The 1,050,733-nt window shown below is 40.7% G+C and overlaps 6 protein-coding genes, 4 long non-coding RNA genes, 1 other non-coding gene and 3 pseudogenes across 27 annotated transcripts; 10 read left to right on the plus strand and 4 right to left on the minus strand.

Moving 5' to 3' along the window:
• Positions 1-27,450: 27,450 nt before the first annotated feature.
• LOC109270268 (40S ribosomal protein S24-like) lies at positions 27,451-27,880 on the minus strand (annotated as a pseudogene).
• Positions 27,881-46,823: 18,943 nt separating this feature from the next.
• Positions 46,824-729,645, plus strand: GRIP1 (glutamate receptor interacting protein 1). 16 transcript variants are annotated; one of them, XM_019455025.2, is made up of 25 exons: positions 46,824-47,641; positions 542,998-543,078; positions 576,504-576,639; positions 579,725-579,870; positions 587,151-587,234; positions 591,953-592,028; positions 594,429-594,574; positions 628,540-628,687; positions 630,569-630,738; positions 636,496-636,651; positions 637,331-637,486; positions 646,388-646,574; positions 647,157-647,302; positions 658,913-658,993; positions 671,349-671,418; positions 673,171-673,316; positions 686,025-686,169; positions 688,283-688,422; positions 688,577-688,771; positions 702,376-702,532; positions 703,500-703,611; positions 703,736-703,780; positions 708,329-708,562; positions 725,729-725,875; positions 727,837-729,645. In XM_019455025.2, exons 1-25 carry the CDS (start codon positions 47,584-47,586, stop codon positions 728,062-728,064), a joined length of 3,390 nt encoding a protein of 1,129 aa, XP_019310570.2. In that variant the 5' UTR covers positions 46,824-47,583; the 3' UTR covers positions 728,065-729,645. The 16 variants fall into 16 exon arrangements, with proteins under 16 accessions (XP_019310570.2, XP_053751978.1, XP_053751979.1 ...); XM_053896003.1 differs by having other exon boundaries at positions 637,334-637,486; XM_019455022.2 differs by lacking the exon at positions 46,824-47,641 and adding an exon at positions 326,040-326,590.
• Positions 256,527-257,945, minus strand: LOC109270461 (uncharacterized). The gene is made up of 2 exons (XR_002081536.2): positions 257,591-257,945; positions 256,527-256,977 (listed from the first exon to the last, which is right to left on the minus strand). It is a non-coding gene; the product is annotated as an uncharacterized LOC109270461 (long non-coding RNA).
• LOC109270460 (60S ribosomal protein L35a-like) lies at positions 275,369-275,969 on the plus strand (annotated as a pseudogene).
• TRNAR-UCG (transfer RNA arginine (anticodon UCG)) lies at positions 470,268-470,352 on the plus strand. The gene has a single exon. It is a non-coding gene; the product is annotated as a tRNA-Arg (tRNA).
• LOC109270462 (uncharacterized) lies at positions 639,318-642,065 on the plus strand. Its single transcript, XR_002081537.2, has 2 exons — positions 639,318-641,010; positions 641,396-642,065. It is a non-coding gene; the product is annotated as an uncharacterized LOC109270462 (long non-coding RNA).
• Positions 729,646-733,019: 3,374 nt separating the features above from the next.
• On the minus strand, positions 733,020-765,086 carry HELB (DNA helicase B). 2 transcript variants are annotated; one of them, XM_019455019.2, is made up of 13 exons: positions 764,824-765,086; positions 762,933-763,343; positions 761,851-762,020; positions 758,679-759,557; positions 754,841-755,018; positions 753,523-753,664; positions 750,885-751,039; positions 747,182-747,263; positions 746,629-746,688; positions 743,884-744,112; positions 742,950-743,093; positions 736,991-737,476; positions 733,020-733,353 (listed from the first exon to the last, which is right to left on the minus strand). In XM_019455019.2, the coding sequence occupies exons 1-13, from the start codon at positions 765,005-765,007 to the stop codon at positions 733,249-733,251; spliced, it is 3,225 nt and encodes a 1,074-aa protein (XP_019310564.2). In that variant the 5' UTR covers positions 765,008-765,086; the 3' UTR covers positions 733,020-733,248. The 2 variants fall into 2 exon arrangements, with proteins under 2 accessions (XP_019310564.2, XP_019310565.2); XM_019455020.2 differs by having other exon boundaries at positions 764,753-764,941.
• Positions 765,087-765,309: 223 nt separating this feature from the next.
• Positions 765,310-781,832, plus strand: LOC109270456 (uncharacterized). The gene is made up of 3 exons (XR_008419621.1): positions 765,310-765,552; positions 766,942-767,024; positions 781,702-781,832. It is a non-coding gene; the product is annotated as an uncharacterized LOC109270456 (long non-coding RNA).
• Positions 781,833-804,724: 22,892 nt separating this feature from the next.
• Positions 804,725-858,062, minus strand: IRAK3 (interleukin 1 receptor associated kinase 3). Its single transcript, XM_019454666.2, has 12 exons — positions 857,205-858,062; positions 840,420-840,602; positions 835,226-835,284; positions 834,547-834,601; positions 833,129-833,280; positions 829,249-829,313; positions 821,979-822,093; positions 821,047-821,165; positions 807,778-807,976; positions 807,447-807,509; positions 807,188-807,352; positions 804,725-805,652 (listed from the first exon to the last, which is right to left on the minus strand). Exons 1-12 carry the CDS (start codon positions 857,509-857,511, stop codon positions 805,137-805,139), a joined length of 1,998 nt encoding a protein of 665 aa, XP_019310211.2. The 5' UTR covers positions 857,512-858,062; the 3' UTR covers positions 804,725-805,136.
• An 11,906-nt stretch (positions 858,063-869,968) lies between these two features.
• LOC128774943 (uncharacterized) lies at positions 869,969-870,411 on the plus strand. Its single transcript, XR_008419498.1, has 2 exons — positions 869,969-870,137; positions 870,249-870,411. It is a non-coding gene; the product is annotated as an uncharacterized LOC128774943 (long non-coding RNA).
• A 311-nt stretch (positions 870,412-870,722) lies between these two features.
• On the plus strand, positions 870,723-890,458 carry TMBIM4 (transmembrane BAX inhibitor motif containing 4). Its single transcript, XM_019455018.2, has 7 exons — positions 870,723-870,899; positions 874,323-874,431; positions 875,830-875,935; positions 880,080-880,113; positions 883,047-883,164; positions 889,582-889,627; positions 890,187-890,458. The coding sequence occupies exons 1-7, from the start codon at positions 870,803-870,805 to the stop codon at positions 890,391-890,393; spliced, it is 717 nt and encodes a 238-aa protein (XP_019310563.2). The 5' UTR covers positions 870,723-870,802; the 3' UTR covers positions 890,394-890,458.
• A 5,232-nt stretch (positions 890,459-895,690) lies between these two features.
• Positions 895,691-903,821, plus strand: LLPH (LLP homolog, long-term synaptic facilitation factor). The gene is made up of 3 exons (XM_019455017.2): positions 895,691-895,821; positions 897,911-898,130; positions 903,204-903,821. The coding sequence occupies exons 2-3, from the start codon at positions 897,926-897,928 to the stop codon at positions 903,380-903,382; spliced, it is 384 nt and encodes a 127-aa protein (XP_019310562.1). The 5' UTR covers positions 895,691-895,821; positions 897,911-897,925; the 3' UTR covers positions 903,383-903,821.
• Positions 903,822-1,002,953: 99,132 nt separating this feature from the next.
• On the plus strand, positions 1,002,954-1,006,742 carry LOC109270265 (protein Dr1-like). The gene is given in 3 exon segments (XM_053895322.1): positions 1,002,954-1,003,316; positions 1,003,318-1,003,380; positions 1,006,611-1,006,742. Coding segments are annotated over 3 exon segments (558 nt in total).
• Positions 1,006,743-1,006,921: 179 nt separating this feature from the next.
• LOC109270600 (ribosomal protein L18-like) lies at positions 1,006,922-1,007,481 on the plus strand (annotated as a pseudogene).
• The last annotated feature ends 43,252 nt before the right edge of the window (positions 1,007,482-1,050,733 follow it).

A 1,050,733-nucleotide genomic window follows, 5' to 3' on the forward strand; every position in this document is an offset into this window, starting at 1 on the left:
TAACAACTGAAAAAACAACAGATGTTGGCAAGGATGCAGAGAAAAGGACTTTTGCACTGCTGGTGGGAATGCAAACTGGTGCAGCCACTCTGGAGAACAGTTTGGAGGTTCCATATACAAAACAGAACTACCATATAACCCAGCAATTGCACTACTAGGTACTTATCCAAAGGATACAAAAATGCTGATTCAAAAGAGCACATGCACCCCAAAGTTTTTACCAGCAATATGAACAATAGCCAAATTATGGCCCAAATGTCCATTGACTGATGAATGTATAAAGAAGATGTGGTATATATACAATGGAATATTGCTCAGAGATCAAAAAGAATGAAATCTTGACATTTGCAACAATGTGGATGGAACTAGAGTATATTATGCTAAGCTAAATAAGTCAGTCAGAGAAAGACAAACATCATGTGATGGAATTTAAAAAACAAAACAGATGAACATAGGGGAAGGGAAGGAAAAATAAGAGAAAAACAGAGGGAGGCAGACCATAAGAGACTCGTAAATACAGAGAACAAACTGAGGGTTGCTGGAGGGAGGTGGATGGGGATTGGACTATATGGGTGATAAACATTAAAGAGGGCATTTATTGGGGGTTGCCTGGGTGGCTCAGCCTGTTAAGCTCTTGATTTTGGTTCAGGTCATGATCTCACAGTTCATGAGTTCAAACCCCACATCAGGCTCCACACTGACAGTGCAGCCTGCTTGGGATTCTCTCTCTTCCCCTCTCTCTCTGACCTTCCCAGGCTCTCTCTCTCTCTCTCTCTCTCAATCTCTCTCTCTCAAAATAAATAAACTTTAAAAATATTTTTTAAAAAAGGATGGCACTTGTTGGGATGAGCACTGGGTGTCATATGTAAATGATGAATCACTAGGTTCTACTCCTGAAACCAATGCTACACTATATGTTAACTAACTTGAATTTAAATTAAAAAAAAAAAGATTTCTCCTCTTCTCATTGGCCATAATTGTGCCACATACACTTTCCAAAATCATCTACTGTAAAATGGACAGAGAAGGGCCACAGTGGTAGGCCCACCCCTCTTGCACCATAATGTTACCTCGAGGATGGTCAGTATGTGATGAGAGTCAGGGTTCTGTTAGAAAAGAGAGAAGATAGTTGAATCAATCATAATTGGGTTTTTGGTTGCTGTTAACAAACACCCAAATTCAATAGTGGTTTAAATGTATAAAGAAATGCAGAGGCAAAAAATCCAGGACAGCTGTTTTAGTTCCATGAAGTGATGAGGGATCCATGCTCCCTCCAAGCTTTCTGCTCTTCGGTATGAGGTTGTCATGCTACAGTCCAGCCAATAGATCTCCAGTCTACACAGTAGTGTTCCAGAAATGAAAGAGAAGAACTCAATCTCTATCTCCTTAAAGGAAACTTCCCAGATAAGATTTATTCTTAAATTGCAAGGCATCTGGGTGGCTCAGTTGGCTAAGCATCCGACTTCGGCTCAGGGCATGGTCTCATGGTCCATGGATATGAGCCCCTGGTCGGGCTCTGTGGTGGCAACTCAGAGCCTGGAGCCTGCTTTGGATTCTGTGTCTCCCTCTCTCCTTGCCCCTCCCCCACTCATGCTTTCTCTGTCTCTCAAAAATAAATAAACGTTAAAAAAATTTTTTTAAATAAATTGCAAAGGAAGACAATAAATGTCATTTTTAGCTTGATACACTGTCCAAGGCTTTGTTACTAAGGAAGGAGGAAGGTCTATTTGGAGGCATCCAGCAAATCTGCTGTGGGGTGAGCGTTCATGTGGGTAGCCAATTGTGTCTGGTGCTGTCACCATTTGTTCCCCCAAGCCATCGAAGCTGGAAACCAAGCATCTTCTTGCATTGTTTCCTATCATTTGACATATGATACGAACCCTGACGATTTTGTCTGCAATGGACTTAACAAACCTTTTCTTTTATCTCAATTCCCACTGCCCCTGCCTTTGATAAGAACTTCATAATATCTGGACTCTTGTAATAGCTTTCCTCCCCTCCTGTCTGTATCTAGACTTCTTATTTCAGTCTATTCCCCATGCTACCTTCAAATTCTTTCTTAAACACAACTGTAATTTACTAAAATAACTCCAATAACACTCTATTGCTTGCTGAATAAAGTTAAATTGCTTAGTATGTCAGTCAAAACTCAACACAGTGACCCCAGACAATCTCCCACTACCCCCTGCACTTTTGTTACACAAGACCAAATCCTTTCAGGGCCATCCAGGTAACACTGATTCGTTTAGTGGTATTTGTTTTGCTAACAGATTACAACATGTGGTTAATATATATTTTTCATTTTTTCTCCTGCTCCCTAGGCTGCCAAATTCTTTCAGAAAATTATATCTCAGTGTGCTTTCCTAAGTTATTTTGTAGTGTGTATGGTTTATTTCATCATAGGCTCTCTGTCATCTATTTTCATAATCTAGCAATGAGTTGGGATCCATGATGGCTCACTAAAGGCACGCAAGTCACATTCTTGAACAGATCATGATAGAGCAAAGGGAAAAATGACTATGGGAACTTAAAATGTAGGTTCCTTTTTGTTTGTTTGTTTGTTTTTCCAGTTTTATTGAGGGAGACTTGACAAACAAAAATTATATACATTTAAGGTATAAAATATGATATTTTGATATATGTATACATTATAAAATGATCACCATATTCAAGCTAATGAACATATCCATTACCTCACGTAGTTATAATTTTTGTGGTGAGAACACTTAAGATCTACTCTTTTAACAAATTTCAAGTATACAATGCAGTATTTTTTAAGGTGTACGATGTGATAATTTGATACAAGTATATATTACAAAATGATTATCACAATAAGGATAATTAACACATCCTTCACCTCACATAATTACTATATTTTGTTGTTATGCTGAGAATATTTGAGATCTCTCAGCAACATTCAAGTATACAACACAATATTGTTAACTATAGTCACCTAGATTTACATTAAATTCCCAGAACTTACTCCCCTTATAATAGGAAACTTATACCCTTCGACCAAACTCTCCCCCAGTTCCTTTACCCTCCAGTCACTGGTAACCACCAATCCACTATCTCTCTATGAGTTCAGTTCTTTAAGATTTCATATGTAAGTCAGATCATATAATATACATGCAGATTCCAAAGAGGGTCAAGACACCTTCAAAGAGATAATGAAAAAAAAAAAGTAGCAATCCTCAGATAATTAGGAATTGATGAAAGTTCTCTGACATCTCAGAAGCACTATAATACTACTGCAGACCAGAAAGATTAACCATAACCATCTATTATTTAAGTGGGAAGATGCTTAGGTTGGAGACACGTCATGATTCCAGAGATTTGATAAAATAGCTGGTGGATGATACTGGAAAAACATTTTCCCAAATGTATGCGATGACATGATTTTGTTTTATTTTATTTTACTTTTTGAGACAGAGAGAGAGACTGGGGATGAGGCAGAAGGAGAGAGACAGAGAGAGAGAGAAAGAGAATGTTAAGCAGCCTCCACACCCAGCATGGAGCCCGACTTGGGGCTCCATCTCACAACTGTGAGATCATTACCCGAGCTGAAATCAAGAGTTGGGCACTTAACCGATTGACCCACCCAGGCTCCCCAACATGATTTTATTTCTAGGAATGCCTCTCATCTTCAGGTACTTATAAGTGAAAGCATATGTATTATGAAGCTGATAAAGCTTCAATATAAGGACCTCCACCAGTACAGGTCCTTTCTGAGGTTCCATGACAGGGCCATAGCTATACATTCATGTGGCTTCATGGGTATTTTTTAATAATTTAAAAATGACAGGAAAATTGCAAAAATAGATACATCACTATCATCCAGAGACCCAATTTGAGCTTTTCCAGTTGTCCCAATAAAGTGATTCAGTGTATGATTATGTATCGCACTAAACTCCTTCAGTCTGGAACTGTTCCTTAGTCTTTCCTTGACATTCATGACCTTGATGCTTTTGAAAATTATAGGCCAGCTATTTTGTAAAATGTCCCTCAGTTCAGGTTCATCTGATATTTCCTCGAAATTAGATTCAGCTTATACATCTTTAGCAAGAACATTACAGAAAGCTCTGTTCTTCTCATTGCGTCTCTTCAGGTAGTACATGATTTCCATCTTTCCAGTTAGTGGTGGTGTTAATTTCGATCATGACTCAGGTGGTATTTGCTGGATGTCTTTAAAGTTACTTTTCCCCTTTGTAATTAACTTATTTGAGGGAGGCTTTTTGAGACTTTGTGAATTTCACCCACTAGTTTTAGCATTCATTAATGACTTGAATTATTACTATAATGTTTGCCAAAAGATGATTTTCTAATTCCCTTATTCCTTCTACATTTATTAGTTGGTATTCTACTCTTTCTTCTCTCCATTTATTATTCACTAATTAATTGTATTGATGTGAATTCATGACTGTTATTTTATTTAATGAGCAATAATCTGTTATTATCATATTTTATTTTGACCTCAAATTGTCCCTGATTTGGCCAGTGGGAACCCCTTCAAGCTGGCTTCTGTGAATTTTGACACATCGCCATTATTCTTTGAGTATCTCTTGCTTTCTAAAAGAGCAGTATTTCCAAGCTTATCTTACAATTTCCCTGCTCCAAACCTGCAATAGTATTGACAAACCAAGACCTGAGCATTAGGGGTGCTCACTACTTTGGGGTGTTGCCTTTCCCAAGCCTTCTCAGTGGAGGACCTAAGGAACATATACATATGCACATGCTTACATCTATATTTATTTTTATATCTTCATATGTCAGTTCACACTGATCCCTCCTATTGCAATCCAACACAAGGTTCACCTTAACTGTCTCCTTAGCGTATTTATAACTCTGTTCTCTGACAGTGAGAAACCTGGCTACCAAAACCTGGATTTATTTAACTATTGGAGCAAATACCCCTTTCTCTTTCTGTAACCAATCTTCCCCCCAATCCCTGCCACATGGATGTCCCCCATCCCACCCCACGCCACACTACCCCTGACCATGCACTGGCTTTCTCCTCATCCAAATAAGCCCTTCTCTAGGCTGCCTCTATCACCCAATCCTGCCTCACTCTGAGTTCAGATTCCCTCTTTACCACTATTGAACTCCAAAGTCCTCCATTGGCCTCATGGACAACCTCCTCATTCTTCTGGGGCGCCACCAGCCCAGATCTACCCATTTCCAGCCCCACAGAAGATGCCATCTTCCTTCATCCCATTTGGTCTTTGATACATCATGCTGCTGTCATGACCACGACCACTTCTAACAGGCACCTACTTCACTTGGTCCCAATTAGTGTTTTTTGGACTAAATTGTTTGGAAAATAAGGGTTGGAGGGAGGAAGGGTTTTAATGTTTTTATAAAATAAGGATATTTATGCTTTCATAAATTTGGAAAAGAAAGATATTTTTAACCACAATCAGTTAAGAGCACGGTCTCTTCCTATTGTAGCTTTTCTCCAGTCACATGACCCCCAGCGTCGAGCGGCACTGCAGTAGGCATAAGCATTTCTGGGATCTAGCTAATGAGAACTTGGCCTGGAGTTATGTTTTGTTTGGATATAGTGGAATATGTTTATGTGGAAAAAATATTATATATTTATATTTAGCTTTATTTTGCCACCTGAAAAGAATTTATGTGTGACTTTATTTAACAAAGTGAAACAAATGTTTGATTATAACCTGCCACCAGGCAACATTTACAACCAAACATCATGACAACACAGCTGCTATAAAAGGTGAGTGAAAAGATCTCAATATTTATCATATTGATCAAGTTTGCCCAATATGTGCCCTATGTAGCTCACTCCTTAATCGTGCTGTAATAAAAAAAAAAAAAGTAACCCCACAGTTCCTGAGGTTGTTGATTGCTTTGATATTTGGCAAACGTTCAGTGTTTTCTGCTTCATCTCCTGGATATAGTATTTAAACCCACACACCAGGGGTGCCTGGGCGTCTCGGTCAGTTAAGCAACGGACTCTTGATTTCAGTTCAGGTCATGATCTCCCAGTTTGTGAGACCGAGCCCTGCGTTGGACTCTGCACTAACGGCACGGAGCCTGCTTGGGATTCTCTCTCCCTCTCTCTCTGCCCGTGCCCCGCACATGCTCACTTGCACATTCTCTCTTGTTCTCAAAATAAATGAATAAATTAAAAAATAAATAAACCCACATATCAATGTGGCTTTTTCTTTTTTTAACTTTTAGTCTAGATGTAACAACGTGATCTGCCCCTTATAAAGGTGTTCAAGACTTGCAACATGGACACAAATAAGACGCAAAACGTTTATTTAAAAATGAGTAAAACTCAGGGCACCTGGTGGCTCAGTCAGTTAAGCATCTGACTTCAGCTCAGGTCACAATCTCACAGCTTGCGAGTTCAAGTCCCGCATCTGGCTCCATGCTGACAGCTCAGAGCCTGGAGCCTGTTTGGGATTCTGTGTCTCCCTCTCTCTCTGCCCCTCCCCTGCACACACTGTGTTTCCCTCTAGTTCCCAAAAATAAATAGACATGAAAAAAAATTTTTTAAGTTAGTAAAACTCAAAAATACTCTTTAACTATAATGCGGTAGCCATTTTACAAACACTTCAATAGAACAAGTGAGAAATTATAGATTCCTGATTTAAATGCATGTGAAGGGTACCTCCTTTTATTTTATTTTATTTAAGTTATGAAAGAAAAGATTTAGGTGAAATTAATAAAATGTGAAATGTGATAAAGATGAGTGATGAAATCTATAGAGATTGTTTTGACACCGAAAAGTCACTCAAAGGAAGAGATAAATTTTGAACAAAAGTAATAAAAAAGTCATGGATATTGTTTGATAATCCAATTAATGAAGAGTGAAGCATGTGACTACAGTGAAAAAAAAATGTTAAATTTCTTGCTGAATTGACATAAAATTACTGACATCAAGGAAGATAAAATATAACCCACGATATACCACCATAATGAAAACATTACTGACAACAGGATGATAGTGTCATTAATTCAAAGAGAATTAAAGGCAAGTCACGGCCAAAAAGAAATTGAAACACCCTAAAATCTTATAGCATACATAAAAGAAACTCGACAGTATTTCCCCAAATTTGATAACAGCCCTAAAAAATTAACGTGGTATTAACAATAAAGACTTGTGAACTTGTAACATATTTTTTTCTCAACTGGTAATAATAAAATTCAATGTTGGGAATGCAAGCTGGTGCAGCCACTCTGGAAAACAGTATGGAGGTTCCTCAAAAAACTAAAAATAGAACTACCCTAGGACCCAACAATTGCACTACTAGGCATTTATCTAAGGGATACAGCTGTGCTGTTCCAAAGGGACACATGCACCCCAATGTTTATAGCAGTACTATCAACAATAGCCAAAGTATGGAAAGAGCACAAATGTCCATCGATGGATGAAAGGATAAAGAAGATGTGGGGTATATATATATATATATATATATATGTGTGTGTGTATGTATATATAATGGAGTATTACTCGGCAATCAAAAAGAATGAACTCTTGCCATTTGCAGTCATGTGGATGGAACTGGAGGGTATTAGCTAAGTGAAATGAGTCAGAGAAAGACAAAAATCATATGACTTCACTCATATGAGGACTTTAAGACGCAAAACAGATGAATGTAAGGGAAGGGAAACAAAAATAATATAAAAACAGGGAGGGGGACAAAACAGAAGAGACTCATAAATATGGAGAACAAACTGAGGGTTACAGGAGGGGTTGTGGGAGGGGGGAGGGGCTAAAGGGATAAGGGGCACTAAGGAATCTACTCCTGAAATCATTGTTGCACTATATGCTAACTAATTTGGATGTAAATCAAAAAAATAAAAAATAAAATTAAAAAAATAATAAAATTCAATGTTATCAAGCATCATAGAAAAATTATTAGCTTTCTTTTTTCCATACATACAATATTGTAAAGTTGTTGCTATATGAAGAGGCTACCAAAGAGTAGGAGAAGCACCCCATCCCCATTTCCACCAAATGGTGGGGAGAGTATAGTAAGCAGTGAATTAATTATATTATTATCTTATTATTATAATATAATAACAAATTATATTATTTTTCCAGATTCCAGTGATATTTACCAGCTTTTACACTTATAATTTGTTGTCACTACTTTCTCATTCTAAATAAATCTTCATTTTAATATTTTATTTCATATTCATAATTTTTATTATCTTTATTAAAGAGGATTTCCAAATATATAATCTCCAGGCCTCACATAGTCTGGATCTTCCCCTCATAGAATTTATAGTATTCAAGCAGGCTTCTCAAGCCTTCCACTCATGCTGTTTCCAGTGCCTGGATCTGCCTCCGTCCATGTTTGTTACTTACTATTCAAGATTTAACTCACACATAGCCTTCTCTGTGAAACCTTTCAGCCTCCACTCCTACCCATCTCTCAAGCAGAGTGCTTTCAGAGAACATTTACATATCTTACTTGTAATAAGATAGATCATTATATCCTATGATAGAAAGGAGCTCTTTAAAGGCAAGGCAGGGTCACCTTGTCCCCGGCTCCCAGCCTTACACCTGTTACTCAAGAAGATATAGTAAACATTGGGTGACCAGTGACTTTATGAATGAGTTGCAATGTCACACAATATGGTAAAAATTTTAAGATGTACAGTTGCCAATAACCAGAGATAACATGGTGCTTCCTTTTTCATCTTGTTACTTCGATTTCTGGGCCTTTTCCTGAGCTCTTTGGTGCCTGTAATCCATCCAACTCTTATGGCAGGTCTTCTGGTGGTGGAGAAGCACTTTTATTTTCGTAAGCTGTTGTTCAGGTGTCTTTTACAAACAAGTAACTTATTGGAGGGGGAAAGAAGATGAGAATGATGGGTCCATAACGCTCAGGGGGGACTTATCATTTCTTTGTATTGTGGACAAAGGAACAGAACCCTCCGGAAAAAAAAAAAATTCATTTCCTGATCTATTCAGCAATCTATTAACTTCCTTTCCCTCATACACAGTGAGCATTTTTTTTTCTGCTTTTTTCCACTCCCTCCGTGGGCTATTTCATTTCCTCTCTAATATTTAGCACATTAGCGCTTCTCAAAGTTTCAATTCTCTTGCACTGCTTAATATCAATGTGCTTAAATGCAGAACTCACTTCTCAGGCCTGCTTGCTGCTGTTTTTCCAATTTGTCCTCATCACTGGTTCATAGCCAAGGAGACTTGCACAAAGCCTTTGCTCAGGCCTTTGATGTATATTGTGTCTTAGAATGAATGCGCCACTAGGCCCAGAAGTTGCCTGCCTATCACCTTCTGCTGTGCATTGTAAAATTAGCTGGAGCCTCCATCATTCATAAACAACATGCTCCCCATGATATATGTCTCTGAACATTGTTTATTGAAATGAGGGCAGCCTATTATCATTGAGCGAGTTGTTTGATTATTGGCTTTGTGTTTGTACTTGGTATTCATTTATGCATTTATTTACTCAACAAACTATAATTGAGTGCTTCATAGGTATCGGGGACTATTAAGATATTGGTGGTACAAGTCCTAGAATTGGGTCTTTCCGCACCAACAGTTCTGTGTGAATTATAGAGTGACAGAAAGCAGAAGGGCTCTGAGTCAGAAAAATTGGGTTTATATCCTGGCTCTGTCTCCAACTAGCTGTGAAGGGGTTTACCTGGAGTTCTTTAGTTTTTTCATATGTAAAACAGGGGAAACAATATCTTTGCTCTAGCGGTGTTATTTGCATTAAATGATACAATTTTCAAAGCATCATTGAATGGTTGATTAGGGAAGGGAGGAAGAGGGCTAACATCCCAGGGTTTTCTCTATTTTAGTTGGAAACACACCTCTTCCCCTTCAAAGGAAATGAAAGGGCTGGGGCTACTGGGCAGAAGCAGAGACAAGAGAAATGGTCCCAATGCCAGATCCCGGCCCAGCACTGGGAGGAAACACATTTCTGCTCCTTCCAAATCCTTCCCAACATCAGGCCCTGGGCCCAGAGCTACTAGTAGTGGCTGGCACTTAACAATGACCCTGACTGGGAGAAGCATCAAAGACAAAGAAGCTGTGAGAGCTGTCCCCAGCACCAGCACTCCTGACGACACCCAAGAAGTGGAGATTCTGAAGACAGGGCGGTATTCCTCAGATCCCAATGTCCAGCATTTAATGCAGTGAGCATGCCCTTGACATCAGCTCTTGACTGCTGCAGGTGGAGCCGATGACCTACCTCTTGATCCAGAAGGAGACACCGGGGTCTACGATTAGCGGTACAGGAGGAGAGCTGGAGGCCAGAAGGATTCTTCTGGGCACTGTCAGGAACTGTTAGTATGACTGCACTCTTACATTCCCGATAACCAAACACCACTGTCTTTTCCCAATTTCATGGTTGAGGATGATGCCTGTCCCCGTGTCCAGAACCTCAATCCTGATGTGTTGAATGCTTTCTATACGGCAGACACCTTATCAGATTTTCTGTACGTATTCCATCTTCACAACTCTTCGAGGTGAGTGTTATTCCCATTTTACAGATGAGACACTCGAGTTCAGAGAGAAGATAAGTACCTTTTCCATAATCGCACCGGGGAGAACTCGGGATTCTACCCGGGAGTCTGATGCACACGGCCAGACTGCTCCTGACTCCCATTTTGTAGGTGCTCGGCTTTATGGCATGAATTTTGAATGAAACTTGGGCCTGCCTCTCTCTTCACAGGGCTCAAGAGATTCAAATATAAGCGCTTAAAGTTTTCATGGCTGTTACTTACTTCATCATCTCCCGAGGAGGGCAATGGAACTGTGGATTATACCGGGGAGAATTGTTCACAGTGCTGCTCTATGACCTTGTTCCACTTCAGATAACTCCTTCTTAGTGTGTGTGTGTGTGTGTGTGTGTGTGTGTGTGTGTGTGTACTATTGCCTGAACTAACATTGCACACAGGGGACTGGGATTTCACAATCATAAGTAGAAACAGCAAAATTCCTCGCCAGTGCCTTTATCGCCTCACTTCTTCCAAGAAACTTTTCCTGAGCGAAGCCACCAGGTCGTTCACTCCTGCGGCGGTACGAAATGCTTTCTCTTAATTTGTTCTCCTTGTTTCATCCTGCTTCATTTTTAAAAAACATGTGGTGACTCCCAAACTAGATTAAAGTAAACATCATTTCTCAGGTTTGCTCGTATCCACACTGAATGTTGCAGGTGCTCATTAAACGTCATCACTTCTGAAGCACTGTGCACGTGTCGAGGACGGCAGTGGGGAATGGAGGGGAGCAAGCAGTGAGAAGAGCGCACAGGTCACAGACATAACCTGTGTCTCCCCAGGTCCCACCAGCCTTGGGGATGCTAGCAAGGCAATAGGACCAAGAGATTTAAAAAGAAAATTGATGTTTATTTACTTTTGAGAGACAGAGCGTGAGTCGGGGGGAGGGGTGGGCAGAGAGAGAGGGAGACACAACATCTGAAGCAGGCTCCAGGCCCTGAACTGTCAGCACAGAGCCCGATGCGGGGCTCAAACTCACTAACTGTGAGATCACGACCTGGGCCGAAGTCAGATGCTTAACTGACTGAGCCACCCCGGGAGCCCCAGGATCAAGAGATTTTTCACTGAAGAGTATCTGCCTGGTCTTTCTAGATGAATCACAAAACGCTCCAGCCCCGTCTCAGGCCTCCTGGAGTGGCTAAGGAAATCCTTAGAAGTTGGGTCACCTCCTGGACTGCCAGATTTAATCCTCCTGGCTGTGACATGGGAGTCTTCTGCCGTCCTCTTCCCCAGTAGTTCTCACTTAGGTGTCGGGTTGCTGTGCCCACATCCAGCAGCCAGGTGGCTGTGGTCCTGGCTCTTTCACTCATACAACATGGCCCAGGGGATCGTAGGTGGCTGCTGTGAATGACATCCCCAGCATGTAAGTGCTGTAACATGTGCCAACCGCCTTGAGGCTAAACTGAGGAATTTACCCCACCCTTCACTTGACTTATATTCTGTTACAGGCCACAGAGCCATGCTGCCCGACCTGTCTTTTACAATGATGCTGGTGATCAGCTTCTTATCAAACACTCTTCCTCCTGAGACTTGGGCACCGGTCTCGGGATGCAACGAGGGCCGGAAGGAAATATGAGCCACATAAACCTTGTAACCTCAGACTGCCCCTCCCCTCTGACAATGACCCATTGTCCTTGGACTGAGCTTACACACCTCTCCCTTCTTTGGGTGAATTCCTTCCCACAAGGCTCCCTGGTTCCTCTTGTAAATAACTCCCTACCAGGCAGGCATGCCCGACTGATCCTCCAGAACTGTTTGTGGAGTATCAGGATTTACAGCGGCTTCTCAGACCCCAGGTCTCACTCTGGAACTCTGCTAGGCGTTGGCTTGCTTTGGCCATTTTCAACGGTGAATTCTTTTTTTTTTTTTTTTAATTTTTTTTTCAACGTTTTTTATTTATTTTTGGGACAGAGAGAGACAGAGCATGAACGGGGGAGGGGCAGAGAGAGAGGGAGACACAGAATCGGAAACAGGCTCCAGGCTCTGAGCCATCAGCCCAGAGCCTGACGCGGGGCTCGAACTCACGGACCGCGAGATCGTGACCTGGCTGAAGTCGGACGCTTAACCGACTGCGCCACCCAGGCGCCCCTCAACGGTGAATTCTAAAGATGTCTGTGTGCCAAGGGTGCCGCACTCTCAAAGATCTCTCTTTGCTCCCTTCACCCACATCGGACTTGCCAGTGGGTTTGGAATTTTTTCAGGTTGTATCACAGGACTCGTGTTTACAAAACTATTTTGTTCCTAAAATTTTATTTCAAAAAGCAGCCCTTGAATTATTTAAGCAACTAATTCTTGATATTAAATTCATTGGACTTGCTTAACTATTTTATCCTAAATAGGTGTGAAATTAGATATTAGTAAGGGTTGTGCCATCTATGAAAAGAGTTGCTGAGAATTGGAAACTTGGCAGTCACCCAGGAGGGAACAGTACATTTCAGGTCTTTATTTTTTCTTTTGCAATAGGGTCTAAACTCTGCAGAGTTCTCAAAAGTCTACTAAAAGGGATTAATGGTATTCCCAGTGAGGCCAAGATGAGAATTGGAGAAGCATAATGATCTTTGAGAATTTTGAAAAAGTCTCCACTTTAGGAACACTACCAAAAGGAAAACTAAATTTCAATTGCTTCTCCTATAACTACAATATCCCTTCCCGTACTCTTACCCCCCAGAAAGAGAAAACTTATTTAGAACTGTGTTTAATTGATTAAACCACTCTCACAACACACAAAACAATCACAAATACACAAGAAAACCTTTTTTTTTTCTTTTTTGTCTTAGTTTGGGAATTTTGAGGAGTTACCTTCAATTTCTGAAATATTTAAATTATGTAACTGGAATCTTGAATGTATAATCTTAGCTGTTATAATGTGGTTAATCTTGGTTAAGCTTGTAATGTGTTGCTTAGAAAAAGACAACTTAATCTTCTTATTTCTTATCCCCAAGGAGAAGTTTATGCATATGTAATCAGAATAATCCTGACTAATAATTAAACTAAGGGTCTTCAAGTTTCAATGTATTGTGAACTTGTCCTAAATTGTTTCACTGTCTCAGGCAGTTCTCTTAATTTGGATCTTGTCTGTATGAAGTAAGTGTATACAAGTGAATCGTGTTACTTTGCATGAGTTTTTTCTTCAATTCGCGGGACTCATTTTATTGAACTAAATGAAGCAAAAAGAAAAATATACAGGTGACATATTTGTTTCAATAGCTTAGTAAAGGTAACCCTATTGAACAGTAAAAAAGGGCAAATGCCACGAGGTTGTAAACTCCGGTGGCTTTGTAAAACCACAGAAAACAGGCAGATGAAGGTCACCCTTTCAGAGAGGCAGACAGAGAGAGGGAGGCACACTGATAGTAGCTGATAAACACAAGACCTGAGGCTGATAGGTAGGCTGTTGTTACATTAAATAATTATTTGTAAGTAAGTTATGCAAATTCAACTGCGTTTGCTTGGAACAGAGAGATGTTAAAATAGCACTTGCCTGCTGTCCCCTCAAGTGAACAGCCTCCCCAGAGCGGGACAAGAGACATGAATCTGCTATGACCTCGTCAACCTGAGTTCCCTTGTAATCCTCTCACCACATTTAGACATTTCAGGTGGTGGCCCAACGGTGCAAATCTATTATTTTATCTGCTGCTCTACCAAGGACACAGAAAACTACTCTGATGCCAAAAGAAAACCTGGCAATGCCAAGTTCGTGAGAGTTGGTCTGCTGGTCTCCAATGGGCACTTTGCAGAGGAATTTTGTTTTTTGTTTTTTTTTTTAACATTTTATTTATTTTTGAGACAGAGAGAGACAGAGCATGAACGGGGGAGGGGCAGAGAGAGAGGGAGACACAGAATCGGAAGCAGGCTCCAGGCTCTGAGCCGTCAGCCCAGAGCCCGATGCGGGGCTCGAGCTCACGGACCGTGAGATCGTGACCTGAGCCGAAGTCGGCCGCTTAACCGACTGAGCCACACAGGCGCCCCTGCAGAGGAATTTTCAAGGGTGATTTTCAACATTTCCATTAGGTCTTCAGCTGAAGGCAGAATGTCCCCTTTAAGTAATTTGTTCTTCCAGTGTATAATCATCTCTACCATTTACCCCCATCCCTGCTCCCATACCTTCTGGAAAAACCTGTGATTTCTCTTCTCTATTCCATACACACTTCTTTTTGGAGACGGAGTTGGAGGGAGATGGAGAGGGAATGGAATGTGATCTGTCTCCAGAACTCTCCTCAGCTAGGCCTTGACTCGCCAATGCCATCCAAACCTGGGCCATTGTTTAAAATGTCTATGCACTGTATTCTACGTGGTCCTGCTCAAGTTCGTCTAATGGAAACTCTGAATCCAGCTTCTCCAGGCTGAGACTCTGGTGCCACTTTTGCTGTGAGGCCTGCCCTGAGCAAGCTCTTTATTTATTTATGTATGTATTAATGTTTACTTATTTTTGAGAGAGAGAGAGAAACTATGGGCACGAGTGGGGGAGGGGAGAGAGAGAGGGAGACACAGAATCTGAAGCAGGCTCCAGGTTCTGAGCTGTCGGCACTAAGCCTGACGCAGGGCTCCAACTCACAAACCGTAAGATCATGACCTGAGCCAAAGTCAGATGCTTAACCGACGGAGCCACCCAGGAGCCCCTGAGCAAGCTATTTAAAATGGTGATGTCACTTGTCAACATTCTCAGCACCTCTTGCCTGACTGTCCCTTTTCCTTTTTGTCGTGGCACTGTCACCTTCTCACTTTTTTTTTCTGGCTATTTTATCCTAACTTTTATTCTGATGCTTCTGACTCTCTTAATATCTTATTCTTTGTTTCCCGTCTACTGCTCTCCCCCTTCCCCGCCCCCCCCACCACCACTAGGAGTAAACTCTGCAAGGTAGGGATCAGTCTGTCCACCGATGCATCTCAACCATAGTGAACAGTGCCTGGCCCACAGTGTTTAATGAATATGCTGAATGAATATGTGAGGATTCTACATCTGAATTCCCTGGGCAGAAATAGTTTGACGGCCAGCTACTGGTTTAAAGCAGGTCTTACATCTGTGCTCCACTAAATTCTTTAATTTTATCACACTAAAAAGCAGCCATTGGTAATTAGCGAAATTTCCAGAAGCTGCTCATCGGTTACTTCATGCATGTGAAGACAGGTACAATGTCCAAAACAACTGACCATTTTTACAATATATCAAAATCCATTACTGCAAATATATTTGGAGCAGAAATTTGTATGACAGAAATGTCTAAATCTAGCCAGTGGCCCATTTATTTTAAATTAGGTTCTTATCCACAAAATCCTATTAGAGCAAAGTGATTTAAAGAGATTCTTCATCTTCTCTTTAATGTAACTTAACCTGGGTATTAAGAAGACTTCAATTAAATACTCTGATGAGGAGTCTACATTTTATAGACCATAAGAGTAATTTAAAACAAATGGCACTTTCTTAAACTCTGCTATTATGAAACTCTCAACAATGCCTGTCTCTTTCTGAAGTCTTTTTAGTTAGGGACACGGTCAAGACTTGACTGTTTACTTCCTCAATGTCCGTCTGCCTATGCCCTGCAAAGGTTTTAAAGGTTTGAAGAGTTACTTAAACACCGATCCACATTTTTCTCGACAACATTAGAAACATACCACTGCCTGCTCACTTTAGGTATAACCATGATCTATCTGATAGAATTAAATTAGTAAATCAATGAAGTGCTATTTCAGCACTGCTGGTCACAATTTTCTCTTTTTATTAAAAGTCTAGTTTGTCTAGACTCTCATTTTTTCATGTCCAGCCATTATAATGTGTACAGATGATTTGAGCTACAAATGGAGAGAGAGATCGAATTTTCTGAAACAAAAACATGCTGTAGCAATCCAGGGAATCAAACAGACACTGGTTATTAGTCAGGATATACTACTCCCAGACTGGGCCTGACCGTAAGTAGGTATGTTCTCTATCTATCCTCAGTTTCTTCATCCGTAAAATGAGTCTGTTCACACCCACTTTGCAGTATTACTAAAGTTAACCTTCCAGTAATATCTGGTACATGGAGGCTATGTGCCATGAATTGTAATTCTAATCATAATCATTCATTCATCTGACTTGACTATTTATTTGAGAAATTTTATAAAGGCCTAAAACATAAATAAGTCTCTTTAAAGTATGTTTAACCAATTGTTTTCATTGAAAACATTGCAAGGAATCAGTGTTATCCTAAAAATCCAGGTCATGGAATCACTATCTTTATAGGTCCTGGTTCTCACGCAAGATCCTGGAAGTTAGTTCAACATTTTAGGAGGCCCTAACATCATTATGTGTCCCCGCAAAGGTTTGAGAGTTCTAAACCCCAACACCTGTCAATGTGACCTTATATGGAGATAGAGCCTTTGCAGACAATCAAGTTAAGATGGGGTCATTAGGATAGGCCTAATTCAACATGACTGTATCCTTATAAAAGGAGGGAATTTGGACACAGAGACAGATGCACGCAGGGAGAACACCATGTGAAGATGAAGGCAGAAACCAGGGCGATGATTCTACAAGCCGAGGAAGCCAAGCCAAGTTACGCCGAGTATTGCCAACAAAATGCCGGAAGCCAGGGGAGAGGCCTGGAACAGTTTCCCCCTCATAGCCCAGAAGGTAACAACTCTACTGATACCTTGTTCTCAGACTTCTAGCCTCCAGAGCGCTGAGATACTACATTTCTGTTTTTTAAGCCACAGGTTTGGGGTACTTTGCAACAGCAACAAACTAACATAGCCCCCAAGCCACAGGGTGGCTGTTAAGGGAAGAGGGAAGCCGCATACCTGCCATTCTCAGCATTGTTGCTACTTGGGCGTGCTCACCTAGTTCTGAGAGGGTGAGTGGAGACTGGGGTGTCTATTTCACGGGGCAATCTTAACTTACCTTGTTGCCTGGCCCTGCGGCGGAGAGGGAGAGAAGTGAAGGGGGCAACCAGCAAGTTTGTTGAAATGTTGCCAAGAAGAAGGTAGTGACACAAAGGTCTTGAACGTTTTTCCTCATCTCAGCCTCAGGCAGAGAAATCTGGCCACCATTAGGGTGGGGATTTTTTTTTTTTCTCTTTACCAAAAGAAAGAAAGCTTTAAGCATTCACCAGTTCCACAAGCTGTGTAAACTGAGCTTCACCAATAGCAGCTGAGCAATTGCTACAGGGCTATCCCTTATTGGCCAGTCTTAGCCTGCAAAGCACCAGCGGGGCTAGAAAGAGATGGAACACTTCGAATTTCCCCACCCCATTCAGGGCCCTTCTGTGGCTAATGTGCCTCGCAGAACCATCAGCTGTTGGTGCTTTTCCTTAATCAACCAAAGTAGTGTTGGAAAGCATCCATCTGCCACACACACACACACACACACACACACACACACACACACACACCACACTTGGGATCTCTAAACAATGTAGTTACTAATAGTCATTGTTTATCAATTATGTAGTGTATGCTAAGACTGTGCTAAGCATTTTGCACTCAGTATTTAGCAAACCTTCACTCAACAGTGGTGAAGAGACTACTATGTGCAAATCATTAAACTGGGTGCGGGACACAAAATGATGAATAAGACAGATACAATCACTGCCCATGGCAGACACTATTTTTTTGCTTACCAAATATACACTACACCTTTCCTCCCCAATTTAGACTATGCAAAATCTCACTGTCCTACCCTCCCTTGCAGCTTAGAGTTCTAAGCACCTAGTTATGGCCAAGCTCAAGAATGGAAAGTGTGCTTTCCTACTAAAATAAGGCAGATGTGATTTTCGTCATTATTCTTCCTTTCTCCCAGCCTCGATTTGAATGTGATGGTTGGAGCTGTAGCAGCCATTTTGAACCACTGAAGTAAAGAGCTATCCTGCATTATCAACAATAACCAAATGTCCATCAACTGATAAATGGATAAAGAAGATGTGGCATATATATATTATATATAATAGAATATTATATATTATAATATATAATAGAATATATATATAATATATATATTCTATATATTATATATTCTATATATATACATATTCTATATATATTCTATATATATAATATATCTATATATATAATCTATCTATCTATAATATATCTATATATTATATATATTCTATATAATATATATTCTATATATTATATATATAATAGAATATTACTCAGCCATCAAAAAGAATGAAATCTTGCCATTTATAATGATGTGGATGGAGCTAGAATGTATTATGCTAAGCAAAATAAGTTAGAGAAAGAAAAATGCCATATGATTTCACTCATGTGGAATTTCAGAAACAAAACAGATGAACATATGGGACAGGGGTAAAGAGAAGTGAGAGAAACAAACCACAAGAGGTTTTTACTGATAGAGAACTGAGGGTTGATGGAGGGTGGTGAATGGGAGATGGGCTAGAGAGGTGATAGGTATTAAGGAGAGCACTTGTGATGAGCACTGGGCCTTGTATGTAAGTGATGAGTCACTGAGTTCTACTCCTGAAACCAATATGTTAACAGACTAAAATTTAAATTTAAAAAATTGAGAGAGACCCTGATATAGTTAAGCCTTCAGAACATTACTAGCAGCTGCTACCTCTGTACTTCTTTTTACATGAAGAAGGTCAATCCCTATTTGTTAGGTTTTGTGTTACTTGTTGCTGAATGTGCTCCAAAACAGATACAACTTCCTTGATGAAGTTTATGCTCTATTTGGGGAAACAGACATAACCAATTTCCATCACGATAATTACTTAATTGGCATTGTGACAAGTGCTAGGAAGAATTACAGGGCACCAGGAGCATGTATAACAGGTCTGTCCATTTCCAGAGTCTGTGCTCCCTGGGAATAGACTGGGTACATTCCAGATTCTGCCACCTACTAGCTATATAACTTTAGGCAAATTACTTAACCTCCCTAAACCACAGTTACCTCTGTAATATGTCAAATTGTGAATATAATGTTCTCTCTCATAGGTTTGTTGTGAGGATTAAAGGATCAAATGCACATAAGCAGGTTTGTAAGATCCTAGAACATAGTAAGCATAATTATTATTATAAGTAACCATTATTGCATTATGTTATATGTCACATGTATGTCGATATTACATATGTATATTAAGTATAGAAAAATATATAATGTATATTAAAATCAAATTTTAAAATGCCCAAGATTCCCACTCCTTGACAGGCAAGCCCTATAGAGACCCCTCCAGAGTCTGGACTGAACTTGTAGATCTCTGATATATCATTCCTGGGATTATATTATGGCCTTGATAACTAAAGCTTTTCAGGGTGGGCCTGACTTATTCAGATAAGCGCTTCTGTAGCAGAGCTTTCTCCAGATTGCAAACATCTGAGCAACAAGTCAGAGAGACGTGCTCTTGACGGCCTGAGAGCAGCAGCAGCAGCAATTATGGTGCAAACTACCAATGGGGGCCATGTGGGAAGGAAGTGCTCACAGCCTCCAGGAGATGAGAGGGGTTGCTGGCCGACAGCCGACAGCGGACAGCCGGCAAGGAACTAGGGACCTCAGTCTAGAGCAGAAAGGACACGCGTTCTGTCCATTACACATGAGATGGGAAGGAGGACCCTGAGGCCTGGATGAGACAGCAGTCCCAACTAATACCTTCATTTCATCCTGAAGAGCTGCTGAGCAGAGAGACTACCTAGGCGTGACCTGAAGACTGGTGACATCACAAACTTCTCTTGTTTATGGCACGACATTGTTTTATGGCAATTTGTTATGTAACTGTAGAAAATGAACATGCATATATATATATATATATATTATCATATTATATTTTGTAGAAGGGTGTATTGCATAATATATTGCATCAGGACAAAGTAGAGGCCTTTTCCAATTAATCCAAAAGTACAGAATGTTTCTCTCATTCTGTTACCCTGACGATCCCCCAGAAAGAGCCCTGTCCTCATCAGAATCATCAAAGATGGGTCCTGGGCACATCTGGGAAGCGTTCAAGAGCCCAGGTCCAAAGCATCAATTTCATTTTAAGCAAATGATGCAGGTGGTATACTCACCACTTCCACTCACATTCCATTTTTGAGAACTTAGTCCTGTGGCCACACTTAGTCTCAAGGGAGACTGGGAAATGCAGTCTTGAGGCTGGATGAGGATATGCGCAAAAGAAGAGGAGAATGGAGTTTGGTCAGCAACGGAGAGTTTCTACCACAGATATGATAAAATAACAGTAATCACTATAATACACTGCCAAATTATTCTCCAGCCTTGCTCCTGCTGAGCACTTTGTTTTGATTACTTCTGAGAGAGCCAGATTTGATTGCAGAGGAGATACCTCACAGTTTTGTAATGCTGAATCACTCATTCGTGTGGCAACGTTGACCTCTGCCTGGAATAGCAGTAGCACTGACATTAACGACTGTGCTGCTCACCGCTCATTATTGCAATTCATAATCAAATGTACTTTTCTTGGTGCTTTGCAAACTGATACAGATACATTCCAATCGATAGGTTTTATCCACCTACCCATCCTCACCCGTGACATGGTGCTGGGTGGGGGGGGGGGTGGTGATAAAAAAAAGCAGAACGCACATACCCCCCTGCAACAGCCTGGCATTTTCCCTACCCCTCGTCTTTTCCCACTTTAGAGGATTACAGGAAGAAGAGTTCTACAAGATATGAGCCATTTTGCTGTCATTTAGTCAATGGGCTAAGAGGGTATGTGCACTGCTGGATGGTTTTTTACTTGTGGTAAGAAAGGCCATGAAGGCAGCTTCAGATTTTCTTTTGAGGATTAGGCTGATCAAAACACCCCTTTCTAGTGGGGTGCCTGGGTGGCTCAGTCAGTTAAGCATCCAACTTCGGCTCAGGTCATGATCTCATGGCTGTTGAGTTTGAGCCCATAGGGCTTTGTGCTGACAGCTAGAGGCCTGGAGCCTGGAGCCTGTTTTGTATTGTCTCCCTCTCTCTCTGTCCCTCCTCTACTCATGCTCTGTCTGTCGCTCTCTCAAAAATAAATAAACATTAAAAAAAATTTTTTTTAAATATCCCTTTCCTCAGATTCCTCCAGGGACTGCAAGAGAATGGGTGTTTTGCAGGCATATGGAGAGAGTAAATTTTATTTGGTTGACTGAATAGACACACAATAAATGTTAATGATGCCAATCATAGTATATATACCAGTGTTATCCATTTTAAAGGAAAGGGGAAATTGTCTCACACATTTTCAGAATTCCTATCACAGAATCTTATTGATGGTTGATTTCCTTTTTTCTGAAGCTGGAGCTCAGCTTCAGAGTTATTTTTCAAAATATTGTGTATTTTGCTAACAGTATATAACTCCATATGTTATTTCATCCATAAAACTTGTTCCTAATGTTTTTTCCTGCGGGTTCTAGGTTGATGATACCACCAGGCCTTGAGGAAAAGTCAGCCTTCTGACAGGGCTGTTATCAACTAGCTAAAGTTCTAAGATTCTGATAACATCTTTTATGAAGGAACTCAAAGCATCTCCCCAAATGATAAGCCCCTTCTCTTATTCTGTTCTATGCTCCCACAGCAACCAGGCCATTTAGGTATTAGCAACATTTAAATAGCAATATTTGGGGGTTTTTTTCTCCCAAGAATATTTCTCAGGTAGCAGAATCCATTTCACATCCTCACCCCAATTAATGGTCCAATTCTCCATACACTGAATTCAATCTGTGCAGAGGTAGAAAGCTGGACTTTGTAATTCCTGATTAGGACAGTCTTATATAAGAAGAAAGATCATGGACCTATGGGGTGACTCAAAGTATGGTTAATCTACTGCCAGAAAACCTAAGAAGAGGGCTGTGTAAGGCAGGATAAGGAGGAAGTAAGGAGTAGGACCCCTATTCCCATCTCTTTCCCAGCATTTCCCAGTTCCAAGGGCAAGGGATAGATTGCACTTTATTAAAATAATATGTAGGCACCTGGGTGGGCTCAGTTGGTTAAGAGTCTGAGTCTTGATTTCAGTTCAGGTCATGATCTCACAATTTGTGAGTTCAAGCCCTGCATCGGGCTCTGCACTGACAGAGTGGAGCCTGCTTGGGGTTTTCTCTCTCCCTCTCTCTGCTCCTCCCCTGCTTGCGCTTGCTCTCTCTCTCTCTCAGAAAAAAAAAAAAAAAAAAAAAACTTAAAAAAATAAAATAATAGGCAATCATCCAGGTGAGGATATGGCTGCCAGCAGTGTTAGGTCTCTACTTGACCAGATACATAAAAAGAAGAAATGACTCTCTTTTCCTAATTCCTGCAAACACAAGCTGTGACAGGACATAGAAGGAGAACTCATTCCCATTACGGTTTGAGATTTCATCCAGCCCTCTGATGAGTTACTGAGGTAGGTCTGTTGGAGAACTGACTAAGGATATCTTGAATTAGCATGGCCATTTGCAGCCTTCACATTTCACTTCTTTTGTCTCAGATGCTCCTCTTAGCAGCTCACGGGAGTCAAAATAAAAGGAGCTCTATAATATAGAGCATTTACTGTGTGCCAAACGTATATATTCCCGTTCATTGATTCTCCACAACACTCCTCAGAGTTAGGTTCTATTATGAATTTCATTTTACGGATGAGGCTTAGAGAGGTTGAGATTCCCAAGCTCAACCTTTGGTAAATGACAGGATCAGCTGCGTAAACCTAGGCAGTCTGGCTACCAGGTTCAGATGCTGAACCATGACACCATTGGCTTTACGGTTTTTAGAGAACTTAAGTGACCAGTAACCAGCAGCATTGGAACTAAGACCTACTTGTCTGCTTCTTTCTTATTTCAGCATTCTGCTGGTTTGGGGACCTCTGGGGTTTGTGCTCACTTAGATCCATTGTGGCTGTGTTTCCCAAACTCCCACCCCCCATGGCCACTCAAGGAATCAAACTTTTCTCTAAGGTCAAGTTTAGGATTTGAAACCTTTAATTTCCTTCCAGCTGACATTTTACCATTTCATAGTCCCCAAACCTCTTGCAGCTTATAAAGGAATGATTTCAGATATCCACTCCCCGCAGCTCTGAGAGCAATTCATTTTAATGTTGGGACATTGCCCAGAATTCAAGAAAACTAGCATGATCCTTCCAGTCTGGCTTTTCACTCTACCTGTTGTCTAAAACTCTGTTTATAGGCATAAACTACTAGGCTAGACATGGGGGAAAAAATTTTAGTGTTCCAGATGATAGTCTTAACTTTAACAAGAGGCCCAGATATTTGATGAGTTCCTTTATTCATTTGTATATTTGGGGGTCATGTAAGCAATGGAAAAATGTTCCATAAGGTTTTATCACCATTTAAATAATAGTAGTAAAAAATCTTCCCCAATCTAATCATAATAAAAGTTGTTCAGCAGATCCAAAATAAGTCCATTGAGTCTAAGAAAAAGAAAAGTTTTAATTATCTGTGCCAGAGAATGGCTTTAGAAGATTAATGTTAGGGAAGGTTCTATAATGGTCTTTTGGGAACCCACAAGGACTTATAAAATGGAGACAACAAATACAGTGGAAATGTCTTCAGCAACTTAGCTTGAAATAAACAAAATTACAGCATTCTCCTAGAGAGTTGGTCTTGATTGGATGGCTATTGATCAAAAATGATGAAAACAATGTTAAAGGGGCTACTGAGTTAAACATTTATCTTCCCTCTTCCTTAAATTCTGTATCTTGGGGCACCTGGGTGGCTCAGTCAGTTGAGTGTCTGACTTCAGCCCAGGTAATGATCTCACAGTTCGTGAATTTGATCCCTGCATCAGGCTCTGTGCTGACAGCTCAGAGCCTGGAGCCTCTTTGGATTCTGTCTGTCTCTCTCTCTCTCAAAAATAAATAAACATTAAAAAAAAATTTTAATCTGTATTTTTACAATTGATGCCTTTTTAAAAAAGCCAAAATTTAGAGTTGTCAACAGCTAACCTAGTAAGATATTTAAAAGTAAATACAACAATGAACTTCTGTTCTATTAAACATTAATCAAATGATCCTTTTAAAAATAAGCATAAAAGCCCATGACTCAAAGTCAATAACAATTCTAGATTGTGTGTCTAACTAGTCAGTTAAGTGTCCAACTTTTGGGGCACCTGGGTGGCTCAGTCAGTTAAGCATCCGACTTCAGCTCAGGTCATGATCTCTCGGTTTGTGAGTTCAAGCCCCGCATCAGGCTCTGTGATGACAGCTCGGAGCCTGGAGCCTGCTTCAGATTCTGTGTCTCCCTCCCTCCTTCTCTGCCACTCCCCCACTCATGTTCTCTCTCTCTCTCCCTCTCTCTCTCTCTCTCTCTCAAAAATAAATAAACATTAAAAAAAAGTTTCAAATGATATCCTTGCCCTGCCCAAAGGAATCAACCTTTTGATATCACTTAGGTTTCTTGCTTCTTGGAGGTCCCATGCCCAATTGATTGGTAGTGTTGAAAATCATGGAAAAGCAAAAGATATAAATCTTTTGGACAAGACGGCATTGGTAGGAAACTCCCCTACAGCTTTTATACCTCTGTGATGATGGGATGGGTTGCTCCTGGGAAGAGACTAGCCAAAGTATTGTAATATTTTGACTCATAAAATTTTCACAAAACAACTCTTTCCGAAACAAGTTGGACAGGTTGAGTATGTGACTTTCTTGGTATGGGGCTGCCACATGCTAATAAAACCTCCCAAGTGTCTGCTATCCTGCAGTCTATCTTATTTCCATTTATTCCAGGACCTCAAATGGTCAAAAACAGTTTTAAAAGGGAGAGTGGGGCTCCTGGCTTCTTTAATACTATATTTTATAGTCCATTCTAAATTTCATTTTCACAACAATTCTTCAAGATAGATAATATTCTGCTCATCTCACAGATGATAAAACAAGCACTAAAGGACAGGAAACTTGCCAGAGGCTAGTGAGCTGGAAAGAAATAAAACCAGGACTCAATCCAGGTGGGTTTGCCTCTAGAATCCCAAGCTTTCCCACGGACTCTTCCGTATTCCTCCTTTTGTATCCTCTTTGTTGGCTCTCCTCTACTGCTGCCTAAGCAGGGGATTGGCATTTAACAAGGGGTTGGGAGGGATGCCAAGACGAGAACAACACCAAGTGGATAGAACAGAACTGCTTGTTAGAGGCCTCTCCCTTATGCTCAGACTGTTAAATGAGCTGAGAGGCAGAGTGTGCAATGGTAAAACAACTGGTCTTGAACTCAGACCGGGCTTCAAATTCCTTCTCCACCATTCCTGAATGATACCTACTGCCTGGGCTCAGTTACATGTGACACTAGACTCCTAGGAGACCACCTGACCAATGGACCCACAGCCTCTCCACTAAATCTGCTGTATCTCCCCGACCCTCCAAAGTATGTGTTCCCAACTCCTGGTCTCTACTCCAATTCAACCTTACAGCTGAGCCTCTCCTGCTTACTAGGTTGGTTTCCAATGGGCTCTGACACCTCTTTTTTAGTCGTGCCGGGCCTGAGAATTCTTTGTGGTGGCATCTTACACCCAAACTCCCTGGTTTTCAGCCTTTAATCTTTAGCCAGAATTAGAATTGGACTTGTCATGGCTTGAACTTCCTGATTTAGACTGTAGATTCTTCCCTAGGAATATGTCAGCCCCTTTGTTCTCAGTTTTCTCTAACTCTGTTCCTTTAGTGGCAGCTTTTTCTCTCCTCCCAGGAAAGGAACCATCTACATGGCTGTGGCTGCCCAGATAATGCACTGGGCATTTAAGGGGACTTGCACTCACCTGGGACTTGCACAGATTGCCTCCAGTCTGGATCACTGCATTCCTTTCTACAGTAGTGAGGACAAAACAGAGATTCTCCATAACTAACAGATAAACCTGCCACTTCCCTAGTGAACACCATTCTTCCCACCCTCTAGTCACTCAATGTCTACATTTTAACAGACAGTAACATTTTCTGAAGCTTTTTAGAGGAAAAGGAGAAGAAAGTGGGTTAAGAGTATCACTATACTCCTACAGAATAGCTTCCATTTGATAGGCTATAATTTCTAGAATAAGCTTCTCTCTTGACACTGGAGTTCCTATTGCATCTGCAGAGAAATGTATTATTTGCTGAATCTTTTACAACTTTTTTATTATGAAAAATTTTAAGCATATACCAAAGTGTATAAAAATAGTATAATGAACTACCATCACCAGCTTCAAAACTTGTCAATTCATGGCCAATCTCCTTTCATCTTTACCCTATCCACATCTTCTGTCTTCTGGATTATTTTTACACAAATCCAAGAGTTTATATAACTATATCTATGAGTATTTTATAATATATCTTTTAAAGATAAGGATTCTTGGGGCACCTGGCTGGCTCAGTCAGTAGAGCAATGCGACTCTTGATCTTGGGGTTGTGAGTTCAGGCTCCATGTTGGGTGTGGATATTAATTTTAAAAAAATTAAAAAAAAAAATAAAGAGAAGGATTCTTTCTAAAAAATAACCACAATACCATTATTACACCTAAAATTTAATAAATAGTTCCCTAATACTAGCAAAAACCCAATCTTTGGATTTCTCTGACTGTTCCGTGAGAGATCTGTTGTTTACAATTGCTTTGCTTTGTTCAAATCAGGAGCCAAAATGTATACATTACACATTAATCTGTCTCCAAAGTTTTTGTAACATATGCGTATCCTTTGCTTTTTTGTTTTTCTTGTAATTTATTGAAGAAAGCAGATAATTTTCCCTGTAGAAATTTTCACATTCTGGATTTTACGGATTGCCTTTGTGATATCCTGTCTCCTGGATTTCCTAGACAATTGGCAGTTAGATCTAGAGGCCTTGATAAGAATCTCTTCCACTTTTTTATGAGAATATTTCACAGTTAGGGTTGTGTGTGTATATGTATATTACTGTGTGTATATGTTATTGTGTATTATATATGTATTGTGTATCTATATTGTGTATATATATTATTATCTATTAACAAACTCAGAGCATTTATATATTTTACATATATAATACATTTCTATTTTACATATAAACGCTCTGGGTTTATTAATCTTCTCAAGAAAAATCTGCACAATCACCGCAGATAGTCACTGCAGAGTCTTGACTCCTTCTTTTTGCCAATACCAGCAATGGCTTGTGCAGTCCCCCTGACTTTCTTCATTCTGGTCTTGCATTCCTTTGGCTGCTTCCTTGATGCCTTTTTCTTCTCATACAGGCCATGTCTTGCAAGTCTACATCTGGGTTCGTTTTTCATGACATAATCCGAGGGATCATAAATTATGCCAGAGCCAATTGTCTTGCCACCACCACAGTGAGTTCTGGATCCAAATATAAAGATGCCGTCTGGTGTAGTCTTATACATTTTGGCTAGCTTTTCCTGAATTTCTGTCGTAGGTACTGTTTGTTACCTTGCTGGGGTGAAGCATGTCAAGGACCGCGTGTTTCTGCTAATGTAGTCGGTTGGTCAGGAACCTCCTGGTCCAGATAGTTACTGTGTCGTCCATGATGGTGGCCAAGCTTCACGATGGTGGAAAAGCACTGTCGTATAAGGAGACACAGAGTGTGTGGTTGTTTCTCTTTTTGTAATGTTAAACTAGATCCGTGGGTTTTGGTATCGTCAACTTGATCCGTTTTTTATAAAGCTCCCCATTAGTCTTTCACTTAATGGCCTAGAAGCTATTGATGGCCTTTGCCCAGATTCTTTATCTTGTTAGGGATTGCACAGTGGTGATGTTTAGATTCTATTGTCCTTTCTGCATTTATTAGCTGCAATTAAAACAAAACAAACAAACAAACTTTCCCTCATCAACTCTTTGGTTACTCTGAGATACAGTCCTTATGGGAAAAGCATGATAAATGCTTGATTCTGTCTCTCCCTCTCCATTTTGTTATCAGCTTCCAAGATGACTAATGAATACTTTTAAGTATTTTTTTATAAACTCATGTATTCTCAACATATTTAATGCATTTCATCATGCTGAATGTTAGTTATTTCTAGATAGGTAATGTTCTTTAGACTGTAGGTATGGCATGCCATTACAGACCACGGAAAGGCAAGGGCTATATGCTAACCTCACTTGGGAAACTCTGAAAGTAATAAAAAGGACCATTAGCAGAAATGTGATCAAACTATGAAAAGTAGTCAACAACCACAAAAAGCCCTGAAAGAACTGAAGCAGAACAGACAGGACTATGTAGAGCCATCCCAGGAAGCAGGGACACTGGGTCAGGGAGCAGTGGGAATGTCACAGGGGAGGGGCAGACTGGAGAGAACGCAGAGCCACTGAGTCAGCATTCAGGGGGACGGCAGTGAGAATACTTTGAAACTGGAACTAAAGATGTAGAGCTGGGAGCCAGTGAGAGTCTTGAGTAAATGTGGGATAAAAGGGACGAATGTGAGCCAACAAACTCTGTAGGGAACCTTGAGAGGGAGTTTTTGAATAAGAGGAAAGGGGTTAAACTACAAAACCTCATTTAGGGTTAAACTACAAAACCTCATTTAAGTAAAAGCAACTGTGTATCTGTACATTGACCAACTGTATCTAGTATGTGAGCACAGATGTGTTCATTTGTTATGCCCTCCTGCTGGGCCTGTGTCACTCCTTAGAGATATCAAAGGGGGGGGGGGGCACAAAGAGGGGGAAGGGGATTCAAGAATAAAATCTTTGGAGGAGAAATTTTTCAGTGCTTCCTTTTTCTCAGGCAGCAACCCAAAGACACTCGGAAAGCTCCTTAGAGATTGCTTAGGATCTATATTCATCTCAATAGACGGCCATAGTTGACATAAATATTTTCATATTCTGCCCTAAGCTAATATAACAGTGAATTCTACTTAACAATTAGGATAAATATTTTTTACCTTTAATTTTAAGGAAAGTTATAATAAAATCATCAGAAATCATAGTGTAGGAAAGGATCTTAAAGGTCAGATAGTTGTAGTCCTAAATGAGAATACTAAGTCAAAATTCTCATTCCATAAAAAAAAAAAAAAAACAAAAAACAAAAAAAAACAGTTGACATTTAGATGAACTAATTCAACAGAGAGCCAAGCTCTTGCCTTCTGGGCATAGAAGAAATAACAGCTTTATGAAAGTGTTTTAATAATAAAAAGTAACAGGAAAAACAAACATAACTCTCAACTATTGTACATTTTTTTATAAAAGGTGTTCTCCTACTATATCAAAGTGCAGATTGCCTACTTGATTTCCTTTTTAGAACCAGTTCAAGCCAACCTGCAAAACATTAATATTGAATCCAAGATTCAGCATGAATACAAAAGTATTCTGAACTGAAATAGAAAATCAGATGTGAATTTGGGTAAGATTATAGCTACTTGATATTTGTCTTTTTATTAACCATAGCCTCAATAATCTACTTTTAACTAGAAGAGAGAAATTTTATGTTTTTAAAAAATGTTTGTTTTTTGGTCTTTTTAAATCTTTTATTGGAAATGCAATATTAAGGCCACTGAGAACCAAAGCTTACCAGACACAGTATATTTTCACATAAATATTGGGATCATTTGTAACATGTACTATGACAGAATGGTTAGACTTAACTTTAGCCTGTTTTTTTTTGTTCCTACTTTTGAGCTGCTAAAGGAATTAACTTTTATTTTCAAAATCGCCTCAAAAATTACTTTTAATGGTTAAAAAGCATAACTTTATTTTTGAAAGTACTTTCACTTTCTTAAAAAGGTAAATCCTCATTATTAATATTGAGTATTTTAGGGCAAGTTCACACATGAACTCACAACTCTCTCTTTACCCACATTCCTCTCTAGATATGCAATCTATTATTAAGGAAAGGCTAGAGGAATATCAATAAATGTATATATAAATCTGAAAATATGCATTTAAACATAACACATACTAATCAAAAGAATATATTTGGGACAACTATTTTAATGGATATCTCTTAAGGCAATATGACCTCTTCAAATTTTGTATATGTGTGTCTGTGTACGTGTATGTCCTCAGATGATACCAGAATAACCATTAAAATATTATGGGGTATTATTCTGAGAAAATAAATGAAGAATTCTGTAACTAGCCTCAACACAATTTAGAATTACTCTCCTCCCCTATAATAGTTCTAAAATACAATTTTAATTAGTCTCTGCATATACTTCTGAACTGAACTGAATGTTGCTCTTGCCTGTGTGTCAGACTAAGCCACAAATATTGAATGTTCTCTTCAAATAGAAATGAGACAGCTTCTGAATGCCTCATTGTTCTTATTTTAACAGGAATCGTAATATATTTTACCTACATCATGGGGATATTAAACCTCAGTAGCCAATGACTTTGAAGGAGTTTTCACATCTAGGTAAGACGTGACTTATTTATATATGAAATCTCTCTCTCTTTTTGTAAATGTTTATTTATTTATTTTGAGAGTGGGGGGAGGAGGGGCAGAGAGAAAGGAAGAGGGAGGATCCCATTATGACCTGAGCCAAAATCAAGAGTCAGACGCTCAACATACTGAGTCAGCCAGCTGCCCCTAGATATGAAATCTCTTAAATGAGATATGACATATGTGTAGAAGATATGATTACAAAATAGTTACAAACTCCAACAGCCAAGCCTGAAAATATGTCTTATAATTGTCCTGGAGCTTTTTCTGAAGACCTGAGTTACTCTGTAACCACTGCCCACCTCCCAACACTGTTCTAACCAAAGAAGCTAGCATTCATTGGAAATTGTTTGCTCTTGGGAATGATTCTTACACTCTTGGTTAAAGTAAAAAAAAGTTGTGTAAAAACTGACTGACCCAATTTAGATAAGAATTGATTGTTTCAAACTGCCCACTCTTCTTTACTTTTGTGGAGAGAAGCAAAATTTGTACGTGTGTGTATGTGTGTGTGTTCCCGAAAGGTTACTTTAAACTGGAGATAAGGTTAGCAATTTTACAGAAAATAGCTCAGTGTTTTTCCACGGATCAGTGGTATGGTCATTTTTGACCTCTTGCGGCACAACTCAAATAATAAAAAATTCAAGTTCAACTTGCCATTCATTCTAAAGTTAAACTGACTTTCAGATCATTATCAGAAAAAAAAGCTCAGTAAACAAACTTTTGAACCATGAAACAAATAACTCCCAGGCGTGCCTCCTAGAGTCAGGCAATTCTAGCCTGCATTTTGGAAAAAAGAAAATGTTCCCATCGAAGCAAGCCTGTGTCAGCATCTCAGTTCTATCACCTCCTTTCCGTCTGCACTTTAGGAGTGTGCTATCCGAGTATTTGTTGGATGCCGGTAAAGCCTGGAAAACCCCCTTCCCTATGTTTATTGTTGTTTTAAGGTAGCCATAATCACTTCTAAATAGATATTGACTATCATCATGTAGCAATGTTTAGTTTGAGGGATGTGTAAGGAAGAGGGGCAGAGGAAATATTTTTTCCCTGCCTGCTTTATAGGGGTAGGTTTGGTCTAGTTGCACGTTTGAACTGTGAACCAGATTCTGGCTAGCAGAATCACCTTATCCCAACGTGCCTGTGCTTATTGGGTCTCCACCCAGCAATGGGGATTTAGCTGATACACAAAGCACGGAAACAAGCCCATCCCTTTCCGTCAGTATTCCCTGCAGTATGGGGATAGGTCTGCAAAATACCCATCGCAGACATTAAAGTGGTTCCCTACCGGCCCCTGCAAAGAAGATATAATCAGGAAATGTAAAATTGAAAGATGCTACTGTTTCACTGCAACTTCTGACTTTATTTCATTGGCTACTCTATTTTATCACTACATATAATTGTCTTGCACTGGAAGATTAAGGACTATGTTACATGACTGATTTACATGTGATGCCATAATAATCTGTGCCCAGACTGATCTTTTAAATAAATACTGTAATGCTTTATTTACTAGTACTGCATATGTTTACTAATGATTACATATTCATAAGTTAGTCTTGTCTCCCCAACTTTGAGGTACATTACTTAAGGGAAAAGACTAGGGTTTATATGTCTTTTGTACTCATAAAGTCCCTGTCCCAGCACTGAATACTTAATAGTCATATCGTTCCTTGACTACAATTTATTTGTTTAGAAATTTTAGTGGTGGGGCGCCTGGGTGGCTTGGTCGGTTAAGCGTCTGACTTCGGCTCGGGTCATGATCTCGCGGTCTGTGAGTTCGAGCCCCGCGTCGGGCTCTGTGCTGACAGCTCAGAGCCTGGAGCCTATTTCAGATTCTGTGTCTCCCTCTCTCTCTGCCCCTCCCCTGTTCATGCTCTGTCTCTCTCTGTCTCAAAAATAAATAAACGTTTAAAAAAAAAATTAAAAAAAAAAAAAAAAAGAAATTTTAGTGGTAACTGTCTCTATAATTATAATGTATAAAATCTTTATGTATCACAGAAGTAACTTCTAGTAGAATAATATTTAATTTTAAAAAGTGAGTATGAGCTGACTTACTATGTTCCAAGAAATACTGGTATTATCCCCATTTTCCAGACAGAAAAACTGACGTTCAACAGGGTTTCACAAGTTCACACAGGTAGTAAGTGAGGGGCTGCAAACCAAAGCAGTTCTGTTGGATTCTATGCTGTTATTCACAATGCAATTCTTTCTTCCATGTTTACACATTTAATATGCTTCTAGTTTTCAACTTTAAGCTTTTCCAGTTAAAACAAAATAAAGGATGAACTGTTGTGGGAAAGGGTTTCATAGGGGGAAGGAGTGAAATGGCTGTCAGTTGCTCTTGATCCCTTAAATTTAGCTGCTTAGGTTTGAAGTGTTTTCCACTTATGTGACTGCAATTTAAAGGAGCTTGTGAATATCAAGACTGCTCACCAGTGACGTCAGAGTGTACCAAGAAAGATCAGGTTGCAGACTTTTCAGCATGATCTGGGGCCCAGTACATACCAATGATTTTTATCAGATTAGAAGTCAGGCAGTCTACTGATATCTATATCAGAATTAAATGCAATTACAAACTTGTAAACAGCTGAAAAGAAAAAAAAAACCCACGGAAATGTTATAAAGCTGTAGCTTTATAATAATGTTTTGTCCTTTTTGCTGCAGACTTTGAATATTTTATTCAAAGAACTGATCCGAAAACAGTTGCCTCAGACAGATTGTGAGGAATGGGGTTAGTCTCTGTAGGGCCCTTGCAATATTAGCCGACCCTCCACTCTCTTGTTGGGTGGTACCCTCCGGCTGTCGGTTCAGGGACCTTCTCCAACCCTTCAGTGTAAGTTTGGTTACTGAAGAACAAACAATTCCATGTCTGCTTTCCTCTGTCTCCCTAGTCTCCTGGCAGTTTTTACCTGCTCGGCTGGTTGCTAGTTGGTGAAAATGCAATAAATCAATCTCTGATTGTGTCATGATTGATACTAATAAGGCATGCTTCAATGTGGATTTCATGGAGACCATGACTTGACCCAAAGATTCTCTTTCTAGGACTAGGAAGGGTAATCTCAGTAATAGAAAAAAGAATAACACTGCAGTGGTCTCACAGCCTGTGGGATTAAATTTAGTGGCAGAAAAAAAAAAAAAAAGAATTACTGCTCAAAAAAGAGCACGGTTTGGTGCTTATGTCAAATGAGTGGGACCACTGAACAGCACCGGTGGAACGCAGTAATAACACTTAAATTTCCTGACCCCAACTATACTTTCTTTAACAATTTTCCCCCTTTAAAGACTAGAGCTATAGTGAATCTTTTGCAAGACTTTTTTCCCTTTTGGTATCTCAATAAGTCTGTGAGTATAGTATAATCATGAACAAAAAATTCTTACTCTTGGTTTAGAAGATGTAGCTTAATAAATTATATTCTTATGAGTACTCGTTGAAGCAGGAAAAATTCCTATTCTTCCATTCCAACTGAAAGCCTTCCCCTGAACAAGTTGTTAAGACACGTTCAGAGATGCCTATCATGGGAACATATACTAGGATAAATTGACTGTAGGAGAAGAAGGCAGAGATTAGTCACTCACAAGTTGGCAGCATAAAGACCAGGTAAAGAACTGCACACCAGCCTGACAATCAGGAGATAAACTGGCACTCTGCCCTGGTTTGGGTGGGCACTTACTTCTTAATGAATTAGTTAGTTTTCCATAGACTTTGTTAATGAAACTACAGAAGAAAGAAGTTTAAAATACATTTTAAGGGACGCCTGAGTGACTCAGTCGGTTAAGCATCTGACTTTGGCTCAGGTCATGATCTCACGGTTTGTGAGTTCGAGCCCTGCATCAGACTCTGTGCTGACAGCTTGGAGCCTGGAGCCTGCTTCTGATTCTGTGTCTCCCTGTCTCTCTGCCCCTCCCCTGCTCATACTCTGTCTCTCTCTCTCTCAAAAATAAATAAACATTAAAAAATTAAAAATAAAAAGAAGTTTAAAATACAATTTAAAAAGAAGACTTAAAGAGTTTCTCCAGTCACAGTGTATTCCTTAGGGATTATTAACTTCTTGATGAAGTAAACAATGATTAACTCCTTTGGATAAAGTCTGAAACTATAGAAAGTGAACATGTCAGGTATCAAATGCAAACTTAATGGGCACAGCCTTGTTTCCTTATGCAATCGCTTCATTGCCTCAAAATACCTGGTCCAGAATAAATTCTTACTAGACAGCCATCCTGGTTTTCAAGCATCCGGTGATACCCAAGATAACCAATCTGCAACGTATAAGGCTACTTTATTTACTTAGCGTTTCTGAGATAAGAATTATGCTAGCAAATATTTGATCACTAACCCACCCCTGCTGGTGTGCCCATATCCCATGAATGTGACTGTGTGACAGGATGGTGAGTTGCAAGTGATTTTAACTGCCCACGGAAGGAAAGGGTCAATCCGAGGCTGAAGGAGTTTGGAAGCCAGCACTAAATGAATGAATATTCAAAAAGGAAAATATTTCTTTCTGCAATACACATAGTGGAAGTGAATAAATGTGGAAGTGGGTATCCTTGAAATCCCCAATCGATTCAGTGTTTGCAAACACTGAACAATGCCAAACCTCCTCAGAATTATTGGTGTGTATATCGGGGGGATATATTCAGAAGACTAAAGACAAATTACACAATGATCTTTTCTCTTGCCAGTCCTTTCTTTTTTTTCTCTCCTTAGCCTCGTTTAATCTGACAGAATGGGCTCCTAAATCTTACTTGGTGGCATCAGCCAGTACCCAATTCATTGTCCATTATGTCCACAAGGCTTGATGATTTTCTCCAGAATACATGTAAGCACGATATGGAACACAGAGGTATTTTCCATTGACCCTAACACATACGCCCAATGACAAATTTCTCGTTAAAAGTCATTACAAAATACGCAGACTTGTACGAAGATGTTTGGTGTTTTGTTTTATGTCCGTAATGTTTTTTTTTGAAATCACCAGGAAAGAATGGATTCTAAAACGCAGTGGTTCGTCTCTCAGACCTCATTATTCTGTCCTCACAATGTGCATCACAATGAAATGACTGACTAAGGACTTTGAATACAAGTAAATATAGAAGCTCTATGTAAATAGGCTTGTCGAATCAGGAGAAAGAAAGAAAAGGCTCTGAGGAGTTGTTTATGCTTTCTTTCATCTGAAGTGCCATTTTCTCTGTACATCAGATAGCATATTGATTTTAGTGTACTTCAATTCTCAATTTTCCATAAACCATAAAAACCTTAATGGCTTCTCCAAAGCTCAAGTGAGAAACAATCAATTAATTTTCCCAGTAGTTCAACTCTGTCAAAATTAAAGTGCTATTTTAATGAATTTTTCAGACATTGAGGATCTACAGAGCAGCAGTTTAATGCCAAAAAGGCTTTCTTTTACTAAGGCAAGAAAAGTTTAAATATACACCAATTAAATAGAGAGTTCAAATGTTTTAACCTTTATTAAAGACATGAAAATGCAAGTCGCTTTTCCATGGCATTTTTCTAGGGTTTAACCTAACACTGAGTCCACAGCAGTTCTGAACAGAACTGTTGCAGAATCATCCATAACATAATAATCAAATGCATCAGCTACTACCCTGGGACACCATTCCTCTGTGTTGTGATTTGAAGAATAACAAAAGGGCTGTCCTACTTTCTCCCACAGGTCCGTATCAGACCTCAAATTCCCACTGCTAATACCACCTCTATGAAACAAGGCATTTTTTTTAAAGGCCACAGTAAAAATTCCTGGAAGGAGAAGAGGCTGGGGAACCAACATACTTTCAGTTGCACAATAGTAAACGGATAGTCCATTAACATAGATTCCTTTATCAGATTAGTTAACTGTCACATAGAAAGCGGAGATTACAATGGAGACAGGTGCAGTTTGGGAATGGTGGTGAGGAGGTGGGCAGGTCTCTATCTTGAAATGACGATGCGGACAGCTCCCAGGAGACAGAAAACACATATTGATGATGGAAAAGAGGATGCTAAGAAGGGTCAGGATTTGAACAGGCTGTGGGCAGCCTCAAAGCAAAATTTCTTTCAGGCTGCTCTGAATAGGACGAAGAAGATAAAACACTAGAACAGTAATTGGAATGGTGAAATGAGTTGAAAAATAGACCTAAGCTACAGGCAGAGAGGACATCCTAGTCCATTTCACTAGTAGACTATGGACTGTACTTTGCTGAAGTAAAAGGTAAGTGATGTTGATTGCTTGACAAAATTCAAATTCACTTTGTTTTGGATATGAGAGAATTTTCTGTGATCCTGAGAAGATGTCATCATGGTGTTTCATCTGGTGGCTGTTCAGGCTTTTTGTTCTGTTTTTGTTTTTCTTCCATATTTGATTGTTTCTTTTTTTTAATTGGGTTATAATGTAAAACTCATTTAATAACTTAATGAATTTAGGAAAGTTGTTTTGAGGAGTCTAACTTATTTTTTTCATTTCTTTTTTTTTTATTATTTTTAAAAATGTTTATTTATTCTTGAGAGACATAGAGAGAGCATGAGCAGGGGAGGGACAGAGAGAGAGAAGAGACACAGAATCAGAAGCAGGCTCCAGCCTCTGAGCTGTCAGCACAGAGCTCGAAGCAGGACTCAAACTCATGAGCAGGGAGATCACCACCTGGGCTGAAGTCAGACGCTTAACGGGCTGAGCCACCCGGGTGCCCTGAGGAGTCTAACTTGTTTATAATTTCCTCCAAGACTGGATCTGTTACAGTTCCTTCACAAGAAGGAGGCACTTTCGTATACAACCATTAAACAGATTAATTTGCAATTTGGCCTATTTCCTGTTAGATTTCAGGGTGGCGGTAGATGGGCACATTTTTCGTTGCTCATCTAGTCTATTGTTTATTAAAATTTTGAAGTAATTCCCTTTCTCCCTGTTAATCGCCTATAGGCATTTCCACAGTACAGGTCTTTTCTGACTTCTTAGTGCTGGGGTAGCTTCTAAGTAAAGCCCCCGGGACTTCTGCTTCCCATTTACAGAAAGTGGGTTGGTATTTCTTCTTGGAAGCTGATCTGCCTCAGGGTTTCTAGGAGGGGCTACCTGTTGTCATTTTGAAGTAAGTAGAGTTATTTCTCTCCCACCTTCATTTCTAGCCACATAGTTTCTTAAAGCTTCAGCTACTGTGTGGGTGGGCAAATGGAAGGTGCTGATTATCTTTCAGGGCATAAATAAAAATCAGGAGGCAACCCAGTCACCGAGTGCAAGAAGGAAAATCACATCATAAATCTCAGAAGTTCTTTTCCATTTACATAACCAGTAGCAAATATCACTGTAGTGCTTAAATAATGTAAATATAAACTAGGAGTGACTCTATCCATGGATCTTAATGAAACATCGTATATAATAAGTGCGGAATAAAAAGGCTCATTGAACAGATTTTTAAAAGTCAAAGAGAATATAAACAAATGCTCATACATGCATAATACATATGTGTCAGGCACTTTGTGCTCAATGCTATCTTAAGCTGGAAAAATAAATAGGCTTACAAATCCTTAAGGGACTTTTTTTTTTAAACCTTTTGGCACATTAGACAGAAACTGCTCTAAGGTTGGTGTTCCTGGGATTTCAATGGATTGGCTGGTCTGGGCCCCACAGCTAGTGTAGACATGAATGCTGGTTAATGATCGGTTAAAGGGGAGATAGACTTGTCTTCACAAAATGCGTTGTTCATGCTCTTCGCCGAAACTCTATGCAATTATGATATAATCTATTTATTTCATCCCAGATGTTCACTCACTGTTACTTCAAAGTAGGCAAGTGAGCATTATTTTGTATTTCTTACACCTGGGAATATGAAAATTCTAGGAAACTCAAATCATTTGCAAATAGCTAAGGCTGGCAGAAGCAAGACTGAAACTCAAACTTCTCAAGTTCAATTTCTTAGCCTATTTACTTCACAATAGCTGATAGGTATTCCAACTCCAGAGAAGTTGGGGAACAAAAACCTCAAGTCTTCAAACATTTGTTTACACTATTGTTTTTAAAAACAATATTTATTAAGAAATTCCAATTAAAAATGTAATATTGCTTTTTAGAGAAATTGAAAAATACAAAAACGTATGAAAAGATGAGAATAAAATTCACAGATAATACCCAGAGAGAACATATGTTGATGTTTCTTTTTCTCTCTAAAAAAATTGGATTCATATCATATATATATGTTGTTTTTCATTAATCTAGTAAGTCATCTATATTAACATCTACCATAATTATATGTACTAGTAGGAAACAAGAAAAAAACCTGCCAATACTATGACACAATGCTTAACCACTTAGAATTATTAGTTTATACTTGTTGAAAGAAATTCCTTAAACATAGTTTTATCAAATATCTTGAGTTTATATAAATAAAAATGAAGTGAAATTAATTGGTTAGGTATTCCTAAATGTTTTCATATTTAAATTTCGACTCTTCTGATTCATTCTGTGATTTAGACTTTTCAATGTGTGTGTTTTTTTACACAGTTATTTTCTGTCTCCACCAAGGTGTTGGTGACGTAGCATTTCTTGAAAGTATTATGCTTTTGTCTCTAGAACTTGCCTTAAAGCTGATGTCCCCCATCTGCAAGTTTTAATACGCATGCCCAGGCAATGAAACTACAAGGCATAGGACTTTAGATATGTAAAAATATGAAAAACTATGCCTCTTAGAATCTATGAAATATAGCATATATTTCAGAAAAAAAAAAACAACTTTTTTCCCTGAACTTTATATCATGAGAATTCACTGTTGTCTTTTAAATTCATGATTAAAAAAAAAAAATTTTTTTTAACGTTTATTTATTTTTGAGACAGAAAGAGACAGAGCATGAACGGGGGAGGGTCAGAGAGAGGGAGACACAGAATCCAAAACAAGCTCCAGGCTCCGAGCTGTCAGCACAGGGCCCAACGCGGGGCTTGAACTCACCAACCGCGAGATCATGACCTGAGCTGAAGTCAGACGCTTAACCGACTGAGCCACCCAGGTGCCCCGAAATTCATGATATTTAAGGCCTTTCTACAGTCAGTATAATTTATGTAAACAATTCCCTATTATTGGACATTTAAGACCTTTTCCATTTTTTGCCATCATAAAAAAAGATGTGACAAACATCTTTGAGTATAAACCTTTGCCTTCATCTTTGATAATTTCCTTAAGAGAGAGTTCCAAAAATAGCATAACTAGGTAAAATGATATGTAGTTTGCACTTCCTATATATTGCCAAATTACTTTCCAAAATCGTGTATCAATCTGTAGGCTAACCAGTAGAATATGTGGGCACACAGGGTTACCTAATCAGTGGTTTTCACTATTCACTAACAGTATGTACAGGTTAAATCTTGCTTTTTGACCAACCTACCCTTTCCTTTCATTTCTTCCTTTATTTTTATTTATCACCTGCCAACATGATAAATAATTCCTTTCTGTTTTTAGTATTTATAACCTTTACTGATTCTATGAATCTCAACCAAAAAGTTCTTAGTCATTGCTTTGCCAATCTTAATTTTCCCTCTAAAGTCAGTTTCCTTAATCACTTCACTGCTCTAATTTTTTAGATACTCAAGGGGCTAAACCTGGATTCATTATTAGAAACTTTTTTTTACGAAGGTAGGAACCATCTATTTAATTTTCTTGATGAAATGCTTGTTTATGTCTAGAACTCTATTGAATTAGTCATTTTTGCTCTTGTTCATAATACTAATATTAATCCTAATAATAAAAATCACTGTTCTCTATCCTGACCTAAAAGGTTTCTTTTTGAAGTGTTGTCAAACCTTATTGAAATAAACTAGGTAAAATTATCCAACGGTAGCACATTAATGGGCTCTGTCTTCATGATCATTGGATATTAATTTAGGAAGTGAAAACTATTTTTAATATTCATCTTCTCAGCAAGCCTCTATTGAGCACACACTATGACGTACAAATGCTTGATGCCTATGGTAATGCCAAGAAGCATAAGGCACATTCCTGGCCCTGCAATAATAATATGTAAAATCTATTAGATTCTCCCTGTGTGCCAGGCACTGGTCTGAGTCCTTGACATGTACCGACACATTTAATCCACTCGACAATGAATGATATGAGATTAATCTTATTAATATCTGTATTTTATAGATAAGGAAACAAGGCTGGGAGAAGCAAGTGATTGTCCAGGATCATAAAGATGGATTTGAACTTGACTATTATACTTCAGAATTAATTGGCTTGTTTCACACATCCTTTCCTATAAAAACTTACAGTATAGTAGGATAGACAGATTTACACATAAGTTACAATAAAATGGCGTAAATAAGATATGGTAGTGCCAAGGGTTGGGGAAATGAGAGAAACCAAGATGCAAAGAAGAGGTAGGATATGAATGGGCCTTGAAAGATGGAAACAGTATAGTTTGAGATAGAAATAAATTTAGCATGGGGTGGAAAGATGAACTGTAGATCCCAATACTCCTGGATTCAAATTCTGACTGCAGTCCATATTAGTTACAAGACAATTTCTCTTAGCTTCAGACACTCAACTGGTTTTGGTTCTAATGTGCAAAGTTATAAACATTTGGAAGCGTATGATATGTTGGGGGGTACTGGGGCAGCTCAAGGAATAAGGGAGGGAAGGAAGGGCAGGCATCTGTGGGGAGCAGTTGCAGCTGAAGACAAATGAAGTGGGTATAAGGAATTGTTAGATATTTGAGACAGAGGAAAGATAACTTGTCATCATGTTACGAAAATGGAAACAATAGCCATAAGGTTGGTTATGGTAAGGTTTGGAGCAAGGAGAGGCTGAAGAAGGGAACCCAGAAGAGGCTCACCTGGTTTGCCCAGGTGAAAGATAACAAAGGCATGAATCAGGGCAAAGGAAGAAGAGAGATTCCAGAATACTTTCAAAGGTAGATTTGAAAGAATTGGGTAACCAATTGGGGATTTGGGATTGAGTCAAAATGTTCCTCAGATTTTCCTCCCAGGGGCCTGAAATGATGATAATGCCTTTCACAGAGAGAAATTGCAGTTAGTTTAGGAATGAATCAGAGTTGAAAACTTGGGTGTCAGCAGTATAGATGACTTTGCAAAGTTTGAATGTAAAGAGGAGAAAGTTGGAACTTTGAGTATCAGTAATCCTAAAGCTAATTTAGGAAGGTAAATCTCTTTTCGATTAATACTTTCTTTTATTCAGCAGAAAATATATATATATTTATTATGATGTCTTCTTTTCATTCTTATCAGGACCTTTTATTCTCTTTTTGGATTCTCTCAAAGACATTCCTCTGAGAACTTACTGAAGACTATACACTTTCTTGTATCCCCAAGCGTGTATGTGCAGATATATGTGTGGAGGGAGGGAGGAATCATAAACATACATACACAATTTTGCATACAATTTTAGGGAGTTCTTGTATTTTTTGAGGCCAAGCCCATGAAACCCAAGAGTCTGCTCTGCATAATTTATTTTTTTTTACCAATGCATTAATATTTTCTCCAACTATAATTAACTACATGTCAGTGTTGCACTAAGTGCCTTATCTATACCAGCTCATTTAATCCCCATCATATATCTCCATATAGGCATTACATTTCAAACAGGGGAGAACATAGAATTAGGTTAAATAAATTGCCCAGAATTATAAAGTTAGTATGTGGTAGAGGCAGGGTTTGGATAGGTCTCTGTATGAGTCAGGTTTCTAGGAGAAACAGAACCAATAGGGTGTGTGTGTGTGTGTGTGTGTGTAAAGAGATTTATTCCAGTAACGTGGCTCATGTGATTATGGAAGCTGACAAGTCCCACGATTTGCAGTTAGGAGGCTGGTAACCTAGAAAGGTTGCTGTTTTAGTTCCAGTCTGAGTCTTAAGGCCTGAGACCCAGTGGTGTGGTTCCCATTCAAAGGCTGGCAGGCTTGAGACACAGGAAGAGGTGATGTTTCAGTTCGAGTCCAAAGGCAGGACAAAGCTGATGTCCTGGTTCAAAGGCATCCAGGCAGGAGGAATTCTCTCTCAGTCTGAGAGGAGTCAGCCTTTTTCATACTATTTGGACCTTCAATTGGTTGGATGAGGACCACCCACATTAGGGAGAGCAATCTGTTTTACTCAGTCTACTGATTTAAATGTTAATCTCGTCTAAAAACACCCTCCCAGAAACACCTAGAATAATGTTTGACTAAATATCTGGGCACCCCTGTAGCCCAGTCAAACTGACACATAAAATTAACCATTGTTCTCTCTCTGACTCCAATTACTCTGCCCAGTACTGTCATTTTAAAACTTACTCTATTTTTCTTAGATGAACTTTTTTTTTTTTTTTTTTTTTTTTGCTTTCACATAAGCTTTACTTAAATTATTCATGTTAGAGCTTCTTCTCCTGTTTTCCCTTTCCGCAGTTACGTTCCCCTAACCAAAGATTTTAAAATAAAGAACACTTGGACTCATTCTGTTTGCTTTCTGCTCTTTCTCCCCCCAGAAGATAAACTATCCAAGGAAGCTTCTTCTTTCATTTTGAATGTTCAAAAAGGGTTTTGCAGCTAAAAGTGAGTTAACAACATCTAAAAGACTCCACGGGTACCCACTCCGAAGCGTCTATCAGGTGTGAAAAGAGTTTTCAAATGCACTGCATGCAATAGAAAGGATGTGTTAGGTTTGGTAGCAGTACAGAAACTTTCAGGTGGTTGCTTAGTATGCAGTGTGTGTGTTCGTGTAAGTCAATGCACGATTAAAAAAAATGTATTGTGGATGTTTTTAGGCCCTGGAGCAAATCCAGAAGAACAGCTGGGATTTTACATCTCCCCAGGGACTCCTCAAACTCATGAAATTCAGTCCCAAGAAGTCATAACACTCCGTTAGAGTGGAGGCCCCGGAGACTGGAGGCTCACTTGTCAGAGTACAAAGGTAATGAAAGGGAAGTCGCTCTTTGTGTCTGTCACACACATTGTCAATTCTTTAAGGGCCTGGGTGTGTCCACGTAAGCTGGAAAAGGCGATCAAACATGAAAAGTAAAGCTTTTGGTTTACAGGTTTTTCCTCCTTTTCTATCAGGTGAGGGAGGTTCTAGTAGCAAGAGGGCATGCCTTTTCTTCATTTTATTTTGAAGATGATAAATAGAAAAGTAGATAAAGTGAGGCTGCATTTAGGAATGTGTTCCATGGCCTGTGCAATCAGCTGTGCACAGTAACCAGTTAGGCAATTAAATGAAATGGAATTGTGTAAACGCAGACCGTGAAACCATTCAAACTGTACAAATAACTTGGCTGGACAAGTTTATGTTCAAAAAAGGAGCATAAATTCTTTTTTTTAAGTAGGCTCCATACCCAATGGGGGGCTTGAACTCAAGACTCTCAGATCAAGAGTCACATGCACTACCAGCTGAGCCAGACAGGCACTCCCACAAATTCTTTTTTTTTTCAATGTTTTTATTTGTTTTTGAGAAGGAGCATGTGAGCAGGGGAGGGATAGAGGATCTGAAGCAGGGTCTGTGCTGACAGTGAGCCCATGTGGGGCTTGAACTCACAAACCAAGAGACTGTGACCCGAGCCGAAGTCAGACACTCAACTGACTGAGCCACCCAGGTGCCCCCCCTTTTAAAATTTATTTATTTATTTATTTATTTATTTATTTATTTATTTAGAGCAAGAGGGAGTGTGAGTAGGGGAGGGGCAGAGAGAGAGGGAGAGAGAGAATCCCAAGCAGGCTCCATGCTCAGCACAGAGTCTGATGTGGGGCTCGAACCCACAAATTGTGAGATGACCTGAGCTGAAACCAAGAGTTAGACGCTTAACCAACTGAGCCACCCAGGCGCCCCCACTCCCAAAAATTCTTAATGTAAGTGAATTGATGTCTAGAAACAGACGTTGCATTGTAGTTGTAGTCTTTGAAAGGCACTGATTTTCATACTTGATGAAGGAAAAAAACACTGTATCATATCCTACTGGCTGGTAGATATCTTCTGTATGAAAGTCCCAGTAGCACTACAATTTCGTTGGAATAGATTTTTATATATAATGCTTGGAATATGAGATGACTTTAGACAATGGAACCAAATAAATATAACAGACTGAGTTTTAAATGATTTCGTTTTTTTTTTTTCCTGGTTTGATATTAGCAAATGATCTCACAGTGTCATGAAAAGGATTCATTAGGGTCTGGGGTGATGTGCTAGGCATAGCTTAAGGGTGATTAAATACCACCATCATCAACCATCATCGACAAGTGCTTACTGTCCCTGGAATGGAGATGCAAAGAGGTAAGCCATATTTGCCCCTGACAGAGCTCAGGGCCTAACAGATGACTTACATGTACAATCAAAGATGATACCAGACACTGGATATTGATGAACAACTGTTTGGACAATAAGTACTTTGAAGAGTTTCTTTACCAGTCTCAGTTGTACAATCTGTAAAATAATATCTCACCCTAACACACAAATAGAATGTATTAAATTGATCTTCCACTTCTAAACTGTAATTTTCTTCTTGTATCTCTAGCCTTAGCCCAGAGTCTAACACATAGTAGGAATTTTGTCTCCCTGAGTTAAAATACTATTATTTTAACCGTTGTGAGCTGGAATTCCTTATCAACTGTAATCTGTTACTCAGCAGGACAAATGCACCACTGATTGTGATGTAACTATATGAGGATGATTCAATCCATACTTTAGCATACCGGTCTTCTGGGTTATGTTTGTTAGAGCAACCACACACTACATGGCTATTTAAGATGCCATTAAAACAAAAAGCAAGCACAGCCAATGTTGTGGTTATTTCTATGTTGTCAAAAGCTAGATCTCTGCCTACACACCAGCTGGCCTGGTTATGGCTGGGTTTGCCCTGTTCCTTTGGGGGGAATCAATGACAAATGCCTTTCTCTCCATAAGATTGGTGGTTCTAGATCTTGAAACAAGATTAAGACAAGACAAAAGTAAGCAAGGAGTCTTGTTTATTTCAGGATGGAGGGTGGACCATTTAAGAGTAACAGGTGCGACATTCGGATTGATTTTCTGGATTTTACTTCTCAAAGAGTCTGGAAAGAAGATTTAAGCAGCTCAGACGGGATTTCTACTGATAACCCCCTGGGATGGTTTGACGATGCCCTTCCTTTAGCTCTTCAATTCCTTTACCTTTGAAGCTCCTGGGCCTGAGCCTCTCCTTTGCTTAGGAGAGATAGTGCTTGTCTTTGGCAGCTGGGCAGTTTTGTAATGACAGCTGGCCACCCAGCCAAGGGACAGTGGCAGGAGCAAACATCCCAGCCCGATAAGACTGCTTATGCAGAAGCAAGGGGGGGGGGGTGGAAAAAAAGATCCTATCTTTACTTTTTTTTTTTTTTTTTTTAATTTGTGGTTCTCTGGCTGTAGGGTTATGTTTCCAAGAGAAGAGACAGACAAGGCTGGCAAGAACCAATGTCAGTTTGGGAGCGCGACCTGCAATTCCTTCAGAGGCCAAAATAAACTGCAGGACAGAGAGTCCTAACAGTGCAGTGGTTGGTCCCCAACAACCACACACCAGTAGTTACAGCCTCAGGGGTGAAATTCTTCAGTCCACATCAGACACTCAGGAGGTGAAGACATAGGGATTATCTAGCCAGTCCCCCAGCTTTGAGGCAGATGGATGTCATCACCCCACAGGGCAGACAGTTGCCAAGTGTCATCTGGAAGACTGTCAGGAGCCCCTCCTAGCATTATGCTTTGAAATCACAAGCAAGCGCCCCCATGTCTGGGCAGAATCTTCCAGGCTCTACAGTAAGCTGTCCCCCTCCCCCATATCCATTCTTCCACCCATATTCTATAAGCCTATGACAAGGGAAAGAAACTAATCATAAAACCTGATCCTAAAAGCCTTCTGATACTTGCAGACAGCGATTACATATTCACTCAGCCAAGGTCTCCCTGCTCCATTTAAAACAAAAGAGGTTCTCCACTCACGCCCTTCCCACTCCACCAGAAGACGTATTTCTGGAACCAGCGCTGGCCATCCCGAAAGTTGCTATTTCCCTTAGTTGAGGGCGAAGTTAGCGAATCCGTAGCTGCGAAGTCTCAACTCGGGGGAGGGGGCGACAGACCGGGCGGGGGAGAGCGGCGAGGAGGAGGGACTAGAGGGAAGGACACTGCCCCCTACTTCAGCGAGGTCGCTGCCTAAGCCGCTGGAGCCGCCGGTCTGGGTTTTGGGAGGGAGGAGTGGCGGCCGTGGCGGAGCGGCGTGGACTCCGCACCCGCGGCTCGGTGCCAGTTCGGTACCTGGCGGGCCGGGCGCGCCTCGCAGGCCGGCCGCCCGGGGCGCGGAGGGTGTGAGCGCGCGCGCCCCCTCCGTGCCCGCTCAGCCTCGCGCGCGTCTCGGGGGAGGCTCCGCCGAGAGGCGCCGGGGGAGCCCGCAGCCTCAGTCCTGCCGCCGGCGGAGCTTTGTGCGGCGGCGGCGGCGGCTCCGAGTCCCACCTGCTGGCGGCGGAGAGACAAGGAAGGGGAAGAAGAAGGAGGAGGAGGAGGGGCAGGAGGCGGCGGCGCGAGCCCACTCCTCCCGCCGGCGCCCACCTCCCGGGGGCTCCGCAGTCCCCAGCTCTCGGCCTGCACGCGTCCCGCCCCCGGCCCGGCCCGGCCTTAGGTCCACGCCGCGGCGGCCGCTGCTGCAGCCCCGGCAGCCCGGCCCGGCCCGCCCGGCCCGGCCGCCGCCACCCGGAGCCGCCGGCGAGTTTGAGGCGAGCGCGGGGCGCCCGGCTCCGCCTCGATGTGCCCGGGAGCCGCCTCGGCGCCCCAGCTCCGCTGAGCAGCCCCCCAGCGCACAGCGGCCGGCACAAGAGGGCGAGCGAGGAGGCGCGGCGAGCCCCGGAGAGAGGGGGCCAGCGAGAGAGGAAGAGCGAGCCCGAGAGCGAGCGCAGGGAGCAGACACCATGCCGGGCTGGAAGAAGAATATCCCCATCTGCTTGCAGGCGGAAGAGCAGGAGAGAGGTGAGTGAGGCGACGGGGCGGGGGAAGGCAGGGAAGGGGGGTCCGGGCCAGGGGCCGCCCCCGGTGCCTCCCTCTCCCCCAGCTCCCCCTGACCTGTCCACCCGCCGACGGGGGAGGGGCGCCGCGCCCTCCGGGGCCGCTGGCGGATAGAGGCGGCGCCGTGCGAACTCGGACCGATTTCTTCGGTGGGGGTGGGGGGGCGGTGCGGGAAGAAGGGGAAAGAGGGAGGGTGCGGTAGGCAGGGAACTTTTCGTTTGGGGAAAGATTTTTTCGAGGGGGGGGCGTAGGGGGTACTGTAGCTTCTCCGGGGCCCGCTTGCACGTGGAACCCTGGGCGCCTGCCTGCAGGGTGGGCGCTGGTAGGGGGTCCTGCAGTGTTTTAAGTGACTTTTCAAACTTTCCTGCCTCTCCCGCGGCCGCCTTCGCGGTGTCCCTGCCTCTGGCTGGGCTCGATGGTGCTAGGAAGCCCAAAGTTGCTGGAGATTCAGGGACGAGGAGGAGGAGGAGGAGCAGGGGGAGGAAGAGCTTCGGGGCGGGAAGTGGGCGCTGCCGCAGGTCTCCGGAGGGGGGGAGGGGAGGAGGAGAATGCTGTCCCTAGGCTGGGGGTCTGGGGCTGGGAGCGATGCCTGGGAGATGAGTTATGCCCTAGCGCAGTCCCTGCTGTCAAGTTAATACCGCAGGACTGCGGGCTTTTCGTAATTACTGTCTATTTTCTTTTGTAAAGGCGACTGTCCGTGCCAGGTTGCTTGTAGACCTTTTGTTGCTTGACGAAGTGTGCTGGGCACGTTGCTTCCAAGTGACTTGAGAGGAAAGTTGAAGGGCCTTTGTACCTCAAAGGCTCGGTTCTGTTGAGGTCATTCCACGGTGGTTTGGATTGTGCAGAGGCTGGCCAGGGAGCTCAGCTCGGTAACCTGGATGTGATGTACTGAGTGCACCAGAATTTCCTATACAGGCCCCACGGGGCTAGAGAGGTGTGCGCCGTGACTCTGCTAGCATCCAGAGGGACCCTGGCTGGCAAGGTCCACCAGGGTTTATTCTCCTGCTCCTCCCACCCCTGCCGGCCTTGGCTTCGAGGAAAATGCTTTAGAATTGGATGTGCTTCCGGATGCTGGGTCCGCATGGGCTGTGGCAGCAGTCGGTGCTGAGGTTAAACGGTGCTGTGTGGGTGGGTGGGTGAGGAAAGCAGGAGGAGGCAAATCTGGTGCGTGGAGAAGGCAGAGTTGTCAGGAGAGCTTAACTCCGGCAGCTTGATGAGTTGGTATGGAGGGTGGTTTGGTTATTGGGCATGCCAAAAGTTTCAGGCTTTTGAAATAATGCTTACTTACTGAAGAGCCAATGTACGATTTCCAGTTTTTCTCTAGGTGGCACAACCTGTCTTTGGTTTATATCCTGTTTAATGACTCAGGGAATTCATCCCTTTTTAACCACTTCCTTATTAGATATGTGCATTCATTTTCCAGCACTCTTTCTGGCAGGGGACCTTATGTTTACCCATTCAAAAGGCACCCCTGCTTTAGAAATGCTCCTGGTTTTCCCTCTAGGAAATCATATCTTAAAAGTTGCAAATAGTGGTACTAATAATTTATAACCAGGTAAAAGCGCTAAATGAAAGCATTCTGTCAAGCATGGAGTGTCTGTCCTGTCCACTGAATGTCACGATGAACTTGGTGTTAAATGGATCTGTTTGCTAAAAACATCAAAAATCGTGGTACTTCTGACAAGTTTTATCAGAATGCTGAAATGGGTAGATTTTTGAATTGTGACAAAATGTACTTGTATGTCTTTTAGAAATGTATGGTAACTTTGAAAGATGATCACCTAATCTGCTTGGAGGAGATAAGACTGAATTTCCTCCAGAACATAAAAATCTGAGTCAGAAATGGGGTATTCTTTACCTTCTCCAATAGGAGAATACAGGCATGTTTGTTACTTGGTGTCTTTTTACACTTTAAAGATTTCTTCTTGCTTATATTATATGATGCTTTTCTAATTAGCATTGTATCTGATTTGCTTGTGGCATTTCTTTTTGGGGTCCTGATTCACTGGGAATGCACAATTATATGTGTTTTGTTCTCTTTAAAACCTACCTGGTGTCTCTGTTTGAGTTGCGTGTGCGTGCACATATGTACATATATATTTAAATTAACTGCGCTGCCTGCATGATTTTTAATGCACATGTCAGAGGATACTGCTTGAAATTGCTTATTCTTTTGGAAGAATATTATTGGAACGAGTAGTTTTTTCTATATGCGTTTGTCATCAGCTTATATTTAGGTTTTTTTTCCCTTTGGAATTTACAATTTTAAATGATTCAAATAGTGTTGAATTAGTTCTTGTTAAATATAAACAAAAATGTTGAACTATCAGGTTGGTCAGGAAAATAATGAACATAGAGGGAACAAGTACATGTTACATTTTCTCTGGGGATAACATTGGACAAAATGCCATTTCTAATATCTTACCATTAAAGTCTGATGTTGGTTGTGCTCACATAACCATTGCTCTTTTCATATCCCCCCCCACCCAACTCCAATTTATATTTAAACATTCTGAAACCCATCATGGAGACTACTCTAGCATAGCATTTTTTCATGCAGATTCTGTTTAGCTAAATCTCTTCCCGAAACTTAATGCAAATTAATACAGATTGCTAGCTTCTTTAAGGACTACTTATTTTTACAAGTATTTCTTAGCATTAATGTTTATAAAATATCCTAATCTCAACTCAAAGATTTAGGGAACCTGCCTTCTTGGTATGTAACACATACAAAGAGAGATTTGGCCAGTATGTCTAATTTCATGACATACCTATACACCATTCCTAACTTGGGTTCATCTTGAAGGCTTCTGTCAAGATGATATTGAGTGAACTATTGCTATTGCATGCAATGCTGAGCAGAGAAACTGTAGCATATGGGTTATTGCAGTTAATGCAGTTACTTCCAAAATGACATGTTAAGATTCACTCATGTACGATGACATACTATTAAAATTCAGGGCACATTTCTCTATCTCCTCCCTCCTCCGATTTTCTGCCTGAGATGATAAACCCAATCCATTTAGAAGTCACCCAATACATTTTTGGCTAAATGTTTCAGGAGAAGAGAAAGGACTCTAAAAACTGTTAATTAACCCACTCAAATTAGATTAATATATTAGTTGTTTTAATCTGCTCATTAGTTTATCATGTGTAATAGAAATATAGTTGTTAAGGAAAATGTTGGTAATTAATGATGCTTCCTTTGGCTTGTAGCTTCCCTTCTGATTTCTGTGGCTTTGGTTAGTAAATATTCGTGTGTGTGTGTGTGTGTGTGTGTGTGTGTGTGTGTGTGTGTGTATGTTTATACACCAGGGGAAAATGTATGCATTTTGTATAGTTCCCTTTCTCCTGGCGTTTCTATTCTTCTCATGTGTTTTGGAGGTGTACAAATAAACTTGAGAACTTTCTTTTGGACTTCAGTAGGAATTATCATATCTGGGCTTTTGCTTCTGTTTTGTTGAATGAGAGTTTCTGGATCCCTTTGGATATAAAGACTTTAGTTTTTATAAAATATATGTGAGAAAGCACAGGGGGCTTAAGTAGTGTGCTTTATTATTGTCTTTGGTTTGTTTCATTTTCCACACCACAAGGAGATCTGTTGACCCTATTCTACACAGCCTGCTTATCAAAAATTCCAATTTGAAATTTGACTTTTGACTGGAGAGTGCTGTGGGGAAAAGAGAAGAAATCAAAACGCATGGAGAGTCTGCTATGTGTTGGGCATGGTGGTTGACACTTCACATGCATTATTTGGTACAATCCTTACCACATGCCCGTAAGGTAGGTATTATTATTTCCCCTGACAGATGAAGAAACTGATGCTCACAGAATGAAAAAAAATGCCTCAAGTTAAAAGGCCAAGACTTAGGGCACCAGTTTTTAAGGAGAGAATTCAAAAAAGAAGTTAAGTTGTATTTCTTGAGATGGAATTTTTAGCATTATACACATGCGTGCATGCGTGCGCGTGCACACACACACACACACACACACACACAAAACATGGATTTTTTGGACCTATTTAGTGGACACTAAATCTTTCATTAAGAATTTATAAAAAGAGTTTTTTAGTCATGGATAGTGGGACAAAGCTTCCAAATTACATTTTGGGCTTTTGACAAATGACCAGATAGGTTTATTAACTCTAACAATAAGGATTAAAATGTCAACATATTTTTAAGTAGAATTATTTGGTTAAACTTAAATACAGTCATTTAAGTGAATGGCTTTTCTCTAACTACTTGTTATAATTCCATAGTTTTCCTTGTTTTCAAAGAGTATTTGCCGTGAAGGCAAGAATTAATAAGAATTAAGTATTTTTCCTCACCGCGATGAACTGGGAAACTACTGTATCGTTAATAGCCATTGTGCATTTGCTCTTTTGCCAACATTTTATTTAATTAAAGCCATTCATCTGAACTCTCAGCCTAGCTATCTATCAGAAGGCCCAGTAGCCAAGCAGATAATGCTTTCTTCTGTGGTAAGCTGATTGTTTTTTTTTTTTTTTTCATGAAGAAAAAGAAGTACCAATTTAATTGGTAAAGAATATTGAGAATTGAATATCATAGTTTTTAAAACTGTTATATTAAATACTGCATGATGGCTGATGGTTTAAGGTTTTTAGGATTTGATCTGCTTACGTTCACTTAAGTTATAATAGTAGTTTAGTAATACAAAATATAAAAGTAATAGTAATACAAAGCAACATGTCCAACAGAGAACAATATTCAAATGCAAAAGCAAAACCTGACTTTGAATCTCTTGATTTATCTTTTGTTAAAGTCTATTTCTTCATAAATTCAAAGGTTACCTAAATATAAATATAAAAACTTATCAATACAAATTTCCTTATTTAAGAAACCTACTTGTTTAGGCATGTCAGTGACCAAAGGGTGCCGTCAGTTTTAAAGGAAAGTTAATGTTCTTGAAATGTATCTGCTGAGGGGCACCTGGGTGGCTCAGTCCGTTGAGTGACTGACTTCGGCTCAGGTCATGATCTCACGGTTTGTGAGTTCGAGCCCAGCGTCAGGCTCTGTGCTGACAGCTCGGAGCCTGGAGCCTGCTTCCGATTCTGCGTCTCCCTCTCTCTCTGCCCCTCCCCCTCTCATGCTCTGTCTCTCTCTGTCTCAGAAATAAGTAAACATAAAAAAAAAATAAATGTATCTGCTGATTAAAATGCACCTGATTGAATTTCTTACTGTCTTTCATTTCAACAGCGATTAAACTTTAAGCAGCAAATCAGGTGTTGAAAAGAATGTGAAAACGTGGTTAGTATTCTAGATAGATTCCTTAGCTCCACTCAGCACAGTGGTGGACAGCAAGATACTTAAAGTCAAACAACAGTGGGTTTAAATTCCATCAGCACTTCCTAGCTCTGTGCTCTTTTAAGTTCTCAAAGCCTTTGTATTCTCTTCTTGAAGATGAGGACAAATAACATCTACCTCTTGGGAGGAGTAAATGAAATTAACAAATGTGGAATTTATGATAGTACCTTTCATATAGTTCCGGCTCAGTAATAGCAACTCATTATTTTTATGATATCTTGATATAGATCTGTAAACTTAACACCTCAAGGTGTCCTGATGATAAAATGATAAATTTTTATTCTTTAAAAACTTTATAAACCAGTAAAAAAAAGTCCAGGGTTTTGTGAAAAGCTATACTAAGCTGCAGAACTTTATGAGGTCATTGATAAAGTCGAGTCTAACTGTCACAAAGATGAAGAAAGTCCTAAGGCCACACTTTTTCATACATGCAGCAAACTTTTATTTACCACTAACTGCCATGGTGGGTACCAGGGATGAGAAAATCATGGTTCCCATTTTCAAGAAGACTGTTATGGGTAGTTATAGAGTCATGGATGTGACAGATAACTCAGTACAGCCTCTCTTCTCCTGTAAAGAATAGTGCCAAGGGAGCAGAGAAGAGGGATTGACTGTATTGAAGAGGTGGCACAGAGGAAGTGTTAAGAGACTTGAAGGAAGGAGAAGAACTTAGAAGGTTGGATGGGGATGTGAGGATGGATATTTCAGGCAGCGGGCATGGTGTGCTCCAAAGCGTTGTAGAATAAATTATACCAGGAACCACTATTGGTTTCTTAAGGAGCCAAAGTGTAGAATAAGACCATGCATATGGAGTGTAGAATATGAATATTCATTTCCCCATGAGGTAGGGAAGCTGGTTGGAGAAGAGGAGCCTAGAGAGGGCCAGATTTGGAAGAACTTTAAATATGTCGGATGAAAGAGTTCAGATTGCATCCATCAGGTGTTGGGTGAATTGAAGGACTTCCGACAGAGAAGTGAAGGGATCAGATTTATATCTTGGAAAGGTCATCCTGGTAACAAGGAGAAAAGATTGGGGAAAGGGAGATTCTGGAGGGGTGGGGTCATGTAGGAGGCTACTGCCCTGTTTCAGGCCTGCAGAGATAGTCAGGAGGAGGACAGGTGAATGTAAGAAACATGGGGCATGTAGGTTTTTGGTTTAGACTGTGATTAGAATCAGACTGTGTCTTGAGACCCAGTGCCTTGATATAGACACTGGTGTTCTTTCTACCTCATGTTGCCTTTCTTTATTTCCTCTTCATCAAGTTTATGTCGGGGAGGAGGAAGGGGGGGAATATAAACATGATCTGATAGAACAATGTGAAAATAGAAGGCCACCAAAGTGATTGGGTCATAGTGACAGCTTAATGTGCACAAGTTTTGTTTAGTTGTTTTTAATTATGTAAAATTCGTATACCGTCTAATCCTAAAGGAAAAATAATTATTATCCTGTGCATTAGTCTTCTATAACTAATTAGGAATTTTAAGTGATCCTTAAAAAAATTTATTTATTTATTTATTTATTTATTTATTTTTTAATTTACATTCAAGTTATCATATAGTGCAACAATGATTTCAGGAGTAGATTCCTTAATGCCCCTTACCCATTTAGCCCATCCCCCCCCCACAACCCCTCCAGTAATCCTCAGTTTGTTCTCTATGTTTAAGAGTCTCTTATGTTTTTATATTATTTTTCCTTCCCTTCCCTTATTTTCACCTATTTTGTACCTTAAATTCCTCATATGAGTGAAGTCATATGATATTTGTATTTCTCTGACTAATTTCGCTTAGCGTAATACCCTTTAGTTCCATCCACGTGGTTGCAGATGGCAAGATTTCATTCTTTTTGATTGCTGAGTAATACTCCAGTGTGTGTGTGTGTGTGTGCGCGCGCGCGTGTGTGCATGTGTGTGTATCCATTCATTTTTATCAATTCATCTGTTGGATATTTGGGCTCTTTCCATACTTTGGCTATTGTTGATAGCACTGCTATAAACATTGGGGTACATGTGCCCCTTCGAAACAGCATACCTGTATCCCTTGGATAAATACCTAGTAGTGCAATTGCTGGGTTGTAGGGTAGTTCTATTTTTACTTTTTTGAGGAACCTCCATACTGTTTTCCAGAGTGGCTGCACCAGCTTGCATTCCCACCAGCAGTGCAAAAGAGATCCTCTTTCTCTGCATCCTCGCCCACATCTGTTGTTGCCTGAGTTGTGAATATTTGCCATTCTGACAGGTGTGAGGTGGTATCTCATGGTTTTGATTTGTATTTTCCTGATGATGAGTGATGTTGAACATTTTTTCACGTGTCAGTTGGCCATCTGGATGTCTTCTTTGGAGAAGTGTCTATTCGTGTCTTTTGCCCATTTGTTCCCTGGATTATTTGTTTTTTGGGTGTTGAGTTTGATAAGTTCTTTGTAGATTTTGGATACTAACCCTTTATCTGTTATGTCATTTGCAAGTATCTTCTCCCATTCCACTGGTTGCCTTTTAGTTTTGCTGATTGTTTCCTTTGCGGTGCAGAAGCTTTTTATCTTGATGAGGTCCCAGTAGTTCATTTTTGCTTTTGTTTCCCTTGCCTTCGGAGACGTGTTGAGTAAGAAGTTGCTGTGGCCAAGGTCAAAGAGGTTTGTGCCTGCTTTCTCCTCGAGGATTTTGATGACTTCCTGTCTTATGTTTACACTTGATCTTAGCTAAAAGGCCGAGAAGTGATTCCCTGTCTTACGTTTAGGTCTTTCATCCATTTTGAGTTTATTTTTGTGTATGGTGTAAGAAAGTGGTCCAGGTTCATTTTCTGCATGTCGCTGTCCAGTTTTCCCAGCACCATTTGCTGAAGAGACTGTTGTTATTCCATTGGATATTCTTTCCTGCTTTGTCAAAGATTAGTTGGCTATAAGTTTGTGGGCTCATTTTTGGGTTCTCTATTCTGTTCCATTGATCTGAGTGTCTGTTTTTGTGCCAGTACCATACTGTCTTGATGATTACAGCTTTGTAATACAGCTTGAAGTCTGGAATTATGATGCCTCCAGATTTGGTTTTCTTTTTCAGGATTGCTTTGGCTATTTGGGGTCTTTTCTGGTTCCATACAAATTTTAGGATTGTTTGTTCTAGCTCTGTGAAGAACGCTGGTGTTATTTTGGTACGGATTGCATTGAATATGTAGATTTCTTTGGGTAGTATTGACATTTTAACAATATTTGTTCTTCTAATCCAGGTATGTGATTTTTTTTTAATTGAAAGAGAAATATGGTAGTTATTATGTTGTGGAAATGTCTTTCCTACTAATAGAATTGGGTGGGGTTTTTAACATTATTATTTTCTGAAAACAACTAAATGCTCTGTGAATAATGTTTAAAAATAGTTCGTATATAGGACTCAAAATGACAAAACTGGGGTTCAAGTCCTCTCTCAGCCATCTTCCTGATCTTTTGGCCTAGTCATAGACTGCCCCTGTGAAACTTCCTTTTCTCATCTCTGAAATGAGGATGATTCTTGGCATACTGACCTCCTGGGATTATGTTATGGAGTGAAACCTGTTAATTTTACATGACAAAGGGGAGAAATAAAAACCTTAATTCTCCGGGCACCCGGCTGGCTACTCTTGATCTTGGGGTTGTAAATTTGCAGCCCCCATTGGGTGTAGAGATTACTTAAAAACAGGAAAAAAAATCTTCCAAAATGAAGTTCAGCTATGTTATGAGGTTTGCCATGTTAGGCTCCCATTTGGTTGCAAAACAACTCAAATAATGCAACTAAATTACAATACATTCAAAGCTGCACCGGAAGACAGCCTCTTTCCTGGTTGTCCTTGGAAAAGTCCAGCTCAGACTAGGAGTCGACCTTGTCTCCTGCGCCCTGTTGTTCGGTTTCTGCTTCTCACCAGTCCAAGCTTCTGATCTCAACCCAATGTCCAAGGGACCATTACTTCTCAAATTGAAATCACGTATAGAACCTTTTTACAGGAGAAAAAATTTCTTGCAGATATCCACTGCTGACTTCATTTTTACTGTGCTGCTTAAATATGTACTAACATAAAACTAGGTGTAAATTCCTGATGCTTATAGCTCTCATACAATCACAGAACCACAACAGATTTTACAAGTGAAATACAAACAAAACTACTAAAAAATCAATAACTTTCAAATTAATGACATTTATTTCATGTGACTTGATATTGTTTGCCTGAAACTAAATCTCCTCTTGGAGCGTGAATATGGTACTTGCTGCTATGGAAAGTAACATTGTCACATGCTGCTATGGAAAGTAATATTACCTTTTTTTTTCCCCCCACTGGCTGAACTCCTTTGGAACCTTGGTTTTAACAATCTGTTGTTACTTGGTTGTTTTGGGCATGAACACATCATTTATATGTGAAGTCCTCCATTCTTTCTTTTTAAATTTTTTAATTTTTTTAACGTTTATTTATTATTGAGAGAGAGAGAGAGAGAGAGAGAGACAGACAGACAGACAGAGCATGAGCACGGGAGGGGCAGAGAGAGAGGGAGACACAGAATCTGAAGCAGGCTCCAGACTCTGAGCTGTCAGCACAGAACCCGACGTGGGTCTCGAACTCACGGAATGTGAGATCATGACCTGAGCCGAAGACAGACACCTAACCGACTGAGCCACCCAGACGGCCCTGAAGCCCTCCATTCTTATTGGTCTGCTTTATACCATGGTGATCCTAAATACAAAAGCCAGCATTGGCTTTGCAGCTGGTAGCAGCAGTGGGCTACATGCTGATCTATGTTAGTGCTTCTTAAACTATTCTGATGGAGGGCTCTTTTCATCCCAGTCTGGTCAGTGGTCCCATACAGCCCAGTGAGTGTACTAGGGCTCACCTGAGTTACCAGAGTCTGACCACATCTGTATATGTCTTTACCCTGTTCAGTGAGGTGAGCGCATTAATCCCAGACTGGGATGCTGGGGCGGTGACACATTGCTGTAGGAGTTTCTGAATGCCTGACTTCATTTTCAGTATTTATCTAACCATGGGCGAGTGATAAACAGTTTTCCTGACTGACACTGACCACAGACCACACTTTGGGTAGTACTGGGTTAGAACATGTTTATGTGGCAGGGGTTAGGGAGGAAGGCTTGGAAGGATGGGAGAAAGGTGTGTGTGTGTGTAAAAATGTACACAGTACGTTTGAGATATACAAATGAAACATAATTTATTTTCTGTAGCTGCTTTCCCCTTGCCTTTGAGATCCCACTCATGTTGAAGATGGAAAACATCTGATCTTATTAATTAAGAGCATAGTAGTTTTCAGTTTAAACACTCTTTCTTTGGTTGTTGCTCTCTTTTCTCAAGGGTGTTCCTTCCCTCATTCTCTGAAGGGGAAAGTTAGTATCTTCATGGCGCTGGGTGAAGGGCATTTGATTCACTGTGTGACCCTCACTTTGTCCCCTGCTCTGCACTTGGCATGCTTGGTGACTGGGCGCTGTGCCCTGGTCTCCACTGAAATTAGACTGTTCCCATTTGGTCTTTGAATGTCATCCTGGCAGCTGATTTGGACTTCCTGGACCTTGCCGTTGTGTCTACTTGTGAGATACTGTAGCCCGTGACCGTCTTGTCAAAACTATGCCTTTTTTGGGTACCAGTCCTGTCAGCATTTCTGTATCCCTCTTGGGCACTTAACTCTTTCCCTTGAATCATGGTGGAGTTTGTGGGATCTTGGGAGGTGCCCTCACCACCTCTGCAGATCTGGCACCTTCTGCAGATACTACCGCTGCTTTGCTCTCATGCCATGTTGAATGCTGTCTCTGCCAAATAACCATCATGCTGGGTGATGAGGATCACTCGTCAGAAAGTTCACTATTGCCCTTAAAGCTACACAGGTGTTTTTCTCTCTTTTTGCGTTTGTCAAGGAGTTTTAAATCCTTGCAGCATATTGGACACTTGTACCTGATTATGTGTCCCCCTGTCCCTTCCTGTTTTTCTCATTCTGTGCTGTATCAGATATCTAGAATGGCTTCAGTGACTTGAAAACTTAAAACTAGAAGGCACAAGGGTCAAAAGGGTGAGTGAACACAAGGAACAGTCCTGTTCGCATCTTAGGTGGGTTCCTCTCTGTAAGATCGGAATGCGGAGAAGAAAGAAAGAAATAACCTAGAGTTGACGTAGCCTGAAGCTGACTGATACCTTGTATTGCACACACACCTTTTTCACTTAATAGTTTTATTAGAAATCTGCCCTTTATATTTCATCAGCAGATGTGTGAACGTGAGAACTGACATAGTTCTCATGATTGGAAGTGTAATTGCAACGTGCATTAGCAATTAGATATTCATGTATTTTATTTATTTATTAAAAATTTTTTAACGTTTATTTATTTTTGAGAGACAGAGAGACAGAGCATGAGCGGGGGAGGGGCAGAAAGAGAGGGAGACACAGAATCCAAAGTAGGCTCCAGGCTCCGAGCTGTCAGCACAGAGACCAATGTGGGGCTCGAACCCACAAACCATGAGATCATGACCTGAGCTGAAGTCGGGCGCTTAATCGACTGAGCCACCCAGGCACCTCAGATACTGATGTATTTTAAAGGTTTACTTTTTATTTTGAAGAAAGATGTTTAAAAGAGATCACTAGATATCCTTAAGACTTCTAGTATGAATTGATGCTAGAATTATTATTTTACTAGCCAAGTGTTAATTTAGTTTGTTTTCACAATTGTTGAATAGAGCAGACAGTATGAAAGTCTGATACAGAGTTTGACATCTTTTTATTAGCAGAGTCTACGTCTTTTTAAGTACAGTTCATAATTTGAGAAAAAATTAAGGAAGATTGTTTTTACCTGTTAGTACATTAAACAGCAACACCAAAACAGTAGATAATAACGTAGGTGAATAATCAGATAATAATGTAGTAGTATTTATTTGTTCATTTATTCTGATACATACTCTGTGAATAGTTTTCCTCCTTGATATCTTATGATGTCAAGTATTTGTCTCTCCTATTACTGACCTTATAAATGCCATTGACACAGACTGTGGAGTGTGCTAACGTGCTCACAGAGTCATACTTCGACAGTCAGGATTTCTCCGTTGCCGTCCTCAGAAGTGTCAGGATTGTTGACTAAAAGAGATTGGCATTAAAATTAGATTTTTCAGATGAATTCAAGTGTTTCTTTTTAAATGTATAATTTTCCAGTGTGTGCAGAGCACATTTTCATTAAATGAAAACCTTGAACAAGGCAATATAAATTTAGTTTCTTTGTTACTGTTTCACTTTTCTCCCCCCCATAATTTTAGTTAGGAGAATGAAAATTTGCCAGGCTAGAAGCCAACACCTGTAGTGCTGCATCTGCTGAGGAAGTACCTCATCTGGCTTTGGTCGTGCACTTGAATGCTGATGTATGTTTTATGTCAGCTGATATATGGTGCTGGTGTGTGTGTGTGTGCGTGTGTGTGTGTGTGTGTGTAAAAGCCCTACCATTGAAGAGTAGTCTTGCTTTCTCATAAAGAATCTATAATGTTATTGGGTGTGATCTGCGCCCTGCATTCAGTGACTACATTTACTCAAAACCCCACCCTTCTTGCTTCGACTCATCATAGTGAAAAAGGAAGGAGAACGATGTATTAATTTTCTTGGGATTTTCTAACGAAGTACCACTGACTGGGTGGCCCAGACATCAAAAATTTATTTTCTCACAGTTCTGGAGGCTAGAAGTCCTTGATCAAGGTGTCATGTTAGTTTCTGGTGGGAGGTCTCTCCTTGGGCTGCCAACAGCTGCCTTCCCCACTGTGTGCTCACATGGCCTTTCCCTGGAATATGCATGAGGTGCAGGTGGAGCGAACTCTCTAGTGTGTCTTCCTACAAGGACACTAATCCTGTGGGATCAGGGCCCCACCCCTGTGATGTCATTTAACTTTAATTACTTCCTGGAGGCCCCATCTCCAAATACAGCCATGCTGGGGGTAAGGGCTTCAACACAGGGACAGAAACATCCAGTCCATAACAGGCAGGAACAGAAAATCAGTCAATGGCATATATAATGTTTCTATACGTTTCATCTTTCAGCATCTGGAAACTGCTCCTTTTGCACAGAGGTTAATGTACTTAGAAGATGGTTTTAAAATACAGCCTCCAAATTTTTCTTTTTTGATAGTTTTCCCACTGAGTATCTATGTCCCCTCCATTGGGATCTGGGCAGGCTTGTGGCTGCTTTAAGCAACAGGGTATGCTGGGACTGACGCTGTGTGACTTTTGGGGCTCAGGTACAACAGATGGTGTGGCTTCCCCCTTGTTAGCTGGAACACTCGGTTTGGAGCTCCGAGCCACCACCGGGCTCTCCTGCTTCTGCTGAGTCACCACACTGTGTGGAAGTCAGTTCACTTGGAGAGGCCCGCATGTAGGTGCCCTGTTTGTCTATCCCGGCCTTCAGCCTTCCCAGCCTAGGTACCAGACGTGTGAGTGGATGAGCCTGTGGATAATTTCAGCCCTCAGCTGTTGAGTGCCCTGGCCTGTGACTCTTCCTAGCTGGGGCCGCAGACCATCATGGAATCGATACAAGCCATTGTGTCTGTCATGTCTGAATCCTTGACCTGTGGACTCTATTAGCATCACTAAATGGTTCATAAAAAGCAGCTACATTTCGGGGTAATTTGTTACATGGCAATGGTAAGTGAAACAGAGGCTGTATGGCCCCGTTTTGGATCCCTTATCTCCTGTTCTGTTGCACTCTCTGAAACTCGTTGTTTATCATCAGCAACATCCTTTATATCCTCAGCCTCCCCTGGAACTTCCCCTTCCCTTTCTCGATCTAACTGAAACATGGCTCTTCCATTGCTTCCTTTGTGTCCTCTCAGGCGGTCCTACTCCTGGAGGAGGGACAGAAGGTCCTTTCTGTTCTTCTTTGCTGTTTCCAGTCAGTTTTCTTCCCCTCCTTTCTGAAAATTTGTAATTTTGAATCTCGTGCTATAGCACCCTACAAACCACTGCTCCTCTCTGTTGTGGTCACTTCTCTGCGGTATGTGACCATTTTAACTCCTGGCTCACTGCCACTTGTTCCAATGTGGCTTCTGTCATAATTCTTATGACTTCAATATTCATATAAATGGTCCCTCCAGTTTCTTGGTTTGCTTCTCCATCCTGTGTCTTTCTGTCTTTCGGTTGTTATATCCGACTCTACCTCAGTTGCTCGCTTCTGTGACCACATTCTACACCAGCAGTTTTCAAAGTGAGGTCCAGTGGCCCCTTGGGGCTGCAAGCCATTTTCAGAGGGTCTGTTAGGTCAAAACTATTGCCACAATAATAGTAAGACATTATTTGCCTTTTTAATATCTTTGTCTTGGGAAAGCTTTCCAGAAAGCTGCATGATGTGATGAACATCTTCATTCTGGCCACTAATGGAATACATACTTGTATATTCTTGTGTTTAAAAATTTTTGTTTTAATATTGATATTGTAAATATTAGTAGACATACCTTGCATAACCAAAAACTTTTTTAAGGTCCTCACTAGTTTCTGGGAATGTAAAGCCACGCTGAGACCAATGTGTTTGAGAATGGCTGCCCTGATACTTGTTACTAATGACTGCACCCTCCATTATCTCATTCTGCTCTCCAGTTGGCACCTGTCTTTCTGTAATCCTGACTCCAACGGACTTCAATTCCAGTAGGGCCTAAAATCCATCGGCTCTCCCCTCTTTATACGTACTGTCAACACTCCTCTCAGGTCTTCATTTCCCTTCTTTCCAGCTTGACTTTCCATTATATCATATAATCAGTCTTTTAGGAGGATTCTTAATTCGCTCATGCCTCTCTCATTTGGTAGGACTCATCTGGAAAACCCGGTGAAACTCCCTACCACTCTAGTTTACTTCTGTAAAATTTAATGTGGTTGGAGAAAAACACTCAGCCAAGCTGACTGCTTTCACCTTAATTCTGTGATCACTGATCCCCAACGGGCCCTTAGTGCTGCTAGGTTATCAGGCTGCATTATCTTGGTCAATTCATTCATGCCTCTGCTCTCCCAGATGACTGATACCTCCCACTCTTCCCTGTTTCCTCGAACCTTCAACACCTCCTCTTCCATTCTCACCCTCAGCTGAAAACTCTGCTTCCTATTTCACTTAGAAAACAGAAGCAATTAGAAGAGCATTTCTGTTTGCCTCTCTGCCCATATATTTTGTCTTCACTCTTGTTACTGTGGTTGAACTGTGTGCTCCTGTGCAAGGCCGGCTCTCTACTTGTACACACGATCCCATTCCCTCTTGCCCACTCCAGAACATGGCTCCAACATATTCTCCCCCCTCTCCAGCATCATCAGTCTCCCCCTCTGCTGGATTATTGCCATTATGCATACATCCGTGGTATTATTTCACCTACTTTTTCACCTCTTTTGACTCTCAATCCCTCTGGTTACCACTACAATTTTCTGTTCCCCTTACTACTGAAATCCCTTGAGAGATGTTCCTATGTTCACTCTGTAATATTTCTTTTTTTATTCTCTCTTGAACCTTGTCCAGTCCAATTTTTGTGCCCTATTCTATCTTCTACCAAGAAAACCAATGACCTCCATATTGTTAAGCCTGGTGGCCGATTCTCAATCACCCATCTCCTGACCAGTCAACAGAATTTGACATCATTAACTACTCCCCTCGGGAAACACTTCATTCATGTGGTCACTGGTCCATCACATTGTCCTACTTTTCCTTGTCCCTCATCAGCTAACTCCTCTTGGTCTCTTCTGTATTTTTTCCTTGGATCCCTGACATCTAAATATTGGAGTGCACTAGGTTTTGGTCCTTGTGCCTCCTGTTCTTTTGTGCTCCCCTCCAGTCTTACTGATAGGCTGGTGCTTCCCCCGTTTGTATCTCCAGCCTATTCCTTTCTTTTAATCCAAGGCTTCTGGATTCCTTGATTTTCAACAGTTCCTTTTGACTGTCTGACAGGCAGGCATCTTACACCTAATATACCTAAAATCAAGTTCCTGACTTTCTCCCTCAAACCTATGCCTCATTTTGTTTCTGTCTTACTGCTTGTTCATGGCAAAGCCCCTGGTATCTTCCTGGATTCCTCTACTTCTTCATATCTCACCTCCAGGGTGTTAGATCCTGGATCCTCTCTGTGGAATCCTGTTGATTCCATCTTCAAAATATATCTAGAATCTGATTGTCATCACCTACCTCTACCACGTCCAATTCAGCTACCAGCATCTGTATTAGCTAGATCACCACATTTTCCTCCTAACTGGTTTTGTTTGTCCCCTTGTCCTTTGTTCTTACAACAGTTTTCCATAGAACGGCCAGAGTGATCATTTAAAAACATGTCAGGTCTGCTCAAAACACTTTAATGGTGGCCCATCTCACCCAGAGTAAAAGCCAAAGTAGAAGGCCTTAATGACGAGGCCCTGTATAATCTCTGTTACCAATTTATTCTTATTTCTCTGTCCTAGCCCCCCTCATTGAATCTACTGCAGTCAGACTGGGCTTAGCAACACCCAGTTTACTCCTATCTCAGGGTCCTTCTTTGTACTCACTCTTCTCTTTGCTTGTAAGACTTCCTTCTCACCTTCTTCAAATTTTTGTGTAAATGTCACTTTCTTAGTGAGGTCTTCCCTTACTAGCTTATTTGAAATCACAACCTCCTCAACACTCTTTCTCTTTCTTGCTTTAACTTGTTCCTTAGGACCATATGACATACCACTTATTTTACTTATTTATTTGTATATTGTGTATGCCTAGTGTTTATTGTTACTGGAAGCTCCCCGAGGGCAAGGATTTTTATCTGATTTATTACTGCTATATCCCTAACACACAGAGAATACTTGGTTCATAGTAGGTTCTCAATTGAGTTTCCAAGTCAGTGTTACTCAGAGAGCAGGAGAAATGATTTTCGGATGATAGAGTAGTGAAGTTCACGTGTAGGTTTCGTGTTGCTTTTCAGGGTTTATCTTTTGAACTTGAAGCATTTTGATTCTAGCAGAAGATTCTTCTTTCCCTAGATTTTCATACCGCCTCATTCCTGGTCTCCCCTATGGGGTTGAAGAATTGGGAGATCTAAATAGACTACTCCCACCTCAAGAAAGGTAGCTGGCAGGTGAGCAGGGAGTTTCTCTTCTATCACTGGCAATCCATGGACTGGCCTTTGAAAAAGTGCTCTTTCACGTTTAAGACTGCAAATATTTTCTGCTAAGATATACCTCTGTTGATGATACACTAGATGTGTTAAAGCGGAAAAATGATAGAGGAATGTTTTACAGTGGAAATCTTTTTCTTGATACTCTGAAATACGATGGTTACATCAGTGCCTGTGTGATAGTCTTATTTGTGTCCACCCTGCCCCCCATGGCGCAGGGCTCCGTGTGGATACTTAATATTTTGTTAAATGAATGAGTAAAGGGAACAAGATGAGTTGGCATTATGAAAAATCATGGTGGGAAAGAGTTAGGCCTATCTTTCCCCCTCTATCTAGAGGCAAAAGCTACGTAAAAGTGAAGAGTACAGTGTATCACCACTTAGTACCTCTGAATTGTATCTCTCAATTGCTTTAAGTAAAACAAACAAGCAAACAAACAAAACAACCAAAACCAAACCGAAACAAACAAAAAAAACCCCACTTGTTTTTGATATTTGAAGAAGTTGTGCTAAAGACAAGATGATTTCTTTTATTATTAAACATATTAAACATTAATATTAAACATTTTTACAATATTAATATTAATTACAAAATTAATATTAATTACAAAAAATAATATTTTACAATATTAATATTAAACAAAATATTAAACAACATATTAAAACAAATATGAATAGTTTATGTAGTTCCTTATCTATGCTATTTTTTCTTTTCATTCTTGATTCTTAAAAAAGTACCGAAGGCAACGTCTTTCTAACGGCTTCTTTCTGGCCCTAGATGAGTCCAGTTGGTTTTGCTAGTATATAATAACATGCCAGTAAAATGAGGATTAGTGTATTTCGCCCTATTTTTTAAGCCAATTCATTGCACTCTAATGGAATGACATAAAAAATGGCCTTTAATTGAATAATTTATTATGCCATTTGTTTTTTTCTTAAAATCAAATGCAGAAGTAGTACTTAATCAATTTCCTGCTTATTACTGCAACCAAAGGGCTGCATAGTTATATGGCAGACCTATTAGGGAGTGTTTATATATTTTTTAGGGAAACATTTATAATGTTATTATATAACATTGTTCTTTGTTCTAAAGCTGCATTTCATATATACATGCATCCTAAACTACACCATTTTTTCTTTAGATACGGTTGATTGCGTGGTAGATAATCTCAAATTTCAGCATAATCATGAATCATACTTAGATTAAGGCAATTGGTTTAATGCAATAGTTTTTCTCCCCCAAAGCATCTCTTTAAACAACTAATTTTCCCAGGCTTCTGTTTCATGTAAACTGTCACTTGACTGTTTATCAATGCTGCTTTGTCCTCATAAGATCCGTACTCTATTTCTTCCTAAATTCCCAAGGTATCTGCTTGGTTTTCGCCCTTATCCCCCAACAGTGGGATGTCAGAATAACAATCAATTCTGATACTCCATTGTGTTTTTTTGCAATGCCTAGCATGAGAAGTCTCAGGCATTCAATAAACACTTGTGGACTGATTGATCTAATCCCCAACTCCTCTCGGAGTTTAACCTAAGGAAGACTCTGAATGAATCAAAGGTCCCCCATGGATTCCTTATCCTGTCAGTTAGGTTTGGAGTGTATGCAGTAGGTGTGGTAAAAATACTCAGTGATCAAAAGAATACTTTCTATTATGGAAAAGCAATTTGGGAAACTTGGTTTTACTGCAGGATAACTAGAGATGTGAGCTCTTAGAATCATAAATGGATTTGAATGCTAGCTCCTACCCCACTGGCTCTTTGGCTTGAGGCAAACTATTTGACCTCTAGGTTTCTTCCTTTGTAAAAGGACCCCATAATAACACCTACTCCTCAGGGTTATAGATTTTAAGAGTTATCTGTAAAAGTAACTGTCGGCTATATATAGAACTGTGATGGCAGCTATATATAGAAGTGTGAAATCCAGATGAGTGTAATAACTTACAAGATCCTATACAAGAGAGGTTGAGGTTTTCAGGTTGTTGGGGGATTTGCAGTTACCTGAGGACTGTTTTAGAGGGTGGGTTCCAGGATGTTTGGAAATCCCTGTATCTCGTGAGAAGAGGGGACGTTCACACATTTCTCATGATAAAATAAATATTTGGTAATGTTAACAACTGGTTGCAAATATATTAAAAAAATAATTATGAACATAGCCTAGAAATTTACCTAGGCTAATTTGCATCAGTGTTAAGGGTCCCCAAACGCATAGAATTATACTATACCTAGATAAAAGGATTGATTATGAAATCACATGCTTCCGTTTATTTTGTGGCTGATAACGTGGTTCAGACATCAAGCTCTTGAATAACAGTTTTTCATTTCTCTTCCTGTCAGTGACTTCATTTGAACAATAGCCTTGTGCAGCATACGGCTTTCAGTATATATTAAACCATGACAATCAAGTAAACATACCAACCAAACTACTGTCTTGCAGTGTAGGGAACCTGCAAAGATGTGATGATTTGGGGTTTGTTTCAACACTTTTTCAATTAATGGCTTACAGATAAATACAGAACAAAACAAAGCAAAAAAAAAAAAAAAAAAAACCCACCTGGAGATGCTTTTTGACTTGAGGTTGTGTCAAACCTAACTTGGGATCTTGGGGATTCCTTTTGCCAGCTCAGTCCCTTTCTGCCACTGGAACCTTGCTTTATCTACAGCCACTCTGAGCTGCCTGGCTTCCCACGGATTACTAGATATACCTCTTTGACTCCACCTTGTTCAGTGTCTAGCCTAGTTCAGGTCTTCCAGGGGAACCCTTGCCTGGGGGAACTTGGTTTGTTATTAAAATCAGTGCTGATGGTTCCTCCCACTCTGTACTCAGTCCCAATCACAGGAGGTGTAAGGGATCTGCTGCGAGGGTACCAGTCCAAATGATGCTGCACATCACTGAAATAAATCAGGAATGTGGTGCAAGTTAACTCAGGCCTTCTATACCTCCTTCTATCCTAGTGGACAGACCCTCGAATGGAAATTTTTACAAGTTTCTCTGCAGGAATGTGCCCTGCCCCTAGTAAATGAATGTTGAATAACCAGGCTGCCTGGGAAGCAAATGATTGACATTCCTAGGAATCTCAGTGTATGTTGTGGTCCAGCCCAGCTCTTGGTGGTTGGGATTTACAGTATTGCCAAATCCTTTCACTCCATCTTCAGGCTCTGCCTGGGTTCCTGCTGCATGATGCTTATTTTTTACCCATACCACCACAAAGCCTAACTCCTGCCAATATCCCTGAACGACTCATGCCTGGTCCGTGTCTCCTCCACTCATTGGTCTTTTCCTGTGTCCTAAGTGTGTGCTTTGTCCAGGATCTTCCTACTCCCAGGATACTGATTTTAGCTTTTTACTAGGTCGGACCCAACATTTCCCTGGTTCCCTCCTTTCTATCTGGGCACCCCAGAAAAACTCTGATCTTGATTTCCTCTCTGTATCCTTTGAAAACTGGTACCTGCAGAATTTCTAAGAATGTTCACGTATGCAAAAGTTCATTGTGCCTCTGGTGTGGGAGTGATTTGAGGAGAAGGGGTAAAGCTGTGTGCAGTGGTTGCCGAACTTGTTTGACTGTGGGACATTTGCTGTTGGAGCATCTTGGTGGTTGATAGTTCGTTCAGAACACACTTCGAGAAATGCTGCCAAGCATAGTAATTAGAAATATTTGGGGCTTGAAAAAAACATTAAGAGCAGGTGTTATTCCCTCAACAACATAAGAATATCAGTGCTGTAGAATATTTGATTTTGAATTTTCTCGATGTTTTTTGTGTAGTACCGCAGCGTCACTCTAATTAAAAGCTTCCCTTTCAGTTTTGATGTTTGGTTACTGAGTTTGCCCTTACTGATTGCTCTTTTCTCTCTAACTGAGCAAATTCAGTATTTGTTGAGAACCTACTATGTACCATATGCTGTGCTAGTTGCCAGAAACACAAATATAAGCTCTGCCCTTTAACAAACAAATTATAGTGTAAAATGAACATTTTATAAAGCTAGTTCTACATTAAGCCAATTATTTTGTTTTTCTTTATTTCAGGCCCAAGACTTATTTAACAAGGCTCTATTCTCTTTCCACTCCAGATGATAAAGGATCCCCTTAGGGTAGAAAAGGAATTTCTGAGCATGTTACAAAAAATAGAAAGTGGAATGAGTTGCATGAAAATTTAGTATTTCTATACGTCAAAACCTACCATAAACAAAATTCAGAGGCAAGACATTTGCAACATAAAAGGCAGAAGTTTACCATCCTTAATAAAATGGGCACATATACTTTTTAATAAGTCATTGTTGAGTGAAGGAATGAATGAATGAGTGCATGAATTAAGTGAAAGCAGTAAGGAAAAAAAATCACCCATATAGAAATAGGAAAAAGATGTGAACAGTTGGCATAGCACAGGTCTCTCTCTCTCTCTCTCTCTCTCTCTCTCTCTCTCTCTGTCTCACACACACACACACAGAAGTACAAATCCAAATATCAAAAATAAAGAACTGCAAATTAGAAGAAAATAACCTTTTAATCTATCCCTCATTAATTTGATAAATGCTTGTTAAGTATAACAGTACTTAACAACAGTATCACCATACTGTTAAAGTGCTTTGTAAGTTATATTATTTCATTTGATTTAAACAACAGTTCACCTGAAATAGGTATTATTATCTTCATTTTACCAAATGAGCAAAGTTATGTCTTGTAACATAGTTAGGATTTTGGAGGCAACATTTGAACTCCTAGCTGTGTGTGACTGAAGTCCACACTCTTACTTACCAAACTATTCTGTTGGCATTAATAATAATAATAGTAATAATAAAAAGCTATTTGAAGGTATGGAAAGTTGTTTATGAGAGAGCCTGGGTGGCTTAGTCGATTAAGCGGTTAAGTGTCTGACTTCAGCTCAGGTTATGATCTCATGGTTTGTGAATTTGAACCCCCATAGGGCTCTCTGCTGTCAGTGCAGAGCCCACGTCAGATCCTCTGTCTCCCTCTCTCTCTGCCTCTCCCTCACCTGCATGCACTCGTATGCTGTCTCTCTCTCTCAAAAAAAACCCCACTTAAATAAAATACAGTTGTTTATGAAATAGAGTTAAGTAAAAAAAATGATTACAAAACAGTTTGCACATATGATCCCACATATGTTCTTTTAAAAATGATATAGCACACAGCAAAACTTGGAAAGATATATACTAAAATGTGAACAATGCTTATCTGGGACTTTTATTTTCTTCTTGCTTATACCTTTTAGTTTTTCTATAATGTGTATATATTGTGTTATAAGCAACAATGTTTAAAATTTCTTAAAAATATTTGTTTTATTTTTGAGAGACAGAGAGTGAGTGGGGAAGGGGCAGAGAGAGAGGGAGACACAGAATCTGAAGCAGGCTCCAGGCTCTGAGCTGTCAGTGCACAGCCCGACAGGGGTCTTGAACCCACAAACTGCGAGATCATGACCTGAGCCAAAGATGGACGCTTAACCGACTGAACCACCCAGGTGTGCCCCGTAAGCAACAATATTTTAAAAATCTTTCTAAATTTGTGTGTGTATGTGTGTGTCTGTGTGTGAACATGACAACATACTTGGAATTTTATAAGAAAGAGTTACTAGAACCAACTTTTTCCCCAAAAGAAGAATAAAGAGAAGGCACACCCAGGGAATAGAAGAGTGTGTGCTCCCCATGCAATACAGAGTGAATATGTACACTGATAAGTGATGTGACTAAACAGCTCAGAGAGTAGGAAGTACAAATGTCTGCTACATATTTGGAGAAATAGTCAATATTAGTAATTAAAGACCTGCGAGTGAAACCATGATGAGATCACTATTTTCATTGTAAGGGCAGGACAGCTTTTTTCAAAAGGAGTGCAGAAACAGGTACTCCGAAGTTGCTGCTTTGGAGAAAGCAATTTGATGATAGCAGAAGCCTGAAAATTGTTTATATAAACCTTGACCCAGTCCGTAATCAACTCCTGGAATTTGATCTCAAGTAAATAATCCTAAATACTCAAAAATACTTGTGCACCAAGATCTATGGCATTACCCATAATGGGGAAAAATGGGAAACAACCTAAATGTATAGCACTGCAGTCATGGGGTAATAAATGAGAGGATAAATCATGTATTGATTAATTTATTCAACAAATAACCATTGATTGCCTATCCTGTAGCAGGCATTGTCTCAGTGCCAAGGTCACAGCAGTGAAGAGAGTCTTTTCCCCAAATAATTTTTATTTTTTTATGTAATTAAAAAGATTTTTTTGTGTTTATTTATTCTTGAGAAACAGAATGCAAGTGGGTTAGGGGCAGAGAGAGAGGGAGACACAGAATCTGAAGCAGGCTCCAGGCTCTGAGCTGTGAGCACAGAGCCCGACACAGGGCTCAAACTCAAGAACCGTGAGATCATGACCTGAGCCAAAGTCAGATGTTTAAGTGACTGAGCCACCCAGGTGCCCCATCCCCAAATATTTTTTAAAAAGAGGATTCCATAACATTTTGAGATGGTAGGTATAAAAAGTAAGATATTAAATTATAAGTGCATTGACCTCAATGGTGTGAAAAATAGAAAGGCCTGAAAGGAGGTACATGGAAATATTAACAGTTATTTTATAATTGGCTTATGTATGAATTCTGAAAAATATTTTTCAGTATGTCCCAATATTTCTACAATAAAAACATATGTTTTTTTAAGTTAGCAAAATAAATGTGAAACTTAATTGCCATAATTTATTATATGTTTGCACTATCCTTTTTAAATAGGAAAAGAGGAACTCGTGTCTGAGCAATGATGGGAATTTAATAGATCTAATTAAAACTACCAGAATTTGTGATTTTATTGAGCTCCTAAAACATCTTTGGTTTTACTGATATGTTTAAAGCCTTTAAGATGCTACTTTCATTAAAGCACTTCTGTAGTAAATGGTAATTGTGTATTGAATAGATAAAAACTTACATTCAACAGATCAAAAAGTCCAATGCAATGTCAATTTGATTAGGTAAATGCAAATTTAACAGCCTAGTAATTCTTTAGTCTTCTTATTTTACATGCCATGAAGAGCAGGATAATATAATTAAAATTCTGAAAATGGCTGTTTAGGATAATGGTGTGTTTTTCCCTTTTCCTCTTTTAAAGTGAGATGAGGGAATTTACATTTCCACTCAAATGTTATTTCCTATAGTGAAGGATCCCACTACGGTGGTCTAAGTAAACTTTAATTATGTTCCATACTTATGTGTAAATTTATTTTTTATAATTGGTTTGTGTTTTGAAATGTTTTGGATGGATTCCCTTAAGTTTAGGAATTGTTTTTATACTTGGTGTTTGAAAATTGGTTTGAATTAAAAATAAAGATATTTTAAATTTAATTTAAATTGATGAAAGATGTCAGTAACAGCTTACAATCTTGAATATAGGTCAGAAAACTCTGAATTTTGGTTGTATCAGAATTTATTATGTCTTATGTAAATATACAGAAAGGTTTAAGATTCGGGGCTCAAAATTATGAAAATTAGCATGAAATTCAGTCAGATGTAAAAGTTAGTGGTAAAGCAAAAACCCTTGCTAGGGGGTTAAGCCGGGTTAGGAGTCTTGGCAGATCGGATTTATCAGAATCGTTTCTGCACTTGAGAGTCCATCGTGGAGACTCCCTCATGGAGACTCCATCCTTGGATTTTCTTAAGTCGTGTGGCATGCAGAGGAGACAGCCTCTCTCCACAGCCACCGCTCCTTGCACTGTACCGCTCATGTGCCTGCCCCTTCTCGAGTGTGGCAGGAAGTGAAACGTTCCTGGCTCTGACTTTGAGGCTGAACTCATTTGGGAAGTGGAGGTCAACTAGAGAGGGCTCAAGTTGCTTTTTCTCCCCAGTTTTATGAGAAAACAAAATGGCAGCTGCCCCCTACCTGCATCTCTTCTCTGTGGAATGGTCTTCTCTCTGAAGAGCTTAGGAAAGACAGCCTCACCCCAGAGGTGTGCTTCAGACATCAAAATGTGTGTGTCCTGGAATTGCAAAGTTTTTTGTCTGTGTGTGAGGTTAACGTCCGCCTTCTAAGGAGCTCACCTACTCAGGCCTGGCCAGTGTGAGCACAGTCACGCCTGTGATTGGTGCAGGTCTGACCGCTGTCTTGACAGTGACCCATGTGCCGACAGCCCCGGAAGCTGTCACTAGCGCTGGACGGTGTTGGTGGTCACCGTCCCAGCCCTCGGCTAGTGTGAGGTTCACACTCGCAAGCCCAGCCTCCAAACAGAGTGGTCTAGACTGCCCCACTGCCCCTATAGGCATCGTTTTGCCCTTTTTCTTAACGTAGGGACACTCGTGCTTTGCAACTTGAGACTAATTCCTTGGTGTGCTCACAGTCCTGTTGGATCTCACACTGGCTTCCTCAGATGCAGATTCCCCAGTGTAGACTTTGCCCTCCCCAGATCCAGACACATGCAGAATAGAATGGCCCACTCTTGCCCGTGTAGACACATCTTGATTTTTTTCTTTCCCCTGAAACAACAAGATTTTAAATCTCATCTCCTCTGTGCTGTTTGATTTCCTCCGTTGGCAGAGCAAAGGTGGGGTTGAGAGTCAGCCCCTGGAGATGGTCTGCTTCCATTCAAGTTCTGGCTCTGTCCTTTGTTAGCTGTATGATCACAAGCAAGGCTTTTAATGCCTCTGTGCCTCAGTTTTCCTACCGGTTAAAATGGAGATAATAATGATACCTTTCTCACCTGCTTGTTGTGAGGATTAAATGAACTAACATACAGAAAACACTTAGCACCTAGTAAGTACTCAGAAAGAATTATTGTGGTGCTGACCAACTCAGCATCTCCTTCTGGATTAATACAGTGCAAAATGTGTTTGAAAATGTGTCCTTAGGGCATAGATTTTGTTGTTGACTTATTTGATTTTTTTTTTCCCGTAGACTAGTATATATTACATGACTCTGGATTGGAATCTGTTTAAATTCTAACACAGAAACATTATGACAGTCACTAGAGGAGAATTAGAAGTAGCTAGTGTCAGCTTTTGCACGCAGCGGAATGAGATAAAGAGCAGTCGTGATACATAACACATCCTGGGAATCAACGGGAATTTTACAGTCATTATGATTATGACAACAGTTTTACTAGATTTTCACAGTAGCTTTTTATTTCAAAGATTTTCAGGGGAAATGTATAGCCACTTAGGAAAATCTGTATGAGAAAAATGTTTAATCACTCTAATTTTGTATAGAAGGTGAATGTGAGCAAGAATATGGTTGAGTGGTTTCCCTGGGGAATAATACCAGATCGATCAGGGGTAAATCCAAGCAGCTTAATTTCTGATTTACTTCTTTAGTGTCTACAAATCCTAGTTCTCTCAAGATGGGAGCAATTTGCATGTGCAATTTAGGAGAAAAGTTCTTTGGATTAAATTCCTTAAAAGAATGTAACATGGTTTCCTTCAGCAAAGATATTTAACTGGTGGAAGAAATGTCCCCCCCCCCCCCCTCCACTCCCTCCCTCCCCCCACAACCCCTCAGGAACGAACTGACTGAAATAGCTCTTGGGGAAATTTCCAGGTTTTTTTAGAGTTGAATATGCAGAATTTATAGGCAAATCCCTTAAGATTAAAACTCATTGCTCTATTATAAAGGATTCTCACAGGGTCAGTCTTACCCGTGGGTGGAGTGGGCCCTAAATAACTTGTTTCATTTCGGGCTGAGAAATGCCTTTGAATTCTCTCCAAATAGCTTATCTATTCAGTGTTTGAAATTCCACATTAGAGATTCTTCTATCTTGCTTTTTTTCAGACTTCAAGTTTTCTATCTTCTGCAAATGCAGATATGGCAGGCATGTCTAAGTAATAACAGGCTCAGCCCCACAGTAGCATGTTTGTGAGTTTAGAAACTCTTTTCTGGGTTCTGGGGGTTCTGTTTGGCTGTGAATAAGAGTAAGGAGAGAGCATCGTGATTCTTGGTTGTTGGGGGAAAGGGTGGGAGAGTAAGAGGGTGATGGCCCCACAGTGAAAATGGGGGGGGCACCATAGAAGAAAAGCTGGGTGACAGGAAGCCATATGTCACCTGCTTCCTCCTTTTGCTCTGGGTTAGGCCTTCTGTTTTGATCTTCGAGTAAACAAACAAAAATCTCTGATTTTATGCCTCAGTACTTTTAGTTGTATCTTTAAGAGGGGCTGATCTAGTTTGCTTTTTTTTTTTTAGTTTTTATTTTAGAGAGAGTGTGCAAAAGGGGCAGAGGAAGAGAGAGAGAGAGAGAGAGAGAGAGAGAGAGAGAGAATCTGAAGCAGGCTCTACACGATCCTGGGATCATGACCTGAACTGAAATCAAGAGTGGGATGCTCAACCAACTGAGCCACCCAGGTGGCCTCCCCCCCTCCTTTTTTTTTTGAGAGACAGAGGGAGCAAGTGAGCGGGGGCGGGGAGAGAGAGAGAGAGAGAGAGAGAGAGAGAGAGAGAGAGAGAGAGAGAGAGACACGCACGCACGCGCACGCGCGCGCACACACACACACACACACACACACACACACACACACACACACACACACACAACTCACCTGAAGTGGGGCTTGTGCTCACCGGAGGCAGGGCTCGAGCACACCTGAAGTGGGATTCAAAATCATGAACCAAACTGTGAGATCCTGACCTGAGCCCCCCAGGTGCTTTAGTTTGCTTTTGATTAAGCACTTGGAATCACTTTCATCCTCTGAAAAGAAAGAAGATTTTTGGAGACTGAACAATTACAGTGTTAGGGAAAGTGGGAAGATTTTCAATTCTTTCCATGTTCTCGTTGCAGCTTTTGGGACTTTTTCCAGAGGTTAGCTATCCCTCCTTGCTGCAGGCTCCAGAAGATAACTCTATGGAATAAAAATGAATATGTAATTCTTGGCTTTTAAGAGGATGAAAACCAAAGGAAGAATCTATGCTTTATCAATTTCAATGATGGCAATGGAACTGCAAGGGCTCCCCAGAGGACCTCCCTCTCAGCTGCAGACACCAGCACCTGCAGAGCCAGCCTTGGCCTCTGTCCGGGAACAGCACACACCTGCTAGCCTTTATCTACCCACACTAGTGAGGCCATTTAAAGCCAAGACAGCAGGCAGATGGCTCTGCCCTGGGATCCTCTGTCATTCCAAATTGTGCTGTCATGTGGACAAGTCCATTTGTCCCACGTGAGGCTCTTCCCTGCCTGTTTCCTTGCAAGTTGGCCGAAAGATGTATTCTGTTCCTGTCCAGGTTATTCCCCTGGACACCGACCCTTTCCTTCTTACTCATACTTAGAGTCTAACCCCATGTTCACTCTGTCTCAGCCCCCATTTCTCTGACTTCACTCACTCCTATGATTCACAATCGTGATACACCTCTGCCCATCAGAACTGTCCCTCGAGTCTTCCAACCTGGTGCCCTCCTAATTGTTCTCACCATTAACTTGGCCTCTGTCCTGGACCCCCAAGCTCTTGCAACCTGCTCTCTCACAGACGTGTGTTTCTGATGATTAAAGAAGTAGAGGTATTTAAAGTCAAAAACCATATAGGAGACAGGCAATTTAGGACACACAACTATGAGAAATGAACAAGTAAAGAAATAAAATGCCTGGCAGAGGAATGAAGATATTTATATGCTGTGAGTTGAAATAGAATGAAATTACAGAGTTTTGGGAAATCCTGTGACCCTCTGCTAAAGAAAAAATGTAAAAGGAGATTGTGAAAAATTTCATACTTCAAAGAAGTTTATAACCTTTCATAGACAAAGGGGTTTCATTTTATGATAGTTATATGAGCAAAACGTAGGTCATAGAAGCCTTTGTCTACAAAATCAGTAGGCACTAAGTGAATAATCATGTTGTTAACATTACTGTTGTTTTGCTAGAAAGATGCAGGCATTGTATGTGCTCTTAAGGGGCTTACAGCATAACATAAATACAATAGTAAAGCATATGAAACAATTTACTAATTGAAGATCTTTTGCCGTGGCTTTTCTTCTGTAAAATTTCTTATAAAAAAGAGAAACGGTAAAGTTGTCACCTTCACTTGCAAGTGGGTTTAAAGTGATGTTTCGGTACCAAGATACACTTGTATACTAGGTGAACTACTCTGGGACACATATTTAGAGATCTGGTTTTGCTGAGGATTATCCTATCCTTTCTTGATTTGAAGAAGTTTGAGGACATGATGCTTTTCTTCCTAGCTCCTTTGTAGCTGAAATTAGAGGATGTCCAGTGTATTTGATTTAATAGCATAATAATGATGGTGGTTATAAATAATTATAATAGTAACTGTATTATTAGTCAGGGTTTTCCATATATGTATGGAGAAGGAGAAAGAGAAAGAGAGAGGGAGGGAGGGAGGGAGATATATATATATATATATATATATATATATATATATATATATGGAGAGGGAGAGAGGGAGAGAGAGAGAGAGAGAGAGAGAGAGAGACTGATTGATTAGGTGGGGTGAGGGAGAGATTTTAAGGAACTGGGTTGTGAAATTTTGGAGGCATGGTGAGTCCAATGTTGTCTGGCAGGCTAGAGGCTCGGGGAGGTCTGCTGGCAGAACTTCCTCTTGTCTGCTGGGAGGTCAGTCTTTGTTGTCGTAAGATCTTCAACTGCCTGGATGAGGCCCGTGCACATTATTGAGGGCAATCTGCTTTACTTCAAATCCAATAATTTATTGTTTTCTCAGCCAAAGAAACAACTTACAGAAACATCCAGAATAACGTTTGACTGAATATCTGGGCACCATGGCCAAGCGAAGCTGACATGCAAAATTAATCATCACAGTGACCAACAACCTTTATTGAACACACTTAAAAAACATCGTTTGTTTATTTTGAGAGAGAGAGAGCGTGCAAGCAGGGGAGAGGCAGAGAGAGAGGGAGAGAGAGAGAGAATCCCAGCCAGGCTCTGCACTGTCGGTGCAGAGCCTGAGGCAGGGCTCGAACTCACAAACCATGAGATCATGACCCGAGCCAAAATTGAGTTGGACACTTAACCAACTGAACCACCCAGGCACCCCTATTGAACACATTTTGAGTGCCACATCTCTCTGGACATTATCTCATTCAGGTCTTTTATTTATTATTCTTTATTATTATTAAAACAATTTTTTTAATGTTTATTTTTGAGAGAGAGACAGAGCATGAGTGGGGATGGGGAAAGGGCAGAGAAGCAGGCTCCAAGCTCTGAGCTGTCAGCACAGAGCCTGACGCAGGGCTCAAACTCACGAGCCGTGAGATCATGAGCCGAAGTCGGATGCTCAACCGATGAGACACCCAGGTGTCCCTCATTCAGGTCTTTCATAAACTCTGTCAGTTTGGTGTCTCCATTTCACATCTGAATACATACAATACATACAATAGTATGAATAGGGATGGAGTGGGTGAGTTACCTGCTCAGGGTCATCCAGGCAGTAAGTGAGGTAGATGGGGCTGACATTTCTTACCTTCCCTTTAAACATGAGAATGACTGGTGGGCTGAGAACTGCTGGGGGTCCTGTGAAGGGACATCAGAATTGCATTACAAAGAGTTCTTTATGCAAATTGTCTGTTCCCTTACAGGGATGGTGACTTGTTTCCACAATAGTGGGTGAAACGGATTTATGACTATGTGAAATGGAGCCTAGGGCAAGGCTCAGGAAGGTCTTTTGAAAATCTTATTGACAGACTAAGGAACAGAAGTTAGACAGGGTAGATTTTGTGTCCGAGGTTGAGGCAGATGCTTTCTCTAGTTATATTGAGTCAAGGATTATTTCAACTTGTTGAAGCAGGGACTGGCCATGTGCTACTGGAGCTCATGCATTATACCTTTCTGGAGACGGACAGTGTGTGGGATAGAATCCACATGGACTGTAATTACCTTGCAGGCATCTGGAACTTGGCTCGTAACCAGAGAGCATGCAAAAAATGCTCACAGATGCCATGAAAATCATGGATTGTAACCCGGGCCTTGAGTTGGCCTATTTGCTCTTCCCTGAAATGTTGGTTTCTAAAGTTAGAGCAGTGCAAGAGGCTGTCTGTTAGAAGGAGGCAGGGAGAAGAGGTTCCACGGGGCAAACAGCTTGAGAGTAGGAAGAAACAAATAGCTGAAGAGAGAAGCTTCATGAAAGCAAACATAAACCTAAAATATACCACAACCAGGATCCAAGTAGCATAAACGAAAACATCCTTTTATACCAGAGGCCGTTGATGTTAATTGGTGTTCATAGTGAGTCTCTAGGAGTTAATAGTGAGTCTCTAGGAGTTCAAAGTTCAGGTTTTCAACACTCAAGTTTAGAAGGCCTCAAAGTGTGCAGTGCATTCTAGAAGGATCCTTTGGAGAATTGGGAAGATGTTTTAATGCTTGAAAGAGCAAGCCTTCAATTATCTGGAAAGAAGTTTCTCCATAATGTTTCACGCTCCTAGGGTTCTGGATAGATATCTTCTTGAAATAATAATAAGCATTATGAGACTCCTTTGAATTCCTCCTATTGGTCCAGAACCAGTCAGTGTTGCAGTGCTTTTTTGGAGTTGGAGCCATCGGCTTTAATTGACTTTTGCCCGGCGCCCATGTTGGCTGTAGTTTAGGCAGAGTTAGAGAGCCCAGCTGTGCGGAATTCTTTTCCAGTGTTAGAACTCAAATTCCTACTGACTGTGTGGCAGCCTGACTGCCTTTTATCCTGTCTGAAACAAATTTATTTTTGTTTTATATGCTGTTAATAGAAAAGTCACTATTTAGAATTTATTATTTTTTTTCCTGCCCATGTCTGGTAGAATGGAACATGTAAAAAAAAGACCAGGGCCTGCTTTCTTGTGTCTCAACATGTTTTTCAGATGTCTGAGAATAAACATGATGTTTAAGCAATAATTGAATTGGAGTCGTGCTTTGGGAAACTTCCCAAACAGTTAAAAAAAATATAGTATTCCACTCATCCCAAATATAAATCTTACCTAATTCTTGATTTTCAGTACTGTTGTTTATAACTTTAAATTTTCAAGACTTCTAGTTTTCATTTTAAAATTATTTTTGGGAATAAATGCCAAGAGTGTATATGTGCATATGTGGTTTGTGGCTTTTTCTTGTTATGTATTTATAGAGATTTGGGGTTGTGCATATTAAGGCCTTGCTTAGGACTTCAGGATATGTGTGTGGTATTGACTCATAGCAAGTATAGAGCCATGCTACATTAAGGCATTGATCATATTTTTAAAAGTCAATAGTGGAACGTCTAAGGTAAAATGTGTATTTGTGGTAATTGAACTAATTCTGAGGTGGGGGGGAATGCCCTTTTGATTTGTACAGAATTTGCCTTTGCTAAGATGGAATGGGTAGTTGCCTGTGTGATATTATTTCTGGGATTTCTTCCTCAAACCTTCCCTTTCACAACCGTATTTTGAGATTAAGTTTGAAATGCCTTGGTTGAGAAAACATACTGTATAAGTTTATACTAATATATATATACATCATTGTTTTTCAAAATAGGTTCTGTGAGGCACTGGCTTGAAGGTTGTTAGTAGATAATGATGAAAAAAAAGTTTTACGGGTGTACTAAGTGTCACAAATACTGCAGAGTTCTCTGATGCTTTATATTAATGTACATTGTGAAATTCTAAGGAGGGAGCATACTCTTTTAATAGTTAAAGATATTTATTCCAAGCCACAGACACCAACTGGAAATTAAATCTAAAAAAGACAGAGAATTTATTATAAGGACTCAGAGATGTCTCATGGAATGTGAAAGTGGGAAGGGAACTGGATCACAAGAATGGTCTGGAAAACCTTCAGGAGTTTCTCCCCATGTCCTTATATTTGCTTCTGTCAGTCCCTCTGCTCGATTTCTTCCCTGTCTCCATGTTAGCCTTTTGTAGTGACTCTCCTTAGAAATCCTTCTGCTTTTATTTTATTATTTTTTAAAGTTTATTTATTTATTTTGAGGGAGAGTAAGGGTGGGAGAGGGACAGAGGGAGGGAGAGAAAGAATCCCAAGCAGGCTCCATGCTGACAGCAGAGAGCCTGATGTGGGGCTCAAACTCACGAACCATGAGATCATGACCTGAGCTGAAGTCGGATACTTAACCAACTGAGCCACCCAGGTGCTCCGGAAGTCTTTCTGCTTTTAAAACAATGTAAGAAGATTTTAAAAGGTCATTGGTTAGTCTTTCATTAGCTAGGTTAGTACTGGGTAGTCAGGCAACAGTTACAGACAGATACAAGATGGCCAATGTGAATTGATGAGTTTATGTTTCTCATCAACTTATGTATTTAAAGTCGATAAGTGGCTTTTGTCAGTTTCAGTATATTTAGGATAGTACACACTTTAAAGTAGCTTTAGTAATATTAAATCTGCTCTTTGAAAGTTATTTAAAGAAAAACCTGTGTGAATTTGTAGATGACCTAATATTTAGCAATCTAGATCAGGTCAATATCCCACTGCCAGGCTGAAATAGAATATGAAATCAAATTTATAACCTTAGCATTTTGTTTGAGAACAAAAGTTTGACTAAACTTTTCTGGTCATAACCCATGATAAATACAATTATACTTTAATGATTTAGGGCCTAGATTTAGTTTTTATACATAAATAAATGATAAATATCTAAAATATATTTAACTTTTTTTTTTTTGTTTGGAATATAGCTCATTTTCTTTATATCTGCTTTTGCTTCATATGAAGAACATCATAATTCCTCTTTGTCAAAATGCCATAAAGTTCCATTTATTCAGCATCCAAGAGCTCAAATAATCATATTTTCTTTCTGCAGCGATGTATGGAGAGAATCGATGTTCAAAGTAATGCCCTCCAGGCACTGCAAGAATTGGCTTCCGAATCTCCAAAAGCAGATTATTTGGTATAGCATCAGCATTAGAGTATTTTATTCTTATTCATAGAACATTGGTACAGTATTTAACTATGTGCTCACAGCCCCCAAACCATACTGGCTTACACGCTTGTCAAAGACTGCAGGGTTTTCATGCCTCCAGAAATAGATATAATGTTTATTTTGTGCATTAATATCTTTGGATTCATATTTCTGTGGAGTTTGGAAGAATATGGGAGGAGGTGGTAGGGAGATAACTTGGATATCTTGTTGAGAGGAGTGAAGGCTTCAGGGCTTGAAGTGATAAGTAGAAACGTTACTGGGAGCCTTGGACTAGAGGCCTTGGATTGGAGGGTGTGGATTCAGAGGCCATCAGTTTATGAAAGAGATTTAATTATGATGCTGCAGCCGAGTGCTGCGAAGGTACAAAAGCGCTGACATCTTTATTCTCTATTATTGTGATCATACTCCTTTAGTAGAATATAAGGAAAGCAGGAGAGAACACTCATCATGATGGTTACTCCGACAGAACGAGAAAGTAGAAGTGTAAAGTTGGCTTCTAAATTTTTCACCGTAGTCCAGGCTAAATAATTACAAGCCTTTGGGCAAGTCACTTAGCCAACCCAAGTCTCCGGTTCCAGGGGTGGAGTGGAATTCGGTACCGTCCTTAAATACTAAATGATTTTTATGAAAATTTTACATGAAGAAAAGTCATTTATACCAGGCTTTGTCACAGTGTATTGTCAAATGACAATTTCTGTCCATCTTTTTTTTATTAATTTATTTAGTTTTTTAAATTGAAGTCTACTGGACACACAACTTCAGCAAATATTTTTTGAGAATCTACCATGTGCAGAAAGGGGGCGGTGTTCTAGTATTGAGGATATAGCACCGTCCCTGCCGTCTGAGAACTTAACGTTCTATTGGCAAGGGAGGCACAGCACACACAAGTTTCAAAAACCTACTCGTATATATAATTTGTCAGGGTGAGAGAAGTGAGCTCTTTTAGACAAGGTGGTTAGGGAAGTCAGTAGGCAGTTTCCAGATGGAATTCAGTTTATTCACTCTCTCTTGTTTTTACGGTATTTTGATGTCCCCTTGGCAGCCTCGCGTCACTGCTAACCTCCCCACTCCATGGGATCACGTTTTCCAGCAAAGACACCATGAGCACTTATTTAAATGCCTAATCACTGGCAGCAATGCAGCTGTGTTCATCATTGTCAATTCAGATTTGTATGATGTTCCCATCCAAACATACCTCAGGGTACATTTGCACATCTAATTACAACATTAAAACTAATAATAGCCTGATAAAATACTACTCAGACAAATGTCTAAGCAAACAGCTGGCTGTTTCATTGTGTCCTGAAGGACAGGCAGATTCAGACTTTGTTCCCTAACTTGAGGGCCTGAATTCCAAACTGCAAACCCTCCTCCAGAACACCCTGCTGAGGGAATGCTTAAGCAGGAAGTATCTAATTCAAAGGGATGTCCTTAGATAAAAGAGCCTGCATGAAGCCAGAGCTTTATGGAACTGCATGGAGGGGAAAAAGTGGCTTTCTTTCATTTCACCCGGGGAAGGACTGTGCCTACATTTCTTTTCTTTTTTTTAAATTTATTTATTGTTTAATTTACATCCAAGTTAGCATATGGTGCAACAATGACTTCAGGAGTAGATTCCTTAATGCCCCTCACCCATTGAGACCATCCCCTGTCCCACAACCCCTCCAGCAACCCTCTGTTCTCTGTGGCTTTCTTTCTATTCACCCAGGGAAGGACTGTGCCTAAATTAAAGTTGGACCAAAATACAACAGAATGTTGGAGAAAGTGTTATTCATGTGCCCACCTTTCTACAGACCTGGAAAGTTAATATTTAAAGTTTCCAAGAAAAGAAGGCTGAGGAATAATTTAATAATGCTTTTCAGATATTCACGGGAGTCATGCTGTTATCACATAGGAACCATGGCAAACTCCATTTTCCATGAGTGATTGGCTTTATGTCTGTTTCTGTTGAGAGAGAAGAAACCTGGTAATACTGTTTTTTATCTTACTGGCACAGGAAGCCTTCCTATTAGCCAAACCAAGTAAAGATGGAGTATTTAGGGGGCACCTGGGTGGCTCAGTTGGTTAAGCACCCGACTTCGGCTCAGGTCATGATCTCATGGTTCTTGGGTTTGAGGCCCACATCAGGCTCTGTGTTGGCAGCTCACGGCTTGGAGCCTGCTTTGGATTCTGTGTCTCCCTCTCTCTCTGCCCCTCCCCTGCTCACTCTCTGTCTCTCTCTGTCTCAAAGATAAATAAACATTAAAAAAATTTATATATAAAAAAGGGTGGAGTATTTAGGGCATAAAAATAAATCCTTCTTCCATGATGAGTTCCAGTGCAGGAAGCAGGTGAAGACCCTAGCCCCGTTAGGTAGTAGGGAATTCTTCCTCCAGGGTTGACATGTGTCCTTTGGCAGGTTCTGTTGGCCCGGGTGGATTGAAGCTAATAATTGAGCTCTTTTTTGGTTCTTGAAATGCTGACTGAAAAATGTAGACCTACAGGAAAACTTTTGGATTGTAAGAATTGTCCCTCATTGGAATGTATTGTTGAGAGAGGTCTTAAAATCTTTTCTTTAAAGCTGTTAAATAACAATTTAAAATTTCATCAGCCTTGGTAGATTAGGCATAATCCTCCTGAAGGGTAAGAATGGATTAAAATAAATCTCCACGTTGCTTCTTACCTTCTGATTCTATTATGTGCTACCCTTTTCAGATTCAACAGCATTTAGGATTGCAGGAACAAGGTGCCTGGTATTTTCACATATGTTCATTCATTTGTGGTAATTCTCACAAAAACACACAGAGTAGTTATCATTGTTTCTGTTGTAGATATAAAGAAAGCAGTGGTCCAAGAGGTGAAGCCACTCATTGAAAATTGCACATCTAGGAAAGGGTGGGGGAAGGGCTTGAAGACAGGACTCCAAACTTGGATTCTGGCTTTGACTTCCATTAATGAGCTCTGAGATCTCAAGCCAATTTCCAGTCCTGTCTAGATCCTAGTTTCTTTATTTGTGGAATGAAGGATTGGGATGAGAAGATTTGGAATAAGTTTGTCTCCTATCTCTATAATGTATGACCTGGGGGAAACGAGAGAGATCAATACTTAATGAACATGTTTTCGTGAACACTGTGAGAGCACCTTGTATAGGGCATATAGATGCATGTTATATAATATTATAGATACTATTTCTGGGTTGGGAATTTGGGGTGTGGAGGGCATGAAGAAACTGGCATCTCTCTATGACCTAATGATTGAATGAGCTAGTGGAAGAGAATTCTCTTACAGCCATTTCTTGATTTTCCTTTTCTTTTTTCACATCTCCTTTCCTATCCCAAGTCCCCTATCATCTATCTCCTTTGAAATTTTCTGAGTTTATAACTGATCCTGAACTATGCTGTATTTGATTATAGCTATGAATAATTAGGAGACAAGAAAAGAGAAGATTTCTTTATTCTTGAAAAAGGAGTTCTCAGTGTAGAGAAAACTGTCTAGATCTGAGCTAACACAGTAGTCACTATGGCTGTGAAGTAAATGAAGTGTGACTAGTCTGAACTAATGTGCTGTAAATATAAAATACATACTGGAGTTTGAAGACTAGGAGGAAAAAGAACGTCAAATATTTTAACAGTGACTTTTTTATATTGGCCACGTGTTGCAGTGGTAATATTTTGAATACATGGGGTTAAGCAAAATGTATTATGAAAACAAATTTAGTTTGTTTCTTTTTTCTTTTAAGTATTGCTCCTAGAATATCTGAAATTACATACATAGTTTGCATTTGTAACTTTGATGATATTTCTGTATGATAGTACTGCTTGAGATTCGTGATTCTCAACCACAGGAAATCCTCCTACTGTTCCCGCCCCGCCCCCCCCTCCCCCCCGCCAAGGTATGTTTAGTAATATTTAGAGACACTATTGGTTGTCACAGCTGGGCATGCTACTGCACCCAGTGAATAGTGGCCAGAGATACAGCTAAATATAGGACAGACCATCTTCTCACTCTCCAAAAATGATTATCTGGTCCAGAATGTCAATAGTTGCTGGGGTTAAGAACCTCTAGTCTAGGAGGTTCAGAAAGGAGAAGTCGAAAAAAGAAAGACTGGGAACCAAAACTACTTTTAGGTTAATTTAATTTAAAATATTATGATGAATAAGTACTTAGCAGCATTAAAGAAGGACTGCTGTGGTAGAAAAGAGTAAGGAAGTTGGAAATGGCTAGAGGGTAAGCAGAAAAACAACAGGTTTTGGTAATTACTTCAACAAATATTAAGTGACTACTAGTTCTTTTGGGAACAAGAGGAGGGAAGATTCAATGCATGTATCCAGGCATATACAGATACCGAATTCTGATTGTATCCAAAGCTTCTACAGAGAAAATAAAGATAAATAAAGTTATGATTCCTGCCTTTAAAAAGCCTGTAGGTTAGTAGGAGATGGCATGAGAAGTACACTATCTTGCAAGGCGGCATTTGATGTTGGAAGAGAGATGGGAAAAACAATAACAATAAAAATTACGGCTTCAGAGGAAAATGTTTTCCCATGTTCAGTTGGGGAAATCACTCAAAGGTTCATGGAAAGGGTTCTATTTGAAATGTACCCTCAATGAACAGGATAACAACCCATGGAGATGGTGGAAAGGCATACACAACAGAGGGAAGAGCATGGTCCATGACAAGGGGAAAGTGAAAGATGGGAGTGTGTTTGGGGAATATCCAATAGTCACCTTGGCTCAGAATCCCAGTGGGAAGTAGTTGAAAAATGAGGCTAAAAAATGAAAACCCCCAACAAAAGAAATAAATGCAAATGAGACTGAGGTCACATGTAACAGACTGGCAAGGTGAAAAAGCAAGAGAGTTGAGAGAGGCAAATAGAGGCAAATGTATTGGAGTAGGCAATTGACTGAGTGTAGGTTGGGGAGAGGGAGGAATCAAAGATGATCCTGGTGTTTTAAGCTTGGGTGTCTGGGGACATTGATTGGAATAGAGGTCAGGCGAATGGATTGGTTTAGCAAGAATGGAATGATGATGATGAGTTCAAAATTGCCTTGTTGAGTTTGGGGTAATAGTACATTATCTAGATGGTGGAGAGTTTGAGGAACCCCCTGGGAATCAGCTCTGGAGACAGAGAATAAAAATGTCTAGGAACAGAGATTTTAGAATCACCTCAAGTAAAGTGATCACTGAGGTTTTGAGAATGGATTTGAGCACTCAAGGAAGGGAGTAGATAGTGTCCATTGAAAAGGACGTGACACACTCTTAGGTGTGACTGTTGTTTGGTGATGAAATGAAGAGAAGTCAGTGAAGGACATAAAAGATAAGGCAGAAGACACAAAAAAGGGATTTTGTATAATTTAGCATCGTAGAAGTTAAGAGAAACTTCACATGGGGATGTTCCACCATGTTGAATAGCTTGGCCCAGGATGGGAGGTGGAGCTGAAACAATATTTAGGACTTGGGTTTCACCATCAGAAGCCTGTCGGTGGCCTTCTAGTAATGGGGCCGGGGGCCGGGGAGCAGATGGGGTAGGATGAAGAAGTGAGTGGGCACATTGCTTTTGTGGGCCAGACTGTCCCAGAGCCTCTGGTGGGAGAAAGGCACATGCTAATTTTGTGACATGTTTTCTCTTAGGTCATTCATTCCCTCAGCAGATATTCAGTGAGCATATATTTATTATTTTACCTACCATGAGGAGTGGAATTGGGTATATATAAAGGGAATGAAGATATAATCTCTATCATCTCCACCTGTAGGACAGAGCTAACAGGGTCATTGCTTGGAAAAAATGATGGAAGGAAATTTTAGTAATTAGGCTCTTAAATCCCAGAACTTTGTAGTTGTCCATATTTCTTCTCTATCAAAGCTCTGAAGGCTCAGATATTGACATCCTAAGTAATGTCATGTCGAATTCTCCTTGCCCTTATTGCAGCTTTTGGCTAAGAACAATGTTTCTGATAAACAAACAAATTAGAAATGATCAGCCAGTGGGGGTGCGGGGGGCAGGGGTGGGAGAGGTTAAAAATAAATAAACTTAGCCCAGCATTGGTTGCCTTTTCATAGTTGGAAGTAATTTGAATTTTTAATTTTATCTGCTGTTTTCGGGTTTGGTGAAAGTGGAGGCCAGACTGCTCCATTGTAATATTTATTACTGAGAGGTTAGGGGAAATAGCTGAATAGATTTTTATGAATCAGAGAGAAAATAATAGTATAGTTCCAAACTGGGAACTTTTTGCCATATTTCTATTAGAGGACACATGTTAGATGGCTAATTTTGTTCTTTTCCGAATGAACCTCGTTGCTAGAGTTAAGGTAGTGCAACGAGATGGGTGTTTCTCAGTCTGGGTTGGGTGGGGACACTTTTATATCCTACCTTGAGGTTTGCATCCCTGCGTGTGCCCCAGCTGATGAAGCCTGTACTTCCCTGCAGCAATAATCTTTTAATGTCTTAAGAAAAGCTTATAGTAAAACTTCAGGTAAGATTTTGATTTTTTCCCATACTATTTTAATTGGAAATTAGTGGGTGAAAACATGTAAGCAATTCACACTTGAAGAACTTGAATGTTTTAAAATATGAAAGTACAGAAAAACACAAAAATAGCAACACGATTGCTAGAAATTGCCAGCAGTATAAATAGTCAAGGTTTCAGTCAGCAGGACGGGTGCACATCAGTTACTGCTTTTGAGGAACTTTTATTCAAAAAATAGATGGAAAAGTCAAAGCAATGTTATGTGGTTGCCAGAATTTCAGTTTGATAATCAAAATATATCCGCTTTCCTTCTGGATTTGCTAAAGGTTCATTATTAGGCCTTGATTAAATTTTATGTAAACCTATTTAATATTGAAGCCCAAGCTTCCATGTTTATAAAATGAGAATACCAGTGAATCTCATTACCAGCTCCCCAGTGATTAAGTCTACAATGCTATCTTAGGAGCTACAAAAAAATAATTATGAAAATTTGAGAATTTCTATGACCAATGTTCTCCACAAATGGTATTGACTAATTAATTTGAAAAACTGATTTGTAAAGTACGGGTACTGTGAGATGTAAAAAAAATACATTTCCTAGGACTGTAGTGAACACTTACCGTAGGGATTACTCAGAGTACTCCTTGCTCTCTGCATTTGGGGTATATTACTTCTTAAATTATTGACATTAAAAACATGATATGGAGAAAAAGGAAGAGAGAGTCATGGCATTTAATCTTCTTAGTAAAAGATGTTGAAGAGGTAGAATCTATTGAATCAAAAGAGTTCTTGTAACAATACATGTATCAGCAAGGCAAAAAAAAGAGAGTCTTAAATGTTAGTCATAAATGTCTATCATACCTGCTAGCTGTACTCCGTGTGATAGCAGATAATAGGGACATGGGTGATGTTTCCTTTTTCAGCAACCTTTTCACAACAATTTCTACTTATATGAGAGCTGAAAATTGCTGATGTAATTACAACTATCCATTGGATCCAAAACATGCTTGTTAACAGACCACTAAAAATACATCTGTTTCAAAGTGGTTCTGTTCAAACACAGTTCTTTAACTGGCATGTTGAGTTTTTGGAAGGTAATAGTTGGAACCTCTGTGTTCGGTGGTTGGTGTAGACAGAGGCCCCAGTTCTCCCCAAATTCCTGGTGGAATGGTGGAAAGATAAAGAAATAGGGGGATCTCAGCATTAGCAAGAGAAACATGTAAAGGATACAGTTCCTGTGGTGGAAAGTAAGGCGAGTTTTTTGTTAGTGGTTCCTCGGTAGATCTGTATCGAAGGGTATCCCAGAGCCCCTTTCCCTCACTGGGTGACCTGAGTGATGGCAGTGTTCAGAGGTAAGGATGAGCTGAGGGTGTCTGGTGAACATGTGGCCACAGCCTCTTGTGATTGAAATGGCCTCTGCGTATCCCCCACATCCGTCTTGCCCTCTTCCAGTTTCTTCTTCTCACTCGACTTCTATGATCAAGAGGCAGGTCTGTCATATGATCCTTTGCTTAATTGCTTCCATGGGTTTGGACTATTTTTAGGATCAAGGCAGACATCCAGAATATGGACTTCTCCTGCCTCCCAGTCCCATGTCTACCGTGCTTTGGTGCGGTTGTCACACTGACCTCTTGGGATTCACTGGTCCTGGGGCCTTGCACTGGTCCTCAACTAGTTCCACTGCTTGGACATCCTTTTTGCTCCTCTTTCCTAGTTAATTCCCAATCATCCTTCAGACCTTGGCTCCATTGTTACTTCCTTAGGAGTCATGAGAGATCTTGCTTTCGTGGCACTTTGTGATTCTAATTGTACATTTTCATAATAATTCACTTAGTATTTGTCCTATTAGACTATGAGCTCCATGAGGGCATGAGTGGAATCTGGTTTCGTACACCGTTGTGTCTCTGGCATTTAACAAGCACTTGACACATATTTCTCAGTAAATATTTATAGAATGCAGGGTGCCTGGGTGGCTCAGTCCATTGAGCATCTGACTGTTTGTTTCAGCTCAGGTCATGATCTCGCATTTCGTGGGTTCAAGCCCTGCATCAGGCTCCATGCTGGCAGTGTGGAGCCTGCTTGGGATTCTCTCTCTCTCTCTCTCTCTCTCTCTCTCTCTCTCTGCCCCTACCCCGCTTGCTCTGTCTCTCTTGAAGTGAATAATAAACTTTAAAAATTTTTTAATATTTATCGAATGAATGAATGGATGGATGGATTGGTGGATGGTAACATTCAGATTTGAACAGGTACCCAGGATACCCCTGTCCTTTGCTCCCTATGTAGACTGTTGCCACAAGCAAAGGACCTGGAATAGTCATAGGAAAGCCCTGCTGGTTGCTCTTGTGGCTGTGACATCAGGCAGAGGTTCTAGAAAATGAGGTGTTTCCAAGGAATTGGATCCATGTTGGAGGTCCAGAGAGATATTCGCCTTATTGTCCCTTTACATGGGCTGTAACACTGTCTTCCTCTTCCTCTTCTATCTGCTCTAGACCATTTTCCTTCAATCCAGACAAACGTGTCTCTAAGAAAGATAAGAATAGGAATCCACACCAAATTTTGCCAGAAAGCAACTCCCCTCCTATTGGAAGATTATTTTATCAGAAAGTAAGGCTCTCCCATGGATTCTACTAAGAGACTGTTAATTCAAAAGAAAGGAATCAGTGTTCCTAAGGCTTCAGAGAAATTGTTTTCTCAGTGGAGATATGAGACAGTCTTAGAAAAAATATATATGTATTTTTTGCTTTCAACAACACTTGAGAGGATGCTGCATGTGTGAAACTATAGCTAAGCAGGCCATTAGGTAAAGGAAGAAGAGGAAGGATTACACAGAGTTGAAATATGTAAAAGCCAGCCTCCATAGAAATAATGACAAGAGCTAGTATTTATTGAGCACTTGCTAGGGGCCAGCCATTGTTCTAAGGGCCTACATGTTTTAGCTTGTTTAATCCTTGAGACAACCCTATGAGTGATATACAGTTATTAACCCCATTTGGGAAGCCTTTGTAGAGGAATCGATAGAAAATGGGACGCTGAGAAATATCACAAGTGGTGAGGTAGAAAACAGACTTGAGAAAAAAAAATTCAAACATAAGGGAAAAGGGATGAAAATGTAGAACTGGAGAACTGTGGGGACATGTGCAGTAGCTTCTAGTGGTATTATCTTTGGGTGGTGAGATTAAGGATTTTTTTTTCTTTTAATTAGTTCACATACAGTGCAATATTGGTTTCAGGAGTAGAATTCAGTGATTCATCACTTACATACAACACCCAGTGCTCATCTCAAGTGCCCTCCTTAGTATCCATCGCCCATCTAGCCCATTCCCCACCCACCTCCCTCCCAACAACCCTCAGTTTGTTCTCTATAGTTAAGAGTCTCTTGTGGTTTTTTTCCCCCTCTTCTCTTTTTCAGGGTTGGGTTTTTTTTTTGTTCTCCTTTATACTTTTCAGTATTTTTTAGCAGGAACTTTAAAAAAGACATTGTTCTTTTAATAGAGAGCAGAGTTGACAGAAAGCATCTGAGGTTTTCAATAAATAATCTTCAGTAATTCCAGGAAAATTAAATTGCGTTTGAGGTGGTGTCGAGGGAGTTGGGAAAGGGTGAAGCAGCCCAGGTAGGAAGTAAACCTCCTAATTGGGAGAAGGTGGAGAGATTCATGTTGCCCAGGAAGCACTGTGACTGTGCACTCACATTCTCCCACCTGAACAAAAAAGGAGAAAAAAACAGCACTGGCCAGTTAAAAGAGTATTTTGAGAATTCAGATTAGAGTGCTGAGAAAGCACTGCTGTACGTGATAATTAGAAGCTAGTTATTAATTTATGCTTGCAATTTTAATAATTTATTTTTAAAAATAGAATGTGCATAATTGTCTGGATTATGTGTTCCTTCATTCATCCACACCTGGGGTACAAACCTAGCAGACTGACCCTTGCTGTCATGACCCAGGATACCACCTGGCGGCAGATGTAGAAATTGCAAGGTGAAACCCGGGGGAGAAATAAATCTGTGAGGGTCCAGCCTTCGAAATTCCAATCTGTGAAGGGATCCTGAAGGTAATGAACATTTGAGAGTGCTAGGATTGTCTTATTTATTTATTCTATCCCATATTTGTATAGAAATAGAAGGCTAAAGTGTAAACCTGTCTAAAAGAATAAAATAATTATAACTGAAATAGATAATGGGACTTGGAATTCCTTACTTTCTCAGTTTCTCTTAGTAGTATTGTTTTTTGAATTGCAGACCTTTTTACCCTGGCCATGTGGTTGTTCTTTTTGCTTATTCTTCTAGAGGGGATTTTAGGCTTTCTAGTAGTCAAGTAGAAATGGTCTCTTTCAGAAATTGCCATGGGTTCTCAACTACATCTTTTGGAGGAATACCCTGGACTAAATTAAAGAAAAAAATGGCAGTGAGGAAAGTGCCATAATTTCTTTAACCTGAAATGAGTTTATGAATAGTGTTGGTAAGAGAACCATTGACTAAAAATAATTATGACAGACATTATTATAAAGATCTGTTGATTAAAATATATGTGTATGCATCAGTCATTTTATTTCTTTGATCGTCTCAGGAGTGAAGTCATATTAAATGTGGAAGAGTAGCCATTTGTATTTCTGATCTTCTGTAAGTCTCTAAGAGATACAGAGATCTTAAAAATTCCATATGTGAAGTGATCAGGGTCATAATACTTTTCCTCTCTACCATTTAGAATTTAGACTTTGCACTTAGGACACAAATTAAATAAGGGTGGTGAGAGATTTTCTTTCTAATGGCTGTTTTATTACAGAGGCAGCCCCTGACCTACAAATAAATCCTGTGTTGGTAAAGGCCTCTAGGAACAGTGCCCCAGTATGTCCTATTTCAGATATACTGCCTCTGCCAGGATTTCGTCCCTTTCTCCTTCACTTCCCCTTCATTGCTCTGGTTTAAAACACTCTTCCCTGTCTTCCCCTGTTCCTTTTGATGCTTTCCCCTCCTTAGTTTCTATGGCTGTAGGTCTGTCCCTCTTCCTTCTGTTCTTTCTTGTGTTCGGACCAATGTTGCCTCAGCCAGAACTCCTTTGAGATGGTTTTCTCCTCAGAAATACACATGACTCTTCAGTTCTTTGGGCCATCACGGCTATCATTCTTTGTATTTCATCTTTTTCTAGAATCGTGGAAAGTGAAGAATGGGACAGTGATGAGTGATGGGAGGAAAATCCTATTTTTGATGATTTAATTTAGAAAGGACCCAAAGATCCCCAAATGTGGACATTCTCAAAAGGGCCTTTTGCTTGCTTCAGGGGCCTGAGAGTTGGGAAACTGTTGTGAACCTGGTTTCCAACCCTGGCTGGAAGGTACTGGTGTTAACAGTGGGAAGGGAAGCAGGGGAGCCAATCTATGGAAGGAATGAAGTGAGGGAGGGAGGAGGGAAGGAAGAGAAAAAGAGAAAAAAAAAATCAAAGAAAGGAAAGCAAAGAAAAAGGAGAGAAAAAGGCTGAAGAGGGAATTGGCTCTGGGCCCCTAAGGAGTCATACTAGTAGGAGCCACCTTACCTATCTGGTTGAATCTCCATCCCTCACCCTCTGGACCTAGTTTTGCACGGGTGGGAGGCTGGCAGGGAGGGAGGAAAGGATGAGAGTGGAAGTTCAGGATTCTACCACTTTAAATTACTTCTCTCTAGACCAAGCAATAGATTCAATGCAATTGCAATCAAAATCCTAGCAGATAGTTTTAAAAATAGAAATTGACAGACTGATTCTAAAATTCCTTTGGAAATACATAGGACTTAGTATAGCCCAAAACAACCAAAAAATAAAAAAGAGTAAAGTTATATGATTAGCTAACTGAGTTTAGCATTAATTAAAATGCTACACTAATCAAGGCAGTGTGATATTGGTATCAAGTTAGATGAATAAATCCATAGAAGAGAATGGAGAATCCAGAAATAGATCTACACGTATATGGATAGCTTCTTTTTGATGAAGATGCAAGGACAGTCATGTGCAGAAAAGAGTCTTCAACAAATAGGGCCTGAAAAATGGTTACCCATATGTAAAATAATGTGCTTCAGTCCACACCTTATATCATAGTAAAAAAATGAATTCAAAGTGTGTCATAGTCCTAAGTGTAAAACCTAAAACTATAATACTTCTGTAAGAAAACATAGGGGAAAGCATTTATGACTTCGGGTTAAATAAAAATGTTTTAGATACATCGCCAAAAGCACAATCTCCAAACAAGCAAATTGATACATTAAACTTTATAAAAAATGCCTGATCTTTGAAAGACATTGTTAGGACATGAAAAGACAGGCTACATACTGGGGGAAGTATTGGTGAGGTGTATATCTATCTTGTATCCAGAATATACAGAACTTTCAAAACTCATTAATAAGAAAACAAATGACCCGGTTTTTAAAAATGGGCAAAAAATTTGAACAGACACACAAAGAAGGTATATGGATTGCAATTAAGCACATAAAATGCTCAATATAATCGCTAGAGAAATGCAAATTAAACCCATGATGATTTATTCATATACACTTATTAGAATTGTTAAAATTAAGAAGACTGACCATACCAAGTGTGGGCAAGAAAGTAAAGGGGCTGGAACCTTCATACACTGCCGATGGAGTGTAAAATGGTATAATCACTGTTTTCACTGTGGAAAAGTTTGGCAGTTTCTTCAAAAGCTAAAATCTCACCTACTAAATACAACTCTCCAAGGTGTTTGCACAAGAGAAATAAAACCATGTGTACAGGCATACCTTGTTTATTGTGCTTCACTTTTTGTGCTTTCAGACACTGCAATTTTTACCAAGTAAAGGTTTGCAGTAACCCTGTGTTGAGAAAGCCTATGGGCGCCGTTTATCAAACAGCATTTGCTTAGTTCATTTCTCTGTTGTTACATTTAGGTAATTTTCTCAATATTTCAAACTTTTTCATTATCATTACATTTGTGGTTGTGATCTGTGATCAGTGAACTTTGAGGTTACTATTGTAATTGTTTTGGGAGTCGCATACCATGCCTGTATAAGATGGCAAACTTAGCTGATACATGTTGCTTGTGTTCTGACTGCTCCATTGACTGGCCATTCCTCAATCTCTCTCCCTCTCCTTGGGCATCCCTATTCCCTGAGACGTAACATTATTGAAATTAGGTCAAGTGATAACCCTACAATAGCTTCTAAGCCTTCAAGTGAAGGGAAGGGTTGCATGTCTCTCACTTTCAATCAAAAGCTAGAAATAATTAAGCTTAGTAAAAAAGGCATTGAAAACTGAGATAGGCTGAAAGCTGGGCCTCTTCTGCTGAAGAGTTAAGTAGGTTGTGAATGCAAAGGAAAAGCTCCTGAAGGAAATTAAAAGTGCCACTCCAGTGAACACAGGAGTGATAAGAAAGCAAGACAGCCTTATTGGTGATTTGGAGAAAGTTTTAGTGGTCTAGATAGAAGATCAAACCAGCCAGCCACGACATTTCCTTAAGCCAAAGACCCCTTAAGCTAAAAACTAATCCAGACCAAGGCCCTGACTCTTCAATTCTGTGAAGGCTGAAAAAGGTAAGGAAGATGCAGAAGAAAAGTTTGAAGCTAACAGAGTTTGGTTCATGAGGTTTAAGGAAAGAAGCAATTGCTATAATGTAAAAATGCAAGATGAAGCAACAGTAAGTGCTGATATAGAAGCTGCAGCAAGTTATCCAGAAGCTGTAGCTAAGATAATTAATGAAGGTGGCTACACTAAACAACAGATTTCAACGTAGGTGAAACAGCCTTGTATTAGAAGATTCCATCTAGGACCTTCATAGCTAGAGAGGAGAAGTCAATGCCTGGCTTCAGAGCTTCAAAGGACAGGCTGAGTCAGAGGCTAATGCAGCTGGCGACTTCCACTGGAAGCCAGTACTCATTTGCCCTGGACATCCCAGGACCCTTAAGAATTATGCTACATCTGTTCTGCCTGTGCTCTATAAATAGCAAAATCTGGATGACAGCACATCTGTTACAACACATTTTACTGAATATTTTAAGCCCACTGGTGAGACATATTGCTGAGAAAAAAAGGATTCTTTTCGAAAGATCTCTCCTCAATGACAATGCTTCTGGTCACCCAAGAGCTCTGATGGAGATGGACAGTGAGATTCATGTTATTTTAATGCTTGCTAACACAAAATCCATTCTGTAGCTCATGGATCAAGGAATCAGTCAACTTTGAAGTTTTATGGTTTCGTAAGGCTATAGCTGCCATGGGTAGCAATTCCTCTCATGGGTCTGGGCAAAGTAAATTGAAAACCTTCGGAAAAGATTCACCACTCTAGATGCTATTGACATTCATGATTCATAGGAAGAGGTCAAAATATCCATATTAACAGGGCTTTGGAAGAAGTTGAGTGGAGCCCTCATGGATGACTTTGAGAGGTTCAAGACTTCAGTGGGGGAAGAAACTGCAGATGTGGTGGAAATAGCAAGAGAACTAGAATGAGAAGTGGAACCTAAAGATGGGACTGAATTGCTGCAATCTTATGATAAAACTTGAATGGATGAGAAGTTGCTTCTTATGGATGGATGAGCAAAGAAGGTGGTTCTTGAGATGAAATCTACTCCTGTTGAGGATACTGTGAAATCACAGCAAAGGATTTAGAACATTATATAAACTTAGTTGATGAAACAGTGGTAGGGTTTGAGAGGATGATTCCAATTAAAAAAATTCCTTAGTTGATTTCTTATCAGATTGAAAGGAAGAGTCAATCAATCATTATTGTCTTATTTGAAGAGATTGCCACAGCCACCCCAACTTTTGGCAGCCAGTACCCTGATCAGTCAACAGCCATCATGATGGAAGCAAGACCCTCCATCAGCAGAAAGATCAGACTTGGTGAAAGCTCAGATGATGGCTAGTATGTTTTAGCAATAAAGTATTTTTTAATTAACGTATATACATTGTTGTTTTAGATCTAATGCCGTTGCGTACTTAATAGACTACAGTATAGTGTAGACATGGGTTTTGTATGCACTGGGAAACCAGAAAACTCATTAGACTCGCTTTATTTTGATATTTGCTTTATTGTGGTGTTCTGGAACTGAGCCCACAGTATCTCTGAAGTATGGCTGATTCAAAGACTTGTAACATGAATGTTCACATGAGCTTTATTTAGAATAGTCAAGACTACAAACTACCTGAATGTCTGTCAGCACATGAATGGATAAATCGTGGTAGATCCATACAACAAACACTACTCAGCAATAAAAAGGAATACCCTGTTGATACGTGCATCTGAAAATAATTATGTTGAATAAAAGGAGCCAGACACCCCTGCTTCTTTCCCTCCGAATGGTACATCCTATATGATGTCATTTGTAAAAATGCAAAAAGTGCAAGCAGACCATTATCTGCCTAGGGACGGGGAAAGGGAGGGACGGACGACAGGGTATAGTGGCAGGAAGCGACTAACGAAGTTAGGAGGAAACTTTTGGGGCGATGTTATTATGACTTTGGTGAAGATTTCTTGGATTTACACATAAGTCAAAACATATCAGATTGTGCATTTTAAATATATGCAGTTTATTATATGTCAGTTAAACTTCAGTAAAGTTGATTTAAAAAAAGAAAAAAAATATTAAGTTTAACCCACTAAGGTGGGTTTACTCTTACTGGTTTAAATGTGCTTTTTAAAAAGTTTCTGCTCGGGGCGCCTGGGTGGCGCAGTCGGTTAAGCGTCCGACTTCAGCCAGGTCACGATCTCACGGTCCGTGAGTTCGAGCCCCGCGTCAGGCTCTGGGCTGATGGCTCGGAGCCTGGAGCCTGTTTCCGATTCTGTGTCTCCCTCTCTCTCTGTCCCTCCCCCGTTCATGCTCTGTCTCTCTCTGTCCCAAAAATAAATAAACGTTGAAAAAAAAAAATTTAAAAAGTTTCTGCTCTTAGGGTAATAACTTTCTGACAGTTTAAGTCGTTGACAATTCCTTTAGCATTAGTGATATTTAAATGTTTTTAGATGTTAAATGTTAGGCACAGGCTCAAAATAGCCAACATTGAAGGACTAAAGTTTCATGAGAGGAACTGTGAAATAAAGCAAGATGAATTACTTCTTAAATCACAACTTTCTCCATATAACATTGTAGAAAGTATAGTGTGATCAGTTCTCTAAGTTCCTCATGTTCATTTTACCCATAAAGTGCCAAAAAAGAGGTCACAAAAGAAGAGCTGACCTCTTCCCCAGTAGAGTGCTTGCAAAGGTGAGATTTAAGTACACATTCAAGTAAGCAACATGAAAGGACGATTTTCACTAAGATCAAGAGTAGGGTGGTTGACATTTGTTTCCTCTAATACTTCCCTTTTCAGGTATTGATTGAGAAACCAGGTTTCTTCTGCAGAAAATCATGACACTTTCTCATGTTTCAGATCTTTACATTAATCTTTCATGGGTATATATTTTATCATGAACCACCTGTCTATTTTAGTAAGTGGAGCTGAGGATCATAAGAGAATTTAATTCTACATTTATTTTCCTTTTTAATATATTTATCTAAGACCTGGCTTGAAAATTGCTCACGCTATTGCTGGCTTAGTCATTCTCATTGGAAATGAAACAGTAACATTCAGTGATATTAGCATTTTTTACAGACATTACTTCTTCAGTTGTGAAGATTTTCCTTTTTTGATTCGTGTGAAGCTTGGAAACTGAAGGTACTTTCTGGAAAAGCATCTACCTCTTATCTTGCTCTTATTTTGAGTGGCTTTACGGTGACCACTTTTCGTGCTATACGTATGTCTTGAACACATTTCCCTTCTTTGCTTTGTATTTCGTTCCTTAGGGTCAGAAGAGGTGCTGAGCTGCTGTGTGCCTATCACTGGCCCCCAGGCAAGGTGGTTGAGAAGGAAGTGTCTGTATTCACATCTAGTCATCAGGCAGGGTCTCCTGAGGCGTCAACAATGGTTGCTTGCATTGTGCAATGACTAAGCAGGTTCTTGGCCTACCTGCTTCTCTGGGAGAGAGAAAAAGAGGCAGACAGACAGACAGACATATGTATGTATGCTAGCTGTGGGCAAAATTGTAAAGTAGAAAGTTTGTCTTTTTTGCCTGAACCATCATTTTTGAAATTATTTCTCTGTCTCCCATTCAGGGTCCCTTTTTACTTCTTTTCAGGCTCACAAGCTTTGTTATCATTAATACCTCTTGTAGGGGAAAAAAAATCTATTATCAGTTCCATTTAATATAAATTTAAGTCAGCCTTCTCTTTTTTTTTTTTTTTTTTTTTTTTTTTTTTAAAACTTTTGTGCAGACTGCTTTTATTTATTTTTTTATTTTTTTTAACGTTTATTCATTTTTAGAGACAGAGAGAGACAGAGCATGAATGGGGGAAGGTCAGAGAGAGAGGAAGACACAGAATCTGAAACAGGCTCCAGGCTCTGAGCTGTCAGCACAGAGCCCGATGCGGGGCTCGAACTCACGGACCGCGAGATCATGACCTGAGCCGAAGTCGGTTGCCCAACTGACTGAGCCACCCAGGCGCCCCAAGTCAGCCTTCTCTTTTAAGTATTTGCATTTTAAACTTTATCCCTGAGTATGATGTGCAAGTTTTGCTCTCCTGATGATTTCAGGCTTTCGGGAACAAGTGGAGAGAAAGGTTTGGGGAAGAGACTGCCTGCTCGGTGCATCTGAAATTGGCTGGGGGTTAGTGGTTTTCCAAGTGTTTTTAGTTACACATCCCTTTCTGCTCAAGGTCAGTATATAAACTTGGTTTTTAAAAATGGAGCTGACTAGCCATAAAACAGAATGAAATCTTGCCATTTGCAACAACATGGATGGATCCAGAGGGTATAGTGCTAAGTGCAATAAGTTAGAGAAAGGCAGATACCATATGATTAGAGTCATATGTGGAATTTAAGAAACAAAAACAAACGAAGAAAGAAAACAAAGAGACAACTCCCAAAACAGACTCTTAACTGTAGAGAACAAACTGATGGTTACCTGAGGGGAGGTAGGTGGGAGGATGGGTGAAATAGGTGAAGAGGATTAAGAGTACAATTATCTGGGGCGCCTGGGTGGCTCAGTCGGTTAAGCATCCGACTTCAGCTCAGGTCATGATCTCATGGTTTGTGGGTTCAAGCCCCGTGTGAAGCTCTGTGCTGACAGCGTGGAGCCCGGACCCTGCCTCAGATTCTGTCTCCCTCTCTCTTTACCCCTCCCCTGTTCGTGCTCTCTCTCTCTCTCTCTCAAAAATAAATAAACACTTAAAAAACTTTAAAAAAAAGAGTACAGGTATCTGATGAGTACTGAGTAATGTATAGAATTGTTGAATCACTAAATTGTACACCCGAAACTGATACAACCTTGTATGTTAACTATACTGAAATTTAAAATAAATGGAGCTGACTGGCTGAGACGGGAATGGAGGGTTCAGAGGCCTGTGTATTCACCTTCCCCTTTTCCTGGGTGCTGCCCTGAGACTCCTCTGTGGACTTTCCAGAAGTCACTGCATCACAATATAAAAAGCAACTAAGCACTTCTAACTTCTACCTGGTATGTAGAAACCTGACCCAGGAAGTAATATCCCAAATCATAACTTTTCTTAAGCCCATCAGAGAGCTGAGGTTGCAGGGCAACAGCTAGTATAAAATCTCCCAGGAGAGACTGAATGCAGACATTGGCTTATCTATTGTACAACTCAGGAGGCAAGAAGGAGGGTCTGCTCTATAGAAGCAAGCAAACTGAATTCAGCTACACTTGTTAAATTTCAAGACGCTAAAGTGTGATAAGATAGAATCCCTGGAAGTCTTAGACACTAGGGGAGTTGGCACCCATTTTGAAGGCTCTCCTCCACGGGCCTCCCTGGGTGCTCATAACAAAGACTGAAGACCAGCCAGGAGATCTGAGAAGTCTCTTTTGGTGGTGTAGTCCTGGAGGTGGAGAAGAAACTGTCTTGGGCCAAAGACTTATAAGAGGTCTTTTACCACTGGAGGAGGGTCAGAATCATGGAGAAAGCCCACCTCTGAGACCCACGGACACAGGGCTTTCCTAAGATTGAGGCTGGACAGGACAACAGGCATCACCTACCTCAACAGCCACACCTTAGGCAAGTTTGAATTCCGATGTTTTAGTCACTCTGTTCCAGGTATCTGCTGCAGCATAGCAAAACATCTTAGAGTTTATCAGCTTAACACATAAGCAATTTACTATCTCTGTAACCCAGGCAATAGGAGCAATTCTCTGTTCCACATGGGGTCTGCTGGCACTGAAATAACCACGATGGCTTTTGCATTCGTAAACTGGCACCTCTGTGGAGTTGCTGGAACTGCTGCGGGTCGGTTTGAGAATGCCCTTTCCCCTTGCCTCTGTCTTTGGCTTTCTTGGTTGTTCTTTTCAAGAGCAAAAAACAGGAAGGTGCTCAGCCTCCTAAAGGCTAGGCCTGGATCTGGCACCTTGTTGCTTCCAGTGCATTCTAGTCGGGGCAAGTTAGGAGGGGAGCCAAGATTGAAGGGAAAGACAGGCCATCTGTTGATGGGTAGAGCAGTATGCACATATAGGGAGGGAAAGAATCAATGGCAGCCAACTCAGCAGATTATACACTATACTAAATTTGCCATGTTTTTCTTTTCCTGCCTCTGTCTTTGGCTTCCTTGTTCCCTTCTTTCTATTAATATTCTCTTCCCATTAAAATATGCCCCATCCTTTAAGGTCCAGTCTAAGTTTCACTACCTTCTTGAAAAGGCTGATCATATAATCTGTCAAGCAAATTGGGGCACCTTTCAGAGGAAGAGGCCTCTAAAAGGACAACAGGCATAAACTGGGATTGTTCCTGGCAGACTGGGGCTTATAATAACTGTTCATGAGCCTCTTCTTGAATTTTCCATTCATGAATGATCTTTCCCTTCTGATGAATTTGTTTGTATCTCTGATGGGATACATTTCATTCTTCCTGGTATTTTGAGTGTGCAAATAAGTCTTAGTGCTCTCTTAAATTGTAAATTCCTAGAAAGTAGATTCACTGTCTTATTTATTTGGCTTTCCCAAAGCATTTGGCATAGCGTGTGCATATAGTAAGTACTCAGTTGTGAACTAAAGAAGAGAATGGAAGACAGAAAAATACCAACACTGATGTTATTAAGTCACTAAAAATGTCTTACAGAATTGAATAGCCACCATCAGATCGAATTTGTAGTAATTCCATACTCTTCACTAACCTTTCATATGTCCCTGGGCAAATGATTTAATATCTAAATATCTAAGTTTCTTCACCTCAAGAATGGGGGAAAGTATACCTGTGCTATATACTTTATGGGAATACTGTAAAATGCAAAGGAAATGATGTATGCAAAAGCACTTTGAAATACTATATGTGAAAGTATTCTTATTCCACTGTGTTTGTTTCTGATTGAGTGGTCCAGATAACCTCTTCATCAGTTGTTAAGTTCTTTCCAGTGGAAGTTCAGGTATTAATTCCTTTCCCCTCCCAAATTCTTAACTCCGGTTAAAATAAGGTTAAGGGGACAGTAGGTTAGCAGTAACCGGATACAATTTCCAGCCCAGCCATTTCCATCTACTGTTGAGCATGTGAGCAAGTCAGTCAGCTTCTTTGAGTCTGTTTCCATATCTTTAAAAATGAAATCATACCTACTCTGTCCAAGGGGACAGTGAGAGGCTCAAGTTAAATGTATGTGAAAGTCCTTCTGAAATAAGATAAAGGATCATAATATTAGTGATTGTTTCAGAATACTCCTTTGTTTTATGGCTTGCTGCCTTATGTTTGATTATCTATCTATCTGTCTATCTATCTATCTATCTATCTATCTATCATTCTCTCTAGCTAGCTCTCTTATCATTCTATATCTGTCTATATTTTCTTTCTTTCTTTCTTTCTTTCTTTCTTTCTTTCTTTCTTTCTTTCTTCCTTTCTTTCTTCTTCTTCTTCTTCTTCTTCTTCTTCTTCTTCTTCTTCTTCTTCTTCTCCTCTCTGTCTCTCTCTCTCTCATCTCCATCCATCCATTCATTCATCCACCCACCCATCCATCCATCCATCCATCCGTCCATCCATCCTCCTATCCATCCTTATGTGTATATCTGTGAATTTGGAGTTATCAGATATTTGGAATTTTTGAGTGTCTTACATGCTTCAGTATCTGAAGTGTTTGGAATTTCTTCTATCTTTTTAGAGAAAGGAACCATTTTAACCTAATATCTTACATTTACACAATCACAAACTGAAGCAGAGTGTTATTTCCTCTCTCTCTTCAGGGATAGTCTCATGTGCCTCTTAAATAAATGCATTGACAATTAAAACTACTGTGATACAAGTTGGGTGGAGGACCTTAGCCCTTCCGGTAACCCAGAGTTGCATGGTTCCAGGTTTAAGTAATAAGTTGTTGTGCCCTTAATTCCTTACTTCAGCCTCTTGAGACACCCACAGAAGCAGAAGACATTAGCAGTGGTGCTTGGTGGTGGGCACACAGTGGTGAACCACAGCTGGGATTCCTGGTGGCCAGAACTCATTATAATGAACTATCAGGGTCATTTCTACTTCATGTCCTCATCTAATGGAACTTTGTTGTTGCCTCTCAGGTGGGAATGATACTGCTCCTGAGGCCCAGCATCAAATTTTCTGATTTTATGCTAAATGTTGTATTGTCAGCTGCTAACAGTTCTCCTCAAGGATGTATCATGATCCCTTCTCCTGTAGAAATTGAAGGGAAATTGCTCTCGGACCGTCACAGCTTGGTTGAAGCCCTTGGGCTGGATTGTTTACACTCAGCATTCATGGAGGATTATTTGTTTGCCTCCTTGCACGGCTTTGGGTATTTGATGCTCTAGTCAAGCCATGCATTCTCTTTCCATTTTCACTCTCTCAATTTCATATGCCCAACATGGAATATCTGTCAGAAGTCTTTTTGGAGTGGTTCTTGAAAGCTCCGAGGACTTCCTGAATTATAAGAATTCACCAGGCTCAAGTGGTAGAGAAGATGCTGGTCTGTCTGCTGTAAGTAGGATTTATTTTAGGGCAACTCCAAAGCTTTTTGTTTTATTCTACTCAGAGTCAAGAGAACCCCTCTTGGGGACAGTGAAATATACTCTGTCACATTCCTCTTGAGCACATGTTTATATTTCAGCACGAAAGAGCCCCCTAAGCTGGCTAAGAATTTATCTAGCGAAGGTTGCAATTTCTCAAGTCCCTTGTAGAGTCATTCTGGTTGATATGACCTCTGGGATAATATACAACTTAAAGTGTTGGAGAATTTCAATCAGTTTACACATTTCTTGATCAGTGTAGAACTCTCTAGTCAGACATAATTACTGACGTGTGTGTGTGTGTGTGTGTGTGTGTGCGTGTGTGTGTGTGTGTGTGTTTTCATAGAGTTTTTCCCTCCTGGGTAATAGGACCTGTACCCTTCAAAAAGCCATAGCACCTTAAAAGGTGCTGTTTTAGTAATGTGCTAGAGATTCTGTTATTTACCATTCTTATTTAATTAGTCACTAGGAGAGGTGAGGTTTTTCCCATTTATTTATTCTTAAAATTTTAATCATTTTGGAAGGAAATCTTTCTAGAATATATTAAATACTTTTCAACTTTTAATTTTTTAAAATGTTTATTTATCTTTGAGAGAGCACAAGTGGGGGAGAGACAGAGAGAGAGGAGACACAGAATCTGGAGCAGACACCAGGCTCTGAGCTGTCAGCCCAGAGCCTGACGCAGGGCTCGTACCCACGAACCGTGAGATCATGACCTGAGCTGAAGTTGGACTCTTAACCAACTGAGCCACCCAGGCGCCCCAATACTTTTCATCTTTTAAAATAAAAAACAGTACATGTAATTTGATGATTTATTTTTGGATGACTCAGATTCATTAATTTACTGACTATGGCTTTTCTCAAATTGGCGTCAGCAGAATACCTAATACTGCATATTAATAGGTATCTTAGAAAAACAATTCTCTGTGATCAGATAACTTGAGTAAATACTGGGTAAACAAAATAAGTAATTTTCTTTTTTTCAGGATGACTCTGAGCCCTTAGCACTTTCTTGTGTATTTTAAGTATCCTAGGGGAGTTGTGGAATGGAGCTTTTCTCAATTATAGTGGACCAGAGAACCTCCTATATGTTACATTTGTTATAGTTCCTGGAGAATATATTTAGAACTTTTGGGGAAAATGATGTTTTAGTGTGATAGCCTCTAGAGCTTTCAATATATATGGGATTATTCGCCTTTACATCGAATGGCCCCAGACTGCTGCTATATTTTTATGTTTCCTTTTAAAAGACATTTACGTGCATTCTTATTTTTTTACTGTTAAAAGGTATCACTGTGAGTGTTTTGATCTCCCCTAACTGTCTAATACTCTCCCCTCATCCCACTTCAGTTATGATTTGGGTGCTCATATAATTGGTCATTCAAACCAGAACCAGGATACTTTGGGAAGTGAAAAGGAACTCTGCCAATAGTTCTACTGAGACAATAGCTGTAAACTACAAGGCAAACAAAGATTGTTATGACTAACTCAAAATCTAGTACATACTAATTTAGTTGAACAATAGTGGGTTTAATGGCTCATGTACCTGAAAACCTCAGAGATTGAGTTGGCCTCTGTGTGGCTCGATCAGAGATCTGGCTTCATTAACCTGGCTCTGTGTGTAAGGTTTATCCTTGGGCTGATCTGTATCATGGTGCAAAATAGTTGCAGTGTTTTTAGGTTTTGCATTTTGTCATTCACGTTGCAGTTTGCCATCAGAATAGAAGAACATCTTGGCTGAGAATTGTTAGAAATTCTGAGTTTTGCGTCGACTAGACAAACTCCTAAACCAATCCCCAAGGAATTTGAAGTGCTTATTGGTTTGGATATGATACACCAATTAGTGTGAAAGGGAGATGGGAATATTTTGATATTACCATGCTTATCAGAGAATATTCCTGGAGGTGGGACTCAGTTCAACGCAGGAAGAATGGCTTTCTCCCACTGGGGGCCAGACAGAATGGACACTGGGGAGATAATCATGTTGTCTACTACATATCCCTTTTTGTTTCCCCAACTCTGTGAGAGATTTGGAAACCACTTCTCTGAGTTTATTAGAATTCCCTGTAAAATAATAAGAAGGGCTCAAAAGGTCCCCCTGTAATGAATGTGCATGAATACTGGACTCGTCACATCTATTTAGGCTGTTTAGAGGTTTGTTTGCCTTCTTCCTAATTCTCAGTTGTGTTCTGGGTAGATGAGGCCAAATAAATGAGTAATAGGTACATGGAGTAATTAAGAACGATTTGGTCAATAAAATTATGGAGAAAATATTAAGATAAACATCTCTTAATCGAATTGTTTTTGAACATTTTATTACACAAGTAATATATGTTCATCATTAAAAATATAGAAAAATAGAGAAGCAATTTGAAAATAATAAAGAGCATTTGTAATCCCACTGCTTTGACTTAAAAACAAGACTAGTTTTTGACCTCCTTCTGAAGTAAAAATTGCCTGTTTTTATATGAGCATTTGTATATGGGAATGGAAAGTCTATTCCATCTTTGAAAATCAGAAAAAGCAATATTTATTCTGTGATGTATCTGTTATTTTTTGCCCAACAAATATTGCCCAAATTATGTGATGTAGTAATTTATATTATTACCTAATATTTTAGCTATCTGTTTTCCCTTCTGTGAAGTGTAGGTTGAAAAATAATAGGTTTCTCACAAAGGTGAAAATGTTTCTCTTAGACATAAATTATTTTCTATTTACAAAGCTGTTATATTTATTCAGCATATCTTAAAGGAAAATTGTTTTCAAAAATGACTTTCGCGACACACATTTCTTTATCATTCCCTCCGAGCCCTATCATGAATTTGATGCAGACTACTTTTTGAGTGGCTTATCTTTTGGCTTTAAATATATAGGGACTTGTTAGGAATTACATGTTGTAGTTTGGGGGTGTAAGTATGGTGCTTGAGAAGGGACTGGTGTGGCCGGCGGGAGCTGTGGAGTGTGTGACATGAGCTCCTGGTCCTGGTACTGCCCCTTTACTTTGAATCTCCGCTGCTTCTCAACAGCATGAGGATAATGCCACTTGAACCTGAAGGATTGTTTCAGGACTTAAATAAATCATGACACATAAAGCTCTTGTCACAAAGTCGGAACTTAGTAAATACATTGTTGCTCTTAATGAGCAGGTCCTGAGTGATGATTTAGACTCTTTAAGTTGGAAGGCATCTTAGAGGTCTTCTGGTCCAACCTCCTGTCAGTGCAAAAATCTGTCGTGGAGCACTCCTGATAAATGGGTCTTCAGGCTCTCATTAGATAACCCAAGGGCCCTGTTACCTCAGAAGGCAGCCTACGCATGTTTCTGGACATCTCTAATAAGGGTAACAGCACACATTTTGTTTATAATGTACAGAATGCTTTAATAACCATTATTTTAGCTAATCTTTATGGTAATTCTGTAACGTTGATAGAAATTTTATTTTAAGAAGTTTTCCTTTACATTGAACCCAAATGTGCTGTGCTGTCCTCTAACTTGTACTTACTGATCTGTAGAGCCCCATGGAGCAGACCTTATTGTGATATTCTTTCATATTGTGTCCATTATTTTTTTTAAATTTTTTTTAACATTTATTTATTTTTGAGACAGGGAGAGACAGCAGGAACGGGGGAGGGTCAGAGAGAGAGGGAGACACAGAATCCGAAACAGGCTCCAGGCTCTGAGTGGTCAGCGCAGAGCCTGAGGTGGGGCTCGAACTCACGGACCGCGAGATCGTGACCTGAGCCAAAGTCGGACGCCTAACCGACTGAGCCACCCAGGCGCCCCATTTTGTGTCCATTAAACAACTGTTTATTGCACAGCTGCTATATGCCAGGTACTTACTAGGCAAACAGAGATAGGGCAGTAAGAATAAAACAGTCGTATCTCTGCCTCCCTGGAAGTTATAGTTAGTGAGCGGTATCCAGCTACAGTCTTTAGTTCCAATCCAGCCCAAAGCCTATTTTCCGAAATAAAGTTCTATTGGAATACAGCCACGCCCGTTCCTTTACGTATTGTCTCTGGCTGTTTTTGTGCTACAACAGCAAAGTTGAGAAGTTACAGCAGAGACCCTGTGGCCTGTAAATCCTAAAATATTTACTTTTTTGGCACTTTATAGAAAAATTTTGCTGACTCCTGGCTTGGCAGATAAGGTATATATTATTCAGTTTTTGAATGTATCAATAAACATGTCATTTCAAATTTCTGCAGTGCAGGGTGCTATGTAAGAGCTAACAGGGAGAGCCTAATTTCGGTTGGGCAGTAACTAAGGCCTCCCTGAGAAAGTGACATTTAAGCTGAGCCCTGGAGGATAAACAAAAGAGCTAGAAGATTATGAGGGTTTGAGGAACAAATAGGCAGAGAGACACCACGTATGAAGTCCTGAAGAAGGAAAAGAGGTTGGCATGTGTGAAGAACCGAAAGAAGGCCAGTGTGGCTGGAACCAAGTGAGGAGGGAAGGTAGGTGGTTTGGGGTCCAAAGAGAGAGGTAGTCAGGAGCCAAGTCAGGCAGGACCTTTTAAACATGCTATTTATTCTTTTCCTAAGGGCACTGGGGCATTACTGAAGGGTTTTAAATAGGTTTGCATTTTAAAGCAATTGGGTGAAGATGGAGAGAAATCATTGGATTAACTATTTGGCAAACCAGTTGCTTTGATGTGTGAAGGGGGCAGGGAATCTAGGGATGACTCCTAGTCATCTAACTTAAACAACTGGTTGAATGCAGTTGCCATTTATGGGGAACCCTGCAGGAGGAGCAGGCTTAGTGGGAGATATTGATGATTTGAGTTTGGGAGATGTTTACTTTTTTTTTTTTTAATTTTTTTTTTAACGTTTATTTATTTTTGAGATAGAGAGAGAGAGACAGAGCATGAATGGGGGAGGAGCAGAGAGAGAGGGAGACACAGAATCGGAAGCAGGCTCCAGGCTCTGAGCCATCAGCCCAGAGCCCGATGCGGGGCTCGAACTCACGACCGCGAGATCGCGAGATCGTGACCTGAGCTGAAGTCGGACGCTCAACCGACTGAGCCACCCAGGCGCCCATGGAGATGTTTACTTTTGAGATGCCATTGAAATACCTAAGTAGAAACATCGAGAAGACAGTGGGATGTGCAAGTGTGGAGCTTTGAAGAAACGATGGGTGGTAGTGATAACTGGGAAGTCGTTGGCATTTAGGGTTCCCTGAAGCCATGTTGGTGGGTGAGATTTCCTAGGGTGATGGGTACAGGGAGGAGAGTAGTGGATTCACTTTCTGAGGACTCTAACAATTTATAGTCTGGGTGGAGTTGGAGAGGGAGCCTCCTAGGGAATGCCGAGAAGGAGCAACTAGAGAAGTAGGAAGAAACCTAGAAGAATTGGTATTCTTATGCTTAGCAGGGAGTGTGTTTCAAAGAGGGTGGGTTTCATATGCCCCACGCTGCTGCTGCTGTAAGGTGAAGATTGAGTGTCCATTAAGATGGAAACATGAAGCGCACTGGTAAGCTTAGCAAGAGCAGCTTCAGTCTAGTGATGAGGGGAGAAACCAGATTAGGGTAGATCAAGAGGTACACGAGTAGGAATTAAGGATAAAGAGACATTTTTTCAAGTTGTTTGGCTGTGAAGGATAGGAGAGAAGGCAGCTGCTAGAGCAGGAGAGGAAAGGTAGAGAAGAAGTTTTGTTTGTTTTCAAGGTGTTGGGCCTCAATGGAAAGAGTAGGAAAGAATAGGGTGGGAGGAGTGAAGAGACAGGATTAAAGGGTAATAGATGAAGTCTCTGATGTTGCTAGTTAGGAGGGAACCTTGGGTCTACATGGAAGGACTGGCTTTAGGTGGAAGGAAGCACACTGCCTCCATTATAACAGGATGGATACAGGTGCACATTGGTTTGCCCATGTGCTAGCAGAAGAAGGAGGATGTCCATGGGTGGCTTCTAGTTTCTCCTTGAAATATGAAACAAGGTCACCTGCTACAATTGGGAGGGGACAGATGTCAGGAAGGAAATAACATGACCATGCAGAACGTACGACATAGTTGTTACTTGTTGCTGAGAGAAGGAGAGCATGTTAGAGAAAGAAGTAGGATTGCTAGTTGTTTGGGGGTGACGATTATAACTTTATTGTGAATTAATCTGTGGTTTTGTGATTTTTCTGCAGGAGAGATCCATACTTGAGTTCATAAAAAGAGAAGCAAACAGGGAGGTTAGGCAGAAGGGTGAGATGGAAGGGCAAAGGGCAAGACAATTTATGGTGTCCCGAAGTGAGTTCACGTAATGATGGACTGTGGACCCTAATGTAGATAAGGAGGATAACGCATATACAAAGGGGCACATGGGTAGGGATACAGGCGTCGGTGGGTTGAAGGTGCCCGTGAGATGTATGCATGCACATACATACACACACACACTGTGTTGGTACTTGAGCTAGCAACCTGGAAGAATAGTTGACTACAGGCAGAGAATGAGATGTTTGGATTAGTGACTTTAATTTTGGTGATGGCGAGATCCAAGATTTGAGAGAAAAAAATGAAAAGGGGAGAGTCGATATGCAGTGGTTCAGACCAGACTCCCAACTCTGGTCCTAAAGCAAATAAGACTAGACAGCTGCAGCAGACCTGAATCTCCTGGAGATAGCCAGGTTTCTGCTCAGGTAAAGAGGTGAAGGCAAGGAAGCAAAAACAATTGTTCAGAAAAGAGGTTAAGGATGTGGGTGACGCAGTGGTCTCTAGAGTTCCAGGGGCCATAGTTGAGAGCACAGGAGGGTGGGACAAGTGGTGGTTGGCATAGCAGAGAGCATTACTGTGAGTAGTGGGGGAAATGACAGCTGTGGTAGATTACACCATTAGTGGTCCCAATGAACCATGCCTCCCTGAATCATGTCCATGTACAATCCCCTTCCCTGGAATTTGCTCTGAGTCTGTGCCTTGCTTTAACCAATAGAACGTGGCAATAGTGAAGCAGCACCCATTCTAGAACTAAGCTTTTACTCTTTTGTAAGTCCTTAGATGCCATTAAAGAAGCCTGGGTACCCTGCTGGAGAGAGTACATGGAGAGTCCACATGGAGACAGCATGTGGAGAGGGAGATCACCCAACATGAGAGAGAGAGAGAGAGAGAGAGAGAGAGAGAGAAAACCCATCTCAGCTGAGCCCAGCCCCCAGGCATTCTGCCTGCTGAATGCAGCCACTGAATGATTGCTAGTAAGGTCAATAGAAGAATTGTCAGGCTGAGCTTAGCCCAAATTGCACAACCATGATTTTTAAAAAAGATTGTTTTAAGCCCTACATTTTTGGGGTGGGTTATTAATAACATCAGATAACTGGAGTAATAATTTGGGAAGAGAGACCTGCATGGTGGGAGGTAACCAAGGAAAACAGAGAATGTAAGGCATCCTGGTGGATTTGGTTTTGACATTCCCCTAAAGTGGGTGGTTCCTAGGACATGAGATGATTCATCTGTGACCTGGACTGAAGGCTCAGGAGTTCTGGTTTGGGGCCCTGTGTTCCCCATTTCTGCACTGAGCTCTCATTGACATTCTTGGGTTAACTACAATGAGGAGGCGAACATGTCACCACTGGCCCGTTCTTCCATCGTTTTTTCTTCTGGTTAATATCTTAATTTCCTTTAGTCCTTTTTTATATCTGGTTTTGGAACTCCTTAACTTTCTTATCACTTTCTGTAGGTGTGTTCCCGCTTGTCAGTGGCCTTAAATGTAGCACCCAGAACTGAACACATCAATTCGTGGTATGGTTGTAGCTGTTCATAATAGAAAAGGACGATTGTGTTTTCTTGCTTTAGGCACTGTTCTTTTTAAATTTAATTTCAGGTTGCTTTAGCTTTTTCAGGCAGCTGTAATACTATTGTCTCATATTTAGCTTGAAGGCAACTAAAATGCCTATATCCTTTTTTTTTTTTTTTTTTTAACACAAATTGCTATTAAGTCAAATCCTATACTTGTGGTGCAGTCAATTTTTTGAAACTAGGAATGGAGTATTAAATTTAATCTCTATGTTTTGGTTCATTTATTTAATCTGTTGTCACCATTTTGAATCCTGTTTTTTTTTTTTTTTTTCTTTTGTATTATCTGTTAGGTTTGCATTATCTGCAGGTTTGATGAGTGTACATATATCTTTCTTCATCTGAATCACAGATGAAAACCATGGAAAAGAAGGTTTGGAGACAGTCCTGTGGTATACCCATGGAGATTTTGTCTAGCTGACACCAGACCATCAATAAACGCCCCATGAGGTGGGGATACATCTGCCTAGGACTACCTCCTTACCTTCCTTATACCTCTGCCTTTAGTAAAAACTCAGTGTGCAGATGTTATTTGAAAGTCAGGGGAAAAGTAATCACTCACTACCTGAGGGTATCATGAGAATGTGTTGAAATCCTGTTCCAAGTGATGGATCCTGAGATTTGTTCTTCAGCTACAGTTTCTTTAAGTTGGACCCAAAGTGTAGACTAAACTACTCAAAGGTGGCTTTCAGTTTTCCCCAGTTATAGACCCGCCATTTGTCTAGGTGCACATTCCAAATGTACAGGCTTCTCAGTAGCCTTCATTGAGTCTTATAATCTGTTTTGGATGAGGATTAATAGGTGGTAGTCCTTGTCAGTTAGATGTTCACGACCAATGAAGGACTTTGACAAGATTGATCAATCTATCTGCGGTCAGTCTTTAATCCACAAGCAGAACTGTAATTCAGCATGAATTACAAGCTGTTAATTCTTCTAAAGAGTCTGTGTCATATAAAACCATTCTGAGAATGAGAGTGGGTAAGAATATTTGATCTTTGTAGATCAAATTCCAATCCTAAATAATATAAAGCAGAATTGTCTTTTAGCCATCTTGACTTCCAACAGCATTAAATAAGCCAGAGTAGCTTTTAGATGAGCTGTATGCATACCCTCCTGTCAAAGTTAATTGAAAGATAAGCATCTTCCTCCATGTTGTTAGCAAGGCAGGTAAATGCAGTGGCTAATTACTCTCAAAAAGAAAGCTAAATAATCCTCTCTGTCAAAATCTTTAGCGATTAGATGTATAATATCAAATAAATTACTTTTTTGTTTAATTCTCAGGGGAAACAGTTTCTAGCTAATTCAGTATGGGGACACAAGAGGATGCAGTTTTTAAAAATAGAAATCATAATTAAAGTAGCCAGCTGGTCGTTCCTGCTCTTAAAATATTCTAGACCAAAGTCATTGCTATCTGTTTTATGATGTAAAACTCTAGTGTCTCAATTGCTTAGGCCCTTGAAACAAATGCAAAATTACTTCCTGAATCACATTTTTCTCTTAGAGTTGCGGGTTTTCTTATTGGCCATCTTTGTGATAAGATGAAATGACTTTTTTCCTTGAGGTGGGAAGGGGTCAGGTTCTTTAATTTTTGTACCTATATGGCATACACATTTGCGTCCGTGGAAGCATATAGATTTTTTCTTTTTTAAAATAGTTAATAAGGATGACGTGGCAGTTTGGAGAGTCCTTCTAACATCTTCTACTGTCATTACTAATTTCAAAATTAACAGGGTCTGTAGTTTTTTGAGCACTTATTATTTGAACCCAGCACTGTGCTGCCACTTTATTACATTATGTATGTTATTTTACATAGTCCCCTCAGAGGTAGGTATTATCATTCTAGTTTTACAGGTGAGAAAATTGAGGACTGGGGGTGGGAAGTAACTTGCTCAAGGTCATACAGCTTGTAGTGGTCCCACACAAGTTGTAGTGGTCCCACCCTCTCTCTCTCCAGAGTCTGGGCTCATAACCACTGCACCAAACTGCTGTTTTTCCAGTCTTCGACATGACGTGCCTTTTATTGTACATTAAATCGAATTCCTTTTTGAAAGTAAGCAGAATGTAAATAATAATGTATTGAGTGGCCTTCTGTTAAAATAAACTTATAGCCTTAATTTGGGAAGTCCTGAAGATATATCTTTATACATAATATGGTGAATGAATGTGAGACTTGCTTTTCACACTCCACATTTTTCCTCAAAGGCGGCTACTTCTGCAGATTTTCTTTTACTTTTTAAATTTCGTGTGTGTGTGTGTGTGTGTGTGTGTGTGCGCGTGTAAAACTGTACTTTGAGCATTAAATTGGGGCAGTACCCTTATCCTCCCCCGTCCCCTACCTCACATATGAAGAGGCAGTGGATGTTGTCAGCATTCAGACTGGCAATATCTTTTCAATGAATACAGAAGGATTTGATGATATTCTGTGGTTTGTCAAAAAAAAGTTTAAATACATGCTTATCATCCTGTGTCATAGAAGCCTTTATTATGATTGATTCTTTCTGAAGCCATATACTATGCAGATGTTTTATTCATGAATTGTTATTTCTGCAAAAAACTCTGTGGGTTCCTATTCATTTTCCTTGGCTGAATATGCCATGATTTGTTTTTTTTGTTTTTGTTTTTGTTTTTTTGTTAAATTTATCCTTATATAGGCAGTGTTATTTCTGAGATGTTAATGCACATTGTAGCTAGAACACAGCTGTTTGTGAAACTTAATAATTGTTGACTGCGGTTTAGTCCCCATGAGTTTAAAGAATAGATATCAAAAAGATTGATTGTGCAAGAAAATCTCATCTGTGATTTTTGCGGCAAGACTGCTATTATACCATGACCCTAATTTCCCGTGGTGGCTGAGACGTTGGTGGGTATGGCATTGGAAATAAGAGATGCCACTAGTAACAGTAACAAGAGGGATAAGGTATGTGAGTGAACTCATCTCTCTAATAAACTTTTAAATATTGTATATTTACATGTCTGAGTCTGCAAACCAATATCATATTTGCCCATCGTTCTTCTGTTGGCCATACTCTTCTTTTTTTGGGGTGGGGGAGGGATACGTCTTTGCGTTGCTTTCTGCTCATATAAGAAATGCAATGGATTATGAAAGATTTTGAAAGAAGAAGATAGGTTGCATCTGTTGGGCACACATATTTTGGATATTACTTTGCTGAATAAATGCTGAGTAGATTCCTTTACCTCTCTCATATGAATCTTGTTGCCCTGAATTTTGGCAGATGATCATATTGAACTCTGGTACAGAGTATCCTTGTGTGTGTGTGTGTGTGTGTGTGTGTGTGTGTGTGTGTGTGTGTGACACAGGAAGAAAATCATAATTCAAGGCATTTTTTTCTTCTTCCAACCTATCACCACTGTGCTGTCTCCACTAAGTTCTGTTACCCATTCTAGACATTAAAGGGAAACTGACAAGGTGATCAGTGGTTGCTCTAACTTGATCCCAGCTATGAATTCATAGAAACTAGATAGAAGAAACATTTCCCTTGCATGTACTTGGCTTTACAAACCAAGGCAATGTGTTGTCTTTATGAAATTCTCATGGTGGATGAAAAAAAACAACACACACACACACACACGCGCACACACACACACGCGCGCGCACACACACACACACACACACACACAGACCCTTTTTGGTTTACTTATTGCTTCTCTCTGCTTTGGACCAAATTATTTCCTCTGTCCCTCCATTTGGAGACTGCTCCCTTCGGTCTTTAGGTTTGTTCCAGCCAGCAGCTTCTTAAATGCACCTGAAAGTTGTTGTCTCAGGTGAAGGCTGGCATTGTGGCTTGTTTTTTTTCTTTTTGTAAATGTTGGTACCTACCTGACTGGATACAGGCAGCAGTGGGAAAGTGATTTTTGACTTGCTTTTGGTACTTGTATTTTTCCTGCCTTGTTTATGGATGCCTCTTTCTAGTCCTTTCCTCATATATACTTACTCCTAGAGTGTCAAGTCATTAGAAAACCTGGCACTGTTTTTTCCCATTAAAATGTATTAAAAGTGATGATGCTACCCAATCCTTACCTTTGAAAGCTGAGGCATTGGCATCTGGATATTATGCACAGGAGTCCAGGGGGATGGATGTTTAAGGTAGTCAGCCCTCAATAGGCAGATTGGATGACTGAATTCCCTTTCTGTACTTTGTCAGAGAAAGTCTAATTAAATACAGCGTAGGTCACTAGCCTTTATTATTGGCATACTTGTCAAGGATACTTCCTTTTATATTTTCCTTACTGTGTTTAAATGCTGATCTACCTTTTACATAATGTTTTTGTGTAGCAGATTCCTTCACTGGGTTTAATAATGGGGACCTCCCTTCCAGGGAGTTTGGGAGACATGTCTTCATATTTGTGTAAGATGTCTTGGGCAGCGCCTGGCACACAGGAGACATTCAGTAAGTGATGGGTGCTGTTTATTGCACAGCCACAGCAGTCGATGAGAGTTCCACTCTGATTTAAACTCTCTGAGTTTGAATCCTAGCTCAGCTACTTTTGGTTTTGGAATCTTGACTTCCTTTTCCTTTGCTGTAAAATTTCCATGCAAATGGTACCCTCCTCATAGATTTTTTTTATGAGAACTTAAAGAAATCATCCAAGTTAAGTGCTTAGCACAGTGCTCGACTGGTCGCAAGCTATGAGTGAATGTCAGCTAATATTATCATTGTAATGAATTTCTGGTAATTCCCTTACTATCTTTATATTTCAGGGCTGTTACAGTTTTTGGGTTATCAACGCTATGTCTATGATGACCGGAAGATGTTATCACCAGACTGCTTTCTCTCTAGGTTGCAGATTCAGATTAGATATAGAAGGTGAAATGGAAGCATAGCTTCTGAAGTATTTGACTTTGTTTTCTGAGGTATTTGAATTTTGTGAAGGAGAGAGAGCAACAAATTATGTAAACATTCTAGATGGTCTGAAGAATATCTCCCCATCTCCCACTTATGCTAAGACCACTTTAGCCAGATATTCATAAAAATTTAAAAATTCTTGCTCTCATATTTCCTTTCCAGAGTGATCAAAATAAATTGATAATTTGTCTTCCTTTAAAGTTTATGCAACAAGGCCAGCCTTTGACCTTTAAAAAATTCTCTCATGGTTTCACTTGAAGATGGCTTTTTTCCATTGCTTTTAATCCTTTGATGATAACTTAAATTCCTCTCTTCCCAGTATGCACACATTTCAAATGTCTACGATTTTTTCCTATCTTAGATGAAGCTTGACTAAATTAGTCATATACTCTGTCCAATTTTCTCAAAAATTAATTCCATTCCCAATTCTATTATACTTCTGTTCTTTCCCTTTAAGCTTAAAATGTTATTATTTGCTGTTATGCCGTGCTCAACATTTAACTCCTGGGTTTTCATGTGGTGTCCCAGATAGAATATTTTGTTGCTTCTTTTTCTTCATTCCCATCCAACTAGAGTGTCATAGGTGGATCACATTTTAACATATTCTCCTCTCCATAGCCAGGTTTGTTGGTTTTGTAATAATAGAAAGTTACCTTATTCTTGGAGTGCCTTCTAAACTGGGGCTTCATCAAGTTCTGGGAGGAATAGTTTTATCCATTGAATGATTTCTTACTGTAGTCCAACTCTGCCATCCAGCTGCTTTTCCAGATCAAGAATCCTGAATCTTTTAGCTCCTAAAAGTGCTAAACTAAGGTTGACTGTTACAACTGGGGCTGGTTTAGTAAGAATGTAGTATTCACGATATCTGTATAATTGAAAGATAACGTGCCCTGGCTAATGGTTTTCAGCCAATGAAGATATTCTACATGTGGTACCATACTCATCTTAGAGTAGGTTGAATGATGGTCACCCAAAGAAATTTGGGTGTAATTTATACCTATTACTATATTTAGATGAAAGATCTTTGTAGATGTAGTCAAGGATCTCGAGATGGGGAGATTACCCTGGATCACCCAGGTAAACCCTGAACGACATCACAAGTGTCCGTATAAGAGAGGGTAGAGGGAGATCACATGAAAAGAGGAGAAGGCGGGCGGAAAGTAGAATGATGCAGCCACAGCCCAGGAACTCTGAGGCAGCCCCTAAGAGCTAGAAGAGGCAAGGAAGGCTTCTCACCTGGGCCCTGAGGACTAAACATGGCCCTGCTGGATCCAGACTTCTGGCCTCCAGAACTGTGAGAGAATCCATGTTGTTTTAAGCTGCCCAGTTTGTGGTAACTTGTTATAGCAGCTTCAGGAAACTGATACACGTTTATTCTCTCTCTTGATAATTTAATGGTGAAAAGTGGGAAAGTGTGGCAGGAATTGTCATTTTTGAGCTGTCAGTATCTATTACAGAATTAGTAGCATAGAATTTCATATTCGAGAAGTTAATTGGAATAGTACCAGCATAGAAGACAAAACACAGTACTCTAATTGCAACATATTTCTTTCTTCTTTTAGCAATAGTTTGCCACGGGGAATGTAAGACTGTTCAAGCAAATTGGCATCTTTGGGGTTAGGATGGAAAGGCAGCAGAAGAGGAAAAGAGGGTGATATGATATGCAAATTACCAAAAGGTGGTGTTCCCAGTTACTATGGTACTTTTCTGTAAGTTGCAGGTTTCGGGTTGTAGCACATTTCTTTACAGGGGAACAAGGCAGGGGCTACTTTTTCTGACCACGGCTACCCTTTCCTTCTGGGACATGGTGCTCAGAGAGGGAGAGAGTAGAAAGCAAGTGGTGTGGAGTTACCAAGGAGCTCATGGGCAGGTGGAGGCATGAGGGGTCACTGACTCTCTCCTCTTCAAATATTTTTTCCTGATGGCAGAAAGCCAACGGTAATGCCGATTTAATCCTGGTAGGGACAAAGGACGTTTTGCTTTAGAGATGTCTCTAAAAGTAAATATTAAAAGAAGAGGAAAAGAAAAAAGAGGAGGGCAAAGAAACTTAATAAAGAAAAGGAAAGTAGAAAACCATAATTCTGGTACAGTTCTACAGGCAAACGGTATGTATGAGTTCTCTTAAAAATGACCACATGACTAAAAATGAGAAGACAGGTACATGTACTGTGTCCTGAAATCATGAACCTAATTAATTATATGTGGTTGCTGTAATAAAATGGTTTCTTTAAACTGATTAGAGAATTTTTTTTTAAGTTTATTTATTTAGAGAATGACAGAGACAGCATAAGCAGGGTAGGGACAGAGAGAGATGGAGAGAGAGAGAATCCCCAGCAGGCTCTGCACTGTCACCACAGAGCCTGATGTGGGACTTGAACCCACAAACCATGAGATCATGACCTGAGCTGAAACCAGGAGTCGAGGGCTTAACCGACTGAGCCACCCCGGTGCCTCTGATTAGAGAACTTTAATTTACTTTGTGGTATGAATTGCCTTGTGGTAAAAGCCGGTATCACCCCCTATTTAGCACTTCGGGGAACCAGAACCCTTGTGAGGTTGCAAGTCGAGGAAGTTTGCCGCGGACACGTGAGACAACGCACTACCCCAGGATTGCATTTCAGTCTGTTCAGTTTCCGGTGTGCAGTGCGCAACGATTGTTCTCTTGGTCGAATCTGTGGCACTGTCTCATTTACAGTCTTTGTGATATTTAGGTCAGTGAGTTTCAACATGAAGGCTTGCTGATTTAAATGTTTTCCTTCAGGTTGTCTTCACCTTTTGCCAGATGGTACAATTCACGAACACGAGATTTTGAGGAGGAAAACGAGTTGTGCTACCCTTCTTCTGAATGGGGCGTACTGGTCGCATTCACCGTTGCTCTAACGATAGGGCGAGTACTGCATCTGTGCCCGCTGAGTTTGAATCCAATACCGTTCACTTTATGTGCAGTACTGGCAGGATTTACGTTTCTTTCTGGCTTTATAACTTTGGTACCTATTTTCCTCAGGGTGTTTTTTCCTCATCTCATGCCCAAAACTCGATCTTGGGTCGAATTCAGATTTGTTTTACGTCTGGGCAAACCTGGTCTTCTGTCCAGGCAGACATCGTACAAGGGACTAGTAGGCACAGTGCAAGGTTGGGACCTGCTAGGAGGGACGTGCCTGAGTAGCTGTCTCTGCAGATGCGAAGTAGAAACTACAGTGGTTGGTCGTGTGGACGTGTGAAAGGTGAGGGCTTGGCATGAGAGAGCATCCAATGCAGCCATGTGTCTGGTGGGATGCAGGTGAGACAGTGGGGGGAGGGGGGTGCGGGTAGGGTCTTTGGGGGTCTTGGGCACCTCTTCACTTCCAGTCTCTGGTTATCATCTAGCAAAGCAGGCTCAGAGTTGCTGGGTCCTTTTGTTTTGTTTTGTTTTGTTTTTTCAAGAGAAACCACAGAGAGAATTTTTAGGTAATACGCTGATTATTAAGTCTGGGTTATTGAAAATTCTAAAAAACTACCACAGAATCTTGAATCTGCTGCCTATTTCTCCATGACTGAGGATGTATCTTTTTTTTTTTTTTTTTTAATTTTAGTTAGCTGACATAAATATTGGTTTCAGGGGTAGAATTCAGCAATTCATGACTTATATACAACACCTAGTGTTCATCACAACACATGCCCTCCTTAATGCCCATCACTCATCTAGCCCCCCACCCCCACCCCCAATCAACCCTCACATTGTTCTTTATCGTTAAGAGTCTCTTATGGCTTGTTTCTGAGGATGTATCTTGATTATTTTTTTCCCTTTCTCTGCCTTGGATATCCTATACCTTCCTTCACTCATAATTATTCTCATGCCATTTTCATTTCAGGGCCCCAACTTTTTTCTTCACTCCCTCTCATTAAGTTTTTTCCAGATTGAAGAACTGAAAGATTTCTCTCCTTCTTTATTTCAAAGATTTGCTACAATTCACAGGCTCCTGGAGCCTGTGGAAGAGAATTTAGGCAGCTTATAAGTTTGCAGTATAATTTATGTTGGGAAACACTGGGAGAGACTTGGCTCTTTTAAAGCAAAGAGCTGAGCTAGAGCAAAGTCTGAAGAGATGATCAGAACTCATTTAAAAAAATCTCCAGTAGGAACAGAGCTAGTGCGAGCAGATACAGTAAGAGGGGGATAGATTGGATTAGCCAGGAAGCGTTTTACAAAACTACAGACCAGTTTAGGCAGTGCGACATCAATGGTAAGTGAAGATGGTTCCAGAAATACGGGAAGTCTGATTTCTGTCTTCTCGGGTACAGTTGCCAGATAAAATACAGGACACCCAGTTAAATTTTAATTTTAGATAAACAGCAAATACTGCTTTTGTGTAAATATGTCCTATGAAATATTTAAAAAGTATAAATAAGTGTGCCCCAAACACTGTAAGGGGCATCATTGTACTAAAATATTTGTTGTCATTTTCTATAAAGTTCAAATTGAACCTGGCATCTTGTTTCTGTATTGTTTGTATTTGCTGCATTGGGTAACCCTACACTACAAGCCAGTGCAAAATTCAGTGTCTCAGCCAGAATATCCAAAATTCACAAGCTAGAATATAGTGAAAAATTGTAACAAATTCTCTCAACAGTATTTGGACTGATTGTCTGATGTTGAAGTGTCCTTATGAACTTGCTGACTTTTTTTTTTTTTTTTTTTTTTATTTATTTTTGGGACAGAGAGAGACAGAGCATGAACGGGGGAGGGGCAGAGAGAGAGGGAGACACAGAATCAGAAACAGGCTCCAGGCTCCGAGCCATCAGCCCAGAGCCTGACGCGGGGCTCGAACTCACGAACCGCGAGATCGTGACCTGGCTGAAGTCGGACGCTTAACCGACTGCGCCACCCAGGCGCCCCTGAACTTGCTGACTTTTAAAATGACCTTTACTAGGGACGCCTGGGTGATTCAGTTAAGCGTCTGACTTTGGCTCAGGTCATGATCTCACAGTTTGTGAGTTTGAGCCCCATGTCGAGCTCTGTGCTGACAGCTCAGAGCCTGGAACCTGCTTCGGATTCTGTGTCCCTCTCTCTCTTCTCCTCCCCCATGCATGCTCTGTCTCTTTCTCTCTCTGTCTCTCAAAAATAAATAAATATAAGAAAATTAATAAAATAACCTTTACTGGAACTGCTACAGGTGAGGAGGCAGACTGATCTATGCCTGTGTGGGGCTAACATGGAAATTTGGGGGAGAAAGCAGTTCAGATGTTTGGTCCATAATTGATCAAAGGTTCTCCAAAGGTGTGACATTTTTAATGATGCTTTGGAGGTTGATAGATATTTTTGGTCAGATATATTAGCAGACACATAATGGGAAGTTACTAGATATTAGTAATGGCTACTATTTAATTCCTATTATTTAGCTGCAAAAGAAATAAATCTGAGAAACATAGCTAATTCCTACACAAGATATGTTCTGTAGAAACATGTATTCTTTTATTTTTTTATGATACTGTCATAGGTATTCGATAATTGAATATGTATGGTATTCTGCTTGCCTTCCACTATTTATCTAATTTATGTATAAAATACTGTGACAGGTCCTGAGGAGATAAGGAGATGTATGTGACAGAGTTGCCTCCCCCCCCCCCCCCCAAATTTGGTCCCAGTTTAGTTTGAAGTAACAATAAACTTGGGAAAAGATCGAGTAATACATGATATAAATGTGTGCTGTAACATAGCTTGTTACCCTGTGAGTTGTAGCAAGTTTTTGAAATCAAGGAGAGAAATGTTTAAGTTCCTAAATCCAGAAAAACTCAATGGGAGGGAGGAGAAAAGAGTTGGGGCTTTAAAAAATTTTTTTTAATGTTTATTTATTTTTAAGAGAGAGAGAAAGTGAGAGAGAGCACTAACGAGGGAGGGGCCGAGAGAGGAAGACCCAGAATCTGAAGCAGGCTCCAGGCTTCGAGCTGTCAGCCTAGAGCTTGATGCTGGGCTCGAATTCACGAACCGTGAGATCATGACCTGGGCCGCAGTTGGATGCCCAACCCAGGCGCCCCTAAAAAGTGAGGGCTTTGAAATGACAACGGCGTGAGAACAGTTACGGGTGGAAGGAGGCATAGGACAGACATCCAGGGCAGTGAGTGTGCAGTGTAGCATGTGTGGTCACCTGTTACCAGAACACCTCACGTCACAACCAAAAATTAATAAGAATTGTGAGCAGATGGGTCCATGATATCTGATTTTGTCTTGATTCTCTCTATATTTTTGTTTTTTGCTGTTTTTACTACAAACTTTCTTTAGTATTTTTTTTTTTTTCCTTTTAGCTTTCTCTTTTTGCTCCCATATGTGCCTTAATTATTTAGGCAATTCTGTACTATATTTTTCCTTACTGGTGGGTAATGCAATTTACCTTTATCTTATACCTTTTGTTATTTTCAAAGTTCACTTCCTTAATCTTCTTATTCTTGAATTATAATTTTGCTTTGTTTTGTTTTGTGATGCCTGGGCCAAAAACTTCATTCGGCAAACAAACAAAAGTATATTTGTAGAGCTGTCAATATAGAGAGGCAGCATGGGCTCTGAGGAAAGCCTGCTTGGGCTTCAGCCTGGCTTTTCTACTTACCTGTGTGGCCTTGGGCAAGTGACATAACCTTCCTGGGCTTTAGTTTTCTGGACAATAAAATAAGGCATTAATAGTATGTTCCTCAAAGCTGTGAACATTGAATAAGAATCGTGTTTGGATCATGGCACACTAACTATTGTTATTTTATTATGGTTATTATTTGCTCCGTTGGAGATGTGGGGTATAAATCAGCAGACAAGGTCTGTAGAGATGGAACTGTTTTTTCTTCCTGATATAAAAGTGCTATGAAGAAAGCATCCTAACGTTATAGAGGGCATATGTGGGCATATGAGGTGTGGGTAGCTTTGCATAGGATGGTCGGCGAAGGGTACCTTGAGGAGAAATCTTTTGATCGGAGACCTGATTGAGGAGGGCAGAAAAAAAGAGGTCATGTCTGGAGGGCACTTAGCGTCCAAACACTGTTTCTGTTCTTTTTCTTCTTCTTCTTTTTTTTTTACTTCAAAAAACCTGAAGTATATTTGACATACAACATTATATTAGTTTCAGGTGTGCAATATAATGATTCGATATTTGTATATATTGCAAAATGATCACCTCAATGGCTAGTTAATGCTCGTCATCATACATAGGTACAGAATTTTTTTTCTGGTGATGAGAACTTTCTTTTACTCTCTTAGCAAGTCTCAGACATACAGTGTTATTAACTGTGGTCACCATGCTGTACGTTACATCTCTGAGACTTGTTTTATAACTGGAAGTTTGTACCTTGTGACCCCTTTACCCATTTTACTCACCCTCCAACCCCTGCCTCTGGCAACCACCAATTTGTTCTCTGTATATATGAGCTTGTAAACACCATTCGTTAAAAAGAAAGCTCTGGAGCCTATTTAAATGCTGGTGGGCAAGACCCAGTAGAGAAGGAGACATCAGTGCCGCTGGGGAGAGAGGAATAATGGCCTAAGTGCCATCTCTGAAGTGGACAGAGGGCCAAGGTACAGCTGAAGGGGTTGCACTGTCTTAGCCGCTGGGGCTCTTCGTCATTTGCAGAGGAACATGGACCAGATGCAGGTGGGTTCCTATGCAGTTGCTTTATTTTCTCTTTAAAAAAAAATGTTATTTATTTATTTTGAGAAAGGGAGAGAGAGAGAGCACGTGTGAGCAGGGGTGGCGCAGAGAGAGAGGGACAGAGAGAGAAGCCCATGCTGGCTCTGCGCTGACAGCCCCAAGGCTGGGCTCAGACTCACGTACTGAACCGCGAGATCATGATCTGAGCCGAAATCAAGGGTCAGACGCTTAACTGACTGAGCCACCCAGGCGCCCCAGCTTTCTCTATGAAGAATGAGGTGATGTCTTTGGTTCAGAGGGACCTGCGGAGAGTGGGAGAAGAGAGGCGGGCAGGGAAGGGAGGGCTGAGTTTGAAAGAAGAATGTGTGAAGTGAACTTTTCCGGGATACAGAGCAGAATTCCAGGCAGTTCTTATTGTCCATTTGGGGTTTGTGGTCATGAATTTAAAATGAGACTGGTAAGCCAGGTTGTATGCATAGACAAGCCTTTTTCTCAGAAAGCTACAGGGACAGTATATTTTCTGAGATTTGTAAAGGTCTAAAACATACTTTCGCTAACCTCAAACAGAAATTCCAACTTCTCCATGCAATTATTTGGTCAGGAACTTTTATTCAAAACTTGATGGGCTAGCTTGATCAGTAGAACCTTCTGCAGTGATAGAAATAGTCTGCATCTGTGCTGTCCACTATAGTGGCCAGTAGCCACGTGTGACTCTTGAACCCTTGAAATGTAGCTAGTGCCACTTGGGGACTAAAATTTGCATTTTATTTGCTTTCCATTAATTCAAATAGCCACATATGGCTGGTGGTTGCAGCATAGTTACAGACATTACTCCAATGTCTTCTGGCATTTATTATTACAGAGGAGAATCCAAACTCAGGCTTGCTTTCTTTGAGAAAACAAAGTTCATAAATGATTGATAAGGCTTTTAGATTTTCAATTTTTTTTTAACGTTTATTTATTTTTGAGACAGAGGGAGACAGAGCATGAACGGGGGAGGGGCAGAGAGAGAGGGAGACGCAGAATCGGAAGCAGGCTCCAGGCTCTGAGCCATCAGCCCAGAGCCGACGCGGGGCTCGAACTCACAAACCGTGAGATCGTGACCTGAGCCGAAGTCGGACGCTTAACCGACTGAGCCACCCAGGCGCCCCTAGATTTTCATTAAAAAAAATTTTTTTTAAACATTTTCATTTGTTTTTGAGAGACAGAGAGAGAGCACGAGTAGGGGAGGGACAGAGAGAGAGAGCGGCAGACACAAAAGCCACAGCAGGCTCCAGGCTCCGAGCTGTCAGCACAGAGCCCGACACGGGGCTCGAACCCACAAACTGTGAAATCATGACCTGAGCCGAAGTCAGACGTTCAACCGACTGAGCCACCCAGGCGCCCCAATAAGTCTTCTAGATTTTAAAAAACTGTTAACTTGCTGAGCACATGGCAATCGCTAGTCCTTTTTCAGGTTTTGAAAGTGTGACTGACAGTAACACACATTTAGGGGCCATACAGACCTGGGCTTGTATCCCAGCTGAAAATGCCTTAAGTTTTTTCAAAATTATTTTCCTGCAAGGTTAAAATAGACAAGTGTTTCATTTTCTCCCACTCCGATAAAATCATTTGCTTTGGTTTCTACTTCAAGAATACCTGTTATTCATAGGCAGGAATTCTGATCAGACTTTCCAAATGGTTACCCGTAGACTCATCCTTTTGCTCAACTTTGTTCTCCATCCTTATTCCATTTTCTTTGGTGTCGAGCCTGTTTTATATTGCTTCTGGTTTGAATTTTACTTCCGCTGTACTTTTCATTTTACTGCTCGCTTTTCTTATTCTGCCTAGTCTTATTTAATAGAAACGTCCTCTTGAATCTTGGTGGGAACAGCTCTGTGTATCGCATATGCTCTATGTATTACATGCCGGGTTGTAAAACCACTGAAGAGGAGGATTTTGCATTACATTCTTAGAGAAATGTCACTCTTGTGCTGCAGATTTTTTCAAAGTTTCCATTTTTAAAAGTTTTTGAGTAAAGGCAAAAACTCCAGTATTGGAAAAGAGTCAAGATTTAAGGATTCCCTCTTTTTTCTCGGTCAGTCTCTCTGTTCAGGAATTGCCAGGTGTATCTTCTTAGGTCTTCATGTGGAAGCTGTGTGGTGTATCTTCTTAGGTCTTCATGTGGAAGCTGTGTGGTGTATCTTCTTAGGTCTTCATGTGGAAGCTGTGTGGTGGAACTAGAGCCACAATTCTTGGGACATGGCAGGTCAGTGCTGGTTCTTCCTTCTTCCTTTTACGTGGGCAGGTGTTAGTAGCTCTTTCTGGGAGTGAGGGTCTTTCTCAGGTTTGGAGTGAGCTGTGAGGGTGAGAGGGCCTCTTTCATTAGGCGGAATGTCACTCAAAGGAGTGGGAACGTGAGAGAAATCCACACAGTTCCAAAATCCAGAGAGGATAATACAAACAATGAGGTTATAACTTGTAGGGATTCCCTAATTTCACTCTGCTCTGTCTTCCAGCATGAGCTAATCTCTAGGTACCAGGAACTAACAGTTCCTGTACTTCATGCCATTTTTTTTTTCCACTCTGGTCAGGGGGAGGGAAATCAATAAATTTGGTCTGGGCTTTTCTATTCATGCATGTACCAAGGGAGTTATTGGTGAGGTGGCGGTGATGGTGGTGTGGAACGGATGATTCAGCAGGGCCACCCTCGTGACGCCAAGGCCATCAGGCAACATAGGCACCATCAGAGTATCTTAGCCGTACTGCTTTGGCTCAGGTGGTCGCTGGCCCCTAGAACTTTTGTATGTAGTCAGAGGTCTCATTTTTTTTTCCCATTGTGAAAGAGTTTCAGATTGCTAATTCATATTTTAAGCTTTTTGAGGCACAATTTACATACACAATTCACCAGTTCACTCAAAGTGTACAATTCAGGAGCTTTAAGTATATTACAGAGTTCTGCAACTATCAACACAATCAGTTTTAGAACATTTTCATTACCCCCCCCTCCTCAAAAAATCCCATCCTTATTAAGTCGTCAGTCCCCCATTGCCTCCCCACCAGGTTCTCAGCCCTTGGCATCCACTAATCTACTTTCTGTCTTTGTAGATTTACCTGCTCTAGACACTTTATATAAATGGAGTCAGGCAGTATGTGGTCTTTTGTGACTGACTTCTTTGACTTGGCACAAGTTTTTCAAGGTTCATCCATAGTAGCATGTATTGACAGTTCATTCATTTTTATTGCCAAATAAAATACTCTATTGTTGGCATATACCACATTTTATTTACCCGGTCATCAGTTGATGGACATTTGGCTTGTTTCTACCTTTTAGCTATTATGAATAATGCTAGTATGGACATTTGTATACAAGTTTTTGTGTGTATTAACTCTTCCTTAAATATTTGGTAAAATTTACCGGTGAGGACATTTGGGCCTGAGCCTTCCTTTGGGGAGGTTTTAAAATTACTAATTCAGTCTTGTTATAAGTCCATACAAAATGTTTTTAAATTCTTGAATAAGTTTTGGTAGTTTGTATTATTTCTAAACAATTTGTCTGTTTCATCTAGATTTTCTAATTTGTTGGCATCCTGGTTTTTTGTAGTATTTCTTTATAATCTTGTTTATTTCGGTAAGGTTGGTAAGTAATGTCCTTGCTTTCATTCTTGATTTTAGTAATTTGAGTCTTCTCTCTCTTTTCTCTTGGTCAGGCTAGCAAAAGTTTGTAAATTATGTTGATCTTTTCAAAGATCCAACTTTTGGTTTTATTGATTTTCTGTGTCTTTTTTTTTTAAATTATTTTTTATCTTACTGATTTCTGCTCTAATCTTTATTTCCTTCTTTCTGTTTGCTATTGGTGTGGTCTGTTTTTCTTTTTCCAGTGTCCTAAAGTGAAAGGTTAGGTTATTGATTGGAGAGGATTCTTCTTTTTGATATAGATATTTCTAGCTATAAATGTCCTTCTATGCACTGTTTTTGCTGTACCCTGTAAATTTTGGTATGTTTCTTTTCTTTTCTTTTTTTTAAAGTTTATTTATTTTGAGAGAGTGAGAAAGAGTGCATGCATATATGCATGGGTGGGAGGGTCAGAGACAGGGGGAGAGAGAGAATCCCAGGTAGGCTCTGTGCTGACAGTGAGGGGCCTGATCCCACGAACCATAAGATCATGACCTAAGCCAAAGTCAAGAGTTGGTTGCTTAATGACTGAGCCACTCAGACACCCCTGGTATGTTTATTTTCCTTTTCTTTCATGTTAAAGTATTTTCTAATTTCTCTTGTGATTTCTTCTTTGATCCATTGGTTAATTGGAAGTTGTATTTTTTTAAAAAAAATTTCCACGTAATTTTGAATTTTCCAAATTTCTTTGTGTTACTGATTTTTACTTTCATTCTGTTGTGGGCAGAAAACATAGTTTGTATAATGTCTATTCCTTTAAAGATATTTGTAAGCTTGTTTTATGGCCTATCGTATGGTCTATTGTGGAGAATGTTTTCATGTGCACTCGAGAAGACTGTGGATTCTCTTGTGGGTGGAGTGCCCTATAGATGTGTGTTAGGTCTTGTTAGTTTACAGCACATGGTTTATCTTAAGCATTTGTGGAATAGATTTACCAGTCTTTTACTTGGGACTTATTGGTATTTAAATGTCTCTGAAAGAGCCAGCTGCCTGTTTGGTTGCACTTTCTTTCTGAGTTGACATATATCTGCATGTACTGAAATTGAAATTGTCTTAAAAAGCTAAACAAAAGAAAGATGAAAAAAAAATTTACAATTACTGTTCTAGGATGCAGGCATTAGGCTTCCAGTGAGGTACATGGTTGCCAAATGCAGCCTGCTTATTCTTGTTCTATTACTGAATTATCTTAAAATGAATAGAATTACTGATTCTTTAAGAATTGTGCAACCCCAAGAATAAATTCACAGTTCTGGAGGAGGTTTGCAGGTTTCGATCAGCATGAATCATGCTGTAAGTTTTTGCACTCATTCCTGAATATCTGCATTAGCAGACCATGGCCCTTAGTGCATGGGATATTCAACTGAGTTCAATCTATGCCTAAGAAAACATACCCATAATATTCTTGGAAATGTGAAATTTCTGTTCATTTCAGTTCTATATTGAGTAATGTTTGAATGTATCCTGTTCAGTGGAAGCATGTTCTCTTTCAGGAAACTGCTAAAATTCAGGCCAAGAGCTCCCGTTACTGTTGTTAATTTGGAATCCAAATTGAGACGGGCTCTGGCTGAATACACCCCGGAGAGTCAAAAAAACAGCTCAGTTTGACAAATTCCAGTGTTCTTATTGATGTAGTTAGTATTGATTAAAATATACTTATTATCACTAAGTATACTTTGGGATGAATTGAATTGCTTTGTGCGGCTCTTATATCACCATTAAAAATCAAACTGGCTCTATTTCAACATTGCTATTAATATATCATTTGGCTCTCACAATATGACTTGTGAATATGCTGCCCATTATTGAAAAAGTTGGTTGTGCCCAAAGCTGTCTTTATGTTTTCCTTAGCCCTTTCATTCAGAAATAATAATTATTTACAGAAATGAGTATTTTAACTAATAATTCCATATTTTACTTTGACACTTGACATTATTACATATAACTCCTTGATTTCCCCTCACTCAGCTACATGGAAGAAATATTTCTTTCCTCCCCTACCTACCGTGACAATGCCACCTTCTCCCTAATTTGGAAATGAAGCCACATCTCTAATCATTACTGATCGATTTTTGTCTGTTGCAGATGTTTGTTGAGTCCACATAAATGAAAAAGCTGATTCTTCCTGAGCATAGTTTGTTTTTTACAAGCAACCCTTACCTTCCAGTCTGTTGTATATTGTATTTAGATATATTTGTTTGCGTAGTGGAAGGAACAGATAGAATGGTTTTAAATCCCAGCTTAACCACATTGCTACGTGAGCAAGGTACCCAATTTTTCTGAGCTTTGGTGAGTCCTGCATAAAATGGGGATAATGCTGGGAAAATGATGTAACATGGGAATAATTGTCCAAGTTGTTGTGAGTGTTTAATGAGTTCATGGCTACAAAGTGCCTCTTTTAATGCTTGATATACAGAATAGTCACACTTGTTAGCTTCCTTTTCCTTTGTTTCTCCTTTCTAGTAGTACATAAACTCCTTTATGTTGGTAGGCTTGTATTAATTTCCTCTGTGTTATTCAAACGTGGCCCAGAGCTGGAAACTTGGAAGTTTTAAACACTTTATTTTTACAACTTTAACAACATTTTCCCAGATATTCAAAACAAATCCATGTCTCCCTCTGTTTCTAACTGCACAACTTGAAGCGGTATTTCCCTCATCCTTGTTATGGGCCATGCTCTTTAATGAAATATATTTAACATATTACTAGTCAGGAACAGGCAGAATATAATGAGCTTAGAACTAGCAGAAATACTCTCATTTATTTTAATTCTATGAAAACTTACCAGAAAACATCTAACTGTACATTTGCAGTTTTATCATTTTCCTGTGGAATTTGTAGTTTCTTTTAAATCATTTGCACTTTTCTTCCCTGCCTCCCACATTGCCGCAATCAATAGAGTTGATTGTATTTACTTCTCTAGTTGTAACTAAAATTCTATGAAAGGCTTGGGTGCTGCCAGCCAGATCATGCTGGAGCCAGGGATCCCATTTCTCAGTAATCAACTAATATCTTCCATTATTTTTCCTTCTTATCCAAAGCAAACGTGAAGCTTAACTTTAGAAACATCGTATTTTAATTTGACCATATTAGACTTAAAAAAGTTCTCTAAGCGTGAGATTAAAAAGGTTTTCTGTGTAATGATGATTAATAACCTATTTAGATGTATTCATCTGAGGAACTGAAGATAATTTTGCCATTAGGCCATTTGTATAAGGGCAGAAACAGATGGGTTTTATTCTCAACCCTGAAGGCAAACAGATCAGACACCCCTTTAATTGCTTGTTGCTTGGGGAAGATTTCCATGACCATGGCTCCCTCCCAAGGACACACTGATCTTCACTGTGACAACTCTCAAATTTGATAATTTTCAACAAGGCAAAAAACCTTACTGCATTTATTCAGTAAAAACTTCCTATACTGTGCCACAACTGGGTACTCAGAGTAATAACAAAGAAGAGAGTCTCCAGTGAGTAAGTTTGCATTTTAATTGTGAAGCAGAAGCAAGTTTACATACAAGAATATCAGATTAACAAAAACTTAGAAATGTTAGAACGTTGGTTAGAAATTGCTTATGACTCTTGGGAACGAGAGCTTTAAAGTCAGGAATTTATGATTCACAGTATAATTGTCTAAAACCTTTTGTGTCTTTTGTAATCTGTTCTATGGGACGAATAATACCTTTTTCAGAGGACTGTTTTGAAGGTGGGTTATAAAGCACTGATCCATAGTAAGTGCCCATCAAGCCATAGTTATGATGACATTCAGCTTATGGATATATTTATAAATGAAGGTTCTGATCACCCCCTTGCTTGCCTAGCCATTACTCTAGTTCAGAGAGTTAAGCAAGTCTCAAAAACTGAGTATCTTCCATTATGAAGTAGTCAAATCAGTCATTCTTTATTGAGAGTTCATCAGTAATCACTTAGCTTTTTAACTGTCTCATGAATAACTAGATGAGTGAGCTAACCATGCAGTTTATCAGAATTTGGAACAAGAACCTACATTTCCAAACCATGGATGAAAACTCAAGGAGATATCATTCATAAATACAAGTTCTGGAATATCAGGGAAGCAGCACAAAACTTATGTATACAATAAGTGCCTAGTTATTTATTGGTCAAAGAAGTAAATGGCCATTAGATTACAAGACAGAGTTAACTAACGCCATTCTTTTACACTATCAGAAAGATTATTCTTTGGAGTGCCCTTGTTAATTACTTATTGATTCAAAGAATTTGCAACCTAGAAGAGACTATTAAGTTTATTTATTCTGACCTCTAGGGTTATGAGTGAAGAAACAAAGATCCTGGGTGTTAAATGACCTGGCCATAGGTAGGTATCTAGTGACTGAGGCAGGCTTGGAAATCAGGATAGACTTACCAAGGGCATAAAGGACGAGAAAAAGCCCATCTGTGGCCTACCACGTAGTTAGCGCTATTGACTGGGCATTTCTGAGAGCAGTAATGGTCATCAGGATGGGCAGAGAAAAGAGGAGCTGAAAGAAAGAGGAAGTTTCTAAGACTTTAAATGAAGGAAGAACCTCATTCTTACTAATTTGTAGTGGGTCCAGGGAAGAGCAGAAGATATGCAAGTATCACGCTTTGGTGACCACTCTGTGACCTTTTGACCTTGTAGAAGGCAAGTGAGCTTAAAAGACCAAGCTCCAGGTAATGCTCATTTCCAAAAGGAGCGGGGCTGCAAAGATGACCTGTTGTGTCGATGTGGACGAATTTCCTTTTGACAGATATTCCTTTACAGTGTCGTGGGGAGATGCAACTGTGTTCTTCAGCTCTCCAGGCAGGGAGAAGGTTAGCATCCTACTCTGGCTGAGGTTTGTAAAAAGGGAGAGAGATTGGGAGGTTGATAAGAAGGCGCAGGTCTAAAGGACAGGGTCTACTCTCAAAGGAGTGAAAGCCTGGATTCCCATCTCTCATTGCATTGTATCTTGAGAATTACTACTATGTACTGATAAGGTTTTTTGGGGTGATAGTGGGGTTTGTGGGGTCTTGAGCCAATGGCCAAGAAAGAATTCTTGAAGATGTCTGGTGCAAAAGGTGGTTTTATTGAAGCATGGGGACAGGACCCTTGGGCAGGAAGAGCTGCCATGGGACCACCAGGAGAGACTGGTTATATTCTATGGGGTTGGAGGAGGAAAAGTCCGGGGGAAGTTTCCAGTGAGATTTTCATATGGTAAAGAAGACTCTCAAGACAGTGGAGACCTAGCTATTGTCAAGTTAAGGTGGTTTTCCCTGTAGCAAAGCATTAGCATTAAGACAGTAGGGAGTTCCTGGAGAAACATTTTACTCTGCCTGCCTCAAGTATTTGTCAATGGGCTGCAGGTTATAAGGAAATTTAGTTCTATCTGCCATTTCCTTCTGCCTTTGTTTCCCACATTACTATGGAGGAGTGATGGAGACTTTTAGGTCCTGCAGGGCTGTGATCTCTATCAGTTAGTCTTTTGTTTTTCCCCTTTCTTTTGTTCTTGGGCAGCCAGGAGTGCAGGAGGAATATCACACATAGCCCACCTGGTTGAGGTCGGGGTGGGGTGTTTGAGGCTTTTCAGCTTGTCTTACGCTCCCTCATCATGTACTACTGTCATTTATTCATTCAACAAATGCTGGTTGAATATCTGCTACTTGTCAGGAACTGTTCTCGGTGCTGCAGTTACCACAGTCAACAACCAAAGGAGACAATAAATCCTGTTTTTCCCCTTCCCAAGCTATTCCCCCTTGATATCCTGCCCCCTAGGTTCTCAGTCCTCCCTCTTGCCTGGAAACATCCGTGAGTTCAGCAATTCTACTTTATTTTACCTTCTTCTGCCCCTGTTAAGTTTCACCTTGTGGAGCCAGAAGGCTCAAACACTCTTGCTGAACCCTTTATTAACTTGCTTAACAAACGCTAAATAGGGGAAGCTCTTGTGTATTGTCTCTCTGCATTCACATGGTCTCTCTGAGCTTCTTGGAATTTCTGTAGGTCTCCAAATAATATTCAGATAAGAATTTGGTTACTACAGATGTATCTCTTGCACGGAGTGTGGATGTGTGTGTATTCAGGAGTATAGAAATCAAGATTTGTGATTGAATTAAGTGATGTATGAGATTTAGGTCAGCTGGGGGAAGGGCATCCGAGGCTGGAAAACAGTATCTCTCAAGGGTGAAAGCGATGACGGAGAGCAAAAGTAAGCAGCGCATTTAAAAAGATGACCCTGAATTTTAGACACAAAAAATACTGAGCACTTGTAGTCAGAATGAAATCAATAACTGTTGCTGACCATTGACCAGAGGCACATGAGTTACAGTGATGGAGCTGTTTTCTTAACTGATTGAGCCACCCAGGTGCCTCGACGGAGTTGTTTTCTGGTGTCCTCACTGAAGGATCTACAGTGACATGCCAACTTGGTAGAGTGAATTGAGATTTTGATTTACAGTGCTTTTTAAAGGCAGGATGAAATGTTTCAGAGGTAGTAAGGTGTTACTGAAAATGAAATTTTATCTTGGAGAACCTCAGCGGCAGTGCTAATTTTTTCCAGTTTAACATGATGGAAAAATCCAAATCTTTTATGATATCAGTCGTCATTTCCCTGACTATTCCCACTAGAAAAGTGATTTAACCTCACATTTGGTCCCCAGGAAGTTGATATCACATACAATTAAGTTGTAAAATGAAATGGAGCTTTATAATGGAAATCTGAACAGTGAGCATTTTATTTTTAAATAACTTATAAGGTGTTTAATTAGGACATTGTTGACATAACTTATTTTTTTATTTTTATTTTTATTTTTTGAGTTTTTATTTAAATTCCAGTTAGTTAACATTCAGGGGAATATTAGTTTCAGGTGTACAATATAGTGATTCAGGACTTCCATACATTACCCTATGCTCATTACAACAAGTGCCTTCCTAAATCCTCATTACCTATTTCACCCATCTCCCCCCATCTCCCCCCCACCTCCCTTCTGGTAAGCATCACTTTATTCTCTATAGTTAAGAGTCTATTTCTTGGTTTGCCTCTCTTTTTTTTTTTCTTTGTTGGTTTGTTTTTTTTCCTTTAAATTCCACAGATGAGTGAAATCATACAGTATTTGTCTTTCCGTGATTGACTTGTTTCGCTTAGCATTATACTCTCCAGCTCCATCCATGTCGGTGCAAATGACAAGATTTCATTTTTTTTTTATGGCTGAGTAATACTCCATTGTATTGTGGTATATATACCACATTTTCTTCATTCATTAGTCGATAGACACTTGGGCTGTCTATAATTTGGCTATTGTAGATAATGCTGCTATAAACATTAGGGTGCATGTATCCCTTCAAATTAGTATTTTTGTATTCTTTGGGTAAATACCCATTAGTGAGATTGCTATATCATAGGGTGGTTCTATTTCTAACTTTTTAAAAATTTTTTTTTAACATTTATTTATTTTTGAGACAGAGACAGAGCATGAAGGGGGGGGGGAGGGTCAGAGAGAGAGGGAGACCCAGAATCTGAAACAGGCTCCAGGCTCTGAGCTGTCAGCACAGAGCCTGACGTGGAGCTTGAACTCACGGACCGCAAGATCATGACCTGAGCCAAAGTCGGACGCTTAACCGACTGAGCCACCCAGGCGCCCCTATTTTTAACTTTTTGAGGAACCTCCATACTATTTTCCACAGTGCCGCACCAGTTTGCATTCCCACCAACAGTACAAGAGGGTTCCCCTTTCTCATATCCTTGCCAATACCTGTTGTTTCTTGTGTTGTTGATTTTAGCCATTCTGACAGGTGTGAGGTGATATCTCATTGTAGTTTTGACTTGTATTATCCTGATGGTAAGTGATGTGCATCTGTTCATGTGTCTGTTGGCCATCTGTATCGTATTTATTGTATTTATCGTGTAGGCCCATCACATGTAGCTTTTGAAAAGCTATAATTCTGTTACCTTAGTGTGAATGATTATATTTTCCAAAGATGGCTGCCACGATATATCTCATATTGCAAGCTGTTGTTACATATGACATTGACACTCTTTCCATTGAGTGGTAGGATTCACGTCTCTTCTCTTTGAAGCTGAGCCAACTTTCTTATTGCCCTGACCAGTAGTTGGAAGTGATCCTATGTGACGTCTGAGACTAAGTCATAGAAATGCCATGTATTATTCTCTTAGGATCCTTACTCTTAGAATCTAACTACCATGCTCTGAGGAAGCATGCCGATAGGTATGCTGGCTGACTGCTCAAGTTGAGGTCCTATGTGACAGCTGGTGATCAACTAAATGAGAGAGTGAGTTTTCAGATGATTCCGACCTGCAGGCATAGAGTCATGTTCCGCCCCAACAGCCTTTCAGCCACCTCAGTTGACACTGTGTGGAGCAGAGACATATCCTGCCCAGATTGCAGATTCCTGAGCAGCATAGAATGAATGATCGTTGTAATGTTAAGCCACTAAGTTTGGGATGCTTTGAAATAGTCTATTCCTGGCAGTAGATAACCAGAATACATGGCTGGCCTTCCCAGACTTAAAAATAAGGCTTATTAATCAAATTTCTATCCAAGGGGCTGTTTACTTGGTTTACTCATACTGGAGAATGATATCTTGATTCCAGCAGCCAGGTAGGGTCCAGGTGATCTAGCTAACAGGTAACAACATCAATGTATTCTTAGTGTGGTGGCCTGAAGTAAGCCTATCCATATACAGCTCTCTCCCCTCCTAGTTTATGGGCAGGTGGGCAGGTTACTTGATTTCTTTTCTTTTTTTAAAATTTCTTCATTTATTAATTTGGGATGATACTAATACACTTAACTCCTAGACGTTGTGAGGATTAAATGAATTCGTACACATAAAGCACTTAGAACAACACTTGGCACTTAGTAAGTATGCAATAACTGTTAGCATCGTTATACTTCTGATAGTTTATGAGGACAGTTCGAAGATTTGTTGAAAACAGTTGAACCTACAACTGATTATGACTATCTCATAATTTTCTAGGTTCTTACATATGATAAATTGTATATACCATATAATAGCTTTTGATATTAGTCCCTTCTTCTCCTTGGTACGTAGCCCTGGTGAGAGTCTATCACCACTGGGGACATGGAAATGATTTTGGTTCAGACTAGATCCCCCTGTGCTTTTGCATCTGCTGAGATGCCTGCTTTCTGCTGTAGGCTCATTATAACTATCTTTCTCTTTTCTTATGGTCTTGCAATACAGTCTTTAAGTATAGGCTAGAGGCTTGATTTATCTTTGGATTTCTTAAGTGTGGCTTTGCTTCTCTTGAGTTTGCTCTGCAAATTGCTGGCTGTGGTCACATAATGCTGTATCTCTAAACTGAACATCCCCATCTGTGTTTTCTTTGCTGTAATCGATGTATTCTGTGTGCTGCAAAGATAGAGGCAGGTTTTAAATCTCCCTTGGTGGGAAGAGGTGCTTCCTGCCTGGAGTCTGATTTGATAATAGATACCCCATTGTGCAAAAACACAGACACCATGAGACTTCCTGGGTAACACCATTAAGTATACCCTTGATAGCAGCATCCAAGGGCAGTACTGTTTAAGTACTTCATGCACAATACCCTGTAAGTTGCATGATGACACTGGCTGATGAGGTATAGGTATTGAATTTAACTTGCTACTTATTGGACTTATATTTCAGATCTTTTGTGAATTATTTAGAAAGCATAGACACGACCTCATCAAATCCATATATAGCATAAGGGAGAGATGTAAAACTTGGTGTTGGTTATATTATGGAGTTACATTAAATGAAATGTTTTATTATGATATAACTATTAAAATAATTACCTACAAATAATTTACTTTTTCAAAAACTTATTAGTATGTTGATTTTTAAAATATTACTGAGAGTTAAAATTAAACATTACCTATATGTTGTCAGTAATGTTATACCTGGTATTGTCATTACATATTAATATTTTCAATTCTTAAAAGTAATAATAATGCCTTATATTTATATTGCATTTTATGAGAACAAAGCACTTCAACATACCTTTCTAAGAAGGGGGAGATGTTAGTCACCTCTGATTTTATAGAGAAAACAGAAGATCCAGACAAAGCTGGAAAAGGCATAAATTAGAATCATATTTGACTCTAAATAACAATCAAATAAGGTTTCTTTTTCTTTTGTAACAAAATGTCAAGGGGATGGCATCATAGAGATGCTCCAAGTTCTTTCCCTTTCTTCTCTGCTTTTCTTAGCATGTAGGTTTTGTGCTCCTGGTTACAAGATGATGGCTGCAACTTCGGGCATCACACCTACATTCCAAGAAGAAAGAAAGGGAAGGGAAAAGTGCCAAAAGCTCATGACAGCTGTTTGCTCCTTTCTATTAAGCACAAAGTAGTTTTTCCAGTAGTCCCATTCATTGGACTTCTACTTATATCTCAGAAGTCTTATAGTCCCTACCAGCTTCAAAGGAATGGTGTTAGTTGTCTATTGTTGCATAACACATTATCCTACCTTTGAAGCTGAAACCACAAATGTTTATTATCTCCTAGTTTCCGTGGCTCAGGGCAGAGGCTGAGCTGGCCGTCTCTGTCCTGACCCTTGCAAGGCTGCAATCAATGTATCAGTTGGGGCTGTGGTTTTGTATGAAGACTTGACTGGGAGAGGATCCACTCAAGCCCCCTCATGTGATTGGTGGCAGGATTCAATCCCTAATGAATTGTTGGACTAATGGCCTTGGTTCCTTACTTTGATGACCAAAATTCCTCTGTTCCTTGCCATGAGAGCCTCTTCAGGGGTAGGGTTGCAACATGGCAGTTGACTGCCCTCAAGGTGAATGTGAGAAGAGAGAGGGTAGTCTAAAATAGAAGCCTCAGCCTTTTTAAACATAATTTTGTAAGTGACATCACTTCACCTTTGCCCTGTTCTACTTATTAGACGTGTCACTAGTTCCAGCTCACATCAAGTGGGAGAGGATTATTCAAGTACTGCAAGGTGAGAATCATGCAGAGCCATCCGAGAGCCTGAATGCTTTTAGTTGTGATCTTACTATAACACACAAAGTCAGGAGGAAGTGGAGAATGAATGTTGGGTAAGGCAGTTAGCTGTTGTTACGACAAAGAGTGGATAAAGGGTACCGAGTGTGCAGATAGAAAGAATTGGATTTGAGTCCTAAAACTGCCATTGATGAAATGAATTTATTAGCATCTTTGATCTGTTTCTTCCACAAAAGCACAGTATATCGTCCAAATAAAATGAGATAATATAGCATAAAAGTGTGCTCTGTAAAACCTCAATGAGTATTAGCTCTTTTCTTTTACTATGTAGGGGCACTGGAACTAGAATCCGGTTTTTCCAAAGGTAAAAGGAGTGATAGCCCCCAATATAACACAATGCAGCCCAGACACACAAAGGATAAGATTGAGAGTTAAGAAACCTAAAATATAGGCATTTTACTTATTTATTTATAGATTACCTTCTTTTTGAGTAGTCCATCTCACAGTCTAGGCAAATGTAAAGGACCTGTGTAAAGCCAAGCTGAGTCATTTCTGCCATTAGAGTACCTGCATCAGTGTGTTTGTCTTTTTAAATAGAGTCTTTATTTTTTTAGCATGTCTTTGGGTTAGATAAAGGTAGCTCAAGACCTTGCTGCAAAGCTAAATTTTTGTCTTTTCTGCTTTTCAACCTTCAATCTAACTTACAGTTTTTATAATTAGATAGGAACCTGATTCTTTAGGTGAAATTCCTTTATATTGCTTTGCATGGATTGAATAATCAATTTATGTCTAGAATTCAGCATATTATTACAGTAGGATCACTTGCCTAATATCATGGCTGTTATATATTTATCTAGTTATTCATTCAGCAAATGTATTTTGAGCCCCTGCTTTATGCAAAGCACCAAGGAAATTGCTGTGGGGGAGACAGACATAAAATGTAGTTTTGACGTCAAGGAATTTGTAATGTAAAAAGGGAAGTGACACATGAACACAAACAATTATAATAGAAAGTAGTTTCTGATAAACATCATAAACTAAAGCTTAAGGGGATTTAGAGAGAAGAAGGGACCACCTCCAGCTTGTGAATTTGGGAAAACCACTCTAGTGTACGGCCAGCTCCTGATTAGGCATTATGTACATTAAGCATTTGAAAGGAATGCTCACGGACATTATCACCTTCTCTGCTTAAGTGCTTGAATGACATAAATAGGAGTTTTGTTTATTATAAATTCAATTGGAATAGCAGTCCTTTTAAATAAAAATACTTGGGGTGCCTGGGTGGCTTAGTCGGTTGAGCATCCGGCTTCAGCTCAGGTCATGATCTCACCTTTCGCGAGTTCGAGCCCTGCGTCGGGCTCTGTGCTGACAGCTCAGGGCCTGGAGCCTGCTTCAGATTCTGTGTCCCCTTGTCTCTCCGCCTCACCCCTGCTTGTGGTCTGTCTCTCTCTGTCTTTCAAGAATGAATAAACATAAAAAAATAAAAATAAAAATACTTAACCTCTCTGCCCTAGGAAAAGTAGGAAACTGCACATTTGCAGGAAGGGCTCAGCTCTGCTATGCGTAGGTCCTTTATACTGCCTAGTGGTAATTTGGCCAGTGCCCAAAATGGGGTAATGGAGAGCAAGGCAGGAAGAATGGAGAAAGACAAAAGGCACTGAGTAGAAAGGGTAACGTGGATAAGCTAGGTAGTCACTTCATCCAGTGTGAACTTGTAGCAGGGACTCTTGCAAGCTGGCGAATGCTCTGGAGTCAGACTGTAGGGTGTTGAATTGTGGTTCTGCTGCTTTGTAACTATGGGACCTTGGGCAAGTGCATTTCTTTTTTGCCTCAGTTTCCTCATTGATGTAAGAAGGATAATAATATTACTATTTCATCGGGTTGTACTAATTAAATGAGGTAATACATATGAATTCTTAGAAGAGTGCCTGATGCGTGGGAGACATTCAATATACGGTTGCCGTTATTGTTTGAAGTATGGCGAATGTGTAGAATGCCAGCCACTCACATTCAAATATAAGTACAAAATGCTTTGAAAAAGCAAATTGATTAACTGTTTTCAGTATTGCATCTCATCATAAAGAACTGAGAATTGAGCACATTTAGTGCATGATAGTAGATGGTGACTCTTCTGATTGGAGTCTGAAGTCTTGTAAAACAAGGGGCACTTTAGAAGCTTTGCTGGCACTCTGCTTAATGTGCTCATCATACTGTATACTTGTTTCCTTGGGCTGCCACAACAAAGGACTACAACCCGGGTGGCTTAAAACAACATAAATAGGGGCACCTGGGTGGCTCAGTTGGTTAAGCACCAGACTTCAGTTCAGGTCATGATCTCACGGTTTGTGAGTGTGAGCCCCGCACTGGGCTCTGTCCTGTCAGCGTGGAGCCTGTTTTGGATCCTCTGTCCCCCCCCCCCCCGTCACTCTCCAGCTCTCTCGCTCTCGCTCTCTCTCAAAAATAAATAAAGATTTAAAAAACAAAGACAACATAAATGTATTCTCTTACAGTTCTGGGGGTTAGAATTCCAAAATCAAAGTGACAGCAGGGCCCCTGCCTCTGAGATTCTGGTAGAATCCTTTCTTGCCTCTTTCTAGCTTCTGATGTTGGCTGTCCATCCCTGGTGTTCCTTGGCTTGCACTGTCTTACTCTAGTCTCTGTCTTTGTGGTCACATGGCCATCCCTTTGTGTGTGTCTCCATTTTCATATGGCAATTTTCTTATATAAGTCATATTGGGATAGGGCTTACCCTTATGACTTCATTCTAACTTGATTTACATCTGCGAAGACCTTGTTTCAAAATAAAGTCACAATCACATGCATAGGTACAGGTATATATCTTTTTGGGGACACAATTCAGCCCATAACACAACATCTCTCAAAGCTGAGGATTGCAGCCCTAGAACACATTGGGAGATGTTTTTATGAGTTCATGAAGACAGGAGCTGTAGGGCTCTAACTTTTCAGTGCTGGTCAGTACAGGCTCTTGCCACATAAACCAGGTTAGGAAGTCACTTTTACTCCTGGGTCCACTCATTGAGTTTCTTTCCACCTTCCCAAAGTGTTTGAATTCATATCAAAGCAAAAGTAATTCCAGAATTATCTAGTGGTGATGGTACCTGCAAGATGGCACATTTTTCTTTTGTTTTGCACCCCCCCCCCCTGCCCCCATGCTGCTTTTTTTAAATAGAAGAGAAGCTTTGGGGGTTTGGGGGTTTGTGCAAATCTTCAAGTGGTATAATGGGGATCAAAATGTTTGGGATTTATTGCTGTTTAGGGAGAGCAGTGCATTTCCTATTTAATTCCTTGGGAAGAGTCACACATGGGATCACAGCGGGTTTAGTAAATCATATATCTTGGGGCAGCAACCCAGATGGTGTAAAGCTACTGACCTAGCACAGACGAGTGGAGGCATGCGGCCGAAGGCATAAGGCTTGGCCGGCTTCTGCAGGCTGAGCTGTGGCCGTGTCACGGTCTACCACTTTGCCATTTGTCCCCGTGGATCCTGAAAACCGCAGATAAAATTTTCAAAGGCTTAGCTGCCTGTAATTTAAGAATGAACTTGGTTAGAAGTCAAATCAAGTTAAAGAAAATGAAAATGTCATTGCACAAGAGAAAAATGAGCAATCTGGCGGAAATGCAGTATTTTAAAAATAGAGGTGTTTGTTTTTCGTTAGTTGTTTTTGTTTATTTTTTATCTTAGCTTTTGAGGCAAATACTTTTCGGCTTTAATCTAGTAACATTTAATGGTTGGGGAAAAATAGAAAACAGCTGGTCTGAGACAGATGCAAAAAGCAGTGCTGAAGTGTGATGCATGGAAGATGGAAACTCTTACAAAAGCATTGTCTCTTTGGGGAACATATGACCAGTTTGAGGAAGACTGGAGCTGTTAACATAATTACCCAAGGCAGAAGCTGATGCAGGACAAGGGGTGGTCATTTCAGATTACATAATCAAAAACAGTTAAATCAAAAAAAAAAGAAGATGTGATTTTGATACATATGTATTGACCTATAATTTAGAAGTTTCTACAGTTCATTTCTGTAGAATTGCTTTTAAACCAAACTTTCAAGAGAACTTTAGAGAACAGGGCTTTATTGTTACCCTTTTTAAGGTAACGAAAGGTAGTTCCCTTTTTGTACGTGTGAATATGTACTTTACGCTATCAAAAAATCATCCTAACCCCTCCCCCTTCCCCACCTTTGAATCTGTTTATTAACTTCTGTTGAGATACTTACTGGATTGGAATTAAAAGTCTAAAATGTGAAACTTCATTGAAAAAAGAGCCCCACTGCCAAACTAACTATAGTGACTGAAGGAAGGCGTTCCTCGGTGATGTTTTACACAACTTGGGTGTTGGGGCTATTATTCTTATATGCAACAACATAACTAGGAGAAAAGGAAGCCTGATACAAAAAAAGTGTATATTGGATAATTCCCACTTATAGAAAGTTCACACATAGGCAAAACCAATCTATAGTGTTGAAACTAAGAATAGTGGTGTACTTTGGGGAGATGTAGTGATGTGGGCTAGGCACAATGAGGGCTTCCCAGCTTCTGGTAGTGCTCTTGTCTCTTTAACTGGGGGTTGATGACCTAAGAGTGCTCATTCTGTGAAAATTCCTCAAGCTGAATATTAATCATTTTTGTATTTTTCTGCTACATTCTTGTTACACTGTAAGTTAAACCGCTATGTTATAGAGCAATGGACTTTTCAGAACTTTTCTTAAGATAATTTTATCCTAAAGAAATTTAAATTTTGTAGGCTTGGTGATGTATCCTGATGAAAATCTGACCTGATCCGAAGCATGGGAGATTTGGGAATGCTAATGTTTATATTTTGTTTTTTCATAATTGCATCAAAATCGAGAAATCTTTCTCTGGGAGCTGTCCATTGATGTTCCTTGTAATTAGCAACCTGCTTCTGTTTCTGCAATTATATTTTCAGTCATCATCTAAGTGTATTCAAAGGCCCCAGTGGGGGGTCAGAATTAGCTACAATTTATGTTCAGCTCAAAACATAGAATTTGTTTCTCAAATTTCTCATTAGCTCACAGTTCATAAACTGCGAATGTATTTATATGTGTATGTGACTTTTAGGAATCTGAGGATTGGATGAAAGAGAAACATGAGAATATAGAGGAGGTTTGGGAGAGTTCAAGAAGAGTGGGGGTGAGTGGAAATAATGAAGACACAAGTCTTCTGATGTTCATTTAAAAACATGACAATGGGATGTGCTTTGGGCTGGACATACGATACATCCAGTGAGGCATTTGTATTTAACTCCTGTTGAGTGAATGAATTTAGCGGTTCAAACTATAGAAGTGGCAGTGGTTTAAGGAATTTAGATTTTGTTTTAAACACTGCTCATTTAAAATACTTTGGTTGAAGGGGAGTGAGAGGTACAGGCTTCCAGTCATGGGATGAATTGGTCATGGAAATTAAAGGTACAGCATAGGGAATGTAGTCAGTGATACTGTAATAGTGTTGAATGGTGACAGATGGTAGCTACACTTGTCGTGAGTATAGCATGACATACAGAGTTGTCACATCACTATGTTGTACACCTGAAACTAATGGAAGATTTTGTTTCAACTGCACTTCAATTAAAAAACAACAACTGTGGGTTCTTTCCTAGGTGAGGGGTATAAAATATATAATCTAATCTAATCTAATCTAATCTAATCTAATCTAATCTAATACAAAAGTCTGCTCATCAAAAACTTTTCCTGCCTATCAACAACTTATCTTTTAGTTGGAGAAACAAGGCATTTAGAGCTAAAACATTTAAATGAAATGTATGTGCAAGATAAGTCGTGTAAATACACATAGTAAGACTATTTGACCATGATAGAGCATTGTGTACCAACCAAGTGACAAAGACTCGTTTCTAATAGAAAAATGCAAAGGACTGGACCATCTATGTGGCAAACTTGAGTCAGTTTGGCTCCAGGACTTGGCTCACAACAGCTTTGCAGTGATTGGCTCAGGATGCATCACTGTATATGTCTGTTGACTGTTAACGACCAAAATGTTTTTGCAACTTTTTGCCCCCTCTCCTGCTGATATCCTGGCCTAAATCTCAGTCTTGTCTCTCTCAAATCATTGGCATGCCTCCTCTGTGTTTCACAATTGCCCAGAATGTACAGATTATGTTTAGTAACATTTTTAGTAATTTCCTGACATTTTTCTGTAATAATTTATTCCTTATATTATTTGGTTACTCTTTGATTGTCTTTTCATATGACACTGATTTTGTGTTATTTTCTACAAAAGCACAAGAAAGATAAAATTAAGTTTTCTAGCATGGTAGATGGAAATTTCTTTCTATTAGTACTAGCTGGGATTCATAAAACTTAAGTTCACACACACATATATTTGCTATTTGTAGTACTACGATAGGTTTGTTGTATTTATAATTGAATGTACCCACATTACTGAATATATTCCAGACACAGGATTCCTTCCATTTAGTCTAGGCACTGATGAAAACGGAATTGAATCCTTCACTTACAATTTGAGACCCCTGATGATTGGAAGGATTTTCTACATATTCGTTTCTGGTTCTATAATTTCCTTCTTTCTTTTTCTTTTAAATGTTCATTTTTTGAGAGAGAGAGAGTGAGCACAAGTGGGGTAGGGGCAGAGAGAGAGAGAGGGAGAGAGAGAATCCCAAGTAGGCTTCACACTCGGGGCAGAGCCTGACCTGGGGCTTGATCTCACAACCATGAGATAATGACCTGAGCTGGTATGAAGAGTGGGATACTTAACTGACTGAACCACCCAGGTGCCACGAGGTTCTATACATTTCAAGTCCTGTTTCTCCTCCACTACCCACATACTTCTGGTGCCAAGTTTGGCAGGAGGCATTCTTGTGCCATCACCTGTGTGGGGGGGAGGTGAGTTGGATAATGGGCAGTAGGAATATTCCTGGGCATTTCTAGTCTGGAATAGCTATCACTGTCTTTGGAAGTGACCTCAAAGTCCATATATAAACTAAAGTAAACTAAAGTAGAATTCCCAACTCAGTTTGCCCTTATTGGCATCCAAAAATGCCCATGGCTATTTCAGAACCACTCAATACAAGGGGAAGTTGGATGAAAGGGAAACTGGAGTGGAAGTCAACAGCAGTCAGAACAGGTGCAGTTAAAGATCTGATTTTTACAAATTTTATAAAAACATATGGTCATGTGAATATAATTTGGGAACTCTTTTCATGTCTTGGAAGAGGCTCTAGTAAATGATGGCCCTGAAGATTACACTTTCTTAGGGACTTAATATGCATATGTCTCTGTGATCAGCGATTGCACTTTTCAAGAATTTACCCTAAGTTAAGTTTGTGCTAAGAATCAATGATAGAAAACAATTGTTGAGTTCTTACTATGTACCGGACACTTTGTTAAGACTTCATTTTGATTTTTTATGATGAGCATTTTGACCAGCTTATAACAAAAAATTTTATTTCTATTTTTTAAAAATTCCAGAGAATAATACCAGGATTTAGAGGATTTGAATTTAGATGATGTTGAAATTATGATCATTTTTGCTTTACCCTTTCACTTTATCCTGTGTATGAACCCGTGCATTAGATTTATGTGCCAACGCCTTACTGAATGCTAAGCAATGTTCCAGGTCTTCAAATCTCTGCCTTTATGAAGCTTATATAAATAAGTCAACAAATAAGATGAATAAGTAAAGTCTCTAATATGTTAGATAGTGTTAAGTTCTAAAGAAAAACAGTATAGGAGGCAAGGAGGTAAGAAATGTACATGTGTTGGGGGTAAAGATTGACATTTAAATGAATCAGTGCATGGAGAAGGTGACATTTGAGTAAAGACTTGAAGGAATTAGGCAGCTTTGTGGGGCATAGTAAGGATTTTGGCTTCTTCTTTGATTGCATGGGAAGCATTTGGAACATGCTGAGGAATCACATGATCTTATTTTTGAAAGCATCTCTCTGGCTGCTGGGTTGAGAATAAAAGAGGTCAAGGGCAGAATAGGGAGATGGGTTAGCAGGTATTCTAGGGATCTGACAGAGTCATGAGCTGACAGGGATCTGACAGGGAGTCACGGAGATGTGGTCTAGGGAGGCAGTGCTATAGATGGTGAGATGAAACCAGATTTTGTGTTTGGTTTTTAATGGTAAAATAGACCTCCGAGTGGGGGATTCTAAGGCTGTCACAGCACAGTTCTTAAGAGCCAACTCCAGACTCCAGTGGTCAGACTGACTTTTCAGTTTCTTCCATTCAAGATGATTTAGAGGGACTTTTGTACATGTCTCATGGTTATTTCTTTCTTTAGAACTGGAAAGACAAAAATAAATGTTCTAAAGTTTGTGTGGAAAGATCTAACTGCAAATAGATTCAAATTGTGCATGCTCTGTCTTCTAGTCAGTTGTTATTAAGAAGTAACCTGCAGGTATGGGGTGATGTCAGGATGGGGTATTCTTGTTTGTTTGTTCGTTTAGGATTTTTAAGGTTTATTTTATTTTGAGAGAGAGAGAGAGAGAGAGACAGACAGACAGTGCCAAGGAGAGGGAGAGAATCCTAAGCAGGTTCTGCACTGTCAGCACAGAGCCTGATGTGGGGCTTCAGCCCATGAACCGTGAGATCATGACTCGAACAAAATCAAGAGTTGGACACTTAGCTGACTGAGCCACCTGGGTGCCCCTAGAATTTTTTTTTTTTTATTTTTTTATTTTTTTCAACGTTTATTTATTTTTGGGACAGAGAGAGACAGAGCATGAACGGGGGAGAGACAGAGAGAGAGGGAGACACAGAATCGGAAACAGGCTCCAGGCTCTGAGCCATCAGCCCAGAGCCTGACGCGGGGCTCGAACTCACGGACCGCGAGATCGTGACCTGGTTGAAGTCGGACGCTTAACCGACTGGGCCACCCAGGCGCCCCTAGAATTTTTATATTGTAGCCACTGCAGTTGCTTGTTTAATATTTAAACAAGAGACAAAAAGAAATTAAGAGCAAGAAAAAAGAATGCCCTCAAACCCTGGAATCTGGGAAAACTGTAGACTTGAATATTCATTACACCATAGGATCTTCTTACATAATTTTAATGCTTAGGTTAAATTAGAATGATAGTAAAGAAAAGCCACAATGATCCAAGTAGATGATGTGCTTTTCCTTGATATATACCATTGGAAAAGGCAATAACACTATCTATAAAATTGTTTCAGTGTTATGTTACATGAGGTCTTTTATTGAATGGGATTAGAATGAATTGCCATTTAAGGTAACAGGATGACCTTTCCTGGAGTTCTTTAAAAATAGGATAAACACTGGCATAGCTGTGGTGTTTTGATTTAGGTCAATAGAGGTCAGATTACTTGACAGACCGTGGGTCCTTTGATTTAGTAAGATGAATTCTACAGAATTCAAAAATCTTTTCAAAGTATACTCATCTAACATGGAGGCAGCAGGCTCTGAACCAAGGGAATTGCAGATGTCTTTAGCAAACTGCAAGAAAGGTTTTGAAGTGCGTTTTCCTTTTTTTTTTAAGTTGTCGTGTCAGTCAGAAAAATAAATAAATAAAATAAGTATCCCAAGACTCTCAATAAGCTAGAGAGTGTTTTTGTTTTTGTTTTTGTTTTTTTGCTGGTGGTGGTGTTAAAGGATGCCTTTAAAAAAATGCTTTCAACCATAGTTCTCCTGAAAATAACATAGTTTTACATGACACACAGATTTATAAAAATTACATGTTACTGTGTTTATGGAAGAAGAATGATGGGCTATTTTTTTAGAAAGAAAGTGAAGCAACTTTTTGTGAAAATACCATATAGGTGGTATTGAAATAGAAGTCAGACTTTAAGGGCTCTGGGGGTCCTAAGGTCTGCTTTCACTCAGTGTCTTAATAGTTATGTGATGCTTCAGAGCTAACTTTAATACTACCATTGTATCTCAGTTTCTTTTATCTTCCCCTCTCACTCAAGCCCCCTTTTGGGGGGTCAGGGATTCCTATGAGAATCTGAAGGCAGCCATGGAAACTCTCCCATCAAAAATGCACATACGTTCATAGCAGATTTTCATGTAAATTCAGGGGTGTTTCACGGTTTCTAGAGACCATCTGTGGACCTTAACCGAGTGTGAGTGAATTGGAATGTGTCAGTAAGAAGATGGGGCTACAAAATATGCCATGTGAGCAATGGTTAGAGCATCAATCACCGTGTGATTACCTAGAAAAAAAAGCTTCGGAGATAGGCCAACAATGGGCTATCACATGTATTTGAGGACCTGTCATGTGGAAGGAATATATTTATTCTGGGTTGCTTTAGAGCTAGGCAGGCCAATACTGCAGCCACTGGCCACAGGTGGCCATTTAAATCACATCAAAATAAAACAAAAAATAAAATGTTAAATAAAATAAAAAATTCAATTCTTCAGTCATGGCAGCCACATTTCAAGTGAGCAGTAGCTGCGTGTGGAGAGCGGCTACTGAATTGAGCAGTGCAGATACAGAATATTTCAACATCGCAAAAAGATGTGTTGGACAGAGCTGCTCACATTTTAAACAAAGTGGATTATGGAAAGGCAGATTTCAGCTCATTATGAACAAAAACATTCTATCAGTTTAACTCCCCAGTGCCCATTCTGTCGAACTAGCTGCCTCCAAGAACAGTGAGCTTCCTGTCACTTGACTCGTCCAGAGACTAGATTGCTACCTATTTGGAATGATGTAGAAGATTCCCATTCAGAACATTAAGGTGTTTAGATGGGAAGAGGACTCAGTGATTGAACTTTTTGGTTGGTTGGTTGGTTGGTTGGTTGGTTGGTTTGTATTCCACTCACTAGCAAATGTTGTAACAACAGGGTCCTCACGGATCTTGTTGAACAACGCATTTCTGATTTTGGTGTAAACCAACTTTTTTGCTGTTCTTTTGTACTATCGTGCATTGAAAACTACAGTGCAGCCAAGCTCAATGGAACATGGTCTTATATTGGATTGGTTGTGTTGGAACCTGTTCTCCTCACTACCACTTTCAAGTCTTTGCCATTGCTGTGTCCTTCATCAAAGTGACATTTCTTCACAACCTTAATTCTACTTGTTTCCTAACTTCTGCTCAAACCCCAGAATACTTTAACATATTCCCATTCCTTTTCTTTGCTGAATCACCTTATTACAGTGTACTCAGACATATACACTCTTTGTGACTATTCCATTTTGTTTTGCCACTCTGATTAGCTTCTTAAAGGCTGAGGTTACTGGTTTTGTGTGTATGTACTTTATCTCTCTAACTAGAGTATAAGTTCTCTGAGAGCTGAGGCCATAGCTTTCTTCATAACCATATCCCTACTGTTCAGTACATGGCCTACTATCATATAGGTGCTTAATAAATATTTGTTGAGTGAATGAATTTTTATCTTCCAGAGTACCTGGTACCATGCTATGTTTGTCATGAGTTTTCAATAGATATTTCCCAGCCAGACATTTATGTTCTCTAATAAAAATAAATATTAAAATATGAGTATGGAAAGACTGGAAGGAGCTCCAACATGTAAAGAGCTTGGAAGTCCTCACTCCTGTCCTTACAATCCTGGACGAACTGAGGTCAGTGACTTTTCTTAGACCCATCGGTAGTCACGGGACAAATGCCACTGAAATCTGGAGAAATGTAAATCCAGACAGTCACAAATAAGATTTGTTTGCCTGAGGCTGATGTAGAGAGAGCCACAACCTGGGACGGTCACTTAAATAGTGATTTTTGATGAGTTGCTGGAGGCTGAGTATAGTTTAGCTTGAGAGTGAGAAATTCCTGGTCATTGCAGTTTCAGAGAGATCTCACACCTAGATGGAGTTTGTTTCTAGGAATTCCATCAACTTCTCACAGTGAAGAGCCAAGAAAGACAGTCTCTTGGCTCTGACAAAGGGAGGGAAAAAATAACCGTTGTGAAATACTCCCTGAGCATTCTCTAGCATAAAGGTCTACTCTCCAGGGGACATGACTCTACCAGTCTTATACCACCTGGTGAAAGGACATTTCTCTGACTCAAACCGTTGCTAGCTTTTTTGTGTCCCCTAAGGGTGAAGGGGAAAAAAAGCTAAGCAACACTTGTAAAGGTCCTAGCACAGCAACACAAGCCCACCAAAAGACAGATTTAATCGTGAGGTTATAGAATGCTTCCCCTTTCCCACCTCTTACCACCATGCTAACAGAGCTCTCCTGTAACAGTAGGTTCCAGCTGAAAGAGCTGCAGAATGCACACTCTGTCCAAGGAGGGGTTCCTAGGAAAGCCCAAAGATAATAGGAGAGGCAACATTAGGACCCTAGAGGAGTTTTAAGCTTCTCACACCTGTGTTTACAGCAAACATTCAACAGTCCGGCTCCTAGCCAGGTTACCATAAAAGGCTTATTTACCTCAGTTCCTATTCTCTAATATATCGTGTCTGCCTTCCAACACAAAATCACAAGCCATGCTAAAAGGCAAGGAAAAACACAGTCTAAAGAGACAAAGAAAGCATCAGAACCAGACTTAGATGTGACACAGATTTTGGAATGATCAGACAGGGAATTTAAAATAACTGTGATTCATAGGCTAAGGACTAATTTGTCTACAAATGCATGTTGTATACAACATGCAAGAACAGATGGATAATATAAGCAATACAAATACCAGAAAACCTATCCCTAAGTATATGATATTCAAACTACAGAAAACCAAAGACCAAGAGAAGATCTTGAAAGAAGCCACAGATCCAGGGCTGGGACAGGGGGAACCTCACCTTCAGAAGAACAAGAATAAGAATGACAGTGGACCTCTCACTGGAAACCACACAAGAGGAAATATTTAAAATGTGGAAAAAAAAAAGCCCCACCAACCTTGAATTCTGTATCCAGAGAAATTATCCTTTAAAAACAAAAGAGAAATACTTTCTCAGACAAGCAAAACTGAGGGACTTTATTACCAGCAGACCAGTCCTTCATGAAATGTTAAGTTTGTCAGAGAAAAGGAAGATAATATAGTTTGGGAACTTGAATCTACATAAAGAAGAGAAGTGCCTCACAGAAGGAAATAATGAAGGTAAAACAAAATCTTTTGTTATTGGGGCGCCTGGGTGGCTCACTTGGTTAAGCCTCTGACTCTTAATTTGGGCTCAGGTCATGATCTCATGGTTTGTGGGATCGAGCCCTGTTTCGGGCTATGCACTGACGGCAAGGAGCCTACTTGGGATTCTCTCTCCATCCCTCTTCTACACACTCCCTGTCAAAAAAAAAAAAAAGATCCTTTTTCTTGTTTTAAAAAAATCTTTTGTTACTAAAAATTCAGAAAACGATTTAATACCAGTAATGATGTATTAGATGGTTACAGCATATGGAGAAGTGAAAGGAATAGCAATGGTGTCACAGGGACAGGAGATGGTATGACAGTACTTTATAATAAGGTGTAGGCACTGCACATGGAATGGTGTAGTGTTACTTAAAGGTGGGCTTGAATTAGTTTATTTTTTTAAATTTTTTAATTTTTTTTAATGTTTTTATTTATTTTTGAAGGAGAGAGAGAGACAGAGCATGAGTGGGGGAGGAACAGAGAGAGAGGGAGACACAGAATTCGAAGCAGGCTCCAGGCTCTGAGCTGTCAGTGCACAGCCTGATGCGGGGCTCGAACCCACGAACAGTGAGATCATGACCTGAGCTGAAGTGGGATGCTTAACCGACTGAGCCACCCAGGCACCCCTGGGCTTGAATTAGTTTAAAATGTGCATCGCAAACTCTAGGGCAACCACTATTAAAAAAAAAGTTTAAAAAGAAGTATAATTGATATGCTGGGAGAGAGAGGAGATAAAATAGTATTATATAAAATACTCATTAAAATAATAGAAGGCAGGGGCGCCTGGGTGGCCCAGTTGGTTAAACATCCTACTTCAGCTCAGGTCATGACCTCTTGGTTTGTGTGTTTAAGCTCCACATTGGGCTCTGTGCTGGCAGCTCAGTGCCTGGAGCCTGATTCAGATTCTGGGTCTCCCTCTCTCTCTGCCCTTCCCCCACTCATGCTCTGTCTCTGTCTCTCTATCAAAAATAAGTAAACATTTAAAAAAAATTAAAAAAAAGTAGAAGGCAGAATGGGGGGGGGACAAAGAGAAAAAATGTATAATGAATAGAAAGCAGAGAAAAACATGGCAGAAAAACATACAGATAATTCACCTGTATTATCAACTTTAAATGTGAATGGTCTCAATATACCAACTATCCAATTAAAAGACAGAGATTATCAGAGTAGATTAAAAAAAAAAAAGACCCCACTCTCTGTTGCCTAAAAGAAAAAAATGTCTTTCAGCAGATAAATGGTTAACAAACTGTGGCACAGCCAACAAAAAATAAAATAATGGGGCAAAAGAGGCATTCTCCCCTGCAGAATTCCAAATATTTATGTAGATACTTTGCCACCAAGAAGGTGGTAGATACTTTACAGTCAATAATAATTTACCGACAAGAACATAACTCTCCACTTCTTAAGGGTAGGCTGTGCATAGTGACTTTGTTCCAAAGAGTACATTATAGAAAGGAGGAAAAAGTAGCTTTACAGAGGTTTGGTAGTTAGAAACGTGCCTTAGCCAGGTGATCAAGATAGACAGTAGCAGTGATGAGTGTTGTTGATATTATGTACTCTTGACATGACGTGATGGAAATGCGCCTTATCCTATGGTCTTCCCGAACGTATAACCCCCATCTTAGCATTAGGCAAATCTTAGCATTAGGCATTATCTATAAAAACAAGGGAAGTCTAAGAAATTATTAGAGCCAAGAGGAGCCTGAGACATGACAATTAAATGAGATGTGTTATCTTGGTTGGAATCCTGGAACAGAAAAGGGTATTCGGCAAAAACAAAGAAAATCTGAATAAAGTAGGGACTTCATTTAATAATAATGTATTAATATTGGTTCATTAATTATAGCTAATACATGTGTAGGACTATAATAACCTGGGGTTCTAGAAACTCTCTTCACAACTTTTCTGTAAATCTAAACTGTTCTAAAAATACATTTTAGCTTAAAAAATATCAGTGCAAGCATACGTACACATGTTTCATTTGTAGAACTCTTACCCACAGCCATTTGTTCCTCCTTCAAGAGTTTCTGCTGATAAAAAACTCTTGGTATTTATGATATTCACTTTATTTCTGGGCTACAGCAGATCTTTTATTTTCCCTTACAAACATTTGCAAGGAAAAAATTGTCTTTCAGCTGTTAAAACCCCATGTCTTCCAAATGTTTTTCAGTGTTCATATTATTCATTGTCACTACACAGCTTACTATTTAGGGAGAAAATACGTAGCGTCACAAATGAAAAATAAAGTCCATTTCTTTCATCTATCCCTTATTTTATCATCACGTTATGGAGTGCCAGGATGGAGAAGGCATTGCTTTGAAAGCAGACTATGTGGCAGAAGCTGCATTTTGCAATGGTCTCATCCAAACTCTGGGGAGTCCTGTTATTCGGAAGTCTCCCTGGTTCATTCATGCATTAAGAGGATGAGCCTTGCCGCTTTCTCATCCTGACAGAGGAGAATGTTGCCATGACAGCTGTTCGGAGAGTAGAGATGCTGTAAAGAGCATCTGTAATGAAAAGAGAAAACAGTCTAGCTTCTTGGATCTCACTGATGATGCATGGAATAGCATGCATGGATTCTAAAAATGCACCCTGAAAATTTGTGAACTTCCATTTTAGGTATAGTATTTTATGGACACACGTGTGCACATACACACATAGTTCATTTTTCAGTAGCTTAAAGCAGCATGTAGAAAAATTAAATCTCAATTAAGACCACCCATAGATAGTTCCTCCTCCATCACTAGAGTGTAGACTGAGAGCTACCATATTGAAGATTTCAAACGTTTTTGAAAAAATTTTTTTATTACATTTATTTACTTTTGAGAGACAGAGAGAGACAGAGCATGAATGGGGAGGGGCAGGGAGAGAGGGAGACACAGAATCGGAAGCAGGCTCCAGGCTCTGAGCTATCAGCACAGAGCCCGATGCAGCGCTCGAACCCACAGACCATGAGATCGTGACCTGAGCTGAAGTCGGATGCTTAACCGACTGAGCCACCCAGGCACCCCAAACATTTGTTTTATAAACAATTTATTTTTTTTATTTTTATTTATTTATTTTTTATTTATTTATTTTTTTCAATATATGAAGTTTATTGTTAAACAATTTATTTTAAGAGAAAACTTTTCGAAGAGGAGAGATTTTTTAAAAAAATACTGTTGTTCTTCCAAATCTGAAAAGATGTTAGGACATAATCAGAGATCGAAGTAAGACTTAACTCTTTTGTTCCCAAGAGAAGGCTATATTGTCTTTATCTAAATACATTGAAGGGATATTTACTGATTAAAAGATATGATATCTTGAATTTACTTCAAAATAATAAAAGGGATTGGGGGGAGTGGCTAGGGCTATAGGCAACACAAGATTGGCCATGAGTTGATTATAGAATACTGTTATAGGCTGAATTGTATCTCCCTCAAATTCATGTGTACCTCACAATATCACTATATTTGGAGATAGGAACCTTTGAAGAAGTGATTAAGTTAAAATGAGGCCATTAGGGTGAGTCCTAATCCCATTTAACTGGTGTTCTTATAATAAGAGGTAATTTGGACACGGACACGCAAAGAAACACCAGGGATGTGCACACAGAGGAAAGACCATAGGAAGGTATAGGAAGAAGGTGCTCATGTACAAGCCAAGGAGAGGCCTCAGAAGAAATCAAGGCAACTGACACTTTGGTCTTGAACATCTAGCCTCCAGCACTGTTGATTAAGCCACCGAGTCTGTGGTATTTTGTTATGGCAGATCTGACATCATCAGAGCACATGTTCTCTGCTCCGTGGCGCTTATAAAGTAGAAGGGAAGACAGATGAGTAACTTATGCAATACCAGTATAGTATAGCAAGTGTTAAATGGGCTTTGGGAGCCCTATGATGGGTGGCAAAACCAGAACTGGGGGGCCAGGGAAGACGTGCTAAAAGTAGGTAAAAGCCCAATGAATAGGGCAGGGGGAGAGAATTTTAAGTAGAACAGCACGTGTAGATGCCTGGGTATGGGAAATGGCATATTTGGGAAATCAAAAGTCGTTCGAAAGGGATGAAATCTAGGGTGTGTGTAAATGAACGAGTGGTAAGATTTGGCCTCAGAGTAGTAAGCTTTTATCCAACAAACAAGAGCATGTGCACGTGCGCGCGTGCACACACACACACACACACGCACACACACACACTCTTATTTTGTTTTAATGTCAGCCAGTCTCTCCTCATTAGAATGTAAGCTCCATGATGCCTTTTTGCCTCTTGCTCACCATTGTATTTTCACTAGCTAGAATGGTGCACATAGAAGGTGTTTAGCAAAACTACTAAATAAGTGGATGAAAATCATGACTTGTTCTTTTAAAAAATCACTTTGGCAGCACAGTGGAGAATGTTTGTGGCCCCAAGTAGGGGTAACAGGAGGCTGTTGGAATGGTTCTGCCACAACGGATGGAGGAGGTGTGGACAGAAGATAGTTTGATAGGGGGAAGTTACTTCGGAGGTGAATCAGGAGAACTTAAAATTCCTCAGGTCTTAAGGCTTGAGGAATAAGAGGGGAGTCCAAGGTCAGTCCCATGCTGCCTCCTTAGGCACTGAAAGCAAGACAGGGCCATTTCCTGAGGCAGAAAACAGAGGAAGAAAAGTAGATTGGGGGGGGGGGGGTGCGGGTTGGTCGGAGGTACTGAGTTCAGTTTTTGGGTCTAGCTTTAGGGAGCAGAATGACATCCATATCAACATGTGTGCTTGCTTGTGTCTGTAGAGGAGGACTATCTGGGCTGGATGTAGAGTTAGAATCCTCAGCCGAGGGGTAAAACTAAAGCCATGGACCTGGATGCAATGATTTCAGAAGAGTGTCTAGACACTGAAGAGAAGAACACGGAGTATTGTGAGTGAAATGGGAACAGGCGTGAAATGGCAACAGGAAATCAAAGCAAGCCGTGAGAAGCCAGTGCTCTTCCCAAACATTCGATGAAATCTTTCTTGTTATGTTTGTTGTTACTTTATAGAACTTTAAGAAGAATGCAGAGTCCAATTTCTAGCTCTGAAGGTACGTTACTTAACTACTTCCTGCCTTACTGCTCTTCATCTGTGGAATGAGCCCAAGGATGACACCTACCTCTATCCTAGGTTGCTGGGAAGATAGATAAGATATACTAATAGCCTCTATCGTATAATGTGTACTCAATAATTGTGAGCTCTTGTCAATATCATTGTTTAATTATATGATTATGTTTCCAGTTGTGAAACATCAGTGCCTACAGCCTCTAAGATTGATCACAGAAGATTTCCCGAGGTGGATTGTTGTCTAGGTGGGATGTGATGGAGCACTCCTTTATGTTATGTTTGCAAATACGTGTGTATGTGAATAATTATTAAAATACACGGTCTACCAACTACTAATTACAAAGCGTGCGCTAAATGATGCGAAACTTAAAGCAACATGGAGTAAAATACAAACTCCAGAATAAAACTGAGCGTGTTATTGACTAAATCTTATTCACTGTTGTTTAATCTGGGCCTTACTGTTTTCTCCTTTTTGTTTTCAGATGGCCCTTTCTGTTAGTACCTTGAATATCTGAAAGTCCCGGAACCCTGTACATTTATTGGCTCACTAAAGTGTGTGTTAGCAGGTTTTTTTAAAAAAAAAATCTGTTGAAGGGGCGCCTGGGTGGCTCAGTCGGTTACGCGTCCGACTTCAGCTCAGGTCATGATCTCACAGTCTGTGAGTTTGAGCCCCGCATCAGGCTCTGTGCTGACAGCTCAGAGCCTGGAGCCTGTTTCGGATTCTGTGTCTCCCTCTCTCTCTGACCCTCCCCCGTTCATGCTCTGTCTCTCTCTGTCTCAAAAATAAATAAATAAATGTTAAAAAAATTTAAGAAAAAAAAAATCTGTGGTCTTCTTCAGTCGGCAACTTGATGGAGTGGCTTCCTTCGGGACACTCAGTTCTTCCTGCTTCCTGCTTGTTTTCTGTAGAGAAGCAGCTTTCATTCTCTAATATCATGCTTTGGTCTAAATGGCACCGTTCGGCTATAAGAAAAGCACATTACAAAGGCCTCATGCTTGAGCTCAAGGTAGAATGCTCTCTGATGACTATCTTTCCCTAATCAGAGAAGTCCTCTCCACCTGACCCACTTTTCTTCTCTTAATTCCATTCCCCTTTGAAGTCCAGTGTGAAAGTTCCTCCGCATAAAGTTGTTTACGATAATACATTAATCCTGTTAGATTTCTTAACGTTTCAAAAACTTGCCTCTCCTGAAGATTTCCTTTTATTACTGAAGGGATAGACTGTTGCGCCCTAAATTTTAACTGTTGGTTAGCTTCAGCTATGCTTGCATCACCACTTGCAGAGCCATGACAAAAATAGTTGTTTTCGTACCTGAAAAGGAGGAGGGGGATAAAACTATAAGTGTATGTACCATGTGAACAAGGCTGACCTCAAGGGGAAGCGCTCAGGCAGGACGGGCCTATTTCTGGGTGACCTTTCTGCATCAGAATACAATTCTTCACACTACCAGGCTATTTTCCGAAACATTTATATGGTAATTCTGCTTAAAAATTTACCCTTTTGAAATACGTTAGAGTAAATGATCATCATTTTAAAAACAAATACATTCATTCACTTGTTCATTATTCATTCTGTAATCAATTATTATTTTTGGGGAGCCAGGCAGTAATGGCATTTTCTTAGCCTGTAGCAGTGATTAGAGTAGACATGGTACCTGCTGTCATAGACTTAGTGTTGAGCGGGGGGACACAGACCCTAAAAAATAACTATGTAAGTTTTAAAAAAATACTTGGTGAGCAAATGAGCTTTTTAAAAAATTGGGATAGAGGGTGTTCCCAAGAAAGGAGAAGACGGATGAATTTATCCTAACCCTCCTGGGCCTCCTGAACTCCTGGCCTACAGGTTGGTCTTCATCAGCGTTAGCTGGTAACATAGGTGAAACAGCCTTGTAGTTTCCCCTTAAACTTCACTTCTCTAACATTGTGTCTGTGGGACAATAGGTGCAAGTTGCAAATAAAACTTGAAATGATCATTTGGAATGCTGCTTTTTTCCTGTGTAAAGTCATTCATCCTTTTTCCTGCCAGATACCCTGCCTCCTCCTTCCCTCCCTAATCTTGCTCCTTCTAAAACAGTAGTCACTCCCTCCCTCCCCTGTGAGGTGAGCATCTGAGAAAAAAAGAAATTAGGAAGGTGACCAAGGTTGGGGGTTAATGAGAAGGGATGCAAAATTCCATTGCTCTTTCTAAAACTGTATGCCTAGTTTGTGGCCTGCTGAAAAATAATACAAATTTGAATGCACTTTAGGGGAAATTATTTTATAAATGTTTACTTATTTATTTTGAGGGAGAGCGAGTGAGTGAGTGAGCGAGTGCAAGCAGGGGAGGGGCAGAGAGAGAGAGAGAGAAAGAGAGAGAGAGAGAGAGAGAGAGAATCCCAAGTAGGCTCCTCACTGTCAGCACAGAGCCCAGCATGGTGCTTCATCTCACAAACCCTGAGATCATGACCTGAGCTGAAATCAAGAGTCAGACGCTGAACCAGCTGAGCCACCCAAGTGCCCCTAGGGCAAATTATTTTAAAACTATTTTCTGTATGAATTAAACTCTGGACTAGTACAGTCCTTCATTTCTCAGTAGCAGCATCCTGCTCTGTTTGTTGCCCGTGTCTTTGAAAACTCCCTTGATGTTCCTGGCAGCAGGCACTCCTGGCGTTCCTCCTAGTTCTGCGAATGCTCCTTCTCAGGCTCTGTTCCCGACCCCTTTTCATCTTCAGGCAGGGTTCCTAAAAGCCCTCATTTCATCACACCGTATATCAGGGTTTCTCAGCCTTGGCACTCCTGGCATTTTGGTCTAGGTGACCTTTATTGTGGGGGCCTGTCTGGTGCATTGGGATGTGTACCAGCATCCCTGTCCTCACCAGATGCCCCATTTGTGACAACCAGAACTGTCGGCAGACATTTTCGAATATCTTTTCAGGGGCAAAATAATAATTCCCTTAACCCTGGTGGAGAACCACTGCTTTACATTCTTTCCCTAAACAACCCCACCAGCACACTTGTTCTTTCCCTAAACAACCCCAACCCCACACTTCAATTATGAGCAACATGTTAATCATGCTCATTATAGAACTTCAGTTCAGACCTTGTGTCGAGCTCCAGTGACAACATATGTCTTTTTAGATATATCAAAGAGATCGCAAAGATGGAAGTAAAAAATGCTGATCTTCTTACCACACTTCTCTCTTGGTGATTCCTATCTCATGGTAAGGTAGAGCCATCCACCCATCTCCCTTATTTCCTGTTTCTAGTCAGTCAATAAGAGCTGTTGATTTCGCATTCCAACTCTACCCCAGATCCATTCCCTTCACTCCATAGTTACCACCCCACTGCTGCATGTCAAGCCACCGTCATCTATTGCCCAGACCGCTGACGAGGCTCAACTCTGGACTCCAGGACTTTCTAGCTCCCTTCAACCCATCCTCTGTATTACTCGGAGGATGGAGTAAGAGGAAGACAATAAATTTGAGTAAGTTACATGTGCTTTCACCTGCTTTCAGGTTGAGGACCCAAATCTCTAATAAGACTAGATGGCCCGTATGGTCTGCCCCTGCCTACCTTCCCTCCATTCCCTGAAGATACCATGTATCTTCCCATTGCTATGTCTCTGCATGTGACTAGAATATTCTCAGCCAGCTCCCCCTCAACCCCACCATTCTAATTCCTAATCTTAGGAGTGTGTGCATTTTTTCTCTCCTTTCACTAATGCTACGCTAAAGAAGATGGCTTCATCAGTTTCTTTTTCTTTACTTTTGGTATGTGCATGTTTCTTATATTCAGAAATTCGAACATGACATGAATGAATGTGACAACCTGACAACATGAATGTCTATGTTACATCTTTTTCTAAAAATGAGAAAAATGTATTTATAAAGATATGAAACTAGAGTGAGAGATAAGGAAGTGGAGATTGAATTCTCTACACACATACACATATATACATGTATAAATACAGTTGACCCTTGAACCACATGGCAATTGGGGAGCTGACCCTCCACGCAGTCAAAAATTTGCATGTAACTATGGTTTCCCCAGAATGTAACTACTAATAGCCTACTGTTGACCAGAAGCCTTACTGATATCGTAGTCAGTTAACACATATTTTATGTGATATATGTGTTATAGGCTGTATCCTAACAATACAGTAAGCTGAGAAAAGAAAATATTAAGAAAATAATAAGGAAGAGAAAATACATTTATAGCACTATATACATACATGTATATACATGTTTATAAAATCAGTATTTAAATGGATCTATACAGTTCAACCACATATTGTTTATGTTTCAACTGTATTTGGAACTGGTTTAAACAATGATGCTTCTTATTTATCACTTGTTGGTGTGTGTTTTCTGTTTTTTGTATTTATTTATTTATTTTTGTTAAATATTAAGATGTTTGAAAAAAATGTTCTGGTGAGAAAATGTGCTATATCATAAAGATTCAAAGGAAGATAATTTGTGGCTACTGAGCCAGAAATGTGTATGAGTCATAAATTAAACCTGACAAACCTGTCATAAAATGTAAGTTTTAATAGAAGCATAATCTGTGCTTTCATGACTATGTCAGAATCAATAATACATCATCAGCTCTTTTTTTAGATTGGCTCACAAAATGCAAAAATGTGAAAGTAAACACATTTTTTAAACGTCTGTGAGCCAAATTATAAAATGTAAGTGTGGCTTGGGGAAAAATCTATAAATTATTTGTTTATTTTAATGTTTATTTATTTTTGAGAGAGAGAGCACCAGTGGAGGAGGGGCAGAGAGAGGCGGGTACAGAGGATCTGAAACACTGACAGCATTGAGCCCCATATGGGGCTCGAACTCAGGAACCTCAAGATCATTTCCTGAGCCAAAGTTGGATGCTCAACCTACCAACCTACCCAGGCCCCCCTAGATATTAGTTTAAACTGTAGAATACAGAATATGGAAAGTTATTGTTTAAAAATAAGTAGGCCATAAACCAAATTAGAAGACAAATGACAAACTGTAAAAGATAGTAGTTAAATAATGCATGTATACAGACAAAGGGTTAATTCCGTTAGTATACAAGCACTGTTGCATATTAAAGTTTTAGAAACCTATCCTAGTAGAAAAGTAGGCAATGTGCCTGAACAGAAAAAATAAATTTTGTAAGGGAATTCAAGTGGCAAATATTTGGTCATTTTAGTTGGGAATCAATATCAATTGACAAAGTAAGTTTTATCCATTAAATAGGAAATGATAAAAAAAAATAAAACAAATAACGATAGATACCCGATGTTGGAGAGTATGTGGGGGAAGGGCACTCATTTTCTGCAAGTGGGACTGTGGAAGACTTGTAATATGCATCAAAAGCCCTACACTCGCAATTTTAAATTTGAGGAATTTATCCTAAGGAAATAATTAGTCATAAGCATGCTGATTTTGATAGCAGAAAGTTTATTCCAGAAAGTTGATATCCAAACAGCTAGAAACAATACAAATATCCATCAGTAAATGATATTATGGTTTATTCTAACAGTGGAATATTATGCAGTTCAAAAAAATGATAATTTAAAGTGTTTATTCACATGGAAAATACTTATGATGAATTGTTGTGTCAAAAATGTAGGATACATCTAGCACCCAGATGTTGGTTCCTAATACCGCTCTCCAATAAGAGAAACCAGGGCTCCTTGGAGAAATGGCTGCTTCTAAGACTGTGTCAGCAAATGTACAAAATGGGCTGGGAGCATCCTGTAGTGCCAGAAAGTAAGGGAGTATTAAAACAAACAAACAAACAAACAAACAAACAAAACAACAGGTGTGCTTTGGTGGCTCAGTGGTTAAGGGTCTGACTCTTGGTTTCAGCTCAGGTCAAGATCTCATGGTTTGTGAGTTCGAGCCCTGTGTCAGGCTCTGTGCTGACAGTGTGGAGCCTGCTTGGGATTCTCTCTCCCCCTCTTTCTCCTCCCCTCCTGGTCTCTCTTTCTCTCTCTCTCTCAAACTAAATAAACTTTAAAAAAAAAGAAGACAAAACAAAAAAATGGAAAACTCTACCAAGATACCAAAAATAATCCCTGCAATGATCGAGTATTCACAAGAATACAAGAACCAACTGGAAGAGAGAGTTCCCAATAGCCAAAGCTGGGACAATTTGAGCAACAAAATAAAGAAGCATTGGATTATAATCCAAAGCATAAAGTAAATATTCATTAGTGTATGCTTATATAAATAAATTATAGAATAAGTCAGTAAATGGAGAACAAGTGAGAAATCTCCCATGCAGAAAAATTCCAAATGATTTACTTGACCCTCAAGGAGGTAGAGTGTAGCCCTCAAATCCTTAAGTGTGATCTATGCTTAGCAATTTCCTTCCAAAGAGTACTGGGAAGAGGGGAAAGAGTAGTTTACAATATAAGAAGTCCAAACTTCCAGTTATAAAAAAAAAATCTTGGGTATGTAAGGTACAGCACAGGGAATATAGTCAATAATATTGCAGTAACTTCGTAGGGAACAGATGGTAACTAGACTTATCATGGGGATCATTTCATAATCTATAAAAATATCAAATCACTGTGATGTACGCTCAAAACTGTTAGGATATTGTATGTCAATTATACTTCAATTAAAAAAAGAATAGGTTTACAGTGGAGAAATGTGGAAAGCATTACCTCAGCCATGTGGTCAAGGTAGATATCAGTAGTGATAAGTCATGTTGATGTATCCTTGATACAATGTGCTGAAAATGTACCTCTTTCATCTTTCTCCCTCAAACCCATAACCTCACTCTCATCATGAGCAAAACAACAGCCAAATACCAATTTAACGACATTCTACAACATACCTGATTAGTAGTCCTCAAAATGGTTGTGGTCATCAAGAACAAGGGAAGTCTAAGAGACTCTCACAGCCGGGAGTGGCCTTCGGAGACATAATGGGTAAATGCAGTGTGTTCAACTGGATAGAATTCTCGAACAGCAAAAAGGACATTGGGGTCAAGCTAAGGAAATCTTAAAGTACAGATTTTACTTAATAATAATATATCGATATTGGGTATTTAATTGTAATAGCCAAAGTCTGAGATCAAGGTGTCAGCAGACTTGGTGACTTTTGGGGGCCGTACGGGAAGGGACTGTTCTAGACTTCACTCTGTGGCTTATGGATGGCTCTCTTCTTCCTGTGTCATCACATTGTCTTCCTTCAGTTTGGACCTGTGTCCAAATGCCCTCTTCTATTAAGGACACTAGTTACATTGGATTAGGGCCCACCCTAATGACCTTATTTTAATTCATTTAGTTACCTCATTGTAGTTACTTTTTTAAAGATCTCATCTCCAAATATGGTTTCAATCTGAAGTTTTGGGGTTAGGATTTCAACATATGAATTTTTGTGGGGATACAGTTCAGCCCACAACACCAGGTTTCTCACTGTCAGAGAGAGTTACGAAGAAGCAAAAGAGGAAGTCTAGAATGAACCTTGTGGTAACAGATTTGAATCAAAGATCTCAGTGGGAACTCGTGTTCACTTTAATAAATATACATACAGATACAGAAATAAATATGGAAATATGTATATGCATATAGTAGTAGATTTGCATGTATCACATAGGTCATCTGCTGAGAGGTCCTGGAAGCAGTGACATTCCAGCAAAAACAAGCACTCCTTGCCCCCAGATAGCTTCTAAATACCGTTCTCTCATGAAGGAGAAATGGCCAGTTCTGGGACTGGGACAGGAAAAGTACAAGGTTAGTCTCAGAGAGAATTCAAGGAGACCTAGGGTATGTACATAGCTTCAAATTATGTCCTCACCCATATTTATTAACTCCTGTGGTAGTTTTAACATATGTCCATCAACTCCCTTACATGCCTTCTTTCAAGAAGCGGAGCTCGCTTCTCTTTCCCTGAAGTATGGACTCAGTGACTCACCTTTTGAATTCATGGAAAGAGAAGAACAGGAACTTCACGGTGGAGAAAGCTGGTGGACACCACCTTAACCAAGCCATCAAGTTCAGTATCAGCAGTGCTAAGTCCTGTTACTGTCACATACCACTGATAGGATGAAACAAGGAGGACACTTTGCCTCTGTCACATTCTTCCCCCAGATCCATACTTCTGGTTTATTCATGGGGGGAAAACCAGCAAAAAACTCCCATTAAAAGACATTCAACAAAATACCTGAGCAGCGTGCTTCAAAAGTGTCAAGGTCATGAGAAACAAGGAATGATGGAGAAACTGTCACAGACCAGAGGAGAGTAAACAGGCACCGTGACTAAATGCAGTCGGCTCATCTGGACTGGGAAAGAACATTTGTGGAAAAGCTGTGACATCTGAATGAAGTGTGCATGTTAGTTAATAGTACTGTATCAATGTTACTTTCTCAGTTTTGATAAGTATTATTTAAGATGTTATCATTAGGGGAAGCTGCTTGAAGAGTATATGGGAATTCTTTATGCTGTTTTCACAGCTCTTCTGTCAACCTTCTGTCAACGATGGGATAGTATTAATTCACACAAAAGCTATTTACTGAGTACTTAATACACGCCAGGTCGTCTTTCTATGTGCTAAGAATTCTACAGTGAATAAAATAGATCGTATCCTTGACCTTGTAGAGCTTTCATTTCATTACCAGTTGATCCTTTTTTAAAAAGAACTGCAGATTTGTTTACATATTTATAATCTATTCTATAATAGACATTTGCTTTTATGCTTCTTTGGGATGGTAAACGGAAACATTGGGATGAAGGTGCTATTATTTGAACGAGGGACTCTGTAACAGAGACCGGAATGTGGGAGTTTGGAGACAGAGATGTTTTGCAGATCACCTTGTTCCTTGAAGTCAGTGGTTCTCCAGGTGTGCTCCAGGAACCAGAAGCATCGGCATGGCCTAAGAACTTGTTAGAAGTGCAGATTCTCAGGCTGGACCCCAGTCATACCAAATTGGAAACTTGGGTGATGAGGCTCAGCAGTCGTGCGTTTTAACAAGCCCTCCAGGTGATTGCGCTGCTCCAGACCACGGTATCCTTATCTGTAACGTGCAAACAATAGTCATACCCACCTCTTACAGTTTCACATGTAACTGGAGTGTGTAATGCAAGTCAGTTAGCCAATTTGCCCGGAATATTGTAAGCGTTTCCATAAAAGGTACCAATTAAAGCCAGGTATCACCACCCCTCCCCTCAAATACTTCATGGCTAACTCCTTTACCGCCTTTGGGGCTTTGCTTAAATGGCACTTTATCACGGAGGCCTTCTTTGTTCACCCTCTTTATGATTGCAACCTACCTCTCCCTCTTGCCCCACTGCCTGGAACTCCCAGTCGTCTTTTCTCCTCCCCACCTTCCCCAACTCCCAGTAGCAGTTATCACCTTCTCATAAATTATGTAGTTTATACATTCATTATGTGCCTTTTAAAATATGTGTCTTACCATGCTCAACTGTAACTCCTCAAGGGCAGGAGACCATTGTTCTCACTGATGCAGTCCAAGTGCTTAAATCAGTGCCTGGCACATAAGTAGGTACTTTCACATGTTGGTAAAGTAGGTACTTTATTCTAATGAATGGTCAATATTGTTTTATGAAATGGGTCATCCAAACATTCTTTAAGCACTTTAGGTGTACTAAATGTTTGACTTGACTTATGAAAAGCTTCCATAATTAGGCTGTGCGTTTGGCACTGGTTGATGGTCTCCACACCCTGAAGCTACTTGGTGAGCTAGTGTGGTTGGGGCAGGAATAGGGTCCCGGTCCACTCGGCTGCCCCAGACACCCATCCTTCCCCCAAGAGTCCTTGTGTGGCTGGATTCTGGAAGAAATTTCACTGGCAAGAGGACTGTGTAGCCTAAAGAGTTTGAAACTCCCTTCTCTATACCATTAAGTTAGAATGAGTTTGTGTTCCCAAGCACTGCTGAAATCTGCAGCCATTTTTTACTGGTTAAGAATGGCAGTTAAGAGCTACGAAGTTGTTCCTGGCAGAAGGAACTGAGATGTCATGAGGAAAGAATTAGGGGAAGGGAAGAAATAAGACAAAGGGGAGTTAGATGGACCAGGCAGATGTACAGATAGCGGTAAATAAAACGGGAGAGGTGATAAAGGCAAAGCCCACATGAGGAGGAAGCTGTGAAACCCAGTAAAAGAAATGTGAACTCTGTTCGCAGGAATCAGCAGAGACTTCTGAGAGAGAAGTGTTGTGGACAGCTGGAAATAAGATGGGTTTGATAGCATTTTTTCCAACAGATTTGGGGGATGAGAAGATGTATTGTACTCTGTTGAGCCACATTGTGAGTGCAAAGTTTTATTGTAGACGGTGAGAAGACCAGGTCCTCATTATTTAGGTTGTAGAGGATTGTGTGTGTGTCCTTCCCTCTCTTTGGTCTGTCATTTAGTAGCCGATGCAGGGTTACCCAGTGTTATTCAGTTTTGTTTACTTTTATTCCTGCTTCTCTATTTCCTTTTTACTTTTTTCCTAATCTTTTATAGTACTGCCTCCTTCATCTGCCATTCTTGGAGAGAATAGAGCCTTCACAAGAAGCCATTGGTACCTGTGAGTACCAATGCAGTAACACAATCATAACTATGCCTTTAGTGGGGACATTTCTAAGAGCTTGCCTCCTCTCTTATTTTGCTGAGCAAGGCTTAAATTTTCTTGATGTCTCAGGATGACCATTGCGAGCATTGTAATTTATGCTACAAACAAACAAACAAAAGCAAAATACCACTCTAAGTATTAGTATTCTTGTCTTAATGATATTACCACCCACTTCAGAGAATCGTTCTGAGGATCAAATGAGATCATCCTTATGGTGCTTCCAAAGGTTTGGCACAGTGGTAGGTCCTGAATCACCATTTTTCCAGTCCCCAAGTCTGAGTCCAATAACTCCACCTTCTTCCTAGTCCTTTCCTTCAGAGCCTTGACAACGAGTTGTAGTTTTCCTCACACACGGAGCATGTCTGTCTGTTCACACCTGTGGCCTAGTGCCCAACAAATGCTGGACACTCAATAAATATTGGCAAAATGAATCAATGAATACATGACTACTTGGGGTTTTTTTAAGATTAAAAAGCATTCTTAAAAAAAAAGTCATTTTCCATTTGTCGTTGGCTGAATGATTTCTTTTGAGATGTGGTATAATTTTTGTGCTTTGAAAATGTACTCCAGTAAACATTTCCTCTTCTGATTTGGGTTGCAGCTATGCTCAACCAACTTTGGAATTTAAATTTCTATGTGTGACATAGTTGAGCTATACAGAATATTTATAAAAGTCCTCATGTAACTCTAATCGTAAACTTGAATAAGTTTGCAAGTATGCACAATAAAAATGAACTAAAAATGGCATATGTTTGCTCATCAGAATCATGTTCCTTTCAGTATTCTAGGGTCTGGTTCATGTATGCAATTTATGAAATCATTCAGCCAGCAGCAAATGGAGAATGTTTTTAATGAGCTGTCAAATCAGATTGAATTGTGGTCATGAACGATGTTGAATATATTGAGTCAGAGAAATTTGAACTCTACTGAGATGAAACATAATGCTTTGTATTAAAATGAAAAAGTAAGTGTTTATCTGGCATTCATATTTTGTTTTTAAGTCCGATTTTACTATAACTAATGGCAGGAGGATGTGATCAATCGTGAAGAAAAAGATGAACAAATTTTGGTGTTGTTGTTTTTACTTTCGTTATAAAAAGGAGATTGGTGGTTGCCCTTTTATTGGGTCCCCATAATAGGCCATTGATAAATAATACTATATGTGATTTTCATTCATAATCTTGAGCTTTGAAACTCTCAATATTTATATAGGAGAAACTCTATTTTGTGATCACCAGGATCTCTGATGCCCTCAATGTCCAAGATCCTAGAATACTTTCCAGGCTCTTTTGTTTAATCTCTAAACAGTGTTCCAGCTGATGGCCACTCCCTCCTTAAACTGTCTCTTCCTTGGACTTTGGAGCATGGTTTTCCTTCAGATTTTCTGTGTTCTCCTTCTCTGTCTGCTCTTCCTGGCCGTTCATCCTGTGGGCTCAGTCAGTCCTGGTGCTTCTTCCATTCCTTTTTTTTCTCCCTGCCCCTCCCTTTCCCTCTCATCTCTTCTCATTTTATACTTTTTTCCCTAAATAATCTCATCTGTGGTCCTGTCTGTTGTCAACTTCCTGCAACTATGGTGTTGACTTAAAAATCGAATCTTTAGCCCATACCTTTCCTCTGAACCTCAGACCTCCCATCTAGACATCTCCCCTTTGCCTTTAGGGCATACCCATTGCTCAGTTTAAAATCCTCTTCCACATTGGTCTACATAAACAGGAGACCGAGGTCATATCCTGACAGTGCTTCTCTTTTCTTCACCCTCTCAAATCTACTCAGTCTACCTGGCTATTTTACCCTCTTAATAGTTTCTCTTCATCACAAGTGCACCTGGCCACTCTAGGCTAAGCCAGTAGAATCTTCCAGGTAGACTACACCAGGGATTGCTATTATAGGCTAGAATAATCTCCAGATTTGTTTTCTCACATCCATTCTTGTTCCTCACTTAAACTTTATTCACATTGCAGCCAGAGTAATCTTTTGAAAACAGAAATTTGATTATGTATTCTCTCCTTTGTTAAGATCAAAATCTTTAACAAGGCTGCTAGTTTCTGCATGGTCTTGCTCTCACTGACCTCTGCCATCTCATTTCACAAGATGCTTCCTGTTGTGGTCTCCACTATAGCCATTTTATCATTTTTTAGTAACTGCAAATGTGCCCTGCTGTCTCCTGCCACAGGACCTTTGTGCCTGCTATTTCCTTTGCCTGTAATGTTATTCTTGTTCCCCAACCCTCACTGTACACTACTTTATGTAGTTAATTACTTCCCATCCTTAAGAGCTCAGTTTAAATATCATTTCCTCAAGAAAGTTAATACCACTGAAATATTAATTAATTTCAAATATTATAGTATTATAAGATAATCTTATAATACCATATTAATAATTTATATTATTTTTTCAACCAAGACTTACTCATTATCTTTTTTTGTTACCCTTCCTAGCATTTAACAGCTATACTTTTTTTTAAAGGTTTATTTATTTTTGAGAGAGAGCGAGACAGAGCCTGAGGGGTGGAGGGGCAGAGAGAGAGGGAGACACAGAATCCAAAGCAGGCTCCAGGCTCCGAGCTGTCAGCACAGAGCCCCACGCGGGGCTCGAACTCATGAACCGTGAGATCATGACTTGAGCCGAAGTTGGACGCTCAACCGACCGAGCCACCCAGATGCCCCTAACAGCTATAACTGTACCTTAACTGTGTGTTTATTTGATTAACATTTGCTAGACTGTAAGCCCCACGACAACAGGGCTTATGACTTTTTTGCTCACCATTTTTCTCCCTGAGCCTATCATGGTGCCTTGATAAATTAATCTTAATTATTCCAGCACATTGTCAAGTGTTCAGCTGATCAGTCTTCAGCTTCAACATACTGTAAGCAGTTTCTTTAGAAGCAGCTTCCTTCATCTTGCGGGATGAGCTAGTGGCCAACCTAGACGTTGCACATGGTCTCTAAGATACAGAGAGAATGTCTACTCGTCTACTTTTTCTAGAACAGTATTTTTCAAAATTTTTCGGCCACGACTCAGTTTATCCCATGATCTAGTACAGATGCACATGCACACACAAAACTGAAATAAAACCTCAGAAATCATTATTTTTTCTTGCTACCAGCAGTATATTCTGTTAGTTTCTTTTCTGTTTTTTTTTTCTATTTTGCGCTACTCTATCTTATTTATTTATCAATATTAATTAAAACCAACTTAATTGATTTCACAGTTGGAAAAATTTTTTGAAGAACATTTTATTTTTAAAGCTGTGGCTTTAATATAAATATTAAAACTGAATAGTAAATTAAGGTTGGATACACATTTTCTTTTTCAGATTTAAAAAAATTTTTAAAGTAATCTCTATGCCCAGTATGGGGCTTGGATTTACAATCCCAAGATGAAGATATGCGTGCTCTACCAACTGAGGCAGCCAGGTACCCCTAATTCAAGAAAATTATTTTGAGTGAAGAAAAGAAAATGTTTTTGAGAGTTGAGGGCACTATCTCACTTAAAACATAGGAGAGTTAATATACCAAAATTGTTTTTCAGCTAGCACTTTGAAATACTAATTTTGAGAACTATTAGCTGTTTTGGAATTCCCTTTATTTTTGTATTTAAAACCATTTAGTGCAATATGGACATTAAATTTGGCTTTTAGTTCAGAAATCAGAATGATCAGGAAGTGTTTGATACATATTTTTTTAATTTTAGAGAGAGAGAGAAAGAACATGAGAGCAGGGGAGAGGGAAAGGGGAAGAGGAGGAGAGAGAGAGAACCCCAAGCAGGCGTGGAGTCCAATGCAGGGCTCAATCCTAGGACCCTGGGATCCTGACCTGAGCCAAAAAATCAAGAGTCAGTTGCTTAACTGACTGAGCCACCCAGGCACCCCAGAAAGGCTTTGATAATGTTTTGATGACATTTTGGATGGGAAAGACAAACATGAAAGAAGGAAAGTTTAAAGGAAATAGAATTCCTACATCTGTTATTAGTTCATGATCTTAGATTTGTAGTCAACTTTTAATACGTGGTTGATTGTAAGCCATGGCCAACCAGAAAAGTAAGGATGGTTGATGTCCTTTATGTCTACTTTTTAGAATAAGATACACAATTTGTCATTAAGATACTTTAACTTTAGTAAGACAAACATCCTTTTCAAAAAGTTTTTAAAAGAAAGAGAAAGGTACATCTTCCATTCATCTTTTCTTTATCAGTTCGCCATGACCATTAGCAATTGGGCTTGCTAAGTCCCATCTTAATCAAGATTTACATTCATGTCAGGTAGGCTATCAGATATCAGGCTATCCACGTATTAATTGTACGTGGATCTCTCATTTGACTTCTCAGTCTAGTTGGTTAGAGTAAAACTGGAGGGAAATGGTTTATGATTCTTCCCCAATCAGAAGGATGTTTCTGTTTGTTTTGTTTTGTTTTTAGTTTCACTTTATAGAAAAGTCTCGGGAATTTTTTTCTAGGAACCAGGTACAACTAGGTTAATATTCATACTTTTTTTCCTAACAGTTTTTTAAAAAATAATCAATAACTTAAACCTATGGTATAGAGTGCCAATAATTATGTCTTAAATCATGTTCTAAAGAGCCAAAGTCCCCAAACAAAACATTTTCCACTAAATTTAAGCACTTGTTTTATGATGAGCTTAAGCTAATTTAATCAGATTATTCTGGTGAAAAAGTAGAAAATAATGTTGAATTGGAGGGAAAGGTCTTCTGTTTCCTTAATTTCCTCGCCCCTTCAGCTATATGCTTCTAGTTTATGCTTTTAAATGCCACGCATCTTCAGTAATTTATAAGAGGGATTCCCTAACATTGGCTAAAAATGGAAGTGAAAGTAGATATAGAAATCTACAATTCCAACTTTCTATGGTAGGAATTTAGGAATAGTCCTTGATGCAAATTGAAGAAAGGATAGAATCTGTATGAATATCTTTCCTTTCTCTTCTTCCATTTATGGATATATTCTTTGAAACCTAACTCAGACAAAGCCTCTGTTTGAAGCCTTTTTCATGCCCTAAGAAGTTCCTCTCTCCTTACCCGCTATTTCCAGTGTGCTGTACTTAGTCAGCTGTTTGCACACCCTGTTTTACCGTAGTTTAGCTAGTGACATATCTGTCTCTCCCCCAGGACTGTGGGCTTCTTTAGGACGTGTACAATTACTTACTTGTCTTGGGTACCCCTTTGTGTATCACTGTCCTTAAGATGATGTTTATTGGATCTGCCCAATAAAGTTGGATGATTGCATAGTAAGTTTTGAATATCAAGAGTTCTTTACATAGTAATGCCCAGATCATTTTAGCTAAATGAAGTTTAGAGAAGAATGAAGAGAAGAAAGAACAAATAGATATCTAACAAACCTAGTATCTGAGAAACTGACTACTACCTAAGGACAAATCTAAAAGTCTGCCCTCCCCCTCCAAGGATATATGGTGGCAATTTAAAGTATTCAGGTACTTCAGGGGTGCCTGGGTGGCTCAGTCGGTTGAACAGTTGAGTTGAACTTAAGATTTCGGCTCAGGTCATGATCTCCTTGTTTGTAAGTTCGAGTGTCACGTTGGCTCGCTGATGTCAGCACCGAAGCTGTCAGAGCAGAGTCCCTTTGGATCCTTTGTCCCCCTGTCTCTCTGCCCCTCCCACACTTGTGCTCTCTCTCTCTGTCTCTCTCTCTCAAAAATAAATATTTAAAGAATTAAAATATTTCTACTATATAAGAAACATCAATCTTATAAATCAGTTTTTTAATGTAAACCTTTAAACTCGGCCTTGAGAATAAACACATCATCAGATTTTAGTTTTAAGCTTTCTTTGCTACAGTGAGAGTGGTTTGTATATCTTGATGTGATCTGACACTGTGAAGTAAACTCATTTTACAGAGAGGTTTTGTTGGCCATTCTTTTGTAAACAATGAGGTCCTGCATCCTTAGAGATGACTCTGAAAATCACTAAATAAGTGACCAAGGAGACAGGAAAATGGGGGTAGGAACAACCCGACCCCCTTCTACAGGGAACCACCAAGATGGTTTTTTGATTTCAGCTGCAAGTCTTGCTTACAGGGCCTACCACTGTGTGGCTTCATGTCTTATGCTTGGTTATTGATTAGGTTGGAAAATTCAGGGACTCCTGCAGGAATAGCCTGTCTCAGGAGGAATCTTACTGGTGAGAAAACACTGAATAGTTGACGCTGAACAGTGGCTAAAATTTTGGTTACAATTCTCATTCACAATGCTTTGTCACTGATGTCATGGAAGCAGCCATCGAATCAGAACATCAGTCCTTTCTACACTGGAAGTCACCCATCTGCCACCTGCTCAGAAGAGTAGGAAAACTATTGTCGCATCTAAAAGCTAAACATGAAGCATCGTATACCTTTTCGACTGCTTTCGTCTTCAAATTCTCACTCTTTACACATTCTCCTCCGCCAGCACACAAGAGTCATCAGCAACAATCACATTGATTTAGGGGAAAGTATGGTGATGGAAAATACGCATCATCTTTTCCCTTTTCCACGTTTATAATGTAAGTCCTGAGCATATCCTTCTGGCTGCTGTGATGACAGGGGCCTGGGAGGGATGATTAATATGCAGACCACACCAGCCTTTGTGCAGTAGATCTTACAGAAAATAGCATCCCGTGGGAACAGGATGATTCATCACCACGCGTGGGCTGAAAGGGGACAGGTGAAAGTATTCGCTACCTACACCTTCAGCAGTGAGCTCCAGCCATGATGTTAGCAAAAACACTCTATTATTCTTCCTGCCCTCCTCAGGCAGAGAAGATGAAAACTTCTGTTAAAGAAGCGGTTCTAAGAGGGACGGAGTATTAGTCATACCCGGACCACGTCTGAAATGCAGATTTCCAAACTTCCTGAAACCTGAGACCGTGGAGATGGGGACCCAACAATTTGTGTTTTACCAAGCCCTCCAGTTGATTCTGAAGCATGCTAATGTTTGAGAATAACTGTATTAAAGAATAATACACTCTTGATGTCGATTTCACAAGCCATGATAATACACTTTAGGCTAACTCTTGTTTAGAATTGATGTCCATCATCTAAAGCATATGTTTGAATATATTCATTAGGAAAATGTTATTATTTAAAACCATAACTACTATGAATTGCCAATCACGTTTATGGAAAGACTGTGATCTCAGGCTTTCTCCTGGGTTTGGATTATTCATAGGTGGGCCTGGAATTAATTTATAGATAGAAGTGGAGAGGATTGAATTACTGTAAATAATAGAGAGGAAGCTTATGTAGACTTTTCGTGGGCATTGTGGGAAATGGGGAGAGAGGAGCAAGCAAAAGTGAGGAAACTAGATAGAATCGCCTTGGGGGAGAGGAAGTAGAAAGGTCTTTTAGGAAAAGGTTTAGTTGTTGACTCGGCAGTGCTATGCATAACACCTCCCCCTGACCCAGCATCTTTCTCTAAGTGTTCTGCTACATACAAGAATTCTAAATGATTCCATGGCAGGAAGAAGGGTGGCATCCCGGGGAGTTCCACATCTGGGCCTCTGCAGAGGTGGATGAAAAGCAATGGTGCAAGGTGTCAAGCAATGGATGAGAATTCAGCTGAAGTGGAAAATCACGGCCAGAGCCCATAAGCCTCCAAAGCTTGCTGGAGAGATTATTTCATAGAATAATCGGAAATAATCTGATGGATTATCAATTGGTTAATTAATCTGTTAATCTGATGAATTAATCTGATGGATGTTTGAGCCAAACATTTTTGGATTTTAGAGGGTATCATGGTTGAGGATGGCATTTGGACTCCATTTCTATTTTAACAGTTAGGTGAATGTTGCCGTAGTGAATCTTCTTATCCGTGAAAGAAAATTGACAACTCTATATTAAAAACCTCCTGCATTAATTTGACTTTGAAACTGTTGACAAGAAAAGAGTACAGAATGTCTCAGTGGCAGCTCTCTGAGTGACATCCGGGCCCTGCAGTCCAGGAGAAAACACTTACCCTTCCCTTTCTGACCCTCAGAGCCACTCTCCTGTCATTTTGCCCCTCCCCCCACCAGCTCTTCAGTTCTCCAGATTTTCTTGCACATCTTGGGGTCCTCTAACTGTGTACTTCCTTTCAGAGTTTTGCCCCTTCTTTTTCTTCAGTTTGCAGAGTAGATACACTGGCCTCTGTTCAGCAAAGTGCCCCGTCCAAAGTGTTTGGTGCTCTCAGTAAAGTGAATCAGTACTCCACTTCATCAACGTGAATTTCCAGCTGTATGTCACATTTACTTAAAAAGACAGCATTTTACACAGGAAAGATAGACTTTTTATAGTAGCCTCAGGGTCAGGCTCTCTGTCATCCTAAAACTCTATAAAGGAGAAAACTTGAGTCTTTCGCAATTCATAGAATCATAGCATTGGAGGGCCTTCGAGATTGTAGAGTCTAACCTGTTTATCTAACAGATCCAAAGCCTGAGGGGCAAATGAGTTGCCTGGGTTAAGGAGGGAGTGTTCTTCCACAGAACGGCAGCCTCTCTACATCCTTTCTGTCCATGACGTGGAGAAAGTCACCAGATCACCTCTGCCACCAAAGCTCCAGGTAGGAGAACCCACGGTAACATCACATCAACCCCTGAAAGCCTGGGGGTTGGAATTATTAGTCATCTCAGGGTATCAGAGGAAAGAATTGAAGAAGATAGATTTCAACAGTATTAATTTTTTCTTTCAGTTTACCTGGGTCAAAGTGAACCTTAATAAATACTTAACCTTTCAGGACATCAGATAGGACCCAGTTGCCTGCTTCAGATGGATACAAAGGAAGCCTAAAGACTAAGAATGTGTATATTGAAGTAGATTCTCCCACCGTTTCAGTAGATTTGTAGTTACGTGGCATTTTTAGGGATGAATGAAGATCCTTTTTAATTATAAAAAACAAAACACACAAACAAGAACACCTTGTAAATGTACCATGATCCAACATTTAAAAAGATGATTATGATATCTATCAAATGAAAATTCATGAGCAGAATGATCTGTAAATGTACTTACTGTAATGCTGCTTCTCTTTTAAAACCTTTAATGAGAGACATGCATACTGCTTTGCTTTTGCATTTGTCACAAACTGAAGGAATTTCACAGAAAAAGGAATATAGATAACATTAAACTCCAAATATTTGTAAAGCTGCCTTTTTAGTAAAGATGTCTTTAATGCCTATAACACTTAATAGAAGAAATCAATTTATGTGTACACACACACACACACATATATATATATATATATATATATATATATATATATATATATAGTGATTCTTCATGTCGCTCAAAGATCTGCTCATCAGAAAGTTCTTCCTTGGTCAGGCTTCCTCCCTTTCCTTTCCAACCTGGCACTTGTTCCTGGAATCCCCAGGACCTCTCCATCTTGGGGCCTTTGTATTTGCTGGGTACCCTCTACTCTGCCCTTCCCCTCTCCAGCTTAACCCTTAGTTGATCTTCAGATGGGGCATTGACCCAGGAAATCCAGGATTAGTTCATTTTAGATGTGCCAACAAGGAAGATGGAGAGATTCTGCATAAGATTAGAAGACAGAATTATCGGCAAAGGAATCTTTGAAGTTTCACATTTGTGCCCTTCTTTACCAACCCACATGCTCCCGAAGCACCATCTGTAAAAGAAGACTTCAGCGTCACAACACACACTGCTTTTTCTGATCTGCCTTTCTTACCAACTGCAGATACTGCATCAAATGAAGGATGTCAGGCATGGTTAGTAACAGATGCTCTGAAATAACCCCCTCCCCCACTAATGTTTAAAATATACCTCACTGTTCAGTTCAAATGCCAAGTCACATCTGGAGTGCCCTTCTTCTGACCTTGGGGGCGTTTATGTACCTGGGAGAGGAACTGAGTCAAAGAAGGTAGGAAAAGTAGTAGTATTATGCTTGGTTATCTACGTAATGTAAATTTGTGACCGAAGAAGACCTCACATCACTTAGCATAGCAAAGATATTGGGGCAACCAGGAAATAACAGAAAAGCTGAAAGGAAAAATAAAAAAAGAAGGCAGGAACAAGAAAGAAACTATTTACTTTGAAATTCTTCCCTGAGGCCCTAGGGGCAGTGCTACTGACTAGGAGACCTTGGGTAAATTCCTCAACCTCTCTGGGACTTGGTTTCCTCATCGGGAAATAACAATCATTTGTTGGGTCACAAGGACCCACCTATGGTCCTTGTGAGGATTAAGTGAATTAATTCGTGTAAAGCATTTTGGACTGTGCTTGACACACAGTAAGTGCTCAATGAAAGTTATTTGATAATAATATTATTACCCCTTTTCAGTGTAGAAACTGTCTTATTGATTCTTCTATTGGTAGAGCTTGCCACAGAGCCTAGCTCAGGGCATGTTGTGTAGTTGGTATTCATTAAATGCTTTTTATATAGTGGTTGGATGAATTCTGTCTTTGAACGTAAGAGATGAAGAGGTTTGATAACTGTTGATCCTTACAGATCTAGATTATAAATAATTCTGTACTGAAGAGTGCCAGATATGTCAGGAAAATCACTAATTGAGGAAGGTCATGGTTATGTTGCTGGTTTTCATTTAATTTTTTAAAATTTATCGGTCTAGTTTTGCTTCCCTTTTAAACACCCCAGGGTGGTATGAAATGAAAATCAAAAGGTGGGAAGAGATGGGAAGATAGAAATGAGCCACGGTTGGCAGACATGGTACCTGGATGATGCCCATAGCGGCACCTCATGGTGAAACCATATGGGTGGAAGGAACGTTTAGCTTTGAAGTCCAAAGAGCTTTGGGGACCAGCTCTTTTATGGAAGGGGGATTAGGTATGTGCTATAGCTCAGGACCAGAGGATAAAAATAACTGGGGAGAAGATATAGATTTATTATAAAGAAGACATTTCAGAAATGGCAACAGTGACCTTATAAAAGGAGACATTGAAATTATTAACCAGAGACCAAATAACCTTCATGGGGTATTCCAACACTAAGATTTTAAAGGTAGGCAAATGAATCAGCTGATTTGGCTTCTAGTTCACTTAGAAAGTGTGACTTTGGGTGAGTCGCTTACCCTCTCTGAGCCTCCTTGCCCACAAAGTTGGCTGGACTTGTCCTGAATGGATTTTTAAAAAACCATATGACTTCATGTACCGTCTTGTTGTAACATGTTGTTAGGTGTGCTTGCTTTCACTGTTTATTTGTCATTTGCTACACATTAAGTGCTCTATTCACTAGAGACTGTACTCAGCATTGTGCTTTATTTTAATCAAATGCATTATTGTTTTCCTTAGAAACTTTTTTTTTTTGGTGGGAATTGTACTTATTCAAATAAAAAAAGGAGACTCTGATATCAAAAATGGAAAGTTTTACTAGATAAAAATAAATGTATGTCTTCTTTCCACAGAGGATTTAAGGCAAGTTATTTTCCCTGATAAAAACACATCCTCTTAGGGTTATTTTAAGACGTTATTCTTCTATTGAATTTTAGATTGTTGGAATTTAGTGGGTGAAGTTTATGAGTCTTTATTCATGTTGATAAGGAGAAGATTCTCATCACAACTTTCTATAATTTGCTTTTTAACTTTGTAGAAACTGAATCAATAGTCTGTGATGGCTGTGATGATTTCCCTGCTTTTCAAGGACTATTCAATTAGCTTGGATTAATTTTGCTAGAAAATCCTTAAGCAGTTAATTTTTAACAGAAATTAATGACATTTTTATTCTGAAACCATGTTCTTCCATTTTAATACACAAGATATGATTGACTGCTGTCACTGATGCACTGGCACCTTTAGGATAGCGATAATTATTATGCTGATTGATGTAATTTTGTCTTTCTTTGGGGGATAAATGGCCACAACTAAAAGGGAAAAGGAAAGGATTGGAGAGCTAACACTTACCGAGCACCTACCATGTGCCAGAATGTTTGTCTAATTTTCATAGTCCTGGGGGTGTGCAGCACATTACCTCCATTATTTTAGTGATGGAATTTAAGTTCTGGGTAGTTGATTAACGTTCCTAAGATTCTAAATTCAAGAAGCCATGGAGCTGAGGTTTGGATCTCGTTTTCTCTGATCCTGACGCCCAGTACCTCTCCTTCTAACCAGGATGAGCTCTAGAGGTGATCAGTGCTTGCCCCAGACATAAATGTGCAACTTGTGCACCCCGCCTTCTGTCCCCAGTACACACACACACACACACACACACACACACACTGGTTGTTAACCAGTGTTATCTTCACCTTTACTGTGGTGCTTTGAAGAAAATGAGAAGAACCAAAAAGGTATACACAGGCTGATTTGTGTCTACTAATGAGATTTTGCTGTTTCTTATTATACCTTTTGGAAGCTAACTGTACCAAACAAACTGTATGATAACTTTTGAAGGAAGTCAGGAAAAGGAAAGAAATATTACTCTCTTTTGTAACCACCTGGCATCTTAAGATAGTGAAAGCAGGTAGCAGTTATATGCACATCCTGTTTTCTATAAAGATACCTAAAAATAATATTGCAGAATATAAGCTGGTATTTTTACAGTTTTTGAATAAAGTACAGTTATACTTTAAATGAGAGTGGAGTACATTTGTAAACCATCAGTTAATTTCCTTTGTGTTTGCAAAAATTTTATCTTTCCCCCAGACAAAAGCTTTAATGTTTTTAAGTAAAGAAGACATGACCCTTTTGTTGCTAGAGTTAAAATTGTGCTGAATGGACTATTTCTACAATCTTTGCCCTAGTTGAAATAACACACGGGACTTAAACTGTGTACATCTCATTCTTGGCTCTGAGCTCAAGGCCTAGTTTATACTCAGTTACTGCATTTGCCAGGGTATGTATTGGAATGTATCGATTTTTATATACCTGTCTCTCCTACTAGCCTGAGAACAATTTGAAGCCAGGAACTTATTCATTTTTTAAATCTCTGGAGTCCAGGTGTATTAATTCTTTAATAAATGTTTGTTGATTGACTGCGTTATAATTGGATGACTTATTCATCCACCCATCTCCCAAAGGGAACTCGAGGAAGTGCTCTTGACTTTGGAACCAGCATGGAATAGATGAACTTCAAAGTCTCTACCTCTCCTGTGATTTGATATGCCAATCTGCCTCTGACCCCTAAACTGTACCTTTTTTTATCTTTTTTAAATTGAGCTACAATGGACATATAACACTGTGTAAGGTGTACTGCATGTTAATTTGATGCATTTATGTATTGCAACATAATTATTGCCATAGTGTTAGCTAATATCTGTAACATGTCCATTTTTTCAAATAATCATGTTATTTCCTCCCTGAGGTCATAACTGTGGTTTCCCTTGAAGATACCGCTTCTTTAGCAAACTTCTCTAATGGGGGGGGGGGGGGGTCATGCCTTCCCTCATTTCTCCGGATTCATGAGGCTGATATCATACCTGCAGAATTCTTCATATACCCCTTGGACACTTATAACTGTTGCTGTCAATAGACATATAATGCTAGCCTTCATATGTCATTTTAAATGTTCTCCTAGTCACACTAAAAAGGTTAAAAGAGGGGAGGCTGGATGGCTTAGCCGGTTAAACATCAAGCTCAGGTCATGATCTCACGGTTTGTAGGTTCCAGTCCCGACTCGGGCTCTGTGCTGACAGTGCAGAGCCTACTTAGTGTTCTCTCTCTCTGCCCCTCCCCCTTTCCTCTCTGTCTCTCAAAATAAATAAACTTAAAAAAAAAAGGTAAAAAGAAATAAGTGAAATTAATTTTAATTATATATTTTATTTAGTCCAATATGTCCAAAAGGTATCATTTTAGCATGTAGCTAACATAAACATTTTTAGTGATATGTGTTACTTTTCTTATTCACAATAAAGCTTTCAAATTTTTTAATTTTAAAAAGCATTTTATTTCAAAAATTTAAAAAGCATTCATTTTACACTTTTATGACATGTCTCAATTTGGACTAGCCACATTTCAGGTGCTTAATAGCCTCTCTGTCTAGTGGCTACTGTACTGGGCAGTTTAAACTATTGTTCCCTTGCAATTTCTCAGTATTTCAGAACCTTTCTCTTATACCACCTGTTTTCCATAATCTTTTCAGAATTATAGCAGCATCAACTGCTATCCAGTTTCCCCCATTCCTTTCTGTGTTGTCATCTTTGAAGATTCTAAGTCTGTGATCTTACCCTGTCTCTCTCAATGTCTTATGTCATTTCCACATCACTCATCATCATCATCTCTGTTCTTTGATCCTTATCATCACCCCCCCAATCTCTTAACCTCCAAAGCTCCTGTCTCTGACTAGGGTTCCTAGTGTTCTGTTATTACCTATCACCATTCCCTTGCTCCTGTTCATTCTGAATTGGGGCGGGGGGGGGGTGGGGGGGGAAATACTTTTTACATTTATTCCAGGTATGAGCATGTAGATTACTTAATTAAGCTGCTGTGCCTACCTCATCTCAAAAAAGCTAATCATTGAGTCATCTGTGAAATGTATAACGATATTCATTTGTGAGCTATTTATTTGTCATGCACTTCTCTGGATGTTGAAGGGAAAGCAGTGGACAAACAATAAACGTCCCTGCCCTCATGGAGCTTCCATCTACTGAAGAAATAGATGAGAAAGAAGTCATTACCTCATTTTGCTGCATCTATGGTGAAAATGAAGACCATTCTCAGAAATCAAAATCAGAAATTCCAGAAAATGTCAGTATCACTCTGCAGGGTCACACTGTTACTGGGAAGGGCCCCAGAGGAACCCTGCAAAGGGACTTCAGTCACATCAGTGTACAACTCTTGTCTCCTTGGAAAGAAAAAGAAGAGACTCCGAGGTGACAAATGGTGGGAAAACAAGAACTAGAACAAGAACTGTTTGCACTGCTGTAGTCATGTACAGAGCATGGTCAAGGGCGTTACACTGGGTGTCTGTTATGAGATGAGGCCTGCTATGCTCACTTCCCCACCAACCTCGTAATTCAGGAGGATGGTTCTTTTGTTGATGTCCGAAATTGTGTGGGTGAAAAATACATCTGCAGGGTTCGGATGAGGCCAGATGTTGCTTGTTCAGTATCTCAAAACCAGAAAGGTAGGTTAATTTTTGGAGGAAATGACATGGAACTTGTATCAAACTCAGCTGCCTTGATTCAGCAAGCCACAACAGTTAAAAACAAGGATATCAGAAAAATTTGGGATGGTATTTATGTTTCTGAAAAAGGAACTGTTCAGCAGGCTGGATGAATAAGATCTAAGTTATCCAGCTACAGAAACAGCAAGACATTGGATGATTTTTAGACTTATTTGTGATATTTTAAAGCTGTGTTGATGTGAGAAAAAAAAAGGAGCCATTGTCATATATAGTAAGTTAGTTGTTTTTTTTTTTTTTTAATAGTAAGTTAGTTTAATAATAAATGCCGTGGAGCTAAATAAAGCAGAAAAGGGAGTGGCCGAGTATCAGTGATGGGTTTTGAAATTACAGCCAACGTCGCCAGTGAGGATTAACAGGAAAATGGCAGTTGTGCAGGAAAGCCTTGGAGAAAGTTAGCAGTAAGGCATGCAGATATCTGGGAGTGGAATGTTCCAGGTGGAGGGAAGAGCAGGTGCAAAGGCCATAAACCCATCTGTAACATTGCTAATAAAAGAAGCCTATAGATGAAAATTATTCAGAGGCAAAAGTGATCATTGGCTTTTCCAGATTAAGGCCTACTGGGAGCAGTAGAAAGATGGGAAATGGCAAAAGCCATGGAGTCCAGCCCCCCTCATTTACTGGTGGGAAAATTGACACTCAGAACAGTTATGTGGCTTGCTCAAGATCACAGGGCTGTTAAATGGCAAGTTTGACTCTGGACCCAGGTCCTCTGACATTTTTTATTAGTGATGAATGAACATGGTGATTGTGTGGTTACCATAGTAGAATCGTGTATTACTGCAATACAGTTCTGATGCTAACCACCCCAAGGAGATTCCATAGCTCAAGGGCAGAATTCCCAAGAAGACTGCCCTCACTTCAGGTGTCAGCTGCAAATTTGGGGGTCCCCAGGCCACTGGCACTTCTGACTAGCTGGCTATAACTTGAGAGTATCCCCAACTGTCTCAGGTTTGATAATTCATTAGAACAACTCACAGAATACAGGAAAGCATTGTGCTTACAGTTACATTTTTATTATAAAGGGTACAAATCAGAACTAGCCAAATGAAAAGGAAAAATGAAAAGGGCAAGGTCTGGAAGGGTCCTGGACACAGAACTTTCATGTGCTCTCCCATTGGAATCGAGACACGTTGCTCTCCGGACACATCAATGTGGTCACCTACCCGGAAGCTTGTCAGAACCTTGGCTCAAAGTCCCAACCCTCCCATCACCTGGTTGGTCTTTCTAGCACACCAGCCCTCCTCCTGCAAATAGTCTAGGGGCCCACTGGAGCCAGTTAATTAGCATAAACTCTGAGGTGGTCTGAGGGCCTACCGTGAATAACAAAGGCATTCCTGTCTCTCAATTCTGAATTTAGAAACTCAGTCCCAGGAACCTGGGACAAAGACCAGACACATTCTTTATTATACAACAGACAGAAATTCGAAAACAATTTGGCCTATGAATCTTAACAATATACCTGACCCAGAGATAAGAAAAAAGCAGCCAACTGAGGTGAAAAACCTCCTGACTATATAGGGGATATTCACAATCAAAGCTGAAGTTCATCTCTTTGTTAGAGGGGCATAAAGTAATGGTAAATGAAAACCTATTCAGCTCATCTCTTTCTTTGAGGCCTTTTCCGGAGGACAGGACATTGTAGATGGATTTAAATTGCTCAGGATAAAGTTGATGTCACCCACTCCTTGGCTTGAGGGCTTTGGCAATTCCCCTTTCATTACCTCATAGGTGAAGGAAGATCTTTGCTAATGAAGTTCTTTCTGGTGTCTCCTGGGCAGAGGGTAAATCTCGTAACAAATATTTGTTCAGTTGCTTACTGTGTTTCCTCTATCAACTTCCATGATCCCTGTAGGATTTTTCAAGTTTAAACATGCATTCACTTGTGTTTAATATCTAGTTAGAGCAAAAAGCTACATAAATAGCTTATGTTGAAGAAAGAAGAAAAAGATTATAGATTTTACTCGCTGAAAGCTACTAAAAATGTTTTCTCTGCTCTTCTTCTGCACTGACAATAAAACTTTATTACGAATTACAAAAAGAAGAAGGAAAACAGAGCAAGTGAAGAAACATTCTTTGGTTTAGGGGAAACTTGGTAATTTCACAAGTTTTTGTCCCTTGCTGTTTTTTACTATATCCAAGTATGTTTTTTAAATACAGCCAAGTGTTTATTCGGTGAACATGTTTTTTGGTCTCTGCCATGTGAGAGCACTATAAGAGACGCTGGTCCACACACATGACCAGGACTTTATTTCCCCTTTCAGGTTTGCTGCCAGAAGATTACAATACAGTGTAAGTTGAACGACTGTCATTCTTTCTCATGTATTGTGCAAGCACAGAAGGGGAGAGCTGAAAGTTCCCTGAGGAGGGGAGTAGAGATGCAAAGGTCAGAGACAGTTTCTTAGAGGAGGCAGTGCCTGGACTAAGTATGAAAGGGTGAAGAAGTGCTCCGCCTGGCAAAGAGTGTGGTGCTGCTAGGCGGTGTGCAAAGCAGCAGCGAAGGCCTGGAGGTGAGAGGGACCTGCGGTTGAGAAACAAAAGCAATTCTGTGAAGTCTGAAGTGAGTTGGGGGAAATGACCTGGAGACATAGGAAGGGATCACGCTGTGTGCCACATGAAGTAGATCCTGGAGATCTCGTAGAAGATGAGCTCGAGGACAAGAAAGCACCATTCAGAGCAAGGTGGTCTTACGTGAGAAAGCAGACTGAACAAGGACATGGTGGTTCACTTTGGGACAATGAGTAACACTGCTGGGGGGAAGGGAGGCGGGGTGAAGAATGGAAAAACGAAGACAGTGTAGGCAAGGGAGCAACCTGCCGTAGCAGAAAAAAAAGCCCAAGGAGCATTATGGGAATCTGCTAAGATTTAGGTCTGGGCTAGAGTTTAATACTGTGCGGAATAAAAGTGGCTTAGTGGCACACTTAGCTCCCTGACGCTGTTCAGATATTTCCAGATTTAAGAAGGGAAGCAGATTTCACTTTGATGAGTAAACATCACCTGTATATGAAGGTGGTACATTGCTATATCCATCCAGTGAAGTGTGAGGTCTATGAGATGAGAGACTTCAGTTTCTTCATTTCACCCATTACGGTGTCCTCAGAGCCTGTAACAGTGGCTGGTACATAGTAGGCCCTCAGTTAATTTTTGTTGAATGAACTGAATATGCAGAAATAAAGATGGATACCCTGTTGAGGCTGCATGAAGGAAGAAGTAAATAACAGATGTTATGTGTTTAATACGATCAGTAAATTTTAAAATCAACCACATGCTAAGCTGAGCTAAGCTCTCCTAAGACTAGAGTTATGTTTGGGGAACATGTCAGCAGTCATTTCCATACAACATAAGACAATTTACTTTTAGTTTAATTACACACAGTGATCTCATCTTTTATGGTAGATTTCTCTGGAGAATTAACTATGTTGATGATCCTGAACCCTTGTGCAGCTCCTCTGGGAAGAGCTACTATCCCGATCATGCCTTTATGTTGGAGACGTGGAGCCAGCCTCTGTCTGTATTGACTATTCAAGAAAAAGGTTAGGTCAGATCATCAAAAGTTAATTTGCTTTCGAAACTTATGCCCAGCCAGAAAGTCTAGTATCCAGAAGGAAAGTTAGACTAAAGGTTAAAAGATGTCACACATAGGAAAGATTATTCATAAAAATGAAAGCTGCTGCCTGTAGGAATAATATCATCCCTTGCTAGGCTCACTGCCACAAAACCACATGGATAATCTGTGAGTCTTTCCCTCCCTCTGATTTTAGCCGCTTGAGCTAATGTCTTGGATATTGTTTCTTTAGTATATATAATCTTTATTCTTCTGCTCACTTGACTTAAGAGATTCAATTCAGTGTCCAATTAAGTGACCTATTTGCTTAAGTCTCAGAGCCTGGTATATAGGAGTCCTCAATAAATACTTGTTTGAGTAAATCCTTTTTTAAAAGTGAAAATATTTAAGCAGTTGCTGGATGATTCTGATGTTTCCTTTCCGGGATGGGAATTCGTTCTTAGAGTGGTACAGTTTCCAACTCGGTACCTTTCTCAAATGACCAATGAAGTAAAAACAATTAAGTACCAATAGATGGTTAGACTAATGGGGTGAATGTCTGCTAGTTTGTGCTTTTGTTGCTCCTGGATGGATGGAATCTGCATGAGGCTCTCTCCAGGGTTGTAGATTATAAGTGAGACACACGATTCTCTTAGTTCTTGGGTTCCACTGCCCTTACCAAATTTGCTTGTGGCTAAGAGCCTTTATGTTTTCACTTAGTCTTGCTGGGTTGTGGTTGAAAAAGAATGGCTCTTTTATGCTTTCAGAATGTAAGATATGAAAAGAAATAATAAATGACTTTTTCTTACCTATAAAAACACATATATCCTCTAGTAATCTTCATATTCAGTGGGTGTGATAATGTTGAGACATCAAACTTTACAAATTCACTGTTTGATTTAGTTGTAAGAAGGCTTCGGAATTTGGCATATAACCTATAGTTGATATTGGGATCATGTAACAACAAAATATTAAAAAGAGAAGTCCAAAATCTCCATGATAATTTAGCAGAATTAAGGAAGAAATTTTGGGGTCCAGTGTTAGAAAACTCCCAGAGTCTGTCTTCACTGATATTTTATCTAAAATTCTCAGATTTCTAATTTCTGGAATTGAATTCTGCCCTCATCCCTCTTGTGCCGCTTTTAAAAAGGGTGTGCGTAATGGTTATGCTCACTATTTCCTAAACCCTAGGTAGTCTTCCTAAATTCAAAAAAGGAAATGGTGATAATTACTTTTACTTAGAAATTTAAATAGTGCTTGCAGATTTTAACATCTTTCCTAAAATATTAATATCGATGACTACTACCTATTTTTCTGTATTTCACTGTCAGTCATCCTCCACAAGCATGTCCTGGTTTCCCTTTCTAAATCATTTTACTCATTGCTTAATCACCTGCCACAGTGATATTCTTTGTTATCCTTCTGAAAATTTCAAGGACATCAGCAGCCTCCTAATCATGCAGTATTCATTCATTTTTCTAGATGAAATCATTGACATTGGTGGTCACCGCTTTGCAGTATTTCAGCGCTCCCTCCTCCTCAAGTCATCTCTGTGGTTGTTGTTATCCCTAACCATATCGTTATACACGGTAATCATGGTTGTTGTTATCCCTAACTGTATCGTTATGCATGGTTATCGTTTAGTACTTGGAGTGTTTCTTCGTTCTCTCTCTTCTTCCAGTCCTTATTTAGCAATATTTAATGGTTTTTGGCCCCTTGCTTTTTCCTTTTGTTTTATTTACTGTTAAGAGACTTTAATTCTGTTCCCTCCACTTTCAATGTCGATTTGAAGGCAATGAATTCAGGAGACAACAGGGCAGAACATAGTCTAGAGGGAGCTGGGGGAAGAATGCATTGTATTTTAGGAAATCTTTTACCCTGTGCATGCTGGTGGTTGTGGTTTTTCCTACACTTCTGAACTCCATCATTTGACATAACTGGGAGGAGAGTCCACCGGGTCCACTAGAGCTGTTCTGAATTAGCCTAGACTCCTAGAGCCAGGATAGAGCTGGTGCACCAGTCTTTTCTTTGCTTTACATCTGGGATTAGACCTGCTCCCTGGCAGACTCTCTGTATTACCTATTTGGCCAATACAGGAGTCTGGATAGAACTCCCCTCCTTCTAGGCTGAAAACAGAGGAACTCCTACGTGTATAGCCCACAAAATAACAGTGCAGGTTAAAGGAAAGAAATATCAAGCTGAAGGATCAGAGGAGGAGAATACTTCTGAATATGATTTATTACAGGAAACATTATACTATTTTGAATAACTTAGGCCTTCTACATTGACCACAAAGAGGTAGAATCTCAATGAAATAGCATAAAGCCCAGCGGAAATAATGCTTTGAGGTAAAAAAAGAGAACCTGAATGACACGAGCAAAAGATGACAATGGAGAAAAAACAAATGACATGACAATTAAAATTTGTATTGGAGTGTTTAAGGAACAGAATTGACATAAGGGAAAATATAGTCAATCACGAGTAGGATAACCTTACAATGAATGAATGGTCTTCTAGAACACAGAGAAAAAATGCACTGAGATAAGAAAGGCAAATGAACAGGTAACTGAAAGGAAGGACCGAGTTCACAGATCCAGCTTTGTTAGGATCTAGGAATACAGATGTGAATAAGGCAGGTTTCTGGTCCTCAATGTCCTCCAAAGCAAGTCAGGTAAATAGACTGAGGGGAGGCTTCCTGAAAGATGTAAGATTTGAGTTGTCCTTAGAATGGGTACTACTTGAGCAGGCAAATGTGAAGGAGGAAAGGCATTCTGGGGGAGTGGCAGCTTGGGTAAAGGTAGAGAGGAGAGTACCGGGTATTCATTTATTATTAAACAGTATCTTTCAAGCATCTTCTATGTGTGAATGCCCAATTGTGGTGTGAGCAATGAGCAAGACAGACAAGACAGAAAAGGTCTGTTCTTCTGTGGAGTTCATATTCAAGAGGGAGGAAACCAGATAATGGACAAGGGAACAAATATATAATATGATAATTTCATATTGTGATGTAGCCTATGAAGGAACCAAATCAGATTGATAAGGTAGAGCTTAACTGGGGGTGGGAGAACCAGTTTGGTAGGGTGGCTATGGAAAGCCTCTTCTCTAAAGTGGTAACATTTGAGCTGAGACAGGAATGCTGGGATGAAACAAGCCGTACAGAGAGCTGGAAGAGCCTTCTAGAGGAAAGGCATAGCAAATGCAAAGCACTGAGGCTAGGCATGTTCAGGAAATGAGCTGTAGCCTCATGGATTTGATTCAAGCTGTAGCTGAACTTGTAATTTGGGTTGTTCTTATTTTCATACAAGGACTGGAAAAAGCACTTGGAAAGAGTACTGGCATTGAGAGTTAAAATGAGCTTGATTCTGGGGGCACCTGGGTGGCTCAGTCTGTTAAGCATCCCACTTTGGCTCAGGTCATGATCTCACAGCTCATGAGTTCGAGCCCTGCGTCAGGCTCTGTCCTGACAGCTCAGAGCCTGGAGTCTGTGTCTCCGTCTCTCTCTGCCCCTACCCTGCTCATGCTCTGTCTCTGTCTCTCTCTCTCTCTCAAAAATAAATAAACATTAAAAAAATTAAAAACACAAAAGGAAGAATGAGCTTGATTCTGTTCTGAGCTCTGCCAATAACTATCTTCAGAACTTTGGGCAAGTTATTTAACCTCTCTTGGCCTCAGTTCTCTGATCTGTGACATGAGGGTAATGGTCAGTAGTCGTATGCTTGCACTTGGGTAAATTTACCATCTACCCCTGGAGATATACCATGGTGTATTAGTGAGGTCAACCCAAAGCCACAACATAGACACTGGACAATTTTCTGGGGTATTAATTTCACTAAGGGCTTGGGGAAAATTATATATAAATAATATTCTGCACTAGAACATAAAATTCCCTTACATTTTTTAAGATTAAAAAGTCAAATGTCAAAGATATTTCATGCTTTCGACAGGCCACTTTTGACTATTTCTATACTCATGAAAATGCTTCCATAATGGATTTCAGTGGAAAAGTTTGAAAAGCATTAGTCTAGACACTGAAGTTTTTCAGCTGCAATTCTGTGATCCACTATTCTTTTTAAAAGTTCTTCATTCTTGGGTTATTCATTGTTAACCTCCTTTCCTCTATAACTGAATGAATAATCCAACATAGATGGCTTTATATTGCTTTTAAGGGAGCTTCTTTCAATTCAGAGAAAGAACTTTAAAACCAAAGTATTTCTAAGAGTTCTGGAGGGTATTAAACATCAAGTTTGAGGGGGAGGGAAAGGCACCTTATAAACTATTAACTGTAAATACTCTTTTCACTTCACAACTATATTCACAGATGCCTTACTGCCCAGCTGGGTCTTGGAAGAAATATGTTGTCCTTATGATCAGAATTTACATTTAAAAATATATCATGTATTCAAAAGCATATTTTCTTCTCTCCTGATTTGGGGTTCAACCAGTAGCTTCTAGAGGATCATATCAGTGTATTTTTAATTATAAGTAACAGAAAACCTCACTTAAAACTGGCATAAACAATAAGCAGAGATATTATCACACATAACTGGAAGCCAGAAGTTGGCCCGTCTCCACTCCATTTTTCTAGGATCTCAGCTCTGCTCTCTTTCATGTGTCACCCTTTTTCTCAAGCTGGCTTCCACCGTGGTCACAAGATAATTGCTAATACTAGCAACAGTTGTCCCTAATTGTAGTGAAAGAAAGGACTTGTTCTCCAGCCATAGACTAAAAATTCTTTCCTGTAGTCTGATTGGCTAACTTAGGTCATGTGCTCACCCCTGAGCCCTTAATACCAAGGCTAATGAGATGATCGTGGGAATTGTAGGCTCTCTGGCCTCAACCTTGGATCTGGGGATAGGATCTGTTTCCCTTGATAACAATGACTGTCCTGAGAGGAGGAAAACCCTGACCTAAATCATTGCTCCATTAGGTAAGAGGAAGGAGGAGGATTGACAGTGGGTGGCAACCACTCCTATAAGGTTGGTGTCTGTAGAAATGACTCTAAAGACCTCTTAGTAATAAATTCTATTTGTTCTTTACTGTGGCAACCAAGTCCTAAGGAGCATCAGTTTCTTTCTTGTGGACAGAAAAAGAGACAGACTGAAATGTTTCATTTAGAAAATATTTACCGGATTCATACTGTGTTTCAAGAACTGAAACCTGCAAGGCGGTCACGTAGACAAGTAATAATGGTGACAGGAATGGTCAAGAGCACAGGGACATGTCTTATTGATCTTACTCACCTTTAATCAGTATCTACTCAATGATAAGCTCTCTGGGAGTGGGAAATTTCCCACTGCGTTCTTCCCTGCATACCTCCAACACCTAGCCCACTGCTTGACACATTGAGGATGCCACTGTTATTTATTGAAATAATGTTTCTTGGAGCCAAAACCATTAATGATTTCTGAAAGGAGAGTGGAAAAATAGAGCATGGACAACAGAAGCTCAGTCACATGCTTGAATGGTTGGAAGGTTCTGTAAGGTAAGAAGTGTGAGGAGGTAAATTAATTCTCTCGCTTGGAGGATGTTAGGGTATGGAGAAGGGCTTCTGATGCCAGCAAAGCTCTGAGACCTTGATGTAATATAACAAGTTGGGTGATGTCTCTGCAGCAGGAAGCTTTTTACTTAATAGGAATATTTGGCACAGCACCTAACACATAGTACATATTCAGTAAATAAATAATGAATGAATGATTGGTGAGCTTCTAATTAGATTTGGGGAGAATATCATGATTAGATTAAATAGTTCGTATCCAACTGTGCCTTCATGCATTTGTTTTTTTCTTTGCTTCTAGTGGTGCGATTTGTGGTACTATTAGCTTTGTTATTTTAATGGGGTGCGGTATTTCTAATGGAAAAATGTAACCTAGTGAAATGTGCTTTGACTCTCCATTCCATGTTGAACAAAGTCTGGTTATGTGGAGCACAGGGGCATATATTTTGCACCTTACAAAATTGCCTTCTCAGTGTCTGAAAGTAAATAACCTCAAGCCCTACCAACCAAGTGGGCAAATTGATGTCTAAAACTATATATAATAGTTTGATGCCATATTTGGAAAGGAGTTGAAAGGCCATCTAATCCAGCTGTCCCATCTTGTAGATGGCAACCTTGAGACCAGACAAGCAGGGTGATGGCCTGCTATTTCAGTGCTGGTTAAGTGATAGAGGTAGAAATCGAACTCTGGTTTCTCAACTGAACTGCAGTACTTGGACCATGTGAGGAAAGAAAGGATAACTGAGAGCAGCAGGCTTATTTTAAAAGTGTGATTTTAGGCAGGAGCTGGCTTTGAGCTGGAGGGGCGGGGGGTGGTCTTGCAAATCCTGAATAGACCTTTATTTTACTAATACGCCATTTGGAATAGGAGAAAAAAATGAAAGTAACAGTCTCCTAAGGTGGTGGAGAACATTATTACATGTAAAAGACTTCAGTTATTATCAGAGGAACTGGTAACACTGACCATAAAACACTGAGAAATTTAAACCGAAACTCCACAGTGACTCCCGAAGAACAGTGCGAGGTAATGATTTTGCTCATGTTGAGAGAGGAAGCAGTCCTTTGAGAATGCTGTTTTACTTCCTGTGTTGAGGAGAGTCTGTCAGGTCGCCTCTATTGTCATTATTCCTGTATTAACATGTCTAATAAACTTAGTCTACTAATTTATCCTACTTCATACTTAATGCTATTTCTCTTTATTGCTCAGAAAGTTTCTTGGACGGGTTTGACTGTAATACGATATGGTTGTTAGGGTATTTTCCGGGTTTAGAAATCCCTGACCTCCTGTATTCCCTCCATCTGACTTCAGACCAGTGAAAACAGAATATACGCTCATTCACTCTTCCATATAATGTGAGAAGGTACTGTACTGTACTTCTCATACTTAAGAATGTATTTTTACTTCCTTTTGCCTTTTTCAACAGACTTTTTCCGTTCCTGTGTATCACTGCTGACCTAACTCATGGATGGTTTGGGTAGTTTACGTGCTGCTTGGCCATCTGCCCTAACCCCATTTCATTGATACTTGCACTCTCGTCCACTTCTGGGCATCAGTGTGTATGTATAGATCTTTTCTTTGCCATTTTTAAAAAAAAAAATCTCTGACTTGGCTATTTAAAAATTCTTTGGCCATTGTTTCTTGAATTTATTTACTTATATCCCCTTCCTGGAAATCTCATCTGCCCCCAAACTGCCCAAAATCTGTTAAAAAATCAAGAATCTCATCATTTCTTTTAAAATGAAATGTCACCGGGGCACCTGGTGGCCCAGTCAGTTAAGTGTCCAACTTCAGCTCAGGTCGTGATCTCACAGTTAGTGGGTTCAAAGTCCCGCATCAGGCTCTGTGCTGACAGCTCAGAGCCTGGAGCCTGCTTGGGATTCTGTGTCTCCTTCTCTCTCTGTCCCTCCCCCACTCGCACTCTGTCTCTGTCTCTCAAAAATAAATTTAAAATAAATCCAATATCACGAATACTATAATTTATTTATATTTTGAATGAAAAAATTCTTATCTTGCTGTATTCATTTTTACCTGGCTACTCTCAATGAGCTAAGCATCTGTTTTGTGATACCTCTCAAAGTTCTCTCAATGAGTCAGTCCAATCACTGTTCAAATCAGCCAAATGGATTTCCATACCAAGTTGGTTCTTTTTTGTTGCCTAGCGAAGAGAAAAGGAATTCAGAGAATGCGATTCTGTCTGCTGATGATGCAACTCTGGATACGTTATGCAGACACATCTATATCTCTCTACCTTCAACATGGGCTCGATTTATTTTTCAGGGATTTTCACTAACTTTAAATGGAATTTGCTTAACGTATAGTGCATTCAGCAAATATATATTATGTGTCTTGTGTGTCAGACTCTTTGCACCATGGTGATTGTGACAGATGTGGTATAGACTTAATTATGATATGAACTAGCATTGTTTTTCAGTGTCTTCTATGTCCCAGGCATTGCAGTAAAGTATGCTAAAAATGTATCTCATTTGATTAACCTTTCAAAAGCTTGTGAGGTTCATGTACAATAATTATTTACATTTTCTGGATGAGGAATCGAAACTTAGGGTCAGGGACCTGCCCAAGATTTCTCAACAAGTGGATGAGGTTCCAGCTAGGTCTCTCTGAATCCAGAGTCTGGGCTTTTAACCTGTATGGACTCATAAATGGAGATTTGAAGCTTTGGTGGAAGGAGCAGTGATGGCCCTTACCTGATAATTTTTACTCTTTTTCCTGAAGTGGATTATGAGATGTGCTGAGTGTGGAGTAGGGTTAGGAAGAGGATAGGGGTTTGTGGAGATCTGGGGAGACTTGGAAGAACTCTCATTGAGTAGGCAAGTGAGGTGATGGTGGACACTGAGCTGGAGTGGCAGGCATTCCCAAGAAAACGGCTGATGCTGTGGCCCATGAATTAGCGGTGCTCTCAATGTGTCAAATCAGGTGCAGTGTTGCAATACAGATTTTTTAAAAGGGAGTCAAACAACCTAATAATTACTTGTATCGTTTAGGATTAGTTTTAGCTGCTAGTAACAGAAACCTGAGATACTAGGCATAAGACAGATTTATTTTTCTTTCATGCAGAATAAATCTTAAGGTAGGTCGTCAAGGGCTTGTATGATATCTACACAGTCATCAGTGGCTCACCTGTTTCTGTGTTTCTGCTCCACTCTTCCTAGGCTAGGCTCTCCATCCTCAACATTACCTCCTATTCACAAGATAACTGCTGGCAGTCTGGCCATCATGACTATATTCCAGATAGGAGGAAGGGCAAAGGCTGTCAGCTGAGTCAGCTCCATTGTAGCATTGCCCCAGAAGCCTGTCAATCACTTCTGCTCAAAATTTAGATTCTCTTAAAATCAAGGGAGTTTGGAAATTATAGTGTTTTGTTTTGTTGTTTTGTTTTAAATCCAGGCACATTGCCTCCTGTAACAATGGAGGGATCTGCTTTTAAAGAAAAAATAAAACTGAATGTTGAATAGACAATTTCTGCAACACCTTTCTGTACTCAAATCCTCAGCATTTGGAAATTTTAGATGAAAATTAGACATCCGATAGTACGTTGTGGCTTTCTCTCACAAGGTTAGAATGTAAATAGCCACCATTATTTTCTACTTTAAGATGACTCTAGAACGTGGAGTCATGATTTTAAAGAGGGGGAAAAAAGCAAAAAATGACACTTCCTTTTTTCCCCCAGGGCAAGCCTTGTGCCATGTAAATTGTTTTGGGGTTACTGATGTGTTCTAGAGGCAGGAAGCTGGATATATTAAAAAAGTGTTTACTGTTGATTGTTTTGTGTATTTATTAATTGGTTTTCTTCATTCTTTCCCAAAGAGATTTCACAGTTGTTGGTTCTTCTTATAAACAGTTGGTTTCTAAATGAAATATAAATCAGCTACATCCTTTATAAAATGATAAAGTAGAAGAAATGCTTTTGAAACAAACACAATTTGTTTCATATTAATAATTTTCTGTATTTCTGTTCTTGGAAGCAGTGGTGCTTTTTTCCAATTCTCTTTCCTCTCAGATGGTAAACAAGTGGAGAAATTATCAAGAGCCTCTGTAGCTACTTTATGGCAACAAAAGGAAGAAATTAAAGATGGCCTAAAATTATAAGGATCCATAGAAGAGGAAATTTCAGAGCCTAGCAAAAGATAATACCTTCAGATCTATAGAATTGATTCTTCCAACATTCAAGTGCCTCCAGATCAAGCTTCCAATTTCTCTGCTTGGTTTTAAGCAGATTCAGATTAATGATTTGTGTTTTCAGTTCTGGTCCTTTGTTGGTTGATGTTTGACTCAGTGTTACATCCTGCCCCTAGAGTGCAAACGAGTGGGGGCATGTATGAAGGTCCACAGTGTGCTGAACTCAATAACAGGGGTCTGCAGCACAGGGATGGGGGATGGGATGGTAGGTTCAGCTGGGAATTAGAAATAAAGAACAAGGTGCAAGAATTGCTCCGGAGACTGGCTGGAAGGCAGCTCAGATGCCTTCAGATGATCCAGGTGGTTGTTTTGTTCTTACGCATTGATACGTCAATACCTGGGAGCCAGGAGCGATCCCCTTTCTCAGTACTTTGGAGTTTTGCATGGGGGTGCAAGCAACTGACACATCTTGGGCTTATGGAGAAGAGTTTTCTTGGATATTTCATTTGTCTCTTAGCATGGCATATCAGGTCAGGGGCTATCATAGCATTTTCTTTGCTGTTATAAACTGTCCTCTGAGCTGAAAGGCTTCTGAGCTCATCTATTATTTCTCTCTGGATGGGAAGTGATGTCTCATGATTGGTAACAAAGGCTCATGTATCACCTGCCTTTAATGGTAACATCAGGGCATCTCATTTCCCAGTAGGGTGACTTTAATTTCCTGTCATCTGGATAGCTGTATTCAGAGGCTGGGTTGTGCCATCCCAAATGAAAGGGAGTGACAGGAAGTATCCTCTCCTCCTGTTACAGTTTGCCAGAAGGTACTCAGAAGTCCTTTTATGCTTAACTCAAAATGAATGGATTTCACTGTTGCATTGTCATTATTTGGTGGCAAGATAGGGGTGCTGGGGAGGTACAGACTGTTACATTCAAAATAAGCGGGACTGTCAGCAGGGCAGCAGATATGGTCCTCATGAACACTAATAAGGTATGGAGAAAAGTTGAATGGATCAGAATGCCCAAAAGTTAATGCTCAACTAAAGAAAAGATGAGGAAGAAGCTGAATAGAGATCTTCTAAGGTTATGTGAAATTCTAAGGAGAGCCTTTTGTGGTCTGGACCTGATTAAGGCTCACCATGTCCACTAGTAACTAAAATATATATGAATTACATAATTTCTTTTTCTAGAATCATGGACATTTGACTATGAGTGATAAATGATAGGGAATTGATTCTGAACCAGATACTAACATGTCTCCCTAATCCCTGGGTTTCTTCCATCATTGCCCTGATGGTACTTTGCACTCTGGATAGCTTCTCTTGGTACCTTTGAGAATCACTGGGTGGGGCTCTTTTGAGCTTTTTGGGACACAGATATAATGAACGTGTGATTTATCATTGTGAGTGTGGGATTTTCATTGTTGTTGTTTAAGCTAAATTTAACTGCTTGGGGGAGGTAGAGAGAAGGCACATGTTTGGGTATAATCAGGTAGTTATGCTGTTGAAGGAGAAGGACCAGGGATGGGGCAAAAGAGTAGTTACAGTAGTAGCCATGAGCCATGAAGCTGAGTAAGCAGGAGGATGACAATGTGAGGGAGGTGATAAGTAAGGCTTGACCTACTGTGTTAGTGTAGCTGGAAGAGAACACTGTTCAACAATGCCGGATGAGGGAGATTTTAATATTTAATGCAGGTGCATCAAATTCTGTCATTTTTCATAGCTTATCTTTTTTCTTGCCTTATCCTAATTATTGATCATCTTTATGGGTTTTATGATGCAAATTGATTTATAATTGCTAAAAATAGCTGCATCAACTATTCTTTATATAAATATTCATGATATACCTATAAAATATCATCTCCTTTGTATTTATATTATTGATAATTTTTACTTTTCTAGTATTTCTAGTTAATCTCCCTTTCCTGAAGGAACTTCTGTATCATATTCAATATAAAAATAAATATTCCCACCTAGAAATATTTTACCTTTAATTAGGTAAAAACTTACTTAAGGTAAAGTTTTTGTATGTAAGACTTGCAAAAGAACCTGTAATGTCTTCCTAACACATTGACAGCTCTTTTCTTTATTCAAATGTCTACTGTATTCCACTTTAATGGAGGGGTGAGTCAACATCATACACTGTGACACACGTTTCTGGCTTATTTCACTTCCTTATGCCCCTCATTGGAATGGTTAATTGAGGTAATTATTTGGGGGCAGTTCAAGCCCCAAACCAAATTCTTGCTTCATTTCACTGGTGTCATTGAGGTGCCTCCCTTTATGTCATTAGGAAACAGACAACAGTCTATTATGTAAGCTAAAATAAAAGAGAATGATGTAATGATAAGTGCAAAGAAGTTCCTGTGTAGTCTGGAAAAGAAAAGGGAGTTGCAGAGAAAGAATTTACAATTTTTCTCCAGCACTGCTCAGAGGGCAGGTGTTCTGATTGTTAATGCATCATCTTGCTCTTTATACAAAAATATCCCCAAGGTAGAGAAGGGTAGCTCATTGGGCTACACCATTCAGATTCCCTAAGGAGTTTCACAATCTTTGCTCTCTTCTGTTGTCACCAAGCCAGCTGCCAATTGCTAACTTTGCTTCCATGTGAACACCCTCCCTTCTACCACCCCTGCCAACCCCCAAGAAGGACATTCTTTATAGACGTGTCCCTAGTTCTTGGGACACATAAAATCTTCCACCTAAAAAATTGATGATTTAGGATTTAAATAGGTTTCTTTTTCAGTAAATTATTGTGAATCTGTTCCGTCATACCTGTTAAAGCCTGGGAGAACCAAATAAAACTGCTATTCTGAAACTGCACAAAAGTCAGACCCTGAATTATGGTGATGACCAAGGCACTGCCCTCTGTGAACCTGAAGCTCCAGTGACCTTCTGGCCTCACCCATTTCTGAACTATTCATGGTAGATGTTCAATATTTGTGTGTTATTTTTCATACACGTTTTAAGGTTATTCCAAAAACCTTAAAGAAAATTTGAATAACATTTTGTGACATTTGTATTAATCGATTCATGTATTCTTACTTCTCACTTTACATTTTTATAAAATGTCTTTACCTCGTAGCACTAATGATATTTTGTGAATTTGAGGGAGAAGTTGCCAAATGAAGACTGATATTTGAATTGAGGCTTAGCATTTTCTTTTAGTTTATCTTGGTGATAGCACTCTTTTATTGGGAAAGCTAATATAAGTATGCAACTCTTACAAAATATGAGAAAGTATCATTTTTCTGCTTAAGAAGAAAACTTATTCCTGCTGATTAGGTTTTTCTGAATAATTTAAATTATAATTGTTGTTTGGAAATATATTAATCCTCTAAAACTCTGGAATTTGAGAGAATTAGGGGAAAGTATAGAATAAAAGGGAGTATATTTGGCAACATCATTAGTTGATGTGATGGTTAATTTTATTTGGGCCATGAGATGCCCAGGTATTTGGCCAAGCATTATACTAGATGATTCTGTGAGGATGTTTTGGATGATATCAACATTTAAATTAGTAGACAGAGTAAAACAATCTGCTTTACCTAATGTGGGTGGGCCTCAATCAATTCAGTTGAAGGCCTAAATAGAATAAAAAGCCTGACCCTTCCAGGAGAAAGAGGGAAGTCTTTCCATCCGACTGCCTTTGAATTGGAACAGTGGCTTTTTTCTGCCTTCAGACTCAAACAGAAACTTCAGCTCTTCCTAGGTCTTGAGCCTCCTGGCCTTTGGGCTGTAACTATCCCATCAGTTCTCCCAGTTGTCAGGCCTCTGAACTTGGACTAGACGTATACCATAAGCTCTCTTGGGTTTCCACTTTCCCAGTCCACCCTGCAGATCTTGGGAATTGTCCATAATTGTGTGACCTGGTTCCTTATAATAAATCTTTTTCTTTCAAGACTTCTCGGGGAGATGGCAGAGTAGGAGGATCACCTTGCCCCATGATGCAACTAGATAATACCCACGTCAGTGTAAATAACCCAGAAAATTACCTGAAGACTGGCAGAACAGATTCTCCACAGCTAAATGTAGAGAAGAGGCTGTATTGAAGAGGGTGGGAAGGGCAGAGATGTGGTTGGGAGCCAAGTGTACCTGCAGGACTGTCATGGGAGAGCAGTACTGGCTGGCATGGAGAGGAGAGAGGGGCATATCCCCACAACAGCCACCTCAGGCATGGGGGACCCACACAGGGAGGACAGATCCCCTTTGAAAACCAGTGGAGCCTAACAATCAATGGGGCTTAACACCTGGAACTTTAAAACTCAGAGGCCTGGGCTCTGGGAGAGGCTGGAGGGTCGAGTCCTTGCCCTTGAAGAGATCACACAACAAACAACTCTGCTGAGAAACAGCATGGAAGCAGCAGCTGGAAAAACATGGGAAAGAAATTTATTTACTAATTTCAGAGCATGGGCTATGGAGGCAGGGATCTTTGAGAGACCTCTCCAAGAACAAAAGGGCTGGCAGGTGCCATTTCCCTCTCCTGACTCCAACCCTAGATACATAGACCCTGTGGGAACCAGCTCAGCATCAAGACTGTCTAGTTCACTAACAGTGTGCCCTTCCTCCAAGCCCTTCTGTAGATTTGCCCCCTTCAACCTAGTTGGCTTTGGCAGGAGTCTTCCCCAGCATGGCTACAGATCCCCTCCTGAAGTGGACTGGAATGGATGTTGATGGCACTTTGAACCCTCTCCCTGCATTCTACAGATCTGCCCCCTCTAATACACCCTTGGCTGGAGTCCATCCAAAGCAGTGCTGGCAGCCTGGCAGTGTGTAAGCAGCCCCAACAGGGATCAGCACCACTCCTGCTCTGGGGAGATGGAAAGATAACCACAAAGACCAGTCCAACTGTGACTCCAGCAGTGGGACTAAGGGCAGACGTTGAGTCTGACTGCAGGCCCTGCCCACAGATGGAAGCTTCTCAGGGGACAACACAGGGAAAGTACTCTGCAGTTCAGTGCTACTGCATCTCTGGCAGACACCTGGTCTAACCCAACTCAAGCCCAGCGTGGCTCCCAACTGACGCATTAATGACACAGGGACCAAAACCTGCCAATATTAGGCAGAGAACCATTGCGGATAACTGGACTGAGGGCAAACATGGCATAGCCACAATAGTAGGGCACATGCAACACACATGGGTGACACCCCTGAAGTCTCAGGTTCTGGTGAACAGGGGGCACTGCGCTGCAGGGTACTATAGGACCTCTTCTTCATAAGGCCACTCCTTTCAAGAGCAGGACACGTAGCTGACTTTCCTAACACATAGAAACAGACACAGAAAGTTAGACAAAATGAAGAGTCAGATGACGAGGTCCCAAAGAAAGAACAGGACAAAATCACGCCAAGAGAGCTAGATGAGATAGAATTAAGTAATATGCCTGATAGAGAATTTAAAGTAATGGTCATAAAGATATTTACTGGACTTGAGAAAAGAATAGAGGAGTTTAGCGAGACCCTCAACAAGGAGATGGAAAACATAACAAGGAACCAATTAGAGATGAAGAACTCAATAACTGTAATTTAAAATACACTGGATGGAATAAATAGTAGACTAGAAGAAGCAGAAGAAAAGATCAGTGACCTGGAGGACAGAGTAGTGCAAAGCAATCCAGCTGAACAGGAGAGACGAAAAAAAAAAAAAAAGACGAGGAAATTTATATATATATATATATATATATATATATATATATATATATATAAATAGAACAATGGAACTCGGCAATGCCATCAAGTGTAATAACATTTGCATTGTAGGGATGCCAGAAGGAGAAGAGAGAGAAAAGGGGGCAGAAAATTTATTTGAAGAAATAATAGCTGAAAAGTTTTTGAATCTGGGAAGGAAACAGAAATCCAGATCCAGAAGGTCTAGTGTGGCCCCAGCAAAATCAACAAAAGCAGATCCACAGATACATAGTAATTAAAATGGCAAAAAGTAGTGATAAAGAGAAATTTTAAAGCAGCAAGAGAAAAGAAAATAGTGCATACAAAGGAAACCCCATAAGGCTATCAGCTGATTTTTCAACAGAAACTTTGTAGGCCAGAAGGGAATAGCATGATATATTCAATGTGCTGCAACAAAAAAAAACTCTGTCAAGGATGACAAAAAGTAGTCAAGGATGCTCTATCCAGCAAGACTATCATTCAGAATAGAAGGAGAGATAAAGAGTTTCCTGACCAAAAAAAAAAAAAGCTAAAGGAATTCATGATCACTTAACCAGCCCTACAAGAAATGTTAAAGGGAACTCTTTGAGTGGAAAGAAAAGACCATAAGTAGGAGTAAAAAAAGGAAGCATAAAAGCAGTAAAATGAAGTATATCTATAAAAAAAATCAGTCAAGGGATTCACAAAACAAAAGGATGTTAAGTATGACACCATATACCTAAAACATGGGGGGGGGGGGAGAAGAATAAAGAATGGGTTCAAATTTAAGTGACCATCAACTTACTTTAGACTGCTATATGCATAAGATGTTATATATAAATCTAATAGTAACCACAAATCAAAGACTGGTAATAGATATGCAAAAAATAAAGAGAAAAGAATACAAATATGTCACTAAAGAAAGACAGCAAACCGTGAAAGAAAGCAAGTGAAGAAAGGAACAGAGAAGAACTACAAAAACAACCACAAAGCAAATAACAAAATGGCAGTAAATATGTATCTATCAATACTTTGGATTAAATGGGCTAAATGCTCCAATCAAGACACAGGGTGATGGCATGGATAGCCAGACCCATCTATATACTACATACAACAGACTCATTTCAGACCTAAAGATACATGCAGATTAAAAATGAAGGGATGGAAAAGCATTTATCATGCATATAGAAGTGGAAAGCCAGAGTAGCAATAGTTGTATCTGACAAAAATAGACTTTAAAGCAAAGACTGTAACAAGAGACAAGGAAAAACACTACATAATCATAAAGGGACCAATCCAGCAAGAAGATAAAACAGTTGTAAATATTTATGTACCCAAGATGGGAGCGCTAATAACAAACAAGGAAGTAATTGATAGTAACACAATAATAGGGGACTTTAACACCCCATTTATATCAGTGGATAGGTCATCCAAACTGAAAATCAATAGGGAAATAGTGGCTTTGAATGGCACATTTGACCAGATGGATCTAACATATATTCAGAACATTCCATCCTAAAACAGCAGAACACACATTCCTTTCAATGCACATGGAACATTCTCCAGAATAGATCACATGTTAAGCCAGAAAACAAGTCTCAACAAATTCAAAAAGATTGAAGTCATACCAGGCATCTTTTCTGACCACAATTCTATGAAACTTGGAAATCAACCACTAGAAAAAATCTGGAAAGAACATAAGTACATGGAGATTAAATAACATGCTACTATTAAACAATGAATAGGTCAACCAAGAAATCAAAGAGGAAATAAAAAATAAAGGGAGACAAATGAAAATGAAAACACAGTGATCCAAAATCCTTAGGATGCAGTAAAAGTTGTTTTAAGATGGAAGTTTATAGCAATACAGGGCTACTCAAGGAGAAAGAAAAATCTCAAGTAAACAACCTAACCTTACACCTAAAAAAGCTAGAAAAAGTAGAACAAACAAAACCCAAAACCAGGAGAAGAAAAGGAATAATGAATATTAAAGCAGAAATAAATGAAACAAACAAACAAAACCGATGTAACAGATCAGTGAAACCAGTAGCTGGTTCTTTGAAAAGATCACAAAATTGGTCAACGTTTTAGCTAGGCTCATCTGAAAAAAATAGAAGACTCAAAAAAACAAAATCAGAGGTGAAAGAGGAGAAATATAAAGGACTTTAAGAGAATATTATGAAAAATTATATGCCAACAAACTGGACAACCTAAATGAAATGAATAAATTTCTGGAAACATATAATCTCCCCAAACTGAATCAGGAAGAAGTAGAAAATTTGAACAGACCAATTACCAGCAGCAAAATTGAATTAGTAATCAAAAACTTCTGATAAACAAAAGTCCAGGATCAGATGGCTTTACAGGTGAATTCTACCAAACATTTAAAGAAGAGTAAATACTTGTCCTTCTCGAACTATTCCAAAAAAGAGAAGAGGAAGGAAAGCTTCCAAATTCATTCTGTGAGGCCCAAATCAGACAAAGACACTACAGAAAAGAGGACTATAGACCAATATCTCTGATGAACAGAGATGCAAAAATACTCAACAAAACACCCAACAGTACATTTAAAACATCATTCACCTCAATTGAGTGGGGTTTCTTCCTGGGATGCAAGAGTGGTTCAATATTCATAAATCAATTAATATGATACATCACATCAATAAGAGAAAGAATACAAACCATATGATCATTTCAGTAAATGCAGAAAAAGCATTTGACAAAATGCAGCATCCATTCATGGTAAAAACCCTCAATAATGTAGAAGGAACATACCTGAACATAGTAAAGGCTATATATGTAAAACCCACAGCTAACATACTAAATGGTGAAAACCTGAGAGCTTTTCCCTTAAGATCGGGAACAAGACAAAGGCATCTACTCTCACCACTATTATTCAACATAGTATTGACAGTCCTAGCCACAGCAATCAGATAAGAAAAAGGAAACAAAAAGACATCCAGATTGGTAAGGAAGAAGTCAAACTTGTCACTATTTGCAGATGACATGATACTATTCATAGAAAACCTCAAATACTCCACCTAAATACTAGAAGAATTGATAAATGATTGCAGTTAGATCACAGGATACAAAATCAATATACAGAAATCCATTACATTTCTGTACACTAATGATGAAGTAGCAGAAAGAGAAATTAAGAAAACAATTCCATTTCCAGTTGCATTCAAAATAATGAAATACCTAGGAATAAACAACCACAGAGGTGAAAGACCTGTATTCTGGGAACTATGAAATGTTAATGAAAGCAACTGAAGACACCATAAACAAATGGAAAAACATTCCATGCTCTTGTTTGGGAGAACGAATATTGTTAAAATGTTCATACTACCCAAAGCATTCTACAGATACAAGGCAATCCCTATGAAAATGTCAATGGCATTTTTCACAGAACCATAACAAATAATCCTAAAATTTGTATGGAACCACAAAAGACCCCAAATAGCCAAAATTATCATGAAAGAGAAGAATAAAATTAGAGGTATCACAATCCCAGGTATTAAGAAGTACTACAAAGCTAGTAATCAAAACAGTATGGTACTGATACAAAACTTGGAAAGAATAGAGAGCCCAGAAATAAACCCACTATTGTATGGCCAATTAATCTCCAACAAAGGAGGCAAAAATATGTGATGGGAAAAAGTCTCTTCAACAAATGGTGTTGGGAAAACTGGACAGCTACATGCCAAAGAATGAAACTGGACCACCTCACACCATACACAAAAATAAATTCAAAATGGATTAAAGACCTACGTGTGAGATCTGAAACCATAAAAATCCTAGAAGAGAGCACAGGCTGTAATTTCTCTGACGTTGGCCATAGCAACATCTTTCTAGATATGTCTTCTGAGGCTTGGGAAAAATAAGCTGTTGGGACTACATTAAAATAAAAAGCTTCTGCACAGCAAAGGAAACAACCCACAAAACTAAAAGACCTACTGAATGGAAAGATATTTGCAAATGACATATCTGATAAAAGGTTAGCATGCAAAATATATAAAGAACTTCTGCAACTCAACATCCCCAAAGCAAGTAATCCCATTACAAAATGGACAGGCGACATGAACAGGTATTTTTCCAGACAAGACATACAGATGGGCAACAGACACATGAGAAGATGGTCAACGTCACTTATCATCAGGGAAATGCAAATTAAAAACACAATGAGATATCACCTCACATGTATCAGAATGGCTAGTATCAAAAACACAAGAAACAACAGATGTTGACAAAGATGTGGAGAAAAAGGAACCCTTGTGCACTGTTGGTTGAATGCAAACTGTTGCAGCCACTGTGGAAAACAGTGGAGGTTCCTCAAAAAATTAAAAACAGAATTACCAAATGATTTGGTAATTCCTTTATTGAATATTTACCCAAATAATATGGAAACACTAATTCAAAATGATACATGTACCCCTATATTTATTAAGTATTATTTATAATAGCCAAATTATGGAGGCAGCCCATGTCCATTAATTGATGAATGGATAAAGAAGGTGTATACACACACACACACACACACACACACACACACGCATAGGAATATTATATTATTTAGCCATAATAAGAAAGAAATTTTGCCATTTGCAACAACATGGATGGATCTAGAGGGTATAATGCTAAGTGAAAGAAGTTGGTCAGAGAAAGACAAACACCATATGACTTCATTCATATGAGGAATTTAAGAAATGAAACAAATTAACAAAAAAAAATAGACAAAAAACCAAACCCTTAGCTATAGCGAACAAATTGATGGTTACTGGAGGGGAGGTAGGTTGGGGAAGGGGGAAATAGGTGGAAGGAGATTAAGAGTTTGCTTATGATGAGCGCTGAGTAATGTATACAACTGTTGAATCACTATATTGTATACCTGAAACTAATATAACACTGTATGTAAACTGTACTGGAATTAAAATTCAAAAATATCTTTTTGCCTCTATCTAGAGGTCCTGTCTGCTTATCTATCTATCTATTTACCTGTTTATCCACATCCTATTGGTCCTATTTTTCTGGAGAACCGTAACTAATGCATTTGGACTAAGTGGTTTTGATTCATAGATATAAACAGAGAGATGATGGAATGTAATTATTTTGAAAATTACAAACACCAGAGGGAACATTATACAAAATGACTTAATTTGTCCAGTTTCATAGTTTTCTAAAATATCTGATCTAAAAAAGAAATGATGCTGAGACAACAGGGAAAATTGAAATAATGTTTTAAAAGTGGTTGAGGACATTCCTTAAAATGTCTAGTGTTTGAAATGACTGCAGTAAATTTCCCCTCTGGTATATTTTAGGTATGGGATAAATAATGATTAAAATGAAGCAGTACACTTGGCATGTGATGAAAGGAAATCACGCCTCTGCCTTGTGATTATCAATTAATTCATGCTTTAATTATATTTTCATGAAACCATACAGTTATAAGCCCTAATTTGTGCTTGATATACATCGTGGCATTGTTTTACCATAAAAAAGCAAAGAATAGGTCCTCTTTGATAAGATTTTTTGGCCTCCCTAGTTGTTCTGTTACTCCTCAGTGCATTTCTGGATTAGAGAAAGTGGTTTCACCACGTTTAGAAAACACTTAGCTATGCAGGATGGACCGTATTTGAAACACTGTTTTAGAAAAGTGTAGATAGAGATCATTGGTCACGGGTTTTGTGGTTTTTGTTATTGATTGAGAGGTAACATTAAGTAAAGATGTTCTAAATTAGGACTAGGAATGATAAAAAATAGAGAAAAGTTAAAAATAAGCATAGATAAAACACGAGATGAAGAACTTGAAAATATTCCTTAAATGTATGGGATAAATTTAAGATTCTCTTTAGAATGTCAGGCCTCCACGTAAAGTCGATGGCTTTTGATCCTGGGTAATAGGGCATAGTATAACCAACCATAATTATTTCATGTTAAGATTTTTTTTTTCTATGCAAATCTTCAGTTTCTAGATTTTCTTGACTGTTTTGCCTGACGCTGGCTCCCCTAACAGTTGAACAAAAGGAAAAACCAAGACTTAAATACTTTGTTTTAATCCCCTAAGAAACTTGTTGAAATGTGAGGTTTTGAAGTATATGCATTTTACTTGTTTTAAAAACATAATGCTTCTAATACTTTGTATTTGAAGGGGTGTTGTTGGTGTTTTTTTAAACATGAAAGGCACTTTATGGTACATTGGCAGCCTCTGAAGGGGGTTGCTGGAGGGCGCAGGGCTGAGACTGTTGTCTGTACAAAATCAGGACTTCCCAGGAGAGTGGAGCTGTACATGCCTAAACCTGAATAGTTATAAATTGTGTGGGGGTGGAGGGGAACACGAACACAAGGTTTCTGTCTCCCTCAGATTCTCCAAACAAGACAATCTGAGTCCCTGAGAGCCCCCCGCTGTGGACTCTAGCCTGAGAGAACAGATTACGCAGATCCCTCCTTGTCAGCTATGTAAGGCCCCCAACCTTAAATGCCGCGCAGGATGCTTTGTCTTTTAATTGTGAATTTGAATGGTCATTTCATTTTCCGTTTTCCTGTTTTCTAGGCTTTCTTACAAAAATCATTTTGTATTAGAGAGCAGAGGTGGGTGTACTTAGGGCCCATAAGGGCCACACTGCACCGTCCTGAGTGTGCATGTAAGTGCAAGCATGCACGTGCTTAATGCATCGTTGTATTCAGCCAAAGCTCAGTGGGCCCATAACCCCCCCACTCTTGCCCTGCAGAAGGTGCCTCTGGTATGATCAGGTGGTCACAGACGGCTCCTGTGAGAAGTGTTCTGAACCCTTCCCCTCTCACTTTGCTTCTGATGTTGATGGAATGTTCCTAAGTACAGAGCCACTTGAAGGTAGGACTGTGTTTTCTTCTTTGTCTCACCCCAGTGTCTAGCCCAATGCCTGGCCCACTTATTTGTCTAGTGAGCATCAGGAAACAATCCTGAGGAAAGACAAGGCTTGAAGCCTGGTGGCATACAAGACCTAGGCCCCACCCCAATTCAGCCCACTTGATACAATATTCTTTCTCATTAACTGAAAGCTCTACCATGGAGAAGCTTCCCAGTTGGGAGATCTGTACCACCCCCAGAACCTTCTTGGCTAAGGCTCACAGTGACTGAAGACAGACAGCAGCCTCCATTCTGTACCACTGTCAACGTCTGCTGAGAACCCCGACTCCGCGTGATTCTTACTCTTTCTGTCTTACTCGCCGTTGTCACAACATACTCTTTTCCTTTTCTAAAGCTAGCTGTCTCCTTGTCTAGACAACTCCCCCTCCCTTCCATCTGCAGATGGCTTTGTCTGGAAAGCCCACAGACTTTCTCTCTACCAAGAACTTCCCAGGATGTATAGGCAATTAAGCTAGTCTGACTCTCGAGGTGTTACTCCTGTTAGTAGGCATTTGCCAAATAAGTAAGCCTTTGCCAAAAAGAAAGTGACAGCATTTTTCCTCTCTTAGTGAATTATTTGGGATGTTTATTCCTTTCAGTGGTTAAGGAACACATCAGGATGAGCATCTCAAAAGCAAGGTTCTGGTTGGCCAAGGTTCCTTTCAGATTTTTTTGGTCATTTGCATCCAGGGGCCCTGGATTTTAGGAAACAAATTTCCTCAAGATCAGGTAAAATTGAGAGGTACAAAACTGGGCCATCCAGATGCGTGATTCATGTCTCATAAAATTGGAAAGCTTATTTCTTTCTCAGCTTTAGTCTGATTTTAATTCAGCTTTCTGATTAGACCCTCCTGCAGTGCCTTTGTGTTTGTCTTTCTCCTGCCAAGGTGCGTATCGAGTCTTTGGTTGCCAGGTCTCAGAGTTGCGATCTTTATTTACTGTGTGCCCCCCCCCCCCAAACCTCTTATTAGAGAAAAATTGAACTGGACAGGTCTCTCCCAAGGGCAGTTTTTAATACAGCCTGTTCTTACATACTATGACATGATAAACTAATCAATCAGTTGTGTGGTATTCTGGATACACTAACAAATCCCCAGATTTGCAAATGATTTCCTCTTTCATGTAGTTTAAAGCAGATTCTGATTTATTCCAATAATCCTGCTCATTGCTTTATGATATCCTTTCTTAGGTGGAAGAGCACTATGAATAGCCAGTCTGCTGCGGTCATTGCTGATGTGCTAGTAGAAGTTTTGATAATTGCCAGTTATATTCGTATCTACACCACAGCCATTAGCAAATCAGCAGAAAAGATGATGATGCACATAAAACTTGCAATAACATGATTCATGTTTATTACAATTAAAAAATCTATAAATACTGTGTACTGTGACTTGAAACAACACACTAACATATTCTTATGCTTGTTCCTCAATAATGCGTGTCTTATGCTTAATTAACTTTACCTGTGTAATAGCATTTGGGAAGAGACTTACATTTAGAATTCTTTTTGAGGTAAAAGCAACTATAGTTATTCAGTTTTTTCCACATGAAATGACAAAACTTGGAGAACTTACAAATTGCGACTTCTTGACCCATGTACCTACGAAATACTTTTATAAATACCATGGCAAAAATTCAACCACATTCTCAGTTTATTTCATCACTATTTGGATTTGTCGAAACCAGGTTGGGTTTTACAGTATGTTCTATGTGAATCTCATCAGTCGTTGGTTAAACAGGGATGGCCATAATACCAATCTCATGGGACTGCTATAAGAAGGTAATGACCTTAGTATACCATGACCTACAGCACAGTACGTATTGGCTGTTATCATTATCGAGCCCAACCTAGTGATGATTCTTCAAAATCAGTATTTTAATATATTTTTTGATGACAGGAATGAAAAGGAATTATCTACTAATAGATTAGATTTTAATATCAAATGTCATAAGCAGTATAAAATTTAAATGTCCTTCCCGTGTAATCTATCTTACTATTACAACTTCCCGATTTATTTTTTCAGTGACCTCCTGACGCAATCGAATAGAAAAACATTCCTCTTTAGGCCGACGACATGGAATTTCCATCTCCAGCCCTAGAAGGTGGTTCATCTTGTTGTCATGTTATTCTCTAAAGGAGCAGCTTTATATAATCTGTGCGGAAGCTATTGTTATTTCGTTAATAACTCTCCAACAATGATAAGCAGTGCTTTCCTGAAACCTGTTTTGTTCACTTGCTTGGGGGCATACTTTAAGATTAATTTCATGTGGGAGGTCTTTGAAGAGTCGGTGCTGATGAAAAACCAAACATATTACTGGAACAGCACTGAGGGTCTTTGTGGGGGGAGGAGGGGCTGAGGTGGGGATACCTGTTTCCTAAAGTGGGGCTTCTGGCATTTCTGGTGGTATTTGCCAGACTGTTCTATAATTGGTCTTGGAAGATTCTCTGGGAAATGGTATCACAGTAGTCAGATAAGTTTATTGCTCATTCTGTGCCCACTTTGGGAGGTCCACACTGCATGTTAGCTAATTAAAAGCTCTGAGAAGTCTTGGAGCAAAGAAACGCTCGGAGAAACAATTTTCTTTGGTACAGTACTGTGGAATTTTAAACAAGCAGTTTTTTCAAGTACTTGAGCCTCTCCAAAGCTGTGTCTTGAGGCCAGTTTTGGCCCTAGCTGCTGCTATGACTGACTTGTGTGGCAATGGGGGGTGACCCTTGAGCCAGGCAAGGATTAGAAATAGTTTTTCAGCTTCTATAATGGAATGTGAACTCTGTGCTTTCATGTTTGATATCCTGAGTTCTTCCTTTGGGCACGAACACAAGGTACCTACCCTGCAGGCTTTATCCTTAGAGTTTAAACTTGAGATAGCTTCCATCTATATCAGTCTGTAACAGTTGCATTGGGGGAAGAGGAATACAGAAAATAATCGTCGTCTCTTTTCTATTAATTCAAGTTTCATTCATGAATTAATGATCGCAGTTCACAAAAGAGCTACATTCCTTGGTTTATTCAGGATAGTTCTCTATAAAAACACCCTTACTAAATTACATTAACCCTGTACCCTTGAATTCTATAGAAAATATGTAATATATAATATTGGGATCGTTTTCTAGCCTTCTGCATATCTTTGTTGAAGAGATGGGTATTGCTATATGTCCTTTGTTTAAATTCCCTTGACTAGTACTTCTTGATACATTCTGTTTTGAATTTAGTAGTAAAAATGTTTATTGTTTTCCTTAAAAACACTGACAGTGGTTATTTTATCTTCTCAGATGTATCAAATATAATTAATATTCTTTCATGTTTTCCTTTTTGCCTAGGCTTCCAGGAAGATCAAAGTCAAATTTTTTTTTTTAAAGTTTATTTATTTTTGAGACAGAGACAGAGCATGAATGGGGGAGGGTCAGAGAGACAGGGAGACACAGAATCGGAAGCAGGCTCCAGGCTCTGAGCCATCAGCCCAGAGCCCGACGCGGGGCTCGAACTCACAGACCGCAAGATCGTGACCTGAGCTGAAGTCGGACGCTTAACCGACTGAGCCACCCAGGCGCTCCAAAGTCAAATTTAATATACACCACAGTGATATCTGTACATGCTTTTCTTTAAAAAATAGGCTTATAGAGGGGAGGGACAAGATGGTGGCGTAGGAGGACGCTGGGCTCACCGCGTCCTGCTGATCACTTAGATTCCATCTACACCTGCCTAAGTAACCCAGAAAACCTCCAGAAGACTAGCAGAATGGAGTCTCCGGAGCCAAGTGCAGATGAGAGACCCACGAAGAGGGTAGGAAGGGAGGAGAGGCGGTGTGGGCTACATGGACTGGCAGGAGGGAGCCAGGGTGGAGGGGCGGCCCGCCAGCCAAGCAGAGCCCCCGAGTTTGGCTTGCAAAAGTGGAGGGGCCAGACGGAGTGTGTTCAGACAGCAAGCGGGACTTAACATCTGATAGGTTATAAGCTAACAGCTCTGCTCTGAGAACAGGAGGGCTGGAGGACAACGGGAGGGAGAGTTGTTGGGCCCTGGACGACAGAGCGCAGCTTGGCGGGGGACAAAGGCGCTCGCCAGTGCCATCTCCCTCGCCCATCCCCCAGCCAAAATCCCAAAGGGAACCGGTTCCTGTCAGGGAACTTGCTTGCACCATGCAAACACCCAACACTGTACTTCCGTGGCTCCATCCCTACGGCGGCGGGTCTGATTCCCTCCCGGTGCTGCAGGGCCCCTCCTGAAGCGGATCTCTGAAGGAAAAGTAAGCTGAGCCTGCCCCTCCCGCCCCCGTGCACCTTGCCAATCCACCCCAGCTAATACACCAGATCCCCAGCACCACAAGCCTGGCAGAGTGCAAGTAGCCCTGAAGGGCCACACCACCCCACAGTGAATCCCGCCCCTAGGAGTGGGGAAGAGAAGGCACACACCAGTCTGACTGTGGCCCCAGCGGTGGGCTGGGGGCAGACATCAGGTCTGACTGCGGCCCCGCCCACCAGCGCGAGTTATTCAAGACAGCACAGGGGAAGTGCCCTGCAGTTCTATCCAAAATGATGAAATGGAAGAATTCCCCTCAAAAGAATCTCCAGGAAATAACGACAGCTAACAAACTGATCAAAAAGGATTTAAACAATATAACAGAAAGTGAATTTAGAATAATAGTCATAAAATTAATCGCTGGCTTGAAAACAGTATAGAGGACAGCAGAGAATCTATTGCTACAGAGATCGAGGGACTAAGGAACAGCCAGAAGGAGCTAAAAAATGCTATCAACGAGCTGCAAAATAAAATGGAGACAACCACGGCTGGCATTGAAGAGGCAGAGGAAAGAATAGGGGAACTAGAAGATAAAATTGTGGAAAAAGAGGAAGCTGAGAAAAAGAGAGATAAAAAAATCCAGGAGTATGAGAGGAAAATTAGAGAACTAAGTGATGCACTAAAGAGAAATAATCTATGCATAATTGGATTCCAGAGGAGGAAGAGAGAGGGAAAGGTGCTGAAGGTGTACTTGAAGAAATAATAGCTGAGAACTTCCCTGATCTGGGGAAGGAAAAAGGCATTGAAATCCAAGAGGCACAGAGAACTCCCTTCAGATGTAACTTGAATCGATCTTCTGCATGACATATCATAGTGAAACTGGCAAAATACAAGGATAAAGAGAAAATTCTGAAAGCAGCTAGGGATAAACGTGCTCTAACATATAAAGGGAGACCGATAAGACTCGTGACGGATCTGTCTACTGAAACTTGGCAGGCCAGAAAGGCATGGCAGGAAATCTTCAATGTGATGAACAGAAAAAAATATGCAGCCGAGAATCCTTTATCCAGCAAGTCTGTCATTTAGAATAGAAGGAGAGATAAAGGTCTTCCCAAACAAACAAAAACTGAAGGAATTTGTCACCACTAAACCAGCCCTACAAGAGATCCTAAGGGGGATCCTGTGAGACAAAGTACCAGAGACATTGCTACAAGCATGAAACCTATGGACATCACAATGACTCTAAACCCATATTCTATAACACTGAATGTAAATGGACTAAATGCACCAACCAAAAGACATAGGGTATCAGAATGGATAAAAAAAACGAGACCCATCTATTTGCTGTCTACAAGAGACTCATTTTAGACCTGAGGACACCTTCAGATTGAGAGTGAGGGGATGGAGAACTATTTATCATGCCACTGGAAGTCAAAAGAAAGCTGGAGTAGCCATACTTATATCAGACAAACTAGACTTTAAATTAAAGGCTGTAACAAGAGATGAAGAAGGGCATTATATAATGATCATAGGGTCTATCCATCAGGAAGAGCTAACAATTATAAATGTCTATGTGCCGAATACGGGAGCCCCCAAATATATAAAACAATTACAAACAACCCTATTGATAAGAATGTGGTAATTGCAGGGGACTCTAACACTCCACTTACAGAAATGGATAGATCATCTAGACACATGGTCAATAAAGAAACAAGGGCCCTGAATGATACATTGGATCAGATGGACTTGACAGATGTATTTAGAACTCTGCATCCCATAGCAACAGAATATACTTTCTTCTCGAGTGCACATGGAACATTCTCCAAGATAGATCACATACTGGGTCACAAAACAGCCCTTCATAAGTATACAAGAATTGAGATCATGCCATGCATACTTTCAGACCACAATGCTACGAAGCTTGAAATCAACCACAGGAAAAAGTCTGGAAAACCTCCAAAAGCATGGAGGTTAAAGAACACCCTACCAAAGAATGAATGGGTCAACCAGGTAATTAGAGAAGCAATTAAAAAATATGGAAACAAACGAAAATGAAAATACAACAATCCAAATGCTTTGGGATGCAGTGAAGGCAGTCCTGAGAGGAAAATACATTGCAATCCAGGCCTATCTCAAGAAACAAGAAAAATCCCAAATACAAAATCTAACAGCACACCTAAAGGAAATAGAAGCAGAACAGCAAAGACACCCTAAACCCAGCAGAAGAAGAGAAATAATAAAGATCAGAGCAGAAATAAACAATATAGAATCTAAAAAAACTGTAGAGCAGATCAACGAAACCAAGAGTTGGTTTTTTGAAAAAATAAACAAAATTGATAGAGCTCTAGCCAGGCTTCTCAAAAAGAAAAGGGAGATGACCCAAATAGATAAAATCATGAATGAAAATGGAATTATTACAACCAATCCCTCGGAGATACAAGCAATTATCAGGGAATACTATGAAAAATTATATGCCAACAAACTGGACAACCTGGAAGAAATGGACAAATTCCTAAACACCCACACACTTCCAAAACTCAATCAGGAGGAAAAGAAAGCTTGAACAGACCCATAACCAGCGAGGAAATTGAATCAGTTATCAAAAATCTCCCAACAAATAAGAGTCCAGGACCAGATGGCTTCCCAGGGGAGTTCTACCAGACGTTTAAAGCAGAGATAATACCTATCCTTCTCAAGCTATTCCAAAAAATAGAAAGGGAAGGAAAACTTCCAGACTCATTCTATGAAGCCAGTATTACTTTGATTCCTAAACCAGACAGAGACCCAGTAAAAAGAGAACTATAGGCCAATATCCCTGATGAATATGGATTTAAAAATTCTCAATAAGATACTAGCAAATCAAATTCAACAGCATATAAAAAGAATTATTCACCATGATCAAACGGGATTCATTCCTGGGATGCAGGGCTGGTTCAACATTCGCAAATCAATCAACATGATACGTCACATTAATAAAATAAAAGATAAGAACCATATTATCCTGTCAGTTGATGCAGAAAAAGCATTTGACAAAATTCAGCATCTTTCTTAATAAAAACCCTTGGGAAAGTCGGGATAGAAGGAACATACTTAAACATCATAAAAGCCATTTATGAAGAGCCCACAGCTAACATCATCCTCAGTGGGGAAAAACTGAGAGCTTTTTCCCTGAGATCAGGAACACGACAGGGATGTCCACTCTCACTGCTTTTGTTTAACATAGTGTTGGAAGTTCTAGCATCAGCAATCAGACAACAAAAGGAAATCAAAGGCATAAAAATTGGCAAAGATGAAGTTAAGCTTTCACTTTTTGCAGATGACATGATATTATACATGGAAAATCCGATACACTCCACCAAAGTCTGCTAGAACTGATACATGAATTTAGCAAAGTTGCAGGATACAGAATAAATGTACAGAAATCAGTTGCATTCTTATACACTAATAATGAAGCAACAGAAAGACAAATAAAGAAACTGATCCTGTTCACAATTGCACCAAGAAGCATAAAATACCTAGGGATAGATCTAACCAAAGATGTAAAAGATTTGTATGCTGAAAACTATAGAAAGGTTATGAAGGAAATTGAAGAAGACATAAAGAAATGGAAAAACATTCCATGCTCATGGGTTGGAAGAATAAATATTGCCAAAATGTCAATACTACCCAAAGCTATCTATACATTCAATGCAATCCCAATCAAAACTGCACCAGCATTCTTCTCGAAGCTAGAACAAGGAATCCTAAAATTCATATGGAACCACAAAAGGCCCTGAATAGCCAAAGTAATTTTGAAGAAGACGACCAAAGCAGGAGGCATCACAATCCCAGACTTTAGCCTCTACTACAAAGCTGTAATCATCAAGACAGCATGGTATTGGCATAAAAACAGACACATAGACCAATGGAATAGAATAGAAACCCCAGAACTAGACCCACAAATGTATGGCCAACTCATCTTTGACAAAGCAGGAAAGAACATCCAATGGAAAAAAGACAGTCTCTTTAACAAATGGTGCTGGGAGAACTGGACAGCAACATGCAGAAGGTTGAAACTAGACCACTTTCTCACACCATTCACAAAAATAAACTCAAAATGGATGAAGGACCTGAATGTGAGACAGGAAACCATCAAAACCTTAGAGGAGAAAGCAGGAAAAGACCTCTCTGACCTCAGCCGTAGCAATCTCTTACTCGGCACATCCCCAAAGGCAAGGGAATTAAAAGCAAAAGTGAATTACTGGGACCTTATGAAGATAAAAAGCTTCTGCACAGCAAAGGAAACAACCAACAAAACTAAAAGGCAACCAACGGAATGGGAAAAGATATTTGCAAATGACACATCGGACAAAGGGCTAGTATCCAAAATCTATAAAGAGCTCATCAAACTCCACACCCGAAAAACAAATAATCCAGTGAAGAAATGGGCAGAAAACATGAATAGACACTTCTCTAAAGAAGACATCCGGATGGCCAACAGGTACATGAAAAGATGCTCGTTGCTCCTCATCAGGGAAATACAAATCAAAACCACACTCAGACATCACCTCACACCAGTCAGAGTGGCCAAAATGAACAAATCAGGAGACTATAGATGCTGGCGAGGATGTGGAGAAACGGGAACCCTCTTGCACTGTTGCTGGGAATGCAAATTGGTGTAGCCGCTCTGGAAAACAGTGTGGAGGTTCCTCAAAAGATTAAAAATAGACCTACCCTATGACCCAGCAATAGCACTGTTAGGAATTTACCCAAGGGATACAGGAGTACTGATGCATAGGGGCACTTGTACCCCAATGTTTATAGCAGCACTCTCAACAATAGCCAAATTATGGAAAGAGCCTAAATGTCCATCAAGTGATGAATGGATAAAGAAATTGTGGTTTATATACACAATGGAGTACTACATGGCAATGAGAAAGAATGAAATATGGCCCTTTGTAGCAACGTGGATGGAACTGGAGAGGTTATGCCAAGTGAAATAAGCCACACAGGGAACGACAGATACCATATGTTTTCACTCTTATGTGGATCCTGAGAAACTTAACAGAAACCCATGGGAGAGGGGAAGGAAAAAAAAAAGAGGTTAGAGTGGGAGAGAGCCAAAGCATAAGAGACTCTTAAAAACTGAGAACAAACTGAGGGTTGATGGGGGATGGGAGGGAGGGGAGGGTGGGTGATGGGCATTGAGGAGGGCACCTTTTGGGATGAGCACTGGGTGTTGTATGGAAATCAATTTGACAATAAATTTCATATATTGAAAATAATAAAAAAGGCTTATAAAAATAAATTAAAAACAACTTGTAGATTACTTCAGTTCTCTTGGAAGGAGATGGTACTTAAATTTTATATTAATAGTGAAACGTACTTTTTATGCAAAGCCTGTGCTCAGAAAATTTACCTTCAAATCATCTTAACTGATAATTTTTTCATAAAGATAAATGTATATGTGTATTAGGTTTCATACCAGCTTTTAAAGCTCCTTAATTCATTATATAGCAAAATTCTTGTGTATAGAAATTGTGGTTAAAAAAATACTGAAATGCTTTATACAATTAGGCCTATTAAACATTTTAGAATATTACTTAAGCACAATAATTTTCTAAAGGTTTTCAGTAGTTAAAAAGTACCCAATAAGTGAAACACTAAAATGTAATGAAAAGTAGATGTTGGCCATGAAATCTATAAATATAGGTAATATTAATTTTTTAAAATTAATCTTCCTTGTGGCGCCTGGGTGGCTCAGTCAGCTAAGCCTCTGACTTTAGCTCGGATCATGACCTCATGATCTCATGGCCTATGAATTCAAGCTCACATCAGGCTCTTTGCTGACAGCTCAGAGCCCGGAGCCTGCCTCAGATTCTGTGTCTCCCTCTCTTTCTCCCCCTCCCCCACTCACACTCTATCTCTCTGTCTCTCAAAAATAAATGAACATTAAAAAAATTTAAAATTACTCTTCCTTGATTACTTCTAGAACATGCTAAAGGTGCAGGTTTAGCCAGTGGAAATCTGAGGTACTATCTCTCAGGCAACATTTCTTAGATGTTTGTGCAGGCATTGATGGGAACTGTTAGTACACTGGTTTCATTCTAATTTTGAATATTGTGTTGAACTATGAGTTTTAATGAGGGGCAACACATTGAGCATGTCATGTGTTGTAATGTAACAGCAGTAAGTCATTTTTATGTATGTTCTTGTATGATTTTGACCACCCTCTAGACTTCCATTAATTTCGAATGTTAATAATGAAGAAAAATGAGCTTTAAGGATCTGTAGTCACATTTTATTATGTCTAATTTCATTTACATATTTTTCTTGATTCCAGGAGAGCCCAGGACTGTTTTTACAATTATCCCAAATAGGAGCCATTTCTTCAATTCTCTATTCTCAAACAATTCTCTCCCTTTTTGTCTCGGTTACAGGAATTCATAATATAATTGGTATAAATAAAGGCTGTATGCCTAAGGGAGTAGAAAGTCAGGGGAAGGGAATGATGACTGAACTCAAATCTTAATATGCAATCTTTTGGAAAAGGCTAGTGGGCCTAGCCTGGGTAGACTTAGAACTAGAGCCAATGGATTGAAGCCACAAGAACGTAGACATCAGCCCTAAAAAGAAAAACTTCTTACAATTACACATGTTAAAAATAGAATCGACTACCTTGTAGAATTACTGGATATGTTTAAGCAGAGCTTCTAAGCCAATTTACAGATGTTAAAACATCTGTTTCACGGAATCACAAAGCTCCCTATTCTTCACACTGTACTATGTGCTTTGTGTCATTTATCTGTTTCCCCGTCTGCAGGAAGAACCCCTTGAGGGCAGCACCTGTGTATTACTCATTTTTGCACCTCCATCCCATAGCACAGTGCTTGGCACATAGTAGATGTTCAACAAATGTTTGTTGAATGGCTGGAGTTTGATATAATGATTTTTAAACTTTTTTTTTTTTTTAACCTGTCCTCCAAACTGAAGTCTGACATGGAGGTCTAGTATGTGAAAGAGATAAAAATGGAACTATGGGGGTTAAGTGGAGTGCTAGGGTTCTAGAGACCTACCCTTAAACACCTCTGAAGAACACAGGTTAAGAACCACTGATGTATAAACTTGAACTTGGAAGAATTCTTTAGTTTACTTTTTGCTCTTTAGGTCTTTGATTCTTAATCTTTTTGTTTCACATTTTCTGTGTTTCGTTTTAAGACTTTTTCTTGCCCTCACCATGTTTTCTGAGGTGAAGAGCCATATGCTAAATAGAAGAGGCACGTGCTTGGATCTACCTCCAGATACAATTTCATAGGTTCTTAAGCTGGAAAGGCTGTACGATACATTCCCCAGTTCTTGCTGAAGTATTTTCACTATGGGCTTTTAGTTTCCATACATTGTGGGTGGCGATACCATGTCCTCCATGTTCTGGCACCTGGCGCTGCCTGTGGATTAGGTGGGAGCTTGGTAAGCCCGTAGTCGTTAGCCAAACGTGAAATTACATTTCATAGAAGCCAGGGAAATAAAGGGAAGGGGAGGCCCAAGACTGCAGATGGAAATGGGGGTCTAAATGACCGCAGCCTTGCTTCTTTCTTTGCACTTGGGCAGAGAGGGGATGAGGACTGGAGACTCATGCTAGTGATGAGTTCTGTCAGCAAACTGGCCAAGGAGGCAGAGGAAAGGGGGAGAACGAATGGCTAGAAGAGATGGGAGAGATGGGTCCGTGGCCTGGGTGTTGCTTCCAAGCAAGGGATTTTATAATCCAAGTGCTTCTATGTCTGGAATTCCGTGTATGACCTGTACTAGTCATCCTAGTGATAACGCTTTCCAACCTTGAGTATCTGTTAAAAGAAGACTTTGATTAAATGCACTGACCAGAGATAGGAGAATACTGGGATTGATTATGCTTTGCTTAGATGAAGTAAGGAATTGAAGTGATGGGGATGAGATATTTTTGATGCTATCAGTTTGGAGATCTTTGACCCTATTTTTAAGAGCTCAGACACCATGATGGAAATAAACTGGAGCCATTTTATTGTGTTTGGTCAGCTAACTAGAGATTAGATATATTAGAAGAGAACTAGTCTGGGGTAGAGGGAAAGAGAAGGTAGAGGAGAGGCTAAAGAGAAATAAAGGGAGCCAGAAAGTATTTGGAAGAACATCATAAACCTTGTTCACATGCACCCTATAGCCACCTTCATCTAGCAGCTTTCATATATAATTACTTGGATGAACAAGTGAATGGATTCAGTAGGCCCTCAGCAAATCCTAGTTGGGTTGAAGTAGGAAAGAAGTAAAAGACATAACTGACTACCGGCAACAAGGTTGGGGATGATAAGGGGCCTTAAAATGACCTTGTGGGCTGACAATGAAACATCCCTGTTGAAATGTTCTGTAAGCAGGTTTTAGGTTGAAACTGGTTTTGCATATGGAACAATTTTCAAAATCCTTATCAGTACCAAACAGGTGAGTAACTTATTTGTCTGAACCATTCTCCATTTAGCATTCACCACAAGCTGTGTGCTCCACGTCACTTCCCCGTCCCTCAGCAGATGACCTTCTCCCAGACTTCACAGAGGAGAACATAGGAAGGGTATGGTGGCTGGTGTTGGAGAGGCCATTTGAGATGGAGGACGGAAGTACCAGAACCTAATACATCATAACGCGCTAATAGGGCAAAATAATAAAACAGAGAAAGTTAATGATAACAAGGGCAGAAAAAAGGAAGGAGATAAAGAAGATTTAAAACACTTTAGTGAGAAAAAAAATGTAAAGTAAGCCAGTAAAGGGGCGCCTGGGTGGCTCAGTCAGTTAAGTGTCTGACTCTTGATCTCAGCTCAGGTCATGATCTCACAGTTTGTGAGATCAAGCCCTGTGTCAGGCTCTGTGTTGACAGCGGGGAGCATGCTTGGGATTCTCTCTCTCCCCCTCTCTGCCTCTTCCTTTCTCTCACTGTCTCTCTCTCTCTCTCTCTCTCTCTCTCTCTCAAAAATAAACACTAACAAATAAATAAAATAAGACAGTGAACAGTATTAGCCATAGAAATAAAAATAAAATAAAGGAAAATCGCAAAATTATCAAGGAATGTGCTAAAAAGGAAGAAGGGTATTTAGTCCTACTAAGTTAGCATCTCCATTGTGGGGCAGAGTTACCGTGTCTGAGGCATGTCTTGGGGGCTACTGCAGGCTTCCCTTGGGTCCTCTTAAATCGGGGGTTGTTTGGGGGGCAGAAGTCCCCGACTAGGGGACCCCTGCAGATGTACAGACCTTTTCCAGGAAAGCAAGAATCTCCCAGCTCACTCCTCCCTTTGGTCTAGGAATGTACTGCCCTCCATAAAAATATCTCCTCCATCCTGCATTCAATGTACTCTTGCTTCATGCTTTGCCTCATAGACAAAGTCTCTGGAAGACAGTTTTCAATATAGAGCACTGTTTCTTCAGGTCACATTCACTCCTCAGCTTGTTTCAATATAGTGTCCACGCCGTGACTCTTTGAAAGTATTCTAACAAAGGTCACCCATGACACCTGCTTGCTAAGGGTCAGATTACAGGAATCATTTCAGTGCTCCTCTGGCCTCACCTCTCTGTGGGAGGGCATGCTTCCTCACAGTTCTCTCTTTCCTTAATTCCTGTAACCACATTTCCCCTAGACCTTTCACTCCTCTCTGCTTCAGATCTTCCTAGGCTCCCAGTCTGCCCCTCACACTCTCTGTGTCAGCCTTCCACCACCTTTTTGCCAGCCGTGGTCCACACTCATTCCTCTATCTTGTGTTTCAATAGTAAGTGTCATCAGAATCTGTAGTTTCAGCCCAAACCAGGAATCTTAGAAGCCAGAAACTCTAAAATGATATCTTCTATGTGATATGATTCAAAGTAAGGGTACTCCTGAGCTATTAAAATAAAGATACTCCTGAGCTATTAAAATAAGTTTAAAAGTCTAACAGAGTTCTTACACTTTCCATGATATTGATGCTCTTTTGGGAAGACAATAAATCTCTTTATTTTTCAAAATTTTATTCCGTGCTTTTGGTACCCTAACTTTGCTGATGTCCTAACCTTCATCATCTTGAAGGGAAATCCAACATCTTTCTTGTCCTCAGGTATCTCTGGATGCTTTGTGTATGTTCTTCTTACATTGGCATGACCTTTCTCCCTCCTCTTTGCTCCAGCCTCCTTTTCCCAAACAACGCAGAAAGTTCCTCTCTCTCCAAGCCATCTAGCCTCTCTTCTTTATACCACCCCCCTCTCTCATATGTTCCAGTGATGCAGCATTTGAAGTTCTCGGAATCTGACAAGTGCTCTTGACTCTAGGCATCTGCAGATGCTGTTCCCCCTTTCTGAACTCTCTTGTCCTCCATTCACCTGACGAATCCCTGGTTAGATTTCAGTTTACTGCCATTTCCTCCAGGGAATCTCCCCTCACCTTCTGGGTGAAGTGAAATCCATTTGCCGAATTTGACCCCAGGTCTTCTTACCTCCTCTTTGTAACTGTCAGTGTATTTGTCAAGACCTATTTAATACCTCCATAAGATGTGTAAGAGCAGAGACCGTTTTTGTCTTGAGGGTGCAATCACAATGCCTACTATTCTTCTCATTACTAGAAATATATGTTAAAATGAACAGATGAGATATAAATAATAAGTTGGCAAAGTCCCACTTCATTTTTCCAGACCCATTTCAAATGTCATCTTACCATGAAGCCACCCCATCTCCAGGCAAAAAAACCCCCATAGCATCCTCATGGAATTCACACTTCCCATTATGATTGTTCAGAAGTCACCTAGCCGAGAGGTCGGAGTCAAAGTCAAGGGGAGACTGAGGAATTGTCAGAGAATGCAGCACACTAAAGAGGCACGATGATTAAATACCACGTAGGACTGCATAGTGGATGCCGAAACAACAGCCATTAGTGCAAATACTGGTGAAATACGAATAAAGCATGTAGGTTAGGTAATCATATTCTATCAGGGTCAGTTGTTTAGTTTTGATGATTGGCCTGAAGATTGTGCAAGATATGGACATGAGGGCACAAGCTGGGTGAAAGGTGTATGAGAAACCTTTGTACAAATTTTTAATAAAAAATGATCTCAAAACAAAAAAAGTTATGGGAAAAATCAACGAGAAGCTTTCCATAGACAGAAACTGTGTCTTAATATTTAGATTCCCAGCTCCTAACATTGCACAGCCTAGTAGATGCTCAGTAAACACCAAATTAGTTTACCGTTACTTGCTCCTACTTAGGTTATTTGCAGTCTGCGTCTTCTCTTTGCCCTTCCTGCTTTACCTAGCAACAGCTTGGTGCCTTTAGGGAGGACGTGGTCCCAGAGCGCATGTGCTTGAGAGGCCAGAAGCCTGCCTTTTGGTGGCAATGCTATTGTACTACCTATGTCCTGTGTGTTGGTAATTGGCTTCCAGCAGGACTGAGGGTAATAAGAATTGTGCTGGAGAAAAACAAAATAAAAATGGGGAATCTGGTCTCTTATACAATCTTATAAGATTGTATATATATTATATATATATTATAAGATTATACAATCTTAAATTGTATATATTTTACCTGTGAATTTAAAATTGTTCATATCGAATATCAAGATACTCCAGTAAGATTCCCAACTGAGCTTTCTTTCTTTTCTTTTTTTTTTTTTCTCTTTCTTTTATTATTTAGTACATTTTTATTTTACTTTACACTTTGGGGACTGACTACCTTTTCACTAATAGCGTCCCCTCTCAAGCTTTGTGAAGAAAACGTTCCTCTAAAATGTTTGAAACCTACTACAAAAGAATATATTTATGCCGATTCATTGTGATAGAAATCCAAATACTACAGTTACTAACTTGTAAAGGTTGACAAAATAAGTTTCACACCTCAGATGTGAAAACATCCTGGAGCATTCCCAAAAGCACCTAAACTTAGTCCCTTACTTTAAAATGATTGTATAGTAGCACGTGTAATTAATAAAAGCTATAATATGACCTAATCAGCTGGAAATTAAGAAGGATTTTCTAAAGACTGGATTGCTTCTAGAAATGTAGGGTCGTTCTGTAGTTATTTTCCCCCTGCCTGTAAAGCTGTGGACTTGCAGTCATTCCTGTTGAAAACACATGGTGTTCCATTTCGACCATAACTGAACTGCCATTTGCTCTCATACACCACGCGCTTCTAACCGCGGAGCTGAGGTTGTTGTAGCAAAGTCCCTCTTGTCTGTTTCTGGGCATCCTCCCCTAGGGCTTTCTGCTTTCCACAGCTGCCTACCTGTGTGTTTCTGCGGCATCTACCATCCCTGTATCTAGGCACTCCACCTCACAAACACAAACATCCGCAGATGGAAGGTGTGGGGCTTGGAACAGAGGCTTCCTATAGCAAACTTTTTTTTTTTTTTTTTTTTTTTTTTTACAGTGCAATGGAGCAACTTGTCCCATACTTGTTCCTTTAGCATAAAATCCTGGTAACTGAGTAGGGGGCAATGTCAACCAGACAGAATTCAAAATTAAAAATGGAACAGTCCCAGTTTTCATATGCATGACAATTCTGGGAACATTTACTGAATACTTGAATGCTGTGCACTTTGTGAGGTATCACAAATGCCCCTACGGGGTCAACGCGTGTAGAGATGCAGCGACATTTGCTGTAGCTAAGGACCCTCATCTCATGGTGGTGGCATTGCCATTCTTGAGTACGCTACACATGTGGCCTACCTTCTAAGCTCACTTTTGCTTTTCCATTAAAAAGATGAACAAAACCCCATATTTCACATTTTACATCTTTATGGTCTGTTACATGTTAACAAGTTTTCTATATCTAAAGGTGTGGGGCTTCCTTACACAAGACCTAAGTATATGATGAAATCCTTAATTAAGTATATTTTCACGTACAATTTTCTGATTTAAATTCCCAGCGTTTCATACAGTTCCTTATTTAAAAAAAATTTTTTTTAATGTTTATTTATTTTTGAGACAATGCAAGAAACAGAGTGTAAGCAGCGGAGGAGTGGACAGAGGGAGACACAGAATCTGAAGCGGGCTCCAGGCTCTGAGCTGTCAGCCCAGAGCCTGATGCAGGGCTCGAACTCATGAACTGTGAGATCATGGCCTGAGTCGGACGCTTAACCGATCGAGCCACTCAGGCGCCCCATATAGTTCCTTATTTTTATTGTTTGAATTCATAATATCAGTCAGCACTCAGATTAACTGGTTTTCCATCTGAAATCCTGAGATCCTTGCTCCTTATTAGGTCTCACTTTTTTTTTCATGACTTCTATTTTTTCCATGCCATTTCATACAACAAGAAAAGAAAATAGGCTGAAATATTCAAATATAAACTGCTGCTCACTTCAAGATTGTATCACTGTCCAAATTTATGTGTTGGCCAGCAGGCAGCACCACCATGCAGTGGCTTGAAGTACTTGTTCCATATCTGATGTCCAAAAGTCTGGGTTATACAAAGGTTGAAGACATACCTACTGAGATTATACCACAGTGCCCTCTAGCCTATATAGCAGGAAGAAAAATGTTTCCCCTCGCTACTGTTCGTTTCTGGAGCAACATTAGTTAGCAACAACCTTTAACTATAGGCAGGCTAAATATATTTGTTATATAAAGGATATTAACCTTCTATTAAGTACTTCCTAAAATTTTTTTTAGCAGACGTCACATCACTTTCTTGAAGAGCCACTGCCTTCTTGCAGAAGTATCCAGTATCCTAAAGTATCAACAGGTGCAAAAACATAGAACTACTGTATCTAGGGGCTCTATCGATAGAGCCCTTTGCTCGATTGAGTAAGAGCAGAGGAGGCTCCAAGTTCCACCTTTCCTCCTGTCCCTTATGGGAAAACAACAATCAATACACCGTAGCCTTGAGCATGGCAAAGACCGACATCCTCAGTGGTATCTGATTATCATTGATCCCGAACTCATTATTACCTATTACCCACATTCTCCACCTTCATACTATTTTGGGAAAGAAAAAGAAATGTGTAAATTTAAGCCTCCCTGTCTATGTCGATTTAAGTTCAATAAATAGACTTTAAAGAGAAAATGTAGTATTTCCTAGAATCTCTCTTTGATTACTTGTTTTCTATGGTTTTCTTCACCACCTCCCCTTCAAGGAGAAACCTTGACAATCTAAAACTTTAACCCTAAGAATTTCATAAAGTAAGGCCCAAAATACATATTTTCTTAAGATTTTTAAAATAAAGGATCTTAATCTTCAAAATCTCTAACTTGTAGAAGTAGGTGAACAGTAGAACATAATTTATTCTGCTCTGTCACGAAATAACCTTGGCATTTTTCTAGAAAGGCAGTCTCTTCTGATTATAGAAAACATTTAATGGGAAAAAGCACTCATGAGGTTTGCAGTACATATACTTTTTAGCCTAAAAAAATAAATCGTAGCACATTTACACTCTGCCATAAAGTACTATAATGAATAATTAAAATAGAACTAGGATTGTCAAAATAAATGGTAACTGTGGATTGTGGTATGGTGCTCTTAAATTTTTTGCACGCTTTTTTTTTTTTTTTTGCTTGTTGATTTGCATAGCATAGTAATAGGCAAAGGACTCCCCAGTCATTAAATGTGAATTAACAAGAAAAGCTTTTCATGGGTATTTTGGTCTCATCTCAGATTTTAGCTAGTTATTTCATTCTCTACTTTTCTCTTGCATTTGCTCTGAAAAACAACTTAGTTATTTGTATAAATAATGAGTGTTTAAAGGTAAACAGATGAGAACTCCATGACTGGAAAAATAAAATTTAGCAATTAATTTTTTACATAGACAGGAAGCTTTCCCTAGTGCTCGATTGTGAGCATTGAAGAAATGAGCAATTCAGACAGAGCGTGTATCTCTACTCTTAAATAATTCAAAAGCAGTAAAAACAGTATACGTTTAGGGTCTTTATATTTCATTTTGATATATAAGCTCTTAAAACACCAACACTATTCCTGTGTCTATATCCAAATATATTAAATGATTTCTAAATGAATTTTCCCAGAAGACTGTCACTACTTCCTACGTTAGGTCACTGGTGCCCAAAATTCCAGTTCACTCTCCTTTCTGCCTGCATCTCTTTTGCAATATTCCCAAATACTCTTACCTGGTGACTTCAACTTTGAGCTAATAAATGGAACTGGCAGTTTTTACATGTGGTTGCCTAGTCCTAGAGCAAAAGACTGGGCAGAGGATGAAGATCCCTGAATGATGTCTGGGAGCCTGCTCATGTGGCGTTCCCGTATTCCTGTACCTTCCTAGAGTCCTTGCCGAGATCATTGCTGAAGCCAGCTGCTTCTTGGAGGTCTGTGCCTAATGTCACATTGCGAGGGAGAAGTTTTTATCCATGGCTGTACTGTTACTGGCATCCTCATTGAACCTCACAGTGTATTATCGTGATCAAATTGTGCTAAATATGTGAACCTAAATGCAAAACAATGAGTTGTTGAGAGTGGGTAAAGGGATGGGGTGGGGAGGTAGGAGAGAGGGAGAGACTCTAGCATTTGTTGAATACCTATTAAGTATCAGGTGGGGGCTTAATATGCATCATCTCATTGAATCACTGAAGCATCAGTGTAAGGAAGTAAGGAACTGGTTTCCCAGTTTTGTGTGTGAAAAGTATTCGTTGCTTTCCTGGTGTTACTCTTGCCCAGTGAATCACAGATCTTGGATTGCCAGCCAGGTATCTGTGGCTCTAAATCTCCCCACATACGCACTTGCTCAGGGGAGGGGGGGGTGGGGTTCCTCAGGGAGAAATACTTACTTTTGTTGCTGTTGAATGCACTACAAGGTTGAAAAGACTTTGTATATAGCAGAGATCCCCAGACATTACAGTACAATTGTGGAACATTACAAGGACCTTTGGTTCACTACTGCAGTGATTAAGTAACAAGGAAATAAGCAGAGCAGATCTTTGCCTTTCTGCTGTTCCCTATGTCTTGTCAGATACTGGCTTTCCCTCCGGCCGGCTATGAGGCTTGGACCTGTGGCTTGGGTGTTATTGGCAGGGCAATTACTGCTCAGGGGGAAGAGTCTCTGTTGCAGGTTTTAAAGGTCAGTCCAAGTTTATTAAGTCTAGCATACATCCCAGCGGTCTTCAAATAGCTCTGAATTCGGGGGCTTTTATTCTTTGCCCTAAAAGCAATCTCTTAACTGTGCATCATCTTAGCTTTGTGAGGCTATCCTTATAGCTTGACGCAAAAGAAAAAAGTCTTCTGTCAAACCATGTAGCCTGATTTTTCCACTGAGAGATTCTGTTTACTGTAATCACAGGGTCTCAGGAAGCATAAAAGACAACTGAGTGAAACACTTGAAACCTCGTTTCTCCCCACCCCCCACCATGTGTCACACCCATGGCTGAGTGAAGCCATTCCTCTTGTCAGCAAGAATGACAAGTCTTAGCCTCCATTTTGCTTCCACTTTTTTTTTTTTTTTTTGGTCTATTGCTTAAAATAACTGAGCTTTATATTATTTTCCCTCATCATGTGAAATTGCAGATGTTTACTGGTTTCATTCCTTTGTTGAACTAACTCCCCCTCTGATGGATGTTTTTTATTTTCAAAACAAAGCTCTACATTTCAATTTGAATAGCTCCCTCTGACACGATAAAGTTCGGTTGTTTTACTTATATAATCAAGCTTTCCATTCAGTTTAACGTTAAAAATGACCTAAAAGATATGAGTGACAAGTTTTCATGCATCAGATTTAAATATCCTGGTCTGTTTTCATCCCCTGTCTCTCCACTGCCCCCCCGGGGGGGAAAGTGTGGTGCGTGTCCTCCCTGCCCTTAAAACACATGCAGGGTTTTGAGAACCACAACCGAAAGTATTGTGTCTTAGCTTTTAGTGTGGAAACTGCTAGTTATCTACCCAGTATCCATTCTACTTTCCTTCCAGAAAGTTCTTCCCTTCTTCCTCCTCTTTCTGCCTGAAACGCAGTGTCTGGAGCTGCACAGACACCTTGGGCCTCAAGGATGAAGGCCACGTGGAAAGGTCAGACGCAGAGCTCTGGCGGGGTTTGGAGCTGCCGTCGCAGCATGTCCCGCCCACACCCGTGCTTCCTTTATCCGGACAGGAAATCAACTTCAGTCTCGGTTGAGTCAGAGACTCGGGCTTTCGGTTACATGCAGACAACCTAGTCCTGGCTGATACCGCTTTCTTTAGCTTTTCCATCACCGTCGTGCAGAAACATCTGTTCCCACTCCACCAGTGCCTTCTCCCAACTCTCAGCCCCTTTGTTTTCACGTATTACTAGCATTTAGGAGGACATTTTCAGACAGGAAGTGCCTCTCTGAAAATCGTGCAGGCCGGTCCTGCCCCAGAACCGGCGCACAGCTATTTCTGCTGTTCCTTTGTTCTCCTTTCAACACAAAGATTTCAGAGCAACACAGAGACTTTACACAGCAGCACTCAGGGCAGTAGCTGTGGGGTGGGGTGTGCGGGACGGGGCAGTTGTTTTGCCGCATGAGTCATTGAAGTCTAGAGTCTACTCTGTAACAAAGGGGAAATGGACAGGATTACTGTCTCCCATGGGACAGGAACACAGTTTCTTTCCAATGATGTCTGTAGGAAGTAGAGTCTGCCCTGCCAGCCGCACTTTACTGGGGGAGGGTTTCATGGACTAGCGCATGGGACAGCCCCCTTTACGCCTTCCCTGATTGGGGGTCCTGTACCTGCCTTCCTGCAGCTTTCTGTGAGATGGCTCATGTGGAGCAAACGAGAGGTCATAAGCAGCCTGGGGTAGGGAGTGATTCGGTGAAAAGAAAAGAAAACCTCGTGAAGAAGCAGGACGGACATAAGTTGGGAAGATGGAGCAAGTTTCTCAGGCACAAACACGAAGGGAGGGCAGGGATGCACCAAAGAGAAACGGGACAACCCCACCCCTTTCTATGCCACATGCCCCTGCTGGAAGGGCGATGCTGTCACACGCATGGCATGTCATATTGCCGTCTCCTCCTGCCACTGTCAGGATGGTGCTGGGGCCTCACACGAGCTTCCTTTCTCAGGGACCAGTCCCTGTAAGCACAGTCTGTTTCCCCTCCAGGCACCAAAGCACTTGGCATGCTTGTAGAGAGTAATTTCAAGGTAGATTATTATTGTTGATAATAAACACACTACATTGGGCACAAGCTGGACTAGGAAAGGGTATCATAAAAAGAAATCTGTGATGATAATGGATTGTAAGTGGATAATGAGTATCCTAACAAGATAAGGCTTTTATTAAAATCATGAGTCTCTCTCTCTCTCATATAAAAGAACTAGAGGCGGGGATTATGTTGGCTTTACTTGGCATAGACTCTACATTACAAGAGGGGTGTGTATATGTAATATATATGCATTTGGAGGGCAACAACAAGAGCTTGCAAGAGGCCCGGAGAAGACTGGATGCAGTTACCAAAAAATCAGAACTTGAAACAAAACGTTGAAGGAGTAGGATACATTTAGTCTGGAGTAGAGGTGATTTAATAATTGTTAAAGAACTGTTATTAAGGAAGTGGCTGACCCACGCACTCTCTTCCCATTGAGAACATAAATAAAAGGAATTGCTTAAAATAGAGGAGAAGAGAGGGATTTAGATGAAGTACTGGGAAGCATTTCTTGAAAGTGAGCATCGTTAAAAGAAAAAATGTCACAAACGATAACCAGTTATTGAGGAAGGTTGGGGAATCTTTCTCAAGAGGTCAGTGTTGTGCACATAGCACACAGGCTCTGAATTCAGAACTGGTTTTGAATCTCAGTTCTTTGCTTTAGCTAACACGAATAAGATGATCTTTCTCCACTTTATGGAATTTGGGGGGCATTGTGGAATATCGTATATGGACGAGCATGTAGGTGACAAAGGTGATAAATAAACATTATTTTTCCCCCTTATCTTCTGAACTATTATTTGTTTTTTACAGCACAAGGGTTAGGCAATGTGCTCATGTCAGTATTGATTATTTTTCTGGCTTTTAGAGAAAAATGGGTCCTAGCATTTTGTGGCAGGTGATTACTATTACTTGTTTTTACAAAGCCTTAGCTGATGTGTGTGTGTGTGTGTGTGTGTGTGTGTGTGTGTGTGGATTCATACCTACACCATGAACAAAGCAATATAAGAAAGGTATTTCAAAAGCAATGTCAGGAAGAATTAAGTATTATAAGTCTCACAAAGAAATCACTGGTCTAAAATAAACACTACATGCCTGAGGCTCAGTATTCATTTACCGTGTTTTGCCATACTAGATCTGTTCACATTACGAGGTTTATTGTCACTTTGTGAACTCCTGGTGAAAGTCTCTGTGGAGAGGAAGCACTGTTCTGATCTCACATGCCACCATCGCTGACTCCCTCCTATTCATGTGTATCTTTGAGGCAAGCGTTCTGAAGCTGCTGATTGCCTGCCTTGGCTATAGTCTCTGGGTCTTAGTGGAACAGAGTGTATTTTTCTTACCTAAATGATATTTAAGCCTGTGCAGATGCAAAATTAGTGTCAACTTTCTGTATTGCTGGAGGCTAATAAAGAAGCAGCAGAAACTCCAGAAGTTGCTGTGCCTTGACCCTGACCTCCATGGAAAGCTAAAAGAGTCCTAGACTGTGACCCTCATTTTTCTCGTAAGTTGCAGGGCATGATTCCTAGCTCTGAGGGCAGGGCTTTAGAGTACTTTCCGTGAGCTGTTTCTTTTATATAATAGAGAAAAACACCTACTGAGTGTCTTCTAGGTACCAGGTGTCAATCTAAATGTTTTACGTGTATTAATTCATGTTATCTTCCTTACAACGCTGTGAATCTGTGCTAGTGATTGTTGTTCACATTTTATAGATAAGAAAACGGAGACAAGAGAATACAGGTCGCATGCCAGGATCTCAAAGCTGGCAAATGACTGAGCCAGCACTTGGATTTAAGCAAGCCAGCTCTCGTGCCTGCATACCTACCCACCATGCCACACTGCCTCTCAGTTTGAGCAGCTCCCAATTGCTGTGAAAGCAGGACTTTGGGAGAGTGTTTGAAAAATGCCTTGATACATTCTAATTATTTGTGCCCTCATCGTGGGAATGTTTTTGAAATTCTCCATCCAGAAAACTGCCAAGCTACCTTCCTAATCCTTGTTTCATGACACTTAACTTAGAATACAGAATTTATTATGGCTGGTTAACTTGGAGCACTCTGGATTCTAAAAACAGCCTCCAGACTTATTCTTCAGTCTGCTGAAGTTGTTCTTCATGGCAGTCTTTTAAACCCTTCCTACCTTTCTTTATGTCACCAGGACTTCAGCTTATTCCACAACCACCTGTTTGAGAAGGAGTGTCCATTCACATGCAGAAGATATTCCAGATGGCATTGTAGGAGCCTTCCTTCGTTAGGATTCACAAAACACTGAGTTAGCTCTCTCTTCTGTATGTTGTGGGGAATCCAGGCCCACCGAAGACTTTTTGGGGTGAGGCAAGTTCCTGAGAGGTAATATTCTCCCAGTCACTTCTGGTTTTGAGCTTTAATTCCCACTGAAGTCTCTGTCTCTCTTGGCATTTTCTTCCCTCTGCTCCATGTTAACCTATACCTGGCTTTTCACCTTTAGATTTCCCTCATTCCTCATAGATGGCATTTTTAGGTGTCAGAGACTTTAACTGAATGTTTGGAGGACGACGGGGGATGTTAGTAGTGATGTCATCACAACACAAATAACCTAGAATTGAATTTAGACAGCCCTTTCCCTACGTGTGCCTCAGCTACTCCATCCCAGAGAATTTTCTCACCAGTCACCCTTGTAGAAGGCTCCAGACTCTTGCTCAGCCTGATGGCACTCCAGTTCTCTGCACACTTCAAATTCAGTTTCCCTCATTTTCTAGGCAGCATTGTCTAGCCACGGCCCATTCTTCAGCTCCATGCCTACCTTTGCCTGAGGGATTCATTACTATCTCGTTAAACAAAATGGCCATCAGTCCTTACCAGTAAAGGAGAACTGGCAGTGACCTTGGCGTTTCAGCGTTGACTCTCCCTTCTCTGTCCCATCTCTTCACTTCTGCTCATTTTCTGAGTGTGGACAAGATCAGAGGAGAAAACTTATTTTTTTTTCAATGATATGCATTTTGACTTTCCCATTAGATGGCAGAGGTTGACTATAGTCAGTTTCAGTTTTTAAATACATTTATTCTTTGGGCTAAACTAGTCACAAAGACTGCTAATATTATAGCTAAGACACATAATAGGAACCACAGGGTACTCTAAGCTGTGTGTAACCTCCCTTCCTTCTGATAAATGAACATTAATGTGAAAGGCAACCAGTAGCCTGATTACATTAACTGTAGGAGGTAGTGGCAGGTCTGGGGCTACCTGTACCTTTGAGAACAAATCCTTGACTAAGGCAGTGGTTGATAATCGAATCTCATTTTCACTTATTAATGCTGCTCAGTAGAGCGTGCAGTGAGCTTGAGACCTACAGGTCTCAGGCAGAAACAGGAGAGAATGGAGTCAGACCAAATGAGGCTGTGACACTGAGTGCTGGACGGGCATCTGAGCAATCTGAAGAGGTGTCCAAAGAATGCGTGTATTTAGGCAGGCAGTCCATGGTCCTAGAGGTCTATAGTCCGGCAGCTGAAGTACACTAGGAGCTCCAAGGGACAACAGAGGACAAAGTCAGGCATGGCTGAGCCACATCTGAAGACCCTGTTCCTTCACAGTAGGATTACAGCCATGGACTGGAGGATAAGGGGAAGGAGTTCTAGAGCATGCAGTATCTAAGCCCAGTGGCTAAGGTTCCAGTCCTAGTGGGAGCCTTGGTTATTGGTCAGTATAACCAAGATGATTATGGAAAAAATTGTCTCAACACAGTAGCTAGAAAAATTGCCACCGGGAGGCTTCTTGGATGCATACTGCTCATCTCTTGTGAGGCCTGATTGACAGTATAATTATATTCCCAGGTCTGTCTGGGAGGCTGTCTGTGTCTTCTGATCCAACTCTTGCCATTTTCATGATTGGCTCAGGAATCAGGACAGGCTTGGGCCTTTGAGGACCTGGGAGGGCAAAGGACAGGGAAAGGTGGCAGGGCTGGTGATCACAGAACACCATTTAGAGCACCTTGTAGGAAACAGAAGAACCTGGCTTCCTTGCTGATATGTAGGCAGCTGGAAAGATCTTTGTTCCCGTTCCTGCAGCGAAAAAATTGAAAAGCATGTTGAACTGCAAGATCTTGCATTTCCCCAAACTCCTCCCTAGAGGGGTAGCAGAAATTGGGGAAGTACACACTCTCTTAATGGGTTTTGCCCAAGAGCTCTAATGGACATTCACAGAAAAGCTTAGAGAAAGAATCTTAGGAGTATACGTTCTGGATAACATAAAGCAGGAAAGGGAGGTACTGTAATTTTAAAGACTGGGCTTTGGAAACGAGGAAGGCACAAGGACTTCTGAGGGATGGGCTGTCGGGACAGCAGATATAAAGGCCCTGAACTGGGAGTGGCGTGGTTGGTGAGCAAATAGAGAGGAGGCTAGTGTGGCCAGAGCAGAATGAGCAAGTAGTTAAGTAATGAGAGGTGAGGTTAGAGAGGTAACCAGGGGGTGCAGCTTGTTTAAGGTCAAGCAAGGCTTTTGACTTTTACTAGAGTAAGACAAGAAGAAGCCACCGGCGGGTTTTGAGAGAGAAGTAACATAACATGACCTTTGGTTTAAAATGATCCTGAAGGAGCACCAGGATGACACAGTTAAGTGTCTGACTCTTGATCTTGGCTCAGGTCATGATCTTGCAGTTCATGAGTTCCAGCCCTGCATCAGGCTCTGCACTGATGGTGCAGAGCATGCTTGGGATTCTGTCTCTCCTTCTCCCTGACCCTCCTTTGCTTGTGTGCTCTTTCTCTCTCTCTCTCTCCCCCAATATAAATAAATAAACCTAAAATTATTTTTTAAATAAAAAATAAATAAAGTGATCCTGAAAATAGTTTGGCAATTCCCAGTAAAATTCAATATACACTTAACCATATAACCCTGCAGTCACACTCCCGAGTGTTTATCCTAGAGAGGTGGGGACTTACGTGTGCGCAAAATCCTGTGCATCAGTATTCATAGCAGCTTTATTTGTAAAAGTCAAAAACTGGAAACAGCCCACATGTCCCTCATTGCTCAGTGGGTGAATGGGAAAACAAACTTTTGCACATCCAGATAATGAAATACTAAGATTAAAAAGAAAGAACTATGAAACACACCTAAAACAACTTGGATGGAGCTCAAGGACATTACCCTGAAAAAAGCTAACCTCAAAAGGTTTTAAACTAGGCAATTCCATTTACATAACATGTTTAGAATGGCAGAATTATGGACATGGAGAACAGATGAGTGGTTGTCAGGGGTGAGGGTTGGGGAGGCTGTGACTACAAGCAGTAGCACAGGGAGTTGCTCTGTGGTGATGGAACAGTTTTGTATCTTGATTGTGATGGTGTTTGCACACCACTGTACATGTGATAATATTTCCTAGAACTCTACAGTAAAAAATGAGTAAAAGAAAGAACATGGTGAAATTCTATTGAGGTCTGTAGCTGAATTAATAGTATTGCAATGTCAACTTTTCTTGTTTGATAGTATAGTATAGATATATAAGATGTTATTATTAGAAGAGTTGGGTGAAAGTACACAGAGTCTCTCTGTACTATTTTTTGCCATGTTCTTGTGAGTCAAAAACTATTTCTAAATAAAGTTAAAAAAGGGCTTTCCCAGCAGTTATGTTGAGTCAACACTGAAGGAAGAGGAGGGGCAACAAGAAAACCATCTACATGAGATGATGGTGGCCAGGGCCAGGGTGGGATTGATGATGGAAATGTCCTTTCTGAGCTGTGCAGTGGAGCAACTTTCAGAAAAGTGCCAGACACCCTGCCTGTCACCACCCTGTTGCCATCTCTGCTATCTCCTCTGGATCCAGTTGTTTACTTCTTGCTGATCCTAGCACTACTTTCTGCCCCTGTGCCTGAAATTTGAGCATCATAGCCAGGGTGAGTGCCACTGCCCACATGATGCTATGGACTCTTGTCTCATTGTGCCAGAATTGCCTGGGCCTTCCCAGGTCCCTGACTTTTATTGTCCCTGACTTTTATTGTCCAAGCTATATTTTCTCAGTTTGTCTGCTAAGAAGGAGACCATAACCTGCCCCATGTGGTTTGAACTGGACAGTTTCCCACTGGAGGTGGATCATATTCTGCTCTCCCCACTCTCTCGTTGACAGGAAGCTTCTAATTCCTTTTCCACGTCCATGGGGAAGAGTTCACCTTGGGTATATTTTCCAGTGAGGTGTCCTCATCTCTCAGCTCTTTCTCAAGACACATTCCCAAGTGAGAGAAGGAGGGAAAACCTCTGTGGTAAAGCATTTTCCTTCTTACTGATCTCGTTTTATGGTATGTGTCGTCTCTTAGGATTATGGCTGACTCAATGATCTGAGGATTAGGGCTAGCTCAGTGATCTGCAGAGGCTAAGTCATCCCAATTTTCATCCCTAGGATATGCAGGATTTTCATCCCTATGATATGCCACTTCTATTTTTGGCAACCAATCCTTCAGATGTCATTCTAATATCAGTACACTGCCCAGAACCTTCTAGCGCATCTTTCCGGTGGGAGATAAATTCCTTCTCGTTGTTTCTGGCTGCAGCCGGGCACTCTACCTCCTCAGCCTCCTAGAACCATATGCTGGAAGTTTTGTGACCACTCAGATATGAACACTTTTCTAGGGCTGACAGTCCTGCCAGGTCTTTGATACACAAAATTTACATCAAGTCCTTGAGCAGTTCTGGACCACTGAATCATAGCCACAACCTATTTCTTAGTAAGGTTATGGGAAGCCTTGTATGAATTTTGAATCATCATTGGCATTATCTCAAAAAAAAAAAAAAAGATTGGGACTTTTCCCAGTTGTTTTCCAAACATAGACTCAACCTTTATGCAGAAATATAAAAGCTTAAGTTGCTTTGAGACCCATCAACTTTTATTCCAATAAAACAAACTCTTTATCAAAATAGGCATGAATTCTAGGTACCTTAAAACAATCATGAAATTGCTACTAGAAAACCAACTATATAATCTTTAGAGCAACAATAAAATGTAGCAATACTTTACATGTTCCCCCACTTCCCTTTGAAATCCATATGTTCCCTGTGATATTATTTAAGTCTCTAAGAAACACGTAATAAAATCACTGAGCATCCACCAGTGTCCTACCAGATGAAAGACCCACAGTGTTAGTTCCAATCCCCACACTGATGCAATTCTTTCTTATGTAGCACATCTGTTACTGTTCCATTCCCTGCCCTCCTGCTAAAATTTACCTTTAGTCAGATAATCTATTTTTCAGATGGAAAGATGGTTGACCCATTAACATGTAAAATAAACTTATTTGTATTCCAGTTATAATCACCTGGATTATTTGCATTTAAATTATTTTTTTCTGCGCCTGTTTTTCTTATTTTATATTCCCTGGTGCTCACTCTCAGGCACAGAGCAGATAATAGTATTTAGTTACAGGTGTGTCCCTTCTGAACCCTGTGTCATCTTTCTCTGTCACTCAGACTAATAAGGAGATTCTTTAACATTATTACATTCGGGTTTTATCAATGTTAATCTTCATTGTTATCAGTGTTTTCTCAAACAATTAAGAGTTTTTCAACCTGAATTATACCTAAACTCAATTCTACCCCAAATTTTAATGTAATTTTACATTCAGCAAAATTAAACTTTGAGCGGTCTCCAAGTAATTATTTTAGGGTGGTATAAATTTGTGGATCAAGCATTATTGGCTTTCTATCAAAAGTGGTCTGCATTGGAATCCTTACTTTGCCATCAAATGGCTGCACTTGTGAGCACCTTGAGTTCTCTAAGCCTCAGTTTACACATCTATGAAATTTATGTAATAATCTTAAAGCCTGTATATGTAAAACATTTAATACAATGAATAGGCACTCAATAAATAGCAATTATTATTGTTATAATAGCATTATTTCAATGTATTACTGTTATTGTTGCAAATGTGTTTCCAAATCCCATGACGTGAAATGTAGTAGGTTAGCACATTGCCATCATTCTCTATCTAGGAACATAGCCCAGGCTATAACATAACATAACATAACATAACATAACATAACATAACATAACATAACATAAATGCTTAAAATACTAGGCAAATGGTATAAAATAAAATTGAGGAAATTAGTATTATACAACTTTTATTAAAGTTTGGAAGTCAGTTAACTATATCCATTCTGATCAGAAGCAAAGGATATATTTTAGCTTACATCACTGACCATTTAGCATAATCACTTTGACTTTTATGGATATATTTTAAAATATTCAACATATGTAATGTAGAATAGGTAACACTTACTACTGGATCATTTCTTCAAAATGTGACATTGTAAAAAAAAAAGTTCTTGTGTGCATGCGGAGAAACCATTAGACTTATAATAGAAAAAGTGTGGCAGGATTGGAAGAAACAGGTTTGATAGCAGAGTCTGCTGCTGGCTTTATTCCCTTGAACAAATCGTGTTCCTTCCTAGAGCTTCACTTTTCTCTAGATCAGCTGTGTTTTCTAGCACTATTTCTTCATTAACATCCCACTGTGGTTATACAAGACTAGATTGTTTATTCAAATGTCATCTTCAAAGCTTTTTGGGTACTATTCCTTGGATCAAAATATGGCTTGATTTGTTTAAATGTGGCTTTTAAAGTCTGATGAGAACAACTGTGTTGTTCAGTAGAAAAACAGTACAGAAACAAAATTTTCATTCCTATTAGCAAAACAGAACTGGGAAATCTAATTTTGATCCATGGTTCTCATTCTTATAACCTGACTAGGCTTCAAAAGTTTTCAGTTTGTGGGCTCCACCCTTGACCAGTAGAAGCAGAATCACCAGGGGTGGGACTTGGGTTCTGTATTTATTAAAAGCTTAGGGAATATAGTCAGTAATATTGTAATAACTTTGTGTTGTGACAGATGGTAACAACTACTTGTGGATGACCATTTCATAACTTATATAAATGTCAAATCAGTGTGTTATACATCTGAAACTAATATAATTGTATGTCAACTACATTTCAATTAAAAAAAAAAAAAAAAACTCTACAGACCCCAGATGATTCTGATGTACACAGGGGACTGAGGGCTGTGGATTTAGGCCTATCCTTATCGAAATTAAATTTACTTTTAATTAAAGTAGGATTTGGTTGTTTTTTTTTTTTGATAGGGAGGCATTTATGAACTAATACCTTCACGGTCTTACTGGAAAAATCTTTGGTTCAGGGGAAGCACTGAACCTGAGCTGTCAGCACAGTGCCTGATGTGGGGCTCGAAGTCACGAACCACGAGATCATGACCCGAGCCCAAGTCGGATGCTCAACCGTCTGAGCCACCCAGGTGCCCCATAGGTACCATCATCTTGAGGGTTAGGATTTCAGTGTATAAATTTTGGGGGAACACAAACATTCCATCTATGGCAATGTACGTATATAGAATTTTGAAGTTAGTTAAAAGGCAACTAAATATCAGCTATAAATATCCTTGACACCTAGAAAAAAACCAATGACCTATAGTTTCTTATTCTATCATTAGAATCATGGGCTACTAACTAATATTAATGGGCTCCTGGTGTGCCAGACAGTATTCCAAGCACCTTAGGGCAAGATTTCACTCAGTCCTCATAACAATCTTTGAAGTGGGTACCATTTTAACCACATTTAACCCATGAGAACGTTGAGACCACAGTGAGCAATTTTATAAATAGTATGTAAATATTATCATTAGTAATTACAATTGGAATTCTAAGCCTTCTTTCTCAAAAATGTCTATACTTTAGCAGTCCTTATTATTTCTGACTATTGCTAGATTTGAAATGGCAACCTTTATTAAAATATGTTTTACTCCTAAGGCAAAGTCTTAAAAGTGGTTTCTTCTCCTATGCCGCCGTAGTTAACAAAGCCAGAGAAACAAAGGGTAAGGTCAAGTGGTTCATACACCACACTTTTAATTGCTTTGCTTTCTCAGTTCCCCAAGTTTCAAGGTTTGAAATCCATTTCATATCTAGTGAGTGATAGTGGGTGATAGTAGGGGTGTGATCTTGCAAAACTCCCTGGGGGCGCCTGGGTGGCTCGGTCGGTTAAGCATCCGACTTCGGCTCAGGTCATGATCTCACGGTCCGTGAGTTCGAGCCCCGCGTCGGGCTCTGTGCTGACAGCTCAGAGCCTGGAGCCTGCTTCCGATTCTGTGTCTCCCTCTCTCTCTGACCCTCCCCCGCTCATGCTCTGTCTCTCTCTGTCTCAAAAATAAATAAACGTTAAAAAAAACTAAAAAAAAAAAACAAAAAAAAACAAAAAACTCCCTGAACCTGTTGAGACTTCATATGCATACTGTCAAACAGGGAGAAGTAGTAGGAACAGCAGTAATTAACAATGACAACATATCTACTGTGGCTCTTCACAGTATTATTGTCACGGATGACATTATTTGTCAAGGAGCGCTCTGGGGCTATATGATGATATCCAGATATTAGTTTTTCTTATTATTGTTATTTTATTGTAACTATTATTATCTTATTACTTTTGTTTATTATTGCCACATACTCCAATGGTCCTGCCTTTCTAAAGTAGATGGAGGGTAGGATGAATGAGTGCCAGGGACAGCCATCTACCCTTATAAGACCTTGTAAGACCGTTGGGAGCTTTTACATTTAGGAACGTGAACGTATTTTCAGTAGGGAAGTCTCTTAGTTAGCTTTGCCTTCAAAAAAGAGAATTTTTACTGCAGGGGAGGTAGAGAATGGGAGGAGGTTGTAATTGGACTTGAGGAGTAAGCAGAAATTGAAAACTAGAAGTCATTCCAGATATTGATCATTGTTAATTTGTCAGTAACAAATGCACATTGTTTCACTTTTAAAGGCAGTAATTTTATTCTGTTTATTATGAGCATTGTTACTGTAAAAGCCTCCATTTATATGATTTAAGGATAATCTTTTGTCTTTCCAAAATTATTCTATATCAAGGCCCATATTCAGTTATGAAATCAGCTCTCAGCTTCATTTACTTCTTTAACAAATTGTCTTAAGTTTATTTATTTATTTTGAGATAGTGACAATGCAGGTGGGAGAGGGGCAGAGAGAAAGGAGACAGAAAATCCAGGCAGAAAATCCAATCCATGCTGCCAACACAGAGCCCAATCGGGACTTGAGCCCACGACATCATGAGATCATGACCTGAGCCAAAATCAGGAGTCAGACACTTAACCGACTGAGCCACCCAAGCACCCCTTACTTGAGTTTGAAATAATCCACACTCAAATATTAATAATATGTTGGGTGTACACACACACACACACACACACACACACATTCAATATTTGCGTAGAGGAGGTAGCAAACAAACTCTAAACCTTGCAAATAAGAATAATCTCACTTCCGATTTTGCTTCATTATCATTCAGAAAGGTCCATTTTTCGGTATTACGAGATCCAAATTAGTGTCAGGCATGTGTAGAGTGCATATGGTGAAGCACATGCCAGAATTCTGTTCCTCAGGCTCCTCCCCCCTAATTTTCACGTGCTGACATAAGAAAGAGAGCCTGGCCTTCGGGAGTCAGGGACAGCTGGGTTTGAATCCCAGTTTTGCCACCTGTCAGCTGTGTGACCTTGTAAAAGTTCCTTCGCCTCTGTGACCCTTGGACTTTTTCATGTCGTGTCAGGAGGTTGTTGGGCGCATTAAATACCCAGGGTTCTGTCTCCAACTTTTCTGACAGTGTCCCTCTTGCTTTAAAATGGAGACCCCCTTTCCCAGGGAGTTAGGAGGAAGTAAAAATTGCTCTGGGTTGGAACTCAAGTCATCTTCTCAGGATTCACTTTGGTAACAAAAATGCTATCAGGCGAATTTTGCATAGATTTGACACATAACGTACTGGGGGGATTTTAAATTTAGAGTCTCATACCGTAGCTTTAATTTTCTCTAACCAGGGCACTTAAGTCTCCATTTCCCCACTTCCTCGTAATTTTGTCCACTCCAGATAATAGGGTCAGTTCCATGTTAACTCACCGTTCATCCACTTAAAGTGTTAGTCTTTCAGAGTTTTTCTCCTTTTCTCTGCAGTGGAGCCCGGGTGGCAGAGTGGGACGTAGATTATGCAACCTTGAAGGTTTGAGGGGAGGCGGTGGCTGGCTTATCAGCTGTCTTCTCCTTCTCCCTGCCTTCTCTGAGACGTCTTGTCCTACCTGCTCTTTGGGCACTAGCTTCTACTCTCACTTCATCTGCTACTGAAGTGTCCCTGATCTTAGCACAATCCGTACCTGGAGGTCTTTTTCTGCTGACTTGGCCATCACTTTGGCTTTTTCCTTGCTATTTTCTCTCTCAGATTCAGCCCCACCGACATAAAATCCTGGCTTTGGTTTATCCACAGACTTCGCTACAGGTTCTTATTGTCTGGGGCCACACATGTAGGAGAACACATTTGCTGGCAATTCATAGCCACCCTCTATGCCCCTTTCAAGGGCCCATGGGGATTTTCCAGCTCTTCTCCATCCCCCGTTGGTGCCAAGAGGAACTGGTATGGAGGGAAGGTGGGGGGGCTAGTCGTCTCTGTAGAAATGTGCCCACTGACATTTCTCTGTCGCAGCCTTCTTGAGTGGTGTGGGTACCATTGAAAGTTTTAGTTGAAAACGGACCATGAGTGTCTTCTGCTTTGGGATGCTCAGTTTCTCTGAAGAGTTCCTGGGGTTTTGATCTCAGTGGGCAGATCTGTTGGCTCATTGTAGAATTTTATACTCAATTCTGTAAGCTAACCTTGATATTTAAAACATATCTTTGGAGTCCAGGGAAAACCCCTAAGTACCCAGATTTTACAAGGGAAAATCAAGGTGTTCATGCTCTGTTTTAAAACAGGTCGACTTTGAAATCCAAGAATGGAAATGGCTTCTTTTTACTACTTCCTGGTCCTGCCCTCTACTTTATACTCTTCGAAGAGTAGAGGACTTTGAGGCAACAAGAATTGCTACGAGTGATGCCTATTTTAGAAGATACTTCAAAATCTTATTCTTCCACCTGCACAAGTTGTATTTTACTTTCTGTCCTTTTATTTTCTGTCTTGTATTTCATTTTTTTCCCTCTCCTTTCCTCTTTGGTTTAAGAAATTGTGCATCAGATATTCATTGGGTAGTGTAGAATTCATTGAATTCAAGACTAAGCTTGATCTATCCATTTATAATTCTTGTGTCTTAAGGCTTTTGTTTCTTACAACTTTTGCATTTCATGATCATCCATTTCCAATTGGTGTCAACTCTGCTGAATAATAATATGTTAAGCTGCATTAACCTCTCTTCTTATTTCTATGTATTTTGATTCTAATTCTTCTAAAAGACATTTATCACTTATCATAAGACAATTCTAGAAAGCAGGAGTCTTCCTTTCTAGTCTTAGCCTTCTTTACCAATTATAGATCCTCACTGATATGCTTTATATTATTATTAGAGGCTAGAGAGAGGCAATTTCTCAAACAGCTCTCTATTCCCTTGTGGCTGACAAGAGTTCTGATACATCAGTGGGAGGTGCGGATCTCTGCTCCCTCTTGTAAGCAAAAGCGCTAAGTGGTCTCACTTAAATTATTAACAAAATACATAGGTCAAGCATGCAGCTTTTTGTCCTGCTTTTCCCCATTTCTCTACTCTGAAAAGGGCTATTGTAATGTTGCACAAAAGGCATTCATACATGGTTTGAGTTAAAAACCTGATCGGTTTGTTGCCAGAATGTGTTGTAGAGTTAACGTAATTGTATATATATGTTTTTCTGTTCACACAGGTACATTTGAGTGATCAACATCAGTGATAATAGTAGTGGCCACCATCTGTGCACCGTGCCAGGCATTATGCCGATGACTTTGCATGCTTTGTCTTGTTCGATATTCACAATCCGGTGAGGTAGATATCCATTTTGTAGATGGAGAATGGGAAATTTAGAGGAGTTGGCCGAGGTCACAAAGCTGGAAGGTGACCGAGCTCACACCCAGTCTGCCCTTTTTCCCACCATGTAATACAGTATATGAACTGGGACATCTTTCAAAGTTATATGGGTCACTGTTGCTGTTTACATTGGATGACAGTTACAAACCAGTTTTTCCATGCAGACAGGACAAATGTTTACCCTAACTGTAAACTCTCTTGGTGGAGAGCTTTGAATCATTGAGACAGTAAAGGGAGACTCTGGAACCTTTTCCAACCTCCTTCCCCCAAAGTGGGAAAGTGCTTGATCCTAAGCAGACTCAGTTTTTGCTCAAAGGAGGCCCATTTCCATGCATGTGCCCACTAATGATGCAAACCATGTAAATACGGTCAGGGCGGTGCCCCTGTCCCGCTATGTTTGCATTAATAGAGTTTCAGTTTCTGTGTGCAGCATACATTTGTTGAGCACTTAACATGGGTGGGGTATTTTGATGGGTAGTGAGAAAATGATACTGTCCATGGCCTTAGGGAATTTGTAACCTAGCGTGGAGACAAAAGCCAACAACTGTGGAATACGGTGAGCAGAGCCGTGAGGGGAAGGAGGAGAGCACTCACGCAGTGGGACTGAGACTGGAGGAGTCCATTTGGAGTAGATGAGGAGAGCCCCTGGAGGAGAATGGTGTGATGGGTTTTCATGTGGAGAATGCTGTGAGGGGCAGAGACAGAAGAGACAGGATGAACAGGAAATGGTGGTTTCAGTCACCCAAGGGCCAGGTGAGAAAGGCCAGGCCAGTGAGGATGGGATGGAGAAAAGAGAAATGAAGGACACCGTCGGGGGGGCGGGGGGCGGTGGCGGTGGTGGTGGAAGGGGAAATGAAGGACACAAATAATATGGCGATTGGTGGGATGGAAGGGGAGAGAGGAAAAGATCCTTCCTCCCATCTTTTGTTTCTTCCCTTGCTTACGTGTTTGTCTCCACTGTAGGAGTTTCCTTAGTTATGAACCTGGCAGAGGACAACAGAGTAGAACAGTATTTAAAATGGCCTTAGATTTCTTGTCAGTGAAATAGAGATAATTATCCTTCCAGCCCATGTGGCTGTTGGGAAGCCCAAATGAGAGCGTGAGGAGGGTGCGTTTGATACTGAAAAGCAAAATATAAAATAAGAAGGATATTATTGTGATTAGTATTGATGATTCTAATATTCATTCTGGGTTTATCTTGAAAAATAAAATGATGGTAGTGGTCGTGCTGGTAATAGCAGTTACTATTTTCCTTGGCACTTAATACATTCCTGACACTGTTCCCAATGCTTTCGTAGACACATAGGCTAAGTAATTCTCATAATAACTTTACAGACCCGAACGGAGGCCCAGAGAAGTTAGGCAGTTACTCAAGGTCACAGCTGTTCAGTAACCTAAAATGGGTTTGGGTTGAGATCTACCTGCTCCTCTTACTTTTTCTCCTGTGCCACTGTTGTCAGACCCGGAGCACAGTGTAGACCTTCATTTGCATGCAGGTTTTCTCTGGTGATTTTGAGGTTTCCTGCCAGTGGACACTGCCCGGCCTGCCAGTTTCCAGGTGTAGTTCCCTTTTCCACTTACTATTAACACACCGCCGGCTCAGGCTCTCTAATGTCAGCACTGCCAGCAGAGTGGCCTTGTAAGCGATGGCAGAGTATGTTTCCACAGGGGGTGCAGGCCGTAGGGCCCAAGGTTCAGGTCTTTGATGAGTGTTTGGTGATGAGGCTCAATGCCTGTTCTTTCTGGGTGCCTCCAGAGGAAATTAAAGTGCTTATGCATGCAATGGAAGGCATGAGGAGGAGTGGGGGGGGGGGGAAGCAGGGGGAGGAGGGAGAAAAGGGGGCAAAGGAGGCAAGTATACATAGGAAAAGTAAAAACAGACAGAGGAAGAGAAGCAAAAAGTGAATTAATAGAGACTGGAAATCAGAATTAGATACTCCTTGACTGTTCGAGTGGATGAATGAGTGAAAGGACCTCTTTGAGAACCTGCTGTGTATCAAGCACCCTGTTAGGCTTTCTCGTGATCAATTATCTCAGTTACTCCCGACGACTACTCCAGCCTTTGTTGAACAAAATGCCGGTGTCTGACCATTTTGTTATAGCCGTGTTCTTTTACGCCTTTTATGTCCAACAGCCATCAGCCACACATTGCAATGTCAAGTTTTTCTTCTTGCTGGGTCCAAGAGTTTTTGAGGAGACAGCTATGTTGGGGATTTTTCAAGCTGCTCAGTCTTCCACAGCTTTGTGCTTGACCCTTTTTCCCTGCTTTGTAAAAATGTCTGTGGCTTTTCATTTCTGCCATCCTTTGGATTCTTTTAACAAGACCTTCGAAAGTTGTAAAGCTCGATGGTGCGTGTGATGGATGGTCCAGGAAAGGTAGTAAAAAAAAAAAAAAAAAAAAAAAAAGTTCTCTATCGATGTGGGCTTCCAGTTAGGGAATGAATAAGTCCCAGGAATAAAAGGCATAGTGTAGGGAATATAGTCTGTGATTTTGTAATAGCGTTGTATGGTAACAGATGATATCTGCCCTTGTGATGAGCATAGCATAGCCTATAGAGATGATGAATCACTATGCTGTATACCTGAAACTAAAGTAACATTGTGTGTCAACTATACTCAAAAAAAATAAATAAGTGAATACAGATATGTCGTACGCTTGTAATATCTATAATATCGTATGTCTACTTTACTTCAATAATAAAGAGGTGAATATAGAAGGAAAAAAGTTACCCATCCATACCAGGTCCTATGAAGGAAAAAGTGAATAATGGGTTAAGTGGAGCTCTCAAGTTATAAAAGTCACAATTATATATGCGTGTAATTTTTAGCATAGAGATTTATTAATTTGCATTCAGATCATTAGAGCTAATTAGCAGCTTCAGCTTCTCCAACTATGCTTTAAGAAGTTTACCCTTTACTTTCCTTGTGAGCCCCAGAGCACATCTTTACAGACTAAGACTTAAAACTGACTGCTGGTATTAGCGTTCAGAAAAAGGGAGTTCTGTGCCGCGGCTCTCTTGCCCCACTACCATACACAAGAGCCTCTGCTTCTTTTTTTTTTTTTTTTTCTACTCATTGGGTTCTTTTTTGTTTTTGTTTCTGTTTTTGTTTTTTAAAGGAAGTCTTTTTGCTATTCATCGGATAGCCCATTTGGAGTAATATCAGCAGGAATTAGTAAACGAAGGGAAAAGAAATGGTCTTCCGTTTCCCACTTACATGTTATTTGCAGGAAAGGAAAAGAACAGAAGAAGAGCAGGAATAATGCTTGAAAACCTGACTTCTCGTATTAGGCTACAGGTGAGAATTGGAGATGTTCTTCTCATTCCCCTCACCTCTTACTTGGAAATGGTGCCTGTAGGGAACACATATTGAGTGAACCTTAAGAAACATCAACGAAAATCTATTTAATTTTTAAGGTACAGTCAGTTAATCAGCACAACGTTCTTTTGAGATTCATTTGGCTAATCTTTGGCTCCTACAAATTAGTTACATGTATTCTGCCATGTTCCCACTACTTATTGTCCATGGCTGGCATTTTCTTCCTGTTACTTCTGCTCAATTCTAATTACCATATAAACTCTATGAGTTGGAAGCAATATAGCCTATGTTCTTTATTACTACTAGCATTGAATCCTTACAAAGAATTTAAAAATTAGTCCGGAATCCATCATTCCCACCGTGGTTGTCGTTATTCCCTGGTTATTCCTGCAACCTCTTTGCTGCCGTTTCTAAATGGTCGAGAATGGATCGGAATCTCCCAACTGTGATGTTGATCGACGTGTGCGCTGACCGATAAACTCAACGTCAAGGCACTTTACCTTCACTACATCCTCCGTTTTGTCAGGATGCATTTATGTTGGATCCCCTGTTAATTTCCTGTCAGTTTAATTAACGTGAATATTTCTGATGTTCTCTGTCCTAAAGCTTTCATCTGCCCCCACCTCCCCTTCTCTTAGCAGATGATGTTATATCCACAATTTTAGAAAATGTGAGGTTCTTAGGCTTCATCTGCCCCATCTCTTGCACACTGAATTTGCTCTCAATTTCATCCTTCCTTAGCTCCTTCCTTACGTTTGCATGGCTGACCATGCCCTTCATAAGCTGGCCTCTGCTAACTGCTCCAGCTTCATCTTTTGCAAATACTTACAGTCCCTTCTTCTCTCCATATTAACCATTCATTTGCATTTCTTCAAGCGAGCCATGGTTAAACATCTCCGATACTGCAAATAGACACCTCAGCCTCTGCTCAATCAGTTTCCCTCTTCGTCTCTGAAGTTGTCTCTGAAGTCTGCGTTTTATTTATTTTTTTTATTTTTTTTTTAAATTTTTTTTTTTTAACGTTTATTTATTTTTGAGACAGAGAGAGACAGAGCATGAGCAGGGGAGGGTCAGAGAGAGGGAGACACAGAATCTGAAACAGGCTCCAGGCTCTGAGCTGTCAGCACAGAGCCCGACGCGGGGCTCGAACTCACGCACCGTGAGATCGTGACCTGAGCCGAAGTCGGCCGCTCAACCGACTGAGCCACCCAGGCGCCCCTGAAGTCTGCGTTTTAGACAGGCCCTCTACAGGTTCCCATGCCCTGTGTGTATGTCTTTATTAGAGTACTAATCGCACCGTATTCCAATTACCCGTAAGCTGTCTTATCACTCTTATAATGCAATATCTGGAATGAAACCTGGCACATAAGCTTCAAGAAATATGCTTTGAAAGTTGAACATTGAAAAAAATGAATGAATGAATGAGTGAGTGAGTGAATCTTATAACTAGTTGCTGTTCAGTCCATTTTGCCTTGACACCGCCTCTTAACTCTGTTGCTATCTTTCTCAGCCTTCCTTCATGTTCAGTTTCCTCCAGCTCAAGCTTTTATTTGTTGTTGGAGAGGCAGTTTTGTTCACTGGTTTTGAGTAGAGTCTTTGGAACTTGGCTGCCTTGGTTTGGAGACTGTATGGGTTGGTTTGCTAGCTGTATGGCCTCGTCCAAATTACCTAGCCTCTGTGTCCCATTTATGTTTTGTTACCTGTAAGTGGAAGATAGTAACAAGACCATCTTCCACAGGGTGGTTGTATGGATTGGTTGAGGTAGTTCCTGTGTATCACATAGTGCCTGGTACATAGCAAGTGGTAATCATAATAATGTAATTACACAGGAATTACTTTAATTATTCCTAGTGTCCACATTCACAATGGTCTTATTTTTTGTGAACTATTTCAGACTGCAAATAGGAATAGAGATCAATATAGCAAACTCACTACTGGTTTAAAAAAGAAAACAAAGAGGGACACCTGGGTGGCTCAGTCGGTTGAGTGTCTGACTGTAGCTCAGGTCATGATCTCATGGTTCGTGGGTTCGAGCCCTGCATCAGGCTCTGTCTGACAGCTCAGAGCCTGGAGCCTGCATCGGATTCTGTGTCTCCCTCTCTCTCTGCCCCTCCCCTGCTGTGTTCTGTCTCTCTCAAAAATAAATAAATACATATTTTTTAAAAAAGAAGGAAAACAAAGATAGTAAAATCCACTTGAAGACCCTTTCCTACATCACCTTCCTTCTTGCTTCCTTCCTTTTCTCTCTTCTTCCATCTCAAAGGTAACCACTGACATATATTTGCCATTTGGCATTTGTAGGCATGGTTTTATACATTGCTATATAGCTAGAAATCATGAACACTATATGATGTGCAATGCAATCTGCTGCTTCTTTAGTTACCCACTCCTCAGTGGACTCCTAAATCAGTAATCCATATTGTTTCTGGAGTTATCACCCCAAAATGTAAATCCGATTCTGTAAATTGTTCCCAGTCTCTCTTCTTTAAGGGACTTTTTCAAGAACAGTTTTATTTTACAACCAAATTGAGAGGAAGGTACAGAGATTTCCCATATACTTCTTGCTCCCACCCATGCAGAGCCTTGCCCATTATCAACACCACTCAGCAGAATGGTACATTCTTACCAAAACAATGAACCTACATTTAGTATCATAATCACCTAAAGTCCATAGTTTACCTTAGAGTAACTACGCTTGGCACATACTATGGGCTTGGACAAATGTCTAATGACATATATCGATCATTATAATATCCTACAGAATCTTTTCACCGCTCTAAAAATCCTCTGTACTCTGCCTATTCCTCTCTCTTCCTCCACCCCCACCAGCAACCACAGATCTCTTTACTGTCTCCATAGTTCTGCCTTTTCCATCATGTCATGTAGTTGGAATCCTACAGTCGGTAGCCTTTTCCAGTTGGCTTCTTTCACTTAGTAATACACATTGAAGGTAACTTTATGTCTTCTCATGGCTTAGTAGCTCGTTTCTTTATGGTGCTGAATAATGTTCCATTATCTGATGCGTGACGATTTATTTATGCATGCAGCTACTGAATAAAGGATGCCTTAGTTGCTTTCAAATTTTGGCGACTATGAATAAAGCTGCTATAAACATCTGTGAATGGGTTTTTGTGTGGACATGAGTTTTTATTCCTATGGGTAAATACCAAGGAGTGTGATTGTTGGATCATATGGTTAACAGTATGTATAGTTTTGTGAGAAACTGCCAAACCGTCTTCCAAAGTGGCTGTACCGTTTTGCATTCCCAACAACAACAGTTCCCATTGCTCCACATCCTTGTCAGCATTTGGTGTTGCCGGGGTTCCAGATTTTGGCCATTCTAATTGGAGTGTGGTGGTCATGATCTGTTCTTGAGTCCCCATTCCATATATTCTCACCTCCTACAAGCCGCTGTTGGAGCACCACCTTCTCAGTGAGGCCTGGACCTTCTGAACTGGAAGTTCCCAAGTCCTCTTCCCTTCTTCCTTTGTCTCCACGATACTTCTCAGCCTCTGACTTACTATATATTCTTTCTTATTTTTCTCTAAGTATGTAATCTCCGTGAGGTTTTCATCTGCCTTGTTTTCTGGTGTATCTCTGCTCTCTAAAACGGAGTCAGATACATAGAAGGTGCTCTAGAATGTTTGTTTGATGAATGTTGAATATACAGAATCCTCAACCTGGATTTCAAAGACAGCTTTATTTTGGCCCTCTCCAGTGTCCCTTTTCTACCGTAATACCATCACTCCATTGTGCCCTATGCCTTCTCCTCTCCCAGGCCTTGGTTCAAGCTGTGTCCTGTGTCTGGGCTCCCTCCCCACTCCTGCTCATTTCTACTTATCGAAGCTTTTCTTCTCCCTAAAGCTCAGTTCAAATCCTACCCCGTCCAAGAAGCCTTCTCAGATTCCTCCAGCTGAAATGAATTTTTTCCTCTCGTGGGCTCCTTTAGCACTTTGTGCTTCTTGTAACTGTTTTTTGTCTTCCTCACTTCAGATTTATTTATATGTGTGTGTCCGGCAGGAATGTGGAATGTAGGAATCTCCTCATTTCCATCGCCCTCCCTCGCACCCAGCGCAGTGCTCCGCCCATCTGTTCAGCGGGTGCTCAGTAAATGTTTAGTCAGCTGAACCTGAAGGTGAGAAGGGACCTCAGAAAGGCCATTCATATCCCTCTGAAAATAGTTCTGAAGTCTTGTTTAATGATTGTTTGACTAAGGGAACTTTCCAGATGGCAAGGCACTGAGGAAACTTTAAACTCTTCTTCATTTACAATGTGATACTTCATTGTAATCCTCTGAGTATTTCCATAATGTTGGCCCACAGTGCAGAGTAATCAAATTACTTTAATTCCACATCATTTCTCTCATTTGCCATTCATTGTTTCTGTTGCTATTCCGTTCACTCACTCTTTCACATGTTTTTTTGATTTAAAATCATTTTATGAGCATAGTCTCATTTCATTTTCTAATCTGACTGACTCTGCCAGGTATGATTTTGTGTGGGTTAAGAGGAAAGGCTGGATATGCAGGAGTGGATATGGAATGCCATTTTCTGCCGCCTAGACTAAGAAAGGCAGTTCCCCTTATGTAAATTTGCAAATCAGAGAATTTCCAGAAATGTAAAGTGTGTGTCCTTTGAGCAGTAATGCTAAGTAAGAGGGAGTGTGCAGTTCACTTTTGATTTTGACTGTAGTCACGTTTGTAGAGGAAATCACTGCTTATGGCTTTATTTAATAGGATGAAGTAGAATTTTAAGTAGAATTTATCTAGGTGGGACCCTAGATACCACTCAGTCCAGAATTTCTGTAGGCTCTCACCACCACTGTACCCTTTTTTGGCAAAAATTTAGTAACAACAATTTTGTGACTTAAAATAAATTTCACCAACCATATTATCAACTCAAATATATTTTTAAAAAATCAATATCACACCCTGACTGAAATGTAAAGGAAAAATAAAAAGAATAATTAATTATGCATGTATATAAAATTAAATGTATGTATATAAAGTTATATATGTGTACTTAAAGTTTATATAATTTATATACAGATTGTGTTTATGATGTATAAAAATTACATATGCCTTAGTATCAATATATAAACGCTTGAGCATGACTTCTCTGGAAGACATATAGAAGTAGTCAGATGCTTGCACCTGTTTCATAGAATCATCATAAATGGAACAGCCACACATGCTGTCAGATACAGGTGTGTTGTATTGGCAACTCAAATACCGTAATTGGCTTCATGTCGATGGTATAATTTTCCTAGATGGTGTACCATTATTGATAAAGTTCAAAACGAAGCAAGATTCACTCACACATACCCAGTCACCCACACATACATACATGGTAGCTGCATTCCTGGAAAATTCATTGTGTATTAAAATAGCAAAATACTTGGTGTTTACGTGTGAAAAAAGAGTTAATGTACAGATTCAAAGAGTTATAAAAAGGGTTTCTCTAACATCTGAATGTCTGTTGGAGTATTTGCAAGATCAAGCAGAACATAAGACAGTTTTCCTGTTAGTGGAATTGCCCACTCATTACAACCCCGGTGACTGACTCTTGCGCACCAAATGCCCAGAAGAGTGGTCCGCAATCATTGTGCTCTCACCTGCCCGTAAATGTCCAGGTTTTTCCCCTGAACAGTTGGTGCCAACCAGTTGCAAATCTCTAGGTTAGTCCTGCCACCAGTGAGGCATTTGAGAACCAGGAAGTTTCATTTACCTGAAACGAGTCACATAATACCTTGTTAAGCTTCATGTAGCCCATGAGCTGCCTTGCAGCTTTGCTCTGTCGGTAGCTCCTGTGTCCATCATACATAGTGTCAGAAATATCTAGACAGATGATCATTATGAGGGAATGTGAAATCAGACTGTTGGGAGTTTGAACTTACCACTTACAAGGCTTAGGCAAATAATTTGTGCTAGTTAACCTGTTTTGGCCTCACTTTCTTCAAGAGTCGACCATAGGCAATAATAAAACTTAACTCAGAGTTGTTTTGAGGAATAAATTAGAAAATGTATGTAAGATACTTGTATGTAAGATAAGAGTAGCCATTTGGTAAAAAATAGCTGTGGTGGTGGGGGGGGGGGGTTGGTGGTGACGACGATGTTGATAATGACAACAATGATGACAACAGGGGCAGTGATAAAGAATTACACGTGATATAAAAATGTTCTTTATCCTTGATTTTCTTTCTAACTTAACTAGATTTTTTTCTAAATAAGCTAGATAGCTTATTTTTTTTATTTTAGCTGATGCTTATGATCCCTTTTGTAGATTTCTTTGTTTTAAGTTAAATGTCATCCTTTTCCTTTGAGCTAATAATATAATTTAAATTGCGTAGCCATTGAAATCTTTTCTTCACTGAGATTTGCATCTGTGACTTTAAATGAAGTTACACTAATAAAATCCTTTTTTGCATTAATAGAGAATAAATATCTAATCTTACTGCACCACTATTTTTGAAAAAAGATCTTTCCCTTCACTTTAGCAGAGGCCATATTCCCAGAACTTAGCTGCTGTAATGATTTCTTTAGTAGCACACAAATTCTGTATTAATCTCTCAGCAGTTTTCTCAGTTAAGTGCATTTTTATGCTTGGCAGCATTAGGGTAGTCTAGGAAAATTAGTTTTCTTTTCTTATTACTTTTTCTGTTTAATTTGTAACCGGTTAAAATACCACAATATGATGGATGATTGATCCTAGTAAAACTGCAAAGTTAAAGGATAATTGGCAGACTTTGGTTAAGCAATGAAGTCTTCTACTACCTTTCAAGAGCCTTTAAGACAACCTCATTATTAAAATGTACATGCCAGCAAAATTCTGGATGTGCATAGAATTTAATTACTGACTAACAACAATGCCAGGGTTTTATTTTTATGGTGAATGTGTTGATGTTTATAATGCAGCCTGTGAAATGGGTGAGCCCTTGCAATCATAGAGAACTCGTATAAAAATGGAATTTTGCAGTTAGATGACTACATTCTGGTCACTTCCTGTTCTTTTAACACATCAGTGCAACACTTCTGATTGATCAGACCAATCAAGAACCATTCCTGGAAATCTAGCTCAATTTACATAGTTTGCTGGTAGAAATTAAATCCTTTCTGGTGATGGCAATTTAGGATTTGAGCCAATTATTTTCTAAAGAAGCTGAGGTCCCATTTTGTAACAATGTGGATATTACCATCTTTATTTTTAGGATGAGATTGATTCATGAGATAATGAATGAACAAGACAAGGAGACCTAAGATCCAAACCTATCCTAGCATTCTTTCATTTATTCAATCAATCATTGTATCATTTTACAAATGTTTATTGAATGCTACTCTGTATGAGGCACTATGTTAGGTGCAGGAAATATATAGTATAGGCATGGTTCCTGTCTTCATGGATTTGACTTTGTAGCATAGAGACAAGGTATGTATGCATGAAGTGTAATACCTTAAAATATGAATATGATGATTATCTCATGGAATGTCAGCCATCAGAAGTTAAAAATTGAAGATCCTAGCCAAATATTTAAAAAGTCAGTATTGTAGTATGAACTATATGTACATGGAAGTAATGTGCAATCATAAAATTCTTGCCTATAGGCGGTTGTTGAACAAACACTACATAAATGTACTGAACTGGGCATCAATGGGTAAGACTTAAGCCCTAGACTTGAGGAACGAATACACATGACATTTTAAAAATGGTGGATATATTTTCTTCTGGAAAGGTTTGATACATTAAGAGTAATAGCTCTCAGGTGTTGTCTTTGCAATCAGACAGTCAAGGCTTTTACATTTACCGAGAGAATAACTGATGAGCCTGTATCTTGAAACAGCATAGTTCTCCCCCAGAATACATACTGACAAGGAGAAATGTCCTTCAAGAATCTTAAGAGACTCTTTGTGGCAGAACATTTTTTTTTTTTTTTTTGTCTAGAAGGGAGTTAGGAAAGATTTCAGTGCATCCTTTGGCAGTGGTGTTAAAATGTAGAGAAATGTAATTGAATTTTTCAGTGAAAAACTCAGTTGCAATGATCTGCTCAGTGAGTCTGATATAAATTATCGTGCCATTATCAACACCATCTTCCATCTATAAAACTAAAGGAAATACATGAGCATCATAAAATTCCTTTTATCATCAAAAGGACTTTATATTCATGACATTTCTGTGAAAGCAAAACAAGATTTTTCAAGGGATCTTTAACTGTTTTGCAGAGGAACCATAGCACCAGGGACTTATGATAAGCTGGAAGAAAACACAAACTATATATGAATTTGGACTACTTAGATATTTTAGTATTCAGAATATAGGTAGTCACCAGATTCTTCCAGACAAGTATTCCATACTCAAATTATGTACTGATGGGTGAAAAATAGAAAGCAAAATTGAGAAAGTCAACTTATCCTTTTGGGATCTATACCAGATAAAGAGTATTAAAATGACATCAAACCTCAAAGTACCCCAGCAGTTTAAATGTCTGATTGTGACTCCTAGACATCCTTTAATCAACACTGAGATTCTAAATCCATTTTCCCAACATCACCGTGGCAGAATTTATTTTCCAAAAACGGATGCAACAACACTTCTTATCCCACATGCTCTTCTATGGTGTGGCTTTGCCACTTCCCCATTAGGAGGTGGAGTCTAATTCTCCTCCCCTTGATTCTGGGCAGGCTCGTGACTGCTTTGGCCAATGGACTTTGCTGGAATTAACAACAGGGTATCCATCTTCCAAGATGGGCCATGAAAAACAATGTACCATCATCCCCTTTGTTTATAATTCCACTGACAAGTGACAAGTCTGATTACCCTGAGGCAGTATTTTGTGAGGGAGCAAAGACCTCCAGTCAGTAGTCCTAGTCCTTGCCTAGGTCAGGCTAAGCAACAGAGATGATCAAGGAAAAGGGGGTCTCCAGAGGATTCCAACTCCCGGTCATGAGTCACTCTTCAGTTCTTCCTAGCAGAGTCTCCAGATCTTGGAAGAGAAAGGAGACATCTCCTCTGAGCCCTTTCCAAATTCTTGACCCACTGTATCTGTGAGCATAGAAAAACTGTTGTTGTTTTAAGACACGAAATTTTGAGGTAGTTTATTTTGTAGTATAATTAGAAAAATCATTGATAAGGTAAACTTGACATTACAATGGCAAAGCATTATTGTCCATTGCAAAGGCCTAAACAAAGTCTTTCTGTCTCTGTAGAAGCAATATTTATTGAAAAATATGGAGAAGAAATTTGTACATTTAGGGTCGACATAATTGTATCAACTGCCATTTTTAAATAACATTTATTATGTTTATATTTATAACATTATTCTTAAGTAACATTTAAATAACATATAAATGACATTTATATTTTTATATATTTTTATATATAAACATTTTATATATAACAGGATATATATATATATGTAATATATATATCCTGATCTCCTGTTATGTACTTTACTCATAGATATAGCTGAAAGCAACAGAAACCAACTTCGGTTGATCAACCGGAAAAGGATTTTATGATAAAAATATTACGTAGCTCACAGAATTATGAGGAGAGCTGGAATCCAAACATACAACCATAGTTGAGTCTGAGCTTACGGGAACCATCTAAAGCATGCATCAGAACCAGCCTGATGAGCAAACTGTAACTTCTGCTGCCCACTGAGCACCGGAGGAAATCCCTAGGCGAGCTGCTCCTGATTACTGGATGCCTCTGCTCCCATCAAAACAAACAAAATGGACTCCTCCCAAAGCTTGTTTCCTTAAGTTGCTTGTTTTTAAACCAGAGTCAGGAGCACGTGACTCGTTGGCAAAATGTAGTCCCAGCGCTTGTATCTTAGCTGCAAGGAAGTCTGGGAATTTGAGTTTTCTGGATTCTGCTCTGATGAAGCCAGGTCCATGTGGCTGCCAATTTCTGAAACATCCTGAGAGTATTTGGAAGGTGCTGGGTAGCTTGAAAACATGACAGTTATACACAGCTGGGATACATTAAAAGAAGATAAACAGAAGTCCTGCTGACCACAGCTCAGAACATTGCATCATTCTGGTGGTGCCAGAAGGCAAAACTAGACAGCGGATGGAGTATTCAAGTGTACCAGCAGGCTAGGTATTAAATTTCGTACCAGTGTAAATAGTTCAAGAAAAATCCCCTGCCCCAGCACAACATTGCTCAATCTTATTTAAATTTCAGGTCTCTCAGCAAAACCCCTACGGGCATAATATGGAGATAAGGGGTTTATGATCAGAGGAGATGAAATAAATAAGCTTAACTCTGCGATCTTTACACTGTAGGCTGGGGATGGGGGTCCCCTGCCCACCAGTTCCTGTCTCTTGGCAGAGTGCGATCCTGAAGACAAATAATGATAATGATGCTGCTGATGATACTGATACTTCCTGTTAGTTAGTATGTGCCACTGTTTAAAGCACTTTACACATATTAGTTATTTGAAATCTTTACAACAACCCTATGAGGTAGATAATATTACTCTCTGATTTTACGGTTGAAGAAACTGGCACAAAGCGGCCACATAGCTAATAAGTGCAGTGCTGGCATGGGGACTCAGGTATCCTGCCCCTAGATCTGCTTTCCTAAGTATTGACAGATGGGGATTTCACTCGGTGTCTAGGTGGTTGTGATTGCTGCTGTTTGAGTGAATTCCAGGAATATATAGCACTTATATATTAACTAGGGGGAAAAGTGAAAAGTGTTCTGAAACAATTATCACAGGTTTTCCTAAGATGATTCCGTCTGAAAAAAAAAAAAAAAGGAGAAATGGGTGAGAAACTGCAACACTGTGTAATTTTTTAGGAGTCTGCACTCTGGACCCTGATTCCCAGGAAATCCTTCTTCCTCTACTTAACAACAATTCCAGTGGTAGCTTTCCAAGCTTTTGCCTCTTTAATGCTCACCTCAGTGCGGAGAGGTTGGTCATTTTTACACATGAGAAAATGAGTGTCAAGGTTATGTTATGGTCAAGATCACATAGACCATCGATGGTAAAGATCTAGGCTTTGAATGCAAATTCCACATTCTCAACTATTGTGTAAGCTATACAGTGAAGGTTCTCAGTGAAATGCAATATAGTGAAATGCAATATATGAAATGCAATGTCGTTCTTCCTTGTCTGTGGGGGATACATTCCAAGACCCTCAGTGGATGCCTGAAACCACAGATAGTACTGAACCCTAATATGCTATGTTTTTTCTTATACATACCATGCCTATGGTAAAGTTTCATTTATAAATTAAGTACAGTGAGAGATTAACAACAATAACTAATGATCAAATAGAACAATTATAACAATATACTGTAATTAAAGTTACGTGATTGTGGTCTCTCTCAAAATATTTATTGTACCGTACTCACCCTTCTTCTTGCGATGATGTGAGGTGATATAATGCCTATGTGACGAGATGAGATGAGGTGAGGTAAATGACTCAAGCATTGTGACTTAGTGTTAGGCTACCATTGATTGACCTTCTGGTGATACAGAAGAAGGAGAATCATCTGATTCCACACCGCAGTTGACCACGGGTAACTGAAACCATGGAAAACAAAATCCCAGATAAGTGGAGATTACTGTTTCGCACAGCAAGACAAGGCCAGAAAACCACAGTGACAAGGAGACCAGATTGGTGTATAGTCTTTGGAAATGGCATGGCTGTTTATGAAATGGCGGCATACAAAGTCCATGACTTTAAATTCTAGTATTTATGACCAGTTTACATCCTGTTGGTCATGTAGCAATCTTTCCAGTCTGATAGCGCTTGCCAGGAATCCTATCAAGAAGCATGAACTCAAATGCTCTTCTTTTTTTATTTTTAAATGTCTATTTATTTATTTTGAGAGAAAGAAAGAGAGCGCACACACGCATTCAAGTGGGGACAGGGAGAAAGGGAGACAGAGAATGCCACGCGGGTTCCATGCTGTCAGCTGTCAGCATAGAGCCCTGCGTGGGGCTCCGTCTCGCCTGTGAGATCATGACCCGAGTCAAAATCAAGAGTCAGGCACTGGACCGACTGAGCCACCCAGGCACCTCTCAAGTGCTTATCCATGCCCAAATTTGGCTGACCTTACATAAGAAATAACTTCTGCAGTTAGACGAGATGCATTTGGTGAAACCCAGAAATAATTGGAAAAAAAAATACTTCAAAATCAGAACTGCAGAATATAGCTAATTTCAGCCTGGTATTTGTAAACCTTTGTATTAGACTACACAGATGTGCTTTTTATTGCACCAAGAAATGTTTTGTGGAGGAACAACATTGCCCTGTAAAAGATTAACATGAAAAAGGATGTGGGGTCTATCTGCACATGGCTTTGCCAAACATTCCTTCAACCTAATTTTTTCAACCGGGTCCACTTCCTAAGGTGAAATTCCCAAGCCTGCATCCTGTTTATTAATCCTTCTATGATTTAAAAGGCACCTTAGAAGTGCCTCCCTTTGAGGAGCCTGGGTGGCTCAGTCAGTTGAGCATCAATTCAGGTCATGATCTCACGGTTTGTGAGTTCTGACCTCCTGGAGCCTGCTTAGGATTCTCTGTCTCCCTCTCTCTGTGCCCCTCCCTCACTTGCTCTCTCCAAAAAATAAACATTAAAAAAAAAAGTGCCTCCCTCAACCACATCCAGAGTCCTGGAATTTGGTAAACATATACCTATTTGCACCAACTCTCTCGCGGAATGTTTATTTCTGTCATATGCTTATCAGATTTTATCTGTCGCCAGGGAGTTTCTTGATCACTTTAGAGTAGTGGTTCTTAAACCAGACAGGTTGGCCCCCAGGAGACATTTGGTAATGTCTGGATATATTTTTGGTTGTCATAACCGGGAGTGTGCTGCCGGCATCTAGTGGGTAGAGGGCAGGGATGATGCTGAACAGTCTGTAGTGCCCTGGACAGCACCCCACAATGAAGAATTATCCACCTACAGTGTTGCCGTTGAGAACCCTGCTCTAGGTGTATCTCTCTGGATCCTTTTCTACTCTGTATGTCTGTCCTTAGGCACAGCTACAGAATCCAGCTTTGGTGCAAAAGGAAAACTATACCTTTTGGTTTTCCAAATCCTGCCTGATAATACTTGGAAATTTGGGGTCTGTGTGTTTAGAAAATGCCCGAGTTTAGGGGCTTTTTTACTTTACTTAATTGTTACTAATGGCTCAGAGTCTGTCATCTTATATGATACTTTTGTATTTTAATCATTAATTTGTACTTGTCTTCAATGGAGCACATCTGTCACTTTTCGTTCCACTCAACTCTTTGCCGATTTCTTTGCCATTTATGTTCATTAGCTTGACTTCTTATCTGCAATCTGGAACATTTTATAGCTTCATCAGCCAGATGATTTATATTTTTTAACATGTTAATTCAGGTCAGCTGCAACAGACTCTTTGTGGCTAGGTTCTTCTCATTTAGAGAAATTATATATTTATCCTTCCTTCTTGTTTATAGTTTTGAACCGGTTTTCTTCCCTTGACACAGCAGTCTCCCAATTACCACGCAATTCAGTTGGAAAAGTATATCCACGAGTTCTTCTTAGCTACAAACTGATGTCAGTTTCTTAACAAATTCTAGTAAATCAGTGGCATAGTATTTTCCCCAACAGAAACCACAGTTACTTGTCCACCCAGCTTCCTGATGTGGGCAGGGGTGGATTCAACCAAATATTGAGTGTCTATTAAGTACAGGTTAGTATGCCAGGCTATCAGGGCATAGAAAACGAATCAGAAATAGCCCTTGCTACAAGCTAGAAACCTCGTTAGGGGGGTAAGATATGTACATAAATAACTGTAGAAAGAGGTATGTGAGGGATGTGCCTTCTGTGGGGTGTCTGAAGCATCAGACTTAGAGAGTCCACCTGCCAGTCATGCATGAAAGTTCAAGTTACTGATCTAGACCTCCGGAACCCATATTCTGTAGTAGAATTATGCTGGCAGGCTTCCAGACTCCTCACATAAGGATAATTTTAGAAGTGACAAGTTGTACATTTTGGCCCAGTGTTGCACTGTTTCATCCTGAAGTTCCTTGAAACCTCTAAAGTGTATTACAACCACTCCTGGTGATTTATTTATGTCTGGTGTGTCAATTAGACTCAGAACATCGTGTATTCTTAACATTAGTTTGACCTCTCTGCTTCAAAAGATGATTTCAGCTTTCAGATCTTCCTAATAACTACTGCAATAAGGACTCAAAAATTTTGTTTAACTTCTGTACTCTTTAGTTTTACCATTTTTGATATAGATGATGGCCCTCTCTTCCTTCACCCCAACGATGTTTCGTAGACTTTTCTATTCTTGGGATGGCATAGTGGAAACATTATAAGCTTTGGGTCAAATATATCTGGATTTACATCCTTGCTATAACTTTGTGTCTTTTGATGTAACTTTTCTACTTCACAAAACTAGAATTTCCTCATCTGTATGGACAAAAACCAAAAAAATAATAACATTTACATTTCATCGGTTGGAGAAGATTATTGAGGTGACACATAAAATGCTTCCCAAAGATGCCACAGTGAGCTCTCTCCCCACCGTTCATCTTCCTCACTTCCCTAATATTTCTAAAGGGAACTCTCCTTCCTTGTCCTCTATGTCAGTGGTGGCTTCTGTTGTTTTCACTGTTTACCAGCACAGATGTTCCCCCCACATCACTTCCTGATCATTCTCATCAACAACATAACCAACATCCCTCCCCCCAAATACACCTACAAAAACGAGGTGTATTTAATGCGAAATTCTAAGTAATTCCATATCGTACCATTGCTATTGTCTGAATATTGGTGTCCCCCAAAGTTCCCATGCTGGAATCCTAACTTCGAAGGTGGTGGTATTGGAGAGCAGGGCCTTTAGGAGGTGCTTAAGTCATGAAGGGTGGAGCCTTTATGGATGGGATTAGTGCCCTTGTGAAAGTTGTCTTAAAGAGCTCCCTTGCCCCCTTCCACTGTGTGATCACACACAGAGAAGTCTGCAGTTTGCAACCTGGAGGAGGGCTCTCACCAGACCCAGAGCATTTCTGGACTTTTAGGTTCTAAAGCTGTCAGAAATAATTTTGTGTTGTTTACAAGCCACCCTGTCTGTGGCGTCTTGTTATAGCAGCTGAAATGGACTAAGACAACCATAGTTTCCTTTGTTTAAGTGAACCACAGGTTGGATTTTTAAGCGGTTTGCCATTTGTTGCACATATGCTGAGATTGATTACGTGATATTTATTGTTATCCCATCTTTTACTAATCATCGCTTCCTTTTTTCTATTCCTATTATTTTTTCTATTCCTTTATTGTATTAAAATAAAGAATCATAGTCAGTAGAGCATGTGACTCTTGATCTCAGGGTAGTGAGTTCAAGCCCCACGTTGGGCATATAGCTTGCTTTAAAAAAACCAAAAAAATAAAGAATCATGTTTTTCTTTTCATATGGAGTTGAAAATTAAGTGTTGGTTAATACCAACTTCCGCATGTCTTTCTATAGAAGGTTTCTGTTTGCTGTTTAGCAGTCTGTATTTGACTTCAAGGACCTTCACTGAACATATGCTGTGTATGAAGCAATGTATTAAGTGCTTTTATATTCATTATTTCACAACTTTACAAAAAGTTGTGAGGCATTTTTATCATATGAAGTATCTTTAGTACCACATGTGGTTTTCTGGTGGATTTATTTTTATTTAAAAGTGTACACCTACAGAAAATAAGTGTTGTTTCTGCCATTTTCTAAACAGATAACATTATAAATCATAATTCTTTTCAAAGGATGGGCTTTAATAATTTGTTTTTGTTATATATTGAAGGTAGACAAGATAATTATAATGGATGTATAAAAAATAAAATAACAGGGGCGCCTGGGTGGCGCAGTCGGTTAAGCGTCCGACTTCAGCCAGGTCACGATCTCGCGGTCCGTGAGTTCAAGCCCCGCGTCAGGCTCTGGGCTGATGGCTCGGAGCCTGGAGCCTGTTTCCGATTCTGTGTCTCCCTCTCTCTCTGCCCCTCCCCCGTTCATGCTCTGTCTCTCTCTGTCCCAAAAATAAATAAAAAACGTTGAAAAAAAAAATAAATAAATAAATAAAATAACATTGTGTATCCACCAACCAGTTTAAAAAACATACGTACGTTTGAAAGCTCTTTGCTCCTTGCCTACCCTTTGTGGGTTCCAGCCCTGTTCAAAGATAATCTTTAATTTTTTTTTAGCATTTACTTATTTTTGAGAGACAGAGACAGAGCATGAGGAGGGGAGGAGGAGAGAGAAAGAGGGAGACACAGATCTGAAGCAGGCTCCAGGCTCTGAGCTGTCGGGGCGGAGCGTGATGCGGGGCTTGAACTCACGGACTGCGAGATCATGACCTGAGCCGAAGTCAGACACTTAACCGACTAAGCCACCCAGGCACCCCATCAAAGATAATCTCTAAATGCTTAAGCTTTATATTTTATAATGTGTAGTGAAAACAGTGATGCATATTGAGGACTTCAAGCTTCCATGGGATCAAATCAGTTCACCAGTGTTTGCGTAGGAAAATCAGATTTTGCTCATGGGTTTTTCAGTGCATAATATGAAGTCACTGCTTTTTATTTTTAAAATCATTTAACAGTGGGTCTTTCTCTTATTTCTTTTAGGCTTTTCATAGAGTTGTAGGTTATTTCATGTGTTTTCTCTGGGCAAAATATCAGCACAAAAGCCACTGAGTTAGAAGTCTGTTGGGAGTAGCAAGTAAAGTCATAAGCCCAGGAGGGGGTCCAGAGAGAATACCAGGCAAAGGAAGGCCTTGGTTCTTTGTTCTTTGCTTGCTTTACGTAGACCCCTGAGCAAAAGTTATGAGTCATGTAAATTTTCTTCTGCAGATTGACAGAAAGAGATGCAGAGTTACATAGAGAAGAAAAGGATTAAATTTAGGAAATGGAAAAAAGTGGGTTGGGGACAAAGGTAGAAATAGGAAAATTGCTGAAGGAGGATGATTAACCAGGAATAAAGGAAGATAACCATAAAGATATGTCTAGTGCTTAGTTTTAAATCTTGCAATTTTGAGGAAAAATATTTTTATTTCACTCAAGTTTACAAAAGGGAGAGAGAAATTGATTGATACATGGATATATATAGAGAGATCTATGTGGGTGAGTGGATGGGTGGGCAGATGGATGGATGATAGATCAACAGAGAGATATGCATCATAATGCACAGGATGGATGAATGATGGGTAATGAATAGATTGTATTACTGACTGCTGTGGATTGAATGCTTGTGAATTCCCAAAATTCGCATGTTGAAATCCTAACCCCCAAGGTGATGGTATTAAAAGGTGGGGCCTTTGGTATGTAATTAACTCATTAGGTGGAGCCTTCATATGTGTGATCAGCACCCTAATAAATGAGGCCCCAGAGAGATCCCTCATCCCTTCTGCCATGTGAGGACACAGAAAAAAGATGCCATTTATCAACCAGGAAGTGGGATCTTTGTAGATGCCAAGTCTGCCTGTGCCTTAATCTTAGGCTTTGTAGTCTCCAAAACTGTGAGAAATAAATTTTTATTGTTTATAGGCCACCCAATTCATGGTATTTTATTATAGCAGCCTGAAAGGACTAAGACCTTTTAAACCATGTGTCAAATTAAGAAGGTGCCTTGGCAGCTAGAAATGAGCTTATTTCTGTCCATGCAATAAAGCTATAGCAAAGCCCTCCTGCTCTATTTAGGTAGTCCTTCTTACTGCCTACCTACTCTTAAGAGATTTTCCTCTTTTGTAGAGGAGAACGTTCTCATTTTGAGAAGAATAATGTCATTCTGTGATTAGAAAGAAGTGTTCTGTTTTGTTTTGTTTTTAGCCAAGAATTTCATCCCAAATCATGATTCAGTCCAAAGACACAAACACTGAAGATTGTGCAGCCAAAAATGTGTTTCTGCTAGTAAAACTAAAGTTAGAATCACCATGAACTTTTTCATGTTGGATTTTAGAGCAATAATCTGCTTTCCATGCTTCTCTGGGCTAAAACACTGAAAGCTAAATTTTCAACTTGCTGCTGGGTTTTTATCTTACAGTTCCCTAATCCAGATGTTTAATTATTCTCTTACTCATTTAACATAGCAGATCATTACTTCCGATTTGAAAATTAACTGTAGGTCTGGGACATATACAAACAGTGCTGTTTCTTGGTCACTGATTTTTTCAGGGAGGCTTGGAATTCCTCAGCTTTACAGGTCAAACTTGCATTAGAACATATTTCATTAGAAAAGAGATCTATATAGCACTAAAATTGTAACAAGTTCCAGCCAATGGGCCATGTTTTTCAAGAAATATGCTATAGACAAAAGATTACAACTACAAAAGTTTTATCCAGTAATAATTTTCTGGATTTGATCTGTAGAGTAACAGGGAGCTTGAAAAATGTCAGCACTTTCCCCAAATGCTATAAACAGGCCTTTAAATAACTGTTTTATATACTCATATCATATTATTGATGACCGATCTTTATAGATCTAGTTTAGAACTCAATTCAAGAGCATGTATTGAGTGTCAGGTTAGCATAATAAGTATAAGATTTATGAAATAGTCTCTGATATCTAGGAGTTTACAGACTGGAGAGATGTGACATGTACTCAAAAAACCATAATATAGTGTAGATGGATGCCATGAAGACTATACCACAAAAAGAGAAAGATTTTCACTGACAGCGGTTGCTTTCAGTGGGAGTGGAGGAGGAGCCCTGAGATCAGGTCAGGATGAAAGAATGTGAAGTGCTTGGAGGCCTGCTGGCTGAAGGATTCTCTGTAAATAGTGAATATAGTTCATGTAACTGAGGGAGATCTTGCCCATGGTGGTGAGGGAAGAGCATTTCAGTCCAAAGGATCAAAGGTCTCTCTTCTCGTGGTGGTGCAGTGCCCTCAGGATGAAATTCACAAGGCTGGCCCTGGCCTCCCTGACCCCATCTCAGTGCTGTCCAGTGTGGCCCCTGGGTCGCCGCTGGTCTGAGAAGGGCCAGGGGTCTCTGAGGAGATCAATCTAGAAGCTTTCAGAGCAGTAGATATTACTGTGACATTTATTTTTATTTTTTTTTTTAATAATTGATCTGCAGTGGTTTGTGAAGAACAGAGAAGTGGTTCTCTATCACAGAGTATTTGAGGAGCGCCGTGTGATATGGTCTTCCCGCTGGCGTGTCAGTGGGGTTTCTCATTGTTCCCTGAATGTGCCAAGCAAAAGCCTCTCACCCTTGCTTTTCCCTCTGCCGGAATGCACTTCCTCTATATCAATATACCTGTCTGTCCTCGCTTCCTCCGGACCTCTGTTCAGATGTCACCTTATCAGAAATGCTTTCCCTGATGACTTAAACAAACCTGCCTTGTCACTCTGGCTCCTAACCTGGCTTATCTCTCTTCCTGTAAGTGCTTAATCCCTCCTATACAGTTATTGGTTTGTTTACTTACTGTCTGTCTTGCCCTACTAGAAGTCAACAGCACAAGAACAGGGACTCATTTATCCTTGGACAGCACTTCCCCCCCATCTGCGGTTTCACTTTCCTGTGGTTTCAGTTACCGAGTCAACCACAGTCGGGAAGCAGATGATCCTTCTTCTGACATGTTGTGGGAAGGTCAGCAGTAGCCTAACGCTACATCGTTCGCCTCGCATCCTTAGAGGAAGGGGGGCATACGTTGCAGAAAGATATTTTGAGAGAACCCACATTCCCATAATCTTTATCGCAGTATTGTCATAATTGTTTTATTTTGATATTAGTTATTTTAATCTCTTACTGTGTCTCATTTATGAATTAGGCTGTCTGGGGGAAAATAAGCCCCGATATATACAGGGTTTGGTACTATCTGCGATTTTGGGCATCCACTGGGGGGTCTTGGAATGATGTCCCTGCACATGAGGAGGGACTACTACAGTGTGCATCACCATATGCTTACCACCTAGGTGAGACATAGTTGGCCTTGGTAAATATTTGCCATTTGGACGGATGCCAGGAACAATTGCAGTCGGGCTCGCAATTGCAGGTGTACTTTAGGGAACAGTCAGTAATTTAATTTGGCTAGAAAAGGGGAGAAGAGAAATAGAATTTCAGTCGGCTCTGGTTTCGGTTCAAGTGATTAGAGTCATATTTTGGTTCTAGACTGCAGCACGTGTAATCAAAGAACATTCTTCTTTTCCTGAGCCGACCAGGTGCCGTCTTGCCATCAAGGATCCTCTTCCTAACCAACTCTAGAGGTGTTTGTTTTGTTTTGGTATTTCAATCTCGGTACCCCCTATTTTAATTTCCATCATCTTACCGTGTAAGTGTTTCCTCACAAAACTCCGGTTTAGCTCCCCCCGAAACTGCAGCATATTTGAAGTTCTTGTGGACCCAGAAGAGGGGAGAAATGCTACCCTTATCATTTGTGGAGATGGCGCGCAGGGCCCTTTCCAGCAGGGCTGGGCCCCTCAGGCACTGCTTCTAGCCCATGCAGATTTACAGCTGGGACTCCCCCCCACCCTCCCGGCCCCATGGAGGGTGATGAGGGCCTGTGGTAGGGGTTCGGTGAGGCTTCACAGTTGGAAGGAAAGGTCAGCTCTCTTGGGCCACTGAGGGGATCCTCCAAGATGAGATAAGACAGGCGGATGAGAAATCTGTGCCCCACCTGTGTTCCTGGCCCTTTTGGCATGGCAGCTTTTTCCTTCCAAGAGCCTTGCAGTGCACCTCGGTATCACTAAGAGGAAAGCAATCCATTTATGACTAGCAGGGAAGACATTTTCTGCTTTCAGAGTGGCCTGGCATACAGATAGCATACATAATTAATATGCCCCAGAAAGCCATTTAAATTAATTATGGGATTGTCCCCCAAGAAGTATGCCATGGAAGGCTGTGCTTTAGGATTTTTAAGCGGGTTCCGGGAGTCCCAGGTTGTTTTTTCCCTCACCATTAGGACTTAGTGACCTCAGGCAATTCACTTAATGTTCTCTAAAGTATGTGTAAGGTATTTTATTGATCCATATTTTATTCATACTTTTCACTCCTGAACCTTAGAAAACCTCCGTAGAGCCATTCTAAGGGTCATTGAGTGAAAGCCGGCACGATAGCACTATCCTTTGAGATCCTCCATAGAAAATTGCTTAAAAGGGCCTGGTTACATATATATTTTTTAACATCCCAAAGTAGATATTTCATAGCACTAATTATTCTTCATTAAAATGTCTAGTTAAACGTGCATATCTGCTTAATTCTTTAAAATCTATGACTGCCCAAGACGTAAGTGATCAGCTCTTGCAACTGGACTGAGTGCATATTCAGGTAGGAAGTTGTTAAATTACTGTCAGAATTATACCACCTCTGTGATCGAGCAAGTTGCATTTTCCCTGAAGGAAGAGTGCTAGGAAGGTCTTACATAAGCCGTACGTTTTTCTCACTTATTCTGTTCTTGCCATTTGCACTAAAGAATTATGACTAATTTTAGGGTTCAAGAGGAACCGTGTTCAGAAGTGAATGAGATTAGGAATTTGTATTTTCTACTTAGCTATATCTTTTTTGTTTGTTTGTTTGTTTGCAAGAGATGCTGCAAAGTATTGTGCACTAACATTTTATGGATTAAGAGTCATGTGAACTCCATTAGTGTCCAAGATACCAGGTTTTTTCTTGGGAGAAAGAAACAGTTTCTTTTCTTTTTTTTTTTTCCTCCATGGCTGGTATGGAATTTCCGTGTTGAGCTTTTAGTCCTGCATCAATATGCTTATCTCTATAAAACTGTTCTACTTTTCTAAGCAAAAAGGGCATAGACACTATACAATATTCTCTTCAAATAAGCCAGTGCCGAACTATAGGAAGTTGCCTTAGTTTGCATAAATCTTTTTGAAAAACTGCAAAAAAATTTCATGTTATTATTCCCAACGGGTTTCCTGCATTTTTCTGCTGTTTAGCAGCTGTCCAGCAGATGGCACTGTGAAGTAACTAGATGACAGCTTTTTTTTTTTTGTAAATGTGGCTGTGTGCATTTCTACCATATCTATATTTATAAACACTCATTCTGTTAACATTACAGTAGACAGTATGACACGTTTTTGAAACACAAGTGTCTGCGATTTGTAAATTTGTGTCTTGTACTGGCACATTATTATGTAGCATTTCCTGATACAAATATAATAAAACTGTTCATTGTTCCTTAAGGAGCTTTTCATCTTTCTGGTTATTAACATTAGAGTTCACTTAAAAGCTTGTGCCAATAGGGTAGAGATACATCAGCAAATAATCCCCATACTTATATCATCCTGGGTGCCCCTGCCCTGTGTTTGATTCGAGGAAGGGGTGTGGTTGGGCTAAGGGTAACAGCCCTCAGAGAGTTGCTCACAAACAGCTCACTTCATGGAGTATTGTGGCCAAAAAGGAAGGAAACAAAAGGAAACTAGCGCCCGTTACTCTCAGTGTGGCCTAGAAGCATGGGTCTACTTGGGTGCTTGTCAGAAATGCGGTGTCTTAGGGCTTACCCTAGATGTAATGCATCTGAATTGTTTTTTAACAAGATTCCCAGATGAATCATATGCACATCAAAGTTTGAGAAACATTGCCTATTAAGTGCTTCCTCTTAGCTCAGGGTTGATGGGGGGTGGAAGGGAGGGGAGGGTGGGTGATGGGTATTGAAGAGGGCATTTTGGGGGATGAGCACTGGGTGTTGTATGGAAACCAATTTAACAATAAATTTCATATAAAAAAATAAGTGCTTCCTCTTTGAATGTACAGCAGATGTTGAGAGCCTACAATGTGTCAAGCAGTGTATCCTGGGCTTGGGTTGCAGAGATGGCCAAGTCAGGATACTGGCCATCAGGGGATAAGCGGCATATTAAACAAATAATCATAAACAACAAAGCCAATACAGCAATGTAGGTGCTAACAGGTATGTCCTAGTTGCAAGTGTATGTTTGGTAGGCGTTGGGCTGAGGTTCACATTTAATCTTTTGTTTTGGTTAAGTTTATTCATTCACTTTTGAGAGAGAGAAAGAGGGAGGGAGGGGGAAAGAGAGCGTGCACAAGTGGGGGAGGGGCAGAGAGAGAATCCCAAGCAGGCTCCACACTGTCAATGCAGAGCTCGAAGTCATGCATCGTGAGATCATGACCGGAGCTGAAATCAAGAGTCGGGTGCTTCACCAGCTGAACCACCCAGGTGCCCCTCACATTTAGTCTTTATAACAACTCTGAGAGATGGAAATTGCTGTCCTGGAAGAGGTAACTATGAAAAGTCATTCAACAGCCAGTCAACGATGAGCTAACACTTGAACCCAGCTCTTTCAGGCTCCAAAGCCCAAGCTTTTTCAATAAACTATATCTTAGAAACCCAGCTTTTTCAGTAAATGAGCTATCTGTGTAATCCCTGTTATAGATAACAAAGGAAGGTGTTGCTTTCCAGACCAAGGATCTGAGGACCTTGCATTAAAAGGTAATTTTGGAAAGGTTATAAGTTAAGCACTTATGAGTGATTTCCCCGATGAGCGCGGTGGTCACCTAATACCTTGCACGTGGGTCATCTCAGTTCCTCTACAGGGACGTCTGGAGATCCAATGCAGCCCTGCCATCAGGAGGAGGAAGGGGCTGACTGCAGATGGGCGGCCCTAGGGGACTTTTAGATGGAGAATTTGTAACAGAATGGGATTATATTTGCTGAGCTCAGGAGAAGTAAGAATCTGGGTATTCTCTCCCACAACCAGTCAGGTACTGCTTGTAAGTCAGCAGTCGTCCGGATGGTGGTAACACTGAGCCCTGCAGAGGCCACAGAGCACGGTTTTTAGGAATTGCCCCAGACTGACACTCATCTCTTCAAAACCATTCTCAGAGGTTAATATGGTTTTAATTACCTACACTTATATGAGCCTGGCTGTTTTATCTAAGTTCATTGATGAGTCTCCCACAGAGAATGGAATTAAACATCTCAATAAGATAAGGAAATTATATCTATTTTTTGTCACTGTATGTGGGAGGATTGTGGTTGAGTCTGAGAAAATTATTTCCTTCAGGGCCTTTGATCCTTTTGTATTATCATTTATTATTTCACATATTATATCCACCTGTAAGCAAAACTGAATATTAAATTTGAATCACGGTTTAGAAACATACATACGTAGTTGGCAAAAATAATACCTGCCTCTTGTGAAGAACCTACGGGTCAAGAAATGATGCTAAAGGAACTGACTGCCCTATAGGCCTTTGATGGCTAATGTTGGTATTTTTCAGAAAGTGCTGGGAATATTTATCCTGATCTTTTAAGCCCCATCTTGTTATTTCCAGGCAATTTGTAGCATTTAGTACCCTAGAGTCAAAAATGGTTTTGCTTCTATCTTTGGCTAACAGTGGCGAATGCATATTCCAAATATGGCTCATATTCCCAAAAACAAAGCGGCGTGGGATGTTGTAGAAGTTGTTAGGGGGAAAAAGCGTGTGTACAAATTCACAGGGATTGGGAGTAGCGACTAGGTCAAAATGGTCAGCCATGATGGCTATAGTGATGATTTGTCAAGGAGCACCGTTGCCTCATTCTTTAAAAGAATAACTTTGATATGCTAAAATTTCTATATAACCAACAACAAAAAAGACGCTGGCTTAATGCTATCTTTTTGTCCAAGGGTGAGCTTTTCTTCCATTTCATTGGAACCGCCCTCAAATGCTCATCCACACCACTAGCTCATGTTTCATTCTCAATCTTGCTTCAACTCCGTGTCTTCTTGGAGTAGAGTATTTTATTTTAAATGTAAAAAGGAAAAAGGTGAGGTGACGGCATCTCTGAGAGAAGCCTGCTAAGAATTTTGTCTGGTTACTGTCTCCACTTTTCTAAAGCGGCCTCTTGACCATGTCATTTTGCCCTCACCTGTCTCCATAAGAAAATGAAGTGTTGTCTGGAAAAACAGTGGACATTGTTACCTAATAAGCTATAGTAGTTACGATATGCAAAAGAGGAAAAAGATACCAAAGAAAACAAGTCAACTTGAGGGATTTTTAAGAGTATTTTATGCATACATATATATTATTTAACATTTATTCATTTTTGAGAGACAGAACGTGAGTGGGGGAGGAGCACAGAGCCCGATGTGGGGGCTCGAACTCACGAACCCTGAGATCATGACCTGAGCCGAAGTCAGAGGCTTAACCGACTGAGCCACCCACGCACCCCTTTTTTATGCTTATATTTTTAAGACTAGTTCTGAAGTATGTCATAAAGTCAATTCATATTTACCTTAATTTCTTAAACATACAAAGCTCAGAGTTAACGTAATATGTCATGGGGTGCTAGCAAATTATCACAAAGAAGCAATACGAATGCCATCTGTATTATAAAATGTGTTGGCCTTTGTTTTAGTCAAGAGTAGCACACGGGCCATTGTGAAAATTAGAATCAAAATGATCTCTCGTGTATATAGTAATCCTCTACTAGCCATATTATTCAATTAAACAGAACATGCATTCCTTTTCCAATGTAAATAACTAAATGGTACTGAAATGGTACTTAAACAAACAAAAAACATAATGAAGATTGTTGGGAGGGTTGCCCTGGAAAATATAATCAAAGAAAAGGTGATAAGTGTCTTTTCCATACTTCCCTGCTCCAGCCAAGCTTTGTTAGTGACAGCCCCCTGAGCATGCTGTGCTATTAACCTGTAATGCCACCTCTCTGCACACGTGATGAACTCGGGCGTGTCCTTCAAGACTCCAGTGGAGTACCCTCTGATCTTTGAAGCTAGCTCCTCTGATCACTGTTTGTCTCCTCTTTCTGTTAGGGCCTCCTATTTTTGCTCTTGTCTCACGATGTTGAAATTATATGAGCCTCGCCCTCCTCCCACCCCCAGATGAGCCCCTTGAAATCAGGAACCACACTTCATTCATTTATGTATCTTCAGTGCCTAGTTCATGTATGAAAAATGTGAGGTACGTGTGCCTTCAGTCTTCAGTTCCCGCGTCTGTGACAGATCCTGCAAATCAATCATGGCACTTTCTGTCTCTCGGAGACTAGGCCTAGCTCCCTAGTACTTTGAATGCCACACTTGAAGCTGCTGCTTACCAGACAGGTTCATTGTGATTGACATGCTGGTTTCAGCTGCCTTGTGACCACTGGCCTAGCAGAACACCTAGCTCATAGTAAGCAGGCATTGTTATTTTTAGGTGAAAAATGATATTAAATGGAAATCATATGAAACCTTTGTGGCTTTTGGCTTAAGCTTTGTTTGTGGCTTTTGGCTTAAGTATTCTGATGGAGTTGAATCTAGCAATGTTTTAAAACTTGCTGATACCTCCAATCACTGAGATTCAAACATGGTGTTGTTTCACTTTCATTATTTTGAAACACTCTGAGTTAAATAAAGTTAAACAGCCTCCTTTACATTGCAAAACCTACCCTTTTGTGCCAGAGTACATCAAGAATCTGCATGAAGAGAATAAAATATTTAGTGTTTCTCAGACTATTGGAACAACAAAGGAGGGTTTTATGGAGCTACTGTTCCCCAGGACCCACTCTGTAGCAGATTCTAGATACTTCTGCCCATGTCTTCCCCACACTGTGTTATTTATGTATTTATAGTTAGTATTGGGAAAATGAGAACAACAGGCTTCCTTTCTTCTGGTTTTGGAATATAATCTAGAATATTCTTTTAGAAGTATGTGACAGTGATTGCTTCTTCCTCTAATTTCCTGCTGGTTTCTCTAAGTGCATTGACCTTTGAAAATATATTATTAATTTTTCTTTCCGAAGCATGAAGTTAAAGTAGTAAATGATATGAGTCAACAGACTTGGATTCAAAGACCCCAAGGCCGACATTCACAAACGCCACAGGAGTGCAGTTCTCATTTCTCTTCATGACCCTTAGTTTTCTCACCTATAAAGTGGGGATATTGAATCCCCGAAGTGTCAACACAGGCACAGAACAAACAAACAATGCAGAGATGTGTGTTTGCTCCCTGTCTGATTCCAGATGTAACTAACACTCTTTTTTTTTTTTTTTTAATTTTTTTTTTTAACGTTTATTTATTTTTGAGACAGAGAGAGACAGAGCATGAACGGGGGAGGGTCACAGAGAGAAGGAGACACAGAATCTGAAACAGGCTCCAGGCTCTGAGCTGTCAGCACAGAGCCCGACGCGGGGCTTGAACCCACGGACTGTGAGATCATGACCTGAGCCGAAGTCGGACGCTTAACCAACTGAGCCACCCAGGTGCCCCGTAACTAACACTCTTAAGGATGTGTTTTTAAATCAGTTTGCTTAGAGAGCAGTTTCATTTCCAGAAGCTAGAGATGACTTGAAAGTGACTTGTGACACCTGACCAGTTAATAATGCATCTTACGTGTGCAGTAGGAGCTGGTAAAACCTAATGTCTCCGACTCAGCCTTAATGATGTAGTAACATAGTTTGGGATATTTGTTGCCAGTGTAGTTTCTCCCCAGATCCCCCTTCTGCCCTCAACACCCCCTCCCCCCCCCCCAAAAAAAAAGCAGATGGGAGAGGAAGAATAGACAGAAGACATCACTTCAAATAGGGATGATGTTGACAAAGGTTGGCACTGTGTTTTAAGAATAAGTAATTGCTCAGAATAAAGTGCCATGGGGGAGGGGAGCTGCTGCTGCTGAACTTTGGGTCCAAATAAGTGGGGCCTACTAGGAACAGGACTCCTAAAATGACAAAGATGTCTGGGAGGGTGTGGTCCGGAGCCATTTTTGCTGGCTATAAGCAGGGTCTCTGGAGCCAGAGGGAGCGCACAGCTCTTTTTAAAATTGAAGGAGTTTATGCTCGAGAGGAAGCTGAATTCTATCTAGGCAAAAGATATGCTCATATGTACAAAGCAAAGAACAACACAGTGACTCCTGGTGGCAAACTGAACAAAACCAGAGTACTCTGGGAAAAAGTAACTTGTGCTCATGGAACCAGTGGCATGGTTCATGCCAAACAAATTCCAAAGCAACCTTCCTGATAAAGCCATTGGCCGCAGAAGCCGTGTGATGCTGTATCCCTCAGGGGTTTAAACTAACTGAAAAGTAAATAAATAAAGGTGTAGATTTGAAAGGAAGGAAGGGAGGGAGGGAGGGGGAGGGAGGGAGGATCATGGGAAACGAAGTCCATAGTGAGAGCATTTGGGAGTTTCTCCGTTATCTGCCTTATTGGGTAGTATGGATAGTAACGTTCCTGTCCCGGGGCTCATTTCACAGATTCCCCTCTCGCATCAACACTATAACATTCTGTTTTAACTTGTAACAGTACCCATGTATTTATGCTTAGGCTGCACCTAGATTGTTCCTGTTTCCTTTTGTATTTTGTGCAACATGTTGATGTTGTTGGGAAAACTGGGGATTGCGTATCGGGCAGCATTTTAATTCCAGTCTTACCACTTACCGCCTGCGTGATCTTGCCAAAGCATTTAACTTCTCTTGGTCTCCCATCCTCTGCTGTGAAATGGAGATAATGATGTCTAGGATTCTTGTGAGGATTCAGTGCTACTAAAAGTAAAGAACCTGGTGGGGCATAGCTGCTTCCTAAATGCTGGTTCCCCCAAAGCCCTCCTCCACGTCACTCCGAGAATAACCAGTATAAAATGTTAATCTGAATTTGTCTGTTTCAAATTTATCAGTGGTTCCCAGTGCTCCCAGGATCAGATCAAGGCTCCCTGCTGAGTCATTCAAGGCTCCCCCGCTCCCCCATGAACTGGCTTGTTTCCAAACCCATTTCCCATCATTCTCATCTCCACATGTTATGACCAGTCACCCTAAACTTCTCTGCTTTCCTCTGACCATTATGGTTTTGCTTGTTGTGTCATGTACTTCCTTTCCTCCCTAGGAGGTCTTTCCTGGCCACCCCTTGCCCCACCTGTCCAGAATGAGTGTCTCTCTTCTGTGCTGTTTATCTTGTGACACTTTTTCATTTCAATACGATCTGCTTATCTTTCCCTCACAAGATGGCACATGAAGGGTGCAACTTGTATCTTATTTATATTTATATTCCCAGTGTACAATATCTGACCTACAGCAAGTGCTCAAGAAAGCTCTGTTTCCTGGATTCTGTCTCACCTTATTTGTCCCCCATGCCTGTCAACCCCAAAAGACCCATTATTATTATTCCTAGCAGAGCAAGACATATTTTAGTGACTTTGTGAACCCCCCAAATAACTTATTTTTAGTGTCTATTTAGAAAAAAAGAGATACATATGTAAGTGTATTAAAACAACAACAACAACAACAACAACAACAACAATAAACCACTCTAGGATCACCTGGGTTGCTCGGTCGGTTAAGTGTCCGACTCTTGGTTTCCACTCGGTCATGATCTCACGGTCCGTGAGTTTGAACCCCACGTCAGGCTCCATGCTGGCGGTGAGGAGCCTGCTCTGGATTCTTCTCTCCCTCTCTGCCCCTGCCCTACTGACGCACACTCACACACTCTCTCTCTCTCTCAAAATAAATAAACTTAAACCCTCTAATGACAGGAACCAATCATATTCATGAATTCTCAAATTATATTCTTACAGAATTAAGGTAATCAAACTGCAGATACTTCCGTCTTTTCAGCATCTTGTCTGCCGTCAGCATCAGTGATTCGGGCAGAGTTCTGCTGCTAGAATGCCCGCCAGTCACTGTGGGCTCAGGTATCAGGGAAAGGTACGCACTTCGGTCTTAACTTTGGCCCGTGATTTATAAATGTCTGGATGGCAAAAAGACGTTTCAGAAGTTTATTTCTTCCAAGATGTGGTGTTAGAGCTGCTGAAAGAAACTCGGATTTGTTAGAATTGGGCTGACATTTATAAAGACATAAAACCTCTGTGTGGCAGCAGCTTTAATTATTACTTAAGAGCAGAGTTGTTAAAATGGCTTCCCCAGATACTTGAGCTTTTGATTATGTAAGGAGGAAAAAAGAAAAAAAAAAAAAAAGATAAATTTCAAAATTGAAGCTCAAACAGTTCGCACTGCCAGTTACTCGATAATTCATTTTGGGGACGGCTTCTATGTGTGGTCTAGGAATGAAGCCAAATATCAAATGCATCACTGGCTGCTGACAGGTAATGATAAAGTGTTAAGGAAAAAACAAAACAAAACGGAACAAATCACAACTTGCCTCCATCAGAAAGATATGGGGATATTTACTGAAGTATTTGAGTATCTTCAATGTACATGAGCTCCACAGCAACCTGTAAGATTTAAAATCTTCTTTTCCAGGGGCGCCTGGGTGGCTCAGTCGGTTAAGCCTCCAACTTTGGCTCAGGTCGTGATCTCACAGTTCGTGAGTTCGAGCCCCGCATCGGGTTCTGTGCTGACAGCTAGCTCAGAGCCTGGAGCCTGTCTTCAGATTCTGTGTCTCCCTCTCTCTCTGTCCCTCCCCTGCTTGCACTGTCTCTCTCTGTCTCTCTCTCTCTCTCTCTCTGTCTCTCTCTCTCTCAAAAATAAATGAAGAAAACATAAAAAAATTTAAAATCTCCTTTCCTGGTATTCATATAAAGAACTCTTTCATGGTTACTTTGAGATTTCTCCAAATCAGAAGAAAAAGCCCCCCCACGTTCGATCCTTGAGACGTGAACTCTAAGCTAATAGTGTCTTAGTTGTCTGTTACTTTTCATATTTATCAAGGGAAACTTTAACAAGGAGGGTAGTATCCTTGGAGGGTTAAGATGCGTTCTGCTAGTGTGGCATGTTTTACTTACTCTTATGCTTGCAATAAATGGAGGTTTGTCTGTGTTAGGATATGAGGCTATTCTCCAAAGACATGTATGCTGATAGCACTAATGATTTGCAATATTTAACAGTAAAACTGTTTTACTTGCAGTGACTCCAGGCTTTGAATTATAAATGGAATCATTTTATATCTTTTGGCATTAGTTGAAATACATGGGAATTGGCCCAGATTTCCCATTAATAATGTAGCAAGTAAACGTTTCAAAATCATTAGAGCTGATATCTCTATTTAATTGGTATTTGGAAGATACATTTTATTTATCAAAATATACATTCATAAAATTTATATAAATTTATACTGATTTGAAAAAAAATCTAAGTTTATTTTATTTTTAAAAAATTTTTTTTAACGTTTATTTATTTCTGAGACAGAGAGAGACAGAGCATGAACAGGGGAGGGGCAGAGACAGAGGGAGACACAGAATCTGAAACAGGCTCCAGGCTCTGAGCTGTCAGCACAGAGCCCGACGCGGGGCTCGAACTCACGGACCGTGAGATCATGACCTGAGCCGAAGTCGGATGCTTAATCGACCGAGCCACCCAGCCGCCCCTAAGTTTATTTTAAAAGATTCGATACTACATGTGTACTATGTTATGTTTATCTGTATGTATAAGCATTTTTTGTTTATTGTTTGGGCTGATTAAAAATCACAACTGAACTCAGGGGGTACTAAGAGGTGATTTTCTGCTGTGATCTCATTCTAAGTGACATTTCTTTTTTATTTTAAGTTTATTTATTTATTTTGAGAGAGAGAGAGAGAGAGCAAGCAAGCAGGGAAGGGGCAGAGAGTGAGGGAGAGAGAGAATCCAAAGCAGACTCCGTGCTGTCAGTGCAAAAGGCCCAACGTGGGGCTTGATCCTGTGAACTGTGAGATCATGACCTGAGTTGAGGTCAAGGTTGGACACTTAAACAACTGAGCTACCCAGGCACCCCACGTTTCTTTTTATTTGACCTCAATTTACCTGCCGGGGAGGATTGCTAACTTATCACAGTGGGTAAATCTTACTGATTTAAGGCAAATCATATGCAATTTGGGGAAGGCATCAAATCACTTTTGAAAGAGAAATTCCCTGGCATGGCTAATGTAAGATATAACTTTCATGACTAAAGTAGGTACAGGAAGGTGTCCAAAAATGGGAGAATGAATTTGTGTCTGCACCGACAGCCCTTTTCACAGTCTTGACCCAGTCCTTCTCTCCTGAATTTACTGGCTCTATTTACAGAAGACTTTAAGTGCAATTGAGTTTTTATTTGAAATTGTACACCCTCTATTTATAGATTATGACTTTAATTCATGATGACGTGATGAGGAAAAGGAATACCAATCGTGGCAAAGTCAGAATTGTTAATGATGTGAACTGGCATGCTAGGTAGGTTTTTGATAAAGTTTTACGATTTGAATGTATGTATCTGTAATGACAGAGCTAACCTAAAATTGCAAATGATTAGGCATTGGAGAAAGAATGCTCAGTCTTTTAACACTTTGCTTGTTTAATGTGAAAAACTTTATAAGGAGACATAAAATTCAGAGAACAAAGGGGGAGGATACCACACCTTGCTCAGCTGGGTACTATGTGAGGTTTGGTGAAGTTACCCACTTTCCATGGCTGGGAAGGTAGAATTGTGGGATTTTAGAACTGGAAGGGGATTTCAGCTAGCCCATATTATAGATAGAGAAACCGAGTCCAGAGAGGTGAAGTTGGTATGCTTTACCCAGCATACCAACTTCAGCTTCATAGTCACTTGATTTCCAGTGGATCATAGTCACTTCTGGAAAGGCCCAGCTGGTAAAATCTTTCAGGACGGCTGTGAAGCCGGAATGAAGAGTTGGTTGGTGTTTTCAGTGTACAAAGGCTGTATAAACTTCAAACGTAATTATAATAAAACCCTGTATTTTGGCTTTGGGCTGCTGAGCTCTCAGAGGAACACCTGCTCTAGTCACAAAAACATCCTCCCGCCTATAACTTCTTTTATCGTAGACAGACGCTTGCCTTTGTCCCTGCTTTCCTTGGATAGCCTCCTGTTTCCACTTCTAGATGTCCTGTGTGTTGTGAAAGAGTGTCATTCTTTCAGATGTGGAAGCTTTTTAAAAAAGATTGGCCATTATCACTTACTAATATTTTACGTCCATAGCCTCTATTCCTAAACTTCTCTTGATTTTCAGTTAATCCTTCCCTCTCAAGAAAACCAGGGGTAATTTAAATAGAGAAAAGAGAAGAAAACTAACATTTATTCAGCACCTACTATTTGCCAAGTATTCTCTTTAAATTGCTTTTGGAATGAGGTCAGTATGAATAAATAAATCAATAAAAGATCCTATCCTGCTAAGATACCTTGCCTACATTATTAATTGCTGAATAAATCAAGGCTCAGAGATGTTAAATAAGCCAGAGAGAGGAATTAAAAAGCCAGTAAGTCTAAAAGGAGAGACATCTCCAAGAGAGAGGTCACATTTCCCTTTCCTCATTAATAAAAAGAGTGCTAAACAAAAATAGAGGAAGAAAAGGAAGGAAGAGGGGGAAGGAAGGAATGTATTTGGTTACATGTTGGGTGCTACCTATCTGAAAATAATAAACAAATATATCTATATAATTTTTGTAACAGAAATAAGTACTTTTGAGAAAATGTGCCCTGAATTTCTTTGCCTGTTACCTCCATGCAGGTAACTCTTGTGGGAGTATCACTGATGTCTTAGGCATCCATGAGGCATGTCCAGGTGTTCCCGAGATGTCCCTGAAATGTTGGGTTCGTTTTTATTGCACCCCTTTCCTGCTCCAGGCTAATGTTGCATCCAGATCAATGATTCCAAGAGAGAAAGTTTGAAATCCATTCTCACGAAGCATTAAAACACGAGCAAACAAGAACAACAACCAAAACAAAATAAAACCTTTGCACTCTGCAAATACAGTCGGGTGATAGTTCCCTAAGTCTTATAATACAGTTTCATCATTTGATAGAGCCGTTCCAAGGGCTTGAAAAGTGTCCAGCCACCTCAAGACTCCAGATCTGTGTTTGTAAGGCTCTAAGAAAGAATGAAAGTTTGAATTGCTTGATGGTTGACTGGTGTTGTGAGCTGTCCCCCTAGAGAGATGAAGTGTTCAGACGATAGGCTGTTGCCTCACCCACACAACGGTTTTACGCGCTTTTTTTTTAATTGAATTTGTAATCTAATTCATCTCCTCTCTTGTCTCAGACTCCCTTACATTGAGGAGTGCCTCCCCGTGTAACCAGGTACCCCTCTGCTTATCTGTGTGTCCCCACAAATCTGAGACTGAAAAGGGACTTTAAATACTATCTGGACCAATCTCCTCCATTTTGTAGGTGAGAAAACTGTGGCACAGAGAGACTGAAAAATGAGGTTAGAGTTAGCCACCGGGAGACCAGCTGAGCCACAAACTGAGCTTGGAATTCTGGGCTTCCAGTCCAATGCTTTTTCCACTGGGCTGTGTCTGCTAGCTGAGCGATGTCTGGTCCTTGGAAAGGAATGAAAGAGGTAGACTGAAGAGGTAGGAATGTTTTCTTTCTTATTCTAGGACTAGCACACGTGCCTTTTGGGAAGTAGGTAAAAATCTATGTCTCTCTCTCTCTTTTTTTTTATTCAATTCAGTACCTAGTATGGGCTTAATACTACCACGGAAGGAGGTAAGGAGGGGAGATAAAAGGATTTAAGAGCTAAAAAATTTCACAGTATCATTAGGTGAATAAAAATAACACAGATTGCAGTGTTGGGTAATCAAAAGGGGATTTCAGATAAGTGGTGTGGTAAATGTTCAGAGAGAGAGGAGACAGGGAAGGCTGGAGTGACCTGGGGAGGTTTCACAGAGAAGTCTAGAAAGTGAGCTTCCTGGGCCATATGAGCTTCCTGGGCCATAGAAGAAATGATCAGAGCAGAGAGGAGGCCGAGGGCTCTTTAGCAGGGAGGAGCAGCTAAGAGGGATCCCAGCATCGGGTATGCATTGTAACCTGCTCAGGGTGGAGGGCTCATCCTGGGGAGATAAGGTGGGACTGGTAACGGAGGTGAGATGAGATGTTATCTTGAGGGCCACTAATACCAGGGAGGCAGAGAACTGGCATAAAGCAGCGCTTTCGGAAGCTAAATCTGGTGACAGTGTGCAGGATGGATTGGCGTTGAGGGGAGCTAGGCGGGCAAGAGAGAAGAGATAATGGAGACCCAGACTAGGAAGGCTCAGACACCGATAATGAGAATCCCGGCCTGGAAGGAGTTTATCAAGTGCCATCCCCTAGTTTATAGATTTGGGGTGAGGCCTTGGAAGTTGAGGTGACTTCCTCAGGATGACAGAGGTTAGTGAAGGAATTGGGTATAGCCAGAATGCGCATAGTTAGACTTTCAGTCAGCGCTCTTTCTATTTAAATTGAAATTTCACTGGAATGTCCCTCTGGCTGATTGTTTTATGCTGTAGTTTAGATGCCGCTTCCTCCAGAAAGCGTTCTGCGATCCGTGGGTTCAGGTTATTCCTTTTCCTACTTGCTTTTATAGCACGCCACACTCATCTCCCACAGGGTAGGTCACATGCTGGGTTATGACTGCCTAATGGCTGGTTACTTCTTTGGACTGTGAGCTTCCCAGTGACAGGACTATCTTCTTGTCCTGTCTACTGTTTGATCCTTAGGGCCTGTTGTAGTGTCTGCCATATAGAAAGTGCTCAGTAAGTTCTAGGGAAATAGCTGAAACACAGATTCGCGTTAGGAGAGAGAGGGGGGAGGTCAAATCACTTATGTCTGATGCGCCACCTACAAAACGAAGAAACAGTTTCAAGTTGGTGGGGGGTGCCTGGGTAGCTCAGTCAGTTAAGCGTCTGATTCTTGATTTCTGCTCAGGTCATGATCTCACAGTTGGGGAGTTTGAGCCCCGCATTTGGTTCAGCACTTGACAGTGTGGAGCCTGCTTGGGATTCCGCCTCTCTCTCTGCCCCTCCCCTGCTTGCTTACACACACACACACACACACACACACTCTCTCTCTCTCTCTCTCTCTCAAAAGAAATAAATAAACTTAAAAAAAAATTCAAGTCAGGGAAATTATGACAAATCCGAGGATCAAATAAACTTCTACCTCAAAAACATTTTTTATTTAAAATGATGATAATGCATCATTAAAAGAGAAATTAAAACACATTCTCATATCCTATTTCCGCAATCTAAATGCGGTAGGAAAAATTTCATCTTGAAATGATTTTCTAAATGAGTTTTTAACATGTTACCATTAGATCTTGAGGATGTTTATGAGTCTGATGGAATTGTCGGGCACATTCTAAAGCAAAATTTGTGGCTATGTTAGCTCATAAAGTTCCCTGAAACAAGGATTGTCTGATTAGAACATTTTCATTGGAAGACTCAACAACCAGATTTCAGATGTCTATCTGAAAGCTACTCTTTATGTGGAAATAAATTCAGCCCTTTTAACTTCAGGGTTTATATTAATGGTGCAGATAAATACGTATAATGGATAGCACACCATCTGATTAATCAAAGTTAAATAACATTACATAATTTGCCAAATAAAGATAAATCCTGTAAATGGTTTTAATTTAAGATGTCCATCAGAATTGTTGCAACTGATATATTCTCAGCAGGAAGTACCTTTTTGTGGAACAAATGACAGATTTTATATACAAGTAGACAAGAATGAATATATAGTTACAGGAAGCAAAGTGCAACTGAACCTGAGAAATAAACAGGGACCAGAATATTCAGAGGTTCACAAGCTATATTAGCAATTCTGTCTTTATTCTAAGGAAATAGGAAAACTGAAGGCTTCTAGGAGAGAGAAAGAAAGAGTTACAGGTAGAAGATCGTGACTGACAGAGACCATTATGAAGCTACTAAAATAAACAGCCCAGGTGATGGGGCACCTGGCTGGCTTAGTGGGTTGAGCGTCTGACTTCAGCTCACATCATGATCTCATGATTTGTGGGTTTGAGCCCCACACCGGGCTCTGTGCTGACAGCTCAGAGCCTGAAGTCTGCTTCGGATTCTGTCTCTCTCTCTTTGCCCCTCCCCCACTCATGCTGTATCTCTTTCTCAAAAAATGAATAAACATTAAAAAAAAAAAAAGAATGGTTTTAAAAAAGAAAGAAAGAAAGAAAGAAAGAAAGAAAGAAAGAAAGAAAGAAAGGAAAAAAAAAACCCAGCCCAGGTGAGATGCTTGTAATACAGTTATTTAAATACTGTCTTGACTCTGTTTTGAGGCCTTGGCTGGAGGCCAGTCATTTCCTCTTCTGGAATAGCTGACTAAGTCCTCATCACCAACCATCTCCTTTATTGGGCTTTCGCAGGCTGGGCCACTATTCACCTGCTCGAACCAGGGCCAGATAGCAGACAACTAGGGACAGCCCCTATTCCCCAGAGCCCACTGAAATTATTCAAACCAGACAATCCTAAACTGGTTTACCCAGCCTTGCCCATTCCTTCCCATGAAGACCTCAATAAAGATTCTTGCCCACAGTTCCTCCCTGCCTCTCTGCCTCCTCACAGACCCCTGTGAATCCCGGGATGCAACCCCCCCCCCCCCCCCCCCCCCCCGCTGTGACACGCACTTCCTCCCTTAGGAATTGTGAGTAGAATAAACTGCCTTTTCAATGGCATTGTCTTCTGATCTGTTGGCCTTATCATTCCTAAATAACAATCAAACCCATTACATCTGTGCTAGTCTAGGTCAGTGGTAGAGGCAGCAAGAAGCTAGTGAATGCAGAGATATTTAAGGGATAACATTAACAGAATTCTGAGATAGGTGCATGTGGAGGATGGGAGGAGAGAAGGCAATGAAGATGAGTCATAGATTTCTGGCTTGTGTAGTAGGGGCCCTTCATCAAGACTGGAAAAGGCTCTGATTGTGGGATAGTCTTGAGCTCAGTTTGGGGTATTTTGTATTGGGGTAACTTTGAGATGTTCAAGTGGAAAAGTCAAGGAGACAAGCAGACATACAGTTTCGAACTGGTGACTAGATCTCATTGAGAAAGGATAATACATGCGTAATAGACTTTTAAAAAATCCCAGCAAGTGAGAATTACAGATGGTAGCACCAACAGCAAAGATGGCAGTCGCCAAAGGCTATTCATGAGGAATCTCTTCCTACAGGGACTGAGATGTCGGCATTGTTGGACTGCGGTGAAAGAATGCTAAGCAGGAGAAATAAATAGTGTGAACAAAGGTTCAGAAGCAGTGTTGCAAATTTGAACAATGAATAGCCAGCTTAACAAGAGCAGATGATTTGTATGGGGTGGGGGGAGTAGGAGCAAAGGTGTAGAGTATCTGGATACTGAATCATTCAGCCCTTGAAGGCCTTGGAGGTGGGGGGTTTATGAAGTGCCAGTAGTCCTCTGGGTACTTCATTAAGAGAATTAAATAGAGTTCCTTTTGTTCAGGCTTTTCTGTCTTTTAGAATAGATGTTCCTGCAGGATAGAGTTTCTCCTTTGCCTGCTGATCATGCTCAGCTCATGTAGAGAGTATTAATGTTTGAGGCTCAAAAGAAGATTAGCCAAACATTATTATGTTAATTTCATTTCAGTTAACTACCGAAGATGATTATAAGTCTGCTGTGTACCCAAAATCATGGGATCTAGCCCATGATCCTGTGGAAATTAGAGTTATGTTGGGGAGACAGAACTTATCCTTTTTAAAGGATATATCCTTTTCAAAAGAGATTTTAAAAAGAGAGAAGTGGAACCTAAAAATTAATGCAAGAAAGAATATATCATGAAATATTCCTGTATTTACCCTTAAACATTTTTATCATGGATTTATTTTTGATTGTGGTAAAGTATACAAAATGTACATTTTGCTGTCTGAACCTTTTTCAAGTATACAGTTTAGTAGTGTTAAGTACATTCACATTGTTGTGCAACCCTCTCCAGAATTCTTTTCATCTTGCAAAACTGACATTCTACACCCATTAAACAATAACTGTCCATCCCCACCTTCCCTCTCTAGTCCATGCCATGGACTCTAGTCTCTTTTCTGTCTCTATAATTTAACTACTCTCAGTACCTCATATAAGTGGAATCACCCGGTATTTGGGTTTTTGTGACTGGCTTATTTCACTTAATATAACATCCTCAGGGTTCATCCATGTTGTAATACAGCTCAGAATTTCCTTTACTTTATGGCCAAATAATATTCCATTATATGTAGGTACCGCATTTTGCTTATCCATTCATCTATTGGGGGACACAGGTTGCTTCCATCTTTTGGCTATTGTAAATAATGCTGCTGTGAACATGAGTGTACAGGTATCTCTTGAAGATCCTGTTTTCAATTATTTTGGACATATGCCCAGAATGGAATTGCTGGATCATGTGGCAATTCTATTTTTAATTTTTTTGAGGAACCGCCATATTGTCTTCCATCCTGGCTGCATCATTTTACATTCCCATCAACAGTGCAAAAGGGTTCCCAGTTTCTCTGCATCCTAAACAACAGTTGCTATCTTTGTTCTTCTTCTTCTTTTTTAAAATATATAGTAGCCATTCTAATGGGCGTGAGATGTATTTAAAGTTTCTTTTTCTGTAGTGTGCATGTATTTTCATTGTTAGGAAAAGAATGTTTAAAATATGCCTCTTCACAATAAGTGGACTAATATCAAAGCATTTGAAGTTAAACTCCATGTTCGGAGTGGCATAGCATAGGCACAACATTAGAGAAATCATTGCTGATCTTACTTTGGAAAAAATAATCTATGTAGATTATAGAAGATTTTGGTCCTGGGGTACCTGGGTAGCTCAGTCTATTAAATGTCTGGCTCTTTTTTTTTAAATTTTTTAATGTTTATTTATTTTTGAGAGAGAGACAGAGAGAGAGAGAGAGAGAGAGAGAGAGAGAGAGAGACAGAGTGTGAGCAAGGGAGGGGCAGAGAGAGAGGGAGACACAGAATCTGAAGCAGGCTCCAGGCTCTGAGCTGTCAGTACAGAGCCCGATGTGGGACTCGAACCCACAAACTATGAGATCATGACCTGAGCCGAAGTTGGACGCTTAACTGACTGAGCCACCCAGGTGCCCCAAATGTCTGGCTCTTGATTTCAGCTGAAGTCATGATCTCATGGTGCATGGGATCAAGCCCCACACTGGGCTCTCCACTGACGGCACAGAGCCTGCTTGGGATTCTCTCTCTCTGCCCCTCCCCTGCTTGTGCTCTCTGTTTCTTTGTTTCTCTTTCAAAATGAATAACATTTTTAAAAAAGAACACACATGTAACTAGATTTGCTCTCTATTTCTGTAGGAAGTTGCTCCTAGTTTCCTCTTTGGCACAAGCATATGCCATATTTTCTTATATGACTTTGCTTTTGGTTGATGCTCACTGAAGACAGGAAAATAAACCTCTTGGTATTCCTTTAACGCCTAACAGAGGAGCAAAAATAGATAGGAAGGAGGAAAGGAGGAAGGAACAAAAACATGGGAAACATCTACTATATGTCAATCATTCAGATCTTTGGTTTTGGTTCCTTTTTGCCTCCTACCCTGATTTCCCTTATATCACTGCAAGCTCATCTGTAACAGATTTTACAAATAAAATACAGGATGCTCAGTTAAACTTGAATTTCAGAAGAGCAGCAAATACTTTTTTAAATGGAAGTATATCCCATGCAAGTGTTGAGATATACTGAAAAAAATATTCATTGCTGTCTGATATTAAAATTTAAATGGCCATCCTATATTTTACCTGGCAACTCATTTGAATTTTAAAAAGATTAAAAAATATATATTTTAGCTAGTTAGAAAAAAGTAACTGAACAACCAGCCAGTTAAAATTTTAAAAGACTCATTGGGCTTGTCTGTTCACATTTGACATTAGGGTTTTGATCAGGTACTGGAGGACCAGAAACTGATACAACCCCTACCCTGTGTAATACCTCTCAGGCAGCCCAAAGGACCAGTTAGAGGGTTTCGGGACTCTTGTTCTATGAAGTTTGGCACATAATAGGTCAGTATGTTTCCATTTAAACAATACATTGTTCAGGGGCGCCTGGGTGGCTCAGTTGGTTAAGCGTCCAAGTTTGGCTCAGGTCATGATCTCACAGTTTGTGAGTTTGAGCCCCGCCTGGGACTCTGTGCTGACAGCTCAGAGCCTGGAGCCTGCTTCGGATTCTGTGTCTCCTTCTATCTCTGCCCCTCCCCCACTTGTGCTCTGTCTCTCTCTGTCTCTCAAAAATAAATAAATGTAAAACAAAAGAAATAAACAATAGTTTGTTCGGTAGTATGAAAAATCTTGGATGTTTCAGAGTTAATTCTCTGTCCTGATGTTGTAAAATGACTTCACTTTGCAAGGTGAATATTAGCATCATTGGCAAGAAAAATGTCAGCCAATCAGGTAGGAAAAATTTTACATACGCCTCATTAATAGGCAGCCCTCACTGTTGTTGTCTAATGATCTTGTTCCTTCCCTGCTCTTGTCTAGGACAAACATTCTGCTTTTAAAGCTGCCTTGTACGTTGTTTTCTAGTCATTTTCCTGGTAGATTAACATTAGGAAAACGTTAAGTTTTTGCCATTTCATTAGTGATTAAAAGCCACCACCCCAAACTTGTAGCTTGTTATTGTCTCTTGGTAAGAATAATCCCTATTGCTTTATACTTGAAATAATAGCATGAGATTAAAAGCCCCTCAAGGTTGTTTTAGTTGACAGTCAATACCAGCAGCCTATTATTATGACTATCACTATTATTATTATTATTATTATTATTATTATTATATTATTTTAAATTCCCAAGTAATAGAGATTTTCCTTTAATTACACATTGAAGGGCCATTTTGACCTTGTGCTTGGGGTTGCCAAAGATTGAGACATTTATGGGCTTGATTGGGAAAGAATTCGTATGCCTAAACTATAAAACAGCAGTGTGGGACCAAAGCCTGGAAATACCAATATTTAAATCAAAGTAATTTCCCATTTTGGTCATGGATTAAATTGTATTGAATTTGTAGCTTCATGGATTATATTTGCTAGCTAGAGTATCTATTGAACACATCGTCAAATGTAAGTGGTGATAATATAGGGGAAGGGAGGAGACTGGTACAGGGGACCAACGAATGTGAGTTCATCTGACTCTCTATGAACCCGATGCACTTGGCAGACAGCCTTGCAGAGAGTAAGTGCAAAATGAACACCTGTTGAGGTGAGCTCCAAGTCCCCCTCCCGGTCTCACCAGGTGGGATACCCATTCTCCCAAGTAAGCTGTCACTTACCTATCTATACTGCTTTAGGAATCCATTGTGCCATGAATTCTTGTTTTCTTTTTGGCCTTTGAAGCCCAAGCTTGTCCCTTTGGGGATACAGCTCTTCGCTTTTCATGCTACACAGCTGCTGAAACTGAATTGACAGAGTTGAATTTTTCAGATGTTTTTTTCTGGGGCTGTGAGTCTTCATATAGTCTCATACATATATGCATAGACGGAGGTATTCGTGTGTGTATGCAAATATATATTTAAAACAAACTCACACATGAATATTACATGCAATTAGCTTGCAGAATTAAACTCTTTTGAAAATTCTCATCCCACAGAATTGTGTCTATTACTGTTTGACTTCATAAACAAGTGACATGGGAGAGAGTCATCTGGGCCTCTGTACTTGTATTACTTGCCCACAATGGTTTTTAATAGGTTCATTAGGGACTGACTCTAGAATTAGATTTGGCAATTTCCACTTGTCCATTATTTACCAGCAGTGAATCAGAGGATTCTTTCTGTTCATTAAATTCAAGTTTTTTCCACTTTTCTCTGTATTTCTTTTTGTATTTTTACCTCAAACATTGGGAATTAAATCCAAATTAGTCTACTTTTCTCTTTTAGCAATAATCATTTTACAGTAACGCTCATTATTGCATTGGCCAGCACTTAGCGTCTAGATTTCACTGCTCTTTGCTATAAAATGCTCTCATCTGTGGTAGAGTTCTTGTAATATTGGGACCGAGGCAGCTCATCGTTTCTGTCTCTGCTCTGGTTTGCCCTTTAAAATGTCTTATTCACTGCTAAGTTTAAAATTGGCCTTTATATATAGGAAGTTGCCCTTATCTATGACCCCAATATTTTACTCTGACAATTCTGTTATCCTGTGCCTCTTCTGTCATCCTTTCTTATTTAGTGGGTTTCTCTCTCTCTCTCTTTCGGTATTAACCTCTTCTGTTTTTTCATTTACCCAATCACTGCTATTACCAAACCAGAAAGAATCACCTGACTCGCTCACTTATTTTTATCAATCCAAACCAAAGTACTCCATGCCCCCTTATCAGGTGACATTATTCTGTCCTTGTGCTTCTCTTTTCTGGTATTTTAACCCAGTCACTGATCCCAAACATTCCTAATCAAATTCTTTGGTTTTATGATGTCTAAGATGATTTGTCCCCATGCATGAGTAACTGTGTCACACCTCTGCTTCTGGCAGGATTCTTGTCTGATCAGAGTTTTGCATCTCCTGTGTTCGCTCTAGGCAAACAGTCCTATGTCATCAATGCAATTCCTTTTTTTAAAAAATTTTTAAATATTTATTTATTTTTGAAAGGGAAAGAGACAGAGTGTGAGCAGGGAAGGGGCAGAGAGAGAGAGGGAGACACAGAATCTGAAACAGGCTCCAGACTCTGAGCTGTCAGCACAGAGCCTGACACAGGGCTCGAACCCAGCCCCAGGTCATTGAGAACTCAGCCTCAGGTCAGTGAGATCTTGACTTGAGCTGAAGTCGGACACTTAACCAACTGAGTCACCCACACGCCCCTCATTAATGCAATTCTAATGTTCCTACCTCATCTCTCTGTTAATGATTCTACCTATTGCTACTAAGCTTTCTCACTCTGAAATACTTGAAGTATTTTTTAAGGTTTTTAGAATTAGTGCTTTAAAATACATGGAAGCATAAATGGTACCCAGTAACAGATTAAGGGGTGAAGAAGAGTATTTCTTATACCTTATCTATTGCTGTTACGGAGAGGATGAACTCATTGCCTTTCTCTCCGAACCTACTGGATTCTATATCCCCTTTCTCAAAGAACCCAAGCTTGAAACTGGATGCTCATCCCTGACGCTTTCCTTTTTATTCTGTTTCTAAGTCTTAAACATTCGCCCTTTCTTCTTTACCCCTCTGCTACTGCCATGGTTCACACCCTCACCTCCCCTCGCCTGGACCGTTACAATGAGCTTCTAACCGTCACCCTACCACCCTTCTTCCCGTCCACTCTCTAATGGCAACATGATGAGTTTTCTAAAACTCAAATCAGTTTGTGGCCATTCATTGCTTACAAGATCGAATATTAACTCTTTAATATGCCCTTCCATTGCTTTGTCCTTGCCAACTACTCCACCGTCACCTCATTTTTTCTGCACACATACCGCACTTAACTAGTTACAGCAGATCTCTGGGCATTGGTGCTGGTTGCTGCTGCTGCGGCAGGAATGCATTTCTTTTCTGGAAGTATACCAGGTGCACATCGGTGATTGGCTCAGACATCTCCCTTCTGAAGCCTTGCTTGACCCACCCAAGTAGGGTGATCACTGGCTTGTTCGTTCTTTCTATGTTTTAGATAGCTTTGTTAATGCAACTCCTCTCTAAATCTCTCTCTCCCTTACTCCAGTGTGAGATTTTAAAATTAAAAAGGATGTTTTAAATTGAAGGTTAGTTGACATATTAAGTTTCGGGTGTACAACACAGTGATTCAATATTTATGTATATTACAAAGTGATCACCATGCTACATATATCTGCCATCTGTCACCACACAAAGTTATTGCATATTAACTATTTTCCCTGTGCTACACATTATATTCTTGTGTCTTATTTCTTTTATAACTGGAAGTTTGTACCTTTTAATCTCCTTCGTCTATTTCCCCCTTTCCCCCAATCCCCTTCCCTCTGCCCTCTGGCAGCCACCAGATTGTTTTCTGTATCTGTGAGTCTGTTTCTCTTTATTCGTTTGTTTCGTTTTTCAGATTCCACATATAAGTGAAATCATGCTATTTGTCTCTCTGTGACTATCTTATTTTGTGCAGCATGATATACTCTAGGTCCATCCACGTTGCTTCAAATGGCAAAATCTCATCCCCTTTTATAGCTGAGTAATATTCCATTGTATAGATAGGTAGGTAGATAGATAGACAGACACACTATATAGAGTACACCATTTTTCACTCCTCCTAACAGTGCACAAGGGCTCTCTTTTCTCCACATGCTTGCCGACAGTTGTTATTTCTTGTCCTTTTTAGTCTAGTCATTCTGACAGGTGTGAGGTGATACCTCATTACGGTTTGATTTGCATTATGTCCATGATTAATGATGATGAGCATCTTTTCATATATCTGTTGGTCATCTGTATATCTTCTTTGGAAAAATGTCTATTCAGGTCCTCTGCCCATTTTTAAATTAGATTTTTTTTTTGATATTGTATTATGTGAGTTCTTTATATATGTTGGATATTAACCTCTTATTGGTTATATCATTTGCACATATTTTCTCCCATTCAGTAGGTTGCTTTTTCATTTTGTTGATGGATTCCTTCACAGTGCAAAAACTTTTTAGTGTTGTGTGCACTAGTTGTTCAGTTGCTTTTATTTCTCTTGCCTGAGAAGACAGATCCAGAAAAATATTGCTAAGAATGATATCCAAGAGCTTCCTGCCCATGTGTTCTTCTAGGGCTTTCATGGTTTCTGGTCTTACATTTAAGTGTTGAGTCCATTTTGAATTCATTTTTGTGTATGGTCTCATTTCATTCTTTTGCTTGTTATTGTCCAGTTTTCCCAGCACCACTTATTGAAGAGACTGTCTTTTCCCCATTGTATGTTCTTGCCTCCTTTGTTGAAGATTAATGACTGTACAAGTGTCGGTTTATTTCTGGACTCTCTCTTCTGTTCTGTTGATCTATGTGTCCGTTTTTGTGCCAGTACCATATGTTTTGATTACCATACTTTGTACTGGGGTTTGAAATAAGGGAGCATGATACCTTCAGCTTTGTCTTTCTCAATATCGCTTTTGCTATTGGGGATCTTTTGTGGTTCCATACAAATTTTAGGATTATTCTAGTTCTATAAAAAGTGCCATTGGTATTTTGATAGGGATTGTCTTGAACCTGTGGATTTCTTTGGGTAGTATGGACATTTTAACAAGATTCATTTTCCCATTTTCTTTCATTAGTGTCTATACTTTTCAGTCTACAGGTCTTTCACCTTCTTGGTTAAATTTATTCCCAGGTATCTTTTTTTCTTTTTGCTGCAATTATAAATGGAATTGTTTTCCTATTTACTTTTCTCGCGGTTTATTATTAGTATATAGAAACTCAATAGATTTATGCATATTAATTTGTATTCTGCAACTTGACTGAATTCATTTTTACTTCTAATAGTTTTTGGTAGAGTCTTTAAGGTTTCCTGTTTATAGTATCATGTCATCTGCAAATAGTGACAACTTTACTTCTTTTCTAATTCGGATGTCTTTTCTTTCTTTTCTTGTCTGATTGCTGTGGCTAGGTGTTCTAATGATATATTGAATGAAAGTGCTGAGAGTGGGCATCATGGTCGTGTTTCTGATCTTAAAGGAAGAACTTTCAGCTTTTTACCTAGTGTAAGATTTTAAAGATTAGAACAATGTCTAATTTACCTTTGTATCCTGGTGGCCTGATGTGGCTCATAGTAAATACTCAGTAAATATGTGTTAAATTAATTTGAGTGACAGAATAAAGACATTACTAACCTTTTCTTGGAAAGAGAAAAGCCGTGAGCAGTGATTCTAGGGAAATAAATGGAAGTGACAGACTCAATGATTCAGTGCACAGTGGAAATTATTTTATACTAGGTTGTTTGACAGCAATGATCATTTGGATAAAAGCATACACTTCCTCCTCCATAACCCCCGTTTGGAAGATGGGCTTTGAAGAAAAAAGCAACACGAATGCACCCTTTCTTTTTTTGCAAAAGCCGCATGCTGTTTTGACGGTTGAGCTTCCCAACTGTGAGCAATAAACATCCTCCTCTTCAGATGAACTAATCATCACTCATACTTCTGGTGGGGCAACCTGCTGCCAGCCTGCAAATGAGGCCTCTTAATGATACTACTAATTTCAAGTCTGTAAATGTAAACACAAGGGAGGGAGGACCCCAAGTATTGCTGCCGGCCATTAATCCATGTTATTAATGGAGGCATTTTTATCAATGCCAGTCTCTCATCCTTCTAATGAAAGGGTTCTCGTTATTTCGTTGTTTAGAAATTAAAAGGTATGTGTGCTTATAAATAGAGATTCATGAGCAGAAACAAAAATATTATCCTTGCTGTATTTTCTCTCCATATTTCGTGAAATCAATCTGGGGGAGGGTGGTTGTGGGGATCCTGCTAATGACGTTTCTATTCCAAGAGCTATGACCTACTTTAAAAGATGTATTGAAGAGTACGCTGATGTGATTGCCATTGTGTCACTGCCTGAAAGCTCCTATTAACTAGTAGCAGGCTTATATAAAAGGGCTGTGAATAAAGGCTGAGGAGGTCTGGCTTAGGGGAGGTGGACATCTTCTGGGAGAAAGTGAGGTTTGGGGCTTCTGGGCCTAGGCTCTTGCAAGCATTTAGAAAGGTTGAGTTGTGTGTGACATTGTTATCTATAAGAAAAACTTACTCATGATATCCTAGATGGATACAGAGATCTGAGACACGTCAGGATGGTAAAACAGTCATGTGATTTTTGCTATTTCCTTGAGAGCCTTAACTCCTTATTAATAGTAGTAGCAGGCTTAGATAATGGGCTATTTTTACCCATACATACAGTGCAGCCAATTGCACACTTCTACTAAAATGATATAAATCATCTATAAGCCTCAAATACTTTTGGGGGGCAAATGCAATGGAGAACAAGATATAAAGAATATTGGTTGCTAATTTGGCTGTCACTAATTGCTATTTAACTAAACCTTAGTTTTTCCTTGATCCTAAGGAAGATCTTTAATTTCATTTTCCCCTTGGGATTATAAGGCCTTATCTTGATTTATCTTGTATCTGTAATAATTCAGAGTCGCTGTTTCCTCATGCATGTACAAAACTGTCAGGAAAGAGTAAAAGGCCACCGCATAATTATTTCACAATGGCAGTGCAGTGTAAGGGTTTGAATCCTGGCTCTGCCTGACTCTGTAGCAGGTATGATATAACCTCTCAGAGGCTCAGTGTAATCATTTGTTGAATGCAGCTAATAAGAATAATACCTAATTCATTGGCCTATATGGAGGAGTAAATGATAAATAAATAAAATAAAAATGATTAAACCTGTTTTTTGATGCCTGGCATACAGTAAACCCTTGACACATTTTGTCTATTATCAACTATTAAGGCTTTTCTCTCTGCTCCTGATTCTTGAGCTTGCATTTTTTCAAATCTAAGATATAGAAAAATAATGTGACTTGTTTTACCCAGCTGCACACAGTGTCCAGCTTCAGGATGGTCTTTAAATTGCGATGATGATGGCAGGAAACAAGCCACGGTTTAAGTTTGATTGTAGAGGTACAGGTTTGGGTCAGGGAGGGTAGAAATCTACAGGTTACGAGTGAACTAGGGGACAACGCTGGTAAAGGAGGAGAAGGATGGGAGGGGAGACAGGAGAAGCTTGTGTCCAGGGACACAGGAGAGAGGCCTGTTTTTCCTGGAGAAGGGCAGACCATGTGGTAGAGCCCATACAGTGGAGAAAAGATAAAGATTTTGTGGGTCTCACTTGGGGCCCAGGGAAGAATGTTTGACAACATGTTTCTACCTTCAGAAGAAAAGGAAAACAGCCTCACTCTTGTGCCACAATAAAGAGGGTGGCAACGGTTGAATATTCTAGATGGACTGCCATGGAGTGCACACCCTACCTCGGAGCTAGGGGCCCCTGTGAAAAAGACAGCCTTTACCCCACCCTAGACCAATTCAAGAACGCTTCCTTCACACCAGTGCTTGTGGCAGCCTCCAGGAAAGTTGGCTGCATTGTGTACCAATTGACGCCAGGTTTCAGGAGGAAACTGGCTTTGTGACACTGGGAATTCCAGGGTCAAATTCTGCCGAGTTGACTGAGTTCCGTCTCTGTGTCTCTGAAAGCACTTACCCAGAGAGCCACCAGGAGGAACACATATCAAAGCAAACCCCATTCTGCAGGGGGCGGAAATAACTCAGAAAGTTGCTGGTGCCTCTCATCATGCCTATCATCATTGTGGGTCAGAGATATGAACTTGGGTGGCATCAAATGTCTTCCCCTGGGAACCACCTGTTACACAGTCACTGATGCACTTTACTTAACGTGGTCTCACTTGATTGTCACAGCATGCCTGCAATATAAACAGGGTCGTTGCCATCATACCCTTTTTATGCTGGGTTTGCCTGAGAGCAGATAAGCAGCAAATAAAAGAAGGCTTGTATAGAATCTGTTTCTCCTTATTTCCAGTCTAAACATCTTCTGAGGCACTCACTACAACCAGTTAAGTACTCACTGCCCCTGGCCCCAGCTTGCTCTATTACCAGAGCTCAGTTTGCAGTACATTGCCTCCTTACTAAATTCTGCAGTTCTATAAGGAAAATAAACATTTTTTCCATAAACAGATGATACAGTTTTTTTTTTTTTTAAATTGGTTCCAAAGAAAGATGGAAGGAAGAACGCATGAAGTGTGAATCTGGAAGGAAGGATATCAGCTAAAGTTCAAGAAACCTTTGTAAAATAGCACAGGTCTCTGTAGGAAATTCTAGACTACATTTTATGTATTCCTGACCTCGAGCCCAAAGTGAAACATGAGGCACTGTGCTCATGACTTTGGGTCTATCCGTGTCTGACATTTGAATCAATTACCACAGGAAGCTATAAAATCTCTTTCTCTGGAGGTATTTCAGACTGAAGTGAATAATTTCAGAAGGGACCAGGCCACAGCTTGAAGATGAACTCAATGACCTCTTGATATTTTCTAAGCATGAAACTAATTCGGTAGGAATGTATAGGTCTTAAGTGTACACAAAGCAAGTCTCTGAGGTAACTTGTTTCAGTTCGCAACTTGTCCTGATCTTTTGCAGAGGCTAAAATTTCTCCAGATATGACTCCACGTAAAACAAGGTGTGTAGTGTGGAATGATTGAGGAAAGTCTAACTTACAACTCAAATGTATTAATAAGTAATAATAATGGTTTAGAATATGTACTTTATCTCAGGGACTTTGCCAAGCAGTAGACATGTATTAACTCATTTCCTTTTCACTGTGGTGTCTGTGATAGGTGTTACTGTCCTGGTTTCACAGGTAAGGAAACTGAGGCGTTGGGAGGTTAAGTAACTTGACAAGTAAGAGATAAATATGGATTTATAGCATACTTCTTCTGAGGGCAACGGATCCTCCTTGGTGTGAAATCTAGAAAGAGCATATGTCTTGGAGATAGATTGGCTTGGGTGCAGACTCCAGTACAGCCATTTTCCAGCTGTGTGACCTCAGGAAAGTTATTTGACTTCTCTGAATCTCAGTTTCTGAAACTGTAAACGGAGAATGAAATACTTGCTTTGGAGTGCTGTTCTTAAGGACACACATAGAGCATAAACTCTTAGCCATTACTATTTTGAAATATTTCCAGGGAACCTGGTATGTTGGGTCAACGTATGACATTTTGAAAGGACCTTGACTGGTTCTACCTTTAAACTTGGGGTGACCGAGTCAACTCATTCTTTCTCTTATCATTCTTGAGAGAAATTGCTAATATAAGATATCTTACAGTCCTTGAAAATATCAATAACATTAACATAATGCTAATGTGAATAAATCAACATGAACTAATCAGCATTCCTGGAAAATCAGAGCCAAGTGTCACCTTGTAGAGGTAAAACAGCAACGTACCGTGCATGTGTGAATCTGATTAGGTGGCCAGCTCTTAAGTAGTTGGTGGGAATGAGATTCAGAAGTCACTTCCCGGGAGAGAGAGTTTCAGGTGCTTCTCAAGGCTTCTGAAGGGGGATTCAGGAGCGGGGGTAGAGGGCAAGCAGGAAAGCAGGCTACACTTGCTCCCACCTCCCACCCCCAATATCTTTCTACCGGACAAAATTCTTTGATTTCTTTTATACAATGATGATTCCATGTAAGATTTTGAAAAATAGTTATAATTTTTTTTGAGTTTGAAAATCATGCTTTGGGGGCGCCTGGGTGGCTCGGTCGGTTAAGCGTCCGACTTCGGCTCAGGTCATGATCTTGCGGTCTGTGAGTTCGAGCCTCCCGTTGGGCTCTGTGCTGACAGCTCAGAGCCTGGAGCCTGTTTCAGATTCTGTGTCTCCCTCTCTCTCTGCCCCTCCCCTGTTCATGCTCTGTCTCTCTCTGTCTCAAAAATAAATAAATGTTTAAAAAAAAATTAAAAAAAAAAAAAGAAAATCATGCTTTGGAATATATGCTGGCGTAAATGGCTTTAGAGTATGAATAAAGTATTTCAAATAGTTTTGTAAAATGAGTGCTAGGAGCTAGTGGTGAAAAAAGGTGGCCATTTTTTTTTTTTTTTTAGCATACTGAAGAAGTACAGGGAGAGTAAGGGGAAGCCCACTTTGAAATGGTAAAGATCTTTCTTTTTTTGGTTTTAAGTTTATTTAGGTTTAGTTTTGAGAGAGAGTGTGTGTGCAACCAGGGGGTGGGCAGAGAGAGAGGGAGAGAGAATCCCAAGCAGGCCTTGCACGGTCAGCATAGAGCCCCGCTCGGGGCTTGAGCTCATGAACCATGACAGCGTGACCTGAGTTGAGATCAAGAGTCCAGTGCTCAACCAACTGAGCCACCCACACACCCCTGGTAAAGATCTTTCAAACAGTGGCTAAATGTCAGACCGTTGGTACCCTTTGTTGAATACTTCCAGGAGCAAGAACACTTTTCTGATGCATTATAGGAGCAACCCCAAACACAATTAAAAACAGATGAAATCCCTTTCCTTGATGAGGTTCCCATGTAGCAAATGAAATACAAAACACACTTCAGAACAACCAAAACTTCCGAGGAGGAGACAATATAACACAGAGATCTTCCGTGCGGAGAAGCAAATAAAGGTGGAAGGAGGCACTGGCAGAGGGAGAAGGCTCTCTTAGAAGGCTTCCTCACCTGAGGAATAGTTGGAGCTGAGTTTTGAAAAAGTAAGTGTTAGTATAATTCTCATTGCAAAAGAGAGGTAAAACTCATGATATGTACCAGAAGTCAGACTTTTAAAAAGAGGTGTGTGTGTGTGTGGGGGGGGGGGGGGGTGTAAATCATAATTCCATTTTTACTTATCTGAAATGATATAATAGTTATGAATATGTTTTGAAAATGTAAAGGCTATGGGGATGTGACGTGTTGGTTCTTTTTTTTTTTAATTTCTTTTTTTTTTTAATGTTTATTTATTTTTGAGACAGAGAGAGACAGAGCATGAACGAGGGAGGGTCACAGAGAGAGGGAGACACAATCTGAAGCAGGCTCCAGGCTCTGAGCTATCACCACAGAGCCCAACGCAGGGCTTGAACTCACGGACTGTGAGATCATGACCTGAGCCGAAGTCGGTCGCTTAACCGACGGAGCCACCCAGGCGCCCCACGTGTTGGTTGTTAATAATGCTGGTCATCTCCAAATCATATTATTTAAGTACTGTACATCAGTAGGCTAGAAAGTGGATGGTGTGGCCTTACATTTTGAAGAGTGAAGTAATGTCCAGAATTCCAAGTATCATGCTTACCTATTAGTTTTGTTTTTTGTTTGTTTTTTTGTTTGTTTTGTTTTAGTATAGCCTTTGGTGATCTTTTTAAGTTTCTACTATCCCATATGGCATTATCCATAACTGTGATTATGTCATCTATAATTCTCAAGGACTGTTCTGAATTTATTAAAGCCTATAGAAAGAGTGGTGTTGCATTCGTGTTAAACTAAAATGAAAGATTGTCTCAACACAATGCTGGTAAATTATGTCATCTTGGACAGATATTTGGTCCATTTTGGACTCTGGGGCATAGGAGTGCCAGATGCAGGGCAAGCCAAGTGATCCTTGGGGATGTCTCTGCTTCCCGGTCCAGGCTGAAGTGTTGTCCAGTGAAAGATCCATGAAAAGACTGTGTAATACATTTTCCTTCTCAGCAGCCTCCAGCCACTGAAGAAACACTGAGAAAAATAGAACCCTAAGCTCTGGGAAAAGTAGAACCTGACACATTTATTCCATAATCAGTCAAATAAGCAAGATATGTTTTTATGAAAAGGAATCTTTTGAAGTTTGACTATTTAAGCTAATGTATGGCTACTTTTCATAATCATTTCAAAATAAGACCTCAGAAGAACAAGTACTCAGTTATTGAGGGAGGACAATAAAGGGCAATGTGGAATGGAGAATGGACTTTTTTTCAGGCTTTTAAAATCAAGATTGTCATTCTTCCACTGAAGATGAATCTTTGAATAGGAATTTAAATACATGAGTGTGGCAGGCACTCTTAAAGTGGCCTCCATGTCCCTTGCCTCTTGGTATTCATGCCCTTGTGAGATTCCCACCCTTTGGGTGTGGACAAGACCTGTGACTTGCCTCCAACCAATAGAACAGGGCAACAAAGATGGGATATACGTGATTACATGCATATAACTATGTGATTATGTTACATAAGATCTCAGTGCGTGTTTTCTGGGGTCTCCCAACCCCTCTCCCTCTCCCTGTCTCTCCCCTTTGCTGGTTCCTTAAGGAACCTGTTGTGGGAAGGATCTGCAGGCAACCTCTACAAGCTGAAGGCAGCCACCAGCTGATAGCCAGGAAACAATGGACACTCTCAGTCATACAACGGCAAGGAAGTGAATTCTGCCAACAACTTGAATGAGCCTGAAGTGGACCCTTCTCCAATTGGTTTTCAGATGAGAACCCAGCAGTGTTGGTTGCAGCCTTACGAGACCCTAAGCAGAGGACCCAGCTAAGTCTTGCTAAAATTCCCGACCCTCAGAAACTGAGAGACAGTAAATGTGTGTTATTATAAGCTACTAAGTTCGGGTAATCTTGTTATGTAACAACAGATGCTAATACAATGGATTTAGATTTTTCTCTACATCCAAAAGTTTACCTCCAGGAGGAGAGAGAGGAGTCCAGGCCATAGGCATTAAATAAGCTGATAACCATTTTGGAAAGTATAAAATATATTTAGGATATTGATTTCCCTCTACTCATACTCTTTTGTGCGTTTTCAAAAAAACAGACACCATAGCCTGTGAATATTTTGAAAGGAGGACAAGCACAGATGATGTATATGATCAGAACATGAGAATTCTCCCCACCATCACCCCAATTTTAATTTAATTATAGCATTTCGGGTTTTGAACTTGGGAGGAAAATCATTCCTTTCTCACTTTTATTTTTTGTTGTTGTTGTTGGCCATAATTTACTACTTTAGTATTTTTTCTTATCAGTGACTTTATTTTCATCTAACAGGTGTAGGGCAGAGATTTTTCTGGATGGCATTTTAAATCCTCAATCCCAGTGGCTTCAGCTAAGTTTTCATTTCAATCAGCCTCATTCTCTACAAGTGCTTTGGGATCATAAAAGCCCTGAATGTTAGTGGAAGGTTTAATTCCTTAATTCCTGATCAAGATGTTTATTCCATAGAGACAGGATGCTTTTTCACATCTTAAAACATAGTTTTGTTCCTTGAACATGGAAAAAGATTTCTGAGTCATTCAGAAGGCATCCTCATCACTTTATTATAACAGCAGCAGTGGAAGAGTGACAGCTGACATGTACTGAATGCTGGCTACTTGCAATAATCCTCACAGGCAGCTGGGGATGTAGGTGCTGGTATTATGCCTGTTTTGCAGATGAGGAGACTGTGGGATAAAGATGGTAAATGCCTCCCCTCAGGTCTCAGAGGTAGCAATTGGAAGGGTGGAATAGCAACCAGACTGACGCCAGAACCTAAGATCGTCCTACTTAGTAATCCCTAAAAATAAGAATGGAGCCATTTCTCTAGCAAGCTAGCTCCCTCATGAGAGAGGGCAGCGAATGCCCTTTGGACTCAATAGTATGATCGTGCATATTACAAACAGACTCTGTATTTAACTACAGAGAAAGGCAATAGCTATCTTATAAAAATCTTTAAATTGAGGCTCCTGGGTAGCTCAGTCGGTAAGCGTCCCACTTCGGCGCAGGTCATGATCTCACAATTCGTGGGTTCGAGCCCCACATCGGGCTCTGTGCTAACAGCTCAGAGCCTGGAGCCTGCTTCAGATTCTGTGTCTCCCTCCCTCTCTCTCTCTGTCCCTCCCCAACTCAAGCTCACTCACTCTCCCTCTCTCAAAAACAAACATTAAAAAAATTAAAAACCTTTAAGTGATTTATATAGCAAAAACTGTTATAACATAAAAAAAATTCACTTATGAACTGATCACCTTAAAATTTGTCCTTAGGAGAACATTCTTCCTGTATTTACTGTCTACCCTTGTCTCTAGTCTTTTTCAGTCAGCCTCCCTTCCTTTTTAAGAGATCCACAAATATGTGCGGTTACCAATGACCCTTCCTGACAATGAAGAATAATGTAAATTGCAAATCTTGCTAAAAACTCAGAGTTTCTTGAGACTGCTAAGGGGATGTGGACAGATGACTCAGATCTAAAGATAGAATTGGACTAGTTAAAAATTGAATATGAAAAATGGACAATAGTGGTAACGTGGGCACTTATAAAGAGAGCAATTTGTGTTTCAAGGGATTAAGAACGGCCTTTGGGAAAATTAATAAGGGTCTTGAAAACTTTTACAAAAATGACCTTCTTTTTAAGACGAGGCCGTGAAAGTCCAGTTGGAAGTGAAGGATGTTAAATTTTGTTGTCGTAAAATTTCCAGCAAAATGTTTTATATTCACTCTCCCAAAAGTATAAAAATCAATACTTGACTCTTTTTTTTTTCTTGGCTCATTTTTCTAGCCTTCTTGGTTTGTGCTCTATATGATGAAATTTAGCTTCTGTTTTAAGTGGGTTCTCTTTGGGTGGCCTTTTCTTGGTACCAATTATCCTTGAATAACGAGTCCCCTTGTGCTTCCTGTAGACAAAGCGTAGTTATTTTATTCTGACGAATTGAAGGAGAAATGGGACAACCATTTGTCCAGATTATGCAGAGGGGATTCAACTTGGTGGGGAGGAGATGGTGTCTGGACTTCATGCCCTTTAAGGCTACTTGCGATGCCAAAGCCTTGTGAAATCCTCTGAGGTCGATCAAACCAAAAAGAGTCAGCAAAAACCTGAAGGCGCCTGCTTGGTGCCATTCATAGGAAGCACGCCTTGTGTTGTAGAGGCTGGAGCTTCAACGGCACATACTATGTCTTTATTCACCTTTCTTTTCCCTATCTCACATCACCTTTTCACAACCCCAAAACAGCTTCTGTGAGAGCACCTTTCAACCGGTGACGCTTGATTCTTTATTCTCCACCTTGGGTGTGTGTGTGCGTGCGTGTGTGTGCGTGTGCATGTGTGTGTGTGTCTGATTTTCTGATTGATGTTTAAAAAGACCTTATTCTTGAATCTCAGCATTTAGGAATTGTGCCCCACCCACCTCTTTAAAAATCCTGGCAGACTCAGGGCACCTCTGCCATGGTTACATTATGGAAATTATTGCTAATGTTATTAACATTTGAAAACTTGTCAGGCTTGCACACAGAATGAAACATTAGGTTCTTATGACAGCTGGAGCCCACTTTTATCTACTCTCCTGGAAAGGACAGACCTATTAGCAGAAGTAGAACTGGTTGTATCTGGGAATCATCAGATCCCCTGTTTCACAGTTAAGGATGGCAGTACATTTTCTTGTTTACGTCTTATCCAACTGATGAGAAATTTAGTTCACACATGGCAGTAAAAAGCACTCGAAGGCCAGGAAGGGAGGGAGGCTTGTGCTATCTCCCCCAAGTCCTTTCAGAACCCCTTCGCCATGAGTCTGGCACCCCATGAGAGCTGCAAGTTAGTGCCATGGTTCTCAGGTGCAGGAAAGCATTTGTACGGAGAGATGGTTTCCTACAAGTGGTGTTCACTCAGTAAATACTTGATTTGCACTGCTGTTGTTTTCAAAGGTCTCTAATTTTTTGGTCAAAGTACACAATTTTAATTTGTCTGCTGACCAGATAGATGCATATGGTTGTTAGGTGCCAGAGTATGTACTAAAAACTAATGAAAGAGAAAAATGAATCTTAATGGAGGTATAATTTTCATATAAACCAATACTTTATCAAGAGAAGCTTTTAATGATCATTGATCATTTTTATCGTGAAAACGTTAATGTGCAAAGCACTTTACTAGACATTATTGGGTAATTAACCAAATAGAAATCAAGAGATCTCATTCCTCAAGGAATTTTAATCACCCCAAACAAAACCAAAGGCAACAACTTGAGGACGATTTACCAAGGAACACGTAATTATAAAAAAATAGTTCTTTGCAACACTATCTTAATTTCCTAGGAAATTTTGATATTTGAGATATTTATAGGTCTGAGGGTATATAATTGGATAGTTGTAGAATTTTACAGCAAGCAAACAGGTAAGCTATCTTATTGTTCAGTCCCCTCATTTTACGGATAAGAAAACAAGTCTAGAGAGGTGAAGTCGTTTGCCCAAGGTCATGCAGTTAGTTGGCAGGTTCTGTGGAACTAGTAACCAGGTCTGTTATCAAGAAGAGACCTCTCTCTGCATCACTAGCTTTGGCTTTATAAGTGAAATGGTTACTGACCTTTGGAACCTTTCACAGGTATGCTGAATAAGGGGAAAGTTTTGTTAGCGTTAAAACACTATGGGTGAAAATAAGAACACAGGTATGTTGCAGTATGGCTTCTGGGCTTTTGTTAAGTCACTTACAGTCAGATTAATTTCTTCCTAGCCCACCTACATGTTTCAACTGTACAATGCTTTCTGAATGCCAAGTATTTAAAAAGAAAAGGAGGCACATTAATTGGATGCTGTGTACATATACACAAAAGACAGAAGTGGCACCATCACTTAGCCACGGTTCTATCTGCAAGGTAAAAAGGGGTCATCATCTAGGACTTCTTCCTGGGGTGGATGTAGTTGGCCAAGGATGTGACGGTTCACAACCCCTCTTAGATCGCAATGGTTAACAGCAGAGCCTCCACGTTTTGTTTCTTGATGGGATATAGACAGAAGTTCCCCTCATTCTGAGGGGCGTCCAAGTCTCAGATTCAGTGTCACCCATTTCCATGAGGAGCCATCTATTTCCACAAGACTACTCTGGAAGGGGGTGGGGGTGGGGATTAACGATCTCAGCGGCTTATTTGTTTCCCAAACCAAGAAGAGTATGTATAAGAGATTTTTCTAATTACTATTGGCTCCATTTCCCTAGGGAGACTATTTAGCACCACTAAAAATTAAAACATGACGTCAGCTAAATTGTATTGACAAGGATAGTATTTTTACTTCTGTAGGCTGACATTTGTTTAACTTTTTTTCAACCTGAGTTAGAAAATTATAAACGTAATCTAAACAAATATTGTTTCTTATGTCAGAAAGCAAGAAGTCAAGGGAGAACCACATTAATTCATGCCATGGTGCTTCTGAATTGAGGGCTCATAGTATCCATAAGCAAAAAAATATCATTGACCTTTATTCACCTATAACCTTCTATCTTTTGGCTGAGATGCAAAATTTTTAGCACTGTTACAGAATTCATTATCTTATGATAAATTTTAATAACAATGTCAAGTAAAAGTCCATTTTACTCACCTCTAGCAGGCTCATAATTTTAGCCGTAAATGCTAGAATAAGATTAGGTTGAATTTTGACAGTGAATATTAAAGATTATCAGTTTAATCTGACAACTGTTGCATATAAATCTCAGAAACTACCTTACACTGGCATTATAAAGAATAGTTTCAATGTAGCACTGTATGTTATTTAAAAGCTTCCTTTACTAAATGTTTTGCAGTGCCCATCCCAATTCCTGGTATATAAGAGTAATTTAACCAATATTTATTAACTGTTGAGTGAATGGTTTAATTCATGTGTTTTTACTGTAATTGCTCTATGAAACAAATAACCTTAGAATAATATAGTATAATTACTTAAAGGAAGCATTTCACAGGTTGATTACTTAACATTTTAAAATACTGATGTTTCTGGGGCGCCTGGGTGGCTCAGTCGGTTAAGCGGCCGACTTCGGCTCAGGTCACGATCTCGCGATCCGTGAGTTCGAGCCCCGCGTCGGGCTCTGTGCTGACAGCTCAGAGCCTGGAGCCTGTTTCAGATTCTGTGTCTCCCTCTCTCTCCGGCCCTCCCCTGTTCATGCTCTGTCTCTCTCTGTCTCAAAAATAAAATAAACGTTAAAAAAAATTTAAAAAAATAAAAATAAAATATTGATGTTTCTTATTATAATTTGACAGAATTACCACCTTATGCTATACATTGCTCTTGTTGATTTTTGTAAAAACTTTCACCAGCTAAGCTCATTGACTGAAAGGATTACTTTTGTAATCCTAGCTCTAAATCCTAGCTCTAAAAAACAACACAGTTTTGTTATATACACAACAGTTTGGATATTACCTACCAAAAAAAAAAAAAAAAAACAACCTGGTGAAGGCAGATGTGATGACTGAGATAGTCAAGCCTAGGGCTTCCTCTACCGATCCATCTGGAAACAGTTGCAGACAGAAATTTTAACTTAAAAATTTATTCTTTCAAATGCACTGAACAAATTTTTTGGAAGAGAATTTAACTAAGTTGCTAGCATTTATACCTCTGAAATTACTAAAGCTTGAAACTGCGCTAAGATTTTTGAGAAACCCTTTGTTAGGACTTGGAGCAAATAACAGAGGACCAAGGCTCTTGTGTGTTTTCACTCAGCAGTGATTTTGTGTAGTAGGGTTACCCAGTGATAGATGACATCTTTAATGATTTAGCATCAAGGCAGTGGCACCAAAGTGGACTGGTAGCCATTTATATTCTTCACTACCAAACACTTGAAATCAAAAGCAAAAAATAGGTTTCATTTAAGAATATCTTTGATAAGATAATAAACATCATTTTAATATTCTATGTTATGAAATAGGAAGTACTCTTAAAGCACTTCCACTGCATCCCAAAGTACTCTGATGGTCATGCAGTTGAGAAATGTGTAATTTTGAGGGTGCCTGCGTGGCTCAGTCGGTCAAACGTCCAACTTTGGCTCAGGTCATGATCTCACAGTTTGTGAGTTCAAGCCCTGCGTCGGGCTCTGTGCTGACAGCTCACAGCCGGGAGCCTGCTTCGGATTCTGTGTCTCCCTCTCTCTCTGCTCGTCCCCTGCTTGCACTTTGTCTCTCTCCCTCTCAAAAGTAAATAGACATTAAAAAATTAAAAAAAAAAAAAGAAACTAATTTTAACTTGGTGTTTCTCAAACTCTAAGATGAAATCCTATTTGTTTTCTGAGGAAGGTATGTTTGAGGAATAATACTTTGCAAACATCGCTTCAGTTACATCTTGCTTTGAAGATGCAGTGCCTTGCATAGGTTAAGATGTTATTATATTGCAGGATTTCATTCATTTTTAAGGCTGAATAATATTATATTGTATGTATACACTGCATTCTCTTTTTCCACTTACTCATCAATGGACATTTAGGTTGTTTCCACATCTTGGCTATTGTAAATAGTACTGCGGTGAATATAGTAATATCTCGTTGGGATCCCCATGCCATTTCTTTTGGATAAAGACCCAGAAGGGGGATTGCTGGATCATATGGTAGTTTTATTTTTAACTTCTTTGAGGAACCTCCGTACTGTTTCCCATAGCAGCAGCACTGTTTTTCATTCCCACCAAGTTTTAGTCATGCAAGATGAATGAGTTGTGGAGATCTGCTACATAACGTTGTGTCTCTAGTTAACAATATTGTATTGTACAGTTACGAACCTGTTACGAGGACAGATTACATGTTAAGTGGTTTTTCCACACTAAAATAAAAAATTTAAAAAGTTAATATAAGCCCTATAGCTTTCTCACGTGGAATAGACAGGTTGACAACCTTAATCACGAGGCAAATGATAACACAATATTTAATGAGCCCAAGTGGCTGAGGATCTAGTTTTTGCCTTATTCCAAATGTTTTCAGGGCTCTGTAAGAAGTTCAGTCTTTACCATCAGAACTCTTGCTTCTTGTTATTCAGAAAATTTACATGAATATAGGGAAAAAATAAGGCTGTTAATGTTAAAATATTATCTGAAAATTCTAACACGTGTCTGATGGAAGATTTTAAGGCTACATTTTAAAATAGTAGCCTCAGTTTTTGGTGTGTACTTAAAATATATCAGCATGATTTGTTGTAAGAACAAGGGATTTGAGGAGTCATACAGATTTGTTTCAAATACCGGATCCATAATTTATTGAAACTTCAATCAGTAAGTTTATAAATATCAGCACCTATAAAATGAAATTACTACACCTATATCACTAGGTTGTTGCACAAACAAAATGAAATTTTGATAGAACCCATAGTAGAGTCAATACACAGGAACTGAGGACCCACTAGCGGCAAAGCTTTCTTCTAGGTACCAGGAAAACAAAAATGATTACAACACTGGCTCTTTACTGAACAGACCTTGAGATCAGCCCCAAGGAAAACCAGATAATGTCTCAATTACAACAGAGAATAATGTTACAATTAAGTAAGTGAGGGGAAACAAATTGGTTATTCTTCAATACTTACCCACCCATCTTTAGTAATAGAAAGTTCTGTGTTTTAGCTAGACATCTGGCCACCCAGCTAGAGAAACCATATTTCCCTTCCTTGATGATAGTAAGGAGTGGCCATGTAACAATGGTATCAAGTGGAAGTAATATGTATAACTTACGGCCAAGTTCTTACAATGAAACTTTACTATCTATTTTCCTCTTCCTTCAGGCTAGAACTTGGCCATAGTGGTGGTGGGTCACACTCACGAGTCTAAGAACAACACGTCAAGGTATAACGTTTCAGAGAGCAGGAACCCGGATCCTTGGATAACTATATAGCAGCACCACCTACTCTCTCCCGACCTCGACACACCAGATTACCAGCTCAGACCTTCACGTGCAAAAGAAATAAACCTCTCGTCTTGATTAAGCACATTCACTGAATTGTTAAAGCACCTTAACCAGTATCCTAACTAGTAGGGTAAGTTCAGGATACTGTAACTCCCAAGCCTAGGATCTTTGGAAGGGATGGGGGAAGTGAGCATCAGGCAAGGTTTGTTGTAGGAAGGAGTCCCTGACCTGCATTTTGAAAAATCATTGTGAGTTGGAAAAACCCCCTCCCCAGGTGATTCTGCCACTACCCTCTTAATAGTCTCTCCCCATGAGTCATTGATGTGATGTCTTATAATGAGATTTGCCTTTTCCATTGTTAGTAATCCCACTGGAAGATTGAATTAAATAGTAATTGCTTCATTCTTTAAACAAATTTATATGGAGCACTTACTGTATGCATGTAAATAAAGGAAATAAATATCCAATATAGGCCCAAGGTCCTTCTTACTGATTTTCTCTATTTATTTACTTTTTCTATAAACTATCATTCCCCTCTATGCAGAATATAAGCTTCATTAAAATATGATTATTGTCTCCTTTTTGTTTTTTTATGGGATTACTAGTACCCAATGAAGCTGGTCACATAGTAAGCATTCAATAAATTCTTTGTTGAAAGAACCAATGAATAAAGGGGAAATTGTACACTTAGACATTCAGCCTCCAACAATAAAAAGGACAGTTTTGCCTTTGAATTCCCAGTTAAGAAAGAAGATGATGAGGCTGTATAAAGAGCAGCTATAATAAAGTTAATGAATATATTCTGTGAGTTAAACTTTGACAGTCATTACTGCACAAAAATAAGTGAATTTTATTTCTTCAACATGCATTACATGCACTTGAACAGTGCAATTTTAACAACATCCCTAAAATACCTACATCACTTGAGCACCAGGTGTTGTATGAAGTGATGAATTGAATTCTTCTCCTGAAAACAAGATTGCACTGTATATTAAGTAACTAAAATTTAAATAAAAATTAAAAAAAAAAACTACGTCACTTCTTGAGAGTTTGAAATCACTGGGGTACTAACTACAGCGAGAAATTTACTAAAGAAAGAAAAGAGTGAAAGAATGAGAGAAAGAGAGCGAGAGAGAGAGAGGGAGAGGGAGAAAGAAAGAAAGAAAGAAAAAAAGAAAGAAGGAAAAAGAAAATGAGAAAGAAAGAAATTTACTCAGTGATATACCAGTGATATAAAAGAGAAAGTCAATATGGATGTGGATAAATGACTTACATTGCCCTCTAGGATTTGATGCAAATCATGACTAATGCTGGCATCTCAGGCTCTACAGGATAAAGCTTCCCTATTGGAGAATAGCATGTACTACAACTTTAATGAAAATCTCTTTGGTTCATATCTGCCAGTATTAATGTTCGATTAGTCAAAGAGATATTCACTGATGTAAAATCTGCATCAGTAACCTGCCTTTCTAAAATTTGGAATTGGAGGTTGATACTGTGTAACAGTTTTTAAAGTGAATAAATCAAAATTGAACAGAAAGTCTCACATACAGGATTTTGGTATAAAAAATATGAAGTATATTATGAGGGTTTTTTTTTCCTGAGTATGTTCATGTTGTATCTTTATTACATTTATTGCATAACTGATAAATGCAGAATGACAAATGAATTGGCAGTATTAAAAAACCAACATGTTTCAGACAGCTTCCTCTTTATATCTATCTAAAACTGCAGGTAAATAACTGATGCGTAAGAAGTTACCCAGCACTCTATAGCACTCACTCTTTAGTTTCCCTGTGTAATTTGATGATTTCTTCAATGAATGTACTTTCCTGCTTTCATTGAAATGGATACAAACTGTTTAAAGAAATTTGCCATTAAGAAATGAAAGTGGCATCAAGTTTCTAAAGAAATGTGAATGCAGAAAAAATACAGAGAAAGACAGATACCACATGTTTTCACTCTTATGTGGATCCTGAGAAACTTACCAGAAGACCGTGGGGGAGAGGAAGGAAAAAAAAAAAAAGAAAGAAAGGTTAGAGAGGGAGGGAACCAAAACATAAGAGACTCTTAAAAACTGAGAACAAACTGAGGGTTGGTGGGGGGTGGGAGGGAGGAGAGGGTGGGTGATGGGCATTGAGGAGGGCACCTGTTGGGATGAGCACTGGGTGTTGTATGGAAACCAATTTGACAATAAATGTCATATTTAAAAAAAAATAAATAAAGAACCAAGATTCATAAACTTTAAAAAAAATAAGTATTATTTTCAGAAGAATTTTTCCCTGAATAATTCTTAATTGGGCTTCTAACTTGATTCTGTCTGATCACTAGTTATTTGTGTTGTACATTAAATACAGTATAGAGACACCTGCCTGAGCAGTAATACATATAGCTTAAGTTGGCTAGTCTGCAAGTTGATGAATAAACCAAGCCAATTCATCCATCTGTGAAATATTTCAAGGTCGACCATCCATTGGCTACAAGATTTTGAGTTAAAAAGACAGTGGAGGACAGTGCTTATAGTTTGATAATGTTTGCTTACTGAGCGTGAAATGAAATTTAACTGTGGCGTGTCTGCATTTGTAAATTTATCGTAGTTGTTTACGCTTCTTGCAAAATGAAATGTCAGGCAGTCCTTCTGAGATCCCAAATATATCAGGCTTCAAAGGGCTTGAAGAGGTGAGATTATTCTTTCAGTTTTTAAAGATATTTTCTGATTTTTTCAACCGCATCAAATTAATATATTCAGTCAGTAACTATGTGTGGAATGAGCATAGGTGAGTCAAAAGTAAAAACAAAAATAACTTCCAAATTTGAAATGCTAAGTGTACCATCGGAATGTTACAGGGGTTTGAAAAACATGGAAAGTATCACACTTCATATTTTCCCTGAAGATGCATCCTAGCTAGAAAGATTTAGATTGGAAAGTCTCTTCCAGCTGTAAGAGGTTATTATTTTTGTGTAGCTAGATGCTTTCAAGTGATAGTAAAAAAGAGTGCTGATTATGAAGTTCTTTTAGATAACTGTGGGACTTCACAGGAATCATTTAAGCTCCTTATTGATGGTTCTGAACAGCCTGCTACCTAACGGTTCCGTTGCCTGGGAATTTATTCATACTTCTTCCTCTCCTCCCTCCCCTTTCCTCCCCCTATCCTGTTGTCCTTCCACACTACTAGAGGGCAAGAAGTCTATTTTGAAATGGCACACATTTATTTGTTTATGTTTCTTGATTGGTTGATTCATTTTACCAAAGCACTGCGTTTCAGAAAGCTTAGTGGTTTGTTTGTTTGTTTGTTTGTTTTTAATTGACTCATTTGGCTACAGGAACCTTTGGTTGGTATTTAAAATAGTTTCTTATAGTCTCACTTCTTTTTCAAGTTGTGGTGACTAGTTTAATTTAAATTTCTCTTCTTTTCCTTCCTCTAAGTGCTTTGCCGTATTATTCATCTTACCTTCTTAACCTTTTTCTCTCAAAGCCATTTCTTAGACCCCAGTTCTTGCTTTCAGGCACTTTCAGGCACACTTGTCTGGTTTGCTGTCAAAGAACTTATGAGTTGTTGATTTAAAAAAAAAAAAAAACTCTATCTAATTTGGATTAAATTATGTTCTTGGCTCTCTGCTTCTATTATTGAACTTTAATTGGTTCACTCATTTGTTTATGCATTTATTCACTCATTTCTTCCCCACCTACATACTGAACACTCAATATGTATGAAGCAGTGGGTATATACCAGGAGGGGGTGGGGATTCTGAGCCAGGTAATTTCTACTTGATATTAACTTCAGTTACAACTTACGTGAAGACTTTAAAACCATTAGCTTGAAAAGGTTTTAGAATGTCTGTAGCTTTAAAGAATCATTTATTCACTCTATGAAATGTATTTAGCACCTGTGACATACTACATACAAGCTGCTTACTCCATGCCCACTTTTAGAACTGACCAATCATTTTTTTTTTTTTTAGAATCTGACCAACTGTTAGAAGCTTTAGAACTGGTCCTATCTCTTATCCTTGCTGGCTGATTTTGACGCTTGATATACTTTTTAGGAAGGAAACTTTAAAGACCCTTGTGTAATTTAAGTGGTATGTTTAAATAAACCACGAACAATATGTGCTTACATACACTAAATCTCATTCATTCATTCATTCATTCATTCAGCAAGTGCTTATTATTTGCCTGTATTGCCAAGCACTGTTCTTGGCCCAGAGTTAGAGCAGTGCACATGAAGGCAAAGGTTCCAACTCTCATGGAAGTCATATTCTAGAAGAGAAGAAACAGGTAACATACAAATAAGCACATTATCTAACAGTAATTTCTGGCAGTGGTAAGTGACAGGGAGATATGATGCCAGGTGACTGTGAGTCTATATTATTAGGGGGGGGCGTCTGGAAAGGCCTCAACAGAAGGAGGCAAAATTTAAATTGAGACCTAAATAATACAATAAGATCCATCCATGCAAAGATTTGGGGACAGTACATTTGGTGCAGAGTGAACAGGAAGGGCAAAGACTATGAGCTTCATAAGGACAAGAAGAAGGTCATTGTGGGGAGTCAAACGAGAAGAAGCAAAAGAGGTGAGCAGAGACCAGCTCAACTTGGGCTTTAAAGGTCCTGATAAGGATTGTGAAACATATAGACCTCATTTCAGAGTTAAAAGCAGGGTAATGATGTTACCCAATGTATGTTTCATATGATCATTCTGGTTGTTGTGTGGGAAATAGAATGAGAGTAGAAACGGGGTGCTTAGTTAGAAGACTGGCTTTAGGGGTAACAGTGGAACATAGAAAAGTGGGTAGGTTAGGGGTTTATTTCAAAGGTATAGCCAATAAATTGGGTGTGGGTAATCTAAAGGAAAGGAATCAAGGTTTGTTTTGAGTAATGGTGAGGATAATGCTGTGTACTGAGCTGGGAACTCTGGGGGGAGGTTTGAGGACTGTGCTGGAGTGTCTGACCTGGCTATCTTGGAGAGGCCTGTTATGTATTTTAACAGGAAGCTGGAAGTGGGTATGTGAATCTGAAGCTCCTAGGGGCATTAGTATACGGGTGAGAATAGAAACAGATAGCATTCTTTCCTTTAAATACATAGTTCCAATTATACATTGGACTAAACTGCTTCTCTATGTTTTTTTTTAAATATTTATCTATGTTTGAGAGAAAAAGAGCAGGGAAGGGGCAGAGAGAGAGAGAGAGAGAGAGAGAGAGAGACCCAAGCAGGCTCTGCACAATCAGCACAGAGCCCAACGTGGGGCTCTATCTCTTGACTGTGAGATCATGACCTCAGCTGAAACCGTCAGATGTTTAACCGACTGAACTACCCAGGTGCCCCACTATCTCTCTGTGTTTATTTAGCCTTCTATCATCAAAGTATCAATGAAATATTTACAAAGCATTATGTACTATTTACCTGTGTAATATATAGTATGCTCACTTGTCAGATAAGTACATGAAAAAATATAATAAAGGCAGATATTAGATATTAGGCACATTTGTAAAACTAATGTGGATAGGTTGTTTTAATGTTTATTTTTCACAGAGAGAGAGAGAGCATGAGTGAGGGAGGGGCAGAGAGAGAGGGAGGCAGAAGCTGGATGTGGGGCTCAAACCCGTGAACCACGAGATCATGACTCGAGCCGAAGTCAGACACTTAATTGACTGAGCCAGCCACCCAGGCACCCGCCCCCCCAATACGGATATTTTGAAAGACTTAGCAATAAACTCCATACTTCATGTCATTCTTCTTGAAAAAAAAATAATCCATTAGTTTAGATTCTTTTTTTCAGGTATATTTAATCATGGTACAAAAAGAATAATAAAGGTTAAAAGTTGACCAACTGAGGATAACTCTCCAAATTCCAGTCTTTCCCATTAATATTTTACATTTTGTTCATGTTACAATTAGTTATGAGACTAAATTTCCTGATGAAGTGATTAGTTAGAATTAATGAAACTTGAATTAGGTAGACCAGAGTGTCTTTCTTTGGTTTGTCCTTTGGGCTAAATGGGTTATTGAGTTATTCTCCCATAACCCAGGATTCTGGAAACATCCAATTTCAAAAACCTCTACCCGGGGGTTAAAAACAAATAACATAGAGAAAGGCAGAAATGGGGTTTTCAATGTCCAAGGAAAGTAAGGAGTTGGGTTTTTCCCCCTTAAGAGTTAAGGACAAGCCTAATTTAGATTTTCTAACAAGTAGCCATTACTGATCCTCAGACTAAACAGAATCTTTTACATCCTGGTCTCAGTTTCCGGAGGACCCAGCTAGAATCCTCTTCCTAGGTCCATTAGTGTGTCAAGTTGCACATTTTTAGAACAATAGGAACAGTGATCAGTGCCAGTCATGTTCTGGGACTATTTCCTACATATTTCCTAGGTAGTCACTAGTCTCTTTTTGAGGCTCCCCCAGTGTGGGGGGAGTAGGTATTTGGACCTACTCAGTACCTGGGGCTGGGTGCTCGAGTGGTTGCAATTAAAATTGAAAGAAGCCTCAGCAATTGTATAATGCTTTATTCTTTCATCCATTCATTCCATCCTTAAACACGTAACATCTACTCTGAGTTCAGTACTGTGCCAGAGACCAAAGACCTTAAAATCAGTAAGATATGGCTCTTATTCTATGCACTTCCCAGTCTAGTCAGATAGACAGCTAAAAAAACACCAGACCTTTGTAATCCGGCATGAACTGTACCAGACAAGTATGAGGGGTACCTTAACCAGCATATACGAATGCAGCTGCGTTATGAGCCACTCCTGAAATCTGGTGCTTTGCAGCAACAGTCATTTCTATTCTCGCACCCACTGTTCTGCAGGGAGTTTCCATTTGGGCTAATCAAGGCAGACGTCATGCTAGAAGCCCCGCTTCAGGCTGCAAGACATGTGTGCTTGGCTATAGGCGGTTGGTTTAGGTCTGCTCCATGTATCTCCTTCAGGGACCTCTCCACTTAAAGTGTGGTGTGGTCTTTTGGACCATCGTAGCCTCATCTTGTGTCTTCCGTGTCTTCTCTCACGTTCCTGTCTTCTCCGTGACCTGTTAGCCTAGTGGGACAGGACGCAGCTATATTTCCATTATGTGATAGCTCTCCCTGTCCTAGCAATCTTATGCAGATCTTGTCTCTTCAGCCATCATTCAATCAGTTATTCACTCGTGCGTTTATTCACTCTTCAGTCCATCTTTCCTCCCATCAGATATTGAGTGTGTAGCATGCCATCCCAGCCAAGGCTACAAAGGTGACAAGGAACCACCACCACATTCAGGCAGTGGTCTCAAAATGTTTTGCCTTCAGGGAATTTGAAAAGCAAAGGCATTCCGAAAAGCAAAGGCATTCCCCTCACAGATTTTTAACTTCACATCTGAAGTTTTTCATCATACTTTTCATCATTTATGTATTTGCCAAATATATCATTTCTAGCATAGTATACATTTTAAATAAATCTATTAGATCACTCATTTGAATGTATAGAGCACCTAGACCGCAAGTTTTTATAATCGTCACTTTAAAAATCCTGCTAAAGAATAACTCTTGAGAGGCAGCTTAGCATCGATGATTAGGAGCATAAACTCTAAACTGCCTGGTTCGTTATAGGTGTATTTTAAATTATATACATGCAGGTTATATCATCTATGGATTGCATTTCAGACCAGTAAAGGTGCCGCTCTTCACTGTGTGGATTATTGCCAAGTTACTTAACTGTTTCTATCTCTTCATCTACAAATGAAGATGAATGATAGTACCAACTTCATAGGATTGCTGTCAAGACTAAATGAGTACACAAAGCTCTTGAAGACAGAGGCATAGCAAGAAATATTTAACTTTGCTGTCATTATTGTTATCGTAGGTCCACTAACTGAAAAGAGCCTGGTAGGAAAAAATGCCAAAGAGAGTTAAAAGTTGTAAGTATATGAAGTGTGTATTTATCATTTTCCCTGAAATAAAACAAAGACAGTACATCAAATAAAAATATGCATGCCATTTACATATCTCAAATTAGTGATAATGGCTACTGTACATGAACTAACTAGATGTTTGAGTCAAGGGGCACTGTGATGGGGAGAAGAGTTATTATTGTAAAGGAGGCAGAAGCAAAGTACCATGAGTGTGCCCGGGAAAAGTCCGTTCTGCTCCAGAGTAGAGCCAGGAAGTGTCAAGTGGAGATCGCACTAGGGCTGGGTCTTGTGGGATTGCTAGTGTAAATGTGGTGAGAACCCAGGCTTTGCGTGTTGGTGGAGAGAGGGGAATACACAGACTGAGAACCATCTCTGAAATCTTTTCTAATATCAGTATTTTGTGAATCTGATTTCTTAAAAATGCCATTAGATTTTATCTGTTTTGTTAACTAAGATATCTTGGCATTGTATCATATGAATGCAAAATAACCAAAAAAAAAAAAAAAATTTATTGAGCACTACTCTCTGCCAGGGACAATGGATACCTGTCTCAGTATGGATATGTTTACTTACCTGCAGGTAGTGTGCCTGGGGAGAATTTAGAAAGATATACTTTTAATTGAAAGCATCGTACTTCGGGCTCTGATGAGCCCAGTTTGGACCCTGGGCTATTGTTTTACTTTTTTTTTAACAATGAAAATAAGTGTTTTTATTACTTAAATAAATGTAAGAATTGGAGCATTTGTTGATTGCAAATTTGTTGATTTGTTGATTGGTGACTCTTTCTAAAACGACTTAATTCTAGTATACCCACAGTGTTTTCCTTCTAGTAGGTCGAGGTGACGTTACTGGCAGAACAATAATTTAAAATGCCTTGGACTTGGTGTGAAGCACTTACGTTTAATTTGAAGCATTTATTTTGCGACTTAGTTTCCCTTAGATTTTGTGCAAATTCATGAAGAGCAAGAAGATAGAAAATATGAGCATTATATAATTCAAATACTTGAGATATTACCTGTTTTTGACTATCAACTGCTGAAAGAGCTGAGTAATACCATTGGTCTTCACCCTACAAAGTATCTAAAACAAGGAGAACAAAGAGGGGTGAGGAGGTATGAAAGCACAGGAGGAAGAATTGCAGGGATAAGGGAGCATTTGCTTGGTTAATTTAGCTCTGGGGTCATCAGCTGGAACAGCCCTAAATGCCTCTATTAGACATTTATAGGGCCATTATGGATTACCACAACGCTAGGTAAGGCGGAAGGGAAAGGGGGCCTGCCAGCATATGGTGGAAGGGGGCCTGGGCTGCTAGAAATACTGAGATGAGGGAGAAACTCTTACAAAGCTGAAAATTTCTCTTGTGTTTGTACAGCTTTCGAATATCTACATGAATAAATATTCCTGTAAGTGAGCACTTATTTATAATGATTTGAGCCTAGAAGCTAATACTGTTATACACGGAAGCATAGAGTATTTTTTAATGGACTCCATTTTTTAGTGCAGTTTTAGGTTCACAGCAAAAATTGAGCAGAAGGTACAAAGATTTCCCACATAGCCTCTACCCCTACACATGAGAGGCTCTTCCATTATCGATGTCTCCCGCCAGAGTGGTACATTTGTTACAACCCATGAACCTACAGTAATACATCACTATCAGAATCCTTAGTTTACATTAGGGTTCACTTTTGCTGTTCTGCATTCTATGAGTTTGGACAAATGTGTAATTGACACGTATCCATTATAGTATCATACAGAGTGGTTTTACTGCCCTAAAAACCCGGTGTGCTCTCTCTCTCTCATCTTTCACTCCTCCCTAACTCCTTGTCAACCATTGGTCTTTTTACTAGCTCCATAGTTTTGCATTTTCCAGAATGGCATAGTTGGAATCATACAGTATGTGTCCTCTTCATATTGGCTTCTTCACTTACTAACATGAGTTTAATTTCCTTCTGTGTCTTTTCAGGCTTGATATCTCACTTCTCTTTAGTGATAAATAATACTCCGTTATCTGGATGGACCACAGCTTATCAATTCACATTCTGAAGGATATGTTGGTTGCTTCCAAATTTTGGCAGTTATGAATAAAGCTACCATAAATATCCAAATGCAGGCTTTTGTGTGGACATAAGTTTTCAACAACTTTGAAGAGTGTGATTGATTAATTATATGGTAATAGTATGTTTCGTTTTGTGACAAATTGCCCAGCTGTCCTCCAAAGCGGCTGTACCATTTTGTATTCCCACCAGCAATGAATGAAAGTTCCTGTTGTCATTGCTCTGGATTTTGGCCATTCTTACAGGTGTGTAGTGTTATCTCATTGTTGCTTCAGTTTACATTTCCCTGATGACATATGATGTGGAACGTCTTTTTGTATGCTTGTCCGCCGCCTATGTATCTTCTTTGATGAAGTATCTGTTCAAGTCTGTGGCCCATTTTTTAATCAGGTAGTTTATTTTCTTATTGTTGAATTTTAGCAGGTTTTTTTTTGGATAATAGTTATCTATCAGGTGGATGTTTGTAAATATTCTCTCAAATCTGTCTTCATTCTCTTGACATGAAATATTTTTCACAGTTTTACTATACAGCAAACATACTAATTTTTACTGTGGTGTCCACCTTTGACTCTACTCTTTTATTTTCAGTACATTGTATGGGATGGCTTCTGATCGTCTCCTAAATTTAAAATTGTTCATTAGAAGTAGGTGCAAGAAGGAAGGAAACCATGAACAAAATGAAAAGCAGCCTACTGAATGGGAGAAGACATTTGCAAGTGATATAACCAATAAGGGGTTAGTATTCAAATATATGAAGAAGTTACATAACTTAACACACACACACACACACACACACACACACACACACACACACAAACAACCCAATTAAAAATGGACAAAGAATCTGAATAGACATTTTTCCAAAGACGTACAGATGTCCCGCAGACACATGAAAAAAATGCTTAACGGCACTGGTCAGGGAAATACACATCAAGACCGCAATGAAATATCACTTTACACCTGTCAGAATGGCTAGAATCACAAAGGCGAGAAGTTGCAAACTGCTGGTGAGGATGTGGAGGTAAAGGAGCCCTTGTGCACTGTTGGTGGGAATGTTGCAACTACTGTGGGATACAGTATGGACATTTCTCATAAAATTAACAATAGAATTACCATGTGATCCAATAATTCCACTACTGGATATTTACCCAAAGAAAGCAAAAACAGTAATTGAAAAAGATTTATGCACCCCTGTGTTTACCGTAGCATTACCATTCCGAGATATGGAAGCAACCCATGTGTCCACGAGTAGGTAAATGAATAAAGAAGATGTGGTGAGGCGTGCACACACACACACACACACACACACACACACACACACACACACACATTATTCAGCCATAACAAAGGATGAGGTTTGTTTTTTAAATTTTATTTTAATTCCAGTGTAGTTAGCATATAGAGTTTTATATTCAATTCCAGTGTTTCACAGTTTCATAGTGATTCAACAATTCCATAGATGACTCAGACAAGATGAGATCTTGACATTTGCAACAACACGGATGGACCCAGAAGGTATTGTGGTGAGTAAAGAAGTCAGACAGAGAAAGACAAATACCAGATTATTTCATTTATATGTGAGTCTAAAAAAACCAAAATAAATAAAAAGCAGAAACAGACTCAAATACAGAGACCAAACTGATGGTTGCCAGAAGGCCGGTGGGGGGTTGGGGGGAAGAATGAAATAGGTGAAGGAGACGAAAAGGTACAAACCTCCAGTTATAAAACAAGACACAGGAATATAATGTGCAGCACGGAATATAAGTAATAGTACGTAACAACTTTGTATGGCAACAGATGGTCACTACACTTGCGGTGAGCATAGCGTAATTTATAAACTTGTGGAATCACTATGTTGTACACCAGAAACTAATGTAACATTGTGTGTTAAGTATACTTCAATTAAAAAAAAAAAAAGAAGTAGGTCCAAGGATCTAACTATATCTGGTGTGGTTGTATCCTCAGATTTATTCATTTGAGTACATATTGTTAAACATATATTTAAATATATGATGATGTTGGGGCACCTGGGTGGCTCAGTCATTTGAGGGTCTGCCTCTTGCTTTTGGCTCAGGTCATGATCTCGCGGTTTCACGGGTTTGAGTCCCCTCATCAGGCTCTGTGCTGCCAGCACAGGGGGATTCTCTCTCTCTTCCCCTCCGTCTGCCCCTCCCCCACTCACACTGTCTCTTTCTCAAAAAGTAAATAAACTTTAAAAATAAATATATATGATGATGTTATTATATGTTTAAATGATGTATGCTTGCATCACATGATATGTGAATTTCATTTAGACTAGTAAAGGGGGATATTATCAATCGTTTGCTACAACACAGTGGCGTTGGGTCTGATAGGGTCTGATTAAGAATATGAGCGGGCATTCCCGGGTGCCAGAGTGTTTTCCCTATGGTCACAGGGAGACTGCCATAGTTGTTGGCATTGTCTGCAAACACCACGGTATCTAAAAAGGCCAGACTGATTTAATGTCCCAAAGATTTCCTTGAGACCAGACCAGATTTTCCATTGTGCAACTCAGAAAATACTGTAACCAGTACTCAGTCTAAATAAACACAGAAATGTCTAAATAAACACAGAAATGTACTGCTTCATCAGTGATCTAGGGAAGGTAGTAAATGGAAGATTTAATCTCAATCATTGGCCTATTCCTCCTTTCCTAAAAGGGGATGGAGAATCTAATTCAGAAGATTATGGAAGCCGTGCAGTTGCTGTCCAGGCAATTGCCTGTTTCTCGGGGGAAAAAAAAAAAAAGAATTAGCTTTTTTCCCCCCATGACATATATTTGCTATTGTTGGTTGAAGTACATTTTGTTGAATAATTCAACCTGCTTTATCTTCTCTTGTGAACAGTTTTTTCTAAGAATTTTAATTTTATGGTTTAGTGGACATTTAGCTCAACTAAAAGCAATTGGTGATAATAGTCTACTTTCTTTACGTGAAAATATTGGGGAGCTGCAATGTAAAGAAATTAGCATTTTGGAGCTGGCTAGTGAGGATTGTACCTCAAACAAGCTTCATAAGCAGAAATGCCTATAGGGGTCAGGTGGTAACTGAATGAGAGAATTGGGCCCAGGGGAGGAGACTGTGGCCAGGTGGAAAGCACGCATTTATTAATGGATGACAGCCACCATTCAGCTCTAATCAATAGTCGCCATGTTGGAACTGGGCCTAGAGTTGCCAGATCATTTGAGTTTTCAGGAAGAAAAAATAAAATGGCTGATTTATTTGCGCAATTCCTGACTTTTAGATATTGGCCACGTTGAAAAAAAAAAACCAAAAAATAAACAAAAACATACACCTATGTGAGCCAAACAGAACCATTTGTGGGAGATATTTATTCTCTGCACTACCATTTTCAATTTTTAAACTATCCCATCTGTTTAAACTATGGAGTGCAGCAGTTGGTGAATAGCACCTCTTACCAGTGTTTGTGCTATGGAGCGAGTGGGTGTAATTCTCCACGGAAACAGTCGTACACCTAACTGAATGGACTTGAACTTCACCCCACTAATTTGTCACTTGTGGTAGGGTGTGAACTTACTGTTTCATAACAAGTCCTTAATAGATTTCAGGTTGGTCCTCTGTTGCTAACCATGGAGAAGTTAGAAGACTAGAAAAATTCAGAGGTTGGACCCAGGAAGCTTGAGGAAAGTATCCTGTGCACCTGCACCATCCCTCCCGTGGTCCATTGCTAAATTCTTTCATTCTTTGTGATCCAAGTACACCTCCTTTAAATAGCAGATCCCCTATTCCTGCTTCCTCAGCATCTATGATTATTTTAATAGGGCTGTTACTTCCTCTGCCATACCCCTCCAAGTGTATGGCTAAACTATAAACTTTCCCTACAACCACCAAACCTCAGCTTTGATACACATTTTATTACTATAATCAGATGCCAAAATGCTAACCTCCCAAATAAATTCCTCTGAAACTATGAAAATAATAGAAAGGTACATAAGCCTAAGTTCTCTTTGGTATGTAGGTAATTTTACTTTGCATTGGTTCTTGGTCAAAAATGATTGCTTACCACTGCTTGAGAAAATCTGTCTCTTTAAATCATTTTATTTATTTATTTATTTATTTATTTATTTAGAGAGAAAGAGCGTGAGCAGGGGAGGGGCAGAGAGGGGGAGAGAGAGAATCCCAAGCAGGCTCCACACTATCTGCACAGAGCCTAACGTGGGGCTTGATCCCAGAAACTATGAGATCATGACCTGAGCCGAAATCAAGAGTTGGACGCTTAACTGACTGAGGCACCCAGATGCCCCAAAAGTCTGTCTTCGTAAATACTAAAATTAAAAATCAGTAAACTGTACTGGAGTGTTTCAAGTTAGTCTATGCAAAAAGGATATTCTATTAAAATATCATCTGCCCTATAACATCAGTCCCTTTAGATTCAACTAGGAGCTTATAACTACAAAACTTAAATAATGTGGACTCCACCAACTTAGGAGTTATAATAGTTCAGGAATAGTTGGGTAAAATTTGTTGCCTGAATAATCTCTGAGGGACAAGTGTACTCAACGAAGTAGTCCCATATAAATCAGGACATCTGTTTGGCCCAATTAAAAATGAAAATCAACAACTATGTGGTGCCTGGGTGGTTCAGTCGGTTTAACATCTGCCTTTCACTCAGGTCTTGATCTCAAGGTTTCTTGAATCTGAGCCCCACCTCTGGCTCTCTGCTTCAGATCCTCTGTCCCCCTCTCTCAGTGCCCCCCCCCAACTCATGCTCTCCCTCTGTCTCTCAAATATAAATTAATAAAAACTTAAAAACATTTGAAAGCCAACAGCTATTTTCAATAGCAAACTGACACAGAAAACAATGAATCACTGAATGCAAATAGTTCTTAGATAGACAAGATAATCTCTGAATTCGTATGAAAAAAATACATAGCACCAAGTAGTACTTGGCAGTGTGACTTTTGTGACCTTGGCCAAACCACTAAAACATATTTGAACCTTCTCTCCTCACTCATGGGGGTATTACCTCATTATAAATGTTGTTAGGAGGATTAAATGAACAGATTGTGTGTAATTATTATCATTGGTTTAGTGACCTCTTCAAGGTCTGGACTCTAGATATTCAAATTTCTAGTTCATTGTTGTTGTTGTTTTTTAACTGTTCTAGTTTATTTTGGTTGAGGGATTCAGAATAATAAAGAAAGGAATTGGAACCTAAGGACAAGTGATTTTTTTGTTTAAAGATCTTCATAAAACATTTTATGGTATCTTTTTGTCAGCATCATTAAGTTTGTGTTTCTCTTCACAAACTCATTCATAAAAGCATAAAAAGTGGGAAGACTCTAGGAACAGGGAAAATTCATGTAACCATTGAATCTCACTTTACACATTTTAAAGCTGAAATGCTATTGGTTGATGAATGTTTACCTCTGTGAGTAAATGTCTCCCACTCCATCCTTAGCAATTAATATCTGCAAATAGAGAACTATTTAAATCTAGAGGAGGGACACATTCCCTTGAATCTAACAACAGATAATGCAGAGTGCAATCACCTTCCTCTAGGATGGTCCTAGAAACTGGTATTACATAGATATTGAATTATATACAGCAAAAAAGCTTTTAAAAATTACATTTCTGGGAATATGGAGCTGCAGAATATGCTTAGTTTCATAGGTGATATGCTGACATGTTTATTAATTATATTGTAAACAAATTGAATTTTTCCTGGTGTTAAACATTCACATTCATTTAGAGACCCGAAGAAAAAAGCTAGAGAGAAAAAGATCATCCAAGATTAATGCTGACCTGTCTAGACTTTAGAGTACCTCTTTAGTCTCGTCTGAAGTGTTTCTGATTGTCGTACTCAAAAAAAAGGAAAAAGGTTGTGATTTTAGAGACAAAGAATGAACAGGGTGTGGGCATTTTTTAAAACTTCCCCACCTCTCTCCGCCTTCACCAAGAAAAACTAAATTTTATTTGCTATTTAGTCCCTTTCTTTTCATGTGTGTTTTTTTTTTAAAGTGTAACAACTCAAATTTATATTTGAGTTCAGTGGGATTGTTTGTGTTTCTTTTCCCAAAAAAACCATGCAGTTTCTTTTATTTGCCAATTATGGTATGCTGTTACTAAGCCTATGAGAAGTCTCTCTGTGAAGTGCATTTTAATATTTAGATCAAACAGTGATTGGAATACATTAATGCCCAGTGGGTAAATGTGTCATTTGAAAGCAGCTGCTGAGCCTTCTCCCTGCTGCTCCAATTAACACATACAGCACACTTTTGTCAGCAAGAGGCAGTGCATATGGATGAAACCACTTTAGTGCTCATTAATATGATATGCACGAGAGCACAAAGGGTTAATCAATCTGCTCATTGCAAAACAATAGCTTTCTGGGAAGTTTCCCAAGCATGTGCTTTTGTGATCAAGGGTGCTAGGATTAGGGGGTGGGATTAGCAGGTAAGAAATAGCCGGTTCAGTCTCCAGCTTTGGTTCAGTCCATTGACTAACGTGTTTCCCCGCCCCTCTCATCCCCTACACCGCCCCCCGCCCCTGATGATGGAGATGTTGGAGAGTGAAATTGTAGTGCCGGGACTCCTCGGGCTTCAGCTGAATCTCTTGTTGAACTTTGTTGCTTTGTTTTGAAGCTGTTTGAAGTCCAGAGCTTTGCAGTTTATTTTTTTTTCCTCTTAGTCTTTCGTTATTTTACTTTCTCTCTCTTTTCCTTTATTGTTTTTTTTTTTTTTTTTGTAATTGCACATTTGATAGTTTATTGAGCAAAGTAAGAAATCTTGTCAAGGTAAACCCATATCGCTGCTATTTTTTTTCACCTCCCATGGCTAAAGTCTCGGCGTTGATGGTAGCACAGAAGCCGATGGAAGGGTAGCGCGTCCCCAATCCCCAGGTTTGGTGTTGGGCGTTCATGCGCCACCAGGTCCCGGAGCAGCTGGGCTGTTGCTCCTCTCTGGTGCTGGCTGAACCAGGCTGCACGGTGAGTGAGAGATGGACCGCTTCCTGGGTTTTGTCAAGCAGATAAGAAGATCTAGGAGAAGAAAGGGGAAAAAGTACCGACCAGAAGAGGATTACCACGAGGGCTATGAGGATGTCTATTATTACGCCTCAGAGCATTTTCGAAGTAAGCACTTCCCTCCACCCTCCGGTTCCTTCTAGCACGCTGGGCTAACAATAAACCTTGTATGGAGCTTTAATGTTACATGCAAAAGGTTTCCCAGATGGTGTTCTCTGTGAGCAGTCTGTAAGTACTGAAGTGCTACATTTTGCTTGATTTGTTGCAAGAACAGCTATCAGATAGCATCTAGACAGTATAACCCGTCCAGTACTATGCCTGGTTAATATTTTAGGTGCAATTAGTTGGTTATGTTATTGTTGTAACGAACCATTCAGAAAAGTATCTTGCAAGCCAATGTGGTAGTTAGAATATGTTCTGTTGTAGTTGTTTTTAAATAACAGGTTTTTTTTTTTTTTCTTTCCAAATAGAGAAGGCTAGCTTATTAGGAACAAATAATTGTTCATGTTCAAGCTGATGTTGATTAATGTTCCTGATACAGACTTCTAGATAGTTACCTGTGATTAACCTGAGGTATTGCTTGTAGAAGGAAGTCCAAATTATTTTCTCTGATGCATGTTCATCATTTTATTATTAAATTAAGGGAACAGTTATTTGCTGTCAACTAGAAGCAGTGATACCTTTAGAATCCATATTAAGACATTTGTAAATTAGCTTATAAATAGCAGAGCAGAGACCTAGAGTCTTTCTTGTACTTATCAGTGCTTTAAGTTCCTGGTGAGGTTTAGACTCATCCCCATAGATTTATAATGCCCAGAAATGCCTAAAGGTACAGAGAGAAAGCAGCTACATGCAGAAGTCACTGGGTTTATGAAGTGCCCTAAATGTGGGAGACTGACAGTTACATATACTCTATACTGACAACACTAAAAGTTATTTTTTTATCTTCTTGAATAAGGATCTTTCTAAACTCGTATTTCAGTTGTAATTCAGTTCTAATTCTTTCTGGCCTTTTGATGTCTAATCATGAATATATCCTACTTACAACCTCTGAGCGGTGACTAATAAATAATTTAGATTCTATTTCTGTGATATTGAAATGCATGAGAATTAGCGTTAATGCCAGAAATTCTGTTGTCATTGATGAAAGTTGAAGGTTGAAGAATCGTGTGGTGGTAATAACATAATAATGAAAAATTTTAACTCTTTGACACTTGCTCAAATAAAATGGCTATGTTGCTTTTACAATCTCTGAGTTGTAGAGATGTTTCTCTTTTATAATGCTTTTACATTAATAATTTGTTCTAATGTGGTGACAGTATATGTTTACTAACCTAGTTTCCACAATATACTTAAAAAATTAACCGAGATTTGCGTGGCATCAAAAAATACTATCTGCTTGCATGCACAATTCTGAAAACCTGAAGGTTGAAAAAAAAGAGAAGCTTAGGAACTTTCATTACATTGGTGTCCATTGTACAGATTTCTCACAAGCAGTATGTGTTGAGTCAAATTCACACCTTCTCGGGTTTGTGCTCTATGTGCTTGTACAAATAGAATCAAATTCTGTCTCTCTGAAATATGCCTGCATCCTAATAGGTTTAGTAAGAATTTAGAAAACAAAATAAATACTTTAAAAGTTTACAAAATATGACTGTGCAGAGAAATATTTATGAAAGTGTCTAAGAAATATCCTCGAATTAGAGTTAGGACAATGATATATAGCTATGGCATTAGTCTTTATACATCAAGTGCAGTAACTTAGAAGCCTGTCTTCACTTATCTGATTTGTGAAGGTCATGCTGAGGATGCGATACTAAACATCAAAAGTCACTTGCTTTAGGTATATAACCGGCATGTTTTCCCCTCGCTTTATCCGAAAACACCAATTTACTTTGTGGAGTTAGATGCATGTTGAGTCCCCCAACTTCCAACTGCTGCATAATAAACAGAATGTGTCTCAGTGGAGTCAGACACTTGGGATTTGACATTTCGTCAAATGTCAAAGTGCCAGGGCTTTTAAAGAAGACATGTCATATAATATAATGACCTCTCAGTGCACCTTTTGGCTTCGGTTTCAGGGCCTATTTGAATTGGGTAGGGAAGACATCCACTTACATTTTACGGCTATAGAAATGTATTGAAGGGTGAGACAGATCCTTAAAAGTAATCCTCTCAAATGGGTAATATGGTTGGATTCAATTACATCTACAGTGTATCTATTTTAATTAGCCTTTGGCATAATTTGAAAGTGTGTGCCCTGTGTTTCCCTAGATAGCTTAGAAAAACTGTTTACATTAAGGCTCAAAACTTGGTGGACTTTAGGGAGGATATTCACATCTTAGTTAATGGTGCTGTTGATAAACCAGAAGTGTCATTCTTATTTTTTTCTCCCTGTAGTTTTTTTTTTTTTCCTCGAAATACACTTAACTCTCTGTCTTGTCAGTTTTGTCAGTTTATTTAGTGGTTCAGATTACCACAAGGATTCTATGCATATGATAGTGAAAGATGGAGCTAGAAAAACCTTCCCAGAAAACTCTCCAGTAAGTCTGCTTTTCCCTTAATACATTCTCAAGTGCTTGCTGATATTCAACTTTATCCTGAACAATGTCTCTTCTGCTGTGGGCTCGGATTAGGATGTCTCCATCCTTTTCCTTCATCTTAACTATAACACAGTTTATAATCTCATGAAATGTCAAAGCCTGAATCAAAATGTCATAGGGTCTGATGCTGCGGAAGAGAAGTTGTTCTAAAAATGGATAATTTTTCTGTAACTCTATCAAAACTGAGTTTTAGCAATGATGACAGTAATGATAGACTGATTTTATGCCTTCCCTGATTTTATATGGACTTGATGTATGTCACGGTGCTTGGGATGACCGTATTTGATTTTTTTAATTCTGCTTTCATTGCTCGTCTGTCTTTTCAGAATTCTAGACTTAGAGTTTAAACTAGACAGATGCTTTGGGCAAATCACCAAACTTTCCTGGGTTGTTTCCTAAAATATAACAAGAGATATCTTTATTTCTTAGGATGTTTCAAGTTCTATAACTATATGATCTTAAGCTTTATCTCTGAAATAATTTACATAAAGGTATTGGCTGAAGGATTTTAACTGCAATTTAAACCAAAAAAAATTCACCTGAATATCCTGAGGGAATTTTGTTCCTGGAAGGAATTGTCAGTATGGAGATTCCTATTCCTTTAAGATAGTAATCTATCATTGAGCCTGAGGCAGTTTTGGAGAGTGTTTATACCTATGAAATTCTGAACATATTGGTAAATCCTAGACTTCATTTTTTACTTTATCTTATCTGCCAAGAAGCACCATTTGCTCTGAAAATCTCACATAGATGACTCATTTGGTATTTTTTCCTCAAGGGAAACTTGCATTGATTACAAAACTGATTCATAAACCTGAATGTAACAAAAAGTTAGAAAAGATCCTGAAATTCAATTTTATTGTGTTTTGTGCTTGTATTTGTTTTTCACTAAATACTGTGTTATGGCAATTCCCCTTTAAAGGCTTTGGCATCTATTTTGATTAATCTGTCAGGCAATAAATAAACCCTCTGGCCCTATCAAATGTATATTTTTATTTAACCACACCAGATAATATTCAAGTGGTAAAACATAATGTACATTTTATAAGCATTCTCTTAACACTGTTCATCTTCATGATAGAAATCCTGACCTGCCGTGGGCCATGCAGGACAGGGTTATTGAATTGCTTGAAAAGGAGAAATTTGTTTTGCTCTTACGCATATGAAAGTTATGAGTCACTTTCCCTTATGACCCTACCACCTTTTGCACATGGGTAATGGCATTGAATTAGGCAAGGAGTTCCTCCATGGTAACCACTCTTCTCTGTTTTCATTCACTCTCCTAGGCAGGAGAAAAGCTATGCAGGGAAGCTGTTCAGGGAAGACATATTGATTCACTCAAGTTTCCTACTGAGGTCAGTTCAGAGAAACTAGAGAAAGGGGGGGAACAAGAATATGGTTTAGATCTTTTGAGAAAAGGTCATCTGTATTTACAAACTTATTTAATTTCATTTCATTTCATTTCATTTCATTTCATTTTATTTTATTTTATATTTTTTGCCCTATTCTAGTAGATATTTAGCAAAAATCATGACGTGGTTATGTAAAAATGTTGTTAGCTAAGTGACTTTATTAAACAATATGTGCATCTAAAATCCCTAGCTAGGCAATTCAGGCTTTCAAGTGCCTAGATGTTCAAACTGTATTTTTAGAGGGGTGCTCACTTTTTTAACTTCTTTAAAAAATGCCCTTCATGGTTCTTCTTGGAGAAAAAAATGTTGGTAGTGGGTGTTTGTAGTAGGAGAATTTTTAGGAATTGGTGTAGGTAATTAGTACAGGTAATTTTTTCTCACTAGTTCCTTTGTTTAGATTTTTTTTAAATAAGTGTGCCAGAGGATAGAGTGAGAATTTTTACAGGTACTTCAGAAAGATAGCTGATCCCTGCTGGCATTCCTGTGGAAGCTGAACACATAATCAAAGGGGAAGTTGCCTTGCTCAGCCAAGGGAGGAGAGAAGAGCTGGGGAAGGGAAAGGGGAAGGAGAGAATGCAGCATATTTCATAGGTTATCCTTACCTTTCCAAAGTTTACAAACATAAAAACCATTCATTTCTATGTTTAAAACAGTCATCAGCAAGCTGACAGGTCTTGGATGTGAGATACTGATGATTCAAACCTTAGCTGTACTTAGTTTGACTCAAGAAATCCCCAATGAATTGGAAGAAACATCGATTATATAGAAACAGGGCAAACTTGCTTGTTTTATGACTCTACTGCTTATTTTTCTTTCCTAAGAATTGCTTTCCATCTCCAGTAGAGTTGTTTTGTTGAAAATTGATTGGCTACCATGCTCCATTTGTCTGGAGTATTCTGTGTCATCAGCTTTATTATCTCAAGCTGTATTTTTTCCCACACGGAATAATTTGAAGGAATAAAAGTTGAAAGGGACTTTAGAATGCACTTTGTCCACCTTGAGTATTTTTTTAGATGAATAACTAGGATACAAACATGTTACATGATTTATGCCAGCCCCGCTGATCCTTCAGAAGTGGGACTAGAAGGCCTACCTGTTGGTAAGGTCTGGTCCTCCTTCGGTTATTCCACACCCATCTTTTAGTTCCCTGATGACTCTTCCCCTGATACTTGAGGGCTGGAATTCATCTGCATATGAATTAGAACTGTTAATTTCCTTTGTAGGTAGATTTGTTCTTTGGAGCAGTGGGTCACCTTATCTTAAACTAAACTCCTGAACAAAAACTAACTGCCAAAAAAGTACTGCCAGTCAAATTAACATGGTGGCTTTTTTATAAATGATGTTGATGACAGTGATTGTCAGTGATTCAAAAACCAAAGTACAGTATATTCTGTATCACCTCCCATTTTCTCTGTGGTTTGCAAATACAGCCACTTTTACCAGTAATTATCCCTTTGGGGGATTTAAAATGGCATAACTCTATCAGAAAATATTAGAGGAATCTTGAAATTCTGTTAGGAAAGCCTACCATTCAATATAGCAAGTCCTTTCGCACCATCCCTACTGTGTGGATATCCAGCTTTTGTTTAAATCATTCTGGTGTGAACACATTCACTTCCAAAGAAGGCAAGTCACTGAATAAGCCTACGTCTCTTTTACACAAGTTCTGAATTATACGTTGAGTTGTTTGCGTATCCCAACGAATACAATATATGGTCAAAATTGTATCTTGACCCAAATAAGTATAGATTCTACTAGATTTAATGTGCAGTAAGATTTCACGCATCTTCTCTATTCATATTAGTCTTTTATCGATGTAACATATGGTATGTGGAGGTGAGTAATTTCTTCAGTGCTATTTTTGTTTTAACTATACAAACCCAGAAGAGCTCTGTATTGGGCCCACTTCCATGTAAGTTTTCTCTTTTTCTTCTTTCTCTTTCTTTCTTTTTCTTTTTCTTTCTTTCTTTCTTTCTTTCTTTCTTTCTTTCTTTCTTTCTTTCTTTCTTTTCTTTCTTTGTGTGTATTACTAAAATGTCACTAAACCTGCCATTCATTTAATGAAAACACGGTCTAGTGTTTTCTGTTCGCATGATGTAGTAGACATTATTTGTATGCCCTGAAACTCTTCTTTTTTCCCTGGGAAGAGCAATCCTCATATTTAATATACTCCTGTTCCACTCCAATTCGGTCATTATTGATTGATTAAAACTGACATATTATACCATTTCCTTGGCTGTGGTGATTGGGGTGACAATGGACATAGAAACCAAGCCGGCTCGATCAGTGCTTCTCTGGGAGTTTGCAAATCCAAGACGGTGCCCTCTACCACGTAAAAAAGAGTCGGGAATAGGAGAGAATCAAGTCAAGATGGCAAAGAAATGGGGATGAAAGACCAAGAGACCCTCTGAGTTCTGAGGTTACCACTCCCAGTCCTCGAGGTCTGTAGCGCTGCCCGAATCAAAGGTCACATAGCTAGAAGGGATCAGAACGAAGATCGAAACTCAGATGGGCTAGTTTCTAGTTTGATAGTCTGGGTAATTTTTTTAAATTTGGAAAATACGTTTACTTGGGTGTTTTTATTTGACAGAAATGAGTGCCAGAGACAGAAACTAGATTTCTTTTTTTTAAATTAAAGTTGCTACCCTCCAAAAAAATGTAATTTTCTAAATGGGGCTAAGGAGTTATGTGACTTCAGGTGAATCATTTCGATCCCTATGCTTCTGCGGTTTCTTATTTTTAAAATGAGAGATTACACGCCAGTGCTGAGTGCTGAAGATCCCAACAGAGGAATCAATGACAGGTCTAGTCAGTAGAGCTGTAGCTCTCGTGCAGTGCACAGCCAAAGCTGGGGGGGGGGGGGGTGGGGGGGGGGGGGGAGAAAGAGCCTGCAGGCAAATTTGAGCAGATTTCTTAGCAACATAACCACTGTGTATTTAACACTTTCCATCCTCACTTTCAGTTCAGAATTTAATCTTGTTTGGGGGATTCACATAACCTCCCCATCCACACCTCACCAGAGTTTTTCCACCAGTATCCACAGCTGCATAAAAGGGGATTTGGATACATACAAGACGATTCTTTCTTATGAGCATGTGCCTGAAACTAGGTGCTTTAGAGTAGGAAGTAGAGGACAGTGAGACCCCCAGAAGGTTAACAGGTATGTGCGTTCATGTGTGGATACACGTGTGCGTGCACACACATGCGCATAGCACTTACACAGTTCTGTGTGAGATCAAGAAGAACACCCTTTCTTTACTCTGAGGTGATACCTGTTTCTACAGAGACAGCTGTATCCTGCTGGTTAAGGATGGGGGACCTGGATGAGAATACCTCAGTTGGAATCCTCTCAGTTGGAATCCTGGCTCTCTCTCTTAATAGATATGTGACCTTGACGAGTAAATCGGTCTGTGCCTGAGTTTCCTCATCTGTGAAATTGAGTCAATAACTACCCACCTCTTAGGGTTATTGTGAATTAAATGACATAATACAGCACTTAGTGCTTGACACCTAGTGAGCACTTAGGACATGTTAGTGGAAGAAAGCCTTATTCATAAAGATATTAAGCAAAGCGTGTTGGATAGTTATGAATGGCAGACTAAGAAGCTTAAATTCATTGTGTAGGCGCTGGGGCACTCTTGTAGGCTTTTTAGTGGAGGTGTAACCACGGAAGGGCTGCACTTTTGGAAGATTAGGTGGCATTAGTGTATAAAAGGGATTAGAGAGAGAGACATAAATACAAGGGCAGATATAGCAGTTGTGGGAAAACATAGGGAGGAGCAGAAGGAATATATTCCACGTCCTGAGTTTGAGTTGCCAAGAAGATGTCTGAGGAGAATTCTTAGGAGGTAGCTTGAAATGAGGAAGTTGGGGTTATGCAGAGGGGGTAGGGCTTAAGAGACATGCAAGACATGTGTAGGTCTGATGGCTGAATCATGGGACTAGGTGAACTTGGTAAGAAAAGAGAGGTCTCTTGACTCAGCTTAATGCTGATTGTTCTTGGGGCCAAACCAGGAAAACTGATTAAACATATGATTCTGATGGTGTAAGAGAGTTTCAACAGATAGAGGATACCTTAAGAGAATTTGCAATGAGTACTGAATGGATCAGACATTTGATAAATTTCTCATAATGATAATATAGAAGGCTAAATGAAAGTTGATCATGCAAAGGGAAATGAAGCTCAGAATAAGTGTTAGGATTCAAAAGGTGGATTTTTATTAGTGTATGTTCAGATTATGCTATTTCTAAATGAGTTTAGAAAGATAGGAGACTTGGGGCACCTGGGTGGCTCAGTTGGTCAAATGTCCAACTTTTGATTTCAGCTCAGGTCATGATCCTTGGGTCGTGGGATCGAGTCCCGTGTCAGGCTTGGGCTGAACGTGGAGCCTGCTTGATATTTCTCTCTCTCTTTCTCTCTGTCTGTCTGTCTTTCCCTGCCTCTGCTCCTCCTGTGCCCCACTGGTCTCGCTCTCTCTGAAAAAAAAAAAAAAAAGATAGACTAGTTTATGGTACAACATAGAAGAACCTCAAAAATGTGCTAAATGAAAAAAGCTAGACTCTGTAGACCATATATTGATGCAAATGGGCACAAGGTTTCTTTATGGGATGATGAAAACTTTCTGAAGATTAATTAGACTGTGGTGATGGTTGTGTAAGTATAATCTTTTAAAAAATCATTAATATGGGACACCTGGGTAGTTCAGTCGGTTGAGCGGTGGACTTCGGCTCAGGTCATGATCTCGCAGTTTGTGAGTTCGAGCCCTGTGTTAGGCTCTGTGCTGACAGCTCAGAGCCTGGAGCCTGTTTCAGATTCTGTGTCTCCCTCTCTCTCTCTCTCTTCCCTTCCTCTGCTTGAGCTCTGTCTCTCTCTCTCTCTCTCTCCCTTTCTCTCTCTCTCTCTCTCTCAAAAATAAATAAACATTAAATTTTTTTTAAAAATCATTAATATTTTTAATATAGAGGGATATGAATACATGTAAAATTTTGTTGTTGTTTAACAGCTCCCAAACTGGCAATCAGAGGTTTTTTTCTTCATTATGGGACATTAGCTCAGTCATGAAGTATTTAAGTACCTATTCAGGAAAAAAAGAGTTAAATAAAAAGTACGATACAGAGTGATTCACCATAATGCCACAGGGAAATACTCCCGTTGGTGTTTTAGAATATATACTAGAACTGATTATATGCTTTTTAAATTTGAAGTGTTAGCGTTCTACCCCAGTATCTCAACTGTTATTACATAAGCTTAGAGTCAAAAGACATTTCTGAAACATTGAACCATAGAACTGAGTTTCTTGGATATGTGGGTTTAAATTAGATATTAGCAGTTAGGTCTACAAATGTGTAGAAATTGATGTGAATTTCAGTTAACATTCTAAACTTTTGAAGCTCTCTCTTCTGGAAACTGTTGGAATAAAATATAAGATATAATATAATGCTCAGATTTTCTTTATTTTTCTACCTTGTCAATAATAGGAAGATTCAGAGGCACCTGGGTGGCTCAGCTGGTTAAGTGTCTGACTTCAGCTCAGGTCATGATCTCACAGTTCGTGGGTTTGATCCCCGCATCGGGCTGTGTGCTGAACGCTTGCTCAGAGCCTGGAGCCTACTTCGGATTCTGTGTCTCCTTCTCTTTCTGCCTCTCCCCTGCTTACACTCTGTCTCACTCTGTCTCTCAAAAATAAATAAATACAATAAATTTTTTTTAGTAATAGGAAGATTCAGTTTATCCTAAGCATTTCACAGTTTTTATTCATTCAGCAAATACTTGAGGATACCCACCACGTATCATTCTAGGTGCTGGAGATACAGTGTTACAGAAGATACAGAAGGTCTTTGCCCTGTTGTAACCAGCAATCTAACAGGGAAATAGAAAATAAGAAATAATGATAAGGACCATGAAGAAAATCAGATCAAATGTACAGGACAGAGTAGGGAGATAATGAGAGCAGTGAGTTTTCATGAAAGTGATCCCTCTTGAGAATTAGATGTTTGAGCTGCCCCTGATCGAAGAGATGGAGCCACTGTGTGGTGATATGGGAAGGAGGCTGGGGCATGAAACTCTCTGGAGCTAAAAATATCCTTATTCTTTTTAATATAATACTTGTATTGACATCTTCTGAATGGACTGTTTCCTGAAAGTTCACTTGCAAAATCTGCTATTTGGGATTCCAGATGCATTTCTTTTTGGGAAAATGTGGGTTTCAAGCCAGACCTGAACATCAAGGCCTGTGTGATATTTCACTAATAGGTAAAATATGACTGTGGCCAAAGGGGGCATGGTTATTGGAGAAAACCTTTATTTTGCTGAAAAAGATAGAGAGGTAGTTGCTGTTCATATATAGGTCTCTTCTCTGTCCAATATTGCCAAGGGTTGCCTGAAGTAGCAGTGGTGTTTTGGAGGAAAGAGAAAATGGTTTATTTTTCCTTTAGGTTAGTACAAGTATATGATGGTCTTCTTTACATTTGGTTTCTAAATATCCCTTGAGCGAGCTCTTAAGCTAAAAATGTGCTTGCGTTGTAATCAGAAGATACTTAAATGTATGATTGATTTGTAGCTTAAAATTTTTTTTTAATGTTTGTTTTATTTTTGAAAGAGAGAGAGAGAGAGAGAGAGATGAGTGGGTGGGGGGGGGGGGAGGAGGGGAGGGAGCAGAGAAAGAGAGAGACACAGAATCTGAAGCAGGCTCCAGGCTCCGAGCTGTCAGCACAGAGCCCCATGTGGGGCTCAAACCCATGAACGGTGAGATCATGACCTAAGCCAAAGTCAGAAGCTTAACTGACTGAGCCACCCAGGTGCCCCTGTTTCATAGCTTTTCGTTCATTTTCTGAAAGACAAAATTATACTTTGAAAATCACTACATTATAGAAACTCTCAATGGCTTGTGCATTTGGGGGGAAAGATGACATATCAAAGACATTCTTCTCCAGAAAGTGAACAAAGTTGTACAGGATCTTTCAGGTTACAGCCCACAGCATTGCCGTTCTCTGTGCTTTATAGAGAATTGGACCCCTTAGGTTTCTGTTGTTTATTATTTTACTAGCAATAGATGACCAGGGACACTTTACATTGCTTGTTGGAATATTCAACTATGTTCTAGATCAGTTACTGTATGTTAAATATGATTCACAGTATTATTTTTTCATATTTAGACATAAATTCAGTGTGAGATTAAAAATCTTTCTGCTTTCTGATAAATGTCTGAACTGCTTTGCAGGAGATGCAGCTAACTAGTAAACTTTTAAAACGTGTGCCTAATTTCAGGACAGTGGCTTGTGTTTTGTAAAAACAGGTGCTTCTGATTACTGCTGAGTTGGTCTTAGTTTTCATGTTGCTCTTTGGCTGGTGGTGTTATGTGATTCATGATTTTGCAGGTGTGGAAAATAACATTTGACTTGTGAAGCCTCATTTTTGAGACAAAACTAGGCACATGTCAAATGTAACCTGTTATAGAATGTGAAGCCAAGAGTGGCCATCTTGTGGATTTTAAAAATTGGATGTAGATTAGCAAATAGCTGCAGTGAAGAGTTTTAGTAACAATTACAGTTGGGGTTAACACTTGTTTTTGGAAACAGTGCTTGACATGTGTTAAAACTCATTTCTGCAAGTACTTTGAAGACATAAATACAACCTTATACTTTGAAAATACTTTGCTCAGTACATGTCACCCTGCCTACAATCATGATGACTTTTTAAGGGAGCAGCTGTCAAAATTTAGGGTGAGAAATACTGGTATTCAGCAGTTGGTTATAAATGTCCATTTTATAGATTTACAGTGGTCTTTCATTGTTGACATAGAGTTGGGGAATTCCCAGCACCTGAGAACTGTTGTTTGTGGCTGGTTTTATCTGTCAGTACCAAGTTTTCATGATTTACAGGGGCAAATACCTCTTTCATTCTTAAAAATCCCAAGCTTTTGTATAATGGTGTTTTAGGACCATTTGGAAGATGATCAGGCATAAAGAATCTTACAGCTAAGAAAAACTATTGGGATCTTTCAATCCAGCTTTTTTAAAAACTGTTTTATTTACTTTTGAGAGAGAGATTGGCTGTGAGTGGGGGCGGGGGCAGAGAGAGAGGGAGACGCAGAATCCATAGCAGACTCCAGGCTCGAGCCGTCAGCACAGAGCCGGACGCGGGGCTCGAACTCATGAACCGTGAGGTAGCGACCTGAGCCGAAGTCGGACACCCAACCGGCTGAGCCACCCAGGCGCCCCGATTCAGCTTTTTGCTTTTACATATGATTATTACCCTTAACAACATAGTAATTTGGCCTTAAGAGAAAAAAAATCTGATTTAGGATTACAGTCAGCTAAGAATACAGGCATAAAAGTATTTAACTCTCTAAACTTGGTCTATTTGTAATCTTACATTCCCTCAAACCCTTCTCATTGCTTCAAAGACTGCCTCCATGTGAAGCTTTCCACCCTCTACCCCAGTCCCAAGGGGTGCTTTGTATATGAATGATGTCTCACTTACTCTCCTGTTTTGTAATGACTTTTATGTCTGTCTCTCCTGTTAGTGCTGTGTAGGCATGTTTATATTCCAGCACCTAGGACAGTGCCTGGCTGCCTTAATACACTGGGCCATGCATAGATGTTTCATCCTTGAAAATCTGTGGAGACTGACCACAGATCAGTGGGTCTTATGACCCACTCACAGAAACCTACTCATTCCTTTATAGCCACCATTCACATATTTGAAATGAGAAGGAAGTTTAGCAAATAGTAATCTTTGGCTCTAAGAATTTGAGTTTGCAGTATCCATAATTCTGATACTGTCCCTCTCCCTTCTCCTACCCCAGTAGCATTAAGAGACCACAGCTCTGACAACAGACTTTTTAGAGAATCTGAGTGCAAAGAAAATAGAAGTGGAATGGAAGTGTTTATGTTTTATAATATTGTATAGACCTACCTCTTCTGAGTTTAGTGCATGCTGGAATCTATGCTAAGTACTTTACATGCATTAGCTCTAAGAACTTTATATGAACTAGCTCATTTAATTCTCACAACTCTGTAGGACAGATATTATCCTTATTTTCTATAAAACTGGGGCCAAACAAGCTTAATTGATTTTCCCAGTGTCATACAATTATCTGAGCTGTTAGATCTTGCTACCAAATATTCATTAAGCACACACTATATTCTGAGAGCTTTAAGTGCATCGTATCTCCCATCTGCAATGCTGTGTGCCTTCCTCCCTCACTTTGCTGTTCAAGGATGTTGTCAGGAAGCGGACCTCAGCCCTCTTGACAGGTTGATAGACTCATGAGTCATCTTGGCTATAATTCCTTGTCTCTCATGGTAGGAAAAACATCAAAAGCAACTGCTATTATGACTAACCATTTTTTAAATGAGATAAATTTTCTTCTTCAACGTCTTCATTCAATTATGTTCAGTTCAATTGTGCTTTGAACAGGACAATTTGCTTTACATTCTGGTGTAGCTTTGTGGTATGTGCGTGTGTGTGTGTGTGTGTGTGTGTGTGTGTGTGTGTGTGTGTGTTTCCCCACTAAATTTGAAATTAGGAACTGATGTATATAATTCACAACATATTTGGATTGGAAGAATATTTATTATCACCAAGATGAGCAACACATCTGGTGTAGGACAGGGACCTCGATCAAGCCTTGTTCACAGTCCTTCAGCAACACAGAAGCAGAGCAGGAGGAATGTGAGTATCTGGCCATCTTAATATATGAATGTGAATGCATGTTGTGTCTCAAATTAATAAAATTAGGCAGTATAGAACCAATGCAGCTATATGAACAAAAATGTGAATACAGGCATAAATCTGTCATAAAATCTGAGTTCTCTTTGAGGTTCCACATAAATCCTTGAATTCATGAGAATTGGAAAATGATATAGGAATTAGTTTTATTTATGTTCTCTATTACCAAGTCACACATGAATCATATCCCCCCTGACAAATAAAATAATTGGTTGATGGGAAATATTTCTCAAGTAGAGTGAAATTATTTACCGTAAAGTATAAATTTTAAGACTGAATATTACTCTGTTTCTTGACAGCAGTGATCAAGGAGCTCTTAGTGTCAGGCTATGTCTTTTATATTATCCAGTTTGAACTTGACTTTGTCAAAGTGTCTTACTTGGGGTTTTGTAATTGTCTCAGATGATTAGCTCTTTATTCTTTTCATTTGGAAAGTTTCTGTTTTTCATTTTTAATTTCTTTTCCTTCTTAAAATTGCATGTTTCCCAAATAGCTAGAAATTACAATATTTTATTAACCTGACAGGGGTCTCTTGATTTGAAATGTGATGTCAAGCCTCAGAAATGACCTGATACTACTTGGAATTATGTAATGTTAAGAGCAAAGTATATATTTTAAGTCATGTAGAGAAGAATAGCGAAGTGTATCATTTTTAAAGTGTAGAATCAGCTCTCTTGCTCTGTTAAGCCATGTGGTAATATTTATTTTTAGCAGGTTTTCTTATTTTTTCAGGTTATTTATTTTGAGAGAGACAGAGAGGTGGGGGGAGTAAGTGAGGGAGGGGAGAGAGAGAGAGAGAGAGAGAAAGAGAGAGAGAGAGAGAATACTAAGTAGGTTCCATGTTCAGCACAGAGTCCAATGAGGGACTTGATCTCAGGAACCATGAGATCGTGACCTGAGCTGAAACCAAGAGTCAATTGCTTAACTGACTGAGCCACCCAGGTGCCCCTCTCTCTTTTTACTTTTTTATTTCTCTTTTTATTTAGTTTTATATCTTTTTCTTGTCAGAAATCTCATAAAATTCCATTTTTTCAACCTCTCCCTCACTATCACATCTGAATGTTAAACTCACCATGGCCTTCAGTTCCTGTGTCCTCTCCACTTGTCAGAACGTTGCTGACTTTTCATCCTGTCATGCAGTGTCCAGTTCCCTGCTTAATCTCCAGGCCCCTCAAGTGCTTGTCTCCCCTGGACTTTGGCCTCACGTGCCTGCCAGGGCTTGGCCTTTGTGCCACTAAACCATCTGTTGTCTCCTGCTCTCCTGCTCTCTGGCTCCTAACATTCCTGGAAGAAAAAGACCAGACAACCATGGAGGTTGGCTGTGTTACAAACTTAGGAGTTCCAGCCTCAGCTGGGCTTTCAAAAACTAGTCATCAGTCTTTGCCTTTATCTGGAGTCAATCCCTTTTCCTCTCCTGGCGCAGTTATTCCCAAATTGTACCTGTCTTCTGAATTCGAAACTGCTCTTCCCCTCCCTAAACACACTCTCAACTGAAGATATAGACTCATTCCAAGTTCTCTACTTCTCCTCATCCCCTCCCAAATATCTCTTATAAAAAATTCTATATATACAGGCAACATGTTCCCATCCCAAAGTACAAAGAAGGTTCTCAGTTAATATTAGACTGGTGGAATGATGCCTTGTGGTCCTCCAATTCCACACCAGCCACTCCACTGAAAGTGATACAACGAAGATCACCAGTGACCTAATGAGTGTAAATTTAGTTGTCTTTAAAATGCTGTTAACATTTTTGAGCTTTGTGTGAAATTGGTCGTCATTTGGTTTTTGAATCTTTCCTGACTTGGCTTCTATGACTTGTCTTCTAAGAGAGAAAGGGAGAGAGAGAGCAAGCAAGGGAGGGGCAGAGAGAGGGGGAGAGAAGGAGAATCCCAAGCAGGCTTAGCACTGGCACATGGAGCTGGATGTGAGGCTCAGTCCCACGAACCATGAGATCATGACCTGAGCTGAAACCAAGCTTCAGAAGCTTAACCAGCTGAGCCGCTCAGGTACCCCTTTGATCCATCTTCTACCTGGTCCTTCTCTCCCTCTCTGATCACCTTCTCCTTCTTCCCCTTTTATTCTGGAACTGCCCAGAGTTCAGTCCTGGCTGTTTTGCGTTCTCCGTCTGTAAATTCATCCTGGGAAATAATCTGGCTGGCTCCTTCTTTTTTGTAGTTTATATGTCACAAATGAGCTCTAGATCCATATTGCCAACTCTCATCTGGATGTTCTGTCATCTCAGGTTTCAGCGTTTCCTAAACTGAACTCAGTACCTTATCTCCTGCCCCAAACAGGTTTGCTCTGCCTTCTCTCTTTTCAAGGCATTGTCCTCTAAAAAGCCGTCCAAAATAAGAAGCTCAAAATCATTCCTCATTCGAGCTTGTCTTGAGTTTTTCAATTATATTTTATATACTTCATCTACTTTGTATTCCCTCTCCACTTAGGCTAGTTCATGGTTGGAGCTTAATAAATGTTTAATTTTGTTTTATTTCACATCAAACTGTAGACAACTAGAACAGTGGATTCCAGGGGACGTATCTATCTTCAACTTTGATGTATATATTCATCTTTAGGCCTACTGGAAAGATACTTGGCAGTTTATGATGCCTCGAGGCTAAAATTTTTCTGAGGTAAAGTATTCTATTAGTGTCACAGTATTTTCAATTGATGATTTTCACCTTGTTCATTAAAAGCAAAGTGGGCAGCTCAAGTCTCAAGGACCTGGGTATCTGGAAATATTAGCTTGGGGTCTAGAATTCAATAACCATTGATTGCTCCGTCCAAAGTAGTTTATTGTTGATATCGTTTCCCTAAAATGGAATCAATTATTCTTGCCTATGCATTTTTATTAATGGACTGGCTATTTGGATTAGAATAATGAATTGAAGTACAGTGGCATATTGAAAATATGAAAAATAAAGTGTTTTTCACTTTAAAATGTTGATCTAATAAATCACAAAGTATATCAGAGGAAGTTTAATGAAGAAAGGCAATAGAGGTAATGAGAACATTTAATTGATTCTAAATGGTAGCTCTAAACATTGTTTAAATTTAACATCAAAGAAGATTCTTTCTCTTTTTTATAGGACAAAAACTTTTTGGCTTACAACAGCTATTAATTGACCAAAATGATTACAATTTTTGTGTTCTTTGTAATTTTCATTGTTTTTCTTTAAACCATTACAATAACTATTTTCTCACAGAAAATAAAATTATGAGAGATTTAAATTCAGAGAAGTAATTTGGATTGCATGGTTTTGAAGAGATAATCGAGACTGACCAACTTTTGGAGTACAAATTTCAAACTTAAGGACATGTTTAAATAGTTAAAAGAAAAGAAATGTCACATGCCAGTAAACAGCAAATTAATTATGAGTCATTCTTAGCTATTTCTATAGTACAGCCTGTATATTATGGTTTGATGATAAGCATTGCAATAATTATAGCTTTATTTTATTTTAGAATTTTATAATGCTTTTGTACACATTTTACTTTGTGGTCCTTCTACCAGCTTATAAGTTGATAAATCAGCTGTTATTATTGTTATTCCCCATTTTATAGATGAAGAAAAAAAGCACTGGAAAATTAAATGGCTTGTTCATTGTCATACAAATAATGAATAGTGGCTCCTCTTGATTCAGCTGTTTCCAAATCTTTTAGGCCTTTTTACTTTCCTGAATGGACTTGAGCTCTTTGAAACAGGCTACCCCGTGCCATTTATCTTCATGTGCCTGGAACATAGCAAGTGCACAGTGTATTTGTTGAATAGATTAGCCTATACTAGAATAGAATTTCAACTATCAGTCCCTTAAAGAATCTTCCTACTCAAATACAGTATTGTATCAACTTAATAGAATTATGCTGTGCACTTGAAAATATTAACACTGCATTTTTAATATCCTGTAAATGAATAGCACTTTTTATAAATTGGAAGTCATCATGGGAAACAGCAAAGAGGCAAAGGATAAGTATTTTATTGTTAATCTATCTGGGGTTAATTCCATTCTAGTAGTTATCTATTGCCACATGACAAATTACCCCCAAATATAGCAGCTTACAACAGCAAACACTTATTATATTATAGTTCCTGTGAGTTGGAAGTTTTGGTGCAGCTTAGCTCAGTGCTTGGGCTCACTATGTCTCATAAGGCTGCAGTCAACGTTTAGACTGGGGCTGTAGTCATCTCAAGGCTGGGTGGAGGGAGGACCCCCTTCCAAGCTTACTTATGTGACTGTGGTCTCAGGTCCTTGCTGACTATCGGTTGAGGCATCAGTTTTTCCCACATGGGTCTCCCCACTAGGTAGCTCAAACACGGCAGCTGGTTTCACTCACAGCAAGTGAACCAAAAGAGAATGAGAAAGGGCAAGTAAGACAAAAGCCAGTCTCATTGTAACTTCATTTTGGAACTAACAACCCATCACTCATGCTTTCTGTTCATTAGAAAAGAGTCACTGGGTCAACCCAAACCCAAGAGGATGGGATTACAGTAGATTGTGAATACTAAGAGGTCAGAATCATTGGGGCCATCTTAAGACTGGGTATGACATTTATATTAAATGCTGTTGCTCACACAGAATAAATCAGAAGAAATAAAATTCCAATAGACTGACCTCCACCTTGTCCAGACTTTTTAAGGAAAAAATTATAGAAACCCAACTCAAACTGGCTGTAGTCATTTCCCCTTCAAAATAAGGTAATTTATTTTTTTACTTAAAAGTATCTCAGGGGCACCTGGGTGGTTCAGTCGGTTGAGTGTCCGACTTCAGCTCAGGTCATGATCTCACAGTTCATGGGTTTGAGCCCCACATCGGGCTCTGTGCTGGCAACTCAGAGCCTGGAGCATGCTTTGGATTCTGTGTCTCCCTCTCTCTCTGCCTCTCCCCCACTCATGCTCTGTCTCTCAAAAATAAATAAGCGTTAAAAATTAAAAAAAAAATATATCTCAGAGTTGTTCTGAATTTTGATCCAGCAAGGTTCTCTTCTGTCCTCTAACTTTCAACTCTGCTTTCGTTTTTGTTTTGGCTTTTCTTTTCTTTTTTTTTTTAAGTTTTTATTTTAATTCTAGTTAGTTAACATACAGTCTTATGTTAGTTTCAGGTGTTCAATGTAGTGCTTCTATCCTTCCATATATCACCCTGTGCTCATTACAACAAGTGCACTCCTTAATCCCCATCACCTATTTAACCCTACCCACCTCCCCTCTGGTAACCTTCAGTTTGTTCTCTCTAGTTAAGAGACTGTTTCTTGATTTCTGTCTCATTTTCACTTTGCTCATTTTTTCCTTTAAATTCCACACATGAATGAAATCATATGGTATTGTCTTTCTCTGACTTATTTCACTTAGCATAATACTCTCTAGTTCCATCCACGTCATTGCAAATGGCAAGATTTAATTCTTTTTTATGGCTGAATAATATTCATATTATTCATAATACACACACACACACACACACACACACACACACACACACACACCACATCTTCTTTATCCATTCATCAGTCCATGGACACTTGGGCTATTTCCATATCTAGGCTATTGTAAATAATGCTGCTGTATAAACATAGGAGTGCATGTATCCCTCTGAATTAGTGTTTTTGTATTCTTTGTGTAAATACTCAGTGTAATTGATGGACCATAAAGTAGTTCTATTTTTAACTTTTTGAGGAACCTCCATACTGTTTTCCACAGTGGCTACACCTGTTTGCATTGCCACCAACAGTGTAAGAGGGTTCCTTTTTCTCTGCATCCTTGACAACACTAGTTGTTTCTTGTGTTTTTGATTTTAGCCATGCTGACAGGTGTGAATTGGTATCTCATTGTAGTTTTATTTGCATTTCCCTGATGGTAAATGATGTTGAACATCTCTTCATGTGTCTGTTGGCCATCTGTATGTCTTCTTTGGAGAAATGTCTGTTCATGTCTTCTGCCTATTTTTTAATTGGGTTGTTTTTTGGAGTGTTGAGTGTTTATAGGTTCTTTATATATTTTGGATACTCTTTATTGGATATGTCATTGGCAAATGTCTTCTCCCATTCAGTAGGCTGCCTTGTAGTTTTGTTCGTTGTTGCCTTTGCTGTGCAACAGCTTTTTATTTTAATGTAGTCCCAATAGATTATTTTTGCTTTTATTTCCCTGGCCTCAGGAGACATGTCTAGAAAAAAGTTGCTATGGCTGATGTCAAAGAAGTAACTGCCTGTTTTCTTTTCTAGAATTGTTATGGTTTCAGGTCTTTAATCCAGTTTGAATTTATTTTTGTGTACAGTGTAAGAAAGTGGTCTAGTTTCTTTCTTCTGCATGTTGCTGCCCAGTTTTCCTGACACCATTTGTTGGGGAGACTGTCTTCTTCCCAACGGATGTTCTTTCCTGCTTTGTCGAAGATGAATTGACCATACAGTTGTGGGTTCAACTTTGCTTTCTTGAATAGCTCTGAATGGGTTCTTTTGATCTGTCTTGTGCTTCATTCCCATCCCGATGGTCAGGGGGAATGGAACTCTCCAGTTGACTCATCTTGGGTCACCTTCCCCTTCCTGGAACCTGGGGAAAGTGACAAGAGCAGAAATCTAAATCATATGAACTGAGAGTGGGGGGAAAGAAAAATTGAGGTGCTGTTGCTACAGTAGGGAATACTGGCCAACGGGCAGGCAAATCACTATTGCCTAGTGCACTCATCTGTTCCTCTTGCACCATAATCTGTTTTCATTCATGCAGTTTACTGTGCTTGTGGTGAACCTAAAGATGTGTAGGATGACATACCTTGTTTTGGTAGCAGGAATGAGAACTACCCTCTGGAACAAAAGAGTTCATCCTCAGTAATTGTTTAAAACCAACAACAGAAGGTTATTCATAGTTTGGCAGTGCATGTTCTGTGGAAGCAAAATGTTTCCCAAAGCTTTTGTGTAACCTTCAACTGTTAATAGAGTACATGCTTGGGACTGAATCCAGTTCATCTATCTAGATGTTTTAGCATGAATATAAAGCCTTATTAATGTGTTGACTCACAGAAAACACAAGTGTACCCAGATAGTAATTAGGCTCACCTGGGGCCATTTAGGGGTCAAATACTAGGTGTCCAAGGTCGCTGGTGTGTAAAATCAAACATAATAAGCTGTTGTCACAGTTTTATAGTTGCTTGTTGTCTTTTGTTTGCTTGTTTTGGGCTCCCCCCCCCACTTTTAGGTATCTAAAAGATTCGACCTGAGAAGTCAGCTATAGCTCTTTTTCAGAGAGAAAACAGAATTATTAGACTGTCATTGTGATCACATTCAAGTGTATGAGGTCGATCGCAAAACTAAAGCTCATTTGTCAGACTTGGTGCAGTTTCTACCTGTGGTTCCATGAAACCACAGGCCCTGCTCAGCATAAGCATGACTGTAGGCTTCTCCTCTTCCTACACCCAGGAGGACCCCTGAAGTCCGTATGTCCTGGAGAGCCAGCCAACTAAGGCTCTCACCACTCTCCTTCTGGTGGCAGCACCTTACAGGCTAGACATTTGGCGGGGAGACTGTTCAGCAACATTCGTTCCTGAGTGCTCATTTCTAGACATCGTATGAGGCTCTGGGGATGCCAAGAAAAAGAGTATTGTCCATGGTCCACGTAAATGACATCTGCACTTGGGTTTTGAGGGAGAAGAAAGCAGCAGCTTAACTGGTCTTGGGTTGAACAACCACGAGGGTGAACTTGGCTTGTGAAACCATCCACAGCCCTCCTGCTGCCTGCTGGTTGCCACATGGCTCACATGGTGATGTTTTTCCTGCCCATCAACCAAGTACTTACGGCCTCCATGTGTCTCGGGCATTTTGGTCACTGTGCCAGTTCAAAATCCTCTGCCCTCTGTTCATCCATTTCTACTGACTTCTATTTTGCAAAACATGGTTATCGTATTCATCCTCCAGAATGGATTTTGGTTTTTCCCCCCTAATACACATTCATCCCCAAATTCCCGGCTTTCTTCATTTTCTTCCCAACTCATGTCCTGGTCAAAAAGTTACCATCTCAATTCCAAAACTTAGGTCATTTGCTAAACCAAATTAGTTCCTTTTTAAAACTCACAATATGGGTGATTGGTAACTCACATTATTATGGATGAGTTTTTGTTTTGTTTTTGCTTATTAACCACAATAAACCTTTAAATGATGAGACTTCAGGCAAAGTAGGAGAGAATATTTTAGACTGGATCACTTTTGCTACATTTGGCTTCTAAGCATATTCTATTTAGATAAGACATTTCGGGGCGCCTGGGTGGCTCAGTCCGTTAAGCATCCGACTTCGGCTCCGGAAATGATCTCACAGCTCATGAGTTCAAATCTGCGTCGGGCTCTGTGCTGACAGTTCAGAGCCTGGAGCCTGTTTCAGATTCTGTGTCTCCCTGGTTCTCTGCCCCTCCCCCCGCTCATGCGCGTGCGTGCGCGTTCTCTCTCTCTCAAAAATAAATAACCATTAAAAAATTAAAGAAAGATAAAAAGACATTTTGATATGGGGATTTGCAGCCTCTCCTATCAGAAATAGTCCCATTTCCTAAACCTTCTTCTACCAGCAGTTAGCTTTCTTCTACTTTCCTTTTCTCATCCAGTTTCTTCTTCTTTGGAGTCTGAGGCCTGTGCTGACTTAGTAAGATATTAAATGGTCATCATAAGTCAATAGAGATATGAAATTGGCTTTAAAATCAGTCTTCAGATGTGATAATAAAGACAGCCAGAACATGAAAGGTACAGATAGCCCCAACGTACTCTGGGCTGGTCAGAGCTCACTAGAGAGAGATACGGGCAAACTGAAGCCCTGCCAGAGAAGAATGACTGGATGGAGACATGAATGGCGTGTACAGACTGACTAAAAGAATAGAGTGTGTTCACCTTAGTCAAGAAGAGGCTTCTCAGAAAAAGAGCAGAAAGTAGGTTAGAGGTACAGTAGTGCACATGGTGATGTGCAACCCACGAATTTCCTCTGTACGGCCTTTAATCAAAACAAGGCTAAAATCAATGAGTAGCTTTGAGGATGTTTTTCTTTTTCTGAGAACAATAGCATTTCTTTTCTGTGACCGCTGTTAGCAACGTGATGGAAGGAGTGCGTGCATAGAGAAGCAGGATGGAAAATAGCTCATATGTTATGTGCTAACTCCCGTCAGTTGGCAGAATATGGTTATAATAGTGTAGTCATTGTGAGCAGAGACCTGGGAGTAAAATGAACCTGGCTTTGAACGTAAGCTCAGTCCCTTCCAACACTGTGACTTAACATCTAATTCTCAGTGTCTACATCTCTAAAAGGGGGAAAATGGTAGTATCTATCTCACTGGGGATATTGTGAGGAGATAAAGCATGTAAAGCCTTGGGTACAGTGCCTTACACATGGTAAGTGATAAATGTTAACATTGAGAAAGGTTGTGAGGTCAAAGGAAGATTATAAGATCGTGTTAGGTGGGAAAGCAAATGTGATCAATTAGTGATGTCCGTCATGGAAGTGAAGGAAAGTAGGCCATATATTTATCATCTTTGGGGTATAGTTGAATGAAATGATCACTTATATTCAGTCCTTTTATTTTTTCATGTTACGTAGCTATTTACATACTGCTTGAATAATACAGTAGATGGAACATTAGCTTAATCAGGGAGTTTCTGCCATGCATCTTTCTTTCCTTTCATCTTGTCTTATTATATCTTAAGTTTAAACATATGACAATTATATGGAAAGAAAATACCTTGTTTTTCTACCATTCCGTTGACCTTGCTAGTCTTGCAATGCGAATGAAGTGGAAGGAAATACACTTTACAATGCACAATGAATGAGCCTGTGCTTCATAAATGTCTTCGTTCTACTATCGATTAGATATTTGGAAAGAATGTGAGGAAAATCAAATGCTAAAAAGCAAGCTATCTTTTGGCAAATCAAATATATCTTATCTGAATATACTTTTCATATATTTGTATTGAACTCATACTAGGGTTTCGTGCACATTTTAGGATATGAATAATTACCTAGACTCTACTGGGAGTACCTTATCTTATCTATCCACGGATACTTAAGAAGACAACTGTAAAATTGGTGTGTTGACCATGAATCTTTCACACTACCTATTGTATGTTGTCAAGAACATTGCTAAGGAAATAAAGATGTGTCATTAAAAGAGGTAATGTTCCAAGGTTAGCTTCCTGGGTGTTGAATAACTCCTAGAAAGCTAAGCACAGCCACTTTATGTATAGATGGTTGCCAAGAGGAAACTGTTAGTGCTACTGAAGATGCTATTGGTCCAGTGGATGGCTGTGTTTTGCTAAGACATAAGTGAGAATAGCTGGATTACAAGATAGAAATAAATTACTCGCTTTTTTTCCCATGACATAATGATCAAGAAACCACATGTGTATTTACTTACTTACCTTCAACTTAGAAACATGGCAAGGTACTATCAACTCAAAGAAGTTGTGTTGTCCTTTGGCCACATCTTAGACTTTAGAGTGAGAACCAGTCAGAAACCTGGATCCTCTGCTTAATTGAGTTTTAACCTTGTCGAAGTATATGAATTTTTCTAATCATCTCTAGTTGCTCCCTCCGTAAAATGGGGACAACTGTTCCCCCATGGATACTTCTTAAGTATCCATGGATAGATAAGATAAGGTACTCCCAGTAGAGTCTAGGTAATTATTCATATCCTAAAATGTGCACAAAACCCTAGTATGAGTTCAATACAAATATATGAAAAGTATATTCAGATAAGATATATTTGATTTGGCAAAAGATAGCTTGCTTTTTAGCATTTGATTTTCCTCACATTCTTTCCAAATATCTAATCCATAGTAGAACGAAGACATTTATGAAGCACAGGCTCATTCATTGTGCATTGTAAAGTGTATTTCCTTCCACTTCATTCGCATTGCAAGACTAGCAAGGTCAACGGAATGGTAGAAAAACAAGGTATTTTCTTTCCATATAATTGTCATATGTTTAAACTTAAGATATAATAAGACAACCTGTTCTCTTTTGTGGGGATTCCATTAGATGAATAGGAATGCTGTTATCATAGAGTCTGCTGCATGAGAAGTGATAAGAGTAACCATCATTATTAATAGTTATAATGGTTGATGAGTCAAGACCCTGGGTTCTGAACTCATCTTTAAATTTTTTTTTTTAACGTTTATTTATTTTTGAGACAGAGAGAGACAGAGCATGAACGGGGGAGGGTCAGAGAGAGGGAGACACAGAATCTGAAACAGGCTCCAGGTTCTGAGCTGTCAGCACAGAGCCCGACGCGGGGCTTGAACTCACGGACCGCGAGATCATGACCTGAGCCGAAGTCGGCCGCTTAACCGACTGAGCCACCCAGGCGCCCCTGAACTCATCTTTAATACTAACTAGCTGTGTAATTTTGGGAAACTTTTATTAATTCTCTGGACCTCAACTTCCTTAACTGTAAAGTTAAAGAAATTGAATTATTTTGAATATTACTTCTAATTCTAAAGTACTATCCTGGTTAGCAGAAGCGCTTAAAAATTCAAAGTAAAAAAGCCTCCACTATTCCTAAGTGGTGGTTAATTTTCCCATCTTAAACATTTCCTTTTATAAGGGAACGACCTTTTGCTTTTTCCCACCTCTGTTTTCCCTAGGAATTTCATTGCCTCTAGTTTAAAGGAAAGGTGTTAAATAGAAAATTTAACACCTTGTTGCCGTGTGAACACTAAATGCTCTTAATTACTCGCTTTAAAATAGCTCATTGTTAATGGGCTTGGAAATCCTGTCTCAATCCAGATTCTTAATATTCCTCTTGCAAACAGAAACCTCTCCATTCATGTAGAAAAGTGCACCAATTAAAAATGCTGAACTTGCTAAATTTTTATGAAGTGAACACACCCATGTAACTGGCACCTGGATCAAGAAACAACATTACCAGCACCTTAAAACCTCCCTCATGTGCCCTCTCCAATCACTAAGTCCTGCCTGACATTAACCACTATCCTAATCTGTACCTTTATGAATTACTTTTGCATGTTCTTGAAGTTGACGTAAGTGAAATCAAATGGCAAGTACTCATTTCTATTGAGTACATAGTTCGGAGTGGAACTACTTAATACGTAGTGTCCACGTATGTTCAGCTTTAACAGATCATGCCAGTCTTCCGAGTGGTCCCACTAATTTATACACTTGGCCCCTAACCCCTGCCCCAGCAAGAAATGAGAATTCCACTTCTGATTATCTGTCTCATTTAAAGGCACATTTCTTGGGACGCCTGGGTGGCTCAGTCGGTTAGGCGTCCGACTTCGGCTCAGGTCACGATCTCATGGTTCGTGGGTTCGAGCCCCACGTCGGGCTCTATGCTGACAGCTCAGAGCCTGGAGCCTGCTTCGGATTCTCCCTCTCTCTCTGTTCCTCCCCTGCTCTCACTCTGTCTCTCTCTCTCTCTCAAAAATAAGTAACAAAGATTAAAAAAAAATTTTAAAGCCATATTTCTTAAAGCAGGCCACTGTTTTGAATTGGGTGATACATATTACTTTCTAACATCTGTACCCTCTACTTCAAGTAATGGGAGACTCTGGTTTGCCCTGGACAGACCCTGGAGGTACCAACTTGATACCTGTTGTCTTTGAGTAGTTATTATTAACGCTCCCTTTACTTTCAAATTGCCTAGGGTTCTGGAGGGATAAAAATGTTCTAAAACTAAATGTAATGATGGCTGCAGAACCCTGCGACTGTAATTTAAAAAAAAATGATTGAATTGTAACATTTATATAGACAGATTTTTATGGCATGTGAATTATATCTTCAATAAAGGACTCTTGAAAAATTGCCCCAGTTTGGATGGTAAATTATGTGGTCATCCTGCTTGACCCCATTTCTGCCATTTGTAAACAAGTTTTAAAAAGAGAGAGGAAAAACAAAACAAAACAGAATGAGTCTAGCTACTTCTTTTCAAAAAAAACAAACCTCCCTAACATGAGTTTTGAAGCATTTGCTACAGAGATGCCATCTAAAGCAAAGGAAAATGGATTAGGTTACACCAATCCATTAAGCTGCTCTTTTGAAAGGGGAATCCTACCACTGGTATTGAGTTTGTTTTATAATTTATCAAAAATAAAGGAGACCTAGATAAAGAAGATGTGGTTTATATATACAATGGAATACTACTTGGTCGTGAGAAAGAATGGAATCTGGCCATTTGTAGCAATGTGGATGGAACTGGAGAGTGTTACGCTAAGTGAAATAAGTCAGGCAGGGAAAGACAGATACCATATGTTTTCACTCATATGTGGATTCTGAGAAACCCAACAGAAAACCAGTGGGGGAGAGGAAGGGAGGGAAAAAGTTACAGAGAGGGAAGGAGGCAAACCCTAAAAGACTCTTAAATACTGAGAACAAACTGAGGGTTGATGGGCGGGGTGGGGAGAGAGGGGAAAGTGGGTGATGGGCATTGAGGAGGGCACCTGTTGGGATGAGCACTGGGTGTTGTATGGAAAACAACTTGACAATAAATTTCATTAAAAAAAATAAAGGAGACTTTTTAAATAAACATGTCTCATAAGCTTTTCCATGAGATAAAAATTGTTAATGAAAACTATGGCATGGCTGTCACTAGCTGAGTGACAAACCACCCTAGGAGTTAGCAGTAAGAATAACCACTTCACTATGCTCGTAGATTCTGTGGGTCAGGGATTCAGATGTAGCACAGCAGAGGTGGCTTGTATGCTCCACTTTCTGAGGCCTCAGCTCATTGCTGGCTGGGACCTCTCAGCTCAGCTGTCAACTAGAATGCATATACATGGCCTCTCCCTCTAGGTGAATTTGGGCTTTCTCATAGCGTAGAAGCCGGGTTCCAAGAGGGCAAGGTGGAAGTGAATGGCATTGTTATGATTTGGTCTGAGAAGTCGCCTAGAGTCACTTTTGCCATACTCTGTTGATGAAGTTTGTCGCAAAATTCTGTCCAGATTCCAAGGGGAGGAGATAAAGACCTAATCACCTGATGGGAGGGGCGCTGTATTTATTAAGAACAATGTATTTATTAAGAACATGGAGAATGGGAGATACTGTGGGGTGCAGCTTCGGAAGATATGCTCCCCCTTTATCTGGCTCTTCTCTTTCCTTTACCTCAGTTGTTCCTGTCTTGCTCAACTTTGATTTCACCCCCAGTAGTTTCTCCTCAGAATGGGGTCCTGTCCAGGAAGGGAGGCCTGATTGGATCGGATGCAAAAGTTCACAGGGCCTGGACAGAGTCTGACTGTCTAGGCCTTGCCATGGGCCCCTTGCCCTCACTGGCTTTTGGATTAGGCAGCTGCAATCCCTGTTATTACACTGGCCTGCAATATTCTCTAGTGAATACCTTATGTTGGCCGTTTGTGGGTTCTCTTGTTCTCTGATTCGTCAGAGACCTGCTTCTCTCTGCTTCTGCACAGACGCTAATGCTGTGCTTCTTGGTCATTTGTCACCAGCTTGGAATCTGGAGTTTTTGAGCTACCTTGTTTCCTAATTTTGTGTAAATATCGTCCCTAGAGTTTTGACTTGGATGCTAGTTACTCTGTCTGTTTTGATGTAGGGATTTGGGAAGATCCAAAACTGTGCTGCCGTATAGCTACCATTTTACCAGAACTCACTCAGAATGATCTTTTAAAAATGTGAAACTGCTACATAAAACCCTTCGAAGGCATCCCTGCAACCAGAATAAAATGCAAATATCTCACTTTGTGCGCTCGGCACATCAGGATGTCGCTGCTGCCTCCGTCTTGTCCTCCATTGCCTGTGCTTGGGAATGGCTAATCCAGGTTCCCTGATGATGTGGTAACCATCGTGACGATGTCTGAGCTGCTTGTCTTGTGGGCCTCAGTTTACTGAAAAGCCTTCCCATCTCTAATAGTCTTTGATACAGTAAACCTGTGACATTCATGAGGAATATGTCCAGGGGGCCTCCTTGTTTCCACAAATTCACGAATATTATAGCATAAAATTTCTTCCATAAAATGCAGTAAAGTGTAACCGAAAAATTTAAGTCACCTCTTAATGTTTCTTTGAATACAGCACTAAAATCATTTCTGAACCTTCAAAATAAATTCAGCCACTAACAGAAATGCTGCACAACATTGCACAAGCTTTTTATATTCAAGAGGCTCTGTTATTCCTCTTGCTGCCCTGTGGTCACATATAGCACTTCATCTTTATTGCACAAGTGTTCGGGTTTCTCCCTCTTCTCCTCTATGAATTCCTTTGATTTGGGAGACCTGCTCCCAAAGCAACACGGTCAGTTGATGTGTTCACCTCTGAACCTCATGAATTGTTCCTCATGTTCCCAACCTGACTCTTTCTGGAGGTGAGGTCGGCAGAGACCCTGCCCTCACATCTTCTTGATGGTGTTGGTACACACTCTACAGCTGTCCATAGATTCTCATTTCCTTTTCTTCTGCCTACTAAAGTTTCTACTGGTGGGTGAGCAATTTGGCATCTACTGAATACCGTGAAACTACGTAAAAATATGGTAGCACCCCGCACTGAAAATTCAGCGCTTTGTTCCTTCATTTATTTCCTGCTTGTGTTTTTCTGCATAAGGTTCATATCTTTATTGGGTGAGTTTACTTTCTTTTCCTTTCTCATAGGTGATACAATCTGCACAATTTAGAAAAATGATACTGCCCCATTGCTAGGTGGTAAGGCTCATGGTTCCTTACTAGCCTTATGAACTATTTTCCTCTGGAAAGAAAACTACATTTTATGGCACACTTCTGTGTGCCAAGTACCTTGCATACGTTGGTCTCGTTTAATTTCCACATTAACCTGGATCATATCCCATTTTGCTGGCAAAGGAAACTAAGGCCCAGAAAAGTTAAGTAAAAACAAAATTGTTTTATTCCAGGTTTTTTTGTCTATCTCTAAGCTTCTTTACCATTCTTTTTTTTTTTTTAATTTTTTTTTTAATGTTTATTTATTTTTGAGACAGAGAGAGACAGAGCATGAACAGGGGAGAGTCAGAGAGAGGGAGACACAGAATCTGAAACAGGCTCCAGGCTCTGAGCTGTCAGCACAGAGCCCGATGTGGGGCTCGAACTCACGGACCGCGAGATCATGACCTGAGCCGAAGTCGGACGCTCAACCGACTGAGCCACCCAGGCGCCCCGCTTCTTTACCATTCTTGTTAGTGTGTGTTAGTGTGCATGTGTGTGTGTCGGGGGGGTGTATTTATTTATCTATCTGATTTATTTTTGGGCAGAGAGCAGCACTTTTAATGGAATGTAAATGCAAGTCATATACATGATTTTATATTTCATTGTAGCCACATTTTTATTTTTATATTTATTTATTTAAAAATCTTCTAAATGTTTATTCTTGAGAGAGAGAGGTGCGGGAAGGACAGAGAGATAGAGGACAGACACAGAATCTGATGCAGGCTCCAGGCTCCGAGCTGTCAGCACAGAGCCCGGTGTGGGGCTCAAACCATGGACCACGAGATCATGACCTGAGCCAAAGTCAGCTACTTAACCAACTGAGCCACCCAGGCACCCCTGTAGCCACATGTTTAAAAGCCAAAAGAAACAGGTAAAAATAACTGTAATGATATATTTTATTAAATCAATATATTCAAAATAGTACCATTTCAACATGCAATCGGTATAAAAATTGTTAATGAGCTATTTTCCATTCTGTTTGGGGGACAGTTCAATTAAATTTGGTATGTATTTTTTCACTGACAATGTATTATGATGTAGACTAGTCACATTTCAAGTGCCCACTAGCGATCAGTGGCTAGTGCCTACTGTATTATGTTGTACAGAGAGGAAGGGAGGGAGGAAGAAAGTAATAATGTATAAAATGGTATATGTAGGGGCGCCTGGGTGGCTCAGTTGGTTAAGCCTCCGACTTCAGCTCAGGTCATGATCTGACAGTTCGTGGGTTCGAGCCCCGCATTGGGCTCTGTGCTGACCGCTCAGAGCCTGGAGCCTGCTTCACATTCTGTGTCTCCCTCTCTCTCTGCCCCTTCCCTGCTCATGCTGTGTCTCTCTCTTTCTCAAAAATAAACATTAAAAAAAAATAATAAAAAAAAAATAAAATGGTATATGTAGTGTGAAACAAGACTCGCTACACTTCTGATTCTCAATTCCTCAGTCTTCCTCCTCAAAGGCAAACATAATTTCCAATGTACTAGTCAGTTATTCTATACATCAAGTGTATTTTTCCTTATTTTTTAATGTAAACAGAGACAAACTGTACACACTTTTATATGTTAGTACTTTGTTTTTTCCCTGAACACCATCATTTGGAGATTTCTCCTTAGTGGTTCAAGTGTGTTTGGTTATGTATGTGTGTAGGTATACACGTATATGTGTGTTCAACTACATTTAGCAAATATTGCTGACAACCTACTGTGATATACACACTTTGCTAGGCACGTGGATTACATCAGTGGACAAAACTGATATAGACCCCTGCCTTCGGATTTTCCATTTTAGAGGAGTAAGAGAGACAACAAATGCTTAAGCGAACTATATAGCATGTTAGAAGGTAACGTGTCTGTTATGTATGGAAAGAAAGAAAACAAAAAAATGGTGGGGGCAGGAGTTTCCATTTCAAATGGAGTGCTTAGGGTACCTAGACCTCATTAAGATCTTTGTTCAGGACCTTGAGAGAAGTGGGTAAATTTGTGGGTAAACTTGGGGGGAGGGTGTTCCAAGCAAGGTGGGGGCCCAAGTGGGAGGAGCCTGGTACATTTGAGGAGCTGTGAGGAAGCCATTGGGGCCGGGGTGAAGTGAGAGAGAGGCACATAGACGTGGGGGAGGTTATACTGGGAGGGCAGTAGATCTTGTCTGCTTTGTAGGCCACTGTAACCACTGGGACTCTTGCTGTGAGTATGGGGACGCCTGTCATGCTTCCCGTTAGCAGCCACTAAGTATTCTAATATACGGATGTACCATAGATTATTTACCACTGTCCCTATGGAGAGGGACACTCGGGTTGTTTCTGGTCTGTTCTTTATTCTAAACAATGACATAGTGTATGTCCCAGAATCTACATCTCTTTGCTCATGTAGAATAAATTCCTAGTATTGGAATAGCTAGATGAGGGAATGCTTATTTTTAATTTTCCCAGACATTGCCGAACCACCCTCCAAAGAGATCGTACAAATTTATACTCCTCTCCATTATAGGTGAGACTGCTTGTTTTCTTGTTAACACATAGCAGTTGATCAACAATTTTATTTTTGCCAATTCTATAAGTGAAAGTGTTCTGTTACTGGCATAATTTTGGGGTGATCTGTCCTCCACTCTAAATCATATAATAATGTGGATTCTATTCCAGTCCTCTTTCTTTTCTCAGGGTTCCTAAACTGCTTTGCACTTGACATCTATTATAGTGCACAGTGCTTTGTATTTGAATTGTTTATGTCCTTGTATTTCCCTCTTTATTATAAGCTTCTCAAGAGCAGAGCTAACCTCTTATTTTTTATACCCTCCCCCAGTGACTAGAACTTTGCTCAATACATAAGAAGCAGTTGTATCTTTGTTGGTTAATAAGTAAATGACTTAATTCTGTTTGAATTATGCAGCATAATATTATACTTATGTTATCAATGTATTAATAATTAAAATGACAGTAATAACTGTCACTGAAGCTCTTGGATTTATTGGATTATATGTTTTTGACTGCTAGCTGAGAACAGTATTCTCTCTGTAGCCTTCAGTGTGGAAATAGTCCATTTGTTATCTTATTTCTAATCCCTAAGGTAGGCATTTCTTTAAATATACAAAAACCTGAGTAGGACTGAATTGGATACCTATGTAAGTGATGGTAAATACAGTTTAGCCAGGTTCCTATAGCTTTGTCTGCTTCTGTCTGGTTTGCCATCTTGAAACTAAGCAGCAATTTCTGGCTTGTAGCCTTGGGCATCTGGCTGCTGAGGTCATTAGGCCAATGGCTACACCGTTGCTTAGTTTTGAGAATCTTGGAAATGTGATTTGAAGATGGATTTGGACAGAGGAGTATGTTCTGGGTCAGGAAGATGAGCAGCATTTCCTGGGCTGGTTTCTCTGTACACTAGGGTCCCTGGAGAGAATAGCAAATGTTCCATTTGGGAAATGTTATACTGAGTCTTCCCTCTCCATGCACATAAGCATATTAAGGGTTCTGAGAAACCCTGCCGTAAAGAAAACTCTTTATCCTAGAGTCTCTCAGATTGATTTGATCCCAGAAAACTATTCTTTTTTTAAACTAGCACCACCTGTCAACGTATCACAGAATACCAGTTTTCTAGAGCAATTGTTTTTCTTTGTGTACCGAGAGAGGTAACTATATAAATTTAGAAAGAACTGTTAGGTATATATATTTTAAGTTCCTCACATGCATTGATGAAATGAAGAGATGCTTATCTACTATGTGCTGGTTTCTAGTCAGTCGATCACAGAAATAGGCCACAGATGAATTGAACATTTTAATTCAATGATCTGTTTTTTTAACAGACTCCATCCCAGGATTCATTAGAAACATTAAAGCTAACCTGAGAGTTCAGGGAACATGTTTAAGTCTGAAAATTGATATATTGAAGAAAGGGATGATTTCAATAAAGAAACCTAGCTATTCATTTCCCCGAATTACGTAATATTTTTAGATACCTGAAACGTTGTCGGAGGAATGCTTCTAAAACTTCTGTCTGTGTTGTCAAAGATACCAACCGATAACTGTTCTTACTTGGATTTTAAATTGTGAAGATTTATTTAACAGGCACTCGGAACTTTGATCTGTGCCTAGAAATTGCTAAATGCCCCTCCCCACTCCTTTTGTGACAGCCTGTGTGTTTCTGGCTCTCTAATGTACTCACCTTGCTTCTTCCTCTTCTCGTTTCGCCCCCTTCCCTCTCTGTGCTGCTTAAAAACATCTACTAGGCTGGCAATTAGGGGCTGAGCACAGATGCATCCTTTAATTTAATTTCACATTCCATCATCTGAAACATGACCGAGTGTGTGCTGCTCATGGCCTTCAGAGTGCTGGGAAATCAATATGTTAATTTAGCTCCATCTTTTCAAATCATCTTTGAGTGAGAGCAAGCACTTCCTGTGAAATGTGAGGCTCACAGCCAGGAGGGAGGTGGCTCTGTGTGTGAGACGTGGCCCCAAGTGCTTGTGCTCTCATGCCCCACCCCGGTTTGTGAATGACTTGTGTTCCAAAGTGTATTTCTAAATCGACGGCTTCGAACTTTGAACATTTTTCCCCCTTCTATTGAAAAATACTGTTCATGATAGTTATGATCCTAGACCAGCCCTTAAAAGCCCATTAACCCCCCGTGCATCTAAGTCAGGCTACAAATAGTTAAATCATGGAGGCCGCAATGGTATGAGTGTATTTCCAGTTGAAGAGAAATAACAGTCCTACTGTATTCTACTAGAGTGGTATTTCCATTAGTGCAGCTTAGGGATGTTAAAGATCCAGATCTTATTGGTGACTTATATTCAGCTTATGGTAAGATGAAACTTCCAAGGCTTTTCAAATACTTCAAGGTTAGGGCTGTACCTCCCCACTTTTTATACCTGTGCAGTTAAAATGTTTTATATTTTTTTAAAGTTTTTGTTTGTTTAGCGACCATAAGCAGGACAGGGGTCGGGCAGCTAGGGAGAGAGGGAGAGAGAGAGAGAGAGGGAGGGAGAGAATCCCAAGCAGGTTCCATGCTGTTGGGGCAGAACCCAATGTGGCGCTCTAGCCCACAAACCCTGAGATCATGACCCAAATCAAGAATTGGACACTTAACTGACTGAGCCACCCAGGCACCCCAAAAATGTTTTCATATTAATGAAAGTGTATGCCTGTTACATTCTATCTCATTTGGGTTTGTCTCACTGTTCCTGTAAGTGGAGTGCTTTATTAATCGTCACTTAGTCGCTATTAAACACATTAGCTTTAACTTAGTCATGTCACTTTCATATTGGGTTAATTTCTTTTCTCTATGTTTGTACAAAAGGTACATAGAAACATGGGGCATCACAGCTTCAAGAGCTTCAGTTTTCAGAGGGTTTTCACAGGAAATATTATTCCAGCTGAGGATCCCTCAAACTGGGACTCAGCCATTGATCTTGAAGCTTTCCATTTCTGTTGATGACAAAACAGAGGCAACAGGGTTATGAGTGAATGATGACTCCAAACCAAACTCTAAGCATTTAGTTTTGTCATTTTTCTACAACATGACAATATCTCACTGTGTTTGTTTTCAAATACACTGTTCTCTTTTGAACTTTGACATATATTCTTTTTTACCCCCACCTTCCAACATAATTCAAGTTTCCCAAGACTGCAGAGATTAACCACAGTAGTGCTTGGGTCACTGACCCAATAATTCTTGGATTCAAGAGCTACTGTGGCTCATCTCTGCATAGTCATGGTAAACTTGAATGTACCACAAATGCAAAAAAAGAAAAAAAAAAGCTCAGGACTTCTGTTTGTTTTAACATAACTCCAACCAAAACATCTCACCATCAAGAACAAAAACAATGACCTACAATGAGTTAGTCCCATTCTTTGTCCTGTTCAAGATCAGACCTAATATAACTGATCTCAGCTTCTGAAGGTCCTACTGACCTGAGGATAAATGAGTAACTATTAAAAGGTCATTTCTTGCCTCTGCTTCTCACCGTTGAGTATCCCCCACCTCCACCATGAACAAAATTGCAGGAATTCCTTCTCCTCTTCAATCTTTTCAACATATCATCTCTCCAACCTATTTTGGAAGTCTTTTTTGTTCACTTGGTCTAGGAAGTTCTGTTTTCCCAGCTGCCATGTGTTGAGGTTGCCTCTCTTGTGGCTTTATGGGTCTGATCCCACTCCTAATGCCCTGAGGCATGGCTCCTTGCCCAGTAGTGCTCAGGCCCCATTTGAGTCTCCAGTGGGCGTCAAGAATCAACTCTAATGGGAAAACTCCTTTCCCTCTCACTCATGCTACACTTTGTTACATGGACCTTAGAGCTGGCTGCTCTGTGCTCTCCAAAGCCTAAGGGGCTTTAAAGAAACAGTGTTTTTCCATCTTAAGTCCCCAGAGCTCTGGCACAAGCCTAGGGGGTGGGGGAACATACACTAATGACTGGGAATTAGGCACCCCTCTAACTTGATGCCATTATCCTTTTAGACCAAGCTTTCATGTGGCAGCAGCAGACCTCTCTCATAGGATATATTATTCCCTTAGTGGTTTCTCACTTTTCTGTTCAAAGATATATCCCATTAGTCCTTCACGCTGTCCAGCTGTGGCTGAAGCTTGGCGCTAACAGGATTTGTGCTCTTAATCTTAAATTCCATCAATAAAATGTTTGTGTGTGTGTGTCATTTCCAGTAATATAACGAAAGATCTGGCTTATTTGGAGTTTTAGCTCATGCTGTCCTTTGGGATCACCCTTTAGTATTCTTTCTTGACTATGTGCCCATTCTTCCATGTCGTATAATTTCCCATTTAAGATCTAAAACAATTGAGGAGTTCTCTGCTCAATGCTCTGTATTGAGAGGCAGACTGGGGTAGGGCTGAGGGCTTTAGCTCTGGAGATCACAGGCTTAGGTATACATGCTGGCTCTGAACATGATTTGGGGCAACTTACTCAATATCACTAAGCCACAGTTCTCTAAATTATAACATGGGAATGATATGGTACCTATCTCATGGGGCTGTTAGAACATCAAGTAAGATAATCATGCAAAATGTCTACCCATATCTAGAATTTGTTAAGCTCTCAATAATTATTCGTCATGTTTATTATAATTTTTCTCATGCCATTCATTTTTGTGTGTCACCTGTATGTGTAGGACCCGTTTTAGTAAATTGAAGATTCTTTCGTCAGTTGTGGCATTTGCAGTGTGCCTCCATAGATTTACCTTCCATAGTAGATCCTAGACTTGGGTGTATGTGACCCAAATCCAAGAACTTAGGCTCTTTCCAGAGCTAATGAAGTAGTTTTTCTTATTTACTTCAGGCTTAAGGGGATTACTTTTTTTCAAAACCAACACAAGGAGACTCTCTGGCCTTGAAGTGGTCTTTGTTCACAACAAACCCTTCAGAAACCAGGTCAGTTGTTTAACCTTCTAAACAAATTCAGTATATCTTAGAATTGACCTGTTCTGAATTTATCCAAAGGCTACACAAAGGCTGATTCAAAGGGACACGTGCATCCCAATGTTTATAGCAATGCTATCAACAATAACTAAATTATGGAAAAAGCCCAAATTTCCATCGACCAATGAATGGATTCAGAAGATGTGGTGTAAGTATAGAATGGACTACTACTTGGCAATGAAAAAGAATGAAATCTTGCCATTTGCAACAATGTGGATGGAACTGGAGTGTATTATGCTAAGTGAAATAAGTCAGTCAGAGAAAAACAGATATCACATGATTTTACTCATGTGGAATTAGAGAAACTTACCAAATGATCATAGGAGAAGGGAAGGAAAAAAAAGGTCAAAACAGAGAGGGAGGCAAACCTTAAGAGACTCTAAACGTAGAGAACAAACTGAGCGTTGATGGGGGTGGGGAAAAATGGGTGATGGGCATTAAGGAGGGAACTTGTTTGGATGAGCACTGGGTGTTATATGTAAGTAGTGAATCACTGGGTTCTACTTCTGAAGCCAAGACTACACTGTAGGTTAACTAACTTGAGAATTAAAAAAAAAAGAATAAAAGGAAAGAGAAAGAAAGAAAGAAAGAAAGAAAGAAAGAAAGAAAGAAAGAAAGAAAGAAAGAAAGAAAGAAAAAGGGAGGGAGGAAGGAAGGGAAAGAAAGAATGATCTGTTCTTTGGGAACCCTTTAGCCTGGGATTGGCTAAAAGCAGATTGACTCTAAGGCTAATCTTTAGACCAGAGTGAACCCAAAATTTAATTTAGCCTTCACATACACTCCATGTATCTGTAGCAATAGAAAATGAATGGGCCTTATTTTATGATGTACTCTATGGTTTGATTATATGTGTGGATAGGAGTATCAGCATCTATGTGTGTTGTATGTGTATATGATCTTATATGCTTATGATTCAATATATATATGTAAATATAATTGAAACGTAATGGTGCATTGTGTTAGTGTATTACCTTTGAGTATAAGTTTGGGAAAATGTAATGACGGGAATAAATGTATTGTCACTAAAAATGAATTTCCTTTAAATAAAGTATTTTCTGAATTCAAGTGGGAGATTAGGATTCCAAAAGATGAAATGGTCTGTGGTGTTAAGTTTTTGGCATGTCTCTGAATAATAAAACACGACACGTAGGCCCACTGCTGAGTTTTTATTGTGGGTTTAACTGATAAAGTTAAACTGGAGTTGCTGGTACCATGAGATATAGGGAGTATGACTTGTTATATTTAGCAATATGAATGGGAGAAAATCTATAATACATAGTAAAATTTAAAAAGATTCCTGATCTATCCAGCTCACCCTTTCAAGCTTCCTTGCCCATATGTTCCTTAGTCCCCTGCTTCTTTTTGGCCTTCTGATGGCCCTCATCCTTTGCCCTGCCTCAGTTTCCCGGTGGGTCAGCCTCAGGGCTTTACCTCCAGCCCTACTAGCTGTCATTCTGTGCTGGTTAACTGTCTGCCCCGTTACATACAAGGCCTGGGTCCCTCTTCTTTTTCTTGGCAAAAGTAACTTTCACAGCAAGTTGGGCCTGACTCAGCTGTAAAAAATAAATTTCATATAACTTTTGTTAATGAACTTCATCCAGAATCATACTCTCTATCCAGGTACTCTGAAATTATAGATGCCCTGAGCAATAGCATAGTCTAAACTTGGAGTCTGACAGACCTGAAGGACAGCCTTTCCTGTTGTTTATTTGGTTAGACATTTGTTAATTCATTTATTCCATGCTTTCCTCAGTATTCACAGAATGGCCCTTTTGTCATAATAAAAACAAAAGCTCACCTTTACTGAACACTTACTATGCCCTGGGTGCTATGCTCGGTGTTTTATATGGTTTAGTTCATTTCAAGACCTCTGTGAGTAGGCATTATTATTACCTCAGTTTTACAGGCAAGGAACTGGAAGCATGGAGAGTTAAATAATACCCCCACTGCCACCAGCTGGTGAGTGGCAGACCTGAGATATAATCCCATATTCGAATGGTTCCAACACCTAATCTTCCAACAAGTTACCAGAATAGTTTTAAACTGTAAACAATTAAACTATTCTATTGTCCAGTTCCCTTATTCTTCAGAGAAAATAACCAGAGAATGTTAGCAAGGTGGAATGGGGAAGAAAATATTCTTCTTTCCTAATACTCTTATTTTTTGTGAGCTCAGGAGTGGACACAGAGATAGGGATGCACGAAGCCAGAAAGATAGAAAGTGATATTGCGCGCGCGCGCACGCACGCACACACACACACACACACACACACACACACCCATTGGTTGTTACAGAGAACTTTCTGGAAAGGAAGATTTTTTTTTTCCTCCCACATTCAGAGGGTTTGCAGCAATAAGAAAGATAATGAAGAGTGTGTGCTCAGCACACTGGAGACTTTTCTCCACAACACAGTCAGTTTCTCAGACACAGTGTTCTGAAAATTGCACTTGTGTCCTTGACCCCTGCCCCGTAGAATAATGCAGTGAAGACGCTGCACCATAGGCAATTCACTCTTTCCTGCTTCTCAGGGTGGGGGCGGTGGCCTTTTCATGCTGGAGTAATTTTGGTGATTAGGGGAGAACTGTTTCAAACACCTACAGAAAGCAGAAGTAAAGAGGTGGTTCTTAAACTTGTTGGTGCATAATCACAAGTGTGGGGATAGTAAAATAAAAAGGGGCCCCCGTCCCTAGTGATTCTGAAATAGCACATCTGCTGTGGGGACTAGATTCTGCATTTTTAGTAGGCATACCAGGGAGTGGTAATGCCAGTAGTTGGAAAACCATACCCTCAAAAAGGCCAATAGTAAAGAACATTTCTAGTCAGAGAAGCATTCATGCAGCTGAATACACTTGATTGAGGCAGTGATCCTCAGTCCTCAAAGTTGGTTCCTGGACAGCCTCAGCATCACCTGGGAACTTGTTAGAAATGCCAGTTTAGACATACTGAGCCAGAAACTCTGGAGGTGGGTGCCAGCAATCTGTGTTTTAACAAGGGCTTCGGGGGATTCTGGAGCACACTCAGGAGCGAGGCCAGGTGGCCAGGGCAAGTAGAGTGTCGTAGTGGATTCCCACTCCATTGGTTCTCGGATGCAGCCGCCCATTAGAATTACCTGGGGATGTTTAGAAACTGGGTCACATTGCCAGAGATTCTGATTGAGTTGGTCTGAGATGTAGGGTGAGTATTGGGATTTTTTCAAAAGTCGCCATGCTACTCAGATATGCAGCAAAGTTGAAGACCACTGTCTTCTAGCTTTGGTTACCTGAGTTGTTTTGTTTTTGTTTTTGTTTTTGTTTTTTCTCACTCTGTAATGTGAAAACTTTCATGTAAGCGTTGTCTTTGTCCTCAGTCACCAATAATGAAATGCCACTATCAAGTAAAGGATGAATGTAATATGTAAACAGTGTTTAGCTGACATGTTTATTCTCCATAATATGCCTTTACACTATCACCTGGGTAGGGAAAAGGTCAACACCTTCCTCCAAGCCATTGGTAAATCAGAGGTAAGGTGAGATGAGAACACAGTGTTTCCGCTTTCACTCCCATGGCCTGTTGGCCAGTCCAGTGGGCCATACCAACTCTCACATCACTAATATCCTCACTTACCTCAAGTATGTCATCCCCTGTGCTGGCAAATTCTCATCTTTATTGCCATAGAAGCAATTGGCAAGGTCGCAAGTCCCAGCCAACAAGACCTGTAGCATCCCCAGCTGTACGTGAGCTTCCGTTTATAGACAAACACATCAGTGACTGGCGATAGTAGGCAATGCAATTTGGGGAAGTAGGTGCCTGCTAAACCGAGGTTATATAGAATATTAATTCCAGTGATGTTCATCAGATAATGCCCACAATTTGCAAATGGCATCCCGGGATTCCTTACCTAGCTTTCTCAATGTTGCCCCTCTAAGTACTAGCAAGCAATATTAATGTGCCACCCCACCTCCACCTTCAATAAAAAATATAGCAAATAGAGCATTTAATCAGTGTCACTGGATGCATAGTTCTGTGACTCTAGCATTCCTCAAAGTGCTTCTTCAAGGACGCAGAAGTTATTAGTCATTGCCGAAGTGAATTGATTCTACCTTTTATAAGCCTGCAGGATACCAACATTTGACAGGAATTGTGTTGATTCTGAACCCTCTCTTCTTCCTGTTAGGAGCTCTGTGGTTGTTTTCACAAGGTACATCACGAATGAGTCCTTGGACCTCAACATTGTTGCAAAGGGGGAAAACTCAAGGCTATTACCTTGTTAAAGACGTTACCTCACCATGGCACCAAAACATGTATGTTATGTCTCTGGTGGATAAAGCCGAGGAGAGGCAAACTGACATCCTGGCAGGGCTGCTCCGTCTCAATTGACTCATGTATAAATTATTTGCTTGTCTTCCGCTTCAGCGATTATGTAATTTTCCCTCATGTTAGCTGCAATTTTTCAGCCTACTGTGAGAAATCGTGCCCGGTAGCCTATTAATCCCGTCAAAGGTCAGTTATACTGATTAAAGCTATTTTTTTTTTTTAACATAGAGACAGCCACTTGCTGGGAAGGCAAAAATGATGAGGTATATAGCATTCTTCTTTAGCTTCTACTGTTTAATTAGATGTATCAGAAAACTCCAGTGCCTTTAATCCTGTCCCAGACCTTTCAGTTGAAATAACTCTTTCAACATCTAAGCATAGAGGGTATAAATAATGAAAGTAGTTTTGTTTGTTTGTTTTCCTCAGTCCGTTATCCTTAGATGCTTCTGAGAATTCCCTCTCTTTTCCCATTTTCTTCGCCTTCTCTCCTCATCCCCAAAGGTGATTGGCTTTTTCTGACTGGGAGTGTTTCTTCAGACAGCTTGTTCATGTGAGGTATTTTTAATGTGAAAGCAGTCTGGAATTTAAAGGCATCTCTAAGTAGTAAAAAGAGTGTTTTAAACTGAATTTTAAAAGTAAATCAAATTATAGCATTGACTTTCAGAAGCTATACAGTGACCTGAGATTTGAAATTGGTTAGATTGGTGTAGCAGGATTAAAGAAATCAATCCAGAAAATTATGGATCCTTTTGCAAACCTCTGCTTTGTGTAATGAATATTACCTAGGAACACAAAAAAAGTTTTAGTGAGGATGTATACGCAAGCACACCTCAGGCAGCTGCTTACTAACTGTATCACCTAATAATTTATTTTGTCAAAATATTCCCTATTTCATAGATGAAGGAATTTAGGTAAAGATGTGTTTTGACCTGCCTTTGAACCAGTGATTTCTAAGTTACGGTTTTGTTTCGAGCTTCTTTATTCCTTGAGGAATATAGACTAACTTGTTAGCTTTGCTTTTATAGATGTGCTTCTCATGATGTCATTCTATTAAAACTCAGCATTCCTTTCGATATGGGAAGTGTGCTTGCTGTAATTAGTGTATTGTACCACTGATTATATAATTATAGAAAAATATTTTGGGTTCTTATTGTTAGATAAACTTATGCATTTCAAGCATTATTTGCATTTTAAATAATTATTTTATTTTTTGTCAAGTTTGGGGCAAGTATTAAAAAGATCTCATTCCTGGCTCAGTCAGTTAAGCATCTGACTTCAGCTCAGGTCATGATCTCGCAGCCTGTGAGTTCAAGCCCTGCGTCGGGCTCTGTGCTGACAGTTTGGAGCCTGAAACCTGCTTTGTATTCTCTGTCTCCCTCTCTGTCTGTCCCACCCCCTCCACCACGTGCATGCTGTCTCTCTCTCCCTCTGTCTCTGTCTCTCTCTCTCTCTCAAAAATAAAACATTTAAAAAAATTAAAAAGCTCTTATTCCATTTCCCCACTATTACCTAAGCATAAACATGCTAAATTGACTTTCAGTCTTTAGTAGTTGAGTATTTGCTAGTCATGTTTTGGGCAATTACCAGAGCAATTAGGTCACATGATCTACTGCTCTTTCATCAGGCTTGCCTTTGTCTAGTTAATGATATCTGGTCCACCTTGAAGTCATTTCAGTTTTTATTCAAATGCCTAAGACTCAACCATTGAACTATAGTTTTGAGTCTTCTCTCACTTAAAGATGACTAAACTCGACCTATTTTTAAAGGGTAGCAAATCCCAGAGGAAAAGGGGAAGTCAGAGTGATTTCCCTATCCACTTACTTATTCTCTGTTCATCCACAGTTGATGCCACAGTGGTAAGTTCCTCAGTTGGTATTACTCAAAAGTTCGGTTGATCAGTTCTTCAGTGGGTATTACTCAAAATTTCAGTGGCTGAGAGTATGCTTGCATTAACATTGAATTAGAAAGAACAAATTGGGACTCCATTAAATACAAATCACAAGCATGCCATTAGCAAGCTTATAATTTAATGAAATGATTCACAGGCTTGGCCTTGTTACCTGTAAGTCAAGGTCTTGTCAATACCTGGAGAAACTCCTGTATCACCACCTACTGCATCTCCCTAAATATAAGACTGCCCCAGGCAGAAGTGTTCCCTGTGTGTTGGATTCCTCACAGGGCAGCCATTTGAGAGGAACGGGTGACCGTGCAGGTGTGATACAAAACACCGAGAATATAAAAATAACCAAGAGGGGCGCCTGGGTGGCTCAGTTGGTTAAGCGTCCGACTTCAGCTCAGGTCACGATCTTGCGGTCCGCGAGTTTGAGCCCCGCGTCGGGCTCTGGGCTGATGGCTCAGAGCCTGGAGCCTGCTTGCGATTCTGTGTCTCCCTCTCTCTCTGCCCCTCCCCCGTTCATGCTGTGTCTCTCTCAGTCTCAAAAATAAATAAACGTTAAAAAAAAATTAAAAAAAAAAAATAACCAAGATACAGTGTCTGTCCTCAAGGAGCTCACGGTCTAGTGGAAGAGACAGACATGTGAACTCAGTTAAAGTACAATGGGGCAGATGCTTTCCTGGAGGTGTGTGTGCTGTGTATTTGAAAAGCTTATAGAAGGGAATGCCAACTTTGCCTGGCTCACCAGCCACCTTCTCCAAAGAGGTGCCATGTGCAGAGATCTGAAAACCCTGATGAGCTTTGATACAAAGTCCAAGGGGGAGCTCCAGGAATGAGGCTGGTCCTTGAAAGGCCCATCGACCCCTCCCCCCCACAATATCTCTGCCACGTGCTGAGTGATACTCTAAGTTCAAGACGTAGAGCTCCAGCCCTCTAATATAAAATTTTAATTCCTGTTAAAAATATACTTTTGATGATGCTAATATCAAGTTGTCTGCCATTTACATTCATTGTGGATGAGCTTCAGGTGTGTTTTGTTTGGTTTTCCTGAGTTTTTTGTTTTCATAGTTAAAAAAAAAAATCAGTGCCACAGTGTAGGGAGTCCTGGAAAAGGATGGAGAAAGGGGCTCAGAAAGATGCATGGTGGTATCCGTACCAGAAGAACTGTCCAGGGTGGTCTGAAAGTCTGAAGACAGCTCTTCTCCTAAGGATGGCCTCTATCTGCGGCCATTTCCTCCTCCTTGTTCCTCCTCCTCTTCCCCCATACCCTCTTATCTCACCCTTTTACCCTCCTCCTCTTTCTTCAAATCTAATGTATAATTCTTTCACAGAAATAGAGTTTCCATACCATTTTTAAGAGAAAAAAACTGGTGGGGCGCCTGGGTGGCTCAGTTGGTTAAGCAGCCGACTTCAGCTCAGGTCATGATCTCTCGGTCCATGAGTTCGAGCCCCGCGTCGGGCTCTGTGCTGACAGCTCGGAGCAACAGCGTGGAGCCTGGAGCCTGTTTCAGATTCTGTGTCTCCCTCTCTCTGACCCTCCCCTGTTCATGCTCTGTCCCTCCCTGTCTCAAAAATAAATCGTTAAAAAAAAAAATTAAAAAAAAAAAAAGAGAAAAAACTGGCTTCAGCTTCACTCATCAAGAACTTCCCACTCAATATAATTTTTACATATTATTGGTTTCTAGTGTGTTTTCATGAAGGCAATGTGAAGGAGTCTTAGCACTTTCAAAGGTGGGGAAGCTGGATGAAGCCACTAGGGGTTTGAAACAAGAAGTGTGACAACCAGGAATGAGATCAAATCTCCCAATGCACAGATGGGGACCAGCCTCCTTCATTTCCTCATGTAGAGTTCTGTAATATCACACTCTTGATTTTAGCTAATATCCATTAAACAAACAAACTACAACATGGTTCCTGACCATTTCACTCACATAGGGTAACACTGAAAAGGACAAAATACTTGACTGACTGAAAAAAGACCCATTTCAAAGACTGTCATGAAGTGTGATTCCACATGAGAGCTTTGGCACTGGGAACTTCCCATCAACAAAACAGGTTGGAGGTGTTCAGATGATGGCCAGAAATACATTCAGAAAGGATGCTTCCTGCAGTAAGTTGAAACATAGCTGTAAATGATTTCAAGGTCTTTTTTTATCTTTGAGACTATTTGAGTCTATGAAATATCATTAGTGGAACAGATGGGCAGGCTGTGCCAGTGACCTGTCCCATCAGCAAGAAAGACCAAATGTACTTTCAGTGAAAGGTATGTATTTAGTAAGATAAGTTATGTTATAATTGTGTATTCTGTATGTAGTGCTATGTTCTACATTTAGTAAGATAAGTTCTAGTTATGTACTCTAATGAAGTTGCAGGAGGGTAGCTTTCTTTATGAGAAAATATGAAATGTCTAATATAAGTACATATATCTCCATTTCCTTATATATCAAATAAAGGTTATACTCGAACGTCATAAGGTTTTGTAAGGCTTAGATCAATCACCTCACATAATCACTTAGAGAGCAATGTCTGGACCACAGGAAGCCCTAAATAAGCTGCTATTAGTAATATTGTTGATATTGTTACGGTTTGCAGTCTACGTGAAGTGCCATCCGTCTCTTAGATAGGGAAACATAGTAATGGCTCTATAGACCAGGCAGCTGACGGAGGGCTTTGCTCAAGTTCAAGTGACATTTTCTTATGCCTGGCTGTACTTTATCCTAAAAGAGAACAGTATAGTGAAAAGACAAAGAAAACAGAATCACCTTTTCCATCCCTCATCCTGTTAGATAACTGAGTGTTAATAGGTTTTAATAAATGTATAAGCCTTCTAGAATGTATTCATGACTAGATGGGGCTTTAGTAATTATAACCCTTTCATTTGCTGTCAAGTGTAGGTGGACTTCTTTTTATGAAATGAAGCGTATCCCCGAGAAGTTGAGCTTAAATTAAATCTTGGTCAAGGATTTCAGTATAAATAAAGTAATAACTAGTAGCAACATTTCTTTTGTCATTTATTACATTCTCCTAAAGCATACCTTGAGATTTCAGTAGGCTGATGTATTATGATGCTCTAGCCAACCACATTAAGACTGCTAATTAATAGTGAAATGACTATAGCCAAGAGCCAAGATAAAGAAATTCTAACCCCTTTCATCTTTGATGCTCAACCTAGATCTTGCATTCTTTATATTGGTCAGCTATTGGCCTCAGATTCTTTCCCATTTAATTTTAACTCTTTGTCCCATTTTTCGGGGGCCAGAAATACAAATGGAACCTATTTTCCAGATGATTGTTTATATCCAGTTTTGATTCGGACAGCCAAATGGCCTCTCTGCATGGTCCACAGCACTCTTGTCTTGCTTATTCACAGCTGCACAGTCCTCTTGGCACGTTCAATGGTATGGGGAAACATGATGTCCCATTGCTGTCCATGGCAGGCTGCGTTTGCCTTGTTAGGCAATGTAAATGCCTGCTGCACCGCTTTGTAATTTGTGTCACTTGAATACAAGTGGGAAGACTTTGAGAGAATTTTCAGAGAAAAATATAAAACAAACTCTTTGAAAATGTGAGAACATAATACATGCTTAGCAGAGAGCATTGTCACTGATGATTTGTATATAATTATTACTCAGTTTTAGGTGGTACTTAAGCCCTTTGTCCAGGATGAGAAGATTCATTTGTATACATCATCATTATCCCTCCTGACGTGTGCTTTGGTGACACTAATCTGTGTTTTATTTCCTGCAGCAGTAATGACGGGGTTGTCTTCTGTGGCTTTATTATGTTGTCATGTTTTTTCAGTGATCGCCCTCATAGTACAAAAGAAATCTCTCATGTGGGGATAAACTCCAGAATAGCTGACATTTAGCAGTCATGCTGGCAAGCATCTAGTTTTCTTCCACTTCATTCTTTTTCCTTGTCAGGCTGAGTCCCGGGGAATTATCATCGACTGTGGTCAGACCGATAGTCGTCGTAATTTTAGGTCAGATCACATTTCTGAGGTGGAGCTTGTTTCTAAAGACTAGATAGCTTGCCCAGGGGTAGGCTGGACAGGACATCCATGCAGGCCTGCAGATGACAAGCCGATTGGCAGGAAGCTTGGGAAAAAAAAGGGCGGGTCACCAGGGTGGCTGATTTGGAGGAGCCACCCATAGTCACAGTTGTCAGTGGCCTTCCTAGCTCAGGGGCCAACTTCTAAATCTGACACAGGAAGCACCAAGAGAAACAAATGCACCAGGGCCTGTTGGGAGGATACTGAGAGTTAGTTTAGCAGTGGAGATCTAATGAATCATCTAATTTTGAAGCGACAATGTTCCTTTAAAGTACATCGTATCCCTTTTATTTGCATTTTGCAGTAACAGAACAAACTGTGGGGGCGCGGCTTCTGTAAACAGACTATTCAAGAGTATGATGATAGTGACTATTCTCTGTACTTCAGCTCAATAGCCCCTGGTAACAGCCTCATACACAAAACACGGTAAACACAGGGAATGATGAAATGAAATTGACTAGTATCGCTTATTAATTTGTTAGCTGTTTAAATAAAGCCAATCCCCAGGGCAGAATCAATCTGTGCAGCCACTCTGCACGGTCTATGCTCCTGTCAAGGCATGTCACACATTACCTTATAGCTGTGTGTTTGCATTCTGTCTCCTTCAAATAAATGTGAGCTCCCGGAGGGTGAGGACCTTGCCTCGTTTTTCTTGGATTCACCAGCAGAAGCCCAGCGCCTAGCACAGAATGGTCCTAGTGGTGTTCAGGGAATTAAATTGAACCAAATACCAAACTAAATACTGCATCTATTTGCTGGAAGATTTTAGCATATGTTTAGGTACACATTTGAAGTTGTACAGCCATATTTGGAAATAAGCATAGTGGGGATTAAGAAGGGTATTGACAATGGGGCACAGGAAAATGCAACTGGGAGAGGAAGAGTGTAGACATGCTCCCAGCCCCCCGGCCCCTTTGCTTCACCGCCAGCAATGTGGGCTGAGGGGCCAGGGTTTGCCCCCCAGCCTCCTCTGACCAGAGGGAAATGAGCCTGTTGACATCCACCGTTGTGTAGCAGAAAGCTTCCTCCAGGCCAGCTAAGTTGCATGCAGTCTAGAATCTCCTTGTTGACAATTCTGCCTGCCTTGACATTTAGTGTTAAGTAAAGCTCACACTAAGTAAGTATACATTGCCACAAAGTTTCTCCAAGTTCACAAGACCGTTGTCTCAAAATAGAAGGTGGCTATGATGGAAGGAGCAAAAACATGGAGATCCAGTTTAATATTCTTTTTATTTATTATGTGTCAGGCACTGAGCTGAGTGCCATACAAATATTAGCTCGTTTATTTTACTTAATAACCCTCAGCTTAGAAAATGTAATGATCCTTCTTTTATAGATGAGGAAACTGAGGCAGAGGACAATAAAGTAACCTGTCAAGGTCACATCAGAGCTAGTAGGTGGCAGAGCCAGGCCTCGACCCCAGGCAGTCCAGCTGTGGCTCACGCTTCTCCTTGCTACACCAAGTTGCCTCACCCTTGTTCAGTTGTGTGATGAAACGCAAAGACTTGAAGAATCTGCAGTCGGAATCTTCTAGTTCTGAGATTCCTTCAAAGCTCAGCTTACAAACACCAACAGCCCTTGGGGTTGATGCCTTAAATCTCCTGTTTCCATCAAAAACATATTTAATGAGCTTTGCTGTGTGCTACCTTCCAAAGGAAAAGCCAAGATATATATGGCATACCTTTCCGTAAGAAAACTTTTAGTTGAGTAGGGAGATGATACATGGTAGAGTTAATGGGGTGACCCAGGTGATGCCCGGCCCCAGTGTGGTGGGGATCAAAGAAAAGAAGCGATCACATGGAGCTGAGAAGGTAGGAGGCTAGAATATTGGAGAAGGATTCCGAAGGATTAGTATAGGCTTGAGGTGAGGCTGTAGGCACTTCATTTTCAGCGCAAAGATAGACACGAGGAAACAGCAGAAAACACAGTGGAGGTGCCAAAGAGCATGCACCCAGCTCTGGCTACAGAACATGGCCGGTGTGGCCATGGGGGACAGTTGAAACTGTAGGTGCTTACTTTGGAAGGAAAAAAGGAGAGTGTGGACATTTGGGGCTAGGGAGATGACTTGTGCTTCAGAAAAATGTATCTGCAGTGATGCTTAGGATGCTGCAAAGGCAGGATCTGTGTAAGGGTCCGTCACATGGTATCAAACAGGAAGAAATGGGGTGGGGGCAACTGGAAAGAAAGGAATGAAAGCAAACGATCATTTGCACTCCTGGAAGACGGCGGCGGGACAGGATCGGTCTTTTTGCCAAGTCGGTTGAAGAGTGGGGACAATTCTGAAGCGATTCGAGTTGGCCTACCATCTCTTCTTGCTCTAATTCATAGAGCTCCAAGCTGTCGCTGTCATTGCATTATGCTTTCTTCTGGCATCCCGAATCATGGTAACTGACAAAATAGTCTGGGGCACTACTTCTGGGGAGGAGAAAACGATGCTCGCTAACAGGATGGGGCACTAACACTGAAACGGGTTCCAGATCAAGTTAAGGATGTACAAAATATTGATAGTGTTCAGCCTTCATTGCGTATGCATTTTTATCACAAATTAATTTCACAGTACTTCTTTGTTTTCAGAAATATTTTTTTTTTAATTTCCTGAACTAACTAGATTTTGTAAATATGTATTTTTTTTCACAGATTTCCTACATTTCCTGTTTTATTCCTCTAATAAAATACAGAGGAAAGCTTTATTTTCTTCCTAGATTTGTTTGGGGAAAAATAATGGAGAAAAATGTGTGGATCAATGAGGCTTTTTCATTTCATGGAATCATTTTTGGGGATTTAACAACAGGAAAGAGATGCATGTAAAGCACTAGCGAAGTTCCTGGCACATAAAAGGACTCAGGTTGATTTGACTATTTGAAAGAGAGGCAGAATCAATAGCACACATGGTTAAGGGCCAGGCTCTGAGGGCAGAAAGGCTTCAATTCAAACTGTAGTCCTGCCACTTACTGGCTCTGTGGCCCAAGACACATTCTCAGTTCATCCTGTTAACCTCAGTTCTTTATCTGTCATATGATGAGATGATGAGACTTCTAGCACATAGGATTAAATGAGATGGTACATAGTACCCGGCCAGAGGTGCTCAGTAATGGTTAACTATCTCTACTACCACACACCATGGCTAACACCCTGTCACCACCATTGTTGGGGCTCTTGCAGCCGGTTTAGTATCTATAATATAAGTTAGGATAAAACCTAGGTGCTTACCAGAAAGGGTACTTACGACATGAAGTTTTATTATATGATACAAGTTCCTAAACTAGTCCTGATAGGCAAACCAGGGGTCTCCTTTCAAGAGACAGGGTTTTCTGCTCCAATGAGTGAGATCTCATTTATGCAGAACACTGTTCTAGCCAGAATTTTCTAGAGACTCACCTGAGGCAAGGATCGAAGTACTTGCTTGGGAAGTACTTGATTTGGGATATACAAATCCAGGACAGTGAGGTGAAGGAAAAGGAAGTCACCAAAAGACCAATGAGGTATGTAAAGCCGCCACATCCCTAGAAACGAAGCAGAATGGTGGTTGCAGGGCCTGGAGGGCATGGGCGGTGAGGAGGGAAATGGGGAGCTGTTCAGTGGGTAATGTGTTTCAGATAAGAGGTGAAAGAGTTCTAGAGATCTGTTGCACAAGGATGTGAATATACTTAATGTTGCTAGATGGTCAGTTTTATGTCCTGTGTTTTTTACCTCACTTTTTAATTTAATTTAATTTAATTTAATTTAATTTAATTTTATTTTATTTTATTATTTTATTTTATTTTATATTTATTTTTAATTTTTTAAGGTTTATTTATTTATTTTGAGAGATCGAAGGCAAGTGGGGAGGGGCAGAGAGGGAGGGAGCGAGAGAATCCCAAGCAGGCTCCACACTGTCAGCGCAGAGCCTGATGCAGGACTTGAGCTCATGAACCGTGAGATCATGACCTGAGCTGAAACCGAGGGTCGGAAACTCAACCGACTGAGCCACCCAGGTGCCCTTATCCCAATTTTTAAAGTGGGGAAGGGGAGGGAGGCAAACTCATGTGACAGTCAACTAGATAAAAGAGTGTTAAATGAGGGCTGCCTTTATCGTTACTTTTCTTTATTTTCTTAATTATGTATTATTAGAGATCACATGAGAGGAAGGCCTTATGCGTGCAGTGACCGTAGGAATATCTTGCATCCTCTTTTTCTTTGTTGAATGTTAGGGAATTCCTTCTAGGGAAAAATTAAAAACTGAAGCTTTCATTCTCAGCTTGATCTTTGGCCTCATTAGGGGATTCATAACGTAAAGAACCCCCGTAGAATAAAGGTGGGCTGCTTTAGAATCAGAGTGAAGATTTAGATGATTTATTAGGCCAACTCCAGGAGATGGGCTTCTAAAAATGTGGAATGTAGTTATTTTTAGTGGCATTTGAGCTTTTCACCCTCCACTTGCTTTCTTCCCTCACTTTCCCATCACCCCTCTATGAAGATGGGGACTCTCCTAGGCCGAGGTTCATTTGAGCATCAAGAGAACTCCATGCTAGTCATACTCCCTTCTGGAATAATGATATAATAATAATATAAGGCTCCGGTTTAGGAAGAATTGTGCTCTCAGATCCTGTGAGACCCTAGGCTGGATGAGCAGTGAAGAGACAGTTCTCTGCTGTTACTAAGAGTACTGAGGGCCAGTAGAAGCTGCATGGAGATGATATTATGTCTCTTCATTAATTAAATGAGGGATTCAGTCCAGACGTATTGTGTGTGTGCACATGTTTGAATATGCACATATGGTTGGTCCATCCCATCTATAATCCCCAAGATACCCTATAATGTGGTAATGCAGCCTGGGAAGAGAAGCAGGCACATAATACTTATGAAACTCAGAAGTGTATGGGTTTGCTTTTAGTTTCTGATATTATAGACTACAATCAAACCTTTGCATATTTTCGGTTTTATATAAACATTTGTTTTTCACACTCTTTTTAATTATTTCTGGCTAGGTTATTCTTGAATGAATACCAAAGGTATCCTTCCATCAGTCGGTATTTTTTTTTTTTTGTCGACAAAGAAGAATAAAACTATTCTAAACTTCACAACAGATCATAATTATTTACCAGCATGTCGTCACTTAAACCCTAAGGGCTATTAAGAGTCAGAGTAAGAGGAAATGCATTTATGGTAGTTGAGTTTGATGATTCACATTGCTAAGCATCATAGAGGGGAAAAATAAATGAACCATGTGTATCCAAAGAAATGTTACTGTTTAAGCATGGCATTTAAGTGTAAGTTGAATGCACTGCTGAATCCAAAGTAGTGTTTTCTCACGAATTAAAAGAGAAAAAGAAAAGTGTTTTCTCTTGTGTTCTAAATCAGATTCATGTGTAAGCATTCTATTAAATTAATACAGCTTTCTCAGATACCATCAATCATTCAAGAATGTTCACTAAACATTCATTGACTACCTACTATGGGCTAGGTTATGGATTTTCAGAAGAATAAAACTGAATCTACCCTCAGGGAGCTCGCAAGCTAGTTGATGAACCAGCTAGCAATAAATTGTAAATATATGTAATAAATGCTCTGGGAACACAGTGCAGTAAGTGATTAATTCTGCCTGAGGGGGTGGAAAAGACTTTGCAGGGGAGGAATCTTTGATCTATGACTAAAAGACAGGGAGGTGTATGGGTTAAGGCTAATAATGCCATCTGCCATGGCATCAACTCTTACATCTCACTCATATCTCAGGCCAGCAGCCTAAAGTGGATCAGCAGTCATGGAAGGAGGCTTTGGCCACAGGGTGATTTGGGAACCATGGATCATTCCCACTTGCTGCTTTCCCTTCCTTCTTCCAGAACGTTGGAATGAGAGGTTTGCAGATGGAAGTTATTATGGGCAAGACCAAGAAGGAACCCCCCATCACTTCTGTTCACACTCTGTTTCTTGGGACTCAGACGTATGTGGCCACATGTAACTGCAAGGAAGATGGAAATCTACTTTAGACATTAGAAAGTAGTAGTAATCTTGCTACTGTGAAGGGTTGTTTTTAGATTTGCTAGAAGGGTGGATAGCAATATAAATAGAAGAGAAGAGCATGAGAAACAGAGTATCATGAAAGAGGAAGGAATATTCTATTTTGGCTAGGGTGCAAGCACAGAGGCAGGGAAGGCTCAGGGAGAAAGACAAAGTTTCCACTAGTTTTAGAGTTCTCCATTGTTGTTCTAATGTAAGCAAATATTAATTGACCGATTTACTGTGCTGAAATTTACTTTTTTTAAAAATATAATTTATTGTCAAATTGGTTTCCATACAACACCCAGTGCTCATCCCAACAAGTGCCCTTCCCAATGCCCATCACCCACTTTCCCCCCTTCCCCACCCTGCATCAACCCTCTTTTTGTTCTCTGTATTTAAGAGTCTCTTATGGTCTGTTTGTAACTTTTTTCCCCCCTTCCCTTCCCCCATGGTCTTCTCTTAAGTTTCTCCAGATCCACATATGAGTGAAAACATATGGTATCTGTCTTTGTCTGCCTGACTTATTTCACTTAGCATAAAACCCTCCAGTTCCATCCTCATTTCCTCAAATGGCCAGATTTCATTCTTTCTCATTGCCAAGCAGTATTCCATTGTATATATAAATGACATCTTTATCTATTCAACAGTTGATGGGCATTTAGGCTCTTTCCATAATTTGGCTATTGTTGAAAGTGCTGCTATAAACATTGGGGTACAAGTGCCCCTATGCATCAGCACTCCTGTATCCCTTGGGTAAATTCCTAGCAGTGCTATTGCTGGGTCATAGGGTAGTTTTATTTTTAATTTTCTGAGGAACCTCCACAGTTTTCCAGAGTGGCTGCATCAGTTTGCATTCCTACCAACAGTGCAAGAGGGTTCCCATTTCTCCACATCCCCGCCAGCTACTATAGTCTCCCAATTTGTTCATTTTAGCCACTCTGACCAGCGTGAGGTAGTGTCTCAGTGTGGCTTTGATTTGTATTTTCCTGATGATGAGTGATATTGAGCATCGTTTCATTCTGTTGGCCATCTGGATGTCTTCTTTGGAAAAGTGTCTAATCATGTCTTGTGCCCATTTCTTCACTGGATTATTTGTTTTTCGGGTGTGGAATTTGGTGAGTTCTTTATGGATTTTGGATACTAGCCCTTTATCTGATATGTCATTTGCAAATATCTTTTCCCATTCCATCAGTTGCCTTTTAGTTTTGTTGATTGTTTCCTTTGCAGTGCAGAAGCTTTTTATCTTGATGAGGCCCCAATGGTTCAATTTTGTGAAATTTACTTTTGAAATAGTTGTTATATTTATCACATCAAATCTGAGGCATAATATTTTGATAATGCATTTTTTTAATTTAAGTTTTGTTTTTCAACAAGATTATAATCTTCTTGTAGGTAAGGGCCCCATTTATACTTCATATATTTCCCTATAGTTTCCCAAGACCACTGAGATACAAAAGTAGTTAGTCAGTGTTTAATTAATTAGCTTATCGTTTAATAACAGCTTCACAGATATGACTTTTATTTAAAGAGGTATAAAAAAAACAATGTCACTAACCATGATACTATATCTAAATAATCCAGGAGTTCATACTTACTAGCAACTAAGGGGCATCTGTGTTGTATCATTAAATCAAATATTTTAATTGCCCATTGTGTATAGGGCTTTGGACATGTTAGTTAGGACAAGTACTTGTTTTCTAGGTATTTAACTCTTCAATAACTTTCAACTTGAAAAACATGTATGATTGTCGTTAGAAAATCTTTATGATATTTAAAGGAGTACACTAGTCCTATATCAAAATGTGTTTGGTTTTATTTACTATAAAACTAAATGTCATTTTCTTTCAAACTGAAAAACATTTCAGATAGACATTTGAATTCAGTCTCCCTGAAAAGAGTAGATTAGTGGGACTCTCACATGAAGGACTATGCAAGTATTTGATGAAAATATTCTGCACTCCAACCAATTCACTTTGTTCATTCTGTGCCATGGTCCTTAAAATCATAGTCCCTGTTGTCTCTTCTGTTTTGTTTTGTTTTGTTTTGTTTTTTGAGAGAGAGACAGAGATAGAGACAGAGCATGAGTGGGGGAGGGGCAGAGAAAGAGAGGGAGACACAGAATCCCAAGCAGGCTCCAGACTCTGAGCTGTCTGCACAGAGCCCGACACGGGGCTCGAACTCAAAGACAACGAGATCATGACCTGAGCTGAAATCGGATGCTTAACCGACTGAGCCACCCAGGTGCCCCCCTGTTGTCTCTTAAATTGAAGCTTCTAACCATAATAAATTCTAACATCAGACTTTGTTATGGTTTATAATATGGATAACTATTTCCACTCTATGAGAAGCATTTTCATTAGTAATGTGTTGAAAAATTGAGGTCCTGCCCACGAGAATGATAATCTAATGTTCTCGTTCTGTGTGCCTATCTCATCGGTCTCTTGGATTTGTGACATGCGTATGTTATTGATAGTTACTCATTGTGGCTCTGTGCTTTGCTCTTATCTGAAATTGCAGCAGGGTCATTTAAGTCACTTTAGGTTTCATTTGCCATCATTGGATCATGATGTAGACTTTAAACTGGTGACACATGTTGTCAGCACTTTTAGATGATATGTGAAACTTAAAAGCATATTTGCCAAGTCTATAAGTGAGGGAAACTTGGTACGAAATCTAAATCTATTCATTTTAACTAAACAAACTGTGAATTGTTTCTCATTGGGGTTAATGAAAGTACCGCTCTAAATCTACAGTCTTATATAATTGAAGCCTTCCTCTGTGGAGCATCTGCCAAAGAGCTCATCATGAATACCAAGGAGAGCTCCTAACTCCTCTCCTGTGGGGAGAGAAGACCTCAGGGAGGAAGTAACCTTTGAGCCAGGTTGGAATTAAAGTACACAGAACCAGGCACTCAGCAGTTGCTCCGCGGGCTGCACCCTGCTCTTATGGAAGATAATCCTGCATATTCCTTTACTTTTGATTTTTGAAGTGTGTGGACTAGGTTGGGAAGTTTGCGAGGGTACGGAATGCAGACTGTGGGGCAGGGGGGAGAGAATAGTTTCCCGGTTATTCCATCTACTTTTTCTGTTCATATTTCTGGGCATCCATAGATAGTCACACCTCTCCTCGTTCCTTACTTACCTTACTCTTCTGCATTAGTTTTCTCAATCTTTCATTTGAAAGTTCTCCTTTTTGTATCCATTGGCTGCTAGAGCCAATAGAGGCAAATTCTTGCATGATGGAATTCACAGTGCTGTTAGGGGCAGCCATTCCAGTGTTCCTACCTTGAAGTCGAGTAACAAGAATTCTGGAGGGTTCCTCAAGCTGCATCTATAATTCTTTGCCAATTTCTCACCTAGATGGTATTTCTATTTTAACTTAAAACCTTTTTTTTTAACCACTGCTATCCCCCCCCAAAAGCAGACTACTATAGTAAGTATCTGAAGATGAAAGAGAATAAAGTTATAGCAAACTTAGAATATTTTAGTCTTTATTGGTTTAAATCAATCTTCCAATTACTTTAGAAGAATTACAAGTTCATTGCCTATGCTCTTTTAATGGTCACATGTAAAGAATTTATTCAAAATTCCCTTTGATATCTATAGTTAGGTGACTTAACCCCTATTTCGCAAGTCTTTTGCTTATTCTATGAACTTCTATTGCTTTTAGTATGGATCATTTAAGACTGATTTTAGGATTATATTCCCTTTACTATCTGTAGGTATCTGGACAGTCTGATATGATACAACAGACTCATTTAAAGTTGTTATTCAGAAGCAGCTATATGCCCTTAGAATTGGACAGGGAGTGTCAGACCCAGGATGACTCAGTTGACTCGGGGTTCACTGGACAATAAGGCAGCTAGGACATCGTAGAGGAGGGGCTGCCTTCTTCTCCCAGGGAGTGAGGTTACACCTAAGCTCGCTTTTCTATAGGTTCTGTGGCTTCATCCCCTTGAAGGGTGGACTGTGGCATCCAGGTGTTCAGTTTTCTCTGGCTGTTACTACAGATAGCTGGCATCCTACATTGTGGCTTCTCGGCACTGAACACTGATGGGGCTGCTTCTGATTCTTGCCTTACACCATGGAGACACAGGAGTGAGAGTCCTCCACTGGCACTCTCAAACAGTGCCAACAGCACCCTGCCCCATAATAAATAGTTTAATCTTCACTACTCCGCTTAGCTTGTCATCACCATCATTTCCATAACTCAGATGAATATAGTCTAATTTATTGTAACGCTGTTTGTGCCATAAGTGGATTCTAATAATTTATTGTTCTGCTAGCGGTAGTCTGTAGCAGGCAGGGACAATACAGACCTGGAAGCCTTCCCAGCTCCAAAATCACTCTTTCCCGTAGACTACCAATTAGAAATCCATTTGGATTAACAGATACCCTTTAAAATGTCAATACGCGCTGAGGATGTTAATCCAATCAGCCTTTTACACCTTAGCACGATATTACTTTGATGAGTTCATCATATTCTTTTTCTTTTAGTGCCTAATTAAGCTCAGCCACAGTGGTGTAGGCATACAGGTAATGTAGGCATTCGAGGGAAACGGCTGATAGACCTGCAGGATTTGAAATTGAGAAAGCCGCAAGAGGGCGCTGAGGGCCAGGGGTGGAGAAGGGCATGTTTCTGCCGAGTGCCTTAGCGGTAGCTGCCCTGCCCTCATTGTAGCATGGACAATTTCCCCAGTTCTGTAGAGTAATGATTCTCAAATGCCAATGTTGCCTATGATTCATATAGGGATCTTAATGAACTACAGATTCTGGTTCTATGGATCTGAGTGCAGCCTAAGATTCTGCATCCCTTAACAAGCTTCCAGATGCTACCGATGCTGCTGGTCCTGAGAACCACATTTTGAGTAGCAAGTCTGCAGAATACCCAGTGTATCCTGGAAAGCAATAGAAATAAGTGTCCATTTCCAAATTTTTTTCTGGCTTTTCTTACAGAGATTCCTTTCTCTTCTAACCCCTCTTCCCAGCAGTACTATTTGTTTTTCAAGCAAGAAGATTTCTGGTGTTTCCATCCCTTTTATCTTTGTTCAAAACTTGTAGATGGGACAGCTGGCAAATCCTACCAGTGCAGAATGTCTTTTCTTCTGGCTGGACCAGTCCTTTGCATGATGTTTGTGAGATATTCTAAGCTCACACATTTAAGAATGAACTTCAAGTGAATAAATTTATCCTTCTTAAATTTTAAGTGTTCAGTTTACTCCACAGCAGCAAAGTACCCCGTCTCTGGTTAGGGGGTGATTAGGTGACAGAGCCTGGCATCGCAGTGGCCCAGCTTTGCTGCTGCTGACCGTGCTGCCCACACTGTGATCACTGAGCATCTCTCCTCTTGGGCTTCTGGGATGCCTCTGTGTCCTGCTCCTAACCGGTCCTTTCCAATGCACTTTATTACCTCTACCTCCTTCCTTTGGTGTTTCAGCCTTTCTTATACTTTGAAATGTCCCTGTACCTCTGCATGTCAAGTCTTACTCATTTTTAAGATATGTCCGAGCTGGGTGGCTCAGTCGGTTGGGTGTCTGACTTTGACTCAGGTCACGATCTCATGGCTCATGGGTTCGAGCCCCGTGTCGAGCTCTGTGCTGACAGCTCGGCGCCTGGAGCCTGCCTTGGATTCTGTGTCTCCCTCTCTCTCTGCCCCTCCCTGGCTTGTGCTCTGACTCTCTCTCCTTCAAAAATAAATAAACATTTAAAAAAAGATATGTTCAAAGGTTGCTTCCACTTGCTCCGTGCGTTTAGCCCTTTCTCTCTGCTCTGTAAGGACTTTGCATAATTCTACTACCATTGCACTTACCATCTATTACAGTGTTTTATTTATGTGTTTGTCTTAACATTGGGATATGAGCTTCTTAAGAAGAAAAACATCATCTTGTTCATTTTTATTTCTGTAACTCCTATTGCAATATCTGGGACCTACTGGGCACAGAATACACGTCAAATGAATGCATTTATTGATCAGCCTGTTTTTCCTTCTCATTCACTCTGTATAATTCCTGAGTTATCATTTACCCCCGCGTAACTTGCCTTTCCTCAGCTTTGATTTATCTGTGGTCCTGGCCAAACCAACAAGGTCTTTCTGTTCTCTCTATAAATCACCTGTAAGTCATTTGTATATTTTCTGCTGGGTTTTACTGACTATTCCTGAATGCTGATTTGGTAAAACTGCAATCCTTTTTACAGACTAGTTTATATATGTTCTGGTCAGACTTCCTGTAGAGGTAATTTGGTAGCTTTGCCACCTGGGAGCAATAGAAGGTTTTGATGTTCCTCACTATCTATGGATCTCGTGATGGAGCGATCCTTTCAGATACAGCTGTCAGGCGATGCATGAAATGCTTTGTCCCTGACATTGAACTGGTCCCTGCAATGCAGTGCTTCCTACTTTTGCCTTTTGTGGGACCAAAATGACTTTGTTAGAACTGGAAGCCCAATTCATTAATCTCCTGCTGGTGATATATAGCCATACAGTACTATGAATTTAGTAATTGTCAGCAGCACTAATAGAACTGTTTATAATGTAATTGGGTAGGATTTCTGTGTATGAAACTAAATTATGATGGATGTGTTACTCAAGGGTGAGGGAAAATAACCTTTAGATAGTGTCAGAGTCTGGGTGGGACTGAGTTGTCTACACAGAAGGAGGTGCTGAGGCAAAAACAGGAGATGCATAGGATGGGGGTGTCAGGCCTCCTCTGGGGCAGGGGGGCTGGGAAGGAAGGGTCAACATCGATGACCTTAAACATCAATGAGCTTAACAATCCAGAGCAGACTGCTTCACAATCGGGGACCCTCATTCAGACACATCTTGGACGTCAGAATGTACGGTAGGACCCAAAACCAAGAAGACAAATAAAATGGCAAGAATCCCCTGAGCAATCTAGGAGCAAGAAGAACCAGAAACTCAAAGCGATTATGTATAAGGCAGAAATGGGGCCCCATGCTCTTTATTATCTTTTCAGGCACCAGTCCACAAGAAGGGGTAGGCTATGTATTGCAGAAAGAATTAAATGGCTGGAAAAGGAGTAAAGAGGCAGGGGAAGGCTATTCTTATAGGACTGGACCTTCCCGCTGCCCCCCCCCCCCGCCCCGAAATAAAGGACCATCTTGATAAATGCATTGGTGAGAAATGAAGGGGAAAGAGGGACTTGAAGAAAGAATGGAACTAATCAGTGTTTATTTCATTTCAAATGTTTTTGTGCATTTGTTCATATATTAATTTACAGTGCTGCTTACTTTGGTAGCTTTCCACTGTCACACCTGGAAGAACAGGAGTTTGGTGGATCTCTAGGGAGCATGCTTAGGAAATGAAGATAATATTTTAATTATGACATAGACCGCAATGGGAAAGCACTAAAGGCACCTGAGAAAGAAATGGTTATTATCATAGGTAAGGGCAAGAACATCTATACAGCTCTAGTGTCTCTATTTTTTACTGTATGGTAAAGTTACTACTGGTAATGAGAATTTGCCTCCTTCCACTTAAGCGTGTAGTGTAGAAAAGGCCCTCCACAATGATTTCAGTCTTTTCATACCTGTGGCCCTTGTGCCGTAAGCCCCTGGGAACTGACGATTTTGAATAGAAGATAGATTAATTTGTTAACACACTAATTTTACCACTGTTTATCTTGTCTGGTTTTATTACAGATTGTTAACTTTCTTTCTCCTCCCTGTTATCCCATTCTTAGGGGTTGGGGGGCGGTTTACACAAAATCCTAGACTCTTTAGGACAGGCTCCTCCTGAGTCCTGGTAAAGGTCAAGGGCCTGGTTTAAAAAAAAAAAAAAGTCTACATTATGGGTATCATTTACTCCACTTGCCCCTATGAAGCATGGCCACTGTTCTGCACTGGCTGATCTATTGACTTCTTCCAGGTCCCTGGCTCCTGATCCACAGATCTAGTCATATCGGTCATACCTGGGCTTTTGATAGAGTTCCTCCTCATGACTTCTACTCTAACCCCTACTCTTTTGATAAAGTTGTTTTGTTTTGTTTTGATAACTCCACCAGCTCAGATAATAGCAGGACTCATGTTGCTTCTGAGTCTTAACCCTTCCACTTTGGAGGAAACTGACACTAAGCCAGTGGTTCTCAACATTTTTTCTACCCCAACATGCTTGGGGATAGAAATATACTTAGTATTAACCTACAGCTGAAGCCATTGCCCCCAAATATTTTTAACAGATATTTAATGAGTACCTGCTGTGTGCCAGGCATTACACTGAGCCCGAGGGTGAATATTAGGTGGATAAGTGCAGTCCCTGCATTCTGGCTTCAGACCAGTTCTCTTTTTTAATTTTTTTCATACAGTGTGTTTTCGAGGGCTGCTTGTTTGCCAGAGAAGTAGACATCTCTTATTGGCCTATTTATCTGCAAACTGTAATCGGGGGAAGGCTGCTAACGCAGTGGTACCTGGCAAAGCTTCTTCATCACCTAGACATTAACCATTCTGTTCATAGAAAGGTGGATACTGCTCTTTTCTCAACCTGAATTTAATTCTTAAGTTGACTATTTTACCGCCTACTTCTGCTAGTCATTAACTGCCTTGATTTAACTATCCTTTTGAATTGTCAAAATACAGATAATAAATAGGGCTGACATTCCCTTTTTATTTTTTTATTGCCTCGTCGTGTTTCCCTTGCCCTTTTCGTCTCTCAGCCTGCAGTCTCCTCCGATTATCATCTGGGGGAGAGCAGCCATTTCTTCCCGTGTTACTGTTTTCTGTTTCCCATGCCATCTCTCATTTATGATGTAATGTTTTTGTATTTTTCTGGGTCAGATGTGTATGGTGTGAAACGTCAGACACGACCACAGATCTGTCTTATCCAAACAGTGTAAATCTGTTTAGCACCTCGTTTGCAGTTAACCTTTCTTCAGTGTGACCTTGGAAATGCTATGGTTGTTTTTTCTTGACTTTCTAATTATCTTCCCGTAACAACGTATTCTCCTTGCAGAGGGGTTGGTGGTTTGGTCGGGACACCTTCTGGACAGCAGAGCTCCGTTAGGCAACGTCGTACCAGTGCCTTGATGATTACAAGCAAACGTGTCTGTCTGGTGCCCATTATTTCCTTGGAAATACTGTTCCCTGTCTCTTTCTGTCACCCCCACCACTGCAGAAATGATTTCATTAGCAGTTTGTTTGGAACAAACATCCCAACTTCTTGGAAAGAGCAGATGAGTTGAGGAGGCTTCCAGAAAAAATGCAAATGGACACAGTTCATATCAGAAGGAGGTCACCCCTCTCCTGGAGGAAACTCTGTGTGGATTTTCAGTAGTAAGCCTGTAAAAAACTGGCAGCCCTGATAAATCAGAAGCAAGACAGGTGAAAATAAAATAATACAAGAGCAGGGAAATAACCTACGTACTGTATAAGCAGAGGGAAAGAGGTATGATGGTATATAATTTCTTCTGTATGGTGATCTGTTGACAGAAAATCATTTTTTCTCGTGTGAATTGAGTGAAGATTGATAGAGAGGATGGGAAGCAACGAAAAGGGAAAAGTGCCAGGAGAGAAAAGGATGAGGAGGGAGCTAGCTATTCTCTGAAGATGGGAAGCCATGATGTTTTGGAAACTGGAAGAATATTCAGATTCGTGACATTGTAGCTCTTTGTTGTCTGATAACATAGAGCCACTGGCCACAAGAGGCTATATAGTACCTGCAACGTGGTCAGTCCAGATTGAGTTGTGCTGTAAGTAAAGAATACATACCAGATTCCAAGTCTTAGCATATATATAACATACAAATGATATATTGTATTGTATTGTATTATATTATATTATATTATATTATATTATATTATATTATATTATATATGTAATTTTAATGATCTTTAACAAGATGTGAAATATCTTATCAGTAACTCTTGGCTTGATTACACGTTGAATGGATAACTTTGTGATATTGGACTAAGTAAAATGTTATTAAAATTAATTTCTGTCATTTAAAATTTATTTTAAATATGACTACAGAATATTTAAAATTACATGTGTGGCCCACATTTCTATCGGCTAGTGCTAGTCTAGTCTAGCCCTATGCTGTTAGTATGACTATCTTGTATCTTTGGCATTTTAACCATGGTTAACTTTCTTGTGTGATTGATTTTACTTTCTCCTCACATTTTCCTGTGAGTATGTTAATTTTCAGGTAGTTGTTTCATTTGTTTTGGAGTTGTATTTTTAAAATAAGTAGATATGAATAAAGAGAATGAACAACATAATCAGAGAATTATTTTTATGAACAGGCTCAGGAGACATTCCTCTGAAATAAAGGATTTTTAAGTACTTCTTAAGTAAACAGTCTTGTCAAATTTTCATTATTGGTAGATATACTACACAAAAAAGGACCTAAGAGAATAAATTGATTCAGAATAATCCTCTTTTATTCCTATTAGAGGAGCCGATGTTGCATCATCTTAAAAAAAAAAAGAGAGAGAGAGAGAGAGAGAGCCATGAGCAGTTTAGCAAGAGAGGGGAGCTGTTTTTCTGAGCATTATTCTTTATCACCAAACCTTTTTCTTACAGATTCGAGAAGGCTTGGTCAAATTTGGACTTAAAAAAAAATTCTTTGCATTTCTAGCTTTGAAATTTAAACCTGTATACATTTTTTCCAAGTTTTTATTTAAGTTCTAGTTAGTTAACATATAGTGTAATATTGGTTTCAGGAGTAGAATTTAGTGATTCATCACTTACATATAACACCCACTGCTCATCACAAGTGCCCTTCTTTATACCCATCACCCATCTAGCCAATCCCCCACCCATCTCCCTCCATCAACTCTCACTTTGTTGTCTATCGTTAAGAGTCTCTTGTGGTTTCTTTCTCTCTCTCCTCTCCCCCCCTTCCTATATGTTCATCTGTTTTGTTTCTTAAGTCCCACATGTGAGTGAAATCATATGGTATTTATCTTTCTCTGATGTATTTTGCTTAAAATAATACACTCTAGCTCCATCCACATCATTGCAAATGGCAAGATTGTGTTCTTTTTGATGGCTGAGTAATATTCCATCATATATACATACCACATCCTCTTTATCCATTTATCAGTTGAAGGACATCTGAGCTCTTTCCCTAATTTGTCTATTGTTGATAATGCTGCTATAAATATTGGGATGCATATGTCCCTTCAAATCAGTACTTTTGTATCCTTTGGGTAAATACCTAGTAGTGCAATTGCTGGGTCATAGGGTAGTTCTATTTTTAACTTTTTGAGAAACTAAATTTGCATACAGTTAAGGCATACGTGCCCATATCCATGTCTTTAGTGAATCTGGTTCTGCTGAGAGGAATATATGAGCCCTTCCACCAGGTTCTGGCTGGCTCCTAAAGTTCATCCATGTCGACGTTCTTGATTTTAGGCAAGTTAGTTCATCTCTCCAAGCCCAATTTGTCTCATGTAACATCAAGATAATTATAATAGCTAGTCATTGTATTCTTGTGAGAATTAAATGAGATAATTATCCAAGGCATTTAGCACAGTGTCTGACACATTAGTGCTCAATACATATTAATGGATCTTAGAGGTATAACTTTGATTGTGGAAATAGCGTCCTCATTTACCTCCCCTTATTTTGGCCCTATATTCTTCTAATGGGATGCATCAACAGAAGGCTAAGTGATTTTTCCAACATCTTTAATGAGTTGAAAGCACTCTTGGCTTTAGAACTCAAGTTTCAGTCCTTCTATGTTCTGGGCCAGGAGCCAGAAATTATTGCTGGCTACAGTTCAGATTCTGGGAGAGAAGCAGGGTGACTACAGTCCTGACAAGGACTTTTGTGGAAGTCAAGAACCTTACATGGATCCTGACACTGTTATTTGTATCACTTATGTTTCATAGGCACTGACAGGGCTAGGGATGACCCAGTTAAACTCAGATAGCTAAAGCAAACTGAGAGAAACATGGCCTGGGATTAGATCTTTCCAGCTATAGGGTGGTAGTGGGGATAGGAAGGGCAAGCAGAACACACATCAGAGGTTATGGCAACAAACGTACTCATCATTGGGGTCCAACGTGAGTGACATCGTAACAAGAACATCTGACCGCCAGACTGTGCACAGCCACAGGTTCTCTTCACGTGGCAATGTTTGAGGATCTACTCAATTCACATCTGGGGCATCTGTTGGAAGAGCCTAGATAACATGCCAGGACTCAGGACTGCAGAGGAAAGCTCAAGAAGATAGAATCACAGTCCTAGAAATACTGGGCGCTCTACTAGGATAGAAGCTCAGGAAAGAATCTGTCAAAGAGTTCATGCATGAAGAGCAGAGGACTCCAATAACAGGTAGAGGCTAGTTCCTGAGAACTGAGCCTCAGCAGATTTGTGGTAAGATTAGCTTGATGCTAATTTTCCTTGAAGAACAAAACCAATCCAATATTGTTCCTTAAATCTCTCTTGCCTGAGTTCTAGAAGGCGATGGGGCTGGGTTTATAGACTGGGAAATGGGAATTAGTGACTATTCAATGACCCCTTACTGAGGAAGAGAAGTAGTCAAGTTATGATAATCCCAACAGTCAGTTTGACAAATATGGGTACCACCGAGACTGTGGGAAATCTCAGTAATACCCCTAACTGGTATATGGGACTTGGAGCCTCTGATTCCTTTAGAAGATCAAGCCTCTTTTTTTCCTTTTTATAATTTAATTAATTAATTAATGTATTTATTTATTATAATTAATTGTCAAATTGGCTTACATACAACACCCAGTGCTCATCCCAACAAGTGCCCTTCCTCAATACCTATCACCCACTTTGCCCTCTCCCCCACTCCCTATCAGCCCTCAGTTTGTTCTCTGTATTTAAGAGTCTTTTATGGTTTGCCTCCTTCCCTCTCTGTTTGTAACTATTTTTTCCCCTTCCCTTCCCCCATGGTCTTCTGTTAAGTTTCTCAAGATCCACATATGAGTGAAAACGTATAATCAAGCCTCTTCTTGTGAGATGTTTAGTACCTTAGATAAGTAAGTTAGTGGAAGAGTCACACTCTTGGCCCCACCATTCATTGTTTCTTGGTGCAAATTACTTTGCTTTTCTGAGCCTCAGTCTATACAATGGAGATAAATTACAGGACCCACCTCATAGGATTTCTTTGAGGCTTAAATTAGATAATCAACCTAGGATATTTGGCATATCTCTAAGTACTCAATAGATATTAATAGTAATTATTATTATCTAGTTACTAATCTTAGTTTTCCTTTTGGCAAGTGTTACAGTAGACAGTGTAGTGTGCTTCTCTGATAACTTCAATATCATGATCCTTTTAGCCCAGAAATTTATCGTGACCCAAGCAAATTGTAGAGCCTGTATCTGTGGTCACTAGGACGGATACTGACTTACTAATCATGTCAGTCTGTGAACAAATATCTAAAGCTCTTTTGGTCAAGGATCAAAGTTCCTGAGGAACTTCTGGGCAAAATAAAGGAGGGAAGAATACTGAATAAGTAAAGGAGGAATTGGGCAGCGTAGGTTCCTAGCAGGAATGGAGAAGGCAACTTGGGAAAGTAAGGTTCCATCCTGACCATTTAACACCTTCATGTTATTGCAGTAGGAGACACATCAAAGGCATTTGTTAGGCGTCTTATTTGCATAATTAATGTAGCTCACTCCCACCAATTCCCATTCATTCCCGCTGCTAGCACCGTGCACTTACCACCATGACCTCCTAGTGGTCTCCCTGTTCCCCTCTTCCTAATTCTGATCCATCTTCTTCAGGTCACAGGAATGACCTTTCTCAAAATATACAATGGACCTTTTCCTCTTGAACTTGCAAGGCTCTCAAGTTCTGCCCCCTGCCTGCCTCACGGCTCTTCTCTCGCTCTGCTCCCTCTCAGTCCATCTCTGTACTTCTTTCCAGTCCTCCAATATCTGTGCTTGTCTCTGCCATGAGACATTGCAGTCAAGGGCACCAGACATGGATTTCCCTGAAAACCCTTCCCTTCCCCTTCCTGAAACTGGTCAGCTCCCATTGTTAGGAGCCATCTTTGCAACCCGCCCTTCTCTTTTCTACTATGCCATCACAACTTTATGAAATAGTCACCTGTTTGGTGTCTGCCTTCTCAACTAGAATTTAAAACATCAAGAGGACATTAAAAAATCAGTCTGCCTAACATGGCACCTGATACATGGTGGGTGACGATTAGATATTTGTTAAAGGATGGACAAAAGAGTAAAGAAATAGGTCTAAGACAGAACAAAGAGATGTGGCAATATTGTTAGCTTTTAAAAATAATCTCAAAAGGGATACTAGGTTGACGGGAGAGGAAGAGGGAGCTAGAAATTATGCTGGAAAGACTAGAGAGATAAGAAGTAATGAGGTGATTTTATGAGGTGAAAGTGTGTAAAAGAAACAGACAGTGAGTATCCTGGGAATCGCTAGAGGTGAAATAGAGGACGACTGGCAGAACCTAGAAAAAAAACAGTCACAGTGAACTGCAACCGAAGCAGAGAAGCACCTTGTGCAGCGAAGGGTAATGACTTAGTAACCTTCGGGTACCAGAGGGAAGGAAAGTGACCATTGTTTAGCTCTGTGCTTTATTTCACTGACAGAGGTGCACACATGATCACGGTCAGCTCTTCCAAGATAAGTCTTCCTTGCTGCTTTGCAGCTCTACCTGAACGTTCCTGATGAACAGTTGTCACTTTGCAAGGCTCCATGAATGCTAGGATGTATTTTAACAACAAGAAGAAGATTCGCGAACCAACCGAATGCCAAAGCAAGCACTGTTGTATATTTGATGCGAAGACTTCTTTCCTAGGAAATGCCATGTGAATCTTGTCTAATTTCGACTCATGACACCAGTGCATCTACCTAACAAACCTCTTTCCCAGATCTCTTTAAATTTTTCACTTAAAGCTTTTTTTTCCCAGGAATTTTTAGCAGCAGAGAAGAATCAACTCACATACTTAGAATATATATGTTCACCTTCTCTGTCCTTTTCCTGGATGTCGCATCGCGTGTGTGTCTCAAGATTCCTCTTCCGATTTAACTGTGTCATATCCTAAGGGCCATCTTTGCTTACTGGTAAGCAAGGAATGGAGGGGAAGCCTGGACTTGCTGTTTAACGCTGGAGCATATTCCCCGGGGGATGGATTCATGCTAAAATTGATAAGAAACAGGATTAGGAAAAGATTTGTCTTGGTAATGACAGCTTTTGTATCTGGAAGTCCCGCCACTTAGAATTGATGGCCCCTCTCTTTCTGCAGCCTGCCTTCGCTGGCCTATTTTCTCAGACAGCTTCTTGATGGTTTCCTTCCCCTGACACCTTCCTTTCACCCTTCCTGCCACCTTTGTTCTTAGGATTTCTTCACTCTTGTCACCTCTGTTCCTTTCTGTTTCTCCTGCTGTCACTTAAACTTTTTATCTTTCTACCAAGTTGGATCAGATTTTCCCTTTTGTCATAAAGGAGCCTTAGAATGACTCCAGGCAATATGGAGTGAGTCCGAAATTTATGTGTGGACTCTAGCCTAGGTATCCCGGCAGGCTCCTCTGGCACCATGGCCACGGGGCAACTTACTGCAAGTTTTTATTACTGCCTCCGTGGTCTCTTTCAGGCAGTTGGTTTCCATAACTTTTCTTTACACCGGAGTTCGGTCTCCTTCCCAATCTTTCCTCTATGCCTTGGAAAATTCTTCTTATCAGTTCAACATTACAAACCTAAGGTTTAATTTCTGCCTGAGCACCTTGAAACCTGCTTATCATCTTCTTTCAGGAAGCCACGGAAATCGGTTATGGTAAAGCTTCCTGTCGAACAGATTTGCACAGCAGCCAGGGCAAAGCCTTTAAAGAGCATACCAAGAAGAACGCAGGACGCTCTGCCTCCTACTGCCCATCACATTTCTTGGCTCCCGTGTCCACATCTGTGAAATGGGGATAACAAAAGTACCCACCTCGTAGGATTGTCATTAGTGTTAAATGAGTTCATGCATGTTAAAAAGTTATCAACGGGCCTGTCCATAGTTAATGCTCGATAAATGTTAGTCATGATATTAATTATATTTGTTATTATTATAACTGACGTTTGACATAATATGCAGCCTTTATTTTTTTAATATTAAAAACAATTTTTAATGTTTACGTTTATTTTTGAGACAGAGAGAGAGCATGAGCGGGGGAGGGGCAGAGAGAGAGGGAGACATAGAATCCGAAGCAGGCTCCAGGGTCCGAGGCATCAGCACAGAGCCCGATGTGGGGCTCGAACTTGCCGACGGCGAGATCATGACCTGAGCCCAAGTCGGACACTCAACCGACTGAGCCACCCAGGCGCCCCTTAATATTTTTTATGTTTATTTATTATTTTTGAGAGAGAGGCAGAGCGCAAGTGGGGGAGAAGCAGAGAGAGACACACACACAGAATCCAAAGCAGCTCCAGGCCCCGAGCTGTCAGCAGAGCCCAACGCGAGGCTTGAACCTGCGAACTGCAAGATCATGACCTGAGGCTTAGTCAGTTGCTTAACCCACTGAGCCACCCGGGCACCCCAATATGCAGCCTTTAAATACGTTATCAATCTAATAAGAGATTTCTACTCTTCTTTAAGCCTCAATTCTTTCACTGGTACTTCTTTCTAATAACAGATCTTCTAATATTGCCTCCTTGCTGAGTTTTTATAACTCTCTTCCCACTATTCACAGAACTTAGGTGTTCATTCCCATCCATCTTTGGAGAGTTCCTTATCTGAAGTAATTTTATTCTCATAGTAATCTGAGTCGATCTCTTTAAATCTCTTGCCTGTTTTGTTCCCTGCAAATCATTCCATCTATGTGCCAAGAAAATTAACACTTCTATATCCTGACTCTGGTTTCCCTCTTTAACGTACAGTTCAGAGAGGTGATTTTAATTTTTAAGCACTAATCATTTTGAGCCTTTGTTACCGTAGAAACCACAGTTCTCATCCTGAAACATGACAGCAGCGATCACCCCTGACAGTTCACAGACCTGAATTTCAGACAATCAAAGGCAAAGTAATTTGGAGGTCTGTTCGTTTAGAATTTTCTCTTTCACAATTCCAAGGGAGCACAGCTCAGGCTCTCTTCCAATTTGTCAGCAGCAAGAAAAGGCATGTAGATAGAGAGCCGAATACCACCTTTCAGGCCAAGGTATCAGCCCCAAACACATTTTTATTATTCTCTGGAAAATAAGGTTGTAAAAAAAGTAATTGCTGACATCACCTTAATGATAGCACTTTAAGTATGCTGCTGTAATTAAAATAGGAATTTTATTACACTAGACCTCTGAGAGCCTAGCGTATATACCATTCAGATCTCAGGATTTACAGAGCAAGCAACTTTGATTCCTGCTGTTTTTGCTGCGTGGGCCACACGTTTCCTTTGTGCCTCACCTAGTTGCAGCTTATGTAGAAAACCACCTCTCTCCTTCCGAACAACAATAAGCATCTGTGTTTAGAATGATGCCCTGCAGTGATGGTGCCAAGGCTTTCAACAAACTGAAATGTCACAAAAGGAAGTCCTCTGCCCCCTTGGGTTTCTTCTAGAATAAAATGTATACATCTTGTGCAGTGAGGTTAGAATCCTGCAAGACAGTTTGGTTAAAATTTGAAAAGGGCTCTCTTCTTTCGGGGGGACGTCCTACCCATTTTATTTCTATTACCTGATCCGTTAGTTAGAAATCGTATACACCTGCTAGTTATAAAGACCCTCTTTTTTAAGGTGTCGGCCCTTTTTTTTTTTTTAAGGCGTTTTCCTCAGAAGTCCCATCCAAAAACTTCTATCCACACCTTGTTAGCCAGAAATTAGTCACCTGGAAAGTATATAACTTATCAGCTGAATATATTGCCTTCTGTCCAAAAAATCAGCATTCTATATTAAGGAAAAAGGAAAGAAGGGATATTGGTTTGGCAGTTAGTAGCCTTCACCCCAAAGGACAAAGTATAAAAACAAGTATTAACAGCAGATTCCTGTCTTCCATACTCTCTCTCTTGAATTGTTTTTTTTTTTAATTTTTTTTAACCTTTATTTATTTTTGAGACAGAGAGAGACAGAGCATGAACAGGGGAGGGGCAGAGAGAGAGGGAGACACAGAATCGGAAGCAGGCTCCAGGCTCTGAGCCATCAGCCCAGAGCCGGATGTGGGGCTCGAACTCATGCACCGCGAGATCGTGACCTGAGCTGAAGTTGGACGCTTAACCGACTGAGCCACCCAGGTGCCCCTCTCTCTTGAATTGTTTATCCACAGAAAAATACTTATTTATTCAGCATATAAATATTCAGAAATATTTTTCTGTTGACAGAAAAATTACTCTTAATCACAATAAAATTGAATATCAGCCCGATCCTTAATGACTTTTCTGAATCAGCAAAGTTCTATTTTTTAAGTATCGTTTTCATGCAACTTGAGTGTTTTAAATTATTTGAGAGTGGGCCATTTGGATATGACACGTTGGGTCCCAGATGAAAAGAATGTTTCATTCTCATCCATATTACACTTCTCAATCCTTTGAACTAAAGCAAGTTTCTTATAATCCTAAAATCCAGTACATAGTTTTCAGAAGTTAAAAGTCGGTCCCTGACACCCTTCCTGTACTAGTACGGATAGGTCCTGCCTCTATTATTAGTCCACTGTCGTCCGTTTGATGTACTTTGATACGAATAATTCTCTCAAGATTGTTTTGTAAGTGGTAGTAAAATATACATAAAACGTAAGCATGTACATAACATAAAATTTGCCATTTTACCTATTTCTAAGTGTACAGTTCAGTATCGTGAGGTATATTCACGTTGTTGTGGAACTCCCCATCTTGTTTTTATGTCATTATTTTGACCTAATCATTTTCTTGTCTACTATAGTCTCTGGCACGAAGTAGTGCTCTGCCACTGTTTGTTCGTACAGGTGAATTTTTCTTTTAATGTTTATTTACATTTCAGAGAGAGAGACAGAGTGTGAGCAGGGGAGGGGCGGAGAAAGAGGGAGACACAGAATCGGAAGGAGGCTCCAGGCTCCGAGCTGTCAGCACAGAGTCCGATGCAGGGCTCGAACCCGTGAACCGCGAGATCATGACCTGAACCAAAGTCACACGTTTAACTGACTGAGCCACCCAGGTGCCCCTATCTACGTGAATTTTTGAGTAGTCATGTTCCTACCATATTTGTTTGGCATTCCAGTGATTAAATAAGGCAAGTACTTTGTAAACAGCCATAAGCCGGTCTAATTGGGCAATGTACTATTTAGCAATGAACTTTCTATCCAAAACACTGCACAGGTGATTTTATGCAGTACAGTATCGTCATGTCACAGTCCCTAAAACTAAATGTAAGACATTTAAAGCTCCAAACGGCTCAGATAATTTTATGACATGAGTAAAGTCTCTGAGTCCAGTGTGTTACAGTACCAGCTTAATGATAGTCCAAAAAGGTTTCTCATTTTTAGTATTTTAATGATGATTATAAGAAAGTTCTCTTTTGGTTTTATATTCTTTCATTCTGTTTTGCTTTAATCCGTAGAACTTATTCTTTTCTTCTTTGACAATTCAGTGGTTCTCCTTAAAATAATGAAATCCACCAGCAGGGAAAATACCTAATGAGATCTCTCCAAAGGTGCCAGTGAGAACTGACCAAAGAGTTTCAGGGGGACTCCAGTATATTCCAGAGTCAGACCTAAGCTCCAGGCATGCCTGAAGATGTTTTCCTACTCTGACATCCCAAATTTTTGTTCACACATTGCATTCACAGTGCTCCACCCATCAGACACAGTTGTTCCCATTTTCCAGTCTCCAAGAGCATTGTAACTCGAATGCAGGAAGATAGCTCTATATTTTAATAACACATAAACATCTGAGCATTGTTATTTCTTGCATCCCTTCTTGTGAGTCCTAGACTTTTTTTTTTCAATTTTAATTGGATTTTGTTTTGAAACTTTGCTTCTATATGAACACTCAGAGGAAAAGTACTTACTTCTTGCCAGTTATCTATGAACAAAGAATCCTTTGATTTGTAGTTTTAAAGATTAACCCTCTGGGTTCTCTTCACAACTGCCTTGACATTTTGGGTTCTGTTAATTTTATTTTGCTTTTTTTTTTTTCACTTTTGCATTTGAGACCATTAAATTTGATTTTGTTGCTCAGGAAAAAAATAATATGTGTATAGAAGATCTCATGGGCTCTTCATGACCCCAGAGCAAGAAGAGAGAAGAGTGGGCTTACAGTCCTTCTTTATTATTTAACCAGCAGAGATTAAAATGACTTGAATTTTATCATTAATAATTATGCTTTTCACACCAAGTTAGTGCTTTTTATTCCTAAGAGTACCGAATATTGTATTTTGACACAACCCAAGGGACGTAGAGAAATGGAAGTTATATATACATTTTTAAAATTTTTTTAAATGTTTATTATTTTTGAGAGAGAGACAGAGAGAGAGACAGAGCATGAGTGGGGGAGGGGCAGAGAAAGAGAGAGGCACAGAATCCGAAGCAGGCCCCAGGCCCTGAGCTGCCAACACAGAGCCTGATGTGGGGCTTGAACTCACAGACTGCGAGATCGTGACCTGAGCTGAAGTCAGCCACTCAACTGACTGAGACACCCAGGCACCCCTATATACATTTTTTGAAAATTTGAAATAAGCCACTTCCTTTGCATACCAGATCAATGCTGTGTTCAGATGCCTTTCCCCCATGCATAGTGGACATGGGAGGTACAACATCCAAGGTAGGTTTTTCTTTGTTGATGATTGTTCTCGCATCTTATTCTTGGGCTAGCATCCAGTTAAGGTCTGGGCCTTGCTGTTAAGAACAAGCATATTTTAGCAGCATCTGGGTGGCTCGGTTGGTTGAGGGTCCGACTCTTACTTCATCTCAGGTCATGATCGCAGGGTCGTGGGATTGAGCCCTGTGTCAGGCTCTACTACTGAGCATGGAGCCTGCTTGAGACCCTGTCTCTCTCTGTCTCTGTCTCTGTCTCTCTCTCCCTCAGCCCCTACCCCCTCTTCTTTCTATAAAATAAAAAAAAAATTTTAAGGAACAAACATATTTTAGGTTACAATTTATATCTTCTTTGGGTAACCTGCTTTTGAGAAAGGATGTGTAAGTCACATATATTTTTGAAATTTGAGCCCTTTTTTTTTTGAACAGATAATAATATCGAAAATCAGGAGATGGCTGTTGATCTTTAAGTTAGTAAAAGAAATTTAAATATATTCATAAGCAATAATAATGCATTTCCCAATCATTGTTTCTGGTCCAGAATGTTTCAGTAAAACTCCTAGTTCTGATATTAAGACATTTACATTAAAACTACTTATGAAACTATTTACAGTATTCTAAAATTTCTACTAGCTATTAGTGATGGATGATATTTTATAATAAAAATTCAGACTGGTGAAATTGTATATGATGTGGGAAATAAGTGTTATGGTGAAACAAAAATGCTAATATGGCATATATGTATTGGAAAGTCAATGAAAAAAGAGCTACTAATAAGTGTAATCATTTCACATTTCACTGAGCGGCTATTATATATACATCACTCTGCTGGACACTGATTTTGTGATGAATCAGAGATAGAATTTTCTGAATATTCATTTACCTAGGAGACGATGATAAGCCAAAGAGGAAGTACAAAAATGAAAGCAAGTATGTAATTATCTAGTTATTTCCAAAGCATGTGCCGTTTCCCTTAAGATAATGTGCTGCAGCAAAGCAGTAGGTAAGCTTGAGCCTTATCAGAGAGACTTAAATTTGTATCCTGGTTTCATCTTCCCTCATTGAGTAATATGTGACTGTGAGCTAATTACCCATTTTGAGTTTCTATTCTGTGATTTGGAAGATACAATAGTCTGTCCTTCTAGGTTTATTTTTGAAAAAGGAGTGAAAAGAAACGAGTAATTCAGGTGCATAGTATGGTGCCTGGCACATAACAAGGGTTGACTGTATGCTCACTATTTATCTTGTCATTACAGAGAAGCCATATACATTTAATTAGAAAAATATGCACATAATATACGTACATAATTATGCACATTCAAAATACATATTATATATGCAGGAAAAGGTTAATGTCAACACGCTTCATCTTAATATTAACCAAACCTCTGAGGTAAAGTTAAATATCAGCAGGAAAATGACAGTATGCTTCTTTTCACCAAATTTAGGCCATTAACGCCAGTGATGAAGATTAACATGTTTTGCCTAAAATAAGCTCCCTTAATCCACTGAACCCACCAACACTTTTTGACCTAACTGGTACGGGTGTTTGGGATGATGTTGAAGATTACTGCATTTTGGATTTTAATCAGCAACAAGGAAAGAAGGAAGGAGAAGGAAGGAAGGAAGGAAGGAAGGAAGGAAGGAAGGAAGGAAGGAAGGAAAGAAGGGAGGGAGGAAAGGAGGGAGGGAGGAAGGAAGAGGGAAAGTTTACAGATTTCCTCTTAGTTAAGTATATGCCGGGATTCTGTGAGTTAATGTTGTTAGTGTCATTTAGCTTTTTTTTTTTCAACGTTTTTAATTTATTTTTGGGACAGAGAGAGACAGAGCATGAACGGGGGAGGGGCAGAGAGAGAGGGAGACACAGAATCGGAAACAGGCTCCAGGCTCCGAGCCATCAGCCCAGAGCCTGACGCGGGGCTCGAACTCACGGACCGCGAGATCGTGACCTGGCTGAAGTCGGACGCTTAACCGACTGCGCCACCCAGGCGCCCCAGTGTCATTTAGCTTTTGAAGTGAAATGCTACCGCCCTCTGTGTGCTTCTCGTCTTGTTTGCCATAGTGATTTAGGGCAGGCTGTTGAAGGACTGCTTGTTTCTTGCTTACATGTTGTACTCTCAACACAGTAAAAATAGTAGTGGAGGCTACTGACCTTCTATATCCATTACTCCCTATTTCTTTAATAATAGAACCCCCATTTTTCTCAACTGGGTGCATTCCTTTAAAGCTACCTGTGAATCTACATTGTGGGTAATACGATAAAAGCTAAAATGTCACATGGGATATCTGGGAAGCGTCCTACAAAGAAGGGGCATGACTTCCTTTATCTTTTCCTCTGTTCTACTTCTTTAGTGTGGATCTGATGGCTGGAGATCAGGAAGCCATCTGAGAGCCGAAAGGGGCACCTGTGTGTTGAGACTATGGAGCAAGCAAATGGAAAGATCCTGGGTCTGCAGCATAGCGATGAGCCATTCCAACCCTGTAGGTTTTGCCCTGGAACATTTTCTGTAAGAGAGAATAAATCCTACTATGTCTAAGCCATTATTAATTTAGATTATCTGTCACACCTAGCCAAGCCTATTCCTAAAAATTAAAAGTAACATAAAGAAATTTGTATAGATTGTAGAATTTGTACTACATTAAATTCTGAATTAACTTCTTCCATTTGCTTGTCATAACATATCAGCCTTCAAGGTGGAACTTTTGTCTTGGCAGTGTCTCTGTTATATTTTTCTCTTTCGAGTGCCTTGTCTCTTCTGTAAAATCTGTTAAATATTAATTAACCTTTCTGAATTTGAAAACTTAACTTAGGTCAAGATTTAGCATCATCAAGGACAATGCTGTTTAAAAAATTGAGATTTTTCTTACCCATTTTCTTGTGCAAGCTAAAATCCTTCTCCTTATATAGAATTTTTCCAGCTTTCTCTCAGTATATCAGCAGCTCCTAAGACTTTATATGGGTACATTTATACCCATTTAATCTATTGCAGCTTCTCCATCGTATTTTATAGATCCTCATAGGACAACCATCCTTCCTTTCCATGGCATTTCTTTCTATTCTTTTCCTACTTTCTTTCAAGAGGCTTTGTGTTTAAAGAGGGAGAATTTATAGAAGTAATTTTGTAAATAAATAAAAGAAAAAAGAGTCTGCTTCTGTGTTTTCCTCATTTGTATCAGTTAGGTTTTCCCCATTAACACAGCATAGTTGACCACCCCAAATGTCAGTGCTTACAACAATCTCCATTTATTTCTTTTTCTTTCCTGGGTCTATGGGATGGCTGGGTCAGCTTTGTCTCTAACGTGGATTGGGTTCAGACCTGCCCCATGTGTCTCTCATTCTGTAACTGACAGCCGCATGCCATATTCTTCTCCTGGCAGGTGGTGGGACAGCAAGAGGACTGAGTCTCTTAAGACATCACCTCGGGACTATCACTCTGTCACTTCTGTTAGATTCCATTGGCCCGAATTAGTGAGGCAGGGGGATATCTACTCCACCTGTTCCTTGGAGAAGCATTGCAAAGTTATAGGGCAAAGGGTGCAAATCTGTAATCTTATTATAGCAAACTGAAATATTTGAAGCAATACTTAATTCTAGCATACAGCTACGAATGAATGTATGCCTTCACTTGATGCTCAACGTCTACACATTTGCAGACACACGTGCACGTGAGCACACACACACATACACACAAGCACAGAATCATCTAATTCTGGCTTTAAGGTCTAGATGGAGTAAAGTCCAAAAAGGTGAAAGGAATTCATGTCCTTTGGGAGGTGTGAGCTGTATGTTAGAGAACTCTTTATATTCATCATCTTTAGAGAGAGTTCTTCCATTTTCTCGTATTAAAATATAAATGGAGGGGCGCCTGGGTGGCTCAGTCGGTTAAGCGTCCGACTTCGGCTCAGGTCACGATCTCGCGGTCCGCGAGTTCGAGCCCCGCGTCGGGCTCTGGGCTGATGGCTCAGAGCCTGGAGCCTGCTTCCGATTCTGTGTTTCCCTCTCTCTCTGCCCCTCCCCCGTTCATGCTGTGTCTCTCTCTGTCTCAAAAATAAATAAACGTTAAAAAAAATTTAAAAAAATAAAACAAAATATAAATGGATTGGTAAGTTAACCACACTGTATACTGTATTGTTTAATTCTACATTTATTTATTTTTGAGAAACAGAGTGGGACAAAGCGTGAGTGGGGGAGGGGCAGAGAGAGAAGCAGACACAGAACCTGAAGCAGCCTCCAGGCTCTGAGCAAATGGTCAGCACAGAGCCTGATGCGGGGCTCAAACCCACAAACTGTGAGATCATGACCTGAGCCGAAGTCAGACGCTCTACCGACTGAGCCACCCAGGTGCCCCTGTATTATTTAATTCTAAATGCCAAAGCTATCAGCCAATATCCTGAGAGGCACATCGGGTCTCTTGAGGAAACTTGCTTTTGCTTCTGATAACTGGTGTCACTTCATTTTAGAATCCAGCTGATTTTACTTAATGGACAAAATGAAGATAGTGGCTAACTTTACTGCCTCAAATTCTTCCAGCTCAGTGGTGCTTTGAGAACTGTGCTAAAAATACCCTGCTCGACAGAGTGTAGTTTCTATATACGATTGTAATATACTTTGGGGCCTCTACGGACATAAAATATTATAGCTCCATGACAGGCTGCTTCATTGGTTGTTAGAGGTCGGACCAATTACAATAGGTGCTTAGGCTTTCAAAAATTTATTGTTCATGCCCCCAGATCACAATTTGAAAAACAGAAACACTAATCATGATGATAGGTTGGACACTACAGTTTTATACTACTGAAGCTGAAGAATATGCACTAATCAGGCTCATTATAGTTAGTCGGTTTCTAACTATTTGGGTATAATTCCCTGAGGAAGGAGAGACATTTACTGCTCACAGAATATACCTATGCCCCTCTACCTTTCATGGCTCCCTTTGCATCTAGGCAGGGGCCAGTGGCTCGATTTAGACAATGACCTGGGAGTCAATATTACTGTTAAGCTGCTGGGCCAGTGCATTTAACAGCCATCATGTCACCCTCTGGCTCTTTTTCTCCTGCTGTCCTGGCCTGGGAGGCACAACTGGTGATGGTGGTACCACAAGATTGAAGCAGCCGGGGTCATGTTGTTACCAGCCTGGACTCTCCCTCAGCCTGCAGTGGAATTGGCAAACCAAGAAATAAAAGTTTTTTGGAGTTATATCCTACATTTTTTTGAGTGTAGTCATTTCCATTTTAGGGATAAAGAAAGTAACTGAAGTTCATAAAGTCCAGATCTTCTGCCAACCCAGATTGATAATCTCATATACTCTACAGTGGTGTGGCTTAAATTTATCTAACTTACCGACTCGTATCTGCAATAGCTTGGTCTTTAATCAGTTGACCGGACCTGCTGGCCTTAGAACGTTATAAAACCATGTGAGGAAATTAACTCATGAATCATAAATTAGCTATTATTTAATTTTATTTTCCCCCATGGAAAATGTTGAGCATTTTCCTCCATATCTTGGGGTGGTGTGTGCAGCACACGCGCACATGCACACACACACACACACACACACACACACACACGCTCCTCTGTCTACCAGATCTAATCCTGGTTTTGACAATACCATTCATTGCATGATCTTAAGAAATCACATACTTTCTCTGAGCCTAGTTTTCTTCTTCTTAAAAGAAGAGATTTCATGAGATGAATTTTTTTTTTTCGAACTGTGGCTCCCAACCCATTCGTGAGTTATAAATCCACAGAAGATGTCTACCAGCATTTTTTCGAGACTTTATTTTTTTAGAGCAGTTTTAGGTTCACAGAGAAGTTAAGAGGAAGGTACAGAGACATCTCATATCCTGCCTTCCCCCATCCCCTACACAGAGCCTCCCTCCTTATCAATAATCCCACGCCAGAGTGGCACATTTGTTAAAATTGATGAACCTTCATTGACACATTGTACTCATCCAGAGTCCATAGTTTACATTAGAGTTCATTTTCGGTGATTACATTTTATTTGGGTGCATCTGGTTTGGACCAATGCACAATGCCATGAATCCATCATTATAATAGCATGATTTAACTACCCTAAAAATCCTCTGTGCTCTGCTTTTTCATCCCTTTCCCACCCAACCCCTAGCAACCACTGATCTTTTTACTATTTCCATAGCTTTGCCTTTTCCAGAACGTTATAGTTGGAATCATATTGTATGTAGCCTTTTCAGGCTGGCTTCTTTCACTTAGTAATATGCATTTAGGGTTCATCTGTGTTTCTTCATTGCTTGATACGTTTTTTTCTTTCTAGTGCTGAAGAATATCCCACTGTCTGGATGTACCATGGTTTATTTATCTCTTCACCTACTGAAAGCTATCTTAGTTAGTTCCAAGTTTTGGCAGGATGAATAAAGCTGCTGTGAACATCTGAGTGCAGATTTTTGTGTGGACGTAAATTTTTACTCCTTTCGGTAAATACCAAGGAGTGCTGGGTCTAAGCTAAATTTCTGGATCATATGGTAAGTTCAGTTTTGTAAGAATCTGCCAAACTGTCTTCCAAAGTGGCTGTACCATTTTGCATCCCACCAGCAATGAACGAGAGTTCCTGTAGCTCCACATCCTTGCCAGTATTTGATATTGTCAGTGGCACTTTTAAAATATAATAAAAGGAAATTGGAAATTAGTAGAGTGCTTCTTATAGTAAGGGTGAGTGTTGTTACATGAAACTCTTGTTTCTGTGTGTGTGTGTGTGTGTGTGTGTGTGCGTGTGTGTGTGTGTGTATGACAAATATGAATGTGTGTGCTGAGTTGCAATACAAAATATATATTTTTAGTGTGGGATTGTAGTCAAAGTCTGAATAGATGGTGTCTTAAATCTTTTCCAGCTCTAATATTCTTTGGTTCTATGAATTTTCACACATACATACAACTTAGCAACTTTTAAAGATCTTCATAATATCCTAAGGGAAAAACATCTCATTTTGTAAAAGCAGTACATACACATAAATTTTATGTGTGCATATATACAGTCTAAAATATGTATATATGTGTGTACACACACACATATAATAGAAAAATTATAAAGTTAATACCAAGATTAGCTCTAGATTTGTTAGTTTGCCTTTACATTATGTAATGTTTATGTATTTTACTTTTTTAAACTTTTTTAAGTTTATTTGTTTATTCTGAAAGAGACAGAGACAGCACGAGCAGGGGAGGGGTAGAGAGAACAGGAGAGAGAGAATCCCAAGAAGGCTCCATGCTGCCAGCGCAGAGACTGATGCGGGGCTCGAACCCACAAAACTGCGAGATGATGACCTGAGTAAAAACTGAGTCGGATGCCCAACCGACTGAGCCACCCAGGCACCCCCTATGTGTTTTACTTTGTGTTTTACGTACTTTGAGGGGTGCCTGGGTGGCTCAGCTGGTTAAGCATCCGACTTTGGCTCAGGTCACCATCTCACAGTTTGTGGGTTCAAGCCCCACATCGGGCTCTGTGCTGACAGCTTGGATCCTGGAGCCTGCTTTGGATGCTGTGTCTCCTTCTCTCTCTGCCTCTGCTTCTGCTATGTCCATCTCTCTCTCAAAAACAAACATAAAAAAAATTCTTTAAAAAAATGTACTTCGAAAAGATTCTCTAGTTTGAAAAATAATCCTTAAGTGGTGAGCTTTTCATTTGGGTAACAAAGTGGAGAGTAGTAAGTACTGTAGGGGGAAAACATCGTTCAAATCAGGGGCTTGGACATGCCTCCTGTCACACAGCATTTCTGACACGGGGTCTGCTCTCAAACAGCCTCTGCTTTGACAATGCCCCTTCCACTTCTGAAGGCAGAAGGTCTCTAAACTCCTTGGATTTTTTCCTTTGGAGCAGCAAATAGTGAGGTGAGAATCCCAGGGTAGCAATAGCTTTATTTGTCCATCCAGTACAGGAAATAACTTCTAAAGGAAAGGTTCTAGGGTACAGAACAGCACTTAGTCACCAGTCACGTGAGGCTATGTTGTTAGCATGGTCTCTGGAGTCCATTTTGGACATCTGATGACAAAAGCCCCCTGAGAGAATCAAGAGGTCAGTTTTTAAGGTAAACAGAGCCAAAGGCTGGCCGACTTTTCACCGAGATGTTCTATGCTCTAATGGGGAGTGTGATGTTGGACAATTGAGAGAGAAGGAGCTGTGATGCACTCAGTTCCCTCTACCTCAGTTACAAAGACACAGGGCATAATGCTCGGTGCCACTTAGCACCTCTGAACCTGCTGCCTAGGCTTCTGAGAGAAAGTCACACTAAGTGTTCTATTCCTTTGGATAGCAGGGACACCGCATTTGCTCCCGTTTCCTAAGAGTGTCATACAGGCAGTTTGCTGAAAATGCTGCGATGTGTCCAGAAATGACTGCCAGCACCCTGTTCTGATATGTCAGAAACCTCTCACTGCACGAGAATCAGAACAAGCTTTTTAAAAAGCTCTTACCAACCTCACAGAGCCACATACAGCCATCTTCTCTCACCGTTCAAGTGTGATTCCCAGAGTCCCCTGAGTCACTACATGCTAATTCAGCTTCCAGCCTCTGGTTTTGGACTAGAGGAATACCAGGGTGTTACAGCTTGAGGGCTTGATGCTTCCCTGCCCTATCACTTCTCTAAAGCACCATTCTGTGTTTTACTTTGTTTTTATGTCCTAACTAACCCATCTTTTTTCCTACCGCTTCATGGCTTAATCGATAAGCCATTGACCTAATTAAGAAATGTTCATTTCATTGAACCACTGTGTTTTATTCATCAGGTGTGTGTTTGAAAAATGACCTCCCAGTTTGGCACTTGTGCTTGAATTCTTCGTCTTGGGCTACCTCTGATCATTCTAATTCTCTGTTTCTCCTACCCGCCCCCCTTTGTGTGTATGTGTGGGTGTGGTATGAAGCACCTCAGATTGTTTTGCACGTAGACACCTTGCAGTTGTGTGGTTTTATCAGACCTTAGGAAACTCCATGGTGAAGCCAGCTGTGTGTACAGAACTCCTTGTCTGCATTCTCAAGCCAAGAAGAAAATTTTTAATGAAGTTAGAGGGAACTCAGCACCTTCCAATGCCTGAAAATTCATCTTAATTTGTTAATATATGCTATTTTCTTGTACGAGAATAAGTAAGAGAATTTTAACTTTTTGTACGTGTCCTACTCAGATTCATACCTACGTTATTATTTCAACTATGCTTCTAACTTATTATGTGATTTGGGGGCAATATGCATTGTATCTCTAGGCCTGTGTCCTTATGAGGAAATGAGCAAACCAAATTAGAATGACCTGCAAGGTTCCTTACTCTCTACAGTTTGTTGATCTGCAAATTGTATCTAAGTCTGAGCTTACCAGTCCTTTAGTTTTAACAGCACTGCCCCTGGGAATTTTCAGAGCATTAATTTTTACATAAATGCAATGACCTTTTTGAGACCAAGGGCTCATGGCAGAGTATTCAGTGAGGTTTAAGTTGTGTGAAACTGAGTTACTCAAGTTTGATCATCTTTCATTTGTTCTGTAGTGTATTCCTCATATGCCTTTAGGCAAATGGTTAATTGGAAAAAGTTGGATTATAAGACATTTTGAGTTCTCCCTTGAAACAATCACATTTAGTTGAAGTGCAGTACTGTCTCAGGACTTTGTAATAAGTTCCTCTTATAGTCAAATCATAGAATCATAAAAATATGAGTTGTTTCTTAGAAATAATGTACTCCTAGCTCCTCTGGCATCCCTCACTGGTCAACATCTAACCTGTGTCTGAATACCTCTTGAGAGGGAGGGAGGAGCCACATCTTCCTAACAGAATCCATTCCCTTTGTGGACAGATTAAATTGCTAGAAAGTTCTTTTTATATTGTGTAAAAATCTTCCACCATGCAATTTCTCCCTCGTATTATTATTGTTGTTGTTGTTTTTATTATTGTCCAGAGCAACACAGAATAATGTTCATCCTTTTGTATCTTATAGCACTCAAGTAGAGGATCAGTATTATGACTGCCTTTTTCTATTATTGTTAACCCTCAAAATGTTTTGTTCTGTTCTATGCCTCCATGTGGTGACCATAGAACCATCCAGGACAGTCCCAATTTACGCCTGTTTTCCTAGCAGAAATAGTAATGGCATCTCTTTGACTCTCAGATTTTTCCTAACAGGACAGTAAACTCTATCCCTCCATGGTAGTGTCTACCAAATTTATTCTGCCGATTTCTAGATCTTAAAGGTGCTCTGTGAGAAAAGAGAAAAAATATTTAGGGAATGCTCTCCCTACAGATTGGCAAAAAACATGAGTAAAAATTTCTGTAGGAAGGAAATCTGCTTTACTTTATTTCCCCTACTGTTTCCAAAACTTACTTAATCATGAAAGTACCTATTATTCCAAGAAATACAGCTTGAAATTCCCTCTTTTAGAAAAATAGCTTAGGTAAATTTTAACATTAATTCCAATTATTTTAAACGTTTTTTTCCCAAATTTTTAGAAAGATTATCCTGAATATTAACCACAGGGCCCTTTCTTTTCTGTCTGTAAACTGAGGGAATTGGAGTGAGCTCTGAGGTTCCACAAATGGGAAAAAAAATTGGCAACCATCTTTGAAGAATCTCCCTCATATTTCTCAGCGTTGAGAAATCACGGTAACTCAGAATCAGCAAGGCATTGGGGATGGTAGGGATCTTTTGGCATTCATGAAGGATATCACTGCAGCCTGGGAGGACTGACTAGCCATTGGGTGAATGGTAGCTGGAAGAATCTGCATCTGGAAACTCATCAGGGGATCTGAAGAAAATTGAAGCCCGATCACCAAAGTATGCTGTCAGAGACAGATCTCCATGAAAACTGTGTTGTGATGACCCCACTAGCACTGCAACCTCTAGAAATACATCTTCCCAGGATACAGGGTGTCCTCCACCAGCTCTCTCCACACAGAGAAATACAGATGTGTTATCATCTAGTCCAAGAATAGCTGTGTTGACCAAAGCACGAAAATGGGAGAGACTTTTTAAAGTCCACTAACGTAATTTTGTCAACAGTGTACATTGGATTTAAGGGCAGTATCATGTATACTTTAAAAAAAAAAGACCAATACAATTACTATTCAATATGCATCACCATTGTAAGGCATAGGCAGTCATAGAGAGTCAGTTTTAAAATGATCTGCTGAAGATTACGTTTTTAAGTGTCTTTCAACTGCACTAATATAAATCACTTGGGCAATACATTTATTGGATTTGCATAATGACAGAGCATGACAAGATCAGTTATCATTTTTAACTACTGAGTTTTCTGGCGTGATGCTTTTTACCATATCTGTGTGTATACCCTTTCCAAAGCCGGGGCAACATCGCATGCATACATTTTCTGAACCAAAGAAGTAAACACCTTCCTGCGTCCTTTTTTTTTTAATAGTGAGCAAAAATGCCAGCCCACTATAAATGACTAAGCAGTATTTTCAAGTTTAAAACGACCATGACGCAAAGATGCTTAAAGAGCATTTTCTGTAAAATCGGCACATAAGCTTTTGCTTGTACAGTTGCCTTGTGCATGCTGCCCTCTGTCTACAAAATGTAAGAAAAATAAATTTTTGTCATAAGTTGTCTGGTAATAAGAACAGGCTATTCTGAATATGTGTAGTCTGTAACATTTCTCTCGAGGGTAACAGAAACAATTTCTGATCTAAGAGTAGGTTGTGTTTCTAAAGATCACTTGTGACTCAGGTCTTTGGAACTGGGAACATGATCTGACATAAAGACAGAGTTACATAAATAGTAATCAGGTTCCTAGCAATTTTATCTATTTCTTGCCTTGGCTGTATTTGGTTGTTGAACGGTCAGGAAAAGAGATTGTTAAAATAGCTGAATTAGAATATCCAGGGCAAGTCCGGGTTTCCTATTTTGAGAGTTGGGGCTGTGGAGTTTCTGAGGCTGTCATGTTTCTTCCACTCTTAAATGCTCCTTATCTGTGGCATTGCTCCCATCAAGCTCCCAGGATTGCAGAGGCCAGAAGTTGGGGAGGTACGTTTAGCATCTAGATTCTCCATCAGTCTGTCCGGAGCCCAAATGTCTGTGTTCTTAACACAGGATTCCACACTGAGGAACACCTTCTTTTTTTAAAAATATTTTTAATGTTTATTTATTTTGGGGAGACAGAGAGACAGAGTGCAAGCTGGGGAGGGGCAGAGCTAGAGGAGACACAGAATCTGAAGCAGGCTCCAAGCTCCGAGCTATCAGCACAGAGCCCGATGCAGGGCTCCAACACACGAAGCTCAGGATCATGACCTGGGCTGAAGTAGGATGCTTAACCAACTGACCTACCCAGGCACCCCCTGAGGAATACCTCCTCCTCCTCCTCCTCCTCCTCCTCCTCCTCCTCCTCCTCCTTCTCCTCCTCCTTCTCCTCCTCCTTCTCCTCCTCCTTCTCCTCCTCCTCCTTCTTCTTCTTTCTTCTTCTTCTTCTTCTTCTTCTTCTTCTTTTTTAGCATTTATTCATTTTTGAGAGACAGAGAGAAACAGAGTGTGAGTGGGGGAGGGGCAGAGAGAGGGAGACACAGAATCTGAAGCAGGCTCCAGGCTCTGAGCTGTCAGCACAGAGCCTGATGCGGGGCTTGAACTCATGGACCGCAAGATCATGACCTGAGCTGAAGTCAGACGCTTAACCAACTGAGCCACGCAGCTGCCCCTGAGGAACACCTTAAAGGTTATATACCTAAAACAGTGATTTTCAACCTAGCTGACTATTGGAGTTCTCGAGGAAACTTTTGTGAATGTGCAGATTCCCACGTTTCTCTCCTGGAGCCCCTGACTTCTCAGAGGTGGGCTGGGGCATCGGTACATCCCAGGAGCCTCCAGTGAACAGGGAACCAGTAATCCAAACAATCTAAATCCCTTGCCTCCTAATCAAAAATCCTGTTTCCACAAGTCAGTTAAACTTGACTAAGGAAAAAATACAAATTAAATGAATTCTCATCAACTGAGGATAGAAAGTTAAATTTATTTCATTTTCCAATATTTCTAAATGTAGTTTCACTTCATTATGTTTGAACTTTGTAACAGAGAAAAGGGGAAGGTTATCATTTTTAGATCAGGAAACTGCCCTTGTACATCAGCAATGGCGAGTCCTCCTTAGCACAAAATGGGTATAAATAAACCTCAGAAGCATTTCCAGTGAGAGGAATTTTAGATGAGCAAATGAAATCTTCATGCCAGGTGAGGAAGGCTTCTTCTGATCCAGGGGCGCCCAGAGACTGGCTGAGCCGGATTGAAAGTTCCTTTCTGGGAAAACTCTCTGAAGTTGTTCCAGATCGTCACTGTTTCCTTCTTCTTAAAGTTCTAGATCAAAAGTGTTTTCATCAAAGTCCCCACAGCAGAATTAGTGAGAGAAACAAAGAGTGGTGGGTAAGGGAGGCAGCAGCAATTCTTGTATCCTAATTACTCTGCCCATATTCTCACCTCCTGCATGCTTTAATGTTTTTATCATTTCTGGCACGGTTCTGAGCAGGACCCGTCTTAGCGTAGGCGAAGTAGACAACTATCCATTTATTCAACTATTCACTATGAACGTACATAGTAGCTATCTTTCTGATGCTAGGCACTCCTCCGGTCATGGGGGCAACAAAGATGAACAGAAGAACTCCTATTCACACGGAGTTTATTCTGGAGGGGAGACACACACAAAGCCAACCAACCAAAAACTATAATCAGAATGTTTCTGTGGTGGAACTATGCCTAAGCTCAGATCTAATGGACAAAATGGGAGTTTGTGAGTCCAATAAGGGAGGAGAAGGTTCTAGAGACAGGGACGGAATGAGCACTGTCTAAGGAGACCCCATGACAAGTTCCAGAAAGTGTAAGCAGTATAGCAAGTGTTGTCTGAGGGCCAAATTTGTATTTAGCTTGGGAGACAGATCATGAATGTCATGTGTACCTTGCTCAAGATTTCAGAGTGTGGTGTCCTTGGCGATAGAAGATAATTGAAGATTGTTCAGCTTGGAAGTTACAAAGATCACCGTCTACATGTAAGAAAGGAGGAAGGATGGGGTGCCTGGGTGGCTCAGTCGGTTAAGCGGCCGACTTCGGCTCAGGTCACGATCTCGCGGTCCGTGAGTTCGAGCCCCGCGTCGGGCTCTGTGCTGACAGCTCGGAGCCTGGGGCCTGTTTCAGATTCTGTGTCTCCCTCTCTCTGACCCTCCCCCGTTCATGCTCTGTCTCTCTCTGTCTCAAAAATAAATAAATGTTAAAAAAAATTAAAAAAAAAAAAAAGAAAGGAGGAAGGAAAACAGAATTGAAGGCCTGCACTAGAGCTGCAGAAGTGGACACAGAAAAGAGGAAGGAGCTATAAGAGACAAGTATGGAGTGCAATCTATGGAATCTTGATTTGACCAATGGATGGACAAATGGATGGATGGTTGTATGAATGGATGAGGGAGAAGAATCTAGGCTGATTCCCCATTTTCTGGCTTGTCCACCTAGAAGACTGGGAATAACATCTACCAAGTGTATAGAAGGGGTAACACTGTTGAAGAAGTCATGTCAACAAGGGCTTATCAAATAAGACAGAATGACATGCAATTTTTTGGTAGTATACTGAATAAGATAACGTTCTTTGTAAACCATGCATGAAAAATTCAGTGATTAGTTAATAATTGTTTTTTGATAGTTCAAAACTATAAAAGTCAACATTTTATGCTAATCTCCTTTAAAGAGATTACTTACCTTAATTACATACAAATTAAGATTATGTGATATATTTATTTTAGGTAGATCCTGATACAAAGTTTTATAGCAACAATAGGAAATGAAAGATTGAGAGGATACATTTCACAACAAAATTGATGATTAAGTCCGTTCATATTCACTGAATCTTCTGTGCTTCAGTGAATATCACTTCACTGTGATCTTCTGTGCTTGTATATTTCCCTTCCTTCTTGTAGTTTCTTGTGTTCATTGTATTTTAAAGAGTTCCTTTATTATTTTCAGTGAAATACAGTGTGAATAGAACATAGAAAACATTTACTTCAGATATTTCACTTGAACACACCAAATCCTTTTTATGAATTAGGTCTAAGAAGAGTCTTCATTATATAAATCAGGCTTTCAAACAGAACTGACAGGTAGATTTAGAGATTAAAACAAAGGTATTTTTTCAAGTTGGTTTAGAATTCTAAGTCCCAAAGTTTGAAATTACAACTGGAGACATCTGGTAGGAAATTTCAAAATAATAATAAAATTCTATGTCTTGTGAAAACAATTCTGCAGTTTGGGAATTAGATTGTGTTGGGTCACTGAACATGCAACGGGATGAATTTAAATGAATTTTTTACCCCTCTACCTATCTCTGACTAAGGAAATTCTCAACTTTATCAGGGAACTTAAAATTTTTTTTTTATTTATGATTTAGCAAATTTTTCCTGACCATCCTCCACATACAGGCTCTGTGTAGGTACCAAGATGCAGAGGTGAATGGGGGGGAGTTTCTGCTGACAGAGTCCCTGACCAGGAAGGGAAGTAGACATAAACCAATCAACTACACAACAGCATATACCATTGTCATTGGTAGAAATGAGTGCAAGGTAAACAGAGAAAGAAGGAATTAATTCTGTAACTGTGGGAGAGGGAGCATCAGGCGAGGTTCCTACAGGAGGTAGCTGTGGAGTGGAACTTGAAGGTGAGCAGGGAGGGTAATGATGAATAGAGAATAGTTCAGATGAGTAGCAGAGACTGGGCAATGCTCTGAGAGTGGGCGGCTCAGGAGACAAGTCTTCTGGCTTCTGGGCCTGATATCCAGAAATTCCAGGTCCATTGCTCTGGGGGAAAACCCAGGAGGCTGTGGTGTGTGTGTGTGTGTGTGTGTGTGTGTGTGTGTGTGTGTGTGTGTGTTGAAGTTATTTATTTCGAGAGAGAGAGAAAGCACAGGGGAGGGGTAGAGAAGGAGGGAGAGACAGAGAATCCCAAGCAGTCTTCTCACTGTCAGCACAGAGCCCAACACGGGGCTCGATCCCATGAACTGTGAGATCGTGACCTGAGCAGAAATCAACAGTCAGGAGCTTAACCGATTGAACAACCCAGGAACTGCCCCCCCCCTTTTTAAGTGTATTTGTTTAATGGGGCGCCTGGGTGGCTCGGTCGGTTAAGCGTCCGACTTCGGCTCAGGTCATGATCTCATTGTCCGTGGGTTCGAGCCCCGCGTCGGGCTCTGTGCTGACCGCTCAGAGCCTGGAGCCTGTTTCGGATTCTGTGTCTCCCTCTCTCTGTGACCCTCCCCCGTTCATGCTCTGTCTCTCTCTGTCTCAAAAATAAATAAACGTTAAAAAAAAAATAAAAAAAAATAAAGTGTATTTGTTTAAGAATAAATATGTTTTGACAAGTACTCTCAGATGTGCTCAGGCAGACTACAGTTCATCTTAGTGCAATCATTCTTAAATGTTAAATTCCATGAATAGAGATTGCTTTACTTATCATTGTATCCTCAGTACCTAGCACACTACCTGGCACATAGTAGATGATCAATGATTGTGTTTTGAGGAACAGGACCACTTGCTAGACATTGGAATCATTAGAAGTAATTCCTGCTGTCCATTTCTTAGCTATTTTCTGCATTGGCTGTGAGTAGATCTACTGCCCCATCCCACTTTAAGGAAGTTAAAGAGCGGACTGTGACAAAGACAAAAATTAGGGAGGAAGTTTCCGACAGAAGGGCATTAGGTTATGCCATTGGAAGATAAAATAAGCTGCTGCTTTATTTTCTGTCTTTTCTGCCTCAAAAGCTTACTATAAAGATAAGAGAAGCAGTCTGTGAAAGTACTTTCAACTTTGAAGAGGCAGTGATCACTCATCGTGCTTTAGCCACCATTTTTTTGGACATAACTAATCTGCTGATAGAGTCCTAGGAATGTATAGAGAGAGATGAAGAAGACTGCCCTCAGTGAGCACTGGACATAGAAGTTAAGACAGGCAAAACTCAGACTCATGTTGGTAAGTGGTAGGACCGCAAAATGAGTGCTGAGTATGCGGTCAAGGACTTTTCATATGTTATCATCTGATTTAATCCTAAGAACTGTATCAGAAAGATATTTTACAGATGATGCAACTGTGTTTTAGGAGTTAAGTGATTTACCCCAGCTCACCTAATAGCAAGGGGTGAAACTGTAATTGGAACTCATTGTCTGTAAAAGCACGTTATTGTAACTCACTGCATTTCTCAATCACTTTACTGTCCTTTTGCCTATGCTTGGCGCTATTTGTTCATGCCTAAATAATTGTGAAGCATAATTGAGCTGTATATATATCTTGGGTTCTCTCAAAATTAAATTTCAAAATTGAAAGGTATCCCAGAAGAATTTATTTATTAAATTTAATTGCATAAAATTTCAAGGTTTCAATGCACCCACATTAAAAATCAAAAAAAAAAAAAAACGTAAAAAATATTTGCCACTAACATAAAAAGTAAACTACAATTCCGAGATAACTGAATTCAGCTGATATTTCACTGATATGGCAATTTCCCATGAATATGAATCTTTAAAAATGATACTAGTCCTAAACCACTTGGGAGTCTTTCTGATCATGCCAGATAGTGGGCCAGGTTTGATTTACCCATTGAGGATCTATGGCTCAGTATTCTGCACAACTCAGTGCATAACCATGTTATTCAAACTCGGTCTATAAACTAGTAATGCTATTAGTCGTGCATTCTCACATATAACGCATCGTGGCAGACCTAAACAGGCAATTCTAAGTTCCAAAAGGATATTTTTGGCAGGTGGATTTTTATTTTAGCCAAGATTTGTGTTTTCGTGCCCTTAGATTTATAGTTGTTCAGTTTATAAGACGCATCAATTTACCAAGGTCTGGATCAGTGTGAACTCAATTATTCTACCAAGAAAAATCTCAGTGTTGAATATAAATATGTGTTATGCCTACCATATTTTTAGGCTTTTTAATATCTAAGAGCGTAGTGAATTGTGTTTTATCAGTGTATTTCAAGACGTAGGCAAAATTTAATTTTCTTGATGTCAAGACCCTTTGTTGATCTCCAGTGAGGTAAAATTTACCATTCTCAGAAATCTTTCTTGATGATTTAATGATAGCAATCTCTATATTTTTTGTATGAACATTTACAAAATTATATAGACCAGACATGTGTATTTAATGACAACTGAGATGCATCAATGTTAAATCCATTTTTAGAGAGTTTGCTTTTCATTTCTAAATGGAAGCTTTTAGGAATACCCTTTATTAAAATCCCGTGTTCTCATTATTTTCCTATTAAAAACATTTTTAACCAAACATTTTGAAAATACTGTTCCTTAAAGCAGGAATCAGAGCAAACATGCTCCCAAGCAGGTTACCCATCCGAGCCCTAAATCAATACCCAAAGCTATTTCTATATTGGTCTAGTAAATTACATTGCTGTGTTTGAAGAATGAAGGGAAAGATATCCTCTATGAAGTCACGACAGATTACTTGAAGACGAATGTACCATATCTGAGCTAAACATACCATATTATCTCGTATTTTCAGAAACACTTGTGCTTTGTACTACCATCATAAAACATGCTGCATTGATCCAGAAAGGTGGAAACGTATGGAAGATTCTTCCATAGATTCATTTCAAAGATATTCAGAAATATTCACGTATTGTATTCCTTCCCCTTCAGAAGACTCCATCTGAATTGCAATTTGTGGTTTTATTCTTTAAAAGAATGGCATGAATATTTTAAATGCAATTTGGTGAACTGTGTTATTGATCGTGCATTATTTATGTTAAGATTCTCTTTAATCATAAGGCCTTGCAAAGTGTATGACAGAGGGACTGGGTTGAATTTCTTCTTTGTGTTTGGGGTCATTAACTCAGGGGTTATAGCAACAGTAAATTTTCAAGGTAAGCGCATTGGTTTCTCTCCATCTTGTTTATAGATGTGAGGAAGTTGATACAAAGGTTTGGAAACCAATTGATAGGATTTAGAAGTAACACTCCCGTGTGCCTTGGTAATATGTTTTAACAAATAAATACTAACTTCCTTCAAGAATAAGATAGATTTGCAAAAGACGAGAAAAGCAGAATAGCTGACCTATGTGTTTCGCATGAAAAGGAAAATCATAGAGTCCTTCTCAGCTGGAAAAGTCTTAGTAAAGCTCCACTATTTCCTTAAGAGACTATTTATTATTCTAAGAGTTCCCACAGCTAGTTTATAATCTCCCAAAGAGCAGACTGCATTTTGTTTATCTATTTCTTTTCTCTCTTAAGACATAACTCTACTCTCTTTTACTTTTAAAAACACTCTAGAGAGGTGGAACATAACTCCCACTCCTTAAGTGTGGCCTACTTATAGTGACTGCTTTCCAAAGACCGCAGTATGGCAAGGAGGGAAAAAGAGTAAGTTCACGGCTGAGAAAGCTGACAGATACTACCTCAGTCACATGATGATCCGCATTGACAAGTCATGTTACTAGTATGCATCCTTCACGTGATATATTGATATGATATGCTTTGATCTTCCTCCCGCTAATATAGAACCCCAATCTAATTGTGAGAAAAACATCAGAGAAGTCCCAGTCAAGGGATATTCTATAAAATACCTGACCAGTACTGCTCGAAACTATCAAGTTTATCAAAACCAAGGAAAGTCAGAGAAAAGTGTCACAGCCAAGAGATGCCTAAGGAGACATGACCACTAAATGCAATATGTTATCCTGGATGAGGTCTTGGAACAGTAAAAGGACATCAGGTAGAAACTACAGAAGTCCGACTAAAACCCCCTTGAGTTAATAATAGCGTATCAGTATTTACTCACTAATTCTGACAAACATACCACATTCATGGTTAAATGTTATTAAAAGGGGAAAGAGTGGGTGTGGAGTATATTGAAATCTCTGTACTATCTTTATTATTTTTTAATAAATCTAAAACTATTCTAAAATTAAAATTTTATACAAAAAAAAAAAACCCTAGAAAGTTGTGTACATGAATGATCTGCATTATAACCATTATATACCCAGAACAATCATCATATCTGTCTTAGGTTTATTGGATTTTTCTCTCATTTTTAAAGAGCCATGTCTAGTTGTAACTGTTCAGAATTAGTACTCTATCTAACAGGTTCATCTTTAGATGGCGATGCTGTCATTTCTGAGCCCCGGGTTATCCAAATTTATATTTACAGACCAAGAGGTAAAATCTTAGGACTCAACTCTACTTCTACTGTGGACTCAGGTACGAGCCCTTCTGTGGTACACGAAGAAATGATACTATGTGCGCGTTCTGAGGCAAGATTTTTTTTTTTTTACTCAAATGCAGTGTGCTGTATAGCGAGTCTGAGTAACCATGATGTATCAGTCGTTTACATAGTCTCAACCAGCCTGTGTTGAACATCCATTCTGAGGCAGCACAGGCCTAGAGACTGAGGCTAAAAGAATCCTTGCTGTAAAGAGCTCACCCTAGTGGTAGCAGACAAAGTAAAGAGTTACACAATGCTGTCTGGAAGGTAGGCAAGTAATTAACTAGTGGGCCGGCCCTTGCAGGGCCCAGACTCACCACTAGGACTCCTCGTTTCTTTCAGCTCATCCGTTCATCCCCCAGATATTTACCGAATAACGACTCTTTAACGGGCAGTGTTCTGGTCACTTAGGTACATGGGTGAACAACACAGACCAATACCCCTGCCTTTGTGAAGCTCATAGTGTCTGAAAATTACAAAAGTCCTCCTTCTCTGGAGCGAAAATCTGAATCCCTTTTACTCCCATTAGGAAAAAAGTTGTTGTTGTTGTTTTTTCCACATAAAAGTCTCATATTTGGGGATAGCCATTGTGCCTCTAATTCCCACTCCCCACTCTAAGCCCAACAGATACTGTTTCCTGGCAGCACTTTCCCAACTCCTGACAATATCCTCAACATGATTTAGATTTAAGTCCCTTCCCTGTCCTGTTCTGGGTGGCGGTGTAGTTATAACGGTGCTACTTTCAAAGTCAGGAAGAAATGGAGCCAACTCCCGGTCCTGCCATGTAATATTTGGTGTTGGCATACGTCATTTGGCCACGCTTAGCCTCAGATTCTCATTTATAAAATGGGAGTAATATTTTTATTTTACAAAACTATTGCAAAATTAGAGATGCTTTATATAAAATGACTAACAAGGGGCTGGGCAAGCAGCACGTATTCAAAATATAGCAGCTCACAATAAAGTAGCCCGTCTCCTTTTATTAAATATGCTGTTAAATCTTTATTAAATCTCCTGCATTCATGCCATTGAATTTTTGGTTCCACGTGCATACTGGCATTTACCCCTTTTAGTTTACTTTTGTCGTAGTTTCACAGTCCCTTATCGGAAATCCGTAAACCAGATGTGTTTTTGAACTATCAGCCTTTAGAAGGTAATGCAATAGCCTCTGTATTACCTGTAAGTTACAAAATAGGCCCACTGCCCCGCCCGGGGTTATCCTGGAACAGCTTCTGGTTATCAAACATACTAATGTAATGCTTCTGCAGTGAAAAGTATGGATATTCACACCAAGTGGGGCTGATAAAGATTTTTGTAACCTCCTGTTAGCTCAGGTCTGATTTTGCCATCAAAAGGGCAGAATCAGCAACTTTCCTTTTTCAGTGCTTTTTAGTTCGGGGACTATAGATAAACAGTTAACTTTAGTCAATGGTACCACCCTGTAAGGTTCATTTTGAGTTCTGAGTCTGTTCACCAACAGTACATGAGTGTTTTCTCCTCCTTCTGAGTTATTGACAATTTTATAAATATACTTGAAAAACCTTTCAAATCATTGATTAAAAACACAGTGAACAAAAAATATTTTCCTCACAGATCTGATCAGATCCTGATATGGTTTCTTTTTCAATCATTGAAAAAAAGTTATTTGTCCTTCAATATGATTATCAGATATTTGGATAAAAACTTGTTTCAAAATACTTTGAGTGTTTCCCTTTCTTTATAGTAAATGTCCTGGGAATTTTTTTCTTATTTTTCATTTTGTTCTAATTCATGATGGTATGTTATCTTTATTTTATATTAACTTCCCTCTGGTTAAAAAAATCATGTTGCATGGTCATGTTGTGAATTTGTCAGATTCTGCAAATCGTGGTTATTTCATGTGTCAAAATCTTGACAAAGATGTTTTCACAAAAAGTATCCTTTTTAGCCAGTAGAGGGAGTCAACTACAACTAAATGTAGTTTATGACATTCAAAAAAAAAGTATAGACTTTAATTAAAAATATATATATATACTTTTATTTTAAAATGCATAACAATATATTTTTATGTACATAATCATATATTTTAAGTATATACATATGATCTACACATAAATATAACTTAACTTCATGTATTTTCATTGTGGACAGACCACACGTTTATTTGTCTTTTCATTTCTATAAACATATTCATCTATATTCTTCTGTTCTTCTACCTGACATATTGTTTTAATTCTCTTTTAATGCAAAGTATTAAAAGGATATTAATATTATTTGAATATCTAAGACAGGTGTTTATATCTATAAAAACTAATATCTCTTAATATTTTAAAGAAGTAAAAATATATTCCTAAATTATAATTATGTCAAATTGTATCTTTGAACCTGTGATGTACCATTAGCAAAGGAACTTTTAAGACTGTTACAAAATCTTGGGGCACCTGGGTGGCTCAGTCGATTGGGCATCTGACTTTTCAGCCCAGGTCATGATCTCGCACTTCACAAGTTCGAGCCCTGCATCGGGCTCCATGCTGACAGCTCAGAGCCTGGTGCCTGCTTTGGATTCTGTGCCCCCCTCTTTCTCTGCTCCTCCCCACTCATTCTTTGTCTCTCTCTGTGTGTCTCTGTCTCTCTCTCACACAAATAAATAAACATTATTTAAAAAAAATTAACTGTTACAAAATCTTAAGGTGAAAGAGTATGTTACCATCATCTTCCTGAAACACCGGTCATGAACCCTACGTAGACCGTGTGTGGTAACCACAGGCTGCTCCAGGAAGCCCCTGCCTACTAAATCTCATTGGTGAGAAAAGCCGGCCCCTCTGCAGCATTTTCTCACTGCTCCTTGTCTCCCCTCCTTTCTACCTTGTCACATCATGGCCCTCCTCAAGATGAGTTTCTTTTACTTTGCTGCATCGATGGGGAGATAAATGTATCCGTTTCCTTGGCAAATCTGGTGATCAGGAAGGTCTAGGGACACACCCCTGATCCAGTGTCAAAAGTCTGTCCATTCCACAGGATTGTACAAAAGGAACACTATTAAATATGTGTTCCAGTGCCCACTTTCTCCATCTCTTGATTGTTCGGTGTGGTTGGGCCCACCCAACCAGAGGCTGCTATTCTCCCTGACATACTTTTTAAATTGGGGTGACTATTGTCTGTTTAGTTTTGAGGAGAAAAAGAAGACTGAGACCTTTCCTCAGTGAGAGAGCACTGAAGGGTTGGTCTTATTTTTCATTCTATTTTTAAAATAATTTATTTGATCATCACTTGGAAACACTGGATGAACATTGATCTCCCTGATCCTGAACTAAGAATATAAGCGTTACACATCAAAACTTCCTAAAAGAACGTAGGTGAACTAACAAATCAGCTCTGGTGTGCAAACCTTTAGAATCACCTTGATTTAGTCTGAAAGACACTCCTTTCATTACAGATACCCAAAATGTAAACAAATAAAATTTTAGACAGGTTAGATCGTTTCTCTTTTTTTTTTTTTTTAAACTACTTTAATTTGCCACATTCGACTCTGCGAGGAAGTTGTGCTTAATTCTGTTTATCGAGTACTGATGTCAAAGAGCATTATGAACACCGTCGTTACCTTCTTCCCACGGGGTGCATGCGCTGTGCGTGCTGAATGTCCCAAGACAGGTCCCAGTGCTGCTGCTGGATAGGAGACTTTATGACCAGCTCACTTTGAATATTCAAAAGATAGTAACAAGGTTACTTGTAAATATGCCCTTTTAGACTTAACAGCATTCTTAGAATAGAGACTGTCATACAAACACACATTGTTTTTCTCTGTTTCTTTTTTAAAAAATTGTTAATAACCTCTCTCAGGCAAGATAGACCCTCAATTAACATTCAGTATTACACATAATTAGTAGTCCTGTCTAATTAAAAAAAGAAACCAAAATCTCGCATGGTACACTAAGTTACTTTTAATGACACTAGCACTCTCTTTTTAGGTTTTATTTAAATTCCAGTTAACATACAGTGTAATATTAGTTTCAGATGTACAATTTAGTGATTCAGCACTTGCAAATAACGGCCGGTGCTCGTCAAAACAAGTGCCCTCTTTAATCCCCGTCACCTATGTCACCCACCCACCCCCACTCCCCTCTGGTAACCATGGGTTTGTTTTCTAGAGTTAAGAGTCTGTTTCTTGGTTTGCCTCCCTCTTTTCTCCCCTATGATTGTTTACTTTCTTAAATCCCACATATGAGTGAAATCATACGGTATTTGTCTTTCTCTAAACCGACTTTTTTCACTTAACATGATATTCTGTAGTATAACATTAATGTGTAACATGTTAAAACTGATGGAACACTGTTTTAGCAAAAATGCGTGGGTTTTTAATTTTCAGTAAAATTAGCATTACAGGGCACTGAAAGGAATTTTAGGAGTGGTTGGGTTATGGGGACATTCACCAGGTTCCGACTTTGTGAAGGAGGAATAAGCAGGAAAAAGGTGGAAGGAGGGGGTCACCACTGTCTCTCCCGCCACTTTCAAGAAAGCCCTCTCTCTTTTTATTTATTTAAAAAAAATTTTTTTTTAACGTTTATTTATTTTTGAGACAGAGAGAGACAGGGCATGAACAGGGGAGGGGCAGAGAGAGAGGGAGACACAGAATCTGAAACAGGCTCCAGGCTCTGAGCTGTCAGCACAGAGCCCGACGCGGGGCTCGAACTCACAGACTGTGAGATCATGACCTGAGCTGAAGTCGGACGCTTAACCAACCAAGCCACCCAGGCGCCCCAAGAAAGCCCTCTCTCTTTTTAAAAGAAGTTGTGCGGGAAGTGCTCAGAGAGGGTCAGGACCTCTAAATAGACCAGTAAATTCACCACTTTTTTTTTTTTTAAATCAGTGATTGGTTCAGGCAGTAAAATCACCAGGCCTATCGCTACTGCTCAGAGAAGAAGGATAGTGTTTACTATTTTTAATCAGACTTCAGAGACAGAGTATAAGCACTTTTTTTTTTTTATCCACATTGCTTATTTACAGGGTGTGTTTTAACCTGTCAGAGTGTGTGTACTTCAGTAGTAATAAAGAATTCCTTAGATCTCACAATCCAAGAGTCGCATCCAGGAAATTCTCAGAGCGGCAGCTACGGCCTGGAAGCTATAGCATGAAGGTTCTAAGGTTGGACATTCCTAAGAACCTGTGGATTCTGGGGACAGAGTAAAGGTCACAGAGTAGACACAACTTGAACTGCTTATTTCATGGGAAGCCAGCTCACAAGCTGCAAGGTGGTTGAATTTGTTTTCATTTTTCCCCTACGGAAAAATTAAGAACAAGTATGAAGCAGATGTTTTTATTAGTTTTAAATCCTATACAGTATTTCACAGTTGACTTATAGAGTATTGACCTATAAGGTACTAGGTGAACTGTATGAAAGGATGCTGTTTTAAATAACTTTGATTGTAGTTATTTGGAATTAAAAAGTCACATAAGGGGCACCTGGGTGGCTCAGTCAGTTAAGCATCTGACTCTGGAATTTGGCTCAAGTAGTGATCCCAGGGTTATGGGATTGAGCCCTGGGTTGGCGTCCGTACTGAGTGTGGAGCCTGCTTGGGATTCTCTCGCTCTCACTCTCGCTCTTTCCCTCTCCCTCTCCCTCTGCCTCTTCCTCTCTCCCTTTCTTTCATCCTGCTCATGTTCTCTCTCTCTCTCTCTCCAAAAAGAAAAAATAAAAAGTCACATAAGATAATTGTGGACTCTTAGGGAGAAAAGAAAAGTAAAATTGATTACAGTCTATTTCTCAGTAATCATTCATTCACTCATGCGTTCATTCAACAAATACTATGTATTTGCATTTGGGGCTCTGTTGGGTGATGGATATATCAGAGAGAAGAAGACCTTCATGGAACTTATCATCGAGACAAGACATCCAGACGGAGGAGGGCAACAATACCAGCATAATGAGTGACATCAAGGCGGGGGGCGTGGGGGCTGCAGGATCCTAAGTTAATGTAGAGCAGGGATAGCAGTGTGCTCAGGGTTCAAGGACACCTGAAGGAAAAGAAGGAATTATATAGAGGAATAATGGGGAAAAGTGTTACGAATGAAAGAATTATCAACAAGTTATTTTTAAGCCGGTAAAAGAAGAGAGAGACTGTGATGATATGCAAAAATCTTGGCTGCATTTCCAAATATTTCTTTGGAATCTCAACAATGCAATTACTGGATCAAGGGTTTGGAACATGTTTAAGGCTCTTGCTACAAGTCACCAGGGAGCTCCCTGGAAAAGCAGTACTCAATTGATCTCCTGCCTATGGAACCTAGGCACGTACATGTTCTGCAGAGTGCTTGTGAGCATTGGTCAGCTCTTAATTTAATATGGGAATCACATCTCATTGCTCTGTTCTGCAGTTCTGTGATTATGTGTGATGCTGAAAAGTTTTTCATATATTTCTGGGATATTTATATTTGTCCCTTACTGTGCTATTCCATCACATCTTTTGTCTATTTTTTTTATTTGGATCTTAGTGACCTTTTTATTGATTTCTATGTGTTCTTCGTGGAATAATATTAACTTTTTTCGTATTCATGTCAAATGCGTTACAGTTCTGACTTATATTTGAATTCTTTTAACATTAACTCTTTTTGAACATGAAAATTTGTTGATATTTTTCTTGATAATTCTTTCTCATGATGAACATTTCTTTATAATTTCTTTCTTCCGTTGCTTTTATGCTTTGAAAGTTCTTTCCTATCCATAGATCCATATTCACATAAAATGGTTTTATAGGTATTTTATGCTCATTATTTACGTGTTATGCTTATCAAACTAGAGTTCATTTTGATGTTTGTTCAAAGGAGTTAGCTAATTTCACCCTGTGTCACTTGGGTGGATATACCCTTCCTTTGTCTCCTGGATTCTTCCATATACCGGGATCTGCTTTAAATCTGTCTGTTCCTTTTCATTGACATACATGTGCTCCCCACACCTTTGTTACATGGTGGTTGGGTTTTTTAATCATTCTAACCATTTTTTAAAATTATTTTACTGTTTATTTATTTTTGAGAGAGACAGAGACAGAATGCGAGTGGGTTAGGGGCAGAGAGAAAGGGAGACACAGAAGCAGAAGCAGGTTCCAGCTGTCAGCACAGAGCCCGATGGGGGGCTCGAACTCATGAGTGGTGAGATCATGACCTGAGCCAAAGTCGGACGCTCAACTGACAGAGCCACCCTGGCACTCCGGTTGTTCTAACCATTTTTAAGTGTACATTTCAGGACATTCACAATATTGTGCAGCCATCACCATTGTCCTTTCCCAGGTCTTTTTATCATCTCACATAGAAACTCTGTACCTGTTAAACACCAACTCCTCATTTCCTCTCTCCCCACTACATGGTTCTAATTAGTATAGATTTGTAATACACTTTAATGTCTGATAGGCAGAAAGTCACCCAGCCCGTTCTTCTTTAAAGAAGATGCTCTTCATTTTGCTCATGTGTAGTGACGCTCGACATGCTCCTCCTGGTTTATCTCCTCTCCTGTGAGTGGCTCCATCCTCCCCCCGGACATGAGGTCTGGGAGTCATCTTGTGTTCTTTCCTCCTTGCTCCTCATATTCATCAGTCACTGGGCCGGTTGGTCCTCTATCGTTAACATTCCTCAGATGTTCACTCCCTTTCTCCCCCGCATTGACCCTCCCCTCATTCTGAGCCCCGTCACCTACCACGGGGGCTCACCTACCACGTCATCCTCTACACTGGTGCCTCCTGGTTGTCTTTAAGGCAAATGCCATCATGCCACTGTGCTGGCTTAGAGGCTTTCTGAAGTTCCTGACTTCCAGATTCTTTGAGGGATTGACGGATCTTTGCAAGCCGATAGACATCCCCTACTGTTCACGCCAGCTGTGCTTGCCTGCTGTGTACACATACCCACACCCTCATGCCCACATAGGCTCACACGGCCAGCAAGTTTCAGCCTCACTACATTGCATTCGTGAGACAGCCTGTTCCTCTTTCTCCTGCCTCCCTCTCTCTTCGACTCCCACCACTACCTCCGGCTATTAGATCTCCTCCGCTGACTTTTAAGCACTTTGCCGGCTCTGCTCTGGAGGTCGCACCACGGCAATGAAATCAGGTGTCTACTCCCCAAAGGTTCCATGAAGGCAGGACCCCCGTCCTTCAGCAGCACAATAGTATTTACGGAACCAAAACGTGGGTATGAGTGTGTGCCTGTGCTCACTTGCGCTTCATTCGTCTCCCGGTGTTGCTTTTAAAACGGATTAAAGTTGGTAAGAACTGTCTGGAATAATTTTTCGCAAGGTGGCTGAGAGTTGTTTTACTCCTTGAATTCTAACTACTGCTTTTTACCCATCTCAGCAGAGACCCTCACCCTTTCCTACTTTACCTCCTGTGAAATAGAGTGATTCATGAACTTGCACATGAAAGGAACTTCATGTTTCTACCACCCACTCTTGTATTTAGCTTCTGAATAAGCCATTAATGTGCATCGCATTGTGTCTCTTTTTCGCTTTGCTGTGTGACTTTTAATTGAGGCTGTCTTTATTACACCGCCTCTTATGGCCACTTTGTTGTAACTCATTTCCTAGTAATTGGATATGTACCTTCTCTGAAATGTAATTTTCTTTGGGCTTGTAAAATGCACAGGGCAAGGCATTCACTTGAACCCTTTCATAGAATTTTTGCTGTCACTAAAAATAAGTATCAAAAATTACTACCCTGAAAGCAGACTCCAAACCATGACTGGAAACTGTCAAGAGAACAAAAGAAGGGAATTTAGCATAAGAGATCCCAAATTAGGGGAGGAAATTGTAGTTTTAGAGCATTATTCAACGAGAACAGCATTGAGTCGCAGGGAAAAGAAGCAACTGGTCTTTCCTTGACAGATTATCTGAGATCCGTTCCCTTGAAGAGTAGGTAAGTGAGCCTGGTGGTCTCCTTTGAATGCAATATCGTGAATGTAATGGAGCCAACATCTAAAATTTAAAATTTAGCCTGAGTGTATAGCCGAGAGTAAATGGGTAGACATGGCAGAAATAATACCCCTGTTGGGGCACCGCAGGAGGAATCTGTACTCCCTTTTCCCCAATATTGACAACCCAGGCTTCTCAGAGTGGAATTGAAATTTGTGTTGCATGACTACCTCTGTGATACTTGAGTGTCTTGAGATTTAGGTTTTTAAATGACTGCATTCACCGTAATGTCATCATCCATAATAATTTTTTTTTTTCTGGCTACTTGTACTTGGAGTTCTAAAAAGAGATTGATGACCAATTAAGTAGATAGCTATTGCAAAAGTAACCATGTAAAAAGCTTGTGAATGGGTTCTATTAAAGGTTTGCATGAAATACACCATTTAAGCTAGCGTGAAGTTAATTCGAGGAGGTTTAATTAATCAGCAGGTATTTATTGAACAACTACTGTGTGTCTAACATTCTGATGTGTGTGTAACAGCCATTGCCCTCAAGGAGACAAGGCTAATATGTATGAAACAACTTGAGGTTAATTGTATGCTCAAGTCCGGGGCACTGCTCTGTGGATAAATAGGAGGAATCCAGAAGAAGAAGACAGCAGCGAACACAGGAGTTGGAGAAAGCTTCCCATGGGCAGCCTGAAGGGCATGCATCTAATTACGGTTCTATATGTCTTATATATCTTTTCAGAAGCATTTCACAAATTGGTAACAGTAGCTGCTCCTGGAGAAAGGACCTGGAAGAGTACTTGCTTTTTATTGTATTTTAATGAAGCGTTTGAATTCCTTACCTTGTATGTATATTTCCTATTCACAAAATAAAATGTGTGCTGTTGAATAAAGTGGGTAGCTCAAGGAGGTGCTCAATGGAAAAGCATCCGAGTAGGCAATGCCAGGAGGCAGCTGTGAAAAAGGAGGATGGGGTGGGGCGAGGCAGAGGAGACCAGGGAGGGCACTTTGGTACCTGGAGGACCTGGGGGAATATCAGCAGTAGAGGAGGACAGTATGAATGAGTGTAGAAAGGGGGAGAGGAGAGTCATTTTGGTTAATTGCACAGGTTTTGGAATTAGACTGCCTAGATGTGAATTCCTCCTACTCACTGGGTCTTATTAGACCTAACCTCACTGATTCTCAGTGACCTCTTCTGCCAAACAGGAGTTATTAACACTCACATCATGAAGGTCAATCATGTGGTATAGTGCCTGGCACAAAGCGGGACCATACACAGCCTGTGGAAGATTTAAAATGGTTTGGAAAAAAAGGATGGCTTGGAGACAGAAGGACTCAGGCAGCAGCAGAGCATTTCCTAAGTTTTGTCGGTGATCCTTCCAAAATATTTCCCAAGTCCATCTTTTCTTGGGCCCTGACGGCATTATCTTACCTCAGGCTCCAGGAAGTATTTGAATACCCTCAGAACTGATCTGATGTCTCCCCCTCCAGTCCATCCTCAACAACCACCACAGTTTGTCTAAAACACCAGTCTGACTATGTCAGACCTTGACGGAAAGCCTTCGGTGGCTCCTATTACCCATGATGAAGTCGACTCCCCGTAACATGCCAGCCAGGGCCCTCCCCAGCCCAGCCCCGTCCTGCCTACCTCCCAGGCTGGCCTTGCCGTAACTCCTGCTTGTTCTCTGAAATGAAACTCCTTCAGGAGTTTTGCTCTGGTTTCCTCTAAGCCCCCCGCACAGCCTGGGTGACGTCCTCACTGCCACTGCCGTTGCAGTACTCTGCGGGTCTCTAATATTTCTCACGCAGGAGGTGGGAAGCTTCTGCCCCCTCGCTGCATGGCTCTCCCCCAGCTTGCTTCCTCACGGGAGGCCGGCTAGTGGGTCTGGTTAGTTGGAGTAGGAAATTGAGCATGCTCTCTTAAACTCCTCCCTCTCCCCTCTCTTGGGGAACCAGTGCTCCTTGACTTCTACCCGCCTTACATTCTTCAGGCATAGGCCTCCTGCAGGGGGCTCTCATTAGCTGTGTTTGCGACATTGACAGTGTAAGTTAGTCTGACTCACAGCGTGCTAGCCAGCCGTTTGGATTCTCACACTAAGCCACGTTCTCCAGGATCAGGTTTATTGGTTACAATGGCGGTGCTTTGCTTTCCATCCACCTGACTCTTGCACATCTCTCTTGCGTCTGACCTTGGGAAGGGGAAGGGAAGTATTAGTTACTGAACCGCCCAGGGCTCACCAGAACCAGCTTACCGCATTTTTCCTTCAATCATCTATATGTGTCTATCTTGGACACTAGACTTATCTTTGTAAGACTAAGGACTTGCTCATCTTATCTTTGCATGCACAGCACCCAGTATTCGTGGTGCCAGCGGACATGGTCATTGAGCGCTTGTTTGTTGAATGCATGTGGTAATCCGATGTGAAGTGGGCATATGCGCTGGGACTGACTGGTGAAAATGGAGAACGATGGATGCTGATGACGACGACGACGAGGACAACAACCACAGTTGGCATTTATTCAGCCTGTCTTGGACCCCCTGAGCAACCAAATAAGTTCAACAGGCTCCTCCTACCAAACCCCTGGAGGGGAGAGGGTGGAGGACTGACCTGGAATCAACAAGACGGCTGGGGAGTAGGAGGAAGACGACAGTCATCTTCACTGAACACATGAGGAAATGGAGACTCAGACGTTAAGTGAATTCCCTCCCGATACAAATCTAGTATTTTCTTTCTGTGCTTCTAGTGATGGCAGAGTCCCAGAGGATGGAGGCAAGAAAAGAGAGAACGTTTCTGCCTAGATGTCTAGCTGAGGAGACGAGGGAAGCTGGTCAAACTGACAGAAAGGAGATACTAAAATGGACCTATCTTGGGGAGAATTAGTTAAGTTCTGCTCTGCATATGTGGAATTGAGAGAATCATGGAGATGTCAGGTTTTGATGGCCTGTGTGTAGTTGAAAATATGGCACGAGTACAATCGTTACTGTTCAATAATGATTTGTTTAAAAATATCAGTCATTCTCATAAAGAATATGATGCTGTGGACAAGTAAAATTGTCTTTTTAAATCCATTGCAATTAATTCTGGTCCTAATTATGTTTGCTCACTCCTGGTTCTATTTTTGATGTGTTGATCCTTTCCAGTGCATATGCAAATCCACGTGTGTATTGATAACATGGTGACTGAGAAGAGTTTTGAGACGGATCTCACGAGCCTGCATAACTGAGGGTAGTTAGTAATAAGTTTCATTTAGCAGAGAAGTCCCATTTAGTAATGAGCTACATTCTTTCCCAAGCTTCTAATCTCTCATTATTTTACATATTGTAGAAACCATTGCTGTTGATATTCTTTTCTCGATTTAATTCTATGCACTGAATTTTTTTTTTCTTGTTCTGGGATCCAGATGAACTTAGATGTATGGGCCAGATCAATAATAAGGAGATCAATAAGCTTTTATTTTTATTCCACTTCCCTATACTGAAGGGTTCTTGATTTGCATCTGCTGATGAGATCAATTCTTCCACAATGTTGACATGAGAAATGTAGCTTGAATAGGGTCAGTACTTTCCATTAAAAAAAAAAAATAAACCGTTGAAATATCTTCAAATCCCCTGTTTTTCATCTTTACCCTTACTCTCCTGGAATTTAGTTGAAAATCAGGGCTTTCAGTGCACAGAGAAAGGTGCATTTACTTCACCATTGCCTCCCACCAGTCCAGTGCTGGTGAGCACACTCACCAGCCCTTTACTACACAACCGCAGGTAAGGGCTTATGTTTGTGATCGCCCCCAAACCGAGCCCCATGTGAGTCCGAGGCTGAGGACCAGGTAGGTTTATTTTGTTGGCAGTTTTCCCTATTGCCACACAGCCCCGTCTCTCTTCTAACTGAAGGCATCTGAGATCTCATCAAAAATGGTTTGTTTGAAGACGTGAGAGGTATGTTTTCACAAGAAGCTCATAATGATGAGGTTAATACCAGTAGTGCCCCTCTCCGGTGAACTCCAGAAGCTTTGCACGTATTAACATATTTATCTTCGGGGCGCCTGGGTGGCTCAGTTGGTTGAGCGTCCGACTTCGGCTCAGGTCATGATCTCTCACTCTGTGAGTTCGAGCCCCGCGTCAGGCTCTGTGCTGACAGCTCAGAGCCTGGAGCCTGCTTCTGATTCTGTGTCTCCCTCTCTCTCTGCCCCTCCCCACTCATGCTCTGTCTCTCTCTCTATATCAAAAATAAATAAACATAAAAAAACATATTTATCTTCCCCACCTCCCTCTGAAGTGAGGAAAAGGTCATTTTTCTGCTTCTCTTGATCCAAGAAAAGTAAGGTATGGCAAAGGTGAGGTTGGAGGTGGGTCAGTAGAGAATGAAATTCAGTCTTTATCTTCTTCATTTAGACTTTACTCTCTTGTTTCGGGATTAGCAGTGTTCAAACAGCTCCGTCCTTCTATTTATTAAAGTATTTGCTTATCCCTTCAATTGTTGACTGTCAGATATTCATAAAGCACCTGTTGTCAGGTACCAGGCCAAACTTGTCTACAGAGAAGCTTAAACCTTCATTGCTGTACAGAGATTACTTTGGGGTTTACAGACCCAGCGCCACCTCCGGGATGAACTGTTTCTTTTTTTTCTTTTTTTTTTTTTTTTATTTTACATTTATGTATTTTTTAGAGACAGAGAGAGACAAAGCATGAGCAGGGGAGGGGCAGAGAGAGAGGGAGACACAGAATCCAAAGCAGGCTCCAGGCTCCGAGCTGTCAGCACAGAGCCTGACACAAGGCTCGAACTCACGAACCGTGAGATCATGATCTGAGCCGAAGTCGGACGCTTAACTGACTGAGCCACCCAGGCTCCCCATAGGATGAACTGTGTCTGAACCACTGAATAGAATAATTATTCAATCATTTATTTCACAAGTGTTTTCTGAGCATCTGCCATGTTCTATTAGGGCAGGCTGCCTAACATCGCCCCTGGATCTAAATTTTTATAACTGTAATTATTTTTAAATGTTGTTTTCGTATTGGAGTCTATTCTACACTGCTCTAAGTTACGTTATTTTTGGCCTCTGACCTTTGTGACTATCGGGAATAAAGAGCTTGTAGAATTTCTTCTTTATTACTCCATCCATAATAATGTTTAGATTAGTGTTCCACTTTAGGCTGGTGCCTTACTCACCAGAAAACAAATTTTAAAAACGACAAGGAGCATGCAAAGTTAGAGCTTTCTGTAGATTTAAAAAGCAGAATGGGTTGACTTGTGCTTCTGTATGCTCACGGGGTCGAGGGACCATTCCTGAGAGGGGAAGTACCCTGTATTTGTTAAGAACCCCACATTTGGGAAGTGTTGTGATGTGCTGTCTTCATAAGAAAATGGTGTTTTGAGATAATAGTAACTTTGCGCATTGTTAGCTTCCCCCAAATTCATTAGGCTAAATTTTAATTTGGTTTTCTCTTCACTTAGTTCTTTCCATTTCTTTCAAGCTCTGTTCCCATCTGCCCCATGCTGCATGCTGTTTCTCTTCTCTGGAATATTTGCCTTCTCCTCCCTCCATGGATAAGCTTCTGCTTTGCCTTCAAGATCAAGCTTCAGGGCTGTCTCCTCTGGAAAAGCTACCCACAGTTTCCTCACTCCCTAACCTACCCACTCACCCCACTATTTTTCTCCCTTTTTTTTTTTTTTTGCTTCTACAGCATTCTGTTGGTAATCCTAATATGACATATATCCCAATGAATTATTGTTCCTTGTTTAAAGTGATCCTGCCTATGTAAGTTACATTCCAGAAAAGTAATCGTTTAATGGTATTTCCACTCCATTCTGTCATAGTCATTAACCCCCAACAAGCTCCCTAAGCTCCCTAAAGACAAGGATCATCATGTAGATTTTGTATCTCCCGTCCCCTACCCGATGCTTGAAACGTTTGCTTTTAGACTAGTAACTGCACATGGTAGCAGTTTGGGATAGAATAACCTCCCACGTGCCTAGCAAGGCCCTTCAGATTTATGCCCATGGATCAATCCCATTAGTAGTGGACGTGGACTAGAGCCAAGAGGAGAAGCAGAGCCAACCGCTGACAAGGTGGCAGGATTTCCTCCCTACATGTGGCCCCAAGCCCATGCTGTGTATGCCAACCTCAGGCTAATCAGTCCATTTTTAGAACAGGTGTTCTCTGTCCTCGATACTGTTGCTGAGAGCAGAGGGGAAGAGTTTGCCACCTGGTCAGAATTTATATAAACAGATGCCGTAACGAAAAAGCTTGCATTACGTGCTGTGTTAGCGGTGTGGGAGTAGTTGGAGCAAAGTGTCTTCACTTCTAAGTGTAAGACTACTCCTCACACATGCCCTGCCCCCCTTCCTCCATGCCTAAACATCAGAGCCTATTCGAGGAACCAAGATCTTTTATATTGCTTGTTTCTCAGGTTGAGAATCTAACACGCCTCATTGGGAGCCTGATGGTCCCTATGCCTTGGATAGGGACAGATGACTTGGGAGTGGGAACAGAAAGCCCTTTTCCCTTATTTTAAAAAGGAGCTGCTTTTCTTGTATGAAATTAAAACAACAATAACAACAACCAGTAAGACTTCAGTGGTCCAGAGAGGTGCCGACTCTCAGAAAAGATAACAAAAATAGAAGGTCTCCATTAGTCACATCCTCCTCCTGGAGCTGGTTCTGCCCTTAGCTCCTGGGATGCCTAGTGTGGTCATCCAGGATGGTCATCAACACCCACCTCCTGAGATATAAGCATCTTATTACTAGTGATTACTGGGAAACTGGGATGACAGAATACCAGCTAAGTGGTCGCGGGAAGCATTAAACCACAGAAATTATAACAGCGGTTAATATCACCACCGATATCAACAAAAACTAATGTCACTCCATGGTGCTTAATTTACACGTAATTTAATATAGTGCTTACACTCAATATTTTTATTATCTTCACTTACAGGTAAGAGGAGCCATGTTAGCAGAAGATAGCAACAACATGTAATACATATTGAGCATTTCCTGTGTGCTGGCACTGTGCCCATCTGCCAGGATCTGGGCAGAATCATGATTAAAACCCTGGTTTCCATGGTTATAAAGTCGAAACTCCTGGAGGAGTCTGAGTAAGGGATATGTGGAAACTCCGTTCTATCTTTGTAGCTTTTCATGAAGTCTAAGGGTAGTTCAAATAGAAAGTTTTTTTAAAAACTCAACACGACAAAGCTTGCAAACACTGCTCTCTTTGCCTCACTAGATAGCAGCCTTCTGTCGTGATGGTCAGTCCATGCCAGGGATGCTTACAATCCCGATCATGCTGGAAAGTTTCTTGCAGCTGTGTACTACTCAAGGACCCCATGTCAAGGGGGGCACCGTTCTCCTCTTGGACATCATGACTGGAGGTACTTCGTATGGCATCTTCCTGCCAGCAGATGGCAGTAAGATGTCTTGAGAAAGGGATGCCTTTCTCTAATGCTTACTGTGGTACCTTGTAGGGCTAGCAGTTGCCCCTGGCAGTGAGATGTGGAGGAAAGGTGCAGGAGTCGAGAAATGTTTAGGAAGCGAGATGAGACAGCAAACCCATATGATACTTGCATTTTAAAGATGTAAAATTGAACTGAAACCAAATCAACCACGAAATTTGTCCCTTCAAAGCATTTCATCTCCATATGCCTTGTCCTTCAGTTTCTGCTTCTGTATAACTTACCTTATTTTCATCATGTTCTCCCCATGGAGATTGTTAGAATTTTCTTGTCCATGAATAAACCCTTAAACCTGGGAATTTCTCCAGGAGTGGGCTTCTTTAGGGGTTCCATAGTCCCCCTAGAATTAGCAGTGTTGTAAGCATCTGAACTTGTGTGTATTTTACCAGGGAGACTTTCCCTAACATCCATCAGAATTTCAGTCGAGGTCGGGGCCATTCAAAACACATTCTGTCTGAGGGCATATCACCCAAGGAGGCCTAGACTAGATTCAGGGTGTGGTGGGGAGAGCAACACAAGTACCTCCAGAGGCTGGGCAGATTACATAGTGAATGGACATAATGTGGTGAGGAGTAGGGTCAGCTGCGTAAGGTGTGCCCCAGCTATCTGGAGGCAGCCACGTTGCTCGGCCCCAGGCCCCGAGTGGCATGACCAATGGAGTTGTTGTTTTGTTTTTGTTTTTGCTTAGTTTATTTATTTATTTTGAGAGACAGAGAGCATGAGCAAGGGAAGAGAGAGATGGAGAGAGAGAATCCCAAGCAGACTCCACACTGTCTGCGCAGAGCCCAGTGCAGGGCTCAAACTCACAAACCATGAGATCACGACCCGAGCAGAAATCAAGAGTCGTGGACACTTAACTGACTGAGCCACCCAGGCGTCCCTACCTCTGGGCTTGTTAGAACTTGCAAGTCCGTAATTTTAAATGAACTTCAGAAATTTCTGAAGGGTACAACTAACACTTTTAAACAGCTCAGGCAAAATGAGTGGACCTATAGTCCACGTGTGACTCTTGAGCTGTCAGTTTGACAAACTGAGTTAAGACATCAGCCTGTGATGGTGCGCCTGGGTGGCTCAGTCAGTTAAGCATCTGACTCTTGATCTCAGCTCAGGTCGTGATCTCGCAGTTCATGAGTTTGAGCCCCGAGTAGAGCCCCACGTGGAGCCCCGCAGGGAGCCTCACATCAGCCTCTGCACTGACAGCGTGGGGCCTGCTTGGGATTTTTTTCTTTCCCTCTCTCTCCTCCTCCCCACCTGTTCTCTCTCTCTCTCTCTCCCTCTCTCAAAATAAATAAATCAACCTATAAAAAAAAAGACCGTAGCTTGTAATTAATAAGCTCAAGACCTGGCTCTCTTGGGAGGGGGACACATACCCTACTGGGGAATCCTAGTACTACCATTACTAAGAACTATTGTTGTTATTGTAATAACAACATTCGTAATAGCACTGGCTGACACTCAACACCTACTGTCTACCACGCACTATTCTGAATATTCACAGTAACTCCTTTGAGCATGTCAACAACCCCCTGTGGGAAGTTATTACTGGTTTTGTAGGCATTTCTGTAACATTCGCCGTGTGTCGGATGCTGTTCTGGGAGCTTCTGGGCACACGTCTTAACTCATTTAATCCTTATGACGATCTTATGAAGCGCTAGGGACACTGAGGCACAGAGTTGTTTGGTAACTTGCCTTAGCCCATATCCTATATGCAAACGCAGGCGAGCCTGCGCTCTCAACTCCTGTGCTGTTCTGACTGTTTTGTGGTGCGCTGGGTACCGACCACTCTTCAAATACCCCGTAGTGGTCTTGGACAAACCCTGTCCACACTGGCATCGCGGTGTGGCATTTCTGACTGAGTGTAGTCAGCCCCAGGTCTTCTGAGAAATCCGTCTCATTTTCATGCATCACCAGACATGCTTTATTCAGCCTTTGGTATTTTTTTTAATCTCCTCTGAAATGAGCAGATCATAAATCCTTTGCTAGATGAGATTTCCAAATAATGGTGATAGATGGCCTTGTCTCCTGTCTCTCAACAAGTTTGGCCGCGACGTCATCAAAGCCATCAAAGGCTTTGTATCAGAATAAGACGGCAGGGGTGATAAAGAGAGTGACCTCTTGGTTCTCCACTCAAATTCCCGTTCCATCTGAGCCACCTCAAATGAGTGAGGCTTCCTAAAGGTTTGCACAAAATAAACTCCTGAAATAAGTGAAAAATTACGGTTGCAATGGCAGAGAATTGACTTTAAGTGTAGCAGCAACAGGGAATCTGTGTCTGATGAACGAGGACGGAATTACAACATGGGAGCATGGAGTGATTTGCAGAACGCACTTGTTTCCAATTCCATCTACTGGTGCCAGTGCTGACATCGAAACCCTGCTGAGAGATTGATAATGAAAAACCGAGAGAAGGAGTGAGGAAAAGGACAGGGTGTGAATTTACTCCACAGCTGTCCTATGCCATGAATTATATCAAATGGTCCCCTAATTTCCTACTTCGAAGATGCCCCTTATTTGAAAAACGAAATGTGGATTTGGCTACTGCTTTACAGCTTTGCATTTCTAGCAGCTAACCAGTTTATGATGCTTCCTGTAAGCAGTGGGTCGTAGCTGTCAGTGCACTTCGATTAGCATATGCCTCTGCAAAATATTTCATCCTTTCGGGACTCCCTTTTGATCAATTAAGCGCCTGAATCTCCCTCCCTAAACAAGTGCAGAGAAGATTTGTGGAAGACCTCGCTTCCTGGGGACTAGTTTTAATGTCAGTCCTGAAAATAAAACATTAGATATGAAGCCAAATGAAAGATAGCTTTGGAATAAAAAATGCCTGTAAAGAGAACTTTTTTATTGACCACTGAGACTCACAACCAAAAATATGGAAGAATGAGTGACCAAGGGCATTGTGGGAGCATTGTAGAATTCCAGGCTTGATAATATAGCCAGCCATTAAAAAACACTTAAAGAACTATACAATGGGAAAAGCAAAAGTTGATGGAGTGAACTACTTTTTAAAAAGTATATGCACTTTTTAATATTCCTTAAAACTTGAAAGTAAACTTTTCTTTTTTTAAATTTTTTTAATGTTTATTTTTGAAAGAGAGAGAGAGAGGGAGAGAGAGGACAGAGTATGAGCAGGGAAAGGGCAGAGAGAGAGGGAGACACAGAATCTGAAGCAGGCTCCAGGCTCCGAGCTCTCAGCAGAGCCCAACGCGGGGCTTAAACTCCCAAACCGCAGGATCATGACCTGAGCCAAAGTCGGACGCTTAACTGACTGAGCCACCCAGGCTCTTTTTTGTTTTTAATTCAATGTTTTGACTTTTTTTTTTTCTGGTACTATGGAAGAAAATTTGGGTATGTCCATTTGATAGTTTTCCTTATTGGCCCAAACATACATCACAGGATTTGCACAAATGTAATGTTTCTAATGGTTTGTACTCTTGTCCTCAGTGAAGACCACGGATGTCAATGACTGAAGAAACATTGCTTAAAGAACATTCTTACTGTGAGAAATCACATCATCAGAACTGATTCAGAAAGTCTGTGAATTTAGTAGCACTAGTGCGTGTGGAGGGTAATTCTAAAGTTAAGTGAATCAAAATCTCATAAAGTCAAAATTATCCTTGACTAATCCTTGTATATCTTAGGTTAAGCAGATAAAACAGTTGGCCAAAATATAGGGGCTGAGTCATATGCAAATATAGAATCATATTCAATGAGGTAGACTGCTCACCTAATGACTGAGAACGCTTGTGGAATATGAAAAGACAGAGAATTTGATACATGAAATATGGCATATTATGTGTGTGTGTGTGTGTGTGTGTGTGTGTGTGTGTGTGTGTGTATAAATAGTGAGAGAAGAGAGAAAGACCCAAAGTGGCTGAAATCACATAAGTTAAAGGTGCATAGTTTGACCGCTACTTTTCATTTTTGACCCAGAATGTGATGATGTGTTTTTTTCTTACCACAAATCCAAGTTTTGCTCTTTCTTCCAAGGCTTACTTCTTCCATGAAGGCTGCCTAAAAGACCGGAACCTCCAATCACATTTTCTTCACTCTGAATGACCACAGCACCTATACTGCTGAGACCTATTTCATGATTCATTTATTTGGGTACTTTGTCAACTAGAGCTTAAGCCCCTCAAGGCAGGTACCCATGTGTCCCTTCTCATATCTTCACGGTATCCGAAACATGCTCGTCACAAGGCAATATGTGCCTTGAATGAATTCCTTTATACTGCTGTATATTACCTTAGTTTGGCATGCATGTAAAGCTACCCCTATCTCTTGCCTTAATTAACATTTTCATGTAAACCAGATTCGGTATCTGAAAACTTCTCACTGACTTGTAATTCACAGTTTACAGCTGAGAATTATCTTGAGAAATCTCTTGACCTGAAGAAAATGATCTGTAACAGATAAATGTTTCAGATTGTTAATGCTTCTTATAACTGGTATTGACTAACTTTATTGACAAACTCTGAGCCTTTTGGGGAAGCATTGGGGAGGAAGGGAATGGCTTGAGAGATTTACCTAGATAGATATATGGAGATATAGATATAGATTAGATATAGATATAGATATAGATAGATATATATATCTCACATACGTACATATATATATATATATATATATATATATATATATAACTGTTTTAGACATTAGTATATATAAATTGTAAATATTTTGTAAATTTTATATATGATAATCTATGTAACAGTTTTTACAAGCCTGTGAAGTTGGCAGGGCAGTATTACAATTCACATTTTATAGGTGAAGGATCTTAGGTTTGGAAAGGTTAAGTGACTTCTCTGAGGCTGTGTAGCTAGAAATTGATGAAGTCACATCTCAGACTAAGGACTTTTGAATTTTACTATTTATTCATCCATTCATTCATCAAGTGCCTTCAGTGTTCCAGTTACATGTTCAGTGTTATAGATTCAAGGACAAAGACCCATCTCTTCCTTAGGGAGCTCCCAGCCCAGTAGAAGAGATTAATAGGTAAGTAGTAAGCACATTTCACAGAATCCCAGGCAAGGGTGAAAGCATGGATTTTGGAGTAGACGGTGTATTCTGAATGTTTCTTGTCATTCTGTATGGCTGGATCCTTACAAATAGGATTGGTGAAACTGGAGAAGCAGGTAGGGACCACTTCACAAAGATCCTTGAAGGCATCACTACAGAGATGGAAGGGTTTCAGGGGTAATCGATCTTATTTTAACGTTTATTTATTTTTGAGAAAGACAGAGAGCTTGAGCAGGGAAGGAGCAGAGAGAGGGGGACAGAGGATCCCAAGTGGGCTTCATGCTGACAGACCATTTTGGCCAGAGAGAGCTCTTAAAAATATCCCGAGAGACACTGGGAAGGTAGCTTCACATATGAAGCACAAGGGGGAGATTCTGTGGTGTACGCTCCCAAATCCTTGCTGCCTGAAGCCTTTTTATTTTATTTTATTTTTTTTTAATTTACATCCAAATTAGTTAGCATATAGTGCAACAATGATTTCAGGAGTAGATTCCTTAATGCCCCTTACCCATTTAGCCCATCCCCCCTCCCACAACCCCTCCAGTAACCCTCTGTTTGTTCCCCATATTTAAGAGTCTCTTATGTTTTGTCCCCCTCCCTGTTTTTATATTATTTTTGTTTCCCTTCCCATATGTTCATCTGTTTTGTCCTTAAAGTCCTCATATGAGTGAAGTCATATGATATTTGTCTTTCTCTGACTAATTTCGCTTAGCATAATACCCTCCACTTCCATCCACGTAGGTGCAAATGGCAAGATTTCATTCTTCTTGATTGCCAAGTAATACTCCATTGTGTGTATGTATATATATATATATATATATATATATATATATATATATGTATATATATATGTATACATATATACATATATATATGTATATATATATACACACCACGTCTTCTTTATCCATTCACCCATCAATGGACATTTGAGCTCTTTCCATACTTTGGCTATTGTTGATAGTGCTGCCCAAAGCCTTTTAAACACCTATTATCTACTGATTTTTAAGGCAGTGTTATCCAATGTAAACATAATTCAGGCTACAAATGCAAGACCATGTATAACTTATTTTTTTCTTTAATATAAGTATTTTTAATGTTTTTAATTTATTTTTGAGAGAAAGAGAGAGCGTGAGCATGAGCAGGGGAGGGGCAGAGAGAGAGGGAGACACAGAATCCAAAGAAGGCTCCAGGCTCTGAGCTTGTCAGCACAGAGCCCAATGCGGGGCTCAAACTCACGAACTGTGAGATCACGAACTGAACTGAAGTCAGATGCTTAAAGACCTAGACATGTAGGCCCCTGCCTTGAGGTACTTCTGCTGTATATTCTGAAGCCAGGGAGTTTCTAAAACTTTCTAAGAAAACTCCCAAGAGACTTGGATCATACGGCCAAGATGTATGCTTGGGGAGAAGCAGGAGATACAAGGGAGGCTCTGGGAGCCCAGAGAAGATTCAGAAATGGAAACAGAGACCCTAAGCCTGACACTACTTACTAGAGCTCTCTTAGCCAAGGTCCCCCCACATGGTCCTGAAGCATCCAGACCCCATAGGTGACCTTACACCTGAAACCCCACCCTATTCCAGAATACTTATGCCAGACACTGGGAGTGCCTACTTCTGGATTTTGGAGTAGACTGGTGTTTTCTGGGTGTTTCTTGTCATTCTGTATGGCTGGATCCTTACAAATAGGATTGGTGAGACTGGAGAAGCAGGTGCCTGCTTATACCAGGCACTGGGAGTGCCTACTCCCAGCCCTTGGTTAATATAATGCTTCCTAAAATGTCTATTTATTCAGCTTCTCTTCTGCAAGAAAAGGCCTAAGGAAGAAAAAATCCAGAGGTAGTAAGGACTTCCTGCAAGTGAAAGCTGTTGCAGGACCCCACTACCTGGAGCTGAGATGCCTCCATTAGGGCTACTTTCTGGGCGTACCAGTCTGAGAGCTGCAGCTCTTGGGTGGTTAGTCCCCAGTCTTTTACATCCCAATGTATACTGACTAGACCCTTTGAAATAGGGCATTCTTGTTCATCTGGTCCTTTCTTCTTGTAGTGGCCCCCTTCATTCATTCTTTCATTCAACAACAACAAAAAAGCTTAAGAACCTACTGTTCTCCCAGCCGTTGTCTCTGAGACCCTCAAAATGAAAAGACTGCCTGTGTCCTCCAGAAGCTTTCAGTCCCCTGGAGAGTTGACCGTGCAAATTTACAATCGTTGCTCCAAAGTGCAGTGGGCAAATAGGAGGAGGAACTCCCTCAACTGCAAAATGGGGGTAATAATTTCACCTGCATAGACTTTTTGTGAGGATTTGCTGAGGAAATAAATGTCAAGGCTTAGACCATGCCTGGCACCTGGAGAGCTCCACGCAAGTGCTAGCCATGCCGTTGCTGCTGCTGGCAATGACAATGACGATGGAAAACCTGAAAACAGTCATCACAACCCACGGACCTCATGGGTTCCCTCAATTCTAATCAAAACTCAGGTCCCTCCGACCTCCTCCCCACCTCTCCTTGACTTTGACTCTTGGCTTTCCCCTACACTGCTGATTTCCTAGTGCCTCTCTACCTGTGCTCCTGTCGTGGATACTCAGGTGAGTCCTTGCATTGCCATGGACACAGATTGGTCATAAGCCATATAAGAATTCTGAGGGGCCCTCTGCAAGTTAACCCTCCCTGTCCTATGATGGGAAGCTGGACTTAGTCTTGCAGTCACCTGGTCTATCCCTGGACCTACCTGAGCCCTGTGCTCCCGCTTCTGATACTTTGCTGCCCTCTAATAGCTGTCCACCCCATTGCATAGCAAGAACACAGAACCTGCTTTGCTCTTGCTGGATGGCAGGGGCTTACCTACCTGGATCTTAAGAAGATGCCTCATGACATTAAAGGAGGACACTTGTAGGGGTGAACACTGGATGTTATACGTAGGGATGAATCACTGGAATCTGTTCCTGAAATCATTATAGCACTATATGCTAACTAACTTGGATGTAAATTATAAATACATACATACATACATACATACATACATACATACATACATACAACCTTGAAAGTGGAAAAAGGAACACAAACTTAGGAATAGATCCTCAGCTTCCCTAAAGGCCAAGTAAATACAAATTTTTCATTAGATTAACAAGAGAATGATCTTTTGCAGAATTGGTGATGGTCATTAGAAATGGACATGTTCCTATATTGTTGGTGGAAGTCTAATTAGAACAATGTTTGGGAAAAGCAATATGGAATGTCTATTGAAGTTTTAACATCAAGCTGTATAGATTGAATATCTATAGCTTTTTGCATGCCAATCACTCCCCAGTAAAGGGGTTAAATTTGAAAAAAAAAAAAGAGGAGGAGGAGGGGGGGGAGGGGGAGGAGGAGGAGGAGGAGTCTCATGAGAAAAAGAGACCCAATGTAGAATATCCCTCCACACCAACTTGTTTTCATTTATTCCTCATTTCTGCACTCCTTCCATCTTTATAAAGGCTTACCCCCACTTTAGGCATTATTACAAGGTTGGTCCTCTTTTTCTTTTAGAGGAAAATAAAAGAAACACCTTGACATTTTTTTCCCCTCAGAATCAGTGATTGGTGATTGAAAGCATTTGCAAAACATCCCCAAGGAGACCTTAGTATTATTTTTATGGGGGGGGGGGGAGTGAAAAATAATGAGCAATATTTTTTTTAACTGAGAGAAAAGGGCCCTTCTTGGGTGGAGTAATGAACTTAAGAACACAGCTTAGGTAATGATTAGTAGAAACCTTTGAGATTTGATAAAATGTGGATTTCCTATGAGGGAAGCTCAGAAAGAGCAAGACCTTTCTTGTCCTTGTTTTCTGAATCTGTGCTTCTTACATAACTATATTATTACAAACGGTGTGCACTCTGGAACCTCCTAACTTGTTTTTCAACACACATACATACACTCACTTGCATGTATATATACATATATATGTGTGTATATACATACACACACACACACACACATATATGTATATATACATGCAAGTGAGTGTGTATATATATACATACACACACATATATTTAAATTTGAATATTATCATTTTCAGAAACCCTCCTATCCTTTGTAGAGCACTTTAAAATCCACAAAGCGCCTTCCTCTTCGTTATCTCATCTGATCACCGCAGCAACCTTATAAGATAGCTGAATAAGATAAGATAGTATTATAGTAGAAGGGCAGAACTGTAGGGGATTTTAGAGAGACAACCTTATTTTGCAGGTCAAGAATCTGTAGCCGAGAAAGAGTAGTAGTCAGGGCACTTCTGATCCCAAGTAACAGAAACCCAATTCAAGCTGGATTAACAAATGGGGGATAATATTGGCAAATATAACCCAAAAGTCCAGGCTGTTAGGCCTTCGGGAATGGATTGATCTCGATATTCCAGCAACATCTTCAGGAATCCATCACTTTCCATCTCTTGACTGTTTTTCTCTGTCTTGGCATGGATCAAGGGTCACGTCTCCCACAGTGGTGTTAAGATGGCAGTTCTTGCGGAAAGAAGCATATCTCCCTTACAGTCTTCTAGCAAATGTCCTAGGATTGCATCTCATCAGGCAGCCTTGTCTGACTGCCTATTTCTGGACCAATCCATGTGATTAAGTGGACCATGTGCTTACTTAGTCAGACCTAATGGCCTGCAGGGGCAGTTAGAGGGAGTGCCCACCCCGCCCACACCATATGGACTGAGAGTGAGTCCTCAGAAGAAAACTGAAGTGTTGTTCTTCTTTAAAGGGAAGGCGAGTCTCGATGCTGCCCGGACATAAGCAGTTTATAAGGCTCTATGTCATTTTATGTAAAGTGGTTCTATAGTTTGTTGTTTAGAATCCTGGTGTGTAATATATATTGTTCTGAGTTGACGTTTCCCCCGCTATGTACTTTTTCAGCACAAAGTACATGGTCTTTTTCACCTTTGTACTTGCAGGGCCCATGGTGGTGGCCAGCATAAAGGAGGTGCTCAGGAACTTTCCCCCAAGAGCACACGGCCAGTCTGTACCACATCCAAACTTTAACCTGAGACTGTCTCCTTAGGACGCCTTTCAGTCCTACCATCCTATTTCTCATGTGTAATTTTCCATTTTCATACTTTCTATCATCATTTCAGTGTTATTTGATCAAAATATTAGAGTGGGTGGTGGCATTGGCCCTCCAATTGCATGTGTCTTACAGGTGGCTTGAAGGAGTGAAGGAGTTATCCATTTCATTGTATCAAATATGATAAGAAAATCAAGACTTACTTTTCCCTCATTGCATTCAAATTCTTTAGATTGCCATATATCTACAGGATACATACCCTTCAACTTTATTTGAATGAGCAAAGTATCCTAGAACTGAGGTGGCTGTGAGGTGTCGTTTGTTTTTAATGCATGGGTTCTTACCATGGAAAGGGTAACTTCTATATCAACAAAATGAAAACTGTCAAAATAGCAGCTAAAACAGCAACAAGGTTAGTTTGGAGGTTAATTGTTATATAGTACAAAGCCCTGTTGAAGACGGAATTACCAAGTTATTTAGCTGTGTGCTCCTGGATATGGAAACTTTTAAACACAGACACATCTGTTATCTTAGGGATACATTATATCCTTGACAGCCCACAATTAGGAGCGTTAGACCAGACTCGACTCTCAAGATGAGCTGTCCTTGCTACCTTTCTCTTTCTGCTGCCAAGCCAGAGAGAATCCTTTTCAATTTTAACATCTTTTACTTTGGATTTTTCTTTGTTGCTCCTCCTGCTACTGACTTCAGTGAAAAACTAGGGTTGCTTCTTCATATTTCGAGAACAACAGGGTCCTTATGAATCATCTTGTCAGAAGCACCAGGAATAAATCTGAGGTGTACTCTGGAAAGGAGGGTACATGGCATGTCTCTTTTTTTCCCCCCTCCTCAAACAGGTAGCCTTCAAGAAACATATTATTCGGAAGAATTTGCTCTTAAAGAGGCAGAGATTCCCACCCCCTCCCCCAAAGTTGTCAACTTCATCTTTTACAGAAGAGCTTTAGAAACAGTATTGCTTATAAAAGAAGTCCACTAGAAAGGAAACCCTCCAAAATTATTCAACAAAAATTTTATGAAATAGTGTCCATGTGCTGGGTGCAGTCCTAGGCAATGAACACAGACAAGAAATCCTGTTCTCATTTGGAAAAAAAGAAAAAAGGGGTGGGGGGGGGAGTGGGGAAGCTCCAGGCTGCAGAAGGGCAAACAGTAAACAGATAATGAAAATAGTGTGTTAGATGGTATTTAGTGATCTGGGAAATAATAAATCCACAGGTTGTAATAGGCTGGGTATGGAGGGCAATATTGGAATAAGCACTTCATGCAAACCTCGTTGGGAAATCCCATGTCTTCCCTTGATCTAATATTGCTTCCATGCACACACCATCACTCCTTATGGTTGGACTTTTGAGTTAGTTCTGTGTCTCGCCTTCTTAGTAGCACAGAAAACCCTGCACACATCCTGGGAGTGTGGAAAATGAATAGTCCTTTAAGTCAGCATTAGTCCATGCCCCTACAGTTAGTCTTTTTAATAATGAGAGAACCTCTCCTGTTGGACTTCCTTTTTTTTTTTTAAATTGAGGTATAATTGACATGTAACATTGTATTCATTTTATGTGTACAATATAATGAATTCAATATTTGCATATATTGCAAAATGACCACCATATTGATACCAATAACTCTTGTTAACGTCAGTCACCATACATAGTTAACAGAATTTTCGTGTGTGTGATGAGTATTAAGAGCTATTCTCCTAACAACAACAAAAAGAAATTTAAAAAAAAGAGAGAAAGAAAAGATTTATACTCTTAGCAACTTTCAAATATATGCTGTAGTAGTCACTATGCTGTACATTATATCCCCAGGATTTATTTATCTTATAACTGGAGGTTCGTACCTGTTGACCTGTTCACCCATTTCACTCACTCACCATCACTTGCCTCATCTGTTTTCTATACTTATGAGATTCGTTTTGTTTTGTTTTTTAGATTCCGCATGTAAGTAAGATCATACATATATGTCTTTCTCTGTCTGACTTATTTCACTTAGTATAATGCCTTCAAGGTCCATTCCATGTTGTCACAAATGGCAAGATTTCAGTCTTTTTTATGGCTGAATAATGTTCCATTATATGCATATATGTATATAATCCTACACACACACATACATATATATGCATATATACATATATGCATATATATATATATACATATATATATATATATATATATTTCTTTGTTCATATATCCATTGATGGACACTTAGGTTGTTTCCTTCTCTTGGCTATTGTAAATAATGCTGCATGAACCTGGAGGTGCAAATTTATTTTCAAATTAGTGGGGTTTTTTTTTCAGATAAATACCCAGAAGTAGAATTGCTGTATCATATGGTAGTTCTATTTTTAATTTTTTGAGGAATCTCCATACTGTTTTCCATAGTCACTGCACCGATTTATGTTTCTACCAACAGTGTGCAAGGGTTCCCTTTTTATTCACGTCCTCGTCAACACTTGTAATTTCTTGTCTTTTTTCAATAATAGCCATTCTAACAGGTGTGAGGTAATATCTCACTGTAGACTTGATTGTCATTTTCCTGATGATTGGTGATGTTGTCATGTATTTGTTTATTATATGTATGTCTTCTTTAGAAAAATGTCTATTCGGGTCCTGTACCTATTTTTAGTCAGGTTTTTTAATTTAAGTTTAATTTGAATTCTAGTTAAAATACTGTGCAATATTGGTTTCAGGAGTAGAATTAAGTGATTCATCACTTACATACAACACCCAGTGCTCATCATAACAAGTGCCCACTTTAATACCCATCCCCCATCTAGCCCATCCCCCACCCACCTCCCTCCATCAACCCATAGTTTGTTCTCTATCATTAAGGGTCTCTTGGTTTGCTTTTCTTCTCTTCCCCCCACTTCCCTTATATTCATGTTTTGTTTCTTAAATTCCACATGTGAATGAAATCATATGGCATTTGTCTTTTTCTGATTGACTTACTTCGCTTGGATTACATTCTAGCTCCATCCATGTCATTGCAAATGGCAAGATTTCATTCTTTTTGATGGCTGAGTAATATTCCATTGTGTGTGTGTGTGTGTGTGTGTGTGTGTGTGTGTATACCACATCAATTGACAGACATTTGGACTCTCTCCATAGTTTGGCTATTCTTGATAATACTACTGTAACTATTGGGGTACATGTGCCCCTTCAAATCAGTCAGATTTTTTTTGCTATTGAGTTGTAAGAGTTCTTTATATATTCTGAGTATTAGCCCCTTATCAGATATATGATTTGCAAATATTTTTTCCCATTCAGTGGGTTGCCTTCTCATTTTCCTGATGGTTTTCTTTGTTGTGCAGAAGCTTTTTTACTTGATGTAGTCCACTTTTCTTCATTCTTGAAATAACATACTACCTCCAGGTGATCTGCAAATTGTTGGTCAAGGTATTTGGCATAACCTGGGCAATCTGTTGTCGTAATACATGAGATTATTTACATAAAGTACCCTCTAATTTTGCCCTAAAAAAAAAGTTTGACTAATACTGCAAAATTTGAAAAGTAATGCTGCCCCCAAGACCTACTCAGATATTAATAAAAATTTTAAAAACTGTTGGCCACTGATTCTAGGATGAGTTCACTGGCATACCTAGTATGCGGCCCAATGCCCCAGTGTCTAGAACAGAACAGTCAATAAATGTTTGCAAGAGAAGACTTCTGTGTATAGTGACTATGCAGGTTTCAACCAGATGCTGGCACTCAGAGGGGAGAATGTTGAGAGGGGTTTTACTGGTGGATTTGAAAGGAATGACTATAAAGGAAGAGGGTGGTGATTAGCGGGTTCATGGAAGAGGAGAAGCCATCCTGTTGGGGACAAAATGAGGGGTGAGATTGGATTCCAGGATAATCTGAGATGTCTATGAAGGGTGCCACAGATCTGGGAATCAAGGATCCGGGAATGAGGTTTGGAATGAGAGCAAGATTGAGTTGAAGGCCAAGCTTTGGGAGTCAAAGTAGAGAGGTGACCGCTGGAGTCTGGAGTAGATACAATGCTGCAGATGAGGTAAGGGGCTCTGACCGAATTTGGGGAAATGCCATCATTCAGGAGTGGGAGAAGGAGGAGAGATGAGGGCAGGAAAACAGGAGTTGAAGGCAATTACTTCATGCCACTGCAATCATGGAAGACTTCACAGAAAAGGGATCATTTTAGTTGTTATTAACCCCAGCCCTACCTCAAGAGCCTGAGCTCTGTAACCAAATGCCAAATTTTATCATTGTATTCCCTACCAAATACATAAAAACTAATGAATTTTTTTACTATTCTCTGTTCTAGGCATTTTACGTAAATAGCTCAATGAATTATTAAAACAAACTGGGAAATGATTTTCACCATTTTAGAAATGAAAAATGAGAGGTTCACTCACTCGCTTTATGTCACCTGGCCATTTAGTGGTAAAGCACAACTCAAAGCCATTTTGATTCTAAAGCCTGGGCTTTTGGCCACTGCACCATCTTCTGTCTTCTGTCTTAACTGTGCCCCAGTAAATATTTGATTTAACCTGGTCTTTTGTAGGGTTGATTTCTGGCAGGTTTCCTCTTGTGCTGCATTTCTCGTTCTCTACATATTCCATTCTTTAACATTTCCAACCAGATACTTTTAACTGAAAAATCTCTAAAGTTCTTACTTTTATGGGGGCTTTCCTGGCCTTCTCATGTTAACTGCAGGCAACCTTCTTCCCCTGGCCCCGTGAAGAGCTTCAGAGCCCTAACGAGATAAGCAAATAACACATAAAGTGTGCATTATACCCTCCCTTTTATAGCATGGCACACCAGGGGCTCAGAGCCACTAAGTGCTTTTTAATCACCCCAGATTTGCCAGAGTATGTCCTAATGACACTTCCTAAAGGGCGTCATTACTTCTACACAAATGTTTTCTCATAAAATATTTGTTAAAAAATGCCTTATAAATCCTGTCTTGGGCAATTACACCAAATCTTCACACCCTTAGAACCTCTATCAGCAAATTAAGTCTTGCTTTTCCTATTTCTCAGTAGTCCTCAGCTGCAGCTTGGCGATGACAGGTTGTGTCTGGAGTCCAGTCTAAATGTTTGGTCTCACACTGACACACTCCGTGAACGGAGTGGCAGACAGTGGTCACGAGAATTAGAATATGTGTGAGGATCATAGTTACTCTCAACATCTTTGAGAAGGAAACTAAAAACGACGGGTTATAATAAGCTGTGGATGAGTCAACAAGATTGCCGGTAAGTACCTGAAAAAGACGTCCTGGTCACATTTTGAGACCTCCGAGAACACTGTGTTCTAAAATGCTCTAAAGATTTGGGAGATGCCTAACAGCTGCCAAGTGTGAGGGGGAAAAAATCAGTATACTGATTCAATACTAGCTGATTCAAGATATCGTGTGCTGTCTAAATAATGGCCTGACCATGTTAAACAATTTCAATCAATTGCATCCAAAGAAAAAGAAAGGTAATAGCTAAATAATCAAACAAGTAGGATCTATGAAATGTATTTGTGACGGACTTACAAAATCAGTTGAAATGAAGAGGAAAGTACACAGTATGTGTGTACTTTAATCAAGTTGATTCTAGTAATATAAAGTAGTGGGGTATTTGTTTGTGGAGTTGACCCCATTGTTGTTGTTGTTGTTTTTAATGAATTTCCCAGGTAGAAGTATATGGCAGGAAACTTGTGACTTATGATTTATTAAGAATCAGAAGAACTGGGGGCACCTGGGTGGCTCAGTCGGTTAAGTGCCGACTCCGGCTCAGGTCATGATCTCGCAGTTCATGAGTTTGAACCCCACTGGGCTCTGAGCTGACAGCTCAGACCCTGGAGCCTGCCTCGGATCTTGTGTCTCCTCTCTCTCTCTTCCCCTTCCCCGCTCACGGTCTGTCTGTCTGTCTGTCTGTCTCTCTCTCTCTCTCTCTCAAAAATAAAAAAAGTAAACATAAAAAAATTTAAGAATCAGAAGAATCTGCAAACAGCAGTGTTTATTTTGGGGGGTGGAGATTTTACACAGAAGAAAGGTAAGAATCAAGGAGATGAGAAAAAGTAGCAGGATAAGGTAATTTGTACCATACTGTCACTGACAGTGATCCTAAAATATTTACATTCATTTTGTTTTTAAAAAGGGGGGTGGCACCTGGGTGGTTCATTCGGTTAGGCGTCTGACTTCAGCTCAGGTCATGATCTCAGCGTTCGTGAGGTCGAGCCCCGTGTCAGGCTCTGTGCTGATAGCTCGCAGCCTGGAGCCTACTTCCGATTCCGTCTCCCTCTCTCTCTGCCTCTCCCCCACTCACTCTGTCTCTCCCTCTCTCAAAAAAAAAATAAAAATAAATTAAAAATAAAATATTTAAACACAAGTATGACAAAGATACCACTCTGCTCCCTGGAGGAACCTGTCTTAACTGCCTCCAGTTTCTGCATCCTTTTGGTCACTGTGGTTGTAGATACACTGGCTGCACCTCAGCGGGGCATGGGTGAGGGCAGAGAAGAAGGGGTGGTTGAAACGGTAGACTCTAGATTTGCCTCCTATCATAAAACATAACTGCATAGAAATGGTCTTCGTTAATGGGATTTTCCCCCTGTAATCAGGATTACGTTTTCTATCCGTGGAAAAGAGGCATAGTAAAAAAGTAAAGAGTAGAAAGACTATTCAGCCAGGGTGAGAAGCCTTGGATTCTTTCTAGTTCTTTGCAACTTAGTAGCTGAGTGACTTTGATGAAAAATGCTCTGAGAACCAGGTTCCTTATCAGGAACAAAAACCCATAAGGGAGTCATTCCAGTGATGCATTGTGTGTGAAAGTGCTTTATAAACACACACACACACACACACACACACTCTCTCTCTCTCTCTCTCTCTCTCTCTCTCTCTCTCTCTCTCAAGAAAACTAATATTTGAAAGAAACCCTAAAATAAAAATTATCATTTTAAGGGAATAATCAACCTTAAATCCAGCAAGCACATGTTTTCATATTGAGGGTATTTTTAAGAAAAGAGGAGTACACTTCATCAGCTGTTTTCCAGATCACTTTGGAGCTTAATCAGATATGTGTATTATACCATTTTGCCTGCTTGTATCTCTACAGTTCCCACATGGTGACCCTCAAAGAGCATGCTGTTAAGTTTGCGCTGGCGAGACAGCTGGGCCATCGTAATTGTCGCAGTTGATTATGGGATTCCAAAGACACATACTTCTATTAAACTGGTGGCTGAGAAAGGCAGGTTACTCTGCCCAGTGGTAGCTTATGTTAGGAGACCGTGGTCTTGCCCACTTGAGACCTTTGTCCGACAGGCCAGTAAGTTTTGGGATAGAAAAACTTGCCTGCTGGAAGCTGTTCTGCGAGCATTAGAGTCCAGGATGTGAGGCTAGGTTCGAATTAGGTGAAGGGCTTAGGATAAGAAGGCAGAGCTGGGAATGGCTCCCAGGGAAATCTCTGAGGACCAGAGAGGCCAAAAATGGAAGAAGGTAGACACAAGTGGCAGATTCCTTCATTTCCTAGAAAAGGGTCAGTCCGGGGTGCCTCTATTTCTGTAAGATTCCTGGAGCTGAGCCTGAGCTGTTTAATAGGATATATGTGGATTGGCAGCCATAATTTCCAAAGAGAAAAAAAAAAATCCCCTAATTTGAGCCTCCAGGAACCTTTCAAAGGGCTCCAGGATAGGGTTTTTTTCTCCTGCCAGAAAAGTAGATATTTTAGTAGTTCTGAGGATCTTTCTTAGGACCAGAAGACAGAGCTTTTAAAAAGCAATTGAGCATTCTAGTAAAAGAGGAAATATTTGATCACTTTAGCCTTAAGGAAGAAGCAAATTAGATCTGAGTAAGCATAACAGGAGGGGGCAAGAGATTCCTGTATGATTCTGAGTTTTATTTGAATAGACATTAATAAAATGGGCTGGAGTGGTGATACTCCCCAGGCAAGATTTGCTATTTGACAGCTGCATATTCCGAGTACCTAGATTGCAAGAAAGCTGTTAGTTTTGGGGAAGGATCTTTGAAAGACCTAACTATAAATATTTATCTCACTTTCGCTAATAACCCAATTCTCTAGCACTAAGGTACATTTCTATCAAAGCAAAAAAAAAAAAAAAAAAATCAAGAAGGCTAACATATTACTAGGGATGACCTAATAAAGATGAAAATGAGATGGGTTGAAATGCAAAAACAGATTTATGCTAATTGAAACAGTTATAAAAATTTGATTCTGCAATACAATCCATTTAATGTACTTTCCTATTGATTAGTAGTAGCTGACTGCTTTAGCTAGACCATCTTTGGTCAGGGAATTCTGTTCTTTTCAAAAACCTTTAAAGTAGATGCTTACGATATTCAGTTATTTTTCACACAGATATTATTTTTCTATTGGACCCCAAATAGCATATGCTTTTCAATATTGGCAGATTGAAATTGTTTGACTTAATCTGGAATTTATGAATGAAGAGGAGAAAGTTTTATCGCTAAATTTGGAATATTGGATGTTATTTTAGAAACCAGCTTGAAAGGTTTTTTTTTACAGCCTTAGAGTAGAGAATAAGACCATTTGAATAATTCATATAGTCCTAGAAATATTAATCAAATAGTTTGGACAGTGATATATCTTTTCATTTTGACTAACTGCTAATTTTTTTAAGTTCCTGACCAACTGTGATTTTTTTTTTGGGGGGGGGGGGGCTCTGAATGTTTGTGTTAACTCCTATGGGAGATTCTTGGGTTTTGATTAAAATTCCATGCCAAATGTTAGTTTGTATTGACTCAATGGTGAGTAGGCCGGTGCAAACAGATGAAGAAATGTGCCCCTCCTTCCTGTCATTTTGTGAATGGATTGTGAGGGGTTTGTTAATTTCCTCTTCACTCCACTGGAGCAGATACTCATGAATATCTGCAGTGTCGCAAGACTGTTTTATTTGCATAATGAGAAGAATGGCTTGGTGGAGAGTTGTTTGGGAAATAGGATGATAAAGTACATTAAAAATAGAAATACTTGGCCTTGTTTGCATTTATTCCTGGTATCTTTAGAAACAGTCTTCATTGTGTTGCTCTCCAGCCAAGTTTTTTTTTTTTTTTTTTTTTTTTTTTTTTTGGAAAGGGTAATTAAGGGGGCTGGGACTCCATCTGCCTGATGGCCCCCTTGCCTGAGCCCTTTCCCTTAGCCCTTGCTGCATTTCTTCTCCAAAGCTAGACTGCCTTGCCCCCACAGATTTGCAAAGTGCCAAATAGGTCTTTCTGACTCTGTTATAGGGCTCTTTCCCTCCTGTTTTCTACTGAATCCCGAAGATAAACTGCCTCCCTCCTTTGCCTTCCATTCTTGTTAAGAAAACATGGTATATGATACATGCATTTCTTTGTAAAGTGAGAGTGCGAGCATCTCAGTAACATTTCTAGTGAAATGAGACACATAAAGCACCCTGACTTCATGCTGAGACGGAAGGGAGCGGGGGTAGCTGAATCGGCTGGAATACATAGCCCTTTGCCTAAAACTGAATGCATCGCTCAGTGCTTAGTATTAGATTTATGGAATGGCTCCTCTCCCAGCCTTATCCCTGCTTTCCACAATTTGGTGCTTTGTTGCTATCGAAACAGCCTTACTTTCTAAGCTATTGTGATTGTGCAGGGGGAGGAGGCTGGGGCGGGCGGGCAGGGCTAGTAGTAGTGAATGACACAGCTTTGCCAGATGACACGGAGCGGACCTCTGCATCAGCCAAGAGGAATTAAGCTTTGTCACTCCCCACTGGGACTACCTTTCTCCTGGTATGTGCACAAGGAATTCATATGCTGCTGCTGCAGCCACCAGAGCAGAGCCCTGAGTACACTTTGCCACAGAAGGCAGTGAGCAAGAATGATAGCTGTCTCTTTTAAATGCCGTTGTCAGATTCTGAGGCGACTTGCAAAAGGTACCGTGATTTCCTTGTTATTCGCTCAGCCAGTCTGGTGCAGCAGCCTGTAAACACAGTGTAACGGTTTTTACTTTCAAATAGGACTGCCTTTACAATTTATTGTCAGGCAACAAAGAACTCAGTGAGATATGTACAGACATATAGGTACAGGTGGAGTCGGCTTTGCTTTTCATCCTTACGTCCCGGTCGTGTTCATGCTGAAATTAGGGGGAGAAAATGTAGCTTGTGCGATTGCCTTTCCTTTTCGTAACGACTTCTTCGTTCGTTGCTGAAAAGAAAATGTGTTTGGGTCCGGTGCTGAAGTTAATATGAGAAACCGTCATTTTGCATACTGATTAACTGGTCAAGAGGAATCAAGTGTGTGTTACCGTCCTTTGCATGATACATGTACTAAATGCAGCTGGCAGCTTCAGGACGCGCACAGCTGGTGAATCTACAGAACCGTTGTTTATTCTATTAATTTCTAACATCTCATGAGCTTTCTCCAAGGACAGCTTTCTGGTTTTTTCCCTACGTGTTAGAATTGCATGTTCAGAAATGTAGGTAATTTGAAATGCTCGGGTCCTGTGTGATATTTGAAGAAGTTTATTTGCAAGTAAAAACCGTTGCTCTGTATCTTATCGTCAAGAATTACTGGCTTGAGATTGTCTTTCTTAGAACTCTAAGATATCAATCACATCTCTCTGTAATATTCACATTATGCTTTTCTTTGAAATCACTCTATGCCATCTGATTTTACTTTGTGTGCATTCTGTCCCAAAGTTAGTGAATCGTTGCTTTAAAATTCTGTCCTGGCTACGTACAGATAGACATGTGAGCCCTTTTGCTTTCTTTCCTTGAGATAGAACATTCTTTAGTGATAATTTATTATTAAAAAAAGAACACTTTACCATTTGTGTACCTGCAAATGTCTTTCTTTTTTAGCCTGTAATATAGACTACTGTCAAGTAATTAATGGGTGTAATTATGCACTAGAAGCTCTGAACCTATAAATATGTTAATGGATGCTATTTCTATCAGTTTAGCTTGACATATCAGAGTTCTTTGATCACCAGCAGTGCAGCTAAAAATGCAATTAATATTTTATTTGGCAGAAGAATGAGCACAAAGCAAATAGTGAGAAATAGATCTTGAGTCAATAATAGGAAAGAGAATAAATACTGTAGCCCAACTTACTGAATGCATTTGCAAGTTGTTTGGATAACAGAACAAGTCTTTTTAAAAGGTACTTTGGGGAAAATATAGGAAAGACTATCCATTTTAAATGAGGCTGTTAGCACAAGATGGTAAATTCTGTTTTGACTTTATCCTCTGCAATTGGTATAAACATAGAATTTCTGTTTGTGAATCACTATTAAAAAATATCCTTTATGTTATGGTTTTGGCTAAGACTTTTAAAGACAGGACTCTTAACCTAAAAAGTTCTTTTCTTAACTGATTTTAGCATCTTCTTGTCTCGATGTTGAGAAGTTGATGCTCCTCTTATGTTATAATCATGAAGCAATCATTTTTAGTCATGTGTATCAGAACTTCTTTTTTAAATCCTACCTACTGGAACCAGAGTGAACCCAAGCAATGTTGTTACAAACATTTTGTTTTTTGTTTTTAACTATTACCAGTTTTTGGAGTCTTCTGGAAGCATTGGTCCCCTGCAGTGGAAGGAGATTTAAATGTTTACTAAGAGAGTTGTGAAAAATCTTGATAAATGAGTTAAGTATTGATACCTTCTCTGTAGTTGCCATTTCACTTTTCCCCCCCAAAATCTTTACATCTGCTGTTTTCTGTTTGGTACTTAGCTTAGCTGCCAATTAATGACTCAAATAAAATCTATATGTAGAAAGTTTGCCATAATTTGACTTCTCTTGTGTCTGACTGCATGTGAATCATTGGCAGGGATGTGAAACATTGTGTCTGAGTAGTGCAGCACCTTACCTTGTGGTCCACTCCCAGCTCTGTCAACCAGGTTCAAGGCTCACCAATACTACTGTTCATTGAGTTCTTTGAACCCCACCCCTCTCTGTGGTGCTGTTGTTCTTAGACTGTAATAATAAAACCAAGAAATACAAGTTAAGCGGGAGACAGGAAACCACCAAAATCCTAGAGGGCAAAACAGGTAATTACAATCTTAATGCTCCTTCTTTGTTTTTGGTTTCTTTTTTTTTGGGGGGGGGGGGGGGCGCGAGGGAGGGGATGATGGGTGGATTTGCACCAGGATGAAGTTCCTTTCTTTCTTGTCTCATCCTCCTCACCACACAGTTTCCGCACCCTCACTTGCACCCCCCAAACACACGTATTTTTTTGTACTCACTGAGCGGCAACTACTATACCTTCCCCAGATATTTAGCACAGCGCCCTGCATGTGGTAGGCTCAGGGTAATTGTTTGGTAAAATGAACAGGATTTGCATAGTTGGAATTGGTAGGACTGTTGAATTCTCCGGGAGCTCTTAGCAAATGCTCCAAGTTCTTAACTAGACCCCCGGTGGCTAGAACCTTATCCAGACCTTGGGCCGAGGGGAGGGGAGATGTGCTTCATGTCTCCGAAACTGCCTTGCTATTATATGTGCTTGATGTCTTCCCGAAATCATAGGGCAATTGCACTGTCTTTTTAAGTCTCTTAAGGAGAAAAGAGTGCAAGTAAAGGAAAACATTTTCTACACATACCTACACTCTTAGTAGTTTGTTTGGGTCGTTAGGTTCTTCATCCGTCTCTCTCTTGTCCATTTAACAGTTAAACTATTGAGTACCTACTGTGTGTTCCAGGCACTACCATTTTTTGCACTAGAATCCTGGGCTGGGCTTTTTATAGGCATGTCAAGCATTTTTTAATCAATGTGTTTTTAACAGTAAATAAATGGTTCTTTATCTGAGAATAATTTTAAATTTTTTTAAATGTTTATTTAATTTTTGAGAGGGAGAGACAGAGTGTGAGGGGGAAGGGGCAGAGAGAGAGCGAGGGAGACCCAGAATCCGAAGCAGGCTCCAGGCTCTGAGCCGTCAGCACAGAGCCGGAGGCGGGGCTCGAACTCACGAACAGTGGGATCATGACCCGAGCTGAAGTGGGCTGCTTAACCGACTGAGCCACCCAGGTGCCCCTATCTGAGAATAATTTTAAAGGATCATCCCACACAGAAGTGTGGCCCACAGTATTGCAGCAGAATGTGTTTTAGGTGAACCTAACACTTGTCAGATTTGGGAATCGAGTGTTTTTCTTATTAAGGCTTCAGGGGACTGTTTCAATTTGTTTGCCTTATTGGTCCTCTACCAAGGTAGAGCCAGAAGAAAATAACCTTCACCCGAAAGGCCTGTCCCTACCAGTAGGAAAGGCCTGTCCCTACCAGTATGAGGGGAACTTTGGGCCAACAATAGACCAAACACCATCAGAAACATTCTTTTACCCCTGGTATTGAAATCTAGAGAAGAGAGGCTGTCTTCTGCCCCTGCTCCTTTCCCCGTCCTTCATAATGAGACTGCCTGTGATTACCTGGCCTTGGAGCCAAAGTCAAAAATAACATTGTCTCAGCTTTCTTGCCACATCTGTTGAAGGAGTTTTTTTGAGCGAGTAAAGCAAGACTCTTGGCCCGCTTGACCACCACTACCTCTGCGAGTCCTGCCTTCTCTGCCTGGGGCTACGGTACCTCAAGAGAAGTGAACAGACTCTCTGAGAAGGGAATGTATTTTCACAGCTTCGACAGGCTTTGTTCGTTCTCTCTTGTCAGGATTTCGCCATTTCTTTTTCCTTGAGACTGGTTGGCCTCTTGCGCGTAGCGTCGTTGTCCGTGGTGATAACTGGGTGTGACTTGACTTCTTTCTCAGATGCCACCGCTTGGGGTCCACAGGTCTGAACTGTCATACCCCATTGGCAATGGCATTTTCCTCTCCCAGGCTTTACTCTGTCTACCAAAGTCAACATCAGCCAATAAGTATTTACTGACGTTCCACGGGGAGCCTGGCCCCCGGCACCTTTTATCTTTTGTCGCCACTCATTTTAATCTTCCTGTCTTCTCTCTACTGCCTCAAAACTTGGGTCCAAACATCTCTGCTTTCGTTTTACTTTCAATTCCCAAATCGTAGCTGGCCTAAGTGTCATTTTGTTTTCTACTTGCCTTCCCTTCCTCTCTCTTCCCAAGCACACATATGGCCTGAATTAGAATTAACTATCTCGGCCCCTGTCCCGTTAGCTTACTATACAGGCAGCCCTGTTGACCTGCATCTCAATGAGGTGTCTGAGTGAGGCGTTCGTGGCTGGCATCCAACCGCTCCCTGCTGGGCTTCTTTTCTTTCTGTCTGCCCCTTTCTCCTTCCTGATCTCCCTCCTCCAAACCTTGCCACCCTTTCTCTTCTTCCTCTTGAGCATGCCTGGGCATTACTGTATCCGCTGGCACTGAGCAGGACTAACAGACTTTGTTCCGATCACATCCACATTCTCTTCCCTTCAGTCTTTGCTCCTTACCCTTCCCCCAATCACAGACTCGTCATGCTTGAAACGGAAGGTCAGACATTAATCTAGGACCTGTCTCCTGAGAGAACTGCAACTCAACTATCTTGGACAGCCAGCAATCTCATTCTTAATTCTCCCCAACAAGAACAATCTCACAACGTGTCTGATAATCTTCCAAAGGATTATTCAAGTGACCTCCGAGTCCCTCTAAACTCTGAGGTTCTTTGATTGACACTCATCCAATGTTTAATTTTTTTCTACTCAGAAATTCATTTCCTAGGTGCAATCTCAACCCACTGCAACAATACACTTAATCTTTTTTGTCTTAACGGAGGAGGAAAAATACTTCTTAGCCCTTCGCTTTCTGCTACATTCTTTTAATCCAAGGAACTCTGTATCAGTCATTGAGCTCGTGTCATTGTTCTGCACATGATTGTTCCTCTTCTGATAGCCTCAAATTTTCTGTTTAGGTCCCTCCTCACTTCCCCATCTGTCTGCATCTGGTCTCCCGGGTCCTCCAGCGTTCCTTTCTAATGGCTCCTTATCCACTCTGTGATGTGATTCAGAATTGATTATCATCTAGGTTGAGAATGTCCTCTCTCTGCTGGACCCCATTCTCCCATCTCCCCATCCTCATTCCTTTTGCTAACCCTCGCTGGTCTCCTCTGTCAGACCCTGCCATCTGGAACAGTTTGACTGTATCTCTCCACCTCATTAACTTTCCATCCCTTTTCAAACCTCACCTGAAACATATCCTTTCTCCTTTGCCTCTACCGCTTAATTTCATCCTACCAAAACCAGCTTATCATTCCAGCCTATAACCTTTTTAAAATACCATGCACTTAAATGTTGTCTCAGAAAATAAGATTGATTGGATTGGATTGGAGTTTGTGCTGTTGTCAGGGCATGGACATATTTCTGTCATAAATACGGAGAGTTGAGAATTCTGCAACCAGATCTCGGGCATGTCTTGCTGTTCTCCCCCAAGTACTACTGATGGTGGGGACAGCGATGGAGTTCCTGCTGTGCTCCTAGTCCAGTGCTCTGGAGGGTTTACAGTGAGTGACTTGGACCATATTACTCCTAGTGGGTCTGAAGGTTTTCTTTTGTAAACTGGCTAGACTTCTCATAGCTACAGGTTTATTTCTCCCCTCCCCACCCCCCATCTTCTGCATAGGACTTGCATACTAGAAATGCTTTATCTCCTTGCAAGAGGCACCTGTCCTACTGAGGGCCTATTTGGCTGTCCCTCACATAACCTCCTATGAACAAGAAGGAGTCCATACCCTTCTGATGTAACTGTGGCTGATCAGGAAGGAAAAGCTGGTTTGTTACTGGGAAAAGGAAGGCCAATTTAGGATGGTCATTCTAATGTGTTAACTTGGGCATTTGGGGAAAATGAGCCCCAGTGTTTCATTTTTGCCACATTTTCTAGAATAGGAGAAGGGAATGGGGACTGTATACCTGTCCACCTAGAATATTAGAATCAACCAAGGCAGTGTATCTCTAATTCCTTAGCATTCCACACAGTATTGGGGGAAATAGAATTGACTTGAAAGTGAGAAGATATGTGATCCTGTCCCAGCTTTTCTTTTTTTGACCTGTGTGACAGGGGGAAAAAAAAGAAGAAGAACTGAACCTCCTCCTTGAATCTCAGTTTCCCCATCTATAAATTAAAAGCCATGTTTATGCTCATGTTAGCAATAGCAAAATAGTTTAATTTTAATTTAGTATTGCAGTTGATTTATTCAAGTTTTTTGTCTTAGTAAAGCCCACTTGTTCTGGCAGAAAACATATTTTTAGTAATTTCCCACCATTCGAGAGAAGGCAATATATGGTATTCTGAAAACTTGTAGGAATATAGGGAGCAATCAATGTTTAGATCCTTCTCTCTCTTTTTCTTTCTTATATTAAGTCTCTTGGCACTATTTTGTACATATGCATGAGAGTTGTGCATTGAACTAAATATTAATAATCTATGCATTATGAATCTACAGAAGAAAATTTTCTGCACAGTTTCTTTTGTAATTACTTTATTAAAGTTCCAATACCACATATATTCGAAACAAAAGCAATGAACCAGATGTTTATTACAATTAGCTTCTTGAAGGATGTTGCTTCACCTTTCAAAGGGGAAGAGACACTTTGACCTTGCCATTACAAAAGCAGTAAAAACAAAAATGGTCTCATATTTCTCAGTCAGTGGTGACCACCTAAGTTCAGACGAAGCTTTGGAACAATTAGAAAGTGGCAAAAAGCTTCTCATTAATAATTCAAACTCAGTTATTAAAAAGCACAATAATTGAAATTTGTACCACCAAATTCTGTTTGATTTTCAAAACAAAACTGAATTTGTTTCAAGAAAAGTTCGAATCTAATGTCACGTCACTAACAGTATGTTGCCAGTGTTACATTGGAAACCTTGGAGAGGGGACAACTTGATTACAACTTATTCTGTGTGCTTTTTAATAAGACTTGAAGTTTTATTGTAGGTGCAATACATGCTTTCCCCCTACATTTTCTTCTTAAAATTCTACCCATTTGTGCATGTCAGCACACAGTTGTTGTAGGAAAATTTATTGTCGATAGTATTCTGTTATGTGGATTTCCATAATTAGCATGTCTCCCTAATTTGTTTTCAGACTTTCATTCTAAGAAGTGGTGGTGTTGAGTATCTTCAAAGAATTTCTATTGTGTTCTAAAGTGTTGCCTTAGTGTATTTTGACTTTCAAGTCTCGTGATAGATATTTCCTGAGAAATGTGTTTAGGATACATAGCCATTTTGTCCAAGGCTTACAAAGGTGGCAGAAAGAAAAACAATGAGGGAAGGAGCATTGGATGCCATAATATCCAAAAAACAAAGCAAGGACAGTATTTCAAAAAGGGGACAGAGAGCAGCCTTCAGTGAGAAAGAGAGGGAAAGAAACAGCCATTTGCTTTTGTAAGTGGGTCATTGCTGACCTCTGAGAGAACAGTTTCAGCAGAATAGTGATGTCCACAGGCAGATGATAAGGCTGTGAGCACAGAGTCCTCTTCTAAGGTGGACAGTAGAGGTGAGGCCAGCTGGGCAGTAGCCCCTGGGAGTGGAGGGTGGGGCCACAGGGAATGGGGAAGGGTATTATGGGATAGGAGAGATCTGAGCATATTTTCTTTACTTCTCCAGGAAAGAGCCAGCAGAGAGATGAACTTCAAGATGCAAAGAAGAGAAGGGATGATTTCTGGGAGCCAGGCAAGGCAGGGCGAGAGGGAGAGAACAGAATGCAGATAGAGGATACAGATGGTTGCTAGCCTGGGCAAACAGAGGGACGTTCTGTCACAGAGATGGGAAGGCATAGGAAGAAAGATTTTTGAGGTGGGCATTAGGGAAATTAACCTAACCTGACTATCTTAGTAAATTAGAAGGAGATTCTAAAACCTCATATTCTTATGAGCTCCTCATCCAGGGGTTTCTACATTTGTCTCTGCATTGGAATCACCCTGGGGAGCTTAAAAAAAAAAATAGTGACACCTGCATCACTATGCAGAGATTGTGATTTAATTGACTGGGGTGTGGTCTATGCTTTAGAATTTTACAAAAAGTCCCCGGTGATTGTATTGTGCAGATGAGTTTGGGAGCCAGGGACCTAACCATTTAGGCAGCTTCATAGAGATACCACGCTAGTCCTTTGGAATCAGACATGTTTTGGCCAGAGACAAGCCCAGGAATTTTATTCAACTGCTGGAGAAGTTGAGCAGATTAGCCTTCCTGTGACTTGGAAGGCAGAGCCCATCTGAAAGTGGAAATGGAGCCAAAAGAAAGAGACACCATGTCCCGGTGGCATTACTTGAGCCTCTGGTCAAGAACTACCTTAAGTGAGCTTGAGCTCCCCCCTAGGCTTCTTCAGTTATATTAGCTAATAATTTTCCCCAACATCTAAACTAAACTAGAGACGGGTTTTCTGTCAGTTGCAATCAAAAGAAACCTGATATGGATTATCACACGTTTGAGTATATACATTTTGGTAAGATTTTTTAAAATGTAGCTAAAATGACAATTGACTCAACTACTTTTGGACTCCTGGATCACTCATATTCTGCAGAACACCATCATAGTCTCAGCAAATCTTGGCCCCCCCCAGCTCTGCGTTGAGTAATGAGCACCACCACCAACTTACGATTTTCACTTGGCCATTTTGTTTAGTGAACCACTGATCGAGTGAACCCACCGCTGCCCCCTTGGGAGTCCACATCATCATAAACTAGACGGAATGTCCAGACAGGGATGGAAAAGCAGTGTTTTGTTTCCATGTTATTTTCCTGCCCTTACTATTCTAGGACCTGAGGGCCAGTTGACTCCTCCCGACCTCTCTCTCCCTGCTAAGCAAAAGGTGACTGTTTAACAAGAGCGGACTTTAAAAAGCAGGGTTGTAAACTGTGTTGCTTTGGCTCTGTGGAGTGCACTGGTTTTCTGGGCGTGATCAGCTCTTCTCCCTGATCCCTCTTCCCTTTTGTTACCTTTCTCCTTCCAAGTTCGATGGACATTAACCTGCTTATGATAAAGGGTTTTATCCTCATTGGTATCTTGCAGGATGTCTTTCGCCCCGTCCCCCAGTTACAGGTAGCTGTCTGCTGAAGCCAGCTTGTACTGGCGTAAGAACCTACAGCCAAATTTTTAAGAGTTTTGTGGGCTGGTTGTAAAACACATCTATTATTAAACATTGTTTTATATCAACGTATAGTGAAATAAATTGTATTAAAAACGAATGTAATAAATACTGAAAATTCATCACTCTCCAATTATTACCTACGTGTTGCTTCACTAGATTTGATTACTTGTCCTCTTAACGTATGGTGTAGCAGTGTGGCCAAAATATCATACGATGGTGTGCTGCTGCACGTCAACTTGAAACTGGCTGTGGTTTGAGTGTTTACATGAGGGAAATTGGCAAAGCCTGAACCCCAGAAAGCCAGGGGTTAAACACTTGCCAACGCACCATCGAATAGATACCTCTGGTCTCTCTGTTCATAAAACCTCTGTAGATGTTTTTCATTATGCTGTCTAAATGGGGATAGTGATTGATTATATGTCAATCTGTATGCAACCATCAGACTATGAATTCTATGAGGTTAATATATATGCTTTACTTATCATTATATCACCAGCAAGTACCCACACTATTTGGTGCAGAGAAAACCATATTGAATGGATAGGGTTAGTTTCTAATGATCTCCTGGATTAATCAATCTCCCATGTTTATTTGGACTTAGAATGTTTCAGGTAACTCCTTTCATTTCACCAGAGCTCTTGACTTTTAAAGTATTTTTCACATTTTCATATTACATCAGGAAGTAAGCCCCAGGACTATTCCAAGGAGGTGCAACATCCTCTCTCACCTGCTCATTTCCCAATTTCCTTTTTAACTGGAGGGGTGTTCCATGCCCTCCTTCTTTTCCTCCTCCTCCCGAAGCCCTCTTAGAGCAGTCTAGGGAAGATACTGGCAGGAGTCCAGGAATAGCACCCGGGAGCTGGAGGCTGAAGGACAAGACTGTTGTTAAATTCTGCATGACAGAATTCCCAGTTGAATTCAGTCTGGGGAATATCTAGGACCCCACAGAGTTTCTGATTGAATTGAGTCTTTCCCATTCTCTAAAGCTAGGTGACCTCATAAAGATCAAAAATGAATTTCATTTATTGCCTTTGTTTTCTAAATGGTTTGTTAGTAAATTTGGTTCATAAACTGAAGATTTAGTTATAAAGTCTCAGAATCAAGACAGTTTCCAAGAGTATTAATTGCTAACGATATTCTTATGTAGATGATATTTGTTTTAAATGTAAGCCTCCCAAATGTTAAATTCTATATAAGAATTAGGGGCTCAAGGCACACTGACCAAAAAATTTTTCCCTCAGCTGCATCCCAAATGTCAGCATGAAACTAAACAGTTCCAAAAATGGGAGGAATGATATCAAGAGACCAGAGATTTTCAGAAATTTCTGAAAGATGGAAAGTGGATAAACTAAAGCAGACATTGCCGTCCAGAGCAAATATAAGAACAGTAGAAGGGGGAGGTCATACTTCCTGGCAATGGAGCACAGACAGGCTCCAACCTTGTGTTGGTTTGGGACATTAGGAAAAAGAAGGGGGTTGGAAAATAGGGTGATTGTTTGAAGGATGGAGCAGCTGGGAAATTATAACATGATCGATGTAAATTCCTGAAATTAAAGAATATTTTCAGATTGAAAGGGCCCATTGAGCCCTAAGCAGCATGACTGAGAAAAGATCTAGACAAATTCTCACGAAATTCTAGGACATTATGAAAAAGAAAAGATCCTAAGAGCTTGTCATGATAAATAAAAACAGACTTCCTATAAAAGAATAAGAATCAATTTGGTATCAGACTTTTTAAGACACTAGATCCTATCCCTTTTGCACTGCTGGGGGAATGCAAGCTGGTGCAGCCACTCTGGAAAACAGTATGGAGGTTCCTCAAAAAATTAAAAATAGAACTACCCTATGACCCAGCAATTGCACTACTAGGTATTTATCCAAGGGATACAGGTATGCTGTTTCGAAGGGGCACATGCACCCCCATGTTTATAGCAGCATTATCAACAATAGCCAAAATATGGAAAGAGCCCAAATGTCCATCGATGGATGAATGGATAAAGAAGATGTGGTATATATATAATGGAGTATTACTGGACAATCAAAAAGAATGAAACCTTGCCATTTACAACTACGTGGATGGAACTGAAGGGTATGATGCAAGCGAAATGAGTCAGAGAAAGACAAATATCATATGACTTCACTCATATGAAGACTTTAAGACACAGAAGAGATGAACACAAGGGAAGGGAAGCAAAAATAATATAAAAACAGGGAGGGGAACAAAACAGAAGAGACTCTTACATATAGAGAACAAACAGGTTTACCGGAGGGGTTGTGGGAGGGGGGATGGGCTAAATAGGTAAGGGGCACTAAGGAATCTACCCCTGAAATCATTGTTGCACCATGGATGTAAATTTTAAAAAAGAGAAAAAAAAAGACACTAGATCCTAGAAAAAAAGCATACTTCGATGCTTTCAAAGTTCTGCTTTTAAACCTTTGTGCCTTTAAATCAAAGGTGAGCATAAAATAAAGACATCTTTAGGCATATAATGATTCAGTTTATATCCAACATACACTTTTAGAAAAAAACTACCTGAGGATATACTTAAGCAAATAATATATGTATATACATATACATGCCATTTACATGTATATACATATATACATACATATATATGTATATATATATATACATATATATATGTGTGTATATATATATATACACACACACATGTGCCTGGGTGGCTCAGTCAGTTAAGCATCTGACTTCTGATTTCAGCTCAGGTCATGATCTCTCCATTCATGAGACTGGGCCCTGCATCAGGCTCTGTGCTGACATCGTGGAGCCTGCTTGGGATTCTCTCTTTCTCTGTCTCTCAGCCCCACCCCCACTAGCACTCTGTCTCTCTCAAAATAAATAACAACAACAAATTATACACACACACACACACACACACACACACACATATATATACACATAATCTAGATGAGAGGAGAAGTGTGAAATTCAACAAGCAATGGATGTAAGAGAGCAGTGAAAAGATATCCCAGAATGGTAGTTATGTAGTGGGAGAACAGTCGATCCAAATTAGAACATATGACCAGAGTCAGAAGAATATCTTCCAAAGAACATGGATGTCTTACAACAATTAATGAATAAATTGGATATATTAATAATGAAGTAGAGATGTAAGTACTCTTTTGCCAACAAGAAAAAGAAAGGCAGTCAGAAACCTTAAGAAGTATTAAAGCTGGACAAAAAAGTAAAAATTAAATATAAAGCAATATAAAATGTATCATGTTTTTGAACAGTTGTTCGAGAATGAACTTGACCTTTATTCTTGGAAAATTCTCGGGGTGCCTGGGTGGCTCAGTCAGTTAAGCATCTGACTTCGGCTCAGGTCATGATCTCATGGTTCTTGAGTTTGAGCCCCTCATACATAGGTCTCTGTTCTGACAGCCTGGAGCCTGTTTCAGATTCTGTGTGTCTCCCTCTCTGTCTCTCTCTCTGTCTCTCTCTGTCTCTCTCTCTCTCTCGCTGCCCCTCCCCAACTCATGCTCTGTGTCTTTCTCTCAAAAAAAAAATTATATTTGGAAAATTCTCCATTGAGTAGCACAGATCTAGTGACATAGAATTGCCTCTCCTGCTTTAGGAATTCTATCACATTATTTTATTTTGCAATGAATAATATTTATATAATCATAATTTTGTAGTTGTCATTTATTGGATTTTTCATTTTTATAGTCTATCTGTACAGAGAAAGCATAAAACTAAATTATAATTAGAGAAGAGAATGCACATGTTATAAACTTTTATAATATAAATATAACTACATACCTGATAAGCTTGGAGGCTTTATGGAGGAAAGTATTGGGCTACTAATGTCCTCAATTTTTGTGTAATATATTTTAAGGTACTATGTGAAGTTGACACATTAGAAGAAAACACCACAGTTAAAAAGACTGATACTATCAAATGTTGGCCTGGATACTGAAACTTTTATACGCTCTCATGGAAGTATTATTTGGAACTACTACTTTTGGAAAACTGTTATTGATACGTAACATATACATATCATATGACTCAGCTTTATAGCCAACAAAAATGCATAGTACATGACCCAAAAGATTTGTACAAGAATGGTCGTTGCAACACTATTCCTACTAACATGAGACTGGAAACAACACAAGTATCCCTTAACAAGTGAATGGATATAAATACGTAATGGCATTTAATGGCATACTGTGTGGAATTAAAAAGAGCATGCAATAAAATAGATGAATATCACAAACATAATGTTGAATGAAAGTAGCTAAATATAAAAAAGTATACGATTGATTGGTTAAAAAGTTCAAAAACGTTCATCAAGTGGAGACAGGCAGGAGATTTATGGGATGCTGGCACTGGTCTGTTTTTCTGAGCTGTGGTTCCACGAGTGTGTTTATTATTTTGTGAAGACTCATCTAGCTCTTCCTTTTGATTGGCGCACTTTCTGTGTATGCACTATATTCCAATAAAAAGCTTATCTAAAAAACTAAAGTGTTAAGTACATTATTTACATTTCATAAGCATGACTTATCAAAGAACTAATGATAACTACCAAAATAGAGAGGAGGAGAAAGAAAAGTGAAGACTGACGGGGCGCCTGGGTGGCTCAGTCGGTTGAGCGTCTGACTTCGGCTCAGGTCATGATCTCACGGTCCGTGGGTTCGAGCCCCACGTCGGGCTCTGTGCTGACAGCTCAGAGCCTGGACCCCGTTTCAGATTCTGTGTCTCCCTCTCTCTCTGACCCTCCCCCATTCATGCTCTGTCTCTCTCTGTCTCAAAAATAAATAAATGTTAAAAAAAAAAAAAACTTAAAAAAAAAGTGAAGACTGTCTAAGTGAAACAAATATCCCTCTTTCATAGACGACATTGACCAATACTGCTCAAAATTGACAAGAGAAGAAATGATAACATTTATTTTGGCATTTTCAGAAATTTGGAGACTGAAACTGTAAAAAAAAAAGAAATGTTCCCTATTGAGGCATAGGAATGAGAGTGAGAAATAAGGAAGGAAGCTTTTACTTTTCATCTTTTACTTTTCTTCACCATTAACATTAAAAAGAGGAAGACAAAACAAAACTAATATTAACATTGTTTATAATAACACTGCCATTTATTTCATGCTTACCATTACTGAAATACTGAAGCAGATGTTCCACTTAACTTATTTCAATTACATTTTCACACTTGATGTTCTTCACCACATTTATTAGGGTGAATTTATTAACCCAGTTATAATGATACAGGCTAAACACCAAAATACCCAATTATAATACAAAAGACATAAAACATTCAGAAAGAAAAATGTTCAGCTACTGAAAATATGTTTGTTATATTAAGGCACATTTGCATTTGAGCTCCCTAGCAGTCAAGGAGAAAAAAATAAGTTTTTATTGTGTTTATAAATCTCACTTCCCATTAAAAACTTTTGAGAGATAATCAGTACTTGGCAACAAATTCTAGCAAAAATGTACATTTTAAATGTTTATTTAACATATATTAGATACTGGGGCATCTGGATGGCTCAGCCGGTTAAGCGTCCCACTCTTGGTTTTGGGTCAGGTCATGATCTCACAGTTCGTGAGTTCGAGGCCTGAATCAGGCTCCGTGCTGTCAGTATGGAGACTGCTTCGGATTCTCTCTCTCTCTCTCTCCCTCTCTCTCTGGCCCTCCCCTGCTTGTACTCTCTCTCAAAATAAATAAGTAAACTTAAAAAAAAATTTAAATATATATTAGATACTATAATTATGTTATGGCAAAAAGAGAGGAGTTACTTTAAAAACTCATTCCTGGGGCGCCTGGGTGGCTCAGTCGGTTAAGCATCCGACTTTGGCTCAGGTCATGATCTCACGGTCCGTGAGTTCAAGCCCCGCATTAGGCTCTGTGCTGACAGCTCAGAGCCTGGAGCCTGTTTCTGATTCTGTGTCTCCCTCTCTCTCTGACCCTCCCCCGTTCATGCTGTCTCTCCCTGTCTCAAAAAATAAATAAATGTTAAAAAAAAAAAACAAAAAACAACTCATTACTGACTTACTGTAAAACCCAAAGACCTGATAATGACATAATAATGCAGGGAAATAATTTCTTCAGGAAATGCGGGTAGTAGAATCTGGAGATACTGATCTGAGGAGCATTTCCCAACCTTTATTATTCAGAAAATTAATTATGCTACATATTAATAGTTATTCCATCAAAAATAGGTTCAAGAAATGGAAAATGCAACAAACTGTAACCTCCCTTTTGTAGATCCAAAACTATATTAGCATATTAAAGACCCTTAGAAGTCCAGTAAGAAATAAAGCTAATTAATTTTGTTTAACCCAGTATTTTCCCAATTTATTTGATAATGGGGCCTTTTTTCATTTAATACTAACACTGCAGAAACCAGAGTTTGGAAAACATTAGTTTAACTCAATACGGATTGGAACATAGTCAACATAGAAGCACCAGTCATTAGTAAGTCCCTAGACAGTAGCTTCCAAAACTCGTTGTTTCAAACATAGTCTTGGCAAGTACTAAAAGGTGAATTCTCCGAGAATTGCTTCAAGTGCCAGTATTCTCTGGTATTGTTTATAAAATTAGAGTCCTATGGTTTAGAGTTTAGAAATGCAGAAAGCATAGTTTGTGTCCTATTACAAAAAGTTAGGAGTCTGACAAATTCTGTCCTAGACATACGCCTCCCACTTTCACACAAAAATAACTACAGGGATGTCTACAGCTAGATTAAATTCCCTCCCCCACCCCAGAACCTGTCATTTCAAATAAATTCTGTGTAACCTCTAAATTCTGTGCCACGAAGCACAAAAAAGATGATTTGAATTCCTAACATTTAAAAAGCCGCTGTTACGAACTGACCGACCTAGACTCTCATACGCTGTCTAGTTTTCAATATAAGTACTTCCTGAGGAGCCTGGAAAGTTGCGTCCTCTGCAAAGTAGGCACCCCTTCCCTGGGTAGCTGAATGAGTAAATTTTGTGTATGTGGGATGGGGAGAGGTTCAGTTTTTCATTTGTATATTAGAGAATATCTGCCAAGAATACACACGTGATCATAAGGATATATTGTGTGGAATTCTTTATCTCAATAATTAATCAATACATCCTGATAATAAAACAGTGGAATGCAGTCATCTTTCAATTTGTTAGAACCTATGGGCATAATTCCAGTTGAGCACAAAACATCATCAAGTTATCTTGATAAAGGTTAACACGAAAGGGGATGCTGCACCATTTAGAATTAGAACTTGATCTGTCAAACAAGCATTCTTATCCACACTGATTCTGACAGTAGGATTATGGCATACCCTTTGAAAACGCGTTAATAGCCTGGGCTTTAATCCAAGACTGTACAGCTTGACTTACAGGTAGTTCCTGTTTATAGAATCAAAGGCAAAAAAGATCAATGAACATGACAAAAAGTCTTCCCTCGTCTTAGCGTGATAAAGCGAGGGTAGAACAGTAATTAACAGTGGAAACCCGGTTCCTTAATGTAAGAGAGTAGATTGAGGCACCCCGACATAGTTTTTCTTTCCTTTTTTTTTTTTTTAATAAATAAAATGAGTCATAGTTTTGCACTTTGGATGAAATGTAACATGGTGTCCCCACTTTGAAAGGAGAGCCCACCGTGAAGGAATGATGCCGAAGAAAGTCATTACAGAAAGGGGCCTGGCAGAAGAGCTGCAGCCACATGGGACAGAAATTTAGTAATTCTTGGAGGGAAGGGTATTCTCCTGAGATTTTTTAGAATATTTAGGTAAGAGATAACAAAATTTTAAAGGGTTTTTTGGGTTTTTGTTTGTTGGTTTGGTTTTCAGTAGGCCATAAAATGTGGGAAAAGCATCATGAAGTAATTGACCTAGTCATCTAAAGAGACGTGTGCGTCTGCTCTTCCTCCTGGAGACCTCTTTGCTCAGGTTACGGGGCACAAGAATCGTGTCAGCCAGAGGTTGCTTGCAGCAATTTATTAGAACCCTTCCCCTGCCCCAAAGGAATACGTTACTCTGAAAAGATTTGAAGTTAAAGTGGTTTATGTGTGATTTCCTCCATACCTTGTTTAACTTGTATAGACTTTTGGCGGGAGAGTAGATGGGGAAATGGGGAGGGAACCTAGAAAGGAAGAGGGAGAGGAAGAAAGCGGGACTCCTGGCTCCAGCAGACTGTGAAATGGAAAAGAACAGCAAGATTAGTAGGGGCACCTGGGTGGCTCAGTCGGTTAAGCGTGCGACTTCAGCTCAGGTCACGATCTCGCAGTCCGTGACTTCGAGCCCCGCGTCGGGCTCTGGACTGATGGCTCAGAGCCTGGAGCCTGCTTCTGATTCTGTGTCTCCCTCTCTCTCTGCCCCTCCCCCGTTCATGCTCTGTCTCTCTCTGTCCCAAAAAAATAAATAAACGTTAAAAAAAAAAAAAAAAAAGATTAGTAGATACTAGTTAGCCCTAGTTGGAGGGAAAACCGCCCCAGAAGGACATTTTGAATAGAATAAATCCAGATCTTTTCCAGCCTGGTGCCGAATTTGAAACACAGAGCAATGAACATGTTTTGGGTGATTGTTTTCTTAAATCTCCCAAGGGGATATGCAATTAATGTCATTCTACATGCATAAGAGTGTGACTGTCTTAGAATATTAGGTCTTGGGGCGCCTGGGTGGCTCGGTCGGTTAAGCGTCCGACTTCGGCTCAGGTCATGATCTCGCGATCCGTGAGTTCGAGTCCCGCGTCGGGCTCTGTGCTGACAGTTCAGAGTCTGGAGCCTGTTTCTGATTCTGTGTCTCCCTCTCTCTCTGCCCCTCCCCTGTTAATGCTCTGTCTCTCTCTGTCTCAAAAATAAATAAACGTTAAAAAAAAATTTTTTTTAATTAAAAAAAAAAAGAATATTAGGTCTTAAATCTCTTACTGAACCCAGAGTGAGAAGGGTACATTGCAACTTATGGGAAGGAAAAGATCCTTGCTTTATCTGAATATTATTTGGCCGAAATTCCACTGTTCAACTGACAGGTGTGGCGACATCTTAGAAGAGTTATATGACATGCTAAAGATTAATTTTGGGTTGAATTTTATTTAAGTTATCTCAAGCGCAGAGATGGAGAGAAAAAGAGCTTGGTAGTTATAGACATAGGATACTGGCCATTGTAAAGGCTTGAGTTGGTACTTGAGTAATGCTTAATGTAAATCCAAATGGGAACTCAGAAAGATAATAGTTTGGAAGGAAGAAAATGTATAGATGATCTCATCTTTTTTATTTTTTTTATTTTTAGAGGTGGGGACAGGTGAGGGAGAGGGAGAGAGAGAGAATCCCATGTAGTCTCCACACCCAGCACAGAGCCTGATGCAGGGCTCAATCTCATGACCGTGAGATTATGACCTGAGCCGCAATCAAGAGTTGGACACTTAACCGATTGAGCCACGCAGGTGCCCCTATGATCTCACCTTTTCTATAACTTTAGTGAAATTTTAGACAAAACTGTGTGTAAAATATATGTTATGTAGTATCTGGTATTGAAATAAAGTTTGTCTGAGGTTCTGATAAAGATGATGATGAATTTATTCTAGACTGGGCTGTCCCTAAGTCAGTTGTAAACAGTACTAGATACGGTTTGTTTTGGTTTCTTTCCCACCTCTCCTATTTTTTCCAGAGGCTGACCAGGGTTTCATTTGCACAAGACGTTGCTCTCAGAGCTAGTGGGGTTTTCCTTGTGATGGTGGTGGTTGTTTTTGAGAGAAGTAGTTTCTGCTTTGAGAAATCAGTTCCTAGGGACTTTAATTGTTTCACTGTTCCAGGACTTGACCTTTTACACTGGGAATTTCAAATGAGTAAAATCTCCTCAAGATTCGTATCTCCAGAGGCAGATCTTTAAACTCTGGCCAGCTGATACTGGGTACAGGAAGTTCAAATCAGCTACATAGTTTGCTTCCTACTCTTAAGGGCAATTCAGCTTTCAGATTACCATATAGAGGCCACTTTTCCCCCAAATATTACTCAATTTCTGTAAGTCATGAATTTTTCATCACAGCTATAAACTTGAACATATTTCTATGTTTCTACAGATCTGCATATTAAACTTTTATTTTCCTAAAAGTTATAGCATCCATTTCAACTTCAATATTTATGTATGTTCAGAGTATAACTAGTGACTTATGTAGGGAGATCAGATGAGGTACATATGTATAATCTATAATATATACATATATACATATATATATGCATATAATACATATATAGTACATATAATACATGTGTATATAATTTTGCATATTGATGGATACACATACATACACACAAAACATGTACACACAAATATATTGGACACTCTGAAAAAATACATTTACTTTCTCTGTACCTAAACAGCCATTACTATAAAGGGCATGGCCCATACCTTGCTCCTCTCAGTAACCCCAGCACCTAGCCAAATGCCTACAAGATATCAAGCAATCAATAAATGTAAATATATAAATAAATAAAATTGAATTTATAATGAATTAATAACAGCTCTATTCACACATCTTCCTGAAAACAGAAATGTGTTAGAACGTGTTACCATATGAAATAGTGGGCTGAAAATGGCTTGAGAAATGTATGTGAAAGAGCTTTGTAAAATTTTATATAAATATTGTATAGTGTTAATGTTCTTATAAAATATAAACATCTGAAGGGTTATAATTGTAATTTTTACTAATAGACCCTGGATTAATAATCAGCAGTTGGTACTAGTTGTTAGCAAGGAATAAGTTCTAGATTTAAAATACCAGTGAGGGCGCCTGGGTGGCTCAGTCGGTTGAGCATCCAACTTCGGCTCAGGTCGTGATCTCGCGGTTTGTGAGTTCGAGCCCCATGTCGGGCTCTGTGCTGACAGCTCGGAGCCTGGAGCCTGCTTCTGAATCTGCGTCTCCCTCTCTTTCAGCTCCCCCCCCCCCCCCCGCCTTCCGTTCATGCTCTGTCTCTCCTTCTCTCTCTCAAAAATAAATAAACATTAAAAAAAAATGTTTTTTAATCAATGAGAAAAAGCCTGGATAGCTCAGTCAGTAGACCATCAGACTTTTAAAATATCAATAAAGATAATTCATAGATTTAATTTTTTTTCTTTCTTGCCTCAGACAGCATTAAATGTTTATCTGTGACTGAGGAAGAATTTGATAAATATTCTAAGACTAGGATGTTGCCATTATTTTGAATATGTAGGCACATCATTATAAGAGGTGGTGAGGTATGTTATGGTATTGATCTCATTTTAGGGTATGAAGGCTAGAGATCATTTTAGTAGAATTAAGGGTTGAAGATATATGAGGATAATTCTAATGAGGACACAGTATTGACTCCTTAGCCTCAAAGACGGCCAACAGTTCACCAGGGCTGAGGCTACTGAATCCTATGCAGCTTAGGCACCAGCATGGCAATCATAAAAAAACATCGGATAATTTATTCCCTCCCCACCCCCCTGCTGGAGCAGCATGAACATTGATTTACTTTTACAGCAAACAGAATCATTTTAGTAGAAAAACAATCCTTTGTTTATTTTATGTGTAGAACTTGTGTGTTAACTTGAGATATATTTGGGGAGTTTATACTAGGGAAGACCATTTTTCTGGGCTAAAAGCAAGGTAGAGCTTTGTTTTCTTTTCCACTAGAGAGATTTTACAGGAGAATTGCATGGCAACAATTCACCAAGAGTTAACAGTTATTGAGCCTCTAGTGAGTACATGGAACAAAGCTGGGTCCTTCAAGGAATATATCTTTTAAATATCCATGTTTAGAGCACATACTGGATACACTGTCAGAATGAACAACCATTTGAAAAGAGAAATAATTGTTTTCTTAGATTGAATTCAGTGTACGTATATAGTTTATATCAAATTAGAATCTATACAGAGACTGGTACATGTGTTCTTTTTTAGTAGCTTATAAAATGAAAATAGTACATTAATATTCACATCCTCAAGGATTGTGTGACACTGTATTACACACATGGGGAAATGTAGCTTTTAAAATGTTTTGTTTTGAAGGACATAAAGCAAAGTTGTTTTTAAAATGTTGGGGTGCCTGGGTGACTCAGTCGGTTAAGCGTCTGACTCTTGATTTTGGCCCAGGTCATGATCTGATGGTTCGTGGGTTCAAGTTCCCCATCTGGCTCCGTGCTGACAGTGCAGAGCCTACTTGGGATTCTCTCTCTCCCTCTCCTTCTCTGTCCCACCTTTCTCTCTCTCTCTCTCTCTCCCTCCCTCAAAATAAATAAAATTTTTAAAAAGTAATGTACAATGGCAGCTTCATTCGTTCATTCACAAGTATTTATTGAGCATCTGCTAAATGTGAGATAAAGTTCTGGCTGGTGGGAGTTTACACAGCAGTGAACATCACAAGTGTTGTCCTTGCATCAGTGGAGCTTAACTTCTCATGGTAGAGTCAGACAATAAACAAATGCACAAATAAATGCATACTCTTAGTGTTATGCTGAAAGTTAGAGGAGGATGTGGGGTTAGAGAGTGAAGGAAAAGGCCCTATTTGAGGTAGGATTGTCAGGGATGGCCTGTCTGATGACATTATATTTGAAAGCCAAGAACTGAAAGCCATGGGAATATCTATCCAGGGGAAGAGTGTTCTACATAGAGGGAACAGCAAATGCAAAAGCCCCTAAGTTGGAATGACCTTGGTGTATATGTCTCATCAAGGGAACAATATTGTTAGAGCACAGTAAGCAAAGCACAGAGTTCAGGAGCTCTTTTTTACATGAGGGATTTTAAGTTAATTATTTATCATATGCATATGTAGTCACACCTCCAAAATACTCCACAGAGGCATAGATTACAAGAATACAAGACTACACGTTTATTTAGTACCATACTTACTGGGCATTTCTTCACATATACAAGGACCGTTTCCTTTTTCTTACTTTTTTTTTTTTTTTTTTTTTTTTTTTTAGAGAGAGAAAGAGGGAGAGAGAGACAGAGAAAGAGCACAAGCGGGGAGGGGCAGAGAGAGGGAGAGAGAGAATCCCAAGCAGGCTCCATGCTGCCAGTGCAGAGCCTGATATGGGGCTCGAACTCACAAACTGTGAAATCATGACTTGAACCAAAACCAAGAGTTGGAGGCTTAACCAACTGAGCCATCCAAATGCCCCTATAAGGGCCATTTCTAGCTGCAAAGAGAGCCTTCGTCCAGATCCACTGTCAACATAGAGTTTATTTTCAGGGGAGGGAGTGCGGTGGGATAGGGGCAGACAGAGAGGGGGACAAAGATCCAAGTGGGCTCCAGGCTGACAGCAGCAAGCCCAATGTGAGGCTTGGATCTCACAAATCGTGAGATCATGGCCTGAGCCGAAGTCGGATGCTCAACCGACCAAGCCACCCAGGCACCCTGGCTGATTAAGTTCTCAAAGCAATTTGCTAATTGATAGTGTCAACAATGCATGTGCATTGTTTCCATTGTTCTTCTTAATATCTTTTGTATCTACCTTTCTGGGGGGGTTTCTGTATTAATATGCCAATCAAAAATTCCTCATCATATACATTAACTATTGAAATAATTATGTACCATTCATTTCATCAGTAAGTACCTTTTAAAATCAAGAATTTGCCATCCTAGGAGTTTAGTGGGAAGGAATCCCCTTACTAGGGTGAGAGAAGACGGAAAACTATTCACTTATAAAATTGAAGATATCTTTTGTTTCTGTAAGAACCAAAATTTAAGTTGAATCCCAAAAACAAGTGCCTTTTTAAAAATATTTAAGAGTAAACCTTACAATCACCGAAAACAGAGTTCCCCCTGGTTTCTCAATGATGTGGCTATCTGCTGTTTTATCCAAGTATGAAGATTTTATTAGTTTATTTTGAAATGTTTATTGACTTTTGAGAGAGAATGAGAGGGGTGGGGACAGAGAGAGGGAGACAGAGGATCTGAAGCAGGTTCTATACTGACAGCAGAGAGCCCGAAACAGGGCTAAAACTCTCGAACCCTGAGATCATGACCCGAAGTCGGGCACTTACCTGACTGAGCCACCCAGGTGCCCCAAGATTTTACTAATTTTCATGGCAGTTTGGCACATGTGAAATACGGCAAGATATCTTTAAAATGCAGTGAAAGAAACTGTTAAGGCTGGAAATAAACCCATATAAACATGGGATGAGGGATGTACAGCTTTTAGAATCTGCTTCTCCTCCACTTCTAAGCTTGGAAAAAAATTACTCTCTAATCAAAGACCATTTTTCCTTAATAAGAATAACCATCTATTGATGTAAAGGGACCTGAAAGGACTTAATTCATTTGAGCAGAAGATTGGAGTAAAGCTCAAATAAAGTATCATTTTCAGCCACAAGGACTCCCCACTTAGCACCTTATACCTCCTGGTCCCCACCACCTTTTCTAATGCTGTACTCTGTCCAGCTTTGAGGATTGGGTACCAAGGTGACTCCCAAGGACAGAAGTGTTCTGCTTCTCTGGGAGTCCTCCTGAAGTCCGAGAGTGACTTTTCCTGGGGATCACACCCTATGCTGCCTTTGACTGAGAAATTGTTATTAGAGAGTCGTCTCACATCATTAAAGATGGCAATGTGATGAGGGGAGTCTGCCATAGCTAGCGTTAAAATGAACCACTCCCAGGGCGCCTGGGTGGCTCAGTCGGTTAAGCATCCGACTTCGGCTCAGGTCATGATCTCACGGTCCGTGAGTTCGAGCCCCGCGTCGGGCTCTGTGCTGACAGCTCAGAGCCTGGAGCCTGTTTCAGATTCTGTGACTCCCTCTCTCTGACCCTTCCCCGTTCATGCTCTGTCTCCCTCTGTCTCAAAAATAAATAAACGTTAAAAAAAAGAAAAAAGATTTAAAAAAAATGAACCACTCCCATATTTTCTTATTTAAATCAAAATCATACAAATTTCAGTTTTTAGAATTAACATATGTGCTGATAACAAGCTCTGTTAGAGTCATGACTGCTCCTGTTGGGCAGTCTAACAGAGAAAATGGAAATTAAGAGGGTTTCCTGGAACCCTCTTTTAATTTTTTAATGGAAATTAAGAGGGTGGACTGACTTCCATTCAGGTCCTGATCTCATGGTTTGTGAGTTGTAGGAGCCCCATGTCAGGCTCTCTGCTGTCAGTGCAGAGCCCGTTTCAGATCCTCCGTCTCTCTCTGCCCCTCCCCTGCTTGTGCTCTTTGTCTCAAAAATAAACACAACATAAAAAGAAGAAGAAGAAGAAGAGGAGGAGGAGGAGGAGGAGGAGGAAGGAGAAGGTTTCCAGGTTATTAGGGAGGGTTTTCTATTGGGATGAACACTGTGTGAAAATAAATACTGAAAAGCTGAAGCTCCTTTCTTTATAGTTCATGTAAAAAATATTATATTCTAAAAGTATCTGAGGAGGGAGGGTTGGATTGCTCACCAAAATGTCAATAGAATGACGTATTTAATATTTATGTAATAAATAAATACGTGCCATTCCCCGTGACCTAGACTGCCTGACCAGGAGACGCTGTTTGTGTGCACCATTGTGTGTTGAACATCTAAGGATATGTAGTCTTCACTTTTGCAAAGAAATGTGTTCTCTCCAACTTTGTGTGAAGCACTGGGCCCTGTCAGTCCCTCTCTGTTTTTTCCCCTCTTTCTCAGAGGCTAGAATACACTGAAATATTTCCTACCGTATGAAAAACAACCGTGCAAGCAATAATCCGTCGTAACTGACAATTGGCCTGGGGGTCAGAACTGCAGGGGGAGGTGTTGGTATCATGCTGGAAACATACGGCCCATTTAAAGGTTACTGCAGCCACTCACCTCGATTGTTGCCAGGAAGAAGTACAAGCCAGGCATTGTGCAAGCCAGTACAAGAAGTACAAGCCAGGTACTTAGATGTTGCAATAAGAGCAAGGTATCTGTTTTGTGTTGTTTTTTTTTTAATTGGGAAATCTCACAATCTAAAAATGTTGGTTCTATGAAAAAAAATACCGTGCTAGTTAATAAAGTTCACTTATAGTTTAAATTCACCTGTGGTTTCCTTTTTCCAAGCCGTGCATTGCAGACTTTACAGCAAGAAAAGGGCAGGGGGGAAGAAAGCTCCATTCATTCATTTAGCCAACGTTCATGGAGTATCGCATCATGATTGGTGCTATGGGACTTTCAAAGATAAGTAACACAGGGTCATTACACTCAAGACCTCAGGGTCTAGGGGATGCCTTGTCCTTCCTGGAAAATAAAGCTGTGCTCACAGTTCAGTTATTCTCTGTATGTTTATAGGCTTCAAATCAGCACCTCTATTTTTAATCTCTCGCCTGACCTTCAGTATATCTAACCTCCTTCAAATATGATATATCAATAAGCTAGGTCTACCTGTATCAACATCAGTACGTGTTCAAAGCATAATAGTGAGAGAAAAGAAGAAATAAAAAGATGGCAAGAAATATGCCGAAGGATTTTATGTGAATTGGTAAGGCACAGAAAACAGTAGTATATATTATAGGAACATCCAATTAAAGGAAAAGTATAAAAACCTCCACAGCTGAAGGATAACAACACCCAGTTGAGGATAGTGGTTGCCTCTGGGGGAAGAAAGAGGGAAATGAGATAGAGATGTTGGTCTGGAGTTGCATCTGGAACACTTTATTTCTTTAAAAATATCTGATGCAATTTTGCTAAAATGTAAACATTTGTTAAATCTTGATGATGGGTAGTAAGGCATCCCATGTTTTCTTCCTCTTCCTGCTTATAGTAAAATAAAATGAGAATGCTTAAAAATAAAATAAGAATGTGAAATACCAGCATCACTAAATTAGATTTTTTTTTCTTCATTCCCGAGGGAATGCCTTTTCTCATTTTCACCGTTGCTTTAGTGGCACCAGCCTCCCAGACTTGAGATATTTAAATTTTCCCTCTTGTTTATCCCCAGTGGCTAACCCAATCTGTTACTTATGGAATCTACCTTAAACCATCTCTTTCCATTTTTCTTGAATCATTATGGCACAAACATCATTCTGTAACATCTTAACTACCCTCAACACCTCCTGAAAGGTCTGGCCACTGCCCCATTCCCTCTCTATTCCTTCCTGCACAATGTTGCTACCTCTTTCATCACATCTTCCCCTGCTCCCGTTGTTCACAAGTCACATTAACTTCTCTTCCTGGCCCTAGGGCGTCACCATAGTTTGGCCGCATCTCAACATATAAAGCATGTCTCCCTTTCCCACAATTTCCAACCTCTCTCATCAACCCTCCAATAACTCCTAGAAAGCCAGGACCATTCCACATTGAATCACTTCCATGATTTCGCCTATGTGGTTCTTCCTCACGAAATGCCCCTTCCCTTTCTACTTTCCCAGAATGTCTTCCCACAAGTCCGATTCAAATTCCACCTCTTCTGTAGGATTGGACCTATGTCTTTGTCCTTATCGTATTTTTGGCGTGGATTGTTTTCACTGTGGTATGATATTACGCTTCTTGTTTGCAAGTTCATCTCAGGTGGAAGTTTTCCTTTGGTTATTGTTGTTTTGCTTGTTTTGCTTGTTGATTTTTTTTCCCCTTTCCTCAAGGTCGCCTCTCCTTGTCCCAACTTCTTGTAGTTGTCTTTTTTTTGTCCTCCTGGGTCCAACCATTGAGAAGCTGGTTTTTATGGGACTGTTAGGGATTCTTTTCCCGTGTTTGAGAGAGTTTAAATCTAGAGCTGAGGTTTGGTAACTATGCTCCTTCCCTCCTCCCCAGCCAACTAGTGATCACAGTCCTGGGCAGTGGTCGAAGCATTTTCAGCCTCTGCTCACTGGCAGGGATGCCTGCCAGCTTGCTGTCGCAGGTGATGATCCTACATCCGTAGGCATCCTACATCCATGGACTTTTAGTCTCCATTCTCTCTGATTCTGTGTGTACAGTCTGGGTCCACTCCTGAACTCAGTGGGCCACCCCTACATCTACCCAGTGGTGTACATTTCAGTTCAAAGTTTCATTCAAAGAGATACTTGTCTAAGTGTGGCTGTGCTCCCTTAGCTTTGCTTTAAATTTTCATTGCTATGTGTCGGGTATGAGCGGGAGAAACAATCCTCTTGGAAAGGGCTTACAATAAATCTGCCACATTCTTTTTTTTAATGTTTATTTTTTAATTTATTTTGAGAGTGAGAGAGAGAGAGAGAGAAGGAGGGAGAAAACAAACAGGGTAGGAGCAGAGAGAGAGGAAGAGAGAATCCCATGCTGTCAGCATGGAGCCCGACGTGAGACTCAACTTCACAAACCGTGAGTTCATGACCTGAGCCGAAATCAGGAGTCGGTCACTTAACCCACTGAACCGCACAGGCGCCCCAAATCTGCCACATTCTTATAGCAAATAGTTTCTTCCTTTAGGTCAAGCATGGGTCAATAACTTCCTGGGTTCGATACACTCTCCGTGACATAAATGCTGACATGCCAAGGTGTGGAAGGAACTGCAGAAAAGGATAAAGCTTCTACTACATCAGATTAATAAATGGAGGAACTGCTAATCCAGAGATGATAGATTGTTCACTGATTCTGTTTCCCGAATTAGTATTCACTCTAGGTGATACTTTTAGGAGATAGGCGGGCCAGTACAAAATCGTTAAATCCTCTATGAAAACATTAGCTGTTCAGCTTATAGGGGTACCTAAAGTTTGTAAAGTTTAGTAGCTTGCTGCTTGGCCACACAGATGCTTGGAAAATTATAATAGGGTAGTGGTTGGATTCATTATGCTAATACTTTGGGGAAGGAGATTTGTGGGGCTTTTAATTCCCTTTTCAATTGGGAAACTCTGTGAAAATTATATGTGCAAACAGAACCTGTGATCTAGAATCACTGTCAAGGAATCCAGGGACCCAGCTCGTTCCAAGAGCAGCAAAGCCATCACACAGGTACTAGCTACAACTCATCGGGCACAATATAATTGTGAGCACAAAAAAATTACCCAAGAACAACCAAATGAAAACACGCCAGGTTTTGTTTTTTTGTTTTTTTGTTTTTTTAAATACTCTTCTTTGCCTCTGGAATCTTTCAAGTAAAGCAACTGGCATTTCTACTTCACAGATCAAACAAACTAGAGACGAAAAGCGTGTGGCCTGTTTTATAACCCTCATCTACGCCTTTCTCCCATTTGTGAGGCAGACCTAGGCCCTAAAGAAAGTTCCAGGTAAGAGCCTCTGAAGTGGAAATCTCTCACCAGATTCTAAGGGGAAAGGCTAGACGTCTCATTAGTCACATCAGGCCACACAGGGCAGAAGCCCGTGGGGAGAGAGGGACACATCAGCTTGCCGGCGACATACTTTGCCCAGCACCCTGTGTCCAGTGCCACCTGCAGAATCTCAAACTCACGTTTCTCTCTACCATACATTAGAATCTCCGTGCAGTCAAAGGCATCCCCGACATTTCCTCGTTTTTCTCTATAGGGCTTGCGTCTAGGAGTATTTTAATAACAATTTGTTTCACCTCCTTTGATTTTGTGTTAAGAAATGTCTTCCATTTTTCCCAAAAGGTGGAACACTTCTCTTCACTGAAAACATACGACCCAGAACCCCCCCTTCCTAATTTCCAGGTGCCACCGCCACGGCTGAGAAAACCCTTAAAATACGGAGTGCGGCATAGGGCTCCCTTCCTGATTCTAGTATTTTTTTCTTTAATAACAACAATGTATTCAGAGGCGATGGATGATATTATTTAGCAGAGAAAGCATGAGTAGAAACTCCCCTTTGCTCCTCCTTACAGTTACGTCCATAGAGATTTCCAGCAAGCAAAGGAATTTTTTCCTCATTACCCAATATAGTAACATTTCACTTAATGTGTTGCCAGTGTGCCGGTGAATGGTTACAGGCCTACAGACACAATCCTAATGTGGTTGTTTGCTGTTTTCCCCCAATTAGTCATGGTGTATTAAAGTGAATAAAATCTTTTAAAGTCTTTTTGGCAGCTATTTTTGCAGAAGCTCTCACATCCACATTAAGAGAACAATAATCGTGACTATTCTGATTTGGAAATAAAGAGAAATTGAAAACGGGTTTTTTTTTTTGTGGGGGGGGGGGTTGCGAACCACTAAGTGACAGAGGGAGAAAAGCAATCCCTAGAGCGGAACGTAATAACTCTTAAAGCTTAAGATTTAGGAAATAATTTAAATTTTGCTGATGCCTCTCCTCCAGCCTCAGGCTTCCTAGACTCTACAGAAGATTCTAGGATGTGGAATGAATCAAGTATCGATCCTGCTTTGGGATAATCCTTTCATCTATGGGATGTGAATGTAAGGAGATTAATGGTTACAATGAATGAAATTCTAGGTTTCTCATTTTGGAGCTTATTCTAAAGTTGCTACACGACTGCTTGACTGGGCAGGGTACAGTCCCCTAAAATCACAAAATTACAGGCATCCCAATGGGAAATGGATGTTCTGGCAGGAGGACCTATCACACTTAGGTGATCTATACTAACCCACACTAGGCAATCACAATGATACCAACAGCAGACTGTTTAATGAGCAACTTCCATGTGTATTAGGCATTTTTTTAAGTGTTACCCATAGTATCCCCTTTAATCATTATATCAGGGCTGGCAACTGGTTATTATTACCATTTTAGATATGAGGACGTTTGGGGACAGAGAAGTTAAATTGTTTGCCCAAAGTCATGCTGCTTGATGTGAAACTGGTGAGCGTGGTTCCTTATGTATATAGGGGTTACCAGGTGGGTTTGTAAAAGAATGTGACACAAACCCGCAATAAGCTGTTAGTCTGAAATATTACATACCCCAAACTACAAAACACACGAGGAGCACCAGTTTATGGTTTCGCTCATCGGTTACCATCTACCAGATTACTAGCAGACAACTCTCGAAGAGAGTATTCTTGATCTGTAAGGTCCCGTGTGTTGCAAACGCTGGTGTCTTCTCGAATTCTTTCTTGGTAATTAAGATCAGCCTGCGGTTTAGAATCTGAATAGTTAATAATAGTGACCCTATGTGCAAGCTAGGCTTCAAAGAAGGTATTACTTGTCACAGTGTCTGGTGCTTAAGGGAATGTATGAAGTGTTTCCATTGGGTGCTTTGTACTGAGAAAACTTAAGGTGCATTGCAGTGACTATTCTACTAAAATTCAAATTCTGAAGCATAGCATGTTTTACAGCTTGATCTTTGAGGGCTCAAAGTTTCATCAGAATCAGACTGACACCAGAGAAGATAATCTCTCTCTAGTAAAATACGTTTTGTTTGCTTACTAAATTTCTTGGACAAAGCTCATAAGATTGAGGAATATTTCTGTCCCGATGCTTCCAGTCTCCCTCAAGCATCCTGAGATACAGCTAGCATAGATGGATGCTGGCTAGTAAGGTATCCCATTGGCCAGATGACCCAAGTAGATTTTCAAAAGCACGAGTGCCTCAGGGACTTCAGCTGGGGTACAGATTTCTGGTGGCTGCAAAGGCGAGGTCAGATACTGTCCATTGGATTTGGAGCTAACCGCCATGATGCAGAAGGAAGGAGTGGCCAGGAGAGTCTGTGTTTTACTCAGCCATTCTTGGGGGAAGATAGGCCCGTGGTAGACATGCGGATGTGGCGGAAAGAATATGAGCTTTGAAGCTTTAAGTCTCAGATCTGTTACTCACTAGATCTATTCCCTCAGAGCACTCGAAAAGCTCTCTGTGGCTCAATTTTCCTTTTCTGTAAAATAGGCCCAATACCTGGCCCTGAAGCTCTCATCCCTTTGGCCATACGGCAGAGAATATAGTATTTCCATCCTCTTCTCTCACTGCCTGACCACCCACAAAAATTAGATATATTCCTTCCTCTCTACATGCATACAGGTTTTTTCTATTTCAGTATCTTTAATTATATTGTTCCTTCCTTCTAAAATATCTGTTTTCCTCATTTCTGTGTGTCTGAATGCTACCTCTTTTGCAAGTCCTGGTTTAAATATTCTGTCTGAAATGAGACTTTCCCCAATTCTTTCAAACAGAAGCGATTTCTCTCTTCTCTGTATTCCAGCCACTCTTGGGGGTGCTTGATGGCATTAGCATGTCCTTTCTTGGGCTGCTCTCATTTATATGCTGCCTTTGTCTTTCCTACTGGACTGTAGGCTTCTTGTGAGGGAAATCAAGTCCAGTCCGTCCCTGTATCCCTATGCGGTGCTTAGCACGGTTCCTTACACATTGGCAGTCAATAATTGTGTGTTTGATTGAATTGAATGAAAGAGGGAAACTGAACTTTGTGCAAATCTCTGGACCTTTCGCCCTGCCCAGGACTGAGGGACTCAGCTTCTTGGACTGAGCCTGATATAACCTGAAGTGATAAGGGAAACAGAGCTAATGATTTTCTCTAGTCCTACTTATCATCTTCTATATGCTTCAGGAATCTGTTGCCCCCTGGTAGATAGATGTACTCTGAGGTTTTATAGATTGAATACATTTTTTAAAACACTATCAAAGAGAATGGAGCCAGACCAACTTCAAACATGAAATTGCCAGGGGAAAAATATACAATCTCCATTTTGTTTGATTTATAATTAGGAAATTATTGATTCTTTTTTCCTCTCTTAGTTATTGCATATGGTCATCTCGCCTTTTTAAACTACCAGAGTATTCATTTGTTTCTTTGCTGAGCCTCTATGAGTGAGAAATAGGTGAAAAACCAAGAGAATGAATTTGCACATTGCCATGTGTATGATAAAATGGAAGCCACAATCAGCTGAAGTTTATAACTGGTGCTCACTCACCAGGATTATCAACACATCTTACACATTGATTTTTCCCTCTCTGTTGTTTTAGAAATATGTGATTAGCAAGTTTCCTTTACAGTGTTATTCGTGCAATTAGGTGACATAGAAAATGCCTTTAAGGGGCGCCTGGGTGGCTCAGTCGGTTAAGCGTCCGACTTCAGCTCAGGTCACGATCTCGCGGTCCATGAGTTCCAGCCCCGCGTCGGGCTCTGGGCTGATGGCTCAGAACCTGGAGCCTGCTTCCAATTCTGTGTCTCCCTCTCTCTCTGCCCCTCCCCCGTTCATGCTCTGTCTCTCTCTGTCTCAAAAATAAAAATAAACATTAAAAAAAATTAAAAAATAATTTAAAAAAAATGCCTTTAAATCTCCAGTTAAGGAGAGTGTGATGCTAAGTGAAATGAGCCATACAGAGAAAGACAGATACCATATGTTTTCACTTTTATGTGGATCCTGAGAAACTTAACAGAAACCCATGGGGGAGGGGAAGGAAAAAAAAAAAAAAAGAGGTTAGAGTGGGAGAGAGCCAAAGCATAAGAGACTCTTAAAAACTGAGAACAAGCTGAGGGTTGATGGGGGGTGGGAGGGAAGGGAGGGTGGGTGATGGGTACTGAGGAGGGCACCTTTTGGGATGGGCACTGGGTGTTGTATGGAAACCAATTTGACAATAAATTTCATATATTAAAAAAAATTAAAAAAAATTAAAAAAAATAACTAAATCTCCAGTTAAAACTGGACTTCGCACTGTAGATGCACATAGGACAGTCTGGTGCTAAAGATTTGCTATAAGTGAACCTCAAAGCCAGTGTCACCACGGATAATAATCTTACCAACTCCCTCATCAGCTTCTTGCTCTCTGCATTCAACCCTTCTCTCATTAAATCCTTGATTTAATACATTATCCTATTTGCCTAGTTTGTGACTTCTCAGCAGCTACGAGTAAACCCAAAGGACTTGATCTTCCGGAACATTTTCATGACTGCAGTAATCACGCTGGAATACTTTATAGTAAAAGGAATATTTTGACAAATTCAACACACACTTGTCGAGCAACTGCCATGGGCTGGAAAGCTTGGGATACCCACCCGTCCCTGATTTTGTTTGAACTTAGAGAGGGAAAAAGACTCACACCCAGCTATCATGTAGGTCAAGCCATAATAAGTATGAATAGGGGCAGGCAAAGTACCTAAGGATGGGGAAAGGAAAAACATTGACACTTACTGAATACCGTATCTTCTCAGGGATGGTATTCAAGACACTTAGCAATCTGTCTGGCTAGGCACTGGACAGTCAGAAGGGACATCAACCATAACTTGTGGGAAGGTCTGGGGGCTTCTGGGTGCACTGGTCAGGGCTGGGGTTGCAAGAAGGTGTGTGTGTGTGTGTGTGTGTGTGTGTGTGTGTGTGTGTGTTGGAGGAGGTTCATCTGAAGGGTAGCAGGCTTTGCCAGCTGTTTTGAAAATATTTCAATATTTACCCCTGCTGTGACCATTCTGGTACAAAGCAGCAGAAGATCAAACACAGCCACTCTATGAGCGAAGTATTATTAAGCAGAATTTAGAATGAGGACATCATGTATTAAGGATAGGATAGAGACACAGAGTTAGTAAAAGGTAGAACTGAGTTTAACCTACTTCTCCCTTAGTTCTAAAGCCCAGTGTCTGTAATAGTAACTAATTCATCATTACAAATTCAGAGAAGAAGGAGGAAGATGACCGTGATTGTGATTTACAAAGAAAGTGCCTATTGAGCTGAGCCTTTAAAATATCAAAAAATACTTTCTCATCTCATTTGAAGAGTGTGTGATGTCAGGTTCGTTCCATTCCTGGCAAGAATCTCACTGTCCCTTTCCTAGTTAACCTTCTTTCCCTTTCTTTCTTCACACATCTATTACTTCCTTTAGATAAAAAGTCTTAACCTATGGTTCAGATGCAAGGGGACTATGAATGGGCTTCCAGAATCTTAGAACCCATTGTGTTTGTGTCTGCCATCGTGCATTTTTGCGGGAAGATGATCCATAGTTTTCTCCAGGTTCTTCGAGGCCTCTGCATAACTCCATTACATTAGAGGAAATTAAATGACATTCCACAGATGGTAATTTAGGGCATTATGATGTCATGGAATGTAACATTCTGAAAATACAGCATATCCACTTGAATTTCAAAGGACTGAAAGTGAGTACTCTCTCTTTGGCATTACTTATGTTGTTATCAAATAAATGGCATTTCCCCTTGCACATACCAGTAAATACTCTTTAAGTGTTTTAGAGAAATGAGAGACCATGGAACCCAGGCACCCTGGCTTGGCAGACATTTCCAGCATGTTACCGGTGGCTGACATTTAGAAATCACAGCTCATACTGGCAGTTCCAGCACACATGTGAAAGTGGACCGGGGGTCTAGTGCAGTGGTTAAGTTCAAGCTCAGATCCAGCCACTGGGGTTCAACCTTGGCTGTGTGCTTCCCTACGCAATACCTTCAGACAAGCTACTTAATCCTCATGTGCCACCATATTCCTACCTCAAAAATGAGGTTACTGATAACACCTATTTTTTATAGCTGCTATGGAGAGTAAGTAGTCGATACAAGGTGGCAATACAGAGGCTCACAGCTGCTGAACTCTTGCACCAAGGCCAGAGTGCCAGAAGATCAGAGGACCCGATGGCCCCCCACTAAATCTGCTCCTTTCTGCACTCACCTCATCTTGCTCCCTAGTCTCTATTTGCCATCATTTCTGTGCCAGGGTCCCCTATTCCTGTCTTCTTGTCTTCAGACATGGCTTCCCCTGTCCTATCAATGGAGTGGGGACAGATGTAGGGAATAAAAGCTATGACATAATTCTGGAGGCTTGTCTGTTTTAATGTAGCAAATAAAAATATCTCAAGACTCCAGAATTACTTATCCAATCCAGTAAAACTAAAACCGAAGGAGAGCCGGGACACCAGGATGGCTCAGTCAGTTAGGCGTCCGACTTTGGCTCAGGTTGTACGCTCACGGTTCACGAGTTCAAGCCCCGCATTGGGCTTTGTTCTGACAGCTCAGAGCCTGGAGCCAGCCTGCTTTGGAGTCTCTCTCTGCCCCTCCCCTGCGCATGCTCTGTCTCTCCAAAATGAATGAACGTTGAAAAACAATTTTTAATTAAATTAAAAAAAAAATAAAACCAAAGGAGAGCAACACCTGTATTTTATGTTTTACCTGGCAAGGTTCATCTTCTTAGTTCCCTAATATGTTTCTACAGTATAGCTTATGCTTATGCTCAATAAAGCTGTCAATCAATGCAGGGCTTGAGAGCTCAATATATTTACAGCATAAAAGGGGATAAAAAGCAATTGTGTTGTAAAACAGAAATACAGGTGATGCAAAGATTAGCAAGGATTCTGTATCATCACCCATTCCTATTTAACTGAAATCTTGTCTACCTTCGTTTGTGTTTAGGGTTTTTTGAAAGATGAATGGACATTGCAGCCCAGTTTGAGAAAGCCATGGCAAAGTCAGTTAAGAAACTTCAATTTAGCACTTCCAACCCTTCTCTTCCAGCAAATTTAGTCCTCAACAGGATCTCCTTTAATGTTGATGGTTCCATCCAATATAAAGAAAAGCCATATTTCTCTGCCTCCAAAGCCCTAGATGCTTACATTGACGATTTTTACTTAAGCTATAAGCTGCCTGATATTAATGATACAAAGGTTAACCTGCATCAGAGCCCTCTCGAGTTTCTTGCTAAACTAAACAGTGGTAAGCTTTCATTATTCTCTGAGTTCAATTTTCAATTATCTGTAGGAAGTTGATGCTTCGAGATCTGTGATCAAAAGGACTTTTTCTTGGAAAATAATGGTCTTACAATCTGTGAATCTGTTTATTAGATTGTTATATAATTTTAAGGCTCCAAAACTTTTTCAGCATTGGATCCCTTTGAACTGAAGAGTTACTTATAGCAAACACACCCCCGTCTTGATTTCAGAGTGGAAAAGCTCTTACCTTTGGCTATAAAGCCTTGGGCCGTATGGCTCAAAGTGTTACAAAGTCACTTAAATTCTCCCAAATGAGAATAACAATATTAACACCTCACAGGGTTGTTGTGGGAACTAAATGTATGTTGAAATGCTCTATGAATTGTCATGGTCTTAGGGGCTCAGGTTCTCTGTGCAGCATGATGAACGCTCTAACGGAGGAGGTAGGCGACTTGAGGTCTGGCTCCCATTCTGCTAATGAGGAGAGTCACTCACTCAGTCTCCCTGGGTTTTAGTTTCCTTTTCAGTAAGATGAGGAGACTGAACTTTATGAGTTCCATAATCTTAAAATTCTATATTGTGTAGATTACACAAAGATAAAATTGTTCAACTCCAGTATTTCTCATGTAAAAACTCTTATTTGTAGAAGCTGAAAAAAAAATATGTCAGCATGAAAACAAAACTGTGTATGATTCTGAATCTGTGACCGATGGACTCTGAAACCCTTGGGGATATAATCTCCTCTGATAGTAACTTCTTTTATGTGTATAAGCAGGAATAAGAGTAATGATACTAATATAGTAAGAATGCCTTGCCTGTTCCTTCACTCAACATGGGAAGCTATACATCACAAAAGGAAGGTGGCATCTATTGTTACTGATTTTGAATTATTATGAAGACAACATTTACATATTAAGGCATGCTATGATTGATATGCAACGTTGGGGGGTCTGCCAAACAGCTTTTTGTTGTTTGCTAAGTGAAAAAACATAGAGTGGCATGAGATTTCATGCAAACGTGACCTCCACAAGGGAAGACTATGACTCTTTAACCTAAATTGTACTGTATAAAATTTGACGGGATTTGATCAGTTGGCAGGCATGATACGGGGATTGAGTGTAAAAAATGTGGTTCTAGTGTCTGTCTTACCTGCGCGACCGAAGTGCAAAATGTATTGTAATTTAGTCAGTCACCCCGCTGGCTCTCCTGACAAGGATTTGTATTCTTTTTTTTTTTTTTCTTGCGGTTCAGTGTAGAAAGTCTTCCTGCGTCTGTTTTTCTCCTTGACTCCAGAGAAGAAACGGTACAGCAGGCGCTTGTTAATGACTTGGCATGTGATGCAGGCGCTTGCTCTTTCTGCATCCTCTTGAGTTATCAACCCCACCACCGCTATATTCTTGACACTTCTTTGTAAAGGGAAGTAGAGGTTTTACTTTTCTTTTCTTTTCTTTTTTTCAATTATAAAAGCAGTCACGGCAATAAAATTGCAGAGAACACATGAGAAAACAGAGATCAATTATAATCTCATGGAGAAAACTACCATCAATAGTTCTGCGTAAACTCCCCCTTTTATTTTCAATGCAAATACATATGATAGTGTTGTACTGCCTACTCTGTCCCAGACTCTTGTTTATTCACCTACCAATAAATTGTGAATATCTTTCCATGTCGTTAAACTAGTTCTGCATCTTCACGTTGAACGGCTCCACAGTACTTCCTTGTCTCTGTCAGGACATTTTCGTTGTCCCTATTTACAACAGTGTTTACTATTCAGTGTTTACTATTCAAAATATTGCACTTGCCTCTATCGTACATACTGTGTTGAGGTTGCTGTCCAGTTATTTCCTTAGGATGCATTCCTAGGTGTGAGGTTTCTAAAGGTTTGATTTACATTATTAAACTGTCTTCCAGAAAAGGACATACCAATTTTATATTCTCACCAAGGGAGTGGACGTGCCCTGATTCTCCTAGAACCTCACTGTCCAGGAATATTATCCTTGTACATCCCTGCCAACCCCCTGCATAAAAACTGCCATTTGTGTTTGCTGAGTATTTGCTATCCTTCTTTTGAGAACTGCCTGGCACTGGTTTTCACCTGTTTTTATTTTGTACCTTGAAATCTTCGCTCCATCTAGAATTTATTTTATTGTTATGGCCAGAGCCTCATTACTTTTTAAAACAATTCCACTTGCCCCTTTGTCACGACCTAAATTCCCATCTATACTTAGGCATATTTCTTGACTTTTTGTTCCAATCAGCCGTCTGCGCCATTTCTGCTCTGCTGTCACTCTATTTTAATGACGGTCGTTTTACAACGAATTCGATGTCTTGGCTAGGACAGAGGATGGAGAGCTTGGAAGGCGTCACGTCCATTCTCACTCATTTATTCTTCCAAGTGGACTTGAAAATTATTCTAAATAATCTCCAAATGCTGGTCTTTGGAGTACTTAGATTATATTTCTAATTGCCTTCCTGGGCCCTACACATTCCCTGTCCTCTACCCCGCAGCTGGAGGGATCTTTATGAAGCACAGATCTGCTCCTGTCATCTGTGTGCTTCAGGCTCTGTACTTGTCCCCCAATAGCCTGAAAATAAGGCTTAACGGCTTGTTCTTCTGTCCTTGTTCTATAAGGAACTTTCGCCCCGACTGGGGTTTGCAGACTATTTCCAGGCAATATTTTGTCTGTTTTTGCCTTGAAATACAAGTGATTTTTCTTGGCATGGAAAATGTGCTTTGGGAGAACCAGAGAGTAGATTCTCTTGAAAGATTGTGGCAAAATCCTGTATGGCTTTTACTTGAAACATTAATCCCTTGAATACTCCTTACTTTTAGTTTTTATGCTCATGTGTGGGGAAAATGATCCAGCAATGCTATAAGAGCCTATTTTGTGGATGAGAGAGTTCTTCTTTCACAATAATGAAAAATCATAACTATTGGTTTGAAGGTGGACTGATCTGGAAACCAAAGCAGAGTTTCAATGGACGTGAGAGAGAAAAAATTCATATTTATACCACCGCCCAAAGCAACTTTGAGAGACACTGTGTGAGACTTCCATCCTGCTTTGGATACCTCTGGGGCATTTTTCCATGTTATCTATTTGTAGTTTTTCGGGTAGCGAAATCAGAAATCTGTTTTAAGGTCGCTATTCTCAGGGTGATACATTTATTTTTCATTTTGTGCTCGCCTGATGTTAACAAACTACATGCAATTATCTAGTGCCAAGTATATGCTAAGTAATGTGTGTTATTAGGAGTATAAAGTCATGCGTGATCTCTGTTCTGAATAACCATGGTCCCTACCTTTGATGACCTCATAGTTTATTGCAAATAAATATAACACCAACAATTATAGTACAGTATGATGTAATATAATTGCTAAGATGGGAGTATGCCTGAGGTCTGGGAGCAAAAGGATGTGTCTCTAAAGCAGATTGGAGTATCGGAGAAGGCTCCCAGAGAAAATGACCCTTCCATTACATTTTGAAGGCCAAGTAGAAGATATCAGACCGAAAGGAGAAAAAAGGGGAGCATTCTAGAGGCAAGCATGACAATGTGGAAAGGTACATCATGCATTCAAGAGGTTAGGTTACTGGTAGTTCAGAATAGACAAAAAGAAGAATGATGTCGTTTTAATTCTATTTCCTTCAAGTTTGTCTCAACCTCAATTTTAATCCTACTACTGTAACTGTGCTTGCACTAAATTCATCCAGCTCCTTATATGTGTCATGAGAAAATAGATTTCTCTCATTCTCATGTGTGGCAGTTTTTAATAGAAAAATGGCAATGAAGGGGGGCCTGGGTAGCTCAGTTTGTTAAGTGTCCAGCTCTTGATTTTGGCTCAGGTCATAATCTCACAATTCGTGAGTTCAAGCCCCACGTCGGGCTCTGTGCTGACAAGCACAGAGCGTGCTTGGGATTCTCTCTCTCTCTCTCTCTCTCTGCCCCTCCCTGCTTGTACTCTCTCTATCTCAAAATTAAGTAAACATTTAAAAACGAAAGAAAAGAGAGAAAAAAGAAAAATGGCAATGAGGATATTTGATGCAGATGGTTTCTACAACTTTTACCTCTGAAATTTTTTATTTTCGTACTAGAAAATGCAAACATTTGTAAAGCAAGACTTTGATCACAGTTCAAGTGGACATTTTATGCCGGGTTATTTATCAGTCTTTTCCATGGTTCTTTCCAGCTCCTAGAACAATTAATCTCTTCACAGCCTGCGTGCCTGGAAGAGTCAGTTTCTACTTGCTGTCCGGTCCCTGTGGTCTACCTCAATGTGATCTCCTCTCCAACTACTACACTGTAACTGGCCCCTTGACGCTGATGTTCTGCCCCACCAGTCCACCCTGGACATCGTGCTATTTCATGCTGTGTGATTTCACACGTGCTGTTCCCTCATCCTGAAATACCCTCGCTCCCCAGAACACATATCATCTTCATACATCTGACTCCTGCTTACCCTTCAAAACCCACCTCAAGTTCAGCCTCTGCCAGAACGTCATCCTAATCCTTTTCTGCCCCGATGCCTTGCCTCTGTGCCCCTGCCCCCTCGCCCCTTGGCACCTAAGTGTACTAATAGTAATATGCTGTGCTATTAGTATACTATAATACTGATAGTAATATCTAACATTTATTAGCCCGTAGAATACATACATATGTGTGTATGTGTATTTGCTGCTAATGATAATGCCAGTATTTATCAAGCGCTTATTATCTGTCAGGAACTATTAAATGCTTTACGTGCATTCTGTTATTTAATTCTCACAACCAAACTATGAGACATTATCCTCATTTTACAAAAATGCTAAGACACAGAGAGGTGATGCAAGCTGCTCAAGGGCACAGAGCTGTAAGTGTTGCCTCTGGATTTATACCCAGGCACTCTCACTCCAAAGCCCCCACTCTGGACCAACACTGTACCATATGCACTTCACAGGTGCCATAAATAAAGCTGTAGAATATAAGGCTGAGCCAAAAAAGAAAACAGGAAACAAGAAATCCTAAGACTCATCTTAGACTCGATGATCTGAATTTTGTTCGTTTGCTAATTGTTTTTATTGTAGTTGACATACAGTGTTATATTAGTTTCAGCTGTACAACATAATGATCTAACCATTCTAAACATTACACAGTGCTCATCACACTGAGTCTAATTGCCATCTGTCACCATACAAAATTATTATAATATTATTGACTGTATGTAATCCTTATGCTGTACTTTTCATCCTATGACTCATTTATGACTGGAAGTTTGTACCTCTCAATCCCCTTTACCTATTTGCTGTCATTTTAAAAAACAATTTTTAAGGCAGTCATCAAGAAATAGTATAGGGGCGCCTGGGTGGCTCAGTCGGTTGAGCGTCCGACTTCGGCTCAGGTCATGATCTCACGGCTCGTGAGTTCAAGCCCCACGTAGGGCTCTGTGCTGACAGCTCAGAGCCTGGAGCCTGCTTCGGATTCTGTGTCTCCCTCTCTCTCTGCCCCTAACCCACTCACATTCTGTCTCTGTCTCTCTCAAAAATAAATAAACAAACAAAAAAAAAGAAACAATATAGTGGCCAAAGTTCTTACTTTGAGTAAGCACTAGGTTTGAATTCCATCAGTCTCGTTTTACCTACACTCAACCCTGGGCAAGGTATTTAATCTGTCTCTCTCTTCATTTATAAAATGGGAAAAGTCATTCCTATCAAGGATGATATATTGAGGATTAAATAAAATGGTAAATGTGAATGGACCTGAAACAGTTATGTGTCACATCATCAGTGCCCCCGGAATAATTTGTTTACCCTGGTGGGATAAAATATAAGATATAGCACTTCTTAGTGGTTTCAACACTTTTTTTGTTAACTCTTTGCACTCATTGTTTCTAACATCTCACTCCTACCTCTAGCTATAACAAAACAAAAACAAAACCAAAACAGTATATGCTTTCACGTGGACAATGACGTTCTCACCCTGAAGGGGGACAGTTGATCTGGATGATTGTGTGTATAAGCTGTGCATATCTCTAAGTGGCCCTTGGACTTTACATATATGATGTGAAGTCTTGGTTGACAACGTACAGAAGACCTTTTACTGTTCCTGATGCCTTTTGGTAGCCGGCACAGATTGTGCAGCCCTTTTGGTAAAATTGTGATGAGTTACGTAGCCAGCTCTTTCAGGCAGTTCAAGTAGCTTATTCAATCAGAATTTGGCTTGCTTTGTTATCTGTCCTAGTTATGCCCCGAAACTGGAAGTTTTATACTCTATTTATTTATGACCTTCCATTTCTCGCTCTCTCCTGAATTATTATATGACAGACACTTAATGCCGAGAAGTTGTATAATGCGCCTAAGCAAGACCAGGACGGCTATGAGATCAGTATGATTTTAATGGAAGATTGGTTCCCAGGACACTCAGGTTTTTGTTGTTGTTGTTGTTGTTGTTGACGATGATGATGATGATGTTTATTTATTTATTTTGGAGAGAGCACAAGCGGGGGAGGGACTGAGAGAGCGAAAGAGAGGGAGACACAGAATTTGAAGCAGGTTCCAGGCTCTGAGCTGTCAGCACAGAGCCTGACGTGGGGCTGGAACCCACGAACCGTGAGATCATGATCTGAGCTGAAGTCAGACACTTAACCGACTGAGCCACCCAGGTGCCCCAGATGCTGTTTTTTTTTTTTTTTTTCAGTATATGAAGTTTATTGTCAAATTGGTTTCCATACAACACCCAGTGCTCATCCCAAAAGGTGCCTTCCTCAATACCCATCACCCACCCACCCCTCCCTCCCACCCCCCATCAACCCTCAGTTTGTTCTCAGTTTTTAAGAGTCTCTCATGCTTTGGCTCTCTTCCACTCTAACCTCTTTTTTTTTTTTCCTTCCCCTCCCCCGTGGGTTTCTGTTAAGTTTCTCAGGATCCACATAAGAGTGAAACCATATGGTATCTGTCTTTCTCTGTATGGCTTATTTCACTTAGCATCACACTCTCCAGTTCCATCCATATTGCTACAAAGGGCCATATTTCATTCTTTCTCATTGCCACGTAGTACTCCATTGTGTATATAAACCACAATTTCTTTATCCATTCATCAGTTGATGGACATTTAGGCTCTTTCCATAATGTGGCTATTGTTGAGAGTGCTGCTATAAACATTGGGGTACAAGTGCCCCTATGCATCAGTACTCCTGTATCTCTTGGGTAAATTCCTAGCAGTGCTACTGCTGGGTCATAGGGTAGGTCTATTTTTAACTTTTTGAGGAACCTCCACAATGTTTTCCAGAGCGGCTGCACCAATTTGCATTCCCACCAACAGTGCAAGAGGGTTCCCGTTTCTCCACATCCTCTCCAGCATCGATAGTCTCCTGATTTGTTCATTTTGGCCACTCTGACTGGCGTGAGGTGATATCTGAGTGTGGTTTTGATGTGTATTTCCCTGATGAGGAGCAACGTTGAGCATCTTTTCATGTGCCTGTTGGCCATCTGGATGTCTTCTTTAGAGAAGTGTCTATTCATGCTTTCTGCCCATTTCTTCACTGGGTCATTTGTTTTTCGGGTGTGGAGTTTGGTGAGCTCTTTATAGATTTTGGATACTAGCCCTTTGTCCGATATGTCATTTGCAAATATCTTTTCCCATTCGTTGGTTGCCTTTTAGTTTTGTTGGTTGTTTCCTTTGCTGTGCAGAAGCTTTTTATCTTCATGAGGTCCCAGTAGATCATTTTTGCTTTTAATTCCCTTGCCTTTGGGGATGTGTCAAGTAAGAAATTGCTACGGCTGAGGTCAGAGAGGTCTTTTCCTGCTTTCTCCTCTAGGGTTTTGATGGTTTCCTGTCTCACATTCAGGTCCTTTATCCATTTTGAGTTTATTTTTGTGAATGGTGTGACAAAGTGATCTAGTTTCAATCTTCTGCATGTTGCTGTCCAGTTCTCCCAGCACCATTTGTTAAAGAGACTGTCTTTTTTCCATTGGATGTTCTTTCCTGCTTTGTCAAAGATGAGTTGGCCATACGTTTGTGGGTCTAGTTCTGGGGTTTCTATTCTATTCCATTGGTCTATGTGTCTGTTTTTGTACCAATACCATGCTGTCTTGATGATTACAGCTTTGTAGTAGAGACTAAAGTCTGGGATCATGATGCCTCCTGCTTTGGTCTTCTTCTTCAAAATTACTTTGGCTATTCGGGGCCTTTTGTGGTTCCATATGAATTTTAGGATTGCTTGTTCTAGTTTTGCCAGATGCTCAGTTTTTAATGGATAAAATGAAAAGTTGAGATCTTTAAATTGAGTACAATTACTTTCCTTAACTCTTTATTATCTTTTGTAAATAAAAAACACAAGAACCTAGCAAGGGAAGAGAAATGTAATTGTTATCAAAAGTCTTGGACCGAGATGAATCAAATGTAGTTAGGTTATGCCTTTGATAATGCATATTGTCATTGATTTCATTTATTTCATTGTTAATAAATATTCTGTATATGTAAAATAAAAGTATGGTAAGACATCCACATGCCTACCACCCAGCTTAAAATTGATGAGTGCACTCCCCTCAAGGATGCCATTGTTCTTTATCTCCCCAGATGTGATACCATCCTGTGTTTTTCAATTTCCTATTCACCTATTTTTCTTTATAGTTTGTCTTTTCCTCTCAGGGTATATTTTGGGTATTTGCAGATTTTGCTAACACAAAAGCTGTCCCAGGTAACGTCCATGTACTTAATCTGTTGCCCACATGCTGGAGTTTCTCTGGACACACCAGACAGTGGAGTTGCTGGGGCTAGGGGTGCTCACCTCTTCAGGTTGGCTAGATCAGACCAGTCTGTTCCCACATACGCCGCTGTCAGCAGCTTGTGAGTTCCCATTTCTCCACCATTACTTAGTCAGTTTGGGCTTCCTTAGCAGAATACCATAGACTGGTTGACTCAACAGAAATTTATTTTCTCACTCTTCTGGAGCCCGTAAAGTCCAAGATTGGGGTTCAGTTACTGGTGAGAGCTCTTTTCCTGGCTTGTAGATGGCTGCCTTCTTGCTGTGTCCTTCAGCGAGAGAGGGAGCAAGCTCTCTGGTAACTCTTCCTTTTCACAAGGGCATGAGTTTGATGGGATCAGAGCTCCACCCTCATGACCTCATTTAACTTTAACTAACTCCTGAATGGCCTTGTCTCCCATACGATCACCTGGGGCAGTCAGAGCTTCAATAAATGAATTTTCTGGGGACACAATTCAGTGCATAGTAATTGTAAATACTTGGTATTGTCAGAAGTTTAGGGGTCTTTTGGTTTGTGCTTTGTCCATCAGTGGATATAAACTGGTATCTTACTGTGGTTTCTTTCTTTTTCTATCATGGGAAAACATATACAACATAAAATATACCATTTTAACTATCTTAAGTGGACAGTTCAGGGATATTAAGTCCATTCTTATTGTTGTACAACTATTATTACCATAATTCATTCCCAGAACTTTTTCATTTTCTCAAAACGAAAGCTCCATACCCATTAAACAATAACTCTTCATCCCTACTTCCTGCCAGCCCCTGGCAAACACCATTCTACTACTTTCTGTCTCTATGAATTTGACTCCTTTTTGTACCTCATGTAAGTGAAATCATACGGTATTTGTCTTTCCGTGCCTGGCTTATTTCACTTAACATACATGCCTTCAAGTTTCATCCATGTTATCGCATCTGTCAGAATTTCCTTCCTTTTAAAGGCTGAATAATTTTCCATTTTAAGTATTCCATTTTGTAAACAAAACACATTTTCTTTCTCCACTCATGTGGGTTTTTTTAAATTTTTTTTTAAATGTTTATTCATTTTTGAGAGAGAGCGTGCGCGCGCAAGAGAGAGCACGAGCGGGGGGGAGGGGCAGAGAGAGAGGGAGACGCAGAATCCAAAGCAGGCTCCAGGCTCTGAGCTGTCAGCACAGAGCCCATGGCGGGGCTTGAACTCACAAACCGTGAGGTCATGACCAGAACCGAAGTCAGACGCCTAACCCATTGAGCCACCTAGGCGCCCCCTCTCCGCTCATTTGTTGATGGACGCTTGGGTTGCTGTCACCTTTTGGCTATTGTGACTAATGCTGCTATGAACACGGATGTACAAATAAGTGTACAAATACTGGTGTACTCTTTGAGTCACTGCCTTCAATTCTTTCAAGTATATGTCACTGTGGTTTTTAATTTTTATGTCCCTGCTTACTAAAGAGGTTGAATATCCATCTTATTGGCCATTATTAGCCACACGGGTTTTCTTTTCTTTACAATATACATTCATATCTTTTATCTTTTTTCTTATCTAATGGGTAACTTGGATTTATTTTCCTTTTTGATTCCTAGGAGTGATTTGTGTATTCTTGATACTAATCTTTGGTTGCTTATATGTGTGGCAGTTTTCTTCTCTTGGTTTGTGACTCTGATTTACAATCTCTTTATGGTAGTTTTTGGTGAATTAGAACCCCCTAATTTTAATATAGCATAATTGATTACATTCTCCTTTTCTTATTTAAGAAGTCTTTTCTTTTCTCATTTAAGAAGTCTTCTACCTTGAGGGCATTAAGATGTTTAATCTTTTAAAATTCTAGTTAAGGCAAACATGGGAATTTTAGGAAAGAACGTGTAAACTATGGGGGAGTGTTTAACATTAAATCTGAGTCTTCATTTATCAAGTATTTATTGAGTCACGCTATGTGACGCCCTCTTAGAGGCCACAGATTCTTTGCCCTCGTGGAGTTTCTGTTCTTTGGAGGAAGAAGACAATAGCCAAATGAATATGGAGCACATGCCAGGTTGTCATAAATACTTTGAAGAAAGGCTCAAAGAAATTCCTGTCATTAGATCCATAGAACCCTCACACCCATGTGAGCTATGTGAAAAGCTTAGGAAGAAGGGTACAATGGCAGCCCATACACAGGACTTCTAGTGCTGGTTCTCTCACTCTATAAATTGGGTGAAACTTATCTTATTTGTCAATTCAGTGTGTGGACTGAATCAGATAACCTGCACAAAACCTTTCAACTTGAAAACTTTTCTATGATTCTGAACATCTAAAAGGTTTTTGCTTTATTAAACCCCTTTGGGAAAAACTGTTTAGAAGGAAGTGTGATAAGTTTAAGTGTTTCTAAAGATAAAAGAGTGTAGCTCACTTCCAATCCTGATTCTTAATTCTATGTCCCAGAAAGAGTAATTTTTCATCATTTCCAATAAAACCAATATGAGATTCCAGCCGAAGCACTGTAAAATGGGGAACCATTTGTGAAGGGATTTCCCTATAATTAAGATGACTCTGCAGAGAAAGCTATAAAAACAAGTCTTCCATGATTGGCTGCAAAAAGGAAGGCACTAAAATTGCTAAGTAATACTATAGATTTCAAAATGTATATGTATCTTTGGAGCCAGTCTCATAAAAGGAATGATTATTTAACAGTCTAAATTCCTGAAAATGGTTTTCATAGTGGAAAAAAAACGTAACACATACCGCTATACTTTTTTATCTGTGGACATTAAAATGTAAATTTCACTTTGGGGCTTGTGGAAAATCTTTTCATGGGATGAATGCTAAATTAAGTGTGACAGGTGATTGTGATTAATCACTTCTTATTACCAGCAGTGGAAGAAATGAAGCCTTTGTTGCCTAATGGAATATAACACAACGCAAAAGAAAACGCAGAGATGGATCTTCTCAAAGGAAAACATCAACTGTTTTACACCTCTTTGAAAAACTGAATGAAAGCGTACGAATCCCATGCATATGAATCTTCCCATTTATCTGAGGGTTACCCTGGACTCTGACTTTCTTGAACTTAAGGTTCAGAGTTCCTTCGAGATCATACTCCCAGGTGTGCTTATAGTATGTTATTTGATCGCCATTGACAACTTCAGTTTAAGACTTTGCCAGTAAAGATGGATGAAGCCAGAGACTGCTTAGGCTGTGGCCAGACGTCAGATAGCACAGTGGGTAATAGCACAGCCTCTGGAATACAACTTCCTCATTCAGATTCTAGTTCTGTCACTTACAGCTAAGAAACCTTGGGTAGGTTATTGAACTTCAGGTAATTTCTACTCTCCAGTAAAATGGGGATAGTAGTAATTTAACCCATGTCTTTAAGGATGAAAAGAAAAAAGTTGTGGTCATCTTTAAGTATTCAAAAGTTTTAAAACACCCATTTCCCTCTTTTTCCACTTTACCCTTTTTGATCTTTGGAATTTGGGATGAAGTCTTCATTTATATAACTCATCGTAAAAAGTACAGACATTCTGGAGTGCCTGGCTGTTTCGGTCCACAGAGCATGTGACTCTTGATCTCAGGGTCATGAGTTCAAGCCCCACACTGGGCATAGAGCTTACTTAAAAAAAAAAAAAAATTACATTCTTATATCTGCTATAGAGACAGATACACTTCTTATCCTGCCCTTTACCATCCCTTGAGCAAATCACTTACCCTCCCTGAGCTTTACCTTTCTTATTTGTTAAATGGAGTTGATACCTAATGCGTGTTTGTGTTTGTGTATTTGCCTTTTGAGGCCGACCTTTGGGACACATTCAGTGCTAATACATGTTCATTCCATTTTTGTCCTAGTTCTGTCACCTTAATATATCTTGTAACAACCTTCTGCTTACATAGGAATTTTTGTATCAAGTGGCTCGCATGGTGGGACCATATAATTTGTTACCCATTTCCATCATAATGACAAAGATAGTATCATTCACCCTTTCCCCTTTGTTACATAGAAAGTCAGATGGCCACAGAGGATTGCATTGTATGAAGACAGAATAAACTCTTCTTCCTAATGCTTACTAAATGGAGAAAAACGTCAGCAAAAACTGATACACTACATATGTCTTTAATGTTGTTGTTATGGTGATTTTTAAAAAAGGTTGAGGGGCGCCTGGGTGGTTCAGTCGGTTAAGCGGCCGACTTCGGCCCAGGTCATGATCTCGTGGTCCGTGAGTTCGAGCCCCACGTCGGGCTCTGTGCTGACAGCTCAGAGCCTGGAGCCTGTTTCAGATTCTGTGTCTCCCTCTCTCTGACCCTCCCCCATTCATGCTCTGTCTCTCTCTGTCTCAAAAATAAATAAACATTAAGAAAAAAATTTTTTAAATAAATAAAAAAGGTTGAGTATAAGTAGTGTTTATTTTTCTTCTTAGTAAGTTTTCCTGTCCTATTTGAATACCACAGTTAATATTCCTTTTATCCAAACAGTAAACAAAGTCAACGAACAAATACTTATTAAGCACCTATAATATACAAGATACTGTGTCGGAACAAAAATGAATAAAAAATGGCCCCAGCTCCAGTGATTTTCTTATCAGGTCCATGACCAAGGAAATATAGCTTTTCCAATTATCTTACGATCAATACAGTAGTAGGAAGCTTTACTTTCCTCATTTACTAGTCCCAACTATCACCGTAAATGCAGCCATCATAGATGGAAATTTGATTTAGCAGGAATGTTTTCTGGTCTTTTGTCTCTGTAGGTCAATTCCAACAAAATCCTAAGGATAGACGTTTCTCCTTCCATAGTGACTTTCATCTTTTGGAGAACATCTTTTACTACACTAAAAGTGTGCAGAAACAGATGTTACTCTCTGATTCATAAAATGTTCCTGATCCATTCTTAAAGTTTCTGCTCCCTGCCCTCATGGGCTTTGTAGTTCCATCATAGAACAATTAACTCATGAATATATGGCCTGAAAAGATACAGGTTGACATCCTGTATTTTAAGATCCTTTCAACTAACTTCTCGAAGCCTTACTTTACTCCCCTGTCAAATGAGATCCATTCTTTCACTCAAAAATGTCTTTTTTGCGCAAATTGAGCCCTAAAGCCTACATTTCTCTGCCTCACAAGAGTTTAAGCACCTTGAGGACAGAGAGCAGAAGAAAACAAATCAAGGGAGGCTTGCAGCTGGTATCTGAAGATAAGGATTCTGGAATTTTTTACATCTTCTTTAATACCTAGCCAAAAGGGCCTTGTACACTGTAGCTCCCAAAGACAAAAACAGAAAAGGTGCGTAAAGGCCCAAAAGCCATGACCTGCATTTGGCAGAGTGACTACCAGTGACTTGACATTTTTCAGGGGAAAAACTCGTTTTTTTATAGTCAAAATTAAGCTTGTATTATTTGAAACTAGAATCTTGAATCATTCTTTCCATACAGAATTTCAACAGGGAAATATAAAAGATGAATGGTTTAGCATGCTTTCAAATGAAGGTTCTGTGTATATTTAAATAATTCATTGCCTCTTGGAGAAGGTAAACATCTCTGGATGAAAATAGGTGCAGTGTGTGTTTGCAACGTGCTTTTAAGGAGAGTGTCATTTATAAACTAGTTTCTTTTTGATTTTTATAAGGTAGTGTAAGTATATTGTGTTAGATCCAGTTTCATAATTAACCTAGTCCTTTTCCAAATGTTTTTACATTGTAGCTCTTCCAGAAATTGACTTTCATATAAAAATCACGTTTGAATGTTCACTTTGAGTTGAAGCTTTGAAGCCAATATTATGACTCAACATTATAATCAGAGGGTTTAGAACTACCAGTCATTGAAGACAAAGCTGAATAGAATCCAAGTTTATTGTTACCAGGGAGCAGTTATGAAGTATAGGAATCTGTATTATCATCTACTTCAGGAATATTTTGATGATGCCAGTCTGCTAACTCTGTGACAGGCCGGTCATCATGCACGTTAGGCTGCCCGCTATTTGTGTCATTGAGGCTTGCGAGTTCTGTGTGCTGCCATCACTGCAGCCAGAGCCATACCTTTTATGCGTCTTGTCAACCTCCCAAGAATTTCCTAATAATTCAAAACAAATATTTGCATATGGGATATTTTCATTTTGGAACGGAGCCTCCTCAATTAGACCAAAATACAGCCATGCATGCGACCGACAACTTTTGTTTCTAGGAAATGGTACATGAGTAGAGAGAATTTAATTGTGCATGCTAATATACACACTTGCCATAAAGGATAAATCACTTGCATACTGTATTCTGCTTCAGAGAGTAGATTAAACATTTCTTTAAAGACCGTATTCAGCGGGGCGCCTGGGTGGCTCAGTTGGTTAAGCGTCCGACTTCGGCTCAGGTCATGATCTCACGGTCCGTGAGTTCGAGCCCCGCGTCAGGCTCTGTGCTGACAGCTCGGAGCCTGGAGCCTGCTTCAGATACTGTGTCTCCCTCTCTCTCTGCTCCTCCCCTGTTCATGCTCTGTCTCTCTCTGTCTCAAAAATAAATAAACGTTAAAAAAAAAATTAAAAAAAAAATAAATAAAGACCGTATTCAGCAAATGATTGTTGAGTCCCTACTACCTGTGAGTCTTTGGTAATATTATGGTACAAAGCAGATTTAGTTCCTACCTACCCTTTTGGAACTTACCGTTTAGCGGGGAAAAATACAGGAATCACATAACGACAAAAGGAGATCAATAGTTCTAAACTGTGATGATTTATGTCAGAGTTTCACAAGCTACTGTCATTTTGGGCCAGATAATTCTTTGTTGTGGGGAGCCATCTTGTATTTTGGGAGTTGTTCAACGGCATCCCTGTCCTTTATCTGCCAACAGCAACCCGCCTCACAATAGTAACAATCAAAAGTGTCTCCAGCTGTTGTCATATGTCCTCAGGAAGGGGGAGCAAAATCACCCCAGTTGAGAAGAACTCCTTTATACAAAGGAGAAATGCAAGGTATTTTGAGAACAGGTAACAGGGAAACTGGCAAGGCTTTCTGAGAAGTGACATGGTAACATTTGTACTTAACTCTGATGGGGCATTAACTAGACTAGAGCATGGAGACAGAAAAGGACATGGAGAGGAGGGGGAAATGAGAAATCGAACAAGTGATTTTAGGGTTCTTTCTGAAGTCCAGTTCTCTGTACATGTTAGTTATCCTGGCAAGTTCCTCAAGGGAAGGGCCACCATTCTGCTCCTGTCTGAACCCCCTGCATTCACTCAGGGCTGGGTACATAGAGGCATTCAAGGAATTTTTGTTGAAGTCATACTCTGTACCAATCTAACAGGCACAATGCTAAGCACTAGGAGATATAAATATGACCAAGCCATGCTCTCTGGTATCTGTGACCTCACAAGCTATTAAGAGCAGAGTAATGAAGCAAGTAATCCTTCTGGAATGGGGATGGGGGGAGGTGAGGCGGGGAGGGGCTGGGGGAAGGAGAGAGAGCCTTCCCTAAAGAGGTGGCATTTAAAGAATAGTGGAGAACAGTCAGGTGCCAGGTGGAAATGCATTTTCCCAGCTGCTCCAGGCAGAGCTGGCTGCTTCCTCCTCAGTGCTCATTTTGTGGTTTGTCGGTGTTTCCATCATTGGCCTTAGAGCTTCAGAGCACAACTAGATCTAAATGGGCAAATGTTGGAATAGATAGATAGATAGATCGATAGATAGATAGATAAGATGTCTATATGTATATCTATGTCTATTTATCTACGTATCTATCAGGAGGTGCTAATAAAGGGAGAAATGTCTGCTAATTAGGCAAAGACATCACTTGTTCTCTGTAGTAACAGGATCCATCCCTCTCTGACTACCGTGGAGTCCTGATACAGTCACTTTGACACTGAGAAGACATGTGCTTGACACATGCAAGATATTCAGTAGATTTTGTGGCCGTTTCTTGAACAATAAGCAATTGAACTGATATTTTCATTTTGTTCTACATATAGAGATCTGATGATTGAAGAAGAGTCAGGAAAACCATTTAGGAGTCTGTTAGTTCAAGAGAGAGATTTGGTGGACTTGGTCGTTGTGCTAAATTTCTGTGTTGCAGTCTCCTTCCTAGTACAGAAACATAACGTCCTAAAGATTAGACACTGATCTCTGCCACAAAGAAACCATCTGATGAAGACCAAAAGTGATACAGTGTCAGGTGTCAAGCTGTCCTAAGTGATGACAAAGAACATCTAAGTTATTCTTTATCAAAGGAAAGAGTTCAGCTGTCCTAATGTTCTGTAAGACAGATAATGGCTTAGCAGCCAGTGGCAGGTTGAGCAAGAGCCTGATCTGGAAGCACCTGTGGTTAGAAAATGGGAAGGCACAGTGTGCAATGACATTTGGAGCTTAATGTCCACGCACATGAATTACTTGGACCAGGCAGAGACGGTCAGAGAGTGCAAGGGTAGGAATCCTGGCAAAACAGCATCCATGCCAATTCCCTGGGTATCCCAGTTCAGTGCCCTTTCTTTTTGCCACCTGCAGAGTCACCTCCGTAGAAAAAAGCAGTGCGCTCTCTTTTCAGGATTCTGTGCTCATTTCCAGAACTGCGAAACATGGATTTGTGACACTTTTTAATTGAAACAGTGGGCTTTCTCAGCTTCCGCAGCTCGCCAGAGAGGGAGCTAGCACGTGAGACACTGGCAGAAAGGACAACAGAAATAGGGACAAGGCAGATTTATTAGGACAAACTGTAACCAAATATTTTGAGGATAGGGGCTATCCAGCTATTCCTAGCTTCTGCTGGCTTATATTCAAAATATTTAAGAAATTTACTTTTGATTTTCTTTATAAAAAATTATTTATTTATGTATACATATTTGGTATACATCTCTGTAGGTATAAGTGTACATATGTATAACATATATTTTGTCCGAACACAATATAGATGCACTTTAGAGATACATTAATTTGTAATTGAACTTCTGACTCTTAGCCTTTGGTTTTAAAGATAAATACACTTTTAACGTGCTCTTGAGACTGATGTGCCTGCCCTTTGTCTTTGTCTGGAGCCACCGTCCCCAGAGATAGGGCCGGTTCCTGGTCTTCATTTGAATCCCAGCATGTGTGGCCTTTGCCTCCCCAGAGAGGCATTCCCTCCCCCATGGTGCCTCCTTCCTTCCACTCAGGACTCACAGTATCTGAAATCTTTAGTAGGCATGAAATAAATATTTGTTGAACCCGATATGGAAGATACTTGCAAATCTCTCTACATACTCTTTATGCTACTTATATATATGGCAAACTTCTTATCTATATAATCCCTGACTCCTCAAATTTCATAGGTTATCTTAAAATTATTCCCTTTTAGAAACTCCATTTAAAATATATGTTTGCAAAACTTGTCCACCTCAGTGACTTTTTCCATTAAACCCTAACAGTTATAAAACTATATATTGCCTCAAACTCCAAGGTTAACTCCATCCTTTTGAATTTCTTCATTTTATGCTTATTGTCAGCAGGTAATTGTATAAAAAAATCACTAATACCAATTATAGTTTCTTTACATAATAATAGTTCAAATGAATGCATGTCAATCTAAATTTATAAATATTTGTATTACTTTATTGAGTCCCTTTGAAAATTAGTGATTTGTAACATTATAAATACACAAAAACAATTTCATTAGACCTACTGGTCATCAGTTCATATGGGAAAGCACATATGTGAAAATCTGTTTATTTGTAAATAAGATGCATGAGCCAGATCAGAGAGTCAGTTCAGTTTGGGCAAAACATAATGTAAGCTATCCGTAGTGAGAAGCTAATAGAAATATAAAAGCCAGGATTTGAACTATATTGGTTAACAAAAAATGAAGCTAATATAATATATGTGATTTAGAGATGACCATACATCTGGTCATTTGAAAGCCTATCTTCAAATGGCAGATTAGTAGGTATAGGGTCATGACAGATGTTAACATGTGCCCTCTCCTCCCTGGGACCTTCCTGCCTGTGTGTTAAAGAATGACATCACAAGTTACCACCTACACCAAACTTAGTTTTCTGGAAAGGGAACTGAAATACGTGATCCAAAAGTAAAATGTAGTCTTGCCTGGGTTTTCATTTGCATTTGGCTTTTAAACATGGCAAAAACCAATAATGGGTTTTCACTTTGAGCTATTTCTAAATGTTATATTGGAAATTAGCTGCAAATGTTACATTCTCTGGAACAAGTTAAATTGGAAATGCTGTCCGTGGTAAATGAAATATACCCCCAAGCATTCTTAACTATGAATGAGAATCCTGGAAGAAAAATGTACTTCTCATGTAACTTTTAAAGATTTACTGCATTATATGAGAAATTTCACATGGGGAAATCCAAATAATAACTGCTGTCTTTCCTTACAGATATATTAAAGAGGGCAAGAGGTATAAAAATGGATGTATGTGCTATTAACCATCAGCCTAGTACTTGCTGCAGAGAATAATTTTGATTCTTTACTGTATGTCCTTAGCATAAATGATTATTTTACATGCTTTATTTCTCTAATACATTCAGAGAGAATCAATAAATTATATTTATTATTCAGATGCAAGAGACGTTTTGCAGTCTATCCAGTGGTAAATTTCTAATATATCCATCTTTCCTTAAAATGTTACTTTACTTCTAATTTTTTTCTCTCTTTTAAGGAGATTAACTCTTAGCTTTAACTTTATGCACTTTATGTACTTTAACTTAAAGTTGTAAGTCATCTTGTTGTATATTTTTGTACTTTCTGGAATGAGATGTTTTGTTTAATTATTCAAACGAAGGTAATGGTACTGACCTCTGTGCAACTGTAGCCCGATGAGTGAGCAAATATGAATACAGAAAAAGAGGAGCCATTGTAATAATTTATTTTCTTACAAAATATTTTTACTATCCCAAATCAAAGAATGATTTAACTTGCATGGTATTGAACAAATCTTTAAATTTTTTTTTTATTTTTTTATTACATTTATTTATTTTTGAGAGAGAGAGTGAGACAAAGTGAGAATGGGCAAGGGGCAGAGAGAGAGGGAGACACAGAACCCGAAGCAGGCTCCAGGCTCTGAGCTGTCAGAGATGGTAAAGAACCCGATGCGGAGCTCGAACCCACAAACTGTGAGATCATGACCTGAGCCGAAGTCGGACACCTAACTGACTGCGCAACACAGACGCCCCTAAAAAAATGTGATGTTATATTTGAGAGAGAGAAAGAAAGAGCGCAAGCAGGGGAGGGGCAGAGAGATGGAGACAGAATCTGAAGCGGGCTCCAGGCTCCTAGCTGTCAGCACAGGGCCCAACGCAGGGCTCCAACTCAAAAGCAGTGAGATCATGACCTGAGCCGAAGTCGGACGCCCAACCAACTGAGCCACCCAGGCGCCCCAGTATTGAACAAACTTTTTTATTTTTTTTTAATTTTTTTTTTAACGTTTATTTATTTTTGAGACAGAGAGAGACAGAGCATGAATGGGGGAGGGTCAGAGAGAGGGAGACACGGAATCTGAAACAGGCTCCAGGCTCTGAGCTGTCAGCACAGAGCCCGACACGGGGCTCGAACTCACGGACCACGAGATCATGACCTGAGCCGAAGTTGGCCGCTTAACCGACTGAGCCACCCAGGCGCCCCTGAGCAAACTTTTTTAAATGGGAAAAACATTGGCTTCTTAAGGGTAAAAGTTATATTTCTATTATCTAACACAGCGTCTGGCACCTTGAAAGCGCATTTGAATAAATAGTTGAACAAATGAATGAATGAAGGAGGAAGGAAGGAAGGAAGGAAGGAAGGAAGGAAGGAAGGAAGGGGAGGATGGAAGGACAGAGGAGCTCTGTTTAAAGAGATACCTTGCTGCATAATAATAATAATGTGGCTGAAGATTAGTTTTACTCAAGACAACCAAAAGATAAGAAAATAGTTCAAATATCCCTCAAAGTGGTAAGCAGTGGTACTACCTACCAGCTGAAGTTCAAAAAAGAATATAAAGGTCACTTTAGCTAGTTATTTGAATACCTTGATAAAATTAAAAACAAAGAGGTATCAGAAACCAGGTAAGAAATTTTGTTTTTAGTCCTGAAAATAATATGGTTCTTCTGTGCTTCTGCTTCCAGCAGCTGAGCCTCCAGAAGGGATGAGGAAGTGAGCTCAGGTTCTGAGAGACGGAGTAAAAGGAGTGAAGGGTTGATGGGTACATGAACACCAGTTAGGAAACTTGGGGCTCCTACAAGGTACATCGGACCGTAAATCTGAGGAGACCACGAGCCAAGTTTAGAATACTATAAATATCATGAACTTGACCATCCTTCTAAGTCTGAAATGCTCCAGTGTATATTGTTTCACGTTTACTTGGAACTTGTCACAACCAAGAGATGGCACAGGCTGACCAACTCTAAATGGACTCAGGTCCAGTTAGTAGCTGTGTGACCCAGGGCAAGTTACTTAACGTCTCTCTGCTCTTACTTCATTCCCTGAAAACAGCAGATAATACCTACCTCATCAGGCTATTGGAAAGGTTAAATGAATTAATATTTGTAAAGTACTTAGAACAGTACCTTGATTAAAGGTTTGTTTTAGATAAACTTCAAAGAGAAGAAATTGTTGAGAAAAACAGGGAAATTTATGGTATATCTTTGAATTTGATGCCTCCTCATGAAAAGATTTCTTTACTGCTAGAAACAGAACACTGGGTTGGCAAAGCTGTTGGTCTGGCTTATTCTTTCATTCATCAGATATTTACTGAGCATCTACTGTTTGCCAGGAATTACTCTAGGTACTAAGGATATAATGATCCAAATGAATTTTAGATATCGTCACCGTCTTCAGGGAATTTATGATCTAGAGGGTGAATGAGCTAAATAAATAATAATTCTGTATAGTAAACCCTGTGATAAACACCATATGGGGTGCCGTAGGATCTCAAAGCTAACACATCAACCCCCTGGCCAGATGGATACTGGTAGGAAAAGGGGGCAGAACATGGGATAGCTCCTAGAAGAAGTGGTGACTGGGTTAAGACTTGAAGGATGAGTAGAAGTGAGACAGGTAAGAGGACCTATATAGAATATTCCAGAGCACAGGGAGTTCAGGATTACTAAAGTTAGATGGTAAGGGTGAGATGAGGCTAAAGAAGGAGGCAGGGATCAGATCATGAAGGAAAACCAGTGCCATGCAGTTTGAACCTTAAAGGCAATTGGGAGCCAATATGAAGTCACCCATACATCTTTTGCCTTTTCTTTCTTTAGAATTTATGTGGGAATCAATAAATAAATAAACTTACTGTAGGTGACCTGTAGAAGAATACCGCTGAAAAGGGTATCAGAGACTAATAATCGGATGGAGTCACTGCAATGATTTCTTGGGTATGCCATCAAAAGCAACAGACCTCAAAAGCAAAATAGATAAATTAGACTTCATCAAAATTAAAACCTTTTGTGCATCAGAGGACACTGTAACAGAGTGATAGGCAACCCACAGAATGGGAGAAAATGTTTGCAAATCATATACTGATAAAAGATTAATATATTCCAAAATATGGAAAGAGTTCCTATAACTCAAGAACAATAACAATAAAAACCAAACCAATTCCAAAATGGACAAAGGGTCTGAATGGATATGTCTCCAAAGAAAATACACAAATGGTCAAAAGCATAAGAAAAGATACTCAACATTAGTAATCATTAGGGAAATGATATTAAAAGTACAATGAGATATCACCTCATACCCATTAGGATGGCTATTATTCAAAAACAAAAACAAAAAAAAACAATGGAAATTATAAGTTTCAAATATTGGCAAGGATGTGGAGGAATTGGAAGTCTTTTGCATTATTAGTGGGAATATAAAATGGTGTAGTCACTGTGGAGAATACTTTGAGTTCCTCAAAAAGCAAAACAGAGAATTACCATATGATCCAGCAATTTCACTCCTAGGTGTATATCCAAAAGAATTGAAAACAAGAACTTGAAAAGATACTTGTACATGAATGTTAATAGCAGTGTTATTCACAATAAGAAACAGGTGGACACAGCCCAAATGTCCATCAACAGATGAACAGATAAACAAAATGCAGTATATACGTACAAGGAAGTATTATTCAACTGCAAGAAGGAATGAAATTAGGACAATATGGTTTTTGTGGGGTTTTTTTTAACGTTTATTTATTTTTGAGACACAGAGAGACAAAGCATGAATGGGGGAGGGTCAGAGAGAAGGAGACACAGAATCTGAAACAGGCTCGAGGCTGTCAGCACAGAGCCTGATGCAGGGCTCGAACTCACAGACTGCGAGATCATGACCTGAGCCGAAGTTGGCCGCTTAACCAACTGAGCCACCCAGGCGCCCCAGGACAATATGTTAAAACACAGGTGAACCATGAAGACATTATGCTAAGTGACATAAGCCAGACATAAAGGGACAAATACTGTGTGATTCCACTTATCTGAGGTACACAGAGTAGGCAAATTCATAAAGACAGAAAGTAGAATGGAGGTCACTAAGGGCTGAGGGAAGAGTAGAATGGGAAGGTAGTGTTTAATGTGTTACAGACTTTCAGTTTTACAAGACGAAAAGAGTTATGGACAGGGATGGTGGTGTTAGTTGTTCCACATTATAAATGTATTTAAGACCACTAAACTGTATACTGAAAAATGAGTAAGGTGGTAAATTTCATGTTATGTGTATTTTACGACAATATCAAAAAACCTTTAATGGGATGGCTAATGCCTGCAATTTATAAAACGTTTTCCCAAAGACAGAACTTTTCTAAATACAATAACCTCTTTGAATTTTTATATCACTCACTATCCACTCGCTACCTTTGGTACTTTTGGAGTGTGTAAATTTGAGCCAGTTAGAGATGTTTTGAGTGAATAACTTCATGCTCTAGCTCCCAAACTTCAAAGGAACATCTACAACCCAACTCTTAATTTGTGGTGAGGAAGAAGCCCCTTATGCCACTCTCCCCAGCCGTAGAGTCAAAGAAGCTTTAGGTGAGTGGTGGCGGAAGACAGTCGGGGAAAGACCAAAAAGTTTTGAAAGCTCTGGTCTGCAACATCATGACGGTCTTATTGTTGTTCTCGCGCTTAAGAAAGGCACAATATCCTCAGAGAGCAATTACCTAGAGTATGAGATCAATCTTGCTGGCTTCTTAATTGTTTATTGTTCTTTGAACATCTCTAATTGTTAACATCTGTCTGATGTTGAGGTGCAATGTCCAGAAGGTTAGAGCGAAGCTTTCCCAGCTTTTCAGGGTAGCCTTCCCAGGAATTTGAATCAAAGGAAAATCAATTCCTTGCTCAACTCATGGTTCAAAATTATATTGGCCTTTTGGGTACAGGGAATTGAGGATCCTGGGTGGTGACAATGAATCAATGTGTCTTTGTAACTAACACTGAACCTATTTTTGAGAGCTCCCTCAGCACACCATTGGCATAGACTGTCAAAATACCCTTAGTCCCTGGGTGGTTACTCTACAGGGGAACTGAATGCCTCATTTTTGTAAAGACTAGTAGGGCACCATTACGTGCAGATATCCTTGAGGCTCTGTGGAGCATAGAGCTCAGAATTTGTGCAGTCATGAACTGGGTTTGAGTCCCTGCTCCACTATCTGTGCAAACTTGAGCAGGTAGCTAAATGCCTTTGAGCTTTGATCTCTATATACTGTATATATTACAGGGATGATAATATCAGCTAATCAAATGGAAAAATGGATGTAAAGTTGCACTAAAATTGTAACGCGTTTTCTAAATAAGAGTTGTTTCTATTAGCAGTTTTGTAAGAGGCACTAATGTCAACCCCAAACAATGAATTACTTTTATTTCTCTTTCAACAACCAAAACTGTATAGGAGTAAGCTAGTATTATTTAATCTCATTCTTTTCTCCCCCCCCCCCCCCGCCCCCCACATGTAGATTTCTCTCCAGATGTTTGCTTTTTCATTGGAGGATAAAATCAGGCAGACAGTTTGTAGTCACCTGCTTTTTGTAACCATTTTGAGAGGGTTGTGGCTTCATAATTATCCTCAAATCTTTTTTGTTTTAATCTTCTTTTGGTTTTCTTGGACAAAGCAGGTAAAAATGAAAAAGTTTAATGTTTTGGCCATTTTATAGTCTTTATTGATTTCACTGTCAGTGTTCATTTATTGCTCTTCTATTAGTCGATACGCGGCAAACGTTAGAAGCTTGCTCCCTCTTCTTTTTGAAGTGGGTGTTGAGTACAAATACTGTGAACTGCTATTTTTGTCAAAGATGCCACCAGGAAGAAAGCAAAGGACCCTTGATGTGTACTCTTGATTCAGGGAGATCAAGGAAAACCACCCATAATGGCTCTCTACTTATATCTGCTTTCTCCTAGTCCTCAGTGTGTCCTTTCTTTTTCTCATTTCATTTGTTTTGTAATTTAAATTTTAGTTAAAATGCCGTGCAATATTGGTTTCAGGAGTAGAATTCAGCGGTTCATCACTTACGTACAAAACCCAGTGCCCATCACAAGTGCCCTCCACCCATCACCCATCTAGCCCATCCCCCCACCCATGTCTGTCCATTAACCCTCAACTTGTTCTCTTGCGGTTTGTTTCCCTCTCATTTTCCCCCCTTCCCATATGTCCATCTGTTTTGTTTCTCAAACTCCACATATGAGTGAAATCATATGGTATTTGTCTTTCTCTGACTTATTTTGCTTAGCATAACACATTCTATTTCCATCCACGTCATTGCAAACGCAAGGTTTCATTCTTCTTAATGGCTGGATAATATATATACATATGATTGAATATATCACATCTTCTCTCAATGTGTCATTTTAAAATTGTGAATTGTGAACATTATAAGTCCATTTAAACATACGTTATGTAAGTAAGCTTTTGGTTGCTTTTTAAAAGAGAAATATGACTCTTACATATTAGTACTGCTTGTCCTATGGCTTCTGAACTGTTTCTCTATTCACAGTGTTTCCTTTCATTTTAAATGTGCATTTTAGTTTATGTTACTGTCTTCTATCTTGATATGGAAATCTTGGGTTCTTTCTGTATGTTAATTATCCAGGCAAGGCCTCAAATAACTGCAATAACAACAGACTTGGAGGAAATGCCCTTTATCCTTATATCTGAGTATTTTAAATATCACTTGGTCATACCTGCCTGAACATTGTTTTTCAGAGCAATAGAGTAATAGGAGTTTTAACTTCATAGTATTAGAACCCTGTAATAAAAATAAAATAAGTAGATTTTTAACTTACCTTACCAAAATGATACGTGGTAGCTACTGAACATCACATTTTTGTCTTCTACTCCAGATGATGGTGGTGCTTGTCTTTTTTCAGCTGGTCTCCATCTAATAAGTTTTAGTCCCTAATTGTTTTACAAGTATGACATTTAATCAATGCTAATTCTCAAGAAACTTAATTCGCTAATGCATTAGTGGATCTTTAGAAGTGTTTCATTATGCACATGCATTCATGAAATGTCTTTAATGCTTATCTTCTGGAATTTATTAGATTCTTCCTTGGCAAAGAAAGCTGCCAGAGAAAAATTTAAGTGTATTCAATAATATAGACACAATATGTTCTAGAAAACCAGAAATTGTAACATTTTAATCAATTATAATTTTGTGTTTTGGTTGGTTTTTTTTTTTTTTTTTTTTTTTTTTTTGAGGAGGTAAATAGGTAGATTCTGGTTTAACCAGATGACTTGAAATACAAAACATAAAAAAGGCGTGTAATGAAAAACTTCACTCTCTTCCATGCCCTCCAACCAACCAGGTCCCACCACTACATACACAAAATGAAAATCATGCTTATTGGCTTCTTAGAATTCCTCCAGATGTTCTTTATGCAAATACAAGCAAATATAAATTCATATTCATAACTTTCCTTTTTAAAACAAAATATAGCATTCTGTGCACACTGTTCTGTATGCTGCTTTTTTCACTGAAAAAAGATATCTTGGAGATCTTTCCGTATTTATCATTCTTTATAGCTGCATGACAGTTTTTTGTATGGCTACACCCTGCTTTATTTAACCATTCCCTCATTTGTAAATATGTAAGTTGTTTCCAGTCTTTATTTATGAACATTTTAATTGTTTCCAATATTTTGCTATTATGAAATTACTATAATGAATATCCCTTTACATATATTATTTTATCCATGTGAGAGTGTATCTGTAAGATAAATCACATTAATGGAAATCTGGGTCAGAGGGTATATGCATTTATAATGTTGATATATATTGTCAAATTGACCTCTTCAAAGGTTATACCGATTCATATTTCCACCTACAGTGTGTGACAGTTTCTGTTTCCCCACAGCCTCACCAATATGTATGTTATCCAACTTCGAGGATTTTGCTAATCTGGGAAGTGAAAAATATGGTATTGCCTATGGCTTTAATTTGCATTTCTTATGAGTAAGTTTGAACATCTTTTACTATACTTTATGTATACTTATGTATACTTTAAGTATACTTATGTATACTTACTATACATCTTTTACTTTTACTATATCCTTTTCTGTGAATTTCTGTTAATATCACAGGCCCATTTTTCTACTGGCTTTTGGTTATAGGGTGTTAAAATCAAATGTATGTAAATATCCCAGATTTGGGCAAATCTTAGACACTGATCTCTAACCAAAACCAATCTATCTGTGGCCTGTCACACTTGGAATATGTCCGCTCTGAGTAGAAAAGTGGGATAGCCAAGTCATCCCTGGAACTTCCATTTTCTTTGGGAAATGATTCTAATTAATATTGACAGAAATAAAAAGAGAATGTGATGAAGCATTCGTATTGCTCAATTAATTCATGTGATGATTCAAGTACCCTGATGTCATTAGCTTTGATTAAACATCATTCTTGTAAAAACAGCTAAGAACTAAAGCTTATTAGATGGCTAATGTCATTTAAAAAAGATGAATAGAATCACCAATGTAGCAATTTACAAGCATTTTTTTTTCTCTGGCTAGGTGAAGGAAAGAGCCAGATCTGAGATGGGGTCTCCTTGAATAATTAAGCAGACTTATCTCTCAGTTCCACTGTAGAGCTGGTTTCTGAAGTTGGAAGGCACCTCAGACTGTACATCCCTACCCTGTCCCCCCCCCCCCCACACACACACCCTCCTACCTATTGCTTATCAAATTGTTCCCTAACTCTTGAGGAGACAACTCTGGTTTCATTTCTCCTCTGACTTACTCTTCAGCACCCAGTAGACCTTTCAAAACACCCATACAGCCACTCACTTTCCCCCTGAGAATCAGAGAGTGAGTGGGTTGAGAGAGATGCAGACAGTCACATAGGGTACTTTTACCTGTTTGCTGGGTTGGTTTTCAAGTTCTGCGATACAAATGTTCCATCCTTCCTTCACTTTTTGTACACCTGATTTTAGCTGCCTTTTGAGGATAATGTCCCCCCGACCCCGCCATCTTGTTACTCGTTTCCTGGATTGTTTTTCAAGTTCTGAGACACAAACTTTCCATCCTTCTTTCACTTTTTGTACACCTGATTTTAGCCATCTTTTGAGGATAATGTCTCCCCCAACCGCCGCCATCCTCTCCCCACACCTCTTGCTTACGGTTGAAGTGAAGAGTAGAAAGAAAAGAAAATCAGATATACAAGACCTGTCATAGGTACGAAGAAGGCCACTCAGCTCAGGTCTCACATTTATAAAGAACCTCAAATTTAGATTTTTGCCATTATTTGCATATACGTGTCCCAGAGATTCATGGGCAACATTGCAAGGAGTAGGTGTTCCTCGTACAGTTTTACAATGTATGTCCCTGCAGTAGATCACAGAGCTCTAAATGCGTGAAGGATAAACATATTTCATAAATCCTATAACTATGTGGCACTCTTTGGAGTTTAATATGTCAATTTGTTCAATATAAATATTTAAAATATTCCATAATTTGAGTAACCTTATTTCATAATTTTATTACTGGGAAAAAAAAAAACCAATTGTCTCAAAAATTTAAAGTAGTATAGGCCTCTCTCAACTTCTGTGAAATCCCCAGGCACTCAAAAGGGCTGAATTATATACATCATTGTGTTTCGTAACTAAAGCCACCCAGATAATGAGATGCAGCTATAAGGATTTTTGGAAGTGATGTTTATGGACATTTATGGAGAGAAACTAAGTGTCTTCTGGCCATATTTCTAGAAATGTGTCATTTAGTGGTCCCTGAAAAAGGTGTCCTAAATTCTAATGCAAGCATGCTTTTAATTAAAAGGTTACCATTTATTATGAACTCTAGTATATTCACTTAAGATCAATCAAATTTATGATTCAAAGTCATACTTTTACTGGTGCATAGTGGGTGTGCATTTTGATGCTGAACTTGGGTTTCTTTGTGTTTTCAGTGAGTTCTATACAATTGCTCATGTGTAATATGTAAGGAACAGCCCGCTGTATTTGATGCTCCAGTGGTGACCTGGCCAGGCCCGACTCACCCTCTCTCTTAGTTTGTGAACTGTTAGTGGCTCACCGCCCCTCTCTGATCCTCAGAACATTGTAAAACAAGGAGGTGGCCCTTTAATTTCTAAGGTCCTTCCCAGTTCTTGAACCCTATGGCCAGGAGCATGGTTTCGTTATTTTTTATAAAGGATTTTAGTTGCTGTGTGTGATTTTATTATATGGTATGTCTATACATCAGTACATATATATGTTGGTTAGGAATGTATTCAAAATATTTATTCAACAAATACCTACTGTGTGCTAAGACATATAGACAGTATATACAAGGCTCCTGCTCACATGTGGTTCATAGTCTGGTGGAGGACACAGACACTAGACGAGTAAATATATAGCCATTGCTAATAGTTTTAGGTGTTGGAAAGGAAATAAAAATAAGTTAATGGATAGACCGTGGCTTGGGAAGAGAGGGCCAAATTGGGAAAGGATGCCCAAGGATGAGGAGATGGCATTTTAGCAAGATCAGAATAATAAGGCTGGTTGTACAAAGGCCTGGGCAAATAACGTTCCAGGTAGAAGGAACGGCAAGAGTGAAAGCTCTAAGGTGAGAATGACCTTACCGTGGTCAAGGAGCCAGAGGAAGGCCGTTGTGGCCGGAGTGCAGTGAATGGAGAGGAGAAAGATATAGGATGGGGTAAGAGAGATGAGCAGGGCTAGGTGATACCTGGTACCGTGGCTGTGTGTCTGCATATCACCCTAGGGATAATGGAAAGTCTCTGAAGAACTTTAAGCCAAAGAGTATTGTGATTTTTTAAATTATTTTATGAGATAATTCTGCAAGCCATGTGGGCAATAAGTGGGCAAATTTTGGAGTCTGTTTCAATAGTGCCGACAGATGATAGTGACTTAGTTGCTGTGTAGGTGGTGGTAAGTGAATGGATTGGATGAATATTCCAAGGAAGAGCTGGCAGAATGTGCTTATGGATTCAAGGTAGAACGTAAGGGCAAGACAGAATCCAAGATAACTAAGAGTGTTTGGCTGTAGTAACTGCTTGAATGGGGGTATCATGGAGTGCTGGTGGCGGGGGGGGAAATCAATCACTCCATTTTGGACATGTTAAGATTGAAATGCCTTTTCAATATTCAAGCAGAGATGATAGATAGACAGCTGTATATCCTGAGTCCAGAGTTCAGGGAGAGGCCATGGCTGCAAATATAAATATAAGAGTCATTAGCATTTAAAGGCACGGAACAGTTTGAGATGGTAGGGGATAGCAAAGAACAGGCATATCCATATTTACAGGCTGAAAGAGGGAGGGGAGGAGGGAGAGGAGGCATCAACTAGTGGAGGCTGAAAAAAGATGTGGTTGGTGTGGTTAGTGGGGACCTAGGACCATCTGGTATACCTAAACCCAAGCAGACAGAGATTGACTCCTATGATGCTGCTCAAATGTCAAGAATGAAGAAATCAAAGAATAGTTTTAAAGTAGCATTGATGATGAGAGAACCTTCTGATCAAAAGTCAGTGCTACCTATACTGCATTTTAAGTGTGTACTATTTTTATAGTTTTAAACTCGAGAATACAGAAGCATTTTTTTTTAATGCTTGCACAGAATAAACTTCAACCCAATGAAAAGTAATTGCCCCCTAATAGTGATTCAGGAAAAGAGAACAAATCGGTGTGCCCTGGGCAGCCTTCCAACGGATCTCTCTTCCTACGACCTAGGAGATGATTTATAACACCCAAGAGTACTTACCTTTCGCCATATTTCACTTTTTAAAATAAAATTTTATAGAAAGAAATTAAAAAGTTCTTTTTTTCAGAGGTGTTGCCAGACTGGATAATGATACCACCCTGTCCTTTGTCATCATTTATCATGTAAAGCACGGATACTAGTGGATCCTCGTTATTTTAAGAGCTGTGGCGGCCTTGTTATTTGGTTGTTTCTCTTTTATTTAATTAAAATTCTGAACTGAATTGTAACGTAAAAAGCATCCCATGTGTAGACACAGTGTACATCCTAGCGTTGGGCTGTAAACGAAACAGTGTCACTGAAGATCTTCAAGGAACAAATACAAACAAGATTTGTGCAATTAGTGAAAATTATACATAAAGGATCAGATGAGCAAGCCGTCTTTCTCAGTGTAACTTAAACCTTTACGAGGAGCAGTAGTTCTGGGGCCACCAGGGCACTATAAAAGAAGTAATTTAATAAATGATATTCTAGTACCATCAAAGAATTGGCATTCGCCCACCTGATGTGTCTGGGGTTGGGGACTGAGTTGTGCCTCTGGGAGGATTTACCATATTATTTTTTAAAGATATGTTTTATATCTAATAGGTTTCATGTGTATTTTTAGGATTATTTAACTGTGTTTTTAAGGAGCCATTTTTAGCCTTCTCAGAACTCATCTCTAAGTAATTCAATTATGTGTGAACAGCAATGTCTTTGTTCTCAGTTGTCAGGATTCTGACAATCCCTCAAAATAAAATAAAAACATATGAAAAAGAAAAAGTCTAGGCCCTTAAAAATCCCCCTTTGCATGATTTTTATTTCTGCTAAATATGATCAGTTAACATTTGTCAAACGTGTAAGACCTCCTTGAATCCTTACCAGGCCCACGTTGCACAAAGCAGCTCGTATTATTGGGCCTGGGCTATATGCTGAGGTCTTCGCATGCATTCTCCCAGTTAATTCTCACAAGTTTGATATTCTCACAAAATAGATATTGTTATCCCTATTTGAGAGATGAGAAAATTAAGGCTTAAAGGATTTATGTTATGCACCCAAAGTAAATGGAGACACCAAGTTTCAAACATTTTATGAACATAAAGCCTGTGTGCCTTGCACATTACTATGTTCACTTTATTTTTTTTTTTTTTTAGTTTTTTTTTTAAATGTTTATTTACTTTTGAGAGAGAGCAAGAGAGACAGAGTGTGAGCAGGGGAGGGGCAGAGGGAGAGGGAGACACGGAATCCGAAGCAGGCTCCAGGCTCTGAGCTGTCAGCACAGAACCCCACGTGGGGATCGAACCCACAAACCACGAGATCATGACCTGAGCTGAAGTCGGCCGCTTCACCAACTGTGTCACCCAGGCACCTCACTATGTGGGTGAGAACCCCCATTTCTATGTTTGAATTGTTTGCAGTCATATTAGCTGAGAAACATTAGGCATTAGGTGAATATAATATAAAAATAGTGTGCACATGCACTCTGTTGCTGTAGCCTTAAGAAGAAAATTTCTGTAATAAAAAAAAAATTTTAAATGAACAGAGAACGCTAGTAAATGTATTTCCAAAGAAGACATGCAGATGGCCAACAGACAAATGAAAATATGCTCAACATCAATAATCATCAGGAAGATGCAAATTAAAACCACAATGAAATATCACCTCACACCTGTCATCAGCTGTTATGAAAAAGCCATAAAATAAGGGTGGGTGAAGATGTAGAGAAAAGAGAACTCTCCTACGTTGTTGGTAGAAATGTAAGTTGGTGTAGCCACTCTGGAAAACAGCATGGAGGTTCCTCAAAAAATTAAAACTAGATCTACCCCGTGACCCAGCAATTCTACCTCTGGGTATTTATCCAAAGAAAACAAAAACACCCATCCAAAGAGATATATGCACCCCTATGTTTACTGCAGCATTATTTACCACAGCCAAATATGGAAGCGATTGTCCATCCATAGATGAATGAGTAAACAAGAGGTAGTTCATAATACGAGGGAATGTTACTAAGCCATAAAAAAGATGGAAATCTTACCGCTTGTAACAGTGTGAATGGGCCTAGAGGGTATTGTGCTAATTAAATGAGACAGAGAAAGACAAATACGATATGATTTCACTTACATGTGGAATCTAAAAAGCAAAATAAATGAGCAAACAAAATAAAACAGAAACAGGCTCATAGACACAGGAAACAAAGTGTGGGTTACCAGAGTGGGGGTTGCAATAGGTCATGGGGATGTAATGTACAGCATGGGGAATGTTGTCAATAGTATTGTAATAACTTTGTGTGATGGAGAACTAGACTTGTGGGGATCATTTTGTAATGTATAAAAAATATCAAGTGACTTTGAGGTACACCTGCAACAAATAGGATATTCTAGGTCAATTGTACGTCAATTAAAAAAAAAAGGAGGGGCCCCTGGGTGGGTCAGTCAGTTAAGTGTCCAACTTTGGTTCAGGATGTGATCTTGCAGCTCGTGAGTTTGAGCCCCTCATTGGGCTCTGTGTTGTCAGTGCAGAGCCTACTTCAGATCCTCTGTTTCCCTCTCTCTGCCCCTCCCCTGCTTGCACTTTCTCTCTCTCTCTCTCTCTCTCAAAGATAAACGTTAAAAAAAATAAAAATAAATAAATAAAATTTTTTAAAGGAGAGAGGGTGCCTGGCTGGCTCCGTCGGTGGAACATGCGACTCTTAATCTCGGGGTTGTGGTTTCAAGCCCCACGTTGGGTGTAGAGATTAAAAATAAAATCTTAAGAAAAATAAAATTCAATTTTTTAGAAAAGGAGAAAACTAAAGGAGAAAAGGAGAAAACTAAAAAGACTTTCCTTCTCTCACCTACTTCCAAGTGGCTTATCTTTGCTGATGGCAGAAAAAAAAACAAATGTGGTAAATGTTTGCGGCCCTTCTGTTTATGAAATTTGCAATAGGCCTATGTGATTTTGCAATCTAGATGAGAAGAGATCATTTAGTGGATGGACATCCAGTTCTTTTTTTTTTTTTAATTTTCTTTTACATTTATTTACTTTTGATAGGCGGAGAGAGACAGAGCACAAGTGGGGGAGGGGCAGAGAGAGAGAAGGAAACACAGAATCCAAAGCAGGCTCCAGGCTCTGGGCTGTCAGCACAGAGCCCGACGCGGGGCTCGAACTCACAAACTGCGAGATCATGACCTGAGCCAAAGTAGGACACTTAACTGACTGAGCCACCCAGGTGCCCCGGACATCCAGTTCTTAAGTGTGAGAGTCATTACTCACCAACCAGGTCACCCTCAACTGAGCCTGGGGGCCTGTGAGATGAGGTCCACCCTTTGTATCAAGTTCCGTCTCAGTTACATGCAAATATGCGAAGCAAGAGCTTTTGGGGTCAAATGGAGAAAAGATAAAGGAAATGGAAAAAGATGATTTAATTATGCAGGTTGCTTGAGGCTTTCTGGTATTTCTTCACCAAATTTAACATCTTTTTTTTTTTTCAATTAAGTTTGTTGGTATTTAAGAAAGGTGGTAAAGTTTTCTACTTGGTTGAACAAAGAATTGTGTGACCTAATGGATTTTTAGCTAAAATCTCCCATAATTGCAATTTAAAAAGTATCCCTTGAATTCGTTTCCTGGAGGGAAGATACTGATGGGAGCAGAGTGTGAGCGGTGCTTTCATATTTCAGTTTTATGATCTCTGTTTACATAAATGTGACGTTTTTCAGATAACGCACAAACGCTTGAACTTATTTCAAGCAATACATCCCTAATTGTCAAAGAAGCAAATATCTGAGCTTTATCGTACCCAACATAGCCATTCTGTGTTGTTTACTCCATCACAATAAATAGCAAATGTTTTGTTAAACTTGTCTTAAGCAAAATAGAAGCCAATAAAAGCTGCATGTATACAGTGAAGAAACACAAAGCCAGACTATACTTAAAATCAGTACCCAGATTGTTCAATGGATCTACACTCGCATGCATAACCTTTATGCAGTATATGTGTAGACAGCACGCGTCAAATGGTAACCATGCCCACCTCTACGATATCTGCTATGCTGTGACTATTCACTCTAGACCCCTGAGAAAAACGGACTTCTCACATAGTTGCTGTTCTTCTATACGCTGTGCATCTGCACTACGTATTTGTAGACGGTCTCCAAGCTAAACTGCAATTTCTCCGAAAGCATCTCTTGATATAATGTGGCAACCCCAAACATAGAATTCCGAAGTCTATGAATTTATATAAATTAAAGCACAAATTTGCATGTATTTTCTAAAAGGTGACGTCTCTGGAATATTATAGGAGCTCTGTACCCTCTTGATTCTTGCCATTAGCTCTAAGCTCTTGCTCATTTTACTCTAGGGCTCAAGAAGAAGTCACTGGGATAAAGGTGATGGCCTCCAACTTCTGCCCATTGTATTTTCCCTGTAGAATAGGAGAGGAGGGATATTTGGGGGTTGGAAGATCCTTTTAGATCTCCTGTTCGTATGCATAATTTTTCCTACCAGTACTCATAAATAGATACATATGTATGGATACCTACATCTATCAAATGCATATGCATGTATTTGTGTGTATTTATGTATGTGTGTATGTAGATATACGGATACAGATATATAGTTATACAGATATAGATACAGACCTTCCTGATTGCCTCATATGGCATTGATATACACTGATCTGGAAAATTGAAACAATGTTTATATTGGAAAATACTTAGCAATTTGCTTCTTAACATTGGATTTCATAAAAATCTCTGTTTCAAAATATACTGTGGCTCCGAGTTAAGTGCCTCGAAGTGCCCTTCTCAAGCTTTGACAGTGTGATTTTAAAATACCTTAAGGCAAATTACATGATAGATGAGAGTGAGTCAGAGAAAGTTTTAGTTATCATAGATGAACCTCCTCTAAGGTATTATTGCTAATAAAACCCAATGTAGTTTTCCATGATTTCTTTCATGATTGAAGTGTCCCAAAGCAGACCCCAATTCAGTAATAAAACTGACAACAGCAATGGAAGAAAAGGTTTCTTTTATTCTGGATGTTTGTACATGTCAGTAACTTGTTAATTGGAAAATTGGAAGGGTCCTACCGAGTCTAATGCTAGAAAATCGGTTCAAAATTAAACATTCACATTTTGTGTAGTTGAATTGCATTTTCCTTGTTTGTCCTCATTAACTACAAAAGCTGAATCTTTGTTCAGGCAAGATTTATGGGGAAAAATAGTGAAATTGATGAAGTAGACACAACCCAAGGAGAGTTAGACAAGCAAGTAATTCGTGAGGAAACTGTACGTCTGAATAATTTGTCTCAGAAGCAAATGAAGATAATTTGATCATCTTTGGACTATTAAATCTAGGTACCTGGGTTTTAATTTTTATTTTGCCACTGACAAATTGAATCAGAATAGACTGTTTAATGAATGTCAGTGAGTTTCTCCAACTGAAAACTCAGCAAACGGTAGCCCAGAGCTTTGAAAAAAATGATGTGCCAACTATCTGCCTCTTCATTAAGATAGAAAATGGAAGGGGGCGCCTGGGTGGCTCAGTCGGTTAAGTGTCCGACTTCAGCTCAGGTCACTATCTCACGGTCCGCGAGTTTGAGCCCCGCATCGGGCTCTGGGCTGATGGCTCAGGGCCTGGAGCCTGCTTCCGATTCTGTGTCTCCCTCTCTCTCTGCCCCTCCCCCGTTCATGCTGTGTCTCTCTCTGTCTCAAAAATAAATAAACGTTAAAAAAAAAATTTTTTTAAAAAGATAGAAAATGGAAGGACAGGTTGGACAATGGTCATATTGGTTTACGTTAGATAACACACTTCTGTCTCCACTACAGGTTGTTTAAACTCTATTGAGGCAGTGCAGCAATACTAGGGAAAGAATGGTCTTTGATGTCAGGCACCCTGGGTTCGATTCGTGGCACTTATTAGCTGTTTAGGCTGAGACAGATTTTTAGCTTCCTGGAGATTTAATTTTCTCATCTGTAAAAATGGGGAAACCAGTGTCTATGACTGTCAAAGTAAACCCCCAGTCAAAGGAGTTCATGTGGTGGTGAAAAGCAGGTCGACAATTATAAGGTGGTGTGATAAGGGCTCTCATGAAAACATAGATTTGTTGCTGGGGGCTTTTTTGTTGCTGCTGGCTCTTGTGTCTCATTCAGCTTCCTCACTCACCGGGTAGAGGGATAGGGAACCATCACCTTTGGAACTCAGATCAGTCCCGGTGCTTTATTTACACTGTTTATTCAATCCTCACAGCAATCCTAAGAGGTAGGTACAGTACTATTTCCACTGTAGAGGTGAGGAGACTGGCGCTCCAAGAGAATAAGTAACTTGTCCCTGGTCACGCAATAACTAGCAAAGCCATCCAAACCGTGAAAGTTGCAGTGCAGTAAAACTCTGGTGCATTAAAATGGGTTTAATGTTTTGCATCCAAAAATTGTTTCCGGTCCAACACCCTTGCAAGGTTTCATCTGTATAATCACTGCCTCTCACTGTAAAACCAGAGAGTATCCAAAGTAGGGCTTTAAATAACAAACCTCACAGACTCCCTGGATTCTGACAGCCATGATAAATCCTGCTTTAATCATGCATGAAAAACACATGTCATCTGTTTGATAAGCAGTCATCTGCTGTTGCTTGACCTGGCGATGAATTAATAAAGCAAAACATGTGGCAACTCAAGGCATACATATGAAATATATTATTCCCAAAGCATCCAAATGTGATTCTTACCCTTCACCTAACGGGCAGAAAGGTGTTGGCTCTAAAATGGCATATAGCGACACTAGCCCGCACTTACAAATTGAGCTGACACCTGGGAATTTTTAAAACTAAAAGCCATTAAAGAAAGCGAGTTCGGAGAATAGGCCCTGAAAGGAGCCAAGGCCAGAAGAGATGGCAGTCTGGGAAAGAATGGCTAATTAGGTGTTAGTCACCGGGCTTCATAGGCTCCCTGTGAAATTATTAGGGGCAGCAAAGAGTCTGCACCTGTCTGTTCTGTTACTCCGCTGCACAGAACCACTCCTGAATCTGTAAACTCCCTACTCTGGAGCCTGGATCTTTGCAGAGATGGGCTGGGGGAGCCAGAGGAGGAGGAAAGACAGACTTCAATGATCTCCTTTGCCAACCGCATGAGGCATACCACCATTTTCTTTGTCGTCTTGCTGGGGGTGGCCTGGTCCAAGATTTATTTTCCCCCTCCAGCTGCATGAACACTAAAGAAAGGCTTAAAATATTGTAAGCAGCAGGCTATGAACGTGGTGTCTGGAATACTAGAGGAGAAAAGAGAGTGTCCCACAATGTATTCATTGTAAGATGATAAACCACTTGTAGGAACTAGTTCATAAATGCTCTATCAGTAGAGAATGGTTGGCATAGAGGAAGAGTTAGAGAGATAAATTCAGCCAGATTTCATCTCCTAAAATACTTGGAGCTCCTTGGCTAAAAGGCATTCTTTCAAGTGATTTGTTTGTGTGCCAGAAAAAAACAAAAAAAAACCTTGAATCTTGTATCGTAAATTAAGCTAAGAATTCATGACAAGGAAGTGAGATCTGAAAACTGGGAGATGATATTTTCTTTTCTAAATTCAAATTCCGGGAAATCAAATGCAGCCCCAAGTCTCTGTCCTCTATCAATATATGTAGTCAGCGAGAACACACCCAGACGTGACTGCTCTCTGAAAATGTGCCTCTTTTTCGTACACACACACACACAGAGAAATTATAAAAATGGATGTGAATCAAATTTTGGTAAATAACACATCATTGTGGTGAACAGCCGACTCTATAAAGATGTGTAAGTTAAAGTTTCATTTCTGCACTTGGTTTCCTGGGAGCATTTAGGCATCTTATTTCATTTCTATAAGCTTCTATCTCCTCATATGTCAAGTAGTATAATTGTACCTGAACAATTATATTGTTGTGAACATTGATTATGTCTTAAGGTATTAAGAACAATGCTAGGCATGTAGTATACCCACACTGCTTTTGATTTTTTAAAAAAAAATTTTAATGTTTATTTATTTTTGAGAGAGAGAGACAGATCACAAGCGGGAAGGAGCAGAGAGAGAGGAGACACAGAATCTGAAGCAGGCTCCAGGCTCTGAGCTGTCAGCACAGAGCTGGACGCAGGGCTCGAACCCATGAACCTCAAAATCATGACCTGAGCTGAAGTTGGATGCTTAACCAACTGAGCCACCCTGGTGCTCCACTCTCAATTTTAATATCATAGTAGTTGTATTAAATTCACCATGGAATACTATTTAGGATGAGCAATGGCACATTCTTCCTTAAAACTAGAACTCCTTTTGTAAAATGAATTTATCTCTCTCTCTCTCTCTCTCTTTTTTTTTTTTTTTTTTTTTTTTTTTTTTTGCTATTCTAAGTGTTATTGAGTTGTGAGGATAAGATTATACACATAAAGGACTTAGATTCATACTGTCATACCATGAGTGTTCAGTATTAGCTATAATTGTTTATAGTATGGTCAGTATTATTTACATCTTAAAATGTCTTATGGTTGGGCGCCTGGGTGGCTCAGTTGGTTGAGTGTTCGACTCTTGATTTTGGCTCAGGTCATGATCTCATGGTTTGTGAGATTAAATCCTATGAAAGTCTCTGCTCTGACAGCGTGGAGTCTGCTATTCTCTCTCTTCCTCTCTCTCTCTCTCTCTCTCTGTCTCTGTCTCTCTGCCCCTCCCATTATCTCTCTCTCAGAATAAATAAACATTTAAAAAGACAGTAAATAAAATGTCTTATGGTTGACCCAAGTAGTTTGAACTACTTATTAAAGAGAGCACAAAGTCTGGGGTGCCTGGGGGGCTCAGTCAGTTAAGCCTCTGACTTCGGCTGAAGTCATGATTTCACTGTTTATGGGTTCGAGCCCCCTGATGGACTCTCATTTCAGGGAGACATTCTTTGTCTCCCTCTTTCTCTGTCCCTCCCCTTGCTCGCACTCTGTCTCTTTCTCAAAAATAAATAAACAAAAGAGAGAGAGAGAGAAAGAGAGAGAGCACAAAGTCAGAAGTAAAGGTCTGTAAGAAAGTATTTAGAATACTTGTAGAGGAAACCCACGGCATTGATGTATAATGAAAGAAGTATCTAAAAAATCTTACATGATGACAATCAAACCCTAATTTTTCTTCATGTAACTAATATCTTTCACATATAGCCAGGGAATTCAACCTGAGGTTCACTTTTCCTTGTTTACTTTGCTCTCCAAAAAATTCTGGTTTAATCCTCTTTCCCCGTTACCATAAAGTCTCATCTCCTCTTTCACTGTTTGGATTATTAATGACAGTAGACCCTTGGAAAAAGTTTTGGTTTTTCTGGCATATTGGAAACATCCTTTGGAGTATTGTTTCTGAGGACCCACTTGAGCCATGAAGGAGGGAGTTGGGAGTCACACAATGAGGTTGGCTCATATGATCCTTGTGGTTTGGTCAGATCAATGACCCTGGGAAAACAGTCTGTGCTCCTAGCTGCAAAATGTTACTCAAGGTTAAAATCTATACTACTTATTTTTCCCCATTCTTTTTCTCCAGGATGCTAGATACAGAGACAGATTTTTCAGCTTATGTGTTAGAAACTAAGTCTGAATGGTGGTGGTTATCCTTTTTCAGTTTCGTTTAGCAATTTGTCAGCAGTAGTGAGTAGCTGATCATTTATTTGTATAAAGTCGTTCGCCAGCAGTTGGCATTTGTTTTAGCTTACACTATACTTGGTTAATAAGAAAAAGGGAAAAAAAGAAAAAGAAAAAATACTAAGTCACTGAACCAGATTGGAAAGTTGCCTTAGTTGTAAAATTGCATAATGTCACTGATTGCTGGAGCAACAGGTGAGGGCTTTAAAGGTTATTTTCTCAATAATCAAACCTATACCAGAATGCTCCCCCCATAGGTGAATCCTTCTTTTATCTAATGATATCCAGTGTTTCTTCCCTCACTGGCACAAGATTTAGACCTCTTTTTTTTTTTTTTTTTTTTAGTTTTTTTTTAATGTTTATTTCTGAGAGAGAGAGTTAGAGAGAGAGAGACAGAGTGGGAGTGGGAGAGGGACAGAGAGAGAGGGAGACACAGAATCTGAAGCAGGCTCCAGGCTCCGAGCTGTCAGCACAGAGCCCATCGCCAAGCTCGAACTCGTCAACCGCAAGATCATGACCTGAGCTGAAGTCGAACGCTGAACTGACTGAGCCACCAGGCACGGCCCAAGATTTAGACCTCTTAAAATAAAGTCGCCCTGATTGCATTTTCCTTCCTCTAATTTTTTTCCGTAAACTTTGACCTCTTTCTTGTAACTGAAATTTCATACTGAAATGTTCTAAATATGGAAAGCTTTGCAGTAAGATCACGTAAAAGAAGAGTTCTTGAAGAGCCCTGATTTTACAAAAAGCTCCGTCTTTTTCTCTACGAGTTATGCTAGATATGCAAAAAGTGTCCCAGACAAAGGGGCAAAAAAACCTAAGTGATTTAAATAATCAAGAGATACAACCATTTAAATGATCCACTTTTGACGCTGTGACCATTGTTATTGGGACGTTAAAAAAAAAAATCTCAGTCTTTTCAATGGAGACATGTTTAACATTTTGTTTCACGAGTTCGCTCGGGAAGATCTATGTACTCGTAAAAGTTTTTCTCTAAAAGTTACTCCAGTTGAAATTGTGATCAATATGTGTCAAAGTAACTCCTTTTTTAAAAATTGTTTTTTATTCAGCTAGAACTAGCATACGGTGTTATATTCATTTCAGATGTACAGTGTAGTGATTCAGCAGTCCTGTCCATCTCTCAGTGCTCACCAAGACAAAGACACTCTTCATCCCCTTTATCTGTTTCACCCGTTTCCTCACCCCCATCAACCACCAGTTTGTTCTCTGTATTAATCAAAGTAACTTCTTCATTTCATCTTATTTATTGGTCAAAAATTGGGGGAACCTTAGTTATTCCAAATGTTTTATTTCTATTGATCCTCCCACCAAGCTCCAGTTCTATTATGTATAATCATATGAACCCCCCCCAAGAATACTCAGATATGTTCTAGCCTATTGATACCCACATACTTCTTCCTGAATAATGGTGCACTTTTTTTTTTACATATTTATTTATTTATTTTTATTTTATTTATTTATTTATTTTTTTTTTTTTGAGACAGAGAGAGACAGAGCATGAACGGGGGAGGGGAAGAGAGAGAGGGAGACACAGAATTGGAAGCAGGCTCCACGCTCTGAGCCATCAGCCCAGAGCCCGACGCGGGGCTCGAACTCACGGACTGTGAGATCGTGACCTGAGCTGAAGTCGGACGCTTAACCGACTGAGCCACCCAGGCGCCCCACATGTTTATTTATTTTTGAGAAAGAGAAAGAGAAAGAGAGAGAGAGAGAATGAGCAGGGGGAGGGGCAGAGAAAGAGAGAGAGAGAGAGAGAATGAGCAGGGGGAGGGGCAGAGAGAGAGAGAGAGAGACAGACAGACAGAATCCAAAACAGGCTCCAGGCTCTGAGCTGTCAGCACAAAGCCCAATGCAGGGCTCGAACCCCTGAACTGTAAGATCATAATCTGAGCCAAAGTCAGATGCTTAACCAACTGAGCCACCCAGGCACCCCAGTGATGCACTTTTTAAATAAGAATTAGCAAATGTGGCTTTAGATACCCAATGCTCATTACCCTGAAGTAACTCATATTTTTCCCCACATTCTTAGTCTAATGCTAAGCACCTGTGGAGCCTATGTGGCTTCATAATGTGGAGCCACATTATGAACCTGTGGAGTTTCATAATGTTAAGATACCAAGAATATCAGCTGCCATAATCTGGTGGTTAAATCAAAGAATTAAAGTGTATACTCTCCCTACATAGAAGCTGTACTGACTTTAACTTTTTAAAGTTTTTAGTTGGGGGAGGGGGGCGCCTGGGTGGCTCAGTCGGTTGAGCGACCGACTTCGGCTCAGGTCACGATCTCACGGTCCGTGGGTTCGAGCCCCGCGTCGGGCTCTGGGCTGATGGCTCAGAGCCTGGAGCCTGCTTCCGATTCTGTGTCTCCCTCTCTCTCTTCCCCTCCCCCGTTCATGCTCTGTCTCTGTCTCAAAAATAAATAAAACGTTAAAAAAAAAATTTAAAGTTTTTAGTTGGGATCTGTTATGGTAATGAAAATAGGCTTCATGGCATTGTGTCCATCCCTCTAGAAATACTGATTCCTTGGTGAGGAGGCCAGCCTGTGACTGTTGTGACTCTTGTTCATCTGTTCCTGCTAGAAACAGTACTTAAGAAGAAGCATAGGGGTTATCATTTATGATTCAGACACATGAGCAAGAGGAATGCCAGAGGCAGAAAATGTGCAATTTCATGCTCATTAATTTCAGAGAGGATTTGCAAATTAACCTGGCCCGAGATATTACTCTTCGAAACAACCTGTAGGCATCACCAAGAGGCACAGTTATTGCAGACCATTTCCACAAGGTTGACCAGATGCTCGGGGGCTGCAGTGGTCCTATGTATCCCCCCCATGAAGATCATAGGCCAGTTTCTGGGCTGGAGACCTCCCCGGTTCCAAGAGAACTGTGCACATGCGTCAAGGGAGCAACTTTGTGTCTGAAGAAAAAGAGTTTAAGGAGAGGGTACCACAGAAGATTCTCTCCCCCATGTCCTCACCATGACGCAGGACATAACTTTACATTTTCAGTCGACTTTTATTGGCTAGGGGGTAATCACACCATACTATTTCCTGTCTCCACCTTAATCCATCCACTGCTGTAGGTAATCTAACCTTAGATGTATCCAGTTACCCCATGAACTAGCCATTTTAGGATTGTAAAGGGGTGTAGAGTGGATCGGGAGAAGATGAAATTCACTCAGAATCATAACACTGCCCCAGTTTCGTTTCCATTTGAGGAAATAATTCTATAAGTAATTTGATAATTATCATATTTAAGAACTGGGAATACCATTGAGGCCATTCTGCCAGCTTCTTTGTGGGCTGCCACTGACACTATCAGGTGACGAATAGGACAGATGCCTCGTCACTACCCGTGCTGTTGCTGTTGGGTCAGATCAACTGGAACAGGGCTTCCCAACCTTTAATGTACATACAAATCACATGGAGATTTTGTTAAATCCGATTCCATAGGTCTGGGCCGGGGCCTGAGATCCTGCATTTCTGACAAGCTCCCAGGCAATGCCCAATGCCACTTGTCTATGGACCACATTTTGAGTAGCAAGGAGTTAGTTAACGGGGCAGTGAGGGAGAAAAATGGTCTTATACGACCGGCCTGCAGCAATCTGAGCTCTGTGGTTGGCATGGTGTTTAGCTGTAAATATGTAATCCCCGAAATGGTTATGTGATTGTGATATAATTTTAGAGGACATTCTATCATTGTGACAAAACCACTGTACCTTTCTTTTTAAAATGAAGCCATTCTCTGTTTGGATGATTTTTTTATTCGATGTTCAAAAGTCAAAGACTTGGTCCCATTTAAGAATGTGAAGCACATCTGTGTCTGATCTATAAAACTATACAGAAACCTGCAGAGCCAAGGATAGACAACAATGCCACGCAGATGCAAAACAAAGAACACAAGAGAGGAGGGAAAGACAGTTGGAGAGGGGAAAACCATCTCTTAATAGGAAGAAGACTGTCCAGGAGCAGCACACCGCCTCTGCCTCCTGCCATCAAGCTCAGATCATTCCTCCTTTCTTCTGGTTTAAATCTAGTGTGTGGACTATTGTATCCCATTGGGCAAGGAGATGAAATTAATTCATGCTCATGATCAGCTGTAAGCAGGTATCCAACCTGCTTCCATACACCAAAGCAATAGAACTGAAGCCCATGTAAGACTCAGAAGTTTCTGACTCTGGAAAAGATTGAGGTGCATTTTTTGTTTGGTCCTAGGGGAAAAAATATTATTTTATCAAAGATTAGGAACCATTTGGGATTGAAGAGGAGTATTGTGCTGTATCTTTGTGCTTTTCTTTAAATTATTCAGGGAGGGGCGCCTGGGTGGCTCGGTCGGTTAAGCGTCCAACTTCAGCTCAGGTCGTGATCTCACGGTCCGTGAGTTCGAGCCCCGCGTCGGGCTCTGTGCTGACAGCTCAGAGCCTGGAGCCTGTTTCAGATTCTGTGTCTCCCTCTCTCTCTGCCCCTCCCCTGTTCATGCTCTGTCTCTCTCTGTCTCAAAAATAAACAAACGTTAAAAAAAAATTTAAAAAAAAATAAATTATGCAGGGAATGGTGCTTGTATTTATACATTATTTTAATAAGGATAAGACATAACTAAGTTCTATTGTCAAAACCCTTTGACAGCTATCCTTGTGGACATCTTGCTTAAATTTTAGAATGTGCCCCAAACTGCCAAGGCAGCAAATGAAACTGGAGGTCTAGTATCTAAAAAAGAGAAACGGCCGACTTACAGCACATTCATGCTGGGCTGGGCTGAAATGAAAAGATTATGGTCCCACGTCACACAAAACTTCCATGTTAGCTGAAAACTAAAATGGCCCATTTCTTGATTTTTCTGCTTGCAGAGCTCTGGATAAGTTCATTTCAGTGGCTCTCCCTTTCTCTTCCCATGCCCCTCCCCACCAGCACCCTAAGCCCGTGCTCATTTCTCCCATCAGCTAATGAAGCACATGTTCCAGTCTCAAACCCATGAAGCAATAAGGATTCCTCAATCACCATTCCACTTAAAGTTTTATTATCTTTTATCCACTTTGATTCTTAGTTTGCACACAGTAGGCACTAAAATTTCTGGGATGTAATTGAATTCAAGAGGCAGATCATTCCCTTCACAATGGATTTCATTTTGTTCCATTCATGAAAAACAGTTTTCTTCGGAGTTGGTAATGACGTGCATGAACATTGTGGCATGAGCTGCCTATCTCCCCGCTGCTAGGAAGTGGTCCTAATGTTTAATTGCACAAAATGCCTCCCCCCCCCCCCCAATCAAGAAGTTAAGAGATCTGCTGGCTTAGCTAGCGCCTCAATTGTGCATAATTAGTTGCTAGGCATTGTTTAGCATAGGCTGATTAGTCTCAGCCAAAGGAAATTAATTTTTTTTTTTCTTCAACAAAGCCATGAACACAGCTCGAGATTCTTGAAACCATAGTCATATCCTGTCCCGCTGGGAATCCCAGACACTGGGACTAGGGGAGGCAGGAGATGGAGAGACAAGAAGCAGCCTGATTGCACATGGATGCTATTTGATATCAAGCAACTATTCAAGGTTATGAGAACATGAGGGGACCTGAGTCCATTCCTCAAGATGTGGTTTTCTCAGCCCCAGCATGGGCTTTGGTTGTGATGCAGAACGAAGGCGCCTGTGTTTGCTTTCCAAGTTTACAAAAACCAGCTTCACTCAGAATATGTAATCAAAACAAATGATTTGTGTTTGCCACTCCTGTGTTTGGCACATGGGGAGACTGACCAAACTTGGGGGAATGAGAGGGACAGATGGTCTTCCCATTGTTCCACTTCTGTTGTAAGTATATGCTTGGCTAAGCCCTTTCTGTGCCTCTGTCACAGTGTCGATTCTCCATTTAATGGAGGGCATTTTCCCTCGCCTCATGGGATGTCACTCTAAAGGGGACCTATGCTCTTCCTTGTTATAACCAATACATAGCCCCTATGACAGTGGGCGGCCATCATGTGTGACAGTGATTATTTAGCTGCTAAGATGTCATTAGAGAAGGTTGACAGTTCTGACACCCTATGGTGCCCTTAATGATTACTTACAGCATTCACTTCAGTGAACAGTAGCTCACCAGTTGAATGTCGGCTTTGCCCCTATGGTGACTTTCAATAAGGATCCCTTTTTATGTGATCTATCATCAAAGTCAAGGCTGGAAGTCCTGTGTGAAAATCAGAATTCTTTTGCTTAGAGGCATTATCCTAAAGGACGTTTGATAAATCTTTCTGTAGTCTGAATTAAAATTAAAGGAAATGTATTTTTTATTTTAAAAATATTCTTTTGGGGCGCCTGGGTGGCGCAGTCGGTTAAGCGTCTGACTTCAGCCAGGTCACGATCTCGCGGTCCGTGAGTTCGAGCCCCGTGTCAGGCTCTGGGCTGATGGCTCGGAGCCTGGAGCCTGTTTCCGATTCTGTGTCTCCCTCTCTCTCTGCCCCTCCCCCGTTCGTGCTCTGTCTCTTTCTGTCCCAAAAATAAATAAAAAACGTTGAAAAAAACTTTTTTTTTAAATAAAAATATTCTTTTAACATTTATTCATTTTTGAGAGACAGAGAGAGACAGAGCACGAGCTGGGGAGGGACAGAGAGAGAGGGGGACACAGAATCCAAAGCAGGCTCCAGGCTCCAAGCTGTCAGCACAGAGCCCGATGCAAGGCTTGAACCCACGAACCCGCGAGACCATGACCTGAGCTGAAGTCGGACACTTAACCGACTGAGCCACCCAGGTGCCCCAAGGAAATATATTTCAATATTAGTTTTTATAAAGAGTCACAAATTTTTTAAATACATATTAAGTCAGTACTTAAGAGCTATTGGAGGATGATGTGACATTAAAAGGACTTGGCTATAAACCTAGAAAAAGAAAATCAGTGGTAGGAAGAAGGATGGTCCATAACAAATATTTGACTTTCTTCAGGTTGCTTATTTATAATTAATTTATAATAAATCTATAATAAATGCCCTAGGTTGAAAAGTTGAATATAATTCAATCATCTATTAGCAAATGTCTAATGAATACATGTTATGTGTCAGGCACTGTTCTAGAGATATTATCTACTGATTGATTCCTTTCCTTATTATTTGACCTATTTTTTTAACTCACCTGTGTAATTGAATGGAACTTGGAAGTCTGTTTAGTGTCTCCCTGATAAAATAAAGAAGCATTAACACGGGTCTTATATTCAGGGAACCTTTTAAGACCTTAACTGAGGAACAGTGAATTGTACTGGCATGTATTTTAAATTTTTATCTTCCAAAAAGTGAACTTACAAGGATGGATTGATACTATGGTACAACTTAAATACACTTCATGTTAGGCAAACAAATATATGGAGGAGGGGGAAATGAGATTTCTATACACACAAAAGAAATTAGCTCTGATTGCTCATTTTCATAGCCTTCTCCATAGGAATTCAACTTACGTTTTGCAAGCTGGTGGCTGGAGTGTTGTGTTCATTCGCTTACCTGTATGATACAGAAACATGCAAATAAGAACCTATCAAAGCTCGTTGTTCATGCAAGAGGAAGTGGCATAAGGAGGAAAGAGCATGAGAATAAAAATAAACGAAATTCAGTCCAGACTCACTCTAGATGTGTGTTCTTCTATAAATTTACCTCTCTGGACTTTAAGTCCTGACTGTAAAATGAAAAGACTAGCCTACATTATTCCTTATAACATGAAATTCTGATGCTATGTCAACCAATCTCCATTAAGGAACACATGAGAAAACCACAATAGAAGACTCCATAGCTCTCCATGACTTTCCGCTTAAGGATTAAAAAGGTGCCCCCGACCTTCTTGTCCTTTAGTATCCTGCTCTAGAGCCATCAGCCACTGATTTATTCATTGTCTTTCCTCGATTCTACTTTCAAGCAAAGTTTGAATCACTCACAACACTTGCTTCAAAGTCAAAGAGTTGACTTTGAGTAGATCACATCAAGAGTTGATGTCCATTCTGTAATGGGCAGCTTTTCATAAAAGGCCCATGATGCCTCCTAGAGGTTTAAAATAAACAGATGTTCTTAGAATATCTTAGAATGTATTCTTAAAAGCAAATGTGAGATGGTGCCACACTGCTGTGTTGCTGTGCTCGGCTTACTTCTCATGATAAACGTTGCCAGGATTCTGACTTGCTTTCCATTAGGAATTATTGCTTTCACCTTGATTGACTTTGGCAAGCTATTCTTAGATAATGTCAAGTTTACTTCAGTCTGGAACTTTGACCAATACAACTTGGGCTTCTAGATGATTGTTTACTTTTGTTTATGCTCAGTAAGGACACTCTTAATACTGGGAGAAGGAGCGGGAGACTGGGGAATGGATATGTAGAGGCTGGCCAGGTGGCCATCTGTAATGTGGTGTCAACCTTTTAGGATGTGCATAGCTAGACTATGTCAGCTCTAAATCAAGGAAACTGTTTTCAAATATAAATGAGAAAACAACTTCACCAAAGTTGTCTACTTTTGTAGTGCAAAGTGGTAAATTTCTAGAGAAATAGCTCCTTAAAATAGAACATTGAGTGCAAAAAACCCCAGAGTCTCCTGGGTAAATCTCTTATTGCCCTTTAAGAAAATCCAACACTGGATTCAACCCAAGACTTTAATTGGCTGGACTCTTGACAAACTTAAAACGGAAGAAAGCTTTTAGGCTTCCAAGATGCTATTCTTAAAACTAGTTGTTATGATCCATATCTCCTTGACTCAGCGCTCTGTACTCATACAGTTTCAAAGATTTGGATTATAAAGGGAAATATATTTTTAGTTAGTTTTATAAAGAATCCAAATTTTCATATATAGTAAGTTTGTTTTAATAGGTGCTGTATAAAACACATTGCCTGGTTATTAAATCAATACTGTGAGAAAAACACTCAAATACTCAAGTGGAAATGATGGGGCAAATAGAGACTTTTGTCGTGCAATGTTTACATTTTGTCTTGTGGTTTCTGATTATACTCAAAATTGCATCTGCATCGAGAAGAGTCAAAGATCCAGGATACTATATTATAAGCAAAAATGATGCTGTTGATTATATTGGTATCTGAAAGTTGGTACATTATATCTGTGGTTGGCAGAACATAAAGAATTGTGTGACAAATGGAATATAAACATGAAACAGCGTGATTTCCATTTTTTAAGTTAATTGCAGCTTACAACAGTGTCAATCTTTGCTTTTTGTCATTGCTTCTAAAGGCCTTGTTAGTTTTATGAAGAAATCATGAATCATTTCAACCAGAAGTACATCGTAGAAAGGAATTGAGTTCCCCAATTTTGAAACACAAACCACTTAGTTGGGAGAATTAATGTTTTCAGATGATAAAGCCTACTTGCCGAATTAACTCCTTGTTGTATTTAATAGTTTGCATTGTACAATACAGTTCTTTTTAATCATCTAGTGATTTCCTATTACAACAACACCCACGACAAACTTCCCTTACAGTATGGCCAGAAGTACCATTTGGGTCATCTAGCTTGACTCGATATGCTAGATAATTATTTTACATTATGTCCGCTATGGCCATACATATCTTATTCTTGAAAATGTTTAAGACTGTCACTCAGACATCTCTTACTTTATACAAATGCCTCATGCAAATTAGGAAGAATTCTTCCTTTCTTTTTTAACCCTAACATTTGCCATCCTAGTTCATTACTCCTGTATTCCAAGCCAGATTAAATCCTTTTCTATATTTAAATAAAACCACTTTACTTAGAATTTCATAGATCCATCACCTCTATGATCTTGTCACCTAGTGTTTTGCTCATCTAGCTTCTTGCCTGTCACAGATATGCTGAGCTTTGGTCCTTCTGTCTTTTCAGTTGTTCTCTTTATGGTTCTGCAGGTTATTTTTATCTCTTTCTAAAAGAGGGCAGATCAGCCCATTGCAATATACGTCCTCTTTTGCCAAACCATCATTCCTTTCCTGTTCTCAGCATAGCTTCTCTGGTCTTACTCTAAATGTCCATGTCCCTCCATATATCTGGATGCCATTTTGCACTTCCAAGAGGAACCCACTAATTTAGTGTGTCTTTATTTTCCTGCAATACTAATGCTCTGTCATCTGCTTATAATGCCCTGTCATCTGAAATATAACATTTCGTTTCATTTCCTTTGTTCTTCTACCTGATTATTCTTAGTGCCCACTGAGCCATTTTATTCCTTCTTTGTCTTCCTCTTATTGATATTCACTGATACTTATTTATCAATGCATGTAGGTGACAGGCAAATAATTTGTATGCTGTATTGCATAGTTCTTACCATGTTATGCCTTCAGGTACACGACAGCTTGATCCTGACAGTCCTAAGAGGTAGATGAGAAAGTATCTCTCTCCCTCTTTTATAGGGGAGAAAACCAATGCTCAGTGCATTTTAAATGACTTGCCCCACAGCTAAGCCAAGGTTAACACTCCGATCTCCTGACTCTTTCTACCATACCATACCATATCACCTCTCTCTGGCAGAAGGATTGCAGTCCATTAAAAAATCTTCACTGCATTAGAAACTGGATGGAAATTAACCAAACGCTTCATTGTACCTTTGCAGATGAGAGCCCCTACACTAAATCCGCCAGCCAGACAAAGCCGCCTGATGGAGCGTTGGCTGTGAGGAGACAGAGCATCCCAGGTTAGACCAGACTGTTGGATTTTTCAGCTGTTTTACTTTTGAACCCTGTTATTTGGTGATCCTAAACAGTTCCAACTTGGTAATAAAAATCAATGATATTTCATAGGGTATAGACTGCATTCCACCCAACTTGTTCGAAGGATATTCATAAAAACTAGACTTTGGAAAAGCTTGCCAACTTGTGAGAAATCATCCGATGTGCAACTCCTTGGTAAAATGACTTGGAGTTATGTCAGCTCTCTCATTTACTTACTCTCTTCTCTGTTTTCAGGGGGTGACTTTCACGGCAGCATCTATTTCTTTATTGAGACGTACAAGGCAGAACAAAGGGTTCAAAATTGCTGTGGCCGAACGTATATATAGTCTGAATAACAAATTACTCCTTTCTTCTTATCTCTTTGAACCTGGATTTACTTCCACTGGGCAACTCTTGTAAAATTCTGGGGCTTTGTCTCGTTAGGAAGCTGCTATTAGGATTCCTATGACACAATAAGTGATACCTGTTTTTTAAAAAAAACCATTTTGGACAAATATCTTAAACGCCTTACCCCAACACTTCAATGTTTTTGAAGCTTTGAATTTGAGAATGACACAAAAGTTGTAAAAGAGGGAAAAAAATTCAAAATATTACTCAAAATTTATAAAGCTAGTTGATTTGTGAAAAACCTCTTATGGAAGTAACTATACTTAAAAGAAGGGTTAAAATCATTAATACACTTAGACATTTATAAAAATAATGCCTTTATATATTTTGTACAAGTGAATTGAGCACAGCTACATCTTAGCTATGGGATTTTAGAGCATAGCATAGTAGTTTAAAAATTCAGGAGAAAGAAAGCAGTGTTTTCCAGTATTTCAGTTGAATGGTTTGGCAAATCTGTCAGTGAATAGGGAAATTTTTCCATCTGAATAAGAGCAATATGAGTCCAGTTTCTGAGCAACCCTGTTCATGATTATTATTTACTTTTATAAGAATGACATGTGGTTATTTTTATTCTTGCTGTGAAGGCTTAGATTCATTATGAAAGTACATGGCTTGTAAAGAGCCATATTGTGAACATGCTATATACATCCTTGTCTGGGTGTTTTGAAAATTCTAAAGTAATTTGACTTCTATAATTAGATGGCATCACCCAGTGCGGAGATTTCTTCTATTCCATCCCATAAACCCATCATTCTTAGTGCTGATCACATTTAGAAAAACTACTGTAGTCAGCGATGGGCTGTGTTCTCTGCTTTCTCCTTGTCAGCAGTAAGGAAGTACCCAAAGTTTGAAGTTCAAGAATGCCAGTTATCCATCAATTCCTTCTTGGCTTGTCTACATTAGCCAGTATGCAATACTCTTCTCTTGGGAAGAGTGAAGGGACTTCCTAGTGTCCTTTCCCCTTTATGTGATATTAAACAAAAGCACTGACTATAATTATGTTTTCTTTTCATGGGTTCTCTAGTGTTACTAAATTATAACATGTTTGAGGGTCAAACTTTTCCCTAAAGTCATTAAGTAGTTTTTTAAGTTACGCGCTAGGTACAAAGAAGTCATTCATCATAATCCTTAGCTCATGACATATAGTGATTCTTCATTACAGAACTTTTTCCTTTAGCCCTCCTTATATCAATTTAATTAGAATCAATTTAATTAGAATCATGAACCTATTTTGTAGGCTTCATGGGTTATTTTCTTGGGGTTTCAACATGGACAGACACCTTTTTGTTGTTCTTTAATGAGGTAGCAGCCAGAAGGGTTGGGGATCCTGAAAATTTTCTTATTTAGAATAGCCCAAGAAGAAAGTCGTCACCACCCAGAGGGCTAAGAAACCAAAGTGGTTAATAGCTGATTATTACTTACTATTATCGCAAGGAGAAAATTAAGGAACTTCTTAGAAACTGTTTCCTGACTGACTTCTAATACTTGGAATTCTGAACCTGTACTTACTTGACTTTTCTGTCTTACTACTTACAAGAACCTGTTCTTGTTCTGGGGGGGGGGGGGGGAAGGTTGTGGGGGGCATCCTCCCTTGATCTTAGGCCAAGAGGTCACTTAAGGAGAGATCTAACCCAGCATCCAGAAGTCTTAACCAGTCACCTACTATGTTTACCACCTTTACCCCATTACCCCTACCCCATGAGAAAGAGATACACAGAGGAAGAGGCAGGGGGAAATGCATGGCCTTTATTCATTGCTGGAGCTTTAGCTGAAAAATCCTGAAATGTTCTCTGGATGAACTCCATTGAACCACACGGAGCATAAAAGCAAAATGTAGGTTTACAGCCTTCGTTCCTTCCTCCTGTGCTCCCCTGCCAATCTTACTTTCCTCAATGGTGTTTTACCACCTAGTAGCAAGGAAAGATGTGTCTAGAGAAAAATGCAGCAAGGAAATGAAATGAGGCCTAAACAAGAGTGTGGCTAATCCAGCAGACCCTGGATCTTCTCAGCGCAAAGGTAACTCTTAGGGCAGACATAGCCTTAGCCCTAGGGCCATTTTGCTGCCCCGGGCACTATAAGCAAACACAAGGAAACTGGAACCTTCAAGGAGCTATGGCTTTCCTCACATCTACCCCCAGACTTCACTCTCAACCATCCAGTGATGGTGATGATCACTCACGTGAGCACTTTCTCTGATAGAAGGGGTGAGAGGTAGTGGAGGAAAAGGGTAAGGTAGGGAAAGCCCTCTTAAACTTCTCTATCCAACTTTTATGAAAGCTCCATTCTTTGAAACTTATTCTACAAATGTAGACCTGGGGCTTCCTGGAGTAAATATTTATATACATATACATAGATGAGATTTCTTAACATGGGCTCCACTATTTTCATGGCATAATAAAGAGTAGTGTGCAATAATTCTGTCCCAAAGAAATAGCCTTGAATGGTAACAGAAATATAATTTGCTTTTTATTCATATTAAGATCCACCACCCCGTCTAAACTCAATATTACTACAGCAATTATTAATACTTCACAAGTCAAATATGTATCTTTCATGAAGTGACAGTTCTAGCTGTAAATCCTTTCATTCCTTTCCTTGTCCTCCATTTCTTCTAAAAAAACAACAAAAAAAGAGGGAACAGATTAAACATCCTTTAGGAGCAATGTACACTTGCTTTGGATAAAGGGGAAATGCATTATTCATGTTATTTGGAAACTTGTCATTTTAGCCATCTCTCTTACGACACTAAATGTGTAGGAACAAAAAAGATTTTTTGGCCTTTCATGAGGCTTTTTAAAATTTTAATAATGATGACAGTAAAAAAATGACATGAGTGTCTACGACCCTGAAGTTTAAATGTAGATGAAAGATCTGTTAAGTCTATTAAGAAATATTAAGGAGGCATATCTTCAGACTCATTTCTGCCCATTTTTTTTTATCAAAGAGAAGATGATTTCCAAGTACAAAGATATTTTGAAGTAACAGGTTCTCTCACACATCTGTTTATTAAAAACAATCTGTTGATCTGTTCCCCTCTGTCTGACAGATTACTGGTAAAGTTTACCACTTGAAGGGTGTGTCCAAATTATTAAAGGAAATCTGTACTGATTCTTAGTTTAACACATTTTGCAATAATTTATGGTTTTACCCACTTAGAGATGAGGCATTTAATTATGTATGTCCAACATGAATGACAGAAAAAGATAGAATACTGCTATAGACCTCAAGGCTTAGAGTTAGTGTGTTATTTATTCGACATGCTTCTTCTTTCCAAGTAGGATAGCTTTCTTTTATTATGCTAGTCTTCACAAAGATTCCTGGGCAATTCACAAATACAAGAAGCTGTCAAGCATTTCACATCTATTGTATTTGCAAACTTGGTGCCCCGGGAAAATGATCTTAACTCTGTAGCCAGAATGAGCTACAAAAGTTTGTGTAAGATATCTGTTTTTGCTCCTAGAATATAAAAAAGACACTTATCAACTTGGCCATAATGGAATGAAGTCTATATCAGTCATTCTTTCTTCTCACGTTTGGGTGTTTGCTGGGGGAGTAAAAACATGGAGCTGAGTCTGAAATGTCCATTAGCCTCAGACGTATACACCCAAGCTGTTTAGAATACATCCAGGGAGGGTCAACACCTACTGGAAAATCAGTCTGGTAAATCATACAGGGCCATTGGCACCACGGAGAAGCTGTCAACCTTGAATTAAGAAGGAAAGGACAGGAATTTTAAAGGTTCTGCCCTCTCTGTTCAGCATTTCCCTGCCTTTGTTAACACACAATTTGACACTTCATTGGTCAAAATCTTCATTATGACAGCATATATAGTGTGACATTTACACAGGATTTTACAGCTATGACATTGCTCAGGTGTATGAAGGGCATTTACTCTGGTTGGGGCTGGTTCTCCTTTCTTCCTTTCGGTTCCACCCTTGAGTTCCTCCAAAAAAGTGGGCAAGTCTCACAGGTGGTAAACTAAAGTCAGCTGAATCAAGCACGTATGAGGCATCACACAAAAAAAGGCGCTGCACAACGTATCCATATATCAAATCATCACATTGTTCACTTAACTTGTCAATTACATCTCAATGAAGCTGGGAGGGGAGAGGTAAAGGACCATTTTTTTTTAAACGTTTATTTATTTTTGAGACAGGGAGAGACAGAGCATGAACAGGGGAGGGTCAGAGAGAGGGAGACACAGAATATGAAGCAGGCTCCAGGCTCTGAGCTGTCAGCACAGAGCCCGACGCGGGGCTAGAACTCACGGACCGCAAGATCATGACCTGAGCCGAAGTCGGCCGCCTAACCGACTGAGCCACCCAGGCGCCCCAGGACCATTATATTTCCAGTGTATTCTCATATGATTCAGAAAAGAAAAATTGATCTGTGTGTGTGTGTGTGTGTGTGTGTGTGTGTGTATGAAGGAGTATTTCATAGTGGTCCTGCAACTCTTCTATAATTTTCAAATTATTTCAAAGATAAAAAGTAAAAAAAAAAAAAAAAAGAAGAAGAAGAAGAAGAAAAAGAAAGGAATGGTAGCCTGGTGCACTAATGCTGCCCAAAGATACTGAGTCAGACTCTGGTGTTAGTGAGCTAGTGACCCGTGCGGTAAAATACGAAGACAAGCACCTTTGCTACTCAGTCAGGCTGTCCCTGTGTCCTCAAAACATCCAGCAGGGCTAAGGTAAGGACAAGGGGACTTAGGTCCGGGGTGTGCCCTACCAGAGCCCCTCAGAGTCCACAGTAAGAACACAAAACAACAGGGTTTACCAGCATTCTAATTGTTGCATTTTTAAGAAATTAGCAGAACTATATCACGTCTTTAGAGGTAAATGGCTAAGGTGGTAAAGTCAAGAGTCTTGGGAGCTGCACATGTGTCTGAGATCCTGTCCACACCCCCACCTTTGTTTTGTCCATGGTACTGTATCTACCATTCTCTGAAATTAACTGCTCAATTTATTGTTTTTTCTGCTTTCTCAATCCCTCACTAAAACGTAAGCGACTGGAGGGCAGTTGCTGTATATGTCTTGTTCACCAGCGTGTGTTCACTGCATAGAGCTAACAACGCTAGGCAAGTGGTAGGTATCCAGTCAATACTTGTGGAATGAATGAGCAGGCAGAGATCAGCAGGCACGTTTTCTCTGTGCGGTCCGTTCCCTCATGACTAATACGCTTCCTTTACAAAACGAGTGTAACAATCTCTGTTTACCGTATATTTCCTGACTCCTTGAATATGCTGTTCAGGCAGGCCCTGAGTCTGCTCCAAATATGGCATTTCTAAGGAAATCGTCTGCTGCCCAAGACTAATGAATGGAATATAGGTCAGCTAGAAGCTAGAGAATTTTAAAGGCCAGAGGTCTCCCTCCAGCCTTATGTGTTTCTGTCTGAGCAGACAATATCTGTGCAGTTCTGGAACACTGAAAGTTTGAGCAGAATTTAACAATACAAGTGGCAAGATGAGAATGATTCGTTCAAGTGTTCTGCTGTAGCAAAAAGGCTAAAAATGACATGAAAATAGCCAGTCTATAAATAGAGTGGTGCAAGGCAGAACTTATTACTTAATATGGCAGGTACACATTAAATATTTCCCCCAGAGAACCGATCCACTTGGCCATGTGGCTGGTTGTACATACTGACTTCTCAAATAACACTGGGCAAAGCCAGCCAGCCTGATTTGTGTTCTCAATGCTGCCGCCTTCATTAGCAATTCAAAAAATGGCAGTCTATTACGTTTGAACTCCTCTCACACCTTAGTAAACATGGATGAAATATAATGAAGTGGTACATATGCAGCAAACAATTTTTAAATAATAATTCTCCCAGCGTGCAATTTAGGGGGAAATCATTTGTCGCGAGTTAGTACTGTGCCTCGATACTTCCCGAGTCCCCCTGTGCTATAGGAGTGGTGGCATTTAGTCAATGTCACGCCCTGGGTACACACAGTAAGCTCACGGAGTGACCGCGTGACCGTGATGGCCAGCACAGCCTCCCAGGGTCTGAAGAACATTTTACAAAGAGGCTCAAGGACATGTGTGCGGGAACTGCAAGGAGCAAGTCTTTTCCCTCTACCCCTTTTGCAGCGAAGAAAAATTAATTCTCCCAGTTTCCAAGTTAGGGAGGCCTTCAATCAGGGTTTTTAAATTAAATGACTTTAGAGAATTAGGCTGGGTGAAAGTTGTATTGATTGATTGGTGCTAGGAAAAGCCAAGAACCGTCTTACACAATTTACTGTAGAATAGGGCAGTTGGGCCCATCAATACTCCTTTCTTACGGTTCAGGCTTACCTGACTTAGACTAGCTTCCCAAATTTCTGCCACTCCCGTGTTCTCCTCATGATGTTTATTATATATCTGTGTTCTATCTGTACTATAATTCATGTGCTTTTCAGTAAATTTAAATTGATTTTTTTTCTTAGCCTTATCTAAACCTTTGTTATCTGTGCCTTGAAATACTAATGGTATTTTTCTAACATAAATTTTTTTAATGTCTAGTTCTGAAATGGTTTTAAAGGCATCTGTGTCCTCTCAAATACACCCATTAATGTTTACATATACCATACTTGGAGAAGCACCAGCTTGGAATGAGAGTCTCCCCAGAAGAAATGACTCCAAGAACCCCAGTGCTGTGTACTTTGTTGGTAGATTGATAAGTAGTCGGAGATTCAATGTGCAGAAACAGGTCATCTGAATGGGAGTGGAAGGCATTTGGGGCTTTTGCTATAAAGTGAGAAGAAATACTGAAAGAGAAAGATGAGGTTGAACAGTATTAATCCAAAGTGTAGGGAAAGACAGGAATGAAATGATCATAAGAGTAACCTAATCTAGAAAGATAAAGTGAGGGAAACTATAGATAATTTTAAGAATACTAGTTGCCGTTCACTTCATGCTATGCTTCAAGTATTAGACTAACCATGTTGATAAATATTGGTTTTTTTCTTCCTCCCAGTTTACTTCAGGAAGTAAGTTTTATTTATTCCTCTCTAACAGACGAGCAAACTTAAGTTTAGAAAGCTAAAAAGACTTGCCCAACATCACAGGGTCTGGAAAATAGTGGAACTTGGGTAAAGCCTAAATAAAATCAAGTTCAACCAGTGTCCTGAGCAGTGTGTAAAAGGAGAAGGTGGTGGACGGGACACCTGGGTGGCTCAGTTGGTTAAGCATCTGACTCTCAATTTCGGCTCAGGTCATGATCTCACAGTTTGTAAGTTTTGAGCCCCGCGTTGGGCTCTGTGCTGACAGCACAAAGCTTGCTTGGGATTCTTTCTCTCCCTCTCTCTGCCTCTCTCTCTCTCAAAATAAATAAATATTTTCTTAAAAAAGAGAAGGTGATGGAGAAAGGCCATAATGAGTATGAGGTGTAAAGACTTTGACTTCTGCAGGCCAACTGAGCCTCTGCTCAGAGTATCCAGAAAACGTAAGGTGTCCTTCTCAGTCATGACTGACTGGCGCCCTTCATTAGATGGAGGTCAGTGAGTAAAGGCTGAAGTCATGGGGATCATACCATTATTTCTCTAAGTAACAAAGGGCCAGGAGAAACTGAGGAAGAAAACTGGCAGTGCCTTCAAGCTGTGCTATAATTTCTTCTATATACTTGTGGTTTTCAGGGCTTCCAATTCAAAGGAAAAAATCAAAATTGGCCAAGAAGTCTTTAATATAATTGTTCTTAAACTGGCAACTCCATTACTCTATAACTTCATGTTTCCCTTTTAAGACTTTGGAACAACACTGAATAAATGGAAGCAATCACTTTTATCTGTAGCAGAGCATATAACCTCGCAAAGAGGTTTCTAAAATCAGTACATATATATCCCCCATTATCAGATTAAATGCTTAAAGACTGACTCCAAGCAATGTGCTCCCTCTCTCTCTATAGATAGATAGATAGATAGATAGATAGATAGATAGATACACACACACATATATATACATACACACACACACACACTTTAAATTCTTTTAAAATTAGACATTCTTACACATTCCTAAAGCCTATTACTGAATTAGCTGTTAAACTGATGTTATAAGATTTCTCCTTCATAATTTTGGGGGGAAATACTTTATAACACCTGCCAAATCTCTTTTTTTTAGGAGTTTGATTGCACCTCTGGTGCTTTCCTGTTTTCTGCATAGGATGTAAACTGTTGGCACATGCTTTTTACCCTTACGTACTTGCATACGTGCATTGCTTTTTTGGTTTTCTCCAGCTAAGCTTTTATTTGCTCGCTAAATCCATTATAATTAAAGTGATCTCTCATTTCTTTATTTTGAGTTTTTATCAAAACTGACTCTTATACAGTCATTCAACATTTAATCATTCAACAACTTGTTGGGCACCTACTATGTGCCTATTACTGTTGCTGGTGCTAGGAATATCCTACAAGCCTCTGTCCTCCTGGAGTTGGCTTCCTGGTGGAAAAGACATATATTCAACAACTGCCTAACATAAGGTCACACAATGCTAAGTACAATAAAGTGAAATAAACTCGTATAAGGAGTAGAGAGTGGTGGGGGCAAAAAGATATGGGCTGTGCATTTGAAAGGCAAGTCAAAGATGTCCTCCTGGAGGCAGTAACATTTGAGGGAGCCTAAAATGAGGAGCAAACCACATAATGGTTTGGAGGAAGTAGACCAAAAAAATAGCAAGTGCAAAGGCCCTGAGGTCAAAACTAGTTTGGCTAGTTAAAGAAACTGTAAGAAATGAGGTCAGGGGTGCCTGGCTGGCTTAGATGGTAGACCATGAAACTCTTGATTTCAGGGTTGTAGATTCGAGCCCCACATTGGGTGTAGAGATTACTTAAAAATAAAATCTTCTTTAAAATAAAGAAAGAAATGAAGTTGGAGAGAGAGAGAGACAAAAGTAGGTTCTGTAGAGCTTGTAGCCAAGGTAGGAGTTTGGAACTTATCCTTAGTGTGACAGGAAGCCATGGCAGGGGCTGAACAGTTGAGATTTTCTTTAGAAAAATCTCTCTGGCTTCTATATGGAAAATAGACTTTAAGAAGACAAGAGCAAAAGCAGGGAGATCAGTTGTCATTGCAGTGTGTCAGACAAGAAATGGCGGTGACTTGGGCCAGGATGATGAAGGTGTAGGTATTAGAAAATGGGCAAGTTTTGAAGAAAGACCTCAAAGAACCCGCTGAGAAATTAGATGGGGAATGTGAGAAGAAAAGATGTGTCTAGGATGAGTCAAAGGTTTCTGCTCTTCATTGGATAAACAGCGGTGCCATTTACTGAGACAGAGAGCCACTGAGGAAGAACTAAATCAGCGGGAGGGGGAGTAGAGAACTCAAAGGAGAGGAGAGGCCAGTGGAGATAGAAATTTTAGAGTCAGCAGTCGTATTTACATCCCTGGGGATGAGTGATGGCATTTAGGTGGTGCAGATAGGTTAAGGTGGGGTCCAAGGCTTGAGGCTACAGCACACCAGCCTTCAGAGGTCAGTAGTGAAGGGAGTTTCCACAGAAGACATGGAGAAACAGACGCGGTAAGAGGAGAACCAGGCAAATCCGCTGTCCTGGAATCCAAGCCAAGAACCCCATGTCATTGAGGGGGAAGAAACAAACTGGGCCAAATATTGATGAACAGGTGAATAAGATGATGGCTGAGAATTGACCGTAAGATTCCTCAAGAAGAAAGTTTTTAGTGACTCTGACTGGTTTTCATAGAACAGTGTGAGCCAAAGGCCGATCTGAGTGGGTTGAGGTGAGAATAGGACTTAAGTAAACAAAGGCAGAGAATGTCGCCAATTCTTTCAGCCTTTCCAAAGAAGCTATCAAGAGGAGTAGAAGCATGGGACAGTAGCTGGAGAGAGCATACGGTCCTGGGAGTGCAGGGGCTCCTTTTTCAAAAACTATGGGAGAGGAAACTGCGCCTTTGTGTGCTGGTATGGTTGATCCAGTGGAGTGGGAGAAATTGACACAGGAGGGAGAAGGGATAAAAGCAAACACAAAGTCTTTGAAGAGGCTAGAGGGAGGCCATCAGCATGTAGTGGAGGTGTTAGCAGGAAGCAAGGCCAACAGAGTCCAAGGGCACAAAGGCAGGAGGATGGTAGGTTTCCTGCTGAGAGGATGCTCGAGTCCTCTTCTGACGACTATTTTCTTAGTGAAAGAGGAGGGGAGGTCATCACAGAGAGTAAGGGAGAGGAATGCTATAGGCTGGTAGAGAGAGGAGGTGTCATTTCAAAGCTTGGGGGGAGTGGATTGCCTAGGGCAGTTTCCAAGGATTACCATGTAGTCCTGTAGATCTCCAACTAAACAGAACCTTCTCTCTTACAAACCCTGCCTCCTCAAATCAAAACAGGCTAAAATGAACTTACCCACCTAATGCTGATACCCCCTGTTGCCAGCTTTTATAGTCCATTTCCCCCGGGGAGCTCTCCTCCAACTTCTTCCTTCCACGATCATTTCTTTTTATGAACACCCAGAGCATTATGTGTTTTTATTGAACTTTTTGGCAGTTTAGCTCATCCTGTTTCAAGCTGCTCTGCAATTATTTTTCTGGATTCCAGACTTATCTCTAATTTGAGATTAGAGCCCCTTAGATTCAAGAAAATGTTTCTTTATTAAAATTGCCTCCACACTGTTTTGCCCAACAGGATTCATAGCTCAGTGGAGTCCATGTTGGTTGTGTTAAAGACTCCTGGCATCACTTACCTTAGGATCTGATCGCTATTATACATCAAACATTACAAAATAATGAGATGCAATGATGAGTACAGCTCATTATACTCTTACTGCTCTTTCTCTAATAAACACTTACACCTACCACACTCACTTGCACACACACCTTTTTTTCTCTTTTCCTCTTTCAATATAGGAAACTAACTTCTGCTCCAATATTGATAGAAACAGGAAACTTACTATCTTAAAAGGTAGACCCACTTTTTTATATCTCTACTTGTTAGGAAGTATTGCTTATGCCAACGAACTGAAGTTTCCCACTTCGTACCTCTCCCCATTGGCTCTTCTAATTCTCCCGAACATCCTCAGGTTTTCAAGTATGTTCACGTACCTGGTCATCTCTCCTTTGAGTTGGTGTTGTTTGACCAGGGAAAGCATGTTCGTTCCTCCAGCCCTGTCTTCTGTGACGTGTTTGCCACACCCTGGTAGTCTTTCTCACGTTTGTCAATGCCCTTTACCATTTGTGGCCCAAACTGAACCTTCTCAAGCTGAAGAGAACAGAGTGTAAGAAAATCATTCCCTTCCCGATCTGGATACCTACTGGATTAATGTAGATTAAGATTGTATTTTTAAATGAAATAGTGATGTTTGTTTATACTGGACTTGCAATTGTTCTCATAGATTGACCCTATGAGTTAGGCTTTCTCCCTTGAGAAGCAGCACTCTGTGTAATGCAGGGCAACACTGTACCCTTCATTCAGTTGTCTGTACATTTACTTCTATTACATTCAGCTAGTAAGATTTGAGAAGAGGAGCGTGGGAAGGGTACTAACAATTGTTGGGCGTCTATCAGGTACCAGTCTTATTTATTCAAAACAGATAGCTCATTATCTCAATATTACAGAGGAAGAAATTAAGGCTCACAGAGGCTTAAGTGACTTGCCCAAGTTTATCCAACAACAAAGCAGGTATTTGAATTTAAAATTACCTTAATCCAGGGCCCCTCATCTTTCAGGTACATACTCAGCTCTCAAATGATTCAGCTCATCTTCGCAACATGATGCAAATAGTCTCTCTTCCTGCTCATCACATATATTTACCACTCTTCTTAGCAGTGAAGTAACCACAAATTTGATAAGCATCTAACAATGTTAAAATTCGGGGGCATAGCAGTACCATGGACAGAACTCTGAAACACCCCACCAGAAACATTGACCTTCCCCCATTAATACTGATTTGCAGGCTTTGAGTAACCTGTTCAGTGAGCTTCAAAACCACAGGCTTTGAGTTCACAGTACTCTGTTCTGTCCACAGGTGATCATGAGAGATCTTTCTCAAAGCCCACTGACAGGCTCAAGTATGTATTTACATTATATTATTTTTTTTAATTTTTTAATGTTTTTATTTATTTTTGAGACAGAGAGAGACAGAGAATGAGCAGGGGAGGGTCAGAGAGAGAGAGCGAGACACAGAATCCGAAGCAGGCTCCAGGCTCTGAGCTGTCAGCACAGAGCCCGATGCGGGGCTCGAACTCATGGACTGTGAGACCATGACATGAGCCGAAGTCGGACACCCAACCGACTGAGCCACCCAGGTGCCCCTACATTATATTATTTTTATGTATATATGTTGATTTGTATGCCTCACTTTTCAGTGGTGTAGTAACCCTTTCTAAAATTTTGCTAGGACATCCCTTAATCCTAGACGTCTATGATTTCCAGAGCTCTTCAGTGTAGGAATTGAGATGCTCACTCGTTCCTAGTCTTTTTGGCATATCTTTGATTTTTATCTTCATTTCATTATCACATCTGCACATTCTTTCAATTCTGGGGGAGGTAATATATCTGACTCTATGAAGCTGCTTACAATATATTTTTAAAAGCTAAGGAATTGTTTTAATATCACTTCACCCACCTTTGGCGTAAGTTTTCTCGTACATTAATTTTAAATTCGATCTTTTTTAGTTTAAGACCATTCTAGAAGCCGCTGGAGATGCATCATTGGAATTGAGTAGCTCAGCATTTCACCATGCCAAAAGTAACATTAGACCAGCTTCTACCAGCAGTAGACTTCTTCCCCATGTTCTTGTTCTGGCCTGGAGAACTTGGAAAAATTCTTCCAGTTTGTCCGTAACACTTCCTATAGTTCTCACATGATACAATTGTCCATATTACAATAAAGCATATCCAAGAACTATTCTTTCTAGAAGCCCACATGAAGGTGGTAGTGATTCTGGTGGCAAGAACCCCTCTTCTGCTCTCAGGAGCAAAAAACAAAGGGAAAAGATATTAGGAGTTTACAAAAACAAAAAAAAAAAAAAGGAAATGACAAATACTTAAGTTGTATACAGTGCCAACAGGATACAGGAAAATAGAATTATATATTGTTGGTAGGAATATAAATTTCTTAGAAGACACATTGGTAGCATCAATCAAAATGTTTAAAAATATATCTGGGGTGCCTGGGTGGCTCAGTCAGTTAAGTGTCCAACTCTTCATTTTGGCTCAGATCATGACCTCACAGTTCATGGGATCAAGCCCTGTCAGGCTCCACATTGATAGTACAGAGCCCTTTTGGGATTCTGTCTCTCCTTCTCTCTCTGCCCGCCCCCTGCTTGTGCTCTTTCTTTCAAAATTAATAAATATTTTAAAAATTAAAAATATATATCCACTTTTCCCACCATTTCTGGGAATATATCCTACAGCAATCCTCATCCTTGCACACAAATATGTAACCATAAAGTTGCCTACCTATAAGATGTGGTAACTTTTGAGAATTATCCCAATTCTATAAAGAAATGCTTTGAAAAAATGTCAGTGGCCTCCCAACAACCACTGTCACTATCACTCACTGCCTTCGAGATAGAGAATCATTAGCATTGGAGGAGGGTGACTCTGGGGATAGTAAGGGACCTCTCCCAATTCTGATGCCTCACTGTTGAAAAGTGGGAACTGAGACTCCCTTCAGTCAGCCATGAGTGGACAGGTGATGTGTGGTTGAAAATGGACAGAACTGGAAATAATAAATAGCAAGTCAGTATGTACAGAGATGTTCACTGAAGCGTTGCTTATAGTGAAATATTGGAAACAACCTAAAATACCTATCAATTAAAGAATGGTCAAACAAATTAGGGCATAGCCATTCTAAGAAAAATTACAAAACTGCTAAAAATATGAAGTAGACCTATAGGCCATAGCATGAAAAGATCTCCAAGATATAGTGTTATGTTGAAAACAGAAAGTTATGGTGTTGATTATTCCAGTTTAGGTTAAATGTCAGTGTCTGAAAAGAGAATGGAAGTTTCGACATAAATGTTGACAGTGGTCTCCTTTGAGATGAAAGGAGGAATAGAGGGCACCCTCACTCAGGCTTTGCTCCATATGCTTATGTATCACTTGACTCTTATGCTAGAATATGTAATAACCTGGGTAATTGTTGTAAGTACTGTAATGACGAGCATTGTGTGGATTACAGCTACCTGGCAGAACTATATCTGGGTAGGCACACCAGACCCAACCCTGCAGATGGAGAAGAGAAGGAGGGATCTCTGACAGCCGACACTGCAGAGTCAAGAACCTTCTAAGTATTTATACATGTGTCAAGGAGACCATCGGCAAAAGAGAACAACAAAAATGTGAGGTTGTCACCATTCATATAAGTAGGAGAAAATCAAAGATATGAAACAAAAATGATCACTGGTTTCAAATATTTTATTCCTGTAGAAAAGGAGTCAATGTGTTCTTCATGATCTCAGAGGCATAACTGGAACTCCTATGTTGGAGGTCACCAGCCAGCATCACCCCATTGGCTCAGGGAAGCCTATAGACGCATTTCTTCAGCCAGCAAATACCATGAGGCAATGACTGTTGCTCTTCAGTGTGTTTCATGCCCACACCACACCCTCCCACCCAGGTTGCCACAGCCTGTTTCACTCATTTATTGCATCTAGTTAGCACCTGCATTTGGAGTTTTGACCTCTTCTATGAGGGTAAGTTACAGGAAATCAGATTTGGAAGCAACTTAAGGTAGAGCGTAAGTTTAGAAAAGCAATATACATTATTGCTGGTTAGGAACACAGGCTCTGGAGTTCACCTGTCCTGTTTAAATTCCAGCCCTGCCACCTACTGCTATGTGGACTTTGCCAGGTTATTTAAGTGTCATGCTTATGTATCAGTTTTCCCATTGTATGAAATAGGAGAGTAATGAAGACTAACAAAGTTAATGCATAGAGAGCGTCTATATTGGTTTTTTATTGCTAGGTAACAGTATTACCACAGACTTAGCAGCTTAAAATTTTCTGTGGGTCAGTGGGGCTCCTGGGTGGCTCAGTCAGTTAGGTGTCTGACACTTGGTTTCAGCTCAGGTTACATGGTTTGTGAGACTAGGCCCTGCATCAAGCTCTGTGCTAATAGTGTGGAGCCTGCTTGGGATTCTCTGTCTCCCTCTCTCTCTCTCTGCCCCTTCTTCCCTCTCTCTCTCTCTCTCTCTCTCTCTGAAAAATAAATAAAAATTTTAAATTTTTTATGTGGGTCAATAATCTAGGTACAGCTTCTTTGGTCTTCTCATAAAGCTGCAATCAAGGTGTCAGCCAGGGCTGCAGTCTCATATGGGACTCGACTGGGGAAGGATCTGCTTCCAAACTCACTCAGGGAGTTGGCTGAATTCCATTCAAGGCTTCAGTTTCTTGCTGGCTGTCAGCCAAAAGCCACCTTAAGCCCAACATGGCTGTCTGCTTCCTCAAAGCTCATAAGGGTACGAAAGCCTCCAGGTAGATGGGCACTAGTCTTACATACAAAATCACGTACGTGTAATAGCATACATGCTGGCACCTTTGCCATATTCTACTGGTTAGGTACGAGTCGTAGGTTACATGCACATTCAGGAAAAGGAGCAACACAAGGGCTCATGATCAGGAGTTACAGATCATAGAGGACCACCCTGTAATCTGTCTGCCACAGCATACTAAATTAAGCTTAGTCCCTATAAGGTCTTTGATAAATGTAGTGTTTACTCACTCATTGAAACTGTCTGAAGAAGACATAGGTAGCTTTCTGAGAAGATTAGTTTCTCACACTGGGAGTATTCAGACAGGTGCTCGATGCTGATTATAGGCACATAGTGAAGATAACCAAATGGATGTCGGTCTTGAACTTGCAGATCGTCTGTGATGTAATTCAGTCACCAGGCAAGGTGAAGAATGGCCCTCCTCCTTCATGGTCTCCTCCAGCATCTTCCTGGGTTCATTGCTGCTTTTGTTTTTACATGCTAGCTTTTTCATTTTTACTTGTCTTCACCTGTATACAAATGGGAACTAGAGCATCCTGTATCATTTTCTCTGGGAATTCTGAGTGGCTTTGGTCCCTCTTCAACAGTCAGTCTTTAGGAATGGGGTAGGGAGAAGAGAAAGAAATATATTTTACCTTTACTAAGATTGGTAGACTCTCAGGCCCTATATTCAGCTTCTCTCAAAACTCCGAACAGGTTTGTATACCTATGCTTCACAGTAAAGGCTGTATAACATTCCTGGGTGTTTCCCAGAAGAGAGAAAGATGACAGATTGGATTTCCAGGTTCTCTCTAGATCTTGCTGCTGACAAACAAGGGTTTTGACTTGTCTGATTCACTCCCCAGCTCAGTCACATGCCTCTGTTCTTTGTATAGAAGGCTTGTTAAATGTGAACATGCCGCGTGGTAGCCCAGCTTTGGAAGAGAAAAGATAAGGCAGTTCCACTGTGGTAGCACAGAATTCAGAAATGTGTGTTTTGTTTTGTTTTGTTTTTATGCCTGAGAAGTTACTGATCTAAGACATATAGAGCCTTTCATGTTGATTTCATTAGTGCATCTACCAATCCTATTTCTGCACCGAGTCTCTGAAGAATGAAATGACTGAAGTATCATATGTGCCATACATGCAGACATCCAAACACACCCCGAGTCATGTACACACCAGCTCTTGACCCTGTTGTGATGGGGAGAGTGGATGGGAGTGATTGAGACACTCTCCAGCCATGCTAGTAACTAAATATTAGAAATACGATAACCATAAAGCATCCCTGTTATTTCCTTAATTTAAGCAATTTCCCAGTAGAGTGTTGAGGCGCTAATTGCTTCTGCACTTCTTTAGTTGACAGATATGTCCTTTTTCACCTGGGTAAGAGAAGCAATTATTGTAATGCTCTCCTGGGCTTGGTGAGATATTCTTTAATGGATTTTAAAGGCGTTGGTAGGGCACTGTGCTTTTAAAAAGAAACTGTCCTTTGCTCTGTTCATACTTGATAACATGGGTGGGTATTGTATTCAGACCACATGATGAATCTGTTAAAGGAAAGTATGCAATGGGGCAAAACGGAGGCTCGTAATATTTTTTTAGGAAATATGTATCCAGATTTCAGACATGAGAAAAACACATTCGTATGTGTGTGTATATATCACTGGTTGAACAAAAATTAAAACAACCCAAAAAGAGTAGGCCTTTCCTTTAGATATTCAGCAGGGCATATTTCTCAAGGATTTTAACACAAGGTTGTTATTTTCTGGAACCGGTGTGGCCTTCCAGATGAGGAGTTGGCAGGTCCCTAACTCAATACAAACCAGTGAATATTCTTTCACCTGTCAGGTGAAAGTGACTTTCACACTCTTTGAACTACAGTTTGTTTTACTGTTTCATACTTACATTCAAGAAGAAAAAGAAGAATAGTCTTAGCACGTTTTTGTTAGAATTTGGAACTTTTTTTGCCACGTGTCACTTTGGCACCTCGTCAAGCCAAGACCACACAAGTGAACCAAAGCGATGTAGTAGAAAGAAGGGAATTTAAGGTTAGAGCACCTGGTTTTAAGTTCTAGCAAATGATTTGCCTGATAGGGTATCCTTAGGCCAGTCACCTAATCTTAGAAGGCTTCTGTGTTTTCATCCCTAAGACCCTAGGTTTCCGTGAGAATCAAATGAGAAAATGTGTGCACCTCTATGAGGCAACCCTTTAGGTGCTATTTGGATGTGAGGTGGTGTTATCCTAGGAAGACCTAGGTTTTTTGGCACCTGAAGCTTGTGCAGTTCGAGGGGAGACAACTCTAAGGAAAAGAATCCAAAACTATCCTTTTCAAATTTTACACAACCGTGCAACCATGGGAACTCAAGGAACCAACTGCAGATATGTTTCAAGCAGTTGTTTCCTAATTAGCCCCGGACGAGAACCCTTCCCCTTTGTCTTGCTAATTATTCCTAATCATACTGGTTATGATTTTTCGTTGTGTAGGGTCTGAATTTCTTACTAGAATATAAATTCTTTGAGGGCAGGGACCAAGTCTGTCTTGTTTATTGCTAGAAGGCAAGGTGCCTAGCATTTAGCAAATTGTCAATAAATATGCAATGGAAGGATGGAGGGAGGGAGAGTGGGAGGGATAGACAGGACTAAAACATTTCATATTCGGAGTGAAGCTACGAGACAGTGGGGTGAGGTTGTGTTCCCTACGGTGACTGAGGTACTAATATAAAGGACTGAACAGAGAAGAAACAGTAATGACTCTGGTTTGTCTGTTCATTCCCTGCTGCTCACCATAACGGGAAGCCTTTTCCCTTGGGACAAGAATATAGTTGTTTCCCATGTGGGGCAGAAGAAAGAGTTGGACCAGGAGGGGGGCTAGGAGAGCAGTCTGTTGTCCTTGTCAGAGTGGAGGAAGCCAAAGGTAGGATGTGGGAGCTGTCCTTGATGTGGGCAGCACAGCCTCCTTCTGTTCTGAATTGCAATGAGGACTCGAGAGGGTTCCAGTAAAACTCAAATTCACTGCAGCCCTGCTTCCTAGCTTCTCCATGGAGAGTCTACAGGGCTCCCTTGATGCCTTGCTTCTTGGTTATCTGCAGTGAGTGCACTATTAGTTTTCCATCTGGTCCTTTATTTGAAATGGATCAAGTCTTATTAAACCAAAAAAAGCCAAATAAGTGCCTATGACATCTGTAACAAAATGAGAGGGACTGATTCACTGGCTTGCTGTTATTCTGGTGGCGTGGTGTCTGCCTCAGGATGGCCTTATTTTTCAGCCCTTTTCTCAGTAGTATTTCATTACCTTCTTGTATCCATCGTTTATCAATTACTTTATGATGAGTCTGAGCATTTCTAGCATTCAGTTATATGAGGAGGCAATTGTCGTGTATCGAAAACAGATACAAAGTTCTGCATAACAAACTAATTTTCAAATTTCCATTTCCTAATCTATAAAATCTATAAAATCCTATCCTCTTCACAGAGTTGTACTAAAGGTTAAATGAGATCGTGGATATGAGAACATTTTGAAAAGTATTAGCTGCTTTAAAAGGATGGATAATCTTAGAAGGTGTCAGAAATATTTTCTTATTTTAATTTCGCTATGCAGTCAGGTTGTCTAGCTCGTGCTGGACTCATGGGTACGGAGGTATCCATGGAAGGAGGAGGCCATGCAAGCGTAGCTCTAAGTCCCACTTTGCCCTGATTATTTAAGAAGTCTAATTTCTTGTTGAAGTTTTATCATCCGTCCATTTCCTTTTCACACTGAATGAGACCCCAGTTGTCTTTGAACCAGCTACAGTGCCTAAGCAGCGTTTAGCATCCCCATCCTGGGCATTGACTAAGCTACCTAACCCATTTATGACTAGCTCTCGCTAGCTGCCTGTGCAGCCTCACCTGACATCTGTCTGTCTCAGATGTCCTTCCTTCCCAGAATGCTTCTTTCTTGTCACCCCTCAGCTGGACAAGACCTATCTCTCATACCTTTTGTTCAGCTAGACTCCCAGACCAGGCCAACTGATCACTCTAAGCCAATCCTACACAGTAGCTCTGGCTTTTTATATCTAAACAGCTATGCAACATAAAACACTGGTCAAAAGGACGTCTAGAAAGACACGCAAAAACCCAGCCATATCTTATTAATCTGCTAAGCAATTTTTGATACCTCTATATCTCCAACTATAAGATGGAAATGATAGTAATATCACAAGAAAATCACCTGCAGGATGAACTTCAACCTCCAACTACACATCTGTAACCTACAGGAAGCTTTCCTAGGAGCACACGTTGAACTGTTATTCCTCCGGCTCCCAGACCATTCTGTGGACCAAAAACACTTAATTGAAATAATTAGTGTAGACATTCACCCCTTAGACATGTAGAATGTGAGCTGCAGAAAGGTGAAGGCGGTGACTATTGGTCGTTGAAATGCCAGCACAGTCTGGCAATAGTGGATGCTCAAAAATATTTTTGAGCCAAAGTGGCCCACAAGTAGCTACAAGAATGCAGTTAACTTCTCTAGGAAACCAGTGAAAATCAAGGTAATTTCAAAATTAGCTGTGCCAGTTGTTTAACTCGTAGAATCCAGTTTTCAACTGTGTCAACAACTTTGAAAATGTGATGACAACCGCCTACAAGTAAAAAGTCACAGATGGAGAGTTTTTCCCAAAGAAAAACTGCCAGGAGCTCTTAAGACAAGGGCATTTACCGCATCTTCTGCACAGTCCCTCTTGCTGGTCCTTATGGATTCTCAGATATAAATGTCTACCACATAGGCCATCCTGCTCAGGAAGAGAGGAAGTTTCACTGAGGTGAGTCACTTCCTGTTTTTGGTATTTTGCGTATGGTTTCATTTCAATTATTAAATGACCACAAAGGAACATATGAATGATAGGTTTGGGCATTATGTGCTATTTCATGACCCCTCCCTGATATGTGCACAGATTGTGAAATATCAGCCTAGCAGATATTCTGTGATTTTCCTATGGCTCAAATATGATGCAGCTTAAGATCCTCATGGTACAGGAATGTGGTCCAGATCCTCTTGAGTACAGGAATGTGGTCCAGAGTGATGTGCCCATGAATTCCCCTAAAATTGTATACCAATTTTTTTCTTTTTTTTTTTTTTAGTGTTTATTCATTTTTGAGGCACGGAGGGGCAGAGAGAGAGACAGGGACAGAGGATTTGAAGTAGGCTTTTCGCTGGTAGGCTGACAGCAGCAAGCCGGATGTGGGGCTTGAACTCTCAAACCGTGAGATTGTGACCTGAGCCAAAGTTGGACTTTCAACTGACTGAGCCACTCAGGTGCCCTAAGCAAAACTTTTCTGGGGAGGAGGCCCATGGATTTCATTAGATTCTCAAAGGAATATATGACTTAACAAATGGTTAAATACCACTGCTAATTATCTTGTCTTCTATTCATAACAATCAAAATATAGTAGAAGACTGGTAATCTGCATACCTGGAATTTTTTTATATCCTACTAATAACAACAATAATAATAGTAATACTATGACTAACATATGTATTGAACACTAAATATGTGGCAGGTACTATATTAAATATAGTAATTATTATTAATATAATGTATATTAGGTCATGTGTGACATACTATATTTGTGCCAGTTTCTATAATAAAGTAATATCATAAATTCCTTATAAGAATTTTATCACAATTTTCACAACACCCTAAGGGTAAGTACTCTTATTACCCCTATTTTAGAGATAAGGAAGCTAAGACCGAGAAAAATTCAATAATTTGTTAATAAGTTGCAACACTGGGAAACTTAATAACACATTTTGACAAACCATTGATTTTGAAGAAGTGGGGAACTGAAAGAATTCTAGTTCTGCCATATTTTAAAATCAAGGATATTTTTTTCTTGATGCTTTAGGAGACATGTGGCATCTGAATCAGTTACACCAGAATCCACATCTCAGCTTTATCTATTTTTAAATCCTGATCTACTCATCACATAATTTCAGGGGGCTCAGATTTTTATATTCGGTACTACATATTAATATATTCTCTTTCTCTTGAGGTGCTCTAAGAAACATACAGATATTAATCCAGCTGTCCCCATCACTGTGTAAGATAAATACCAATCATAATTTTGTTTCACATGAATATTTGTGCTGGGTAATATTTATGTGCCGTACATCCCTGTCACTAATCTAACTTATGCTCAGATTCCCAGGGGATGAAAGAAATTCTGGTACATCCTTCATGTCACCACACAGAGGTGGAAAGTGCCAGAAGACCTTTCTCTGCAAGTCTGGGTGGCAGGAACCGAGACTGAAAATGCAGCCATTCATCTCAGAAACCCAGCTTTGATCCCAGCAGCTTTGCTGAACCAGGGGTTGTTAGGAGGAAACTTGAAATGAGTATTGGAAAAAGCATCTGCTTATTTCCTGAGGGGGATAAACTTCCAAGTGGCACCACTAAAAGTAATATATAGATAAAACTGTAGTGTGAGAAATAATATTCTCTCCAGAAGCAATACATAGATATAGCTGTGGTATTATGGTGTGGGCCTCAATCCACCTTATTAAAGAAATGGTTAAATAAATAAATAAATAAATAAATAATAATAACGATGATGATGATCACCCATGTAAGCTTAGGGAAATAACCCTGTCTACTCCTGTTTGAATTCTGCTCCTTTCTCATTTTGCTTCTGCACTATCCAGCAATAATTCTGTTTGCTACAAGCCAGTGCTCATTGCCGGGTCATCATCCCTCTGTTGGGATTGGGGGATTCATTCATTCATTCATTCATTCATTCAGCAGTTACCAGGAAGTACCTACTAATGTGTCAGGCACCATTCTAAGCACCGGACATACAGAGGAGGAAAAACACTCTCTCTGTCATTAGCATTTGGAAATTTATGACTCGTTGCATAGAGTTTTCGTCAATAGTATTTCCATTTCACTGTTTATGATCTCTTTTTAAAATTCAATGTAGCTAATAGAACTGCAAGAAGTAAAGGGTTTTGCCAATGCTTATCTTGCTGGATGTGCCTATGGTGGTTGCTTTTAAAATGCCTTTTCTATTTTTATGTTACAGCTATAGGGTGGGGGTCTTACAGACTACCCACTTTGCTTAAGGTATGATGAAAACTATACTAACACTAGGTGTTTCCCTGATATTTATTTTTTTTTAATTTTTTTTATTTATTTTTGAGACAGAGACAGAGCATGAACGGGGGAGGGTCAGAGATAGAGGGAGACACAGAATGAGAAGCAGGCTCCAGGCTCTGAGCCATCAGCCCAGAGCCCGACGCGGGGCTCGAACTCACAGGCCGCGAGATCGTGACCTGAGCTGAAGTCGGACGCTTAACCGACTGAGCCACCCAGGCGCCCCTGTTTCCCTGATATTTAAATCACATTTTACTTCTCTCTCTGTGACGTTATATCATGTGACTACCCCCTCCCTGATGAGGCACAACAACACAAACTTTGTCTCATTTTCCAGATTCCCCTTCTTACGGACAGACATCAATATCCCACCAAAAAAGTTGGAATCCTTGAGGTCCCCTTGATCCTCACAGATCCTTGCTCCCCACACACTGATTTGCCTCCCACTCAGGGCAGTTCTTCCTCAATATATCTGGAGCCCGTGGCATCCATACAGCTACGGATGGATTTCAGTCTCTCAGGTGTTTCCTACCTGTTTCTAAAAACCCACCCCACCTTTATTGTTTTGGCATCTGTCTACACTCCAATTCTTAGCCTCCCTGATACTTAGGTGCGGACATGAAACAAGTTCTTGCCACTGGACTATGAACAGAAATAGGCCATTTTGGCTTTTGAGAAAGCCCTTTTGCCCCTTCAACCGAGTGAATGGAGACAAGATAGAGTCCTGGGGCAAGAGTTTCTAAACTGTCTCCGTTGACAGCCCTTAGTGCCTCGGTAATTTTTTCATAGCGGCTCTAGGTGAAATGAAATATCGATAGTTCCATTTATTAGGTAGTGACGTCCAAACAGTATAGTACATATTGCATCCTAACCACTTAATAGACATTTGAAAAACAATACGTATAAACTGGAAGAACCCGAATACTTAGTAGTGGTACATGTGTGGTTACTGGGCATCGCACAGCTTCTCAAACTTCCAAATCAAATTAAAGAGTGGCAGCCTCATTTCCTGTTCCACATTGATTTTCACGTGGAACTCCCTTTTTCTAAAACCCAAAACCTAACTTTGGAAAGATAGGACATCAACAAAAGCGATATAATATGAGCCAATGTTGAGCAACACTGCTTAGCTGGTACATAGTGTTGTGTCTGAAAGATGTCAAGTGTGGCTCTATGCTCCTCAGAAATTTACAATAGTCCATGGTGCTCCTGTGAGTTCACTAGGGAACCTTGAGGCACCTTAGTGCGCAGTTTGGAAACCAGAGCCCTAGAAGATGACAGAGGCATAAAATTGAAAAGAGCGGAGATCCCTGAACCATCACGTGGAGAGGAGCTGACTAAGGATCAGGAACGCCCACCTTAGACTGGCGTATGAGTCTCTGTTGTGGTTGAGCAATTACTCATTTTTCACTTTGTTGACACAGCAAAGTCTAACTTAATTAATGTATCACTGAGGTGGCTTCTGGCAGTTCTCCTTGACTCAAATCTAGTGACTTTCTTCCCGGTGCTTCATGCCATCATTACCAAGTCCACTGCTTCACAGTAAATAACAGGCTTACCTTTCCTAGAACGTAAATCTGAACACTTCCTTTGTTTGCTTCCCAGTCTGTTTTCTACCAATTTTCCTCATGCACCGAACCCTAAATCAGTGTCTCTTAATCTTGAATACATGTTAGAATCACCTGGGAGCTTTAAGAAAAAAAATGCCTATGTCCAGTTCCCCACCTGCAAGGATTTGCATCCAGTTGAAATGGACCAATTCCTTGAAAAGCACAAATGCCCACAACTCATCACAATACGACATAGTTAATTTAAATAGTCCCGTAACTATTAAGGAAATTTAGTTTGTAATTTACAACGTCCAAAAAGAAAAATGTTCAGATTTAAATGGCTTCCTTGGAAAATTATACCAAGTGTTTAAAAAAATAAACATCAATTCCACATAAACTCTTCCATAAAATAGGAAAGAAAGAAATGTATTCCAATTCATGTTATGAAGCTAGCATTATCCTGATACCAAAACCAAAGATAGTACAGAAATAAAATTACACACTATATCTCTCATGAATATAGATGCAAAATAAATCCTTACCAAAATATTAGTAATAGAATCCATCAATACATAAAATGAATTGTATATAATTAGCAAGTGAGATTTATTTCAGGGTTGCAAGATTGGTTTAATATTAGAAAATCAGTGCAATCCAGTGCATTATCACATTAAAGAAGAAAAATCACATGATCAATTAATCAGTGCAAAAAAAATTGACAAAATTCCTACTCATCATGATAAAAACCCTCAGAAAAATAGGAATAGAAGGACACTTCCTCAACTTGACAAAGAGTATCTACGAAAACCCACAGCTAACATAATGCTTAATGATGAAATATTTAATGTCGTTCCCCTAAGATAGGGAAGAAGGAAGGATATCCACTCTCACTACTCCTATTCACCGTTGTGCTGAAAGTGCTACCTCATGCTTTAGGTAGAAAAGGAAAATAAAAAGTATACAGTTTGGAAACAAATAAAATTGTCCTTTTTTGCAGATGACATGATGGGCTACATAGAAAACCCTAAGGAATCCACAAAAACAAAAACAAAACAACAACAACAAGAACTCCTTGAACTGTTAAGTGAGTTCAACAAGACTACAAGATATAAGATAAATATACAAAAATCAATTACATATTTATATACTAGAAATGAACAGATGTACATCAAAATTAATAACATAATATCATTTGCAGTTTTCCCCCCAACAATGAAATAATTAGGTGTAAAACCAACAAAACATGTATAGGACTTGTATGCTGAAAACTACAAAATGCTGATGAATTAAATCAAGGAAGGTCTGCCTAATTGGAGAGACATAACATGCTCATGGATTAGAAGACTCAACATAGTAAAGATGTTTATTCTTTCCAAATTGACATACTGGCTTAAATACAAGTCCTTTCAAAATACCAGGAAAATTTTTATAGATAAAGATAAGAGTATTCCAAAATTTATATGGAAAGGCAAAGGAACTAGACTAGCTAGAACAATAAAGTAGGAGGAATCAGCCTACCCAATTTCAAGACTTATTATATAGTTACAGTGATAAAGTCTGTGTGGTATCTGTGGAGGAATAAATACATCAGTGGAACAACATAAAGAATCCAGGAATTGACTTATTTTTGGAAAGATGCAAAAGCAATTCAGTGGAGTAAAGATAGCCTGTTCAACAAATGGTTACCAAAGCAATTGGTCATCTATAGCCCTTTGCCCTCAAATAATATATGAATCTTTGACTAAGTCTCACACTTTATGCAAAATTTAATTCAAAATGGCTCAGAGACTTAAATGTAAACCATAATATTATAGAACTTTTAGAAACTGTGGAAGAAGTATAGGAGAAAATGTTCAGGATCTAGGGCTCAGCCAAGAGTTCTTAGACTCACTAACAGCATGACCTGTAAAAGGAAAAATGACTGATTGGACTTCATCAAAATTAAAAATGTTTGTTCTGCAGAAGACCATATTAAAAGGATGATAAGAAAGTCTAAGACTGGGAGAAAATATTTGCAAATCTCATAATCAACAAGGGGTTAGTATCTCGAATATATAAGCAACTCTCAAAACTCAACAGTAAAAAAGTGAACGATCTAATTAGAAAATGGGCAAAAGACATAAAGAGACATTTCACCAAAGCAAATATGCAGATGGAAAATAAGGACACACACACACAAAAATGTTCAACATTTCCCATTAGGGAAAGGACTCAAATTATGCAAAAATAAAAACCACAATTAGATATTACTGATACACCTATCTGCATAGCTAAAATAAAAAAACAGTCACAACATCAAGTACTGGACAGGATGTAGAAAAACTGATATTTCATACACTGCTGTCGGAAATATAAAATGGTATGGCTACCTTGGAAAACAACTTAGCCATTTTTTAGAAAATAAATGTACAACTAGCATATGACCCAGCAATTTTACTCCTGGACATTTATTCCAGAGAAATGAATAATTGTGTCCACACAAAAACTGTGCCTGAATGTTTATAGCAGCTTTATTCACAATAGCCCTAAACTAGCAGCAACCAACACATCTTTCAAGAGTTAAATGGTTAAACAGACTGTGGTATATCTATGTCATGGACTCCTACTTGGCAATAAAAAGGAACCAACTATTGTTACGGTATGGAAAATTATACTGAATGTAGAAAGTCAACCACAAAGTGTTCATACTGTGTAATTAAATTTACTTAGCATTCTTTAAATGACAAGTTATAAGCATAGAAAATAGGTCAGGGGTTGCCAAGGGTTAAGGAAGGTGTCCAGGGAGGAGACCAGTGAGTATGGCTATACCAGGTAATATGAGGGAACTTGTGATACTGTATCTTGACTGCATCAATGTCAATAAACTGCTTGTGATATTGTATTACGGTTTTGCATGATGTTACCACAGGGGAGAACCAGACAAAGGGTCCAAGGGATCTCTCTATAGTATTTCTTAAACCTACGTGAGAGTCTACCGTTACCTCAAAATTAAAAGTTTAATTTAAAACATTCCCATCGGGGGGTATTCTGATGATTTGTTCTTGGTGGATCCCAGGCATTGCTATTTGAAAAGCTCCCCAACTGATTCTACCACGCAGCCAGAATTGACAAATTCTGCAAATTCTGCAAATTGAATTGATGGATCTCCTCTCCCCAGAACCCGTGTAATCACCTACCATTAACCGTTCCTGTGCCTCTAACACCTTCCCTCCTCCATTCGCTGAACTGAGGCTGTCTTCAGAATGGCTCAGGGATAATTCTTCCAGGGAGCCATTCAGAGCACTACTTGCTCAGCCTGATTAGGGGTCCTCCCAGGTTGCACCTTTATTTACTTTTGTCATAGCCCTTGTCACTCTTTGTTGTCATCATCATTTTTTGTTCCCCCACTTTCAGCAACTGTTGAAATTGTGCACTTTGTGATTCCCTGTTCATTTAGCCCCTAAAATTTAGGGACTTGCCAACAATTAGAGTTGACTCTCTTTTTCTGGTCTAAGCCTATTTTTCTTTTTTTAAACAAGCAATGAAGCAAAAATGTCTAGGCACCAAGAGTTTTACAGAACAAAATAAGATTCTTATGCCATACCTTTATTTCATGCAAACCAGTATTACAAAACTCTAAGACAGTCTAATGATGGGTTCTGAATGCCATATGTCTATGCTACTTCTTTTCTTTTTTCTTTGTCTTCCTTTCTCTCTTCCCTTCCCTCCCCTCCCCTCCCCTCCCGTCCCCACCCCTTTCATTCCCCCTCCCCTCTTCTCTTCTCTTCTCTTCTCTTCTCTTCTCTTCTCTTGTCTTCTCTTGTCTTCTCTTGTCTTCTCTTGTCTTCTCTTTCCTTTGGTATAGCCAAGCAGATCCAGACTCTGACCAATGCCTGGGAGGCAGAGACGGAGGCTTTGTCAGACTTCGCACTCCAGGCTCACGCTTCTTGGGTATCTGGGGAGATACAATTAGTAATGTAACATCCAGTCACAACTCCATTAACTCATTCAGGTTGGCATCATGGGCGGGCTCTCTATATTCTTTCACAGCAACATTAAACAGGTCTACTTTGGGACCATAATTTTTCACAGAACCTTTACAAGGATGCATGTTCCATTTTTGCAATAGTATTAAATAGATCTTTTGTCCAAAAAATCCTATTGGCATTTTTATTGATATTGTGAACTTGATAGATTAATTTAGGGAGGATTGACATATTTTTGATGTTAGATTATGCTACCCACTGGAGTATTAGTTCCTAGATGGCAAGGATTTTCTCTGTTTTGTTTGGTTTCCAAACTTTTTTTCAGTTTTCCTCAGTCTCCAAAGCCTAGAACAATGCCTGGCATATAGTAAGCACTCAGTTTTTTATTGAATGAATGAGTGGGATGCTTTTACATTTTTTCTGATCCTATGTTCCTCAGAAGTGTTTTTGAAGTTTTCTTCACATACATCTTGTAGGTTTTTCATTACATTTTTTTCATGTTTTATTTTTTTGGTTATTGTCAACGGGTTTTTTTTCCCTCTGTGATAACTTCTAACTGGCTATTTGTTTATACAAAGGATATGGTTTTCGGCATATTAATTTTGTAACCAATTTTCTTATTTGCAAGAACTTCTCAAAATTCTCCTGTTTTCACCAGGCATCATTGTTACTTTTCTTAAAACTTTCTGGAGTTTAGCAATTAAGAGTATTGAATTATAAATCCAAGGAAAAACAGCAAACAACTAAATCCTACACTGGCAGTGTGATTCTCATTGGTTATGTTGAGTGAGTACTCCTACAGAAGTAAACCTGCAATTTCTTTGCTAAGATCACTAAATCTGGTGATTAAGGAAGATGCCAAGTCCAGAATCATCTCACTCCTTGCCAGCTGGGCATCATCTATTCCCTGTGCTGCTTACTAATCTGGGGATACTACAGTCTTCGCTACATTCTTCTTAATTCAGGGAGGGATGTTTGCAGTGTAAATCATGAAGAAATTGTCACGATGTATTGACTTGTCCAAGTTCCAGTGTTTCACTGCAGAGTGTTGTTAAGTAATTTTTGATAAATAAGTGAACTCATGCAAATGAATGCATCGTTCATCATTTCTCTTTACTATTACATCATTATGCAAACATTAAACACCAAAAGATACATGAAATGATTGATTCATCTAATGCAGAGTGCAGGTTAGCAGAAAGTAAACTCCAGAAGCATGTTCCTCCCTCTTCTGACTGCTTCTTTTCTCCTGTTCCCTTCAAAACACCAGGAAAAGATTTCGTCAATCCTTCAGGGTCTAGAGATACCTACTTGGCAGTTAACATTCTTGTGATTCAGCGCATTTTCTTGCAACAATATTCTGTCTTTACTCCTGAGTTTTGCCTAATTCAGATTCCTCCTTAGTCTGTTCTGCTTAGCTAATCCTGATCGATAAATACAGACAGATTAGACAGGAGACAAAATTGTGAAATAGATGTTGCATTTGGAACGCTGAGCCTTCACTCTCTATTGCAGCCAGGACCTTCTCTTCTATGCCCCCCTTAGCCCAAACCACACTCTGGCATGCTGGTCTGTGACTCCTTTGCCTCTGTGACTAGGCTGTAAGCATCTCTAACTTTTCTCGTCTTTTGAGTTTCATCGTCTGGCTCTTCGTAGGCACTCAGTAAATACTTGAATCAATGAATGTACAAATTACTCAATTAACTGGTACATCAGTATTTTCTTTCTTTCGTGTTATTAAAACTGGCTCTTGGGGAAAGATTTGAAACATTTTAAAATTAAAGGGTAATTGTGGCGCCTGGGTGGCTCAGTTGGTTAAGCGTCTGACTTTGGCTCAGGTCATGATCTCATGGGTTCGTGGGTTTGAGCCACCTATCAGGCTCTGTGCTGCTGGCTCAGAGCCTAGAACCTGCTTCGGATTCTGTGTCTCCCTCTCTCTCTGCCCCTCCCCCAATCGTGCTCTGTCTCTCTCTCTCTCTCTCAAAAAATAAATAAACATTAAAAAATTTTGTTTTCATTAGAGGGGAATCGACCAGTTCACAAGGAAACCCAGATGGGTTTATATTTTAACACAGATTAAATTAAAGGAATTAAGCTTTTTCTATGGGCTGCCTGGGTGGCTCTGTTGGTTAAGCATTAGAGTCTTGGTTTCGGCTCAGGCCGTGATCTCCTGGTTCGTGAGTTCAAGCCCTGCATCGAACCCCATGCACAGTGCAGAATTTGCTTGGGATTCTCACTCTCTCCCTCTCACTCTGCCCCTCCCCTGCTCCCCGCCCCCCCCCCAATAAATAAATAAATTTAAAAAAAAAAAAAAAAACAGGAGTTAAGGTTTTTCTAGATTTTCAGGATTCAGCCAGAAGTCTGGTAAGGACCTCGGTTCCTTCTGGAGAAAACTACATTGTGCACATCCCATAAAGCTGCACCTGTGCACTGGTAGCCCATTTTATGCAGGAAGCATGTTCTTGAAAACCTGAGTAGAAATGAAAATTTTATTAGTTAAGATTTATTTCTACCTTGCCTGGTATTACTGTTTCATCATTGATTCTTTGCACATTTCTGATTGACCTTTGAGATTTGACCTTGAGATGGGCCCTTAAAGAACTATGCTTCTAATTCTTCACGTACAGACCTATAACCAAATGCTCAAATGATCAACGTACATATTTAGACAAAATGCGAAGAGTTCTTTTGTTGGGCAGAATCGTTAAGCACATTATGTCTCTGTAATGTGAACAGTCCTCATCTGTTATGTAGTTCTCATTACTTTAATTACTTAACCTGATTTTTAAAATAATTTATACCTACCCTTCTGCCAAGAAGGACTTATAGCAGTTGTTAGGTTGACCTCTTTAAATACCAGTTGGGCCTATGTATGTTTTTATGGGATGTAGAAGGGGTTGTTTTATTCTGTTTTAAAAGGGCACAGGTTAAATGCACCCAATGATGGAATTTTGTTTCAAATGCGTCTGTTAAGTGATGTAAAAGGCCCTGTGCTTTTACGCACATGACAAGAATTTTGATTATTGAATTTCAATCATTATTTGGTCTCTCATACGAAATGTAATGAATGAAGCTGACAGCATTCACACTCTTCCTTGGCTTTTACTTTAAAAAGCAATAACAGCTCATGTATGCAGGGTCATGAGTCTGTCATGGAAAAGGGTGCTTTTGCGTGCTAAGGTCACAGGACCTGGGAATCTTGAAAGCCTTGCCTGGAATGGTACTCAGTACATTGCTGAGGAAATCAGTGTCCTGCCCCCCTCGCATTCCTTCCTGGAGTACTCTGTTCTCCGTCCAAGATCCGATGAGTGATCATTCCTTTTATTAACATGATTTGATTTTTTTCATCAGCTAGTGGGATAGTATACCAGCAGCAACAATTTAAGAACTTTTATGATAAGCATTCATATAGATTTTTGAAATGATAATTAACTCTGTTATGTGTAATTAAGGAAGGGGAAGAGGTATGCCAATAACCTTTTTGGTTTCTTAACTTCGAAGAAGAAAGTCCATTCTTGCATTTTTTTAAATTTTTTTTAATGTTTTTATTTATGTTTGAGACAGAGAGAGACAGATTATGAACAGGGGAGGAGCAGAGAAAGAGAGGGAGACACAGAATCTGAAGCAGGCTCCAGGCTCTGAGCCGTCAGCACAGAGCCCGACGTGGGGCTCGAACTCATGGACTGTGAGATCATGACCTGAGCCGAAGTCGGATGCTTAACCGACGGAGCCACCCAGGCGCCCCCATTCTTGCGTTTTAATATGAGACTCTTTGATGTCCTAGAAGTTGATAACTCCCGAAATTCATAATGTAAGTCGGGAGGAATTAGAAAGCTTGAGTTTCCCGTCCCTACCCAGAAAGTGTGTATGCAGAGGAGGAATAATATAACAGAGAATTTGAAAACAGTGCTGATCAGAATTGACGTCTGGATAGGTAAATGTTGACTCGACTCATTTTTACTTCTGAAAGAAAGGGTATTCTTAAAGGTTTCTCACTTTCTGTTGTGCCTAAAATCAGAAGACTTGGGTTCCCTCTTGGTGCGTAGACATTGTCTGGATAAGATCTGTGAGATGAGGGATTTATGGCAATTATCTGGAGTTTCTGAGGACCAACACCACCTTACCATATTGTGACACATTTTGGTAAGAAGTGATGTGAGTTGTTACGTGAAGCCATTGTACTTTGTTTTCTGAAAGATAGAAAACAATGGAGTCAGTCATATTTTTTGTTGAATCTGTAGAAAGCTCTCTTCTCTTGTGCCCATTGGCTTATTCAGCTGAAATGTACCAGGAACTTGAGGTCTGCTGCTGCATGATATGTATTACTATTTAAAATTATTTTGGGAGCCCTTGGGTGGCTCAGTTGATTAAGCGTCCGACTCATGGTTTCGGCTCAGGTCATGGTCTCACGGTTTGTGATATCAAGCCGGGCATCGGGCTCTGTGCTGACGGTGTGGAGCCTGCTTGGGACTGTCTCTCTCCCCCCTCTCTCTGCTCCTACCCCACTCGCATGCTGTCTCTCTCCAAATAAATAAACTTCAATAAATAAATAAGTAGATTATTTTTTGTTGTATTATTTTTTGAAATTCTGTTCTGGGCCCTTATGTTACAACTCTCTATTGCTCCCTTTGGAGTTACAAGGAGAGAAACCAGAGAAAGTCCCTTGAGAATGGCAGAAAACAAAGGGCAAATATCATTGTTTGTATCTAACCCATGTCAGTCTCTTTGTTGTGAACCTAGAGTGGATTACCCCACTGGTACCCATTTTAATAACCTATAACGGGATGTCTGCGTCGACTTTACCTGCACGCACGTCTTTACGAGACACGCTGCAAACTGCAAGGGAAAAGAGGCCACAGACCTTTTCTCGTCCAAGAGAAAGTGGAAAGAGTTTATGGGAAGGAGTCCCTTCGCCATGTGCAACTGCGCCTCGTACTTCTCTCTTTAATAAGGCAAATGCTTTTCTCTTAACAGAGGAATTCAAGGGCTCCACCGTGGTTGAGCTGATGAAGAAGGAAGGCACTACCCTCGGGCTGACGGTATCCGGCGGAATTGACAAGGATGGCAAGCCACGCGTGTCTAACCTGCGGCAAGGGGGAATTGCTGCCAGGTAACTCCCTCAGGGAAACGTGGGAAAGGGAACACAGGGTGTGACTAATCCAAAAACCGAAGCTCCATCAGAAACGGTCACTAATAAATAAATGACAGCTGCCATCTGCCGGGCAGAAGCACACCCGGGCGTGTTTGTAGAAGCTTTTCTGGCCTGTGCCAAGTCACCGGGGAGCCGCCTGGCCCTCATAAGACTTTAATTTTAAAACGTCTTTGTGGCTCCAGTCCCCAACTATGCTGCTGGACAGCAGACGGGCTGTAGTGGGACTGATGCACTCCGATCATGTAAATGGAACAGATGGCCCGTACCATGCGTATGCAGGGAGCGCCCGTGCAGGGATGTGGTAAGCCTACAGGAGTAGGGAAACCCAGCTCTGAGTTTCTAAGTGACGATTTTGCTTGTCTCCCATCTTCTCTGCTTTTCTACTTGTGACATTTCCCTTTTCATCAAGACAAAGATGAGGTTTCCAAAAGGATAGGAAGCTTAGATGGGGAGGCGTTGTTCTGTCCTCGTGCAATGGGCTGCAGACTGCACTCGCTCTTGCGAAAGGCAGAATGTCCTGTGTGCTGGGTCCAGGCAGGCTTGCCTTATAGACAGATTCAAAATTTACTTCAGATGCGATGGTCAGGTTTCGTTAAAAGTGAGGTTAATGTATCTTAAGTCCTGGACACCAATAGTCTTGTCCACGTAATCGCAAAAATAGTTTGGGCCTTCTTAACCTTACAAAGTATCATCAAAAATAGTGATTACTTGGGGCGCCTGGGTGGCTTGGTCGGTTAAGCGTCTGACTTCGGCTCAGGTCATGATCTCACGGTCCGTGAGTTCGAGCCTCCCGTTGGGCTCTGTGCTGACAGCTCAGAGCCTGGAGCCTGTTTCAGATTCTGTGTCTCCCTCTCTCTCTGACCCTCCCCCATTCATGCTCTATCTCTCTCTGTCTCAAAAATAAATAAACGTTAAAAAAAATTTTTTTTTTAAATAAAAAAAAAAATAGTGATTACTTTTGGTGATCAACCCATCTGTACAATGTATAAGCTTAAGCCAACTGACTGCTTCATAATCTGAGGTACTGTTTATGAAATAGGCTGATGTCAACACAGGCACCATCATCTTTTTTCACGAGGAAAGAGATTTCTTTCCACACCGACAGCTTCCTTTATTTTATAACAGTCATGGCCAATCTCCGATGCTAGGGTCTCATATGTCTCCAGAACTTTTTCATAGGTAGGCCCTGTAGCACAGGTAAATAGGGTGAAGATCTTCAGTCGTATTGATGCTATAATTAAAAGTATTGTTGGGGCGCCTGGGTGGCTCAGTCGGTTAAGCGGCCGACTTCGGCTCAGGTCATGATCTCGCGGTCCGTGAGTTCGAGCCCCGCATCGGGCTCTGTGCTGACCGCTCGGAGCCTGGAGCCTGTTTCAGATTCTGTGTCTCCCTCTCTCTCTGACCCTCCCCCGTTCATGCTCTGTCTCTCTCTGTCTCAAAAATAAATAAACGTTAAAAAAAATTTTTAAAGTATTGTTGGCATTGTCAACTGTGGAGACTGCCCACATGTCCACCGATGGATGAATGGATAAAGAAGATGTGGTATATATCACAATGCAATGGAGTATTACTCGGCCATCAAAAAGAAGGAAATCTTTCCGATTGCAATGATGTGGATGGAGCTAGAGTGCATTATGCTGAGCAAAATAAGTTAATCAGAGAAAGACAAATACCATATGATTTCATTCATATGTGGACTTTAAGAAAGAAAACAGATGAACATATGGGAAGGGGCGGGGGGGAGAGAAGAGAGAGAAACAAACCACACGAGACCCTTAATGGTAGAGAACAAACTGAGGGTTGATGGAGGGAGGTGTCTGGGGGATGGGCTAGATGGGGGATGGGCATTGAGGAGGGCGCTTGTGATGAGCACTGGGCGTTGTATGTAAGTGATGAATCACTGAATTCTACTCCTGAAACCAGTGTTGCACTGTCTGCTAACTAACTGGAATTCAAATAAAATGTGGAGAAATTTAAAAAAAAAAAGTAATGCTGTGCCGGTTATATTATCAATGACCAAATTAGCCATTGTTTAAGGCACTACCATTTTATAAGTAGTAAAGGAAAATAATTAAAGATAAGAACTCTGCCCTAAGGGGGCTGATAATTTACTAGAGAAAATGGGTATGAACAACACGAAAAGTTTGGGAACAATAACAGCATTGCCACAACGTGAGCATCGTCACAGAGCATTGGGTGGTAACGTTGCCCAGTGAGTTAGTGAACCCGAGGGAGGAAGGACAGCATGGACCGCAGGCTGGCACAGACGAGGAAAGCTTGCGAAAGAGGAATGATTCAGGCCAGACTTAGGTAAAATAAATGCACACATGTTTCTGTTTGGGGAGAAGGTATTATTGAAGGTCCTTATCCGTGACGCAAATTTTAAGTACTGTCTTTGGTCTCATCGCTTGCTCTTGCCTTAGAAGTAAAGTCTGCCTAAAACCCCCAAAGTAGCCATGGTTCTTCTATGGTGTTGAAGAGAGGCGAGAATGGTACTGAAACCCAATGCTTTCATTGTAATTTGTTCTTTTTTTATCAGCCCTGCTGTAAGCATTCAATAGCAGAACAAGCGGACCCTCTCCTTAGCCCTCAACAAACTCCCAGTGCAGATACTGAGAGCTAGGAAATGTCCAGGAGGCAGGCAGCAAAAATGAGAGAGAATGAAAGGAAAGAAAAAGTCTGGGCATGCCAAGATCTGGATCATCTGTTTCTAGAGAACCAAACTCTTTATGGACAGAGCAACCAAAAAAAAAAAAAAAAAACCACCACAACAACAAAACAAAACAAAAAACCCAAAACCTCTTTATTTTATTTCATGTGCTCTTTAAAAACAAAAGAGGGAAAGGGTTAGGGAAAAAAATGAGAGACCGTAGCAGATCCAATAGAGGGATATTTCAAAGTATCCCTCCGTATCCTAGGAGGCAGGGGCTCCTGCCAGGCAGGCCTCCCGGGCTTACGTGCATTTGCAGGAAGGGAAAGTGGAAAACGGGGGCAGGCCTGGGGAGAGGACGGGTCCACTGAAGCCACCTTGCCTATTTTGCAGAAGCGATCAGCTGGATGTGGGTGACTACATCAAAGCAGTGAATGGGATCAACCTGGCCAAGTTCCGCCATGATGAGATCATCAGCTTGCTGAAGAACGTTGGGGAAAGAGTGGTTCTTGAAGTCGAGTATGAGCTGCCGCCAGTCTGTAAGTAATCACAATTCAGGGGCAGGACAGCTATGCCACCCCTCTGCCTAAAACAATTTGTTCTCCATGTTTTCCCTTTTGGCATCGTTGTCTCATTACAGGAGTGATAGAACACCCATTTCTGGATATTTAGAAATTATTTAAATTGATACACCTATAGCCCACTCCAGAAGAATCAAAAAGAGCTCAGAGAACAATAAAATTATACAGGACTCGTGTTCCATTAAGGTCATCTGTGTATATCACCGTTTGTAAGGTCTGCACGTTAAGTTCGATCCAAGCTCTGCACAGAGGGACTAGGGTTAGGAAAAGCATGTGTAATGTGTTCTGTGTTGATTCTTGTATAGTTATGTTAATTTCTGAAGCATGAAAATTGATTCAAAGCACATTCTTACCAAGTAAAAATAATAGTAATGTAACCAGAGTAGCCAACACATTTCCAGAGCTTACTAAATGTCCGGCTTTATAAGGAACCTGACCTGCATGGATACGCTTCATTCTCACCATAAGGAGTGTCAGCCTAGCAGAGCTGGACTTGGATGTCAAAGAGCCAGGTTCAGATCCCAGCTTCACCTTTAACTGCGTGCCCTTGAGGAAGTTGCTCAAGCTCTCTGTGTCTCAGTTTCCACATCTGGGAAATGGGCGTAATGTTAGTTCCTGCTCGTATAGCTGTTGTGAGGATTAAATGAGTTAGTATTTGTTGGGCAGTTAGAACAGTAGCTGGCACAATAAAAATTTTTGATAAATAATGCATACATTAGCACTATAAGAGAGGCATTATTATCATTAAATTTCTCATTTACAGAGGCTTGAGTGAAGTATCTTCCCCAAATAAATAGGCAGCAGAATCAGTATGTGAAGCCAGGCTCCCTGACTCCAAAGTCCATATGCTTATTCGTTGTGACATATACTGATGCTGTGTGTTACTGCGGGCCTGCATTTAAGCCATGCTCTGCTAACACCACGTCTCCTATTATTAAGCTGTCAACGTAGATGCCAGCCTGACAAAGCCCTTTGCTTTTCTATGCCAGTGAGAACTCAGACTGAATATTAATCATTGATAATAAGTCATTTGTTCAGCAATGACTTGTTGAGCATTTGTTACATTGCGGCCGCCGCGTTGTATACCGGTGGAGTTTACATTTAGACAAGGGAAGACGGATAACAAAACAAGACCCCAGTAGATAAGTAAACTGGACAGCATGAATGCTAGGGGTCATGAATGCTAGGAGAAAAAAGAAAGAGCCAGGAGAGGGATTGGGAAGGTGGGGAGAGGTGTGGGATTGCAGTTTGAAATCGGGTGGCTCGGAAAAGCCTCACTGAGGCTGTGTCGGTGACTTGAAGGCAGTGAGAAAGTTGGTCGTGTGGATTTCTGGGGAAAGAGAACTGCAGAGAGAACAGCCAGGGCTAAGATCAAAGGCAGGCATACACTGGGGTTGTTGGAGAGACGTTAAGAAGGGTAATTTGGCAGGAGCAGAGTGAGCGTGAAGAGAAGTAGAAGAGGAGGTCAAAAATGTAACGGATGAGGTATATTTGGAGGCCGTTGGAAGGACCTTAAGTTTGGCCCCGGGTGATAGAGGATGGCATTGTATGAGTTGGGGCAGGAGGCACAGGGTCTAATTCCTGTTTTCAAAGGCTCCCTCAGGCTGTTGTGTTGAGAACAGACTGCAGTGGCTAGGGTGGAAGCTGGGAGACCAGCTGGGGGGCTGTTGTCGTGATCCAGGTGAGAGACGGTGGTGAGGATGGCGAAAAGCAGTTACCTTCTTGATCTATTTGAGGGTAGAGCCATCAGGACCTCCTGACAGATCGGATGTGGGTTGTACAGAAATAGAGGAGTCAAAGACCCCCTGAGATTTTGGGCCTGAGCAACCGGACGGGCAGGGTTGCCATTCATGGGGTTGGGCAAGAATGTGGGCAGGGCTCATTTGCGAGGGGGCCATCAGAAGACGTTCATTGTTTGAAATGCTACAGTGGACGTGTCTCTTTGATGTGCAGAGAAGAAATGTCAAGAAAAGCACTAGAGATGGGGTTAGGAGTTTGGGAGAAAGATCTGGGCTGGAAACGTACATTTAGAGTAATGGGAATATAGAGGGTGTTTGAAGCTTTGGGACCAAACGTGAGCACTCAGGGAGTGAGCGTATATGACCAGTCGTGAGTTCTTATTCCGAACATAAAATCCAACACCAAAAATATAATGGTGTTTTTATAACAAAATCAATTGAGGTCTGTGTTCAAAAACCTCCCTGTAACGTTTTTCATTTTCAGCAAGAGTAGACAGTAAAATCGAGCGCTGAGAGCTTGGACTGTGTCACTAGTTAAATATCAGTTTCTCCCCCTGTCCAGCTGTGTGACCTTGGGCATGTTATTTAAGTTCTCTGAGCCTTAGGTTTCTCATCTGTAAAATGGCTATAATAGTGTAGAATTTTTGTCAGAATTCAAGGCTATAATCATGTGAAATAGTTGGATCATTGTCATGTACTCAGTAAGATATAGTGCCTGTTAGTCATTATTACATTATTATTATTCCACTGAAAGTACTGTGCTTTCTTTTACTTTAAAGGAGTCCATTTGTTTTGAAATCACTATCTCAAAGGATCGCCAAGGAGTTAAGAGAATCCAGATATCTAGAGCTAATGCTCTTGGATTAACCATTTTGATTCCACTGGGGAAATAAATATCAACAAAACACACCCTCTTTCTAAAACAAGCTCTTAGTACAGCTTTCCAGGGGTAAGGCCAGTAGTGGAGATTTGCCAAATTATGTGTGAACTACACAGCAAGGAGTTTGAGAAGCTTTGAAGGAGGTTATGCAGATCCAGGAAGAAGAGGAACATTTTGGGCAGAGGGGAGAGCAAGGAAGGAAGAACTTAGCCCAGTGCACAGGTTTGAACCACAAACGGACTATTGTTGTTGAGGCACAAAGGGAAAGAGAGGACCTGGAGGGAGATAAGGCCAGTGAGGTGGACAGGAACAAAATGATGGAAGCCACACTGGTGGAGCCTGGATAAATCAGGTGGTCAACAAGAAGCCTTTAAAGGCTTTTAAAGCCAACGAACATCATCAACAGATTTGAGTTTTTAGAGTTCTCATTTTAGGAAGCCAAATGGAGAATAGATAAGAGGCTATCAGCCGCCTGAAGGCTGTTACAGTTTTCCAAAAGAGAGGTGACATCCTGAACAAATATAGCATTAGTAAGGTTAAAGAGTAGAGTGGATATCAGACATATACAGGAGTTAAAACCTATCATGACTTGGTGATTATACCACCTTTTCCTTCCTGGTGCATTAAAGCTGATGAGGAAGAGGAAAAATATTTTTTAAAACAAAAGTGTGAATTCGATGGTAGAAATCAGATAGAAGAGATCTATTCTCCAAGGATTATCTCTGTCTCTATTATGTTTGGATAAATTAATAAGATCTTTGAGTTCAGGGAGGTTGAAGGGATTAATAAACATCCCCTTCACTGAGCTCAGACTGCTAGAGCTGGACCAAGCCACTGCAGTGAGGCCCTAGGGAGAGAGCAGATTGCTGAAAAATAAGCTGCCCAAGGCCAAGGCCGAGACAGGTAACTCTCAAGAATCACATAATTTGAGGCTCAGCCACCCCCAGAGTCCAGAAAGAAGTGGAGGAAGGATATTTGTTGCATGTCTGTGTGTATGTGATCTGATAGAGAAGGAGTGGAATTCTGACCTTGCTCAAACCACTTACCTTTTGTAAGACTTAGATTCTTTATGAAAATGGAGTGGTTGATCTACATGAGCTCTAAAGTTCTTTCTGACTTTAGAATTACATTGTAGTTTTGAGACTGTATTTAGAGAGAATATTTCCAAACTGTATCTTAGATATTTATGTATTCAAAGTTGGTCTATGGCTACCTGGGTGGCTCAGTTAGTTGAGTGTCCGGCTCCTGGTTTTGGCTCAGGTCATGATCCCGGGGTCATGGGATCGAGCCCCATGTCAAGCTCTGCACTGAGCGTGGAGTCTGCTGGGGATTCTCTCTCTCTGTCTCTCTCCCCTGCGTGCTCTCTCTCTCTAAAATTAAAAATTAAAAGTTGGTCTAGAGCAATGCCTTCATGTTTTGTGGTGACATAATCCCTAAAGAATTTTGAAACCATAATCCTCATTTATTTTTTAGTAAGCCACCTAACATTCTTTATTATAAGCTTAAATCATTGGAAAGGGTATAATTTCTGGCATGCTGTTCATTTTATATACCTTTAAGTGAAGTTTCCATTCAGACCTTAGAGCTACGTATTTGCCTCATTTATTTTATGGAAAATGTCTGCTACAGAATCTGATTGGCAAAGGCAATCCTCACTGTTAAACCATCAGCTAAATCAGATTAGCTTTCTATCAGACGGAGTTCTTTAATTCAAAAAGATGTGTTAAAGTGTGTCCCTGTGATTGTCTCTTACTTCTCAATTCCAATTCTAAGAGAGATAGACAGGTGACAGATGATGATGATGATGATGATGATGATGATGGCAATGGGAGGCGGGGGGGAGCAGTCTCAGGTCTCCTCCACATATTTCCTTCCAGGATTCAGTCTGAAGGAGCAGAAGCCACCCAGAGAAAGCTCTTCCTGTGGCCATAGCAGAGGAAAAGCAGGATAGTCCCAACTACCCGAGCACATTTCCAACCAAGTGCTTATTATATCTCTTAACATCCCATTGGCCAAAGCGAGTCACATGGAGAAGCCCGACATATTGAGGAGGGAAAGTATACAACTCTTATCATGCTATTGAGGTAGGAGTTGAGGAGTCAGGGAAATAGTATATAATGTAGAAAAATCTAATCTGCCATAGTAAAATAATATGGATAGCAGTACATGCATATTCCCATAGAGAAACAAGGGACAGCAGCACCACTAAAATACTGAGGAGAAGTATTTTTGCATTGCAATATTCATTTCAACTTAACCCTTCTGTGTACTGCATTTGATTCTCTGGGGAAGCTCCTTATGTGGATCCATTATGTCCACATACACAAATGTGAAGTAATGAATAAAATGCACATGGCAATAGCAGGGGTCCTGCTATTGGATATGAAAACCCAGTCACCAAGATCCAGTCATGCAAATGAAAATTATGAAGACCAAATCTATTTCATTAAGTATCAAAATGTAGTTAACATTCACATTTATTTTTGTGAAGGATAAACAGCAAGAGTGTGGATAATCCAAAGCTGTAGATAATCCTAAAAGTCTTTCTATTGACTCTAGATTGGAATGTAGGAGTTTGTGGTCCACAAGATTGAGCTCAAGCAAAATTCAAACTACGGTGAACTATGGTGCCTTTTTTAAAAAATTTTTTTGAGGTTTATTTATTTATTTTGATTGAGAGAGAGAGAGAGAGAGAGAGAGCAGAAGAGGGGCACAGAGAAAGGGAGACGAGAATCCCAAACAGGCATCACGCTGTCAGCACAGGGCCCGATGTGGGGCTCAGATTCACCAACGGTAAGATCCATGACCTGAGCTGAAGTCGGACACTTAACCGACTGAGCCACCAAACTACAGTGCCTTTCATTCCCAGAACAGACACCCGGCCAACAAGGACAGGTGGCCCCGAATTAGAATTTGGTTGTATAGAATTAAAAGTTGATTTAATGTTTAAATGAAACAGTATTTGTAAACCACTTTGCAGATTTCCTGGCACACAGTGGACGCTCATTAATTCTTTCTCCCTGTATCTTTTCCTTTCCTTTCTATTTGTTTCATTAGAACAAAAAGATCGTGTTCTCAACCAATTACCTCAAGTGGCTTGTTTGTCATGAAAATAAGAAAACGTTTGATTTGAACTCAGTTTCTTTCATTTAATTAAAACTGTACCTCAACACTTTCAGCTATTTGTGTACTGTTCCTAGCTGATTAAAATGAACTGAAATTCCCTTGCTAGCAAGAATATGACATTTAATTAAATCAGCAGTATACCAAAACATTTGTTCAGCTGTAGGGTTATGTTGTTTTTCAGCAGATCCAAGTTCGTGACGTACTTTATATCCCAGCCAGATATGCGCAGTTTTGTGAATTTATCTGTGTGCTTTTCATAATCATGTCTATTCCTTTGAGGATTCAGAATTTCTGATAATTAAAAATAATTGTAATCAATGCTACATTAAAATTACTTCCTATTTCTGTAAATGGCAAGAAATGTTCTTTTAATAGATGCAATTAAATTCTATCTTTAGAATCTATACCTATATTCCATCATATATTTCTTATTGATAAATGTTTCATGCAATAAAGTTTTCAAAATCTAATCGCAATGTTAAAAATATGCCATTGATAAGGACCACAGCATTAAGTAATTAGATATCATTGTACAAATTCACTTAAGGATCTAAGACCATCAGATTCTATACTTGCAAATTCTTTTCTCTCTCTGAATAAAAACATCCCTGTATCCATAATGATGAAATATTAATTTGTGGAAATTTGGTTGCTGTTGTTTTTTAATTCAGCAATAGTGTACTATCTAAGCAGAATTACCCACCACTTGCCTGGAAACAGTCTCACAGAAGAGTTTAGTTACTATACCTTCATACAACCTACACCCTGTATTATACACGTATACTGTATGTGATATTAATTAGAGATATCAACTTGGCCATGCAGTTTTATTTTGTGAAGTAAGAGCAGTAAGCAGGCAAACATAACATAAGCATGATAGTATCAAATGAAGTCAAGTAAATATTTTATTAGACAGCAGTAGCATTTTGAATGTACAGAAATATTTTTGCCATCCAGGTTTGATTTGGGTTGCTGATGTCTTTGTTAGTTGCTGTGCATCGTGTCAGAAAATCTGTCTTCATCGCCTAATCTATTAGTGGTAATTTGAGAGTAATACTTTTTCTTCCTGCATTTCCTCCAAAAATAAATGTAAATGCATTAATTATTTCAAGGTTTACAAAAATCATATTGCTTTTGCATTTCACAAAGGGAAAATAATTCTCTTGATTACATGAAGAGTGTCTCTCCTGGTATATAGAGTTCTAACGATGTGAATATTACACTCTAGCTAGAAGCTGGCTACATAAGAAGAAAGGAAGTGCCTATGATTTTGATTCCACTTGGGTCTAAGCCTAAGTCCCTAATGCAGACAACTATTTTATGGTATTTGTATGTATTTTTTTTAACATTTTCTTTGAAAAGAAGTTATCACCCTTGTATTTTTCATAACAAGAATTATTTGCAAGGGGGATCTGTAGTGTTTTATGCCACATTAAAAAAAACTGGTAATGTTGTTATGATTTAATATATTTCTCTCTCTTTCCTGCATTCAGCTGTTCAAGGATCGAGTGTTATTTTCCGAACGGTGGAGGTCACATTACATAAAGAAGGCAATACCTTTGGTTTTGTAATCCGAGGTAGGTGGTGGCTAGAAAACATGAACCATCAGATATTCTTAGAGAATTTGTCAATGAAATATTGGGAGTGAACTAGAAAGTCATCCTGAAAACAACAGCAACAACAGATGTTCCCAATGCATAAAGTCCCCTTATAATATTTGCACCCATTCTTTTAAAAAAATAAAGCAATGAGTAGGAACCAGAGTGGAATCCAAATGACTTAGATCTGCTTTCAGTCCATACAGAGCAAGAAGTCACTGTTTGTAAACCTTGTCAATTCATTCATCCTGCTGATTTGCCACTTTTCTACGTGTCTTTTGCTTTCCCTTTATACTTTTCTGTATCTCTGAGTCAAAAATGTTGATGAATATGGCTTGGTTTGACTTAATACACTAGGATTAAACAACTTTGTTTAAATTATTTTCTCCTGAAATACATTTTGTTATTGTAGCTTTCTAAAAATGGATTGAAGATAATCTGATCCCTTGGGAACCTATGTGCATCAGCTTAACTTATTTTATTATGGGATGACATTAATCATAAAGATTTCAGGTGACTCCAACTTGGCTATAAAACCATGAATTCTGAGCTGTAATTCTGACTTTTAATATTTTATTTTTCATATTAGCAGTTTCACCCCTCAAAGACTATACATAAACAACTCATAATTCTGCGTATGACAGTAAAGTTCAATAGGGAACTATGTATGCATCAGAAATGTTTTTAACATTTCACATTTCGTGATTTTTTTTTGCTTTTACCTATTATATTCTATACTTCACCAGGGTCTAAAATTTATCCAAATTATTAAAACATTAATTAAAATTAACTAAGCATCTTGGGGCGCCTAGGTGGCTTAGTCGGTTAAGTGTCCAACTTCAGCTCAGGTCATGATCTTGTGGTTCATGAGTTCGAGCCCTGCATTGGACTCTGTGCTGATAGCCCAGAGCCTGGAGCCTGCCTTGGATTCTATGTCTCCCTCTCTGCCCTCCCCAGCTCATGCTCTGTCTATCTGTCTGTCTGTCTGTCTCTCTCTCTCAAAAATAAACATTAAAAAATTTTTTTAATTAACTAAACACCTTAATAAATGCACATGCATCAAGGAATAAAAGAAATACATTCATTTATACAGATTTGTCTTAAATGACTAAGCCTTAGATTCCATTCTGTACCAATCATTTAGCAAATCAATCAGTCAGGTATTTATTAAGGACAGGTCAACATGTCAGCATAGGGCCAAGTATTAGAGAGTCATAGGACAGGACCCTATCTGCAGGGAATTATAGTCCAGTGAATTTAAGACAAAGTGCCTGAGTGAGCGGTAGAGAAAATGGAAAACGAGGAATTCACTGAGTGGTTTAGACCAGCAATTATTACCCTTTTCTGACCAGCTCCTTTTTTTTAGGTGGTGCAAACAGGATCATTTTACTTTCATCATTTACCTTAACCATTCCCAAATTTCTGTGTAAAAGAACTAGATGAATATAGTAAAAAGTCAATATACAAGTAATTTTGGCTCAGAGGGTGGTATATACAAATCCGTTTTTGCAGTGTAGTATGATAGAGAGGCACTCTTGAATCACATGCATACAAGCCTAATTACTGAAAAGCTGCAGTAAAAAATACTGCTGGGTGCAAATATTCATTACTAGTTGTTGTGTGGTTAATCAATAGTAAATCAAATTGCTAATGAAAGAACTAAAACAACAGTAATTTATCATTAGGAACAGAAAAAAACGGAAGCATTTGAAATCTACAACCACCACAAGACAGCTGATGATATAATGTTAGCAAAATGCTTATCTTGCCATTTGCAGGAATTCCAAATATCTGTATGTGCATGAGTAATAAGAATTTTATAATATGAGCCTAGGATACTATCTGGTACATCGTAGGCCCTTAACAAATAAATGAATAAGTAATTGAATGTTGCCTAGATTTGTGCAGACATCAGACTTCTTAGTGCTATAGTGATTTTAGTTTAGGGGCACCATATTTTGGTCGGCTTTAAAAACTCACTTAGTATATTAGTTGAACGTAAAAGTTTGTGAAATTTTGCGCAATTTCTCATAAGAATCACATAAAGAACTTAATGTTTAGATTAGTTTGAGGCCTATCTGAAGGCTCTTCCTTGCTCAAAAGGTGACACCCACCCATTGCTTCAGAATCTTGATTAGTCACAAAAAGAGTTGCAGAATGAGAAAATACTGTGGGCAAGTGTTATCATGGCCAAGAAGACATTATGGCATAGATGGAATTTGAGCTCAACTTATTTTGGTGAGAACACCAGGACTTTCAGGAAGAAGGAGGGCAATATTACAGATGGGGCATATTCATTTAGTACTGGTGAATTTCTTCTTAACCAATTAGAATGGGTCGTAGAACAATAATACAGGCTTTTACCTGATGAATGGAATTGCATTTCCAGTGCTACGTGTCATAGGTTCTAGCACCTTGACTCGCCGAACAGTAGAACCTGGCACCTTTAGAATGAAAACTGATGTTCTGGCCTAAATCTTGCCAGAGTTAAATTTCAGTTAGTTCCCTCGCCGCCAAGCTAAGGCAAACAGCTTGGGACAATAGGGAAAGCACTCTGCCACTAAGTTCTTTTTCACTTTGGGCAAGGAAAATTTACCTATCGATCATTCTCAACTCTAAAATTATAGATAGGTCTACTCATCTGCTAGATAGAGCCCAATGTTCAGATTTGGTCTGCGTTGTGTCTCTGGCATTGATACTTTTAAAAAGCATTCCAGGGGACTGATGCCAACAGGCAGCCAGGATTGAGAAATACCACTGGGCTCTGTGTGTCTCAGTTGCTTTGCAGTTCCAAACTTGTAAAATGTAAGTGAATCGCAAGCTACATCTGGTTCATTATTTCAAATAATGGTAAAATGTCACATATCGAGAAATTCAGAGCCATCTCACACTTTGCCATGCATTCACTGTTACAGATTTAAATGTGGACCTCCAAATCAAAATTATGGAAGCTTGTATGGCCGTCAGCCCCCATCCTTTTCTAAATCAATATCCCTTCAGGAGAAAACAAACCTACCTTTTTACGATCCCCTTGTAAAAGAGAAATTACATAGTAGTATTTATATAAATATGGGTAAGCATGTGCTGTAATTTATTGTCATGGTTTCATTTTAAAATCCTTTTCCAAGGAAGTTGTGAATTTCCTATTGTAAACAAGGAGGAATTTCAAAAGAAACCATCAAACTGAGTGGAAGAGTGAGGTACTGAAAGGGAGCTTTTATCAATCAGCCAGACTGAATAAATCATTGGTAATAGAAGTAAGCAGAAAGGAAGCATTTGCCTTCATCGGGAGCAGTGAATGCCTTTTGATTTGTCTTTTAGGTTGGATTCTTTAAGTTGACCTCTCTACCTGTTCCAAGTTTGGGAAATGCCAGTCTGTTCTACCAGGAAGGCGTTAGGGAAGGAACATCTGACGATAACATTCGTATTTATCAGATACTGGCAGGTATCTGGTGGGTAGCCAAGATGGTGAGGTATACGGAAATCAGGTCAGATGCAGAATAGTTAAGAAAGTGGAAATGTCCAGCCTAAAGAAGATGAGATTTAGCAGGTGTATAATCACTGTTTTCAACTTTCAGAAAAAGTTTCTTGTAGTAGAAAGCATACATTTTTGTTTCACTGCTCCAAATAATAGAATAAGAACAAGTAGGTGAAAATTGAAGGAAGTTAGATATCAGATGAATAATTAGGAAGAAGCTTCTAACACCCCTACACGTCCAAATGTGAAATGGGCTGCCTCAAACCTAATTAGTAGGCCATCTTGTGGGTCTCAAGAAAAGACTGGGGGAGCACAGACTATGGACGTTCTACAAAAGGGTCCTGGATTTAGAAGAGAGTTTATAATAAATTACCTTCCATCTAAAAGCTTTTATGTTTCCAAGAATTCTTGAGCAGAAGTTTTCCGTATATGGAAATAAAATCTCCATTTAAGCATTGCAGTTGTCTTGAAATTATCTGTCCGTTTTTTGAACACCCCAACTTTAATGGAACCCATCTCAGCCACTTGAAGTTTTTTCTTTCTTGTTTTATATACTTACGTATTTTCCCCCCTCTCCAGTTTTTGCTTCCTTTATGCCAGGTTGTAGACCTATTCACCTGTATTATAGCCCAGGTTAATTGGCAACAGGTATACCCACCTGCACTTTGTTGATAACTGGCTATTGTCATAATTAGGCTAGTACTTGTTAAGTAGTTTATGTTCTTTTTTTTTAAATTTTTTTTTAATGTTTGTTTATTTTTGAGACAGAGAGAGACAGAGCATGAACGGGGGAGGGTCAGAGAGAGAGGGAGACACAGAGTCTGAAGCAGGCTCCAGGCTCTGAGCTGTCAGCACAGAGCCCTACATGGGGCTCGAACTCACGGACCGTGAGCTCATGACCTGAGCTGAAGTCGGACGCTTAACCGACTGAGCCACCCAGGCACCCCAGTAGTTTATGTTCTTACGACGCTGGGTGTTAAATATTTTATATATCGCCCCTGAATACAGCCATGTATTTATTGAGAGGTGGAGACATCATGACTTCAAAAACATATTCTATATAAAATGAATAAGATTTTTGGAAAAATTTTACATGTTTTCCTCCATACATCAACAAAATGTACTTTAGTTTCTCAGCTGCCATTTTGTGAGTGAATTTTTTTTTTTTTTTTTTTTTTTAATGAAAGCACTTATAAGCTGTATTTCTTTTGTTTGCCAGGAGGGGCACATGATGATAGAAATAAATCTCGTCCAGTTGTAATAACGTGTGTTCGTCCCGGAGGACCTGCTGACAGGTAAACTTCCTCTGTCTGTGTCACTATCCAAACAGATTCAACAAAGCTGGGGACTTTGGCATAGAGTTGAGGAATTAGAAATTTCATAGTGAAAGATAGATATTAAGCAAACGTGTTGGAATGTGAATACTGAAATTGTTGGGCTGCCAAATCAGAAGAAAGAAGGTTTGACTCCAGGCTCAACACTCACTACCCTATGTGTTTGGCAAGTGACTTACCAGTTCTAAGCTCAGTTTCCTCCACTGTGAAATGTCGGTAATAATACCTACCTGACAAGGTCTTCAGTTTTATCAGAGACTGGCTGGGGCCTTGCAGGGGACCTTTCATGCAGTAGATACTTAATAAAAGGTAGCTGGCTTTTTAAAGGCACGTACTTTAAACACATCGTCTCCCATTGCTAACCTCCTCCCCTGGAAAGATAGGTGGTGATGTTCTGACTGTTACTATTAATCAACATCCTTCTGGTTATTATTATCTGTTGATGATGATTATGTATGTGAGAATGGAAGTGATTTCAATAAAAGGGAAGGAGCGTTGTCAGTACCTAGAGCTATCTCTTCGGGACTAATTTGAGTATCTGAAGAGGCAGCTCCTTCATCTCTTATATCACAAATATTAGAGGAGGTCGTACGTAAACGCACAACTTAGCTGTCTCAGGAGATGCTTGTCTTTGTATTAATTTCCCATCGCAAACGTCAATTCCATAAAGGCAGGGGACCACAACTCCGGCCATTCTCTGTGGTTGAAGGGTGGAAGAAAAATGCCCTGGTTACCCCTGACTCTGCACTATGTTTCAAACCAGGATATAATGTTTAAACCTTTTCTTATGCAATAGAAATAGTAATAATAAATACAATTGATTGAGCACCGAGCCATGTGCTAGGAAATGTACTATGTGTTTAGCAGACACTATTTTATTTGTCCTCACAACTGCCTACTAAGTACTTTTTAGCCACACTTACAGTGATAAAACTGAGGCCCCGTGTGGGTACATGACTTACCAGCTAGTACACGGAAGAGCCAGGCTAGGAATTCAGGTTCATTCTCCTTCAAAATCCATACTGTTAGCTCACTTTTCTAAAAAGTTTGTGTTTAATATAAAATAAGAGAATATGAAGATACTGATTTCTCACCTGCGCCATAGTATGTTTGCCTTTGCAGAAGACAACACAAAGTCAGAATTTGCACAGAAATCTTGCCTTTTTTCCTCTCTCCTCCTGCTTCTCTTGTGAATTATTCTTCCTGCAGTAAATGAGAATATTTCCGTTCCTTATTAACATTTACCTTGGGGTTAACAAAAATGTCAGAAGCAAGCTACTAGTTTCTGAGCAACATATTATCAAATTAACTTAGGATGAAATGGAATCTAAAAGTTTAAGATAAAAATTTAGAGTCAAAGTTCTTAGAGAATTATCTAGGCGAAGGATATTTAAGAGATCACTCTTATCCTTTCCAAATCCTCAACTTGTAATCCGCCCACCCCAGCTTGATTTCTCGTATCATGACCCTCCCTGAGGCAGGAGGGTTATAATCTGGAAGCCTCCTGGCTATATTTTAGTGGAGTCTCCAATGTCCTCAGGCATCTTCTTCCAGTGCCTTGAGTGTCTATGGTCACAGCAGAAAGAATAGTATTTCCCTGTCTCTTCCAAGGAATATGAGACTGAATCAATTTAATGATTGCCAAAATGGCCTTATAAATCAATAGGGAAATTTCTAGACTAGGGAAATTTTTCACCAGTGCTCCCAGTCCTGCTTGGGTTCACTGATAATAAATGGAATGGAATCAGCAGGCTTTTCTGCTCACCTGGCTTTGGAAAAAATAGGTAAATGCTATTTTCTGGGCTCTAATAAATCAATTTTAGGTATTTAGACAAGAACCTAGAAAAGGGAAAATGTGCCTTTAGTATTTTTGCACCCCAAGAATTAACTGGGGGTAACTTGGTGATCGACTATTGGGCAGTTATTTCCTTATTACTGACTTGCATATTGCAGCAATTTTCTGTTCAGAGCCACCTCTTTAGTCCCTTACTATCACACTTGATGCTTAAGACGAAGCGCAAATAGGATGGATGGGGGAAGGTGTGAAATACCCGCTTTGGCTGAGCGACTCTTTTTTTTTTTTTTTAACGTTTTTTATTTTTGAGACAGAGAGAGACAGAGCATGAACGGGGGAGGGTCAGAGAGAGAGGGAGACACAGAATGCGAAACAGGCTCCAGGCTCTGAGCCATCAGCACAGAGCCCGACGCGGGGCTTGAACTCACGAACCGTGAGATCATGACCCGAGCCAAAGTCGGACACTCAACCGACTGAGCCACCCAGGTGCCCCTTGGCTGAGCGACTCTTAATGCTAACCCCATTATGTTACATTAATGAAGACTGTTTCTGTGTTCTCCCTTCAGAGAGGGCACCATCAAACCTGGCGACAGGTTGCTCAGTGTGGATGGAATTCGGCTTCTTGGAACCACGCATGCCGAAGCCATGAGTATTCTTAAACAGTGTGGACAAGAAGCAACGCTGCTGATAGAATATGACGTCTCAGTGATGGGTATGTCGGAGTCCTGAGGCTGTGCTCACTAAGCTCTGGGTCATGTCATTGTGCATCCCTGATAAGCCACTCTGGGTTAAGAATGAACTGTGCTGTCCTCCTGCGGCAGACAGAATTTCATCAATACTCCATCATTACTCTGTTGGGTTCAGGAAGAGGTGAGTGGTGCTTTTCAGCGATTTAGAGTTCTTGTGTCAATAGCTTCTATAATAAGGTCTCATTCAAGCAGAACGTTTCACCTGGCAGTCAGTTCTATGTGGATTATACTTTGGCAGCAAAGTATTTTCCCCTCCAAATCGCAAGAATAGTATTATTAACTAAAGGGCTGGTACTTTTTCTTTTACTACACGGAGACTGAGAAAAATAGGAGATTTCTTTCCTTCTTGTAACTTCACAGCATGAGGCCAGCGAATCAGAATGAATGGAAATGACCAATCATTGTATCCTAAGATTTAGGAATAAAGAGAGAAAGGGGACCATATAGTATCAGTGGTTAAAATGAGAAGTTGAGGGGCTCCTGGATGGCTCAGTCGGTTGAGCGTCCGACTTCGGCTCAGGTCATGATCTCGTGGTCTGTGAGTTCGAGCCCTGCGTCAGGCTCTGAGCTGTCAGCTCAGAGCCTGGAGCCTGCTTCCGATTCTGTGTCTCCCTCTCTCTCTGACCCTCCCCCGTTCATGCTGTGTCTCTCTCTGTCTCAAAAATAAATAAAAACGTTAAAAAAAAATTTTTTTTTAAATAAAATGAGAAGTTGAGTACAGTATCCTTTTTTTTTTTCTTTTAATGTAGTTGACCCACGATGTTACATTTGTTTCAGGTGTACAACATAGTGATTCGACAAGTGTGTGTGTGTTGCCATGTTCACCACAAGTATAACTACCATCTGTCACCATGCAACACCATTACAATACCTTTGGCTGTATTCCCTTTGCTGTACCTTTCATTTCCATGATTTACTCATTCCATAACGGGAAACCTGTGTCTCCCACTCCCTTTCACCCATTTTGCCCGTTCCCCCACGCTTTTCCCCTGTGGCAGCCATCAGTTTGTTCCCTGTGTTTAAACGTCTGAGTCTGCTTTTTGTTTGTTTATTCACTTATTTGGATTTTTTCCAGTTCCACATATGAGTGAAATTGTATGGTAGTCGTCTTTCTCAGTCTGATTTATTTCACTTAGCATAATACCCTCTAGGTCCATCCATTTTGTCTGAAATGGCACTATCTTGTCCTTTTCTATGGCTGCATAATATGTGTATACATCACATCTTCCTTATCTATTCATCTATCAGTGGACACTTCGGTTGCTTCCATATCTTACCTATTATAAATAATGCTGCGATAAACATAAGGTGCATATATCTTTTTGAGTCAGTGTTTTGGTTTTCTTTGGGTAAATACCCAGTGGTGGAATTATTGGACCATATGGTATTTGCTATTTTTAATTTTTTGAAGAAACTCCATACTGAAGCACCAATTCACATCCCTACCAACAGTGCACGAGGGTTCCTTTTCTTCCACATCCTCACCAACACTTGTTATTTTTTGTCTTTTTTTTTAAATATTTATTTATTTTTGAGAGACACAGAGACAGAATGCGAGTGTGTTAGGGGCAGAGAGAGAGGGAGACACAGAATCTGAAGCAGGCTCCAGGCTCTGAGCTGTCAGCATAGAGCCTGACACGGGGCTTGACTCACAAGCTGTGAGATCATGACCTGAGCCGAAGTCGGACGTTCAACTGATTGAGCCACCCAGGCTTTCCAGGCGCCCCATTTCTTGTCTTTTTTATTTTTTTTTTAGTCATTCTGGAAGGTATAAGGTGATACCTCATTGTGGTTTTGATTTGCATTTCCTTGGTGTTTAGTGGTGTCCAGAATCTTTTCATGTCTCTGTTTGCCATTTGAATATCTTCTGTAGGAAAATGTCTATTTAATTCTTCTGCCCATTTTTAATTGGATTATTTGTTTTTTTGGTGTTGAGTTATAGAAGTTCTTCCTTTATATATTTGGGATATTAAACCTTTATCAGACATATCATCTGCAAATCCTCTTACATTTAATAGGTAACCTTTTTGTTTTGTTGATGGTTTCTTTTGCTGTGCAAATGCTTTTTATTTTGACATAGTCCCAATAGTTTATTTCTGCTTTGTTTCCCTTGCCTTAGGAGACATATCTAGCAAAATGTGGTGTAGTATTCTTTCTTCCAATAATGATTACAATAGAAATTAATTATATTTCTGCCCTTACAACTATGGTAAAACTTGGAAGGTATCCTCATCTGGCTTTTAAATGTTAAGAGAGAGCCCAGTTTTGTGTAATGTTGACAAAGGCAGAAAAATTATGAAATAATGAATTGGAACTTGAAATTGAAACTAAATCATGTTATATACACTTCTTAACAATTGTCAGACATGATTATTTGACCTGATTTTACCAGTAAGTTTTGTGCTGGTGAAATGTAGCAGAGAAAAGAGGCTTACTCTATTAACTGCAAACTCCTTTCTCCTTTATTTCCCACCCTGTGTGATTCATGTAGAACAGTGTTGCTTAAAAAATATTAATATGTCTATTGGCCTGAAATGTTTTAAAAGGTATGAGGTTTCTAAAAAAAATTTTAAGTATGAGATTTAAGGAGTTCTTAGCGGAATAAGCAGTATGGTATGCTCTTGACATGGAAAGTTCGAAAATGAATGAACTTCCCACCCTCCTCTACCCTTCTCTTGTATTCTCTCCCACCCTCTTTTCTTTTTCTTTCTCTTTGGTTATATAGGTTTTAAGTTAGATTTGGAGTTAGGTGATTTGGGTCCTGTTCTCACTCTACTGATTTCTAGCTATTAAGGTGGACCATGTCTCTTATTTCCCTGTGCCTTAGTTACCTCATTTGTCAAATGGGGACTTGCTTACTGTTTCTCAACTTTTTCTCTGTCACTCTGTTCCTCACTGTCTGTCTTCCATTCTTCCTCCTTTCCCTTCCAGTCACCCAATTCTTCTTTGATATTCTGCTCTCCATTTCTCGCTATGAGTACTACTCTATTCTAACTGTGTCCTACTCAGCTTTTTTTCTAGTATTCCCTATAGCCATCCTCCTTTTTCTCTGTTTGTGTTTCTTGCTTTTTTCCATTCCTGTTTTCCTAATTTGGGCTAAGATAGGATTAGGTACCATAAGCTCAAATAATTTTTTTTATTTTTTTAACATTTATTTATTTTTGAGAGAGACAGAGACAGAGTGTGAGCGGGGGAGGAGCAGAGAGAGAGGGAGACACAGAATCCAAAGCAGGCTCCAGGCTCTGAGCTGTCAGCACAGAGCCCAACGCGGGGCTTGAATTCACGAGTCATGAGATCATGACCTGAGCTGAAGTCGGACACCCAACCGACGGAGCCACCCAGGCACCCCATATAAGCTCAAATAATTGAGAATGACAATTGGAGGAGAGAGAAGTACAAATGGTGTCCTAGAATATGTGATACTTTCAATTAGAATTATTCATCAAATATGAACTGATACTTTCTATAGCAAAAAAAACATTTTCCTTTTTTCTTGTAATACTTTTTCTTTTGCAACTTTTGGAGCTCTTCTTTCTCAACAGGAATAAAATGAGCTCTTATGCAACACAGCCTGGGAAAATGATGAGCAATAATAGCTCAACCGTATACAAGGACAGCATCAAGTACAAATAGCAGAAACCCAATGTAGACTAGCTTCAAGAGGGAATATGTTAGCCTACAAAAGCTTGGAGTCCAAGGTGTAGCCTGGCTTCAAACATAAGTTCAGTAATGTCATAGGCATTCTGTCTCTCCGATCTTCTTGCCTAGGAAAGCCGCTCCTTATGTTATGACAAGATGGCCCCAGCAGCCACACGCCTACATCATCTTGAGAGTTTATGATACCAGGAAGAAATGAGAATGGATCTCCTGTAAAAGATTCTCAGTGACTTAGCTTGGAGCAAATGCTGACCATTACCCTAATCACTGTGTCCGGGGATATAATGCACTCTTTGCTCCTTTGGTAGGAGAGGCAGAGTGTATGTTGAACAGCCCCAGCAGAATGAAACAGAGAAATGGCACTTCCCCAAAGCAGATGGTGTTGAGTTGATGAAAGCAATAGATGCCCTTTTGAGAACATATTTTGATGTTAAATATTACATTCCCACTCGCAGGAGTTATATTCCCTCTAATCTGAGAGTTTTCCTTGCTTCACATCCTCACCAGCACTTGGTATTCCCAGTCTGGTTCATGCTAACTATTCTGATGGATGTTAAGTGATATCCCATCTTAAGCTTAATGTATATTGTCTCCATGAATAACCACGTGGGACACCTTTTCATTTCCCAGCAGGACATACTTGCTGCATTGACTTTACATTTAAGACTTTTATTTATCTATATACTATTGAAACTATGATACATTATATCTTAGAAGTATGTATACATCTGTAATCATAGATATAAATATTGATTTTAATTACTTATATACCCTTAAAAGTATACAAATTATTTCTTAGGAAGTATATCTGTGTGTGTGTGTGTGTGTGTGTGTGTGTGCGCATGTGTACACATCCAACTATAAATCTCAACCCTGGAATCAGATGTATTTTTCAGTAAGTCTCAAAATATAAATGTCAGCAAAGTCAGCAGTCTATTTAGGAAAGCTGTTGACACTATAGATTTTATTAATTAAAGTTGAATTTAATCTATGTTAAAATTTTAAGGAAAATGTATTGAGATAAGGAAGACTGTAAGAGGAATAGGTTTAGGGGGAAATTAAGAGCTCAGTTTGGGGTATGTTATGTTTGAGATGTCTCTCTACCATTCAAGTGACATGTGACATACCCACCTGTGTACAGTTGGGTATTTAAGCCTGGATTTCACTGCAGAAGTGAGGGCAGGTGATGTAAATTTTTAACTCAACAGCACAAAGATGGATCTTAAAACCATGAGGCACCTGAGGGGGGTGAGACAGAGGACTGAGCTCTGGGGCTCTCCAAAAGTGACAAGTCACAAGTCAGGAAGGTGAAGAGGAACCTGCAAAATAAATTGAGTGATGGAGACAGAGAACCGAGGCAGAGTGTTGAGGCATGGAGGACAGATTTTTCCTTTGTAAATGGTGGTAATTATACCACCACACTCACAAGTTGCTGTGAGAAGCGAAAGAATTAATACATATGCAGTGTTTGGCACATAATACGTGCATAGTAAATATGAACTAATCATTTAGAATGTTAACGAACATTCTGACTTCGGCAAAATGTAGTGCCTCTTGAAGTCAAAAAAACTTGATCGAGTCTTGGTTCTCTGTTGACCTTGGACGAGTTATTGAGCCTCTCCAAGCTTCGACCTTCCTATCTCTAAAATAGGGATGATAATAACACTTCTATAAAGGATTGATGGAAAGACTGAGTGAATATATATAAAGTGCTTACCATAACTAAACTGACCCATTATTGAATACCAGGAAATTAAAGTTGACTGTTTCCATGCCCCACTTCCCTAAAATGAACCTCACATCACCCATTATTACCCTGGATGAAGAAGGAGCTGAATCTTCATTCTGTGACAATACTAAGTCATTGGTAGAAAGTGATATTTGAGTGATAACGTGTTCTGGATTGTTTTATTTCCTAAAATTCACTGAAATACTTATTTTGCTTAGAACTTTGCTGAAAATATTTCTAAAGTATGTTTCCTAGAACGTATATTAAATTAAAGATACTTGAGTCCTTGATAGAGCACATGGAAACAGTCCCCCAAGATAGAGGGCATTGTTCTGAACATCAATCTTTACGCCAGTGCCACAGAGTCAAAAGGTTTAGAGATTATGCTAAATCTGTACTGATTTATAATTTATTCCAGAGTTTTAAAAAATTACAAGATCCTCTAATATTAGTTATTTTATAACTTTCCTCTTTCTTCCATGGAAAGAGCTGTGGAAAGCCATCAGTCAATATGGATTTCTTGTCGGTTATATTAAACAAGGCTCACTGTAGTGTAATTTAAATAAGCTTTCTCACCAAGAAACAGTAATCATAGTCACTTAGTAGATGTCAAATGTAAACAGCACATTATTGTAGTTGCAAATAAAGATGGAAAGACAACTAAAATGTTTCTCAAAAACTGTGAAATACAGTGAAATTTTCCACTGTCATCCCTAATATTTACTATCCTCATGCATAGACCTTTCAAAAATATACTCTCTCCCTCCCTCCCTCCCTTCTATGCATATATGCCCAAGTCAAATCCACCTCCTTCCCTGATCCTACTCTTCTTTGGTTCAGTCAGTATCTCATTTTCTCTTCCTTTTGAACCCCACTGGCACTCCCTTGGCAACTCTGGAGGGCATTTACATTTTGTCTTGCCTAAGTTATCTGTGAGTTTTCCTGTTGTGCCTTTAGGTTCCATAGACTCCTTGGGGACAGTAATTGAGTCATCTTTTTTGCTTATTTCTATTGCATCTCACATGAAGTCTCCAGATATACACAGGAGGCTCTTAATGATAATTGTGGATTGAACAATGCAGTCACCTATAGATGAGCTGTTTTTATGACTGATCATCATGAAGTGGATGTGTATAGAATATAGCAAAACATCAATGTTTATGTGGTAGGTTTAAGATGAAGTTACTTCATGATATCATCTTACATTTCAGAATGACATCACGATCTTTATGTTTTTATAATTATGAAATTTATTGTCAAATTGGTTTCCATACAGCACCCAGTGCTCATCCCAGCAGGTGCCCTCCTCAGTGCCCATTATGAATCTTTAAATCACAAAACCTCTTCATCTACCTATGGTGTTTTTCTGTGCTCCTGTAATCCTCTGACTCTTCTCTTAACTATTTCTCTGCTCAGCTTCAAATATTTCCTTTCATTTATCTGGACTGAGCCAGCATGCAAAACCAAGAATGCTGAAAAAAATGTTACCCTTTCCTTTGAAATGCCCACGCCTATTCTATCTTTGCCCAGATGTGTGGATAGTCCTTACTTCTATTCAACCCTTAGTAATTTTCAAGTAATTGTTTTAACAGATACTGATTTGAGTGTTATGAGTCTTCGGAAAAGATGACTAACTCCTTTGCAGTCAAAAGTATAGGTTTGTGTGGCACCTGGGTGGCCCAGTTGCTTAAGCATCCGACTCTTGATTTTAGCTCAGGTCATTATCTCACAGTTCATGAGTTCAAACCCCGCATGGGGCTCTGCGCTGACAGTGCAGAGCCTGCTTGGGATTCTGTCTTCCTGTCTCTCTCTGCCCCTCCCCTGCCCACTCTCTATCTCTCTCTCCATTTCTCTCATAAATAAATAAATAAATAAATAAATAAATAAATAAATAAATAAATAAATATATTTTTTTAAAGAGTATAGGTTTATTGGTGTCATCACAACTGTATCTTGGCCATGCTTTGCATTTCATTTTTTCGGAATATCAAGATCAAGATGTAACACCTTCCACCAGTGACTTCTCAGTCACAGGTTCCAAGAGTAAATTGGCCACTATCTGTGTTCTCTAATAAATTTCTTCTAGACGATCTCAATGTACTGGAAATTTTTTCCATCGAATTTTTCAAGGGAATTTTTCATGTGTGTCATAAATACTTCTAGAAGGGCTCCTAGAAGTATTTATGACACACATGCTTCTTTATGGGTCACCAGCATAACCTCCCCTTCACAGAAAATTTCATAAATGGAAGACCAGAAAGTTTTCCACTTAAAAAAAGTCTAATTTTCAAATGGCAACAGCCATTTACTTGGAATATTATTTTTCTAAGATAAAAGGCAGATCTCCTTAAAACTTCTCCTTTTGATCTAAAAAATGATTTTTTGCAGAATACTCTTGTTCCTAGTCATCTAGTTCTCTTTTATGTATTCAAACTAGAGCCACTTAACAGATGTTTATGGACACAAAAGAAATGGGTGAGGAGAAAGTTACCTTAAATTAAAAAAGGTATATTTTTTATTTTATATTACTAGATTATAACAGAGGGGTTTTAAAATTCACTTTTAGGGGCGCCTGGGTGGCTCAGTCGGTTGAGTGTCCGACTTCGGCTCAGGTCATGATCTCACACTCTGAGAGTTCGAGCCCTCCATCAGGCTCTGTGCTGACAGCTCAGGGCCTGGAGTCTGCTTCCGATTCTGTGTCTCCCTCTCTCTCTGCCCCCCCCCACCCCCCCCACCCCCCCGTTCATGCTCTGTCTCTCTCTGTCTTAAAAATAAATAAAAAACATTAAAAATTTTTTTAATTAAAAAAAATAAAATTCATTTTTACATTATAGTACAAGATGCAAGTAGGAAAGTGCTGAAATCTTATTTGTACACATTATTGAAATGCCACTTGCATATTCCCCACCCAGGTCAAGAAATAGAACAGAACCATTATCGCCAAAACCCCAATGTCTCCACCCAATCGCTACCCCATCGCTTTCCACAGTGTAACCCCCATCTTGACTGACTAAACCATAAATGTGTTTTCCTGATTTTGGAACTGTTTATAAACGGAACCACGTAGCCTGTTTCTTTGGTACTGGGCTTCTCTTGTCCAACAGTGTGTTGTGAGATCCACTCCTACCGTTACCTGCAGCAGTAATTCATTCTTTTTGTTATTATAGCATTCCATTATACCAATCGATCACAATTTAGCCTTTCCCATTGATGATAGTTTATATATTTTGCAGTGTGAGGCTCTTACAAATAATGCTACTGTGAACATCCTGGTGTATGTCTTGTAGTAAACATATATATGCATTTCTATTAGGTTATGCCTAGGAGTGGAATCGCCAGGCCACATGTTACATGCATGCTCAGCTTTAGTAGATAGTGCCAAACAGTTTTTCCAAGTGGTGGTACCGATTTGCATTCCTGCTGACTGTTTTGCTTCCTTCCCACCCTCACCAGCACTTGGTATCATCGATCTGTTTCATTTTAACCATTCTGAGAGTGTCTAGTGTTAGCTTTTTGTGGCTTTAGTGTGTATTTCCAGATGAATAAGGATGCTGGGCACCTTTTCATTATTTGTCATCTGGATATTCTCCGTTGCAATACGTTTGTTCAAGTCTTTCGGTCCATTTTTTTTTCCGTTAGGCAACCGTATCATTATAGATTTATATGAGGTCTTTGTACATTATATATGCAAGCCCTATTGTATTTATATATGTTACAAATTGACCCTAACTACTGTCTGGAAAAGAAATGCCAAAATTGGTAGATTTCAGCTAATCCATAACATTCCAATAAACTGCTTGGTTGCCTTTTGGGAATGTCCTGAGATTTTGACAAACAGAAGCCTGGAAGAGGATGTAAAATTCCATCTAGTTTGTTCTACCATCTTCAGGTAGATGTTGCCATTGGAGTTTAGTACTATATCAGTATTAGCTATTGCTGTGTAGCAAAATATTAGTATTAACTCTTCCTAGGGAGCAAAATATCACAAACTAGTGACTTCAAACTACACCCATTTATCACCTCACAGTTCTAGAAGTCCTAAGTCCAGGAGAGCTCTTCTGGATTCTTTGCTTAGCATCTCTCAAGGCCCAAGTCAATGTTTCACCTGAGCTAAGGTTTTATCTAAAGGCTCTGGGAAAGAATCCACTTCCAAGCTTATTCACATTATTGGCCAGTTCTTTGACGCTGCAGATCTGAGGTCCCCGTTTCCAACTGGGAACTGTTTCTTGCCCTTAGAGATGCCCACATTCCTTCTCACATGGCCTCCTCCATCTACAGCCAGCAATGTAGTGTTGGCTATCCCTCACATTTTAAATCCCTGACTTCTCCTTCTACCAACAGTCAGAGAAAGTTCTGCACTTTTAAGGACTCATTTGATCACGTGAGGCTTACCCAGATAATCTCTCTTTTTAAGGTCGCCTGGGTGGAACGATACAACACAGTCATGGGAGTGATACATTATCTCATTCAGAGGGTCTGGGGATTAGCACATGATGGGAGAGGGACACCATGGTTTCAGAGATTCCGTCTACCACAAAATCAAAGAGAGACAGGAACAGATTAGAAGAGAAATGCCAGCACTTAGAGATCGAAACACCTGTGGAGAGGTCATCGGCTAGACCAACATCGGTGCCTACTTTGAAGTAATTCTCAACATGTTTTGCATGAATGAGTACCTTTGAGATTCTGTTTTATGCTGTTACATTATATCACCTTTCTCTGAATGTTCTTGTACAAATAAACGGACACAGTATCCCCAAACTATAGTTCAACTAGAATGGGAAGAATCAGTAACTTTCCGGGTTTTTTTAATGTCATCTCTGATTAACAGGTGGTGGTTGTCTGAACCACTGTGGTAAGAAGGAGCTTGAAGTTTCCAAGCTCAATGGGAAAGACAGTGATCACTTACACCATGTACTGAGTGCTGCAGGTACCTATGAGTGCAAATGCAGTCTTGTTACCACCCCTTGCCCACTCAGAGGTCCAAGGGACACTAGCAGCCACTGGACCTGCGAACTAGTCCAAAGTTGAATCAATTTTAGAGACTCTCTGTCTGATAAATCTGAATAATACAGCACTTCGTATCATTGTCTTCTCACCATAACTGGAGGCTTGTCCGTTTTTTTCTACAACCACATACGATAATCCACATTTTTTACGCTCTCGAGGAGAAGCAGCAAACTGGAAGGCATGGAGCATGTATCCTTTGGTCTGCACCGTGAGTTTGAAAAGTTAGAATTGGTTTTGAACATTTAGAAATAAGAATTTCTCATTTAAAGTAAATCTAAATATCCGACTGCCCTTAACAGTTTAACAGCACTAGGTTGGCCTGCCCATATGGAACCACGGGCTTAAGCTGAGTCTCAGGCTGTCTCTTTGGATAAGGGATATTCTCTCCCATTTGTCCAAATTATTTCCCTGACACCCACGCCTTGCAGCAAGTCTGCTCCCCACAGGCATTTGGGTTTGTGATCCTTGCTCTGCACTGCGTGACCTTTCTGTTCAGCCAGCGTAGCTCCAAGACAGGATTGGGCAGGCTCGCAGAAAAAAGGTCCCTACCAGCAGTTTCTGTCCTAAGTGGTCCACATCCTTGTCTGTCTAACCTCGCATTTCCCCAAACAGGTATTTGATGACTCCTGGGGGTGATGTGAAGAGTTTGGCAGACTGGTAGAGATGGGAGCCGAGATGCTCAGCCTAACTCAGCCCACTGTCGATCCCTCTCATCTGAGCCACCACGGTTCCCCATTCTGCTCCCTACTGGGCCGGCTTCCTCATGCTTATTACACCCTGATTCTCTCCTTGGGCTTGGGGGGTAGATACGTATCTTGAAAGCTCATCCCAAGTAAGTTAGTTTCTGGGTCTCTAAAGCGATGCGGATAGTCTGGTTTTAGCGTGAGAGGTATTCATTAACCTTTTTAATTAACTCAGTAACATTAATGGAAGAAAATAAAATACTGTAGCATATCATTCAGGAATTCACACCTTCTAAAAGTTTCCTGTTATATGAGGTACTGAGGAGATGAGCGAGGTATCAGAGTAGGAGTAAGATAGAGTAGTAATTTAATCTCTGCCTTTTTGTTAAGAGCCCATTTGACTATATTTTAGGTGATATCCATTGTGATAGAATCAGAAGGGTCTTTTAAATCTTTTGGACCACTGTTCCTCACTTGTGGCATGAGGGGACTAGACCACACCATCCCAGAGGTTCTTCCAACTCTAATATTCTGTCTCTTTGAATTTGATAACTTCTCATGAAAGATTTTATTTAAAAAAATTTTTTTAACGTTTATTTATTTTTGAGACAGAGAGTGACAGAGCATGAACGGGGGAGGGTCAGAGAGAGAGGGAGACACAGAATCTGAAGCAGGCTCCAGGCTCTGAGCTGTCGGCACAGAGCCCGACGCGGGGCTCGAACTCACAGACCTCAAGATCATGACCTGAGCTGAAGTTGGGCGCTTAACCAACTGAGCCACCCAGGCGCCCCTCATGAGAGATTTTAAAAACTATCACCTCTTCTGTTCTCATTGATGTAATTCTAAAGCAAAATACTATAAATAAAAATAGCTTTAAATAATATTTAACTATAGTTCAAACTGAATTAAAAGGATTACGGTTAAAACCACTATCTAAAAAAGGAAAGTTGGGAGTGCCTAGGTGACTCAATTAATTAAGTCTCCAGCTCTTGATTTTAGCTCAGGTCATGATCTCACGGTTAGTGAGATTGAGCCCCACGTTGGGCTCTGTAGCACAGAGCCCATTTGAGATTCTTTCTCTCTTGCTCTCTGCCCCTCCCTCGCTTATGCACACATGCATGTGCACACTCTCTCTCTCCCGCAAAGGAAAGAAACTTTAATAATAAAAACTAGAAAGGAAAGTTGGTCACTTCCCTTGTTAATCACAACAAACCCAGCAATCTCATTTCCGAGAGATTTCTTCCCAGCATTTCCATAATAGGCATAAGGCCAAGTTGCTGCTACGAAGCCACTATCTGCAAAGATCTTGATCTTGGCATTCTGAGACATTAACAAATTAATGGAAAATGGGTTAAAATTCCCTCATTTTCAGATTGAATATTATGCTTCTAAAATTAAACATGTCCCTTAAGGGGAAAATTGGTCCTTTAATTGTAGTATATTTTAGACAAATGAAAAACTGCCTAAACTCTGTCAGAGGAAACCTCTTTGCATGGTAAGTTTCAGTAAGGTCACATACATGTATTAGGTAGACCAGAATTGCATTTCCTTTTAAGAAGGGTAACAGGTAAGCACTTTTATCGATCACAAGGTCAGTTCTTGGACATTTTTTAGAGTACTACCCAAGTGCTAATCAAGATTACTTTTCTCGGTGGTTGGATACTAATTCTATAATTCCTTGCTGTCAATTGGGCAAGGAAAAGTAAAGTAAGTAACTAAGAAAAGTAAAGTAGGATACCAAAATATCTTTTACTGGGGAAAAATCATCGTTCTTTATATCTTTGTATCTTCCGTCAACCATTATGAATAACTGCAGGCTATACCTTCCAAAGAAACAGAAGACCACAAGCTCCCTGTGAGGCATGAAACTCTCCTAACTCTTTTCTCCATATTTTAGTTATCCTTGTTCAACAGCATCCACTTCAGTTCTTGTATACAGTAAAATTAGTATTTTTAGCATTGTTTATGATATACTAATAGGTAGTAAAGGATCAGGTTGACTCCCAACAGTCATAATACCAAGGGAACAAACTATATTTCTACTTGTTTCTGCAGCTGTGATACTGAATGTGGCTCCCAGACCCACTGTCTTATCACTCATGAGGGTGCCTTTACTCTACATGATAGCACCCACTGTATTCCCCTGCCTCTTGGATTTTCCATATGATCCACAATTATAATGGTAGAAACTGCCCTGAATCTGTCTCCATGAATTCAGGAGGTCAGAGCCGTTTTGTAAGGATCCTCGGGTTTACTTTAAGATAAATGGAAATTTTTCTACTGTGAATTCTCAGAAGCAGACTGAGATCAAACTTTTCATACGGACATCCTTGAGAATACACCAACACCCAGCATCCTCCCTCTGTAGCATCTGGTTCTCATCCCCTGAAGGTATTGTGTTGAGAGTAAAATAAGAAATGGAAAAGCCAGCAGGTTTTCGCCCGATCTCTGCGAGGGCAGTACTACACGGCATTAATCTCGCTCAGAATCCCTGTAGCATTTAATGGAGTCATTCACAAGAAACAGCAAATGACTGCTAAACGGACCACACCACCTCCTGCAGAATTATTTTATTTTAAAACAAGTAAAATGCAAAGAGCCATTCCGTAATTCTTCCCTCGACTTCTTTACTTTTTCTGTCTCTGAACATACTGTTTCACAATGTTATCATCTACTCTGACAACTACCACCATCTTTATTTGGACCTCTGCCCACCCGTTAGCTACAAAATAAAGCCCAAAGTCTTTAGTCTGACACTCAGGCTGTACCCAAGCTTTTCCTAACCTACCTTTCTAGGTTCGTTTTTTGTTATATCCCTGGAAAACCCTGGGCTTCATTCAGCCACACTGGACTTCTAATGATTTGTGAATGAGGTTTTACCATGTTTGTGTGTTTCCTCATGGCTTTCATCCTACCTGTACAGCGTAGTGACTTAGTGATTAACAGGACCCAGGTTGGATTCCTGGCTCTGCAACTTACTAGGTATGTGACCTTTCTAAGTCTCAGTTTCCCCAACTGTAAAATGGGAATCCATCACAGCAGCTCCTGCCTATGGTTCGTGGTGGTTAAAGTTGTCAATACATTTAAAGCACTTGGCATATTCCTGGCACACATAGAAACTTAAAAATCTGCTTTTATTATTGTCATTATTATTATTGTTGCTATGTGAGCTTTCTCACTCTCGTATTACAGCCTGTCAACTTGACTTCTATTTCCTGAAGCTAGACCTAGCAAATCCAACTGGTAGCAATCCCTCTGTCGTCTTAACTCCTGTGGTGGCTTTTTTAGACACCTCTTTATAGTCTTTACCCCCAAGTATAGTAGTGTGGTTTTCTCTGTGTGTGACCATGCTCCTCTATGAGATTAGAAACTCCCCGAGGACAGGCACTATTTCATGCCCATATGTATCCTCTGCTGTGCCCTATACATGGAAGATACTATCTCTTGGTTGACTGGGCAAATGAATGAACAAATAAGCAAGGATTCATTCAAAATAAGCCTGTCTTTACCCTAAATTTAATAATATTCAAAATAACTTCTCATGTATTTAGAACACTTTTAGTCTACGGGACACTTCACAATCACTATCCTACCTTATCCGTACATTACCTCTATAGACCAAACTTCCTCATGTGTTTTGAGAGAGCCTGAAAGAATTATGTGGACCCTGGGAGGCTGACACTTTCTGATCCATAGTACAAGGATCTACATGATTTCTACAGCAACAGGTCAGTTCACATTAAGCTTGTGAATGCATTTGCCCCTTAAGGGAACAAATCAAAACATACGCTTCATGACCATCACACAGGTAATGTTTACTGTTGAAGGTTACATTTCTAGAATATTCGGTAAGAACTTTGTAGTTCATATTTGCATATCTTGGGCAACTTTCTGTTCCTTCTCAGGGAACACATGTGAGACAGACCTTAAATAAGGTCTTCCCCCAAATCACTGCTCTCTTCACGGTGCCATTTTTTACAGAGTTCCTGGAGCCACCCACTGAATATTCCTAATCTTCTCTTCCCTGTGGTAGAAAAAAAGATCCTTCATTCCAGGTTCCTCACCAGTGGCAACTCTGTTCCATCTATCAGTGGCAACTCTGGGCTCAAGGCTAAATCAATGATGTTGGAGTTATCATTATTGTTTTTATATACCTAATGAGGTAGGAAAGGGAGGATTTCGACTGTTCTAAAAATTAGAAATCTAAGGTACGTTATTTGCCTTGATGACACAGTTTATAAATGTCAAAGTGAAAATTCAGCCTTTTTGCTAACATAATATGTTGCTATTAGCAAACTATAGTAGTAGTAACTGCCATTTACAAAGTGCCTATTCTGTGCAAAGGCATTTTATAAACATTATCTCCCTGTGATCTTACCCTCAGAGGTAGGTGTGTGCATATTCCCATTTCAGGAAACAGAGAAAAGAAAACAACTTGCCTGGGTAGGATATAACAGAGCCAGAATTCAAACTGTTATGTCTGATTCCAGAACCTTTGCTTCCAGCAATTTAACCACCGGAGCAGTCTTAATGCAACATTTATAGGATACTTCCTAAAGCTAAATGTTGAGAACTGAACTTGAACCTTCCCCTTGGTCTGTTCTCCCATCTTCCCCATCTCAGGTGGTGATGCCTCCCTCTGAGCAGTTCTCAAACCAGAGCTCTGGGTCATCCTTCATCTTCCCTCACCCTGCTTACACTAAGCTGCCACTTCCTGCGGTCACTGGCTCGGTCCACGTTAGCCTTCCATGCACCTGTCCTTGCCTCTCACTCACAGATGCAGCCCTCTCTCTCCCAGTCACCTCCTGGCTTGCCCGTCTTCTCTTCACCTCCCATTCCCATTCAAATCTGTGCTCCCACAGAAGCCCCAGAGAGGAACCCATGGCATCGCATCATCCTTCCTCAATGTTGCCCCACTAAATTCCAATCAAGTTCAGTTCTGTGCTGTGCCTATGAATCCCTGCATGCTCTGTTCCAGAGCCTTCCCCCCATCTCCACTTTCCATGGTCTCCCAGAAGCTCTCTTCTCTTTGAAACCCTGGGCTTTTTTTTTTGCCCCTCCCCCATACCAGTCTCCCATCCTCAGAGACTTTGCAAGTTCTGTTCCCACTGCTTCAGAAGTGATTCTCCGTCCCTTGCACATGAACAAACCCATTCTTTACCCAGCTATTTGGTACATGTCCTTTAATGTCTCAGCCTCAGTGTCACTTCTTCAGAGAGAACTTTCCTGACACCTTGTTTAAATTGGGTCTCCCCATTTTACTTACCCAGGGAATCCTGACCGAAGGGTTCATGATAATTATCACCACGATAATGCTCATTTGTTGCTGAGCCAACCTGCTGTCTCCACAATGCTGTAAGCACCAACAGGGCTGGGACAGGAACAGTATATATTTTTTACCAATGTATGTGTGAAGCACAAAAAAAGTACACATTAAATATTTGTTGGATGACTGAAATGCAAACAGCTTAAGGACAGTACCTCTACTGTATTTCACTAAATTGAGAATAAATGTTTACTCATTTCTGAAGAACTCCAAAGGTAGTAGGAAAGGATGCAATAAAGTCCTAAGTAACCAATTCATATTCCTATTCTGATATTCTTATTCGTTCTTCTCTTCCCTCTCATCTCCTCCCCTTCCCCTTTTGTCCCCCTCATTTTCCCCCTCCCCTCCACCTCCCTGCCCTCCCCTTCCCTCACCACCATCCTCCCTTTCCTTCCCTTCCCTTAAAGAAGCATTTCCTCCAGGTAACAGACAAAAGCATCAGGGTGCCTAAATCCCGGAGAGCCACTTGGCAGGATTTGGGGTGACTCATAGCCCATGCCCACAGTTGATTTCTTGCCCAAATTTTCATTAGCTATTTTCAATGATTCCAGAACACCATAGTGCCAGAATCTAACAGTACTCTGTTAGGGACTATACCAGACCCTCCTCGAATTAGAGGTACTGGTGTACAAACAACAAATTATTTCTCTCCAGTTCTTTGAAGATTGAGAAGTACTGGGATCAGAGTACAAAGTGACCAGTTATCACCCTGTGACCAGCCCTCCAATTTCAGAAGACCCTTGTTTGAACAGAATAGCAAAGATGAGTCTTCATGATCAAAGTTCCTAATGCCATAGCTTCTGAGAGTTGACCTGCTATGGTGTCTTAGCTGGTTGAAAACTTGGTATTCTGCATTTGAGGTCATTTGAGGAGCCTCGGTCTCTCCTTAATTATAACGGTTGCTATTAGTTGGGAATATAAGTCTATTGTATCATCCATACTCGTTGTCCAACCTCTGGTGTATTCCATACCTTTCACCAACATTATGATTACTGGTAAAAGAGAAAATTCTTAGACACTCCTAAGTGTGATTCCAGATAAACATCATATACTTGAACAAGCTAGATTTTGAGACCTGACATGTTGGGTTCATTAGAGACTTTCATCCTGGCATATTTAAGTTTGTGGCTATCAAAAGGTTAAAAAAAAAACAAAAAACTACTAAGCTACACACATACTCTCCCCCCCCCCCCCCAAAGGGAGGGAGGAATGGTTGTCATTAATTCACAAGAACTGGGTGAAATATTCAAGCAGTATTTTAGCAGCACACATGTAAAATCTCACTGGCTTTTTGCCCTATGCACTTCCATTCATAATGTTGGTTGCCTGCTTCATAGCACCTCTTTGAAATTTTGCTACAGACTATCTGCGATGTCTCACGCTAAAGGCATGCTTTGGACTACTCTGGGACCTCTTACTTCTCAGAGATGACTTCTATAACTTGAATGCCTCTGCTGAGTTCTTTAAAAGATAATTTTGCAGAGGGGCACCTAGGTGGCTCAGTTGGTTAAGCATCCCACTCTTGGTTTTGGCTCACCCATGAGCTCATGGTTCCTGAGTGAGTTCGAGCCCCACGTCAGGCTCTACGTTGGCAGCTCAGAGCCCGCTTGGGATTCTGTCTCCCTCTGTCTCTGCCCCTCCTCCACATCCACCCCCCCCAAATAAATAAAAATAAACTTAGAAGAAAGATAGTTTTGTGCTGAGTGGTACATTTACCGTGCAGAATCTGCTTCACTGGAGCCTTCCTATACAAACAGAATTGCAATAGAAGTTTGGCAGCCTTACTAGCAGAATTCTTCCACTCAGAAGGGCATTTGGGGGCATAAGGTAGGTTTTAGTGTGGTCAGTCGAGCTGAAGATGCTATTTGGCAGATTTATTAAATATCCCATCTGTGGAAAAAATGAAAATTAACTTAATTTTCATAATTGTACAGTTCAGAGGCTCCATGTGTAAGTGTTTCTTGAGTGCATTGTCCAAGATAAGGATTCATTAGTTATAGATTATAAAACTAAATTCATAGCGGGGTAGATCATCTGAAATTGCAGGCAGAGTAATATTGAAATCATTTACAGCACTTAAAGCTAAGTAAGTGGAAAGGTACATGGAAATCTAACTAATGAGGGGTGTCTGGGTGGCTCAGTCAGTTAAGCATCTGACTTCAGCTCAGGCCATGATGTCACGATTCGTGGGTTCGAGCCCCACATCGGGCTCGTTGCTATCAGCCTATCAGTGCGGAGCGGGGAGGCTGTTTCAGATTCTGTGTCTCCCTCTCTCTCTGCCCCTCCCCTACTCGCATTCTTTCTGTGTCTCAAAAACAAATAAATGTTAAATTTTTTTTTAAAAAAGGAAGGGGCGCCTGGGTGGCTCAGTCAGTTAAGTGTCCGACTTCCGCTCGGGTCATGATCTCAAGGTCCGTGAGTCCAAGCCCCACCTCTGGCTCCGTGCTGACAGCTCGGAGCCTGGAGCCTGTTTCAGATTCTGTGTCTCCCTCTTTCTCTCTCCTCCCCCGCTCATGCTCTCTCTCTTCTCAAAAATAAACGTTAAAAAATTTTTAAAAAATAAATAAATAAATAAATAAATAAAAAGGAAATCTACCTAATTAATGATATACTAGAATACTATCCACCTTTTCCATCCTGCCCCTCGTTTCTCTTTCTGTTAAAACTTTGTCTTAATGGCAACGTCACTGCATCTTACAGTAGGCAAACACTCACAGTTCTGGGGACACATACATAATAACTTAATTTTTTGACTTAAGAGTTTTTATCTTTCTGTGGCTAGGTAAAGAAAATAATCCTTCACATCAGATAGGAAGTTAATTAAGCAGCACAGATGAAATCAGCATGTCCTGGGTTTATCCCAGGAAGTAGAGAAGGAGAGAAGTAACAATTTGCGTGGTTCATTTCTGCCAAGCAATATGCAAAGTACTTTACCTGTTTTATCAATCCTAATTATCATAGCAATCCTGTGACATACACTGTTATCCTTATTTTTCATAAATGAATTGTCTTCAAGAGACATCACTACATTAACTGCCCAAGATCACACAGATAATATTGTGGTAAACCTGGGATTAAACCCGATTGACTTCACAGATCTGATTATGTGCCCACAGAAGATTGACAGTCGTTATAGCCAATGTCTGCAACAGTAAATATTAAAAAAAAAAAAGAAACATATATTTTAAGTATGGATGAAAGCTTTGAAAGCAACAGAAAAAATAATGAAATATGTCTTTGTATATTCTAAACCTAAAATTCTGAAATTGAAATGTAAGACTCAGTTCATATTCTTTCAAAACTAAATGTCTTACAGAGAATGTTTAAAAATAAAAGTGAAATCTTATGATTTGAAATATAATCATTTTAGGCCTGGGTGCATTACTGAGAAAAAAAATCGAGAAAATCCCAGAACATCAAATATTTAACATCAAGCACCTAAGAGAGTTCTGAACAACAGGAAGAAAGTGAGACAGTGAATTAATTATCTACTAGTGTTTAATCCTTCAGGCATTTTTATTGATATGAATTATGGTAAAGCTACTCAGACTAAGGGAGTGAGGCATCGGAATCCAGGAACCCTTTTACCTGTTTTTTCTTTGGTCTCTTAATATCTCGTGTGTGCCCAGAGACATCTTCCCAGATTCCTGAGCACTGCATCTACAGCTCACATTTCCATAAGAAACAGAAGTGTTAGGATCTAGCTGGTTTCCAAAGACAAGAAAGAAATAGATAGTTCAGGAAAAGGAACACAAGTATAGTCCCAAAGTAGGGTCTGTGTCCACTTCTTAACCTAGTGAAGAGATCATGAGTGATATTATAGCGCCATCATCTAAGTCAGGGTTCCATAATGAAGGATTTAAAATGGAACAGTTTGCTAGCTCTTGCCCTTTGGCAAAGGCTCTCGCCTTCTTTAATTCTATAATCATGTGCAAAATGTACTTGGATTCCATAGATTCTCAAGTTCCCCACAGAATTACTTGGCTCTTCTTTCTGCTGTGTGTACGGGTTTAGGGAAGTTTTCTACTTTCATCTTTTGATGTATTTCAGGAGTGGTTCCAATTTCTTCTTTATTTTGTAAGGTTTATTTATTTTAAGTAATCTCTACGTCCGACACGGGGCTTGAACTCATTACCCTGAGATCAAAAGTCACACACTCCTCTGACTGAGCCAGGCAGATACCCCCACTTTCTCCTAAGAGTAGTATATCTTAGAGTGACATAGAAGGCTATTTGTCACTTTTGAATGCCCTCTCTGGTCAAGAAACAGATGCCTCCAGAGAAGCCATCTAACTGTGTAAGTGAAAAGATGACGTTCAAAACATACTTCTGAAGGGATATAAGGCTCCCTGGAGATGATATTCTCTAAATTAAGACACCACGGTTAAATCTCAGCATCATCTGCTTAGAGTACTCTCCAATGCCGGAATCCCTTCAGGACCTTCCCTACCAAGCTCTATTTGAACACCTCTGATAACAAACACCTTCCTGCCAACCAACTCCACAGCCGAAACCAAGAGTCCTTCACCTTCAACGCACAATGGGATTACCTGGAGAACATTGAAAATGTCCATCCCAGCCCAGAGGGTTGTCGTGACAAAAAGAACATGATGATATATATGAAAGCACTTTGTAAACTACAACTCACAGTAAAAATGGAAGGCATATCATCATTTATCCTATTAAATCATAATCATTATTAAATAATAATATAATAACCCTACTAAATAATATTCATCCATCATTCCACCCTGCCTAAACTTTTTTAGATCTGACATCCAACTTATTTTCTGTCTTTTCCAGCTATCTCAAACTTTTCTAATTAGGATTTTTGTTTATTTATCATTAATAAATAAGTATTTATTGGGGACTTACCAGATTCAAAACACTAGACTCTGTGCTTATCATTCCTATCTAATGGTCACCATTGGCCCAAGCTGGGAGGCCTCTTAGTGCCTTTGCATTGTTGATGCCCTGGTCAACTTCCTTTGCTTCTTCATTGATAAGGCATTGTGGTTTTTTGTTTTTGTTTTTGTTTTTGTTTTCATATGGTAGTCCTATTTTTACCTTTTTTTAAAATATAATTTATTGTCAAATTAGCTAACATGCAGTGTATACAGTGTGCTCTTGGTTTCAGGCGTAGATTCCCATGATACATTCCTTACATACAACACCCAGTGCTCATCCCAACAAGCGCCCTCCTCAATGCCCATCACCCATTTTCCCCTCCCCCCACTCCCCCATCAACCTTCAGTTTGCTCTCTGTATTTAAGGGTCTCTTATGGGTTTGCCTCCCTTTCTGTTCTATTTTTTCCCCTTCCCTTCCCCCATGGTCTTCTGTTAAGTTTATCAAGTTCCATATGTGAGTGAAAACATGGGCATTGTGATTTTAGCGCATGGTGGTCAAGTTGTTTTTCCTTCTTTTTTCTAGCCATATCTTTAGATCCGTACATTTGCCCGGTATGGCTTTCTTTAAATACTGTCTTTACCTCCTGTAAAAACCCAAGGTCAGCCAGAAATATAGACGCTTTAAATATCTCTAAGTATATTTTTGGCAATTTGCAAGTAAATCGGCTTTTAGGATGTCTGTGTGGTTGGGATTCACTTGTCTTATTTCAGATCCGGTTCCTGGTGAAAAGGATACTTTTTTTTAAACTGTATGTATAAAACCAAATCTAGCACAGGATGCCAGAGAGAGTCTGTCTGTATCTTGCTGTTGAGCCATTCACCCTTCTTGACTGAGTGTTCCTCTTAGTCTTTGGAGGTTAAGAATCCTGAGTAGTAGGAATTCTCTCTCAGGCTGGCAGACACTTATTCCTACTTAAGTAGTTTCTCTGCCTCAGCAGAATCTGATGGAAATTCATCCTTTTTTTTTTTTTTCTTTTTTTTGGATCACTTATCCAGCTCAGAAAACCTGACAGTGACTATTTTTAGACTGAGGAGGAATCAGAGTTTCTGGAAAATGATGATAAGGAATATGATGATTACACAATAGCCATGTATATATGCCAAATCTTTGTAACAGTCAGGGCAAAGGGTTTTTCACTTTGTGGCAAATATTTCTACTTTCCCATTGACATTGGTCACTTAAAGCCCTGATTCATTTGGCTGTTCACACTTTTTAAAGCAAATAGGACATAAATTTTTTGAGTTTCCTGAAAGCTTGCTCCTAGTAGACAGAATTATGCCCTTTTTTAAAAAGTCATCACATTAGTACTGACTGTGGGAATGGAAGCTTCTGGAGCTTGTGCAGTAAAGAGACATGGCATTGTCTACAATGTGTGCCCCAAGTCACTATGTCTAAACTCATAAATTCCTTTAAGAAATTTTGGGACCTGACTTTTCTCATCCTCTCTTTTAAAAGTTTAATAACTCTTTATTACTTATCTATATGGGACAAGAATGGAGCCAGAGGAATTAAAGTTGGAAGACTTTTATTAGTATCCTACGAAACATGCTTAAGTATCTATAAGTACTATCTGTCAGTCTATAAAATTTAATACTGAGCCCAGCCATGTAAATCCTAACATGATTATTTTATGTATTGTTATTCCCTTAGCCAGGGGCCTAAACTCCTTCATTTGTTTAGTTACTGGGTTCTGGTTTCCCCTGAACTAGCTCCACGGTGAAACATCACTCTACAAAAGGCCAAGAAAAGCCAAGGCAGCCTGGAAGAAGTACAGCAAACTCAGAGAACTTGTATTACCATATGTCAAGATCTGTTAAAAAGCTAAAGTGGTTAAGACAGTATGGTACTGGCATCAGAACAAATTGACCAATGCGACAGAAAACAGTGTCCAGAAACAGACCTATACATATATAGTCCTCTCTTTTATGATACAGGTGACGTTGCAATGCAGTGAGGAAAGAATGGTTTTTTTTCCAGTAATGATGATGGGTCACTTATATCCACGTGGAAAAATATACATCAGGACCCTGCCCCGCGCCATGCATAGAAATCAATGCAGATGGATTATCTATCTAAATGTGAAAATTAAATAATAAAGCCTGTAAGCAGAGATTTTTTTTTTCAGTTTTAACATTTATTCATTTTTGAGAGACAGAACAGGAGCGGGGGAGGGGCAGAGAGAAAGGGGGACACAGCATCTGAAGCAGGCTCCAGGCTCTGAGCTGTCAGCACAGAGCCCGACTCTGGGCTCAAACCCACGAACTGTGAGATCATGACCTGAGCCAAAGTCGGGCACTTAACCGACTGAGCCACCCAGGCGCCCCAGTAAGCAAAGATTTCTTAAAGAGAACAATAAAGTACCATAGAAGAAAAAAAGAATAAGAACTTCTCTTCATTAAAAGACACCATTAAGAGTCTGAAATGGTAAACCAGAGAGGTGAAAATCGTATTTGCAAACCATATATCCAATACAGGACTCCTATCAGCGTATGTTATTTTTAAATTCCCACAAATCAATAAGCCAGACAACGTAATGGAAAGTTGGGAGGCAAGACTTGGGCAGACACTTTATGAAAAACAGCTATCCAAGTGGCCCATTACCCGGGAAAGATTGCTCAACACCTTAGTCATCAGGTGAATGCGAAGGGAAACCCCAGCGTAATACCACTGCACACCTACCTGAATGGCGTAAGTGGAAGAGACTGACCACAGCAAGAGGTGACAAGCATGTGGAACCACTGGAACTCTCATTCCCTGCAGGCGACAAGATAAATGTATACAACTCCTCTGGTTGAACACACCCCACAGCCCAACAGGTCAGTCCTAGTTATGACTCCCACAGACATGCATTCCTGTGTTCACCAAACGACATACTAGAATGCTCATGGCAGCAATATTTGTAATAGCCAAAAACTGGAAAATACCTAAATAGTAGCATGGATCAATTATGGCATATTCACCAAATGGAATAGTATATAGCAAGGAGAATGAATGACCTAAAGTTACTCCCCAAAATGTGCGTGAATCTAACGTATTATCGAGCAGAAAAGCCAGAATCAGAAGAGTAAAACATGGGTGTATTTTCTTAAAAGTCCAAAAATAAGCAATGCCAACCTATGCTGGTAGAAGCCAAGATAGTGGTGACCTGTGGGACAAGGGCGTGATTTAAAGGAATATAAAAGCGGGAGCATTCTTTAATGCTGGTACCATTCTATTTCTGGGTCTGGCTATGGATACACAGATGTGTTCAGTTTATGAACATATATCAAGCTGCTAACTCATGATTTATGCATTTCTCTATATGTTTATTATACTTCAATAAAAAGTTTAAAAAACGCTATAACCCAATAAGCAAGGTATAAAAAATAACAGTAGCAGTCATGTAAAATACAGGGAGGGGGCCAAGATATTCCAAAGTTAGTAAAATTACCAGGGTGAGCTGCTGTAGAGAACGAAAGTCAGTCATCAACCATGCTTTAGCCAAACCTAAGGGACATGGGACATACTACTGAGTTTCACTGACTTTGGACTCTTACAAGGCAGTAACTATGCAAATTGTCTCCTTTAACTCCCTAAGAAAAACAGGGCTTAAGATACAGTTCATTTGAACATGGAAGGTACGCTTTGTTGCACTGGGAATATTTCCCAAGCAGTGTATTTTAAGAAGCAAAAATAAATTGGCAATTTTTGTTGAAAGTTAAAAAAAAAAAATTATTAGAGTTTAGCTCATCTGAAAGAGATTGAAATTATTAGTAGCATGATTTGAATAGGCTATCACTAATAAAAATACTTTTAACTAATGGGTACATTGAAAAGCACCCCAAAGGTACTTTTTATCTGAATGAATGTAAGGCAGGCAGAGCTAATAATACCGTGTAGTCTTTCTGCCACCCGGGGAGGTTCTAATCAAGTCTTGTGCTCTGATTGAAATGCAGAGCTCAGAGTGGGAAAACTGATTAACAAAATAAAAAATCCGGAGTGTTTCCCATGCAAACAGTCATCAGCGTATCTTATGTAATTATGTAGGCCATAAATCAACACAGCGTGCAAGGGCTTCAGCCATAGTGTAAATATCTTAATGACTGAGACGTCTTTAGCCATGAATAATTTATATCTACATGATCCATTTTTCTCAACCATGCTTCACTTAGGCAGGACAGACTAATCTGCTGTCAGGGGATGGGCTCTTGATTACTTCTTCCTGATTTTTCTTCTGTTTATTTTTCTCATTTTGACACACTCCATTTTTCCCTCTCGCACTTTCTTAAATAAGGGTGCCTCATTCATCCACCCTGTCTGCTTGCTTTTACTTTTGCTATGCATCTTATTAGACATCTTGGAATAAAGCCAGGGCTTTTGGACTTCTACTTTTCATAAGGCCCTCTGTAAATGGAATGAGGTGGCAACTAGGGAAATAGGCTTAATACCACAAGGCAGTATGAGCTTCTTGATGTTGTTGTGGGGAAACATTTATTATGGAAAGCAATTGCCAGAAAAGGCTAATGATCAATTAAACGTTAGCATTTGTAGATCCCCTTCTGTGATGCGGAAAGTAACTGCCACATGGGTAATGCTGGAGAGCTTACTTGCTAAAATAGTTTTGTTGTTTTCTTAGAGCCCATTAAAATAAAGGCAGCAGAGAAACATTCAGATCAAATTCTATGTTACCTAAAACGCAGACAGACAGTCCTTATGGACAGGGAACTTTGGTCACCTGTGGATCAAATGACAAACTTGAGTAATTTTCCTAGAAACCTGGAAATCACATCCTGTTTGACAGCTCATTATTTTTTATAGGACATTGACTCTACCATATTAAAGATTTCATTAGAGGGGAAAATTGCCAGCATTATACGGCCTGCGGTTAAAAAAAAAACAAACTAGAAACGTCTTGAGGTTCAGCAGAATCATTTTCCATTGTGGAATCCACTAGTTTTCCTATCCTATACCCCCATCTTCTTGGCAAGGGATCCCTAGGGGTTACTAGAAGGAAGGGACAGTACACTATCATCTTTGAGTCCCCAGTACCTTCTGATGTTCCTGGCATATAGTTAGCACTCAATAAATGTATTTTTAAAGTTCATTTTGTTGCAAGAATGGTGACTTACCCTGCAGATTTAGAAAGCTCAGTTCTGTGGGAAGTGAGGTAGGTGATCTTCTAACCTGGCAAGAATCTGGTTAGGCTTCTCATCTCCTGGTAGTACATTAATCCTGTAACTGATTTATCCGATGTCCAAAGCAAATGGATCTGGTCTCAGTCACTTATATAAAATGCCAACATACTAAGGTCTTCTTGCAGAGAACCATCTTGAATCATCTAATAGCCAACTTCTGTTGGAAACCCAAGTGAGGGAGAAGACTGATATCTAGGAAAGATCCCCAGAGAGACATCCCGTCTGTCTAAGCTAGGATCTGCCTTTAGATCAAGTTGACTACCACATTAGCTTATTCCATTATGGAGACACTATCATTGATTTGCTTTTTAATTTTATTCCTCAACGTTGATGAAGGAACAGCCATTGGAAACTACCTCTGTGTCCTATTATAAAAATGTGTTGAGGGTCACCTAGGTGGTTCAGTTAAGCACCTAACTCTTGATTTCAGCTCATGTCATGATCTCATGTTCATGGGATTGATCCCCATGGCGGCCTCTTCCCCAAGCCCGCTCACACTCTCTCTCTGTCTCTCAAAATAAATAAACATTTTTAAAAAGGTATTGAGGATACTCCCATTATATCAGCACGATAGACAGACAGATAGATAGATCTATATCTAGATAGATAGATAGATAGATAGATAGATAGATCTGTATATAGATATAGATTATAAAACCCCATGGGAGAGAGATCTTTTAAAGCTTCCCGCTAGGAGAACCTTTATTTCCACTGCAAGGACTAGAAGACTTCCCCCTTTCCAATGGTGATAACTGCATAATTGACCATGTTTCCTTTATTGTCCGAATTTCCAGGAATCTCAGAGTAATATTTTTTTTTTTTTCACTGAAGCAAAAGTCGCTAGGTGGCTCAGTCAGTTAAGTGTCCAGCTTTTGATTTCAGCTCAGGTCATGATCTCACGGTTTGTGGGTTCCAGCACCACATCGGACACTGCACTGACAGCAAGAAGCCTGCTTGTTATTCTGTCTCTTCTCCCTCTCTCTCTCTCTCTCTCTCTCTCTCCCTGTGCCCCTCCCCCACTCACGCTCTATCTCTCAAAATAAATAAACTTAAAAAAAATAAAGTGTAGACCATCAGCTCTGTGTAGTTGCAAAACTTAAGCAGTCACTTCCTATTCCCCTCTGCCTCCACACCCTGGCAACTACCAATCTACTTTCTGTTTCCTTGAATTTACCTATAGTTCAGAGTCATTTTTGCAATTCATTCAGACCATTTCTATTAACCCCTGTGGGCAAGGCACTTGTAGGCTCTTTTTCTTCTTCCTGATTCTTTCTCTATATCACATATTTCATTTAAAGCAAGCAGCCTCCAGACTTTGTGGAAAGAAGTTGCATGGAGATATATACAAACAAGGATATCCTCCTTTTTACCTCTAGAGCCACTCGCCACCCCTCTCCGTGCCACTGTGTGCTGTGACCTATATGGCCCACATAATGGGCTCTCATGTCCCCTGGCTCCAGTTGGGTTTAGCTAATAGGGAATCATGGCAGAAGATGAGAGGGAGGGAAAACAGTGATGGAGGGTGTTATTCCCGAGCTTCCTCCCTATGGATTCACTGGGGATGGCTATGTCCTTTGACTCAAGGTCCCAGCTCCTGTCAGGTAGCCCTTTCCACACAGACCTTTCTGAATCCGCATTTCACTAAGAGTTCTAGCCTTTGCTTCTTCAGGACAGTGTAGCAAAATGCTCTTTGGTTCTGGCCCCACAGTATTACATCATCCTGGTGGTTTCCCTCTAAGTTGCCCACAGCTTTCTAAATATTTCTTTTATTAAACTTTCATCAAATTATCCTGATTTGAGTGTGTCATCTGTTTCTTGCAAGGACCCTGACTCAAACAAGCATATTCTACTCTGTGGTTCTGTTTAGCTATAGGTCAACATGATACGCTCAGAGTCCTCTGCAGAGAAGCTGGTCTGGCAGATTTTCCTAGGGCCAGAGAATTCTTCTCAAAGACACCCAAAGCATTCACATCTCTTCATGGTTTTAAGGCACAGGACCTTTGTGTCAATCCCTAAATGATAACAGTCTGTTTTAAGAGCTCATAATCCTGGAGGTGGTTTCTTTACTTGACCGTTTTCAGTCGCTATAATACCCACTTACGGAGCTGGAATGATCAATGAGCTCAAGTCCCATCTGAAAGAAGGTGGGTTCCCTTTCTGCCAATGCATTGTTCCCTAATTCTTTCATTGTTAGATAAACTCAAACACTTCTCAGTCTGATATTGTGAGACATTAGATGGAATTCATTATAGCAGGCTTAGAATTTAGACAAGAGAAAAATCTTCCTCATCATCAACATTACCTATGTCATGCATATGCAGCCTGTTACAAGAAGAGCCATTGAAAGGATTTAAGCATAGGGTGAACATGATCCCAGCTACACTAAGAACTACTTCAAACAAAAAAATATGATTTAAATTTCTGTATCATCAATATAGTTCGCATAACACCTTGAACAAAATGATAGGTGTGTATGCTTTCTCTCGTTCCGCCAATATCACTGAGCACCTACTGTGTACATAGATATTGTAGACTGTGGAGTCACAGTCATGAGGAGGGCATTCACAGTCATGAAGAGCTGCATGGAGCTTACACTTTTAATTGAAGAACTATTAGGGGCGCCTGGGTGGCTCAGTGGGTTGAGCGTCTGACTCTTGATTTCAGCTCAGGTCATGATCTCATGGTTTGTGAGATTGAGCCCCGCATTGGACTCTGTGCTGACAGCATGGAACCTGCTTGGGATTCTCTCTCTCTCCCTCTCTCTCTCTGGCCCACCTCTGCTCTCTCTCTCTCTCTCAAAATAAATAAATAAACTTTAAAAAATAAAGAACAATTGGATAAACAGCTAATTAAACAACTAATTGTGGAATTACATTTATTAGAAGTCCTGCAAAGGAAAAAAGCAGGGTTCTATAAACACATTTCACAGGCAGGTTGACATGGTTTTCAGATCGGGGCAGGAATCCCTGAGGAAGTTACATTTAGCAAGGCAGTGGTGAAGTAGGTGAAGGAGAAACTGGGCGGGGGGTGGGGGGGGGGGTGGTTTGGAACATTCCAGGTAGACAGAACCATATATATAAGGGACCAGAGGCAGGAAGGCACAAGGCATTTTTAAAGAATTGAAGGAGAGGGGCACCTGGGTGGCGCAGTCGGTTAAGCGTCCGACTTCAGCCAGGTCACGATCTCGCAGTCCGTGAGTTCGAGCCCCGCGTCAGGCTCTGGGCTGATGGCTCGGAGCCTGGAGCCTGTTTCCGATTCTGTGTCTCCCTCTCTCTCTGCCCCTCCCCCGTTCATGCTCTGTCTCTCTCTGTCCCAAAAATAAATAAAAAACGTTGAAAAAAAAAAAATTAAAGAATTGAAGGAGAAGTAGGGGGTAGAGCAGAGAGAACAAGAGCAGAATGATGGAAATAAAGCTGTTGAAGTGAGCAGGAGCCAGGTGTAGGTCCTTGTAGACCATGTTAAAATGTTTTACCCCACGAGAACAGTCATTGAAAGGATTTATGCATGGTGTTCACATGATGAGATCTATGTGTTTTTTTTTTTAAAAATCACTGGAAGGTGGAGGCCATTCGAGGATAAAGGGATATCAGATGATGGTAACTTGGACTGAAAGAGTGATTGTGGAGATGGAAAGAAATGGTGAAGTTGAGAGCTACTTAGGAACAAGAGGCATTTAGGAGGATGCGGGAGATGATGGAGTTGAGATGACTCCTAGGTTTCTGGCTTGCATGATGGAATATAACAGGCGTCATTCACTGGGAGAAGGAAACATGGATGGGAACCAATGGAGTGTGGTGAGCTCGCTATCAGTTTTACACGCATTGTGTTTGTTGTGCTCATGAAACATCCAAGAATTGTTCGAGGTGGCGGGGGTGGCAGTGGAAGCTCAGAGGAAGGGTATGTGCTGGACACATAGATTTAAGAGTGATGGTGGTCAAGTGAAACTGGGCTCCTAAGGAGAAAGAATAGAAGGCTGAGCTCATATTCAATAAACTGTTGTCAACAATTCCGGATCGTCTTTACATGAGATAAGCACCTTCCTTCCTGTGCCATCTTTATTTTCTCTGGGTAAGTTAGGACCTCATTGTGACACAGTCCTGCTAGAAACTTAAACTTGTGCCCTGGAAACCCCTTAATGTGAAATCTTTATATTATGTAATGAGAGTACAAGGGTGGGAGACCATCCCTCAAACTCAGTCTTTAAAGGATGTTACTGTTGTTATCAAAATATTTAACAGTCTGATGTCTTGCATATCACCTTGGTAAACACCAGCTGTATACAGTCACTTTATATCCAGCAGCTCACCTCTTCTACTCATTAGTAGGATATTGGAATTTAAATTTAGCTATTGCATATCTTTATAAAGTTTTTTGACCTTCTCTAGTTTTCTGATTCCCACGAGGCTCTTCCTTACCTGACATTGCTATCTCTCTGTAGAGTCACAGATTATCAGGGTTAGAGAGCTTTTTATTGAAGTCCTCTAATTTTTCAAAAGAAGAAAATGAGGTCAAAGGGAGACGATGGCTTGAGCCACATGGTAAGTTGGTAGCATAGCCAGGCATCACCCTCCGAGCCTCCAGCCCTGAGCCCAGCTTAGAAGTACACTGTTTCTTCCCTTAACCATGACTTTAAATGTCTCTTCTCAGAATTCTGAAGCTTTGTAAAGTTTAAAAGAAACTCATTAGTTGCACATTAGGCTCTCCCAAAAGGAAATGCTGCACTTGTTCCTTTGAAGCCTTACTGGAGAAAGTACTACTTAGAGAGAACCTGTTATTCTAGTTCCCATTCACAGAGGGGCACCAGAGCAGCTGTGGGTCTGATCTCTCTTCTCTTCTAAATTAATGGCGGCAGAAGATCTGGTTCCCTTTTTCTGTGCTTCTTTCCTCCACCCCCCATAAATCACTTTAATTGTGTGCACATCATCTACTTCAGAGTCTAAGGGAACCTGATACTTGTTCTAGACTCACTCCATTCTCATCAGTCTAATACCAAAACCCCTCTCCAAATGGAAAGATCCATTATTCAGTGACAGCAGGACACTGACAGGCACTTACTAAGCTAAAAGGATGACGGGAGCAAAGGTCTCCCATTACCTCCTTAAACCTTTTTTGTCAGCTACTCATATGCATTTAATGTGTAGCACTTCGCTTGTGAATTTCGGTTTGCCTCCTTTCCTACCAACAATTTCTCCTAATTGTTCCATTCTTCTAAGACACTACAACCTGATATAGCACCTTTCCCTTCCTCTCAAAATGTTCTGAAAGACTAATTAGATCCTTAAAGAACAAAAAGTTAAAAGCTTTTTGTGAGTAATCAATTCCCTGCAAGTTTGCTAATATTTTTCTGTTTCTTGGTAACATGTTCCACAACATAGGCTGATAATCTCTTTAAAAACTCTGATCCTTAATCGTGATGTAATGTTTTAAGAAAAATGCATACATAGCGTGTACTAGATAATGGTTGATTATGGTTTTGTTAAAAATTTACACCTGCAAATACCTAGTTATAAATAGCTGCCCCTTAGAATTCAAGAAAGGTACATTGGAGGGATAGACTCCAGTGAAAAGCCCTATCAGGATCCAGATTTAGCTTTTAACAAAGACCCAAACTTAAAATATTAGCTTCAATATGATAGAAGGTTATTTATCAGGAGATCTCCAATCTTTGGATATAGGGTTTCAGAAACCTAAGCTTCCTCTGTGTGGCTTCCTGCTCTTGTCTACATGGTTGAAGATGGGTCACCAGTTCTGGGCCCACACCGCAACAGCAACAAGGAGGAAATGAGATAGAGGAAAGCACAACCATCATTTTGAAGAGCACATTCAGAAGGGCTCACTTCCCATTGGCTAGTACGAGGTCACATGGCTGCACCTCCCAGCAAAGGAGGCCAGGAAATGTCCTTAGCTGGGCAGGACATTTGCTCAGCTAAAACTTGGAAAGCTTATTACTGAAGAAAGAAGGGAGTATGGGATACCAAGGAACAACTCTCAGCTTCTGTCATTCGTAAGAGATTAAGTTGTAAGTAACAGAGAAAATTTATTACTTTCATTTGTTAAGCCAAGGAAATTTATTCGACATGGAAAAAAAAGTGGAAGAATATCTGTGATCGTCACCTCCCAAAGCTATCTATTAAAATCCAGCCGAGTCTGTGGGAAGTGATTTTGGAAATTAGTCCTTCTAAAATTATTCCTTCTATTCTTGGGGTGATCATTTCACTGTGTATACGAATATCAAATCCTTACATTGTTCACCTGAAACTAATGTAATATGCCAAACTATACCTAATTAATTAATTAAGTCCTTCTGGAGTTCTATAAAGATAATGGGAGAAAAGGCCCTGCTGGACCAGAGCTCACATGAGGGTCAACCTTGCTAGGGAGCATGCTCACGGAAGGGGAGGACAGCAGACCTCAGGGGGTGAAGCTTGAGGCACCAGATTATGTGCGTTTGCCTTAGCCACAGAACTTTGACTATCAGAGTTGAGAAGCGAGCAGAATCGTCTCCCCTAGTGAAGGAAGGACAACTAAAACAGGAGTAACAAGGCCTGACAACTATTTATTGCACACCTCCTATGTGCCAGTCATTATGCCAGGCACTGAGGATGTTGCGATCAATAAGATGTCATCTCTGCCTTCCCAGCAAGCTTGCAGTCTGGCAAAGGACAGAAGCATGTAATCCACACTGGCCACTATGAAACAGTGAGGCGTGTGCCGCAACTGAAGGCATCTAGCAGGCTATAGGAGCACGTGAGAAAGTGATCTCCCAAATCATGAGTCAGGAGAGGCTTCTCAGAAGAATTGATGTTTACACGGAGTCCCCAAGTAGGAGTTAAAGGAATAAAGAGTGTTCCAAGCCAAAAGTAAAGCATGTGCGGTGCAAAGTCACTCCTGAGGGTGAGGTGACCTTAGATCAGGTCTGGAATAAAGAAAGATCCAAAGGATTTACAAATTCAACTTAGGGTATGCATCCCCAGTATTCGGCTATTTAGAGACATCATCTCTTCATCCTTCTCTCCCATCCATCCATCCATCCATCCACAGTAGATGCTGAGATGTTTGAATTAATTAATTTTTAAAACTGTTACTGAGAAACCTAGTTTTGCCAGGCACTGTGCCAAGTGATAAAGAGGGCATAAAGATACACAAAACATTATCCCCAGTGATGTGAAGCTTAAATTTTAATCGAAGAGATAAATCTGTGCACATATTACTAGATACGCAAGCTGAATAGAACATGCCTAAAACGTGTCCTAAAACATGCCCTAAGAAGTTACCACTGGCAGGGGTCATGTTACCTGGAGGGAATGTAAGTTTCAGTGCTAACATTACCAGACCAACATCAGACTGAACACTCTCCACATTTCTCATGTGTCTGTGTTTGCTTATTGGGTTTCTGTTTTGTTTTGTTTTGTTTTGTTTTCTGATATTTGTTCTTCCATAGATTCTGTGGCAACAGCGTCCGGGCCACTGCTAGTTGAAGTTGCCAAAACTCCTGGTGCCAGCCTTGGGGTTGCCCTGACTACCTCGATGTGCTGTAACAAACAGGTCATTGTCATAGACAAAATCAAATCTGCAAGTATTGCGGACAGGTGAGTGTTGTAGAAAGTGCCTACGTTTCAAAGCTGCATGAGTGTTAAAATATATATCTACATATATTTCCACACGCATATACACACGTGTCGTACATACACATATACACATGCCTTCACACACGTGCATATCTGATTTTAAAAAGAGCTCTTCTGCCCATCTCTACAAGATTCATCAAGAAAACAAGTTATGGTTCTAGGGCTTAAAAATTAGCCCACCTGTCAGCCACCCCAGATGTTATGTTGCCTCATCCAGACGTTTGGTGTGGCCTTTAGAAATAGGAAAAAAAGGAAGTCAAGCAACTGAACAAGTTTCCCTGCCATGTTCTAGGGTGATAGATTGGTTTTGCTGTAAGGTAGCTAAGTATATCTTTTGCGTGCTCCATTTAGAGAAGTCATGGGTTTTCGTGAACTGTTAACAGTTAAATCTTGCCACCATAAAATCTTATTCCTTTTTTCTTAAATAAGTAAGACAATATTTTTGAAATAACGCAGTCTTTAAAGAGAGGTCTTATGCTGTCACGGAATGTTAATCTTAGGGTTTCACAATCTTCAAGGGCCCCTGAAAACATCATTCATTCCTATGACACAATAAAAACAAAAGCCCTTTTTCCTGAGTTCTTTTTGCGAATTAATATTTTAGACTTACAAGGTGAGAAGCGGGGAAGAAAGACTACCTCACCCCCTAATAAGTTATTTCACAGCTCCTGATAGGAACGTCCCCCCCCCCCCACCTTCACAGCTGAAGCTCTTTAAGTGCTCCCACTTGAACTTTTTTTTTTAGACAGAAGGGATGAGTTGAAATGCTTTTTTGTCTTGAGAAGTAGACTGCTTTCACTGTGGAAGTCTCTAGATGTACTCCAAAAGGCCCAGCCTCCCTTGCATGTTCCCAGCCTCTTTTTCATATGCCCTCGCCTTACCTGGGAAACCTCCAACTCAGACGCAGTAACCCGCAGCAACCCCTGTCTTGGTCAGTCTACAGCTCCACTGTGGTCTTACCCTACATTCAGCCCTTTAACAGTGACGGCCATTGATCCAGGGGTGTTCTCCAGTTCAATGGTGCAGGATGCTTTAATTTTCTCCCTCTGTTTTTTTTCCCGTTCCGCAGGGGGTAACCAGTTTAAGGAGCTGTCCACTTGACTGGTACGTCGGGATGCTGACTGCTGTGTTTGCTTTTCTCAACTCATGCAGTAGCCAGTCTCTTGAGTTCAGCAAGGTGTAGCTCTAGCCCCCGCTTTCCCTTCACTCACCACGCAGGCCTCCTTTATGGCTCTTTTGACTCCTGCATAATTTCCATCGCCATCGAGAGCTTTTGTACTAATCGATGTTTAACTCGAAAATAACAAAATATAATACAGTAGTAAAGAACTGGTGATTTGGCAGCTTGTGTGAGAGAGTTCTGAAAAAAGCATTAGCTGAATCTCCCCGAGTTATTCCCATTCACACATAAACTAGTTGTAAATGATCCTGTTCCAATTATGTGAGTCACATCTTGACATCCTGAACATTGACCAGCTCATATTTATAGATATACAAACCAACAAGGAAAAATCACAGAAGAATGTCAAGGGGAAAAACATTCCTGTTCTTCTCTTCCCTCCCACACACTTCCCTTCAACATCTGGCACCACCACCCTGAAATAATATGATTTCTTAAGAGGCACAAGAGAAGAACATTTCCTTGAGTTTTTCTGTATCTCCCACATTCCTCTTCATACGCAAGGTGCTTCACATTTGACAGATGGTGTTTCCTATAACACTCAGAGTTTTCCTTTTTTAAGTAAATGCAAACCGCGTGAAATGTTAAGACTACGAAGGACATGAAAGTCATGTTCCAAAGACGAGAGCACTCATCGCACTGAGTATTTCTCCTTTCCGTAGATGTGGCGCCCTTCACGTGGGAGATCACATCCTGTCCATCGACGGAACCAGCATGGAGTACTGTACATTGGCAGAAGCCACCCAGTTCCTGGCCAACACCACTGACCAGGTCAAGCTTGAGATTCTTCCCCATCATCAGACCCGCCTGGCCCTGAAGGGACCTGAGCATGGTGAGAAGGATCCATCTGGATAAATCTCTTTATCTTGCTTTTACAGTTATTGCTTCTCTCCCAGAATTAGAAGCAGAAAGACACAGAGGCTAATTCTGGCTTTATCATTTCTTTCAGAACAGCGGGTTATCTTTTGTTTACTTTCCTTCGTCTCCCAGATCCTTTTTCCTGAGCCAAATGTAATTTATTTGAAACCTCAAAATTGAGGAAAGAAACATTGTTTGAAATAGAATTTTCAGGCTTGTACTATTTGATATTTAAAAAAAAAAAAAAAAAAGGAGAAGAAGAAGAAGAAGACTTTGTTGCAAATTGAGTGTGAAGAGAAGGGGAATAATTTGACTTCCTGTTACGCAGAGTGAATGTCCACTCTACCTCAAGGACGATGAAGGCAAATTATAAAATTCTCACTTTTTAAAAATAATTATAAAATGGGTATTAATGGCAGACGCTTCAAATTTGGGGAGGAGAAAACAGTTGTGTGAAAGGTTGACTTTCTCTACAGTTTGTCTGTTTGCCAGAATAGCTTTTACCTTAGCCCTTCCATAAAGGAATGACCTTAATGATGAAATATCTTTCCTGGGCGTGTCAGAATATTTGACTGCTTTTATTCAGTAACAAGTGTCAGCTGAGGGGACCTACATTTTCACTGCCTGAAGCTCACAGGTACATTTGCTAAGTGTTTGTACACCATCCACCTAAGCATCTTTAAACAAAACCCAGTACAAGAGAAAGGACTTGGAGCCCAAAATCACATTGAAGAAAGACTCTTCAAGGGGGTTCTTTGTTCCAACTCCTCTCTCCTTTCCCTTAAGTCAAGTGCCCCCCTTTTTCATTCCCTGAAATCGATTCCTTGAAGCTTCACTAGTGCTGTCAGGGGGCCCTAATGGAGAAGAGCACTTTTTTTTGTATGTTTAGAGGAAGAGAACAATTTTCTCCGGAATTGAAATTTTGTTTGTGAAGAGATCATTTGTATTATGTGTCTCCCACCTTCTGAAAGACACCGCGCTTTTCCACAGTTTGAAGAAAAAACAGAGAGACCGGTTAATTTTCATACTGAATGAGTCAGCTGGATGCAACCTTTTTTAATTAAATGGAGCTTAGACAGCCCTGGAGCTAATGAAAATCTCTAGTACAGCATTACCTTTATCAGATTTTAATTTTACACAATGGAGCCGAGAAGTGATGCAATATAGGCAGGTTATGAAAAGAAATTCTGCCTCATTTGCCTAGAAATGGGAAGGGGCTCCAGGAGGTACAGGTCATGGGAATGCACACCGTTCCGGTCAGGAGACCCCTTGGGACACCCTGGCAGAGGGGAGAGATTTCTCAAACTCAGTTTCTTCTAAATTAATCTGAAGCCGTTACTGGATTTGGAGCACAGGAGGTAAAAGGATATACACTGTGTAGTGCTTTCTCAGCATGAGATTTGGCTTGGTAAATCCTGCTATCGGTGAATCAGAAATATGGAGCAGACCCTTGCAAAATGTCATTATCTTCAGCAACCTCATTTCCCCCTTTTTATTTGCCCTGTATATAAATCATAAATAGTCCGAATAGTTTCCAACTCGTGAAATAGTAAATATTTTTACCTGTCAAGACAATTTGAGAGGATGAATGTATATACTAAAATGCACGAAGACCAAGAACAAATTTTTTTTTTTTTTTTAATATGGAAGCCCTGTTGTCATTGTGACTTTTCAGAGGGGTGCAGGGTCGGGGCTGGTAATTTAAATAATTCAAGCTTCCATTTCTGACCCCATCATCTACACTTTGGTTAAAAGTTGCTCATCATCTTTCTTCTCTAGCCTACAGGCATCTCCCTACAGTTTACATTAAAATCAGACTTGCATTTCCAAGAAGGCAAAAGTATTAGCTCCTAAACATAATTAAATCACAGTTAAGAATAGGGGGGAATGCCCCCCCCAAATTATGTTGTTTATAATTCTCAAACTTATGTTTTTCTATGTGGTAGAGTGGTTTTACATAGTTTTTCCCTTTTTCCACAAGAGAGTTCTGGCTATCTTTTCAGGAAGCCTGATCCCTGAACACTTCTGTCTCATCCCATGGTAGATGGAAATATATTTCCCACATTTTGTTTCACAAGAAAGCATCCACCATAGTGTTTTCAGAGAAATAAAGAAACGGGCACATCAGCTAGGAAAAAAAGAGATTAACTGTGCCTTTTGCTGGTAAATAGCATTAATGGGGCACCTGGGTGGCTCAGACAGTTAAGCGTCCAACTTCGGCTCAGGTCATGATCTCACGGTCCGTGGGTTCAAGCCCCTCATCAGGCTCTGTGCTGACAGCTCAGAGCCTGGAGGCTGCTTCAGATTCTGTGTCTCCTTCTCTCTCTGCCCCTTCCCCACTCAAGCTCTGTCTCTCTTTCTCTTTCAAAAATAAATAAATATTGAAAAAATTTTTAAATAGCGTTAAAAGTGCTTACAAGAATGAGTTCTCAATAAGATTAGAAATTGTTCCTGGGGCGCCTGGGTGGCGCAGTCGGTTAAGCGTCCGACTTCAGCCAGGTCATGATCTCGCGGTCCGTGAGTTCGAGCCCCGCGTCAGGCTCTGGGCCGATGGCTCGGAGCCTGGAGCCTGTTTCCGATTCTGTGTCTCCCTCTCTCTCTGACCCTCCCCCGTTCATGCTCTGTCTCTCTCTGTCCCAAAAATAAATAAAAAAAAAAAAAAAAAAACTTTAAAAAAAAAAGATTAGAAATTGTTCCTACTGAGGGTATTTGGGGGATATAATCATGATTGAAGTTCATGAAACTTTGAAAGAGAAAATGGGAGCAGAATCGCAAGGCTCAATAGAGTCAGGGCCCGGAAGACCTTCCATTTTTGAGTTCCAGGAGCAACGACAAAAGCAGCTGTTGCCTATGCCCCTCAGACATCCCAGACAGGGCAAGAGGGTACAGTTAGAAGAGAGAACAAACCAAAGGACCCTCCACGTCAGATACTTCTTAAGACTCCAACAGTGATGTCATCATGGAAGATGTAAAAAGTATTCTATTTTAACTTGCTGTTTATGTATCTGTATCAAATCTCGGAACGCCCACAGGAGGCAGTGTAGTGCGGGTGGGCTGAAGGCAGGGATTCTTGAATCAGATTTCCAAACTTAACTGGGTGCTACCATCCTTAAATATGCCCAGTAATGTCCAAAGTCCTTCTTAACCAACTGGGTCAGAGAGTGTGGATTTCTAAAGTCCATTCACTATACCCTGCCCTCATTTGAAACGCAGACCATACTTTGTAAAAAGGACATCAGAGTGGCTGTTGGGGTCAATGAGCCAGACCCAGCAATGATTGCGTCTTGGTAAAAAGTCATCTTACACTCCCCAAAAGAGAATGAGGATGGGGAAAGATAACCCATCATGAACTTCCCCTGCAACACTCTTTATCGTGAGGAAAATGCTGCCGCAGTGTAGACATGCACACTCTGGCTGATTCCTATTCACTTATGCATTCATTGATTCATCAGTCATCATGGACTAGGCACTATTCTAGGTGCTATAAGACATCTAGTGAGGGAGACAAAGTAAATTCCCATCCTCGTGGAATTTCAGTATAGAGAGACAAATATTTAAAATATGTTAAATAAATAAAGCCACTTCAGACTGTAATAAGTACTATGAAGAACATGAAATACTAATGGGGTAGCATGGAGTCGGGCATATTCAGCCTGGGCTGGGGAGTGGTCAGAACAACTCTGAGGAGGTGGTGGCCCCTTAGCTGAGACCCAAAGGAGAAGAAGGAGTCAAGCGAACTGCAACCACGCAGTCAACTGGGTGAAGAATACACGAGGCAGAAAGAATGGCAAGGGCAAATGCCCTGAGGCAGGAAAGCAGCCTGGCTTGTTCTAAGAACGGCAGTAAGACCAATGGTGGCTGAAACAGTCAATGATGGGGAGAGTGATAGGGGATAAGACTGCAGAGATAAGTAGGGGTCACATTTGATTCTCTTTGTAATTGTACCCCATTGAAGTAGCTTAAATGGGAGTGACATGATCCACCTTATATATTTAAAGGATTACCAGGTCATACAGATACTGGGAGGAAAGTATGCAGTTGATGAAGTGGGGAGCCAAGTCTGTAGGTGTTGCAGAGGTTAGGTAGAGGAGGTGATGGCTTGGAACTAGAATGGTGGAGAGGCAGATGGAACCCAAACCAGAAACAGCAGCGGCACAGGAGGAACCGGCTGGGCCGCCTAGGGCTGTAGAATTATGGTGGCCATGCAAGTGATACTCTCTCAACCTAAGTGTCCAGTGAGTGAGATTTGTTGAGTGAGAGATACGTATTTCCTTCAAAAGATACTTTATTTGTTGGCAAGTAGAGCGAAAGTAGGCAGAATCAATATTATCCGTAAGAGTTCATCTGTTTTTATCGAGTGTACCGGCACCGTGCAAGCACCTTGCATATAGACCCGTGGGCATAATTCTCACGGTGGTCCTGCGGGGGCGATGCTTTCGTGGTCTCCATTTGACATGTGGGGAAACTGAGGCTAAGGGAGGCTGAGTAACTAGCCACGGTCCTATAGAGAGGAAGGGCTGGAGCCAGAACTGAAACCCAGGCCTGCCTCAGCCCACAGCGCTCTTTCATTGCCAGGGCTCTGGTTCCACGGGTAGCCTTACCCCAGAAAGGCTGTGAAGTGGCCAATGATGCTGACATCACAGAGGTACAACTTAAGCCCTTGTCTAAATGAGCTTCCTTTAAGTACTTACGGAGCATTTGATTTGATTCTCTGCATGAATAAATACCGTCAAATAACTCACATGTAAGGCACCTCACATTAGAATCATGATACTAAAAGGAGGTACGACTTCATTTGTTATTTTTCACTCTTGTTCAGTGAAAAACTTCGGATTGGACATAGTAATGAACATGACCTTGCTCATCTTTCAGAACACCTGGTAGAAAAAAGTCTAAATAATATTGAAATTAGAATGGAAACGCACTACACATTTTTTTTCAATAAAGGGGACACAAAAAATTTTGAAATAGCTTTACTAAAATGTTGTGGCGTCTTAAGAAAATATAAGAACATGTGAAATCTTTTGAGAATTAACCGTTTCTTTCAAATGTAAACGTATCTTTTTTCAAAGATACAAAAAGTATAAAATATATTGAGACCTTTACTTGTTAGGATACAAATATGATTCTGATATTGATAGATGATTAAGAGTGGGTTTTTTTTTTTTTTTGAGAAAAATCAAGTCCAAGTGATGGATCAGACTGTAATTAAAATGTCAGAACAGTAAATTGTGATATGTGACTGGTAAAGCACTTGAATCATGAGCCAGCATGATTTATTATTGTTCCTTCTATTCTTTTTCTCAAAACAAGTGCTACTAACTGACCAAGATGTGCAAATCTTTAATTACTAATCACGTGCCATAGATCTTTATGGCGTTGACTTTTAAGTTTAAAAAAAAAAATGTTTTTAATCTGGTCTGTGAAGCGCAGGGGGAGATTAGAAATTGATTCAATAGTCATTTTAAAAGAAGAAAAAATGGGCTGGCGAACGACATGCATTATTCTTGGGAAGATGGAAGGCTTCCATTCGTGATGTTAATCATCTGTTCTGCTGACCACTGAGAAAGGGCAAAGCCAGTAGATTTTCTTTTTCTTTGCAAGCAGCTTTCATTTTTTGTTACACTTTTTATTTGTACAGTTCAGTTACTTTTTCTTTTGTTTTGTTTTGTTTTGTTTTTGGTTCTTTGTTTGTTTGTTCTTATTTGTCATCATCACCTCATGTGGGCAGTGAAAATTCAGAGGAGCGACAGGCAACTTGCGTGGGATTCCTGGGCCAGCGACCACTGCAGCCTTCACACCTACCAATACCCTAATGCGTCCCACCCCGACCGTTGCAGAGCTCCGGCCCTGCCAGCCCCAAAGGCGCCTCCTCCCAACAGCCCTCGTAATGTTCCAGACTTTCTCCTTCTGGTCTTTTGTGAAAATTATATTCTGCCTCTTCCTCATCTGATTCATACCATTTTTGGCTTCATGGGTGCTATGTGCTTTTTTTGTAATAGCAACTTATCGTTTCTGACATCTTTCTGAGTCTCTTCCCCTCCCGCCCCCCCCCCCCCAATCAGAAAGCATTTGTCATTAGAGAAGGATGTAAATGTTCCTAATGCTTTATATGTGGTCCGGAAATTAACAGTCCAAAATATGATATAGAATACGATGTGCTCAGAACTTCCTTGTGTGCTTGGAACCACTGTGAATGAAATTCACGTCAGAAAAGATCTACGAACGATGCGTGTCTGTACTGGATGCACGGAGTTGTTGTTTATGCAGAAACGCGGTTTCATGTTTATCTCTGTGTGTGTCTAGAGCAAAATTCATAGAGCCTCCCTCTGGGTTGCATTGTGCTCAGGAGGATCGTGCTGCCCCTCAGGCAGCGGTGGGCTCTTGTAACTTTGAGATTCTACAGTGCCGTCTCCATGGCTTCTGAGACCTGGTCTCTGCCCGGTCGGGGCACTGACTAGCCATTGCTGCCGTGTGTGTCTCTCGGGGTTGTCCCTGGCTGGCAAGGGTAGCAGGCTCACACCCCACCTGAGAATGCTCTGTGCCAAGTCTCCACTCTCTTACAGCAGCTTTGGTGTCTTCACCCTTCTCTCCTACCTCCATGAGTGCATACAGCCTGAGTTCCCTGAACATGGGGACTTTACCTCGAAGCCTCTACTCCACTAGCCCTCGCGGGACCATGATGAGGAGGAGACTGAAAAAGAAAGACTTCAAAAGCTCACGTAAGTGAAACAGTCACCGTTGTCTCATGGGCTGGAGAAGATGGGCGGGCTGGTTGGAGTCTGTGGGAAGAGTGTTTTCTGGTGCCTAAATGATCAGGTGGATGCTAAGGGGCTCCCAGCTCTATGCCAGAGGTCCCTGAAATGCTATCTAGTATCTACATGATACTGATTGCCCAGAACAATTTCAGACTGAATTAGTTAGTTTGTACTATCTTTGCCGACAACTTTTTGTTGGAAATTTCTTTTCTTGCTCTTTGGATCTGATACGGTAACCAAAGAGGTGATTTTTTTCCCTTCAAGACTCCTTCCTTATATTCTGGGTGACTTTGGACATGAAACATTTGTTCTCAGTTCCTTACTCACTCCAAATCAATGATTTGAAAACTATGTCTCCCTCCTGATAAATATAAGAAAGAACCCCATGCATCTGTTTAATATGATTATAACATGTAATCACTTCTCTTTCCAACCAGATCGAATCATAGTCTAGAGAGGTGGGAGTATTTCCTGTCCTATATGTCCCCTTTGGTGGCTGTAGTTGTGATTCCTATAGAGAAACTCAAAGAAGATGGGGTCTCTTCCTGCACTTACCATGAAAATAAAATAAGGAACACCCTTAAGTTACCTAAGTAAAATGAAACCCAGACTCTTCAAGGCTGGAAGTGAAGAGAATGTTAGGAGAAGGGATGTTTGGACCTATTGGCTTTTCAGCCTGTTTGTCAGAGATTCATCTTCACAAGAAGACCCACCATGCCACCATCACAGAGACCAGTCATCACCCACCCTGGGAAATGGTCTCTTCATGTTACAGGAAGCTGAAGGTTTCCTTACAAAGAAAACCACTGCAAAAGATAGGGTCACACCGTGGTATAGTCATGATTTTGCCTTGCATATCCCTTCAAATATAAGGGGATTTTTTCATCTTTAGTGTATGTGCAGGACAGTAAATTTAAAAATGGGAAAATAGAAGGAAGATTGAGTTTAGTTAAAATGAGAATAAACGGCTTCTGGAGTCTCAGATCTTTCTCAGCTGACATGAAAGTAAATTATTCAGTCTTGGAAGAAACCATTTGAAGGCAGTAGAGTGAAGTGGTTATAAGCATAGATGTGGAAACCAGGCTGCCCATGCTCTCATCCCAGCATCATTGCTGTAGGACCTTGAGCAAAGCACCTAAGTTCTCTATGCCTCGGCCTCCTTAGCTACAAAACAGGGATTAATTACTTACTTCATTGGGTAATTGGGAAGATTATATGAAAGAATATATATATTCACACCACCAAAAGGGACATATGGGACAAGAAATATACTCTGTGAGGAGAATATATATTATTAAGTACATATTATGCATATTATTTTAAAATTATATATATTGGGGCGCCTGGGTGGCTCAGTCAGTTAGGCATCCGACTTCGGCTCAGGTCATGATCTCATGATTCATGGGTTCGAGCCCTGTGTCAGGCTCTGTGCTGACAGCTCAGAGCCTGAAGCCTGCTTCAGATTCTGTGTCTGCCTCTCTCTTTGCCCTTCCCCCACTTGCACTCTGTGTCTCTTTCCTTCAAAAATAAATAAACTTAAAAATACATACATACATACATACATACAATAATATGTGTTAATACATGTACATATATGTATATACATATTATACATATAGTTTATATATGTGTTATACATATATAATTTTCTCAATTATATACTATATACAATACACTATATACAATAAATACTACATATATTATATACATATGCTAGAACAACACCTGGTAAATGGTAAACACTATTTAATTGTTAGCCATTTGAATAGTTTAAGTGTTAGTTAGTATGCCTTGAATCTAAATTGTCATGTGTGAAAATCTGTTGACACTGTTCCCAACTTTAGGCATTTTTCACAGTGACTACTTTGGCATAATACATAGGTTCTGGGTCTTCCATGCAATGCCATCAGGGCTTGTGGTGGATTTTTGTATATGAAATTTTTTACATATAATGCCTTTGGGTGCAGCGTCCCTCACCGACAGCAACAGTCTAACAGCCCTCATCAGGGAAGAGCAATTAAAATGAATTCATTAATGTTTGTACTTCTGCTTGAATGGCTACACATTTGTTTGTGTTAGGTAAGACTCACTGTGTTAACTAAAGGCATTAGTGACTCCAAATGAGTGATAATATGTTTGGCTATCTCGGGTTGATATTTACATAGCTTGAATTTTATAGTAGGAAACAAAGCTGAAATCATGCTGTCACTGATCCCCATAATCAACTCAAATTCTCTTTTGAATCAGAAAGTTATTCTCCAACATAGTAGAAACAGACAGACACGTGGCTCCAGAAATTGCAAGCTATTTGTGTTTTTTGGAGACATCAGCCACCAGGGCACCACTGACCGTATGCCTGCCAGAATGTTTATGAAAGTGTCTCAGGAGATCACACATTTTATATTGTAATCAAACAACAAGGTCCAAAACTTTGATTCGTACTCCAAAAAGGCCTACAAAAATAGCATTCCAAAGCCAGAAAAAAGTAATTGCTGTTTTTGTTCTTTTGTTTTTCTTAAGTTTTCTTCTCTTCTCTCTCTCTCTCTCTCTCTCTCTCTCTCTCTCTCTTTGCTTCTGGTCACATTCGATGTAAGGGTTTTCCCAAATAACTGATAATAAAAGTTTTATTATGCTCTCACTATACCATGGTTTATTTCCACCACTTTATTTATGTCTTTATTCTATGCCACCGTTTGCTGCCCCCTTTCTAATACTTACGTTTCCATGGCAACCAGGCCATTTGTATGGACGATGAATCATGGCAAAGTCACAACAAATACAATAAAAAGTCTCTTCGCTGTACTGGTGATGAGGTGAGGCCAGAGCCTACAAAACAGAAAAAATTCTCACGTATGTTTCTGGTACAAAAGGACATCCCAGAAAAGAATTGAAGTCTTCTCATAAATATTGAAAGGTTCTGTATCATTGACCGGAGGAGTGAATACAGGAAGTCTGTAACACCATGTTACAAGAATTAAAGCAGGAAAGTGCCGTGTTTGTTTCACAGGGAGAAGGATGAGTATCCCCAGCACCAGGCTGGGAGGAGTGTCACAAAGCCCTGGAAGGATTGCAGAGCTGTGTCACAGAGGGAACCCTCTTGTCAGCTCTTCTGGAATCTTACTGACCTTTGCCCCACAGCCTGGGCTGTCCCTTTTTCTGCCTCAGAAGCTAAGGCTCTTTCCAGAACCCTGTCATCCCCCTGTGATGGCAGCATGACTGAGCAGTGGACCCGGTTCCTTCCCCCTGCTTCCTGCTTCTGCACACACAGCCAGTGTAGGCTCTGCCTGTTCTCAGTCCACCTGAATTGCAGCCAAGCGTAGAAGTTAGATGATGTTCCCAGAATAGTCTTTGCCTCTTTTGCCATCACCGTGTACTACTAGGGAGGCCAACATGGAAAAGAGTTGAAAGGAAGAGAATGAAAAAACCTAACAAGTTTTGTCCCTGCCACCAACCGCTGAAAAAAGATCGGAGGACAAAGGCAGCTAATGGTGAGCTTTTATAAGTGAGCATGCAGGGAGCCCTTCAGGGAACAGCCTAAGAGCTGCCCGCCCCACAAGCTGACCCCCATCTGGAGAAGGGAGCTGTTGGACACCCACACCGTGCGCCTAAACTGGATCACACGGTACACAGTGGGCTGGATCCCCAGCAGGCCGACTGTAAGGGGAAATACTTGAGTGACACAGAGGTCTTGAGTTACAGGATCAAATAATGGTGAACACCATATATGGATAAACCTTTGCAATCCATTGCTCCCTATACTTTTTAAATGCTTTTCCTATCTGACAGTTAACCTCACAGCCTTCTAAGAAGGCAGATTTTTAAGCTTTAGAAGCTGACAAGTTGTTTCTGGTTTTCCTCCCTTCCTTACACTAGAAAAGACAAGAATTGACAAAAACCACAGGGTCATTTCCTGCAAACCTGAAGGGTTGCGAACAGAACCCTCCAAAAGTGAACAGGAGCAGGACAGAGCAGATGCGGATCGTGAACACAACCGTGGGGCCCACACCATTTAGCAGTGTTCACAGCATGTCAGTGATTTAGTCCTTTCCTCCCTCGCCTGTGGGTAGAAGAAATGGGCGCACTTCAGTTCAGAGCCAGGACCTTGTAGGAGTCTCTACTACCGGAGAGAGAATTCATCTTACAAATTTTTAAATTACGGCATTATAATTCATAATAATTCACCTTTGTGAAAGGTTGGCCACATTAATGAAGCAGGATAATCAAGCTCATCTTTTTTTCCTCTGAGTAATATTGGTTGTTTTTCTTCTGGCTCATCATCTTTAAATCTACCGTTTATCTTTTTCATGTCTGGTTATAATTTGCAAGACTTTAATTTGTGTGAGTAATCAGTACGTACAATTCCAAATGAAATTTTACTGTTTCAAAGAACATTTCAGTGTATCAAAGGACTTTCAGAGTTAACTATAAAATCCTAGATTATTTAATATAATCCTACATTTATTAGATACATTGTAAACTTTTATAATTATAAAACCAATATTTAACATAATTTTAATCCTAAATTAAAGGTCCTAATAATTTCTATTGTCTCAACTTGACTCCAGATGATGCTTACAAATTTAATGATGCCCACAGTGAGCACTTAGATCTATTTGCAAAACCTTCTAGAGAAGTCCGTTTCTGAACTATCTTCTCTAACAGTTGCAAGAATGCAGCAAGTCTCTCCTTCGAGAAGGTCTTTACTATATCTAGCCTAATTCCTCCTATTGTGATTGACCCATTTCTTCTTAATCCTCTCTTAGTGGAAATGGCATTTAGCTGACTTAAAGTTTCAAAAGTGGTTTTTAACTCCAGTTAAGTTGTCCAAAAATCTATACCAAACTGAGATCTCCGATGAAAAAACTGTGTATATTAATGTGAACCTATAGAAAAATTCACAGAAAGTATTCCTATTGAAGTCCAAAGCTCATAACTTAGAAGATAGAATGGAAGTAATCTGCCAAATAGGGGATGTCCTAATATTATATTCCTGCCTGCTATGAGAACAGACTGGAAGGAAATGCAACTCTCCAGATCCATACTAACCACTCCTGGTGGTTCTGTGCCATCAGGAACAAAATGTGTAATCTGGAGAGCAGGTAAAGTACAGTTGACATCAACAAAGCACACTAGAAAGTGTGATCTGAATGAATATAGTCCATGTGTCGGATCTTGGAATTGTAGGCCACCAGCTGTAAAAGGCTCAGGGTTGGAAGCTACCTTTACCCCCTACTTCAGGCTACTTTAATCTCACTGATATGAATTTTGTTGTGAGAACTATGATGATGTTTCTTAAGAAGAAGTAGATTTTCCTTCCTTCTAGACAAATGATCTATCGCATCTTCCTCTGCCATGTCAGCTACAATGTTGGGATGAACTACATAGTGGAAAAACTGGGGTCCTGAGGGACAACTTTCTAGTTCCCTAACTCAGCAGAACCTGCATGAAATGTTGGTTCCAAAAAGAAAAATGTGGATAATATCACAAAACTCAATTCGTTCTTCCTTTATTTTGTGTTCATTGAATGTTCCAGGCATTGGGATTTCAAAGAGGAAAAGATCTGGGTTCCAATCTTTAAAAACAAGGATGCTGAATGCTGAAGTAGGACCATGTATTAGAAATGTGGAGATGTAGACAGGGGAGTACCTAACTCTGCCTGGAGAAAGCAGGGAAAGGGACATTAAAAGCCCGGGGGAAGAGCTAAAGGGACAGAGGGATGTAAGCAGGGCTGCAGCAGATAGGCAGGAGACTGGATAGGCAGGGGCCATGAACTTATGAAGGTTCCCACGAGCTCTGTTAGCACTGGGGTTGTTGTTCTATAGAAAATAGGGAAGCGTTGAAAGAGTCTAAATGGGAGGATGACCTCTGCACATTAGATAAGCCACTCTGGCAGCAATTGGGAGGCTGTTCGCATAAGACAAGAGGCAAGGACATGGTTCTAAGTCTATATAGTGATCTGTATTAGCAATGATGAGGCCCTACTTTAGAGAATAGATACATTGGGGGCCTCATCATGAAGAGAAAGTTAACCTGGCAAGTTGATATGTAGAAAATGTTGGGCATGAAAGGACCAGAAACATCCATATTCACATATTTGAAATAAACTAAACATCTGAAATACAAATGATAAAAGCCTGGACTGAAGCGTTAACAATAAGAAGGGAAAAGAGGATTTATAGAAGTTAGATTTCAGTGGTCATCCTGAAAGGACTTAGCCATTGTCTTGATTGAATTTGAGACAATGGGGATGTTCTGAGTCAAAGGCTACTTTGAGATTTCAGGCCTGGTGGACTATAAGCATGATGGTCCCACTCATAGAAACAGTAGGGGGAATGCAAAAGAGAGGATGACTAACTCAATTTTTAAAATGTTGAGTTTCGAGGAGTCAGTGAGACCTTCTTGTGGATGGGATATCCACGTCAGGAAATTCATCACTGGAGCTTGAGAGAAACTGGAGAGGTAGATTTGAGAAGATACATGCAGAGGTCATATTACAGAAGCAGTAGAAGTAAATGAGGGAAAGGAGAGTAGAGAAGGCTTAGAAGAGACCCACAGGGAAGTCTATGTTTGCCGTGTAGACTAAGCAAAGGAACTGGAAGGGGCTGAAAAAAGTCAGAAACTAAGAACGAACCTTCACTGAAACCAAGAGAGCAATTTCAGAAAGAAAAGGATAGTTCCCAAGCCACTTGCTGCAGAGTAGTTAGAGCAGAAGATGGCCATTGATTTTGGCAGTCAGGAAGTCATCAGTGAGAGTAGTTTCAGTAAAGGGTGAAAGGAGAGGCCAAGTTTTAAGCAGGCCCAGAATCAGTACAAACCCATAGGGAGAGGTCAGAAAGCTAGGGGAGTGAGCAGGAAAGTTGGAAAAAGCAAGAGAGAAGTATTTATGACACAAAATCACAGGGAGCCGAAACGGATAGGACCAGAAAGGAGGAGGTAGCCTTGAAATGGAAAGAAGGATACATCCTCCTGGGAAAAAGAAGGAAGTTAGAATAGATGATACAGAGAAATCGAAGTTGAAAAGAATGCTTTTAAGGAACTCTTGTCAAATGGCTGGATCTTTTCAGTCTGGTAGGAAATGAAGTAAGGAGTCAAGTTTGATCCTTATAATGGTGGAAATGTTTGAGACAGATCCCGTGAGAAATCAAATAAGGAGTCAAAGTATTACACAACAGAAAATTCCAGGGCCCCATAGAGAATTGTGTGAATGTGTAGTGACTTTCTCTAGCACCCATCAGCAACTTAGTAAGAGCAGGGGAGTGGAGTGGGCATTACCAAAGAATATTGAGTATTAGACTATAGAAAATGTCATGAGCTTTCAGCATCTCTGATTCCAGCAGCTGCATCGTTGAAGTGGTCACCAGGGATCCAGGGGGAGTATGGAGGGAAATGATGCTAGTAAAAGGCAATGCATAAAAATGGTAGCTTTCAAACTGGATTCCCCAGATTCCCACAGGAGGGATGGGAAGGCCTCCTCTGGGGTCTCCCATTCCTACCTCAGTATCTTCAGCAGCTCTGTTTTTATCTGAAATACAAAGACATCCCTTACATGCTTTCATTTGAAGGGGGGTCAGGGGGAATCTGTTGCTAACAAGTTTGAAAACCACTAGACTGGAAGACAGGTGAGAGAGAGAGGGGCTAGAAGTCATCAAGGAGGGAAAATGAGGTCAGAAGGACTGGGGGGAGATGGCTATTAAGATTGTGTGGTCAACAAAGAGGATTCAGATACGAAGATCCCAGAGCTCTCTCCAGGTTGAAGGATGGTGGGGTCCAGCACAGGGTTCTGCTGATAGAGAGCTGAAGTCGGGTGGAAGTGCTAATAATCAGCACTGAGAGACCTAAAGAAGCACAAAGCCAGGCGCTCAATTATTGCCATGATGTCAAAGATACTGAGCACATGGAAAAGCAACAGACTAGAAGGGGCAAATTAAGAGCTGAGTCTGAAGTCAGTGAGGAAATGGGGGGAAACAGGAAAAGTAGAACATCATGGGTTTGAAGAGGAGACAAAGCAGAAATAAGTACATAATATAGAACTTTAAAATAGGAGTGGTTTGGGGCGCCTGGGTGGCTCAGTCGGTTAAGCGCCGACTTCAGCTTAGGTCACGATCTCGCAGTCTGTGAGTTCGAGCCCCGCGTTGGGCTCTGGGCTGATGTCTCAGAGCCTGGAGCCTGCTTCCGATTCTGTGTCTCCCTCTCTCTCTGACCCTCCCCCGTTCATGCTCTGTCTCTCTCTGTCTCAAAAATAAATAAACGTTAAAAAAAATTTTTTTTTAAATAAAATAAAATAAAATAGGAGTGGTTTAAGGTAAAAAGCACTGCATGTGTGGGGCACGGAAGGTTCTAACCCTTTCTCTGTCCTTGTCCCCTGCAGGGAGAGTGAAAGAAAATAGCTTCTGGGTGGAGGGGTTTCTGAGGTATATGGTGTCAGCAGATGTCAATTGCAGTAAGGAGGCCAGACTCTTTTGGAGGAAGTGACAGTCCCACATGGGACCCTGCAGAGAGCTTGCTCACAGAAAGCAAAGGAGGCGCAGGTCCCAGTGGGCATCAATGAGAGAAAGGCATCGGGGAGTGGAGTGGCCTTTTCATGACCCGCCAGAGATCCAGTGGGAAAGAACAAAGGCTAAAGAGCCAAAATTTGGGGATAGGAGAAATAGAAAGTTTAAGCGACTCCATCAAGCCAACCCAATGCTAGATTAAGGTTGACGACCAGCACGAACTTATTTCAAGGAGACCAAAATATCCCACCATTACCACTGAGCTTTTTTTTCATTTTTCCTTCTTTCAGAGACATAATCTGCGTCAGCAAGGCCGGCGTCTCTGGTGCTTGCTCCAACCTAACATCATTCTTTTTCGTGTTTGTTCCTCCAGTGTCTTTAGCCTCGAGCACAGTGGGCCTGGCTGGGCAGGTCGTTCACACAGAAACCACAGAAGTTGTGCTGACAGCCGATCCCGTCACAGGATTTGGGATCCAACTGCAGGGCAGTGTGTTTGCCACGGAGACGCTCTCTTCCCCACCTCTGATTTCCTATATTGAAGCTGACAGCCCAGCCGAGAGGTAAGACACTCCTTGACAGCGTCCTTTTCTGTGTATTTCTTGTGCCCGGTATCTTTGAATAGCTAATAAATTAGGGAACAGGGCTCAATGCAGGAAATGCAGGATGTGATGAACTGTCCGTTCCGACAGTAAAATTTTGCGTTCTTGATAAGGTTTGAGAAGAAAAACGAGCGTGGATGCCTTTATCTAGCAGATTGTTGTCTGGCAGGGACTGGAGGCTGTATTAATTAAAAAGGAAAATATCTCTGAAGTTCCAACTTTATTATAATAATTCCTGTGCTGTGGGGAGCTGTACATTCATCACTACTATATATTGGTTCAGATCAGATTAAAACAATGCCATAGTTTTAAATTATTAGTTCCTTCTCTGGGGTACATCAACATTGCCTGGCTCACATCTGGATCCATCAAACACAAGAGTGCAAGACCTTGCAGTTGACCTAATACGATGCCCACAGCATTGAATAGACAAGACCGAATGGTTACGCTATTTCACAAGGATCAAACAATATAGATTTGGCAACTTCAACTTGATAATTACTTACTCTGGCTACAGTCTCTAACATGTGGTTCTAAATATAGATGTGGGGTGCTACAGATTGGAGACAGAGTGATAGCCATTAATGGGATTCCAACTGAAGACAGCACCTTTGAGGAAGCCAACCAGCTCCTCCGAGACTCTTCAATCACGAGCAAGGTCACACTGGAAATCGAGTTTGATGTTGCAGGTATGGTCATATAATCGCGAGTCAGCTGCAGAGTCAGGAGTGGACCGCATGTGAATTATATGGATTGTGTGGCAGATGGGGGAGCTATTTTTTTTTACCTACTGAACATGTTTTTGTTTAGGAGATTTGGGGTGTCATTTTGTACTGAGCATTACTTTTGTGCTATTCGTTAAAATGTCGCCATAAGTATTAGCAGATATAAAGGTGATTTTAAAAAATCACGTAGCATTTATTCTTCCTGATTTTCCCCTATATGCTCGAGAAACCATATTCTTCTGTCACATGGATGAGAAAAGCCTGTCTTTGACCCTTCCCACTGCAAAGAACATGTGGAAGTTTGGTAGGGAACAATGAAAATGTATTAGGTGGATTTATACAAGCCCAGCAGGTAAATAATTCATTCTCTAGTGTGAAAAAGAAATTGCACCGGACACTTGTTAAAAACAAGGAAGACTTTATTCAAGACTATTTCAAGAGAGATCAAGAGTTGGAATAGGGAAGAGAGACTAACTCAGTCCCAAAGACAGTATGGGCAGCTGGGAATTTATGGCCACCAAGCAAGGTGAGGGTAGGGAGTCATGGAATGAAAAATTACTAACAGGAACTTGATTAGATATCAAGGGGGTGAGAATGAGGAATTTGATTGTAGATTCCATGGTGGGGGGATTCTCAACAACCTGAGTTAGCTGGATTCTCACTAAAACTGGGCTCAGCAAGTCACAGACAAGGCCAAAGATAAGGCCTCGTTGAAAAGAGGACCCAGAGGGGCCTAACTTAAGTTTGATCCGGAAGGGAATCCTTGTCAATAGCTAACAGGTGTGTGGGTTTTAGAGGTCGCTGCTAGTTTCCATTTAATGAAATGGTCTTCATACAGTGATATACCACTTCATAGAGCCAACAATCTTTACCAACTGGTAAAGATATGCCTTTGGACGTAGGGATTGCATCTTCCCAGCAAATGCTTGCTGAGTGTTTACTGTGGGCCAGCTGGAGATGCAGCAGTAGACATGGAAGAAAAAATAACTCCTTCCTTCATGAACCATATAGTATTACAGAAAGTTGATTTTTAAGTTAACGAATATAACTTTAGACAGTAATAAGTGCTCTGGGGAAAAGAAAGCAGGATGGGGATGAGAGAATGGCTGTGGGAGCTATTTTCATGGGATGATTCTCTGAGGAAGTGACATTTGAGCAGAGATTTGAAGGTTGGGAAGGAGCCAGCTACGTCCTGGGAGGAGGGTATTCCAGGTAGAAGGAACAGCCAGGGTAAAAGACATGGGCCAGATTAGTAAGATGGATGGATTTGAGAACCAACGGAAAGGGTTCTCACTGCAGCATAAGGAAGTTGGGGGTGACGATCACGTTTGGAATTGGAGATGGGGTAATAAGAAGGATTGGAAGGGGCCAACTTAAGATGTGGCTTGAAGCAGGACTAGCAGAACTTGTTTATGGAATGGATATGGAAAATGAGAGAAAGGGAAAATCATGGATGACTCCTGAGGTGTAAGAGTCAGCAATCAAGTAAAGAGTGATGGCTTTAAGGGAGAGGAAGACTTGAGGAATGGAAATTTGAGGATAACAACAAGTTCTGTTTTATGCGAGTGGGTTAGGGGCAGAGAGAGAGGGAGACACAGAATCCGAAGCAGGCTCCAGGCTCTGAACTGTCAGCACAGAGCCCGACGCTGGGCTCTAACTCACAAACCGTGAGGTCATGACCTGAGCCGAAGTCGGTCACTCAACCAACTGAGCCACCCAGGCACCCCGAACAAGTTCTATTTTAGACATGACTAGACAAATCCACTGCCAGTTCTAGGGGGAAAGGGACAAGCACATCCATTCCTTAGTTCAGAAGACAATTATCGAGCACCAGTTACTCAGTGCTAGGCACTGTGCTATGTTCAGATCATTTAAAGGGAAAATAAAAAGGATTAATATCTTCAAAGAGCTCAGAGCCAATTAGACAAGAGCAAGATCTGCTAAAAGATAAGAATAGACTTACTGAATGTGTGTTGCCACTGGAATATGAAAGGAAGTGCCTGATGGGGGATCTGGGCCAGAGAGCAGCCTTGAGGAGGAACCACCATGTCAGTGACTGGTGAAGTCACTGAAATACAGGAGACCACTAAGGAACGAGTGGCAGGAAGGAGGGGATGCTGCCTGAGGAATTCTAAGATGGAAAGGGGAAGGATGCTAGCCAAGGAAATAATGTAGGTGGATTATGAGAAGTGAAAGGAGAACCCAAAAAAGGTAGCATTTTGGAAACCAAAACAAAAACTTCAAGGTCGTGGTCAATAGCATAAAGGGGCTTCAGAGAACTCAAGTAATATAAGGCAAGAAAGGTCCATTGGATTTGGCAATTCAGAAAAAAAGACATTGCAGAGTATATTCAGGGAGTTGGGGGACAGGAGTCAGACCACAGAAAGCTGAGGAGTGAGGAATGGGCAGAGAAATACAGGCAGGCTATGCTTGCTTTCTGCCAATGAACTGGGTTTTGAAAGAGGGTAACTAGAAAAATGCAGTGAATGGATAAAAAGGACAGAGGCCACTGTGGCCTCTTCTTGTTTGAAAACTTCGACAGCATTTAATTACATACTGGACACTCTATTTTATCCTCTAATCAGTGGTTCTCAGTCAAGATCAGTTTTGCCCTGTGGGACATTTGGCAATGGTAAGAAATTTCGCTGCGGGTGAGAAAAAGATGGGTAAAAGATAAAAGATTCGGAGTTCAGAGGGGAGTTATTTGTTTTGCTGTTTTGTTTTGTTGAGATTGGAGAGATCTGAACATATCTGAGGCCTGAAGTGAATGAGGGAGAAAAAAGATAATTGATGGATATAGGTCCCTAAAGGGATGAGCAGAGAAGTTGTCTAGAACACAGGTAGATAACTAGTCTAAGACAAAAGGTTGATGGCCGCCTCTTGTGAGTTTGAAGAGAAGGATGTGAGAATATAACTATTGAGACATTCATGTAAGAACTGTCAAGCAAAGGTAAAAAGGATCAGCATCTTGGGGAGTTGAAAAGAATGATGGTTTAGAATAGCTAATGGGGAAATGACTGAGAAAGCTAACCAGACCCATGTACAGGGATTTTCCAGCTGGGTGGTGGACCATGCAAAGTCCAGAAGCTCTAAGTTAATAGCACTGTCCACCTGCACGGCCAAGTAGTTTTTTGTCAGGTGGCCTCAGCTACTGAGGAGTAACAGCAGAGGCGCTAGGTGATTAGACTGAACCAGAGATTGAGATTTCCAGAGAAGGTTCAACAGAAAGAAAACTAAAGTCACAGCAGTTCAAATTGTTGCAGGAAGAACAGATGAATAACTATAGTAATAACATCAAAATCATGGTAATACTACGAAATGCTTACTCTATGGCATGTCACTCTTCTAAGCACTGCATGTGCATTAGCTCACTTATAACAGCAATGGAGGTTACTGTTATTTTGTCGCCAGAAAACTGAAGCCCATGGAGTTAATGGTAGGGCTGGGATTTTCACCCAGACGGTCTGGCTCCTAAGGCCATGCTCTAACCACTACACATACTGCCTTGAGGGAATCTAGGCTACAGATGGATGGAAGTCAATAATGGATCAGCATGGTAGACTGGGAAGAAAGAGAGGACTCAAGGGCTTAGGAGTATTCAGGAAGAAAAATGGGCGTAGTAAGAGAAAGTTGAGGAGGGAGCTAATGGCGGGAGACTGAGGTCAAAGTGGCATATTAGAGCTTAGCATTTCAGAGAAGGTCAAGTAGGGCTCAGGGTAGTGAGCTGCTGAAGTGAAGTAGAAGGGAGGCGAATATTATTCAACCAGAGGTCTGGGAAATTGGAATGCAGTGTGATGGAAAGAGCATCCACACAGTGGAATCTCCCAGAAGGAGGGCAGGACTTGGAATGAGGGAGTATGAACTAGCTGCTGTTGACATGCTGAACACAAGCCCATCAGAGGATCTCTGCAGTTTCCCCTGCCTGAGTAGCTCTTCCCTCCCACATTCAGGTGGTTTGCTTACTTCATTCAGGTCTTTGCTCAAATATCACTCGTTCAGGGAATCATTCCCTCACCATAACACTCTGTTCCTGTGCCCAGATTTATGGTTCTTCTTAGCCTTACTCATGCTCTGATGTTATATTGTGGATGTACTTATTGTCTCATCTTCTCCACTGGAAAAATATCTATGATGTCAGGGACTTTGTGCCTTTTGTTCACTAATGTATCCCAGCACCCAGAATAGTGCTTGGAATACAAGAGCCTCTCAGCCAATACTTGGTGAATGAATGAATGAATGAATGAATGAAGTGCATTTGTCTCTCCTGAGGGACTGGATCCAGGAACCTCAGTTTGCATCAAGAACTGATTTCAGGGGTGCATGGGTGGCTCAGTCACTTACCCTTCTGACTCTTGGTTTTGGCTCAAGTCATGATCTCACAGTTCGTGGGTTTGAGCCCCACATCAAGCTCTGTGCTCACAGCCCAGAGCCCGCTTGGGATTCTCTCTCCCTCTCTCTCTCTCCCTCCCTCTCTCTCTCTCTCTCTCTCAAAATAAGTAAATAAACTTAAAAAAAAAAAGAACTGATTTCATATCCACTATTTCTCTGGAGTTCCTGGTCTCTCAGTGTTGCTTGTCTCTGCGTATCTGCTCCATTTGTCTCTCTACAAGTTTTTTCTGGCTTTTGATTGTACTTGATTGCCCCATCTTTGCTGAAGGGCCCAGCCAGTGCCAGCCAGTTCAAGTTTCTAATTCTCAGATTTGTTAGCTTCCCCTTCTTGTCAGTTGTGACCAAGCAGGAATCTGGTAGAAGGACCCTGTAAGGATCAGTCAGATGTTGATGAGGGTGTGCTTTTCAAAGAAGGCCGTCCAGCAGCCCCAGAATGTATTACTACAATCACAGAACATTAGTGGTGAAGGGACTCTTACAATCCAATACCTTCATTTATTTATAAATGGAGAAACTGAAGTTTGGGCGGGGAAACTCAAGGTCATAGAGCAAAGTAGACTGTTGACTTGCACCTGTCTTTTTCATATCATATTACACTGCCTGTTCAGGAGATGTGGGGGTTTCCAGCACGGAAGCGCAGGATTTCTGAATTTCTGCGTATTGTCGTTGTGTGTTGAGGGGAGATGGCTATCCTGTGCATTGTAGGATGTAACAGCATATTCTTGAAACCCCCCTGTAGTGGAATGGCCAGCACAATTTGACCTCTGCCATAAGCAGGATCCAAGCATTTACTTGTGCTATCAATACATGTTTATTTTATGTGTATCCTCAATGTTTTTTCATTGTTTAATCCATACTTAATGTATATGTATAGCTTAATATTTGCTGATTAACTATTTGAATATCCTTGGTTTAAGCTCCTCTAAGAAATAGAAACTTGTCTATTAAACTCACTCTGTTCAGTGCCAAGTTTGCTTGAATAAGAGACAGGGGAAAAGGGACCAAAGGTCTTTCCCCCCTGCCCAATTGTTCCAGAAATCAACGTGTTTCAAATGGATAGAAATGATGTAGAATAAGGCCAGAAAAAAAATATGCTCCCATCCTGTCATTCTCTCCTCCCTTGCTCATGGCCAACATCACTAATTGATTTCAGTATTCTCTTGCTGAGCCCAGACACAACATCAGAATCTCCAATAAAACACTTTAGTTAGTCATTACCAATCTACTGGAATCTGCTGGAAACTGCTGGGGTCAGAAAGCTCTCTTGTAGCCAATTGAGATCTTGGAACATTGGTATAGGAAATCTCCGGACATGAGCTAATTCAAGACTAGTCCTATCCTGGATTCACTCCTAATTGCCCGAATGTGGGCCACCCATTTCCAAAATTCTTCCTCAGAAACATACCAAGATATTAATTCCCAAACTATTGGGTCTCAGAGATAAGCCATCTCTATTTTAAGTAACACAGAGTTTAAAAAGCTTTCCTGTCAGTGAAAGACAGATACCATATGTTTTCACTCATATGTGGATCCTGAAAAGCTTAACAGAAAACCATGGGGGAGGGGATGGGGGAAAAAAAGTTACAGAGAAGGAGGGAGGCAAACTATAAGAGACAAATGCTGAGAACAAACTGAGGGTTGATGGGGGGTAGGGGAGAGGGGAAAGTGGGTGATGGCATTGAGGAGGGCACCTGTTGGGATGAGCACTGGGTGTTGTATGGAAACCAATTTGACAATCAATTATATTTAATTAAAAAAAAAAAAAAAAAGCTTGGGGCGCCTAGGTGCCTCGGTCGGTTGAGCGTCTGACTTCGGCTCAGGTCATGATCTCACAGTCTGTGAGTTGGAGCCCCGCATCAGGCTCTGTGCTGATGGCTCAGAGCCTGGAGCCTGCTTCCGATTCTGTGCCTCCCTCTCTCTCTGCCCCTTCCCCGCTCATGCTCTGTCTCTCTCTGTCTCTCAAAAATGAATAAACGTTAAAAAAAATTAAAAAAAAAAAAGAAAGCTTGCCTGTGAGTACACTCTTGCCTAAATCTATCTCTTTTAATGGGCACCACTGTATAAACAACATTGTAGTGACATTGATGGGATTCTTTTTAAAGCTGAAATTATTCACAGCCTCATCACTTTAATAAAAGTTTTTTTTATATTTCTTTGCAACGTCGTTTATCATGTATATAATTGTATAAAGCTATATTCATAATATATACACAACTTACATTTTGCCTTTTTCAATACTGTCTTTTAAATACCAGTCTACAAAATTGTGAACACTTGAAGATTCTGCTTTGACTATGAAGTTATTTTGTCAGAAAAAAAAAAAAATACGGCTTTGTTCTGGAAAGAAGTCCCAGTGAAAATCCTATCAAATGATGTTTGCCATCATTGCAGGAGCCCCCGTGCTTTCCTCTGAGTGGTTGGGGGTTAAGCATTTATGTTTCCCCGCTCCCTCTCAGAACTCCTTACTTTTTCAAGTCTCATAAGGGTGTGCAGGTTGATGAATTATGATGGGGTGATTATCTTACTGTGCCAACAACGAATGCTTCAGGCAGGAAAAGCAGGCCGATTGGAAAGAAGGGAGCCTATGTTTACCCAAATGTGTTTTTAATTACAGTATTAACAAAGATAAGGCAAAACAAGAGAAGCACAAAATAATCACATGGGAGTCTAACAAAGTAAACATTCCAGCTGTTTGTTCTAAACCTATGATTTCTCCAAGTATCTTTTCCTCTCCAATAGTAGTTCTTTAAGAAACACCAATGTAAATAGGCCTTTGCTTCAACCACCAAATAACTGTGTGGGCAAAAACAAAACAAAGAAACAAAAAAAACTTACCAAGTATAAAATAAATCATGTTAGCATTTAAAGATTAAAATGAAGCCACGGCTGATCAAAGAGATTCATTTGTTGATATTTCTTCATCATTATGAATATTTCAAATCTCATGTAGTCAAACATGATTCATTACTATTTTCCAGAAAGTGGTAATATCTCCTCCAGTGTCATTAACAATGTTAATCTCGGTCAAGGTTCCCTGCATTAAAAATTTATAAAAGCAAAATGTTGCTATAGTAACAATTCTAGATCAATGATTCCCGGCCCGTAGGGTTCCAAGACCTCATTTGTATAGTAGCATCATGGACAAGCTGTTATATACATACGTGAATACATGTATACATACATACGAGCATACCATATGCTCCCCTCCCCTTTCACAGAGAATTTTTGTAAAAAACACAGAACACTTGGGGCGCCTGGGTGGCTCAGTTGGTTAAGCGTCCGACTTCAGCTCAGGTCACGATCTCACGGTCCGTGAGTTCGAGCCCCACGTCGGGCTCTGGGCTGATGGCTCAGAGCCTGGAGCCTGCTTCCGATTCTGTGTCTCCCTCTCTCTCTGCCCCTCCCCCATTCATGCTCTGTCTCTCTCTGTCTCAAAAATAAATAAACGTTAAAAAAAAAAAATTTAAAAAAAAAAAAAACACAGAACACTAAAACAAACATACATCAAGTGAGTTCCAGAATTAGCGAAGCCGTTTTCTGCCTCTAAAGCTTCTTATGCATGTACTCATGGACCACTTGCAAGCCTTATCTGGGTAATGAAATTCCTACCACACCCATGAACACTTCTGTGGAGGCTTTCTGCTTAGCTCCCATCCCATTTCCTCTACCAGCTCAATGTGTTCATCAGGGATCTTTCCATTGCAAGCAGCAGAAATGCACAGGAGCTAATTCAGACAGAGAAGGGGCATTTACTGGAAGCACACAGGTGTTTCACAGCCCTGGAGGACAGGAAATGCAGACAGCCCCAGGAAGCTCTCGAATCAGACAAAAGGGCTGTCAAGGCCAAGCACAGGCTTTCCAAGACCTCGTGCAGGCTCCTCATGTGCCCTCGCTTCTCTCTGCAGACTGGCTGTTGGTGCAGATAGGCAAAATGTGGTCCATTCAAATGCCCTCTCAGCCCCCAGTCTGCATGGTAATTCCCCACTCTTAACTGTCACTTTAGGGGTGAGAAGAAGGTGGCAATTAGTCTTCCACTGTTGGAACAGGGAATGTAGAGGACTTAGGGAAGAGATGGAAGAAAGGCACAGATTTGAGAAATGTTTGGGAAGTAAATATTTATACCTGCAGCATCCAAAGCCAGGAAGTAAAGCACACCTATATACTGTTACTTACCTCTTTTCTTTTTCTCCCCCAGTGTATCAAACCTAGCCAGTCTTTTTGAAATCTGTTAGGGAAAATAATTTTATCTATCTCAAGACCTATTGGGAAATGGGAAGGGTACAAATTCTTTTTTTTTTTTTTTAAGTTTATGTTAGAGAGAGAGAGACAGAGTGCACATAAGGAAGGGGCAGAGACAGAGGGAGAGAGAGAGAATCCCGAATAGGCTGTACTGTCAGTGCAGAGCCCAATGCAGGGCCCGAACCCAAAAACTATGAGATCATGACCTGAGCCAAAATCAAGAGTCGGATGCCCAACCGACTGAGCCACCCAGGCGCCCCAAGGGTACAGATTCTTTATGAATAAACAAATGAATATATATGGATCCTTTCTGGTACATCAGTGTGTTAGTTGGGGACAACAGCAAAGCCAAAGACATCCACTCACAGTCTGTGACACTCATCGAAAAGTTAAGAAGAGTAGGAGGGTGCTAAGCAAAATAAGTCAGAGAACGACGAATACCATATGATCTCATTCATATGTGGAATTTAAGAAACACAAAAAAAGAAAATAGGGAAAAAGTCTGAGAGAGACAGGAGAGAGAGAGATTGGCAGACCAAGAAATAGACTCCTAACTGTAGAAAACAAACTCGTGGTTATGGGGCGGGGGCAGAGGGATGGAGGAAATAAGTGATGGGGATTGGGGAGGGCACTTGTGATGAGCACTGGGTGTTGTATGGAGGTGTTGAATCCCTAAATTGCACACCTGAAACTAATATTGTGGTGTATGTTAACTCACCAGAATTTAAGTAAAAACTTAAAAAAAAAAAACAACCAAAGACCAGTGGGAGGGACTGGGAGAAGCAGCTTGGGGATCTGTTTTTCACAGGTGGCATTCTAGAAGCCCAGAGGGCCCAGAGAAATCAAATTTTTATTGTGTTTTCCAGTTGAACAGCCTGTGGCATATCTTCTGTTTTGGAAGATCAGATTCTTGTCTTATAAAAGGTTCACTGGCCTAAATTCCTCCTAGAAGAGTCCAAAAGGCCTGGACGGGCAAGTTAAGGCTGAGGAAGGGAGTCTCCAGCTGTTCTCATGAGACCATCCCCACTTCCACCTAAGCTTGGCAGAGACAAAATGTGTTCAGTATGTGATTAACAAATTGAACCCAGGGCCTCATGGTTGTGGTGGAGTCCTTGTGTGCGGGTTAAGCACTGAGCAAAATCAAGCAGTAAAAATGGTTTAGTTCTGCCATCCCACAAGCCCCCACTTACGCTAATGCTTCCCTTCACGGGCGCCTTCCACCCCTTTCCAAAACCTTCAAGAAAGGATTATAGTCATTAGCAGCTTAGGGTCAATAGATGTTATCTCCTCAGAGGATATTTTCTTGCTTTCTTGCTTTCTTTTCTTAATGTTTGTTTTTGAGAAAGAGAGAGAGAGAGAGCATGAGCAGGGGAGGGGCAGGTAGAGAGGAAGACACAGAATCTGAAGCAGGCTCCAGGTTCTGAGCTGTCAGCACAGAGCCCGATGTGGGACTCGAACTCACGAACCTCAAGATCATGACCTGGGCTGAAGTCGGAAGCTTAACCGGACGTTTAACGTATTTTCTTTTTAGCCTTAACTCTAACTGAAGGTCTCCCAGACTGTTAAAGGAATTTTAAGAAGAGTCTATTTAAGAATATGTAGCAGTTCCCTCTTTTCTCCAATACTAGTCAGGCCCTGGTGAATCCACTGAGTTCTATCCAGGGTTGAGATTCAGCCAGCTCCACTGGTTCTCTCTGTTGCTACAGTGTCACCTTACCTCTGTACCGGTTGGACAGGATCTGAGCCAACCTGCACCCTGTCCCAGTACCCCCTGCCCTCCCGTTCCTCCCCGGGACCTCCCAGAGCTCCCCATGATCCAGAAACCTAAGCACAATCCTTGATGCAGTTGGGTCCTCCGGGGACCCTCTGTTCCAACCTAGCAGTCAGCGTCCAGTCTGACTGGTTGTGGCCAGTACCCTTCTGGCTGCAAAATATTTTGAGAATCACTCTCGCTTCTACCTCTTGAGGGGTACTTTTCACTGTTTAGATTACAAATTAAGGCACCTCCTATCCCCCACCCCCAGCCCCTATCAACAACCATCGCATCAAACTAAAATTTCTCTTAAAACCTATTCCCCTAGCTACCTTCAAGAAACAGTTGAAAAAAAGAATTGCTGACTAGGTAATTCTGGAAAAATATGGTTGAAGAGGAAAAAAAAAGATATATATGTAAAACCAGACCTATGATTAAACTTTAGTATGCCTAAGAATTACCTGGAGAGTGGGGCACCTGGAGCCTGCTTCAAATTCTATGTCTCCCTCCCTCTGCCCTTCCCTGCTCACTCTCTGTCTCTCTCAAAATAAACATTAAAGGGGCACCTGGGTGGCTCAGTCGGTTGAGCCTCTGACTTCAGCTCAGGTCATGATCTCACAGTTCATGGGTTCGAGCCCCACGTCAGGCTCTGTGCGGACAGCTCGGAGCCTGGAGCCTGCTTCAGATTCTGTGCCTTCCTTTCTCTCTCTGCCCCTCCCCTGCTCACACTCTGTCAATCTCTCTCTCAAAAAATAAAAAAAAACATTAAAAAAATTTTTTTTAATAAACATTTTAAAAAATCTGTTAAAAAAATCACCTGGAGAATATGTTTAAAATGTAGACGTCTAGGCTTTATCTTCAGAAACTCTGATTCCATAGATCCCGGATGATTCAGGAATCTGTTTGTAACTTGCATTCCAGGCAAATTCGATGCAAATGTTGCCTGAATAACACTTAAGAAATACTGAACTCAGCTGTTGCTGTGAAATGCACACAGTTGCCTCCAAGCAGGACATCCACTCTTAACCAGGAATGCAATTTATCAGGATTTTATAGGCATTCATTTACTTCAATTCCTACAACTTGAACTTCAGACGATTATGATACAAGAATCCCTGATGCATTTCCATTGATTGGTGCTCCATTCTTCCTGGTCACCTACAAACGTACTCTTCTTTGTTTTGAAATTACAGAGTCTGTCATCCCAAGTAGTGGAACGTTTCATGTAAAGCTCCCTAAGAAGCATAATGTGGAACTTGGAATAACCATCAGTTGTAAGTAAAAGTGACTTTTTTTTTAATGCAGCATTTAAAAAAGACATTAGGAAATTGTATTGTCAAATGGCTTACAGGTGTGAAAAATGTTTTAAGTGTCATTGCCAAGTTTCCCTGTAATGTTACAAACATACAGAGCCACTCACACCTCTAGCACTCAACTAGCGGTGTGAATGGGGCATTTACTTAAACTGTCTCCAGTCTTATGTTTCTCCATCTGTCAAATGGAAATAAGGATATCTACAAAATATAGGATTGTTTATACTCTGGTTTCTCTTCAGATTGCATAAATCTTTCGCCTTTTACAAAATATAGAATTGTTTGAAGTATTATGTAAAATAACATATACCTAGTATATAGGTATATAACATATTTATATACCTAGTATATAGGTATATAACATATTTATACCTAGTGCAGTCCCTGGCAAGTAATAAGTGCCCAATAAATGTGTCTCACCCCCACCATGAATAGTTAAATGAGCATATAAATGCATATGGGTTCCCTACATTTTATTATATTGTGATTAAGTCTTCACAGTAATCCATTTCACTAACAAAAGTCGCATTTATTTCCTTTTAAAACTATCCTCCTATCTGCCCACTATGCATCTATAAGCCATTTTACAACACTGAAATATTATCTCTTAATTTAGTAACTTTCTGAATTCCTGCATGGTCCAAGGTGTCTGGGTAACCAAACCAAAAAGAAAAGCAGAACTATAAATGTGTTTAATTCCCTCCTTTCCTCGGGCTCTAGATGAATAACTGCTTTGGTAAAACAGCTTTGAAAATTTCAGCCCCTGTTTATAGAATGGGAATTGAAGTTTTTATGCTGTTAATATCCATAAACTAGGTTCATCCACAAATGCCCCAAGAAAATGAAGCAAATGATTAATACATGAAGACCAAAGAGGCAATGTTTGTGATCAAGGAGTGGTCCCTTCAAGAAAGAGTGATGAGGTTACATCAAGGCACTTTATGCCATGCCTCGCTACACTCTGTTGGATCGCATTTATGTCAGCGGTTAAGGCAAAAATAGTTCTCAACTGGGCAGTGTGAAATGGGGGCTGTCCACTGCCACTTTGACAATATAAACGCAACACTGAAAATGAAATTTCAGTTATAACCAATACATCAGACAGATCTGGCACAACACTAAAAATAGTGGACCTACAACACAGAATCAGTGTTAAGGACAAGAAGCTATGTGTATGAGAGAGCGCCTGTACCCACCTCCTGAACGCCAGTGTGGCCTCCTGGGAGAAGAGTAGGACCGAGGTGTCTACATGCCTCTCTATGATATGTAGAAAGGTGAGGTGGGATTTGGAAGACTCTGGACCTCTTCTAGGTACTACCAAAGTCACTTATGCCTTTAACTGGGTCGCTTAGCCTCTCAGTCTGTTCATCATGAAACGGGATGCGGTCATTCTCTCAACAGCGCTGGTTACTGAAATTAAGGGAGAGCTCATCAGAACTTACTATTCTAAAAATGTTTGGGGCTCAACGTGGCTGCTGCAACCCCCGTGTAGCTTCAAAGCTGCTCTCTATTCTGTTTATTCCATTCCATTTATTTATTCCTTCAGGATTGGCTATGAAAACGGCCTCTCTTGGAGTAGGACATAAACTGCTGGCTTCTCACAGAGGCGCACTGTCCACTCCGTTCTTTCTTCCCTTTGCCTTCGTTAAATAAATGCGTCCTGAGCGCCTACCACGCCTAGGCCCTCTGCTAGGTTTTGAAAATGCACTCCCTGTCCTTAGAGATGTGTATTGCTTGTGCGCAGGCCAAAAACACCCACTGCTCAGAAGCTTCTTTTGCCACATAGTCATTTTACTTCCAAATTTTAAGTGGGAAAATTGTCTTTATGGTTTTTCATACAATCGATTTAGTCTTTTTTTTTTAAGTTTATTTATTTATTTTGAGAGAGAGAGAGAGCACGAGCAGGGGAGGGGCAGAGAGAAAGGGGGGGAGAGACAGAGAATCCCAAGCAGGCTCTGCACTAACAGTGCAGAGCCTGACATGGGGCTCGAACCCACGAACTGAGAGATCACGACCTGAGCCAAAGCCAAGAGTTGGATGCTTAACCAACTGAGCCACCCAGGCGCCCCTGCAATAGACTTATTCTTAAAAGTTGATATACATAGGGGAGGAGAGTAGGGAGATGGACAAAATGGGTGAAGGGGAGTGGGAGATACAGGCTTCCATTATGGAATGAGTAAGTCACAGGAACAAAAGGGACAGCATAGAGGATATAGTCGATGGTATTGTAACAGCATTGCATGGTGACAGGTGGTGGGTGGCCGCACTTGTGGTGAGCATAGCATAACAAATAGACCTGTCGAACCACTATATTTTACACTTAAACTAATGTAACGCTGTGTGTCAACTATACCTCCGTTTTTAAAAATTTAAAGAAAAAAATTGATATACACAAAAGCGTAGTTTAACTATAAAGGAGAGTATCCATTTAGAAACTAATCCTATGATATATACTTTTTTTTTTAAGTTGGCACTTAGCTGCTTAATCTTTGAATACACTTTGAATACACTTCGAAGTGTATTCAGGTACACACAAGTACAACATATTTTATTCATATGAAGAGTCATTTAAAATTATGCTTTTTGATGGTGTTATACATGTATTAAGCATTACATTTAATACCAACAGTGGAAACTACTCCAAAACCCCCACAAGAATGGCCTGACTTTCAGCCAGCGGTAAGCTGAAGTGGTTTATGGAAGCTACCAGTATGATGCTATTCCTGGATGAAGACGGAGATATGACACATAAGCTTGTCAGATATGCTTGTCAGCCCGTCTATGGAGCTACAGCTCCATTTATACAACTTAACGCCATACTGAGTTTGTGTCTCCTCATGGAAAATACTCATATTTTCCCAAATGAGAAAACAGAATTTACTTTAAAGAAAAAAAAAAAAAGGCCAGGGGCACCTGAGTGGCTCAGTTGGTTAAGCACCTGACTGCAGTCCAGGCCATGATCTCAAATTGCATGAGTTTGAGCCCCACATTAGGCTCTGTGCTGCCTGCCAGCTTGGAGCCTACTTTGGATTCTATGCCACCCTGTCTCTGCTCCTCCTTCTGCTCGTGCTCTCTCTCTCAAAAATAAATAAGAATTTTTAAAAAGGCCAGAATCCGTGTTTATTGTTATGAAATAGTAAACTCCTGAGGCCTCACACAGTTCCTGACGTATACAAGGTGCTTATTTTTTTTTTATGTTTTTTTTGTTTTTTTTTTTTGAGAGAGAGAGGGAGAGAGCAGGGAAGGGACAGAGAGAGACAAAGAGAGAGAATCCCAAGCAGACTCTGCTCTCCAAGTGCAGAGCCCAATGCGGGGCTCAATCCCAACTGTGAGCTCATGACCTGCACCAAAATCAAGAGTTAGAGGCTTAACCGACTGAGCCACCCAGGTGCCCCTACACGGTGCTTATTTAATCCCTCTCTTTGTTGAGTGAATGAATAAGGAGTCCATCAGAAACAATCTTCTACTAACTATCTTCTACTAACCACTGTTCACTCCAGAAAATGAGCCTTTGAAGGAGACAGTGAATATAGATGTTTAAGCAAAGGCCTTTGTGTGAGCCAAAGATACACTAACTTGAAAAATGATTAAGAGCAAGCCTCAGAGCCTAGACCACCCCACTCCTCGATTCTCTTGACCTCTCTGTACCATGTTCTTATCTATTAAACGGTGCACTCGCTCCCTTCTTGATAGCATGGTTGACAAGATTAAATGAGTTGGTATACGTAGAGTGCCTAGAACCGATTATGAACCCTAACAAGTGTTCGTTATTATGATGATTGCTATTTATCTTACATATAGAGCCTCATGAAATATTTTAACTCAAGCTGTACTGCACACAATTACGGCACTTGGGTAGGAAACCAAGGGATGCTGTTCTCAAACACACGCAGGTACTGTTAGTGAAACTGAGGCAATGCAGGGCTTTATTGACGTATCTCACTATCTTTATACAAAGTCCTCATCCGTCTTCTTCACCTTGTGAAAACCTGAGTGCTAAGAGGCAGGCCCTCATCTCGGGACGCATTCCACCGGCGCCTTTTATACTTGGCTTAAGCCTCACTCTTCATACCTAATTGACTGAGAAATGAGCCTCTCTGACTTTGGATGTGGTGAGCAGTTTTAGACTAATTTTCTTCAGTTCCTGATGAGACATTCATAGCACATTAGCATCAGGCATTACTTTTATTGATGTTATTGCTATAACATGGAGCAATTTATTATAGCAAATAAAGTGGAACAGCCTCGCAGAAGGATGGGGTATAGGACAACATCCTAAAACTCTGACAGCTCAGCCAATCAGATGCCAGAGCGCGAACCCTCTAACACGGCCCGGCTGCCTTCCAAGCCAGAGAGCCCCGGCTGCCTGTCATGCGCGGTTGTCAGTCAAGTCACGTTGATATGGGTGTTTTCTTTTGCTGTTTTACTACAGTTTGTATCTGCTTTGTACCAGGCATGGAGATAAGCAATTTATGTGTGTTCTTACATTATTAATCCTCAAAGTGGCCCTGTGGCGTCCATGCCCATTTTCTAGAATAGAAAGGCTCAGCTGGGTAACCTGCCCAAGACCCAGAACTCCTCAGGGCCACACAGGATTCAAACCCATTCTGTCTGACTTCACATGGGTTTTGCTGCCACACCACCACCCATCGCTGCCTCCACCTGATTGATGACCCTTCCCGCATCCTATATCAGAAACGCAAAAGACAGCATTTTGTGAGTGGAGTTAATTTGTTGGCTTTCTTTTTTAGTTGAGACTGAATTGTTTTCAGGAACAAAGGCTTGCTTTTTTTATTTATAAAATCGTAAAGCAGCCTTTATGACAAGCACAACAAATCTGTCATTTTCCCCTTAAGTCTTAAACGTATTTAAAGAGAATGGCTCAAGTTTTTTGCCAACTTTGCAATAAAAATTCTACTCACTGCTCCATTTCAAATCAAATAACTTGTTTTACTTGCCAGGTATCATATATACAGTTGCAAGTAAAGCTGAATGAGTGTGTGTGTATGTGTGTGTGTGTGTCCAGTGTAGTTTGGACACGTTTCTAGTCCCTTTGAGCAAAGTACCTTAACTAGCAGAGTAAGATCCATGAATAGCTAGTTATTATAGAATGTTCTTGGGATGCTTTGTTGAGTCATATTTAATTAGCTCCAGAATTCAGAAGATTTTACCTGTCTTCTAATACAGACAAAAATTTTTAAACAAAAGACAGCGTCATTTTCTACCTCTTCCGACAACTGTTTGAGAAGCAAAGAATACGTATTCACTTTAAGAGTCAGTTCTGATAGTGAAGGATGGCTAGTGGGTTTAAATCTTCAGAGGTCAAAAGATGATAGCTTGAACGCCGGCATTTAGCTCCGCTCCCACCCCATACCATTTTTAAATGACAGTATAAGATTTTTCAAAAGTTACAAACCCAAAAGGAGAAGGGGAAAATAGTTAACGGCAACCAAATTTGTTTTTTGGGTTTTTAAATATACTTTTTAACGTTTGTTTATCTTTGAGAGGGAGAGAGAGACAGAGCATGAGTGGCAGAAGGGCAGAGAGAGACACAGAATCTAAAGCAGGCTCCAGGCTCTGAGCTGTCAGCACAGAGCCGGAAGTCAGATCCTCAACGGACTGAGCCACCCAGGCGCCCCAACAGCAACCAAATCTGGAAGTGGCAGACAAGATGGAGCAAGATGAATTTATAGAAGCAGAAGGGAAAGCTGACAGGGAACCCGGTTTGCATTCGAAACTCCCAACAAAAGCAAGACAGCGGAGTCGGGAACTTCCAGCAGTGAGAGTGATGGTAGAGGGGAGACAGGAGGAATGGTGGGAAGTCTGTTAATTATTCCTAGATGCCTTCCCCCAGCCAGCACAGCCAGAACCTAGGTCCATTCTCTGGAAAGCATGACATGGAGGGTCTCCGGACAAGAGAGCCCCGCTGAGTGTAGCAGTACCACTCTAAAAACAGGTGAGGGGAAAGTGTATATACCGAATATATATAGGGAAAGTGTATATACCTAAGACTGCCAGCCTTCTTCCCCTCTGAAGGCTCAAACAAGCCAGGCGGCCAGGCTTAATACCCTCAAAGCGGCAGAAAGAATCAGAGCCATCTGACCCAAAGAAACAGCCTGGCCTGAACTATCCAGGGAAGACCACAGGTACACCCAGCTTTCAAACAGCCTTTTAGGGGTGCTCTCCTTAATGTGAACAGACAGCTACGAAAAAGCAGACACCTGAGGAAAGAATCTAATATGCAAGACTGTAACCAGAAACAAAAAAGAAAAACAGAAGCCGCACATTCAGGAAGGAGAAAACTTTAACAAGGAAAAAGCTTTCATTAACATTAGTGACAACCTGTGATGTTGTATCTGTGGGAGGCAGGAGACGACTGCTAATATAACATAACATACTGAGGGGGACAAAGAGCTCTCGGAGCATAATGTGGCAGAAATTAAAATATTGGAAAATGAAGCTGAGGGAAAAGTCCAGAAATGAGAACAAAACAAATAAATGAGGAATCTAGACTAGAAAGGAATTATTCAGGCTGAGTCCAAACGACACAAAATCCAGAGAATAGCCATTACAGAATGAAAGAGGAGAGAAGTAAACTAAGTGTTATTAGTTTACTAATGTCATTAGTGTTAAGAAATAAACTAACGCACGTTAAACATTTTAAGCGTTTATTTGAGCAAAAATAGATTCAAGTCAGGGAGTGCCAAACTGGAAGTGGTTAGGGGCACTCTACCCACAGGAGCCTGGGGAGGACACGTAAAGGAAGTGCAGATACAGAGAAAGGAGATTATTGGTTGGATGTAGCCGAAAGCCCAGTTGGCTGTTTGTGATTGGTTTTCCTTAGCTTTTTGATTGTGTAACCTTAAGACATTGACAGGCTGAGATTTTGGTTTGCTTCTATAGGCCAGCACAGCATTAGAGCCACCTCAGTCTAATGGCCTCCATGTTTAACAAGTGTAACAAAAGTCAAGAGAACATCTATCTGGGTTCGCAGGGTCTGTGGGAAGGAAGTTCCCAAGATCTGTGTAGCAACCCTAGGAAGCAAACAGCCCAGACAGGTTGTGAACCTTTGCTAGAATCCCTCATCTGATTATATAGTATATATAGTATATATAGTATATAGTGTATATATATATACTATATATATATATATATAATATATATACATATATATGTAGTATATATAATATATAGTATATATAGTATATAGCATGTATATATAGTATATATAATATATAGTATATATATAGTATATATAGTATATAGTATACATAGTATACTATATATACATAGTATATATGTACTATACATATATAGTATATATAGTATATATATTGTATAATATATATAGTGTATATATATACAGTGTGTGTGTGTGTATATATATATATATATATATATGTTTAGTTGTTTAATGTTTATTTGTTTTTGAGAGAGAGAGAGACAAGAACATGAGCAGGGGAAGGGCAGAGAGAGGGAGACACAGAATCCGAAGCAGGCTCCAGGCTCCGAGCTGTCAGCCCACAGCCTGATGCAGGGCTCGAACCCACAAACCGTGAGATCATGACCTGAGCCGAAGTCTGATGCTTAAACGACTAAACCACCCACGTGCCCCTGATTTTACATATTAAGAGGAGCTTTATATAATCTGGGAAATCTGAGGAGTTGGATTCATGATAAAGCCAAGAAAACTAAGCAAAGACACCAAGACAACAGACGACTACAGGGAAAACGTGTCCTATGAAAAGGCATGGTATGCGACATGACTTGTCTGTGAGTACTGTTTACATAGTCTGAAGAAAATATTGATCTTATGAAAAATTAAGACAAAACTGTGTTGGAAGAATGGGGGGAGCCCACAGGATAAGCAACATATATGAGTGTGGTGTTGGTATAGAGCGGGAGAGAACGAACTCCCCATCTTTCATAATAGAAGGTCAATGACTAGCACTGAAACGTAATGAAATAGTAACAGTTGTATGTTACTTACCAACAGAGCAACAGCCAAAAGTTGTACCTGGGGAAGTCGGAAGTAAAGGGCTGCTCTTGCAGAAATCTGACATGTATAATTTTGATATAAAAAGTAAAAAATAGAAATGCAGATTTTGAGAAGCAATAGAGTAGGTAGTGTCCTCTTGAGGATCAAGAATGTACGTCTGTGGGCAGCATGGCAATGTCGATCATTGTGATGTTATACAAACAGGTACTTGTGATTTAGGATAAAATTTCTAGGGACCTCCTCTTGTTGGATTGCGAAACAGCTGTCATTGCTGTCTCTTGTCAACTGGATTTTGAAACAGCTGTCATTGCCTCTTTTGTCCTAGGCTTTCAGTTCTGCACATGTGACCAATTGATACTGAGATTTCAAGCACTTGTGAAAGCATTTTGGTTTTTTCAGAACTTCAATAACCATGCGTTACCCTTCTTTGCTAGGCCACACCCCTGACCCATTTAGTGTAACCTCCCCACCATATGATGTGCTTGTATGGCCTTCCCAGTTGGAATCACTTGGCGGAAAAGAGAGCTTCGTGCCTAAGAACTTCATGAGATTTAACCGGCCCTGCCTCTCCTTGCGATCCAACTTCTCTGGGGTTTCATGGCCAGTGGCCAGAGCAGAGCTATCTAACTCAGAGTTGGTGTTCAATAAGTATGTTTTAAACAAATGATTCTGTGGAGATCTCCAATCAAATGTGAAGCACTGAGTGCTGGTGTATTCTCATTCAAAGGGTCACAAATTCCGAAGCCCTCAGGGGTGAGGCAAGTCAGTGAATGAGACCCATCCAAGTGAGGACAGTGACAAATGGGAAATTGAAGGCTCCATCCAAGGGAGGAGTTGGAACATGTCCAGTGTTGATAGATAATCATTAGAGTGAATGCTCACGTACACTTGCTTATGCACTGGTCCAGTCGCTTTAATGTAAAAACTCAATCCTTGTAAAAAAAAAAAAAAAAACACCCTCTAGCTAAGTACTGTTATTATTCGTCATCACCATTCGGACATGAGAATACTAAGGTACCTAAAGACTATGTCCTCAACTGCACATGGCTAATAAGTGGTAGGGCCAGGATTTTGAACCCAAGCATCTGGCTGCCAACTCTTGGCTCTTAATCACTATACCATATTGCCTCCCTAATTTTTTTAAATTTTTTAAAATATTTATTTTTTTAAGTAATCTCTACACCCAACATGTGGCTCAAACGCATAACCCCGAGATCGAGAGTCACACGCTCTTCTGACTGAGCCTGCCAGGTGCTCTGCCTTCCTAATTTTTTAAAAGAAGTTACACATGAAATCTACTAACTTTTAAATGCTGGCAACTAATCTAGCTTTTTAAAGCATCACAAGGCAAGCAAAGGATGCTTGGTTTGTGACTTCTTCTCAAAGAGTGGAGAATTAAAACATGGTACAGTAAAACCTTGGTTTGTGAGCATAATTCATTCCGGAAACATGCTTGTAATCCAAAGCACTTGTATATCAAAGCGAATTTTCCCATAAGAAATAATGGAAACTCAGATGATTCGTTCCACAACCCCAAAATATTCATATGAAAATGACTACAATACTGTAATATAATACCAAATAGTAAACAAAATACAAAATATAAAGAAAAATAAATTAACCTGCAATTACCTTTGAAAACCTTCGTGGCTGGTATGAGGGGAGACAAGAGAGAGGAGGGTTATTGTGTAGGACGACTTTCACTATCACTAACAGAATCGTTGCTATCTGTTGGCTCAATGGGACCTTTTTCTTTCCATGCAACTTTAACAAGGAACCTATCCGATGACCTAGAATGAAGCAAAACATTCCTAAGCTTACTCTTGAATGGGAAAGTAAAGGACTGTCCATAGTTTCTTAGAAATGACAAAAAAATACACTCGTGCCAGTTTTGGGCACCTTCCAACGTTCTGAAAAATCACTGCTATCTGCCAAACACCGCAGCCTGAGACCAAGCATCCGAGCATGGGAGGTGATCACCCATAATCCTGCAGCAAGAGAGAGAGAGAGAGAACCACCATTGGCTCACTTGTGATCACCTGACGTTCGGTGTCACATCCTACTCGAATTGTGACACATCGCCCGTTTATCAAGTTAAAACGTATTAGAAATGTGTGCTCGTCTTGCAGAACACTCGCGGACCAAGTTACTCACACTCCAAGGTTTTACTATACTAGGGTGTGCAAACAATGACTGGGCTCCCAGAGCCACATTCATTTAATATGCCTGCTAGGCATGGTAGTGACGGTGACAGGAGCTCGTACAGATTTGGACCCACTTCTGGGTTCGGCTTTATGACTCCAGTGAGCCTCTACCCTGATGAATTTTGCAAGCCTCAGCTATGGTCTTGGTTAAAAGAAAAAGAGAAGAATCTAGTAAACGTGAGAATGGCCGCCATATGTGCCTACACACCATGATGACTTTCAAGCCTCTCTGCAAAGCTGTGTGGGTTTGTCCAGGAGGCCCCAGTGCTAGTTTCCTCTGCTGCAATGATGACAGAGATGGGTTTGGTGTAGTTTGTTGTCTCCATTATTATTTCATATCAGACCATTTCAGTGGAACATGGATTTTATTAAAAACCAAGGGAAACATTGAATGCTCTACGATGTTACTACGGCTCGGCAAAATACAGTGTAAATTCATCGGCAGATGCTAGAAAAGTTGTATTTTCTGGTGATAACAAAGTTTTTGTTTTTGTGCCCTATGCCCAAAACAATTTGCGGTTGTAAAACATGACATGTGTAAAAATGCTCAATGTTTCTATTTCTCTAGCGGAATTATATCAGATCATTGAGTGGAGGTTTAAATTATGAATTAATTGTAGTGAATAGAATGTTTTGCATACTTTGCTAGAAGCTAAGAATCATGATTGAATGAAGTCCCATTAACATTTACTATGGACTAATTTAGACAGCGGGTAAGGTATTGGTATATGTGTTTGCTTTTTTTTCAATGTTGTGTTGAGATATTAAACCATCTGTTCCTGAGTATAAACATTTTCCTGGGATTCAGATGGGATTATGGGATATGATATGGTTCCATGATTATTATGGGGTGATCAGCCTGTTTATAATAAAATCTTACTTTAGGGGCCTTTTAATGATCCTTAAAAGGAAATCACAACATACTTCAAATTGGTAAAACCTCTCCTCTCGGAGGCGAATTGTTTTTTTTTATAAATGTCGGTATGGGTTATTTTAATTATCAGTCTCCTACATTAAATGCAAACCTTCTAGATCAAGATGGTGTTTTTGTACTCATGTGAGCTGTAGTTCATTTTCAGGATTAAATCTAAGGTAGACTCAATACCAAATGTATTGAGCCTCATCAAATGGAAACATCCCTAAGAGAAGTTATAAAGCCCAAAACTGACCACTGTGCAGGATAATGGAATAATCTGTAAACTCGATAAAAGTTACATGTATATATTTAGAATATGCATATGTATAAACATGTAATTAAGTCACACCAAATATTTACTATTCTCAGTAAAACAAAATAGTCACATTCCAGAACATTTCAGAGCATTCTAGGGGTGAATGTGTGAGCAAAATTTTAAGATTTACTGTCTATCTAGCAAAAGATTTCCTTCTGAAAAAAAGAACTTTAAATCAGTGAATCTCATCCACTTTCCAGCCCCATCCCCTTGAGTAACATGGCATGGTCCCATAAAAAGTGCTGTCTCCTCACCAAAAAGAAGGGAAGGGAGAAGGGAGGACATGTGAATACCCCTAAGGGGAGCCCCCAGTTGTGTCTGATACTCTCCAGTTGGGGTGTTCACCTTTCACCTTTCTCTTGGGAATCACAGGTTGAAATAGATTTAAACCTGATGGGAAGTTCTGCAGTTGCTTTCTCCAACTGCAAATTTAAAATGACTTTGTTTTGGGGCTCCTGGGTGGCTCAGTTGGTTAAGCGTCCCACTTTGGCTCAGGTCATGATCTCACGGGTCATGAGTTCAAGCCCCGTGTTGGGCTCTGTGCTGACAAGCCCGGAGCCTAGAGCCTGCAATGGATTCCATGTCTCCGTCTCTCTGCCCCTTCCCCAGCCCACACTCTGTCTCTCTCTCTGTCTCTCTCAAAAATAAACAGTAAAAAAAAATTTTAATGACTGGGCTTTTGTTTTTAAGTTTGTAAATACTTCAACACAAATATCTTTATATCAAGAAGGTGTAATGTGCACATTTTCTAATCTGTTTGCTGAGCATCTTTGCTTTGCATACAAACTGTACCTGCATTAACCATTGCTACAAACTGGAAATGTACAGTGTGGGTGAATCATGGGTATAAAGATGTGACTATTCTAACTTCGTTATTACAGCACCATCCAGCAGAAAACCAGGAGATCCCCTTGTCATATCAGATATCAAGAAAGGCAGTGTGGCACATAGGTAAGGAAAATGAATTTTCTGGTTCATTCCAAGGCATTTCTTTTTTTTTTTTTTCTTTTTTCTCTTTTTTAAGTAAACTCTATCACCAATGTGGGGCTCGAACTCATGACCCCAAGATCAAGAGTCACATGCTCTAACGACTGAGGCAGCTGGGTGTAAGGCTTCCTTAATTAAAGTAGAAGTGACCCTTTCCACACCCAAGGTAGACCTTCCTAATGAATCATTTTCCAGACAGCCACTACTAATTGATTATATTCAACATTTCTCATGCAATGACTGTGTAGCTCTCCCACCTTATTTATTTATTTTTGTACCCACTGTAGACAATAATCACCTGAAAATATTTGTTAGGGTCCTTCCCGAATCTATCATAGGCTCTCCTTCACTGACTCTCTTCATTTTCCAGCTAAGAAACTGGAAGTGGTCCTACTTATGGTCCCAATTATGAAACACCCCACATAGAGATAATAGCTTGTGGGAGAGCTTTGCGAGATGCCCGAATGTCCTCCCTAGCCAAGCCAGATCCCTGAGCCTAGAACAATGTCCTATTTGGCCCATATACCATTAAACTCAGGGAGTCTCAAACTTTCAGTGTCACAGATCGAAATGTTTTTAAATGTTTGGGAATACTTATGTAAGACTTAACTTTCTATTGTCCAATTAAGACTTAAAAAAAAAAAAAAGAAACCCTTCTATTATCACAGTCATTTCATTAAAGAAATACTCTAATGCTCAAAAAGCAGGAAGGACATTGTATGGGTTTAGGTATATCGGGATAGGCTCAGATGCCATGACAGGGAAGCTCATAAACAGACTGGGTCAGACAAGACTGCACTGTATCTCATGTGACAGCTGGGAGGCAGGCAGGCAGTGCAGGACTAGGGCAGCAATCCTGCCATCCTCACCCGCTTGCTCCTGTCATTGTGGTTTTCTAGCCATGAAAGGGAAGTGAGAGTGGTGTCGAGGGAGTCTGGGACATGCATCTTCAAGGAGCGACCCAGAAGAAGAGAGAGGAAATTAGATGCAGGAAAGCAGTTAGCAATCTCTGCCACAGACATAATGCATGAAAAATAGTCCTTCCCAAAACATAACCTTCCTTACAAATATGTATGTATGTGCATATATGCACAAATACATATCCATTCTCATTATTTTTCTTATTTCATGATGGACCTTGAATATTTTCAACAGACCTGCAGAGGTCCATGGCCAGTGTGAGACTCTCAGGGGCCACCTCGCAGATAGGTAGCATCAGATTCACCCTTTCTCCCTATGGCAGCCACAGTGTGTTTCCCGGGACAGGTGGAAAGGGCAGGGACACCACGACTCTGACATCCACTAAGTCTCGCCCACCGTCTCTCAGCCCTCTCCTAGTACCTGGAATTGCCCAGGAAGAAAAGGAGTGCACCGATGCGGAGAAGCATGAGGACTCCCAGTGTCTGTAAACCCTGCCCCTTCACCTCCCTTCCTGGGAAACTTAGAATTCCTGAGTGAAGCTTATATAGCTGTCCTCGACGACTTGAAGAAACCAGTTAAAAAAAAATGTTTTTAATACTCTGAAATTTGGTGTCATGGCAGCCATCCAAAACAAGACTGGAAAAAAAGGGATTTGCTCATAAAATGCAATTTAAAAATAGCTGGAGGGCGTCTTTCCCTCTAAAGACTGCCATTACTGCCACACTCTTCTTAATGCCTCTTAAATGACCAGGGTAAGTGCTCATTCATCATGTGTCGCTGTGCATTTACTAACAGGACTGGCACCCTGGAACTGGGAGATAAATTACTTGCGATAGATAACATCCGGCTGGACAACTGTTCTATGGAAGATGCGGTTCAGATCCTCCAGCAATGTGAAGACTTGGTGAAGCTCAAAATCCGCAAAGATGAAGATAATTCAGGTATTGATAGCCTTCTTAGTTAAGACTGACTTCTCTAACTGCCCGTCTGTCACAAAAGATATGACATCTTGATGTTTTACATGCGACAGCTGGCTAGTGACTTTGCAGCAGAGTCTTACATAGTTAAAGGGGTCTTTAAATTGTGTGTTAAGAGGGTACTATGAATTTTCAATAGGGGTGCTTTTAAATTGTACAGTTAAGATTTTTATTATACAACATTATTGCAACTGTATCAAAGCAGTGTTTAAAAGTGAAAACTAAAGCATCACCCAATACTACCCCTAACACAATGGAACTAGTCATTTTCTAATTGATATTTGTATTACATAATCAGTGTGTGTTACACCTTCATAAGCACATTACCCACTTTTCAAACACTTAATATCTACCATTGTCTGTCTGTAATTTATTTATCATTTTTCTCTTCTTACTTAGATGGCTTCCAGTTATTGTAGATAGTACAATCACAGACATCTTTACGTATGGATATCTTTACTCAACTCTTCTCCTTCTTTTGAATTATTCCCTTAGGAAATAGTTTTAGAAGTAGAACTGCTGAGTAAGAGTAAAAAGGAACTTCTCATGATTCCTGATGAGTCTTGTATCGTATTGTTTTCTTTTTTTTCTTTAATTATTTTTAATTCTCAAGTTACTTAACATACAGTGTAGTCTTGGCTTCAAGAGTAGAACCCAGTGATTCATCTCTTACATATAACACCCAGTGTTCATCTCAACAAGCACCCTCCTTATTGCCCATCACCCACTTACCCCACCCCACCCCCAACAACCCTCAGTTTGTTCTCTGTATTTAAGAATCTCTTATAAGGGCGCCTGGGTGGCTCAGTCAGTTAAGCATCAGACTTCAGCTCAGGTCATGATCTCACAGTTCATGGACTCGAGCTCCACGTCGAGGTCTGTGCTGACAGCTCAGAGCCTGGAGCCTGCTTTGGATTCTGTGTCTCCCTCTCTCACTGCCCCCCCCCCCCCCGCACTCTGTCTCTGTCTCCAAAGAATAAAAATAAAAATAAAACATTTAAAAACTTTTTTTCCATGAGGTAGAGACTTAAAAAAAAGTAAAGAGTCTCTTATGGTTTGCCTCCCTCTGTTTCTATCTTATTTTTCCCTTCCTTCCCCTATGATCATCTGTTAAGTTTCTCAGATTCCACATATGAGTGAAATCATATATCTTTCACTATAGAAAGCTTATGAAAGACAGTGAAGAAGACACAAAGAAATGGAAAAATTTTCCATGCTCATGGAAGTATCCTGTTGTTTTCTAAAAGGGCTGTATTCATTGGTAGTGTTTCCAGTAATGGAGGAACACAATGGGACAGGGCTTCTCAAACTTTAAGGGCCTCAGAATCACCTGAAGAGCTTGTTAGAACACAGTTCCTGGATATTACACCCAGATGAGGCCCAAGACTCTGCATTTCTAGCAGCCTTCCTACTGTGGTCCAAGGAACACAATCTGAGCAGCAGTAGAGGGTCTTTTATCTGATTATGATAAGAACCTAGAGCTGATTGAAAAAAGTCCATAATTGAACGACGCAGTTAATGTGGGGAATTAACAGAAAATGATAGCTATGGGTAGCATAAACATTTAACTTAAAATTTTACCAATCTCGGGGGTGAAGCCAACTTCTTTGCTATGAATATCATTCTGCTGATCACAGTTACAAGTCTTTTTACTTGTTTGGTTTCCTAAACCATACATATAATATACAGTTCATGATTTCCAGTTTTGTTTTTCTTTTAATATAGTGAAAATTTAAAGAATTTAATCTGAATGTTTACTCCATTTAGATTTTTTTACTTGCCCAATATTTTCAAGTTTTTCTTCTACAGAATTAACAGTAGATTTTTGCCTAACGACCTCCCTTATTGAATCTTTCCAAAGAATTTGATTTTGTTTTCATAGAACCACTGTACTCATGTTTCATAGGTTATGTGAGATTCATCAGATTACATAGTTACAAAAACTAGTAAAACTAACATCAACAAGCTTGGGAATAAACAAAATTGACTAGATTTTTAAGCTTACAACACAATTGTTAGCAGGAACAGAGATTCACAGAGGTACTAGAGAGAGAGACCTATTACACTAGAGCATTCGATGGCATTGTAAGGTACATTTTAGGGGCACCTGGGTGCCTCAGTCTTAAGCCTCTGACTTCAGCTCAGGTCATGATTTCGCAGTCTGTGAGTTCGAGCCCCATGTCAGGCTCTGTGCTGACAGCTCAGAGCCTGGAGCCTGCTTTGGATTCTGTGTCTCCCTCTCTCTCTGCCCTTCTGCCACTCATGCTCTGTCTCTCTCTCTCTCTCTCTCTCTCTCTCTCTCCCTCAAAAAATAAATAAACATTCAAAAAATTCAAAAAAAAAAGAAAGGTACATTTTACAAAGAGGATGGAGAATCAGTTAATCCAGTAATGGTTACAGAGAGAGTGGTTAAGAGAGCTTCGTTCCAACCAAAGACGAGTTATTGTCAGTGCTCTAGAATCTTCTATAACTAAGCCATCTAGATCTAGAGTTTGTGGTCATGTGGTTTTGATTCCTATCCAAAACTAAAACAAACTGGTAGTTGCATCCATCAGCAGAGCTGGTAAGGATGATTGTCTTCAAATATATTTTATAACCAATGTTTAAAATTTTCCACTCATTATTTCTCAAGCAACTGATTTTCTGTACCAACGTTTGCATTCTTCTCTTTATAAGCATGCTTCAGTTGCACTTTCTTTGGGGGATTTATTTCCAAAAAGGATAAAGCCTCAAGCATCAGTCTGGGCTGTGTCCTAGTGAAGAGGCAACACTCTGTGGAGAAACCCATTTTGTATGATTTGCCAAGCTAAGCAGATCTCAGCCACCTTCCTTGCAGAGTAAAAAACCCAAGCCAGAGATGAATATGTATAGTGCTCACAGTTGGCAGTGTTCCCAGTTCCAACACCAGGCTGTGCAGACATGTCAGGCAGGAGGAGTTCCAGAAACAATAACTGAGCACTTGGAGAGTCAGGTCTTACTTTCAATTGCTTCTTTCCTTCAGTTCATCTTTCCCCCCTTTCCCCTTTCACCCTACAATCCCTATGCCTAGTATTATGGTAATTATCATGCTTATTAAGTTTTTTTTTTATTTTTTTAGGAGGTCGTATTTTTATTTTATTTAATTTTGTAATTGTTTAAATTTATTTTTGAGAGAGATTGAGAGGGAGAGAGAGAGAGAGAACAAGCGGGGCAGGGACATAGAGAGAGGGAGACGCAGAATCCGAAGCAGGCTCCCTCCGGGCTCTGAGCTGTCAGCACAGAGCCCGACGTGGGGCTCTAACTCGTGTACTGCGAGATCATGACTTGAGCCGAAGTCAGATGCTTAACTGACTGAGCCACCCAGGTGCACCAAGGAGGTCCTATTTTTAAAATTCTAAATCCTTCCGTTGAAAACTGTGCACCTACCCAAAATAAGACTGTAAGTATAGATGTGAGAGACATATTTACCCAAACCAGATTTTCTCAAATTGGCATATGAAAATATATACTCATTCAGACATGTTTTTATACCAGACCACTATTTGAAAATTACCATCTGATCATTGATTTGGAAGAATTTAAGTGTTTCTATATCCTCTTCCAACATGAGGATGTAAAGTACTGTGTAATTTGAGTAGCTGACTACTCTTACTCAGAACAGAGCAAGGAGTGGGGGAGGAAATGATTCAAAATGAGTTAGTTCAAGGCAGACGATGTGGTCCTAAAGAGCACATGCTTTAAGATCAGGCCTGAGTTTAAAGTCCAGTTCCACCACATTTGAGCTATGTGAGTTTGGGCAAGCTACTGAACCAACCTGAGATTCCGCTGTATTTTCAGTAATGTACAGACAGCAATACTCGCCTTACGGAGCAGTTGTCACTTAGTAATAGAAATATTTACTGGCACAGTTGGTGTTCAATACATGGGGACTATTTTTATGGCTACTGCTTCCTAAAATGCCTTTCTCCACCTTTGTTCTTATCATTCAGCAAGATTTAAATGAATGGGAAGTAAGCATTAATCATAACAAGTCACTGATTTGGGAAGTTTGATGCTGTGCTTAATCTGAAATTAAACTGGTGATGTGAATTATTACCATCCTTGGTCTCAATGTTTTAAAATGACAAAATTCAGCATATAGTCTCCACTCCCTAAAATGTTGCTCATATTCATGTTGGACTTTCTGTACTCTGGGAGTCTTCCAGTGCTTTCCTTGACCCTGCCCCCTCAATCCTTGCTGCTTTCATCAGTTGCAGAAAGTTTATAACCATACGTGATAGAACTTCTTTTCCTAAACCAGCAATACTGCAGTTGGGTTTAATAGCTGTGGCTTCAAAATGTGGGCACGTCTTCCCGTTACACTAATTTTATTGCTCTGCCTTGTACCTTACCCAAGCAGATGGTAGAACTACTCTCAAAATTGTTAAAGTCTTTGTTTTACATTCAATCATGCCATCGGCATGTATTTGATGTGTATGAGGTGTTAGGGTCAGCCAGTTCTTAGATTAAAAAAGACACAATCGGGGCACCTGGGTGGCTCAGTTGGCTGGGTGTCCAACGTCAGCTCAGGTCATGATCTCACAGTTCATGGGTTCGAGCCCCACGTCGGGCTCTGTGCTGACGTCTGGGAGCCTGGAGCCTGCTTCGGATTCTCCCTCTCTGTCTGCCCCTCCCCTGCTCATGCCCTGTCTCAGTTTCAAAAATAAATAAAACATTAAAAAAAAAAAAGACACAATCCCTGCCCCCAAATCAGTCACCACCTTATATGAGACACAGAAGAAAATAATTGATAGTATGATGAATGGGCTAGGTGTAAGCACAAAATGTTAAGAGAATATGGAGGCATCCATTTGAGCCTGGGGAGCTCAAGGATTTCTAACCACTTTGGTCTTGAAAGGGTTTGGGAGGTGTTGTTAGAATTAACCAGAAGACAGTGAGCCAAAGCAGGAGATCAGAAAGCATGACACATCCTAGTAACAGATGTAGCCGGTGCATAAATGATGTGTAAGGACTCGGTAGTTGGCAAGTAGAAAGATATACTGAAGCCAGACCATTACAGTCCTAACCCATGTTAAGAAATTCAAACCTTACTCCAGAAGCCAATGGGAGCCATCAAAAGACTTAAAGCAGGGGAGTGAGGCCATAGTATTTGGTCAGTGATGACCTGGTTGCCATTGTTTAGTGAAGAATGGGGCACACTCAAGGGTCTGAATCAACTCTTGTTTCTAGTCCAGCCTCGGGGAGCAAGAGAGTGAAATGACTAAGAGCTCTAGGCTAGCTTCACAACTGACAAGCTGGGAAACGGGAAAATTAAATTCTCTGAGCATCCGTTTCTTCATCTGTACACATCCATTTAATGCCTATTTCCCATGGCTGTGTTCAAGGATCCAAGGAGGTGATACATGTAAGCATTCAGCAGTGATGTGTGGTGCCTACTAGGGCTCAATGAATCCTAACTACCAGCTGCCAGTATTAGGATGCTTTTACGTTAATCTTAGCTCTATTTTACTATGTCCAAATCTTTTGGAACCCTTGGAATTGTAGGGATTTGCCTCCCTCCCTCCCCGCGATGTTCAGTGACCATCCTGCCTTCAGGAGCTTTTGTGTGTGTCATCTTTCATTACCACAGGAGGATAAGCCAAGTAGAGCCAGATGGCTCTTGCCTGGGTCCAAGGCTCCAAAACAAGGGCTGTTACCCAATCCTTAGGTCCCCAAAGATGCAAATAACCCTCTTGAAATAAAATCTATTGTCTTTTTTTGATGGTGTCTAGATCCAATGTAAATGAAGAGAGGGAGAGTGGCTAGCCGAGAAGCAGCCCTGAAGCAAAACAGTTGAGAATTTGGGGACTTGAAGGAAGAAATAGGTGGAGACTTGCAAATGTGTGCCAAATAATTCCTAAGGGCCTGTGTGCTCTGTATTACTGCCTTTGTGCCAATCAAATTTATAGCTGTTAGCGATTTCTCTCTTGATCTGCAGATCAAGAGACCTCTCTTATAATATAGAGCATGTTTTTAGAGACCATAAATGCAATATTTTACCTCCATGGGCTCTAATGTATATAGAGAAACATTTCCAGGCTACAATTTGTCCCATCAAAAGCAAATTACCTTTATGCCTTTCCAAACAGAGGCTTGTGCACAGATAGCTTTAGTACCAGTGAAATCTGCCCTTCAAAGATTGAAGCTTTCATTTTTTTTTTTTCAGTAATTTCCCCTAGCTTTTCTCCCCCTCAAATCTAGACTGAAGTAGCAGAAAGTCCCCATTACAAGCAAGCAAGAATGATCCTTGCTGTGCTAGGAGCGGTGGTTAAGGGGTGGTTTTGGCAAAAGACTGGCTTCAAGAAAGAACCTATAATAGATTTTTTAAAAGGGGGGCAGGGGGGGTATCTTCCCTTTTTTCATGCTTGATCTCAGAGTAATGGTTTTCTTTTTTTTTAATATTTATTTATTTGGGGGAGAGTGCAAGCAGGAGAGAGGTAGAGAGAGGGGACAGAGGATCCAAAGTGGGCTCTTCGCTGACAGGCTTACATCAGAGAGTGCAATGTGGGGCTTGAATTCATGACCTGAGCCAAAGTGTGATGCTCAACCGACTAAGCCACCCAGGTGCCCCTCAGAGTAATGGTTCTCAAACTCTAGTCAGAATCACCTAGAAGTCTTGTTAAAACACAGATGACTGGGTTCCTCCCCCAGACTTGGGGATTCCTATAGGTCTGAGGTGAAGAGAATGTGTATTTACAAGTTCTTAGATAATGCTGAAGTTCCTAGTCCCCAGACTACACTTTGAGAAGCACAGTCACAAAGCAGGGTAATGTGGAGATGTGTATGTATGTACATATATGTATATGTATATGTGTATGTATATATTATATATACATATGTAATTATCATAACAAAAGAAATTCAAATTCTCCTCTCTGACACTCAGCAACTCCTTGGAGCTCCGTTGGTACACTATTTAGTGGCCAGATAAAATGACCACACAAGAGTAGGAAGCTGTAAGGGGTGTTGTTCTAAATGGTTTATTTTCTCAGTCCTGTCCTCCAAGAAACATAGCCATACTCCGTGAAATGAATTCTGTCGCTTTTAGTTGAAGTGAACTTTGATTGACCTGTACGTTTATGCATTCCAAGGGCTCTCTCCCAAATCCAGGCCCCCCGTTTGGTCACAGAAGCAGCTGCCATTATGGATTCAAGCCGGATAGTGTTCATTTGGTTAAATAGTCAACACTCAAGACGCCCGAAAATAACATTGTAGATAAGTAACGCTGCAATTTTGCATCTGTTCTGTGGTCCCATTAATTTTCTTAACTAGAGCCGAGCAGAACAAACAAGTAGGCCGGCCCCCTTTCATGTCTTTCGCTAATAGTTGTAAACCTTCTGTTGCGATATAAAAGCTTCTTATAATATCATTAACATCTGTTTGGGCTCACTTTGAAACTTACTGGCGATCCTGCATTTTTTTCTTCTCAGAAAGTTTTTGTTCTGGCTAAACACTCCCGTTGCTCCTTTCTAAGCTGGAGCAGCCTCAAGGAGAGAGGGTCTTGGAATGCTTCCACCTCCAAAATGGCCTGAGCATCAATGGCGGTTATCACCCTCCTAAGCTGTAGGACCTTACAACTGCCAGTTGGGCTAAAGCCCAAGAAGACAGATGGAGTGGGAAGTGTAGCCTGAAGCTGACTCAGACACTCTCAGCGCTGTGGAGGGAGGATGCTCTAGGTTTGCTGGTCCCCACGGTGGCAGCCCGGGTCTTACTGTCACTCTTTGAGTGAGCCATAGTTGGGTTTACATCACCTTGCGGAAGAAAACTAGACCTCAGAGTCACCGGGACAGTGACTCACGAGGCTCTCTTAGAGACTGCGTCCCTCGGAACTGTGACTCGGGCTAACAACATCCACTTATCCTCTCGCTCATTTGTCCAGCCGTTTACCAAAGACCCCGAGGTGCCAGACATTGTTCTGGGGATATGAAGACAACATGTCTATTTTCAAGGTGATCCTATTCGAATGGCGGAGACAAGTAGAGAAATCATTCAAACATAGAGTGAAAAGTATATACTAGAACATGCATGCATTCTTGATGGGGGCAAATACTGGTTCTCAGGGAGCAAAGAATCTTAGACGTTATATTAGAATGGTTTGTGGCCCTTCAAAGCTCAACCTTACCTGACTGAATCCATTCTTCAGATTTAATTTCTCTTGTTACAGAGAATTTAAATTGAATTGAATGTTTCTCCTTGAGGAGGGGAACAAGAATGAAGAGGAGTTGAGAACACTGGTAGAATACACAGGAGCTATGGGATCCCCTGGAAAAGCTGCTGGCCGCGGCCGGGTAACCAGGAAGCCTTCCTGAAAGACGAGACACATGAGCCAAGTCTCAAAGGAAGGGTAGAAATTCTCCGGAGAAAGAAATGCGTTTGTGCGTAGGGAGTAACAGATGCCAGCTTGAAGATGTTAGAAAAGCACTTTTCTAACTACGCTTTAAGGAGCTACGGCTGGTTCAGTGGAGAGAAGTTAGGAGACGGGACTGTGGTGGGAGAGGAGGCATGACCCTCTGGGGACTCAGAGGCTCCAGCTCAGCTCATACAAAGTGGTTGTATTTTATTCTCAAAAGAATTGAGGAACTACAGGAAAGCTTCAAGTAAGACAGTAACATATTCAGATTTATGCCTTAAAAATATTCTGGGAAGAAAAGAGGAGGAATTGTCTATTGGCAGCACTGGTGAAAATAGATGTGGGGGAGGGGCAAAGGCAGGAGCCCAACCAGGACAACAATTTAGGAAGAAACTGTGAAAAACAGGGCAGAGCTGAGGTGGGGGCCTCTTCTAGAGCGAGTGTCGGTGGGAAGTTCTGGGAACGTCGCCTGGTGGACAGATGGCTCATAAGGGTCTGGATGAGACAGTGTGCGTGCAGCCACCACCGTCTATGAAAGTAAGGAAGCCAGACTAATTAAATAATCGTTTACTCAAGGCATCCATGAGTGTTTTCTAAGGAAATGTCTATCTTTTTTTTTTTTTAAGTTTGTTTAAGTAACCTCTACACCTGAAGTAGGACTGGAACTCGGGACTCTGAGATCAAGAGTCGCATGCTCCTCCAACTGAGCCAGCCAGATGTCCCGATATTTTTACAGTTTTAGGGGCACCTGGGTGGCTCAGTCGGTTAAGCATCTGACTTAGGCTCGGGTCATGATCTCGCAGTTCGTGAGTTCGAGCCCCGCATCTGGCTCTGTGCTGACAGCTCAGAGCCTGGAGCCTGCTTCGGATTCTGTGTCTCCCTCTCTCTCTGCCCCTCCCCTGCTCACACTCTGTCTCTCTCACTCTGAAAAATAAACATAAAAATAGTTTTAAATAAATAAATAATAAAAACACCAATTTTATTACAAAAACGTCAAATGTATTTTGTAAATGGAGAAGAATGGTGGCATGGACCATCCAACACCACCAAGCATCAACAACTGTTAACTTAGGATCCATCTTGCTATACAGCTCCACTCTTATCCTGATTTCCCCACTCCACCCACACACTGAATCACATTGAACAAATTCTAGACACCTATCACCCCACCTTATAAATACTATTAATGTATCTATAAAGGATATTCTTTTAAAGGATTTCTAAAAGATGTAGCTCCATATCATCACAGTTTAAAATATTAGCAATAGGGGCGCCTGGGTGGCTTGGTCGGTTGAGTGTCCGACTTCGGCTCAGGTCACGATCTCACAGTCCGTGAGTTCGAGCCCCGCGTCGGGCTCTGTGCTGGCAGCTCAGAGCCTGGAGCCTGCTTCAGATTCTGTGTCTCCCTCTCTCTCTGACCCTCCCCCGTTCATGCTCTGTCTCTCTCTGTCTCAAAAATAAACATTTACAAAAAACTTTTTTAATAAAAAAAACAGTTGGTTTTAATTTGGTGCAAAAAATCTACTCATTGTTTTTGGTTGAAATTTCTCTTAAATATTCCCTTTCCGGTCTTTGTTCCTGACAATTTACTTAATGAAGAATTCAGAAATAAGCTTCTATTTCTGTCGTAATCTAACATAGCCTCACTTCTTCCTGTTTCCATCCCAACGTGACAGATAACAGGAATGTGTCCTTCCTCACTAAAATACTGCCATTTTTTTAATTGGCTTCCCCGTCACAATTTAAACTCGAGTGCCTTAAGAATTGACAGCTTGTTATTGTGAGGCCTCAGCTGCCTACTTTAAAAATGTCCCTACATAAAGTGGCCTGTCCTAAACCCATTCACTCTATTCTGGTGTTATTTTGTCATCTTTGTGATGCAAGTTGCAAAACTGTCAAAAACAAAAAACAAAAAAACAAAAACACAAAAACAACAACAACAACAACAAAAACCACCCAGGGCACTCACTCTGGATCGCCTAAAGAAGAAGTGAAATAGAACCAGTTTTTCCACCCTTTCCCAGCTAGTGGGACTGCACCCAAGCCCAGCTTCCTATAGACCAGTGGTTATTTTCATCTGGACTGAAGTTTTAACTGAAACTTCCCACAGGTTGCTGGGTTTCGCTGCTGGACAGCTGTCACTTCCCACAACTCCCATCAAGCACCGGTGGCCAAGTCCAGACTATTTGGTGTCCATTGACAAAGCGGTGTTCCTGCTTGCCCTATAAGGCGGAACAATAAGGGTCAGGGTCTTTCCACTGGCATAAACACCCGCACTGAATGACCAGTAGAGTGAGTGCCCCGGGGGTGACTAATATTTAATAATGCCAAGGTCTACTAATCAAATGACTCACCCAGAATTCTATCCCGAATATAGTTGGTAGCACAGTCTATGAAGTACATGTAATCTATCCAATAATACCCTATTCCTTTATGTCAAAGCCAGCTCTGAAGGATGATGACGTTATCATAGTGTCGAAAATTTAGACTTTTGACCTCTGCCTCCACACGGTACTGTATCCTCCTGCTGCCTTCAGCAGCTCCCTAGCACGTGATCACCACCTTGTTGGCCACTTGGGGAGAAGCCTGTAAGTGGTTTGTGAGCCGTCAAACTAAAGCTCTTGACACTGGATGTGGAGGCTTCTTGTCTGCCAATACAAATTTGAGTGTAATATTGGGTATTTTTATATCGTAAGAGGTTGATTTAAGCGTTGCGTGTGTGGTGGACGGTCTTGAATTCTCTGTGCATGGAGCTTATTAGGAGTAGAGTACCGAGGAAGTGGAGGGGATGGGTACATTCCAGAAGTCCCAGTCTATGGCAAGAATGAAGTAAACGCTGGCAGGAGAGAACATATCACTTCTACGCTACTCTACAGACCTTTCATTTTATGCTCGTTGTAACTGTTCACTGTACACACAGATAATTGAATCGTTAATTCAGGCTCTTCTTTTCCTCCTTATTTCAGGGTTTCATGTCATAAATGAACAGCTGCTCCTTGCAGAAATGTGACTGTGGTAATGCTTAACTAGGATACAGTCTGACTGTAAAACTAACTGTGTTAAAGTAGCTCCGGGACCATTTCACTGTATCCTTGGGTACAGAAATGAAACAGCTCCTTAGCCATTCGCAGCTCCGGGGCACAAGGAATAGAATGAGAAATGCCCAAGGACTTGAAGCATGTCACGAGCAAAGAAAAACACTTTGAAATCTGAGACTGCATATTTGTAACCCTGACATACTGAAAACCCCCAACAAGGTTAAAGGTGTCCCGTGACATCTTGCAGGCCAGTGCTGTGGGAAGACCGCATTAACAGAGGATTTCCTTCATACCAATGTTAAATAGTGAAAGTTAGTTCATGACCGTGGCAGCCTGGTATATGCTACCGAAACGTGATTTGCATGGCTCTTTTTTTTTTTTAATTTTTTTTTATTTTTTTTTAACGTTTTTATTTATTTTTGAGACAGAGAGAGACAGAGCATGAATGGGGAGGGGCAGGGAGAGAGGGAGACACAGAATCGGAAGCAGGCTCCAGGCTCTGAGCCATCAGCCCAGAGCCCGACGCAGGGCTAGAACTCACGGACTGCGAGATCATGACCTGAGCCAAAGTCGGACGTTTAACCGACTGAGCCACCCAGGCGCCCCTGCATGGCTCTTAATCTCTAGAACAGAGGAGAGAGAACCATTCAAACCATGACTTTAATACCTGTGAATTTATCCGTAGGATTGACGTTTTAAGATACAATCAGTGGAATGACGTGTAAGGGATTTTAGATTTCTAAGCCACCTCGGCCGAGCCCCACTTAGCCATGTATATGCTAACGTTTGCTCCAACCCTGAGTAAAATCTTCTCATACTGGAAGTTAGCTTGCTTGGAAAGGCCTGGAAATAGGAGTGGCCTGGCCGGGTCTCTGTCACTGCATGACTCTCTCTCTCCTGCTTCAGTTCCTCCTCAGCCATGCGCTCATGCCTCAGGTATTTGTGGCACACAAGTGCTGGGCAAGCCCCTGTACTAGGTATGGACACCGTCCAAAGGGCCTGCGGTGCCAGCTCGGTGGCTCACTCACTGATTTCAAACATAGGTCATTAGGCAGTGAACCCCTTCCCGGACACTAAGGTAACCACATCCCTGTATTAGAATGTGATATATCCTAAGGAGATTCTACTTCCCCAGATAATGATTTCCTGAGACGTAATGTTTTCACGATGACGTTTCGAGTTTCTTATTTCGTGCATGAATATATGTGTCTTCTTACTTCGCTTTTTCCAAAGAAACCAATTATGACTCCTTGGCGTTTATTGCAGATGAGCAAGAAAGTTCCGGAGCAATTATTTACACTGTGGAGCTTAAGCGCTATGGGGGGCCCCTTGGCATCACAATTTCAGGAACTGAAGAGCCGTTTGATCCTATAATCATTTCAAGCCTCACTAAAGGGGGATTAGCTGAAAGGTAAAATTTCAAGAAAATGCTACAATTACCTGTGTCTGAGATGGGTTGCTGTCCTCACAAGCCGCATAGAAATATGCTCCCCTCTCCTGCTTGGTTAGCTGTTGACTTTTTCAGATCCGCACAAAGAATTGATTTTAGAGCTTGAGAACTCTCAGGCAGAGCTCCGACTTGACTTTGAGGGGCATCTTACGGGCAGTAACAGATACCATGGGCTTAGCCTTGATATTACTCTCTGGAAATGTATACACTTGACCACAGTCGACTGGAGGTGGGTTTATATTGTGTCCATTTTGAGAGGAGACTGAAGTTCAGGGAGGTTAAAAAGGCTTGTCCAGTTCAATTCCACAAACATTTACTGAGGCTCTGTTACCTGACAGGTACTGGGTTTGGCCGCTGTGTTTTCCAGAGAGGATGACCCAGGCTTTGTCTTCAAAGATTTGGGGAAACAAAGTGTAGTGACCCATCTTCATAACGTCTTGTAACTTAGAAGAAGGTCCATCTGCTGTGTTGGCAATGATGCACACACACACCCAAGCCCCGCTAAACTGCTTTTCTTTCTGAGACGTGATAATGGTGCCTCTTCCAAACCCCATAACCAGATCTTTCCTCTGGTAGGCTTGCTCAGGAAAGCACACACGTCATTCATGCCGACACGAATAATGGTTGAATTTTGGAGCTTCCAGGCACCTTGGAAGTCAGCTCCCCCAACATCTTCATCTGGGAGATGTGGGCACTGAGATAGCTCAGAAAGGTTCACCCTGTAGGAATGTCACAGTCCGATATTAACAGAGATGCCGACGCTGTGGTATTCTTCAGATATTCTCTTTTCCTAGCTTCCCCTGCTAGAGAGACAGTCCCACATATCTCTGTTAGGGAGACAACAAGAAAAGATTAATATTGATCTGATTCAGCCACCTACCGGTCAAGTGTTCTATGGTTTACAACACAGATCTTTCATAAACTGGAGATCCTTTATGAATGAATTAAGTGATCTTTTTTTTCCCCCCTAAGAAAAAATTTGCTTGAGAGTAGATGCATCGGTAGACTCGTTAAGCGTGCTCTCATAACCTGTGTGACCTCATGTCACCTCTATTACCCCAGTTGCTGCTGCCCAGTGCCCCGGAAGCAAGCTGTGGTCAGAACGCTCAGCCTCAAGCAGCCTGTGAGCTGGGCCGCTTCCTTCCCTCAGCGTGCTTACAGTGAGCCAGTACAATAGGAGGCTAGCGCTTGGAGAGATCTGAGTGTTTATACCATCCCTGAGCTTGAAAGCTTATGACCCTACTCCTTCCCCACCCAGTGCTTCCAAAGATGGATATGGTGAACATCAGAATTATGAATTCCAACCTGCCTGCTCAGAATTGGGTGAGGACGGAAAGAGAAGAGAAAAGGCCAAAGGTTTATTAGTTCATCGATCAATAAATTTTCTTTATCCATCTTTCAAGCAGCAGGCTGAGCCCTTTACATGAGATTCCCCGTTTAATCCTCAGGGCTCCCCTGAGAGATGATTATCCCCATTATGCCCCCTGAGACGTGAGGAAACTGACACCCAGAGAGCTTAAATGAAGGTACCCGGGCCACACAACTGGGAAGTTGGATTACAATGTAACATTAATTGATTCCTGAATGGAGCCTTTTCTATCCTTGGAATTACCAACAGAGGGACCCCGACACACCAGGGTCTGGTGTAGGTCCCCACCTCTCTGAGCCTCACTTCCCGTGAGCTGCAGGAGTGATTGTGTTCAGCCTTTCAAATCTGTCACAAGAAGGAATGCCCCATACTAAACATCGCTGCATTTATTGTCCAACATTGTTTCTTTCCTCGGGATCTTTAAGAGGTTACCAAATGACCCAGCGTTTTTTTGGAATGTAAAAAGCACACGAGTCCATTCGAAATGCTAATTAAAACAGTTTTTCTGATTTTATTTGAAACTAAAAAGTGATTCCCAGCAGATGCAGTTATCTTGTATCATTGCCCAGGAGAAAGCTAGAAGTGGCTTCTAGAGACCCTTGCCAAATCTTTATTACTATGAATATATAAAGTATGGTGGGGAATTGATATTCAGCTGCACACAGGGATTATTTCTACCTTTCCTATTACCATGTGGTGTTTCAGAACCGGCGCAATCCACATAGGAGACCGAATCCTGGCCATCAACAGCAGCAGCCTGAAAGGGAAGCCTCTGAGTGAGGCCATCCATTTGCTACAGATGGCAGGAGAGACCGTCACCTTGAAGATTAAGAAACAGACAGATGGTGAGTGGGTCGAGAGCCACAGTGAAGGGTTTTCAGTGCATTTCTTTCCCTGCGTGTGTGTGTTTCTAAGGAAATGACTCCCCTGAGGGAGTATGTCAGTATCTTTTTATTTAAATGGACGCTTAGACTTCAAACTCCTTCTCTGTCTTTAAAGCCCAGGCAGCATCAAGTCCCAAGAAATTCCCCATCGCTAGCCACCTGAGTGACCTGGGAGATGTGGAGGAGGACCCCTCTCTGGCACAGAAGCCAGGCAAGCTCACTGACACGTACCCCTCCACCGTGCCCAGTGTGGACAGCGCAGTAGACTCGTGGGACGGCTCTGGAATAGAGAGCGGCTATGGGAATCAAGGTATGTCCTAGCCTCAGGGAGCAGAGGACTGGCTGTTGGAGCCCCTGTGCCTCCAAGATCCACCCTCTGCTTTCTGAAAAGAAACACCTTCATTTATTTTACTTGCCTCTACTTCAGCATAACCAGATTGAACACACTGAATATGGCGGCCTTGCATTTTCTCCTTAACACCCGTAAGTCACGAGCATTTATCAAACACTTGCGAGGCCCTCACTAGATCTACTGATGTCTAACTGTTCAATCCAGAGCTTGCCCTTCATACGTAGATTAATATGAAGCAACCCATACAATAAAGCGGTTCACTGAAGACAGGCCCCTTCTTACCTTTTAAGCAGGCTTTCCACAAAGACGGATTGGGAGCGCTGAAGGTGTGTGCTTCAAGAGATGAGTCAGTGACTTGTGACCCCATTTACTCCTGCCTCCTCCTGACTTTTAATAGAAACTTATCCGGGTTTCCCAAACACTCACTATTAGAGAGCTGTAACCACGATATATGAAAGTAGAGAGCAGATTTTTCTCCACAAGCATCATCCTCATGTGAAGAAGGGTAACCTCCGTTAAAAGTTAAACCTCACTGACAATGTGAACGTACAAAAAGTGTTAGGCTGAATGCGGACAATAAACTAAAAGCTTCTTGTCTCTTCCCTTCGACTCTTTCCTTCGAATGATACATAGCATCAAAAGAGAAATGTGTCAAAACTTCTTTGTATTTCTCCCACATGGGATTGAGACGTGACTGCCCCCATCTGGATCTCTGGTGAAAATGCCCCTCGAGGAAAGGATGTTCCAGATTGCCCCTGTGGTGCCTAGAGAATATTTGAATTGCAGGTTAAGCCACATCGGCTCAACTACCTAAAGGTGGACAGACTGGCCACCAGCGGGGACTGGGGTGTCCTGGCCATCTTCACATGTGCTGAAAGCTGTAGGTGGGACACTGGCCACACAGAGGAGTTGGTTTGAAAGCAAGATACAACAGATACACTTAAAAGACCATGGCAGAAGGCCTCACAAATGCTCCTAATCTCTTAGACCTTGCAATTTCATTTCTGGGACTCTGTCCTAAGGAAATAATTTTACCAGAGTCAGAGATACAAAGACATTGTTTTAGGCACTGTTTACAATGTGTAAATATTAGTGAAACAAAAATGTCAACGGACAGGGAAGTAAATAAATGTTTGGTGTATCTATTCCAAACAAAAACTAAAGCTAAAACTTCACCTTCTCTTTTTTGCCTTGTATAAATTCCAGCCTTCACATCCCTTTTCTGCTCTGATTTAACTCAGTCAGAGAATAAAACACATAAACCAAGAGTCTGGAGTCCCACGCTCACTTGGGTGTGGGAGTTGGTTTGTAACTTATTTAGCTACTTTTTAGGAGACTGTATCCAGTTTGCTCTCTTCCTGGTTCTGCTAGTTTTCTCCCCTCAAGTCCCATGAAGAGTAAAGGACAAGGAAAAGGAATGATATTTCAAAAGTTCTCAAGTCGTTACTTGTCAGAGAGGATACTGGAGTTCGGTGGAGAAAATATTCTGAAGACCCAAAATAGAATCGGAGGTTTTATTTATCTGCCAATTCATTTTTCCACGTCATAATTGCTTGTGACGACTTAGCTATCCCATCAAATAACTGCTCTTCTCATTGCCTGTGAGTTGATGAGTCACCAGAGGTCTCAGATAAAGGACAGAAGTCAAATTCTCTCAGCGTAGACTCTGAGGTTTATTTATTAATGTGCTTGCTTCTTTATTGTTTGTTAATGTGGAGACTTTCGTGTTACACAGATTGTTTGTAAGGATGTTCTTGATTTTAATGATGTCCACCCATAAGGTAACGTGTAAGAACTTAGCTACTCTCAGGGCCACCTGGCTGGCTCAGTCAGCAGACTGAGTGACTCTTGATCTTGGGGTCGTGAGTTCGAGCCCCACTTTGGGTGTAGAGATTACTTAAAATGAATAAACAAATTTTAAAACTTAAAAAAAATTAAAAGAGAAAGAACTTAGGTACCCTGCCCCTTTATACGATAGGATGAGGACTGTGATTAGCATACTAAATATAGGGCCTTTCCCAAAGTAATAAAAAATGAAGAACCACTTATTATTCATGAAGCTTTTGGAAATGTGAATTCCTAGACGGAGAATTGTGATCATAATAATATTAAATTTGACATTAGTAAGTTAGAAACCTTTATGAGGTTAGAGAGATGATGAAAACATAGTAACACCTTATATTTGTGAAACTCTAATCTCAATTCTCATAAGGAACATGAAGTTCCTCAGCGTGAGGGGAGAATTTAGGAGGCAGCTCTACCACATCCTCGCCGGGAGCTCTGATGGCCCGAAGTTCTCACCCGTACGGAGCTGAAATGTGTCTGCCCGTGGCCCCTGCCTGTTGGTCTCAGTTGTGCCCTCCAGGTCATTCAGAACTAGACTGAAGTGTCTTCTACTCAACAGCCCTTCAGATACTCAAAGTCGGCTATCGTGCCTCTTTGGAGTGTTTCCTTCTCCAAGCAAAATCGCCCCAGGTCCTTAACTGTTCCTCGCATAAAACTTACTTTTGAGTGTTTTTATCATCCTGAGGGCCTCTCTTCTGAGTATGTTCAAGTTTAACTTTATACTTCTTGAAGCCTATCTCTCAGAAAGGAAGGTTATACAACAGCCTGACAGTCCAGAGCAACTCAAGCCTGTCACCCTTCATCACTGAAAATTTTAGAGCCTGTGAACACAGCCTATCTTACCTCAGCATAAGAATTTTGGTGGTCAGATCCTGTATGTCACTCATTTTGAGCTGATTGTTTGCCAAGATCTCAAAGTGTGTTTTTTTTTTTCCTTTTCCTTGTGTTATTAGGTTAAACCCGGTCTCTCCAGATTGTGCTTGTGCAGTTGACTTTTTTTCAAAGTAAGGCATAGAACCATACTTCCTTTTCCCTGGTAAATACTGTGTTGTGAGATACAGATGATCTTCAACGTACTCCTCCAGCCTCTCAGCAGACCTTCTACCATATCCCGGGAAGACCTTGCACATTCTGACTGTACCCTGCAGTCCACAATAGCTGTCCCATTCCCAATAAGATGTCACACCTCCATGATGCACATCTTCCTCCTTGGGGCCAGTGTCTCTGCAGCCACGTTCCTTACTGTTCTCTGCTTCTTCTCCAAAGTGTCAAACTTGTCCCTGTCATTCATTCAACAAATATGTAATGGCTGGCACACTAAAAGGCCAGCATACATGGATACACATGATGGGCCAGAGAGTTGGGGTCCCTATTCTCATGGAAGGGGTAACGCACTTGAAGGGCCAATTAACAAGCTCCTACAGTGCAAAGTATTAATTAGTTAACACAGAAAGAAGTAGGATGGAGTCATCAAAGCTGTGGGGAAAGGAGTGTGTTTAAAGAAGTCTTGGGGCGCCTGGGTGGCTTAGTTGGTTAAATGTCCAGCTTCAGCTCAGGTCATGATCTCACAGTCTGTGAGTTTGAGCCCCGCGTCGGGCTCTGTGCTGACAGCTCAGAGCCTGGAGCCTGCTTCGGATTCTGTGTCTCCCTCTCTCTCTGCCCTTTCCCTGCTTGCGCTTTCTCTCTCTCTCTCTCTCTCTCTCAAAAATAAACATTAAAAAAATTGTTTTTAGAGAAGTCTTACAATGGGATGACTCTCAATTCTATTGTGCAACTCTAGGATGCAGACTTTTTCTAGTCTGCCTCTGGGTCAGCTTCTTCTATTTCCCATTCTCTTGACCCTTATGTTCATACCCTCCTGCCTTATCGAAATCTTATGCTTTGGCCCCCTTGTCTTATTTACGCCTCTAACTCGAAAAACCCTTTCCTTGGATTTAGCAAAGGATGGACTGACAAATTGCTTGTACCTGGACTCTCATTCTCCTGGATGGCGTAGCTCTTTTGTTGTCTGTAATTCTTGACTCTCAACTCAGATAGCTTTGTTTCTGTCTTATCTTACCCTAATCTTTAGATATTTCTTTCTTTTGAGTTCATCTTTTTCAGCTTTATTGAGATATAATTGACAAATAAAATTGTATATATTTAAAGTATACAATGTGATGATTTTGATGTACAAACATATTGTGAAATGATTACCATCAAGTTGATTGACACATCCATCATCTTACGTTGTTACCATTTGTGTGTGTGTGTGTGTGTGTGTGTGTGTGTGTGTGGTGAGAATGCTTAAGGTCTACTTCTTAGCATATTTCAAGTATACAATATTTTTCACTGTAGTCACCATACTGTAAATGGTGTAAAGTTATTCAAACTCTGTAAATCTCCAGAACTTATCATGTCTCCATTTCTCCCACTCCCCGGCCCCTGGCAAGCACATTCTACTATCTGTTTCTATGAGTTTGACGTTTTGTTTTTGTTTTGTTTTTTTTTAATTTAGGCTTTACATATAAGTGAGCTGGTAGTATTTGTTTTCTCGCCCACTTATTTTATTTAGCATAATATACTCCAGATTCATCCATATTATTCCAAATAGGATTTCCTTCATTTTTATGGGTGAATAATTTTCTGTTGTGTATATACATTACATTTCTTTGTTCATTCATCTGTCAGTGGACACTTAGGTTGTTTCTGTATCTTGACTATTGTGGATAATGCTGTTATTATATTCTATCTCTTCAAGATACCTACTATATTTCCTTCTGGATATATACCCAGATGTGGGATTGGTGGATCCATTTTGAGGTCATTTGTATCATTTGTATTTTCTCAGAAAAAAAAAAAAAATCTGTGTCACACAGGTTTTTAAATGTATTTGTGTACAATTAAGGAATTTCTTGTTTGATTCTTTTTATTTTCTTGGTTTCTATAATTATTTCCCCAATATTGTCCCATATTTGGTATATTTGTGTTTTTATTCTTTTTTCCCATGAGGATGCTGGTAATGATTTATTTTTATTTAGTAGTTTTCTGAAGAACTGACTCTTGCATTTATTTATTAGTTCTGTTCTTATTTTTTAAAATACATATTTGCTTTGAGTTTGATTAACTTTACTCCATTCTTCTTAGGTTTTCTGTTTATGACTAGAATTGGGTACCTGATTCGTTTATTTCCATGCTTCCTTCTACTTTTCATAAAGATATTGATGACTGAGAAGAGACATCAACATTATGAAAGTGTTGAATCACTATGTCATACACGTGAAACTACGAGTACACTGTAGGTTAACTAAATGGAATTTAAATAAAAACTTAAAAAAAGAGAGAGACGCCAACAGGTACAGTCAGAGAGCCCAAGCTCCCTTTAATATAGTTAGGGAACACAACATAGTACATAAAGAGAGTAGCCAGGGCAGAAGACTGAGCAGTATTCTCCCCATTGGGCGGGCTTTTCTTTTTCTCTTCTATATCTCTTCTGACCTCTACAAGCTCATGTTTTATCTCCTTCTATCATGTGGCCTTGCCCAATTTTCCTTGAGTTCTTCTATCTGTGCTTTGACCTCTTGCTTTATAGAGGTGGTGGTTTCAGTGTGCATCTTTTAAATATCGTGATGATGTATTTGGTCATACGTATCGTTTGCTCCATGGCAGCCTTGTACTCATGAGTATCCTTCATCTGCTATTGCTTTGTTTTTCTGTTTCTTTTCCCCCTTGTTTGTTTGTTTTTTTTTAATATTAACTTGGTATACATCTTATGACAGTTCCTTTTTAATTATTGCTCATCTGTGGATGAGATGACTTCTTTCTAAGTTGGAAGTTTGAAAGAGGGTCTCTTTCAAAGAAGAGCCCAAGTTGTGCTCCAGGCTAGGAAAAATGACTCCCCCGTTCACAGTGACCTGTGATGAGTGCCTTCTTCCCCAGCCCACAGAGATGGCAACCGTAGGCTGCCAGCAGTGCGGAATTCCTTCCTGCTCGCCTGATAGATTGCTTCCTGCAGGTGGTGGCCTATCTGTAGGTGTGGTCCTTCAGCCCGCCTCCCTGGCTTGCCCTGGTGCCAGACTGGGTCCAGGGCACTTCCTGCCACCAGCATGTGCAATCCATTCTAGTCTTCCAAACAAAGGACTGTTGTTTTGCTTTATGCCATGGCCCCTGCTTTGGAAGCGTGGGCCCTCTCTGAAATCGCTGGCCATAGGTGTCTCCTCATGGCTCCTTAATACCGCTTCTCACTCCCTGTTTGACTCAGGGAATTTGGTAACTTTTTTCGTGTATTTATGGTTTGAGATTCTAGCTTTGCTGAAGATGAAGTTTATGTTGTTTGCCAACCTTTTTTGTCTTGAGATGATTTCTGGAAAAGGTAGAGAACTATTTTGCTCTGCCATTTTAAGACCACATTCCCATCTAAACACCTTGAATGTTTCTTGGCTAGAACAATTACAAGTAGTTACACAAATGTATGATTTGATTTTCTCATTCTTAACAAAACTCGATTTTTACGAAACAAATTTTGGCAGGGAATTATCTGGCTCACTTGACTATACTAAAATTGGCTTCCAAAAATGAAAGTAATGGCAGGAGCTACACCCCAAAATTGCACAGTGGAAGACTGCATTTCAAAACCATTCTCTGATTTCAAATTTTATGAATACGCACCAACATTGTTGAGTTCGCTTTTTAAAATTAATACTCAGTGTGAATTAAGAACTATAAATGTAACATATTAATCTGCACAGTATTGTGGTACTGAAAACCAAATAGTACAATATTGGAGTATCAGAATTTTACAGGTATCTGAAGTGTAGTTACCTTAAAAATAAAAATCATTATACCAAGATTGCCAACATTTGTACAGACCTATTTTCCATTACGCTAATGAATAAAACTAAACATTACTCTCAGTGAAAGGAATCTAGACTGAATTTTTTTCACGTTTATTTATTTTGAGAGAGAGAGAGAGAGAGAGTGTGTGCGTGCACACAAGCGGAGGAGGGGCAGAGAGAGAAGGAGAGAGGGAGATTCCCAAGCAGGCCTCGCACTGTCAGCGCAGAACCTGACGTGGGACTCGAACCCACGGACTGCAAGAGCCAAAACCAAGAGCCAGATGCTTACCTGACTGAGCCATCCAGGTGCCCCTAGACTGGATTTTATGCCTTGTATCAGTTTGCCTGGGCTGCTATAACAAAATACCACCGACTGGGGAGCTTAAACAATAGAAATTCATTTTCCAGTGTTCAGGAGGCTAGAAATGCGAGATCAAGGTGCCACGTTTGGTTTCTCCCCGTCTCTTTCCTCGGCTTACAAATGGTTGTCTTCTCACCGCGTCTTCACATGGCCTTTCTTATGTGTGAGCTCATCCCTGGTATCTCGTGTGTGTGTGTGTGTGTGTGTGTGTGTGTGTGTGTGTGTCTAAATAGTCTCTTACAAGGACTCCAATCAGAGTAAACTATGGCCTCACCTTTTGACTTCACTTAACCCGAATTACCTCTTTACAGATCTTTAAATGCAATCCCATTGATGGCGAGGGCATCAACATACGAATTTAGGTGCAAATACAAGTCAGTCCATAACATACCTCGCGTTATGTTATCAAGGATAAGACCAGATACTGAAACGTAGATGGGAAGGAAGGAAAGAAGGAAGGAGGAAGGGAGAGAGAGGAAAAAAGAAAGAAAGGTTTCCAATTCTAAATAAAAAGAGTAATGACTTAGGAAATGCATTTCTTAAAAATTACATCTGTCTTTCCATGGATTTATCAATTTTGAATTTAAAATCTAGTTTCCAATATCATACCTGCTTGTTAATTTTAGGTGCTCACACCATCATTCAATAAAAACAAAGTCTAATTGTATTTCTGGCCGTTGATTTTTCTTACACCTGGGCCGCCTCGCTGATTCCGTTCCTCCTGTGGCGTTTAAGTCTGACTCCCCTTGTAAAGGGATATTCCTCAGGGCTGCTAACTTCTCGACTATGGCAACCAGCCTGTCTTTATTTAAGCTTAATTTCCGTCAAATATTCCCTATGTTCAATTATGCTCCCATCCTCCACCTGCATTCGTTAGGGATCGAGTTCACGTACATATGAGAGAAAACACAAAGGACGGCGTTTAAGCAAGTGAGTTATTTTTCTCCCGCTGTAGTAGAGCCTGGAGGAGGCAGGTAGCCCCGCGGTGTCGTGGACCAGCATCTTCTACTTCCTCCCGGCTTCGCATGTCTCCCGTCTCTCCATTCATTGCCTTTTCTTATAAAACCTTCATCATGCCTGAACTATTTACCTCTTCACCGGCTCCTTACTTTGAGTATATCACCATCAATGATCCTTAAGAAACAAACAAACAAACAAAAACACCTAAATCTAACCTTGCCCCTCCCTTAAAAACAAAATAACAAAAGCCCTCTTGGTGGTTTTCTGTTGTTATAGGGTAACCTCGCAGGTCCTTAGCTTAAAGCACAGAGCTCTTTGTAATGTAGGTACAACTGCCTCATCAACCTATCTCCTGACTTTTCCCTGCAGGACCTTTAACTCTATACATCCTGAACTTCTTTCTCACTATTCTCCAAGCAAGCTTTGCTCTTTAGTACTTTATAGCACTAGGTATTTTGATCCGTTAATCAATCCCTGCCTTGATCCATCCTAAATCAGTGGAGAAGTAGAAATGGGGGCACTTGGGTGGCTCAGTCTCAGCTCAGGTCATGATCTCACAGTTCATGAGTTCGAGTCCCTCATTGGACTCAACTGTTGTCAGTGCAGAGCCCCGTTTGGATCTTCTGTCTCTCTCTCCCTGCCCCTCCCCCGCTTGCATGCTCACTGGCTCGCTCTCTAAAAAAAAAAAAAAAAAAAGTAGAAATGGAGTCAGCTATGGATTAAAAATTAACTATTTTTGGTTTTTTGGAGAGGAGGCATTTTGTTTTGTTTTGCTAGAAAAGCTGAGTTGAACATGCAGCCAGAGAATCAAGATTGTTATTTCCCAGGTGCCTGGGTGGCTCAGTCGGTTGAGCATCTGACTTTGGCTTAGGTCATGATCTCACAACTCAGCTCCTGAGTTCCAGCCCTGCATTGGGCTGTGTGCTGACAACTCAGAGCCTGGAGCCTGCTTCGAATTCTGTGTCTCCTTCTCTCTTTGCCTCTCGCCTGCTTGTGCTCTGTATGTCTCTCTCAAAAATGAATAAACATCAAAAAAAAATTTTTTTAATATTGTTATATCCCTACCCCTAACCCAAATCTAGATGTTGGGACATAAATGAGGGGGAAGTCAGACCAGCAAAGCAAACTGTTGGATTTGGTTTAGCTAAATAGAACTGAATACCCTAATGTTACAGTGGCTTAAATCATTTTTTTTTTTTAAGTAGGCATTTCAGAGCTGGTATATAATTCTACAGTGTTGTCAAGGAACCACACTCTTAAATATTTCTTCTCTATTGTGCTTAGCCCTTGGCTTCCGTCTTTGGGTTTACCACATGATCCAAGGTGGTTACCAGGGTGCCAGCTATTTCATCTACATTCCAGGCAGCAGGAGAGTGTTGTAAAGAGCCTTTCTGGAAGTTCTATTTACATGTCATTGGCCAGAACGTTTTACATAGTTTCCGTAGTCAACACTTAACATCAAGGGAGACCTAGGAAATACAGTCTTATCCTGAGCACTAATATGCCCACCCCCAAAACTGGTATTCTGGTAAAAGGATAAAGAGAAGAATGCATGTTTGGATAGGCAGCTGGTAGCCTGCCACAGTCAGCTCACTGCACAGTCTTGGCCTTGCTGTCCCTTGGGAGCTCATTGAGCCCTAACAGTGGGACCCAGTTGTGCTTGCCTTACAGCACAGCAGCAGTGGGAGAGAATGAGTCCAGAGGGAGTCAAGAAGAGACCGAGGGTCTCAACAACCCCCCGTTTTCTTCCGGAACTCGACAGTTAGGTAACTCATTGCTCTTCCTGTGGGGAGGCATAAGCCCAGATGGTAAGAGGGACCAGAGTGTTTCTGGAACACTGTTCCCTCCTTCAGAAACCCACTGATGTAACATGAGGACAGGGCTCACCACGACTGCACGTTTACCAGCCTCTCCTGTGAGGCCTGCACCGTCTTGCCCAAGGAAATGCCACCTCACCCTCTAGCTCTAAGCTTAGAGGGCACCTTCCCTTTGCACCTTTCGTGACCCACATTCTGACCCCCAAGCAGGTCTTGGTTCTTGCACATCAGTGTGTTCAGACTAAAAGGACAGCACTCCTCAGATGCAGTTGGAAATGTCCCTTTCTATGCCTGTTTCTCCTCCTCTCTGTTCCAGACAATGTGAAAGTGTGCAGTGTTTGAGGATAGGAACCTAGTACTGTAATCTTTGCATTTCAGCTCCTCACATGTTACTGAACACTTAAGAAGCACCAAATGTTCACTTAGTGGTGCTGAAGCTTTCCTCCTTTCCTGCTCCCCCTGTTTCAGAGATCTTGAGAAGTTGAATGGCTTAGCACGTAGTAAAAGTAATGGGCATCTGTACTTATTAAACCCTCATTATGTTTGAGAGTCTGTGTGTATTATTCTCAACGCTCTCATTAACCTGGTGAGACACATGCATATCATTATCCCTATTTTACCCTGAGACGAGTTGGCCAAGGTTACAGAGCAAGGAAGTGGCGAAGCTGGGATTTGAACCTAGATCTCTTTCTGAGTCCCTGTGCCAGCACAGTGTGGTCCAGACCCAGTTCTTTTGAGTCTATGCCTAATCCAAAGATACTTGAATTTTATCCCCTTTTCCTGCCCTGCTTTGTTGTAATGCAATAATCTTTTAATGCTGCTTATTAAGACGAGGCACCCTTGGTGTAGACAGACATGCTTCTCAAAAGAGGCATTTCCCCAGTAAGGAACAATGCTGCACCTCTGTTCAAGGCCTGCCTGCATCTGGCCCAAGTCACCAAGAACTACTTACAGACAACATTTGGAAGGAAAATCAGAAAGTTAATCTGTCCAGTTTAAAACCTGCTGGAATTTGGGGCGTCTGGGTGGCTCAGTCGGTTAAGCGTGCAACTCTTGATGTCGGTCGGCTCGAGTCATGAGCTCACGGTTCGTGGGATCAAGCCCCACGTCAGGCCTCTGCACTGACAGCATGAAGCCGGCTTGGGATTTGGCTGTTAACAGGTTTACAGCTAATTAAGGCCAGGGAGGTGCAGGCTCCCCCTAGTTTTTTTGTATCACAAAAAGTGAGACTTCACATGTTTAGGGAGTTGGTTTATCTCGTTGGGAAGGAGAAAATGGATAGCCTGTCACGGGGATCCAGGAGAAATGCAGCGGTGCACAGAGTCACTGCCCTTCAAGAAGAGATTCATGCGTGTTCCCTTAATTCACCACTTTTGACAGAAGGCAGTGCATCCGTCACACAAAATTTCTTCCCAAACAGCTAGCCACATTTCTGTAGTTACCCAAGAAGAAAATGAGATATTGAACTGTAAATACTTGCTCTGCACCGTGGACTCCTAATGCTTGGTATCCTAAAGCAGAAGGTTCATAGAAGGTTCTTGCAGCCGTGGGCGTCCCCCCTGCGTTCTTGAGATCAAATCCTTTTGACCAGAGCGTTATCCTTTGGGACATCCTGCTCCCCCTGCTCTCTCCTCGTAAGGATGGCATTATAGGCTCCAGCAGGTTGAGGGACAGCGAGTTAAGACGAGCAGGGATGGCATGCAGACAGTCATGTGATCCCGTCATTTCATTGTATGTGAGAATGGGGGCCTCAGCCTGTTTACTGTAGTAACTGTTTTTAAATGCAGTCAGAAATACGTATTATATTGCAACCCAGTATATACATGTAAACACCTACAGAGACACACGCATGCACACACATAGCACACACAACCTGAAATGGTGGGTGAAGCCGTGCATCATGATCACAGCACAAGCTCGAAAGTCTGAGCTGCCAACAAGCCCTTGCTCTCCTCTTTAAACCTCCCGAAAGAATTTTGAAAAACCGCATACCCCATCACAATTTAAAGTTGTCATCTAATGTTTTTCTCCCCAAATTTAAATACTTGCAAAGACCACAACTTCCAGTTTGCCATTAGCATGCCTTAAATATAGTTTTGTCAAACTCTGGAGCCATGGATTTGGCTCAAATTTATGGAAGAGGTCCATTGTATAACCCAACGGCCAAAGCCATTCCTCACTGCCTCGCCTATCAAGCTAATCAGACTTAACTCCCTGTCAGAAGCGAAGTCAGTCTTCATCTTGCAATTCAAATAAAATAATAATGTGCCCACCTCCCAAACGACAACTGTTTTGAATTCTAACTCTGAGACGCAGAGAGACAGGTGAATGAGAGAGGGGGGAAAGCCTTGCCAGGAGTCCGTGCCTGGTTGAAATAAGGCACTGTTCCTGAGAGACCTCCTCTCAGGAGCGAGGCTTTCCCAAAGTGTCCCTTGATTTAATGACTGGGGGTTTTTGCAGCCCAGGGCCAATCTCCTGGAAAGGTTTGAGATGGATAAGACATGTGTCTTTCATTGGTAAAGTGGCAGAAGACCAACTGTGACGGTGGACGTGAGAAGGGAGAATCAACAGATCTCAGATCTCTGGTCCTTTTCAGTAGGGTCAGTGTGGGGAAGACGTGCTTAATGTTTTGTGAGTTCGAGCCCTGCATTCAGGCCCGCTGCTGTCAGCATAGAGCCCACTTTAGATTCTCTGTCTCTTTCTCTCTCTCTCTCTCTCTCTCTGTCTCTCTCTCAAAATAAATAAACTTTAAAAAAATAAATAAATGCGGAACTGATTCTTCTAAGGTTACGACTGGAACCCCCAGGAGAGTTCGCAGATACCCCTAGGTACTTGAGCCACTGTTCTAAGCCCTTAGTACCCTCAGATGTAAAGTGCACACAGTAAAAGTACCTACGTTCAAAGACGGTTCTGGAGAATGAATGAGGTCATTTAACAAGTCATTTCTCATCGGACCAAGTCATCCCTGACATGAGTGGGTCCTGGCCCCACCTAGCCAACTCCGCCCACACTCGGCAACCAGCAGCCTCTCAGCCGTCCCTTGGGCCTGGAATGCCCATCTGGTGGCAAATTTCAATCGCAAAAGGACAGACTTGGGTAAGAAGCTCTCACACACCCTGGAAGTGATCACAGGTTTGCCTGGGCAGGAAATGTAGATGCCTCACTTTCTAGAACTTGCTCTAGAGAGGGTTGGATACAGGTCTGGTGGGCACCTCCCCCTGATCCAGTCGATTTCCTGCCCAGACAGAACAGGGCAGGAGCCCTCATAAAAACAGGTCCAGCACCGTGGGCCCGCCTGCTTAGATCTGACGGTCTTACCTCAGGGCTGTTGGAATCAGTTGACATAACGTGCGAATGTGTTTCAAATATAAGACCTGGGGATTATCTTGATGGCCTTCAGAATCCCGAATTCAGTTAAGGTCAGCTGCCTTTTTTTTAATTTTTTTTTTAATGTTTATTTATTTTTGAGACAGAGAGAGAGAGAGCATGAACGGGGGAGGGTCAGAGAGAGAGGGAGACACAGAATCCAAAGCAGGCTCCCGGCTCTGAGCTGTCACCACAGAGCCCGACGCGGGGCTCGAACCCACGGACCGTGAGATCATGACCTGAGCTGAAGTCAGACGCTTAACTGACTGAGCCACCCAGGCGCCCCTAAGGTCAGCTGCCTTAAACAAACTAACGGGAACCGCAGAAAAAGGCAAGTTCCCGAACAGATCTCCCGAATCTTTCTCAGAAACAGAAGATGACACTTTGTTTTTGTTCCAGGCTCTGGCTTTCAGGCGTCAGGCTACAGTTTCAACACTTACGAGTGGAGGGGTCCGAAACAGAGAGGTAGCCTGTCCCCAGTCACGAAGCCACGAAGCCAGACCTACCCAGACGTGGGGCTGAGTAATGAAGACTGGGACCGGTCCACAGTCAGTGGGTAAGGTTTTCGTCAACTGCTGCTTTGTGGCCGTTAGCCCAGATCCGAATCGCTCCACTTCCGATGGCACATAACGGCTAGCGTGGGAAGGAGCCACTGTCATCATGCCGGCCCCATGGCAGGGCTCAGAGACCTGTGCCTGCCGGGCTGGATCCCGGGACCACCCCACGGCCGGACAAGAGCTCATTTTCCCCTGATAAAAACAATAGCATGTGGGAAAAACTACATCTGTAAACCCTGTCCTCACTCTCTGACTTGTCTCCTGTCCTTACATTTAAAAGGTTGCTTCACCAAAGCATAAGAGACTCTTCAAAAACTGAGAACAAACTGAGGGTTGATGGGGAGATGGGAGGACGGGGAGGGTGGGTGATTGGTGTTGAAGAGGGCATCCTTTGGGATGAGCACTGGGGGTTGTATGGAAACCAACTTGACAATTTCATATATTAAAAAAAAAAACTCTAATAAATAAATAAAAGGTTGCTTCATGTCAGCTTATGTTAAAAAAAAAAAGGTACATCGAGGATCCCATAGTTTGAATTGAGATGTATTTTAGCATTTTGTTCCTTACCAAAGTATTTTAAGGAAATTCACAAAAACCGATAGCACGTGAATGATCTCTACTGACATTTATAAGTGGGAAAACATGTTTCTCTTAAAGGGAAGCTTGATTTCTCTTGCACTAGACAGATCAGTTGAAAGATAGGCCCACACGGTGCCATGTTGATGCAATTCACCCTGCAGGAGCCACGAACACCCTAAAATTCAGTTAATAGGACCGTGGTCCTTCCCTCCCTCCATTCTCTGAGATACTCTGCATTTCCTAGAGCACCCTCACTTGGTGGTTACAGTTGGAAGAAGGCCAGGTCCCAAAAAGAATCTCCATTTTTTTTACACGTGAGATGAAAGAGAGAGATTCCGAATTACGCCTTGGCGAGTTGTCAACCCAGACTGTGCTTTTTGACGACAGTTTTACAGGGGCTCCCGACAGTACGGAGGCTGAACAAGAGGAGAACTTCTGGTCCCAAGCGCTGGAGGACTTGGAAACCTGTGGACAGTCGGGAATTCTGAGAGAACTCGAGGTAGCCTCGGTCCTGCTACTTGTATTGTTTCTACATTCATTTTTTTTTTTTTTTTTTTTTTTGGTCCTTTTGAGTTTGCATTTATCACATCAGTTCATTTAAAAGCTTTAACCCCTTTCCACAGGAGAAAGCTGACAGGCGTGTGTCTTTGAGAAACATGACTCTCTTGGTAGCTACCCTTTATGTTTATATTTTTGCTTGTGAAGCTGCCTTCCCTGCCCCCTTGCCTCCTGGACAGCAATTTGATTTTATTCAGTGCAGTTGAAAGTATTTATTTCCCCATTTCCACCCCCACCCCGAGCTTTCTGACTTGTGGCTTCTGCCATTGCTCCCTGCTAACCCTGACTGTACCTGTTTGCCACCGAATCGCTGGGGAGGGAGCTAAGCCCCCCAGCCGTGGCGCATCTCACTCTCTGAGTTGCTTTAGAAAGGTTTCTTTGGCATGTTTTCATTTGTACCCGGTATAGCAATTGATTTGATCGTGAAGAGGAACATAAGAGGAAATTTTATTTTATTTCATTTCATTTTGCCCTTGAAGTAGATGACAAAGGCAGCTGGTGAAAATGGCCAGTCTGTGTGAAAAAGCAGCCAAAATATTGCACAGTACTTTGCTGTTAATTGCAAATCCTGATTCCGTATCAACTTAGTGTGAATTCTAGGAGTTGTGGCAAGATGGAACACAATAGCTGCACTCCCGGTGAGTTCTTTAATCAAAGCCATGAATTTGCTGACGATATTCACACTGTGGTCTAGGAGGTCCTGGACTGTTTCCTTTTATGTTCTTTTTAAATTTTCTGAGCTGTAAAAAGTAAAGTGGCAAAAGTCTCATTTTTATTTTGATGTCATCTGAGGTCCCCAAGTCACCATAAGGAATGTGAATGGCATAACTGGGTGAAACTGCAATTCTAAAACGAATACTCATCTTTATATCGTTTTGCTTCTCGGTTGCATGTGTGGATATTTTTATGTGATTCTAATGTTTGTGAATCTGCAAAGAGAATTATAAAGAAAAATGGTAGTTTGAATTTATAAATAGAGTATTACCTGGCATGAATTGAAACTTCAGAGCACAGTTAAAGGGCCTGGAGGTGGATAATACTATAAAACTTAAATAAATTAAGACGTTGGCCATCGATTCCTTTTTAGGCACCTTTCAAAAAGAGTAAAACGCTTAAGTCTCAGCTGGCTTATTTAAACTTTTACCACTTCCTGGATGTAGAATGATTAGCACAAGGGGTCCAAACTGGATACTGAGCTCAATTCACAATTCTTGAACATACGCCTGCTTCTGAAAGCACGCTTGGCCTATATGCCTTTTCCACTTTGCATTCTGATACTTCTCTTTTAAAGAAACAACTATTCTTCTAATAACATCTTTGACAGCAAGTAAAACAAGGACGATGTAAAAAGTGGCACAATGAAATTGGGTTTTCACTCATTTCACTCAATACTCTAGTCATTGTCCCCATTAGCTAGCAAATTGATTTATCTAATGAAAACAAACGTCTATGAGCATAGAAGTTATGTTGCAAAAAATAAATAAATAAATAAATAAATAAATAAATAAATAAATAAATAATAGAAAAGAAATTATGTTGCAAAAGCCTATAAATATAAACTTTTTCTAACATAGCTTCAGGCAGGTGTGGCCCTTGAAATTATAAATGCAGAAAGGAAATGGGTTGAGTGTGTAAGCCAAAAGGAAGTTAAAGTCCTCAATGAGGAAGAATGATTGGCAAATCTAAAGAGTCTTCTTTATACTTTTATCAAAAAGAATATTCATTCACTAGTTTAAATGAACTCTGATCGTGTGATTGTAAATGTTACTGTGCAAAAAATATTATGGGAGCTAGTTCCCTGCGTATGAAATTTACATCCAGCATTAAAAGTTACAGCATATTATAACCATAATAAATGTAAAAGATTAGCTAACATGAAAAATGATTACAATTGAAATGGAAATGAAAATTATACTAGTCATTCTTCCCATTAGCTGGCAATAATTTATGTTCAACTTTAGCACTGAAAAATGTTAAAACAGAAGAAAAAATTTCAGACTAAGATTTAGGACAAGTTACTTAATCTCTTTTACCAGATATTTATTCTTCTGTAAAATAAGGGGATTATAATGACTAATGCTTACATGGCACTTAACACAGAACATAACACTTGGTAATTATTCAGTAGAAGTTATTATTTTTGCCATTTTTATTAATTAACAGTGCCTTAACTATTTTCTGTTTAGTATAATATATGAAAAAATTTTAACTAGATATCAGATAGAAAACTCTTGAACATACCCCTCTAAGTTATATGTATCTCAGTTATCTCATTGAGAACTTGGGAGGTTATAAATTGTGCAAAATGGAAACAGGCAATAGATATTCTTGAAGTGAAAACAAATCCTAGATAACTTAAAATAATAATTTTTAAACTTTATTTTAGTTTTTATATTTGTACTTTAATTTTTATATTCCTTCATAGTAATTCAACTGAAGTCCACTTTAAACAAAGCAATCAAGCTGTGCTTTGGAAACTTGGTTCCATCAGAACTCCATTTAGATCAGTTTGGAACTTCCGTAGTGGCTTAAGGTTCAGCCAAGCAGAATTGTGATTAAGTATTTTACTTCCGACGTGTTTCCTACTGGTCCCCTGAAAAATGAATATAAAACATAGATGTTAACAAAGCAAATAATGTGTCTAAGTAGGTAAAAACAATAGAGGGGTGGTCAGCACAGCAAGAAAATAATCATTGGGTTCTGTCATCAACAGTAGACAAAAAAATGTTGTATGTGGGTTAAGTGCCATAAAATAAAGGATGTCCCATGACACCAACAAAGCTTTCAATTTTAAAAAGGGATTTAACTGAAATAAAGCAATAATATGGTTAATCCACATTTGTTTCAATATTAATCTCCGAAAAAGTCAATATTATATGCTTCAACCTAATACTTGACTGGGAAGCAATACAGCCTGGTGGTCAAGGATAAGGTTTCTAGAGTCAGAGTGTGAGGGCTATAATCCCAGACTCTTGGGCAACTTGCTCAATTTATCTGGGCATCCCTTTCCATAACTGAAATGGGGAAGTATGATGACTGTAATACCTATCAGAAACTTATCATAAATATTAAATGACATTCTACATACACATGTATATGGTATTACATGTGCTAACATGTTAAAGGTCAATGGCCAGTAAGGTTGTTTTTTTTTTTCTTTTTCAAAATTATCAGTAAGATAACTGATCCAGTCTGGATATCGATAACTGGTTGTGTTTTTTGTGTTTTTTTTTTTGTTGTTGTTGTTTTTTTACAAGAGTTGTAGATATACCTACATGTGCTCCAATACTGGGCTGCCATTCGAAGACCATGTTAGTGGTGCGTGTATAGTCGAACGCCAGGTGAATCTTAGAGTCACAAAATCTTAGGGAGATAACAAATGAAAGCTCTATCACTTGGCAGTGTTCCCTTCTAACCACCCATTTTAGACGGTGCCGTTGGCTCCATCTATGTGATGGAGCCCTACGTGACCTTGAGTAAGTCAGCCTCTTTGTGCCTCAGTTTCTGCACCTACAAATTAGGAGTAATAACAGTGTCTGTTTCACAAAGTTGTTGTGAGGCTTAAATAGGGGAATACAAGGACTCAGCAAAGTACAGTTACTGTTAGCATTAGCGTTCACGTAAACCACCAGTCGCATTGTAGCCGGCACACAGCACGTGGGGCTTGCTCTTTTTCCCATGACTTCGGGCACGTTCACCAATGCTAGTTTACCACCATCCAGCCATCCTATCAAGGAGGACGGAGCTGGCTCCAGGCACAATTTTGAAATTTTGGCATTTCCGAACCATGAAAAATGAACATTCTCAACAGGACATTGGTTTCAAATGCTTAAGTAGTTTCACTTCTAAGATTCAGTCAATTTGGGATCTAATCTCGCCTTTCCTTGTGTATGAACATATTTGAAACTGAACAGACTTCCCTGTTCACCGGTAAAATCCAATCTAAGTTTCCCAGCTTTTGAGCAAAGGGTTGAGTCTGGTAGCACAATATAGGATCCCTCTTTAAACTCTCTGAGCATCTCACACAAAGGCCGTTTCTAAGAAAGGTTGACCCATGCTAAATACGCGGAGACCTCGCTGGTCTACACATTTCTGGGGCAGGTCACATGGCCCAAGGAGAGACCATATGCTATGGTAGGCAGGCGGCTTTGGGTAGAAGCCCTTGCCTTTGTATCAATAGCCCTGTTTCAGCCCATTGTTACCTCCAGGTGGAGCTACAGGCAGCATTGCAAATAGACGCCACCTGGTCCCGTTGAGAAGTTCTTCGTCCATTTCTGTAAGATATATTGAAGCTGCTTCATGAATCCCATCTTTAGAGCCCACTCAGTGGAAAGTTAATGGCTAAAATGTAGTTTACAGTAAGCAAATATTACCGCTTTTCAATTTGCCTCAAAACTGCCAGGGGTGGTATCTGATTAAATAAACTCAATGGCTTAAGTACTTAAATTGGATTTGAGATGTGCATTATAAATGGCACTTGCAAAGCATTTTGCCAGACTTTCATAGTTCAATTAGTACGTCCATTCTCCAGCCTTTGGTTATGCCCCGAAGAGACTGTATCTTGACTGGGCAGAAGGAGAGATGTGCTTACTGTTGAGCAACCGAACCCTTTTCTTAGTCCATGGCTTAATCGTGTCTGAAAATTGTCAATGCCACAGGCAACGATCATGTCGGGGAGCACGATGAGTTTGAATCATGAGGCCCCAACACCTCGCAGTCAGCTGGGGCGACAAGCCAGCTTCCAGGAACGGAGCAGCTCGCGGCCGCATTATAGCCAAACAACGCGGAGCAACACCCTGCCCTCCGACGTGGGCAGGAAGTCTGTCACCCTGAGGAAAATGAAACAAGAAATAAAGGAGATCATGTCCCCAACTCCTGTGGAGCTGCACAAGGTCAGGATGCTTTCTTCCCTCCCCTTGGTCACATTCAGTAGCCATTCGGCTGCGCGTGAGCACCCTGATGCAAGCATAATGATGACACTGTACTGTCGGCTCAGCCAGGGAGAGAAGCCAGAGCTTAAAGGCAGAGCATTAGAGATTCTGTGCTCAAAATGCGATCTTTGGGAGGGTATCCTGTAAAATCGGGAAAATTCGCTTTGGAGCAATGAATTTCCTAATGATGCATTTATGGCCAAAATCTTCTTGCAAAAGTTAGAGGCTCTCACATTCCATGGAGTTGCGATGAATTGGTCTGTCATTCCAACTTCTTTGGAAATGGGAGAAGGATTTTCTTTAAAAAAAATTCTTTTTTGACGTGTATTTATTTTCAGAGAGAGAGAGAGCGTGCACATGTGAGCAAGGTAGGGGCAGAGAGAGAAAGACACAGAATCCAAAGCAGGTTCCAGGCTCTGAGCTGTCAGCACATAGCCCGACGTGGGGCTCAACATGGGCTGCAAAATCATGACCTGAGCCGTAGTCGGAAGCTTAACCAACTGAGCCACCCAGGTGCCCTATGGATTTTCTCTTTTATTTTTTAATTTTTTTTTTAATGTTTATTTATTTTTGAGACAGAGAGAGACAGAGCATGAGCAGGGGAGGGGCAGAGAGAGAGGGAGACACAGAATCCAAAGCAGGCTCCAGGCTCTGAGCTGTCAGCACAGAGCCTGACGCGGGGCTCGAACTCGTCAACTGCGAGATCGTGACCTGAGCCGAAGTCAGACACTGAACCGACTGAGCCACCCAGGCGCCCTGTGGATTTTCTAAGTATCATACACTCATAGCTTCGTTAAAAATGAGCTTCAGGTGTAGTGTAGGAATGTTTCTCTTTAATTGCAGGCTTATCAGTAGAGGGTTATATTATGCAGAAGACATGAAGTTCTCTTCCAGACATAATTTAGATGTCTTTGGGTCAGGACAGGGCAAGGCCTCATATGTTCCGTCTCAGCCTGTGATGGTTGCCTCAGTTGACTTCATGGAAGAAAGCCCACTGTGGCACCCAGAGCTGAATTTGAGTTGCTGGCAGAGTTTAAGCAAGGCATATGTAAGAGACACTGTTTGCAGAACCCAGGGAAGGAGAGCAGTAGTAAGGAGGTGTCTCTGATTTTCTTTCGTAGAACTAACGCTTTATTTTTATTTAATACATAAAGATGTATAGACAATAATAATCTGTCCCACTTTTCTTGAGAACCAAGACCCTGTCTGCAGTCAATAACCTATTAACTAGAAATTAGTTGTTCGTCTTACCCAGAAAAACAAGTAAATGTTGGACTGAGAGGAGTTAACAGGCCAGACAGTCCCTTTTTCCGCTAAAGACGTCCATTTCCCCAAGCACCCTATAAAAGATATTTTATACGTTTTGGAGCTATTTACTTTGAAGCTGACAAAGGATGTGATGAAAGAGAGACATAGAATGGGAAGTTGAGTTCTGAACTTGGTGCTCCAATCCCCAGGTTGATTCATTTCCCACTCATTCACTCATTTCATACATGTACCGCGCATGCATTCACTTAACTAGTGTGTCGCAAATCATCAGCAGGCACACGGTCTGATGGGGAGACAGTCTGGGAAACGGGGAAGATGGTGAGGTGAGTACAATGAGAGAGGCAAGACCAGGCTGCCTTGGGGGGGGGGGGGGGGGCGGGGGCAGAGGGTGGACCCTCACCCACTACAGAAAGAGACAGGCAAGGCTTGTTAGAAGTAGGTGCCGATTCTGCAGGAAGGTGGAGGTTGAAGGAAGGAAGGAAGCTTGTGCAAAGGGATGTGAAAGATTGTGGTAAATGGAGGGAGTGGAAATACCCCGAAGTGATCAAAGCCTTGGCTTGGAGCCTTGTGCGTTAAGAGGAATTGCAGACGTACAGAAAAGCAGAGAAGTTTTGAATATTTTAGGGCGGCGACCCAGGTTAGCCCCATGCCACAAGTTAGCTTGTGTGTCCAGCTACCCTGAATTGATGCGTCTGTTTGGTAGACACAGTCTTCACTGCCTGTCAAACGTCCTGATATGCTAATTGACAAACACCATTAGGAGGCTGTAAGGTCCCCTATGGTGGTTAAATAGCAGGAGCTATATAGTCTGTGCTCATTCAGCTGTACTAAGAAAAAGTTAGCCTAACCTGATTCCCTCAGGTGTCTTAAGAATCCTGCCTTCTCTTCTCAAAAGTTCTCCTGCCCAGGCAGAGAAGAGATTACGTGATAACCCATCCTCCTCCAGCCCCAAAGGGAAAAGATACCAACATGTATTGAGTTCCTATTATATGCGATACTCTGTATTTTTAGCCCTTACGATAGCCCTTCTGAGCAGATATTTATTATCCCCATCTACAGGATAGGGAAATAGCAAGTATAAAATAGACTCATTTTTCCTTCTAGAGCGAAGCACTTTCCTCAAAAGATTATTGATAGCGCACCCGTGCAAAGACCTGTCTCCCCATCCTTCCTGCACTGAAAGCATTTAGCAAAGATAATGACGATGAATGGGGTGTGCAAGTTGTTACTGCTGAGGTTTGAAACAAGTGACGATGCCGAAAATCGATCTTATTTTTTGAAAAGGCAGCATCCGCTTGCCAGCCCGATGAGTGGCAGTGTGTGGCCTATCGCTGGAACATCTGTGTGGCAGTGTGTGAACCTGGAGGCCACAGGATCACACACACGGATGGACCTTTTCCCCTCAGTGGTGGCAATAAGGGCATCGTCTGAATTGATCCCAAATAAAATAGGACTCTCGTAAGTGGATGGTGTGCTGGGCATTATAAGGCACACAAAAAGACGTAGTTAGGTGAAAAGGTAGCCAGGGAGGCTGCAGGCCGACCATGGGGAATCTGGGAGCGGTATATGCTCACAGGCCGGGTAGCTTTTATTTTTTAAGTGAGTTCAGTTATTCTTCAGGCCATCCAGTGTTTGCTGTTAAGTGCGTTCTCCAGTCTTGAAGTGCGTGAGAAGAAAAGCCGCTCAGCCCGTGGCTGTGCTTGTATGTTGTACGTGGGGTGTCCTTTGAACGCTGCGAGATTGCCTGACACCATGAAAAAGCGCAGTGACTTGTTGATGGGATTGAGTTATCCTCCCAGTGGGGGGCTGCCAGCCTGTACTAATCCTTTGTAAAAAAGAGAAAAAGCACTCTTTTGGGTGGTGGCCGTGGAATTAGAAAAACGTTCCTTCTTCAAGTTGAAGATAACCCCAAGCTGGATACACAGCTTGACAAGTGGAATGAGGGCTGACTTTCAGTTCCCTGAGCCCCCTTGCTGGACTTTTCCAAATGGATCTGGTAGAGGAGTTCCCAAGGGGCGGCAAAGAGGAGAGCGAAGAGGCTGGACGAGGTACATGGCAAGCCATCCTGAACGGGCTTGGCGTCATTTTCCGTCACCATCCTTCTTGTGGCTGTTTGCTACTTGATGAAATCTGCGTCCTTGAGGACGGGTTACAGCTCTGGTTTCGTCCAAGCCAGCACCTACAAACCGATACTGTGTTCGCTAGGAGCTAGGTCAAGAGGATACGGATGAGTGAGCAAGTATCCATCCTCATTTCTGGGAAGAAAAAACATAAAGCAAAAACAGCTCCAACTCTGCATGGCGGGTTACTAACGTCACCTTCATACAGAGAGAAGACAGCGTGGGCTTATCTTCCAATTTCTTGGGTTTCAGCTTCTTTCCATTATTTGCCTATGATTTTCCAACCAGTCCTCCTTGCCATTCCTTCTCTTCCTTCAGACCTCCAGAAAATCCTAAGCTCAGGTCAGGGTCAATATGGCTTTCTCTCATTTCACACCATCCGATATAGACATATCTCTTCCGGGTTTGACAAAGTCTTCCTTCAAGCTGTCTACATTCATTCCTCAGCCCCGTAAGCTAGTTGTCCTTCATGACATTTAGAACAAACATAAGAAATGCAGCCCCACTTCCTTTGTTGGCCGTGTGAATGGGGGAGGAAATTAGAGCTGACATGATGATTTGATATTTGGTACGGTGTGGGGGACAGTGAGAGGGGTCACAGGGAGATAATACTCAAGTCCCCTGAGGCCACTACCTCTCAGACTGTGTTGGCCGAGACGATCCGAAATACATTTGACTTCACGATTCAGGACGTGCATACATCCATGCTCATATAGGAATGAGTCCAAAACTTGACTGCACGGTTTACAGTAACATTTTCTGTTTTTTATTTTTTTTTCAAACGTACTCTCATATTAAGCCGATTGTGAAATTCATTGGAGTCTCAACCAAAAGTTTGCCTAAAAATTTTGGCCTAAAAAGTTTGGCCTAAAAGTCTCTGATGATCTTTACCATGATTACATGGGATGCTTGTTAAAGTTCAGTTTCCTAAACCCCACCCAGACTTACCCGGTCAGCACTTTCTGGGAGTACAGCCTATAAGAAGCTGCATTTTAGCAACCTCCTCAGTGGGTTCTTTTGCACCAGAAAGATTGAGAATCACTTCTTAAGGTTTTGCTACTGGAGGTGATTTCTCTGTTTCAGGGAGATCATTGGCAAGAGCTGGGTGGCAAGGTAAAAGGGAAATGAGGCTTCATCTTCAGCCCTAGCCCTAGCCTTCTGGGTTTTATCTTTAAAATGAATTCCGGTTTGTACTATATAGCTTACCACAGATTGATTCTCTTTGCAGATAAGGAGCCTGTGATCTTAGCTACGGTTCATTGATAGCCCTTTCCCTTCTGATGCTTAAATATCCTTTATGTCCACTTATTGTCTATTTCTGAGACAAATTCTAGCTTCACTTCTTTGCATACTTGAAAGCAAAAAGATTATTTTTCTGCAAAATAGAAAGTTACCCCACATTCAGAACATTTGGGCTCTTTTTTTTTTTTTTTTTTAAGTCTATTTATTTGAGAGAGACAGAGACAGCAGAAGTGGGGAGGGGCAGAGAGGAAAGGAGACAGAGAATTGGAAACAGGATCCCTGCTGCCAGGGGCTTGAACTCACAAAACCATGAGGTCATGACCTGGACCAAAATCAAGAGTCAGACGCTTAACCGACTGAGCCAGCCAGGCGCCCCTGGACTTTTTAAAATTTTTAAAATTTTTTGGAAGTCCATTTCTTTATTTTGACAGAGAGGGAGAGCATGAGTGGGTGGGGCAGAGAGAGAGGGAGAGAGGATTTCAAGCAGGCTCCCCGCTGACACAGCACAGAGCCCGATGTGGGGCTTGAACTCACAAACTGTGAGAGCGTGACCTGAGCCAAAACCAAGAGTCGGACACTTAAGCGACTGAGCCACTCAGGCGCCCCATCCCTGCACTTTTTTTTTTTAATCATAATTGACATTTCCTTTGCCTTGTCGTTTGTGTTTTTAAATAAAATTGTATTCCTGAATTGTATGCAGCTATTTTGTATTTATCATCTTACGGAAAAGTTTTAAAAATACTTTTTCAGCATCTACTTTTATTTATGGCTGCTGGTGGCATGACCCTGGAACATTCAAGTCATCTGTCGGGAACCTCTTTATTTCTTACGGCCTTTGCCACCATCAACTTTTTTCCCAGCCCAAGTTCACTTTGCGTTTTCTGTATATCTGAATGTTTTCAGAGGGGATCTTTGTTTTTCTTGATATGATAAAGCTGTTTTTCCCCTTGTAAGGAGTGTCGTTTTCAGTGCCTAGTGGCAGCTGATTTTGCAATATTCTTCCTGAGTCAGGAAAAGAGGCTCAGCCCTAGGAGGTAATATGAAATGCAAAAACATATCTTATTCAGACACACGCCTCTTTCTTCACCAAATATTTGGAGTTGGTACTCAAGATGAAGTGAGTCCTCGTGGCAGGTGCAGACCTTCTCCAAATAGCTAGTATAGAATTGTCTTACTATGGAAGTCACTAGAAGCTAAAAATGACAAACCTTTTGCTTTTGTCTACCCCTCTTTGCTAGCTGCGGTTTCTGTTTCTCCAGGCAAGGGGTGATCTGTTAGAGAGAATACAGACTTCGTCGTCAGGCAGACCGAGGTTTGGTCACAGTCTGACAGTCATTAGCCATGTCACTTGTCTACACCTTAGTTTTCTCATTTAGCAAAGGAGGGGGCAGGATCCTGCTCAGGAAAGGAGCCTTCACAGACAGTGTTTTCCCTGAGGAAGCCACCATCATTCAGAGTCTTGCCTTAGCCATGCAATGTCAGTAACCCAGAAAATCAGATCTCCGCAGAGTCCCAGCCTGAAAAGAAGATTCAGCCGCTGCCTTAGAGCCCCCGAGAGGAGATGTAAACCAGAATGAGAATCTGTTTACAAAGACAAATGGATGAGTGTCTAGTTACTACTAGTCACTATCTCAGTCTGACAGACATATTCTCTCCCTGTAAAACCAGGGGCAGCTGATAATCAGAACACTGTTGGAGGGACGTGGATGTGTAGAATAAGGGTTGGAGGTTGCATTGTATGTTTTCAATGAGTAATGGCATTCAGCCCTGACAGTCCTCCGGAGGGATCATTCCCTCAGCTTTGTCTAAGTATTCTATGATACTTTTCAAAATGTCAAAAATGTAATTCTTTTTTTTGAGGATTTTGGGGTTATTTTTAAATTTTTTTTATGTTTATTTTTGAGAGAGAGAGAGACAGAGGTGAGTGGGAGAGGGGCAAAGAGAGAGCGAGACAGAATCCAAAGCAAGCTCCAGCCTCTGAGCTGTCAGCACAGAGCCCGACATGGGGCTCGAACTCATGAACCACAAGATCATGACCTGAGCAGCAGTCAGCTTAACCAACTGAGCCACCCAGGCATTTGGGTTTTTGTTTTTTTTTTTAAGTTTATTTATTTTGGAGAAAGAGAGAGAGAGCACACACGAGTGGGGGAGGGGCAGAGAGAGAGGAAGAGAGAATCCCAAGCAGGCTTCTCGCTGTCAGCTCAGATGTGGGGCTCAAACTCACAAAAGGTGAGATCATGACCTGAGCCACAACCAAGAGTCAGATGCTTAAATGACTGAGCCACCCAGGCACCCCATAAAAAACATAGTTTTTATAAAAATGATAGGCTCATCTCAAAAATGAACGTTTTTTTTTTTTTAACTCATTGATGAGTGGGACGACAAAGCTTTTTCAAAGGGGGATAAAGACACTTTCTGTATGTCTCAGTCAGTGTGGGAGGGGGAAGCAATAACGCTAGAATGAGATTTCCAAGTTAGGATTAAAGCCGCCCTGCAACTTATAGGGGGGGAAAAGCAGAGCCTTTAAGGTTATCTTTTCATTTGCAACCCTACGTGGCAGAGCCCATTCTGCATCTTACTGTTTTCCAGCAAGTTACCATCCGCCTTTGCAGAGTCTGAGCTCTGAGCCATAGAAATGTTAAGTCCAACAGACTGGCAGGCTTCCAGACTCAGATGACCCCCAGGCCTTCTCAGTGCTCCGATGTGCTTTATGTTATAGCTCCAACGTTAGTAGCTTCCCTTAAGTCTAACGCTGGCCGAGGATCCTTCGTCTCTTCCTGATGTTTCTATGTCTCTCTGTCGTGATCAAATATGTTCATTTATAGGTTGTAAGATATTGTATTATCTATAGGATGTTCAGTTACGGATGGCGTAGCTCTCTGAGGGTCACTCTGTTCCCCTGATGTCCTGGTCCTTGGAGACAGGTCCCGCAGAACCTCTTCCTTCACCAGTGTTCTGTCCTCTTACTTGTCTGGCTATAGTAAGGATTACGCCGACAATGGTCTTGCCCGGGGCTCGTCTCTTTCTTTGCCTTAGACAGATAAGAGCTCTCGCCTTGTTCTGAGGAACTTTGTAGTGTCCGACTTCCTGAATGACAGTGAGCCTGGCCCTGAATTCCCGCAAGCCCAGAGGGTGAGCGGAAGGCATGCCTCCCGGCTAGAGATGCGGGTGGCCCTTGAAGCGAGGAGGCCCACAGAGACTTAAGGAGATTGGAGGTCAGTAGGTTACAGAGGGAAATGGGAAGGCTCAGCAGCTGGAGAAGAGCCAGGCCAGGGCAGACCTGGGAGCCAGAAAGCAGAGGCAGGAGCAGAGGGAGCAGGTGCGGACCAGGCTGTCCTGAGAAAAACCCTGGAACAGAGACTCTAACTTAGTGGTGGCGGCAGCAAGGGAAGAGGCTGGTGGCAGTGTTGCTGGGTGAACTGGGGAGACCCTGTGCCCTGGGGCCTCGGCTCAGTTCATCCCAAAGATGTCGCTGAAGGTTCTTAGTCTCCTTATGGGAAAGAATTCAAGGATAGACACACAACATAGTGGACACACACAGCACAAGCAGGAACGTTTATTAAAGTGGAAGTATACTCTTGAGATGTGAGATTGGGCAAATGAGAGAAAGAGAGAGAGAGATGTGCACCCTGGGGTTTGGGTTTTCTGTCTTTTCTTGACAGTTGTCAACAAGGAGGTGGAACACTCATTACTTGGGGAGGAGATGCAGGATTTCGAGCCTCTTCTTCCTTACTTGGTCAGGGGTTTCCTGTCGTGACACCCGCCATCTTAGGCCTTTCTGGTTTGATCCAGCTTCCTGCCAGGACAGGATAGCTGGGCCGGCCTTTCTCATTGCCGGCCTCCAGGCATCCTGTTAGAACCGAACTGACTGCCTACCCTGACAACAGAGCCCATGACAACAGGTGACCAAGGTGCCCATGGCTTGGTCTGATCTCCCAGAGAATTTGGAGACTGATCTGGCTCTTTTCCCTTTGATGTGGCATGAAGTGATGGAGGTGAAGTTGCTCTGACATGAACTGGGAAAGCAGCACATAAATCCATCTCAGATCTTAAAAACTGTGATGCTCTCCTTGGTTAGGACTCCCTTCTCCAAGGGCCAAGTCAGCCCTGACGTGCTCATACTTAGAGCCAGAATCCAAGCTACGGAATCTCTTGTTGTCGAGCCCCTACTTCCCAAGCCTGTGGTGCCACACACTTGCCAGGAAGCAGCAGGAGGCAGTGTTTGAAGCAACTGTCCCTTTCTCTCCCCTGCCAAGGAGGATCCCCAGACGGGGCAGCAGCTGTCTTTCCTGACCCAGTTTGTCTTGAAGCCCAGTCTGAGTGGCATAAACTGAAATCGCTTCCTCCTGGGCTGGAAGAATGCAGTCGGGAGGCCATACCTTTGTTTTTTCCAGCCTCACAAGTAGTCATAAGATTATCCTCCAAGCCAGCATTACTTGAATTATCGGGTTTAAAGGCAGAGAGCTACGCCAGTAATGTCTGCAAGAATAAACCCAACTGCCTGGTGATTTATGGGCAAAGGAATACAATCTCTGTGAAGTAGGTGTCGATTTGGCCCTTAAGGCCATCAGGCAAGGGGCTGAATGATAGGAAGCCTGCCAGGGCTTCAGAAGTGCTTCTGGGATAACTGTCACTTTCCGTGACTTGCTCAAGATAGCAGACACAATGGCCCTTAAAACCCAAGTGGGGAGAATTGCCTCTGCCCGCTTAAAGACTTCCACATGTGTCAAAACCGAAACCAGAAACAGTAGGTTTCTAATCTTTGCCTTGAGGACATTGTTCAGACATGTGAATAGACTTGCTTAGAAATAAAAAAACAAGGCCCAAGTTGAATTGTGGTGAACCCTTGTGCCTCCTGTTAAAGCTTCTGTTCTCGGGAGGATCAGAAACAATCTCAGCATGTGCGGACGAATAGTTAAGATTGAACTGAGCTTTGTAAAACCACGTTCTGGCCCGGAGTTATGTTTCAAGAGGCTCTTTGGCCCTTTTAGGACAGAAAAGTGTAGCCTGGTGTTCATAGTCCAGGTTCCCCGGCTGCATCCTGGGGGTCAGCACAGAATAGAGACGCCACAAGAAAACTTCGTTCCCAGGAGCCAGAGGGGAACATGAAGAGCTCAAGGAGCAGAAGTTCAGGCAGATGTTCATGGAAAGCCACGGAGGGGCTCTGATGAAAAGAAATACAGCAGACATGATAAATTATTCATCTTTCGCTTGTTGGGCGGTTGGAAATGGATAAAGGCTGCCTGACCAGCTAGGAGATTATATGTCCGGGCGGAGGGGGTGGGGCTAGGAATCATGATTTAGTGGAAGGAACACGGCAAATGAGGTCAGATATTCAAGTACTGAATCCCAGAGCTTATGCATTGTAACTGGACAGGTACGTCCATCAACTTCTTGAAGATCAGTGTTCTCATTAGCAGGAAGGGAATAATTCTGCTACACAAGATTGCTAGGCGTTCAAAAGCAATCTTATGTAAGAAAGTGCCTGTGTAAGGAATTCATCTGTGGCAAAATAAAAAAAAGAGGGTGGGGGGACTGAAACCTTGGAATCCTTAGAATTCTTTTTGGACGGGAAATAAATCAGAAGTAACCACCACCAGTCTCCATGCCAGCAGGAGGGAGGCAGCTACGTGGCACAATTTATTGTTGCTGCTTTGAGAGCAGCCGGCTGTGCTCCCCATTTTTGTGAATTATTGATTCCTGGAATCTTCTCCTTTGTGTCACTTTAAAATAATTTCATTTTTGTTATTGGCTATCTCCATGAGAACCATAGAGTTAGCTCTTAAAATCCCTTTTCCTCTAAACTTAGGTAATCATTCTAGCGAAACAGATTAGTTTCAACTTTTTTCTTTTCAGATTAGTTTCAATTTTAAACCATTGGTTTGCCTCTTATCTTGAAGAGTTTTCCATCAAGTCTGAGGCTCAGAAAAACCAAGTCTCTTGGCCAACAACTCTGACCTTAAAGTTAATGAGCTAATCTGTTAACCTGCTCCGGTTGACATCCAACTCGAATATTTTGGTTAATGTATTACTCCTGACTGGTGTTGGCATTATTTGGTGCCCCTCCCAGGTTCTGGCTATGGAGCTGACATCCAAGAATCACAGGCCAACTGAGCAATGAAGAACTTCACTGTGATTCTAGGCCACACCAAATGCTGCCCCCAACGCAAGAATACTGGTCCATGTGTTGGAAAACACGCCTTAGATCTAAGACAGAAGTGGGCTTCTCCATGTCCATTGCATGTATAGGCTTTGCAACCCTCACATCTGGGTGCACCTCAAGAGTGTGGCTGGGCCTGCAGAGCAGATGCCCCACTACCCATCCAGCAAGAAGCACAGGGTCTCCAGGACCCTCACCCACACCGAGCTATAAGTGGAGCAGAAAGAACTAGGATGCACTGCCCTCTAGGAGTCGTGGGGACGTCCCTCCCTAGGAGCACTACTTGTCACATGGTGGGAACATGACTAGAAACAAAGGGGCAAAAGGATACAAAATCCCACAGACAAGGCACAGACAAAGCCAAAGAGAGGCACAGAAGCAGGGACCTTGAATAAAGAGGATCATCTACTAAGAAGCAGGGCCCAAAGAATGGCAGAATATCACCAGTCCTATTAGCCATCTGCTTTCTCCTCCTCATTCTCATCCACATCCTCCTCCTCCTCCTCCTCCTCCTCCTCCTCCTTGTCTTTGGCCTTCTGCCCCCATTCCTCCTCTTCCTTCCTCTGATAAAGGAGCATGAGGATGGGAGGAAAGGAGCTAGAATATAAAAATGTTTCCTCCAGTCAAGTCACCTTGGAGGAGTGGCTGATTCCAGATTGGGAACAGGAAATATTCATGATGAGTCATGATATCTTGGAGCCAGAAAACAAAGAAGTTACCAAAACAGATGGGTCATGTCAAAAGGACATCGAAGTCAACATGAAAGAGTCCCCTTAGCCAAAGATGAGAGCGTTTGAGCACCCAAAAGAGTAATGATGAAATTAATTGAAATCCATTTATCTATATATAAACCCAGAGGTTCACAGGGATACTTTACTTACCAGAAGTCATCCCCCACCACCAAAAAAAAAAAAAAACCAAAAACCCTTTTTGGGACACCATTGGAAGTGTTTAGTGTACCAATTCCCTACACTAAAAATGAAAGCATTAGAATTCATTCAGCCTTTCTGGTACGAGCTGCACTTCAGGGTAACCAAACAGCACTAACTGATGAAAGGAGACTTCTTTACAAAAGAATTCTAGCTGGAGCACCTGAGTAGCTCAGTCAGCTAAGCGTCTGACTTTTGGTTCAGGTCATGATCTCATGAGTTCGAGCCCACGTGGGACCATCTGCTGTCAGCACAGAGCCTGCTTCAGAACCTCTCTCTCTCTCTCTCTCTCTCTCTCTCTCTCTCTCTCTCTCCCCCTTCCTCTCTCCCCCCTCCCCTGCTCATGCTCACTGTCTTTCTCTCTCTCAAAAAAAAAAAAAAAAGAAAAAGAATTCTAGCTAACAAATATGGAAGCTATTATAGGATTAGAAAAAGAGCATCACTCTGAAGCCCCTAATGAAGTTAATTGATTCAGACAGTGGTCACCATCGGTCAAAATTTACATTTAGAAGAGAGGTTGATGGGAAGCCTTACAGTGGAGGAATGAAGCTGTCCCCACCTGGACACGCGCCCCCCCCCCCAAAAGTGGGACGAGTAGACATTGAATGACGTGACGTCATAGGAAGCACACCCTTCCCCACAAAGCTGACCCTGACTCCAATCAAGGATCCCGAGGTAACTTCCATTTACAGGGAAATGGGCTCTAGAAGAGTGCACTGAGGGACAAAAGGTGCTGTTCCCACAGTAAGGGAGCAGCAGGGGGCATGTTCCAGATGAGAGGACACATAAGACACCTTACATTCCCGTGTAGACCTTGTTGGGATCCTGATTTGAACAAACTGACTCTAAAAACCACTTTTGAGACAATGAGGGAAATTTTGTCACAGACTAGGTATTGAGTGTGTCAAGGAATAAGGGTAGTTTGTGAATGAATTAATGACCTTGAGGTTATGTAAAAAGAATGATCATGTCCTCCCCCCTCCCCCCCCCCCCCCCCCCCCCCCCCCCGCCGCGAGATTCATCCTGAGGTATGTAGGAGTGAAATGACTTAAGGATTGGCATTCACCTTAAAATAATCCCCCAAAGAAGGAAAAAGAAGGGTGGATGAAGCAAGTGTGGCCTGCCCTGAAGGGTTGTAGGATCCGAGTGATGAGTCTATGAGGATTCATTGTTCTAGCCTCTCTACTCTTGAATCTGAAATTTTTTTGTTAAAAAATAGCTTTCTCCTAACTCAACTTATGGTGGTAATGATTTTGCAATATATGTACGCGAAGTCCCTTAACTTATACAGAGCTGGATGTCAATTATATCTCCACAAAACTGGGAATTAAAAAAGTTTTTTAATACCGTTCTCCAATAACTCCCCTCCCCACCTTAGGAAAGGGGCAGACCTCACCTGAACATGGCCTGAGGCCAATCATAATTATAGAGGGGCCTAGGGGCCTGGGTGGCTCGGTCTGTGAACCACCCTGCTCTTGGTTTCAGCTCAGGTCATGATCTCACGGTTTCGTGTGAGTTCGAACTCATGTGAGTTCGAGCCCCACATCTGGCTCCACGCTGACATTGCAGAGCCTGCTTGGGATTCTCTCTCTCCCTCTCTTTTTCTGCCCCTCCTCTGTTCACTTTCTCTCTCTTTCTCAAAATAAATAAACTGTAAATTAAAAAAAAAAATTATAGAGAGGCCTAAAAATTCTTCTTTGTAATGAGTATTCATTAAACAACCACACGCTAGCTAAGGAGATAGTGTACCTTGAAAAGATCTCAGCTTCGCAGTCAGAACCTCTTGGGTTTGAACTACTTCTCTGTGTTGCTCGCTATTTTACTGTGGACACGTTTCTAACTCTCTGAGCTTGAATTCAATTCCCCGTCTGTATGGTCTTCTCCACAGACATGGTAGAGTCAGTAACATCCTGTTTGCTTTTCAATCTGCTCATTCAAGGCTCAGGCTTCATCTCTTATTAGCAAGAAGTCTGGTATTTCCTGCTGGAGGACGCTCCATCCTACCTCCCTGCCCTGCCCAAGAATGGGGGGGCTTCCTTAGCCCTTAGGGCAGGCCTGGCTTCAACGTCAGAGGTTGTCTCACCTCTCACGTCCACACGGTGTCGCCATTGAGCTTCATCCTGCCCTGGCCCCAGCCATCTAGCCACCCAGCCACCCTGCAGCTGCAGCTTTGAGAATTCCCAGCAGAGCCCTGGGGCGGGAGAGGGAGCGGGGAGCACGGCTTGGATTAAATGCCTCTTAGTTCATGCGCACAGCACCTCTTGGCCAGTTTTGACTGGCTTCCATAGTCAACCCCTCCGTATGTCAGAACCAGTCCTTTCATTTATTTGACGAAACACTAACCCTACTATGTGGCAGACACCGTATTAGGGGTTTGGGATATATCAGTGAACAAAAAACAGATTCTTTCCCCCACTCGGTGAGCTTGATGGGCGTGGGGGAGGGTGAATCTTCCATATTCTCTCCAAGGCCACCTGAGCCCGGGTCACCAACAAAGACTTCTCCTCACCTCCTAATGAGCTTTGGTCTGGAGGGAACTTTCTCACTCGTGTAGAGACCTACTTCTCCCTGTGCATCATCAAGGTGCACGTCAGATGGGGGCTGGATTTTACTAAGCTACGCACACGCATGTAGTCACACACACACACACACACACACACACACACACACACCTTCCATAGTGCAGTAAGTCTTTCTACTTTTATACCTGTACAACTAACTGAGTGCCATGAAAGTGATCCTTCCTTGGGAGTCAAGTCATTTCAGATTTTAAAACTTCATATACACTACCTCATTTAAAACTAAGACTCCTGGGGCATCTGGGTGGCTCAGTCGGTTGAGCATCCAACTCTTGATTTTGGCTCAGGTCTTAATCCCAGGGTCATGGGATTGAGCCCTGCGTCGGGCTCCATGCTGAACGTGGAGCCTGCTTGGGATTCTCTCTCTCTCGGTCCCTCCACCACTCGCACTCTCTCTCTAAAAAATTTAAAGATAAGTAAATAAATAAAAAACCTGAGACCCTTACCCATCTCTAAGGATTGTTATGAGGATTAAATCAGATATCTTCACTGGTGATAAACTCAAGAAGGCTATGTTTTGCTCACTGCTGTATCTTTTTATTGTTTAAGTGCTGTGCCCTTAGTCCTTAAAACAGTGCCTGGCACATAGTAGGGTGCATGCATGCACACGCACACACACACACACACACACACACACACATACATTCACATGCACACAATGATAGAATGAGCCTGCAAAGGCTATCATTCCATTAAACTTTGGTTCCCTCGATTGTTTTCCAAACATGTGATAGCCCCTCTTGTGTGTGGAGTACCACGTGGAGCAATTCTAATGTGCACAGGAATCACCAGGGATCTGCAGGTGCCAGTTCGCTGGGGCTGAGATTCTGCATTTGGAACATGCTCCTGAGAGGCGTGGATGCTTCCGTTCTGGAACTCACTTCAAAGCGCATTTTTTTTTTCTCTCTCTCTTAAAGCAAAGTTGCAACAAAATCCTTCCAGTGTACTTGTAGGAAAGAGCCAGGTAGGGGTAGAATGTTTATATATCTTAATTCATAGGATCTAGGTAAGATGCCATCTATTATGAAACTCACCTGATTTCAGAGAGTTAAATATATATATATATATATATATATATATGCCTTAGAATCTATGAAATAAGGCATAAGTGTACAGTGTCTAGAATCAGACAGACAGGGTCCTGCTATTCATTACCTTTGTGACCTTGGGAGAATTACTTAACCTCTATAAAACTGAATTTCCTCACCTCTGATATGGCAATAACCATGAGGGCTGTCTGGTGAATAGTACTGACTCAGCCAGCTTGATATTTTAGCGCTCTGCCCAGTGAAGTAAAAAAACACAAACACCACTTTTTGTAGTTCTTTCAATATTCTCTACTGCTCTGAAGTAGATTTATTTACTTATTAATTTATTTCTCTGAAATAAATTAAGTGGGTATAAAAAATAGACCTGTGTCTTTACTTTTTGCCCCGTACAGCTCTGAATTTTCTACTGTTTTACAGACACATATTCATGTATTACTTGCATGAAAACAAAAGACAAGAAAACATTTTTTAAAAATAATTAGCATAAGACAGAAAGCCCAGATCACTGCTTGAAGAGTGCATCAGTTTGTATGGAGGGCATCGGGCAAATCTTAGCGGTATCAGTGGCCAGCTTAAAACATTAGGTGAGCCCAAAGTGCTCAGTATGTCACCTGGCAGGGTCCAGGACAGCATGTGCTCAGTAAATGTTACGCATAAATGTGCTTGCCTCTGGAAGGCAGCCTCCTCTCTCGTTCACCGCTGTTTCCCAGCACCCAGCACCATGTTCAGAACATCATAGAGACTCAGTACACATTTGGTGAAATGTATGAATGACTGGATGAATGTATGAACCTCAGAGTAACTCTTGCAGGTGGTCAGATGGGAGGCATGAGGATCATGGGAAGCTTTAACCGACAGGTGGCTGCAGGTGCAGAGGGAACCAGTGAGGCCCCTAGCTGAGAAGGGGCAGTGCCTGGAGTTGCTAAAACAAAAGCCTGGTTGCTCTTCAGGCTGGACCCCAGAATGTGTCAGTTACAAGAAAACTTTCAGGTCTTTTAACTCATTTTTGCTCTCAGTATGGACGTTCTGATTGGGCTACCATACCATTGGCGTCCATGGAGCTTGCTCAAAGGAAAATGATATACTGAGCGCTTACCTGGCACAGCATTGGACTCGGTGGGCAGGAAGGAAAGGCCTTTGGCTTGGTCCTGATATCCAGCAGCTGCAAAGGCTGCTACTGGCTACCCCCAACACCCGGGTGCTGCTCCAGGAAAATAGAGAAGTCAGCCTGCCCTGGGAAAATGCTCACCTAGACCCATCCGAGGACTGTGATTAACAACAACGACGACAACAAAAAGACCAGGACTCTCCAGTAGTTCCCTTCTCCTTCCTTTTCAGTTCTGAGTGGGACTTTACAGATTCCAAGGATGTTCTTGGAGAAGGGGAAAGCAGCAGGGGGATGGGGAGCTGCCTAATGTATTAAAAATCTATGATGCTACTGAGTAAATTTGTTTGACAGATTGTCAGACAATTGTGGCACGAGAAGTTTCACAAACAAAAGTCTCCAGGGGCGCCTGGGTGGCTTGGTCGGTTAAGCGTCCGACTTCGGCTCAGGTCATGATCTCACGCTCCGTGAGTTCGAGCCCCGCGTCGGGCTCTGTGCTGACAGCTCAGAGCCTGGAGCCTGTTTCAGATTCTGTGTCTCCCTCTCTCTCTGCCCCTCCCCTGTTCATGCTCTGTCTCTATCTCAAAAATAAATAAACATTAAAAAAAAATTAAAAAAAAAAAAAAAGTCTCCAGCCAAGCTAAATGTCCCCTTCACATTTTCTCACTTTGCAGGTGACCTTGTACAAGAGCTCCGATGTGGAAGATTTTGGGTTCAGCGTAGCAGATGGCTTGCTGGAGAAAGGAGTATATGTCAAAAACATTCGCCCAGCTGGGCCAGGAGACCTTGGTGGCTTAAAACCCTATGACCGACTCTTACAGGTAAGACCTCAGGTGAAATTCTAATTTAACTTTCCAAAGTCTTACCTGACCGATGCCTACCCATCTTTCTTTGCCTCAACACTAGATTGGGGCCCCTCCTATATGGGATAAAAACCTTTCCCTTTGGTAAAATTTACCAGTCATTGAAATTGGTTCCCTGTGTATATTCCCCAGCAGCTTAGAAACAGCTTGAGAACAGAGCTGGTACATTACTCTCCCATATCCCGGTATACAATACACGATATCTCAGCATCTCACACAATTATCTGAAAGCAAGAAGCCAAACCTTGTTTACCGAGTGGAATACCATCATGGTCATGTATAGTTTCAGTGAGCTAAGCAAATTCCTGACTTGACGTACACTTGTTAGGAATAGCATTTTGTAGGAAGAAGAGAGGGTTGACATCAGTCTTGAAAGTGTATCTAACTGGAATGAGTCTGGCACCAAAGAGCTGACTTTCAAAGCATGAGGCTATACTGATCAGTTGGCCTTCAGACACGCGTTCACCAGAGCAAGTTGTCGTTGATCAATTACGGTTTTAAAACCAGTTCTGGCGATCGTTGTTACCATAGCAATGGAACAATTAGTCTTATGCTGGCAGGATGGGACACTTTTATTTTCCACAGATACTCTAATATTTGTTGAAAGAATAACTGTGGTTACTTAACTTCTATGTGGCTCTTCCTAATGTATAAATTGGGGCTGCACTGTACCTGCTTTCATGGAAGTTGAGGCTACAAAGGTAGACTGGGTTCAGACTGTGAAGGGCCTTGAACGCCACGGTAAATCTCTTTGACTTTGCTCTCAAGCATATTAATTTCTTAAGCAGAAAAGTGACATAATTTGTTAATTTAGAAAGACAACGGAATAATACCATACGTGGATTGGTGTAGAATGGGGAAGGGGAAGACCACAGGGAAGGAGACGAGGTAGGTGTGGGTCAGATACCTCTATCTGACCTGAGACCTTAATGCCTTCAGTACTTCCGGGTAGAGCAGTCTGGGAGGCAACTGGCAGTTTGGACTTGTTGCTCCGAAGAGATGTCAGAGCCAGATTTAGGAGATTAGGTTACTGAAGGCATGGGTTTGGATGAAGTGACCTCTGGTGGGCTTATAGTAAGAAAGAGAACAGAATCAAGGAGAGAATCCTAAGAAAAACGAATGTAAAGGACAGGAAGAAATAAAGGTAGGCGAGAACTGAAATCAAGTTAAAATGGATCCAAACAAACTGGTGTCATAGAGAGCCAAGGAAGAAGAGTTTTAGGGATGTGTGGCTGTCAGGCACAGCCAGTGCTAAAGGCCAAAGCAGATGAGACCTGGAAACACCGTATCTGTATTAGACAGTTGGGGTCATTTGTACACTGTGTCAGGTTCCAGATGTGACAAGATTGAGAATGGAAAGTCAAAGAGTGGAAGCAGGCATGTAGATGGTTTAGAAACCCTTGCCGATGAAGAACAAGGAGAAATAAAAGAAGATGAGTACATGCAAAAGCTGAGGAGGGGATGGGCTCACTTCTGAGAGGTAGTTCAACATCACGGCCAAGAACACAGCTCTGGGGTCAGCCAGACTGCCTGGGATCACATCCTATCTGGACTGCTTACCAAGTGCTGATCTAAGGCAAATCTCTGAACCACTCTGTGCCTTACCTACCTCATCTGGAAATTATAGGGATAATGTTCGGCACTAGGACCACATGCCATGTGCGAGGCAATCTGCTCAGCGTGGGGATGTTGGGACGTGTCCCTGTTCCAAGCTCTCAAGGGCCTTACAATTTAATAGCAACGAGTAAGTCAGCCAATGACCACCTTCTAGGGTGGTCAGAGAAAGGATAGACCTCTCTGCGTACAGGGCTCACTTAAGCATCAGCAGACACCTGTTAACATGGCAAGTGTTACTCTGGGTTTTGAGAATTATCTCAGACTATGACAATAATTCAAAGTGGCTCTTCTTGATTTTTCAGGTTAATCACGTCCGAACGAGAGACTTTGACTGCTGCCTTGTTGTGCCCCTCATAGCAGAATCTGGTAATAAGCTGGACTTGGTTATTAGTAGAAACCCACTGGCCTCACAGAAGTCTATAGAACAGACTCTACCAGGAGGAGAATGGAGTGAACAGAACAGCGCTTTTTTCCAACAGCCTAGTCATGGTAGTAATTTGGAGATACGAGAACCCACTAACACATTATAGCAACGCTTTTTATAAAGCAGGACAAAAGACAATATCTACATGGTGCTAAAATATCCCTTTCAGATTTCTGTGGCATTTAAAGCACAGATAATCACGTGGCATTAACCGCAAGCACAGGGGTCTTTTAAATCTCTCTCATGGCTCATGTTCACTTCCCCTTTCAAGTTGAAGAGGTTTCTTTCTTGGTGACCACTATGGTATATGGCAGCCAATTCCCTGCTGAGCCCAATGGTAGAGAAAAAGCAAAGCAGACAGGCTACCCCTCCCCCCAGTTAACATCAGAGGAAATTTTTTACAAGGTCATCTTCCAATCACTTTTTAAAAAGAGAAATGTCTGTTCAAAACTGTTCTCTATGACAATTTCCTTAATTCACTTTGAAATCAGTTTTCTTACCGTGAAGTCGTTAATGTTAAGAACTTGACCAAGTCTTTCCACAAAGCTGGCTCTCCTAGGGGAACTCGAGTTTGAGATGTGGCCGGGGACTGCTGCCATGGGAGGGGTACAGGTGTAACATTAAAGTTCTCTTAAAACGTTTCAGCGATGATGCACGTAGGAGACCATAATAGGTGGTGGTAAATGTTTTGCCCCAATATAGGAATGATCTTAACTAAGATGTATGCTATTCCCTATGCAACAAACTAACAAACAGGATATGTCTTGTGACCTGTTTTTTTGTTTTTGTTTTTGTTTTTTTTTAAGGACACATTTTTAATAGCTGCAAATCTCTGATAATGAATTAGAGTGCTTAGGAACACTGAGAATGAGTTATCTTATTTTTAAAATTCAGGACTAAGAACTTAAGAGAGAATGAAGAGTCTATTACAATGAGGTTTATCTTAATGATAGGCAAATCAAACTCATCTTGCTTGACATGTTTGGAAAACTGTTTATAGAGGGGTGTACAGGACACGTACTTTAAAATGACACTGGACTATCTTTTGTTCTGAGCCATGCCACTTCTCGAAATTGTAAATACATCTTTCACAAAATGCATTGCCAATTATTACCATCCCTCAAAGCAATAAATTGTGACAGTTGCTTTTAATGTTTGTCAGCAACTGTTCTCATTCGTTCAGATATTTTGAATAGTTACACTAATAACTGTTATTTGGTGAATATTGAAAAAAAGATAGATCTGTATATGGATTGTAGAATCTCCATATTGAAATGATTATTTTGCAAACATCTTCATTTTGGTCAATAATTCAAACGACTGCTTAGGTAAAGCATTTGAACACTGTGTCCTTTGTTTAAGGAAAAAGTTCACCTTTCTTTTTGTGCAAAGAAATATATTATTTCAATCATATGTCACAACCCGCCAGGGCAAGAAAGTATAAAGCAGAATCATGTTAAGAAAAAAAAAGAAAAAAAAAGATCATGAGTCACTTAAATATGTATTTTTATTTGTAACAAACAAGTATTAAGCTGTAAAGTATTTTTGTACAAATTTAATACTTTAATAGCATGGTATTTATCGTCTATGTATGGTTTTGGGGAATTCAAAATTGTTGCAAATATTTGTATGAAAAAAAAAAAACCCTCTACCAAATGGAATAAAAAGTGATTTTGAAAAGCCAAAATTATGACATACATTTTTTTGGTGCTTTGAATATATTTTATTCTAGATGACCCCTACACAATGCTTATTGCTGTAGAATTTTCTTTTTTTTAATGTTTATTTATCTTTGAGAGAGAGAGAGATGGAGTGTGAGTGGGGGAGGGGCAGAGAGAGAGGGAGACACAAAATCTGAAGCAGGCTCCAGGCTCTGAGCTGTCAGCATGGAGCCCAACGTGGGGCTCAAACTCACGGAGTGTGAGATCATTACCTGAGCCGAAGTCAGACACTCAACCAACTGAGCCACCTAGGCACCCCTAGGATTTTCTAAAGGGGAAAGGTTTTGCCATAAGCTTGAAAAGCAGCACTGGAAGAATGGAAGAATAGGAGTTTTAAAATCAGATCTGGGTTTCAATTCTAGCTCTGGTACTCACTGGTGGTACAAAATTTAGTTACTGTGAGTCAGTTTCCCTACCTGTGATACTGAAGGTCATAACTGTACTCCAGGACCATTGTAAGGACAAGATGTAAAACATACAAAGTTTAAGTCCTAAAACAGCCTGCAGACAGAAATACCCCAGACTAATTATACAATTATTTTAGGTGACAAAGACAGATTTTAACTCAACAATCATAATAACATCTGCCCTCAGAGAACAGTACGTGTTCATGAAATACACTTATTATATATACTAAGATGTACCAATTTTAATGCATGCTATGCTACTTAAAACTTACACTTATAGTCCCAACATTTTCATTTTTGCAGACTGTCTTGCAGGCCTTGTAAATTCACAGGAACAAGGTAAGGATGTCCATTCTCACCATTTGTATCTAGCAATGTATTAAAGGCTCTAGCCAGAGCATTAAGACAAGAAAATGAAATAAAAGGCATCCAGATTGGAAAGAAAGAAAACGGTCTCTATTTGCAGATGATATAACCTCATATACAGAAAATCCTCACTAAGGAATCCACTAAAAACCTATTAAAACTAATAAGTGAGGTTAGCAAGGTTGCAAGGTACAAGATCAGTTGTATTTCTAAACAGCAGCAATGAACAACATCAACACCATGGGAAATTTTTTTTTTTGCAAACAGTAGTTCTAACAAGGGACTTGCATGTCAAATATATAAAGCACTCATACCTCAATAAAAAGAAAAATAACAATTTATAAATGGGTAGGGGCACCCGGGTGGTTTAGTCGGTTAAGTGTCTGACTTTGGCTCAGGCCACGGTCTCACGGTTCGTTGAGTTCAAGCCCCGCATCAGGCTGTCTGCTGTGAGCACAGAGCCTGCTTCGATTCCTCTGTCCCTCTCTCTCTCCCTGCCCCTCCCTCATGTGTGCTCTCTCTCTCTCTCAAAAATAATAAAATAAAATAAAATAACTTTATTTTAAAAAATGGGTAAAAGATCTGAATAGACATTTCTCTGAAGAGGTCATACAAATGACCAATAAGCACATGAGACGATAATTAACATCATTCCCCGTAAGGGAAATGCAAATGAAAACCACACCGAAACAGCACTTCACACCTACTAAAATGGCTATAATCAGTTAGTCAGATAATAGCAAGTACTAGAACGTGGAGAAACGGGAACTCTCACACACTCCCCAAGTATAAATACAAAATGGTACAGCTGCTTTAGAAAACAATCTGGCAGTTCCTCAAATGGCTAAATAGAGTTACCATAGGACCCAACAATTCCACACCTAGAAATATAATGAAAAGAAATCAGGGGCACCTGGGTGGCTCAGTCGGCTAAGCCTCCAACGCTTGATTTCAGCTTGGGTCATAATCTCACGGTTTGTGAGATCAAGCCTCAAGTCGGGTTCCTGGGCTGACAGCACAGAGCCTGCTTGGGATTCTCTCTCTCCCTCTCTCTCTGCCCCTCCCCCACCCGCCCCCCAAAATAAGTAAAAAGAAACTTAAAAAAAAAGAAATTAAAATCCATGTCCACAGAAAGCTTGTACGCCAACGCATTCTATAATAGCCAAAAAGTGGAAACAACGCAAATGTCCATCAACTGATGAACCGAGAAATTCAATGTGCTATATCCGTACGACAGAATACTATTTGGTAATAAAAGGAGATAAAGGCCTTTTGTCTCACTGCACTACTGGAAGCAAGATAGGTCACCTGCAGCTCTACTGGAACCACCCGCAAAAATTCAGCCAGGGTTCCTGGTTTTGTCTCATTGGCTCAAACCAACATGGTGTGATCCAGAAATACCGCCTCCATATATGCTGCCATATTTTCCATCAATACACCAAGGATATGAGGCTTCATCTGGTTAGACTGAGTGATTCCCCTTGAATGGACTATCCAAGACATCCACCCAATAAAAGGAACAATGCTAGCTCTTGGTACATATTTGTTAGTCTTTAATAAAAAGACAGATATGAGAGGCGCCACAACATGAAGTCTGAAATCATTGTGCTAAGTTAAAGAAGTCAGTAACAAGGAACCACATATTGTAGGATTCCATTTGTATGAAATGTCTGCAACAGGCAAATCAATGGAGACAAAGTAAATTAGTGTTGCCCAGAGCTGGAGGGGATGAGGGGGTCAGAACTACGAGGTACAGGTACTAAGAGGCACATCTTGGAGAAGATGATGCAAGTGTTCAAAAATCCATTGTGGTGTCAGTGGCACAACTCCATGAATGTACTCAAAGCCACTCCGTTTTACCCCTTTAATGGGTGAATTGTATGTGAATTATAGCTCATTAAGGTTCTTTTTCAAATATTGGAATCACGGGTACATTTTTTTTTTTCTTAACCTTTTCTTTCACTGGTTAACAATAAATAGAGCTCTAAAAAAAATAAAATCACTGAGAGAAAATAATTTTCCGGCGGTAGAATACCTTCAAAACAATGTATTCATAAAAGAAATAACAGTCATGTGCTATGATGGAGGCGTTAGCTAATGCTACAGTAGAAATCATATTGACGATATAAATGTATCAATTCAACACACTGTACACTTTCAAGGTACGCAGTGGTAACATATGTCAATGGTATCTCAAATACAGAAAAAGAAATGTACTCCCAAATCAGAAGGAATTTCCAGGTGAAATGGGTCCGGCCGGCCGTGATGGAGCAAGGAGCCTTGCCAGATGAACACTTGGCAGAAGACCCAACATCCTGAAAAATGTGTGTCAGTTAATAATACGAGAGGCATAATTACAGTCTGTCGTGACCATGGCTTCACAGTATGGGCAAAGACCACCCAACATGATCATGGAAGTTAATAAAGGCATTATTGCAAAAATAAAACACTTTTTAAAGTACAAACTTTAAAATATATATATACGTATATATATATATATATATATATATATATATATACACACATGTATATATACATATATATATATATATAAATTTTTCCTGCGTTTATGTCCAGTGCTATCAGCTCTCATGATGACAGATGTTGAACTCATTATGGTTTTCTATGATCAAATGGATTTAAAATATCTGCTAACACAAACACCTTAAAATAAAACCCCAGTTACACATATCCTGTTTTGTATCTTAATATTTTCAAGCTACGATGTTCATTTGTGTTAAACAGAAAAAAGACAGAGAGAGAGAGAGAAATTACTTTGCGCAATCTGAAATCAAATTAAGTTTCTTGATTACTTGTGGGTATGAAAAGTTGCCGGGGGGTTAAACTATTCAGTCTCAAATTCCGAAGTTTCAAAGACACTTGCGGAGATGATTCTTCCACCTGTTAGGACAGCAATAAAAATGAGATTAATTTCGTGAAAATACACACAATTTGCCCTACGTACTTCTGTTTCCTCTACTTCTGCGGGAGACATAATATCTTCCCCACCCCTTGGAAGACCTGAGCAGTCCACAGCAATCAGCTGTCGGCAACTTGTGGGATCATACCTGCTTTGGCTCACTGTGGTATCCCTAGCACCCAGCTCTGGGACGGGCATGAAGAAGTGACTATTTGTGAATGAATGTATATATATATATATATATATATATATATATATATGTGTATTATATATATGTATTATATATATGTATTCAGACTATATATATGTATTATATATATATACACACTATATATATATATTATATATATACACGCTATATATATATACACATAATATATATATACACACTATATATATACGTAATATATATATACACTATATATATATATATACATAATATATATACACACACTATATATATACATAATATATATATACACACACACTATATATATACACACACACACACACACACACACACACGCACACACATACTTTCTACAGGTATGGCCACTACATAATTTGGCAGCTCAGTTCAAAATGAAAATGTGGGCCCTTTGTTCACGGTTAAGAACTTCAAGATGGTTAAGTGCAGAACATTAAAGCAAGCATGGGGTAGTTTTAAGCACAAAGCCCTGAATGACTGACTACTGCTCAGCTACACATCCGTGACACCGGCCTTGGGTATGATAAGACGAAACACTGCAATGCCAGTACTCTTGGTGCTGTTCATGACTCCCAAGCACAAGGCAAGGGATCAGTACGGTCATGAGAAAGTTTCACCGCCATAGGGAAATGAGAAAAATAAGCACAGTCAATCTTTCACAATGCTAAACCTGTTCAATTTAGAGGACTATACTGGTTAACTTTATTTATCAACCTGACTATGCCATGGTACCCAGATATTTGGTCAAATATTATTCTAGATGTTTCTGTGAACCTATTTTTACATGAGGTTAACATTTAAAAAAATTTTTTTTAAGGTTTATTTATTTTTCAGAGACAAAGACAGACGGTGGGGCGGGGGGTGGGGGGCGGGCAGAGAGAGGGGAAGACACAGAATCTGAAGCAGGCTCCAGGCTCTGAGCTGTCAGCACAGAGCCTGATGTGGGGCTCAAACTCACGGACCGTGAGATCATGACCTGAGCTCAAGTCGGATGCTTAACCGATTGAGCCACCCAGGTGCCCCAACATTTAAATCAGTAGACTATGAATAAAGCAGATCACCCTCCATAATGTAGGTGGGCCTCATTTGATCACCTGAAGGCCTTAAGAGAAAACTTAAAAGAAAAAAGATTGCCTCCCAGAAAGAAAGAATTCTGCCTGCCCTTGGATGCAAACTGCAATGTCAATTCTTCTTTGGGTCTCCAGTCTGCAGGACTACCCTGGAGATTTTGGACTTGTCAGCCTCTACGATCATGAGCCAATTCCTTAAATAAATCTAGACAGATAGATGACAGGTAGGTAGGTAAATAGGGACATAGACACAGGCTACTGTGTCTTTAGGAGAACCCTGACTAATAGAACTATCTTTATTTAGGGATTTTGTGATTACTCCCTTTCCAGATTTTTTTTTTTTTATAATAAAATGTCATTTTCTTTCAAAAACTTCTGGAAATCACTGCTTTATATGATAAATTTTTAAATATTGATGTATATGCTTTTATTTAAAGGGGAATTTCTGTTTTGGACCCCCCCCCCTTTTTTTGGTTGTGGGACACAAGGCAAAAAAAAGCAACAAAACCAAGCAAAACAAACAAACAAACAAAAATCAGGACAATATTTTAAGCTTTTTTTTTTCAAAACCCAAAGCTATTAATCCACAGAAAAGCCAAAGCTTTCATGTAGGAGAGGCTCAGCCATCAGTACTTGCAGAATTAAAATGCTGATGTGGTTCTTATGCAGCCATCTGTATAGGAAAGAAAGGTATGAGGGCAGCCCCTGTCAGTGAATTTGAGCTTCTAGAAATCACATATCTCACAATTATGGAAAACACAGAAGTCCCTAATTTATCACTCGTGAGCCTTTGAATTCTTAGTTTCCTCATTTCCAGGGATTTCTGTAGATGTCACATGTTTTTGGCAAGGCTTGCGAGAAAACTGACCCTCTGTGGCCAGCACTGGACTCTCCGTGTTCACAGACCAGAGCTTAAAAACTTTGGCAAGCTCGGCAGCGAAGATGGGTAACGCTGTCATTGTCTCTTTGTACCATCCCAGAAGCCAGAAGCCACCCATCCCACGCTGGCGTGAAGAAATATAAAGCAAGAAACTTTTAGGCAAAGACTTTTTGTTTGGAATTTTCTGTTCCAGGTCCAAAGCCTTATTACTCCAGGGTCTTTGTAAGAGGTGATACAGTCAATTTCAGGAAAAGATGTTTTGCTGATATGGTAATTCCATATCAAAGAGTTGACGTGGAGCACCGAATGAAGCTTAGAATCGGCAGGGACCCTACTACTTCCAAGAAGGTAAAAAAAGAAACTTGGGGTTTTTTTTTTTAACTATGCCTCCTCTTGTCACTTTCCTTACAAAACCTGTCCCTCAGCCTCATTTCCCAATCCTAATGTAGCTGGATCCCCCCGGGAAGCCCAAGCCGGAGCCTAAGAGTCCTGCTCGGGCCCAACCCCACCCACATATAACCGGCCATCAAGGCCCGTGCACCCCCTGTCCCTAAGCATCTCTTTCCCAACCCCATCACTACCACCTGACTTCAGAACCTAATCATTTTGTTCAAGCCATTGAAATCATCTTTGTGCTAGGAACTCATCCCCTATGGCCTCCCAAAACACTACTCAACTCCGAAGTGACCTTCCAAAACTTCAGTGCACCGGGCTCTTAAAATGCCTCTAGCGTTCTCCGCTGTGTTCAGAAGAACGTTCAGCCTCTTGGGAAGAGCCTGTGTCTTACGACTCTTCCAGTGTCTTCAGCTCAGCCTCCGATGGCGTGCGTACTCCAGCCACACTACTCCATACTTGCGATGGCCCAACAGGCCAAGACGTCACATGCCGCATTTGCCGGCAGCATCTCAGAGGACGGTTTCGCTCTCCCCTATCCATGTGGGGTCAGAGGCTATCTCTATCCTCCTTTCAGAACTCTGCTTGGTACTGACAGCTCACATTAGCACTTTCCCCTCGGGGCTCCCACCCTGGCCCCTTTCAAGGTCATGGCCTTGAAAGCCTACGGACCCCAGCACGTGAAGCGACTCTCAAACTTCTACTGGAACTTCATTTGTTCCAAGAATGTTGATAATTACCTGGCCGCTTTCACGGACAGTGGGGATAAAAGTGAGACTGTGGCCTACAAAGGGGAAGGGGAGGGTGACAAGGAAGCTATGTGGAAAGACGGTGCAGGATGACAAGGTCTCTCGGCACGCCACCTGTGCCGACCTCATGCCAGGCGACAAAGCGCGCTAGGATCGACCAGGCATAGGGGAAAGGACACGTGGCAGAGGGGAGAGAACACTTGTTTTTAGGTCCGATAGCACAATTTAACACTAATAAAAAATCCACAGCCACGTATCAGCACCCTGAAGTCAACACGACTTAAATACAGCGGGAGCACATGGGAACGTCACTCTTACCATCAGGACTTTGCTCGGACTTTCAGCATCACTCATGCCACAGGCTCTTTTGGACCCACGGGGTTTTGATGGATCTTCATCTGTATCCACCTCATCGGGTGAAGAGAATTTCCACGCTCCGGCCAAGGGGAACGTCCTGTCATCAGCTGCAGAGGCCTTGCTTCTGGGTGTCACGGTGCTGGCTGTGACTGCAAGGTGTGACGGTGTTGATGGCTGTGTGCCGGGCCTGCTGCTGTCTCCAGAGCTCTCCGACGGGGATGCGGAATCCGCCAGAGACGCGCAGCTCTTGGAGAGCTTGTTTTGCAAAAAATGTTTCAAACGGGTTTTTCTAGGGGCACTGCTTTTCATAATTGCACTCCGGAGGTGAGACTCTTCTGCGATGACATACACTCTGCCGCGGCCCCTGGTCACTGCCGTATAAACGTGCTGCCAGTGCTGTCGGCCCGCCTTCCCAACCACGTACACAACTGTCTGCTCCTCAGACCCCTGGGGGAGGAGAATGCGGTGGGAAGGGTTAGTTTTGCACAGGGGGCTCTTGTCTTCACACAGTCCACCAAGATAGAAAACAGACAAGTCCTAAAAGGGATCTCTGCTAGTCGGCCAGAATATTCACCTAAATCCACCTTACGCTTCCGGTTTATTCATTATCCGAGACCTCATGATTCCTAACTGTGCTGTTAAGTTCAGGTCTGACGGATCCACAGCTGGCTTGTAGAAACCCAGCAAAAGCTTGAAAGACTGCATGCGGTGCCAAATCTTCCCTCATAAAAAGAATGTTCAATGATCGTGTAGGCTCTATGGATAAATGTGTTACCCTATTTGTACCTACATAGCAAAAAATTAGACACCTTAAATATTCAATGACAGAATAGATAAGTTCGTTTGTTTATATTCATATCAAGTATCTGTATATAGACATTTGAAATACTATTCTGCAAATGGCAAAGGCGCTTTAAAACTTAACAAAATTTTAAAAACAACTGGATACTTTTGGGGCAGCTGGGTGGCTCAGTTGGTTAAGGGTCGGACTCTTGACTTTGGCTCAGGTCATGTTCTCGTGGTTGGTGAGTTCAAGCCCTACGTTGGGCTCCACACTGGAACCTGCTTGGGATTCTCTCTCTCCCTCTATCTCTGCCCCTCCCCTGTCTCCCTCCCTCCCCGCCCCTCAAAATAAATAAATAAATTCTAAAAAAATAAAAAACAAAAACTGGATACTTCTACATAAAGAGTGATCACAACTATGTAACACAAAATAAAATTACTCTGATCCAAAAACGTACACACAAATGAACACAAATACCTAACAAAATGAGTCACACAAAAAAAGAAGGAAATCCTATCAAAAATTTAACTAGTCTATCTCCAAAATGGAGGCCCTGTGGATTATTTTTTTTCTCCTACTTTTCTGTATTCTCCCATTGTTGAACATTTATTACTTTCATCAAGGTGAACAAAACAAAAGAGAACAATGAACTTGTGCTTTTTAAGTTTAGCAAGAAGAATTACATAGGCAAGGAAAATGCCCAATGTCACCTTGTAACTGTGAGCAAACAATTTCAAGTTTTGGGACTATTCAGAGTCCCTATTATTTTCAGGGCCGACATAAACTAAGAAGTGCTTTGAACCATTCTCTCTCCCAATGTCCCCATACTCCCCCCACCAAAGGAATTGTGGGAAGACAAATGAGAAGACGAGACAGGTAGGAAACACAGATCCCCAGTTAAAACCCTCTTCCACAGCAAGCCCTTCTGTCTTACCTAGACACAGAAAATTGGAACCAACGCTTCAGATTATCAAAGTGTGACAAATACTTCCTTCTGGTGCTGCTGAGTCTCAGAAATGTACTTCAATGACACCTGATTATGCAAACGCCAAGTCCATTGTATAGACGCACAGCACCATGTGTCCCTCTGGACTTCATATTGGGTACTCCTAAACTGGTAAATGTCTAACCTAAACTTAGTTCACCGAGCTCCTAATCAAGGATCACAGAAAAACCCAACAGCTTCATAGTCCGTCTCCCTCGCACTCACACGTGCTGCAATCCACGGCCCTCACAGCATCTATAGGGATACGCATAAAAAGCAAATCCAATCACATCCGACTCCGCTTAAAGCCACAGCTCCCGAGCTCTCAAAGCAAAGTCCTAACTCCTTACTATGGCTCGTCTGGCCCTTCAGAAGCCAGCCCTGGACCTGCTCCCTTCCCTCCTCCTCTCCTCTCCTCCTTTCCATGCACAAGCCACGCTCCATCCAGCACCACGAACCTCTTTGTGGTACTGCCGGTGCCAGCCCCCTTCTGGATCAGCTGTCCCATCTATGCACATTCCAGAGCCCCGGACTCCCTCTGTCACAGAACATTTACTGAGCTGGAATGTAACTGTCTGCCGCCTTCACTGTATTCCTCCTTGCTGGACTGTAAGCTCTGCAAAGGCAGGGCCGCGTCTTTCTTGTTCACTGCTCTTTACCCAGTGTCTAATGAATAATTATAAAAATTAAACAGCCATGCCAAAGGTGTGCTTAAAAAGCAGGACATGGACATCTGATGTCACGGCAATAACCTGCTATAAATTATTCGTCCATTTTTCATATCTTCCTTGAATCATGAGAGCTTTCAAACTTCTTAAAGGAGGCAGGTTTCCTACACTGACTTTTAAATTATGTATACGTCCGTTCTCTAAATGTGTTCTAAAACTCTACATCTGTACGAATAAACACAAACCATTGATTCCTTTCATGATGTTATAGGCTCAGAATCTGAAAATATACGGACCTTAGAATAGGGGTTAAAACACTCTCTCTGCAAACGGTCGAAAAATAAATACTTTAAGTTTTGCAGGCCAGCTGTTCTCTATGGCAACCACTCAATTCTTCCTTTGTAATGCAAAAGCGGTCAGAGCCAATACGTAAATGAACAAGTGCTGCTGTGTTCCAATAAAAGTTTCTTTACAAAAACTGGTAGTGGGCCAGATACGGATACCATATTAAACCATACAGTCCTAGAAGGTCTTAGGAGGTGATCTGGCCCCCAATCCTTCTACCCTCCCTTATCCCCCCTTACTTCTCTGACCTCGTCTCTTGTCACTCTCCCACACTGGCCACCTTGCTGTTCCTGTTCTTCAAATGACAGACAGCCTGCCACCTAAGAACTGTGGCCTTGGCTATTCCGTCAACCTAGAATGCTCTTCTCTTGGATACCCACATGGTTAACTTCTTTACCTCCTTCAAGTGTTTGCTCAAATGCCACGTCCTCAATGAGGCCTACACTGACTACTATTTAACGTTACAACTGCATCCCACACCTATCCCTGCCCTTTTTCATAGTATTTGCCACTTTCTACCATAATATGTACAGTTGACCCTTGAACAACATGGGTTTAAACTGCACAGGTCCACTTACACAGGGATTTTTAAAATAATAAATACAGGGCAGTCCTGTAAATGTATTTTCTCTTCATAATAATTTTCTTTTTTTTAATGAATATTTTTTGAGGTTTATTTATTTTGAGAGAGAGAGCGCGAGTAGGGGAGGGGCAGAGAGAGAGAGAGAGGGAGAGAGAGAATCCCAAGCAGGCTCTACGCTGTCAGCGCGAAGTCGAATGTGGGGCTCTATCTCATGAAATGTGAGATCATGACCTGAGCTGAAATCAAGAGTCAACTGCTTAACCTACTGAGTCTCCCAGGAGCCCCTTATTTATAATTTTTTTAATATTTTCTTTACTGCAGCTTACCTTTCTAAGATTTTATTTTAAAGTAATCTCTACGCCCAGTGTGGGGCTGAACCTTACAACCCCAGATCAAGAGTCACACACTCTAATTCTTGAGGCAGCCAGGTGCCCCTAGCTTACTTTATTGTAAAATAACGTATATATTATTAATGTATAACATACAAGATACGTGTTAATTGTTTGATGACCATTAAGGCTTCTAATCAATGGCAGGCTATTAGTAGTTAAGTTTTCAGGGAATCAAAAGTATACATAGATTTCTGACTGCAATGGGGGGTTGGTGCCTCGAGCCTCCACAATGTTCAAGGGTCAACTATAGTTTACTTGTTTTACGGTTGTATCTGTCTCTTTCCTCCTCCCCAGCAAATGTAATCTTCACAATGGCAGGTATCTTTCTTTGTTTCATGGACTGATCTAAACCAAGCACCAAGGACAGTCTGACTCAATAAATATTTGTTGAACTGAACATGGAAGAAACAAACTACACTGATACAAGATAATAATCACGAGATGTTCTTCGAGGTAAGAGATGCTCTTTCAACCACAAAATGACAGATTCAATAAAAGGAACAACTAGAGATATTTACTCCAACCTTAACAAAGTAATAAAAAGACCCCTTCAAACTTCATTTGTCCAGAAATGTAACAGAAGACTGGATTATAAATTTGAGGAAATCTCTTAGAAAAAAAAAAAAACAAAAACAGCAAAATAATAATGAGATGGAAAACAGGAGAGAGGTAAGAAATTCAGACAATCATTTCTGGAGGCTCAACATAATAGAGATTCTAGAAAGACAAAACACAGAAAACACAGGGCAAGAAACTTAAGGAAATTATTCAAGAAAATTTCCCCAAACTGAATGATATGAGTTTCTAGAATTACAGAGAGTCCATCATAAAGATCCAAGGGAGAAATTTTGCCAGAACCTGCAGCCAGGAATATGTGTACTTCTTAACAACTGGCTGTTTTGGTTTTTTTTTACCCAACAGACACAGTCCACTGACTGCTTCTCTCTAATTTTGAAAACAAAGCCAAATCTTCAGCCTACATTAGCAAGCAAATAGGTCAGTGTGCATATCCGCATCCCAACCCTCCCTTGGCAGGAATGCTTTTACCACCCTTACCTTGATCTTCTGCATGACATCATTTCTTTATCTTTTAAAAGGAAAGGCTGAATTGTGGCCATTTTTTTGAAAGCCATTTCAACTTCTATTTGGAACTGAGATGGAGTAGGTTAATAAATAAAACACCATCCATTAAAAAAAACCACACACGCAAAAAACAGAACTCATATGCTAATTAGTTTGCCTACCAGTAGAGGATACAGGCTAACCTAAATTTTCCCACATGCAAACGTAGGCTGATGCAGCTTCATGATTAAAGCAACATACCAACATCAAAGAGGGGCACGCAAAACAACGAGTTAAATAACAGAACCACAAATAGCTTATGAGAAGTCAAGAGTATTAAAATGAGCTTAAAAGCAAATTGCACTAAATGCAATGTTGTGTCCAGGATTAGATCCTGGAACAGAAAAAGGATATTCTTGGGAAGCTGGTGAAATCCAAATAAAGTGTGGAGCTTCGTTAATAGTAATTCTTCCAACGGTAATTTCTTAGTTTTAACACAAACACCATAGTTATGTAAGATGTTGACATGAGGGAAAGTCAGATGAAGGGTATATGGGAAGAGTCTCTGCTATCTTTCGAACTCTTCTATAAAACTAAAATTATTCCCGGGGCGCCTGGGTGGCTCAATTTCAGCTCATGTCATAATCCCAGGGTTGTGGGAATCAAGCCTTGTGTCAGGCTCCACGCTGAGCTTGAAGCCCGCTTAAGATTCTCTTTCTCTCTCTCTATGCCCCTCTCCCCAGCTCATGCTCTAAAATTAAAAAAACAAAACAAAACAAAAAAAAACCTAAAATTAAAATTATTCCCAAGTAGAGAGTAGTTGCCTCAGAAGAACAGAGGAAAGGGATGTATTTGTCAAAACCCATCCAACTTGATAAATTTAAATATGCATGCAAATTATACCCCACTAAAGCTGATTATACAATAATAAAAAAGCAAGCTGCAAAAATACATAAACATCAGGAAGCCATTTATGTAAACGTTGGTAACCTTGTTCCTTTTTACAAAATAAAGGCAACAAAATTAAGAAGAAAATCTTTGAAGGTACTACTCCATGGCTTCGAAACCAGTTCAAATCACTTCATAAATGTCCACTGTTACCTGAAAAGTGTGAATAGTTCTTGCCCAGGCATGTTTTATATGACAATATTTCATCAGTTTTTCAAAGTCCACGGTTATTTCCAAGCCAGCCATATTATTAATGGTCAAAGATCTTCTCTTTCCAAAAGTTACATCAGTTACATCCTATGATCAAAACAAAGAATTATTCTGTATGTTTTCAAATAGGCACACTGTAAATATAGTCTATTTTTGTGCTGAATATTAAATGCAGACTCAAGTAAAATAGCATGTATATTCACAATTGTTAAGAACTTTCAAAAGGCTTAAAATCTACACTTGAGCACAAACTAAATATATATATACACCCAAACTTGAATAAATTTGAAACTTAACCTTAATCTGATTCTATGGAGAATAGTCTGTGTGCCTGACTTATTCTGAAGTCTATACATTTCACTTCTCGCACTGACTATGTAAGTCTGCACATATTCTTTACAAAAAGTTTATATTTCCTCACATCCTCACTGCTTGTAAAGAATAAGCTTCTATGTTTAAGACGGTGTTTATACAATGAGAACAAATTCAAAGAAACCTCAATGGTTTCTGTATTTAAGCAGCAACCAAAGAAATGATGTTTTGCAAAATATATTAAGTATGTCACTTGTCCCTTATTTTTTGTTACTTGAGCCCTCCGAACTTAATAAAAATGTTTCTTAACAAAGTCTTCCAGAAAATATGAGAAAGAAACCTATCCCACCTCATTTTATGAAGCCAGTTTTACTCTGACACCAAAACCAGACATTACTAGAAAACTACAAACCAATATTCCTCATAAACGTGAATGCAAAACTCCTTAACAAAAAATTATGGAAGAATGTCAACAATTCCGATATGATTAGGTTCTGAATCAAACCTAGGGCAATTAAAAAAAAATCTACCTCTAATAAGGTACTATTTTTCTGTTGTCACCTACCTTTGTTATAAAAAATATTTCTCCATTGCAGAGTCGAATATCACTTTCAAAGTCTTGCTTATTTTTAGCAAAACCACGAAGAGTACCATTAAAGTCTTCACCACTGGCCTCTTGTTCATTACTCTCCTGACCGGGAGAGGTATCTTGAGGGAGTAGCTCCGAGAGATACACATTCCTGGTACAACAAATTTTATCACCAACTCCAAACTGAAGTCTATTCCGATGGTCTCTGAGTTAGAAAATGAGAATACATCATCAAGGTTTGGAAAGCCTCAATTTCATTTTGTTTAGGCATTAACCCCCACTCAGATCTGATCCAATTCTCAAAATAATTTCCAAACTCTCTCTCCTTCAATTTTGTTCTCCAAATGTCAACAAGAAATCAGGCTCCCACAATCGTGGTCTGATTACCTATCCTGTCTGTGGCACCTCAAACTCAATGACATTTCCCAGCCAGATGTTTTCAAGTTAGAAATCTTGGCATAAATGCTGATGTCTCTCTTTCCCTCTATAGATTCTAAAAGTTATCCAAATTTCTTACTTGACACATCTCCAAAGGCAAGGGAATTAAAAGCAAAAATGAACTATTGGGACCTCATGAAGATAAAAAGCTTCTGCACAGCAAAGGAAACAACCAACACAACTAAAAGGCAACCAACGGAATGGGAAAAGATATTTGCCAATGACATATCGGACAAACAGCTAGTATCCAAAATCTATAAAGAACTCACCAAACTCCACACCCGAAAAACAAATAATCCAGTGAAGAAATGGACAGAAAACATGAACAGACACTTCTCTAAAGAAGACATCCAGATGGCCAACAGGCACATGAAAAGATGCTCAACGTCACTCCTCATCAGGGAAATACAAATCAAAACCACACTGAGATACCACCTCATGCCAGTCAGAGTGGCCAAAATGAACAAATCAGGAGACTATAGATGATGGCAAGGATGTGGAGAAACGGGAGCCCTCTTGCACTGTTGGTGGGTATGCAAACTGGTGCAGCCGCTCTCGAAAACACGGTGGAGGTTCCTCAAAAAATTAAAAATAGATCTACCCTATGACCCAGCAATAGCACTGCTAGGAATCTACCCAAGGGATACAGGAGTGCTGATGCATAGGGCCACTTGTACCCCTATGTTTATAGAAAACATGTTTATATGGCTTCAACAAGAGCTAAATTATGGAAAGAACCTAAATGTCCATCAACTGATGAATGGATAAAGAAACTGTGGTTTATATACACAATGGAATACTACATGGCGATGAGAAAGAATGAAATATGGCCTTTTGTAGCAACATGGATGGAACTGGAGAGTGTGATGCTAAGTGAAATAAGTCCTACAGAGAAAGACAGATACCCTATGTTTTCACTCTTATGTGGATCCTGAGAAACTTAACAGGAGACCAAGGGGGAGGGGAAGGAAAAAAAAAGTGAGAGGGAGGGAGCCAAACCATAACAGACTCTTAAAAACTGAGAATAAACTGAGGGTTGATGGGGGGATAGGCATTGAGAAGGGCGCCTGTTGGGATGAGCACTGGGTGTTGTATGGAAACCAAATTGACAATAAATTTCATATTAAAAATAAATAAAATTAAAAAATAAAAGTTATCCAAAGTCTTATGGATTCTGCCTTTTAAATTCATCTTCTCCTCTCCAATCTCTCCTACCCCTGCCCTATATCACATCTTATCCCACGTACACATATTTCTTTTTTTTTTTTTTTTTTAATTTTTTTTTCAACGTTTTTTATTTATTTTTGGGACAGAGAGAGACAGAGCATGAACGGGGGAGGGGCAGAGAGAGAGGGAGACACAGAATCGGAAACAGGCTCCAGGCTCCGAGCCATCAGCCCAGAGCCTGACGCGGGGCTCGAACTCACGGGCCGCGAGATCGTGACCTGGCTGAAGTCGGACGCTTAACCGACTGCGCCACCCAGGCGCCCCTACATATTTCTATTCTTGTAACTATGATGTTATATCGGAATAACAGCAGCAAATTGAATAAATGCTGGTGATGTACCAGTTACCGTGATAAGTGACTTAGAGATATTATTTCATCCCATCCTCACTACAACTCTGTGAGGGAAATTCTGCATCGGTATCCTATTTTTACACATATGGACGAGTTAAACTACCTGCCTGAGATCACAGTCACTGGGACACAGACTGGGTGACCCACCGCTGGTGCTTTCTAACCCTTTGTTAGGCTACTAAAGTGGGTTTCTTTTGTGGGTCATCCCTCAACAGACTGGGAGTTCCTCCTGCAACTTCCACATCTTTACATTCTCTGCACTTAACAAACAGTACAGTGTTGATAAATGCAAGAGAAGTGAGTTAATTTTTCCTGTGTGTAAACACAGTGGCTTTTCTACACTGCTATTTCTCTGATAGATGTCCCCTGGGGTGCTCTCTATGGGCATCCTGTTGCTAAGGGTCTTGGACATGCCTACACACATATTGTATTTGAAAAACAATTCTCCTGAATTCCCCACACTCATCTCTGAGAAGCTGGAAGTTGCCAACTTGAAAACCACAAGAAATACTGTATTCCTTATTTTTCTTATTACACTGATTACCGAAACAGTTCCCAAGGAGACATATTTAATTGAAGAGATCATTCCACTTCACAAATGAGAATAAAAAAGATTTTTGAGTATGTGGCTACAGTGATAAATGTCAAATAAAAGAACAGCAAAGGAAGGGCTCTCCTCAAGCATTCAGATCCCTTGTGCTCACTTGATCAGACGGCCCGTGTAGTGCTTACAACAGCAGGCGTTGATTAAGTCACAGTCTTGCCTGAAACACACAAACAAGCAAGGGTCACCTTAACGATATCTGCTTTGTGCTCACTTCTGTTACCAACAATTACAATGTACTACACGCTATAAAAAGTTTCCAGGAGTCTCACCAGAGAAAAGCATTTTGTAATTTTCATCTTTTTTAAAAAGATTTTATTTTTAAGTAATCTCCACACCCAATGTGGGGCTCGAACTCACAACCCTGAGATCGAGCATCATATGCTCTCCTGACCGAGCCAGCCAGGTGCCCCCAATAATTTTTATCTTAACATAAACCGTTTCCATTCAGATTTCCTGGGAGTTTCCAAATATAATATTTGGTAGAAAGAGTCCTGTTTAAAAACTTCCCTCTGCCATATCTAACAAAGAAAGACCTCAAAATTAGAGACAGAATTAGCAATGAGAGTCTCCCATCCATCCAGTACCTGTATTGATAAGTTACGAGATTTAAATGCTACACTAAGCACACTAAAATACTGCAGATGCTTTACCTTCTAAATGCAATGAATTGTGACATTTGTGCATCCTGTAGGTCATTTTCTTTGAGCAAGGTTCCAACTGCAGAATATAAATCTAACACAAGAATATAAGAGAAAAAAAGTCAACAAGGAAAAGCACCAAATTACAACATTGTTTCAATGGAGAAACTAACGCAAACGGAACACAAGTTCTCTATGGGAACATCAACCTCATTTGCTACAGCAGCCAGAGCAACACAAGAGAGAATGGAGATAAGGGTTCCAGATACCCCATCCTCAACAGAGAGGTCAACCACTAGCCATTAGAACGGCTCCTAATCTAGAACACAACCCCTTATCACTGATGGCTTGTGAAAGCTGAATTTAAAATATGAGCAAGAAGACAAAATATGTAATAGAATTACAGCAACGTAAGACTTCTTTCTGTCTTAAGTTCTGGTGGGAATGAGAAATAATTTGAGACTTTATACGCTTTGCATCTGTCATTTCACTTTTAATCTTTACAACATGCACAGGAAGCTGTTATTATTTTATCCAAGGTTGATATTTAGTAGAAAATATTAAGACACTTCCACAAAGGATGGCAAACAGCTACTCCCCAAACACTGCAACGCCCCACCCCCCACCCCAACCATGTGTTTCCTACCTACCCCCAGCATGGTCCTCAACTAAACCTCCCCATGGTCCAGCAACTAAAAGGTTAACCCCGGCACAGCAGAGGCATCCATTCTAAGAGTGACCATACCTCAGCTATTACATAGTTTGACCACAAACACTGATCACAGTCTAGATATAATGTGGAGCCGGGGCTCTTGGAAGTAAAAGCAATTTTCCAAAAGGGGTATGGTGCCTGGCCTCCCTCTTTCAGACTTCAAATCATTGGCAATGATGACATCCACTTCCAACCCCCCTCAAAGCAGAGAAGTAGGCTTCCTCTAATCTGTCTTACCAACAGTACAAAACAGTGAACATTTCTCATGAGAGACAGATGTAACAATTTGGGTAAGAACATTCTAGGCTTTCGTGCCTTCCCCTCACAGCAGATGAATCCCAGGGGAATGAAAAAAAAACAGCCCAGGCCTTGTGATGCCCTGCTCGAGGAAGCCTAAATTAGTTGCTTACTGAGCCCTTCCTGGTTCAGATGAAGGGAAGATTATCACTAAAAAATGGCCAATGCTCAGCTCGCCCCCCAGCCAAGCCCTGGGCTGCCCGAGCAGGAATTTCCAAAGGTCTCACAGGGTATTGTTTTCCTTTATATGTACAGGATCGTGTTGTTCTGCTCCTTGCTTTTTTCACTCTCCCTACACCTTACAGATCAATACGTACACCATATTTCATTGATTCTAAGATATACATTTTTCTCCCACTTTAGCATCTCTGAAATTCCAGCCCAGCTCTGAAGCCTGTCTTAGGCCCCTGTACTTTGGAATATAATGGAGTCATGTACTCAGTGATTTCATTATCAGTGCAAGTGTACTATATGCCTCTCTCTAAGGAATATTTACTCAGTTCTTTTAAGGAAGGGACTAATTTCACAGCTGAAGTTTGTGACTGAGATAGAAAAACAGCATCAGCTGAGGGCTCTGCTGCCATTCTGAAACAGAGCACTTTTTTTTTGTTAAGTACATTCTCATTAACATAAAGAAGGGGTGTCAGAAGGAAAACCAACCGTATTTCAGGTAAATCTACAAGGAGTGGCAAGGAGGGCAAGTTATTTAACTGCCTAAGTCTTATTGTATTTCATAATTATTAGCACCTACTCTTAACTAAACTGTTGTGAGAATAAATATTACCTATTAATTCTTCATAATACATGTAATAAAAAACATCACAAAACGATGCGGCTTATAATCCCATGTATGTAAAACGGAAATAAATTATACATGCTTGTGTATGGATATCATAAGGTTTAAAGGATGAACACCTAAGTCTTACTACAGAGCAGGAGTGGTGGGCGAGTAATAGTGATAGTATGTGACCTTTCGGGGTTGCCTGAGAGGAAATCAAGAGGAAGAGTACAAGGAAATATTCGTTTTTACTTCAAACACTTCTGTATTATTTGACCCTTTTTAAGGAATATAAATTATTTCTATGATCAAAAAAAAAAAATCAGGGGCATCTGAGCGGCTAGTTGGTTGAGCATCGGACTCTTCATTTCGGCTCAGGTCATGATCTCACGGTTTTGGGATCAAGCCCCGCGTCCGGCTCTGCATTGGGCGCGGAGCCTGTTTAAGCTACTCTCTCCCTCTCTCTGCCCCTACTCCCACTCTCTCCCTCTCAAAAAACAAAACAAGACAAAACAAAAACTGAAAGGGCATTTAGAGAATACTACATATCATATGATCCCATTCCAAAAGAAAAAAAACATTACTGTAACACATGAATGGACACGAAACCAAGGGAACCACATATGCGACACACAAAGCAGGAAATGCTTACATGTAAAGCCGTGCGTCACCTGCTTCACATACGAGCGAAAGTAGCTCAGTAGTTAGGGCACACCCGTAACAACGATGGCAACTACAATAAATTCCCAGCAGTGATCATTTAAATCCTCACTAATTCAATTTTGAGTAAACCATCACACTATTTTTTTTAAAAAAAGTTTGCTAAGTATAGAATACAAATAACGATCAAAAGGTTTACTCTACTTGAATTAACTTGTAATAGTTCGTTTAAGATCTATTATTTACAAAAAAAACTAACAGTGCCTCAAAACTGAAGAATGCCCTCAACCCTCCTAACAGCCCCACAGGCAGTGCCACTATGATTCCCAGTTTGCAGATGCTTAAGTGATGTGACCTGCCTCGGGAGCCTGTGCTCTTTTTGACCTTGTGTTGTCATCCTAACACCCACAATCAGAAGCAATGCTTGTCATTTTGTAAGAAACTGTAAGAACTAGTAGGAACTCCAGTTGGCAACAGTTTCACAACCACTACCTCTGGTTCACAAATGTACCCAAAGCAACAAATGTATTTACTTTCCCAACTGTTATAAAAGAAAATCTTCATTAATTAGGATATGCTTTCTCCTGAATGAACTTGGATTCCTGGAGCTTTGCTTCATTTTAAACTAATCATCTATATCCAATTATTCACTCAACAGATATTTACTGAGCCCTTAGTGTGTTATGTGTCAAAAGCTTACTTCTTGTGTGTGTGTGTGTGTGTGTGTGTGTGTGTGTGTGTGTGTGTGTGCATGTGTGTATCGTTAGCCCTTCCAAATTCCTTCCAGCATGAGCTGTTACAGATAAGACCTGTTAAGGCAGGTTTGGTCACATATGTTGGGCTAGGAAAGCTTACTTCTTTACAAAATTCTAAGGTACTCTGCTTTTGATGATTAATAAATTAATTTATGGGTTTTTTTTAATTTTTTACTGTTTATTTATTTTCAAGAGAGAGAGAGAGTACAAGCGGGGAAGGGGCAGAGGGAGAGGGAGACACAGAATACGAAGCAGGCTCTAGGCTCTGAGCTGTCAGCACAGAGCCTGATGCAGGGCTTGAGCTCTCAAACTGTGAGATCACGACCTGAGCCTAAGTCGGACGCTTAACTGACTGAACCACCCAGGCGCCCCGTAGTTTATTCATTTTCAGTGCCTAAATTTTTTACTAGCAACATTTATCTTCACCGTCAAATAAAATTATAACTAGTCATTTAATAGGTACATTGCAAAACTGAAACCATAACCCTACACAATACAGAGGCTTACACTTACAAGAGCGATGATCACTTTTTGAGAATTGAGAACTGGCATCCTCTTCTGGGAGTCGGATAAAAATAAATGTTTTATCTCGTATTGAGACAGGGAATGTTGGATTATCAGAGATATTCAGCTCTGCATCAAATATTGGAAACTGGCGTCTTGAGATTCTTAAGTGAAGATAAAATAACACACCAAGAACATGAGTATCCAAAAAAGTGTCTTCGTATATCATCAGAGATAATGTCAACACTATAACTAAAATCTGCTAATAGATAATAAATAGGGTGAAAAGGCTTCCCATATATGCATGGTAAATAGTAAATGAGTTTTACAATAGACTTAGCAAGACCATAATGTTACATTTATCAATCAGTCCCCTGCTTCTAGCAAATTAAAAGCATTAGAGAAAAATGTCAGGGAATTTACCATTCTGGGAAGTTGACCTACCTTCCTCCAGACCACAAAAGAACTATACGAGGTAGGAATTAGCCTCATTTCACAGGTGAGCAGCATGAGGCCCACGGCCAGAGGGAGAAAGCAGAGGAGCTAGGAGGCAAATCCGGGCCCTTCTGGCTCCACAGCCCTTCCTATTTACATTAATGTGGACTCTTTGGGGCCTTTTCCAAATGCTTACATCACACTCTTTTTCTCCTTTTTTCTGTGTATAGCATTTACGTGGCCTCATTTTCTCAGCGGAACCAAATATCCACATCTTCTCTTTGCTTCTATTCCCTCATCCTTCTTTTGTTCTTAGTTTCCCAAGACTAGCAAATCATACCAGAAAGCAGAGTCCCTATGCTACAAGCAGGTGCCTTGTCACAACAGAATCTCTCCTTGGTTATCTGGAAGAAGGTGGATTCCCTGACAAGACCCAACATCAGCCTGGCTATCAGAGCTAGTGGTACCCTACTGTCACCTTCAACCCTCCCCAACAGGGTTGAAAGGGAGAAAAGGGAAGGAGGCCACCCTGCTGAAATATCCCGGCAGATATAATTTTGGGAGTGCTGAGAATCACCATGGATTTCAGGTTTTGCTTCTGACCCAGAACATGAAACATAACTTCTATTTCTAGGAGTCCTTCCCTGGTATCATTGGGATCCTTTTGACATTAAATATTTGGTGATGATGATTAGGAAGAAATGATAAAGGCAGCACAGCCCAAATGACATCAAAAGCGTTACTAAGAGGAATTCCTAAGTTTCAGATAAAACTGAGTTCTAAGAAATCTAATGTGCATTGGGTTCTTCCAAGATTTTCAGATTTTAAAGTGACCAATCATCTACCAACCTCCCCAAAGTGAGGTGGCCTTTGGGTAGGAGCAGAAGGGTTATACGAAAAGGGTCTAACTGCGTTCTTTTGCTTAATGTCTTAATATGAACCTACAACATCCTACCCTATCCCTGTCAATTCTTCCTATAGTCCTACCCAGGGCAGACAGGGGCATTAGAGAAGGTCGGTTCGAAATGTTCTAATTTCTGCTGACATCCAATGAAGAAAATGTTCAAGCAACAAAAACAGCATTTTATAAGAATGTCAATCAAAAACAAAAATAAATTTTGGCCCAATGAATAAAATGGTCTCTTAGTATTCTGAGATCCCATTCCATCTATTAGAGGATCACTCTAAAGGCTTATGAGAAGACTAAGGAAAGAAAAGGATTCTTTTCTACACTAAGGGGAGTAAGATGCTATGGGGGCCACCAGTACTCATCAAGGAGTACAATAGTGTGTTCCTTTTTTTTTTTTTTTTTTTTTTTGGCTTGGGGCTCCCTTTACAAAAATTGGAGATAATTCTTCCCCATTCTCCTTTGAACTCTAATGAACTCATTTCCAAGTCTCTGTTCCCCTTGGGCTTATTCTAGTCTCTAAGGTTGATAATAACTTTATTCACATATATACTTTTTAAATCAGGAAGATACATTTCTTTTTTTTTTTTAAGTTTACTTATTTATTTTGAGAGAGAGTGAGTGAGAGCATGCAGGGAAGGGGCACGGAGAGGGAGAGAGAGAGCGAACGAGAAAGAGAGAGAGAGAGAGAGAGAGAGAGAATCCCAAGCAGGCTCCATGCTACCAGCTCAGAGCCCAATGCGGGGCTCAAACCCACAAACCGTGAGATCATGACCTGAGCCGAAATCAAGAGTCAGTCACTTAACTGACTGAGCCACCCAGACACCCCCCAAAAAAGTCATTCTTCTTTTTTTTAACGTTTATTTATTTTTGAGACAGAAAGAGACAGGGCATGAACGGGGGAAGGTCAGAGAGAGAAGGAGACACAGAATCTGAAACAGGCTCCAGGCTCTGAGCTGTCAGCACAAAGCCCGATGCAGGGCTTGAACTCACGGACCGCGAGATCATGACCTGAGCCAAAGTCGGACGCCCAACTGACTGAGCCACCCAGGCACCCCCAAAAAAAGCCATTCTTAAATTTCAATAATAATTCATGCTAGACCAGTAATGAAAAATATTACCTTTGTTTTTCTAACTGTGGGTCAAAAAGTATATATATACCTGAAGGCTAGAATAGGTTCCCTAAAAAAGCACAGTAAATGTACTGCACTGAATTGCACTAATTCAAAAGCTAATATGTATTTTTTTTAACCTTTGATTTCTAATACAACAGAGAGAAAATGCAAAATTTTAGTTATACTGTACCTCGTAGCATTGTTCACAATTAGCTCAGATTCTGCTCTGTGGTTTGTCTTTAGTTCAATAGCACAATTTCTTGACTTAAGAGTCTCAAAAAGATCTCTCAGCAAATTACCAGGTTCAATGCTGGGTAACTGTCTAATATCACCTAAAAGGGGAACAAAAAGGATACAGTTGGTTCTAAGTAACGGGGGTCCTGAAATTTAGAAGTTGTTTTTATTTCTCCCTACTGACATATGTTATAGTTATAAAGACTTACTCTAAGAAAAAAAAAGCCCCAAACATCTTTGTTTAAAATTACTTAAGAACATGAACTCTTTAAAAATATTTAACAACAACAAAGCACTGAAAGTAAACAATATGAAATATAAAAAAGCAATAACACAATAAGGTAAAATCTGAATTGAATTCCTTTCAGACCTATAACCCCAAGCAAACTGTGCAGGGGTGTATATTTTAGCCAACATGTGAAGAGAAAAACAGGCCTTAGATCCTTAGATATATGGTATTTAGTCCCCTATTCAATCTTGCTCAATGTCTTAGTAGACCTGGAAGAATCTACGGACTCAAATAAACAAACTAAACACATGAAATACAAGATAAACCCAACATATTTCATAATAAATTTCAGTAATATAGTGATAATGTTTGGCTCTATTAAAATTCTCTTTAAACAAACAAAACTTGGAGTTAAAAAAAAAACAACTATTTTTTCAGCGCAAACTGGGGAAATGCTTAAGCCATTAACAGAATCAACTGCTCAGAACACATCCTCAAAGACCTAACGGAATTATTTATATACAATTTGATTCTCACAACGCGATTCTATTTTTTCTCCATGAAATCATACAGTCTACAGACCAGAGGTACCCAACAGAATCTAACTAAATCTCACCAGAACGGGAAAGAATTTAAGAGGCTAGTGAGGTCTAATTTGGGTTATTAGCTGAAAATCATAAATTTACTCCTAAGTGGTCTGTAATTCAGACTTTGTATTATTCCCAAATGATCCACATGGTTATTTCCTCTGAGTGTGTGACATTTTTACTACCTGAACAGTCATCATTTAGGTGATTAGCAATAACCCCTAACAACTCTATTTCATTTCACCACCCGGCCTGCTAATATCCTGGCCCAAATGAAGAACCACCCAAGCTAATAGAGGGAGTAGTCAGACTGAACTCAGGGTAGCTGGAGTGTGGACTCTGAGAACTGGCTTCCCACCTGCAGGATATGGATATCAACACCACCAAACGGTATAAGCAACCTATTAACTGCAATGCTTTGAGTAAACAAATTAGGATTCCAACAATATTTCACTTACCAAGGATAATAAGCTTAGAAAGTTTGGAGTGCTCGCACAATAAATTTAAAACTGACTTGAAGATCTTGACAGATACCAAACTCCCTTCATCTACAACCAGAACTCTAACAGAGGAAAACTTCCATGGGCTGTTCTTGACCGGGTTTTTTTTCTTCCAGTAATAGAAACTATAATTGACCTATAAGCAAAGCATGGCATTTTAAAATTCAGGTTATAATAAATTTTACGAAACAAAATTTTAACATGTTATTTAAAAAAAAATTTTTTTTTTTTTAAAGTTTATCCATTATTGAAAGAGACAGAGCACATGGGACGGGGGGAGAGAGAAAGAGAGGGAGAGAGAGAATCACAAGCAGACTCTGTACCACCAGCCAGAGCCCGATATGGGGCTTGAACCCAAAACTCTTGGGGCACCTGGGGGCTCAGTCGGGTAGGTGTCCAACTTTTGGTTTCAGCTCAGGTCATGATCTCCAGTCCGTGAGTTCAAGCCCCACGTCGGGCTCTGTGCTGACAGCTCAGAGCCTGGAGCCTGCTTCAGATTCTGTGTCTCCCTCTCTCTCTGCCCTTCCCCCCACTCGCACTCTGTCTCTCTGTCTCTGTCTCTCTCTCAAAAATAAATAAATATTAAAAAAAACTTGTTTAACAAAGTTCTTAAATGAGGGGCAGGGGGATGTACATAGAGTCACACAGGGAAACATGCTAAAGAAATAGAGAACACAAAAGTTTTAGGGCTCAATACACAGAAAATATAGATCAAATAAATTTAAAAAGAAAAGATCAAATAGTTCAAAAAATTGCTTCCTGATAAGTACTATGTGTGTTTAACAAGCTTTGCACACAGCACTATTCTAACGCAAAATCTCCACCTCTCTCTTACTGCTCTTGATTAAAGAGCTCCCTATTCTTTTCCAACCTTTTCTTGGCCTTCTGAGATGGTCCTGTCACTTTGGCTCACCCCCTCTCCCCACTGGAATACTCCATTTTAGAAATAAAAGGCTGCCTTCCCAACCTATGAAAATACTATTTTTCTTCTAATATTCTAAGCTCTCTTCCTTACCACTTAAATGTTTGTTTTATTTATTTTTGAGAGAGAGAGAGGAAGATGTAGGATCCAAAGCAGGCTCCGAACTGTCAGCACAGAGCCTGACGCAGGGCTCAAACCCACAATCTGTGAGATCATGACCTGAGCTGAAGTCGGACGCTCAACCGACCGACCCAGCCACCCCTTACTTCCCAACGTTTAAAAACATACCACCAAGGCTGACAGCTCAGAGCCTGGAGCTTGCTTCAGATTCTGTCTCCCTCCCTCTCTGCCCCTCCCCCACTCACACTCTGTCTCTCTCTCAAAAATAAACATTAAAAAAAAAAGTTAAAAAAAAAAAACTACCACCACCAACAACAAAACAACTAAAAGAACTATTTATTAAAGATGTAATGGGGCGCCTGGGTGGCTCAGTTAGTTAAGCATCCGACTTCAGCTCAGGTCATGATCTCACAGTCCCTGAGTTCGAGCCCCGCATCACGCTCAGCGCTGACAACTCAGAGCCTGGAGCCTGCTTCCGATTCTGTGTCTCCCTCTCTCTCTTCCCCTCCCCTGCTCATGCTCTGTCTCTCTCTCAAAAATAAATAAAAACATTAAAAAAAATTTTTTAAATAAATAAATAAATAATAAAGATGTAATAATATTTACTATTTTAAAAATATAGATGAGGAGAAAAATTTGGAAAATACAACCAGAGAACATTAAATATTTTGGTATACATCATTCCCAAAATGTTTCTACATTGTCACTATATATATAATATACATACATGGATTTTTTAAAAATGGTATCGTATCTTTATTTAATGTTTCTACTGCAGCTAGATTCAACATATATCTATTAAGGAAAAGCCTTCATATTTTCCACATGAATGCATCAATTCCCTTCAATAACACCCTCATTCTCTCAGTGGCCTTGTCTCACAATAGAACGTTTGGAATCACTGCTAATTTGATTTTACGTATTCAATCAGTTATCTTAGAAATGCCTGGTTGACATTTTCCACTATACTTTTAGTGCTACCAATTCAATACAGGACCTATCTATGAGCCTAGATTACTCCCTTACACACTAACTCAAAATGAAATTGCCTGATGAAATATAGGACGCCTAGCTAAAACTGAATTTCAAATAAACAATAAATGACATTTTAGTACAAGTATGTGTGATGCAATATTTGGTACATCTTAAACTAAAGACTTGTTTTTATTTTTATCTGCTCCATCTGGTAACCCTAGCCCAAGGATGATAAATAAATGGCACAAGTGCCCCATCAGTGCCTTTCCTATGGTCCTACACTCTCTCCTGCCCCTAAATGTGGCTTCAGAAATACTCTCCCAGCGTTCCAAGCAGATATTAAGACACTGCCAATTTCATTCTAAATGAAATTCAAAATGATCCCACTCTGGCTCTCCTCTTCTAATCCAACCCTTAGACTCATCAGACGTGAAGGCATAAAGGAAAAAAAATCATAAGCTGATCAGAAGACCCTTCCATCAATGAGCTACACTGAACCTCTCTAGGACTATGTTCACCCTCATGACAAATAAAGGTAATAGGTAACGTCACTTCTGGGGTGGCTCATGGCTCTGTGATTCTATACAGTCTTCCTTAAAACCGCTTTCTTCATTTCACTCTCTTGCTTAGGAACCTAAATGGCACCCCAGTAAACCAAGTCCAAGCTTCTCTGTTAGGTCTATAATAAATGAGGAAAGTATGGCACCACCGGAGGAATAATAAGCAGGGAGGTGAGAAATCTGAATCCAGGTGCTAGGTGCACTCCTGGTTAAGATCGTGGGCAAGTCCTTTAATGCCCCCAAATTTCAACTGGCTCTTCTACAAAATGACTCACGTCACTGATTTATCAAGGATTTAATGAGATGGCAAAATACTTTGCAAACTTTAGAGCTCAAATTCCCAGTCGAAACCAAATTCAATTTCCATTATTTTGCAATACGTGGAATTCATTCCAATCAATGCAGTCACCTCAAAACCCATTATGATCGTTTTCCTCAATGCCTGTGGAAAGACCTGCCCCCTAAATAAAATGTCCTTCTCCTCACCTGAGGCTCTCTGTCCTTTAGAGTCCAATTCAATGATCATTTCCTTCAGAAATCTTCCAACAGCTAAGTTCCTGGATCTACAAAATGACAGGTCAGAGCTAGAAAAACCTCTCCAGCTCTTTACAAGTTTGAAATCTATGACTTCTAACTACAGCCAAAACTCTGTTTTTCAAGCATGTTAATTCATTTGAAAATTTCATTACGTGTGACTATTTGCCAGGCATTGTTGTGCGTGACAAAGATAAAGAACTAAGCTAGATGATCAAAGTCTTCCCTTTCATGGACCTTTCCTTCTGTAAAATAGAATAAAACCTTTCCCTTCCAATACAAATGCTTCTCAAAATAAGGCCTGTGGACTGTAACATGTTTGTAACCAGTCCCAGCAGAATAAAGCTGGTGTCAGAATCTAAACTTAACTACATCATTAAGCATACGCTTCAGTTTAGCTGCCTTTTATTTTTCCATAGTAGTAAGACTTTCTCAGTAGGGAGCAGTGTACGGATTTACTGTCCGGCACTAGCTCCTGCCTCACGCAAACCAGTAACAGTTTACAGCCTGGATGTTCTGAGTGGCACTGACCTCACTGTTCAGCTGCTACAAAGCGCGGATCCGTAAAACATTCAAGAAATACCTACTGATTGTCATCAGGAAGAAATAAAACATCAGCTGATTCAACAAAGCTTATCTTTAAGGCAAATGTTTTATCTGCAGAGAAAAATGTAAAAAGCTTTACCTGACACAGTGTATAAGCGTTAAAACCAGTCTTCTGTTGCAATAAGCCAGCTGCCTTTCCTGTTGGTGCTGTTAATAACACGTCTATAGCCTTGTCGGCCTTCAGTAGCCTTTGCTCGGTAAAGGTAATCCATTCGTCTGGTACATCCCGGTCTTGTTCAAAATCTTCACAAGCTTTTTTTACTTCTTTTTCTTCCAACTGCTCCATATGCTTAAAAAGACGGCTAACAATCGTGGTCTTCCCACAACCGCCTTTCCCACTTATGACTGTCACAGCATTGGAACAAATCATTTCCAAAGCAGCCACCTGATCCTGATCCAGCAGAGCGTCACTGATTTCTGCGTTAACCTCATGTTCACCATTGTTCCAAATATGGTCACCACTGTCCTGGCTCTCCAGAATGTCCACAGAAGTTTCTAAATTGCTCTCGTCAGGCTGACTTTCGTCCAGTGCATCATCGCTTCGTGAGTTCTCCGGTTGTGCGGTGTGAATTGACGCAAGCACCCTTTTGACGTCGACATGTAAATGCCATGGGGGCCTCGTCATCAGGTCACATATGGAAGAGGCAATGTCCTTCTCAGCCTGGTAAAGGTCATAAAGAAAGATGCAGCCCTTCTGGTAGGTCACCACACCAATATCCTTCAAAAACCTCAGAGACTGCCAAGCATCATGGAAAGACATGTGGTCTGACAAATTAGAAGTGAAGTCAGCTTCTTCAACACACGTGTGCCCTTGGTCTCTACATATATGTTTCAGTTTAGAATATATTATTAATGCATTCTGCTCCAAAGCAGTCATCAGCTGGAGGAGAGACTTGCACTGACAAAATGATGTCCAACTTGCCTCACACTGCAAAAGCTTCAGTTCTGTGTAGGTTATCTTTAAGAAAACAGAGTTCAAGTTTATAAAAATTATAAATGTCGATGAATCTTATTAGAAATACAGTAAAAACTATGTAATTTGTCAATAACTGCTTAAGTCCCAGAAGACATGTATATCAAGTTGGAGGAAAAAACTCTGTACCTAATACATCACCAAGTTTTTACTGTCCTGTGATTAAAGATCTATATACAGGGCACCTGGGTGACTCAGTCGGTTAAGCGTCCGACTTCGGCTTAGGTAATGGTTTCATGGTTTGTGGGTTAGAGCCCTCAGAGCCTGGAGCCTGCTTCCTATTCTGTGTCTCCCTCTCTCTCTGCCCCTCTCCCACTCTCTGTCTCTCTCAGCCTCTCAAAAATAAATAAAGGTTAAAAAAATTTTTTTTAAAGATCTATGTACATTTTTAATTAAAATTCTATTTTCTCAAAACAATACATACATAGTTTCGAAAGTCAAATAACACCATGAAGCTTATCAAAAGACAGGAATCCCCTGCCTTACTCTTTCCATGCTGACAAAGTCAACACTACCAACACTTTCAGTTATTTATTCCAGAATTTACTCCACATTTCCAAGTACTGTTTACACTATCCTTTGTGGGGGTTTCTTTGTTTTTTGTTTTTTGGTTTTTTTTAGATTTTCGATATTTAGTATGAACTCCCTACTATGGAAAGTCTTTCTCTGGGGAAGCTCTCTCTTATACCATCACCTCCATACCTTCTTCTCCTCCTCCCATCTTTGAACAAAAGTTATAGTATACATTTTGTTAATCAGTTTTGGTTACATTGATGTTAAATAGGATTCACAGCTGAGCAACATGATATACCACGATTACATGCACTTTTGTGTCAAACTCTTGTGTGTATGATGACTGCTTCACTTTCTTGGCGTGTTTAGGTGTCTATGTGCCTCTCAACAATTCTGCCCCAACTCTACTGAAGAGGCAGAGAACTTCCTTCACCATGATCCACTCAGCAAGTTCTCCACCAGCTCCATTTTTTTCATGGAGACATCCCTGCTAGAACCCTCCTTATATCTTATGGGCTGAAATGTGTCCCCCCCACCCCCGCCCCAAATTAATATGTTGAAATCCCAACCTCCTAGTATTCCAAACTTGGCCATATTTGGAGATAGGGTCTTTAAAGTGGTAATTCAGTTAAAATGAGGTCACTGGGGTAGGCCCGAATCCAGTATGACTGGTGTCCTTATTAGGAGAGAAGATTACAACAGACAGGCACAGAAGGAAAATCATGTGAAGACACAGGGAGAAGTGTCTTCTCATGACCATGTACAAGCTTAGGAGAGAGGACTCAGAAGAAGCCAACCAGACCAACACTTTGATTTTGGACTTCAAGCTTCCTGAACCATGAGAAAATAAATTTCCATTGTTTAAGCCACCCGAACTATGGTATGAAGCACAGATTTAGATGGTCAGCAGCCCCAGCAATCTTAACCCCAGTAATGGTCTTTATTCTTGATGGCAGTTCACACACTGAGCAATGGACTTCAAGCCTCCTTCCCCCACTTGAGTCCCAGAATATGCATTGCTCTGCCTCTCTTCTCTACTCGGTAAATACATGCAATAATCAAATGTTCCAGAATCTCATTTTGCAAAACATACTGAAACCATCATCATTTTACATAGGGAACAAATTCATTGTTCCAGTATTACTCAAATTGTGGGGGGAGGGGGTTCTAGGAACATTCCTGGAGATCCAAGAATTATCTCAGATTTTTTAAATTGTATTTTCAATTGGAAAACCGCCCATAACCAAGTCCTGCAACATTTAAGGGCCACATTTGGTTCCCAACACCCCTGAAGCCTCATAGCATCACTCCTACTTTTGGTCTATAATGATAAGAACAGAAGTGGGTTCATACGTAAATGATATTATTGTGCCAAATAATAAAAGTTTTCAAAAGTTCAAACAGGAAAGGGAGGGACTGAAATGAACTTGCCAAATTCATAAGAACTGGTGCCTTCAATGAGATCTGTATTCAAGTTGCAAATGGCCATTTAGTTACCAAAACATGTTTCCTGTTAAATTATATAATGAAATTATTGACAATATGAATGTCATCAGTTTTGTTATTTTGTTTTCCTTTATAAATTTACTGTGTATGAGCTACAGGTGTAAGAACTTTATAGTTGGTTCTAACACTAAACGAAAAATAAATCAACATTGCAGTCCAATACAAATTTTTTTCCTTTGAAAGAAATGTAAAAATTGTCAAGTTTGAGACCTCCCCCCGCCCCCCATACAAGATGCTGCTGAGTAAACATCTTACTTACTTTACCAAATCCAAGTTTCCACGGATGTGTACTTAACATCTCTTCTATGGCTCCCAACACCTCCTTAGAACCTGAACTTATGAGCCGTTTAAAGTGTCGAGGCAGAAGAACTGGAAGGAATTCCATTATTTTTGGAAACTGCAAAGCTGTCATTACACTTATAAATGGAACTATAGGATAATAGAAAAGAACACATCAAACGTACAAATGAGCTCACAGAACAATTGATTTGATGGACTTTCTCACCCAGCACAACCAGTTTAAGAAATCCTAATCAAAGAGAGATCAATAAGTGTATTTTAACCAGCAAGAAAATTGATTGTATTATAACAATTGATTTTGTACTAAGGTGGTTTTCACTGTGTTTAACTCCAAAATTTATGTTCCTCAAATGCTTAGACAACTGCTTCTCGGCCTTCTATTTCCTTCTGGTTACAATATAATCAGTAAAATTTGTGACTCTGTGATACAAAGATAAATTTAAAACTAAGCGCAAAAATAACTCATTACATTTTAACCTTTATAATCATTTTTCTGACTGTAATCATGATTCTTTTGTCACTGAAGTCATTCAATGCTGTCCTGCCAAATTTATTTGATATAATTAAGAAATGAAATATTCCACTCATGCGGATGTCCAGATAGCAAGTCATAATACATAATTATTTTATACCATTTTGGGCTGAAATTTTTCCAAAAGGGAATACTCAAGAATATGAGTATCTTTCTCCTCTGCCTTCTTAAACAGAATCATAACTAGAACCGAATAACTAACAACTGAACTTTTTCTTAATGACTCAAGGAAATCCCATGGACACAAAAGTTAGAGACAAAGACAGAATCACAGTGTTAGAACTGGGGAGGAACTGAAAGGAGCTTAAAGATCATCTTACCCAACTCTCCACATTAATGATGAGGAACCTTGAATGACAATGACACATCCCAAAGCGATAGAAACACATTTTCAAAAACACATTTTAAAAAAGAATACTAAGCCAAGATACTATAGGGGTAATGTCTTAAACACACTAGTCATTAAGTATTTCCATTACACTAAAAGTGGATGATAAAATCACACCTACTTGTGTTTTCCAGAGGAAGGCACATCTCATTTTCTGGTAGAGACTCTTCCCGTACATTCTGTTTTGACTGTTTTTGATGATTCCTTTCAATTTCCTTTTGGAAAGTTCTTAATGTTTCCCTAAGATTTTCAAAGTTGAGGTTTTTATAACTTGATACAGCATTTACCCATGCTAAAAATTTATTTATATGATCACTGGAGACATTACAGTCTTTAAGAAACAGGGAACAGATATTTTTTTGATTGGGTGGTGACATATCAGACTGTAAAAAGTAAGATGGAAATCCTTGAACTTGATAGCTCCTCAGTCCCAAAGGTTTCACCTGTACTTTCACTCGCCACCAAGGACCCGTTACTGGAAAACGTCCAAACACTTGACATTGCTCTTGAGTGTTTTCATCAGGAATTACAACTTTAAAAAAAAAAAGTTAATTTAAGATATTTAAAACCCCTTTTTCAATATTTTACCAAATCTACCACTCTCCTTAATCGCCCCACAGCACTCTGTACAGATAGATGTCTATGAGGGAATCCACATTCCACTTACCTGTTTATCTGTCACCCTCTACTACACAGAAAGCTCTCTAGAATAACAATGTTTCACTTGTCCTTGTATTCCAAGAGCTGAGTATGGTATAGGGCAAAAGTCTGCTGTTTCTCTTCTAAAAACAGTCATCTCTACTATACACTGACCCATGCCAATAATGACCTTCATGCCATTTCTAAAAACTGGCATGGCCCCTCCCACCACAGGACCTTTGCATAAGCTGTTCCACCTGTTTCAAATGTTCTCTTCCTTACTGTTTACCCCATTTGCTACAGACCTCAGCTTAATTGTCACTTCCTCAAGAAAGCCTTCCCTGAATCTCAAGAATATAACCTCTCCTAGCACTACTTACTATTCCTTCTATGCACTAAATAATAGTATAGTTACTTCTGTAATTATTTAAAGAATGTCTGTTTAATTTACCAAAGGATAAGCCCCATTAAGACAGAAATTTCATTATCTTATCCCTCCTGGGTACACCTGCAACAAATACCACCTTGCTTGGAACAAGAGAGCCAGTCACTAACACTTTTAGGATAAATGACTACACCCTCCACAAATACTTGAAAACTTTCTGTGGAAACTTGTGCTGGCCACTCACAGGTAACTCTTCAAATTCAATTAATTAAAATTAAATAATATTTAAAATTCAGCTCAATAGCACAAGCTGCACTTCAAGGTTCTTAATAGTCACATATGGCTGGTGGCTATTGTACCGGACAGAGCAAATACTGAAAAATGCCATCAGCACAGAAAATTCTACTGGTCTTTGGTTACCACTAAAATATTCTTAAATAAAATATTCTTAAATATCAGTCACAATGTACACATAACAGGTATAATTTATAGCACAGGAAACTACACAAGGTAAACAAACCCCCATCGCAACACTATTAACACAAGGTTAATGAATCAACAACGCCTTGAGATGTTTCTTGCGTACGTGCGTCTATTTTCGAAGTAGCTGAAAAATAAATACACATTTGATTCCAGGCAGGACAGGAAAATAGTCTGAAAGTCTGATTCCGGGTGTGAATACAGGCTGGACATTCAACTGTTTCCTCGACTATAAAATTACCTCAAAGAGTTGTGAATATCAAATGAGATAATACACACAGAACACAAGCTTCACGCATAGTATTTACTCAAGTCACTGCTATTATTATTATTATTATTATTATTATATTATTATTATTAATATTATCTTATCCCAAGTAGGACGAAAACAGCGAGGCCGTCCTAAATAAAATTTTGTTAGCAATGCGGCGCCTTACTTAGGACAACACCAGAACGGGAAACACTTCAGCCTCCAATCCCATCCCCTTGGGGCAGGGGGCTTCCTCACCGCGGAGGAGTCCGGGGAGGGCGCCAGCCTTTACGCCCCCACTGCACAGCTCCTCGGCGTCGACAAACACCAGATCTTCAGTCTCCTCCGCTTCCTCCTGATAGTCATCGTCCTCCTCCGCCAAGTCCTTCGGTGGGAGCAGAGGTCCCTGCAGTTCGCGCAAGTGCTGGGTCAACCAGGCCATGACGATCCCCCCCGAGCCTCTCCCCACATTCCGGAAAACCCCGGCAGGTACACGGCCATGATCAGCCAATCAGCTTCGCGACGTCCGGCCTGCGCGCGCGCAGGGGGCGGGGCAGCGGCGAAGCTCCGCCCCAAGTCTCCCGCGGGAGGCGGGGATAAGACGCAGACGCCGGGGACGGGGCGAAGGGCGGGGTGAAGAAGAGAGGGCAAGCCGGTAAGCGTACTCGAGTGTCCGCGGGATGCCTAGACCAACCCCGCTGGCTGGACAGCGTCGGCGGGGGGGGGGGGGGGGCACTTGCAGAACTTCTAGCACCTCCGGAGAGAGATAAGTGAGGGAAGCCCAGGTCTAGTGAGCCAAAAAGCCCGGAAAAGCAAGCCATCCCCAGCACCCTAAAACGAAAACCCAGATGCCCTTCAGGACAATCGGCCACAACCCAAAGCACAGAGCAGCGAATCTCCAGTCGAAAGACCCGTTTATTCATGGCTGCTTTGGTCCTCCGCTTTCTTAAGGAGTTAAATTCATATCATCAAAGGCTCTTATTCAAGGTACAGTTCTCTACGCCCCGTTCCAGACGCAGAGTATAGGGATCTAGGGCAGGGACCCAGGATTCTGTCTTTTTCATGCACGTGCCAGGTTATCTATTTCGATGCTCAGCCGGGTTTGGAAACTACTGGATTAGATGACATTCAAAGTCTGTTTCCTCTTTTCCTCTGTGAGTGCACACTGGTCTCCCAAGCTCCTTGCAGCTGGACTACCTACCTGCTAACAGTGGGGCAAAACAGCATCTACTTATAGCCAAGAGTATGGACAGGGACTGGGGAAAGGAAGTAGAAGAGAAAGCAAAGAGGCTTAAAAAGTTATTCCGGAGCCAGGGTTCCCATACGGGATACTGTTTGAAAGTCATGGTACTCTTTGAGGAACACCATAAAACATATGATTACCTTACTTATTTTTATACTATTTGTTATGAAATTACTCTATTAATAATAAACCTAAAATACCTAAACATGTGCTGTTTGCTAAATCCCAAAGCATTTTATGATAGATTTTAATATACATTAACAACAGCCAGCACCAAAGTTTTAAGAAAAATCTATGGGAGAAAATACTAAAATTGATTTTTCCCTTTGGATACAAATCTCTCTTCTTGTTGCTTTTAGAAAAACTCTGTTGTAGCTGACAAAACACCAGGTGTTTCCAAGATTTCCAAGGATCATCTGTGTGAGGTTGAATTCCTTGCTTAACACTCAATAAAGGCTACTGTTCCCACCACAGTATTAAACCTGGTCTGCCACAGTCCTGGTCTCTTGGATGGAAATCAGTGGATACCTTCTTGCCTTTGTCTTACCTCACCTCTCAACCTTTGACACTGGTAACTGTTATCTCCTTGTAACACTTTGTTCCCTGGGCTTTCCCTGACCTGTGTTCTCAGGGCTTCCTCCTACTTCTCTAGCCATGTATAGTTTCCTTGGGCTCCTCTACTGCCCTCTTAAGTACTAATATTCCCCAGAGGTCCATCCTAAGCACCTTCTCACTCTGTAACCCTCCCCTCGAGCATCTTTCACCTACTCTGGAATCGACACTCACTGACTCCTAACCTCATCTCCAAACCTGTGCAAAAAACCGCCTAGTAGATGCCACTGCTGGATGTACCTCAGCTACTTCAGACTCAGCGTATCTAAACTGAAAGTTATCTGCTGCCCAAATCTCGGTCACTTATGTGTGTCCGAATAGTATATTCTTGTTACCGACGTGGTGATTAGGGGACAAGACTCCAGAGGTTAAGCTACTGTTTATATAACTCAATTGCATTCCTCGAAGTAAAGTGACTATTTGGGATGGTGCGAACTTTGCTTCCCTACCTGTTGTTTCTTCGTTTTAAAAATGTTAACTATTCAAGGTTTCTGAATACCATTTTTACCCTTTTTACACAGTAAGCAACAATACTCCAATCTGGCTATGCATGAAAATCACTTGGGATGTTTCTAAAAGTGAGATTCCTGGATCTACCCTGAAGGTACGTGTCCACAAACACAGGCATGGAGTTATTTGCTCTGTAATTGTTGTAGTAGCAAGTAAGTGGAAATAGCAGAAATGTGTCTAAGTAAGAGACTTACTGAATTATGATACATCCATCCAATGGAATATTCTCCAGTGACTTTAAAAAAGAAAGGAAAATCTCTATGAACTGATAATGAGTGGTTTTCAAGATATTCAATTAAATAAGAAAAAGCAAAAGCCATGCATATAGTTTTATTTATGTGTATATGGGTATGCTTGTTTGGGGGAGAAAGAAGGAAGGAAGGGGGATAGGAAGCCAGGAAGACCAGGAGAGGTAAACCCAGAAATTAATGAAAATAGTTACCTACAGGTAGGATAGAAAGAAGGTAGAAGAAACAAGACTGAGAACAAGATCTCTGAGCGTAACTTTTTATAATGGTTTTAACTTCTGAACTGTGTGAATGTTTCACTTATTCAAAAATAAATAAACCAAAAGCAAACCTGAATTGGACACAAACAGAAACAAATGAAAGTGTCTATCAAACATATGCTATAACCTTGCAGGGAAAATAATTACTTCAAGTTACTTTTGAATACTTTGAATAAATACTTTTAAGTTACTCTGACCATAGACCCTTAACAGGATATATGCTGAGGACAAAAGATCTACAAAGTAATCTTAAACTTCACCACACACTATGGGTAATGCTAGTTTTAATAATGTTATGATAATTTTGAAATTATGTATCATAGGATAAAGCAGATAAGTAAATGCCTTTATGTTTTTATCAAATGAAGGTTTTTAATGGATATGAAAAGAAAACAAATGGAATGAGAAAACTCCTACAATATTAAACTTGCATTAGCAATGTCAATATGAGCTGTGGTTTCTTAAAATATATTTTCTAGTTCTGTCTATTGAGAGGACCTGAAAAGAATGTCATCCCAGTAACTCTGATCACATCTACCACCCTAACTCTTGGTTTTGGAATACCATTTTGTCATTCAAAGAAATGGAGGCTTCTTAAGGAGTGGCTGTTTCTACCTCTGAAACAAGGAAAATAGAAGGCAGACCTGGGGCTTGTTGTACCAGATGGCAAGGAAGCCCTCAAAAAACAATGGGGTGATGATAAAAGGATTCAGGCACCCCCTTGAAGGGACTTCCACTAGCCAAATTTCGGGAAGCTTGAGAATCAGAAAATCACTGCACTTGATTGTAACACACTGAGTATGTAAAAAGTGATGTGTCCATTGTGATACTTCCTAAAAACAAAAACAAAACAAAACAAAACAAAACACCTTTTAAGGAAGAAGGAAAGGGGAAAAAAAGGAAAAGAAGAAAAGAATGTCAGGTAAGAAATTTAAAAAGAAATTCTAAAAATATAAAACACCATTTTGCAATCCGCAACGTAATAACGGATTCAAGCAAGGGTCACAAAAGGATAAAAAAAAAAACAAAACATTGAGTGAAAAGTCAATGGGAAACAGTGGCTCAATAGTCTCACGGCTATAATAGATTACAAACTGCAAAGAGGAAAATGTATTTTTACAATGAAGATTCTTGTCAGTCACCCCTTTATCAAGTTTTCAAACTTCACGCCATTAATGAGACAAACTGATGTGTGTCTCATGGTAGGATGCAGTACAATGTACAGAAGATCAGCTGTGAAGTATTTTTGCCAAAAACATTTAACCTGGTTTTAATTAAGGCTGCAGACCACATTGTTCAATGAAAATATGTGAACTACATATGTAATTTAAAACTTTCTAGTAGCCACATTAAAAAAAGAAACAGGTACCATTAATTGTAATGATGCATTTTATTTAATCAAATATATCCAAAATATTTTTATTTCAACAGGGTAATCGACATAAAAATCACTAATGAAAAATTTATGCTCTTTTTTTTCATGCTAATTCTTTGAAATCTGGGGTATATTTTACCCTTATAGCACATCTTAACTTGGACTAACCATATTTCAAGTACCCAATAGCTACATGTGCCTGCTGGCTACTATATTGGATAGCACATTTCCAGATCTAATTTCCAACTTGCCTAAAATCCAAGGAACTGAGGTATAAACTAAATAATGCCACGAGGAAACAGAAAGATCTAAAATAGAAGTCAATACAGTTTTCATAAAGGGCCAGATAATAAATATTTCAGGTTTTGCAGGCCCTGTGGTCTCCATCACATAATTTTCCTGCCTCCTCCTCCGGCTCTTCCTCCTCCTTCTCCTTCTCCTCCCTTTCCTTCTTTCTCTTCTTTTTTACAACCCTTTAAAAATGTAAAAGCTGTTTTTAGCTCTAGTGCTGTTCAGAAACAGGCCATAATATATGCAACTTGACCTAGCACATGTGACATTCTACAAGACAACTGACCTGGATTTTCTGAAAAGCCAGCGTCATGGGGGAAAAGGTAGGAAAGAACAAGAGGGATTCCGGGATTGACGTAAGTCCAGTCACTGAAGCCAAGAGTATCAGGAATGGGTACAAGGTGAGGCTAGAGAGGTGGGCTACAGCCAAACATGCCGTGCCTTGGGAGGCCTCAGTAAGGTTAGTGAGGAACCACTGAAGGCTCTAAACAGCTTAACCATTTTCTCCTGAAACCGTGGCTATTCATCTCACACAAAAGCAAGCTCTCGTGTCAATGTCTGCTTGAAATCTATCCTAGGAAATTTGTTAAATAAATCAATCTGAATCATGAAGCAAAGAATTTTCAGTATCTCATTCATGTTGCTTCTCATGCAGAAGTTTTTTTTTTTTTTCCCTATGTTATCTATAATGTGTCTTCTGGTTATTTTGGAAATGTATTTGTTTTAGAATGCCTGGAGGGGATCAAGGCAGGTAGCCCACTGTGAAGTTGTCATTAGTAAAGCCTAAACATTTTATTGGGAGAGCAGGGAGGGAATAAGGTTTAGTGACCTGTTTAATTAATGTAATGAAGTAAAGCACACGGTTAAGGTGTAGTCACGATAATGACAGTTTCACAGTTACATGAAAGCACTTCAGATTAATTTATCCTGATGAGTGTTTGAATTAGTATTTTGTCTGTTTTGTTTGTTAAAGTAATGTCTGGAAGGAAATGGTAGAATCAAAACAAGAAATGGGTTAGGGGCGCCTCAGGGACTCAGTCGGTTGAGCGTCCAACTTCGGCTCAGGTCATGATCTCATGGGGGTTGGCTTGTGAGTTTAAGACCTGCGTCAGACTCTGTGCTGGCAGCTCAGAGCCTGGAGCCTGCTTCAGATTCTGTCTCCACCTCTTTACCTCTGCCCCTCCCCTGCTCACGCTCTGTCTCTCTCTCAAACATAAATATTAAAAAAATTTTTTTGAAAAAGAAATGGGTTCAATAATAGGACTGCAAAAAGATTGGTAATTACATACAGAGCAGAAATTATAATCAAAATGTGTTCAATTTCATTTAGTCAACAGATATACCTATGTGTGGCAGGTAGTACTGTTGTCAGCAGATGCCTAGTTCCCCTGTCATCCTAAGCACATAGGACTTTACTTCCCCACCTATTTGAAGTCAGTCATGGCCATCTGACTTGCTTTGGTTGATGAAACGAGAGCAACGTGTCACTTCAAGGTGGAAGTATTTAATTGTGGGTGCTCCTCTCTCTGTCCCTAATTATTCCTTACCTTGATGATTGTGGGAGTGTGAGGTACAATGGCGATCCATCATATGATGGACAACTGCCCTGGAGAGTTCTAGAGACCTGCAGGAAACTTTGAGTCAACGAGAATAAATCTTGGTTGGGTTAACCCACTAAGATTACGGAGTTGTTTGTCTTGTCAGCCGAACCTAGCCTATCCTTCCTGACATAAGGCTGATCACATACTAGGTGGTTGTGTTGGTGGGTACAGTGAGAGACCTAAGGAAACAATTATAAACCTTGCCACAAAGTTCCTATAAAATAATTAAGGTATGTACATTGGGAGTTAATGGGATGAGGGGCTGGAAAACCGTACTAAGGGCTGATTCAGCAGAGTTTTGAATGCTAAAACACTGGGATAGCATTGTGCGGTAGGAAAATGGATTAAAGAAGTATAAAGCCTTACCCACAAAGAGTGGATATCTAGTTTCATAAGTCTCCAACCAGAAATCCGGACTCCTAGTAGTTCAGTAGTGATAGACCAAAAAGGGAAAAAAGACGGAAGAAAAAAGTCCTTTGGGAGTGCCTAGTTGACTTATGATGTTATTTAATACATAAAGTATGTCTTTATAGTGTTTTTAAAAAATGATATGTAAGATGACAAACTGATATGGATTTTTAAGGTGAAAGAGAAAAGTAATGTCACCTCTGAGGAGACAGATTGGGTAGTAAATACCACGAGATCCCATGAAGCCTTCGTGGCCTCTTCTTTACCACCTGGGTGCCACCGTAGAAATATTGATCTCAGTAATTGCCATTGATGTTATGCCCCTGTCTCTAAATGTTACAAAGTAATGGTCCCAGTTATCTCAATTACAATTGAATTTAGTCTGCATTATTATGTAAGTTTTTACTCAAGGTAAAATAATGTGAAGGGCTAACTCCATGCCCTTCTATTTCTATTTCAGCATATACGTCTTTAAGTTCTAGGAGAGTATGTTGATGAAAGAACTATTGCTTTCTTAAATATGCTTTCTAGAGGCTCCTTTCCTAACATGTATGCCATGATTGAAGTAAGCACAGAAGCGAAAGCACAACAACTCTGCTACCCCAGAGGTACGGTGCTGCAGACAGATCCCTCGTTGGCCATCTTGGTCTTCAGTTGTTAGGCAGTTTATGAAAATTATTGATCTCACAGAATAAGTGGGGGAAAAAAGCAGCAGAAGTTTGGAAAGTATTAGTGAGAAGAAGCAAATGGTTACAACCCATTTATTCAGTCAATACGTATTTCGGGACAGTTACTGGGCACTAGAGAAAGATAGTGAACAAAACAAGTCCCTGCATATTCTAGGGGAAGGAGATAGACAAAGATCAAGGAAATACAAATAGCAAGTGGTTCTAAGTACTATGGGCTACACTGAGATTAAGGGGAGAGAGGATGACGGGAGTGGAGGCTTCTTATTTCAGATAATGGTGATCGATAGAAATAGAGACAGAGATAGTATTAAACTGACATTGAAAAGATAGTGTGCTATGTTGGCTCTGGGATGAATTATTGAACAGAAGAAGTGCACATCGAGGAACAGGTGAAAAATGTAATAGTTACGCAATTCATAATCAGTAATAGAGGAAGAAGACTGACGTCATGGAACAGAAATATATTTGGGCATTCCACAAGGTCAGCCTGGTTGCAGAAGTCAAAGTGCCTTCAGATTACCAGCTGTGTTTTCCTGGGCACATTGTAAGTGGCTGGAAAATTCCCTCCATCTGTGCGAAGATTCTACCTATGGCACATACCTCTGGTCAAAGACAAAAAAAAAAAAAAAAAAAAGTCGCCCAGCTCATGAAGCATTGAAGAAAAATAAGATACAAAGAACTAGGGTGGAATGATAAGGAGCAAAAAGGGAAGGAATGAGTGAAAGACAAGTAACATGCAGAAAGAGAATTACACTGAGGATAAAGCCATTATATGCAGGGCAGTAGAAAAAAGAATTTGAAAATTCTCAAAAAAAAAAAAAAAAAAGCCATAAAGCTATAACAACAGTTCATTTTACCCAATGGCTTATTTCATTAAGGAAGATAAAATCTGTGAAATTCCACTTTTCATAGACGAAAACAGAATTTGGAGAGGGCACAGAAAGATTCTTTCACACCCAGAAAAATAGAACATTTATGTATTTTTTATCTTCCTTTATTTATAAACAAGAAAAGTAGCTAATTTTGAGTGCTTATGATGTGTCGGCCATCAAGTGCTTTTAGTGAATTAGCTCCTTTACTCTTCCCAACAGCCCCAGGAAGTAGGTACCAGTAAAATATCCATTTTACTTCTGAGGAAACTCTTGTGAAAAGGTTAAATAACTTGCTTAAGGTTGGAAGCGGCCTAGCCGGGATTTGAACCCAGGGAGTCTGGCGCCAGCGCCTGTGTTCTTTGCTGCTGCGTGTCCAAGCACAGCTCTGTGTTCTCAGCATCTGTGCACAAAGCCAAGAACACTGGGGTTGTGTGGAGACAAATATTGCTGCAAAAGAAAACTCCTTGATTTTCTGCCTTCGCTTATTTGTTTGAGATTTGTAAAACATACACACGTTCCTTTGAGATCCTCAAGTAGGTGTAAAACAGTTATAAAGACAGCCACAACATGATGTCATCTGTGAGTGATCCATAACTCAAATTGCACGGAGGTTACTTTTCACGCAGCTGCTGGATCAGCCTGTAAGAACTCCCTGCTCCGCGGTTTCAGATCAATAGTGCATGTGGGAGAAATGAATGTTCCTTACCTCTTTCCTGGCTAGCTCTGTTTTGGAAAGATTATTGTTGGCTGACACCTTCCCCATAACATTTGACCACTACTCCACATTTTGAGAAAAAACGCTTCCTTACAGCTCCCACACTGCTCTTTAAAAAACTCCACCTATTATCTCTTTGCTAAGTTGTATCATTGCCAAATAATAAGGGGAAGTACAAGCTTTGAACTATTTCTTTGCGGGGGGGGGGGGGGGGGGGCGGGATTCACTTAAGAAGATGATGCTCAGATATCCGGACATCTAATTAATCCCTAAATTGCATCTATTCTCCTTTTCCTCTAAAATGTCTCTTCGATTGCCCCTTCATTACTATGTTTCACTCAGGGCCCTTCCTAGGGTGTGTGGAGCCATGGGCAAATATTTTTTGCAGCGCTCCTGTCTGTATGAACGATTTAGGCCACCCTAAATCAACATGGCAGTGCCATTCTGGCAGCCCAATCTCATGCTCACACAATCCTAAAACAAAAACAAAAACCTGCATTGCCCAGTAGGTGCCATTAGCTTGCCGGGTCACCCTCCCAGAACCAAGACCTGGCCACAGAACCCCAGGATGATAGCATAGTCGAGAACCACAGAGCAACTTGGGATGTCTGATCAAGGCCACTCATTGGACAGGCAATGGAAGATCGTCCACAAACAGAGAAACTGGTACTGAGCCCACATGGGGCCCCGGTTCTGGTTGGAAGCACCCACCCAGATGGACACCAATCCATTCTCAGCTGGTCCCAGGTACCAGAGAGGGTCTGAGGAGATTTAAGGAAGTCACTTCAAAGAGTGAGACCCCCTGATGTCTGGGGCCCTTGTTAGGAGCCCTGAGTTACAAGTCTGAAAGTTATACCAACACCTTATTCTGTACCTTCTCACCTAACTTAGTACAACTCTGTCCTGGCTGGCCTCACAACCTCCATTTTCCTTCTTTTTGTGGTCATTGTTCTCCTGGTGCAAACATATTATTTCACTGTCTTATTTTGTGCCCTGTTGCCTCTTACTGATTTTATCAAATGCCAAGCCCTCAGTTGTAGTCCTCATTTACATTATGGTCTAGATCCTAGCCCCTCTCCCAGTGCCTGGGTGGCTCAGTCAGTTAAGTATCTGACCTCAGCTCAGGTCATGATCTCACGGTTCGTGGGTTCAAGCCCCATGTTGGGCTCTGCTGATAGCTCAGAGCCTGGAGCCTGCTTCAGATTCTGTGTCTCCTCTCTCTGACCCTTCCCTGCTCTCACTCTGTCTCTCTCTCAAAAATAAAGTGATATCTAGATAGATAGATAGATTGATCCTAGCCCCTCTCATCTGCTCAAGATCATTCACTCCAGCAACCCTTCCCTGGTTAAGTGTCTGTTTCTTGATCTCAGCTCAGGTCTTGATCTCAAGGTCCAGTTGGTTGTGAGGTCAGGCCCCAGGTTGGCTGTGAAGCCTACTTAAAAAAAAAAAAAAAATCATTTCTCTGTCCTCACTTCCCCCACCAGTCACCAACCCATTTCTTAGCTCTCCTGCACCAAAATCACTTAATAGGAATGTCTATATTTATTTATCCTCAATTCCTCTCCTCCAGGGCTAACTTGTGCTCTGCCCAAAGGCATTTGATAGAGGAGGTGCTGGTAAAGGCTGAAATCCAATTCATTCTTTGCTTGCCAAGCAAAATGCCTGAAACAGGACTTTGTCATTTTTGAGGAACAACATTTGAAATTGATCTACCTCGAGGCATCACCGTTTCCAATTGGCCAGCCAGAAACAGGCTTTAAAAAAAAATTTTTTTTAAATGTATATTTATTTTTGGAAGAGACAGAACACAAGCAGGGGGAAGGGCAGAGAGAGAGGGAGACGCAGAATCCGAAGCAGGCTCCAGGCTCTGAGCTGTCAGCACAGAGCCCAATGTGGGACTCAACCCCACGAAATGTGAGATCATGATCTGAGCCAAAGTCAGACACTTAACTGACTGAGCCACGCAGGTGCCCCCAGAAACAGGCTTTTTTTTATTGATTTTGCACAAAGGTCCTGCATGTTCTCCTGGTCTTCGTTAGCCCACTTCAGTCAGACTTCTACTCCCATCATTCTCCTGAAACTCCTCTGCTCCAAGGCCACCATGTGGCCACGAACACAGGACACTCACATCACTATACCCCATGGTTGGGGTATTTGTTTCCTATTGCTGCTATGACAAAGTACCACAAACTTAGTTGCTTAAAACAACACAAGTTTATTATCACACGGTTCCAGAGGTCAGAAGTTCAAAATGGGTCCGCAGGATGCCTTCCTTCTGAGGCCCTAGGGGACAGTGCGCCCCTTGCCACATCACTCCGAACTCTGCTTCCATTGCCCCATTGCCTCTGCCTCTGACTCCAAACCTCTTGCCTCCCCCTTCTAAGGACACTTGTGATCACATTGTTCCCACCCTGACAATCCAGAACAATCTCCCCATTTCCAGTTTATTAACACGATCCCATCTACAAAGTCCCTTTTGCCATGGAAGGTAATGTATTCACAGGTTCTGGGGAGTAGGATGTGACTGTCTTTGGGGTCCCTTGCTCAGTCTATCAGTTAGCTCTCAGCTGTCCTCTTACATGACTTATCAGAGCCACATTGGACGCACCTAATCTCTCCTTCTGCCTTCATACATTTTGGGCCCCTGGTTTCAGGGACACCACTATCTCTTGATTGTCTCCCTTTCTCGTGTCTGCTGCTTCCGAGTAGTTGCCTTTTCTGGTCTTCCCTGTTCTCCCTGACCACTTGGTCTTTGCTCTTCTCTCTACACTCTATTTGGTCTCATGTCTTTAAATAGCATCTATATGCCATGATTCTTTTTTTTTTTCTTTTAATTTTAGAGAGAGAGATTGAGAGCACAAGCCGGTGAAAGGGACAGAGAGAGAGAGAAAGAGAATCCCAAGCATGCTTCACATGCAGCAGAGACTGATGTGGGGCTCAATCCCATGACCCTGGGGTCACGACCTGAGCTAAAATCAAGAGTCAGACACAACCGACTGAGCCACCCAGCAGCCTCGTTATGCTGTGATTCTTAAGTTTGTATTGCTGTCTGTTCCCCTCTTGAACTATAAGCTTGTATTTCCAACTGCCTGCCAAAAAACCCCATTTAGATCAGTAATACACATGTAAAACTTAATATGGCCAAATATGAATCCCTGATCTTTTCCCCTCAGATCTGCTCCACCTACAGTCTTCCCCATCCCACAGTGATGGCAACTTTATCCTCATGGTTGCTCTAGCCAAACTCTCTGGATTCATCCCTGACTCCTCTCTGTCTCCTCCATCCCATAACCAACCCATCAGCAAGTTCCACTGACTCTACCTTCAGAACAGGCCCAGAATCTGACAGATCTCACCATCCCCACTGCTTATACACTAGTCCCCCCTCTGCCTTCCTTTCTGTGCTAGCTTATCGCAGCAACCTCCTACCTGGTCTCCTGCGCCCAGTGCTCTCCCAGATAGAGCATTTCTCAATGTAACAGCCGTAGTGATCCTTTTAAAACAGGTCTTAGTATATTACTCCCTTGCTCAAAACCCAGCGATGGCTCCTTATCACACTCATGGTAAAAGCAAAAACCTAAATGGTTCTACAGGCTCTGCCCTACCATCAGTCTCACTGACAGTATCTCCTCCTGTTCTGCCCTTGGATCATTCTGCTTTGGTTGCACTGGCCTCTTTCTTGTTCCTTGAACGCATCAGTCTCAGGGCACTTCCCCGGTGTGTTCCCCCCTGTCCGGAAATGTCTTGCCCAGGGATCTGTGTGTCTAGCTCATTCACCATCTTTGAGTCTTTGTTCATATATCATCTTCTCAGTGGGACCTTCCCTGTTCACTCTGCCAAAGGCACCTGGTTGGGAATGTGAATTGTTAGAACCCTTTGAAAGTGATTGTGAAGTGTCTTTTAAAACATATTAACACATCCTTTAATATAGTGATTCCATTTTGGGGGATCTCTCTCACAGAAATAGAAGGCGTGGAAGAGCCCTGTATAAGTTTATGGGGATATTTATTGTACATCTTTCTTAAACCAAAAAGAAGCCGGGAACAATCTGATTGTTAGTCAATAGGAAAGTGGTTGGATTAATTATAGTAAATCATATTAAAGAGCATTATGCAGCTATTAAAAAGAATGAAGTTTCTTGGGGCACTAGGGTCGTTCAGTCTGTTAAGCAACTGACCCTTGATTTCAGTTCAGTTCATGATCTCAAGGACATGAGATTGAGCCCCCGAGGTGGGCTCTACACAGAGCATGGAGCCTGCTTGGGATTCTCTCCTTCCCTCCTCTCTGTCTTATAAAAAATCAACATTAGGGGCGCCTGGGTGGCTCAGTCGGTTAAGCGGCTGACTTCAGTTTAGGTCACGATCTCGCGGTCCGTGAGTTTGAGCCCTGCGTCGGGCTCTGTGCTGACCTCTCAGAGCCTGGAGCCAGTTTCAGATTCTGTGTCTCCCTCTCTCTCTGACCCTCCCCCGTTCATGCTCTGTCTCTCTCTGTCTCAAAAATAAATAACCCGGGGCGCCTGGGTGGCGCAGTCGGTTAAGCGTCCGACTTCAGCCAGGTCACGATCTCACGGTCCGCGGTCCGTGAGTTCGAGCCCCGCGTCAGGCTCTGGGCTGATGGCTCGGAGCCTGGAGCCTGTTTCCGATTCTGTGTCTCCCTCTCTCTCTGCCCCTCCCCTGTTCATGCTCTGTCTCTCTCTGTCCCAAAAATAAATAAAACAAAAATAAATAAATAAATAAATAAATAACCGTTAAAAAAAAAAAAAAAGAAAAGAGGGGTGCCTGGGTGCCTCAGTCGGTTGGGCAGCCGGCTTCGGCTCGGGTCATGATCTCGCGGTCCGTGGGTTCGAGCCCCGCGTCAGGCTCTGGGCTGATGGCTCAGAGCCTGGGGCCTGTTTCAGATTCTGTGTCTCCCTCTCTCTGACCCTCCCCCGTTCATGCTCTGTCTCTCTCTGTCTCAAAAATAAATAAACGTTAGGGGCACCTGGGTGGCTCAGTCGGTTGGGCATCCAACTTCGGCTCAGGTCACGATCTTGTGGTCGGTGAGTTCGAGCCCCGCGTCGGGCTCTGGGCTGATGGCTCAGAGCCTGGAGCCTGCTTCCGATTCTGTGTCTCCCTCTCTCTCTGCCCCTCCCCCGTTCATGCTCTGTCTCTCTCTGTCTCAAAAATAAATTAAAAAAAAAAAAAAGTTAAAAAAAATAAAATAAAATAAACGTTAAAAAAAAATTAAAAAAAAGAAAGAAAAGAAATCAACATTAAAAAAAAAAAAGAATATCTAACTTAGTAACTAACTTAATTACTAAGCCAAAGGATGGCAATACTGGATAATTAAGCGAAAACAGCACATTGCAGACTAATGTGTAAAGTATGGTTACATTTTTGAAAAACAAAAACAAAACAGAAATTCACATAACTGTCTTAAGATCACACAGAAAATGTAGCTGGATAAACACTACACTGTTAGTATCAATTTCCTGTAGGGTATGGGAACAGAGAAGGAAAATAATTGACTTTTTCTTGAAATACTTTTGTGTCACTTTATTCACTAAAAGGTGCGCATAACAATTCAGGAGTTGCAATTATTTTTTAAGGTTAAACGGCACACCACTCAACAACAACCTCATAATCCATTTCCGTTCACTTAAGTGTTTGCTGATCACCTACTGTGTTTCAGGCACTGTGCTAGATGCAGGATGATGGGATGGGTCAGGCACCGCGGTGCTGGTGGTAGTGGGGGGACAGGTATGCTTGTTTTCCATCCAATATCTGAGGGTTTTTTAAATGAAATTATTTGCCCCACTTAAAAATCAGAATATTTTGCATTAAAACTTTAGGCTTCCAAATTTAGTATATCTGGCAATACTGGGCCTGCATTCTCTCTTAGAAAAAATTGACATAAACTACGTACTTTGTCTCCTCTTTACATGAGGCCCATTGTCTCTAGTTGGTCATAGTTCTTACTGCCCCCTATTAAAGGCACATGTCCCTTCTCACTTGCTTTCCTCCTGTGTGCATTTGAACCTGTAACTCCTGACCTAATGAAGGCAGGGTTGTATGGATGCAGAGGAAGTAATAGGTAAAGAGGTGTGAAGGGCATAGACTTGAGAGGGCTTGGTGACCAATTTGTGGCGGGGACGGGGTGGGGACAAGGAGACTTGCGTGGATAATTACGTCACTATCTAAAACATGGAATACAAGAAGAGAGCCCAACTTGGGGGAGGCTAAGAAAAAAGATAAGCATTCTGTTTTGGACAGTTGGAGGTGTCTGTGGAATATCTAGATAACAGTTGAACATATGGATCCTAGGGAAATCATCAGAATAAGAGAGAAAAATTGGGGAGTTGAAGGGGTAGTTTTTATACTGACTAAAACAATGATAGTTGATGAAATTGTGCAGGGGGTGGTGGGAGAATGAACTCTAAAGAACATTCCTTGTAGACAAGAGTAGAGGAAGGCACTAGCAAAGGAGTCAGAAATGAGCATCCAGGAGACAGAGGAAAATCTAAAGTCATCATAGAAGCCAGGGACTTAAGGAAGTTCCCCAGGAGGGGCTCCTGGGTGGCTCAGTCAGTTAAGCATCTGACTCTTGATTTTGGCCCAGGTCATGATCTCCAGCCCCAAGTCGGGCTCTGCTCTGGGTGCGGAGCCTGCTTGAGACTCTCTCTCTCCCTCTCCCTCTGCCCTTCCCCCACTCCCTCTCTACCCCTCCTTCTCCCCTTTGCCCCTCTCCCTTCCTTATTCCCCTCTGCTCCTACCTCTCCTAGCATGGGTGAGTCCACACTCTCTCTCTCAAAAAAAAAAACTTTCCCAGGAGAAAATGGTTACTACCCAAATGTCACTGGACGTCATATCTAGTCTTTCAGAACCTTATCTTAAACACAGATGGGAGTCTTGAGCTCTGTCCCAACCCTATCTCAAGCTTGGAGAGGGAACTTACACAAGTCTTTAAAAATTTGGGGGCCTCAGATACCACATCTGTAAGTAAGGAAATTGGACCAGATGATTGATCCCTAAGGTCTTTGAAGTACTAACATTCTAGGATTGTTAGAAGCTGCCTTCTCCAGCCAGCTATCACTAGTACCTGTTGTTCTTGAATCCATGCAGCTGTACGAGTGTGTGTGTGTGTGTGTGTGTGTGTGTGTGTGTGTGTGTTGCTTCTATATACAGAAGGATGACTGAGGCTCGATTTGGTCAGTTCTACCTAATGAAAAGAGGAAGCAAGTAACTGCTCCTTGAGAAACAACTTAAAGAAGCCTCTACTGTAGCTTTCCCAATTCCCATAGATCAGTTATAACATACACATGAATTTTCTTACCCTGAAGTTACTTCCAAAAGTAAATTCATAGGAATATGAGAACTGTGATTTACAAGGAACCAGTTGTTCTCTCCACCCCAGATCAATCACTTCTTACGGGGGGGAATTTCCCTTCTGGTTTCTAATGTTTTTGTTAACTATGTTATGAGTTTCTTAATGGTGACATCTTTCTCCTACATAGTAGGCCCTCAATAAGTGTGTGTTGAAACAAATGTGTTTCTCAGCTTATTCAATGTTTATGTTTATCAATTAGATTAAGAATGGGTATCTCCACTTAATTAGAGAAAAGTATGTTTAAGAAGCATAATTTCAGGGGGTGCGTGGGTGGCTCAGTTGGCTGAGCGTCTGACTCTTGGTTTCCACTCAGGTCATGATCTCACGGTTTTGTGGTTCAGGTGGAGTCTGACTCTGACCATGCCCAGAGTCTACTTGGGATTCTCTGTCTCCTCTCTCTCTGCCCCTCCTCCACTTGCTTTCTATCTCTCTCTTTCAAAATAAATAAATAAACATTAAAAAAAAAAAAGAAGAAGCAGCATAATTTTAGGAGGTCCTTAAAAAGAAAATGAACCTTGGGGAAAGGAAGCATCATAAGAAAAACCTGTGGAAAATGGCAGATTCTGAAATAAAGAGAATTGGTTGTGATTCAAGTTGAAAGATGCCAAGATCAAGGAGGAGGGTGGATACAAGTTATAGCTGTCACAGTGCGTGGAGTTAAACGATTATTGCTCAGTCTATGCCCACATACAGAGATGTTGCATATCCTCTTTCAACGGTAACTATCTGTTGCACTGCATGCAGGGGCAGTCGCATTTCCTGCAGGAAGGGGTAGAGGAGGGAACTGCCATCCTGAGTACTCCAGGTGCTATTACAGTTTTCTCCTGCAGGGTGGATTTTAACATCGGCTGAGCTAACACCGTTAGTCAATCCCCTCTGTGATGAACGTGCTCATTTGATTTTTGTAACCTCACCATACACCTTCCCCATTAAATTCCTTCCAACAGGATCCTGATAAGGACCAAAGCCACTTCTTGAGCATGAGGCTCATGTGCAATGGCACTTGTTAGAGTTGCCAGATGAAACACAGGGCACCCAGATAATTTGAATTTCTGATAGACAACGAAAAATCTCTAATGTAAGTATTCCCAGAGTTTCCTGGGGTTTTGTTTTTGTTTTTGTTTTTGTTTTGGTCTAACCTGACAGCCCTGCATTCTGTATTCCATGAGGTTTCTGTTACTGATGTTTCTGATTGACTTGGTTACAAGACTTCAGCCATCCCCTCCAGGGTGCTTTTGTACCTCTGCTGCCCTCTAATGGTCACGGTTGGTCACTGGCACCAGAAAGGCTGGATCACTCCAGTCTAGAAGAATTTTGAGGGAATGGGGATGAAGCATGTCCATTCAGCAAACATTCCTGGAGCGCGATCTTGCTTTGCTCCAGGCATTGTGCTGAGCTAGCTAGCAATTCCACACCCTCAAGAAGTCCCAGGCCAAAAGACTAGAGAGATTTGTTTGCTTCTAATGTTTCTCTATTTCTGAGAGAGAGGCAGAGCACGAGCAGGGGAGAGGCAGAGAGAGAGACGGGGAGACACAGAATCAGAAGCAGGCTCCAGGCTCTGAGATGCCAGCACAGAGCCTCGTGCAGGGCTCAAACCCATGAACTGTGAGATCATGACCCAAGCCAAAGTCAGACACCCAACTGACTGAGCCACCCAGGCGCCCCCAAGATGAGAGATTTGTACAGAAAGCATACTGGAATCAAGGTCAGATGTCTCAGAAAAAGATGTTCTGTTCTAAAATCTGTCACTGACAGTGCTGTGCACTTAGATTTGGGAGCTTCTGTTTTCTCTTCAAAATAGAGTACAGACAGCAGGAAGGAAATAATTACTATTTGAAAAGTGCAGCAGAGTTCATCTAGAGAAAACAGCTTTGGGCAAACGCTTGGCCATGCAAAGCCAGGACACGGAGTCTAGCAAGGATGAGAAAAATTAAACATAAGTAAATAAAACTGATAAAACTGCTGTAGATAAAGTGGAAAAGGGCATTATCCTTAGATGACTTATGTGGATGATCACTGATTTGGGAAATGGGCTGGAGACAAAGGATTGGGGTCTTAAAGAACAGGCAAGAGAAGAACCAGGCGAAGACACCTATTGTAAATGAGAGCATGCACGTCTAGTAGGACAGCAGCTGGCCAGCCCACGGGACAGTCTGAAATCTGAGTCTAAAGTTCCTTAATTTGCTCAGTAATCTTCCTCGATTCCTTGCAGTCTTTTATAAAGCAAGTTACAGGCAACAGCGTTGGGTCCCTAGGTCCTAGAGATGAAAGCCTGGGGCTCTGGGGCCAAGTTAGAGGGAAGGAATTGAGACAGAGCCAGAGCATGAAGGGGAGGCAAGGAAGTAGCAGTAAGAGGGGATTAAGGAGAAATGGAGCCTTGCTGGTTCCCAATGACAATAGGCCGTGCAAACATCCTCCTGGAAATGCCTAGAAATAGTTGGGTGTTGACTATATTTCCTACAGTTACAAAGCATAGGTACCTGAGATATTTTACTTGTATAGGAGGGCCCCAGAAGGCTGGAGAGTTTTGTGATTCTTAAAGCTCATATATGATGAGGTTGTTGCTAATCTGTGTGATCCAGTACTGTTCCAACAGTCTGTGGTTCTTACGTGGATTCCAATCGAAAGAGAAATGATATACTAAAGGAGCACAGAGAAATGGGTGATAAAGGTCAGCTGCTGGGACCGTGGAGCGATTCCATGACACGTGTATCACACCTGGCCTTCCTCCACTAGCTCCTCGAATGCTACTCTCCTCTTGCTGACTGCCCGAGCTAGGACCCTAGAGGCATCCTCCACTTCTGGCTCTCTCCGCCCTCCCTACCCCTGCAGCTCCTCACCAAATTCTATAAATTCCACCTCCTAAAAATATGCTTACTCTGTCCGCTTATCTCTATCTCCTCTGGACCACCCCCGTGCAGGCCACCATTATGTCTTCCCGAACAACCTCCTAAAAGGTCTTGCTGACTCAAGTCATCCTAAAAATGAACCCCATCAATAGCTTCTCATTGCTCATAGCATGAAACGTGATGAAAAGTTTCTTTCTGAGCCGGCTGGTACCAGCCAACTACTGAGATCACTCAGATAACTGCTGAGTTTATCTTCTCCCCACCACCGCCCTCTTTCATCCTAAGCTCCAGCCATCCTGAATTTTGTGCAGTTCGTCGGTACGTTGGGCTCTCTCTTGCTTCAGATCTTTGTACAAGTACGACTTCCTCAAGGGAGTCTTTCCTGACCCTCCCTAGAGGGAAAGTTTCTCATTCTGTGTGGCCAGTTCTCCTAGAGATAATAATGGTAATGTTAGAAATTATAGTGTCCACTGCAAGCCAGGCATATCAAGATGATTAGTAGAAATACACCATTATTTTTGCAACAGAGTAAATAAGAATAAAGAAATAAAGCTTTAGACAATTGGTCTTTGGGATAAACTATAAACATACTTGAAATAAACTAATTAAATACTAATATCCTTATATAAGGATATTAACCTTAAAAATATGGAAGAAACTTTCACATAAATTCAGTGATCTGAATTCTTAATGTGCAAAATTAAAAGCCACGTTCAATTTTGGGTTTTATCCAAACGTGAATTTTGACATTATCCATAAAACCAGAAAGAGATGCAGATCACATAGTGTTGTGAGGCTTGTACGACATGGCAGAATTTCAGTTTCCATTAAATAAACAATAAATGACTTTAAAAATTAAACACAAAGTTAAATTTTTCATAAAGAATTGATTTACTAAGTGCCTGCACTGTTCCTTCCTAAAATGTAAAGAAAGCGACCCCTGGTGGAATGCTGATGAAGCGTTTCTCTAGTGTTTTGAATTTATCGACTCAACCACTGTAGGGGTAATAAAGGTCTGTGTGCCAGGCATTGTGCTAGGCTCTGGAGACAAAGACAGGACTGAAAAGCGAAGTTCAGAAGGTTGAGAGGCAACGATTTTTAGAAAAAGCCGATCATAGCTGCAGGGGTTAGAGTGGAAGTAATGAATTTGGTAAGGGACTGTGCGAGAGATGGTCAGGAGTGGCTGTACAGAGTAGGGTAGCAATAGAGACAAGCTATTTGGACATGGTACCTTCCGGAAATTGTCAATGGTTTCATTTGGTGGTGCATGAGCACTTACGGGACAGTGGAAAAGTAGGCAAGCACCTAGCCTTTATCCTATTACATTGTGCCTGTCAAATGGTCTTTGCTGGATATGAACAGAGTTGTAATAAATCCTGCACAAAAATACATTGAGTGGGCGCCTGGGTGGCTCAGTGGGTTAAGCATCCGACTTCAGCTCAAGTCATGATCTCACAGTTCGTGGGTTTGAGCTCCATGTTGGACTTCGTGCTGACAGCCCAGAGCCTGGAGCCTGCTTCGGATTCTGTGTCTCCCTCTCTCTCTGCCCCTCCCCTGCTTGCACTCTCTCTCTCCCCCCTCTCTCTCTGTCTCTCAACAATAAATAAACACTTAAAAAAGTTAAAAAATAAATAAATATCAAGGCAATGAGCAACAGCAGGGTCGCTACAGTTTATTGAGGCATTTATATGTGCCAGCAGCTTTTTCTGCATTATTTTAATCCTCACGACAACCCCATAAGCTATGTGTTGTTAGTCTCACTGTCCGGTGGAGGAGGCTAAAACTTGCATAGGTTAATGATTTGCACCGGGCATTTAGCCAGTAAGCTGTGTGGCTGAGCAATGTGACGGCCACTGTGCTACTCTGGTCCGGTGGGCCTGGACCCCAGCACTGGGTCGTCAGAAAAGATAGGGTGGATAAAGCCACGAGGACAAATGAATTCATCAAGGGAGGCTTGAGAGGGAAAGAGAAGGGGGAAGGGTGGAAGCCGAGAGAACAGCAACAGTGGAGGGAGCAGCAGAGAAGGCGAAAAGGAGAAGGCAAAGAAAACGGAGAGAGAGACCACCTAAAGGAATTAGAATTCCAGAATTCCTTTTCAGAAGGAAGTAGAATTCAACCATGTCAGACACTGCAGACAAATGAGGTGTGATCAAGTTTAGATGTTGATCACAGATGGGCAGTTAGGAGCCCACTGAGTGTCTCAGAGAGACAGATGTCCCTGGAATGGAGGACAGCCTTCTATCAAGGGAGCTGAGGAGCTGTCGGAAGTGGAAGAAGGGAGCGAGCCAGCACGGTAGGCTTTATCAAAGGGCCTGGCTGATGAGATGGAAGGGTTTCCCCGTAAATTAAATGTTGAAGAAGGTATCATTCGGAGGAGGGGCAGACATGGAGAACAAGAGGTTGACGGTAAAGTAGAAAGAATGACTGACCAAGTTGGGAAGCAACAGAGGACCCAGAGTGTAGAGGAAAACGGGCAAGAAGAGAGATACGCAGGAAGAGGGGGAAGGAGGGAGGCCCCACATACAGGGGTCTGTCTGTAAGCAGAACAGGGAAGGCAGAGTCAAGCCCAAGGCCTGCTTTTTACCTCTGGAGTCGAAACCGGGGACAGTGGCTCAGAGTCAGAGGATAGGAAAGGACAGGAGGCTCGAAGAGAAGCCTTCTCACAACCACTGTGGGGTATGGAGGTTATGGATGAGCCGAGACCAGCAGGAAGGGGCTGGCTGGAGTCGGCAGGCACACGCCAGCACAGCAGGGTCTCAGTCTGGGAGCAGAGAAAGCAGATCACAGGAAACTAGAGAGGAACTAGGTAAATTTTTACGTGGCAGATATTTTGCAGGTCAGCTATGGCAGAAAAGAAACGAGAATCCTGCCAACAGTTGAAAAAATAGGGGGTAGGGTAGGGAGTGAAGCCTGGGGATGGACAAGGGTGTCGTGATAGACTGACATAAAAGGGGGAGATTGAGAGTGGAGATCTTAGTGTTGGATGCCAGTTTGGTGGGGACAAGAGGGTGGGAGCACAAGGGTAGGAAATTGTGACCCAAGGGGAAAATGCTAGGCTTTTAGTGAGAAGGCCTATCTGTGTGCCAGGCATCATGCTAAGCACATCCTATATATATATATATATATATATATATATATATATATATATATATGATTTTGCTTAACCTTACAGCAAACCTACAAAGTAAACATTACTCTTCTCCTTTTACAAGTTGATTTGCCACATGGCGTGTGCACTAAATCACAATGCTGAGGTTGAGAGGTGGAGCCGTTGGGTGATGAAAGACGAGGGTGGGTCACAAGAGGGAATTGTTCTGCTAGATTGGATTTGAAGGTTGGGGAAACAGGGAGCTGGATGTGGCTAAGTCTGACACTCCGGGAATGGCCACCACACCATGATGGCCAGGAGCAGGGATAAAGATACGAGCTAAAGGAGTAAATTATAAGCACAGAAGCAAGGGTACTGAGGAGACAGGATGAAATACCCAGATTGTATGAGCTCTAAAAGTAGTAACCTTAAGGTATGGGGCTGGCCTGGGCAGGGCTGGTGACATAATTTATAGAGCCCAGTGCCAAATGAAAATATGAGGGCCTCCATTTAAATAGAGCGCTGTTGGGGTGCCTGGGTGGCTCAGTCAGTTAAGCGTCTGAATCTTGGTTTCTGCTCAGGTCACAATCCCGTGGTTTGTGGGTTCAAGCCCCGCATCGGGCTCCTTGGTGAGGGTGCGGAGCCTGCTTGGAATTCTCTGTCTCCCTCTCTCTCTGCCCCTCCTCTGCTCACACTCTGTCTCAAAATGAATAAATTTTAAAAATTATATATAATGCTGCTAAAGTTACTAAAATATAGAAAACTCTTTCCTTTTTTTCTGCGGTCTCTTGGCCTGTCATGGTGTTTTTACTTGCAATTGCATGTTGTGGTCCCTTGGACATAGGGATACTTGCAGAGTGAGTGCAGACCCTCACAGGTGCCCCGTGGGGGCTCTGTCCCATGACTCAGTGCAAGGCCCATTGGCTTCCGATTTCTACCTCCCTGATGTGCTGCACCTGAGCTGAATGGAAATAAGTCGGTCTCTCCTTCCATAGCCCACCATTCCAACCAGAGCAGAAGGGCAGCCGTGAAGGAACCACAATTCCTGGATCGGGGTGGGCAAGAGGCTAACCCTTGCCGAGGACCCACCAGACGCAGTGGTGCTGCCAGCTGTGTCTGAGAACAGAGATGGTCCTGACGTGCCCTACCTAAATGCGTCATAGGGAATGTTCACTCAGCCTCAGCCCTACCTGTGCCGGCATCCAGTCCCCAGCCAGGGCCAGGGAGCAATGATGGGACACAGGTGCACTTGCTCTGCCGACATGGCCCACTCACTACCCCAGGGAGGGGACAGGAAGGGGCAGAGTGGGCATCACTCCAACTGCTGGGGGTGTAGGAATTGAGGGGAAGTGTAGGAAGCCAAGAATCTGACCAGGGAAGGTGGGGAGACAGTGGGAGGTGGGACTCATGAACTGTGGCTCCAAGCCTCTTGAGTACTGTTCCTTCACACTTCACGTACAAAACATAAATTAAAAGGTAAAATTGTTATATTAGATTGCTAGGGCTGCTGTAGTGAAGTACCACAGACTGGGTGGCTTAAAAAGCAGAAATTTATTTCCTCACTTGTTTGGAAGCTAGAAGTCCTACATCAAGATGTCCCTTACAAGTTGGTTTCATCTGAGGCCCTTCTCCTTGGCTTGTAAACAGCCATCTTGTTTCTCTTCCTTTACCACGTCTTTCCACTGTGTCTGTGTCCTAATCTCTTCTTTGTACAAGAGAACAAGTCATATTGGATTAAGGCTTACCCCAGTGACATCATTCAACCGTGTCTTTAAAGACACCATGTTCAAAATCTTTTTTTTTTTAACGTTTATTTATTTTCGAGAGAGAGAAGCAAAGTGTGAGTGAGGGAGGGGCAGAGAGAGAGAGAGAGGGAGACACAGAATATGAAGCAGGCTCTAGGCTCTAAGCTGTCAGCACAGAGCCTGACATGGGGCTGGAACTCCTGAACCATGAGATGACCTGAGCTGAAGCCAGACGCTTAACCAACTGAGCCACCCAGGCACCCCTAAGGACCCCATGTTCAAATATAGTCCCATTCTGAGCCACTAAGTATTAGGTATTCAACATAGGAGTTTTGAGAGACACAATTCAGCCCATAACAATTGTTAAGAGTTTCAAGACAACACTATAGAGCATTAAGCCCCAAGCAGGGGTATTTCTGTGCACGGACACTGTGTGACTACACCGGACACATGCCCCTGAAGCCAGCCCTGGGCTGGGAGACAGCAGCGTGCAGCTGGAAGCATTGGACTGGCCCCTCCCAGACCTAGAGGCATCAGGTTCACAGCAGAATGAGCACCCTTCCGTGGACAGAATTGTAAATGAAGCAAAGCAGTGCACTTAATGAGAGCCAGGTTTCCTTGAGATGATAGGATGAAAATGCCTTTGAGCAGGTTGAGAATAAAGAAAAGTTTCTTTGCAAGCAAATGAACATCCCACTGCACAGAGCAGAAATGTCCAAGAGGGAGGTCAGCAGTGAGCAAATGAACTCTGGAGGGAGTGTAAAGTGTGGATGGGAGTATAAAGAGGATACATACTGGAGGACCTGACATTTCATTACTTTTCCGTTACACGGGTCTTAAATTCCCAGAATTTTTAAATTAAATTAAAATTGAATTGAATTCTGATCAAATATTAACATTTCTTGATCCAACCGCTATGGTACTTCCTATACAAATACGTAGTGTTAACTGATTGACCAGTGGAAAAGTGTTTCATGCCGATCTACCCTTGCTCTCTCGTGGCATCCGTTCCAATCAATGCAATATTTACAGAGGATGGATTATGAACAGGTACCTACTGTAGCCCTAGTATACAGCCCACTCTCCCACACTGGAGACAAAATCATAATTGTTATCACAACACGGTAGTGCTCTAACAAATTAAGCTTAGTCCCTTGTATATTTGCTTGGGAGTCATTATCCTCGTTCTTATATTAGTCTCTTCCAGAGAACAACGAAAAAGACTTGTCTGCAATTATATGGATAAAAATACAAGCAATTAATAAATTTAAAGAGCTTCTCTATAGTGGAATGTCACTATAGGAAATTAATAGCACATGAAATAGATAAAAGCATTTTTCTTACACAGAAAGCTACCAATACTGACATATGGTGCATATGACTTTTGTTTTTTCTTTAAATCCCATCAACTAAGATTACAAAAATAATTTTAAAACTACTCAAATAATGACAATTATTTTAAAAATTAAAGTAATACATGTTCCTTGAAGAAAAAATTTTAAATATAGATAAGCAGAAAAGAAAGGTGGCATCATTATAATCCTAACACCCACTTACTTTTAGATGCTTTTGTTTATTTTTTCTAGTCCTTTTTCTATAATTATAGACCCATTCACTTCCTTGTTGCAAAAAGTAGAATCCTGTTTACATAGTGTTTAGTAATCTGCCTTTTACCACTAACAATGTAAGATGAACATTCTTGTAGAACATTGTGTTAATGACTACATTTAGTTATAATTTATTTTTTAAATTTCCTATTATTGGACACTTACATTGATTTCTGTTATTTACTATTATACATAATGTAGAAATGTGCATTCTTCCAGCTATAATTTTTTGCACCAATACGATTATTTCCATGGGATAGATTCATAGATGTCAATAATGTCTCAAAGTGGGAGATGGAAAAAGGGGAACCCTCTTACATTGTCGGCAAGAATGCAAACTGGTGCAGCCACTCTGGAAAACAGTGTGGAGGTTCCTCAAAAAGTTAAAAATAAAACTACCTTATGATTCAGCAATTGCACTACTAGATTTTGTAAGATTTTATTTTTAAGTAATCTCTACACCCAACTTGGAGCTCGAAATTACAACCCCAGGATCAGGGGTCACATGCCCCACTGACTGAGCCCTCCTGCACTACTAGGAATTTACAAAATACAAATACTAAATAATAATACAAAAATAACTCAAAAATACTAATTCGAAGGGATGCATGAACCCTGATGTTTATAGCAGCATTATCTACAATAGCCATTATGGAAAGAGCTCAAATGTCCATCAATGGATGAATGGATAAAGAAGATGTGGTATATTTATACAATAGAATATTACTCAGTCATAAAAAAGAATGAAATCTTGCCATTTTTGCAATGATTTGGGTGGAGATAGAGTGAGCTTAGAGTGTGCTAAGTGAAATAAGTCAAAGAAAGACAAATAACATGATTTTACTCATGTGGAATTTAAAAAACAAAACAAATGATCATAGGGGAAAAAAGAGAGGTAAACCAAGAAACAAGACATTTAACTATATAGAACAAACCGATGGTTGCCGGAGGGGAGGTGGGTGGGGGGATGGGGACTAAATAGTGTACTTGTCATTAGCACCAGGTATTATATGTAGGTGTTGAATCACTAAATTAATTGGACTCCTCAGGGCTCCTCAGTGGCTCAGTCGGTTAAGCATCTGACTCTGAATTTTGGCTCAGGTCAAGATCTCACGGTTTATGGAATCGAGCCCCGACTCTCTCTGGGCCTCTTCCCCTGCTCTCACTCTCTCTCTCTCTCACAAAATAAATAAATAAACATTTAAAAAATTGTACACCTGAAACTAACATATGCTGTATGTTAACTAACTGCAACTTAAACAAAAACTTAAGGGGGCGCCTGGGTAGCTCAGTCGGTTAAGCTTCGGACTTTGGCTCAGGTCATGATCTCATGGTCTGTGAGTTCAAGCTCCGCATCGGGCTCTGTGCTGACAGCTCAGAGCCTGGAGTCTGCTTCGGATTCTGTGTCTCCCTCTCTCTCTACCCCTCCCCTGCTGACATTCTCCCTCTCTCTCTCTCTCAAAAATAAACATTAAAAAGAAATTTTAAAAAAACTTAAGAAAAAAGTCTCAAAGTATATGCATGTTTTTAAGCCTTTTAAAGAAAAATACCTTTAATCAGGAAGAAAAGGTTAAGAACTCATCTGCTTGTACAATTATTAGGTATTTCCACTTAGAGAAGTATAGTGAAAAGCATACCAGATTAAAGCAATAAGATCAAGGTTGAATTTTTGCCTTGTCCATTGACAAACTGTAAGACCTTGATTCATTACTCAACCCTTTTAGGTCTTGCTGTCATTAGAGTTGACAATGAGTCAACAATACAGTTGTGCTTGAAGTTAAATTAGTTAGATCCACACACAGTAAATATGAACAGGAACAAACCAGGAGAATATCCATGAATATATAAATGGGAAGAATGGGAACTCAAATACAAATGTAACTTAGTCACCAGGCATTCAGTGACATTTCTTTAGGTCCTGTTTGGGCAAAGACATGTTGGTTGACCGTAGCTACACAAGAAACGGATGGCGAGCTGCCAAGCTGAAGGTGATCCCCCAGGCCCTGCCCAGGGAGTGGCAGCCTTGGCTAGGCAACCTCAAACATCATAGTGACCTTGAAGGCACTGTTTCCCTAGTGCATGAGATGGTCTCAAGCTTCCTTCACCAAGAAATACTTACAATCAATCAGTCCCCCTGTACCATATCATACTGCTTCATATATAGCTTGCCTATAAGGAGATAATACACTAATATGTTGACGTGAGAATTCAATTCTCTGGACAGTTAGGCTTTTCATTATAAAGTAGAAAATCAGTATGCTGATTTTTATCAACCTCTATGAACTTGATCACTTCAGATCTGCCATTGAGAGATAAGTCCATTCCAAGGAGACTGAAGAATTCTAGCCTCTGAGATGGCAGGGCTAAGATGGATTCCCCAATATTCACCAAGGTCAGTGCCACTCTGGTGGAAGCCGATCTGGGGTATCAGTCACTCCTATTGGGTGTGAATTGCTTTCTTTAAACTCCAAAAAGTAATGGATAAAATATTTTGTTAAGTGTTTCATTTGTTTAATAGACATCAGTGAGTAATTTCATACCCTGGAGGAGGTCACAGTCTTAACTCCGAAAAGAGACATAAACAATATGATAATGATTACAAACAATAAGCAAAATGCAAAAGTTTATAAATCTAAATTACTGAGAGAGAACAGAGGAGATGATTATATCAGGGAAGTTTGAGAAGGATTCATGGAGGAAGTAATATTTATGATAGCTCACGAATGGTGTATAAGGATATACCTAGCTGAAGGTGGGGTGAGGAGAGGCGAGCATTCCAGATAGTTGGAACAGCATGTGCTAAGGCATGGAAATGAGAAGGGACATGGTGTGCTTTAGGAATCATAACAAATTTAGTGGGACTAGAACAAAAAATACAAAATCTATGGAAAGGAACAAGAAAGAGGTAGTGATGGGATTTAATCCTAGAAAGATAGTTTGGGACCAGCTTATGAAGGTCATTTTATGCTATTTAAAGGAGCTTGGATCATATCTTGTAGTCAAGATAGAGAAACATGTTGCAAAAGTGAGATAAAGTCAGAGTTGACTGGATTTTTTCCTAAAGATTTTTTAATTACTGGAAAGACATTAACCTGAAGGAGGATACTTGGTGAAGTGCCACATGGTTCTGAAGTTGACTCTATCCTGTAGAATACTTTTTATCAACAATTTTGTGGATAGAGAAAGTAACTTCATCAAACTGTCCAATCATGCAAGCCTGGAAAAAAAATGCTAAAATGTTGAATGATTGAATTAAAAATTTGAAAGACTACACTATCAACAATAGCCAAAGTATGGAAAGAGCCCAAATGTCCACCAAAGGGTGAATGGATGAAGAAGATGTGGTGTATACACACACACACACACACACACACACACACACACACACACACACACACAATGGAGTATTACTCGGCAATCAAAAAGAATGAAATCTTGCCATTTGCAACTACATAGAGGGAACTTGAGGGTATTATGCTAAGTGAAATTAGTCAGAGAGAGACAAATATCCTATAATTTCACTCATATGAGGACTTTAAGATACAAAACAGATGAACATAAGGGAAGGGAAGCAAAAATAATATAAAAACAGGGAGGAGGACAAAACATAAGAGACTCTTAAATATGGAGAACAAGCAGAGGGGTTGTGGGAGGGGGGATGGGCTAAATGGGTAAGGGGCATTAAGGAATCTACTCCTTAAATCATTGTTGCACTATATGCTAACTTGGATGTAAATTGAAAAATAAATTAATTAAAAAATTTTGAAAGACTCTTCTAAAAATGTTTATTGAGCATCTGTTATGTCTCAGGAAATTTTCTAAGTGCTGGGGATCCAGTCATGACCATGTCAAAGTCCTTGGCTTCATAGAGTTTGTATTCTAGGGAAGAAGACTGATGATAAACAAATAGATAGGTATATAATACAGCGTCATGCACTGACACATGAATTGAAGGAAACTGGTACATTGTAAAAGAGGATAGGGAGTAAGAGCAGAGAGGGAAATTCTGGAGGAAGAGAGTTCCAGGCAGGGGAACAGCAAGTGCAAAGTCCTGAGATGGAAACAAGGTTGGCATGCAAGAAGGCTAGAGTGGCTGCAACTGACTTATGATGGGGAGCATGATAAGAGATGAGAGTGGTAAGAAATGGAGTGAGGGGCTGCCTCAAAATGTTGGATCAGTGATTCCAAATAAACAAGATAGCAGTGAACCACAATGTGTATTAAGTCATTCAGAACTAGTTGGATGGTGTTAAGGCGATAAATGTATAATAAGCTCTGGGTTTTATTTTGTGAAAATCAATTACACAAGGAAAAGATGAAGGAGATCTATGCTATCGGCTGTTTATGTGAAAAAGATCTCAAGGCCGTGGTAGATCCCCAGGCTAGTAGGAGCTCGTATGAAATGATGGCTTTGACAGACACACATACTGACACTTAACACAAACTCAGACTAGATTCACAGAAACATAGCCCAGTTAAGTAACAGAATAAACTAATACTCTTTTTACATACAATATTTAAAGTATTACATTTGATTTGGTATGATAAATTTTAAGAGAGCTGTTGATTTAAAATGTTTCCCATTATTCAATGACAAGGATGCTGAGAAAAGTAAACACATCCACTCATACATATTTTTCTCAGCTTCCCATCATTTCGGAGCTCTGCTTATTTACATATTTACGTATGTATATATTTACTCACTGTACGCCCAACAAGGTGTTCAGACTCACAACCCTGAGATCAAGAGTGGCATGCTCCCCCGACTAAGCCCACCAGGTGCCCCGTGAGCTCTGCTAGTGTAGAGCTCTTAGATCTCAAGTGAGAAACGATCCCATGCGGACACAAGCATGGTTTTACAGACTGGGAAGTGGAGGCTGTCATTTTGGGCTCTTCAAGCCACTGAACCAAGGAGAAAGATGTAGCTTATGACACAGGTTCTGGGTATTGATTGCCTCTGTCAAGGGGGAAATGAGACTGGGGAGCACAAGGAGGACAGGAAGGCTTTAAGACTGAAATCCGGGAAACTCCGCATACTAACAGTTCCATCTCCAGCGATGAAAGTTAATGTCAATTCCAGCACCAATAAAGACCACTGAGGGCTCACACCCTTTAGCAGTGAAGGTTTGGCGCACACCATCAGGGAAGGAAACCGAGAGACCCAAAGTGGTAGCCGAGGCCAAGGGAGCATGGAAGGAGAGTGAAATTGCATCCTGGTGACAAATCACAGAAACAAAGACAATAGCAGCCGCGCAGGCTTCCTTTGTTTTGTATGTATTTGTGTCTATTCACCACTTACTTACTTTCCCTCTCTTTTCTCCTATATTGTATAAGAATTGTTGGAAATGATTACCTCTATTTTTAGAAAATTTAGGCAGAAGATATATTAAAATCACCTGGAGACAGATATAATGACTGATGAGAGCCTGTACATCTTTTGAAAGAGTGACAGCACCTTCGATTATTTGACGAATATTTGCATGATATTGTTATTGTTACCGGAAATTGAAACAGAAGGTAGAAAGGCGAGAATAAATGCTGAATAGCCACAGGGTAGGATTTGTCTGTTCTTGCCCTTCTGTGCTTTCCTTTGTAGTTTAAAGAAAACTGCATCTCCTAGATGCCCTTGACAGCTGACTCCTCATTATAGAACCCGGAAGAACTAGAGGAGCTTTTTCTTTCTCTGCTTCTTATTGGGCCCCTGGCAGTAACATAGGAGCTGCACAGGTGGTGGTCGGTCCACGTTCCCGCTTTCCTCCATGGAAATGCATCAGCATTGCACGCATCAGGAGCAAGCTCTCTGTGGCCTCAGCAGAACGGTGGTCATGGCTCTTAGGTACACCTCTTCTCTTTTTCTCCTTCATGCACAACAGTGAAAGTGGCTTCCTGTAGTTCTTAATCTCTGGATAGCTACACATTTTCCTTTTCTTTTTTTTTTTTTTTTTTTCCTCTTCTGGCCTTTCCAAGTCTTTGATAACCAACTCCCAATACTAAATTCCATCTGTTTGAAATAACTAGCAGGGGTTCTAGTTTTCCGTAAGGACAAATACTGATACAGATGAACCCATGGCCCAACCTCTGCAAAGAAACCATGGAGTAGATGGGGAGGAAAAGGATGGTCATTGACAGGCCAGGAAAAAAAAAAATGGGGAGATCAGATAACAGGATGTCTTTATAAAGTCCAGGATAGCATATTGTGATTTCTGATGTGTAGCAGTTTCAGGTAGGAATGGAGTCCAGAGGGTGTGGCCTTGGAAATAGTGGCTGAAGTAAAGGAGAGGTGTAGCTTCACTGTGATTGATGAGATCTGTGATGCAGGGATGCTACTTGGGTCACTCAAATGGCCATTGAAACAAGGACAAACGATGCTGGGATTATGACATAGGGAGAAAGATGAGAACATGTTAGATTATGTCTTCTAAAATACGGTAATAATTTTTTTTTAGAGAAATACATTTTAATGGCCAAGACAGAATATTAGAAATCATATGAATTATTTCCCCCTCTTCAAACTGCTAAACAAATGCATAATGATTGCTCTGCCTCTTGTCTCAAGCCTTAGAGCTACTGGCAGTGACTTAATACAAACATGCACACTTGGCTTTGTAAGCATACTGGAATCTCACATTTTCCTCCAGGGCACATAAAATAAAAATAATAAAAGTCACAGATTTATATTTGCCCTTGGCTGAGATCACTGCAGCTCTTTTCTTAAAAAAAAAAAAAAAAATCCTGAAAGAAAAATCCCGTGTTACAAACATAAAATAAAAAGATATATCAGAAGATCCAATGTTTAATGGTCCAGCAAGTGCACTGTAATTAGCTAATATGCTTTCAGAATGACATGAAATTATCGTTAGTGAATAATGGGATTAAGAAGACTACCGGAAGTTATGCATACTTCACCCCAATGTGCTGTCAGAGTGACTTCATTTTACACTCTATTTGCGTACTAGATTCCTTAACCTCTCTTTTGCTGAAATCTCTGCAGTGATGATACAGTTAATATTACCCGGCATTTCTCTTCCAGGAAACACAAAAATAGCACCAACACGTCAATTTGGTATCAAGAGAACAAAATTTGTGGCAGGGTCATGCTCCTAAAAAGCCAGCACGAATTTATCTTTTAGCTGGATTTGCCTGTGTTTTTATCATATTTACTGTCCCCTGTAACTTACGCCCACAAAACAGTCCCTCCAGGATAGAGCTCATTAGAATTGGTATTTTACCCTGGAGTACACTTTGCTATTTCCCGTTATAATTAATGTATCGTGGGCCCCATTAGCATTGTTACATAGGCTCCATCTCTACCTGCTAGAGAAAAACACTGTATTCTGTCACACTTTCTCTGCACTGTGGCAAGTTTTATCTTCAACTCATAACTACAGCCCCGAGTCTACTAAATTCAGCAGGTTAAAAGTCGTATGTAGGTTAAAAAGGGATAATGGGACCTAAGTCTGAGGAAGGGATAATTTATGGTTAAAAATTTCTCTCTCCAAAGATCTTTTAATTTTTTTTTTTTTTTAAACCGTAGGCTATTCCTTGCAGTGCTAATTTGTAAGGATAGAGCTTAAGGGTAATTTTTAAATATTTTACCAAAATCAACTGTAATTACAAAGCTTTGTGCACTGTGATCTGTTCTCCACTCTTCTGTATTTTAGCTGGTCTGGTTTTTGCATCTTGGCTTGCTTTTTTAATTTGTTACCTTTTTTAATTTTAATTAGGCTCCACACCCAATATGGGGCTTGAACTCATGACCCTGAGATCAAGATTGCACAGTTCAGGGGCGCCTGGGTGGCTCAGTTGGTTAAGCATCTGACTCCAGCTCAGGTCATGATCTCGCGGCCCGTGAGTTCGAGCCCCGCATCAGGCTGTGTGCTGACAGCTCAGAGCCTGGAGCCTGTTTCAGATTCTGTGTCTCCCTCTCTCTCTGACCCTCCCCCATTCGTGCTGTCTCTCCCTGTCTCAAAAATAAATAAACGTTAAAAAAAATTAAAAAAAAAAAGAATTGCACAGTTCACCCACTGAGCTAGCCAGGCACCCATTGGATTGCCTTTTTATAAGTCCTCTCAAAACTTGTTATTCAGGAGATACAAGGTAGATCTATGTGGGAGCTTCAGTCGCTGAGGCTGTACGATAGAAATAAGGGCAATGGAACAGAAATATTATTGGTGGTTGATAGTTGTTATCAAGGGCACAGCTAAGCAAAGAGGTAAATATCGACAGGTATAGAATATTTTTTTCCAACATAAAAATACCTTTATTATTTTCTGGTAATAAAAATGATACATGCTCATTATATAAGTTTTAAATACATAAAAGTCAAAAGAAAGTAAAGATCACCCAAATCCCATAGCCCAGAGAAAGACATCATTTTTGGCAAAGATCTCTGTATGAAACATATATTATTTTAAAATATCCAGTGTTAGAAATGGGCCCATATTAACCATATTATTCTATATCTTGCTTTTTCACTCCATAATATTTCAGGGACAGATTTCCATAGCAATAAATGCAATCTAAATAATATTTAATGACAGTTGTATATGACTCAATAGTATATATGTGCTAGAATTTATGTAACCCATTTTCTGTTGAAGGATATTTAGGCCATTTCCAAAGTTTTAATATCATGAATATCATAAAGTACATCTTTGCCCTCATGTTTACATACTTGTGTAGTTTTTATTCTTTAGGACAAATTGTAAACAAATTGCTGGGTAAAAGTGTATCATTTAAATGTTTGGTATATATTGCCAAATTTGATACATACTATCTCTAGAAAAGTTGTACCAGTCTTCACCCCTGCCAACAGTGAACAAGAATGTCCCTTTGTTCATATTTTGTCAATTACTTTGATATTTGCCAATCTTGGAGAATACAATTAATACAAATAAGATAAACACATATGTTATTACTGTTTTTATTTTCAAATAGGGTATGCCTTTAATTTTTTAAAGTTTACTTTTTTATTTTTGAGGGAGAGAGAGAGTGCATGTGGCACATGTGCACAAGCAGGGAAGAGGCAGAGAGAGAGGGAGAGAGAGAATCCCAAATAGGCTCTGTCAGGGCAGAGCCCAATGTGGGCATCAAACCCCGCAACCATGAGATCATGACCTGAGCCAAAATCAAGAGTCAGACACTTTACTGACTGAGCCACCTAGGTGCCCCAGGAATACCTAATTTTTAAGTTATCCATTTTCAGACCAAATATTTCCTGGATTTGAATAAAGAGTTTTCAGTTTGTGTCCATACTTCACTATCAGCGTGACTTGGGATAAGAGCCAACTTTCTTGATATCATTTTCCTTGCTATTATAGTAACAGAACCCAGCTCAGTTGGCATTCAGAGTGTAGGTAATGAAAGCACTTATCACACTATTAGACACCTCAGTGTTAACTGAGTCTGAATCTCCTGCACGTAAGTTCTTTCTACCTGCTTACTCTCCATTGCAATCAATGTTGGTCTGTAAGAAATTTTAAAATTAAGGAGCCAATACAAAACTTTGGAAATATTCACTTGCTATTTATAGAGATTGCCACAAAGTTTTCAACAAGACAGATGACATTAATAAGAAGGCTCTAAAGTGAAGGCTTGGTAAGCAGTGTAGATCTTTGGAATAAAAATGCCTTCCAAGAAAATACTTGCATGTCAAGTTCAATGGACCATCAAATATATACAAATAATTTGACAGAAATATGGAAACAAAATACCACAAGTATCAGTTTATCCCCTATCAAATGTTGGTTTATCATTGCTTAGAAATGGTTTGGGAATATTTTCTACCATGAATCATATCTATAAACAATGTATACACAATGTCTAATTCCTCCTTTCAAAGATATCTCAGATTTAATACTTAACATTAATAACTTTTCTCTGAGAATAGTGGGATGGAACCATCTAAGCAAATGAATAATGGTAGTATGGGTATTAGAAAGATGCACTTTAGGGGCGTCTGGCTGGCTCAGTCAAAAGAGCATGTGATTTTTTTTTTTTAATGTTACTTATTTTTGAAAGAGTGTGAGTGGGGGAGGGTAAGAGAGAGAGGGACAGAGACTTAGGATCTGGAGTGAGCTCTGTGTTGTCAGCAGAGAGCCCAATGTGGGGCTAGAATTCACAAACTACAAGATCATGACCTGAGCCAAAGCTGGTCGTCGCTCAACCAACTGAGCCACCCAGGCGTCCCATGAAGAACATGCAACTCTTGATCTCAGGGTCACAAGTTGAAGCCCCATGTTGGGTGTAGAGATTACTGAAATAAATAAAACTTTAAAAAAGAGAAAAGAAGGGTGCCTGGGTGGCTCAGGCAGTTGAGCGACCGACTTCTGCTCAGGTCACGATCTCGCGGTCTGTGAGTTCGAGCCCCGCGTCAGGCTCTGTGCTGATGGCTCAGAGCCTGCAGCCTGCCTCGGATTCTGCGTCTCCCTCTCTCTCTGCCCTTCCCCTGCTCATGCTCTGTCTCTCTCTGTCTCTCAAAAATGAATAAACGTTAAACAAAAAAAGAGAGAGAGAAAAGAAAGATGCGCTTTGGGTGCAATGTAGATGACAGTCGTGATATACTAGATACCAATGATTTTGAAGATATTCTAAATGACTATTTGGTTCATTCATTTTATAAATATTGATCAGGCCATATTATGTACCAGGTACCATACTCATTGTTACAGACACAAAAATGAGCAGGATATAGTCCCCGTCCTCAAGAAGTTTCAGTTTTGTGGAGAAGAGAGAAGTCAACAATTACATTGTGGAGTGATAGGGAAGTGAGGCATGTGTAGGTGCTTCAGAGTCCTTAGGAGCAGCCAGTTGAAGGTGTCTTTGGTAGCTATATGAATGTCCTGGACAAATCATAGGTCAATGGAAGAATCGGACCTGTCATGATTGCCATATATCACAGACTGCCTGGTGCACACTAATAGCAAAGCAACCAGTTAACATGGAGACATCAGCTGTACCATAGGGTGAGGGGAAACCTCTGTGAATCCCTACGGAAGGGCTGGCAGAGAAGCTGGAGTCTAAGTCCAGACAACACTCAGAGATGGTTCAGTGAGGCTGGTCTCCTGGAGAGCCACCAGTTAGCATTAGAATCGAGATTACAACTTTCCCATGTTGTTTCCTTTCATCCATCCGCTCATTTACTGACTAGAACATAAGCTCCATGAGGGCAGAGATCTTTGTTGGGTGTGATTTTTAAAAAAAAAATAATTCTTAATGCTTATTTACTTTTGAGAGAGATAGAGAGCAGGAGGGGTGGACAGAGAGGGAGACACAGAATCCAAAGCAGGCTCCAGGCACTGAGCTGTCCGCACAGACCCCCACACAGGGCCCAAACCCACGAACTTCTCAAGATCATGACCTGAGCTGAAGTCGGACGCTTAACCAGCTGAGCCACCCAGGCGCCCTCAGTTGGGTGTGATCTTCACTGTGTCCCCAGCTCCCAGAACAATGCCTGACATAAAGGAGGCTGTTGATAAATATTTGTTCAGTGAATGAATCGTTAGATCAATGAATTCATTTAACTTACATCTAATGACTAAAGAGGTGGGTAACTGTTAACAGAGGAACAGGATAGTGAAAAAAGGCAGAAGACATGGCAAGCCTTGTGTGTTTACTGAAAACCTGTTGGAATCAACAAATGAGCTCTCACCTCTATCCCTTTCTATAAAAGCTTGAATCTGTGGGGGCTTCTGTATGCAATGTGGAATACAAGAAAGAGTGTGGGCTTTGATATCAGACAGCTGTGCTTTAAAATCCTGGCTCTTCCAGTTCTGCGAAAACCCCAGGCTCATTATTTAACCTCTCTAAGTCAGTTTTCTCATCATAAAATGGGATTTGTACCTTCAGTGTGGCTGTGAAGGCTTAACAGGAAAAAGCATGAAATGCTTTGGACCGAGCTCCCTTTGCCCTCACCCATCCTTCCAGCCCCAGAGCTGGGGTTCTGCAGAGCTCTGGTAGAGCTCTGGGCCCCCAAATCCCTGGATGTCCATCCTGGGACTCCTTTTCTATTTCTCTTCCTCCCTTCTCTCTCTCCAACAAGTTTCTCCAAAAAGCCTTCCTTCCCCTCTAGAAAATGCATAGTAATCTCTGCCTCCTCCTCCTCCCACTTTTACTTTCAGTTCCACTGGTTTGTGGTTCAAATACCAGATGTCACCCAACTCTTCACTGGGGTGGTTGCCTTTTCTTCCTCACTCAGTGTCCTATTGGAGCCAATACAGTGCCTTGATTCTGGCAGGTGCTTAATAACACATGCAAAGAACAGATGGGTAAGATGGCTGGCCCCTGAGGACCAGCCTGAGCATGACCTCTCCCAACTGCTTACCTGGGCCTTTATGTGGCCTGTCAATCAGACTAAGGCTTATTGTGTTCTGAACCTCACCATGAGACCATTTTTCCCAGAATTGTAGCTTCATGTTCCTGGCCTTGGTCTGTTAACCTGACCCTGATTCCTGATGACTTCTGTCTTCTTTTTTTTTTTTTTTTAAGTTTATTTATTTTGAGAGAGAGAGAGAGAGAGAGAGAGCACGAGCAGGGGAGAGACAGAGGGCGAGGGATAGAGAAATAACCCCAAGCAGGCCCTGCACAGTGTGGAGCCCGACGCGAGGCTCAATCTCATGAACCACGAGATCATGACTTGAGTTGAAATCAAGAATCAGACGCTTAACTGACTGAGCCACGCAGGCGCACCTCCCAACCTTTTTTTTTTTTTTTTAAAGATGATTCCCTGGGGCACTCCCTGGTGGCTCAGTCGGTTAAACTTCCGACTTAGACTCAGGTCATGATCTCCCGGTTCCTGAGTTAGAGCCCCATGTCAGGCTCTGTACTGACAGCTCAGTCTGGATCCTGCTTCGGATTCTGTGTCTCCCTCTCTCTCTGCCCCTCCCCAGCTCACACTCTGTCTCTGCTCTCTCAAAAATAAACAAAAACATTAAAAAAAATTTTTTTTTTTTTAATTTTTTTTAACGTTTATTTATTTTTGAGACAGAGAGAGACAGAGCATGAATGGGGGAGGGGCAGAGAGAGAGGGAAACACAGAATCGGAAGCAGGCTCCAGGCTCTGAGCCATTAGCCCAGAGCCCAATGCGGGGCTCGAACTCACAGACCGCGAGATCGTGACCTGAGCTGAAGTCGGACGCTTAACCGACTGAGCCACCCAGGCGCCCCTAAAAAAAATTTTTTAAGATGACTTCCTTTTTTAAATAATTTGTTCTTAAATCTAGACTCCAATCTGACCAATTAACCCAAACATATTAACTCACACACACACACAAAAAAGCAAGAGCCTATTCCTTGGATGCAGAGCAGGCTAGAGGTCTACCCTTTCATCATACATGTTCTAGAGAGGGAAATTCCATTAATCTTGTGGAAATGGTTTTCTTGGAGTGTTTCTATCCATCATCAGAAAGACAGTCCTAATCCCCACTTTACTCAGCAATCTTTTTATTATGTGGGTTCTTAGAACTTAATTCAACTTAACTTGTAAGGAAACAGCTCTGTATAGGATAACGTGCTAGGCCTTGAAGAGATGGCCCCTGCACACTCAGGGAATGTGATAGAGTAAGGCCCCCAGTTCCCCAAGGACATCCATGTCCTAATTCCAGAAGTCTGTGAATTACTTCTGTGAATGAGTTACGGGTCTTGCGATGCATAGATATCCTTGGATTATCTGAGTGGGCCCAATGCAATAACGAGGATCCGTAGGAGGCAGGAGGGCAAAGGAAGAGAAAGAGGTGATGAAGAAAAGTCCAAAGAGAAAAAGAAAGAGAAATCTAGATTCAAAAATGCCACAATGCTGGCTTTGAGGATGGAGGGGAAGAGGCCATGAGTCAAAGAATGCAGGCAGTCTCTAGAAGCTAGAAAAGGCAGGGGAATGAATTCTCCCCTAGGGCCTCCAGAAAGAATGCCAAGGACTTCTGACCTCCAGAATTGTAAAATAATTAACTTATTTTTTTTTTTTTTAAGTAATTTCTACACCCAAATGGGACTTGAACTCATGACCCTGAGATCGGGAGCTGGATGCTCTACTGACTGAGCCAGACAGGCACCCCAACTTACATTGTTTTAACCCACAAAGTGCCTTATAATTTGTTCTAGCAACAATAGGAAATTAATACAGGTAGTTTACAATCTAGTAAGAGAGAAAAGATGGCACAGGCAACATCGGTACAATTGAGAAAATAACAAGTATGAAACAAACACAAAAACAGTGCTATAGAAATGCTAAGGAAGTGAGTACTTCTGGCTGGACAGATTAAGGAAGCTTCCTGGAAGAGGTAGTTCTGCTGGGCCTTGAAGGCCTGGGTAGGATTTCAACAGGGGGAGACCCAGTAAACAGCAAGAGTAAAGGCACAGAGTTGGAAGGTACAGGATCAAAGAAAAAGGTAACATAAGCCCTTGTGACCAGCCATTTTCTCAGAAACAAAAACTACTTGATTAAAATTTCACACATTCTACTCAGGATATAATGGTCTCTAGGTTTGTAAAAAAAAAAAAAAAAAATGCAATAATAGCCAAAACTGTATGATATGTGATAAACTATCCTAAGGGTTTAAATACAGAAATACAGATCTTGGGCAAGAATCCCCTCTCTACACAGAACATGTCAATAGCCAAGGGTAAATCTGGCTCATTTTCAAACAGACAGGCTTGACAGGGAGGAACAGAAAAATACTAAAGGTTAATTAAGATAAACACAAAGGTAATTCTTTAAAAAGGCACCTGTTAACATTTACAAATTAGACACTTCTTACAACCTTCACAAGCAAGCCAAACTGAATAATGCAATCTAACTGAACTGAATGTACTTAGCAGACTGGTGGCACAAGGGCTCATGTTGATGATGATGGAGAAGACCGTAGAATCTAGTCCCTCTTTGGTAGGTTTTGTTTGTCTAAAGCCACAGCTCATGATCTTAAGTAATTTTGGATGGCTCTCATATAGCCTAGGTTTGAGCCACTCTGTTTTCAGAGTTGGGAAGGAAGGAGTAGAATTGTCCAGAGTAGATCCGCATCACCCAAACTCACCATCCATAGTCCTTTTCCCATTACTTATGGTAACAATGTTTTCCCAAGATGATACCTGTACTCAGAGGCCTTAGCAATACTTGCTTTCTTCTTTATCTTCTGGTGAAATTGATTCCTTTTTGTACTGCTCACATTCGTTCCAGGAAGATTCAGAAGAACAGCTAGTCTCCACTGGCCTGCTCCTGTAAGAAGGGTCTGGAGCTTCTGCAGAAGGGTCCAGATCTGCACCACAGGCCCCTGAGTCCTGCGATAGAGCTGAATGCTTTGCAGACCAACTTTCTTTACAAGAAGAACTGGGCATGTTGCATGCATCCTCTTTTCTCTCACCCCCTGTCTTTCTGTGAAAGCCCAGAAACGTAACCTCAGACTGGCTGCATTCAAATGGAACTTTCGGAGTCACTCCATCTTTTCTCAAACCTTGATCATGAGGGTGTGAACGATTATTCTGGTTTTCATCATCTTCCACTGGAATACTTGGTACATTATCCAAGAATAGAGGAGAAGGACACCTGAAGGACTTTAGTGAAGTGGGAGGGTCCTCAGCAAAATATAAGCAGGCTTGAGTACTTTCAAGAGTAGTTAGGACCTAGGTAACCAAGAAACAAACATTGAGTTAAGTTTGAATAACCTCTCCTTTCACCTTTTTTTCTGCCTACTTATTAAGGAACAGCCTCTTGTTTTCATGAAATAAGTTCAACAATAGAGTTTTGAATGAGAAGCTATTAAAGATTAGCTAGACCCTTTCTTTCACAGACTTGAACCAAAGTATAAAAGATAGGGGCCCAGGAATCTGTATTTTAAAAGCTTCCCAGTTGATCCAGATATGCAGCCCACATTGAGAGCTGTTGACCTGATTTAAAAGAGCATGTAACATATCTTTACACACACACACACACACACACACGTACTTTTTAAAAATGTACTTAGAGAGTTTTACTATTTACAAAGTGTTTTCACACCCATTCCCCCTTTTAATCTGTACAAACAATATTATTATTCTCATTTTACAGATAATAAAGCTGAGGCTCGAAAAGGGAATAAATATCACTAGCCAGTAAGGAACAGATCTGTTGCTTGACCTCAGATCTGGCTCCCAGTCCCATTATTCTTCCACGGTACCTCTCATAGCTCCTTTTGGGCCCAAGATTTCAGGTCATATAGCTCTTACTGGTGGTGTCAGGCCTCGAATATACCTCTGCTGACTCCCAGGCCAGTGTTCTTTATATTCTGATTATGTTGACCTCTTGTTTAAAATCCCCTCCTGCTTCTACAATAGACTCAGGATTAAACCCAGACTACCACAATGGATTCATGTCCGTCCATCATCTAGAACTTCCTATTATTTTGAGCACTCCAGCTTTTCCCTTATGACATCCCACTTCTCTGAACTACCTGCAGTATTAGTGCCATGGAATCCATCACCTCTGAGCTTTGCATGTATAGATTCTCGCTGACTGAAGTGTCCTCCTATTCTTACTGTTGCCTCAATTCACCCTATTCTGCCAACCATAGCACAGCCGTCACTTCCATCAAGAAGCTTCCTTGACTTGCATAGGCTGGTGTGTATTCTGAGCCTACGCTCCCATACTGACCTGGGCTTCTACCCACCCTGATGCCATGTTTACTGATCTGACTCACTCTGGACTGTAAGCCTGAGGGCAGCAACCGTATCTTGATTACTGTTGTGCCCTCAGCACCCAGTACAAAGTCCGGCACATGCAAAGTAAGCGCTAGCTAAATATTTGTTGAACAAATAAACAAATAACTGACTGGATGATTAAACTGATGACTAAATTAAAAAATCAGTAGGGGAAACAAGTGCTACATTCTTAATGGACCAGATCTCTTAATGAAGGCTGAATACAATTCTCTCCAAACTACTCACTTATGTCGTTTCATTAAATTTTTTGTGGTGCCCTGATCCCACCCAATAATGACCTCTACCAGAGTACCAAAGAATGTGACTTGGTGACTTGGAAAAACTATCTATTAGGTTAGAATTCTGTGTTAGGGGCTGGATTTGCCTCATTGATAAAGAATTTACTTAGACACACAATGTATCCAATTTAGATTTTCCATGGTTCTGTGGGCTTGGTTTTGAATAAAACCATGTGTACGTACTTCATCCATTGATGGTCTTAACTTTGCCCGCGTGGTAGCACACTGGCCCGCCAAAGAGAATAGCTTGGCAGAAAAATTCCGAGGACAGGGATGCACTTTCTTATCTAGAAACGAAAGGCATGAATCGAGTCCTCTCTTCTCCATCAACTCCATAAGGAGATCCCTCTAGGAAGAGAAGAAGATAAGGTATCTTTGTCTTTTAGAACTCTATCCAAAAAAATGACCAAGAAATGGGTGCAGAGATGAAGACAATTCTTACCAGCTGGATATGCTTTGGATCATCTAACACCACTTTACAACCTGTCAGAACTTCCATGATTACCTATAGGGAATATAGAGAAAGTCAGCTACATATGTTAAATATATACATATAATTAGGTCAACAGTTAACCTTGACAATGGATATAGTTCATTCTAATCAATGACTGTATATTTTATTATTTGACAGATTGCATGAGATTAATGTATAAGACATTGGGTAACAGGAAGTCAGTAGGTCTAAAAGTTAAAGCCCTTAAAAAAATTCTTAGAACCTAGAACATTCCTGGTGATAAACTCTCCTTCTTTGTTGACTGGTACTTGGTACTTACAATTCCAAAGCTATAGACGTCCGTTTTAATGGACAGTTTGCCCTGTCTGATATACTCTTCAGGCATATACCACAGATGTTTAGTGCTGCTGCTAGCCATGCTTATGGTAGAGCTCTGATGTTCCGGGTGGGGTCGGAAGTGCGCCATGCCAAAGTCCGTCAGTTTGGGTTCAAACCGATCATCCAAAAGTATGTTCGCACTGAAATTGTAGCCAAGGACAAACGAGACCAAAACATCATAAAGGCATTCCAGCGAAAAACAAAATGGCAAGCGTACCCTCATATCTGGTTAATTCCAAACAATGACAACACAAACGCTTGCAGAATTTTCCGTGAGGGTATTTTCCCATTTTTCTTAAAATATAAATACAAGGATTATATAAAAAAGATGAAAACCTGGCCTAGGGACAGTGGGCTTCTCCAATTTATAGATACATAGAGGGAGTTGGTAGATAAAGCTGATGATTTGCCAATAGGAGGAACTAAAATGAACCAAAGCAGCTTTCCTTATGCTCTTCTGATATGCGGTGAGCACACTAACTGGGTTTTAGTCAGCTAACAATCAAGTACCTGTTATGTACAGAGCTGTGCTGCGGAATGCCCGGCTTCTCAGCAGAGAGCCACTAACCTGCAGCGATGTGAAGGATCTTTGGTAGCCCCTGCCTTAAGGATAGTCCTTCTCTATTGTCCCATCTCTATGACTTTCTACGGACTGAAGACAAAAATGTCTTTGAGCCTTATTTAAAATATAGATATCTGCTGAGGTAAAGACAAAGTGCTTAGAGTCAATTTTAGCTACTTGTCGCATAAAATCCTAAATAATCACTTAACATCTTGTCTGACAGTAAGCCTCAGCTTACATTTACCTTCAAAAGGCTGTCACAGCAGGGATGGAAAAGGCTAAGCCCATGCATTTCACATGGCCCACACCTGGGGTGAGTCCCAGCTCTGCCTTTCCCTGGCTCTGTGACTGTCGATGGGTTACTTCACCCCGTAAGTCCCAATGTCGTTTTCCTCACATGCGAAATGAGGCAAACAACAGAATTCACAGAACTGATAAGGAGAATAGAAATAGCCTACTATCTGGCACACAGGAACGGTCGATAAATGGTAGGTAAGATGAAAATTACTAATTAATCATAAGAGAGCAGAAGGATATTGATAAAAGAGGTGGGTGGGCCAAGAAAAAGTAACCTATTTCTCAGTTTTGCTCCGGGCTATTCAGAGCTTGCTCTTTGTCCCCTGAAACCAAAGCTTCCAAAATGTCAAGTGGTATATTTGAAGTACTACACATTGTTATTAAAAGTGGTAATAGGGGCACCTGGGTGACTCAGTCAGTTGAGTATCCAACTTTGGCTCAGGTCATGATCTCACAGTTCGTGAGTTCGAGTCCCATGCCAGGCTCTGTGCCGATGGCTCAGAGCCTAGAGCCTGCTTTAGATTCTGTGTCTCCCTCTCTCTCTGCCCTTCCCGTGCTTGTGTGCTTGCTCTCTCTCTCAAAAATTTAAAAAAAAAAAAAAAAAAAAAAAAAAAAAAGTAAGTGGTAATAGCCAGAGGAGAAAAATAAGAAATTCTTAATCCTCAACAAATATTGAATCTTACAAAAGTTCCAGAAGTCCTTGCTGTCCCTGTACGAGTGGGCCGACAGGCAGACCCTAGTTTCATGGGTCTGAATTGCAGATGTTGTAATAATTCAGAGTATTCAGACTCCTAGTTCTGTTTCGAGGATTCAGAACTGAGGCCTTTAAGAATTCTAACCCAGACTCTGTCTAGAACTAAGCTGACAACAGACAGAATGAAGAGATTCTCCGGGGCCCTTTAAGGGTAGAGAAGAACATGTCCTATACCTTACGTCACCCTCTATCCTTTAAGGGTGGCAGGAGAATTGCAAAATCCAAAGAGCCCGCTGCCTCATGTTATCCGTCCTAGGGCCATTCCCCGTGGTGTGATCCTTGCACTTACGAGGAGAAACTCAGAGAAGGCCTAGCCCTCCACACTTGAATCAACGATCACGGTTCTCATTTTTCTCCTTGCCTTGTCTTTTCTCTCCATTGATTTCAATGGAGCTTCTAAGGCCACTTCTAAGGCCGGCCCGGGGCTCACACATCTGTGTCACTCATCATCTGTCTCACTTGGAACACAGTGCTGACCACCCTGACAAGCCTCTGAAGACGAGGAATCCCCTAGAGCCAGATCGTACCTTCTCCCCAGCTCTAGGTGAGAACAGACAACTTGGTTTGTAATTACTTCTTCCACAGGTGGATCCCCTGATCATTTTGGAGTGCCGGGTGTTTAGCGCAGGAGTTTGCGACGTGTGCCAGGAGGTGAGATGGGCAGAGAGGTTCGTTAGGTCCCGTTACCAGGCCCCAAACTCCTGCCCCTCCAGCTCCTGTTGCACCGACAGCCTAGCTGTCTTCTGCATACACCCCCAACCCCCACACGCACACCCTTTATTTCAGCCAAGGGGGGCGCAAGAGCTCTGAATGCCAGAGTTTCAATGGCACACGTCTAGCCCTCTCCTTCCTCAACTCAGCTCTGAAGACAGTATCAAATCATAACTTAAAACGTCAGACCTGGGGCACCTGGGTGGGTCAGTCGGTGGAGCAGTTGTGCGTCTGACTTTGACTTGGGGTCAGATCACGATCTAGCAGTTTGTGAGTTCGAGCCCCGCACTGAGCTTGCTTCTGTCGGTGTGGCACAGAGCCCACTTCAGATCCTCTGCCCTCACCCTCTGACCCTCTCCTGCTCGCGCTTGCTCTCTCTCTCTCTCAAAAATAAATAAACATTAAAAACATGTTAAATGCTATACCCATGAGGATGCAAAAAGCTGAATTTGCAAAACACTTAGATTTCCTGAAGAATGGGTCTTTTCTAAGCACAAAAGAAGAAAAAATAAGGAGCAACAAAAACCAAACCCATACTCTAATGCCTTTATTTGAGCCTCAGCAAAACTAGTGGCAAGCTTTCAGCAATTGGTGACTCATGCTTCTGAAAGACTTAGGGAGAGCAAGTAACCACAATGTGTGACACAATAAATCCCACAGAGGACTTTGGGTCAGCGAGAGGCCATCAGTGAGAACGTGAAATTGCCCCAGGGCACTGCATTGACACTTTTCATGATGATAATCTGGTGAAGAGACAAGTTGTTTACCCGCAGACTAGCATGAATTTTACTAGCATGAATTTTACGTCCAGTGATTTACTTACTCTGTTCTAAATAAGTTAATAATAGCTGAGGAAGAAGAATGTTCTATTTTAATAAAACAGTAACTGCAAAAGCCCCTTGAACAATGAGTTCCACCCTAGTTCTTTCCCCTGCTACAGCCTTCAATAGAATGTTCATACACTGCCTTCAACTATCATGCAGGTCAAGGGAGTATGTTTATCTTAGGGGGGTAAAACCAAGCTAATAAAATAAAGAGAACATAAAAGAACTACAATCAGATACCAATATAGTGAAACAAAAGGGCAGCTTGCTAACCATGGCGCTTACCAAAGAGACAGACAAGAAACCTGTCACGGCCCACACCTTCAGCTTCGTGCTTCTACAAGCCATTTCTTCTGTTCTTTCCCACAGAGCTACTTACTGTAACACAGACCATCACCTCTCTAGATAATTCTTTTAGTAGCAGGATCAGTGGAGGTACACTGAGGAGATGGCGAAAATCCTACTACACAAGGCGGTCAGTTTGTATCCTGACTCTGGGGAGTAACATGCTCTCTCTCTTTTTGTGCCAGCGATCTCCAGGACAATTCTTTTTGGGGCCTGAACCTCCTCCCAAAGGCTACAAGGATTGCTTTCTCTGCCCACCAGTTTTTTTTCCTGATTTAGCCAAAGCCCTTGGGCCTAAAATATAAACAGAGAGTGCAAGGACACACCTAGACTATAATGCAGAATTTGGATTTAAGTAAAAATAAACGTCTGACGTGTAAGCATACGATTGGTTTTTAAAAATACCTATTTTTAAAGGATTTTAGGGAGAGTATTATTGGTGTCTAGTAACCCAGTCTGGAGTACCTGGCAATTCTCTGGGAAAGTCCAGACTCCAACCAATTGGCTCCAGAGATAAAGACGACCCGCTGGCCTCTTCCTGACAGCCTGAGGCAACAGGACATCTCACTGTCTGTGTCACTACTGTTGTAACACCAAGATACCCCTCACCAGATGAGGCAAGATGCAGCTTCTCAGGGAACCTACAGGTTACTGGAAAAGGGCACACACGACCCCTCCCCCCACTTCAACATGCAGTACATCTGACGAAGTTGAGGCCCTTTATTCCGCCTCAGACTGTACAGCCTTCTCTTTCTTTTCCACTGAACCCAGGCAGGACCCAGAGACAGTATTAAAGCTTGTTACTGCTTTATTGATGACTTGTGAGTCTTAGGCTCTCTGTGTCAAAGGCCCAGCCAATAAGGAGTATTCGTGCTTTAAATGTGAAATTTCATCTCTAACCAAACTAGCACAACTTCCCTAAGGCTCAGTTTCCTTGCGGGTAAGAGGAAATGAGAATGCTTACCTCTTAGGGTCGTTACAAGGATTAAATGAGAAAATGTAATCAGAGTGCCGGATACACAGGGAGGGCCTCGAAATATACTCTGAAGGATGTAGGCTGGCCTTTGTCCATCCTATACCCACCTTAAAATCCCAAGAAATTTGGGTGGGTATGTCTAGAAGTTCAAGGCACCAATCTGAAGGAACAAAGGTACAGGAAGTTGCAGGATGACCCTGGAGATCTGAGGATCATCGGGTTAATCATTTTCAGGGCATCCGTTGAGTTTCAAAATAGTTCCAGAGAAGTTCTGGAAAAGCCTGAGTAAGGTAACATTTCCAGATACTCTAAAATCATAGAGAGAGAAAAAGAATTGTTTGGTATATATATGTGCATGCATGTAGGTACCCATGTGTATAAATAAATGAATGTTGGGGTTTAGAGACTGTGATGGTAAAATTAATAGGAGAAATTTTAATTTATGCAACATTTAATTGTGCCAGCATCCCTTAGAAATGATGAACTTATTTGGAAATTTTAGAAGAAGGGAGACATGGCTGCGGGGAGAGGAAAATCTGGGGGAAAAGAATTATTTACATCTGAAATACTTCTGAAAAGAAAAGTAGGTTTTTACGGGGAGGGGGTTGGGGGTTGGGTAGAGAGGAGACTTGTTAATTAACCAACCAACCAGTCAAACAAACAGACTTTGCATTCCCTTCAGGCTCTGCATCCCTACTAAATGCTAAGCGGGAGTCCTAGCCACACACAGCAGGTCTGGTGGGGGGGGAGGCGGGGTAAAGGAAGGTGGAGCTTGGGTCCTCAGGCAAGGGTGTTACGGTGGGAGGAAGGGCCTGATCAGTGGCTTCCTAGCCTCCCTCCAAACCACTCAGTGTTTCTAGTCCCTCACAAACGAAATTCTCCACGCACTCAACTACCACCATCTCTGATCAATTTCCCTCTTCTAAAAATTCATTTTTAAGCATATGGCTTTTTCCTTCCTTTCCTTCCTAGACCACCTCCCTTGTATGAAAATCTGTTTCACTTGGCAGGAGACACATGGCAATACCGATGAGAGAACATGATCTTATAGGAAACATTAGAAATGTTCACTGAGATTATCTCGGCTTTGGAAACATTAACAGGAATGAATGCCTGGGATGAAAAATGCTGAGGATAAAATGCACTTCAATGTAAAATCGTTCATAAATGTGAAAACAATTAAGCTGGCTAAGGGATAGGATGGAAATAACAAGAAAGTTTACTGCTTTCAGATGCTTTTATGTGATCCTGTAACTCAAAAACATCTTCGTTTCCCAAATAAAAATGTGAGGGTCTTTTGCCAAGAACAGAGACTTCAACTCTTCAAGATTCTTTTCTTTAAATCCTTTTCCTCCTTAAATTCCACCATCTGGAAATGAATTTTGTTTTTCTAATATTCTCTTTGAAGAGTTCAAATTACTAAGACATATTTGGGCTAACTAAACCACCAGACTTCTTGAAAATACCTTTGAAATGTGGGCTTGGCTTCCTCCTTGGGTATTCTGCAGCTGCGTCCTTGACAGTGTCTCCTTAGAAGACTCTTTATTCTCACTGCTTGAACAAGACCAAGATTCCCAGTGCAGACCTCCAGGCCTAATCTCCCCTCAGAGTCTGCTGCCTACTGCCTATTTTCACTAAGGGTCCAATGTCAACATTTCCCAATTTGCACATACTAGTTAGTTATGTTCTCTTCTCCTGCCCAATTTCTCCGTCTTTGCCCATGAAACCAACAATGCTCCCAGGAATCCAGGCTAGGAACCCTCAATTGCCTGATAAGACCATGATTGTTGGACCCACACAAACATGGAACCCCACCACCTTCCCCATCTACAGACATGGACAGAGGCAGATCACAAACTTTAGTAAGTTAGCTTTCTCCTCTGCCGCACTGAGGTAAGACCAATGATACACAAACTCAGGGCTGCTGGGAGGAGTAAGTTATTCATTGGGCTTTGGAGTCAGGTCTTAAGTCAGGCTGGCTATCACAGAACTCCTCAGTCTGTCCGCAGCCTCAGCTTCCCCGAATGCACTAGCACTTACCAGCGCTGTGCGGATAGATGGCGCTTATTAGTGTTTTGGGACTTTGTTTATACTGTTCCCCTGACCTGCAAAGTACTCCTCCCTCCCTTATTTTCATTTCAACCCTCAGTGCAGCCTAAGATTCACTCCCTCCATGAAGTTTTCACCCCACTGCTCTGAATTCCAGTGATACTCACTCCCTTCTCCACGTTCCCACTGTGCAGCACGCACCATACCATTTGGTACTTCCTCAGAGAGACCAGCTTGTGTTGTTTACACAAGCATAATGTTGAGTCTATAGAAGATATCAAGCAAACATTTGTTGATATAATCAACGTGTTAATTAAGAGAATTTGAAACCATAAGTGGACCCAGACCACTCTGCATATGGCAAATATACGGCCCAAATGCTGCCAAAGCAGCTTCCCATTTTCTTGGCAGACATCACTAATTGAGTTCAGAACGCACCCACCCCAGGTTCTCTTTCAACACTGCAGGTGGGAAGTCATTACCAATCAATCAACGATGGAATGTGAGCTGTAACTGATTTGCCCTCGGTGCTATAGTACAATCACTTCCTTTTCAGATGAGGTAAATGAGCCCCGCATGGTTGTAATGACTTGTCTTTTTGCAAAACAGCTTGTTAATGGCAGAGTCAGGACTACAGTCTAACCCTCCTTTTTCAGTTTGCTACTCTTTCAATTTACTACAGTTAACCAAAAGAAACATCTTTTTATTCAGCTACTCATAAAAGATTAAGAAACTGTTGATGACAAAGCAGAAGTAAAATGGAGTTTCTCTCTTCTTCAGGTACGTAGAGATAATTGTAGGGGCACAATGATGGTTAATGGGTGAGTCACAGGAAGCCAGATTTTAGCTCAAAATAAATGACATTCTAATCGTTAGAGCTTCACCCAAATGGAGTGCTAACAACACGCTGTGCAAGGGTCCGAGGACAGGCTGGACGAGACACTTGGAGGCAGAAGGAAGAGTCCCCATGAGGTGGGATGAATTACAGCTTATTTCCAAGTCTTGGGCTGTGCTTTACATACGTTATCTCACTTCATGTCCACAGCCCTAGGAGAAGATTCAGTAGTCACCTGCCTGGTTCCAGACAAGGACTTTTCTCTTAAGAGTAGAACATAATCCTTAAATAAAAATTTTTGAAGCATGATATAGAAATAAAAAGAAAACATTAAATAAAAAGCTATAGTCTCCATCTAAATGAAGCCTCATTGATATTTTGGTATGTTTTAATCTTTTTTTTTAATTCATGAATTTGTAGTTCTAAAAGTTATAACTGTACCATATACTAGTTCAATTTGGCCTTTTTAAAAAAATTGTTTTAATGTTTATTTATTTTTGAGAGAGACAGAGTGCGAGCAGGGGAGGGGCAGAGAGAGAGGGAGACACAGAATCCGAAGTAGGCTCCAGGCTCTGAGCTGTCAGCACAGAGCCCGATGTGGGGCTTGAACCCACAAGCCATGAGATCATGACCTGAGCCAGTCGGACCCTTAACTGACTGAGCCACCCAGGTGCCCTCAATTTGGCCTTTTCCCTTTAATCTCACTTTATATACATTGTTCCATATTATTTCATACTATTAAAAACATTATTTAATAGTGTCAAATGATGTATGACAAACTCTCCTGTGATTCATCAGTCTGAGGTCCAGAAAAGAAAATAAAGGTAACAATATCTTCCATTTCTTATTCCATCAAAAACAGAGCCCTGACTCAGTCACAGAAAAGGTCGCTATTGGGGCCCCTGGGTGGCTCAGTCGGTTGAGCGCCGACTTCGGCTCAGGTCACGATCTCGCCGTCTGTGAGTTCGAGCCGCGCATCGTGACAGCTCAGAGCCCGGAGCCTGTTTCAATTCTGTGTCTCCCTCTCTCTGACCCTCCCCCGTTCATGCTCTGTCTCTCTCTGTCTCAAAAATAAATAAACGTTAAAAAAAAATTTAAAAAAAAAAAAGAAAAGGTCGCTATTGAACATATTTTGAAATGTCCTTTTTTGAGCCAATTATCAGGGCCAAGAAATAAAGTGACACTTCCCCTAAAAGCTGCCTTACAGAGAATGGAAAATTAATATGATGCAGGCAGAAGAACAGGAATCTCAGACCTTCCTGAAAGCACTAGGCTGTGCAAACAGGAACCAAGAATCAGGGAGGCCCAAGTTTAGAGCAAAGTGAAGAATTCATTTAAAAGATTTGGGAGGGTGACCTGGGTCAGCCAATTCACATTTGGTCAAGCCTGCTGGAGGCTGAATGTCATTACCATCAGATGTTCAGTGCCCTGAATGAAATGAGTTGGTTTCATTCCAGTTTCTAGAGAACAGGTGCACACATCACCAAAGGAAAGGGGAGGAATCTACTGTTATAGCTGGTACTAATTAACATCTTTGCTGGCAGGCTCAGCAAAAAGGCCAAGAGTTCACTGGCTGTAGAAGGGCTGATATGCTCTGGAACAGGCAGGGACACACTGATGAGCCCTATGAAACCACAATCTCAAAGAAATGCCCACAGCCCTGGAACTCTACACCCTGACTCGTGCCCGGGCAAGCATAGTCTACAGATGGTTATGTTTGAGTCCTCGAACTCTTTGGAAAAGCCAAAAAGGCAACAATCAGCAGCAGCCCCGTCACCAACTAAAAAAATTAATACATTGTTAGCACATTTCCAGTTTAAATCCTGCCTCTTCCGTGAAATTCTCCATCTCTGACCAGATCTCTCTTGGAGCTCTTTATCTGTAATACTGTTGGGCACTCTGTCTCGCAGTGTTGCTGAAATGATTTTATAGTTGGCCCCATCCAGACAAGTACCTAAGATACTGGCCTGGAAGAAATGGCCTCCTTCCGAGTGTGAGACCTCCTAAGAGACTCCAGAACCTTTCTGTTCCCACCTATGTCCCCATAAAAGCCTCAGAGTCCCTCGTAAGAGCCTCATTTATCCTACCCAGGTCCTCAGGCTGGTTGGCATGCAAGCCCATTGCACCCCTGCCCACTACGTTCCTCACTCTTCCCAGGAGCCCTTTCCTTCTTCTCCAGTCTTGTTCCTTCCTCTCCAGCTAACCCATTTGTCTTGCTTTCATTATACACTTGGTAAATGTTTACTTGACTCTTTCCCTTGAACAAATTATTGCCTCCACTAGGACTATTCTCCCCCCTTCTTTCAACCAATCCACTGCCATGACCCATCCCCTCAAAGACTGGGCTTGGAACTCTGTAATTAGAGCGAGCCTCCTCAGAGCAGGCAACCACTGAACATCTTTAGTGTTGCACCATATATCTTCTGGGTTTGTGTTATCCCTCTGATCAGCAGGTTGAACCTTCAAGGACAAGACTATGATCACCCACATCTACCCCACGTGGTCTAATACAATGCTCTGCATACAACAGGTGTTCCGTAAATATTTATTAACTCAAATAAACATGATTTGCCAAATATGCAATAACCATATGTTAATACAGAAGTGATCTGTCTTAAAACAGAGCTTAGTTTGGAGGTCTACTTTTCGAACACAATAAATTGATGATAGAAGTAAGTGCTGTGGACACAATGTTTGGGTCCCCCTCCAAATTCACGTACTGAAATCCTACCCCCCCCCCCCCATGAGATGGTATGTGGAGGTGAAACATTTGGGAGGTGATTAGGTCAAGAGGGCAGAGCCCTCGTGACTGGGATTAGTACCCCTGTAAAAGAAGCCCCAGAGAGATCCCCTTCTACCCTGTGAGGACACAGAGAAAAGATGGGCATCAATGAGTTGGAAAGTGGGCCCTCACTAGACACAGAATCAGCTGGTGCCATGGTCTTGGACTTCCAGCCTTCAGAACCGTGAGAAATAAATGTGTTGTTTATAAGCCACCCACTTTCTAGTCTTTTAGTTATGGTTATTTATCCTGAATGGACTAAGACAGTAAGTAAGTTAAAAGACTGGCTGGCCATCATCATCTCTTAGCCTCTGCCCCTGCTATTCCTGCCACGTTTTCACCAATTATAACATACTCTCTGCCAAGCACCATATATATTTTATGTCATTTAATCCTAAGAGATAGATGCTATTATTCTTTTGTTAGCATTTTGCAGAGGGAAAAACTGAGGCTTACAGAAACTAAGCAATTTGCTCAGAATCCCATGTTAAGAAGAACATCGCCGGCTTCTTAAATCAGATGTCTGACACATTAGGGGAAGTGAGCTGAGAGGAAAGGATGGGAAGAAGGTGGAGAGGAAAGTATGAAGAAGAAAAATCATTTGGTCACATTTTGCAGAGCGTTAGCCAGTCAGATCCCCCTCCGGAACTGTGGTGGCCACCGTGGTGTGGTCCAGATCCCTCCTACAGGAGGACCCAGGGACACAATGGTGGTTCCCCAGCCAGGGGAGGGGTGGCTGTGGATAGCCCACAGCTGTTGATGCTGTTGGTGGGAGGGGGCTGCCTTGCCGTCAGGATATTTTCAAAGGGCCACCCCAAAACCAGTGCTCCCCGTGGCATCGGAAGGGCCTCTACTACGATATCCCAGCTCAACTTCTCCAATTGCCCGATTCTGCCTTCCTCCTTCCCTCCCTTACTTCTGTTGTTCCTGACAGCACTCTAAAAAACCTGCTGCAGGCAAATCTCTCCCCTGAGCCTATTTCCTAGGACCCTGCCTTGAAGACACCTATCCAGAACGAGAAAGCAGGTTATCAGGACCACAGCCTGAGCTCTATCTAACCAGATCCCTGGAGACAGATGCTGGCAGGGCACATCCAAAGCTGAGGAAAACCTTGGACACAAGGCAGAGGCTGGATCTGTATCCCTCCACCACTACCACCCATCGCCCCCCACCATGCTCCCAGTTGGTGGTCTTCCCTTGTCCCCCAGGCCCATCAAGTAACAGAACCTTGAGAGTCTCTTGCTTCTCACTGCTTTCTCCTAATCAAGTTCTGCTTCCAGGAAAGGATTTGACGGACTCAGTCACACAAAAGGGAAATTAATAACATTGATGTATTACTACTGCTTGGGACAGAAAACAAGCGATACTCGTGTTGACTTTACACCAAAGGAAGAATATATACAGCAAAATTCCAGATATTTATTTATTTCCTCAGATAAAATATCTTTGAGCACCTACTGTGCTGAGCTGGTGGTAAGGTAGGGGGAAGAAGGATTCCTTCGGGTTGGGGGTGGCCACTTCAGCTCTTCGAAACAGACTCCTGACACCTTCGCTGTGTATATCTTTGTCCCAGGTCCCGTGAGGGAGCACCCACTTTGTGCTGATTCTATGGGGCCACTAGAGTTGATGAATTACCATTACCACACTGCCACAGGAGCAGACATCTATGGGTGGTTCCCCTATGAACCCCAGGGCTAAGTAAAAATCTAGTGTTGTTATATGGAGTTCATTTCACCAGAAAAACAAGGAAGTCAGCAAGCAATCGGCTCCTCTTTTGCTCAGCTCGAAAGCACATCAGAAGCTTTTTCAAGATACCAGGAGATGGTTCAGAAAAGGCAGCAGCCTTTTAATTTCAGTCATCCCTGCTACTCAACAAAGGTGTGTTTACCCACTGTTGAACAGATTCAAGATGAAGGGCACACAGGAAAAATTCACCAGGGGGATTTTGTTACAGCGTACCTACTCTCTGAAAGATTCTTTAGGTCTACTGAAGAAAAAGAAAGACGGAAGATGCTGCCTCTCATTTCCTCCTGTCTCAAAAATGCACACCGGAGTTACTGCTTGGCTTGTCACTGATGTAAAGCTAGGAGGCTGCAGGCTGCTTGCTAGAATCAGCAAGACACCGGGGACTCGGGGACAAAGAATTTTAATCACCATCTACTGTCTACTGCGGTTATCTTGCTGGGAATCTCCGTACAGGTCACTTAACCTTTCCTTAAACTTCACTCGAGAAGAAAAAAGTGAGATTAATACAGGTTCGCCTCAAAGTTTAGTATCAACTACGCAAAACTGTCTACCCTACGTTGTTCGTTAGTAATTCCCAAAGATAATATAAACTCTCCCTTTGGCAATATAAATGTAGCTTCTTAAATTGGGTAGACACATTCTCATTAATAAAAAATAAATAAATAAAATCACTAGAAGGTACACCTGAAACGAATTGAATATTGTATGTCAGTTATACTGCACTAAAAAAGTAAGATTTGGGGGGCACCGGGTGGCTCAGTTGGTTAAGTGTCTGACTCTCAATTTTGGCTCAGGTCATGATTTCATGGTTCGTGAGTTCAAGCCCTGCCTCGGGCTCTGCGCTAGCATTGCAGAGCCTGCTTGGGAATTTCTCTCTCTCCTTCTCTCTCTGTCCTTCCCTTGCTCTCTCTCTCTCTCTCTCAAAATAAAAATAATAAAATTATATTTTAAAAAGTAAGATTTTTAAATACTTAGATGAGCACTCTTTTTTTAATTTTATTTTACACTTATTTATTTTTGATAGAGACAGAGCACAAGTGGGGCAGGGGCAGAGAGAAGGAGACACAGAGTCGGAAGCAGGCTCCAGGCTCCGAGCTGTCAGCACAGAGCCCGACGCGGGGCTCAAACCCACAAACCGCGAGATCATGACCTGAGCCGAAGTCGGACGCTTAACGGACTGAGCCACCCAGGCGCCCCAGGTGAGCACTCTTAATCCTTAAACACACGTACATATCAGGGAAACTGCAGGTAGAAAAGAGTGTGAGGCATGACTCCCCTGTGATGCTGAAAGGGGCTGTCAGGTGCAAGCCAAGCTCTGGGACAACTTACCTGGATACACTGCCACAGATGACCGAGCATGGCTCCGTGTTGTGCAAATACTGAATGGCTCTGGAGGTTCCTATTAAAACACTGATCCGAATGTGCCAAGACAGTGGGGCTGTGTTACCCTAAAAAGACAACGGTAGTTGGTCTGGGAGCAAAACACACGGGTGCACATTACATAGAAGTATGCCAGAAGAGAGGCAGATGGTGAGGTGGGGTAAGGTGGGTGAATGAACCTTTTGGTTTCCCATAACCTATTTGTGATTCAAGATGGGTTTTCCTCTACCAGTGATTCTAGTCCTCTTTACAGCTTTCCATTGGTAATGGAAATACCCAATAATTTGAACCTTAGCTTAGTCAAAATACGGTTAGGAAGGTACCTATGTTTGTAAGTTCATTAAGTAAGATCTTAAAAGTATTTGTGGCATAATAGTGTGGGTAATGGAAAACAATCTGTTTTCATTCTGTCCCTAACTGAAACGTCACCTGTTCAGAATGACTTGTTAAACTTATCTTTCACAAATACGGGGAATCGAGGCATTAATTCAACCTTCTTCTCTTTAAGGAGTCTGCATTGCCTTTATGCCTACCCTATGTATTGAATGGTATTTTGTGTAAAGTTATGCAAATAAAAATTATGTAAGAAACAAGAGTAGTTCATGTAAACTCATTGAAGATATGGAATCAATAAGAAGTAAGGATCCGGCAAATCTTTTGGCCACCATGTTGCACAACACACAATAACTCAGGTATTTATGCAGTTGTTTTTAAGAGTAAAATATTAATTCATGGAAAAGTCCTCTACTTCCTTGGGAAACCCATTGTTGGCTATCCCCTCCTGTGAACACATGTTGGCTCCTGGATCTCAGGAGATTTCAGCAGCTCCCTCAGGGTTTCAGGGGGTCAGAGAGTTGGGGAGAGCAATAGGTCCGACTTACTACACACTGCAATCTGTCAAAAAGTGATCCATTTCTCATATATGGATAAACAAGGCAGAACTTCTCACTCTCTGTAAAATACGCAGTCAACTCCAGTATGTTTGGATGATGGAACCTTGAAACAAAAGATTTTTAAATCCATCAAATTGTTCATTCAAATAGGAAATGAACAGTGCTGTGGTTTGGGGGTGATAAGGTGGGAATGGGGAATAGGTCTAAAGCAAAATATAAATTTCGCCAAGGGAAAAGTAATCTCACTGGACACATGACATGACACAGATCTGTTTTCCAAATTGGTCTAAAGCGTTCTGACAAATACTAGACATTCTTTGATTAGTTGTGATCATGCAACTATAAATAAAATATCCAACTATAAGACAGAAAAGTTAAGAAAGTGACGATTCCTTAAGATTTGGGAGTCTTGGGAACTTTAGAAGAAATAGACAATACTCTCTAATATAATAAACTATGTTTATCAATATGAAAGCCGATGTAACTTATTTATTAAATAAAGATAATACAACTGAGACTATTCATTTCATTGCTTGAAGTATACTGTCTAAATCACCAAAATAGAAGAGTACAGGAGACTATCTTTCATTCATTTAGTTCGTTCATTTAGTGAGTATTACTATGTCAGATTCTGTGCTAGGCACCAGTCACACGAGTAGAGACGACATCCAGGATCTTCATAAAGCTTTATAGTTACCTAAAATCCATGTGGTTAGTAAAGTCTGATGTTGAAGAATATATCACTGATTTTTATTGTATGCACGTATTTATTCATTATTGAAGATTTCTTAAAATGTTTATTCATTTTGAGAGAGAGTGTGTGCACACATGAGTGGAGGAGGGACAGAGAGAGAGGGGAGGGAGTGTCCCAAGCAGGCTCTGCACTGTCAGCACAGAGCCCACCATGTGGCTCCACCCCACTTACCTTGAGATCATGCATGACCTGAGCTGCAATCAAGAGTCAGACGCCCAACAGATTGAGCCATCCAGGAGCCCCTAACGAGTTTATTTTTAAGTAATCTCTACATCAAACGTGGGGCTTGAACTCACAATCCCAAGATCAAGAGTCACATGCTCCACCAACTGGGCCAGCCAGGTGCCCCAAATATATCACTGATTTTTAAATGACAGAGTTCTGGGGCGCCTGGGTGGCTCCGTTGTTTAAGCATCCAACTTCAGTTCGGGTCATGGGTTCGAGCCCCATGTCGGGCTCTGTGCTGACAGCTCAGAGCCTGGAGCCTGCTTCAGATTCTGTGTCTTCCTGTCTCTCGGCTCTTCCCCCACTTGCACTCTGTCTCTGTCTCTCTCTCAACAATAAACATTAAAAAAAAGATTTTAAATGACAGAGTTCTATGTCAGTGTAGCCTACATTTTCAGCCTCTTTTCCTTTAAAACCCTGTTTCTTGAATGCCTGTATCATCACTGTGAAAACCAATGGAACTCAGGTAACAAACATGAAACATAAAATGTGAAATTCACCTGTGATCTCAGTTCAATTATTTATTGACTACCTACTATGTTCTAGGCATGCTTGGGGATATTAAAATAAGGTTGGTTGGGGTGCCTGGGTGGCTCAGTCGGTTGAGCGGCCGACTTCGGCTCAGGTCATGATCTCGCGATCCGTGAGTTCGAGCCCCATGTCGGGCTCTGTGCTGACAGCTCAGAGCCTGGAGCCAGTTTCAGATTCTGTGTCTCCCTCTCTCTCTCTGACCCTCCCCCATTCATGCTGTGTCTCTCTCTGTCTCAAAAATAAATAAACATTAAATTAAAAAAAAAATAAGGTTGGTTTTTTGTAAGATTCTATTTACAAAGGCCTCTTATTTAGTTTCTTCAATAGCAAAACCTTCCTATAAACACACACACACACACACACACACACACACACACACACACACTCTCACACATGGCTTCAGATTTCTTTTATTCCTCCTATCATAAAGAAGGAAGTTTTGTGTGTATGTGTGTGTACAAGATCCCTACCCCTATTACAATTCAGACCATATCTATAAAATGCAACACAATGGACTGAAAAGGAACGGAGCTGGTGTATTTGGCTGCCTAAAAAACTCATCTATACCACTACCTGGTAAAATATCTCTTTTATAAATAATTTAAAGAGATAATAATCTCTAATAATAATAATAATATAATATAATTATATAATATAATAATATTATAATATTATATTATATATAATATAATATATTATAATAAATATAATAATATAATATAATAATATAATAATCTAAAATAATTTAAAGAGATAAAAAATCTTTTGGAAAGCAGCTAGCAGACCTCGTACAGACACAGTCATGGCCCTGGTTCTCTGCTCTCTCGCTCACAGGGCAGAAATGACCATTTGCTTATTTTTAGATATTGCCAATCTAGCAGTAAAATGGACACTGTATAGGTTTGTGAGGTATGGAACATGGCACAGCCATAAACACTGCTGGTTTTGCATCTATAGACCCTTCTCATCCACCTTTCGCTACAAATTTTTAAGTCAGTGGGATTTTAGATTATATAGGTCTGAAGGTCAGCAGATACAATACCTTTTTGTAAATGTTTATGTATTTGGGGGAGCAGGGGGGACACACACACAGAATCTGAAACAAGCTCTAGGCTCTGAACTGTCAGCACAGACCCAACACGGGACTCAAACTCAGGACCAGTGAGATCATGACCTGAGCCAAAGTCAGATGCTTAACCAACTGAGCCACCCAGGTGCCCCTGATACAACACCTTGAAAATCAATTCAATCAGCATTTGTGAGTGTCAGATAAACACAGTGTGAGGCACCACCATGTGGCAGACTGGACAGACTTGAACGACAGACAAACCTGGGTTTGAATCTCTGGTCTTCTTTTTATCAGCTGTGTGAACTTGGGCAAGTCATTTAATCTCTGTGAGACTCTTTCTTTGCTACGGTCTGAATTGTGTCTCTCCCCCCACTCGCTACCCCCTGACCCAGTTCATCTGTTAAAGCCCTAACTTCAAATGTAAAGGTGCTTGGAGATGAGGCCTGCGGGAGGTAGTCGGGGTTAGGGTTGGATCCCTCATGATGGGATGATGGGATGAGTGCCCTTATTAGAAGAAACACTGGAGAGTCAGCTCCCTCCCTCTCCACCATGTCAGGACAGAATTAGAAGGCAGTTGTCTACATGCGAGGAAGAGCGCCCTCATCAAGAACCAAATCTGCCTTGATCTTGGATTTCTCAGCCTCCAGAACTGTGAGAAATAAATTTCTTTTGTGTAAGTCACCCTGTCTCTTTTGTGACAGAAGCCCCAGCAGACTAATATTCTTCAACTCTACACAATAATTAAAATGTCACTTCCCAAGGTCCTCATGAAAATTAAACGAAAAGTTAACTGTTTAGCCAGGTGTTAGGTCCTGAAAAATTATTAGCTCCCTTCCCTCCCCTTGGGAAAGGAGGGAAAAAAGGAATCAGAAGCCACATCCCAAGGACTTCACAATTCTGTTTAAGGGACAGGGGTTACACACTTCCTTGCTATTGAACTTAAAAAACTCACCCTCAGGTCTCAGCCTAGATGTTACTTTTTCCGAGAAGGCTATACTGCTGCCCCCCCTCCCCCCGCCCCGGGCTACCATTTTCTCTACCCTCAGTGCTCTGTACTTGCCCATCCTATCACTTAGTTTACTGAAATTGCCTGTTTACTTATGTGCGTCCCTCCTAATCCCACTTCAGCCAGCATGTTCTGAGAGGAGAGGGCTACATCTGATTTATTCATTAATAAATATCTGAGAAGGAGAAGATTGAAAGTGATTTAGGAAATGAGTTGGGCCTTCTCCAAAAGGTAGGATCTACCTCAGTTTCCCCATCTGTACGATGGGGATAATGGCAGTATTTACCTCACAGGATTGCTGTGAGGACTGCAGAATTAATACGTGTAATGTATTTGGTATTAAGCCTAAAACTAAATAAATATTAGCAGTATAAAGAATAAAAATATCACACCAAGAATATTCAACATCATGGAGCTGTTAATTCTCTTAAAAGTCATATATAAACACCTCACCAGAATAAATCCAAATGGCTAAGAGATATAAATGTAAAAAATGAAATCATAAAAGTACTTGGCAAAACCATGGTAGAATTATTTTATAACCTTTCACTGGGGAAGGTCTTAGAAACTGTGATATAAAACCCAGAATCCATAAAAGAAACAACAGATTAAATTCAACTACATTAAAACCATTTCCACATAGCAAAGACTAGAATAGGCAAAGACAAATGTCAATCTGGTAAAAAATTTGTATTTCATAACATAAGACTAAGGCTAATTTTCTCTAATATATAAAATGCTTCTACAAGTCATGAAGAAAAATAACAGCCTAACTTAAAAAAATGGACAGGGGCGCCTGGGTGGCGCAGTCGGTTAAGCGTCCGACTTCAGCCAGGTCACGATCTCGCGGTCTGTGAGTTCGAGCCCCGCATCAGGCTCTGGGCTGATGGCTCGGAGCCTGGAGCCTGTTTCCGATTCTGTGTCTCCCTCTCTCTCTGCCCCTCCCCCGTTCATGCTCTGTCTCTCTCTGTCCCAAAAATAAATAAAAAAAAAAACGTTGAAAAAAAAAATTAAAAAAAATGGACAAAGAATAGCATCAGGTATTTCATAGAAAAGGAAATCTGTCTCTTAACATGTGAAAAGATTCACTCATAATAAAAAAAAGAAATTTAAAGCACATTAAGAAACCATTTTCACCTAGCACATTGGCAAAAATTAAAAGTTAAGAATAAACGCTTTGTAGGGCGCCTGGGTGGCTCAGTGAGTTGAGTGTCCAACTTAGGCTCAGATCATGATCTTGTGGTTTGCGGGTTTGAGCCTCACATCGGGCTCTCTACAGTCAGTGCAGGGCCTGCTTCAGATCCTGTGTCTCCTTCTCTCTCTGCCCCTTCCCCACTCACCCTCTCTCTCAAAAATAACATTAAAAAAAATACTATGTTGGCAAAAATATGGTGAATGAGGCATTCATATATGCCTAGTGTAGGTATAAATTTTTATAACTTCTTTTGGAGGACAATTTGGTATTATGTAATGCGTGTAACCATTTGACCCTGTAATTTTATTTATGGGAACTTAGATCTACTCAAACAGTTACAAAATAACATATATACAAGCTTTCCTGGGGCGCCTGGCTGGCTTAGTCAGTAGAACATGTGACTCTTGATCTTGGAGTCGTGATGCCGCACAGTGGGTGTGGAGCCTTAAAAAATAAATTAAATATTTAAAAAATAAATTTAAAAAAATAAGCTTTTCATGTTGCAGCATTCTTTTCTTTTTTTTTTTAATGTTTATTTATTTTTGAGAGAAGACAGAGACAGAGACAGAGCGCTAGCAGGGGAGGGGCAGAGAGAGAGGGAGACACAGAATTTGAAGCAGGCTCCAGGCTCTGAGCGGTTAGCACAGAGCCTGACGTGGGGCTCGAACTCATGAACCGTGAGATCGTGACCTGAGCCGAAGTCAGATACTTAACCGACTGAGCCACCCAGGTGCCCCTGCAGCATTATTTTCTAACATTAAAAGATTAGAAAAAAATCTAAAACTCTGTTAATATAAGAATGGTTATTCAAATTACAGTACAGGAACACAACAGAATACTAAAATAAGCAACGTGAACAGTATATTTATGCTACCTCTGATGGGAAAATAAGAAAACAAAATACAGAGGCACCTGGGCAGCTCAGTCAGTTAAATGTCCGAGTCTTTTAAATTTTTTTTTTTTTTCAACGTTTTTTATTTATTTTTGGGACAGAGAGAGACAGAGCATGAACGGGGGAGGGGCAGAGAGAGAGGGAGACACAGAATCGGAAACAGGCTCCAGGCTCCGAGCCATCAGCCCAGAGCCTGACGCGGGGCTCGAACCCACGGACCGCGAGATCGTGACCTGGCTGAAGTCGGACGCTTAACTGACTGCGCCACCCAGGCGCCCCTAAATGTCCGAGTCTTGATTTTGGCTCAGGTCATATCTCACGGTTTGAGCCTTGCACTGGGCTCTGTACTGACAGCGCAGAGCCTTCTTGGAATTCTCTCTCTCCCTCTCTCTCTCTGCCCCTCCCCTGCTCCTGCACACGCACATGCATGTGCTCCCATGCTCTCTCTCTCTCAAAAGAAATAAAAAAAAAAAGGAGAGAAAAAAATACATATATACTTATTTGATGTAAATGCATATAAACCTTTTTCCGGGAAGAGGATCTTAAGCTTTCATCAGATTTTCAAAAACCCGTTAACTCCCAAACAGATTTCTAACCACCGCTCTTGAGTTAGAAGTTTCTCGTGCACTGTATTATGTTGCCATGTTTTAGATCTCTGGGAAGATCTACAAAAAACTGATGACTACTGCCTCGGGACAATCAGCTGGGTGGTTAAAGACAATAGTGGAAAACTCCTTTTCTTGGTTTACCCTTTGGCACTTTTGGAATTCTGAAATATTTCAATTTGTTACTTGTTCATTAGCAAATAAATACAGCTTAAACGTAGAAATCTACGATTACAATGTTGGCTTTAGTTTCTTGTTGACTAAATGGTATGCATTAAGTTTTTCTGATTAGAACTCTAATGTTTTGATTGCTGGCCCAGGGTACAAAAGCAGGATTTAGCACAATGACTCCTCTTCCACCACCATTTCATATATTGGTTTAGAAAACATCTGAAAAGAACATTTCTTTTCACAAAGGGTGCCGAGTGAAGTCTGTAGGGTTAAGGACCTCCGATGAGCCGGCTGGACAGCCGCACAGCTGCAGTTATGAATATATATGAAAATGAAGTCATTTTAGCTTGTCTCTGAGGACTCCTGGGCTCATGAATGAAATCCCAGAAAACAATACGCACATCAAAAGCACTTGATTTCTCTGTCTAAACGCTCTTCCCGAAGACGGTTATACTGACAGAAGTTTCTTGACTAAAGTGTCTCTAAGGAAGGGGGGAATGGTAAAATAGATACAATTCTAACGTTCGAGGAGTTATTTTACATTCAGCCATGTTAGTCACACATGATTTAATCCACTTCCTTGTGACAGTTCCTTGTTAAAATATATTCAAGTGAATTATGTGAATGGTCTATTTTAAAATGTGTTCTGAAGAATATACTAAAGCAGATGTCAAAAATTTACCCAAAGTCCTAATATCCAACCCACCTTTATTACATGCCCACCATGCCAAGCACTGTGTTATAGAATCAAAGATGCACAAAGATGAAAACCAGGCACAGAGGCAGAAATTCCAGACCAAATATACTCACAGTAGTAAAACTTCAAGCTCAGATAAAAACTGCTTCCATTGTTTCTTACACTGCATTTTTTTCTCCTAAATATCATGGAGAAAAATAAGAAAACAAAATTAAGGAAAGGATCTCTGTTTCTGGGATTTGTAAACCAGGGTCTACAGTCTTCCTGAAACCAGCTGACCTTTTTGATGTAAATGCATATAATTCTTTTACCGGGGAGAGGATCCTTAGCTTTCATCAGATTTTCAAAAACCCATTAACTCCCAAACAGATTTCTAACCACTGTTCTTGAGTTAGAAGTTTTTCCTGCACTGTATTATGTTGCCATATTTTACATTCGAACCCTTTTACCATATTTTGTACACATTTACATACATTTAAAAATATTATATGTATTCAAAGAAAATCCCATGACAGAAATGCCCTACTTGGTCTCACAAAGGATCCAGTTTGTGATAGCTGTATTCTGGTTAGAAGGGGATTTCTCCAATTTGGTATTTATGATTTGGGTCATTTGGATATGTCGATTCAGGTTTACCTTTATATTAATTTTGAAATGGTGGACTTACTAAGAAATTGAAAAACGTAACTCCTTACTTCAAAGAATCTTCAGAAGCTAGCCCAGTGCCTGACACAGGAATATTTATTGAATACATTAATGAATTCAGTAATATTGTATGAGCGCCTACTCTGTCCCTGGTATTGTTCGTGATGGCTTTAGTTTATAAACCTTATGTCGCTGCGCGTCTCTGTATCTCAAGATCCTAACTTCCACCACGAAAGAGTTAAGTACATTGTTAGGCTCCATCAGCTGTAAGTTTCTATCATTTGTAAATTGCAAGACAGGGCAGGGTTTTTAGAGCTCTGTTCTCAGGAAGAAAGGGAGAGAAATCCAACAGGAATTCTGGAAGCTATTTTCCAAGTTAATCCAGGAAGTCAGAAACAATAAACGAGGCTAACAAATCATTTTCGCGGACCACTTTATGAGAATTTACATTTTAAAATACCATTGTCCTGGGAGCCAGGTGGATTTGGTCTCAGTCTTATTTCTAACACGCAATATTTGTGACTTTTTGTCACTTAACCTCCCTGAGATCGTTGTTTTCTTAATCTGAAAAATGAAGGGGTTAGTTTTTGTGTTCATGCTAACCTAGCTTAACTCTCAAAGTTTGGGTCTGTGCACAAGGAACATCAGCTTCACGGGGAGCTGGTAAGAAATGCTGACTCTCAGGTCCCTGCCCAGGTGTGCTCAACCAGAATCTGTATTGTAAGGTCTCCAGGCGATCTGGTCACACCCATCTAAGGCATCTTGTACACTTTCCCACTTCAGTCCCTCCAGGAAAGGTTACTGAAGTTAATGTTCCAATTTTACAAAACCATGTTTCTTTAGAAACAAATGCTCTATGGCTAAGGCTTCATTAAATTTCCCATCTTTCCCCGGTGTGTGTGTGTGTGTGTGTGCACGCGCACACACACACACAGGCACACACTTAGGACTTTGTATGGTGTCTAGGCCTTTGGTAACTTTGTTACTTCCTGTCCTTTTACTCCTAGAGATCAGCAACTAAATTCACGAAAAGGACATACACACATGCTTCATTCAATTCACCTAACGAACATTTACTGAGCAACTTCCATGGGCCAGGCTCTGTAATAAGGCTCCGGGATACAAAGATAAATAAGATCTTTAAAAACCATCATCTAGTCCATTGGGAGAGGTGCATGAAGAAACCAGTATTAGGAGGTATTGCTATGGTGCTGTGGCTGCACATTGGAGGGTCACCAAAACTATACCAGAAGGGTTGGAGGCAATCAAGGAAATGATCATTGTCCCTAGGACAGGAGGGAAAGGAGATCTAAAGGCAATGACATTCCATTCTGAAGCCAGACTCCTGGAATAAAAAATAAATAAACAAAAAACCCCAACCTCCCCAAACCTTCCAAAAACCTCACAAAAACTCCCAGTGTGAGTTGGTGGCAGCCATGGAGAGAAGAGGAAAGTAGAGAGAGGGCTGGAACCTTTTGGGGAGGTGGCCGTGGGGCTCAACCCCAAGAGAACCTACAAATGGGACTGGGACACACTGGCCCTAGGAAACAGGCTTCAGATAGGCCACCTCTAGATAACCACATTCTCTTTGTTGAATGGTGTTTCATTTCTTTATTAGACCGTTTGTCTCCTCAGGAATCTTGAGACGTCCGTATAAAATCAGTGGGTATAGAATGCTATGTAAGGACTGGAGAAATCAGGTTAATAATTAAAGAAAAAAAAGGGCGCCATAATCTAAGCTGCAGAGGAGGAATCACCCGAGATCCATCCTCTCCCCCATTTGCCCAGCCCTATCTCACCGATCGTGAGATTTGGTCCATTTCATCTCCTGGCTTAGACATACCTTCTCCTTGCCTCTGCCCTAGCTCAGAGCGGGGCTTCTCAACGCTGGCTACACATCCGAACCACGTGGGGAGCTTTGAAAAAATACGGATGCCTGCCACCACTATGCTGACCTAACCTGATGCTGAGGGATCATTTCAAAAAAGCTCCTGAGGTGACTCTAATGTTAGGCTTGAGGACATGGGTTTAAGTCCCATCCATCTCTTCCCTACCCATCTAAAACCCCCTCTATCCACCTCCAGCCTAGTCCTTGCCATCTCTGCTCTAATGCCTCTGCCGACTTCCAGCCCATGACCTAACCTGTGCTCAGAGTTACATCTCAAAAACACAAACCTAATCCTTTCACTCTCCCACTTAAAACCCACCCACCGACTTGAGCCATCTTTCCCGTGTCATCTGCCATTACCTTCCCACCCCCTGCTCTACGTTCCCTCCACCCAATGATCTGTTATTAGTAAGGCATATGTTTGCACACACGCACCTCCAGGCTGTTACACCTGCTATTTCTTCCACCCAGAGAGCACTTCCCATGCCTCGCTCCCCGCCAAAATTCTACTGGGCTTTCAAAATCCAGCTGAGAGGTCACTTCCTTTTGTTCGCTTTTCCCATTTGTCTATTGCAGAAATGTTTATCAAGTACTTCCTCTGTGCCAGGCTCTCTTCTGGGTGCTGGATCTGCCCCTGCCCTGGCTGTCTTTTCTGTGCTGCCATGACCTCTTGTGCAAATCTGGGCTCAACTACTTCTCACCCCGTAGCTTAATCTTTTCTTTCTTTACCTGACCGTTTGCCCCACAGGACTGAGCTCCCGGAGGATGGAATGATGCCTTATTCATCCTTGCCCAGCACCCATTTCACAGAGAGAGTTGAATGAATGTTTATTGACTGCTGACTAATGATGAAGAACAGCAGAGCAGTTCTTCTGGGTGTATGTGTGCCTACCTGTCTCTTCCTGACTCCTGGGTGTGATACCCCAACACCCTTTCTGCTTTACTGGCTGCAGTCACTCAGCTTTCTCCTAAACTCCAACTCTGATCATTGCCTCGCTCCTTCTATTTGAAGCCTCCCCTTTCCCACCCCCTTGAACTGTGATAAACGATAATTTATAAAGTAGCACCAAAGACCAATCTGGGGCTTAGCCTGTGAAGCTGCCTGGAGGAGACACGGCCCATCCTAAAAACAAAACCAAAAAAAAAAACAAAACAACACAAGAAAACTGGAGCAGACCAGCACAGGCAAAGTGCCAAGCTCCTACACAGCTCTTCAGAAAAGCCTTTCTCCTTCGACACATCTGGGGATGGGAAGAATTTCACTTCCACATTCCTGCGAGTCAGGCATTCATTTCATGGTCTTTTCTCCAGTCACCTGAGGTCATATATCTTATTTCCATTTATTAAATTTTATTTTCGAGTATATCTCCTTCCAATGTTGATGAAAAATGACACATTCTAGCATGAAATATGAGCAAATAAATGGAACTGATATCCTGTGATAGTAATTCTTTCCATACCTGTTTAAATAATTTAATGGCATATGTTCGGTTTTGGATCTCTGCTCTGTATACCTCAAAAATCTCCCCTTCTCCAATTAGGAAGTCTTTGTGGAAATTTTTGGTTCCATCTCTGATGTTTTGAAAGCTGATGGAGGATTTAAACAATATTCCTTAGGACAGAAAGTAGGGAGAAGATAAGTTACTTTTTCATTTCTTTCTTTCTTTCTTTTTTTTTTTTTTAAGAATCAACATCATCATTAAAAAGAACCATAAGTTCCATATTAGAAATACTTCAGAGCCCAGCAGAGAGCCAGGAGCAGAAGGCCCAGGAACCAAAACTGAAGCCCATCTCCGCACATTTACTTGGGTCTGGCTCCCACCATTCCACAGAACAAATGCCTTTTTAGATATCTGAATAATAGTTCTGTGATTCTATCACCCTTCCAAAGAGGTCAGCCGAAGAACTCAGTTGAGGAAAGTTTTCCAGGACTCCACTTCTTTGTCATTAGATCAATGGATTGCTTTTGACTCACTATGAACCTAAAATCATTAAAAATAAAAAAAACCTATGGAAGTAGAAACTTTGTTATGACTAAACAATATTCTCCAAGTATGACTGATAGAATCATTTTTCATGAGCCAAATCCTCTAAATCTCTAACTTACTTCCTCAGAGTAAATTAGGAAGATGCTTCAGCTTTTTAAAAAATCATCTAAAGCAGAGATTGGGAGAAAACATTTAGAAGGTAATCAAATACATATCCAAGGGGAAAAGCTTAACTAAATCCTTCAGAGCCCAATTTTGGCTATATTTCCACATTTGCTGTTTGATTTACATCTTATTGTTAAATCTTAAAGGACCAAAATTTTATCCAACTTCTCTAATTCTCTTTTGAACCAAGGAAGGTACAGATCTGGTGGTAAAAACGAGGCAAAGCAGCCTTAACTAGCCATTAACGTTGATCAGAAGGATTCCCAGGTAGAATTAAATTATTCTCCCTGCTAATAAAGTAATAAAAGTGATATGGAAATAATGAGACTTTCATAGTGACCTTCGGCATTGCTCTACAAACGTCTCTAAAGATCTCTGCAAGGGCTATCACAATTTCTAACACTATATAAAACCCAATGTAATTTTTAAATGTTTTCCTATGACACATAAAAATGCAAATTTCACTAACAGAAAGTATGAAAACCCCCCCAGGGAAGAGAACACAATTATGTTCTCCATTGGCCAGTAGATTTTTAATATAACAATAATATATCATCCATCAGAACTTAGTGTCAGTCAAAGCTGCAAGTATTTCAACATCCATGAAAATTTTACCCTAAACCTGCATATTAATGAAGAGTTAATGTGTTCATTGGATATTTGTCTCTGTAAGTTAACTTAAAGCAAGGCATGATTTAAAGTAAAAAAAAAAAATTTTTTTTTACCTTTTTCATTATGTTCAGGAATAAGAACATTATCCACTGTGACATTGGCTATTTCCTAAGAGAGGAAATACATACTGAAGTAATTCCATTTCATAAGCCTAGAAAGAACAGAACCTTAACAGAAATCCAAAGCTCCCCCTGGACTATACAGTGCAATAGAGCAGAATCTAATTTAGAAGAAAGCTAGTAGAAAGCGAAGTTACTTTATTTAATTCAACAGTATTCATTGCCTTATGCATTTAAAGCTTCCATACTAACTACAAAAACTCAAGTATCAATGTCATAGTTACAGTCAATTTTAAATGACTTCTAATGCTATAAAAAATGATCGCTGCCAATTTATTTGTTCCCATAAAAACCAACAGCAACATGCAAAATGCCAAGTAGAACAGGAAAATTAAAAGCTGAATTAAGACAAATGCGTAACTCACAGCACTCTTACCAGTTCTAAGCCTTATCTATGACAGATCACTGAGAGGAGAAAGCTCTTCACTCTTTTCCCACAAATCTCTAGTTTCCTGAATCCCCAACTAAACAAAGCAACGAGAAAGCTAAAGCTTTACTGGTTTTAAAAAAGTACTTGCAAACCATCATTTTTCTGTCTGATAATTTCATCCCCCATGCTCAATTATATATGCAACAGAGTTCAAGGTTCATTATCTCTGCACATACACTCTACCTTGGGTAACATGTTTGGAAATCTATCTCCATGATGACTCTGACTCTTCAAGGGTGCTCCTGAAAAGAAAGAAAGGGAGGTAGATACAGATAAAATTTTATGTCTCTAATAAGCATGTTTTTTTTTTCCTTTCTTAGACTGTGAAAATAAACACCTTGCTAGTAGTGTTAATTTCTAAAGTTCAGTTGCATTCCCTTTGAATGGTTACAAATTAACATCTGTAAATAGCTTTGTAATGATCAAATATTATTCAAACATGTTTTTGTTTACCTAACGTATAATACCTACCTTACATTATTGATAGACATCATTAAAAATATTAAAGTAGAAAGTAGAAAATTGAAAGGAAAAAAGCAACATTGAATCAGCTTTTTGCCCATATATTTTAAAGTTGTATAATTATGGGATTATATCTCCTTAGGTTAGTTTATTTTTTATCCCCTCTTGTGCCGTAAGATATTAGAGGGGTGTGTGTGTGTGTGTGTGTGTGTGTGTGTGTGTGTGTGCGCGTGTGTGATCAGCCACAAACACCTATCACCCCTCCCCAAATATACACCATAACTTCTGTATGTTCTATTTGAATTGAGGTAGTCTATGTAGCTTCCTGAAAAAGATGAAAACCCTGAAGTATCTTGCTGTCACATCTGACATTTTGATTCAGACTTCAGAAAAATTTTATTTCATCTTCTAGTTTTTCTTTGACTGTATTCTAATGTTTTAAAAAACTACTTTGCTTAGAGGACTGGCAACAAAGCATAACCAATTAATAACAGACCTCCTTGAGCAAACTACAAGCCTAGATCTAGCAGACATTCTCTAGAATATTCCATCCAAAAACAAAAGAATATACAAAAACTTCACAAGAGCATGTTGAACAGTCTCCAGGATAGACCATATCTTGAGCAATAAAATGAGCCTCAATAAATTTGGAAGGACTGAAATCATACAAAGCATATTCTCTGACCACAATGCAATTAAAATAGAAATCAGTAATGGAAGGAAATTTGGGAAATTCACAAATACATGAAAATTGAACAAGTCCATAAATAACCACTGAATCCAAGAAGAAATCACAAGGGAAATTATAAACTACTTTCAGATGAATGAAAGTGAAAACACAACATACCAAAACTTATGGGATGTAGCAAAAGGAGCACTTAAAAGGAAATTTATAGCTGTAAATGCCTACCTTAAAAAAGAAAAAGGATCTTAAATCAATAACCTGAATTTTCACCGAAGGAACTAGAAAAGAAAGTGCTAAACTGAAGGAAGCAAAGGAAGGAAAGAATTAAGATTACAGTGGAAATAAATGAAATAGATAATATAAAAACAAAAGAGAAAATCAATGAAACCAAAGGGGTTCTTTGGAATAATCACAAAACTGATTTAGCTAGACTAACCAAGAAAGAGAGGAGACTCAAATTACTAAAACCAAAAACAAAGAGGAGACACACTACCAACCCTATAGAAATAAAACGAATTGTAAGAGAATATGATGAACATTGCATGTAAAAAATTAGATAACTAAGGGGCACCTGTGTGACTCAGTCAGTTAAGTGACTCTTGATTTCAGCTCAGGTCATGATCTTGAGGTTCGTGGGTTTGAGCCCTGCATCCAGCTCTGTGCAGGTGCAGAGCCTGCTTGGGATGCTTTCTCTCTCCCTCTCTCTGCTCCTTCCCCACTTGCGTGCTCTCTCAAAATAAATAAATAAACTTAAAAAAAAAATTAGATAACTGAAATGGCACAGACAGATTCCTAGAAAGACACAAACTGCCATAACTAACTCAAGAAGAAATAAACAATCTGAATGGACCTATTGCAAGGAAAGAGACTGAATTAATAATTTAAGATTTCCTACACACAAAACCCCAGGCCTGAATGGATTCACAGGTGAATTCTATCAAATATTTAAACAAAATTTAACATCAGTTCTTTACAAATTTTTCCAAAATAGAAGAGGAGGAAACAATTCCCAAATCATTCTATGAGACCCAATATTATCCTAATACCAATGCCAGGTAAAACTTCACAGGAAAACGATAGTCCAATATCTCTTATGAACATAGATGCAGAAGTCTTCAACAACAACAACAAGTCCTCAATGAAATATTAGCAAAGTAAATCCAGAAACATGTAAGATTATATGCCATGATCAAGTGGGATTCATTTGAGAATCCTAGATTGGCTTACAATATGAAAATCAACCAATGTAATACACCACATTAATAGAATGAAGAACTAAACCCATGAAATCCACTAACCTATCGTAAAAACCCAAGGAATAGAAGAGAATTCCCTCAATTTAATAAAGGGTATCTGTGAAAAGCCCACAAATAATGTCATACATCATTATGAAAAACTGAATGCTTTCCCCTTTACATCAGGAACAAGAAAAAAATGTCTGATCTTGCCACTTCTATTCAACCTTATACCAGAGGTTCTAGCCAGGGCAATTAGGCAAGAAAAAGAAATAAACATCATGGGGAAGTATCGTGTAGAATAAAATTTGAACTAAGGGCACTAAAAGTCATTGTCCTTTTGTTGCCCATAAAAAGGAAGGCAATATTCATTGTCATATAAAATTGAAGATTCAAAATGGCTCTCCTAAGAAGCCTGAAGAAAACTGTGGATTTTATGTCAAAAGTAGAAAACAATTATGACCATTGAAATATAAATGCAGAATGTGATATGTAAGAGCAGGCATACCAGAAATATAACGAAAGCAGGTAAGGATTCTCGTTTCTTGAACAGCTAGGCTATGTCCTGAGATATGAGGGAATGCTTTATGGATGTGAAAACACCTAATGGCAGCCACCTGAATCGCAGGAATAGTGACTGGGAGGAAATACAAGACTTTTCGCAGGAGGGCTTGTAAGAAATTCCAAATCCACAAAGTGATCTCTCCTCTAAAATGAAAACCATCCCACCAAACTGACAATTTCAAGGGAAGGGAGGCAAAAACGGATATTTGAGCAAATAATGGATTATTTGGATAACTGGTAAGTCTGTCCATGGGAGCAACAAACAACGACTAAATCTTTTTTTTTTTTTCAACTTTTTTTTTTTTTATTTTTTTTTATTTTTGGGACAGAGAGAGACAGAGCATGAACGGGGGAGGGGCAGAGAGAGAGGGAGACACAGAATTGGAAACAGGCTCCAGGCTCCGAGCCATCAGCCCAGAGCCTGACGTGGGGCTCGAACTCACGGACCGCGAGATCGCGACCTGGCTGAAGTCGGACGCTTAACCGACTGCGCCACCCAGGCGCCCCAACGACTAAATCTTTTTATGCACTTTCAGTTAGGAACTCTAATTTCTAATTCATTGAGTAGCTATCATAGGAGACACGTGTTCATTAGGCTCACTTAACGGTTTCCATGAATCATCACGCTGCTTCTTTGAACAAGCTAAACAACTAACATTTTAAAGATTTAGTTTCAAAGCATCCACTCAACAAGTTGCAATTAAATAATGCTATTTTCTCAGCAAAGGACTCAGACCAAAATGCTATCCTCCTCTTCATCTCAGATTTACCTATCTCCTGATACTAGGGCAGTAAATAATTGTCTTTCCACCAATCAGCGAATCTCCTACGTTTAAAAATGAAATCAATTTTGCACGTGCAACAGGAGTCAAGCAAGGATGTGAAATTTTCGTCTACTCACAGTCCACACCATTCTCTGCTGTGTAAATAAACAACACAGAGAGTGAAAAGGTATCCTGAAATCTATTCCGGAATCTGTAAATGTAAAACATAACCCTGCGTCCTATCAGATTGGTGTGAGTTTATATTGTGAACGATAAGTTGTGTGGGTGGTTTCAGCAGCTGGAAAAGGCTCAGAGAATGAAAAGGCAGTGCATTTACAGTGTCCAGGGAGTCACTGTACTTTACTTGGTCAGTCAGCTTCGTAGTGAAGCATTCCATGGGACTAAACCAAGTGAGGAAACAGTGACAAAAGAGATGAGCCATGTTTTACGGGAAATACCGTAGTGGGAGCCTATTGGGAACTGTCTAATATCCTATTAAACGTAAAAAGCATATAAAAGTCAATCTGAAGGTACAGTGTTCTGGTACAAATTTCGCAGGATTTTTTCTAGGTAGGGGTGATAAGGTAGAGGTATATTTGCATGCAAATATACGGAACTAAAAATACCTCTGGACAAAAGAGCCAAAAGAAAAAGGATGCTGATTCAAAAGAATTTTCAGCCTAAGAGCCCTGAGTTTGTAACGTAAGACCCAAGATCACTCAGGATCATTCTTGTTGAAGTGAATAAATCTAAAGTGGAGTAAACAGAACAGGGGACATTAGGAACTTATTTTATTGATAAAGAATGAACAGAAAAAGTTTCATGAGCTTTCCTTATCAGGTTGCTTTTAAGTGTAAGTCATGACACAGCATCAGAAACACATAAGACAAATAGAGGGAGGTATTAGGCCACTGTGAAATGAGACTCGTAAGGCAGAGTTAGAGGCCCTGGCATAAAAACACCACTGAAGATAAAAGATAAGCCCCAGACATCATTTGCACTAAAATACAAGGGCGGGGAAAGAGAGAATCCAATTATATTTTGACTTATATGACAAAGCTAATTATAAAAGTACTTATGTTTTACTCAAACACTGTGATTCTGTTTACGATTCAAATAGTGTCAGAGTTTTGGATGGAAAACTGATTCTCTTAGCTAAGAATGAAACGTTTAAAAAAATGTAATTTAGAGGTACCTGGGTGGCTCAGTCAGTTAAGCATCTGATTTAGGCTCCGGTCATGATCTCACCGCTTGTGAGTTCGAGCCCTGCGTGGGGCTCTGTGCTGACAGCTCCAGCAAAGTCTGGAGCCTGCTTCGGATTCTGTGTCTCCCTCGCTTTCTGCCCCTCCCCTGCTCATACTCTGTCTCTGTCTCTATCTCAAAAATAAATATTTTTTTAAAAATTTTAATGTGTAGTTTACAAGTAAAAAATTTTAAAACCCTAAACAAGTGGTAGAAAGGACTGTGTTGTATAACACAGGCAATAAGAAAAGAAAGTGTCGCCCAAAAGAAGTGATAAAAGCCTTCAGATAAAGCCTCAGGTAAGGAATCCTTGACATATAGTATAACCAGTCATGGTCTTGAACAAAATGCAATATTTACATTTATAAATTGCAAACTCTATAAAATAGACAGAGAGCCACATCATAAGAATCATAAATGTTTACCATGATTCACAATTAAATGGATAGCTCGATGATGCCCCATCTCCTGGAGGATCTGTAACAAGTCACCGATGGTCTTGTTTTTCTGTGCCCAGGACCAGAGTAGTTCTCTTGTTCCACTTTTACCTTGGTCAACATATTTTTCGATGTGACGAACATCCAGCCAGCTGTTTGAAAGTCGCTCCGCTGTAGAAATCGCAACAGGAAGAACACAAATAGTTTACTTTTATTGGAATACATGTGTAGGGATACTTTATATGTTTTAGTTCACATTATTTATAATTTTTATTTTTTTAATTATTTTTTTTAATGTTTATTTATTTTGAGAGAGAGAAAATGTGAGCACAAGCAGGGCAGGGGCAGAGAGAGAGGAAGAGAGAAAATCCCAAGCAGTGTTCTAGCTGTCAGCACAGAGCCCGATACGGGGGTCGACACAGAACTCAATCCCATGAGCCATGGGATCGTGACCTGAGCTGAAATCAAGAGTTGGTCACTTAACTGACTGAGTCACCCAGACACCCTGTCTCATACCTTTATCTTCTGGAAAGTCTAAAAAATTTAAAAAGCCAGATACACATGGATGGATAAAATCCAATTGTCATCCGAGTGTGGTCGTGGGGACCCTCAACACGTCACCATAACTGGCTATGGAAATCAGCCTTTTCTTCTGCCACACACAAATCTGGAAGCTTCTCTCCAGCAGTAACCAAGGTAACCTCATTGGAGGACTCCCCTATCCCCCAGTGATACTCTCCAAAGGTTGATGTCCTTCTAAAAGACGAACAGGGGCTCAGACCTGAGAAGTATAATAAGCCCCCTACAGAACTATCTCTCTTCAGTTTATTTCAGACTCTAAAAGACTCTAAAGTTTTAAAAAATTTCTTAGGGAGCTACTACACTAGTTATAGTACTTGAATTTTTTTTTAACATTTATTTATTTTTGAGAGAGAGAGAGCACGCACCCACGAGTGGGAGAGGGGCAGAGAGAGGGAGACACAGAATCCAAAGCAGGCTCCAGGTTCCAAGCTGTCAGCATAGAGGCTGATGTGGGGCTCGAACTCACGAACCGTGTGATCAGGACCTGAGCAGAAGTCAGACACTTAACCCACTGAGCCACCCAGGCACCCCAATAGCTGCGGTATTTGAATCAAGACATCAGAAAGACAAACATCTTTTGATTTAATATGGCATCCCTTCTCCCCACATTTTCAGTCCTTCAAGGGTTTGCTAGACTATTCAGTTTCCTTCAACTTTCTGTTTTTGCTGAGAGTATAAGTACATCCTGCAAGTTGACAAAGATCACAATATGCAACCATAAGTGCCCCCCTCTTCCTGTGGACCAAAAGTGGACTCGGTAGATATTACCAGTGCTCACCAATATTTCCAATCTTCTGCCCCTTCAGAGAGGATTACATCTTCCTGCCCTGGGTTAGTTATGCCTATGTGTCCCTTTCAGCCAGGAACACTGAAGAGCCAGGGGGCAATTCACCAGGCACCCATGCTCGCCACCAGGTATAAGCACATGTTGATACGGGGGTGCTTCAAGATCAAAGCCACCTGGAATGCAGGGCCACCTCATGAGGTCAGCTGTTCTGGACTCTCAGTGCTGTTCCCACAAGCAGAAAGCAAACTTCGGTTATGTTAACCACTGGCAGTGATTTGGGCAGTGCTTGTTACTGCATATAACTTAGTCTATCCTGGTTAATACCCACAAAGTTTCATCTTTCAGTCACATCTTGTATCAGAAAAGAGTGAAAGGAAGTGGCATTTCCAGTAAAGGATGATGAAGTTGAGACATTCAACTGGAATGTAGGCTTAGGCTGTAAAGGAAAAAACAGCTACAATAACATATCTGACATCATTAAGTTGGACTGTTTTTGCCTTTCCTCCATATTTTAACTTCTGGCAAGAATATCTTTATTATCTATTTCTTGGAAGAGATGATGTCTCATGAAGAGGCAAGGACTATCCAACTGTCAATATATGTTTTAGATAGCTTCACACTACAAAATAGAAGGGGACCTTCAAAGCAAAAATATTTATCAAGACGTAGTAACTCTCTATTTTTTTAAAATTAAGTTTGCTTTAATGTTTATTTTTGAGAGACAGAGCGGGAGAGGAGCAGAGAGAGAGAGAGAGGGAGACAGAATCTGAAGCAGGCTCCAGGCTCTGAGCTGTCAGCACAGAGCCCGACGCGGGGCTCGAACCCACAGACCGAAAGATCATGACCTGAGCTGAAGTCAGATGCTCAACCGACTAAGCCAGCTGGCACCCCAGTAACTTAATTTTTAATGTATTTCTTTTGATGATGTGATCTACCTATTTGGTTGAGGCACACTTTTCATAAACACTTTATTTCTAAAAGCTCTTAGGGGAAATAGTACAAATCGGTACAATTTGTCAACAGGCCCAAAATGGCGTCACTTAGGCCAAGTCACCAAACGGGGCTAAATACCTAATCCAGTACTGTAGTTTCAACCTGCATCAGAAATATAAATCTTACCCAGTTAGTCAGGAATTTTCTGATCAGTTCCTTTGAAGTAATCTGTTACATGGGCCCTCTGTATCCCCAGAGGAAGATGAGGTAATCTGCATGATAAGACCCCCTGCTCTTCTCCCTAAGGGAAAGAATCTTGCCAGGAACAATCCTTTTTTTTTTTTTTTCCTTTAAGTTTTTGTTTATTTATTTTGAGGGGAGGGGGAGAGGGAGGGGCAGAGAGTGAAGGAGAGAAAATCCCAAACAGCTTCTCTGCTGAACTGGGGCTGAAACCTATGAACCGTGAGGTCATGACCTAAGCAGAACAATACTTTTCTTTTGCTAATAATTTTCTTGCCCACCATCTTTCCTGGAAAATAACCTTCCATTTTGTACAACTCCCCGGAACTCCCTTCTACTTGCTAGGTGGAATACTGACTGATTCGTGAATTATTAAATAAAGCCAATTAAAATCTTCAGATTTACTTGGTTGAATTTCACTTTTTAACAAGTTCAAACATTTGTTGACTGTGCTAGTAGTATAATAATTGCATACGTCAAGTGTATGTGCAGCAAGAAGAGGGGTCCCTAACTAAAAATGGGGGTCTCATGGAGGTGCTTGGCTGGCCCAGTCGGGGGAGTGTGCAACTCTTGATCTTGGGATTGTGGGTTCAAGCCCCATGTTGGGTGTAGAGATTACTTAAAAATAAAATCTTTAAAAATAGGTGGGGGGGCACCTGGGTGGCTCAGTCAGTTGAGCGACCCACTCTTGATTTCGCCGCCCAGGTCATGATCTCACGTTTCATGAGATGGAGCCCTGCATCGGGCTCTGCACTAACAGCACAGAGTCGGCTTGGGACTCTATCCCTCTCTATCCCTCTCAAAAAGATAAGGGCATCATGGAAAGCTTCCTAGAGGAATGGTTTCTGGAGCCTGAGCCAAGTTTAAAATTATGCATACTTCTAAAGAGAGGCCAATACTCAAGGAATTATTGGAATTAATATACTATACTGGGGAGAAAAAAAAATCATGGGAATTTCAGTTGGGAAACAAAATAAAGGAATGAACTGTGAACCCCAAAAGTAGACTACATTGTCTTCAAAAGGGAAGTCTCCATCAAGACAGAGGACCCTTGTGGCCCCCTGGGTATACGCATGAAAATGTGTGTTTATTCGTGGCTCTGCCATTCGCCTATGGTGCAACTCTAGGCAAGTCACTGAGCAATTTCAAACTTCTCATCAGTAAACATCCTCTGAAGTCCATTTGAAGTCCCTCCCAAAACAGACACTAAATTTGGTTGCCCCTCTCTGGTCTGCCGATTATAGGAGCACTGACCTTAAAATACGTCTTCCAGTCTTTAGAACACTTCCCAGTCTCCAGATTAACACTCCAACAGGGGAACACTAAATATCAAATCTCAGCAAAGTGAAAGTTTAGGTTTCTACTTTTTCTATTAGTAGATTACTTGGCTGACATTTATAGAGTATCAGGCATAATGTACCATATAAATTAATAATACTTATACAACATACGGCAAGCTTTTATAAAAAAATAAAATAAAACAGCTCCGTCTCAGGGCGCCTGGCTGGCTCAGTTGTAAGAGCATGTGACTCTTGGTCTTGGGGTCATGAGTTCAAGCCCCACGCTGGTGTAGAGATTACTTAAAAAAAATTAATTAAAAAAAAAGCAAACAGTTCCCTCTCTACTTTAAAACTCTGGATAAGACATGACCTGATTTTGGGATGAGACATGAAGGGAGATGACAGCCTTGTGGGCTGTAATGCCTGAAGTTCCAAAACCTCCCACAAAAGACCACCAGAGTCGTAAGTCAAAGCCAAGCGGCAAGGGTCGTTTATTGCAGGTTCGAACCTGGTCACCTGCGCACTCGTCACCGGTGACGCAAGAGGCCACGATTAGGGTTGGTATAGCGTTTTTATAGACAGAGACAAATAGCACAGGGGAGGTTTTTACTTGTGGCAGGAGGAAGAAAGGGGGAAGGGGGTAGGTGAGGAATGTGCTAAGCAAGCAGGTTTACAGAAGTGAGAAATGCCGGTTAGTTTGTATACAATTACTCATTTCATTACATATCAGACTACATTTAGGAAGTTTTACAGCCCATTCTACAGCGGGTTACAATCAGGAAAGGTCTCACAATGCTCATAGCAAACAGCAAGCAAAACAGCAATTGTATTTTTTATCAAAGATCCATAATAAGCAGAAAAGAGAACCTAGCTTTAAACTAAGGCAGGGCTGTCATTTGGAGTCAAAGCTGTTCCTTTCATGGGCTACCAGTCAGGGAGGAGTATGAGGGTGTGACGTTGGCACCAGCTAGACCCCAGGACCTGGCCTTTACTATCCACCTGCTACACTCATTAACTTTTGTCTTACATTTTTCCCTAAGCTCTACCTTCTGGCTTTTCCCTTAACTCAGACAAATGAAACCCAAAACCACCCCCTCCCCCCAACAACCCCAGGTGATGGCGACTGCCTTGACAAGACCTCCTGCTGGCCCAGACCACCCAGATCATTTATGCTAAACCAGCCTGGAGCTTGTGCGGCTGGACCATGGAGTGAGCTGTGGAATAACTTATGATTATCTTTATCTCATTATAATACTAAAATCTCCACCCAAGGAGGAGCTTCAGTGTCATTTACATAACACACGATGTCATATTGTCATGTTTCCTTAAGGTGCATGTGTGATGTTATGCTCACCTCTACACAGGAAGACAAGGCTTCCCAATCTAAACATTCATCCTAACACTGAACAAAAGGAACCCATTCACCCTCTCTCAGGCAGTCATGGCTTTGGAAGCCAGTCCCCATGATCTTATTTGCTGCATACAAAAGTTTTCTTTGTGGGAAAACGCAACCTGGTGCAGTTTCTGACTCACCAAGGCACCAACTCATGTTTGTCCGGTTACGACATCAGCTCACTTTACAACAGGGTTGAATTGGGACAAAACAGAAGAGCCTGTCAGATGGGGAATTGTTCCAGAAATGAAGGAAAGGGCCTGAGAGGGCAAAGAAGAGGCCAGTATGCTTAGAGCAGAGGGTTCACGTTAAAGAAAAGGTGAACAAGCCCCATGGGGTCTCCCTGTTACCTTTGTAGGTACGCACTTGGCACATAGTAGATGTTCAATACGTATTTGCTGAGTGACAGAGGCCCTGGGTGTTAGCACACAAACTTAAACTCTATTCTGAAAGTAAACAAGGCCAAAGATTTCTGAGAAGGCGGTGCAAAGATGGAAGCTTTAGTTTTGGGAGGATCCATCTGGCCGCAGGAGTACCAGGAGTCTCATATACCATATTTGCACATAAAAAGGTAAAAACATTTTAGGGCTCACAATTCTCACAGTAGAAAAGGAATAGTTTAGGGGCACCTGGGTGGCATCCAACTCTCGGTTTCAGCTTAGGTCATGATCTCACAGTTTGTGAGTTCAAGCCCTGCGTCGCATCAGGCTCTTTGCTGACAGTGCAGAGCCTGCTTGGGATTCTCTCTCTCCCTCTCTCTCTCCCTGCCCCCTCCCCTGCTCATGCTCTCTAAATAAATACACAAACAAACAAACAAACTTAAAATTAAAAAGGAATAGTTTATAACCCCAAAGGAGATCTAGAGTTAACTTTTCAAGTCCCAGGGAATATCGTATTTCCCACATCATTCTAGTCCCCAGTTTTCTTTTTCTTTGTTCAGTTTCTGAATTTCCCTTTTAAGAGTACAACAGGCCATGATTCTGTGCTCTCCCACCTTGTGACTTGAGACACAACAGATACCAAAAGAGCTGAGGTTTTACTTCCCTAACACTGACCAGGATCAAAGGGTTCACAGTTTGCACCAGGTCTATGGAAAGCAAAGGCATTTTTCTAGTAGCAACAGTTCATGGAGTAAAACTGACCCAGGCTCAGTTGAAATGGATACCGCATGCACGGGTTGCTTCCAGGATAAAAAACGAAATACATTTTCTCTTTCTCTAACTGGTGATTCATAGTACAAACCTTAATAGCTTTTCTTCAATGATGATGCATTCTGCATAGAAACACCACTAACGAGCATTATCAGCATCCATAAAGTGTATAATTCATTTAGGTCAAATTCTAGACAAGAGCTTCAATGTGATGATACAGGAAGGCAAACTCTTGACATGTTTATTAGTCAGATCCTTCCATATTCATAGTTTTCTCTAATCCTTTCCTGTTTTCTTCCAGAACATAGATCTTTGTTTATTCATGGCACTAAACAAATAAAGAGTAAAGTTCTCAATGACTAATTGTGTTGTTAAACTTAAGAGCATTCTAAATGAAAAGATAAATTAAGAAAAATACGCTGTTGGGGCTTCTGGGAGGCTCAGTCCATTGAGCGTCCAACTTCGGCTCAAGTCATGATCTCCTCGTTCCCGAGTTCCAGGCCTGCATCGGACTCTGTACTGACAGCCCAGAGCTTGGAATCTGTTTCAGATTCTGTGTCTCCCTCTCTCTCTCTGTCCCTCCCCTGTTCTCTCTCTCTCTCTGTCTCTCAAAAATAAATAAACATTAAAAAAAATTTTTTTAAGAAAAATATGCTATAGTTAAGTATTGTTTAAAAAAATTTTTTTTTGGAAGGCAAATCTTTTCTTTGAAAGGCATCTTGGCATAATAGAAGCCAAAAAGTCCACCTGAACAGTTCAGATTAGTTTATCTGAAGATACTGATTGCTTAATACTCATTTGACGCTCAAAAGGTTCTTTTGGGCTCTGTTTGAGAGAGCAACACTATCTAGGTAATGCTAACCACTGGGGAATTCAACTGCAGAAAGCACTCTCCACATGCAAATACGTCTCTGAAGGGGTTTTTTAGACTAATGCAACACACCCTTGTTTGGAATCTATTTGCATATAACCACAAGTCAAAACCCCTAGTAACTTAAGACTGCACTCTTGCAAAGCTTGTTTTGAGACAATATAATGGGAAAAGGAAAAGAAGTCTCTCTTCCTACAAAGCACACAATGCAATTAGGCATTCTTTTAAAATAACATTTAAGATTGAAGATATTTTTAATTCCAAAAGAAATAATACAAGTCAAATGTGTCAGTTAGCTCAACTCCTCTTACCAGACTATAGCATTAACACCCACTAGCTAAACATAGGGGAAGGGAAGGAAAAATAAGATAAAAAGAGAGAGGGAGGCAAACCATAAGAGACTCTTAAACACAGAGAACAAACGGAGGGTTGCTGGAGGGGAGGTGGTGGTGGGGGGGATGGGCTAAACAGGGCATGGGCATTAAGGAGGACACTTGTTGGGATGAGCACTGGGTGTTATATATAAGTGATGAATCACTAAATTCTACTCCTGAAATCATTATTACACTATATGCTAACTAACTTGATTTAAATAAAATTAAAAAAAAAAACCCACTAGGTAATAAATTTTACAAGAAGTAATTCTTATCCATACTTAAGCTTATGTTTACTTTTTACCCATACCTGAGCAGGACTCATATTCCATGGAAGGGCTATGCATGATTTTTCACGTATCCTTCTGCCCTACTCCCTCCTCAATCCCAGACTCAGGTAAGGACCTAACATTAACTACCTCTGGGAGAAAATTTTACAACAGTTCACCCTGAACACCAGCATTTCAGTCTGAAGCAGAGCTGTGTAATTCCTTACCCAGGTTATGATCAATACTATCTCCCCATGTTTTCTTCCTTTGTTAAACTTCTTTATAAAATGTGTATAGGCCGGGGCACCTGGGTGGCTCAGTCGGTGAAGCGTCCGACTTCTGCTCAGGTCATGATCTCATGGTTTGTGGGTTCGAGTCCCGTGTCGGGCTCTGTGCTGACAGCTCAGAGCCTGGAGCCTGCTTCGGATTGTGTGTCTCCTTCTCTCTCTGCCCCTCCCCGACTTGCAGTCTGCTTCTCTCTGTCTCTCAAAAATAAATAAATGTGTAAAAAAAAAAATGTGCATAGGCCTGTTGCCTACCTTAAATTGGAAAATCCCTAAAAGCAGGGACCATGACTTGTATCAGGTACAACGCTTTGTTTGATATTTTGCCCAAGAAGGTTTTGGATATTTAACAGACATCTGTTCATTATTCATTCAATCGCAGATATTTATTGAATGCCTACACTGTACTACATACACTTTCAGATGCTAAAGGAGTAAGCAGGACATAAGGCAAACAAAAAACTCCCTGCCTGTGAGAAATAAGCCCACTGACCCAATCAAAGGAGGGATGTTGAGACTCAGAGCACAGTGAAGCGAAGCTTTAATCAACGTTCTTGCAAGAGCGGGGTGTCTAATGGACAGGCAAACTGGGGGAAGTCACAGCAGACAACTTATCTCCTAGTATGTAAGCCCCTCCCCTGGTTCCTCATTGGCTGAGTACTATAGCAGTGACAGCTTACCTGGATGTTGCCTGTCCCCATGTAAGGCAAAAAGTAGTCTGATTGGCACAAATGTACATTCCCTGAGGTGACACAGAGACCTTCAGTCCCTTTCCCCTCTGTTCTTTGGCGCATGTTCATTGCAAAGCCCGCAAAAATAAGCACAGGAAAGAGAGAGGGGAAGAACCAGGAAGCGAAGTGTCTAAGGGTTTGGGACTCCACTATGGGGTGAAGGGGCTCATACATATTCCCAATAGGTTGCAAACTTATCGTTAGGCAGCACAGCTTTATTTGGTATTTCTAAAAATGACTCCTCTCCCTTACTTCTCATACTGTCCCCTTGAAGCTTACTTCTAGATTGGCAAAAAAACAAATAAAAATTTACAAAATATTTGAAAGATGATAAATGATGGAGAGAAAAAGGAAGCAGGAAAGGGGCATAAGGAGGAGGAGAGTGTCTATTTTATTTTATTTTATTTTGAGAGACAGAGACAGTGTGAGCAGGAAAGGGGCAGAGAGAGAGGCAGAGAGAATCCCAAGCACTGTTGGGCAGTGCAGAGCCCAACAATGAGGCTTGAACTTGCAGAGCTCCAACTCACAGACTGTGAGATCTCGACCTGAGCCTAAACCAAGAGTCAGAAGCTCAACTGACTAGGCCACCCAGGCGCCCTGGGGGGGGGGGGGGGGGTTGATTTTAAAAGAGTGATCAGGAGAGATAATAGTTCATCAAAAACACAAAGGAGGTAAGGAAATGAGCCTCAAGGCTACCTGCAGGAAAATGTTCCTTGCTTGTCCGAGGAGGCCAATGGAGCTGGAGTGGAGCAAACAAGAAGGAAGTGAGAAAAGGCATGTAGGACTTTGGTGTTTACTGGGAGGTGGGAAGCTACTGAAGGGTTCTGAACAGGACAATGATATAATATCCCCTGCATATATACTTTAGTTCACCGGTCGGTGGCTGTGCTGAAAAGAGACTCGAGGAGGGCCAGGGTGGTAGCAGCAGGGAGCCCAGTTAGGAGGCCGCTGAAATTAGCCAGTGGGATCTCACGGTGGTTTGGACCAGGAGGGCTGTGGAGGCTGTGGTAAGAAGTGATCAGATTATTAGATAGATCCTGAAGGCAGAGTTACCAGTATACACTGAGAGACAGGATGTGGCTTGTGAGAGAAAGCTAGAAGTCACAGAAGACTAATATTTTCGGCTTGAACAAATGAAGGATGGGGTTGCCATTAGCCAAGATGGGGAAAAACTTTGGGGGAGGGAAGCATTTCTGGGCTGTTAAGTTGGAAATATCTGTCAAGTAGGCAAACAGAGAGATGTTACTGATGTTAAGAGGGAGACCTAGGCTAGAAATGTGGCATTATTACCATACAGATGCAATTGACAAGATAGTGGGTAAAGTAGATAAACAGAAAAGAGGGCCATGGACTAATCCCAGGGGCATTCGAGGAGGTCAGAGAGATAAAGAGGAACCTGTAAGAAGACAAGAAAATGAAGAGAGTGTGAATTCTAGAAGTAAAGAAAGTGCTTCATGGAGGAAGGAGTGATCAACTATGTCAAATAAAAAGAGACTGAGAACTGACCATTGAGTTTAGCTGCTGTGACCTTGGATGAGAGGAAACTTAATGGAGCAGTGGGGCATGAAACCCTGATTGGAGCAAGTTCAAGGGAAAATGGAGGGCCTGGAATATAATACACAGAATTTTGTCTTAAAGGGAACAGAGAAATGGGGTGGTAACTCAGAGTAGAAGTGAGATCTAGAGAGAACACTGCAAGATCAGAGAAATTACATGGTGGTCAAGAGAACACAGGCTCTATTCCACTTTCAGGGAGGGGAAGCATAACTCTCTCTTCCTTAAGTGTGGGCTGCACATGGTGACTTTCTTCCAAAGAGTACGCCAAGAGGGAGAAGTATCAGTGTAGAAAACAGACAGACACTACCTCAGCTATGGTTAACAGCAACAGCGCTAAGTCATGTAAACAGTGGGCACCCTTGATATGATGTAATGAAAATAGCACTTTACCTCTGCCTCTCAAAAATCCATAACTTCAGTCTAGTCATGAGTAACACATCAGTCAAATCTTAGTCAAGGGACATTTTACAAAACTGTAGACCAGTGCTCCTCAAAACTGTCAAGGTCATCAAACACTAGAAAAGTCAGAAACAATCATGGTAAAGAGGAGCCTAAGGATACAAGATGGCTAACTAACCTCTGGATGGGATCCTGGAAGAGAGAAGGGGCGTTAGGTAAAAATGAAAGAAATCCCAATAAGATATGGACTTTAACAATAACATATCGATATTGTAACAAATCTACCAGACTGTGGGGGATAAGCTTAGGAATCCCCCAGGGCCTACACCAATGGGTTAACAGGGCATAAAGAAACACAAAGTCATAAAATGCTCACACCCGAGTTTGGGTAAACAGATTGGCACTTTAAGGATAGGGAGGCACAAAGGTGGCAAGAATAGGGAGGCACAAAGGTGCCAAGAATAGGGAGGTGCAAAGGCACCCCAAAACAGGGAAGGGGTGCTGAACCCCTAGATATACATACAGAGAGGCAAAGGCCTGAAATAGAATCTGCACAAAGGTGCCCAATACATAGGAATAACAAGATTAGATATTCAGGGTGAAAACACCCCAAGTTTAGTACTACAGCAGAAAGCTGCTTTCATAGGAGAATAGGGACAGGTTAGGTAAATTGGTGAATTGGACTCTGGACCTCTGCACTGCAGGCAAAGCAGCCGGAGTGGAGATGGTTAACAAAAGAAAAGGTGTCTTGTTAACCCTGAGGTTATTCCCCCTGTCTGTCTCATCCCCTAGGCTGGCAAAGATAAATAGACACGGTGCCTCCTGTCTGCCGTTAACAACCATCTACCCATCTGCCCGGTGCCTGGATTTTGTTTTATATTGACCCAAACCCCAAACACTGTATATCTTCAAAATTCCCTTTTCCCCCTCACATCCACAAGTTAATGTTCCGAGTTTCTTTGTCTCTTTGTACACACCCATCACGTTTGCAAGCCTTCTGATCTGAATAAATACTAGGCAAGGACCCTTATTCGAGGTTCTTATCTCCCCCCCCCCCACATTAGCCATCTCTCGTTTTAATCCTGCGTCTGCTCTTTTGCTAGACAAAAGAGAACTTTAGGCTTAGAGTCTACAACACCAGATTAGTGTAAGATGTTAATAATGGGGAAATTGAGTGCAGAGTATGTGAGAAAGACATTAAATATATGAGAATTCTTCTTAACTTGTCTGTAAATTTAAAACTGTTCTAAACAATAAAGTCTACTTAAACATTTGTAAAATTTTTTAAATCTATTTTGAGACACAGAGAGAGGGTGAGTGTGTGTGTGCATGTGTGCACAAGCAGGGGAGAGGCAGAGGGAGAGGGAGAGAATCCCAAGCAGGCTCTGTGCTGTCAGTGTAGATTCTGTCACAGGGCTCGATCCCACGAATGAACTGGGAGATCATAACATGAGCCAAAATCAAGAGTCGGACACTTAACCGACTGAGCCCCCCAGGCACCCCTAAACATTTTTTTAAAAAGAACATAGGCTCTGGAGTCTGACCATCTGATTAGAAACCTAGTCTGTGCTTTACAAGACCATGACTTGAGGTAATTTGCTTATATTCTCCAAGAGTCAGTTTCCCTACCTATAAATGGGAATAGGAAAAGTGCCTACCTCACAGGATTTTTGTGATAAAGGACACACTCCATAAAGTGCTTAGCACAGAGTATCTGGCAAAGAGTAAACAGTAGATGGCAGCTACTATCGTTATTATTCCTATTATTTTAAGTCTTTAATATTCAAATACATATTTAATGTAATTTTAAATTTAATGATGAATTAAATTAAAATGATGAATAATAATTGCTCTGATAATTTCTTTTTTTTAAGAAGAGGAAATCTAAATACAACCATTATAGACTATCTGTAAAAGGGTCTCCTTCTCAATGTATCATAAGCATTGAAAGGTTTCAATTTAATTCGAATAACACTCAATAACCCTCTACCGTAAAATAATGAAATGACTTGCCACCAAGTACACATGTTCCCATGTCTGTAAGATAGTATAAAATAAATAACATTTTCAATTTGGGCTCCTACTTTCATTGCGAAGCCATAAAATCATCACCAACCAGAGAATGTTAACCTAGTGATTACACTATTCTTAATAATAATACATGATAAAAGTGACTTGAAGAATAATATGTAGAATACGTTTAAAGATAAAGAAAATTAAGGGGCACCTGGGTGGCTCAGTCAGTTGAGCGTCTGACTTTGACTCAGGTCATGATCTCGTGGTTTGTGAGTTCGAGCCCCGCGTCGGGCTCTGTGCTGACAGCTCAGAGCCTGGAGCCTGCTTCAGATTCTGTGTCTCCCTCTCTCTCTGCCCCTCCCCCACTCATGCGCTGTCTCTGTCTCAAAAATAAACATTAAAAAAATAATAATAAAATAAAAAAAAATAAAATAAAGATAAAGAAAATTAAGTGGAGGAGCACCTGGGTGGCTCAGTTGGTTAAGCGTCCAACTTCGGCTCGGGTCATAATATCACGTTCGTGAGTCCAAGCCCTGTGTTGGGCTCTGTGCTGACAGCTCAAAGATTCTGAGAAGCAGACAGCCTGCTTCAGATTCTGTGTCTCCCTCTCTCTCTGCCCCTCCCCTGCTCGTGCTCTGTCTCTCTCTCAAAAGTAAATAAACAAAAAAAGAGAAAAAAAAAGAAAATTAAGTGGAGAAGTGAAAGAGTGTGGTAAAATAACTGTTATGTGTATATATTTTTTAAATATTTATTCATTTTGAGAGAGTGCATGTGCCTGCATAAGCAAGGGAGGGGGAGAGAGAGGAGGGGAAGAGAGAGAGAGAGGGAGAGAGTGAGAGAGGGAGAGAATCCCAAGCAGGCCCCGTGCTCAGCACAGAGCCGGACGCAGGCATCGAGCTCATGACCGTGAGATCATGACCTGAGCCGAAATCAAGGGATGGACACTCAACTGACAGAGCCAGCCAGGCGCCCCCAAAATATCTATTAAGATGCCACTAAAGAAGAGAATTTGGCCTAAGCAAAGGCTCCCAAACCAGGCTGTGCTTCAGACTCACCTGTAGGGCTCAGCAAAAACCAGAAAGATGCAGGATCCTCAAAGCAGACCTACTGAATTGACAGCTCTGAGCCATCTGTCTTTAAAAGGTTGCATAGATGATTCCGGCTTGTGAATGACTAGGCTGCCATATGATCTATCTGTGGTGGAGCTGCCTTTGCAAATATAGTCTGATGTTCACCATCATCAAGAAAAAACACAATCGGCTTGAGACAGTCTTACCTATTACGGTTGTTCTCCATATGGAATCTAGACACTCTGTATCTTTAGGCTCTCCACTGTCCTGAGCATAAATAGGGCTGTCTCCTTGATTCAGTCCCCTAACACTCTCCTCCCTCTACCCTCTAAGGTCAAGTTTTCCCTCCCTGCACCTCTTCCCCTCTTTCTCCTTTCACTGTGCCAATAGGGAAACGGCATACTTAACATGGGCAGTTGCCCTCAACCACCCTGAACTGAGCCAGGCTTCCTTTCTTGCTGAGCCAATAATGCATGAGGCAGCTGGTCTGTTCTAGATCTCCTTTCAGAGCTATGTGGTCCAGCTATGTGCATAATAAATTATAGCTAGGGAATCAAGGGCTAGACATTTTAGATTCTTCTCCTATGAAAGAATATACAAAGGGACAATGGCCAGACTATATATAAAAATAGAACTGTGACCCACAAGATGCATCAAGCAGCCCAGGATGCCAATCTACTACCTAGGGTGACTAGTCTGGGAAGTTATATTAGCATCTGTAGCAACTAGTCCAGGAAGCCAAACAATAATCGCTATAGCAATCAGCCCCAAATAGTCAGGACTTGATCAACAAGGGACGGCTTTCCTAATTTTTGCCCCTGCTTCCAGTTTAGGGCCATCTGGAAAAAGTCAAATATGCTCCCTAAACAATCACATAGAATGCTCTCCTGCTAGTTAACTTGTCCATAGCTTCTCCATGTCAACTGCCTCCAATAAGGACAGACCTGAAGCCTTCCCCTTTTTTCCAACATAAAGCTTTTCCACTCCTCAGCTTGCCTTTGGGTCTCTGTCAGATGCGAGTGATGGTGGCTGACTCCCTTGCTTTGAATAAACAGCCCGAGCTTGTTCTCATTTGAGTGGTCTGATTTCCACAACTAGAAAAATGGGGCTGCATGTGTGAAATGGCTCACTGAATTGTTCTTTCATGGCTGAAATGACTACACTTTAGAGAGGCTGTGAGATACAGCGGAGAAGAGCACAGAAGTCAGGACTTGCGACCCTGAGGAAGTCAGGGTCGGGAAGTGTAGAGTGGCTGTAGGTTAAGGGCACAGGCAGTGGATCCCAACTGCCATGGTTCGAATCCTGGCTCTGCTGCTCCTTAGCAGTGTCAATTTGGGCAAGTAACTTAATGTATATGTACCATGATTTCCTCCCCTATTGAAACTGTGATGATAATCGCACCTACCTCCCAAGGGCAATTGGAAGTGTTATATGAGACAGCCCAGGTAAAGCACGAATATCTGTATTTCAGTGCTGAGAGAGAGAGAGAGTCCAGCAATTCTGGGCTGGACTTCCTGAAAAGTGGCAGTGACCTGGGACTGAGGACTAACTGCCCCTTTCAGATGGGACATATGTTTTTCATTTCCAGTCTTCAACCTGCCTTACTCATTTATGATAGCTGCCTTCCCCTATTCATTACCTGTGGGTTGGACTAAAAAAGTTTCTTTCACAAACGTAGTAATTCCAGGACACCAATGGGTGCTAAAACTGCCCATGTCATTATCCATTTCAAAAAGATCTGGTGTGGAAAGGATCTTACCCCTCAAACGCATACTGGAACTCTCTATGCTTTCCAGAAGCCAAAGAGTCAAGCACCCTTTTCTGAGATGTTTACATCAGGGTCATACTTTGAAAGTGACAGAGCTTATAATATAATTTACATTAACTCAAAGCCCAATGCCACATTCCAGAATGTGTGACCATATTGCTCATCAACACAAAACTTTTTTCTCATAGGTCTTCTGCTGTTGTTTAAAATAAATAAGACAATTTCAGAGAATCAAGGCTAAGTTATTTTGACATGACTGTGTTTATTTTCAATCATATTAAATGTGGCCTCATGGAAGCTCAAATCTAACAAAAACACCTGTACTTATCAAAACAAAGGATTTTTGTCCGAATTCTGGTGAAGACACTCAACACTTGCCAAAAGCAGTCGGTTGCCCAACTTCCCAATGGCTGCATAAAATGGGAGTCTTAAAAGCCAATTTTCTAGATTAAAATAAAAAGCCAGCATCTAGCATAAACTTTCATGCCACAAATTGGGTAAATAAGCCAGAAATACTTAATGAGGAAAACTGGGAGCCACATTAATTACAAATCGTATTCTACTTTAGCATTTCACCTGAAATTTAAGGAAGGTGGGGGTATTTGGAAGTGGGCTGAAAACACCAAAGGGTACACTGAAAGGCACAAAAATGTTTTCATATGAAGATTATATTCTGGGGTAATTTTGCAGTAAGAGGACATCACATAGGCGTTCTGATTGAAAATACTCGGAACCAAGCAAAGGAGGCACAGTTGATAAATATTAGATGGTTTCACGCGGGTTGCCGCTTTTCCCAAGCCTCCGCTCACTTAACCTTGCAGAGACACCCCAAGTGTCTTTGAAAGAGAGCGGGGAGCTCTCCTTCGGGCCTCGGGGCGTGTTTGCCTCCTTCCCGGGGCGAGGAAAGGGCAGCCACCCCGTCGGAAGACCCCGGAGGCCGCGCGGCCCCCTGCGGGCCGGACCGCGGGCAGCCCGGCCGCGAAGGCGGCGGGCCCGGCTGAGCATGCGCGCCGCGTCCCCACCGCCCCCCGCCCCGCCCGCACCGCCACAGCGGCGGGCCGCGCTCACCGAGGCCGCGCCAGCCCAGCGCGCCGTCGCAGCTGTCCAGGACCGCGCACAGCTCGCCCAGCAGCGCCGGCGGGAGGTCGAACAGGAGCGTGTGCGCCGAGAGCGTACCGCGGGCCCCGCCGCTCGCCGCCGCCGCCGTCCAGGCCATGGCTCGGCCGCCGGAGACCAGGGGCCAGTCCGAGGAGGGATGCGGAGCCCAGGCCTCTCCGCGCCCGCGAGGTGCTATTACACAACCGCGGAAATCCTGCTTCCACGACGGCCAAGGCTGCAGAACTTGCCGAGCCCCACCAGGGGGCGGGCCCCACATGACGCAAGGCGCTGCCCGGCAGAGATGCCCCTGGGGACGCCCGGCCTGGCGGCGGGGTCTCCCCTGCGTCTGCGTGGCCCTCCTCACTGGCTTTTACGTTCTGAGCAGGCCTTTCGTCCCTCCGGGTTTGGGACGTGACTGGAGAGGCAAAGAGCGAGAGCCGGGGGAAGACCAGGAGGGCAGGACTAATGGAGGAGAGTCTACACCCCACTCTGCCTGCCCTGGCATGGGCTGTCTCCTGGCGTGGATGGACAGAAGACCGGTCAATAGTTCTTTTAAAGACGCGTTTTGTTTTACCCTGCCAGAAAGCGATACATGTGTCCCGAGGAACTCTTGGGAAATCCAGAAAAACTGACAGGAGAAGACAGTCACTGAGCTGAAGACAACCATCCGAAACGTTTGGCGCATTTCCCTCCCAACTTTTACTGAAGTCGAACAGGTAAATGTGCACATACGAAGTGATTGCTGGAAGAAACCAGAGAAGATGCCAACAACAGGAACGCAAAAGAGAGAACAAAGCAGAAGAAAATTGTGCTCGTTTTCTTCCAGACGCTGCCCATTCTCCACGTTGCTACTTGGTTTTTCTACATTCTTTTCTCTCTGGGCTTTCTTGATAAAACATTGTTCCGCTACTTTTCCTACTTCAAAGTGTGTCACAGACTGTTTTGCTTTCAACATGGAGTTTAAGTAAACTTGGCTGTTGTTTTGAAATATTCTGTCACGGTATGCTGTACCCACCGCGAGCATGATACGAATGCTACTGACAAAAAAGAGGAGATGCTTTGAAAGTGCTGAGAAAAATCCCAGCCTTAATGACTGGAGTGGACAATGGCCATCAACCGAACAGTATCAACCCTGTTGAAACCTTTCAGATCTGTACTCTTTGGCAATGGCGCCCCCTAGAGACCAACAGTTGATGATACACCATCGTTTATTACGCCTGACGCTACCTGAATCCCAAGTCGTTCTCAGCTAAAGTATGCCACAAAATACACTTGAAAATTGGTGAAGCCAATACCGGTTGGGCAAAGGTTTCTATATGCCTTTGTTCAAATAGCTGAAATTTTGTCTATCTGTACACGCTTAAGAAACTCTATACCTTTCAAAGGTACTACCTGAATAAACAGCAACAGGCAGGATACAAGTATTTGGTAGCTATTGGATTGGTGAATTAGTACGCTGAGAGATCCAAACTCAATTACGCAGAGGATCCAGGAATCACGGTTGCTGAGTGAAGCAGTCAACAAGGCCTGCTTTTCCAGATCTTCTGATTTACAGGGAAGCAAGAATTTTATGTGAATACCATAGTATTTGATTTTTTTTAACGTTTATTTATTTTTGAGACAGAGAGAGACAGAGCATGAACGGGGGAGGGTCAGAGAGAGGGAGACACAGAATCTGAAACAGGCTCCAGGCTCTGAGCCCGACGCGGGGCTCGAACTCACGGACCGCGAGATCATGGCCTGAGCCGAAGTCGGACGCTTAACCGACCGAGCCACCCAGGTGCCCCAAGTATTTGAAATGTATATGGATTATGTGAAATTTCTTGTATGTTTAATGTTGGCAGTTAGTATCAGACCATGCTGTCTCTGTATTCCTTAAAACTGCCTTTGACTTCTGAATTTTATATCATCAGATTATATCGCTCACTGGTCTTCACCATTGCTGTCATCCACTGCTCTCCCCCACCTTAATTCTTCCCTCTCATTTTTAGACTATATACCTCCTGCTCACTGCAATTCTCTCCAATACTAGCCCTATCCTATTTGATGATTTGAAATCTATGTAGAGTAGATGATGATCTTTCCAATACCCTGTCCTGTGAGTTCTTTGACCGATCCTCCTCCAGTAATCTTATTCTCCACCCTATTTCAGCCACTCACTCCCATGATCATTCCCTAGAACTTGTCATTATCGACGGTGCCCCTTCTGTAATTTCTATTTCATGAATCCACTCTCAGATCACATCTCCTGTCCTTCCAGTGCATTCCCTCTAGTGTTCTGACCCCAACAATTCTTCCCCCCCGCCCCACCTTCCCACCCCCATAGTTTACCAAATCCAAAATCTTGCCACCTCTTCTCTGGCCCCACCCTCTTAATGTCCTTACTTCTCTCTTTATCCATAAAATCCACACTCAATTTTTCTAATCCCTCTCACATATGCTCTCCATTCTCTTGCTCCTCTTTGGCTTTGTTGAGCTGCCTTGGCAAATCTACCCTCCTGATCAGATACAATTTTCTAATTTTTGGCTCTGCCTCCTGTGCACCAGAATGTAGCTGGAGGTGGAGTGGGGAATAAAAACCCTGTTAATTAGACCCAATTTAAAATCAAAGCCATGACTTTCAAATGGGTCCTTTATGCTTCCAGGTTGTCACACTAAGTGCCCTTTGTTCACTTACTCTTCGGGTCCCCTTGACAACTATTCTATGCCTTCTCTTTTCCCAACTCCGTTTACCTTCTCCTCCACCCTTCTGCGCAGCCAATGATCTTGAGAGTATTTAGTGAAAGTACTGAAGTATCAGAAAAAAACATCCACAGACTCTCAGCACCATCAGCAGCACCACATTTATCTGCCCACCAGCATCTGTAGGGACATACACGCCCTCCCTCCTTTTCCATTAGTCAATTAGTAGGCTCCTATCTAAGTCTAATCCCTTCACTAGTGCATCCGATCTGATCTCCCGTCTCCTATTCAAAGATGTCAGGGCAGCCGTTCTCACTCTCAGCTACACCATCAATTTCTCACTCTTTGCTGGATTAATTCCATCGGCATACAAATATGATGTTATTTTTCCATCTTAAACCAAAAAATTTGATATGATTTCCCCCCTTTGATGCCATAATTACCCCCATTTCTTTACTCCTTTTTGTAGTAAAGAGTTGAATCTTCTATCTCCAACTTTTCTCCTCTAATCTTCTCTTAAACCAACTCCTAAGCCACTCCTCCTACCTTACTCCACTGAAATGGCTCTCAGGGTCATCTATGTCCACATCATTGCTAAATATAACAGTCAATTTTCAGGCCTCATCTTACTCAACCTATCAGTAGTTTTTCTGTTTTTGTTTTTTTTAACGTTTATTTTGAGAGAAAGAGTGAACACGTAAGCAGGGGAGGGGCAGAGGAAGAGGGAGGGAGAGAATCCTAAGCAGCCCCACATGTGGGGCTCAATCTCACCAAACCGTGAGATCACAACCTGAGCCAAAATCAAGAGTCAGATTAACCAACTAAGCCACCCAGGTGCCCCAACCTATCAGTAGTTTTTGACAAAGGTGATCCCTCCCCTCCTTCTTGGACACTTTCTTTGTTTTCCAAATTCTCTTTTTAGCCTACTTCACTGGTCACTCTTCAGCTTCCTGTGCTGTCCCTTCTCTTCTTCCTTAACTCTTAATGTTGGAGTGCCCCAGGGTTCAGTTCATAGTTCTCTCTATGTACACCTACTCCCTTGATGATCTCAACCAGTTTCGAGGCTTTAAATACCATCTATCTACCAAGGACTGCCAAATGTATATGGTTAGCCCAGACCTCTCCCTTAAACCTAAGACTCATGTCCAAAATTGAATGCTTGATCCTGTCTCCTGAACCTGTTCTTCAACATTCTTCCCCATCCAGGTCACTCTATCCTTCCAGCTACTTGAACCAAAAGCTAGAGAGTCATCCTTGACTCCCCTATTTCTTCACAGCCCATGTTCAACCCACTAGCAAACCCTGTTGACTCTACTCAAAATATATTAAGAATCACACTTTTCTCCACCTCCACAACTGCCAGCCTGGTTTGAGCCATCATCATATCCTGTTTGGTTTACTGCAGTTGTCTTCTAACTAAAGTAGCTTCCACTGTTACAATCTATAGACTGTCCTCAACACTGCAGCCAGATTCATCCTTTTAAATCAAATCTGACTATCTGATTATTTGACTATGTAAACTAAATCTATTTAGAAGCCAACAATGGCATCTAATTTGGGTCAGAATAAAAGTCAGACTCTTTGTATGATCTGCACTCTCTCTCCTCCCACTCTGCTGTCACCTCTGGTCTTATTCCCTTGTTCATTCTGCACTACCACACTGCCTTCTTGTCGGTCTGTGAACACACTAGGCAGAGTCCCACATCGGAACCTTTGCACTTGCTATCCCCTTGCCTACTATGCTCTTCCCATCTTGCTGCAATCTACCCTGCCCTCCGTATTTGAAATTGCACTCAGACTCAGGCTGGTGTGTGACTACAACAGCCAATAATATATGGCCTGGGGTACCAGATCTCATTCAGATTTCTCCTTCTGGATCTGAACAGGAACATGTGGCAGCTCTGGCCATTTCTGGAACCATTTTGCAACCACATGGAGGTAAATATTAGAATGAAGTGAGCCTTGGGGATGGTCTCGGGAGAGAAAAAAACAGATCCTTCATAATGTCATTAAGCAGCTCTTTTGTTCTCTCCATGGAGAATGTCCTGCTTATGGGCTTATAAATGCTATCACATAAATTCCTTACTAAGTAGGTTTATAAACTAGGAATCTTGTGTTTGCAGCCAAATGCATCCTGATACACTGAACAGACATTTGGTGATACTTCCTATTTTGTTGATGGCCTGTAAAACTGTGGGAAGAAAACTGACCTCTGTCCAAAACTGGAGTTCAAATGTATACAGCTATATCTGTGAAATGTCAGATGGGCATGGACACTGGACGGTAGAGGGAGACAACCGGGCCCCTGAGAGAAAGTAAGTGTTGGTAGAGAACGGTTCCGACGGCACAGACAGAAGCAGTATGAAGTTCCAGAAGCCCATGACACTACACTGAAATCCACACAAACCCAGACCCTGAACTGCACCCTGCCCACCCACTCCCAGCATACGTGCTTCTGGCAAAGAGAGGGCTGCGGTTAAACCTAAAACTGTCTCACTGTGTGACTTCATCTTTTGCCACAGGAACTTTCGCCTCCCCAACTCTGCCCCCCACCCCCCTGCCCCCGTATTTCATATACTAGAAGAAGAGCTTCCTTCCTAGCTGGAGGTAAGAGAGTAATGAACTACACGGATTACGAAATGGAGATGCCGAGGAAACCCTAAAGGCTATGGCCCAGATGGCACAATAGCACAGATACACAGTATTATCGGTGGCAAAGTCCCAGCTAAACACAGGCATCAAAGCCTAAGATAAAAAATCAGGTGAGGAGGAAACTAGAGGAGTCAGATAACAGCTCTTTGTATACATGGAAAACTTTTCTTGGTGGCAGTTACTTACCCAGCATCCCTAAGGATGAATGTGCGAAGGACACCCAGCTTGTGGAACATAGATTTTCTGGTTTGGGAAATAATTTTCAAAACAAAGATCACTAGCGTATTCCCTCTTTGAGCCTTATCCCATCCCCAGGCCATAGAGGGTCCTAGGTACATTGGAGTTCAGGGGTGAGGTAAAGATCAGTAATGGGGCGAGAACATTTGTGGTGCATATTACTTGGTAATTCTATGAAGGAAAAGTTGGGTGGTTTTAGGCCTTCATCAAAATGACCTAATACTAATAACATGCAATAATTATTCCTCCAGTTTAGTGTGGATTTTTAAAGATTAGGTTTGCATTGTCTTATAACTCAACCCTTCCCCATTTAAGATACCAAAACCAGTGTTCTAAAAATCTATTACTTTGCAACATGATCTATATTAAAATTTTAGCAATTATCCTTTTAGGGTTGAAGGAAGGATAACTGGTGATTTTATTTTCTTACTCTGTGTCTTCCAAACTTTCTAAAGTCAACAGCTATTGTCTATTAGAAAACCCTCAACTATAGAAAATAATTTCTTCCAACATTTTCATGCTTCATCTCATTTCACTATTTTCTTCTTAAATCATTTTCCTAGTATTTCTCACCTCGAAGTGTGTGGCTATAATAACTTTTGCCTAGTCAGCACTGCCTTCTAAAATCTGATTTTTATAATTGAATAGTTTTCCGTCAAGGGCTTTCAATATTAGCTAAAGCTCTATTTTTGAAGCAAACATTTATTTACTTCTAGAAGAACCCCAAACATGTGAAATAAATCTGAGATTATGGCGGAATGTTTTCTTTTGCAGTCAAGTATCTACTCAGACTGTTTGCAATTTGATAATGGAAAATGGCTTAGACATCCTAATCCAACTTCTGCACGTCACAGATGGCAAAACTGCTGCTGGCTAGGAGAACTCTGGAGGCAATGTTTGTTGGAAAAATAGATGAAAAAAAATCTCATTCAGGATTTCCAAAGTTTCCTTGTCAAGTTATAAGCACAAATCTTGTGCATTTTCCATCTCAAGGATTTGGCCCTCCTTTCCTTGTTATTTAGTAAATCCCCAAAATAAATCCTGTCTGTTCAGGCTGGCATTGAAAATGTCACAGACTGCGTGGTTTAAATAAGAGAAATTTATTATTTTTTTCACAGCTCTGGAGACTACAAATCCCAAGATCAAGGTGTCCACAGGGTTCAATTTCTGGTAAAATCTCTTCTGGCCTGTAGATGGCCTTTCCTGGATGTGGGCACACGCACACAGACACAGGCACACGCGCACATACATTCAGAGATAGATAGAGAGAGAACACAGGAGCATGCAGGCCAGCATTCTGGTGTGTTTCCACTTATCTAATCTGATCCTATCTAGTGTCTCATCTCCTCTTATCTGATCTGATCCTATCTGATCTGACCCTACTCTTATGACCTCATTTAATCTTAATGAATTCCTTCCAAGCCCTTTCTCCAAATCCAGCAACAATGGGAGTTAGAGCTTCAACATACAAATGGGGGGCACACAAACATTCAGTCCATAACAAGCCCTTTGCACATCAAGAAATGATGTCACATCATTGGGTTTCAGAGGACGCATTCTAAAAACACTTGGTAATTTAGTTATCCACATCTTCTGGCCTGTCATGGCCATCATAGTTCTTCTTGTTCCTACTGATTTTGTTTCATTATTCTGAACCTTTGAAACAAAAATAAAGGCTTGGATTTTGAATCCGGCACTGTTGATAATGAAGGCAATACCAAGTCTGTATATGAAAATATCCAGCATATTTGGATTTAAAAATACTAGTAATTTCAGATCAAATGGCCTTTCCTCAGGGCTTACTCTGACAGTTCCATAGCATTGGTCCCTCATCACACCACCTTTTGTGAATTTTTGCCTTTTTTTGTCTTTTATGACGATACTCAGTGTTTTGCTACACTCCTGATGGTTTCTTCTATTTTCTGAACTGACTCTTCCTTTGGCTTATACCATGCACTCACAGGTGGAATTCTAGTGATCATTTTATTCCAGGTCTTGAAGATTTCATATAATCTCATTGTTCATCTGTTACCTCTATGTGGACCATGCTCATATTTATGCCTTTAGTCCTAAGCTGTCCTATAGATTCCCTTCTCACTCCCCACCTCCAGTGTTTACTGAACAATTTCATTTTGATTTCTTTCTTTCATCTCAATTCAGCATGCTCCAAACTGATCATTTCCTAGAAAATTAGCTTTCTTGTGTCTGGTCACATGGGCCAAAAGAACTCAGTAATTTTGATTGACTGATCAACTGATATAGTCAGAAGAACTTACTGAGCACCTGCTATGCCAGACATTACACTTGGTGGTGCTTATATCCAATAAATCACCAAATGTTATTCTTCTGTAATGTCTCTCATAAGTGTCTGGGTCTTTTCCAATTTGTACTAGTTATTTCATATTTGGATTTTTTTAAGTATCTCCTACCTGATGAACCCCTGATTATTTTTTTTTTCAAAAAATTTTTTTTAATGTTTATTTATTTTTGAGACAGAGAGAGACAGAGCATGAATGGGGGAGGGTCAGAGAGAGAGGGAGACACAGAATCTGAAACAGGCTCCAGGCTCTGAGCTGTCAGCACAGAGCCCGACACGGGGCTCGAACCCACAGACCGTGAGATCATGACCTGAGCCGAAGTCAGACGCTTAACCAACTGAGCCACCCAGGCGCCCCACCCCTGATTATTTTTTAAGATGCTATTGAAAAGTCACCACCTCTGTGATGTAGTTTGACTTGTGGGCTCCCATAAAATACAGGTAAGTCTTAACCACTGATATCTTTGAATGTGACCTCAACTGGAAATGTAGGCATACATGGAACATATTGCAGATTTGGTTCTAGACTGCTGCAATAAAGCAAATATCGCAATAAAGCGAGTCAAACTAATTTTTGGTTTCCATATAAAAGTTTACACTACACTGTATTACACTAAACTGTAGTGTATTAAGTGTGTAATAGCATTATGTCTAGGAAAAAAGCATACACCTTAATTTTAAAATATTGCTAAAAATGCTAACTATCATCTGAGCTTTCAGAGGGTCATAATCACTAATCAGATCACCATAAAAACATTATAATAATGAAAAAGTTTGAAATATTGTGGAAATTACTAAAATGTGACAGAGACATGAAGTGAGAAAATGCTGCTGGAAAAATGATACCAATAGACTTGCTCAATGCAGCAAGTGGCTCAATGCCATAAAACTTGTTTTTTTTTAGTGTTTATTTATTTATGTTGAGAGAGAGAGCGCGTGCAAGCAGGGGAGGGGGGGGAGAGAGAGAGAGAGAGAGAGAGAGAGAGAGAGAGAGAGAGAGAATCCCAAACAGGATCCACCCTGTCAGCACACAGCCCAGCACAGGGCTGGATCCCACTACCTGTTAGATCATGACCTGAGCCAAAATCAAGAGTTGGACGCTTAACTGACTGAGCCACCAAGGTGCCCCCTATAAACCTTCAATTTGTAAAAAAAACCACAGTATCTTCAAAGCGCAGTAAAGTGAAGCACAATAATACAAGGTATGCCTGGAAAGTCTCTGCAGATGTAATCAAGTTAAGATGAGGCCATAGTGGATTAGGACTGGTGTCCATAAAAAGAGGGAAATTTGGACATGGAAACAGAGGAAAGAAGGCCTGGTGCTGATGATGGCAGAGATTGGAGTGATGCAGCCACAAGCCGAGGAAATCCAAGGATTGCCAACACCAGAAGCCACTAGAGCATGGAACAGATTATCCCTGAGAGCCTCTGTAAGAAACTAACCCTGCTGACAACCTAATTTCAGACTGGTGGCCTCCAGAACCGTGAATGAAGAAATGTCTGTTGTTTTAAGCTACTAGTTTGTGGTAATGTTTTACAGCAGCCCTAGTAAACTAAAACACTCTGTGAAACCGCTTATAATCTCCCCCAGAGCTCTCATTTCTTTTGCAGTTTCTTTACTTGCCGTGATTTTTTTTAACTTTCTATTTAATGTCCTTTAAGTAAAGGGAAAGATATCACTTAAAACTATTAGCACGAGCTTTATAATTGATCTTTATATTGTGCAATAGCAGTTTATTTTTTAATATATATATATTTTTAATGTTTATTTATTTTTAAACTTTTTAAATGTTTATTGTTTATTTTTGAGAGACAGAGACAGAGCCAAATGGGGGAGGAGAAGACATAGGGAGACACAGAATCCGAAGCAGGCTACAGGCTCTGAGCTGTCAGCACAGAGCCCAAGGCGGGGCTGGAACTCACAAACCTTCAGATCATGACCTGAGCTGAAGTTGACGCCCGACTGACCGAGCCATCTAGGCACCCTTGTGCAATAACTGATTTAAAATGCAAACTCCTATGTGGATCATCCAAATTACAGTTTGCATTTCATGGCCTATATATGCATATGTATTTCATTCTTACTAGAACTGTGAAAAAACTGCATAAAACTAATTCATATATATTTTTTAAGCTTATTTATTTCTTTTTGGGAGAGCAAGAGAGAGAGAGAGAGAGAGGCAGAGAGACAGGGAGAGCGAGAATCCCAAGCAGGCTCTGCACCGTTGATGCAAGACTCGAACCCACAAACTATGAGATCATGACCTGAACCGAAATCAAGAGTTGGACACTTAACCAACTGAGTCACCCAGGACCCCCACTCATATATTTTTATTTCACTTCTCTCTACCTTCAGCTTACATGTAAGGAAAAGAAACTATAGTTGTCCCTCTTACCCTTTCCTACAACATCTTCATTTTTAGTGTTAGTGGCTGGCTAATACTGGGAACTGACACAAGTGAAAAAGGATGTGATAGGATTCCTTGGTCATTTATGCTTCTTAGAATACCATTGCCTTCTTTCTACATTCACAGTAAGTTCACAGCCCTTGGCACAGTCTGTGCCCTCCTTTTCCTTCCCTTTACTAAATTGTATGTATAATACACTTACCTTGTACTGATTTTGTATCTACTCTAACTTCCATTCTTTGTAGTTTCAATAGAATTCTGTGCTCACGGGGCATCTTGAATGCTAAATGCAAATGGTTGGCAAAGAATGGACACTCATATATTGTGTGTACCTCTTCTGCTCATGCTCATGCTGCATTGTGCTTCCACTCATACAACAAAAGTTCAAAGGCAAAATTATTAAGTATTTCAAAATGGTGACAACTGAGCATGAAGCCAAATGCAAGGTCCTTCTGAGAGCAGGGCTTTGTGCAGTTGCACAGGTTGCATGTCAAGGAAGCCAGCTCTAGTTTAAGAGTCCCAATTAATCCACAACCTTTTTAATACTTGGTATTGTCCACCTCTTAATTTTAGCCATCTGTGTGGAGATATTGTGACATTTATTTGCATTTCTCTGATCATTACTGATGGCAAGCATCTTTTTATTAGCCATTTGGCATATGTGTGTGTGTGTGAGAGAGAGAGAGAGAGAGGTAGAGAGAGTGTGTGGTGTGCTTGTTTGAGCCTTTGCCTATTTTTCTGTTGGCTGCCTGTCTCTTTTTTTCTTCTTGATTTGTAACAGTTGTTTTTATATTCTGGAAAGGAGCATTATGTAGATTTCATGTGTAGCAAATATCTTCACCCATTTTGTGACTTGGTTTTCATTCTCTTATATTTTGATTACTAGAAGTTCAAATTTTTTTAAATTGTTTTAATTTAAATTATTTTTAAAATTTACATCCAAGTTAGTTAGCATATAGTGCAACAAAGATTTCAGGAGTAGATTCCTTAGTGCTCCTTACCCATTTAGCCCATCCCCCTTCCCACAACCCCTCGGGTAACCCTCAGTTTGGTCTCCATATTTATGAGTCTCTTCTGTTTTGTCCCCCTCCCTGTTTTTACATTATTTTTGCTTCCCTTCCCTTATGCTCATCTGTTTTGCGTAAGATTTTATTTTTAAATAATCTTTACACCCAATGTGGGGCTCCAACCCAAAACCTAAGACCAAGAGTTGCACGCTCCACTGACTGAGCCAGGCAGGCACCCCTTAAAATTTTAATATAGTTTGTCAACATTTTCCTTCAAAGTTAACTGCTAGTTTGTGTCTGGTTTCAGAAATCTTTGCTTTTCTCCAAATCATAAAGATATTCTCCTATATTATCTTCTTAAAATTTTATTGTTTTGTCTTGCACATTTAGATCCATAATCCATCTGGAATTTATTTTTTTTGCAACTGGAAAGAGGTAGGGGATTAAATTCTACAAATGCTGCTTTTAGTTAATAAAAAGATGGATTGGCAGCACAACTCCAGTTTGTCCCATTTAGCAACTCCTTTTATGATTTTATATTAAAATGGGTAATATGGGGGTGCCTGGGTGGCTCAGTCGGTTAAGCTTCCCACTCTTGATCTTGGCTCAGGTCATGATCTAATGAGTAGTGGAATCGAGCCCCACGTGGGCCACTGCGCGGAGAGTGTGGAGTGTGCTTGGGATTCTCTCCCTCCCTCTCTTTCTCTGTCCTTCCCCATTTGCACGTGCATGCACACTCTCTCTCAAAATAAACTTAAAAAAATTAGTAATATGCTTATAAAATGAAAATCATAAAAGGTAAGGTTTTGTTTTGTTTTGTTTTTGGCTCATCTTTTTGGAAGTGAGTTTAGTTCTTTTGACAAAAGCTTCCAATAACATCAAATTGAAGGATTTTGTTTCAGAATAGACAGTTCCACAGCTATTCTGAGCTCCACTTACTAAGTCTTTTGAGTGTTTACGGTTAAAGTGGAGACTAGGTGAATGTGAGTGGATCAAATCAAACTCCTCAAAAAATTCCAAGGACCCCTGGGATGGTATTACTCTGGGAATACCTACATCTCATATTTGCATTTGAATGACAGCAATACCATGAGTATTCACTCTGATCCATCGAATTTGCCTTCATCATTTGTTTTAGATTAAACCAATATTCCCTTTTTCCTGCCTTTGGTCATGGCTCTCTCCAATGTATTCTGCACCTGGCACACAGTGAGCTGGCCTTTATTTATCTATCTAGTCTCATTTTTTTTTTTTAAATTTTTAAATGCTTATTTTTGAGAGGGGGGAGAGAGAAGAAGGAGAAGGAGGAGAAGGAGGAGAAGGAGGAGAAGGAGGAGAAGGAGAAGAAGGAGAAGAAGGAGAAGAAGGAGAAGAAGGAGAAGGAGAAGGAGAAGAAGAAGAAGAAGAAGAAGAAGAAGAAGGGGCAGAGAGGAGGAGACAGAATCTGAAGGAGGCTCCAGGCTCTGAGCTGTCAGCACTGAATGGACACGGGGCTTGAACTCACGAACCCTGAGATCATGACCTGAGCCAAAGTTGGTGAGCCCTGAGATCATGACCTGAGCTGAAGTTGGTGAACCCTGGGATCATGACCTGAACCGAAGTAGGACGCTTAACCAACTGAGCCACCCAGGTGCCCCTATCTAGTCTCATTCTTTGTCATTTGTATCTAACCTTAACTGAGCTTTGTTCCCCATCTCCCCACCCCTTGCAGATGCTGGTCTCTTGAGAACCTACCTACCTTCATCAGCCCACTCTTCTCTGGTTGGCTCTTGTCTTCCAGGATTAAGCATCATCTCATTCAGAAACCCTTTAGAGAAAGTGCTCAAGAAATTTAGGGATTATTATTAACATTAAAAAATATATAATTAAAAGTGTGTCTCCCGTGTGGACTATGGACGGAATATGTGAATGAGAGATTTGTTGAAAGGATGGATGGATGGGGCCTCGGTTCTATAGCTTTCAGCAACTCTCCTGGCGAGAGGATCTAAAACACCTTGTTGAGAAAACTCTGAGAAAAGTTTCACTTCGGATGATGCGAACAACGTCATTCGTTTTTTCTCCCTCCCCAACTTGAAGCAATCTCCTTTTCCCCCAGCCGAACTGAAGCGCTGAGGTGAGCGCATCGATGAGCGTGTGCTGCGCATCGATGGGCGCGGCGACTCGGCTAGTTGGGGCTGGATTGCTTCATCCCGGAAGTGGGTCGAAGGCCGTTGAGCCCGAGTACTGGGCCTCGCTGGGCGGGGTGGCTGGGGTTCTGCTACCGACATGGCCGACCCCGACCCCCGGTACCCCTGCTCCTCGATCGAGGATGACTTCAACTATGGCAGCTGCGTGGCCTCTGCCAGTGTGCACATTCGAATGGGTACGTCTCCCCCCGCCCCTTCGGGCCGCCCTGCGTGGGGCTGCTGCGCTGTCGTCGGCCTCTGGGGGCGGCTTTCGGCCTCCGGGGACAACGCCTCCCGGGCAGGGCTGGCAGGCCAGCGCGGGTCTCCAGGAGTTCAGAGCGGAAGCCCTGCTTCCAGCTCGCCTCCCCCAGGCCCCGGGCTCCTAGGAAGAGCGCCCTCCCCCGGGAGTTGGGGGGAAGTGTCGCTTCCACTCCGCCAGGGCGCCCAGGGAGAGCACGGCTCTAGGGAGGTGTGGTGGTCCCCCTGGCTGTGCGACCGAGAACCGGAACAGCAGCCCGTCCCACTTTAATCCTTTCCCTCCTCCGCGTAGAAAGGGTAGATGAAAACCTCAGCAGCCTTAATTTGGCGTCTTTATATTAAAAGAAACTAAAGGTTACTTTTTAAGGTGAAAATAAGTTTATTATGCGATCATGGTGACGTCCGCCTGAATGCAGTTACTTGCCGGCACGTCTTTGGTGTAGGGGATGTGATCGCGTTTCAGGTTTCTATTTATTTGTCTGCCTCCTTTACTGGATTGTAGGATCTCATTATCTCTTGTTCACTAGTCTCTGCAACACCTAGAACGCAACCTAAGTTTGAGGATTCGCTGACGCAGTTGTTGGAAATGGAAGCTTTAGAGGTCAATCAAAATGCAATATTCGTTTTAAGGAATTATACAGTATTTAATGGGCAGAAATTATGTTGAATTTAAAATGCTTAAAAAAAAATAAAATGCTTACCTTCATGTAAGTGGAATTCATTGCCCGCTCTAGTTCAGCCAATTGATTACAGAAGTTGCCCCAGATTTTCAGGCTATCCCTGTGGCTGGAATTTGTTTCGCAAAAGGAATTATGAAGATCTGATGCATTAAGAATCTCGATCCCTAACATCTTTATTCTTGGAATGGAATTTTGGAATGGTTTTGGCCAATGAGCGTAGTTTTTTTAAATTAAGATTTTAATGGTGGTGAAACACAGCCCATTAAAAATGTACCATCTCCACCATTTTTCAGTTCAGTGGTGTGAAGTATATTCACTTTGTTGTGCAACCAATCTCCATGACCTTTTAATCTTGCAACACGGAAACTATACCATCAAGCAGCTCCCTATCTTCCCCTCCCCCAGAGCCTGGCAGCTACCATTCTGCTTTCTGTTTTATGAATTTGGCTACTCTAGATACCTCATATAAGTGAATCATGAAGTATGTGTCTTTTCGTGACTGGCTTATTTCAGTTAGCAGGTGTTCACGGTGTATCCATTTTGTAGCGTGTGTCAGACGGCACTTTTTTAGGATGAATAATTTTCCATGGTGCAAATAAACTACATTTTGTTTTGTTTTTTTTTTGTTTTTGTATTTTTTTTTTTTTTTTATTTATTTTTGGGACAGAGAGAGACAGAGCATGAACGGGGGAGGGGCAGAGAGAGAGGGAGACACAGAATCGGAAACAGGCTCCAGGCTCCGAGCCATCAGCCCAGAGCCTGAGGCGGGGCTCGAACTCACGGACCGCGAGATCGTGACCTGGCTGAAGTCGGACGCTCAACCGACTGCGCCATCCAGGCGCCCCTAAACTACATTTTGTTAATCCCTTTATCTGTTGGTAGACGCTTGGGTAGCTTCCACCTGCTGTGAATGATGCTGTTATAAACATGTGGCACAGTACCCCCTTGAGATCCTGCTTGGAGTTCTTTTATGTACATACCCCAAAGTGGAATCGCTGGATCATATGTGTTTTAGTGACAAACTTGCTTTTCCCCCTTGAGTAGGGAAAAAACCCAGTTCGTCCTCCTGTGTTTCTCTTCGCTGCTCACACAGAACACTTCAGTTCTGACACTTCTGGTCACCAAAGTGTGGTTTTTAAATTTTTTTTTTCTACACCAAGCAATTCTCCATGACGCCAACTGTGGGTCCTACAATTGAACTCAATTCTGACACCGTCTCCTAGTAGATAGTAACAGATCCCCCAGGTTAAGGGCTCAGTCCCATAAGAATACTCCCACCCCACTTCAGATGCCACTTGTAAGTAATAGGTCCCCAGGTTACCCTTAACTTGTTAGACTTGGCTGTAAGTTGAAGGTTCCCATGACTCCCTCCTTGGGTTTGATTAATTTGCCAGAGCAGCTCACAGAACTCAAGGAGACACTTTTACCAGTTTACCGAAAGATATAGGTAAACAGCCAGATGAAGAGATATATTGGAAGGTCTGGCTCCTGTAGCATTCACTCTCAGTGGGACAATATTGCCTCCAAGGGGGCGGAAATTTGTTCTTGAGGTGGAGGGCAAAAAAATCTCAAATTTTACGATAATTTTAGCCTTCCAAAGACCCGTGGTACATAAACAGATGTATGCGGCATTAAAATTTTATCGGCAGACTATTAGGAAAGTAATGTCCAGAAGGCTCCTTAGGTTCACAATAATGAAAAAAGGAAGGTTGAGCAACAGTGCCCTAGAGTGAGTCCTCTAAGAAAGAGCAAGTGGGTGGCTGTATTACTTTTTTTTTTTAACTAAGGTATAAAAAGTTACCTTTTATGACTTAGCATTAGGCATAACATACATTGTCACTTCTGCCTTATTTTTGTTGTTAGAAGTGAATCCCTTGAACGGAGTGTCAAAAAATTGTGGCTGTTTTAAACCACCATTCCATCTAAAGAAGGATAAAGGCATTCCAGGCAGGGGAAATAGCAAGGGCAAAGGCCCAGACATAGGAAGGAGTTGGCATGCTTGGGGAACAGAAAGGTGGCTAGCGTGGGTAAAGCACAGTGAGGAAGGGAAGAGTGGTGCATGGCTTGGAAATTAAGGTTTCTTTTTAAAATTTGTATCTCACCATATGCTTTCTATTCTAGCTTTTCAGTTTCAAGATTTGTTGTTTGGAAATGTTCTGTTTGTAATCTTTTGCTTTGTTTATGCTGCTGTGTACAAACAGTGTTTTATACTTTCTTTTCCTTTTGATGAAAACATTTTCTTTTCTTCCTTCCTTCCTTCCTTTTTCTTTCTTTCTTTCTTTCTTTCTTTCTTTCTTTCTTTCTTTCTTTCTTTCTTTCTTTCTTTCTTTCTTTCTATCTGTCTATGCCCAACATGGGAATCGAACTTAAAAAAAAAACTCTGAGATCAAGAGTCACATACTCTACCTACTGAACCAACCAGGCCACCCATGGTTGAAAACATTTTTATTCTGGCCTATTAATTTTTTTTAGACTCATGCTTCTTGAAGGATAGTTATCATTTACAGTTTGTGATTTCTTTGGAAGTGTTTTTGTTTTTAGTTTAAGTTACAGACTACATTATTTGCATTAAGATTTACAGATTATATATAAAAATTTAATGTTTCTAAGAACATATTTGTTCCTGATGTTCTGTGATAAATGCTTAAGAATACTATCATGTGTAATTATTTTCTTTTTCAGGCTTTCTAAGAAAAGTCTACAGCATCCTTTCTCTGCAAGTTCTCTTAACTACAGTGACATCTTCTTTTTTTTTATACTTTGAGTCTATACGGACATTTGTACATGAGAGGTAAGGTGATAAGATGCTTTTGAGTCATTTTCTGCTGCTGCTTATGATCAAAAGGGCATATTATAAGCAAAGTTCGCTTTTTCCTCTATTAACTTCTGAGGTTAGAATGTAAAAAAAGTTCATTATTAACTCTTATGAGTAAGACTAGTTCTGATAAAGAAAAGGTTCTGCAACATCGTACTTACCTCTGAACTTTTTAGCTGACAGTTTTGTAGGGTTAAATTTTCATCTTCTGATGAAATTAAGAATTTTTACTATATGCAGGTTTTTTTAAGTTTATTTATTTATTTTGAGAGAAAGAGAGAGAGCATGAGCAGGGGAGGGTCAGCAAGAGAGAGGGAGAGAGAATCCCAAGTAGGCTCCACACTATCATCAGCACAGCCTGATGCGGGGCTCGAACCAATGAACCATGAGATCTTGACCTAAACCAAAATCAAGAGTTGGTCGCTTAACCGACCCAGCTACCCAGGCATCCCTACTGTATGCAGTTTTGAATTTTAATTTTTTTGCTTTTATTATACTTATGCCCAGTCCTCAAAGCCTAAGACAGTGCTTGAATAAGCACTAATAACTGTGTGTTTAACTTATCTTGGTGTTGGCTCATGACTAGGATAATTTCACTGAGAAATTTCCAAAGGAGCTTCATGTGGTTCATCCCTAATTTGTTTAAGATTTGACCTCCAAAATAATTATTTCCATAGCTAAAAGTTATATAGATTTTTTTGTATTAAAGGAAAAATATGGGCACCTGCGTGGCTCAGTTGGTTAAGCGTCCAACTTCAGCTCAGGTCATGATCTCACCGTTCATGAGTTCGAGCCCCGCACCAAACTCTGTGCTGACAGCTCGCAACCTGCTTCGGGTTCTTTGTCTCTCTCTTTGCCCCTCCCCTGCTCATACACTGTGTCTCTCTCTAAAATAAATCAAACTTTAAGAAAGGAAAAAGAAAGAATGAATATTTTCTTGGAAGTAGACAATTTCTATCATCACTTCCCCTACAAAAAAATTAGTTTGCTATTTGAGGTAAAGTCCTTTAATTTAAATGATAGCTACATAGTAGATGTATATAAAATTTGTTTATTATTTAATAGCTATTCTTTATGTCAGTTTTAAAAAGCAGTATGCTAATTGCAAAAATATTCAAATATGCTAAAAGTTCCTGAAGTAAAAAGGAAAAGTACTCCCCATTTATTATGGGCTCTTTTCTTTGTCCTGCTGCTCTTTCCCAGCTCACACTCCTCAAATTCCCTGAATGGAAAAATAGTTTCTTTTGACAGCTTGGTGTGGTTCCTTCCACACCACAAATACACACAAATACAACAGACTGATTTTATTCTATTGGTTAATACTATTTATACTGTTCTTAAGCTTAAAAATGCTTTTAATTTTATGTCTTTTAGTCCTGCCTTAATTTTGGTGTTTGCCCTTGGATCTTTGGGTTTGATTTTAGCATTGACTGTAAACAGACATAAGCATCCCCTTAACCTGTACCTGCTTTTTGGATTTGTGAGTATTTTGGCAGTATCTGTTACTTTAATGTTTTATTCTTGTGTTTTAACTTTCTTTATTTCATTGAGTGCAAGTACATATGTAATAAGTAGTAGCAAAACAAAAGTAATGAGTTTTTAATAAATTCAAATATCTTAGGAAATTACTTGTAACTTTCTAGTCTTTTAAAATCAACCTTTGTCAGTTTCAAAGTTTTTTTTTTTTTTTTCTGTCGATATTATGACATAGTGGAAAAGAATAATGAATTGGACTCTCATGACTTGGCTTTGCCACCATCTGGTTATGTGACATTTGGCAGGGTGTTTAGCCTTTCTGTACCTAGTTAGCTCATATGTAAAATGAAAATGTTAGAGTAGGTTATCCCTGTGATACTTTGTATCCCTAATATTCTGTGATTTCCTTGAGAAAAAAATTATAGCCTTAATTTCATAGACCTTAAATTCAAATCTTTATGATTAACTCCTCAGTGTTACTTATTTTTTAATTTCTTTCCAATGTTTATTTTTGAGAGAGAGAGAAGGAAAAAGAGCAAGCGTGAGTTGGGGAAGGGCAGAGGAGGAGACACAGAATCCAAAGCAGGCTCCAGGCTCCAAGCTGTCAGCACAGAGCCCCACACGTGGGGCTCAAACGCATGAATTGTGAAATCATGACCTGAGCCAAAATCAGACACTCAACCGACTGAGCCACTCAGACACCCCCTCAGTGTTATTTTTATGTTAGTACTCTGTTCTTTTAAAGGACCATTTTGCTCAGTTGATGTGCTCTACTAATTTGTTTTAAAATCATCATTGGGGAGGGGAGCCTGGGTGGCTTAGTCTGTTAAGTGTCTGACTCTGGATTTCAGCTCAGGTGATGATCTCATGGATTCACGAGTTCAAGCCCAGCATTGGGCTCATGGAGCCCGCTTGGGATTCTCTTTCTCTCACACTCTCTTTGCCCCTCCCCTGCTTGTGCTCTCTCTTGCTAAATAAATAAATAAATAAATAAATAAATAAATAAATAAATAAAATCATAATTGGGGAACTTAACTTGAGGTCATGTTTGTTTAGATGTTTGTGAGAATTAAAACCCAAACTACTACCTATTAAAACCCAATCCTATAATATGACCAGAATGAGTTGTAAGGCTCAAGTTATATATCTTTTAAATTATTTTTCTTGTTCTCATATCCAATATGACTTTGGGTTCTAACCTAAAAATTTACTTCAAAACATTTCAAACTAATGCTAATTTTATAGTCAAATAAGAGTGAAAATGCTATTTACCAGATTAAAATGCTTTAAACTAAAGAAAGTTTGTGAATTCTGGTAACAAGTTTATGTTAATATGATGAAACAAAAGCTCATGACTTTAGAAATTTCAATTATAGGACAGGTTATTCATTGAAATCTTAGGTTCTTTTGTTTGCCAGGTATCAGAACCCTAACCCAAGTTATCTCAAGTAATGTGAAGTTTATAAGAGCTTGGGAACCCCCCAAGAAGGGGCCTTAAGAACTAGACAAGGAACACTAGAGGAAGCTTCCAGGAATGATGCTATTGTAGGGAATCCGAAGCAAGAATTGGGAGTCTCTTCCCCCTTCTGTAACATCTCTTTTCTACCTTACAGTTGTCCTTACACATAGTTTTCCTCTTTGCTGTCTTTAGTTATTTTTTTTTAAGTTTATTTATTTATTTTTAAGAGAGAGAGCAAGTGGGGTAAGGGCAGAGAGAGAGAGGAGAAAGAAAGCATCTCAGGCAGGCTCTGCACTGTCAGCTGCACCGTAAGCACGGAGCCTGATGAGGGGCTCTAACTCACACACTGAGATCATGACCTGAGCTGAGATCAAGAGTCAGACGCTTAACCAACTGAGCCACCCAGGCACCCCTGCTATCTGTAGTTTTTATATGGTGCATTGTGGGCCCTCATATGGTTCGTTAACCTTTAGCTTTAGCTCCTGCTGCCATAACTTCATTCTCTAAGTTTAGATTCCCAAGTGAGGAAGAATCTGATTGGCACTGCTTATTATTGGCACAGGTCACATTGTAGGTTGTTAACCAATACACGGGTTGGTAGTCCTAGGGTTAGATACCAACTCCTGCCCCAGTCATCTTTGTCCTAGGAGAGAGAGGGGGTCATAAAAAGAAACTGTCATATGGAGTTCCTCTTCAACTCTATATAATGCCAGCCTCCTTTCAAAAAGACTGTGGTTGATTTCTCTCTGGTATGGACTGACTTCTGTCCAGCAGAGAGAGAACCTACTAGAAAAGCATTAGCCAAATGCTTGTGGGCAAGGTGATCACTTATTCCTGTACCCATAGCTAAAAATGGGTGAACAACTAAGGAAGCATGTAAAATACGTTTCAGATTATTCAGAGACCTCTGATACGAGGTTACTTTGTCCTGCTCTACCAAAGTAAGCAAGGAGGTGGATCTTATCTTGTTTTAGAAGGGTGTGTGTGTGTGTGTGTGTGTGTGTGTGTGTGTGTGTGTTCACATACTTAAAAGAGGGCATTATTTTGCGGTGGTGGTATGTTTTCCTAGTCTTATCTTTTCTCCTGTTCATCCTGTCCCGTTTCCTTTGGATACTTGAGTAGGGGGTAGGATTTCTTACCTCAAGTCATGTCACAAGTATCAGGAAAGTGGTATGATCATATTTGCCCGGAAAAAAAAAATCTTTCTATCATCTTTTGCTACCACTTCCCTGATGCTGCCAACAGCATTATGACAAAATGGGGCGGTGGCTTCATTGCCTCCATGTGTGTGTCCATTTCTAATGCCATTTTTGCTCTAGTTCTGTTAAGATTTCTTGATTTCAGGTGGGGAGAGTTACAGGGAGGGCTTCTCCCAGGACTATGAGTATACAGCCACTGCCGTTACTTCTGGCTTGGCTTTGTGATACGGTCTAATCAGATAGTTGGTAAAATCTAACTAGAGTAAGCATGTCAGACGAAACAAAGGCATGTAGTTAAGGAGAAAGAGAAGCTGGAGGATTAAGACTCAATGTCCCTAAATCTTGTATTAGGATATGAGTTCAGCTACATGTGACATGGGGGAAGCAAGATGGCTTACTTCTCATTCATGTAAAAATCTGCATGACTGTTTAGTGAAGTTGTCAGGGGCACAGACACTTGCTGAAGTTCAAGTACTCCTTAAGCATTGTGTGGCATAAGTTAGCTCACCGCCAATATCCACATTCCATCCAGTTATTTAAAAAAAAAAAAAAAAAAAAAAAATGAGAGGGGCGCTTGGGTGGCTCAGTTCTCACAGTTCGTGAGTTCGAGCCCTGTGTCGGGCTCTGTGCTGACAGCTCCGAGCCTGGAGCCCGCTTCAGATTCTGTGTCTCCCTTTCTCTCTGCCCCTTCCCCGCTCATGCTCTGTCTCTCTCAAAAGTGAATAAACGTTAAAATTTTTTTTTTTTTTAAATGAGAAGATAAAGGGAAGAGCAAGCCCCTTTGTTTTTAGTAGTTGTACACCTCTCCACCCACATTCTGTTAGCTACAATAAAGTCCTATGACCAGATCTAGCTGCAGGGGAAGCTGAGAAATGTAATGTTTAACCTGAACAGCTATGTGTCCAGGTAAAAGTTCTGTTACTAGGGAAGAAGGAGAGAATACTGGGAGACGGTTTCAGGACTGCCACACCAAAGTGCTACCTAAATATTTTATTCTTCTTAGGTGTGTGTGCCACTAGAAGTTTTTACGGATGGGCATATCATTTGTAATTTCTTTTTACTTACAGAGAGTATGAAAAATGGAATTTCCCATACTATTTCTGTTCCTGTTACAGATATGAAAACTCTAGTTAGAGTTTAAGGATCACTATTAGAATCTAAATACTCCTACTCAATACTTTGAGGTCTCATTTTCTTTTTGCTTTTTTGTAAAGCTTTATTTATTTAAGTAATCTCCCCAATGTGGGGCTCGAATTCACGACCCCAACATCACGAGTCATGTGTTCTTCCAGCTGAGCCAGCCAGGTGCCCTTGAGGTCTCATTTTCATTATGGTGGGCTTACCAAATGTCCCGTGTAATTCAAAGGCTGCTCTGAAGCTAAAATGAGATCATAAACATGGAATCACATCGAACTCTTAGTAATTAGAATATGTACATGATTTAGTGTAAATTTTATGTGCATCTGTGTAATTTTAGTTTCTTTTTTTAGACACTATTCGAAGCTCTGACTGTGGCCTTTGTTGGTAAGCCGTAATTCTGCTTCTCTTATGTTACGCTAACTTTTTAATGTGGATAAATCTTTTGTGTAAATAAGTGTTTGGGACTAAAGCTTAACTTCATGAAATGTCATATTTCAAATATATAGCATAGGATGAAGAATTCCTAAAATATAAGCAAAATTAAATGTTTATACTTTATGTAGTTCAACTAAGCTTAGAGGAAGTGGAAAAGAGTTAAGAAAACAGCAGAATGGAGAATAGTATTCATGTGTGTTTATCCATTTATAAAAAACAAGACAGCTAATGTTTTCCCGATTTAAAGGGGCCTTGGAGGAACTGATAAAATATATTTTGAGCCATACATTTTCATCACATGAGCTGAGCCTCTCAAATTGCTACACTGAACTGTGCTTCATTATTACATCATATTTTATTGAATGGCACTATAAGAAACTTGGTAATTCTGTTTTATTTTTGGTGTTAAATATGTATTTGAAAGAAGTGTCTGTTTAAAAAAAAAGAAAAGAAATGAATTGTCATAATTATTTGATGTATCATATGTAATGCGTCAAGTAAAAATTTTCATGACTCACTGTTTTTTTAAAAAATTTTTTTTAATGTTTATTTATTTTTGAGAGAGACAGAGCACAAGCAGGGGAGCGGCAGAGAGAGAGGGAGACAGAATCCGAAGCAGGCTCCAGGCTCTGAGCTGTCAGCACAGAGCCCGGTGTGGGGCTTGAACCCATGAACTGTGAGATCATGACCTGAGCCGAAGTCGGGCGTCCAAACGCACCCAGGCGTCCCCATGACTTAATATTAATAAAAATTCAGATAGTCTCAAAACGATTAACGTAGGGTACCAAAAAAGTTAGAATTAACTATTACAATAATAGTTAATTGTTAATCATTATGTTTAACATATTGGTCTTTTCCTATTTTGTCATTGTTGCTTTTAACCTAAGCCAGTTTTATTGAATCTACATATTGTTTGGTAACCACTTCTTTCTTTTATAAAGGAATCAATATAAGTCAATAATAATAACTACTAAAATAAATAGGATTGAAATTTCTCAACATAGAAAGGAAGTATTATTAACATTTACTTAATATTTATTTTTGGTAGAACCTTTCCTTTTTCTAAATTATTTTTCAATTTTTTATATTTTGAGAGAGAGAGAGCGTGCATACACACACACACATGAGTGAGCAGGGGTGGGGTGGAGGGAGAGGAGACAGGACCTTAAACAGGCTCCCTGTTTAGCGCAGAGCCCGAGGTGGGGCTGAGTCTCCTGACTGTGACATATGACCTGAGCCGAAATCAAGACTTGGACAGTTAAGTGAGCCACCTAGGCGCCCCAATTATTTATTATTATTAACATTATTATTAATGTTACTATCTATTCATGTTATTACCAAGTCCATCTCTGTCTTCCCTGGCTCCCACCATGTGTAATGGATATAGGAGAAAGATTTGCTATTTCAGGGTTATTGGAATAGGGGTGGACATACACAGATGGGATAATCTGACAACTCTATTTTCCTTCTTAATTATAATATCCTTTCCACCTAATCTCATTCTAAAATTGTTGACAAGATAACTTCATGTTTTTCCTTCTCTGCATTCACCTTCCTGATCCTATAACGATAGAAATAGAGAAATTCTTTTTTTTTAATTTTTTAAAAATGTTTTTATTTATTTTTGAGACAGAGAGAGACAGAGCATGAGCAGGGGAGGGGCAGAGAGAGAGGGAGACACAGAATCTGAAGCAGGCACCAGGCCCTGAGCTGTCAGCACAGAGCCTGATGTGGGGCTCGAACTCATAGACTGTGATTATGACCTGAGCCGAAGTTGGACACTTAACCAACTGAGCCACCCAGGCGCCCCAGAAATAGAGAAATTCTATATGTAGTATTTAAGAATAGAAATTAATCCCTGAAAAATTAAAAATTACTTAAATGGTTTTGGTTGAAAGTACTTAACCTCCTTTAAAGAGGTTACAATTTAGCATTTTGTTAAAATGTTAAGCAGTGTGTTATAATTACAATAGCCATGGTCAATTCAGATGTTCATTCTAAAATTTCAGAAGGGAATTTGGTATATATTCAGGAAACCCCCATTTCTGTATTCCAAGATGATGCAGGTATGGATATAACGCAGTTAGTGGCTGGTTCCTATTGTCTACAGGGTTGATGAACGGCAGACAATCCCAGACAGTGCCAGTATTTTTTCTTGCCTAGTTTCTTTGATTTGGGCTGATGGACTGGGTTATGCAATGAAGCAGGTGATTGCTAGAATTGCTGTTACTGCCCAGTGATTCCCAGTCAACCACAGGACCCCATTCATCCCTACTGATACTTAAGTCATAAAGGACAGTCACCACAGATCGTCATAAAACTCAGCTGGGACAGAGATGGTGGGAGTCATCCCACCGTATCCCCCAAATCCTAAACCACCTGGCTGTGTCATATCTCTCCAGTCATCTCTTTAACTTCATAATGACGTGACCCCTTTATTTTGTATGAATGAGTATTTTGGAGCCTGTTTATTGCAGTGTGGGTGTGGTTTTACCTTCCAAGGCTGGATAAAGAGTCTTCTATTTTTATTGGCAAGTAGTACCGAAGAAAATACAGCATTTCTGCTAAATGCCAGGGGAAAACGCTGTTTAAAATTGAGTATGTTTGGGGCGCCTGGGTGGCTCAGTCGGTTAAGCGGCCGACTTCGGCTCAGGTCATGATCTCACGGTCTGTGAGTTCGAGCCCCGCATCGGGCTCTGTGCTGACAGCTCAGAGCCTGGAGCCCGTTTCAGATTCTGTGTCTCCCTCTCTGACCCTCCTCTGCTCATGCTCTGTCTCTGTCTCAAAAATAAATAAACGTTAAAAAAAAAAAAAATTAAAAAAAAAAAATAAAATTGAGTATGTTTAAGTGCATTTTTAATCAGTGTTTTTTAATTTTACAGTTTCTTTCTATGATATATATATTATTCTACAAGCATTTATACTGACTACTGCCGTATTTCTTGGTTTGACTGCATATACTCTACAATCTAAGAGAGATTTCAGCAAATTTGGAGCAGGGTAAGTTATATATTCATGACTATGATAGATAAATATCCTTAACATTATAAGTTGTCCTAAGATAAGTGCTATATTGTTAGCTTTGGATACTGCCTTCTAAAATGGAGGGTGATGAGAGGTCATCTCTCTGAGTGTTAAGGCCGGGTTCTACTCCCAGAACATACAGGGAGACGGAAAGTGGCTCTGAGTCATTTGCTTCCGCTCTATATTGAAAGGAACGGGAATGTCAAAAAACAAACAAACAAAAAACAAACAAACCCAGTTTTCTAGAGAGGCTAGGCTTGTGTGCTCTATGAATGCTATGGAACTTACTAAATTATTCAGGCCTTTGTCTTAACATCATTGTTACCAAGACTATTCACTCTCTTCTTTGTGGGAGAAACCCAGGTGTTGGTGATACCTGCATGAACTTTAAAGCCTTTTTGACCTATCTAGATTAACCTGTATCTTTCTTCAAACTAATAAATATATGGAATGATACTTTTTATATAGGATAATGGTACAGTGTTGCCCTCACCTGGTAAGAATGCATATATTCTTTTCTAAGCTCATAATGGCTTCCTGTTGGCATATCATCACCCGAGCATCGTCTGTCCTTTTTCCTGTTACAACGTTAAAAACTTACAAAAGTCTACTGTGGCAAAATATTCTTTCATCCCTTTCTTTCCCCCTGGAAATCCAGGTTACCAGAAATCTCTGTTGGGATAAGATACAACTAGTCATCCAACACTGACAATTGTGCAAGATGCTTAAATCATTGTATTAGAATGGAGTTTGATTTACAGGCAATATTTTTTCCATTTCCTGCTTTTAGTGCTGTGGTGTGGATACATACTCATGTGGTACATACGGAGAAAGATTTGCTCTCTGCTTCTTCTCATGCCAGTCTCCATGTGCTCCCTGTCTCCCATCCGTTCTAGTATAGTCTCTAGAAATCCAGTTCTGGTAAATAATCTTACTTTATGTTTCAGCCTCTTCATAATATATTATTCTTATTTCAGCTGAAACTTGATTCCTCCTCGAGAACATTGTTCTCTAGCTGCTCATTCGCACACACCCTATGTAGTTTGGGTAAGGGGTTAGTATTGCCAACTGCTTCCGTCCCCTAGTGCTACTCTCGTTATTTCTTTAGTGTGCTAGAAATCCATTGCTCTAAGGTGTATGTTGTCCGGCTCTACACTTCCTAATCTTCCTCATTATTGCCAGTGATTCCCTTTGTTCAGGCCTTCCTTGTTCTTTTTATTTTTTTATTATTTTAAATTATTGCCACACCCAGCGTTGGGCTCGGACTCACAACCCCGAGATCAAGAGTCGCATGCTGTACCATGAGCCAGCCAGGCACCCCAAGCTTTCCTCATTGTTTAAAGACTCTAGCATCGAACCACATGTTAGGCCCATCTATCACCTTAGCTTCTCAGTGTGTCTGGCCCTCTTCTTCAGCAACTTTTCATCTCCCTGCCATGGCTACACCGCGGACTTTGTGGTCACTAGGGATTGTTCCACTGAAGAAATCTTAAATGCCAGTGTCGCACTTTCTTTCTTCAGCCTTCTACTAGCTCTCTTATTTCTCTGCTCTGACAACACCAATCTACTGTGCTTGTTCTTTAACAACTGCTATTGCCGTAATAAACTCCTTTGTATCAGACCTAGGGGTCTCATGTTTTCTTTCTACGGGCATCCATGAAACTGTGCCAGACTACCTCATTATTAGCGTGTGAGTAGAGTAAAACCTCAGATGCTTTCTTAATGCCACCTTCCCCATACTCCTTGGTGTAGAAGCTTTGGAGTTTTCCTAAAGTTTAAGTGTGGAAAAGCAAGTTCTGAGTCCATTTCAGTCCTGAAGGATCTATACTATGTGTTGTTATGATACGTTATTCTAACTTCGGTCTTCCAGATGTCTCAGTAGAAATTTTGTGGCTATTCCAGCAAGGGAATTGAGAGCTGGAATCTCACTATGCCCTCAATTCACCACACTGGGTTATGATACTATTATATACTTAATTTCTGATTTTATTTTGTTGTTAAATAACATATTTTGCATGATTTCAGTCCTTAGGTATTTATTGAGAGTCATTTTACGATACTTAGTAAATGTTCTTTGTGCACTAAAAGAGAATGTATGTTTTGTTGCTGTTGGATCAGTGTTTGATGAATGTCAGTTAAGTCAGGTTCATTGATATAGTGTTGTTTAAGTGTTCTGTGTGCTTAACCAATCTTTTCTGTGTGCTCATTCTATCAATTAATGTCAAAGTAGTAGTGAAATCTCCAACTACAAGTACGGATTAGTGTATGATTCTCTCATCATATCTGTAAGTTTTGCTGCATGTTACTTTGAAGTTCTGTTTTTAGTTGCATAAACATTTAGGATTGTTATGTCCTCTTGATGATCCTTTTATTACTCTGTAGTAGTTATCTCTGGTAATATTTGTGCCCTAAAGTACTTTTTTGATACACTTACCTCAGCTTGCTTGCTTGCTTGCTTGTTTTTTTTTTTTTAACATTTATTCATTTTTTGAGAGACAGAGAGAGAGCACAAGCAGGGGAGGGGCAGAGAGAGGGGGAGACACAAAATCTGAAACAAGCTCCAGGCTCTGAGCTGTCAGCACAGAGCCCGATGCGGGGCTTGAACTCATGAAACGCAAGATCATGACCTGAGCCAAAGTCGGCCGCTTAACCGACTGAACCACCCAGGCGCCCCATACCTCAGCTTTCTTTTAATTATGTTAGCATGGTAAACCATTTTCCATCCTTTAATTGTTAGCTGATTTGTGGCTTTATAGTTAAAATAGTTTTCTTACAGGCAGCATATGGTTGGCTCTTGCTTTTTTTTTTTTTTTCCTAAATTCAGTATGACCATCTCTGCTATTAATTGGAGTAGACTACTAACATTTAATGTGATTATTGATCTGATTGAATTTAAGCCTACTATCTCAGCATTTGTTTTCTTGCTGTTTGTCCTGTCTGTTCTTTGTACCTTTTCCCCTCTTTTCCTTCCTTCGGATTGTTTATCTCCTTTATTAGTTATTAGCTATAGCTCTTTTAAGTAGGGGTTGCTCTAGGTTTTACTGTTTATTTATTTGTTTGTTTTCTTCTTACTCCACATTTTTAAAATTTATTTAAGTAATCTCTACACCCAGCATGGGGTTTGAACTCACAACCCCAAGATCAAGAGTCTCATGCTTTACCCCCTGAGCCAGTCAGAGCCCCCTACAGTACACGTCTTTAAATCATCCTCATCTACCTCTAAGTCATATACCATTTCCTGTATAGCAAACTTACATGTCCTCTCCCCTGCCTTCGTGCTATTGTTACTGTAACTTTTTTTTTTTTTTTTTAATTTTTTTTTTTTCAACGTTTTTATTTATTTTTGGGACAGAGAGAGACAGAGCATGAACGGGGGAGGGACAGAGAGAGAGGGAGACACAGAATCGGAAACAGGCTCCAGGCTCTGAGCCATCAGCCCAGAGCCTGACGCGGGGCTCGAACTCACGGACCGCGAGATCGTGACCTGGCTGAAGTCGGACGCTTAACCGACTGCGCCACCCAGGCGCCCCTACTGTAACTTTTAATTCCACATATGTTACACACCTCGTAAAATATTATTATCTTTGTTCAAAACATTAAATTATCCTTTAAAGAGACTTAAAAATACATGAAATCTTTTATGTTCACCCACATATTTGTCATTTCTGTTCTTCATTTCTTTGTGTGGATCCAAATTTCCATCTTATATTTTCCTTCTGCCTGTGGGCTTTCTTTTTAATATTTCTTACAGTGCTGGTCTCTTGATCTCAACTTTTGCATGTCTGAAAAAATATCTTTTCGCCTTTGTTTTTAAATGTTGTTTTTATGGAGTGTAGGATTCTAGGTTTGGGTGATTTTTTTTTTTTCCTGTTTTCCATATTTTATAAGATATCATTCCATAGTATTTTGGTTCAGGTAGTTCTTGACAAGAAGTCTTCTGTCTTTCTTATCTTTGTTCCTCTGTACATAATGTCTTTTATCCTCCATCTACCTTTAATATTTTCTCAGTAATTTTCAGTAATTTGATTAACATTTTTAGTAATTTGATTATGATACTCCTTGGTGTAGTTTTCTCATGTTTCTTCTGCTTGGATTGTCAGTTTAAAATTTCCATCATGTTTGGAACATTTTCAGGAACTGTTACTTGAAACATTTTTAGGTTTTGCCTTCTCTGTTGAGATCAGCATATACGTTAGGCTTCTTGATGTTGTCCCACAGTTCATGGATACTCGGTTTATTTATTTATTTTTTCTCCTCGGTTTTCTCTCTGTGATTCATTTTGGTTCATTTCTGTTGCTACTTTTAATTTGGTAATGTGTTCTTCTTTAGTGTCTAATCTGCTGTTAATTCCAACCAGAATATTTTTCTTTTGACATATTTTTCATTTATGGAAATTCAGTTGAGTTTGCGTCTTAAAAATATATATCTTCCCCTTATCTTCTCATGGTGATGCTTTCCTCTAACTCCTTGAACATATGGAATATATATATATTTTTTTTTTATTATTTATTTTTGGGACAGAGAGAAACAGAGCATGAACGGGGGAGGGGCAGAGAGAGAGGGAGACACAGAATCGGAAATGGGCTCCAGGCTCCGAGCCATCAGCCCAGAGCCTGACGCGGGGCTCGAACTCACGGACCGCGAGATCGTGACCTGGCTGAAGTCGGACGCTTAACTGACTGCGCCACCCAGGCGCCCCTGGAATATATTTTTTAATGTCATTTACTAATTCTATCATTGTGTCATTTCTGAATTTATTTATATTGATTGATTTTTCTCATTGTTATAGGTCATATTTCCTGGTTCTTTTGCATGCCTTTTAATTTTTTATTAGATGCTTGTCATTGTAAATTTTATATTGTTGGGTGTTGATTTTTTTCTTTCCTTTAAATACTTTGGTTTTATTCTTCTCTTAAGCTGTTAAGTTCCTTGGAAACTGCCTGAACCTTTTGATGCTTGTTTTTAAGCACTGTTAGGTGGGTCCAGAACAGTGTTTAGGTTAGGGCCAATTTGGTCCCACTGTTGAGACAGTATCTTTCTAAGAATTATTCAAACCCCACATCTTAGGAGGTCTTTCCACTTTGGTTAGGGCGAACTTATTCCTGTTCCCGTTTGGGCTCTGAGGATTGTTCTGCCTGCTTCTCTTTCCCCAGCCTTTGTCACTTCCTCACGAGTATGCATTGATCTGTGCTCAGCTAAAGACTTAAAGGGGACTCTCTGCATATCACCAGAGCCAACTAGCTCTCTGTATAGCTCTCTCCTTTCTGGAACTTTGCTCTGCGAATTCTAGCCATGTGGGCCTCTCTGACTTCTGAATTCTCACCTCCTCAATTCAGGGAGACCAGAGGGCTTCATATGGGTTCTTGTCCCTACACTGTGGTCCGGAAACTCTTTTCCAGCTGGGTCACTTATAGAGCTTACCTCTTCTGTTTCCCTTATCTCAGGAACTACCGTGCCATGCTGTTTGCTGTTCAGGGACTGAAAACGGTTATTTCATGTTTGGTGTGTTTTTTACTTAAGGAAGAAGGGTACATTTGACCCCAGTACTTCCTTGTGACCTAAAGCAGCAGATGTGTATTCACATCGCATATCTGATAACAAAGGACTGACTGCTTAGATGTCCTGTGTCGTATGTTTATACTTTATAATACCTCATTATACATCATATATAATATGTATGAGTGGTAACTCATGAAATTATAGCAGTGGTAAATTTATGTGCATAAAGTAAGTTCTATAATACATTAGAATAAAATAGTACATTGGGAACTTTGATAGATATGCATATTCACAGACTAATTTGACACTGTTATTTGGTTTAAAAATAGTTATGTTTCATTTGTTCATTGTTCTAAAAGTTTTATCGATTTCTGGCTTAAAATGCTTCTAATGATATTTCTGCTTGTATCAGTGTTTTTTTGGTGTTCCAGTGAAAACCTTAAAAATGGTACTTTAATCTAGTTTTGTTCACCATAAAAACAAATGTTGAATCAATAGCTGGTTTTTCGATTTCTGAGTATTCTACAGTATTCATTGTATGTTTATGAACTCTTTTTTAAGTTTATTTATTTTGGGAGAGAGAGAGTGCACCAGGGCACAAGTTAGGGGGGAGAGAGAGACAGAATCCCAAGCAGAATCTGTGCTGTTAGTGCAGAACCCGACGAGGGGCTCGATCGCACAAACTGTGAGATCGTGATCTGAGCTGAAATCAAGAGTTGGACGCTTAACCAACTGAGCCACTCAGGTGCCCCTGTTTATGAACTCTTATAGTTCACTTATTCTTTGGCAAATGTCAGGATGGATGTATTTTTTTTTTCAGAAAATGTTGCATCAATTTACATAGTTTTTTGGTAGGGAACAATATTCTAAATCACTAATATTTTGTTTTTATAGACTGTTTGCTGTTTTGTGGATTTTGTGCTTGTCTGGAATCTTGAAGGTAAGTTGTTTTAAAATGCTAACTTGAAATTTACTTCTGGCCATGTCAATATAAATAATCTTGAAAAGCTATAAGAGGTACTCTTGTGATAGGATACTTGGTTATAATTTTTTGGAACACTTGTATGTAGAATGACTTAAAAATTACCTTTTAAAAAACTAGGGTCTTATGTTAATCAGTATTATGGATTGAAAGAAAGATGAACATATCAGTTAAATTACATAGAAAGAGGCCCTCACTTGTAATTGCTCACCTCCAAGTGACACATATAATTCTGAAAAAGAAATCTACTTTTAAATGATTTATATTTGGAATGCTACTGTTCAAAGTCAGGTGGGTAATTTAATAGAAGGGAGGATATCCATCGATTCATCCATTCATCCTTTCATCCAACAGAGATGATGATGGACTTGCCTGGCCTTTTTCTATGTTTAACATTTGTATTTAAAGTTGTAAAGCATTATTAAATATGTACATATCATGTGTAACTTCACAGCAAGTAACTCAAGTATTCTTAATATCGTTCTTAAATACAAACTTATTAATATCTTGCCTGTAGTTATTTTTCTATAACGAAACAGTGGAGTTGGTCTTGGCTGCTGTGGGAGCCCTTCTTTTCTGCGGATTCATCATCTATGACACACACTCCCTGATGCATAGGCTGTCACCTGAAGAGTATGTATTAGCTGCCATCAGCCTCTACTTGGATGTCATCAATCTATTCCTGCATCTGTTGCGGTTTTTGGAAGCAGTTAATAAAAAGTGATTGAGAGCAGTGTTTGGAAACTGATTCATTAAGTAATAAAGTTTGAGATATAATTGACTAGTAAATACTTTTGTGACTTTATGTATATGCTATGGACTTCTGAGCCATTGCTATAATATAGTATAATATTATACTATAGTATAGTATAATATATATAGAATATTATAGTACAGTATTATACTATAGTATAATAGCAATCTCTGTATTACTGTTATATAGTAGTAATTATAATAGTAATTATAATTATATGCATATATATGATAAATATATAATTACTAGGTTATATTCTAGTAATATAAATCTTAACTATTCTTTATGATATCTCATTTCTAAATCCTTGATTTAGAATCTCAGGAAAGAGATACCAAAATTCTCTTTTTCAGTTTTTTCAATCCTAAATTTGCCATATATAGATTGTTTATCTGCAATTCAAAAATAATTTCATGAGTAGATAAGACTATCAATTGATCTTCTAGTGACTTTGTCTAAATTTTTCCTTAACATTAGAATTGATTTTGATTTTAAAGTACTTGTGTCCTCACCATTATAAAGTATAAGTTTCCTTTTACTAGGAAATTTTAATCTGACTTAGAAAGGAAAAAGCAAAAAAGATAAATTCTGCAGAATTATTCCACATTATATTAAAATTAAAGTGTTAATGACATTTCATTTATAAAGTATACTAAAAGTTAGATGTCTTCTTGAAAGTCAGATTTTTGACATAAAATTTGACATTAAGTACAGGTTTCATTTAAAAATTACAGCAGTGTACCAGTGGCCAAGCAAACTCTGGCAGGTTCCTTCACTGTACTAGTTTGCTAGGGTGTCATAACAAAGTACCACAGACTGGGTGGCTTAAAAAGAAAATAATTTTCTCCCAGTTCTGGAAGCTAGAAGTCTGAGATCATGGATTGGTTTCTTCTGGGGTCTCTCTCTTGGCTGGTAGATGGCCATCGTCTCCTTGTGTTTTTACATGGTTTTCTCTCTCTCTACTTGTCTGTGTCCAAATTTCTTCTTCTTACAAGGACACAGTTAATATTGGATTAGGGCCCACCCTACTGACCTCATTTTACCTTAATACCTCTTTAAAGACCCTGTCTCCAAATGTGGTCCCATTCTGAGGTACTAGGGGTGAGTACCTTGTAGTAATTTAGAATGTTTGTGCCCTTCCCACCCTCCATTCACAGTTTGAAACTTAATGCCCAGTGTGATGATATGAGGAGGTAGGGCTTCTGGGACATGCTTAGGTCATGAGAATGGTGCTTTCATGAAGGGGATTAGTACTCTTACAAAAGTGATCCCACACAGATTCCTCACCCTTTCTGTCACATGAGGTAGCAGTTTTCACAATCAATGAACCAGGGAGAGGGCCTTTAACTAGATACTGAATCTGCCAGCACCTTGATCTGGGACTTCCCAGCCTCCAGACTGTGAAAAATAAATTTCTGTTGTTTATAACTACCCAGTCTCTAGTATTTTGTTATGGCAGCTCAGGTAGACTAAGGGAGATACGAATTTTGGGGGACACAACTTGGCCCATAACCTTCACGAAGCATCATTTCCCAGCTATTAAAGTTGAAATAAATTAGCAATATAGATTTAGCTTCGGGTGAGTTTTCGGTGTAAATTTGACTCCATCATTATCAGTTAGTTGTTGAATACCCAATTATATGGTGCTCTACTCAAGTTTAACATAGTATAGGGGGTAAGAGCACTGAAATTGGAATCCTTGCTATGCAACCAACTGATTATGTGATTTTTGACAAGTTAGTTATCCTTTCTTATCTAGGTCTTTGTCTCATCTTTCTAATGGGAGTAATATCTACCTTATTGGGCTGTTACAAGGTTTAAATGAGATGGATATATCATATAAGTGTTAGTTAATGTCAGCTACTATTGTTAATTATTATTGGCCATCCAAAGGCAGAATGTACTGAATTGTAACTAAAGATACTAAATAACCAAAAACAGATTTGACATTTAAAAAAATGGAAAACAATGCTGTTCTTTTCAGTAGTTTATTTTAAATAAACATGATGTAGACATGTAATTCATATATCTTTTTTAAATGACAAATAAGTGTAAGAAATTGTTTTAATTTCTGATATGACAAATGTTGAATTTCTAAGAGTGTGAAGAGATCACAAGACCAAGAAGTTTGAAAAACACTGATGTAGGCTATATTTCATAAATGAACTATAGTTATTCATACATTCTTCTGTCAAACATTTTTATATGGTTCCTTCTTTTTTACTGGCACAATCAGTGCTGCTACGTGTGTCCCTGTATATCTCCCAGGGTGCATAGATAGGAGTTTGCCAAGATAGGGAAATATACTTAGAAGCGGAATTGCTGGATAAAAGGGTGCATGCAACTTCCAATTTTTCATAACAAACAAAGGTGAAAATATGCAGACTCCAGAAATACTTTAAAAAATGGAATTAGCAGGACTTGGACAGAGTGACCAGCAACTCCACACGCAAGGTGCAAAGTACAGCCAGAGGCAGGAGGAAAATGGGGAGAGAGCAGTATCTGAGAGCTGTTTCTATTGAATGTATTCTTGGGAAAGGTGCGGTGGGCCCTGGCTGCCTGCCCACATTTTTTTTTTTTCTGCAGGTCTCACCCCAGGCTTTGATCCACTTGATGCACTTCTGGGGACTAGTGGTATCAGCAGCCAGCTGTGGGCCTTTTTGGAACAGCTGGGAACTCGGGCTCTTTTTGCCTGTTCATCTTTGTAGAGCTTTGCCTTGAAGTCCCCATCACCTGGGGTCTGGGCAACATGGCGTCACTGTCTGAATCCCAGAAGGCTTTGCAGTCCTCACCGAGTGATTGGTCAGACTGGGAGTTCCATGGGAGAGGCCTGGCTGCAGAGGGCCTACTGGCTGGTGCTTGTTTGGCATGCCTTTAAGAAGGAGAACTGGTCCACTTCCTAGCCTGTATTCAGTGCTACACACGTACCTCCATTCCAGGGGCCTCCTTCCGGCTCTGGGAGGGAGCTGAAGCAATGTTCAGTTCGACCTGTAAGCCTTGTCCCTCCATCAGAGCCTAAAGTTTCCTGAAGCTGGTAGTTTAGTTTCAGTCATCTTCATATACCCAACAAAGAGCCTGTCACGGAGTGCATACTCAAATGTATGAATGAGGGAATTAATTATAGATTTTTAAATATACTAAGGCCACTTATTTATTGCTAGAACTGCTTTCATACAAACCAGTGAGGAACATAAATTTACAAGTTTTTTTCTTTTTTCCAGTAACGCAGTTCACGAGTCAGCTTTTTTAAAGTATTAGTACTGCAGAATTTTGGCACATACTTAACACCCATGACATTTTCACAATAGGTAAATTTTTCTCTCTTCTGGTGCCAGGCGTCTTCAAGTCTTGGCCTGGTTTGTTATTTAAAAACTTTTTTTTTTTGTATATTTACACATTTTTGAAAGAGACACAGCATGAGTGGGGGAGGGGCGCAGAGCTAGGGGGACACTGAATCTGATGCAGGCTCCAGGCTCTGAGCTGTCAGCACAGAGCCCGACAGGGGGCTCAAACTCACAAACTGCGAGATCATGACCTGAGCTGAAGTTGGAGACGCTTAACCTACTGAGCCACACAGGCACTCCTTGGGCCTGGTTTATTAAGAGAGATGCAGTTAATTAGGACTGTCCATGAGCTTTCTCTAAAATGCAATGTGAACGTGTATTTTTGGGAGAGGCAGCTAAGATCTATGGTTAACTTGTAAAATAGAAATTCACTTGCTTTGTAAAGGCTTACTCTTCTTTAAAGAAAGCAGGTTGGTTTTTTTTTTTTTTTTAACTTTTTTAATGTTTATTTATTTTTGAGAGAGAGAGACAGTGTGAGTGGGGGAAGGGCAGAAAGAGAGAGGGAGACACAGAATCAGAAGCGACTGAGTCACCCAGGCGCCCCAGAAAGCAGGTTTCTAATGTGTGCTGCCTTTTTATATATCACATGTTAAGAGTTTGTCAGCCACTTAAAAAAGCCTACTGTATTCTGAGTGTACTACTTTCCATATGTTGCAGGGTTTCTTCGGGGACACAAATTTAAAGAAAGAAGGTACACACAAATTTTCTCAGAACTTTCCTTTTCTAGCAACCAGATAGGAATTTACTAGACATCATTAAAGACAATTTCCTGGGTTTTTTTTTTTTTTTTTTTTTGGCATATGTTATAAATCTCTGGAAAATAACAGTTTAGAAACTACTGTGGGACCCCTGGGTGGCTCGGTTGGTTGAGCAACCAATTCTTGATTTCGGCTCAGGTCATGATTTCAGTTTGTGAGATTGAGCCCTGCTTCTGGCTCTGTGCTGAAAGCCCGGACCCTGCTTGGGATTCTCCTCCCTCTCTGCCCCTCTCACTCGCTCGCTCTCAGAATAAATAAACAAGAAACGGTACTGTGCATGTTTGAGATTATGTAAAAATTATAAAAGCTACCATTTGTTGAGCTCTATATCACCTACCTAGGATCAACTGGGTTGTATGTATTAGCTGGAGTCTATGGATAAGGCATTCCGGGCTCTGAGATACTTACTTTTATTACTCACGAGGAAGTGTTGGAACCAAAAATGCAACACAAGACATGTCTGGTTCCAAAGCCTATGCTATTAGTAGCATATGTAAAATAATAATAATAATAATAACAATAATAAAAACTGGTGTTTGTGACCATCACCTAAGACTTATGTCTGGTTTACATTAAATTATTGTTAGCCAGGTAAAAATTGGTTGAACTGAATCAGTTTGATCATTTTACCTTTTGAATTTGTCTTTGGGATGGGAAAGGGTTTTTGGTTAAAAAATTGAGGTATAACGGACATACAATAAATCGCACATTTAACGTGTACAATAGGGAAGTTTTGACAAATGTGTACAAACGTGAGATCATCACCCGTGATGGGAAAACGTAAGGGCTGCAAATAAAGATTTCAGTTTCCCTTCTAGAAGAACACGTGTCTGAACGATTCAGTCTAAGGAAATCCAAGAGTATCGTGTGAATGGTGATGTGGGACCTGAGATGTAAAGGGAGACTCTGGGCTCACTACTGGGCAGGCAGGGTCACCGGGCCAGGATCACTGTGTTAGCGTGTCGGAGATAACCCGGTCACGATCGGGAAACTGGTCTAGCTGGCGCCCCAACAGCCATCCGGATTTTCCGCAATGTCCAAATCCCTCTTGGGAACCCACAGGGGAGGAGCCAAGCTCCTAAAACCGCACTCCCATCAGAGGGAGGAAGTGCGTCAGCGCCAGACTCCAGAAGGCCCCGCCCCTCGAGGCCTTCCGGGGGCATCGTGGCTCCCGGCGTGCAGCGCGCCTGTCCGGAGCTCCTGGGAGTGCGTGGAAGGCGCCGGCAGGAAGGCGGAAGTGTGGAGGCTTCCGGTCAGCGTGGTCTGCGTGCCATCTGCGGGTTTCTGACTTGCCTGGTGAGTTCTCTGCTTTCCGGGTCCAGTGGGGCCTGGGACTTGGGCGTCTAACCTGCCGCCCGTAGAGAGTCTCATCTCAAGCCCGGTCCCTCTCTGGGCAAGGTTGAGCCCGGCCCGAGACGCAGCCCTCCGTCAGGAACGAGAGTCTCCTGTGGTGTTGGTGGTGGCCCTCGGGCTTCCCCGTGCTCTGTGCGAGGTGGAGCCCTCCTTTGTCGGTAGTCTCGCTCGGGTTAACCTGGGCTTTCAAAGTTGTTTACCGCAACTCCTCTGTTCTTGCCCCTCGCAGGCTTGGATTGTTGTAGGCAGGGGGACCGTGAGTTGGTGGTTGCTGGTTGTGGTCCCCAAACTGTTAAACTGTTAGTTATCCATTCAACAAATGCGCCGTGCGGTGAACGAGACCCATTTAGTTAGCGCCTGCCTTCGGGGTCCCCGAAGTCTCCCGGGATGACAGAAAATAAACTAAATTTCAGAATGTAATACGTATTTAAAAGGAAAGAAAAGGATGGTGTGATGGAGAGTAGGAGGTAAGCTTACGAGGCGGGGTTGGGGGGGGGGGGGGAGAGGTCGTCAGAGAAACCCTTTCTGTGGTACTTAAATGAAGGAGCGAGCTTTGGGAAGGTCATTCCCAGGCATGGAAGCAGCAAATTGTAAAGGTGCTAAAGTGGAGATAGTTTGGACTTTGAAAAATTTTTTTTTCTTTTTCTTTTTTTTTTTTTTCAAAATCATGTCTTAACGTTTTATTTAACTGCTTGATTGATGTATAATCTGTTAAATTGCACATGTTCATAGTGTGTAATATAAGTTTTTTTTTTAATGGCTATTTATTTGAGAGAGGGAAAGAGAGAGAGCAGGGGGAGGACAGAGAGAGAGGGAGACAGAATCCCAAGCAAGCTTTCGCTGTTAGCCCAGAGCCCATGGAGGTTGAGGGGGACTGGAACTCACCAACCATGAGGTCATTACCTGAACCGAAATCAAGAGTCGATGTTCAACTGACTGAGCCACCCAGGCATCCCAGTGTAAGTTTTGATATATGTATACAAACATCCATCAGTGCAATCAAGATTGTGTTATAAATCACTCTCAAAAGCCTTCCTCCAAACCCTTTATAATACCTAGAATTCCTTCCTTCCCATTCCCTCTCACCTCCCCATACTGTGCCTGGGTTGTCACTGATTGAGCTTTTTCTCCGATGTAATTGGTACTTGGGGATGGGGTGGAGCTTGGAGCCTGAGATGAAATAGAGTTGAAAGTCACAAATAGTCTTGTAGATCTTGAATATGAGGTGGGATATCATTAAAGAATTCCATGAAAGACTATGGAAAGCTCTAAGTTTTTAAAAGCTCACACTAACTGCCTTTTGGAGGATTTAGGGCTGGGGCTAACAGATGAACAGCAAGAGTGGATATGGACAAGTTTAAAATAGCTAAATTGAAGGGCACTTGGGTGGCTCAGTCGGTTAAGCATCCACCTTTGGCTCCTGTCACGAGGTCACGGTTTGTGGGTTTGAGCCCCGCATCAGGCTCTCTGCTGTCAGCACAGAGCCTATTAGGGATCCTCTGTCTCCCTCTCTCTGCCCCTCCCATGCACATGCTTACTCTCTCTCAAAAATAAACAAACAGTTAAAAAAAAATTAGGTAGATTGAATTGAGGGGAGCATAATGAGGAAGACTGGGGTAAGGTGTCCTATAAGCTCAGAGGCAGTCAAGTTAAAAGATAACCTATAAAAACATTTTGTAATTTGTAAGTTGTTACATAAATGTAAGGTGATGATGCTCTTTGCATTTTGGGGGAAATTCAGTTTCTGCATCTTGTATGGAAACTCCAGGAGCTTTCAGAATTGGCTTGACTTACAGTTTGCCAGTGACCACAGGGAGTTTGATTTGGTGCTCTTGTTATTTAATGGCTGTATATGCAATGTTGATTCTCCCATAATTTGTGCATTATGCCATCATAAATCATGAACAGAGTGAAGTGTGTTACCTTTCGTTTGTTCATGTTTTGTAGAGATACCTTTTGACCTGGTTTTGCAAGGATTTGCCATTCTTTTTTTGAAAGTATAAATTTTTGCTTGTGTATGTATTTCTGTCAGCTTTCCAGGTAAAATATGGCTAAAAGCTTACGGAGTAAGTGGAAAAGGAAGATGCGTGCCGAAAAGAGAAAAAAGAATGCCCCAAAGGAACTCAGCAGACTTAAAAGTATTCTTAAAATAGATAGTGATGTTTTAATGAAAGATGTTCAAGAGATAGCAACTGTGGTGGTGCCTAAACATTGTCCAGAGAAAACTGAATGTGTGGTACAAGATGAAAAAGGTGAGTTTAAGTGCTTTGTTTAAAAAATAATAATAGGGACGCATGGGTGGCTCACTAGGTTAAGCGTCTGACTTCGGCTCAGGTCATGATCTTACAGTTTGTGAGTTCGAGCCCTGCATCGGGCTCTGCACTGACATGGCAGAGCCTGCTTGGGATTGTCTCTCTCTCTGTCTCTCTGTGTCTCTCTGTTTCTCTCTCTCTGCCCCTCCTCCGCTCTCTCTCTCAAAATAAATAAACAAAAAAATTAATAATAATTCTATCAGTTTCCTCTTGTGACTCTTTTTCTCTTTTTGACTGTCCTCCACTCTTTCCTGCACATGCTTCCCTACAAACCTCCTGCCATGCCCATTTGATTCTTTGAAGGCTTATAGTGCTGCTAGAGATTCTATGCTAAACTATTTTAAAGGCGCTTCATGTGAATAGGCATGTTTTGGATTATTCAGGGTATTTAGGCTTATACAGTAGCCTAAGTGTGTCAGAAATACAGTATAACAGGAGTTGACGAACAACGTAGACGCATCCTTGTTGGAAGAGTATATCATTCAGTCAGGGACTAGGCAAGATAGCAGATCGTTTTCCATTTTATCCTTTGTAAGATCTATTCCCGTTCAAAGAATCGTTATATGCCGTTATATTATTTTCCTAAAACAAATCAAAGTTTCCTGTATTTGATTTTGACAGATTCTAGGTACCTGTTTTAATCACAGTCTAAAGTTAGAGGCTGTGTATATTACTAGCTTCAGCACAGGAAAGGACTCCTTGGTTTTCACATCCTCATATAACAGTTTGGCAGCAAACTGAAATAAGCACTCGTAATACTCAGGCTCTTAAAATAGAAGTGAATTTATGTGGTGTCCAGTGGTCAAGGAAGAGAGCAGTGATCCTCAGCCTTCCAGTCCTAGAAGTTTTCCCTCTTGCTAATATTACTCTCTCAAAGGCCCGTATCTCCGCTTGTGTTCTGAATCCTCTACGTTCTCAAGGGCTATACGCCTGCATCCTGCTTATCAGTCTGTCTTCTTCACCGGGTCATTCCAACAGCATAAATATGTTCTAGGAAACAAAGAAAAATCCTTCCCTCGATGTCCCGTTTCTCTCAATCCGCTGTTTTATTTCAGCTCTCCTTGAAACAAGAATTCTTAACACTTGCTGTCTCTTTTTCCTCGTATGTACTGCCTCTGCCCATTTGCTCTTTTTTTGTCTTTAAGGTACAATTCACATAACATAAAATTAACTACCTTAAAGTGTGGAATTCAGTATCATTTAGTACGTTGTCCAACATCACCTCTTTTTCCAAAACGTTTTCATCACTGTAAAAGGAAACCTTATACACATAAAACAGTCTCCCTCTTCCTCCCTTCACGAGTCTCTGGCAACCACTGATGTGTTTTCTGTATCTATGGATTACCTCTTCTGGATATTTCATATAATTGAAATCCTGTAACATATGACCTTTTGTGTCTGACTTCTTTCACTGAGCTTAATGTTTTTAAGGTCCATCCATGTTGTAGCATGTATCAGTACTTCCTTTTCAAGGCTGAAGAATATACCGTTTTATGTACATACCACACATTGTTTATCCATTCGTTGGTTGATGGGCATTTTGGGTTGCTTTCTTTCACCTTCTGGCTGTTGTGAATAGTGCTGCTGTGAACGTTCGTGTACACATCTTTGTTTGAATACATGTTTTCATTTCTTTTGGATTTGTACTTATGGATGGAATTGGCTGGGTCGGTTGATAATTCTGTTTACTGTTTTCTGTATCAGGCAGCCATTTTCCCCTTTTTCGTTCTCTTTTTAGAATTGCCTCATCCTACTGGGTGTGAAGTGGTGTCGCATTGTGGTTTTGATTTGCATTTCTTCAGTCATTTAATGCTGTTGAACATGTTTTCATATGCTTGTTGGCCATTTGCATATCATCTTTGCAGAAGGATCTTTTCAAGTCCTTTGCTCATTTTTGTTTTCACCCTGGCAAGCCGGTAAGGGACAGGGAGAGGGAGGAGAATCTTAAGCAGGCTTCATGCTGGGGCTGATGTCTCATGACCCTGAGATCATGACCTGAGCTGAAATCAAGAGTCAGGACTCTTTCAAATTGGATTGTCCTTTTGTTGAATTGTAAGTGTTCCTTATATGTTTTGGATGGTAGATGCCTATTTGCTTTTTGAGTGTTTGCTTTTGAGTCTGTTTAATGTATTCTGTAGTTTTCTCTCCTGTTTTCTGTTTTTCTCTTATACTTTCATAACTTTATTATTTCTTATTTTGAGTTGTTTAGTTTTGCTATTATATTTTTAATTTCTGAGTTCTTTTTTCTCTTTTACTCTTTCTTTGTTATAGCCTGAGGTTCTTAATGGATATATGTTCTCTAATCTCATTGCGGATTTTCATTATAGTTTGAAAATTTTTGATCTACTCTGCATTGTCTATTTTCTTGAATTCTTTTTTCCCTCCACCCCCTGCATTCCTTTATTTTTCGTCTTTCTCTTTCACAATGAAGGCTTTCTCCAAAGCCTAGTAATGAATGGTTGTTTATATTTAAAAGTAAAGCACTAAAATGATGAATGGACGCTGGCAGGGGAGGTGGGGACAAGGTGTGGGGGAGGACTTATCAGCTGTTAGACTTGGAGTATGATTGGGTTGAACCTAGAAGGTTCTGTTGTGGAGGATGTATGTCAGAACCTAGGTCTTTTCTCGCATCATTCTTAGAGAGGGATCCTCTCATCTGCCTGCAGCAGTGTCCAGCTACCCTCCTTGGAATATTTCAGGAACTAAATGGGGATAGAACTGAGAGTGGGGGAGTCTTTCCATTTAGTAATCTGCCTGGTTTCAGTGTGGTTGCTCATCTCTGCCCTCAGGTTTGTGTTTCCCCTTTGTTTCCTTCAACTTAAGCCACAAACCTAGTAGTCATCTTGATCCCTTTTTCCTTTATTTCTCACCTCTAAAACATTAGCGCATCTTGAATATCTCCAAAATATAGCAGGAATCTATCCATTTTCCTCCTCCTTTCATGTTATCACTTTAAAATGACTATTGTTTCTTGCCTGAACCAAGATGGTAGCCTGTTTTACTTCTCTCTTCAGCATTTGCTCCCTTTTGATTTTTTTTTTCTTTCCAATTTGAGAGAGGAGAGCACATACAAGGGAGGACAGGCAGAGGGAGAGAGAGAATCTTAAGGAGGATCCACGTTCATTGTGGATACCGATGTGGCACTGGATCCCAGGACCCTGGGATCAGGATCTGAGCCAAAATTAAGAGCCAGATGCTCAACTGACTGAGCCACCCAGACACTCCCTTTTGATTCATTTCTGACATATCAAACAGTATGATTGATTGATTGATTGATTAAATGTTTATTTTTTTTGAGATGGAAAGAGAGACACACACACAGAGTGCAAGTGGGGGAAGGCCAGAGAGAGAGGGAGACACAGAATCTGAAGCAGGCTCCAGGCTCTGAGCCATCAGCACAGAGCCCGACACGGGGCTTGAACTCACAAACCGCGAGATCATGATCTGAGCCGAAGTCAGACGCTCAACTGACTGGGCCACTCAGGCGCCCCAGTATGATCTTTTTAGAATAAATAAGGCAAATTATTGTCATTCACATCGTTAAAACATCTCATTGTCTTTCCGTGTGCTCATCAGAGCCTGCTGGGTCTTACTTAGTGTGGTTCTGGTGCTTCTCTTAAAAAAGCCACTTAACACAGGCTGCGGTTTGCTTTGTTATTCTCCCTTCAACAGAATATTGTAAACTCCATGACAGCAAGGAGTGTATTTGGACCGCCATATCCCCAGAACCTAGAACGGCACCTAAAACAATCATTCAAAAACTAGTTATTGAATGGCTGGTATACAGAAGGCACTATTCTAGGTACTGAGGAAATAATGATGCATACCAGAAATTGCTTCCATCCGGATGGGATTTACATTGTATTGGAGGAGACTGAAAGTAAGCCAGATAAACGAATTAATACAGTGTCAGGTGGTAGTGATCACGCACGACCTTGTATACCCTGGTAAGTTCCCATGGGAGGACATTCTGGGCCTGTCCTTCACAGTAGATAAGGTTGGTGATAGATGTACCACAGCATGGTTGCACTGAGCTTCGTGTCAGGGAGATTGCTGGTCTCTGGGTATTATCTGGATAAGAGTGTCAGCCCCAGTGTACATCCAGGCTTTTCTTTCTTTCATTTTTCTTTCTTTTTTTTTTTTCTTTTAATACACTTTTTTTTCCTTAAGTAAACTCTACCCCCAACGTGGGGCTCAAACTCAGGACCCCAAGGTCAAGAACTGTGTGCATTACCAACTGAGCCAGCCAGGCAACCTTATATCCAAGTTTTTCTTTTCTTTTCTTTTTTTTTTTTTTCCCTTTCTTTCTTTAAGTAACCTCTACACCCAACGCGGGGCTTGAACTCACACGAGCCTGAGATTGAGAGTTGCATGCTCTACTGACTGAGCCAGGCAGGTGCCCCCATCCTGATTTTCCTTTGTCATCTGCCCGTCACAAGCTTGTTGCTTACTACTCCACCTCTTCTGAGTACACTTCATTAGAAGTGGCCAGCCATTCTTCATAGCTCATTTACTTTTAAGGCCTGTCCATTAAAAGTGTGGGTACACTTAATAGGCTCAACTGTCGTAGTTAGCTCAAGAAAGCACTTAATCTGAGAAATGTTCTTGTAACCCACTTCTGCTCCCAGCCATATACTTACCCTTCTTGCAGTAACTCAAACCCATACATCCTAAATGACTGCTGTTTAACTTTTACTAATGCAAAGGACAGTCATGACAACATTCTTCAGAAAGTCTCTTAGTGACTAAATAGAAGACATGTCTCATTCCTCACCAGTACTTTTTATGTCTTTCATGGTTGTAGGAACCCATGAGAGCATGTCTGAGTCCATTGAATGCGCTGTGAGGAGTTTTCAGTGTTAGTCAAAGAGCATTCCATAGAAAAAGGGATTTTTTTTTTTCTTTTGTAGTCTCAGACCACTTTCAGTTCTGATGTTCTCATTGCATTAACATGCTTTTTCACAGGATTGTTTCTTTATTCATGAGCGTTAATAGTTTTCGTTTTTTATTCAGATGACATGAAGATGGAGACTGATATTAAGAGAAACAAAAAGAGTCTTCTAGACCAGCATGGACAGTACCCCATATGGATGAACCAGAGACAAAGGAAAAGGCTGAAGGCAAAGCGAGAAAAAGGGAAGGGGAAAAGCAAAGCAAAAGCAGTAAAGGCAGCAAAGGGTTTGGCCTGGTAGACTCTTTAAAAATTTGAAAAATCCTACATGGGACAGGTCTTCGATTAGAATGTATACGTGGATTTCAGCTTTCACCAAATGAAAACTGTGTTTCCAGATTTAACTTGGCCTTTCTCTTCAAACCCAACTTAACTCCTCAAATTTGTTTTGGGAGCTTGATAAAATATTTTCTTTGATAAATGAAAACGACACTGGTATTTTAATTGGATGCTGTCCAATGTGCAGGGGTTCTCAGACTTCAAAATTCTATTAAGTGTTACTGTGGTTGTAATTGTTTGGTCTCCATAAAGATAAAAGAAGATATTATACTGACACATTTCAGCTAATTCAGGTTTAAAGAAAACTTACACAACTAAAAATATGTCAGTGGATCTTATAAGCACTACTTGTTTAGAGTTTTGATTTTGTTTAATTCAGAATAAAAGATATTTTGTCTAGATCTTGAAGTGCTTTTCTTTCATGTGTCCTTAAGGTTTTCTAGTAGGAGAGAAGAACATCTTCAATTAAATTGTTAAAAAATCTCTAGGTTTTTAGGTAGAATATTAACATCTACAAATTAATAGCCTCCATCTTTTTAGGAGATAGAACAACCTGGGAACTAGTTAATGTCAGTTTTTACATTATGTAGCCTAATACAACACAACATGCCTCACACAATGTTTCTTAGAATCAGTTTTTCTGGGGGTGCCTGGGTGGCTCAGCCGGTTAAGTGTCCGACTTCGGCTCAGGTCATGATCTCACGGTTTGTGAGTTTGAGCCCTGCGTTGGACTCTGTGCTGACAGCTCAGACCCTGGAGCCTGTTTCAGAGGCTGTGTCTCCCCCTCTCTCTGCCCCTCCCCCACTCGTACTCCATTTCTCCCTCTCAAAAATAAATAAACATTAACACATTTTTTAAAAAAATCAGTTTTTCTACATGTGTGGTGAAAAATATATTTCATAGTCACATCAGTTTGGGAACTACCACATACCTGGACATTCACAAAAAGTGTTTAGCTTAGTATGGTTTTGCAGAGATCTAACAAAGAAACCTATTTAACTTTGACTCTTTCAAACTATTGTTCTGAAGGCTCTACTGTTGGAAATCCTGGTAAATGAAATCATTTTTGTGAAGTCTGTTTTGCTACAGTTTACTAATTTCACTCTTCTTTTAAGTTTACTTTTAGTTAAGCAGTTTATTTATTTTTTTTAATGTTTATTTTTGAGAGAGACAGAATACAAGCAGGGGAGGGGCAGAGGGAGAGGAAGACAGAATCCGAAGCAGGCTCCAGGCTCTGAGCTGTCAGCACAGAGCCCAGTGGAAGGCTTGAACCCACGGAACTGTGAGATCGTGACCTGAGCCAAAGTTGGACACTCAGCTGACTGAGCCACCCAGGTGCCCCTATATTGAGTTTAAAAAAAAAACCTGCATTATATTGATGGTTGCTCTGACAATTGATGCCATTTTTTAATTACTGTTTTTAATGTTTATATTTTTTACTGTTTTTAATGTTTATATATATTTTTTGAGAGAGAGAGCGCAAGCAGGGGAGGGGCAGAGGGAGAGGGAGACAACAGAATCCAAAGCAGGCTGTAGGCTCTGAGCTGTCACCACAGAGCTCAATTTGGGGCTCAAACCCATGAATCGTGAGATATGACCTGAGCCGAAGTCAGATGCTTAACTGACTGAGCCACCCAGGTGCCCCTAGTTAAGCAATTTAAACTTTGTATTCCCTCTGGAATTTTACAGTAGCCCTCTTGACCATCCTTACATGTTGACTGGAACAACAAATATTTTTTGAGTGCCTACTATGTGCTGGGAACTTTTCCAGGTGCTGGGGACACGGGGAGGGAGACTTAGGAAGTTTTGACCTTATGAGCCTCTACTCCAAAGAGGCTGTTAGCTTCCGAGGAACACCCAAGTTAAAAGTGAAATCTATTGGGGCGCCTGAGTGGCTCAGTCGGTTAAACGTCCGACTTCGGCTCAGGTCACGATCTCGCGGTCCATGAGTTCGAGACCCGCATCGGGCTCTGGGCTGATGCTCAGAGCCTGGAGCCTGCTTCCGATTCTGTGTCTCCCTCTCTCTCTGCCCCTCCCCCGTTCATGCTCTGTCTCTCTCTGTCTCAAAAATAAATAAAACGTTAAAAAAATTTTTTTTTTAAATAAAAAAAAAAGTGAAATCTATTATGTTGGGATGAGCATTGGGTGTTGCAAGTAAGCAATGAACTGCGGGAATCTACCCCCAAAACCAAGAGCACACTTTATTTTCCAACTATTTTCTATTAGCTTCTTTTGAGAAAATGTATTCTAAGTATTTAAATATTATCCATTAACCTTTCAGTTAATTATCCGTTAATCACTGAGTAAATTGAGAAAAGTCTAGTATATAAAACCACCTTAAGATTTTCCTGTCATTAAATTTTAAAGATTCAAATCTCCTCCTCCTTTTTGCCTTTTGGTATAGTTAGGAACAACAAATAGTTTACGAGGAAAAAGTAAATACATAAATGTTTATCCTTGAAATAAAAAGTTGCTAATGTTTTCCAATTAAGCCGCTGACAATATCAGCCTAAATACACTAGCTATTTACCTTTTTTGTAAGTAATCTCTACACCCAACTTGGGGCTTGAGTTTACAGCACCAAGATCAAGAGTCGTGTACTCCAGCGACTGAGCCAGCCAGGTGCCCCAAGTTGTTTACCTTTCATTCCATCATAGCAATTGACTGCATCACTGATGTTGCACACTTAGTGCTTATATAAAATTTGACACCATGGTCAAGTATTTTAGAGCTGGGTTTTCTTTAAGTTGAGGTCAGAGGCCAATGTCAGGGATATGTTCATGTTTTCTGCGGCTGATGACTTCTTTTTTATTTATTTATTAAAAAAATTTTTTTTTAACGTTTTATTTATTTTTGAGACAGAGACAGAGCATGAACGGGGGAGGGGCAGAGAGAGAGGGAGACACAGAATCGGAAGCAGGCTCCAGGCTCTGAGCCACCAGCCCAGAGCCCGATGCAGGGCTCGAACTCACGGACCGCGAGATCGTGACCTGAGCTGAAGTTGGATGCTTAACCGACTGAGCCACCCAGGCACCCCTGCAGCTGATGACTTCTAATTTGACTCCAGTGGTAGGAGCTTAGAGCTCTCATCCAGGGCCTCTCGATGTCAGGATGTTCACTTCAGTTTGTCTGGTCAATGAAATTTGTCTCTTCAGAATTTAGCTTAAAAGTTAACGATAAGAAACCAAAACACCACCGGTGAAAGGTGGCTGTTAGAAAGGGTTTGGCACTCAGGTGTGATTGGGGCTTCTAAGGCATCCTGAGCTGCACCTCCAGCAACATTGTTCCCACCTCTAAAGTGTGGCGGGAAATTTAGACCCAGGTTCCAAAACGAGTGCAGGAGTACAGTCACTTCTTGCTTTATTCATAAAGAGCATCAGTTAAGTATAGCACGGTCCCTTAATCTTTTAGATGATTAGCTAATCTTTTTTAGAATCTGTTATTTATTTAACTCGTGTTTTCCAGAGAATTGCTGTAAAACCACCAGATGGAGCTCAAGGTAAACATCAAGTCATTTTTGGAATTAGCGTGGGCTAAGTCACAGTAGGAACGGAATGTAACATTTTATTTTTGTTGTTTTTTTAATGCTTAAAAATGTTTTATTTATTTTTGAGAGAGAGAGAGAGAGAGAGACAGTGCAAGTAGCGAAGAGGCAGAGCAAGAGGGAGGCACAGAATCCAAAGCAGGCTCCCGGCTCTGAGCTGTCGGCACAGCCCGACGTGGGGCTCGAACTCACGAACCATGAGATCATGACCTGAGCTGAAGTCAGACGCCCAACCAACTGAGCCACCCAGGTGCCTCTTTTATTTTTGTTTTCTAAGAAATTAAAATAAGGAGAATCAAAGTTGTTTTCATCTATTTGTTATTGGTCAAATAGACCTTGGGCGAAATGACTTAATCCTAAACTCTCCAGTCTAAGTATTAACTCAGTTAATCCTCCTAGCAATACCTATGTTGGGTTCAGTCCATTTTGCAGGCTCAGGGTTTATAGACCCCTTCTCAAATCTCAGCCTAACCCAGACTGGAATTCTCTAGGTAGTGCTTCTGTGGAATGGGCTGACCCAGTTCTAAAGGTGTGGCCCACAGTCTGTGGTACCAAGGCTCTCAGGGCAGTCAAGTGAACTGTAGCTGAAGCTCACAGGCAGGCTCAAGTAGTGGTTTTCAGCACATCTTTTTTTTGTTTTTGTTTTTTCTAGTGTCACATTCATTGTAGGTACAGTTTTTTCCTCCACTAGTCCACATACTGCCGAGAATAAATATGCAGCAGAATATATTTGCTTATGAGGGAATTTGGGTGTTTTCAAAATTTAGATTTACGTATCTGGGATATGAGTTTTGAGAGGTGGAGAATGAAAAATAACTGGCTATAAGTGCCTTGGTTTAAATATCTGAAATGGATTATTTGTGACCTTGAGGGTTAGGGGTGTGTAGTTTAGATCAGTGAACGCTAGCCACAAAGTAAATGGGAGGAATCCAAAGACATGAAGGAATTCCCAAATTTATAAATACTGCAATTGAGAAGCAGATGTTGGGCTGTTGACTAAGCTTACTAGCTAAGTGACTAACTTCTGATGCCACCTGGCAGAGCAGTTGAAATTCATGCTAGCCACAAGATGGAATTCTTTTTCCCCGCAAATGCCATGGTAGCAGACATGTACGAATATTACAAGGAAATGTTGGGTGTGGAGGGAGGTGGATGGAGAGCTGTTAAGCACTCATGTCAGGTCAAAGGCCCCTCTGCTGCTCCCAGAGCCCTCAGGCAGCAGGGGGGCCAGGGCGAGATTTGTGCCTACCTACCCAAAACCTTAAATTTGATAGCGTTGAATGCCAGAGGTCTTCACCTATTTTTAGAGCAGGAGAAAAATGTGATATCACATACGACTCTTTTGGCAGAATAATAGTCATGATAACAACCCACGTTTAGGGAATGCCGAGTTAAGTGCTTTACCTATATTATTTAATCCTTAAAACGATGCTGTGGGATCACTACTCTTACCCCAGTTTTCAGATGAGGGAACAGCTTGGAAGAGGCCAGTGTATTTGCGCAGTTAGGCACCTAATCAGTTGCGAGCAAGGCTGCCCCAGGCTGTAGAATGAATGCCTCTGATGGGACGCTTCAGAGAGACGGACTTTGAGTCAATCCAAGGAAGAACCTTCTGACTAAAGTGTTGGAAGTTGGAACAGGCAGCCTCGGGAGTACTGTTCTGTCACGCTAGGGGTAGACAGGCACTTGGTTGGAACACAGCAGAATGGATTCAAACACTGTACTTAGAAATTGGGTTGAAAGCTGCTATCATCGTTTTAGCTAAGAAATGCCTTGTGGGAAGTTGCCCTGTCTGAAATGTGGTATGCTTATTTCACCCTTGATAGTCTTTTGGTGCTGCACAATTACAGACTTAAGTATCCTTTTTGGTGGAAATAACAAAATCCAAAATCTTAAATTTGTTAATGTACGTTAAGTCTGGTATTTATTCCAGTAAGTTCCACTTTAAAGTATGGACGAAGGTTACAAACATCTGCTTTAAACAATGAATGGGGTACAGTTCTTCGCATTTTAATTTAAAGAATGGCACAGTTTTCTAATACACTAAGTTTATAATATGCAGAGTGGATTTAATTTCCTAAAGCAATGACTTGTCTTGGCATTATGCTATCTTATGAAACACTCTCTCACTCTCACATTGTGTCTTTATAGTTTTCAATATCAGCAAAACCTTTACATGGTCTGACTTGGGCGTTGTGTATCATTGTACAGTAACTGCTAGTACATATGGTATTTCTGATCCGTGTAATAAAGTACATTTGTCATGTATCTGTGATCTGCATACCTTTCAGCTGTTACTTCATAAATCTGTTCCATCGGAGAACTGCTTTGTACAGCAATGGTCGAAGCTGCTTTTAATAAACTAATATTTTGTGTCTTTTATATGTAATCAACAGGGAGTATTATAGACTTGTGCCTCTGTGGAAAAACATTCCACTAAACTTCTTTTCTCTTGACAATAATGGAAAAAAATAGCTTGGGAAAAGCACAGATGTTCAAGAACATATGTTGTTTGCTCCTAAGAGTCAGCTGAAGATCTTTTGTATTGCTCCAGGTTTTCTTTTCTTTTTTCTTTTTTTTTTTAATGCTTTAGAGAAGAAACAGTTTGAGATATGTGATGGCAGGGGTGGGGGCAGAGTTACAAATTTAAGTGAGAGACCAACGTTGGGTGCTATTTGTCAAAATTCTGAAGTGCCTTGAAGCAGTGATACTCTTGAGCAGAGCGGTAGGCAGTTGGCCAAAGACTGGTCGTTCCACATGCTTCCCTACTCAGACGTAAGCATTCTGCCCTACTTTTTGTCTTTGTTCTGTCCCAAATTTCAACCTAACAGTGTCTTCGCAAAAGCAGAGGTATTTAATAATTCAGGTAATCCCTTGAGTAATCAGATAGGCGCTATTGTCTTTCTTTGTAGAAATTTGCTCAACGAGTCAGCCCTCCACAGACTAGGCAATTATTAGTAACTGCTTAGGAAAATATTCTAGGAAAATGCTAGAGAAAAGGAAGCTGTATGCCGTAGGTGAAGTTGGTAGGGACGTCCTGTGTAAGCCTATGAATCTTTAAGAAGAGTTGCCATAAAGAGAATGGGAACCAGCTGTTCCAAATCTCCACTGACGAAACGGGTTTTAACTGTAGCAGAAGGGATTTGGGTTAAATGTAAAGAAGAACTTCCTGAATGTGAGTGTTATTTAAAGCCAAGTATGGCTTGAAAACAGGCTGTTGAATTGTCTCTGGAGGAGAGAGCATGCTAGAGAAAGAAATGGAAGGGGGCCGAGAGTGGGAGATCCCCACTTAATCGAGATGGTTTAAATGTAATTCTGCCCAGTAGGTATGAAGGCTTTATTCTCTTCTCACTCACATCTCAGGTTATGAGGTTTGAAGTTAGACCTGAAAGGTAGACTTTAGTCATTAGAACTAAAATGCCAGAGGATTCCTAGGTCTGGAGGTCCTTTTGGTACAATTCTTGATTAGAAAGAAACGCTAAGGTGTGACCAATGGATGAGGAAGGTGACCCATGGCTGATTTTCCACCCTTGTCATTAAAGACTGGTGTACACACTGAGTTCACGGTGTGCCGGGGAGGAATTTGACACTGAGCGATTTCCGGAAAGACAAGTGCGTGATAGGCTGAGACCACTGACCTTGGGATGGGTTGGACGCCTGGGGAGTGGGTACGCCTACCACGTCACGGCAGGGCATATGCCAGGTGGATGTTTTTACTGGGAAGTCTCCAGCAAGACCAGAGGGTTTCAGATCTAACTTGGCACTTAGAATTCCGGAGAGAAGAGACGAAGGTCAGGGAAAATTGACCTTTTTTTTCTTACCTGCTGGCTGTCACCACCCTACCCGTGTCCCCACTTGGTGTTCCCTTTTGCACCTCCCTTTTCTTTACATACCTTTGCTTTTAGTCTTTCTCCTTCAGTCTGTTTTTCTTGCGTGTTACTTTTTTTTTTTAAATTGTTTTATTAAATAAAAGCTTAAAGCTGTGAGTCAAACAGTTTTTATTTAACTTTTAGGGGAAAAAATGCTACTAAGCTTAGTTATAAGTGCTCTTTGTTTATAAATGACCCCTGGTGTTTTTCTCTGTGACCCTGTAACGATAGTAGAAATTTTCCTATTTCTGTGCTGTTTCTTTCCATCGCTTGGTCTTTCTCTCTCCGTCTGTATGCCCCCCCACATTTTTTTCCCTATTTCTATTCTGCCCTCTTCTTCTGTGTGGATATTATTTTAATTTCCTCTTCAGGCTCAAATCACCCCCTTCTTGCATCCTCTTTCTCCCTCCACACTTGGTTCTTCCCCTTTATCTCAATCTTCCTGCTCGTTATGTTTTTCCTCCTCTTCCTTTTCACCCACATCTCTTAACCTTAACTGGATGCATGAATAGAAAATAGGCTCTACAACAGGGGCAAACAGGCTGGCCATTTCTTTTTATAAATAAAGTTTTATTGGAACATAACTACACACACACATTCATGATTGCCTGGGATTGTTTTGTACTATGAAGGCAGAGTTTAAGAGTTATGAATGAGACCCTCTCTTCTGGCCTGCAAAGCCTAAAATACTATCTGGCCTTTCAAGAAGTTTGCTGAATTTTGCTTTAAAATATTTCTGTATTAAGTGAAGGCTTAATTTATTCTTTATTTAGAAATTCAGGTGATTAGGATCAGTTTTAGGTCTCCCATGTCTAACTAATGAATTTAAGTCACCTTTTATATTTGCATGTTCCTGTAAATTTCTTACTTGAAGGCAATGTATCCAAAAGAAAAAGGAGAAGCTCATCCTGACTATAAAGCAAGGTGGGTCACACCAAAGGGTTGTTGTTTGTAGTGTGTTTGTGTTGAGATGTGTTTCCCGCCTTCCGCCTCTGACTGGACTCTTTATAGCCTTTGGACCAAAAAATAAATATTCCATTGAAAATATTTGAGAAATTTGACAACTAAGTTTTCTTTTATTTTTTTAATTAAACATTTTTTAAAAATGTTTATTCATTTTTGAGAGAGAGAGCATGAGCAGGGGAGGAGCAGAGAGAGAGGGAGACCCAGAATCTGAAGCAGGCTCCAGGCTACGAGCTGTCAGCACAGAGCCGGACATGGGGCTCAAATCCACGAACCGCGAGATTATGACCTGACCGAAGTTGGAGCCTTAACCGACTGAGCCTCTCAGGCGCCTCAAATAGCTAAGTTTTCTTTTAACTCTATGAATCGTTTTTGGAAATGTTAGATGCTAGCGAAAAGACTTTTAATTTAACAAAACACCTCGAATACTGACACAAAGAAAAGTTTAATTGACACAATTTAGTTTGCTGCGGTAGGTGGTCTAGTTGAGCATTTTTTTTTTTCAACTTTTTTTTTTTTTTTTTAATTTATTTTTGGGACAGAGAGAGACAGAGCATGAACGGGGGAGGGGCAGAGAGAGAGGGAGACACAGAATCGGAAGCAGGCTCCAGGCTCTGAGCTGTCAGCACAGAGCCCCGACATGGGGCTCGAACTCACGGACCGCGAGATCGTGACCTGGCTGAAGTCGGACGCTTAACCGACTGCGCCACCCAGGCGCCCCTAGTTGAGCATTTTTAACACAAATACACTTACAGGTCGATTTCATTAACATGCAATTAATATGGATTAAAATAGCCATAAGGTTTAAGGCTGAAAAACATTTTAGAGATCACCTGTTTTCCGCCCTGTGCTTTTCAACAGATGAGGAAACTGAGCTCCTGATTTTCCCAAGATAGTAGGAGTTCATGACAGAGTCCAAGTCTCTTTATTCTCAGGCCAGGCTTTTTCTAAACCATAACACAGTGACAACTAGCTGCTCAAGTGTAACCTTCTGACTAATGTCAAGATTCATTCTATTCCTTTCCTTTCTCTAAAGAGAGGGGGGCCGCTAAATGAAGCTATGGTGTGTGACTGGCAGTCTTTTCTGCAGGTCCACTTCTGCAATGGTTGGTAATCAAACCTTTTCCACTGGTGGCTGGGCCTCTTTGCCTCACAGTTGGTGCAACATCTTTTAGATGAAACAGAACAAAATAATAACAAACCATCTTCTTCCCCTGTGCCTCCCCCGAAAGCCTGTATTTTGTGTGTGTGTGTGTGTGTGTCTACTCTTGTAATTCAACTTGTGTGGCTCTCAATTTTATTTTCTTTTTGTAACTTTTATTATTTTCATAACTTCTATTGTCTATTACAATTTTTATTGTTTTTTCATCTACCTGAAAGTAACATGTATATGTTGTAGAAAATTAGAAAACCCAGGAAAGTCTCGGTGAAATACAATCATTCACAGTCCAAGCACACAGAGAATATATGTCGGTGTGTATATTTCCATAATTGTCTTAACCCTACATAACTTTATATTCTGCTTTCTTAACTTCATATCATGAGGATTTTCCCCATGCCACCAAAAATTCTTGAAGTGTTGTTTGAAAAGTTCCCTCATATTCTATCTTGTGGGTAAACTGTACGTTTTCTTGTTTGCCTATGTTTAGACACTTAAATTTTTTCAGAAAATTTCTTTTGCACCCGAAATATCTCCCAGTAATATTAATGGTCTCACTAATCCTTATCTGATTATATTCTTATAGAAGAGTTCTAGAAGAGAATGAAACTTTCTTTTTCTTTTCTTTCCTTTTTTTTTTTTTTTTTTTTTAGGATGAATTTTTCTTAGTAAGACTCCCAATCCATATCACCAAACCGCTTTCCCAAAAGGCTGAAACAATTAAAAATTCTTCCAGAAGTAGTGCGTCTGGCTACCTGTCTGAGGCACACTTGACGAGCTCTTATTAAGCCTTTTAAAACATTCCTTTAAATATGTCACTCCCCAGTTAGGAAACTTCCCATGGCTGCAAGATCAGATCTAAACTTCTTGGTGAACACTCTTCCATTTCTTCACTTGCAACTGATTTCAACCACTGCAATCTGGCATCTGCCCCCCGCTGTCTGCCTGGAGACATCAAAGAAACAGCCCTGGACTGGACAAAGCGTCAGGAAATTAGGGTTCAAATCCCAGTGCTGCCACTTCGTAGGATGTGACCTTGGGCAAGTAACTTAATTTCTTTGAGCCCGTGTCCTCAGCTTTAAAATGGAAATAATAAAACAGACCTTGATTTGTGGGGCTCCTATGAGATAATATAGGCAAGAAATGTTTTTAATCTGTAAATGTTAGGGGGTATATTGTTATTGAAACTACTCTTGGGGATAGTGTGGTAGTTATTAGTGCCGTTCACCAAATATTTCTGATTTCATGTAGGCTTATGGTAGAATTTCACTTCCCTGCCCTCCTTAATTTGGATGTGGCCACATGACTGACTTTTGCCAATGCAATATGAGTGGAAGTGATATATGCACTTACACTCAAAATCTTAGTGGCCCTTAGCCAGTCACTCTCCTGTTCTCTCTCCCATGACAAAGGGCACTTCTGGAGGTGGTTGCTCCATGAGCCTGGGTCCTCGACAGAGAACGTCAGCGTGGAGAGGAATCCCCGGCCAACCAGTGATGGACCTGTATCTTGAGCAAGAGTTAGACTTGGCTTTTCTAAAGCCTGGCATTGGGGGTTGTTTGCTGTCGCGCTCTGATCTACTAGTATGAGCCCACTCTTGGTCCTTCTTCCGCTGTAGCATTTGCTATTGTTGAAGTTCTTGAAGCCCTCTTTTGTTTTACCTTGGTGCCATTAACACTCCTGGTGTTTTCCCCCATCTCTAACATTATCCTCCGTTTCCAATGTGTTCTTTTTCTTCATTTTCCACTTAAATATGGATGTTAAATGAACTTACGACCTCATCATCTCCTTTCGGTACCTGTTTCCCCTGCCAACTTTGTTTTGCTTACAGTTTCAGTATATGTGTCTTTTAACCCTGTATGCTTGAAAAAGTTTTCCAGTTTGAGAATCACTGGCTCTACTCTTTTTTTTGGTTTGTTTGTTTATGCCTTAAGGGCTGGGATCCTAGACTGGAACCAGATGGCCAGCTGGCTCTTCTACTTATCTACCTGTGAAAGACTTAATCCCTCTGTGCCTCTGTTTCTGCATCTATCACATGGGAATAATTGTAGTTCCTACCTCATAGGTAATTTTGTGGATTAAATAAAATACATATAAAACACTTCCAGTGCTTACCTAGTATACAGGAAGCTTTTTATACATGCCGGTGGTTGTTTTATTGTTATAGATCTTACCTCCCTCCTTCACTCCTCAAGTTCTGCCTCCAGTTTCTGGCAAGACGTGCTTAGAAGTAGAAACCCTATAGCAAGTATTTGTTGTAGGTCCAACATCACATTAATGTCCAATATCCAGAGTGAAAATTTGGTACCCTTCCCCTAAAGGTATTTGCATTGCGTTTGCTTTGTGTTTTAGTTGAATTATTGCCTTTAGGCGGGTCGGGCACTTCTAGGTTCTTATAGTAATCCTTACTCCATACTGTTTTATACACAGTTAATTGACTGACCCTGGGAGGAAATTTGCCTTCAGCAAACTTGCTTTACCAACACTCACTCATCTTTGCATGTTCCAGGCCTATCACTGCCAGGGCACGTTGGTTTCCACTGTCTTCTCTCATGACTATGTATTTAAAAAATATTTTTTATTATGGCAAATATACATAACATAAAATTTACCATTTTAACCAGTGTTAAGTATAGAATTCAGAGGCATTAAGTACATTCATAATAATGTGCAACCATCACCACTGTCGGTTTCCAGAACTTTTTCACCATCTCAAACAGAAATTTTGTCCCACTGAACTATAACTTCCCATTCCATCCTTCCTTTAGTGTCTGGTAACCATTGTTCTATTTTGGCTCCATGAATTTGCCTATTCTAAGTATACCTCATACAAGTGGAATTATACCATATTTCCCCTTCTGTGTCTGGATTCTTTCACTTAGCATAATGTTTTCAAGGTTCATACGTATTGTGACATGTGTCAGAATTTCATTCATTTTAATGGCTGAATAATATTCTCTTGTATGGATATACCACATGTTGTTTTTCCATTAAAACGTCAGTGGACACTTGAGTTATTCTACTGAGAGTATCTCGAGGCTTAATATGGTGCCAGCTCATCCAAGTTCTCCATTCTCAAACAACCTCCCCTCCTTGAAACTCCTTTGTCTGAACCCTTTGTATGCCTCATAGTCATATACTGAGTGATGAAAATATTGGGGAAGGAGATCAGGAGGGAACAGAGGGAAAGTTCAGAGCCTATCTAAATGTATTTTTTTAATGTTTATTTATTTATTTTGAGAGGGAGAGAGACAGAGAAAGAGAGAGAGAGAGTGAGTGAGCAGGGGAGGGTCACAGGTAGCGAAAGAATCCCAGGCAGGTTCTGAGCTGTCAGTGTGGAGCCCAACCGTGAAATCATGCCCTGAGCCGAAATCAAGAGTCGGACACTTAACTGACTGAACCACGCAGGTGCCCCAAACTATATCAATGTGATAGTGATAGATTTTTATTTCTTTTTTCAAAAAGGGTGTAATTTTAAAAACTACTGAGGTTAACACTCACAATCATGTTGTAGGTTTCATATTTTTGGTAGATGATTTGATGTGTTTTTTTCCCCAATACTTTTTGGCTGCTATGAATAGCTTTTTTTTCTTGTTTGGAAAGTTGGTGGTGGGAGATACACAGAACCTCTCAATGTTGTACTTACGCTAACTTGTGACATTTATTATTTTGTTTGGTGATTTAACTTCTGAATTTGGGAGGTTGGATACCTCATGTCTTTGGCACTATGTTTCAAGTTTCTCCAGGGAGGAGACGATTCTGTAATTTGGTATATCCAGATAAAGAACATACATCTCTTAAACGACTTGATGCATATTTGGCTCTCCTTAAAACGTTTCCTTTTACTTTCTGTTTCTTCCAGAAACATCCAAAACAATAGTATGCATTTAGTAGGCATGCTATGGTATACTATTTAGCAAATTGGTTAGTCTATTGTTTCCAGCTTTTCAGAGTACCTGGTTTTTTTTTTTTTTTTTTTTAATTTGACACTAGAATATTTGAAATATCCATTTTCCCTTATAAGCACTGACATTCTTATTAGGATACATTCCGTACTGATCTTGAGCTGTAATACAAAGTTATCGGTTTATATCAGCCCTACCAATAGAAAAAAAAAATTTTAGGGGCAAAGGATGAAGTTTTTCCTTGCTAAATTTTATCCTTCTCTGTGGGCCTGTGTTAGTTAGCATCCCTGGTTTATGTAGTAAAATATTTTAGTGCTTATTATAGTATCTTAACTCCCTGAGATTTACCAAGGACAAATGTGATCTTAGTATTATATTGTATTTAATTTCACAGGTTTGTTTCATAACCTCAGTAGTTATTTCTATTTGCAATTCTGTTTCCTTTCTAAATGTGCTAATAAAATGCTTGCATTAAGATTGGCTTGACTCCAGAATTTGATATGGTCATTCTTCAAGTAAGTGGTAAAACTCGTGACAATATAGCACTTGGAGATCTTTGGATGCATCCTAACTATACAAGTGGGGAAACTCTTAGTTCCTTATAGAGTTAAATTAAGGTCAGACCTGGTTTCCGACACGAAGTTCAGATGTATTGGCAGATCCCCATGCTTGCATTTATTATACTGTAATTTGGGGCTTAAAGAGTTATATCCAGTCCATCCCCAACATCTGGATAGTGTTTATAACGATCACATTTGATCCTAATGTAATTTTGTTGGGGAATTCACTAGAATTCCTCTGTTGGCTACGTTACAACTGAACATGAGATCTGCTAAAATATTACCAAAAACTAGTGAATATCCATAGAGAATACAAGAATAGATAGATTTCATCCCCCATCGCACCCCCCTGCATCATGTTCATCTATCTGGGCTTCCTTGTCTCCATTGATAAAAATAGGGGTGACACTTTAACAGCAGCCAACATTTGTCAAGGGTTTTGAACCCTGAGAAGCAGAGCAGGCACAAAAATCTTTCAAGGATGATTATTGTACACGTGCAACCACAATGGCAGCATCATAGACTCAACAGATATGGATGACATGAGCTTGATGGGGATTTTTCCTTTCATTTTCATTTTGATTTAGATGCTGTTCCTTAGGGTTAGGAAAACATCACTGGGAAAGTAGGGCCAAAAGATTGGTTTTAACCAACCCCCCCATCAATGGGAGCCCCAAAATGAATCAAGTTGGACCTTTTAAGGGCTGTAAAGGGAGCCTTTAATTATGTGAGGGAGACATGGGGGAGGGCACGTGGGAAGTTTGGCCATGCAGTTTCAAGACCTCCCAGCCCTGCCAGCAGGAAGATTATTAGCATATTTCATGTGATTTGTGCATAGCTCTGTACCCTCCCCATGAAATAATTTTAACATTAAAAAAGAGACAGATGGGAAAAGAAAAAGACAGATAGGGAAGGACAGAAACTGTAACAGTCTTTAGAGAGGGAAAATTATTTCATTAAATCTAAGCAGCGTATGCTTTTCTGATGTATAGCATATGCAAGTCTATGCAAATTATTTAATAGCAGTATGCTCAGAGTAATTTCCATTTCCTCCCTCGCTTGTGATGGGAATATTCCTTTTAATCAGATTAGATGACATCCTCTGCAAACTTTTGGGGGTTTCAACTTAATTTACCATGCTAAGTAGTTAGGGTAATTTGAAATAAAGCAATCAGCGGGCTGAAATGAAGCCAAACCTCATTTGTGTCTTTGAGATGAGGAGCTGACCGGCTGTGAGAGCCCCACAGGACTGCTTTCCCCTCTTCTCCTCTCCCACTCCCCAGTACGCGAGACCTCGGCAGAGTTTCCAATGGCCAGTTGCCTTGTTTTGATGGCACCTAGTCAGATCTGTTTTCCATCTGCCAAGCTTGCATGCCAATGCTGCATTCCCTTCCATGTCCCTTGGCTGTCACAACTGGCGGTGCTGCCTCAGGCAATGATGGAAGGATGAATTCACACGCCTTAAAAACTCCTTCACCTGGAGAGGTCGTGGGCTCCTGAAGGGTCTTTGAAATGGTCTGGAGGGGACCTACAGATATCCCATCCTAGAGGTTCTGGGGAAAGGGGGAAACATTGAGTCCAGTACTGTGCGTGAGCAAGGAGAGTCCTTGCAGGCACGAATTCCTGTGGGATGCACCCCTGAAGGTGACGGCTACTTATCAATGATGCCTGTGCTCCAGGAGTAGTGCCAGCCCTTGGCAAAACTGTGAAGCTTGTCTGGGGGCATTTGTTCAGATTGTGCGGGCTTTGTGTTGCGCAGTTCCAAAGAGTGCCATCCTCTGGCAGGCATGGGGGCATCTGTATAGCTGATACCTTCAGCTCTCCAGCAGATGGTGGTAAAGGGTCTTGAGGAGAAGGTTCCTTCTAAAATCTACCAAGCTGCAGTTTGGACTAGACTGGAGGCTGGTGGGCCCGGCCTTTCGTAGTCCTCTTTTACGGGTGGTGATGCATGGAGAAGGGCAAGATTTTAATTGCTTAAATGAATTCCCTGCAAAGTGTTAGTAGATGAGGTTTAAATATCGTCTATACTGAGGCCACTAGAGATTTACTGGCTACCAAGGTATAAAAGGGAGAAATTTAATGATGAAGTTTCATGTACCAAGACAAGTAGTAAAGTTTCTTTCCCTGTTTTTTCTTCAACGTCATCTTCCGCTCAAGGCAGTGGGATCTTGGTTTTGAGGCACCGAGAACTACTCCCTGTGGCAGAGCCAGGCGCTTCTTACTAAAGGTTTGTTCACGCCCTTTGGATATGACAGATGGAAAAGAACAGGCTGCAATCAATTAACTCTTTAAAAATCTTGAAGGACATCATGTAGCCAAAGCAGGCCCCTTCCAACAGGCAGAGAGGAAATCAGGGCTACTGTGTTTTTCCATTCATTGCTTTTGTTGATCCCCAAGGCCATCATTTACAGTAGTTATCATCTCCCCCATTTCATAGAGAAGAGGGCTTCAGGCAAGTTCAGAGACTGGCAGGAAGTCTCACAGTTAGCCTGTAGATTCAAATCTTTTTATTTTTTTTAATTTTAATGTTTATTTTTGAGAGAGACAGAGCACGAGACGGGGGGTGGGGGGTAGGAGGGGTGTGGGGGAGTGGGAGCAGAGAGAGAGGGAGACACAGAGTATGAAGCAGGCTTCAGGCACTGAGCTGTCAGCACAGAGCCCAACATGGGGCTCGAACTCACGGACTGCAAGATTATGACCTGAACTGAAGTCAGAGGCTTAACTGACTGAGCCACCCAGGTGCCCCACATGGATTCAAATCTTAACCTGGCTGACCCCAAAGCCCAACCTCATGCCAGTAGAACAATCTACCGCATGGCTCCTAAAAATGGGACCAAGGGGGACATTTTCTATGATTTTGCTTTTTTTGTTGAAGAGGTAAAATACTTGCATGATAAATTCAAGTACACAGTCACAAATAGGTTTCCGTCCTTCCTGCCTCCTCCCATAGCTGCACTCCCATTGGCTACCGTAGTTAAAGTTTCCTGTGTATTCTTTCAGATATATTTTGAGCTTTTATAAACATATACATATATATTCTTTCCTCCCCTTATATAAATGCTAGCACATTCTAGACACCGCTGCATCTTTTTTTCCACTTAATAATGTGTCTTGGAGGTAAGCTAAATAATTATTTTTAACAGCTACAGGGTGGCAAATACTTCCCATTGTATGTATGCACCGTAATTTTATGTAGCTGAATTGATTTATTTAACTGAATTTGATGAATCTAACAGAAATTTTACTGTCACATGACAATATTCCCATCGATGCAGCCAGCCTTTAAAAACTTCTTGATGAACAAATCAAGACATGGCTTCCCAGAGTCATTAAATAGTAAGTATGTTTTTGAAGAAAAGTTTTTTTGTGTGTTTTTTAAAAATATAGTGCTGCCTCTAGTAGGTGTGCCTACACACACACACACACACACACACACACACACACACCCACTGGAAGTAGAATTAAAGATTCCCGAAGAAAGCCACTAAAGATGATCAAGAAAAGTGATCAGTGCTCTCAGGATCCTTATGCTTCTTTCAGAGTAGTTGAACAACAAAATGTAGTCTGTGGGTTGTCTAAATCTCAGCTCTTTCTCTGGGATGGGGTGAAATGGATCAGTAAGAAAACTGTAGGAATAGAGCATCCCTCCAGGAAAGAAAGAAGGAAATAACAAAAGAAGGAATTTTACAATCTCTAAAGATAAAGAGGGAAATTCCTTTCTAATCCAGTAAACCTTCAATCTCTTTGGATAGAAAAAATTCTTTTGGGGCTGATGTAAATACTGGTCTGCTTTCTATGTTGACACCTTATTAAGATGAATTACAACTTTAAAAGTCCTTGAGAGTTCCCCGAAAGGTGGAATTTATCTCTTATTAATTTTGTATGCTCTCTAGAAGTTACAGGGAACTTATTTAAAGAGAGAAAGAGAGCTTAAGAGAGAGAGAGAGAGAGAGAGAGAAAAACCATACCAGTTATTTTCCTAATATCCACCTACATTTAAGGTCAGGCCCTGTCTAGGAATTTCCAGGATATAAGCGGAACATCTGTGATGATGGGACTTTCAAACATTCCATGTAGTTTCATTTTTCCTCTTAGGTTTTCTGTTCACATGGCAAATCTAGGACTCTATTAAGTGTTACTGTTGATCCAGTGTTTCTAGTATGGTCCTTTGATTTCCACATTTGTGCTCTTAAAGGAATTTTGCCCTGTTTCCAGGACCCCTTCCAGTCTATTGCAAGCAGCCATTTGATCTGAGAGTCCAGGAGTCTGGAAGCTGGTATCTATCTGGGAGATCAACTGTCTCCACGACTCCTCTCCACACCACACAGGAGCTACACCACCTGCTGCCCCATCTCTATATTCATCTCCTCCCCCATCTACAGGCTGTGATACACGACTCTGGAAGGTGGAGGCCTCTCGTATTTGCTAGTTGCAAGAGACCTCAGAAGTAATGATACTAAAGCACAGGGACGGAGAGTGACCTCCATTTGACTTAAAGCAGGAACTGCCAGAAGGAAGGAGCTACATGTGACACAGGCAAAACATAGAGTGGGTTGGATTATGTAGAATCATGATGTTTTAGATTTGGAAGAACCCTTTGGAGGTCATCTAGTCTACCGGTTTCTGAGCCCGGTCGTAAGCATCAGTGGAGAAATATTACACACACACACACACACACACACACACACACACACACACACACTGGCAGGAGTGAACTTACACCACATCCTGCAGGTGCAAGAAGTGTCACATCATTTATCTAAATCAAATGAAGGTGGTTGTGACCAAGAAGGGGGAAGTCCCTTTCTCTTTGGGTTGTATAAATGTTCCTGGGGACTTTTGTGTGGTTATAATAGTCAGCGATCGCTGCAATCATGTTTGTATCACAAGCTCAGTGGCTTATAGGAATAAATTTATTTCTTATGCTCACAGGTATGCAGGTTAGATGGGGCAGATCTGCTTAGGCTATAGGTTGGGTTCTGGTGTGTTCCATGAGTCTTTCCTTTTCCTTCAATCAGCAGCTACTTAGGACATATTCTTCTCATGGAAAATGCCAGGGATGCAAGAGATAAGACAAACCATGCAAGTCCACCTCAGGCCTCTGTTGTATTCACGCCTACCAAAGTTATTCATGTGTCCAAGCACACAGCAAGTGGGGGAACTATCCCCATCACCGTGGGAAGGCACTAGAAAGTTACATGGCAAATGGTTTGGATGTAGAGTCCCATTACAGGCAAGTGAAGAATTGGACCAGTGATTCCTGTCTTCATCTGGCATCCGAGACATTGTACTCATGTTTTTTTGTCTGCTTCACTGGTTATTCCTGCTAAATTGCTTTTGTGGATCCTTCTCTCCCCAAGCATTCAACACTGTAGATTCCCAGGGCTCATTTCTTTGCATTCTTTTCTATTTGCTTGTATTCCCTTGTTCATCACACTGTGGGTTCATGGCTATAAATACCGAGGACACATTTCCATCTCCACCAGTTCTGAGGTCCAGATGCATATATCCTTTTGGATGCCTTACAGACATCTCAAACTCAGTATGTATGTCCCACTGCTCTCCCTACAACCTTCTCTCTTTCAGTGATTGGACAATCCATCTTCCAATCATCCAACTCAGCAACCTTGGATTTATCATTGAGTCTTACCTTTCTCTCACAATGTTATCCAATGTCTAGGCCTATCCAATTGGTTTTACCTTCGAAACAGAACCAGAACCTTATTTCTTAACCACCCTCTGAGCATCCTCTTTGTCTGGGCCAGTCACTTCTCACATGGACCACCAAGATAGCCTCCTGACCCCTCTCCCCACTTCCACTTTTGCCACGTACAGTCTATTCAGAGTAATCCTTTCAAAATGTACTTCAGGGTGAGTTACTCCTCTGCTCAAAACCCCATTTCTCCCAAACTAAAAGTCCAGATCCTTAAGACGAATGCTCTGTAATACCATACATCATCTATTCCCCACCCTTACTGCTCTGACAGTCCTCTCCAACCATTCCCCTCCTCATTTACTCTGCTGCAGCCATTCTGGCCTTCCTATTGCTCCTTGGACACACCATACTCCTGCCTTAGTGACTTGGCTCTTGCTCACATACTCTTCCCCCAGGTATCTGCTTTTCTCAGACATCTGCCCCAGATATTTCTTTACCTCCGTGTAGTCTTTGCTTAAATGTTACCTTTCAGTGGAACCAACTCTGGTCAATATATTTAATATTGAACCTGATGCCTCTCCCCAATCCTGACTTGGTACTCCTGATTACCCTTAACTTGCTCTACTTTCTCCTTTTCCATAACACTTATCACTTTCTCAGAGTATATCGTTTATTAATTTATCATGCTTATTATTTATAGTAGAATAATTTGTCTGACAGATGGAGGTAAGATGTCTTGAGGACAGAACATCTTTTTTGTATTAACATAAGGGTTCCATTTTTGCTGGCAATAACCTTCACTTGGCACAAATTCATAAATTACTTTTCGAATCCACTTCTTTTTCTCATTAGCTCATGATAATAAAAGTCGGACTATTTGGTTTCTAAGCACCATTGTAAATTTGGGCTCTGAAATTTTGAAAACAATTGCAAATACGGACACTGTAGTCGCTCAGTTAAATATGATCATGCTGGTGAGATTATATTAATTGTTATTTTAATTTAAATGAAAACACACAAAACTTGCTTCAGAAAACTCTCTGGACCTCCAAGAATAGATCTGTGGACCCCAATTTTGGAATCACCGCCCTGTGGAATGATAGTTTCTTAGCAGATTATAAAGTCACCCAAAGGAAAACATTGAGCTTGGAGCTTCAGGGATGTTTCTTATGATGTTACTTGTTCACCTTGTGAAGCAAAGCATAAATCATATTGTTCCTTCCAACCCCTTCTCCCCACCAGTAGATCACGTTCAAAGTATTAGGTTGATTTTGGCTCAGGTTGAAAAGGAAAAGGAAACTAACCTTTACTGGATCTCTAATAAACACCAGTGTATGTACCATCTCATTTATTTTCCCATCAAAACTACCGAATTATTTCCCTACTTTTACAGAACAAAAAACAAACTTGGAAGTTCAATGACCTGCCCGAGATCACATAGAAAGTGAAAGTTGAATTCTTTAAACAATACTGTTTATTTGACACATTAGAGATTTAAAGAAAATTTGCAAGATTAGTACCAGGAAATCTACATTCTTCACCCAGACACCCCATTTAAAATTGGTCAATTCTCCCAATTATGTCCTTTACAGCAAAGAATCCAAATCAAGGACACATGTTGCACTCAATTGTGTTTTCAGTCTTTTTATTCTGGAGCAGATCCTCAGTCTTTTCATGATCTTGGCACTTTTGAAGATTATGCACCCATCATTTGTGGAATATCCCTTAGTTTGTGTTTCTTTTTCTTTTTTTTTTTTTTTTTTTGAGAGAGAGAGAGAATGAATGGGAGAGAGGCAGAGGGAGCAGGAGAGAGAAAATCTCAAGCAGGCTTCACACCCAGCATGGAGCCTGAGGCAGGGCTCAGTCTCATGACTGAGATCATGACCTGAGCCAAAATCAAGAGTTGGACATTTAACCGACCGAGCCACCCAGGCACCCCTCATAATCTTTTTTGTGACATCTTACCGAAAACCATGTGGTGTCTTTCCTGTTGCTGGCAGTATTAACTTTGACCTCTTGATTAAGACTGTGGTGTCTGCGGTGTCTCTCTACTGAAAAGTTATTTTCTCCCCTGTTATTAACAAGTATTTTGTGGGTAGATCCTTTGAGACTATAAAATCTCACTCCCTACTCCATGTTCACCTAAGACTTTTGGCATCCATCGACGTTTCTTGCAAGAGTTAATTATTACTATAGTAATTGCCACCTGGGTGGTCTTCCAATTCCATCATTTTTCCTGTATTTCTTGTCTGGCTTTCTGCTTTAAGGAAGAGGTTTCTCTTCTTTTCACTCACTCATTCATTCATTCATACATACATACATTCATTGATATCAGTGTGGGCACATGAATTGCTACTTACAAGTGGATTAAAATCTGTTACTGTCATTATTTATTTTGATGCTCAAATTGTCCCAGATTTGGACAGGGGGAGCCCCTTCAAATTGGTTTCAAATCCGTGTTTTCTAGATCTGGAATTTCTTTCATTATAGCCTTTATGTTACATTAAACAGAGATAGAGGGGAAAAAATAAATGTAAAATTGGAAAAGGAATCAATAGGAATGATCCATGGCATAGGTTAAATAGTCAGGCCTGAAGTCATCAAAATCTTGGTTAAAATCCTGGTCTGGTCTTGTCTTGGTTGAATGATATTGAGCAAGTTCTTTGCCTTACCATGCTCTCATTTGCTCATTTGTAAAGTGGAGAGGATAAGAATTATGTTACTAGGTTAGTAGGTTGTAAGAATTACAAAAGATCATGTATTGTATTACGAGATGTGACACCGTGCTTAGTACACAATTGGTATACAATAAATGGTAGTGATTGTAAATAATTACGAGCCACATTCTTCTTACCATTAAAAACTGGATATGGACAAAAAAAATCTATCTCACAGAATCATTCAAAAGATATGAAGCAGCATATGTAAAATCATTGAGCACATGTAAGATTTTAAAAATGTAACTATTATTATTGATACTATTATTTTCTGGGCTTCCACCTCCTCACCATTAAGAGGTCAACACTATCCACGTCACAGATTTGTTGTGCGTATCAAATTAAGTTACGTACGTAACACTCTCAGCCCAGTGCTGGGTACTTAGAACACACACTGTAAATAAGAAGTGTGGTTATTGCAAAGCAGATTTAAGAACATCTGGAGAAGTTTTAGGGAAGGAAAATGCCACTTCACCTGAGGAAAATCATGCATGCTCTTGCGTGCGTGTGTGTGTGTGTGTGTGTGTGTGAGAGAGAGAGAGAGAGAGAGAGACAGACAGAGACAGAGACAGAGAGACAGAAAGGCCGACGACTACTGCTTACACTCAGAGTTTGAGTCTCTCTTTTCCTGGATCACTGCTCACTCCTCTGGATTGAAGGAGAAAGCTGACTTAAACGTAGTTGGTTTGGTCAAGTGCAGTGATTTAGAGATGCACTCACATTCCCTAATCTCATTTTTATCCACTTGCGTCTAGCACAGATTCTAATCAGCCTCCCCACTGGTTCACTTCACTTCCGGCAATGAAAGAGCTCTCAGCAGTGACATGAAAGACGCGGAGGCGGTCACTGAGGGATCAGCACCTTGGCTGAAATGGATATAAAGAAGGCTGTTTTAATAGGAAAAGCAACAGATCAGCATTAATGCTTGCAAGTTAATATAAGTCATGCCTTGGTTTAAATTTTCCGTTTTCATTCAAAACAAATAGCATTCAGTAGGTCTGCAGCCAAGCAAGTCAAATGCCAAATTAAGTTTATCTTTCATAACTAAGACTGGAGACATTGGAAATTTAGATCCCCTCAAATAGGTAAGGAGTGCTTGGAAAAATCTCGCCAGGTGGTTGCCTCGGAGAGACAGCCTCGTACTATCCCTCCTCATTCATTCATTGTAAATGCCCAAGGCATTTCATAATCAAGTATTTTACACAAATGAAATGCAGTCAGTTCAAGGCTTTAAGCACAGCTGGGTGGCGCTGAAGCTCAAACAGTTTGGCAAGGAATCCCCAAATCTTTCGCGTATGGTGCGCTGGGCGCAGCAGTCAACGCATGCCACGGATTATTTTATTTAATTCTCACAACAGTGTTGGACAGTAAATACTGTACTTGTTCAACTTACGGACCAGGACATCGAGGTAAAGAGAAGGCTTTTCTAAGGTCACAGGGCAGTGGCTCGGTGAGGTCTCACACGGAGGCAGCCTGACCCTGGAGTTCAAGCTCGCGTCCTCCTCTCAATACCAGGGGGATTAGAGTTTTGTTAGTACTGCTCCTTCGTTTTTGATACTTCTCTTTGCGGAGCTGTCACTTGCCCTGGGAATTCACCTTGAGCTGAGTAATGACATCAGACGACACCAAATTCTCTCTGGATGAGCCTGGATGACCCGGGGCCCGGTCCCTTTTCTCAGACGAGCCCTCCCGCCACCTGCCTAAGGTTTTGTTGCGGAAGGGCTAACTGCTCCCTCGTTGTGACTTTTATTCCGACGGTGATATCTAGCTACGCGACTTCTGTTTGATTATTTCACCTTCCCGGCCTCTATTTCTGAATCTGTACTCTGAAGGGTTGGAGGAGATGTTCCATAATATTCCTTCCAGCTCAGACCTGCTGAGTTTCTAAATGGCTGGGTAACTAGTTTATTACCTCCCTTCCTCAACCTCTTCAGGAATCCAACCCCACAGGGGAGCCCTTCCTTGGCTTTTAAATCCCTCCTTGTAATTTTGTCTCCCCTTCTCTCTTTTTCCATCCTTTCTCTTGCTTTTCCCCTCTCATCACCTTTCTTATGCCCTCCTGCCCTCCCTGCCATCTTATTTCCTTCCTCCCTTCTTTGATTTCCTTTCTCTGCCCCCTTCACTCTCTTGCTCTCTCCCTGCCCATCACCTCTTGTCTCTCCTCCCTCTCTCTATTTTGTATCTCCCTTTTCTGGGAATATTCTCTTCTCTCCCTCTCTTCCTCACACTTTTCTTTTTCTTTCATTGAATTAAACCCACCTTGTTTTTCCTTTGCTGCGCTGTTTAGATACCAGTAGATCCTTGGAAATTACCAGAAGGATTGATCAAAGGAAATCCGGAATGGGTGGTACATTTCTTTCAAAAAAGAGGAACGAACACTTAAGGAAGTTGGAAGTTTGGGCACTGAAAGTATAAGAGTTTCTCTGTGCTGAATGGATAATCTCATTGGTGTCATTGCAAATATGATTGAGGTTTTAATTCAATGGAATGTTTTTTTCTTGGAAGTTCTGTGTTGTTGGTGCCTTTCTAGAATAATCTGGGTTCTTTCCTACAATAAAAATAACACCTACAAATTGAAAGTTTTCTTTAGAAAACTTGAAACAAAGGAGTGATCCTCAAAAGACCCAAACTGAAACTTAACACTTCTGTTAGCATATCAAGTTGCAAATTCACAGATTATATCAGCTGAATAGACTCAGTCCATGATGTCAATATTTTATCTTGTATCTTTCTCTGTGCTTCACTAATCTATTTTGTATCCCTTCATTTCTAGTTAAATTATTAAGGACTTACCCTTTTCTTTTCTTTTTTTAAACATTTTATTTATTTTTGAGACAGGGAGAGATAGAGCATGAACAGGGGAGGGTCAGAGAGAGGGAGACACAGAATCCGAAACAGGCTCCAGGATCCGAGCTGTCAGCACAGAGCCCGACGCGGGGCTTGAACTCACGGACCGCAAGATCATGGCCTGAGCCGAAGTCGGCCGCCTAACCGACTGAGCCACCCAGGTGCCCCAGGACTTACCCTTTTCTAAAAGGCTTCTTATATAGAAAAACTTCTTCTATAGAACAAAACTTCTGTTTTGTTTCTTATAATGAATCTTCTGTTTACCTACGGACACACACACACATCAGTTGGATTTTAGCAGTGTCTTTAGAGTTGCACGATCTTTCAGGAAACAAGTAATTTTTTTCTAGGCCTCTTTTCTGTGCCAACTGAAGTGAAACAGGCCTTTTTAAAAAATAAAACAATGTGGGGTGGTGGGGAGGCATCTGGGTGATTCAGTTGGTTAAGTGTCAGACCCTTGATTTAGGCTCAGGTTGTAATCTCCTGGTTCATGATACGGAGCCCCGTGTCAGGCTTTGTGCTGACAGCGTGGAACCTGCTTGGGATTTGCTCTCTCCCTCTCTCTCTCTCTCTGCCCCTCCCCAGGTTGTGCACACATGTGTTCTCTCTCTCTCTCTCTCAAAATAAATAAATAAACATTCAGAAAAAGTAAAATAAAACAATGGTTAATTTGTTTTTAAAATTTGATTTTAAAAATCACTCATGCTTATAGAACTTGTTTAAAATATTTGTTGTGATCTGGGACTTTATACCGTTTGCTCCTGTAAACACGTAGATGTTTTTCAATTCTTTCTTTCTTTCTTTTAACATGTATTTATTTTTGAGAGACAGAACGAGACAGAGCACGAGTGGGGGAGGGGCAGAGGTCGGGGGGCTTGGGGGACACAGCCAAAGCAGGCTTCATGCTCTGAGCTGTCAGCACAGAGCCCAACGTGGGGCTCGAACTCACGGACCGCGAGATCATGACCTGAGCTGAGGTCAGACGCTTAACCGACTGAGCCACCCAGGCGCCCCAACCATAGCATTTGAAGAGGTTAGGTTGATATTTGGTTCAAGAAGGACTCTTCCCTCTTGAGTCTTGGATTCTCGCCTTGAAATATACGTCAGGTTTGGAACTTAATTTAATTCTTGGAAAATAGTTTCTTCATAGATTTTTTTTAATAAAAAAGAGACTTCAGAAGGCTGATCAGGTGGTCTCCACACAGGGGCCTACAGACCACTTTCTGATTTGTGCGTGACCTCTTGCGTAAGAGGACCCTGGCTGCTCCGTCAACCGGCTTAACCAACAGCTCGGGTGGCTCTGAAGCCTTTCCGCTGTGGCTGATGTGGGCTTATGTTCTAAAGTGTCCAGGCCCGTGAGAGCTCCAAACTCAGGGTAGCTCCACGGGAGTTCAGGCAGGATAATAAATGGGCTCATTAGTGATGCGTAGAATATCCATAGAGGCCTTTTGTACCCAAGACACAGAAAATATTATAGAGGAGAACAAGCTTAGCTTCTGAGAGACAAATGGAAGGAGAAAGATGCCACAGAAAGAGCCTGCATTCAGTGGGGAGGTAATGAAGGAAGAAGACATTGGGCTGGCTCTCCAGGAATGGACCTCAAGAGAGAACCTGCTCAGAAAGTTGCTGGTGAAGGTGAGCCCTCTCCTGGAGCCTGCCATGATCTTATGACTTGTGAGGGGATACTGAGGGGGGACAGGCCTGTCAACTCCTGCCTTTACAGAGGAATGATCCTTTTAGCACCAACACCCGATACCTCCCCCATTTTTCCACAGCTTCACCCTACTGGGCACATTCTGTGCTCCTAAGATGGTGTTTCCATGAAGACTCAGCTGGCCAAGAGTGCTCTCCCCGCCTCGTTCTGATACATAGGCACAGCAGGACATCTCACTGCAGTTGAGCTGTGGGTTCCTAGTGCACAGTGTAGCTTAGGCTTTTTATTGTCGGAAACGTTGCCGCTCAGAAATGAGACGCCTTATAATTCCGATAACGCTCAACAATTTGGATATCCTTTTATGAAAAAAGAAAGTCAACACAGTTGACATTGTCTTAAAATTGGGCTACCTTTGGAGCTGTGGTTATACGGCAACATGGAGTTTGCTTTGTGCCGAAAACACAATTTTCCAAATCCAGGTCCCCCAATCGAGTCATGTAACAAACGGCCGGTAGATGGCACCATGAGCACCTTATATCAGATCCAAGGCTGAGAACGTTTATCTTCTCAAAGCTCTTCTCAAAATATTAAGCAAAACTTTGACTGAAACGCAACCGTATTTGGACAAGCAGGTTTATTTTACTTTAGTGCTTTGTTATTAGAAACATACATATGTGTGTGTATATATTTTACTATCAAACCCTAAAGTTATGGAAAGTATCCTTGATGGTTAGGATGGACTGTAAACTTTTACAGTATTATTTGCAGGCAGATTTTTCAATTTCTTATTTAAGCTAACTTTTTCCTAATATGAGGTTTAGTGGTTATGTGTCATACCATTGCCCAGTAAAACTCAGGAGAATATTTTTTATGATCTAAGTACCCCTGTAAAAGAAACTCATTCATATAGGAAGAAGCAGAAATGCAGTATAACATATTGTGTGCTTTTGAAAAGAACAACATGAATAAATGTCTTTATTCCAATGACTGCATCTGTACCGAGATATGTACACAAACACGTAACATAAACAATAGCTCTTTGGCCAAGACGAACAAATATTAGATACAATTTAGTGTAGTACGCCATCCCTATTTTAGACTCCACTCCACTTCCAGACCTGAAGATTTATTTCCGAGTAGGAAATGACTCTTAGAATTCAGTTGTAGATACAGCCTTTGGAAGAGAAGCTATTCTTTAACTAGACAAACCATTGCCTTGGGTGGAAGTCTGAACAAAACCTTCAGCTGCCTCTTTGCAGATATTCCCCTTGCTGGATAAGCAGTCAAATGAGACTTGGTGGAGAATAAGCAAAAGTATAAGACAGATCAGAGGGTGAAAAACTGAAGTCTAATGCCCACACTGCATTTGGAATAGAAGCAAAGTCAGAGACAGTTATCAGAAGGGTGTTAATGAGAGACACTAAAGGGCCGGAGGTATATAGAAAAGGAGAAACTGTGGGAACACTCAAGACTCCAGATGAAACGTGCACGCACGTGATGACTAGCACTTGTGAGCAGGAGCACAAAGGTAGCTTCCTGGGATGAACATCGTCTGCTTATAATTTCATTCCATCTGAAGGAGCAAGATCTGCCTTCAAGGAAGCCTCTTTGCCCTTCTCGATGGCACTCACCACCTCCCCCCCTTTTTTTTTTTTTGGTACACAGTATTTGGCAGACTTACTGACCTCTTTTTAATCCCAAATATTGACTCTATCATTAATCCTGAGGTTTTTTTTAAATTTCTAGCTTTAACGCGGAGTTGTATCTTGTAGCAAGTAACATAATTATTCTTTGAGGTAACCTGGCATCAAAGGGGAGGAGTCTTGGGAATGTCCAGAGAGGGTGAGCTGGTGTTGGGTTTCTATGGGAATTTCAGTCATCCGGGTTGCAAGTTGGTTTGAGGAAATCCTTCAGGAAGTTGAGTGGGAGAGGAGGGTGGCAGGGACTGCAGGAAGAGAGAATTCCTGGTCAGTGGGACCCATGCCCAAGGCCTGATGTTAGCGATCATGAGGTCGTAGGTGTCCCCAGGAGCACTGATCTATTGGGGGGAAATGCTTGTGCATGTGGCATTTGGAAGCAGATTCAAACGTTTTAGGGGTCTTTGTTTCACCCTTCCTCGAGACAGGTACGTTTATGAGCTCATTGACCTTGATGCACAAAGATGAAAACAGTAAAAGGGAGGCAAGAGCAAAGCCATGTTGACTTCAGTTGAATTTGAAACATGCGGAGAAAGAAATATTAGAGTTTCCCAAATGGAAACAGAGACTAGTCTGTGGGAAAAGCCGTTTTGTTTTCAGTCTTCCAAGTAGATATTTCAAATGGCAAACCATAAAAAGTAATATGAAGATTATTGCGGAATTGCCTGAAACACACAGAAAGGGACCAGGCCATTGTTCCAACAAACAGGTAATCATAGGAGCAATATTGCTTTAGTGTCCACAGGAATGTTTCAGACTTTTAAGGGGAGAGAGCACAGAGAGCAAATATACCTAATTGCTTCTAAATGGCTAAAATAAGCTAAGTCTGATGCTTTCTACTTCCCAGGGGAGCCAGCAATATTGGCAAGTGTGGGAATTTATTCGGTTCATTCAACAAAGCAGTATTATTGCACAGTTTGTATAGTTCTAGTCTTGGTATGAGGTCTGGTTTTGAGTTGATGCTCCAACACATGGTAATGTGTGATGGTCAGCAAGTTCCTTAACTTCTCAGAGTTAAGACAATCATACCCACTTTAAAGACTAAATAAAAACATGTTCTAATGAATATAGAAATATTATCATTCATACTGATACTTACTGAATGCCTACTATAGCCTCAACCCAGATGATCAATTACACTTTTTTTTTTTCATAATTATTTATGCCCTAGATGCTGGTTTAGGACTTTGTGTCATGGGGGAGAGTTTCCCCCAAAGACTGAAAAAGCTAATGTCCAGGAGCTAATTTTGCAAGGCCCTCTGAAGACAGAACATATTCTCCCTTAGTAAAAGCATGGGAAAGGAAAGGATTATTACTATCATTTTATTTTATTTAGTATTTTAAAGTTTATTTATTTATTTTGAAAGGTGGGGGGAGAGGGGCAGTGAGAGAGGGAGAGAGAATCCCAAGGAGGCTTTGCACTGTCAGCGTGGAGCCTGACGCAGGGTTTGAACCCATGAACCGTGAGATCATGACCTGAGCTGAAATCAAGCGTCGGATGTTTAACCGACTGAGCCACCTAGGAGCCCCAAGGATTATTACTATCATTTATTTTAAAGAGAAAGAAACAATGAGATGTATTATTGGATTTCCCCAGTGCATTTTCATTGTTATTATCTGAAACCAAGAGTCAGATGCCCAACCAACTGAGCCACCCAGGCTCCCCAATAATTCCGTCTTTAAATGAGTCAAAGAGAGAGAGAGAAATTCAAACTAAAGTAAGCTAACGTGCTCCTACTCACTCAACAAAGTACATTCTGTATTTGTACATAAGCAGTTCTCTCATGAACTTGGCTGTACACCACCTGTCAGTGATAGCTAGAAGTATTCAATGAATTCTCTTAACTGCAAGAATTATTCCTGCAGAAGTTTGTTAATCTGGAGGAAGAGTAGTACCAAAATCTGTCCTGCATCTGATACAGATAGTTCCTTCGGTTTGTCTAATATCTTGATTTTGTCTATTATTCCTACTGTATTCCTAATTTATAGAATTTTTATTTGGTTCATTTTCAAATCTGCTCTGTTACTTTTTATGGTGTCCAGTTCTCCAATGAAATTTTCAGGCTTCACTTTTCTTTGTAAAATGTAGCATAATTGTTTTTTAGTCTTCATCCGTTAATTTCAATCTCTCAAATGTTTATGTGTCTACTATCTGTTATTTCTTACAGTTGTCATTTCAAGTGTCTTGCTTTTTGGTGTGCCTGATTATTTCTGTCTATGTGTTGGACACCGCACTTAGGGCTACTTTGAGGCCTAAAAACCTATCTTCTAAAGCATATTATCTTGCTTCAACGAGGAGCCTGGGAACACTACCAATCTGGGAATATCTTAGTCTCCTTTTAAGGCTTAAAGTTTCCTGAACAACCCAGATGAAGCTAGATGTAAATCCATGTGAAGACTGGGTTATTTTCAGTTCATCCTTCTACTTCTACTTCTCTCTTAAGGGAGAGTTTACCAGAGTCTTTGCCTTTGGCAAACCCTAGGCTTTTACCTTCATCCTTTTGATCCTTTGAAGTCCCCTCAAAGTACAGTTAAGGTTCAACATTGTTTCTCACACATCAGCAAATGCTCGCAAGAGCAAAGCAACTTTGAATCCTGGGTTTACCTCTCTGGGGTCTCGTTTTCATCTGGATTTTGGCCCGGTGATTCTTCACTATTTTGTTAGCTCTTGGATCCTTTTAAGAAGATACTTCTGCTCTTTTAGTTTTCTTCGGTGGAAAGCCATTTAGTCTCAGTTCTGCCATGTTTGGAGGATTGCTAATGCTGTGGTTTATAAATAATGGAATTCTGAAATGGGGTATGAAAATGTGCTCAATTCAGAAAATGATGACTGTAAAATGAAAACTAAATACAAATGAAAAGCGATAGAAGCATCATTACAGAAGGGAGTGTGAAGCCTGATTCTTCTCCTACATATAGATTCTCAACAGCGCAGAATTTTAGATTTTGGTTTTGTTTTGTTTGTTTGTTTGTTTTAAATAGAGTTTGAAAGCACCATATTTAAAAAACCAAGAAGTCTATGATTTTACTAGGCAGTAACAGCCACAGTATATCAAGTGGCTTACAGCGATAAGCATGCATCGCTTGCATGGGTCTATGCATTGTCTAGCGTAAAGGTGGAATTCACATCTTATTCTATCACCCAGACAGGAAGAATGGCAGCTCTCATGGCAGATGTCAGAAGGTTCCCGAGAGATGAGGGAATATAAGGGATGACTTTTAAGGCCTCTGCTAGGAATTGTTGCTCTGTCAGTTCAGCCCACATTCCACTGACCAAAGCAAATCATATTTCCAAGCCCAACGTTGGTGAGATGAAGAGGCCATCTGAAAAACAATCTAATGTTGCATAAGTATGTGTCCCAGTGAACTTCCAGATGCTAGGAAGTATTGGTGTTTACAAATTAGCAAGTATTTGGTACAGATTTGGTGATGTGAAGTCATACTTTCAAGTACTAAAATTCGATGACCTTGTTTTTGTAAGTTTTCTTTTTTCTTTTTTTTTAATGTTTATTTGTTTTTTAGAGAGAGTGCTAGAGTGTGAGCAGGGGAGGGACAGAGAGAGAGGGAGACACAGAACCCGAGGCAGGCTCCAGGCTCTGAGTTGTCAGCACAGAGCCTGATGCGGGGCTCGAACCCACGCACCGTGAGATCATGACCTGAGCCGAAGCTGTACACTTAACCGACTGAGCCACCCAGGTGCCCCTGTTTCTCTACGTTTTCTTAAGGCCCAATGGTAATTGGGCACTTAGAGCTTTTCCACATTTGTTCCTACTTAATAACAAGCATCTAAAAATGACTGGATAGCAATTAATAAATGTTTTCAAGGTATTTCATATCCTTTTTAAAAAATTTTATTTATTTATTTTGAGAGAGGGAGAGAGAGAGCAGGGGAGGAGCAGAGAGAGCGGGAGAATCTCAAGTGGGCTCTTCGCTGTCAATGCAGAGCCTGACATCAGGCTTGAACTCACGAAACTGTGAGATCATGACCTGCACTGAAATCAAGAGTTGAACACTTAGCCAGCTGAGAGCCACCCAGGCGCCCCAAAGTATTTTATATCCTAATAGACACAGCAAATAGTGAATATGATCTTAATAATGTTGAAACAATTTTTAAAATACAATTTGATTCTTTGAATTTTGTTTTTATTTCTGCTATTATATATTTTAATATACAAGATCTCCTTTTCAGTCTCTGAGTATTCTATATTCCTTTTTAAAAGAGTAAATTCCTATTCTTTTTTTTTTTTTTTTTTTTTTGAGTAAATTCCTATTCTTATGTCATGAATGCTTGATCTTTCTTAGGATATCAGTGACTCTCTGACATTGTTTTCTTATAGCACAGTCATTTACTCCACTTTTTTTTCCTCTTCGTTGGATTGGACCCCTCTCTTTTACATAAGAAGATGTGCTCAAATGCCTGGTGATCCGTATTGTCTGCTCATATTTAATATTTGAGCTATAAAAAGATGGTTGGAACTTTGTGCATATGGGAGGGGCTTGGAGTATGTGGATTGTTAGCCAGCTGGGTGGTTTGTTTGAGGATTGTCCCCTTAGGCCAATCATATGACCTAGAGAAGACTCTTCTAAACTTCTGCCTAGATATCAGGATTCTGGAAGCACCATGGGGAAGAAGACTTAGTGGTTTCAACGTAAAGAATGTCACTTTCCACTTAATCGTTATTTTCAGCATGACACCTTTGCCTTCGACTTAGCCTGAGAGCCTCCAGTCTGAATGCCCTCCATGTCCCGCTCCGAAGAGAAGGAGTCTCCTGGCTTCTGCTGGGGTAGAAGAAGGGCAGTTGACCAACTGCATGGAGTGGGACAGAGGCATCTGGGGAGGAGTTCGCTATTTCTCAAGCAGACTTCCAACAGATCCTTCTGTTTTGAGTCCATCTTCACCCCTGCAACCAGAGATATTGTACCATAAATATTCGAACCTTTGTGAGTCCCCAGTGTAATTCAAGCTGCTTGTCAGTATTCTTAGTTGTTGGCTTCAGATGTAGCTCTTGAGTCTGCTAAATGCATTTCCATTCGCCCATTAGCCTGTTAGCTTTCAAAGTGTTGTTGTTTTCTCTCTCTTTCTCTTTATACCTGTGGGTATACACTTAAAATTTTTTTTAATGTTTATTTATTATTGACAGACAGAGAGAGACAGAGCATGAGCTTGGGAGGGGCGGAGAGGGAGGGAGACACAGAATCCGAAGCAGGCTCCAGGCTCTGAGCTGTCAGCACAGAGCCCGACGCGGGGCTCGAACTCACAAACCACAAGATCATGACCTGAGCCGAAGCTGGACACTTAACCAACTGAGCCACCTAGGCGCCCCCCCCCCCCCTTTAAAATTTTATCTTGGCTGTTGCTTTTATTGAGTTTGGGGAGAGAGCAGAGGCTATTGCCATCTTTAACCAGAAGCCTACTTTACTTTTCTAGATAAAGTTTATTCTGCTTCAACCCAATGGCCTGTTTAAATGGCCATGGACTTGTTCTCACTTAGGAGGGTTCTTTCATGCTATATGATCAGGACTCCTGGTTTTAGGTAAAAACAAAAGACAGGAGTTGGCAGGAGCCCGGGAGCCCTCCATCTTTACCGTCACCCACTGTGCTGCCCAGTGCCATTGTTTTGTGCTAGTCTCTGCCCTCTGTCTCTTCAGCCCAGTGCTCTGGCCAAGCTTAGAGATGCCTTTCCTAGTAATCCTCCCCGGAGCTCAGAATCAACATCTCACAGCTCTCTCTTTATATAAAGGGTTGCTCCTCCTGCTACTTTGTCCTCCATCTGTTACCCGGTCTCAGACTCCCCTAACAGTTCAACTCCGTCGCTTTCACCTCAAGGTCTACCCAGTTTTCACCTCAAGGACTATCCAGTTTAATCTTCAATGTGTGTAATCTACACAAGTTATTACTTACTCCACATCCTGAGTGAGGGCTGGTGGTAGTAATGATGGGGGGTAGATGTCGGGGTTCTAAGCCTTATTGATTAGCTCAGAAACTCAATATAAGTTTCTCTTTCTGGGCTGGTGATGGGCCAAGAAGATGCCAACGCTACGTACTTTTTCCCCCCAGTAACTCACGCTCTTGGCTTAGAAACCCTCTGCCTCCCTCTTCCCATGGGCTTCTCTTCTCCCACTTCTTGCTTATTCCACTGGGCTTTTAATTTACTGAATCCTCTCCTCTGTCTTATCCGGGCTTGCAACACTGACTCCATGTGAAGAGAGGCACTCTGAGACTGGGGCCGTCCGTGGTCCTGTGTGGTTGAAGTCCATTTCTATCACTGGGTCAGGGAAGAAATGGGAAAATCAATCAATCTGTCACCAAGTGTTAATGAGCTTTCAGTTTCCCACTGCACCACATCACCATCCTCTCCATCACTCTGGTACCTAATCACTTGCTGGTTTTCACTGCAGGTATGGGGGTAGGGAGTAGGATTAAGCCTCTGCACCGATGAGAATTAGAGCAAGTATGTTTTGAGGTTCCATTTGAGGGGAATCTGCTCTGCTCATACCCATACCTTATAGCTTGTTTCTTAGCCCTCCAGCCTTATAGATGGTGCAATCTCATCTTCACAGGTAGAAAAACAAGGCTGATGACAATTGTGGGTATTGGTATATTGAAACTTTAATGCGGTTAAATATATATGTTTATTTACATTGGTGATTCTTAATTGAATGAGATAAATCACGTGAGAGATTTATTTATTTATTTATTTATTTATTTATTCAGACCATCTCTTTTCCAACTCTAATATAACTTCCAAGGGCTATGGTCTCCAGATGGAAAAATCTGCCATAAAAGGTCACTGTTATTGATGAAGTACATTATATCCCTCAGGTTTTTTAGGTTAGAAAAATCTTGAGAGCCACTAATTGTAAGTGACTCACTTACTGAGGTTTGAGATGATAGTGTCCTCTTAGTTGAGAACCACCCGGTTTTGAAAATACATGGAGAAAGTATACTCATTTAAGTTTTCAGAACTTCCAATTAAAATAGCCCTGTAGTACTAAATTGGTAAATTATAAAATTTACAAATATGTATTGCAAATACAATAAAGCTGAGTAAATTTCGGTGCAGATTAGTAAAATGTCTTAGGAAACTATGATACTGTATCATCAAGAAACTTAGGGCAATAATTCCGCCACTAACTATCATTTAAACAAAAATTTTTAAATGTTTATTCATTTTTTTGAGAGCCAGAGAGCCTGAGCATGAGTGGGGGAGGGGCAGAGAGAGAGGAAGACACAGAATCCGGAACAGGTTCTAGTACCTGAGCTGTCAGTACAGAGCCCCACGCGGGGCTCGAACTCACAAACCATCAGATCATGACCTGAGCCAAAGGGAGATGCTTAGTGGGCTGAGCCTCTAGGCACCCCTTAACTATCATGTTAGTGGCGTTTGCTGTGTGCCATATATTGTTTTTTTTTTTTAATTTTTTTTAACGTTTATTTATTTTTGAGACAGAGAAAGACAGAGCATGAACGGGGGAGGGGCAGAGAGAGAGGGAGACACAGAATCGGAAGCAGGCTCCAGGCTCTGAGCTGTCAGCACAGCTCGAACCCACGGACTGTGAGATCGTGACCTCAGCCGAAGTTGTACACTTAACCGACTGAGCCACCCAGGTGCCCTATGTGCCATATATTGTGCTAAATATTTTATGTAAATTATTCCATATGATCCTCTCAACATCCCTAAAACACTAGGTATCTTCATGCCTATTTAACAGGTAAGAAAGGGAAATCCAGAAAGGCTGAGTCGCGTGTCTCAGATCACATACTAAGTGATCGAGCTGGGATTTGAACTCCGGGATCCCTGACTTCAAATCCCATGTTTTTAACCCTCTTTGCATATTTAATCTTTCTGTCACGGTAATGTTACTCTAGGAAGTATCACCTAAGGATGCAGTTCTTAAAAAAACAAAGAAAAAGTGGCACCTGGGTGGCTCAGTCGGTTAAGCGTCCGACTTTGGCTCAGGTCATGATCTCACGGTTTGTGGGTTCAAGCCCCGCATCGGACTCTGTGCTGACAGCTCGGAGCCTGGAGCCTGCTTCGGGTTCTGTGTCTCCCTCTCTCTTTGCCCCTCCCCTGCTCGTGCTCTGTCTCTCTCTCTCTCAAAAATAAACATTAGAACAAGAAACAAAAACAAGAAATTAAAAACAAGAAACAAAAAGAAAAAACAACCAAAAAGCCCCACTACCTGGACACAGATAGATGTGTATTGCAGTGGATTGTATTTAGCAAAAATTGGAAACTACCTACATCTGTCATAATAAGAGAGTGGCTGAGGAAACCATAAGAGATTTGCTCCATGCAATATCATGCAATCACTGAACCAGATTATTAGGTTATTTTGAAAATATATAGGAAATATTTATAATTATATAACTTTAAAAAGACTGAATGCAAAATGTTTACCATCAAGATTTCGACCACGATAATATATGCATACAAGCAAAGACCTAAGGTTACAAAACAAGAAAACAGTTTTCAGGCATGGGATTAGGTTTATCCCCCCCTCCCCCCCCCCCCCCCCCCAATAAGACAATTTCTTGTTATTGAATTAGCCATGAACCAGTTTTAGTTTTTCTGCCTCAACCAGCAGAAATGCATAAAAATGGCAGTGACATAAAATAAATTCTTGTTCATAATTATTGCACAGATGTATTTCTTTGGGAAATATAAGAACTCCAAGATTTCACAAGTTTGGTATTTGTTTAAATTTTTTTTTTTTTTAACGTTTTATTTATTTTTGAGACAGGGAGAGACAGAGCATGAACGGGGAGGGTCAGAGAGAGAGGGAGACACAGAATCTGAAACAGGCTCCAGGTTCTGAGCAGTCAGCACAGAGCCCGACGCGGGGCTCGAACTCACGGACAGTGAGATCGTGACCTGAGCCGAAGTCGGACGCTTAACCGACTGAGCCACCCAGGCGCCCCACAAGTTTGGTATTTGTGTATTCATCTGTATAGCTCGCTCACAAGATTTTGGCTTTGGGAGCAAGGGGAGTCCGATCTCTGTAGCGGACTTCTGTTTCAGTTTCCCACACTCAACATGTATCCCCCCTTTTCTTCGTAACAAGAACCTCCATTCTTATGCCAGGTAGGTGGTGGGGAACTGGTTTCAGGGACGGGCAAGTCGTCCAGACCCAACCAATCAGAACACGGCATCACTTCCGTCATTGTGGATACCGCAACTGGGGATGTGGAACCCAATCAGACCTGTAAGCCTCAATTTCAGAATTTTAACCAAAGCAGCTTTAAGAGAAAAATCTCCCGTTCTGCTGGGGTGGTAGAAAAGATGGAGATGTAAGCTTGGAGTGCCGGCAGCTGTCTTGCCACCAAGAGGGAATAATTTGCACAAGAATAGAGATAACTCTGAGGAAAACAGAGTCAAAAGATAGAACAAATCCTAATGATATCATCAGAGTTCCTGGACTCCTGTGTGTCTGATAATTGAAGGCTCTTCACTTGTATACGCCAGTTGAATGGCTTTTCTTTTTCTTAAACTGATTTGAGTTTCTGTCTTTTGCACCTCAGAGATTATACAATATCATTCATCACATTTCCTTTCAGGGAAAAAGGGGAAAGTGCAAGATGGGGAAAGGTGGAGCAGAGGCTTGAGGCTAGGGTGTAATCATGACGTTGGAAAGGTGTATTGGGGCCACATTCTGGAATGGTTTGAAGGTCAAGCTATGGCTAGGGTATCTAGCATCAAAGGGCCAATGCGATGTCTCAGAGGCTTAGCCTTTCAATCAGGTTCACCGCAAAGAACCCCTGGGAAACCAGTGACCTGCGGCTATTAACCTAAGAGAGCTTTCTCAGAACCAAAGTTTACCAGGTTTCCAATAGTTTTGGTTCTTTTGGAACTTGCCCTACATTTGAATTAAATGGTAAATCAAGTAACCACTAATACGCTGAATTGAAGGTCATCCTTCTAAAGATCTTAGCTTAATAGGTCTTGGGCAGACAGTAAAAGAATGGCAGTCCATTACAACCCAACCTCAGTGGAAGCAAAGGAGGGGCATCCATGTGGCAAAAGCAGGAGTGGAAGACAATTCCTCAAGGCAGGGAAATCGGAAGTGAAAACTTTCCCACCTGGGGTACGCTGTGTTACACCATTTACTCAACATTTAGAGAAATTCAGTTTCTTTTTCTCGAAGGCAGATTAGTTTTGTCCTTCTACACTATGGCTTTTGTCTTTTTTGTTTTCCCTTTCAAATTTTTGTTTAAACTGTAGTTAGTTGACATACGGTGCCATATTGGCTTCGGGTGATTTTGTCTTTTTTGGATGCAGTGACTGGATACTACTGGCAAGAGGGGTACTTAATTAAAAATAGCTCAAATATCTTGGAAAGAATGTCAACGCATTCACCATTAAAATAATTTTTTTAATGTTTATTTATTATTGAGAAAGAGAGACAGAGCATGAGCACGGGATGGGGAGAGAGAGAAGGGGAGACACAGAATCCGAAGCAGGCTCCAGGCTCTGAGCTGTCAGCACAGAGCCCCACATGGGGCTCAGACCCACGAACCACAAGGTCATGACCTGAGCTGAAGTTGGACGCTCAACCAACTGAGCCACCCAGGCGCCCCACACCATTTAAATTTAAACCCAAGAGGTATTCAATATTTGCTTCAACTCATCAATAAGGCATTTTCTCCCTTTGCTCTAACCCCCCAAGTCGTATTTCCTCTGATTCCTCTGTGAGCGTATCTACAGAGTAAATACGCTGTAAGTAAATACGCTGGAAGTGAAATTGTTGTGTCTGAAAACAGTCATGGCAGTTCCAACAGTAATGTTTTATTTTTACTTTGTCCTTTAGAAACCATCTGTGTGATTGGGTGAGTTAATTAAATAATCTGAATTTGACTTTCTCTGTCAGAAACCCTCTGACTTTTTCTAAGAAAGATCCAAGGCAGTAATAATAATAGTGAGAGTACAAACTTTGAAATCCATTTTTTTTCTAGAGGACAAATTAGAAACATTATGAAAGTATTTCTGATATTTAAAAAATATATATCACTTAAGGACAGTTGATTGGGATTTCAGTGAAATAAATCAGAAAGAATTCTGTAACCATATGTTAGCTGGGGAAGAAAGAGGTCATGAGGTGAGACCTTCCTGGTTTATGCCTCCTCTCTCCAATGCCAGGACCATGTGGGAGGATCGTGTTGATATTAATGGCCGGATATATGTTTGTGTGGGAAGAAAGAAATGCTTGGAGCATTATTATCAGTTTCAGAAGTTTTGTGTTGTTCTCCTTTGCAACTAGCATCGATACATGTTTGTTTTTTTTTTTTTTTTTTTTGATGCAAAGGCTAACTAATGATTTGCATTACTAGATGGAAACATAACCTTAATGCCAGGATCGTGTTTCTAGTTAGGGAGGCAGGGGCTCCTAAATCTTTGTTTATTTCAGATCTCAATTATGAGGTTAAATTGCAAGTTTGATAGTGTCTAATCCATAATTAGTACTCACGAAGTATTTGTTAAAAGAATGAATGGGTGTATTAATTACAGAGTGCATTGCAATGTATCTTTTCATTAAAAACAATTTGTATCACTTTGAAGAAAATATTCCTTGTCATTGCCTTTGTGTTCTCAATTAGAAAGATAACCTCCATGATCAAGTAGGAAAATTTATAGAATTTCTGGGTTCAACTTCTTTTTCAAAAATAGCAGAAGATACCTCAGCTGTTTTTTGAATGAAATATTATTATACCTCCATTTTCAAGGAGAACAAAGTATCTTTGGCATGGCCAAGTAAGGGAAGGAAGAGCCTTGATCTAGCAGGGGAAGGTGGAATTGGATGGAGTCCCCTCTGTCCACCTTTCCCTCATCCGTGGATCTGATTTGTGGGTCACTTTGGAGAATGGTTTTGTGGTACCAAGATGGGAAGAGATGAGAAGAATTAGAAGTAATAGCCACTTGATGATAAGGCATGTGAAGACCTTCACATGGTTCAAGATGTGAGCCTTTTTCTTTCTTTCTTTCTTTCTTTCTTTCTTTCTTTCTTTCTTTCTTTCTCTTTTTCTTTCTTTCTTTCCTTCTTTCTTTCTCTCTTTTTCTTTCTTTCTTTCCTTCTTTCTTTCTTTTCTTTCTTTCTTTCTCTCTCTCTTTCTCTTTCTTTCTTTCCTTTCTTTCTCTCTCTTTCTTTCTTTCTTTCTTTCTTTCTTTCTTTCTCTTTCCTTTCTTTTTTTTCTTTTTTTCTTTCTTTCTCTCTCTTTTTCTTCTTTCTTTCTTTCTCTTTCTTTCCTTCCTTCCTTTCTTTCTTTCATTCCTTCTTTCTTTCTCTCTTTTTCTTTCTTTCTTTCCTTCTTTCTTTCTTTCTCTCTTTTTCTTTCTTTCTTTTCTTTCTTTCTTTCTTTTCTTTCTTTCTCTCTCTCTTTCCCTTTCTTTCTTTCTTTCTCTTTTCTTTCTTTCTCTCTCTCTCTTTCTTTCTTTCTCTTTCTCTTTCTTTCCTTTCTTTTTCTTTCTTTCTTTCTCTCTCTCTTTTTCTTTCTTCTTTCTTTCTTTTTTCTTTCTTTCTTTCTTTCTTTCTTGCCATTTCTGAAGTAGAAGTACAAATGGAATTCTAACATGTAAATGCAGAAATCCACACAGGGGGGAAAATGTGTTGTGACTGAATGACAGAACAACAACAGCAACAACCAGGCTTGGAAGTCACATATGTGCGAGCTTCACATTTTACAAGTTGTGTGACTTTAGGCAAACAGGTTTCCTCATCTTTGCAACAAGGCGATGCTAAGAGACTGAAGTAAGATAAGACAGCTTGCAAATCCTAATATCTTCTTTCCGCTAGCATTGAATACTTTCCCGTGTTCAAGGATCCAGGAAAGGAATGGGTTTTTAAAAATTTTTTTTAATGTTTATTTATTTTTGAGACAGAGAGAGACAGAGTATGAACGAGGGAGGGTCAGAGAGAGAGGGAGACACAGAATCTGAAACAGGCTCCAGGCTCTGGGCTGTCAGCACAGAGCCCGACACGGGGCTCGAACTCACGGACCATGAGATCATGACCTGAGCAGAAGTTGGACACTTAACTGACTGAGCCATCCAGGTGCCCCAGGAATGAATTTTTATGTAGTGGTGCCTCTTGTGTTAGAATTTGTAGTTTGTCGATCAACAAAATGTAGATTCAGGGAACCAATCCTTAGGACTATAGAGGTTGTCTATACATTTATTTATAGGCTAATTTATTTCTTAAAATGGGACTTAAGAAAACTTCTCGCTTAGTTTTAATGTTTCTCACCTGTAAAGTGAAGGTGTTGGTATGATGGGAACTTCTAGCTTGCCTTTGACTCTCTAAGAGGAAGCTGACAGCTGGTCACGTTTGAATGCTGGTACAAGACAGATTACAACTTTGGGTTATTTTTTCTCCTGGTCTTGAGCCCTCTTTGAAGGACCCCTATTCTGTGTCCCCACTCTCTCTTCCCTCGGTAAGACATTTACTCCTAGTGTATCTTTGGACTATCTGCAAACTCCTGAAAACACGGGAGCTGCAGAAACATAGATCTAGGATTTAGAAACAATAAGTTGCCACATCATTGGGGGAAGTCACAACTTAAGTCAAAAAAGTAGAAAAACTTGTTGATTTCATTAAATGTAAACAAATATTTTATTTTTATTTATTTATTTTTTTGCCTTGGTGTTGGAAATGAAATCTAAAGAAAGACTGCAAGGCTGGTAAAATGTTAGGATTTTTTTTTTTTAATTTTTTTTTAACGTTTATTTATTTTTGAGACAGAGAGAGACACAGCATGAACGGGGGAGGGGCAGAGAGAGAGGGAGACACAGAATCGGAAGCAGGCTCCAGGCTCTGAGCCATCAGCCCAGAGCCCGACGCGGGGCTCGAACTCGCGGACCGCGAGATCGTGACCTGAGCTGAAGTCGGACGCTTAACCGACTGAGCCACCCAGGCGCCTCAGGATTTTTTTTTTAATGTTTATTTATTCTTGAGAGAGAGAGAGAGAGTGGGGGAGGGGCAGAGAGAGAGAGGGAGAAGGGGGGAGACACAGAATCCAAGGCAGGCTCCAGGCTCAGAGCTGTCAGCACAGAGCCCCACGCAGAGTCCGACGCAGGGCCCAACGCAGGGCTCGAACGCAGGGCTCGAACTCACAAACCGTAAGATCATGACCTGAGTGGAAGTCAGACACTTAACCAACTGAGCCACCTAGGCGTCCCTGTTGGGACTTATTTTTAAGGCAAAATATACTGTGGTCTCCTTAAAGTGCAGCAAAGAGCTACATTCCTACCCACCGGATGTAGAGACAGCACTGTTGGCAAAGGGAAAGTCAAGTCTCTGGGCCCAAGAGAACCACAAAATGCAGGGACTGGGATTCCCCACCCTGCACTGATTTCCTCCTTCTTCTCTATTCTTAGGCTGTAACTGTCTCTAACCGGCTGGCTACTTATGTTCTTTCTTCACCAAATTCCCTGAGGAAATGGTCCTGCGGAATGACTTGTAGCTAAGGTGTTCCACGGAGAAAAGAGAAATCTTGGAGGCAGGCCCAGCAGCTCAAGAGTGAATCCACTTCCCTCAGCACACACACCTCATCCCTCTTTGGATACGGTCCCTCAACTATTAATCTGAGCTTCTGCCGTGGGTTCTAGGGACAGAGAGATAAAGTGCTGGAAAATTCACCACGGCTTGGTAGGGTTGAGACTCATGACCCTTAACTGTCCCCCTGAGGGTAACCACACAGTTGTCCTGTGGAGGAGAAAGTAATCAGGGCAAGCCTCTCACAGAAGGTCAGGATGGTGACACCGTGGGAAAGGGATACACTAGAAAGCTGCAGATTGGCGTAGGTTAAAGCGAACATGGCAACGTGGGGAAATCCATTTATGGGGTGCTTACCTTGAGCCGAGGGCATGGATTATTTTATTTAATTCTCGTAACAACCCTGTGGGGTAGGTTGCCACTCCCATTTTACAGAATAGGAAACTGAGGCTTAGAGGTTGAGGATGACCTTGCTAGTAGGTGGTGGAGTCTGGGTCTGATCATCAGACCCTTACCTCATCATCAATGTGAATGTTTCCCATCTGCCCACTTTGAACAGTCCCTCAGAGATACACTCCCTCCGTTTCCATCCCCTTCACACCTCCCCATGGTGCTGGGCAGCTGTCTGTGTCCCTACCACTCCCTCCTTCTTATTTCTACTTAACCTGACCATGTGGCCAGGTTCACCACCAGCCTCATTAGATTCCATCTGAGGGACTCAATTTCCCGTTGCCCTTGCCATTGACCTGTACTCCCTGGTTCCACAACCATCAAATCCCCACCCAGATCAACCTTCACGTACTGTCTTCTCAGTGCACCTGTTAAGAAAAACCACAAGCCAGTGTTTGTACAGTATTTTTTGGTCACTCATGATTATTCAACATTACCAAACCCATCTATTGTCGATTCTGGTTTTTATCATATGCTTCACGGAAGCTTTTCTAAGTCGCCTGGAAGTCAAATATTTATTGTATTCATTCCCATTCCTACTTTCCTCTGAGATGTACGGAATCCTTGAAGGTTACCAATGACCTTCTTCTAATAATCAAGTCATGTGCCATTTTCTCATGTCTGGCCTCTGCAGCCGACGGTCTGGCAGACCACCTCTCCTTTTTGAGAATTTTAGTTTTGTAAACACTCTATACCTTGTCGATGGAGGCAATACATCTACCGCTGTGTATTTTTTCCTGGGAAGCAGTATTCCGTTTCCAACTGCATGCTAGAAGTCTTCACCTGGATTCAGCACAAGCCCCTGAACTTAACATATAAAAAGCAAAACTAATCATTTCCCCACTGAAAACAAAGATAAAATCTTTCAGGGGCACCTGGGTGGCTAGGTCGGTTAAGTGTCTGACGTTTGGTTCGGCTCAGGTCCTTATCTTACGGTTCGTGCGTTTGAGTCCCATATCGGGCTCTACGCTGCCAGTGTGGAGCCTTCTTGGGATTCTGTCTGGCTCCCCCTCCACTCCTGCTCTCTCTCTTTCTCTCTCAAAATAAGTAAATAAACTTAAAACGTTTAAGAAAAGGTTTGAAAAAATCTTTCACTGCCAGCTGTTAATTGCTGGAGTAAGGACTATTATCTCAGGGTCCTCCAAAATAGATTTCCAAGTGGCCTTTTCTTGCATTTCCTGCTCTTCCCTTATTCCTCTACTTCAAGAAACGTCTTTACATAGCTCCAGGAAATTACTTTATGTTTTCCCACTTGTGAGGCTTTGCTTTTAAGGTTCCTTCCCTGTAAAATGTCTCCCATTGACACTCTGACCTATGGAAAGGCATTCTTTCTTCAAGGACGACCACAGGTACCATTTCTTCACGAAAATCTTTCCGGAACCTTCCAATTGGATGGGGTTCTTTTTTCCTCTTACGTATTTATTTTAAAAATAATTTATGGCATATAGTGGGAGGTCACCCTTGAGGGTAAGTTTGTCCTTTTTCATTTTTGTTTTTTTGAGGGTAAGTTTGTCTTTGTACATCTTTGTACAAAGTTCATCTTTGTACACTTAGCACATATGTGATGGTCTGCTAATGAATAGCTCTCGTGAAGAACTGAGTTCAATGTGCTTTGCTTACCGCTACCGCAGATACGGGGAGATATGATGCATGGCTCCTCCTCTGATGAAGCTTAGAGACATATCGATGAGAACAGATATGCAGAATTAATGAGTTATCTGTGGAGAGCTTTTGATTAGCGCTACCGACAGTAAGTACCGAGTGAGTTGGACATGAGATAAGTTCTTGGTGGAATGCGTTTTGTCTGGCAATAGACTCGAATTTAGTCTTCAAGAAAGGCTAAAAGTCGAATTGATGCCCCGGGGGTGGTGGGTAAAGATATTCTAGTCTGGGCCTGGGAGGGAGAGCTTTATTCTGCCGCTCTGTCATCTCAACCCACTGGTCCTGGTTCTGTTCTGTGAGGCTCCTAAGTCTGCTCTTCAAATTTCAGTTCTTCCTTTCTCTCCTTCCCTCCCTCCCTCCCTCCCTTCCTGCAACCCCACACCTACCTCCTGTTCTTCTCCTCTTCCCTCCCTCTCTCCCTCCCTTCCCACAACCCCACACCTACCTCCTGTTCTTCTTCTCTTCCCTCCCTCCCTTCCTTTCTTTCCTTTTGGTTAAACATCCCCAGTTCCTTTAGGCCTGTCCCTCATATGACAGCATTTCTAGACCCTTCATCCTTTCTGGTGGTCTCTTCAGACCTACTGCACTTAGATGAGGCTCCTCGTTTAAATGCAGCTCCAGAACTGGATACACTACATCACAGACGGCATTTCCAGGTCAGAGAGCGGTGGGATTCTAATTCTACCTCTCTGTCCTGAGTTTGTACTTCCATTAGAGCAGTCTAATAGCACATCGACCGCTGGCTCTTAGGGACAAATGAACACGTGAACATTCCTGCCCCTTCGCATACCTCGAACACTTTTAAACGGAGGTTCTCCACATGCTTTTACGAGCACTAATTAATTAAGCATCGCCACACCTCGGTGAGGACTAGGGACTCACTGCTTTCAGTGCGGAACTGTGGGCTCCGTCTACGTGGAATGCTAACCGCTATGCCCAGCAATGCTGTGAGATGGAGGGCCGAGACCATTGCAGTCAATGGAAACTGCAGGGGGAATTTTAGGGAGGCAGAATGTAATTACTTTAGTTGGACTCGGGCCAGGATTCTGGAGTTAACACAACTGCTCTTAGAAAGTCTGCCATAAGATCTCTGGTGACCACAAATGGCTAGGTCTGTGGTTTTAGGTTTCATCCAAAAGGTAAACAGCTCAGTGCACAGTGCCCCCAACACCACGCAGGGCATCGATTCACACGGACCCGGAGAGGAGAGGCCACCTACTGAAAGAGAAACACCATTTCCTGAAGTACCTACTTGTTCCTGGGAGGTCTCTGATCCTCGCCCCAAAGCAGACCAGCCCTTACTCAGCTAGTAAGAACTGACAGGCTCACCAGCACAAAGTGGTGGGGCTGCCGGACTAAATGATGTGCTTGTCATTTTCCCCCGTGTTGTCCAAGATTCCAGCAACAAAACAGTAGGGAACTCCCCATACACATTTTTGCTCAAAACACATTCGTTTCTCCTCTCTGTAAAGTGCCTGGATCCCACAGTCCAAGTTAAACACAACTGGAATTTCCCTATAAGTCAAAAACAATATTAATTCTGAGCCCACATATTTTTCTTCTTGTAGGGTATGTACACATTTACACACAGCACATGTTGCAATCTGCAAATGGTAGAAAGCTCTGGAGGAAAAAACAAAAAGGGAGAAATGCAAGGGAACATATTTTTAACAAGAGAGCAGAGGAGATTTGGTGGGGTGTCTGACCCGGCAATGAGAATTTTCCTCTGTGGTCTGTCGCAGGAAGAGCAGAGTCTGGCATCCTGCCGTGGGCAGACGGTTGGAGGTTTCTCTACCGCACAAATCTTCAATGAGGGTTGCTTCTCGGTGGGAAGCAAAGAGATTCTTGTAGAATATGAGCGCGGCACACAGCTGAACTCATGTGTCCCTGACTCAGGCTGTACAGGAGACACCGAAGTCTCAAGTCTCAAGATTACCATAGTCATCTTTTTCAAATTAAAATGGCAATGTAAAGTTTTGTAAATGTTAGTTCTTCTAATTGACAGTGGCTTGTGTCATGAAAATAAAGGCACTAATATTTTCTCTTGGTTTCTTTTCTATCACTGAAAGTTCATTTTTCACTAACTCAGACGAGGTCTTCATTTTTATGAAGACCCATGCTGACCCCTAAAAATCTGATTTTTTTTTTTCAGTTAATGTTTGTGCCCATCTGGTTTGAATTTAGCATTCTTATGAGTCATTTCACTGTGATAGGAACACTCTGCTATAGAAAACTTCTGTTAATATTTTAACATTTTAAATCAAACACCACAGAGAACATTACCTAAGCCTCCATGCAATTATGGAAAACCGTGCCCTCTATTTGTTCATGGTTCCTGCCTTCACGTTTATTTTCTTTAAATTGAACATCGTACATGGTAAATAAGTGCCTACCCCATATGTGCGTTCAAATACTTCACCAGCTTGGGCCAACATATCCCCTTGCAGCTCAAGAGCCTTTCAGAGGCAGCGTTTGCCCGAGGAAGGATGAATAATTCTCTAGGAAGTCCAATGGTCTTCTCAGGGCTGACGCTTAACCTGTTTAAAAGAGCTTGGTTTATTTTCCGATCAACATTGACTTTATAACTTACATTTTTACTACCCAAATTTCCTGATTTTGAAGCTTGAACTCATTTTCCTTTTACCGCTGGGCAACATTTCTCAAGGTAGTCTTTAAGGCGAAGCGAAGGAGGAAAAAAAATGCCAGGAATCTCTTTAAGAAAATACAGCAGTGTCTCCTCTACCTTCTCCGGCAAATGGATGGTTCCCAGGGAAGCTAGATTTGGTTGTGTACTTAGTCAGAAAATTGAATCTGCACATGGGGTGGACATAATTTAACTTAAAAAAATAAAAAGAGGATTTTGAAGTATTATTTGTCTATATTAAAAGTGAAGTGAGCACGCCTTAACAAGCCAACCCATTTTGTCCTTTATTTGTTGTATTTAAAATATTTCATCTTGATTTGGGAAGAAAAAAAAACAGCAGTGGTTTAAATCAAGTGTTTCAGTAAGGAGCAGGCCGTTTTTAAGGTATGTATGAGTTCCACACTTCAACAAAGATACAAATGAACTCCAGCCCTGAATGAATAATAGGGTTTCACTCCCCTGTTCCCCCATTAACGTTTCTTGAGTTTATTTCCTAATCTGCAGGACTAAAGCTTAACAAAACAAAGCGCCTTACCTGGGCTCTGGGCACCAATTTCTTAAGATAACTTCATCCTAATTCTCATTACATTTTAGTTCACTGATGGCGCTTGGAGAGGCTTAAATCAAAATGGGAAAAATAATAACCGTTGACTCACAGAGGTGGGGCCCAGTTACTTAGTCTTTGTTCAGGCAAAACATGTGTTGGAGGCTATGAAAGCTTTGCAAAATCCAAAAATGGGGATTTTAGCTGCCACATGCCCTAACTGCAGATCCCAGGCTAGGCATGACGAATACGTTTGTACTTCCCATTAGCCATATTGTTGTGACTGAATAAAAAATGTAGTCTTTTTCACACAATTTAATTAGAAGTACCAGATGTGGTGTTGTATGACTGATGTCAAAATACGACACTTTTATGTAAACACTTTAACTTAATCAATCAAGTAAATAGCGCTCACTATTTTAAGGCATTTCAAATCTGCTTGGTACAAATACATTATTTTTGTGTTATGCTAAAGAGATCACGGCCAGCTGCAGCATCATTAAGAGATTAGGGGAATAAAGTTAGATTTTACTATATTATTTTTCAAGGGCCGGCCTTTACAATTTCCTCCTCTGGGAAAGACGGGAAGAAGACAGGGTTAGAAAATCCTTTAATTTCGTGGTGCCAAACAAAGTTCTCCTTGAAGAAAAGCGCGTGTTCCACCCCCAACAAATATTATTATTAAATGTATCTTCGCATTTCCAACGCTTCCGGCGGGGGGGGGGGGGGGCGGGGGGGGGATGGGGGTGGGAGGTGGAGCGTTTCTCTGGGGTTCCGCATGGGAGCACAGCCATTAGTTCCCGAGCACCTTTCCCTGGCCTGCCTGGGTTGAATCCTTGGTGAAGTTCAGGTTGCCCTGGATCACAAAGGTCAATGGAACTTCATCAGTAAACGTCGCGCCTCTGCCCAGAGATGTTCCCCTTTGAAGAGCAAAAGCTTCGGGGAAATCTCAAACTAAGTGATGCCAGAAGCTCAGGGTCTCAACTTCGAAGTGAGCTACGGTCGGCCCGTGGAAAAGACTGCATTTTTTTTTTTTTAATTTTTTTATCGTTTATTTATTTTTGAGACAGAGAGAGACAAAGCATGAACGGCGGAGGGTCAGAGAGAGGGAGACAGAATCCGAAACAGGCTCCAGGCTCTGAGCTGTCAGCACAGAGCCCGACGCGGGGCTCGAACTCACAAACCCCAAGATCATGACCCGAGCCGAAGTTGGCCGCCCAACCAACTGGGCCACCCAGGCGCCCCAAAGACTGCATTTTTAAGAAGATACAGAGAAGGAATGGATTTTAGGCTTCCTCGGGGCAAGAGCAGCTCAGCAGGGTGACTGAATGCGCATTTCTCATAAACTGGGTTCTCCCTCGGCCCTGCTTCCCCAGTCCTCTTTTTCTTCCCTTCCAACAGGACGTTTGTGACAAAAAGAGGCATCATTCTGGAGAGAGAGTGGTTGGGAGAAGCAGTGTGTAAAGGGAGAAGCCGATGGACATCTCGCTAATGTTCTAGAATATTCTGGGAACGGAATATTCTGTGGAACAGTTCTTCCACGTTGGGCCACTCACACTACGGTTTACGAAAATTCGGTGCTTCCTGAAGTGGGGCGACTTGGTAGCTTGGCTTCATGTCTCGTGGAAACTGAGGGAGGCCGAATGAAAGAAAATGAGACAGTCACCCAGCAGCCTCTAACTTTTCCCACTTTGCAAACTATGGATGGAGAAGAATTCTGCCAAAGGGAGAACTTGATCTGTCTCTGTAATTTATATATATTTATATATTTAAAATGTTTCATATATACGTATGATATCTTTTTTTTTTTTTTTTCCTTTCAGGTAATATTTATTTAGTTTGCTCGCATCAAAACGTGTTTTGTTTGGTTCGGACAAGGAGATGGCTTTAAAACTCAAAACGGAACGAAAGATGAGCTTTACCAGCACCTAGGTTGTCAGAATTCACTTTTAAAAGCGAGTCAAGAACCGTGAATGGTTCTGCGCAGAGAGGTGGGCAAGATTAAATTCCTGTCTGGCCTCTTGAAAAAGGTTTGAGATTGTTGAAAAGCTTGTGTGTGCCGGGAGGCACTTACACCGTTTCCGTGCCAAATCGGAACTGGTTTAGTCGGAGTGGTCTCCAGGGATTCAAAATTGGGAAAATGCTGAGGAACCGGTGACTGAGTTTTCTATGAACTTCTAAGAACGCCCTTAGCAACTCTTAGCTCTCTGCTGCGCCACCCGTATCATGAGAGCACATGGACGCGTCTGCTCAGACTTTTCCTTGGGTCCCAGGATAGTGGAGGCTCTCCTGCCCCCCCTCGGCCCTCCTGCTACCCTCCCCCTCCCATCCAGGTTTCCTGTACTTTATCAAGGGCGACTTACTTTACTGATCTTACTTAGGTTGCAGGCATTACCTGGGAGAAAACAATAAGTGAGGAAACCGAATGAACTTGCAAAGAAGAGGTGTGGGCTTTGTCCTCCTACTGGATTGATTTTCTGGACCACACAGCATGAATGCAATCAGTTGGTGGGTCTGCTTTTTATGCCACTTAAGCTGGGTGAGCGGGTTGTTGTGTACTTTGAAAAGCTACAGGAGTCCGGCCGGCACACGGATAGTTTTGCTGTACGAATCCCAAAGTGCCAGAAGCCCTGAAGGGATTTATTTTCTTCGTTCTCTCCATTTCCCTCTTCATATTCTTTTTTCTTTCTTTCTTTCTAAGGCATCTCTGTTTACTTTGGCAGATGTTTAAGTCTAAGTTAAAGGTGGGTGGAGGCATTCAGGGAAGGAAGTGTGTGGGGGGAAGAAAATGGAAATGCGGTGGGGCCGGCTGCCACCCTGTTTTGCTTTGCTGGAAGACCTGAATAAGCATCAGACCAGTGTTTTGGAAGAAGTTCTTCTGCAGGAATCTCGTTCTGTCTCTCTCGTGCTGATTGTGCATGGTGGGAGAGGGGGCAGACAGGCCTGAGATCTTCTGGTTCACTCATGAACACTTCAGAGGTTGCTCCCAGAGCAAACGGTTCCAAAGAATCTCCTACACCAAGGCCAGTGGCCCGGCTGTTTAGGGTTGGAATACTTTCCTTGGTCTGTCTTGTAGTGTCCTATTTTCTAGTGCTCAGCTTACATGGCAGTTTCTAGAAACTACTGCTCTGTTGCCAACCAATGAAGTGTTAATTATTGAATAATTAAAATCAGTATCCATACTGCATCCAGCTCCTTCCTGCCTCAGGGTCTTTACACATGCTGTCCTAGGCTGTTCCAGGATGTTCTCCCTGCTTGGGACATTCTTACCTGTTACTCACCCCCAGCAAACTTCCATTCATTTTACACGTTTTCTATTCGGGTCTCAGCTTAAAAACGTCATTAGTGACATCTTCGTTGTCCCCTTGCGGGCTGGGCAAGTACCACGGCTCCATCCCTCACAGATGATGCATCTGTCCCTCATAGCGTGTATCTTGATGGTAATTTGCTAGCTATTTGGGCAATTATTTGTTTCACATTAGGCTTCGATGCTGGACTATGAGATCCTGGGAACAAGACTGTGTCTGGCTCACCACCGTATCCCCAGAGCCCGCCCTGTGATAGATGCTCCATGCTTATTTGTAGAATGAATGAACCAGCAGGTGAAGGTTGCTGCTCACTGGTGCTGCTGGAGGAGGGAGGCAGTTGCTACCATTTATCGGAGACCAATAAACTATTAGCTCCAAACAAAACAGCAGCAATAATGATCGTGGTTATTCAGAACAGTTAAAAGCCAGTTTCAGCATATTCACGGGAAATCTGATTTCAAACAAAGATAAGGAGGAGGAGGGTGTGTGGTGATCGCTGTGTTTCTCTGCAGTATGCAGTAATGCTTCTTCCCAATTGCGTTAGGCAATCTTCGTAATTTTCCAAGTTTCTCACCCATTGTCTTGGTGCCCTTTCCCTTCAGTCCTGGTAATATGTGCATGTTAAGTGAATTTGCATGCTGGGAAAGTAGACTCCTACTTTGAAATGCTTTCACTTCACTTTTTTCCTTCAAGTACGTATTGGGTCTTGATTACAGAAGTCACAGTTGCCAGCAGGTGACATCGGGTAAAATGCTTCACCTCTGTGCCTCAGGTCGCTTAAATGTAGCAGAGGGTTCTTGGGATTAAATGAGATGATACTTGTAGGAAAGCGTTGAGCACAGTGCCTGGCTGTGAGTTTTTGATTGATGTTAGCGATTATCACTAACAATGTTAGTGATTGTCATTATTTTTCTATGTCAGGAACCGTGTGACACAGGTCGTCCGAGCTTAAAAAGAGGTGATTTTCTCTCTCGTGAGTTCATGGCTTGTGAATAACTGGCACAGACATGCTTGAGAGTACATTTCCCTTTCTACAACCAGCCAAGTTGACAAAATGGCCGTCAATGAGAGTTTCTCCCTGCACTCACTGGGCGTGATGGCCCACAGCTCTTCAAGTGTTCTGGCAAAGCTGAAGGATGTTAATGGTGCCCCACTTCCGGGGGCATTCCCACACCCTGCACCCTCCAGGCCCCCCGCCCCCAGTCCCCCGCCACGCAATGGGCTAGTGTCCCGTGGAGTCCACAGAGTCCTCTACTCCATACCCCCAGGGCATTTGAAGGGCAGGGCATGGTGGTAGTGTGTTGGCCATCGGCTGTCGTGCTTGGATTATATTGAGCCTGGGTGCTGCTCGATACGTGGTTGAAGGTTCAGAGAAAATTGTTCACAATCTGTGAAGCATGTGAATTATATTCCTGTGACATTTAAAAATTCTTGGCAGAGGGAGAAGTGTTGAGTGAAAGGTAATAATCCACTGTTACCTTCCCCTTTATTTGACTGCTGTAATAGCTGTTGGAAAGGCCTTTGAGAAATCTGTTGAATGAGACTCGTCATTGTGCTTCCCATTCGTTAGATAAGCCTCCTTATTCTTCGTACCGTTTCCCGCTGGTGGTGTGCAATTAAAAATACCTTTTACATCGACATGCGATTGATGTTCAGTCCCCAAGAGATTCACTTCTTAACACAATGGGTTCTAAGTGAAATTGAGGACAAGCTTTGGCCATTACTTTTGTAGGTGAAAATGTTTCACAAGTGACTGCTGTTTCTTTAAAAATGCTATCTCAGCCTTGTGGGAAACTGGCGTTTGTTTCTGGCAAAGTTTGGATGATAATATAGAAGTCTCCAGTCCTATTTCCTGGAGATTTTCGCCCGGATGTAAGAGAAAAGAAAATTCCAAAACTGCGTAACTTAGCACCATGAGTGCATTTGCATATAATTTCTAATTTTTCTGAAACAATGTTGACAATACAGTTTGGCAGTTGTTCTTGTGTTTTCTCTTAAGATTTTATTTTTAAGTTATCTCTATACCTAATGTGGGGCTAGAACTCACAATCCTGAGATCAACAGCCACATACTCCACCTACTGAGCCAACCAGGCACCCTAATTTTTCTTCCTGGTTGATTTCTCTCTCATTCGTAGCTTCGCACTGACTGTATTTGTGAATATAGTTAATACAGACAATTTACTCTGTACTGAGTATTGCTCTAAGAACTTTACATGGATTAGCTTTATCTATGCCTTACAACAATCTTAGGATGGAGTAGCAGTATTGTGCTCCTCTAGAGGGAAGGAAACAGAAGCAGAAAAGAACTAAAAGGAGTCAGCTAAGGTAAGCTAGTAAGTAGGGGAGCTGGGATTTGAACCCAAGCAGTCTGGCCAGGGTGATGCTCCATTGCCATTTAAGTCTTAGTCTGTGCAAAGTGAACCACGGGGAGGGCCTATATAGCTCAAACCCGATGACTGTGGAAGTTATGGAAGAAACTTGCAAGGCAACCAGTAGCCTCTGGGTCTCGATGCTGGAGAACAATGTGCACGTGGGCCCTTCACTGGAGGACATTCATTACTTTCCTTCTTAAAGTATGGAACCCCTAAGGATCAATTCAGTCTTTATGACCAAAAGGTTGTTTACAGAATAAAATAATAAGAAAACTTTCTTTTCAGTGATGATTCCATTGAAGAAAATTATCCCTTGGTTGTATTTAAAACATATAGTCTCTTTTTGGGCTTACAGATACGGACCCTATAAATAACACCAGACAGTTGCATGCTTCTTTCTCCTTTGTTCTGCTTGGCATGATTTTAAAATATGATGTGTCTGAAACTTTGTTTTCAGTATGAAATACTGCCTCTAAGAGGACACATAAGAATAAAGGCGATTTCTGTGATGAGTCCACTCAGGCTGAGCCTGGAATTAGCCCTGTTTGTTTGCCTTCTCATGTTTGTTTTAATGAATTCAATTTCGTATACTCCTCTTTGGTCCAGTGGGATCAAGTGTTAGACATAGACTGAGTTTATTGACTTCAACATCTGTTTTCAGAAATCTCAGCACTTCTCACCTTAAGTTGGAAGCTGCTGAGTTCTACCCCAAGAACGAGGTACACTTTGAGCAGTTAGGGTGAAGAGTTTACCAGGCCCTCTTAAACGTTCATACCTTTTATGCCTTCCTGAACAGAGCTCTAGGGATGGAGCAATGTGGTCTCGGCTATTAAAGATAGTGGCCAGGAACACCTGGTCACAATAAATATAGGCTCCTTCTTTCAGCCTTCTCTGTGGTCTTAAAATGAATCTACAAATTTTAAAATTTGTCATTTCCAGGATTATGATAATCCTAGGTAATGAGACATTTTCACAAGTCCCACATTGTAAATCCGATGCTTGCCTATTTAAAAGGCCATCTCCAAAGGAGATGGAATTTTGTTAATTGCGGTTTCCTGGATTCGGCTCGTACCAACACCAGATAGACTTAAAAATCAAGAATATTCACAAGGTATCTAATTATAAAATCATTAAAGCAAATGAATTCCTGGAGTGCTATTTTAAGAAATTGTCCACCACACTGAAAGTAGTTGAGCACATTCCTGTAGTGTAGAAATAAATTTGGGCAAAGCCTAAATATTTGCGGGCTTCAGTGAGTCTAAAATCTTTTTTCAAATAATAACATTTATTGGTATGTTTCTAATTATGAAAGTTATTCATGCTTATTTTAGAAAACTTGAAGGGAAAAAAGAAGAAAACAAAACCATCTTCGATCTCACTCATGCCTGAAATCTTGACATCCAAGAAAAAAACAATTGTATATTCCACTGAGGATCCTCTTTCAAAGCAACTATATTTTGATTTTAATATGCACTTGAATTTAAAATACAAACAAGAAGATATCTGGTAACAGCACCAATTACAATGGCTCTGTACCCTGTTTTCTAATGGTAGGGCACCCCAATTTAAGATACACTTTTCCTCACTCTTTTTCTTAGTTACCTCATTCAATGATGACAGTAACATTTAATTATGGGAAATTTGGAGGACATAAAAAAAATCACTCTCAATTAGCCCTACTTCTTCTCTAGATACGCACCGATATTGATATATTTTCACTCAGTCCTAAAGCTTTTCTTTCTCAGCTCAGCAGGTGCTTTCTTAGGGATGGATTGGCATAGGTTTGCTTAGAAAGGCAGGCAAATTTGACAATGTCAGGCCATGAACCAGGGTCAAGAACTGTGTAAGGGAGGAGTTTCTGATAACTGTGCTCTCCGGGTAGAAATCTGTGGGTCGGGTGTCTAGGAAGGGAAATGAAAATGATCTGTTCCATAAAAGCAAATTCAAATGTATTGGGTGCCGAATGATCTGTCAATCCACAGCTCAGATTTGCTAACAGCGATTCTTTGATAGGGAAAAGTGGCGCTAGGTCCTTATTCCAACGTGTGCTCCACCACGATGTGGTTTTTATTTCCCTATCAACTTGGGAGAATAACCAACCCAGCAAATAGAATTGAGCACGTAGTAGGTCCTGGATAAATGCTTATTGAGCACAACTGAAGAGATAAAACTTACCATCTGGAATGCAACCTCACTTAAGAATACCAAATTGTTTTTGTGAACGACCTATACCTGAACTTCGTAAAAGGATGTATCTAGTAAGTGAATGTGGACATAACTTAATATGCACTGAATGGGGTGGCGATAACAGTTGAAAAAGAGGAAATATGAAGACCGGGAAGAATTATTCATTCAACAAACCATTATTCTTACCTCAGTAAATATCTGTAAGTATATATCTCTAAGTGCATAGGTACAAATAAAATTTTCTACCAAAATGTCATGGGCTGTGGTGCCGATGGTCCTATTTTTAGAAAAAAATAAGAGGAGCTGAAAATGTGAAAAAATAGACAATGTCAGAGACCAAGAAATAGGCACAAGAAATAGAAAAACAGCGGCGCCTGGGTGGTTCGGTGGGTTAAGCATCTGACTTCGGCTCAGGTCACGATCTCATGGTTTGTGGACTCAAGCCCTGTGTCAGGCTCTGTGCTGACAGCTCAGAGCCTGGAGCTTGCTTAAGATTCTTTGTCTTCCTTCTCTCTCTGCCCCTCCCTTGCTTGTGCTCTGTCTCTCTCTGTCCCTCAAGAGTAAATAAATGTTAAAAACAAAAAAGAAATCGAAAACCATAATGAGAAAAATGTTACATTTGTACATTAGCAGGAATCTTATTTTTGCTTTCACGACTTTTACAGTTGCATTGATTTGACTCAACCAATTTCATTAGCATCTCATTTTGGCTTAGGACTGTAAACGATATGCAAATAACCTATCTAAAATAAGGGCCAGTAACCCACATGTTTGGAGAATTTTTTTTTTTTTATTCCTTGGAAAATTCCTTTAATGTTTGGAAAGTGTCAGTTGTGGATACTGTCTACTCAGCAGAGAAAATAGAATCAGTGAACGTTCCTCTGCTTTCACAGATGCTCATCACAATCTCTGAGGTTCTGAGACTCAGAGGGTCCGTATTTCTGGAAGGGTGGCCCATACACCACCTCTGGCAGAATCACCTAGGGGATGATTAACATGCGGATTCCTGGGTCCCAATCCCGATCTCGTGGAAGAGAATATTTACGTATGGGGCCCCAGAAATCCAGGTGACATTTATGTACACCAGAGTTTGGAAACCTGGTGTAGGGTAAATGGTTGGAGGTTTTTGTTTCAAGATGTAGGTCAGTCCAGAAGAGAAGGGACGAACTTCATCGGTTCTCTCACCAATAGGGGTCACTCACTCTTTAGTCTTAAACTTGGTTCTAACTGGCTAAGAGACAGATAACAAAATCCACATGAGTAGGGTGAACTGGTATTCGACAGAGGAGAAAACTAGAGGTCTCTTCTCCAATGGAGAAATCAATTTTGGGGGCATCATAGTAATGATAGTAATGATAAATGCCATCTTTTGATTACTTCTTTCTGGTTCAGCACTTTTCACGTGCAGCTGTTAAGGGCTCCCATTCGATCGTCCCAGTAACTTCGTGAGATTGACACATCTTTGCTTTGTTGATGAGGTCTCTGAGGCTCAGAGGTTACATTTCCTGGACCGGGCCTTCTTTCTAGTAAGTTATGGAGATTTCTGATTCAGAAACTGGGGCTTAGCCTCCCAAACCACAGTATTTCCACAACTTTCATAAGCCTCAGCTTTGAGGGCAACTCCCACAGAAAGCTTTAATGGAAGCAGTTTCCCCCTCTCTTATGCCTTCCTTGGATCCAGCTTGAGCAGTTGGGGTCACACATGCCATGTTGGGACCCAGGAGCCCTGTCAAAAGCTACAAGCAGAGAGAACTCAACACAATTATCATTCCTTATTGCTTTCCAGATTCGGAGGTTTGCTATTCTTGCTCAAATCATGACATGGAGTGAGATCTAAATGCCCACCGTTGGTGAAGATACATTGCTAAGTTAAAAATTTGTAGGTGCGCCTGGGTGGTTCAGTCAGTTAAGCGTCCGACTTCGGCTCTGGTCATGATCTTGATGCTTGTGGGTTTGAGCCCCACGTCGGGCTCTGTGCTGACAGTTCAGAGCCTGGAGTCGGCTTCGGATTCTGTGTCTCCCTCTCTCTCTGCCCCACCCCTGCTCATGCTCTGTCTCTGGCTCTCTCTGAATAAATAAATAAATATTTTTTAAAAAAGAAAAAATTTTGTTAAGAGTGCTAAGAATTTTCTGCTTCTTGATCTGGGCACTTGTTCAATGATTAAATCCAACCGGTGAAAATTCAGCAAACTGTACACTCATGAACTACGCCCTTTCCTATTTGTACATTACACATCGTTAACAAAAAATAAAGCTGTAGTCTTACTTTGAATTATGTAACTTACCTGCTGAAACTCACCTCCTCTCTGCCATCTTCCCTTGGTCCCTACTCCCCCTTTCATTTCCAAGTCAACACGCAGTTTCTGGTGAGAAAATGGTAAGGCAGTTGCTCCGACAACTGCATGTAGAATTATTTGTCAGACCAAAGATTCAGAGTAGGAGTTAACCCTGGTGGAGCAAATGGTCTGTTTCCTTGTTGAATCCTTTTCATCTCTCGGTTGCAGTAATCTTAAAAGTTTAGCACATTTTCCTATTATGTTAACACATTGTGTACTGATCAGGCAGACCCAAAGCATCTTGAATGTGCTTTAAAATTTTTGCTTAAGTAACCTCGCAAGACTCCCACATTCTTCACTTCTGCCTGTATTGAGAATCAGCGGTTACTTTTAAGTTTTAATAAGTTTCATATGTCTTGTAGTGAAACTGTGTTTGGTTAATTCCAGCCTTTAATTAGTAGCCTCTGGATTGGTGTATACCAGACACGGGGATGTTATTAGCATGAACTGAAAGCTATGTGTGTTACTCTATAACAGATCAAAACAAACCTTGTGTGCTCTGACAGCATTAAACCCCACTGAGGCCTGACCAGGATATGGTTTTCAGTTGTAAAAGAAAATTGTAATTCACAAGTCCTTGCCAGATGTCGTACCCCAATACCTTAGCTTCATTACATCTACCCAGAGTAGGTGGTCATAGGAGGTTCAGCCAAAGGGACTTGGTTTTTTAATCACTTAAAAGTTAGATTTAGTCAAAATAGTTAAATAGGCATATTGGTGCATCTTGGGGTTTTTATTTTTGAGCTTTTTAGTTTTTAAAAAAAACATTTGGGATGTAAATAATACTTTCCAATTTAGGGGGCAGCTCCTAAACCCTCACATGTAACAGAAGGCCTGGCTCTTGACAATGTTAAATCAAGAAGAAAACCTTCCTCTGTGAAATGTAAATGAAGCAAAACAAGACAAACAAACAAGCAAAAAAACGCTATTTTAAGATAAAATAACTGGAAATGAGCACACCCGGATGAAAACACAGATTTAGCAGCTGGTGTCTGTTTTAACGAGGAAACAAATGAGTTCTAAGATATTTCTTATCACAAAGCCTTCCAGCACTGTGGATGTCACCAAGGGCAAAACCACAAAAAAAACTTTCAGTAGGTTGACCGAGAAAAAGAAAAAAAGAGCCAGTGTATTTTTGAAAACTAGTTTGATTGGCAGTGGCCTCTGAAGTGTTGAAAGGTATTAGATAAAGTTCCAACGCTAATGCAAGGGTGTATTTACAAGTGACTCACGTGGTGATGCCAGGACAGAGATTTTTCTCATGTCACAGTCCAACACAGGACTCTGAACTCCTGGACTTCTGGGCAATTTGCACACTCTTTTCCTAACCATTGTGTTATATGACTTTAGCAAAATACACATTTTGTAACTTACATTTCTCATATCCTTTTTTAAACTGTTAGATTTGTGAGTGTTTTCTTTGGGTAGATAATTGGTCTTATTCTAACTTGTTTCAATATAACTTCAATATAATTTCACAGTAATATCTAATGCAGATGGTAGGGTATAGTAGTAGCTTTCACCTTACAAGCAAATCATATTTTATCTGGCTATAACTATAAAAAATTATTCTCGAGGGAATGTTGCAGCAAGATTTTTTTTCCAAATGAGATTTTACTGTAGTAAAGGTCACTGCTAAGTTCCAATGGTTTAAAAAGTAAATTATTTTATATATATACACACACATATATATATGTGTGTGTATATATATATATACATATAAATAAATTTTTTTTCCTATAAAGGAATAACTATAGAAAGCAACTCCAAGGTATTCTGGTTATATACATAATTTGACACTAAGTTCCCTGTTGACTAATTTGAAAGATACCATTATGTTTCTTTGCTTTTAGAAGCCCCTGATTGCCTATCATTGACGAAGGAGCAACATTTTAAAACGTGGTAGAAGGAAGTTCTTTTAAAGAGATCCCCCTCTCTCTTTTCACACATCTTGAACTTGTGAGGAACCAAATAATCACATTTTTGAGAAAGAGTGTTTTCTTTCATCAACACCAGGAGCAAAAGATTTTTTTTTTTTTTTTTAAGCTGGCTTTTAGGATCTCCAGTGCTAATTTGTGTGTGTGAACTAAGCAATAAAACCACACAGGCAAACCTGAACTAGGCTCTGAGGTTGGAGAATAAATTTGAACCTTCTTTGGAATTTTTCTTTTTTGGCTTGTTTTCCTCTCCAGATACAAACCACAGAAGCGGAATCTGTTGCTCTTCATGCTGTGTATAAATTGTTGTTGGCACCGGCTTTTTGAATGATATTATCCTCTAAGCATCCTTCGGAGGGCTAAAGTTTTACTCTTTTCTCTCCATTTTCAATGTAAAAATTTCAAGAACCAACAAGAGCCAGAGGTATTTTAAATCATCATCTTTTCCGAATTTTCATTAACAATTCATTTTGGAAAAATTTTCCCTTTTTTTGCGTTAAAACAGGTAGATAGGGAGTTAGTTCTCTCTCTCTCTTTCTCTCTTTTGCCTACAGTGAGAAGGACTTAAAATCATTGTCTATGATTAAACATTTTTTTAATTGTTTATTTTTTTAAATGTTTATTTATTTTTGAGAGAGAGAGAGCGTGTGAGAGAGCGCGCACGAAGGGGCAGAGAGAGAGGGGAGAGAGAGAATCCAAAGCAGGCTCCATGTGCAAAGCGCTATGTGGGGCTTGAACCCACGAACTGAGATCATGACCTGATCCAAAGTCGGCCGCTCAACCAACTGAGCCACCCAGGGGCCCTTTTATTGTTTATTTTTCGATAGAGAGAGAGAGAGAGACAAAATGTAAACAGGGGAGGGGCAGAGAGAGAGGGAGACGCAGAATCCAAAGCAGGCTCCAGGCTCTGAGCTGTCAGCATAGAGTCCGACGTGGGGCTTGAACTCACAAACCGAGAGATCATGACCTGAGCTGAAGTCAGATGTTCAACCGCCTGAGTCATCCAGGCGCCTCTTATTGTCTATAATTGTAATAGGTCTCCATCTTTGAAAGGTTATTAATTAAACAATCTAAGAAAAAGTAAAATATTTTATAATTAGTAAAATCTTATTTCATAAGGATTGAAAAATACCTGATTCTCGACCTTTATTGTTAGGATTGTTAGAAGTTTTAATTGCCACTAAGTTTTTGTAAAAAAATAAAAATTGATGTGTTGTATTTTGAATTATCATTTTATTCATACAAAAAGATATAGGAATGCCTCCTAATTTGTTGAGTGTGTGTGTATACATGGGTAGAACAAACTTTCTATTACTTCACTTTCTACCTATTTGGAATAAAAATGGCAATAATAATTATAGCAGAGGGTTTAAAGTGGAAAGACCTGTTTTCAGTCTTCATTCTGCCTCATGACTTTAGGTAAGTTCTTTAATTTCTTTGAGCCTCATGTACTCAGCTCTAAAAAGGAGGAATTAATAATACCAACCTCAAAGATTATTGTTAGAGAATATTACCATAGATAAGTATCTTTATAAGTTGCTCTCCTAAGACATTGGTGGTAAGTAAATTGCCTAAAACGATGAAAAGATAGTGGTTAAGAGACAAATTTTTGGAATTAGTTTCAGAGTTCAAAACTTAGCTCTGTGTGTTATTATTAGCTTTGACAAACTTTGACCAGTTTCTTTATTTTTCTGATTCAGATTCCTCATCTATAAAAAAGGGGATAACAAACTTACCTCAAGGGGTCACCAACAGGATTAAACGAGGTAATATATACATTGAGTGCTTAGCATAGTCCCTTGTACTTAGTAATCACTCAATTGCAGAGTAATGCAATATTATTACGTTTTTGTCTTTGCCAGTGGTAATCACTGTCGGTTCTTCTTGGATAATCATAATCATGACTTCTTTTAAAGATGGCATGTCAAGCATTTATATCTGAAAGCATCTACACAAATGAAGTAACTCAGTTGAGTGGATATACATAACCTTCGCCAATACAGAATTTTAAAAGCGTACTTTGTATTACTAGCAAATGCTCGGTCTTTCAAAAATATTTTCATAGGACAGTTATCAATCAAGGCCTATCTACATAAGCTTCCAATTATTATGTCACCGTGAAACTTCAAACAAAGATACCTGTAACTGTTCTTTGTTCAAGGACTTGAGCTTAAGATGCTTTGGCCACAACATAATTATCTTTCTACAGTGTTTTCCCTTGCTATTGATGTCAAAACCCAATGCTTGCTGTAGGGACTTCTTTTAGGACTCAAGAAATTCAGCAGGAGTCCAGCTGTCCGCCAACTTCAGAGACCAGCTAAAAATGCTGTTCGCTGAAAAACACTGTGAAAGAACATTTTGACAGTCATGTTAATTTTCCACACACATGCGCACGCACGCGGCACACCCACACACAATCTCGATGTTCTGGGGAATAGATCGAACTGGAAAACAGTCCACGAAACATTCCCCGAATCTAATCGCCCTCGTCTGTTTTCTTTTGTCGCCACAAGAAGTAACAGTAGCTGAGAATAGACTTCACTGCAACCAATTGTGTGCATAAGTGTCAACAGTGAGATCGCCCAAGGGTAAACAACAGAAGAGGTCTTGGAGACGCGGCTCATGCTATGCCTCAGAATTTTCACTATAGGATGCAGTTGGAGGGAGCTCTTGCATGAGCCTGACAAAGACGAGGACAGCACCACCCAAGGCCCATTGCAGCTTCTCCGGGATGCTCACTGGCGGAGCTCGAGGTCTTTTTTCACGTGCTTGAGAAGTCAGATTTGGACCCTACCTTTGTGCGACAAAAGAAGGGGAGCTGGGAGAGCAGTTAGGGGTGCCTCGGTGACGGTGGGTACGGGGGTGGGGGAGCAGACGCTGGCGGCAGATTTCATCAGCAGAAGCGGTCTGGTGTCTGACTCAGCTCGCCGTGCAAAGCCCCCTGCCGACGCCGCCCCACCTCTCAACCTTCCCAGGAGGTGTTCTTTTGATCGGGAGACCCCCAGGGACTCCCAAATCATGCCATTTTGCCTTTGCACATGCTTCTCCTTTGGCCTGGAAAAGTCCTCATCCTCCTCTTGGGGGACCTGCTGTTTCAGAATTGCTCGAACATCGCTTCCTCCATAAAGCAAGCCTGCCTCCGCTCGCCCCCCGCCCCCCTGCACCGCACGTGGTATGGGCCGCTCTCTGCTCGCTGCTCCTCGTACATCGCAGCTAAGTCAACCCGCCCTCACCTTACTGGACTGCAGTCACCGCTTTATGTCTCTCTCCCATTGTACCCCTGAGTCAGGCTCCTGTTGGATTCCTTTCTGCTCAGCGCACAGCGCAGCACCTGGCAGGAGGGAGTCCCCCTCCTCCGTTTAACCTGAAATAAGGGAATGTAAACGTGACTGAAGCAACCTTTGTTTGCATTTTAATTCCGTGATTGCTTTTACAAGGGAGCTTCAATGCGATGACCTCTTACGAAGTTTTTCATCCTGAATATTGATTGGGAGGTGAATAAATTAATTTTCAGGTGTGAAGAACTGATTATAGTGGTATCACTGGGTGCTTTTTGGAAGAAAAAAAGTTTTTCAGGATTCAACAAGTTAAAGAAATGGGGGATTCAGCCAAATTTAGAATAACATACGTAAAATTCCAGGTTTCATCAGAACCTAGCGTATTGTGTTTTGTTGCCTTGCCTACATTTTAAATTCCTTAGGGGAGGAGGGAATGTTTTGATTCTGTTTCCCAACAAGTAAGCACAATGCTTGCTAGGTAGTTAATGCTCAGTAAATGCCTAGTTGACACGACCCACACGCGCAGTCCACATCTTGAAAACCGGTGGAAAGCCCGTTACGGTGTTTGGTTAAGACACATGTAAAAAAGACATCAGCTTTTCACTGAATGCCCTAAAATACATAGTTAATTCATGAATACTAGAATAGGTGGTGTAATCCGTGCATGACTTGGGGTCCTCCCAAATCCCTGGTCGCCCAGTGACTACAACGAAAGAAACGCAGCCTCAAGGGCATTTTTCCAATGTGGAGCTTACTTACATTTATGTGTATTGTGTATTTTAGAAATTCTGTATCCGCTACTGTACCCAAAAGCTGGCGTGATGTGAATGTGCCTCTAGTTGCACGAAAGATTCCAGCCGTGAGAACTTCCCCGGACAACCTGTTTTCTCTATTTGCGTGAGGGAGAGAGAGCAAATACAAGAATTTCTCCCATGCGGTACTGACTTCCTTTGAGGCCCCAGAGAAGCCATTTGAACACTCTTCCTTAGTTCCTCCAGCTGTAAAATGGAACTAATAGTGACTAATAATGTATTTCACGAGGTAACTGTGCGCATGAAGTAGTCATTGTCTTGCGGTGATACACCCTGAGTATGAAATTCTGGTGACCCTGTTTTTTTCCTGCCTGAACATTAATGTTTTCGATCGCCTTGGTTTTGCAAATCCCCGAAGTTCATTTAACTACCCAAATCCAGTAACTTGCCAGAGAGAGGGTTTAGTTCTATATTAAGAACTCCATTTCCGGGCAGAGGCCTTTCTAGAGAACAACGGCACTTACCATTGAGGTAAACAATGCGAATTCCTCGCCCAGCTATATTGCAAGCGTGGGCAGGTCCCTAAATGTCTTGGCTCCTCTGCTTTCTTTCAGGTCCTAAAGCAAAGCATCTGGGCCCCCACTTACAGGATTGCGAGAGGAAAGGGGTGACACACCACGAGGTGTTTTCAGCTCTGTGGTACAGGTGCCAGAGAGCGCTATTTCACAGATGCAAACGCTGAGTCTCCAGAGAAGCAAACAGGCTTGCCTTAAATCATGTGACAAGTGTCGTCAGGAATAATACTCCATGCATGCCCTGGATCGCAACCGGGCATTTTGGCCTTATCGCTCTCTGAGGAATCAAGTGCCTACAGAGGGAGGGTTTTCTCTCAGAGAAACCATCCTTCCCGCTTTGATGGGAGTCGACTTTCTTTCACCTGTTAAGCTAGTTTTAGCCTCCTGCTAAAAACGAGGCACATTTCTTTTGCCGGTCGTTTCTCTTCCGCCGCAGGAGAGGAGAGGAGGCGAGGCTGCTAAAGCTTGAGGCTGAGCAAAAGAGCCTCGTTAGAACATCCCATTGAAGACTTACTGGCTGCAGACAACACTGTTACATGGCTTGTAGAAATCAAATAAAGTCTTGAGAGGAGGCCAGAAAGTCAAAAAAACGCTGTTAAGTCTCTAGTCCTGTAACGATGCAGAATAAGTAAAGGGAAAATATAGGGTGTAAATTGAGTTGTAATTCCAACTAAGTCAATGCAGTCAGTTGTGATGGCCAAACAACAGAGGCATAAGGGCTTAAGGACCCCAAATGTTACAGACTCTGGCTGCTACCCAAACACCCTTGCAGCTAAAATAAAAGAGTCCTGTATTCTTGCAGAGACAAAGCTTTAAAGACAAAGCAGCATACCCTCTTGACTAAAAGGGTTTGCAATGGATATATTGCTAGGAATCTTACGCCCGCTCGGCAGAGACTGGGCAGGCTGGGGAAGCAAACAGGTTTTGTAGAACGGGTTTTGTGTGATGCCTACCGTGTTCTTGGCACCCAGTGGCCTCATTGTTATTCCTGTTTGTATTGGTTTGTAGAACAACGGTATACGGACACAGGACTCCCTGGGTGGGGAAGAAAGGGACCTAGCACGATTTCTTCAAGGCATCTCTGCGAGTTCTGTTTCTTTGGGTCTGGGCTGAAAAGCGAAGGAGAGAAAGACAAAAAAGAATAGCTGGCATTTCCAATTGCCTTTAATCCCCCAGGCCCCATGCCAAGTATACATACCGTATCTCATTTAACTAACACGCTAAATCCATGAGGTTTGTAACCTACGTCTGGTAAGTAAAGAGGACCAGAGCTGGTCTAGGTGAGCAATGGTGTAGTCATTAGAAGCTGGGGCTCTGGAGCCAGACCAGCTGGATTTGAACCCCAGGTCCTCCACTTCCGAGCTGCATGACTTTGGACAAGTGAGTTCATCGCTCTCTCGTTTACAAAGTGGTGTGAGAATGGTGCCCCCCACCACTGTGATGATACACCAAGGCTTTAAGAAGAGTACCTGACATGTAATAAGTACTCTACCAATGTTATTCGTTCTTATTACTGCCCAAGCTCATAACCGCCCCCCCCCCCCCATAACCGGGGTCGTGGCAGAGCCACACCCAGAACTCAGGGCTTTCTGAAGCTTGAGGTGACTTTTCCCCTCACCCTATCACTCCACCGCCTACGTAAGAAGAGAGGATGTGGCCAGAGAAGGCAGAAACAATGTCCTGAAGCAGTTTCTAGCTGCTTCTACACTCCGCCCCCAGCCACTCTCACCACCACCAACTGTATTTATTTTATTTTTATTATTTCCGATTGCTGCCACTGACGGCCAACAATCAGAGGAGTACGGCAGCTCGTGTTTACTTTTGTGGTGTCTCACTGATGTTGTCTTCTAGTAGTGTGTCCCCTGTGCTGACTCCTGCCTGTCCTTGGCATGCAATGCTTCTTGCAAACAAGAGAAAAGAGAGACGGTTTTCCTGGTGTTCCTTGTGAACTTAGAACAAATAGCTTCAGAGGGGGGGAAAATCATCAATTCTATTCCGTGTTTAAAAGGCACGGGTGTTTAGATGTTGAAAGGGCACTGTCTGATGTGATTTCCTTGACATAACCCTTTGGACTTGGCTTCAGTTTTGACAAAACACACAGGAAAGCTCTCATCATCGGCTTGGACACTTACCGCTCCCCTCAGAGCCCCGCAAAGCTTCTGCACAGGGAGGGGAGGACGGATTGCATTCTCTTATGCTAGCAGCTGGCGGTCCTGCTCTAGTGGCCGCAAAGTCCAAGGCTTTCTCTGCAGTGTCTAGATCTCAAGTAGGATCTGGAGGTCTTGACTGTGACCAAATGAGGTGTACAACTCGTGCTACCAGTTTAGAAGAAGACAGCAGGGGTTAGGTGTTTTTTTTTTTTTAATGTTTATTTATTTTTGAGACAGAGAGGGACAGAGTGCAAATGGGGGAGGGGCAGAGAGAGAGGGAGACACAGAATCTGAAACAGGCTCCAGGCTCTGAGCGGTCAGCACAGAGCCCGACGCGGGGCTCGAACCCACGGACCGCGAGATCATGACCTGAGCCGAAGTCGGACGCTTAACCGACCGAGCCACCCAGGCGCCCCAAGGTTTTTTTTATTTTAATCATGATTTTACTTTTTCAAAACTTAGAACTAGACGAAGATGTCCACGTGACTGTATTCAGAGGGTTTGCACGTCATAATCTGGAAAATTTGAATCAGTTTGGTCCTGCTGGCAGGCCTTTCTGATTCTCCAATAGGTGAGAAACAGCACGGGCAGACCGGCTGTTAAAATGGTGCAGGACGGCAGGGACTTGTCAGCAGCCGATGGGGACATCTTCCCCGGGGTCTACGGCGTCACTGTGTTCTACTGTAGGTGGCCATTGCTTTGCCACGGACTCCATACATTAGAGTCCCAGCAAAGATCTACCCCCTCGTTGTGTGGGACACCAGGATTCAAAGATTTGAGTTATGTATTGAAGGCATTGCTGCCCCAGTGGAGCCCAGGAACTTGGCCTTTGCCAGCAGACCCAGCACTAAGAGACGCTGCAGCAGTCTCTGGGGGTATTTAGACCCCTTTGCCCACCTGCCCCCCTGGCTGCGAGTATTTACTGGAACGCACCAAGGGCTGCGTGCTGTTTTCACTTCGGAAGGAACGAGCCCACCCCCGGCTGTCCCGGGGAACCCTTGTTGAAGAATTGCAGCGGCTCTAGCTCAGGGTAGGCTCGCCTCTGTTCTTGGATGGATGCGTTCATCTGCAGATTGAGCATGTGCTAGCCAACACCCAGAATCCTTTAGTCTGAACTCGGCTCAATGGAGAAATATCCCTTCTACAATACTGACACTGAATATGCCCTCGGGTAGAGCACTCATCACTTTCAGGGTTCGATACAACAGATAGTGTTCACACTGGGTCAGAAAGTCTTCAGCAAAAGATGATAGAGTTGTCAGGTTGATCCACTCTTAATTCTGGGCGAATAGCTCCCTTGCTGTGGTGTTGGGTCTGGCTTCTCTTTCTGCTGGTCCTGTTATCTCCTCCACCTTGGAGCTGGGAGTATGTGTGGAATGATAGGTTAATTTTCGTGTTTTGTAGGAACGGCGATCAAAGAGTTTTGCTTGATTGTTTGAGAGAAATCGCAACTCAGCTTTAAGGGAAACAATGGAGACACCTCTGCTTTTTTCTTATGCACACTGGCCTCACTGCCAATCTTGCTGGGGAAGGGGTGGATATCTATGGTTGGAGGTGACTAGGAAAGCAACTTCTCCTCTCATCTCTTTTTTCCGAGAAGGGTGAAGAGTCACTTCATATGGGGGGCAAAATGCCTATCTGTCCCCTGGACAAGTTCACCAAAGCCCGTTCCCTGCTGGAGAATCGGGACTTGTCCCAGGTAAAACTGTCTGTAAAACATGTTGCTTCCTATCAGAGACCTCCATAAAGGGACACACTTGAGCTCAGGGACTTCTTACCTCCCTAGACCTTTGAAGAACTCATCTCTGAGTTAGATGTTGCTGATTCCCGGACCGAAAGGAAATGTTTTGAACTTGTTTTGCTTATCAAGGGGTGATACATCACGCAGCCCCTTTAGCCGTGGAAACAATGCGGTTAGTCACAGTTTCGCTTCGTTCCAGGTTTTTCACGTTAACGTGGTCTGCGTAGTAAAAGCCTTGCCAGTGAAGGGAGAGCCAGATTTGTGGCACGGCCCATAACACACGTACATTACTGAGACCACACACAGATTAAAAAGATAAAGGAATGCATTGCTTTTGAGCAATGACCCGCGTGCCAAAAATGAAGTTTCACCCACAATAGACCAGAAGAATGCAAGAGTTTGGTCTCAGGATAGCAAGAGTTTCCTTTTCTGTTGTAGTCTACCTTTTAAAAGGATGGCAGGGACAACATTTTACAATTCTTTTGATTATGCTAGTTTCACAGTTTATGGCTGAAAAGGCAGTCAAGACCACCTCCCTTCCACCGGCAACCATTGCAAGGAAGCAGCCAGACAAGTCAGGGTTCAGACCTTTGGCTCTGGAACTAGACTGCCTGGCCCCCTTTCTGGATGACCCACTGTGTAACTTTGGGCCTCAGTTTCCTGTAAAACGGAAATAATCACTGTACTGTTGTGTGAATTAACTGAGGTAATACAGGTAGGGTGCTCAGCTAGAGCCCAGTAAGGTTTCAGTTGTCTGCTGTGAGTACAGTAAAATCTTGCCCTAAGTCCAACGATGTGCTCCCAAAATCAAGTTGCATAAAATATGGATCAATTTACTCCAACATTATTAATATATCTTTGGTCGATCTGTACTGTTGCAAAAAGCACAGAGGAGACAAGGTAGTACAACTGACCATTCACCAAACCAAGAAGGTTGTTGAAGAGGACCCTTCTTGAATGCATCCTCTTCCAGAAAATGAAAGTTTTCTTCTATCCTTCTATCTCTCAGTCCTTTATAGAGCTGGGCTACAGTATAGTATAATCACAATATGTCTGAATTGGTGTAACAGGGCAGGGGAAACATAGAAAGTGTTGCTTATTATTAGCTAGGTGTCTCGGACCTGCTTTTAGCCTTTTTAACCGACGGCTGTTGGTTCTGGAAGCACATTGGAATCACCCAAGGACCTTTAAGGACTTATTGATTCCTGGTCCCAGGACAGAAGGAGCAAAACGTAGTCACCAAGACTTCAGATCCTGTCTCCATCATTTTTAGCCTATAGGACCTTTAACAAGCTATTAGCTTCTCTTTTTCCTCATCTGTGAGATGGGACTGTTGTAAGGATTCAAGATAATGCATTTAAAACTCTGAGCCTATATCTCAGCATGTAGTAAGTGATCAATAAATACTATTTGTTAATAACCCTTTTTCTCTAAAAAATCCCAGGCTGCAGTGTCCTCTACCTCTACTGAGCTCAATTATAGAAATTTTGCCTTCAAATATGGTCTTGGGTAAGAACTGGTGAAGGTGTCTTGTTTTACAAATGAGAAAACTAAAGCACAAAAAATTGCTCAAGGCTACACAGCCCGTTATTAGCGGTGTAAAACTCAAACCAAGTCTCCTCTTTGTTGCTTTTCTTCTTATTCTACAGTTCTGAATCACATGACCTCTGACGTCCCAAATTCTGGCATTGGACACCAACTCCCGATTCACATTTTCCTGGTCCCTTCTTGCCTTTACTTTATGGTGCAGCAACACCAAATTGTTACTTCCTGATACTCATGATCGCTGTTTCTCACCTAATTCCTTTGGCTCATGTGATCATTCTTGCTCAAAATGCTCTTACTGTCTTCATTTTCTACTGACTACACTAATTCCTGCTTCTGCTCATGAATGATTATTACAGCAATTGCCATCTCACTGTAAACAATAATCCAGTAAAGAAATGGGCATAAGACATGATAGACACTTTTCCAAAGAAGACATCCACATGGCTGACACGTGAAAAGATGCTCAACATCACTCTTCATCAGAGAAATACAAATCAAAACCACAATGAGGTACCAGCTCACACCTGTCAGAATGGGTAAGCTTAACAACACAGGAAACAACAGATGTTGGTAAGGATGTGAAGAAAGGGGAACCCTTTTGCACTGTTGGTGGAATGCAAAATGGTGCAGCCACTATGGAGGTTCCTAAAGAAATTGAAAATAGAACTACCCTATGAACAGCAATTGTACTACCAAGTATTTATCCAGAGGATACAAAAATGCTGATTTGAAGGGGCACATGCACCCTAATGTTTATAGCAGCACTATCAACAATAGCCAAATCGTGGAAAAAACCCAAATGTTCATCCGTTGATGAATGGATAAAGAAGACATGGTATACATACAAAGGAATATTATTCAGCAATCAAAAAGAATGAAATCTTGCCATTTGCAACAGTGTGTATGAAACTAGAGTGTATTATGCTAAGCAAAATAAGTCCATCAGAGAAAGACAAATATCATGTGATTTCACTCACATGTGGAATTAAGAAACACGACAGGTGAACATAGGAGAAGGAAAGGAAAAATAAGATAAAAACAGAGAGGGAGGCAAACCATAGGAGACTTTTTTTTTTTTAATTTTTTAACATTTATTTATTTTTGAGACAGAGAGAGACAGAGCATGAACGGGGGAGGGGCAGAGAGAGAGGGAGACACAGAATCGGAAGCAGGCTCCAGGCTCTGGGCCATCAGCCCAGAGCCTGATGCGGGGCTCAAACTCATGGACCGCAAGATTGTGACCTGAGCTGAAGTTGGACACTCAACCGACTGAGCCACCCAGGCGCCCCAGGAGACTCCTAAATACAGAGAACAAACTGAGGGTGCTAGAGGGGTGGTGGGTGGGAGGAGTGGCTAAATGGATGATGGGCATTAAGGAGGGCACCGGTTGGGATGAGCAGTGGGTGTTATATGTAGGTGATGAATCACTGGGTTCTACTCCTGAAACCATTACTGCATTGTATGTTAACTAACTTGGATTTAAAATAAAAAAATAAAGGAAGACAATAAAATCCAGCACCCAATGAAATAAAATTCACAATATGTCAAATTCCAAAAGTAATTGCTAGAAATGCCAAGAAGTGTGAAAATGTGATGCATAACAAGAGAAATATTTATCAATAGAAACAGATTCAGAAATGATAGAGATAGTAGACAAGGACCTTACAAATACCATTATAAAGCTTATTCTTATGCATGAAGATATAAGCAAAAACACACATATGATGAAAGAAGAATAAAAGATACAAAAGAGACCTAAATGTAACTTGTAGGGATGAAAATTTATAGGCAAAAAAATAGAATGGTTAAGATTACCAGCATATTGTATCATGCAAAAGAAAAGATCATCATGCCTGAAGACACAGTAACAGAAACTATCCAAAATGAAGCATAGAAAAATAAAAAGACTAAAAATAAAACCAGAACAAATGCACACACACAAACAGAGCCTCAGTGAACTCTGGGATTATATTAAGCCATGTCATATATGTGTGATTGGAGTTCTAGAAATGTATTTCAGGGAAATGAAAACACTGTTTGAAGAAAGCAATGCCTGAAAATTATCCAAATTTTATGAAAAATATAAACCCACAGAGCCAAGAATCTCAACAAACTACAAATAGAAGTAACATAACGAAAACCACACCAAGACATATCATAATTAAATTTTAAAACCAAGGCCAATGGGGCGCCTGGGTGGCTCAGTCGGTTAAGCGTCCGACTTTGGCTCAGGTCACGATCTCGCCGTCCGCGTGTTCGGGCCCCGCGTCGGGCTCTGGGCTGATGGCTCAGAGCCTGGAGCCTGCTTCCGATTCTGTGTTTCCCTCTCTCTCTGCCCCTCCCCCATTCATGCTGTGTCTCTCTCTGTCTGAAAAATAAATAAACGTTAAAAAAAAATAAAAAAAAATAAAACCAAGGCCAAGCACAAAATTTAAATAGCAACTAGAGGAAAAAAAAACATATTATGTACAGAGGAAGGAAGATAATCTCAGCAGACTTCTCATCATATACCATGCAGGTCTAAAGACAATAGAATGCTATCTTTTAAGTGCTGAAAGAAAAACCTGCAAACTTAGAATTCTATACCCAGCAAAGATACTTTTAAAAAATGTAGGCAATGTAGGGGCACCTGGCTGGCTCAGTTAAACACCAGACTGTTGATTTCAGCTCAGGTCATGATCTCATGGTTTGTGAGACTGATCCTGCATCGGGCTCTATGCTTACAGCATGGAGTCTGCTTGGGATTCTCTTTTTCCCTTTCTCTCTGCCCCTGTCCCACTCACATGCTCTCTCTCTCTCTCTCTCAAAATAAATAAATAAACATTTTAAAAAATGTAGGCAATATAAAAACCTTTCAGGTCAATAAAAGGTAAGAGAACTTCACTGTAAGAAATGTTAAAATTTCTTTCAGCAGGAGGAAAATGATACCAGATGGGAATCTGGATCTATAGAAAGAGATAAAGAGCAATCCAAATGGTAAATATGTGGGCAAATAATATTTAAAAAAAGGGTTTTTTTTGGCGTAATTTTTTCATCTCTTTTACCTATATCCATTTCCCTAAGGAAGAAATTCTATACTTCTTTATCATCCTTCATTGAGCCAAACTCAACACCTTATATAGTTTAGGCTGATAAGGTAAATGAATGAAACCTGTTGATAATTAGGTCAATAGTGAAGACAGTGGTAAACTAGACCATGAATACCTCATCCAAAAGGAACATCCTTTACTAGCTTCAACTGATTGTTTCTGGAAAGAAATTGAGTACAACTCTTCCTTTGTTTTAATGTTGTCAACTAATTAAACTCAACCCAAACCAAAAGTCCCTATATATTTTATACCTATGGGCTATATTTGGCCTTTGGATCATCAGGATACAGCTACTGTTTTAGATATTCTTCACTTGTACTCTCATAATACTCAGTTGGTATCTCTGTTATATTTACTAAAATGTATTATATATATTTTTGTTGATATGTATGTCTCCCCAACTAGATTAATGCTGGTTATGGGAAAGAAAGAACAATGTCTTATTTATTTTTATATTCTAAGTGATTAGTATATAGCATGGCATGGGAAGTGCTTAACATATATTTGTTTTTTTTATGTTTAAAAAAATTTTGTTTATTTATTTTTTGAGAGACGGAGCATGAGCAGGGGAGGGGTAGAGAGAGAGGGAGTCACAGAATCTGAAGCAGGCTCCAGGCTCTGAGCTGGCAGCACAGAGCCTGATGTGGGGCTCGGACTCGTGAACTGCAAGATCATGACCTGAGCTGAAGTTGGACACTTAACTGACTGAGCCACCTAGGTGCCCCAACACATGCTTGTTAAATAGGAAGTCATTGTAATATATTATTTACACAAATGAGCTCATCCTATTTGCAGCTCAAACCACAGGGAAAAGGTTAAGGAGTTAAGTACTTGACTAAAATTTCAGTAAAGTACTCTGGGAATGCATCACAGTAATTTAGTTTACTTGTTTTATTCGGTTGATAAGTCCGTGCTATCCCTATGGTGGAAATGTTTGTGAGAATCACAAGTATGAGCAGTTGGTAGCTGCAGTCTGACTTCAATGCCTTTACTCTTTGGGGGGTGGGGAAGAAACCACAAAGCTTGTCCTTTATCTTCTTCTAATACCTACTCATACTTTTCCTAATGTAATGTCACAGAGATGCATTTGTCACTGGGCTAGTGTCTATCTAAGCATGAATGGGAGTATAGGTGGGATCTCTCCTTTTATTCATCCCCAGGTTTTCTTTTTAGCCCACCTTCTGGACCCACCCAGCCCACCCTTTGACACACATACATTTCACCTTATTATGCACACTTTGGTCTCACTATTAAAAAACCAAGTTGACAATGGGCATCAGTTTTTGGAAGCTGCTCCAATACTCTGAGCAGTAAAAATAAACTGTTGATGGCAGTCAGCATATCGGGTTCTTATCATGTACCATGTAGATGAAAACACGCCGTTTAATGCTCACAGTAATCCTACATGATAGTACTTGATGTCTCTTTCACAGGTAAGAAGACTGAAGCCCAAGGTTTCACAGCTCATATATTCAGAAATTAGATTTCGTGTTCTTACTTTCTATATTTTGGTTCCTCCAAGCATCAGCACGTTAATGTCTGTTACAAAGGTCGCACTTCAGGTACCACTCTCCACCTACTGAGTCAGAATTTGTGTTTTAGCACTATCCCGGGTGATTCGTATGCCTATTAAGGTTTGAGAAACGCAGGTCTACACGATACCACTTTGTGTTGGGTACACACTTCCTGAGAGTGCCCATACTCTCTGTGGCTGGAAGCCCCAACACACTTCCCAATGTGTGCAACCTTCCTTCAGGAGTGACTTCAGCAGCAAAACTTTTGCTAGTAGAATTCCGTGCCATGCATACTCACCCCAATATCTCTCTCCTGTCTTCTCATCCATCGTGTTTCACTTTCCACTTTTGGACACAGCTCAAAGATGTGAACAAGGAGAGAGGGGAGGTTTGCAGAGAAATGTATGAAACGTGGGGCTGGCTTGTGACACTGGTACCCTAAACAACGTTTGGTCCTAACTTCTGATTGACTCTGGGGGGCCACCTGAGTCATAATTTCTCCCGATGGCTGCTTCTGTCACTGTGCAGTCAATTGGGAAGTCCTACAGATGGGAGGGCAGAGGAGCCTTCACAGGAAACACCCATCAAGCAAGAGTCTTGGCAGAAGCGGAGGCATGGAAGTGGTTATGGGTACAGAGGTACATGGATGCTAATAACTTTATTAAAGCTTATTTTTACATTGATACCTTTCACAAACAAAAGTCTAACCACTGCATACACATTTGATGGGGCCCAAGAGACTGTAGAACTGATTTATTATAGAAGTGGGCTCTCAAAATATTTCATGAGGTCAAAGTTGCTGGGTTGCCAATGAAAAATAATTTTTCTAGTTAAAGTATCTCATACACATTTGCTTTGGTATGGTACTGATGACAAAGGATGCTTTTTATGACATTCTTCTAAGGTCCATTGTGATGTTAATAAATAAATTATTTATTTCCTTCTTTTCAAGAGCTAGGGTGTCTCAAGCTTTTTGTTTGCCAGTTCTGTCTTTGGAAATCTTTTGTCTTCATCACCACCCGTCTGTGGGGGTCTGGGTTGAGCAGAATGGGCTGCTGGGGAGTGATAGGAGGAATTCTTCCCCCCCACCCCTTAGACATGTGGTTGGGGCAGAATACTGGGACAGAGGCCAAGTTTTCTACCAACAGTGTATAGCTTGAAACTGTAGTATACTCATTCACGTTGTGGTAGCTTTGTTTTCCACACGAAACAAACAGAAACATCTCATAGAAATAAGGCTGTTTTACAGAGGTAGCATGGCATAGCAGACCAGAGCTCCATCTCTGGGCACTCATCTATCTGGGTAGCGAAGGGACATTGTTCACAGGGTTCCTGCATTCACAGGATTAGAAAGTTATGGGAATAACTCTATCATAGAATCAAAGTGCTAAAAGGGGGTGCTGTGAGATCATTTCATATATTTTCTTTTTCAAAGAAAGGCAGATAGCCAAATTTTTAGAGATGAGAGGCAGTGAGATATAATGAAAAGAACAAGGGTGTAGGTTGAGGCAAATGTTGGAAGTAATCTCAATTCTGTTATTTATTAACATGACTTTGAGGGAATTGTTCAACTCTGATTTTTATTTTTCTCATATTAAAAAATGAGGAAATAGGCACTTTTGTACTTTTGATCCTGAAGACATGGACCAAGTTGATTGTAAGAGAGTGAAACAATGGAATCAGTGGGGAGAGATCCGGTTTTTGTGTAAGTTCTGCTTTTTAGACACAATATTTGAATGATCGAAACTTTAGAATCTCATCAGTGTTCTTTAATTTTATTTTTCTTTGCAGTTGAACTTACAGTCAACTTAAGTGAGACTCTGACTGAAGTTAAAAATTTATGCACAAATATTGAACTTCGTTTGGGTTGCTTTATCTATTGAAGTTATTTATTGGGGTAGCTACTGTTAGCTGTTGTTACAGAGACTCTCCAAAACTCAGGAGCTTGGTTTATTTCTTTGCTCACACAGAATCCAAAGGGGCTGATCTTGCCTGGGTAACTCTTTTCCAAGATGGGACTCAGGGGTTCTGGCATCTTCCCTGGCATCTTTGCCATCCACTAGGATGGCCCTTCCAAGGAGACCCCTGCTGAATCCACTAAATTCAACTAGCTGATGAGCAAAGACAAAGGATGAGGAGAATCTCATGGGTCTTTTTAAGGGCCAGGCCTGTAGGTATGTACATTACATCTGCTCACATTCCACTCGCCATAAATTGGTACAAGATCCCATCTAGATGCAAGAAAACTGAGAGATGTGGTTTTCCTGTTTGCCCAGGAGAGAAACCACATGGTTTTGTGAACCTATCACATTATCTTTGGCTGACAGCATTGCTCTCCACACTAAATTATAGCTGTCAGACAGCTACCAGGGGTCTCTCAGAAACTTTGCTCATCAACTGATGTACAGAAGGGTGGTTTGGGGGTATAGGAAGCAGTTTATAGCTGTCCACACATGATATATGAAAGTTAAATGTATGAAAGTTGAGGAATATCTGTTTGTCTATCTCTCAGAATTGCACGGACTTCAGAGTTGTTACAAAGAGTCAGTGAGATAGTTATGTGACAATGCCTAGCAGAGAGTTAGTATTGACCGGTGGTTCTCAGAGTGTGGCAACCGGACGAACATCAATGACTTCACCTTGGAACTTGTCAGAAATACAAATTCTAGGGTTTTACCCTAGACCTACTGAACCAGAAACTCTAGGGGTGGGGCCAACAATCTGTGTTTTAAAAACACGGGTAACAACATGATGCAACACATTGGGTTGTAATGGGGGTTGAGAGCTACCAGCATAGATCTTGATTTTCTTCTTTTCCTTCAAGGAAGGGGAATATTCTTTTCTTTTTTAAAAAAAATTATTATTAAAAAATTTTAAATATTTATTCAAAAAAAGTTGTTTTACATTTATTTATTTTTGAGAGACAGAGAGACAGAGCACAAGTGGGGAGGGGCAGAGAGAGAGAAGGAGACAGAATCTGAAGCAGTCTCCAGGCTCCAAGCTGTCAGCACAGAGCCCGATGCGGGGCTCGAACCCAGGAACCGTGAGATCATGACCTGAGCTGAAGTCGGATGCTTAACCGACTGAGCCACCCAAGCACCCCAAGGAAGGGGAATATTCTTTTCAAATAGAATAGATTCTTCCACCGTTTCCTTTAGTAAGCTTTTGCAGTGGTGAATGGGTTCCAGCTAGTCTGAAATTTCTTATATGTTGCCAAGTTTGATTCTTCTGCAGTTTAATCATATTAATTTTGGATTATCCTCATTGAAATAGTAAAACATCGGATCATCACTCTTCCCATGTTTCCCTATCAATGTCAAGACCATTCGGCCATCTGTAAGTCTTTTTTTCTTTTGGCTTACTTGGAAGTTTTTTTGATATGTCTACCGGTTTTTACACATGACTTAAAACATATCAACTGCTATTTTCCTGTGGCATTTTGTATGTGAAAAATGGAGCATTATAATCATTTCATACCTGAGAAAGTTTCCATTGACTTTTATTTCCCATTGAAAAATGGAGGTTCATTTATCCAATGCTTTTTGTAGGGTAAGCATTGTGTATTATGTGAGAATACCTCAAGAAAATAAGGATTTTTCTTACAAAATTCAGAATATTAATTGATTCCAATGACCTACTATATCTGAAAATTATCAGCCATACCATCACAACCATTATTTTCTACAAAAACATATGAGAAACACTTGCTATTATGATCATTCTTTACATCAGTAAATTTCAAAAAGAAGTAAATTCCAATGAGTTTAATAACTTGAAAGGTATTGGACTTGAATGTAAAATAGTGAGTCATACAATGGGCTACAATTATTTAACCAGCTCAAAGATGAGTAGCTTTTCTTCTAGACTGATAGTGAGATCTTCTTTCCTTTCTGCATCTGGTGGAGAGTAAAGAGAGAATGCTTTCAAGAGTGCATTTATAGAAGGCACTTAAAAAAGAGTAGAATAGAAATATAAACCACAAAAAAGATGGCTTGGAACACTGGTTTGGGTGTAGGGCAGACACTCTGGGAAAATCCTGCCAAGATGTGTCTCTTATCCTTTCCTTCAATTTCGTCTGCATCTCCTAAGCAGAACTTTCCAAAACCTACCATCTTCCGAGAACAAGTCAGAATTTGTCCTGGGCCTGCCTTCCTGATGTGTCTGTGGGATTCAGAACATCGTGAATGTTCAGCCACCACATAATGTGGGCACTCAAGAATGGAACAGGAACCGCGTTCTCCCTGGTCTGATTTGAATTTAGAAGTACTGACTTGCCCAGTGGTATAAGTGTGGTGACTTAGAGACCCGGGGCCATGTTTCCCTGCTTCCTTACCAATCCACTTATTACTTTACTGCCAGACTGACTTCTTTTGCTTAGTAGATGACTGGTTATTTTCACTTATTAATGTTAAGAATGCCTTTCAGATGAATTACTCATTTACACATTCAAATTAGGGCCTTCATTTGTCAATTTTTGTCACAGCTGGCATAATGAAGGATGTCAAGTTTTTTAAACTATATTGTGACAACATTTAAACTTGTTCTGTTTTTGCCTGTGGATGTAATTAAGACAGTGTGTTTGGTATCAGTTTATTCTTAAAAAGCAAAGTAAAAGCAGATGAGGTGTATTTATAGACTCATCAGCCAATGAATGGATGAAAGAGAAAAAGAAATTAATGGGGAAACGTCAGCCAGAATGGAGGAGGGACCCACTGCGAAGTTCATTTCCAGACCAACTATTTAGAATTTATTCCAAAGACAGCTGTCTCTTGAATTACAGTAGGGGGAAAAAAAATGACGTTGTAAGACTATCGGGCCTCAAGTTACGAAGCAGGCAAAAAGAGTAACATACTTCAAATAAACCTCTGCAGTTGGGGTGGGGGCCCAGGCACAAAACTTACAGTCAGAGCCCCACCTTGAGTCATGCCCTCCTACAAAGACTGGGGCTTAGGAAAATCTGGGAAAGAAGGAAAATCTCTAGGAAACGTAGGAGCTTTGGAACTTGGTCTTGGCCACTTGAAAGCTGTTTTGATTTGGAGCCAAAGACCCCATGGGGGAGGGGTGGAGCAGAGAAAAGGGCAGAAGACAAAATTGTAGCATAAAACTCCAACCAGGGAGTTCAGTTTTCAGGACAGACAAAGAAGAAAAATGAATTACAAAGCTTAAGGGATATAGATTAATTTCTCTGTTTTCTCCCGAGCCTGGGCAGTACATTTCCTTGATTGTGAAATGAAACACAAAAGTTGTCAGAGATTCTTGGGCATGTGTCTAACATTAGACACAGGTGAGGCAGAACAAATCCGCATTGTCTTGAGTACATATAAAGAGGTAGCGTAGTGGGAAGAAATATGGCTATTTTGGCATCCTATTTTTAACCATCCATATTTCAGAGATAGAAGAAATGACTCGGACCCCGTCAAAGTCCTGTGCTCTGGTGATGTTGAGCTGGGGTTGAAGGAGCAAGCAGCAGGGGAAATGGCTTCACCAATTCTCTTCCCAAAAGAGTCTAAAGGGATGTTCATTAATGACTTAGAAGAAATTTCTTTGGATTTTCATGGGTAAACAACCAAGAAGAGTTCTTCTTCAGATTAAAAAATGACTTTTCTAGACAATTAAAACGTTACTAAAAAGTGACTTCATTTAGGAATCCCCTGGGGGGTTCCCGAAGGAATGCTTCTTTTGTTTCTTGTGGATGCTTTTCTCTAGATCCTACTGCAACTGCAAACTTCCCATCCAGAGTTTTGTGTCTCCATATATCCCTATGTTCCTTTTTCTCCTTCCCCCACCTCAGTGAATTTTATTGATGTATTTTATTGACATGTGTGACAGGGGCTTCACATATTTTTATTAAAAGTTTTTCATGTTTATTTATTTTTGAGAGAGAGAGAGAGAGAGCATGAGCAGGGGAGGGGCAGAGAGAGAGGGAGACACAGAATCCAAAGCAGGCTCCAGACTCTGAGCTGTCAGGACAGAACCCAACACAGGGCTTGAACTCACGAACTGCAAGATTATGACCTGAGTGGGTTGCTCAACCAACTGAGCCACCCAAGCGCCCCTTGGTTTCATGTTTTAAAGAGAGGGAAGAAGATGATGCTATCATTACATAGAAAAGAAAGAAGGGAAGGAGGGAGGGAGGAAAGAAAGAAGAAAAAGGATCAAGGCATAACAAGTCCAATTGTTTCAATCACGTAATTAAAGCATTTCTATTTCTGAACAATCTCTTCAGCCGTGGCACATCTGGGGAGACTGAAGAAATGAATGCACCGACCTTCAACCTTTGTTTTTGCAGAGTTAACTGTTCTGTTTTGTAAATAAGGCCTGCATGTGTATTTCTAAAAATTATAAGTATATATGTACACACAGATATATATATATATATATATATGATGCTGTACATTTAATTCAAAAGACAGTTACCTGACTATCCAGATGACTTTGTAGTTTATACCAACGCTTCTCAAACTACTGGTGGCAAAGGCCCAGTTTTAAAAGGTCCAATTGGACGTGGCTGATATTTTTGTAAAATGTGACAAAAACGAATCACAAGAAAAATTAAAAGATACCCCAAGTCATGCAGAAGGCAAGCCTCAAATATTTAATATTAGATTTAACAGGCAAAAATTACCTGCCGAATTGCCATAAACAGTTTCTAAATGCGTATTCTCAATTTCTGGACTTAACTCGTTGCTGTGGGTGACTGTCGGTCCGGAGGCAAGCAGCACTGTTGTTCAAATACCGTTTGAGTAATGCTAGTTTAGATGGGTCTCTGTGCTGAGGAACGAAAGGAAAAGGATAACAGATTAAGTTCAGAGCCATTCAAGCACCATTGAAGTATAGAGAGAGAAATTCTGGCAGTTTTCAAATAATGTGATTTTATTATATAATTATGTATTATTTCCTTTTAAAAGAAAATATGTAATTGCCTGGGCACTGTTGATTTCTAGAAATCACTGAAGTGTTTGCTTAAGTAAAATAAACTATATACATGGAGTATCTCTGGTATCACATGGGCCCAGCTTGTACTCAAACACTGGAAGAATGAATCTATGTTTCGTACTGAAGTTGTCTTTAGAAAAATAAAACGATTTCTAAAATGTAAATAAGGGTACGGTGTTCTGAAATACATATACAGCTAACTGACATGATATACACATTCATGGACACCATGTTATTTTTTTCAATTGATCTTTCTTTACCCAAATATAATGAATGAATGTAGACCATCGCCCAATCCGCTGCTGACTGAAGTAGTATTACATTGGGCTGAGATGGCCAGGAAGATGGTGGAGGGCTAAAAAGATTCTAAAGTGAACTGTATGTTTTCCTTTTAAACTGGGAGGCATTTACCAATTCCCACCGGTCCCAGGTTGCCAGGTCACCCTCACAAACTTTCCACATGTAGGCTCATAGAATTTACGTCTAGAAAGGCAGTAAGTTAAAGAAGCGGAGGCTTGAGTCACAAAGACATTCTCTTGCTATAAATTTATTATTTGCGAGGAAGAATTTCCTATTTAACAAAAAATGCAGAGCAGAACTATTGCTTATCATCCCCACATAGAACAGGTGCTGAAAGAGCTTTGGTGTCGTAGAAGTCGTATTTATTGTTAGCGTATGTTTTCCTTAGCTGTGGCTATCAGAGAGAACCTTTCGGGGAGGGTATCACTTACAGTGCCCTATTGTTTAACGTCCAACTTTATGATTCTGTTTCAATAATAGTTTATTACCATCACATCTTTTTTTTTTTTTCTTCATCGATTTAACTGTAGCGAAATATCTCACCCGAGTAAGGGGATTTTAAGAATGACTCAGTATTCGAGGGGCACCTGGGTGGCTCATTGGGTTGAGCGTCGGACTTCAGCTCAGGTCAGGATCTCACAGTTCGTGATTTCGAGCCCTGCCTCAGGCTGTGTGCTGACAGTTTGTTTGGAGCCTGGAGCCTGTTTCGGATTCTGTGTCTCCCTCTCTCTCTGCCTCTCCCCAACTCGCACTCTCTCTCTCAAAAAAAAAAAAAAAAAAAAAAAGGTAAAAAAAGAAAGAAAGAAATCGTCTCCCTGTTTTTTTCAGCAGAAGTTGAGCTCAGACTTAAAAAAAAAAAAAAAAAAAAAAAAGAATTACTCAGTATAAGAATCATGTGAATTCAATGGTTTATAAGCTTGGAATCCTAAAAAAATTGCTAAGTAAATTTTGGGTGATGGTCATGAGAAGAGTTCATATAAATATGTAACTTAAAAGTGGAACTAAGGGCGCCTGGGTGGCTCATTTGGTGAAGTGTCTCGCTTGGACTCAGATGATGATCTCGCAGTCCAGGAGTTCAAGCCCCGCGTGGGGCTCTGTGCTGACAGCTCAGAGCCTGGAGCCTGCTTCAGATTCTGTCTCCCTCTCTCTTTGCCCCGAACCCCTGCTCACGCTCTGTCTCTCTCTCCTTCAAAAATAAATAAGCATAAAAATAAAAGAAAAAAATAAAAAATAAAAACAAAAGTGGAACTAAAATTCAGTAAGTGGCAGCAAACCTACATGAATTGACTTTGTTGTGGCTGAGAGGAAGGAGCTGGCTCTTTTAAGGTTGAATTAGAGGCAGGACAGAATGGCAGAGCTTGGGTGGGAGTTTTTGTGGGTCCAGGTGCACTAAGGTGTAGGTGTGACTTCTGATTGCACTTTGGTTGCCTCAGGCTGCTAAAACCTCTTTTTGGTTTTGGGTTTTTTTTCTCCCTATTTAAATTGTTTGCCTCCCATATGGGGCCCTTCCAGTGTTCCTGGGTGGCAGGAACCATCCATAAATCTGAGGCATTCTGTGTTCTGAGAGGGGATGCTTCCTGGACAAGACCATCATTCTCTCTGTCCCTCGGTTGGATCCATTTTTGACCCCAGGGCATGATTTGTCATCCTTTTGCCTGTTCTGGGTCTCTGTCTTCTGTTTCTGTTCCCACCCCTGTACTTGTAAATATACAGCCCTAGCTGGTTGCTCTCTTAGTGTCATTCAGGAGCCCCATTTCCACAGGATGATGTTGGCTGATTTGGTTTTAGGAACTGTCAGAAATAGCCACTAACCAAGAGAAAGAGAGTTAGGACCAGTCCCGAGTAATTGGTAAACGATACTGGTTTTGTTGGCTTTGTTTTTCTTTGCCTCCTGGAAAACACAGATCTACAAAGTGAATCCTGTGAGCAGGTCGGCATAGCAGAATCTAGAAGGACGGTTGTGAATTTTGTTGCTTCACCTTCTCTCTCTTCAGGCCCAACATTAGCATTTAAAAAAAAAATTTTTTTTTAACGTTTTATTTATTTTTGAGACAGAGAGAGACAGAGCATGAACGGGGGAGGGGCAGAGAGAGAGGGAGACACAGAATCGGAAGCAGGCTCCAGGCTCTGAGCCATCAGCCCAGAGCCCGACGCGGGGCTCGAACTCACGGCCCGTGAGAGATCGTGACCCGAGCTGAAGTCGGACGCTTAACCGACTGAGCCACCCAGGCGCCCCAACATTAGCATTTTTTTAGGAGACTTGGGATCAGGTCATGTATGTACTCTGAGTCTGGTCTGTTCTACAAATGGAAAAACAAGGGGAGAAGGGGTCCCATTATATGTCTTCATACTTTCTTATAAGGTATTAAGGAACGTTGTTTTGGACCACTTTGAAGACGATGAAAAAAATCCATTTTTCAAGGCCAGCAGGGCTGGTTGCTTATGAGCAGGCCTACGTCAGCACATAAGGCCTTGCTCTGCTTCTCCTGTGAAGCTTCCACATGAAACCTTTCCCATAATCAGAAGGTAGTTGCTGAGGAAAGAAGGGTCACTGGATGAAGGACATGATGGTTATGGCAACAATGACCCATCTGTTCATAAAGTACTTCTAGAACCTCTCCTTTGTGACAAGTCCTCCGCCTGGTGGTGGGGAGTAGAACCTCTTTGTTGCATTCTGAACTCTTGAAGCTATTTGTTGTTATTTTATTACATTTTATGACTATTTATAAGTCAAAATGTAAGGAACTTGTTTAAAGAACTCAATAAATCTCGATCTAACGATTCACTTCCGGGGTGTGTCTGCCTGTCTTTGTCTTCTCTCTCTTTCACACCACCCACCCACTCCTCATCCTAAATATTTATTGAGGTCGCAGTGAGGGAGACGATATTATGGCTACCCTGTTCCTTGAATGAATTTTAAATTATTATTTGCAAGGCCTCTTCCAGTCGTGTCCAGACAACCGGAGGTGTTTCCATCCAGACTTGGTTGAAGAAATGTTTCAAGGTGGGAAATATTGGTTGTTCATTTCAGAGGGAGTAATAAGTAGCACACTGTGTTTTCTTGCTGAGGTGTGTAAGAGGTAAAATTAACGAAATCCAAAGAAGGAAATATCTTTACAGGAAGCTCTCCATGGAAACCTATCAAGCCACGAATTTGCAGAGTGCGAAGCGGCTTCTGGCAAAGCCACATCGTCGGAAAGGTTTATCAGTGAACAACGTTAGCACACGGAATGCTATAATTCTAGGGTAACTGCAGCCAGCAACTCCTAACTTTCCTGGATAACTACACAAATGTTTTCTTTTAGTGCGATCTTTAAGGTATTCTGTCTTAATTCTGAAGGTTTTCCTCATGCCTCTACATCTGAAACAATTCAATGCTGTCTTGATTTGAAGTCCCTCCTGGTTAGTGAGCTGGCTGTTGGTGATGTATCACATACAGTGGTTTCTATGATGTGGTTTGCTGATCATGGCAAGATGAATGAAGATCACAGTCACATTAAGTTGAGGACTATGGTCAGACTTAAGCCATTATCCTCGAGGTGTATGGCTGTTGATGTATCAATGTCCTCATGTTTAAGAATGGAATCTTCTCAAGGTTGTCATACACTCTGTGGATGCATGTCAAACGAAGTAAAATATTGTATTCTCTCATAACTTCATAAATAAGAATGTCTTGCTTTGAGGATGGAATAAAATGACAAGCTCCATTTGGCATCTAAATAATAAAAAGGTCGTGAAGAGATTGATGATTCTTGGCAGCTGGTCAAATTTCTTTGATGTCCACTATTTTTTTTTTTTTTTTTGCTAGAATACTGCATTTGTCACTCCCCGAACAAGTTGCCCACACATTTATGTACATAAATTATGGTGCCTTTATTACATCACTTCCAACCTATCTGGATAAAAGCATGGTGGAATTTTTTTCCCTGTGTGCAATTTCCATTTTGGTGGCCTTTCTGCTTCCTAATAAATTCCAGACAAAATATATACTTGAAGCCTGTTTTTTATGTATTTCAGCTTTCTGTGTTCAGCCACACTTTGTTTGGGAGATGTCCTGCAGGAATTCACTTAGATTTATGAATATTTGGAGAGTAATCTGCAGAAATGGGGGTCTGGAGATTCATATAATCCCATTGTATGTTGTATCTTTTCTTTTTTTTAACTCTATATTTCAATTTTTGGTAATTTGGATGTGATACTTAATGTATCGGCTTAATTTACTTATAGTTTCTCTCTCTAAAATATTATCCGAAAGATGTAAAAAAAATTCCAACCTCCTGGATGCATATGGTTTTCTGTCGCCAAAGACAGGCTAACTTTTTAACTTGCGCCATTTCACTAGCATGAGATAGAAAGATGCCCAAATGCCCTCAAGTGGTCTCAACCTACATTCACTCCTGCTGCTCCTTTTCCTCACTTCTCTGCACTCTAGATGTAGACGTTGACTTTTCCTGTTACTTAAAACCAACATTTATTTAAAAAAATTTTTTTTTAATGTTTTTATTTATTTTTGAGACAGAGAGAGACAGAGTATGAGCAAGGGAGGGGCAGACAGAGAGGGAGACACAGAACCCGAGGCAGGCTCCAGGCTCTGAGCTGTCAGCACAGAGCCTGATGCGGAGCTTGAACCCACGGACCATGAGATGGTGACCTGAGCCGAAGTCGGATGCTTAACCGACTGAGCCACCCAGGCGCCCCTTAAAACCAACATTTAAAGGACAAGTGTTTATATATATATTTATTTTGGTTTTCTTTTCTTTCTTTCTTTCTTTCTTTCTTTCTTTCTTTCTTTCTTTCTTTCCTTCTTCTTTCTTTCTTTAAATGTTTTATTGATTTTTGAGAGACAGAGTGTGAGTGGGGGAGGGGCAGAAAGGTGGAGACACAGAATTGGAAGCAGGGTCCCAGCTCGAGCTGTCAGCACAGAGCCCGCTGCTGGGCTTGAACTTGCAAACAATGAGACCATGATCTGAGCCCTAGTTGGACGCTTAACCGACTGAGCCACCCAGGTGACCCTTATTTTGGTTTTCTAATGTTTTAATATTGGCACTACTGAATAAATGTTTACTGGGGGGGGGGGGGATTCAAACACCAAATTGATAAAATCGGTTTATTGATTTTTTTCTTAAACAACACATAGAAAAAGAAACACCTTAAAGTCTAAACCTGCAATCTGTCAAGATAAAGAACATAAACTTGTTATATTCTTCATGTTGAAGAATTAGTAATACAACTCTATTAGGTTTACTGAGAAATCAGTCTATCCTTTGCAAAGACGTACGTAAGCATATGGCTCAGTTATCCAGCTCAGTGGGTTAGGGCCCCAGGTTCATGGGAATCTACAGAAAAATATGAGAATATGGTATTTCTGATAGTAGTGTTGACTGCCAACTTCATGTACTCTTTGCTCGCCTGGAATTGGGTTGACTGGTTGCATTGCTTTATGGTGGAGATGCTTAGGAGTAGAGTCAGAGGCTAGCAGTGGATAGGGTTTAGAGATGGGATAAGGGTACAAAAAGCCCTTAAATGAACAGGCAATTATCTGGAAACTGACTATGAAGTATGCAACAAAGTCTATTCTAATATTTAACTTTGTACTTTAAGAAAAATCACTTGACATATCATCTCATACCTGTTAGAAAGGCTAGTATCAAAAAGAGAAGAGATTGCAAGTGTTGGTAAGGATGTGGAGAACAGGGATCCCTTATGCACTATTGGTGGGAATATAAATTGGTACGACCACCGTAGAAAACAGTATGGAGGGTCCTCAAAAAAACTCAAAACAAAACTACCGTAGGAGCCCGTGATTCCACTCCTGGGTATTTATCTGAAGGAAATGAAATCACTAACTCAAAAAGATACCTTCACCCCCACATTCATTGCAGCATTTTTACAGAAAACAAGATGTGGAAACGGCGTAAGTGTCCATCAATGGATGAATGGGTAAACAAAATGTGGTATATATATTCAATGGTATGTTATTCAGCCATAAAATATAAGGAAATCCCGATATTTGTGACAACATGGATGGATCTTGAGGGCAGTGTGCTTAGTGAAATAAGTCAGACAGGAAAAGACAGATACTGTGTGGAATTTTTAAAAATGTGGAATCTAAAAAATCCCCCCAAACTCATAGATACAGAAAAACAGATTGGTGGTTGCCAGAGGTGGGGGAGGGAAGGTGGGCAAAATGGCTGAGGTGGCCAAAAGATACAATCTTCCAGTTATAAGATAAATAACTCCCGGGGATGTAATATGGAACAAGATGACTGTATTAACAATACTGTATTTTATATTTGAAAGTTGCTCAGAGAGTAGGTCTTTAAAGTTCTCATCACACACACAAATTTGTAACTCTAGTAGGGCGGTGGCTATTAACTAAGCTTATTGAAGTGACCATTTGGCAATAAATATATCAAATCATTATGTTGTACGCCTAAAACTAATACATCATATGCCAATTTTAACTCAATTAAAAGAAGGAGAAAATCACTTACCTAAAATAGCAGCAACAACAAAATAAGCCAACAACAATAACAAAAAGGAAACATTTCCCCAATCCTCAGGATTAAGTAGGGGATGATTATTTGCATATAGGTTTTTTTCTTTTTTTTTTTACACAAACTCTTTCTCAATCTTCTTGTTGCTATTTAACTCAGTAATCTCGATTGCATTAGAAAATAGTTTCACTTTCCAAAATATATAAAGAACTTACACAACTCAATACCAAAAAGCCCCAAATACTCCAGTTAAAACATGGACAGAAGACATGAACAGACATTTCTCCAAAGAAGACGTGCAGATGGCCAGCAAACACATGAAAAGATGCTCAACATTACTCACCACCAGGAAAATGCAAATGAAAACTGTACTGAGATATCACCTTACGCTTGTCAGAAGGCTGAAATCAAAAACACAAGAAACAGCAAGTATTGGCGAAGATGTGGAAAAAAAAAGGAACCCTTGTGCACTGTTGGAAGGAATGCAGACTGATAGAGTCACTGTGGAAAACAGTATGGAGGTTCCTGAAAAAATTAAAAATAGAATTACCATATGATCCAGTAATTCCACTACTGAGTATTTACCCAAAGAATATGAAAACATTAAGTTGAAAAACATATATGTACCATTCTGGTTACTGCAGATTGTTTACAATAGCCAAAGTATGGAAGCAGCCCAAATGTCCATCAAGGGATGAATGGATAAAGAAGATGTGGTATGTTTATACAATGGAAGACTACTTAGCCACAAAAAAGAATGAAATCTTGCCATTTGCAACAACATGGGATGTGGTATACATACCACATCTTCTTTATCCATTCATCCCTTGATGGACATTTGGGCTGCTGGAAGTCCAAGATCAAGGTGTCGTCACGGGATGGAGCTAGAGAGTATTGGGCTAAGTGAAATGAGTCAGTCAGAGAAAGATAAATGCCGTATGATTTCATTCCTATGTGGAATTTAAGAAACAAAACAAATGAACAAAGAAAAAGGGAGACAAACCAAAAACCGGACACTTAACTATAGAGAACTAATGGTTACCAGAGGGGAGGTGGGTGGGGGGTGGGCGAAATAGGTGAAGGGGATTGAGAATACACTTATCTTGATGAGCACTGAGCTACATATACAACTGCTGAATCACTATATTGTATACCAGAAACGAATATACCACTGTATGTTGACTGTACTGGAATTAGAAATTTTAAGACTAGTTCACTACATAAAGCTGGGGGCAAAAAAGAAAATCCAAAAAATAAAATTAAATGAAAAATCTCAAAAAAAAGAGTTCACTTAAAAAGTTAAGTTTTAGGGGTGCCTGAGTGGCTCAGTTAAGTGTCTGACTCTTGATCTCAGCTCAGGTCTTGATCCCAGAGGCGGGAGTTCAAGCCCCACTTTGGGCTACAGGCTGGGTGTGGAAGCCTACTTTAAAAAAAAAAAAAAAAAAGTTAAGTTTTAGAACAAAGTTTTGGCGAACATACTTTCTGTGTCTTGCACCATTTGTGAAATGATGCTATTAAAGGCTGTTAGTGCCTGTTGTGGCAACATTTTCCCTTCCTACCAAGGAAGAAACTGAGTTTTCTTAGTCCCAAAGAGAAAAACATAGTATCTTTGGCATGTGGGCTGGTTTGAACACTATGGTTGGAGCCAAGCAGAATAAGGAAAGGTCAGTCACCGAAAGGAATTGTGAGATACTTTACAATGAGCTACGCAGAAGAGGTTTAGATTTTCCGCTGTTAGAATTCGGTCAATCACCACCACGAACATTTACTGAGCGTCCACTACAAGTCAGGCGTTATTCTAGCCAACGGAAGCACGTGTTTCAGATGAGGAAAACCTTTTCCATGATCAGACAATAGCCATTGCGGGGGGCGGGGGGGGGGGGCTGTCACTAGATTACGGAGATGATAGTCATGGTAACAATAGCTATTCAGTTCAAAAAGAAATCGCTGAAGATCTGTTTTGTACGAGGCTGTCTGCCGGGCACTGGGCAGTAAGTAGTAGTGCCCAGTCTTCATTGCATTTTGAACTCTTTAAATTATTTTTTGTTATTTTATTTTACTAGTATGTGTAAGTCAATATCTAGGGAGCTTGGTCAAAGAACTCAATAGAGGGGCGCCTGGGTGGCTCAGTCGGTTGAACGTCCGACTTCAGCTCAGGTCACGATCTCGCGGTCCGTGAGTTCGAGCCCCGCGTCCGGCTCTGGGCTGATGGCTCAGAGCCTGGAGCCTGTTTCAGATTCTGTGTCTCCCTCTCTCTGCCCCTCCCCCGTTCATGCTCTGTCTCTCTCTGTCTCAAAAATAAATAAAACGTTAAAAAAAAAAATTAAAAAAAAAAACAACTCAATAGAATTTCCCCAAGAGGCACAATCTTAATCCGACTGATGATCCTCTCTCTCTCTCTCTCTGCCCCTTTCTGTCTCTTTCTCTCTCCTCTCTCTCATGCCCACACACTCCCCATTCTATCCCCATCTGGCAGCATACAAAACAGCTAGCCATCCCTACCCTCATGGAGCTTACCCAACAATGTGAAGAAAGAGGCAATACACCATTATAAATATGTCCACTATCTATCATATTGGCAAGTGATGAGTCTCTGAGGGTAAGTGAAGCAGGGAAATGCATTGAACCATGAGGGAAGGGTAATTTTATAAGCTTAAATGAAGGTGGTCAGAGAAGGTCTCATTGTGAAGAGACATTTGAGCAAAACCCTAAAGGAGGAGGGGGAGAAAGCCATGTGGATGTTTGGGGCGGGGGAGGTTTCATGTACAAGGAACAAGGAGGATACCCACATGGCCGGGATGAAATGGGAGAAGGGAGGTCTACAGGAGATGAGGAGGGAAGTGAGGTGAGCAGATGGTGAATATCCATGCCGCAGTGAGCTTGGGCTGCCATAACACGATCGCAGAGGCCGGTGGCTGAAACAACAGACATTTTCTCACAGAAAATTTCTCACATTATCGCAAATGGCAAGATTTCATTCTTTTTTGTGGCTAAGTCGTCTTCCATTGTATATACATACCACATCTTCTTTATCCATTCATCCATTGATGGACATTTGGGCTGCTGGAAGTCCAAGATCAAGGTGTCGTCACGGTTGGTTTCTGGTGAGACCTCTCTTCCTGGGTGTTCAGGGATGGCCTCACTATAACTTCACATAGCTTTTCCTCTGTGAATGCTTAGGGTGTTGGGAGGGGGGAGAGAGAGGCGGAAGGGAGAGAGAGAGAGAGAGATCTGGTTTCTGTCTCTTCTTTTTTTTTTAACTTTTTAAAAATGTTTTATTTATTATTTTAAGAGATAGGGAGTGAGCGGGAATGGGACAGAGAGAGAGGGAGATACAGAATCTGAAGCAGTCTCCAGGCTCCAAGCTGTCAGCACAGAGCCCGATGTGGGGCTCAAACTCGGGAATGGTAAGATCATGACATCAGCCAAAGTCAGATGCGTAACCGACTAAGCTGCCCAGGCCCCCCTGATTTCTGTCTCTTCTTCTAAGGACACTGGTCCTATTGGATCAGGGTCCCACCTTTCTGACCTCATTTAACTTTAATTATCTCCTTGAAGGCCCTATCTTCTAATACAGTCTCATTGGGAGTTAGAGCTTCAAAATGAGAGTTTGGGGGCAGCATGATTCAGTCCATGACCATCTACAGTTGCAGATAGTTGTAAGTCAGACGCAGGTAAGCCGTGGAGAGACATGCTCAGACTTTGTTTCTGAAAAAATCACCTTGGTTGCTGAGAAGCTGGGAGACCAGCTAGGAGGGTCCTACAATAAAATGGGAAGAGATGGTGACAACGGTAAACCATAGAGAGTAGGATCTGCTGTGCAAATGAATTTGAGGATAATCTGGATGTGACGTTTGTCATGCCATTGAGCTCTTCTATGAACCTTCCAATTTCTTTGTATATGAACCTCTCTGATATAAGACACTGCTGTGTCTTAATCTGTTGTGAAATGTGTAAGGAATTCCATATTGATGCAAATTAATGTTAATAATAGTCAAAGTATCAAAACTTACTAACAAAAGTTTGAAATTCAGAATATTTTGCCTTTTTCTTAGTTGGATGACACTTTCACTCCCTTGCAATTTGAAAAGTTATCTTGGGTGGAAAAAAGAAACCAGGTTAAAGAAAGCATTACTGGGGAAGTCTACAGGCGTGTGTTTGGGTTGAGAAATCTGCTTTCCTCCAATCTTCACTTGGCTGGCTTTTCTTGGCATACAGGCTTCACCTCAAAAGACTTCTCGCCTAAGGGACCTTCTCCGACTGCTCCATCAAAGGTGTTTCCTGCAGTCACTTTCCATGTTATCATGCTGCTTTATTTTCCATGGCACTTGGATGCTTTGATATTTTCCTATTTGGGTGTTCATTGTTCACGGTTGGTCTGCCCCTCCTAGAATCTGCACTCCAGGAGAACAAGGTCTTTGTCTTGTTCACCAAACATTCCCAGCGTCTAGAACAGTGCCTGGCGTGTAGTAAGCCCTCAATAAATATTTGTCAAGTGGATGCAAGGATAAAAAAAGAAAGCACGGAGACCCAGCTCACCAAGACTCGCAAAGTGCGTAAGGGGAAAGAAATCCCTTCTGTGTAGTGCAATGTTGAGGTTGACAGGGGACCACACAGTAGACAAAGGGCTGGGCACATTTCAGGGCTAGAAGCTTTGTATTTTTGAAGGTTTATGTGCAGATCTGGGAGTCAAGAGATTGGGGGTTCACATCTGCTCTATCTCCAACTCACTGTGTGACTACGGTACAAATCATTAACTTCCGCAAGCATTAGTTTCTCCATCTGGGTGGTGTTACGGGCTAGTTTAAACATTTAGAAACCTTCATTGGCATATATGACTCTATTTATGCTGTTTCTTTCAGGAGATTGAGTGCTTTGTGGAATCGAGCCCTGTTTTTCCCTTTGGTTTCTGAACTGCATTTCCTTGGCAGGCGAGGTGATTAATTGCCTTGAATTCCTCTTCTCCTGCTCCATTTCCCAGCTTTTCCCAGAGAGTGTCCTCATTCGGACTGCATGACTTTGATGGGAAGGACAAGGCCTTGATCATCTGAAGATATGCCTTGGGTTGTCATTCCCCACCTTTATTCCTCTTTCTTTGCTTACTCTAGCTAGGTGAATCCCCCAGCTTTCCACCACCCAGATATGCAGGCCTGGCCCAGCACGAGAGGGACACATATAGCTGTTAGTCATCTCCCAGTAGACAGAGTACAGAAATTAAGACTTGGGCTCAGATCCAGAAAGCCGTCCATGCCTCTCTCCTTCATTCTCCCTTGCCAGCCAGACATTCTCTGCTAGGAGGAGGCCTCGGTCCTGTAAACAGCTGTTGGGTGACTTCCTTCTTCACTTCACTGCATTCTCACCTCCAAAGAATCCAGCTTCTCTTTAGATCTGCCTCGGGCTTCTATCCTCTGGCCCTACCTAATCGTGAAGCAAGGGAGATACTGGCATGGCAGTGAATGGCATAAGCTTGGGATTCGGCCAGACTTGGGTTAAAATCTAGCAATACGACTAACTCCGTGAGCTTGGGCAAGTTACTAAATCTCTCTGGGTCTCAATTTCTCCGGTAAAATGAAGACGAGGAGGGATGGTAAGAATGAAACGAAATGACGTGAGTCAAGAATTCAGTGTAGCGCCTGGAATGCATGCAAGTGTGGTAGTTCCTGGTGCCCTCTTCACCAAGCCGAGGGAACTCACCTGATGACATTATGCTCACTCTTTTTCCTTAGTTTCAAGGGTTGTTGCTGAAGGTTTCAAACTTTTGGTTTGAAAAGTTAATCTCCACCTTTCTGAGACCTCTAATTTGTACAAGGAGGTGATCAAATGATCTTCGCCATGGGTATTATCTACTCATCAGCTTGGCTCTGATGATTAGGGTTTCTGGTGCTCAGAAACATCTCATTTCATCCTTTAAATAATTATCCTGTAAAACAAGAAAGTCGCTATGTCAACACAATGCTACGTCGACACAGACAAAATCAGACAGAAGTTCACAGAGTTTCCCAGAGAAGAGGAACCTAGATATAGCCCATCTAGGTGATTCCAACTGGATAAGAACATGTTGATATCTTATGGACTACTTAACTCTTCTTCAAATGTTTGATGTTAGCAATATTTTTTTTTTAAAAATAGTTGTATTCTGAAGCCAACCTAATCTTTTCCATGCAGTGGATGGTGCATTGGCTTCCTAGATAGCCTGGACTGATGAAGTATTTGCTTAGTGCCATGGATGGAATTTGTTTTCTCTAAAAAAGGAAATAACAGGGCATCTAGTATACATGTGCCAACTTCTCAAGTGGCACAGTAGGCTTTCTTGAGGGGCATGTAATGTTTTCTGGTTTTAAGTTCTAACTTATCCTATAGGTTACAGCAATGAAGTGGAGCAGAATCTGTTGGTGTTAAGAAGTCTTAGTGCTAGAAGAAAGAAAAAGAAAGAAAAAGAGAGAGAGAGAGAGAGAGAGAGAGAGAGAGAGAAACAACAAACAATGGAAGCATTGTAAGAAATATTTATAAGTCAAATGTTACAGAGAAAAACTCCAAACCAAAACCTATTTCAAAAAATGTTGGAGGAAATGGTATATCTTTTATGTGCTTAAGAAAACAGTTAAAAAGAACTTCACAGCATTGGGTCTATTAAGTACATTTATTCCAGTGATTTCCCAGATATTTCCAAGTTCCATTTAAAACAGAAGTCTCCTATCAAGAAATCCTTTGAAATTATTTACTCTTTTATGGTTGTAAAGTATGGAAACATAATACTTTTAATGGAAACTCTAATAAACGGCACATGCTATGAAGTGTCTACTGATGTGCTTTATAGGTTAGGGCTCTTACGTCACACGAACTTGCCAGTCTACGCTTCTGATCCCCGTAAATGCCCCAGTGATGTGGAAGAGGACAACTGGAAGGGCAAGGCCGTGCAAGAATGGCCTGGATCATTCATCCTCAGCAGAAAGATACGGCAGCCGCAGTCCTTCTGACAGGAAGCAAATTTGGCCAGCAGGCGGAAACAGAATTATGTGGATTAAGGACTTTGTTGTGCTTGAGGGATGGTGAGTTGGTGGTCACCATAACTTGAAAAAAGGTTTTTCTTATATTCAATATAAAGGAATGTTTTGTATAAGCCTGGTTGTGAATCCCCAGAATAAAATAGTATGTAACATTTTTAGCACGTATTTAATTGGCAACAGAAAAATGAAAACCACTTGACTTATAATGTTGAAATGGTATTCTGGTTAAAATCAACTCCCATACAAGACAATTTAATGTGCTTCACCAAATGCATATTTTCATGCAAAATAAATGTATTTTAAAGTTATATATCCTTAATTTTATGCTGAAATGGTACTTGCAGTCCACAGATGCATTCCCCTCCCCCACCCCAGCAAATTAATTTTCAGTGAAATGTTTTCAAAGCATTTTTACTTGTATATGCTTCAAATTAACAATTTGAAGCAAATAGTAATTGATTTATTGACATCTGATGGATTCATGCTTGTGTTCCTTGGTTTGAAAATCTTGTTAAAATGTTGTTAATAATCTATGGATATACATTTTAAACAACTGTCATTAAATTTAGAATAACTGTCATTAAATAAGGAGAAGTAAATTTAATAGTGTAGTTGCCATATATTTAAATACCAGTGGATGATTGGAAGCAGATTTATTGAGGGTTTAATCAAGGCTGGATAGATTCATGCCTTTTCAGCAACTATATTCATTTTATATTCTTTTGTTTCATTTTTCTATTTTAAAATGAATGGTTTGTAGGTATGTGAACTAGTCTCATATCAAAAGCTGAAGCATCAATTAATTAGTACCAAAATATGTAGGATGTGCTATATTGCTCAAGATAATTCAAGACTGTATATTAATCCTTAGTGAACCTGGTAGAGTCTTTCCCGAAAGACCCAGAGAAGCCCAGAGAGGAATGGCTGTTAGGAAGAGAGAAGAAATTCACCTGATTTTGTTCATATTTGCCACTTGGTAAAACAGTTGTCTAACCTCTTTTAAAATGCCTTTAATTCTATGGCTAAAATATCAAAGACTGATACTTTTAACAACATGGTTCAGAAATGTCAGTTTGATACACTTGGACTATCCTGTTTTAGTTTCATTTTATTTTGAAAGAACAAGACATATCTTCCAAACTATCTGGAGAGGTTGGTTTCTTTTCGCCAGGCTTCAGCCCACCCTATCCCGAGTTTGAAGCATTTTGTTAGATGCCTTTGATCTTCTGTTTGACTTCTGCTTCATGGAAAAATGCTCATAAACCTTCAGAGAATGGCTTTCTTTACTTTTAGCTTTATTCAAGTATTATAAACAGTCGACAGATCTATAGCAAAACGATTTTAAGAGCACTTAGGACCCACATGCTAATTTATTTGCTCACCACCAAAAAGGCTTGCTTGGTAAAAAGAAGTTTAAAAAGTTCAACTTGGCTTCGTGAAAAAAAAAAAAAAAACTCCACTTTTAAGTGGCTAAAAGGATTGCGTTTCGGGTTTTTTTTTTTCTTTTTTGAAATATTAAGATCTCTAAAGCAACAATCTTTTTAAAGATGTTATGCACAAGGATTGGCATGACGTTTGAAATGGCTTCAAGAGTTCCTGTTACTCTTGACATGCTGGCAAACACTTCACAGATGTGCTTTCTCACTGCAGCCCCGTCAAGAGAGAATACAAAATCCGCGACTACAAACAAGTCCCCGCATGTCTTAATGCTAGGGCAAGAGTAGGCTGGAAGATGTCAGGGTGAGATGTCCTCTAATCCATCATTACTCCAGCCTAATTGTTGCCTCTCCACAAATGATGGGATCTACCAATTGAGCTCCACGTTCTTGGATGTTGGATAACAATTGTGGTTTCAGATAAAACAAGCAAACAAACAAACAAAATTAGAAATCTTTGCCATTTGGCATTTTGCAATTCTGAAGACGTCTTTCAGTATAAAATGTGGGAAAGGTTTAGAGATCGTTTGTGCTATAGCTTTTTATTTTTTTTATTTTTTAAATTATTTAAAATTTTTTTCTAACATTTATTCATCTTTGAGAGACAGAGTGTGAGTGGGGGAGGGACAGAGAGAGAGAGAGAGAGAGAGAGAGAGAGAGGGAGACAGAGTCTGAAGCCGGCTCCAGGCTGTCAGCACAGAGCCCGACGCGGGGCTCGAACTCACGGACCGCGAGATCATGACCTGAGCTGAAGTCAGACGCTTCACCGACTGAGCCACCCAGGTGCCCCTATACTATAACTTTTTAAAAATGGAGTCTTCTAGAGCTCTACAGGAGTTGCAAACTGATGTGTCCTATGCTGAATCAGTACTGATGAGGGACTTTATTTGGACAACCGCTTAATTTCATGTTAAGATTCAGATTTCAGCTTCAGCTCTAGCAACACTGGCATTTTCTCCAGCAACACCAACTGGAAATAGTAGCGGCTGCACATTTCATAGGGACTGTTTAATTTTTTAAAGAATTTTCTCCACTTTTAACCATGACACTGGGCTTCTTGGCTTATTTACCCATGGTCTTCAGGTGGCATTTGGGTCTGTGACTCCTGTAGTGTAATATCACTCTGAAATACTAATGATGTTACTGCTGTGTCTGTATGAGGGAGTCTGAAAAATTTAAGTTCTGTTCTCAGGAGATACCCATTATGCAAAACTGATCCCTGTTCTTTAGCAGGACATTGTGTTGATGCAGAAGTTGCTTGGGAAATCTATAAACCATTCTCTCAATGGATCTGACTCAGTGGCCTTAGTCATTGATGGTGGAGCTTCAGGGTGGTAAGGAGTTCTACTCTGGGCTCAGTGGGAGAACCATCTCTCGCCATGTGGGTGGCATATAATATGCAAACCCCCCAAAGAATGCCAGTTCCGGGAGGACGACTCCTTGTCAAATCCTGTGTACCTGGAAAAGTGTTTGGCATGCCCGCGAATATTCTGGAATGAACTAGATGGATTATTTATGGAACGTTCAAACTTAACTTGAACAGGAAATAGTTTAAGAATGGCCATTATTATTATTACTGATCACTGAATGCCTTCTATGTGTTAGGTAGCTTACAAGCACCATTTGATTTATTTCTCACCGCAATTCCACAGGAGAGGTGTTGTTTACCTGTTACATATGGGAACACTGAGAATCAGATTTTTAATGTCTGGTCATATGACTAGAAACACCAGTGGTAAAGGCAGAAGCGCGGGCAGCTGCAGGTGGCGCTCTGGCTCCTTAGAGCCAAGCCCGCTGGACGTCCGCCTGGTACCTCGGTGAGGCCAGGGCCCCCAGATCTTGCCTCTCCTCCGGTGTGTTGGGGACAGGTTAGGCGACAGCACCCGCTCCTCTGAGGAGACACAAAGGTGGTTCCCCAGTGCTCAAATTTCTGGACCACCTTTGCTTTCTCCTCTCCGACGTTGGGCAGTCCTGTCCCCATTCTCTTTAGCCCCCCCAGAACTTCTCGCCCTAAATCTCCCCCACACGAGTGCTCCACCTTCATGAACCACCTCTTCCCCCACTCCCCTCATTTTCTTCATCCTCTTCGCGCTCCTGGGATCACACTTTGAGGGCAGCCTTTGAAAAACAGAATAGTGGACCAGAGCGGGGTGGGGGTGGGGTGGGGTGGGGGGTTAATAGTCCGGGGGCATGCCAGGGAGGGAGATACGATGGCTTCCTCATCTGGCAACGAGGATGCTCTCACGATACCTAGAGCTGCTATCAATAAGATGATCAAAGAGACTCTCCCCAATCTGGTGGCCAACGATGCCCGGGAGCTGGTGGTGAACTACTGCACTGAATTCATTCACCTCGTATCTTCTGAAGCCAATGAGATTTGCAACAAATCTGAAAAGAAGACCATCTCACCTGAGCATGTCATACAAGCACCAGAAAGTTTGGGCTCTGGCTCTTATATCAGTCAAGTAAAAGAAGTCTTACAAGAATGCAAGACTGTAGCATTGAAAAGAAGAAAGACCAGCTCTTGTTTGGAAAACCTTGGCACTCCTGAAGAAGAGTTATTGAGACAGCAGGCAAGAATTATTTGCAAAAGCCAGACAGCAACAAGCAGCACTGCACCAGCAGGAATGGCTTCAAGTCTGCTTGACTCCAAAATATATGTTCTTTCTTGGGGTGCCAGGGTGGCTCAGTTGGGTGAGCATCCGACCCTTGATTGCAGCTCAGGTCATGGGATCGAGCCCCGGGTCAGGCTGAATATGGAGCCTGCTCAAGATTCTCTCTCTCTTTCCCTCTGCCTCTCCCCTGCTCACTTTCTCTCTCAAAACAAAACAGAATATGTGTTCTTTCTGCTATTCTTTGTTTCCTTTTAAGTAGAAGATCATATTTGGAAACATTAAGTGAAGTGATGATGGAAAGGTTCTATCTAAAAGACACCAAAACATCTGACAAATTGCTGACATCATGAATTTAGTCAATTGGCTTAGCTATTTATTCCACAAAATCAGCAGTTTGTGAGTTTACTGATCAGTTGTGGACCTTGTAGGGGAGCTGGGAGAATGGAGAACGCAAGAGTTAATCTGTGAAGTGGGATCAGAAAGGTTACAAGACTGCCCACATTGAATTGGTTATTCAGCCTCAGACCCTCTCCTCTCACCTGGCAAGTGGCCTTCCTGACCCCATCCTTTTTCATCCAGAGCCTGAAGGGTTGAATTTTCTCAGGGTGTCCCCTTCACCTCTGATTTGTCCCACTATGGCTTAAAAAGGTGGCCAAACTCCCGAAGCTTTTGGCCTTCCTTGCTTCATGTTGACCTGTCTGCTTTATCTCAGATCTCCATCTTGGTACATCTACCTCTGGCCTGGTAATCCTGCTCCAACCTCTGATTTTTCCCCTAGCCTGGAAGTTTGGTGTTATGTATTTTTGACCTTGAACAGTAGCCAGATCCAGTTAATCCAACGATAGGAACGTAGCACACAAGACTCAAGGCAACTGACTTTAGTTGGACTGATCTGAACGGGTCAATGTAGCATGAGTCTTGGAAAGTTGTTTAACTTCTGTGGCTCATGATTACATTTTCCTCTCTTCTTCATAGAGTTGTGGGAACAGCTTTAATGGTGCTTATAAAGTTGTTAATTGAAAACGCTCATGGGGGCACCTGGGTGGCTCAGTCAGTTAAATGTCCAACTTCAGCTCAGGTCATGATCTCATGGTTTGTGGGTTTGAGCCTCAAATCAGGCTCTGTGCTGACAGAGTGGAGCCTGCTTGGGATTTTTTCTCTCTCTGCCACTTGCACTTTCTCTTTCTCTCAAAATAAACTTTTTACAAAATTAAAAATTAAAAAAAAAAAAGAAAATGTTCATGAATTCAAGGTAGTATATTAGTAACATTTTAAATCAAGTTTCTATTAATTTATATCTAAAAATAATTACATAGGTATAATACAAAAATAGTTTTCACATACAAAAATCAAATAATTATGAAATCCAAAACAGAGAATCAAAACTGAAGCAATGTATAAAATGATAACCATTAAGGGAAAATAATGAACTTATTTGACTTTTTTAGATAAAGTTTTCTTAGATGACATTTTTATCTGTATCTCTCACCATGATTTTTTCATCAAAAAATAGTATAGTTTAGGTATAGTAAAATTCACCCTCTTTAGTAGAAAGTTCTATGAGTTATGTCAAATGCATGGTCACATAACTACCACCATATTAAAAATATACAATAGTTCCATCACACCAAAATATTTTCTGTGCCTCTTGGTAGTCAGATTCTACCCTCAACCCCAGTCCCTTATAATCAGGGACAGCCAATATAAAATATTTGGATTCCCTAACCATTTGCAGATATCATCTGGCTCTTTTCACACTGCCCTGTGGGAATTGGGGTTAGAGTTATCAGCACAAGAAAATACTGATATTCTGGTGATTGCTATCACTATGAGTAATGAAATACTTTTCTATGATGCAAGAATCTTGTGCCCTCTGCCAGCATCCATGAAAACAGGGCAGGTTAACTTGTTTATTTGCAAGTATGGTAAAATTTGAGGCCATTTATATGATTCTCGACTAGCTTATTTATTCCTTTCCAATATATATGTCTTATTTTTTTTTCTTGCCTTGTTGCATTGGCTAAAAATTCTAGTATGATGTTGAAAAGGAATTGTAGGAGGGACACCTTTGAATTGTTCCCAATCTCGAGGAAGGTGGGACATCCAGTTTCTCACTCTTAAGTATGACACAAGGTGTTGGTTTTGGTAGATGCCTTGTGTCAGTTTTAGATGTTCCCTTTTATTCCTTGTTTTCTCAGTTTTTGCTGAGGATTTTTTTCATCTTTGTTCAAGATGGATATTGGTACTTTTATTATAGCATCTTTGTTTTGATTTTGGCATCAGAATAATGCTGGCATAATTAAATAAATTGAGAATTGTTCCCACCTTTTCTATATACAAACTCTGGAAGAGTTTGTACAAAGTGGTGATTATTTCTTTCTCAAACATTTGGTAGAACTTACAATGAAGTCATCTGGGCCTGGAATTTTCTTTTCTGAAAGGCTTTAAATTAGAAATTCAATATCTTTAAAAGATATAGGACTAGTCAAGCTATTTATGTCTTCTTGAAGGATCTTTTTTTAGGATGCTTAAGATCACTGGTTGATAGTTCCAACATCTCTGTCATGTTTAAGCATGATTCTGTTGATTGCTTTGTCTCTTAGGAGTGTGTTTTTATTTGCTGCTTTGTATGTCTTGCAATTGTTGATTGAAAGCTGTACATCTTATGTAGAACAGTACAGACTGAGGTTGATAATGGGCATGCCTTTTATTTTGCTAGGCCTTTAATGTGTGGGAAATCGTTCAAGACAGTAGGGGTGGGTTTGGGTTATTTTCCTGCTATGTTTACAGTCACTACCACAAGCTTCAACTTCTAGCATTACCTTGTGTTTAGGGTAAGGAGTGGTTTGCCAGAAGGTTTTTCTTAATATCTTCTTCACTCTCAGATTTAAGTCTTCCCATTAGGCCTGTGCCTCACAAAGGGCTCTCTCCATACTTTTGAGGACTGGATACCTGTTTCTTGAGTTTGCTAGCCTGGTGTTGGGAATGGACTGGAGGTGTGTTTTATTGTTCTGTTTCAGTCCCAGTCTTAGATAGGTGCTTCATTCTGTGTCTTAGAGGTGGGGCCTTGGCAGCGATTCTTCTCACCCAGAGGTTGGCAATCTCTAATGATCTGAGCCTAGATGTATTCCTCCCTGTCCTCAGAGGGTTTTGTCTGCTCCTTTTCTCACCTGAAATGTGTCTTCATCTGTACCTTGAGGGTAACAGGGTTTAATGCCCTTCCTCCAATGGGATAAGGCTTTTATTCTGTAGGAGACATATGAGAGGATATGGGAAGATCTTCATGCCTTCATCTCAGTGGATGCTCTTTCTTTCTCGATGTACCCTAAGAGACGCTTCTTCAGATTTTCATTCTATGTCCAGTTTTTCATGCACACTCAGTGAGGTCTGTGAGAGGGCCCTATAAGGGAGTGTGAATTTCTCTATCTCTGTGGCTCTCGGCAGTTCTGTGCTTTCACTCTAAACTTTATACCATATACTCTCACACTTGACCTTTAAATGTTCGTTAACAATTTCAGCAAAATTTTTAATTTTCCCAAACTGGCAGAGCAGGAGGTGTCAGTATGGAAGTTGACATTTGTCACAACAAAGACTGAAAGGTTTGGTGCAAAGAGCCCAAGGACCAGGGCATCTACCTGAGACCGTTGGTCACGTTGTATGGGTTTCTGGCCAGATGAACCGACTCTACCATTAGCCAAGTTGGGTTGAAGAAGTTGTTCAAGAATTGCACCAACCGGCCACCTCTGTCCCTCTCCTGGATGATCTGTAAGATGAAGCTGCCTGGCAAGGAAGACAAAACAGCTGTGGCTGTAGGGACTAGAACTGATGATGTGTGTGTCAGGAGGTGCCCAAACTGAAGGTGGACGTGCTGCAGGTGAGCAGCCATGCCCAGAGCTGCACCCTCAAAGCTGGGGGTGAGATCCTTACCTTTGACCTGTTGGCCCCAGACTTCCCCAAGGACTGTGGCACCTTCTTGCTCTCTAGTCCATGCAAGAGCTGAGAGGTATACAGGTATTTCAGCAAGGTCCCAGGAACCCTGCACAGCCACACCAAATCCTACATGTAATTCAAGGGCCAGAAGTTGGAGTGGCCCAGAGGCTTCAGGGCGAGCCTTGGCTACTAAAATGAATCCCACATCCTGCCTTGTTATTGAAAAGATTTTGGATGCTAAAAAATCCCCCCAACTTTAGCCAAATTTTTCTTACCAGCTTGTATAGCCTCTGGTGTTTGCTGCAGCTAAGTAGGTGCTCTTCCTGGAGGCATCTTTGTTTGCATTTCTTAAATTAACTATTTGCCCTGAGACCACATCTCTGTGATAGATTCAATAAAAGTTGGATTTTTGTAAATTATCTAGTCTTTTTTTTTTTTTATCACAAGTATGGTGTGATGTTCTTTCCTGTTTCCTACATCCCATAGTGAAGCCAGAAACCCTATTTCTTGACCTATAAGAAAATTTGTTTCTAGGTTTTCAAACCATCTATGAGTAAATTGTATTTTACAGACCAAATGTCAGTTAGGTCATTTTGGACCTCAAGTAAAGAAAATCCAATCCAAAATACATAAACCAAAAGTTTGTATTATCTCAATGGGAGAGGTTTAGTTAAATCAAGTCAACAATTTTGTTAGGGTTCTAGGTTCTTTCTCCTTTCCACTGTGCTAGTCTCAGGACATTGTTGTGTCCTTTAGAGTAATTTCCTCCAGTGTCCCAAGTGGGCTACCAAAGTTCTGGACATCACATCACAGAGGTAAAAACAAACAAGCCACATATAAAAATATAAATAAAATCAATGGCCAATTGATATCTTTTTTTAAAAGTAGTCTTCATGCCCAGCATGGAGCCCAATGCAAAGCTTGAACACATGACCCTGAGATGAAGACCTAAGCTGAGATCAAGAGTCAGACACTCAACTGACTGAGCCATCCAGTGCCCCCACATCATTATTTTTTAAGGGAAAGGAAAATATCGCAAGAGGCTTCCTATCAAATTTGCCAAATGTCTTATTGAACACATACCCATTGCTCAATTGTTGCTAGAATAGGAATGGAGCTACCCTATTCGATTTAACATCAAGATTTGCCTCTGGGCTAGAAAGGGAACAAATTCCGCTGAAGCGCATGGCCACCTGATAGCTGAGAAAAATCAAGATTCTATGAGCAAAGAAGAATATGGGGGAATGGTTGTGACTAGTGGTTCATGACTGTTAGAGTTCATAAGGCATAAAGAGGACAAGCTTTGCAGTCAGGTGTATCTAGGTTCAAATCCTAGATTTGTACTTTGGAAAGTACAAAGGGGATAATATTTTGTAAATACTAAGTAGTTAACTATTTCTCTCTTTCTTTCATGAAATCATGTTCCTTGGCATTCATTTTGATCCTATAGCTCAGGAAGGGGCCATGGATAATGCCACCTCATGAAAGTAGAGGAGATGATTTTAAATATGGTAAATTCAGAATATAGTAGCTGTTGTTACCCCACAACAATATTATAAATTGTTATAATATATTTAGCTGATAGCTTTTTCTAATTAAAGGCTCTTTATTACTGCTGCATGTTCTACTTTGAGAGAAGATAGAGAAGTATTTTCTAGCTCAAATGCAGAGTGAGAGGCCTTTGGTTGATCTCCCCTTCTGTGATAACAAGGGACAGGGTCATATGGCCAAAATGGCAATTTAAGGCTTTTCCATTATAGAGGAGGGGCCTGTATTCCTTTTTTTTTTTTTTTAATTAAGAAAATTTTTTTTAATGTTTTTTATTTATTTTTGAGAGAGAGACAGAGTATGAGCTGGTCAGGGGCAGAGAGAGAGGGAGACAGAATCCACAAAGCAGACTCCAGGCTCTGAGCTGTCAGCACAGAGTCTGACACGGGGCTCGAACCCATGAACCACGGGATCATGACCTGAGCCGAAGTTGGACGCCCAACCACAGCTGTGAAGTATACAGGGCCAAAGAGGTACAATGGAAGAAAGAGAGAGCTTGAGGAAACAGTGTTTGTCTTTTTGTTCACAGCTATGGGACTCTGCAATGAAAAAGAAAAGAGCTCTGGACAGGTAAAAAATAGTTTTGACAAGTTTAGAAAGACTGTTATTTACCTTTTGCCATAACATAAAGATAAGACACTGTTCAGGTTAAAGTGCAGTGCATCTAGAAGAGAATCAAAAAAGCAAATGAGCCTTTTTTTGTATATCCCTCATCAAAGAAGTTATTTTGCTTTGGTTTTTTAAAAAAATTTATGCCTAGCCTTCTTAATCTCTCAGCATATTTATTTCCCTAAGGCCCTTGATCATATTAGTTCCTGGAGTAGTCTTTCCAAATTGAAAGTGTTATATCCATGCTGTAAGAATAGGATGGGCCTCCACCCATAATTTGATTTCAGTGTAAAAGACATCCCAAGAGCATATGAAAATACAGGATTAGTTTCCCGAGAGCCTCTGGTCACAACATTTTTATCAACCTATCAACACATAATTTTGTTTTATGTGTGTGTCTGTTTAAAAACATCTTATTTAATATATATTGTTGATTCACTAACAATGAACTCACAGAAACATCACTATAACTCATGCTCTAACACATGCTCTGTCAGACTTCTTAAGTGTTGCCAAAAAACTTCACACAGATCGCTGTCTCACTTTTGTTTCATTTTTATTTTCTTAATTACCAGGGAAGGGGAAAATCTTTGTGTGTGGCTATTTGCCATTTGGTTTCCCTTTGCTGTGAGTTGCCTGTTCAGATCATTTACCCGCTTTTCTTTTTGATGTCCCCTTTCCCATTAATTTATAGATTTTTAAAATGTACATTTTGTATGCTAATATTTTCTTGAATGTATGTTCTACATTGTCTTCTAATAGTGTGTCTTTACATTTTGTGTAGATGGCCTTTGTCATACAGAAAATTTTAATTGCTTTCATGAGGTAAATTTTGTGTTTTCTTTAAGAAATTCTTCTTTTTTTAAAAAAAATTTTTTTTTAACGTTTATTTATTTTTGAGACAGAGAGAGACAGAGCATGAACAGGGGAGGGGCAGAGAGAGAGGGAGACACAGAATCTGAAACAGGCTCCAGGCTCTGAGCTGTCAGCACAGAGCCCGACGTGGGGCTCGAACTCACGGACCGTGAGATCATGACCTGAGCCGAAGTTGGACGCTTAACCGACCAAGCCACCCAGGCGCCCCTAAGAAGTTCTTCTATACCATAAGGTCATAAAGATATTTCATCTATATTGACACTCTCCACATTGTCTTCTCATAACTTTAAAGTTTTGCATTTCGCAGACCTTTAATCAACACAGAATTCATTTTTATATATAAGGTCTGTAGGGATTTGTTTTTAAACTATAAGGATATAGTCAGTTTTCTCTACCTCACTTACTAGATAGATCTTTCTTTCTCCACTATTTATTCTGTCACTGTCATGCACCGCCCCTCCCTCCCCACCCCCCCCCCACCCCCCGTCCCAGCCCTCCCTCCCAAGCACCAGAAGTACGTATACCAAGTTCTCTGTATGTGTATGTCTGGCTGGAGTCTTCTATCTTGTTCCATTAGTTCATCTAGTTATCCTCAAACTAATATCACATTGTTTATTTTATTAAAAAAATTTTTTTTAACGTTTATTTATTATCGACAGACAGAGAGACACAGAGAGTGAGCAGGAGAGGGGCAGAGAGAGGAGGAGACACAGAATCCGAAACAGGCTCCAGGCTCTGAGCCATCAGTACAGAGCCCGACGCGGGGCTCGAACTCACAAACTGCAAGATCATGACCTGAACCAAAGTCTGTCACCCAACCGAGCCACCCAGGTGCCCCTATATCACATTGGTTAAAGACCAAAGCTTCATAATCAATCTTGATATTTGGAAGGGCAAGATGCTCCCCTCTTTATTCTTATTTTTTGAAATTATCTTGATTGCTCTTGATCCTTTACTCTTCCATATGCATATTAGGATCAGTTTGTCAAATTCAGTCAAAAGCCCTGTTAAACTTTGAATTAGAGTGGCAATAAATTCATAGACTACTTTGAGAAAAATTGTCATTCTTACAAAACTGAGTGTTTTCATCTGTTAACATTCTGTACATTTTCATGTCCTAAAACACTTTTTTTTTTTTTTTTTTTTAAGTAGACTCCATGCCCAGCATGGAGTCCAACACGGGGCTTGAACCCACAACCCTTAAATCAAGGTCTGAGCTGAGATCAAGTGTTGAGTGCTCAATTTTCAATTTTATATGTAGAAAATCACATTATTGGTTAATACTGACCATACCGTTTTGCTCATTCTTTGAGTTCTTCTCTCTGTCTTTGTTTCTGTTTCTGGACTTCTATCCTGAATCTAAGCAGGAGAAGTGAGCATTTTTGCCTTCTCCCTGATTTTGAACATAAAACTAATATAATGCTATGTGTCAATTATATCTCAACTAAAAAATAATGCTTCTAATGTTTCATGTTTAGAATGACATTTGCTTTAGGTTGTTGGTGGTACCTACATCAGGTTAAGAAAATTTCTTTTTGTTCCAAATTTACTACATCTTTTTATCTTCCTTTTTTCTTCCTCCCTTCCTCTCTTTTCTCTTTCTCTTCCTCACTTCCTTTTGTAAAAGGTTAATAAATATTAAATTTTACTAAAAGTTTGTGCATCTATGTTTATAACTATGTTTAACATATAATTTTTCTCCTAGTAATTTGTCCTTGTGGAAGTTTATTTTTATTTATTTGTGTGTACTTTGTGGAATTTTCTTTTACATAAATCTTTTTTCTAAAGGTTTATTCGTTTTTGAGAGAGGGAGAGAGAGACAGAGTGCTAGCAGGGGAGGAGCAGAGAGAGGGGGACACAGAATCCGAAGCAGGCTCCAGGCTCTGAGCTGTCAGCAGAGAGCCTGATGCGGGGATTGAACCCATGAATCATGAGATCATGACCTAAGCCAAAGTCAGGTGCTTAACCGACTGAGTCACCCAGGCAACCCGCCTTGTGGAATTTTAATAGCAATGTTTCGCTAGCTTCATAAAAGAAACTGGGGGCTACTCCTGTTTTTTAGTCTCAAGAACTCTTGTGTAATGTAGGAATTATATGTTCCTTGAAGGCTGGGTGGTATCCGATCCAATACCTTTTTTATATATTAGGTCGAATGTGCATCTAATAACTCTAATATTAATAATCATTAAATTACTATTTGTAATTATATTAATAAGTTATGTTAACATAAAATAATATTTAATTCAATTATTAAATTAATATACTAATAATATAACTTAATATATAAATTAAGTTAATACGTTTCATATGTTACATGAATATAATTTAATATGTAATATTTTCTTCTTACCTCACAGTTGAGGCAGCAGCTGTATTCCAGCTACTCCAATAATGCCCTGGTTTTCTTTTTTGGAACCTTTTGAGCGTATCCTCTTTCTCTGGGAATTGAAAAAACTCCCGGGTGATCTGAGTGTGTTGAGAAACACAGGCCTAGCCTTCTGACGGATTCTCAGAGGAACTTTCTCCTTGGCTTCTCCTGTCTCTCCAATGCTCACTGAGGTGACCTGCAAATTGCCTGACTGTGGTGTTAGGATCTTATTTCAAACACTGAGAGGAACGAGGCTGTGTGTGAAAACAAGCTTTTATACCTTTCCAGTTGACTCCAACCCATTCCTAGAGTGGTCTCTTAAAAAACCTTATGCATATCTCAAATTCAAGGGAAGTTAGTTCTGGTTTTAATAAAGCACTGTCAAGCAATATTATGAGGCATTAATCCATTCTAAAATAAGAAAGTGGAGGAGATATCGCAAGATCAGTCATGTACCATTTGAGGGCTCCTTGCAGATGTTTAGGCCACCATAGGCTTTCAAGAGAACAGGCCGCATGGTCAAGGCCAGTTCTTCCCTTCCCTTGGTGAGATCTGGAACGAACCATGACATCTCTGACCCTCTTAGCTGCCCTTTCTTCCAGCTGGGTACCTGAGAACTCCTTTTATGTTCTAGATATGAAGCCAACCTGGACAGCACAATCTCAAAATCCCAACACTGGATCTTCTTTCTATCGATTTGGGGATAATGGGCTTAATCAGGCCATTGAAAAGGAAAGGCACTTGATCCTTCGTTTTCATTTCTGAGCTTTATTTTCCCTTCACTTTCACCTTTATTCCCTGAAATCAGTATTGCCTAGAAATTCTTCCTACCACAATTATGTTGCTTTCCCAGAAACTCTGGAGCCTTCCCAGCCCACACCCAGGCCCCTGCATGCCACCATTCTTACTCACAGCTCCTGCGGGTTTTTCCAAGACAGAGAAGATTCAAAACACACTCTTTGAGGCAAAATGGCCCCAGGAGGAGATTCACGCTAACATAACAGAGTCTGACAAGGAGTGTAGCTTATTCCGACCCCTCTCCCATATCAGGATACATATTTGAGAAGAATTGCCAAGTATTAAATAAAAAAAGCACACAACTTCATTCTTGTGGTTTTTGTACCCCATTTCAGACAGGCTTGGACAAATTCTACTAATTCTATTGTAAGTGATGGCTCTGAAAACATTTCCAACAACTTGAAGGAGAAAAGAGACAAGCAGGGAGGAAGGGTGGGTAAGATAAGCCTGATCGGCTCCAGAGGGGCCACCCAATCTGCTGTGGGAAGCTGCTGCCACTCACCTTTCAAACTTTTTGAAAATTTGCTCCTATGGAGGAATAGATTGGTGGAGGTGAGGGGACACACAAGTGAAGAAGAAAGAAGGTGTATCCCCTCCTGAAAAGGGAGGTTAGCTTGGTTCTGCAGTCCTGTGTGGAACGGCTGTTGTGTATAGAAACGAGCAATGACCACCTGCTGGCTGAACCAAAAGATAGGACCTGGCATGGGTGGTTGTCCAGGTACCGGGATTGATCAAAACAGACCTAAGATTCTAAGTGTGTGGTGTTCAAAGCAACGCCTGGGGCTGGAAACACGAATGGATTTAAAACATTAAGCCCAAAGCAGATCACAAGGAGTAAAACCAAGAGCTGGAGGAAGAGTGAGCAACTGGGCCCAGAACAGGTGTAGGAGGTGAGGCCTAGAAAAATCTTTCAGAAAATGCCTTTGAAGGAGGCATCACAATAACCTTATAGTGCAGAGAAAGCTGTACTGGGCCCAGCCCGATCAGAGAAGTGAATCACAAAGTTTCATCCTCAAGAATGGACATACCGGAAGAGGAGACGGCCACAAAAACAGGTAAATGTACACTGTATCATAGCTGTAATCATGTCTGTAATCTCTGTAATGCTAAAGTAAAAAATAGAGGAGCCTCAGTGGGTCTGTTGTGGGGTCAGTGCTATGGGAAGTTTTGCAGAAGAGGCCATGATGAAGCAGGAGCGATGCGGGCAGATAAAGAGAACAGCATGCGCGCGAAGATACAGAGCCATAACACAACATGGTGTGGAAGGAGCCATAGCAGCGAGATCATTCTGGAGGGGAGGGAGGAGGGGTAAGGGTGAGCGTCAAGACTGGGAAAGAGGATCTATGAGCTGGCATAATGACGGAGGGCCTCAAATTCCATGCTAAGGAGTTGGGTCTGTTTAGTTTTCATTCGGGAGTATGGAGCCACTGATGTGTTATCACCTGGGCTGTGTGACTTCATCAGTTTTGAGTTTCTGAAGGATGCATTCCTGGAGGGAGTGGCTATAGCACAGAATACTCCTCTGGGCTACAAAAACAAAAGGACTTGACCAGTTAGAAATCTATTGCCATGATTCACGTCAAGGCTAAAAAGAGGAACCAAAGCAGTGGCAGGGGGGCTGGGCTGGGGCTTGGGAAACAGATTCCAGATATAATTAAGACTTGATCACGAATTAGAGATAAGAGGTGAGGTAAAGGTAAGAGTCAAAGATGACCAGCTCAAATGCCACCCACCCTTCTATCTCTAACTTTACATTGTACTTGATCTTTACATATAATACATGCCGATCACAAAAGCCCTCCTCCTCTTGCAATCCCCCACTAACCTTTCCAAATTTACTTCTTACCACTCTCCTCTTGCTCATTGTGCTTCAGCCCCATTGGCCACATCAAACACTCCAAATATGCTCCTTTTCCAGGACCTTTGCACTTGCCTGTTCCATCTGCCTGTGAGGCTCTTTGCCCAGATGCCTTCATGGGCGCCATTCTGATTTCTTTCAGGTCTCTGACCAAATATCAATTTATCAGAGAGGACGTCAAAACCCACTCTGTCTGAAATAGAATCTGCTTCCTCCCGTATCATTTTTTTTATACGCTTAATCATGCTCGACTTACCCCCAGGACACTTAGCCACCCCTTCTTTTCAGAGAAGTTTTGGCTATTCTGTCGTAACCGATAGTCTCCAAATGTTAGCGGCTAAACACTGCAAAATGTGTCTTGCTCATGCAACGTGTCCACTGCAGGCCAGCAGGAGGCTGTACTTGTGGTCATCACTTAGGGTCTCAAAGGGACAAGGCCTCATTTAACATGTTGCTTCCACAGTTACTGCAGCGATGGTAAGGGAGGATGGAAGCTTGCACATTGGCTCTTAAAGTTTCTGCGGGCAGGGGACACAAGTAATTTCTGCTTCTGTGTCATTGGCCACAACAAGTCACATGACCGCGCCGAGCTTTCAAAGGGTCAGAGCAAAGTGATGTTACATATGCACAGCAGACAGCCAGCCAGCAGTATTTGTGGAACAGCACTCAATAGGTACTGTGATGGAAGACACATTATATAGTTTTTTGTTGTCAATCTCCGTTCTCCACAATATAAGCCCAATAGCAATGCCTTTGCTTCCTCCCTATTGTTTAGAATGTGGTTCGCATACAATAAGCACTTAACGAATATTTGTTGAATGACTGAACACATATCTAAGGTCTTCCTCTAGACAGAAATTCCTTCAGGGCACACGTTTATCTTCGTATCTCCTTTGTTTATGGACAACTAAACGTTTATTAAACATATTCCCAGTGGGAAAAAAACAACAATCATGCCTATTTTTTCAGAACTCAACAATAATTGTTTTTTTTTTTTTTTTTTTTTTTTTTTTTTTTTTTAGCTAAGAGAATCCTGGAAACCAAATGGGGTAATGAAGGGAGAGAGAGAGAAAGAAGAGCGAGGCAAAAGCTTTCAGGGTAGGTATAGTCTGCTACGCCCTGTGTTAGGCAATTCCAGAACTCCCAGAGATCATGGGGATTAACTGAGTAGATTAGTTAAAATAAATGATACTTGTTACCTGCTTTTATTCTGACCCACTTTTTTCCCCCGCAAAAGACTTCAGCACAGAGTTTAACTCTTCTTTCTAATTTTTAGCTGGAAAATTATAAAACTTAGAAAGTTGCATGATTCTCTGAGACTAGATCTGATCAGCAGACAGTGACCCATTTTTTAAATTGTTGTTTTCTTTGTCACTTGGATTGAAGTTTATCAATTAGTTGAAGATTTCTTTATAGTGGAAAATTATAGCTGTGGCATTCCAGGCACAAGCCTTAGTGGGAAAGTGAACCAAATGAATCACCACGAGGCATGTGAGGTTGTGGTTGAGAGACAGATGCTATTTGTGATACAGGCAATTGACTCAGGTTATGACTTGTTGGTCCCTGGATATCTGGTGTCAACCCCTCTGAAACGCGGAATAAGTAGACGAAGCCTTGCTCAGAAGAGGAGCATTTAGATGAGCACATTTGTCCTAGATTTCTAATTTATGAATACAAACATTGTAAACATACCCACAAAGAGACATGTCTGGACCAAGACATAAAGATCTTTGAGGCCTTTTCAAAAATGAAAACTATGAACATTCCCTCCTACTTTTACCTGTCCAAGAAAAAGCTGGATACAGACATAGCAGTGAGTATTGTGGTTGCAGAATAGCTGGGTTTGTTTGTTTGGTGTCAGTCCCCCGAAAGAGGAAAAGAACAGTATGTTTGTGGTACAAGAACAGTGCTGATGGAAACACATAGCCTAGCAGGGAGCCCCAAAGGGGCTGAAGAGACGAGATGTGCATCTTGGCCCTGAGGACCTTGTCATCTGGGTGCCTCTGCTCCAGCGTGGCACGGGGAGGTGGCACCAGCCACGCGAGAACGGTTCCTTAGTGCTAGCAGGCTTCTTGGAAACAAAAGCAGGATTTCTGCAAAGTGAAAATGATGCTCAAAGCCAAGGTCCTTTGCAAGGTCTCTTTCCCTGGCTAGAGGCTACAGCTTGATCCTGGCATGAAGCTTCAGCTTGTGCCTTGGAAGCTGAGAATACCCACCTGCTTCAGAAATGCTTAATCGTCAGAATAACACCGTGAGGTCGCAAGCATTTATTATTGTTGTTGTTGTTGTTATTGTTAGTATTATTTTATTTTAGAGAGACAAAGAGGACAAGTGAGCAGCAGAGAGGGGTCGAGGGAGAGCGAGACACAGGCCTGACACAGGTCTCGACCCCACGACTCTGGGATCATGACCTGAATCGAAATCAAGAGTCAGACGCTCAACAGACTGAGCCACCCGTACGTCCTTTGTTATTATTATTATTATTTTATATTTGAGTATAGTGGAAACACGGTGTTACCTTAGTTTCAGGTGTCCAACATAGTGATTCACTAAGTTTATACATTATGCTATGTTCACAAATGTAGCTACCACCGCCTGTCCCCCTATATTGCCATTCAGTGCCCTTGACCGTGTTTCCCGTGCTGCATTTTTTATTCCAGTGACTTACTCATTCCGTAATTGGAAGCCTGTGTCTCCCACTCTTCTTCACCCTTTTTGCCCATTCCCCCACACCCTCCCCTCTGCCAACCATCAGTTTGTTTTCTGTATTTGTAAGTCTGACTCTGCTTTTTGTTTGATAAATTCACTTTTATATGAAAGAAGTGATGACAGAACTTGCCCAAGGAAGCAGAGCTAGTACGTGGAGGGGAGGGTATTTAAATCTTTTCTGACTCCCTCTACAACAGCTCTGTCCAAGGTAAGTATCATGCAGGCCACATATGTTATTTTATTACTTTATTTTATTTTTGGAGTAAAATTGGTATATAACATTATATTAGTTCCAGGTGTACATTATAATTTGATATTTGCATACACCTCAAAGTGATCACCGTAGTAAGTCTAGTTACCATACTCACCATAAAATTGACCCTTTTCGGGCGCCTGGGTGGCTCAGTCGGTTGAGCATCCGACTTCGGCTCAGGTCACAATCTCACGGTTCGTGAGTTTGAGCCCCGAGTCGGGCTCTGGGCTGATGGCTCAGAGCCTGGAGCCTGCTTCCGATTCTGTGTCTCCCTCTCTCTCTGCCCCTCCCCCATTCATGCTCCGTCTCTCTCTGTCTCAAAAATAAATAAACATTAAAAAAAAAATTAAAAAAAAAATTGACCTTTTTCACCCTTTTGGCCCATCCCCGAAACCTCTTCCCCTCTGATAACCACGAATCTTCTCCCATTATCTATTAGTTTTGTTTTATTTGGTTTGGCTTGTTCATTTGTTTTGTTTTTTAGATTTTACATAGAAGTGAAATCATACGGTATTTGGCTTTCTCTGTTTGGCTGATTTCCGTTAGCACAATACCCTCTATCTGGTTCAGTCCGTGTTGTCACAAATGGCAAGATTTCCTTCTTTTTTATGGCTAAGTAGTATTCCATTTGTTGTATATGTATATACACATCTACAGATGTATATATATATCACATCTTTATCCATTCAGCCATTGATAGACACTTAGATTGTTTCCACATCTTAGCTATTGTCAATAAGGCTACAATGAACACAAAGGTGCAGATATCTCTCATAATTAGTGTTTTTGTATTCTTCAGATAAAATACCCAGTAGTGGAATTGCTGGATCACGTGGTAGTTCCTGTAGTGGCCACCCCAATTTACGCTCCCGGCGACAGTGTACGAGGGTTCTCTTTTCCCCACAGCATTTCTAACACTTGTTATTTCTTATCTTTTTGATTGTATCCATTCTAATGGGCATAAGGTGATATCTCATTGTGGTTTTGATTTGCACTTCCCTGATGATTCGTGATGTTGAGCATTTTTTCATGTGCCTATTGGCCATTTGTATATTGTCTTTAAAAAAAGGTCTATTCAGATGTTCTTCCCATTTTTAAACGAATTGTTTGATTTTTTTCATTATATATTTTGATATTAGCCCTTCATCAGATATATCATTTGCAAAAATTTTCTCCCATTTAGAAGGTTGCCTTTTTATTTTGTTAATAGTTTCCTTCAATGTGAGGTAACCTTTTAGCTTGATGTAGTGGTGATGAACTCCTTTAGCTTTTGCTATCTGGAAAACTTTTTCTCTCTCCTTCAATTCTGAATTTTAGCCTTTCTGGGTAGAATATTCTTGGTTGGAAGTTCTTTCCTTTCAGCACTTTGACTATATTACTCCATTCCCTTCTGATCTACAGAGTTCCTGCTGAAAAGTCATCTGAAAGCCTTATGGGGGTTTTGTCATACATAACAAGTTGTTTTTCTTACGTGCAGCTTTTAAGATGCTTTATTTTTAACTTTTGACATTTTAATTATAATGTGTTTTGGTGTGAATCTCTTTGGGTTCATTTGCTTTGCTTCTTGGACCTGGGCGTCTGTTTCCCATGTTAGGGAAGTTTTCAGCCATTATCCCTTTAAATAATTTTTCCGCTCTTTCTCTCTTCTCCTTCAGGGACCCTTATAATGTGAATTTTATTCTCCTTGATGTTGTCCCATAAGCCTCTTAAGCTATCTTCACTTTTAAAAATTCATTTTTCCTTTCACTGTTCTGAGTGGGTGAGTTCTACTGTCCTCTCTTCAAGTCACTGATCCATTTTTCTGCTTCGTTTAAGTTTGCTAGTGGTCCCCTTCTAGTTTTGAGTGCAGGTAGTGTATTTTTCAGCCCTGAGACTTTCTTGTATTTTCTATCTCTTTCAAAAATTCGTATTGTGTTCATTTATTGTTTTCTCAAGTTTGGTGAACATTTTTATGACCATTACTTTGAACTCTTTATTAGATAGATCATTTATCTCTGTTTCATTAAGGTCTTTTTCTGAGGTTTTTCTTGTTCTTGCATCTGGAACATATTCCTCTGTTTACTCATTTTGCTTGACTCTCTGTGTTTGTCTGACTCTCTATGCATTTGGTGAAACACCTATTTTTCCCAGTCTTGAAACAGTGGCCTTGTGTAGGTGATGATCCTTCTTGTTCAACCTTGCCCTAGCTCTTGGTTGTCTCTCAAACCTTTGCATGGCTCTATATGGCCTGATTTATTCTTTTTTTTTTCTTTTTTTCTTTTTAATCTGGTATAGTTAACATACAGTGTTAAATTAGTTTCAGGTGTACAATATAGTGATTCAACAATTCTGTACATTCCTCAGTACTCAAGATAAGTGTACTCCTCTTCACTTGTTTCACCCATCCCCTTACTCACCTCCAGTCTGTTAACCATAAGTTTGTTCTCTATAGTTAGGAATCTGTTTTTTGTTTTGTCTCTCTCTTTGTTTCCTTTTTCTTTTTGTTTTGTTTGGTTTCTTAAATTCCATACATATGGTATTTGTTTTTCTCTGACTGACATATTTTGCTCAGCATTATACTTTCTAGATCCAACCATGTTGTTGCGAATGGCAAGATTTCATTCTCTTTTATGGCTGAGTAATATCTCATTGTGTATACATATATACCTACATTCTTCTTCTTCTTCTTCTTCTTCTTCTTCTTCTTCTTCTTCTTCTTCTCCTAGAGGAAGAGAGAAAGTATGAGTGGGGGAGGAGGGCAGAGAGAGAGAGAGAGAGAGAGAGAGAGAACCTCAAGCAGGCTCTATGCTCAGTGCAGAGCTCAACACAGGGTTTGATCCCATAATGCTGGGGCCATGACCTGAGCCGAAATTAAGAGTTGGACACTCAACTGACTGAGCCACCCGGGTGCCTCAGTATACCACATCTTCTTTATCCATTCATTTATTGACGGACATTTGGGCTTCTTCCATATTTTTAGCTTGATTGATTCTTTTTAAAAAGTATTGATGTATTTTGAGAAAGAAAGAGAGAAAGAGTGCGTGCATGAGCAGGGGAGGGGCAGAGAGAGAGGGAGAGAGAGAATCCCAAGCAGGCTCTGCACCATCCGTGCAGAGCCCACTAAGGCTCAATCCCACAAACCGCAAGATCATGACCTGAGACAAAAATCAAGAGTCGGCTGCTTAACTGACTGAGCCACGTGGGTGCCCCAGCTTGATTTATTCTTGATAGGTCCCAGTGGTTGAGGGGGTGCCAGGACCTGTCAGTGACCCAAAGGGAGAGATGTCAGTCAGCACCTAGATTCAGGCTGATTGCCTGATCCTCAGGCAGCAGCTTTTTAAGGTCTCCAAATATACACAGTCCTGTGGGGCTGCAGTTTTAGACCATGCTGACCTTCAGACTAAGAGATCTGAAGGTGTCCCTTGGGTGGCCATCGCAAGAATTGAGGCATCAGATGAGTGTATGAGATCTTTTCTGGGAAGTAGGAGCAAGCTGTGGCAAGGAGAGCACATAGATGGTGTTTCTCTGCCTATGTTTCCCAAGAGCCCCTCTGTAGCCTTTATACGTGCAGCAAACACAAAGCTTATCCCTCAGGTTGAGGCTCCAGGACCATTAAATGAGCCTTTTTCACATGCGGACTTGGGGTGTATGTCAGTCTGCCGTCCGTGCAGTGCCCTGGGTGTGGTGTTCTGCCCAGAACTGTCCTTATTGTTCCAGTCCCATGGGGCCCAGGAACCCAAGACCCTCTGGCCCGCAGAGATGGGCAATCAAGAAGCATTCCCTGTGTGGACTGCAGTTGTCCACCAGCTTAACTGCTGGAGAGTGGTAGGGGGGACTGTGGTTTTGACAAGGCCAGGAGCAAGCACCAGGAGCTGGGCAGGCCCATGGTTTTGTGAGGCTGGAGAAGTGCATTGGGAGTGGGGCAGGCCTTCAGGCTGAGCTAGTTGTGTCCATATGTGCCTGCCTGTTCTAGCAGGGTTGTGAGAGAGTGCAAACATTGGCACTCTTCAGCACCTCCATTCCTGGGGAAAATCCCAACTAATTCCTGCCCCTCCAGCAGACACTTTAAGATTAGCAAATGAATCACCTTCACATATAATCCTGTTCCCTCTGAAACTGCTGCCTTTGTGCTCTTCCCAGGATGAGCTTCCCAGGATGTGCTCTTCCCACATGCAAGCCTCTCCCACAGTCCCCTGGATCTTCTGGATGTAAGGATCCTCTGTTGGTTTCCAAAGACAGACTTTGGGGGGCCTTGTCTCTTTGGCACAGGCCCTAAAGGTTGGGGTGACCGGTGTTTTGAAGAAACCCTTCAAAACTCAGGGAAAGGCTCTGGGCCTGTGAGATCCCTCCCTTTTGTGGGTTGCTGTGCCAGGGGTGGGGTTTTGGGTAAGGTCACATTTTTGCCTCTCCTGTCCATCTCAGCGTGGCCCTTTTGTCCCTCGTGGAGGAAGCTGTCCAGCTTAGCTCTTTCTTCTTTTCCAGTGGGAATTATTCCATATGTAGTTACAGACTTGATGTGTCCATGGGAGGAGGTGAGGTGGGGTCTTCCTATGTCACTGTCTAGGACCACTCACCCACCCCAAATATGGAATTAAAATTGTTTTTAAGTTTATTTCTTTTGAAAGAGAAAGACTGTGTGTGTATGAGCAGGAGAAGTGCAGAGAGAGAGAGATAGAGAGAGAGAGAGAGAGAGAGAGAATCCTAAGTAGGCTCTGTGCTGTCAGCACAGAGCCCGATGTGGGGCTTGACCCCGGAACTGAGCTGGGAGTTGGAGTGATAGCAATCCAAAGCTACTCCATATAGTCTCCCCAATGCTCCAAAGTGTGTGAGGGATTTGGAAGAGTGGGGCCGAATACCTGGTGTCACCACTAACACCCTTAAAATGGAAGGAAGCTATAGACGCAAATTCGAACCCAGTTCTCCTTCGGGGCAGTTACGGCCTGCACCACTGTGCTTGATTTGGCAAGCAGAGTGTTGGCTGAATTTGAGTCTCACTCGCCTCCTCTGACAGGAGCGCTTGTGCGGTGAGCAACGTCCACAGCCACACGAGATGGCCCAGCTCCTTGTCTTTCTTTGGGAAACTCTCCCCTCATCTTCTGGCCCTTAGTGACTAAGATTCAGCTGTGGAGACATCTCTTCATCAAGCTCTTGTATGCTGAGAAGTAATTCTTCCCCTTCTCTTAATATTTACATTCTTCTAAACATTTTTGATGGAAGCAAATGCTTCTAATTAAACAACAACAACAACAACTGTGTCTCTCAATTGATTCCTTGATGAGGCAGTAGATTCTCACTAACAGGACTTGGAATCCTGCAAAAGAAACCCTTGTCTCTCAGCTCCATCGGTTGAGTAACTGTGTTTCCATATTGGCTGGAGAACCCTTTCACTCACCACAGAAACCCCAGGACCAATCCACTGAGATGAGCATGTTTTAGAGATGCGCCAGATGGAAAGAGTCCACACTCCATCTGTTTATCATATAGATGTGGCCATTGTCCAAATCTTATAAAATCGCCAGGAGAGAAAAAAACCACAAGGCGGTGCATTTTGAGGGTGATCACAGCTCTTTGGACTATTTTAAAAGCACTGTCTGTTCCATATATATGCGTGTGTGTGTGAGTGTGTGTGTGTGTGTGTGTGTGTGTTAAGGGACACTGCAGATACAGTCAGATTGGGGTTTGAACTTCTGGTCTGTCGCTTGCTGGTTGTATCAGGGCAGGTTAATTCATTTTGCTGCCCCCCAGTATCTTCATCTGTGTTGTAGAGTTGGTCTAAGAATGAAAAGGACATAGAGATCATTCATAGAGAGCACTTAACACAAAGATCAGAGAATAGTAAGTGACTGATAAATGGCAGCTCTTATTATTGGTCATAATGATTTGTTATTATTTTAACATTTACAATATTTTGTTGTTTGTAAGTCTTCAACTCTCTCACAGCATTTCTCATTAGCTAGTGGATTCCAGACATCCCTCAAATCTGAGACCTTGGGAAATAATTCACAAATGTGTTTCCTGCAACGTAGCATAAAGAATAAATTCAAATATAAATATTAAATATTTTTTAAAAAGAATACATCCAAATATTCCAGCAGTGATCTCTTTTTTTCACTTCAATTCAGCAAATATTTCACGGAGAGTAAGTCATCGGGTTTCAGATCCTAGGCTGGGTAGAACTGCAAAGATCCTACACCAGGATCCCTCACTCAAGGTGCTTCCTGAGACGCAAAGCTTTCTGCATGCACAGTGACTTTCATAACACATTCCCCCACTGGACTCCCTCTACCTAACTCCTGGAGAGCAAAAACAGTGCCTGGGTGGTAGTTGTGGTGCATAATAAGTTCTCAAAAAGATATTTCTGCACGAATAAAAGCCATAGATGGTGAGTAACAACAAGAGGTATGTGCATCAGTTCTGCATGTCTTTCTCGGAGTCCCGTCTCTACCTCTGTGTCCATCCATTCCCTTGTCCTCACACAGCTTTATGTCCGGCCACGTCAGGTTGACTGCATTTCACAGTGCTTGACTACTCAGCTCTGCACATGCTGTTCCCACTCTCTGGATGCCCTTCTTCCTTTGCCCGTTGAGCTCCTAACTATCCGTCATGTACATGTCCTCAGCAGAACCTTCCCTGACCCCCCAGAATTAATCATACTCTTCGGGTGTTCTGTTGGTATTTTGAACAAGGCTGCCCCTGACATTTAGAGGGCCCAGGCAAGCGCGTGAATGGAGGCCTGCATACCACATGGCAAAATGTTTAAGGAATTTTAAATCAAGCTAATCAATAAAATAAAATATATTCTATCCTCCTCCCTTGTCAAATATACCATAATCTATATATAAAAATATAAGAAAATATTATTTTTGTACGGCTGAAAGTTGGCAAATACTGAAGATGGCTGAATTTAATTTAACAATGATTATTAAGCATTCTTTAATTTATAGGCTGGAAACATTTGGATGAGTAATAGAAAAGATATACATAATGTGCACATTATTATATATTACTATGTGTATTTTTACATAGTTTTTCTACAAAGTAGATTTTTCTTGACTTCAGGAAAATCATTTATTATGTTATAATAAATATTTTTATTTCATTTGTGCTGTGTAGGCAGTTATGATCTACTGGATTAAAAAAACAAAACATAGTATTCAGTGGATTCAAAATTGACTCTCTTAAGTTTATATATCACAAACATAAAAATTATTTTTATTTTCAAGAAAGTTATTTCTTTCAAGTGTTTTAAATTGCTTACAAAATTAGAAGGTAAAAGATATAAGATAATTAATGCATATCAAAAATTTTAAGTCAAAATTATTCAAATAAAACTGGTCCATATCCAAAAAATGTTCATACCAATGCATTGGTGCTGAGATACCCATCATGGGTTGGCCATGGAAAAGGCAATAAGGCCGATCACTTTACAGAGCAAAGTTCAAGTCTTGCCCTTGCAGGGCTCTGCTCTGCCTTCATCTTCTAACGTTCATCTATTTAAATTTATTAGTTTGAGGGGCGCCTGGGTGGCTCGGTCGGTTGAGCATCCGACTTCGGCTCAGGTCATGATCTCACGGTCCGTGAGTTCGAGCCCCGCGTCAGGCTCTGTGCTGACAGCTCAGAGCCTGGAGCCTGTTTCAGATTCTGTGTCTCCCTCTCTCTCTGCCCCTCCCCTGTTCATGCTCTGTCTCTCTCTGTCTCAAAAATAAATAAACGTTAAAAAAAAAAATAAATTTATTAGTTTGAAAAGTTCATTAGATCTTCTTAAATGTTTTTATAAAAGTATTTGCAAATCTAGACTTTGATATGCGTCTAATTACCCGTGTAAATAGTCAGCATGACATTTCTTGCATTAGTTACATCTAGGTCTTCGTGTATAAATAGAAGAGTATTTTGAATTTTTTCAATGTTGCAAATTGTTTTCTTCAGAAGCCATGCACCACAGCGTTGAATAATGAGCAATTAAAGAATACCTCCCAGGCCACAAATTGGAATATCAAGAGAAGCAGGAAAATTGATACTCGGTACTGCTGGGAAATGATGCTATTTATGCAAGAGGAAAGATGTGGCAACTTCATTTCTCTTTCTCTCTTACCTAAGTCCTTGCACTGCTCAAGTCCCCTTCTCGGTGTTTCACAGATGAAAGCAGTGTGTCATCTCCAGCACTGTCATATCCAGCACAATCTGGATACCTTCAGGACAGCCATATGCTTACAGTTCAAGGATCTGAGGCGAGAGAGCGAGAGAGCGAGAGAGCGAGAGAGCGAGAGAGAGAGAGAGAGAGAAGTGTTTCCCCGGGGGCCTGAATGATGTTAGTCTTGAGGGCGATGTTTAGGATTACCAGACATATGCAGGCACTGAGTGCCAGATCCTAAGTAACAGAGTTCATGGGCTCTTTAATAAAATGTGTGTGTACGTGTGAATGTGTGTTGTGACATGCAGCCATTATTTTTTACATACTGTATCTAAATGGGACCCTTAGTTTCTCTAGCATGAAGCCTTGAAACCATCCTGGACTGGTCTCTTTCGCTCTCATCCTCTCTCCAATCCGTCTTCTACCCTATCGGCATTAACTTTGCAGATGATTCTTGAATCTGACCACGAATCCAACTTCCGCCACCACCGTTGCAGGCCAGCTGCCGTTACCTTTCATCTCTTGTCGGTGCCCCATGCCTCGTAACTCTTCTGTTTCCTCTCTCTGCCTCCCCTGATGCCTCCTAACGTCTGTAACAGTAGGCAGCCTTCTTCCTAGAACATAAGTAACCTCATGTCAATCTTGTGCTCAAATTACGTCATTACCTTCCTGTCGTGTTTAGAATAAAATCTACCTTTGCTGTGGTCTACAAGGCTGTTCCTAATTTACATCCTGTGTCCCTCTTTCTTCATCTCCTACCAACTCTTGCTTTCTGTACTCCAGCCACGTGGGCCTGACGCTGGCTGTCAGATACTCTCAGCACAAGCCACCCTCAGAGTCTTTGCATTTGTCATTCCCCATATCCAAACACTCTCCACCAGCTCCTAACACTCGTTCCCTGTTGACATTTTCTAAAAACAAACAAACAAACAAACACCAAACCAAAACAAGCCCCCCCGCCAAAAAAAAACCATAAAACAAAAAACCACCGCCTGTCCTCCCCTCCCTTTACTTGGTTATATTTTTATTCAGAAGATTTGTCAATACTTGATATAATATTACACATCTATTGTTTTAATGCTATGTGCCTGTCATCCAGATTTGTCATTTCAGATTTGGTCTATGTGTTTCAAGGAATTGACTTAGTCTCCTGGATCTGGAGAGAGGGACGTTTTACCCAGGTTTGGACTTGCCTGGCCACGGTGATTGCTCTGGGGTTAGACACGCAAAGCAAGTAAGTATCTGCCTAGTACTGTCACCGAAACATTTTGGAAACAAGTTCTGATTTTGTTGGGGTTGCTAAATTAGAGCCTCGCGTGGCCATTCCACCAGTGTATGGGAGAGCCTGCTTAAAAATAAAGACAACATGGAGAAAAATAGCAGTAGAAGAAAAAAGAGAGTTCCTTGAATATATAGTTTGAGCACTTGAATTTTCAGTTCAATGATCCAATGAATTCATCTTTTCACTCAAGCCAATGCAATTGTTAGCAATTGAGAGATTCTGATGAAAGTTTTTATTCTGTATTACTTCTTTAGTTGCCTCAACATTCCCATACATGGATGTATACCAATAAGTCAGATTTTACTAAAGGTCTGGTGCATCTAAAGAGAATTACCGCATGGAGGGTTGTAGTAGTAACATGATACGATATACTGACAATATTATTTTTTAACTTTTTTGGGTGTTTATTTTTGAGAGACAGAGACGCAAAGTGTGAGCAGGGGAAGACAGAGAGAGAGGGAGACACAGAATCTGAAGCAGGCTCCAGGCTCTGAGCTGGCAGCACAGAGCCCCACGAGGGGCTCGAACTCACAAACCGCGAGACCGTGACCTGAGCCGAAGTTGGATGCTTAACCGACTGAGCCACCCAGGCGCCCCAGACATGTGCCTCTCTTAAAAAGTGCCTCTTCTTTCTAAATTCTCCTGGGAGAAATTCTACCTGCCCCCCTTTTGGGAAATGCTACTGAGGGTGAAATTGAAGTGAGGGAGAGTGGTGTGGAGAGGCAGCCCCAACGGGTCCATCTGAGGTGACCTCTGGCAATGCAAGTGCCTCAGTAAGCCACCCAAGGTGAACATGCATATTCAAAATCCAGGCTGGTTTTTTTTTTAAGGTCTTCCCTCTAGTGTGAGTTACAGACACGCCGTCCAACAAGTGTTTCCCCTTGTCCAGCAGTCAGTTGTAGGATCACGCACATATAAGCACTAACGATTTTCGAAGACCATGGCAGGTAAGCTCATATGATAGAAATGTTTCCTAAATGTACTCCCGGAGTCTTGCAGAGTATTATTAGTCCTTTTCCTTGACCCTAACCTTAACTTTTGTCATGAAATATTTTCTCTTAGACATGATGTAAATATGAGAAGATCTTCGTAGTGCGTCATAATGTAGTTGCTGATTAAATTTATAGCCCAGGGATCATTCTCCTTCCCAGTGACTTGGACGAGGGGAGTTGAGATGGGGAGTTGTCTATAGAGGAGAGAATTTCATTCTTTTAGTTACAATATCTTTCTCTGGGTCGGGGCTTCTTGAAAAATCTTAGGTCTCTCAACCAAAGTTGTCGATAAATAGGTGTTGAATTAACAAGTGAAGCTCGTCATGGTTATATTTATGGATTCATCACTCATGAGTTGGGTAATTGACTTGATTGATATGCATTACTAAATAGAAATGGATTGGGAGACTTTATTTGGGGCCAAACTCTTTGTTTTCCAGAAGTTGTTGATTAAGATAAAGATTGGAGAAAGAAAATAAATTAGTCCTTAAGGACCCATTAAAATAGAACTGGTTCTCATATTGGCCAGAAGAGGGCAGGATCTCTGTGGGAATGTGACAGGATAGTATTTCGATGTTGCAGAAAGGTTTCAGAGCATGTGGCCCCGCCTAGGGAAGGTAGGAGTAAATGGTAAAGATAGTCCGAAGGGAGTAGGATAAGAGATCTTTAAAATTTTTACTTTATCCAAACTCATCATTAATTTATTAATTTATTCCTTCATCAAACACTACTACATGCTGGGCACTGTGCATGAGACTAATGTAGAGATGAACACAGCAGACATGATCTCAGGCGCAGGCTGCTTACAGACTAGTAAAGATTACAGAAATTAACAGATAAGTACATGGATAATTACAGATTTGGATAAGAGTTGTAAGAAAATAACAGGACGTTATGAGAACTACTTTAAGTTGAGGAGATCTCTGATAAGATGGACCCTGAAAGATGAAAAGTCACATAGAAACTTAGGAGAAATATGCTCCAGGCAGAAGGAATAGGATGTCTGAAGACCCTGAGGTCGGAAGGAGGTTGGAATGTTCAAGGAAGTATACGAAGGTCAACGTAGCCACAGTTTTCCAGAAAACAGTGAAGGAACAGTTTCATGAGATAGATTTGAAAAAATGCAGGAGGATCATGCAGGGCTTTTTAAGTCATCTCAAGGGTCTTGATTTTCTTGTGTGACCAAAGGGAACCATTAAAGGGTTTTAAGCAGAGGAGCGAGATTATCTCATTCATGTTTAAGAAGATCCCTTTGGCTGCTATGTGGAGAATGAGCTGGAGGGGCCCTGAGGGGAGCGACACAGGAGGAGGTTGTCAATGTAGTCTAGGGAAGAGATGATGTCATCTTGGACTAGGTGGAGCCTAGAGGTGGTGAGAATTGGGTTCGAGTTGTCTTTGAAAGAGAGACTTGGCGAGACTTGGTAATTGGAGGTTGAGGAAAGTTGTCACGTTTTCTGTCTAGTTTCTGCCATGAGCGATCGGGGAAGTCTGCAGAAAGGCAGGCTGGCGATGTGAGCATGGAAAGTAGGGAGTAGAAAAGTCAAGAGTTCAGTGTTGGACACTTCAAGTTTGAGACATCCAAATGGAGATATTCCGGAGTGGAGCCCTGAAGGAAGGGTACGTGAGAGATGCAAACTCGTGAATCATCCACATATGCAAATAGCATCCAAAGCCATGAGTGCGAATGATGATATAGAGGCAGGGAGGAGAGAAGAGTGAGAAGATGTCCCAGGACTAAATCCTAAGAAGCTGTGACAAAGGCAGGAATCACAATCATTTAATACTGAGGCTTTCATGGGTTGATGGAAAGACTTTCAGAAATTAATCTAGTTGATGGCCATGCAGTTTTTCCTCTTGTAGGTTCGTTTTATGTATCCGTTTCCAATGGCACTGTAACAAATTGCCACAAACTCAGTGCCTTAAAGCAACAGAAATTTATTTTCTTCAGTTTCTGAAGGTCAGAAGTCCAAATGGGTCCCACTGGGCTAACATCAAGGCCGCATTCCTTCTGAGGCTTAAGGGAGAACCTGTTTTCTTGCACTTTTCTGGCTTCTAGAGGCTGCCCACATTCCTTGACTTGTGCTCTCTTTCCATCTTCAAAGCCAGCAAATGACAGGTCAAGTACTTCTCATGCTGCCTCACTCTGACACTGACTCTCCTCTCTCTCTCTTTTATTTTTAAAGACCCCTCATGATTCCACTGGGCGCACCTGCGTAATTGAGAATCCTCTCCCTATCTCAAGGTCGACTGAGTAGCAACCTTAATTCCAACTGCAACACTAATTCTGCCTTAGTGGGGAATATAACATAGTCACAGATTTAGTAGATTAGGATATCTCCATATCTTTGGGAGTCATTATTCTGCCTACTAAGCCTTATAAATCTTGCTTATTCCCCTTTGGAAAAGTATAAAAGAGTACACACCACACCTCCAGCCCTAGAAAGAAGTCCTCTCTGAGGGCCCCAAAGGGTGGCACTTGACAAAAGTGATGAGATTTATTTATGTGTCTGTTCATGCACTCATCCCTGTATTTGAGCAATACACCTTGTTGGACAAGGGAGAAAAACAACCGGCAAAGTCATTGGTTAGAGACTTGTTTACACTTCCCTTGTCGACTAGAATAGCTGTTTATTTGAATGGGGATCCTCAGGTTGTTATCATAGCTAATGTGTCTGTCTTGGTCCGTTTGTCCTGCTGTAGCACAATACTATAGACCGGGTAGCTTATAAACAACAGACATGTATTTCTTACCATTGCGAAGGTGGGGAAGTTTGCAAGATCAAGGTGCTGGTAGATTCGGGGTGTGTGATGAGAACCCACTTCCCGGTTTATGGATGCCTGTCTTCTTGCCACGAACTCACACGGTGCAGGAGGTGAAAGATCTCTTTGAGGTCTCTTTTATAAGAGCACTCATCCATTCATGAGGACACCACCTGCATGACCTAATTATCTCCAAAGACCTCAACTCCAGATATCATCACATTGGGGGGTTAGTATTTCAACATATGAACCGGGGGCGGGGGGAACACAAACATTCAATCTATAGCAGTCTCTAAGAAATAGAATATCACTCAACGCCTATTATAGTGATGCACACATCTGAAATCACACCAAATAACCCCCCTACCCCAACAACGCCAAGCGCTTGCAAGATTTAGAGCAACTGGAACTCTCATGCATTGCTGGTGGGAAGGCAAATGGTGCAGCCACTATGGAAAGGGGTCTGACAGCAACTCAGAAGGTTAACCATAGTGCAATCCTACTTCAACATATTTGAGAAATGAAGACCTATGTTAACAAAGAAATCTGCATGTGAATGTTACATTGGTTTTATTTGTTATCATATCCAAATATCCCTTCCCTGGGGAATGGATAAACAAATGGTACTTTCATACAGTGGAATTCTACTCAGGAATTAAAAAAGAATGGAGTACTAGGGGCATCTGGGTGGCTCAGTTGGTTAAGCATCCGACTCTTGGTTTCAACGGCTCAGGCCATGATCTCATGGTTCATGAGTTCAAGCCTCACATCAGCCTCCGTGCTGTCAGAGCCTGCTTGGGATTCTCTCTCTTTCTCTGGCCTTCTCCTGCTTGTATTCTCCCTCTCTCTCAAAATAAATAAATAAACTTAAAAAAAAAAAACGGGTGTCTTTAAAAACAAACAAACAGGGGCGCCTGGGTGGCTCAGTCGGTTAAGCGGCTGACTTCGGCTCGGGTCAGGATCTCGCAGTCCATGAGTTCGAGCCACGCGTCAGGCTCTGTGCTGACAGCTCAGAGCCTGGAGCCTGTTTCAGATTCTGTGTCTCCCTCTCTCTGACCCTCCCCCGTTCATGCTCTGTCTCTCTCTGTCTCAAAAATAAATAAATGTTAAAAAAAATTAAAACAAACAAACAAACAAACAAACAAAGGAGTACTGAAAATGCAACAACATGGATGAAACTCTAATCCACTATGCCACGAGGAGGAAGCCAAACTCAAAGATTACATACTATAGGCCATTTTGTGATATTCTGAAAAAGATGCAATTATAGGGAGAGAAAGTAGACCAGCAGTTACCAAGGACTGGGAGTGGGGGAAGGAGTTAACTGCAAAGTGACCCAGGAGCATTTTCTGAGCAGCGGGACTGTTCTAGATCTTGATTGCTGTGATGGTTACATGACAGCAAGTGTTTGTCAAGATTCACAAAACTACACTAGCAAGAGTAGAATTTTTACTCTCTGTACATTATATATTCATTTTTAACAAAGGATGTGCACAAATTCTACAGGTCTTTTTGTTCCCCACAAAAAGGCCCCATCCGAAGTCTGTATTGTTATAGAGTGTTAATTCTTCTACTGTCTTAAGAGACAGTTAAGCAAACCTGTGTCCCACGTAAGCTAATAAAATAAAGGCGTTTTAGGAGAGATCTCCAAGTGGCATCTCTGCTGAAACACATCTCTGGAAAAACAGCAAACAAGGAAGTCAGGAAATCAAGGTTCCAAGACCACATAGTCACTAGCTAGTCTTGTGATTTTAGACAAAGCACTTGAGCTTTCTAGGACTCCGCTGCCCTATCTGTAAAATGGGAATAAGGTCTGATCAAAACTCCCTAAGGGAGGGTTATGAATATCAAATGCCAAATGACCTTCATTTTATTAGCGTAAGGAGGACACAGGCTCACTTTATGTACACTGAGGTGCTTATCAAGATGAAACATTCTCTTCCACTGTGAAGTATTACTATTCTCTTTTCTAATTTTTTAAATTACATTTTACTTTTTTAACGTAATCTCTACACCCAACGTGGGGCTCAAACTCACAGCCCCAAGATCAAGAGTTGCATGCTCTACTGACTGAGCCAATCAGGTGCCCCTCTTTTCTAATGCTCACAATTTACTATTTGTGAAGAGTTTTATTGCTGGGCAACAAAGGATGCACTAGGTATGTAGTAACTTGTAATCATCACAACAATTTTTTGCGGCTGGGACTCACGTTGCAGCAACTGTCACTTACAGAGAAGGGGACTGAAGTGCTCAGTGGTTGCACACGGGTGCTGAAGTCACCCAGCCAACGTAAGATGAAGTGGAAACGGAATTCAGTGCCGTCTGACCAGAGGCCATGGTCTTTTTCATCCCTTCATCTTGCTTCTCTCAGAGCTGGTTTCTATTTAGAGGCAAAACGTCCAAGTTAGACTCTGATATATGCACACAGAGAATCATGTTGCATATACGTGAAGATATTGCACATACATAATTTATACGAGAAGGTCAGACTATGAACTCACTGAAATTTCTGATCAATACAGACATAAAAAAGACAAAGAGTGTGTAGTGAAGAAAATCATCACTTAAAAAAATTTTTTTTAAATGTGTATTTTATTTTTGAGAGAAAGAGAGCACGAGCAGGGTAGGGGCAGAGACACAGGGAGACACAGAATCCGAAGCAGGCTCCAGGCTCTGAGCTGCCAGCACAGAATCCGATGTGGGGTTCGAACTCACAAGCCGTGAGATGATGACCTGAGCTGAAGTCAGAGGCTTAACCGACTGAGCCACCCAGGCGCCCCGAAAAATCTCCATTTTTATTAGTTGGCTAATAAAAACTTTACTTGGAACTAATAGGTGTTTGTTTATTTACCTAATGATCCCATTTTTTTATTGTGGTGAAACATGCCCAAATGATTTTTATATAGAAAAAGGATGAGGCCTTACTTTGATGTCTAACTTTCTTTGAATTATTTAAAACTTTCTTGAAGTAAATGCTTATTCACTTCAATACTCTTTTAAAGAAGTATTTGAGGTAGTAAATTTATATCTAAGGATCATTTTAACTGTACCCCATAATTCTGATATGTAGTACTTTTACGCTTGCTTAGGTTTAAATATTTTGTAATTTTCATTGTCATTTCCTCTTTAGTTCATGAACTCTTTGGAGATACATTTCATCAAAATGTGCTGTTCCTCTCTTTCTACAGTGTTGTTGATATCTTCCTTAGTGATCATGTGGTTGAAGTAATGCAATCCTTGTGACGTCCAATTTTGGAAAAATTTTGACTCGTCCTTGGCGACCTAGTACGTGGTCAATTGTGATAAGCATTTTATGTGCTCTTGAATAGAATGTGTACCTTCGATTTGGGGAGTACAGAGTTTCATGTATCTGTAATCCGTGCACTGAATCCATGATGCGTGGACTGCAACAAAAATGCAATTTTAAATTTACTCGGTGGGCATCAGCTTCCTCTGCCTCTGGATGTAAACGCTGGGAAAGGCGAGGTCTTTTCTGTGAACCCTCAAATGATCATCCCGTTCTCACTTTGGTCCCGAATCCCCACATCTGGTTAGGGGTCCTGCAGCGGAAGTCAAACAGTGCTTCCCTCTGTGTTCAGATGAGATCGCCTCTCCCTCCATGCTAAGATCTGCAGTTGGCTGTGTCTTACTTTGGTGGGTGTCACCGGCTTCTGGATCCTTGTTTCTTCTCTTTCCATTCAGCAGTTCCTTCTTCACCTGCTTCTCCTTCTTGGCACTAGCCTGCCAAGTTCTGTCCCAGAACCGGGAATTATCCCGGACTCCTCTTCCTATGTCCACCCCGATTTCTAATAAACATCAGACTCATCAGTTCTACTTCCCAAATATCTCTCACATTGGTCCACTCGCCAATCTCGGCTGCCGCTGTCTCTGTTCAGGCCACCGTTATCTTTTGCTTGCATTGCTGTGATAGCCTCGGATTGATCCTTATGTATTTTACCCCCTACTGACTTCTTTCCGCTCTAGTCGGTGATTTTTCTAAAATAGAAGTCTGATTACATCATTCTCTGTTCAACTCATTCAGTGCTTCTCCGTAGATCATAAAACAAACTTCAGTCTTCCTAACCTTACTTGCATGACCCTTCAGGATCTAAACTCATTTTTTAAGGTTTCTCTGCAGTGTCTTCTGTGATTATTTCTCTCTTCCCAAAATGAAGCTATCTATTCTTCCAGTTTCTAAAATAGGCTAAGCCCCCTCATCTTGAGACATAATGTGAAGAACTTTATGTCTTTGAGATTGATGATATTTCTTGAGTTTACATATCTTAACTCCAAAAGAGTGGGATGATGGAAAAAAGATTATACACTCTCTCTCTCTCACACACACACACACACACACACACTCATATATTTACACAAATATATATACTCACACATATACACTCACATATACACTCATATATAATCACACACATACATACACTACATATATATATACATACTCACATATACGCATGTGTAATAAATGAGATAAATATATGGAAAATGTATATATATAAATACATATATATATGATGGAAAGTATAACAATCAATAAATGCTTTTAAAAATTGTGCATGGATGTTCAGGTATAGATGGTAGATTAACCAACATACTAATTTCCTTGTCTTCTCTAGGTTCCATTAGAATCTTAGTAAAATCATATAAAAGGTAGAGATCCATGAGGACAAAAGAATGGAATTGGAGTCAGTAGCAGATAAGAGATTTCTACACATTTCTGGAATACAGATTTAGCAAACTTAGCAGAGCAAGGAAAGCTACCTTTTCGACTCTACACAGAGAGAAACAGAAACAAAAGAAATCAGATTTCCGCAGAAGAATCCTAGAAGGACTAAGAATTCTGGAATGCCAGGCAGGGTAGAGAGTGGTATTAGGCTTGGGGTTGAAACAGAGAGATATTTTCGGTCAGCTGACTGACTGCCATCCATTTCTTTGGACTTAAATATCAATAGCCTTGGTTCTGTACTGAGCCAAAAAGTCAGAGGTAGCTTCCCAGGAGACCTTAAGAATCTCAGAAAAGAATAACTTTCACATACCTGATGTATAAAGCATTAAAAAGTAAAAATCAAGAAAATTTCCTATAAAACAGAACAAAATGGTAAAGACAGAAAAAATATATAAAAGAAAACCCTACCAGGGACGCCTGGGTGGCTCAGTCGGTTCAGCGTCCGACTTCGGCCCAGGTCATGATCTCACAGTTCGTGAGTTCGAGCCCCGTGTCGGCTCTATGCTGACAGCTCGGAGCCTGGAGCCTGCTTCGGATTCTGTGTCTCCCTCTCTCTCTGCCCCTCCCCAGCTCATGCTCGCACTCTGTGTCTGTCAAAAATAAATAAACTTAAAAAAAAATTAAAAAAAAAAAAAGAAAAAAAGAAAACCCTACCAGTGTAAAGGATTAAACCAGCAGGATCAACGTCTGACCAGTGGGTACTCCAAAAGATAGAAGAGAGAAAATGAAGGTGAAGAAGAGTATCAAGGAAAAGATAAGAAAATCTCCCAAGGTCAGAGTCTGTTCAAATAATGAACTTCTCGGCGAGGCCTTCCCTGGTCCACCTGTTGGAACCGCAGCCCCTCCATCCAACGCTCTGGATTCTCCCTCCCTATTCAATTCTTCTCCATCGAACTTGTAACCACCTGACATACTATATCTTGCACTTGTTTATCTAACTTCTCTCTTCCCCACCAGAATGCCAAATCCCCAAGGCAAGGAGCTCTGTCGGTTTTATCCACAGTGGCATCCTCAGCCCCTCGCTAATGCTCGGCACAAGAGGTGTTCAGTAATTATTTGTTGCGTGAAGACAGAAGTCAATGATGCATGAGATCTAGACCCTCACCTGCCATGGAAAGAAGTCAATGGATCATGCCTCACATTGGTTCATCAATAAGAGATACAAAGCCTATAATTGAGAAATATGAGGCAACCACCTGCAGACACAACCAATGGGGTTCAAGGCACTGAGCCGCATCTGAGGGATGGATGGCCGAACAGGAGTGGGAGCAGGCAAAGTCGCTGTTGTTTCCCACACGTTTTTGCGAACTATTTGCTTTTTTCCACCGTGTGCTTGAACTGTTTACCTTTTTTTAAAGTGTATATGTCTTAGAAAGCATTTTGTGTTTATTTACTATAAATATGTCATATCAACAATAATAATAGCTAAAATTTATTGAGCACTTATTACATGCCAGGCGTGGTGCTAAGATTCAAGATGGATTATTGGAGAATGTATTACATATCTGTTGTCATTTTGTACGGATTGAAAACATCTGGAGTTAACCTCGAAATAGAACAAAACCCTCAGTCCAAAAATATAAATACTTAGTAACCTAAACTCAGTTGAATAAATTCTGCTTATCAATCCTCATAACGAAGATATAAATTTGATATGCCTCCTCACGTCCTTAAAATGCAAGAAAAAAAAAGCGTCACACAAATAGTTTTCAAATAAAGTTTTTATTTCCTAGGAAATCCTTGTAGAATCACACACACGCCTGCCAACGGGATCTGTTGCAACAGGAACTGTAGAAAGTGAAGGGAAAATCGTGTGTAAGCTCTTCTGGAAACATCTGTCAGTGTCATCTGCTTCTTTTCCCGCCACTCTTCTCTCCACTCCACATTTCTCTTTCAGTCTGTTCATCTGGAGTGTAAGTGACCTTTGTTTTGGGAAATTTATGAGATTTTCACAACATGAAATGACTTCTGACAGAGTCATTTTTGGGCCTCAGCTCTGATCTGCTTCCTCCTGTCTGGGCCTGGAATTTCTGCTGTGCCGCCATCCATCAGTCGTTCAGGAACACACTGAGCCAGTCACCGCTGCAAATCATTCTTCAGTCATTCATTCTTTCAGTCAGAGCTGAAATTTAACACTGATAGTCGTTTAAAAAAACAAAACAAAACATTTTAGCACCATTTTTGTTTGTTTGTTTGTTTGTTTAGATGCTTCTGGTGTTTCGACTGTGCTATGGATGTGTTGGGAGCTCCCCTCTCCTTCCCTTTTCCCTTGTTGCTTGGACAAACTCCTTCCCAGCTCTCGGTCTTCAACTTAGATGTGCCCTCCCTGCAGGAGCCTTTCTCGAGCACGACACAACCTGAATGGGAATATCCTTCACCTCCGGAAGCTTCTGGAACGTCCCTCTGACATTGCACTTCGTATACAGCATTGTCACTGCCGTTTGTTTTTCAACTCCTCTGCTGGCCCTGTCGCTCCCTGGGTGCAGAAGCTGAACTGTTTGCCTTGCTGGCTCTAGGACATGGCGTGGAACCCTGGTACAGAGTAGGGGTTCAGCAAACACTCGTGGCATGAATGAATAGTCGAACGAATGAATGCACAAATGAATAAATGAAAGCAAGTATATAGTCACTGTATACAGTTTCACTGTAGTCTGCATATTCTGAGTACATGTCAAAAATAACAACCAAAACAACTGCACAGCTGTGCTTAGCAATTGCTAAGCCAAAGGCTAATGAGTTAAAAATATTGGCTTAGATCCCAAAGTCAAAGGAAAAAGAGATAAAGAGAAGGCTGTGCCTATTTCCTGTGCCTGGTAGGAAAAGAATATTTCCCAAACTCTTTTTCTCCGGCAATTTCTTAAGTAAATTGAGGATGCATCACGGCATTTATAGTCCTGTGAAAGAAGGAAGTAAAATACTTTCAAAATGGTTTGCTCCTCATGCTATCTAGCCTCTTCTTTCTGGCTTGACAAACAGGTGAGGAAAAGTTCTATTTTTCTGTTTCTTCAGAGCCTTTGAATAATAGTTAGCAAAGACCACTTTGAAAACTGAACTTGCCTCATCACTCGTGAGGTCAGGTTCTGGATTACGTGAAGGGAAATGTTTTCAAGGCAGCCCCCTCCCCCCGCCCATTCCCCACCCACTCAGCTGGGTCATGAGGTACCCTAGAAGCATCGTCGTGACTTCATGCTTTTTCTATTGCTCTTCATCAGACCAGAGCTAATGTGCACTGAATGCCCTCACAAATGATACGAAAAAGTTAAAAGAGAACTTTGAGGGTGGTTTAAAAAACTTGAAGCTAAGACTAGTTGAAAGATGATTGTTGAAGGAGGTGTGGTTCATTCTGTGATTAGTGCCAAGTCGGGCAAGATTTCACTTTTTAGTGCAAGTTATGGGGTAGGCTAAGGAATAACAAATGAAAGGGTAAAATTTTTTGGAAGCACCTTCTGAACATGCAAACGAACAGCAGGAAGAAAGAAAATTATTCGACTTGGCTTATGTGCTTTATGTGTGATGGTAGATTTTCAATATATGTGACTCTAAAAGCAAATGGACAAGTCAGGATGCTATTAACAATAATTGTGGGAAATTTTTCATTGAGATGTAAGAGTAGACTCTGCCTTAATGTATGTTTGTATTTTATTTTATTATTTTTTTATTCTGATTTGTTGATTTTTGATTTTTTTGATTTTTTAAAATTTTTTTTGATTTTGATTTTTTTTTATTTTTTAAAATTTACATCCAAATTAGTTAGTATATAGTGAAGCAATGATTTCAGTACATTCCTTAATGCCCCTTACCCATTTAGCCCATCCCCCCCCCACAACCCCTCCAGCAACCCTCAGTTTGTTCTCCATCTTTTTTTTTTTAATTTTTTTTTAATGTTTGATTTTATTTTTGAGACAGAGAGAGACAGAGCATGAGCGGGGGAGGGTTAGAGAGAGAGGGAGACACAGAATCCGAAGCAGGCTCCAGGCTCTGAGCTGTCAGCACGGAGCCCAACGCGGGGCTCAAACTCACAGACAGTGAGATCGTGACCTGAGCCGAAGTCGGAAGCTCAACTGACTGAGCCACCCAGGCGCCCCTGTTCTCCATCTTAATGTCTGTTTTTAAATGGCGGTTGTTTCTTCTATAAGAAACGTACTTCTCTTAGACAGAATGTATCTTTGATTAGAATGGTGGTCCAGAGACACATAGAGTTAGAAGTTGAGACAGGGTTGGCCACAGACCTTTATCATGTTATCCATCATGACCAGAACAACAGCCACCTTATCTTTCATTTAACCAAGTGTGAAAATACATTATATTTCATTCACTTAAATTTTTTTAGTGTTTATTTATTTTTAAGAGAGAGAGAGAGAGAGAGACAGAGAATATGAGGGGGGAAGGGCAGAGAGAGAGGGAGAGAGAGAATCCCAAGCAGCTTCTGCACTATCAGCACAGAGCCTGACTCGGGGCTTGATCTCACAAACTGTGAAATCATGACCTGAGCTGAAATCAGGGCCACCCAGGCATCCCTTTATTTGCTTTCTTTACTAGCTCTTCTTTGCATACTAGTCTTTGGCTAGAATTATAATCGTTATTATAATAATGATTATTATTTGTGCTTAATTCTGACTGATTGCATTTTTATATTATCTGAAATTTAAGAAAAATCATGGATCCCAGGTATATTCAATTTAAAGTAATATATATATGTATATATATGCATATATATGTCATCTCCAGCAACTGTGAAGCAGACAGTCACTCTCATGAAACTCTATGGACTCTGGGATTGTGATTGTTTTACGTTTATTTATTTTGAGGGAGAGAGAGAGTGAGAGAGACAGCGTGCACAAGCGGGGCAAGGGCAGAGAGAGAGAGAGTGAGAGAGAGAGAGAAAGAGAGAGTCTCAAGCAGGCTCTGCGCTGTCAGTGCAGAGCCCGATGCAGGGCTCAAACTCATGAACTGTGAGATCATGACCTGAGCCAAAACCAAGAGTCAGACACTCAACCGATTGAGCCACCCAGGATCCCCTGGGATTGCTATTTTGCTGTTTGCTGGCTTCAATCTCCAGTAGGTTCTTCTATCAGTCCAGAAAGTTCCTTGTTTCTCTCACCTGGAAAAATAACAGGAAGTGGTGCACACCTGAGATGTGGGAGAGCCAGGAAGGCTTCCCCCAATCCAGTACTATTTCCCGTGTGGGTTCTTATTCCACATTCTGTTCACTTGGAACTAATTCCTTTGTGTTATTCTTTGTGGACATCTTGGTATCGCAGAACCTTAGAATTTTAAACCTAGAAGGAATATTAAAGATTGATCCAACCACTCCACTCAGTCTGTGCGTTAGGAAACTGAAACTCAGAGCTTCGCCCAAGGTCTCTCTCTGGGACCTTAGAGAACGAAGACTGGAATAAGGCCTTCAGAGGTCAGTTCTGCCTTCACTATGTTCATTCATCTCTTCATACTCTATGGCGTGGTCACGATTTTTCCGGGTGCAAGTGAGAAAAACCCAACTCTGACACACTTCAAGAGAAGAAAAAACTTTATGAGCCTTCAGGCACGATCCAGTGGGGCAAGTACTGTCTTCAACACTTGGTCTGTCTCCAGATCATGTCTCCACTTTCCTCCATGCTGGCTTCGTGGATGGATGGTAATGCCTTCCTCCTTACTACTCTTCCCTCAGAAGTTACAGGCGTGCATCCTACGGGCTTTAGTCCTGCCAGAGTGGGAAAGGTCCACTTTCCTAGTTGGTCCCAGAAAAGTGCTAACATCAAATCTCATGGATGTACGTTGGGCCATGTGCCTGTACCTAAGCCAAATGGAAGGTCTGGTGCACTGCTGGCAAAGGAAAGGAAAATTGATGTTGAGCAATTTTTTTTAAAGTTTTTTTTTTTTTAATGTTTATTTTTGAGACAGAGAGAGACAGAGCATGAATGGGGGAGGGACAGAGAGAGAGGGAGACACAGAATCGGAAGCAGGCTCCAGGCTCTGAGCCATCAGCCCAAAGCCCAACGCGGGGCTCGAACTCACGGACCGTGAGATCGTGACCTGAGCTGAAGTTGGACGCTTAACCGACTGAGCCACCCAGGCGCCCCGATGTTGAACAATTTGAAGCAACCGCTGTTTGCTTCAGGTGCCTCCTGTATCTGCGACACTGCACTGGATGTTTGTGTAGCATCTGTGGTTAATTTGTTTTTGTTTTTGTTTTTTTTATCAGTTGGTTCTTCAAAACGAGCATGCGCGTAGAAAGTTGAATCTACGGAAATGGAGCAGAGGAAAGGTTCTATTGGGTGTGTTGAGGGAGTGATGGCGAGGCAGCAGGGAAAGGTTTGGGGTGCAGCGCCCTGGGTCGGGGGGACAAGGGAGGCCTGAGTGAAGGTCAGTGGGGTGCCAGAGGACTGGAGAGGTCTGGGGAAAAAGGCCATGTGAAGAGCTGTCAGGGAGAATCGATCTGCTCAGCCCAGTGGTTCCTGAGCATGGCTTATTCATTCAAGCACTTTTGGGGGGGCTACTGCGGTCAGCTACTGCGCCAGGTGCGGGGGACACAAAGGTGGCAAGGCAGTCCTCACGTCGAACCAGCTGTGTATTACACAAAGATCAACGCAGTCATTGCTGGAAGGGAGAAGCCTGGAGTGTTCCAAGAGAATATACACCGGAGGCCCCTGGCTGTGTGGAGGTGAGAATACAGGCAGTGAGACAGGGAGAGAAGGTATCCTAGAAAAACATTTCAAACTGAGACTGGAAGAACGAGGAGGAGCTTTGCTAGGGTGTGGGGGGGGGGGGAGGGGGGGCAGGACAAGGGAAAGCATTCTAGGCAGAGGGTGCTAGAGCCTGTGAGAAAGTGCCAGCAAGGAGTGAGGAAGGTTGGTAAGAGCTCAGGTTGGAGAAGGAAGCAGGAGCCAGACCAAGCTCCCCTATTCCAGCCTTCGAAGAGATTTTGAATTTTCTCTGATAGCACTACATTTGTGTTTTCAGAAAGACCTCATTTGCTGTGGATAGAGAAAGAATTCAATGGGGTGAGATTACCCGGTCGGAGCACCCGAGGGTGGTGGTGGCTTGGCTTGCAGCAGTGACGATGGAAACGGAGAGAGAACAGCCACATTCAAGAGGCATTTGGAAATCTTGGTTTTGTAAAGATGACGTCCGTCATCATTGCACAGGCAGTACAATGTAACTGCGGATTTGTGAAAGTTTCACATTTTCATTAGCTGGTTGAATCGTAGGTTTTATTTTCCATGACAGTACTAAATTGGCTGGGGATTAGGCTGAACATAATTGTTTTATGGCTAAATGTATCCCATTGTAATAAATAATGGCCATATATCAGCCTGCCGCGTGCCTGATTTAAGAGCACAAGGCCACAGGGAACTTGGTTGAGCCTACAGACTTGGTGACTAAACTAAAGATAAGGGAATGGGACTTTAGACTCTGGAGGCCCCGAAGAATGTTCTGGGTCCTACAGGCAGCTTGCTTGCCGCAATTTGAATAATCCCTTAAATCTGTTTGCGCTCATATTCTCCCGAAGCAGATTCTTGGATTGATAAACGGGGACAAGTAGCGGGGTTCAGATGCTCTGCAATGGAACGGAAGGACCCTGGTTGATGGGGATGGAGCCTTGGAGACTGAGCGCGCTGTAATGACGGTGATCCCCTGGAAAGCCAACTTTGCTAAATCACATGGGAGTCTGGGAAGCTAGAATTAAGTAGGTTCGGGATGTGCCCCCAAGAGAAGGTTTATACTGAGCAGCGATAGGACATTACAGGGATATGCTAATACCTGGTATATCACCCAGCATGGTGATGAAAAAAAAAAAGAAATTTGTAAAAGTGTTTTTTTGTTAAGTGAAAAATGAGGCTCTGCAAAGAGAATTGTCGTCCTTGTTTCAGTCACGATGGGCTAAATTGTGCGCTGGTGAAAACCAACAACAGCTCGGTGCCTTAAAACAGGGTTGCTTTCTTGTCCCATGAAGTCCCCCGCCAGGTCGGCACCTCTCAGGGGACTGGGCTTCCATTCACGTGGATGATCAAGTATGAGACTCCGTGGGGCTTTGTTCACACTGATCTCACCTCCCTTTCGCGCTTATTCAGTGCGCCCTGCTGCGTGGACCTTCGTAGCAGGCTGCTATTGTGTCCTTCCTTCCCATTTTCCCGTCTGGAAGTGCACTTGGATTTTTCTTTGGGGCATAGCTCATTTCGTGTCTCCCGCAGGGTGGGCTCCCCTCCCCCTGCCATCCACCTGACAGAGGTTCCCCTTCTGGACCGGCTACGGGGGCAGATATGTGACCCACATCTGGCCGACGGGCGTTTTCTTTCCCCTGGCGACACTGATCGGCCTATGATCCAAGTCACCCCCAAAGTATTCAGCCCCGAGGTTTTTCTGGAAATACTGGGAAACAAAACCAAACGCTATTGTCTTTCTGTAGAGGTTGTTGGGCCAACGGGATGTGGGTCTGCCACTTCCAGCAGCTATTTTGCCAGTGCTAGAGGAGAGCCTACCTGACAAGGTACGAACGAAAGAAAAGCCGAACTGAGGACCACACAAAATCAGACTCCTGGCCGCATTCTTCGGGTCCCTAGATCAAATGACACCAAAGATCCAGTATCCTGGACTTCTTGGTTATATCGGCTATTATTTTGTTTTTGGCTTAAGCCGTTTTGAACTTGGGTTATATTCCTTCCAGCTGAAGGAGTCCCGGCTAACACAGCCATTCATCTCCAATGCAGGAGCTTCCAGGAGATGGCGGGTGCAGGTGGATATGGGCATGAGCCCCCTCCGCCCATCCCAGTTCTGATTGGTCATCAGAGGAAATCTACAACAGGAGCACTCTGCCTCCTTGTTTACTCTCCTTTTCTCTTCCAGTACTCCAGAAAGTAACGTTATTCCCGGGCCAAAGAGGCCAGCCAGTCTCTTTAGATTTAGCTTAGGGAGATCTGAGGAGCTGCACAGTTCAGGGGAAGAGGACAGGGCAGAAGAAGCCAATGAGGCAGCTTAAAGAACGCTAGCAGGAACGCGAGGTGCAAAGGCTGGCTGCAGAGGTGCATCTAGGTCAGCTCTTTGAGGTGGGCACAGCTAGCAGCTGGAATCTGAAGGAGTAACAGGAGCTGGATGCTATGCACCAGGAGGAGGGAGACCACCGAGAAGATCAGTGCCCCAACACTGTGATACTTTCAACCAAGACCGAAGACAAGAACCTGGAGCACCCAGGGTTGAGAGCTTGGCTGAAATGGATGCAGAAAGTGAGCATCCCCTTAGACAACTGAAGCTGTGGGGCCTCAGGGTCCCCTAAGACCATCACTGTAATGGACGCAACTTGCAATTTGCTGATTTGGGGGGGGGGATGGCTCTTTGGTTAGCAATTCCACTGACATCAAGCAGAGTGCAAACCGCAATGGGAAAAAGGAGGCTGCATATAGATTAATGATTTCCCAACAACCAAAATGGGGTTTGAAAACCCTGATATGTTTTTGCCCACGATCTGTAGGATACCCTTGTGTGCCAAAGATCAAATAAGGGGAAAAAATGATAGCTTTAAGCCCACCCTGCCAAAATAATAGCCAAAATGAGAGCCAACACTGTGTAGCATCTCCTATATGCCAAGTGCTTTTAATCATTTCATATGCACTGACTTATTTAATCCTCTTAACAACGCTTTTAGATAGAGGTTATTATTTTTACTTAAAAATGAAAATGGGTTGCCCGGGCAGCTCAGTTGGTTAAGCGTCCGACTTTTGATTTCAGTTCAGGTCACGGTTTGTAGGATCGAGCCCTGCATCAGGCTCTGTGTTGACAGCACGGAGCCTGCTTCGGATTTTCTCTCTCTCTCTCTCTCTGCCCACCCCCCCACCCCTCTCTCTCTCGAAGTAAATAATACAATTAAAATAAAAACTTAAAAAAATGAAAAAACGGATCCCAGCATGGTTACGTGATTTGTGCAAGGTCCCCCAGCTAGTTAGTGGCAGAGCCAGGATTCAAACCTAGGCGGTCTAGTTCCAGAGCTCACACCTTTTGTGTCTACAGTGCAGTGGGATACCTTGTCCAGTGTCCCTGGACATCAGTCATCAGACACTTTTGAAAGGCGACTGAGTGACCTGAGTCTCAATATTAACTGAAATTAACTGCCTGTCTTGGAGTGTCACGGCTTAAATGGCAACTCCTCTTCCTAAGATTCCTCTAAGACGTGCCTGACATGCCCAGCAAAAGCAAGAACCAATTGGTAACATGGCTTGAGAGGACACTGAAGCTTCTGAGATCTCGAGTATTCAGGGGAAAGTTGTGGCCGCGCTTTCCAGTGCTTCTCTTTCCTGCTGTTTCTCTGGGGCAGCAGATGACGGGGTGAGACCTGCATCCACCATTCCTCCGCACCCCCACCCCACCCCAGCAAGTCTCTCCCAAAGCAGGCACCCACCATCTAGGTTCTGGCAAAGGAGCATTTTCAAATGTTATCCTACATTTCTGAGAATGTATGCTTAAACTAGGATCAGGGCAGCCACAAACCAGGTGAAGTCCAAAAGCGAGAAAGCACGTAATCAGATGAGAGGAGAGGAGGGCATGGGACGAGCAGGTCACAAGAGGTCAGCCCCAGGGTTGAGCGATGTACAGACAAAGGATGAGGGCCTTGGGAGGGCTGCGGGGAGGAAGGCAAGGGCCTAGCCCTGCATGAATGGGGTGGGGGTGTGTTCTTAAGGTTGTGAATCAGGCTCAGAGGCAGAAGAGAAGAACCCAACTATTGTAAACTGGGTACACCGGGGGGGGCTACTGACCTGAAGCATTTTCCCATTGGCTGTACCCGGGGCCTTGGTATAAGAGTAGGGCAGACCCCTCCCATGGCTGGCTTGGCAGGGGTGGCCTCCTGAATGAAAAGTCTGAGGATAGAGGAGCAGAGAGCCAGGCAGAGGGTCACATCCACAGCCATTTCCCACCTACTTCAGGCCGAGCACAGACTGCCAAGTTTCACAGATGGCTAAACTCAGACTACGGGTGTAGACCTCTGTTGCTACCTTTTGACTCTCTGGATGTTACCCAGCTGCATTCCATATTTCACAAGTGATTTTGGTTCTTTTCAACTTCTCTTCCCCCTGTAGGCCAGATTTCCTAGATCTGAGGAGTAACTGCTCAAGGAGGACCCTACCTGACTCTAAGAACTAGTCTTGTTCAATAAAAAGTCATCTTATGGAAATAAAGCTTGATGAGAAGCAAGCCCATTTTGCCCTCTTCTCCACTCTTGAGCTTCCTATTGTTTCACTTTTCTGAAGTCTCATTCACTAATCTGTAGTATGGGTCTGCATTCTGCCACACTGATGGCACTGTCATTCATTCTTCAGTTGTTATTTTTTTAAGTTTATTTTTTTTTGAGAGAGAGAGCGAGAGAGTGCGCGCACACGCACGCAAGTGGGGGAGGGGCAGAGAGAGAGAGGGTGAGAGAGAATCCCATACTTGAGGCTTGAACTCACACACCATGAGATTGTGACCTGAGCCAAAATCGAGTCAGACACTTGACTGACTGAGCCACTCAGGCGCCCCTTATTTGTTTTTATTACTTCCCATACTTCTAAACCACTTACCATTCCTGAATTCATCCAAGAGTCGAGTACCTAACCCTGCTGAACAACACTTCCCCTCCCCGCACACATATGGAATGCTACGCTGGCTGAGACTCATTGTCGGTATCGCACAGGATCCCTCTCTGTTGGTGATGCAACAGCCCTCTTGTGAGACGGCCAGCAATTCATCCCTGTTATTAGCAGGGGGTTCAGGATGCCTCCAACCACCTGCAGGGTAACTCGGGAACGTTCTATTTACACAGCTCCCCGTTGGGTCCAAGTCCCTCATGAAAAGTTGTGGCTCTTGACGGGGCAGGGATGAAATGTCCTCTACCTTTATTATCCCAAACAATATCTAGCACATACTAGGGACTCCACTGTTATTTGAATGCATTGGCTGATTTTTTTTGGACACACTCCTTGAACTTAGGTTTAAACCTAAAATGTTTCTTCACATAATAATTTTCATAAGTGTAATGCTTATTGCGTGTAAGCAATAGTTTAATTTTTCTAAAATGAATAGGGAAACCTGATTCAGAGATCGTTTAGTGAGTATTGACTCTACAATATGGTAAAAAGTTTATGGTATTCATCTCCTTATTCTATTCTGGACATAACATGCCTCGTCTTATTCTTTCTTTTCCAAGCCAAAGATTCTCTGTTGGTTTCTTTGTTTTCATTTTCCAGAAGTAATTTCTTCTTATGTGCTTTTGTATGTTAATAAAAATGAAGAGACTAAATATGGGTTATATTAAATACATTTGGTCTATTAATAGGCTGAACTAATGATCCACTCTAGCAGGGAAATGGCTTTGCCTCCTCCAAATTCTGGCCATTTGTTGCCTAAGCAATGTGTTTGGTTCTTTTCATATGCTGCCTGTATTTCTCTACCTGCATAGTTTTCTCTAAGGAAGATGATCTTTTGAAGGTCTCTTGGTCTGGGGCTTAGCACAAAGTAGGCACTCAGAGAATACTGGCTGCGAAAATAAACGAAAGAAGGAGTCAAGTCATAAATTTGACAATAAATTCCCCAACAGGAGATGTTTAAGGGTAAGTCCTTCCAAAGAATCTAAAGGAAGGGTTTTAGTGACAGTGGTGACAGCATAAACCAGAAGATTTTAGCCTTGGAACACTCCTGGATGTATTCATAATCAGCAATTGAGATGTAAAGGGGATCTTGAACTTGGTGGAATAATTCTGACCCTGCTTCTGGTTCTTATAAAGTAAGAGACTCCTATCCAGAGACACTCGGTGTCTTTTCACGTCTTACTCTCTTCACCCAACAACTTTTGGCACGCTCTGCAACCGTTACTTGAAAGATACCGAGGATATCATCACCCACTTCCCTTACCAACCTCGTAGACGCCAGCCTTCAGGAGAGATTCTCCAGTTTTAACCTACAGCCTAATCTTCCTTTACATTAATTCTAAGGTCATCTTTGTAGGATTAAATGCCAGACCGTGAAAGGCGAATCTAGGGCAGTTGATTTAAGCAGCACAGTACTTTAAACCGTTAGGTCAGGGTACGTAGAGGTGTGGGCCCACAATATGCAGGGGGTGCGACAAAATGACTTGTGAATGGCTCTCTCCATGACCTGTTTTGACCAAACTTTATTACTCATTTAATGGAGTTATGACAAAGCGTAGGAATCAAAACACATGGGGATCACAGAGGCTGTTATGTTTATTGTGTAGAACAGACAGTGATAATCCACTAGAGAAATATTTTCAACAAGCAAGCGATTCAAAGTACAATCATAGACAGCAACTCTACATGAAGAACAAAGAATCAAGTTAGAAGACGCTCAGAGGAACAGGGAGAAAGTCAACTGCAGTTAAACGTCTTGATACTTTTCTCCTGCAAACATACCTAACTTGCAGAAATGGTAGAAAAGTTAAATGTCCAGTCTTACTTAGCCGAGACCAACAACAGCAAAGAACAGTCCTATAAAATTTATCTCCCACAAAAATAAACTATATATATAAAAATTTTATGATGTTCTTACTGTTCCATTGGCCACAAGCTTTTTTTTTTTTTCAGTATGAAAAATGAGGTATACTGGGGCTTAAGAGGTAGTCGTGTGTTTTGATTGTACAACGTATAGGAAATAAAAGAGTAACTTCATCAGAGATGGAAATCGCTCGGTGCTCCGAGTTTGGCCAACATGAGCAACTTGCTTTAGTTTTACGAGCTGGCCAATGAGGTTTCGAAAGGCCCAACCAAAGATACGGGATGGGACTTTTATTTTTAGGAGCCACTGCTTATTTGCTTATTTAATGCACAGTTAACAGTAAGGTTGAGTTTTAATTCTCTCCGTAGCTCCTTTGGTGATTCACAACAGTGAGCCATCTGCCAGTCTCCGAGAGGTGTGTGGCCTCTGAAATGACCTCCCCGAAGTGGCTGTAAGAGAGATGGTTTTGAGTTTCATTTGGCTTCAGTACTAAAAGCCAGACTGACACAAGCCATCATGAGAAACTACCTCCTGGCCCAGTTGATAATACCATGTTAAAAAGTCAGCACACTCACTAGGAGAGAAAGCAATAAAAAACTCTACATAAGAAGCGTTTAAAATAAATCTGGTGGAGACATATTACAAAAATCACATTTGTGTAAAATACATGAAAATATCTGTCAAGCATTTTCTCATATTCAAACCAATCTGAAAAAAACATAGATTTTTGATTGCATCATGCAAAAGCTGGGCTTGTCGCATCACACCTACAAAGCTTCAAGTTTCTTTGAAGGTTGGCTTTATTTTCTTTCTTTCTTTGCCAAAAGTATGTAAAAATGTGTTCCTTTCTATCAAACATCTTTTACAAAAATAGTTTGGACTCGGGATCGCTGCGGTTTGAACAACATCAAACCCTGACACACATGGATGCTGCAAGTCACAAGTTCCTTCCTTTTGAAGTCTGGAGGTAGGTCTTTGCAAGTCAATTAGTCCATTTCCTTAAACAATTCATTTGAGGTACAAACGTGGAGGGTAAGATTCAAATGTTACAGTCAAATTTTG

Source organism: Panthera pardus, unplaced genomic scaffold (assembly GCF_024362965.1).
Source record: "Panthera pardus isolate Hobbes unplaced genomic scaffold, ASM2436296v1 HiC_scaffold_6, whole genome shotgun sequence".
Classification (NCBI taxonomy): Eukaryota; Metazoa; Chordata; class Mammalia; order Carnivora; family Felidae; genus Panthera; species Panthera pardus.

Coding starts and splice junctions, on each gene's coding strand:
- GRIP1 (XM_019455022.2), top strand. CDS start 326,458: ATGGACCGCTTCCTGGGTTTTGTCAAGCAGATAAGAAGATCTAGGAGA. Junction 703,781..708,328: donor TGAGAAACATGACTCTCTTG/GTAGCTACCCTT, acceptor TCAATGCCACAG/GCAACGATCATGTCGGGGAG. Junction 708,563..725,728: donor CTCCTGTGGAGCTGCACAAG/GTCAGGATGCTT, acceptor CTCACTTTGCAG/GTGACCTTGTACAAGAGCTC.
- HELB (XM_019455019.2), bottom strand. CDS start 765,007: ATGGCCTGGTTGACCCAGCACTTGCGCGAACTGCAGGGACCTCTGCTC. Junction 763,344..764,823: donor CCTCCCCGGACTCCTCCGCG/GTGAGGAAGCCC, acceptor TTTTTTTTAAAG/TTGTAATTCCTGATGAAAAC. Junction 746,689..747,181: donor CAATTCATTGCATTTAGAAG/GTAAAGCATCTG, acceptor TGTGTGTTTCAG/GCAAGACTGTGACTTAATCA.
- IRAK3 (XM_019454666.2), bottom strand. CDS start 857,511: ATGTGGGGCCCGCCCCCTGGTGGGGCTCGGCAAGTTCTGCAGCCTTGG. Junction 835,285..840,419: donor CCATTTAATTGTGAATCATG/GTAAACATTTAT, acceptor CTTTCTTTTCAG/GAGCACCCTTGAAGAGTCAG. Junction 807,353..807,446: donor ATCCAAAGCATATCCAGCTG/GTAAGAATTGTC, acceptor TTCTCTTCCTAG/AGGGATCTCCTTATGGAGTT.
- TMBIM4 (XM_019455018.2), top strand. CDS start 870,803: ATGGCCGACCCCGACCCCCGGTACCCCTGCTCCTCGATCGAGGATGAC. Junction 880,114..883,046: donor TCTGACTGTGGCCTTTGTTG/GTAAGCCGTAAT, acceptor TTAATTTTACAG/TTTCTTTCTATGATATATAT. Junction 889,628..890,186: donor GCTTGTCTGGAATCTTGAAG/GTAAGTTGTTTT, acceptor TCTTGCCTGTAG/TTATTTTTCTATAACGAAAC.
- LLPH (XM_019455017.2), top strand. CDS start 897,926: ATGGCTAAAAGCTTACGGAGTAAGTGGAAAAGGAAGATGCGTGCCGAA. Junction 898,131..903,203: donor TGTGGTACAAGATGAAAAAG/GTGAGTTTAAGT, acceptor TTTTTTATTCAG/ATGACATGAAGATGGAGACT.